At 44.3% G+C, this 1,153,433-nt stretch overlaps 1 protein-coding gene across 2 annotated transcripts; it reads right to left on the reverse strand.

Moving 5' to 3' along the window:
• Window positions 1–172,527: 172,527 nt before the first annotated feature.
• LOC144767607 (putative methyltransferase DDB_G0268948) lies at window positions 172,528–825,121 on the reverse strand. 2 transcript variants are annotated; one of them, XM_078651010.1, is made up of 7 exons: window positions 809,804–809,915; window positions 716,145–716,255; window positions 660,114–660,274; window positions 535,915–536,128; window positions 491,711–491,814; window positions 362,714–362,851; window positions 172,528–172,715 (listed from the first exon to the last, which is right to left on the reverse strand). In XM_078651010.1, the coding sequence occupies exons 2-7, from the start codon at window positions 716,253–716,255 to the stop codon at window positions 172,625–172,627; spliced, it is 819 nt and encodes a 272-aa protein (XP_078507136.1). In that variant the 5' UTR covers window positions 809,804–809,915; the 3' UTR covers window positions 172,528–172,624. The 2 variants fall into 2 exon arrangements, with proteins under 2 accessions (XP_078507136.1, XP_078507134.1); XM_078651008.1 differs by lacking the exons at window positions 172,528–172,715; window positions 362,714–362,851; window positions 809,804–809,915 and adding exons at window positions 465,527–465,843; window positions 475,019–475,206; window positions 824,957–825,121.
• Between the last annotated feature and the right edge of the window lie 328,312 nt (window positions 825,122–1,153,433).

Here is a 1,153,433-nt window from a genome sequence, read left to right on the forward strand (position 1 = left end):
CACGCTTAATCTTAATCTCTGAATATTCCTTTTGATGTGTTTTATCATTGCTATGCACTTTGTCTGACTTTCTTGTCCCCCTTTATGATGCTCCCATTATTAGTTTGCCTCACATCTTTCTCATTCTTAATATTAATCCTTGAATGTTCATTTTGATGTGTTCTATTATTGCTGTTTATTTTATATATGTTTTGATATCCTCTGAGGCGGAAGCCGGAGGACTGTGTCCACAAGTGATTTTAAAATTGTATTTCTTTCGTGTGTTTGTTTTTAAAACTATCACGGAGCTCACCTGCACTGAAACGCTGAGTTACTAGCGCTCTCACAGCCATCCTAGCCCTCCCCTGACACAGCGACCCCAGCACTTTTGCTGGGAAACGCCCACACCGCCAGCGCGGTCAGAACGCAGAAGCCACGCCCACTGCGAGGACACACCCCTATCTCCAACTACAAATGTGCCGGCCATACCAGCGCAGCGGACGAGCGCAGAGGGAGCGCCGTCTGCGCGCCGAAGGCGCGCCTAAGGCAAGCCCGTCTGCGCCCGTCTGCGCACGACCGGGCCTAGGGCCACAATCCCTGGCGGATACAGCTGCCCCTAAGGTAAGCTACTCACGTCGGGAGCTACTAAGCCTCAGACCCCCCACCTCCCCTTGTGAATACATTCATGACCTAAATGGACCTTTCATCCGCTGTTCCCTCTGCAAGCCAGTCCAGCTCAAACTACCTACAAAACCTCACAAGCCCGCTGGCCTGAAACTGGCATCGTTAAACTGCCGATCGCTCCCTAAACACGCGACGCAGATTAACCACCTCATAGAAGACCAGGAGATTGACATCCTCTTCCTCACGGAAACATGGCTCGCCCCACATTCGGAGTCAGACATGGTGCTAGCTACCCCACCGGGCTTCCTCATTCAGTCCCTACCCCGCCCCTTAGGCCGAGGTGGTGGTGTTGCCATCATTCATCGGGACTACCTTCATTGCAAATCCGGCGATGCGCAGATCCCTGACTCTGAAAGCCTGCAATTTGCAATCAAGCTAGACCCGCCCAACTCACTGACAGGAGTCCTTGTTTACCGCCCTCCCGGTCATCCAGGCCCTTTCGCTAGCTCTCTCCTGGACACTGTAGCGACCCAGGCACACTCCTTATCAAATTTCCTGATCGTAGGGGATCTAAACATCCATCTGGATGACCCTACCGACCCGGCAGCAGCTGACCTGATCTCCGATCTGGCAGCACTTGACATCCACCTCCTTAATTCTGGAGCCACTCATACTAAGGGTCACCTGCTGGATCCAGTGTTCACTAACACCCCTGCGATGCAAGTGAAGGAGGCCTCTCCCTTACCCTGGACAGACCATTTCTTAGTCTCCTTCCTACTACCAGGATCTTTCAGGACACCTCAAAAACCGCCTACCTACATCAGAGACAGGACCTGGTCCAGACTTCCCACCGAACAATGGGCCAGGAATCTTAAAAACACCATCCCTGGACACGCAGAAGACCCGGTTGTCGCAGACAGTAATTTCAGAGAGTGGATCACCACCTCCCTGGACTCCGTACTCCCACTAAGAACCAGGGAGGATAAAAACGGTAAACCCGGGTCCGCCCCGTGGTACACTTCGGACCTCCGACTACTCCGCAAAAACTGTAAAAGAGCCGAACGGCTCTGGAGGAAAGACTGGCAGCACACCAACAAGGAAGCATACCATAATACAGTCAGACTCTACAAAGATGCCATTAGGCACGCCAAAGCTTCCCATTATGACACGCGGATAACAGAATCCTCCAATTCGGCCAGGGAATCCTTCCTAATTGTTAAGGAGCTGCTTAAAGTACCTAACTCTCCTTCCTCCAGTTCCCCCCCGGTGGACAGAAGTAATGATCTAGCCACCTATTTCGACGACAAAATCACCCGTATTCTAGCTTCCCTCCCATCTCCTGGTCCCGCCAGCCATTTGGACAATCCTCCACCTCCCAGCCAGACCGAAAATAATCCCCGCCCTCAACTTGCGACATTCAGGCCAGTAACATACGTAGAGGTAGAACGAACCATGACCAAAATGAGAAGCGGATCACCTCTGGATCCGGCTCCCATTAGATTCCTCAAAACCGTGGCCCCTGTCATCGTCCCCACGGTCATGGAGCTTATTAATAGCTCACTTGCCCAGGGATCTGTTCCTGCCAGCTGGAAGAGCGCCGTGGTAAAAGCACTCCTAAAAAAAACCCAGCTCGATCCAGCAGATATGGCAAACTACCGACCAATATCACTCCTTCCGGCAATCAGCAAGGTAGCTGAGAAACTGGTCAACGGACAATTGTCCCAGTTCTTTGAAATAAACAACGTCCTACGGGAATCCCAAACTGGATTTCGCCCGGGTCATGGCACAGATACTGCCCTCCTCGCCGTCATCGAGGAGGCAAGGCGCATACTGGATTCAGGAGGGTCAGTGGCAGTGATCCTCCTGGATCTCAGTGCAGCCTTCGACACAATTAACCATCGTGTCCTTCTCCACCGACTCGCGGCAGCAGGGATCACCGGGACGGCACTCAGCTGGATAGAATCCTTCCTCACCGGACGCACGTTCCAGGTATGGGACGGCAATTACCACTCATCCACCCTCCCCCTCACAAGCGGGGTCCCTCAGGGATCTTCCCTGAGCCCGACGCTTTTTAATGCATATATGGCCCCTCTTGAAGACGTGGTGACACCATTTGACATAAAAATGGTAAGCTACGCTGATGACACTCAACTGGTCGTCTCCCTATCCCAACTAGTCGACCACCCAGAGAACCTGGCCAACTGTCTCACACAAATCCACAGCTGGATGAGTGATTCATCATTAAAATTAAATGGGTCTAAGACGGAAGTGATGCTCCTGGGAAAACAATGGGCGACCATCCCCCCAACAGTCTGGCCTGACGTGTACGGAGAAATCCCTCCTCCGAAGCGTGAAATCAAAACCCTTGGAGTGTGGCTAGAACCTGAGCTCACCATGAAGACGCAAGCGGCCAAAACTGCGGGGACCTGTTTTGGGCTCATGCGTACTACCCGTAAGATTCTCCCCTTATTACCACCTGCTTCCAGGAAACTCCTTATCCAGGGACTAGTATTGTCCCGTCTGGATTATAGCAACATGGTCTACCTCGGAGCCCCAGAAGCCACATTGACGAGACTGCAGCGGACACAGAACGCTGCGGCACGTCTGCTCATGAACCTTCCCTCGAGAGTGTCAGCAAAACCAGCCCTCAAGGCCCTGCACTGGCTCCCTGTGCGCCAAAGGGTGGAATTCAAAGCCATGTGCACGACACACAAACTAATCAACGGATCTGGCCCTGCGATCCTCAGCAGCTTGGTCACCCCCTACAAAGCATCCAGATCCCTCCGTTCGGAGAATGAGCACTTAGCCAACATCCCCAAATCCAAAAGGACACGCACAGGAGGACGACGATTCTCGGTTCAAGCGGCCATGGGATGGAACTCCCTCCCACGCACCCTCAGACTGGAATCCAGTTACCTGGTTTTTCGCAAAAAACTGAAAACGCACCTATTCCCGAAATAAATGTCCCTCCTCCCTTCCCTTCCCTCAATGGATATCAGCCTTTTTACAGCGCGGGGATGCCCTTGGGTCACCAGGCGCTATACAAATCGCTAAATAAATAAATAAATTCATAACCTGTTAAACGTGCAATTGTCAAGTGCTGAGTTTGTGTTCGGTTTAAAAGAACTTCCACAGAGTGTGGAACTTGTACTGTCAGGGAGTGTCCTAAGACTATGGAATCACTTTGTCTGATAGCTAGTGCTGTGGCTGCAACTGACTTGAGGCACGCAGGCAGAGCCTGGGCTACAGGATCTAATGTGCTCGAAAAATAAGCACAAGGCTTGTATTGTCCTGCTTGATCTTGTGTGAGAACAGATAATGCTGTACCTTCGCGTTCAGTGACGAAAAGTGTAAAAGGCTTACTGTAGTTTGGTGTAGCTAGAACTGGAGCTTGGCATAGGGCTTTCTTTAATTCATTAAAACTAAGTGTATGTTCAGATGTCCAAGGGAGAACAGTCGATACGGCTGCCTCCTGTGTCGTTAACTGTATCAGTGGCTTGGCTAGAAATGCATACTGAGGAATCCATTGTCTGCAATAAGAAGTAAGGCCGATAAAAGCACGTACCTCCTTCTGGGTCTTGGGCTGAGGAAGACTCGCTATTAACTGAATACGATCTGGTGTCAACTGCCTACCCCTCTTGGACAGTAAGTGTCCTAAGTAGACCACTTGCTGGACACAGAATTGAAGCTTCGAAGGGGACACCTTGTGCCCCATCTCGGCTAGGAAATACAAGACTGTAAGGGATGCTTGCTCGCAAGCACGTTCAGAACGGGCTGTGATCAGTAGATCGTCGACATACTGGAGCAGGGCAGTGTCAGTTGGCATGTGTATGTTGTCTAGTTGTCTCTTAAGTGCTTGACTGTAAATACTAGGACTTTCTGTGAAACCTTGAGGAGCGCGTGTGAACATATAGCTCCTTCCATTTAAACAAAATCCGAAAAGAAACTGGCTGTCTGGATGAATGGGGACACTAAAAAATGCGTTCTTGAGGTCTATGACCGTAAAAAATGTGGCTTCGGAATCAATGGCTGTCAATAGGGAAGAGATATCTGGGACAACTGGGTACTGGGGAATAATGCATTTATTAAGTTCTCGAAGGTCAATCACTAATCGATATACCGGGGGTGCATTTGGATCAGTACGTTTCATGACTGGAATGATCGGAGAATTACATACATTGGAGTCAGTTTCTACCACTACTCCTTGAGCAATGAGCTCGTCAATAATTTTGGATAAGGCTGCTACAGCCTCAGGTGGCAATCTGTACTGTCTGATTCGTGGCAACACTACACCTGGCTTAAGAGTCACACGATGGGGTGTGATTTGCATATAGCCAACATCAGTTGGACCTCGCGCCCATAGATGCTGCGGAACCATAGACAATCTGGGATCAAAATCTCGTAATACATAGTGACCCTTGAAGTCACGAAGAAACAATCGTATTCCCTCTGGGGAACAGCATATAACTGCACCTAACTCTTTCAGTGTTTTAATGCCTAATAAATTTTCTGGACACGACTTCGTAAGTAACAGATCAGTAGTGCGGGACAGTGGACCTACTTCTAGGGTAACTGGCTTTGATATTTCATTTACAATAGGCTTTCCTGAAAATCCAAGGGAAACATTTCTAGAGCCTGAGAGCGGAGCCCCTGGAACTTCGGCGTGGCTGATGGTGGTCCTACTTGCCCCTGTATCAATCAAAAACTTTCTGTCTTTCCCTAATACTTGACTGTGAACATAGGGACCTTCTTGATCTACAGGTATCTCGATGAGAGGCAAGCCTACCTCCCTCTCTAGGCTGTTTCATGAATATGGCTGATACTCTGGATACTCGGACTGTGCATACTGGTACATCTGCTGTGTAACATGCTTTGTTGCAGCAATGGGCTGCGGTACAGTAACTGTCTGTTGTGCATTCTGTGGCTGAGAAGTCTGTGAAACTTGTTCTTGTCTAGGCGGACGTGGTCTTTCTTTAGTCTTACCGGTAGCTATGTTGTGTTTCAGAACTGCACACTCGTTTATAAAATGACCTGGCTGTTTACAATAATTGCAGTTCCCTTTAACGGGAGCTGCAGGATGACTGGCTTGATTTGGTCCCCTCTTCTGACTGTCTTGAGGAACAGATTGTGCAACTAGTACTTTCATTTTCGTGTCTTTCATACGTTTTCTCTCGTGCTCTTGCTCTTCTCTGATTCTATTCTGGTGATATTGAAGCATCTGTAACATCTGGGACGGGGTATTAGCTTGCCAGGTACTTTCGACTTTCAAAACTCGGTTTTTAACTTGTGGACTTGAATTCTCGACTAGTTTAGTAACAAAAAGATGAGGGTATGACTCGCTACTCGTCTTGAGGCCACTGTTTATAATAAAACATTTTTCAAATCTAGAGTAAAAATCACTAGTGTCTTCGTCTTGTTTCTGTTTACAGGCTGAGATTGCATCCCAGTCTTCCTTTTTAGTTGCTAATAGTCTGGGCAAAACTTGTATTAACAGTTCAGGTAATTCTTTACATTTATCTCCAAGACCGGTACCTGGTACTCGTGCCTTATCTTCAGCTTCTAGAACTGCCCAATCGATCTTTTTCTCTCCCACCTCCCATTCTTTTTCCTTGAGTTTCTCATATACCCCTGCGGGCAACAGGACCTTTAACATTTTAATAATATCTGGATACGTGTATTCTCCCATACGGAGCATGTCTTTCAATTCTCGGTGGAACCCTGCTGGATCTTTATCATGACAGGGAATTAACTTTTTCATCTCTAAGAGTTCCATCTTTGTAATCGGGGTGTAAACAAACACTCGTTCTAGTTCGCCACCCGTTCCTCTAACTGGGTGGACTTCTCGTAACGGATTCTGTCTGTCTATGTAAAAGGGTTTACTTTCTGGGGGTGAGACATGAACAAAATGCGGGTTCAGAAACATACTATATTTGTGGCGCTGTTCTAGAATAACACTAATTAAATCGGTACCTAAACCTTTCCATTTATACTGGAGTAACTCGTTCAGGACATCGTGTAACGGACCTGGATCAGAATGTTGACCCTCATACAAAGTAATGAGGTGTTGAATCATATACATACCCGCCAGTCGTTGCTCGGCTGGGGGCAATTTCAGAAACATTTGTGCCACTATTTCGTCTGGAAAAGTGGTAGAATCAGTAATCCATCGGACTGCTGATCGGACTAGTTCTTGTTCATGCATAGTACTTAACTCGTTATAACCGATTCGTGATTTCAGAATGTGGTCGGTAGCTTGAAATACTTGTTCTAGAGAACCTTGTTCTGGTGTTGGACGATGGAAAGTTGACTTGTGTTCTAGGCGTAAATGTCGGTCTGGAAATCTAGATTTTCCTACATACGCTATTCTGGCGGGATTCTCGTCCTCTACCTCTTCCGCAGAGTCATTTTCTTTCTCGCTTACTTGTGCTGCCTTACGTTGATCATGTAACCTTATTATTTCCTTACGAATTTTCTTGTACATACTCTCTATACTACCGATAGTTCTATGCTTACCGTCGGCTATATTATCACTCCATCTTGTCAGGGTTCTCATTTCGGCTTGATCTTTGGTCGGATAATCTTGTTCTCTTATTAGACAATTAATCAGAAACTTTAATATCATGAGCTGAATTTCAGCTTTCCTTTGAGACATGGCGTCACTAATACTTTCTGGATCATTCCCTGTACGGATGAAACGATATATTCTGTCTAGATCTTCTTTCATATCTGGTAGGGTGTCTAAAAACCCGAGCACCCGTCTTACACGTATGGAATATAAAATCATACTATCATCACCTGTGAGTGGGTCATAGCGACATTCTGTAAGGACTCGTCGGATATCTGCCGCGGACTGATATTTGGGCGTACGCTGTGACGCGCATTCATGTAACTCGGCCAACGTTTTACGTTGGTGCGGTGGCGGGGTACCAGGAGGACCTCCTCCTGCGGCCCCTAAACCGGAATCATCGACTGATGCTCTTCGTACTAGCGCGGCGGGAAATTGAAATGCGGGCTGAACTTGTATGGCGGGCTGAACCTGGGGGACCGTAGCAGGTACTGCAAGGGGTGCCCCGGTGTCTGGAGGAGCAGGAAGTGCCTGATTTACAGGGACTGGCGGAACAGGATTTGCATATTCTGGGACTGTGTCGTCCAAATAGGACGAGATGAAAATATCAGCTGCGGTCGGTTTGTGACGTAGCTTAGTCGGAACTAGTGGTGGCGGAAAATTACTGGATGCCTCCGGGGTCGCTTTTGGCAAGCCCTCGGCAAGAAGAGGATACATACCCTTAATAAGGGCATGCCTCTGTCTGTCTGACTGTTCGGTTTTGACTCGTTCACCAATCTCGATTAGTTCCCTTTCTTGGGCTCGTTCTAAGGATTCTCTACTTAGTTCTGACTTTCTGATTTCTTTTTCGGTTCTTTTATGAGATTCTTTGCGCCATAACTCGATGGCATCTTTCTGTGACTGTCTGGCTTTCTTTTTTCATAATGCTTCTTCTACTCTCATGATGCACTCGGCATCCCATGTACCTGATACGGGCCATCTATACTTTTCCTCTAACTCTTTGGTATACTCTACCCATAAATCTAGATATAATATGGCACTTATGCCATGCTTCTGATACATAAAATGACCTGGACTGTCCCTAGGCGGGACAGGAACTGCTTCTTCTAGCAGACCCTTTCTAGTTTTTAACTGACGTAATCTCGAAAAGAGGGACATTGCAAACTTGAATCTGAACACAATACAATACACGAGGAACAATAACAATTGAGAAAACAATTCAGGCATACCACGACGTTGAAAATACATTGAATAACATTATGAAGCAACAGTTCGGACAGAATACTACCTGGAACACTGAGAACAGAAACACATGAATTTCTCGAGAACGGAACAGACTCGAATTACTGGATGCGCTGCTGAAACAGCACGGAACATACCGGTCCCATAAAGGGACGCATCAAGACCCGTATCCACCTAGGTGAACACTTCGTTTCAGATCTGCGTACCCAGACCCATCGGACCAGAGACAATTTAGATTGACCCTGTCTAGATACTACCCAAGCAACGGTACTCACCGGGCAGCAAGAACGGAAGGCCTCGGACTGGACTGGACTGCTTCGACGCCGGACGGACGAACTTCGGACTTCTGTTACGGGTGGGCCTCTGGATACCTCGGACCTTGGACTCTCGGCTTGGGCTCTGGTCGGGACTCGCCGCGTTCCTCCACCGTCTCGTCTGGATGCTGGACCGCCTCCTCCGTCTCCTCCGTGGGCCTGAGGGATACTTGAAGCAGAAATATCTGCCGGTGCGCAGAAGAGTTCCGTCACGACTGCAGAGGGTCAGGGGGCCGGCGTGGCTTCACCGACGCGTGGGGAAAGGGCAAGTCCCTGTTCGGGCGCCATTATGTGGTATATAAATAAATAATACCGGATCTAGGTTTGACTAGGCATAGTAATAACAGATAGCTCAATAAATAAGAGTCAAGATTCGAGGTAGTAGGAGTTTTGCAGGTTTATTACAGCATAAAGGACAGGAACAGGACAACCTGCATAGGGATAGGATGGCAGGGCCCGGCAGCTGCCGGGGCTGGATCTGGGATGAGCGCGCTAGCATTTAATAACAATACACAAGCATATATAGTAAAACAGTTGCATTACAGTACATATGATAGGCGGAGCGGTGGGTGGAGCAAAGGGTGTGACGCGTAGCAGTCGCGAAAGATAAGGGTGAAAGTAGGTGTAACAGGGCGTATACATAGACATGTGATGCAAACGTAACAGAATATGTCATAAATGGGGCGGAAACATGGAGGGGGCTACCTAAGGAGCCGGGACCTCTAACCTGATGGTGCGCGCAAACTGGCAATGACGTATTACTAGGAGAAGCTGGGGGCTACGAACTCTGTGCTAGGAGCAGAGACTGAAGTCTGGAGAGTCAGGGCGACATGTACCTAAACAGTATCTAGTATCTGATGTTTAGAGAACATGTTGATAGAATCCAAAAGCTATCGGGGTAAAGGCTAACAGACTCTAAGACTGGAGCATGCATTATTCTACATGTAGTGCGTGATGAAGAATATTAAATGACCATTAATACAGTATTTCTCTTACATGGAGACGTAAAGACTAGACAATGACGGAAACTATTGATGCGGTTCAGTAGCTTAGGAATGCAGAGAAGGAGGGCTGGACTGATAACTAGAATCATAACATACTCTTGGCAGACTCAGAGGCAGAGCCAGGCTGAACCGGGCACTGTGAGGCAGGAAGTGAGTGAAGGGTCAGAAATACAGGTGGGGGCTGTATCTCTCCTCAGCGAGGACTCAGAAGACAGGAGCTGAATCTGGTGTCCGGGCCCTTTTGAGGCCTAGAAACGGGGACTTTACAATGGAATAACGTGCACACTGAGAAACGTGGCAACGTAACTTTAAATAGGCCTGATATTCGTAGTATTCACGAGAACTGGAAATAGACATACTAGAGATGGACACAACTGTAATTGCGTCTTTAATCGAACATGGGGAATACATATGCATATTAATCATGCACAGATAACATATGATGGAGGACGCGTAGGGACACAGAACATGGCAAAATTTACTTTTCCACAAGAGCACACCAAGTGGATGAGCTGAACTGTTCAGAGGCCTGGGGTGCATAAAATGTGAACCTATCAAACTCCACATTGACAAGGCTGTCACTCCCACGGCGTTACGCCACCGCCGGATACCATTCCACCTTCGCCTGCTGGTGGAAAAAGAACTTGAGAAACTAGAGGGCCTAGGCGTCATAGAGAAAGTAACGGGACCCACCCTGTGGGTCTCGCCCATGGTCATTGTAGAGAAGCCTAAGCAGCCGGGCGAAATTCGCCTGTGTATCGATATGCGGCTACCAAATATAGCCATCCGGAGGGAGAGACATCTGACCCCCACAATGGACGACATAGTGGCCGATGTGAATGGGTCAAAGTGGTTTTCGAAAATTTACCTCAACGCTGGATACCATCAATTACCACTAGCAGAGGAGAGCCGGTTCATCACCACCTTTAGCACCCATCTTGGCCTCCGGCGCTACAAGCGCCTAAATTTTGGCATCTCTTCAGCGGCGGAGGTGTTCCAGAACACGATCAGAGAACTCCTGTCTGGATTGCCGGGGGTAATAAATGTCAGCGATGACATTTTGATACACTCTGCCACCGCGTCAGAGCACCACAAGCACCTTCGGGATGTCCTGAAGAGACTGAGCACCTATGGAGCGACGCTCCACAGAGACAAATGTCAGTTTTTAGGTCTCGCGACCTATCTATGCGCGCAAGCGCATTGAGCGGAGCGATAATTCATGTCCTCAAAATCCTCGTCAAACCAAGGGCTTCTTGCTGCGGTTTTCTTTAAGTTCACGTGAATCACGTGACCAAACAAGCACGCGCATCAGCCTCCCTCCCTCCTAATTGCATTTTTTTTTAACGGCCGCACAGCACATCAAAGGGCTTCGCCCAGCGTGCGCTCTGCGTCTTCTAGGCTTCTCCTCCCCTAATTATTCATGGCTCAGTTTCCCGGCGCACGCATTTGTTCACTTTTTTTGTTCTTGCCTTTCATTTCCTACCCGTCTTCTCCCATTGTTAACATTTCCGCACCTCCGTCCGTCTGTCTATACGTCTCTGCTTTATCGCAATCTGCCTTTTCCCACAAGCCTTTCTACTCTGTGTTCACACTCTGCCTCCTCAGTTTCCTCCACCTCTGTTTCACTGCCAGTCTTTCTTTTGTGACCTTCTCCCCCCTCTTTCCTTTCAGTCTACCCTAATTTCTCTTTCGTCATGTGCCTATCTTTCCTATTCCTCGGCCTTGACCCTCTCTCCATCCTGTCTCACTTCCTCTGCCTCTTTCTTAGTCACTCTCCGACGTCTCCGTTTCCCCCCTTCGAATCTCCATCCTGTCTCACTTCCTCTGCCTCTTTCTTAGTCACTCTCCGACGTCTCTGTTTCCCCCCTTCGAATTCTGCAGAGATGCCACATAACACATCCAAACCAGACTCTGCATAACAACACACCCACTCCAATGTCACATATCATTTGCCACCCAGACCCCAGATAACACATCGAAGCCAGACTCTGCATAATAACACACCCACTCCAATGCTGCATAACACAACCCACCCAGACTCCAGATAGCAGATCCAAACCGTACACTGCATAATAACACACCCACTTCGATGCCAAATAGTAACACATCCCATCCAAATTACATATCCTGCTCACACTCCCAGTCACCCTCAACCTAATACCACATCTAAACTACACTTCACATATTTGTACAACCCACCCAGAGTCCACATAAGACATCCAAACCAGACTGGATAATAGCACACCTCACTCAGATGCCACATTATTACACGTCCCACCCAGGCTCCATATAGTAATGAATCCCACCTAGACACCAGTTACCACATCCTACACCCACTCCCACCCACACTCAGCCTAATACCATGTTTCACCCCGTTGCACATAAACAGAACATGCAACGCAGACTCCACACGCCCCACCCACTCTCAAAGTAATAACATATCTCACTCAGACCACATGTACTAAGGCTTCCCAAACTCCACATACCATCACGTCCCAATCACACTCCACGTAATGCCACATCCCACCCAGCCTCCACATAACACACCTCGCCCAGACTCGAGGTAGTAACACGTCCCACAGCACTAGCTGTACCCACCCTCGCCCTTCGTACTGGCACTTACAGCCAGATTCACATCAGATGTCCCACGCAGAACACACCCGGATGTCACAATACACCTCCGACCCCCTCTCTGTGTAACATCAGACCTCACTCAGATGCCATGTAATCACGTCTTACTCTGACTCCACGCGCCAAGCCCCATCAAAATCCCAACAGACTCCATATGATAACACAAGCCACCCACACTATATGTAATAACATATCTGACCCCCCTCCTGTGCACTGGTGCTTATCGCACGGACGAGTGCCTCCGAGGCGGCGTGCACTAACATGCCCCAGCCAGGCGCGTGACACTGGGCACTAAAGTGCCCCACGGTGATTCCACGTGCTGGCGTGCCCCACTCGCAGCCTCTGCGCCAGCCCTGCCCGTGAAATATGTTCTTTTACATAAATTTTTCCCTTCTATTTTTTTTAATTCTAATTGTTTTCAACCACGTTTTTAAAGTTACTTTTTATAGCAAGTTGTTTCATCATCTTGTTCAGCTTTAGAATTCACAAAGGTGACAGTTTTGTAATGGGCTGTGGCAATTTCGCTTCCTAAAACTTTCGAGAAACGCACTTTTGTTTTCCAGCTAAATGTATTGTATTTCTAACCAATCTCCATGGGGAGGGGTCTGTATACTCGAGGGGGGAGGGAGTGACGTCAGCCTGCACAATTTGACACAGCGGACGGTGTGGCAGGCCGCAACCTCACTTTAAGAAGGAACAAGCACTGGCGTTGCCAATAGGTCTCGCAGTAGGAAAGTTGGAGCTATTACAATTGCAAATAACAATGCCTTTTATTTTTCTTTTCATTTTAAAAACATAAAGGGCTTTGTCATTTACAAAACCAATAGCTCCAACTTTCCTACTGCGAGACCTATTGGCAACGCCAGTGCTTGTTTCAACCTTCTATTGAGTTCTTTGACTATGTCTTCAACCAGGAGGGAATCCAGATTGACCCGAGGAAGTCCAAATCCATAAAGGACGCCCCAGCGCCAAAGTCCCCGACGGAAGTGAGGAGTTTCCTCGGGATGGCCACTTACTGTGGCCGATTCATACCGGGCCTAGCCACTCGAAGCAAACCCTTACGAGCACTGACCAAAACGGATGCCACGTGGCAGTGGGGTCCGAAAGAAAACAAAGCATTCAGGGAATCAAAGATGCCCTCCTGGAGAAGGCAACACTCTCTTATTTTGACCCTGCGAAACGCACCGAGGTAATCGTCGATGCCAGTCCGGTAGGCCTTGGCGCTGTCCTGACCCAAGAGCATGAACCCGGACAATGGACAGCATTGGCGTTTGCCAGCAAGGCCCTGACCCCAACTGAGACCAGATACGCCCAGATAGAGAGAGAGGCCCTCGCTATCAAGTGGGCCTGTAACCATTTCGACTTATATCTACAAGGTCACTCTTTTGTCATGGTCACGGACCACCAGCCCCTAGTGCCCCTCTTCAAGGGAACTGCCCCACACCCACCACCGCGCTTGTATTACAGTTCTAGAAATCCATTGCAGATTGTCTTTGTTTACATCTATATTCCTCCAGCTACATTAGCTCGGTGTAGACAAAACATTGTACTTACTGCAATACTATTTTTTCTCTCTTTCTCTTCAATAACCCTACCCCTTCCCAATTTTACTCTCAGTCCTAAATTTTTTCACGTCTTTCAAGTAGCTAAAATACATGTGGTGCGCGATAAATTCCTATCTGCTGGAAGAGTTCGCAGAGTTTTTCCCACTCCGCGTTACACTCGTAACACGGAGTACCGGCAAAACTCTGCCAACCATCTCGTAGTGAAATCTTTTCTAGTGTTCGAAACGTCAACAGTAACTGGGCGAGTGCGAGTGAGAATTGGCGTCTCCCAGCATGGTTTTCAGGCACTAGTATGGCACCCGGTGAGATTTTTTCGACGTGTCGGCCAAGGGTGTGCGCAACCTTTCGCAGTGAGAAAGCTGCCACTCAAGTAGAAAATCTGCTTGAGCTGCAGCAAAGAAGCACCTGCATCACATGGTGCAGTTTGGACTGATTTTGCAGCACAGAATAAGCTCCTAGCACTAAAAATCAGCACACCATCCCAATTACCCGCACTTGCAGAACTCCACGGAATTTCGAAGAGTTTTAATGCAACTCCTCGGAATTCCACGGAATGAAACTCAGTGGGTTCCGAACCCTTTTTGAGTTCTAAAACTTTCCGAGCAGGAGATGCATGCTCATTGGCTTTTAACACTTCAAACCAGGAAGTGTTGGCAGCCATCTTGTGCTCAGTAGACCGAGGCACAAGAAAGCAGAAAAACAAACGTGCACAACACAAAAAGGGGGCAGGGTAGAAACACCCTGACCCCCTAGGCCTGCCCAGGTGGTCCCACAAGGACCTCCAAGGCCCAACATTCTTTTTGTTAAAACTCCATTTTTTTATTTTTTCAAATTACCCTTGGGGGGACAAAATCGCGGGGGCATAGTGATAAAGAAGTGTGTGGGGGGCCCCAATCTCCCCCTACACTTCCCCGGGGACCGCCGCGCCCAGGGAAATGGAACGCAGCCCCCTGGTGCATAATGGCGGCTCATGGTGGGCTAATTGGCCCCCAGGGTCCCCAGTATGCAAGGGAACTTAATCCCCCAATTTAGAACACTCTACAGGACGCATTGGCACAGTTTAAGTTGGGGAATTAATTCCTGTGCAATCCAGAGGTCCCCTAGAGGGAACTAGTCCAACAGGTATCTCCAGTAAGCGCCATGGAGCTGCGCTGCACAGTGTTGTAAAAAGGGGGCGTGCCCTCTGAACACCTGCCTGCAAAAATGTAGTAAATCAGTATAAAAAAAAGAACAATTTATACATTTAAAAATTGTCATTTAAAAAACCTTCGAAATTCAATGTAAAAACCAGAGGTTTCAGGCCTGATATAGTTAGGAATTAGCATTTAAAAAAACATTGAAATTCACTGAAAAAACAATAGATTTCAGGCCTTATATAGATAGGAATTAGCATTTAAAAAAACCTTTGAAATTCACTGAAAAAAACATAGGTTTCAGGCCTTATATAGTTAGGCATTAGCATTTAAAAAACCTTGCAAATTCACTGAAAAAAACCATAGGTTTCAGGCCTTGTATAGTTAGGAATTATCATTTAAAAAACCTTTGAAATTCACTGAAAAAAACATAGGTTTCAGGCCTTATATAGTTAGGAATTAGCATTTAAAAAACCTTTAAAAGTCACTCAAAAAACTATAAGTTTTAGGTGTGTTATAGTTAGCTGGACATTTCACTCATACTAAACCATTGAAATTGCTCCTATATAGTTAGTGCTAACTATATTTCGCGCACCCGCACTCCACTGCTGATGATGTCACATATTACATCATTCATGACATGGTCAGTGACATCACTGATGACATTTCAAATGACATCACTGATGACATCACTGATTACATCATCCACGTGACAATCACATACACCTTTTCATACACTAGAAAAATCTTTCATCACTCTTTGTAAAATACAGAGTATCATATTTGAATCCATTGACACAGCAATACAGGTATCTAAAATCCCATTCAGTAATTCCTAGATGTATACACACATCTAATCACTTACTTGTAGATTCACTCATACATGCTGTCAATGAACAATGTATTTATTTATTTGTGTATTTTATAAAGCGCACAGCTGCCACAACGGGGCGTCCCGGCGCTGTTAAATCTGGGAACAGGGAGGGTAGGAAAAGAGGAAAGCATTATATGGAGAAAAGGTGAGTCTTCAGTGACTTTCGGAATGCCGCTTCTGTTTGACAGGCACGTAAGGAAATCGGAAGCTTGTTCCAGCACTGAGTGGCGCAAGCTTCGAATGTTTTCCCTCCAGCACGAGTGCGTTTGAATCTTGAGGTTTCCAGGAGAAGTAGGGAGTTAGAACGTAATGTCCTGGCGTTGACATACGGCCTAAGGGTACTTTTCAGATGGGCCGAGCCATTGCCCTTAGAAGCGCGAAAAGCCAGAGTCATGGCCTTAAATACACATCTCTTGGCAATGGGTAGCCAATGCAGTTTTCGGAGGTGAGGGGAGATGTGATGTCTAACTGGGATTCTCTCCACCAGCCGAGCGGCAGCATTTTGGACAGTCTGTAGTTTATGACATAGGCCTGCTGTGATACCAAGATATAATGCGTTGGCGTAGTCAAGATGAGATGTTATCAATGCTTGTACCACAGTCTTACGGCAGTCTGCTGGCAGATAGTTGATAAGCCAGTTAATCGTCTTGATCTTTGCAAAACAAGATGCTGCTACTGTTTGAACCTGAGCATTAAAACTGAGATGATTGTCCCAACGCACTCCCAAATTTCTCACCGAGTCTTTGGGCGTGGGGGCTTGGCTCAGGTCATCTGGCCACCACAGATTGGAATCCAGAGGGGATGGTAAGTTAAAAAACAGGATCTCCGTCTTTTCTGCATTGAGTCGGAGGGAGTTGGAGTCCATCCAACTGGAGATGTCTCTAAGACAGGACTTCAGCAGATCGAAGGCAGAGGCGGAGGGTGTATCAAAGGTAAAAAGTAACTGAATGTCGTCAGCATAGGAGGTGGATTTAATCCCAGTTTGCGCAATCAGTTTAGCCAGGGGGTGAAATAAACATTGAACAAAAGCGGGCTCAGGGATGAGCCCTGTGGAACTCCCCATTTGAGTGGTCTAGCGGAGGAGGTATAAGGGGGGGTATATACCTGCTGTGTGCGGTCACATAGGTAAGAAGAGAGCCACTTCAGCACAGTTCCGCCTATACCTAGGTCCCCTAGCCTTCTCAGCAGGATCTTATGAGAGACGGTGTCAAATGCCGCTGAAAGATTCAGCAGCACTAATACCGCCCTCGACCCCCGGTCCAGCGTCCATCTCACCGAGTCAGCCATTTCAACAAGGGCTGACTCCGTGCTGTGGCCCGACCGAAAGCCAAGCTGGGAATCATGAAGGAGCCCATTGGCTTCGATGTAATTCGCCAGCTGGGAGTGTGCCAGTTTTTCCAGGATCTTAGCTGGAGTAGGCAGAAGAGAAATGGGCCTGTAATTACTGGGGTTGTCAGGGTCTAAGTTGGGCTTTTTCAAAATGGGGATCAGGGAAGCATGTTTGCATTTGGCGGGAAAACTGCCCATTCTCAGGGATTCATTCCAGATATGGTTCAAGTAGGGATTGAGCAGGGGAGCCAGTGTCTTGTATTGTTTGGCTGGCCAAGGGTCATTGGGAGAGCAAGATTTGCATTTGAGTAATTCTGCCATAGTGTCGGCTTCAGAAATATCTGCAAATTCTATCAGATTGGGGGACTGTAGCATGTAAGTAGTAGTTTCCTCTTTCGGACCTTCTCTGTTGGAGATAGGGAAGAAGGTGTAGATAGTCTCAATCTTTTCCTCAAAGAATTGCGAAAGTTTATCGCACAAAGACTGAGAGGCAGGCTGAATCTGAGTCAGCGCGTTGGGGTCCGTGAAGGATCTAACTATGCTGAAAATCTCCCTAGCGCCGTTATTAGCATGTTTAATTCTAGAGGCCAGAAAGTCCCTTTTGTGCTCATCAATCATTCTACGGTATTCTTTGAGGGCTGTCTTATAGATGGTTTTGCTATCCGGGGAATAGTTCTGCCTCCAGGAGCGTTCTAGAGATTTGCACGAGGCCTTCTTCCGACGAAGCTCGTTGGAGTACCAAGGTGCTGATGGTGTAGCCCTGTAGGTTTTGATAGGTTTAAGAGGGGCCAAAGCCTCTAGGGCTTGACCGATTCAGGCGTCCAGATGGTCAATACCACTATCTGGGTCGGACGAGGGGATGGGTTGGGAGTTTTTTAAGTATTCCTGGAGCGTTTCTGGGGTAATGCGGCTCCAGTTTCTGCCTGATGCTTTAGGAGTGATAGTAGGTCTGATGGAACAAAAAATACCTATCTCAAAAGGCATGAGGAAATGATCCGACCAGATAACCGGGATGGGGGAGGCTGCCAGAATACTTGGTAGGTTGGAACAGATCAAATCTAGTGTATGTCCCGCTTTGTGCGTGGGTAAGGCTATTTTTTTAACTAGATTGCAGGCCGCCAGCGTAGAGATAAAATTTTGGCTGTGCGAACAAGATTCCTCATTTGCGTGGAGATTGAAGTCCCCTAAAGCAGTGAAGTTGGCGTAGCGTGTGCTGAGCTGGATAATATAGTCCGCCAAAGCCGGCAGATGGGAGGTGTTGGCATGGGGGGGCGGTAGATCAGTATTCCCGAGCAGGAGGTAGACGGGGAGATTTGAACACTGAAATGCAAGCCTTCTATACAGTCAAATGGGTCATATAGAGGGAAGGTAGCCGTCCATTTGGATTTATGGATTAAGGCCACACCCCCCCCCCTGTTTACCATTGGGTCTATTGGCACAGACGATACAGTAACCCTCCGGTAGGGCGAGGGTGATGATGGAGTTCGTGGTATCATTCAGCCAAGTTTCTGTTAAGAAAAGCAGATCCCAGTTGTTGTCCCGAAGGTGGTATTGCTGGTGAGTCGGGCAGGGGGACCGGCCACAGCCGCGTCGTGATCGCGGACGAGCGCAGACGAGCTTGCCTTAAGCGCGCCTTCGGCGCGCAATCGTCGCACTCGCTGCGCTCATCCACTGCGCTTCCGGTACAAACACATGTTTATAGGGCAGGGATGGTGGCAGGGAGTGTGGCCTCAAAGGGGGCGTGTCCCTCTGCTCGGCGCGGGGAATGGCGGCCGAAAAGGCTCCAAGGGTTCTCCCTCTCCAGCGCTAACTCCGCTGAGAGGGGGTGCCTGCACGCAGTGGTCGGCGGTCAGAGGGCAGGGTGAGTGAGTCATCTATTCATTTAGATAGTAAGTCATACTTAGTGTATTATAAAATCATTATCACAAGTATACAGTTATCCATACAGTCACTCACACAATCATTGAGTCTTATGTATACTTATTTAAATACAACAATTGACACATAAACTGCCTTTTATTTTTCTAGTTTGTTGGACATGAACCATTGAGAAATATATTTGCTCATCACCACACCCATAAAGATAATCACTCACCCAAACAACTGTTAGAACATGTAGTTTTAACTTCATGTGTCTACTGAATCAACTATTCACACATCTTTGGGCAGTCACACCCCCCCCACCGAACCACACACACATTCACTCTCCCATTCAAATACTCAGTTAACTAATCAATAACTAATATAGACTTTTACATAGCTAGTAACCAACTGGAGAACCAGTTTTGCACAACAACTGACAAAGTGATACAGATATTCACACAGTTTAGTCACTATCCACTATATTTAGTGAGACACTATAAATTGTTAAAGTAAACAGTCAATTACACTGCTACTACATCCTCCATCCAAATATTTATTTGTATATATCCACTCATTCTTCAATGCAAATTGCTATATATATAATGCATATTTAAATAAAGAAGCAAACCACATTCACTGGATGATGTCATCAGTGATGTCATCAATGATGTCATTTGAGATGTCATCAGTGACGTCACTGAACATGTCATGAATGATGTAATATGTGACATCATCAGCAGTGGATTGCGGGTGCGCGAAATATAGTTAGTACAACTAACTATATAGGAGCAATTTTAATGGTTTTGTATGAGTGAAATGTCCAGCTAACTATAACACCCCTAAAACCTATAGTTTTTTGAGTGAATTTCAAAGGTTTTTTAAATGCTAATTCCTAACTATATAAGGCCTGAAACCTATGTTTTTTTCAGTGAATATATATATATGGGACGCTATCGATGCTTTCTCAGAGGCCATTACCATGGAACTGGTTAAGCAGAGAAAGGATACCACTGTAAAATCATATAACATCACAAAGCCACAAGAAAGAGCGCTGAAAGATCTTATGAACAATAAGAAAATCATCATAAAACCCTCAGATAAAGGGGGCAATGTTGTACTGATGACCAGAGATTTTTACCGGGATGAAGCAATGAGACAACTCTCCGATATAAAGTACTACTCCATCACCACCAGGAGTGTATATGAAACAAGCATCAGAGAATATGATGATTTGGTTTTAAAATGGTACAACCTCTCTATGCTGGGTAAGGATGAATACATCTTCCTGCGCAGCAATAATCCCATGATACCAACTTTTTATCACCTGCCCAAGTTACATAAAAACAATATCCTTCCCCCGGGTCGTCCTATCGTAGCTTCCATAGATGGACTAACGGAAAACATATCCAAATTTGTGGACAATTACATCTTTCCACTAGTGTTGGAATTGAAGTCGTACATCAAAGACACCAAAGACTTTTTGAGCAAGGATATGATGAAGTGGGAATCGGACTATCTATTTCTGGTGATGGACATCACCAGCCTTTATACCATCATTGAACATACTCATGGACTGGCCGCTATGGAACACTATCTAGGCAAAAGGCAATTACGCTTTGTACATCACAACATCATGTTAATAGAATTTGCACAATTTTGCCTGACACATAACATTTTTCTGTTTGAGGATAGGTTCTACAGACAGACCTCTGGTACGGCGATGGGCACCTGCTTCGCTCCCAGCTATGCGAATTTATTTGTTGGCTGGTGGGAGGAGCAAGTGCCCAGGAGCTGGACGGACGGCCAGGAGAGCGGCAGAGTGGTACATTGGTACCGCTACATTGATGACTTATTCATTGTGTGGAAGGGTACCAAAGACATGGCAGAGAATTACATCAGATCTCTTAATGATACAATCTACAACATACACCTATCTGGTACAATTAGCGGGGTGGCAGCCAACTGTTTGGATCTACGAGTGTATGTTGAAAATGGCCATGTCCATACCTCCCTGTACCGCAAGGAAACAGCGGGTAACTCTATCCTCTGCGCTAAAAGTGGACATCCACCAAAACTCATCAAGAGTATCCCTTATGGGGAACTCTTGAGGATTAAGAGAAATAGTACCCAGGACCGGGAATTCGAGGCGGCTGCCTCGGACTGCCTGGCTCGTTTCCGTCTAAGGGGATATGATGAGCCACTCCTACTTAACACTCTCAAAAAAGTCAGGAAGATCTCTAGGCACGACTTGCTCAAAGTTAAATCCAAGGAATCGAAAATCTCTAAAAAATAAACTTTTAGAATGATAACACCTTATTCTACGGGTGCTGACAAACTTCGAACAATGATGCAGAAAAATTGGCATATCTTATTAACCGATGAGGTACTGAAGGAAGATCTCCCACTAAACCCATTAGTGACCTTTAGCAAGGCTAGGTCCTTGGGGGACATGTTGGTACATAGCCATTTGGAAATGCCAACTGCTGAAACTAATACTCTGAGGGCAATGAGCGGGTTTTTTCCATGTGGCAAATGTAAAGCTTGCGCCAACAGCCGCAGGGTGCTCTATTATGATATACCTGATGCAGGCAGGACTAATAAAATTCATAAATTTATCACGTGTAGCACTACCTATGCCGTGTACTGCCTAGGCTGCCCTTGTGGCTTACGTTATATCGGGAGCACCATTAACCAACTCAAACTGAGAGTGCTAGAACATCTAAGGGCAATTGACAAGGTAGACCCCTCGTATCCGGTGGCACGACATTTTGCCGAGTGTCACAAGAAGGATAGAACCAAATTGAGATTCTTTGGGATAGACCATGTTCCACACTGCCCACGCGGTGGGGACAGACTTAGAAGGCTGCGACGCCTTGAATCAAGGTACATCATCGATCTGTCCACCAAGCATCCGAAAGGCATGAATAGCGGGGAGGAATTGGCAATACACTTAGATAAATAATGACTAACAGTTATAACATCTCTAAAAATCGAGTGTTTTGTTCTACTCTGCCTATACCCCGGTTAGATTATGTGGGATATGGATATATTACTATTTACAATCTATATCATTGCCCTTAACTGAGATATGACCGTTTTCTTTTCTTTTCTTTTCTTTGCATTTCTACTGTATATACATGTATATATATTTCTTTGCCTTACATATGATCTTCCCATTATTAAGTATCACTACAGTTCACCTGATGATTCGATGTACTATCTGGTATTGATTAAGTACTATCACTATTTCCCCAGCTCTATGATGAAATTTGAACATGAGTACGAAATGTTTCTTCTATTCGTTTATTGTCTTTCAGTTTCGTGTTTCTCCTTTTACGGTGTTAGGAGCATGGTAACCGCCGCTTTATGATGGACATCTCATTATTTGTAGTCATGTATAATTTATCAAATCTGATGAACGATTCTGTACAAATGATATTATGATATGTGCTGAACACCCATATGCAGTTCATAATGCTATATTTACCATTTTTTGTGTTTGCTGGCTGGTGGCCAACTCCTTCATTAGGGACATTAGCCGATCCACGGCTTTATTGTTTCCAGACCCCTCTTTTCTTGTGAATACTCCGATTCACGGAGGTATCTAACACATTCCAAGATGGCGCCTATTATGGTGTCAGTAGGGATAGTCCCTTGTTGGTGTTGTTTACCATCGCTAGCACACTCACATTTAAACCGGAACTGCATGGGACCGGTAAGAAACACCGAGGAAGGCCATTGCCGAAACGTTTGTTTGCTGAAATAAAACACTGTAATCTGCTATCTGCCGGAGTGCTGTCTTCCTTTCCCTAGCGGGTGAGGATTGTGAGCGAGATATATATATATATATATATATATATATATATATATATATATATATATATATATATATATATATATATATATATATATATATATATTACCTACTGGCGGTCGCCAGTAGGTATATATAGTTAGGATTTTTTCACTATGGGATTTTTGAAAATTCTATGTCTAATAACTTTGGCGTTTGTGGACGGAATTGGCTGAAATTTTCAGGAAAATGGCACATTTTGTTTCTGAGCAGCCCTTGAAAATTTGGGGGGGTTCGTCAAGGGGGGGCCGAGAAAAAAGGGGGGTCCCAAAACGTGTTTTTAACATTGAGTTTTCCATAGGGCGGTTGGCCTCACTTTTAGCCCGAACGGCTGAATGGATTTGCACGAAACTTGGCAAAATTGTAGGGACTGGTAGCCTGATGTGCCTTTGCTAGGTCTCAATATATGTGCTTCAGTGGATTTTGAGAAATTAACATTAAAAAAAAGATATATATCTGTAACAGCGGACCGGGCAGCGCTCCGGTTCGCGGACTTTTTGCGGTACGGAGCTTTGTGAAGCGAAGCTGATTGGTTCTCCGGCGTCTGTGAACATTCCAAACAGTCCGTAGCGGCCGCCATCTTGTCTCTCGGTAGGATCGAGAGACAAGAGGAGGCCAAAGCGAAGGGGCAAATGACCATAAGGGGGCATAGTAGATCCTCTCTGACCCCCTAGGTTTGATGTGGAGGTTTTAAAAGGGCCCCGCGGGGCAAAAAAAAAAAATAATAATAATAATCGAACGGCTGAATGGATTTGCACGAAACTTGGTAAAATATTTGGGACTGGTAGCCCGATGTGCCTTTGCTAGGTCTCAATATATGTGCTCCAGTGGATTTTGAGAAATTAACGTTCAAAAAAAGATATATATCTGTAACAGCGCTCCGCTTCGCGTAACGGAGGTTTGCGAAGCTGATTGGTTCTCCGGCGTCTGTAAACATTGCAAACAGTCCGTAGTGGCCGCCATCTTGTCTCTCGGTAGGATCGAGAGACAAGAGGAGGCCAAAGCGAAGGGGCAAATGACCATAAGGGGGCATAGTAGATCCTCCTTGACCTCTTAGGTTTGATGTGGAGGTTTTAAAAGGGCCCCGCGGGGCAAAAAAAATAATAATAATAATAATCGAACAGCTGAATGGATTTGCACGAAACTTGGCAAAATTGTAGGGACTGGTAGCTCGATGTGCCTTTGCTAGGTCTCAATATATGTGCTTCAGTGGATTTTGAGAAATTAACGTTCAAAAACAAGATATATATCTGTAACAGCGCTCCGCTTCGCGGAGATAAAATTATCTCTGTATTACCTAGCTGTTGCTAACACCAGTTAGCGACGGCTAGTAGGAGATAGCGACCATCTTGGGCCTCACTTTGCATGTGAGTGATATTTATCACTAATGACATGCAAAGTGGGTATGCCAAGATGTTAGCGACTGGAAACAGTCGCTAACATCGCTATCTCCTATTACCAACTTTTGGAAATATTCGCGATAAGAGCGAATATCTCCAAAAGCTACCACCTGCCCTGAGCAGTTCTTAGCCATGTTATCCAATGGGAGGTGGATAACATGGCTAAGAGCATTAGCTCGGTAATGCATGAATATCGCTGAGTTTTCAGCGATATTAATGCATTGCGGTCGTTTTTTATCGTATTTGCGATAAACCTTGATAATAGCAAGGTTTATCTGCGATAATTTCTGAAGATGCTTAGCGGTAAAAAATTCGTTGCTAAGCATCGTTAGGGATAAATATCGCTTAACTTTGGTAATATGCCCCAACGTCTGTTAACGTTCGATTCGAAGGAAATCAGGAAGTGTTGAAAAACATTGTCTGCGCCATCTTGCCTTTTTTCAAATGCCACACTTTTGTCGTGCACGGCAGTCATTTTAGATGCCTTGACCAGACCCACTCTCTGCACGCTGTCGATCCTTAGCATGGCTCCCCACCCTCGCAAGCATCTCCCCCAGGCAGTGGTCACCCCCGCTCTCTGTCTTATGCATGGGTAATAAACCACCCCCCATCTGCGCTGCTCTTCCCTGAGAATCACACCCTGTGCCCGCCCGACACCTCCCTTTCGCCCTATTCACTACCGCACCCTCTGACACTCCTTTTCCTCTGTGTCCGATTGTCCAGGCCGGTCCTAGGGTATCAGCTAGCCCTGCAGATGTAGTTTATGGCCCCAGCTGTAAAGAATCACCCCTCTTCAAAGGAGTTATAGTAGATCAAGGCCCACACTCGATGAGATCCGTCACAGCAGACGCGTTCCTATTATCTGAAAACCATCCTGTATTGTGATTGGGGAGGGGACCGAGCCTGAAGCGGAAGATTCCAGGGATGACTCTTTGTACATCAAAGTTTTTACAATTATGTGTCACATTAAAAATATATAGCACTCCAACAAAGTAGTAAGATTATAAAACTTTAATAACTTATAAATATATACAAGAAAACAAAAACAGTAATAACATATAAACATTTTTAGGGAAAAACAACGAAGTAGCGGTCGGCTGTGCGAATAGTCCCAACGCAGCACAACGTCCAGATTTCACTGATTTCGGAATCCGGCGTGGGGCGTCGCGGGGGGTGGGTCATCAGTAGCAAACTGTTGTGCGAATAGTTCCAAGGCAGCAGAACGATGGCACCAAGGTGATGTCCAGTAAGTTGCCGCACTGGTTTTGGTATCCTACAATGCTGCTCCGAATAACGGCGTGGGGCGCCCCGGGGGAGGCGGCGTGAACGGGCCTCTCCAGGTGGAGTCTCGTCTGTTGTAGTGGGGCGCCCCTTTACCGTTTCAGTTGCCATTCCGTCCGCTTTTGGTCCACTGTGTCAAAAGCCGCAATTCATCTGAGTTGCGCCCACTCTTGCGGTGCAGCGATAGGCGGCTGTCACAGGACTCTCAAAATGGCGGCAGGCTGTTTCCTTTTTGGGCCAGGTCCACTGAAATGGCCCTGGGACACCTTGGAAATCGGACGCTTGTCTGCTAGGTCTTGGACCCCATTCTCGAAAGCGTCCCCTCCGCCTTGAGGATTCATCAAAAGTTTTGGGGGCCCAAGATGGTGGTGCTTTCATGGTGACGCCAGCTTCAGTCTGAAACATCCAGAAACAAGGTGGGGCTTTCATCGTTTGGGGAAAAAAAAAAGTTTTCATCCAATGAAAAGTGTTGTTTTTAGGTCATATGATCAAGCCTTCCATCATTAGGAAACCAAAAGTAAAATGAACCAATGAAAAGTTTTATAAACAAGTCACATGACCTGTTATGCGGCATAGGGTATAAAATGCGGAGAAAATACGTTGGCACGTGAGGCGGCGTCAGTAGCGGACCGATGTGCGAATAGGCCGAAGGCAACACAACGCGCCAAGATCCGGATGGCACCGAGGTGGTGTCCAGCAAGTTGCAGCACTGGTGTGGCCATCCTACAATGCTGAAAGTCGGCGTGGGGTGCCCTGTTGGCCTGTGAGTTCGCGTCAGTAGCGGACCGATGTGCGAATAGGCCGAAGGCAGCACAACGCGCCAAGATCCGGATGGCACCGAGGTGGTGTCTAGCAAGTTGTCGCACTGGTGTGGCCATCCTACAATGTTGAAAGTCGGCGTGGGGCGCCCCGTTGGCCTGTGAGATGGCGTCAGTAGCGGACCGATGTGCGAATGGGGCCAAAGGCAGCGCAACAATATTTTCTGAATAGAAGACACCACAAGGCGCTGAGATGCCAAGATCCGGATGGCACCGAGGTGGTGTCTAGCAAGTTGTGGCACTGGTGTGGCCATCCTACAATGGTAAAAGTCGGCGTGGGGCGCCCTGTTGGCCTGTGAGATGGCGTCAGTAGCGGACCGATGTGCGAATGGGGCCAAAGGCAGCGCAACAATATTTTCTGACTAGAAGACACCACAAGGCGCTGAGATGCCAAGATCCGGATGGCACCGAGGTGGTGTCTAGCAAGTTGCCGCACTGGTGTGGCCATCCTACAATGTTGAAAGTCGGCGTGGGGCGCCCCGTTGGCCTGTGAGATGGCGTCAGTAGCGGACCGATGTGCGAATGGGGCCAAAGGCAGCGCAACAATATTTTCTGAATAGAAGACACCACAAGGCGCTGAGATGCCAAGATCCGGATGGCACCGAGGTGGTGTCTAGCAAGTTGTGGCACTGGTGTGGCCATCCTACAATGGTAAAAGTCGGCGTGGGGCGCCCTGTTGGCCTGTGAGATGGTGTCAGTAGCGGACCAATGTGCGAATGGGGCCAAAGGCAGCGCAACAATATTTTCTGTATGGAAGATACCACTAGGCGTTGAGATGCGAAGATCCGGATGGCACCGAGGTGATGTCTAGCAAGTTGCTGTACTGGTGTGGTCATCCTACAATGCTGAAACTCGGCGTGGGGCGCCCCATTAGCCTGTGAGATGGCGTCAGTAGCGGACCGATGTGCGAATGGGGCCAAAGGCAGCGCAACAATATTTTCTGAAGAGAAGACACCAAAAGGCGCTGAGATTCGGTTACCACCGAGGTGATGTCTAGCAAGTTGCCGCACTGGTGTGGCCATCCTACAATACTGCTCCGAATAACGGCGTGGGGTGCCCGAAGGGGGGGGGGGGAGGCGGCGTGAACGGGCCTTCCTAGGTGGAGGCTCGTCTGCTGTAGTGGGGCGCCCCTTTACCGTTTCAGTTGCCATTCAGCTGAGTTTCGGCTGCTCTTGATGCTACAGCGACAGGCGGCTGCAACAGGACTCTCAAAATGGCGGCTTGTTCTTTGGATTTGGGCCTGGTCTACTAAAATGGCCCTGGGACACTTTAGAACTCGGACGCTCGATTATTTTTTTCCTTTCCTGTACATGCAAAAAAAGGTAAATGCCCGGTACGTTACACGCTTCATCTGCCACGATGTACTCTCCAGAGGAACCGAAAAAAAATATAGTTATGGTAACTATACCATGCATCGTCATATGGAGAGGTGGCACCAATTAATTATAGTGCTGCATAAAAGAGAGATTTGGAGGAGAACCCCCGACCTGCCAGTACATTCATCAAAGAAGTGGCACTGACAGCATCAGAGGCAAGGGAAATGGTCCCAAATATTTAGAACTTTGGAAAGATTAAAATGACATGTTTAGATTGTGGCAAATTAATTTCATGTGGACAGATGAGTGTTACTCTAATAAATACAGCATATGAACATCATCATAGTCGATGGTTGGTAGAGACATTTTGACTATATCCTGGACCTGCCCGTCCTCGCCCAAAATGGCGCCGGAATAAATGGGACTCGTAACTCCTTGTTGTGTACTGGTTGCAGAACCTTGAAATCACGAGATACGTATGCAGTTTTGAAGCATATGGCGGGCGGGGACGAGAATTGATTGAATATTTCGACATCCCTATTGATATTAAGTTCTGATGTGTTATTGATTACTGTACTATTGAAAGTTCGAATTAACGTCACCCATGGTACTTGCCCGCAAATGTATATCTAGATAATTTTATTGTAACTGGCCCTGTCGTATTTTAATTATAAAATGTACGTCCACCGATTCCGCAACTGTTAGACACCTTAGTTCTTGCAACCTAATGGCCCGCCCGTTAAGTTCCTCTACAGTGTAAATGTCTACTCATCATATACGATTACAGTTTGCTCCGTGGCCGGCCCACGTGGTTATAGGCTCGTATTTGTATAATGAAATTTTCACAATAAAGGTTTTTAAAAGAAAACATGGTAGTAGTATATACATTGGTAAAGTTTTTAATAATAGTCACTGTTTTAGAATCATTAAAAGGCAAGTGAAATAAAGCAGACCAATTACATGAAGGGTAAAAGGTATAATACGCAGGAACGCAGTAAAGATAAATGGTCAAGGGCTGTTGTGTTTTCTACTCCTGCAACATAAAGTGATCGATAAGAATCTCATATTCAGGCGTATCGGCGACTAAGACAGCAGGTCGACCCTCTTTTGCTCAACGGCTCCGTCATGGGACGAAGAAACGCTCTTTTTCTTGAAAAAAGAATATATTTTACTTGCAGGACAGTTGTAAATTTTCCGGGAAAGTACATTAGCCTGGAACATTATAACATATATTTAAGAAAAAATAATGTTCGGAAGTAATAAAAAGCGTAATTTTTAGGTCATATGACCAAGCCTTTCATCATTAGAATAAGAAAAGTAAAATGAACCAATGAAAAGTTTTATTAACAAGTCACATGACTTGTTATGCTTACGTTACGCGCTGCGCTTCGCGCCCCGGATGACTTCCGGATGCGCTAACGCGGCGCGTCATATGACTCATTACGCGACAACGCAGGTCCAGAATGTAGTCAAAATGTCTCCACCAACCAGCGGTCAGAACACAACCCCTTTCAGCAGGCTAAATAGTTCTGTTAAATGACAACAGAAGGGACAGGCAACAAGAACCATCAGTCAAAGAGGGGAGGGCTAGTTCTTCTCTACCGGGTTACATTGGGGCGCTACCGGAACTGATCGAATTGGTAGTCTACAGTGTTTCTGGATGTTTCAGACTGAAGCTGGGGTTAGCATGAGAGCACCACCATTTCGTAGCTCCGTCGTGGCCATTCCGCAACCAATCATGGCAGCCGCTCTTTATCGTTATTTTGGGCGGGGTGGGTGGCGGAGCCGAGCTGTTTTGCAGCCATCATTGTGTGGAGTTCAGTTCATCTCACTAGTTTTGTATTTGTCATGAGGGGTTGTTCCTAATGTTTCTATTTTAGCGAGGTCAAAAAGAGATCCCATTAGTGGCCTACTGATTTTGCTCGATTCCTTTTCTTTTTTTTACACGATTTTTCGTTATCTGCAAAGACTAAACAGAGTATTGCGACTCTGTGTCTGTTTGTAAATAGAGAATGAACCAAAGAGAACCAATTCTAAAACAGTAAATGCTTGGATAACAATCAATCAAATGGAGAGAGAAGCAGGCACGACGTATTACAACGTGGGCAAAGGCCTGCGTTAACTACCTTTCACTATCTGCAAAGAGAGAGTACTCCTAATAGAAATGAGGGGGGGGGCACCATTCAAAGCAGATCAGTGTGCATAAACACGAAAATGTTTTCACTTACCACGTACTTGACATTCGACAGCTTATGATATTTGCTATTAAAAAACCATTGAAATTCACTGAAAAAACCATAGGTTATAGACCATATATAGTTAGGAATTAGCATTTACAAAACCTTGAAAATTCACTGAAAAAACCATAGGTTATAGACCATATATAGTTAGGAATTAGCATTTAAAAAACCTTATTTTACTCACACAAAACCATTGAAATTCCATATATAGTTAGTTGCACTAACTATATATCGCGCACCCGCAATCCACTGCTGATGATGTCACATATTACATCATTCATGACATGGTCAGTGACATCACTGATGACATCACTGATGACATCTCAAATGACATCACTGATGACATCACTGATGACATCTCATTTGACATCAATGACCACATCACTGATGATATCATTCATGTGACAATACAATGCATCTCCTCACATTTTAATATAACCTCTGTTTCACCCAGTGTTAAATACAGAGTATAATTTTTGAAACCATTGACACACCAATACTAGTTACTACATACGCACTCACTGATTCCTACGTCTACACACACATTCACTCATTCACCCATACAATCATTCATACATACAATCACTCATCTTTACAACACTATCATATGCACTCATACACCTATACAGACACTCACACTCTGCCACTCATCCATGGAGTTACTCACACACCTAGTCAGTCCTGTAAAGAATCAATCACACTTCCATTTTCTTGTCTATACAGTTAAACATAGAGCACCTTACATTTTCAAACATATACTAACACATACTTACTTTCTTATACAATCATTGATACAAGTACACATTGATCTGAAGAGAGTCACACACCTCCCAGCCAGCCACACACACACTCAGTCTCCCATACAAATACTTGGACAATCAATCAATAACCCATATAGTTAATCATATAGCTACTGATCAACACATGCAGCAGTTTACAGAACAACAGACATAATGATGCACAAATTAAGACAGTTTAGTCACTAACCCATGCACTCAGTGAGACACATTTAATCACTCACTCATACATTCAGTCATGCACCTACTAAATCCTTCGTCCAGACACTTATACATCTACTCATTCTTCAATATGTAAAACATATTTAAACTTTACAGAAACACACAGTCACTGGATGATGTCATCAGTGATGTCATCAGTGATGTCATTTGAGATGTCATCAGTGATGTCATCAGTGATGTCACTGACCATGTCATGAATGATGTAATATGTGACATCATCAGCAGTGGATTGCGGGTGCGCGATATATAGTTAGTGCAACTAACTATATATGGAATTTCAATGGTTTTGTGTGAGTAAAATAAGGTTTTTTAAATGCTAATTCCTAACTATATATGGTCTATAACCTATGGTTTTTTCAGTGAATATATATATATATATACTTAAAAGGAGCAGCCTAGTAGCCGTGTTCTGCTGATTCAGAGACAGTTTGCCATGATGAAGGGCGGAAGGCCTGAAACGCCTCGCAAATGAACTGTCGAGTGTTTTTAAGTAACAACTCTCTACTGGCAGCTTATTTCCAGCGAGTGCATCCCAACTTGATGCGAACTCCCTGCCTGGTCGTGGTGAAGCACCACTGCTATATCTACTGCGGGTCTGCTGCTGTTCACTGGGACCACGACAGCGTGAGCAGGAGTAGCGCCTTGTGATGGGGAGCTGTGTGATTTTTAAGCACCTGCATTGGCAATATTTTTTTAATTCTGTTACAGTGGAACACACCCACCTGGGGAGTGAAGATGAACTACCAGTCCCACAAAGCATTGTGACGGTGATGGAAGGTTGCCGGCCCACATGGGCGTGGTTACTTAAAGGGAGCAGCCTGGTAGCCGTGTTCTGCTGTTTCAGAGACAGTTTGCCATGATGAAGGGCGGAAGGCCTGAAACGCGTCGCAAATGAACTGTCGAGTGTTTTTAAGCAACAACTCTCTACTGGCAGCTTATCTCCAGCGAGTGCATCCCAACTTGAGGCAAACTCTTTTTTTCAAATATTTACGGCCTGCCTAGTCGTGGTGAGGCACCACCACTGTATCTACTGCGGGTCCGCTGCTGTTCACTGGGACGGGCGACAGCGTGAGCAGGAGTAGCGCCTTGTGATGGGGAGCTGTGTGATTTTTAAGCACCTGCAATGACAATATTTTTTTAATTCTGTTACAGCCGAACACACCCACCTGGGGAGTGAAGATGAACTACCAGTGCTACAAAGCATTGTGACGGCGAGGGTAGGTTGCCTGGAGCAGCCTGGTAGCCGTGTTCTGCTGTCTCAGAGACAGTTTGCCATGATGAATGGTGGAAGAACTGAAGCGCGTCGCAAATGAACTGTTGAGTGTTTTTAAACAACAACTCTCTACTGGCAGCTTATCTCCAGCGAGTGCATCCCAACTTGAGGCAAACTCTTTTTTTCAAATATAAATATATATTAATTTAGCCCGTTTTCCTTGTGATCAAGACTGGGGCAACCCGGACGAAACGTGTCGTGCAGTGGAGATCCTTTGTACAATGGAGAACTTTTTTCACGGAATAGATGTTAGTGGTTCATACCTGATTTTCCGTCCGGACTGAAAAGGAACTTGGCTCAGGATTCGCAAGCTCATATATTTATATATATATTCACTGAAAAAACCATAGGTTTCAGGCATGATATAGTTAGGAATTAGCATTCAAAAAACCTTAGAAATTCACAGAAAAAACGGTAGATTTTAGGGGTGTTATAGTTAGCTGGACATTTCACTCATACAAAACCATTGAAATTCCTCCGATATAGTTAGTTGTACTAACTATATCTCGCGCGCCTGCAATCCACTGCTAATGATTTCACATATTACATCATTCATGACATAGTCAGTGACATCACTGATGACATCTCAAATGACATCACTGATGACATCATCCAGTGAATGTGGTTTGCTTTGGTATTTAAATATGTATTATATGTAGCAATTTGCATTGAAGAATGAGTGGATATATAAATATAAATATCTGGATGGAGGATTTAGTAGCAGTGTGATTGACTGTTTACTTGACTAATTTAAAGTGTCTCTCTAAATATATTGGATAGTGACTAAACTGTGTGACCATCTGTATCACTTTGTCAGTTGTTGTAAAAACTACTTCTCCAGTTGGTTACTAGCTATTTGAAAGTCTATATTAGTTATTGATTAGTTAACTGAGTATTTGTATGGGAGAGAGAATGTGTGTGTGGTTCGGTGGGAGGTGTGTGACTGCCCAAAGATGTGCGAATAGTTGATTTAGTAGGTATATGACGTTAAGACTACATGTTATAACAGTTGTTTGGGTGAGGGAATATCTTTATGGATGTGGTGATGAGCAAATATCTCGCTTAATGGTACATGTTCAACAAAGTAGAAAAATAAAAGGCAATGTATGTGTCAGTTGTTGTTTATAAATAAGTATACATAAGACTCAGTGATTGTATGCGTGACTGTATAGATAACTGTATACTTGTAATAGTGATTTTATAACACATTAAGTATAATTTACTATCTATATATGAATGTTTGTATAAGTGTATAGCTAAGTAAATGTAAGTATGATCCATTGTTTGCATAAGTGAATAGGATGACTTTATAAGTGAATAGGATGTGTGCTGGTGTGTAATGTCGATATAGGTGTATAAGTATATTTGATAGTGTTCTATTGATCATTGACTGCATGTATGAGTGAATCTGTAGGTAAGTGATTAGATGTGTGTATAGATCTAGGAATCACTGAGTGGACTTTTAGAAACTTGTATCTGTGTGTCAATGGATTTAAATATGGTACTCTTTATTTTACAGTGAGTGACGAAAGGTTATACTAGTGTATGATGAGGTGTATCGTCACGTGGATGATGTCATCCGTGATGTCATTTGAGATGTCATCAGTGATGTCACTGACCATGTCATGAATGATGTAATATGTGACATCATCAGCAGTGGATTGCGGGCGCGCGAGATATAGTTAGTACAACTAACTATATCGGAGGAATTTCAATGGTTTTGTATGAGTGAAATGTACAGCTGACTATAACACCCCTAAAATCTACAGTTTTTACAGTGAATTTCTAAGGTTTTTTAAATGCTAATTCCTAACTATATCAGGCCTGAAACCTATGTTTTTTTCAGTGAATTTGGAAGGTTTTTTAAATGCTAATTCCTAACTATAACGTGGCTAAAACCTATGGTTTTTTCAGTGAATTTCAAAGGTTTTTTAAATGGTAATTCCTAACTATAACGTGGCTGGAACCTATGTTTTTTCAGTGAATTTCAATGGTTTGGTAAATGATAATCTTTAAATGTATTAATTGTTATATTTTTTATACTGATTTACTACATTATTTTAAATTATTTATTTATAGATATTTTATTTTTTAAATTACATTACATTATTTTTTTAATATAAATTGATAAAAAAATGTTTTTACACTGCTCTGCAGCGCAGCCCCCGGCGCATTCACAGAGGAGGACCTAATTCCCCTTGCATACTAGGGGTCCCTGGGGGCCAACTAGCCCACCTGGAACCTCCAGTATGCGCCAGGGGGCTGCATTGCAGAGAGGTGTAATGAGGCTATGCCCCTTTTTACACCTCTCTGCAACGCAGCCCCCTGGCACGTTTGCAGAGGGGGAACTAATTCCCCTTGCATACTGGGGGTCCCTGTGGGCCAACTAGCCCACCTGGAACCTCCAGTATGCGCCAGGGGGGTGCATTGCAGAGAGGTGTAATGAGGCTATGCCCCTTTTTACACCTCACTGCAACGCAGACCCCTGGCGCATTTGCAGAGGGGGAACTAATTCCCCTTGCATACTGGGGGTCCCTGGGGGGAAACTAGCCCACCAGGAGCCTCCAGTATGCACCGTTGCTTTGCCCTGCGGGCGGTGGTCCCTGGGGCAGTGTGGGGGGGGGATTGGGGCCCCCCACACTTCTTTATCACTATGCCCCCGCGATTTGGTCCCCCGGGGGGTAATTTGAAAAGAAACAGACCGGGTTTTAAAAAAAAAAATTGGGGGCTTTGGGGGTCCTTGTGGGACCACCTGGGCAGGCCTAGGGGATCAGGGTGTTTCTACCCTGCCCCCTTTTTGTGTTCTACACGTTTGTTTTTCTGATTTCTTGTGCCTCGGTCTACCGAGCACAAAATGGCTGCCAACACTTCCTGGTTTGAAGGGTTGAAAGCCAATGAGCATGCAGCTCGTGCTCAGAAAGGTTTAGGACACGCACCCCGTGATTTTTGAAAAAAAAAAAATATGGGTTGAACGCAGATGAAGCGCTTAATGTACACCTGTAATCCAGTCTGTACTGTCCCGAACCCAAGTACCATTCCCAGAATCATCTGCAGTTTACCAGCGTAATGAATTCACATCACTTGTACATATGAGCACAACACACTTTTTCGTTTTGCAATCACTATTTTTAGATACAACATGGCTAAGTTGAATAGTTGATATACACACTAACACGAGCACAAACCATTTCCCGGTTGTGGCCTAAGTTAGAACACTGAGTCAGACCACACATAGACGCTTGAGACATGCTGTCACTGAATGGGTACACTAATACACAAACACACACCGTGAGCACAGCGTGTTCTTCCTTGCTCCACTGGGAGACGAGGGTTAATACAACAAAATGAACAAGTAGATACCATTAAATCAAGGGTTACCATTCCTGTAGCATATGGGTAAATAAGTACCGACTGCGCTAATATCACTGACACACAGTGATGGGTAACCTACATAATGGATTAGACTTGCCGGTGTGAGTGTTGTCTTTTCTTTTCATGAGTTAAGTATTGGGGCGACACACCAAAGTCCCTTAGAAACATTTAATCATGAGTGCCTGTATTATCTGTGAAAGGCATGGTTCTGACTTAGCGTTCCATCTCTCCAACAATGTCAATAATTGTACCATTATTATTTTAAAATCCAACACTGCCGGTTTTTTGTGTGTATATATTTTCATTTCACTCCTGTCCTGTGTATATAGTTTGTAAATAGTAGTAACGTGTAAAATTGCAGAGCACTGTAATCGTTATCAGCTAAAGTAAAAAGACTTAGCCATGACTCATGAGTAAAGCATGTCAATAACTCTTCTATGTTTGTTAAGAGTGCCATGACTGCATCACCATGGCAACCAAATCGAGTTGAAACCTGTCAAGATACCAGCTTGTATGTATATATAATGAGCACATAGGTTTGTGCAGATGTAGTGAACAAGGCGGGAGCTTACCGCCGAAACGCGTCTGAGAAAAATAAATCTTCTTTGGATAATAATTCACGGAGTCAGCGCCTTTCTTGATAAAGAGTTTGGATTGGTTTTCAATACGAAGGATTTCTCATCCTGGAAATCCAACGCTGACCCTCCTCGATCTGGATGCGCTGAGTTTAAAGGACACTTGGTGGTTTTCTCTTTTGAAAAAAGACACGCAGCGCCCCCCGGAACCGGCATCCTGGGACCCAAGTAATCTGTCAAACCAACACGAGGCTGACTGACTGAGAATCTGCGATCGCTGGAGGGTAATCGGAGATTGTCAGGTAAGACGGCGAGGGTTGTGTGAGACAGTGAGCGGGCCGCCGAAGTGTTTTATGGGAGAGGGAGTCCCGGTGTGAAAAGTGGAACACACACGGGCAGTGAATTATCCAAGTAACATTGTACTTTCTCAGCATAGCTGCGGAATGGGAAAGGGAACGGGAAGAGGCAGCACTGGACATCTTCACCGACTCCGATACGGGCAAAAGCACTAAAAACAAACCAATAGCCCCAAATCAGGAAGCGGACAAAGACAATACCAAAAAACTACGGGCAGAACTAGCAAAACTGCGGAAAAAAGAGGTGGCTAAGTGGTGGGAAGTAAAATCCCTCAACAGATACCTGGATGTGGGGCTAGTGCCTAGAGGGCTGAGAATCATGACAGCCCCTACATATGAAAATCCTGACCCTGAGATGCTGCAAGACTGAGCCAACAACAGCGCCCAGTCATCACAGAACATGCTAAAAATTTTGATTAAATATGCAGCGAGTGACAGGGAAAAACTGATAATAAGGATAGAAGAAATCCTCAAAGAATTGGATACAAGGGAGAATAAAGAAGAGAATACAAATGGAATTAATGACATAAAAGTGAGACTAACTAAACACGAAGATGAAATCAAAGAGAGAAAGGCGATACAATTCCAAAGGGATAGAAACGATTACATGAACGGTAGAATATATACCTTCACCAGGAAGTTTGATCAAGTAAGACTTCAACCCATTGCAACAACAACAAGTGGCCAAGGCGCAACGGCTGAGCCAAGCGAAAAGGAAGTAAGCTCGGAATAAGACACAGATGCAGAAAGTAACCACAGCGCAGGTCCTATTGGCCCTGTACCTATCCCTGTACAAGAGTTGGCTTTTTTACTGCTACAGCGCCTCACAACCCTGCGGCCACGACTATCGCGGCAGGAGTGGGGGAAAGCCAAACTAAATCAAAATCAAAAACAAAAAGCAGACGGAGAAAAAATAGACGGTGGGGAAAAACAGGTACAAAAACAAACAAAGGGCCAATACAGAAGGAACAAACGCCGATAATGGGAGTAAACAAAACAATGAACATGGACAACACAGTAATCAACCTAACCAATATGGAGCTATCCCCACAAGAACTAGAAATGTTATCCCTTGGTTTGACATATTGTTCGAGTACAAACTTTGACTACGCTCAGACAAGAATTGATTTATTTCAATATGTACGTACACTAAAGCTTCAGAAATATTTCATGAACTCCAGCAGCAGAACCCTTGATAAAACAACGTCACCTGATCAAGGACAAACATTGACCATAACGAACATGGAGACACTACGAGATCTGATTGACTTGGAACAGGAGAATGAAGGAGACCTAATATCACCAAGTGCAGCAGCGGCACTTTCAGACTTGGATATTTATCAAACAGTAAGAACTAATTTCAAACCTAGATCGGTATTTATGCCGGTACTACCGAAAGATGGTCTCGATCTTTTTTTTGATTATGTCATAAAAGACCTGAAAGAACTATCACTTTTGAGCACTAGGGATTTTGTGACACAAGATCGAAACCACAGATTGAAATATAACAACCTCATGGAAAAAATCAAAGCAAGATCTGACGTTGTGGTGAGGTGGTCGGATAAGGTGGGCAACATTGTCCTATGGCCACTAGAAATGTATAATAAAGAGGCACGCTCACAACTCCAAGATCAGGAATGCTACACTAGAATGTAGCATTCCCACATCGTAGCAATACAACAAAAATACCACAACAAACTATACCGATGGAAAGGGTTGGGACTGTTGAACAAGCAAGAATTTGAATTCCGAAAAAATGACTATCCAGTGATTCCACAATTATATTTAATCCCTAAAATTCACAAAAATGACAAAGAACCCCCAGGAAGACCTATTATATCAGCCATATGGAGTTTATTTGAAAATACAAGCATTTTTGTTGATCATTTTTTGCAGCCCTCAGTGAGAGAATTGCCAGCATTCATAAATGACACTGGAGATTTTCTGTGTAAAATATATGATTTACAATGGAAACAAGATTATGTGTTTATGACACTAGATGTACAATCATTGTATACAAGCATACGTCATAAAGATGGACTCAGGGCACTAAAATACTACCTCGGAAAAAGACCAATTCCACTGTACAACCACACATATATGTTGCTAGAAATGATTGAATGGTGCTTAACAAATAACACATTAATATTTGACAGACTCCACTACAAACAAATGCAGGGTTCAGCTATGGGCACTTGTTTCTCCCCCAGCTATGCGAATTTGCATATGGGCTGGTGGGAGGAGCAAGTGTTATGGGTCTCACAATCAGAAGCCATGAACTCAAATGTAATTCTATACAAACTGTTTATAGATGACATCTTTATCCTGTGGCAGGGGTCTGTGGAGAGTGCAGAGAATTTTGCTTCGGAATTAAATGAAAATGCATTGAATCTGAAATTCAAGTATAATACAAGCACAATCACAATACAATTTCTAGATCTAAAACTGTATATTGACAACAACAAAATACAAACACAGACATACCGCAAACCCACCACAGGTAATGCATTGCTGCACACACAGAGTTTTTACCTTAAAACACAGTCGATCCCGTACGCAGAATGCCTAAGAATGACCCGCAACTGCAGTACCAATAAAGGTCTGACAGAAGCAAAGGAGAGTTTATTCTCTAGATTAAAAAAGAGAGGGTACAGCCAAAAAACCTTGAGCACAGCTGAAACTAAGTGTAAAAACAAAACAAGGAAAGATCACCTGTTTCCTCCTAAACCAATCCCTGAGAGCAATGAGGTACGCCAACCACCTAGACTGATCACTGGTTTTAACAGGTATCATTCCAACCTCCGGAAAATCCTAACTAGACATTGGCCGTTGGTACGGAATGATCCAACCATAGGACCAATGTGTGGTAAAACACCCTCGATAACCTTTAGGAAGGCTAAATCCATGCAAAGTCAGCTTGTGTGTAATGCCCCTGTCATTAGAAAACCAACCAACTGCCTACAGACCCAAAAGGGGTTTAAGAAATGTACCAAGCGCAAAGCATGCAAACATGGGACTAACACCAGCACTGTAACAGTACCATTCAGACAAAAACCATTCACAATCTGAAACATGTACTTGTGCAAAACTGAGTGCGCAGTGTATGTGTTGGTATGTAGCTGTGGGAAACGTTACGTGGGAAGTACTATCCACCCAGTACTTTTATTTATTTATTTCGTGTTTTATATAGCGCGAACATGACCCTGTGAGGGGTTTCAGAGCGCTTTACAGAGATGTCTCAATAATAGAACCATTAATAACCATAGATTGCAGAAAACAAACAAACTCTTTACAACAGTACATTTCGGGGAAGCGTATAACAGATAAATCCGAAGCGCATTGAATCACCCCACCATGAGTGTTACAGATGTACCCTCTCACATGAGTGAAGAGAGATGCTGGCGTGTGAATGGAACAAATATGGAGAGATTATATCCAGAGTTACTGCTGTCAGGATTCATTGTAGAAAAGTAGAAAAGTTTCCATATAGAACAATTTCGCTTCCTTTTTGAATGCTGCGGTGGATGGAATTAAATACACGTGAGAATCCTCCAACACCTCCGTGCGGTAGCAAACGATGATCAGGCTTACCCTGTAGCAAGACACATAAACCAGCTACATGCAGGAAACACTCTAGATCTGTCCTACTTCGTGATTGATAATGTGCCCAAGAACATCAGGGGAGGGAACCGTCTATTGGCCTTGCGACGGTTAGAGTCAAGATATATAATTTTACTTGACTCCATGATACCTTACGGGTTGAACGCGGATGAAGAGCTTAATGTACACCTGTAACACAGTCTGTACTGTCCCGAACCCAAGTACCATTCCCAGAATCATCTGCAGGTTACCAGCGTAATGAATTCACATCACTTGTACTTATGAGCACAACACACTTTTTAGTTTTGCAATCACTATTTTTAGATACAACATGGCTAAGTTGAATAGTTGATATACACACATATATAGATATATAGATATATTGAAAAGCCATCACAGACATGGTGGTCAGTGGATGCCAGCAGGCCACTATCCCTGTGATTTTTGTGATTCCCAATCGGTCACAAACTGAAACCTACCCCATTAATATTCATGAGGTAGGTCTATTTGCAACCCACTGGGAATCACAAAATGTGCAGACGCTCTAAAAAGAACTCTTGTTGCTCTTCTTCATCATTCCAGTTAGACTCTAAACTGGATTGCTCTACTACAAGAGTAGGGGTAGGAGATGCAACCAGCTCTGCAGGGGAACTCAAGTTTATAATCAAGCATATCATTAAAACAATAGAAATCACTGAGACTACTATTGCCTTAAGCCAGTTTGATGAGAGAGTCAACATGGTTTCTAGTGAAACAAAGAGACAGAAATTCAATGTTAGATCTGACATCATTGGCGTGAGTTTCCCTTCCATTTTTGACGGATTGCCTCCTCTGTTTTTTTTTTTTTTTGTTTTTTTTATTAGCATCATGAGTGACATCAAATACATATATACACAGTATCAGACAAATCATATAAGATGAGGCGTTCAATCAAAAACAATACTATAAATCAATATTGCTGTATGGTCATTACGACATAATTACTCCCCAGATTTCTTGTACCTTCTGTTTTTGCCTCTGTCCCTTAGTTATCGCTAGAGAGTTTTCCATATTATAAATGTCTTTAACCAAAAGCCACCATTCCATGACCGTGGGGGGATGGCTTTGAATCCAAGCCCTGGCAATAGTTAATCTGGCACATGTAAAAAGTATGTTCATCAAGTCCCGAAGTCTATTATTTACCCCAACAACCCCAATCATAATATCCAGTTGTGTGGGTACAATTGGCCTAGCCATTTTGGCCGAGATAAATAATAATAATAATCCACATTTGTATAGCGCACAATCACCCGTTAGGGTCTCTAGGCGCTGGGGGGCCGTCGGGAAGATTAAGCAAGCTATTGCCCAGAGTCACATGGTGCTGGGCTAACCTGCCGCCGGAGCCGGGGATCGAACCCTGATCCCCAGATTCCAGCGTCAGTCGCCCTGGCCGCGGCGCCACACCTCTCCCACAGATAACACCAGCTACATCCTTCCAGAAAATGGATAGCTCTGGGCATAAAAAAAACATATGAACAATGTTTGCCCCCTTGAGTGCACATTTAGGGCATTTTGTACGATCATTCGATTCAATCGATTCATTATTACAAGCCCATTTTAGAATCCTGTCTGGAGAGTAGTACAGTTGAAACAGAGTTCTAAACAGCTGTAGTTTCAGACTTGATGATTGAACTGCATTGTTTAGGCTGTTTAATGAGGAGGTTATCATATCTGGTGTTACATTCACATCTAGCTTTGTGCTCCACTTTTCTGCCACTTTACTGATATCGTCCTTGTGTAGGATAGAGAAAGTCTTATAACCACAGCTGATCAGTGCCTTGTCAGAATCCCTATACATACAGCTCCAGATTTCGGATTCAGATATACCATCGAGGCCTGTTCTACGGGTAATGTAATCCTTGATCTGATTGTATTTAAACCAAGCCCTTTCTGGTAAATTATACATCATCTTAAGCTTTTCAAAGGTAGAAAATCCAGTATGATCGTATAGGTCTCCCAAATTGTTTATACCATTATCCGAAAACATAATACTAGCTGAGTCGTGAAAAACACCTGGTAACCCTGGATTTTGCCAGATTGGTGTTTTAGCATGAAATAGGGAGATATTATTCCTATTAAGAATAGATCGCCAGATATTTACTGTGTCTCGAATTGTCTTGAACCGTACTTGTTTAAAGTAGTTGGGGTCATTGAGTCTGTACAAGAACATAGTAGCCTCCCCCCCTAGTATCAATTTATGAAAAAAAAGACGTTTGTCAGGGATAAGTAGGCTGCGAAAGCGGGTTAAAAAAGCAGCCCAATAATATAGTTTAAAGTCTGGTAACCCAAGTCCGCCTTGGTCTTAGGGGAGTTTAAGCAAAGATACCGCCCGCCGTGCTTTCTTATACCCCCATATAAAACTGCTGATAATACCCTCCAGTCTGCTAAAATAAGTATTACACACTCTTAAGGGTATAGACCGGAAGAGATATAGAAATCTAGGCAAGATCTTCATTTTAATTAGGTTGATTCGCTCCAAGATCCCCATTGGAAGTTTATGCCATTTCTTAAGAAGAAGAGAAGTTTCTTTTAATAAGGGTTCGTAGTTAAGTGCACGGTTAGAGTCAAGATATATAATTTTACTTGACTCCAAGATACCTTACGGGTTGAACGCGGATGAAGAGCTTAATGTACACCTGTAATCCAGTCTGTACTGTCCCGAACCCAAGTACCATTCCCAGAATCATCTGCAGGTTACCAGCGTAATGAATTCACATCACTTGTACTTATGAGTACAACACACTTTTTAGTTTTGCAATCACTATTTTTAGATACAACATGGCTAAGTTGAATAGTTGATATACACACATATATAGATATATAGATATATTGAAAAGCCATCACAGACATGGTGGTCTGTGGATGCCAGCAGGCCACTATCCCTGTGATTTTTGTGATTCCCAATCGGTCACAAACTGAGACCTACCCCATTAATATTCATGAGGTAGGTCTATTTGCAACCCACTGGGAATCACAAAATGTGCAGACGCTCTAAAAAGAACTCTTGTTGCTCTTCTTCATCATTCCAGTTAGACTCTAAACTGGATTGCTCTACTACAAGAGTAGGGGTAGGAGATGCAACCAGCTCTGCAGGGGAACTCAAGTTTATAATCAAGCATATCATTAAAACAATAGAAATCACTGAGACTACTATTGCCTTAAGCCAGTTTGATGAGAGAGTCAACATGGTTTCTAGTGAAACAAAGAGACAGAAATTCAATGTTAGATCTGACATCATTGGCGTGAGTTTCCCTTCCATTTTTGACGGATTGCCTCCTCTGTTTTTTTTTTTTTTGTTTTTTATATTAGCATCATGAGTGACATCAAATACATATATACACAGTATCAGACAAATCATATAAGATGAGGCGTTCAATCAAAAACAATACTATAAATCAATATTGCTGTATGGTCATTACGACATAATTACTCCCCAGATTTCTTGTACCTTCTGTTTTTGCCTCTGTCCCTTAGTTATCGCTAGAGAGTTTTCCATATTATAAATGTCTTTAACCAAAAGCCACCATTCCATGACCGTGGGGGGATGGCTTTGAATCCAAGCCCTGGCAATAGTTAATCTGGCACATGTAAAAAGTATGTTCATCAAGTCCCGAAGTCTATTATTTACCCCAACAACCCCAATCATAATATCCAGTTGTGTGGGTACAATTGGCCTAGCCATTTTGGCCGAGATAAATAATAATAATAATCCACATTTGTATAGCGCACAATCACCCGTTAGGGTCTCTAGGCGCTGGGGGGCCGTCGGGAAGATTAAGCAAGCTATTGCCCAGAGTCACATGGTGCTGGGCTAACCTGCCGCCGGAGCCGGGGATCGAACCCTGATCCCCAGATTCCAGCGTCAATCGCCCTGGCCGCGGCGCCACACCTCTCCCACAGATAACACCAGCTACATCCTTCCAGAAAATGGATAGCTCTGGGCATAAAAAAAACATATGAACAATGTTTGCCCCCTTGAGTGCACATTTAGGGCATTTTGTACGATCATTCGATTCAATCGATTCATTATTACAAGCCCATTTTAGAATCCTGTCTGGAGAGTAGTACAGTTGAAACAGAGTTCTAAACAGCTGTAGTTTCAGACTTGATGATTGAACTGCATTGTTTAGGCTGTTTAATGAGGAGGTTATCATATCTGGTGTTACATTCACATCTAGCTTTGTGCTCCACTTTTCTGCCACTTTACTGATATCGTCCTTGTGTAGGATAGAGAAAGTCTTATAACCACAGCTGATCAGTGCCTTGTCAGAATCCCTATACATACAGCTCCAGATTTCGGATTCAGATATACCATCGAGGCCTGTTCTACGGGTAATGTAATCCTTGATCTGATTGTATTTAAACCAAGCCCTTTCTGGTAAATTATACATCATCTTAAGCTTTTCAAAGGTAGAAAATCCAGTATGATCGTATAGGTCTCCCAAATTGTTTATACCATTATCCGAAAACATAATACTAGCTGAGTCGTGAAAAACACCTGGTAACCCTGGATTTTGCCAGATTGGTGTTTTAGCATGAAATAGGGAGATATTATTCCTATTAAGAATAGATCGCCAGATATTTACCGTGTCTCGAATTGTCTTGAACCGTACTTGTTTAAAGTAGTTGGGGTCATTGAGTCTGTACAAGAACATAGTAGCCTCCCCCCCTAGTATCAATTTATGAAAAAAAAGACGTTTGTCAGGGATAAGTAGGCTGCGAAAGCGGGTTAAAAAAGCAGCCCAATAATATAGTTTAAAGTCTGGTAACCCAAGTCCGCCTTGGTCATAGGGGAGTTTAAGCAAAGATACTGCCCGCCGTGCTTTCTTATACCCCCATATAAAACTGCTGATAATACCCTCCAGTCTGCTAAAATAAGTATTACACACTCTTAAGGGTATAGACCGGAAGAGATATAGAAATCTAGGCAAGATCTTCATTTTAATTAGGTTGATTCGCCCCAAGATCCCCATTGGAAGTTTATGCCATTTCTTAAGAAGAAGAGAAGTTTCTTTTAATAAGGGTTCGTAGTTAAGTGCACGGTTAGAGTCAAGATATATAATTTTACTTGACTCCAAGATACCTTACGGGTTGAACGCGGATGAAGAGCTTAATGTACACCTGTAATCCAGTCTGTACTGTCCCGAACCCAAGTACCATTCCCAGAATCATCTGCAGGTTACCAGCGTAATGAATTCACATCACTTGTACTTATGAGCACAACACACTTTTTAGTTTTGCAATCACTATTTTTAGATACAACATGGCTAAGTTGAATAGTTTATATACACACATATATAGATATATAGATATATTGCAAAGCCATCACAGACATGGTGGTCTGTGGATGCCAGCAGGCCACTATCCCTGTGATTTTTGTGACGCCCAATCGGTCACAAACTGAGACCTACCCCATTAATATTCATGAGGTAGGTCTATTTGCAACCCACTGGGAATCACAAAATGTGCAGACGCTCTAAAAAGAACTCTTGTTGCTCTTCTTCATCATTCCAGTTAGACTCTAAACTGGATTGCTCTACTACAAGAGTAGGGGTAGGAGATGCAACCAGCTCTGCAGGGGAACTCAAGTTTATAATCAAGCATATCATTAAAACAATAGAAATCACTGAGACTACTATTGCCTTAAGCCAGTTTGATGAGAGAGTCAACATGGTTTCTAGTGAAACAAAGAGACAGAAATTCAATGTTAGATCTGACATCATTGGCGTGAGTTTCCCTTCCATTTTTGACGGATTGCCTCCTCTGTTTTGATATGTTTTTGCTGGATCTACGCTTTGGGCACTGTGCCTCTGCTAATCAGTGCCACAGTGCAAGTGCTCCCTATGTTAAATTAATGTATTGATTGGATTCCATAATTGGGTTATTTGATTTATCTGTCAGCCCCTAGTACAGTGCACCCTTTGTGCCCAGGGCTTGTAAATCAAATGCTGCTGGTGGGCTTGCAACACTGGTTGTGCCACCCACAGAAGCAGCTTGTAAAGTGTGTCTTAGGCCTGCCATTTGCAAGGCCTGTGTACAGTCTAGCACTGCCATGTCGACTTGGCCAAGTGCACTGTTGGACTTGGCCCTTTTTGGCAGGGTCATCCTTGAACTTTTTGACTTCCTCCTATATTTTTTCTGACCTGTTGTTAGCTATTGCATGACTCTGGACACTTTACCACTGCTAATCAGTGCTAAAGTGCATATGCTCTCCCTACTGAAAATTGATGTATTGATTAGTGGTTCCCTGATTGGATGTTTGGTTTACTGACAGACCCTAGTACAATGCACTGAGTGTGCCCAGGGTGTGTAAATCCAAATGCTGCTAGTGGGCTTGCAGCACTGGTTGTGCCACCCACAGAAGCGGCCTTGTAAAATGTGTCTAAGGTCTGCCATTGCAGAGCCTGCGCGCAGTCTGGTACTGTTGTGCTGACTGGGCAAGTGCACCCACTTGCCAGTCCCTAAACCTCCCATTTTCTTCATATTAGTCCCCCCTATGGTAGGCCAACGGGCAGGGTGCATTGTAAGTATAAGGTAGGACATGCCCAGATGTGTGTGGCATGTCCTAATGGTGAATTACAGCCATTTTCGTTTTTCACTATTGCAAAGCTACCTGTTCTCCATAGGCTAGAATGGGCTGATGGATTGTTACATGTTTATAATCCTGGCAGATTTAGAGAACATGGTAGAAATTCGAGTTTAGTATGCCTGGATTCAGAATAATAAAAAACATCTTTTAGTAAAGTTTATTTTAATATTCTGTGTTTGCAAATACCACTTTTAGAAAGTAGGTATTTGCTTGCCTAACCATTTGAGCCTGCCTCTGCTAGGTTGTGTATTCCTTGTCTGGGTTTGTGTGTGAAAGGACTGGGGAATTCCAGGAGACAGGCTGGGGCAGCCCGGTGGTGAATAGGGAGATCTGCAACCAGATGGGAGGGAGTAGTTGCACCTGGGACCTGAATAGGGCTGGGCTTTCCCTCTGCAATGCTGGCTCCACCCCCTGTGGTGTGTCTGATGTCTCTTCCCTGCACACTGAAAGAAGAGAAGGAAGACTGTCAACAAAGTGCTCCTGGACTGTACTTGCCTTCCACAATGCTGGCTCCACCTCCTTTGGGGCGTCTGATGTGCCTGCCCTGTGCTGTGAAAGGGAAGGAGAAGTCTGGTAAACATAGTGCTTCAGAACTGGCTTGAACTGGGCACAGGCCCCTCTCCCCTCAGAGAAAAAAGGATTTTGGCGTATAAGTATTGGGACCCTGATCCCATGAAATTAGATTACTCCTGGAACTGACAAGACGAAACCTCTGCTGAGGAGAAGGAACCTGAAGAAACTGAGTTGAGACTATTCCCAAGCTAAAGTACTGCTTGGGGGATTGGCCTGCAGTGGTTGCCTTGCTGCCAAAGGGAGGAGAAAGACTTTGTGGACTTTTCTTTTCAACTTGTGCAAAGATCTCCAAGGGCTTGGAAGAGAGCTTGCCCCCTGACCGAAGTCCCAGGATCAGTGGACTTCAGCAGCCTTTGTGAATTGCTGCTGGAAACAAGTGGCTACAGAGCCAGGGAGCTATGACCTACTCTCATGACCGGCCCGGTGTCCTGTAGGCCCCACACCAAGCAACGTCTGCCTCGAACAACGCAAACTCTGCGCTCACCGACTCTGTCCTGATGCTGTCAACGAGCCGTAGCCTGCACCGCGACTGGAAGGACACCGCGACATGCAACGTCTCGCTACACCAAATCGAACTGGTCTGACCAACGCGGTCACTGCTGCTGACTTCGAATCCTGTGACCGCACCGGAGTAGGGCACCACCTCGCACGCTTTGCGACGCACCGCCCGACTCGCACCGCTGTCCGGACTGATCGACGCCAGCTCCCAAACTCCGGCTCGTTCGCGGCACCGTAAAGCTGGAAGCATCGCAATGAGCAACGTCCGCCTCGAACAACGCAAGCTCTAAGCTCACCGACTCCGTCAACGAGCTGTAGCCTGCAACGTTTTCTTTTTCTACACTTCGATGAACCCCGGAACCGGCTCGCACATCCGTGCCAGCCGCCTCAAGGAAAAGGTACTGTGACTGAGTCTGTCGACATTTGAGTGAGCCCGGACCGCCGTGGTCCGCTGTGTTTGTGTTCTTTTCAGCAACGATGTAGCCGGACAAGGCTACCGACTCGCACAGAACCTTGAACTAAACTTTTTAAACCAGAACTCTTGAAATTTGATAGTACTGTGGATTCTTTTGTCATTTATTGGTCTTGTGGTAACTCTATATAAATATAACTTATTTTTGAGATAAAACCTGTGTGGCGTCAATTTGTAGTGTTGTCACTGGGTTACTGTATGTGGTCACAACTGCTTAACTTACATGGCCTCTGAAATAAGTCTTGACTGCTCGCGCCACGCCACCTAGAGGGTGAGCAGGGGTTATTTTAAGAGGGTAATTCCCTTGCCCTGACTAGAGGAGAAGGTCCCTGCTTGTCACAAGTGCCTACCAGTGCCAACCAGAGACCCCCAATTCTAACATGGAATGTATGACGTTACAACGCATACATTCACAACGCATACCATTACAACGAAACTTTTACAACGCAGGATCCATTACAATGCATGCCATTACAACGCAGATGCAATTCCAACGCATGCCATTACAACATTGGTATGGGTAAGTATTTTTTAATTTTAATTAATGGGAATGGAAAAGTAGTGTAAATGTTGGATAGTGTAGGGGTTAAAATTACTATTCTAACTCCAGGGGAGTGTAATAGTAGGGTAAGTGTTGGATAGTGTAGGGGTACAAAAATACTATTCTAACTCCAAGGGGTGTAATAGTAGGGTAAGTGTTGGATAGTGTAGGGGTTAAAATTAAATTAAATACTTACCCATACTTACGTTGTAATGGCATGCTTTGTAATAGCATCTGAGTTGTAATGGCATGCGTTGTAATGGCATGCATTGTAATGGATCCTGCATTGTAAAAGTTTTGATGTAATGGTTACCCCCTAGCCCCGGTCCGACGCAGCGGAGTGCCAATTGTTCGGAGGGCTTCCGGGGAGTTCAGCCTCACTTCCTGTTGGGTCGGCGCTCTAGCCTATGGGCACCCTGACCTATTTAATCTTCTGCTCATGTGCATGCGCAGCGGACGCGATCAGTACCCAGTGGCAGAGGGCTGACGCTAGTTGCTCGTGCAGCTGTTCATGTTGTTTTTTTTACCATTTTGCATGTGAGGAATTGATATTTTAAACTCATATCTTTTATCTCTGCTTTACACCCTAGCCCCGGTCCGTCGTGGCTGAGTGCCGATTGTTGGATCACTGACATAATATCGATGTAACAAATATAGAATACAAAAATATCGACCTCCTATCTCCAAACAGGTAAGTGCAAAAATATCGAATCAAAAATATCGATGTGAAAAATATAGATAGTCAAAATATTGAATTTTTTAAATATCTTAAAAGTAAAATATTAAATATAAATAACTTAAACATACTTACGATACTTAAATAAACTTAAAATTAATAAATAAATAATTTAAGTTAAAAATAAATAAACATACAATTTAATTTTTAAATACATACATATATATAAACATAATATCAATAAAAAAATGCATATTATTTTTACAGTAGGTTAGCGAAACAGTAAAATTTACTATTATCGCTGGATAGCGTAGGGGTAACAATTACTATTCCCACTCCAGTGAGTGCAACAGTAGGGAAAGCGTTGGATAGCGTAGGGGTAAAAATTACTATTCCCACTCCAGAGAGTGCAACAGTAGGTTAAGCGTTGGATAGCGTAGGGGTAAACATTTCTATTCCCTCTCCAGAGAGTGCAACAATAGGGAAAGTGTTGGATAGTATAGGGGTAAAAATGACTATTCCCACTTCAGAAAGTGCAACAGTAGGGTAAGCGTTGGATAGCGTAGGGGTACAAATTACTATTCCCACTCCAGTGAGTGCAACAGTAGGGAAAGCGTTGGATAGCGAGAAGTAAAAAATTACTATTCCCACTCCAAAGAGTGCAACAGTAGGGAAAGCGTTGGATAGTGGTAGGGTAAAAATTACTATTCCCACTCCAGTGAGTGCAACAGTAGGGAAAGCGTTGGATAGCGTAGGGGTAAAAATTACTATTCCCACTCCAGAGAGTGCAACAGTAGGGTAAGTGTTGGATAGTGTAGGGGTACAAATTACTATTCCCACTCCAGAGAGTGCAACAGTAGGGAAAGCGCTGGATAGTATAGGGGTAAAAATTACTATTCCCACTCCAGAGAGTGCAACAGTAAGGAAAGCATTGGATAGTATAGGGGTAAAAATTACTATTCCCTCTCCAGAGAGTGCAACAGTAGGGTAAACGTTGGATAGCGTAGGGGTAAAAATTACTATTCCCACTCCAGTGAGTGCAACAGTAGGGTAAGCGTTGGATAGCGGGAAGGTAAAAATTACTATTCCCACTCCAAAGAGTCCAACAGTAGGGAAAGCGTTGGATAGTGGTAGGGTAAAAATTACTATTCCCACTCCAGTGAGTGCAACAGTAGGGAAAGCATTGGATAGCAGGAAGGTGAAAATTACTATTCCCACTCCAAAGAGTGCAACAGTAGAGAAAACGTTGGATAGTGGTAGGGTAAACATTTGTATTCCCACTCCAAAGAGTGCAACAGTAGGGAAAGCGTTGGATAGCGTAGGGGTAAAAATTACTATTCCCACTCCAGTGAGTGCAACAGTAGGGGAAGTGTTGGATAGCGGGAAGGTAAAAATTACTATTCCCACTTCAAAGAGTGCAACAGTAGGGAAAGCGTTGGATAGCGTAGGGGTAAAAAATACTATTCCCACTCCAGTCAATGCAACAGTAGGGAAAGCGTTGGATAGCATAGGGGTAAAAATTACTATTTGCACTCCAGTGAGTGCAACAGTAGGGAAAGCGTTGGATAGTGGTAGGGTAAAACTTACTATTCCCACTCCAGTGAGTGCAACATTAGGGTAAGCGTTGGATAGCGTAGGGGTAAAAATTACTATTCCCACTCCAGTGAGTGCAACAGTAGAGAAAGCGTTGGATAGCGTAGGGGTAAAAATTACTATTCCCACTCCACAGAGGGCAAAAGTAGCGGGAATAGCGGGAGGGTAAAAATGACTATTCCCACTCCAAGTAGAGACACAGTAGGGAAAGTAAATACTTCATATATGATTAAAAATAAATTAAATATTTATACTAATTACACATTAATTAAAATGAATTACCAATTTAATATATTATAATAATTATTCAATTAAAAATAATAAAACAATTAATTACTAAAAATAATTACCTATTAATACAAATTAATTACCAATAACAATTAATTAATTAAAAATTGAAATATAATTAACAATTTATTCTAAATAAATACCAATTTACAAAATAAAACATTTAATTAATTACAATTAAATGACTTCCCACTCAATTCCACCACCCGCTACAGAAAATAAAGAAATAAAATTAACATGAATATCAATAAATCATTTAATAAAAATGAATTACCAATTATATTTTAATTAATTACCAATTAAAAATTAACAAACAATTAATATAAAAACATACCAATAAATAAATTAAAATATGTCATTAATTACAAATAATTTACTTCCCACCCTATTTCCCTATAAACCCACAACCCGCTCCAGAAATTAAATACATACATTTAACCTAATTATCAAATAATAAATTAATAAAAAATAATTAACAATTATATATTAATTAATTACCAATTAAAAGTTAATTGACAATTAATTCTAAATACATACCAATGAATAAATTAAAATATTTAATTAATTATAATTAAATTACTTCTCACTCTATTCCCCTATAAACCCACAACCTGCTCCAAAAAATAAATAAATAACATTAACATAATTATCAATTAATATATTAATAAAAATTAATTACCAAATATATTTAAATTAATTACCAATTAAAAATTAATTAAAAATTAATTTTAAATAAATACCAATAAATTAAAATATTTAATTAATTATAATTAAATTACTTCCCACCCTATTCCCCTATAAACCCTTAACCTGCTCCGGAATTATATTACGCAAAAATTAAATACCATAAAATTAATGAATTAAAATAAAAATACACTTTTAACACATATACTTACATAAAACACTTAGATATTATTAAGACATAAATATTAACTTACTTACCTAAAATTCGATATTTTTGTTGTCTATATTCTGTCCATCGATATTTTTGTTGTCTATATTTTGTCCATTCGATATTCTGTCCATTCTATATTTTTAATTCGATATTATTGCTATTCTATTCGATATTTTTGTAGTCTATATTCTTTCCATTCGATATTCTGTCCATTCTATATTTTTTACTCCATATTCTGTCCATTCTATATTTTTACTCGATATTATGTCTGTATTCCCCGATTGTTCGGAGGGCTTCCGGGGAGTTCAGCCTCACTTCCTGTTGGGTCGGGCGCTCTAGACTATGTGCACCCTGACCTATTTAATTTTCTGCTCATGCGCGCGCTCAGCGGACGCGATCAGTACCCGGTGGCAGAGGGCTGATGCTAGTTGCTCATGCAGCTGTTCATGTTGTTTTTTTACCATTTTGCATGTGAGGAAATGATATTTTAAACTCATATCTTTCATCTGTGCTTACCTGCTTTACCCCCTATCCCCGGTCCGGTTCGGCTGAGGGCCGATTGTTCGGAGGGCTTCCGGGGAGTTCAGCCTCACTTCCTGTTGGGTCGGCACTCTAGCCTATGCGCACCCTGACCTATTTAAATTTCTGCTCATGCACATGCACAGCAGACGCGTGTAGTGGGCACGCCGGCGGCGCGCCGAAGGCAAGCCCGTCTGCGCCCGTCCGTGGCCGGCCGGGGCTAAGGGCCAGGCATTAGGCTCATTTTTTTGTGTATGCTTCCCAAGAACTAGTCGCACTTTGGGGCAACCCAGTTGCCTCAAAGTGCGACTAGTTCTTGGGAAGCATACACAAAAAAATGGCCACATTCTTTTACGCATTAAAGACACTGGTATTCTAAACCCCAGCCCCACTGCATCCCTTCCATTTCACATAGGGCAGTCAGTTCACTCTCCGCCCCATGTAACGGCATCTGTGCCTTCCCAGCCCGCCCCCACGACAGTGTCAGCCTAACTTCTTAATACTCGTTCTGTAGTCAAACATCAGCTTGAACTTTTCACATTTTTGGATACTGTTAAGCTTGATATGCTGTTTCTCACTGAAACATGGCTTTCATCTGATTCCTCCCCAGACATATTAGCGGCAATCCCTGACCCTTACTATATTCTACGCTCAGACCACCCGGATGGGAAAGCCGGAGGTGGTGTTGCAATAATTATTCATTCCAATTTTCAGTTTCTGCCTAGGCCTTTCCCCACTATTGTAGCGGTTGATTTTCTAGTCGTTCGTTCTACCTCCACCACTTCTCCTTTAACTGGCGTTCTTTTTTATCACCCACCGCAGTCCATGCCCCTTGCAGTCGAGGAACTGTTGGCTATGCTGGTTTTAAATAACTCTCGCTTATTGGTGTAGGTCGACTTCAATTTCTGGCCCTCTGACCCTCGGGAGGACCCCCACTCTAAAGAAGTCACTGACCTGCTCTGTAATCTAAATCTTTCCCAGCACTTACACTCCCCGACTCATATTCATGGTAACATCCTGGACCAGGTTTGGTCAATTAACTTGCACATTCCTACTCCTACCATCAGCCCATGTCCTTGGTCTGACCACTCCTTTATTTCATTTTCCTTTGACCTTATGGAGGCTAGTAAACCCCTGCTTCCTTCTAACACCTGGGCTCGAAATTGAGGACGAGTTTACATGCCCCTCCTCTGCTCTTATCTCTCATCCTCACGTCCTAACCTACTTGACCTCTCCCCTCATTCCCAGGCCATCGCAATTAATAACTAGCTTTCTTCAGCCTGCGATCAGTTGGCCCCTCTAAAATGCCTCAGGACTCGCCGCCTTCATGATTCCAATAGATGGTATACCCCCGAGTTAAAATCTAAAAAGTTGGCTCTTAGGCAGGCTGTACGACATTGGAGGCTTAGATACTGCCCTATTTTAAAATCACTGTACCTCACTTTGATACATGACTATAAGAAATCTATTCTTCAGGCCAAATCGGATTATTTCACCTAAAAAATTCTTCTTTCAGCTAATAAGCCTAAAGACATTTTTTCGATTGTCCATGACCTGTCCACTTCTGCAAGAGCCACCCTTAAGCCTTCCCCCTCACAAGCCCTCTCAACGAGTATTTCATTGACAAAATCAGCACAATCAAAGCAAATATCCCTCTTCCCTCACCTAACTTCTCTTGCCCTTATCTTTCTTCTAACCCTTATCGTCTGGAACAGTTCCCCCATATATCTAGGGAATTTTTTTTTCCTTACTCACCAAAGTCAAATCTGGCTCCCCTTCAGACAGTTGGCCTGTTCACCTACTAAAAGAGGTCTTCTCTGTCTGCCTGGATCCCCCTTTATCACTTCTTAACAATTCCCTCTCATTGGGGATGGTCCCTGACCTCTTCAAATCTGCTAAAATTATTCCCATCATGATGAAGGCAGGGGCCGACCCGTCCTCTCCTTGCAATTTTCACCCCATTTCCTTGCTTCCTTTTTTGGGGAAAATCTTGGAGAGTCATGTTACAGCTTGCCTTAGCTCATCATCGAGAATACGCATTTTCTCAACCCCCATCAGGCAGGCTTTCGTCCTGCGCATTCCACAGAGTCTGTCATCCTCTCTGTGTTAGCTGAACTTAGATGCAGAGCCAACGCCAACTCTTCTCAGGCCTTGGTCCTCTTGGACCTGTCAGCCACCTTTGACACGGTCGATCATACCATCCTGATCGATCGTGCCAAAGGCGCTGGTCTTCAGGGATCCTCTCTGGCTTGGATCTCCTCGTTTTTGGAGAATTGCCAACAGGCCGTTCAGCTGGCCGGCCTCTCTGCTACTGCCTGCCATATCACCTGTGGTGTCCCCCAAGGTTCTTCTCTTTCTCCTCTTCTTTTCAATCTGTAGAATCTTCCTCTCATCTCTGCTCTACAAAAATTGGACGTCACGGTGTTTAACTACGCCGATGAACTCCAACTTATTTTTAATATCTCTTCTTCTTCTTCTTCTGTTCTCAACTTTCAATCAGTTATGACTTTCATCAGCGACTGGATGAATTTTATCCACCTTAAGCTCAATCCTGACAAGACCAAGTCAGTGCTTACTGGTGGTGCCTCCAGTCCCTGGTCCTCTTCTTTTTGGCCCTCTTTTCTTGGTCCCCCTCCCTCAGCTTTTGTCAAAAGTCTTGGTATTAGAGTCAGTAGTGATCTTTCTCTCAAATCAGTGCGGTGGTTTCATCTTGCTTTCTCAATTTACGTATCATACGTAAAATCTCTCGTTTCTTTTCTAATGCGGCACTGAAACTAATCTTGCTAGCCATGGTCATATCACGTCTGGATTGCGGAAATGCTCTGTATGTCGGTATTCCGGCATACGAGCTTCACCGTCTCCAACTAATCCAGAACCAGGCTGCCAGGTTAGTCTACAAATTCCCCAAACACTACCATGTTACCCCCCTTTTAAAAGCATTACATTGGTTACCTCTCTCTGAACGCTCTTTTTTCAGACTCGGCTGTTTGATCTTTAAGGCTTTAGCTGGTACAGCGATACACAAAAACAACCTCTTGTCTAACCTATATACTTTGGGTCAGGCAACAGCTCTGCTATTTACTAGATGCACAGAACAGAAGCACATAGGAAGAAAAATACATTAATTTCCATACAAGTTTCCTTTTTATTGGTATGAATTCATTCTCTATCTTTTTTTGAAAAACATTTTTGTTATATATTTCTGTTTTTACAAATATAAAAAGTTATTTTGGTGTCCATGACAAAACAATAAATTATTGTCAACCAAGTAACCATTCTTCATCTATACTACTATTATAAAGAGAGAACACAAACCTTTGAGCCAGGTAAACTCGGGAACCACAGCGCCAATCCACACACCCGATACATCGTTGAAATTGTCAGGGTGTGCAGATGGACATAGGCTATATAAAATAAAAATTAAACGTAAATTTAAAAATGTAACTTAAAAAAAAAGTAGTCCCCTGGTTGTAGCGCCGGCCGCGACGTAGCGCTGGGCGCGACGTGCGTGATGACGAGGAGGAGCGGCGGACATGAGCGCGGGGAGGAGTGGTGGACAGGCGGGGAGGAGCGGTGACTAGCGGCGAGGAGCGGCGGTGAAGACATGAGCGCGGGGAAGAGCGGCGGTTCAGGTAAGGCAAAGGGACATGTAAAATGTCGGGGCGGGAGGGTGCCGGGGCGGGAGGGGGGTGGGAGGTTGGCCCTGAAAAACGGCGGCTTCAAACACAAGTGAATAGGCATGTGGGGCATTAGTACCGGCTAGGGCGGGGGCCGGGGCGGGCGGGGGCCTGTGCGGGCGGTTGGCCCAGAAGCCTCATTGCCCCCGGACAACGTCGGGGCGGGCTGCTAGTAAGACATAAAATAAGAAATGATTAAAGAACCCCACACAAAAAGGACCCCTTACAAAACATAAGTGAAGTCAGAGTAACACTTTCTCACAAACTATCTCACCAAGCATACTATTCAACCATACTGATTAACATACCAAACAACAAAGTTATTACAAAAAAGGGAAAAACATTAGAGAAAAAAAAAAACCACACACATCTGATATTTTCAAAAATTTGTTTGTTTAAGACATAATCATAATAAGGGGCATCAGTCCATCCTTTTATTATCCACAATTGTTTCTTCTTTGAGTAACTTTCCTGATTTTAGGCTTGTCAGATGTGCAAGATGGGCCTACGTACGTTTCGGTGATTGAGAAGGTATAATCACCTTCAGCACATCTGACAGGAAAGTTACTCATAGAAACAATTGTGGATAATAAAAGGATGGACTGATGCCCCTTATTATGATTAATGTCTTAAACAAACTAATTTTTGAAAATATCAGATGTGTTTTTTTTCTTTTTTTCTCTCATGTTTGTCCCTTTTTTGTAATAACTTTGTTGTATGGTATGTTAGTCAGTATGGTTGAATAGTATGCTTGGTGAGATAGTTTCTGTGAAAGTGTTACTCTGACTTCACTTATGTTTTGTAAGGGGTCCTTTTTGTGTGGGGTGCTTTAATCATTTCTTATTTTATGTCTTATGAAGAATGGTTACTTGGTTGACAATAATTGATTGTTTTGTCATGGACACAAAAATAACTTTTTATATTTGTAAAAACAGAAATATGTAACAAAAATGTTTTTTAAAAGATGATAGAGAATGAATTCATACCAAAAATAAAGGAAACTGGGAAATTATGTATTTTTCTTCCTATGTGCTTCTGTTCTGTGCATCTAGTAAATAGCAGAGCTGTTGCCTGACCCAAAGTATATAGGTTAGACAAGAGGTTATTTTTGTGTATCACTTTCACTTCCCCCTCCTCTTGAACCTTGAATATCCAGGGGGTGCCTTAACTTTACAGTATTTCTTGCGGTCTTTACGCTGGCTTTCTTTTCTCAAAACAAGAGTATTTTCCCTGTGCATATTGTGTGACCTTCTTTGTTTTGTTCCTAACTACTGCATTATACTTTTTCACACTTTTGGACCTCATTCTATTCTCTTCTCTTCCCTTTACATCATGGAAGGCCTAAAAACTTTTGTCTTCTCTGATCAAGATTTTGCCACAATGATAGGACAAATAGCAGGGAGTAGTACTACCAACTCGAAACCTATAAACAGTGACAACAGTGAGTGGTTTAAGTTAGTTAATCTCAAGAAAAAGGCCAAACGGATGGAATCGCATGCGTTCAACATGCTAGAATACTTAAAGGTGGGTGTAATACCATCCGGTTTGAGAGTCAGGAACATACCAGCCCTGTTTGTTGAGGTGCGTAAATTTCTGGAGCGCTGGTCACTCATTGCTAACCGGTGCTCCAGAGATTGGATTCTACTCATTGTAGAAACGGTACGCAAAATATTAGTTATTCTTAACCAAGAAATAGAAGAGCTGGAGGACAACCTTAAAACAAGCACCGCCTTAGATGATGCTAAAGCAAAACTAGATAGCAACAATCAGCAAATTCAAGAATTTGATGATTACCTGATAAAGAAAAAGACTGACAAACTCAAAAAAGACGTGAGATGGTTCTCACAAGAAAAAATCTACCCCTACCTTGTGACGAACTTTTACCAAGAGGGACAACTAAATCAAGCCCAATACAATCCAAGGCCTAACCGACAAGGCAAAACTCTTACCTTCTCGGAAACTAACTCATCTGATTCAGATTTTGACGGACCAGTGCTAAGAGATTTCCCCAATTACAACTATCAGGATAGAAACCAGAGAGGTAATTTCTCTGGACAATAGCCAAAGAGGCAAACACACTCCCCTTTTTTATCACAGGGCAGAGGCAGAGCTAAAACGCGGTTTCCGAGAATTGACAGGAACTTTTACCAACCATTAGACCCTCCACATCTGCAACCTTACATGCGGTCAAGAACTCAACAATATTGGAGATCTTGAAAACATCACAAGACTCACAAATTCCCATCTTTAACGTATGCCAGCACCTTCTATCCACTCATGAGATAATTTTACTTAGTGAAGGACTTTCATTTGTCCCTAATACTCTAATTAACAGGTTCAAATTAAACCAAGACTTGTTCTCATTTGTTAGAAAAACCAGATTTAAAAAATACTTTCAGATTGCAGAACACAGAGAAGAGGAACCAAACCTTTCAGCCTGTAAACCTATGTCAACCTTTACACCTACTTTGGACATGTTAGGCCCGGAAGTTTGCATTTTTGAAAAGAATGTTATTAAAGAAATGGATAAGATAATGAAGTTTGTCCCTAAATCTCAATCTAATCTAAGCAATAATGAAAGAGATGCTCTTAAAACTCTGGGAAACAATCCACTCATTACGATCAAACCCTGTGGTAAAGCAGGAGGGATAGTAGTAATGGATACAACATGATAAACAGACAAGGTGAACAACATGCTGCAAATACCAGAACACTACAAAAAGGCGAACATGAGAGCCCTCACCAAACTTAAAACAACAATAGAGACCACAGTACAAAAAGCATTCGTGGATGGCTATGTGTGTCAAAAAGAAATGGACTTCTTGATAAAATCCAATTCAGTAACACCAGTGCTTTATGGTGTTCCCAAAACACACAAAAACGCCTCTGACCCGCCTCTTAGACCAATTGTGTCGTCTATAAATTCCTGCATAGAGCCATTATCGAAATACATCGATACTTTCTTGTGCCCCTTGACTACTTTATATACATCCTACATCAAAGACAGAGGGCACATGATAGCCACCCTAGAGCATGTCCCTTTTGACCAAAAAACACAAATCTTGGTCACTTTGGATATTGAATCATTGTAAACTAATATCCCCCAGGACCTAGCCGTAGAAGTGGTGGCAGCGCTCTTGGCTAGGACACCGGGGGATAGACCAGACACCTTTATTTTAGAGTGCCTGGCCATAGTATTGCAAAACAACTACTTTGAATTCAACCAAGAACTGTACCAGCAAATTAAGGGGACCAGCATGGGGGCTTCCTGTGCCCCCAGCATAGCGAACATCTTCATGGGAGAGTTCGAGCGGAAACACATTTTTAATGAAGTCGCCCCCTTCTTTGAAAATGTAGAGAAATGGCATCGCTTTATAGATGAAGTTTTCTTTATTTGGACGGGCAGACAACTTGACCTCCAGGAATTTGTGACGCTGGAGGAGTTCTACGGTATATTAGAGCGGAAACCTTTAAACAATCTCACCAATGTGGAACAAGGCTACCAACAGTTTTGCCTGTGGGTAACTGACGCCTTGGACTCTCTGATACCTTTACGATGGGCGAAAGGCCGAACAAAAGTACCTAGCCCCTGGTATAACGAGTCTTTGGCAGAATTGAAAAGATCCTGCCGTAAGACAGAGAGGGAATGGAGACGCTCATATGACCCGGCCCAGAAAATCCGGTATTTCACTGAGTTAAAGTTTTATCACAGAGCTATATGCAGAGCTAGAGCTGCATTTTATGCCCAGGAATTTGCCACCAGTACCAACCGCTCAAAACTGATTTTTAAGGTACTGAAGGACCTAATGAAAAATAGATCCTCAGCAGAGGCGATTTGCACAGACTCACACTGTGATAAACTGGCCTCTTTTTTTGTGGAGAAAGTGGAAAAAATATATCACGGGTTCGACACACTCCACCAGGATCGAGAAGCCACTGTCTCTGATACATTGGATCATGAGCCTCTGGCTATCTTACCTGAATTGTCGGTTGAGGCTTTTGACAGACTCAGCCTCAAGGTCAAATCAGGTTCCCCGGCGGACCCGCTGAAGCCTGCCTTCATTAATACACTCTCCCCGCTGTGTCGTAATCCCATACTGGATCTCATTAATATGTCCCTGTCTTCTGGAACTGTACCCGCGGCCTGGAAGCAGGCAGTGGTTACCCCCATATTAAAAAAAGCAAATTCTGACCCCCGACTGCCAGAAAATTACCGACCTATCTCCCTGTTGCCGTGGATTGCCAAGGTAACAGAAGCGCATGTCAACTCGGTTCTGTCCGAGCATCTGGCTTGCAACCAGATCTTGGACCCCAGCCAGAATGGATTTAGGTCAGGACACAGTACCGAGACGGCACTACTTTACATCTTGGAACATCTTCGCCAGGTACTTGACATGGGTCATACCGCAGCGCTTATATTATTAGATTTAAGCGCTGCTTTCGATACTGTGTCCCACCAAATACTTATCCAGCGCTTACAGGAGGCGGGAGTGACGGATGTCGCTCTCCAATGGTTCCGGTCCTTTCTGGCTGATCGTACTTTTAAAGTGGCTATACCACCTGGCCAATCCACTACTTACCCCCTGAAGACGGGGGTTCCTCAGGGATCTTCACTGAGCCCGACTATATTTAATCTCTATGTGAAACCGTTGGCTGGTGTCGTCAAACAGTGGGGCCTTACGATGGCCTCATATGCGGACGACACACAGCTAGCGGTGACACTTAGCGGAGACCCCGAGGTAGCAGCTTCGAGATTCCGTGCGGGTCTCTTGGCAGTAGCAAGCTGGCTTCGCACCAACTGCCTCCAGTTGAATGCCACCAAAACGGAGGTATTGGTTCTTGGGAAGCAAGCTGAGCTATGGGGTAATCAGTGGTGGCCGTCAGAGCTTGGTGTCACACCTATTCCAGTGGCTGGAGTGAGAAATCTAGGAGTCTGGGTAGACTCTGCACTTTCCTTCAAGGACCACACCATGAAGGTGGCTGCCACATGTTATGGAATACTGCGTGGTATTAGGCCAGTCTTGAAGTACTTTGATCCCCCTACCAGACAGCTCGTAGTTCAGGCCTCAATACTATCTAGGCTGGACTACGGTAGCTCACTGTTGTTAGGGGTGAATCAAGCGGAGGCCTCTAGGCTCCAAAGAGTACAAAATGCCGCGGCACGAGCCATTGTGGGCCTTCCCAGACACTGTTCGGTGTCGGGCACCATCATGGCCTTGCATTGGCTCCCGGTCAGACAGCGAATCAAGTTCAAGGCGCTGTGTCTGGCCTTCAAAATTTTGAAAACTTCTTCGCCACCGGCACTTGTTACTCTGCTTACACCCTATGTGCCATCGAGGTCTTTAAGATCGGAGGGTCTCCATTTGGCTGTCTGCCCACGCTTCAGGTTGAGCAGGATGGGTGGCCGTTCTTTTAGGGTTCTAGCGGCTGGCCTATGGAACTCGCTACCAGTCCACATTCGTGCTCTTGAGGATATGTTTGCCTTCAGGCAGGCCATTAAAACTTTCCTCTTTCCAGTTTCTGGCTAATCTTTTTAGTGTGTTATGTTATAGCATCTGTCAAAGCGCCAGGACGCCCCTTTGCTGGGGCAGCTGTGCGCTCTAGAAATTTTAATAACATAACATAACATAACATTCAGCAGACACAAATTTAAAATTCACTTGTAACTTTTCATCTATCCAAGTAGAATTTCTTGATATTTGGATCAAAGGAGTTGACGACCACTTGGAAGTCAGCCTCTTTAGAAAGTCAACTGCTAAAAACATCATTCTGGAACATAACAGCTTTCACCCCACCTGCCAAAAAGATTCTATCCCCTTAGGGGAATTCCTACGAATCCGTAGGAATTGCACCCGCATGAAAGACTTTATGTTCCATGCAGAACAACTACAAAAACGTCTGATCTTGAGAGGCTATACGAAAAGACTCATTAAACGATCCCTCAAAAGGGCGAAATACTACAACAGAGATGCCCTGATCAATAGTGTCCCTAAACATCCAGAGGACAAATTGGTCTGTGTAGTAGATCACTCTAGCATCAATCATAAAATAAGGCAAGTATTGGATAAAAATTGGAAGATCCTCAACACGAATGAGGAAAATGACCCCCTACAGAAACCCTTGGTAGCGTTCAGGAGAAACGCTAACCTCAAAGACAAATTGGTACATAGCAGATCTAAGCCCACTACATCTCTTAGACAAACTACCATAGATGGCCTACCACCACCTAGGGGAAACCACAAATGTGGTAACTGCCATGCTTGCGAATCGGCTATAGTTACACAGACATGGACTTGTGGAGACAAGTCGGGTGATATTAAACATTTGGCCAACTGTAGAAGCTCTAATGTTGTATACCTAATACTCTGCCCATGCGGGTTAGGCTATATTGGGGAAACGGCAAGAGAGTTTCGCATCAGATTGTCAGAACACAAGTCAGCTATAAAAACCTCTAAAGTACAGGCACCCATGATAAGTCACTATCTTCACGAACAACATACTGAAAACGATATGAGACGGGTCATTTTGGAACATGTCACAAACATACATGGTAAAGATCCGACCAAACTCAGGAAACAAAGGGAAACTTATTGGATATACTCCCTTGACACTGTACGCAGAGGGTTGAATGAGGAAATAATATGGATCGTGACCTCCTAATATCCATCATTATCACCCACTATCAGATTAGACATTTACAGCTGGCTGGTATCCCTTGTGTTTAGCTGTGTATCAATTCTGTACCCCTTACAAATAGGTTGTTACCTACTCTCCTGTAAATCCTACATCTAAGCATTTCCCATTATGTTAAGCTCCTTCTAAAAAAGTACCTGTAGACTCCACCTTGCGCTTGCTACTGCTACAGTCAAAACATCACTACTCTGTTGAAACTATTTAACATCAAAATATTTAGAGCAAACACTCCAAGATGGCGCACATTAATCTGTGCACCTTACAATCATGGTACTTTGTATCCATCAGTAAATAAAGCTTTGGTAGCCGATTTATTTACATCACTTTCGGATAATATTTTAATTTCCAAAGATTAAATAAATGCAAGAGGTATTTGGTATCGTGCGATGGGACTATACCAATTGTATAAACTCGTTCTAAGATGGCGCGACTGACACCCTAGTGCTAGTTCTCACAAGACTCTCTGGACTCTCACGAGGGTCGGACACTGATGACTGTGGAAATCTAATGAAAAGACACGCAATGTCCATTAGATCGTTTTACCCCAAGAGAGGAGAGGACGCCAAGTGGGACAGTTTGGAGCCCTATACAGCTAAGCGAGGATACACTCCACCGTATATCCTTTAGTCACGGCAGCCTGCTATGTGTTGGGAACCCTATCATCAGACGGAAACACATTCCGCCATCTGTTGGTACTGCTTGTAGTTATGTAAAGTGGGAACTTGTCACTTTCTAACGGATGGCAATACCATCAAAATGGGCTGTCCCTTGTCGAGTGGGTTGCTAATAATATGGTTGTAATTGTGTTCCCAACTAAAAAAAGAACCCTGGGTATACTCAGATGCATTCCGAGGGCGAGCTGTAGAATAGCGATCCCTGTTAGCCCTCTAATGTGGTTATTTTGAACAGACACTTGTGGAGATTGCCCTTTCTCCCCCGCTTTAAAACGCTTTAAACAGACCATGCAGGTACTTTTGATAAAAAGCAAACAGGGACCTGAAGGCACTTTACTTTATTGTTGCAGATATATGTATAGCATGGGCTAGGACCTCATACAATCAAAAGCGCATCGATGTCCCAAAGCCAAAAAGAACACGCTCATGAGAAAAAGCCTTTCGTTCTCTGTTTCTAGGTAAGAACAAAATGAGAGTGTAATAATGTAAGAGAACTTCTTAACTTTGAATCGTTTTTTAAGCAGTAATTTTCCTTGTAGATACAAACTGGGGACTACCATTTATAATCCCGGTGGGATTAAATAAGTCTAAAGTCTTGCTGCATGTTGGAATTTGCATACAGGATATTCCACCAACTGACCACCGTCAGTCTCATTGAGAAGTAGGTTTCATCCCGGGAACTGTATCTCGTTCTGATGGTCTTTATTAGCCAATGTGGTTAACTGCCATCTTTTATTCTTTAGTTTATAGAAACTCCAACGGCCACCATTTCTTTGGGATCTTAAACCTGTACTCCCCGGATCCTAGAAACACATCCCACCATTCAAAGATGTAGGTTGCTGCAGCTTTCTGTCTCCAGATTCTTCCGACTTGGTGATGGTCTAACTACTTTTGATAGTAAGACATATTATATTCTGCTCTATCACTTGGGAGTGAAACTACCTTCGGGGAGGTCTGGCTCTTTTCTAATGTAATCATTCTGTTAGAGCTATCTAATAATAGACTCTGACTTCTTAATGTTGGAACAACTTTCAGGTCACCTTTCACGTGATTCCATCTTTTAGCACAATAAAAAGCTCTAAAAGTAAAAAAAAAAAATTGTTTGGAAATTTGATGCACAGTGCAGAAATTTTAATAATATATTATGCTATTTCAGATATGTAAACACCCCACTCGCTTATCTGGACTCTGTTGTTCTGTTTTCAGCCCTGATGAAGGTGATTATACCATCTCAATCACCGAAACGTACGTAGGCCAATCATGCACATCTGACAAGCCTAAAATCAGGAAAGTTACTCAAAGAAGAAACAATTGTGGATAATAAAAGGATGGACTGCTGCCCCTTATTATGATTATGTCTTAAACAAACTAATTATTGAAAATATCAGATGTGTGTGTTTTTTTTTTCTCTCATGTTTTTCACTTTTATTGTAATAACTTTGTTGTATGGTATGTAAGTCAGTATGGTTGAATAGTATGCTTGGTGAGATAGTTTGTGTGAAAGTGTTACTCTGACTTCACTTATGTTTTGTAAGGGGTCCTTTTTGTGTGGGGTGCTTTAATCATTTCTTATTTTATGTCTTATGAAGAATGGTTACTTTGTTGACAATAATTGATTGTTTTGTCATGGACACCAAAATAACTTTGTATATTTGTAAAAACAGAAATATATAACAAAGATGTTTTTCAAAAAAAGATAGAGAATGAATTCATACCAATAAAAAGGAAACTTGTATGGAAATTATGTATTTTTCTTCCTATGTGTTTCTGTTCTGTGCATCTAGTAAATAGCAGATCTGTTGCCTGACCCAAAGTATATAGGTTAGACAAGAGGTTGTTTTAGTGTATCACTTTTACTTCCCCCTCCTCTTGAACATTAAATAACCAGAGGGTGCCTTAACTTTACAGTTTATCTGGCGCAGCTCCTGCCTTTACAGCCACCAAACTTAAGGCTTACGTCCCCACCCGTGATCTTCGGTCTTCTTCTAAATATCTTTTGTGCATTCCCCGCTGTAGAAGGAAGAAACATGGCGGTATGAGTTTCTCCTTCTTGGCCCCCTCGTTTTGGAATTCTCTACCCCATTAGCATTAGGATCACTGCTTCTTACATGGACTTTCGCAGGGCTTTGAAGACCTGGCTCTTCTTGCAAGCTTATGCCGAGTAGGCTGCCCCCCTGCTCCCCACGTACTTTCGTCCTCAGCGCCAGGAAACCGTCTGGTCTACGAGCGCTTTATAAATCTTTTAACTTTAACTTTTAACTTTAATGGTAGTGCATTGTGAAAGTTGGTTTGTAATGGCTGTTTCCCCTAACATGCACCCACTTGCCAGTCCCTAAACCTTCCCTTTGCTTCATATTAGACACCCCTATGGTAGGCCCAAGGGCAGGGTGCATTTTAAGTATAAGGTAGGACATGCTCTGATGTTTGCAGCATGTTCTAATAAAGAATTACAGCCCTTTTCGCTATTGAAGGATATCTGTTCTCATAGGCCAGAATGGGCAGTTAGATTATTACATTCTTATAATCATAACTGACTCAGGGAACATGGTGGAAATTCGAATTTAGTATGCCTGAACTCAGAATAATAAAATACATCTTTTAGGAAAGTTTATTTTAATATTCTGTGTTTGCAAATACCCCTTTTAGAAATCAGGTATTTGCTTGCCTAACCATTTGAGCCTGCCTCTGCTGGGTTGTGTATTCCTTGTCTGGGTTTGTGAGTGACAGGGCTGGGGCATTCCAGGAGACAGGCTGGGGCAGCCCAGTGGTGAATCGAGAGATTTGCATCTAGATGGGGGGAGGAGTTGAACCTGGGACCTGAATAGGGCTGGGCCTTCCCTCTACAATGCTGGCTCCACCTCCTGTGGCGTGTCTGATGTCTCTGCCCTGCACTGTGAAAGGAGAGGAGGAACCATGTCAACAGAGTGCTCCAGAGCTGTATCTTCCCTCCCCTGTGCAGGCTCCGCCTTATGTGCGGCGGATGCTGTCTCTGCCCTGCACAGTGAAAGGAAGAAGAGAGTCATGTAAGCAAAGTGCTCAGGAACTGGTTTGGACTAGGCAGAGACCTCTCTGCCTTCAGAGAACAAAGGATTGTGGGGTATAAATATTGGGACCCTGATCCCAAAAAATTAGATCACTTCTGGAACAAGAAACGTTTCTGCCAAGGAGAAGAACCAAGGAAGCTGCAGGAGTTTGGACTGCCCCTCTGCCAGTGTGCTGTTTGCCAGGTTGGCCTGCAGTGGTTGCTTCATTGTCAAGGGAAAGGAGAAGGAACTTTTTAGGGCCTTTCATCTACAGAATATTCTCCAAGGGCGTGAACTGTGCTTGCCTCCTGCTGAAGTCTCAGGGACAAAAGACTTCATCTCCAGCTCCCTCCTGAATTTCCTTGCTGAGAATTCTGACTCCAGGACACTTGCGTGCAGCTGGGAGCTGGAGGCGCGACGCATCAAGAAGAAGCGTGTCATGTATGCTCGGTTGCAGTGACCCACCCACTATAATGTAATTTTTTGCTGATGTTAGTTTTGATACAACGCTACTCCGGAAATGTTTTCTAAAACCATATCACTTTTCCCTGAAGTACCAAATCATACATTACTCATCAGTGGGGCCCATAACACTGTGAGTTACTCACAAAACATTTTCATCCTACTTCATGGATCGGTGTGATTCAAAGGAGAACTGCTGCATCATAGCGGAGTGTCTAAATCAAAACTAAATATTTATATTATACACACCTGCAGTTTAAAGGAAATTTACCATGGTTTTATTAACAAGACATTTTATTCAGACACACCACCATTATGGTAAATTGATCTGCTAGTAAAAATTAGGCTAAGGAAAATACAAGACCAGCTTAATTCTCCATTTATCTAATTTTCATTCACAGCAAAGTTTAGCATGTCTAACAGTTTATTCGCTTTATTTATTTCTTTATTCAAAAATACCTTTAAAGAGTATATTTTTTATCTCAAACTGTTATATTTATTTATTTCAGAGATTCAGAAATAGACATTATTATTTAGATTTCAGGATGCAAGTATTAGAAAAAGACAGATAGTTCCCAAAATTCATCTCTCCTAGCTTCCCTAACTAATAACCTCAACTAAAACTCAGTTCTCATTCAAAGAAAAATAAACATTAATTCAAGAATCTTACATCTCAGGAAAGCAGCATTCCGACAGCATCTCAAGAGGAAATCGAAAGAGTTTTTTTCTTAAGAAATGTGACGTCTTTTTATACCCTATTTCACTAACTTTATCTATCTACAAAAGTAACTATCAGTACAAACTCAAGTACTGATTGGACAATTTGAGGGTGTATGAGCATGAACTCATCATTTAAATATTCAATTTCTGTTGCATCAGCGGAAATTAAAGAGTTATTGTTTGAGAAAGTCTTTAGCCTAGTCACATCCACAACTAGTATCTACAGGTTCCTTTCCAACGATCAGTAACTCAAATGTTCATTCTGTTGGCAGTCATCTGGACTTCCAGGGCAAACCGTCCTTGAACCGCTCTCGCTCAGGCACAAGCAGCTCACATTCAATCTCGGTCTTCGGCTGCTCATGATTAGTTTATCTTCCATTCACAGTTAATAAAGCAGCCATCTTTTTACTAGGCCTCACGGGCCAGAACGGGAACTATCAGAGAAACAAACACAAATAAATGTTAATTATTGAAATATAGCCCTTCAGTTTACCTCCCGACATACTAAGGTTTTCCCTGTAAGTTCTTACCTAGCAAATAAGCAACACATATGCATGATATACTCACCTAACTCCATGTTTTTGCCACAAAATATGTAAACAGAAAGCACATTTATGCCGCTTTTTGATTAATTTAATGCTTTGCATTGATAAACAACATGACGACATTACTAAATTAGTCAGTTATAGTTTTCCATGCAAGCAGATTATTATCCCCACGCGTATTTGTGTGTGCATTCTATACTATGTTGATTAGTTTTTCAAACCACACAATTAATAAAGGTTACAGTTATGAGGAAATGACTACACGAGGGGTATACAAAATGTTGTTTCTCCACCTCGCTCCATCAGTTTCAATAAAAAGAAATATATATAAAAAAAAGAAGAAGCGTGTCGCCACCGCAGCTGAAATCGTCGCAACGCTGGAGAAGAGAGCCTTCGTCGCATCTCCCTGGAAGCGTGTGTTCATCGAAGCTGTCTGCTGTCGCATCACTGGAGAAGCGTGACGCCATCGTGAGAGTCGCCATCGCCGGAGAAGCGTGTCGCAGGGCATCATCACATCATCATCGCATCGCCGCATCGAGGGCGCCATCTTCTCACATCGCAACCGGATCATCGCATCGCATCAAGGCACCATCTTGCGCACCGCAACGGCCCACAGGCCGAGAATCTACGCATCACATTCGCACCGGTAAGGCTCACGACGAGTCTCCTACTGCGAAGAATTGAGGAAGGAAACAACCGTTTCCCCGGGTCATGGAACTGATGCATCTCCCATTTTACGAGCGTTTTGTTCACGTTGCGTTACGCATCCAGGTACTTTGTTGAGAACTTTGTCGTATTTACCAACAACGTGAACTAAGAGACTTTAATCATCTTTTAAGGGGAAACATCCTTTACAACGCAACTTTTACCACGCAGTGCCTTTACGACGCAACTTTTACAACGCAAACCATTACAACGCATTGCGCTGGGGGGCGCTCTAGGATAGGGAATAGGTTTAATTTACTATCCAACATCTTCCCTACTATCCACGGGGACTGGAGTTGGAATAGTAAATTAAACTATTCACTATCCAGCGCCCCAAAGCACTATGCGTTGTAAAGGCATGCGTTGTAAAAACAGCTTTGTGAAGGCATGCGTGGTAAAAGCATGTGTTGTAATGTCATACATCCCTTTTAAGTAACCTTAAGTGTAGTATTGTAGATTTTTGTTGTTTGTGTCTTGTGTTTAAGTCTATATAAAGAATACTTATTTTTATAAAACCTGTGTTGTGTCCATCTGTAGTGTTATCACTGTTTTACTGTGTATATTCACAAATGCTTAACACACTGCCTCGGAGATAAGCCTGTCTGCTCGTGCCAAGCTACCAAGGGGGTGAGCAGGGGTTATTAAGGAGTGTAATCCCCTTATCCTGACTTAGAAGTAAGGGTCCCTATTTGGACAAAGGTGAATACCATTGCCAACTAGAGATCCCCAGATCTAACATGCAAACACAAGAATAACACAATGAAGCAGTATGCAAGAGTCTTCATATTTTGTGTAAAACTCTACAAAACTGTTTACTCATCCACAATGAATATCAAGTTCAGTTGCCTCAAAGCCAGTCCCTAGTCTAATGCCAATCTTCTCCTAAAATTATATCATTACTCTTCTACAGGAACCTTGGCTCTAACGGTCATGTCAAAGTTCAATTCAAACGTTTAGTCATTAAGAAGTGCCAGTTGACTTCAGTTCAAATAAAATGAAAATCGTGTCAATGCCAAAATGTGGCAGCTTTGATCATGTAGTTTTCTCAAAAACAGTCTGAATACAGTCAATCTCATGTATTCTTGAGTCAGCTTCACTCTCAGCAAAGTATGTCCATTTGGGACCTGAGTACTTTCCACTAACACTCATGTTTTCTTTAATCTTTGCACTGTCATTTTGCTAACTCTTCTCTGTCTCCTCATTGATGATGTCTGGAATGTGTTCTTCAGATATAGAAACTCTCTGCCCAGAACTCTCCTCTCTTAGGCCAATTTTCATTTATTGGCCCCATTCAGGTCATGTCGCTTGCACCGTCCCCAAACTCAGAATCTCTTCCTACAGCTTCTTCAGTGTGGGTTACTGTGGCTACTTGCGGCTCATTTACCGCAGGCCCGCACCCATCCACGGCTGACTTTGAGACACTTGAGTGCAGTCTTCGACCTCTCCAAATGAACTTTCAGGTTGCACCGGTTATGGCCTGTGGACATCAGTAGTGGCTGTCACCACTTATTCTGAAGATTGCCTCACTTTCTGAATGTGTACAGCATAAATACAGTTTGGAAGGCCTCCACGTGTAATAGCAGTGTTTGTGACTAGAACCACATGGTAGGGACCATTTCATCTGGGATCCAGGCACGACATTCTCACTTGCTTCTTCTCCAAAACTCAGGTACAGGATTGAGGTCATGGCACTGCTGCTGCCTTGTGAGAGACAGAATGCACCACATCAGCAGGGCATTTTCAGTAGGCAAGAACCTTATCATATGTTATATTTGTTATACACTGCAGTTACAGGCACAGCAAGGATTCTCATGGCTCCACCCATGAGAATCTCATTAGGCGTCAGTAATGTCCCACAGATCTGGAATACTACTCAGACTCATCAACAACAAGGGAAGGGGAGCAGACAACTTCAGAGGGGTGAATGCACACACCTTGGCTAGACTGGCTTTCAATGTCCCATTATTTTGCTCCACAATGCCTGAACCACAATGCCTGAACCTCTGATCAACCTGCAAAACTGCACAGAAAAGTTTCAGCACCTCATTCTTGAAGTTATAGTTACCTTAGGACATGAGTTATAATTACTTTACATTAACATGTTACATTGACATTTAAGTTTTTTTTATCTAGCTATAATGTTACTTTATCCTTTGTTTTTTCAGTGGATTTTTGTTTTTATAATGTAAAGTAATATTTTACTACCACATATAAAGCCAAACCCATTAGCACCACTCCACCTCCCTAACCCACTTTGGCCCCCAGTGACCCCATGCCCATGGGACCATTTTTTATGAGGAGGGGGTTCGCGGACCCCATCCCTCAGTCCTTTTTTTTCTTTATTGAGAGGATGGTGGCATATGCCCCCACTCCTTGAGATAACAGTGGCCAAGGGGACCCCACCTCTGAAGCCAAAACATATTTGTTAAGTGGAGGGGATGCATGGTCCTCATTGACCTCTATTAATGCATATTTGTTTAGGGGATGGGGCATACGGCCCCTATCACAGAGCCGCAAGGGTCTCAGGGACCCCATTGGCCGGGCCCTCACACTGTGTGCATAAGTGTCTGGTCCTCACCCGCACCCACCTAATAGTATGTTGGCGGCCACGGGGAAGCCCCATGGCCCACATGAGTATTCCAGCGCCCTGCATGTACCCATCTTGGGTGCTGTGGAGACAGAATTGCTCTCACCCAGTGGGAGTAGCATCTTTGTTTGCTGCCACCAGGTGGGAGCAATGTGAGTTTCCCGGGAAGAGCACTGGCAGAAAAACAAAAGTTTGCTCCCACCGACAGGAGCATTTTTGAAAGATCCCGCCAAGTGGGAGCAGACATACCTTCCCTGCCCATGTTCATGCAAGTAGGAAAAGCTTGTCTGCTCCCACCAAGTTGGAGCTTTAAAAATGCTCCCACCAGGTGGGAGTAGATATATGTTTCTCTTCCTGCTCAATTTCATATAGGGAAATTACGGTGTCCGGCGTGGGTTCCCTAGGGCACTGTAACTGAGCTGGGCCTGGGGACTGGAATCCCAGGGCTTTTACAAGCTTGGATAGGGGGGCTGTGATTTTATAGTGGCCCCAGGGGATGGGGCCCTATCGATGCTTGGAGAGGGGCTGCTCACTGCCCCTTCCACTTTTTAATCATGACGGCCAAGGGGGAATGTGTCCCAGAGGCTCGTGCAGCATCAGGATGTGGGGTCATGCTCCCCCTCCCCTTTACAATGGGATTCGGCCCTTAGGGATGCGCTCCCTGGGGCTTACTGAGGCTCCTGGAGCACACCCCCTTCCTCTTTGTTTTGATGATGGCCATTGGAGATTCGGTCGCTGGGGCCTCCCAGAGGCACAGGGAGAGGGGCCACGTGCCCCCTTACCAAAATTACATTTTCAGACGCTCCCCACCAGGCACTAGGCCACCCGGGGAGGGGGTTTATTTCAGTAATGGATGAGTTTGCACTTTTAACAAAAACGTTTGCTACAGATTCGTGGATGCCTAACACATTTGTGGAAAAGGTTAAAAAAAAAAGGTTTTTGAGACCCTCCGCATCAGGTCTAAGGAGTCAGTGTATCCCTACTTTGCCCCATCTTGTCTTATTTTTAAACCTTTTTTCAGGACTCAGGACTGAGTTCTAAGTTCTATGATGGCTGCCACCACATATGTGGTGGCAGCCAATCATATCTCAGCTTCAGATCAGTCGGCCCTGCAGATTCTCTGCGGATTGAAATATACAAAGTTATTAAGCCATAAATGCTCAATAAGCACTGAAAGAATGTACACCGAATCACAAAAGCACACTTTCTGGACCACGATCTAGCTTTCTGCCAAGGTTGGTGTAATTCCGAATAGAAGTTTGTGCAGTATCATAATATTCCAAGAATAGTGCCTTCTTAACTGTCCAACAAACAGCATGTTTCTGCTAGGGTCACCCCCCCACTACAAAATAGTTTCCTTACGAAGAAACAAATTGAGGTTTTCTTAAAAAGTATGATATGGTTTGAGGTTTTGTATTTTAATAGTAAAAAAATTCTGAGTATCAATTAAATGCACAAAAGATGGATCTATTGATTTTCAAAGCATTTTAGCAGTAGACGATCATGAATTATGTTGCTGCAATATATTGCGGTAAGATTTAACATTCAGCTACTCAAAAATGTAAGATGTGTGTAGCTATGTCATTTTAAAATATATACTCTTAACATGAATTGTAGATATAATTAATAGAAGCAAGAGCCTTGATTAAAATAGATAGGCGATAGTTGCAAGCCCAGAGCTCCCTACTCTCTGTCCAATATTTGGTCGATTAAAGCCTCAGATACAAGTTTAATTCTTCCTGAGCTCTACGGTGGAGCACAGCAGGTATTGAGCTCTAAACATATTTGCAGAGTGCCTTCTTAACTGTCCAACAAACAGCCTGTTACTGCAAGTGTCACCCCCCCACTGCAACCAGTTTCAAATGGAACCACTCAAAACAGGACTGGCACACAACGATAGCCTTCCGCTGTGAATTTCAAGTGAAACCAGCCTCAGTAGCCATCTCAGTTCAATCTGTGGTCCATCTTTGCAAAGTTGCAGTTCATCCATTGGAGCAAAACTTGATAACTTTTTTTCAAATATTGCATTTTGCTGAGCCCCAGGCACGTGTTTTGGGCTTTAGGAGCAATTCGATAGGGCACAGTAGGTAATGAGTGTGCCTTCTTAACAGTCCAGCAAACAGCATGTAACTGCAAAGGTTATCCATCTCTGGTGCGAGCCATTGGCCTACCAACCATTTTATCCAAAACAGCTACCATGTAGCTGCAATGAAAACAAAACTGCAACTGACCAATAGCCTTCAGCTTTAGATTTCAAGGCCCTTCCAGTGCAGTCCAGTCAATGTGGTCTATGTTTGAAAAGTTGCAGTTCTTCCAATGGAGCAAACAATTATTAACTGTTAATTTCTTTCAATTATTTCAGTTTTTCAAAGACTAGACACGTGTTTCACTCATGAGCTCTTTGGTGAATCAGAGCAGGTATTAAGTGCCAAAACTCTTTGCAGCATAACATTAAAAAAAAACAGCGCTTTCGTAACTGTGCAACAAACTGCATGTTATTGCAAAGGTCTTTCCCCTCTGGTGTGAGCCATTGGCTCAGGGAACCATTTGATGTGACAGCTTCCATGTGACTGCACTCAAAACTGTACTGGTACTCATCAATAGAGTTCAACTGAAGCCAAACTCAGTAGCGATCCCAGTGCCTTCTAGTGAATCTGGTCCATCGTTGCAAAGTATCAGTTCTTCCAAAGGAGCATAGCTTAAAAAATGTTATTTTCGTTTTTCTAAGACCAAGATATGTGTTTTACTCTTCATGAGATCTTCCATGGAGGACAGTATCTATAGAGGACCAAACTTGTTTGCAGCATAACATTGAAAGATCCGTTTCTTCTTAACTGTTCATCATAAACACCATGTTGCTGCATGGGTTTTCCCCCTCAGGTGTGAGTGGTGCAGTACGGCACACCCTGTAGTACCATGATACCTCAACTGCAGTACCCAAAAACATTTTTAAAAAATAGATCAGATTCTACAGTCTTTGCGCTACAGATATCTCCGGTGACGACCGGCAAAGCGAGATCTGCGCTTCGTGTTTCAGCATTGACAGTCTGCTGTGATCACTTGCGAGAAGCTCCAGCAATGACTGTCACCAACAGCAGACCTGCTCTTCATGCAACTGAGAGAGCGCAAACTGACCTAAATGTATGAGTGCATCACACTTACTCGTAGTAAGCACAAATCATGAGGAGAAATGCCATGAGTGCTAGTAGTATCTGCAATTATATTCTGAATGTATAGCTAATGTAGAGATTTAAGTAGAAGTGGAACTAATACAGAAATGTGTGACACTATATGATTTTATTAGATGTGATTATTCCTGAATCCATGTCGTGTAACTGCTAAAATGTAAGATGGCATGTGGTTAAACGCAGAATGTGGTAGGCCTCAGGGCCAGAGCTAGAAGGGAAGGGGAAGGTGTTTCTTTTCACGACATAGATTGAACTAATGTTTTGGTCATTGCATTAATGGGCCATGATTTATAGATGTGTTTACTGAATAATAGAATAAGAGTATTAACATGCTTAATTAATGAAGAAGTTGAATGCTATAATCATTATGAGAAATGCTGTTGGCCTGAAATGTTTTAACGTTGGTTTACACGTACATGTCTGGGCCGAGAAATGTTGCGAACCTTTTGGAAGTCTATGAGAGTTGGGTTCTTGGCTGCAGATGTCTGTCTGCAAGAGAAAGGGAGGATCCGATTATAAATAATATGAATAGAGGTCTGTTCAGTAGACGGCCCAGACATGGAGGAGGGTTCCGGAATGTTTAAGGGGTATCAGCGGGCCGGAGAAGAGTCTGAGAAGCAAGGTCAACTCCAACGTATGAGGCCCAATACAAAGCAGCATGGAAAAAGCCAGAAGCTACACCACGTGAGGGGCGTCTCATGAGGGGCGTCTCAAATGTTGTTGACTGTTTTGTATTAGGGACAGCACCCCTGGGTGGAGTTAGAGCAGATACCTGAGGACCCTTTAGAGAGCGGATGGGTAGGCAGAGAGGGGTCATGACTGGAGAACTATAGGTTTTCACCAAGAGACTTAGAGTGAGTGACTTCCCTTGGGGGTCATTCACTGCTGACACCTTTTGTTAGGTTGAGACTTGGTTAAGTAGGGATACCATCTAGAGCAGGGTAGGGACAGCCTAACCTGTGTGTTTTCCTCCAACTTAAATGAAGGAGAGATATGCGTCAATGCTGATAGCTTTATTATTCTTAGAACTTGTGTTAGTAATTTCCGTTGCTTGTCTGAGGGCTTTCAGAGAGCACATGTATGTAGTTGGACCTGTGTATCTCGTGAATCTCATTCTGAGATGCCTGTATTTGCAGCTTATCCTATCCTTACAATAAACTTTTGAAAGCTAGAAGTTGTTTGTGATCTTTTGGAGCGGGGTCCTTTATTGGGTGAACTAGCTTGGTAACAGAGGCACTTTCTTCCTTCAATGACAGGCAACAAAGGTTCAGTCGACCAGATCGGGGTTTAGATCAATAGTGATAAGGTATCGATCAAAATCTCGCCCTTCCAGTTGGTAGCTATAGAGGATGGTTGCCTTCTTGAGGACGGTGACCTAGGCCAGGTTAGCTTACCCCAAGGCCCCTAGAAATCGATGATCGGAAGAACCGCCCGCTGAAGAAGATCCGGATGACGTGAGACAGAAAAAGCAGCAGTATCGGTCGAGAGTGAGTATAAAGGGTCATGCGTGTTAGATTGCGGTGTTTTTGTATTGTATCTATGTTGTAATGTCTGGCGGAGTTGAATGTCTGTAGAGTGACTGTGGAACAGGTTGTGAGCGCGCGCAACCGGTGGAAATCTTAAGTTCAAGGAGAGCTTAAGTGGTTCGGGTGTATCGGACACCCAGAGTAATTGTCAAATAGTGTGAAGGGGGTCATGAGGTACCATTGATCACCCGAAAGACCGAGATAGGGGGAACGTAAGAGTGAGTGCGTGAGTAACGGACGCTGGTCGGAAGTTACTGTGTGTGTAAGCAACCTATCAGAGAGACGATAGACATTTCGTCAGTTGTGTTGACAATTACATATAGACTGTGGACGTACAGTCGAGGGAAGTGACCGCTTGGTCGGAAGTAGTCATTTTTCGGTGTATGAATGGGACGCATGCATGACCGGGAGACGAGTTGAGAAAGGAGGGGTGCTGCTGCGAAGCGGAGAAAAGTGACGTCAGGAAGTGTCGCGCAGTGATTGGCTGACCGGAGAAAGACCGTGCTGTGATAGGCCAGCTAGCAAAGACGTCAGAAAGTGTCGCTCTGTGATTGGCCGACCGGAGAAAGACCGCGCTGCGATAGGCCAAGTTAGCAAAGCCGCGACAGGATTGGTGGATTGTCATCAGGAAGTAAACAGAGTAGCGAGGCTGGATATTGTGCGCATAATTATGAAGTGTTTTAAATGGCTGAGAGCGGCGTTTAAAAAAGAGAAGCGGGGATCGTATGAGGGGGAAGAAGCCCCGCCGGAGGGTACGCCGGCTCGTTACATGGCAGTGAATGTTGGGCTGCATACGATCCTTTGGATATCAGAGTGGAGTAAGATTACGGAAGGAAATGAGGAACTGACGTTCCCGAAGTACGGGACGTTCAGATTAGAGGTGTTACATCGATTAAAATCAGTCATGACCTCAAAGAGACCCTTGCCTAGACCGACCCAGTTTGAAGCTCTTGATGCATGGATTAGGGCAGCGCATGAAAAGAATATGAACAGACGACAAGAAAGGGTGAAACGATCGGTAAGGGCAGTGCAGGATGCCAGGTGGGATGCGGATGCTAAAAGATGGAGAGTGCATAACATGGAAGTAAATAAACTGTACCCGGTGTTAGAGGTGCCCGGAAATAAAAGCCCCCTAGAAGAAGATGATGAGAGCGAAACAGAGGACAGCCTGATAAACAGATTACTGACAGACAGGCCACCCCCGTATAATAGAGCAGGGGGAGAGGTCGAGCATAGTGAAAGAGAAAAGGGGGGCAATGCAGGAGAGCATGGACCGCTTCCCAGTTCAGAGTGGGATCCTGAGGCAAGGAAAGAGCTGTCCCAGCCTAGTCAGGTGCAACAGGTAGTCGGGAGGTTTGTGGTACAAAGAGCGCCGGAAACGGAGTGCGCCACATCCTACGGATTACCAGCTGCACTACAGGTACCTGTTACCATAGGTCCTATAGTATCGATATATGACCCAGAGAGAGCAAGAGGGGAAGAACGGGTACGGAAGGACAGAGAAAGAGCAGGGACGGCAAGGAGGAACGATACGATTAATTCCCCAAGTCAGATGCCGATACCAAGAGAGTGGAGCACCCCGATGCACACAGCAGGGGATCCAGGAGGGGACCCTGGGGGCCCTAGATGGCCAGTGGATCTGAGGGGATCTGGACGAAAATCCTTTCAAGAGCTAAATGAGTACATGAAGAAGTGGGATGAGGCAGTGGAGGCTCATAAGAGCATCATAGCTGCAGAAGCTGAAAGGGAAAGTCAGGACAGCCGAGCTCGGACTCACTGCGGGGCTGGGGAGAGCAGCCCGGAGTGGGACTGGAGAGAGAGAGATAGTAGGGGAGTCACCCATTGGGCCCGGAGTGGGGATAGAACAGACCTGGAAAACGGGGGCCCCGGGAGTGGAGGGGTGGCGTGCCCAATACTCAGTGAAGGGGAGAGGAGAGCGCAAGAGTACAGAAACAGCTTTAAGTGTCCACACTGTGTGCCCGGCACCAGAGAACAGAATGGGAGTTGTGAGAGGTCGCACCATAGTCCCTGTGATGACGGAAATGAGCGCAGCCCAGGGAATATGGGGAACCAGGAAGGATCGTATCGGATACTGAGCGATACTAGGCAAAGGGAGAGTAGCGACCAGAGGGAAAATAACAGAGAGGAGTATGGTGAAAGGAGAGAAGCAGGAGAGAGTGGGCAGAGCAAGAGTGGGGGTAACAGGCCCGTGTTCCATCACCTTCCAAGATCGGATGGCCGAGCATGGGACCTGGAGAGATGGGAGCAAGGGAGAGCACTCATTAACTCTCCCGAGCCCAAACGTAGAGCTCGGAGTTGGGATGGTAGGGAGACCAGTGAGCCCCCTTCGAAAGACATATTGCGAGCTGAGATAAAAGCTAAGAGACTCGATGTCGCCAGCTTAAGGTCAGACCTGGATGACATGCTAGATGGTACCCTGCCTTTAGAAAGAATAGAAATGTATGAGCAGGATGAAATACTGTATATGGCAAAGGACATCACTCGAAAAGCGAGAGCAATCCATGAGAAGTTAGTCGAACTAGCAGGCAAATATATGGTGGACCTGTCAAGAACCAAAGCATTACAGGGTAACCATAGGCTACATTACACAGATCGAGACCTAGATGAGAGGAGAACGATTGGGCTGAAAACGCACATAAGGGAACTGATCACTGGAATAAGGACATGGAGGGCACTAGATAAGTGGGAAGAGAGGTGGTCCAAGAAAGGGACCGTCAGGAGAAGCACGCTTGGTATGACACCAGGAAGGCTGCAGGGAATAGAAGCATACCCTTTGCGTGAAGTCGCCAATGGGAACTATGTGCATGTCCCTTGGAGTAGGGGAGATTTAGCTGCTTTTACCACCTCCTTCCCCAAATTGCGGGAAAACCCAGTGGAGTGGTACAAGCAAGTCGAGAGATTTGTAAAAATCTCAAAGGTCCTATGGATAGATCTGAACACGCTGTTCGACATTGTAGTACCAGGAGATCTGTGGACAGCATGCAAGGTTAGCGCTGAGTGGCCCACAACGGAGCCGGAGAGAGATGCTAAGACTAATGGGCCGTCCGAGATTGTGATGGCAAAATTCGAGAGAGTGATGACTTGGCTGAAAGAGAAAGTGCCAATGCAAGACATAGATTGGGTCAGAATAGACCGAACCAGACAGGAACCCAAAGAGACCGTCCACGAATATTACGAGAGATTGCTGAAGGCGTTTAAACAGTATAGCGGCCTGGATGTAATGGATCCAAAAGACATAGGGCAATTCGTGTCCAAGTTCGTCCTGGGACTGAGACCGGATATTAGTTTAATGATTCAGCAACACTCGATTTGTTGGCAAAATAAACCCCTAGACGAAATACTGAGGTATGCCAGGTACTGCTGTGATGAGATAGACTCCAAGGCTAAGAAACTAAAAGAAAAGTTGATGGTGGTACAGATGCAGGCAGCAGGAAAGGGGGGACAGCAGCAACAGCAGCAAGGAATAGGTACAGGAGGAAAGAAGCAGTACAGTCAGAACAAGGGCAATGAGGAGAGTTCCACCTTTAGACCCAGATTAGACATAGCTGCCTTGAAGAAAACGACTAGGTGCCACCAGTGTAACGAGGTGGGGCATTGGAAACGCGAGTGTCCCTACAATGTAGAGATAGGAGAACAAGAGATAGAGGAGGAAGAGGTCCAGAGCGCGCCTACAAGAGGGGTGACGCCATACCAGGGAAAGGTGCTCAAAGGGGGGGGGGCTCCTCCCCGAGCCCAGTTCCCGCAACCTCCTCGAGTAGGGACTATGGGTAAGACCTATAGACAGATGCCCCTGTTTGTAGAAGGAGAAGAGTGCTATTATGTGGACCCATTAACCGGACAGAGAGTGGAAAGAGAAGACTGCACCCTCGGGGCAGCCTTGGAGGTGGACCAGAGGGGACCCTATGTCGAAGCAGAAGTAGCAGGGTGCCCCACGACATTTCTGGTGGACACAGGAGCCACTAGGTCCACGATCAGATCAGCTGCAGTTCCAGACCTGCCCATGTCTGGAGAGACCATACAAGTGGTGGGGGTCGCAAACAGGAGAATAACCAGCCAATTGACAGAACCAGTACAGGTGAAAATAGGGAAGTACAGCGATGAGCACCAGTTTGTGGTTTGCGATTCAAGTCCTGTGTGTCTGCTAGGCAGAGACCTGTTGTGTAAATTGAATTGTACAATATACTGTACACCTCAGGGAGTGGAGGTATTGACCAATGATGATGACGCAGACTTCAAAGTTGCAAACTCAAGAATATGCGTGGAGCTGTATCCTACTTTGACAGTAGATGAGCTCCCCTGGGACTTGAGAGAGACAGTGGCACCAGAAGTATGGGATTTCACTGGGGAAGAGATAGGATTGGTCAAAGGGGTGGACCCAGTGAAAATTGTAGTGAAACCGCATGCTGAGTTCCCAAGAACACCCCAATATAAATTGACTCCAGAAACGATTGCAGGCATAAAACCCGTGATCGAGTCCATGATTAAACAGGGAATACTGAAAGAAATCGTGGGTAGTCCATGCAACTCCCCGATTATGGGTCTGCAGAAACCAAATGGGAAATTTCGGATAGTGCAGGACCTTCGAAAGATTAATAACATAGTCGTTTCGTGTTGTCCAGTGGTACCGAATCCATCAGTGATACTGTTTCAGATTCCATTCCAAGCTGAGTGGTTCACTGTGATTGATCTTTGTCAGGCTTTCTTTTCGATCCCTCTGGACGAAGAAAGCCATTTTCTTTTCGCATTTAAGCTGGAAGGTCGCGTTCTAACATGGTGTCGCATTCCTCAGGGGTATACAGAGAGCCCATCGATCTTTAACCAGCTTTTGAAGAAAAATCTTGAAAGTCTAGTGCTGCCCCAGAAGTCAGTTCTGGTCCAGTACATAGACGACCTCCTCGTGGCGTCAGAAACAGAAGAAGCTTGCAGGGAGGACTCCATTGCTTTGTTAAATCACCTAGCTGCCAATGGGCACAAGGTGTCCCCGGGAAAGTTGCAGTACTGCCTGACAGAAGTGCAGTACTTGGGACACAGAATAGAGAAAGGCAAGCGAAAGGTGTCACCAGACAGGATAGAGGCGATCATGAAAATGAATGCGCCTAAGACACAGAGAGAGGTCAGGATGTTCCTAGGGATGGTGGGTTATTGCCGACAGTGGATCGCGAACTTTTCACTGAAAGCAAAGCCCTTGCAAAAACTGACGCACAAGGAGGTGAGCGATCCGGTACCATGGGACAAAGACTGTTTGATGGCATTCCTACAGCTGCGAGAGGACCTGTGTCGTGCTCCGGCATTGGGAATGCCTGATTACAATAAACCATTTTTGCTTTACTGTTGTGAGAGAGAAGGTTGCGCGTTGTCTGTGTTAGTCCAAATCCATGGGAATGCCCGTAGACCAGTTGCTTATTTCTCGGCTACTTTAGACCCAGTAGCCGCAGCGTTGCCCGGATGTCTCAAATCCGTTGCTGCAACGGGTGTCAGCATTGAGAGATGTGAAAATATCGTCATGGGGCACCCGTTAGAGGTGTGCGTGCCCCATTCTGTTGAACTGTTGATGACCAGGACCAAAACACAGCATCTGACCAACAGCAGGCTCACGCGCTATGAGCAAGTTATTCTTGCTGCAGAGAATGTGACCCTCAAGAGATGCTCTGTTTTGAACCCTGCCACCTTGATGCCACTCCCAAATGATATCGAGGATGATGATGAATGTACAGACCATGACTGCCTCGATGTGACTGAACTATGCACCAAACCCAGACCCGACATCGTAGATGAGCCACTGACCGACCCAGACGAAATTTTCTTTGTCGATGGCTCATGTGTAAGAGACGAAGTTGGGCAGTTGAGAGCAGCTTACGCTGTTTGTACAATTACTGGAGTTGTAGAAGCTGGGTGCCTGGAAGGAGTACACTCCGCTCAGGTAGCCGAGATTATTGCCTTGACACGTGCTTGCTTGGCAAGCAATCAAATTCGAGTCACCATATACACCGACAGCCAATATGGTTATGGGGTGGTTCATGATTACGGGCAGTTATGGTCTCAAAGAGGGTTCATGACCTCTTCAGGCTCTCCCATTCGCAATGGAGAGTTTGTGCGCCTGTTGTTAGAGGCGTTGCAATGCCCAGCAGGTATCGCAGTTGTAAAGTGCACCGCACATACCAGAAATGAGGACTTCGTTTCGAAAGGCAATAGATATGCTGATGAAGTTGCGCGGTATTGCGCGGAGCAAGGGTACTCTTTCACAGAGGTGGAAGTGGGTGGAATAAATGTAAGGACTGAATTAGCCATGATATTGGAAACTGTTGATACTTGGGACGAACTGGCAAGCATGCAAGAAAATGCTCCTGATTTTGAAAAAGAAACATGGGAAAAGGCAGGATGTGTAATGGGTGAGTCCCATTTTTGGGTCTCAGCAGATGGCAGAGCAGTGTTGCCCAATGAGATGGTGAGTCCAATGGCCAGACTCATACATGGTCCCGTACACCTAGGGAGAGACGCTATGCTGAGAGTGTTTAGACAGACTTGGTACAATCCTAAGTTTAGAATAGCAGCAGAAGCAGTGTGCCAGCGTTGTGTGACCTGTCAGCAGCTGAACGTAGGGAAAAGAACACCAGTTGCACTGAGTCACATAGGAAGGTCTGGAGGTCCATTCAATCGAATGCAGATAGATTTCATTGAAATGCCGAGGTGCAACCGCCTCCGCTATGTCCTGGTGGTTGTTTGTGTATTCTCCAGATGGGTTGAGGCATACCCTACACGTAGGTGCGACACCCTCACAGTGGCTAAGTTACTGCTTAGGGAACTCATTCCGCGCTTCGGGGTGCCGGCCTCTTTGGAATCAGATAGGGGAACGCATTTCAACAGCGAGCTTGTGAAGATGATTTGTGCGGCTCTGAACATAGATCAGAAATTGCATTGCAGTTACCGACCAGAAGCCTCAGGAATTGTGGAGCAGATCAATGGCACGATCAAAGCCCGAATTGCAAAAGTGTGCTCCTCAACGACCCTGAGTTGGCCTGACGCCCTGCCATTGGTCCTCATGAGCCTTCGTAGTACCCCAGACAGAAGAACGGGGTTGTCACCACATGAGGTGTTAATGGGGAGAGCAATGAGGCTGCCATCTGTCCCAACTACTGCACTGTTAAATATCACAGATGATATGATCCTGGACTATTGTAAGGGGCTGTCTGACGCCATTCGTTCTGTGTCCCTTCAGGTGCAGGCTGCCGAGGTTCCATCGTGCCAGGGCCCGTGCCATGACCTGTATCCTGGGGACTGGGTCCTGGTGAAAAAACATGTGAGAAGAAGCTGCTTGGATGTTCGTTGGCGTGGGCCCTTCCAGATCATCCTGATCGCGAATACGGCTGTGAAGGTGGGAGGCCTGCCCAATTGGATCCACGCGTCACATACGCGAAGGGTTCCAGCACCTCGGGAAGAAACAGCTCCTCTCTCGGATAGACGTCCAGCGGAGGACCGAGAAGCCATAGAGGGGGCTAGCCAAGCTGTAGAGGTGCCAGCGGAAGCAGGGAACGAGTCTGACCAAGCTGAGGACGGTCAGTACAACAGCGAAACAGACGACGCTACAGAAGGAGAAAGTAGCTGGGAGTACGAGTCAGACACTGACAGGTCTGACAGAGAGCGAGAACAGACAAGAAGGAGAAGGAGTAGAAGGGCACGTGGAGAAGCTAATTGGCCGCAAAGAAGGAGCTCTAGCCTGAGGTCAACTCCAGAGATAACCCTCCCTCCGATATCAGAAGACTCAGACCCGGAAGAAGGTGCTCAGGGCGCTGAAGCACCGGACCGAAGAAGGTCAAGAAGAGTGCGTGTGCCTAGCAGAAGATACTCCACCCCTGAGTGGACATATCTGGCGACAAATGTCTGTGAAACAGGAGACAGGGAGGATCCGAGCGGTGGTGGTGTCCAGTTCTGAGCCCATCGTCACCGTGGAAATACGACTGTTGGTACCCGGAGTCGAACAAGAAGGGTCACTAACATTCATGCTCCCCAGACCTCCCCGCCTCAGCAAGTTAAAACATATGTTTCTTTCAGAATTGCAATTCCCCGACTTTGGTACAACGATAACAGCCCATGAAGAGCACAATCTTCGTTTGGAAATACTGAACTTTGCTATCGAAGCTGCAGGCACAAACCTGATAGTAGATGCTTAAAGGACTTTGTAAATAAAGCAAGCAGAAAAAGAAGATTACCTAGCGCCCAGGAAGCAGAGAATATTAGGGAACTTCCCTTGAGTTGATGGAGAAGGGCTAGGGTTGTCTTTATTGAACTGTTAAAGGACTTTTGCGAAGAAGGTTGTCAGCTTCCAGTTGTGTGGATTCTAAAGACAAAAAGGATTAAAAAGAGACTGTAAAGGAACGAGAAGAAAAGAACTTTTTGCTAAGATAAGAGAGAGCCATATTGTCTGACGAAATGGAAGCCGGCACCCAGAACCGCAGAGCTAAATGTATAATAGGTACACTAATAGTAGGAGTAATAATATTGATAGCTTTAGTGGTAACAATTTCTTATGTAAAGGGACATGAGGAAGAGGCGAAGGTAACTGATGTGAAATCTGTAGAAACGCTTACACCCACTGTTGCTGGTGAGAAAAGGGAAAACACTCAAGAGAAGGCGTTATTAGCTGCAGAAGCCCGCAGGTTACACGTAGATGAGTCCCAAGGAGACTTTAGGTCAAATGCTTATGCTAAACTCTTATATGAATACGTGGATGCCATGGAGGTTAAGGACTGTTACGTCTGCATGCAGTTGCCGGCGTCTGTAGATGAAGGCATTAGATATCATCACCTCCCGCTGACATATGGCATTACATGTAGCTTATTGCTTAGTATATTTTATGAGAGAGATAGTTTTGAATACTATTTCTCCAACTATGATTCAGTGTTGCCAGAAGTCCCAAATTATAAGCAGATGAACAAATGGGACTACTGGAAGAGTGAAGACAGGTTGGCCAAGTTCTTCATTCCTTGGATTACCTTAGATACTTCACATGCCCGTAGAAATAACCTGACATGCAAAGTGTCAGAAGTCGAGAAGAAGTTCATAGGGCAGGTGGATGATCGTTACAGGAGACAAAAGATTTTGAAAAAATCAGGACAATGGAAAACAGATTGGACCGAGGAAGAGAAGGCACACAAGAGAAAGGGTAGTAGTGGTCCAATAGCTTTAGATAAGACGCAGAGAGGAAAGCTATGTCTTCACCGAGCCAAAACGTATTATGAAAATGTATACGTGGGAGAAGTCGACTGTGAACATGCTTTCAATATAGAGTACTATACTAAAGATTTCCTGAAGGGAATGCAAGTGATTCCAAATGTGTATTTTGTATGTGGAAGAAATGCCTATGTGAGACTACCTGACAACTGGTATGGATCATGTTACCTAGCAATTGTCTTCCCCAAAATATATCATGCACAAGACTTAGTGATCATCGAGGGCAAGACATCATCGAGGGGAAGGAGAGATATAGGAGATGCAGAAATGGTTGGAGATGTCTTTGGAGCTATGTTCCCTCTTTTGGGACTAATCCTTAATGATGTTAAAATTAGACGACTGGCAACAGTCGTCGACAGGTTGTCTGCCAGCACTGCTCAGTCCTTAATGCTGGTAGAAGGAGAGATGCAATCGATAAGGGCTATGGTTCTTCAGAACCGTCTTGCGTTAGACGTCCTACTAGCAAAAGAGGGCGGAGTCTGTAAGGCTTTGAAGGTCCAGGAATGCTGTACTTACATTCCAGACAATTCGAAGCCCCTTGAGAAAGTTATTAGGAACATAACTGATATTCACAAGGAGATCGAAGACTTGAGTAGAGAAAATGTCTGGGAAAAGGTGGGCCACGGAATGAGTGAAGTTGGAGGGTGGATCTCCACCTTAGGCAAAAGCTTTGTGTGGTATATACTAAAACCTATCATCATAATATTGATCTGTGGGATCATATTGTGGGGATTGGTGAGGGTATTCAAATGGTACAGAGCAAGAAGGTCAGAAAGGGCCCAAAGAGAGCAGCTGCAGAGATTGGCTGCCATACAAGATAATCAGTACAGGAGTCTGAGGGCTCTGGAAGCGCAGAGACAAGTTATGCTAGCAATAACTGCAGTTTAAATGTTAGTGATGACCCCGAGAGGTCATCAAAGGGGGGAACTGAGAGAGCGCAAACTGACCTAAATGTATGAGTGCATCACACTTACTCGTAGTAAGCACAAATCATGAGGAGAAATGCCATGAGTGCTAGTAGTATCTGCAATTATATTCTGAATGTATAGCTAATGTAGAGATTTAAGTAGAAGTGGAACTAATACAGAAATGTGTGACACTATATGATTTTATTAGATGTGATTATTCCTGAATCCATGTCGTGTAACTGCTAAAATGTAAGATGGCATGTGGTTAAACGCAGAATGTGGTAGGCCTCAGGGCCAGAGCTAGAAGGGAAGGGGAAGGTGTTTCTTTTCACGACATAGATTGAACTAATGTTTTGGTCATTGCATTAATGGGCCATGATTTATAGATGTGTTTACTGAATAATAGAATAAGAGTATTAACATGCTTAATTAATGAAGAAGTTGAATGCTATAATCATTATGAGAAATGCTGTAGGCCTGAAATGTTTTAACGTTGGTTTACACGTACATGTCTGGGCCGAGAAATGTTGCGAACCTTTTGGAAGTCTATGAGAGTTGGGTTCTTGGCTGCAGATGTCTGTCTGCAAGAGAAAGGGAGGATCCGATTATAAATAATATGAATAGAGGTCTGTTCAGTAGACGGCCCAGACATGGAGGAGGGTTCCGGAATGTTTAAGGGGTATCAGCGGGCCGGAGAAGAGTCTGAGAAGCAAGGTCAACTCCAACGTATGAGGCCCAATACAAAGCAGCATGGAAAAAGCCAGAAGCTACACCACGTGAGGGGCGTCTCATGAGGGGCGTCTCAAATGTTGTTGACTGTTTTGTATTAGGGACAGCACCCCTGGGTGGAGTTAGAGCAGATACCTGAGGACCCTTTAGAGAGCGGATGGGTAGGCAGAGAGGGGTCATGACTGGAGAACTATAGGTTTTCACCAAGAGACTTAGAGTGAGTGACTTCCCTTGGGGGTCATTCACTGCTGACACCTTTTGTTAGGTTGAGACTTGGTTAAGTAGGGATACCATCTAGAGCAGGGTAGGGACAGCCTAACCTGTGTGTTTTCCTCCAACTTAAATGAAGGAGAGATATGCGTCAATGCTGATAGCTTTATTATTCTTAGAACTTGTGTTAGTAATTTCCGTTGCTCGTCTGAGGGCTTTCAGAGAGCACATGTATGTAGTTGGACCTGTGTATCTCGTGAATCTCATTCTGAGATGCCTGTATTTGCAGCTTATCCTATCCTTACAATAAACTTTTGAAAGCTAAAAGTTGTTTGTGATCTTTTGGAGCGGGGTCCTTTATTGGGTGAACTAGCTTGGTAACAGAGGCACTTTCTTCCTTCAATGACAGGCAACAAAGGTTCAGTCGACCAGATCGGGGTTTAGATCAATAGTGATAAGGTATCGATCAAAATCTCGCCCTTACACTACAACACTGACCATCCGTGATGCTCTCCTTGCTGCTCGTGCCCTCTTCCACTGCAAACTGGACTCTTCACCTTGGACTTTAATAAGGTAACTTCCTCAGAGGGACTGACCTTGTCCCTGTATTAGCTCATGCTCTAGCTCAGTGAATGTGAATTTGAAGGGATTTATAGAGTGCACGGTTACTCAAGAGTGCCCCGGTGCTATACCGTAGTGGAAAGAGACAGACACAGAAGGGGATTACCGAGATAAAAAGCCAGGTCTTACGCTTTTTCTTAAAACCGGCTATAGCCTTTGTTTGACGCAAGTCAAAAGGGAGCTTGTTCCACCATATATAGCAGAGGAAGGAAAAGGAACAACCTTCTACAGTGGACAAATGAAACTAAGGGACCTTGGACAGATGATTACCAGATGAGCGTAAAAATCTTGCCAGGCAATAGAGAGCAATCCTAGCAGAAAGATAGTCAGGCCCAGAATGATGGACAGCTCTATGCCTTAAGAGTTCTACTTTAAAAAGAATCAGTTTTCCAATGGGAAGTCAGTGCAAATTGCGCAAATGATAGGAAATATGTTCCCATCCCGGCAAGCCCAGAACCAATTGTGCTGCTGCATTCTGAACAACCTAGAGTCTACTCAGGCGATATTTTAGTAACCCTGCATATAATGCGTTTGCATAGTCCAATCTGGACATCAACAGGGCGAATACCTCAGTAATTTTCGATGAAAAAGATAATAAATTGCAGAATCGTTTTTGCCATAAACAAGATGCCAAACCAATATTAACCACTGAGATAATTTGATTATGAAATGACATTTTATTGTCAAAATTGATCGACAGATTTTTTACAACAGCAGCTTGGGTGTCTGGTAAAGGTACCCCTGTAAGCCAGTGAACATCAAAGTTTACGACAAAGGTATGTCCAAAACTAAGACCCTCTGTCTTCTCTGTTTTGCATTTAAAATGGTTGCATATCAGCCATTGAAAAACAGCAAAGAGACAGGGCTGAATAAAGAGGGTCTGGGTGTCGTCAGCATAGGAAATGAGTTTAGCCTAAATGATTCCACCAACTTAGCCAAACGGGATTAGAAGTTGTTAAACATAGTGGAACTGAGTGCAGACCACTGAGGGACTCTGACTGACACCTGTTGACTGAGAGAAGAGTAGGGGGGTAGCCACACCTCCTGACTCCTGTCCTCAAGGAAGGACTTAAGCCAGTTCTTTGCAGTTCCAGGCAGTCCAGTCAGCCTGAACTTATGACTTTGCCTCTGTTTAGCACAATTAGATGACTGTGAGTAGTGATTTGAGCTTTTAGGCACTATATTATACTCTCAGAAGAGAATTGCCGTATTTTGGGTAATTTCATTTTCTGACACGTTATTTCCAGGCTACCTAATGAGTAAGCATTGAATGATTTCACTCATCCAGTGTCACTAAAGTTAGGGGGACCAGAGGAACAAATATTTGCTCTCTTTCACCACTAATCTGTTAACGGTTAAGGAAGGTAGAGCATAAGGCTCATCATTGGAGAAATATCATTAAAAATATAGAAAGATCTGACTCTTGGCCAGGTTTTCATTACCAGCAGGTGCCCCAGAGTATGCAGAATCTGACCATATCGGGATATGCTATTACAGTCACACACTCCCGCCTTGATATCATTCGTAGTATGGGTGAGGGAACAATCCCACTCCACTGGCGGACCCCACAGAGCATGGAGTCCTGCAAAACTCTGTGAAGTGACGTGGAGGGGAGTTTTAGCTCTCAAGCAGCTCACCAACGTTATGTTGGTGAGCGCTCACAAGAAAAAATCATGCGCTTGACATCCTGCTAGCGAGATTTCTCAACGTGGGCAGTCAAGGCAGGTCGTGACCTCCTGAGTTTAGTAATCTGACGCTCATTTTGAGGAAGCTGCAGCTCGAGTAGAAAATCTACTTGAGTGGCAGAAAGCAGCAGCACACTCGGGTGCAACGCTTAGGTCCGTTCCTGCTGATTTTACAGCACAGGACAAGCTACCGACGCTAAAAATCAGTGCAAGCAGCGCGACTTAATAAACTGCGCCACTGGCGGAACTCTGCAGAGCGTGGCTGAGTTCCGCGGAGTAAAACTCAGCAAACTCCGCCCAGGCCTACTTCTTAGAAGGCATTCCCATGGTTCTCATATAAACATCTGTGAGGAAAGAACACCAACCAAAATGAATAACCTGCAAAAGCGCATTAAAAACCACTCTTGAGTGCTAGATTTAAGTACACCTGGCACTGGACTGTAAATGCTTCCAAGTGGATTACACCTACACAACTGTAAATCCCATTCACAGAAATCCAAATCAGGGGAGGTGCAATCAGGGACCAAAAAAGTCTGAGGAAAGTGTTGTTAACGCATGGTGTCAGGACAGCTTTTGCTCCCAGTTCCGAGTTTTCCCATTTGTACTGGGGAATAGCGTTTACTACCATTCTCTGTGACTAGTTTGCTGCACATCTTTCCACTTACAGCACTTTTTGGATATTTTTCAGATAATGGGAGGTATTTTCTGGTGAAGTTTTTATATGCAAAACACATGTTTGAGTGCAATTTCTCTTGATTCTTTGATTTCCAATCATAGGCAAAAACATTTTCACCTTTTTCAAACGTACTGCGTCACGCAGACCGAGATAGAACATATTTTTGTAGAGTATATCTGCAATCCTCAACAAAACCATAATAGTTCATGTTGCCTATGGATATATATAATGTAAACATTCATAAAAAACATGTTTTCCACATTATGCGAAATTGCAAAGTTTTACATTCTAGTATGTTGCAAAAAAGCTAAAAACTTTTAACCTAATTTCCCATTGAGCGATGAGTACAAATGGAACACGCATTCCATCCTAGCAAAAAAACTTTTAGAATCCACTCATGATGGATTTGCCATATGTTTGCAGTTTTGTTCCACTGGGCATAAGTCTGTGTTTTTTCTGGTTTCAAATGTTTTTTTGCCTTTCCTCCCCCAAACACAAACCATCACAAAGTGGAGAATCTAGAACAAAAATTCAAATTTTTCACCAAAATAAAAACGAGGTTTACCTTTTTGCATACACACCCCTCCCCACCTTCCAAATAAATAACAAAGGCCCTACCATCAGCATTCAATTTACTAAGTCTATTCATCCTCCTTAAAGATATCATGGACATTACTGACATGACACAACTCTGCCAATCCTCGACTCACTCTAAAGGCGCCACCCTTGATGCCATTATGACAAGCAAGGATCTGGCTTCTCTCTCAACGATTCTTCCAGTCGACTGGTCTGATCATCACCTTATCCTCTTCACTATGTACTGCTCTATTCCTCTCCCCACTCCTACTGACACTTTACCCTTGAAACATACTCGTAATCTTCACCTTATTCCCCCCGGCGAGTTGGAATCCTCTATCAAATCCCGTTTTCTCTTCCCTCCCTCTCACAGCACCAATGACCTAACTGAACATTACAATAATTCTATCCTTCAAGTGCTTGACCAAATTGCCCCAATCAAAATTAAACAACAAAAAAAAATTCCTCCCAAAACCTGGTTTAATTCTGACCTTAATAAAGAAAGACGGGCCCTCAGACAGTCGGAACGCTCTTGGAGGAATCATCCCTCCCCCGATAACCTGACACTCTTTAGGCACGCCAGAGCCAAATACAAGAAGCACATCTTCGCTGAAAAAAGCCTCTTTCTTCCGCACACAACTTGACCAGTCTAAAAACCGTCCCAGAGAACTCTTTAGCATTATTAAAAAACAAACCTCCTTTGGCCCCCCTAAAATAACAGCCACTATCGAAAGATGTGAAGAAATCGCCAGCTTCTTTTCGAACAAAGTCAACTCTATTGAATTATCCTTTTCTTCTCCACCTCTCCCATCCCAATCTACCATCAGCCAACAACACCCCACTAACATTCCTACTTCACCATGCCCATCTGCCCCTCCGTGCCACGACCCCTCTATAACCCCCCCATCTCTACTCCACCCTGACTCTATCTCTAAGGACACCTTTACCAAAAACAATGCCTCCTGGAAGGAATTTCGGCCAGTTTCTGAATCTACTGTACTCAATATCATCTCTAAACTCAAACCATCTACACACACCAACGACCCTCTGCCCGCCCAGTTGGTCCAGGAACTCAAACACATCATTGCCCCCATCTGGACCAATATAATCAATTCCTCCCTTGCCACGGGTTGTGTCCCAGCATCCCTTCAACTTGGTCAAATCTTTCCCATCCTTAAAAACCCCACCGCTGATCCTAATGACCTGAATAATCTACGCCCTATCTCTAATCTTCCCTTCCTCTCCAAAGCCCTTGAAAAATGTGTACTTTCCCAGTTAGACAAACATATCACTTCCTTCAATCTCCTCGACGTTTTCCAATCTGGTTTTAGAAAAGGTTGCAGCACAGAAACTGCCATGCTCAGTATCACTGATGACATTCATCGCTCTCTTGACAAAGGTGAATCCTCCCTCCTTATCCTCCTCGACCTCTCTGCGGCGTTCGACACTGTCCACCATCCCACCCTTCTTAATACTCTTAAAGACCGCTTTGGGTTTGAGGGCATTGTTCACCAATGGTTCTCCTCTAATCTCCAAAACAGATCCCAACAAATCAAACTCAGTCAGTGCCTCTCCAAACTTTAACCTGGCTCACTTGGTGTCCCACAAGGCTCTATCCTTTCTCCTACCCTATTTAATCTATTCATGGAACCACTCACCCTCATCCTAAAACAAGCTAATATTAGTTACCACCTCTATGCGGACGACACACAACTATACTACAAGATCAAAACCCGCCATGACATCCTTCTCCTCAATGAATAAAGTCCAAGCCTGGTTCCATCTGAATCATCTCAAACTAAATCCCCAAAAAACTGAAGTCATTCTTTTCACCACCAAAAACTGCTCTCTGCCTATCCAACTCTGGATCAATGACATCAATGCACTCAACTGCTCCCTCTCCACTTCTAACTCTGTCAAATCCTTGAGCATCAGCATTGATAAGAATCTTACTCTCATCCCTCACATTAAAAATGCTGCGAAAGGTGCTCTCTACTCCCTTCTCCACCTTAAAAAAATAAAACCTTTCATTCCAGCGAACGACTTCAAAATTGTTGTCCAATCTCTTGTACTTTCCAGACTTGATTATGGTAATGCCACCCTTGCTGGCACCCCTAAAGTCCACCTTACCCCGATCAAATCTGTCCTCAACCTGGCTGCTAGACTCATCTCTGATTGTAAACGATTCGATCACATTTCTCCTATCCTCAAAAACCTTAACTGGCTCCCAATTGAAGGTAGATCCACCTTCAAGTTGGCATGTATTACTCACAAAGCCCTTCACCAGAACACCCCCTCCTACCTCTCTGACAAACTACAAAAAGCTGGGTGTTCCAGGTCCTTGAGAAGCACCAACGCCCTTGTCCTCATCCCCCCGAGACTCAACTGTACAAAGACACAATCACGTGCATTCTCTGGTAATGCCCCTACGATTTGGAACTCGCTCCCCAAAGATCTTCGCTGCAACCCCTCCTACCCACTCTTCAAAAAAAGACTCAAGGTGCTTCTTCTAAACAAATATTGGGGCACCTAAAGTCCCTATACTGATTCAGTCCTCATTTCATTCTCCTCAACCCACCCCGTCTCTCTTCTTTTCCTACTGCCTCCCCTCCTTCTCCCTCTACCCTTTTCTCTCCTATCTTTCAATCCATCCTCATCCCCCCTACTTACCCCTAAATTACTCCCTTTCCTCAATCTCCTCCTCTAACTGAAATGCTTTATCCCATGCTAGTTTTTATTCACTATGTAACGGTGTTCTATTTTGTTCTAAATGTTTATTTGTTCTTTTGTTTATTATTTGTTCTAGATATGTACTTTTCTTATCTGTCTGTAAAGCGCTCTGATACTCCGGGGTCCAGTAGCGCTATATAAAACCTTTTAAATAAATAAATAAATAAATAAATACATGTTTTACTGTGCTTCCTTGTGATAGAGCTAGATTTTATCAAGATTAAGCATGTGAAAACACATGGCACATGAAAAATGAAATGAGGCATAGTCAAATGCTTTTTAAAAGTGACCCTTTTGGTGCGTGCAAAGTGAAAGACATGAAATGAGGCCTGGTCAAAATGCTTTCAGTCTGAAATGCTTTCATTTAAAACCATGCTTAATTACTGAATCATGGATGTTTAATGTGTCTACTTTAGATTTAACCTCACTGTAGAACGTATATTTAATTTAGAGAATGTATTTTTGAACTTTTAAAGAAGCACATAATTGTGCTCAGTTAACATGTGTTTTTGCAGTGTGGAAAAACGTGTGATTTGTTTCCTCTTTAGCTTTGAAGATAAAATGGAATGTGTGTTCTCACCTCCCAGCTCCTATTCCTTGTAATCTACAACCCCTGTTCGCATCTCAAGAGACTTTGGCTTTGTTGCATATTCAGACAATACATAGTCAGTTCATAACACATCTTTCTATAATGTCTTAATTAATCAACCATGCACCAACACTACACGTGGGGCAAACACTCTTTGCATGGAAAGCTATCTAAAACAGAGCATGTTGCAATGAGTATGTATTAACTGTTTGCGCTTTTGAAAATTTGCACAGGTGCATGTTTATGTTATATTGTACATTGCACATTTGCATGTTGTGCACAAATAATAGAAAAGCTGCTTTAAACTAATAGCTTTTGCTAGGTAATAACCAATACAGGCTACTAGTATGGGGGAGGTAAACATAATGGGTTTTATTTCATAAATTAATTTTCTTTTGTGTTTGTTTTGTTTTTGGGCCTAAAATAAAATGGATGCCTTAGAATCCAGCATGGCTGAGAATTTTTTTGCAGTGTGCAGAATGAGAGATGCATGCGCTGAAGATTGTGCCAGCTGCATGAACTGCAAAGTGCCTCAAGTGAAGACACATGGGTCAAGGCCACAGTGAACTGTACACTCCTGTCCTCGTGCCAATGTACCAGTGTTTGTGGGAGAGTGTCATCCCTGTGTTCGATATGAAAGCAAGACGGAAATGGACTTATACAATTTTCTGCCTAAATGTTGCAATACTGTATAATTATTGATGGTGATACATATGACTGTATTAGGCCTTTACGCTTTCTTTGTTAAATCTGGTATGAGTTGGATTTGCAATGAGAACAGGATGGTGGGACCCTCATGTCACCTATGCTAACCAATCACAGTGTGAGTTTCTACTGAAACTGCAACATTATTAGTGCAGTCAGTCAAGAATTAGAGTGTAAATAATGAGCCCTTACGGGGCCTGTCGGACTAGAAGGCTCAGAGGAGAGATGAAAAGAGGGAGCAGATCTGACCCGACATCATATGGGTTAGGTACATGAACGTCGCGGGTGCAACCTGGGAGGAGATTACATCCGAGGAGAGACAGAGGGAGGAGGGGCCTTGCTCATAATTTTTTCAGAGAGGAAAAGGCTAGCCTTGCATGTCATATTTTTGGCAAGGCAGATCACATTCTTCTGTGGTCTTGTGAGGGTGGCAGCCTCTCTCTGCTTGAGACACATAGAGAGAGATGAACAGACCAGGGCAGAGAGAGCAGCTGATGGACCAGGTTTAGATATAGCCTATAACTTTTGGGAAACATGGAACGCAGTGTCACTTGTTATGCTCTGCATAAAAGGTTCTTTCCAAGTTCAACAAAGGTTGGAGTGATATTGTTTGTATTTGTAGTGATTCAGCTACGTATATAAAAAAATTGTGTGATGACCTGTCTAAATTGATTCCCGAGCTGAAGTGATTCCCTGTAGGAGATCCTTGCCACTTGTTAGATGGTATGCTGAAAGCATCTTTACAATCTTCAGAGTTAATGAGGGATGCTATTGACTTTTTAGTCCATTCTGGTGCACTGTTTTCTTATGCCCAGGAACTAAAACGTAAATATTTATCATTTCGTGCTTTATGTGGCATCAAAGAAAGAGTCATCCCAACTGTGTCCCTTAGCTGACGGTTCTCAGCCCAAGGGGCTATGAATGCTGAGAGGGCCTTTTCACAGAAGTTTACATGGGAAGGAAAGTGGGAGCGCACATGACCAAAGACTCACTGGAGAAGTATTGTATGGTGTACTACAATAAGATTAATTTGCAAAAATCTCTTTGGACCTTATATACACTATACGTACACTGTCTATATACCATATTCTTTCAGTGTAGAAAGCAAGCAATGATAAAAGAAAAACGTTCCATAAACACCGGAAAAACACTTTTTATGTTGTTTTTAGTGGCGTGAAAATGTGTAACCACTGATAACAACTGTTTTTTAAGATATTGAAAAGACTGAAAAAACCCCACCAGAATTTACCAAAAATAGAAACTGAAAACAAGACAGCCTAGATATAGATGCTAAAACTCTAAGTTTATGCTTTGACTAATTAACTTGTTTTAGAAAGATTTGTCTTATGCATTTAATTCTCTTTTTGGGAGATTTTTGGCAATGACTAATTATTGATTAGCCATGCAAAAACTCACTCTTGATTTATATTTTTCTTGAACTCTTTAAAGAATTTTGACTTACATGTGATGCCTCATTCCCTTCCTTTATGGAATGCTTTGTATTCAGTCTGTAATATGTTCTGTATTAATTCTATTTTTCCTATTTTCAATTCTGTAACCTGATTGATATTTGACTAATGAATAAAGGGTCAGAGTACCTTAACTTTTAACAAGAAAATAAAACCCTTTAAAATACTCACAACTCTCTTGATTGGCTTAAATATTAATTGCATTTTGATATTCCATGTTTATGTAAAGTCTCCTGAAGGTGATACACGGTGGCAAAGGTCCATCACCTTTAAATGGCTAAACTAGAAGTAAATGATGTTTTGCATTGAGAAATTAACATGAAATTAAAGCTGGATCACTTGCTTGTCCAGGAACTATAGCTTTCCATTATTCAGCGGCAAAGCAGAATGTTGTAAGAGTTTAAATAACATTTTTCAACTGTGCTTAATTTGTTTTCGAATCTGTGGGAAAACATTTCACAATCATTTGGTCCAGCTTGCAGGGAAGAGACCACAAAAGGTCATCTTTCTACAGCAAGCAATTACAAAGCTAATTTGGCATAACCAAAAGTGCTGTATAAGACTGCAGTGGAAAATAAAGAGAATTCTGCATTTCATGCCCGACGGTCCCATCTAGTGGACAGTAGAAGTAACTACTATTAGTCGTTTATTGATTGAAGAGGTGGAAGTGCTACACAAGCACAGACACAATTGCAGCAATTATTAGAGGGACATTACATTGTAATACTTAATTCATGAATTTGTGCTGGACTATCCTTGTATCCCGGGAGCTAGTCAAGCCACGGAAACCTCATATTTCTCAATTTGTGTCAGTAAAAAGGAATGAAGGTTTCCCCCCTGCTTTGACGCTCTGGGCTGAAATATACTTCACAGTAATGAGGGAGAGTGGCTGGAAAAAGGAGAATACCTAATAATAGTTGAGGCATTGTGTTTCGCCCCTGATACATAACGATAATACTGGGTACATTATTTATCGGGTGCGGCCTATTTTGAGTACATGGTGATTAACAAGTGGATTTTGGTGTTTAACCCTCAATATCTTCATGACACAGTAAATACTGTATGTATTTCCCTGTTAAATTTTGGCAGGTTCGACCTGCTGAAATTTAAGGAATGGTGGATTATTTCGCTCATCCGATAATTATCGGATATTCGAAATGAAGAGTGGTCTTCCCCCAACTTTTTGACTGACTCCCTCCATTTTCTAACCTCGTTTTTCCTGGCTTTAGAACATTGCTCACTTCACCACTTCTGATCAGTGCTAAAGTGCTTGTGCTCTCTCCCCTAAACATTGGCTTAACCCCAGTTGGCATATTTAATTTTCTTATAAGTCCCTAATAAAATGCACTACATGTGCCCAGGGCTGATAAAATAAATGCTACTAGATGGCCTGCAGTCCTTCTTGTGCCACCCACTTAAATAGCCATCTAACAATGGCTCAGGCCTGCAACTGCAGAGCCTGTATGTGCAGGTTCACACTGCCACTTTGACATGGCAAGATCAACCTCTTGCCCGGCCTAAACCTTCCCTTTTTAGGTCGAAGACCTAAAGGCTGCGCTTGCGCAGTCTGGGGTCGGAGATTTAATGTCTCTTAGTAGCGCTGTAGAACCCGCCTCCCTGCCCTCCTCCATTGGCTGGCTTCCTAAACGGAGGCCAGCCATTGGAGGCAGGGCCGGACTGGCTACCGGGCAGTTGTGTGTGCTGCCGAGCAGGGGGATGCTTTCGTTGGAGGGGACCTGTGTGTGCAAAACGAAATTCGTTTTCCTTTTTTTTTTTCAAAGTGCACGCAGGTCCCCATCAACAAAATACGCCCATACCACGGAGAAATCATCCCCCTGCTCGGCAGCACACACAACTGCCCGGTAGCCAGTCCGGCCCTGATTGGAGGAGAGATGCGTCACTCCGATTTAGCCCCGTCTTTTTCGGATTGGGGGCGTAAGTTTTGCTGTTCTTTAGACAGTGACGTTGTCTGTCACTCAGAACCTCAAAACCACGCCCCCAACTCCAAAAATGGCCGTAGTATTGTAAATGCCATTTTGCGTTGATCGCCTCTGCAAGAAGTCGCTGAATACTTCTTCCGACAATATGTATGCTTGCTTGTATTTTTGTTTTTGTTTCTTTTGATGTAAGCTTTTTTTTGCTAATCTTATGTTTATTCTCTCTTTTCTAGGTCCAACATGGCCCGTGGCGTCTCCCTGCAGCGATGTGCACCGCTGTGCACGGAGTGGTTCCGATATGCGGCTCTTTTGCAGTTTGAGGTAAGCTATCTTTTCGATTTTACTAATCTAATGTTTTTTCTCTCTTTTCTAGGTCCAACATGGCTCGTGGCGTCGCCCTGCAGCCGTGTGCACTACTGTGCATGAAGTTGTTCAGACGGGTATGTATGTTGTTGTTGTTTTCGTTTAGAGGTAAGCCATTTTGTTTTTTTTGCTAATCTTTTGTTTATTCTCTCTTTTCTAGGTCCAACGTGGCCCGTGGCGTCTCCTTGCAGCGATGTGCACCGCTGTGCACAGAGTGGTTCCGATATGCGACTCTTTTGCAGTTTGAGGTAAGCTATCTTTTTGATTTTACTAATCTAATGTTTTTTCTCTCTTTTCTAGGTCCAACATGGCTCGTGGCGTCTCCCTGCAGCTGTGTGCACTACTGTGCACGAAGTTGTTCAGACGGGTATGTATATTGTTGTTGTTTTCGTTTAGAGGTAAGCCATTTTTTTTTTTTTTTGCTAATCTTATGTTTATTCTCTCTTTTCTAGGTCCAACATGGCCCGTGGCGTTTCCCTGCAGCGATGTGCACCGCTGTGCACGGAGTGATTCTGATATGCGTCTCTTTTGCAGTTTGAGGTAAGCTATCTTTTCGATTTTACTAATCTAATATTTTTTCTCTCTTTTCTAGGTCCAACATGGCTCGTGGCGTCTCCCTGCAGCCGTGTGCACTACTGTGCACGAAGTTGTTCAGACGGGTATGTATGTTGTTGTTGTTTTCGTTTAGAGGTAAGCCATTTTGTTTTTTTTTGCTAATCTTATGTTAATTCTCTCTTTTCTAGGTCCAACATGGCCCGTGGCGTCTCCCTGCAGCGATGTGCACCGCTGTGCACAGAGTGGTTCCGATATGCGGCTCTTTTGCAGTTTGAGGTAAGCTATCTTTTCTATTTTACTATTCTAATGTTTTTTCTCTCTTTTCTAGGTCCAATATAGCTCTTTGCGTCTCCCTGCAGCCGTGTGCACTACTGTGCACGAAGTTGTTCAGACGGGTATGTATGTTGTTGTTGTTTTCGTTTAGAGGTAAGCCATTTTGTTTTTTTTTGCTAATCTTATGTTTATTCTCTCTTTTCTAGGTCCAACATGGCCCGTGGCATCTGCCTGCAGCGATGTGCACCGCTGTGCACGGAGTGGTTCCGATATGCGGCTCTTTTGCAGTTTGAGGTAAGCGTTCTTTTCGATTTTACTAATCTAATGTTTTTTCTCTCTTTCTAGGTTCAACATGGCCCGTGGCGTCTCCCTGCAGCCGCGTGCACTACTGTGCACGAAGTTGTTCAGACGGGTATGTATGTTGTTGTTATTTTCGTTTAGAGGTAAGCCATTTTGGTTTTTTTTGCTAATCTTATGTTTATTCTCTCTTTTCTAGTTCCAACATGGCCCGTGGAGTCTCCCTGCAGCGATGTGTACCGCTGTGCACGGAGTCGTTCCGATATGCGGCTCTTTTGCAGGTTGAGGTAAGCTATCTTTTCGATTTTACTAATCTAATGTTTCTTCTCTCTTTTCTAGGTCCAACATGGCTCGTGGCGTCTCCCTGCAGCCATGTGCACTACTGTGCACAAACTTGTTCAGAGGGGTATGTATTGTTGTTGTTTTCGTTTAGAGGTAAGCCATTTTGTTTTTTTTTGCTAATCTTATGTTCATTCCCTCTTTTCTAGGTCCAACGTTGCCCGTGGCATCTCCCTGCAGCGATGTGCACCGCTGTGCACGGAGTGGTTCCGATATGCGGCTCTTTTGCAGTTTGAGGTAAGCTATCTTTTCGATTTTACTAATCTAATGTTTTTTCTCTCTTTTCTAGGTCCAACATGGCTCGTGGTGTCTCCCTGCAGCCGTGTGCACTACTGTGCACGAAGTTATTCAGAGGGTATGTATATTGTTGTTGTTTTCGTTTAGAGGTAAGCCATTTTGTTTTTTTTGTGATAATCTTATGTTTATTCTCTCTTTTCTAGGTCCAACATGGCCCGTGGTGTATCCCTGCAGCGATGTGCACCGCTGTGCACGGAGTGATTCCGATATGCGGCTCTTTTGCAGTTTGAGGTAAGCTATCTTTTCGATTTTACTAATCTAATGTTTTTTCTCTATTTTCTAGGTCCAACATGGCTCGTGGCGTCTCCCTGCCGCGATGTGCACCGCTGTGCATGAAGTGTTTCTGATATGCGGCTCTTTTGCAGTTTGAGGTAAGCTATCTTTTCGATTTTACTAATCTAATGTTTTTTCTCTATTTTCTAGGTCCAACATGGCTCGTGGCGTCTCCCTGCAGCTGTGTGCACTACTGTGCACGAAGTGGTTCCGATATCCGGCTCTTTTGCAGTTTGAGGTAAACTATCTGTTTTATTTTGCACTAATCTTTTTCAAATGTACTAATCTTATATTTTTTTTCTCTTTTCTAGGTCCAACATGGCCCGTGGCGTCTCCCTGCAGCGATGTGCACCGCTGTGCACGAAGTGGTTCCGATATCCGGCTCTTTTGCAGTTTGAGGTAAACTATCTGTTTGATTTTACTAATCTGATGTTTTTCCTGTCTTTTCTAGGTCCAACATGGCCCGTGTCGTCTCCCTGCAGCCGTGTGCACTAATGTGCACGAAATTGTTCAGACAGGTATGTATGTTGCTTTTTGTTTATGTTAGAGGTAAGGCATATTTTTATTTTTGCAAATCTTATGTTTTTTCTCTTTTTTCTAGGTCCAACATGGTCCGTGGTGTCTCCGTGCTCCCTGCAGCGATGTGCTCCGCTGTGCACGAAGTGGTTCCGATATGGCTAAGTGTCTCTATTTAAAAGTAGCTCTGTCTGTGTGTACCTAAGTTTAGGCTGGATATATGTGTGTAACTCTGTGTGTGTGGCGCTCTGTGTGTGTGGCTCTGTATGTGTGTGTGGCTCTGTGTGTGTGTTGCTCAGTATGTGTGGGTCTGTGTATGTCTGTGTGGTTCTATGTGTGTAGCTGTGCGTGTGTGTAGCTCAGTGTATGTGTAGCTCAATAAGTGCATAGTTGCCTCTATGTGTGTGTATAGATGGCTCAGTATCTTTATGTGGCTGGCTCACTATGTGTGTTAGGTGACTCTATGTCTGTGGCTAGCTCTGTATGTGTAAGTCAGTGGCTATGTATGTGGATGTCTGTAGCTCTGTATATTTGTGGCTCTGTATGTATGTCTGTGTGATACACTTTGTATGTGTGTGGCTCTGTGTGGGTGGGTCTGTATGTGTGTGGGGTTTGCTCGCTCTCTCACTACATCACTCTCTCTCTCCCTAACTCTCTCTCTCACTACCTCACTCTCTCTTTCACTAACTCACTATCTCTCTCACTACCTCACTATCTCTCACACTACTACACTATCTCTCACTAACTCACTCTCTCTCTACCTCACTCTCTACCTCACTACTCAACTCTCTCTTTCTCACAGCATCACAATATCACTACCACAGTAAATATCTCTCTCTCTAACACACTACTTCACAACTTCACTCTCTCTCTATCTCACTACCTCACTCTCTCTACATCACTACCTCACTCTATCTATTTCTATCTCCCTATCTCACTCTCACTACCTCACTATATCACGACACACTCTCTCAAAACTTCACTACATCACTCTCTCACTACCTCACAACTTTACTCTCTCTCTCTAACTCACTACTTCACTCTCTCTCTATCTCACTACCTCACACTCTCTCTATGGTGCACAGACATAATATCGACTACAAAATATCGTTTGGACATAATATCGACTCCAAAATATCGTTTGGAGAAAATATCGACAGGACAGAATATCGAGAGCCAAAATATCGTTTTTAAGGTAAGTGAAGTAATATCGTTTTTAAGGTAAGTGAAGTAATATCGTTTTTATTTTTAGGGTTCAGGGTCAGTTTTGGTTTTTGGGTAAAGTGGTATTTTTAGGGTTCAGGGTCAGTTTTGGGTTTTTGGGTCAAGGGGTATTTTTAGGGTTCAGGGTCAGTTTTCAGTTTTTGGGTAAAGGGGTATTTTTAGGATTCAGGGTCAGTTTTCAGTTTTTGGGTAAAGGGGTATTTTTAGGGTTCAGGGTCAGTTTTCAGTTTTTGGGTAAAGGGGTATTTTTAGGGTTCAGGGGCAGTTTTCAGTTTTTGGGTATTATTGTATTATATTTTATTACTATATATATATATGTTTAATAAATATGAAATAAAAAAATATGTATTTAACTTTCATTAATTATTTAATTATTATAAGTTAATTTAAGTAATTTTAAGTATATTTTAGTAATTAATTATTAATATTAATTTAATTTAACACTGTTTTTAGTAAATACGATATTTTTTACAACTATATTTTTGTAAACAATATTTTTAACTCGATATTTTTGTACTTACCTGTTTGTAGATAGAAACTCGATATTTTGACTGTCGATATTTTCTCAACGATATTTTTGATCGTCGATATTCTGTCCGTTGATATTCTTTCAGTGATCCCAGAACGATCTCCCAAGTCCTGTATCCGGCCAAAGTAATGGAAAAAACCATCAACAGTCAACTCACCGACTACAAAGAAGAAAACAACATCCTCAACTCCACCCAATCAGGCTTTAGAAAGAACCACAGCACCAAAACCACCCTTCTTGCAGCCACAGACGACATCCACTCCCTCCTTGACAGAGGAGAGACTGTGGCCCTCATCCTCCTAGACTTCTTTGCGGCATTCAACACTGTCTCTCATCGCATCCTAGCCCGCAGGCTCCACAATGAAGGAATCAGGAACAATCTCCTCAACTGGATCCTCTTGTTCCTCTCTGGTGGAATGCAATGGGTCAGACTCCCTCCTTTCCTCTAAGAACCCACACCGACCACCTGCGGAGCCCATAAGGATCCTCCAATTAGCCGGTCCCTGTTCAACATCCACATGGCCTGTTTGTTTGATCGTCAGATCGCACAGACTCAACATCACATCATACTCAGACGACACCCAACTCATCTTCTCCTTATCCAACATACCCAACATCACCAAACACAACTTTCAAGATGGAATGGAAGCTGTTGCCAGATGGGTGAAGAACAGTTGCCTTCAACTCAACATGGACAAAACTGAGGTGCTCATCATGGGCCACACACCGACACCTGGAATGATACCTAGTAGCCCCCACACTTGGGGACCCCCTCCCCACGGACCATGCACGCAATCTCCGAATCATCCTGTACTCCGAACTCAAAATGGACTGCCAAATACATGTCATCACCTCCTCCTGCTACCACACCCTCTATGTACTCTTAAAGACCTTCAGATCGATCCCCCCGAACACAGAAAAACCATCACACATGCCCTCATTAGTAGCAGACTGGACTACGGCAACGCACTAAATGCTGGGATCAAGAAGAACCTCACCGCAAGCTCCAGAACGTCCAGAACGCTGCCGCTAGACTAGTCCTCAAGCCACCGTGCCACTGCCACATCACCAACACCTACTGACTCTCCAATGGCTCCCAGTCGAGAAGAGAATCACGTTCAAGCTTCTCACCCACACTCACAAGGCCCTTTATAACACCGGACCCACAAACCTGAACCACCGCCTCACTTTCCATGCTCCCCAACGTCCACTCCGCATGACCCAGCTCTCCCTCACGACGATACATAGCATCAGGAAAAACAGAGCAGGAGGACGCTCCTTCTCCCTCCTCGCAGCCAAGACATGGAACTCCCTCTTCACCTCTTACAGACTCCTTCACTCCACAAGTTCCTAAAGGACCTCAAGACCTGGCTCTTCGATGGAACTCAAAGACCATGCCGGGATCTGCACGACGGTCGTCCCCCCACTCTGCCTCCCCTTCCCTCAGCACCTTGAGAGCGCTCTGCAAACACTTGATTGATTGATTGAAAGGATTGCCACTCTGCTGGACTGCTGCCCCACTGGACAACTGCATTGATGGACTGCTGGTTTGATGGATTTCTACCATGTTGCCCTCCTGCATGAGTTAGAGGGATTGAACCTGCACTTGAACCCAGGACTCCCAGAGTGACCCTAAGGGCTAGTCTGCTGGCCTCCTGTTCAGAGCCTCAAGGACATAACAGGATCCCAACCACCTGAACCAGAACTCAGATCCAGCTGGAGCAAGCCCCTGTTTCTCAATGGTGTCCCGCATGTCATAGACCCTGGTGTGGCCTTATTGGAACTGAATTGGAGTTGTTGTGCTCTTCGCAAATGCAAAAAGGGCCATTAGTACAAAAATCCTTGTCACTCATATTGTCTGCCAACACAAAGTTCTGTCAACCAGACTCTGCGCTACAGCATCAACTGCCCGGTGAGGTAAACCACCTTAAAGCTCCGGCCCAACCGTTCACAAAGACAACAAAATCTTCGAGCTACAGTGATGACCATTCACGATGCCAGGTTTGCTCTTCACACTATATTGACAACTGTTCGCTACACTTCCCTGCTGGTTGCGGCAACCTCCACCTCAAACGGGCCTCTTTTTGCAGGACAGAGAAGGTAGCTTTTCAGCTAGTCCAACCTAGTCCCTGTATCCGACCCATTCTCCATTGTGGTTGGCCCGCACTTGTGACTTTCCCTTGATCTCACAAGACCAGAGATCCATAATTGGTGCTTTGGGCTTTTCTGCACTAATTTCACTAAAATCTTTAAATTGCATACTTCAGTACTCCTGATTAGATTTTTGTCATGGTGGTCTTGAATTTATTTTTCCAATTCTATTCTTTTGTTCTAATTTGATGAGGAACCTTTCTTGTGCTGTGCTTTTACTTTAATTGTGTTTGAAGTGCTGCAAAAATACTTTACAGGCCTCTAAAGTAAACCTCACTGCTCTTTGCCAGGCTACTAGAGGGCTGAAAACAGGTTAATTTGAGTTTTGCTTGTGCTTCACCATGACGAGGATTGTGGTTGCTGCTTGATTAAGGGTTTCATCCCCTTGAACCAGTAACCCAATATCTAACACTACTAATGTGACATCTACTTACACACTTCTTCCATTGTAGCACTAGAGTTGTAATACCTACTCCCCAAGTGCTGAATGCACTTTGGGGCCTCAATAACTACTAGTAAAGTGTTACAGAAATGCTATAATAAAATAAAATACATCACAATATGTCTTATATACTATGTGTTAGGTAATAGAATTGCCTCAGTTTAGGCTGTATGTAGAATGTTTACTGGACGTTGAAGAGAATGTATCATCTGGTTAATCTAGGAGGTTGCTACTACATGATGGCCCCTATCCAGTATACGACTTAATAGAAGGGGGCTCCCAGTGGGATTCAAGGATGGGGGGGCAGGCTACAAGGGGTAAAATGGCAGAAAAGAAACAACAACCCTGCCCCAGGGATATATATAGGTCCTAAAGGGGGATCCTACTTTTTCAAAACGACTACCAAGTAGGAATTGGAGCCACACATACACAAAACCTGTATATATTCTCAAAAAATCATTTTATTATATTAAATATTTGGTTACTTTTGTATAGAGCTCTAATCTCATTGGGATAAAACACATTACATATACATGTCAATACAATTAAATAGGTCGCACTAAAAGTCCCGCACACATCATACCTATCCACAATCGAATCCCATTCATAATATGCAACAAACAAACATGCATTCCATTCTGAGGTACATCAATGCCAGATGGTATAACTAGGGTGGATCGAGTTATTGTAACAAAGAAGGGGGGTTGACTGGTGGGGAGCAGAATCAGAAAGATCCAGATATCTCAGTCAGTTGGAAATTCATCCCTCCCTAGAATCACGCCGACGCGCGTTTCGGTGTAAGGCCCACAGGGGCCGCACCTTCGTCAGGGCAGAGAGGTACCAATGTGTGGGGGACACACCGCTGTGAATGCAAAAACAAACATATATATATATTTACATACAAACAATCAAAAATAGCACATGTTGTTACACTACATAAGTTATACGGATCACTGACTAAATATCGAGGGACAAAATATAGACTACCCAAAATATAGATTCCAAAATATCGACAGACAAAATATCGAATTCCTTTCTACAAACAGGTAAGTACCAAAATATCGACCCCAAAATATCGTTTATATATATATACATTATAAAAATATTGATGTTCTTAAAATTAATGTCAAATTAAAAAAATATTAGAAATAAATAGCTAAAATGTACTTAAAAATACTTAAATTACATTAAAATTATTAAATAACTAATTTAACTTTAAAAAAAAATACAATCATATATATATATATTAACATAATATTAATACAAAATACACAATATTATTACCGTAGGATAGCGGAGGTGTAAAAATGACTATTCCTACTCCTGGAAGTGCAACAGTAGGGAAAGCGTTGGATAGCGTAGGAGTAAAAATTACTATTCCCACTCCAGAGAGTGCAACAGTAGGGAAAGCGTTGGATAGCGCAGGGGTAAAAATTACTATTCCCACTCCAGAGAGTGCAACAGTAGGGAAAGCGTTGGATAGCGTAGGGGTAAAAAATACTATTCCCACTCCAAAGAGTGCAACAGTAGGGAAAGCGTTGGATAGCGTAGGGGTAAAAATGACTATTCCCACTCCAGAGAGTGCAACAGTAGGGAAAGCGCTGGATACCGTAGGGGGTAACATTACTATTCCCACTCCAAAGAGTGCAACAGTAGGGAAAGCGTTGGATAGCGTAGGGGTAAAAATTACTATTCCCACTCCAAAGAGTGCAACAGTAGGGAAAGCGTTGGATAGCGCAGGGGTAAAAATTACTATTCCCACTCCAGAAAGTGCAACAGTAGGGAAAGCCTTGGATAGTGTAGGGGTAAAAATTACTATTCCCACTCCAGAGAGTGCAACAGTAAGGAAAGCGTTGGATAGCGCAGGGGTAAAAATTACTATTCCCACTCCAAAGAGTGCAACAGTAGGGAAAGCGTTGGATAGCGTAGGGGTACATTTTACTATTCCCACTCTAGTGAAAATAAATTAATATAATTCACATAATTATCAATTAATCAATTAATAAAAAAGAATTATCAATTAAGAATTAATTAATTACCAATTAAAAATTAATTAACAATTTATTCTAAATAAATACCAATTAATTAATTAACATATTTAATTAATTATAATTAAATTACATCCCACCCTATTCCCCTATAAACCCACAACCCGCTACAGAATTAAATCACACAATAATTAATTAACATAAAATTAATTACTTAAAATAAATTACAAAAATATATACACTTTTCACACATATACTAACATAAAAACACCTAAAAAAAATCGATATTATTAAAAATTCGATATTTTTAACAAACTATATTATGTACTTCGATATTTTGACTGTCTATATTTTTTAAATCGATATTACATTACTTACCTTCAAAACGATATTTTTGATGCCTATTTTCTGTCCATTCAATATTTTGTCCATTCTATATTTTGGACTCGATATTTTGGTTTGTCTATATTTTGGAATCGATATTTTGACCATTTACCATCGTTCTGAAATTCTAGAGGTCGATGGGGTCCGCCAAGGGTTTTTTCGGGAAAGGGTTGATCTAGGCGTGTTTCCAGTCTTCAGGGAAGGAGGCGGTCGCGAAGGAGCGGTTGATGATCCTTTGAAGCTCGGGGGCAATGTTATCTGCACCTCTGAGGTAAATGTGGTGGGGTCAGGGGTTCGTGGGTGCGCCAAAGTGGGTGGTCTTTATCATCCTCAGGGTAGATGCTGAGGGTGGTCCAGCTGTTGGTTGCATGGTGCTGGGAACGATGGGAGGGGGTTCCTCATGGGGGTTGTTGTCGTCAAAGTTGTCATATATGGTCTTGATTTTATGATAGAAGAAAGCGTTGAGTTTGTCGCAGAGGTCCTGGGAGGGTGGGATGTCTGTAGACCCACTGTTGGGTTGGCAGAAATCTTTGATGATGCCGAAGAGTTCCTTCCTGTTGTGTGTGTGGGTTGGGATTCTGTCCAGAAGAGCTTTCTTCCTAGCATGTCTGAAAAGTTTGTGATGAGCAGTGGTGGCTGTTTTGAAGTTGTCGAGGTCTGTTGGGGTTAGGAGTTCCCCAATAGCTTTCTGAGTCGTCTGCAGGTGTGCCGGGAGTCTCGGAGTTCGGTGGAGAACCAGCTTTCTCTGCGTGAGGGTTGGAGGATTTTTTGAGGGGACAATGGTGTTGGCAAAGTCGGTGATCCTGTTGTGTAGAGTGCGGGCAGCTGTGGTGGGTCGTCATCTGTGGTGGTGGTGGTGGCAGAGCTGCTGAGGGGAGCTGGTCGTTAGAGATCTTGTTCCAATTCCTGCGCTGGAGGAGGAGAGTGTGAACGTCTGTGGGAGATGTTGCTTTTGAAGGTGAAGTGGACGCAGCAGTGGTCTGTCCATGGGAGATCGGAGGTGTGGCTGAAGGTGATGGAGTTTCCTGCTGTGAAGATGGGATCAAGTTGTTGTACGATCTCCTTGAGTCCTGTGGTGTGGAGTTTGCCCCGGAGGGAGTTGGGGTCCTGGCAATTGTCGAGGTAAAAGTTTGAAAGCAGCATGAAGCCGGTGGAGGTGATATTGTGCGGCATGATGATGTCGGTGATGGAATCGGAAAAAGGAGCGCAGGGTCTGGGGGGTCTGTAGGTGAGGGTGCCTCAGAGAGTGGTGGACGGATTGGTCTATATCTTGAAATAGAGGTGTTCCATCAGGTCTGTGGGCCTGTCGGTGTAGGTGTTCAGATGAAGGTTGGTCTTGTGGGCGATGGTGAGGCCTCCTCCGGAGCAGTTGGGGCAATCCTTATGGGTAAAATGGGTGAACTTGTAACCTACGGGGGATGGTGATCACGATATCTGGTCCGGAGGAGGCGTTCGTCCAGATTTTGGTGAGGAAGGCGATGTCTGGGGAGATGCTGTCCAGGAAGTCCCAGATTTCTGTTGCGTGCCTGTGGTGGGAGCTGGAATCCTTTCAGCAGCACATCAGTACTTCTTCCTGACAGTTGGTGTCTGAGGTTCAATATTTACATCAGGTGCCTCCTTTGAAGTCGAAGAAGCTTCTAGAGGTTTCCCTTTGGAGTGCACAGGTTTCCTACCTCCTCTGCCCCAGCTACAGACTAACTAAAAGGGATATGCAACCCTTTGTGCGGAGGGAGGACATAGTCTAGTTGAGCGTAAGTATGGCTGTGCCCAGCTCCGTCCTCCCATCCTGCCAGTGATGGCCCATCCAGCCATGTTCAAGCCCTCAATTGTGTGTGGCTGTCTAGGAGGAATACACAAAGACCAACTGACAGTTACACCTAGTCATGTGATCCAGAGACAGGCTGCAGGCAGTAAAAAGCTAAGGCAGAAAAAATGGCAACTTTCTAAAAGTGGCATTTTCAAAATTATATTTTAAAATATGACTTTACCATAAAAGAGGAGTTTTCATTACAATTCCAAAGACACCAAACATGAACATGATTACCTGTACCCATTTGGAAGGTACAGCTTATGAAATCTAATAAGGCAACTCCAACATTATCCTAAGGGAGAGTTAGGCCTTGCAGTAGTGAACAGTGATTTGAGAGTTTTTTATTACCAGGATATGTAAAACATAAAGGTGCATGTCCAACATTTTAAATACACTACACCCTGCCCTCTGGGCTGTCTACGGCCAACCCTAGGGGTCACTCGATATTGCAGATTAAAACAACCAGTGGGTGGCACCATCAGTGCTGCAAGCCCACTACTAGTATTTAATTTACAGGCCCTGTGCACAGGTAGAGCCACTTTACTAAGGTCATCCAAGTAAATTTAATAAGCCAAGTGGGTATGGGCCAATACTACTATGTTTTAAGGAGACAGCAACGGACTTTAGCACTGTTTAGCAGTGGGAAAGTGTGCAGAGTCCTAAAGCAAGAAAGAACGAAGTCAGAAGATCAGGAGGGTTGAAGGCAAAATATTAGGGGGAAATTATACCAAGGATTCCAGGTCTAGCAATTAGTGTTTAGTTTTGGTGTCATATGAGAGATCTAGATAATGCGCTTCAAACTTTTTTAAGGCACGATACATCAAAGAATTCACATCCCCTTTCAAATAAACTAAGTGAGTTGTGGCAGTGTTATCTATTTCCTATCACAGTTGCCATCAGAAATGTTATTCTACTGTACTTTAGTAAGGTTTGTGTTGTGTTGTGCTTTCCCACTTTTAGTCGGACCCTACGTTTATTGCAGAAATCTCTAAGTAGGTACTACAGTTTCTAATGAAGGATAACGGAAGTGTACTTTTGTGAGTACCACAATCCATTCAGCAGTTTTCCATTTGGTTGTTTGTTAGGTGCCCATCAGGGATTGTGACGTCACCTAACCAGATTTCTCTGATGAAAAGCAGATCTGGCTTTAGGTTCAGTCTAGGCAGGGTTTTAAGTGGGTCGGGTCCCCTGCAGTTTTAAAAAGAGGTCCTGCAGTGAGAGCATGCGCATCCTTGTGCACATGCTCATTTTGCTCACTTCTCACAACTGGAGGTTGACATGACGGAAGCATTTCTCCCTCCTCATCCAAAGGAGTTTGCAGAGAGAGGAACTAGCCTGTGTGATCCTGAGCCAGCTCTAACAGTAACAGCAAGTTTAAAGCCTGTTGAACTTGAAATCTACCTACACTTAACAATTTGGATGCCGTGTTTTCTGAAGGTAGGATAATTGGATGGGTGGGGGAAATAATTGGTTTTGTTGTTAAAGCTTACTAACTCCAGGGCAACAGAACAGGCTCCATGGCTGGTTTCCTAGCAAAGCACCAAGCCAGCAGTAGCTTGTTTACCAAAAACTCCTAATCCCATAGAGGGGTGGGGTTGATGTTCTGTGGGTGAGAGGGATTAGTCTTCATATCCCCTCTATGCTTTACAGGTTTGGTGCAGACAGGAACTGTGAAATGTTGCAGCTAGCAACCTTAAGCAATTAAACGTTTATACTCAAAAAATGAGTTTGTTCAAAGTCCACCGGGCCTTCTACTCTTGAACAAAAGTGGGCATTAACGGATGGGCCGGCCAAACCCTTAGTCAGCTATTGTCTTCTATATTTAGGCGGTTGGATGGACCATATGACCATGTGGAAATGTTTCTGTTTTAGCAAACAGGGCAACTTCAGTTCCTTATTTCTTGTCTTTTTTTTAACCCCAATTTTTAGTTCGAGCCTAGAGCCAGCACGCATGCGCTGCTCTGCAAGACTTTTTGTAGAGGTATCGTTAATAGAAGCCCCGCCCACTCTCCGACCTTAATTGTCATTTGCTTGTGTCATTGTTCGTCCTAAATGCTGGCTTCTGATTCGTCAATAGGCTTGTTATTCCCTCCTTAATACCACCTCCTCTTTATTTGTCACCTTCCATGGAGACTGGCCCTTTTACTTTGGTTGTTACACGGTAGGTGTTATTTAGACTGTGAGCAATATTTTCTTTAATGAGGTTCTCCTACTGCAGGCATGACATGCTTTGGTGCCTTTGTTACTCCCCCCTCTTTTTGTCTGTGCCTTCTCCCCCCGCCCACACTCCCATTGTCCGTGCCTTCTCCTCCCCACCCACCTGCCTTCCCATTGTCCATGACGTCCTAACCCCTGCCCGACCTCCGGTTGTCCGTGCCTTCACCCACCGCTCTCTATCCCTCCCGTTGACAATGCCTTTTCCTCCCACTCGCCCTCCCTCCCATTGTCCGCGATGCCTACCATTTGCAATGCAATAGGTCTCCCATAAATGCGAGACCTATTGCATTGCAAATGCTTGTTGTTGGTTGTGATGAATGTCTGAACTAGGGTATTATGCATTAAGCTAAAATGTATTTTACATCTGTGTATGATTTTATTGAGAAATGAATGGTACATGTTTTTATTGGTTCTCCACAAGCAGGGTATGCTGTTTGTTTGGTTTCAAACACCCTTGACTAGCAGTCTGTATTAAGGTCTATGTAATGCAACAACGTTTAGTTTATATGAAAACAGGGCTTGGTGGTGAAGTGCTGTACAGAAAAAACAGTGGAACAGTGTTCTTGTTGAAATGCATTAGGACAAATGTCAAACTCAAACGCTGCTGCCTTAGATAAACAGGCATAAAGATAGCTCAATTCGCAACAGACTTCTTATTCTGCTACTGTTGGCAATGAGTGGCCAATAAAGAGCGTTTAAAGATAACATTTAAATTCCTTCGAACTTTATTCAGGTGCTAGGTTCATCAAAGCACCCCAGACAGTATATAGCACTGCTAATGTACAGTTACCCAGGGTCAGTCCGTGGTACGATGTAAATCGTAAATCGTAAATCATACGTTCTTATATAGCGCCTTTTCACCGTAAGGTCTCAAGGCGCTTGCTTTGGGAACCCATCCTGGCCTTTCCCTGCGAGATTACCCCTACTGGGCATCCCCAAGGTGAAGACCAGGCATCCCATCGCGGTTCAGCCGTAGTGGAGATTAAGCAAGCTATCGCCCAGAGTTGCAGAGTCTGAACCCACGATTCGAGTAGGCACCAAGGCGAGAATTATCGAGTCTGTGGACATTTTGAGCTCAAGACCCCACTCACCTTAAACCGTGACTCCATCAAAGACTTCCTGAGGATCAGCTCCATCCTGCACTGAGGCTCAGCTCTGCCTGACTAGCAATCCTCCAAACTAGGTATAATATAGGAGAAAGCCTCAATCATATTAACTCATAGAGTTATATCGAAATAACCAGCACGTCCTGTAAAAATAATGTGATGCTCTCAGCTTCAAGGGACCTTTGGAGGGAGGCTGGGCAATAGGACTGGAGGGCTAGGACAGTGTGTCTCATTTCAGGTATCTGTTTAAACCCATATGCAAACCAGATTGCAGGTCCCCGCAACATGGGAATATTGACCTACTAAGATGTGTGCAGGCAAAAGTGGTCACAATTAGTAGCAACCCACAGTTTGGGAAACACTTATTTAGAGTGCAGTTATGAAACTAAACATGTCCACGCCTTTTGAGGGCCATTGTGTGATAAGTCTGACTAGATGTACCAGTGCAATCTTAAGGACTCTTGGATCCCCGGGCAAACATATGTTGGGGTCTCCAGATACGGAAAACCTTATAACTCCACTGCACAATGAGAGATCCTATCAGGACCAGCGCACAATAAAGAGGAACATCTGCCTGCAAGATGGCACTTCAACAATGTTTAATTGATCACTGGAGTGAACTATTCAATTTTTAAGGAGATAAGAAGCTACATTTTCTAGTTCTGTGACACAAGGCCTAAGCACCTGGAAACCAAAACCATAAGAGGAAGATTTTCTTTTCTTTTTCAGATATACCAGTCCAGCCATCAAGAAGGAAGTTCTACATTTAACATGGCTACTAGTGGCTAGTCTGCTTCTGCTCTGAAATGCAAGTCTATGCAATCTTCAATGATTGACTTCCTACCATCACTGAAGCACCATTGTATTACAGGGAGTCTTGTCCAGTGCAACCAACTAGTGACCAGGCTAGTAAAACTCTGCAAGAGTCTGCTAAGGACAGTCCACCTTTACAAGTACTTCAACATGTGCCAGAGATAGAAACTGTCAAAATGCTTTATACTTGATGGGTAGCATCCAGTTACAGTCCTGTGAAAGTTGTTTGGAACTGCTTCTGTGCCATGTGCAAACATTTTGAGAATGCTTCTTGTTAGCAATGGGGGCCTCTAGTTGGCATTGGTTTGCACCTTTGTCCAAGTAGGAACCCTTCTTCCTAGTCAGGGAAAGGTAGTTACACTCCTAAAATCACCCCTGCTCACCCCTTTGGGGTGCTTGGCATGAGCAGTCAGGCTTATATCAGAAGCAGTGTGTAACGCATGTGCACATAACCATGTTATACAGCAAAAACACTACAAAAGGACACCATACCAGTGTTCGAAAAATAGCCAATATGTTATCTGAGCAAATAAGACCAAAAATGTTAAAGATCCACCATACAGTTCTCAGAAATCTCAATAATCAAAAAAAGACTTAAAATTCAGTTCCTTGAAGTCAATAGCTCCATCCGAGGCTATCACGGCATCATGAACAAAAGATCCAAACAGTTCTGGCTGACCGCATCGGTCAGTGGCATTGACAAACTCGTAAATAGTACATTTTGCGTTACGGCCGACACATTGGTGCGGGCCGCTCATGGCAACCGTTGCAGTTGTGGTGCATGGCGTAGAGGTGCATTGTGTTGTGCCCTCGAGGTGCAGTGCAGGCAGCAGCTCTGTGACTGTTGTCCAGTGGCATTGGTGAGACCAGGCCTGTGGTGTGGAGTGAAGGCGGTGCTCTAAGTGGTGTTGACAGATCACGGTGCAGGCGACAGAGCCAGTTGTGGGGAGCTGGTGTTGGTCCATCCAGACTATGGTGTGGGACAAGGCGGTGCATCGTTAAACTTACGAGCGATGCCCCAGCCATAATGAGGTCACGTGTGTCAAAGTCAGCAGGCAGCGACGGCGTCGGTGAGACCAGGGTGGAGAAGTGAAGCGAGGTAATGCAGAGTGCGGTCATTGTCATCGGTGAGACCAGGGTTGTGGTGGGAGATGCAGCAATGCCCTCTATGGTGCCTTCAGGACACTAAGCCAGCAACGGAGTCGGCTGCTTTTCCCTTCTCTGTGGCAACTGAAACAACGGTCCAGAAGCGGTACCCAGAGGTTGATGAAGTCTTTGCAGTCATGAGACTTCCGAACCGGAGGCAAGCTCTACTTCAAGCCCTTGGAGATACTCAGCACAAGTAAAGAAAGTTCAGTCCAGTCCTTTCCCTGCCCAAGGCAGAAGCAGCAACCGCAGGCCAACCCAATAAAGCAACATAACAGCAAAGGGGCAGTACTCCTCCTGGCAGCTCTTCCAGCTCTTTTACTTGGCAGGTTCCTTGATTCCAGTGAGTTCTCTGAAGTCTTTTATCTACCTGAGACTTCCAACAGGGGCCAATCTCAACTTCAAGCCCTTGGAGAAAACACTAACATCAGCAGGATGAAAGCACAGTCCAGTCCAAGACAGAAGCGACAAACAGCAGACCAACACAGCAGAGCAAGCAGCACAGTGACACTTCCTCCTAACAGCTTTCCCAGCTCTTCTTCCTGGTAGGTTCCTTAGTTCAGCAGTAATCTAAAGTTCTGGGGTCTTAGCCACAATATTTATATTCAGTTCTCTTTGTTCTTTTGGGCAGAGAGTGTCTGTGCTTAGTCCAACCCAGTTCTGCCATCTCTGATCCAGCTTCCCAGCAGGAGGTGGATACAGCATTGTCCAAGGAAGACATCGCCTATTCAGGTGCAAGACTCTCCCACTACTCTGAATGCAGCCCAGGTCTATTCAGCCCAGCCATGCCTCATTCAGGAAAGGCAGGACACACATCAACCCCCCATCCCCAGTGGCCGCCTGAGAGAATGGACATCCCCTGCACATGTCACTCCAAAGCCAGACAGGGTGAAGTCAGAAAATACCCACTTTCTAAAAGTGGTATTTTCAAACACACAATATAAAAAGCATATTTACTAAAAGATGCATTTTTTGATTCTGAGTTTAGGCATACTAAACTCCAACTTTCTATCTTGTCCCAATGGGAAGTTATATTTATAAAATGTTATAAATAAACTCCCACTTTATCCTATGGGACAGATAGCCTTTCAATAGTGAAAAATGAAATACATTGTATTTCACTATCAGGACATGTCACACACCTCAGTACATGTCCTACCTTTCACATACACTGCACCCTGCCCATAGGGCTTCCTTGGGCCTACCTCAGGGGTGTCTTACATGTAAGAAAAGGAAAGGTTAGGGCCTGGCAAGTGGGTGCATTTGCCAGTTCAACATGGCAGTACCAAACGGCTCACAGACACTGCAGTGGCAGGTCTGAGTTACATTTACACATTGTTCATATGGGTGGCACAATCAGTGCTGCAGGCCCATTAGCAGCATTTGATTTACAGGCCCTGGGCACACACAGTGCACTGTACTAGGGACTTACCGGTAAATCAAATATGGCAATCATGGGATCACCAATTCATAAACACAATTTACAAGGAGAACATATGCACTAGAGCACTAAATAGCAGTGGTAAAATACAGAGAGTCCTAAAACCAACAAAAACAGGGTCAAAAACAGGGGGCCAAAAAGCAAAAAGTCTGGAGGTAAACTAGCTGAAAAAGCCAAGTCTAACACTTCTGAGAACCCATCCATGCATAAGAGAGAGCAGGGCGATGAGGGCAAATTCAAGAATATTCCTCTTTTCCATCGAAGAAGTAACTCTGTGCTCTTAATCAAAATCAGTTTTTACCAAAGTCTGTCTGTAAATATCAATACACGATGTGCCCCGCATACATAGAATTAACTTATAGCCAGCTTCAATGTGCGAGCAACTTGCCTGCTGGTGATGAATGCGTTCTTTATGGTGAAACATATATCCAGAAACTATGTTCAGAGTTTCAGCTATCAGCAAGAGATACTATCAAAGCTTTTAACCTTAAATAGAACTTAATTGCTTTTCCAACAAGGGACTCTCTCCTTGTAGAGACCATTTCTTCATGCTTAGGGGTGAAACTTATTGGTCCTCCATTTGAAACATGTGAGGCAAAGCTGTATGTAAAGAGTTGGTTGGCAAAAGGTAGAAGGTTTGCTGAAGGAAATTGTTGTGAGAAACCCCAGCAAAATAGACACAGTGACTATCTTAAATGGTTTTGGGAAAATCCTGCAATAATATTTCTAAGAATTGTAAATAATTGTTACATGTTTTTAAAGTGTTTGTTATTTTTAGGTTGAGCCTGAGTCAGCGTGCATGCACTGCTCAGCGAGACTGCTGTAGTGAACTATGGAGGAGAAGCCTTGCCCACTCTCCGCCCTTGTTTCTCATTGGCTTGTTTCATTGTCCTTCCTAAATGCTGCCGTCTGATTCGTAAAGAGAATTGATAGTCCCTCCTCACTACCGACTTGTCTTCATCTGTAACCTCCCATGGCGACTTGCCCCTTTCCTTCAGTTCTTACATGGTACGTGTTCTTTAAGTGTGTTAGCACTATTTTCTTTATTGAGTTTCTCCTGCTGCAGGAATGACATGCTTTACTTATGTTCAGCTTGCCATGCCTGCTTTCTCTTTCGAAGCAGCTGGGACAATGGCGGCTACTTCTTTGAAATGCAATAGGTCTCGCATTTAAATGTGAAACCTATTGCATTGCAAATATTTTTCAATAGTTATGGGCATACTTTATCAGCGCAGCACCCGTTTCCCGAGTGCTGCGCTGGTTTTCCTTTCTTTGTGTATTTTGTAATGTTTGTGCGCATACTTTATCAGCGCAGCTCAGGTTCCAAAAATGCTGCTCTGGTTTCACTTTCATTGTTGTCTATTTCTCTCTAAATAGTAAACCATGCAAAGGGACTATTATATTTGTTTTGATCACACCTCGCAAAGAATGGCAACTTTTGTCATTGTTGGTACAGTAGGCGTAATAACCTTCTTGCTTACAGCGTACCACACACCCCCTTCTGTAGTTTAATTATTTTTGACCATTGCTAGCCATCACGAGGGTGACCACATTTTAAAGCTAAAAAACAAACACAGAATAAGGACTACAATTTACCTTGAACTGAGTGCACAGAATGACAGCTCTCATCAGCATACAATTACAGACGAGGCAGTAAAAACATAGATAAAATATTATTTTAAAGGCAGTATCATGCCAGTAAATTGCTTTTTTATTACAGCTCCTAACTATGCCTACTTTGGAAAACCCAAAAGGGCACCTCATACCATTTTTTGTGGACCCTGTCTAAAAACCAGGACATGAGCTAAAGTTCCCGAAATCTGCTGGGCTAGGTGGTGAAAAACCAGGACTGTCCCTGCAAATCTGGGATGCCTGGTCACCCTAGCCATCACCAGCTTGGTTCCCTCACTTCTCTGGTCGTACCCCATTGCCCCGACTAGCTTCCCATAACAACAAACAACACCTGACAGCACCCAACACAACATGACTCTCTCCCAACCCATCACCCCTCTCACTCTTTTCACTCCCGTCACTCCTAGCCCTCACTCTTCCCTCAACTTCTCCCCCCCCACTCTCTGTATTACCACCACTCCTAGCCCTCTCCCCCCCTTCAACATCCCCCCCCACTCTCACTCCCTTCTACCACGCTGTCACCCCCGCAACATCCAGCCTCCAAAGGTCCCGCAATTACCTCACTCCCCCTATCATCGATTCCCTGCCCAATAACACCACCACTAATCCTCTCTCACTCACCCCCTCACCCACCCCCCCCAACATCCTCACCTACCCGATCAGCAACACACTCACTAACACTTCCTACCCCAACTCCATCCACCTCACATGCACCCCCTCCCCCCCTGTCTCCAGTAACACAGACACTAGCTCTCCATCAATCCCCACCCACAACACCTAACTCCACGCTTGACACTATCATGTCCACCCTCCTACAATTGAGAGAAGAACTCCACACCCTCAGAGAGTTTCTCTTCACACGCCCCAGACACCCCCTTCCCATCTCCACTTCTCGACCTAACAACCTAGCTCCCTCACACCGTTCTCGACCTAACAACCTAGCCCCCTCACACCGCTCTTGACCGAACAACCTAGCCCCCTCATACCCTACGCACCCCCCTCAGTGGACCACTATCCCCTCTCGCAACACCTCCAACCGCCCTTGACGCACCGTCAGGTCTCTGTCGGACCTCGACATACTCACCCTACTCCACACAAGTACCTAACTCCACGCTTGACACTATCATGTCCACCCTCCTACAATTGAGAGAAGAACTCCACACCGTCAGAGAGTTTCTCTTCACACGCCCCAGACACCCCCTTCCCATCTCCACTTCTCGACCTAACAACCTAGCTCCCTCACACCGTTCTCGACCTAACAACCTAGCCCCCTCACACCGCTCTCGACCGAACAACCTAGCCCCCTCATACCCTACGCACCCCCCTCAGTGGACCACTATCCCCTCTCGCAACACCTCCAACCGCCCTTGACGCACCGTCAGGTCTCTGTCGGACCTCGACATACTCACCCTACTCCGCACATATGTCTCGGCTCGCCAAAACTCCATGGCCACGACACACCTGTCCATTCCTACGATTCTCTCTAACCCTCGTAGGCACCCCACGCAGAACAACAGAAACTCTGTCCCCAACAACCTCACTAAAGTACCCTTCACTCAAGATCACCCACCCACCCTCTGCACCCCCAAACTCAAATGCACACTTCTCAACTGTAGATCGGCCCAAAGACACTCCTCGGAGGTCGCGGATCTCATCATCTCTCTGAACCTTGACCTAGCCATCCTAACTGAAACATGGTTAACTGAATCCTCTACTCCTTTCATGGATATCCTAGTCCCCCCCAACTATTGCATCATTCGACTTGACAGACCCAGGAAGACAGGCGGTGGAATTGCATGCATCTACAAGAGCAACCTTGCAATTATTAAAGTCTCCGCCCCCTCTCTTACCTCCTGTGAATACTTCTGCCTTGATGTCTTCAGTGAAAACAAACCTGTTTGTTCACTACACATCATCTACCACCCTCCTGGGGACAACCTCACGTTCTCCCAACAACTCATGGACATTATCTCAATCAACTCAGGCCGGCAAAATACACAAATTTACCTTGGAGACTACAATCTTCACTGGAATGATGGTAGCGACGCAGTGGTCAATAGCCTCAAAAACTACCATAGCGCCTCCGACCTCACCCAAATTTGCAACAGCCCGACCCATGACAAAGGATCTATCCTTGACCTCATCATCTCCAAAGAAGGCACTATTCAACTTGATTCAATCCAACCCTGTGACTGGTCAGATCACCATACTGTCACCTTCTACATTAACGAAAAAGTTAAACGGATCCCGGTCCAATCCTCCAAGCCCAAAGTTTGGAAAAGAGACTTGAAGAAACTCAAAGCAAACGCCGTACCCCCTAACAGCAGCAATCTCCTACTTCCCCCGTCTGACGTTACGGACGTTCAGTGCTTAACTGACCAATATCTCAACGCTATGACCTCAATAATCAATGAGGCTGCACCGATGCAACTGAAAAGAGACACCTCCAAGATCTCTAACCCTTGGTACGACGGGAGTCTCAATGAAGACAGACGGGCCATGCGAATGGCACAGCGCACATGGAGATCTGTTCCCTCGGCACAGCACCTAAAAATTCTGAAGAAAAAGAGAAACGCATACTTCAGGAAAATAAAGCGCTCAAAGTCAGACTTCTTCAGACTCCAGCTCGACCAAGCAAAAAACCATCCAAGAAAATTGTTCGAGCTAATTCGATCCCAATACAAGGAACAACCCCAAGCAGTCGACACTATGGGCAATGCACCTCGTTGTGAAGACTTCTCTGCTTTCTTTAAACAAAAAACTGACAACATAAGGAGCGATCTCCTCATTGACGCAAACCTCTACTCCAAACACCACTGCATAACACCCAATGAACCAAAAAACAATGCAACATGGTCATCCTTTGACACGTACTCTGAAGAAGAAATTGGCAATCTACTCAGCACCCTGAAACCATCAAATCACCTCAGTGACCCTCTTCCCGCTAACACTGTAAAAGACTTCACCCAGTTTATCCTTCCACTCTGGACTAAAATTATCAATAGCTCACTTCAGCAAGGAATGATACCTGACTCCCTCAAAGTGGGACAAGTAACACCTTTACTAAAGAAACCAACAGCAGACCCCACTGATCTAAACAACTACCGCCCTATCACCAACATTCCCACTCTTGCCAAACTGTTGGAGAAATGCGTTCAACTACAATTGACAAAGCACATAGAACAGTTTGATCTCCTCAACCCTCATCAATCAGGCTTCCGAGCAGGGCACAGTACCGAAACTGCTATGACTCACATAATTGACGATGCCCTCCAAATCTTAGATCACAATGACTCATGCCTGCTTATCCTTCTTGACCTCTCTTCGGCATTCGACACTGTGAAACATGAGAACTTACTGGAACTTTTAAAGACAAGAATGGGTCTCTCAGGGACTGTTCTTCAGTGGTTCACCTCATTTCTTCACAACAGATCTCAGAAATTCAAGAGCATCAACTTGATGTCCTCCCCAGTACCTGTATCATTAGGTGCACCTCAAGGATCCTGCCTATCCGCTACTTTGTTCAACTTAGTTATGGAACCTCTCACCTCCTTGCTACAAGCTTCCAATGTACACTTCCACATGTACGCCGATGACACTCAATTGTACCTCAAACTACAATCCCCCAAAGACATCATGCGTCTGAACTCAACGATCAGAAGCACCCAAGCATGGCTGGCCGATAACCACTTCAAACTCAATGCTATGAAAACTGAGTTCCTTCTGATCTCACCTCCCGCGAAAATATCAACCACTCAAACTTGGCTTAAACACCTAACTGCACTCAATGTCCAGCCAACCATCGTGGACTCAGCAAAATCTCTAGGCATAACACTTGACGCCAATCTCAACATGCAACAGCATATCAGCAAGGCAACTAAGGGAGCGAACTTCCAAATAAATACCTTGAGGAAACTCAAACCCTTCCTCCCAGCCAAAGACTTCCAAACTGCAGTACAAGCGCTAATCATCCCTCGCATAGACTACGGCAGCCTCGCCCTCTGCGGCCTCCCCCTAACTACAACTGCACCCCTGAGAGCCTCACTAAACGCGGCAGCGAGACTCATCACTGGATCAAAAAAACATTCACATATCACCCCTGACTTCAAGTCCCTGAACTGGCTGCCTTTTGAAGCCAGAATACACCTGAAAATTGCCTGCTTGACACACAAGGCTATACACCGGAACTCACCCAGCTACCTCACTCAGAAGCTGACAATTTCAGGCGGCTCGAGATCCACCAGAAGCGCAAAGAATCTTCTGCTGAAACCTCGAAGATTCCGGAAGGAAAGAACTTACAAACGCTCCTTCTCAGGAATGGCGCCGAGGATCTGGAACTCACTACCTCCTGAAACCAGGCTCATCCCCTCCTCTTTTCTTTTTAAGAAAGAAGTTAAAGCTATCCTCATGGCTAAATACACCTGAATTCCCACCCCCGATCTTTTAAGACTCTGCGTCGATCTGTACTCGTGCTCGATCCATTTGCACAGCTGTTTTGTTTTACCTGTATTACCGACCTTCCCGATTGTTATTACTCCCTCCTATCTGTATTTTATGCTCCCTCATGTACCCACCCTCCCTTGCATATGTAAAGCGCTCTGTTATCTGCAAAGATCTTGTTCGCGCTATATAAAACTTTCAAAATAAAAAATATATAGCCACACCTTCCATGCTTTGTAAGTGCTCCTCATTCACACAGCTTTTATTATGTTGGCCTGCTTTCTAGTGAGAAGTGTTCGTGTTTTGTTTACTCTGCTTCATTTGCCCTGTGCAGACTCTTTCCTCATGGACGCCTTTAGGCAGCCGTCCAGTAACTGTCTCTTCTCTCTCTTAAGCTCCAGATTCTCATCCTTCTTGCACTTTCAGTCTCGCAGAGTGGCTGGAGCTCTCAGCTGATACAGATATTTGTTTTGCATGCACCATGGAAACTGCAAAGTAAGGCCTGTGCTATTATTTTGTATAATCAAATCTAAACTCCCATGTTTTTGGGTTGACAACCTTTTAGTAACCAAGCAATTGCAAATTCGACTTAACAATTTGCTGCCTTTTCTGAGGAGGTTGCTATCTGAGGAGTGGAGTATGCAATGGGCTGAGTAGCTGCACTCTCTTACAGTGCAGCATGTACTAGCTGTAGGTGTGTGTACAGTGTGTGTGTGTGTATAGTGTGATATTTGACCCCCACGCCAGTCATCGGAGTGATGGTTTGTGTGTAGTTCTGGCTAAACTAGTTTGCCTTATCATGCTTAAGTAACTTACTTAAATATTCTCTTGTTTGGCTATGAAGTAGATATTCAGACCTGCCAGTACATGATATGCATTGTTTAGTTCCGCAGATCAAAAAGCATAAGTAAAAAACATTGTCATTTACAATGCCAATAGCTCTAACTTTCAAAAAAGAGACCGATTGTATTGCTTGTTATTGCTTATACTTAATAAATTAACCTTTTTGCTATTTTCTTATCCTTTGCTGAATGCGACTTTATGATTTTCTTAAGCACACAATGCTAGCTCTCATGATTTAGACCACGCCCCTAATTGGATAGGACACACCCCTATAAGAGGTTTGCCAGGCTGTTCTGTCTCAATCTTACTGGATATGGCTAGCAGGCAGGATCAAGGGACATTAAGAATGGCTCATAGGTACTTCTTCTCCTGCCCAGTTCATTAAAGCTGACCAAGGGCCTGTACTCACATCGTGTTGGCTTCAGGCTATTGTGGTCTGGGAAAGGGCTCGGGTGGGGTGTGGATTCCAACACTTCTGAACCAAGAATAAACAAACATTGGCGCACAGAGGCAGTGTGCTTGCAAGGCTGTTCTCTGCAGCTCTAGAGTCAGAGTAAAGGATGCAATATTGGCATATTCATTCACATGACTAGAATCCTTGGGCTGACTGGGTCTTTCATATTGCCATGGTCAGCAACAGTGCAAGCAAGAAGAGCTTCATTATTTAAATTAACTCTAGCCTTAGGGAAAGGAGCTGCACACAGCTTCCCATTAGAAAGCAGAGTCCATACAGGTATGTGCCTATGTTTTTGTCTTTGTTTATTCACTAAGCGTCTACATGTCTCTTTTCGGTTACTTCAGAACAGTTGACAAAGGTGTGGAGGAGTGCATCATTACTGCGTACAGTAAGAGTCCATATTAGAGGTTAGCCTTTAATAACTGAATAAGCTGTAATGAGGCTGCAGCTAATGTGCTCAAACAGTAGCAATAGAGCTGATGCCAACTGCTAATCAGTAAGAACGCATTTAAGGAGTTCAGAATCTAAACTAACAACATTGAAGCATTGGCCTCAGGGCAGTCCCTAGGTAAAGCAAACATAGATTTACTTCCAGAACTCATTTTGTTAGTGGATTTCTGCTGACACCATGCAGGTACAATCTGACTGACACTATACAGGTGCAATCTCCCTGACACCTTGCAGGTACAATTGCCCGGACACCTTGCAAGAACAATCTCCCTGACACAATGCAGGTACAATCTCCCTGACATAATACATGTACCATCTCCCTGACACCATACATGTAGAATCTCCCTGACAACATGTAGGTACCATCTCCCTGACACCATGCAGGTACACTCTCACTGACACCTTGCAGGTACAATCTCCCTGAAACCATGCAGGTACAATCTCCCTGACACCATGCAGGTACACTGTCCATTACAACAGACAGGTACAATCTCTCTGACACCTTGCAGATACAATCTTGACACCACGCAGGTACAATTTCCCTAACATCTTGCAGTTTCTATCTCCCTGAAACCATGCAGGTACAGTCTCCCCAAAACCTACATGTACAATCTCCCTGCCACCACGCAGGCACAATCACCCTGCCACCATGCAGTTACAATCTCCTTGACAAATTGCAGGTACAATCTCCCAGACACCTTGCAGGTACAATCTCAATGACACCTTGTAGATACAATCTCCTTGACACCTTGCAGGTACAATCTACCTGACACCATGCAGGTACAATCTCCCTGACATCATGCAGGTACAATCTCCATTACAACACGCAGGTAAAATCTCCCTGTCACCTTGCAGATACAATCTCCCTGACACCATGCAGTTACAAACTGCCTGACACCTTGCATCTACAATCTCTCTGACTCCTTGCAGGTACAAACTCCCTGAAATCACACAGGTACGATCTCCCTGACACCATGCAAGTGCAATCTTACCCACACCTTACATGTATAATCTCCCTGACACATTGCAGGTACAATCTCCCTGATACCATGCAGGTACAATCTCCATTACCACGTGCAGGTACAATCTCCCTGACACTTTGCAGATACAATCTCCCGGACACCTTGCAGGTACAATCTCCCTGACACATTGCATGTACAATCTCCCAGACACCATCCAAATACAATCTCCCTGACCAATGCAGGTACAATCTCCATGAACACCATGCAGGCACAGTCTCCCAGACACCATGCAAGTACAATCTGCCTGACACCTTGTAGATGCAATCTCTCTAAATCCTTGCAGGTACAATCTCCCCGACTCCATACAGGTACAATCTCGCCGACACCTTGCAGGTACAATCTCCCTGACACCGTGCATGTACAATCTCCCTGACACCATCCAAGTACAATCTCCCTGACACCATGCAGGTACAATCTCCCCAACAGCATGCAGGCACAATCTCCCTGACACCATCCAGGTGCAATCTCACCAACACCATACATGTGCAATCTCCATGACATCATGCAGGTACAATGTCCACAATACCTTGCAGGTACAATCTCCCTGATACCTTGCATGTACAATCCCCCTAAAACCACAAAGGTACAATCTACCTGACACCATGAAGGTACAATCTCTCTGACTACTTGCAGGTACAATCTCCCTGACACCATGCAGGTAAAATCTCCCTGATACCATGCAGGTACAATCTCCCTGATGCCATACATGTGCATTCTCCGTGACACCATGCAGGTACAATCTCCCTGACTATACAGATACAATCTCCCTGACACAATGCAGGGACAATTTCACTGACCCCATGCAGGTATGATCTCCCTGACACCATACATTTACAATCTCCCTAACACCATGCAGGTGCAATCTTCCTGACTCCATACAGTTACAATCTCCCTGAAACCTTGCAGATACAATCTCCCTGACACCATGCAGGTACAATCTCCCTAACACCTTGCAGTTACAATCTCCCTGAAACCATGCAGGTACAGTCTCCCTGACACCTAAATGTACAATCTCCCTGCCACCACGCAGGCACAATCTCCCTGCCACCATGCAGGTACAATCTCCCTGAAAAATTGCAGGTACAATCTCCCAGACACCTTGCAGGTACAATCTCCCTGACACCATGCAGGTACAATCTTCCTGACCCCATACCGTTACAATCTCCTTGAAACCTTGCAAATACAGTCTCCCTGGCACAATGCAGGTAAAATCTCCCTGACACCTTGCAGATACAATCTCTGTGACACCATGCAGGTACAAACTCCCTGACACCACACAGGTACAATCTCCCTGACACCATGCAAGTGCAATCTTCCCCACACCTTACACGTATAATCTCCCTGACACCTTGCAGGTACAATTTCCCTGATACCATGCAGGTATAATCTCCATTACAACATGCAGGTACAATCTCCCTGACACTTTGCAGATACAATCTCCCGGACACCTTGCAGGTACAATCTCTCTGACACCATCCAAGTACAATCTCCCTGACCAATGCAGGTACAATCTCCAGGAACACCATGCAGACACAGTCTCCCAGACACCATGCAAGTACAATCTCCCTGACACCTTGCAGATACAATCTCTCTGACTCCTTGCAGGTACAATCTCCCCGACTCCATACAGGTACAATCTCCCTGACACCTTGCAGGTACAATCTCCCTGACACATTGCATGTACAATCTCCCTGACACCATCCAAGTACAATCTCCCTGACCAATGCAGGTACAATCTCCAGGAACACCATGCAGGCACAGTCTCCCAGACACCATGCAAGTACAATCTCCCTGACACCTTGCAGATGCAATCTCTCTGACTCCTTGCAGGTACAATCTCCCCGACTCCATACAGGTACAATCTCGCCGACACCTTGCAGGTACAATCTCCTATACACAATGCATGTAAAATCTCCCTGACACCATCCAAGTACAATATCCCTGACACCATCCAGGTGCAATCTCACCAACACCATACATGTGCAGTCTCCATGACATCATGCAGGTACAATGTCCACAATACCTTGCTGGTATAATCTCCCTGATACCTTGCATGTACAATCCCCCTAAAACCACAAAGGTGCAATCTACCTGACACCATGCAGGTAAAATCTCTCTGACTACTTGCAGGTACAATCTCCCTGACACCACGCAGGTAAAATCTCCCTGATACCATGCAGGTACAATCTCCCTGATGCCATACATGTATATTCTCTGTGACACCATGCAGGTACAATCTCCCTGACTATACAGGTACAATCTCCCTGACACCATGCAAGTATAATCTTCAAGACACCATATATGTGCAATCTCCCTGACACAATGCAGGGACAATTTCCCTGACCCCATGCAGGTATGAACTCCCATACACCATACATTTACAATCTCCCTGACACCATGCAGGTCCAATCTTCCTGACCCCATACAGTTACAATCTCCCTGACACCATGCAGATACGATCTTCCTGACACCATACAGGTAACATTTCCCTGGCCCCATGCAGGTAGAATCTCCCTGACACCATACATGTATGATCTCCCTAAAACCATGCAGGCACAATCTTCCTGACACCATTCACATACATTCTCCTTGACCCCATGCAGGTACAATCTCCCTGACACTATGCAGGTGCAATCTCCCTGACCCCATGCAGGTACTATCTCCCTGACACCTTGCATGTAACTCTCCCTGACGCCAAGCTGGTAGAAAGTGGAGAGGTGTGGCTCACTGGTTAGAGGCGGCAGACCTGTAAGCAGAGAACGACCCGGGACCAGGGTTCAATTCCTGACGCGGCAGGTTCTTGGACCAGGGTCAACGGACTCGATAATTCTCGCCTCAGTGCCTACTCTAACCAGGGAACACACTCAGTAACTCTGGGCATTAAGCTTGCCTCATCTCTACAACGGCCCCCCACAGACGCTGGGGATGCCTGGTTTCACCCTGGAGATACCCAGAAAGGGACCATCTCACAGGGAAAACCAGGACGGTTCCCCAGCGGTCTACAGCGCCAGGACACTCGGGTAGAGTAACAGTGCGCTTTACAAGTATCCCACATTTACATTTACAACACTATGCAGGTAGAATATCCCCAACACCATGCAGGAACAATCTCCATGACACCTTGCAGGTACAATCTCCGTGACACCACACAGGGACAATCTCCCTGATACCTTGCAGGTACTCCCTGAGACCCACAATATCACAACTAGGTAAATAGTGATATATTCTATAAAGGCAGTCTCAAATGTATAGTATACATAATTAGATCAAACAGTAATAACAATAAATCAAAACAATATGTAATTCTATGGCCATTAATGTTGACCACACATTAACATAGTCCATTCCTCAAATCCTATTGTAGTAAAGTTAGTCCAAAATCATAATAAATTCTTCAGTGTTCAAATGTACTCAAAACGCAGTCAATTCCAAAAAGAAGGGTCTTCTTTATTTTTATTTTCTTGAAAGGAAATTCCAACAATCCAATGCAGCCAACGCAGCCAACACGTGTTTCATCAGGCACCAGTATGTGTCAATGCCTTCCTCAGGGCAGCAACCCAAACATCAAAATTGTATATATCAATAATTTATATACATAAGGACCAATCTAAACAATAAGATCCGAAGAGATACCATTGTAATCAAATAAATATCCAAAGTATTAAGGTGATGTTACATAAAGAACACCTAAAATTATTGTGAGCTACAATAGATCGAAGGAGAAATGGAACAAACACAGTAAAAACGCCACCAAGGTCATGAGGCCACCTTTGTGCACATTCTCCATCACCAAGAAGGTGAGCTCTAAAATAAAAAATATAAAATATATTCACCTATAATTTTTGGTCACAGTCTGTAAGATTCAATAAACCAAAAAACTCGCTTAGTCACTGTCTCTGTGAAAGTAAGAAGACTCAAATTTATACGACAAAGAAACATATCATATATAACTCTAATAACCCCCAAAACGGGTATTTTATATACCGTGAACCATTGTAAGATGGCGCTGATAGTTAGATAGTATTTAAAGGACGGTCAATATGGCGCCCGTGCTGCACCCGAGTTTCTAAATATACGGATGGATTTCTATACCTAGGTGAGTGGGTATTTACAATAGGGGAGTAACTAGACTTAATATTTACTAGTGCATTTATTGACAGCTCTAGGAACCTCATTAATATTCTGGTAGAAAATGCAAAGAGAAAGATTAAGAAATTTCTAATTGAGATTGAGACAGTAGAGGATGAGATTAAATCACTTAATATACCTGAAGCAACAATGAAGAACTATGCATTACTAGATGAGATTTTGATAGCTCTACAAACAGATATTAAAAGAAGGAAAGCTAGGAAATTAAAACGGGCTGAAAATGATTACCTTACAGGGCATGTATTTACATTTGCACGACGTTTTGATTATCTTATGAATAAGAATCAACCGCCTAAGAAAAAGGGAGAAACTTCAAGTGTCAGTGACCCTCACTCCTCATCTAAAAATGTGTCTACCAGCGAAAATGAGGATCTAGTGGATACACAAGGTGCAACAGCTAGTGGGAATAATTTTTTACAGGTAGTACTCAGGATAAGGATTGGGAATCGAGAAGCAGGAGTGAGATTCCGAGATACAGGAAACGTAAGACTAGGAGAGGTACAAGAGGCAAAGGAGGAATTAAAAATAAGACAGGGGAGGAGGACTCGGTCTTGGAAGAATTGAATAATGCTAACAATAATGAGATTGAAATCATTAACCCCTCGACATTAGAACTGACATCAGATATGGTTTCTTTACTTATGAAAGGTTTAAGTTTTTGCCCCACTACCAGAATGGATTGGAACTTGGCTAACATTGATCTGTATAGATTTTTTAGAATGCTAAAAATAAAAAAAACTTTGCAAATCAGCCCAAATTATCCAGACCTATTATTATTAGACCTGAATTGAGTAACCTCTCTATTCAAGAAGTTCAAGAGACCAAATTATTGTTATCTCTAACCGAAAATGAAGAAGACCCTTTAACTATGTCCAAATTACTTTTGGACTTAGAGATTAATCAGACATATTTTGAATCTAGTGGCCTGAGAACTAAGTCACGATGGACCCCACAATTATCCTCGGGTAATGTAATTGATGCCTTCTTTAATGTAAATGTAGTATACTTGTAAAGCACACAGCTGCCCCAGCAACGGGGCGTCCCGGCGCTGTATAACTCTGGGGAACCCGTCCTGGCTTTCCCTGTGAGATGGTCCCTTGCTGGGAGTCCCCAAGGTGGAGCCAGGCATCCCCGGAATTGGTGGGGCCGTTGTGGAGATTAGGCAAGCTAATGCCCAGAGTTGCCGAGTGGAACCCCTGATTAGAGTAAGCACCGAAGCGAGAATTATCGAGTCCGCTGACCAAGGTCCACGACCCTGCCGCGTCGGGAATTGAACCCCGGTCCCGGGCTGACTTCTGCTCTCAGGCCTGCCGCCTCTAACCAGTGAGCCACACTACTCCACGAGTAAGGCAGTCAATTTGGATATTGACAAACTTATTGACAAAGACATAAAAGATCATATCAGATTCCAAATGCGAAACAACCTGAATATAAAAGAATGCAAAGCATTGAGGGATCAAACTAGAAACCCAGATATTGTCATAAAAATCGCAGATAAGGGGGGAAATATAGTAATTTTGAACAAATTGGACTATGATCAGGAGGTCTTTTCTCAATTAAATGATGGCAAATATTATGATAGGGTGGCAGCAAATCCCTTGCAACAGATAATGACTCTGATTAATGATAAACTAAAGAACTGGTATGATCAATCATTATTAGATTATGATGAGAACATGTAGTTGAAAGTGACATCCCCATCTTCTCTGTGTTTATACTGCTTGCCCAAAGTGCACAAAAACAGACGTAAACTACCTGGGAGACCTATTATCTCTGGTATTAATGGACCAACAGAGAAAATGTCTTATTATATTGATTTTTATTTATGGCCCTACGTACAGAATTTGCCTTCTCACATAGAAGACACCAAACATGTTTTGAATTTAATGAATGACCTAGTCTGGGAACCATGCATGATCCTACCTACATTGGATGTCGTTTCCTTATACAGCAATATAGAACATGATTTATAATTATACAGTAATGTTGTTAGAAATGACCAGACTGGAGGAGGAGCTACGCTAGCGAACAAGATGGCCGCTTAGGCTCCCGGCTCCGCCGACCTCCGTCTCCTGCCAGATGATCCTGTCATTCATCCTGTGTTTACGCCCGACCTCCGTGTGAATGAAACGGTGTACAGTCTGATGGTGCAATCCCAATAATTTTACCGGCTTGGTTGACAGAGTTACGTCGTGTTTCAGTTTGCAGCCTAGCCCAGCTTGAGAGCCGGGGCCTCGAGTACTGGCCCAGACGGGTTACAGTTGAACAACATTGGCCGTGAGAATCAGGCAGGGTCCGGTCTATCGCTGTGGAGGTTGTCTTTGCCCGATTTTGATGGCGGTCATTTGGGTTGGTTAACATCGAAGGAGTGATGACGAGGCATGACTGAGGCTGTGGGCGGAGGTCCATGTCCCGGAGACCCGGTTTGCCCCCCGCCGGTGTTCGGTGAGTCGGGGGACTTCGCTTGCGGTAGCGGAGTGCAGATCGCTGCCGCGGTGAATGATAAGTCACCCTCCGCTGCCATTCGTTCCACTCTTGCCTGTTCCCCCAGAGAGCCCGGTCTCTCTGGGGGAACAGGTGAACATGTTCGATACCGAGTGAGGAGAGATGGGTCGGACGGAGTGTGAACTGTCGCTTAGGACTGTACTGGCAGCCATTGGGGCACTTCATTCACATGTGAAAGCCCTTGTCCACAAAATGACTGCGGGGGTACTTGAGACAGGGCGTGTGAGACCGGACTCTGCTCCATTGCAAGATCTACAGCGAGCTAATATTCCCACGATGACCATTCTAACGGCAGATGAGGACCCCGTGCAGCAAGAGGTATCGAAGCCTTTGGTCAGTGTGCTGGTGGATAATCGCGAGCCTGGCGCTTCGAACGAATCGTTAAGCCGAACATCGCTGCTGACTGTGGGAGGACTAATCGGTGCTCCCTTCCCAGAGACTCGTGTTGGTAACTGTTCTCGGATTGAAACAACATCTTTTCCTTCGCTGGCAGTTTCACTACGGTCGTGGAGGAAACAACATTGGGATTTAATGTCAGTGAGGGAGATCTTCTGTGCGGATGGGGTTCTCAAAGACTTAACATTTTTGATTCGCTTCAGACTGAACTTTTTTGAACTCTTTTCACACTTTGATTCTCCTGTGGATGTGGTGGTTCGACCGGGAGGGGTTCGCATGATAGATCGGAAGGGCCAAGGCTGAGACTGATTGACTGGGTTTGATATTGTGGCCTCAATGGATGTGGGATTTGCTACCATTGTGCTCACGGGAGGTTGGGCGGTGTTTACAGCTTCCCCTGTTTTGTTCTGTCTGGGCTTTCTGATAGATTCTTGGTTCTATTGCAGGGGTTGCTTGTTTCTGGCGGGGGGAAGGGGGGACCGGGAGCCCATACGAAGACGCCCTCCTCCATTTTCTACTTTTAGTATTTAGTTAGATGGGGTGACAGGCACACTGCTAGTTGGGGTTAGGCGTAAGCCATATGCAGGGGTGCAGGGTGGGGGGAAGGTTTTTGTTGTTGTTGTATTGTTTATGTTTTCGTTTCAATGTTTGATATCCTATTCGTATCCTGATATTGGGGGCCTTCCTGATGGATAATCCTGTTTGGTGGGTAGACGGGCCCTGGGGGTGGTATTGTTTGCACTGATCTCCACAATGTGTTGCGTTTTTATTGCTGTGTGCTGGTTGCGGTCGTTATTTTGTCCACTGCTCTACTGTGTTACGCTCTCCTGCCACTCGAAATTGCCCTGCTCATGACAATCCTGTTCCTTTGGGTGGTGGGGCTTGTGATCAGTGCTGGTTGAACTGTACTTAATATTTCTTGTATACTACATGGCCGCAAGCCAGCTACAATTCATGGCTCAGCTTTTGCCTTGGGGTTTATCCGTCTATTATGCGCCATATGTTTGTATAATTGTTGTTTGTTCCATGATGTAAGGCACCTGCCGTTGGTTTTTCTTGTTTTCAATTAATAAAAAGATTTTTAAAAAAAAATGACCAGACTGGTATTAGAGAACAACTACTTCCTTTTTAACGTCAAATGGTACAAACAGAAGCTTGGTACGTACAACTATGGGTTCCAGATTCGCTCCGTCCTTTGCAAACCTCTTTATGGGGTGGTTTGAGGCAGAGTGGATCTGGGGCCCGAAGGGCAGTAGATCAATTGACCACCTTTACTATTGGGGACGTTTCATCGACGATTGCCTCCTTATTTGGAGGGGTACTATTGAGCAATTACAGGGATTCTTTGATCACTTAAACACTAATCAGGTCAATATGAGATTTACTACTGAATTCAGCTTGGAACGTCTTGTCTTTCTAGATGTTGAATTATTTATTAGAGAAGACAAGCTCTGAAGTAGAATGTACCGGAAGAAAACTAGCTGTAACTCACTACTGTATGCCAAAAGTTGCCATCCGATGAGCCAAATTAATTCTATACCCTATAGGGAGATGCTAAGAGCCCGTAGAAATTGTTCTGAAGATAAAGACTTTGATGATAATTTGTTAGATATATCAAAGAGATTTCAAGCTCGTGGCTATTCTGAAAAGGTCGTTAATGATGCCAAGATACGGGCTAAGAAATTGCATAGAATTTACACCTTGAAACCAAAACCGAGTTCTTGCCTCAAGGATGAAACCAAAAAGATTGTAAGACTGGTGACTAATTTTGGTGAAGGCAGCCATAGATTGTTTGGAGTACTTAATTGCTCCTATCTTGAATGTGAGACCAAGTATAACGTACAGGAAAGGTATAACACTGTCTAACATGATAAGTCCAAGTTATCCTAAAGGACCTGACAGGACTAACTGGTTGAGTAGACAACCACATGGATTTTTTAGTTGTGGTAACTGCAGCTCTTGTAGATGGGCAGTCAGGAGAATTTGTGAATTTAACTACAATAACATGGGGAAATTTAAGATCAATTTGTTTATCAATTGTGATGCAACCTTTGCTGTTTATGTAATTGTATGTCCTTGTTCTAAAATTTATGTTGGGAGCACCATTAGGAGATTACGAGACAGAATGGCAGAGCACTTTCGGGCCTTAAAAAATGGTGACACCAGATACCCGCTAGCAGCACACCTTATACAAACTCAAGAAGATCCTCAGATACATAAATTTAGATATCATGGCATAGATGTGGTGAAAGCAGATAAGAGGGGTGGTGACAGAACCCTACAACATAGACGTAGGGAATGTATGTGGGTCATGAAATTAAGGGCTGTGGAATTGGGTTTGAATTTGGACTCGGAATTACAATATTTCCTGGGTCACTAATCTATTTGACTATACAAAATCTATGGTTTGAAAACTGTTTATATAACTGTTCATTGTCTTGACCCATGTTTGGAATCATGAGTATAACATCAGCCTTTCGTGCAGTATCTGCAGTAATACTGATTTGAACTCTTAATTAAGAGATCAGAAAGATTGTATCTAGAGTCTCCGGATTATGTACAGTATTAGACATTGCATTTCAGAAAATCAGTGTTATAGCTGACCTTTTTTCTTATCCTCCTTTCTTCACCTCTTCTCCCTTTCTGAATCTTACTAATTAAGATAGACTTCTCTTCCGATTCAGTTTTTATTTAATTTTTCCTTTATTAATACTTATTTGATTTAATACCCACCTTTAGCGTCCCCCTAGGAATATGGCTTAGGTTTCATGACAAATTAGCAACTAGGATTTAGTATTATGGAGCCTCTATTACACTAGATTGGCCATTAGCTCTACGTGTAAGTAGCAGCTCACCTAACACTAGTTTAATAGTTCGAGACCACTGTGGGTCTTAAGTGGAACATGTTCAGCTGTAAATTATTTTTTCGTTATTCACAACACTAATAATAGCGACGACCCGGATTATTACCATTGTGTTTAAATATACTTTTAATTTTAACCTTTTCATCGTCATCAAAGTATTAGGATACTGGCTTGCAACGGTGTACTGGCTTCGCTCACAACTGTGTTCGGATCTTGAGTCACGTGATCGACATAGAAATGGGACAAGATCGTTATAGATCGGCGTCCTGGTATTACCTTAGTATACCTTTGTATTCTTGGGCGTACAACTATTATATTTGATAGTTTGATGTTATTATATATATGGTTATTAGAACCTTGGCTCCTTTTACTTAATACACAGGTATTTTATATACCGTGAACCATTGTAAGATGGCGCTGATAGTTAGATAGTATTTAAAGGACGATCAATATGGCGACCGTGCTGCACGCGAGTTTCTAAATATACGGATGGATTCCTATACCTAGGTGAGTGGGTGTTAGACCTGTCTGCTTCTGAGAGTCCCCTCACACTATGATTTATTTTGTTCCCCCGTGCCTCCTAAAATTTGTCGCTTTTTCTTTGTTTACCAGGACCTTTTTGTGTGTTGTCCCATGGGGCTAGATGCTCTTTGATGCCCAGTTGCTCACCAAGTTCCTGGCACCTATGTACAAGGCGCCCGACGGAACCGGTGGCATAACCAACTGGGGTTGTCAACCCTAAAATGGTGGACACCATTGTCCCCTATGAGAGTGACTCCCATTGGAGCCCCTCTGACCTCTGACCCTTTGAAGGTTTTGGCGCACTTTGTGTAACCTGCAAACCTGACAGGAATCCCCTCAGGAGTTACAAGTACACAAAATGGCTGCCTTAGGAAGCCCAGTACGGTGGCTCCTAATGACCAAAAAGATACCTTGAAAGGGCCATGTCATTGATATAGCCTGGGAAGGTTCTAGAACCTTCTGGCTCGTGCTGGCATCCTAGGGCACGGGCTATAAAAGGCCCAGTCCCTGGCGGCCATTAAAGGAGAATGATCAAAGAACACCAGAAGAAGAGGACTTGACGCCAGATTGACACCTGTCCTGTTAACCCCCTGAGGCAGCTGATAGCGCAGGCAGAAGAGCAGCAGAGGTTGCTGGCGTGGACCCTGACTGGCGTTCCAGTCAGAAGCGTGAGCAGCGACCTCTAGCCTTCAGCGCCTGGTCAGCGAGTGCCCAATTGCCCCTCAGAGACTTTGGCCATAGTTAGAGCCTCCCCGCCCCCCAGTGGTGAGATCACAACTGCAACTCTTAAAAGTGCCACCTTCAACTTAAGTGCCTCCTGGCGGGCGTTCGGATGTCTCCGAACCCACCGCCGTCGACGCGCTGTTTGTGGATAGAAGGTGAGGTGCTGCGCTGGGGCGGGGAAAGGCTGGCCTTCATTTGGGCGAGATTACTGTCTCTGCCCTGCCCGAGTGACTTGGGAGCTGGTGTGTGGGCGGGAACCCCCCCGTGAGTGAGCTCGGAGGGAGGATCGCGGAGCCCCTGGAACCCCCCTTCGCCCTTGGGAGAAGTGCCATACTGACTGGAGCGCTTACCGGCGCCGCCGAAGTGAGGTGGGCCGTCTCTACCCCTGAAGTTGCCGCGTTGTTGTGGAACTGTGATGCGGTCTCATTTTCAACTGTGCGCGCAGGTGTTTTGGCCCCTCCGGCAGCCCGTTCGACGGTCCCAAGACTCGTGAACTGGAGCCGCCTTCGGAAACCCCGCCTGCGCTGACAGAAGCGCACAGACTCCTCCGGCAGCAGTAGCATTGAACCGGCTGGCCGCGGAGTGTAATTGCCGTAGTCATTTTATGCCTTTATCTTCCAGATATACGCGCAATGAGTTGTGAGTGCAACTAAGGGATTATCACGCGTATCTTGTGCCAGAGAGCCCGAACCCGTGAACACTTCAAAAACTGTAAGAGCACGCATTCCGCATTGAATGACAAACGTAATGTGTTTACCCTGAAAGTGATTAATTGGTGGCAGCGATACCAGAATGACCCTGTGATATTTATGTGAAACGATCAGTATCTAACCTGCTAGGAAACTGTCCAGTCATTGCTGATATTTATTCCAGTCATTGCTGATATTTATTCCAGTCATTGCTGATATTTATTCCAGTCATTGCTGATATTTATTCCAGTCATTGCTGATATTTATTCTAATGTATTGAATCCTGATATTTATCCAGTATATTTATTTATTAGAGTCCAACTATTTATTCCTGAGAAACCAGTACACAGCTAATCAAACCCATGTAAGACATGTGAATGTGATTACCTAAGTGAACTTCCTTCAAACCCAGAGAACTTTTACATAAACGAAACTTATTTTTCTATAACAGTGGTGTGGTGTCCTTCTTTTTGTGTGGTGTGCAGGGAGTTATTATTTGGTCATAGCCGGCTTAACACAACAGCCTTCTACCGCCTTGTCACTCAAGCCAAGCTACCCCCCTTTGTGCTGGGCTTGCCTATCGCAGGTCCAACATAAAATTGGTGCTCAGCGGGTAAGATTGCGAGCCGTGCTTGTTTTGAACCACATAATAATTCAGTGTGCACCACAGGTACACACCCGGAGTTTTCTCCTAGCGGCCCTCAAATTCAACGTTTTGCTTTTTCCAAATTCTTTCCTGGAGGTGGGTGGAAGTGACCCTCAAAGTTCTTATCCTGGTCACCTACTTCGGGGTGGTGGTCCACACTTTTCGCTGACAAGATGGAATTCGAAATGTCAGAGCTGGAGACCTATACTGTGGCCCAGCTCAAGGATTTCTGTCAGGAGAGGGGAGTGTTTGTCAGGAAAGGGGCCAAAAGAGAGGAGCTCCGTACTAGTCTGCGAGCATGGGTGGAAGCACACGCGGAGGGAACGGTGGAAGAGGAGGAATCGGACAGAGGTACTGTCATTGATAGGACTGCGGAATGTCCCCCAGGGGTGGGTGAGATGTCAATCAGCCCCAAGGCAACCTCGCGGGAGGGCAGCAGTGTGTCATCGAGAGGGTTGTCAGAAACCGAGTTAGCTGACAGGAGAGAGGAAAGACTGTTAAGGTGGGAAATAGCAAAAATGGAGTTGGAAGAACGGAGGGAGGGGAGGAGGTTGGAACATGAGTCCAAGCTGGAGATGGAAAGGAAAAGGATGGAACACGAGTTCAAGCTATGAGAACTCGAGTTCCAGACCTCTAACATCACTCCGAAGGGTGTCGAGTCAAAGGAATTTGCCAGGGAGCCCAGGCACCATTTACCCAAGGACGTAGTCGCCAGTTATACCGCTGGAAACAACATAGCCAAGTGGCTGGCAGCCTATGAGGTCTCCTTAAGAGCCCATGGGATCCATGAGAAGCATTGGGGTGGTGGATTATACCGGTACATGCCTCCGACAGGTAGGGATGCCCTATTGGCCCTAGACTGGGAGGAACAGGTTAATTACCCCGCCATGAAGGTGGCGCTCATCAGGAAGTTTGGGTTGACCCCCGAGAAATACCGGCAAAGGTTTAGGGGCAGCCACAAGCTGAGCTCACAAAATTGGGTTGACTTCCTGGATTTTGCCAAGAAAGCCCTGGAAGGGTGGGTTCAAGGTAGTGAGGTGGAGGACTATCAAGGGTTGTATGACTTAATCCTCAAGGAGCATCTACTCGAGAAATGTCTTCCCGAGCTGAGGCAACACCTGGTAGACAGCAAACTTACTTGCCCCCGTAAGCTTGCTGAGGAGGCGGACATTTGGGCGAGTACCCGAGTGTCCACGAAGGGGACTGGAGGAGATTCTCAGAAGTCCGGACAGGGCGCTCCCCAGAGGAAAGAGAGGGAGATAATAAGAAAGAGTTCTCCAAAGGTCCCCAAAATAACTTCAAGGGGAAAAACACCTTTTCCAACTCTAAGGCTAACCCGCAGAAGAACCCTAACCCTGGCCAGAGTCAGCAGCCAAGGGTTGTCCATTGCTTTGAGTGCGGTGGTATTGGACATTACAAAGGAGACCCGAAATGCCCAAAGAGATCACCCCCTCCCACTGGAGGAAAGGCCCCGGGAGTCGCTAGTGTAGCGCTCGGGGAGGAGATGTCCTTAAGTAAGGGAAGGGAGTGGGCGGGAGTCACCTTAGTGTCCCTGGGTGATCGGGAGATGGTTCCAAAGATCCAGGTGCCCGCGAATACTACCAAGTATGGGCAGTGGATCACCATCAATGGCCATAAAGGGGAAGCTCTGAGAGATACAGGAGCCAGTATGACTATGGTAAGGAGTCATCTGGTCTCCTCGGAGCAGGTGATGCCAGGCGTACTTCATCCAGCCGCAATGGCTGACTGCAGAATGGGTCACTATCCTGTGGCCGAGGTTCCCTTTGAGCGGGGAGGGGTTGCAGGTCCACTTCGAGTCGCCGTAAGCCTCGCCGTGCCAGTCGATTGTTTGCTGGGCAATGATATGGAGCACAATGCTTGGAAGGAGGTGGAATACCGGACTCATTCTGAGATGCTGGGTACACCTGATTGGGCCTGTGTGAGTACCAGGTCGGCGACTGCTCGAGAGGAGAAGTCGCAGGGGTCGGAGTCTGGAACAATGGCCCGCCCCGTAGCTGCTGATGAGGGAGCATGTCGAGGACAGGAGGAGCCTGCCTCGACGTCCGTGCCCCGTGAGGCGGATAGGCCAACTGCGGAGGTGGACCTGGAGTCCACGGAGGAGGACATGGTTCCGTTGGAGAACTTACCTATCCCCGCTGATTGGCGAGTGGAGGGAGGTCCGTCCAGGGAGGAACTGAGCAAGGGACAAAGGGAATGTCCCTCCCTCGAGGGTATGAGGCAACAGGCTGAAGCCCAAGCAGCGGGTAACAAGTCTGGGAACTATTGTGTTTACTGGGAGGATGGCCTTCTCAACAGTGAACCCAGGGCGCCAGTGCACGGATTGTCACGGGCCCTGGTAGTCCCACAGTGTTACCGAGCCTTCCTGTTAGAGTTGGCTCATGAGATTCCCTTGGCAGGACACTTGGGTCAGGACAAGACCTTTGCCAGGCTTGTCCCCCACTTTTATTGGCCTCGAATGAGGGTGGCGTCCGACGCATACTGTCGGTCGTGTGTGTCATGCCAAGCCAGTGGGAAAACAGGGATGAAGCTGAAAGCTCCCCTGGAACCACTTCCCGTCGTTGGCACCCCCTTTGAAAGGGTGGACATCGACATTGCTGGGCCCCTAGATCCACCGACAACCTCCGGTCACAGGTTTATCCTGGTACTGGTGGATCATGCCACAAGATATCCAGAGGCAATTCCTCTGAGAACCGTCACTGCACCGGTGGTGGCAAAGGCCCTGATGGGGATCTTTACCCGAGTGGGTTTCCCCAAGGAAGTTGTGTCTGATAGGGGGACCAACTTCATGTCAGCATACATGCGGGCAATGTGGAAGGAGTGTGGAGTGACCTACCGGTTCACCACTCCTTATCACCCACAGGCTAATGGCCTTGTGGAAAGATTCAACAAGACGTTGAAGGGTATGATCAGAAGTCTACCCGAAAGCCTGCGGAGGAAATGGGACGTCCTCCTACCCTGCTTACTTTTTTCTTACAGGGAAGTGCCGCAGAAGGGAGTGGGCTTCAGCCCCTTCGAGCTTTTCTACGGGCACCCTGTACGTGGACCTCTCAGCCTGGTGAGGGACTCCTGGGAAAAGTCTCCCCAGAAAGTTCCCCAGGATGTGGTGAGCTACATGCTGGCCTTACGGAGCCAAATGGCTAAGTTGTGGAAGCAAGCTTCTGACAACTTGGAAGCCAGCCAGGCAGTGATGAAAGCGTGGTACGACCACAACGCTCACCCAGTGGAGCTGGAGCCTGGACAGAAGGTGTGGGTGATGGAGCCGGGAGAGCTGAGCGCTCTTCAGGACCGTTGGACAGGCCCCTATGAGGTATTGGAAAAGATGGGCAAGTCTACCTACCTGGTGGACGTCAAGACCCCACGGCATCCCCATAGGGTGCTGCATGCCAATCGCCTCAAGCCCCACTATGAGAGGCCCGAAGTCATGATAATCATGGTGACTGATGGATCGGAGGAAGAGGACACTGAGCCTCTCCCCGACCTGTTTGCGTCTCAAGAGAAGGATGGGTCAGTGGGGGGAGTGAAACTCTCACCATCCCTAACTCTGGAGCAGCAGGAGGAATGTCGCCAGGTCTTGGGGTCATTCTCTCCTCTGTTCTCCCTTGTCCCGGGTAAGACCCATCTGTGTGTTCATGACATGGACACCGGTGACAGCCCACCTGTGAAGTCTAAGTCTTACCGGCTGTCGGACAAGGTGAAGGCCAGCATCCGAAGCGAAGTAGCTAAGATGCTGGAGCTCGGAGTCATTGAACCTTCGAATAGCCCTTGGTCTAGCCTGGTGGTTTTAGTTCCCAAAGCTGCACCACCTGGCACCACGCCAGAATTGCGATTCTGCGTGGACTATCAAGGACTCAATTCGGTCACGAAGACCGATGCTCATCCGATCCCTCGGGCGGATGAACTAATTGACCGGTTGGGAGCTGCCCAATATCTGAGTACCATTGACCTCACAGCAGGGTACTGGCAGATTCCCATGACTGATGGAGCAAAGGAAAGGTCAGCCTTCTCCACACCTGATGGACACTACCAGTTCTGTGTGATGCCCTTTGGGCTCAAGAACGCTCCTGCAACATTCCAGCGACTGGTGAACACGATCCTCACTGGGAAGGAATCCTTCTCTGCTGCTTACCTGGACGACATTGCCGTCTTCAGTAGCAGGTGGGAGGATCACTTGCAGCACCTGCAAGACGTTCTCCAGGCCCTGGAACAAGCTGGTCTGACGATCAAGGCCAGCAAGTGTCAGATTGGGCAGGGGTCGGTGGTGTACTTAGGTCACTTGGTGGGCCGGGGAACGGTGCAACCCCTTCAGGCAAAGATTGGGGCAATCGTGGCCTGGGAACCCCCCAAGACCCAGACTGAGGTCCGAGCCTTCCTGGGCCTCACAGGTTACTACAGACGGTTCGTGAAGGGGTATGGCACTATTGTGGCTCCCCTTACTGAACTCACGGCCAAGAAGCAACCCAGGAGAGTTATCTGGACCGAGGCTTGCCAACGAGCCTTCGACACCCTGAAACAAGCATTGTGCAACGCTCCAATTTTGAAGGCTCCAGATTTCTCAAAGGAATTCATTGTCCAGACAGACGCATCCGACATTGGCATTGGGGCGGTGCTATCGCACCTCAATGAAGAGGGTCTGGATCAACCCGTGGTCTTCCTGTCACGGAGACTACTTCCCCGGGAACAGAGATGGAGTACCATTGAGCGGGAAGCCTTTGCGGTGGTCTGGGCACTGAAGAAGTTGCGACCATACCTGTTTGGTTTGCACTTCCTGGTTCAGACAGACCACCGACCCCTTCGTTGGCTCATGCAGATGAAGGGGGAAAACCCAAAACTGTTGAGGTGGTCTATCTCCCCACAGGGAATGGACTTTCGGGTGGAACATCGGCCCGGAGCTGACCACGCCAATGCAGACGGTCTCTCCAGGTATTTCCGCCTTAGTGTTGAGAACTCCCAAGGGGTTGGGTAGCTCTCCCCACTTTCAGCTGGGGGGGACGCGTGTTAGACCTGTCTGCTTCTGAGAGTCCCCTCACACTATGATTTATTTTGTTACCCCGTGCCTCCTAAAATTTGTCTACCAGGACCTTTTTGTGTGTTGTCCCATGGGGCTAGATGCTCTTTGATGTCCAGTTGCTCACCAAGTTCCTGGCACCTATGTACAAGGCGCCCGACGGAACCGGTGGCATAACCAACTGGGGTTGTCAACCCTAAAATGGTGGACACCATTGTCCCCTATGAGAGTGACTCCCATTGGAGCCCCTCTGACCTCTGACCCTTTGAAGGGTTTGGCGCACTTTGTGTAACCTGCAAACCTGACAGGAATCCCCTCAGGAGTTACAAGTACACAAAATGGCTGCCTTAGGAAGCCCAGTACGGTGGCTCCTAATGACCAAAAAGATACCTTGAAAGGGCCATGTCATTGATATAGCCTGGGAAGGTTCTAGAACCTTCTGGCTCGTGCTGGCATCCTAGGGCACGGGCTATAAAAGGCCCAGTCCCTGGTGGCCATTAAAGGAGAATGATCAAAGAACACCAGAAGAAGAGGACTTGACCCCAGATTGACACCTGCCCTGTTAACCCCCTGAGGCAGCTGATAGCGCAGGCAGAAGAGCAGCAGAGGTTGCTGGCGTGGACCCTGACTGGCGTTCCAGTCAGAAGCATGAGCAGTGATCTCTAGCCTTCAGCGCCTGGTCAGCGAGTGCCCAATTGCCCCTCAGAGACTTTGGCCATAGTTAGAGCCTCCCCGCCCCCCAGTGGTGAGATCGCAACTGCAACTCTTAAAAGTGCCACCTTCAACTTAAGTGCCTCCTGGCGGGCGTTCGGACATCTCCGAACCCCCCGCCGTCGACGCGCTGTTTGTGGATAGAAGGTGAGGTGCTGCGCAGGGGCGGCGGGAAAGGCTGGCCTTCATTTGGGCGAGATTACTGTCTCTGCCCTGCCCGAGTGACTTGGGAGCTGGTGTGTGGGCGGGAACCCCCCCCGTGAGTGAGCTCGGAGGGAGGATCGCGGAGCCCCTGGAACCCCCCTTCGCCCTTGGGAGAAGTGCCATACTGACTGGAGCGCTTACCGGCGCCGCCGAAGTGAGGTGGGCCGTCTCTACCCCTGAAGTTGCCGCGTTGTTGTGGAACTGTGATGCGGTCTCATTTTGAACTGTGCGCGCAGGTGTTTTGGCCCCTCCGGCAGCCCGTTCGACGGTCCCAAGACTCGTGAACTGGAGCCGCCTTCCGAAACCCCGCCTGCGCTGACAGAAGCGCACAGACTCCTCCGGCAGCAGTAGCATTGAACCGGCTGGCCGCGGAGTGTAATTGCCGTAGTCATTTTATGCCTTTATCTTCCAGATATACACGCAATGAGTTGTGAGTGCGACTAAGGGATTATCACGCGTATCTTGTGCCAGAGAGCCCGAACCCGTGAACACTTCAAAAACTGTAAGAGCACGCATTCCGCATTGAATGACAAACGTAATGTGTTTACCCTGAAAGTGATTAATTGGTGGCAGCAATACCAGAATGACCCTGTGATATTTATGTGAAACGATCAGTATCTAACCTGCTAGGAAACTGTCCAGTCATTGCTGATATTTATTCCAGTCATTGCTGATATTTATTCCAGTCATTGCTGATATTTATTCCAGTCATTGCTGATATTTATTCCAGACATTGCTGATATTTATTCCAGTCATTGCTGATATTTATTCTAATGTATTGAATCCTGATATTTATCCAGTATATTTATTTATTAGAGTCCAACTATTTATTCCTGAGAAACCAGTACACAGCTAATCAAACCCATGTAAGAAATGTGAATGTGATTACCTAAGTGAACTTCCTTCAAACCCAGAGAACTTTTACATAAACGAAACGTATTTTTCTATAACAGTGGTGTGGTGTCCTTCTTTTTGTGTGGTGTGCAGGGAGTTCTTATTTGGTCATAGCCGGCTTAACACAACAGCCTTCTACCGCCTTGTCACTCAAGCCAAGCTACCCCCCTTTGTGCTGGGCTTGCCTATCGCATGTCCAACAGTGGGTATTTACAATAGGGGAGTAACTAGACTTAATATTTACTTGTGCATTTATTGACAAAGGCTTCCTTGCCTCCCTCTTCAGAATACGCATACGCAAGTGGAGTCTTTCTATATCTTGGAGGTGAGGCATTTGATGAATGTTTTCGGTTTTCATATGGCCTGAGTGTGATAATGACTCAGGAATGTTAATCTAAGGGGAAATCTTTACTTATTTACAGATATCGGATATTTGAGGATTGAATGTGTTTAGATAAGGAGGTGACGTATGTTTATTTGTACCTATCGTTGTATACATATATTGAGGTTGCTTTTATTCTTTTTAATATTTCAGAGATACGACTATTGACTATATTACATTTTTTATATTAGTAGGAGTGATCTCGAATATTACAGGGACATGTGATTTATATGACGAGGATTGGACATAAGATTTCTTGATAACTTGTTGAACACATAACTAAGGTGAGAAATCACACAAGAGTATCAGGTGTAATTGCTGATACTTTATGCTAAGAATATGACTATAAGTAAATTTTTGTTTTCTAAATATAGAGATAATCAGAGGTTCTTGTTCTCGCGTGCAGACTGAAGAGATCACGCACTTTACTTCAGAAACACTTGTTACACTTTACAAGTAGTGAGTGACAATTAATTATTCGGTACCGTACACTGAAACTTGTGGAGGCTTATATCTATTCCGGATGTCGCATTTATCCATGGGGGTTCTATTATTAATTAATTCTTATAATGGTTATATTAGAGAGATACATCTCTTTGGTTCGTTTTTTGTAATGTAAGCCATATCTAGGTGGTTGATCCTTTTTGAGGGTTATTAGAGGTACATATGATATGTTTCTTTGTCGTATACATTTTAATCTTCTTACTTTCACAGAGACAGTGACTAAGCAAGTTTTTTGGTTTATTGAATCTTATAGACTGTGAACAAAAATTATAGGTGGATATATTTTATATTTTTTATTTTAGAGCTCACCTTCTTGGTGGTATAGAATGTGCACAAAGGTATCTTCATGACCTTGGTGGCGTTTTTACTGTGTTTGTTCCATTTCTCCTTCGATCTATTGTAGCTCACAATAATTTTAGGTGTTCTTTACGTAACATCACCTTAATACTTTGGATATTTATTTGATTACAATGGTATCTCTTCAGATCTTATTGTTTAGATTAGTCCTTATCTATATACATGATTGATATATACAATTTTGATGTTTGGGTTGCAGCCCTGAGGAAGTAATTGGCACATACTGGTGCCTGACGAAACACGTGTTGGCTGCATTGGCTGCATTGGATTGTTGGAATTTCCTTTCAAGAAAATAAAAAAGACCCTTCTTTTTGGAATTGACTGCGTTTTGAGTACATTTGAACACTGAAGAATTTATTATGATTTTGGACTAACTTTACTACTATAAGATTTGAGGAATGGACTATGTTAATGTGTGACCAACATTAATGGCCATAGAAATATATATTTGTTATTACTGTTTGATCTAATTGTATATACTATACATTTAAGGCTGCCTTTATAGAATATATCACAATTTACCTAGTTGTGCTATTGTGGGGCTCAGGGAGGATCCTCTCTTTTTTGCTTGTTTAAAGACCACACCCTGGTGTGGTCTCTGAGGGTTGTCTGGTAACCACCCTTTCCTCCCTTTGCAGCGCCTCCCTAGATTTCTGTTTTCATTATTACTTTTATCCCTTTACAATTGTTGAGCGCCCTTTCTATACCTGGTTACCAGAGTACTGTTTTTATACCTTGCAGGTACAATGTCCCTGACACCACCCAGGTACAATCTGCCTGACACCACACAGATAAAATCTCCCTGACACCATACATGTGCTATCTTTGTAACACCATGCAGGTTTAATCTCCCTGACTATACAGGTAGTATCTCCCTAACACCATGCAAGTATAATCTCCATGACACCATGCAGGTATAATCTCCCTGACAACATGCAGGTACAATCTCCCGACACCATGCAGGTATGGACACCATACAGGTAGATTGCCCCAACACCATGCAGGGACAACCTCCCTGACACCTTGTAGGTACAATCTCCCTGACACCACACAGATACAATGTCCCTGACACAATGCTGATACATTCTCCCCGATACCATGAATCTCTGACAAAATTTCGATTACACTAAAATCGACCTACACAAATATCGTGTCTTAAATATAGATTACAATTACATCGACATCCTATACTTATTTATAAATGTACTAAAACATCGATCACACTATATCGTTATACAAAAATCTCGAGTAAACTAATGTCGATGACACTTATATCGAAATACAAAATATCGACACTCATTAATATACATACCACAATACAAAAACATCGATTACCAAAATATAGACATCAATAATATCGACATTACCTAAATATCGACTTTTCTAAATAATTCTTACACTTTATAGAAACATTATACACATTAAATAAATGAACATTATACTATTAAATAACTATATATCTACAAAAATATATTATTAAATTACTAAATCTATGATAACAATTAAATATTACATTTGTTATATATACACATATTTATTTTATATTATAAATGTTTAAAAGCTATACTATTTAATTATATTATATTTAAAATACTTACTAATACACAAACTCTCTAAACAAACATTTCGATTTGAGCAAATTAAACTATTAAATTAAAAAAAATTCAAACTAACCAATAGGAACTGTTTTCTATGCTTCTAACCAATCACAAACTAACACTAATTAAACATACCCTATAAAAAGAGCTACAATTAAGACTCAAAAACTAGCAGAAATTATTCAGCTTCAAGGAGAAATGCACTTATTTCTACTACTCTAAATATTGTTCTCATACGAATATACTACAAATCAACTAAAAGTAAGTAATATTATGTTTCAGTATAAAAAGTTACATTATTTGCAACCTGCCATTCATTCTGAATATCTAAAACTGCTTTTCTATCTATCTCTACATATATCCTAAACAGATTCAAGGTTGATAAACAGATGAACATTTTCGAGAAAAGTACAACAACTAATTTGAAAAGTAAGTTTATTAAATTACCTTTTTAAACACTAAATAAATGCCAAATCAATAGTAAAAATGTTATAACTAACTCATAAATTCCTACTTAAATGTCTAATTTTTCTTTTTTATGAAACACAGTTTTGAAAGACTTACAATGTGAAATGCTTGTTTAAAAAATTGTTACTTCTATTATAAAAACTAAACTAAAGATTCATCATACCATTACTTTTTTCCACAGATAGCTTTCCTAATTAAAGCTGCAACATAACAACAAACATTCTACCATCAACAACTACAAATTAAAAATAGGTAAGCATCGAAAACATGCCCAAGTACTAATATTTGTATTTTTATCACTCACAATGTTAATATTGAACTGTTTGTATATTTAAAACAGGTTTTTATTTAAATGATATATAGATCCAAATAAATGTTGCAAACGTTTTCATAATAAAACATTGTACCAAATGTGTTCTAAAAATACACATATAAACATTCACTAAAATATGCTTCATTTTCTTTCAACAGACCACTACAATCTATTAAAGCATCAATCAACAAAAAGATCTCACTTGAAAATATACTACTTTGGAATAGGTAATTACCCACAAATGTTCCATACTTATTTTTTTTCTCTTCTAATAAAATGACTATTTCTAATAATATTTAATACACCTTTTCTAGATTTAAGAAACCAACAATGACAGAAGATGCAAGATTTATCTCATCTCAGAAAGGGAAATTTTTGTTATGCTATATGGGGTATACTTATACTCAGGAAAAAACAAAAAGACCTTAAAGTTAACTGGAAATGTACTAAGTATTATTCCAACAAATGCTATGGACGTGCAACAACCAGAGAAACAAGTGTGATTAATACTACTGAACATAACCATCCACCTAACATCTCTGAAATAGAGGCTAGATCTACTCTAGACAATATTAAGGAATTAAGCAAAACCTTTGACTTACCAACTAGTGTAATACTTAAGGAATTAATACCTAGAGTACCTAGAGAGGCAAGAGGTCAGTTACCAACTATAGCTGCTATAAAAAGAACTATTGCTAGAGCCAAAAAATCTAGTAGACCAACAATAGCAACACCTAAAACTTTTGAAGAGGTTATAATTCCACCTGTGCTTACCATAACTCATAATGATGAACCTTTTATCTTCTATGACAACAACAACAAAGATAAAAGGATAATAATGTTTGCAACAAACACCAACCTAAAAAAATTAACCGATAGTCAAACATGGATGATGGATGGCACTTTTAGCATATGCCCTAAACCATTCTATCAATTATATACTATACATGGCCAATTCCACAATACCTGCATACCATTCATCGATTGTTTGTTACCAAACAAACAAACTTCTACATACACAGAAATATTACACAAAATCAAAGAAGAAACAAGAGACTTCTTTCCCCTAAAAATTATAATTGACTTTGAACAATCAATGATAAATTCTATCCTTAAAATATATCCACACACATCCATACAAGGATGTTACTTCCATTTTAACCAATGTATATGGAGAAATTTGCAAAAAAGTACACTTAGGGGCCGATTCCGATCCGGTAAAATGCGCTCCGAATTGTCGTACGGAGAGTTTTTTCCCCATACAAATCGTACCCGTAGACGTCCCGTACGTACGACGAAGTACGATCCGTACCAGGTGCCAAACTCCGTACGACTCCGTACGACTCAATCTCCGTACGAGTCTCACTCGGAACCGGCTGTACGCGACATCACTACGGTTCGCGGCTGGTTTTTACGACCCAGCAAGTACGATTCGTGTCGGGTACGCGCCGTACGACCCTTTTCCTACGGGAGCCGAAAACAGTCGTAAACGCAGAGTTCGCGCCGAAAAAGGTACGGAACGCCCCCCGGGTACGGCACGTACCCCCCATGATCGCAGGGGTACGCGCCGTACCCCTGTGATCATGCGGGGTACGTGCCGTACACCCAGCGTACATGGGGTACGCACCCTACCCCATGTACGGTGGGTGTACGGCACGTACCCCATGTACGCTGGGTGTATGATCATGGGGGGTACGCGCCGTACGGTGTGTAGGTGATCGTGCGCTTTTCCGTACGAATCGACGTGTACCGTACGAATCGCGTCCGGGTCGGCCGATCGGGATCGGAATCGTCCGGTCGTATGGCGTCCGTACGAGGCGTACGGAAACGGCTCCGGATACGATCCTCATTGCCCTAGCATACGTGCCAATAACCGATGTGGCTGAACACTATAATCTTTTAATAGAAAGTCCTTTCTATACCCAAAATGAACAAAAATTGTCTCCACTTTTGGATTATTTTGAGGATACCTGGGTGGGGAGACTACACCGGTCAGGCCACAGACGACAGCCTAAATTCCTAATTCCTTGGTGGAATGTATATCTACCAACCCTAAATCAAGAGGCCAAAACAAACAATGCAGTGGATGGTTGGCATAATGCCTTTCTATCTTCAACTGGGCGAACAACTCCTACACTACACAAGCTACTAACAGCAATACAAAAAGAACAAAGTTTCCAAGAGTTAAGAATGGAGCAATCCGTTCTGCAATTAAAACCCAAACTATCAAGACAAACAGCCCAAATGTACCAATATTTACAACAACAAGTACAACTTTACCCCACAACAAGAGGACTAGAGTACTTAAAAATAATAGCCAAAACACTAATCTGGAAATAATAACTCACAAAAAATCTGAACATTTAAAAATGCCTTAAATGTAACGAAAGCATCTTATTCACAAATTATACGATATTTATTTTTCTAAAAACGATAAATATATAATAATTTTTAGAGAAATAAAATATCTAACTCAACATTATTTTGTTTAAATTGAACATTTCCCAACACACAACATTTAATAACATAAATGAATTTACCTTTTCACAACAACGTAATTAGCAAATCCAATGGTCCATAACAATCCATGCTGTAATAAATCCACAGCATTTAAAAAAAAAGTGGCCCAATACAATGCAAAAATACTACTGTTCGAAATACATCTGAAATCCCAATAATTCGATAACTCTGATTCCCGAAAAAAGCTCTAGAATTTAAGAAACGCTCCAGAAACACAAATAAATGAACGAAGTGTAAAACACATAGCAGTTACAACTACTGAAATGCACTTCTTTTTTAAAAAAAACGTAACAACTCGGAAACGGAAATGGCTGTTTCCAAAAACGTACAAGAGAAAAAAAAGAATACCCACCTACATAAAACTTAAAATAATACATTATAAATAACTAGAACATACATATATGTAACCAAAAAATGATAAAAAGCCACAAACCCAATTACTCCAAGACCGTTACTGAGAATACGCTAAGAAAATTTAAAAACATTCATAACGAACTACATACGAAGTTAACCCTAACATAGTATTCCACAAACAACAAATAACAAAGTACTACCTTCAAAATTCCCTTAAATTAGTTAAAATACAACAAATAGCAATCTTACCTTCTCAGACGTGAAGTAGCTTCCAACCGCTAGCTTGAATCTTCCAAAATGACCCAAAAAGACTAAGAGCGGTTACAAAATAAAACTCCCAAATGATACTATTATCCAAATAACAGTAAAATAAATGTCAACTTAATTTGTTTTAGTAATAGAAATTTGTTAAAACTGTATAAATGTAGTTGCTGTATTTATCCCATGTATTATTAATTTTTCTACAAAAATATTAATTTGATATTATTTTTTATTATAACATTAAATATTAATATATTTTAATTTTTAGTGTTATAATAAAACAAACAATATTCTGTTTAAATTATAGAAAATATAAAGTGTTATTTTTCATTACTTATATACAAATTGTGACTAATATGTTTAATATATTAATATTAATATTATAAAATTAATATTAATAAATTAAAAATATGTAACAGATATTATAATTTAACATGTTTGTAAAATATACATTGTATGATATGAACTATAAATATTATCTAAATTTCTCTTTCTGGGCCCACATGATGGACATGATAGTTTTACCCTCCCTGGACAGTGACCATAACGCACTTTCTCTATCCCTAACACGCTGGTGGCGGGAGAGTCATTTAGTTAGTGGAGATCGTGAAGCACCTGAGCCAATGCCTTTGGGAGGGGTGGTCCCCTCAAACTGTCTAAGACGTCTAAAGTGGGATAAAGTGGCAATCGATGAAGAAAAACTCTCCTGCATTCGTGCTGTTGCCTCTGCGGCCTGTGCAATTTTGGAAAATGAGCCTGTCAGTCCGAATCATATTACAGCAATGTTTAGTGAGGTTTCGACGTCAATTGGGGGCCTATTCAAAGCTAAGATAAAAAGGGGATCTAATAACCCTGATAAGCGGCATGGGAATTTTGGCTGGTACTCAAAAGAGTGTCGTGCCAGAAAGAAAGCACTAATATTGGCTGTAAAAAGTGGAGATGCTACCCTAATAGGCACTGAACGCAAGAGTTACAAAGCAGAGCTAAAGTTGGCAAGGAGAGACTGGGAAGACGCATTTTGGCAGGAACTCCGTGTTGCCAGTGGTGGAAAAAATGCAAGAGGCTTTTGGGATCTAATACGCAAGAAAAACAGACCCCTAGATACTGTCATTACTTGTAACATAACTGAGGATCGATGGTATTTACATTTTTCAAGATTGTATACAGCTCCTGTAGCAGAGGTAATGGACTTCGCTCTACCTCATATCTCTCGAGGTGATGGGAGCTTCGAGGAAAGCCTGTTCACTAGGAAAGAAACAGAAGGTGCCATAAAATCTCTTGTGCCGCGTAAAGCGGCTGGCCCCGATGGTCTTCCTGGTGACCTGCTTCGTATGGACTTGGGCAATTGGAGTATGTTAATTGCATCAGTTTTAAATGCTGCTATGGCGGGTGCACCCCTGCCCGCCTCATGGATGGCTGCGGAGGTGGTCCCTCTGCATAAGAAAGGCTCAAGAGAAGACCCAGCGAACTACAGGCCGATTAGCCTGATCGATTGTTCGCAGAAAGTAGCAGGCAAGGTTCTTTTAGCCAGAGTCCAGCAGTGGGCAGAGGAAAATAAGATTCTTTCAGATTTTCAGGCTGGGTTCCGAGCTGGCACGGGAACAATCGAACAAACATTAAGGCTACTTATGATTTATTGGAAGGTGGTCGTGATTGGGAAGGGTACCTTATATCTGGCCTTCATCGACCTCCGCACAGCCTTCGATTTGGTCCCTAGAAATAACTTATGGAAGGTTTTGTGTGACCTTGGCATGCCATCTTACCTGCTCCACTTGATTATGAGGTTCCATGAAAAAAACTATGCCCAAATTCGCTGGGGGCCGAATGGTGAAAAGACCTCAAGAATAGATGTGAATAGAGGTGTAAGACAGGGGTGCGTACTTGCACCAACACTCTTCTCGCTCTACGTGAACGGGGTGGTGGATTGCTTGACCAGGATACCAGCTGATGCACCCCGTCTGGCAGGTCGTTTAATTCCTACCCTGCTTTTTGCGGACGATACTTTACTTCTGTCAAAATCCCCGATGGGACTACAGCAGCTTCTCTTTGGTTTTGATGCCTTTTGCAAGCAAAGAGGACTCTGTATTAACACAGACAAAACAAAGTATCTTATCCTGAATCCCCCGCAAAAACTTGGCCCCCCACCAACATTGGGGTCTGTTGCATTGGAAAGGACCAAGACGTTTGATTACTTGGGTATCCGACTGGTGGACTCGATGAAATGGGACCATCATTTGACCAAAATGTTGTTAAGTTTGAAAAGAGTAACTGGGGCTCTGTTGAAAGAGCAAAGAGCAGCCTCCACGAAACCTATAGCAGCAGTAATGGATATTTATTCGGCCAGAGGAGTAAGTGCCGCTCTTTATGGGGCGGAACTCTGGGGAACGTCAAACATGAAAGATCTTACTCGTGCTGAGAACACCTTTTTGAGAAGTTTGATGTCCCTCGGTCCCTCTGTCCCTATCCTGCCGTTGCAATTAGACATGGGCTGTCGGGCGATTGAGGACCAAGCTAAGTTACGCCCCTTGCTTCTGTGGACCCGCATCTGGAGAGTCCCTGAGCTGTCAAGTTATGCGGATGGCCTGCGTGAGATCACTAAATCCACTGGCTGGACAAAAATAAAATGGTTAAGGGACATCAAAGCATTACTTGCCAATCTGGGCCTAGAAGAAGCATGGCATCAACAGACGGCTCCGCCCAAACTAATGTTAAAACAACTCTATTGGAAATGGGTGGCAAATAAAAGAAACTCTTCTGTAACGATTTGTAAATCGTCTAGAAATTTTATGGAGTTTAAAGATGCCCCCCTCAGAGAACTGTATTTGGACATCATTTCAGCCCCATGGGAAAGATCCTTGTATTTCAAATTTAGAATAGGTCTCCTTCCCTTAATGGAACTCACAAGTCATTGGAAAATTCCCCACCAGACTGCCCCGTGGTGCCCTTTCTGCCCTCAGCGCTATGAATCTGTCCCTCACTTTTTATTCGAGTGTCCTGTCTATAAAGTTCCACGGTCGAAATGGCTAAAACCCATGTGCCTTACACTGGGAACAAGACATTGTAATATGGCACTAAGGATACTACTTTCAGACACTCGTTCATTTTATGCATGCGCCACCTCGAAGTATCTTGGGTGGGCATGGCGGATTCGGTCAAAAAGACTTAGACAAATAGTTTAATCATGTTTTTATTTGCTGATTTTAATCATGCAAGGAGTCTTTTTATATGTCCTATTCCTATTGTTTAAAATGAATTTTAATTGTATGTATGCTTTTTAAGATATTTTTTATGTCGAAATAAAGCCTTTTTGACTTGACTTGACTTGATAAATATTATCTATGTTGTTAATTTCAAATATATCTACATATATAACATATATTGAAGTTCACATGTATATGTAAAAAATATTACTATATCATTTATTAACAATTGTGATGTATTGTAATTTCTCTTAAAATGTATATACTCTATATAGTATATAGTTCAATGTTTCCTTTTTTAGTATATAATTTACATATACCACAAATGTAATTTACTGCAAAGATATCGAAATTAAAAAGAAATTGGTGCCAAATTAGATTAATTATGTTGTTTAAATTGTATAAAATAATTTTTTATACATGTATTATTTGCTTTAATTACTATATGAACAAATAAATAAAAAATGTGTTTAAAACTGTGTCTTTTTTATCTACTACCCATTAATAAATAATTAATACCAATATATAAATTTTTAAAAATGTTTACAATATATATTTATTTTTATTATTATTATTATTTTACATATATAATAAAGTATTACTATCAATTTACTATTCACACATAAATATACAATTTATTTAATTCGATACTGTACACTTAACATTAAACATTTACTTATCCAAATCCAAATTAAAATATATTTTTATTATGAAGAAACACTTAAACTATTAAATTAACTATTGTAACTCAAATATACATTTAATTAGGGTAGTTGTTGTGCACTGAACCTATTTAATTTACTATTCCAACTCTAATCTACATTTAATTAGGATATATGCTGGACCCTCAACCTATCTCTAAAACCTAAAAATACCCCTGTACCCCAAAACCCAAACCTAGCCCTGAAACCTAACAATACCTCTCTACCCCAAAACCCAAACCTAGCCCTGAAACCTAAAAATACCCCTGTACCCCAAAACTCAAACCTAGCCCTGAAACCTAAAAATACCCCTCTACCCCAAAACACAAACCTAGCCCTGAAACCTAAAAATACCCCTCTACCCCAAAACCCAAACCTAGCCCTGAAACCTAAAAATACCCCTCTACCCCAAAACCCAAACCTAGCCCTGAAACCTAAAAATACCCCTCTACCCCAAAACCCAAACCTAGCCCTGAAACCTAAAGATACCTAAAAATACCTCTCTACTCCAAAACCCAAACCTAGCCCTGAAACCTAAAAATACCCCTGTACCCCCAAACCCAAACCTAGCCCTGAAACCTAAAAATACCCCTCTACCCCAAAACCCAAACCTAGCCCTGAAACCTAAAAATACCCCTCTACCCCAAAACCCAAACCTAGCCCTGAAACCTAAGAATACCCCTCTACCCCAAAACCCAAACCTAGCCCTGAAACCTAAAAATACCTCTCTACCCCAAAACCCACAACTAGCCCTGAAACCTAAAAATACACCTGTACCCCAAAACCCAAACCTAGCCCTGAAACCTAAAAATACCCCTCTACCCCAAAACCCAAACCTAGCCCTGAAACCTAAAAATACCTCTCTACCCAGAAACCCAAACCTAGCCCTGAAACCTAAAAATACCCCTGTACCCCAAAACCCAAACCTAGCCCTGAAACCTAAAGATACCCCTCTACCCCAAAACCCAAACTTAGCTCTGAAACCTAAAAATACCCCTCTACCCCAAAACCCAAACATAGGCCTGAAACCTAAAAATACCCCTCTACCCAAACCTAGCCCTGAAACCTAAAGATATCCCTCTACCCCAAAACCCAAACCTAGCCCTGAAACCTAAAGATACCCCTCTACCCCAAAACCCAAACCTAGCCCGGAAACCTAAAAATACCCCTCTACCCCAAAACCCAAACCTAGCCCTGAAACCTAAAAATACCCCTCTACCCCAAAACCCAAACTTAGCCCTGAAACCTAATGATACCCCTCTACCCCAAAACCCAAACCTAGCCCTGAAACCTAAAGATACCCCTCTACCCCAAAACCCAAACCTAGCCCTGAAACCTAAAAATACCCCTCTACCCCAAAACCCAAACCTAGCCCTGAAACCTAAAAATACCCCTCTACCCCAAAACCCAAACTTAGCCCTGAAACCTAATGATACCCCTCTACCCCAAAACCCAAACCTAGCCCTGAAACCTAAAAATACCCCTGTACGCCAAAACGCAATCTTGCCCTAAAACCTAAATATACCCCTGTACCCCTGTACCCAAACCTAGCCCAGAAACCTAAAGATACCCCTGTACCCCAAAACAAAATTTAAATAAAAGTCTTAAAAATGTTTTCACATTTCTAATTTCAAATTTCATATTTCAAATTTACAATTTCATATTAAAATTTAAAATTTCGAAATCTCTTTTATATATTTTTATTTGCTATAATAAATATTTGTATTTATATTTTTAATACACTCCCCACCCTTATCCCTTATAAACCCAACATCCCGCTGCTCAAATTTTTATAATTTTCCTATTTTCAAATATCATATTTCAAATTTAAAATTTCATATTTCAAATTTAAAATTTCGAAATCTTTTTTATATAAATTTATTTGCTAAAAAAAATATTTTAATTTATATTTTTCATACACTCCCCGCCCTTATCCCCTATAAACCCAACATCCCGCTGCTAAATTTTTTATAATTTTACAAATTTCAACTTTCATATTTCAAATGTAAAATTTCATATTTCAAATTTAAAATTTCATAGTTCAAATTTAAAATTTCGAAATCTATTTTATATAAATGTATTTGCTATAATAAAATTTTTTATTTATATTTTTCATACACTCCCCACCCTTATCCCCTATAAACCCAACATCCCGCTGCTAAAATTTTTATAATTTTACTAATTTCAAATTTCATATTTCAAATTTCAAATTTCATATTTCAAATTTAACATTTCGAAATCTATTTTATAAAAAATTATTTGCTAAAATAAAATATTTTTTTTATATTTTTCATACACTCCCCACCCTTATCCCCTATAAACCCAACATCCCGCAGCTAAACATTTTAGATATTTTCTATTTTCATATTTCTAATTTCTAATATATAATTGCGCATTCTAATTTCTCTAAAATATTTTTTTACATTTATATTTTTAATATTTATATTTTTAATACACTCCCCACCCTTATCCCCTATAAACCCAACATCCCGCTCCTAAAATTTATAATACTTTATATAAAAAAATATATTATAATTAAATATTATAGCTAATTTATATAACATTTTTTATTAATAATATATTAGAAACATATATTTGAAAATGTCGATATTTTGACATTTCGACATTATATATGTCGATATTTCTATCATCGACATTACTTATCTCGATATTATTGAATATACATTCAAATCGATATTTTTGACAACGATATTTTGAACATCGATATTTCTTACCTTCGATTTTTCTGACTCGATATTAGTGCAAATCGATATTGCTGACTCGATATTTTGACTGTGCACCCGATACCATACTGGTAGCATCTCCCCGACACTACGCAGGTACAATCTCCCTGACACCAAACAGGTACAATCTCCCTGACACCACACAGATACAATCCCCCTGACACCATGCAGATAAAATCTCCCTGACACCATACATGGGCAATCTCTGTGCCACTATACAGGTAGAATCTCCCTGACACCATGCAAGTATAATCTCCATGACACAATACAGGTACAATCTTCCTGATACCATGCAGGTACAATCTCCCTGACACCATACAGGTTAAATCTTCCCGACACCATGCAGGTACAACCTCCCTGACACCTTGAAGGTATAATCTCTCTGACACCACGCAGGTACAATCTCCCTGACACCATGCAGGTACAATCTCCCTGACAACATGCAGGTACAATCTTCCTGACACCATACTGGTAGGATCACCCCAACACCACAAAGGTACAATCTCTCTGACAACTAGCATATACAATATGGACTATTCCATGCAGGCACGATCTCCCTGACACCATACAGGTAGAATCTCCCTGGCACCAAGCAGGTACAACCTCCCTGACACCTTGCAAGTACAACCTCCCTGACACCTTGCAAGTACAATCTCCCTGACACCACGCAGGTACAGTCTCCCCAACACCATACTGGAAGGATCTTCCCAACACCACGCAGGTACAACTTCCCTGACACCTTGCAAGTACTATCTCCACTATTCCATGCTGGTACAATTTCCCTGACACCTTGCAGATACAATCTCCATGAGCTTGTTCTGGTAGGAAATATTGTGTATTCATCTCTTAAGGAAACCTAAATACAAGTGAGCTGCGAATCAAGATAAAGTGACAGCTGGGCCGTGTTTTTTTTTTTCTCAGTGGGCAACCATCATCTTCCATATTTCACTTAATATTTCATGATAAAACGATGTTCACTACCATAAAACGATAACCTGAGTGGCAGGAAAACTGAAGAGTCTGTCTTCCATTTAATCTTTATCTTCTCCTATGACGGTGATCGTTCTTGCAAAAACAATGGAGATACTGTTCTAAGCATCCATATCCATTTTAAAAAACAAAAGGGGATTGTTCGGAACTGTCTACTGGACAGAGTTACATGTTCACATGTCACCTCTAGGTGAAACTACTTCATCCTAGAAACAAAAGGGTTCTGGAATCAGGAAGTACCAGGACAAAGGGCCCGGATGGCATCCCCAAAATGTGGGTACGTTCAGATATTTCCTTGATAAGCAAGAGATGTATCGTATGGGGAGTTCCTAGAACTTCAACTGAGTTAAAGAGAGGTAAATGCGAGACAAAATAATAATAATGGGGTAGAGCAGATGCCCTGAGGGTAGATAGAACGATTTAAATCTTACAGATGGACAAGTGTTATACACGTTGCTGTCTTACATTAGCCATGGTTACTTAGGGTAATAATACTCATATTTATACATGAGTATTATTCTGATTTTGTTGGAGAAATCTGGCAGGTAAATCTCTAGGTGCTGAGTGCATTTCAGGCCTTTGCTATGGCAGCCTTAGCCTTTTGCCTTGCATAGGCTATAAAACCTAGATATCGGGCTACTTTTTGGGCTCCTTAAAGTTGGGAAGTTTCCAAGGGTGCTGCAATTGCAGTGCACTGGCCACACTAAAATCAAGATATATTTTATCAAGTTTTGGACTCACTATAAAGATGAGGCAACTCTTCTTTTGCCCCTCTTTACATGTTAACGTGTTGTAGGCTCATCCTGCAGTAGTTATAAAAAGGCACCACAAATAGGAGCATTTCATGATGGTATACAACGGTTAGCACGCATTTTTTACAACGCGGTACTGTTACCACGCTACTTTTACCACGCAAGTCGTTACAACGACTTGCGCTGGGGGGCGCTCCAGGATAGTAAATAGTTCAATTTACTATCCAACTCCTTTCCCTAGAGTCCACGGGGACAGGAGTTGGAATAGTAATTTAAAAAATTTACTATCCAGCGCCCCTCCACGCAAGTCGTTGTAACGACTTGCGTGGTAAAAGTAGCGTTGTAACGGTACGCGTTGTAAAAGTACGCGTGGTACCGTCATACATCCTTTTATGATTGGCAGTAAAACAGACATTTCTTTTCAATGTATAGAAAGTAATGTTTATTAAGGGGGATTATTTATTCTCATAGGAGCGTTTCCAGTGACTTCAGAAAGGATGGTTGCCTTGTCCCTCTGGATATCAGGCTGACTTGCAGGCCAGCACACAGCAATAGTTGTTGCACATCTCCAACTCTGTGTCTGGAGAAGACACCCCCATGATCTTCAGAATCCTGGAAAGAGTAAAGACAAAGTAAATTAATGGTCATCCTAGTTATTACATAGGTCATTGGTTATGGGGAATGTGGGTAGACATTACACATAGGGCATGGAAGATGATATATTCAGGGCAATGATTTAGAACAATCCAAGGCTTACTTAGAGAGCTTGTGCGGGGTAGAAACTCAAAACTTAGTAAAACGTCGGATATCCATAAAAAAATTGGCATCAAGTGAGTGATTTAATTTAAGAAAAGAAAATACTTCTCAATCAGAGTACAATACTATACATCATCAACAGAGAGCTCTTTGTTTCGTACAATGATCAGGGTAACAATCACAGTGGACAGGGAGACAGCTTGGACATGACCAGTAGGACAGGTATTGAATGGTTGTGCAATGTAAGTGAGAGTTTTCTTTACCTGGGGGAGCTGATAGATAATGTTCGTGTTCTGCTCCCTTGGGTCCTGTCGACCCTTTTTAAGTGTTTATGATTATGCTAGTCACATAAGTGACCACGTCCCAAGTGTCTCACGCTTGTACAGTACGCGTCTGTCTTCATTGTTTTGTTGGGCAGTATTTGCCTGCATGTTCTGTTGGATGGCAGGCACAGCCCTACTCCGAGTGGTGTGTCCCCTCACAGCCCTTGTGTGATGTCATGAAGAGGCAGCGCTGGGGCCATGCTGCTTGGAGTGTGGCGCATCTTCACTGGGGAATCTTTTTCAACCACAAACAAGCCCCTCATAAACAAATCAAACAAAGCATAGAGCTCACAGGGGTTGCAGCCACCACTGACTCTGGGGGATGTGCTCTGCTTTTTGCTACATCTCTCCAGATGCTTCAATTCTTCAGGTACGACCACCCAGTTTTCTCATGATTTCTCAATGCCAAGCTCTCTCACAGGTGATATTCAGTGGCGTAGCTGGGGTGGGGGGGCTGTCCGCCAAAGACGGCACCATTTCTGTGGCGGCAGTGAGCGCAAGGTAAGTTTTTTTTTTAATTTTTCACCATCGTCATCCCCCTACTCTTACCTGTACCGGCTGTCACTGGGCAGCAAACTCAGGGACCACCCTGGGTGGCAAATGCTCTAGCTACTTGACTGGCGATATTGAGAACCCTGTATGGTACATTTGCAGTTTCTGTGGGTTATCCCACATTCATGGATGCTTCAGCTTCTGAACACACTACTAGGAAACTCAGGATTTATGGTTTCTCCCAACTGCGAAGCAATGCTGGTTTTTCATAATGGCAAGCTTCCATTCATGTTGCCTCAGGTCCTTGTAATCCCACTCTTCTCGGAATAGTCTTACCCATGGAAAAGCATCTCCCAGTTCTCTCCTATGCAGTCAGTCAACTCCATTCTTTAAGGCAGGCTCAATGCTCCTCCTCCCTCCTGGCAGGTTGTAGATGTTTTCAACTTTCTAGTTCAAACCTTGTGAAGAGGAGTTGTCAGCCATTGCCTCAACCCAGTAAGAACATGTTGTTTCTTGGGTGAACGTCTGTGGGACCCCAGATACTATGTGGTTGGTAGACTGTCTCTCATACTTATACCCAATTTGCAGACTTGGGGGTATGTTTACAAGCCCCTAGAGCCACCTGAGCATCACTTGTTTTGACGCTCCGGTGGCACTCCATGCTGCCCATATTTACAAGACTGTGCTAAGCCACTTTGCATGGCTTAACATAGCCTTGTAACTATGATCATCTGTGTGAGAAGTTAGCCTGGCATATGATGTCCACTATTCTAGTGGGCACCTTGCACCAGTCTAAATGACCCTTGTTGATGGTGGTTGTAAAGTCAACCTTATAGACAAGCTATCCTAGTGGTAGCATGGACCAGCAGTCTTAGGCTAAACTCCAAAATGCATGTGAAGCTATTTGTTTTACCAATTATAATTCCCTTGAATAGCAAATGAAAGGACACCACACAAGGTATATATAAAATATATATGTATTTATTTCTAACACAACCCCTCTGCACTCTATATGAGGTCAGAGATAGAAGTACATCACAAGTTACTCAATTAGCATACTATAAGTTGCACAAATACAGTTAAGCCCTAGGGGCCTCATAAACCATATACTAAGTAAGTGGTATAAGGACCACTTCAGAAATAGTGAATAGGCCTAGGGCCTAGAGAATCGCTGGGGCTACACTAAACGACCAAAGGTTAGGAAGTAGGAGACCCACGGGAGACACGTGCCGTGTCTAAACACAGTCGCGAGTTACCATTGACTTATAATGGAGAACGAAGAAGTTACAAAGTTACTGTTTTAGGGCACTTCCGGATGGACTATGACAAAACCCCTTTAAACTAGGAAACTTGGAGAGTCAATACCCACATGAGCACCGGAGTACTCGAGTTACCTCACCCAGGGAAGCCGGGTGCATAGGTGTCTTTTCGTGTCGGGTGTCGTCGATGCTTTCGATGGAGATCTGAAAAAGAAGTGCTGCAGGCGGCCAAAGGAAGAGTGTCCGGGTGGATCCAAGGGTGGATCGAAGACCTACTGAAGAACCTGAAAGAAGAGGGGACAAAGTCTGGGTCACTAGCCAGTGACCAGGAAGGAACCAGGAAGGAACCAGGCGATGTCGCGATGATCTCAGGTGAAGAGGTGAAGCTTGTCTCTGCAGCCACGAGTACCAGAAGGTGTCGACAATAACCAGGAGCTAGATTCAAGCTGTCCCACAAAGGATCTAGTTGACTGCGGTGTCGGTATCCAGATTGGACCAAACAAGCCTTGGCAAACACAATCCACGCAGGAAGTGAAGATTGGCTTCGAGTCAGACCAGCAAGGTCTGGGGAGCTTCTCCTTTGCAGGGAAGCTGGAGCAATCCTGAAGCAACCAGGCCAGTGGTGTAAATTGAAAAGGAAGTCTTCAGAGGGCTAAATAGCCAGTGGGCTAGCAACTGGGAAGACGCATCGAGCAGAAATGCAGGAGCAGGCCCCACGTGGCACTCGTGGAGTGTGGAGGGCTGAGCTTTGGTGCAAATGGCGCTCTGGTCTGGGGCTTCCCCTACCCCAATGCACACCTGCGAGTTACCTCAGGAGTCGATGCAGTTAGAAAAATTCAGGAAGTCCATGGTGTCCGGTCCCACAAGCTCTCGTGTCCGCCACGGGTCCTAGCTTTGCTCTAGAGGTGGATCGCAGTCAGAGAAGTCTGGAAGTCCAGTTCCTGTGTCGCTGAGTCATCGGGTTCCGACAGGAGCATCGACAAAGCAAACTGGCAAGTTACTGGTGGTGCCAGTTTGCACAGGGTGGTCACTCCTTGACCACAAGGGAGATATCTTCAGTCTTCTAGTCAATATAGAACGTCGAAGGTACAAGAGTTTCGTATCAGAGTTTCGTTCAAGGATAATCTAAAGTCTCTAGACACAGCTCCAAACTTTATACTGATTTTAGGGGCTGGATTACCTGCTAGGTCCCTCCTATGGGTGGACCTGAGAAGGGGGTGTAACACCCCTTTCCCTTTGTCCAGTTTCGCGCCAGAGCGTGGCTGGAGTGCCCAGCAACTGGTTTGAACCGGGCTATGCATGGAGCACCTTGTGTGCCCCAGTGTCTGGGAAAGCATCTTTCCATTCAACCCACCCTGCCCCAATACTCGACAAGAAACCTATTGTCCAGGCCTCCCTTTCTGGAGTTTTGCCCAGTTGCAGGAGGTCAGACTCATGTCTGTGGCAGCAGCATCCATTTTGTGGTGCTGAGGCTCTGTTTAACTTTAACCGGGTAAAGAAGAGTGGCTCACTGGTTAGAGGAGGCAGACCTGTAAGCAGAGGTCAGCCCGGGACCAGGGTTCAATTCCCGGCTCGGCGGGGTCTTGAGTCCTAAAATGTCCATGGACTCGACAATTCTCTCTCCGGTGCCTACTCGATTCACAGGTTCACACTCTGCGACTCTGGGCAATAGCTTGCTTAATCTCCACAACGGCCCCTCGCGGCGGGATGCCTGGCTTTCACCTTGCGGATACCCTGCCGGGGTTATCTCACAGGGGAATACCAGGACGGGTTCCCTAAGCAAGCGCTTAGAAACCGCTCGGTGATTTGCGCTATATAAATTCCTGTACATTTACATTTACATTTACAAAACATTAACATACATGTCTTTTCCCTCTAGAAGGGTGGAATGCTACCCCCGCTGCCAGAATTGGCGGGGAGGGTAGTATTCCAAAGTGTTTGACACCTTACTCGACATGTTTTGATAAAGCCAAACAAAAGTTAGCATTAACCGCGAGGATTATAATGCACTTAAGAGTATATGGTATGGCTATAAGGACATGGTTCCGGAAGCTGTAGAGGGGCTTAGCTCATGCTCTCCCACATAAAACAAAGCACTCTGCCTCCAGGATTGTTAAGGCCTGCAATAGGAGTGACTTATAGGTTACTATGTGTCTATATATAAGGTAGATATAGATATACTATCTAAGTAAGGGGTGATTACACCACCTTACCCAAGCTGAGTGATCAGCCTGTGGTGTCAGTTTAGATGGCCAGCCAGGAATGGCATAATACATGCTGCAGCCCCTGGTAGGCCTTGGATGCACCTATGCCCTGGGTACCTATGGTACCCAGGACCCAATATCCAATCAGGTATGTACCTAAAGTACATGGTATCAATTTAGAGAGAGAACAGCTGGGCTGTGGGTCTGATTAGCAGGCCCACAGCCACACTAAAGTCGAAAAACCAGAGAATCACAGCAAAAAGTGGGGGTGACCATAGGAAGCAGACCCTACTCTCCTACAATCTGCAATGCAATTTTCTGCATTAAGGGCATGCAATAGGTGTTGCTGTGGGCATTCCTAGAAACACCCATGACTTTTTCACACTGCTCCATATTTACATGGACTTGTAAATCCGAGGCAACGCCAAAAACGAACGCGTTTCAAAAGGAGGAGTTAAAGTGGCACTGCGAGAAGTACTTTTATTTCTCCTCTTTTTTGCTCTTTCTATGTATGCTGCATTAATGCCTTTAATGATTGTTTTTGCGCACAAACACAATCATACTTTCAATGCAGCCACCCTTGCACCATGGTGCAAGTGTGCCAGCACTGGCTCTAGGCAGACTAACTTTACTACTATAAGATTTGAGGAATGGACTATGTTAATGTGTGACCAACATTAATGGCCATAGAAATACATATTTGTTATTACTGTTTGATCTAATTGTATATACTATACATTTAAGGCTGCCTTTATAGAATATATCACAATTTACCTAGTTGTGCTATTGTGGGGCTCAGGGAGGATCCTCTCTTTTTTGCTTGTTTAAAGACCACACCCTGGTGTGGTCTCTGAGGGTTGTCTGGTAACCACTGTGCCCTCGGCCTGGTCGCCCCCACACCCCCCGCCTGCTCCTCCTACCTGCTGCCTGTGCCTCGATCTACACGGCGCCCCAGCCGCCACAGGACCGCCGCTGAACCACCCCAGCCGCCACAGGGCCGTCCCAGCGCCGCCCCAGCCACCGCAGGGCCGCCGCCGAGCCCCCAGCTTTCCCGCCGGATCTCGACGAGACCCCGCCCCCCCGCACGCCGATTGGCTACCGCGATCCCCGCCTCCCCGCACACCCTCCCTCCCGGCTCCCCTCTTAAGGGGACCCACAGCGCTGCTCAGGAGCGACCACTGCGCCCTCGGCCTGGTCGCCCCCACACCCCCGCCTGCTCCTCCTACCTGCTGCCTGTGCCTCGATCTACACGGCGCCCAAACCGCCACAGGACCGCCGCTGAACCACCCCAGCCGCCACAGGGCCGTCCCAGCGCCGCCCCAGCCACCGCAGGGCCGCCGCCGAGCCCCCAGCTTTCCCGCCGGATCTCGACGAGACCCCGCCCCCCCGCACGCCGATTGGCTACCGCGATCCCCGCCTCCCCGCACACCCTCCCTCCCGGCTCCCCTCTTAAGGGGACCCACAGCGCTGCTCAGGAGCGACCACTGCGCCCTCGGCCTGGTCGCCCCCACACCCCCCGCCTGCTCCTCCTACCTGCTGCCTGTGCCTCGATCTACACGGCGCCCCAGCCGCCACAGGACCGCCGCTGAACCACCCCAGCCACCACAGGGCCGTCCCAGCGCCGCCCCAGCCACCGCAGGGCCGCCGCCGAGCCCCCAGCTTTCCCGCCGGATCTCGACGAGACCCCGCCCCCCCGCACGCCGATTGGCTACCGCGATCCCCGCCTCCCCGCACACCCTCCCTCCCGGCTCCCCTCTTATGACGCCCCCTGAGCGACCGCGCAGCGGACGCGCGCAGCGGGAGCACCGACTGAGCGCCGAAGGTGCGCCAAAGGTAAGCCCGTCTGCGCCCGTCCGCGCCTGCACCGCGCCCAGTGCCAGGACCCCAGCCCACCCGCCGGACGTACGACGCCGCCGCCCTCAACGCACTCAACGCCGGCCGAACCCCTGGATGCTACCGAGCCACCCCGAGACGCACCCACGGTCCCTTCATCTGCCAGGCCTGCAAGTTCTCCTGCACCCGGACCTGCGCGGCACCAGCACCCACCAAGCCGAACTCCAGCAGCAGCCACCTGAAGTGCATCCTGCTCAACACCCGCTCCGTCCACAGACACGCCGTCGAGCTCTGGAACCTGCTCGACACCACACACCCAGACGTCGCCTTCCTCACGGAAACATGGATGCACGCCTCCTCAGCACCCGACATCGCCATCGCCATCCCGGACGGCTACAAGATCATCCGGAGAGACCGCGTCAACCAGACAGGAGGTGGCATCGCCATCATTCATAGGAACACCATCCGCATCACGACCAACACCGACGACACCATCGCACCCGCCGAACACCTGCACTTCCAGATCCACGTCAACCCGAAGACCACTCTCAGAGGCACCCTCATCTACAGACCCCCGGGACCACGCACACAATTCAGCGAGGACATCGCCGACTTCATCAGCCCGCTCGCCCTCCCCTCAGCCGACTACATCCTCCTCGGGGACCTCAACTTCCACCTGGAGAACAACGACGACCGCAACACGACCACCGTGCTGGAAAACCTCGCAAACCTGGGACTCAAGCAACTGGTGACCACCCCCACCCACCTCGCCGGACACACACTCGACGCCGTCTTCTCATCCAGCAAAGACATCGCCTTCAGCCACGCCACAGGACTCCACTGGACGGACCACAGCTGCGTCCACTTCACCTTCAGAAGAACGACGACCCACCACCACCAGCAACAGGCTGCCCGAAGAAGCTGGAACAAGATCACAGCCGACCAGCTCACCGCCTCCCTGAGTCAGCACCCTCCCGCCAGCTCAGCGAACCCCAGCCAGGCCGCCGACAACCTCACAAAGTGGATCAGCAACTGCGCGGACGAACTCGCCCCTCTGAGGACCCCGCCCAGCAGACCCGGCAGCAAGAAAGCCCCATGGTTCACCGACGAACTCAAGAGCTCCAAGAAGAACTGCCGAGCCCTCGAGAAAGTCTGGAGAAGGGAACCTACCGCGGGCAACATGACCACCCTCAAGCTTGCCACCCGGAAGCACCACCAACTGATCCGCGCCACCAAGAAAACTGCATTCAAGGATCGACTGGACACCAACGCACACAACTGCAAGGAACTCTTCAACATCGTGAAAGAGCTCTCTAACCCCAACGCCGGTAACAACGACATCACCCCATCGCAAGACCTCTGCAACTCCCTCGCCTCCTACTTCCACAACAAGATCGCAGACATACACAACAGCTTCAGTAGTCAACCATCGCACACAAAGACCGCAGCAACGCCACCCACCACCACCCTCCGCGCCTGGACTCCGATCAGCACCAATGACACCGTCCGCATGATGAACTCCATCCACTCCGGATCTCCGACCGACCCGTGCCCTCACCACGTCTTCAACAAGGCCGACGCTGTCATCGCACCCCACCTGCGGGACATCATCAACACCTCCTTCGACACCGCCACCTTCCCGGAGAGCTGGAAGCACGCCGAACTCAGCGCTCTACTTAAGAAACCAACAGCGGACCCCACCGAACTCAAGAACTACCGCCCCATCTCGCTCCTCCCGTTTCCAGCCAAAGTCATCGAGAAGACCGTCAACAAACAGCTGGCCGCCTTCCTCGAGACGAATGGATCCCTCGACCCCTCACAGTCTGGCTTCCGAGCCAACCACAGCACCGAGACCGCTCTGATCGCTGCCACCGATGACATCCGAGCCCTGATGGACAACGGAGAAACAGCGGCCCTCATCCTCCTAGACCTCTCCGCGGCATTCGACACTGTCTGCCACCGCACCCTAGTGCAGCGCCTCAGCAACGTCGGAATTCAGGAAAAGGCACTGGAATGGATCGTCTCCTTCCTCGACGGAAGAACACAGAGAGTCCGCCTACCACCGTACAAGTCAGAGGCCACCGAAGTCATCTGCGGCGTCCCTCAAGGATCCTCGCTGAGCCCCACCCTCTTCAACGTCTACATGAGCCCCCTCGCGCCCATCGCACGCCAACACAACCTGAACATCATCTCCTACGCCGATGACACCCAGCTGATCCTCTCACTGACCAACGACCCCGCCGCTTCCAGAGCCAACCTTCACGAAGGGATGAAAGATGTAGCCGAATGGATGACGACCAGCCGCCTGAAACTGAACTCAGACAAGACGGAAGTCCTCATCCTGGGCTCCTCGCCCTCCGCCTGGGACGACTCCTGGTGGCCCCCCGCCCTGGGCACCGCACCCACACCGACAGACCACGCACGCAACCTGGGCTTCATCCTGGACTCCTCCCTCTCCATGACCAGACAAGTCAACGCCGTCTCCTCGTCATGCTTCAACATCCTGCGCATGCTACGAAAGATCTTCCGGTGGATCCCCACCGAGACCAGGAAGACGGTCACCCAGGCCCTCGTCACCAGCCGACTGGACTACGGCAACGCCCTCTACGCCGGAACCACCGCCAAGCTCCAGAAGAGACTCCAGCGGATCCAGAACGCCTCAGCCAGACTCATCCTCGACATCCCCCGACGCAGCCACATCTCCGGACATCTGAGAGACCTGCACTGGCTCCCCGTCAACAAGAGAATCACCTTCCGTCTCCTCACCCACGCACACAAAGCCCTACACGACCAAGGCCCGAGCTACCTCAACAACCGCATCAACTTCTACGCTCCCAAACGCCACCTCCGATCAGCCAGTCACGCCCTCGCCGCCGTCCCCCGCATCCGAAGATCGACAACAGGAGGAAGGTCCTTCTCCCACCTGGCCGCCAAGACCTGGAACTCCCTCCCGACCGACCTGCGCCTGACCCAAGACCACCTCTCCTTCAGGAAGAAGCTCAAGACCTGGCTGTTCGAGCAGTAGCAGCACCCCCCCCCCCCCAAGCGCCTTGAGACCCTCCGGGTAAGTAGTGCGCTATATAAATGTCCATGATTGATTGATAACCACCCTTTCCTCCCTTTGCAGCGCCTCCCTAGATTTTTGTTTTCATTATTACTTTTATCCCTTTACAATTGTTGAGCGCCCTTTCTATACCTGGTTACCAGAGTACTGTTTTTATACCTTGCAGGTACAATATCCCTGACACCACCCAGGTACAATCTGCCTGACACCACAGAGATAAAATCTCCCTGACACCATACATGTGCTATCTTTGTAACACCATGCAGGTTTAATCTCCCTGACTATACAGGTAGAATCTCCCTAACACCATGCAAGTATAATCTCCATGACACCATGCAGGTATAATCTCCCTGACAACATGCAGGTACAATCTCCCGACACCATGCAGGTACGGACACCATACAGGTAGATTTCCCCAACACCATGCAGGGACAACCTCCCTGACACCTTGCAGGTACAATCTCCCTGACACCACACAGATACAATGTCCCTGACACAATGCTGATACATTCTCCCCGATACCATACTGGTAGCATCTCCCCGACACTACGCAGGTACAATCGCCCTGACACCAAACAGGTACAATCTCCCTGACACCACACAGATACAATCCCCCTGACACCATGCAGATAAAATCTCCCTGACACCATACATGGGCAATCTCTGTGCCACTATACAGGTAGAATCTCCCTGACACCATGCAAGTATAATCTCCATGACACAATATAGGTACAATCTTCCTGATACCATGCAGGTACAATCTCCCTGACACCATACAGGTTAAATCTTCCCGACACCATGCAGGTACAACCTCCCTGACACCTTGAAGGTATAATCTCTCTGACACCACGCAGGTACAATCTCCCTGACACCATGCAGGTACAATCTCCCTGACAACATGCAGGTACAATCTTCCTGACACCATACTGGTAGGATCTCCCCAACACCACAAAGGTACAATCTCTCTGACAACTAGCATATACAATATGGACTATTCCATGCAGGCACGATCTCCCTGACACCATACAGGTAGAATCTCCCTGGCACCAAGCAGGTACAACCTCCCTGACACCTTGCAAGTACAACCTCCCTGACACCTTGCAAGTACAATCTCCCTGACACCACGCAGGTACAGTCTCCCCAACACCATACTGGAAGGATCTTCCCAACACCACGCAGGTACAACTTCCCTGACACCTTGCAAGTACTATCTCCACTATTCCATGCTGGTACAATTTCCCTGACACCTTGCAGATACAGTCTCCATGGGCTTGTTCTCGTAGGAAATATTGTGTATTCATCTCTTAAGGGAACCTAAATACAAGTGAGCTGCGAATCAAGATAAAGTGACAGCTGGGCCGTGTTTTTTTTTCTCAGTGGGCAACCATCATCTTCCATATTTCACTTAATATTTCATGATAGAACGATGTTCACTACCATAAAACGATAACCTGAGTGGCAGGAAAACTGAAGAGTCTGTCTTCCATTTAATCTTTATCTTCTCCTATGACGGTGATCGTTCTTGCAAAAACAATGGCGATACTGTTCTAAGCATCCATATCCATTTTAAAAAACAAAAGGGGATTGTTCGGAACTGTCTACTGGACAGAGTTACATGTTCACATGTCACCTCTAGGTGAAACTACTTCATCCTAGAAACAAAAGGGTTCTGGAATCAGGAAGTACCAGGACAAAGGGCCCGGATGGCATCCCCAAAATGTGGGTACGTTCAGATATTTCCTTGATAAGCAAGAGATGTATCGTATGGGGAGTTCCTAGAACTTCAACTGAGTTAAAGAGAGGTAAATGCAAGACAAAATAATAATAATGGGGTAGAGCAGATGCCCTGAGGGTAGATAGAACGATTTAAATCTTACAGATGGACAAGTGTTATACACGTTGCTGTCTTACATTAGCCATGGTTACTTAGGGTAATAATACTCATATTTATACATGAGTATTATTCTGATTTTGTTGGAGAAATCTGGCAGGTAAATCTCTAGGTGCTGAGTGCATTTCAGGCCTTTGCTATGGCAGCCTTAGCCTTTTGCCTTGCATAGGTTATAAAACCTAGATATCGGGCTACTTTTTGGGCTCCTTAAAGTTGGGAAGTTTCCAAGGGTGCTGCAATTGCAGTGCACTGGCCACACTAAAATCAAGATATATTTTATCAAGTTTTGGACTCACTATAAAGATTAGGCAACTCTTCTTTTGCCCCTCTTTACATGTTAACGTGTTGTAGGCTCATCCTGCAGTAGTTATAAAAGGACACCACAAATAGGAGCATTTCATGATTGGCAGTAAAACAGACATTTCTTTTCAATGTATAGAAAGTAATGTTTATTAAGGGGGATTATTTATTCTCATAGGAGCGTTTCCAGTGACTTCAGAAAGGATGGTTGCCTCGTCCCTCTGGATATCAGGCTGACTTGCAGGCCAGCACACAGCAATAGTTGTTGCACATCTCCAACTCTGTGTCTGGAGAAGACACCCCCATGATCTTCAGAATCCTGGAAAGAGTAAAGACAAAGTAAATTCATGGTCATCCTAGTTATTACATAGGTCATTGGTTATGGGGAATGTGGGTAGACATTACACATGCAAGATGATATGTTCAGGGCAATGATTTAGAACAATCCAAGGCTTACTTAGAGAGGTTGTGCGGGGTAGAAACTCAAAACTTAGTAAAACGTCGCATACCCATAAAAAAATTGGCATCAAGTGAGTGTTTAAGACCTATTCCCGTGGCGCACTGGGAACCGCCTGACCGCACCGATTGCTGCCCATCCACTGCTGTGGACTCCTACAGACTGCTCGCCGCACCCGCTGCGCGGGAGCCGCTTCGCCCGTGGGGGCAACACCAGACACACCAACGTGGGACACTGCCTGCTTGCCTGCCGAGGGAGATTACCACCAGAGGAGGAGGCTACAGGGGTAAGCGCGGCAGGGACTCACTATCCCAGGAGTCCCTGCTTGACCACGAGTCATCGGTCAGCGCCCCCCTGCGTGCCCCGCCCCCGCCGGCAAACCGCTAAGAGTGAAGCGGGAACAAGCACCTGTGAGACCTATTCCCTTGGCGCACTGGGAACCGCCTGACCGCACCGATTGCTGCCCATCCACTGCTGTGGACTCCTACAGACTGCTCGCCGCTCCCGCTGCGCGGGAGCCGCTTCGCCCGTGGGGGCAACACCAGACACACCAACGTGGGACACTGCCTGCTTGCCTGCCGAGGGAGATTACCACCAGAGGAGGAGGCTACAGGGGTAAGCGCGGCAGGGACTCACTATCCCAGGAGTCCCTGCTTGACCACGAGTCATCGGTCAGCGCCCCCCTGCGTGCCCCGCCCCTCGCCGCCACTCTACAAGAACAGAGGAGAGTCCGTCTTGCGGGACGCAAGCGGGACGCCGGGCTAAGCCCGGGCAAAGGGCGGGCCCTCTACGGCCCTCATCGGCCTGAGGAGGCCGGGCTGGGCCAGAGATCCTGGTTCCTGATCCCCGTAAGTTGCGTTCCATTTCTTTATTGTTCCCGTATTGTCATCTAATCTATGATGGCAACTGTTGCTACTAGTCCTGTTTCATCGGGAGCAGATAATAATGTGGCCATGGTAAATCGTACTTTGGATGATTACTTCCTGAAACCTGGTCCTGAGGGTAACAAGGAGCTGCAGTTAGCAGAGAGGAGGGCAGTTCGTCGTCGTTCAATAGAACGCATAAAAAATAGAACTTTTTCGGAGCCCATAATGTCCGTTACTTTGGATGACGACCTGACCATTTGCTCTGCAGATAACTCAACACTAACAGCCGGTGTGCCTTTGCTCCTTCAAGACTGTTTAGCCCCAGCAGTCTCACCAATTTTTAGTCAACAAGACTTATCACCTGGGCTGAACGTTCCCAATAACACTACCAAGAACTTGATCTCACCTACAATCAGACCTGGCAAAGTTGTAAGAGGAAAATGTTTGCGGCCTGTGTCCCTCAAAATAATTGGGCCCCCACCGCCCAAAAGGAGACGGAAAACAACTTTAGTAAACAAGCCCAAACTAAGCCACTCAGAGTTTGGCAATAAAGCGAAGACTGACTCTATAATGCCGCTGGGAGGCCCCGCCACTCAACAAGCAACAGTGGCTGCTTCTTCGCCCCCAATACCTTTAACCCAAGCAATTATAGAACCAGACACTGCCTATACTCAAATGGAAAAAGACTTACAACCAGCCTCCTTTAAGTCTCTTTTGGATAATATCGAGTTGATTGTACGCACTTACACACTTGCATTGGCTGATAGATTCAAAGGGTTGGAGTCAAGGTTGGGTAAAATAGAGGAGGACCTGACCAAGTTAGGGAATTCTGTCCAGCCAGAAGGGCTTACAAAAGCAAAACAACAAAAAGTGGTCTTAACAACGCACCCTCCCAATAAAAATGCTTCCGCTCCTATACCTCCAGTACATCTTAACGTCAACAGCCATGCGGATGTAGTAACCCCAGTTGCCCCTAATAGGCCACATGCGGCCACGATAATACCTGACGGCACCAGCTCAAATAAATCCCTGCCAATAGATTCGCTACTGGCTCAGGGAAGATTGACTGTTGCAGCTACAGATGGTAATGCTGCAACTACAGTTAAAGCCCTGATTAGAGAACCTAGCACCCTTCCGGATAGACAGCCGAGATCCGTTGGAAACGTGATCAACCGGGGGAGAGGAGAACAGACTAGGATACCACCTATGGAGCTTCCACCAGAAGCCCTGCCGTACGTGGTTGTACTTACTGGGGTTCCAGAGTTGATGAAAGGAAAAAGAGAGGGTTTTTTTCAATTAAAAAACAAAATAACACACTGGCTTTCGTTGTACAGACCTAAACCCAACCTGGTAAATGGTGAAATAGTCCATGTCCGGCGCATGTCTTGGCTGGGGGGCAGAGTAAAGGATATAGGGGGTGACATCGTGGTCATAAATTTTAGGGATATAAAAGCAGTTCAACATATACTAAACTGGCCTTTTGCCAATGAGAACAGCTGCATTGTACCACGTCCTCTGACGTACTTTTACCCCAGATCTGCTGTACTTCCCCCACAAAACCCAATTAACAGCACCTATTTTACCCCCCAGTCATTAATCTTGGAGTCTGCTCTGAACCCCGCATATATGCCCTATTTAGTCCCGCCACCTGCAATGCAGGGGTGGAATATGATACCATTAACCCACAAAATAGAGGCAAAGGATAGTATGTCACATTTGATGCCATTTACTCCTCTAGAGCTCTATAACAGATTTGAGGCTTTTAGTGGTCTTGAGGAATGCGACTGATGTTTAAAGTGTGTAGGGGGAGTCCGGGAGGGTGAAACAGTTTCCTGTGTTATAATGTCACAGGAAGAGCAGGGCACCAGTGGCGTTGAAAAAGAAACACATACTGCTGTATTATATGCTGTTGTGAATGGTGGTTCACCTGCTGTTTTATCTACATTGCCTTTTAGGATCAATGCGGTGTCTCCACCATCTTTACCTGCTATTGTGTTTAATAATGGTGCTCTTGTAAGTGATGTTACTAAGGATATATGCACGAAAAATTGCCATGACGATCTTCCTAGCACATCATTTGTATCTTTGGACCCTTCACCCGTAGACACTAACTCCTCCATCTTGCACGAGGATCATGCCCTGTCTCGAGAGCCGTCAGTATCGGCTGCAGCAAGCACTGTGGACACGGGGACCATACACCCCGAAACATCAACCTTAATTCCTGTACCATCTACCAGTGAAAGTATTACATGTCCAGCATTAGCCGACTGCGTGAACTTAATTTCATGGAATATAGCTGGCTTGGCCGACAAGTTATGTGACCTAGCCTGGTTATCATTTATTAAAATTTTTTCCATTATATGCCTTCAAGAGACGTGGTTGGAGGATAGAAACGCCCATATAGAAGGGTACTTAAGTTTCACCATTCCAGCGGTTGCCTCGCTCAGGGGGAGAGCAAAGGGGGGATTGGCCACCTTTATAAACCTGGGACTGCTCTGTAATATCAGCATATATCATACTGATAACTTAAACATTCAGATGCTTGATCTAAAAAACGGTAAGAATGCCATGACACTGGTCAATTTCTACAACGCTAGTGGTCCTGGTGGCTGTGACATTACATCACTCACAGACCTACTGGGAAAAAACACACACACTACATCCCGGAACCTGTTGATAGCAGGTGATTTTAATGTTCACCCCTGTGGTAATCCAGGCTCCACCTCAATGGGCTCTTTGGGATGCAATAGCGTCGAAGGCTTTCACTTTTCTCACACCAGGGGTGGTAAGAGCTTAAATGATCTTGTAAACGGGAACAATCTGACAGTAGCTATGTCTATGGTTCCTGATACTAACATTTTTGATATTCCGACTTTTAAAGGCCACGGTCAGGGATCCTTCATAGACCATATACTTTTATCCTCAGATCTTGCACAACGGGTCCTGCAATTTTCCATTCTCCTCAGTATATACAGTGATCATAACCCCCTATTTATTGGCATGGGTGGGTCTTTGTTCACTAAACGACCGCCTGGTATTGATCGAGGTACGCTGAGTTGTATTAACGGTAGGCGCTGTATCAAATGGACAATGATAAATCAAGATAACCTATATTCTAATATAAATAGTGCATGCGAGGTGGATCTGTCAGCATGCTTATCTCTTGATTCATCCTCTACGAATATTTTGTCCGGGTTTGCGGGTATGGTCTCTAAAATTGGTGAAATGCTGTCAGTGCCAATAAAGGGGCAAAGCAGAAAGCAGGCTAAATGGTTTGACCACAACTGTGCAAAGGCAAGTAGAGATCTAAAGAATGCTTTAAAAACTAAACCTAGACTTCCTGACTTGATAAAAAGTCTGCGTGTGTCTTACAGGAAAGCATTAGCCGTAAGAAAAAAGGAAATTAAGGCTAACACTATAGAATCTCTCCTTGATCCTACAGTGTTGGGGAATAGCAGTAAGTTCTGGCAAATTATCAACAAACCGTTGTTCGATAACCCTAATGACACAGATCTAGGTACATGTATTTCAGAAGGAGAGTGGGTGTCTCACTTCAGTACAATTTTTAAGAGTAATGAGCATAGGGCAGAAAATGCCTTTTTAACATCACATGCTTTTCAGTAAATGAGGTTGCAACGGGGATCCAGGGTCTAACTAGTAATAAGGCCCCGGGACCGGATGGTTTGCCACCGGACCTGTTTAAGTCTAGCACCTCCTTTTGGGCTCCCGTCCTTACGGCAGCAATAAATGCAGCTGTTATAACGGGGTGCCCAAAAACGTGGGGCCTATCGACCATAGTCCCCGTTTTTAAAAAGGGCGATCGCAGCAGTCCATTATGTTACAGACCGATATCTCTAATAAATTCAGTAGTTAAAGTGGTAGGGGGGGTTATACTTAATAGGCTATCCACATGGGCAAAAGACAATAGCATCCTGTCTCCCATACAATATGGGTTCAGACCTGGCCATTCGACCATAACGCAATGTCTGAACCTATATTTGATTTTAAGTAAATATACCCTGGCTAGACAAGGTACTGTCTATATGGCATTTATGGACCTGTCGTCCGCCTTTGATTGTTTGGACAGAAGCTTATTATGGGCCACTTTGCTGAGAATGGGCGTGGAGAGGAATCTTGTCAACTTCCTAGCCGACTTGCACTCGGATACCAAAGCTAACGTCCGTTACACTCAAGACCTTAAAGTAACGGACGAATTTAGAATAAATCGGGGAGTTCGACAGGGCTGTATACTGGCCCCATTTCTTTTTAATATGTACATAAACGAACTGGAGGAATTTCTCTTACATACAGAGGCAGACTACCCCCGTGTTGAACAAAAGGGGGTGCCTGTGCTCCTTTATGCAGACGATGCAGTACTTATATCTAGGACAGCAATCGGTCTCCAAAAATTATTAAATTCCTTCTTTAAGTTTATGGAGTCTCGTGGCCTTAGCATAAATAATTCTAAGTCCTACGTCATGAAAACAGGAAAGGGCACTCGGAAAACCGACTCCTTCAGTATAAACGGGGAGAAAATCCCTTTAACCAACTCTTTTTCATATCTTGGGGTCCTCCTAGATCACAAATTAACGTGGGGCCCCGCAATATCCAAAAAGAAGGGCGAAGTAATAAGGGTAAATGCGGCCATTTTTGGTTTTGGGAGAAAAATTGGCAATTGTCCCACGGCCGCACTACTCAAACTTTATCAGGCAAAAAGTGTAGCTGTCGCCTGTTATGGTAGCAAGCTCTGGGGCTATTGCAGGATAAAAGACCTAGAGGTCGCAGAAAACAACGCCCTGAAAAAGATATTGAGGTTGCCTAGGGGCACCGGGACTTACTCTGTACATGAGGAGTTGGGGGTTCCATATTTAAGCGACAGAATAGCAGTCAACCCGGTTCTGTGTTGGTTGAATTGTTGGCTTAATACCGACATTCCGCTTACACATGCCTTGTTGAAAGATGTCTCTTCCCTAGATGGTAGGCTTAAAATTCCGTGGGTGAAATACATAAGGGACTGTCTGACGACAATAGGCCGCTCTGATTTGTTCTATGCCCCTAACTTAATCACAAAACCCGACGTTGCTTCAGTAAAAAATGCTATACTACTGGCAAGATGTACTGACAGAGAAGCGGTGGAGATTCAGAAGGGTAGTGTCAGGAAACATTTACTACTCAAAACCCGCCCACAAATGGAGCCTTATTTGACATGGCCTATGACCAGTTATGATCGGTTTCTGTTGATAAGGTTCCGTTTTGATTTATATCATCTTCTACTGGCGGTACCAAGGGGGGCACAATGGGGAGAAGTGTTGCCAGCTTGTGGCTGCGACAGTAAGTCTCCTCAAGATCTGGCACACTTCCTCTTTATTTGCCCTTATTACTCTATCCCACGGAATTTATACCTTAAACCATGTCTTAAGAAATTGAATTTTTTACAAATTAAGCCCGCACTTTATTACCTACAACTGCTGAATTGTGACTGTACCTTATTTGTCTGTAACTTTTTAAAAAAAGCTATCTGTTTTAGGAAAAGCATGGACGGTTAATTATGCTGTGAAGATTTTAGGTGTCTTTTAACGAATATAGTAATTTATGTTTTTAACCTCACATTGCTCATGCTCATAGCACCCGCCGTACCTTCTCCTATTTGTACTGTACTCTGTGTCCGTTATTTGCCATATGTAATATATTGTTTGGAATTGTTTTTAAAATGAGTATCTATGAATTGTGCTTTTATGATTGTATGTTCTACAATCGAATAAAGCCTTTTGAATTGAAAATTGAGTGTTTAAATTAGAAAAGAAAATATTTCTCACACAGAGTAAAATACTATACATCATTAACAGAGAGCTCTTCATTTCATACAATTATCAAGGTAACAATCACAGTGGACAGGGAGACAGCCTGGACATGACCAGTAGGACAGGTATTGAATGGTTGTGCAATGTAAGGGAGGGTTTTCTTTACCTGGGGGAGCTGATAGATAATGTTCACGTTCTACTACCTTGGGTCCTATCGACCCTTTTTAAGTGTTTATGAATATGCTAGTCCCATAAGTGACCACGTCCCAGGTGTCTCACCCTTGTACAGTACCCGTCTGTCTTCATTGTTTTGGTGGGCAGTCTTGGCCTGCCTGTTCTGGTGGATGGCAGGCACAGCCCTACTCCGAGTGGTGTGTCCCCTCACAGCCCTTGTGTGATGTCATGAAGAGGGAGTGATGTGGCCATGCTGCTTGGAGTGTGGTTTATCTTCACTGGTGGATCTTTTTCAAATACAAACAAGCCCCTCATAAGCAAATCAAACAAAGCATAGAGCTCACAGGGGTTGCAGCCACCGCTGACTCTGGGGGATGGTCTCTGCTTTTTGCTACATCTCTCCAGATGCTTCAATTCTTCAGGTAAGACCACCCAGTTTTCTCTTGACTGGCGATATTGAAAACCCTGCATGGTGCATTTGCAGTTTCTGTGGGTATCCCGCATTCATGGATGCTTCAGCTTCTGAACACACTACTACGAAACTCAAGATTAATGGTTTCTCCCAACTGCGAAGCAATGCTGGTTTTTCATAATGGCAAGCTTCCATTCATGTTGCCGCAGGTCCTTGTAATCCCCCTCTTCTCGGAATAGTCTTCCCCATGCAAGAGCATCTCCCAGTTCTCTCCTATGCAGTCAGTCAACTCCGTTCTTTAAGGCAGGCTCAATGCTCCTCCTCCCTCATGGCAGGTTGTAGATGTTTTCAACTTTCTAGTTCAAACCTTGTGAAAAGGAGTTGTCAGTCATTGCCTCAACCCAGTAAGAAAATGTTGTTTCTTGGGCGAACGTCTGTGGGACCCCAGATACTAGCTGGTTGGTAGACTGTCTCTCATACTTATACCCAATTTGCAGACATGGGGTATATTTACAAGCCCCTAGAGCCACCTGAGCATCAGCTTGTTTTGATGCTCCAGTGGCACTCTATGCTAGCCCATATTTACAAGACTGTGCTAAGCCACTTTGCATGGCTTAACACAGCCTTGTAACTATGGGCATCTGTGTGAGAAGTTAGCCTGGCATATTATGTCCACTATTGTAGTGGGCACCTTGCACCAGTCTAAACGAGCCTTATTGATGGTGGTTATAAAGTCAACCTTATAGACAAGCTATCCTAGTGGTAGCATGAACCAGCAGTCTTAGGCTAAACTCCAAAGAGAATGTGAAGCTATTTGTTTTACCAATTATAATCCCTTGAATACCAAATGAATAGACACCACACAATGTATATATCAAATATATATGTATTTATTTCTAACACAACCCCTCTGCACTCTTGATGAGGTCAGAGATCGAAGCACATCACAAGTTACTCAATTAGCATACTATAAGTTGCACAAATACAGTTATGCCCTAGGGGCCTCACAAACCATATACTAAGTAAGTGGCATAAGGACCACTTCAGAAATAGTGAATAGGCCTAGGACCTAGAGAATCGCTGGGGCTACACTAGACGACCAAAGGTTAGGAACTAGGAGACCCACGGGAGACGCCTGCAGTGTCTAAACACAGTCGCGAGTTACCATTGACTTATAATAGAGAACGAAGAAGTTACAAAGTTACTGTTTTAGGGCACTTCCGGATGGACTTCGACAAAACCCCTTTAAACTAGGACACTTGGAGAGTCAATACCCACGGGAGCACGGGAGTACTTGAGTTACTTCACCGAGGGAAGCCGGGTGCATAGGTGTATTTTCGTGTCGGGTTTCGTCGATGCTTTCAATGGAGATCTGCAAAATAAGTGCTGCAGGCGGTCAAAGGAAGAGTGTCTGGGTGGATCCAAGGGTGGATCGTAGAACTGAAGAACCTGAAAGCAGAGGGGACAAAGTCTGGGTCACTAGCCAGTGACCAGGAAGGAACCAGGAAGGAACCAGGCGATGTCGCGATGATCTCAGGTGAAGAGGTGAAGCTTGTTTCTGCAGCCACAAGGACCAGAAGGTGTCGACGATAACCAGGAGCTGGATTCGAGCTGTCCCACAAATGATCTAGTTGACTGCGGTATTGTTATCCATATTGGACCCAACAAGCCTTGGCAAACGCAATCCACGCAGGAAACGAAGATTGGCTTTGAGTCAGACGAGCAAGGTCTGGGGAGCTTCTCCTTTGCAGGGACGCTGAAGCAATCCTGGAGCAACCAGGCCAGTGGTATAAATTCAAAAGGAAGTCTTCAGAGGGCTAAATAGCCAGTGGGATAGCAACCGGGAAGACGCATCCAGCTGAAATGCAGGAGCAGGCCCCACACGGCACTCGTGGAGTGTGGAGAGCTGAGCTTTGGTGCAAATGGCGCTAGGGTCTGTGGCTTCTCGTACCCCAATACACAACTGCGAGTTACCTCAGGAGTCGATGCAGTTAGCAAAATGCAGGAAGTCCAGGGTGTCTGGTCCCACGTCTCTCGTGTCCGTCACAGGTCTCAGCTTTTCTGTTGAGGTGGATCAGAGTCAAAGAAGTCTGGAAGTCTAGTTCCTGTGTCGCTGAGTCATCGGGTTCCGGCAGGAGCGTCGACAAAGCAAACTGGCAAGTTACTGGTGGTGTAAGTTTGCACAGGGTGGTCACTCCTTGACCACAAGGGAGATATCTTCAGTCTTCTAGTCGATATAGAACATTGAAGGTCCTAGAGTTTTGTATCAGAGTTTCGTTCCAGGATAATCTAAAGTCTCTAGACAAAGCTCCTATCTTTATACTGATTTTAGGGGCTGGATTACCTGCTAGGTCCCTCCTATGGGTGGACCTGAGAAGGGGGTGGTTACACCCCTTTTGTCTTTGTCCAGTTTCGCGCCAGAGCGGGGCTGGAGTGCCCCAGCAACTGGTTTGAACCGGGCTATGCATGGAGCACCTTGTGTGCCCCAGACAGTGTCTGGAAAAGCATCTTTCCATTCAACCCACCCTGCCCCAATACACTACAGGCTGTCTGGGGGTGTGCTAGCACCTCCCTCGACAGGAAACCTATTGTCCAGGCCTCCCTTGCTGGAGTTTTGCCCAGCTGCAGGAGGTCAGACTCGTGTCTGTGGCAGCAGCATCCATTTTGTGGTGCTGAGGCTCTGTTTAACTTTAACCGGGTGAAGCAGAAACATACATGTCTTTTCCCTCTAGAAGGGTGGAATGCTACCCCCGCTGCCAGAATTGGTGGGGGGGGGGCGTAGTATTCCAAAGTGTTTGACACCTTACACGACATGTTTTGATAAAGCCAAACCAAAGTTAGCATTAACCGCGAGGATTATAATGCACTTAAGAGTATATGGTATGGCTATATCATAGAACAGCTATAAGGACATGGTTCCAGAAGCTGCAGAGGGGCTCAGCTTATGCTAGGGCACCCTCTCACATAAAACCAAGCACTCTGCCTCCAGGATTGTTAAGGCCTGCCATAGGAGTGACTCATAGGTTACTATGTGTCTATATATAAGGTAGATATAGGTATACTATATCTAAGTAAGGGGTGATTACACCACCTTACCCAAGCTGAGTGATCAGCCTGTGGTGTCAGTTTAGATAGCCAGCCAGGGGTGGCACAATACATGCTGCAGCGCCTGGTAGGCCTTGGATGCACCTATGCCCTGGGTACCTTTGGTACACTATACAGGGGCTCACAGAGGGGACCCAATATCCAATCAGGTATGTACCTAAAGTACATGGTATCAATTTAGAGAGAGAACAGCTGGGCTGTGGGTCTGGTTAGCAGGCCCACAGCAACACTAACGTCGAAAAACCAGCGCATCACAGCAAAAAGTGGGGGTGACCATAGGAAGCAGTGTTGAAAGGTAGGGCCGAATTCGACCAAGAACCCTTCAGTATTTGCCCGGCGTTAGCCGCCTCTCATACCATTCGAGATTACCAAACAAAGAGGCAGGCGCTGGAGACAGAAGGCAGGAAACAGGAATTTATTCCGACGGAGCAGAACACGTCAAATCAGACAACAGGGTATCTTCTTGAGGTGCTCTAACCGCATCTCTGAGGCCTGGCCTCTTATACACAAGTTTATGACTTTATTACATTTATGACATCCGTGGTATTGCTTTGAAGTTTAAAAAGGCATCTTTGGAATCCCCGGTTCAGGCCTGTTCGCACACACATCTACAGTAGAGGTCCCCACCCAAATCTCAGCATGATGGCTATCGCGCAGCTGGACATTCCGCTGGGAACAAGAATGTGGGCGATCGGTCGGATCTAAGGGTTCGAAGGCATTGATTAATCCCCGCTCCTTTGATGTGAGGCGAGGTCCTACTGTAGGGGGCAATAAACTGCATCTGTTGGGCTAGGCGATGGCCTGGGATCAGGTCAGACAATCGGGCAGGGAGGAAGAGGTTATCAAAAAGGGCCTGTTCTTTGAATGAGATGAAAGAGCGAGAGGGTTCAGCACGGGATGTGGCTCGGAGACAGAGTCGCGTTAGAGGTGTGTTTATGGCCCAAGCAGGAGAGACCGGGGGCTGTCGGGGCGCGGGGGAATGCTTGCGAGGCCGGGGAGTGAGGGGGAGAGACGCCCAGGCTATTGGCAGTGGGCAGAGAGGCCAAGGCAATCAAAATGGCTGCTGCTTACGCGCACGTATGGATCTGAAAAGGACAAGATGGCGCCGATAATGTTTACGCCACAATCCAGATTTTAACAGTCCTCCCTTTTTAACATATCTAGCCAGCTTGTCAATTTATGTCTATCCCCATTATATTACGTATTTCGATATCATACAAAGCTTTCATACGTTCAGCTTCGAAGTTCGGAGTCTTAGGGCAAATACAGTTAGCAAACAGTGAGCACAGAGGCGGCAAGCATTGAATACCCAGGCAGAGTCCACATATTACGATGATTGGTATCAGTACGATCATGAACAACCTCCATCCCCAGTCTTTTACAGCACTCCAGAACCAACTCCCAAGCGACCATCCGTCTTGTTCCTGATGAACTTCTGAGGAGAGTCTGTGGAGGTGTTCAATGGCTTTGTAGACTGAGGGCGAATTGTCTGGTATGTAGGTACAACAGCTGGACCCGATGATAAGGCATGCTCCTCCACGGTCCGCCAGAACCACATCTAGAACAAGGCGGTTTTGAAGAGCCACCAGACGGACCGCCTGAAGCTCGGCTGTATTGTTTGTGAGGATACCAGCTGTAATGTTCATCGTTGTCTCGACTGCCTGGGATGAATGTCTAATGGCACGACTGTTCGCCATCGGACCCCAAAGTGGAACAAGTCCCTTTATTGCATCCAAGAATTGTGCTCCAGTGGAGTCGGCCTGCTCAATGTCCTTTGCTCGTTTTTGTCGGTGATGGTTTGCCGGAGCCACATAGGTCGGAGGAAGGATGAAGGCTATGTAGCAGGTACCTCCCCAGCCCTTTGGGAGCCAGGTGTAGGCTTTTGTACCACAGACGAAGTACATGTTTGGAGAGGTGACAAAAGAGGGTGGGTCGGTTGAGTACAAAGTTCTGGTGATGCGGCAAGTGCTGTGGCCCACCATTTGTGTCCCATGGCCTGTGATGCATACGAGGCCCGAGACATTGACGACAGATAGGGCCACAGTCAGGGTGGCAGCTGTTCGTTTCCGGAGGTAGGAGAAGGTGGGTCTGGCTGGATTGTTGAATATTTGCATCTCCACCATTTCTTTAGCGGGGATGTCCATGTGAACAGAGGCATTGGAGGATAGAGGGCAAAAAGGAGCAGCAGCTCTCCCGGTTTTGTTCAGCCAGACTCCATGATAAAAGTGTGACATAGTTTCGCTGGAAGTGGCATTGTCTCTGTAGCTCTCTTGCAAGAGGATCAGCCAGGCAAGGCAGGAGCCATGAACAGAGAAAGGTGAAGGGATGAAGGGGATGGAATGTCCGGTGGCATGTGGTATCAACCCACAGATCCAGCAATTCGTGGCATTTGCAGCAAGGTTGTGTTGGTGCAGCAACTGTACGAAGGAGTTGTTCCAGAACTCCTTACGCCTTTCTTGGATTTGAGGTAAAAGAGAGACCAGGTAGTGTTCTTTCATGGTGGTAGGCTGTGCAATCGTTAGAAATGTCTTATGAGCCGGTGCGTTCTCTTCCACGATCCAGAAGGTAGTCATGAGGAGGAGGCAAAAGAGAAGAGTGATAAGAAGAGCAATAGTCTTTGAGCTGTGCAAACTGTCAGTTTTCGAGTTCCTGTAGTGGGTCTTCGGATGTCCGGTTGCTTCCATCATCTTCGTATCGGGCGCTTCCATCATCTTCAAGGTGCTCGGTAGTGGGCAGAACCACAGACTTCGTTTGGTTTCTCTCCTGGCAGCCTTTGTAGTGGTAGGCCGCCGCTCTGAGAATGGTAACTTAGTCAGTGGTCTACTTAGCCGAAGCTCCTTCCTTTCATCGCAGGTTATACCCTTCTCTGGATGGCACAGTGGGATCAGGCAATTTCGCCAATTCGAGTGTCTCTGTTTCAGGGTAGCAGCTCAGGGAAGGTCGGTCTTTGTTCAGGAGCTCTTCTTGGGTGGTCACGTCTTCGGTCGACGTCAGGGTCGGAGAGATTTTCTTGCAATGATGTGCATGCAGCCAATTTCGCTTCCCCTCCACTCGAAAAGCTGTTCGGGTGGTGATCAAGACTTGCCAGGGGCCCGTCCAGCGGGGTTCCAGACTCTTCTCCCGCTGGAAGTTCCGAATCAGGACGAAATCTCCAGGCTGGATGGCATGTCCAGGGCCCCAGGAAGCATCGGGGATGGCCTGCAGCACCTGATGATGAATAACAGACAGTGTTTTAGTTAGGTTATACAGATAGTCAGACATTAGGACGTCCGGGACGTCGTGAATAGATGTCAGTTTGGGTGCGGACCAGATACTCATGGGCCGGTCGAAAACGACCTCGTAAGGGGTCAAGTGGTGTTTGGTGGGGGTGGAACGCATGGACAGCAATGCTAGGGGAAGAGCGTCTGGCCATTTTAGTCCTGTGGTAGCCACTATTTTCGCCAGTTTTAGTTTCAATGTGGCATTGTGCCGCTCGACCAGTCCAGCAGATTGGGGGTGAAAAACTGCGTGGAATTTCTGTCGTACCCCCAGTCCTTTCAGGATGAGCTGGATAACCTCGGCTACAAAATGGGGGCCATTGTCACTCCATAAAATACGGCAAAGGCCGTAGCGAGGGAAGAACTCTTTCAGTAGTACCTTTGCAGTGGCAATGGCAGTGTTGTCATGCGTCGGGTAGGCTTCCACCCATTTGCTAAAAGCGCATACAACAACAAGTACATACTTCAGTCCTTGACATCTCTCTAACTGGATATAGTCCATCTGTAGGACTTCAAATGGATGGTTGGGGACCCCAAACCCTCCCCGGGGTACGACAGTTCCTTTCCCAGGGTTGTGTTGCAGGCAGACTAGACATTGCTGGACTAATCGTTTGGCTGAGTCTGCAATTCTATCGTTATGCCAAACTCGGGAGACAAGTTCGGTCATAGGGGCAGATCCTATGTGTGCAGGGGAATGGGCCATCGTCAGTATGGGGATCAGGTACGAGTTGGGTAGCAACCATTTGTTCATGTCTTTTGTCCGCCAGCAGCCTTCATCGTCCTTTAATCCCACCCGTGCCCATTCAGTCAATTCTTGTGGTGAGCTGGCCATTTGGATGTCCCTAATAGTTTCCCTAGCGTCCGTGCATTTTTCTGCTTGTGACCTAGTCACGTACATGCGAGTCGTCGTCCTGTTCTCAGCTGTGGTTCGGGCAGTGATGTCGGCCAGTGCATTTCCCTGTCCAATGATGTCTGTCACCTTTTTGTGTGCTTGGCATTTGATTATGGCAAGTCGTTTGGGGAGGAGAACCGCTTCAGTCAGAGCGGAGACTAGATCTCCGTGCAGGATGGGTGTGCCATGAGATGTCAGAAATCCCCTCTCCTTCCATAAGAGCCCAAAATGATGAACCACCCCGAAGGCATACTGGCTGTCCGTGTAAATGTTTGCTGTCGTCCACTTTGCTAGGATACAGGCTCGTGTGAGGGCAATCCGTTCTGCCGCCTGGGCGGATCGTTGCGTGATGCGGGCGGTTTCAACTACAGTTCGGGCTGTGGTAACTGCATAGGCAGCTGAGGTGGTGCCGTCGGGGAGTTTAATGCAAGAGCCGTCTACCCATAGCTCTCCGTCAGGGTTTGGCAGTGTCTCGGAGGTCGACTCTACTCCTAGTCTGTTCGTCCGTGAGGGTCACACAGTCATGTATTGGGGGCACATTGGGATCGTTCTCAGGCAGAGGCAGCAAGGTGGCTGGGTTCAGTGTGGTGCATCGTTTCAGCGTGATGTGAGGTGCGAGCAGTGTCAGTTCGTACCCAGTCAGTCGCGCGCTGGTCAGGTGTTGTGTCTTGGTCTGGTTTAGGAGGGTGTCAACAGCATGAGGCACTAGTACCGTGAGGGAATTCGAGAGTACGATTCCCTCACTTTGTCGGATAGAGACAGCAGCAGCAGCTACTGCTCGAAGGCAGGCAGGCAAAGCTCTTGCTACAGGGTCAAGAGTGGCAGAGAAATAGGCACATGGTCGTTGTTTGGGGCCAGTGGTCTGAGTCAGGACAGACAAAGCGCATCCTTCCCTTTCGTGAGTGTAGAGAGAGAAGGGCTTTGTATAGTCAGGGGTTCCTAGGACGGGTGCTGAACAAAGGGCGTCTCGTAGTTCCTTGAAGGAGGATTGACATTCAGGGATCCAAGGGAGCGGGGAGGGGACATCTTTAGCCAATAGGGATAGTAGTGGTTTCACAATGAGGCTGAAATTTGGCAACCATTGTCGACAGAAGGAGGTGAGGCCTACCAAAGAGCGGACTTGCTTTGGGGTTTTAGGGATAGGGGTCTCTAGAATAGCCTGAATTCGATCGGGTGTGAGTTTTCTCCCGTCTTTGGACAAGAGGTGGCCTAGGTAAGGGACTTGAGGTTGACAGAATTGCAACTTCTTCCTGGAGACCTTGTGGCCATTTTCCGCGAGGAAGTACAGGAGTTGGATGGTGGCTGTGACTGCAAGTGGAGTGGTGTCGGCCGCCAAAAGGATATCATCGACGTACTGTATCAACACCACTCCATCCGGCAACTGGACTGCATCCAGCTGTCTCTTGAGGGCCTGGCTGAAGATGCTTGGACTTTCAGTGTAGCCCTGGGGTGCTCTGCAAAATCTATATGAGCGGGATTTTAAAGTGAAGCCGAAAAGGTAGCGGCTGTCTGGGTGAATGGGGATGGAGAAGAATGCGTTCTTGAGATCGATTACCGTGAAGGTGGTGGCAGTGGAAGGAATCAGGGTCAGAATGGTGGTGATGTCTGAGACTACAGGGTACTGGGGTACAACCACTTTGTTGACTACTCGTAGGTCGATGATGAAGCGGTTCGCTTTTTCATCTCCCTTACCCTGCTTCTTCACAATGGGTAGGATAGGGCTGTTGCACACATTGCTAACTACTTCTTCTACCACTCCTGCGTCTACCAGGGACTGGATGATTTCTACCAATGCCTTCTCGCCTTCGGGCGATATCCGATACTGTGGGAGTTTTGGGAGTACTGCGTCCTGTCGAACAGTTATGTGTACAGGGTCTATCATCATGCGTCCTACGTCCGAGTCAGTCTTTGCCCATAGGTACAGAGGTAGGGTGTCGAGCAAGGACAAGTCGGCGTCAGTGATGGGAAACATGTGTTGTGTGCGACAAGATCTGAGCAGTGTTGGGTTGTCGTACAGAATAACTCGAACTCCGTCTTGTGAACACCTAATGGTGGCTCGAAAATGTTTCAATAGGTCAAGTCCCATAATGGCGTCGGGGGTGTTGGAGGAGAGCAAAAACGTTGTGTCAGTGGTGTTATTGTCCAAGTTAAAAGAGATCGGTGTGGACAAGGGATTAGTGGAGGGCGTTCCATCAAAACCTATTGATGTCACATGTGAGCCAGACAAGGGTGCCCTGGGAATCAATTGTTTAGACAACGCACTACGTGTTGCACCAGTATCTACCAGAAATGGAGACTTTGTACCTAGGACCTTAGCGGTGACATAAGGGCCTTGCTGGTCAACATAGAGCTCGACTGGATCCCTTCCTTGCCCTTGGCAGTCCTATGCAAAGTCGTGGGCATTGTCGCAGTCAGATTGTTGGCACTGATTCTGTCGGGGACGATCAAACGTGTTCGGTCTGCCAGGTCTGACATTGCTGGTGTCGTTTGTGTGCCCTCGTCCCTGTCCTCTATTTCTCGGCCCGCCCGCTACGTCTCTCGTGTCTTTATTTCTGAGTGCTTCCTGCAGAACTGGACATTGAGACTTCCAGTGGCCAAATCCTTTGCAGAACGCACACTGGTCCTCATTGAGGTCTGTTCGTGGAGCGCCGGGTGCGGGTGTGCGGTCTCTAGGGGGTGGATTTCTAGAAGCATTCGACTGGTAGTTTCCTCTATACTGTTCCCTTCCTATAGTCACCGCTTGCAACTGAGCAATCATCACCCTCTCTTTCAAGTCCTTTTTCTTTTTCTCAGTTGCTTGATCGTTCTCGTTCTTTTGTCGCTCATAGTATTGGGCCATCTGAAGGATAGCTGCGGGCTTGGAGGCCGCCCAACTACTCTCGCTAGTCTGTAGTTTCTGCGAGACTTCTGGTGTCAGGCCTTTCACATAGTTCTGGACAAACACGTGATGTTCGGTTGCAGTGGTCATGTCCTGGCCGCTATAATCGGAGAACACCGTTTCAAACCGGGAGAAGTATTCTGATACGTCTACCTGGGGTTTCTGGCGACAGGCCGTTACTATTGACCAGTCCACCTTCCTTTCTGGAACTAGGGTTTTTAATTTCTGCACAATCTTATCTGGTAAGTCTAGAATGGCCTTCAAAGGTTTCTGTCCCGGTTCCCGTTGTTTGTCAACATTACCGAGTTGTATCCAGGTATGTCCGAACAGCTCAAGGTGGTCGACTTTCCGGATTTGCTTCCACACATCAGCTGGCAGACATAGCCCGAAAAACAAATCGATATCCGCTAGGGTAATAATCGTTGAACCCAAAACGGTGGCTAATTCTGTATAGAAGGCTGTGGGGTTCTTTCGCAGATCAGGCAAGGACTTTCGGAAAGTCAGGATGTCTTGCCGATCCCATGGTTGGTAAACCCAGTTGTAAACTACCCTCCCTCTCGCATCTTGGTGGTTAATATCGTCGTGTGTTCCCTGTCCTCGTGGGGGAACCCAATAGGGAGCAGCCTCCTTTATGGGCATCATCGTGTCAATTTTTTCTACTCCGGCCTCAGTTACTGCAGGAGTCGTGGTGTTAGTCTCTGGTTTCTGTTCCGTGAGGTGGCGGAAAGCTTCAAGCGTACGCGTGAAGAGGTTCGTCACATCACACTCGTCCCTATCTCCGACATCAACTTTTCTATACAGAGTCGTTAGGTTTTCAGGGCCTTTTCCTTGGTATCGGTCTTCATAGGCATTAAGGGTATGATAACAAAGGCGTACGACAAAGTGTCGTCTGTGGCTATTGGCATATGTATTGTACATATCCGTTATATAATCCTCACTTTCCTTTCGCACCACCAGTGTCTTTACAATCTTATCGATCCCAGCTCGTTCATCCTTACTTAATCTATTCGGTCTAGCAGGGTCTTTCCTCCCAGCTTCGGGATCATCTGAAGTCGCTGCTCGTGCTACGCTGGGCACGAGGGGTTCGGTCGGCGCAGAGGCCATGGGGACCAAGGCTCCGGCACTACTCTCGCCTGTCGGTGGGGGTTGCGGGTGCTGCGCTAAGGGTTGGGAAGGGGCGTATGGAGGGGGCATGTAGATGATCGGGGGACCTAATAGTAAATCATCGTTCGTTCGCTGTTTCGAAGGTAGCTCGGGGTAAAGTGTAGAGGGTGTCCTGACGGGACACTGGCCTGATGATTCGGAATCTTGTTTTAGCTTGGTTTCCTCTCTTTCTTTTATTTCTTCCTTTAATTTGTTAGCGGCCAGGTGAGCTGCCTTGCGTAATTCCTTTTCTAACCTGACCTCATTTCTCTTCTTTCGCTGTTCTGTTTCTTTGCGCCACATGCCGAAGCTATCGAGCATAGTGGGTGTTGTCTTATTGTTATAAAGGGCTGTTTCCAGTGCGTTTATTTTGTCGTTATCAAAGGACCCTATCAGTGGCCACTGACTTTCCCGATCCTTTTTCGTGTATTTATGCCACAGCTTACTATAAGCCACGGCGACTAGTCCATATTTAGTAAACATGTCCTTATTAGGGGTGCCCTCCAGTGGAGCCGGATGGTTCACCTCCAATAAGCGGTCCGGGCTGAACCAACTACCAACAAACGGGGCAAAAATAGGCATGACGGGTTACAAAGGGGACAAAAGTCTGTACTACCTATCCTTCACTATTTACAAGGACTAAACAGAGTATTGCGACTCTGTGCTTATTTGTAAATAGAGAATAACCCAAAGATAACCAATTCCGAACGATCAATGTTCGGACAAACAATCAATCAAATGAGGGATAAAAATAGGCACGACGGATTACAACGGGGGCAAAAGCCTGCATTACCTATCCTTCACTATTTACAAGGACTAAACAGAGTATTGCGACTCTGTGCTTTTTTGTAATTGGAGAATGATCCAAAGAGAACCAATTCCAAAACAGTAAATGCTTGGATAACAATCAATCAAATGGAGAGGGAAGTTGGCACGACGGATTACAACGGGGGCAAAAGCCTGCGTTACCTACCCTTCACTATCTGCAAAGACTAAACAGAGTATTGCGACTCTGTGCTTGTTTGCAAATAGAGAATCTCTCAGAAACAATCAAATGAGTAATACTAGTATTTTCAAACAATCAAACAATCAATTCGCACGCAATTCGTTGTGTTACACGACCTTACCCGGACCGCATGGACAGTTTCTCGTCTTCCACTTCCAGCGCCTGATGGTCCTCTGTTCTCTGTAATTGCTGTGGCACTCCTGATGGTTCCCAGTCAGGACCGTAGATCACTCGAGAGAGGTCTGCTCGGAACCGGTGAAGTTCGGATGATCGGCTGCCAGACGAGGGTCTATCGGGCAGGAGCTCTTCCCGATCGTTGCAGTCGTTCACTCTGTCGTTGGGACCTCTCCCACTGGATCCACGCGTCGCTGATGGGCCCCACGTTTGGGACGCCAATTTTTGAAAGGTAGGGCCGAATTCGACCAAGAACCCTTCAGTATTTGCCCGGCGTTAGCCGCCTCTCATACCATTCGAGATTACCAAACAAAGAGGCAGGCGCTGGAGACAGAAGGCAGGAAACAGGAGTTTATTCCGACGGAGCAGAACACGTCAAATCAGACAACAGGGTATCTTCTCGAGGTGCTCTAACCGCATCTCTGAGGCCTGGCCTCTTATACACAAGTTTATGACTTTATTACATTTATGACATCCGTGGTATTGCTTTGAAGTTTAAAAAGGCATCTTTGGAATCCCCGGTTCAGGCCCGTTCTCACACATATCTACAGTAGAGGTCCCCACCCAAATCTCAGCATGATGGCTATCGCGCAGCTGGACATTCCGCTGGGAAGAAGAATGTGGGCGATCGGTCGGCTCTAGGGGTGTGAAGGCATTGATTAATCCCCGCTCCTTTGATGTGAGGCGAGGTCCTACTGTAGGGGGCAATAAACTGCATCTGTTGGGCTAGGCGATGGCCTGGGATCAGGTCAGACAATCGGGCAGGGAGGAAGAGGTTATCAAAAAGGGCCTGTTCTTTGAATGAGATGAAAGAGCGAGAGGGTTCAGCACGGTATGTGGCTCGGAGACAGAGTCGCGTTAGAGGTGTGTTTATGGCCCAAGCAGGAGAGACCCGGGGCTGTCGGGGCACGGGGGAATGCTTGCGAGGCCGGGGAGTGAGGGGGAGAGACGCGCAGGCTATTGGCAGTGGGCAGAGAGGCCAAGGCAATCAAAATGGCTGCTGCTTACTCGCACGTATGGATCTGAAAAGGACAAGATGGCGCCGATAATGTTTACGCCACAATCCAGATTTTAACAGCAGACCCTACTCTCCTACAATCTGCAATGCAATTTTCTGCATTAAGGGCATGCAATGGGTGTTGCTGAGGGCATTCCTAGCAACACCCATTACTTTTTCACACTGCTCCATATTTACAAGGAGTTGTAAATCCGAGGCAGCGCCAACAATTAACGCGTTTCAAAAGGAGGAGTGAATGTGGCGCTGCGAGAAGTACTTTTATTTCTCCTCTTTTTTGCTCTTTCTATGTATGCTGCATTAATGCCTTTAATGATTGTTTTTGTGCACAAACACAATCATACTTTCAACGCAGCCACCCTTGCACCAATGTGCAAGTGTGCCAGCACTGGCGATAGGCAGTTTTATTAGTGCCAGCGCAGGGGTAAGGACAGGAATACACCATATTCTTGTTAATACAGCACATTTCTATGTTCTGAAAATGCTGCAGCTCGTGCCAGAAAAATGGCTTGCGGCAACACGCTGCAACATTTTTATGTAAATATGCCCAAGAGATTGTGTATTCCACAGTACACCCATTGAACTGGTTTCAGGCAGGTTTTGCCTTTGGCATATTCCTCCCAGACTGATCCAGCTATTGACTTTGTCTTGCATTGTCAGCGGGAAAGTGGCGTGGGAGTGTTCTGTCAGAGGAGTCCCAACACAAAGACACAAAAGAGAAACTAGGTTCCCCACTTCACCAAGTGTAAACCTGATGTGGGTAACATGTCTGGGGAAATAATGACGCAGGATGGGGTCAATGATTTTCTCTACACTGCAAACAGATCCATGGTTTAGTATCCTCCATTCAAGTCTGATTTCAAAGGGCCTCATAAGTACTTTGGAGAAGCCCTGCTACTCATATTGCTAGCTGTGGCCCTCTCCAGCACGCCATCTTAGGTTGTGCCTGTGGGACCTCTTACAAGCAACTCCTGCAATTTACGTAATACTCCTAGACAGCCAGAAGATAGTGTCAGCAGGAATGTGTGGTGTTTATGGATGACTCCTGTTAGAGGAGACACAACATGAAGGTAGAACAACATGGTGAACTTTCCCCACTTAACCACCATTTAATCTGGTGTCTGTAACACGTCTGGGAAAGAATGAAGCCGGAAAAGAATGAAGTAGGAACAAACAGAACAAGGGGTTTTCCTACATTACACTAGAATCCTTTGTCCTCTGTCTTTTACACCTTTAAGTCTGGTTTCAGAGGACAACGGAAGTGCAACAGAATAGAAGTCCTGCAGTTTACATTGCTACCTGGGGCTCTCTCCATCCATCTTAGATTCCAATCTAGTGCAGAAAAACAAAATGGATTCTTGTAGAAAAGTATTTCCGCATGCAGAGATACGTTCAATTTGCAATTACATTTTAATTATGCTAAGCTTAAACGTACACTAGCAATATTTATGCAAGCAAACATATGTTGGAGCTTCATAGGAGTACTTCTGACATCTTTTGTGCCTTGAACTAGCTCACCATTCCCTGCTGCACTGTATGCCTTGTGCACAGTGCTTTCCGTTGTTCAAGCCCTGGACACCTCCAACATACATTTTTACCCTATATCACCTCTTGTCTACTATGGTCATATGTCATTTTCTGCCTTGCTGTTCTTAATAGTCACTGAAACCATTTTCGTGATCCAACCTTCCATTTTGACATGGAATAAACTTCCCCTCAATTTCTATCTGATTGACAATTGCTTGGACGTTATGACATTTTAAAAAGCCATATTTTACATCGGTTTACTAGACTGAGCTCAATCATTTGGTTCTAAAATGTTTTAGTTTTTATTTTAAGTTTTGTATAGTGCTAACATGACCCACGGGGGTATCTGAGCTCTTTACATACGGTTGTGGATGACATAGTAAAATAGCTGAGGGAGAAAAGAAAACAGGTAAGGCAATAAACAACTGGAACAGATCAGGACATTATGGCAGGAAACAATGGGCTGCAACAAATGAGATGTAAGTAAAACATCTAAATAGGAATGAGGCAATAGGAGAAAACTTCTTGTTCAGCGCGGTGGTAATTAGTAGAGCTTTAACTTCCCTTTTGAAAGCAAGTGTTGAGGGAATCAGTCTTGTTTCCATGGGTACGCAGTTCCAGATTCTCAAGGCAATGTCAGAGAATGTACAATTGTAGGTTTTAAGTTTTAAAAATGTATTTGGCTTAAGCAGCAGAGTGCTGGTGCTCCTTGAGGGCCGGGAGCCACCAGTGAGTTCCAGCCTATTTGACAAGTAGAGTGGGGTATTGAAATGTAGTGCTCTATGGGTCATACAAGCAATTTTTAGCTGGGTTCTTGCCTTGAAAGGAAGCCAGTTGAGCGATTTAAGGTCCGGTGAAATGTGGTTGGCCTTCTTGGAGTCAGTGATGAGTCTAGTCGCAGCATTTAGAGATGCTCTGATTGGGGCTAAACTAAGTTTCGGCATTCCACATAGAGTAGCACTTCCGTATTGTAGTCTAGAGATGACTAGTGCTTGAAAAGCAGATTTGGAGTCTTCTTAGGGGAGGTAGGGTTTGAGTTTTCTTAAGATGCTCAGTTGGAAGTTCGCTCCTTTGGTAGATGCTCTGATGTGATCTCGCATGTTTAGGTTCTTATCTAGCACAATTTCCAGTGATTTCGTGGAATTAATGATGTATGGTGTGCAGCTGAGAGCGGTGAGGTTACATAGATATTTCACAACAGTGGGGGATTGCCTAGTGGGTGAGATGAGGAGGAATTCCGGTTTAAGGGCGTTTAGTTTGAGAGGTTGGAGGTTAGCCAGTTTAGGGTTTTGAGCAGGGTTCCGTTAAGTGACTCAGGGGAGAATATTTTAATGTGCAGTTCGGTGCCTTCTGCATACATATGACATTTAATCAATCAACCAATCAATCAGGCATTTGTTAAGCACGACTACTTACCCTCAAGGGTCTCATGGAGCTGGGGGTGAGGGGATGCAGGTTCCAGTCCATCAAGGTGGCGGTCTGTCAAAGAGCCAGGTTTTGAGGTTTCTTGCGAAGATGAGGAGCCATGTTGTCTGTCTGAGATGGAGTGGAAGGGTGGTCCAGGCTCTGGCCGCAAGGAAGGGGAGTGAGCGGCCTCCCAATCTGGTCTTTCTGGTGCGGGGGACCACGGTGTAGGAGAGCTGGGACCATTGGGGTGCGTGGAATTTGAGTCGGCTGTTCAGGTATGCTGGTCCGGTATTGTGAAGGGCTTTTTGTGCTTGTCTGAGAATCTTGAAGGTGACTCTAGCCTCGAAGGGGAGAAAGTGGAGTATGCGCAGGTGCTGGGAGATTTGACAGTGTCTTGGCAGGTTGAGGACCAGTCTTGCGGCGGCGTTCTGGATGTTCTGTAGCTTGCCTTTGTTTATTCCGGCGTAGAGTGCATTGCCGTAGTCGAGTCTGCTGGTGACCAGGGCGTGAGTGACAGTCTTACTGTGTTCGAGGGGTATCCATTAGAAGGTCTTACATAGGAGGTGGAGGGTGTGGAAGCAGGAGGACAAGAAAGAGTTGAACTGGTGTCCATTTTGAGCTTGGAGTCCAGGATGATTCCCAGGTTGCGTGCATGTTCTGTGGAGGTGGGCGGGCCTCCGAGGGCGGGGGGCCACCAGGTGTTGTCCCAGGTGTCTGGGATTAGGCCCATGATGAGTACTTCTGTTTTGTTGGTGTTTAGTTGAAGGCAGCTGTTTTTCATCTATTTGGCAACGGCTTCCATGCCTTCTCAAAAGTTGTGTCTGGCGGTGTTGGGTTTGTTGGATAGGGAGAGAATGAGTTGGGTGTCATCTGCGTATGACACACTGTTGAGTCTGTGGGTTTTGACATGGAGGTCGGTTTCTGTACTGTGTTTTTTTTCTGACACCGGATTCCGAAGTGTCGAGGATGTTTTGCTCTTTGATGAATGTGGCGAGTTAGCTGTTGATGGCTTTCATGATGACTTCCGCTGGGAACAGGAGCAGGGAGATGGGCCAGTAGTTTTTTAGGTCGGCGGTGGGGTCCGCCAAGGGTTTCTTCAGTAGGGGGTTAACCTCGGCGTGTTTCTAGTTGTCGGGTATCGAGGCAGTCGCCAGGGAGCGGTGGATGGTGTGGTGGAGCATGGATGTTTGATGCTTTGGGTAATACAGTCAGTGGTTCAATGAAAAGCTTAAAGAGCATGGGGGAGGGTGAGGACCCTTGGGGGACACCCTGCATGCAGGGACTGGGGTTAGACGGTTAGCATTCTGTTGTTGAGGAAAGAGGTAAACCATTTAAGGACCGTGCCTGAGAGACCCATCCTCCATTCCAAGAGGTTGAGTAGATTATCATATTTGACAGTTTAGAATGCAGATGAGAGATCTAGTAGAATTAATAGGCAAGCTTCAATCTGGTCCTGCAAAGTGAGAGCATTGTCCTCTCTATGAGTGATGGCCGTTTCAGTGCTCTAGCCAGTGCAAAAGCCCGATTGAAAATGGTCGAGAAGTTGGAATTTCTCAATGTGTTTAATTCACTACTGTTACTTACTCCAGCCTCAGGATGCTATAATTTGAATGACAACATGCTCTACAAACTCTTAAAATAACATCTAATGTAGCATTTTAAAATCATTGGAATGTATGCCAAACGTGTAAGGACATTTTGGGGGGTTAATTTTTTATGTTGTGTGAATTGGGTGGATATTTCTTTTACATCTGACTCTTGCCCTCTTTTGCTTTGGATAGTTTGTGCCCATAGCTATAGCCTGTGCAACATACTATGAAATGTTAGTAGATCCTGTTACTCCATATGAAGGTGGGAATTTGAAATTATACATCAGTGTAAGATATTCTTACTTGCCTTCTAGTGCCCAATTCTAATACCAGATTGAATAGTAGTACTTGGAATTTCACCTTGAAATGCCTTTACTCAACTAAAAACGATACTGCCATACATTATTACATGTGCATATTTTATTATGATTTCAACCAAATAATACATATTTTCTCTTCAAGCAACTTTTAAAACAATTGAATTACAATCTCATCATACACACAGCTACTTATGTTTGACTTACAAAACACAAATCTTTCCTTTTGGATTTTAAATGTTGTCAGAGGGTTCTTCTACTGTATTGAATCAATGTTGCATTCAAATGAATTCGATATTGACCCACAATCAAGTCCATTTTGGCATTAAATCATTTAATAGAGCTCATCAGGATGGATGCAAATGGATCTGTAGTTCAAAATGTGTTTATACATTTTCAAACAATCTCTGTTTGTACATGCTTACTTAGCATTTATCAATCTCTTACTACTCATTAAATTGTTATGGACGTCAACCTTTGTGAATATCCCCCCTTTTGGTTTTCTGTATTGTGAATAATAGTCTAGTAATTAATGTGATCTGAATGAACAAACAACAGATATAATTTCTTTATCTTTGAAGAATATATTTAACCTAACCTTTCTAAGGGAAAAATCTCAATCATAGAATTTCCTGGATCTAGTCGGTACAAATAATAATCTTTTGCAATGCTATTTCAGTCAAGCGATATGTAGTGATAACTACAAATACATTATGCTGATGTTATATCTTAGGACAAGAAAGCAAAAGACACACTATTGATGGATGGAATGCAGAACAAATCAAAACATTCACCCCCAGTCAAGAGATCTGGGTTAAATCCATCATTCTTTTGCTCACCTTGCCACTTTAGTTTAGACCTGGCACATGCAAATCAGTCTTGACCCTGTGCCTCATGGGAACAGTCCAGCCCGAACTGCCAAGCCAGGTCCTCCCTGGACTGGAAACAAGCATCAAAGGACTGGTTTCATGGTTTCACCCCTCATCAACCAGGATAGCCTGATTCCAGTGGCACAGTGAGCCCAGGACCCATGACTGGGCATACCTGGTGCACTTAGGGTGAGAAACCAAAAGACACAAATTGATGGATGGAATGCAGAACAAATCAAAACATTCACCACCAGTCAAGAGATCTGGTTTAAATCCATCATTCTTTTGCTCACCATGCCACCCCAGATTAGACCTGGCCATATGCAAATCAGTCTTGACCCTGTGCCTCATGGGAACAGTCCAGCCCGAACTGCCAAGCCAGGTCCTTCCTGGACCAGAAACAAGCATCCTAGAACCAGTTTCGGGGTTTCACCCCTCATCATCCAGGATAGCTTGATTCCAGTGGCACAGTGATCCGAGGACCCACGTCTGGGCATACTTGGCACACTCAGTGCGAGAAACCAAAAGACACAGAATTTATGGATGGAATGCAGAACAAATCATACCATTCACCCCCAATCAAGAGATCTGGGTTAAATCCATCATTCTTTTGCTCACCATGCCACCCCAGTTTAGACCTGCCCATTTGCAAATCAGTCTTGACCCTGTACCTCATAGGAACAGTCGCCCCGGAACTGCCAAGCCAGGTCCTCCCTGGACAGGAAACAAGCATCCAATGACCGGTTTTGTGGTTTCACCCCTCATCAGCCAGGAAAACTTGATTCCAGTGGCACAGTGAGCCCAGGACCCACGTCTGGGCATACCTGGCGCATTCGGGCGAGAAAGCAAAAGATACACATTTGATGGATGGAATGCAGAACAAATCAGGGCGCAGGGTCAAGACTGATTTGCATATGACTGGGTCCAAACTGGAATGGCATGGTGAGCAACGATGGATTTAAGCCCAGATCTCTGTACTGGGTTGAATGTATAACATTGTCTTCATTTTGTCCATGCTCCTTGGAGCCTGTGAAGGGTTGGCAAGGGGGGCTCATGCCCCCTTTATTAAATGTGCCCCATGTATGGGCGCCCCAGAGCTTATAATGACACCCCTCCCCTTATTTGGGAATTGTGGTCCTGGGGGTGGTCTCCCTGGTACCCACAGTGGATCAGGGAAGGGGACCTCACACCCCTCCACTTATTCAATGCAGCCTAAGGGTAGGCTACCCGGGGTCTATAATGGATTGGAGAGGGAGGCTGCATGCCACCCACCCATCAATTAATGAAACAACCGTGGGCCACCATTTATTTTTATTTTGGCCCAAGGGGACCCTTTGGGCTCATCCCGTGGGGCTTAGGGGGGAAGGCTATCCCTACCCTGTCTCCTTATATTATTTAATTTACTCCTTCAGGACCGGGGTCTAAGTCCCCTAGTCCTGTACTGGCTGCCAATAACAATTTTCTGAATTTGCATGCAGCCAGTCAGAGTGCTTGCTCCCAAAGAAGTCTGATTTCCTTGGGAGCGAAGTGGTCCAACAGAAAAAAAGTTCCCTTGACTTATCAGAATCCTCAGTTGTTTTTAATTGATGCTCCCATTAGAGTCTCTCGAGCCTCTCGCAGACCCAACCGCACAGACACAAAAGTATTTCTGACCCTTAATTTCTCAAAAACTACTAAATTGATTTACATCAAATCACAATAAGTGCAATATGCGGACCAAGATTAGTTTTCTGCCGAATTTGGTATAGTTCCGTTCAGCAATTTTTGCTTCAGTCCTTCTTAAAGAAGTCTATAGAAAATGCACAGGGATTTTGCGTTTGGGACTCCCCTTTTTTCTCAGCCCCCACTTGATAGATCACCTCGAAACTTTCCATGCACCAACGAGTCAAAACATAGCACCCTTTTGGAGATTTGTCAAATAGGGGCAAAGTTATTATCAGCAAAAAAACCTTTACCTATGGAACAGTTGACCTAAACTATATTCTCTAAAAAGGATTGTTTTTGTGCTCAAGGGGCTCATTTTTATGTTGGACTATAAAAGCACATTATCACTCACTTTACATTTAGCAACATGAGCTGAGTAATTCTGCAAACATTTACATTACATTACTTACATACTGGAGGAGAATTCTGATGCATTGTGTAGTCATGTAGGACATGAACCCCCGAGGGAGTGGAGAGACTATTGCATTATGGTCTCAGACAACCACTGACATTATTCTGCTTTAACACAGCACATTCAAAAACGTTACAATCATGTACCTGATTTTCGTTTAACCACATGACAAATCTCATTGTTTAAATTGCGTCATCTTGGATTTCAATTTAATATCACACTTGCTTATATAAGCCACAACAACATTTATTGCAGTTTACCCTATCAAAGGAAAGTCTATTTTGAATACACTTTTACATGAAAATACTCAAAATTATTTAAGAAGCATTGAAAATGTAAACATTTGGTTGGATTTTGAACACAAAGAATTACTTAGAAACGTTCGTCAAGCATCTGATATACAATATGGACATTTTCTGAAGGATATCAGAATAAGAATGCTGTCAAAAGAAGAAAAACATTGTTTGCAAACTTGATGTCTAAAGAACTTATTTCCTTCTAAACGTTCTGCAGCAGAGCTAATGTTTGAATTTAATGAACAGCAAAAATCTATTGTCTGTTTAATGCCTACCTCTTTCAATGAGCAATTGCTACAACTAGAGAAAAAAACGAATATTTTATCTTACAGAAATTGACAAAGTAGAACACCAAAGCGTGACAATACTATTGACTAAAAAACTATAATCAAAACGGAATTCTTTGAAAAGTGTGTTTCCAAAACTGCAGGATTAGAAAAGTTTTTAGGTGTTTCTAAGAACTATAGGATAGTTTTGCGGCTCAATTTAAATGTTGTGTATGAATTACTTCATTGAGCCATGGGCAAAATAATTGATTGTATTTTATAACCAAATAGAAATGAGGTTTAATACCTAGCTGTTAAGTTTGATCAACTGAAGATGTAAAGCAGATACCATGGTCTGTTGTACATATTCTACTTGTAAAAGACCTGTATGTTTGCAGAAAACAGTTTTGAGTAACTCTAGCATATGCTGTAACACTGCATATGTCTCAAGGTTTAAGTGTAGCTGCATAATTTATTAACATTGGTAGCACCGTATTCAAGGAAGGTACGTCATATGTAGCATTGTCACAGGTTAGAACTTTGTCTGGTTTGTATCTAATAGAGTTTGATGATAGTAAAGTAAATGCTGATTCAAATTGTGTTGTAGAGTATAACCATTCGAGAAGCCTTAATGCTCCTCATTTAGGACCGTATCCAGTTTATGAAAAGCCTATCCCCAAAACGAAATATTCAGAAGGATGCCAGTGACATTCCTGAGAAGAAGGGTAAAAATGAGAAGAAAGAAGTATTGGATGAAAAAAAGCCAAAATATGGAGGCAAAACTGGAGTTGACTGCTATGCCAATATAGTACTCAATGCACTCTTTTCTTTACCTCCTGTTGTTGACACAATTAAACAGAAAAAAGATAAAAAAATTTGCTCTGTACTCTTTTATTTGTTAGAACACCTCTGTAGTTGTTAGAACACCTCTGTAGTGATAGAACAAAACATATTCTGCACCTTGTATTAGAGATCTTGCAGATCTGTGTACTGGATCTGTACACTTCACAATAAACACTCAAGAAGATGCACAAGAATGCTTTATGGTGCTACTCAGTGTCTTTGAAGAAGAGATGGTACCTTTTTATAAGCTAATTGGACAAAGTTACTTATGGGAGCATTGCTGTTAAATTGTTCTTTTTCTTCAAAAACACCAATAGATTCTGATTGACTTATCTACTTAACTAGACCAGACTGTAAAACTGTTAGTTTTGAAAAATTGTTTAAAAAAGCGTTATCAACTTTGAATATGACTAGAACTGGGAAGTATATCATTCTAATGCTTCAGCAATGCACTGCAGCTGGAACTAAATAAGAAAAAGAAATTACAAGTTTTAAAGCCGCACAAATCTCAGTTTCTGGTGACACATATAGATGTGTAGCCTTTATTTTTCATGAAAGAGTAAATATTACATCTGGGCACTATACCATCCATGTAAAACATAAAACTGGATGGACAGTGTAGTGTTAGCAAGCTTACATTCAAACCGAGAAATAAACTACCAAATTCTTACCTTTTTTTTAACCAAAGTTCTAAGGAGGATTACGTAATTTTACTGTTCTTGAAGTTCTACTACAACAAGTTAAGGTATTATTTGGCCTACATCCATAAACTGTTCAAATGTATACTCTGACCCGTAATTAATTATACTAAAACACATATATAAACTAAGGCATACACTGACACATTCACTGTCTCACTCAGACATACACAAGTGCACATACTCACACATCCAAACATACAGCAATGCAAACACTAATACACCCAGCCACAATTTAATGCATCTAATAGCACACCCGAACATTACACTAACGCATACAATAACACACCCGGTAAGACACTGATGCATACTGATCAACCTAGGCTCACAATAGTTCATATGCAGATACACCGAGCCAAACACTGATGAATATACTGACATGCCTAGGCACACACAGATGCATACGCTAACACACCTATATAGACACTAAAGTATGCGCCATAACACCCACCCACTCACTAATGCTGACAGGCACATACTAATCCATACACCAACACACCCTAGCACAAACTGATGCATTCACTAACACTCCCAAGCAAACACTGATTCATACACTGACACACTCAGACAGACACTGACACATACACTGACATGCCCAAGTACATAGTAATGCATACACTGAAACACTAATGCATACACCAACACACTGAGCCACACAATAATGTGTACACTAACATATCCAGGTACATACTAATTCATCACTGACACACCCGGGTACATGCTAATGAATGCACTGACACACAGGTGGCACATATTGATGCATCCACTGACATACCCAGGCACATACTGACACATACACTAACACACCCAGGCACACTCAGATTCATACACTGACACACCCAGACTCACACTGATGTATACACTGACCCAGCCAGGCACACACTGATGCATACACTGACATACCTGTCCACATAATAAAGCATACATTGTCACACTTGTCTACACGTTGCATAAACTGACACACCCAGATATATATTAATGCATACGCTAAAACACCAAGGCACATACTGATGCATACACTGACACACCCAAGCAGAATATTTTGCAAACACTAATACACCTGGGCACACATTGATTCATATGCTGCCACACCCAGGTATATAGTAAGGCATACACCGAAACACCCAGGCATACACTAATGCATACACTGACACACCCAGCCACACACTAATGCATACACTAACACACTCAGGAACACACTGATTCATACGCTGACATACCCAAGCGCATACTGATGCATACACGAACACACCTAGGCACACACAGATTCATACATTAACACACCGAGACAAACACTGGTGAATAAACTGACACAGCCAGGCACACACTAATGCATACACTGGCATGCTTTTCCACACACAAACGCATATGCTATCACACCCACACACATTAATGCAGACGCTAGCACACCCTAACACATACTGATACATACACTAAGACATCCAGGCACACACTAATTATTATGCTGATACACTCAGACAGACACTAATGCATACACTAACACACCCAGGTACATATTAATGCATACACTGCCACACCCAGAGACATACTGATGCATACACTGAAACACCCCTTCACTACTAATGGATACATTAGCAAATCCAGGTACACACTGATTCATACACTGACACATCCAAGCACAATCTAATAAGTACACTGGCACACCCAAGCACATACATATGCGTAAACTTGCACACCCAGGCACACATTCATGTATAGTAGAAAAAATTAATAAAAACACAGAAACTGAGGGAGGAGCTACGCTCGCAACCAAGATGGCCGCATAAGCTCCCGGCTCCGCTGACCTCCGCCAGCCACTCGTCAATCCTGACAAATATCCTGAATTTGCACCGGGCTCCCACGTGGCTGAAGATTTCCTGAGTCTGGAGATGCAATCCCGAGATTTCTATCTTTTCGGATACAGAAGATATGCCGTGTGTCATTCTCGGCCTAGCCCAGCGATGAAGCCAGGGCCTCAATTTTGAATCCATCCGGGTTGGGAGTGAACAACATCGGCCGCGTGACTTGGGCCGTGTCCGGTCCCCCGAAGGGGAGTATATCCTGCCTGGTTTGAATGGAGATTTGATGGTTGGTTGAATCCGAAGTACAACGGTGTGTTGCACCAGTTGCCGTGGTCGGGGGTCCGCTGCCCGGAGGCTTTGCTGCCCGCCTGGGGCCGACGGGCTCGGGCCCTAGCAGGAGGCGACGGTGTTGATATTGTGACATTGAGAGCGCCCACTGTCTCCATCGGCACCACCTATGCCTGTTACCCCGGAGCAGTCGACCTCCGGGGTTCAAAACCTGTTCGGTTGTTTGCCGGAGGGGATGGAGCGGGTGGAGACTGAGCCGTTGTTGCTGACCGTTATGGCCGCCATTGGGGCGTTCCACTCGAGGGTCACCGCCATCATCCAGAAACTTATTGACAAAGCTGACTCTATCAGTCATAAACCGGACACTGGCCCTTCGATTTGTCTCCAACAAGGTTTGCTACCTGCGGAACACATTATGCCCGTGATTGAGGTCCCCGTGCCGCAGCCAGATCTGGCGTTTTTACCAATGGATAGTGAGCCTGTTACTACCACACGCTCGGTACGATTAATGCCGACACCGCCCGAGATCGACGGAGAAGTTCCTCTACGCTTTGCCAAGTTTATCGGAGACCATGGGAGTGCTTCACCGCCCTTTCCCCCCTTATTGTTGCAACCTCTCTCCTTGGCCCTTTCTCTTGCGGACGATTGCCGTTTGCTTTGTGGTCTTCCAGCACAGATGTCTTGGCTTCTTTCCAGCCGAATTGACTTTGTTAAACATTTCACCCTTACTATTGCTATGGCGGTCCGAGCGGAGTGGGTTCGTACGAAAAATCGACGTGGCCAAGGTTGATTTGATTGACTGGGTGTGATGACAGGGGGACATTGGACACGGGATTTGTAGTTTGTAATACTGTGGGAGTCTGGCGATCCTTTTAAACTCCCTCGCTGTTGCTAACTGTTGCTTACTATTGTCCTGTTCATGATCGGGGGTGGTTTGCTTCTGGCTGGGGGTACGGGAGACCGGGGGCCTGTTTGATTTCTCCTCCTCCACTTTCTTTCTCCCTTCTTTTAGGGCACGTTTCTGGGGCGACAGGCACGCTGCTAGTGGGGTAAGGCTGTAGCCATTGCAGGGGTGCAGGGTGGGGGGTTTGGGGGGGGTTTGTTATTTTGTCTTTGTTTAGTTCTATGGCCTCTTTTTCTTTCTTTTCTCTTTTTGTGGGAGGGGCTGCGAATATCCTGAATCTTGTTCTCTCACTCATCGGGGTGTCTACTCTGGTCATAACTAGCCTGAGTCGTGGGTGGAGGGTTCTGCAGACTGTAATGTACTGAACTGTTTGACCGTACTGACTCTCCTGTGCATACAACACATTCTGTTGGTATATTTTACTTCCATTTACTGGTTTTTCTGCATTTCCTCACACGTCTGCCGAATATTGTAATATAATTGAGTGTGACACCAGACTTGTGTAACGTTTACTCCTGCTTTCTCTAATAAAAATATATATAAAAAAAACCACAGAAACTGCTCTTTATTTGACTGGCTGTTTCTAAAATGACCTTTTTTGGCTGTTTTCTTTAATTAAAAAACTTCCTAACAGTTCTCCAAAACAAAATGCAGGAATCTTGCATTTTGGAAACACAACTGTGTTGAAAATCTGGATTTTTTTAAGGAAAATGAAAACAAAAAAACTAACAATGGTGTTACCTTAACTATATAAAAAAACGGAGCGATATCCTTCATATTGGCTTAAACCAGTTGGTGGCACGTCCCACAGTGTGTGACCATATCCGAAAATGCATCTAATCCAGATGGTATAGTGATTTCAGAAGGGCCAGATGTTCTAGAGACAGCATTTCTCTCCCTCATGATCCCCTGGTATATTTCCTCATCGATAGACGGGAGATGTTTCAACATGGACGAGGTCCTATGACTATACTTATATGGTGTTCCATGGGAAAGCTACTTGTCACATAACTTGCACTTCACAACGTGTATTAAGAATTTTTTCACACCATTAGGTGTGAAAAAATATTGCCATATAGATTCTTTCTTGGAGCTGGATGGTCTTTCTCCCTCCTTTTCTACCTCTCTCATCATCTCTGGTTCTGCAAATGAAGGTGCAGGAGTAATTTCTGCCATCGGTTCAATCAGTTGTGAAGGAACACCCACAAGGAGATGTTACCTCAAAGACAGCTAGAGAAAGAATTACTGTTTTGGGGAAAGGCCCTCATTAAGATAAGGCGTGGCTAACTATCAGCCAATAGAATGCAGAGTTTCCTTTTTTACAATGTGTGGACCGAGGGTCCAGAACAACAGATTTGTGGGTCTACGTGAACAGTAAAAGAGTTTATTTGAATTAAAACCAAATATTCAGCACCTCATTTTGCCTTCCAATTATGTCCACTCTTATTGTGGATTTACAAACAGCGCCCCCTGTAGCCCTTAAAAAAATATTTGAAATAATAATGAATCCACAGAATGGCACCGCAAGGTGATTGAGATCATGTGAACAAAAACTATAGAGTACTGCACGTCTATGTTTGCGGAACTGGGGGTGATCCACGGATTCCAAACCTATATATATATTTTTTTTTTTAAAGCATATTACACCACTTTCATTAACACTAAGACAGTACTGCAGCTGTAAAATAAATATTGACAGTCCCATATTAAAAAACAAATCACATTAGTTGTTACTGTAATACATTTTAATGTGGTGGTCATCAAACACTGTATAAAAATGCATTAATGATGCTTTTTAGCTGCTATACAACCTCTGCACTGTGAGGAAGATACAAGGAGTAACCACGACTGTCGCATCATTAGTTATTGCATAGCAGTGTCTACGTCCTATCTACAGAAAGTACTGCAGCACTCAAAGGGTTTCAGGTTACATTTTGGAAATCATTTTTTTTTTTAACATAGAAATTTACTGAAAAAAACAAAAGTAACAGGGATGTTATAGTTAGGAAAGAGAATAAAAAAAAACCTTTGAAATTCACGGAAAAAAACAAAGGTTAAAGGGAAGTTATATTTAGGCTCAGATTTCACTCATACAAAACTAGAGAAATTCAGCAGTTATAGTTAGACGCGCTAATTATAACTTACCCCCTGCAATGCACTGCTTATGACCTCACATATTACATCACTCATGACATGGTCAGTGACATCACTGATGACACTTGAAATGAGAATCCTGCTGATATCACAGATCCAATCATCAACAGAACCACTCACATACCCACTTACACTCATATAACAACTCTTACACCAATCCACACCCAATCACTAGCATATCCAATAGTAGACCCATGCAAACATTCACACATCTACTCACTGATCCATACAGCCACTCACACACCAACTCACCTATACAGCCACGGAGACAACCATTAACTCACAAATACAGCCACTCATGCACCTACTCATTGACTGATACAGCCAATCACACATCCAGTCATACACGGACACTTACACATACACTCATACACCCATACAGCCATTCACACACTGAATCAATCAATCTATTCAGCTACTCACAATCCTACTCACTCACCCATACAGTCACTCACACACACACTCACTCACCCATACACCCACTACAACACCCACTAAAGCATCCATACAGCCACTCATGTAATCTTTCACTCACTCATACAATCACTTATGAGTCAGCTCAGTCACCCATTCATTCACCCATTCAGTCACTCATGAACCCTCTCATTCTCTATTTATAGCCACTGACAAACCCACACATTCACCCACACAATCACTCATTCACAGTCACATTTTCCATTACAGCCATTTACATACCCATTCACTCACCCATATACATAATCACACATCCACTCACTTACTAATACACCCTCTGAATCCCCCATTCAAATACACATACTTACTCACTCATGTATACAGTTTATCATATACCCACTCCCTCTCCTATACACCACTTACACACCCACTCACTCACCCATACAGACACACACGCATCCACATACCTTACTATATATGTTTAACAGTCAGTAACCTTTAGAGAAAACTCACAATCAATGGATGATGTCATCAGTGATGTCATGTGAGATGTGATCAGTGATTCCATCAGTGATGTCATCATTGTTGTCACTGACCCTGTCAGGAGTGATGTAATATGTGAGGTCATAATCAGTGCATTGCGGGGTCGTGAATTACAGTTAGCGAAGTGAGTTATAGTTAGCTAAGCAAACTATAGCTGCTGAACTCTCTGGTTTTTATACAAGTGAAATCTGTGCCTAACTATAACATCTCTGAAACCTACCTATGGTTTTTTCAGTGAATATATATATATATATATATATATATATATATATATATATATATATATATATATATATATATATATATATATAGATATAGATATAGATATATCTATATCTATATCTATATTACCTACTGGCGGTCGCCAGTAGGTATATATAGTTAGGATTTTTTCTCTATGGGATTTTTGAAAATTCTATGTCTAATAACTTTGGCGTTTGTGGACGGAATTGGCTGAAATTTTCAGGAAAATGGCACATTTTGTTTCTGAGCAGCCCCTAAAAATTTGGGGGGGGGTTCGTCAAGGGGGGGCCGAGAAAAAAGGGGGGTCCCAAAACGCGTTTTTCCCATGTTAATTTCCATAGGGCGGTTGGCCTCACTTTTAGCCCGAACGGCTGAATGGATTTGCACGAAACTTGGCAAAATTGTAGGGACTGGTAGCCCGATGTGCCTTTTGTAGGTCTCAATATATGTGCTCCAGTGGATTTTGAGAAATTAACGTTTAAAAAAAGATATATATCTGTAACAGCGGACCGGGCAGCGCTTCAGGACGCGTACTTTTCGCGCAACGGAGCTTTGTGAAGCGAAGCTGATTGGTTCTCCGGCGTCTGTCAACATTCCAAACAGTCCGTAGCGGCCGCCATCTTGTCTCTCGGTAGGATCGAGAGACAAGAGGAGGCCAAAGCGAAGGGGCAAATGACCATAAGGGGGCATAGTAGATTGTCGCTGACCCCCTAGGTTTGATGTGGAGGTTTTAAAAGGGCCCCGCGGGGCAAAAAAAAATAAAATAATAATAATCGAACGGCTGAATGGATTTGCACGAAACTTGGCAAAATTGTAGGGACTGGTAGCCCGATGTGCCTTTGCTAGGTCTCAATATATGTGCTCCAGTGGATTTTGAGAAATTAACGTTCAAAAAAAGATATATATCTGTAACAGCGCTCCGCTTCGCGTACTTTTCGCGTTACGGAGGTTTGCGAAGCTGATTGGTTTTTCGGCGTCTGTAAACATTCCAAACAGTCCGTAGCGGCCGCCATCTTGTCTCTCGGTAGGATCGAGAGACAAGAGGAGGCCAAAGCGAAGGGGCAAATGACCATAAGGGGGCATAGTAGATCGTCCCTGACCCCCTAGGTTTGATGTGGAGGCTTTGAAAGGGTCTCGCAGGGCAAAAAAAATATATACCGTTTTTTTAGTTTTTTTGCGTGGAGTGCGCCCGGTTCGCGAACCGGGAAGCGTTCTGGGGAGCGTACTTTCTTGAAAATTAGTGAAAAAAGTTAGAGTAAAATAATAATTGTGAGTGATCAGATGTAGGGTAGCTCTGAGAAGAGCTTTTGGGTTTATGGTACATTTAGGTACTTATAAGTAGGTACCAATGCACAGTCTTAAATTCAGAGTGAAAACTCTGTTGCCCTTATCTGAGAAGTGAACTCCATCTCCTCTGTAGATATCTTGCATGTAGTAACGCAAGTTATTGTTGTACAGGGAGCCCATTCCATGGTCTCTCATGTAAGCTGAAACAGATTTGTTTACATGCTTCCTCGATTTCTCAATTTGTGGACAAAATTGGTTCGACCACCTCCATTTCTGTCTTTGGCATATATTTGAATATACCAAGGCAGTCTGAGGAAAAAGTGCCATCAATTGCTCAAAGGTGTCCTTTAAAAGCATTTCCAGACCTACCCCAGTCAAAGTGCCCAAATCATTACCTCCACAGTGCACAATTAACAGGTCAGGTTTTGGCAAATGCATAAAGGTTTTCACCAATGGTATCAATTGGTGACATTTTAATCCTCTGTGGCCAAACCACTTAATTTCCACATCTTGTAAATTGAGGTTAGGTAAATTCCTGTTTACAGCGTACCTTTGAGCCCAATAGATGTAACTATGTCCAACAATCCAGACAGAAAACATGGTGAGAGAAGGTTCTGCTGCAGTCAGATGAAGTGTGGCAATGAAATGGCAGTTGAAAAAATGAGAGTGTAAAATGAAAAAAACTGAGGAGTTTCTGTGTTAATGAAGCAGTAAGAGTGATTGGTGGATTTTGATTGCTGAAAACAGAAAGTTAGTGTGCATGGATGAGTTCGTTGAAAGATGTATTTTGAGTGGCGAAGAAAAAATCATTAAATGAAAGAATGCTCTGGATATGCAGGTGCACTGAGAGTTCAGAGTTCAATTGCAACATTGTTGTGTGAGAGGTCTTGCAAGAGGTGGTTGCTATGCAGAAAAAGCAGAGAGGGGGCAGATGGGGGAAGGGTTTTGCTTTGAAAAAAAGTGAGGGAAGAGTTTTGATTGGGTGACATGAGAGATATGTGTGAGGAATTACAGCATTTCTGTGCTTTTGATAGCTGCAGACTCTGGAGTGCATACCTTTTGCTCTGCTGAGGACAAATTGGTGTGTTTCTGAGACTGTTTTGAAACTCAAAGTATTTGCTAAGGTGAGAAAAGATTTCTTTAATTTAGATAGAAAATAGTGTGCTTTAAGGAGAAAATTATGAAGAAAGTTGTGTTTTTCAAATGTTGCTTTGTCTCAAGTGTTTCACAAATAGATTTTGTTTCTTTGAGAAATTGTAATTGGAGAAAATGTGAAGTATTAGTACTGACAGGGCTTTTATGTGCATAGGAGCTGTGGAGTGTTTTCAAATTATGACTTGTAAATCGTTTTTGAGAAAAAGCAATGGTTTTAATATTGATGAGAAGGACATAATGGTGTCTGCTTCTTTATAAGGTAATTGAGAGTCTCTGATGTTATTTTTCCCATTTCAATGTAAGAAGTTTGTCTGTGGAGCAAATTGCTTGTAAATATGCTCCCACCTGTGCATGGCAAATTTAGATTTTGAATGTTTCCGTTACATAGGCATGTTAAAGGGGACTGAAACATGCTGCAAAGGCAATCAAAAAATGCTTTTATGTGTCTTAAGGACATTTTAAGTCATTTCCCCATGTGCAGTGTTTTCAAATTATGAGTTGAAAATCGTTTTTGAGGTAAAGGAATGTTTTCAAAATTTATGTGCGCCATATGACCCCAAATTTCTTTTTCAGGGGTGCAGCAGGGTGTTCTTGAGACACCCCTGCACCGTCGGAAAAATTCGTAATTTGCGATGAGGTAATTGCTAATCGCAAATTGCACCTTCATTCCTATGGGCCTCCTGCTGCATGGAAATGAATGGGTAATTTGTAATTAGCAAATAGGTCATCGCAAACTAGGAATGGTAAAGAATCGCTATTTATTCCTTAAAGTTCGCTATTTAGGAAATGGAAAAAACTTTGATGATACATATGGCGGTTCATCTCTAACAAGATAAGAAGCATAGGGATAGATTTATGATGACTGGCGCATCACCAGGGATGTGTTAGTCATTCTGTGCCGCTGTTCCGTCACCTATGGTGTGCTGCATTTACAATGCAGCGCATCATGGGGCAAAAACAGCACAGATACGTGACGTATTTGTGCCGTAAAGTTGGCGCATTGCTGGAGTTGTATCGCAAGTGTGATGAAGCTCCAGCAAGGCTGAGGGGTGCCCCTGTCACAGGGTTTCTGTTCTCACACAGAACTGTGGACAGAGGATTGGAACCTCGGCGAATTAGGGTGTCCCAAAACTCACCTTAGTAATCAAAACCCCTTAGCAAGCTAGGTACAGTGTCACATTGGATATAACAAACTCTCAATGTTTAGACAATCCAGAATATGAACTTATAGTACCTCAGGATACGTGGAACTCATGAACAGTCGGTCGTTATATATTTCTTAGAAACCAGAACATGGAGTTAAGAAGAACACATGTGTATTTGAAATGTTTATTTACTAATGCCGTCTTCTCAGGCGTAGTATCTTAGATTATACAAGTACGGATATTATCAGTAGCAAAATTACCAGCATAGTCAGTAGTACATAAAAAGCGAATGGTGACAGTATGTTAACATGCTGTAAATGAATAAGAGTTAGCAACACTTATAAGCAGCCGCGGGCCGTGGAGGGAGTTACGGTGGGGCAGGGAGGCGGGGAGGGGGAGGGGCAGGGTGGAGAGGGCTCCACCCTGCCCCTCCCCCTCCCCGCCTCCCTGCCCCACCGTAACTCCCTCCACGGCCCGCGGCTGCTTATATCTCACCCTCCCTGATACACATAATATATTATTTGCTAAGAAGGTCTCTTTGTGTTGGTTTAGGGCGTGCCGATACTTTAGTGTCTTAGATTTGAAGGAATCACATCAGCATACACCAGCTCTCTCTTCATGTGAACCGCATCAAGTGTTGTGTATGTGTGTTCGGCAAAGCAATATAAAACCCGCCTCATGCCCAGAATTGGGAGAAGCTGCACTTATGTTATGAGTATGAAGTCGTGGAGATCAGACCTCATAACAATTCTGTATCGTGTTGTTCTTGAAACTTCAGCACTCGCTGTACAGATATAGTTTAAGAAGTAAAGCAGATAGTAGAGCAATAACATATTATTCTCATGTAAATCACGATGAACTATTAGGTTGAAAGCTAAAGCAACAACTAAGTGTCGTGTGCAGAAGTTGCAAAAAAGGAAAAAATGGCGTTTAAACCGGTAATGAGTCCATGCTAACTTAACACGGTGTAAAGATATCCAGGACCTAGATGACACCTCCCCATGATCCGGAAACGAACTGAATAAGATAATAGAAGTGCCATCTCATGAGAGCAGATTGCAACTTTATATGTGGACGGTCCGCAAGGTAAAACATTAAAAACTAGGAAAATTTAATGCTAAAGAAAAATAAAACAGCCAAGTACTTTATCGAGTCTTAAGCCAATAGGCAAGCTAAATAATAAAAACTTGACAAATAAGTCAATGAATTGTCAATGAAATGCTAGTACTCAGCATATCAAACATGAAAAAGGTCTATGACATAACTGTGTATGCAAAATAAGCTGCAACAGCCTCCAATAGGAAGTCACCGTCTTCATCCGAAAAGAGTTCAGCCATCCAATTTAAAAGCGGAAAAGAACATAAGTGCTCTCCCAGCACCGGATCCTCTATCAACATCAGAGGACAGCTCGGTGGGTTTTCAAGAAAGCTCTGTTCCAAGAAAGACTGTGTTGCCGCCAGTAAATTCCAGGGACCAATTAGTCCATGCATCAATGCCACAGCCATAATCCTTTCGCCAGGACAAACCAACTTGTGAGTAATGATAGGAGTCATCAGCTGATTAAAGTCGACGTCAGGAGAAACCGGTCCGCAGAGACACAAATCAATGGCCCAATCGAAATCACAGGTCAGGCAGTGAAATACAGGCTGGACACAGGTGAAGTAGGAGAATCGAAAAGATAATCCATATGCCGTGCTTAATATCGCCAACGGCATTGTGCCATAATATTCTAGCATGCGATTGCGGAACAGTGTCAGCAGCTGCAGGGCGGGAGCTTGCACAGGAGGGACATCCATATTTAAAAATGTAAAAAAGCACAAGAGCGTCCGCTGGTAATGCAAGTAAAAATGGGAATCCACGAAGCAGAGTGGAAAAAATAGAATGAAAGAAAGCAGGGATGACTCCAAAGATTTTCTCAAATGAAGTCACGAGACCACTGGTAACAACTTTAAAAAAGTGCGCCAGGCCCTTTGTGGAGGACGCGTTAGAGATAGTCCGAACCATCTTGCTGAAATGGAAAGGCGAATCTGTATTTAAAAGGGTCTGCACCTCTGTACGGGTGTTCGCTATGTGAAGCACGAAAGTTTCACGGGCCGAAGTCAAGGCCACCTCTCTTTGAGACAAAAGAGCTCTTATTCTTGTCATGCCGTTGAAATGTGCTCCCAAGGTTGGTATTTGTGGCCAGATTGAAAACTCCCTATGTTCATGTGTGGGAGGAAATAGAACATTTCTGCAGCAAATACCCGTTCATTTACTGTTACGATAAAATGAATACTTTTAATTAACCCAGAACAATCTTCATTATTGAGCATCAAATAACTACCATTTTCCAAGAACTTGAACGTGGGGATGATAGCAGGAACTGGTGTGCCTTGCAACACGCAAGCCATATTTGGTCGGTGTTTGTTGCATGAACCGTGTAACTGTATGTGCCTACACATTAGTGAATGATCTGGCGTCTCAGTGCATTCCTCTCCATTCAGATAAACTTCTTGATCATCTTTGAAAATCTGTATGTGTATGGAAGCGACCAGACCTCATGAAGAAAACCACTACCTAAAGGTTAATAACGACCTATTGGTATATATTTCATACAATTTGAAAACTTATATAAAGCAAAAGGCAGCGTTATTAAACCGTGGATAAGGCACGTTGCCAAAGCAGTCAACCTTTTGGATTTATACTGGAAATGTTAAAGGAAGAATTACGGAGTAGGGCCTGTAAATCTTTAATGGACAACGAGTAAAATTACTCCAACCATCATATTCCTCTAACTCCGGGATAGTAGGGGTGTTTAATTTTTTAGAAGTAGCCAATCCAAAGCATTTGGTCTGGGAAATTGTTTCATTCACAAACAACATATGATTTGGGATGAGACATGCACGGTGGAAAGCCTCAGTGCCTTGTACCTGCCAGGTTCGTGAACCCCAAACTGATGTAGATCCTGGATATTTTTACTCTGTGTTAAGTTAGCATGGGCTCATTACTGGTTTAAACGCCATTTTTCCTTTTTTGTAACTTCTGCACACGACACTTAGTTGTTGCTTTAGCTTTCAGCCTACCTGCGTCAAGATCTATGCCTGCTTCAAGCAGGCGCAGGGTTTTGATGTAGCTTTGTCCTATCTGATTGTAAATGCGGCACACCGTGGGTGGCAGAGCAGCGGTGCACGTTAACTGGTGCATCCCTGGGGATGTGCTAGTTAATATAAATCTGCCCCTTTACATTTAATTATGTGCAGGGGACACAGAGTAGGTGAGGTTTATCCAAGGTTAAGAAGAGATGAGTCCTGTTCAGTGAAAAATTGGAGATAGGCATCAGTATATTACATACTTAAGTAGTGTGTTAAGTTTTTGATGACTGTTATTAATTTACTGTTGGGTAATAGTGGTTAATAACATTTTTTATTATATTTTACCACAGATTCAACTGCAGATTATTTCAAGATTTTAGGATGCAGAGCAAAGAAAGAGTGAGAAAGGCTGCAAAACGTCAAAGACAGCAGGACCATGGAATAATGCAGCAGTCCTCTAACAAAAAGATTTGTCAAGTCACCAAGAAAGCACCGGGTAAGAGTCCAAAAACAGTCATAAGAAATATGTCTAGTAAAAAAAATATTACTACAGAAAATGTTTCAGTCCAGAAAAGGAGAAACAATTCAAATGGTAAGGAAAGGCCAATGAGAAATGTTACTGCTAGAGTAAGAGATAACTCTATGCATGAAAGTAGAAGGAAACGACAGTTTAGGGACATTCGTAAACGAATGTTCCGCAACAGGATAATTGGGAATTTGTTAAAAAATATTAAGAAAGGTCAACAGAAAGTGGTTTTTTATAAGAGAAAAAAAATAGTTGAGAAAGTTATTGATCAGGCATTTGAAATTAAACGTAAGTTATTTATTTTGACAATCAATAGAATTAGGAAGCTAAACAAGGCAATTTATGATTTCAAAAGAAATAGTAGATGGAAGAGAATAGTTAATCGTAGTAATTTTTGTGAAGTTTTTTCTGGAGAATGGATGCATAGTTCAAGCTCTGAGGCATTTTTTAATGAGGAGAGTTATTTCCAGGATAATGATTTGGTGCATGCAGTTGACACCAGTGGTCGAGCTTATGAAGTGAAAGATGGTTGTCCAGTTGAAAAAGAAAAAGTTGTGAGAACAGAGATAGAAGAGGTGTTAGGTAATGAGGTTTTAGGGAGACGTCCTAAGGGTCCTGTGTACACCTGGAAGTGTAGTAGTATTTGCAGTGTACGACAGGATTCCATCAATTTGCTTTGTGATTTTATACGGTCATTTAATAAGAAAAGTTTGAAGCAGAAAATGAAGTTGTTGCAAGAATTAGATCCTTGCAGAGTGAGAGAAGTGATAGGTTTGCATGGTCATTCACTGGCTTGTCTTTCCAGGAGAGTATGCCAGAGTGTTTTTCATCATTTCAGGATGCTAGCAGTGCATCATAATAAAGTGAGGAAATTAGTTAGAATGTTGTATTATGCTAAGAGTCCAGCAATTATGCTTAAACAATTATGAGCTGCTCTTTTGCATGGTTCTGAAATAGATGTGAAGAATATATGTGGAGAAATTGAGTTTTGTTACTTTGGAAGTAAAGAGGAGAATGTTGAAATTGACCAAGAAGAAGAGAGTAATGTGGAAGATAGTGTACAGGTTTCCAGTACAGATAATTTCCAGAGGGAAATTGCGACGTTTGAGGTGAAATCAAGTGAGAGGCCAAATTTCACTTGTGTGTGTTGTCGACGCACTTATTATAAGAATCAGACTAAGTTAGTGGATTTATATGGAAAAAGTGAAAGGGAAAATAATTGTGAATGGAAGGATTTTCCACATACTTGATGGTAGAAAATTGTTTTGATTTGGGATTGGATCAACGTGTGTGTACTTATTGTTGTAACAAATTAAATCAAAACCAGATGCCTGCTAGAGCAGTTCATAATAATCTGGAATTGGTTGAGATTCCTTCTGAATTGAATGATTTAAATACTTATGAATCTATTTTGATTCAAAGTATCCATCCCTTTCAGGCTATTGTAAGAATGGAGCCAAAGACAGGGAAATTGCCTCCATCAGATTTACAGAGAGGATTAAAGGGAAGAGTTGTTTATTTGCCTCTAGATTTGAAGAAAAACATTAACACAATTGGAGTAGAAAAAGTGGAAGAGGAACCTCTTGTTATCTTAGTTAATGGGGTTCCGACAAAGAATAAGAAAATATGGCAAGATTTAGTAGATGTTAGGAAAGTCAAAAGGGCAACATTGTATTTGAAAAAAATAAATAAATACTATAAAAATGTATATGTTGCAGAAGAGGAAGTAAGTGAGGAAGAGGATAGCGATTTGTGTGCTGGTCAAATTGAGAAAGTAGAACCCTGTACTAGTGAAGAAATATATGAACATTATAGTGTTCATCCTTTGCATTCCAAGGAAGTCATGGGGAATGCTATTGAGTTGTTTCAAATGAAACAAGCGAAAGGGAGTCCCATTAGTGTTTGGGAGGAAAGTTTGGAAGCTCGGTGTTTCCCACAGCTTTTTCCAACAGGTCAGGGAGGAAGATATGATGAGCGACCTCATCAAATTCCTGCTTCTGAATACCGGACTTTGCGATTGTATGCAGGAGATCCTAGGTTTCGACAATGCATTCCTTATTTGTTTCATCTCCTGTTTGAAAGCGATCTGTCTGGACTGTCATATGCAGTGAACCACATCTTGAAAAGTGGTATACACATGCAAAACATCTCGGCAAGTGACTTTATGGATAAAGTCAATGTCCAAGACAGTATTTTGGATTCTCACCTGATTAATCTCATGGCGTGTCAGCGTGGTACTAATGAGTACTGGTACCGTCGTCATGGTGATTTAAAATGTATGCTGAGGAACTTAGGAACTCCCACATGGTTCCTCACTTTGAGCTGTGCTGAGTATGGCTGGGAAGACTTACTTGAATTTCTACGAGAGGCAAATGCTAACGTAGAAAACATCGAATTCAAGACACCCGGAGAACTGTGCTCTTTGGATCCAGTCAATGTATGTAGGTACTTCAATCATAGATTTGAAGGTATGATGTCTTTCATCATGAATAAGAAGAATCCACCTCTTGGAGAGGTGTTGGATTTCTTCTGGAGGAAGGAGTACCAAGCAAGAGGTGCTCCTCATATACATATGTTGCTGTGGATCAAGGATGCACCTAAATTTGGAACGGATGCAGAAGACTCAGTGATGAGTTTCATAGAACAGTATTCTACGTGTGCTGTTCCAAACGCAAAGGAGAAAAAAAGCCTAAGAGAAAAAGTTCTACGTTTCCAAAGCCATCGATGTGGAAAGTACTGTCGTCGTAAATTCCGGAACAAAGACAAGTTCTACACCAAATGTCGTTTCGGCTTTCAACGATCGGTGATTTCTAAAGGAAGAGTGAACAGTTTGATGTCTTCGCTGCGACATAATGTGATGAAGAAATCACCTAAAAACACATACAATTTGAAGAGGAACGAAGAGTCTGAGTACATCAACGACTACAACCCGGTGATTTTGTCCATGTGGAATGCTAACATGGATATACAGTTTGTGGCTGATAACTGTATGGCTGTGGCTCGGAAAGTGACATCTTACATCACCAAAAAAGAGAAGACAGAATTGAAGGATATGTGGGAGGACATTTCCCATGAAAAGAGCCTCAGCAAGAAGTTGTACAGTTTCAGTCTGAAGATGTTGTCGCATCGAGAAATCGGAGCTTACGAATGTTCTGACCGGTTGTCTTCAGCAAGTCTCTATGCCAAGTCCAGGAGTATCGTTTGGGCGAGTGTTGGTCTTGCTGCAACGCGTAATCGAGTTCTGAAACCTGTGCGGGAAATTGAGTATTTGGCGGAAAAGGAGCCAAACAGTACCGACATTTTGAAGAGCAACATGTTGGATACATATTATCCAAATCGAAGCAGTCACCTCGAGAATGTTTGTCTGTATGAGGTTCTGCAAAATTACATATTCAAGAGGAACATCAAAGAAGATACTGAGAAAGGAGTGTATGCTGTAATAGGAAGTGAGGGATGTCTGGTCAAGCAAAGAAAATGCCACTTGATAAACCATCGAAAATTGAGTGGCGAATCTCCTGAAAAAAAGGAGTTTTTCTATTTAGCACTTTTGCAACTTTTTAAGCCTTGGCGTGCAGAAGAGGAACTGCTTGGAGATTTCCTTTGTTACGAAGACTCATTCAATGCTGCCAAGGAGACCATAGAATGTCCTGCTTTTCCCAAATATGTAGAAATGTTGAATGTGGAAATTGAGCAGGAAGCAACGATTGCAGCCGAGATTGCCAGAGACAGTTCTCAGGACAGTCAGAGTTCTGCTTCATTGAGTCAGGATCCACTAGGAGGACCTCTTATCGAAAATGAAGCTGCCACTGCTATGAATGAAGTGGAAAGAGCCATGGCACATGCTCAGGAGGATGCGGTTAACTTAGAAGAGTTGGAAAGACAACTCAACGTTGAGCAGAGGAAAATATATGACGAACTTACCATGCAAATTGATCATGGATTATGTCATGACAAGAAAGAGTGCTCATGTACGTCATTGAAGCCTGTCCGACTGTACGTGAGTGGAGAAGCAGGAACTGGAAAAAGTTTCCTTATTAAAGCAATTTCATGTTATTTGCAGGAAAGGACAGAGTCATCGCTGTCTTGTGTTGTCACCGCTCCAACTGGACTGGCAGCACATAACATTAAAGGGATTACTTTACATCGTTTACTGATGCTGCCAGTGGAGCATGACAACAAATTAGAATATCACAAGCTATCTGGAGATGCTTGTTTTGAAGTTTCAAGAGTCTTGAGGAAAATGAAACTTCTTATCATTGACGAAGTAAGCATGGTTTCCAATGTCATGCTTGCCTTTGTGCATTTGAGAATGCAAGAAGTTCTCAAAACAGAGTATGATGTGTTATTTGGTGGCAAACACATCATTGTTTTCGGAGATCTTCTGCAGCTGACACCAGTGAAAGGGCAACCTGTGTTCAAAATGCTCACGCATGAAGATATCAGGAAGTGCTTAGGGAGCATTGGCAACGTCAATATATGGTTAAACTTCAATTATGCTGAACTGCATGAAAATATGCGTCAGGCAAAGGATGAAGTTTACAAGACTATTCTACAAGATGTTAGAATTGGAAAAGTGACCGAGCATGGGAAAGAAGCTTTACATGCACGATTACTGACAAATTTATATCCAGACGAAGATGTTGTGCCTGAGAATATTTTTCAGAAAGTTACGGAGAAAAAAACTGGAATATGTTTGATGCCAACTCTTGCAGAATGTGCCAAATTCAACAACAAAATGTTGCATTTAGAAAAGCAAGAGATTGTGAAACTGGAAGCTATTGACAGAGTAGAGCATATGGGATCAACAATTATTTTGTCTGAGAATCTGAAAACAAAATTGGATTCATTAGAGAAGAGTATATCTAAAACTGCGGGTTTTGAAAAGACTCTGAATGTGTGCTTGAACTGCCGTATAATTTTAAGAAGGAATTTACATGTTGAAAGAGGTCTGGTAAATGGATCAATGGGTAATGTTGTTGATTTTGTGAAATACAGAAATAGAGATGGAATTGAATTTTTAAAAATTAAATTTGATGGCATTGAGGAAGTACAGCTAATTGCTCGTTGTTCTGCTAGATTTTTGCTTGTTAAAGACTTATATGTTCGTCGTAAGCAGTTTCCTGTTTGCTTGGCATATGCGGTGACAATCCATAAATCGCAAGGTTTAAGTGTAGACTGTGCATTGGTGAATATTGGCAGTTCTGTGTTCAAGGAGGGTATGGCATATGTGGCATTGTCACGAGTTAGGACTTTATCGGGATTGTACTTGATTGAGTGTGATGTCACAAACATTTGTGCGGATCTAGATTGTGTTAAGGAATACAATAGGTTGAGAAGAGAGTATGCGCCACATTTGCCTCAGTATCCTTTGTTTGAGAAACGTGTGGTAGGCCGGAAACGAAGAAATGTGACCAATACTGGGGAGGTTGTAGCAAAAAGACGAAAAGTCGATGAACCTGAAATTATAAGCAGAAACAAAAAGGATTCTGTTGAAGATGTTGTTGGTTTTCAATTTGAAAACAGTTCTGGTGTCAACTGCTATGCTAATGTAGTGGTTAATGTTTTGTTTTCTCTAGAAAATGTAAAAGAAGAGATTGTGGTCAATTCTGATCAAAGATTTTGCAGTTTGTTAAATTCTGTGTTAGAGAAATGTAGCACTGATAGAACAAACATAGAAAGTGTGTCTGAAATTCGAAATCTGTTAGACAGATGTTCAGGCCAAACACAATTCTCTCAAAATAGTCAGCAAGATTGTCAGGAGTTTTTAATGTATATGCTTGATGTATTGCATGATGAAGGTGTAGATGTAGATCACCTGTTTGGGCTTTCTTATCAATGGCAGCATGACTGCGAGAACTGTAGGGTATCAAGTACTACTAGTGTAGACTCAGAAAGATTTATATATTTAACTTTGCCAGACAGTAAATCAGTCTCTTTTAATAAGCTAGTAAAAGCAGCTGATCACAACATGGAGTGTAGCCAATGTAAATCTGAAATGATGTCCACATTATTTATACAAACATATGGCCAGTATGTCATTTTAATGTTCCAACGATGTAGGCCTGATGGAACAAAATTGACAACTTTAATTAAAAATTTTGTGGCTTCACAGTTGTCAATATCAGGAAGGACTTTTGTAACTGTAGCAATTATATATCATGATGGTCCTTCAATAACATCAGGACATTATACAGCTTATTTAAAGTGTAGAAATGGCTGGTCATTCTGCAATGATTCTGTTTTAATTTTCAAAAAAAAATTGCCATATGACCTTAAAAACTCTTACCTGGTGTTTTTAAAACCAAAATTTTAGGGAAAGAATCTCGGGATGTGCTCTGAGGAATTTCAAGAAGTTCTCATGGCTCCTACACTATTTGGCCTTGAGGATAAGTGTAGTACAGAGACATAACTTTTTACCATAACACTGGACGTCATTGAGAAATACGTGCACTTTGAATGAGTTCAGAAAAACTATTTCTTTTTATAAGCTAATTGAAGCAGCCAATCAAAACATGGAGTAGAGGGAATGTAAGTCTGCAATGCTGTCTACTGTTTTACATTGCTTTGTGATTAAAAGTGATGTAGAGAATTAAATAATTGTACTAGTCATAAAGGTAGTGTAAGTCTGCTTCATAGTAAGCAGTATCAGTGTGATAGGAAATGTAGAACATGATTGAGCAAGAAGGGGAAGATATTACTAGTCCAGGATTGTGTAAATGATCTTCAACATTTTAATTCTGAAAGTTGCGGAAATGCGAAAAGACGGGATTGGCTTACAAGAAATCCAAGAGTTATAAATGGGTCTGACAAGATTTGGCCTTGTGGAAACTTGTGGTAGAGAGCAAGAAGTCATTTATTGTATGTAACATGTTTTTGAAAACGATGGAGGTTTTCTTTCAGAAAGTGGCGGGTTGAAAGTAATAACAGCACAACAGAGTGTAAGCTGTTCATAGGACATCCTTGGCCGTCATGGAAAGTAAGTTAACTTTAAGGAGTTCTGAATTCTGATTTGTTATGTTGTATGGGTTTTTTAAACACAATCATTTTGATTGTGTTTTTTTTCCCCGCTGTTATATGATGAATACCTTCAAGTCACTGTTTTTAGTGAAATTTGATACATTCTGAGAACAGCAAAAATAAACCATTTAACATGTATAATTAATTCTGTTCTGTTTGCATTTATGATGTACATGTAGAACTGTGTAGGAGGCATGGAGAAGGGGAGGCTTCTGTAAGTGTCAAAGTTGTTGCATACAGTGAACACATTCACACATCGGTCCACTCTTCCTTGGATGTGGTGGAGGTGGTGGGGAAGCACCAGCTGAAGCTACTAAAGAAGCCATTGCTCACTGGTAACAAAGGGTCTTTCTCTCACAATGATGAAAGTCAGAGTGAGGAAAGAAAGAGGGATTTTCATCATTTGGGAAAAACAATAGTTCTCAACCAATGAAAAGTGTTCATTTTAGATTATATGACCTAGTCTTACATCATTAGGAAACCAAAAGTGAAATGAACCAATGAAAAGTGTTATTACCAAGTCACATGACCTGCTGTGTTTACGTTACACGCTTTGCAGGGCCTTCTGGTTTGCTTCCAGAAACCTGTGCTTTGCGACTCGGTAAGCGTACCAGTTCGCTAACGTAGTACGTCATATGACGTATCACGCGACAACGCGAAACGTCATGCGGACGGGAGGCGTCACGATGTTGTTTTCTAACGCGGCAGTTGCGGTAAAGAAACGTTTACCGGCTCGCGGTCTATTTCGCGGCATCAAGGTCAGCTAACGGGAAGCTTCCCGATTCGCGAAGTGGGAACGAAGAAAAAAAAATTTAAAAAAAAAAAGTTATTAATAAACATATAAAATATATTTTGGGATTTAAAGAAGAATACATTTTACAGCTACAGATATTTGCTATTAAAAAACCATTGAAATTCACTGAAAAAACCATAGGTTATAGATTATATATAGTTAGGAATTAGCATTTACAAAACCTTGAAAATTCACTGAAAAAACCATAGGTTATAGATCATATATAGTTAGGAATTAGCATTTAAAAAACCTTATTTTACTCACACAAAACCATTGAAATTCCATATATAGTTAGTTGCACTAACTATATATCGCGCACCCGCAATCCACTGCTGATGATGTCACATATTACATCATTCATGACATGGTCAGTGACATCACTGATGACATCACTGATGACATCTCAAATGACATCACTGATGACAACATCCAGTGATTATGTGTTTCTGTAAAGTTTAAATATGTTTTACATATTGAAGAATGAGTGGATGTATAAGTGTCTGAATGAAGGTTTTAGTAGGTGCGTGATTGACTGTATGAGTGAGTGATTAAATGCGTCTAAATAAATGCACGGGTTAGTGACTAAACTGTCTGAAAGTGTGCATCAGTATGTCTGTTGTTGTGCAAGCTGCTGCATGTGTTGATCAGTAGCTATATAAGTAGCTATATGGGTTATTGATTGGTTGCACAAGTATTTGTATGGGAGACTGAGTGTGTGTATGGCTGGCTGGGAGGTGTGTGACTCTGTGCAGATCAATGTGTACTTGTATCAGTGATTCTATAAGAGAGTAAGTATGTGTTAGTATATGTTTGAAAATGTAAGGTACTCTATGTTTAACTGTGTAGATTAGAAAATGGAAGTGTGATTGATTCTTTACAGGACTGACTAGGTGTGTGAGTAACTCCATGGATGAGTGGCAGAGTGTGAGTGTCTGTATAGGTGTATGAGTGCATATGATAGTGTTGTAAAGATGAGTGATTGAATGTATGAATGATTGTATGGGTGAATGAGTGAATGTGTGTGTAGACGTAGGAATCAGTGAGTGCGTATGTAGTAACTAGTATTGGTGTGTCAATGGTTTCAAAAATTATACTCTGTATTTAACACTGGGTGTAACAGAGGTTATATTAAAGTGTGAGGAGATGCATTGTATTGTCACATTAATGATATCATCATTGATGTGACCATTGATGTCAAATGAGATATCATCAGTGATGTCATTTGAGATGTCATCAGTGATGTCATCAGTGATGTCACTGACCATGTCATGAATGATGTAATATGTGACATCATCAGCAGTGGATTGCGGGTGCGCGATATATAGTTAGTGCAACTAACTATATATGGAATTTCAATGGTTTTGTGTGAGTAAAATAAGGTTTTTTAAATGCTAATTCCTAACTATATATGGTCTATAACCTATGGTTTTTTCAGTGAATATATATATATATATATATATATAGATATAGATATATCTATATATATATATATATATCCAGAAAAACATCCTCCGTTTTACTGGGGGCCACCGACTCTGCAGGGCGGGCTCACAATGCAGGAACGGAGAATCCTGCGTGAATAAGACTCCAAAGAAACAGAGCCCCACTCCGACTTCCGTGCAAAACAAAAGACTTTATTCGTCTGAGGCAGCATTAAATAACTCGTAGTCCTGACCGGTTTTGGCGTCATCACGCCTTGCTCACAGGTGAGTTACATTTCATCCATGTGGTCACGAGGCCTTGCAACTCAACTACAGGCCCCAGCATGCACCATGGTTGTTTCATTTTCGATGGGCATTGCAGAGTGTTAATTTTTTTTGCCCAAGTGGCGTTTTATCAACAATGTCCCAACAGTCGTAGGGTGCACACCATGACATTTCATCGCAAGTGCACAATTATGCTGCCCCCATCCATGATAAGCGTTTGTACTGCGGAGCTTCCAAGAGGAGAAACGTCTCCTCTATTCCCTTTCTCTTGGTAGCGCTACCAATACCTGCGGCAGTCCTTCGTGTGGTGCGCACCAGAGCGTGTCATGCCCCCTCCATAAGATTCAGAAAAACATCCTCTGTTTTACTGGGGGCCACCGACTCTGCAGGGCGGGCTCACAATGCAGGAACGGAGAATCCTGCGTGAATAAGACTCCAAAGAAACAGAGCCCCACTCCGACTTCCGTGCAAAACAAAAGACTTTATTCGTCTGAGGCAGCATTAAATAACTCGTAGTCCTGACCGGTTTCGGCGTCATCACGCCTTGCTCACAGGTGAGTTACATTTCATCCATGTGGTCACGAGGCCTTGCAACTCAACTACAGGCCCCAGCATGCACCATGGTTGTTTCATTTTCGATGGGCATTGCAGAGTGTTAATTGTTTTGCCCAAGTGGCGTTTTATCAACAATGTCCCAACAGTCGTAGGGTGCACACCATAACATTTCATCGCAAGTGCACAATTATGCTGCCCCCATCCATGATAAGCGTTTGTACTGCGGAGCTTCCAAGAGGAGAAACGTCTCCTCTATTCCCTTTCTCTTGGTAGCGCTACCAATACCTGCGGCAGTCCTTCGTGTGGTGCGCACCAGAGCGTGTCATGCCCCCTCCATAAGATTCAGAAAAACATCCTCCGTTTTACTGGGGGCCACCGACTCTGCAGGGCGGGCTCACAATGCAGGAACGGAGAATACTGCGTGAATAAGACTCCAAAGAAACAGAGCCCCACTCCGACTTCCGTGCAAAACAAAAGACTTTATTCGTCTGAGGCAGCATTAAATAACTCGTAGTCCTGACCGGTTTCGGCGTCATCACGCCTTTCTCACAGGTGAGTTACATTTCATCCATGTGGTCACGAGGCCTTGCAACTCAACTACAGGCCCCAGCATGCACCATGGTTGTTTCATTTTCGATGGGCATTGCAGAGTGTTAATTTTTTTGCTCAAGTGGCGTTTTATCAACAATGTCCCAACAGTCGTAGGGTGCACACCATAACATTTCATCGCAAGTGCACAATTATGCTGCCCCCATCCATGATAAGCGTTTGTACTGCGGAGCTTCCAAGAGGAGAAACGTCTCCTCTATTCCCTTTCTCTTGGTAGCGCTACCAATACCTGCGGCAGTCCTTCGTGTGGTGCGCACCAGAGCGTGTCATGCCCCCTCCATAAGATTCAGAAAAACATCCTCCGTTTTACTGGGGGCCACCGACTCTGCAGGGCGGGCTCACAATGCAGGAACGGAGAATCCTGCGTGAATAAGACTCCAAAGAAACAGAGCCCCACTCCGACTTCCGTGCAAAACAAAATACTTTATTCGTCTGAGGCAGCATTAAATAACTCGTAGTCCTGACCGGTTTCGGCGTCATCACGCCTTGCTCACAGGTGAGTTACATTTCATCCATGTGGTCACGAGGCCTTGCAACTCAACTACAGGCCCCAGCATGCACCATGGTTGTTTCATTTTCGATGGGCATTGCAGAGTGTTAATTTTTTTGCCCAAGTGGCGTTTTATCAACAATGTCCCAACAGTCGTAGGGTGCACACCATAAATTTCATCGCAAGTGCACAATTATGCTGCCCCCATCCATGATAAGCATTTGTACTGCGGAGCTTCCAAGAGGAGAAACGTCTCCTCTATTCCCTTTCTCTTGGTAGCGCTACCAATACCTGCGGCAGTCCTTCGTGTGGTGCGCACCAGAGCGTGTCATGCCCCCTCCATAAGATTCAGAAAAACATCCTCCGTTTTACTGGGGGCCACCGACTCTGCAGGGCGGGCTCACAATGCAGGAACGGAGAATCCTGCGTGAATAAGACTCCAAAGAAACAGAGCCCCACTCCGACTTCCATGCAAAACAAAAGACTTTATTCGTCTGAGGCAGCATTAAATAACTCGTAGTCCTGACCGGTTTCGGCATCATCACGCCTTGCTCACAGGTGAGTTACATTTCATCCATGTGGTCACGAGGCCTTGCAACTCAACTACAGGCCCCAGCATGCGCCATGGTTGTTTCATTTTCGATGGGCATTGCAGAGTGTTAATTTTTTTGCCCAAGTGGCGTTTTATCAACAATGTCCCAACAGTCGTAGGGTGCACACCATAACATTTCATCGCAAGTGCACAATTATGCTGCCCCCATCCATGATAAGCGTTTGTACTGCGGAGCTTCCAAGAGGAGAAACGTCTCCTCTATTCCCTTTCTCTTGGTAGCGCTACCAATACCTGCGGCAGTCCTTCGTGTGGTGCGCACCAGAGCGTGTCATGCCCCCTCCATAAGATTCAGAAAAACATCCTCCGTTTTACTGGGGGCCACCGACTCTGCAGGGCGGGCTCACAATGCAGGAACGGAGAATCTTGCGTGAATAAGACTCCAAAGAAACAGAGCCCCACTCCGACTTCCGTGCAAAACAAAAGACTTTATTCGTCTGAGGCAGCATTAAATAACTCGTAGTCCTGACCGGTTTCGGCGTCATCACGCCTTGCTCACAGGTGAGTTACATTTCATCCATGTGGTCACGAGGCCTTGCAACTCAACTACAGGCCCCAGCATGCACCATGGTTGTTTCATTTTCGATGGGCATTGCAGAGTGTTAATTTTTTTGCCCAAGTGGCGTTTTATCAACAATGTCCCAACAGTCGTAGGGTGCACACCATAACATTTCATCGCAAGTGCACAATTATGCTGCCCCCATCCATGATAAGCGTTTGTACTGCGGAGCTTCCAAGAGGAGAAACGTCTCCTCTATTCCCTTTCTCTTGGTAGCGCTACCAATACCTGCGGCAGTCCTTCGTGTGGTGCGCACCAGAGCGTGTCATGCCCCCTCCATAAGATTCAGAAAAACATCCTCCGTTTTACTGGGGGCCACCGACTCTGCAGGGCGGGCTCACAATGCAGGAACGGAGAATCCTGCGTGAATAAGACTCCAAAGAAACAGAGCCCCACTCCGACTTCCGTGCAAAACAAAAGACTTTATTCGTCTGAGGCAGCATTATAGAACTCGTAGTCCTGACCGGTTTCGGCGTCATCACGCCTTGCTCAGAGGTGAGTTACATTTCATCCATGTGGTCACGAGGCCTTGCAACTCAACTACAGGCCCCAGCATGCACCATGGTTGTTTCATTTTCGATGGGCATTGCAGAGTGTTAATTTTTTTGCCCAAGTGGCGTTTTATCAACAATGTCCCAACAGTCGTAGGGTGCACACCATAAATTTCATCGCAAGTGCACAATTATGCTGCCCCCATCCATGATAAGCATTTGTACTGCGGAGCTTCCAAGAGGAGAAACGTCTCCTCTATTCCCTTTCTCTTGGTAGCGCTACCAATACCTGCGGCAGTCCTTCGTGTGGTGCGCACCAGAGCGTGTCATGCCCCCTCCATAAGATTCAGAAAAACATCCTCCGTTTTACTGGGGGCCACCGACTCTGCAGGGCGGGCTCACAATGCAGGAACGGAGAATCCTGCGTGAATAAGACTCCAAAGAAACAGAGCCCCACTCCGACTTCCGTGCAAAACAAAAGACTTTATTCGTCTGAGGCAGCATTAAATAACTCGTAGTCCTGACCGGTTTCGGCGTCATCACGCCTTGCTCACAGGTGAGTTACATTTCATCCATGTGGTCACGAGGCCTTGCAACTCAACTACAGGCCCCAGCATGCACCATTTTGGGATTTTCTGCAAACATTTTTGCTAGCTTTATTTTGCAAACAAATTTATATAGATCCACTCGGGTTTCTGCTAGGTCAAAACCATTTGTGGGGCAAAAATTGAGGCCCCTTTGTAGAAGTTTTTGTTCTGGTGTCGTCAAGATTTTTTTCGATAGATTGATGACTTGTAATTCGTGTGTCATGTCGTTACTTGATGTCTCTAGTTCGACATCCCTTTGCTCATTCGTTGTTTCTAATTCCATTTCTGCCTCATGCTTCTCGTCATTGTTCCCACACGATTTGAAGTGAATCCTTGGTTTTGCGCCCCGCCTGCCTCTTGTGCACCAGAGGGTAAGAATAGAATGAAACTCCCCATTACAGTTTATTCAAATCTGAATCGGCGCTATACACCCACTGGAGGGTGCGAGTTTGTGCTTATTGGCGGCGAGCCAGTATTGTGACAAATAGAGTGTGAGTGTTATATTACAAAAAGAGGGATAAATATAATGCATCCACAATGAATTATTGGAGAGCGCGATATAACACTGTTATTTTGCATGTCACCGCTGAAACTATAATTAAGCATGAAATGAAAGCATGTTACAAATTGAGGCCAAATGCGTCCCTTTTAGGAATAACTACAAGCACCACAATGCACAGGGAAAATAACAGGATGTGATGTCACAAGTAGTTGCTAATGTTTTTTTAAAAATGTCATGAAAAAATTGTGGTTCCATGTCAGTCTCGTGAGCAAGGTCTTGGTTAAGACTGAAACGCGTAGAGTTGCTGCTGGCTGAGCTGTGATGATTAAACAAACTTAAACCACTGAATTGGGAGTAATCACTGTGTTGAAGAAAAAAACGATTCCGGAGTGCAAGAGCAAACTTCTCTACGGAGAAAAACAGGAATGTATTTTGACGGCGGGGCCCTGCCGTGGCTCGATTGCACCGTCGAAGAGCGCCTAACATAACCTGAACCCGGGCTAAAGGAGAAAAAGATATATATATATATATATATATATATATATATATATATATATTACCTACTGGCGGTCGCCAGTAGGTATATATAGTTAGGATTTTTTCCCTATGGGATTTTTGAAAATTCTATGTCTAATAACTTTGGCGTTTGTGGACGGAATTGGCTGAAATTTTCAGGAAAATGGAACATTTTGTTTCTGAGCAGTCCCTGGAAATTTGGGGGGGGTTCGTCAAGGGGTGGCCGAGAAAAAAGGGGGGTCCCAAAACGTGTTTTTCCCATGTTAATTTCCATAGGGCGGTTGGCCTCACTTTTAGGCCGAACGGCTGAATGGATTTGCACGAAACTTGGCAAAATTGTAGGGACTGTTAGCCCGATGTGCCTTTGCTAGGTCTCAATATATGTGCTCCAGTGGATTTTGAGAAATTAACGTTCAAAAAAAGATATATATCTGTAAGCGCGCTCCAGGCAGCGCTCCGGTTCACGTACCTGACGCGTAACGGAACTTCGCGTAGCGAAGCTGATTGGCCCTCCGGTGTCTGTCAACATTCTAAACAGTCCGGAGCGGCCGCCATCTTGTCTCTCGGTAGGATCGAGAGACAAGAGGAGGCCAAAACAAAGGGGGAAATGACCATAAGGGGGCATAGTAGATCCTCCCTGACCCCCTAGGTTTGATGTGGAGGCTTTAAAAGGGCCCCGCAGTGCAAAAAAAAAAATTTTTTTTTTTTGTTTCTTTGCATGGGGAGCGCCCGGTCCGCGAACCGGGAAGCGTTCTGGGGAGCGTACTATAAGGAAAAAAGAATGATAGACTTTTCAAATACTGTATGTTAATTGATTGTTGGTTTTGTTGATTATTTTTTAATTTCTTTATGTTTTTAAGCAATTATTTATTATTGTGATTGTGTTTCAAAATTTTATAACATTTCTAACATTTCACTGTCTGAAATGTCGTCATTTTCATTGAACATAGCTTGTAATCTCTGAGTGTGTAAAATGTCCTCATTTTGAAGGAGGTCATCTACTGCTTGCACACATTGCAGTAGTTCTTGGTCCCAAGTTTCATCCATAAATTCTATATAATTTGGATCAATTAATTCTTGGCTGCTCTCTTGCAGGACAATTTGAAATGAAACTTTCTGTTCGCCTTCCATGTTGCCTGAAATTTGGATAAAAAAAATATATATTAGTAGAGATAGGGCACTGTTGGGATTAATTTTAGATAGGCAGTTTTTATCAGTGAATTTATCTTTGGGCAGTGTATAGTATCAGAGTGGAAGTAGGAATATAAAAAAGTGTATGTGATTTAACGTAAGTAAATTCATAATTATACAAGAGAAACCTAACTCCATCCATAACTATAACAGAGAAGTCTATCTAAATCTATAACTACTACAGAGGGATAGTATATAACTATCAGAAAACGTTTACTATATTAACTGATAGTGCACAATATACTTCAGTTTTTAAAATAACAACTTACCTTTACAAAGAAGTTGAAGTGATTAGTGAAAATCCAATTGAAATGTACACCAGGAAGTAGTAGTCAAAATGGCTGCGTTTCCTTCTCTTTCTTTTATATATATTCAGGTATATAACCAATCAAATGTCAGGTAAAAAAAGCAGAAAATGAAAGTAACATTTTCATTGGTTGTCAATTCCAACACTTCAGATGTGTTTTGTGAAGTAATTTACCTCACGGTATTTAGAAAGGTCTACAGGCTAAATGGCTAAATGGAATTTCAATCAAATTTGTGAAAATGATAGGGATTGGTATGTAGTATGAGCTAATCTATATTTGGTGAAAGTGTCTCCAGTTGTTTTTCTGTAAATTACTTTCCCACCTTTTTTGATGGAGCGCTTCCCGGGGAGCGCCCCGGTACGCGAACTGGCGAGCGTCCCGGTACGCGAACCTGAAGCGTTACGGGAGTCCACCATTTTGTGTTTCGGTCGAATTAAGATACAAGATGGAGGGCAACTAATGTTCAGAATGGGTAGAAGGGGGCACGGTAGACTTATCTTGACCCCCTAGGTTTTCTGAGGGTGGCTGAGGAGGCCCATATGTGCGAAAAAAAAACATTTTTTTAAAAAATTTCGCGAGGTTAACTTCCAGTTCGTGTACCGGGTAACTCCCCGGGTAGCGTATTTTGTTGAAAATTAGTGAAAAAAGTTAGAGTAAAATAATAATTATGAGTGATCAGATGTAGGGTAGCTCTGAGAAGAGCTTTTGGGTTTATGGTACATTTAGGTACTTATAAGTAGGTACCAATGCACAGTCTTAAATTCAGAATGAAAATTCTGTTGCCCTCATCTGAGAAGTGAACTCCATCTCCTCTGTAGATATCTTGCATGTAGTAACGCAAGTTATTGTTGTACACGGAGCCCATTCCATGGTCTCTCATGTAAGCTGAAACAGATTTGTTTACATGCTTCCTCGACTTCTCAATTTGTGGACAAAATTGGTTCGACCACCTCCATTTCTGTCTTTGGCATATATTTGAATATACTAAGGCAGTCTGAGGAAAAAGTGCCATTAATTGCTCAAAGGTGTCCTTTAAAAGCATTTCCAGACCTACCCCAGTCAAAGTGCCCAAGTCATTACCTCCACAGTGCACAATTAACAGGTCAGGTTTTGGCAAATGCATAAAGGTTTTCACCAATGGTATCAATTGGTGACATTTTTATCCTCTGTGGCCAAACCACTTAATTTCCACATCTTGTAAATTGAGGTTAGGTAAATTTCTGTTATCAGCATACCTCTGAGCCCAGTAGATGTAACTATGTCCAACAATCCAGACAGAAAACATGGTGAGAGAAGGTTCTGCTGCAGTCAGATGAAGTGTGGCAATGAAATGGCAGTTGAAAAAATAAGAGTTTAAAATGAAAAAAACTGTGGAGTTTCTGTGTTAATGAAGCAGTAACAGTGATTGGTGGATTTTGATTGCTGAAAACAGAAAGTTAGGGTGCATGGATGAGTTCTTTGAAAGATGTATTTTGAATGGTCAAAAAAAAATCATTAAATGAAAGATTGCACTGGATACGCAGGTGCACTGAGAGTTCAGAGTTCAATTGAAACATTGTTGTGTAAACTTGCAAACACCAGAGGTCTTCCAAGAGGTGGTTGCTATGCAAAAAAGGCAGAGAGGGCAGAGGGGGGAAGGGTTTTGATTTGAAAAAAGTGAGGGAAGAGTTTTGATTGGGTGACATGAGAGATATGTGTGAAAAATTACAGCATTTCTGTGCTTTTGATAGCTGCAGACTCTGGAGTGCATACCTTTTGCTCTGCTAAAGACAAAGTGGTGTGTTTCTGAGACTGTTTTGAAACTCATAAAGTATTTGCTAAGGTGAGAAAAGATGTATTTAATTTAGATAGAGAATAGTGTGCTTTAAGGAGAAAATTATGAAGAAAGTTGTGTTTTTAAAATGTTGCTTTGCCTCAAGTGTTTTACAAATAGATTTTGTTTCTTTGAGAAATTGTAATTGGAGAAAATGTGAAGTATTAGTACTGACAGGGTGTTTTTGTGCATAGGAGCTGTGCAGTGTTTTCAAATTATGACTTGAAAATCGTTTTTGAGGAAAAGGAATGCTTTTAACATTTATGACAAGGACATAATGGTGTCTGCTTCTTTATAAGGCATTTGAGTGTCTCTGATGTTATTTTTCCCATTTTAATGTAAGACCTTTCCCCGTGGTGCAAATTCCTTGTAAATATGCTCCCACCTGTGCTTGGCAAATTTAGATTTTGAATGTTTGAGTTACATAGCCATGTTAAAAGTGACCCTAAAATGCTGCAAAGGCAATCAAAAAACGCTTCCATGTGTCTTAAGGACATTTTAAGTCATTTCCCCATGTGCAGTGTTTTCAAATTATGACTTGAAAATCGTTTTTGAGGTAAAGGAATGCTTTTAACATTTATGACAAGGACATAATGGTGTCTGCTTCTTTATAAGGCATTTGAGTGTCTCTGATGTTATTTTTCCCATTTTAATGTAAGACCTTTCCCCGTGGTGCAAATTCCTTGTAAATATGCTCCCACCTGTGCTTGGCAAATTTAGATTTTGATTGTTTAAGTTACATAGCCATGTTAAAAGTGACCCAAAAATGCTGCAAAGGCTTTAAAAAAACGCTTTGATGTGTCTTAAGGACATTTTAATTCATTTCCCCATGAATGTAGGTAGGCCTCACCTTAAACAAACCTCTGGATAGGCCACACCTTATCGTCATCCTGAATTAATCATTTAAAATGCTAGGGACAGATTTATGATAGGTGTATGCCTCTTTTGCGCCACTGTGCGTCACTTTTGTGACGCAGTGGCGGTGCAAAAGATTTGCTATGTGGCGACAAAATTACAAATTGATGCATCTAGGCAGATGTGTCATGCTGTAAAAAAAACGTGCCACATGAAACCGATGCAGCAGTGATGCAAAAGAGGCACCATGTTGCAAGACAGGCCTCACTTCATCTCCAACAAGATAAGAAGCTTAGGGATAGATTTATGATGACTGGTGCATCCCCAGGGATGTGCCAGTCATCCTGCGCCGCTGTTCCGCCACCCATGGTGCGCTGCATTTACAATGCGGCGCACCATGGGGCAAAAACAGCACAGATGCGTGACGCATCTGTGCCGTAAAGGTGGCGCATTGCTGGAGCTGCATCGCAAGTGCCATGCAGCTCCAGCAAGGCTCAGGGGTGCCCCATCTCCATTTAATCTGCAACCCGGAGTAGGCCTCACCTTAAACAAACCTCTGGATAGGCCACACCTTATCGTCATCCTGAATCAATCATTTAACATGTTAGGGACAGATTTATGATAGCCGTGTGCCTCTTTTGTGCCGCTGTGCGTCACTTTTGTGACGCAGCGGCGGTGCAAAAGATTTGCTATGTGGCGACATATTTAAAAATTGATGCATCTAGGCAGATGTGTCATGCTGTAAAGTCCTGTGCCACATGAAACCTGCGTCAGTTTTCATATAGGTGTTTTGTTGCAAGGTATGCATTAATTTGCAAGAAAGCCCTGTAAAACTAACACAGTGAAATTTAGAAGATTTCACTGACTCAGCTTTATAGCATTGCTGAATCAAATCATTACGCCTGTTTGAAACAGGCATAAGGAGTGATGCACCATGCAATGTGTGGCTTGCTCCTGTGCATTGCAGTAGACATGTTGCGCTTACGACGTGATTCCTGCAATGTTTTCACTCAATGGTGCTCCACATTGTAAATGCGGCACACCATGGGTGGCAGAGCAGCGGTGCACATTAACTGGTGCATCCCTGGGAATGCGTCAGTTCACATAAATCTGCCACTTTACATTTAAGTATGAGCAGGGGACACAGAGTTGGTGAGGCTTATCCAAGGTTAAGAAGAGATGAGTCCTGTTCACTGAAAACTTAGACATAGGCCTTACCTCCTCAGCATCGCTGGTCATGGCTAAATAATAGCTGCAAAATGTTACTCTTGTTAAACAATTTTACTATTATAGTCTCTGAGATTTGTGCCTTACTCTGCAACATCTCATTGTTGTTCTCTTTCTTTAAAGATAACGACAACAGCAACATGAGCGACTATCAGCAATCAGTTGATCTCGACCTCATAATTGAACTTGTAATTGAAACATCAGTGGAAGTAGATCCCTTGGATGATTTAAATCCTGAGGATGAAGAAGAACATGATGAGGATGCAGATTTGTCAGAATTGTATGACATAGGGTGGGAAGCTGACGTGCTTGAGCCTATGGAACTCTAAACATTTATTTTTTAAAATTTATAATAAATGAAAAGTAAAAATGTAAACCGTTTCATTTAAAAATAAAGACACCTTCAAGAACAGGTTATGTGTAGTGTCTTCAATAAAATATTAAAATATGCTCATAAAATTAGATCAGATTCACATATAAAACAGCACAGGTAAAATGAATATGAATTCCATTTCTTTTCTGCTATTTCTGTATTCTAAATTTGCCAAGCACTAAAAATGTCAAGTAGTGTGTTAAGTTTTTGATGACTGTTATTGATTTACTGTTTGGTAATAGTGGTTAATAACATTTTTTATTATATTTTACCACAGATTCAACTGCAGATCATTTCAAGATTTCAGCATGCCAACTAAAGAAAGACTTAGAAAGGCTGCAAAACGTCAAAGACAGCAGGTACATGATATAATGCAGCAGTCCTCTAACAAAAAAACTTGCCAAGTCACCAAGAAAGCACCGGGTAAGAGCACAAAAACATTTATAAGAAATATTTGTAGTAAAAAAAATATTACTACAGAAAATGTTTCAGTCCAGAAAAAGAGAAGCATTTTAAACGGAAAGGAAAGGCCAATCAAAAATGTTACTGCTAGAGCAAGAGATAACTCTGCATGATAGTAGAAGGAAACAACAGTTTAGGGAGATTCGTAAACGAATGTTCCGCAACAGGATAATTGGCAATTTGTTAAAAAATATTAAGAAAGGTCAACAGAAAGTGGTTTTTTATAAGAGAAAAAAAAAAGTTGAGGAAGTTATGGATCAGGCATTTGAAATTAAACGTAAGTTATTTATTTTGATAATCAATAGAATTAGGAAGCTAAACAAGGCAATTTATGATTTCAAAAGAAATAGTAGATGGAAGAGAATAGTTAATCGTAGTAATTTCTGTGAAGTTTTTTCCGGAGAATGGATGCATAGTTCAAGTTGTGAGGCATTTTTTAATGAGGAGAGTTATTTCCAGGATAATGATTTGGTGCATGCAGTTGACACCAGTGGTCGAGCTTATGAAGTGAAAGATGGTTGTCCAGTTGAAAAAGAAAAACTTGTGACAACAGAGACAGAAGAGGTGTTAGGTAATGAGGTTTTAGGAAGACGTCCTAAGGGTCCTGTGTACACCTGGAAGTGTAGTAGTATTTGCAGTGTGCGACAGGATTCCATCAATTTGCTTTGTGATTTTGTACGGACATTTAATAAGAAAAGTTTGAAGCAGAAAATGAAGTTGTTGCAAGAATTAGATCCTTGCAGAGTGAGAGAAGTGACAGGTTTGCATGGTCATTCACTGGCTTGTCTTTCCAGGAGAGTATGCCAGAGTGTTTTTCATCATTTCAGGATGCTAGCAGTGCATCATAATAAAGTGAGGAAATTAGTTAGAATGTTGTATTATGCTAAGAGTCCAGCAATTATGCTTAAACAATTATGCGCTGCTCTTTTGCATGGTTCTGAAATAGATGTGAAGAATATTTGTGCAGAAATTGAGTTTTGTTACTTTGGAAGTAAAGAGGAGAATGTTGAAATTGACCAAGAAGAAGAGGGTAATGTGGAAGATAGTGTACAGGTTTCCAGTACAGATAATTTTCAGAGGGAAATTGCGACGTTTCAGGTGAAATCAAGTGAGAGGCCTAATTTCACTTGTGTGTGTTGTCGACGCACTTATTATAAGAATCAGACTAAGTTAGTGGATTTATATGCAAAAAGTGAAAGGGAAAATAATAGTGAATGGAAGGATTTCACAACATATTTGATGGTAGAAAATTGTTTTGATTTGGGATCCGATCAACGTGTGTGTACTTATTGTTGTAGCAAATTAAATCAAAACCAGATGCCTGCTAGAGCAGTTCATAATAATCTGGAATTGGTTGAGATTCCTTCTGAATTGAAGGATTTAAATACTTATGAATCTATTTTGATTCAAAGTATCCATCCCTTTCAGGCTATTGTAAGAATGGAGCCAAAGACAGGGAAATTGCCTCCATCAGATTTACAGAGAGGATTAAAGGGAAGAGTTGTTTATTTGCCTCTAGATTTGAAGAAAAACATTAACACAATTGGAGTAGAAAAAGTGGAAGAGGACCCTCTGGTTATCTTAGTTAATGGGGTTCCGACAAAGAATAAGAAAATATGGCAAGATTTAGTGAATGTTAGAAAAGTCAAAAAGGCAACATTGTACTTGAAAAAAAATAATAAGTACTATAAGAATATATATGTTGCAGAAGAGGAAGTAAGTGAGGAAGAGGATAGCGATTTGTGTGCTGGTCAAATTGAGAAAGTAGAACCCTCTACTAGTGAAGAAATATATGAACATTATAGTGTTCATCCTTTGCATTCCAAGGAAGTCATGGGGAATGCTATTGAGTTGTTTCAAATGAAACAAGCCAAAGGGAGTCCCATTAGTGTTTGGGAGGAAAGTTTGGAAGCTCGGTGTTTCCCACAGCTTTTTCCAACAGGTCAGGGAGGAAGATATGATGAGCGACCTCATCAAATTCCTGCTTCTGAATACCGGACTTTGCGATTGTATGCAGGAGATGCTAGGTTTCGACAATGTATTCCCTATTTGTTTCATCTCCTGTTTGAAAGCGATCTGTCTGGACTGTCATATGCAGTGAACCACATCTTGAAAAGTGGTATACACATGCAAAACATCTCGGCAAGTGACTTTATGGATAAAGTCAATGTCCAAGACAGTATTTTGGATTCTCACCTGATTAATCTCATGGCGTGTCAGTGTGGTACTAATGAGTACTGGTACCGTCGTCATGGTGATTTAAAATGTATGCTGAGGAACTTAGGAACTCCCACATGGTTCCTCACTCTGAGCTGTGCCGAGTATGGCTGGGAAGACTTACTTGAATTTCTACGAGAGGCAAATGGAAACATCGAAAACATCGAATTCAAGACACCCGGAGAACTGTGCTCTTTGGATCCAGTCAATGTATGCCGGTACTTCAATCATAGATTTGAAGCTATGATGTCTTTCATCATGAATAAGAAGAATCCACCTCTTGGAGAGGTGTTGGATTTCTTCTGGAGAAAGGAGTACCAAGCAAGAGGTGCTCCTCACATACATATGCTGTTGTGGATCAAGGATGCACCTAAATTTGGAACAGATCCAGAAGACTCAGTGATGAGTTTCATACAACAGTATTCTACGTGTGCTGTTCCAAACGCAAAGGAGAAGAAAAGCCTAAGAGAAACAGTTCTACGTTTCCAAAGCCATCGTTGTGGAAAGTACTGTCGTCGTAAATTCCGAAACAAGGACAAGTTCTACACCAAATGTCGTTTCGGCTTTCCACGACCGGTGATTTCTAAAGGAAGAGTAAACAGTTTGATGTCTTCGCTGCGACATAATGTGATGAAGAAATCACCTAAAAACACATACAATTTGAAGAGGAACGAAGAGTCCAAGTACATCAACGACTACAACCCGGTGATTTTGTCCATGTGGAATGCTAACATGGATATACAGTTTGTGGCTGATAACTGTATGGCTGTGGCTCGGTATGTGACATCTTACATCACCAAAAAAGAGAAGACAGAATTGAAGGATATGTGGGAGGACATTTCCCATGAAAAGAGCCTCAGTAAGAAGTTGTACAGTTTCAGTCTGAAGATGTTGTCGCATCGAGAAATCGGAGCTTACGAATGTTCTGACCGGTTGTCTTCAGCAAGTCTCTATGCCAAATCTAGGAGTATCGTTTGGGCGAGTCTTGGTCTTGCTGCAACGCGTAATCGAGTTCTGAAACCTGTGCGGGAAATTGAGTATTTGGCGGAAAAGGAGCCAAACAGTACCGACATTTTGAAGAGCAACATGTTGGATACATATTATCCAAATCGAAGCAGTCACCTCGGGAATGTTTGTCTGTATGAGGTTCTTCAAAATTACATATTCAAGAGGAACATCAAAGAAGATACTGAGAAAGGAGTGTATGCTGTAATTGGAAGTGAGGGATGTCTAGTCAAGCAAAGAAAATGCCACTTGGTAAACCATTGAAAATTGAGTGGCGAATCTCCTGAAAAAAAGGAGTTTTTCTATTTAGCACTTTTGCAACTTTTCAAGCCTTGGCGTGCAGAAGAGGAACTGCTTGGAGATTTCCTCTGTTACGAAGACTCTTTCACTGCCGCCAAGGAGACCATAGAATGTCCTGCTTTTCCCAAATATGTAGAAATGTTGAATGTGGAAATCGAGCAGGAAGCAACGATTGCAGCCGAGATTGCCAGAGACAGTTCTCAGGACAGTCAGAGTTCTGCTTCATTGAGTCAGGATCCACTAGGAGGACCTGTTATCGAAAATGAAGCTGCCACTGCTATGAATGAAGTGGAAAGAGCCATGGCACATGCTCAGGAGGATGCGGTTAACTTAGAAGAGTTGGAAAGACAACTCAACATTGAGCAGAGGAAAATATATGACGAAGTTACCATGCAAATTGATCATGGATTAAGTCATGAGAAGAAAGAGTGCTCATGTACGTCGTTGAAGCCTGTCCGACTCTACGTGAGTGGAGAAGCGGGAACTGGAAAAAGTTTCCTTATTAAAGCAATTTCATGTTATTTGCAGGAAAGGACTGAGTCATCGCTGTCTTGTGTTGTCACCGCTCCAACTGGACTGGCAGCACATAACATTAAAGGGATTACTTTACATCGTTTACTGATGCTGCCAGTGGAGCATGACAACAAATTACAATATCACAAGCTATCTGGAGATGCTTGTTGTGAAGTTTCAAGAATCTTGAGGAAAATGAAACTTCTTATCATTGACGAAGTAAGCATGGTTTCCAATGTCATGCTTGCCTTTGTGCATTTGAGAATGCAAGAAGTTCTCAAAACAGAGTATGATGTGTTATTTGGTGGCAAACACATCACTGTTTTCGGAGATCTTCTGCAGCTGACACCAGTGAAAGGGCAACCTGTGTTCAAAATGCTCACGCATGAAGATACCAGGAAGTGCCTAGGGAGCATTGGCAACGTCAATATATGGTTAAACTTCAATTATGCTGAACTGCATGAAAATATGCGTCAGGCGAAGGATGAAGTTTACAAGAATATTCTACAAGATGTTAGAATAGGAAAAGTGACCGAGCATGGGAAAGAAGCTTTACATGCACGATTACTGTCAAATTTATATCCAGAACAAGATGTTGTGCCTGAGAATATTTTTCAGAAAATTACTGAGAAGAAATCTGGAATATGTTTGATGCCAACTCTTGCAGAATGTACCATCTTCAACAACAAAATGTTGAATTTAGAAAAGCAAGAGATTGTGAAACTGGAAGCTATTGACAGAGTAGAGCATATGGGATCAACAATTATTTTGTCTGAGAATCTGAAAACAAAATTGAATTCATTAGAGAAGACTATATCTAAAACTGCAGGTTTTGAAAAGAGTCTGAATGTGTGCTTGAACTGCCGTATAATTTTAAGAAGGAATTTACATGTTGAAAGAGGTCTGGTAAATGGATCAATGGGTAATGTTGTTGATTTTGTGAAATACAGAAATAGAGATGGAATTGAATTTTTAAAAATTAAATTTGATGGCATTGAGGAAGTACAGCTAATTGGTCGTTGTTCTGCTAGATTTTTGCTTGTAAAAGACTTATATGTTCGCCGTAAGCAGTTTCCTGTTTGCTTGGCATATACGGTGACAATCCATAAATCGCAAGGTTTAAGTGTAGACAGTGCATTGGTGAATATTGGCAGTTCTGTGTTCAAGGAGGGTATGGCATATGTGGCATTGTCAAGAGTTAGAACTTTATCGGGATTGTACTTGATTGAGTGTGATGTCACAAACATTTGTGCGGATCTAGATTGTGTTAAGGAATACAATAGGTTGAGAAGAGAGTATGCGCCACATTTGCCTCAATATCCTTTGTTTGAGAAACGTGTGGTAGGCCGGAAACGAAGAAATGTGACCAATACTGGGGAGGTTGTAGCAAAAAGACGAAAAGTCGATGAACCTGAAATTATAAGCAGAAACAAAAAGGATTCTGTTGAAGATGTTGTTGGTTTTCAATTTGAAAACACTTCTGGTGTCAACTGCTATGCTAATGTAGTGGTTAATGTTTTGTTTTCTCTAGAAAATGTAAAAGAAGAGATTGTGGTCAATTCTGATCAAAGATTATGCAGTTTGTTAAATTCTGTGTTAGAGAAATGTAGCACTGATAGAACAAAAATAGAAAGTGTGTCTGAAATTCGAAATCTGTTAGACAGATGTTCAGGCCAAACACAATTCTCTCAAAATATTCAGCAAGATTGTCAGGAGTTTTTAATGTATATGCTTGATGTATTGCATGCTGAAGGTGTAGATGTAGATCACCTGTTTGGGCTTTCTTATCAATGGCAGCATGACTGCGAGAACTGTAGGGTATCAAGTACTACTAGTGTAGACTCAGAAAGATTTATATATTTAACTTTGCCAGACAGTAAATCAGTCTCCTTTAATAAGCTAGTAAAAGCAGCTGATCACAACATGGAATGTAGCCAATGTAAATCTGAAATGATGTCAACATTATTTATACGAACATATGGCCAGCATGTCATTTTAATGTTCCAACGATGTAGGCCTGATGGAACAAAATTGAAACTTTAATTAAAAATTTTGTGGCTTCACAGTTGTCAATATCAGGAAGGACTTTTGTAACTGTAGCAATTATATATCATGACGGTCCTTCAATAACATCAGGACATTACACAGCTTATTTAAAGTCTAGAAATGGCTGGTCATTCTGCAACGATTCTGTTTTAATTTTCAAAAAAAAATTGCCGTATGACCTTAAAAATTCTTACCTGGTGTTTTTAAAACCAAAATTTTAGGGAAAGAATCTCGGGATGTGCTCTGAGGAATTTCAAGAAGTTCTAAGGGCTCCTACACGATTTGGCCTTAAGGATAAGTGTAGTACAGAGACATAACTTCTTACCATAACACTGGACATCATGGAAAAATAACTGCACTTTGAATGAGTTCAGAAAAACTATTTCTTTTTATAAGCTAATTCAAGCAGTCAATCAAAACATGGAGTAGAGGGCATGTAAGTCTGCAATGCTGTCTACTGTTTTATATTGCTTTGTGATTAAAAGTGATGTAGAGAATTAAATAATTGTAGTAGTCATAGAGGTAGTGTAAGTCTGCTTCATAGTAAGCAGTATCAGTGTCATAGGAAATGTAGAACATGAGTGAGCAACATTTTAATTCTGAAAGTTGCGGAAATACAACATGACGGGATTGGCTTACAAGAATTCCAAGAGTTATAAATGGCTCTGACATGATTTGGCCTTGTGGAAAGGTGTGGTAGAGAGCGAGAAGTCATTTATTGTATGTAACATATTTTTCAAAACGATGGAGGTTTTCTTTCAGAAAGTGGCGGGCTGAAGGTAATAACAGCACAACAGAGTGTAAGCTGTTCATAGGACATCCTTCGACGTCATGGAAAGTAAGTTAACTTTAAGGAGTTCTGAATTCTGATTTGTTATGTTGTATGGGTTTTTTAAACACAATCATTTTGATTGTGATTTTTTTTCCCCGCTGTTATATGATGATTACCTTCAAGTCACTGTTTTTAGTGAAATTTGATACATTCTGAGAACAGCAAAAATAAACCATTTAACATGTATAATTAATTCTGTACTGTTTGCATTTATGATGTACATGTAGAACTGTGTAGGAGGCATGGAGAAGGTGAGGCTTCTGTAAGTGTCAAAGTTGTTGCATACAGTGCTCATATTCTACGTAGTCTTTCATATGATAGACTACATTTCCACAATGAGATACCTAAGCAAAGGAAACACAGGTGATATGATTGTGGAATGAGCAAAAAAAATTGCAAGTTTTTCAATTATATTACCTGTGTTTCCTAACATTACACATCACATTGTGTAGATGAGGTTTAGGCCTGTTCCTGGAGACAGAGGAGGTCTGACATTTGTTCAAGAGTGCAGTGGACATGACTCACTTCGTTGGTAGGCCTGCACATGTATTATCTCCTCTGTATTCTTCAACAAACCTAAGTTTCATCTGCAACTCTGAGTAGGACTTACCTGAAACAAATCTGTGGATAGGTTACACCTTATCGGCATCTTGAAACAATCATTTAAAATGTTAGGGTCAGATTTATGATGGCCGTGCGCCTCTTTTGCTCCGCTGTGGGTCACTTTTGTGTAAAAGATGCACCATGTTGCTAGATAGGTTTCAGTTCATCTCCAGCAAGATACCATCAGTTTAAAATGTATATAATTAGCACTGTGTAGGGGGCATGCAGAAGCTGAAGCTTTTGTAAGTGTCAAAGTTGTTGCATGCAGTGCTGCACTTCTGGGTACTGTTTCATATGCTGGACTACATCTGCACTATGAGATACCTAAGCAAAGGCAACACAGGTGATGTGATTGTGAAATGAGGAAAAGAAACTCCACATTTTTCAATTACATCACCTGTGTTTCCTAAGTTTACGAATGACATTGTGCAGATGAAGTTTAGGTCTGTCCACGGACACAGAAGAGGTCTGGCCTTTGTTCAAGAGTGAAGTGGACATGATTTACTTCATTGGTAGGCCTTCACATGTATTATCTCCTCTGTATTCTTCAACAAGCATAAATTTGATATGCAATCCTGAGTAGGCCTCACCTTAAACAAACCTCTGGAGAGGCCACACCTTATCGTCATCCTGAATCAATCATTTCAAATGTTAGGGACAGATTTATGATAGGTGTATGCCTCTTTCGCGCCACTGTGCGTCACTTTTGTGATGCAGCGGCGGTGCAAAAGATTTGCTATGAGGCGACAAAATTACAAATTGATGCATCTAGGCAGATGTGTCATGCTGTAAAAACCCGTGCCACATGAAACCGATGCAGCAGTGATGCAAAAGATGCACCATGTTGCAAGACAGGCCTGACTTCATCTCCAACAAGATAAGAAGCTAAGTCTTCTGTAAATGTCAAAATTGTTGTATATACTGCTCAACTTCTATGTACTCTTTGATATGCTAGACTCCATCTGCACTATGAGATACCTAACCAAAGGCAACACAGGTGATGTGATTGTGAAATGAGGAAAAGAAACTCCACATTTTTCAATTACATCACCAGTGTTTCCTAAGTTTACGAATGACATTGTGCAGATGAACTTTAGGTCTGTCCACGGACACAGAAGAGGTCTGGCCTTTGTTCAAGAGTGAAGTGGACATGACTTACTTCATTGGTAGGCCTTCACATGTATTATGTCCTCTGTTCTCTTCAACAACTCGAAATTTCATTTGGAACCCTGAGTAGGCCTCACCTCAAACAAACCTCTGGATAGGACACATCTTATTGGCATCCTGAAACAATCATTTAAAATGTTAGTGTCTTGCGACACTTTTGTGAGACAACAGCAGTGCAAAAGATGCACCATGTTTTAAGATAGGCCTCACTTCATCTGCATCAAGATACTGTTAGTTTAAAATGTATATCTTTAGGACTGTGTAGGGGGCCTGGAGAAGCAGAAGCTTCTGTAAGTGTCAAAGTTGTTGAAAAACTGTTTGTCCTTCAATCTTTTCCCTTGTCTTTTCTAATTTTTAAATACATGTTTTAATATTTTTCAAATGTTTGTTCTCTCTTTCACAGATTGAAAGTATAAAAATAAAAAGTGAGTAAGTTAACGACAATTATAAGGTAAATGTTTTGTACTCTTTTCGTTACATTTCTATCACATTCACCTACTATTAGTTCCACAGCTTCATTTCTTTAACCCTCAGTTTCCTGCCTTTGCTACTTTCCTCATTCCTTTCTCTATTACCTACTTACTCAACTCCTTCCACTCTTTTTCTCAGTCCCTCTCTTCTCATAGTTCCTCACTCTTGTTCACTCACTCCGTCTCTATTACTCTTAGTGTCTTTGACTGATCACTCTTTCACTACTTGTTCATAAAGCTTTCTCTGTGTAGTTGAAGCACACTAAGGGGCATATTATGAACACAGCCAATAAAATTATTGCTGTTTTTATTGGCAGAAAACTGCTGCAAAAGTGGTTTTAGCGGCAGTTTTCTGCCGCAAAAGCGGCTTTAGCGACACATTTCTGCCGATAAAAGCTGCACAACTTTTATTGGCTATGTTGATGATATGGCTCTATGTTATTTACATTTCTTTGCTGTTTCAATTAATCTTTTTCTGTTATTTTTTCTTTTCTGTTTTCTGTTTTTTCTCTCTGTTATTCCACATGTTTTAATCTTATTTTGAACATTCACTCACATTCTCCAAGAAACTCTTCTTTGTTATTGTTCTACTCTCTTTTTTTTCTTTCACTTCCTTTTTTATTTAGTTTTTCACAATTATACCCTCTTCCATCTTTTCTTCGGTAAATAGATCTATTAAACAGTATCTCTGGTTTACTCCCTATAGCTGTCTTTCTTTTAACATTACTCTCTGTTTACTTCCCTTATACTAACTCTTCTTTTTTTTGGTTCGGTCCCGGTTTGCGAACCGGGAAGCGAACGGGGAAGCGAACCAAAAGAAATAGAGCTTGCCAGAGTGCTAAACATTTTAGCAATTTTTTTGGAAAGGGGAGGTAGTTCTGAAAAGAACTTTTTTTAAATGTTTTTGTTGTTTTATATATATATTTTTTTTTTTCTGAACATTTTTTGTTTTTTTTGTATTTTTTGAACAGTTTTATGTTTTTTTGGGTTTTTGATGGAGGGGAAACAACAAAAAACAGGCATTGGAAAGGGCTCAACAGGAGCAAAAAAAAAATTACTGTCTGGGGCGTTTAGGGCAATTGTGATTTTCATAAGCTCGGTTGATTAAGGTAATACTCATATTGCCACAAGACAGTAATGCACCACAATACAAGCAGGTAAACTTCATATGGACAAAGTTGTCCTGAATGTTTGGCACGGTTTCCCGTGCCTCTGCTGCTGTCAAAGATATCTGTGATGATGACCTGGCCACAGGAGTTGTTGGGTTGTCCTGCTGGTCACGCATCTCTGCCCGGCTGTAGTTTAATGGATGCCACCTGCTCATGTGACGATGCATGGTGTAGTTACCGAAGCTATACTTTTTTAAGGTGCCTCTAGATAACTTCTCCTTACATATGAGGCAGGTGACATATCTGGCATTTACTTTCTTCTGCCCTTCAGGTATCGAAAAAAACTGCCAAATAAAACTGGTTTTCCGATGAGAAACCCGGGGCTGCTCTTGTAAAAATTGTGGTCCTTCTGTCTCCTCTTCCTCTTGCTCATCCTCTTCCTCCTCTGTGTTGCTGATGAACTGGGGAGGTGGTCCTCTCTTCCCATGAGGAGGTGGTGGTGGTGGTGGGGGTCCACCAGCTGAAGCTACCAATGAAGCCATTGCTGAAATATCACAAAAGGTCTTCCTCTCACAAAGATGAAAGTCAGAGTGAGGAAAGAAGGAGGGGTTTTCATCATTTGGGAAAAACAATAGTTCTAAACCAATGAAAAGTGTTATTTTTAAGGTCACCTGACCTAGCCTTACATCATTATGAAACCAAAAGTGAAATGAACCAATGAAAAGTTTTATTAACAAGTCACATGACCTGTTACGCTTATGTTACGCGCTGCGGAACGCGCCCCGGATCGCTTCCGGGTCGCTGCGCTTCGCGCCTCGGTTCGCACTCCGGAGCACTTCCGGGTGCGCTAACGCGGCGCGTCATAAGACGCATTACGCGGCAACGCGATACGTCGCGCTTTCGCGACGTGCCCCTGATCGCTTCCGGGGAGCTGCGCTTCGCGTCTCAGTTCGCGTACCAGAGCACTTCCGGGTGCGCTAACGCGGCGCGTCATAAGACGCATTACGCGACAACGTGATACGTCGCGCTTCCGCGACGCGTCACGATGTTGATTTCTAACGCGGTAGTTGCGCAAACAGAACGTTTACCGGTTCGCGGACCGGGTCGCGGCATCAAATTGAGCTACCGGAAGCTTCCCGGTTCGCGAACCGGGAGCGAACAAAAAAAAATAATAATAAAAAAAATTATTAATAAACATATAAAATATATTTTTTGATTTAAAGAAGAATACATTTTACAGCTATAGATATTAGCTTTTAAAAAACCAATGAAATTCACTGAAAAAACCATAGGTTATAGACCATATATAGTTAGGAATTAGCATTTACAAAACCTTAAAAATTCACTGAAAAAACCATAGGTTATAGACCATATATAGTTAGGAATTAGCATTTAAAAAACCTTATTTTACTCACACAAAACCATTGAAATTCCATATATAGTTAGTTGTACTAACTATATATCGCGCACCCGCAATCCACTGCTGATCATGTCACATATTACATCATTCATGACATGGTCAGTGACATCACTGGTGACATCACTGATGACATCTCAAATGACATCACTGATGACATCACTGATGACATCTCAAATGACATCACTGATGACATTTCATTTGACATCAATGGTCACATCACTGATGATATCATTCATGTGACAATACAATGCATCTCCTCACACTTTAATATAACCTCTGTTACACCCATCAGTGATGTCATTTGAGATGTCATCAGTGATGTCATCAGTGATGTCATTTGAGATGTCATCAGTGATGTCATCAGTGATGTCACTGACCATGTCATGAATGATGTAATATGTGACATGATCAGCAGTGGATTGCGGGTGCGCGATATATAGTTAGTACAACTAACTATATATGGAATTTCAATGGTTTTGTGTGAGTAAAATAAGGTTTTTTAAATGCTAATTCCTAACTATATATGGTCTATAACCTATGGTTTTTTCAGTGAATATATATATAGATATATAGATATATATATATATATTACCTACTGGCGGTCGCCAGTAGGTAGTTATAGTTAGGACCTAGCTACCATAGGAAATCCGCAACATTCTATTGAGAATAACTCTGGCGCCGGTTGAGGAATTTGCGTGTAATTTTCCATAATTTTGGCCAGCTCCGCTCCGCTCCTTCCCTGTAAGTTTCGGGGGGGTTCATGAAGTGGGGGCTGAGAAAAAAGGGGGTCCCAAAACGTGTTTTCCCCATGTTAATTTCCATAGGACGTTCTGACAAGTCTACAGCCCAAACCGCTGAACGGAATTACACCAAACTTGGCAAATTTGTAGGGACTGGTACGCAGATGTGCCTTTGCTATAGTTGGTGAAAATTGCTCCAGTGGTTTTTAAGAAAATTAACTTCAAAAACACATATATATCTATAGGTGCGCTACGATCGCTCACCGGTGCGCCTACCAGGGGCGCACCCGGCGCGCTACGGGAGTGCACGAGCGGAAAGCTGATTGGCTCACGGGTGTCTGTCAACATTCTAAACAGTCCGGAGAGTCCGCCATCTTGTGTCTCTGTAGAATCGAGACACAAGAGGTAAAAATAAAAAGGGAGGAATGATTAAAAGGGGGCAGGGTAGACACCCCCTGACCCCCTAGGTTTTCTGAGGGGGCCCTAGAAGGACCCTGAAGGGCCAAAAACTATTTATGTATTTTTTAATTTTCGCGGGGTAAGCGCTGGGTGCGTTCTCATGTGCGCTCTCCGGTACGCGCACCCTGAGCGCACCACGGGGAAAAACAGTGTAAAAAAAATTGTAAAAAAATAATTTAGAGTGCTTAGAGGTAGGGTAGCTCTGAAAAGAGCTGTTGTGTTATATGGGTGTTTTTTGTACCTACAAGTAGGTACCAATGCAGAGTCTCAAATTCAAGAGGAAGACTCTATTCCCCTCATCTGTAAAATGTACACCATCTCTCCTATAGATGCCTTGCATGTTGTAACGCAAGTTGTTGTGGTAAATGGAACCCATACCATAGTCTCTGAGGAAAGCAGAAACAGATTTATTTACATGTTTCCTTGCTTTCTCAATCTGTGGACACAATTGATTGGACCACTTCCATTTTTGCCTTTGGCATATATTAGAAAATACCAAGGCAGTTTTTGGAAAAAGTGACATCAATTGCCCAAAGATGTCCTTTAAAAGTATTTCCAGACCTACCCCAGTCAAAGTGCCCAGGCCATTGCCACCACAGTGCACAAATATAAGGTCAGGCTGTGGTAGATGCATAAAGGATTTTATCAATGGTATAAATTGGTGACTTTTCAATCCTCTCTGTCCAATCCACACAATATCCACATTTGGTAAATCAAGGTTGTAAATACCTCTGTTACTTGCAAATTTTTCACTCCAGTAGACAAAGCTATGACCCACAAACCAGACTTTTGGCATCTTGAAGGTAGATGTGCTTGTGTTCAGATGAGTTGTGGAAATGAAATGGCAGTTTGAAAGTAGGAGTTATGAAAAAAAGTGGTTGAGATTCAGTGCACTTGAAATACAAGAAATGATTGGTGCTTTCTTAAGATTCTCCACTGAAAATTAGGGTGCATGCTTTTGCTTTTTGAAAGAAGTCATTTTAAAGGTGGAGAAAAAGTCATTGAAAGAATCATTGCACATGATTAGCTAGTACATTGTGAGGTCAAACACCCTTGCTGGATTCTTTTGCAACATAGTATCATGAACTTTTCACCTGTGTGCTCAGTTAGGTGGGGGTTACCATGGTAATGAGCACTGGGGGGATGGGTGAATATTATGTGAGTTTCAAAGTGTTGAAATGCACAACGAATTAAAATGTGCAGTTTGGTTTTGAATTAAGAAAAAAACATAGGTTTCAGGGGAGTTATAGTTAGCTGGACATTTCTCACTCCCTATAACTCAGCCATACTCCCACACTCACCTTCTTTCTGACCTTCTCCTTTACTTTCCTTCCTGTCTCTTCCCTTCTTTCGCTCCTTCACTCTTTTCCCTTCCCTTTCTCTCCTTACTCCACATCACTAACTCCTTCTCTTACTCCCTCTGTCCTCTTACTTTTACACTCCCCTTCCCTCATTCTCTCTCTGTTAGCCTCATTCTCTCCATCCCCTTAGTCTCTCACTCCTCTTCTGTCACGCTCCCTCCCTATAACTCAGCCATACTCCCACACTCACCTTCTTTCAGACCTTCTCCTTTACTTTTCTTCCTCTCTCTTCCCTTCCTTCATTCCTTCACTCTTTTCCCTTCCCTTACTCTCCTTACTCCACTTCACTAACTCCTTCTCTTTCTCCCTCTGTCCTCTTACTTCTACACTCCCCTTCCCTCATTCTCTCTCTGTTAGCCTCATTCTCACCATCCCCTTAGTCTTTCACTCCTCTTCTGTCACACTCACACTGTATAACTCAGCCATACTCCCACACTCACCTTCTTTCAGACCTTATCCTTTACTTTCCTTCCTCTCTCTTCCCTTCCTTCGCTCCTTCACTCTTTTTCCTTCCCTTACTCTCCTTCCTCCACTTTACTAACTCCTTCTCTTACTCCCTCTGTCCTCTTAGTTCTACACTCCCCTTCCCTCATTCTCTCTCTGTTAGCCTCATTCTCTCCGTCCCCTTATTCTCTCACTCCTCTTCTGTCATGCTCAATCCCTATAACTCAGCCATACTCCCACACTCACCTTCTTTCCGATGTTCTCCTTTACTTTCCTTCCTCTCTCTTCCCTTCCTTCGCTCCTTTACTCTTTTCCCTTCCCTTACTCTCCTTACTCCACTTCACTAACTCCTTCTCTTACTCCCTTTGTCATCTTACTTCTACACTCCCCTTCCCTCATTCTCTCTCTGTTAGCCTTATTCTCTCCGTCCCCTTAGTCTCTCACTCCTCTTCTGTCAGACTCACACCCTATAACTCAGCCATACTCCCACACTCATCTTCTTTCAGTCCTTCTCCTTTATTTTCCTCCCTCTCTCTTCCCATCCTTCGCTCCTTCACTCTTTTCCCTTCCCTTACTCTCCTTACTCCACTTCACTAACTCTTTCTCTCAATCCCTCTGTCCTCTAACTTACTCACTCCCCTTCCCTCACTCTCTCTCTGTTACCTCTATTCTCTCCGTCCTCTTAGTCTCTCACTCCTCTTCTGTTAAGCTTACTCCCTATAACTCAGCCACACTCCCTCACTTATCTTTCTTTCCTCCCTCACTCAATCCTCTACTCCCACTTTTTCCTTCACTTCCTCTGTCTCCTCACTCCCTTACTCCCCTTGTCTCACGCTCACTTGCCTTTATCCACTCTCTATCACCACTCTTTCCTCAACATCACTGCTCTTCTCTTACCCTTCCACACCCCCGTATCCTCATTCCCCTTGTTCACTCCCCTTCTCCTCACTCACCTCCCACACTCACCTTCTTTCAGTCCCCCTAGTTCACTTCCCTTCCCCTCTCGTCCCTTTCTTTGCTCCCTCACTCATTTTCCTTTGCTCTCTGACTGCACTCCACTTCACTCACTACTTTTGAATTTGTAAAGAATACAAACGCGCCACAAGGGCTGTGTTGTAGAGAGGTGTAGTGTGGTCACGCCCCTTCTTAAGCCTCTCTGCAAAGCAGCCCCCTAGTGTATACTGGAGGTTCCTTGTGGGCTAGTTGGCCCACAGGGTCCCCCAGTATGCAAGGGGAATTAGTTCCCCCTCTGCAAACGTGCCAGGGGGCTGCGTTGCGGAGAGGTGTAAAAAGGAGCAAGGCCTCAGAACACCTCTCTGCAACGCAGCCCCCTGGCGCATACTGGAGGATCCTGGTGGGCTAGTTGGCCCCAAGACCCCCAGTATGCAAGGGGAATTAGTTGCCCCAAAGCAAACGCACCAGGGGCGCATTTGCAGAGTGGTGCAATCTGTCATCTCAAGCCCCAACCCCTCCCTGCACCACTCTGCAAATACGCCCCAGGGCGTGTTTGCAGAGGGGGGAAGTAATTCCCCTTGAATACTGGGGTTCCCTGGGGGCCAACTAGCCCACCAAGTTCCTCCAGTAAGCACAACTGAGCTGCGTTGCAGAGTAAAAACGGGTGTTGCCTCATTACACCTCTCTGCAACGCAACCCCCGGCGCATAGTGGAGGTCCTGGTGGGCTAGTTTGTCCCCAGGGAACCCAGTATGCAAGGGGAGTTAGTTCCCCCTCTGCAAACGCGGCAGGGGGCTGCGTTGCAGAGAGGTGTAAAAAGGGGCGTGGCCTCAGAACATCTCTCTGCAATGCAGCCCCCTGGCGCATACTGGAGCATCCTGGTGGGCTAGTTGGCCCCAAGACCCCCAGTATGCAAGGGGAATTAGTTGTCCCTCTGCAAATGCACCAGGGGGCGCATTTGCAGTGTTGTGCAATCCGTCACCTCAAGCCCTGCCCCCTCCCTGCACCACTCTGCAAACGCACCCCCAGGTGCATTTGCAGAGGGGGAAGTAAATCCCCTTGAATACTGGTAGTCCCTGGTAGTCCCTGGGGGCCAACTATCCCACCAGTTATAGTTGGCCCCAAGACCCCCAGTATGCAATGGGATTTAGTTGCCCCTCTGCAAACGCACCAGGGGGCGCATTTGCAGAGTGGTGCAATCCATCACCTCAAGCCCCGCCCCCTCCCTGCACCACTCTGCAAACGCCCCTCCAGGTGCGTTTGCAGAGGGGGAAGTAATTCCCCTTGAATACTGGGGGTCCCTGAGGGCCAACTAGCCCACCCGGTTCCTCCAGTAAGCGCCACGGAGCTGCGTTGCAGAGTAAAAAGGGTCTTTGCCTCATTACACCTCTCTGCAACGCAGGCCCATGGCGCATACTGGAGGTTCCTGGTGGGCTAGTTGGCCCCCAGGGACCCCCAGTATGCAAGGTGAATTAGTTCCCCCTCTGCAAACGTGCCAGGGGGCTGCATTGCAGAGAGGTGTAAAAAGGGGCATGGCCTCAGAACACCTCTCTGCAACGCAGCCCCCGGCGCATACTGGAGGTTCCTGGTGGGCTAGTTGGCCCCCAGGGACCCCGAGTATGCAAGGGGGATTAGTTTCCCCTGTTTGCGCACATGTCACCTCACACCCCGCCCCCTTCCTTCACTATTGAGCACAATATTTCTCTAAAATCAGCTGAACTACAAATTTCGATTTACTCACCTGTTATCATGAGAGACGTCAGTGCTGCATCTTTGAGCCAGGTACGGACCCTGAAAAGTAAATCTAAGCATACTTACCAGTAACTTGCATTTCCTTCCATAGGAATCTATTGTGTGGTTTTCACCAGAAAAGTTTCTCAGTGTCTATTTTTGAAACGTACAATATTCCTCTAAAATCAGCCGAACTACGAATTCCGATTTACTCACCTGTTATCAGGAGAGACCTTAGTGCTGCATCTTTCAGCCCACTACTGATCCTGAAAAGTAATTCTAACCATACTTACAGTAAATTGAATTTCCTTCCGTAGGCTAACATTGACTGGTTTCACTTGGAAATTCTTCTAATTGTGGAGTTTTGGAACCTTAAACAATTCCTCTAAAATCATCTGAACTACGAATTCTGATTTACTCACCTGTTATCAGGAGAGACCTCAGTGCTGCATCTTTCAGCTCACTACTGATCCTGAAAAGTAATTTTAACCGTACTTACCAGTGACTTGAATTTCCTTCAATAGGATATCATTGCCTCCTATATAAAATATATATACATTAAAAAAATATAAAATACAAAAATTAAAATTACAATTTCAATATTTAAAAAAAAATGTTTTTCATTTTATATAAAAAATATGTAATGCAATTTAAAAAATAAAACATCTAAAATTAAATACTTTAAAACAATGTAGTTAATCAGTATAAAAATATATAACAATTAATACATTTAAAAATTATCATTTACAAAACCTTTGAAATTCACTGAAAAAACATAGTTTTCAGTCACGTTATAGTTAGGAATTAGCATTTAAAAACCTTAGAACTTCACTGAAAAAGCCATAGGTTACAGCCACGTTATAGTTAGGAATTAGCATTTAAAAAGCCTTAGAAATTCACTGAAAAAAACATGGGGTTCACACATGTTATAGTTAGCTAGACATTTCAGTCATACAAAAACATTGAAATTCCCCCGTTATAGTTCGTTCAGCTAACTATAACTCGCGCACCCGCAATGCACTGATGATGACATCACATATTACATCAATCATGACATAGTCAGTGGCATCACTCATGACATCACTGATAACATCTCAAATGACATCACTGATGACATCACTGATGACATCAACCTTGTGAAAGAGTGGCAGACCTCCTCTCAGCGTAATATAACCTTTGATACACACATTCATAAATAGAAACTAAAATGTTCAAACAGTGGAGAACCAATGCCAGTTACAACAACCTATTCAGTAATTCCACCATTTACATACACATCCCCTCATTCACAAATAGTTCTATATAGTCACTCATACATGTACTCACTCATCATATGTACTCATACACTTATACATCCTGTTACACACCGACATTCATCCATAGAGTTACTCACACACATACTCACACATGCAAATAAACTATCAAACATCCATTTTTTATTTGCATATACAGCTATACACACACCACTACACTTACTTTATACAAAAACGTACACATACTTACTCTCTTAAACAATCACTTATAGAAACACATACTTATTTCTACAGGAACTCTTCCGATCTCTCACTCTCACATATAATAACTTATGTACATCAATACTCACATATACTAGATTAAAACATATGTAGTTACTCATAAAGATACTATTGAGACAGTCATTCCCTCACTAACACACCCATACACACATTCATCCACCCATACAGTCCTGCACACATGCTGTCTTCAAAACACATACAAACAGTGAGTCACTCATTCATGCATCTATGCGCTAAGTAATACCCCCACCAAACCATACATACACTCATACTGATACTCAAAAAACCAACTAATAACCCATATACCAGCGCCAGGAAGCTTCGGCGTCAGCGCGCTTTATAAATGGCACCTAAGATAAGATAAGATAAGATAAGACATATACACACTCATGTAGCTACTCACCAACCCATGCAGCCACTTATACACAAAGTGAGACACTAATACAGATATTTACATATTTAAACACTACTCGCTAATACATGTATTCACTAAGATACACTTAATAAGTCAGTTATACAATCAATTTTACAAAAAAACATCAATTTAGACAGCTATTTACATATTTATTCTTCCATCAACCTTTAGATATACATTTAAAAAAATATTTATTTTTCAGAAAGACACACATTCACTGGATAACGTCATCAGTGATGTCATCAGTGATGTCACTGACCATGTCATGAGTGATGTAATATGTGACGTCATCAGCAGTGCATTGCGGGCGTGCCAGTTATAGTTAGCTGAACTAACTATAACGGGGTAATTTCAATGGTTTTGTATGAGTGAAATATCCAGTTATAACATGTGTGAAACCTATGTTTTTTCCGTGAAAAAATAAATAAAAATAAATATATATATGAGGTATGCTATTTTGCCATTCAACGTGCAGCGTTGGAAGGGATTTAATGTGGGCTAAACCCTGCATTATTCGCTCTGAGGACTCGAGCTTTGGACAGGGCGTCAACAGAAATGAGCATGATGCCTGTATTGTGAACTCCGTGACAAAGAACATTCCAGTTTGACTGTTGAGTAATGCACCGGCTTCTTGCAAGTGAGCGCAACATGTTCTGTGCCCAGAAAACAAGAATTATTCTGTGTAAATCAAGTATTCAAGTATAAGCTCCGGGTGCATTATGGGACTTGTATTCCGAGATATGTCACGTGATGTCAAGACTTATTTAAAGGCGTGCACCAATGCACTTTGTGGTTATCTTCCTGTCCGTGAGCAAGGCTAATCGCCGAAACATGTAGGTGAATGGAAGCTTACCTGTGCCGCTTTCCCTGAATAAAGCTGTTTTCCTCGGAGAAGGGCCTCTGTAATTTGGTTCATTTGCGAGATGGTGAGACGGGCTTCTCCGAGCCCGCCTGTCAGAGGCCGCCCTGAAGGGTTGGAGGCTCCTTAATCGGAGGTGCTTTGTGGAACTTAATTAAAGGAGCATGACCCACTCGCTGCACTGCGGACCCACTGAGGTATGCTATTTTGCCATTCAACGTGCAGCGTTGGAAGGGATTTAATGTGGGCTAAACCCTGCATTAATCGCTCTGAGGACTCGAGCTTTGGACAGGGCGTCAACAGAAATGAGCATGATGCCTGTATTGTGAACTACGTGACAAAGAACATTCCAGTTTGACTGTTGAGTAATGCACCGGCTTCTTGCAAGTGAGCGCAACATGCACTGTGCCCAGAAAACAAGAATTATTCTGTGTAAATCAAGTATTCAAGTATAAGCTCCGGGTGCATTATGGGACTTGTATTCCGAGATATGTCACGTGATGTCAAGACTTATTTAAAGGCGTGCACCAATGCACTTTGTGGTTATCTTCCTGTCCGTGAGCAAGGCTAATCGCCGAAACATGTAGGTGAATGGAAGCTTACCTGTGCCGCTTTCCCTGAATAAAGCTGTTTTCCTCGGTGAAGGGCCTCTGTAATTTGGTTCATTTGCGAGATGGTGAGACGGGCTTCTCCGAGCCCGCCTGTCAGAGGCCGCCCTGAAGGGTTGGAGCCTCCTTAATCGGAGGTGCTTTGTGGAACTTAATTAAAGGAGCATGACCCACTCGCTGCACTGCGGACCCACTGAGGTATGCTATTTTGCCATTCAACGTGCAGCGTTGGAAGGGATTTAATGTGGGCTAAACCCTGCATTAATCGCTCTGAGGACTCGAGCTTTGGACAGGGCGTCAACAGAAATGAGCATGATGCCTGTATTGTGAACTCCGTGACAAAGAACATTCCAGTTTGACTGTTGAGTAATGCACCGGCTTCTTGCAAGTGAGCGCAACATGTACTGTGCCCAGAAAACAAGAATTATTCTGTGTAAATCAAGTATTCAAGTATAAGCTCCGGGTGCATTATGGGACTTGTATTCCGAGATATGTCACGTGATGTCAAGACTTATTTAAAGGCGTGCACCAATGCACTTTGTGGTTATCTTCCTGTCCGTGAGCAAGGCTAATCGCCGAAACATGTAGGTGAATGGAAGCTTACCTGTGCCGCTTTCCCTGAATAAAGCTGTTTTCCTCGGAGAAGGGCCTCTGTAATTTGGTTCATTTGCGAGATGGTGAGACGGGCTTCTCCGAGCCCGCCTGTCAGAGGCCGCCCTGAAGGGTTGGAGGCTCCTTAATCGGAGGTGCTTTGTGGAACTTAATTAAAGGAGCATGACCCACTCGCTGCACTGCGGACCCACTGAGGTATGCTATTTTGCCATTCAACGTGCAACGTTGGAAGGGATTTAATGTGGGCTAAACCCTGCATTAATCGCTCTGAGGACTCGAGCTTTGGACAGGGCGTCAACAGAAATGAGCATGATGCCTGTATTGTGAACTCCGTGACAAAGAACATTCCAGTTTGACTGTTGAGTAATGCACCGGCTTCTTGCAAGTGAGCGCAACATGTACTGTGCCCAGAAAACAAGAATTATTCTGTGTAAATCAAGTATTCAAGTATAAGCTCCGGGTGCATTATGGGACTTGTATTCCGAGATATGTCACGTGATGTCAAGACTTATTTAAAGGCGTGCACCAATGCACTTTGTGGTTATCTTCCTGTCCGTGAGCAAGGCTAATCGCCGAAACATGTAGGTGAATGGAAGCTTACCTGTGCCGCTTTCCCTGAATAAAGCTGTTTTCCTCGGAGAAGGAAATCCGCTCCGATCGCGGATTTTGCGGATTTTCGGTAAATCCGCGATCCGCGAACTCTCGCGAATTTACCGAGAATCCGCGATCGGAGCGGATTTTGCGGTCAAAAGTTCAAGCCTAATGCATAATTTACGATGGCGCCGGCAAGCTGCCAGCGCCATCCTCAAATGGTTACTTAATTAGCTTCGACAGGAAGCTCTAACAGATAAGATAAAGCAGGGGCTCGAGCGCCTGCTTTATTTTATCAGTTGGAGCTTCCTGTTGAAGCTAATTAAGTAACCATTTGAGGATGGCGCTGGCAGCTTGCCGGCGCCATCGTAAATTATTTACATGGTGTCTTCTTGAATAAATATGAAGGGCAGGGTTCATTCTGGCACGACGGTCCTGGCACAAAAAATAAACCTCAACAGGAAACACTTGCAGATATCAATAACGCATGTGCCCTAGTTGAAGCTTAAATTCAGTGACTCATTCATCAGCCCAAAAATAATCGTGAGCGTTGTGGAGGCTGGGCAGGTGTGCCTTGTTCCCAAATATACCATCGAAAATCCGCTGTGATGCTGGTCTCTGACCTTTTATACACACAAGAGGCATGTGCGCTCGCATGGAAGCCCCGTCCGTTTGGCCCCGCCCACACACTCGAGGTGTGCACCGTCTTCCCGCCATTTACCCACTATGATGGACATTTCACTCAAGGGACCCCTGCGCACTTGGGCGCGATTGCATAGTAACACACACTTGGTCGCTGGAACTAGTTGAAGCGCAAATGCAGTGACTCATTCATCAGCCCAAAAAAAATCGTGAGCGTTGGGAGGCTGGGCAGATGTGCCTTCTTCCCAAATATACCATCGAAAATCCGCTGTGATGCTGGCCAGAGGCATTTGCATCTTTGACTTTCACGAGCGCAATCCCCGTGCTGTTCCTGTGACCAGGGGCTTCTGTCTCTTAATCTGCTGCTCTGATCGGTCTCTGACCTTTTATACACACAAGAGGCATGTGCGCTCGCATGGAAGCCCCGTCCGTTTGGCCCCGCCCACACACTCGAGGAAGCCCCACCCCCAAATCCGCCGATCCGCTAAATCCGCGGATTTTGCGGATCCACGATCCGTGAATTCGCAAATTCGTGAATCGTGGATCCGCAAAATCCGCCCATGCTTACTCTGTAATTTGGTTCATTTGCGAGATGGTGAGACGGGCTTCTCCGAGCCCGCCTGTCAGAGGCCGCCCTGAAGGGTTGGAGGCTCCTTAATCGGAGGTGCTTTGTGGAATATATATATATATATATACATATATATATATATATTCACTGAAAAAACCAACCATAGGTTATAGACCATATATAGTTAGGAATTAGCATTTAAAAAACCTTATTTTACTCACACAAAACCATTGAAATTCCATATATAGTTAGTTGCACTAACTATATATCGCGCACCCGCAATCCACTGCTGATGATGTCACATATTACATCATTCATGACATGGTCAGTGACATCACTGATGACATCACTGATGACATCTCAAATGACATCACTGATGACATCACTGATGACATCTCAAATGACATCACTGATGACATCACTGATGACATCATCCAGTGACTGTGTGTTTCTGTAAAGTTTAAATATGTTTGATATATTGAAGAATGAGTGGATGTATAAGTGTCTGGATGAAGGATTTAGTAAGTGCGTGACTGACTGTATGAGTGAGTGAATAAATGTGTCGTACTAAATGCATGGGTTAGTGACTAAACTGTCTGAATGTGTGCATCAGTATGTCTGTTGTGATGTAAACTGCTGCATGTGTTGATCATTAGCTATACGAGAGGCTATATGTGTTATTGATTGGTTGCCCAAGTATTTGTATGGGAGATTGAGTTTGTGTGGGGGTGGCTGGGAGGTGTGTGACTCTGTGCATAGAAGTGTGAGCAGTTGATTCACTAGGTGTATGAGTTCAAGAGTGCATGTGGAAAAAGCTACATGGGCGGTTGACTGTGTGCATGAGTGTATTGATGAGTGAATGGAGATCTCAATGCTACATGTCATAGTAAGTACATATGTAAAACACAGTACATGTGAGAGTTGGCATATATAAATAACTGTGCATGAGAGCCACTGAATGTGTGAGTGGCTGTATGGATCATTGTGAACTTGTATCAGGGATTGTATAAGAGAGTAAATATGCGTTAGTATATGTTTGAATAAGTAAGGTGTGTATAACTGTATAGTTGAGGAAATGGAGGTGAGATTGTTTCTTTGCATGACTGACTAGGTGTGTGAGTAACTCCATGGATGAGTGACAGTGTGTGAGTGTCTGTATACACTGAGTTTATCTAAGGTTATATTAGAGTCTGAAGAGGTTTATCGTATTAGCACAAGAATGATGTCAAATGAGATGTCATCAGTGATGTCATCAGTGATGTCATTTGAGATGTCATCAGTGATGTCATCAGTGATGTCACTGACCATGTCATGAATGATGTAATATGTGACATCATCAGCAGTGGATTGCGGGTGCGCGATATATAGTTAGTGCAACTAACTATATATGGAATTTCAATGGTTTTGTGTGAGTAAAATAAGGTTTTTTAAATGCTAATTCCTAACTATATATGGTCTATAACCTATGGTTTTTTCAGTGAATTTTCAAGGTTTTTTAAATGCTAATTCCTAACTATATATGGTCTCTAACCTATGGTTTTTTCAGTGAATTTCAATGGTTTTTTAATAGCAAATATCATAAGCTGTCGAATGTCAAGTACGTGGTAAGTAAAAACATTTTCGTGTTTATGCACACTGATCTGCTTTGAATGCTGCCCCCCCACCTCATTTCTATTACGAGTACTCTCTCTTTGCAGATAGTGAAGGGTAGTTAACGCAGGCCTTTGCCCCCGTTGTAATCCGTCGTGCCTGCTTCTCTCTCCATTTGATTCATTGTTATCCAAGCATTTACTGTTTTAGAATTGGTTCGCTTTGGTTCATTCTCTATTTACAAACAAGCACAGATTCGCAATACTCTGTTTAGTCTTTGCAGATAGTGAAAAATCGTGTAAAAAAACAAAAGGAATCGAGCAAAATCAGTAGGCCACTAATGGGATCTCTTTTTGACCTCGCTAAAATAGAAACATTAGGAACAACCCCTCATGAGAAATACGAAACTAGTGAGATGAACTGAGCTCCACGCCATGATGGCTGCAAGACAGCTCGGCTCCGCCACCCATCCCGCCCAAAATAACGATAAACTCTATGCAAATATTACAAATATATACAACACACCAGCAAAGTAACAGGGTAAAACGTTTTATTAAATAACTATTTACATAACTATTTTATACTTTTTGTTGCCCGATCCGGCTAGCTCAATCGATCAAGCATGAAACTCATGCACTCTGATAGTTCAAAGTTTTGAGGAGTGCTTGTTACACTGTCTGAAGGTTATTTGCACCTGCTACAGCTTCACTATTCTCAATGTAAGTGAGGGCTGTTTGAGGACGTGACTGCATTTGAAAACAATGTGATGCGGTGCCTCCCTGAACCGCTTGACGGAGGCCCCCGAGAGACGGTGTGATGGCGCGGACTGGGAGGGGGCGCTTGGCTCCTGCCCCCTCCCCAAGTCTTGTTGCCCTGGGGTGGCCTGAGATCGCCCCCAACATAGGCGGCCGGCTCCCGGGGTCAAGCGGAACTTTTTGCCTTTTGGTGACTCTTCCATTCTTGACCTTGTCCCACAATCCGTTTGACCTGAAGACACGCTGTAGTGGGGCGCCCCTTTACCGTTTCAGTTGCCATTCCGCCCGCTTTTGCTACACTGTGCCTCTTCCGCTATTCAGCAGTTTACCGCCCGCTCTTGCGACTACAGCGTTTCGCTCACCATGTAGTTGAGTTGCTCCCGCTCTTGCGGTGCAGCGATAGGCGGCTGCCACAGGACTCTCAAAATGGCGGCCGGCTCTTCAGATTTGGGCGTTGTCCACTAAAATGGCCCTGCGACACCTTGGAACTCGGACGCTTGTCTGCTAGGGCTTGGGCTCCATTCTCGAAAGCGTCCCCTCAGCCTTGAAGATTCTACAAAAGTCTTGGGGGCCCCCGACTCCCGCAGGCTTCTGGTGGGGAGCGGCTGCCATGATTGCTCGTGGAATGGCCACGACGGAGCTACGAGATGATGGTGCTCTCATGCTGACGCCAGCTTCAGTCTGAAACATCCAGAAACACTGTAGACTACCAATTCGATCAGTTCCGGTAGCGCCCCAACGTGACCGGGTGCCCTCCCCTCTTTGACTGATGGTTCTTGTTGCCTGTCCCTTCTGTTGTCATTTAACAGAACTATTTAGCCTGCTGAAAGGGGTTGTGTTCCGACCGCTGGTTGGTGGAGACATTTTGACTATATTCTGGACCTGCGTTGTCGCGTAATGCGTCATATGACGCACCGCGTTAGCGCATCCGGAAGCAATCCGGGGCGCGGCGCGCAGTGCGTAACGTAAGCATAACAGGTCATGTGACTTGTTAATAAAACTTTTCATTGGTTTTCATTTTACTTTTCTTATTCTAATGATGAAAGGCTTGGTCATATGACCTAAAAATTACGCTTTTTATTGCTTTCGAACATTATTTTTTCTTAAACATATATGTTATAATGTTCCAGGCTAACGTACTTTCCCGGAAAATTTACAACTGTCCTGCAAGTAAAATATATTCCTTTTTCGAGAAAAAGGGCGTTTCTTCGTCCCATGACGGAGCCGTTGAGCAAAAGAGGCTCCGCCTGCTGTCTTAGTCGCCGATACGCCTGAATATCAGATTCTTATCAATCACTTTATGTTGCAGAAGTAGAAAACACAACAGCCCTTGACCATTTATCTTTACTGCGTTCCTGCGTATTATACCTTTTACCCTTCATGTATTTGGACTGCTTTATTTCACTTGCCTTTTACTGATTCGAAAACAGTGACTATTATTAAAAACTTTACCAATGTAAATACTACTACCATGTTTTCTTTTAAAAACCTTTATTGTGAAAATGTCAGTATACAAATACGGGCCTATAACCACTTGGGCCGGCCACGGAGCAAACTGTAATCGTATATGATGAGGAGACATTTACACTGTAGAGGAACGTAACGGGCGGGCCATTAGGTTGCAAGAACTAAGGTGTCTAACAGTTGCGGAATCGGTGGACGTACATTGTATAATTAAAATACGACAGGGCCAGTTACAATAAAATTATCTAGATATACATTTGCGGGCAAGTACCATGGGTGACGTTAAATCGAACTTTCAATAGTACAGTAATCAATAACACATCAGAACTTAATATCAATAGGGATGTCGAAATATTCAATCAATTCTCATCCCCGCCCGCCATGTGCTTCAAAACTGCATACGTATCTCGTGATATCAAGGTTGTGCAACCAGTACACAACAAGGAGTTACGAGTCCCATTTATTCCGGCGCCATTTTGGGCGAGGACGGGCAGGTCCAGGATATAGTCAAAATGTCTCCACCAACCATCGACTATGATGATGTTCATATGCTGTATTTATTAGAGTAACACTCATCTGTCCACATGAAATTATTTTGCCACAATCTAAACATGTCATTTTAATCTTTCCAAAGTTCTTCTGAATATTTGGGACCGTTTCCCTTGCCTCTGATGCTGTCAGTGCCACTTCTTTGGTGAATGTACTGGCAGGTCGGGGGTTGTCCTCCAAATCTCTCTTTTGTGCACCACTATAATTAATCGGTGCCACCTCTCCATATGACGATGCATGGTATAATTACCATAACTATATATTTTTTCGGTTCCTCTGGAGAGTACATCGTGGCAGATGAGGCAGGTAACGTACCGGGCATTTACCTTTTTTGCATGTAGAGGAAAGGAAAAAAAATTCGAGCGTCCGAGTTCTAAGGTGTCCCAGGGCCATTTTAGTGGACCAGGCCCAAATCCAAAGAACAGGCCGCCATTTTGAGAGTCCTGTTGCAGCCGCCTGTCACTGTAGCAGCAAGAGCGGGCGAAACTCAGCTAGACGGCGCTCCACTGCAGATGAAGTGCCTCAACCTGGAGAGGCGGGAGAGGCTTGTTTGCGCCGCCTCCCCCCCCCCTTCGGGCACCCCACGCCGCCTTTCGGCGCAGCATTGTAGGATGGCCACACCAGTGCGGCAACTTGCTAGACACCACCTCGGTGCCATCCGGATCTCGGCGCCCCACTGCAGATGAAGTGCCTCCACATGGAGGGAGAGACTCATTTGCGCCGCCTCCCCCCCCACTTCTCAGAACTCTCAACTATGACACCATGTTGTGTAGATAAATCACACATCAATTAAGTTCGAAGTAGGTTTAATACAGGAATGTCCTGTAGCAGGTACACAGCCAGACAGGTTAGCAGTCAGCAGTAACTGAATACATTGGAATACAATATGTAGGAACACTCGGAATAGAATGTAGAATGAACACAGTTAAAGCGATACTCATGAATTACACAACATAACACACCACCTCGGTGCCATCCGGATCTTGGCGCCTTGTGCTGGTTCCGGCCTATTCACACATCGGTCCGCTACTGACGCCACCTCACAGGCCAACGGGGCGCCCCACGCCGACTTTCGGCGCAGCATTGTAGGATGGCCACACCAGTGCGGCAACTTGCTGGACACCACCTCGGTGCCATCCGGATCTTGGTGCGTTGCGCTGCCTTTGGCCCTATTTGCACATCGGTCCGCTACTGACGCCACCTCACAGGCCAACGGGGCACCCCACGCCGACTTTTGGCGCAGCATTGTAGGATGGCCACACCAGTGCGGCAACTTGCTGGACACCACCTCGGTGCCATCCGGATCTTGGCGCGTTGCGCTGCCTTTGGCCCTATTCGCACATCGGTCCGCTACTGACGCCACCTCACAGGCCAACGGGGCGCCCCACGCCGACTTTCGGCGCAGCATTGTAGGATGGCCACACCAGTGCGGCAACTTGCTGGACACCACCTCGGTGCCATCCGGATCTTGGCGCGTTGTGCTGCCTTCGGCCTATTCGCACATCGGCCCGCTACTGACGCCACCTCAGAGGCCAACGTGGTACCCCACGCCGACTTTCGGCGCAGCATTGTAGGATGGCCACACCAGTGCGGCAACTTGCTGGACACCACCTCGGTGCCATCCGGATCTTGGCGCGTTGTGCTGGCCTATTCGCACATCGGTCCGCCACTGACGCCGCCTCACGTGCCAACGGATTTTCTACGCTTTTTATAACCCTATACCGCATAACAGGTCATGTGACTTGTTATGTAACATCACCTGGGTGCCGTCCAGAACTCAGCACGTTGTGCTGCCTTGGGACTATTCGCACAAAACACAGCTACTGACCATTGTTGCTTCTTTTTTCCATAAAATGTTTAAATGTATTTACTGTTTTTGTTGCGTTGTATATATTTATAAGTTATTAAAGTTTTATAATCCTACTACTTTGTTGGAGTGCTATATATTTTTAATGTGACACATAATTGTAAAAACTTTGATGTACAAAGAGGCATCCCTGGAATCTTCCGCTTCAGGCTGGGTCCCCTCCCCAATCACAATACAGGATGGTTTTCAGATAGTAGGAACGCGTGTGGTGTGACGGATCTCATCGGGTGGGGGCCTTGATCTACTGTAACTCCTTTGAAGAGGGGTGATTCTTTACAGCTGGAGCCATAAACTACATCTGCAGGGCTAGGTGATAGCCTGGGACCGGCCTGGACAATCGGACACATAGGAAGAGGAGTGTCAGAGGGTGCGGTAGTGAATAGGGCGAAAGGGAGATGTCGAGCGGGCACAGGGTGTGATTCTCAGGGAAGAACAGCGCAGATGGGGGGAGGTTTATTGCCCATGCATAAGACAGAGAGCGGGGGTGACCAGTGCCTGGGGGAGATGCTTGCGAGGGTGGGGAGCCATGCTAAGGATCGACAGCGTGCAGAGAGTGGGTCTGGTCAACGCATCTAAAATGGCTGCCGTGCACGACAAAAGTGTGGCATTTGAAAAAAGGCAAGATGGCGCAGACAATGTTTATCAACACTTCCTGATTTCCTTTGAATCGAACATTAACAGACGTTATCTCTCCCACACTACCGGTCCCCCTGGGCTTAAACGCCGAGATGGTAGGGACTGCATCCCGTGAGATAGGCCGAGACGTCACTCGGCAGGAAAAAAAATAAAAATCAAAAAAAGTCTATAAACATACAATAAGTTAAAAGTCAATCATTCTTGTTTCCTTGTAGTACGCTGCCCAGACCGCTTCCCGGTTCGCGAACCGGGCGCACCCCGCGAAAAAAACCGATATATTTATTTATTTTTTTGCCCCGCGGGGCCCTTTTAAAGCCTCCACATCAAACCTAGGGGGTCAGGGAGGATCTACTATGCCCCCTTATGGTCATTTGCCCCTTCGCTTTGGCCTCCTCTTGTCTCTCGATCCTACCGAGAGACAAGGTGGCGGCCGCTACGGACTGTTTGGAATGTTTACAGACGCCGGAGAACCAATCAGCTTCGCAAAGCTCCGTTACGCGAAAAGTACGCGAAGCGGAGCGCTGTTACAGATATATATCTTTTTTTGAACGTTAATTTCTTAAAATCCACTGGAGCACATATATTGAGACCTAGCAAAGGCACATCGGGCTACCAGTCCCTACAATTTTGCCAAGTTTCGTGCAAATCCATTCAGCCGTTCGATTATTATTATTATTTTTTTTTTGCAAACTGTTGTGCGAATAGTTCCAAGGCAGCAGAACGATGGCACCAAGGTGATGTCCAGTAAGTTGCCGCACTGGTTTTGGTATCCTACAATGCTGCTCCGAATAACGGCGTGGGGCGCCCCGGGGGGGGGTAGGCGGCGTGAACGGGCCTCTCCAGGTGGAGTCTCGTCTGTTGTAGTGGGGCGCCCCTTTACCGTTTCAGTTGCCATTCCGTCCGCTTTTGGTCCACTGTGTCAAAAGCCGCAATTCAGCTGAGTTGCGCCCACTCTTGCGGTGCAGCGATAGGCGGATGCCACAGGACTCTCAAAATGGCGGCAGGCTCTTTTCTTTTTGGGCCTGGTCCACTGAAATGGCCCTGGGACACCTTGGAAATCGGACGACTGTCTGCTAGGTCTTGGACCCCATTCTCGAAAGCGTCCCCTCCGCCTTGAGGATTCAACAAAAGTTTTGGGGGCCCCCGACTCCTGCAGGCTTCTGGTGGGGAGCGGCTGCCATGATTGCTCGCGGAATGACCACGACGGAGCCACGAGATGGTGGTGCTTTCATGCTGACGCCAGCTTCAGTCTGAAACATCCAGAAACAAGGTGGGGCTTTCATCGTTTGGGAAAAAAAAAAGTTTTCATCCAATGAAAAGTGTTATTTTTAGGTCATATGATCAAGCCTTCCATCATTAGGAAACCAAAAGTAAAATGAACCAATGAAAAGTTTTATAAACAAGTCACATGACCTGTTATGCGGCATAGGGTATAAAATGCGGAGAAAATACGTTGGCACGTGAGGCGGCGTCAGTAGCGGACCGATGTGCGAATAGGCCGAAGGCAACACAACGCGCCAAGATCCGGATGGCACCGAGGTGGTGTCCAGCAAGTTGCAGCACTGGTGTGGCCATCCTACAATGCTGAAAGTCGGCGTGGGGCGCCCCGTTGGCCTGTGAGTTCGCGTCAGTAGCGGACCGATGTGCGAATAGGCCGAAGGCAGCACAACGCGCCAAGATCCGATGGCACCGAGGTGGTGTCTAGTAAATTACCGCACTGGTGTGGCCATCCTACAATGTTGAAAGTCGGCGTGGGGCGCCCCGTTGGCCTGTGAGATGGCGTCAGTAGCGGACCGATGTGCGAATGGGGCCAAAGGCAGCGCAACAATATTTTCGGAATAGAAGACACCACAAGGCGCTGAAATGCCAACATCCGGATGGCACCGAGGTGGTGTCTAGCAAGTTGTGGCACTGGTGTGGCCATCCTACAATGGTAAAAGTCGGCGTGGGGCGCCCTGTTGGCCTGTGAGATGGTGTCAGTAGCGGACCGATGTGCGAATGGGGCCAAAGGCAGCGCAACAATATTTTCTGACTAGAAGACACCACAAGGCGCTGAGATGCCAAGATCCGGATGGCACCGAGGTGATGTCTAGCAAGTTGCTGTACTGGTGTGGCCATCCTACAATGCTGAAACTCGGCGTGGGGTGCCCCATTAGCCTGTGAGATGGCGTCAGTAGCGGACCGATGTGCGAATGGGGCCAAAGGCAGCGCAACAATATTTTCTGAATAGAAGACACCACAAGGCGCTGAGATGCCAAGATCCGGATGGCACCGAGGTGGTGTCTAGTAAGGTGCACTGGTGTGGCCATCCTACAATGCTGAAAGTCGGCGTGGGGCGCCCCGTTGGCCTGTGAGATGGCGGCAGTAGCGGACCGATGTGCGAATGGGGCCAAAGGCAGCGCAACAATATTTTTGGAATAGAAGACACCACAAGGCGCTGAGATTCGGTTAGCACCGAGGTGGTGTCTAGCAAGCTATGCAGCTGAGTTGCGTGCGCACTTGCGGCGAATAGGTCGAAGGCAGCACAACAATGTTTTCTGAATAGAAGACACCACAAGGCGCTGAGATTCGGTTACCACCGAGGTGGTGTCTAGCAAGTTGCTGCACTGGTGTGGCCATCCTACAATACTGCTCCGAATAACGGCGTGGGGTGCCCGAAGGGGGGGGGGGAGGCGGCGTGAACGGGCCTTCCTAGGTGGAGGCTCGTCTGCTGTAGTGAGGCGCCCCTTTACCGTTTCAGTTGCCATTCAGCTGAGTTTTGGCCGCTCTTGATGCTACAGCGACAGGCGGCTGCAACAGGACTCTCAAAATGGCGGCCTGTTCTTTGGATTTGGGCCTGGTCCACTAAAATGGCCCTGGGACACCTTAGAACTCGGATGCTCGATTTTTTTTTTCCTTTCCTCTACATGCAAAAAAAGGTAAATGCCCGGTACGTTATACGCTTCATCTGCCACGATGTACTCTCCAGAGGAACCGAAAAAAAATATAGTTATGGTAACTATACCATGCATCGTCATATGGAGAGGTGGCACCAATTAATTATAGTGCTGCATAAAAGAGAGATTTGGAGGAGAACCCCCGACCTGCCAGTACATTCATCAAAGAAGTGGCACTGACAGCATCAGAGGCAAGGGAAATGGTCCTAAATATTTAGAAGAACTTTGGAAAGATTAAAATGACATGTTTAGATTGTGGCAAATTAATTTAATGTGGACAGATGAGTGTTACTCTATAAATACAGCATATGAACATCATCATAGTCGATGGTTGGTAGAGACATTTTGACTATATCCTGGACCTGCCCGTCCTCGCCCAAAATGGCGCCGGAATAAATGGGACTCGTAACTCCTTGTTGTGTACTGGTTGCAGAACCTTGAAATCACGAGATACGTATGCAGTTTTGAAGCACATGGCGGGCGGGGACGAGAATTGATTGAGTATTTTGACATCCCTATTGATATTAAGTTCTGATGTGTTATTGATTACTGTACTATTGAAAGTTCGAATTAACGTCACGCATGGTACTTGCCCGCAAATGTATATCTAGATAATTTTATTGTAAATGGCCCTGTCGTATTTTAATTATAAAATGTACGTCCACCGATTCCGCAACTGTTAGACACCTTAGTTCTTGCAACCTAATGGCCCGCCCGTTACGTTCCTCTACAGTGTAAATGTCTACTCATCATATACGATTACAGTTTGCTCCGTGGCCGGCCCACGTGGTTATAGGCTCGTATTTGTATAATGAAATTTTCACAATAAAGGTTTTTAAAAGAAAACATGGTAGTAGTATATACATTGGTAAAGTTTTTAATAATAGTCACTGTTTTAGAATCATTAAAAGGCAAGTGAAATAAAGCAGACCAATTACATGAAGGGTAAAAGGTATAATACGCAGGAACGCAGTAAAGATAAATGGTCAAGGGCTGTTGTGTTTTCTACTCCGGCAACATAAAGTGATCGATAAGAATCTCATATTCAGGCGTATTGGCGACTAAGACAGCAGGTCGACCCTCTTTTGCTCAACGGCTCCGTCATGGGACGAAGAAACGCCCTTTTTCTTGAAAAAAGAATATATTTTACTTGCAGGACAGTTGTAAATTTTCCGGGAAAGTACATTAGCCTGGAACATTATAACATATATTTAAGAAAAAATAATGTTCGGAAGTAATAAAAAGCGTAATTTTTAGGTCATATGACCAAGCCTTTCATCATTAGAATAAGAAAAGTAAAATGAACCAATGAAAAGTTTTATTAACAAGTCACATGACCTGTTATGCTTACGTTACGCGCTGCGCATCGCGCCCCGGATGACTTCCGGATGCGCTAACGCGGCGCGTCATATGACGCATTACGCGACAACGCAGGTCCAGAATATAGTCAAAATGTCTCCACCAACCAGCGGTCGGAACACAACCCCTTTCAGCAGGCTAAATAGTTCTGTTAAATGACAACAGAAGGGACAGGCAACAAGAACCATCAGTCAAAGAGGGGAGGGCTAGTTCTTCTCTACCGGGTTACATTGGGGCGCTACCGGAACTGATCGAATTGGTAGTCTACAGTGTTTCTGGATGTTTCAGACTGAAGCTGGCGTTAGCATGAGAGCACCACCATTTCGTAGCTCCGTCGTGGCCATTCCGCGAGCAATCATGGCAGCCGCTCTTTATCGTTATTTTGGGCGGGGAGGGTGGCGGAGCCGAGCTGTATTGCAGCCATCATGGTGTGGAGTTCAGTTCATCTCACTAGTTTCGTATTTGTCATGAGGGGTTGTTCTTAATGTTTCTATTTTAGCGAGGTCAAAAAGAGATCCCATTAGTGGCCTACTGATTTTGCTCGATTCCTTTTGTTTTTTTACACGATTTTTCGTTATCTGCAAAGACTAAACAGAGTATTGCGACTCTGTGTTTGTTTGTAAATAGAGAATGAACCAAAGAGAACCAATTCTAAAACAGTAAATGCTTGGATAACAATCAATCAAATGGAGAGAGAAGCAGGCACGATGTATTACAACGGGGGCAAAGGCCTGCGTTAACTACCTTTCACTATCTGCAAAGAGAGAGTACTCCTAATAGAAATGAGGGGGGGGGCAGCATTCAAAGCAGATCAGTGTGCATAAACACGAAAATGTTTTTACTTACCACGTACTTGACATTCGACAGCTTATGATATTTGCTATTAAAAAACCATTGAAATTCACTGAAAAAACCATAGGTTATAGACCATATATAGTTAGGAATTAGCATTTACAAAACCTTGAAAATTCACTGAAAAAACCATAGGTTATAGATCATATATAGTTAGGAATTAGCATTTACAAAACCTTGAAAATTCACTGAAAAAACCATAGGTTATAGACCATATATCGTTAGGAATTAGCATTTAAAAAACCTTATTTTACCCACACAAAACCATTGAAATTCCATATATAGTTAGTTGCACTAACTATATATCGCGCACCCGCAATCCACTGCTGATGATGTCACATATTACATCATTCATGACATGGTCAGTGACATCACTGATGACTTCACTGATGACATCTCAAATGACATCACTGATGACATCACTGATGACATCTCATTTGACATCAATGACCACATCACTGATGATATCATTCATGTGACAATACAATGCATCTCCTCACATTTTAATATAACCTCTGTTTCACCCAGTGTTAAATACAGAGTATAATTTTTGAAACCATTGACACACCAATACTAGTTACTACATAAGCACTCACTGATTCCTACGTCTACACACACCTTCACTCATTCACCCATACAATCATTCATACATACAATCACTGGGGAGACTTTACTGGCTAGCGCACGCTGGGACGCGCTCACCTGTGGCTGAACACTGCAAGGAGGACTTTGAACCTCGCAGCACCCGCTCCGCGGGTGCCGCTTCGCTGTCAGGAAGGAGGAGGAGGCGCTTTCTACCACCGGAGGGCTGCAGGGCTGCGAGCGTTTCAGGGACTCCAAATCCCAGGAGTCCCTGAGTGACCGTTGACCACTTCCGGTCCGCTCTCCCTGCCGGCCCGCCTACCGCCCACCTGAGGGCTTGTTAAAGCCCCCTTACCTGATCTGCAAATTGGGAGACTTTACTGGCTAGCGCACGCTGGGACGCGCTCACCTGTGGCTGAACACTGCAAGGAGGACTTTGAACCTACACCTCGCAGCACCCGCTCCGCGGGTGCCGCTTCGCTGTCAGGAAGGAGGAGGAGGCGCTTTCTACCACCGGAGGGCTGCAGGGCTGCGAGCGTTTCAGGGACTCCAAATCCCAGGAGTCCCTGAGTGACCGTTGACCACTTCCGGTCCGCTCTCCCTGCCGGCCCGCCTACCGCCCACCTGAGGGCTTGTTAAAGCCCCCTTACCTGATCTGCAAATTGGGAGACTTTACTGGCTAGCGCACGCTGGGACGCGCTCACCTGTGGCTGAACACTGCAAGGAGGACTTTGAACCTACACCTCGCAGCACCCGCTCCGCGGGTGCCGCTTCGCTGTCAGGAAGGAGGAGGAGGCGCTTTCTACCACCGGAGGGCTGCAGGGCTGCGAGCGTTTCAGGGACTCCAAATCCCAGGAGTCCCTGAGTGACCGTTGACCACTTCCGGTCCGCTCTCCCTGCCGGCCCGCCTACCGCCCACCTGAGGGCTTGTTAAAGCCCCCTTACCTGATCTGCAAATTGGGAGACTTTACTGGCTAGCGCACGCTGGGACGCGCTCACCTGTGGCTGAACACTGCAAGGAGGACTTTGAACCTACACCTCGCAGCACCCGCTCCGCGGGTGCCGCTTCGCTGTCAGGAAGGAGGAGGAGGCGCTTTCTACCACCGGAGGGCTGCAGGGCTGCGAGCGTTTCAGGGACTCCAAATCCCAGGAGTCCCTGAGTGACCGTTGACCACTTCCGGTCCGCTCTCCCTGCCGGCCCGCCTACCGCCCACCTGAGGGCTTGTTAAAGCCCCCTTACCTGATCTGCAAATTGGGAGACTTTACTGGCTAGCGCACGCTGGGACGCGCTCACCTGTGGCTGAACACTGCAAGGAGGACTTTGAACCTACACCTCGCAGCACCCGCTCCGCGGGTGCCGCTTCGCTGTCAGGAAGGAGGAGGAGGCGCTTTCTACCACCGGAGGGCTGCAGGGCTGCGAGCGTTTCAGGGACTCCAAATCCCAGGAGTCCCTGAGTGACCGTTGACCACTTCCGGTCCGCTCTCCCTGCCGGCCCGCCTACCGCCCACCTGAGGGCTTGTTAAAGCCCCCTTACCTGATCTGCAAATTGGGAGACTTTACTGGCTAGCGCACGCTGGGACGCGCTCACCTGTGGCTGAACACTGCAAGGAGGACTTTGAACCTACACCTCGCAGCACCCGCTCCGCGGGTGCCGCTTCGCTGTCAGGAAGGAGGAGGAGGCGCTTTCTACCACCGGAGGGCTGCAGGGCTGCGAGCGTTTCAGGGACTCCAAATCCCAGGAGTCCCTGAGTGACCGTTGACCACTTCCGGTCCGCTCTCCCTGCCGGCCCGCCTACCGCCCACCTGAGGGCTTGTTAAAGCCCCCTTACCTGATCTGCAAATTGGGAGACTTTACTGGCTAGCGCACGCTGGGACGCGCTCACCTGTGGCTGAACACTGCAAGGAGGACTTTGAACCTACACCTCGCAGCACCCGCTCCGCGGGTGCCGCTTCGCTGTCAGGAAGGAGGAGGAGGCGCTTTCTACCACCGGAGGGCTGCAGGGCTGCGAGCGTTTCAGGGACTCCAAATCCCAGGAGTCCCTGAGTGACCGTTGACCACTTCCGGTCCGCTCTCCCTGCCGGCCCGCCTACTGCCCTCAGGCTCCGCTATATCTGGGACCACTCCTCCCGCAGCGCAGGACGCAGCTCGGGGCGAAGACCGGGCTAAGAGCGGGCCGTTTGAGGCCGTTCGAGGACGGCAGAGGACGGTCCCGGGCCACTCCCCTTGCTACCGTAACCCTCCCTGGTCGATCATCTATTAGGGTAAATTAGGCTACCAAAATCGAGGCAACTAATCTAGTAGTGAGTGTGAGGGCCACCATCATAATAATACTAAAGTACGCAGTATGAGTACCAGGATGACACGCAGTACGGCCGCCAAGGGTGGTTCACAAGTTAGTGGTCCTATGGATGACTTCATCACTCGCACCAATATAGCTATTGATGAAGAAATATCCAAACTTCAAACAAGAGTATCCCTTGAATTGGCAGCCGCACGCAGGCTGTCTGAGGTAATGGCCCACTCAAAAAAATCTTCCCTAGGCCACATAGCCTCTGCTGTCACTCCTGTTCGCCCTGCCTGCCCAGTTAGTATCATCACCCAGGCCGACCTTCACCATCCCCCGACCACTCCTTCTCTTACTTCCCCTTTAGAACAAATACGTATTGTAGAAGAGTTAAGCTCCCCTGCACCGCCTCATACTCAGTCCTCCACCCCTAAACCTCCTGCCCAAGTAATTCCAACTATTTTCAGTGCTACTAGAGCGCATCCCAAAAGGAAACGACATTCACGATCAGCCTACTCCCGCAAAAAGGCTAAAGTGGCAGGTTCCCAACATCTCACATTGGCGAATACCCAGGCATGTATTGCCTTTCCCAAGGGTTCACCAGTACTAACATCAAAGCCAGTATGCCATAGAACGGGAGACGACCTAGTCGCCACCACTTTAGAGGGCGAGGGGTTGCAGGCGCAGGACCAGGGACAATGTGATAACGAATTTATAGGCCAAGTCTGGGAATCACTAAAAAAACTTCTCTCACCACTCGACGTAAGATTAGCTAGGATTGAAAACAACCTACTCGAGATGGAAAAGAGCTTTATTGCTCTGGCCACTCTTGGCCTGAGAAGCCTTGAAAATCAGGGCGTGTTTTTACCTGATTCTCAACCGCTAGCTCCTGCCGCACAAATTGAGCCGCGCCCTTCTTTAGTACCTACTGTTGTAAGGCCAGTCCCCAAGCCAAGGACGGTGGCTACGGTCCAAATCCCCACATCCACTAAACCCCATGCTCCACAGCCGCAGGCTCCTGTACGGAATCCTAAGCCGCAAAATATAACCCCTAACCTACCATCTACTAAACCTCATCTTCCGGAAACCCGGGGCCCCCGTCCAAAAGAAAATTTTAGAGGAGGCTACATAGATCTCCCTCCAGAGGCCAACGAGTATGTAGCTGTGTTGACAGGTGTCCCTTCCCTTGGCATTGACCAATACGAAAACCATTGGTCCTTGCAAAACAAAACAATGTACTGGCTCAATGTCAATAGACCAGCTTCCAATGGGAGGAGAAGTCGGGTAATGATGGTCCGCAGAATACCTTGGGTGGGCCCAACCAAGAAATCCAAGCAAGGGGACTGTGTAGTCGTTACTTTTGATGATCCACACACCGCCCGCTACATTTGCTCCTGGCCAATCAGTGAAGACTCCCTTGTTATCCCGAGGCCGCTATCTTACTTCTACCCTCCACGGCAAGCACACACCCAAGCTGCAAACTGGTCTTTGGCGCAGCACCCTCCAGGGATTACCCATCTTACGAGGCCAACGGATACCCTCCTACATTGGAATGGCCTCTCAACTTATAACAGATTTGGAGGTCTGGAGGAGGTCGATTGACTTTTTGCGCCACCTACCTCTCCACTAGTTGTAAAAGCTCAGTCTCCCCTGGTCTTAGAACCACCTGGAAATCAATCCAACAGTCCTCAAAATAATGATGGTGCATCCCTGACTTACTTGCCACGTATTTTGGAAATATACAATACGGCCACTCTAGACTGTACAGGGATGGAACAATGGTCAGACATTCACAGTCTAAGCCCACCTCCTCTTGCCCAACTTAATCCGATGGAGATCAAACAGCCAGGCAGTATTGCCCTCATTGAATTTAATCAGCCCAAGATCCCCCCAATACCAACTGTTCCGGATGAAGGGAATTCGTGCCTCCCTTCTCATGTTACTAAAATCCTTTCATCTGGTGATGATTCACTGAAGATTTTAAACTGGAATGTGGCTGGCCTGGAACGTAACCTGGATAACCCAGAATGGAACACTTTCCTGGCACCTTACGACATCTGTTTGCTTCAGGAAACATGGTGCCAGGAACCCAGACATAGAGTGGGATTTTCGACCTTTTACGTTCCGGCTGTTCACCAACAAGGTTCCAAAGGACGCCCGTCAGGCGGTCTCCTAATCTGGATTAACATAGCTTTAGATCTCAGCGTTGTTCAAAGAGTCACTGAATCTCCTGACCTCCAATGGCTAACAGTCCAACATAAAGGGGGAAGGAAATTAGAACTGTTTAATATCTATTTAAGGGACAACAGGAACGGTGGATCTTCTACTTTAATATGCCTAAACAACAATCTGACCGCCTGTAACACCGACTCTCTAGTTCTGCTGGCAGGTGATTTTAACTGCTGTTTTGAGCCCCTAGCCATGGAAGATATCCTGGATACCAACGATGAGGATAACAGGAGGGGAATCCCGATCCTGAATCTCGACCCGATTCCGAAATGGTCACAACGGGCGATTGATATAAATGCCCTCTGTATGGAGTACAACTTGAGAGCAACGAATGGGCGCTCTAGGTCAGATCCCATGGGTGCTCACACATACAACAGGACGGGCCACACCTCCAGAATTGACTTTGTTATGTTCAATTACAACCTCTGGTCACATCACCAGGACATGGAGGTAATAGCAAATTGTGATAGTGACCACAACCCTCTTGCTGTAACCATTTCTGACCCCTGGCACATGGGCTCCAAGGACATGTCGAATCAGTTATGGAAATCATCACGTGAGATTATTCCCTCAAATTGTGGGAGACGTCTCAAATGGGCTAGAATCGCAGCAGATGAGGTACGGATGACGCAAGCCAAAAATATTCTATTACAGGCTGAATCCAAGTTTGGCCCCATAAAGGGTGAAAGCAAGAAGTATTTAACTCTATTTTTAGAGACAATATCAGCACTAAGTGGGCTATTTACTATTCTTAAACCCAAAACTAGAAGTTCAGATAAAGGCGCCTCGAGATTAAATAGAAAGTGGTTCACAGCGACTTGCCGGAATGCAAAGAGTGAACTCGTGGCTGCTGTAAAAGGGAGAGACCAAGCCGCTATCAGGTCTGCAAGGAAACTATACAGGAAATCTGTGTCTGAGGCCAAGCGGTCACATGATTTTAATTTCTGGTGCGATCTAACGGAGGCGAGCACAAAGAAAGATGCAAAGGGGTTTTGGGACTTGCTAAGGTCAAGAGAGAAGCCCGTAGATCATCAACTGACCTGTAATATCCCGGGCACTGTCTGGTTTACCCATTTTTCGAACTTGTACTCAGTACAAACAGGGACCATTCAACCAGACCCCCTATTACGGTCCAGCTCCATTTCTCTCCCACCAAATGAAGATGCATTTTCCTGTGCAGAAGTGGAGAAGGCAATTAGTTGTATTGTTCCAAACAAAGCGGCAGGCCCGGATGGGATTCCGGGCGACTTGATAAAACACAATCCTCCATTTTGGAGCAGACTAATTGCAGAATTACTCAATGAGGCTACATTGGGGGGACCCCTACCCGATTCCTGGAGGGGCGCTGAAGTCGTCCCTGTCTTCAAGAAAGGTAGTAGAGAGGACCCAGCAAATTACCGTCCCATCAGTTTGTTAGATACAACACAAAAGGTGGCGGGGAAAGTAGTACTGGGTAGGATTCTGGAGTGGGTGGACGATAATCAGATTTTATCCGATCTTCAAGCGGGGTTCAGAACAGGGACAGGTACCGTAGAGCAGACCTTCCGCCTTTTAATGCTCTACTGGAAGGTAGTGGTGCTAGGAGGAGGCAGTTTATATCTAGTCTTTATAGACTTGAAAACTGCATTCGACCTGGTTCCTCGAGCACTATTATGGGAAGTCCTTGACGGTCTAGGCCTACCCCCCTACCTCCTGGCCTTACTGATAAAATTCCATGCTAACAACTTTGCCCAAATCAGATGGGGTGTTCAGGGAGAAAAAACACCGTGTATCCCAGTCGACAGGGGTGTGCGCCAGGGGTGTGTGCTTGCCCCCACTCTGTTTTCGTTGTACGTGAACGGAGTGGTGGAGCATCTTCTACAACATCCTGCAGACGCACCATCCCTGGCTGGAAGGAAAATCCCGACACTCCTGTTTGCTGATGACACCCTCCTGATTTCGAAGACACCTGTAGGCATACAAGCGCTACTCACCAGCTTTAAAGTCTTCTGCGATTCTAAGGGCTTAGCAATAAATATCGGTAAGACCAAATTCCTTGTTCTGAACCCCCCGAAGAAAGCTGCAAAACCCCCCACCCTAGACTCCGTCCCATTAGAGCGGGTCCAAGAATTTGACTACCTAGGGATACGCCTTTGCGACAGTATGAACTGGAAGGCCCACCACCAGAAAGTGTTCCTATCCCACAAAAGGGTTGTTGGCGCTCTCCTTAAAGAACAACGTGCCTCCACTACAAAACCGATTGGGGCACTGCTTGACATCTATAGGGCTAGGGTGGTTAGTGCAGCGTTGTACGGTGCAGAACTTTGGGGAACCCAGAGAGTGGACACTCTGGCCCACCTAGAAAATAAATTCCTTAAAGATCTGATGAGGTTACCCCAAAGTACTCCCACCATTCCAATCTTGTTAGACACCGGTATTCGCCCTATCTGTGACCAAGCTAAACTACGCCCTTTGCTACTGTGGTCCAGAATTTGGAATGTCCCTGAACTCCGAAGCTATGCGGATGCCCTAAAGGATGTATTGTCCCTCCCTGGCTGGTATAAGATCCCCTGGCTTAGAGAGGTCAAGAAGGCACTTACCTTGCTGGGTTTAGGATGCAATTGGGAAAATCAAACTGCACTTCCCAAACAAGAATTAAAGAAGGTATATTGGGCCTGGGTCGATAGCGAGAGGATGGGTAAACCAAACCACCCAAAAACTGTTGCCAACTTCCTGACGGTTAAATGTAACCCCTCCAGAGAAGCCTATCTGGACCTGATACATAACTCTTATGATAGGGCTTTATATTTTAGATTCAGGGTTGGGGTCCTACCGTTGTGCCAGTTCACCTCTACTTGGAAACCACCATTGCAAACTGTTTCCGACTGCCCTTTTTGTGAGCTAAAAACAGAATCCGTGGCCCACTTCTTATTTGAGTGTCGAGCCTATCTAGCTCCCAGACGGAGATGGTTGAAGCCCCTGTTCAGGAGCCTAGGTACCCGCTCACATCTTGAAGCTTTGCGAATATTGCTTTCAGATACAAGACCTTTTTATTCAATCTGTATGGCAAAGTTCTTGGGATGGGCCTGGCGCACAAGAACCTCAAAAAAACTGATGATTCAATGAGGTCTCCCCTGCTTTTAATATGTTGTTATCCCAATGGACAGCTTCCTTTTATTGTATAAATGTATTGTAAGTTGTTTTATTGTTTATTGTTAAACTGTGATGTGCTACTTTTATGATATGTTTTTATATATCGAAATAAAGCTTACTACTACATACAATCACTCATCTTTACAACACTATCATATGCACTCATACACCTATACAGACACTCACAGTCTGCCACTCATCCATGGAGTTACTCACACACCTAGTCAGTCCTGTAAAGAATCAATGACACTCTCATTTTCTTGTCTATACAGTTAAACATAGAGCACCTTACATTTTCAAACATATACTAACACATACTTACCTTCTTATACAATCATTGATACAAGTACACATTGATCTGCACAGAGTCATACACCTCCCAGCCAGCCACACACACACTCATTCTCTCATACAAATACTTGGCCAATCAATCAATAACCCATATAGTTACTCATATAGCTACTGATCAACACATGCAGCAGTTTATAGAACAACAGACATTATGATGCACAAATTAAGACAGTTTAGTCACTAACCCATGCACTCAGTAAGACACATTTAATCACTCAGTCATACAGTCAGTCATGCACCTACTAAATCCTTCGTCCAGACACTTACACATCCACTCATTCTTCAATATGTAAGACATATTTAAACTTTACAGAAACAAAAAATCACTGGATGTTGTTATCAGTTATGTCATCAGTGATGTCATTTGAGATGTCATCAGTGATGTCATCAGTGATGTCACTGACCATGTCATGAATGATGTAATATGTGAAATCATCAGCAGTGGATTGCGGGTGCGCGATATATAGTTAGTGCAACTAACTATATATGGAATTTCAATGGTTTTGTGTCGGTAAAATAAGGTTGTTTAAATGCTAATTCCTAACGATATATGGTCTATAACCTATAGTTTTTTCAGTGAATTTTCAAGGTTTTGTAAATGCTAATTCCTAACTATATATGGTCTATAACCTATGGTTTTTTCAGTGAATATATATTATAGTTAGGACCTAGTTTCAATAGGAAATCCGCAACATTCTATTGGGAATAACTTTGGCGCCGTTGGACGAATTTTCGCGAATTTCTCAAATTAGGTGGCCAGCTCTGCTCCGCTCCTTCCCTAAAAATGTGGGGGGGATTCGTTAAGCGGGGGCCGAGATAAAAGGGGGGTCCCAAAACATGTTTTCCCAATGTTAATTTCCATAGGGCGGTTGGACTCACTTTTAGCCCGAACGGCGGAATGGATTCCCACGAAACCTGGCAAAATTGTAGGGACTGGTAGCCCGATGTGCCTTTGCTATGTCTCAAGATATGTGCTCCAGAGGATTTTGAGTAATTTAGGTTGAAAAATATATATATATCTATAAGCGGGCCCCGGTACGCGCACCGGGGAGCGCACCCGGCGCGTAACGCGAGTTCGCGCGTGGAAAGCTGATTGGCTCTCGGGTGTCTGTCAACATTCCAAACAGTCCGGAGCGGCCGCCATCTTGTGTCTCGGTAGGATCGAGACACAAGAGGTGGCAAAAACAAAGGGGGAAATGATTATGAGGGGCATGGGTAGACCCCCCCTGACCCCCTAGGTTTGATGTGGGGGCCCGATTTTCGCGGGGGGAGCGCCCGGTACGCGCACCGGGGAGCGTACCAGGGAGTGTACCAAGGGGAAAACCCAGTGAAACAGTAAAATAATAATTTAAAGTGCTTAGAGGTAGGGTAGCTTTGCATAGAGTTGTTGTGTTGTGTGGGTGATTCAAGTACCAGCATGTAGGTACCAATACAGAGTCTTAAATTCAATGTACACCGTCTCCTCTGTAGATAATTTGCATGTTGTTACAGAAGTTATTGTGGTATATGGAATCCATACCATAGTCTGTCAGGAAAGCAGAAACAACATGGAGGCAGGAGATGAAAAAGAGATGTCAAATACACATTGGAGATAATATAGTGGGAGAAAGGAAGTAACTATGAGCAAAATTACTATGTAACACAAAAAACTTGCACAGTATACTACAAGTCTCACTTTATATTATATTCATTTTGATACTATTTCATGAATTACATATAAAAAAGAATAATGTCTCTTACAATTTTTAATTATTAAATAAAAATGTATTGCTGTGATTTTTCAAAATTTAAAAGAACTTCCAACATTATATCGTCAGGAATGTCCTCATTTTGAGTCCATGATTCAATTTCTTCAACACAATTAACTAACTCTTCGTCCAGAGACTGATCCATAAAGTCAAAGTCTTCCTCAGGATTGTTCTCCAGAACAATTTCGAAAGAAATATTAATTTTGTTTGGTTCTCCTTCCATTTTCTTGCTGTAAATTGCATTAAAAATAAATATATCAGTAGAGTTAGGGCAGTGTTGGGTTTAAGTTTAGACAGGTACTTCTGAGTTTTTAACAGTGAAGTTATCTTTGGGCAGTGTATGGTATCAGGCAGGAAGTAGAAATATCAAAAACGTGTATGTGAAGAAGCCTAAGTAATTTCATAATTATACCAGAGAAGCCTAACTCAATCTATAACTATAACAGAGAAGCCTATCTCAATCTATAAATATAACAGAGGGACGGTAAATAACTATCATAAAAAGTTTTTACAAATTAACTTAAAGTGCCCCTTACAAATGAACAACTTACCTTATTAAAAGGTGATGAAGATAAATGGAGAAAATTCTTTAAAGATGTACCTCAGGTAGTTGTAGTCAAAATGGCCGTGTTTCCCTCTCATTTTTCATTTATAATCATGTACATAACCAATCAAATGTCAGGGGAAAAAATGTAGATAATGAAGGTAACATTTTAATTGGTTGTAAATTCTAACACTTCATATGTGTTTTTGTCATGTAATTTACCTCAGGATATTTAGACAGTGCTACAGCTCAAATGGCTCAATGGAATTCCAACAAATTTGGGAAAATGGTAGGGACTGGTATGTAGTAGGGACTATTCTATATTTGGTGAAAGTGTCTCCAGTGATTTTTATGTAAATTAACTTTTAAAAAATTTTGGGAGCGCTTACCGGTGCGCGCCCCGGTACGCGTCCCGGCAGCGCAACGGGAGTCCTCCATCTTGTGTTTCAGTAGATTTGAGACACAAGATGGAGGACAAAAAACGTTGGGAATGGGTAAAAGGGGGCACGGTAGACACCCCCTGACCCCCTAGGTTTTCTGAGGGGGGCTAAGGAGGCCCATATAGGCAAAAAATATATATTTTTTTTTTCGCGGGGGGAGCGCCCGGTACGCGTACCGGGGAGCGTTCTTTGGTGAAAAACAGTGAAAAAAGTTAGAGTAAAATAATCATTTGGAGTGATCAGAGGTAGGGTAGCCCTGAAAAGAGCTTTTGGGTTTTGTGGCATATTTAGGTACCTACAAGTAGGTTCCAATGCACAGTCTTAAATTCAGGAGGAATATTCTATTCCCCTCATCTGAGAAGTGCACACCATCTCCTCTGTAGATATCTTGCATGTTGTAACGCAAGTTATTGTTGTATATTGAACCCATTCCATAGTCTCTCATGTAAGCAGAAACAGATTTATTCACATGTTTCCGTGCTTTCTCAAATTGTGGACAAAATTGATTGGACCACTTCCATTTCTGTCTTTGGCATATATTGGAAAATACCAAGGCAGTTTGAGGAAAAAGTGCCATCAATTGCTCAACGGTGTCCTCTAAAAGCATTTCCAGACCTACCCCAGTCAAAGTGCCTAAGTCATTTCCACCACAGTGCAGAATTATGAGGTGAGGGTGTGGCAGATGCAAAAAGGTTTTCACCAATGGTATCAATTGATGACATCTCAATCCTCTCTGGCCAATCCACTTGATGTCCACATTTGGTAAATCAAGGTTGTGAAAATTTCTGGTAGTGCATACCTTTGAGCCCAGTGGATGTAGCTATGTCCAATAATCCAGACAGAATACATGGTAAGAGGAGGTTCTGGTGCAGTCAGATGAAGTGTGGGAATGAAATGGCAGTTGGAACAGTAGGAGTTTGCAAAAAAAAACTGTGGAGTTTCAGTGTTCTTGAATCAGAAGCAATGATTGGTGGATTCAGACAGTTGAAAACTGAAAGTTAGGGTGCATGGTTCTGTTTTGTGAAAGAAATAATTTGAATGGTTAAGAAAAAGTCATTTAAAGAAACATTGCACCGGATAAGCTGGTGTATTGAGAGGTCAAACATCCTTGCTAAGTTCATTTGCAACATTGTAGAATAAACTTTTAAACCTGAGAGCTCAGTGAGGAGGGAGTTGCTATGGTAACAGGTAGAAAGGGCTGAGGGGGGGGGAGGGTGTTGGTTTGAAAATAGAGAGGGAAGAGTTTTGATTGGTTACCATGAGGAATATGTGTGTAGAATTAGAGGTTTTCTGAGCCATTCATTGTTGCAGTGCCTGGAGTACATACCTTTTTCTCTGCTAAAGAAATATTGGTGTGTGTGTCTGACACTGTTATCAATTTCCCAAAGCATTTGTAAAGGTGAGTAATGATTCATTTAATATAGGAATAAATAGTGTCTGCATGATTAAATAAATATATTGAACCTTTCACAATGATGTCACCTGTGTTACCTCAGATTAGGAAGCACATTGAGCTTCTTTGCTGTTGGTTTGTGTCATGTTTTTTGATAATGCTTGGTATCAACATTTGCAAGATAGAGGATTTGTATTTTGTGAAATAGTGAGGTTTCAGTAGTAAAATTGAATGCTAGTACATAGGACCTGCGCTCTGTTTCTAAAATGTTATTTAAAAAACGATTTTGGGGCAAATCAATGGCTTTTAGATTTTTGAGAAGGAATAAATAGTGTCTGCATGATTAAATAAATATATTTGAACCTTTCACAATGATGTCACCTGTGTTTCCTCAGATTAGGAAGCACATTGAGCTTCTTTGCTGTTGGTTTGTGTCATGTTTTTTGATAATGCTTGGTATCAACATTTGCAAGATAGAGGATTTGTATTTTGTGAAATAGTGAGGTTTCAGTAGTGAAATTGAATGCTTGTACATAGGACCTGTGCTGTGTTTCTTAAATGTGATGTGAAAAATGATTTTGGGGAAAATGAATGGCTTTTACATTTTTGAGAAGGAATAAATAGTGTCTGCATGATTAAAGAAATAAATTTGAACCTTTCACAATGATGTTACCTGTGTTACCTCATACAAGGAAGCACATTGAGCTTCTTTGCTATTGGTTTGTGTCATGTTTTTTGATAATGCTTGGTAATACATTTGCAAGATAGAGGATTTGTATTTTGTGAAATAGTGAGGTTTCAGTAGTGAAATTGAATGCTTGAACATAGGACCTGCGCTCTGTTTCTAAAATGTTATTTGAAAAACGATTTTGGGGCAAATCAATGGCTTTTAGATTTTTGAGAAGGAATAAATAGTGTCTGCATGATTAAATAAATATATTTGAACCTTTCACAATGATGTCACCTGTGTTACCTCAGATTAGGAAGTAGATTGTGCAGATGAGGTGAGGCATGTCCAGAGGTACAGAGGAGGTGAGGCCTGTGTTCAAGACTGTAGTGGGAGAGAGGCCTTCCCTGGGGAACATAGGTGGTGAGGCCTGTGTCTAAGAGTGCAGTGGACTAGACTTCATGAAGCCTATCCCCCACTGCACTCTTAGACACAGGCCTCACCTCCTTTGTACCCCTGGACAGACCTCTCTTCCACTACACTCTTCAACACAGACCTCACCTCCTCAGCACCCCTGGACAATCCTCACCTCATCTGCAACCCTGAATAGACCTCAACTCATCTGCATCCATAGACAGGCCTCAGCTTATCTACACCCCTAGACACGCGTCACCTCATCTGCACCCAGTTACCATCAATTATACCCAATACATTGAGGCCTGTCCAGAGGACACAGATGAGGTAAGGCTTGACCAAGGGTCAGAGGAGGTCAGTCCTCTCCACTGCACTCATGGACACTGAATGCTTGTACATAGGACCTGCGCTCTGTGTCTAAAATGTTATTTAAAAAACGATTTTGGGGCAAATCAATGACTTTTACATTTTTGAGAAGGAATAAATAGTGTCTGCATGATTAAATAAATATATTTGAACCTTTCACAATGATGTCACCTGTGTTACGTCAGATTAGGAAGTAGATTGTGCAGATGAGGTGAGGCATGTCCAGGGGTACAGAGGAGGTGAGGCCTGTGTTCAAGACTGTAGTGGGAGAGAGGCCTTTCCTGGGGAGCATAGGTGGTGAGGCCTGTGTCTAAGAGTGCAGTGGACTAGACTTCATGAAGCCTATCCCCCACTGCACTCTTAGACACAGGCCTCACCTCCTTTGTACCCCTGGACAGACCTCTCTTCCACTACACTCTTCAACACAGAACTCACCTCCTCTGCACCCCTGGACAATCCTCACCTCATCTGCAACCCTGAATAGACCTCAACTCATCTGCATCCTTAGACAGGCCTCAGCTTATCTACACCCCTGGACATGCCTCACCTCATCTGCACCCAGTTACCATCAATTATACCCAATACATTGAGGCCTGTCCAGAGGACACAGATGAGGTAAGGCTTGTCCAAGGGTCAAAGGAGGTCAGTCCTCTCCGCTGCACTCATGGACACAGGCCTCACCTCCTTTGCACCCCTGGACAGGCCTCACCTCATCTGCACAATCTGCTTACTAATCTGAGGAAACACAGGTGAGGTAACATGATTGTGAAATGTGCTAATATATTTTTTTAATCATGCAGATACTATCTAATCCTTGTCAATAATGTAAAACCAATTCATGTGCCTGAAATCATTTTTTAAATAACATTTACAAAATAGAGCATAGGTCATATGTATAAGCATTTGATTACACTACTGAAACCTCACTCATTTAGAAAATACAATTCCTTTATGCACTAACATTTCTTTACCAAGGATTATTAACAATGTATTAGTCTCTATTATATTCTCTTCCTGACTTACTCTATTTTTCCACCTGTCCCCTTCTAACACCCTCTCTCTGAATTATTCCTTTTTACATCCTGACTCTGTTTTACACTCTGTTACACTCTTTCTTTGACTTACATTCTCTTACACCCTGTCTCTAATTTATTCCCTCTCTCTCTTTTTTACAGCAATTTGTAAGTCATTTTTTTCTTTACCACAGATTGAAATCAAGATTTCAATAGTAAGGAAATATGCCCTCAAGGCAGAGGAGAAGAAAAGATGCCAAGCGGAAAAAATCAAAAACAGCAACGGAATTACAGTACTCCTCTACAACAAATACTTCAAAAAACAGGAAAAAAGATCCTGGTAAGACAACTAGATCTTTCTTACGGAACATATGCAGATCCCAAAAAAATGTTGGTCAGAATGTGGATAAAGAGAAGGAGAGAGCAAATTTGAAAAGGAAGGAGAGGCGCCCCAAAAATGTTACTACTGGAGCAAGAGAGAATAATATGTATAGGAATAGAAGGCAGAATCAATTTAGGGACATTCGTAAACGAATGTTTCGCAATAGGGTGGTTTTAAATTTGTTAAAAAATATTAGGAAAGGTAAACAGAGCGCTGCTTTTTATAAGAAAAAGAAAAGTGTAGGGAAGATTGTTGATCAGGCTTTTGAAGTTAAGAAAAAAATATTTATTTTAATAATCAATAGAATTAGGACACTTAACAAGACAATTGATGTTTTCAAATCAAACAGTAGATGCAAAAGAGTAATTAATCAGACTAATTTTTGTAAAGTTTTTTTCTGGAGAATGGATGCATAGTTCAAGTTGTGAGCCATTTTCTAATGAGGAGAGTTACTTCCAGGAGAATGATTTAGTGCATGCAGTTGACACCAGTGGTCGAGCATATGAGGTGAAAGACGGTTGTCCGATTGAAAAAGAGAAACTTGTGCTTAGAGAAGCAGAAGAGGTGTTAACTGATGAAGTTTTAGGGAGACGTACTAAGGGTCCAGTGTACACTTGGAAGTGTAGTAGTATTTGTAGTGTGCTACAGGATTCAATCGATTTGTTTCGTAATTTCTTACGTACATATAGTAAGAAAAGTCTAAAACAGAAAATGAAGATGTTGCAAGACTTAGATCCTTGCAGAGTGAGAGAAAACACAGGTTTGCAAGGGCATTCACTGGCTTGTCTTCCTAGAAAAGTCTGTCAGAGTGTGTTTCATCATTTTAGGATGTTAGCGGTGCATCATAACAAAATGAGTAAATTAGTGAGAAGGTTGTATTATGCAAAAAGTCCATCACTTAAGCTTAAACAATTAAACAGTGCTCTTTTGCATTGAACTGAATTAGATGTGAAGCAGATTTGTGAAGAAATTGAGATTTGTTATTTTGGTGAAAAAGAGGATAGTGTAGAAATTGACACAGAAATTCAAGGTAATGTGGAAGACAATGTACAGATTTCAAGTACAGAAAAGTTTGACCAGGAAATTACCAGGTTTGAGGTTAAATCAAGTGAAAGGCCTAATTTTACTTGTGTGTGTTGTCGACGAACTCATTATGAGGATCAAACTAGATTAGTTGATTTATATGTAAAAAGTGAAAAGATAAATAATTATGAGTGGAAGGATTTTTCAACTTGTTTGTGGGTGGAGAATACTTTTGATTTGAGTTCTGATCAGCGTATTTGTAAATATTGTTATAATAAATTAAATCAAAACAGAATGCCTGCTAGAGCTGTTCATAATAATCTTGAGTTGGTAGACATTCCTCCTGAATTGATGGATTTAAATACATATGAGTCTATTTTGATTCAATGTGTCCATCCTTTTCAGGTAATTGTTCGCATGGAGCCTAAGATAGGGAAATTGCCTCCTTCAGATTTACAGAGAGGATTAAAGGGAAGAGTTGTTTATTTGCCTCTAGATTTCAAGAAAAATATTGATACAATTGGTGTAGAGAAAGTGGAAGAGGAACCTCTGGTTATTCTAGTTAATGGGGTTCCGACAAAGAGTAAGAAAATCTGGCAAGATTTAGTGGATGTTAGGAAAGTCAAAAAGGCAACGTTGTATTTGGTCAAAAACAATGAGTACTACAAACATGTATGTGTTGGAGCAGAGGAAACAGCTGCAGATGGAGACAGTGATTGTTCAGCTGGTCAAATTGAAAAAGTTGATGTGTCTAGAAGTGAAGAAATATATGGACATTATACTGTTCATCCTTTGCATTCCAAAGAAGTAATGGGGAATGCAATTGACTTGTTTCAAATGAAAGCAGCAAAAGGAAGTCCCATTAGTGTATGGGAAGAAAGTTTGGAAGCTCGTTGCTTTCCACATTTATTTCCAACAGGTCGAGGTGGACGATATGACGATCGACCACTTCAAATTCCTGCATCTGAATATCGAACTTTAAGATTATATGCTGAAGATCCAAGGTTTCGTCAATGCATTCCATATTTGTTTCATCTACTGTATGAAAGTGACTTGTCTGGGCTTTCTTATGCAGTAAACCATATACTGAAAAGTGGAGCACATCTGCAAAATGTTTAGGCGAGGGACTTTATGGAGAAAGTCAATCTGCAAGATAATATTTTGGAATCTCATCTAATCAATCTCATGGCATGTCAGCGTGGTACAAACGAGTATTGGTACCGTCGTCATGGGGAATTGAAATGTATGCTAAGAAACTTAGGAACTCCTACATGGTTCCTCACTCTTAGCTGTGCTGAGTATGCATGGGACGACTTTCTTCAATTTCTACGAGAGGCAAATGCAAATATACAAAATATAGAATTCAAAACTCCTGGAGAACTGTGTTCTTTGGATCCAGTGAATGTATGCAGATATTTCAATCATAGATTTGAAGCTATGATGTCTTTTATTACCAACAAAAAAAATCCTCCCCTTGGAGAGGTTTTGGATTTCTTTTGGAGAAAGGAGTATCAAGCGAGAGGTGCTCCTCACATACATATGTTGTTGTGGATTAAAGATGCACCCAAATTTGGAACAGATTCGGATGAGACAGTGATGAGCTTCATTGAAGAGTATTCAACATGTGCTGTTCCGAAAACTACCGAAGAAAACAGTTTAAGGCAACAAGTTTTACGCTTTCAATACCATCGTTGTGGAAAGTACTGTCGTCGAAAATTCAGAAACAAGGACAAGTTCTACACAAAATGTCGTTTCGGGTTTCCACGACCAGTGATTTCTAAAGGAAGAGTAAATAATTTAATGTCTTCTCTGCGACATACTGTGACGAGGAAATCTCCAAAAAATACATACAATTTAAAAAGAAACGAAGAGTCCAAGTACATCAACGACTACAACCCAGTGATTTTGTCCATGTGGAATTCTAACATGGATATTCAGTTTGTTGCTGACAACTCTATTGCTGTGGCTCGATATGTGACGTCTTACATCACAAAAAAAGAAAAGACAGAACTGAAGGAAATGTGGGAGGACATTTCACATGAAAAGAGTATAAGTAAAAAATTATACAGTTTCAGTCTGAAGATGTTGTCGCATCGAGAAATTGGAGCATATGAATGTTCTGATCGGTTATCATCAGCAAGAATCTACGCCAAGTCTAGAACAATTATTTGGGCAAGTCTAGGTCTTGCTACAACACAAAACCGAGTTTTGAAATCTGTACAAGAAATTGAGTATTTGGCGGACAAAGAACCAAACAGTACAGATATTTTGAAGACAAACATGTTGGATACATACTAGCCAAATAGAAGTAGTCATCTTGAGAACAGTTGTTTGTATGAAGTTCTTCAAAACTATATTTATAAGAGGAACATCAGAGAAGATATCAATAATGGAATATATGCTCTCATTGGGTGTGAAGGATGTCTAGTGAAGCAGAGAAAAGGCCATTTGATTAATCATCGAAAATTGAGTTGCGAAAATCCGGAGAAAAGGGAATTTTACTATTTAGCTCTTTTGCAACTCCTTAAGCCATGGCGTACAGAAGAGGAACTACTTGGAGATTTTCTCTGTTACGAAGATTCTTTTAATGCAACCAAGGATACCATAGAATGTCCTGTTTTTCCAAATTATCTGCAAATGTTGAACGAAGAAATAGAGCAAGAAGCCACAATTGCTGTAGAGATTGCTAGAGACAGTTCTCAAGACAGTCAGAGTTCTACTTCATTGAGTCAGGATCCACTTGGAGGACCAATTATCCAAAATGAAGCTGCCACTGCCATGGATGAGGTGGAAAGAGCTATGGAACAAGCTCAAGATGATGTAGTTAACTTAGAAGATTTTGTGAAACAACTAAACCTTGAGCAGAAACAGATATATGATGAAGTCACAGAACAGATAGAACATGGATTCAGTCATGAGAAAAAAGAGTGCTCATGTACATCATTTAAGCCTGTCCGACTGTACGTGAGTGGAGAAGCGGGAACTGGAAAAAGTTTTTTGATTAAAGCAATTGCAACTTATCTGCAGAAAAGGACTGAATTACCACTGTCTTGTGCTGTTACCACTCCAACTGGGCTGGCAGCTCATAACATTAAAGGGATTACTTTACATCGTTTACTGATGCTACCAGTCGAGCATGATAACAAATTGCAATACCACAAGCTATCTGGAGATGCGTGTTCCGAAGTTTCCAGAGTCCTGAAGAAAATGAAACTTCTTATCATTGATGAAGTAAGCATGGTCTCAAATCTAATGCTTGCTTTTGTGCATTTGAGAATGCAAGAAATTCTTAGAACAGAGTATGATGTGTTATTTGGAGGGAAACACATTATTGTTTTGGAGATCTACTGCAGTTGACTCCAGTGAAAGGACAACCAGTGTTTAAAATGGTCACACATGAAGATACCAGGAAGTGCCTAGGAAGCATTGGAAACGTTAATATATGGTTAAATTTCAAATATGCAGAACTACTTCAAAATATGCGACAGGCAAAGGATGAAGATTATAAAAATATTCTACAAGATGAAAGAATCGGAAAAGTAAGTGATCATGGGAAAGAAGCTTTACATGCACGAATAATTTCAAATTTGTATCCAAATGAAAACATTCTTCCAGAGAATATTTTTAAGAAAATTAACGAGAACAAATCTGGGATATGTTTGATGCCAACTCTGAAAGAATGTTCCATCTTCAACAACAAAATGTTAAAGTTAGAAAATTAAGAGATAGTGAAACTGGAAGCTATAGATAAAATAGAGCATATGGGAGCAACCATTATTTAGTCTGAAAATTTGAAATCAAAATTGGATTCATTAGAGAAGACTATATCTAAAACTGCTGCTTTTGAAAAAACTCTGAATGTGTGTTTAAATTGTCGTATCATTTTGAGAAGGAATTTAAATGTTGAAAGAGGTCTGGTAAATGGAGCAATGGGTCATGTTGTTGATTTTGTGAATTACAAAAATAGAGATGGAATTGAAATTTTAAAAATTAAATTTGATGGCATTGACGAAATAGAACAAATTTGTCATTGTTCAGCTAGATTTTTGCTGGTGAAAGACTTATATGTTCGCCGAAAACAGTTTCCTGTTTGTTTGGCATATGCAGTGACAATTCATAAATCTCAAGGTTTAAGTGTAGATAGTGCTTTGGTGAATATTGGAAATTCTGTGTTTAAAGAGGGTATGGCATATATGGCATTATCCAGAGTCAGAACTTTATCAGGATTATACTTGATTGAGTGTGATGAAACAAAGATTTGTGCAGATCTAGATTGTGTTAAAGAATACAATAGGTTAAGAAGAGAGTATGCTTCACATTTGCCTCAATATCCTCTGTTTGAAAAACGTGTGGTAGGCCGAAAAAGAAGAAATGAGAATAATTGCAGTGAGGTAGTAGCAAAAAGACAAAAAGTAGATGAAACTGTAATTGTAAGCAGAAAGAAAAAGGATTCTGTTGAAGATGTTGTTGGATTTCAGTTTGAAAACAGTTCTGGTGTCAACTGCTATGCTAATGTAGTGGTTAATGTTGTTTTTTTTCTTCAAACGTTACAAGAACAGATTGTTGAAAATCGGGATCAAAGATTCTGTTGTCTATTGAATTCTGTGTTTGAGAAATGTAGCAGTGATAGAGCAAAAATAGAAAGTGTTTCAGAAATTCGAAATCTTTTAGACATATGTTCTGGTCAAAAACAATTTTCACAGAATATTCAGCGAGATTGTCAGGAATTTTAATGTATATGTTTCATGTATTGGAAGATGAAGGTGTAGATATAAAAAATCTTTTTAGCCTTTCTTATCAATGGCAGCATGACTGCGACAACTGTCAAGTTGTATCAAGTAGTACTACAATAGACACCAAAAGATTTATATATTTGACTTTACCAGACTGCAAATCAGTGCCTTTTAATAATCTAGTTAAAGCAGCTGATCACAATATGGTATGTACCCAATGTAAGTCTGCAATGCTGTCCACATTATTATACAAAATTATGGTCAGTATGTCATTTTAATGTTCCAACGATGTAGACCTGATGGAAGTAAATTGACAACTTATATTAAAAATTTCATGGCTTCTCAGTTATCAATTTCAGGAAGAACTTTTGCAACTGTAGCTATTATTTATCATGACGGTCCTTCAACAACATCAGGGCATTATACAATTTATTTAAAATGTCAAAGAGGTTGGACTAACTGCAATGATACTCATTTGACTTTCAAACAACGTTTGCCTTTTGACTTAAAAAATTCATACCTAGTGTTTTTACAACCAAAATTTAAGTAAAGGTAATTGGCCTATGAAGACAGGAGCAGTTAATAAAAGTTAGTCTGCTGTTTAAAATTATATTGTGAGTAAAAGTGTTCAAGATAATATAAAAATTGTAGTTGTCATATAGGTACTGAAAATGGATCTCATAGTAAGTGATATCAGTATTATAGGAAATGTTGAATATCAGTGAGGCAGAGATGGAAATATGAATTTTTAAATATAGTGAAAATGTTGTAGGAGCTTTTCTTTCAGAACGTTGGGAAAACGGTAATTTCAGAGTTTATTTTCATTAATTTAAAACATACTAATACATCTGACACTATTTGGCCTTATGGAAAAGTGAAGGAATAAGGAAAGAGTCATGACTGAACACAAGAAGGAAATGAAAACATTGAGAAATATTTCACATGTTCTTGGAGCTTTTCTTATAGAAAGTCGATGAAATGGAAGTTTTACAGAACAGCAGAGTATTTTCCAAAGAAAATGACCTTCATGATGTACTATTTGGCTTAAAAGAAAAGTAAGTGAATCAAAGATTAGTGTACATATGTGATTTGTAAGTTTATATGGGTTTTTTCAAACACGTTTTTTTTTCCCGCTGTCATATGATGAGTAGTTTGAACTCACTATTTTTAGTGAAATTCAATATATTCTGACAACAGCAAAAATAAACTATGTAACATGTTTTACAAGTTATTCTATAGTTTTTATTGTGTAATTTAAATTGTATTTCCATTGTCTCACACTCACTTTCTTTTTTCCACCCTCTTTCAGCTCTCTTTACTCACTCACACTGTCTTTCTCTCACTCTGTTTCACCCCCGTTCCTTTACTCCACTTCTTTCACAACTCCTCATTCCCATTTCAACTGTCTGCATCCCCTCTCTCCCTTGCACCATTTTTCAGCTTTCAGTCTCTCTGCTTTACTTCCCTTTTCCGTCTTTTCCTCTTTTGCTCTTTTAGTAATTCCTCTTTACTCACTCACCTCTTTTGTCGCAGTCTGTAACTATTTCTCGCCCATTCTCCCTGACTTATCTTTCTTTGCTCCTTTCATTTGTCCTCTTCTCTCTGTTTTTCGTTCACTACCTCTATGTCCTCAGTCCCTAACTCTCCTTGTGTTATGCTCATTTGTGTTTATCTACCTTCTATCATTTATCTTACAACAACTTCACTGCTCCTCTCTCATCGTTCTTCATCCCCTTTTCTTTTACTCCGGTTCCATTACTACCTCTCTCTTAAGTTTCATCACCGAATCACATTCTCTCTGTTCCACTGCTTTAGTCCTCTTCCCCTCTCTTTCCTTCTTTTGCTCCCTTAGTCATTCTCCTTTCCTCACTCATTGTATTCCAATTCACTCAGTCCTTCCCTTAGTTCCTCTGTCTACTAACTTCCTCACTCCTTTTCCCTCAATCCTTCTATATTATCCTCTCTTCCTTCATCCCTTCACTCTGTGACTCCCCTTCACTCATTCTCAGTCATCTTCCATTCCTCATTCTTGTAAATGTATCCTCAATCAGACTCCTTTCCCTCTCAGTCATTCCCTTTTTACTTACTCCTGTTTCCTGATTTAGTTTTGCTAACTCACATTCTTTTAGTATGTTTCTTACCTTCAGTTCATTTCTCTCTTCTTCTCTTCCTCTCTGTCACTGAATGTATCTGCCTTACTCTTAGTAATTTGCTCTCCTTCTATTTCTTTTTCCCTCTTTTTGTCCTTCTACATTACTTTATTTCCCTTTCTGTGTCCTTCACTCTTACTTTATTTCTTAGTACACTTTTATAATTTTTAACCTGTTGACTTGTCTCTTCTTTTTTTTAAAATTATATATTTGACTAATTATCACTTATTTTTTTTCTCTCATTCACAGATACAAAGTGTAGTAAAAACATGTAATTAAATTTAGATTAATTATATGGTAAGTGTGACTAAAAAAATGTAGTTTGTCATCACCCTTTGCTTTAACCTCACTACTATTCTCTCACCCTATCTCACTCCTGTTTCCTTACTCTGCTTCCCTCACTTATTCTTATCCTCCATGTTTACTCCCCTTTCCCTTACTCCCCTACCGCATTCAACTTCTTTCAGTCCCCCTGCTTTACTTTCCTTACCCTCTGTTCCCTTCCTTTGCTCCCTCACTCATTCCCTTTCCCTTAATCATTTACTTCACTCCTGTCACTCCTTCTCTCAGTCCGTCTGTCCTCACAGTTCCTCACTTCCGTTCCCTCACTCTGTCTCTCTTACCGTCACTGTGTCTGTCCCCTTAGTCTGTCACTACTCTTTTGTCATGCTCACTCCCTACAACTCACCCACACTCACTTACTTACCTTTCTTTGCTGCTTCACTCAGACCCTTTCAGTTACTCCTTCCTTTACTCTCTCTGTCCTTTCTCTCTGTCACTCCCCATGTCTTACCCTTATTCACTTTTATCCACCCTCTTTCACCCCTCTTTACTTACACTCACTGCTCTTTTCTCACCCTCCCTCACCGTTGTTCATTTACTCCGGTTCCATCACAACCCCTCATTTCCCATCCTTTAATGTCCTTCCTTTTACTTTCAACACCCACTCACATTCTCCCAGTTCCTCTGTTTTAGTCTTCTTCCTCTCTCTTCCCTTCTTTCGCTCCCTTATTCATTTTCCTTTTCTCACTTACACCCTATTACACCTTCTCTCTGTCTTACTATCTAATACACAGTCCCTCTGTGTTGCTCCCTCTAACTCTCTTTCTCTTAACATCACTCTCTCTGTGTCTTTCCCTCATGCTCACTCCTTTATTTTTTTTTTGGGTGCAACAGAGTTTCCAAAAAATGTAGCATTTTTTTATAAATTAGAGGTAGTTCTAAAAAGAACTGTTTTTTTATTCTTTTTGTTGTTTTATATTTTTTTGAATTTTTTTTACTTTTTTTGGCTTTTCTGAACAGTTTTATATTTATTTTTTTATTTTTTTATGTGGAGAAACAAAAAACAGGGAATTGTAAATGGCTCAACTGGAGCAAAAAAAAAAACAGAAAAAATAATGTTTCTTCGGGCACTTGTGGTGATCCCAAGCACGGGTGATAAGTGTAATGCTTTGCTCACCATAGCATATTGTCCCTCCACAAAATAGGCAAACGATTTTAAAATTGGAAAACTTGGTTTGAATAGTTGGGCTCATCTCCCTCGCTTCTGGACCTGATGGGGTGGGTTGATTACTTTGGGAGGTGCTGGCAGAAGATTGGGCAGGGTTTCTGGCAAGTTCCCTGACCTCTGCCCTAGCATAGTTATTAGGGTGCCGGCGTTGCATGTGCCGAATCATGGTGTTGTTGCCAAAAGAGTATTTTTTGTTAAGATTCCTCCTTAAAAGTTGAAAACCACCGATTAAACAAGTCGCCTTTGGCGCATTAACTTTCTTCTTGTCCTTTGGGATGGAAAAAAACTGCCAGATAAAGTGCTCCTTTGGCTTATATGGGGTAGTATCTTCTGGTAGGAACCCCCCCTCCTCTTCCTCCTCCTTCTCCTCCTCTTCTTGGTCTCCACCACTGTGGTGTTGTGGTGGTCCTTGTGGTGGTGGTGGTGGTGGATGCTCCTGCAGCTGCTGCTACTGTAGCCATTTTTCAGACAAATAGGTACAGAGAGGTCTTTTAACAGGTCTTCCTCACTCAAAGTACAAAGTGAGAATGAGGAAAATAGGTAGGGGCTTTCATCATTTGGAAAACAAAACTGTCCTGAACCAATGAAAAGTGTTACTTTCAGGTCACATGACTCGGGCCTTCATCATTTGGAAACCAAAACTGATCTCAACCAATGTTAAGTGTTATTTTCAGGTCACATGACCCGACGCGCTTACGCTACGCGCCCCGGGGCGCGCCCGGGGGCGCGTAGCGTAAGCGCGTCAGGACGTTGCGCGATCTTATACGTCCGGGCGCTTCCGGGTGCGTTTACGCCATGCGTCATAAGACGCATCACGCGGCTACGCGAAACGTCACGATGTTGTTTTCGTTCGCGGCAATAGCGCTAACGGGACGCTCACCGGTATGTGCCCCGGGGCGCGCCGTAACACTGCGCTCACCGGTAAACGCATCAGTACGCGCCCCGGGAGCGCTCCGGGGCAAAAAAAAAAATTAAAAAAATTAAATAGAAAAAAAATAGTATTACATAATTATACAATATAAAATTCATTATAAAAAATATTACATTTCATGCCTATAGAGATTTTCTATTAAAAAACCTTTGAAATTCACTGAAAAAACCATAGGTTCCACACCAGTTATAGTTAGGAATTAGCATTTAAAAAACCTATTAAATTCACTGAAAAAACCATAGGTTTCACACCAGTTATAGTCTCCTGGAAATTTTACTCGCATAAAACCATTGAAATTCCCACGTTATAGTTAGTTGGACTCACTATAACTTGCGCGTGCAATGCACTGCTGATGACGTCACATATTACATCACTCATGACATTGTGGTATATAAATAAATATTACCGGATCTAAGTTTGACTGGACATAGCAATAACAGATAGCTCAATAAATAAGAGTCAAGATTCGAGGTAGTAGGAGTTTGCAGGTTTAATACAGCATAAAGGACAGGAACAGGACAACCTGCACGGGAACAGGATGGCAGGGTCCTGCAGGGGGGACAGGGAATGAGCGCGCTAACTTTAATAACAATGTACAAGCATATATACTAAAACAGTTGCATTACAATACATATGATAGGCGGAGCAGTGGGTGTGGTCAATAGCAGTCGCAAAAGATAAGGGTGAAAGTGGGTGTAACAGGAGGCGTATACATGGACATGTGATGTAAACGTAACAGAATATGTCATAAATGGGGCGGAAACATGGAGGGGGCTACCTAAGGAGCCGGGACCTCTAACCTAGTGGTGCGCGCAAACTGACAATGACGTGTTACTAGGAGAAGCTGGGGGCTATGAACTCTGCGCTAGGAGTAGAGACTGAAGTCTGGAGGGTCAGGGCGACATGTACCTAAACCCTATCTAGTATCTAATGTTTAGAGGACATGTTGATATAAACTAAGAGTCAGGAGGGGAGAGGCTAACAGACTCTAAGACTGGAGCATGCATTATTCTACATGTAGTGCGTGATGAAGAATATTAAATGACCATTAATACAGTATTTCTCTTACATGGAGACGTAAAGGCTAGACGATGACTGAAACTATTGATGCGATTCAGTAGCTTAGGAATGCAGAGAAGGAGGGCTGGACTGATAACTAGAATCATAACATACTCTTGACAGACTCGTAGGCAGAGCCAGGCCGAGCCGGGCACTGTGAGGCAGGAAGTAAGTGAAGGGTCGAGGATACAGGTGGGGGCTGTATCGCTCCTCAGCGAGGGTTCAGGAGACAGGAGCTGAATCTGGTGTCCGGGCCCTTTTGAGGCCTAGAAACGGGGACTTTTCAATGAAATAACGTGCACACTGAGAAACGTGGCAACGTAACTTTACATAGGCCTGATATTCGTAGCTTTCACGAGAACTGGAAACTGGCATACTAGAGATGGACACAACTGTAATTGCGTCTTTAATCAAACATGGGGAATACATATGCATATTAATCATGCAAACATAACATAAGATGGGGGACACGTAGGGACACAGAACATGGCAAAATTTACTTTTCCACATTCCCTCCTTGTCACTACGTTTCCATCAGGAAACATCAATATTCATGATACCATCTATCATTTCATACAGTATCATTTGTTCGTCTCGAATTGTCTTGGAACTGGATTTAGAACGGGACTTGGGACTAGGAATACAAGAGGTAGCACAAATGCCGCAAATTGCAGGGCCACATTGTAAACAGAGGCAGCAACTGAATATGATCGCTACTGCAATACCCAGAAATGACAATACTTTCCATCCCCAGGCTGAAATTATATTCCAGAACCAACCGGACCATGTCCAGGTGCCTGGATCTTGGTGTAACATATGGGCAATATTATGAAGTCTGGTTATAGCTGAATAAACAGACGGTGCGTTATTAGGAATGAAAATGCAGCAACTAGATACGATGACTCTACATGCCCCGCCCCTATCGGCCAGTATGACGTCAAGGACGAGACGATTCTGGAGCACGACAATTCTCATAAAGGATTGCTCTTCAGTTAAGTTACCTAGAGCAGAAGTAGTCTCAATCACTACTGCTTCAAGGGTTCTCGTTAATCTACGTATCAGTTTACTATTCACGACAGTACCTAAATAGGGGAAGACACCTTTATTGATATCTATGTATTGTTCTAGAGCAGTTTCAGTATAATCGACAATCGGGAGGTCTCTCTTGTGTCTAGTATGTACTAGGTGGGAATTCCTATGATAGTCAGGTGGGGCTAGAAAAACTGGTGGCAGTAGGAAGGCAATGTAACAGGTTCCCTCCCAATTGAGGGGCAGACGAACATATGCGGTCTGACCACAAACAAAATAAGAATGACGTGAAGCTTTGAAAATAGATTTCCTACTGTCACTATACTTGACAATAGTAGTACAATCACTATGGCCTACATGTACGGAACCATTATTTCGGACACATAATTCACCTTTGACTGGTAATACTGACATAGCAGGTAAGTCTGGAGTAGTATCAGACTGAACATTCAGGACCATGAAATTCGAAGAATAATTACCCAAATTATAAACTTCATTTTCTAGATCTAACCCTGTTCTGTGGGGAAGACCTTGCTTGCCTGGGAAACATGTACTGTTAAGAAAAGACATATCTGTTGAGGATGACGTTAACGTGGACCATGCTCCACATGAACCGTTATGTGAAAATGGATAAGGAAAGAGTGGCAGAACTCCCTTCGGTGTCTGGAAAGGGGGGAGTCGACCACACACCCAACAATTAGTGGCATTGCTGGTCTGGTGTGAATAATGTAACATGCGGATAAAGGAATTATTACGCATAGCAAGACGATAAGATAGTTCATGAGGAGGTAGATCACTAAACGTGTGCTCTACTGTAGCATTAGCAGACTTATTTACATGAGAAACTGGAAAACACAAATAAAATGCATAACATGTGCAGGTAATCATAAGGCTGAAATATAGCAGAAAACATAAAATAATAGTGCAACTTTTAGAGTTCTCACTAACTCTCTCTCTCTGTGGGGGTCTATTATATACATGTCAGAAACCGGTCTAACCGTTTCACCTAGGGGAGGACTTAGACAATCAAACTGGCTGACTTATTTTACTAGACCTTAATTTTAGCTTATACTCCTGCTGCGGAGTTTTCTCTAACAGGGAGGAATCTGTATCATTGTCTTTTGCGGGACAGTCCTTAAGAATAGTACTTTGGCAATCCTTAAAATCCTCGGAAATGTTCTTTGAAACAGTCTTTAGTCCGTAAAATCTTTTCACATGAGACAGGTGGACCCAGCCCTTCCTGCCTTCCAGCTTGACGGCAGTACGGGTGGCCAGGAGGACCTGTTTTGGTTCCTTCCAGCGAGGCTCCAGCGGACTTGAACGATCAAAATTCCGGACAAGAACCATGCATCCGGGAACGATTTCATGCGGTGCCACCTCGGTATTGTCTGGAAATGCGGCGGCAACCTGTGAACGACAAGAGTGTAGGGCAGACATCAAGGAAGCTAGGTAATCTGTCAGCATATTACTTGAAACATCGGTAATACTTCGAGGTCTAGGTGTACCCCACATGTTAGGGGGGCGGCCGAATACGACCTCGTACGGGGACAGACCTGATCTGGAATGTGCGACCATACGCATATAAAACAAAGCGACTGGCAGAGCTACTAGCCAGTCCACACCTTTCTCTTTACATATTTTGGCGATGCGGATTTTCAGGGTCTGATTATGTCTCTCTACGAGACCGGCTGCTTCAGGATGGCGTACACAATGGAACTTCCACTGGTACCCTAACAAAAGGGAAACATGTTTCATGAGCTCAGATGAGAATGGCTGGCCGTTATCAGAATATACGACCCTTGGGAGTCCATAACGGGGGAAGAATTCACGAACCAACTGCTTGGCAGTGGTCGTGGCTGTGTAATCTGGGACTGGATATGCTTCTGTCCACCTGGACAAAGCGCATACAACTACAAGGACATACTTGAAACCTCGACATCGCTCCATCTGAATATAATCCATCTGGAGGACTTCAAAAGGGTGGTCAGGGGGCTGGAATCCACCTTGTTCCACCGGGACACTTTTACCTGGATTAAACTGGCAACATATCATACAGGTACGGACTTTCTGCTTGGCTGCAGCTCGTAAATGCTTGTTGAACCAAATGTTCTGGATACTCTCTAACATAGCTTTTTCTCCTAAATGTGCTGGACTATGTGCGGTATTGATAATGACTTGAACCATAGAGTCGGGGAGAAAGCATGTGGCTCTACCCTTCGTTACCCATCCCTGATCTGTCTGGACCCCTCCTTGTTCGGACCATTTCTTGATTTCATCGGGAGTAGCGTGTAACTGGATATCTATGACATCTTGAGTGGGGTCCTTAACTGTCATACAGGCAGTCGGATCTGGAGTATGTGTCTGTGTCGGATTAACTGGAATGTCTGGAGTCTGTGCTGTAAGCTTGGCTGTGCGATCTGCTAGATCATTACCTTGAGAAATAGTGTCAGTAACTTTCGTATGTGCTTTGCATTTCATGATAGCAATAGATGTCGGTAAATGTATGGCATCTAACAGAGCTTGAATAAGGAGACCATGCTGAATCTTGGTTCCATGAGAAGTCATGAAACCTCTCTCCTGCCAGAGCACTCCAAAGTTGTGGACGACTCCGAATGCGTAGCGTGAATCTGTGTAAACATTAATTTTCAGGTTCTTGGCGTGTATGCAGGCTTGTGTCAGAGCGACTAGCTCTGCTGCTTGAGCGGACAGAGTGTCAATACGATGTGTTTCTATAACTTCAGTGTCTGTAGTCACTGCATACGCGGCTACTAGTTCTCCTGTACTTGTTCTCATACATGAACCATCCACATAAAGTGTCAGGTCGGGATCTGGTAATGGAATATCTGTCAGATCTTGTCTTGGCTTAGTCATAATGTTAACTACTTCCACACAGTCGTGTGTGGCAGGATTCGAATTAACTAACGGTAACAGAGTAGCAGGATTTAGAACGTTGCAGCGTCTGATTTCTATGTGTGGCTGGAACAGTGTCAGTTCATAACCTGTTAAACGTGCAATTGTCAAGTGCTGAGTCTGTGTTCGGTTTAAAAGAACTTCCACAGAGTGTGGAACTTGTACTGTCAAGGAATGTCCTAATACTATGGAATCACTTTGTCTGATAGCTAGTGCTGTGGCTGCAACTGACTTGAGGCACGCAGGCAGAGCCTGGGCTACAGGATCTAATGTGCTCGAAAAATAAGCACAGGGCTTGTATTGTCCTGCTTGATCTTGTGTGAGAACAGATAATGCTGTACCTTCCCGTTCAGTGACGAAAAGTGTAAAAGGCTTACTGTAGTTCGGTGTAGCTAGAACAGGAGCTTGGCATAAAGCTTTCTTTAACTCATTGAAACTAAGTGTATGTTCAGATGTCCAAGGGAGGACAGTCGATAGGGCTGCCTCCTGTGTCGTTAACTGTATCAGTGGCTTGGCTAGGAATGCATACTGAGGAATCCATTGTCTGCAGTAAGAAGTAAGGCCGATAAAAGCACGTACCTCCTTCTGGGTCTTGGGCTGAGGAAGACTCGCTATTAACTGGATACGGTCAGGTGTCAACTGCCTACCCCTCTTGGACAGTAAGTGGCCTAAATAGATCACTTGCTGGACACAGAATTGAAGCTTTGAAGGGGACACCTTGTGCCCCATCTCGGCAAGGAAATACAAGACTGTAAGGGATGCTTGCTTGCAAGCACGTTCAGAACGGGCTGTGATCAGTAGATCATCGACATACTGGAGCAGGGCAGTGTCAGTTGGCATGTGAATATTGTCTAGTTGTCTCTTAAGTGCTTGACTGTAAATACTAGGACTTTCTGTGAAACCTTGAGGAGCTCGTGTGAACATATAGCTCCTTCCATTTAAACAAAATCCGAAAAGAAACTGGCTGTCTGGATGAATGGGGACACTGAAAAACGCGTTCTTGAGGTCTATGACTGTAAAAAATGAGGCTTCGGAATCAATGGCTGTCAATAGGGAAGAGATATCTGGGACAACTGGGTACTGGGGAATAATACATTTATTAAGTTCTCGAAGGTCAATCACTAATCGATATACTGGGGGTGCATTTGGATCAGTACGTTTCATGACTGGAATGATCGGAGAATTACATACATTGGAGTCAGTTTCTACAACTACTCCTTGAGCGATGAGCTCGTCAATAATTTTGGATAAGGCTGTTACAGCCTCAGGTGGCAATCTGTACTGTCTGATTCGTGGTAAGACTACACCTGGTTTGAGAGTCACACGATGGGGTGTGATTTGCATATAACCTACATCAGTTGGACCTTGCGCCCATAGATGCTGCGGAACATTAGACAATCTCGGATCAAAATCTCGTAATACATAGTGACCCTTGAAGTCACGTAAAAACAAGCGTATTCCCTCTGGGGAACAGCAAATAACTGCACCTAATTCTTTCAGTGTTTTAATGCCTAACAAATTTTCTGGACATGACTTCGTAAGTAACAGATCAGTAGTGCGGGACAATGGACCTACTTCTAGAGTGACTGGCTTAGATATCTCGTTTACAATAGGCTTTCCTGAAAATCCAAGGGAAACATTTCTAGAGCCTGAGAGCGGAGCCCCTGGAACTTCGGCGTGACTAATGGTGGTCCTACTTGCCCCTGTATCAATCAGAAACTTTCTGTCTTTCCCTAATACTTGACTATGAACATAGGGACCCTCTTGATCTACAGGAATCTCGATGAGAGGCAAGCCTACCTCCCTCTCTAGGCTGTTTCATGAATATGGCTGATACTCTGGATACTCGGACTGTGCATACTGGTACATCTGCTGTGTAACATGCTGTGTTGCAGCTATAGGCTGCGGTGCTGAAACTGTCTGTTGTGCATTCTGTGGCTGAGAAGTCTGTGAAACTTGTTCTTGTCTAGGCGGACGTGGTCTTTCTTTAGTCTTACCAGTAGCTATATTGTGTTTCAGAACTGCACACTCGTTTATGAAATGACCTGGCTGTTTACAATAATTGCAGGTCCCTTTAACGGGAACTGCAGGATGACTGGCTTGATTCGGACCCCTCTTCTGACTGTCTTGAGGAAAAGATTGTGCAACTAGTACTTTCATTTTCGTGTCTTTCATACGTTTTCTTTCATGATCTTGCTCTTCTCTGATTCTATTCTGGTGATACTGAAGCATCTGTAACATTTGGGACGGGGTATTAGCTTGCCAGGTACTTTCGACTTTCAAAACTCGATTCTTAACTTGTGGACTTGAATTCTCGACTAGTTTAGTAACAAAAAGATGAGGGTATGACTCGCTACTCGTCTTCAAGCCACTGTTTATAATAAAGCATTTCTCAAATCTAGAATAAAAATCACTAGTGTCTTCGTCTTGTTTCTGTTTACAGGCTGAGATTGCATCCCAGTCTTCCTTTTTAGTGGCTAATAATCTAGGCAAAACTTGTATTAACAGTTCTGGTAATTCTTTACATTTCTCTCCAAGACCGGTACCTGGTACTCGTATCTTATCTTCAGCTTCTAGAACTGCCCAATCGATCTTTTTCTCTCCCACCTCCCATTCTTTTTCCTTAAGTTTTTCATATATGCCCGCAGGCAACAGGACTTTTAACATTTTAATAATATCTGGATACGTGTATTCTCCCATACGGAGCATGTCTTTTAATTCTCGGTGGAACCCTGCTGGATCTTTGTCATGACAGGGAATTAATTTCTTCATCTCTAAGTGTTCCATCTTTGTAATCGGGGTGTAAACAAACACTCTTTGCATTTCACCATCTGCTGTCCTAACTGGGTGTACCTCTCGTAACGGATTCTGTCTATCTATATAAAAGGGTTTACTTTCTGAAGGTGAGACATGAACAAAATGCGGGTTCAGGAACGTTCTATATTTGTGGCGCTGTTCTAGAATAACACTAATTAAATCGGTACCTAGACCTTTCCATCTATACTGGAGTAACTCGTTCAGGACATCATGTAACGGACCTGGATCAGAGTGTTGACCCTCATACAGAGTAATGAGGTGCTGGATCATATACATACCCACCAGTCGTTGCTCGGCTGGGGGCAGTTTCAGAAACATTTGTGCCACTATTTCGTCTGGAAAAGTGGTAGAATCAGTAGTCCATCGGACTGCTGATCGGGCTAGTTCTTGTTCATGCATAGTACTTAATTCACTGTAACCGATTCGTGATTTCAGAATGTGATCGGTAGCTTGAAATACTTGTTCTAGAGAACCTTGTTCTGGTGCTGGATGAGGGACAGTTTTCTTGTGTTCTAGACGTGAATGTCGGTCGGAAAGTCTAGTTCTACCTACGTACGCTATTCTAGTGGGATTCTCGTCCTCTACCTCTTCTGTAGAAGAGTCATTCTCTTTCTCGCTTACTTGTGCTGCTTTACGTTGTTCGTGTAACTTTATTATTTCTTTACGAATTTTCTTGCACATACTCTCTATACCGCTGATGGTTCTGTGCTTACCCTCGGCTATATTATCACTCCACCTTGTCAGGATTCTCATTTCGGCCGGATCTTTAGTCGGAGAATCTTGTTCTCTTATTAAACAATTAATCAGAAACTTTAATAACATGAGCTGGATCTCAGCTTTCCTTTGAGACATGGCTTCGCCAATACTTTCTGGATCATCCCCTGTACGGATGAAACGATAAATTCTGTCTAGATCTTCTTTCATATTCGGTAGGGTGTCCAAATACCCGGTCACCCGTCTTACACGGATGGAATATATAACTGTACTATCATCACCTGCGACTGGATCATAGCGGCATTCAGTGAGAGCTCGTCGGATATCTGCAACGGACTTGTATTTGGGCGTACGCTGTAACGCACATTCATGTAACTCGACCAACGTTACTCGTTGGTGTGGTGGCGGGGTACCAGGAGGACCTCCTCCTGCGGCCCCTATACTGGAATCGTCGACTGATACTCTTCGTGCTGGCGCGGTGGGAAATTGAAATGTGGGCTGGACCGGGGGTACCGTAACAGGTACTCCGGTGACTGGAGGAGCAGGATTTACATTATTTACAGGAGCTGGCGGAACAGGATTTGCATATTCTGGGACTGTGTCGTCCAAATAGGACGAGAGAAAAATATCAGCTGCGGTCGGTTTGTGACGTAGCTTGGTCGGAACTAAGGGTGGCGGAAAATTACTGGATGCCTCCGGGGTCGCTTTTGGCAAGCCCTCGGCAAGAAGAGGATACATACCCTTAATGAGGGCATGCCTCTGTCTGTCTGACTGTTCGGTTTTGACTCGTTCACCTATCTCGATTAGTTCCCTTTCTTGGGCTCGTTCTAAGGATTCTCTACTTAGTTCTGACTTTCTGATTTCTTTTTCGGTTCTTTTATGAGATTCTTTGCGCCATAACTCGATGGCATCTTTCTGTGACTGTCTGGCTTTCTTTTTCCATAATGCTTCTTCTACTCGCATGATGCACTCGGCATCCCACGTACCTGATACGGGCCATCTATACTTTTCTTCTAACTGTTTGGTATACTCTACCCATAAATCTAGATATAATATGGCACTTATGCCATGCTTCTGATACATAAAATGACCTGGACTGTCCCTAGGCGGGACAGGAACTGCTGCTTCTAACAGACCTTTTCTAGTTTTCAACTGACGTAATTTAGAAAATAAGGGCATGACTGAACTGTAATCTAGACACAATACAATACACAATGAACACGATAATTACACCACTTTCGTACCACAACATTAAAATACATGAATGACATTTAAAATAACAGTTTGAACAGAATACTACCTGGAATACTGAAAACAGAATACATGAATTTTCTCGAGAACAGAACTGACTGGAACAGAAACTAGATGCACTGCTAAAACAGTACGAAACTTACCGGTCTCATAAAGAGACACGTCAGGACCCGCATCCACCGAAGTGGACACTTCGTTTTGGGTCTGTGTACCACCAAAACCCACGGACCAGAGTCAATTAGATTGACCCTGTCTAGATACTACCCCAGCAACGGTACTCACCGGGCAGCAAGAACGGAAGGCCTCGGACTGGACTGGACTGCTTCGACGCCGGACGGACGAACTTCGGACTTCAGTTACGGGTGGGCCTCCGGATATCTCGGACCTTGGACTCTCGGCTTGGGCTCTGGTCGGGACTCGCCGCGTTCCTCCACCGCCTCGTCTGGATGCTGGACCGCCACCTCCGTCTCCTCCGTGGGCCTGAGGGATACTTGAAGCAGAAATATCTGCACGTGCACGGTATGGTTCCGTCACGGCTGCAGAGGGTCAGGGGGCCGGCGTGGCTTCACCGGCGCGTGGGGAAAGGGCAAGTCCCTGTTCGGGCGCCATTATGTGGTATATAAATAAATAATACCGGATCTAGGTTTGACTGGACATAGCAATAACAGATAGCTCAATAAATAAGAGTCAAGATTCGAGGTAGTAGGAGTTTGCAGGTTTAATACAGCATAAAGGACAGGAACAGGACAACCTGCACGGGAACAGGATGGCAGGGCCCTGCAGGGGGGACAGGGAATGAGCGCGCTAACTTTAATAACAATGTACAAGCATATATACTAAAACAGTTGCATTACAATACATATGATAGGCGGAGCAGTGGGTGTGGTCAATAGCAGTCGCAAAAGATAAGGGTGAAAGTGGGTGTAACAGGAGGCGTATACATGGACATGTGATGTAAACGTAACAGAATATGTCATAAATGGGGCGGAAACATGGAGGGGGCTACCTAAGGAGCCGGGACCTCTAACCTAGTGGTGCGCGCAAACTGACAATGACGTGTTACTAGGAGAAGCTGGGGGCTATGAACTCTGCGCTAGGAGTAGAGACTGAAGTCTGGAGGGTCAGGGCGACATGTACCTAAACCCTATCTAGTATCTAATGTTTAGAGGACATGTTGATATAAACTAAGAGTCAGGAGGGGAGAGGCTAACAGACTCTAAGACTGGAGCATGCATTATTCTACATGTAGTGCGTGATGAAGAATATTAAATGACCATTAATACAGTATTTCTCTTACATGGAGACGTAAAGGCTAGACGATGACTGAAACTATTGATGCGATTCAGTAGCTTAGGAATGCAGAGAAGGAGGGCTGGACTGATAACTAGAATCATAACATACTCTTGGCAGATTCGTAGGCAGAGCCAGGCCGAGCCGGGCCCTGTGAGGCAGGAAGTAAGTGAAGGGTCGAGGATACAGGTGGGGGCTGTATCGCTCCTCAGCGAGGGTTCAGGAGACAGGAGCTGAATCTGGTGTCCGGGCCCTTTTGAGGCCTAGAAACGGGGACTTTTCAATGAAATAACGTGCACACTGAGAAACGTGGCAACGTAACTTTACATAGGCCTGATATTCGTAGCTTTCACGAGAACTGGAAACTGGCATACTAGAGATGGACACAACTGTAATTGCGTCTTTAATCAAACATGGGGAATACATATGCATATTAATCATGCACACATAACATAAGATGGGGGACACGTAGGGATACAGAACATGGCAAAATTTACTTTTCCACATTAGGGACTTGCCCTTTCCCCACGCGCCGGTGAAGCCACGCCGGCCCCCTGACCCTCTGCAGCCGTGACGGAACCATACCGTGCACGTGCAGATATTTCTGCTTCAAGTATCCCTCAGGCCCACGGAGGAGACGGAGGTGGCGGTCCAGCATCCAGACGAGGCGGTGGAGGAACGCGGCGAGTCCCGACCAGAGCCCAAGCCGAGAGTCCAAGGTCCGAGGTATCCGGAGGCCCACCCGTAACTGAAGTCCGAAGTTCGTCCGTCCGGCGTCGAAGCAGTCCAGTCCAGTCCGAGGCCTTCCGTTCTTGCTGCCCGGTGAGTACCGTTGCTGGGGTAGTATCTAGACAGGGTCAATCTAATTGACTCTGGTCCGTGGGTTTTGGTGGTACACAGACCCAAAACGAAGTGTCCACTTCGGTGGATGCGGGTCCTGACGTGTCTCTTTATGAGACCGGTAAGTTTCGTACTGTTTTAGCAGTGCATCTAGTTTCTGTTCCAGTCAGTTCTGTTCTCGAGAAAATTCATGTATTCTGTTTTCAGTATTCCAGGTAGTATTCTGTTCGAACTGTTATTTTAAATGTCATTCATGTATTTTAATGTCGTGGTACGAAAGTGGTGTAATTATCGTGTTCATTGTGTATTGTATTGTGTCTAGATTACAGTTCAGTCATGCCCTTATTTTCTAAATTACGTCAGTTGAAAACTAGAAAAGGTCTGTTAGAAGCAGCAGTTCCTGTCCCGCCTAGGGACAGTCCAGGTCATTTTATGTATCAGAAGCATGGCATAAGTGCCATATTATATCTAGATTTATGGGTAGAGTATACCAAACAGTTAGAAGAAAAGTATAGATGGCCCGTATCAGGTACGTGGGATGCCGAGTGCATCATGCGAGTAGAAGAAGCATTATGGAAAAAGAAAGCCAGACAGTCACAGAAAGATGCCATCGAGTTATGGCGCAAAGAATCTCATAAAAGAACCGAAAAAGAAATCAGAAAGTCAGAACTAAGTAGAGAATCCTTAGAACGAGCCCAAGAAAGGGAACTAATCGAGATAGGTGAACGAGTCAAAACCGAACAGTCAGACAGACAGAGGCATGCCCTCATTAAGGGTATGTATCCTCTTCTTGCCGAGGGCTTGCCAAAAGCGACCCCGGAGGCATCCAGTAATTTTCCGCCACCCTTAGTTCCGACCAAGCTACGTCACAAACCGACCGCAGCTGATATTTTTCTCTCGTCCTATTTGGACGACACAGTCCCAGAATATGCAAATCCTTTTCCGCCAGCTCCTGTAAATAATGTAAATCCTGCTCCTCCAGTCACCGGAGTACCTGTTACGGTACCCCCGGTCCAGCCCACATTTCAATTTCCCACCGCGCCAGCACGAAGAGTATCAGTCGACGATTCCAGTATAGGGGCCGCAGGAGGAGGTCCTCCTGGTACCCCGCCACCACACCAACGAGTAACGTTGGTCGAGTTACATGAATGTGCGTTACAGCGTACGCCCAAATACAAGTCCGTTGCAGATATCCGACGAGCTCTCACTGAATGCCGCTATGATCCAGTCGCAGGTGATGATAGTACAGTTATATATTCCATCCGTGTAAGACGGGTGACCGGGTATTTGGACACCCTACCGAATATGAAAGAAGATCTAGACAGAATTTATCGTTTCATCCGTACAGGGGATGATCCAGAAAGTATTGGCGAAGCCATGTCTCAAAGGAAAGCATGTACTGCATATGAGTGTGAAGTTTATGACCCGACGCGCTTACGCTACGCGCCCCGGGGCGCGCCCGGGGGCGCGTAGCGTAAGCGCGTCAGGACGTTGCGCGATCTTATACGTCCGGGCGCTTCCATGTCATGAGTGATGTAATATGTGACGTCATCAGCAGTGCATTGCACGCGCAAGTTATAGCGAGTCCAACTAACAATAACGTGGGAATTTCAATGGTTTTATGCGAGTAAAATTTTCAGCTAACTATAACTGGTGTGAAACCTATGGTTTTTTCAGTGAATATATATATATATATATATAGATCATCTTTCATAGAATACATATATATTCTTGAAAAACTGTACTTTTTGTTACACATGTTATGAAACATGATATATTCGATGCCTAACATATATGCACACATCAATACCTACTTAAATTTAAATTTGTGAATATATTTCAGAAATGTTAATTATTTATCTATATGTGCATATATATTATGCATACAATAGCCATGTATGTTAAATTTTTTGTATTCATGCAACATACATAGCAATATCATACAAAAACACAATTACTTATCCCGACATTCAACCATATATATATATAGTATATTTTAAATAACATTTTAATTTCTAATTATGAGAATAACATGCACATTCATTATTTAAAAATATATTTCTAAAGAATAAAATCAACACACACATAAAATTACCTGTGATGTAATGCTACCTGAAAATGTATATTATCTAGCCACTCCACATTAAATCCTATCTGCACCAACAGGTTCTGTTTCCAGGCAATAATATTGGCCTAGTGTTGCCTCACTTGCTGCTGAGTGCAGGAGACTCTGGTATGGTGGTGCATGCAGTGCCACACTCTCTCCACCTCACCCTTTGTTCCGCTAGGCCAAAGCCCTGGCTGAGCCTGACGGCTTCTGTCAGCATGAAGGGGAGGTGGGGCTGCCTATAAAAAAACTAGCACTGCTACCTCTGTCTCACTAGAAATGTGTTGAGGCTTCACTCTCATGGGCCGCTGTCAGCCACAGGGGGTGAATGACTCGCTGGTACTGCCTACCTCTGCCATTGCTATTGCAGTGTTTGGTGGGCTGGGTGCTAAATACAGAAAAACACTAACCAGAGACAAACATTTTAAAACAAACATACAGTGGTAGAAACTAATAAAATTGGTGACGGGTGGAGCAGAATGGGTTAGATTAAATAGATGAGGCCTAGAGAGCAGGAAACACTAGGAGCAAGCCAAAAAATAAAAAATGGCCACACACCATGCTATTCACGCTGTTCTTAGCACAAATGGCACCACCTGTTATTTTTCTTCCACAACATGGGTTATTCCTTCTCATTACGCTATGCAGGGTTCTATGATTTACGAACAAGCCTACTATTAATGAGGCGTCCATCTTTTCAACCTGCTCTGCTTGTGTTGCTGCTCAATCTGTAAAGTTAAGTCAATCAACTTGTTGATAAAGGTAGATTAAATAGCTACCAAGGAGAAAGTACAAATTAGTTTTACCGTAAGTCTATTGCAAAAGACGACATTCTGCACTTTCATCCACTCAAACCATCTCATCTTTATTTGGATAAGCTTTCTGACATATGTTACAATACGACAGTACCTTGGCATAATGTTAGTAAGTCATTACAGGTAGACTGTGCTGTCTGTCTTCTTCCAAACAGAACCTTGAAATCAAGAGTATATCATATTGCAACCAACCATTTTTCTTTAGGAAGTGTCTGTTTAGTATTTTCCGACTTCTTTTAAGGAGTAGTTAGATTATTTTTAATAAAAACCTTTTCAGGATTTTCAGTTTTTGTTTTTTTTTACAGAGTTTTATATAGCGCGAACTAGAGCCGAACCGAATCAGGTATCAGAGCGCTTTACATAGCACCAGTTACGTTACATGAGGACACGCATTCATTTTAGGCACGGGGAGATTAAGTGAATTGCCCAGAATCACAGGAGGTTTTTGGCGTCGTTACCGAGACTCGAACCCAGATCCCCAGGTCCGAGGTCGAGCGCCCTAGCCGTTAGGCCAGCTCCTCTCCCCAGCTCCTCTCCCCAGTTAGTTGGGGTTTTATGTAAGCATGGGCGTAAAATCCGTTCCGCTCGCGGAATTTGCGGATTTTCGGCAAATTCGCAATCCGCGAATTCTCGTGAATTTGCCGAAAATTCGCAAATTCGCAAGCAGCGGATTTTTTTGCTTGGTCGCACTTGACAAATACAATACTGCAGCGCGCGGCGTTCACTTACCGTCATTCAGCATTTGAAGAATTATTTTTCTCCATGTGTGCGTGTGCTGCGCCATTTTGGATCTTGCTGCGTGATCCCGCGGGAGTTTGTCGACCGCAATTACGTCATCGCGGCCCGCCACCTTGCACAGCAGTTTGTCAATGCGAGTACGTCATACAGGCCCTTGATCACGCATCGCGGGAGTAAACAATTGCGAACAAGTAGATGCAGCGGGCAGCAACAATATCGCGCTCGCGAAATTGCAAAATTTGCAATTCTGCACAAGAAATCCACCAGCAGCCAGCATAAACCTTCTGAAAATGATGATTTTTATCAGAATAACTCCTCAGGTTGACATTTGCCTGCACTTTTTTTTGCAAGGAGTCCATTTTGGGGGGGCGGGAGGAAGGAAGTGCCCCACAGTCTCCAACTTCCTGTTCCTGTCCAGCAGGCTCCTCCCAGTGCTTTGTTCGTGTCCTGGTCACTTTGATTTGGATCTTGACCTGGAAGGATTACTTTTTGTGGATGCTGCTGGATATTTGGATTTGAGGCCTTTTTGACTTTCTTTGGATCACTTTTGGATTAGAAATTTCACAAGTAAGTTTGTTTGGGGCATTACAGTTGCTGCAACTACAATTTTCGAACTTTTTCAGAACATTAAATAAAATATATTGTGGGTAGCCACAGTATCCAGTAGGACCAGGGTTAGTTATGGGTGCATGATACAGCTGTTTTGTTGAATTTCAACATCATTTAGGGCATGGATGGCATTGGATTGTGGTGATTTTTGTGTGTTTTTCGATTTTTTGGCTGTTGTTGGGGCCTTTTGCCCAGGGGTACTCAGTGGTGCATGGACTGAGTCTTTCTGTGGGGTCTCTTTGATGTAAACATCATTGAGGGCATGGATGGCATTAGATTGCGGTGATTTTTGTGTGTTTTTCGATTTTTTGGGGTGTTGATGGGGCATGGCCATGTGGGTGGGGGCCATTTTGAGGACTGGTACAGGCAGGGCCTGCGCTATGTGGTGGGGGTTAAGGGGCCATTTTGAAGTCAGGCAGTGTGCTTTGTGCCATAGGCCTGCATCCAATGTGCCTTTCTTTTCATCCATTATGCCCAGGGTTACTCAGTGGTGCATGGGCCTAGTCTTTCTGTGGGGTGTCTTGAATGTAAACATCATTGAGGGCATGGATGGCATTGGATTGTGGTGATTTATGTGTGTTTTTCGATTTTTTGGCTGTTGTTGGGGCCTTTTGCCCAGGGATACTCAGTGGTGCATGGACTGAGTCTTTCTGTGGGGTCTCTCTAATGTAAACATCATGGAGGGCATGGATGGCAATGGATTGTGGTGATTTTTGTGTGTTTTTCGATTTTTTGGCTGTTGTTGGGTCCTTTTGCCCAGGGGTACTCAGTGGTGCATGGACTGAGTCTTTCTGTGGGGTGTCTTGAATGTAAACATCATTTAGGGCATGGATGGCATTGGATTGTGGTGATTTATGTGTGTTTTTCGATTTTATGGGGTGTTGATGGGGCATGGCAATGTGGGTGGGGGCCATTTTGAGGACTGGTACAGGCAGGGCCTGACCATGTGGTGGGGGTTAAGGGGCCATTTTGAAGCCAGGCAGTGTGCTTTGTTGTGCCATAGGCCTACACCCAGTCTGCCATGCTTTCATCCATTATGCCCAGGGGTACTCTGTCAGTGGTGTATTTTATTGGTCTTTCCATTTTGGGGGGTGGGTATAATAAAAATGCTTACTTGCAAACTATTATTTGAAGCGCTACACATTTATTTAACTGATGTTCCTCTGGCTTCGTTTGCTTTTAGGTGCAGAAAGACGAATCATCAGCCTCATCGTTCCTCATCAGTGCCAGGAAGAAGTCCTGTTGCGGTGTGCGCAGCACAACGTCATGTGTGGCCACAGACAACTCTGCAACTTGTGCAACTGTGGCCTGCTGTTCTGACATCTGAAGAAGATGGCCCCAAAAAAAGTTGTCCGTAGCTCCTCTAGCAAGAAAGTTGCCAGTAAGGAGCAGAAGAAGCAAGTGGCGCCACTTAACAAGGAGACTGGTGTGCCGACAGCCACATTTTTTGGGAAACAAAAGTATGCCTGCAGCAGCAGCGGGGTCTGCTGGGGACCAAGCTGGGAGCAGCACCTCCGCTCCATTGGGCTCAGTGCCGCCACCACCACGCCAACTTAGGTCCAAGTCCTTGAGTGCTGCAGAGGCAGCCAGTATAGTTGTTCTATCACCATCGACCAGTGATGTTGGCTCATCGCAAGAAAGTAGCAGCATCCCTCAATCAACACAGGTTGTTGTAACTCATCTGACGAGTGTTCAACAACCACAGCCGCAACAACAACCACATGTGCAAGTACAAGCCCAAGTACATGTGGAAGGAGAGGCGGTGCAAGGAGAGGCACAAGCAGAGATACATGGAGCAGCACAAGTGCCCACAATAGTTGTTCCTCCCGAAGTAGGGGCACATCAGGAAATTGACGTTCAAGCCGAGGTATCATCTGAGGAAGCCACTCCTCCTGATGATTCATTGTCTTCCAGATCCCCAGTAAGGAAAAGATCAAGGACATCTTCTTCAAGCCCCCTTCCTTCTGATGATATGGATGAAAATTGGGAACCACCAGTGCTGTCTGAAAGTGAGGCACACCATGATCTGACAAAGGTAGCTAAGCGTAAAAGGAAGGTCCCTGAAATTAGCATTCCCAGTATCGCCTCCTCCGCCCCCCACTGACATTTGAAGTCCGCAGTTTGGGAATTCTTTAGTGTTAGCCCAACAAGGGAAAACATAGCCATTTGTACCATTTGTAAGGTTCGAGTTAGTCGCGGTAAGCTTGGTACCAACTATGGTACCGGAGGCCAGAGAGGTCATCTTGAAAGACAGCACACTGTCAAATGGCATGCGCACCTAAGGGAGATCAAGGCAGGCCGAATTGCAAGTCAACAAATTGCATCCGTTGATGTTTCATCTAATGATGACAAGCAGGAAGAAGCGTCAAACATTTCTTCAGTTACACCCAGTACCCCTGTCAGCAGCACACCCCCTGCAAGATATAGGAGCCACACTAAGAGTGTGGGAGAGAGTGAGACACCAATGCGAAAAAGTTCACCATCATCACTGAGCGTGACTGGGTCGAAGAAGTCATCATCATCCCGTAAAATGGTCCAGCCCACCATTAGAAGCATGTTGTTTTCAGATGCGCCATTTGAACGCAACCACCCAACGGCACGTCTGTATAACACTAAGCTGGCTAAAATGCTAGCGCTGGACCTTCTCCCTTTTTCTTTTGTGGAAGTGGTGGGTTTTCTTGAAATGGTGGCAACGCACTGCCCTAAATGGAAAGTTCCTATCCGGTTCTATTTTGCCAGAGTTGCGGTTCCAGCACTACATGAAGATGTGCTGGAGGCGATTGGGGCAGCTTTGCAGAAGAGTGCTGTTCACACTATACATCTGACAACAGACATGTGGACCAGTTGCCAAGCCACTGATTACATGTGCATCACTGCACACTGGGTCTCTTTTTCAGGGGTTAAAGCAAAGCTAAACGCAGGTGTTGACACGGACAAAGTTTATAAAGCTGCTTGAAAACACGCAACAGTAGCCATGTTTGCCATGGAGAAAACTCATACAGGAGAAAACATTTTGCATGAGTTTAACACAAAGGTCTTTCCGGTGTCAGTGCGCTTTATAAATGCAGCCTAACATTAACATTAACATTAACATTAACATTAACAATGGCTGTCCCCAAGAAAACGCATGATTGGTTATGTTTCCACGGATAATGGCGCCAATGTAGTTAAGGCCATGGATACAGGTAACTATTTCAGAGTGCCTGGTTGTTAAAAAAATCTTGCTTGAAGAAATTCCAGTGTACGAGTTACTGACCACCTGCCGAAGAATGTGCACATATTTCAACCATTCTTTTAAGGCCCGGAAGCAGCTGAGCTGCCTGCAACATGAACGTAAAGTGCCAGTGAAAGCACTCATCCAGGAGGTGGTAACACGTTGGACCTCAACCTTCTACATGCTTGAGCGTCTGTAAGAGCAGTATGCGGTAGTCGATCAGTTTTTCTTTAAACTGTGTACACCTATGATAGACCTGAGGATACAGGTGGAGCAATGGGAGCTAGTTAAAAGCCTGACAGACATGCTTCGTCCTTTTGAGGTCTTCACACGTGCAGTCAGCAGGGAGGACTGTAATTTGGGAAAAACTATCCCATTGTTGCACATGCTAGAGCACCAACTGAAGGCGGTGTCTTCTACGTTTCAAAAAGATGGAAAGCAAGAAGCATTTGAGTTGGCGGAGAAGTTATTACAGCGCCTACTTCGCGATGAACGTCTTGAAAAGATCCACACAGAACAGCATTACATTTCTGCTACTATTCTAGGTCCACGGTACAAAAAGGCAGTGGCAAGCAGAGTATTCTTTCCTTTTGATGACGCCGATGTTACAAAGTACAAACATTGGCTATCTGTGTCAGCCACTCGGTTTGAAAGAGAATGGCAGGAAATTGAAGGAAAAGGCAGTACATCAGCATCAGCAGGCCATCCGGAGTCAAAAAAATCCACTTCTGCATCTGTGGCAGAAGTGAGTGATTTTCCCTCTCAGCCGTTAACGACACCAGCAACCGTATCATCTGCACCAGACACAACAGTAACAGTGTGTGAAGAAGAGGATTGGCTAACTCAGCTTGGGTTTGCTTCTCAAAAGGTCCCAGAACAAAGTAAGCAAAGTGGAGGAACCCTGGAGAACCTTGAGTCAATGGTGAAGGCCCATCTGAATGACTCAACAGAGGTCTATGTTCATCATGACCCATTGGCGTATTGGCATGGGAAAAGAGATGTGTGGCCAGAGATCACCAACCTGGCTATAAACTACTTGTCTTGACCACTCGCAAGCGTGTCTTCTGAACGTGTTTTCAGTGCTGCTGGTGGCATTGTAACTTCCAAAAGGACCCGCCCAAAAATGCGCAGAGGTTAACAATGATCAAGATGAATCAGCACTTCATACCACCAGATTACAAAAGACGAGAATGCACGCAGGAAGAAGACGAAGAGGACACCAACTTAGATGAGGGAAGTTCTTCTCTGTTAACTGACCTACTCCCGTGTGAATTCGCAGAGTTTGTGGACGAGCTCTTCTTCCCTGACACCGAGCCCTGAAAATGAGTCAATGAATCACTAGCTTTCTTTTTCGTCCTTATTCACTTTTATTCCTGTGTGTCTGTCTTTCTTTGTTTTGCAAAATCTATATAAAAAAACTTTAATCACCTAATCACAAAAACAAGCCCATCATCAGAACTGTCTTCACTTATTTGCTTATTGATTTGAAGGTGCCGCAGTCTGCATTCCTAAGGGTTCACAAGTTCACAAGAACATGCTCCTCTATCCTCCTCCTCCAGACTCCTATTTCCCTCAAAGCAGATGGCTGGATTACGCCCAATGAAGAAAGACTCTACACTTGTGGGGGTGTTCTACTTCTTTGCGGGTGAGTTGACGGGTCTGGGGCATTGCTGTGAAGGTCTAATACCGGATAAAAGTGGTTTGGAGAAAATCTGAGGTGAAATAGTGTATTGCGTTTTTGCTCACTTGCCTGTCTTTGGGCTGCTGTTTGGGGGGCTTCCGGGTTTTTGGGGGTGCGTTTTGGGGTCTGGGAGCACTGCTGCCACAGTCTAATGTTGATTGCATTTGTTTTTCAGAAAATTCGTGGTGGAAAAGGGGAGTTAGGGCCTAGCTGCAGAGCTCATTTGGACTGCATTCCAGGTAGGCCCAAAGTTTCCTAAGTGTGGCTTTTCCTGGTTTTGCTTTTCGGCTTTTTGGGGGGGTGAAACTTGTTTTTGCCCGGGTTCATGGGTCTGGGGGCCTTGCTTGGAAGGTGTAATACTGGCTAAAAGTGGTTTGGAGAAAATCGGAGCAGAAAAAGTTTTTGCGTTTTTGATCACTTGCCTGTCTTTTGGGTGCTGTTTGGGGGACTTTTAGGTTGTTGGGGTGGGTTTTGGTGTCTGTGAGCACTGCTGGCACATTCTAATGTTGATTACATTTGTTTTACAGGAAATTCATGGTGGAAATGGGGAGTTGGGGCCTAGCTGCAGAGCGCATTTGGACTGAATTCCAGGTAGGCCCAAAGTTTTCTAAGTGTGGCTTTTCCCGTGTTTTGCCTTTTGGCTTGTTGGGGGTGTTAAACTTGTTTTCGCCCGGGTTGACAGTTCTTGGGCCATTGCTGGGAAGGTCTAATACCCGAAAGAAAGTGTTTTGGAGACAATCCCTGGGAAAAAAGTTTTTGCATTTTCTGAGATTTCGCTCACTCTACCGTTTTCAGGGGGCTGTTTGTGGGGGTTCCTGGTGGTTGTGGGGGGGGTTTGCGAGTCTTGGAGCAATGCTGGGTATGGATACTTTTGCTTGCTTGCAAGTGGTTTGAATACAATCCATGGTGGGTAAGGGGGGATGTGGGCCTACTTTACTTTCGAAGTACGTTTTGTCACCATTTTCCACTAGGCCTCTGACAGGTAGCAGTATTGCATGTTTTTTTAGATCTGATTGGGGGTCTTCTACATTTTTGCGACTGGGTTTACTAAGGGTCTGGGAGCACTGCTGGGTAGGCCTAATTTTGTTCAAAAACACAGTTTACAGGACACCTAGGTTGAGGGGAAAAATCCGCTAAATTAATTCGCCCATACTTATTTATCCTTCAAAAGGAGACTCAGACAGAGTACGCACTTTCAAAAATATTGTGCTGTCTATTAGGAAACTCAAAGTGTGACTTTTTGCACTACACAGCGTACATACCTTATATTTATTTGTCAGTGGTGTTCTAATATCACTTCCTGTTTTTCCATCAATAATTACAGGCCGTGTTTCAACCTGTGCAATGGGAAAAAAAGGATGAAGTCAGGCTTCATATTAGCGAGCCGCAATTCAGCATCCGCAGGCAGGCAGTGGACAGGGTGTCTTCTGGTCACCAACATTGATGGACGGAGCGTCAGATGGAATGAAGGAGTCCCGCTAATAAGAGGAATGGTTGGATGCATTCAACTTCCCAAATTCAACAGGACAACTACAACAACATACAGATACAGTATCCGTTCTTTTCTAATTATCTTTTAAGTAATGTTATTGCTGTGAACTTCTATGAGTGTGACTCTGCATTTCTTTGATCTCTGCTTCTAAATTCATCCCTACTGCCATTGTATAGGTTTTACTTATGCTATTTTTGAAACCTAATTTAATGTACGAAGTGTTTCTCTGAGTGCAGAGATAGGCAAGTGAAAACGCATAATTACTGCAGCCCTGTACTGTCGCATTCTTTCATTCACGGTTGTCAAAAGTACTACTTACTTTTCAGTAACCATGCATGCAGTACTACTTACTTTTCAGTAACCATGCATGCAGTACTGCATGCATGGTTACTGAAAAGTAAGTAGTACTTTTGACAACCGTGAATGAAAGAATGCGACAGTACAGGGCTGCAGTAATTATGCGTTTTCACTTGCCTATCTCTGCACTCAGAGAAACACTTCGTACATTAAATTAGGTTTCAAAAATAGCATAAGTAAAACCTATACAATGGCAGTAGGGATGAATTTAGAAGCAGAGATCAAAGAAATGCAGAGTCACTTAAAAGATTTATGGATAGCTTTGTACCCAAAGATTTGTTTATCTTCAATTATTGTTTGTCCATGCTGTGCTTTTTTTTTCTTCTCTCAACAAAACTTTCCCAAAAACCCCCATTCCCATCCATTTTCCAAACCCTAACCCTCTTCCCCCGGGCTGTGTGGTTTTGATTGATGTGTGACTAAATGACAGCAATAATTCCACACACTTGCTGGGGAGGATAAGGTCATAGCAACACGCTGGTGACGGAATCCGAGGATATATTCTTACTCAGCTTGACACAGACCCATGACTATTGGCAAATGAAAGCAGATTTTCACGTGCGCCATCAACTTGATTGATCATCAAGAACATCCTCCTCCTAGATGTGGCAAATGATTACGCTGCTGTGTCCTTCACCTTCAGTACTATTTCTTGTAGTAGTAGCCAATGTCAAAGAAATTCAATGCAAGTAGTAGTTATACTTTCAATACTTTACCATTTGTTAGGCTACATTGTGGCACTGTTCTAGTGTACTGTCACCTGCTATATTCTCTATCGTACCGTTCTAATGCTACGGTAAGGACAAACAAGGTTTCATTTTCTTTTTTTTCATATGCTGCAACTGCCACTGTGTAACACCACTAGTACCACCGCAATGATGACATTTCATCCGCCCAGGCTTGCCAACCTTAATCGCCATTTCCCGTGCAGCCAGCCATGTGCCTAGTCCTATTTCCAAACACAAATTACAGGTAAGATAAGCGTTTGGGGGGAGGTAGTGTAATGGAGTATTAGGAGAGACGAGAGACTGACGGTAGTACTAGTAAAGTCCTAGGACTATTGAATTCACTTACTCTGTGAGAGGCACTTAGTTTTGAAAACATTTGGGCAATTACTTACACAACTTGAATCAAGATGCCACTTCAGTTTCAGGAAAACAAACTTACTGTTAAACCCCCACCCACCAGCCTCAAAAGCAGTAAAAAACACGTATGCTAAGATAAAGTTTAAAGTATACTTATATCCCTAACATAAAAAATCTCCCGCAAGACCCAACCCACCCCCCCTCCCAAACCCCAACGAATGTCCATGAAAAGTCCAAAAAACCCAACTCCCAATTCCCACCCCCCAGAAGTCTTTAAAAAAGGGGCAAGGGACAGTCTCCTCCTACTGCTGGCTGCTGTTCACTTTTCGGGCCAGGTCGGCATGCTCCTTGCGGAGGGTCTCGAGCAGGGTTTTGGTGTTCAACAGCTCCTGCTCGAGGTAGGACACCCTGGGTGAAAGGCGGTGCAACCTTTTTTTGGTACTGCTGTGGGGGGCAGCTGATTTTTTTGCTGCTCGGCGGTGGCGGGTGGCTGCGGTACTCCGGCTCCGTACCGCTGGAGACCTGCTGTGCTGACTGGCTGACCCAGGGAGCGCGGAGGAGGATGCAGCTGTCCCGGTCGATGTTGTGGTCGACTGCGTGTCCCCTCCTCCTGGGCCACCAGCCGCCGATAGTCGGCGACAGTCGCCTCCAGCCTCCGTTGCCGGGCCCTTTTAGCCAGCTCCTTCCGTGTTGGTTTGGAAGGAGCATCTATATGAAGAAAGAAAGACATAGTCAGTAACCAATGCTCTTTAAGATTAACACAAAATGATTCAGAAGAAAGTTGTGTCACAGTAGAACTAGCAACTTGCAAGCGCAGTACATAACTATTGTGGCCAGTATCCATCTAACCTCCCACTTCTTCATCCTTGCTCTAACATTAGCGGGAGTTTAAGGAATCAATTCTACGACCACTATGGACTCACTCCATTAGAGTCGACTATGACAGTACACCAGTCTTATTCTTCTTCTTCTCTCTTGATTAGCAAAATTGGTAGTTAACTTCTGCAAGCCGGCATAATGCCAGCGCAGTCAACTTGCACCCGAGAAAAACAGACGTCCGCCATGATGAGTGAGACAGACTTGCGTTACTGTACCGGTCCAGTACATGCAGGTGGTGATGCTCTTACTTTTCTATTATGGGTGGCACTGAGAATACTCTGTTACAAGGGCTACTGCTTAATTAATTTAACTTTCACCCTACAGTGCCAATGAATATTAGAAAAGGAAAATGAAGAAGATAAATAATCTGATTATCTATCACTGCACATGGTAGGTATTTGCTTATATATGGGATGACTTTAGGTGCTTTGCTTTTTATTTAGTGAACAGTGATTCATCCACACATGAATGACCGAGTTCTACTAAACTTATTAACAGAGGTAGTGAGTGGCCATCGCAATAGCCGGATAAATGCTGTGCTTGCAATACAAACTACTGCTTCTATTCATGGTAGTATTCTGACAAAATTAAAACTTCTTTTCCTTGCCTTTCCTACACTGGAACGGACGTGCGGGTGCGGTGTTACATGCTCTTCAAAGTAACACTTAGTTCATCCAGTGACCGTCTACTCTCTCCAGATACACATATACTATCTAAGAGTCAGATAGTACCATGATCCAGGCATCCATCCATTCAAACTATATGTCAATCATTCTTCTTCATGTCTCTCATCGGGACAAACCTTAAGTTTTCTCACGGGAAAACAAGCTTTTCATTTTATTTGGGAAACCGCAAGCCATACATCCGTGCTTGACTTGCATTTGAATTCCAACCAAAGGATATATTGCGCTCAAATACAGTTTCTGTTTCACCCACCCAGGCTGTTCTCCTTCCACCCATCCTTGCTTCATCCTTCACCCAGCCATGCATCATATTCCTTCCCAGCCACCTCGGGCACCAATCAAACACGTATCATTCTTCTTTGTCAGTCATCATTACTTTTAACTTGCTCGTCCTTCCACACTTATTTACACCCTTCTTTCGCTTTTCGTTCATCCTATCTATCAAGTTCATCTCAGATCTGATTTGGATTCTTGAAAAAAAATTCACCGCTGAGTTGAAGTAAATTTAGAGGAGGCTACTACCTGGTTGATAAAAACTTTGTTCTAAATTTGAAAGTCTTCTTAACAGTATAGTAACTTAACTGTACAACATATATACTACACCTGTGCAGAGAGCACACTCTGCAGTCTGCAATCTCAATAAGTAAGGAATATAAGAGCTTACCACTGCCCGCCACTACCGTGGCAACCCTCACAGCAGTTTCCTCCGGCACTTGCACCGCCTCCTCCCCAGAAGTGTCCTCCTCCACCTCCGCGCTGGCCCCGGCACCAGATGTTCCACCTACAAAGTACATTTAAGAATGTTAGATGTCATAGACATACACCACTCACTAGTCTAGGAATGAAGAAATGTGACTCCCTGACTCTTCATGTTGACCCCCCGCTAATCCTCGAAGGGGGCGAAGCGATGAATTTCTCAGTGGCTCTTTCCCCTCACTTCACTCTAGGGGGCACCCTAATATATAGGCCTCCGGGATCGGCTGGGTCGTTCCTCACGGCGCTGAGTGATCTGATTGCCCCCCGTGTCCGCAGATTTCCCAGCTTTCTACTTCTGGGTGACTTCAACATTCACACTGAGGAAGTGCATCTTCCAGAGAGTAAAGGTTTGATGGATTTTCTGGACATGGTGCACTTGTCTCAGTGGGTCTCCCTGCCCACGCACTCGGGTGGGCACAGCCTGGATGTGATTTGTTCCAATTTTTCGCTCCAGGTCAATGCCCCGGAACCTCTGTCGTGGTCTGACCACCAGCTAATCAGATTTGCTTGGTCAACTTTGGGTACCCCCAGTGCAAGGGCCAAAACGCTGTATGCCAATAAAATTAACAATGAGACTCTGGCGGCCTCCCTGACGGAGAGCCGGCCCGCGTTGGGTAGCGATCTTACCATAGCGGTGTCGTCTTTCAATGATTGGATGGCGGCGGGGGTTGCGGTTTCTTCTAAAGGGAGGGTTGGCAGACTGCGTGCCACTCCCTCTAAACCTTGGTTTTCCCCGGAGCTGCGTGCCCATAAACAGTCCTGCAAAAAACTAGAGCGGGATTGGCGCCAATTGTACTGCCCTTTGGCCAAGGAAACACTACGTAAGGAACAGAGAAACTATTATGCTAGTATCAAAACAGCCAAGGGTATCTACTACGCCAATCGAATTGCTAAAGCCAATAATAGCAGCCGAGAGATTTTTTCGATTGTGAATAGCTTTCTTGCCCCCCACGCGGAGCAGCGAATAGTCCCAGCTTCTAAAGACTGGTGTGAGAGTCTGTCCGGGTTCTTTGAGGACAAGATAGCTGTTATTCAGTCAAAATTTGCTGCCATTAGTCTTCCAACAGCCTCGCTTGACCTTCTTCTCCCTCTGAGGGCGCCTTCGGCCAGGTTGATGGAGTTTGCCCCGCCTTCAACTACGGACACTCTTGCTGTGATTAAATCTTTAAAATCTGGGTCACCATCTGACCCTTGTCCAGCTAGAGTGTTGGCTGCTGTTGCCGATGTGGTTGTTCATGAGGTGACACACTTAGGGGCTCATTAGGATGGCGGACGGAAGAGCCACCGCGGCCCTGGAGTAGGCGGAAAAAGCCTTTTCCGTGTCCGCCTGCCGCGGATACTCCGTCCGCCATATCAGGATAGGAAAACGTGTCAAATTCCCGTCCGCGACGGAAAAGCACGCTCCGCCGCCGAACTACACACGAGAGCGTGGCGGACGGAACACATCCGGAGGCCACGCCGTACGGACTGACGTCGAAGACCGTCCTCCAAATCAAGATGGCGGAAAATACACATAAAACCGCAGCGGAAAAAGAACCTGTCTGAACACGGCGGAATCCCCACTGCGAAGACAGGTGACATAGCAGAGATACCCACCGCAAGCTGACCAACACCATGGACCCAGCGCTACACGCTTTCCCGATGCTCTTCGCGATCCACCACGTCCTAGTCATGGCCCACCACGGACGACGACGCAGGTAAGGCACAAACCATTGGCTGTCTGCAGGGGAATACCAGTAAGGGACGTGACGTAGGGAGGGGGAGTGTCATGTTACCGAAACCACTGATGAGAAGCAAATACAAATACACATTAGTAGTACGCAAGCAGGAATGACAACGACAGACCACGAGACCTGATAGACTACCTTTATTGTACAAAATAGGGGTTAAATCACAGTGTATGCGTGAGCATGGGCAAAGTGGGCACCACAGCAGCTACATCATTGGCAGTCAACGAGAGGGCAGAATGCAGTATCAGAGCATCAACAGGGCATTGTGCAGTACAGAGCAGGTACATCAGAGGCAGTAAACGAGAGGGCAGAATGCAGTATCAGAGCATCAACAGGGCATTGTGCAGTACAGAGCAGGTACATCAGAGGCAGTAAACGAGAGGGCAGAATGCAGTATCAGAGCATCAACAGGGCATTGTGCAGTACAGAGCAGGTACATCAGAGACAGTAAACGAGAGGGCAGAATGCAGTATCAGAGCATCAACAGGGCATTGTGCAGTACAGAGCAGGTACATCAGAGGCAGTAAACGAGAGGGCAGAATGCACTAACAGAGCATCAACAGGGCATTGTGCAGTACAGAGCAGGTACATCAGAGGCAGTAAACGAGAGGGCAGAATGCAGTATCAGAGCATCAACAGGGCATTGTGCAGTACAGAGCAGGTCCATCAGAGGCAGCACGTGAGAGGGGCTAAGTGCATCAACAGTCCATTGCACAGAACAGGTCCATCACAGGCAGCACGTGAGAGGGGCTAAGTGCATCAACAGTCCATTGCACAGAACACGTCCATCAGAGGCAGCACGTGAGAGGGGCTAAGTGCATCAACAGTCCATTGCACAGAACAGGTCCATCAGAGGCAGCACGTGAGAGGGGCTAAGTGCATCAACAGTCCATTGCACAGAACAGGTCCATCACAGGCAGCACATGAGAGGGGCTAAGTGCATCAACAGTCCATTGCACAGAACAGGTCCATCACAGGCAGCACGTGAGAGGGGCTAAGTGCATCAACAGTCCATTGCACAGAACACGTCCATCAGAGGCAGCACGTGAGAGGGGCTAAGTGCATCAACAGTCCATTGCACAGAACAGGTCCATCAGAGGCAGCACGTGAGAGGGGCTAAGTGCATCAACAGTCCATTGCACAGAACAGGTCCATCACAGGCAGCACGTGAGAGGGGCTAAGTGCATCAACAGTCCATTGCACAGAACAGGTCCATCAGAGGCAGCACGTGAGAGGGGCTAAGTGCATCAACAGTCCATTGCACAGAACAGGTGCATCACAGGCAGCACGTGAGAGGGGCTAAGTGCATCAACAGTCCATTGCACAGAACAGGTACATCATTGGCAGCACATGAGAGGGGCTGAGTGCAGTATCAGAGCATCAACAGGGCATTGTGCAGTACAGAACAGGTACATCATAGGCAGTAAACGAGAGGGCAGAATGCAGTATCAGAGCATCAACAGGGCATTGTGCAGTACAGAGCAGGTACATCATAGGCAGTAAACGAGAGGGCAGAATGCAGTATCAGAGCATCAACAGGGCATTGTGCAGTACAGAGCAGGTACATCAGAGGCAGTAAACGAGAGGGCAGAATGCAGTATCAGAGCATCAACAGGGCATTGTGCAGTACAGAACAGGTACATCAGAGGCAGCACAACTACGTGTCCCTACCAAACCGTCACAGGGACCACAAGAGTGCCACGCAGTTCTCAATGGACACACCATGTGAACTAACATTTGAGTGAAGTGTACAGCACCTCACATCACAGAATCAGGGGGACTGCGTGAACTACCTGCCTCGGACACACTGGCAGCACCAGCAACAGGAGTGTGAGACACAGCCACAGCCCGAGTGACACACACATGGGCCACGGACCCAGACACACTGGCAGCACCAGCAACAGGAGTGTGAGACACAGCCACAGCCCGAGTGACACACACATGGGCCACGGACCCAGACACACTGGCAGCACCAGCAACAGGAGTGTGAGACACAGCCACAGATGTAGTCACTGACACGTGAGCCACTGACCCAGACAGACTGCCAGCACCAGAAACAGGAGTGTGCAACACAGCCACAGATCTCCTAACTGACACGTGAGCCATAGACCCACATACCCTGCCAGGATCTGCAACAGGAGAGGGCACAACTGACACTGTGCCACCATCTGATACATGAGAGTCAACTGCACCAGCGCCACTGGGACAACTGAAATGATGAGCCACAGGGCTGTATGGGCCAGGAGGCAGGGTGGGCCTGGGAGCTGGGGATAGCTCACCTAGAGCCAAATCGGGGTTGGCAGGTGTCAATGGTGTGTGTCTGCGTTTCTTAGGGTGGTGTGAGTGCACCCTGGACAGGACAGGACTGCCAAGTGGTGGGGACTCCAAAGAATCACCACCCAGCATAGGTGGAGCAACTGCAGCCGGGGATCTGGTTTCGGGGGACGTGCTGGAGCCTGCTTGTCGTTTGCTCTGTGCCTGCCGCCTGGACTCGGAATGATGTGTAATGGGGGATGCAACAACAGGGGACACCCTCCTCTGCTTCTGACTGGCCTGGATGGGAGTGGAGGTATGGGGGGACTCCGCCGCGGAGACATCAGTGTTGCGTTTAGTAGAAAACATCAGCCTCAGTGCAGCCAGGGGTGAAGTATGCCTGTCCTTGATAGCGCCATTGTCCATGCCAGATGCCTTGTCCGTAGGATGTGCCTTATCCTTAGGTGGAGTGTTGTCTCTGGATGTAGCCTGTGCCCTGCTCGCCGCCCTGTTCCTGCCAGCAGACTTGTCGTCTGTGGTGCACCTGTCTCCAGCAGACACCTGCTCTCTGTGTGTGTCCCTGTCCTTGGGAGAGTCCCTTACCTCTGCTGTGGGCCTGCTCTTGGGAGTCTCCCTGCTCTTAGTAGGTGCCTTAGTCTTCTCACTGTCCTTGGGAGTCTCCCTTACCTCTGCTGTGGGCCTGCTCTTGGGAGTCTCCCTGCTCTTAGTAGGTGCCTTAGTCTTCTCACTGTCCTTGGGAGTCTCCCTTACCTCTGCTGTGGGCCTGCTCTTGGGAGTCTCCCTGCTCTTAGTAGGTGCCTTAGTCTTCACACTGTCCTTGGGAGTCTCCCTTACCTCTGCTGTGGGCCTGCTCTTGGGAGTCTCCCTGCTCTTAGTAGGTGCCTTAGTCTTCTCACTGTCCTTGGGAGTCTCCCTTACCTCTGCTGTGGGCCTGCTCTTGGGAGTCTCCCTGCTCTTAGTAGGTGCCTTAGTCTTCTCACTGTCCTTGGGAGTCTCCCTTACCTCTGCTGTGGGCCTGCTCTTGGGAGTCTCCCTGCTCTTAGTAGGTGCCTTTGTCTTCTGACTGGCCTTGTCCAAGGAACAGTCCATGGACATGTGAGTATCCCTTGCCTTGGGAGTACCTTTCGTGTTGAATGCCTGTGTAGCTCCGGAAGGCATGTCCCCCAACAACACTTGTGGATCCTGTGTGTGTACTCCAGTGCATCTGACGTCGTCTACGTGAACAGATTTAGCTGATCTAGGGGATGGGGTCTGTGCCCTGCGTGCCCTGACGTGCTGTCTGACGCTGCTTCTAGTGCAATAAGCTGTATTTGAGTCCTGCTCAGAATATTCACTACCCCCTGAGACATCCAGCGGTGTAGATGGTGAAACAGAAGTAGCACCCTGTTCGTTCGACTGTACTATTGCAGACGACACACTGCTTGCCAATGACTGCACTGTCCTGTGTAGACCTGCAAGATCGCCATGCATCCCTTCCATGAATGCCACCACCTGCCCCAACTTCCTATCATGGTCCTGGAAAGCATTTGTCATATTGGTCTGCCCCACACACAGCTGTCGCAGCAGATCAACGGCCTCAGCACACAGTGCATTTTGGCTCACCGTGGCAGGGGCAGCGGTGCCTGCACCGAACGCCACTCTGCTCCCCCTACTCCTCCGGCCACGAACAGTACATGGTGCAGTTGGCGGAAGTGTGGGCCCTGTGTGCTGTCTTCCGACAGAAGGTGATGAGTGCCCACTCCCAGTCTGTGACAACAGTGCAGGCTCACCCAGAGTGTCCGACGAGGAGGACGATGGTGTCTCCACATGCGAGTCCTCAGGGACGGTCCTGTCCCCCTCTCCGGCGCTGGCCTCCTCCGTGTCAGTCTGCGTGTGTGCGAAGTCTGAGCCGGACTCATTTCCTCGGCTACTCTCCACCGTCTGTGGCTGAGTGTCCTCTGTCAAAGCTGAAATGCACAGAAAAGATGTGTGAGTCATGGGCACACTCACGTACAGAAGGAACAGGATAGCCAAATCACATAGCAGACAAAGGTTTAGGAGCCCTCATCCTGCACATGGCCCACCCCTACCAGTCATCCTCACATTTTCTGCCATGGGGCCATGGACCACTAGGGGATGTGCTTTTACACTCAACTACTAAGCAAGTGGCGTGTCAACATGGCGGACCTGGATGTCAAATGAGTACCACCCAATGGGACCAAAAAGGCATCACAGGCATACATACGCAACACGGAACTCAATAGTGTGTCTGTGCACCAATACATGCATAGCACTCACAAGTTTCCTACACAGACAGTATGCTCACCGCTAGTTTGCTGTCGATCGGCACTCAGACGTTCGGCCAGTTCAGGATGCGTCACTGCAATGATACGGTGCATGAGAGGGGTCATGGAGCGTCGGGCCAGACGGGGCGTCCTTGGAATCAGGCCCAGTGTTACTTCCGCTACATTCTTGCTCAGCCTGGAAATGTCGTCCCAGCGTTTGTGGCAGTGTGTATGTCGTCTGTTGCACACCCCCAATGCCCGTACTTCACGTGCTATGCTCCTCCACAGGTCCTTGCGAAGGTGCAGCTTGACCTACCATGATGGGAGACAAAAGGGTGTAAGTCAGTGGACAGGTGGCCTGTCACACACATAGGGGCAAGACGTTACTGTCAGCAGCCATGCACAATCAGGAACATATGTCTAGCCCACACTACACAGCTAAGATAGAAATAGGCCTGATCATTTGGCCCCCTCATGCACACCAACATGTCCCACACTGCACTTACCACCCGTCCCGGTGCGCCGTAGAGGCGTCCATAGTTGCGGAGTACACCGTCCACGAGGACATCAAGCTCCGCGGCGGTGAAGGGTCGAGACCGGATCTCTTTGCCTGACGACATGGCAAGATCACGGAGTATGGCACTAGAGCAGCAGTCGGTGGTCAGCTCAGCAGCAGCAGCAGGTCGAGGTGATGGTCACAGGCAGCAGTCGGTGGTCAGCTCAGCAGCAGCAGCAGGTCGAGGTGATGGTCACAGGCAGCAGTCGGTGGTCAGCTCAGCAGCAGCAGCAGGTCGAGGTGATGGTCACAGGCAGCAGTCGGTGGTCAGCTCAGCAGCAGCAGCAGGTCGAGGTGATGGTCACAGGCAGCAGTCGGTGGTCAGCTCAGCAGCAGCAGCAGGTCGAGGTGATGGTCACAGGCAGCAGTCGGTGGTCAGCTCAGCAGCAGGTCGAGGTGATGGTCACAGGCAGCAGTCGGTGGTCAGCTCAGCAGCAGCAGCAGGTCGAGGTGATGGTCACAGGCAGCAGTCGGTGGTCAGCTCAGCAGCAGCAGCAGGTCGAGGTGATGGTCACAGGCAGCAGTCGGTGGTCAGCTCAGCAGCAGCAGCAGGTCGAGGTGATGGTCACAGGCAGCAATGGTCCCCAGGGTAGGAAGTTTCATTTTGGCCAACACACATATATAGGGCCCTCAGCACGTGTCAGTGGCATACGTCGCCAGCAATTGGTCAGCCCTGGAAGCGTGATCGTGAAATGGGCCAATGACTGGCCCTGTTGTTGCGGTGCACAGCTTCCGCTACTTGCGATTGGCCGTATGCGGCCAGCGTCCCTCTTCCCATTGGCTGCATGTGCAGGGACCGTCACGGGCACACATCGGCAACCGCACGTGCAAGCCTCAGGCACGGATGCTTCAGTTGCAACAATGTACTATCACTGGCGCCTCCATGGCGGTGCACGTACACAGCGGGGGAGGTGCAGGCCTATACACCCTGTAGATGTACTCAATGGACATGCCAGTTCATGACCCCCCTTACAGTCACCTTGCATCATCCACCGTACACCGGCCGGAGCGGCCGGCCCATGAACAACCGCCGTGCCAGGCCCTGCCTAGGACCGCCGTGCCGGCCATGGCAACAACCGCCATTGCACGGCCCTTCCACTACCGCCGTGCCAGGCCCTGCCCAGGACCGCCGTGCCGGCCATGGCAACAACCGCCATTGCACGGCCCTTCCACTACCGGCGTTCCCTGGCGGTCCCTGCAATGGCGGTTGTTGCCATGGCCGGCACGGCGGTCCTGGGCAGGGCCTGGCACGGCGGTAGTGGAAGGGCCGTGCAATGGCGGTTGTTGCCATGGCTGGCACAGCGGTCCTGGGCAGGGCCTGGCACGGCGGTAGTGGAAGGGCCGTGCAATGGCGGTTGTTGCCATGGCCGGCACGGCGGTCCTGGGCAGGGCCTGGCACGGCGGTTGTTCATGGGCCGGCCGCTCCGGCCGGTGTACGGTGGATGATGCAAGGTGACTGTAAGGGGGGTCATGAACTGGCATGTCCATTGAGTACATCTACAGGGTGTATAGGCCTGCACCTCCCCCGCTGTGTACGTGCACCGCCATGGAGGCGCCAGTGATACAACATTGTTGCAAATCGACCATCCGTCCCGGAACCTTACACATGCACTTGCCGGTGTGTGGGCGTGACGGTCTGTGCACGTGCAGACAGTGTGAATGTCGAAGGCGGCCCGCGTATGCCCAGACGTAAACAGCGGATGCAGTGCACCGCCATGGCGTGATCAATGTTTGCATCTTAGCCGATGATGCACCTTGTACCATTGTCTGCAGCTGCCTGCTCACGGTTGTGTGCGTGATTGCGTGGCTACACATGTCATGCTCCATCCCATGTGTGTCCATACCATGGCCATCGGTGAGCCACAAGTGTCCATCACGTGTGCATGTCCACATCGGGTAGTACCCTACACAATTTTGTCGTACCTCACATGTACACAGTAGATCCCGTATGTATGGGCACCTGTGAATCAGTTGTCAGTGAGTGGTATGTGTCAGATGATGACTATGGTGGGGGTTCTGTTGTGTACTGTACATGTGTGTTGCCTATTGTGTCCCCATGCATGTGATGTCCGTATGCCCACCATTCCTGGTGTTGCCATTGGTGCATCATGATATGGGGGGGTGGGGGGGTGTTTAATTTTGTATGTGTGCATGTACTTGCATGTGTGCATGTGATGTTGGGCCTACACATGTGGGTCATGTCACATGTCTGGTTGGCAGTGATGTTGAGGTGAGACACTGTGCATTGCACATGTTGCTAAACATCATGTTGCTAGTGGATGCACATTGTAGCTACGTCGGTCCATGTTGTCCTGACAATCAGAGGAGTCACACATATGACAAGCATACACTGGATACTACATGTTGGTAGAGGGCGTTGACATGTGATTGAGGTGCACACACGTGCGTTGTATGTTAATTGACTTCCATTCCATCTACTCCCACACAGGAGGGCTCCAAATGTCCTTCGCCCATACACTGTGCTGGAGGATATGGTGGACGAGGAGGTGATCCGGAAATTCAGGCTGGATCGCCGTCGATTGTTGGAACTTGTGACCCTATTGTCTCCTCACCTGCAGCCGCGAAGAACCTATCCAGGTTCCATGACACCCACGCAAAAGGTGATGGCGGCACTCCATTTCTTCGCAACAGGCACATTCCAGTACACAGTTGGAGATGCCGGGGGAATGTCACAGGCCATGTTCAGCACGGTACTCCGGGATGTACTGACAGCCATGATGCTGTACAAGCATGACTATATACATTTCCCTCAGGCGGCGGACTTGCCAGCTGTCAAAGCTGGCTTCTATGCCCTGGGTCGTATACCACACGTTGTGGGTTCCATTGATGGCACGCATATCGCGATCATTGCACCACGGGCACGTGAGCAGGTGTATAGGAATCGGAAACACTTCCATTCCCTGAACGTGCAGGTGGTGTGCCAGGCCGACAACATCATCTCACATGTGTGTGCAAGATTCCCTGGCTCTGCACATGACGCCCACATCATGCGGAGCAGCATGGTCCCCCAACTGATGGCTAATCTTCGTCCAGCACAAGCGTGGCTTGTTGGTGAGTATGCTGTGGTGACAGGAGTGATATCTGTGTGGCATGGTGTGCCCCACAATGCAGGTTGTGATGTTTCTCTCTCTCTCTCTCTCTTCCACCAACACAGGCGACTCGGCTTACCCAAACAGGCCTTGGCTGCTCAGTCCCTTACGCAATCCCACTACACCAGGAGAAATGAGATACAATGATGCCCATGGTAGGACACGTCGAGTGGTAGAACGGACATTTGGCCTGCTCAAGTCAAGGTTTCGGTGCCTGGATAAGACTGGAGGGGCCCTGCCTTACTCACCAGGCAAAGTATGCAAGATCGTGATAGCGTGCTGCATGCTTCACAACCTGGCTGTGCGCTATAACATTGAACTGCTCTTGGACCCTGATGAACTGCAAGTTCCTCGCCCTCCCGACCCAGCCATGTCAACTGATGAGGATAGTGGTGAGGAGGAAGGTGTGGACCAGAGGCGCCAGATCATTGATCGCTACTTCCCTTGATTGTGAGTGTGCTCCTCTTGTGCTGCTTGGGTATGCCCTGTGAATGTGTGCTGGTGTTGTGGCATAGTGGTGTGCTTCATCTCTGTGTTCTGCTATGTGATGCATGCATGTGTGTGTGTGTGCTAAATTGTGGCCAATGCACGTCTCCATGATATGTGTCGTCTCATCCATTACTGTTGTGATGCGTGTGGGTTGTTAAATGTTGCACTGCAGTGTGTTCTGATGAGTGTGATCTTGTTTCCTGACGTGTCTTTGCGGTTTCTATTTTCCCTAGGTCACTCCCGCAGCGCCATGATTCTGTACCAGTTGGATACCTGTACCTAGTAACATCTGTTTCTGATGCATTCATGTGAATAAACATGGAGACAACACATGATTGAGTGAGTAAGTGGCTTTTATTTACAAAATGTGCATGGGTGTAGGTGCATATTTACAAATGAGTGAAGGGGTGGGGGAGTGAGAGTAGAAGGTTATGGCAGATGAAATGTCCGTGCGGACACCACATAGGGTGGTGTCTGCCTAGTACAGCAGGCCTGTGGCAGGTGGGACCGGATAGTTGGCAGGGTGAATGGCATGCGCAGGTACTGGTACAGTCATTTTCTGTTCCTCTTGGAGCGTGTGGCAGCTGCTTCCACACTGCTGTCGCCCACTTCCAGCCTCGGTCGGCCCCTCCGTCTTAGTGCCGGTACGGTGTCAGCTGGTTGCGCTGGGGCATCGGGTACCACATCCGCCGCAGGTGGCGGTGGCGGTGGCGGTGGCGTTGTTTGTGGCCTGATTGTCCTGGTGAAGATGTCCACTAGTTGGCCAAGCCGCCTCTCAATGGCCCCCAACATTGCAGTGTTATCTACAAAGTCCTGGTGGGCCCGGTCTGCCTGTGCCTGACCACGTTGGTAGCTCACCTCCACCCTGCCCAGTGCCTCCAATGACTGTTGCACTGGATTGGGTGTGTTGGTATCCTCCCGTGTTCTTTGGCGTATGCTCCTGCCTGCCGGATCTGGCCTTGCATCTCTGCCTTGCCTCACACTCTCCCTGCGTGGCTGGGATGGCGCTGGCACGGCATTGGCCGTTGGGTTGGGCAGGGTGGCAGGGGCAGGAGTGGTGGTAGTAGTGGTGGTGGTGGTGGAGGTGGTGCTGGTGGTGGCTGTGCAGGTCACAGTGGCCGGTGTTGTCACAATGGCAGAGGCCGTAGTTGTTGGTGCAGGGGTGACCTGGGAGCCAGATGGCCCTGGCTGGCTGCTTGTGCCGGGATCATCCTCTGCCCCGGAGGTGGCTGGCCAATCGTCCCCTGAGACGTCTGTGATTGGCGAGTCTGGAGGGCGGGTGTTGCTTCCAGCTGTCAGATGAGGATGACCTGCAAAACCAAAATGTGAGGATGAGTAATGTGGACTTGACAGGTTGTTTTCACTTTTTTGGCCGATTCTGTCTGCACTGGTACTCACCCCACCCACCACCACCACCACCGCCATCCCTATGGACATGGGGGCCTGTTGGGAGTTGTGGTTCCATCCCCTCACACCCACCACCACCACCGCCATCCCTATGGACATGGGGGCCTGTTGGGAGTTGTAGTTCCATCCCCTCACACCCACCACCACCCACCACCACCGCCACCGCCATCCCTATGGACATGGGGGCCTGTTGGGAGTTGTGGTTCCATCCCCTCACACCCACCACCACCACCGCCATCCCTATGGACATGGGGGCCTGTTGGGAGTTGTGGTTCCATCCCCTCACACCCACCACCGCCACCGCCATCCCTATGGACATGGGGGCCTGTTGGGAGTTGTGGTTCCATCCCCTCACACCCACCACCACCCACCACCACCACCACCGCCATCCCTATGGACATGGGGGCCTGTTGGGAGTTGTGGTTCCATCCCCTCACACCCACCACCACCACCGCCATCCCTATGGACATGGGGGCCTGTTGGGAGTTGTGGTTCCATCCCCTCACACCCACCACCACCTACCACCACCACCACCGCCATCCCTATGGACATGGGGGCCTGTTGGGAGTTGTGGTTCCATCCCCTCACACCCACCACCACCACCGCCATCCCTATGGACATGGGGGCCTGTTGGGAGTTGTAGTTCCATCCCCTCACACCCACCACCACCCACCACCACCGCCACCGCCATCCCTATGGACATGGGGGCCTGTTGGGAGTTGTGGTTCCATCCCCTCACACCCACCACCACCACCGCCATCCCTATGGACATGGGGGCCTGTTGGGAGTTGTGGTTCCATCCCCTCACACCCAACACCACCACCGCCATCCCTATGGACATGGGGGCCTGTTGGGAGTTGTAGTTCCATCCCCTCACACCCACCACCGCCACCGCCATCCCTATGGACATGGGGGCCTGTTGGGAGTTGTAGTTCCATCCCCTCACACCCACCACCACCACCGCCATCCCTATGGACATGGGGGCCTGTTGGAGTGATTTCGACGTTGGTGAGTATGTGGACTGCATGCATGGGTTGGGGTCTGGGAGATGTGTCTTCACAGTTGTGTGAGGCACACCATGTAGTAGTGCTCGTGGTGCTTGGTTTGTACTTACCAGCCTCTTCTCCCTCAGGAAGTCCATCAAGGCTCTCAGGGTGGATGATGGTCATCACCTTGTCCTCCCACTCGGTGTAGGGTAAGGGCTCCGGAGGGGTTCCACCGCCTGTATGATTAGCCCGGAGATAGTTCTTGGCTCGTATGGCTTTGACTCGGGTCTTTAGATCGTGCCACCGCCTCTGGATGTCCTGCTTCGTCCTCGGGACGCTCCCGGAGGCATTCACCCTGGTGACTATCCGGTCCCACATGCTGTTTCTCCTGGCTATGCTGGTCTGCTGCACTAGGGCCCCGAATAAGTGGGGTTCCACACGGATGATCTCATCGACCATAACCTTCAACTCGGTGTCAGTGAATTTTGGGTTTTTTTTTGGTGCCATGGTGTGTGGTGCTCGGGGTGTGGGTTTGCGTGGATGGGGTGGTGCAGGTGTGTGGTGTGTAAGAATGGTGTGGTGGGTGTTTGTGTGGTGGGTGTGTTTGGGTGTGGGTTTGTGGAAAAGTAAATTTTGCCATGTTCTGTGTCCCTACGCCTCATCCATCATATGTTATGTGTGCATGACCAATATGCATATGTTATTCCCCATGTCCGATTAATGACGCAATTATAGTTGTGTCCACCTCTGGTATGCCAGTTTCCAGGCCTCGTGAATACTACGAATATCAGGCCTATGTAAAGCTACGTTGCCACGTTCCCCAGTGTGCACGTTATTCCATTATAAAGTCCCCGTTTCCAGGCCTCAACAGGGCCCGGACACTAGATTCAGCTCCTGTCTCCTGAAGTCCTCGCTGAGGAGCGATACAGCCCCCACCTGTATCCTCGACCCTTCGCTTACTTCCTGCCTCGCAGTGCCCGGTGCAGCTTGGCTCTGCCTCTGAGTCTGCCAAGAGTATGTTATGATTCCAGCTATCAGTTTAGTCCTCCTTCTCTGCATTCCTAAGCTACTGAACTGCATCAATAGTTTCCGTCATTGTCTAGCCTATGCGTCTCCACGTTAGAGAAATACTGCATTTAACGGTCATTTAATATTCTTCATCACGCACTACATGTAGAATAATGCATGGTCCAGTCTTAGAGTCAAGTTAGCTTTTCCCCTCATGACTTCTAGTTTATATCAACATGTTCTCTAAACATCAGATACTAGATAGAGTTTAGGTACATGTCGCTCCGACCCTCCAGACTTTAGTCTCTGCTCCTAGCACAGAGTTCATAGCCCCCAGCTTCTCCTAGTAATACGTCATTGCCAGTTTGCGCGCACCACCAGGTTAGAGGTCCCGGCTCCTTAGGTAGCCCCCTCCTATGTTTCCGCCCCATTCATGACATATTCTGTTACGTCTGCACCACATGTCTATGTATACGCCCAGTTACACCTACTTTTACTGTTATCTTTCGCGACTGCTACGCGTCACGCCTTCTGCTCCACCCACTGTTACGCCTACTGCAATGTAATGCTATGTGTTTGCGTTATGTATATATGCTCTTGTATTGTTATTAAAAGTTAGCGCGCTCATCCCAGACCCAGCCCCGGCAGCTGCCGGGCCACTCTAGCCCTACCATTCTGTTCCTATGCAGGTTGTCCTGATCCTGTCCTTATGCTGTAATAAACCTGCAGAAACTCCTACTACCTCGAATCTTGACTCTTATTTATTGAGCTATCTGTTATGATATATGCCTAGTCAAAAATAGGGTATTATTTATTTATTTACCACATAATGGCGCCCGAACAGGGACTTGCCCTTTCCCCACGCGTCGGTGAAGCCACGCCGACCCCCTGACCCTCTGCAGTCGTGACGGAACCATACTGGCCAAGTGCAGATATTTCTGCTCCAAGTATCCCTCAGGCCCACGGAGGAGACGGAGGAGGCGGTCCAGCATCCAAACGAGACGGTGGAGGAACGCGGCGAGTCCCGACCAGAGCCCAAGCCGAGAGTCCAAGGTCCGAGGTATCCGGAGGCCCACCCGTAACTGAAGCCCGAAGTCCGTCCGTCGTCGTAGCAGTCCAGTCCGATCCGAGGCCTTCCGTTCCGTGCTGCCCGGTGAGTACCATTGCTGGGGTAGTATCTAGACAGGACCAATGTAAATTGACTCCTGGTCCGTGGGTTGGTGGTACCCAGACTCACAAACGAAGTGTTCACCTAGGTGGATACGGGTCTTGATGCGTCCCTTTATGGGACCGGTATGTTCCGTACTGTTACAGCAGTGCATCCAGTAACTCTAGTCTGTTCCGTTCTCGAGAAAATTCTTGTATTTCTGCTTTCAGTATTCCAGGTAATATTCTGTTCGAACTGTTATTTATAATGTTCTTCATGTATTTTAATGTTGTGGTATGAGTGCGACGTGATTTCGTGTTTTCATTGTGTATTGTATTGTGCCTAGATTACAGTTCAGTCATGCCCATATTTTCCAAGTTACGTCGGTTAAAAACTAGAAAGGGTCTGCTGGAAGCAGCAGTTCCTGTTCCGCCTAGGGACAGTCCAGGTCATTTTATGTATCAGAAACATGGCATAAGCGCCATATTGTATCTAGATTTATGGGTAGATTATACCAAACAGTTAGAAGAAAAGTATAGATGGCCCGTATCGGGTACATGGGATGCCGAATGTATCATGCGAGTAGAAGAAGCATTATGGAAAAAGAAAGCCAGACAGTCACAGAAAGATGCCATCGAGTTATGGCGTAAAGAAGCGCATAGAAGAACCGAAAAGGAAGTCAGAAAGTCAGAGTTAAGTAGAGAATCCCAAGAACGAGCCCAAGAAAGAGAATTAATCGAGATAGGTGAACAAGTCAAAGCCGAACAGTTAGACAGACAGAGGCATGCCCTCATTAAGGGTATGTATCCTCTTCTTGCTGAGGGCTTGCCGAAAGCGACCCCGGAGGCATCCAGTAATTTCCCGCCACCATTAGTTCCGACCAAGCTACGTCACAAACAGACCGCAGCTGATATTTTTATTTCGTCCTATTTGGACGACACAGTCCCAGAATATGCAAATCCTGTTCGCGCTCCGCCAGTCCCTGTAAATCAGGCACTTCCCGCTCTTCCAGACACCGGAGTACCTGCTACGGTACCCCCGGTCCAGCCAGCATTTCAACTTCCCGTTCCGCCACGAAGAATGTCCGTCGATGATTCTAGTTTAGGGGCCGCAGGAGGAGGTCCTCCTCAAACCCCGCCGCCACACAAGCGTTTAACGTTAGCCGAATTACATGCACAAGCATCACAGCGTACGCCTAGACATCAGACTGTAGCAGAAATAAGAAAATCCCTTGCCGAATGTGTCTATGATCCAGTCCCAGGCGAGGATAATATGGTTTTATATTCGTTCCGCGTAAGAAAGGTGGCCGAGTATCTAGTCACCTTACCAAATATGAAAGAAGATCTAGACAGAATATATCGTTTCATCAGTACAGGGGATGATCCAGAAAGTATTAGCGAGACTATGTCTCAAAGGAAGGCCGAGATCCAGCTCATGATATTAAAGTTCCTGATCAATTGTCTAATAAGAGAACAAGATTACCCGTCTAAAGATTCCGCCGAAATGAGAATCCTGACAAGGTGGAGTGATAATATAGCCGAGGGTAAGCACAAGACCGTCGGTGCCATGGAAAGTATGTACAAGAAAATCCGTAAAGAAATAATAAAGATACACGAACAGCGTAAAGCAGCACAAGTAAGCGAGAAAGAAAGTATCTCTGATCCCGAAGAGGAAGACGACGAGAATACTGCCAGAATAGCGTATGTAGGAAAATCTAGATTTCCAGATCGCCATTTACGTCTAGAACCCAAGTCTATTTCCCATCATTCAGTACCAGAACAAGGTTCTCTAGAACAAGTGTTCCAAGCTACCGATCACATTCTGAAATCGCGAATCGGTTACAGTGAATTAAGTACCATGCATGAACAGGAACTAGCCCGATCAGCAGTCCGATGGATTACTGATTCTACCACTTTTCCAGACGAAATAGTGGCACAAATGTTTCTGAAAATGCCCCCAGCCGAGCAGCGACTGGTGGGTATGTATATGATTCAGTACCTCATTACTCTGTATGAGGGTCAGCACTCTGATCCAGGTCCGTTACATGATATCCTGAACGAGTTACTCCAGTACAGATGGAGAGGTCTAGGTACCGATTTAATTAGTGTCATTCTAGAACAACGTCACAAATATAGAACATTCTTGAACCCGCATTTTGTTCATGTCTCCCTCCCAGAAAGTAAATCATTCTACATAGACAGACAGAATCCGTTACGAGAAGTCCACCCAGTTAAAGGAACGGGTGGCGAAATGCAACGAGTGTTTGTATACACTCCGATTACAAAGATGGAACTTCTCGAGATGAAGAAATTAATTCCTTGTCATGACAAAGATCCAGCAGGGTTCCATAGAGAATTAAAAGACATGCTCCGTATGGGAGAATACACTTACCCAGATATCATTAAAATGTTAAAGGTTCTGCTACCCGCAGGGGTGTATGAAAAGCTAAAGGAAAAAGAATGGGAGGTGGGAGAGAAAAAGATCGATTGGACAGCTCTAGAAGCTGAAGACAAGGCACGAGTACCAGGTACCGGTCTTGGAGATAAATGTAAAGAGTTACCAGAATTATTAATACAAGTTTTACCCAGATTATTGACAACGAGAAAAGAAGACTGGGATGCAATCTCAGCCTGTAAACAGAAACAAGATGAAGATATTAGTGATTTTTATTCTAGATTTGAAAAATGTTTCAGTATCAACAGTGGTCTCAAGACAAGTAGTGAGTCATACCCTCACCTTTTCGTTACTAAATTAGTCGAGAATTCAAGTCCACAAATTAAAAATCGAGTTTTGAAAGTCGAAAGCACCTGGCAAGCAAATACTCCGTCCCAGATGCTCCAGATGCTCCAGTACCACCAGAATAGAATCAGAGAAGAGCAAGAACACGAGAGAAAACGTATGAAAGACACGAAAATGAAAGTGCTAGTTGCACAATCTGTTCCTCAAGACAGTCAGAAGAGGGGTCCGAATCAAGCCAGTCATCCTGCAGCTCCCGTTAAAGGAAATTGCAATTATTGTAAACAGCCAGGTCATTTTATAAATGAGTGTGCAGTTCTGAAACACAACATAGCTACTGGTAAGACTAAAGAAAGACCACGTCCGCCTAGACAAGAACAAGTTTCACAGATTCCTCAGCCACAGAATGCACAACAGACAGTTACAGCACCGCAGCCTATTGCTGCAACACAGCATATCACATCACAGATGTACCAGTATGCACAGTCTGAGTATCCAGAGTACCAGCCATATTCATGAAACAGCCTAGAGAGGGAGGTAGGCTTGCCTCTCATCGAGATACCTGTAGATCAAGAAGGTCCCTATGTTCACAGTCAAGTATTAGGGAAAGACAGAAAGTTTTTGGATTGATACAGGGGCAAGTAGGACCACAATTAGTCACGCCGAAGTTCCAGGGGCTCCGCTCTCAGGCTCAAGAAATGTTTCCCTTGGATTTTCAGGAAAGCCTATCGTTAACGAGATATCAAAGCCAGTTACTCTAGAAGTAGGTCCATTGTCCCGTACTACTGATCTGTTACTTACTAAGTCATGTCCAGAAAACCTATTAGGCATTAAGACACTGAAAGAATTAGGTGCAGTCATTTGCTGTTCCCCAGAGGGAATACGTCTGTTTCTACGTGACTTTAAGGGTCACTATGTATTACGAGATTTTGATTCTAGACTGTCTAAGGTTCCGCAGCATTTATGGGCGCAAGGTCCAACTGATGTAGGTTATATGCAAATCACACCCCATCGTGTGACTCTCAAACCAGGTGTAGTGTTACCACGAATCAGACAGTACAGATTGCCACCCGAGGCTGTAGCAGCCTTATCCAAAATTATAGACGAGCTCATGGCACAAGGAGTAGTTGTAGAAACTGACTCCAATGTATGTAATTCTCCGATCATTCCAGTCATGAAACGTACTGATCCAAATGCACCCCCAGTATATCGATTAGTGATTGATTTACGAGAACTTAACAAATGTATTATTCCTCAGTACCCAGTTGTCCCAGATATTTCCTCCCTGTTAACTGCTATTGATTCCGAAGCTACGTTCTTCACTGTCATCGACCTCAAGAACGCATTTTTTAGTGTTCCAATTCATCCAGACAGCCAGTTTCTTTTTGGATTCTGTTTAAATGAAAGGAGCTATATGTTTACACGCGCTCCTCAAGGTTTCACAGAAAGCCCTAGTATTTACAGTCAAGCACTCAAGAGACAACTAGACAATATTCACATGCCAACTGACACTGCCCTGCTCCAGTATGTCGATGATCTACTGATCACAGCCCATTCTGAACGTGACTGCGAGCGTGCATCACTGACAGTTCTGTATTTCCTAGCCGAGATGGGGCACAAGGTGTCCCCTTCGAAGCTTCAATTCTGTGTCCAGCAAGTGGTATACTTAGGACACTTGCTGTCCAAGAGGGGTAGGCAGTTGACACCAGACCGTATCCAGTTAATAGCGAGTCTTCCCCAGCCCAGAACCCAGAAGGAGGTACGTGCCTTTATTGGCCTTACTTCTTATTGCAGACAATGGATTCCCCAGTATGCATTTCTAGCCAAGCCACTGATACAGTTAACGACACAGGAGGCAGCCGTATCGACTGTCCTCCCTTGGACATCTGAACATACACTTAGTTTCAACGAGTTAAAGAAAGCTTTATGCCAAGCTCCAGTTCTAGCTACACCGAACTACAGTAAGCCTTTTACACTTTTTGTCACAGAACGTGAAGGTACAGCATTATCTGTTCTCACACAAGATCAAGCAGGACAATACAAGCCCTGTGCTTATTTTTCGAGCACATTAGATCCAGTCGCCCAGGCATTGCCTGCGTGCCTCAAGTCAGTTGCAGCCACAGCACTAGCTATCAGACAAAGTGATTCCATAGTTCTAGGACACTCCCTGACAGTACACGTTCCACACTCCGTGGAAGTTCTTTTAAACCGAACACAAACTCAGCACTTGACAATTGCACGTTTAACAGGTTATGAATTGACATTGTTCCAGCCACACATAGAAATTAGACGCTGCAACGTCCTGAATCCTGCTACACTGTTACCATCAGTTAGTTCAAATCCTGACCCACATGACTGTGTGGAAGTAGTCAACATTACGACAAAGCCAAGACAAGACCTGACAGATATTCCGTTACCAGATCCTGACCTGACACTTTATGTGGATGGTTCATGTATGAGAACTAGTACAGGAGATTTAGTTGCCGCGTATGCAGTGACTACTGACACCGAAGTTATTGAAACACACCGTATTGATACCCTGTCCGCTCAAGCAGCAGAGCTAGTTGCTCTGACACAAGCCTGTATACACGCCAAGAACCTGAAAGTCAATGTTTACACAGATTCACGTTACGCATTTGGAGTTGTACACGACTTCGGAGTGCTCTGGCAGGAGAGAGGTTTCATGACTTCTCATGGAACCAAGATTCAGCATGGTCTCCTTATTCAAGCTCTGTTAGATGCAATACATTTACCGACATCTATCGCTATTATGAAGTGCAAAGCACATACGAAAGTCACTGACATTATTTCCCAAGGTAATGATCTAGCAGATCGCACAGCCAAGCTTACAGCTCAGACTCCAGACATTCAAGCTAATCCGACACAGACACATACTCCAGATCCGACTACATGTATGACAGTTAAGGACCCTACACAAGATGTCATAGATATCCAGTTACATGCTACTCCCGATGAAATCAAGAAATGGTCCGAACAAGGAGGGGTCCAGACAGATCAAGGATGGTTAACAAAGGGTAGAGCCACATGGTTTCTCCCCGACTCTATGGTTCAAGTCATCATTAATACCGCACATAGTCCAGCACATTTAGGAGAAAAAGCTATGTTAGACAGTATCCAGAACATTTGGTTCAACAAGCATTTACGAGCTGCAGCCAAGCAGAAAGTCCGTACCTGTATGATATGTTGTCAGTTTAATCCAGGTAAAAGTGTCCCGGTGGAGCAAGGTGGTTTCCAGCCTCCTGACCACCCTTTTGAAGTCCTCCAGATGGATTATATTCAGATGGAGCGATGTCGAGGTTTCAAGTATGTCCTTGTAGTTGTATGCGCTTTGTCCAGATGGACAGAAGCATATCCAGTCCCAGATTACACAGCCGCGACCACTGCCAAGCAGTTGGTTCGTGAATTCTTCCCTCGATACGGACTCCCTAGAGTCGTATATTCTGATAACGGTCAGCCATTCTCATCTGAACTCATGAAGCACGTTTCCCTGTTATTAGGGTACCAGTGGAAGTTTCATTGTGTACGCCATCCTGAAGCAGCCGGTCTAGTCGAGAGACATAAGCAGACTCTGAAAATTCGAATTGCCAAGATATGCAAAGATAAGGGTGTGGACTGGCTAGTAGCTCTGCCAGTCGCTTTATTTTATATGCGCATGGTCGCACATTCCAGATCAGGTCTGTCCCCGTATGAGGTCGTATTCGGCCGTCCCCCTAACATGTGGGGTACTCCTAGACCCCGAAGTATTACCGATGTTTCATGTAATATGCTGACAGATTACCTAGCTTCCTTGATGTCTGCCCTCAACTCATGTCGTTCACAGGTTGCCGCCGCATTTCCAGACAATACCGAGGTGGCACCGCATGAAATCGTTCCAGGTTCGCTGGTGATGATCCGAAACTTTGACAGATCAAGTCCGCTGGAACCTCGTTGGAAGGAGCCACGTCAGGTCCTCTTGACCACCCGTACTGCCGTCAAGCTAGAAGGCAGGAAGGGGTGGGTCCACCTTTCTCATGTAAAACTTTTCAATGGATTAAAACCCGTTTCTAAAAACATTTCCAAGGATTCCCAGGATTTTAAAGACTGCCAAACTATTGCTCTTAAGGACTGTCCCGCAAAAGACATTGTTACAACCCCTTCCCTGTTAGAGAAAACTCCGCAGCAGGAGTATAAGTTAAAGCTCCGGTCTAGTAAAATAAGTCAGTCAGTTTGATTGTATAAGTCCTCCCCTAGGTGAAACGGTTAGACTGTTTCTGACATGGATAAAATAGACCCCCATAGTGAGAGAGTTAGTAAAAACTCAATCAGATGTATCGTTTTTCTAAGTTTCATATTATTCATCAGCATAATGATTTCCTGCACCAGCTATGCCTTTTTCCTGTATTTTCCAGTTCCTCATGAAAATAAGTCTGCTAATGCTAAAGCAGAGCACACGTTCAGTGATCTGCCTCCTCACGAATATTCATACCGCCTCGCTATGCGTAACAATTCATTTATCCGTATGTTACATTACTCACACCAGACCAGCAATGCCACTAATTGTTGGGTGTGTGGTCGACTCCCCCCTTTCCAGATGCCGAAGGGAGTTCTGCCACTCTTTCCTTATCCTTTTTCACATAATGGTTCGTGTGGAGCATGGTCCACGTTAACGTCATCCTCAACAGATATGTCTTTTCTTAACAATACATGTTTCCCAGACAAGCAAGGTCTTCCCCACAGAACAGGTTTAGATCTAGAAAATGAAGTGTATAATTTAGGTAATTATTCGTCGAATTTTATGGTCCTGAATGTTCAGTCTGATACTACTCCAGACTCACCTGCTATTTCAGTACTACCAGTCAAAGGCGAATTATGTGTCCGAAATAAGGGTTCCGTACATATAGGACATAGTGAATGTACTACTGTTGTCAAGTATAGTGACAGTGGGAAATCTATTTTCAAAGCTTCACGTCATTCTTATTTTGTTTGTGGTCAAACCGCATATGTTCGTCTGCCCCTCGATTGGGAGGGAACCTGTTACATTGCCTTCCTACTGCCACCTGTTTTTCTAGCCCCACCTGATTACCATAGGAATTCCTTCCTAGTACACACTAGACACAAGAGATATCTCCCGATTGTCGATTATACTGAAACTGCCGCAGAGCATTTCATTGATATAGATAAAGGTGTGTTCCCTTATTTAGGTACAGTTGTAAACAGTAAGCTAATCCGTAGGTTAACAAGAACCCTTGAAGCAGTAGTAGATGAGACTGCCTCCGCTCTAGGTAACTTAACCGAAGAGCAATCCTTTATGAGAATTGTTGTGCTCCAGAATCGTCTCGTCCTTGACGTCATACTGGCCGATAGGGGCGGGGCCTGTAGAGTTCTCGGATCTAGTTGCTGCATTTTCATTCCTAATAACGCGCCGTCTGTTTATTCAGCTATAACCAGACTCCATAAAATTGCCCATCTGTTACACCAGAATCCAGGCACCTGGACATGGTCCGGTTGGTTCTGGAATATAATTTCCGCATGGGGATGGAAAGTCCTGTCCTTTCTAGGTATTGCAGTAGCGATCATATTAAGCTGCTGTCTCTGTATACAATGTGGCCCTGCGATTTGCGGCATTTGTGCTACCTCTTGTATTCCTAGTCCCAAGCCCCGTTCTAAAACCCGTTCCAGGATAATTCGAGACGAGCAAATGATACTATATGAAATGATAGATGGTATCATGAATATTGATGTTTCCTGATGGAAACGTAGTGACAAGGAGGGAATGTGGAAAAGTAAATTTTGCCATGTTCTGTGTCCCTACGCCTCATCCATCATATGTTATGTGTGCATGACCAATATGCATATGTTATTCCCCATGTCCGATTAATGACGCAATTATAGTTGTGTCCACCTCTGGTATGCCAGTTTCCAGGCCTCGTGAATACTACGAATATCAGGCCTATGTAAAGCTACGTTGCCACGTTCCCCAGTGTGCACGTTATTCCATTATAAAGTCCCCGTTTCCAGGCCTCAACAGGGCCCGGACACTAGATTCAGCTCCTGTCTCCTGAAGTCCTCGCTGAGGAGCGATACAGCCCCCACCTGTATCCTCGACCCTTCGCTTACTTCCTGCCTCGCAGTGCCCGGTGCAGCTTCGCTCTGCCTCTGAGTCTGCCAAGAGTATGTTATGATTCCAGCTATCAGTTTAGTCCTCCTTCTCTGCATTCCTAAGCTACTGAACTGCATCAATAGTTTCCGTCATTGTCTAGCCTATGCGTCTCCACGTTAGAGAAATACTGCATTTAACGGTCATTTATTATTCTTCATCACGCACTACATGTAGAATAATGCATGGTCCAGTCTTAGAGTCAAGTTAGCTTTTCCCCTCATGACTTCTAGTTTATATCAACATGTTCTCTAAACATCAGATACTAGATAGAGTTTAGGTACATGTCGCTCCGACCCTCCAGACTTTAGTCTCTGCTCCTAGCACAGAGTTCATAGCCCCCAGCTTCTCCTAGTAATACGTCATTGCCAGTTTGCGCGCACCACCAGGTTAGAGGTCCCGGCTCCTTAGGTAGCCCCCTCCTATGTTTCCGCCCCATTCATGACATATTCTGTTACGTCTGCACCACATGTCTATGTATACGCCCAGTTACACCTACTTTTACTGTTATCTTTCGCGACTGCTACGCGTCACGCCTTCTGCTCCACCCACTGTTACGCCTACTGCAATGTAATGCTATGTGTTTGCGTTATGTATATATGCTCTTGTATTGTTATTAAAAGTTAGCGCGCTCATCCCAGACCCAGCCCCGGCAGCTGCCGGGCCACTCTAGCCCTACCATTCTGTTCCTATGCAGGTTGTCCTGATCCTGTCCTTATGCTGTAATAAACCTGCAGAAACTCCTACTACCTCGAATCTTGACTCTTATTTATTGAGCTATCTGTTATGATATATGCCTAGTCAAAAATAGGGTATTATTTATTTATTTACCACAGGTTGTGTGAATGCTATTTCTCTTTGGGCTCAGTTCAGTGGTGTGTCCTGCTAGCAGCTATGCTGTGATGCAGAGGAGTTGTGGAGTGGGTGGGAGTTCTTTTATGGTGTGTGTCTAGACCGTGTCTGAATGGTTATTGGCAGTCAGGTGCTAGGTGGGAGTGTTGGCAGGTGTGGATTGTGTGGTGCTTGGCGGTGGATCATTGTGTGTTGTGATTGGTTTGGATGTTTTCGGTGGGTGGGCGTTTTTTTTCGTGTGTTTGGTGATAAACTTCCGTGCCAATGTATGGCATTGGTTTGACAGTAGGGATGTTGTTTGTGTTGTCGTTCCGCTGTGGTGCACGGATTCTCGGTGCATTGGTACCGCTGCGGACGTGGATGGCGGTGACTACCGGGGTACTTGCGGAGTTATCCTAATTGCGGACACGGACATTGCGCAGGTATAGCGGGGGTGGTGGATGTATTCGCGGTCATGTGCGTACGCGGCGGTCGGTGTTTTTACTGTTCCGTCCGCCTGCCGCGGACTCAGGTGTACTCCGACCGCCGCGGACGGGGATTGGAGTGCTCCGTACGCCGCGGTCGGCGTTTTTTGCATGTTTTATCCTAATTGCTGTTGCGGATTTTCCGCGGACAGGTCCGGAGTATCTTGCCACCTTCCGCGGCGGACGGTACACGTTTCCGTCCGCCATCCTAATCGACCCCTTAGTCGGCCTGTCCTTTAAATCTGCCAGTTTGCCCTCAGAGTGGAAACAAGCTAAACTTTTGCCTTTGCTTAAAAAGGCCGGTGCTGACCCTAAGGTACTGACCAACTACCGGCCTATATCACTGCTTCCTGCTCTGGCAAAAATTGGTGAGAAATTGGCTTTCCAGCAGCTCAATGAGTTTGTGGAAAGATCTGGAGCTCTCCACGAGGCACAATCTGGGTTCCGTGCTGCTCACAGCACGGAGTCGGCCCTGGTGGAAATTTCAGAGGCAGTTAGGGAGTGTCTGGATGGAGGCGGCAGAGCGGCTCTAATTTTATTGGACCTCTCTGCCGCGTTCGACACGGTACCCCATCAACACCTCCTGGCCAGGCTCGTCGACATCGGCGTCAGCGATCTTGCATTAGATTGGCTGAGCTCATTTCTGACGGCAAGATCCCAACAGGTATGGCTCCCTCCCCATTCATCATCGGCTAGACCTCTCTTGACAGGGGTCCCTCAGGGCTCGACTTTGAGCCCTCTGCTCTTTAATATATATCTGACCCCCTTGATTGAATTAGCCGAACATCTGGGTGCCAAAATTATAGCTTACGCTGATGACACACAGCTGCTGTTTACCTGGCCGGGAGAGGCCCTGGAAACAGAGCAGATCCAGAACTGTCTGTCCTCAGTTTTCAACTGGTTAGCGTCATCTCAGTTGAAGTGCAATGAGGACAAGACCGAAATCCTGCTCTATGGCCAGTTCCCTCCTGATTTTAGGATCCTGCTGTGGCCGGATGGCTTCCCCATTCCAAGTGCTTCAAATTCCTTGGCTAAGAACCTTGGGGTCTGGCTCGGGGAAGACCTCCGATTTGAGGGGCATATCAAGAGGCTTACTGGAGGCTGCTTTGGGACCTTGAAGTTTTTTCCGTATTTGCCTGCCCCTGCTCGCGATTCAGTCGCGAGAGCTCTGATTCTCTCGCGACTAGACTATGCCAACGCTCTGTTTAGTGGCTCTCCGGCCTACTTGATAGGGCGGCTCCAGATTATTCAGAACGCTACCGCCAGATTACTGGGGAATATCTCCAGGCGGATTAGCGTTAGGAGTTATCTGAAGAGTCTGCATTGGCTTCCGGTGCCGCACAGGATCACTTTCAAAATTTTGACTCTGGCCCATAAAGCCATCAACGGGCGGGGTCCTGTTTACCTGATGAAACGATTCTTTCGGTACTCCCCCAACCGTGACTTGCGTTCAGCAGCTCAACATCTGCTGCTTGTTCCACGCTTTCGGCGGGTCAGGTTGGGTGGACACTCTGTGGCAGTGAAAGCCGCGCGTGCTTGGAATGCGCTCCCGGCTCCTCTGCGCAGTATTGCTGACTTCATGGCTTTTAAGAAAGCGCTAAAAACTCATTTATTTAGACTGGCTGTCTAGTCTGTGGGTAGGGTCTGAACTTTTGCTGATACAGTTCCTCTCTTTTCTTCCCTTTCGCGCCAGGATACTCCGGCAGTAATCGAGCGCGCTATAAAACGGCTTAATGTAATGTAATGTAATGTAATACACGAACGAATCTAATAATTTGTGACTGTCTACTCTAAAGTAAAAATGTCCCTTTTTCCAGGGAACGGTGTTGTCTTGCTGCACTTTTTGGCACAACTGATGAATGCTTGCTTTTTAACACGCACCATTTTTCTCATAACAGACAGAAGCTTCACTTCTAAGAACAAGAGCAAGATCAGATCATCATCACTAGGACGGAGTGACCAACGATTCAGCACCAAAAAGAAAAATTAAGGTTCAAACCAGGTGAGGGCTCGGCTCGCCCACAATAAATGTGTGAAATACATCACTAAGCACTTTTCCATTTTTAATCAACTGTTTATGTTTTATGACAAACTTGATTTTAATAAATGTTTTTACTTTTAATGAAGCTTTAAAACTTAAATAGACTCTGTGGTTTTTGGTCAAGAGTGACTGAGCAAAAGCAAGAGTCCGTGCCTCTGACACTTCTGGACTCTGACTTCGTACTCTTGCCCTGCGTTGGATAATCATCATTGGGGATCAATCATCGATGAATTTGGGAGCTAAATGACTCTGCCACACTATCTAGTCAGTAAGGAGATTGGGGGTTCTTCAAAGTCTGTTATCACTGAGGTATGTGGAAAGTCTACCTGCGCCTATTACAATTGATAAACAATGCACTATTTAGTGTCCATAGTTCTGTTTGTGCAGATTTGTCCCTGCAACAGTAGTAGTATGGATTGTCCTCCTATCCAAACCAAAAGTAAAGTAGTATCTTATTCTTTCTTGGTGGTCATTCACATTTTATTGTTGGGAATTGTCAAAGCATAAACATTTAGAAGACTTGAAAAGACATTATGGACAATCCCAGAGGACTGCACTCAGTGCATAGAGGTATTGCTGACTAGAATGGGAGTGTCGTTTAACACCTTTTGCCAACTGTGCAATCTAAGTTAGCTACACAGACAGACTAATAAGATTAATCTAGTAATACCACAGGGAGTCATAGTAGAGGCAGGATAAGAATTTAGATACAGTCTACAAGAAGATCAAAGACGATTTAGAAAAAATCGAATGAGGAACGCTAGGAAAAAATAGGTACTCTATATTAAAATTAAAACTTACCGGGGCCAGCAAAGGAGCCCTCGCCTGACCGATCCTGGCCTTCTACAGCAGCAGCAGCCAATACCACCTCCTCCTCTGTCCTCTTGCCCCTGGGGGGGAGCTGATGTACAACATGAAAGAAAGAAAGACCCGAAAACATGGATGATTGTTCTCAACCAAATCAAACATTTCAAAAGAACAATAACAAAATATTTTGGCGAAATAGCAAATAGACAACTATTCCACGGGATATATTGACCTATCTCATGTGGTCTACTACGATATTAGTATTGCTTGATTTGCGGACCGTTGACTTGGAAAGTTATGTAACTCACTAAACAAACTACTGAAAAGGTTCGCCTAGGACTGGCAGGCAGCAGTCCGCAGCACGCGAAGTGACACACAAACTCCATCGTGATTGCAGATCAGTGACAACACTAAAAAGTTTCCTACTACATTAACCAGTCATTAAAATACTCAAACTATCAATCCACCACCACTATTTCTTCTTATTGCCAGGTGTACAAAGGAAGGACTGGACTTGAGTCTGTAGGGGCAGATTTACAAGCCCCTTGCGGCTCTTTTGCTCCGTTGTTGCGTGACTTTTGTGACGCAGCGGCAGAACAAAAGAGGCGCCATGGTGCGGCGTACATTAACAACGTGACGCATATGGGAAATGCATCACCTTGTAAAGCCCTGCGCCATCAGGGGGCGTTCCGGCACAAGGGAGGGCGTTCCTGCGCAGGAACGCATCCTAAAAGTGGCTGAGGGAAATCTACAAGATTTCAATCCATCACTTTTAAGACAATGATGCGTCACTCAAACCCTGCGCCTGCTTGAAGCAGACGTACGGGTTGACACAGCATTGGGGAGATAGGGCACCCCAGAGCATTGCTGGAGCTGCGCCATCATTGTGATGCGACTCCAGCAATGCGCCGCCTTTACGGCAAAGATGCGTAACGCTTCGGTGACGTTTTGGGCCCATGGTGCGCCGCATTGTAAATACGGCACACCATGGGTGGTGGTGGCGTGGCGCACAATTACTGGCGCATCCCTGCTACTTTGCAGGGATGCGACTGTAATTGCAAATCTGCCACCTAGTGTCTAGCATTACGCAGTTTTGTAAACTACACTCATACATAATTTCTCAGGCCATTGAAATGAACACAAAATCGAAAACAAATAAGCATAGTAGCAACACTACTGAGAAGGAGAGCAGTGCACCTGAAATGCACAGAAGATTTTGAAGTATAATTTACCTACAATGTAATCGGCAGCATTATTGCTCTTGGTAAAAAACAAAAATTTGCAATATAATAACACACAGAGCAGGAGAAAACAGAGTAGTGATGAAATAGCTACTACTACTCACTAAGACCGGGGATCTTGACGCCGAGCAGGTCGAGCAGGTCGCGTTCCCGGTCCAGGAGATCCGTCCAACGGTGGGTGGCCTGGTTGTAGGTGCGCCGGACCCGAGAATGTTCATACATGGCCCGGCACACCTTCTCCCACCGCTTCCGGCGCTCCCGGAGCGCGTAGCCGCTTGCGATCCTGCCGCCTGCCGCGATGGTCCTGGGGAGGCGGCGCTGTACATAGTACACTAGTGCGGCCACCTCCTCCGCGCTAAAGATCTCCCGTGGCATCACTAGCTCCCCCCTCAAACGCCCGCACGGGAGCCGGGCACGGGGTGCGGGACCCTTCCCCTTCTCGGGCTGCTTCCCGGCTCCCTTTACCATGTTCTGGGCAGAAAGGAAGGTAAATAATAAATAATAAATAGAATAGGGAAGAAGAAAAGAAAAGAGTTTAAAAAAGTAGTTTAAAATTAACCAAAAGTAGCAGAAAACACAAAAATATAGAGCTGGAAAAATAGAGGGATAGATAATAAGTAAAATAGATTAAAAAAAACTTCAAACAAGCAAGGGATGGCAGAGATTGAGAGAGGATACAGAAAGGATGCCCAGAACCATAGCAATGAATGAAAAACAAGATGGCCTCGCCCGTTCACGACCGCGTGGGTAAGTTCGCGTGAGATTTCACCCGCGATCACACGCAAATTTGTACTAGCCAGCCGCACACTTTGCGAGATTACACATAGCGCCCGGAAACGGAAATACGTCACGCAAACAAGATGGCCACGCCCATGTACGACCGCTAGGGTAACTTTGCGTCGTTGCGCTACAAGCGGCTCGCAAAAACGCAAAAAAACACGGGAACTAGCACGCCACAAAAAACAAATCGCATATTCGCACAAATTCACGCCTTCCGAATTCGATCTCGCGCAAATTCGCGCCCCGCGAATCGCGCGATATTGCAGAAAAATGATTTTTGCAAAACTGAAAGCACTCAGCAGGTGCAAAAGTTCAAGCTCATCATTAGTAACCATTCCCTGTAGTGCTTCCTGTGGGGCCCCTCTTGAGTTCAGTTGCCTACTTGCAACTATTCTATGACCCTGCTCTGACCCTCTCAGCAGGCTCAGAGAATAGCTACAAGTATGCCACAAAGGTCCTGTTAAAAAAAATTACAATGCAACAGAAAGCAATTACAGATAAGGAAGCAGGTGCCAGACTGGAAGTTTAAATTCAGTGACACATTAATCAGCCCCTAATTCATTCATGTCAGTTGAGGCAGGGCAGGTGTGCTAACGAATTTTGCAAAACTGAAAGCACTTAGCAGGTGCAAAAGTTCAAGCTCATCATTAATCAGGAAGCACTTACAGCTAAGGAAGCAGGTGCCAGCTCAAATTCAGTGACACATTAATCAGCCCAAAATTAATTCATGTCAGTTGAGGCAGGGCAGGTGTGCTTTTCCCCCCATAATCTACAGTGATGAACCAAAGGGTGGCAGTGATGAACCAGAGGGTGGCATGGGTGAACCAGAGGGTGGCAGTGGTGAAACAGAGGGTGCTGTGATTAACCAGATGTAGAAACAACATGGTCGCGACCGTTGCGACCCGACAAGTAAGTTTGCGTTTGCGAACTTGTAAAAAACCGTTGCGAACTGGCAGAAACCCTTGCGAACACAAAAAAATCCACAAATTCGCGAAAGTTCGCGAATTTTGCGGGTTGCGAATATGTAAATACGCAAATTCGCGAATTGCGAATTCACAAAATTCGCCCATACTTAGTTTTATGGTTTACCACCCAAACTATCTCTACCTAGTTCTTCATATGATTTTTCAATAATTCTAGCAAGCTCAAAAGATTGGTCTGTTATATCTGTTTCTTTTAGCTTTTGGCGGATCGCCACTGATGCTGCTTCACCTTCAATGTTGGCTAATAGTATGGCCGAGACCTGTTTGAAATCTTTTAGTAATTTCATACCAAGATTTAAGGCAGGTTCTGGTCTGTATTCATTTTGAATCTGTCTCAGAACGTTTGGTATTACCGCCATGGACGGAACACCATGTGTTTTTGTGTAGATTGAAGCAAAGACTGTACCCCAAGTGTCACAGTCCTCCACATGTGGTGCTATCCCTATTTGTAAACAGATTCTCAGAATGCTGTGTTTCTCATGAGGTGTACTATCAGGAAATACTGCCTCTATCTGAGTAATTTTTTGTGCTAACCAAAACGGAATTTGTTCCCTTTTGGCAGGCAATTTACCAATGACTGATTCTATAGTCTGTGGTGTGATTTTGTTTGTGTTCCCCTGGTGAGTGGTATGCTGTGGAATCCTTACAGTAGGTTGGACTGTTAAGGTCTGCATGACATATTGAACCAATTGTCTATGTATTTTAATTAACTGTTTCAGCTGAGCTAACAGTTCTTGACCTGTCATATTTTCCATGTCAGGATGTGGTGTATAGCTGGCTAGTACCGGCCATGTTGCTCCTGGTCTACCTAGTGGACCGAGCCTGGTAATGTGATTTTGATGTTGTAGGGCGCCTTTAAACCAGAGCTGATGTTCTTGGTAAGTTAATTGAATTTCAATGTCCTAGTAAGGAACGTATTCCTCTGGAAGTTCCTCTACTTTGTAGCAGTGGAACTCGTGTTTCCCTCCATCTGCTGTAGGAAAGTGAATACATGAATAGAACACTTCTGTCTGCCGATATTCATGTGCCTCTATAACAAATATTAATTTACCACCTCTCGATAATACTCCATTATTTATGAGTTTGTAAGTTATAGTTTTTCTTACATTTACCGGGATGATTATAACATCCGGGTCCTTCTGTAGGAGATTTCTGTCATCTAAAATTGCTTGAGCTGCAGCTGCAGCTATTTCTTCATCACTAATCATTATTTTACTGACTGAAGAGTTTTGCAGAACAAGTTTCAAGGAAACAAAAATTAGGTGCACAATATTTTGGAACACTGTATCCTGCAACGTTGAACAAATCAAAAACTAATACATAGGATTTTTGTCCTACTCAGTTTTGGCAGATATTATCCTTTCACACACTCCAGATGTCTTTTGGAGTTTTTACGGGAAAAAAGGGTCTGTGTGAAAAGCACAACTGAGTGACTCTAGTATCTAGCGTGAAATTATCGCCTTACCAAACATTGGGATCCATGTAGTGTAGTTCCTATATTCCCAATAGGCTCTGAGTAATGGAATAACATATGCTATAGTTTAGACGTATGACTGAGGTCGACTAGGTCTCTATCATATATATTAGACTTAATTGCGAGTGCCAGCTAGCTCAGAGGTCCCTAGAAACTTTCTCGAATTCACAAGAAGGGATTCGTTTCTGACATCCGCATAAGCATGACAACTTTGTTTCCCAAGAATAAGAAATCAATCTCTAGAGTCGCGGAAACAATAGATGGCTATTTTACTCAGTCAATCGTGCATGCTTCATTTCACCCGAGGTGCTGAGAAAATAGAGAGACAGGCGTTTTCAATAAAAAGTATTTATTGAAAAGACTTCTTTCTCAAGCAAAAGAAATGTACTGCTACAATCGTGATACTGGTTATAAAGTACAAAGCATATAATATACGTACAGTGATAAAATAATGACTAAAAATACTCAACTGGTGCTTCTAAAATACGCCTACCCAGGTGTACCTAACCTAAGTCTAGTACAAGGGAAGAAGTAAGTGAGGAGTAGCTTAGGTTTAGTATTTCTCTGCCAAGAATCTATCCAAGAATTCTCTAAGGGTCTAATCAGCTCCGTACCTTGGTTTAGAATGAAGGAGGTCTTGTATCTCTCTCTCAGGACTCGATTTCCCAGTAACCCGCAAGGGTAGCCAGGATACACTTGAGCTGGATTTCTTGGCAGGAGAAAAGAGAGCGTCTCTCAGTGCGTCAGCTGGAGGGTCGGCTTCCTTCGGCACTTGCTGCTGCAGGGCGTCAGGCAAGTAGTTAGTCGATCTGCTCCAAACCACTGTGTGTTTGTCTGGGCAAATGTAGGCATATTTATACCTTGAAGGTGCCGAGTTTGACGTATGATTGGACATAATAACGTTACTCAAAGACTCAGTTCTTTGAAAACTCCATGATGTCCTAGATAAATTAGTATTCAGGTGAGGGGAAGTCCCTAGCTGCTCAAGGCGGGTTTTTCTAAGAAATCGTTGTTGATTCTCAGAACTTAGTGGAAGTAGCCATGCCGTATTTGGACTGCATAGGCTTAGTCCAAATATGGTAACAATTTCTATGCCTATATAAGGATCGGGTAATTTATACCTATATATGGGCATGAATCGGGAAAATTACACTAGGTCCTAGATTCCTATACAACAATATAGTCTTTAAAAAATGGAATTGTTCTAAAAAAAAAATGGAAATTACCCCAAAAAATAGGTGGCCTAAACCTTACAGACTTCCTCAGATACCAAACAGCATTTCTTGCAAAACAAGATAATCAATGGCATCTGGGATCATTACCACATCCCTCAATGTTTTTAAACATAGAACACAAATTAACTCATCCTTTCACCTTAAATTCTCTTATTACAAAGAAATCAATGTAAAAAGTTTCAGCACAGAACACTGAATATCAATCCTCACAGTGATTCTACAAGCTATCCGTTATGTTGACAACAAACTGGTAAATAAGATGAAGTATTCTGTACTAGCCTCATTATGGCATAGCCAAAACAGTAAAGCAGAGGACAAAGCGATGAAGCAGAGGACAAAGCAATCAGACAGATAAAAGAATTTACCAAGTAAATCATTTCGGGCTCCATTAGGATGGCGGGTGGACTTCGGTCCGCCCGCCACTCTAGCGTTGTATGGACCCGCCGCCAGCGCTGCGGAGGTCCCGCACAACCAATTAGGATGCGACTGCCACCCTGGCAGTCACATCCCGTATTGTCAACATTGCGGCGGGTGCAGCTGCGAGCAACACCTGCCGCAATGTCAGAAATACAGGTTGTGCATTGTAATGCACAACATAGCAGGCACCACACGGTGCCTGCCACGTTGTGCATGACAATGAGAAGGGGTACCATAGGTACCCCCCAAGTGCAGTCACCCACCCACCCGTGTGTCCGAAAGGGGCCTCCAAAGCAATTGCTGCATGCCTTTTCCTGGCAGCATCTCCGCCATGGAAAGGCCTTCAACGCCAGGCATCTGAACATGGATGGCGGTGTCTTCCAGATACCGCCACCGTGTAATGCCTAAGTTCCATCCAGCCGGCAATCGTGACGATTACCGACTGGCGGAAATGTGGCAGACGCACTGTCCATCTGCCGCAGTACCCCCCCGCCATGGTAATATTGCGGGGGTAAATGGCGGTCGGGCGGGAAGTTATGGTGGGTGGATCGCCATCATAATGAGCCCCAAAGTCTCTAAAACATATCCAATCTCTTACTCAAGTTTTAAGCACTTATTCGATCTTAAAGTCCAAGATGTTTATGAATTCCTAAAAATCAAAAGTGCCCTTCCAAACATCAAACCTCCTTATTATCCTTATATATAAAGAAAAACATATGAAGGTGGTCACTGTCCTTCAAAAATCTATGTGTGACTATCCCCAACTCATTGAAATGAAATGATGCATTTATAGAGTGCTACATATACTTGGAGGTGTTAAGGCCCTATAAGTGTCATTCTAGACACAAATAAAGACGCCAAACCAAATGGGACTTTTATTCAATGATACTGATATGAGTGAACTTGGATGAATCAGGTCAAGAGTAACGCAATTTAAAATCTCTATTCTAAGGTAGATACAGGATGGCCACAAGGCCCATTTGACTGTCCTCCCCTCTGATTCTAAAACTTGGGTTGCTCAACTCAAGTCGATGGTGGGGATGAAAAGAAAATCAAGGCAGCCTTAAGCACATGCTTCGAGATTGCCACATAATCAAAGGCTTCTGGAACAACATTAGCACCTTGACCTTTCAAATACATAACATAATGTGGACTCCTGACCTAGCATTGATTACAATAGGGCTCATACCACTACAGATTATCTAGACTATTGGAAAAAAGATATATACCTTCTGTAGAGGGCATAAGGAAGGGCAACCTAGGTCCTGAACAGATATTCCAGGTACACCTACAATAATACTATGCACGTATGCACGTATACTGAGTTCCTAATGTGCTCTGACCTCGAGCGGGGTGAGCAGCTTTATTTAATCCCTCTGACCACACCAGACCTCTGGATGCATGTTTATAAAATTATCGGGTAGCGGCCAGGTGGTTCACTACACCTTCTAGACTTCTTACGTCTTACAGTTTACAGATGTCCAATATTGAAACTGTTAGCTGAGGATTACGCCTTTAAAAGAAACCATCCGCTTTATGATTCATATGAAGATGTGTCCACAGCATTTGACACTAATGGTTGATTTTGGTAATGCGCTCAGCTCCCTGTCCTCTGATAAGGCTAGGCGGTTTGTACAATCCAAATCGCATTCAAGTAACAGATTTATCCCCTCTCCTTTGGAACTGAATAGTATTCTATTGTAGCTACTCACACGCCGTATTTCCAAAGAGCGGGTAATCCACATTTTAAATCCAGTAAAGCAAACCTAATAATCCAATACAGATTTATTTTTAAATATATTTTTATTGTTTCAGTTAGATAATAAGCATTATTATTACATAACAATAACACCAGGTTTCACTTAGACCAGGCCAGTTGATCAAATGTATCATCTCCGGTGGACATCCATAGTCTTGTTACATGGAGAGCACATGACTTCATCCGTAACCCTTTTGTATGATAGGATTGTACTGGTTGCCCTTCCTGCCAATTCCCCAAGTATCCTGAGTTCATCTAGCTTCTTTTAGTCCTGAGTCCCTGTCACGGTTGTTTGGGTGTCCTTGTTACTTTAAGTTAAACCATAGTATGCCATCCAGCTACCCTAGATTTTAGTGAATTTCTTGGGGCACTCTTTACTTGTGATCGTCACCCTCTCCACTTCCATGTATAGATTCATACCACATTTCCATTTGTGTAGTGTTGGAGTTTTCTGCTTTCCCCAATATTGTACTATATCCCACTTCATTACTACCAAGCCCAGTGAGCTGAAAAGTAGTTTGGGTCTAGGATCATCGACGTCACATGGGATTCCCAGAAGGATACATTTTGGGTCCACTGGGAGGTAGATTCCCAGGATTGCATTCAGTTCTTTAATTATCTCACCCCAGTAGACCCCTATAATGGGCAAGCCCATATCGTATGCGGGAAGTTACCGACAACACAAGCACTGAGAAGAGTCTGCCCTTCCCATTTCATGTAGTTTCTATCGTAATAGCCCGGTGAAGGATTTTGAACTGGATGAGACGGAGTCTGACTTTTATTGCGACCTCTCTGGGGTGCATCAGGACCGCTTCCCAATCTATCCCAATCCAAACCAGATTTAAGCGCAAAATGCACGGAGTAGCATGACATGTGGCCTGGGTGTGAAACGCTGGATCTCTTTGTGCCCACATCTTCAAACTCTCCCAAATCCTGTAGTTTCAGAAAAAAATCCAAGACGGGTGACTTCACCAAGACTTTCATATCCAGTCATGAAACACACCAGCCCCCCTAAGCGCATCACGGAATGCACTGAGGCAGAAAATTGAACTAGCCCAGTGGTCCTGCCTAATAGCTCCTGTGACTACAAAGTTCCGTTCCTGGGAATTCTGGGGCATATTATCAAGGGGGTTTATCTCCACTTTTTTGGCTTTAAAAGCCAAGAAAGCAGAGATAACATTATCTCCCTATTACCTAGCTGTCGCTAACACCAGTTAGCGACAGCTAGTAGGAGATAGCGACCATCTTGGCCCCCGCTTTGCATGTCAGTGAAATTTATCACTAATGGCATGCAAAGTGGGCGTGCCAAGATGTTAGCGACTGGAAACAGTCGATAAAAATCTTGCTATTATAGCAAGGTTCCTAAGCGATAAAAATCGCCAAATCTCGGCGATAAAAATATTGCCGCTAAGCCAACATAGCGATAATTATCGATAGTATTTGGTAATATGCCCCTCTGTTCCTTCGCATGAAATAACCAAACTTAGTTAATTCGTCGACCTTGGTATTAAGCAACTCGGTGTCTGGCAGCTCGAGGCAGGCGCATAAGAATATCTTTGGGAACCTGTACATATTTGATTTACAATATAATCACCGCATTGATTCAATGCGGCACTTCTGTCTTAATGCAGTGCCAGAATTGCTTACCGATTCAAGAGATTTATTTACCTTTCTTGCACTTCTTGTAGGAGTTTCTTTGCAGCTTCTGGATCTTTCAGGACAAAATTTTGAAACATGAAAGTTGACTCTAAGAATCCCATCACTGCAGTAACAGATATTGAGCGTTGCAACAAAATATTAGTAACTCTGTAATAAAGGAGAGATTTCAAGCTTCAGAATAATGTTTTATTATGAGATTTTGCTCAGATCGACAACTCCATTTAATTTCAAGCCCAGTGGCTAACATTATTGTAGCATCAAAGGCTATGTCTCCCTGTCTGCTGAATCTTCCTAGGGCACATGTAGATCTTCTTAATCATCTGAGTATGAGGGAGCGTAAGTGACAAATACACACTTTGACATGGTATGTGGCTTCCTTAGCTTCTGCACGCTTAATAGCCTCTGTACCTTTAAAAAAATGCATATCGTCCTAATAAACAGAATTAGTTCGTTTAAACCAGACGGAAGTTAGAAAAGCACACCAAACATAAAAAGTTTAAACATTTTGAAAGCTACAAGTTAACTAGTAGAAGGAAAGCACAATTAGTCCATTGCAAATGGTTTACACTGTGAAATAAAACCAGTTCTAATCAAAGGTCATAGATCAAGAAGGATTATTGATGTAATTGAGGGCTGGAGCAACTCATCAAAGTTATGTATAAGAAGTGCTTTCAGTGTTATTTATACTAGATGTTACACACAAATGAGGCCGCTCCCGATTGTATGACCTAAAAGGTGCTCAGGGTTGTTTTGTGTATGTGAGTGTAGACATCTCACAAAAAGTTTAGGACTGGCCTCACACACCACCTGGTGTCATGCTTCATCATTGGCCGTCTTCGCCCTCTAAAAACTTAGTTTGATAGAGGGAGGGCATTCACCTGACGACAGGGATGCACTTCTAAACTAAGTAGGGGCCCAAAGTGAGTGAGTGAGATTTAAAAACCATTACAGTTGCATCACTACATTTTAACTGAATTGGTAGCTGTATGGTGTTAAAAACAAGTGAATGGTGATATGGGAAAAGTTATTAACCCCTCGCCCTATAGAATTGGGTCGAAATGTTTCTGCCTAGTGTCATACAGTGGTACATATTTACAACAAGGGGTGGTGAGGGACAGAGTCTCTGAATTAAGCAGAATACTCTCACCCAGTCAAAAGATCAGGGCTAGATCCAACACCGTTTTTTAGCTCATTGCACCATCCCAGTTTCAGAACCCGGCTGTATGCAAATTAGTCTGTTCCTGTCCCAGTGCATGATGGGAACAGGGCAAACCAAACTACAAAAGCCAATTCTTACACTGGGAAGGAAACAAGCTTCCGGGGACCGGTTTCTGGCATTACAGCCGTCTTCTGCCCGGCTTGCTTGAATCCTGATGGTGCAATGAGCAAGGGACTCATGTCTGAGTATACCCTTCCACGCTTAGGGTGGACAAAAATATTTACAACAAGGGGTGGTGAGGGACAGAGTCTCTGAATTAAGCAGAATACTCTCACCCAGTCAAGAGATCAGGGCTAGATCCAATACCGTTTTTTAGCTCATTGCACCATCCCAGTTTCAGAACCCGGCTGTATGCAAATTAGTCTGTTCCTGTCCCAGTGCATGATGGGAACAGGGCAAACCAAACTACAAAAGCCAATTCTTACACTGGGAAGGAAACAAGCTTCCGGGGACCGGTTTCTGGCATTACAGCCGTCTTCGGCCCGGCTTGCTTGAATCCTGATGGTGCAATGAGCAAGGGACTCATGTCTGAGTATACCCTTCCACGCTTAGGGTGGACAAAAATATTTACAACAAGGGGTGGTGAGGGACAGAGTCTCTGAATTAAGCAGAATACTCTCACCCAGTCAAAAGATCAGGGCTAGATCCAACACCGTTTTTTAGCTCATTGCACCATCCCAGTTTCAGAACCCGGCTGTATGCAAATTAGTCTGTTCCTGTCCCAGTGCATGATGGGAACAGGGCAAACCAAACTACAAAAGCCAATTCTTACACTGGGAAGGAAACAAGCTTCCGGGGACCGGTTACCGGCATTACAGCCGTCTTCGGCCCGGCTTGCTTGAATCCTGATGGTGCAATGAGCAAGGGACTCATGTCTGAGTATACCCTTCCACGCTTAGGGTGGACAAAAATATTTACAACAAGGGGTGGTGAGGGACAGAGTCTCTGAATTAAGCAGAATACTCTCACCCAGTCAAAAGATCAGGGCTAGATCCAACACCGTTTTTTAGCTCATTGCACCATCCCAGTTTCAGAACCCGGCTGTATGCAAATTAGTCTGTTCCTGTCCCAGTGCATGATGGGAACAGGGCAAACCAAACTACAAAAGCCAATTCTTACACTGGGAAGGAAACAAGCTTCCGGGGACCGGTTTCTGGCATTACAGCCGTCTTCGGCCCGGCTTACTTGAATCCTGATGGTGCAATGAGCAAGGGACTCATGTCTGAGTATACCCTTCCACGCTTAGGGTGGACAAAAATATTTACAACAAGGGGTGGTGAGGGACAGAGTCTCTGAATTAAGCAGAATACTCTCACCCAGTCAAAAGATCAGGGCTAGATCCAACACCGTTTTTTAGCTCATTGCACCATCCCAGTTTCAGAACCCGGCTGTATGCAAATTAGTCTGTTCCTGTCCCAGTCCCATGGCATTCATCAGGACCTATTTTTATCAAGGGATCCACTCTTACCAACTCTGTGGTGAGACAACCACTACGTGGGGTGACCTGTGTCACTCTCCACTTCCTGGGGGTCCTTAGTAACTCTGTAAAGGAAAAAAAAGAAGAAAAACCGTGCAAAACACCCATCAGAATACTTTAGGGCATTCAAGCGAGTGTAAGAACCACACCACACAATTTAGCATGCATGGTTAAGTGTGTAACACGTGTCTATCATATGTGAACACATATGAAACTAAAAAGCAGGAGAGTTACCTTCCACTTCTTACTCATAGACTTTACCCTGCGTACTTCATGGGGGGGGTTGATGTGTTTCCTGCCTTTCCTGAATCAGTCAGGGATTGGTGGAATAGACCTGGGCTGCATTTAGAGTGGTGGGAGGAAATTTCCCATGCACCTGAATAGGCCCTGTCTGCCTTGGACAATGCTGTGTCCACCTCCTGCCAGGAAGCTGCACCAGAGCGGACAGAACTGGTTTTGGCTGGGTACAGACACTCTCTGACTTCAGAGGACAAAGGATTTGGTGGTACAAATATTGGGGCCCAAACCCCTATACTTTAGAACTCTATTGGACCAAGAAGAAGAGCTGGAGAAGCTGTGAGGAGTAACTACCTTTTGCTGAGTGCTTTGCTCTGTTGGCCTGCAGTGGATGCTTCTGTCTTGGGCAGCTGCTCGAACCGTGACCTGTGGGCACCGCACTCCTTATCACTTCGCTTCACGACTACGCCTTTGTACCCCGATGACGCAGCTCCATGCCGAAATTGACGCCGCTGCTTGCACCTTGGTTCGAGGGCACCGCATGTAAAGCTACACAATGCACCACCCTCATCCCGCACTACAGCCTTGGCCTGCCGATGCCAGGGCCTTCGACTCCAGTTTGTCAGCCAGCAACAGCGATACAGCAAGGATGATGCTTCTGCCTGCACCGTGACCTGCCAGCAACGCGACGAGAACCACATCACTTCGCAACGTGATCTCACAGATGATGTCATCTGACGCCGGTAGAGAGACAAAATATCGAAATTAAAATATCGATATACAATAATATCGATGTTTTAATTTCGATGGTATAGAATATCGATGTGCAAAATATCGATAGACAGAATATCGTTTTTAAGGTATGTATGTTATTAATATTGAAATTTTGTTTAGTGTTATGTATTTTATTATGTTGTTTATATGTTTGTTAAATATGTTTTTTAATATATGTTTGGAAATTAGTAATTTTGTTTACATTTTGCGTTTTAGTATCAGAGCGGGTTGTGGGTTTATAGGGAATAGGGTGGGAAGTAATTTATTAATAATTAATTAATTATTTTTTTTTTTAAATATATTTTTAATTAATAATTAATTGGTAATTAATTATTATTAATTATTTAATTGAATTCATTAGAGTTAATGTAGTAGTTTTTACTATTTTTTGTTATTGTTAATTAATAATTAATTGGTAATTAATTATTATTAATTAGTTAATTACATTAATTAGAGTTAATGTGCTAATATATTTATTTTTTGTTATTGTTAATTAATAATTATTTGGTGATTAAGTATTATTAATTAGCTAATTAAATTAATTAGAGTTAATGTGCTAATATATTTAATTTTTTGTTATTGTTAATTAATAATTAATTGGGAATTAATTATTATTAAGTGATTAAATGATGTGATTTATTTATGTGTAGTGGGTTGTGTGTTTATAGGGGAATAGGGTGTGACAGTATTAAATTTAATTAATTAAAGAGATTGGGCCCGATTCACAGAACTAACCTAAGACAAAATCCTAAACTTACTACTTTTGGTATTCACAGAAGTTAGGATTTTGTCTTAAAACAGACTTAAGACAGACCTAAGTTAGGATTCTGTCTTAAGTTTGTCTTAAGTCTGTCTTAAGACAAAATCCTAACTTGTGTGAATACCAAAAGTAGTAAGTTTAGGAATTTGTCTTAAGTTAGTTCTGTGAATCGGGCCCCCAGTATTTATTTATTGGTATTTATTGTTAATTAATTGGTAATTAATATGTGTTAATTAGTTCATTTATAATTACATCAATTTAATGATATTGATTGCTATTAATTGATTAATTGATATTTATATTAATTGTGTTTTTTTGTATGTGTAGTGTGTTGTGTGTTAAAGGGGGAGTAGTGTGGGAAGTAATTTTTACCCCTATGCTATCCAACGCTTTCCCTACTGTTGCACCCTCTGGAGTGGGAATAGTAATTTTTACCCCTACGCTATCCAACACTTTCCCTACTGTTGCACCCTCTGGAGTGGGAATAGTCATTTTTACCCCTATGCTATCCAACGCTGTCCCTACTGTTGCACTCTCTGGAGTGGGAATAGTAATTTTTACCCCTACCCTATCCAACGCTTTCCCTACTGTTGCACCCTCTGGAGTGGGAATAGTAATGTTTACCCCTACACTATCCAACGCTTTCCCTACTGTTGCACCCTCTGGAGTGGGAATAGTAATTTTTACCCCTACGCTATCCAACGCTTTCCCTATTGTTGCACCCTCTGGAGTGGGAACAGTAATGTTTACCCCTACGCTATCCAACGCTTTCCCTACTGTTGCACCCTCTGGAGTGGGAATAGTAATTTTTACCCCTACGCTATCCAACGCTTTCCCTACTGTTGCACTCTCTGGAGTGGGAATAGTAATTTTTACCCCTACGCTATCCAACGCTTTCCCTACTGTTGCACCCTCTGGAGTGGGAATAGTAATGTTTACCCCTACGCTATCCAACGCTTTCCCTACTGTTGCACCCTCTGGAGTGGGAATAGTAATTTTTACCCCCACGCTATCCAATGCTTTCCCTACTGTTGCAATATGTGGAGTAAGTATATATATTAATTTATATGTAGATTTTTTAATTTATTTTAAATCTATATGTATTAGTTATAATTTTTTAATATGTTTTAATGTTTTTATTTAATATTTGTAAAAATTATATGTATTTTTAAATTAATTTTACATTATTATTAATACATTTAAAAAAACAATATATTTAAATTCTATATTTTTGTACTACTTACCTTTATGAAGATATAACTCTGATATTTTTGATGTCGATATTTTTGTGTAGATAATTTTGTATGTAGATATTTTGTCTGTCGATATTATGTCATAGATTCCTGACGCCGCCACAGATCCGCTGCTCTCACTGCGACCTGAGGGCATCACATGCCACACTGCTGCACTTCGCACAGTAGCACCCGATGCCTGTCAGTGCCAGTGCTCCTGACATCAACCGCAAGGAGTTCGATCTGCAATGATCATGCTTTCAAGGGCCCGACAACTCCTGCACCGACCTCCGGAATCGACGTCTGTTGACACCATGCTTTCAGAAGCTCAACGAGAGGTCACGGACGCAATGTATTTCTAAAAGGTACTGTTTTCCGGGTCTTCCTGACACCGTAGCTGTCCTGCGACGCCGTGGTCAGACAGAACTGTTTGGATTTGTTTGTTCATGATGCTGTGATAGCCCCGGATGGAGCTATCGACTTCAAGGAACTGTAGTTCAAGGTTAATTGATGACTGAAGATTTTGTGGATTTTTATCGTTTTTTGTCTTGTCTTGAGTATATCAAAATAGTGAATATTTTTCTAAACTGGTATGGTGTCCTTTTTGTAGTGCTTACACTGTATTAATGTTAGTTATGTGCAAATGCTTTACACGCCCCCTCTAGAATTAGCCTGACTGCCAAGCTACCAAGGGGGTGAGCAGGGAATTTTAGGAGTGTAACTCCCTAATCCTGAGTAGGAAGAAGGGTCCTTATTTGGACCAAGGTACTTACCTCTTCCAACTAGAGACCCCCATTTCTAACAATATTTAAAAGACAAAGTGACTTAAAAAAGTCTTATAAAAAAAGTAATGACATTTACCTCTGACAAAGTCCAATTGACAACTTAGTTGACTAATACCAAAGGCACATCTGCCACGCTTTGTAGATCCCTCAACTTGGAAGCCAAATATTAATACTAATAGTTGCAAAAACAATGACAGTCTCAAAAAAGTATTTACAGCCAACCCAACCTATGTAGGCAATGTAAATAAAGAGATTGTATCACATTTAAGAATCATGCAGTCTGCTATTGTTAATCATGTGAACCCAATACGCCAAGCCTGACATTTATCAGGCCCCCTGTGTTAAACCATATCCACAAGTGTGAGTCAAAACAGTGAAGACCACACTTATTTAAACCTTTCCACATAGTTCCATGACCAGAAACTGACAATATGTATAGTTCAATTACATTTGAATCATACACACAAACAAGCCCCCTTTCTCTGTGAAAACAGGTGTGAGGACAGGCTTGCCAAACTGCTAACAATCGACATTGGCTTACTGTACCTGATCATGCTAAATTGGAACAAAGGTAATGTCTACGGCTGACCAAAATAGAATGTAGATCAGATATGAGGACTTGGCAGGTCCTGGTCAAAGAGTTACTTTCTGACATTGAAAACTTCAGGAGAAAAGGTGCTCATTGGCAAATTGGCGGGACAAGCTGCAGGCTGGATCCAATGCAGATTTCAGCAATGGTGGGTTGCTGAAAAGAGGGGGGTACTGGTATGGTCATTGACAAAGGTGAGAAATCTCCAACTAGGTAATATCTGGTATCCATGCCTAGGAAGGTATGAATGCCGGTCTGATTTGTTCTTGGTGAAGCACCCTATATTGATACTTAGAAAAGTTTCTGGAAGTCAGATCACCTTCAGCAGGACAGACCAGCGGCTAAGTAGGGATTCCTGAATGTCAAACAGCGGGTATAATCAAACAAAACCCACCACCGGTCATATAGACCATTTTTCATCGGAAAGGAGAGAGCAATGATGTACATTCATTTCCATAAACAGTGAAGATCAACGGGGTTCCACAGGAAATGACAAATATAATTTAGTGACTTTAAAAGGCATTTAGTAACAAATTAGTTTAATCTATTTCATTGGTTCATTAAGTATTCACATTTCAGTCATCATTATTGCCGACCTACATGGTATTGAAGTCGATACTTCAAAAAAAGGTTAAATAGAACAGAACATTAACAAGAATTACAAATAAAATACAGAATATTCAACAAATGTGTTCCATTAATGTAATTCCTAATATAAATTAGGAAGGTTAAGTCAAGAAAGGGCATTTGGTTATGGGAGTAAAGTAAGGTGTCAGCTTCAGAAAATAAAAAAAAAGTCTCTGATGAGAGAAATATGAAAATTTAGTCATAAAGTCATTCCACTCAGGAAGGGGCGATCAGAAGAGATGAGATGGGGTTGTCTCAGTATGAAGTCAGAAAGCATGTCTCTAGCACACAAGAGTGCGAATTTGAAAGTAAGGAAGACACTTTAGTCTAAGGAACATGCACTATATTTCAACAACATCGCTAATTGCAGCATTGCAGCTCATTCCCACTCTCAGGAGCCAATTAGTCTTCTGTAAACATTGGGAACAGGTGAACTCCCTTTCTTCCTAAGGATAAACAATAGTAAAATCATGGCTACATCCTTGAGTTGTTACACTGACCAGACTGCTTGCTACAGTCAACTCTTCCCACAAGTCGCTCTCCAATCCTCCCATCCTCCTTCCAGTGAGACCCTTACTATCAGTTCTTTAATACATAACAAATGCCCTTAAAATGCATTAGTATCATTATTTAAGTTGGCATTAAAAGTAGGCAAAAATAAGTTATGCAAACATGTTCTTTCTGGTGCTACTTATGATGCCTAAATGTGGTCACCTACTACAAATTATTTAATTAATATTTAAAAAATATTTATAATTATAATATTCATAATATATTTATTTAAAACATATTTATCACTGTAAATCACACTATGTTAATGAATGCATTTAATCATTCAAATGACAAAATGATGGCCTCCCAGTCTCACCCCTCTGATGGTTAGAATAGCCATCACAGAAATACAAATGAATTCAAGGAATATCCTTATTTCCCTGCTGTCTCTCCCATCTTGCTCTTTGATTATCGCAACTCCTTTATTTCATTGCAAGCCTTACTCTTTGTCTCTTCTATTTCTCTTTTTCCCTTCTTGGTTACAAACATCTAACTCCATTTTATAAAGCATATAAGCCAATTAAACAAATGTCAATATTCAACATAGGTCTTAGTAGATCTTGAAAAACTCCATGATCAATACTTCTAAGCCATCTATCTATAGCAGACTCTCCTTTCCCTAATGATTCCTAAACCTTGACTTGCTTCTAAATTTTATATTTAAGGCTTTAAGTAAGGCATGTTCTTTACAAATTCTTCTATCTGTTTAATATTGTTAGGTATGTATGCACAATGTTGCACTTACATCATCTAACACACTCCGCCTTTCTCAGCTAACAATATATCTAAAGCTAATTGAGCATTTAAGACCATAGACTAAAGAGCTAATAATTCTATGTTTACTGCTGGCAAAGTACCAGATGTATACGTTGCTAACTTATCCACTATTTTAGATAGCTTTCTAATTTTACCATCATTTAGGATTACTCTTACTGAAGAAATAGTGGCAGTAAAATATTTTCCACTAAATGTGAATCGTCATCAGTACTACATCTAGATTTATGTAGTGAGTTCTTCTCAAAAGCCTCAAACAATTCACATGATATATCTTTGGGAATACTAAAGCTAGGTAACAAGTACATTCTTAATCAGTGGTCATACAAAGTACACTCCATGGATTACAGGATTTTCTCCAGTAAGAATCTAAACAGGTCCTACAAGAACTTCAAATGTGTGTTCACATCCACTTTATCGCATGTGGTGAGGTCTAGTTTAGGTCCTATTTTTATAAATGCATAGCTTTTCCTTCTATCTATTTTCTAATTTCAATCTAGGATACAGCCTTTTCGCATGATGCCCTTCTTTTTCTTCCACACATACTTTAAACCAACTTCATTTGCTCTCCTTTCCTCCAAAGCTTGTATGAATTTTTTTTCTAAAGGGTTTCATGGAATATGTCAAATAGAGTTCATGGGGCACATGCATCAACCTATTTAGGAAGTGCAAACGGTGCGAATCGGTAAATTCGGCCGTTTGCGCTTCCTAAATAAGTTTTTGGGATGCATGAAACAATTTTTCAAAATTCGCTTTTTTTTGCATTTCCTAAAAATGCGAATGCATTTAAGGAATCGCATTTTTGCGATTCCTTAAATGCAATGCATCAATTTTTAAAAAAATGCGAATTTTGAAATAGGAAGTGCAAATTAACACGAGGTTGACCCTCGTGTTAATTTGCGAAATTCTTTAAAAAAGCACAAAAATGCATTTTGGAAAGTGTCCTTAGGACATGTGTGTGTGAAACATGCACTTTAAAATACATTTCAGGGGTGCAAGGGGGGGGTCCTTTGGACCCCCCTCTGCACCCTTGCAATGCATCAACAAATTGCGAATTCCAAAAAAAAGAAATGCAAAACGGCATTGATTCCTATGGGCCTCTAGGCCCATAGGAATCAATGTAATGCCATTCTTTAATTGCGATTCACAATTAAGGAATCGCAAATCGAAAATTAAGAAATCCTAAAAACTTTTAGGATTTTTTGATGCATAGGATTTTGCACTTCCTAAATTGCGATTCCTTAATTTTCGCAATTTAGGAAGTGCAAAATCCTACAATGATGCATGTGCCCCCATAGGCTTTAACATTATCTATTCTAGTTTGGGACCTGAAGTATTACCAAGCAGTTTCCATCTGCTTAGCCTGTGAATGAGAATTCATTATCATGTGCAGGGGGACTTTTAAAAGAATACAATCATTTTTGAAAAAAGAATATTCTAAATGATTCTGGTTATAAAATAAACTAAGCAATATACTACAGGTGACTGCATATGAAAGTGGAATGTGATGAAAAGTTATGACCTCAACAGGTGAAGTAGTGTGTGCAAACCTAACAATCCTTAGCATATAGGACATGTGTATATTTATGTGCTAATGTAGAAAAAAATTGGCGTAAAATCTCCCTGTGAAAAATCTATAAATGAAGCCATAAGTTGTACCTGATCTATTGAATGTGCTGCAGATGTACATGTTGTTGGCCTAAGGGTAACTTTCTGAGGAGTAATACTCATCCCAACCAAAGCGTTATTAAAACTAACAAAAAAACTGTTAATGTCAGAGCAATAACAATCCTACACTTAGTCTTGGTAAGGAAACACATGTTTACTATAGTCAGACCGTAAGAAGAATATAGCAGCAAGCAGATTTGTATTATTCTGCAATTGGTTCTTGTTGTGTAAAATGAGCAAAACGCATAGTTGTGGCAAACTCCCTTTTCAGTGGCTTAGAGAAATTGCATTAGAGTGACCTCTGTAATTACGTGCTGTTTAAACTGGAGTCCAATGCGAGATTGAAGTCACCCATGAGGAAGATCTCCCCCTCAGCAAATATCCCCAACAACGACAGAGTAGAGCTCAGAAATGCAGCTTGGTTAGAGTTAGGTGCCTAATTAGAAGAAAAGGTACTTAAGCAGCCATATGTCCTCCCCTTGACCATAACTACCCTTCCCTATTTGTCTGCTTTGCTGCTCTCTAGCTGAAATCTCAGGGAGTTGTGGAAGAAGATAGCAACCCCATTATGTTTAGTTGGGGTTGAGGATCTATATACAATGGGTTAAGCCCTGTGTCGCAGCCAATGTTCCTCTGACCTTTTCATGTTGGTCTTGTGTAGAACCACCTTGTCATGCCTTTGATCTAATAGGTTTTGTCATAGTTTCTGAAGTTTGGTGGGTGAGTTAAACCCCTTGGTGTTCCATGTGAGTACGGTGATGACCATAACTACCTAAGATGTGGTGATGTACGCCATTGTGCCAGAGGAACGCCACTCCAATGTCTAACCTCCACCTCCCTCCCCCTCACCCAGTCGTCTTTCCATGTGGTCTCTTCTCCCCTGTCTGTGTATACTCTATATGGAAACATTGTTGCCCTGTACCTAAAACCAAAATAACAAAGAACATCAGAATTTGAACACTTAGGGTTAACGTACCCCAATAAATGTTTCTCACATTATGAAAACACATTATTATAGATGTAGTGGTTAAAACACGCATGTGGTGAGCCAGAAAAAATCTAAATGAGTCACTGTCGAACACCCTATATCAGAGATCATTAAAGGGCAACCCACCACCCGCTCTGCCACAGTTCACTTGGATTACGGGAGAATGAAAGAGTCACATTCTGTCCGCAGATCAACTTAGTATCTTCATACTTGACCTTCCAGTCTCCCACCCACAGCTGTCAGAGGGTGGCTGCCAGGGGCATCTATTTGAACCATAGTTAACTGTCCTCTTGGCTGATCAGGCAACACAAGACCTCTCTGTACCCCAACTTATTTCTTCTTTTGCTGCCTTTGTCGGTTCTGTGTCCACCACCGCTCCCCTCAGCCGCCATCCGCTGCCTTCTCTCCCGAATTATTTGGGGCCATCTCAGTGGGCGAGTCTTCAGGGGGGTGGCAGGCCCAACACACCCACCATTTCCACATAGGTGATGACATGGTGCTTTTTATTCTGGAAGGTAAAGGTGACACCAAAAGTGTAGATCCAGAGGTATTTTATATTGTCCTGCCTCAACTTCTCCATAATTGTCTGGAACTGTTGTCTGCAAGCCAGCATTGCAGGGGGTCCACATCCTGGAACATAGATTACACAAACCCCTGAAAGGAGACTTCCTTTCTTTTGCTTGCCACTTGAAGAAGCGCCTCCCTCACCTTGAAGGAAATGAAGCTTGGTCAGAACATCTCTTGTCGCCTCCCCCAGGGGATGGTAGTCCCACCCGGAGGACCCTGTCTATTTTTATCTTCATTCCCCTCGGGCCAAGTACATCTGCAAGTAGGCCAATGACACTTCAGATCCGGGACCTGGGCTCCTTCCTCCTGGTTGTGCAATCTAATGTTATCGCTCCGGGACTCGAGGTCTTTGCATTTCGGGAAGACAGTCTGAAGTTGCTCGTGGTACACTTTTGCCAATCCTACCTGGACTGTTCTACAATACAGCTCCTTCACCTTAGATTCAATGTTCAGTGTGCACATGCCCACTGAGTCGACATTCTGTTGCATTGATGTTAGCTTGCCCTGAATTCCAGAGTTGAGAGCTTCCAGGGAACCCTCCAGATCTGCTTTAAGCTCTTCCCTCAACTCACTTTAAAAATCCCTCAGGGAGGAGAGGAGGTCATCTTTAGTGAGCGCCATCCCTACCCCTGGGCTTCCCCCTGGGACAGCCCCCTTGTCTCTGTAGGAGAAAAGTAATAGGAAAGTCTATTAGTCTGGGCCTTTTTGGGTGGCAAAAAGTTAATGATGTTAGTGGGTGCGGCCCCCTGGTATCTAGTTGAGGTGGTGATATGTAAAGGTGTAAACGTATGGCAACTCAAGGTGGAAGACCAAACCTCCTGTCTTGTGAATCTGTGAGACTCACGGGGGCACTTCCAATATTACTGAGGGCCTTCAATTCATTGCAGCATGGTGCCATCTACCCTCATTAAAAGATATTGATGTACACTATTTTGCGCAGCGTTCCCTACTGCCATAAAATTGTATATAACATCTACCCTCATTGGTCCACTCCTCTAATTTAAGTCCCCCTATGTGCCTCTGGATGTTGTCACCCTGGGGTGGTCAGGTTCCCTCCAATGTTCTCCAATGGAGAAGAGCAGCACTGGGCCATCTGACTCACCTCCAGGTTCAGCTCTATATATGAAGAAGGTCCAGTGCACCCCATGGCACCCTTTCTCACCTCTCTCCATGGGCTCAGTATTGGGTGGTGTGTTTCACCTATTCCACAGCATAGACTTTGTCAGGAACCGGCATGTTAAGTGGAAGGGAATAGCGTAGGTATGACAAGCACTAACCTGGCCTCTGATTGACTTGGTCCGGGTCTGTCGCTCTTTTGCGAACTCCGCTCCCTACAAGCTGCAAAAGGGTGCTCCAGGTTCTCCCAGCTTGTCAAACAATAAGGCAGGCTATGTGGTGGCTGGAAGCCATGTTGGGGTCAGGCAAGGCAGAAGCAGGTCCCGCCACCTACTTGACCGCTGACATCAGGTGTCACTCACCGCCCATCAGTGCCCGTCCCGTCCTGGTGTTGCGTTGTCTTATGAGGTCACCATTATTAAGTCGGTTTTCTGCCGCTAAAATGGCGATAATTTTAATGCCCAGCTTGATAATATGCCCCTGAGTTCCTTGATCCTCGGCTGTATGTGAAACAAGTGAGCATTCACAGTGACACAACAATGTCATGCAATAGTGTTTTGCACACGTTGAGTGCCCATCCCCAATGGACCATCAATGCCATCCCATTTGGTGAGATGGTAAGTGCACAAAGAAACTGTAGTGAAGATGAGCACTTCATTTGTAATTTGAATGACATCAAAAGTGACTTTAAAGAACGCGGATATAACAGCGAGTGCCTTGAAAAAGCTGAGACAAGGGCGAAGAGACTGGATAGAAATCTGACACTTATTGGCAACCAAGGACAATCTAATAAAAAGGAATGGTAAGATCAAAACCAACGAAGATGTATCATTCAATACCCAATACAACTTGTATAGAAGTCATACTTTTAACATACTACAAAAAAATTGGCACATCTTGAGTTCAGATACCATGTCATAAAAAATAATCCTTAAGAAACCAAAGGTCATATACCGTAGGGGTAATACTATTAAACAGAAATTATGCCAAAGTTATGAATAAAAAGTGGACACCAAGTAGCAACATGCCTACCGACTAAACCTAATAGTTTTTACACTTGAGCAAATTGCTCCATCTGCCATTTTGGCAGAAATAAAGTTACTAAGTTTAAGTACAATACAGACAAAACTTACCACATTATGGGGCCGATTAGGAGAGCGGACGGGTGCTGGACCGCTGGGCTGGAGGTGGCGGAAAATGCACCTCATCGTCCACCAGAAGCGGGCCTTCCGTCCACCATATTAGGAAGGAAAACTGGGCGCATTTACCATCCACCGCGTAAAAATGTGAACCGCCCCGGGAACACACCAGACACCACGGTGGATGGAGCCAATTCAGGCTCACCGCCGTGCGGAATGATGTCCCGACCGTCCGCAATATTATGATGTCCCAAACAAACCAAAACACCGCAGCGGAAACACCTTCATCTCATAGACGGTGAAAGCACCACAACGGAGAGGGAAAGCATTGCCACGAGACCCACTGCTCGGACCCGAACGCCGTGGACCCAGCCCTACACGCCTTCCCACAGGTACGCAAGCATGCAATACACACATACCACGCCACAGCATGCATGAACACTGGTACCTGTCCACACCAGACACCATGGTGGGGACAGGAACACACAAAAGTGCACCCACACCAGTCCCACCTCAGCACAATCACCCCCGCATCAGGCACACGCCACCCACGCAGCACCACAGCCAGCCTACGGACATCGCACTGTAGCGGCGCACACGCCAGAACCCAAGTGTCCAAGATACCAGCCAGGCAGACAGGTAGGCATGGCCCGTCCACTCAGCCCACAGGGCCTCCGCCCCACCACACACACAGAAGGCACACCACACACACAAGGAGACATGCAGGAGCATCAACAAGTCCCCCAGCCCCCTCCCAGGCAGCTGCACATAGGCCATCCCCCCAACCAGCTGGACATGCACAGAATGTTGGGGTGAACATGAACACAAGACACCCAACCACAGGGCAATGGCAACACAATCACCAAAAGGCACCCCACATCTATGCCAAGTACACTCTGTACAATCATAAATACAACACACACACCACACATGAACATCAACCACCACAAACACACCACCAGACTATACACAAGCCACCAATGCCCACAGCCAGACACACATATCAGAAGCCAGCTGCAATGGAGAGCATGCACACAGATACTAAAATGCTAAGGGGACACTCAAGAAAAGGCATAGGGCTAACACAAAGCATGTCTACAGCACATACAAGAGAAGCAACACAGCACAACACCCCAGTCTATGAAACAACACCTGAAGGGCACAGTCAAGCAATGCAAACCACAGTGAGCTGTGTGCAACAACAACTCTGGGTGACAAGAAGGCAAGCCTTGCAGAGGCACACGAAGCATAGGAAGTGCACAAAGTCAAATGCAGAATATCAGAAGGATGCACATTAGGCCAATTCAAGGCAAAATACACTCACAGTACTGCATACATGACAAGTAGTGGGAGAAAATAAACAGATGCACAACCACACATCACAGGGACACAAAAAGTACCTCCACAACACTAAGCAGCACACAGCAATATCACATCCTGGAAGGGTAGTAGTGCCACTGTAGACACGCAGACCACCAGCAATACACTTACACAACCAAAACTCAGGAACACACAGGTGCCAACAATATCAACAGAGCCCAGTGCAGCAACAACAGTTGGACTGCATACAACCTACAAGCATTGCAAACCAGGACAAGAACCTGACATAAGAGCAAAGGGACAAAGGACCCACTGGCACATTGGTCCTGTGCACAGTCCTGCTGCTTAGCCACATGTGACCCTGGAAATGGTGGTTGCTCCGTTTGTGGGTGCTCGTGGTGGATGCATTTTAGCCCTGGCATTCACACATTTGGATGACTGTGTGCTCCACATGCATGGTGTGGGGCCTAGGTGGAGTATCTTAGCAGTTGTGCAAGGCAGTACTTGGCATTGTGATTGTGGTCATTAGATTGTACTTACCAGCCTCCAATCCCTCAGCTATTCCTTCCAGGCTCTCTGGGTGCAGTATCACAAGCACCTTCACCTCCCATTCACTGTAGGGTATTGGCTGAATGGGAGTGCCGGCGCCAGTACGCTCGGCCCGCTCGCAGTTCTTAGCTCTGATTGACTTCATCTTTGCCTTGAGGTCATGCCACCGCCTCTGGATGTCTCTTTTGGTGCGTGGCGCGGTCCCTGATGCGTTCACTCTGGTGAATATCCTTTCCCACATTCTGGTTTTGTTGGCCAGTGTGGTCTGTTGTACAAGGGTTCCAAACAGGTTGGGTTCTACACGTATATTCTCATCCACCATGACTTTCAGCTCACTCTCTGTGAATTTAGGCTGCTTCTTGTGGGCCATGTTGTGTGCTGTGCAGGTTGTGTGTGTGGTTTGTTGGGATGGTGTTGTGGTGGATGGTGAGGTATGTGTGTTGATATGCAGGTTGTTGTGTGGCTATTGGTATATGTGGTGCTGTGCTCTACTGTGGGCCTCTTCCTCTCAGTTCTGCTGTGATGCAAAGGATTGTTGGGATGGGAGGGGCTCCTTTTATTTTCTTCTTTGTGGCTGTGTCTCAATGGTATCTTGCAGTCAGGTATGTTGTGGGTGTGGACCCTTGCCTGTCAGGTTTTCAACCATGGGGGTGTGTTTTTGATGTGGGTTATTGTGGTAGGGGTGTGTTCATGGTATGTTTGGGTCCTGATTTGCTGGATTGCATGGTACCTTGCTGCCGCCATTTGTTTTGCGGTCTGACCGCCGCGGTGGATTAGCTTTTGCCCTTCCGCTGATACTTACATTTGTCGATGTTATTTTCCGCTACGGTCGTGGAGGGTGATTCTTTACGTTGCCCTGGCAGTGTTATCCTATTCGTGCAGCCGGTCATGTCAGCACCCTTTTGTGCCAAGCTGATTTGTGTATCAGTAAGGTTAAAGATACTGAATAATGACGTTGTGATGATTAAACGCCAAGGCACGTAGCCTGAACGCAGATTTTGTAACGTCCAGCCAAGCTGTACAATAGAACGTAATTGGGACTGACCGTGTTGCAACATCAGTAAGTCTTGCTCTATTATATCGATTGCAGATGATACAATACTGTCCAGTGAATATATTCTGGAAGACAGAGTCATTAACCCATTGTCTACAACAGAAAGTGATTTTTCCAAATTAACACGGTCAATTTCCCGTATTCTCTCTGCTGTCTCAATTTGAGTTTCTTTCCAAGCTTCGTTGTAAGCTGCATATATAGAGGCCGCTATGAAACGTTTTTGACGCTGTTTGCGTGGTCCCATAATGAAATCACGCAAGTCAGCACCTTCTTTAAGTAAAGTCAAGTGTTGCTTAATTTCAACCAGTGTGGATGTATGTAGCCATTTGAGGCAGAGTTTCCCTACACTGTAAGTAGTTACAATCCCTGGATGTTGTCTCTGGGAGTATCTAGGGTCTGGCCTGGTCAATGTGAACCCCTGTATTTTGTTCAGGAATCTATCTTGACAGTTATTTGTGTCTGTGGGCCAGATCAACCATTTTTTCCAATCAGGATTCGTTCTGTTTTGGTTTAAAATATGGGATACGTCTATCTCAACATATGTAGTGCTATTACTGTCAGGTGTTGGTTTTGGAATAGATGGTTTGTTTAAGTCTTTAATTTTGGCTAGGCCAAGACAAGTTGTCTGTTGAATTGTATAATTCAAGAATATAATGAATAAGGTATTTATTGAGCGCACGGTGGCCAAGCGGCTTCCTGGCGCTGAGAGCTCTACTGATCAGAACAGAACAGGGCCGAGGAGGTTAGCCGGAGTATGCCTGGGCAAACAAGAAAGTCTTGAGCGCTTTACGGAAGTGTGAAAAAATGGGAATTGAGCGCAGAGATAGAGGGAGGGAGTTCCAGAACCGGGGGGCAAGAACAGAGAATCTGGTACCACCAGTGCGGGATTTGCGGAAGCGGGGAACAGTGAGGAGGGCAGAACTAGAGGAACGGAGGGTACGGGCAGGGGTGTGAGTGGAGATCAGGGTGTTGATGAACACCGGAGCAGAGCGATCAACAGCCCAGGAGACTAGGCACCCTAGTTTAAATAGGGATCTCTGCAAAACAGGTAGCCAGTGAAGTGATTTAAGGACAGGGGTAATGTGGTGAGTTTTGGGAAAATGAAAAATAAGACGAGCAGCCTGATTTTGAATTGCTTGGAGACGGCGAGTTTCGTAGGCAGGGATGCCCACGAACAAGCTGTTTCCATAATCAAGGCGGGAAATAATAAGGGCCGAAATGATAATTTTAAGGGAATCCAGGGGGAAAAAACGAGAAATTTTTCGGATCAAACGAAGGGAAAGAAAGCAAGAAGACACAACAGAGCTGACCTGGCCGTGCATAGACAGGTCCTGACTGACCTTAATGCCCAGCGTTTTAACAGAGGAAACCGGGGTAGGGAGGGACAAAAGATGGGGGGCCAGAAGGCAGAGGACAAAGGACTGGATGAGCCACCAGTCAAGACAAGCTCGGTCTTGTCTGGGTTGAGCTTGAGATGATTGGCGCTCATCCATCCGGAAATGAAAACCAGGGTGGAGCGAAAAAATGATAAAGAGTGAGAAGAAGAGGAAAGATCAAAGACGAGCTGGAGGTCATCTGCATAATTATACACAGAGACCCCCAGATCAAGAAGAGAAGCAATGAGGGGGCGAATATAAAGATTAAAAAGAAGAGGAGAGAAGGAGGAACCTTGGGGAACCCCACAAGACACGGGAGGGGAGAAGCGGATAATTTGTTCTTGGAACATGCAGGCTCTAAATAATGATTCTATACCTTGCACTTGCCAATCTTTTGTACCCCAGATTGTTTTTGTTTCAATATTATTGTTCCAGAAATCAAAACCGAATGTTTTCATTTTTTCAAAAAATTTCTCTGAATAGATTAATTTTGTGTTTGTAAGCATGGTTTTCATTCCTGTCTTATTTAACATTCTAAAATAAAATGTTTCTGCATTACTTGTGTTAAACCCTGAGAAGTATGAAAATGTTTCATAAAATGTTTTTGAACTGCCTTTTGGTGGAGTTGCACAATGTTCCCATTGGTTATAATTAAAAACATTTCTAGGTTGAGCAGATTTATGCAGATAATCGTGACCATAGTGGTTGTAACAATACATCTGGTCATACTTAGATGAACCTTGCAAATAATCATGTTCTGTAAATTTAGCTGACATCACTAGATCTGACATCATATCATTAATACTTTCAAAGTCCCAATCATCAGCGAATGCGCTTGGTTTTACAAAGTCACTCAATGAAATCTTGAATTGATGATGATACTTCAGGAGCTCGACCGGACCATAGATTTCGTAATCAGTTTTGTCCCATGCTACCCCACCGGGTATAGGATTGGCTGTGAAGTTTACTGAAGAAAGTTCTCTTTTCTCGATGTGTGAAGACTTGTGTGGTTTTAGGACCAAGTTGATTTTCTGACTTGCTGTGTCCATTGTAACATATTTTCCCTCAATAAAATGTCCCAAGCATAGTACCATGATGAGCCAAAGCATGAGGACGAATACACCGAGTGCCACCCAAATTTCAATCCATGGAGATATCAGATAGGTTTCTTTTAGTTGATGAAAAAGTTCCTTTGCTTTGTCTTTAAAAGTTTTTGTTGTTGGCTGTTCCCCAGGTTCACTTGGATCCTCAGAAAAATCATCGAAGTTGATGAAGTAGCCTGATGCTGTTCTTTCAATTGTTTCAATTGATTCTGGATTCATTTTTGCTTTTTTAATGTGCTTTGTTTCATTAGCATAGTCAGTGGTTACATCATTGTAGATTGGTGTTTCCTGATGTAAGAACTTGATTTGGGTTTCAAGAGGTTTTAGTTCCATGGCTTTGTTGCATAGTCCTTGTTGATTCACTGTAGGTTTATCAAAGGTGATTAGTCTCTCAGTTTGAACCTCTGTATTTGTAGCAAACTTTGGTGTTCTGCTACTTCTTTGGAGTCCACTTGGCCTACTACTTGTTATCGGCCACATGATTGTGGTTTAACCAGGTCGATGGATACAACTCGGTTCTCCTTTTTACCAGCAAGGGGCGGTAATACTACTGATCTTGTCCCGTTGACAGACAAGACAGGTACTGCTTTTCTGTAAGAAGGCCCAAATTCCTTCTTTACCGCGATCTTCTCTCTGACCAGATCCCCGATTTTTGGAATCCAGACAGGCCTTGCTGGGACAGGTGGTTTCTCTTCAGTGGTTGTTGGCTGTTGTTTCAATTTTATGTTGCTCAGGTCTTTTCTTTTTTCATTTAAGTCCTGTAAAATAGCCAAACGATCTTTGATATCAAAGCATTTTTCTTTCACCACTGAAGTTTGACTATCGAGGTCCTGGATTAACATTCTAGTCCCAAACAATAATTCGTACGGACTGAGACCTCTCAGAGAATTTCTTGGCAGATTATTAAGACTACGTTGGACACTTATTAAATGTTTGACCCACCCAGCTCCCGAACCTAATACCTTTGCCGTTATAGATTGCTTTATGTCACGGTTTTTTCTTTCCACAATTCCGTTTCCCTCAGGATGAAAGGGACAAGAGTACCGCAATGCAATGCCCATGCTGGTCATGGCCTCCCTATAAGCTCGAGAGCTAAAAGCAGGACCCTGGTCAGAATGTAGCATGCCAATTGCGTATGTGCCGATAAAGACTCGCAAATCTTTTATAACAGTTCTGGCGTCAGCCGAGCGCTGGGGCCTACATTATAAGTGAAAAATAGTCTCTATATGTTAATATGACGCATTACTCAAAATCAATACCCACCAAAGGGTGTGAGGCGCACTCAATTTAAACACTATTAAACACTATAAATTGACTTGAACTATCTTAAACACAAGGGTGCTACACTATAATTATGTGTTGGCTCCACATGAAAGTAATATTCAAACTGGGACATGTTGAGTAACGTGAATATTTTTATTTGCAGAACATTGCCCCTGAGGAAGGAACTTACGTTCCGAAATGCATTGGGCCAGAGACTAAATATGGCTCAGCAGTAATCATGGATTTAATGTATAAAAGTGATGAAGTAGAAAAGTGGCAACGTTTATGTACAGAATTATAGATAGCAGTTGTATAAACATTAGACAATGATTATATGTGATGAAACAACATATATATGATTTATGAATTTGTAAATGATTAAGAAATGGATTTGTGAAATGATGAAACAAGTAAATATGATGCAACACATCAGTTGATTTGGATTATGATTGTGGCTGAAAATAATGAACATTGTTAAAATTGGTGAACTGGTTGTTCTATAGGTACAGTGCACACTAGAGCAGGTTATCCCTGTTCACGGTTTGAATATGACGCATTATTCATAATGGGTTTTATTGTTTAATCCAATCTGGAGCGAAACGCCATGGTAAAATACCGTCTCGGTCGCCACTGCGATCTCTGTTGCAGTCTGGACAGTTTTTTTACAAATATGTGATGTTCCAGGCTCATTCCTGGCCACCAGTATATTGATTGTAATTCTTCCAGAGAATCCTTAAGCTTAAGGTGTCTAAGACCCTCACCCATATGTGCGTCTGCTATTAACAAGACTCTCCTGTTCGTGTTTGGAATTACCCTATACCCCACTCCAGGGATTTGAGCAAAAGGAACGGAGTTTGTATCGATTATGTATGTATAATTGAGTGGATAGTCGATGGGTAGCGCTGAGCAGTCGCCTTTTGATGACGTTTTCACCGCCAGCATTGTTTCCCCGTCAATGTATTTTCCTGAACGCTTTTTTGTAGCTACGGAAGCCGATTTAGTTGCTTCCGTTGTGGCTGTCTCAGCCAATGAATTCCCTGCAGCGCGAACGCCATCACGCTGATGACTCAGTGAGTGTATCACGTGAGTCTTTGGTAGTTCTTTCTGTAAAAAAACTACTTGTTCCCAAAGCGATTTTTGCTTTATTGTGGCACCTGTGTCATCTTTGTAACCGTTTTGAACCCATTTCTGTAAATCGGTATTGTATGATTTGACGCAGTAATACGAATTGCACACTATTAGTGTCGGGAATTCGCGATCTAGCGCCAGTTTTAACGCTATTATTTCAGTTTGTTGTTCTGAATTATTTTCTACCGAGTGTGTTTTCGTAAACAGAGGTCTCAATTTACCTCCCCGCCACACGTCTTTCACAATCTCGCATGTGGCGTTATATGCTTGCTCTCCCCACATTGAGGGTTGAGCATGTCCGTCTGTATATATTACACAGGCGTATTGTCGTATGGGCAAAATGTCGATTGGCAGAGGGTATTCTCTTTGGTATTCTAGATTTTTTAATTTTTTCATTTCCGGATCAAAATAGTATTTTACTTTGTCTGTAGCAATAGAATGTTCCCATTGTATCCATTTTGGATTTAGTGCCACAGTAGGTAAATTACATGGGCTTGTTAATGCCTCAAAAGCTGATTCTGCTGTTCTGACTATAATCCGTCTCCCGTCAGCTTGGTATCTTTCTCTTGCTACAGCTGTCTGAACCGCATGAACAATGTTTTCCTTAATGCTGAACGTTTTCTCAGCTTCTGTGTACAAATGAGATTTGTATGCTATTGGTACCGTTTCTCCCTCATTAGAGGTCAGGTATGTGAATCCGCATCTTCCTGGGATGACCCGGATTACAAGGTTGCGTGTGTTATCGCGTGTTTGTAGTTTTGTTTTAACTAACATGTCTGTTTGTAAAGATCTCAAAATTTCTGTGTGTTTTTGAGTCAAATTGATTCTTTTAAAATCTGGTTTTATTAGGTCATAGAGAGGTTTAACCCTCTCTGCGTAATTTATAATGTAAGTTCTTCCGAAATTCAGGAAACCTAGAATTGATTGTAAGTTTTTCAGCGTTCTTGGTGCTTGGATTACAGCACATTTCTCTAAGAAATTGTCAGCCAGGCTTTTGCCTTCACTTGATAATTCTTATCCTAAAAACAGGACAGTTAGATGGGCAATTCTTGACTTCTTGAAGTTGAATTTGTAACCCTCTGTATTATGGTGTTCACTCTTTTCAAGTGAGTATCCAAGTCATCATCTGTTAGATAGATGTCATCGAAATAAGATAATGCCTCATCATCATATATTTGTAGTAACTCTGTTACTCTCGCTGAGAATAATCCTGGGCTGTTCTTGAACCCCTGTGGCAAACGACAGAAATTTTCTGCGAGCCGTTTATTGAGAACGCGGTCAAATATCTGCTTTCTGGTGCTATATTTTGACAAAAGAATCCATTAGAGATGTCTAATGTTGTTTTGTAGTTTTTGCGCACTATGCTAATCATTAGTGCTGCACTGTGTGAGTTTTGTACTGCAAAGGTCTTGCAACATGAGTTTAGGTGTCTGTAGTCCAAAACTAGACGATATGAATCATCTGGTTTGGAGACAGGAAACAAAGGATTGTTCATTTGTGAGGTGCAAGTTTCAATCACCCCTTGGTATTCAAGTTGATCTAAGATCTCCCTGACCTGTTTTTAGCTTCTTGCTTAATTGGGTACTGCCTCTGTTCGGTTGGTTGAGATTTTAACTGGATTTTGTGAGGAGGAGAGTCCTCATCCCATCCCACATGAATTTTATATAGTGCAGGAGCCTGGGCTACTGCCCACTTTCTTGCAAGTGTATATTTTTTATGAATTGGAAAATGATTTGAGAAGGCAGGCATAATCATTTCTTCGCCATGAGGGCACTCCCTGACAAACTCTGGTGGCCAGTCTTTTTCAGCTAGAAGGATGTCATAACCTTTGGAGAGATTATCCCAAAATAGACCCCTTATTTTCCTAGTCTTATCTCCCTCTATACTTAATGTTATTTCATATATTTTATGAGGTTTGCTAACTCTGGTATCTGCAGTTTCCACTTGAATGTATTCATTCGTGTCCACTGTCTCCAGATGATTCATCAGGATCTTGCGAGCTATGCTCACTTCTGCTGCGCTGTCTAGCATTGTCTGAGCCCACTCTCCGTTTTTCAGTTGTGTCCTCAGTATCCTCGGCATGTTTGATTATTTTAATACTGGCTACCTTCTTCTTTGGAAATTGTAACTTTTTACTTTGATGAGCAGGTTCTTTGTCTTTGGACTTGACGTGCTCTTCCCTGTGTTCTGACCGTCCTCTTCTTTCCGATTTCTGCGAGGAAGTCTGAAAAGATCGAGAGGGACGTGTATCAATATCTTTATACCTATCAGGTTTCTTCAAATTATCCCTATTTCTAAGGTTGTATTTTTTCTCCGAGGGCTCCCTCTGGGGAGACTTGTGTCCTTGGTTCCGAGATCTTTCTCTCCGCCGAGGAGACCTTCCTCTGGACTGGAATCTTTTTTCTTTGGGAGTGGATTGTTTATTTCCATCCCAGCTCTTTTTTGGAGTGTTTAGATTATTTTTAATAAATACCTTTTCAGGATTTTCAGTTAGTTGGGGTTTCACTGGTTTCCCACCCAAACTATCTCTTCCTAGTTCTTCATAGGATTTTTCTATGATTCTGGCAAGTTCAAATGGTTGGTGTGCTATATCTGTTTCTTTCAACCTTTGGCGGATCGCCACAGTTGCTGCTTCCCCCTTTATGTTGGCTAGTAATATTGCCGAGACCTGCTTGAAGTCTTTCAGTAATTTCATACCCAGAGTCAAAGCAGGTTCTGGACCGTATTCACTTTGAATCTGTTTTAGCACCTCTGGTATTACCGCTATGGACGGAACACCATGTGTTTTTGTATAAATGGAAGCAAAAACTGTGCCCCAAGTGTCACAGTCTTCCACATGTGGTGCGATCCCCATTGGAAGACAGATAGTCAGAATTCTGTGTTTCTCAACAGGGGTGGTATCCGGAAATACCGCCTCTATTTGAGTGATTTTTTGTGCTAACCAGAATGGAATGTGTTCCCTTTTAATGGGTACTTTACCTAGACAGGACTGTATGTTCTGTGGTGTGATTTTATTTGTGTTCCCCTGATGAGGGGTCAGCTGTGGAATTTTAATAGCTGTTTGGACTGTTGAAGTCCGCATTGCATATTGGACTAATTGTCTGTGTATTTTAATCAGTTGTTTTAGAAGTGCTAAAAGTTCTGGTATTGACATTTTTTCAATGTCTGGATGTGGTGTGTATCCGGCTAGAACCGGCCACGTTGCTCCTGGTCTCCCTAGTGGACCGAGCCTGGTGATGTGATCATTATGTTTTAGGGCGCCATTAAACCAGAGCAGGTGCTCTTGGTATTTTAGTGGTATTTCCACCTCCTCGAAAGGGGTGTACTCATCCGGTGGTTCCTCTATTTTGTAATAGTGGAACTCCTTTGTTACAGCGTTTGCTGCTGGAAAGTTTATCCATGAATAGAATACCTCTGTCTGCCAATATTCATGTGCCTCAATTACGAATATGACTGTACCACCTCTCGATGTCAGTCCGTTTTCTATAAGTTTTAAGGTTATAGTTTTTCTTATGTTGACCGGGATGATGATTGCGTCCGGGTCTTGCTGTTGGAGACTTGTGTCATCCTTAAGGAGTTGAGCTGCTATTCTAGCCGCCTCCATTTCTCCTTCGCTGTCTGACATTTTACTGACAGGAAGGTTTTTTTGTTTTTGTTGCAGATCAGGTTTTCAAGGAAACAAAGATTAGGTGCACAATATTTTGGAACACTGTATCCTTCAACGTTGAATAAACCAAAAACTATACATAGAAGTCTCCTCCTACTAAGTTTGGCGGATCTAACCTTTGACCCACTCCAGACGTCTTTGGAGTATTTATGGGAGAAAGGGTCTGTGTGAAAAAGCACGACTGAGTTACTCTAATGCCTTGCGTTAGATTTATCGCGATACCAAACGTTGGGCGCCATGTAGTGTAGTTTCTATTATCCCAATAGGCTCTGCGCATTGGAATATTATCTTCAATAGTATAGACGTAGGACAGAGGTTAACTAGGTCTTCTACTGACGATATTAGACTTAAAGTTTTGTGTGCCAGCTAGCTCAGAGTTCACTAGAAACTTTCTCGAATAGGCAAGGAGGAGTTTAACCTCCCTGGATAGACAAGAAGGGATTTAGTTTCTGACAATCATAGAACATGACAGCTTTGCTCTCCCTAATCAAGAGTATATCTCTAGAGTCGTGTGAAAACAAAAGACAATTATTTTACTCAGTCAGTACGTGCATACTCAGTTTCACCAGATTGTAGAGAAAAGGAAGAGACGGGCGTGTTCAATAAAAAGGTGTTATTTATTGATCAGTCTCTTTTCTCATACAAGAGAAATGAATCACTATGATTGCAATACTTATAGTTAAGTAAAGTGCATACAGTAAAAGCAGGATTATAAAATAATACTGTAAAAGCATTGATATGGTTTCTTAGCCATATGATACTTTAAAATGGATAAAAGATATACATACATATATACATTGACTAATCGTACTCAACTGGTGCTTCTAACTACGCCTACCCCGGTGTACCTGACCTAAGCCTAATACGTGGGAGGGAGTAAATAAGTAGCAGTTTAAGTTAAGTTTGCTTTGCCAAGAGTCTGACTCAATAATTCTCTGTAAGGGGTTAGTCAGTTCAGTACCTGGGATTTAGAAGGCAGGAGGGCTGGTATCTCTCTCTCAGGACTTGGTATCCCAGTTACCCGCGAGGGCAAGCCGGAAACGCCGGAGGCTGGATTTCTCGGCAGGAGAAAAGACAGCGTCTCTCTCAGCGCGTCAAAAGGGAGGGGCAGCATCCGTGGGCTTCCTGCATCAGCTGGGCTCTCCGGCAAGTAGCGCTGCTCCAAGCTCATCACCACCGTGTCTTTGCTTAGGGCAGCGTCGGTATATTTATACCTGAAAGGTGCCGAGTTTGATGTAAGGATGGACATAAAATGTCAGTAAGGATGTCATAAGAACTGGTCATTCTTACATTCTTTACAGGAGTTCTCGAACGAAATCAAAACAATAGCTGCGGGGGATTTCCCAGGTCTGCTGGTGGTTTGGTTTGTTTTGAGAACTCGGTGTGCTTTCTAGGAGGCTGGAGGAATAGTGCTTGCTTAATGTGATAGCATGCACTATGACTTAATCTGAAAGCGGGTTTCTGTGCCTTTGTATGGACATTAGTGATTTATTAACCGGACAAGGGTCAGAAATAGGAGTATCGATATAGGTCCCTATATAAACACACTACAGTCACTCCGCTGCACTGTCGGCGGTTGGGCCTGTTACCGTGGTCACTCCGTCCGCGGCGGTCGGTTTTTCCATGGTTCCGTCCGTGGTTGGCAGTCTTTGGAGACATCCATCCGCCACGGTCGGGTTTTCTATGGTTCCATCCGCGGTCGGCGGTCTTTGGAGACATCCGTCCGCCGTGGTCGGGTTTTGCTGGAGGGAATCCTAATTGTTGTTATTATTATTGTTAACTACAGCTGATATAGCGCCAAATCACCATCAGGTCTCTAGGCGCTTTTGACAGAGGAAAGCTATACTAGCGGAATAAAAAGATACGTGAGGCCGAGGCACTAAGCGGTGCTTAAGGCTTCCCTAAACAGGAGTGTTTTAGAGACTTCCTAAAATGTAACAAATTTGATTCCTTACAAAGAGACTCAGGAAGTTTATTCCGGAACTGTGGAACCACCACTGAGAAAGATCTGCCACCCTTCATTGCTAATTTATAGCGGGGACAAGACAGCAGTTGTGATCGTGTGGGTTTGTAAATTCCAAGGCGTTCTTTATTGTAAGCAGGTGCTTGGCCATAGATTGCCTTGTGGGCGATGCATAAACTTTTGAACTCCACCCGTTGTTTCATGGAGAGCCAATGTAGCTTACACAACAGTGGAGATGCATGAGTACGTCTAGGTAGCCTAAAGATCAGCCTAGCTGCGTAGTTCCGGACTACTTGCAGCCTATTTGTCACTGTTTTGGGCAGACCCAAATACAGGGCGTTCCCATAATCTAATCTTGAAATTATTGTGGCGGAGACAATTGTACGAAGCGTGGAAGCGGAGAGGAGAGGGACTAGCTTACGTAACTGTCTGATTAAATTTGTACAGGTCCCAACAACGGAGGAAATCTGGCTGGCCATTGACAGCTCATGATCGATCTTTATGCCTAGACTTTTTACATTAGAACAAGGTTTAGGGGTGGGGCCAAGGTCTTGAGGCCAAAACAAATCACCCCAAGGAGACGCTTCATTTGAAACCACCAAAACCTCAGTTTTATCTGGGTTGATCTTCAACGAGTTCGCTGTCATCCAGCTCATCGTATGACTAAGAATTTTTTGGGCATGGGTCTGTGCAGATACCGTGTTATCAATACTAAGTAACAACTGAGTATCGTTGGCATAATTGAAGGTTTTGCAACCCATGCTTACCAGGGAGTCGATTAAGGGCTGCAGGTAAAGGTTGAAAAGGAGTGGGGACAAAGCAGATCCCTGAGGGACTCCACACTTCAGAATACCCAAGTCTGATATACAGTCCTCCAATTGAATCCTTTGAGTTCTTCCAGAGAGAAAGGATTTGAGCCATTCATAGGCTATATCTTGTATCCCGACAGCGGCCAGTCTGTCCAGGAGCAGGGTGTGGCTGACAGTATCGAATGCCGCTGACAGGTCTAATAATATCAGGGCACTCGGTTTCTTACTGTCAGCCATACCTCTGAGCTCATCCAGCACCGAAAGCATCACCAATTCAGTGCTGTGATGCGCCCGAAACCCTGCTTGACGCTCCTGGAATAGATGGTGTGTCTCCAGGAGCACTGCCGGTTTCCCCACGGTGCGGTCGGACGGTCATTTCCCGCGAGGCTGGCGGTCCGGACGCTTTCCCTCCGCCATCCTAATCAACCCTTTACTTGTTTATTAACTGCAATACAATGCATACTATATATGTGGTTGGCTGTGCATGCAATACAGTATGTGTAGGTAGCAGCATACGCTGCCTGAAAACAAGAATACAAGCAGTGGCGGCTACTCTAATGGGGCGTTTGGGCGACACCCACCTGCTTTTTCGCCGTGCGAGAAGGCAGAAACAAATGGTAGTTATTACCATAATAACAACCATTTGTTTCTGCCTTCTCGCATGGCGAGAAAGCAGAAGTTCCTGGATGAGAGTGGGCGGTGTTACTCGAGGGCAGGGGGGAGTGGCTTGCCCACTGTTGTTCATACTGTCTGTTTGGGCAGCCTGAGGCTGCCCAAACAGACAGTATGAACAACAGTGGGCAAGCCACTCCCCCCTGCCCTCGAGTAACACCATCCACTCTCCCTGTTCTCTCTGTATGCTGCAGCATACAGAGAGAAAATGACCTGGGTGGGGCAGCAGCCTCACCAATCACAGCGCTGCAGTGGAGGGGAGGGAGGCTGCCTGAAGCCTTCCTGATGACGTGCACTGCAGGAATACAAAACCAGGACGGCGGGAGTCGGGAGTCTCCGGGATGGTAAGTTTACTTTATTTTATATATTTATTCCCTTAAAAACTCATCCCCTCTGGGCGGGACAACCCCATTTCCACCCGCCCCCCACCCGCCCGTAATGCTTAATAACTAAATTTTCTGTATAGGTGCTTTGCTAGTACGTCTTGTTTAATAAGCCCAAGCACCTGACATTTTGCTCCTCTTTTCCTGCACAGATAAAAAGAAACCTCAGCGTCTCATTGTCAACAACTTATTTAATATGTGACAAAAAGATTTCTGTTCTGATCATTCCTCTAACCACTTATGTTCAGATCACTGGCCTTTTGGTTTCCGTTTGCTTTTAACCCATTATGGGTGTTCTCGTTCAGCTCTCTGCTGTTCGAGTTTCAGAGAGCAAAAACACACTGCAGTGCTTCAAGTAAAATTGAGTCAATGTCTTCGTCAGTTAATTAGTTGGTAGGTTGTGGTTAAAAAAACATAGCTGAAAATTAAATCTGAATTGGTAGCGAAAGGTTACGCAAACACATCTTTCTGGTGAGATTCTGCCTCGGCCTTTGTCCTTTTTTTCTACATGTTTTTGTGACTTGTTACTATGATAATTTTGCTCATGTTACAGGTTTCAATAATTGTGATTGATGTTGAATCAGTCGTTTTATTGAACCTCATTATGGGCTGCAAACCTCTGTACCAACCTCCAGTAATTAGAGCCCAGATTGCCATTCCATCTGTTCCACAGACACTGTTTAATTAATGAACTTTTTGTTTAGCGTGCCTTCTCTGTCTTGTAAAAAGCTTTTAGTATTCTCAAGTTGTTGTATAAAGCTTTGAAGGCCGTTCTTGCCTATTGATTAAAAGAGCGCTGTACTGCCGATAATTACCGTCTCCCAAAATTCACACTTAAAGGGCCAGATGCATCAAGCTCAAATCCGCTCGCAAAGGGCCAGATTCTGAGAATCTGGCCCTTTGCGAGTGGTATTTTTGCATTTGGGATGCATCATCCCAAATGCAAAAATCGCAAATAGAGAATTCGCTAAATTGCGATTGTTTGCATTTAAGGAATCTCAAATTGAGATTCCTTAAAAGCAATGCATGAAAGTTTCAAAAATAGCGAATTCGCTAATAGGGCACGTAAATTACCACGAAGTACAACTTCATGATAATTTGCAAAAACTTTGAAAAATGCACTTTTGTGCATATTTCAAAGTTTCATGTTGCGCACACACATGCCGTAAGGGCAACATATGTGCAACATATGTGCACAGATCAATTTCAGGGGTGCAACAGGGTGTCCTTTTGACACCCTGGCACCCTTGAAATTGCATTCTCAATTTGCGATTCTCTAATTGAGAAACGCAAATTGAGAATGACTTTCCATTCATTCCTATGGGCCTCTGGGGAGGTATTCATTAATTGTGACTCGCAATTTGCGAGTCGCAATTAAGGAATTCTAAGGAATCGCTATTTGTGTAGTGATTGCTTGATGCATTCCATTTTGCTATTTCTTATTAGCGATTCCTTATTTTTCGCTAATAAGGAATTGCAAAATGGATGCTTGATGCATCTGGCCCAAAGTGTCATACTTGAAGCAAGTTGAAAGGGATTAGGCTCTCCTCATGCTAATGTAGGATCATGGGTTATTTTAACTCGTACATAGCTAGACATACCATGATGAAAATGATATTCCATCTCCTAGGCTAGGAGGCCCATAGGAATTAATTGGAAGACATTCTTAATTTGCGATTCGCAATTAGAGAATCGCAAATTGAGAATGCAATTTCAAGGGTGCCAGGGTGTCAACAGGATACCCTGTTGCACCCCTGAAATATGTATGTGTACACATGTGGTGCACATACATGCCCTATGGACATGTATGTGCGCCACATGGCACTTTGAAAAATGCAAAAAAGTGCACAAAGAAAAAACTTGAAGTTGTTAGTAATTTGCGATTTCTTAAGGCCAAATCACACTTTTTCTGTTCTTCATACATTGCATTTAAGGAATCGCAATTTGCGATTCCTTAAATGCAATCTCAAAATAGAGAATGGCAAATTTTGCGATTCTCTAATTTTCAATGCCCTTTTGGGATGATACATCCCAAAAGACCTTTTCCTGGAAAAGGGGTTGATACATATGCCCCTAAAATAGGTACTTGGAACTGTATTATATACATTCGAGTAGAAAATGATATACTGGACACTAATTAAGAGTATTACTGAAGGATGCCTGATATATTTACAAAAGGAAAACAAAACTTTGTTCCTTCTACTAATTCATTTGTTGAAGTTTCCTCACTTTATGTCACTTCAGAGTATATCATGAAAATACTAGGGACAATACACTCTTTTCAATACAATTTAAGTATAAAGAGAGGTTCTACCCTCAGAGAGAGTGTATTTTCCTAACCACTAATCAATATAAAAAAAGTAATAGAATAATGAAATATTAAAGGCATTAAGAAGCAGGTCTAGAGTGGAGTGGGCCCTATTTCTGAATTGTGTGTATCCACTTGAGCAATCCACCACATTTTACAGCAGTATTGGTGTTCAGGATTACCTGGTAGGGCTAAGGTCATGGCATTGATCTAGATTTGGAATTGCAGTTCAGGCAGTCCCTTGTAGTAGCTGAGAATCATCTCATCTGTGTTATTTACAAGTGTATTTGCAGACAAAGCAGGCAGTCTGGTGGCACACCCTATGAGTATTTCATGTGGTGACAATCGTGTTCTTCTCTAAAGGAGTCCCTCGGAGAGTCATTAACACCAAAGGCAGAGGATTTGGCCATCACACACTTTGGCTAAACAAGACTTCAGAGTGCCATTGTTCTGTCCTAAAATACCCAATCTTCTGGTCTGTAGCTGCAATGTAATCATTGATCCACTGATAGCGCCACACACAGCATTCTAAGGATCTCAATATTAAAATGTTTCCCTCAGTATCTTTGTACATAAGCCTCAGTAAGGACTTTGTCATTGGGAAAGTTGAGTTCCCATTGTCTACAGTAGCCCAGCATTCCCAGAAACATTCTGTCTTCTCTCTGTGTTTTAGATGGATTCATTTTCAAGATGTCAATAATTCTCTGGTTAAATATTCCTTGCTCCCTCTTCAATGTGAGGTCCTTGGTGCAGGACCTGTTTTTGACAATACTGCAACCTGCTCACGGACTAAATGATTTAGCAGAGAAATTGTATCCTGTTTACAGGCTTCTTGTGTTCTTGATGCCACTAGCAGGAATGTCTCACTGTATACCCTTGTCAAACTTGCCACCATGCCAAACTTTATACTAGATTCTATATGAACATAAGAATTGACTTTCCTCATGCAAGTGGATTGAGAAAAAGGCTGGACACAGATTGACCACTGTGAACCACTTGGCATCAGAGGGTACCTAAAATAGTATTATAGCTGGATTCGGTACCACAGGACAACATGGAACACCAATTTTGGTAATCTTTGTAAGATCTTGAACTATTGGATACTTGCCCCTTGGCTTCTGCAAGGCCATAATTGATGAGTTCCTACTATCTCCTCCAAAATCCCTTGTATCATGGATTCAATTGCTGGAATACATCCAGTCACTGTCTCAGGTGTGAGATTATATGGTGGTATTCCCAGAAACTCAGCATTGGATTTAATCATTATCCAAACAGCTTTGATAAGTCGGATGTCTTTCCCTGAAATATCCCACACCTTGGGTTTCACAGTATCTCTTGGATTGGGAGGTAAGTACTCTAACTCTCTCACAGGGAACAACCCAACCACTGTGTCTTGGCATGCCATTTTGAATTCAACATTCCTATCATGCTTTTAAGACTCAACACCATCTGGTGTGCAGTAAATCATGCAACTTAATTTGCACAACAGATTTCTTAATAACAGGTTTACTGTACTCGAATAACATATAACATATTGGGGTTCCTTTTGAAATGAGCTAATTTTGACGGGCAATTTCTTTCACACAGGGATAGTTATCCGTGTATTCATAACAGCTACAACTTGCATCTTTTTCCCAAGAGGGGTAGGTTAGGAACTTCCCCTGTTCTAACAGTAGAACGTATAGCACCAATGTTGATCAAAAATGACCCTTGGTGGACATTCACCTCACCTTCTATGAATGGACCACTTTGGTCTACCTCCAAGACTGCACCAAGCAAACAATCTTTCTCCGCCTTCGGGTACCACCATTCTGTCAGAGTCAAAATCATGGGCTCTGATTTTGGAGAGGATTCAGGTTAACTCTTCGGGCTTCATTCACATTGAACCTGGGGTTTACCCATGTTCTGCAGCAGCAAAAGAGCTTGTGGGACAGCCATTGTGAAGTGTCGGAGTCAAGTCTCTCATTCTCAAACATAGGGTGCTGTTGAAATGGGTTCTGATTTTGGACAGAATTCTGGTTTGCTCTTGGGGCTTGATTCAAATTGAATCTAGGGGTTATCCATGTTCTGTAGCAACAACTGAGATTTTTGAGAAGTCACATCATAGGAGCTTATGACTGATTTGGGTTTTGCATTCTCTGTGCTGGGACATTCGGCATTTGAGTCAGATTAACATTTTGCATTTGTCCATCATCGATTGCTCCATTTGGGTTCTGAAGGCACACCCTCTTTCAATGTCAAAGCTTGTTGCAATAATGACAGAGTCGATCTTTTCAATGTCAAGATATCTACACCAGAATTAAAATCAACAGTAACAACTGGACCTCTGCCCTGTGGAACACCACTTCAACCTAACATCATCTGACCTCCACTCTGATAAACAACAGCTTGCATTCCTGCAACATTTCCCACAAGTGAGAAAGTAGTCCTTTTTTGTCCTGATTACCCCCATTTCTAACTAATACTGGTGGTAACTGACTTTGACTCAGGCCTGGGCTCTGCTTCCCAGACCCAGGGCCAGTACTCTGATTATAAGGTGGTAAATGGTAATTAGGTTTCAAAACAATTGGTACTTGCAGTCTAGCTGTAATCCCTAGTATATAATAGGGCATGTAGGTTTAGAGGCCCAATAGACCTAATGCACTTAAGTGTACACTACAGTGTTGCCTGCTGATATTTTATGTTATGCCATGTTATTTTATGTGAAAACAACGTATAAAGCGCACAAATACCCATAGTTGTCTCTGCACTAAGTGCTCAAGAAGACAGGGCCATGGTCAAGATGAAAAATGGCCTACTAATTGAAGAACCATGTTTTTAATTGTTTCCTAAATGACAATCCAGTAGGACCAGCTCTGATCTGAGAGGGAAGTGAATTCCACAGCTTAGCAGTGAATTACAAAGCTTCTGCTGCCCCAATTAGTTCTATAGGTTCCTGAGACGACAAGAAGGTTAGCACCTAATGAACGCTGGGAGTGTATATCTGCAGTACATTCTTCCAAGATTCCGACCCTATATAGTGAATTGCCTTATAGGCAATACACAGTGCTTTGAATTTTGTTCTGCTTCTGATCGGCAACCAATGAAGTTGACTAATCACCTTGGAGACCGATTTAAATTTAGTAATGCCCGAAAGCATCCTGGCGGCTGCGTTCTGCACCAGATGTAGCTTACTAAGAGCCATTTCCTGTGCATTAATGTGCATTAATCAATAAAGTGTTTCTTTCTTAGAACATAGAAGCATCAAAGACAGTTTGTGGTCTAGGATGAAACCCAAGTACTAAGCTTTAGTAACCGGGATTGGGGGCGATCCCAATTCATCTGGCCATCAACCAGGAGACCAGACAGGGAATACATTTCCAAAGACCATAACTTCTGTCTTAGACAACTTTAATTTGAGGCAGTGTCTTGACATTCAAGCACTGACATGCTGTCATGGAAATTAACTGAAACAGTGTCCCCGTTCTTGTGAACGGAATGCACTAATTGGGTGTCATCTGCATATGACGTGAGCGCTAAACCAAAAGATTTGATCACCCGTGCTAAGTCCATAATGTAAATGTTAAACAACGTAGGGCTTATGGAAGACCCCTGTGGAACCCCACACGGAAGTGAAAAAACTGGAGAGTCAAAATAGCCCATGCTGACTAATTGAGTATGTTTCTACAGGAAAGAAGTCAACAGGGATTTGGCAATATTCCCAATGCCTAGCGCAGAGACAAGGTTAATCAAAAGCCCATGATCAACCATGTCAAATGCCGCTGATAAATCCAGTAGTACATGGACAGCTTCTCCTACTCTGTCTAGAACAAACCTCATCTGATCAGTAGCTTTGATAAGTGTGGTCTCCGTATTATGGCCTTTTCTAAAACCGAATTGTGTTTCATCCATCAGTTTCATTTTCACAGATGTATTGGACCAATTGTTCATTCATAATTTACTCAGCAAGTTTAGCAGGTAACAGAGATGCGCAATTGGTCGGTAATTATTGGTGTCCTCTGGGTCCAAGTTAGTTTTTTTTAGCAGTGGGAAAATAGAGGCCTTTTTAAATGTATCCCTGCTTTTCAGGCAGCCTTTACGTTACAATTAGATGCAAATTCGACTTTGGAATCATAGGTACTTCTAAAGTGTCAAACTACCTTATCTTTATATACAAGTCACCCCAAAGGTCTCTCCTACGGGCCCAAGGAGTAGGGTGCCTTGTAACCATAAGCAGGGGCATTATACAATATGCTTTATATGTCCTGGTGAGGAAATAACAGCCAATTTATTTTTTCTGAATTGTAGCCCAATGGCTCTTTGAGCTAACATGAGAATACTTTATTAAAGTGCAACTATTGAAAGAAAGGATCACAAATACACTTCAAAGTATCAAAATGATAGTTAGAATAACTCGAACAACTTGCCACTGTTAGATTAATTATAACTATCACAGAAAAGCAGAAGTTATAGAACTTTTTTATGTAAGACAAAATCCAGCATTCCTGAAGCCCTCCTCTGATTGGCCATCCTCTGCCAGGCTGAGCCAAGCTGTCCTAATGAGGTGTGAAGTGGCCTGAATAGAGACAAAGGATTTCCTGTGGGAGGAGAACTGCAATCTGCAGAGCAAAAGGGAGGATGGGGTGGAGTAGCTAAACTGGTCTTCAAAGAGGAAGTGACAGTTATGGGCAGCACAGGCTCACCCTCTCATCCTGCACCCTCAGCTAGACAGGAGTCTCACTGTTTAAATTAGTGAAGTGGCTGGTAGGGGACTGTTAGGAAAACTTAGCCACTCTGGTGGGTAAGCTTTTCCAGATGCAACCCTCCAAGAGAGAGTTTCTCCATTTTCAGTTTTGAAAGAATAGTGCTTTCGGTTTCAAGAACATGCCTTGCTATGTAGGAAGTGGTCATAATTGAGGGTGGCACTCAGCAGCCCATTGGTCAGGTGTGCCCCCTGCTTGTCACCCAGGAACTGCAAAGAAATTTGGGAGAGTTGCCAAGGAACTCATATCCCTGCCTGAAACAACAAGAAAAAGATGGCCTACTCTGATGGAACCCCGATTTACACCCACAGGATTGCACTCTGAAGGATTGCACCTGCTTCACAATCTGGAACTACAGCCTTAAGGTTTTGCCTTTCTTCACAAGGATTAAGGAGTCGAATCCCTGAAACCAACAGGTTAACAGAGCCACACCTGTACCATCAGCACTAAGAGGGACCCAAGTGGAGTGCGCCCAGCTGATTTTTAAGGAGTTGGCTAGGTGTATTCTGGGAAACATAGTTCCTACATCCAAAGGACCATCTCAGAGTTGTTAGACCCTTGATTGTTTCTTGTGGACACTTTGGAATTCCAAAAGGACCTTCAGGAAGGAAATGCCGAAGGTTGGAGAGTTTTTAGTCAAAAAGCTCCAAAAGCCCTAGACACCGAAGCGCGACTCAGCCTGGGTTTCAGGTACATCTCACTGAAAGCTCCAAAGCTCAAGACTTCCAGGATTTCACAGAGGCCTCGCGCTAAACCAAGCTGCCATCGTCAATGCAATACCAAGCCTGACCAGAAGCCTCGATCGACGTTCAGAGAAAAAGCTCCAGAAAAAATGACTAAGTGTGAAGGTAACATTTTGACCCAGGTATCCTGCTTAGTGTATCCAACCAAGGCGCCATCGCGGTCAGCCTCAAACTTTGACTTTGTCCTCGTCAAGCGTTACCATATATCCCAAAGTGGAGTGTTTGTGCTTTTTAAGCACTAGAAATTCATATCTCTGGTTCCCTGTATTGAAATTTTTCATTTTGGTTTATATGTTCATAAAAATGTAACATATTTGCATAAATTGCTGTTGGATTTTTATTGTGCATAATGTTTCGCTTATTTAATGTATTGCTGTTTTTACATGCTCTGAGCCTCCCGGCTTGTTGCCAGCTGCCAAATATTGAGCAAAGGAATAATTTACTGAGACCTTGAATGGATCTTTTATCGTGTTTGTAGCCTTTTTACAAGTGCTATTCCCTACTTATCACTATTAATAAACCACTTTCCAACACCACATGCCACGGCTTTTGAAAGCTTTTTGGCACCAGCTTTGTCTGGGCTAGTATAAACATATCCTTCATTCTTTTATATTTCATCTCTTGCTTGTCACTGCAGTACTTAGCTCATCTCAACATCTCATCCAACAGCTTAGTTTGCCAACAAATCACATTCTGCTGCATACGCATGCTAATCTCCAGATGCAACACAAGAACAAACTGTGACACAATACTCCACATATCCTCCCTTTCACGGTTCTCTTGACCAAGTTTTGCTTAAATACTTGCAACAACCGTTCATAATAAGCATGCACTGATTCTTTAGCTTCCTAGTTTGTTCTGTTATTCTTAAATCAATTGATATCCCTTGCCGAGATCTTTCCCTTCAAAAATGTTATCATCTCATAGTAGTTTGTCATCACTGTAGGAGATGGTGCATAAGTCTATGGATTCCTTGGGGGTTCTGTATGAGGCCACAGTATATCTATGTTACAGTCAGGGTCTGATACACAAAGCTAGTTATGTGTAGTGAAGTTACGAGTGCAGAATACCCATACTCAGGGTGGAATCTAAACACTGTGCCCTGCATAAAAACTACACTTAAGTAGCTTTGTGAATCAGGCTCTCAGTCCATAAATCATTTGGTAACACAATGTTGAAAAATGAATTCAAATCTGTCCACATTTAGTTTGATATCTTGCACAATATGCCAATTTGAGTGTACCATTTGGCAGGATTCTTTAAGTTTGGGGAAATTGTTTGTCAATGTCGCAAGAGCACCTATACTCCATGGCACATGAACATACCCTGCACTCGTTATCTCCATCATAGGGAAATCGGAGTTTTGTTTTTATTTGGAGGTGCTTGAGGTGGCTTCCTAGTCACCCCACTCTGTCTGATTGCTCTTTTTTTGTTCCCTGGTTCTTCACCCACTTGCTCTCTAATCTGTCAAATTCACTCCATTTCCAATGGCATTTAACCAATTCAGCTATGAGTAACTTCATCCCTAAAGATTGCATCAATATAATCACATCATCATCTCGTTGTGCCGTCACAATGTTTGCAAGGGAAGACTTCTGTATAGATCTACTTCATATTTTCCTACCAATTCTTATAGTTTCTCATTTGTCATAGCTGCACACTTTGTAATCATTTTACTCAAACTTTCAGTTCATGTTCCTGGTATGGATTCAAAGGTGAACAGTCTAAGCATTCCTGAATAACTTCGCCCAATGATTCCTTCCACTTCGGTATGTTAAGGGTATAAATTTCCGTGACTCGGTATCTTCTGTCCCTCTACTCTCAAGATACTCCCCAAACCAGGGGGCAAAATTCTGTTATCAAAAGTTCTTAACCCACCTAAAAAAATTGGAGTTGTGAAAACAAGTCTCCTTTATTCTCACAGAGATGTTGCATTCTGTGGTGTGTTCCAAGCAACAATCTGTGAATTCTGCGATGTCAAGATAAGACCAGTCATGGCTATTCCACCTACAACTCCTGGGACAGCAGGAATCGAGTAAATGGTTACTGGTGTAGATAGAAAACGAATAATTCAAGTCTGAGCTGATATGACTTGTGACATTGGTGAAGGAACATACACAAATGAGGCAGAAACAACCGTCTCACCGACAGTATTAGCTGTCTCATTAGACATATCAGCAACTGAAAGAAAAGGAGATAGTCCCCCAATCTATAGCATCGACTGGATCTGGAGACGGGGCAATATAAGGTGGTGGATGTGAAGATAGCAAACCATCTAAGAGATCCTCCTTAAAGTCACTATTAGTGCTATCCATTTATGTGGCATCGGAATCTTCCTTTCCCTCCTTTTGTTTTTTTATACTTCTCTGTCGTCAATGCAGGGTACATTTTAACTCCTTCAACTGTGCATTTCCTCCACCTAAGCTGTTCTTTGTCCCATTTTGCATAAGCATAATTAGGCACCACTTTCGTAGCTGTAATATAGTATTTCCCTCTCTCTGTTACATTTAAAACTTCATACTGTGCTGGCCTAGGAGGTGGTTTCATGTCATACAGTACTCCCCTCAAATTCGTAATGACCCTCAAGTTAAATGTACCATGTTCTGGAAATCTTAAGTATCTCTCTTTCTCAGTGATCTTATGCCATTGTCAAAGTCACAGACATGTATTAATTCCTACATTTGTCCTCATATAATGAACTGGCATAACTTCTGCTGGAGCTTCCTTATCCTCATGTACAAGAGATCCTATATCTCCCCTCATCAAATCTCTAAGGAATCTAAATCATTTCATGGCTACAATGGTTTAGCAAAGGAAATGAATGAATTTCAAATGAGATATACTGTATTTTAATATGAATCACAATTCAATGTAGATTGACACTTGTGTCCAATCCCAACACAGTCCTTACTCAATGGACCGATCACACAGAGAACTTGAAGATGAAACAGCCAATACGAGTTCAAAACTCTACACCATGGGTACTCACTAACTTTCTCTCGGGGGCTAAGTTTACATTGTAGTTTGTGGTCGAGGGCCGCAACGGTGGGGGCGGGGTCAGGGGCGGGGCTAGAGCAAAAAAAACCTGGGACTATGAGGTTGAACACAGGCCCCTGCAGCGGATGCATTCATACACTGAGCCACCAGACCCGGCACACATACATCTCTCTTTATCCCTCTCTCTCTCTCCCTCTCTCTTCATCTGTCTCCCTCCCTCTGTCCCCCTCCCTCTCTCTGTCTGTCTCCCTCTCTCTCTCTCCCTCTGCCTCCCTCTCCCTCCCTCTGTCGCCCTCCCTCTTTCCCTCCCTCTCTCTCCATACCTGTCTGTCTCCCTCCTCCCTCTGTCTGTTTCCCTCTGTCTGTCTCCCACCTCCCTCTGTCTCCCACCTCCCTCTGTCTCCCTGTGTCCGTCTCCCTCAGTCTCCCTGTGTCTTTCTCCCTCTGTCTCCCTCTGTCTGTCCCCTTCTCCCTCTCTCTCTCTCCCTCCCTCTCTCTCTCCCTCTGTCTGTCTCCCTCTGTCTGTCTCCCTCCTCCCTCTGCCTGTCTCCCTCCTCCTTTTGTCTCCCTGTGTCCGTGTCCCTCTGTCTTCCTGCGTCCGTCTCCATCTGTCTCCCAGCGTCCGTCTCCCTCCTCCCTCCCTCTGTCTCCTCCAGTTGTCTCCATTCTCCCTCTGTCTCCCTCCTCCCTCTGTCTTTCTCCCTCTGTCTGTCTCCCTCCCTCCCCGTCTCTATCCGTCTCCGTCTGTCTCTGACTGTCTCTATCTCTATCTCTGTCTGTCTCTGCCTCTATATGTCTCTGCCTCTATCTGTCTCTGCCTCTATCTGTCCCTGCCTCTATCTCTGTCTGTCTCAGTCTGTCTCTGCCTCTATCTGCCTCTGTCTCTACCTCTATCTCTCTTTCTCTGTCCCTGTGTCTCTCTGTCCCCGTCTATCTGTCTCTATCTCTGTCTTTATCTGTCTCTGGCTGCCTCGGCCTCTATCTGTCTCTGCCTCTATCTGTCCCTGCCTCTATCTCTGTCTCTATCTCTGTCTGCCTCAGTCTGTCTCTGCCTCTATCTGCCTCTGCCACTGCTTCTATCTGTCTCTCAGTCCCTGTCTCTGTCAGTCCCTGTCTATCTGTCTCTGCCTCTGTCTGTCTCTGCCTCTGTCTGTCTTTATCAGTCTCTGTCTGTCTCTGCCTCTTCCAATCTCTGCCTCTATCGATCTGTCTGTCTGCCTCTACCTGTCTCTGCCTCTACCTGTCTCTGCCTCTATCTGTCTCTCTCTCTATCTGTCTCTGCCTCTGTCTGTCTCTATCTCTATCTGTCTCTATCTCTGTCTCTGTCTGGCTCTGCTTCTATCTGTCTGTCCCTGCCTCTATCTGTCCCTGCCTCTATCTGTTCCTGCCTCTATCTGTCCCTGCCTCTATCTGTCCCTGCCTCTATCTGTCTCTGCCTCGATCTGTCTCTGCCTCTATCTGTCTCTGTCTCTATGTCTGTCACTGTCTCTATCTGTCTCTGCCTCTATATGTCCCTGCCTCTATCTGTCCCTGCCTCTGTCACTGTCTCTATCTCTGTCTGTCCCAGTATGTCTCGGCCTCTATCTGCTTCTGTCACTGACTCTATTTGTCTCATGTCCCTGTCTATCTGTCTCTACCTCTGTCTCTGCCTCTGTCTGTCTCTGTCTCTTTCTGTTTCTATCTGTCTCTGCCTCTACTGATCTCTGCCTCTATCGATCTCTGTCCGTCTCTGAATCTACCTGTCTCTGCCTCTACCTGTCTCTGCCTCTATCTGTCTCTCTCTATCTATCTGTCTTTACCTCTATCTGTCTCTGTCTGTCTCTATGTGTTTCTGCCTCTATCTATCTCTGCTTCTATCTGTCTGTCCCTGCTTCTATCTGTCCCTGCCTCTATTTGTCTCTGCCTCTATCTGTCCCTGTCTCTATGTGTTTCTGCCTCTATCTATCACTGCTTCTATCTGTCTGTCCCTGCTTCTATCTGTCCCTGCCTCTATTTGTCTCTGCCTCTATCTGTCCCTGCCTCTACCTGTCTCTGCCTGTCTCTATCTGTCTCCGCCTCTACCTGTCTCTCCCTGTCTCTGCCTGACTCTCCCTGTTTCTCCCTGCCTCTATCTGTCTCTCCCTGTCTCTTTCTGTCTCTGTCTCTATCTCTGTCTCTATCGGCCTCTGCCTCTATCTGTCACTCTATATCTCTGCCCCAATCTGTTTCTGCCTGTTCCTGTCTCTATCTGTCTCGCTATCTAGCTGTCCCAGTCTCAGTCTGCCCCTGTCTCTGTCTGTCCCTGTCTCTGTCTATTGCTGTCTCTATCTGGCTCTTTCTCTAGCTGTCCCTGTCTGTCCCTGTCTCTATCTCTGTCTGTCACAGTCTCTATCTCTGTCTGTTTATGTCTCTATCTATCTCTATCTGGCTCTGTCACTAGCTGTACCTGTCTCTATCTGTCCCTGTCTGTCCCTGTCTCTGTCTGTCCCTGTCTCAATATATGTCTATTTCTGTCTCTATCTGTTTCTGTGTCTCTTTCTGTCTCTCTGACTGTATCTGTCTCTTTGTCTCTATCTGTCGCTGTGTCTCTATCTGTCTCTCTGCCTCTATCTGCCTCGTCGCCTTGATCTGTCTCGTCACCTCTATCTGTCTCATCGCCTCTATCTGTCTCTGTCCGAACAGGAAGTTTTCCAAAAGGCCCTTTTAAAAGTCAGCTGTGAAAGTGCTTACAGCTGACTTTGAAAGGGCCTTTTGGGAAGCTTTCCAACGGTGGTGTGTGTGAAGTCACAGAGGCTGGCAGTAAACACAGAAGATGACCGCAGGTGCATACCTTGTGAATACCAATTTATTAGGTATTCCCTACGTATGCTCCTGCGGCCATCTTCTGTGTTTACTACCGGCCGTTGAAACTACAAGGCAAGGTCCGCAGGCCCCCAGTGAAGGCATGTCAGGCCGCTGGCGGCCCGCAGGCCGTACTATGAGTACTAGTGCTCAACACCAACTGAGCCATTCCTGCACAGTACTTCTCTGACCACGCCTCACAGTGGTCCATCCTCCTTTACAATGTTCTCTTGTACGTCAATTTTTGCAAGCACACTTAATAAATAACCTGTCTGGCCTGCAAAAGAATTCAAAGTAATTCAATCACTCACACAAGAAATAGCAAGTAATAACACCTTCCAACGTCTGCATACACACAGATGAAATCTCAACCAGCAGGAAATCACCCTTACTAGTAATAACAATAATAAGCCACATTTGTAAAGCGCACAATCACCCGTAGGGTCTCTAGGCGATGGGGGCCATCGGGAAGATTAAGCAAGCTATTGCCCAGAGTCACATGGTGCTGGGCTAATCAGCCGCCGGAGCCGGGGATCGAAACGTGATCTCCAGATTCCGGAGTCAGTCACCCTAGCCACGGCGCCACACCTCTTCCGCCACTAGTGCAGCTACCCACGTGTGCAGAAGGGCCTACTAGTATCAATCACTATTAGTACACTCACAGCAATCAGGTATAAGTCCCTATCTCAATTGTGTGGTCTATAGTAGCACAAACTGACACCACAGAAACTATCAGACGAGTTAAACCACAATATACTCCGATTTATCATAGCAGCTTGGACTGTGACATGCACTGTAACAGCTGCAACTACTCCCCATCAAGCACATATTCACATTTACACAACTAAAGCATAGGCATCACCATAACGCAAAACACACACATTTGATACAACAGCGTAGGCTTAACATAAACAATTGCAATGCACAACTCTATTAATACTCATTCAATCACTGTGAAAGCCTTCAGCATTCCCATTATCTCCCCTCCCATGGCCTCGTATGTATCCATTGTGGCTCCTACTTCTTAGTGACTCATCCCCACTACTGCTCCCAGTATCTGAGTTTGTGGATGTCTCAATTGATGTGTCTGAGCTGTATCTGTCTTGGGAGTTACTTCCGGTAACGGTATAATCTTGCCTAGTGTAAACCTGTTCAATTGAGAAATGTTGTAAATACTTATTTTTTTAAACTTTCAATTGTTTTAAGTTGGCCTCAAGTTTAGCCATTGTCTTTATTAATTTTATCCAACCTCTTCTTGATGTTTGCTAGGGGATGGCTACAATTGAGTTTTACTTCAATAGTTTGTGCTTCAATAGCTCATCCACCAGATGACTCACTGTCTTAAGGATTAAATCAGCCAATCGCTAATACAGTGCCATGAAATCAGGGACCAGTCCTTCTTAAATGTGCTGGAGAATACATGGTTAATTTCTCACTATCAACCATTGAAGGGTTGCATTCTCTCTCAAATAGCCTGTCATTACGGTACCATAGAGGAAAGTTTTAATCTGAGTTTTCAGCAGCTCACTTAGTCTCCCAGCTTGGTATTTGATGTTGGTTCTGAACTGATGATATTATCAAGAGGGGGTGCAGACACAAAGATTCTTTCCACGCCCTCTACCATGAATGTGAGATGGAAATTTCAGCCATATTGGTAATTCTGAGAAATTGACCCTAGCACTTGTCACTGCTTATTTTGTAGATCAGATGAGTTATTCTCAATCCACTGCAATGCGTTTCTATATACTTGAGGGTAAATCCCTCATGTACTTTCCACACAAGGCAGAAGACTCCCACAGCTGTGCGCTGTCAAGTATCGATAAACAAATTAATGGAAGTGAAGAGGTGCTGTAGAGCATATGCCTACCCTCCTCTGTCAGATATTACATAAACTATAGAACCAAACTTGATTGGATCAATAAAAGAACTCCATTATCTGTGTTTTTTATTGTGATCTTACTATCCGCATATAGTTCCATTATGGCTTTGGTCTCTTCTTTAGCGACATTAAGAAAGGTTTTGAGGAATTTGGGTTCAATGTTCCCCACCTCTTTCATGACTACCTGTTAGAAGGCTAATACCTCCACTGGCACTGTCGTGGTGGGAGGAGTGAAGGTAGACTTCAATTTCAGGCCAATGTCATCTTGCTCATCATCTCCTCAACATTTTTCATCAAAGAATGCCATGAGTTTAATCTTCCACATGAACATCATTTTCTCACAGTGAAGTTAGCATTTTTCAGGAGTTGGTGTGGGAACTAACCCAGATGCTTTCTCCAAAACACTCACTTAGTGAGCTGTGAGAACTGTCTCAGGTAGGTTCATAATCAGGTGGTGTTGGTGCTCACGGCTGGGTCCCTGGTCAAGCTCCTGTTGACTGCCCTCTGTTGGTCTGGTAGTTTCTCCAACTGTACCTGACTCTGTTTCTCCACCTGCTTTTCTGACATGATTGGCATGCCCCTAAAAAAGTACATTATTGATTGCACTGTGGTTGTGTTAAATGGCTATGTTGGAGGTCCCAGGTATCAAATTAGACAAGGTACATGTATGGTGGAGAGTGAAGGTAAGGATATGATGGGAAGTGCTTTCCTCTCATTTTCGGTTCACAATCCAGTGTGTTACAACAGGCATGCCTCTGCTCAATATACCAGTTGAGCACTATTAAGTTCCCTAATATATATATACCCACACCATGAGTGTGGTGTCCCAAGTGTATGATACTTGCTTTCATCCTGTATGAGTCCTTCATGTTCCCATGTTTGCATTTGTTTATTCAGACATGGTTTTAGATGAGAAACATAATGATATGGCTACATGATACTGCCAGAGGCATGAACAACAAGTTGAGAGCACAGTCTTTCAACATATGTGCATAATCCTTATGCTGTTTGTTCCCTCTCTTTTCAGATATCAATTCATGGACACAAATAGGTGATTTAAGTGTGCTTGACATATGTATGGTGAATTCACCAGTTACCTCACTATTATGGAATAGGTGTGGATTATGGTACTCAAATCAGTCCTGAGAAAATCCACAAGCATTTGGAAACATAAGTGGCAGAAACATGTTAACCCTAAGAGGAATTAGTAGTAACTGGAGCCACAGGACTTTCTAACTTTTGCCTTTTTAATCAATCTGGCTGGTGTCCAGATTAAAATGTTAGGCTACCAAGCAGCTATTTTTAAAGAGTAACCCTCCGATCACTCACTACCCTATTCCTTTTCCAACAAAGTGCTGCTGTGGATCTCCTAGGTTGTAGCTCACCCCATTCCGCAACAGAATGGGAAGGAATTCTATGATTGAGCATGCCAGCAATGGGTGCCCCTGATAGTTTACGGTTCTTTAAAGCAGGTTGATGAGAGGGTCGCTATATTGATCCAGACGAGTTGGGCGCTTTAGTTTCTGTACAGTATAGCCAATTCCAACATGATTTAGCAGTCAGAGAACATGCACTAGTACCTGTTAGCAGAGTACCAGTGCACAGAGTCAAAACATTAGCAGGCCAACAAATAAATATGACATATCATGTAAAAAGAGGCATTGTAAGAAATTGGGTTGTAAGTTGACTGGGTTAAAAGCCCTGGTCAAGCAGCAATAATAATCCTTGTCAGGATAAGACACAAGCACACCCCAAATTAACCCGTGCTCACCCGATTGCCTGCTTGACACAGAGCAGATAGGCTTAACTTAGAGGCACTATGTAAAATATTTGTGCAATACTTCAAACAGTAAAACAGTGAAAACACGCAACAAAAGTAGCCAACACAGATTTAGAAAATAGAGTACATTTTAATGAATAAAATAAAACCAAAATAAGAAAAATACAATTAGTAAAATCAGAGATATTGAGTTTTCAAGTTTGTAGTGAAAATAGTTCCAAAAAGCTGGTCACAAGTTCAGGCAGTCCATGGTGGAGAGAAGACTTAGTTACAAGGACCCAGTTAGGCCAATTAAACAAAGTACCTTAAATACTGGTTGCAGAGCGTTACATGGATCGAGGTCGAAGAAGTGCTGCACATCTGAAGCGATGCATCAGTTCTGAGATGTGGCGAGGCTGCGGTGTGAGGTCCTGTTGCATCGACATCAATGATTGTGGTAAATGGAGGATCCTTGGAGCCAGGTATATAAAACAGGTTGGATTTATTAAAGCTTAGTTAAAAGGTAAACTCATTAGAAGACGATAGGTAGATGGAAATCTAACCCCACCAGGAGCAGCTTCCCTGCCACTCAGCCTGCATCTATCAACTGCCACTCCACACACAAGCCAGGCACTCAAGCATTCCATGAGGTCATCAAACATTCTAACAGTCATACTAGGTGAGCATCAAGGAAGACACATCTAGAGAAATGTAAGACACAAGTCAATTATAACAATGATCCCAACAACGGGGCTTGCGATGTGAAGTGCTGGAGTCAGGGCTTCTGTGCACAGCTGACGATGTTTCGGTTCAGAGGAGCTCCAAGTCTGCGATGCGTAGTCTGGCGTCATTGAGGCTGCTGTCAACAAGAGTTGCAAGGACCTGGGAGTGAGATGTGCCGTCAATGATGCATCGGTTACAAGCAAGGCAAAGGCAAGGCAGGTCTTTTTCAACAGGTTCAATTCATGCAACAGCGGAAATATTTCGGTCAAGTATGTGGATGGGCCGCTCAGCTGAGAAGATGCATTGGTTCTGCTTCGGGATGCATCGCTGAACAGAGAAGATGCATCAGTTCCGCTGGCAAACTCCTTAGCCCCAATTCTAGGTGTCTAGGACTGGGGCCACACCACTTAACAGGGTCCATGTGAAAAGGCAAGGTTGTAGGAATCCACTTGTTCCTGAGGCTTCAGATCAGAAGGTCAGCCAACTAGCCCTTGGAGTCACTCAGCAGGGTTTTGGATTAAAGAGTTGCAAGTCCAGTCCTTCTGATCCAGGCATGAGGGCAGCAGGTCAGCACAGCATGGCAGGAATCCAGCAGAGTGGTAGTCCTTCAGAAGCACAGTAGTCCTTCTTCCTGGCAGAGTATCCAGAGGGTCAGAAGTGTATTGCATCAGTGGTGTCTGTGGTCCTTGTTTCATACACAATTGTGCTTTTGAAGTAGGCAGAAGAATCTAGAGGAAGGCATTTGAAGTGCACAGATGATCAGCCCATACCAACCTGGCTACAGACTAACTACAGGGGGGTATTCAGCCCTTTGTGTGGGTACAGGATACAGCCTATACAGTAAGTGAGGCTGGTCCTAGCTACACCCTCCCTGCTTGCCAGTGATACCCCACTCTTTCACACAAGCTCCCATTGTGTGTGGTTGTCTAGGAGGTATACACATAGGTCAACATAGCTGCACCCAGTTAAGTGATGAGAGATAGGCAGAAGGCACCAAATGGCTAAGGCAAGAAAATGCTAACTTTGGAATGTCATAATATAATAGCTACAGAGGTTCAGGGAAAAAAGTAAGTAGAAAAAGTTGGGTTTTAACCACAAAACGTGTACAGAAATATACATGAAATATAAATAAAGGGTACCCACAGACAAAGACTGTTCTTGAAAATTACTTTGTGTTATTGAAATAACATAATATAAAACATGAAAAATATATAAAAAAATATAAAATATAACATGGTGCTCACGAAGTTACACATAATAAACATACAAGAAACACAAATTACAGAGTATACAATCAAATACAAAGGCTGAGGAATAATATACAAATTTGTCTGATATTTCACAAGATCAACTACAATGACTGTGTAGTCTTTAGTTGCCAAAGGGAACGTTGACTGTGTTTCGACCTAGTTACTTAGAAGGTCATCATCAGGACACAACATAAGTGTTTTGAAAGCAACCATCAAAGCAGAATCAATGGCTAATGAATTCATCTGCATGAGGTATCAAACATTCAATCGAAGAAAGAGCCTTGCCAAAATTACAAAGCTCAAAAGGTTCCATGAATTAAGTCAGGAATTAAGTCTCTGGTATAATCTGATAATTTTATGAGACTGCATCCAAAAGAACACATTCTAAATGAGCGCAGTGATTCACAATCAAAATTTACTGAAATTAGAGCAAGTTTCCATAACAGATCGCAGCACTGTAAATGTGGCATTTTCAGAATTGTAATTTAAAGTCTGACCATAAGAATCTGCCCCTTTGCGACCAGTATTTTTGCATTTGGGATACATCAACCCAAATGCAAATTCGCAATTCAAGCAATCACAAAATGTGCTATTACTTAAATTGCAAATGCATTTAGGGTATCGCAAATTGTGATTCCCTATTTGCAATGCATGATGCATTTCCAAATTGCAAATTTGCAATTAGGGATTGCAAATTACCATCAATTTGAACTTGATGGTAATTTGCTAAATTTGTACTAAAGTGCATTTTTCAAAGTTTCATGTTACACACACTCATGCCCTTGGGGGATGTATGGGTGCAACATGTGTTAACATCTCAATTTCAGGGGTGCAACAGGGTGTCTTTTTGGCACCCTTGAAATTGAATGCACAATTTGCCAGTACCTATTCGGCCCATAGGAATGAATCAGAAGCAATTCCTAAATGCGGAATTTGTAGGAGGCGCAAATTTTCCTACATGCATAGGGATTTGCGAATCCTAGTTAGCGATTTCTTAAAATTCGATATTTAGGATTCACAAATCCTAATTTTTATGCATGTTCCCCCAAACCAATAGCCTCATACACATAAGAGATCTCCGCCAGAAGCCTCTTTGCTAAAGAATAGATCATTGTATGCTCTTTTAAAAATACTGGTTTAAAAAGCCTTATAACACAATAAAAAATAGTCTAACAATATATGATAAACAGTGCATCAACACTTGCCATCATTTTTTCTTGTTTTGTTGCCAGGCTTGAGTACATAAAAATGAGGTTAAGTTCGCAAAGTATTGGAAGTGTATTACCACACAATAATTTTAATTAGGTGTGAGAGGTTCCTACCCCACTAGTACTGTGTAACTTGTAATCAGGGCATGAGAATCTGTGAAGGAATGAGAGCAATTACAATATTATCATGGTTTCAGCAGTCAGTTGGATTCACATGCACCCTGCAAATGAAGACATTGTATACACAGTCCCCAATACGAAGGTGTCCACCTTCCAGGTTCAGGCAGTTAAACCCTACCCAAAGGATATGTGCAAAGGTTGAGACTAGACTAAGAATAACATGTGTATTACAGGTGCCATCATAAAAGATCAGGCTGGACAGTTTTTTTACATACCAAATACAGGTTTAATATCATATATTCACTGAAAAAACCATAGGTTATAGACCATATATAGTTAGGAATTAGCATTTAAAAAACCTTATTTTACTCACACAAAACCATTGAAATTCCATATATAGTTAGTTGCACTAACTATATATCGCGCACCCGCAATCCACTGCTGATCATGTCACATATTACATCATTCATGACATGGTCAGTGACATCACTGATGACATCACTGATGACATCTCAAATGACATCACTGATGACATCACTGATGACAACATCCAGTGACTGTATGTTTCTGTAAAGTTAAAATATGTCTTACATATTGAAGAATGAGTGGATGTATAAGTGTCTGGATGAAGGATTTAGTAGGTGCGTGACTGACTGTATGAGTGAGTGATTAAATATGTCTCACTGAATGCATGGGTTAGTGACTAAACTGTCTTAATTTGTGCATCATTATGTCTGTTGTGATGTAAACTGCTGCATGTGTTGATCATTAGCTATACGAGAGGCTATATGTGTTATTAATTGGTTGCCCAAGTATTTCTATGGGAGATTGAGTTTGTGTGGGGGTGGCTGTAAGGTGTGTGACTCTGTGCATAGATGTGTGAGCAGTTTATTCACTAGGTGTATGAGTTCAAGAGTGCATGTGGAAACAGCTACATGGGCAGTTGACTGTGTGCATGAGTGTATTGATGAGTGAATGGATATCTCAATGCTACATGTCATACTAAATACATATGTAAAACACAGTACATGTGAGAGTTGGCATATATAAATAACTGTGCATGAGAGCCACTGAATGAGTGAGTGGTTGTATCGATCATTGTGAACTTGTATCAGGGATTGTATAAGAGAGTAAATATGTGTTAGTATATGTTTCAATAAGTAAGGTGTGTTTAACTGTATAGTTGAAGAAATGGAGGTGAGATTGTTTCTTTGCATGACTGACTGGGTGTGTGAGTAACTCCATGGATGAGTGGCAGTGTGTGAGTGTCTGTATACACTGAGTGTATCTAAGGTTATATTAGAGTCTGAAGAGGTTTATCGTATTAGCACAAGAATGATGTCAAATGAGATGTCATCAGTGATGTCATCAGTGATGTCATTTGAGATGTCATCAGTGATGTCATCAGTGATGTCACTGACCATGTCATGAATGATGTAATATGTGACATGATCAGCAGTGGATTGCGGGTGCGCGATATATAGTTAGTGCAACTAACTATATATGGAATTTCAATGGTTTTGTGTGAGTAAAATAAGGTTTTTTAAATGCTAATTCCTAACTATATATGGTCTATAACCTATGGTATTTTCAGTGAATTTCAATGGTTTTTTAATAGCAAATATCATAAGCTGTCGAATGTCAAGTACGTGGTAAGTAAAAACATTTTCGTGTTTATGCACACTGATCTGCTTTGAATGCTGCCCCCCACCCCTCATTTCTATTAGGAGTACTCTCTCTTTGCAGATAGTGAAGGGTAGTTAACGCAGGCCTTTGCCCCCGTTGTAATCCGTCGTGCCTGCTTCTCTTTCCATTTGATTGATTGTTCTCTTTGGTTCATTCTCTATTTACAAACAAGCACAGAGTCGCAATACTCTGTTTAGTCTTTGCAGATAGCGAAAAATCGTGTAAAAAAAGAAAAGGAATCGAGCAAAATCAGTAGGCCACTAATGGGATCTCTTTTTGACCTCCCTAAAATAGAAACATTAGGAACAACCTGTTGATAATACCAATGTGTATGTACATAAGCGGCGTTCATTTGTGTTCACAGTACCCCTTCTTGATTGTTTGAATCGAGCATTGAATTGTTCGAAGTTGGTTCTCTTAAGAATCTTCTCTGCCTGCAAACGAGGAAGAATAGGAATATTCTCTCTCCCTTTGCAGATAGTGAAGGGTAGGTAACGCAAACCTTTAACACGTCGTGCCTATTTCGTTCCTCATTGATTGATTGTTTCCCCAAACATTGACTGTTTGGGAATTGGTTCTTTTTGGAGGTATTCCCTGTTTGCAAATATACGTAGGAAAATCTTTGCAAATAGTGAAAGGGTACGTAATGCGGACCTTTCTCCCCCGTTGTAATCTGTCATGCCTATCTACTCCCCACTGATTGATGCACCTGTTTCACCCGGACCATTTACTAGAGATACGTCATCTGGCCCAACCAGAGAGCACCCCTAGTGAAAAGGACATATGCAATAATAACGAAGTGATCACTGTATCCTGTTAACAGAAACTTTAGCATGAAACAACCTGGAAAGAAAAGAATAGAAAAACGAAAATCAGTAGGCCACTGATGAACATGAACTTTTATTAAACAACGAACAAAGAAACGATAACATAACGTAATGATAAAACCTATTAATGTCCTAGAAACAAGAAAACTTTAGAAATATGCCAGTGGTGAGAGACCAGAAAAACAGTAAGAGAAACCAAATCACCCTTCGCTGTCCCACCGCCTGCCACGCCAAAAAAATCGATAGACTAGGGAAAATGCAAGTCAGTAGAACATCCGCCCCCACTCTGGAAACTTCCAAGGTGGGGCAGGGTTGCGGCTACGCCCAGCCGGGAGCAGCCCATATAAGGCGGATCCTGCTGCCACGCCTCGGCCAGGAGATCCTAACGTAGGGTGTAGCCGGAGGAGAGGCCGAGGCCAGCGGGACCCGGCCAGAGGATTGCCTTTACAACGCTGAAGAGTTTCAGGGGGGGGGAATGTCTCCTCGACCCTCCCCTCTCTCTCCCAGTCCGGCCGCGGTGGCCCTTGAGAGTTGCAGGTAGTCCCGCCACATGCTCTTCCGGTCCGGCCACCAACGGTCGGGGGGCCGAGGCCGACGGGATCCGGCTGCAGCCGATAAACCAAGAAACCCGTTCATGGGGCCAGAGCCAGGGGCGTCCGGCCGACATCCACCGGAAGCCCGGCCCGAAGACGGACGGGACACTTCTTCTCTCTTGAATAATGGCTGCGACAACACTGGGGGGGGATGTCTTGCACATGCCTCCGACCCCCCCCCCCTCGTCCTCATCGCCTGGTCCGGCCATAACAAATCTCAAGCGAGACGCCGTGGGGTGCACTGGGAGGGAGAGACGATGCGAACAGGCCTCTCCCGCCTCCCCAGTGGAGGCTTCCCACCTGCACCCTCAGCGCTCCAAGCGCCCGGAAAAGGGTTCTTCCACTGTGGCGATGCTGCAACGTCTCGCCCGGCAGGGTGGATCCCGTCCGCTCATTTGACCCCCCGATCGCCAGTAGCTACCGAACTCTCAAAATGGCGGTCGACCTGGCAAGAGCGGGCCCAGCATAAAGAAATGGCCCGGTCACTGGTTGACTCCACCACCGTAGTCCTCCACGACTTTGAAGATTCTACAGGAGCCGCGGGAGTCTCCGACCCCCGCAGACACCCCCGATGGGGAATGACTGCCATGATCGCCCGTGGAGTGACGAAACTGTATCCGCGGGACGTCGGCGCTCCCATGCTGGCGCCAGCCTCACTTTGAATTACTAGAATCCTGCAGACCTCAGTTCCGGTGAAAGCACAGTGTGACCCGGTAGGAAAAATTGTTGCACCCCCTCCCCTTTTTGACTGATAGTTCAAACCACCGATCCTTTCCTTTGCCCTTTTAACGGAACTTTGGACTGCCTCCCCCTCTTTTACATTTTCTAGAGAAAACAAAACATTAACCACTACATTAGCATAGCAATTGACACCAGAACTGTTTTCAAATTGAAAACCAACAACATCTTCAACAGAATCCTTTTTGTTTCTGCTGTGACCCTGCTATAGCACAGGCATTGTCCCCAGCAGTAATTCTGCAATGCCGGTAAGAATAGCTGTGGTGCCTACTGGACTCACTCACCCCCGCGGCGCCCCACGCCGTTATTTGCTGGGCGGCAACTTACTAGACATCACCTTCGTGACATCCAGATTTCAGCGCTTTCTGCTGCCTTGGAACTATTTGCACAACAGACCGCTACAGACAATCCACCCCCCGCGGCGCCCCACGCCGTTATTTGCTGGGCGGCAACTTACTAGACATCACTTTCGTGCCATCTAGATTTCAGCGCGTTCTGCTGCCTTGGAACTATTCGCACAACAGACTGCTACTGACGACCCACCCCCAGGCAACATCTTCTGAATTTTCATAATTTGAAAGAACTAGTAACATGTCCTCATCAGGAATTCAAAAGAAATTGCCACGGTCTCTTCGTTGTTTAAATGTTTTTACTGTTTTTGTTTTGTTGTATATATTTATATGTTATTAAAGTTTTATATTCCTACTACTTTGTTGGAGTGCTATATATTTTTAATGTGACACATAATTGTAAAAACTTTGATGTACAAAGAGTCATTCCTGGAATCTTCCGCTTCAGGCTCGGTCCCCTCCCCAATAACAATACAGGATGGTTTTCAGATAGTAGGAACACGTGTGGTGTGACGGATCTCATCGGGTGTGGGCCTAGATCTACTATAACTCCTTTGAAGAGGGGTGATTCTTTACAGCTGGAGCCATAAACTACATCTGCAGGGCTAGCTGATAGCCTGGACAATCGGACACAGAGGAAGAGGAGTGTCAGAGGGTGCGGTAGTGAATAGGGCGAAAGGGAGATGTCGGGCGGGCACAGAGTGTGATTCTCAGGGAAGAGCAGCGCAGATGGGGGGAGGTTTATTGCCCATGCATAAGACAGAGAGCGGGGGTGACCAGTGCCTGGGGAAGATGCTTGCGAGGGTGGGGAGCCATGCTACGAATCGACAGCGTGCAGAGAGTGGGTCTGGTCAAGGCATCTAAAATGGCTGCCGTGCACGACAAAAGTGTGGCATTTCAAAAAAGGCAAGATGGCGCAAACAATGTTTTTCAACACTTCCTCATTTCCTTCGAATCGAACGTTAACAGACGTTGGTGCATATTACCAAAGTTAAGCGATATTTATCGCTAACGATGCTTACCAACGAATTTTTTACCGCTAAGCATCGTCAGAAATTATCGAAGATAAACCTTGCTATTATCAAGGTTTATCGCAAATGCGATAAAAAACGGCCGCAATGCATGAATATCGCTAAAAAGTCAGCGATATTCATGCATTACCGAGCTAATGCTCTTAGCCATGTTATCCACCTCCCATTGGATAACATGGCTAAGAACTGCTCAGGGCAGGTATAACTTTTTGGAGATGTTCGCGCTTAGCGCGAATATCTCCAAAAGTTGGTAATAGGAGATAGATATCTTGCATGTTGTAATGCAAATTATTGTGGTATATGGAACTCATACCATAATCTCTCAGGAAAGCAGAAACTGATCCTTTTGGGACCGCCTGAAAAGGCCTAGGGGGTGAGGGGTACTCTACTTTGCCCCCTTTTCACGTTCCAAACTATTTTATTTTACTCTCTTCTGTAATTACACAAAATAGCAGCGATAGGATGCATCGGAGACACACAGTGAGAGAAAGGAGGCCGGAGATGAAGAAGCGATGTCAAATACACATTGGAGATAATATAGTGGCAGAAGGGAAGTAAATATGAGTAAACTTACCATGTAACATAAAAATGTTGCACTCTATACTATAAGTCTCATTTTATACTACAATCACTTCGCTACAACCTCATGAATTAAAAATAAAAATGAATAATGTCTCAAACAATTTTTGATTTCTAAATATAAATTTATTCTTCAGAATTTTCTAAATTTGAAAGAACTAGTAACATGTCCTCATCAGCAATTTCCTCATGAAAAGTCTGCAATGATGATTCTTGTAACTCTATGGTCTCCAAACATTCGATAAATTCGCCATCAACAGATTGATCAAAAAAATCATTCAAGTCATCTCCTCCTTGTGACAATATTTCATTATTGGTGCTGTCAATTTCAATCAATGTAGTGGAATCATTCAAGTCATCTCCTCCTTGTGACAATATTTCATTATTGGTGCTGTCAATTTCAATCAATGTAGTGGAATCATTCAAGTCATCTCCTCGTGACAATATTTCATTATTGGTGCTCTCAATTTCAATCAATGTAGTGGAATCATTCAAGTCATCTCCTCCTTGTGACAATATTTCATTATTGGTGCTGTCCATTTCAATCAATCTAATGGAATCATACAAGTCATCTCCTCCATGTGACAATATTTCATTATTGGTGCTCTCATTTTCAATCAATGTAGTGGACAATTCAAAAGAAATTGCCACGGTCTCTTCATTGTGAGCCATTTTATTTTGAAATTGCTTGCTGTAAATTGCAGAAAAAAATAATCACTTTCATTTATCGTTTTTAGTAATACATTATATAAAACTAACTTTATCAAGTATTTAGTATAACAGAAGGACTGCAAATAAATAACAGAAAACATTTTTCAAATTATCTTCAAGTGTACAACATAGTTCCCCTTACAAATTAACAACTCACCTTTTTAAAAGTAGGAGAAGTGTTAGTACTGTGTAAATCAAACACCAGAAATTCACCACCAAAAATTCCTCACAAATGTACCTCAGACAGTAGTATCACAAAATGGCTGTCGTTTCCTCTCATTTGACATATATACATAACCAATTAACTTTCATCACACACAAATACAAAACCAAAGTAACATTTTAATTGGTTCTAAATTTCAACACTTTCAAATGTGTTTTCCCCATGCAATTTTCCATAGGACATTTACATACGTCTACAGCCTGAATGGCTGAACGGAATTACACCAAACTTGGCAAAATGGTACATCAAACCTAAGAGGTCAGGAAGGATCTACTATGCCCCCTTATGGTCATTTGCCCCTTCGCTTTGGCCTCCTCTTGTCTCTCGATCCTACCGAGAGACAAGATGGCGGCCGCTACGGACTGTTTGGAATGTTGACAGACGCCGGAGAACCAATCAGCTTCGCAAAGCTCCGTAACGCGAAAAGTACGCGAAGCGGAGCGCTGTTACAGATATATATCTTTTTTTGAACGTTAATTTCTCAAAATCCACTGGAGCACATATATTGAGACCTAGCAAAGGCACATCGGGCTACCAGTCCCTAATATTTTGCCAAGTTTCGTGCAAATCCATTCAGCCGTTCGATTATTGACATTTAGATACGTCTACAGCCTGAATGGCTGAACGGAATTACACCAAACTTGGCAAAATGGTACATCAAACCTAAGAGGTCAGGGAGGATCTACTATGCCCCCTTATCGTCATTTGCCCCTTCCCTTTCGCCTCCTCTTGTCTCTCGATCCTACCGAGAGACAAGATGGCGGCCGCTACGGACTGTTTGGAATGTTGACAGACGCCGGAGAACCAATCAGCTTCGCTTCACAAAGCTCCGTTGCGCGAAAAGTACGCGAACTGGAGCGCTGCCCGGTCCGCTGTTACAGATATATATCTTTTTTTAAACGTTAATTTCTCAAAATCCACTGGAGCACATATATTGATACCTACAAAAGGCACATCGGGCTACCAGTCCCTACAATTTTGCCAAGTTTCGTGCAAATCCATTCAGCCGTTCGGGCTAAAAGTGAGGCCAACCGTCCTATGGAAAACTCAATGTTAAAAACACGTTTTGGGACCCCCCTTTTTTCTCGACCCCCCCTGGACGAACCCCCCCCCCAATTTTCAGGGGCTGCTCAGAAACAAAATGTGCCATTTTCCTGAAAATTTCAGCCAATTCCGTCCACAAACGCCAAAGTTATTAGACATAGAATTTTCAAAAAACCCATAGAGAAAAAATCCTAACTATATATACCTACTGGCGACCGCCAGTAGGTAATATATATAACTATACACACATATATATATATATATATATATATATATATATATATATACATATATATATATATATATATATATATATTCACTGAAAAAACCATAGGTTATAGACCATATATGGTTAGGAATTAGCATTTACAAAACCTTGAAAATTCACTGAAAAAACCATAGGTTATAGACCATATATAGTTAGGAATTAGCATTTAAAAAACCTTATTTTACTCACACAAAACCATTGAAATTCCATATAAAGTTAGTTGCACTAACTATATATCGCGCACCCGCAATCCACTGCTGATGATGTCACATATTACATCATTCATGACATGGTCAGTGACATCACTGATGACATCACTGATGACATCTCAAATGACATCACTGATGACATCACTGATGACAACATCCAGTGACTGTATGTTTCTGTAAAGTTAAAATGTGTCTTACATATTGAAGAATGAGTGGAAGTATAAGTGTCTGGACAAAGGATTTAGTACATGCATGACTGAATGTATGAGTGAGTGATTAAATGTGTCTCACTGAGTGCATGGGTTAGTGACTAAAGTGTCTTAATTTGTGCATCATTATGTCTGTTGTTCTGTAAACTGCTGCATGTGTTGATCAGTAGCTATATGATTAACTATATGGGTTACTGATTGATTGTCCAAGTATTTGTATGGGAGACTGAGTGTGTGTGTGGCTGGCTGGGAGGTGTGTGACTCTGTGCAGATCAATGTGTACTTATATCAATGATTGTATAACAAGGTAAGTATGTGTTAGTATATGTTTGAAAATGTAAGGTGCTCTATGTTTAACTGTATAGACAAGAAAATGGAAGTGTGATTGATTCTTTACAGGACTGACTAGGTGTGTGAGTAACTCCATGGATGAGTGGCAGAGTGTGAGTGTCTGTATAGGTGTATGAGTGCATATGATAGTGTTGTAAAGATGAGTGATTGTATGTATGAATGATTGTATGGGTGAATGAGTGAATGTGTGTGTAGACGTAGGAATCAGTGAGTACATATGTAGTAACTAGTATTGGTGTGTCAATGGTTTCAAAAATTATACTCTGTATTTAACACTGGGTGAAACAGAGGTTATATTAAAATGTGAGGAGATGCATTGTATTGTCACATGAATGATATCATCAGTGATGTGGTCATTGATGTCAAATGAGATGTCATCAGTGATGTCATCAGTGATGTCATTTGAGATGTCATCAGTGATGTCATCAGTGATGTCACTGACCATGTCATGAATGATGTAATATGTGACATCATCAGCAGTGTATTGCGGGTGCGCGATATATAGTTAGTGCAACTAACTATATATGGAATTTCAATGGTTTTGTGTGAGTAAAATAAGGTTTTTTAAATGCTAATTCCTAACTATATATGGTCTATAACCTATGGTTTTTTCAGTGAATTTTCAAGGTTTTGTAAATGCTAATTCCTAACTATATATGGTCTATAACCTATGGTTTTTTCAGTGAATTTCAATGGTTTTTTAATAGCAAATATCATAAGCTGTCGAATGTCAAGTACGTGGTAAGTGAAAACATTTTCGTGTTTATGCACACTGATCTGCTTTGAATGGTGCCCCCCCCCTCATTTCTATTAGGAATACTCTCTCTTTGCACATAGTGAAGGGTAGTTAACGCAGGCCTTTGCCCCCGTTGTAATACGTCGTGCCTGCTTCTCTCTCCATTTGATTGATTGTTATCCAAGTATTTACTGTTTTAGAATTGGTTCTCTTTGGTTCATTCTCTATTTACAAACAAACACAGAGTCGCAATACTCTGTTTAGTCTTTGCAGATAACGAAAAATCGTGTAAAAAAAAAAGAAAAGGAATCGAGCTAAATCAGTAGGCCACTAATGGGATCTCTTTTTGCCCTCGCTAAAATAGAAACATTAGGAACAACCCCTCATGACAAATACAAAACTAGTGAAATGAACTGAACTCCACACAATGATGGCTGCAAAACAGCTCGGCTCCGCCACCCACCCCGCCCAAAATAACGATAAAGAGCGGCTGCCATGATTGGTTGCGGAATGGCCACGACGGAGCTACGAAATGGTGCTGCTCTCATGCTAACCCCAGCTTCAGTCTGAAACATCCAGAAACACTGTAGACTACCAATTCGATCAGTTCCGGTAGCGCCCCAATGTAACCCGGTAGAGAAGAACTAGCCCTCCCCTCTTTGACTAATGGTTCTTGTTGCCTGTCCCTTCTGTTGTCATTTAACAGAACTATTTAGCCTGCTGAAAGGGGTTGTGTTCCGACCGCTGGTTGGTGGAGACATTTTGACTATATTCTGGACCTGCGTTGTCGCGTAATGCGTTATATGACGCGCCGCGTTAGCGCATCCGGAAGTCATCCGGGGCGCGCAGCGCGTAACGTAAGCATAACAAGTCATGTGACTTGTTAATAAAACTTTTCATTGGTTCATTTTACTTTTCTTATTCTAATGATGAAAGGCTTGGTCATATGACCTAAAAATTACGCTTTTTATTACTTCCGAACATTATTTTTTCTTAAATATATGTTATAATGTTCCAGGCTAATGTACTTTCCCGGAAAATTTACAACTGTCCTGCAAGTAAAATATATTCTTTTTTCGAGAAAAAGAGCGTTTCTTCGTCCCATGACGGAGCCGTTGAGCAAAAGAGGGTCGACCTGCTGTCTTAGTCGCCGATACGCCTGAATATGAGATTCTTATCGATCACTTTATGTTGCAGGAATAGAAAACACAACAGCCCTTGACCATTTATCTTTACTGCGTTCCTTCGTATTATACCTTTTACCCTTCATGTAATTGGTCTGCTTTATTTCACTTGCCTTTTAATGATTCTAAAACAGTGACTATTATTAAAAACTTTACCAATGTATATACTACTACCATGTTTTCTTTTAAAAACCTTTATTGTGAAAATTTCATTATACAAATACGAGCCTATAACCACGTGGGCCGGCCACGGAGCAAACTTTAATCGTATATGATGAGTAGACATTTACACTGTAGAGGAACGTAACGGGCGGGCCATTAGGTTGCAAGAACTAAGGTGTCTAACAGTTACGGAATCGGTGGACGTACATTTTATAATTAAAATACGACAGGGCCAGTTACAATAAAATTATCTAGATATACATTTGCGGGCAAGTACCATGGGTGACGTTAATTCGAACTTTCAATAGTACAGTAATCAATAACACATCAGAACTTAATATCAATAGGGATGTCGAAATATTCAATCAATTCTCGTCCCCGCCCGCCATGTGCTTCAAAACTGCATACGTATCTCGTGATTTCAAGGTTCTGCAACCAGTACACAACAAGGAGTTACGAGTCCCATTTATTCCGGCGCCATTTTGGGCGAGGACGGGCAGGTCCAGGATATAGTCAAAATGTCTCTACCAACCATCGACTATGATGATGTTCATATGCTGTATTTATTAGAGTAACACTCATCTGTCCACATGAAATTAATTTGCCACAATCTAAACATGTCATTTTAATCTTTCCAAAGTTCTTCTAAATATTTGGGACCGTTTCCCTTGCCTCTGATGCTGTCAGTGCCACTTCTTTGATGAATGTACTAGCAGGTCAGGGGTTCTCCTCCAAATCTCTCTTTTATGCAGCACTATAATTAATTGGTGCCACCTCTCCATATCACGATGCATGGTATAGTTACCATAACTATATTTTTTTTCGGTTCCTCTGGAGAGTTCATCGTGGCAGATGAAGCGTGTAACGTACCGGGCATTTACCTTTTTTTGCATGTACAGGAAAGGAAAAAAAAATCGAGCGTCCGAGTTCTAAGGTGTCCCAGGGCCATTTTAGTGGACCAGGCCCAAATCCAAAGAACAGGCCGCCATTTTGAGAGTCCTGTTGCAGCCGCCTGTCGCTGTAGCATCAAGAGCAGCCGAAACTCAGCTGAATGGCAACTGAAATGGTAAAGGGGCGCCCCACTACAGCAGACGAGCCTCCACCTAGGAAGGCCCATTCACGCCGCCTCCCCCCCCCCTTCGGGCACCCCACGCCGTTATTCGGAGCAGTATTGTAGGATGGCCACACCAGTGCGGCAACTTGCTAGACATCACCTCGGTGGTAACCGAATCTCAACGCCTTGTGGTGTCTTCTATTCAGAAAACATTGTTATGCTGCCTTCGACCTATTCGCCGCAAGTGCGCACGCAACTCAGCTGCATAGCTTGCTAGACACCACCTCGGTGCTAACCGAATCTCAGCGCCTTGTGGTCTCTTCTATTCCAAAAAAATTGTTGCGCTGCCTTTGGCCCCATTCGCACATCGGTCCGCTACTGACGCCATCTCACAGGCTAATGGGGCGCCCCACGCCGAGTTTCAGCATTGTAGGATGACCACACCAGTACAGCAACTTGCTAGACATCACCTCGGTGCCATCCGGATCTCGGCGCCCCACTGCAGATGAAGTGCCTCTCAACTATGAAACCACCACGGTGACATCCGGATCTTGGCGCGTTGTGCTGCCTTCGGCCTATTCGCACATCGGTCCGCTACTGACGCCATCTCACAGACTAATGGGGCGCCCCACGCCGAGTTTCAGCATTGTAGGATGACCACACCAGTACAGCAACTTGCTAGACATCACCTCGGTGCCATCCGGATCTCGGCGCCCCACTGCAGATGAAGTGCCTCTCAACTATGAAACCACCACGGTGACATCCGGATCTTGGCGCCTTGTGCTGGTTCCGGCCTATTCACACATCGGTCCGCTACTGACGCCATCTCACATGCTAATGGGGCGCCCCACGCCGAGTTTCAGCATTGTAGGATGACCACACCAGTACAGCAACTTGCTAGACATCACCTCGGTGCCATCCGGATCTTGGCATCTCAACGCCTAGTGGTATCTTCCATACAGAAAATATTGTTGCGCTGCCTTTGGCCCCATTTGCACATCGGTCCGCAACTGACACCATCTCACAGGCCAACAGGGCGCCCCACGCCGACTTTTACCATTGTAGGATGGCCACACCAGTACAGCAACTTCCTAGACATCACCTCGGTGCCATCCGGATCTTGGCATCTCAGCGCCTTGTGGTGTCAGTCAGAAAATATTGTTGCGCTGCCTTTGGCCCCATTCGCACATCAGTCCGCTACTGACACCATCTCACAGGCCAACAGGGCGCCCCACGCCGACTTTTACCATTGTAGGATGGCCACACCAGTGCCACAACTTGCTAGACACCACCTCGGTGCCATCCGGATCTTGGCATCTCAGCGCCTTGTGGTGTCTTCTATTCCGAAAATATTGTTGCGCTGCCTTTGGCCCCATTCGCACATCGGTCCGCTACTGATGCCATCTCACAGGCCAACGGGGCGCCCCACGCCGACTTTCAACATTGTAGGAGGGCCACACCAGTGCGGCAACTTACTAGACACCACCTCGGTGCCATCCGCATCTTGGCGCGTTGTGCTGCCTTCGGCCTATTCGCACATCGGTCCGCTACTGACGCAAACTCACAGGCCAACGGGGCGCCCCACGCCGACTTTCAGCATTGTAGGATGGCCACACCAGTGCTGCAACTTGCTGGACACCACCTCGGTGCCATCCGGATCTTGGCGCGTTGTGTTGCCTTCGGCCTATTCGCACATCGGTCCGCTACTGACGCCGCCTCACGTGCCAACGTATTTTCTCCGCATTTTATACCCTATGCCGCATAACAGGTCATGTGACTTGTTTATAAAACTTTTCATTGGTTCATTTTACTTTTGGTTTCCTAATGATGGAAGGCTTGATCATATGACCTAAAAACAACACTTTTCATTGGATGAAAACTTTTTTTTTTCCCCAAACGATGAAAGCCCCACCTTGTTTCTGGATGTTTCAGACTGAAGCTGGCGTCAGCATGAGAGCACCACCATCTCATAGCTCCGTCGTGGTCATTCCGCGAGCAATCATGGCAGCCGCTCCCCACCAGAAGCCTACAGGAGTCGGGGGCCCCCAAAACTTTTGATGAATCCTCAAGGCGGAGGGGACGCTTTCGAGAATGGGGTCCAAGACCTAGCAGACAAGCGTCCGATTTCCAAGGTGTCCCAGGGCCATTTCAGTGGACCAGGCCTAAAAAGGAAACAGCCTGCCGCCATTTTGAGAGTCCTGTGACAGCCGCCTATCGCTGCACCACAAGAGTGGGCGCAACTCAGCTGAATTGCGGCTTTTGACACAGTGGACCAAAAACGGACGGAATGGCAACTGAAACGGTAAAGGGGTGCCCCACTACAACAGATGAGACTCCACCTGGAGAGGCCCGTTCACGCCGCCTTCCCCGGGGCGCCCCACGCCGTAATTCGGAGCAGCATTGTAGGATACCAAAACCAGTGCGGCAACTTACTGGACATCACCTGGGTGCCATCCACATCTCAGCGCGTTCTGCTGCCTTGGGACTATTCGCACAACAGTTTGCTACTGATGACCCACCCCCTGCGACGCCCCACGCCAGAAATCTGGACGTTGTGCTGCGTTGGGACTATTCGCACAGCCGACCGCTACTTCGTTGTTTTTCCCTAAAAATTTTTATATGTTATTACTGTTTTTGTTTTCTTGTATATATTTATAAGTTATTAAAGTTTTATAATCTTACTACTTTGTCGGAGTGCTATATATTTTTAATGTGACACATAATTGTAAAAACTTTGATGTACAAAGAGTCATCCCTGGAATCTTCCACTTCAGGCTCGGTCCCCTCCCCAATCACAATACAGGATGGTTTTCAGATAATAGGAACGCGTCTGCTGTGACGGATCTCATCGAGTGTGGGCCTTGATCTACTATAACTCCTTTGAAGAGGGGTGATTCTTTACAGCTGGGGCCATAAACTACATCTGCAGGGCTAGCTGATACCCTAGGACCGGCCTGGACAATCGGACACAGAGGAAAAGGAGTGTCAGAGGGTGCGGTAGTGAATAGGGCGAAAGGGAGGTGTCGGGCGGGCACAGGGTGTGATTCTCAGGGAAGAGCAGCGCAGATGGGGGGAGGTTTATTACCCATGCATAAGACAGAGAGCGGGGGTGACCACTGCCTGGGGGAGATGCTTGCGAGGGTGGGGAGCCATGCTAAGGATCGACAGCGTGCACAGAGTGGGTCTGGTCAAGGCATCTAAAATGACTGCCGTGCACGACAAAAGTGTGGCATTTGAAAAAAGACAAGATGGCGCAGACAATGTTTTTCAACACTTCCTGATTTCCTTCGAATCGAACGTTAACAGACGTTGGGGCATATTACCAAAGTTAAGCGATATTTATCCCTAACGATGCTTAGCAACGATTTTTTTACCGCTAAGCATCGTCAGAAATTATCGCAGATAAACCTTGCTATTATCAAGGTTTATCGCAAATACGATAAAAAACGACCGCAATGCATTAATATCGCTGAAAACTCAGCGATATTCATGCATTACCGAGCTAATGCTCTTAGCCATGTTATCCACCTCCCATTGGATAACATGGCTAAGAACTGCTCAGGGCAGGTGCTAGCTTTTGGAGATATTCGCGCTTATCACAAATATTTCCAAAAGTTGATAATAGGAGATAGCGATGTTAGCGACTGTTTCCAGTCGCTAACATCTTGGCATGCCCACTTTGCATGTCATTAGTGATAAATATCACTCACATGCAAAGTGGGGCCCAAGATGGTCGCTATCTCCTACTAGCCGTCGCTAACTGGTGTTAGCAACAGCTAGGTAATACAGATATAATTTTATCTCCGCGAAGCGGAGCGCTGTTACAGATATATATCTTGTTTTTGAACGTTAATTTCTCAAAATCCACTGAAGCACATATATTGAGACCTAGCAAAGGCACATCGTGCTACCAGTCCCTACAATTTTGCCAAGTTTCGTGCAAATCCATTCAGCCGTTGGATTATTATTATTATTTTTTTTTTTGCCCCGCGGGGCCCTTTTAAAACCTCCACATCAAACCTAAGAGGTCAAGGAGGATCTACTATGCCCCCTTATGGTCATTTGCCCCTTCGCTTTGGCCTCCTCTTGTCTCTCGATCATACCGAGAGACAAGATGGCGGCCGCTACGGACTGTTTGCAATGTTTACAGACGCCGGAGAACCAATCAGCTTCACAAACCTCCGTTACGCGAAGCGGAGCGCTGTTACAGATATATATCTTTTTTTGAACGTTAATTTCTCAAAATCCACTGGAGCACATATATTGAGACCTAGCAAAGGCACATCGGGCTACCAGTCCCTAATATTTTACCAAGTTTCGTGCAAATCCATTCAGCCGTTCGATTATTATTATTATTATTTTTTTTTGCTCCGCGGGACCCTTTTAAAACCTCCACATCAAACCTAGGGGGTCAGCGAGGATCTACTATGCCCCCTTATGGTCATTTGCCCCTTCGCTTTGGCCTCCTCTTGTCTCTCGATCCTACCGGCAAAATTGTAGGGACTGGTAGCCCGATGTGCCTTTTGTAGGTCTCAATATATGTGCTCCAGTGGATTTTGAGAAATTAACGTTCAAAAAAAGATATATATCTGTAACAGCGGACCGGGCAGCGCTCCGGTTCGCGGACTTTTCGCGCAACGGAGCTTTGTGAAGCGAAGCTGATTGGTTCTCCGGCGTCTGTAAACATTCCAAACAGTCTGTAGCGGCCGCCATCTTGTCTCTCGGTAGGATCGAGAGACAAGAGGAGGCCAAAGCGAAGGGGCAAATGATCATAAGGGGGCATAGTAGATTGTCGCTGACCCCCTAGGTTTGATGTGGAGGTTTTAAAAGGGCCCCGCGGGGCAAAAAAAAAAAATAATAATAATAATCGAACGGCTGAATGGATTTGCACGAAACTTGGTAAAATATTAGGGACTGGTAGCCCGATGTGCCTTTGCTAGGTCTCAATGAATGTGCTCCAGTGGATTTTGAGAAATTAACGTTCAAAAAAAGATATATATCTGTAACAGCGCTCCGCTTCGTGTACTTTTCGCGTTACGGAGGTTTGCGAAGCTGATTGGTTCTTCGGCGTCTGTAAACATTCCAAACAGTCCGTAGCGGCCGCCATCTTGTCTCTCGGTAGGATCGAGAGACAAGAGGAGGCCAAAGCGAAGGGGCAAATGACCATAAGGGGGCATAGTAGATCGTCCCTGACCCCCTAGGTTTGATGTGGAGGCTTTGAAAGGGTCTCGCAGGGCAAAAAAAAAATATACCGTTTTTTTAGTTTTTTTGCGTGGAGTGCGCCCGGTTCGCGAACCGGGAAGCGTTCTGGGGAGCGTACTTTCTTGAAAATTAGTGAAAAAAGTTAGAGTAAAATAATAATTGTGAGTGATCAGATGTAGGGTAGCTCTGAGAAGAGCTTTTGGGTTTATGGTACATTTAGGTACTTATAAGTAGGTACCAATGCACAGTCTTAAATTCAAAATGAAAACTCTGTTGCCCTCATCTGAGAAGTGAACTCCATCTCCTCTGTAGATATCTTGCATGTAGTAACGCAAGTTATTGTTGTACAGGGAGCCCATTCCATGGTCTCTCATGTAAGCTGAAACAGGTTTGTTTACATGCTTCCTCGATTTCTCAATTTGTGGACAAAATTGGTTCGACCACCTCCATTTCTGTCTTTGGCATATATTTGAATATACCAAGGCAGTCTGAGGAAAAAGTGCCATCAATTGCTCAAAGGTGTCCTTTAAAAGCATTTCCAGACCTACCCCAGTCAAAGTGCCCAAATCATTACCTCCACAGTGCACAATTAACAGGTCAGGTTTTGGCAAATGCATAAAGGTTTTCACCAATGGTATCAATTGGTGACATTTTAATCCTCTGTGGCCAAACCACTTAATTTCCACATCTTGTAAATTGAGGTTAGGTAAATTCCTGTTTTCAGCGTACCTTTGAGCCCAATAGATATAACTATGTCCAACAATCCAGACAGAAAACATGGCGAGAGAAGGTTCTCCTGCAGTCAGATGAAGTGTGGCAATGAAATGGCAGTTGAAAAAATGAGAGTGTAAAATGAAAAAAACTGAGGAGTTTCTGTGTTAATGAAGCAGTAAGAGTGATTGGTGGATTTTGATTGCTGAAAACAGAAAGTTAGTGTGCATGGATGAGTTCGTTGAAAGATGTATTTTGAGTGGCGAAGAAAAAATCATTAAATGAAAGAATGCTCTGGATATGCAGGTGCACTGAGAGTTCAGAGTTCAATTGCAACATTGTTGTGTGAACTTGCAAACACCAGAGGTCTTGCAAGAGGTGGTTGCTATGCAGAAAAGGCATGAAATGGCAGAGGGGGGAAGGGTTTTCATTTGAAAAAAAGTGAGGGAAGAGTTTTGATTGGGTGACATGAGAGATATGTGTGAGGAACTACAGCATTTCTGTGCTTTTGATAGCTGCAGACTCTGGAGTGCATACCTTTTGCTCTGCTGAAGACAAATTGGTGTGTTTCTGAGACTGTTTTGAAACTCAAAGTATTTGCTAAGGTGAGAAAAGATTTCTTTAATTTAGATAGAAAATAGTGTGCTTTAAGGAGAAAATTATGAAGAAAGTTGTGTTTTTCAAATGTTGCTTTGTCTCAAGTGTTTTACAAATAGATTTTGTTTCTTTGAGAAATTGTAATTGGAGAAAATGTGAAGTATTAGTACTGACAGGGCTTTTATGTGCATAGGAGCTGTGGAGTGTTTTCAAATTATGACTTGTAAATCGTTTTTGAGAAAAAGCAATGGTTTTAATATTGATGAGAAGGACATAATGGTGTCTGCTTCTTTATAAGGTAATTGAGAGTCTCTGATGTTATTTTTCCCATTTCAATGTAAGAAGTTTGTCTGTGGAGCAAATTGCTTGTAAATATGCTCCCACCTGTGCATGGCAAATTTACATTTTGAATGTTTGCGTTACATAGGCATGTTAAAGGTGACTGAAACATGCTGCAAAGGCAATCAAAAAACGCTTTTATGTGTCTTAAGGACATTTTAAGTCATTTCCCCATGTGCAGTGTTTTCAAATTATGAGTTGAAAATCGTTTTTGAGGTAAAGGAATGTTTTCAAAATTTATGTGCGCCATATGCCCCCAAATTTCTTTTTCAGGGGTGCAGCAGGGTGTTCTTGAGACACCCCTGCACCCTCGGAAAAATTTGTAATTTGCGATGAGGTAATTGCTAATCGCAAATTGCACCTTCATTCCTATGGGCCTCCTGCTGCATGGAAATGAATGGGTCATTTGTAATTAGCAAATAGGTCATCGCAAACTAGGAATGGTAAAGAATCGCTATTTATTCCTTAAAGTTCGCTATTTAGGAAATGCAAAAAACTTTGATGATACATATGGCGGTTCATTTCTAACAAGATAAGAAGCATAGGGATAGATTTATGATGACTGGCGCATCACCAGGGATGTGTTAGTCATTCTGTGACGCTGTTCCGTCACCTATGGTGTGCTGCATTTACAATGCGGCGCATCATGGGGCAAAAACAGCACAGATGCGTGACGTATCTGTGCCGTAAAGGTGGCGCATTGCTGGAGTTGTATCGCAAGTGTGATGAAGCTCCAGCAAGGCTCAGGGGTGTCCCTGTCGCAGGGTTTCTGTTCTCAGACAGAACTGTGGACAGAGGATTGGAACCTCGGCGAATTAGGGTGTCCCAAAACTCACCTTAGTAATCAAAACCCCTTAGCAAGCTAGGTACAGTGTCACATTGGATATAACAAACTCTCAATGTTTAGACAATCCAGAATATGAACTTATAGTACCTCAGGATACGTGGAACTCATGAACAGTCGGTCGTTATATATTTCTTAGAAACCAGAACATGGAGTTAAGAAGAACACATGTGTATTTGAAATGTTTATTTACTAATGCCGTCTTCTCAGGCGTAGTATCTTAGATTATACAAGTACACATATTATCAGTAGCAAAATTAGCAGCATAGTTAGTAGTACATAAAAAGCGAATGGTGACAGTATGTTAACATGCTGTAAATGAATAAGAGTTAGCAACACTTATAAGCAGCCGCGGGCCGTGGAGGGAGTTACGGTGGGGCAGGGAGGCGGGGAGGGGGAGGGGCAGGGTGGAGAGGGCTCCACCCTGCCCCTCCCCCTCCCCGCCTCCCTGCCCCACCGTAACTCCCTCCACGGCCCGCGGCTGCTTATATCTCACCCTCCCTAATACACATAATATATTATTTGCTAAGAAGGTCTCTTTGTGTTGGTTTAGGGCGTGCCGATACTTTAGTGTCTTAGATTTGAAGGAATCACATCAGCATACACCAGCTCTCTCTTCATGTGAACCGCATCAAGTGTTGTGTATGTGTGTTCGGCAAAGCAATATAAAACCCGCCTCATGCCCAGAATTGGCAGAAGCTGCACTTATGTTATGAGTATGAAGTCGTGGAGATCAGACCTCATAACAATTCTGTATCGTGTTGTTCTTGAAACTTCAGCACTCGCTGTACAGATATAGTTTAACAAGTAAAGCAGATAGTAGAGCAATAACATATTATTGTCATGTAAATCACGATGAACTATTAGGTTGAAAGCTAAAGCAACAACTAAGTGTCGTGTGCAGAAGTTGCAAAAAAGGAAAAAATGGCGTTTAAACCGGTAATGAGTCCATGCTAACTTAACACGGTGTAAAGATATCCAGGACCTAGATGACACCTCCCCATGATCCAGAAACGAACTGAATAAGATAATAGAAGTGCCATCTCATGAGAGCAGATTGCAAGTTTATATGTGGACGGTCCGCAAGGTAAAACATTAAAAACTAGGAAAATTTAATGCTATAGAAAAATAAAACAGCCAAGTACTTTATCGAGTCTTAAGCCAATAGGCAAGCTAAATAATAAAAACTTGACAAATAAGTGAATGAATTGTCAATGAAATGCTAGTACTCAGCATATCAAACATGAAAAAGGTCTATGACATAACTGTGTATGCAAAATAAGCTGCAACAGCCTCCAATAGGAAGTCACCGTCTTCATCCGAAAAGAGTTCAGCCATCCAATTAAAAAGCGGAAAAGAACATACGTGCTCTCCCAGCACCGGATCCTCTATCAACATCAGAGGACAGCTCGGTGGGTTTTCAAGAAAGCTCTATTCCAAGAAAGACTGTGTTGCCGCCAGTAAATTCCAGGGACCAATTAGTCCATGCATCAATGCCACAGCCATAATCCTTTCGCCAGGACAAACCAACTCGTGAGTAATGATAGGAGTCATCAGCTGATTAAAGTCGACGTCAGGAGAAACCGGTCCGCAGAGACACAAATCAATGGCCCAATGGAAATCACAGGTCAGGCAGTGAAATACAGGCTGGACACAGGTGAAGTAGGAGAATCGAAAAGATAATCCATATGCCGTGCTTAATATCGCCAACGGCATTGTGCCATAATATTCTAGCATGCGATTGCGGAACAGTGTCAGCAGCTGCAGGGCGGGAGCTTGCACAGGAGGGACATCCATATTTAAAATGTAAAAAAGCACAAGAGCGTCCGCTGGTAATGCAAGTAAAAATGGGAATCCACGAAGCAGAGTGGAAAAAATAGAATGAAAGAAAGTAGGGATGACTCCAAAGATTTTCTCAAATGAAGTCACGAGACCACTGGTAACAACTTTAAAAAAGTGCGCCAGGCCCTTTGTGGAGGACGCGTTAGAGATAGTCCGAACCATCTTGCTGAAATGGAAAGGCGAATCTGTATTTAAAAGGGTCTGCAACTCTGTACGGGTGTTCGCTATGTGAAGCACGAAAGTTTCACGGGCCGAAGTCAAGGCCACCTCTCTCTGAGACAAAAGAGCTCTTATTCTTGTCATGCCGTTGAAATGTGCTCCCAAGGTTGGTATTTGTGGCCAGATTGAAAACTCCGTATGTTCATGTGTGGGAGGAAATAGAACATTTCTGCAGCAAATAACCCGTTCATTTACTGTTACGATAAAATGAATACTTTTAATTAACCCAGAACAATCTTCATTATTGAGCATCAAATAACTACCATTTTCCAAGAACTTGAACGTAGGGATGATAGCAGGAACTGGTGTGCCTTGCAACACGCAAGCCATATTTGGTCGGTGTTTGTTGCATGAACCGTGTAACTGTATGTGCCTACACATTAGTGAATGATCTGGCGTCTCAGTGCATTCCTCTCCATTCAGATAAACTTCTTGATCATCTTTGAAAATCTGTATGTGTATGGAAGCGACCAGACCTCATGAAGAAAACCACTACCTAAAGGTTAATAACGACCTATTGGTATATATTTCATACAATTTGAAAACTTATATAAAGCAAAAGGCAGCGTTATTAAACCGTGGATAAGGCACGTTGCCAAAGCAGTCAACCTTTTGGATTTATACTGGAAATGTTAAAGGAAGAATTACGGAGTAGGGCCTGTAAATCTTTAATGGACAACGAGTAAAATTACTCCAACTATCATATTCCTCTAACTCCGGGATAGTAGGGGTGTTTAATTTTTTAGAAGTAGCCAATCCAAAGCATTTGGTCTGGGAAATTGTTTCATTCACAAACAACATATGATTTGGGATGAGACATGCACGGTGGAAAGCCTTAGTGCCTTGTACCTGCCAGGTTCGTGAACCCCAAACTGATGTAGATCCTGGATATTTTTACTCTGTGTTAAGTTAGCATGGGCTCATTACTGGTTTAAACGCCATTTTTCCTTTTTTGTAACTTCTGCACACGACACTTAGTTGTTGCTTTAGCTTTCAGCCTACCTGCGTCAAGATCTATGCCTGCTTCAAGCAGGCGCAGGGTTTTGATGTAGCTTTGTCCTATCTGATTGTAAATGCGGCACACCGTGGGTGGCAGAGCAGCGGTGCACGTTAACTGGTGCATCCCTGGGGATGTGCTAGTTAATATAAATCTGCCCCTTTACATTTAATTATGTGCAGGGGACACAGAGTAGGTGAGGTTTATCCAAGGTTAAGAAGAGATGAGTCCTGTTCAGTGAAAAATTGGAGATAGGCTTCAGTATATTATATACTTAAGTAGTGTGTTAAGTTTTTGATGACTGTTATTAATTTACTGTTGGGTAATAGTGGTTAATAACATTTTTTATTATATTTTACCACAGATTCAACTGCATATTATTTCAAGATTTTAGGATGCCAAGCAAAGAAAGAGTGAGAAAGGCTGCAAAACGTCAAAGACAGCAGGACCATGGAATAATGCAGCAGTCCTCTAACAAAAAGATTTGTCAAGTCACCAAGAAAGCACCGGGTAAGAGTCCAAAAACAGTCATAAGAAATATGTCTAGTAAAAAAAATATTACTACAGAAAATGTTTCAGTCCAGAAAAGGAGAAACAATTCAAATGGTAAGGAAAGGCCAATGAGAAATGTTACTGCTACAGTAAGAGATAACTCTATGCATGAAAGTAGAAGGAAACAACAGTTTAGGGACATTCGTAAACGAATGTTCCGCAACAGGATAATTGGGAATTTGTTAAAAAATATTAAGAAAGGTCAACAGAAAGTGGTTTTTTATAAGAGAAAAAAAATAGTTGAGAAAGTTATTGATCAGGCATTTGAAATTAAACGTAAGTTATTTATTTTGACAATCAATAGAATTAGGAAGCTAAACAAGGCAATTTATGATTTCAAAAGAAATAGTAGATGGAAGAGAATAGTTAATCGTAGTAATTTTTGTGAAGTTTTTTCTGGAGAATGGATGCATAGTTCAAGCTCTGAGGCATTTTTTAATGAGGAGAGTTATTTCCAGGATAATGATTTGGTGCATGCAGTTGACACCAGTGGTCGAGCTTATGAAGTGAAAGATGGTTGTCCAGTTGAAAAAGAAAAACTTGTGAGAACAGAGATAGAAGAGGTGTTAGGTAAGGAGGTTTTAGGGAGACGTCCTAAGGGTCCTGTGTACACCTGGAAGTGTAGTAGTATTTGCAGTGTACGACAGGATTCCATCAATTTGCTTTGTGATTTTATACGGTCATTTAATAAGAAAAGTTTGAAGCAGAAAATGAAGTTGTTGCAAGAATTAGATCCTTGCAGAGTGAGAGAAGTGATAGGTTTGCATGGTCATTCACTGGCTTGTCTTTCCAGGAGAGTATGCCAGAGTGTTTTTCATCATTTCAGGATGCTAGCAGTGCATCATAATAAAGTGAGGAAATTAGTTAGAATGTTGTATTATGCTAAGAGTCCAGCAATTATGCTTAAACAATTATGCGCTGCTCTTTTGCATGGTTCTGAAATAGATGTGCAGAATATATGTGAAGAAATTGAGTTTTGTTACTTTGGAAGTAAAGAGGAGAATGTTGAAATTGACCAAGAAGAAGAGAGTAATGTGGAAGATAGTGTACAGGTTTCCAGTACAGATAATTTTCATAGGGAAATTGCGACGTTTGAGGTGAAATCAAGTGAGAGGCCAAATTTCACTTGTGTGTGTTGTAGACGCACTTATTATAAGAATCAGACTAAGTTAGTGGATTTATATGGAAAAAGTGAAAGGGAAAATAATAGTGAATGGAAGGATTTTACAACATACTTGATGGTAGAAAATTGTTTTGATTTGGGATTGGATCAACGTGTGTGTACTTATTGTTGTAACAAATTAAATCAAAACCAGATGCCTGCTAGAGCAGTTCATAATAATCTGGAATTGGTTGAGATTCCTTCTGAATTGAAGGATTTAAATACTTATGAATCTATTTTGATTCAAAGTATCCATCCCTTTCAGGCTATTGTAAGAATGGAGCCAAAGACAGGGAAATTGCCTCCATCAGATTTACAGAGAGGATTAAAGGGAAGAGTTGTTTATTTGCCTCTAGATTTGAAGTAAAACATTAACACAATTGGAGTAGAAAAAGTGGAAGAGGAACCTCTTGTTATCTTAGTTAATGGGGTTCCGACAAAGAATAAGAAAATATGGCAAGATTTAGTAGATGTTAGGAAAGTCAAAAGGGCAACATTGTATTTGAAAAAAAATAATAAATACTATAAAAATGTATATGTTGCAGAAGAGGAAGTAAGTGAGGAAGAGGATAGCGATTTGTGTGCTGGTCAAATTGAGAAAGTAGAACCCTGTACTAGTGAAGAAATATATGAACATTATAGTGTTCATCCTTTGCATTCCAAGGAAGTCATGGGGAATGCTATTGAGTTGTTTCAAATGAAACAAGCGAAAGGGAGTCCCATTAGTGTTTGGGAGGAAAGTTTGGAAGCTCGGTGTTTCCCACAGCTTTTTCCAACAGGTCAGGGAGGAAGATATGATGAGCGACCTCATCAAATTCCTGCTTCTGAATACCGGACTTTGCGATTGTATGCAGGAGATCCTAGGTTTCGACAATGCATTCCTTATTTGTTTCATCTCCTGTTTGAAAGCGATCTGTCTGGACTGTCATATGCAGTGAACCACATCTTGAAAAGTGGTATACACATGCAAAACATCTCGGCAAGTGACTTTATGGATAAAGTCAATGTCCAAGACAGTATTTTGGATTCTCACCTGATTACTCTCATGGCCTGTCAGCGTGGTACTAATGAGTACTGGTACCGTCGTCATGGTGATTTAAAATGTATGCTGAGGAACTTAGGAACTCCCACATGGTTCCTCACTTTGAGCTGTGCTGAGTATGGCTGGGAAGACTTACTTGAATTTCTACGAGAGGCAAATGCTAACGTAGAAAACATCGAATTCAAGACACCCGGAGAACGGTGCTCTTTGGATCCAGTCAATGTATGTAGGTACTTCAATCATAGATTTGAAGGTATGATGTCTTTCATCATGAATAAGAAGAATCCACCTCTTGGAGAGGTGTTGGATTTCTTCTGGAGGAAGGAGTACCAAGCAAGAGGTGCTCCTCATATACATATGTTGCTGTGGATCAAGGATGCACCTAAATTTGGAACGGATGCAGAAGACTCAGTGATGAGTTTCATAGAACAGTATTCTACGTGTGCTGTTCCAAACGCAAAGGAGAAAAAAAGCCTAAGAGAAAAAGTTCTACGTTTCCAAAGCCATCGATGTGGAAAGTACTGTCGTCGTAAATTCCGGAACAAAGACAAGTTCTACACCAAATGTCGTTTCGGCTTTCCACGATCGGTGATTTCTAAAGGAAGAGTGAACAGTTTGATGTCTTCGCTGCGACATAATGTGATGAAGAAATCACCTAAAAACACATACAATTTGAAGAGGAACGAAGAGTCTAAGTACATCAACGACTACAACCCGGTGATTTTGTCCATGTGGAATGCTAACATGGATATACAGTTTGTGGCTGATAACTGTATGGCTGTGGCTCGGTATGTGACATCTTACATCACCAAAAAAGAGAAGACAGAATTGAAGGATATGTGGGAGGACATTTCCCATGAAAAGAGCCTCAGCAAGAAGTTGTACAGTTTCAGTCTGAAGATGTTGTCGCATCGAGAAATCGGAGCTTACGAATGTTCTGACCGGTTGTCTTCAGCAAGTCTCTATGCCAAGTCCAGGAGTATCGTTTGGGCGAGTGTTGGTCTTGCTGCAACGCGTAATCGAGTTCTGAAACCTGTGCGGGAAATTGAGTATTTGGCGGAAAAGGAGCCAAACAGTACCGACATTTTGAAGAGCAACATGTTGGATACATATTATCCAAATCGAAGCAGTCACCTCGAGAATGTTTGTCTGTATGAGGTTCTGCAAAATTACATATTCAAGAGGAACATCAAAGAAGATACTGAGAAAGGAGTGTATGCTGTAATAGGAAGTGAGGGATGTCTGGTCAAGCAAAGAAAATGCCACTTGATAAACCATCGAAAATTGAGTGGCGAATCTCCTGAAAAAAAGGAGTTTTTCTATTTAGCACTTTTGCAACTTTTTAAGCCTTGGCGTGCAGAAGAGGAACTGCTTGGAGATTTCCTTTGTTACGAAGACTCATTCAATGCTGCCAAGGAGACCATAGAATGTCCTGCTTTTCCCAAATATGTAGAAATGTTGAATGTGGAAATTGAGCAGGAAGCAACGATTGCAGCCACGATTGCCAGAGACAGTTCTCAGGACAGTCAGAGTTCTGCTTCATTGAGTCAGGATCCACTAGGAGGACCTCTTATCGAAAATGAAGCTGCCACTGCTATGAATGAAGTGGAAAGAGCCATGGCACATGCTCAGGAGGATGCGGTTAACTTAGAAGAGTTGGAAAGACAACTCAACGTTGAGCAGAGGAAAATATATGACAAACTTACCATGCAAATTGATCATGGATTAAGTCATGACAAGAAAGAGTGCTCATGTACGTCGTTGAAGCCTGTCCGACTGTACGTGAGTGGAGAAGCGGGAACTGGAAAAAGTTTCCTTATTAAAGCAATTTCATGTTATTTGCAGGAAAGGACAGAGTCATCGCTGTCTTGTGTTGTCACCGCTCCAACTGGACTGGCAGCACATAACATTAAAGGGATTACTTTACATCGTTTACTGATGCTGCCAGTGGAGCATGACAACAAATTAGAATATCACAAACTATCTGGAGATGCTTGTTTTGAAGTTTCAAGAGTCTTGAGGAAAATGAAACTTCTTATCATTGACGAAGTAAGCATGGTTTCCAATATCATGCTTGCCTTTGTGCATTTGAGAATGCAAGAAGTTCTCAAAACAGAGTATGATGTGTTATTTGGTGGCAAACACATCATTGTTTTCGGAGATCTTCTGCAGCTGACACCAGTGAAAGGGCAACCTGTGTTCAAAATGCTCACGCATGAATATACCAGGAAGTGCTTAGGGAGCATTGGCAACGTCAATATATGGTTAAACTTCAATTATGCTGAACTGCATGAAAATATGCGTCAGGCAAAGGATGAAGTTTACAAGACTATTCTACAAGATGTTAGAATTGGAAAAGTGACCGAGCATGGGAAAGAAGCTTTACATGCACGATTACTGACAAATTTATATCCAGACGAAGATGTTGTGCCTGAGAATATTTTTCAGAAAGTTACTGAGAAAAAATCTGGAATATGTTTGATGCCAACTCTTGCAGAATGTGCCAAATTCAACAACAAAATGTTGCATTTAGAAAAGCAAGAGATTGTGAAACTGGAAGCTATTGACAGAGTAGAGCATATGGGATCAACAATTATTTTGTCTGAGAATCTGAAAACAAAATTGGATTCATTAGAGAAGAGTATATCTAAAACTGCGGGTTTTGAAAAGACTCTGAATGTGTGCTTGAACTGCCGTATAATTTTAAGAAGGAATTTACATGTTGAAAGAGGTCTGGTAAATGGATCAATGGGTAATGTTGTTGATTTTGTGAAATACAGAAATAGAGATGGAATTGAATTTTTAAAAATTAAATTTGATGGCATTGAGGAAGTACAGCTAATTGCTCGTTGTTCTGCTAGATTTTTGCTTGTAAAAGACTTATATGTTCGTCGTAAGCAGTTTCCTGTTTGCTTGGCATATGCAGTGACAATCCATAAATCGCAAGGTTTAAGTGTAGACTGTGCATTGGTGAATATTGGCAGTTCTGTGTTCAAGGAGGGTATGGCATATGTGGCATTGTCACGAGTTAGGACTTTATCGGGATTGTACTTGATTGAGTGTGATGTCACAAACATTTGTGCGGATCTAGATTGTGTTAAGGAATACAATAGGTTGAGAAGAGAGTATGCGCCACATTTGCCTCAGTATCCTTTGTTTGAGAAACGTGTGGTAGGCCGGAAACGAAGAAATGTGACCAATACTGGGGAGGTTGTAGCAAAAAGACGAAAAGTCGATGAACCTGAAATTATAAGCAGAAACAAAAAGGATTCTGTTGAAGATGTTGTTGGTTTTCAATTTGAAAACAGTTCTGGTGTCAACTGCTATGCTAATGTAGTGGTTAATGTTTTGTTTTCTCTAGAAAATGTAAAAGAAGAGATTGTGGTCAATTCTGATCAAAGATTTTGCAGTTTGTTAAATTCTGTGTTAGAGAAATGTAGCACTGATAGAACAAACATAGAAAGTGTGTCTGAAATTCGAAATCTGTTAGACAGATGTTCAGGCCAAACACAATTCTCTCAAAATAGTCAGCAAGATTGTCAGGAGTTTTTAATGTATATGCTTGATGTATTGCATGATGAAGGTGTAGATGTAGATCACCTGTTTGGGCTTTCTTATCAATGGCAGCATGACTGCGAGAACTGTAGGGTATCAAGTACTACGAGTGTAGACTCAGAAAGATTTATATATTTAACTTTGCCAGACAGTAAATCAGTCTCTTTTAATAAGCTAGTAAAAGCAGCTGATCACAACATGGAGTGTAGCCAATGTAAATCTGAAATGATGTCCACATTATTTATACGAACATATGGCCAGTATGTCATTTTAATGTTCCAACGATGTAGGCCTGATGGAACAAAATTGACAACTTTAATTAAACATTTTGTGGCTTCACAGTTGTCAATATCAGGAAGGACTTTTGTAACTGTAGCAATTATATATCATGATGGTCCTTCAATAACATCAGGACATTATACAGCTTATTTAAAGTGTAGAAATGGCTGGTCATTCTGCAATGATTCTGTTTTAATTTTCAAAAAAAAATTGCCATATGACCTTAAAAACTCTTACCTGGTGTTTTTAAAACCAACATTTTAGGGAAAGAATCTCGGGATGTGCTCTGAGGAATTTCAAGAAGTTCTCATGGCTCCTACACTATTTGGCCTTGAGGATAAGTGTAGTACAGAGACATAACTTTTTACCATAACACTGGACGTCATTGAGAAATACGTGCACTTTGAATGAGTTCAGAAAAACTATTTCTTTTTATAAGCTAATTGAAGCAGCCAATCAAAACATGGAGTAGAGGGAATGTAAGTCTGCAATGCTGTCTACTGTTTTACATTGCTTTGTGATTAAAAGTGATGTAGAGAATTAAATAATTGTACTAGTCATAAAGGTAGTGTAAGTCTGCTTCATAGTAAGCAGTATCAGTGTGATAGGAAATGTAGAACATGATTGAGCAAGAAGGGGAAGATATTACTAGTCCAGGATTGTGTAAATGATCTTCAACATTTTAATTCTGAAATTTGCGGAAATGCGAAAAGACGGGATTGGCTTACAAGAAATCCAAGAGTTATAAATGGGTCTGACAAGATTTGGCCTTGTGGAAACTTGTGGTAGAGAGCAAGAAGTCATTTATTGTATGTAACATGTTTTTGAAAACGATGGAGGTTTTCTTTCAGAAAGTGGCGGGTTGAAAGTAATAACAGCACAACAGAGTGTAAGCTGTTCATAGGACATCCTTGGCCGTCATGGAAAGTAAGTTAACTTTAAGGAGTTCTGAATTCTGATTTGTTATGTTGTATGGGTTTTTTAAACACAATCATTTTGATTGTGTTTTTTTTTCCCCGCTGTTATATGATGAATACCTTCAAGTCACTGTTTTTAGTGAAATTTGATACATTCTGAGAACAGCAAAAATAAACCATTTAACATGTATAATTAATTCTGTTCTGTTTGCATTTATGATGTACATGTAGAACTGTGTAGGAGGCATGGAGAAGGTGAGGCTTCTGTAAGTGTCAAAGTTGTTGCATACAGTAAACACATTCACACATCGGTCCACTCTTCCTTGGATGTGGTGGAGGTGGTGGGGAAGCACCAGCTGAAGCTACTAAATAAGCCATTGCTCACTGGTAACAAAGGGTCTTTCTCTCACAATGATGAAAGTCAGAGTGAGGAAAGAAAGAGGGATTTTCATCATTTGGGAAAAACAATAGTTCTCAACCAATGAAAAGTGTTCATTTTAGATTATATGACCTAGTCTTACATCATTAGGAAACCAAAAGTGAAATGAACCAATGAAAAGTGTTATTACCAAGTCACATGACCTGCTGTGTTTACGTTACACGCTTTGCAGGGCCTTCCGGTTTGCTTCCAGAAACCTGTGCTTTGCGACTCGGTAAGCGTACCAGTTCGCTAACGTAGTACGTCATATGACGTATCACGCGACAACGCGAAACGTCATGCGGACGGGAGGCGTCACGATGTTGTTTTCTAACGCGGCAGTTGCGGTAAAGAAACGTTTACCGGCTCGCGGTCTATTTCGCGGCATCAAGGTCAGCTAACGGGAAGCTTCCCGATTCGCGAAGTGGGAACGAAGAAAAAAAAATTTAAAAAAAAAAAGTTATTAATAAACATATAAAATATATTTTGGGATTTAAAGAAGAATACATTTTACAGCTACAGATATTTGCTATTAAAAAACCATTGAAATTCACTGAAAAAACCATAGGTTATAGATTATATATAGTTAGGAATTAGCATTTACAAAACCTTGAAAATTCACTGAAAAAACCATAGGTTATAGACCATATATAGTTAGGAATTAGCATTTAAAAAACCTTATTTTACTCACACAAAACCATTGAAATTCCATATATAGTTAGTTGCACTAACTATATATCGCGCACCCGCAATCCACTGCTGATGATGTCACATATTACATCATTCATGACATGGTCAGTGACATCACTGATGACATCACTGATGACATCTCAAATGACATCACTGATGACAACATCCAGTGATTATGTGTTTCTGTAAAGTTTAAATATGTTTTACATATTGAAGAATGAGTGGATGTATAAGTGTCGGAATGAAGGTTTTAGTAGGTGCGTGATTGACTGTATGAGTGAGTGATTAAATGCGTCTTACTAAATGCACAGGTTAGTGACTAAACTGTCTGAAAGTGTGCATCAGTATGTCTGTTGTTGTGCAAGCTGCTGCATGTGTTGATCAGTAGCTATATAAGTAGCTATATGGGTTATTGATTGGTTGCACAAGTATTTGTATGGGAGACTGAGTGTGTGTATGGCTGGCTGGGAGGTGTGTGACTCTGTGCAGATCAATGTGTACTTGTATCAGTGATTCTATAAGAGAGTAAGTATGTGTTAGTATATGTTTGAAAATGTAAGGTACTCTATGTTTAACTGTGTAGATTAGAAAATGGAAGTGTGATTGATTCTTTACAGGACTGACTAGGTGTGTGAGTAACTCCATGGATGAGTGGCAGAGTGTGAGTGTCTGTATAGGTGTATGAGTGCATATGATAGTGTTGTAAAGATGAGTGATTGTATGTATGAATGATTGTATGGGTGAATGAGTGAATGTGTGTGTAGACGTAGGAATCAGTGAGTGCGTATGTAGTAACTAGTATTGGTGTGTCAATGGTTTCAAAAATTATACTCTGTATTTAACACTGGGTGTAACAGAGGTTATATTAAAGTGTGAGGAGATGCATTGTATTGTCACATTAATGATATCATCATTGATGTGACCATTGATGTCAAATGAGATATCATCAGTGATGTCATTTGAGATGTCATCAGTGATGTCATCAGTTATGTCACTGACCATGTCATGAATGATGTAATATGTGACATCATCAGCAGTGGATTGCGGGTGCGCGATATATAGTTAGTGCAACTAACTATATATGGAATTTCAATGGTTTTGTGTGAGTAAAATAAGGTTTTTTAAATGCTAATTCCTAACTATATATGGTCTATAACCTATGGTTTTTTCAGTGAATTTTCAAGGTTTTGTAAATGCTAATTCCTAACTATATATAATCTATAACCTATGGTTTTTTAAGTGAATATATATATATATATATATATATATATATATATAGCGATACTTAGCAGGCAAATGGAAGTTTGCTAAAAATGTAAGAGGCACACGCGGAGTCTGGTTTTCAAAGCAAGGATGCTTTATTCGGTGCTCAAGTGTCCTCTCCCCTCCAGTTCGACAGACGCGTTTCGCCTTCGCGGCTTTTTCAATGTCGATTAACCCACAGTGTGTCAATGGTTATAAGCCCACCCTTCAATTTCATGGTCATGGAAACAAATGACGTACATATATTCAACCTACTTTACATCTGCAAAGCGGTGGCCATGTTACAGTGGGTGAAAGAATACTGTTGTTTTGTGATAAGTTAACACAAATAATGTAAAAGTGCAAGTGCATAAACAACAATGATATAATATCAAGTTAAAAAGGAGTCAAAATCCACTCCTACCATTAATTCATAATGAACAGGTCTATTAATGAAAATTATACAATTTATGTATTTCACTTAATTAAATGACCTGTGTTCTTTACGAGATCTTAGTAGATACCATAACTGTGAGAAAGGGGGAAAAAAGTTCAAAAATTCATGGGAACATAAATGACCCTCACACAATCACGTGACCAAGCCGTAATGGCGAAATGCGTTGTGGAGATTTGTTCATCTGCCAAATAAATCCTCGAACTGAAGCTCTGGGTGTCTTGTTTTCTTCGTAATTTGGAAGATTTGTGGAGCGAATAAGGTAGCCTGCTTGTGGCTATAACGAGACCGCCCGTGACAGCGTGACTCTTCAACCAGCATTATCAAGTCGATAAAGGCAAACGCCGAAACGCTTCGTCCTTGTTCCATAAGTGCACAATAAAAGGATTTGTGCTGGACTTTCCTGGTGTGCCGTTTTTCTGTGTCCTACTACTGGAAGGGGATGAGAAGCAGGTCATATATATATATATATATATATATATATATATATATATATATATATATATATATATATATAGATCAGGCAAGTGGCCACTGTCAGGAACAGCCCGTGACTTCACGAGGGCAACAGGATCACGGCATCCGAGTTGCATGGCTCGGTCGGACTTTGGAAATGGGGCTTGAACGTTGGGGACCCAAGGAAACGCTTAGACTTTCACATACGGAGGCTCTCCCTGTTCAATAACACTCGCACTGCTTGCTAGGATTTACAGCGCACTTTGGCTCCACACCGGTACTTACCAGGTTGCTGCATGATGGGAACTGCAGTCCAACAACTTTGGACTGCAGCTGAAACTCTTCAGCGGGTGGAGTCAGCTGACCTCCGCTAATTGGGAGGACCTGAGCATATCATGGGTGCAAGGAGGAGTGTTCCCGGGCTAAGCTTACGGCATCCGAAGAAGGCAACACGCCGAAATGCATCATGCCACAACTAAGCTGTCATTAAAGTGTTCCCGAAAGCTCCCCTGGTGTCCTTTTGGCTTTCTTCACGAAGGGGTCGGATTTTTCATATATATATATATAAATATATACAAATATATAAATATAAATTTATATATATATATTTATTTTTTTACAGTAAAATTGGAAACCAAGTATAATAAATCACTCAAATTAACAAATCAAAAAAATACCATCAAATTAATTCAATTCCATAACTGTGCACCTATATCACCCACAATATATACTGCATCTAATTCTTGTGTGAAGACAAAGGATCATGATTCTTCCACCATAAAGCACTCCCTAAAATGTTTTTTGGAGACACAGGCTGATCTCCATCAACAGAACATTTCATAAAGTAGCTAATATGAAGTATGCAACTTGCAGTGAAGGAAAACAAGATTTCAGCACAATAAATATGAGCGTCCCAGTGTTTAAAGTAAGGAGTTATGGAACAGAAAACATTATTTTGTCTGCTGGGTTAGGTTTAGCTTTTGTTGCTGTATTGTAACATGGATAAGTGCTACTGTTAGATCTGGGATCTCTAGTTGGCCGGGGTAGGTACCTATGTCCAAATAGGGACCCTTGCTGCTTGTCAGCGTAAGGAGGATACACTCTTTAGATAACCCCTGCTCACCCCCTTGGTAGCTTTGCACGAGTAGTCAGACTTATCAAAGGCAATGTATAAAGTAGTTACACAACAAGGCTTGCGGACGACGTAGGGTATAGTAGGGTGCACTGTTAGGGATGGTTCTCTAATAGTAGTATTAATTTACACTCCACCAGCTACTGGGGCATCGTCCCAATATTACTTCCTATTCGAGGATGAATGGTTCCACCAGATTAGGGGCACGGCGATGGGATCCAGGTTTGCTCCCTCTTATGCCAATCTATTTATGGGTTGGTATGAGAGGGAGCATGCCTGGAGCCGTAGAGCAGGGGAATGGATGGATCTGGTGGTATTTTGGGCCAGATTCATCGATGACATTCTCATAATATGGAGAGGCACCTCAGATGATTTAAAAAATTATCTGCACTACTTGAACAATAATGATTTTAATGTCAGACTTACGATGAACCAAAGTTCGTCAAGCATTGAATATTTAGATGTGACGCTGTTGGTGGATGGAGACAAAATTAACAGCAAACTGTTTAGAAAAGAAACCGCCACCAACTCTATCTTGAGGGCAGATAGTTTTCACCCAGGATCTGTTATTGGAGGGATACCATACGGAGAAATGGTTAGAACCAGAAGAAATTGTAGTCGGGATGAAGACTATTCCCAAGAATTAAACCAATTAAAACAAAGACTGAGTAAGAGAGGTTATGCCAAGAAAGATCTAGCAAGGGCTAGTGAGAAAGCATCAAAAATTGACAGGGTAACAACTCTGCTTCCTAAAAAGAAAGAATCTGTTAGACATAAACCTTCCTTTGTTACAACATTTTGCATACAAAAAGACAAAATCAGGCAAGCCCTGAGTAGGAATTGGACTTTATTAAAAGGTGTCCCTGGCTTGTCAACTATACTTGATGACAAGCCTATAATAACGTTCAAGAAATGTCCAACGATCAGGGACAAGGTCTCAACGAATTATATCCGTCCTATACCAACACATACTAAGGACTGGCTTCCCACACAACCTAAAGGCTTTTATGTCTGTGGGACGTGCATAATATGTCCTCATGGCATGAACAAAACTAAAATCTTCAAATTTAATGGCACTAGACAATTCCGTATTAATGAATTTATCAATTGTAACAGTGTTGGAATCGTCTATGCCATTATTTGCAGTTGTAACAAAGTCTATATAGGGAGTACCAAAAGACCCCTTAAAACAAGGATGCAAGAGCATAGGCGAGCGATTATAAACCGAGACACAAAATCCCCACTTTATGCACATATGGAGAAGGAACATGGTTCCAATATAGACTTTAAATTTCATGGAATAGAGAAAGTGTCCCAACATGTGAGGGGTGGGGATTGGGAACTTCGAATCCGCCAAACTGAAGCATGTTGGATAATTAAATGCCGTACGATGAAATATGGTTTGAACATCGATTCAGAATTACATCATTTTTTGGCATAATCACAAGTAAATTGTGGACTTAATTTATGTATACGACTAGCACCAGTTAATGCGAAAATAAATGCTTTTATTTGTCATTTCTATTGTTTATTGTACACATTCTGGGATAACCAGTACAGGCAAACTGTGGTTTTATTAATCACACATATATTCTTTTGACACAAGCATCTTTTCTTGCCCACATCTGGGCACGATAGTTATGAGATATGTGACTGAGTATCTGAGTTTTTAAATGTTCTCGTGTCTTATCTTTCGAAATATATTCAAGAGATTATAATCATAGATTTATTCTCTAGTATGAATGATCTTAATCTAGTACAGCTTAGGATCGTTTAAAATTAAAATATTAACACGTAGGTAAGGGCATTACCAATTGCAAAAAATAACTCTGGGTATGGATGCGCAGTAATATCAAGGCAGCGGGAGAACGGAACAGACTGGGAACTATCTAGACTAAGATCGGGGCAGCTATGCACGTAAGGAAGTCGGGTTAAGTCAGTCCCGGTGGAGTCTAAATTTGATTTTTTTTTAATGTAATCGCTTTGTCTTACTGTGACTTGAAAACCCACCGGATGTAACAGTAACAGCAGATCGGGTTGGCATCCGATTCTGTTTTGATAGCATTAATACTTAGTAACGCGTCGGAATTTTTTATGGTACCGTCAATACCAGTCTGCGCATGATCAGAAACATACAATATATATAGTGGACCTGAATGGAAACTCGTTCACAAAGACGAACCCTTAGCCGCGCATGACCGGAAACAATTGTAGAAATACCCGGAAACAACACGGATAGTGGATTAGCCTGTAAACTCGTACAATATGCTAAAAAGAAGCTGCCCATGAGCGGAAATGTAAAGTAGCCGGAAACAATACTGATAGCGGACCTCACTGGAAACTTACACTGTTTCACAGATGGGTTGAATTATGCCGCGCGCGAAATATAGCGTGCTGTGATTGGTTACTGGGCTCTTTTTAAGCACAGGGAGTCCACGGCACTTTACCTTCGGGATTTATCGTACCCCGATTGGTGTGGAGATGAACGTGAGGCTACGTTACTAAGGGTAAGCAGAGAGGACTAGGCAGAACTTTGGTTAATGAATAACTCCGAGGGATGGAATTAATAGAGCTACATAATTTGTCCATTTCCCGTTTTTTCAGAATTGATCTAATTGGAAGGAAATGATAGGATCACTGCTCAATAGATGTCAATTATTCTTGTTGCAGCATTATACTGATTTGGGGTGAGTGAACAGGAAGGTCTGAGTTATTTTACTTACATGATTGACTATTGAATAACTCAATACATGAAGGTTTATTAATTTTTCCAGGTATGATATTTCATTGGCAGAGCAGTTTTTAAAGGACTCTCGATTTAGGAAATAAGAGATAAATCGATTGGAGAGTGGCATTGATTTAGTGCTTTACAAGGTAGGAACTCTTATAGTTGCAATATGTAATTGCCAGAGACTGGGTTACTTAAAAGTATTAAAAGACTCGAATAGTGAAGGTGAAACTGTTTAGATACAGAGTTCATTTTGGTAATTGCGGTTTTCCTCTTTTCTGCCGTACCTCAGTTTATTACTAATACCGGTACACTGGTGAAGAATCGGGCCTCATGTAGCAAATTGCCTTGATAAAAGGCTCAGAATTCAAAGGCAAAGACAGAGGAGACTTATTAGTATTGTACGAGGTGAGCTGTTCATTTATGATATTTTCACAATACTCACGCTACAGTTGGCCAGCTTTTTATCCCAGGGTGTAGGTGTAATTTGCATGTAAAGAAGAATGAGCTACTGATATCATTTTCGTGGGAATTGTATGCGAATATTTCCCGCAAATTTCTAGTAGTGTAACAATTGTATGTTCTATTCTCTGTTATTACCACTTGGCACAATGAGCTGTTTTGTTTCTAACAGTCAAATAACAATTTGATTTTGTTTTTAGGATATCATTGATTAAGATTGTACATATGTACTGATGTTATTGTATTGTATGTTTGCACTTGCAGCCCTGATGACGTCCTGCCTCTAGGACGAAACGCGTCGGCTGTTGAACATCACGAAAGACAAGAATTCCATTGTTTGTTCCATTGTTTGTGTGATTGTAATTTGTATATCAATATACATTACTCGATTGATGATTTATCTGTGTATTTCTTGATGATTAAATACTTGATTGTTTTTGAGATAAGTAAGCACTCCCAGCTCTTTTTTTGTATATTTGCAATGTATAAAGTATTTGTACCAACACACAGTAACACAGTGAAAACACCACAAATGGACTCCACAACAGTTTAGAAAAATAGAAGTATTTAATCTAAACTAAACAAGACCAAAACAACAAAAATCCAACATACACATTTCAAGAATATGGTTTCAAAAGAGTTCTTAAGGTTGCGTTAAAATAATCCACTGTTGCGTCACGTTTTAGCCAACAAGACCTTTAGATGCGACAAAAGTTCCAAGTGAAATCTGCAGAGTTGAAAAACAAGCAATGCGTCACTCCTGAGACCCTGGGGAGGCGATACGACAACCCCGCTGGATGCAGCGGGCGTGTTGCGATGACTCCGGTCTGTATGGGGAGGGATGCGATTCCTTGTGTGGATTACGGTGCGCAGGTTTCGGAGGAAGCGTCCCGCAAAGGTACGATGCGACAATCTTCGGGCCGGCGATAATCTCAGGTGCGGCGACGATGCGCTGCACAGCGCAGTGGCGATCTTCTCCTCTCGCAGCCCCTCGATGCGATGGCTCTGCGACAACTCTCCCAGCGACGTGATGCGGTCCGCAAGCAAGCGGTGTGACGACTCACCCAGTGACGACAGGCTCTGCGATGATAGTACTGTTCCCGCACCGGAGCGATGCGTTCCACAAGCGAAGGATGCGTCGGTTTTTGCAGTGGCAACAGGCGCTGCGACGATCTCATTCTTCGCGGTGGCGGGAGTTTCCTCGCACTGACAGGGATGCACTCTGCAAGCGAATGATGCATGAAACTTTGCAGAAAGTCTTTAGTATCTTCTTATCCAGCTTCCCAAACACAGGTACAACTTCCAGAGGCACCGCAACTTGTTGTATTTCTATCTAGGACCCTAATTCGATATTCCCAATTTATGCCCTTGTATGGCTATAATAAATAATATCCCTCTAAAGGCATAAGAATCATATCCATATTTAGTCGTAGCCCATGCAGTCCAAATTAAGCAAGGCTTCTTCCCCAGACTCCTAGAGAGTACAACGCGTTCTTTAAACAAACCAAACCTCCAGCAACCTGGGAATTCCCCATGCTTCTGTTTTGATTTGTCCTAGCACTCCTGCGAGCACTGAAAGAACGGCCAGTTCTTAGTGACATCTTTATTGACGTCTTATGTCCAACCTTACGTCAAACCCGGCACCTTTCAGGTATAAATATACCAAGGTTGCCTTAAGCAAACACACGGTGGTTTGGAGCAGAGCGGCTATCTACTTGCCGGAGAGCCCAGCTGATGCGAGAGCCCACGGACGCCGCCCCTCCCTTTTGACGCACTGAGAAAGATGCTGTCTTTTTCTCCAGCCGAGAAAATCCAGCTCCGGTGTTTCCAGGCGCCCTTGTGGGTTGCTGGGATATCGAGTCCTGAGAAAGAGATACCAGACCTCCTGCTTTCCATTACCCAGGTACGGAGCTGACTAAACCCTTAAGAGAATTCTTGGCAAAACCCAACTTAACTTAAACTGCTACTTACTTACTCCTTCCCACGTATTAGGCTTAGGTCAGGTACACCGGGGTAGGCGTAGATTAGAAGCACCAGTTGAGTACGTTAGTCAATGTTTTTATGTATGTATATATTTTATCCATTTTAAAGTATCATATGGCTAAGAAACCATATCAATGCTTTTACAGTATTATTTCATAATACTACATTTACTGTACGCACTTTACTTCATGTTAAGTATTGCTATTGTGGCAATTCATTTCTCTTGCATGAGAAAGAAGACTGCTCAATAAATAACACCTTTTATTGAAAACGCCCGTCTCTCTATTTCTCTGCACTCTGGTGAAACTAAGTATGCACAATTGACTGAGTGAAATAGCTGTCTATTGTTTTCACACGACTCTAGAGATACACTCTTATTCTGAGGGAGCAAAGTTGTCATGTTTTATGGTTGTCAGAAGCTAATCCCTTCTTGTCTATCCAGGGAAGTTAAACTCCTCCTTGTTTATTCGAGAACGTTTCTAGTGACCTCTGAGCTAGCTGGCAAAACTAATTAAGTCTTATATAGTCAGTAGAGACCTAGACGGCCTCAGTCCTACGTCTACACTGCTGTTTATATTATTCCAATGCGCCGAGCCTATTGGGAATATAGGAACTACACTACAAACTGGCCCAAGTACTCTAGGAAGGACAGAACTCTCTCTGTAGTGTTGACGGAAGCTGGGGGTGAAGTACTTTTGTTCCTGGGACTTCTAAACAAGGAGCCAGCTCAACTCAGGCCCTTGGAGATCTCTTCAAGCACGGGAACACAGAACAAAGGAAAGTCCTTCCCCTCTCCTTGGCAGCAAAGCAACTGCAGGGCGGCCCCCAAACACACAGCAGTACAGTCCTTCCTCTTCAGTCTTCCAGCTTTCTCCTTGGCAGAGGTTCCTTCTTGATTCCAGGATGATCTAATTGTCTGTAGTTTGGGGTCCTATACTTATACACCTAAAAGTCTTTGTTCCCTTTGTACAGGAGGGCTCTGAGCCCAGTCTGAACCAGTTCTGGGTGTTACTTGCGCACTTAGTTTTCCTGGCCTCTCTTTTCCTTTCAGAGAGAGGGGCAGAGTCGGCAGCCGCCCAGCAGGAGGTGTAGCCAGCATTGTGGTAGGCAGGCACAGCCCTATTCAGGCCCAGGTGCTACCCCCTCCCACTACTCTAGATGCAGATGAAGATATTCAGCTCAGGGATGGCCCACTCAGCCTCTGGGGGCCCCCCAGCCCCTGCCACTCACAAACCAGACAGTCAATTCAAAAACAGGCCAAGGCACACAGAAAGGTTAGACAAGAGAACAGCAACTTTCTATAAGTGTTGTTCTCAAACACAGGATTTAAAGACCACCATTCCTTAAAGATGTGTTATTAAATTTTGATTTCAGGGACACCAGACTTTTATGTCCTATCTTGCTCCTATGGGAAGATATGCAGGTAACCAATGTACACAGCATTCCCCATGATAGCCTATGGGCAAGATAGCCGTACAATAGTGAAAAACGAAAATGGCTGTAATTCACTAACAGAGCATGTCACATGCACTAGTACATGCTCTACCTTTCACATACACTGCACCCTGCCCAAGGGGGTACCTTGTGCCTTCCATAGGGGTGACCGATGTGTACAGAAAGGGAAGAGTTAGGCCTAGTCAGTGGGAATACTGGCTAGGTTGACATGGCAGTTCACAGACTGCCCACAGGCACTGCGGTGGCAGGCCTGAGACACCATTTTAGCGCTACTCATGTGGGTGGCACAATCAGTACTACAGGCCCACTAGTAGCATTTGTATCACCAGCCTTGGCACACTCAGTGCACTTTACTAGGGACTTCTTGGCGATACAAATATGCCAATAATGGATAACCAATTAAAATAACAGTTTACTCAGGGAGCACTTGCACTTTGACACTGATCAGAAGTGGCAAAGGTCCCAAAGCATCTAAACCAGCAAAAACAAAATCCAGCACAGCTTCAAAAATACAGAAGGTTGAGGCAAAAAGACAGGGGAAACCACGCAAAAGATGCCAGTTCTAACACATGTCCCCTCCAGCTGAAAGTGGGGAGAACTGCCCCTGCTCTTAGGAGTTCTCTTCACTAAGGCGGAAGATTCTGGACAAACCATCAGCGTTAGTGTGTTCTGGACCAGGGCGGTGTTCCACCACAAAGTCCATTCCCTGTAGGGAGATGGACCACCTCAACAGTTTTGGGTTCTCACCCCTCATCTGCATTAACTATCTGATGGGCCTGTGGTCTGTCTGAACCCGGAAATGAGTACCTAACAAGTAGAGCCTCAGCTTCAGCAGTGCCCAGACCACAGCAAAAGCTTCCCTTCCATTTAAACTCCACCTCTGTTCCCTGGGTAGTAGCCTTCTACTAATGAAAGCTACAGGTTGGTCCAGGCCCTCGTCGTTGATCTGTGAGAGTACTGCTCACACACCACGCTCTGAAGCATTTGTGTGCACTACAAACTCACTGGAGAAATCAGGTGCCGTGAGCACCGGTGCTGTACACATGGCAGTTTTCAGGGCATCAAGAGCAGTTTGACAGGCATCGGTCCAATTCACTCTGCTGGGCTGCTTCCTTGAAGTCAGCTCTGTCAAGGGGGCAACGATGGTGCCATATCCATTGACAAACCGTCGGTAATACCCAGTGAGACCGAAGAAGGCTCTCACCTCTGTCTGGGTCTTGGGGGGCTCCCAAGCCAGAATGTTATCAATTTTCGCCTTTAGGGGCGCCAACTGACTGCTCCCCACCTGGTGTCCCAAATACACCACAGATCCCTGCCCTATCTGGCACTTACTGTCCTTGATAGTGAGGCCTGCCCTTTGCAGAGCCTTCAAAACTTCACAGAGGTGTTACAAGTGCTCTGCCCACGTGGAGCTGAACACAGCAATGTCATCCAGGTATGCGCGCTGATTTCCTCCAGCCCGGTCAGTACCTGGCTGACCAGTCTCTGGAATGTGGCAGGGGCGTTCTTCAACCCAAAGGGCATGACTCAGAACTGGAAGTGCCCCTCTGGCGTTGAGAACGCAGACCTCTCTTTGGCCCTCTCAGTTAAGGCAATCTGCCAGTACCCAGAAGTTAAATCAAACGTACTGAGGTACTGGGCAGCTCCCAACTGATCCACGAGCTCATCAGCTCTGGGGATGGGGTGTGCGGAAGTCTTGGTGACCGCACTGGGCCCCCGGTAGTCCACACAAAACCAGAGTTCTGGAGTGGCACCGGGCGCAGCAGCTTTTGGCACTAAGGCCACTGGGCTAGCCCAGGGCTGCTGGAGGGCTCAATTACCCCTAGTGCCAACATCTTGGAAACCTCATCCTTGATGCTGGCCCTGACCTTGTCAGCTACCCTGTAAAATTTTGGTTTCACAGGTAAACTATCTCCAGTGTCCATATCATGGATGCACCAATTGATGACATCTGGGGTCAGGGAGAACAGGGAGGCAAACTGACCCAATACTTGACGACAGTCCACTGCTGCTCTGGGGTCAGGGTGGATGAGAGGACCACACCATCCACTGACCCGTCTTGCTCCTTGGCTGCCAGGAGGTCAGGAAGAGGGTCACTTTCCTCTTCCATTCCAGCATCTGTAGCCAGGAGCATTGTCACTTCAGACCTCTCAAAGTGGGGTTTGAGGCGGTTCCCCTGCAAGACCCTCAGGGGCTACCTGGGAGTCTTCAAGTTATCCAGGTAGGTTCCTTCGATCTTGCGCTCCACCACCTCATATGGCCCAGTGCACTTGTCTTGGAGCGCACAAGGCTCCACTGGTGCCATCACCCACACTTTATGCCCAGGTTGAAATTCGACCAGAGTGGTATTCTCGTCGTACCATCTTTTAATTTCTTCCTGTCTAGCTTCTAGGTTCTCCTGAGCGAGTTTACTGAAGCGTTGTGTCTGGTTGCGGAAGGCCAGCACATAGCTTAACATATCCTGGGGGGTTTCCCCGTGGGATTTCTCCCACTCCTCCTTCCCCAGTGTGAGAGGACCTCTAACAGGGTGGCCATACAGAAGTTCACAGGGACTGAACCCTAAGGACTTCTGAGGCACCTCCCTGTAGGCAAACAACAGGCATGGTAGAAAGACGTCCTACTTCCGTCTCATGGGCTCTGTTAGGCCCATAATCATACCTTTCAGGGTGCTGTTGAACCTTTCAACCAACCCATTTCCTTGAGGGTGGTAAGGAGTGGTGAACTTATAAGTTACCTCACACTCCTCCCACAGAGACTTCATGTAACTAGAGATGAAATAATAATAATAATAATATAGCCATTTCTAGAGCGCCTGGTTACACTAACACAGTGTGTCCCCGCGCTATAAATTGCTGTAAGACCCTAGAAGGCAGAAGACCGGAGCAAGGGGGAAAATTAAGCTAGAAACACTCATTGTAATTGGCAGGGAAAAGATGGGTTTTAAGTTTTGAACGGAATCTTGTTTCTGAGGGCTGAAGTTGGTATCCCGGTTGTAGACCACCTCCCTGGGGAACCCCACACGGAAAAAGATCCCCATCAATGCACGGCCCACCACAGGGGCTGTGATTGTCCTGAGGGGGACAGCTTTTGGGTACCGGGTGGCATGGTCCACCAAGACCAAGATGAACCTGTTTCCTAAGGCTGTCTTGGGGTCCAGTGGCCCCACAATGTCGATGCCCACCCGCTCGAAAGGGCTGCTCATCACAGGAAAGGGTTGGAGGGGTGCCTTGCACTTCCTTCCACTCTTGCCACTCGCCTGACATGTCTGGCAAGACCTACAGAATGTCCCGACCTGCTTCTTCATCTGGGGCCAGAAGAAGTGGGTGACAATCCTTTGGAAGGTCTTGTCTTGCTCCAGATGTTCTGCGAGAGGCACGTCATGAGCCAGACCCATTAGGAAGTTCCTGAATCGCTCGGGTACCACCAGCACATGGGCTGCACTGGGCTCAGCGAACTTAGGCTCACTATATAGCAACTCATCCTCCCAGTAAATGAGATGCTCCTTGGACTCTCCACCTGCTGCCTGGTCTGCAGCCTGCTGCCACACAACAATGAGGGAAAGGCACTCCTTCTGCGCCTTGCAGAATTCCTCCCTGGAGGGGCCACCTTCTTGCTGCCAATGGGTCAGCTCAGGTAGGTCCCCCAGTTCGGCCACCTGTTCCCCGGTAGCCTCCAGGGCATCTCCCTCAGGTTCTGCTCCTTCCTGGGCCGTGGGAACAGTTGGGGTGGGTTTCCCGTGCCCCCTGCCTCTTCCTCTCCTGGCAGGTTCCTGGGCCACTGTTTCAGGCTCCAGTTCTGCTGAATCACCTCTACTGGCTGCCATAGCCTGCGTGGTCACACAGATCCACGCAGGCAAACCCAACATCTCCAGATGAGCCTGGTGTTCCATCTCCTTCCATGGAGAACGCTCCAGATCATTACCTAGCAGACAGTCTACAGGCAGGGCTTGACTGACAACAACCTGCAAGGGACCTGAGACCCCCTCCACCCAAAGGTAACCCGCGCCACTTTGCAGAGGCGCACTGAGCTGTCAGCTGCAAATACTGGGCGGAGTACATTGGGAATCACCTGCTCTTCAGACACCCACTGACACCTTACGGATGTCACGCTGGCTCCTGTGTCTCTCAGAGCCTCTAGCTCCCTGCCATTGATGGTCACCTTCTTTCTGTATTTCTTAGTGTTAGGGGGCAGGTAGGTATCCTGGACCATCTCTTGGTCTCCTAGAGAGACAAGGTCATGACTGCTAGTCCCTCCTCCCCACTGGAAATTAACTCCCCTCCCAAAGCTACACTTGCTAACCCTTAGGCGGGAGCACCAGTGGGTGCTGGCTGTTTCCTAGGGCACCTATTGATAACATGTCCCACCTCATTGCAGTGATAGCAGGTAGGGGGACCTCTGTTATCCCTTCAGCCCCTAGGGGGCCATGGTTGCTTGGGTTTGGGGGGTTGGGACTCCTTTCCCTGGGAACTGTTTTGGGGCCCTTGAGAGAACTCCTTTTGGTTACCCTTGTCCCCCCCCCACTTTTCTGCTGGGGACCCTGCCCATGTTTGGCTGTGGTACCCACAATTCCTCTGTGGACCATGGTACTGGTCCAGCGGTCCGCCTCCTTAGCAAGCTCAATGGGTTCTGTCAGCTTGCTGTCTAAAAGATGCTGGCACAGCTCTGGAACACAAAGACTACTTAAGTGCTCCCAACTAATTAAATGCAACATCCCCTTATAATCAGTTAATTTGCTGCCCTTCATCCAACCTTCCAGTGCACGCGAGTACAAGTTCACACACTCCATGCAAGTCTCAGACTCTTTCTACTTGGAGTTCCTAAACTGCAGTCTGTACTGCTCTGGAATAAGTCCATAACTAAGACATAAGGCCACCTTCATATTGGGGTAGGTCATGATACCTGCTAACTCTAAGGGCTCCAGAGCACTCCTCCCAGAAGCCTCAAAATGTTTCCACATGCCCGCCCCCCATGCTGTTCAGGCACACTATTCATTCTCAATGCAATTTCATCAGAAGTAAACCAGGCATAGATATCCTCCCTCCTATTATAATTCTGTACTAAATCCTTGGGAATATATACTTTACCCCCTGGCACTGGCTGTGAGCTGCCACCATTTGAACTAGAATCCACCTGCTTGGCCTTGATATCCAGTTCCCTCATGCTCAACTCATAAGCCAAAAGCAATCTCTTCTCTTCCAGGGCATGGGCATTCTTGCTCTCCTCTGCCTCTTTCTATACTTCCCATTGCTTCATTTTCACTTTCATAAGCTCCAACTCATGATTTCTCACTCTTTGGTTCTCCTCTAACTCTTCTGGGGTCAGACTCTGGCTGGAGTGGATGCTGCCAGCCCCTGAGCCTGGATTGCCCACTGGAAATTCCTGGGGTTGAAACCCCTCCCTTCCACTTGCATCATTTCCCTCTTGGGCCTCTCACCAGCCCTTCAAGATTCTCTGCAGCTCATCCTTTCTAGAGTTGCTTTTCAGAGGGCAACTGCGGTCCTTGCAGAATTGTTTAGCCTGCTCCACTTTGTAGGAATACAAATCCTCAATGCAAAACTCCAATTCTGCCTTCACACTTGCTACCTTTCCATTCTGAGACATGATGCTTTGAAGAGTTACTCAAAAATAGAACCAACAATAACTGAACCGTAGAATGCGGTGGCCTAGTGGTCCGCACTCATTAGTGATGTAAACCAATCACTGTGGGTTAAGTCCAAATACAAGTTCAAAATCCCACCGCTGACCAACAATGTTAGATCTGGGGTCTAACAGCTACCAACCTTTTGTTGCCATTGATACAGATCTAAGTGGACAGACCTTTCCAGTAAAAGGAGAGACATTGGTTAAGATCTCTCTTTTTTAGCTCAAACTTCATCCTCCCCAAGGGCTTTATTTTCTCAAAATGAACATACTATGTATTCTTAGAAGGCTTTACGGACTGTGCCATAATATAATCACTCAGCACAATCCTGTAAAGAAAACACACTGGTGGTGGGCACATGAAATAAAGCATTGTAATTCTGTTTTTTACATGTATTTATATTTTTAACAAACAAATATTTGGGGAAAAATAACGGGTGAAATTTACTAAATTTACTAAAACTTTGTGATGGGTTTGCAGCACAGAGGTTACAGAAACCCAGAGCAAAGTGTTGAACTGGAATTTACTTTCCATCTCAAATCATGATTTCCATTGGAATTTTGCCTAAATTAATGCAAAGTAGCGCTATGCACCTCTAAGCGCTGCTTGCTCAAGGGGGTATTTCCAAGGATGGTACATGGACATTCCAATGAAACTATCGATAAGTTCTGATGTCAATTAGTATCTGTTAACATTTGTCGTACAAAAGGGGGTGGTAATGGACGGAGCATCTGAATCAATCAAACACTCACACCCAGTCAAAAGATCTGGGTTTAATCCATCACCGTTCTTTAGCCCACTCTGCCACCCCATTTCAGACATGGCTATATGCAAATCAGTCTGACCCTGTGCCTCATGGGAACAGTCCAGCCCGAACTGCCAAGCCATGCCTTCCTGGACCGGAAACAAGCTTCCGAGGACCGGTTTCTGGCATTACAGCCGTCTTCAGCCCGGCTTGCTTGAATCCAGTGGCAAAGTGAGCAAGGGACTCACGTCTGAGCATACCCTGCCACACTTATGGTGGCCAAAAGTGGTACAAAAGGGGGTGGTAATGGACGGAGCATCTGAATCAATCAAACACTCACACCCAGTCAAAAGATCTGGGTTTAATCCATCACCGTTCTTTAGCCCACTATGCCACCCCAGTTCAGACATGGCTATATGCAAATCAGTCTGACCCTGTGCCTCATGGGAACAGTCCAGCCCGAACTGCCAAGCCATGCCTTCCCTGGACTGAAAACAAGCTTCCGAGGACCGGTTTCTGGCATTACAGCCGTCTTCAGCCCGGCTTGCTTGAATCCAGTGGCAAAGTGAGCAAGGGACTCACGTCTGAGCATACCCTGCTACACTTATGGTGGCCAAAAGTGGTACAAAAGGGGGTGGTAATGGACGGATTATCAGAATCAATCAAACACTCACACCCAGTCAAAAGATCTGGGTTTAATCCATCACCGTTCTTTAGCCCAATCTGCCACCCCAGTTCAGACATGGCTATATGCAAATCAGTCTGACCCTGTGCCTCATGGGAACAGTCCAGCCCGAACTGCCAAGCCATGCCTTCCCTGGACCGGAAACAAGCTTCCGAGGACCGGTTTTTGGCATTACAGCCGTCTTCAGCCCGGCTTGCTTGAATCCAGTGGCAAAGTGAGCAAGGGACTCACGTCTGAGCATACCCTGCCGCACTTATGGTGGCCAAAAGTGGTACAAAAGGGGGTGGTAATGGACGGAGCATCTGAATCAATCAAACACTCACACCCAGTCAAAAGATCTGGGTTTAATCCATCACTGTTCTTTAGCCCACTCTGCCACCCCAGTTCAGACATGGCTATATGCAAATCAGTCTGACCCTGTGCCTCATGGGAACAGTCCAGCCGAACTGCCAAGCCATGCCTTCCCTGGACCGGAAACGAGCTTCCGAGGACCGGTTTCTGGCATTCCAGCCGTCTTCAGCCCGGCTTGCTTGAATCCAGTGGCAAAGTGAGCAAAAGACTCACGTCTGAGCATACCCTGCCACACACGATGGATTTAGGCCCAGATCCTTGTACTGGGGTGAATGTATGACATTGTTCTACATTCTGTCCATCAACTGTATTTTTTGCAATTTCACCCCGAGTGGACTGGGGATGCTCAGACGTGAGTCCCAGGCTCTCCACACCACTGTATGTCAAGCTATCCAGGCTGATGAAGGCTGATAGCCAGAAACTGGTCCTTGGATGCTTGATTCCGGTCTGGGAAAGACATGGCTTGGTAGTTTGGACTGGACTGTTCCCATGAGGCACAGGGTCAGAGCTGATTTGCATATAGCCAGTGTCTAACCCAGGGTGGTGTGGAGTGCAAAAAAACGATGGATTTAGGCCCAGATCCTTGTACTGGGGTGAATGTATGACATGGTTCTACATTCTGTCCATCAACTGTGTTTTTTGCAATTTCACCCCGAGTGGGCTGGGGATGCTCAGACGTGAGTCCCAGGCTCTCCACACCACTGGAGTCAAGCTATCCAGGCTGATGAAGGCTGATAGCCAGAAACCGGTCCTTGGATGCTTGATTCCGGTCTGGGAAAGACATGGCTTGGTAGTTCGGACTGGACTGTTCCCATGAGGCACAGGGTCAGAGCTGATTTGCATATAGCCAGTGTCTAACCCAGGGTGGTGTGGAGTGCAAAAAAACGATGGATTTAGGCCCAGATCCTTGTACTGGGTGAATGTATGACATTGTTCTACATTCTGTCCATCAACTGTGTTTTTTGTTAACATTTGTCAGCAGGGATTTGTGTCCTCAAGAAAGTAGCATGATGGTAGAGAAAGTTTAAATAGTCTTCACATTTTTCAGCTTTGCATGTGTGCTGCACTATATAGCACATATGCAAAGTGTGAAAAGTATTAAAGTATTGGTTTTGTACTGGAATGGGATCCTTTCTGCATGCTTGAATGAACATACTTACTTACCCTTGTACTATGGGACAAGGGTGTGCTCATACGTGCACGGCTGCCTAAAGTGCACCAGTGCTAGGGGATAGAAAAACAGAGCCATTTGTCTCAAGATATGCTGCTGTTTTTCTCTCTCGCAATATTGAAATGTAGCACAAAAACTTTGGTTACTGCACTGCCTTAGAACAGCAGTTAGGAATTCACCCCTCCCCCCTGTTGCAGACAATGTCCTAATTTGGAATAAATACTTGAAGAGCGCACTGACAAATGTTGGTGCGTCCCTGTGGGCACACCAGGGATGCACTAACATTCGTCATTGCGCTCTCCAAGTATTCATTCACTCAGCGTAGTAGGTCGGCTACGCCACTTGTGGAGCACCCTAACCTCAACTATCTCTAAACTTTTTGCAAAAAACTAGCTTTAACCCACAGCAGTGCACCTAGCCAATTCTTTTTTGGACTAATTTGGAATAAAACACACCATATTTTTTATACAATTACTGTCCAGTGATTAATTAATCATCTCCTAAAATACATTCCAATTTATGAAACACAGTTTTGTCTTTTTTTTGTTGAAAATTTTATGCAAGGAAATACAGCAATGGACAATCACATATTCAGAAAAAAGAAAAGAGCATATCACTGCTAACATAGACAGCATCTAACAATGTCTAAATCCAGTCAGTTATAAACGCCCACATTTTTGCACCGAGAGCTCTTCTTTTAACCCCCTTAAGTCTATACATAGCAGATTCAATATTATACATACATAAATAATAGTCTTTTCCTCCAACCAAAAAAAAGAAGGGGGTTTCCGTATTGATCCATTCCCTGGTAATACATGCTCGAGCTACCGCCATACAAATGAAAAGAAAACCGGTTAAAGGTTTAGATCTTGAAATACCAGAATCTAAGCCAATTAATACCATCTCTGTCGTTACTTTAATATTAGACTTTACAACGGCAGACAAAAAATACTCAATTTGTTTGAAGAACTCTCCAAGCTTTGGACAACCAAAAAACATATGTACAGCATCGGCTGCATACAAGCCGCAGCGATTTCCTTTTTGCCCCTGTTGTAGTACTCCATTTAACAACTTTGCTAGGAGTATAATAGAGATCATGTAAACACATGAAATATTGAGATTTCATCATCCCAGTTATTAAACATTCGGAGGCAAGTTTAACTGACTCAAAAACATTAATATCGGATATCCCCAGTTTGCTGACCCACCTCCCCTGACATTCAGCTAAGTCATCCCCGAATTCCTGTATCAAACATAAAGAGTACCTATTGGCGTTTTGTTTTGCAAATGATCCAAAAGGGGGATTTTGTTCATGCTAGTAACTGAGACAAGTGATGAATTTTGAAAAAAACTACGGATCTGAAGAAACTAAAAAAAGTCGTTCTTACTTAAAAAGTATTTGCTCTGTAACTCCTGAAAAGAGGCCAACTGGCCTCCGCAAAACAAATCACCCAAGTAACAAACGCCTTTTGAGTTCCACCTAATCGCCGATAGATCACAAAAAATTGCAGAAGGTAATAAGCCAGATACTTCAAAAGGTGTATATGCATTCAGTTTTGTTAATCTCAGGTGTTTCCGGATTTTTTGCCACACTGCAAATGCTGCTTTCAGCGTCTTAAATTTCGTCTTTTTATAGTAACTGGGTTCTGTCATCTTAAGAAAATGGGATTTAGCTCTGTCTCCTAAAATCAACTCATAAATAGAGGGAGAGCTACAGGCAGGTACTTGAGCCTGTTCCCCAATTATTAGCGGGCTAATGAATTGCAAAGTTGCCGCAAAGTAATAGAACAGAAAATACAGGACATTCCATCCTCCACACTCATTGCTAAGAATCATTTTTTTAAGAGCTTTCCGATGTTGTTTATAACCCCATAAGAATCTGGATGTTGCCCTTTCTAAGTTTCTAATGCACGTAGGGGAAAATTCCAAGGGTATTGAACGATAAAGGTATAAAACCTTAGGTAGAATTAATATTTTTAAAACATTGACCCTACCATGCAGAGATAAGTGTAGATGATTTAACCGTTCCAGTGTGGAATTAATCTTGATTAGCACTGGATTCATATTTAGATCCGGGATACCTGATAAGGGGAGCGAGATTTTAATCCCAAGGTACGTGACCTCAGAAACAGTCGGGAAATTAATCGTAAAAGTAATCAAGCCTAAAATGTTTCTGATGTGGAGCAGAAAAAAATGTACACCCAGGTGACCCCCCAGCTTTGACATATCCCATATCAGCCACCCCAAATTCCCGAACCAAGCCTTTGACAGCTCTAGATACATTTTTCTTCCTGCCGGCGTAAGGATTACCACTGAGTAAATCAAAAGTCTCGTCTAAATGTAAATTAAAATCCCCACACATAATTAATAAAGGCGGCCATAAGGCTAATTCAATGCTTAATTGATGTAAGACAGAGGGGTCGTCAGCATTAGATCCATAAAGGGGGGAGGCAAGATGGCGGCCGCTGCAGCGGCCGAGTGAGCTGGTGTACAGAGCTCCTACCTGTTGCTGACCTGCCTGGCATCTTGTACCGGCTCCCAGCGTTTTCTTCCTGTATTGAGGCAGTCTTTGTGCTGTATTATTTCATCTCGTGCCTCTCTCTGCAACCCGCTAATCCTGACGGAGAGGCGAATCGGCGTTTGGCGTTTGGCGGCATTTTGTCGGATCTGGACCGGGCTCAGGCTCCGACGATCACCTGCGCCTCAGCGGTCTGAGGGAGGAGCAAGGGCACGCCACAGTGCGCGGCCACAGTGCGGCCAGTGTCTTGGAGCCTTGGAGCCTTAGCGCTATCGGCGTTCTGGGGAAAGAAGGAAGGGACCGTTGGAGTGTCTGTGGAGAATGGGAGCCTTCCGGTGCTGGATTGCGGACCAGTGCCTCCTGATGTTGAGAGGATAAGCCGCGGGAGTGCAGTAACAACGAGGCGAAGCTGAGGCAGGAGCAGGCTTGTGTCTCTGGGCTTGCTTGGAGGAGGACTGTAGAGGAAAACATACGAGGATTGTGAGGGTTTTTTTCCGGTAAGACTTACAGACTTACAGTCCTTTACAGTTTGTACAGTTCTTATAGCTTGCTCCGGATTGCAGGGGGCACTTCAGGATTTTCAGATTTTTGGGACTTTATTTGACTCGGCATCAACGGTCTGTTGGGAGGATAAATAGTTATGGCGCCAAAGGGCAGGGGAGCTAGGGGGAAAGGCACAACCCAACCCATACTAAGGCTGTTGTTCCTTCTGCACATAATGAGGATGTCGCGCCCAATACAACTACCACTCCTGTGAATAGCTTAAATGCTCGACTGCGCAATGAGAATTCAAAAGAGCGGACTGTTCCTGATTTATTTAGAAAGAAAAAAACTACTACTACATCAAATGTGGTTAATAGTCCTGTGCAAATATCTCCTACAACCAAGTCAGGTAATGGACATGGTAATGGACATGGTGTTGCTGATCCCTCTGGTGCAGTCTCTAAACAGGGGAATATACTGAACCCTTTACCTTCATCTGGATTGTCCTTAGCGGGAGTCTCTCAAGAGCAAGAGCAAGAGCAAGATCTGGAAGGGGATTTGGCGACTCTAAATCAGGCAGACGGTGAAGGTGGAGTCTTACCCCAGGCTAACAACACCTCCCGCCCTGGTAAACCGCAGGATACCGATAACAACAATGGCAATCCTACTATGAATAATGCGGGCACAGAAAAGGACAACCAGCTCTCTGCCATAAATGACGGGGAATCTGTAGGCTCAGGGGGCCAGTTCTATTCCATGTCGGATGTCTCTGTAGTGTCAGAGGGAGAGGGAGAGGACGGGGATGGAAAGGACAATGAGCATTTCTCTTTCTCTGGCGATTGGGGAGACGATGTCAATGTAAGCTTAGAAGAAGATGTTTTATCATTAGATTTCCCGATCACTACAGTTAGGAAGATTTTGGAAACACAGAATCCCCCCCTCACCAGTAGCTCTAATCCGATGGACCAGCCACAATGGCAGGGGCTCCCGGAAACTGACGAAAATCAGGGAGAGGCGCATGATTTTGGAGGCGAAGGAGAAGGAGAGATCACGCTGAAATCAATTTATAATTTGCAAACATCCATGTACAAATTTATTTTGGCTCATAGAGAGGAGACCAAAGCGGAGGGGCTCCGGACACAGGGAGCTGTCCGCAAATTGCAGAATGTGGTTCGCCGATTAGCAAAATCCTGCAATGAAACTACCACGAGAGTTCAGGAAGTGGAAACCCGTGTTTCGACCATTGAGGATGAGCTTTCCAGCCAGAAGACTTCAATTAATCAGATACAAAAAATTATCAAGATATAGACTGGAAGCTCACTGACTTGGAAAACCGGGCGCGTCGGAATAATTTGCGCATACTGGGGATTACGGAACAGTCTGAGGGAAAAGATGTGCGTCGATTTGTTGTTGATCTCTTCATTGCAGCTTTTACGGACCTTAAAGACTGGGACTGGGATAAAGAGATCAAATGGGTCTACCGTTTTCCCTTTATTCAAAGACGTGGTGCAGGGGGAGAAGTAGCTCAACCCAGGGCAATTCGTATCTGTTTGCATAATTATCTCCTCCAAGAGATTCTGTATGACTTAGCTAGACCTGCACAAACTAGGAAGGGATTGGGGCACGAATTCTTTGTTCGACCTGATTTCTGTCAGGTAACTGTACAGCAACGCTGGAGGCTTAGGCAGTTAATGTCACCCATTCAAGCGAAGGGGGGCCAGGTGTTCTTATTAAACCCTGCAAAATTAAAAAGGGGAAAACAACCTTTTTTGTATCTGAGATCAAAGATCAGCAATGTGTGGATACAATGTAAGTTTATTTAGGGAAAGATTTATTTCCTCTTCGTGTTTTCTATTTTTTTTCGAAATGGGTATCTTTATTTAGGGTGTTAACTAGGCACGGCCAGGTACGGTCAGGGAGATTTCTTTGCACCACCCACCATCAATGAGGACTCCAGTCCTTACGCCTCTGTTGGATGGGTTCTTTGAGGGTGGGGGGGCATGGGGGGTTGCATGGAAGGGGAGGGTGGGGATGGGAAGGGGGTTCTGGGGGCAAGGAAAAACAGTAAATGGCCAATCATTGGTAGACAAAACTCAAACTGGACTCGTTTTTGTGCTTTCTCATCTTAATACATTTGATGTTCTATACAATATGCTCAAGGTCTGTGATAAGTTTTTAAATAGACAGGATAATGGGTAAGATATCAATTTGCTCATGGAATGTGTGTGGGCTAAATGATAGAAAAAAAGGGGTGTAATAGGACAGATGCTGAAAACTATGGGTGTTGACATACTATGTATTCAAGAAAGTCATTTACCGTGGAAAAATAGAGGGTGGCTCAATGATCTTGGGTTGGAAATTGTTAGTTGCTCGCGACAGACTTCTACTGTAAGAGGAGTTGCTATATTGAAAAGATTTGGGCTGGGACAGATTAAAAAAATCAAAGAGGATCTATTGGGTCGCTGGGCAATCGCTGCATTGAAATTTGGGGATATAACTTTGACAGTTTTGTCTTTTTGTGGGCATAGTTTATGCGAATTACTTTTTATCTTGATTAGCACTAACCAGTTTCTTTTTAATTTGCTTGCACCTAACTTTGGATTAGGATCTAAAAAAGGGCTACAACCAAATCAGAGACCATGTATAATCAATTGAGGGGATTATAAACTTCCATTTCATTTTCTTCAGTGAACAGTATCTAGGATAATTGACCTATGGTTCTAAAATGTGGGGGTTGGAATACAGTGTAATGTCAGTTGGAGGTTGTACTTGTGGCATTAGGATGTCACATGCCTGTTCCCCATTAAACCACTACTTACTGTCATCAGTGCCTTGTTGTTACTACAATTTGGTGAAGATCGTGGGATGAGCCTTCCTTGTTGTCCCACAGTGGCTCCAGAGTGCAAAATATTTGGGAGAACAGGTAAAGAAGTGCAGATATTTTTTGGGTGGAGCTGACCACGAATCCTGAGAACCACTTAGCCTGAGGTTATAGGAAGTTGTAAATGCTTTGGGAAGCCATTAGTGCCGCAGAAGCTTGAGCCCAATCTTGCAAGCTGACACAATAGAGCAGATCATGCGCGCATTGTGGGGGGAGAGCTAGTGACATGGGCAACTGGATGGCACAGGCAAGCTAGACCTGTGCATGCGGGAGGTGAGGCACTACGACGCCAACGTGATAAAAGCATGGCACCAGTGTACTACCATCTTAGTTAAGTGTGAATTCTGGTCTCACGTGATACCTGCAATAATTTTAAAAGAAAGTGATATCCTCCATTAAAATAGATTTGACGTTGCAGTCGTAAACAACAAAGAAAATCAAATGCAGGAAATACCCAAGGAAAATAACAAAATGAAAATCCATCACTTTGATCGAACATCTAGCGGCATCAATAATCCTGTCAGCATTCCCAACGAAAATATAATCAACTCGATTAAGAATGGAGAGTGAAAGATCTGGAATAAAAACGTAGTTAAAAAGCAGATTACACCAAAAGAAAATCACTGGTCCTGGATCTCGGAGAATTTAAGTACCCACAAACAGGGAAGGGTAAACAAACTCCCTTTTTAATAGAAGCTTGAGTATCGGGTCCTGGGATATAGCAAGGAAAAATCAGGACAAACTTGCACTAATTTTGGAAGACACTCTGGCGATAGTGGCTTTCCAAGAAACCTGGACAACCAAAACATTTGACCAAAACAATTACTTTGTATTCGACATCCCGGCCGAATCTGTTAGCTAAAGGTGGACTTGCAAACCTTTTACACAAAGATTACGTTTGGGACCAGGAAGTCATTCCTATGCATTTAACGTATATACTATGTATTAAGGTCAAGCACTGGTACGAGCATATGGATATGTCATATGATCTAGTCATTTTTAACATCTACATCCCTCCAGCCTCCAAAAAGAATGTTCTTATGATCGAAATATTTGAGGAAATAGAAAAGGCGATGGAAGGAAAAGGATTCCCCTCAGTTTTTCTAACAGGAGACTTTAACAGGAACATTTCTTACGTTCTCTTAGAAAAATCGGAACATGGTGAACCAGAGGAAGCTCTGTCAATCCCAACACCACTATTTCCCCCAGGGATAAAAGCAGATAATCGTGGGAAAATATTACTCTCCTCTCTATCCAGTACTAAATGGAGTTATTCTAAATGGATGTAAAGAAGGAGACATTCCAGCAGCCTGCACAAGAAAATGTAATTTCAGCTCATCGATTTTTGATTACATGATTTGCAGCCAAGATCTATTTGGGAGAATATTAAAATTGAGCACCAAATTCACACAGGGAAGCGATCATGCAATATTATATGTCCTAACAGGAATATTATTGCAACCTATCTCTTCAAGGTCTATCATGCATTTGCATAGTACTGTAGTCGTGAACCAGGTTCAAGGGTGGCCCTCATGAAACTCTACAACAATCAACAATTTGAATTCAGAAATCATTACCACACAAGAATTACAGACCGTCTTTTCTTCAGAACCAACACGAAATTTTGAATTAGTCCTTAATAAAATAGTGCTATCCCTGCAGGATATCTTAAAACATCGGGATTCCCCAGTGGGAAATCGTGAAAGAAACAACCCAGATAAAAGAGCAATTGCACTAAATAAACTAATTAGCTTCCATTTTCAACATTTCACAGAGATTAGACACCAAGAAATACAAATCTTAAAGAATCGCCCCAGAGGGAAAAAGAAAAACATCGTAAAACTCAACAGGATCAAAACTGGGTTGCTATTCAGATTGCAGCCAAACAAAAAATAATCAAGTATACTGGAGCTTAATTGCCAAAGAAACAGGTATAAAGAAATCCCTGCAAGCCTCACCAGTTCCCCCAACTGAATGGGAAACATATCTACCCGACTTATGCAAATTAAATTCGAGGCAAGAAAGCTCGGAGCAAGCAAGAAGCAAATTAGAGGAAAATATTCAAGATAACCTTGCTCTAGTAGCTTGGCAAATAGAATATAATATAAAGAATGCTAGATCTTCTGCTGCAATGGGTCGGGACCCGATTACGATAAAAGTACTTCAAAGCAACCCAGAAGAATGAAGTAACTTTCTAGCCCCCCTCTATTCTCACTGCTATGCCACCGGTGAAATCCCCAAATCATGGCTGGGTAGCATCATGATCCCCATCTATAAGAAGGGTTCTCGGTTGCTTCTGTGCAATTATCGACAGATTGCCTTTTTAGACACTACAGGGAAGATCTTTGCGGCAAGCGTCCGGGAATATCTGAAGGACTGGGCTCTCTCAAGTGGAGTGATCCCTATAAATCAAGCTGTATTCCGACAAAAACACTCCATAACTGACAAAATTGCGGTGTTACAAACAGTAATAGATAAATATGTTGTGTCGCAATCTCAGGTCGTCTACGCTGTCTTTGTAGATTTTACGACAGCATTTGACAGAGTAGACAGATCTATATTCTGGAATATACTTAGAAAATTGGGAATTCCGAATAATCTTCTTCATATAATTACATCATTATATTCAGAAACATGGTGCCAAGTACAAATGGGGAGAGAGAAGGGACTCATTCGACCAATAGCCACACTGAACGGTCTTAGGCAAGGTTGCCTTTTAGCCCCTCTCCTTTTCTCTCTATACTTAAGTGATCTCCTGCATTGTTTTACACAGATCATTAACTTCCCCCAAATAATATAATTGTGTAGAATACATATTATTATGTATGCCGATTATGTGTTTTTTTAGACCTTACCCCATTCGGCATACAAAGGAATTTACAAGTACCAACCAGATATACAGCAAAAAAAAAATTAGTTTCAAATATAACTAAAATGAAAATAGTTCCGTTCAGAGGAAGAAAACAATATATAAAATTCAATTGGACTTTAGGGTGAAAACCGCTGGATGTGGTTAAAGAATGTTCTTATTTAGGGTGAACATTTACACAAACATTACGAAATTCCCCTCATATGCAGCATTTGGGCCGTAAAGCAGACTTACATGTCGGGCCTCTCCAACGTTTATATTCCTTGTCTGGGTACAGTCACTTTTACCCTCTTTTACAGGTTTTTAGTTCCTAAATTCCACCCATTTTATCGTACGCTTTGGAATACATTCCAATAAAACAGTGGCAACAAATACAAACTAATTTAGGGAAAATATTTCATAAAATGATTAAAGTCCACCAAGCAGTTCCTGCACAAGCTCTGCGCCTTGACCTTTCTTTAGTTAGTTCATATGCCAGAGCTATCACTAACATCATAAGATGGGCTTATAATCTTATAAATGCAGAAGAAGATACCTTAAGATTTTTATTTTATTAAAAACTGAGACTTTTGAGATCAAATCATCGAAGTATACTTTTAGTCAAAATTTAATTATAGCTTTTAAATTATCGAACTAAACGACTGCACTATTGAAATCTTGGACTCTTGTGCACTTGAGGCTCTTTTTAACCGCATGGGTGCGGGCGGAATTCCGCTCGTACGCAGAGATTTTTAAAAGCGCATGTTACGTGACGAGCTGGGCTCGTCATCAGCATAGCAGGAGGCTACCTCATGACGGGCCCAGCTCGTCATCAGCGTGGAAGGGGTTAAAACATTTACAGCTTTTAAATTATCGAACTATACAACTTCACTATTGAAATCTTGGACTCTTGTGCACTTGAGGCTCTTTTTAAAACATTTAACACAGAGAATGAGTTACGATCTCAACATTAAACATTGTTCCAAATTACATCATTATGAACTTTATGCAGAGTCAATAGAATACAAACATTTGCAACAGCACATTAGTTTTACCTTAAGGCATGGAGTTTGGTGATGCATTATTTTATTACGGCTCGGGATGCTCCTCTTAAAATCATTTACTTTTAAGTGGAACCACAACGAAAATGCCACCTGTTGAAGACCTGACTGTTTCAGCAAGAACAGTTGATAGGGCTTTTCCGTAACATGGTTGTTTAATTCTTTTTTCTCTGATTTATGGTCCTTAACGCCCGGACACTCTGTGGAGTAGCCGTGCGCTTCACAAGTACCCTTTTACATTACATTATATTACACTAGTATTTGTAATCTCTGTAATGGAGGAATGCAGCATGTACTGTTTGAATGCCCTAATTCAACCTTAGTTGAGGCCAAAAATCGGTATTTAAAATTAATCCAAACTAGATGCAATAGTACTTCAATACAAGGTTTGATTTTGCTTCTTAAATCACTCCCTGACGAATTTGTATGTTATAATTTGTTTACATTTTTTAAAACTTTTTTAAAATGGTATTGAAATGATTATCATATTAATATTTAATAACAAATGCATTTTTTAAATGTGTTGTTCTCAGCAGAGAACTAAACCAAATAAATGAATTTGACTTTGACTTAAGTGCAGCTAGCATTGCTGGTAATTGCTGGCAATTGGTGCATGTCAGTGATACGCACAACAGCAAATTTAGCAAGTGACACTTACAAATAAATAAAATGGAAACAGAGTAATAGGTAGTGGTCAATGTTCCCTCTAATTTCTTTATGTACCACAATAAACGTGCTTCGTGCACTACAGGCAAGGCTGCGTGCACTGAAAACACGCAACAACTTAATATGTAAGTATGTGCCGCACGAGAGCTACCAAAATCAGCAGATTAGCAAGGGTACCATTGCCCCTAATCTAAGCCAGAGAAAAACGCCCCTCATCTTTGGGTTGTTATTAAAAGACACCCATTACAGGGGTGCAGTGGGCTCCTTGCACCAACGAACTCTAGTGACAAGGAATCGTATTCCCTAATCATTCTATGTATCATTCCTCTCTCTTTGCTATCATAATGAGTCTCTTTTCTCCTCTTCACACCTTTTCTTATCCCTATCCACTTCCACTCTATCTCTCTTACTTGTCTTTATCTTGTTCTTCCCTTTTTTAAAGTTTTTGTCTTGTCTCCTTGCACCTCTTTATCTTCCCCACTTTCCTTTCTCTGTTTCCGCTCTCTTCTACTGCTCCCTCATCCTGCCAGAAGCAGAGATGCTTCCCACTGGACCACCAGGAATCGTGGCCTCCAACATAGGACCTAGAAGGGTCAGGGGGCAACAGCTACCAGGTGGAGCTGTGCAGCGAGGAAAGCAATCCTCTGACAAGGTCAATAGGTTCAGAGGCACACAGCACAAACAGATCTTGGAGCTGTGATTTTCCAGCCCTAGCTGCGGCTGCCGCCAGAAGTGCAAGGCCTGGCCTGGATCAACACCAAGTACAGCGAAAATTGTGCATTAATATGAAAACAGTTTTTTATTTTAAATAAAAACAATTATATTTTGTTTAAAAAATCATACATACAAAGAATTTCAATATCAATCAAGTGGACACTTTGCAAAGTGTTTAAGTACAGTTTGTTAAATAAAAAAATAAAAACACCAACTGGCTTATTAATGAGAATGAGACAAGTAGAAATCTATAAAAAGCAGCAGTATCAAACAGTGAGTTTGTGGTATATATGGTATATCTCCACGACGAGCAACACACTGCTCCCTAAGTGCCTGTAGTGGCGCACATGCAACAATCTTTTTTAGGGGCCCACTAATGAACTCCTTCTCCATGGATTTCCTCACTACCACCCTCCAAAAGTATATCTCATCTTTCAAATACCCACCTCTCACACACCATACATTTGTTGTACAATACAACTCATACCAGTGTAGGGTGTTAGAGCACTTTACATCACACACATACATTATACAGAGAAAATTAATCAGATGTATGTAAATCAGTCTATAGAAAATGTTACAAAAGACAATGAGGATTAAAGGATATAGGAATCACATGTCATCGATACTAGTAGGCAGCATATTTGAGTGTTTGGTCTGTAGAAGCAAAAACTCAGGATTTAAAACTTACCTCAGTGGTGGGTTGACCCCAGTTGTTTGGGTTAGCACTACTAATAAGACTATGTGGGACATATTCACTTTTGACGTGGTAATAGGGGCTTCACCTTATTTTAAAGGTAGTGTTAAGCCACTTCAGGAGGCTTAAGGGAAAGCTATGAAAAAGCGCTCACTGAATACAAGGCTGCCATAGTGGAGGCAAAAAAGGCCTTCTATTCTCCTTGGGTGCTCAGCTCTAGTAACAAATCTAGAGATATTTTTAAAATTGTTAGAGAGCTTTCTAGTCCTGACCGAATTACCTTGGGCATCACTCCCTCTCAGGCCTTGTGTGCCGAGTTGAACACCTTCTTTGTTGAAAAAATCAAGGCCATCCAGAACTCCATTTCCACCAGTCACTTGGAATGGAAACCTTAACGAGGACAGACGTGCCCTCAGAACTGCCGAACGCAACTGGAGATCAGTACCAGCCGCCAAGTACCTCCTGACTCTAAAAAGAAAGAGAAATGCTTATTTTCATAAGGTCAAACGCACCAAAGCAGACTTCTTTACCCAACAACTTGACCAGGCAAGAAATCGTCCCCAAAAACTTTTTGAATTAATCAAATCGCAATCGAAGGATCAACCTCAACGACCTCTTGATCTAACTCTCCCACAACCATCTTGTGATGACTTTTCTAGCCACTTTAACCTCAAGACGGAGAACATCAAGAAAGATCTCCTCAAGGACCTAATCTCTCATTCTTACCCCATCACCAACACCCCCATCTACCCCCTAACGCTTCTCTACAAATCCTATCCAAGTTTAGAGTGAAAAATGATGCAACATGGTCACATTTTCACTCCTATTCTGAAGAATCTATAGGCAAATTTCTCAGTATCTTGAAACCATCTAATCACCACACTGACCCTCTCCCCGCTAAGGCGGTTAAAGATCTGACACCGATGTTACTACCTTTGTGGACCAAGATCATCAACAGCTCTCTTCAACAAGGCAGCATCCCTGATGCACTAAAGATTGGACAAGTGTCTCCCATCCTTAAGAAAGCCACAGCTGACCCCATGGACCTCAACAACTACCGCCCTATCTCCAATATTCCCACCCTGGCCAAACTTCTGGAAAAATACGTCCACCACCAACTTACAAAACATATCGACCATTTTAACCTCCTAAACAAACACCAATCCGGCTTCCGCGCAAATCACAGCACTGAAACAGCTATGATACACATCATTGATGATGCACTTCAACTCCTTGATCGCAATGAAGCATGTCTCCTCATTCTATTAGACCTCTCCTCAGCGTTCTATACGGTCACACATGAACACTTAATTGATCTGTTGAAACACAGAATGGGTCTTTCAGGTCCAGTGCTCGATTGGTTCTCCGCCTTCTTACAAAACCGGACTCAAAAATTCAAGATCAACAACACACTGTCCAAATCGGTTCCGGTCACACTAGGAGTCCCACAAGGCTCCTCATCATCCCCTACACTCGTCAACCTATTCATGGAACCTCTTACCGATCTGCTACAAACCTCCAATGTGCAAATCTACATGTATGCAGACGATACCCAACTCTACCTCAAGATCAATACCTTGGACAACATTACTTTGCTCAACAATACTCTTAAGATCACCCAATCCTGGCTGGCTGTGAATTCACCTCAAATTGAATGCCTCAAAAACTGAATTCCTCCTCATTGCTCCCCCCGCCAAAGTCCCCACTATGCACAATCTTATACAACACCTCACAGCACTAGATGCTCAACCAACCATTGTTGACTCGGCAAAATCACTAGGTATAACCCTGGATTGCAACCTCAATATGCAGAAGCATATTTGTAATGCAACGAAAGGAGCAAACTTTCAGTTCAACACACTAAGGAAGGTTAAGCCCTTCTTACCCCCAACTGACTTCAAGTTAGCAGTGCAGGCCTTAGTTCTACCGAGGCTGGACTATGGCAGTGTCTTGTTATGCGGACTTCCCAAAACCTCCACAGCTCCTCTTAGAGCCTCCACCAACGCAGCAGCGGGACTCATCACTGGCTCAAAAAAAAAGGGCCCACATCTCCCCGGATCTGAAATCCTTAAACTGGCTGCCACTTGAAGCCAGAATTCACCTGAAAGTAGCTTGCTTGACGCACAAGGCCCTACATCATAGTGCCCCAAGCTATCTCACACAAAAACTCATAATTTCTGGAGGATCAAGATCAACAAGAAGTGCGGAAAACTTCCTTCTGAAACCACAAAAATTCATGAAGAAAAAAACGTATAATCGTTCCTTCTCTGGAATGGCACCAAGGATATGGAATGCCCTGCCACCAGAAATTAGATGAAACCCATCCATCCGTTCCTTCAAACTGAAAGTAAAAGGCTTTTTTATGGCAAAAGTTACATAAACATTACTTAAATGGTCAGGGGATAACCCTTATTCCATTATCTTATCTACCAATCGAATGCTTAACTATTATATGGACAGCTTTATTCTACTCATTGTGACTTTTAATCATCAATGTGCTACCCAGAACCTTCATATTTGTATGGTTTGGTCTTGCACACTATCTGACCTGCCCCTTTATCTATGTTTGTCATTGTAGCCAGTCATTTTTATCTTGCTTTAGCCATAATATCCACAATGTCTGATCTGTCCTATGTTCATGTATTCAGCATCTTGACTCTACTCTTACGGTCCTAATTATTTCTTTTGTTTTTGTTATGCCTATACACTTTTGTTGTAATTCGCTCTACTCTACTCATAATGTTCGACCTGTGCTTTGTATCTTATCGTTTTGCTTATTCTTTTTTTTTTTGATTTGTTATACCTATACACTTTTATTGTAAAGCGCTCTGATACCCGTAAGGGTCTTGTTTGCGCTATATATAACTTTCAAATAAATAAATAAATAAATAAATACGAAAATCCAACAGCGATATCGCATTTCCAAAAGATCACCCCAGTGCGACTGTAAGAACTTAGAAATAAGGTTCAGTCTGGCTCCCCCAATGACCACTGTCCTGCTAGTATACAAAAAGAACTGCTCTCTCATTTCCTGGCTACTTTTCTCTCTCTTCTAAATACCTCTCTGGAGCAAGGGGTAGTCCCTCTTGCCTTCAAAGAGGCAGTGTTAGTGCAATTACAAAAAATAGCAGGAGTAGACCCTAACAACCTGAGCAACTATAGGCCTATCTCGCTCCTTCCGTACCTGGCCAAATTGCTGGAGGCACATGTGGCTAAACTCCTATGTGCCTTCATCGAAGAATCTTACTTCCTGAATTCCCATCAGGCAGGTTTTCGACTATCTTACTCTACAGAATCATTCATTTTAAGTGTTATGTATGACCTGAAGGAGGGAGAAGACAGGGAGTGTACACAGGCCTTGGTACTTTTAGACCTGTCTGCTGCCTTTGATACCATGGATCTTTCAATCTTAGTGGATAGGATGGCAGCAGCAGGTCTGAGTGGCACTGCTCTGGATTGGATGCTTTTTTTCTTAAGGGAGCGCTCCCAGTCCGTTAGACTGGCACCCTTTAATTCCTCTAGCGTTAACACTACATGTGGGGTACCTCAGGGGTCCTCTCTTTCACCCCATCTGTTTAATATAAATATCTGACCTCTGATTCATGCTCTCCAAGAAAAAGGAGTGAAGGTATATAATTATGCAGACGACATGCAGTTGATATTCCCGCTTGATGATGCAAATGATTCCAAGGGCTTATTTCAACATACTATGCTTTTCATCAAGGAGTGGATGACTCATAATGATCTCAAATTAAACTCTGATAAAACAGAGATAATTATCTCTAATAACAGAATAGAACAGTGGATATCAGCACACTGCTAGCGGGGCACCCTTCTAATATCCAACAATTCAGTTAAAAGTATGGGAATCAAGATAAACGCTAATCTCTCTATTCAGGAACAGATTAGCCTGGTTTAATCCACATGCATGTATCAATTGAGGACCTTCAAGAAAATCAGGATTTTTTTCCAGGCAGGCTACCATAGCTATTTTGCTTGCCCTAATAATGTCCCGGTTGGACTATGTCAAGTCCATTCACCTAGGACTTCCTGCTAACCAAACTCATAGGCTACAGCTTATCTAAAATCAAGCGGCCAGGCTGGTGTTTTAACAACCAAGACACTGCCACACTAAACCACTGATGAAGCAGCTTCATTGACTTCCTGTGATACAGCGATCCATGTTCAAGACCAGTTGCATGGTCTTTAACGCACTACGTGATACAGGACCCAAGTTCATATCCACTAAGATGTCAAGATACTTGCCTAAACGGAATCTTAGATTGACCATATGGTCTTGTTGACGACTCCTAGATTTGAAAGAAAGAGAACGGGTGGCTCGCGCTTTTTGTTACTAGGTCCTACACTCTGGAATTCCCTACCAATCGAAATCAGACTAATCTCAGAATATACCAGTTTTAGCAAAAAACTAAAAACATGGTTATTCACCCAAGCATATTGTTAGAGTCCTGAGGGACAGCTCTCCTCTCCTCATAGTGCCATGAGACTGTTGGTATACGTACGCTCTATAAATTCCATAAACATAAACATAAACATTAACGCTAGCTTGTAAATAAGGCTCCCTTTCATGCTATGCTTAGAGTGAAAGGGACGGGCAATGGCTCTTGTGGTGGGCATTGTGCCGCAACATTGATTGGTTTTGAAGTTAGGACCCGGGAAAACCTAGCCTTAACATGGCGAAATGAGGAGGAATGCTTTATTTCTCCTAATTTTTGCTGTTTCTATGTGTGCCCAATTCTGTAGCACACATAGAAACTGTTAAAACGCCTTGAATTAATGTTTATGTGCAGGAAGGTGTCCCTTTCTGCATATAAACAATCATTTAAAAAAATTATGATTTGCAACTTCTATGTGTGCTGCACAATGCAGCACACATAGAAGTTACACATTGCCATTTGTGATTGTTTATGTGCACAAAGGGACACCTTGCTGCACATAGACAATCATTCTCTCAACGCGGGCACCCTTGCAGTATGGTGCAAGGTAGCCTACGTTGGCACTAGGCAGCTTACTTTAGCATCAGCTCTAGTGAAAACATAGGGTTCCACTGTATCTTTGTAAATACAGTGCATCCTGGATTTTTGGAATGGCGAAGGGTGGTGTTAGCATTTTGTGCTTAATGCCACGCTTCGCTATTGCCATGTAAATATACCCCAATTTCTACCCAAACAAACTATTTTTTAGCAACATTAGGATAATGGAAGCTCTTGAAAAAAGCATAAAGTTCTAACCTATGCTCTGCAGTTTGCAAGCAGCTCTTCAATAACAATGTGTAGGTCACTGTGCTTTATTAGGATTGTAACTAATGAACTGCAAGTAAGAAAAGGATCTCTGTGACAAAAGCAGTAACCACTTGAGTTATCCACATAAATACAGTTATGAAATTTGCATGGTATATGTTCTTTGCAGCAGTAATATTAACCCTCTACACTACTTTATGATAAGTCAAAATTGCCACAAGACAAAGACTCATCTTTCTCCAGCAGGAACATTAATCATGAGATATCTTGACATTTTATTGTTGCCTGAAAACTGATGAACGCACAGCACAACCCGAGCTCTCCTATACGATAATGAACGAAAAAGAGGCTCAGTAAAAAAGTATAAGCCAACCTTTTAAACAAAATAATCCGGAGTAAAGCGTTTATTTCACAGTGCCTCCTCAAATGCTCCATTAGAGAGATGTCACACCTAGCTAAAGAAACAATAAAAGGACATTTCCTCCACGCCATGAAGCCGGTGTGAAAACACTTTCCAGTTGGCGATCGCAAAATGTCCTTTTATTGTCCCTTTTGCTCCTGGAAGCTGCCTGGGTGCTCTCAGAGACAATCCGAGTGCAAGAGGAGGCAAGGGTGTGCGCGCGCGCACGCTCAGCTAAAGGGAACATAGGTAGTGATGTGTGTTGGTGATAAGCACACAAGCATAATTAGCTGTGGTGCCTGTCGGTGATGCGCACATCAATATATGTGAAAGAGTTCACTTATCATATCTGCAAGTTGCCATCTTAGGTACGTACTGTTAGCATTGCTGGTAATTGGTGCGGGTGTGCACACCAACATAATTGGCAGAGGTGTGTGCTATGCAACAAAGGTGAAGCGCACACCAACTTAATTTAATTGGCAGAGGTGCGTGTCGGTAATGTGCACAACTACTTAATTGGCAGTGATGCGTAAGAACAGCATAGTACTAGCGCGACCCAAAGAACTGTTTGAGCAATAACTCACTGTCCACAACTTCTTGGGTAGCAAGAAATGCCACTTTATTAAGACAGGTGCAAAAATTAACTAATCAAAAACATCTTATTTATTTATTTGCGGGTTTGTGTCGCGCTGGCTTGTAATTGTAATTGTAATTGTAAAAATATTTATTGAGCGCGGTTGCTGCCCGCAGGCGTCCAAGCGCTGGGTTGAAGGGAAAGTGGCTGAAAGGAGCTAAGGTACATAGGATTGAGCAAATAGCAGTGTCTTTAGATTTTTCCGGAATGCAAGTAGGTCTGGGTTGGAGCGGAGTGAGATGGGAAGAGCATTCCAGAGCCTGGCGGTGTTCAAGGAGAACAGCCTACCTCCAGACCTGGCTCGCTTCACTCTGGGAACAACAGCGAGGAACGCCTCCGTCGACCGAAGGTTCCTCTTAGAGTGGTAGGGGGTGACCAGGCCAATGTTTATGGCAGGGCCTGTTTTCCAAAAAGCGCGGTGCGCCAAGCATAGTGCCTTAAAGGCCACTCTCTGCCTCACTGGCAGCCAGTGGAGACTTTTCAGAGCAGGTCTGGCCGACTGGATGCGCGGAATTTTCAGCAGGGTGCGTGCTGCGCAATTTTGAACAATTTGCAATTTCCTGAGGGTCATCTCCGGGGCCCCTAGGTATAGAGCATTGTTTGAGTCCAGGCGGGATTGGATCAGACCTTGTACTGCCACCTTTTTGGCCTCTAGGGGAAGTAGCGGGAGCACTTTCCTCAGAACTCTAAGTAGGCCAAAACAGGTGGCGGACAGTTTTTTGGCCTGGGTGGAAAAGGAAAGTTTGTTGTCTAGCCATACTCCCAGGCTTTTAACACTTTCCTTGGTAGTGGGGGGGGAACCCAGAGCACTGGGCCACAAGGAGGTGAAAGACGCAGGGGAGGTTGGGCCTAGGAGCATGAGCTCCGTCTTATCTCCGTTTAGTTTAAGGTAGGAGTTGGTCATCCATCCCTTAACGTCCTCTAGGCAATTTAGCAGGTCTGCTGGGGAGTGAGTGTTGTTCTCCGTGGCCAGCGAGACCACAAGCTGGGTGTCGTCAGCATATGACACGATTTTAATGCCATATGGTTCGACAACACCCGCCAGCGGCCTCATGTACACGTTGAACAGTACAGGGCTCAGAGAGGAGCCCTGTGGCACTCCGCAGCTCAAGGGTTTCCTGGAGGACACTGTCTTTCCGTCGAAGATCTGAAACGACCTCCCAGACAGAAAGGAGTCAAACCACCTTAAAGCGTCACCTGAAACTCCGATGTTATAGAGACGGTCTAGCAAGGTGGTATAGCTGACCGTATCGAAGGCGGCACTTAGGTCAAGGAGGATCACTGCCACTGATCCTCCCTGGTCCAGTATCCTTCTAGTTTCTTTGGTGACTGCTAGTAAGGCGGTTTCCGTGCCGTGCTTCGGTCTGAAGCCAGTCTGGGATGTATGTAGTAGAGAGTGGTCCTCCAGGAACTGGACCAGCTGCGCATTTATGTGCTTCTCTAACACCTTGCTCGCCCAGGGGAGAAGTGAGATGGGGCGATAGCTGGAATAGTCGTCTGGGTCTAGGCTGGGTTTCTTTAATAGTGCCCGTACCATGGCCTGTTTCCAAGCCATGGGAACTGAGCAAGCGGATATGGATGTGTTGAGGAGATCCAGGATTGTAGGCAGGGTGATTTTGCTAGCCTGCATCAGGATCTCTGGAGGGGCAGGATCACAGGGGAGCTCGACTTGACTTGTCGTGCCACCTTGCTTAAGGTGTCAAGGTCCAGAGGGTGGAAGTGCTCGAGGGAGGGCTGGTCTGGGTGGGGAGGTGGCCTCGGGGGGAGTGAGTTACTCGAGTCCAGGGATGTGGCTGCAATTGGGAATGTGGAGTAAATATTTTGAACTTTGTCGTGAAAGAAATCCGCGAGCTCGTTGCATTGGTCCTGGGTTTTGTTGGGTGGGGGGACCGTATTGACATTGGAGCATTGTTTTATAATTTGGAAGATTGGCTTCACTCCCAAAGGAGTATCTCCGCGCTTTTGGCTTCTACAGAGAGTTAAGAGGAAGGGATGCTAAAAGCTACTGTGATCTACTGTTTAAACAAGAAAGTTTTTTGCATTTTTCTAAAAGGAAGATGATCTACACACAGCCTGAGGGATATTGGGAGACTATTCCAGAGGCGTGGCATTAAGCACAAAATCTTGCAATTCATTATTTAATAAACCAAAATTCCCCAACTTATCTTAGCAATCCTCATGAAAGATGAACCCCCACCAAATTAACCCAAACAAACCCAGAAGAACTGACTCTTGTTGATACACCCCTACTTTCCTTTTACTGCCCTTTGAGGATGGACCAACCCGCTCCAGGCAGACCACCCCCAGAAAAACGCCTACTGACTAAAAATAGGAGCATGAACCTGTCTTAGCGTAGCAACCCGGAGAGACAGCTTTGGCAGTACCCAAAGCATAGCGAAAACAACTACCATACAGGGTCTGAAAAAAGGAAAAAGGAAAAAAAAGAGGGAAGGGTGGGTGGGACAAAAAACAACCTACGCCACCCACCTCCCGCCAGCACAGTACCTTTCCCGCCCTTACCACTCCGATTTATGCCTTTCTCCCTCACGCTCAATTAGCTAAACCCCCCCGCACCTGTAGCCACTGTCCTCGCGCGAACAAACCCAGGGGAGAGACCGGCTCGCGCTCGGCTCCCCCTGGGTCCCTCCTTGCGCAATAACTCACTGTCCACAACTTCTTGGGTAGCAAGAAAGACCACTTTATTAAGACAGGTGCAAAAATTAACAAATCAAAAACATCTTGCAATTCATTATTTAATAAACCAAAATTCCCCAACTTATCTTAGCAATCCTTATGAAAGATGAACCCCCACCAAGTTAACCCAAACAAACCCATAAGAACTGATTCTTGTTGATACCCCCTCCTTTCCTTTTACTGCCCTTTGAGGATGGACCAACCCGCTCCAGGCTGCCCACCCCCCAGAAAAACCGCCAACCAGGAAAACCGAATTGAGTTTTCCTGCCCCACCAATTGGAAGTCTCAAACCCATCTTGTAGAGCACCACAGATGCTCGTCTAATAGCTGAGCAATCAAATCCCTCAATTCCAATAAATAGAATGCCTGCCCCATCTGAGACAAGTGGACCCCATCCTCTTGAAAAAGATGCCCTTCAGTAAGCTGTATATGAGTGTGAGATTAAACGTGAACTCACACGCACTGACAAAATATTTGCATAGCTCTATTAAGTTTTCTCCGTGCTCTTTCAATAGCTGCTTGATTTCTTGCTCCTCTCTAGTGCAGCCGCAGTACAAATTCCGTCCAAATCACCATGGTGCTCACCCAGGTGTCTTTGATGACAGACAGCTCCAATTTCATTAGTTTTATCAAAGTCAGGCCAGAGAGGTCCACAAGATCGTTCTCGCTGAGGTGAATAACCAGCAAATCCGGAGGCCCCCCCCACGCAGAGAGCTGACAACAAGGGAAACAAACCCCCCAACGCATTCCCCTTTACCATTCCATAGCACCTCATGGCTCAAACTGCTGAGTCCAAGTGATCTCCCACAAAGCTGTTGCTCAGCATAAACCGCATCCCATTTAACGAAGGAGTGTCCCACAATCCAAGTTGTCTGTTTACCTTTGACAATCCTTTGCAAGGAACCTAGGCAGATAAACAAGTATTAACAAGAAAAGAATACAACTGAAAACTACTTCCTAACATACTTTTCGCAGCATTTGGACCTCCATCTCCCAATTCTGTGTATTTGTGGCCAGTACCATCCCAATCTGGCAGCCTCAGTATCTGCCCCAATACGGAACAAGTGCGTACCAAAAAACAGAGGATTCTCCCCCAACTGCAGTACCACCTTCCTCAAAACCGCCAACAACTGAGCAGTAGAAATTGGACTCCCATCAGTATGACAAAATATCACACCAGGCCTGAAAAAAGAAGAGACCCTAAAAACCTCCCATTCCCGAACCAGGCAACAAAAATCCAAACCACTCCTGCCCAAGAAAACCCATTTACTCCTACCCAACTGATCAGTCTTGGAAGCCCTCAGCCAAAGCCGCAATCTGTTGCCCTCCACCATGACCTCATCACTATGCATGCCAGCCCTGGTCCGTAAACCCAGTAACTCCGAAGCCCTGAATGCCCAAAAAATAACCATAAAAAACATAACCAAAACTTCCCACACTCAAAATCATTGTAGCAGCAAGAAGACAACTGGGACAACGTCCTCTGAAGCAAATCAAAAGTCACTGGCTGCCGCAACCGCTTAGAACCAGCCTGTTGCCTACCCAAACCTTTCAGGACCTTTTTACCAAAAGCCCCCCCACAGGATCCCTCCCCCACTGCAGCTGCCCATAAAATGAAATGTCAGCCAATTTGCCAGAAATAGTGGTATGAGAAAGACCCTTATCAATCAGGTGCAAGACAAAATGTAATAAGCACTTTTCCTCTGACATCCCCCCATGATTAGGAAACCTGTTACCATAGCTCAATAATTCGTTCCATGCCTGTAGGTATCTTTGTCTTGTAGAAACAGCCACTGAATTCTCAACCAACTGAACAATCCTCAATCCCCCCATGCCCAGACGTACTGCGGGATCTGAGTTTTGATGCGCTCTGCCCCAGCAGCCAGCCGGCAGAATTCCTCCTACTGAAAACGAGACAAAGCGTCTGCTATACAATTATTAACTCCTGGAATGTGTCTCGCTTTGAAAATAATATTCAGCTCCAAACACCTGGGCATGAATGCACGCAGCAACCTCAACACATGCAGGTCCTTTGCCCTTTGTCTGTTAATCAAATTGACCACAGCCAAGTTATCCACATGTAATAAAACAGTCCTGGTCGTAAATTCCTCACCCCAGATGTACAGCGCAACCAGCAGTGGAAACAACTCCAAAAAAGCAATACTGTGGCCCTGACGTTGCCAGTGCAAAGGCCAACTTTCGGCGCACCACCGCCCCTCCCAGAAAATGCCAAAGCCTTTAGCACCAGAAGCATCCGTATAGACCTGTACTTGCCAAATCATATCTTCGTCCGCAAAAAACAAAGATACTCCATTGAAATCCTGAAGAAAGGTTAGCCAGATGTACAAATCCGCCCGAACCGCAGCAGAAATGCGCACTCTATGATGTGGGAGAGAGGCTCCAGACAAAGACATACCGAGACATCTGAGCTCCTGTTTCTGCTCTTCCACCACTGATAACAAAAATGCTGAAATGTCCTGTACCTTGTCTGCTGGCAGTCTTGCCACCATGGCCAGAGTGTCAATTTCTATCCCCAAAAAGGTCAAGGTTGTACTGGGCCCTTCTGTCTTGTCATGAGCCAAAGGCACACCGAGTTCCTGAGTCATAGCTTGAAAAGTTTGCAAAGCCGACTGCCCTGTATTCTAAACACCAATGAACAAAAAATCGTCCAGATAATGGCAAACTAGCTCATGGCCACTGATGTAAGTAAAGTGCCACTGTAAACACCCCATGGGCAACACTTTATCCACATAGAACTCCCCTTGAAAATGCATCTCCAGCAGACCAAAATCAGTCAGGTGAATGGGTAAAAGACGGAATGCCGACTAGAGGTCACTTTTAGCCAATTGTGCCGCCCGCCCCGCCAATCTCACCAACCTCAAAGCATTATCAACTGATGCGTAAGACACACTAGATTTCTCAGGTGCGATAAAATCATTGACAGAGGAGCCTTCGGGCCAAGACAAATGATGTATCAGGCGGAACTCCCCAGCTTTCTTCTTGTGCACCACCCCCAGAGGACACACAATCAAATCGGGCATTGGACAATGTACAAAAGGACCAGCAACCCTCCCTGCCTCCACTTCAGCCCTCATCTTTTCATGCACGACTCGGGGGAATTCCTTAGCAGACTTCAAGTTGTCCGACCACCTGCTCTGGCGTGGACCAAGATAACCAATCCTAAAACCCACATTGAAGCCCCAAAACAATCTATTTGCTGCATCAGTGTCCGGTTAGTCTGCCAACCATCTCTCCAAAAACTCCACCCTAATAGGTGTTGGAGCCCTTTGGGACAAACTGAAAAGACTGGCCTCTACCCCGCTGTCCCCGCCCCTGATCGCCAAATCGCTGTCCTGGAAAACATTGAGTGATAGGGTGCCTGCCCCCACGTTGGGAGCACTCATGTTTATATCGACAGAACTGCTGACTGCAAAATCCTTTGTTATAATTCCAACATGCCCCAAAAACTGCTGTCTGCCCCCTGCCAATGACCCCCGCCCCAGATTGGGCGGGACGAAATTGAAAGGGCCGATATGTAACAGGTAACCCACTAGCAGTATGTGTAGTAGCAGGCGGCTGGGAAGACGCCATCCATTGCAATAGTGCTATTATTATTAACGCCATTTGGCATTACTTTTGAAAGCACTATTAAGAATTAAATATGTTGGATTTATAATATTCTGATACTATGGCCTATTGAATGTCCAACATATCATCCCATGACGTTACACCCCTATATCCTATTGAGGAACTTACATAGGTTTGGCAAAGTAATGTGATCATTGTAGCCACACATCCATCCATAATACATTGCACTCATAATTCCCAATAAATGATAAAGATATAACTGTTTCAAATTTCTGCATAGTCACCCCAGATTTTTTGCCATTTTATGGACACTATTTTTGCTGGGATTAGAATGTTGTGCAGTTGTATCCCTGCTAAACAGGAGTAAGACGCCTGTTCTCCCCTTTAAACATGGTTAAAGTGGCTTATTCCTGATTGGCATATTTCCCTAAATCCATATTTTTTTCTCGACATGCTATTCCAGTTAGGACCAAGCCATATGCAAATATGTATTGACCCCGCTCCTCATTTGAACAGTCTAGCCGGAACTGAAAGGCAAGGTTCTCCCTGGACTGGAAATAAGAAACCCTTGACCATTTGTTTTTGCTATAGTCACCCTAAGTGGAAAGGGTATGCCCAGATGTAGGTACCATGCTTGTTATGCTACTGGAATCAAGCTAGCCTGGTTGATGAGGGGTGATGCCCTGAAACCGGTCCAAGGACGCTTATTTTCTGGTCCAGTGAGGACCTGGCGTAGCAAATTGGGCTGGACTGTTCCCATAGGGAGCAGGATCAAGACAGATTTGCATACTGCTGGGTCTAAACTGGGGCAGCATGGTGAACAAAAATACAATTGATTTAACCCAGAGGTGTGACTGGGGTAAATATTTGAAAATGTTCAGTATTCCGTTAATCATCTTATAGTGATGCTATGTTTATCTTCCCTACAAGCACTAGTGTATGGTACCTGTGGACTGCAGCACCTTATTTTGCCATCCACAGAGAGGACCTGTAAACATGACTTCAGATCTACTACATGATGTCTAACTGCAGCAGCTTAAAGTCCTGCGGTCAAAACTTTCTCCTAAAATGCTAAGTACCTTTCTTGGCTATTTGGGGTAGTTCATGTTTAGGCCTCCATAACCTTTTTCCAGATAAGGTATTCACGCCAATATGCAACCTTTTTTCAAATTTCCTGAGATTCTAAGGGAATGCAGGGTTTGTTGATTCTCCCAGAGGTGACAAAGGAAATAGCCAAACTGTAGCTAAATTATGTTTGGTTTCGGAGAACAGGAAAATAGTGCTCTGCAAAAAAGTGCCTTTTTTTCTTGAAAAACTGGATCAATGAAAGGTTTGCTGTGCTAAAGTCACCATCCATATTCTCAGCTTTCAGAAACATGCAGAGCTGAATTACATGCACAGCGTTCATCATGCTTTCTTACCCAGAAGCTCTTGCAAACTTCAAGCTTGGAACAAAAAGCAATTTCCCTCACATTTCTGTGATGCAAAGTCCAGGAATCTGTGCCAAACCATATATTTCCTGCCACTTAGCATTTTCGAAAATCTCCCCCAAAAAATGGTACCTCACTTTTGTGGGTAGGTCTAGTGCCTGCGGCAGAAAGGGGCCCAAAATGCAACATGGACACATCACAGTTTTCCAGTGAAAACAGACCCTTTTTTTGCAGACACAGACAGCAAAAAGATTGTAGCTTTATTTATTGGTTCGGGGGTTTGGCCCCATGCCTTGGTGGCTCAAACCACCACCCCTTTCTGCAATAAAAAAGAATAGTCTCCAGTGTCTAGTGGCGTTTCTGCCTCCCGGGTGGCAGACTGGAGGTAATGGCCTCCCATCTGACTCCCATGGAGGAAGAAATACTTTTATGGTGTGGGGTAGTTGGAAGCACTAACCCATTTGCAAAGGGGCATCCTCCCCTCAACAAAAGGACTCCCTGATTTCCCTGATTTCTACTGGGTCGACCTACGCTTGGCCCTCATCCTTCTGTTATACTTTCCAAGCAGGAACACCCTAGGGAGGGATACTCCTTTGCCACGGTACCTCTCCCATTGAAATTAGTCATCAGAGGTCTGAGATATGCCTCAAGCATCAATGCAGTAAAAGTCAAATGAGCCTATTGGCTCAATACACCTTCAATGTAATGATATCGCAAAGTGTGCAATTATCATTTCAAACAAAAAAAGGCACTGGGATGTTGGGAACGCTCTTCCCCAACAACCCAACCTCAAAACTGAAAAAGGAATACCCACTGATGTTAGCACTAAGGGGATTACCTGCTCCTAATACTAGGCTGTGCTGGAACCACTGTGGTGGATGTGTCCAGTATGCCCTCAGCATGCAAGGGGGTTAAAAGTGGCACATTTGAAAAACTATGTTGGCTTTTTCGTCCAGGAACTAGCCCCCAAAAGCTATTTTCACTAGAAGGACTATAGCTAAAACCTACACATTGTCAAAGAACAGATTATAAAATTTAATCTATCAATGTTGACAGGAAACAGCTGCAAAAGTCTATATTGTGAATCCAATGCAATAAGGAAAAGCAACTTTTATAAAGCTACCTTTTACATATCTGAGCCTCTAGTAGGCTAAATATCTGTAGCCTACTGATAGCTGGTCTGCCTGTGATTCGCATTAATGAGGTGTGAAAACTGCTCCCAGAGCTATGAAATAGCCTGGGTTTTGGGAGGTATTCTCTACCCCTTTGAAAGAGACCAGTTAGGATGGGCCCAGAAACCTAATTAGCAAGTAAATCTAAAAAGTAATTTGCACTGTGGGACTGTTTGTAGTAAGTCATACATGAACGGTTGAAATTGTGGGTATGGTAACCCCTGGAAACATTCATCCCATTACTAGAGAGGAGCCGGGAGGCACCCTCACCCAGAGACTAGTGTTATCCATACATGTGACATCTATAGGAACCCTCATCAGAACACTTACAGGAGATCAGAAGAGGACTAGACTCTGACTGTTATAACCCGAAGGACTGGATCACCTCCTTATTGTGCTTTGGGCCAAGAAGGGGACTCCAAGGGCCAATGGGTTTACCTCCTGTATAGCTACAGGGTTGCAAGCAGAAAAAAACACTGGACTTGCACTGGATCTTGCTCAAGGTCTTTGCTGGATCAAGGCCCATAGTCCTAAAGTCTATGTCTGGGAGCCTTATCACTGCAAACATTCCCGACTTAAAAATATTCTGACGTCCATTTTGTAAACTAAGTGCAAAGGTATAAATCCTTTAGCAGGTCATGGCGCTTGGTCTATCCGGCCTCAGGATCCATTATGGTTTGCCTCCCAGATCACGTGGATCCTGGTCTACTGTGGCTATAGCCTATCATTCACTCTATTTGGCACTATTTCCACCTAGTTCATTAAAAATTCATATATCCAGTTCCCCTTATTGGATGTTTGTCATTTTGTTATCAGTTTGTTTATTAACAATTGTTTTTGTTTGTTTGGTGTTTTGAATTTATTACTGCATGAATACTTTACACATTGCCCTAAGTTAAGCCTCTCTCCTCTGTGCCAGTGCTACCTGGGGGTAGAGTGCCGTTTAGATTTGTGGTTTCCCAGGGCCATAGTTCTTTGAGGTGGGAAACCATCCACCCCAATATTAATCTGCTTTCTTACCATAAATACTTGTTTTCTTTTGTGATTCACAACCTTGCACAGCTGAAGGATCTGTAAATATTCCAGATGTTAGATATACTCTGAGGATCCACATCAGTGACATCAATGACAACACAGGCCCATTCCATCAGACCAAAGGTCGCTTCAGCTGTGATCAGAAAGAATATATTTGTTGTTGACAACAATGTGACCAGCTCCACGTATGTTCTGGTAGCACTAGTCTCAAAATGTTTCCTTGTGTGCTCTATGCTGTAATAATCTCTCTCCATTATCTACTTCTGCTTCAGACTAGATCTGAATCCTCTGTTTCTAAATAATGGTATATGCTTCTGCTTGTGACTAGCTCCATTTTGTTCATGTATGGAGTAAGGCATTTATGGAACCATAGAAAAAGATCTTGCATGGTCAAAGGGTATATGTGGTTGGGGCGTTCTGCGTGCCCCCTTGAACCAGTCTTCATTTAAACTACTGTTTACAAGGTAAATAAAGCACAAAGTCAATAGGTTCAAATTAGAGCCAGCAGACACTCCTGAATGATTAGCACCTTGCTTTCCAAAATTGTTGCCAAGTTATGGACCTATTGGAGTTTGGCAGGCAAGACAGTATGTCACACACATGGCAGATATCCTGAGGGAGATATTATTAGTGTATTATAGCCTACAGCATTTATAATAGAACATACAGCTACCCACCATGTTTCGATGGAGCATCTCATTCACCACACTCTAAATAAGGCCCTTAGTATTCGGGCATGGCTTGCGATGTAGTCTTACCTTGATTTATCTGCAAAAGGTACATCAGTAAATAACTCTTGGTATTCTGATTTCATTAGAGCAATTTTTTCACTTCCATGGTCAGATATGAGAAATTCAATAGCCTGCAAAGATAAATACAGTATAGTGACACAATTGGCCTGGCAAATTTTAACTCCATAACTCAGTGGCTGACTCAGCAGGTCAGCTAAAAATAACAGTAGATTAAACCCACTACACCACCTTGATAACATCTATATCTGTACTTTCTCTTCAGCCTTCTTTAGGAAGTCTTGGTAATGAATATTTGTTTGAACATTCACTTATACACTGCACCGATATTGCAGTGATACAAACAAACCTTGCCTTCACTACTCATGTGTAAAGATTCAACATGGGCAAATACTGCTTTTCCCACTCGTTACCAGTTTCTCCAAAAATTCAAGGGTAGCAGTTGCTCATCACCCCCCAGCACCCTCCAAAGACTTGAATAAGGCAGTGAAATAGCTGATGTGTAATAATGAAGGAGTATGGACAGCAAAGGTAGTGAGGGGTGAGGAGGGGGTGTGTACAGAACATCAGATGTATATTTTATTATTTGAGCAGGCCAGTACAGTAGAGGAGAAAGATACTGCCTGGGCAGCAACACATCAAATATGTTTTTCCAATATTTAGGAAGAGGGAAGTGCAACCCAGCAGAGAGGATGGGGAGTGTGGAAGGAAAATATGTATATAATATGGATGTAAAAAGTACACAAAATTTAGCACACTCATGGCAACATTACCATCTCAAGAGGGAATGTGATTACGAAACGTTAAGGGGATAGGTAAAAAGGATACATTTCCCATTATAGTTACTCTCTGCTACAGCGAAAACACACAAAAAGATATTTAGGGCAGTTCAATGTTTGCCAATATCAGCCCTATTATTTATAGACTGATACTACTGTTTTTTTACTTTGGTCCCGGGACACTGATAAACAGGTCCCAGTATATGTGCCCTGCCCTATATATTGTGACAGAATTGGCTAACTCCTAATTCAAAACTTTGACTTTTCTATAAAGGTACAACATATGGTGTGATATAACACCCATGGGATGAAAATCAAATTTTCTCCTGTGGACTGCAGCACTCATTGTGCCATCCTCCCAGTGTAATAAAAGACTAAATGACTTCCAACTTTCCATTGTAGCCTGACTGCTGAAGTATAAAGGATTCAGTGAGACCAGTAAAATAACCATTTTTGGCAGGCAAAATGATAGTAAGTGTAAGAAACTGGGTAGATGGGGTGGAAGCCGCACAAATAAAGCAGGCCCAATCCTTGTCAGGTTAAACCACGAAAGTCAGTAAATTAACTTGTGCTTAACCCTCTGGTAGCTTGGCACAAAGCAGTCAGGCTTTACTTAGAGGCCATTTTACCGCTCCTGCTGTTTTCCTGCTCCTTGCCTTCCCAACTCCCTGCCAGCCCCTCCCACCTCCCAGGACTACTTATAGATTGCTGCGCGATGCCAGTGTATAGCCCTTGAACTCCTGCCTAAATCCACTAGACTGCGCCGTCCTCCCTGCCCGCGAGTCCGCCTGTTCGGTCCCACCGTCAGCTGACCGCTGCGTGGCTAGGTAACTGAATTCAAGTAGTAGTAATTTTAATTTTAATCTGTGTTTGTCTTTTTAGCATGTTTTTACTCATTTGGGTTTGCTTATAGTGTCTATTTATTTAGTTTGGTTAAATTGTTGGTTGGTTTCACTGCCCCATCCCCCACCCAGTCGCAGTTTTTTCCTTTGGAGTGGAGGAGTGTCACCCCACTTAATCGCCCTCGAGCACCAGAGGAAAAATAAAACTGTAGTTCATCATTACAATTTTATTTTCCATCCTGACACCCTTCTCTCCTGAATGACCTTTAGGACGGGGGGGAGAAGCTGCTTATTGAAAGCAGCAGGGACTGGGAGGAGGGTGGGTTACTTTAGCACTTTTCAAAGTGCTCATCTCCTTTTGGCCAGCCGTCTAGCAGAGGCCAGCCAGACATGCACACTCAGAAACATGTAACCCAACTGTCTTAATACAGCTGGGTCATAGTAAGTGCAGGGCTCCTGTGCCCTCGAGAGCGGTGAGAGATGCAGCTACCACCAATAGGGTGCTGCTCTCATGCGGGTGAGAGCAGAACTCTGATTAGTCAAGGGAGTTTTCTGGTGACCGGGCTGCAGCGTGACAAGGTCCGGAGCAGGAGTTGCTGTTTTTAGGTAATTTTTTTATATATAATATATTTTATTTCATATTTGCGTGCGCCCCGTTATTTAGAATTTTTTACATTTTGTTTGAGCATTCCCCTGCCCCCTTCCCCTTCATGCCAGCCCCCACTGTCTGCAGTTTTACCACTCCTGTTGTTTTCCCACTCGCTGCCCTCCTGCCTCCCTGGCAGGCCCTCCCACCTCCCAGGACTACTTATGGAGATCACCTTGCTGCTGTCCCTAAGGCAAGCCCATCTGCCCCTGGACGGTGCCCGGCACCAGGAACCCTGACTCTCCCACCACACAGAGGTACACCACCTCTGACCTCTGAGCTCTGGATCCCAGACGCACCAACAATAATTGCTGTTGCACGTCCCAACTGACCACCACTGGACAGGTCTCCTGATGACATTGCTTCCTCACCTTCAGCACAAAGTAACCAATGATAGCAGCGACACAGCAAATGTGGTTGTGTCCCCTACATTGACCCAGACCAACAAAACTAAACACCAGTGCATCCTAATCAACACATATTCAATTGATAAACACATAACAGAGATCTGCTACACATTCTCGACCCTCACCACTGACATCATCTTCCTCACAGATAAATGGCTTCACCGTGCCCCTGCACCAGACATCACCACTCTCATCCCTGTAGATTACAAGATAACACACTGTGACCAAACTAACAGAGGTGGAATCACCATAAACTACACAACATCCCCAATGACCCAACACCGGTAATTGAATACTTCAACTTCCAACTCCACACAGACAAGCAAAGCACCAGAGGTACCCTTGCCAACAGGCCACGAGGACATTCACAATGCTTCAGCAACGCCATCCTGTAACTCACCCCCCACTTGCTATCCACTCTGAGCACTACATCTTACCAGGGGGCCTCAACTTCCTCCTCAATGACTCCATTGATGCCAACTCAACCCGACCTGTAAAGCATGAGCAACATCGGACTTAAGCAGCTCATCACTGACACTACCGACATTGCAGGACTCCTGTTCGTTCCCATCCTCACCTATAGCAACAGAGTCAGATATATCCACACCACTCACCTGGTCCGACCACCACAGCATACACTTCACCATCTCAGGACCCACCTAAACCCTCACCAAACCCCTCAGATCCATGCGTTGGGACTAGAAGAAGGTATCAAAAGAGCAGTGGAAGGATACTCTCTCTGCTCCCAACTCCCTGACTCTACTCATGTCCCTGAACAAGCAGCAAAGAGCTTCTTCCTGTGGATCATAAAATACACCAATGCCATTGCCCGTGCCATGACAGCCAACATCAAAGAAAAAAGCAAACGAGCAAGCTGGTTCACCAAATGCAACTGTCGACTACTTGAAAGGAAGTGACACAACAGCAAAAAGCAGATGACCGCAACACCTACAGGACCACTCTCAACGAGTGCCACTGTCTCCTGAAAGAAACCAAGAACCAAGAACGCCCTAGCAAACTGCGTCGCAGCAAGCACAAAACACAGCAAAGAACACCAAGAACTACATAACTCCCTCCCATGAACTGTCTGACAACCAAGCAGACTTCTTCCACAACAAGATCTCAGCCATCTGCAAAAATGTGAATGCCAATCTTCTGCTGTAAACAACGTGCGAGGTCAAGTGCACTCCTATTTGCTTTTTAACTCTTTATCGATTTAGTCCATGTTTACAGTGTTTGGCGTGCGCTCGATAGCGGTCTGTCCTGGAACCTGGTGAATAGATGCAAGTGAAATTGAAGCGGGTAACTTCAAGTTCGAGCGCGCCGCATTTGCCGGAACGGCGTATATCAAAAGTTCATCAATCATTTCACATTTTAATTCTTTTATTTTGTATTCAAATTGTATCCTCAGTTGTGCTTGTTACAGGGTAGACCGTAGAAAGTGACACTGCTTCTACACGGCAGCTGTGTTAAAAACTTCTTGCTGTCGCATGCTTGTACTTTCAAACAAATCTTTAGTGATTCTGCTGGTTCCCAATGTATTTCGGGCTTATAATGTAGCCCTTCTTCAGGGGGATCACTACAAATTTAAACAAACATCACTGTTACGTATGAACATGTCCCAACTGTGTTGTACACATAGCCTTATTACCCATAGCGATAAACATTTTCCAATAGACATTTTTCCTCTATGCGCTTAAAAAAGCGCAAAAACCTTAAACCAAAATCACATAGATGTTATCCTGTTATGATAATACTGCAAGTGTGGGAAATTCAGTTATTTCATACCTTCAAACGAGGTCCGAGCAGCCTTTAGTTTCTAAAAATGAGTTCTTACGCTACTTTCTAACATGCTCATCGTTTGAAGGTATGAAATAACTGAATTTCCCACACTTGCAGTATTATCATAACAGGATAACATCTATGTGATTTTGGTTTAAGGTTTTTGCGCTTTTTTAAGCGCATAGAGGGAAAATGTCTATTGGAAAATGTTTATCGCTATGGGTAATAAGGCTATGTGTACAACACAGTTGGGACATGTTCATACGTAACAGTGATGTTTGTTTAAATTTGTAGTGATCCCCCTGAAGAAGGGCTACATTATAAGCCCGAAATGCATTGGGAACCAGCAGAATCACTAAAGATTTGTTTGAAAGTACAAGCATGCGACAGCAAGAAGTTTTTAACACAGCTGCCGTGTAGAAGCAGTGTCACTTTCTACGGTCTACCCTGTAACAAGCACAACTGAGGATACAATTTGAATACAAAATAAAAGAATTAAAATGTGAAATGATTGATGAACTTTTGATATACGCCGTTCCGGAAAATGCGGCGCGCTCGAACTTGAAGTTACCCGCTTCAATTTCACTTGCAATCTTCTGCTGTAGACAGCATCAACCAGCTCACACCCTTAAAAACAAACCCCAAAACACCTTCTCACCCACTGGAAACTCCTCACAACACAAGACAATCTCCATCATGAGCTCTGTGCACTGTAGCTCAGACAGGAGGTCAGCCAACTGACCCTCGGAGTTAGTCAGGTTAGTCTGGGATGAAGGGAGCAGTTTCAGTCTCCCTTTGCATAGGCTAGGGCACTCTTCAAGCAGCAAGGAATTCCTATAGTAGTAGCAGGACAGTCCTCTTTGAAAGGGGTCCTTTGTGTGTGCTGGAGCCAAGCACTTTAAAGTGTTTGTTGGGACAGACAACACCTTTGCACCCAGCCTCCTGGCACGACAGCCCATCCTGGCCAAAACCAGTTCCCTTTGTCTCACTGTCTGGTAGAAATACACAAAGCCCAACAGCAAAGCCCTTCACATTCATGTGACACAGGATACTTGCAGAAAGAACACATGGTTAGGACAAGTAAATGCCAACTTTCTAAGACAGGTATTTTGAGAATTGTGACTTAAAATCTGACTTTATCATTAAAGAGGATTATAAATTACAATTCATTTGAGTCTACACATCATATTCCAATCTTCTCCCAATCCAAAGTTATCAGTTATTAAATAAAAAAAATCACCCAGTGTTAGTCAATGGGAGAGATAGGCCTTGCAGATGTGAAAAATATCTGTAGGAGTTTTTCACTACCAGGACAAGTAAAGCGTAAACCCACAAGTCCTATGTTTTAAACACATGCACCGTGCCATGGGTGCTTCTAGGGCATACCTTAGGAGTGTTATATAAGTATTACAAAAGATGGTTTAGGACTGGTAAAGGTTTACTTTTCCAGGTTGAAATGTCATTTTAAAACAGCACTACAGGCTGCAGACATGTTTTAAAGGGCTACTTTAGAGGGGGGCTCAATGAGTGTAGCAGGCCTACTAGTAGCATTTCATTTACCGGCCTTGACTATAAGCAGCACCATTTTACTCAGGACTAATAAGTACATTAAATGTGCCAATTGGGCGTGGTCCAATTTTACCATGTTATAGGGATACCACACTAGCATTTTAGCACTTGTTAGCAGTAGTAAACTTCAAAGAGCCCTAAAGCAAACAAAAATACATTCAAGAAACAGGAGGAGTGGAGGAAAGATTTTAGAAGAATACTACACCAAGGATGTCAGGTATACCAGTAAGTCACCCATAGGTAGCCCTTATAGCCCACAAGGTAGGGGGATTGGTATTTAAAAGGGGACATATAGAAAATTATTGTTACCATGTCCCTACAGTGATACAGACCTAAATGTTATTTCCTTTGTGGCAGGCCTTGTTGTTCTATGTAGAATACAGTTGAAATACTAATATTGTTTCCTGGGAATTTGACCACCTAGACAACTAACCACTATTATTCATATTTCTTAAAAATCTACTTCTATAATATGCTTGAACTTTTAGACGGGTAATTGGGAGTAGCCTATGGCACCTCTCAGACTGACATTAGCGCTGAATGAGGTGTGAAATTCCTCCCAAGGGCTACACAAAAGGTTGACCTCAATGAGCAAGGGTGGCTCCTCTGAACTCCTCTGAGCTCAGCAGAATATGCAGGGTCAGAGCTGTTGGCATCTTGTTGACAGCACAGTGTCAGATGCTGCCGGAGAGGCCTGTTTGAGACACATGTGACACTTTGGCACACTTCAAAGGTAGAGAAAAATTGTTCTGTATCACCCGTCTAGGTACTTTAGGACCTTTATTGTGCCCTACCTCCTAGTTTGCTGTGGTTACAGGTCCTGCCTCAACTTGAATTGTGGTGTTAGATGTGACAGAACACTAATGAGTACCATGGTGCACTCCCTTACAAACCCACAACCATAATAGCACAAGTTTAGCATGGCCAAAGGCTTTTGCCATCCAGTAAATGCCCTGGTACATAGCATTTTGGCCCTTTTTCTGTAATGCAAACAGGAACTACCCATAAAAGTGGGCAAAGTTGCCCCAGGGATCTTTTACCCCATTGGCAAGGAAGTGCCTATGGGTCATCCGCACCCACCAGCTAGTGCCAAACATAAATGTGGCACCCCAAGGTACCCTATCAGAACACTTTCTTGGTCTGCAGAATAACAGAAGAGGACTGGATCTGCTGTTTTTGACCCGAGAGCTATGAAGAACTAGACCTGCTCTCCATTGCACCCATGATAAGGAGGTACACTCCAAGTTTCAGGTGGCTGACCTTCTGTGTGTACTAAAGAAATAGACATTTCAGGAAGTCTTTTTCATACATTTCACAGATGACCATTGGCAACAGGATTTGGATTGGACTTTGTTATTTGCTTCTGCTTGTAATGTAATTTGCAGTTTATATAGCGCATAAATCACCCGAAGGTCTCAGAGCGCTAGCAGGTCCACTGACAGAGGCAATGGGCAGAGGTTAGTAAAGCCATGTTTTTAGTTTTTTACGGAATCTCATGTGATTGAGTTCAGTCCTAAGACAAAGAGGAAGGGCATTCCAGGCCTCTGGGGCAGTTTTACTAAACGCCCTGTCACCATTTCTGATGGTTCGGACTTTAGGAACCGTAAGAAGTTGTTGGTTGGATGATCTGAGTGTTCGGGCCCTGTTGTAGAATTTGAGTTTGTTACCCAAATAAGATTGTCCTTGTCCATTGACATTTTTATGAACCAGACAACATAGTTTGAATTTTATGCGTTTTTTGACGGGAAGCCAGTGCAACGTTTTAAGACAAGGCAGAGAAGGTGAACGGGAAGGAAGGTCAAGCACCAGTCTTGCCGCTGGATTCTGCACTGCCTGAGGTTTTTCCAGAAGATTTTCATTGATGGAGGCTACCAGGGCATTCCCGTAGTCGATCCGACTACCCATGAGGCCTTGAACTAGAGGCATGCAGGACGATGGGGGGATCCATTTAAAGATTTTCTTTAGGCTGCGCATTATTCCAAAGCAGGTGCCAGTTACTCTGTTGACATGTTCAGCCATGGACAACCTATTGTCCACAATAACCCCTAAGTTCCTGACTGATGTCTTAGGAGCGGGACACGTACCCAAAGTGATTGGCCACTATTCTTCTGACCAGATCCTATCGGCCTTTCCAAAGAGTACAATCTCGGTTTTACTAGCATTTAACATCAGAAAATTGCTGGACATCCAGTTGTGTATTGCAATCATGCATTTTTGAAATCTTATTTTGGTCTCATTAGGATCTGGACCGATGGTAACCAAAAGCTGGATACAGTTCCAAAACCGAAGGCTTGGATCACTTTGGCCAGAGGGGACACATATAGGTTAAAAAGCGCAGGGCTCAATATTGATCCTTGGGGTACACCTTTATCATTTCCTTGATAGTCCGAGAAATGCCCTAAACACCAATCTCTGTCAAACGTTCGATCAAGATGTGATGCGAGATGGTGTCGATGGCCGCCGACAAATCAAGCAGGACCAGTATGGCGGACTGCCCGATGTCCAAAGTCATCCTGGCTTTGTCCACTATTTCGAGCAAGGCAGTCTCAGTGCTGTGAAATGCCCTAAAGCCAGACTGAGTAGGATCCTGAAGCTTGTTTGTCTCCAAGTCGGAGCCTAATTGCTTGTTTACCAAGGATTCTATTATTTTACCAAATAGTGGCAGAAGAGAAATGGGGCGGTAGTTTGAAAGTCGTTTTGCATCGGCTGAGAGCTTTTTCTGGATTGGCCTGATTATCGCCTCCCTCCAGTGCAGAGGAACCGAGGCGTGGAACAGGGAAAGATTCAGAATTTTTGTTAACACAGGGGTGAGAGCAGGAGCAATGTTTTGAAGGATCTGGGAGGATTGGGGATCACTTGGGGAACCAGACTTTATCTTGTGTAGGGCTATGTCTACTTCAGTTTCTGAGAAGGGTTGGAATTCTCTAAGACCCGTATCTGGGAGATCAGTTTCCATGTAAATTTCAGCTGATGGGAATATTGTCTGGGCGGGAAGAACTGATTGAGGAGAGGATTTATGAATATCCTCAATTTTATCATGAAAATAGGAGGATACAGAATTAACCCACTCCTGTGAGGCCATTGAGGAGGGCTGACAGGCAGGAGGATTAGTGAAATCTTTTATTATTTTAAACAATTCTTTCTGAGAGTTTGCTGCCTGATGAATCCTATGCCCCCAGTAATTCCTTTTCGCTTTGGCTATTTCTATCATGTAAAGTCTATGTAAGTCTTTGTATTGTTGTTTATCAGAATGAGCTTTAGTTTTTTGCCATTTCCTTTCTGCTGACCTTACAAAAAGTTTTGTACCCTGATACCCGAAGAGTCTCTTAGTGCCCTCCCTTGAGGTTCTGGGGGGCTTAGAAATGTGCTGTTGTGGTGGCTTGGACACAAAGAAAAGGTTTAGAAACACTTGCAAACTGAGCCGGAGCTTCCGAGCCAACATGAAATACTGTAAAAACATATCCAACCTGCAGTTCTACGTGATTTATTTACTTTTCAATTTTTCTCCCTGAAAGGCTATAGCACCTTAGAAAAAATAACAAAGTCCTTTTCTGTTTTGAGACTTAGAACCTTTTTCAAACTGAAATCTCAACACCTCCAGACAGTAAGTGGGACCAAGCTTTTTTGAGTATCCAACCTTTAGGATCATGGAGTCTGACTTTTTCTGGGAATGAAATGACAAAGTCTCTTTTTGATTGGGACTCGGAAACATTTAAAAAAGAAAATATGACTTCTAGATCTAGACTTTCACTGTCATCAATCTATGTGGTGTATCGGAACAAGGCTCCATCACGGTCAGACAAAAATCACGCGTAGGTACCGGTCTACTGCAACCATTGACTACTATTTGCACTTTGGGATTTATGGTGCTGTATTCTCATAACTCCTTACAAAATCACATCTCTGGGTACCTTGATTAGATTTTTGTGTTGTTTTGTTGATTAAATGCTATTCTATTTTTATAAATTAGAGTGGGATTTTACGGTAAAATGTTTTTGACTGTTTACTGTTATGATATTTCTAAATGTTTTATAAATGTTCTTATATTAAGCCGGTCTGCTCTGTGTCATAGCTACCATGGTATGAGGTCAGGATTAAATTATTGAAACCTTTGACTGAACCTAACTGGATAGTGACACAAATTAATAAACCATTTTCTCCCAGGATTTAACTCCAATTTGGCGTGAAAGCATGTACTTCACCTCACCAAATGCCAAGCTTAGCGGAAGAGATCTCACACAGCCTAATTCATACTGAGCGAATATTTAATAGTACCTATGTTATTTACTTCAATTTTTCACTATTGGTCACTATTGGTAATACAATTTGATTTGTGATTAGTTGCAAGATACTATTTTTGTTCAATGGCTGATCAGAATGTTTTATTCAAATACATATTTTTTATGTATACTAAATAATTAAACAAGACAAGAACTTTAAAAAAACCTCTTTGTTTAATTATTTTTTATTTGATAAGAAGAGTGCTCATTGTACTGCTGGGTTTTTTACTTCAAAAAATGTAAAGAGTAATGCCCAGGCCCATGTAGAAACTGCATAAAGTAGCCAGGGCTCATCAAGGAACTCTTTACAGTCTGTTCTTACAACGACAGCTGGTAATCATTGAAAGTGGCGAGACATAATATTTGCCCTTCATTTTAGCCTGTGAGCAAATCGATTGAGCCTGACCTCTTCTAGTGAGAGTTCGGCGGGTTCTTTGCCCAAGAACATTTTGAAAAATGGGGTAAAATAGTACATTTTAAAGTACATATGTTTTGAAAGGGCAAATATTCAAGCCTTTCATTAATGCCATTGAAATATGACTCTCCCAGAAGTTCATGTTATTTATTCAATTGTACAATGGGTTACGTCACAAGTCAAAAATTACTTCAATTATGCTATGGCCAGTATTTGGTCATGGGTGCCAGCACATATGCTATGGGCTCCCACTTAGGTTAAATACTATATGTAATATGTCAGTGTCAGAAATTTGGCATTAGTGATATTCATATACAATGGGTTACCCTTATGTCAAAAACTACCCCGAATGTCACGGTCACCATTTTGCTATGTTTTTCACCCTTTTATAAGCCAAAGGTGGTCTACCTTATGCCAAGAGTTACCTCCAGTGTGTGAACACCAGCAGTATGTCTCAGGTGATTCCTGTGGTAAGAACTTCCTCTAGTTTGCCAGTGCCAACATTGTTCATGGGTGCTCCAGGCAAAGAATTACCTTCCAGTATCCAAACACCACTGATGCACCACATGCCAAGTATTACCTCTAGTATGTAAGTGACAGTATTTTCCCATAGAAGCATATCAGTGGTTTATTAGTTGGTGCAGGTAGGTACCTACAGCTAGTAATGACAAAATGATCACACATAAGGTCCAGTCAAATCTCGATAAATTATTCCTTGCTCAACCCTTAGTAGCTTGGATCACAAGCAGTCAGGCTTAACTTACGGGACAGGTGTGTAAATCATTTAATATCACAATAAAAGTAAATAAGTAAGACACAGCACACAATACCACAATTTATAAAAATAGGAAACATTTTGATCTTCAAAATGACACCAAATGACAGAAATCCAATGTAGGAAACCAGAGCAAATAGTGCTCGACAGGGTACAAAAAAGGTCACACTGGACTGGGACAAAGTCAAGCGTTCAGGCATCCTGCGATGTAACACTTTTACACTTGATTTGACTTGATTTGGGTATTTCTAGTGTGAGAATTCCTGAAGGCATATTGGCGCTAGAAAATCCACCCAGCTAGGCCTCATTTATACCAGAAATGCCTCAGAGGTATATAGAAAAAATGAAAACAACCAGGTTTTAGTTGTCTGCGAAAGCACAGAAAATTTGACTGGTTTTAGAGATACATGGACATTTTGTTGCAAAATTGACTGCTATTGTAGACAAAGTGTGACTGCCCCATGATGCTTTCTTGATTCCAGGGACGATCACTGTTCATAACATTGCAGATTGTAAAAGTCTTTTCGGAGAGTACCAATCAAATGTTTGTTAGGTGTTCAGGAGGGTTTCTATGCAGTGCTTTATGTGCAAAACACAGAGCTTTGAAATTGATCCTCTTTCTCACAGGAAGCCAATGGAAGCCGTTTTGAAGTATCTGGAGCGTGCTTGTCGGTCTCTGTTTAATGCTCATATAGAGGGAATTAAATTAATCAATCCTGGAGATAGAATTAGTTCATCAATGATTTCCGTATATAGCTCTACTGAAAAGCCATCTGGCCCAGCTGCTTTCCCAATGGTCATTTTCCTACATTGTGCCCTGATTTCTTCCTCCTTCATCTCTGTCTCTAAGACCCGCTTCTGCTCATTCATTAATTGCAGGAGTTCTGGCCTCCTTAGTCAGGCCCCTATACAATCTTTTCTTGGTTGTATTTCCTCTTGATTTAAACTGCACATATATCTCCAAGGTTCCCCTCAAATGAATGCATTGGTATTTAAAGGTACTCCAGTCTCTGGGTTCGTCAGATTTGAAATTGAGTTCCTAGCTCTATCTGACTAAGCCTTCCATGCCAGTAATGAACTACACTTTTCCTCATACGAGAAGTGCTGGAGTTTACTGACCTTCCATCTCTCCTGTATTCTTCTTTCTAACTGAGCTTCATATTCCTCCTGCAAATCTTCCAATTCCCTTTGGAGTGCTAATGCCCTAGTATTTCCATGCAGTGAGGCATTCTGAAGTTCGTACTCTTTGATCTTGATTTCTGTGATTGCTTCTTCATCCTTCTGCCGATGGGCACGTCTCTTCCGTGCCATGATGGAACAGATTTCCGCCTGTATATATGCCTTAAATGCATCCAGTAGGGCAGTAGGAGCCGGCTCGCATTCGTGTGAAGTTGTGCAAACTTAGGATCTCTCCTTACAAAGTAAAGTGTCGTAGAGAGGAAGAGTCTGGACAGGATTTTAAGGCAGGATGACCCGACTGCCGTCTGCATTATGGTGCGCACATTGAATAGCTGTATTTCTTCGGATGTTATTAATGCGCTTCGAGAACAAGAGCTTGGGAACTGTTGAAAGGGTACCATATTGCAAGGGGGCCCACACACAAAATTTAAGAGAATTAGCTACGGAGTAATGTTCATTGACTGCCACGTACACAATAGTTCTCCATGATGGAATAAGAGCTTTTTCTAGAGAGTTCTTTTTAGAAGACACATACATTATTGAAGGCAAAAGACAACGACGGAATATCTCATTAGCCCGAGTCCTGATGAGGCCCATACTGTGAGGGCTGAAACGCCTCGACATTTTGTTCCAAGAAGACTCCAGCCAAAGTATTCTAAGTTGTGAAGAAAATATATTTTTTGACAAGGAGTAAAGGACTTAAGATAGGTCTAATAAAAGATATAGACTTATTATACTCCTTGTTTGTAGGTCTGGGTGATCTTACTTGAGAAGAAATGCTGAGTCTTTACATGTAGCAAGCATCCTGTTGAAAGAAATTGGGCTACAACATTTGAAAATGAAATGCCAATGGATCAATGTATGTATATTTGTCTGTATTTATTTATGTAAAAAGTGATGTGTGTATATATATATATATGTGTTTGTTTGTTTACACGTACGAAATGGGCTTTAAAAAAATTACGTTAGACTAAATCTAATTCTTTTTCAATTAAATTGTAAAATAAATAAGAAAAAGAGTATATTGTGTGCTCTGTGTGGAGGTGGGAAGCCTTATAAAAACGAATACAAGAAGTTATTTTGTTTAAGATAATATATTTGTCATAAGATGGGATAATTTAGCTATCTCACCTAGTACTAAAAGTGCGTAATTGGTGTCCTAGGCATCATTTGTTCTTTATATACGACTTAAATGCATCCCAGGCAATTTGTAAACTGGTAGGATCGCTATTAAAATAGGAGAAGACCGCTGTTCGATATGCCAAATCTGATACAGCCCTCTGCTCTAACAAAATGGTCCTATCTAGGGTCCACCTTCTTTACGCCATCGATTCTCAATTAATTTAGGGATAGGACCACTGGCGAGTGATCTGAGAGGACTGCAGGGGCATGCATTACAGCCTCCACCTCACTATAAACCTCTTGGTCCACCAAGAAATAATCAATACAAGAATGATGGCCTTATATATTGCTGGAAAGCTAAAACCCCTACCTATCGTGGCCCTCCTACGCCAGACATCTACCAAATTAAATTCCGTCATTATATTTTTAGGCAGGAAAATATTTTGGGGGGAGCTAACATATTTTGCTTTAGATGTTCTATCCAGCTCCTTACTCAGGACTATATTAAAGTCGTCACCAAGTATGATTGGCGCCGTGGTTTCCAACAAAAACGCTTCCATTTTTATTAGTGTATCTGGGAGCCGCAATTTGGACTATAATATGTAGCACATGCTGGTGGCTTTCCTTGTATCCCTATGCTACCCACCAACCATCTACCAAAAGTGTCAGATTCATACTTTAGTAGCCTTATCTCAGAGTTATTCCTGATAACTAGGGCCACCCCAGTAGTGGATCCTCTCTGATCAGAGCACACTACTTCCTGAATCCAGCGTAATTTACCAAAAGAGGCCTCAAACTCCTTATGTTCCAAAGGAGTTTCCTGAAGCATTATAATGTGTGCCCCACTATTCTTTTTTTTTTTTTTTTTTTTTTAAAACCTTTATTGAGAAACAGGTATAAGTACAAGCGCAGGCCCACAACCACAAGGGCCGGCCGCAAAATCAGGAGAGTCAAAAGAGAACAACATCAATGTGTACGGTAGGATGAATACAGGATAGACGAGTAATGAAATCGTTACACAGTAAGCGCCAGGATAAGAAAGGTTTCATTTTATGATGTATAGAGGAGGCAGAAGCCATATCTACCCATGTGTCATGCAACATACTCAGAAAAAGAGGGGGGGACGAGAGGGATGCAGCCCCCTACGCAATCAAATAACCACAGTAGAGCAAAGCCCAGATACATCCAATGCCCATCAAAGGTTCAAAAATAAAGGACAAATCGTAGCAAACAAGTAAATGGGTCACCGCATAGACCGCCCTCCCGCCCCGAAAAAGGAGAAAGTGCAGACACTTACGAAACGAAGGAGAAAGAACAAAGGGACATAGCCCACCCCCTAGAAAGAAAGCAAAAAAGGGACCATAGAAGAAAACAAACTAAAATAACAAACAACCCCCCCACCCTACATCACTGTAATGGCTATGGCCTATCCCACTAAACAGCGTGCCTGTCGCCCAGAGTCACCCGAAATATAGAAGAGAGAGAAAGGGAATAATAACGAAGGGAAAAAGGAGAAAGGGATAAAAGGAGAGGAAAAAGAGGGAAGAGAAGGAGAAGAGAGAAGAGAGGAGGGGAGCCAGCGATCGAAATACAGAACACCACCCCACCCGCAATAACGGATCACTAGTCGAGGTCAAAAAAGGATACTGAGAAAAGCCTACATAAAGGATGAAGACAGGAACTGTCCAAATGATGAGGCACGGAGATGCCAATTAACAAAACAAAAGTCCCGCAGGCACCCAGGCACGATCACCCCTGTCCACTTCTATGAAAAGCAGAGCTGCCAGACCCCGCCACGGCCAGGAAACAGCATGATACAGTGGGTCCATACCAGTCAAGGAAAGCAAGTGGGATCTTCACGGAACACCGTCTCGGCGAACAAAAAGCAGCCAGGAAAACTCGGCAGCAGTCAGAATGCAGAAGTAACCCAAAGATCCACGTGGCCAAGCACAAAGTCCGGGCTGTCTAGCACAAAGCAAAGAAATCAGGATGTAGGAAATACTGCTTCATCGGCACCGGGTCCACTTGATCCCATGGAATCGAACACCCAGCCGGATATCCCAGCACAGCAGCTGGAGAAGTCTCAACAATACCAACTCGGGGAGACGACACCGCGTCACAAAATGGCTGAACAACCATGGCGGCGATCCGCAACTCCAAGTCCCGGCAGTGCAAGGACAGGTCGATCCGCAGAGCACCCAGGGCGAACAAGACAGTACTCCGTGTAGGGGCCGCCCGAATCAAACGAGGTCTGGGGAGAGCAAATGCAGCAACGTCCCTGTCTCCAGGAGGAAGACACTCCGAGGGGCCATCCGCCATCTTGTGCATATCGCCCGCCGCCATTGTCGCATCCGCCGCCAAGCCCACCAGGAGTGCCGGAGGCCCCAGGACACACAGCCGATCCGTGGCGGATGGCGCTCGGCGGAGAAAGGAGAGTCACCAGAAGAACGGGCGTGCTCCCCACAACACTCGGGGGAGCCCTGCACCGGATCCCAGGCGGGACAATCAACAGGAGTGGGCTTCTCACCCGAGGGGTGCCGGACAACGCGGCTTCTCTTCTTCGGGCCGGCAGGCAATCAGGCATGCGGGGTGGCCCACCATCGGGGGTGGGTCCGCTCCGGCGCTTCCGGCTCGCGGCTCTCAGGCTCCCACCATCGGGTCTCTTCAGCGGTTCCGGGCCGCCGGCACTCCGAACACCTCCGGGCAGACACAGCACTCGAGGCCCCGGCGTCAGGGCCGGGAAGGCCAGCAAGGTTACAAGGGCAGAACGCAGAAACCACTGCACGCCAGAGCCCCGGAAAAAGACGGTAAGTGAAGGCTCTTCCCAGGTAACCAAATTCGGAACACCCCGATCAGGATTAAAGACAGGATAGGCGGCGGGGAGGAAGGGATCTCGGAGCGAGGCGTTTATGCGACTGTTCCGATCGCCATCTTGGCTCCTCCCCGCCCCACTATTCTTAAGATATTCTGCTACCATTGCTAATTTCCTCCCAGACCAATGGAAATCCGAAAACTCCCCTCTCGCTGTTGTTACGTTTAAGAGTCTTACTGATATTGCTTTGTGAAGCCTGGAGTTTGGAGAAGGTTTGGGCACCGTATGCAGCTTGGAGACAACAGCTAAGGGGGTCCAATGTTAATGTTAATGTTAATGTTAATGTTAATGTTAATGTTAAGCTAAACTTATAAAGCGCACTGACACCATAAGTTTCCAATGATTAAGCTTATATGTTGGCGGTCCCGGCTCCCCTCTGTTTCTTTCTCGATACGGGAGGGAGATGAATGTGGAAACAGCAGCATTCTTTGCAGGAACTTGCTTATAAGCCCTCTCCGAGGGGTAGGAGCTGTACCAGCAAGAACGCTGGTGGAATGAGGACACACAAAGAAAAGATCTATTTTTTTTTTAGTAATCAATCCTGGATATTAATAGGCAAATGATAACAGTGTTTTCGAGAGTTACATGAATAGGAGTTAACACCTTCCTAAGCAGTTTTATTCTGAAACAACTTGAAGTTTGTTGATTTGCTTCAGGAAGGACTCTCAGTGTGAAAGATGAGCCCTAGGTACAGGAATGGGACCAAAAGACTAAGGCCGCAAGGATTGAATCCAAAATGTGTTACATTTACAAAATAAGAAAACATCAGTTTTTGGGTAATGAATTTTTAAGCAATTCCTGCTTGTCCAGATAACAATAGCTTTCATACAGGTGTTAAAATGGTCTGCAATCTCATCAGCGTTGTCATGTGTGTCATCAGCATACGCTATTATGGCACAGCCAAAGAATGAATAAGTTTAGCTAATTGGGCCACCCATACATTAAATAGCATCAGACTAAGAGAGGATCCCTGGGGTAGCCCACATGTCAAGGTAAAGGGTTAATGTATGACGCTGGCTCTCTATATAGTGTACTAAAATGTAGTACACTGTGCAGAGAGTGCGTGAGAGCCAAATCAGAACACAGAAACAAAAGTAGAAAATACCAATGCTCTATTTGTGATAGTGTGTGTGAGCACTTAGGCTTATCAGAGGGTAATAATAAGCATGTGTTATACTCACAGAAGCAATAAATGAAACACACATTCAAGAATTAAGACCAATTTGCAAAAATAACATCCATTTTAATGTATTTTCTGAGACCAAAAACTTAATTCTACAGTAAGTATTTTTAAAGTTAGGAGTTTTTGGAGTTCGCAAAAGAAATCATTTTTGGGCACAATTACGCACCTTCGAATTTAATGGAGAAAATACAAAAATGCATTTAAAATTGTACCGTTGAATTTCAAGTTTTACCTCTTGGATTTCAGAAGTTAGCATGGCGAGGTCCAATGTTCCACCAGCGGATACCCGAAAGCATCCCAGATTAGGCCAGGAGCAGGGTGCTGAGGTCATTGATATTTGGTGCGCTACGAAGAAGGGGGCCACTTGAAGACACACTGCACAAAGCAAATTAAAGGTAAGTCCGAGGTAGTCCCAATCAAGGAAAGAAGTTGTAACGGCCTTAGGACCACTGAAGCCCAGCTGGATCATCGTTACCGGTGCCGGTCGGGCCGGGTGCAGAACAGATAGGTCAGCCGGGTAGCGTGACTCAAGATGTCCTCTGGGTCAGGAGCAGACAGCTTGGATAGGCGATTTCAGGACAGCTGGGGCACTCACAAAGTGGGTCTCAGGCGTCTCGATGTCCCTCAATGGGTGTTTGCTTCCTGGGCAGTTGGAGTCCCGTTTGGAATCTTTGTCTCAGAGATTGCTGATGGGGGACCGGTACCCGGGATACTGTTGCATCTCAGCTCCGATAGATCCTCTGTCTCCAAACTTGGAAATGGTGTGCCACTTTGGTTTGGATGCTGCTTTGGAGTTGACGGGGAGCAGCAAGTTGACAAACCAACCTTATTAGATTTGGTGCCTGTGGTCTGCAGGGGAATGATATATTCAATTCAAATGAGGTTTGTGGGCAATATGCCGAAGACTGGAGGTGATCTGGGGTTCTTGGAGTCCTTGCAGTGGCTAGGCAAGGTGGCATACCACGATTATTGAGTCCTTAAGGCAGCAGGCAGGGTTTTACACCAATTTCTCTGCAGCAGGGCTTCTTGGTCTGTTTCTTCTTTGCGTCCATTAAATCTGTAGTTCAGGGTCCAGGGATGCCACCTCAATACTGAAATTAGGGATTTTAAAGGGGGAGAAGGGTGGTAGTCAATGAGTTACATACTTTTAGGGTGTCTATACCCTCTAAGTGACCACTTCCTATGGAAAGAGACACTATCCAAGCCCTGATAGGTTTTTTTTCCACCATGCCACGATGATGAATTTTCAGAAGTAGTGTCTACATTGCCTGCCACACCCGAGGGGCAGTGCTGGCTGAATGTGTACACTCCATCTCATCTAACTAATGTTTCTGGCTGCCCTCCTGCCAAATTTGGAGTAAGACAGAGGTGCTGGCATCCCCCACTATATGTGGAAGCCTGGGTTGCACGTCAAAGGGGGCACCGCCTTTGGAGTTTCCATTCTGGAAGACCATTCCACCCTGGAGGAGGTGTGAAGCCCCTCCACCCAGAGCAGGCTTTGTTTCTGGTCTCTGAGAGTATGGGATCTCACCTCATGAGGTCGGAAAAATATCTGGTGGTGGCAAGCGAGCTATGACTAGTCAGAGACCACACCAGTGATTGGTAGGTTTTCTGTGGACCCTCTAAGGGGTCCCCTATGTTCATTTAATAATTGATCCAACACTGGCATCAATGAGGATTTATTAAGACAAGATGTTTGGTACCAAACATCTTAGCGGTATATTCACCAGAACGCGTGATAACTACAGCAAGAATAGCGTAATGCAAATTTCAACATCGCAGCCTATCGCGGGAAAACAACCCAGTGACAACGTGGAATTCACAACATGGCAGTAGCATGCGATAGTTTGCCATAATCGCGGCCAAGGGCCGCGATACAACCACCTCGACAGAGATAAAAACACAAACCCCAACACGAAAAAACCTGCGATGGGCTAAAGCGCAATCAGAAAACAGTGACAACCAGCGCGAGGGCAGCAATACTCATGCGCAATGCGGGAAACAGCACAAGAACAGCATACGTAAAATGCCACAGAACAAAATACATCAACAGGGGAGTAACACGGATGCACCCTGGCCAGCTGTTGAGGACAACATGTACACCACAACATCCAAGCACCGTGGAAGAACAGAACCGACGGGCACACTGATTGAAAGAGACCAGTGGCAGATAAATCAGAGCCGCAGGAGCGACACACCCACCGTGCAGCATATGCACATAAGCAGAAGTGCACCTCGACATTGACAACATCCCGATACAAACAGCAACCCCTCCACAATTGAACACAGGACACAACTGGTTCCACAAATGTGCACAACCTGGCAAATCACATCTGAAACCGCAGGGAAAGTACAACCGGTAGCCTGCAAATATGTTTTACTCAACATGTAGTGCAGTTGGACATCTTCTACTGTCGCATGATTGCCATGGACTGTCATAATGTGACTTAAGTGTCAATGATGGTATTCCTATGGGCCATTCCTGCCGCAGCTTCAGTGGGAAGTGGGCCACTTGCCCCATCACCACCATCATTGGCTGGTACCTCTTGAACTGGGATCCGTGGGGCCCTGGTGCGAACACATATGTTGTGCAACACACAATATGCAATGATCATCTTCACACGATGTCCGGGCTATACAGGACTTTCCCACCTGTGCCGTCCAGGCACCTGACACGTGACTTCAACATGCCAAATGTACGTTCAATGATGCCCCTGGTGTGAATGTGGGCCGCATTGTACTGCCTCTGGGCGGATGTGGCCAGGTCTCGGAGGGGTGCCATCATCCAAGTGCAGAGTGCATATTATTGATCACCTGTGACAGTGCAGAGAGAAAATAGTCTATACTTGGTTCGGCATGATGTGATGGCAGGTCCACCAATCCAGTGACGCCTGTGCTGGGTGTATGTGGGATGAGTGTAAGCCAGCCCTCAGTGAGAAGCTGGTGCTGGCAACTCTCCAACAGTCATAAGGTACTCAGAAATGCAATGTCAGAACTACAAGGTGGGATGACTCAAGTCGCACAGGGCTAGTGGGCCTGGATGCACAGCGGCCAACACGGGTACACCGCCACCGGACGCTGACCTGTGGGAGACTGGGGTATGGTCATGTGGGCAGAGAAGTGCCTCAAATGTGTTATGGCTGCATTCCGCATCTCGCGTAGAAGCCTTGCTTTGTCTCCAGCTATTCCTGCACAGTTTTGGGGAAGTGAAGGTACTGTGGTATGAAGCTGAGGATGGCATCCAGGACAGGTGTGATGAACTTTGATAGGGCTGGCTGTGAGACTCCTTCGACTCTTGCGGTTGTTGGTTAGAAGGTACCAGAGGCCAACAGGTGCAGCACAGCCAGCAGCTTGTCTGCGGAGGGATGATGGTTCTCCACTGTGTTGGGACCGTCAACCTGTGGGCGATGTGGGTCATGATGCAGATGATGTTTGTCCTTTTGAGCCTGTAGTGGGCAATGACTTCCTTAGGCGTTAGGTCTGTGAGAGTGGTGTATTTTCGGTAGGTCCGCCATCTTACTCTGCAGTGCCTCTGTGGTGGTCCGGGGGGGGGTGTGGGTCCAGGTCCTGGGGATGTTGGTGGTGGGTGTTGTGGCCCTGTTGGGGCTCCAAGCTGCATGATGAGTAGCTCCATGGTGTCATTTGTTCTTCGGGTATCGCTGTGTGTGTGGCTCCCTTGCCTACTGCAGGTAATCGTCCATGCTTACACCTGCGTGAGGCATGTGTTAAATACCTGCGGCTACCGTTGCTTATCGCCTGTTTTTGGTTCGCTTCGTGGATTCGTCAGTTTGTTGTTAACGTGGTGTTGTTTTTTCGTCTGTTTTTGCACGGGAACGCCTACTCTGCATCTCATTATGGTTTGTTGGTGGTGTTGTTAGTTTTTGGGGCAGTTATCGCGGGAATACTGACGATGTCTGCTGTTTGCACCAGCTTGTGAATGAGGTGTTAGTTCTATCTCCACTTTTGATGCGTTAAGGTGGAGATAAATCGGAGGTAAGTCCTTGTGAATTTGCCCCCAAGTGTACAATGAAACTATCATCAAGTATCCAACCCATGATCCAAGTAAAATCCAGGAGAAGCTAGTCAGCTAGAGTTGTCCTTGCTGATGATGTTGCAGGTAGTCCTTCCAGTACTTTTCTACCTGTTTCTGATCAAGGACTTCACTCCTTATCCTGTAAGACAGGCAAGGTGATTTTACTTTGAAGCCTAGTAAGTGAATGATGGAGTCCTTATGAGTGCAGTCATCTCTTCTGCAGACCAAGGGTCCAGCAGGCAGTCCTTCTTCTCCGGATGTTTATTTTGGGTCTTTGATGGTCCACAACACCAGCCAAAGATCCGGAAGCTCTGATGTGCCTTTTGGATACTTGGGACTACAATTTCCTCAATGCAACTGGTCACACATTTTAAAGTCCAGGTGAAGCTGGTCAGCCAAGCTTGTTTTGATGGAGTTGATGCAGGTGACTTCTTGTAGCTCTTTTGTACCAGTTGCTTTCAGGGAGTCGACTCCTTAATCCTCTTGAAGCCAGGCAAAGTCCTCTTTTGTGAAGTCTAATGTGTGCAGCAAGGCATTCCTTCTTCTCTTGATATGTCCAGGCAGGGATCTGAGTTGCTGTGCAGCTACCATATTGATACATTTTTTCTGGGCTGGCAAGAAGAGGGAGGTACCCCGACCAATGGGTTGCAAGGTGCCACCCTCTGTGATGACAACTTCCTTAGAAGTGTGGCATATTATTGTACCAGAAAGCACTGTACCAGAAAAATCATGAATGGAGAAAATCTCCCCTGGAGGTGCAGGTCTGGGTTACCCAACACATGGGTGAGGCTAACTTTTCCCTATACTCCCCTCCAGTACCTCTTCTAATTCAATTACAAGGGGGTCCCATCTTGCTGAGGGTGGAGGAAGCGGGGGTGGGCAAGTTTCCTGTTCTCACTGTCTTTTTCCCTTTGAAGATCAGTTTGGCTACCCAACCCCCTTCCGGTCTTGCTATCTGCTGCAGCAGATCTCCTCACACCAGATGACTCCTTTGTCTCAGCCGATGCACAGACAGAATATCAAGTTATTAATATCGATATACAAAAATATCAAGTTGCAAATATTGTGATAAAGGAATATTGACAGCAAGAAGATTGTGGTCCAGAATATTGATTCTAGGATAAGAAATATCATTTTTTTAAATATCAAAGTCAGTAATATCGTTTGCAAAAATGTAATTGTTTAAAATATCGATTTTATATTAGTGTTATGTATTTTAGTAGGTATTTTAAATGTATGTGATCTAATTTTTTTAATTAAGTATTTCCTTTGTTTTAAATATATGTGTTACATTTTTAGTAGTGATTAATTTTATGTTAATTACATTTTGCGTATTTTAGTTCTGGAGTGGGATGTGGGTTTATAGGGTAGGAATTAGCATATTGTATTAAATTAATTAATATTTTTCATGTATTTAATTTAGATTTTATAGGGTTATTATTACTTGGTTGTTAATTTTTATTAATTAATTAATTGATAATTATAATAATTGTGTTTATTTTTTTAGGAGAGGGTTGTGGGTTTATAGGGGAATGGGGTGGGAAGTAATTTACTTATAATACATTAATTAATATTTTTTATGTATTAGTATTCATCTAATTTAGATGTGATAGTGTTAATTGTGATAATACATTTTTTTAAATTAATTAATAATTAGTTGTTAATTTGTAATAATTAATTCATTGATAATTATGTCAATTGTGTTCATTTTTTAGGAGCAGGTTGTGGGTTTATAGGAGAATAGTGTGGGAAGTAATTTAATTATAATACAGTAATTAATATTTTGTATGTATTAGTATTCATCTACTTTAGATGTTATAGTGTTAATTGTGAGAAATACATTTTTTTAAATTAATTAATAATTGGTTGTTAATTTGTAATAATTAATTAATTAATACTTTTCATTTATTAGTATTTATTTAATTTAGATTTTAAATGTGGGAATACATTTATTATTAATTAATTATTTATTGGCTGATAATTATTATGAATGAATTGGTAATTATGTTAATTGTGTCAATTTTGTAGGAGCCGGTAGTCGGTTTATAGGGGAATAGAGTGTGAAGAAATTTATTTAAAAAGTATTAATAATTCATTGTTAAATATTGGTAAAAAAATTATAAAAAATTACTAACGGAAAGTCTGTAATTAATTTGAGATGTGAGTTGGGGGGTTTATATTGGTTAATGGTGGGATGTAAATTATTTTCAATTAATTAATAAGTTGTTGTTAATTGATAATAATTTACTAATGTAAAATTAGGTATGGAAATTGTGTAATTATTTTTATGCGTGTGTTGTGGTGTTTGTTGGGGTAGAGGGTGGAAAGTATTTTAAGTTTTATTAGTTATTAATTATTTGCTCATTATTATTAATTTATTAATTGATATATTTTTATGGTAATTGTTTAACTTTATTTTGTGTGTGAATTTTGGTTTTATAGGGGTAATGATTGGTGAGTACATTATTTTTCACATGTTTTAATTTGATTTTTAATTAATAATATTTGTTTTTTTGATAATTAATTATATTAATTATGGAGATACAGTTTTTTAGAAATTTAGATGTGTGTTGTGAAATGTGTGGTGTTATAGGGTAGGACATAAAAAATATTGATTTTGTGTAATAATTAATGTTTTTGACTATAATTAATTATAAATATAGTTATTTGTTTGTAAATTGTTTTTTAACATTTTTGGAAAAAAAGTTTGTAGGTAATATTGTGATTTTCTTTACATTATAATATGTTTCTGTCTTTTGTAATTTTTTTCTATTTTTATGACTTTTATTTTTGTGTTATTAACACTTTTTGTATTGTAGTTGATATTTTGTTTCTTTTTTATTTTATATTGACTTTGTTGGGAATATTAATTTTAACCCTCTGCTATCCACCACTTTCCCTACTGTTTCACTCAATGGAGTGGGAATCGAAATTTGTACCCCTCTGCTATCTACAACTTTCCCTACTTTTGCACTCACTGGAGTGGGAATAGTAATTTGTACCTCTCCGCTATCCAACACTTTCCCTACTGTTGTACTCACTGGAGTGGGAATAGTAATTTTTACCCCTCAGATATGCAACACTTTCCCTACTGTTGCACTCACTAGAGTGGGAATAGTAATTTGTACCCCTCCGCTATCGATCAATTTCCCTACTGTTGCACTAACTGGAGGGGGACTAATAATTTGTACCGCTCTGCTATCCAAAACGTTCCCTACTGTTGCACTCAGTGGAGTGGGAATAGTAATTTTTCCCCTCAGCTATCCAACACTTTCCATACTGTTGCACTCACTAGAGTGGGAATAGTATTTTATACCCCTCCTCTCCCCTATCCAACATTTACCATACTGTTTCTCTCCTTGGAGTGAGAATAGTAATTTGAACCACTCCGCTATCCAACACTTCCCCTACTGTTGCAATAGTTGGAGTGGGAATAGTAATTTTTAGCTCTCCGCTATCCAGCACGTTCTCTACTGTTGCACTGACTGGAGTGGAAATAGTAATTTTTTCCCCTCTGCTATCCAACGCTTTTCCTACTGTTGCTCTCCATGAAGTACAAATGTAAGTTTAAAATGATTAAATAATTGAATTTATAATATAATGATTTTTTATTTGATTTTATGTCATAGGTGTAAAAAACATATATATTTTTTCCACAGGCTCAGCAATTTCAGCAGCGTAAATAAGAGAGCACTCGCAGATCCTTATCAGAAGTTATGTATTGGTGCACAGACCCCCCACACTGTCAGACGTATTTTTTAACATTTTTAGAAAACAATGTTTGTAGGTAATTTTTTGTTTTTTTTACATTATAATATGTTTCTAACTTTTGTAATTTTATTCTATTTTTATATGACTTTTATTTTTGTGTTATTAACACTTTTTGTATTGTAGTTGATATTTTGTTTCTTTTTTATTTTGAATTGACTTTGTTGGGAATATTAATTTTAACCCTCTGCTATCCAACACTTTCCCTACTGTTGCACTCACTGGAGTGGGAATAGTAATTTGTACCTCTCAGCCGTACCCCCATTGTACGATCGGTGTACGAGCTGTACCCCCATCGTACAATGGGGGTACGGCTCGTACATCCATCGTACAATGGGGGTACGGCTCATACACCGATCGTACAATGGGGGCACGGCTCGTACACCGATCGTACAATGGGGGTATGGCTCGTACACCGATCGTACAATGGGGGTAAGGCTCGTACACCGATCGTACAATAGGGGTATGGCTCGTACACCAATCGTACAATGGGGGTATGGCTCGTACACCGATCGTACAATGGGGGTACGGCTCATACACCCCATGATCGCAGGGGTACGGTGCGTACCCCTGCGATCATGGGGGGTACGGACCGTACGGTGTGTATGTGTTTGTGTGTTTTTCCGTACGACTCGCCCTTACCTGACGTGGACCGTACGAATCGTGTCCTCATACCCCGGTCCGGATCGTACTCGTCGGGTCGTACAGCATGTGTACGAGTCGTACGGTATGTGTACGAGTCGTACGGTTCACGGTTTCAGCCTTGCAATACGTACGGATCGTGATGATTCAGACAGATTCACGTAATACGGATCGTACTTCGCGACTCGGACGGACGGGTACGATTCGTACGGAGAGGGCTCCGGATACAAATCGTAAGGACGTTTTTTTTCCCGAATCGGAATCGACCCATTGGTATAAGAAGTTGGCCATCCATCTCTTCAATTTAGCAACTTTTAATTGATGTGTTCAAGGAGTGTTCTCCTGCGTCAAAGATGCCTTTTGTTCAGTTTCAGGAGTCTGTGATAGGCAGCCTTGTTGTAGTGGAACAGGCAAGTGTTCATAGAGTTGGAGTGGTGGAGGATGTGGCTAGATTGAAAGATCCATCTGTCGTAGGGGGTAGGACGCACACCACATATTTTATACTTGTCAAATGTGTCCAATGAATGCGTGCAGACTGGGTAAGTGCCATGCCCAAATGGCACCGGAGTGATAAACAACATTAATGATGGGGCGTCATCTCGCCCCATCTAGTCGCACAGCTAAGTTGCGCCGCCTTGTTATTGTTATTGTTATTTTAATTTTATACCGCGCCTAATCACCTGCAGGTCTCTAAGCGCCAGGAAAAGATGGTACAAGACAATAACACAGCGGAATAGAAGCAGAGAGCAGCACTCAGTTATACCATGCTCAGGCTTCTCCTGAACAATAGCGTTTTTAGGCTCTTTCTAAATCTTAGGAGGTTTCCTTCCTCACGCAGCCCTCCGGGCAGGCTGTTCCACAGCTGGGGAACCAGCACTGAAAAGGCTCTCCCACCCTTCGTCGCTAGCCTATAGCGCGGGCAGGTCAACAACTGCGAGTCCGAAGACCGAAGTGTTCTCACCGGACAGTACAGCTGCAGGCGATCTTTAATGTAGGCTGGAGCCATACCATAAATTGCTTTATGAGCTGTACACAAACTCTTAAATTCCACTCTTTCTTTAATTGTAAGCCAATGTAGGCTTTGTAGTAAAGGAGTGGCTTTAGACCTCCTCGGGAGTCTAAAGATCAATCGGGCAGCGTCATTCATTAAGACCTGAAGCCTGTTGGTAAGAGTTTTAGGTAGGCCAAGATAGAGAGCATTCCCATAATCGATTCTGGAGATGATAGTGGCAGCCACTATTGATCGCATCATGGGCTGTGAGAGGATAGGGGATAGCTTCCGCAGTTGCCGGATGATATTTGTACAACTGCCCACAACCGACGAGATCTGAGGAGCCATCGACAGGTCGCCATCCAACCTAATCCCCAAGCTTTTTACAGCCAGGCTCGGTTTTGGGACAGGGCCCAACTCCGTAGGCCAATAGAGATCACTCCAAGGTGAAGAAGTGGATGGGATAACTAAGATCTCAGTTTTGTCAGGGTTGACTTTTAACAGGTTATCCGTCATCCATTGCACCGTGAACCTCAAGATGTTCTGGGATTGGAGATGCGCAGCCGTGGTGTTATTTAAGCTTAACAGCAACTGCGTATCATCCGCGTAGTTAAAGACTTTACAGTCCATCGCAGCCAGCGAAGCAATCAGTGGTTGCAGGTACAGATTAAATAGAAGCGGGGACAGGGCGGACCCCTGCGGTACCCCACACTCTAAAGTCCCCGTCTCAGATGTTTCATCCCCCAGTTGTATCTTTTGGGTCCTTCCTGTAAGGAAGGATTTCAGCCATTGGAGGGCCAAGCCCTTAATCCCAAAGTTCCTTAATCTATCTAAGAGTAGAGTGTGGCTGACAGTATCGAACGCCGCTGATAGATCTAACAAAATCAGGGCGCTCGCTTTCTTACAGTCAGCCCTGCCTCTTAGTTCATCCAGCACCGAGAGCATCACCAACTCGGTGCTGTGATGGGCTCGAAACCCTGCCTGTCGATCATGGAGTAGGTGGTAGGATTCCAGATAACACGACAGGGACTGCAGAACATGCTGCTCAAGGATTTTTGAGAGAAAGGGCAACTGGGAGATGGGTCTGTAATTCTTTAACACCGCTGGATCCGACCCCGGTTTTTTCAGTAGGGGTCTTACCCGTGCCTCCTTAAGTTCAACCGGCAGATAACCCGTGTCTAGCGATCTATTGAGGAGGGAGATAATACCATCCTCTAATAGGGGGGCGCGCGACGCGAAAGATCTCAGGTGGACAAGGGTCAGCTGGGGAGCCAGATTTAATTTTACCCATCAGCTGTTCCAAGATTAGTGCATCCATCTCTGGGAACACTTCCAGAGAGCAATCGCTCACGCTTATAGGTGTTAGGGCGGTAGAAGCCTTGGTGATAATGCAATCATGCTTTATAATCCAAATGTTCCTTATTTACCAACATTTTTTTCACTTTTCTTCAACTGTTTATCTGAATCCACACGCGGAGTGTCAATGCAATTTTCCAAACTTCTAATATTCCAACTGTGTCCATCAGGACCTCTTGGAAGAATACGAATGAAGCAATATTCATAAAAGACAGCGTTTATTCAAATGAAATACCCAATGCATTTCTGGAAAAAAACGCCCTTCTTCGGGGGTCACTGTAAAGAACCATATAAAACACATAATCAGCAATTTTTGTATGACATTTACCATCCCTCATTACTTTATGCATTACATTAGAACTGCAAAACTGTATTGTATTCCATTCCAACCCAATTTACATTATAACCACTCTTATTTACAAGCCAAATCTGTCCCCCGGGTGCGCATAGTATACCATTGTCTCAAATACGAACTCTATTCTGATTGTTTCCCCAATCAATTTAGTCCTCATGTAGTCTTAAACCTTACCTACTTTCTATCTTTGTGAACCGTATGTGTTTCCTCGTTAGGTCCCTTCATACCCTCTTTTTTCCTCCCTCTCTCTCTCTCCTCAAGTAACGATCTGTGCACGTTTATCTACTAACATTTAGCCCTATTTAGAGGATGCATATTGCTTTTCACCCCTTAAAAACACTCGACCTTGGTTATTACTTTCCTTGCTTTTATTCCGTTCTGTTTGTCTGCTAGCACTTAGCCCTATTTAAATGGTGCATTTCGCTTTTCAACCTTCCAAAACACTAGACCTTAATTTTTACTTTCCTTGTTTATATTCCGTTCTGATTTAGTTCTTAACACACCATAGGCCACCACATAAACATGCATCTAGTCCCCATATTTATAAGGTAACTAACTCAATTGTACACTACTTTTCTCCCCCTCTAAACAAAACCACTAGCTAACGAATCTACACGTACCTGCCATGCTACGTTAAAAAAGAATCCATCTCCACTGCGCCTTCTGTCACAATGTAAGGTTCCTCATTCTCCTTTTCATTTTATCCATCCCTATGAACCACCCAATTGGCTCACTGAATTCAAATTTCCCGCCTTCTCAACGCTGATGTTGTTTACGTCAAATTCTTATGCATGAAAAAAATCCATTCCCCATAATTCAGTTTGTTGAAGCTTGAAATACAAACACATTGTTTTTACTCAATACTAAAACACGCTATCCAAACATGTTCTTTTATCAGTGTTTTAAAGTTCAAGTTCAATTCATTACCACATTGCTTCCACGCTTTCTTGAATGAATCACGATGTTACCCGACCGTGTGGACTCGTTTGCATCTGCTTCTTGTTCCATTTACGACTAGGCGGGTGCTATCCTTTCTTTTGGGCGATTATAATGATTCATCTGTCTTAGAGGGTAGGACGCACACCTCATATTTTATACTTGTCAAATGTGTCCAATGAATGCGTGCAGACTGGGTATCGACTGAGATCGACCTTAGAGGAATAACCATAGGCAACAACCGCGCATATAAGAAACGTGCGTGGTTGTCTTACAAACAGCAGTACATTTTGACAGTTACTGCTGTTCTAACAACGCGATCGTCTGCAACTTCTTATCTGCCTTTTATTACTAGGATAATAGATCGTTTTTTTGTACGGCCCTAACAAAATTGAACCCTTTCCCTCCCTATATATTTTTCATGACTTCTAATAGATAAAAAAAATATAATATTATAAATAAAGGGGACTATTACAGATAAGGACATTTATACCTAAATCATGTCTTCCAACCCTGATGCCTCACTAGAGGGAAAGTTAGAACTGCTGGTTTCAAAAGCCATGGATAAAGCCATGAGCTCTTTTAATGAAACCATCAATAAAAATGTTGAAATGTTTACGAAGGCATGGCCTTCTACTAGTAGTGCTCACACCTCAGGCACTAAGGAAGGGGCAGTTGAGGCCCCCAAGAAAAGAGCAGCAGGGGAACAACCTATTTTATCTTCCAAAAAACACAAGGTGTCATCAAAATCGGCTCAATCTCGCCATCAGGGCGGAGACCAGAACGGTGCCTCGGGCATCACAGAGAGACAAGAGATAGGTCCATAATCACCTATACGTATTGATAGTGACAAACAAAACGATGCGGAGATAGACCTCTCCTGCTCGTCACCTTTTGATTCAGATATTGAGATACGAGAAGACAACTCGATGGAGGACTCCGAGGAGGCAAGCAAAGCATCGGGATCCAAAATGGGTATCACTGACCCTTTTGGAGACAATATGTTCGATCCCTTATTAATCAAACATCCCCTTTCTCCCGAATGGCTACCATCCCAACACGTCGCAGAATACATTAGCTTTTGGCTAAGAAGGGAGATCCCCAAAGAAGTGAGATCCAGATTGAGATCAGAATGCCCTCGCCCATCCCTTCCAGACAAAATTGCTTTCACCCCCGGGCTCGACCCTAAGGTTGTCGCATTTATAGCTAAGGGTTCAAAAGACCCAAGGGAGGGCATAGACAAGGGACTCAGGTCATGTCAGGACCATCTACTTGATATAATTGGTCCCCTAACCAAAATCTTTTATATGACCGAAAATGCCTATGTCGGTGGCATCCCTATTGATCCCAAAGAGCTACGTGAATGGGTTCAAAGATCTATCTGCCTTCTCGGCAATGCAAACACTGCCATATCTAATGAACGTAGAAAAGGGATACTACTTCAAATAGACCCTAAGCGTTGGCAAATAAAGAGGCAGGACCGAACTCGCAAGGACTTGGAGAAGACTTCATCCGTGATATGGCGAAATACGTTGGGGCGTTCAGCTCGATGCAAAAGCCCCAACGCAAAATTAAGAAGGTGTTCCAGGACAGCATTTTTGGACGGGCCGGGAGAATGCGGGATCGATTCCCCGGCCGTGGACAATCCACCTCAAGGCCCTTTTTTTGGACGAGGATCCAGGTATCAACAATTGTCATTCTACGGGAACCAAACCTTCTACCCCCAGAGCGAACGCAACAGGGCAAGATTTGTTCGTGGCGAACGGAGGAACAAGAGTTTCTCAACAGGTAGGTGCATTGAGAGACCGTTCAGATACCCCTATAAAGGTGGGTGGGAGACTAGCCCTTTTCTCTGGCAAATGGACCTTGATAACTCAAGATCCCTGGGTCTTAAAAACCGTCAAAGGTTACAAAATAGACTTTATAGATGTTCCCTTTCAATTAAAAACACCCCACGAGATAATATTCTCCCAAGATCAAAAGAAACGTGTATCTCAAGAAGTCAAAGGGGCTATAAGAGAGGGCTCTCAAACAGGTTTCATCAGCAATATTTTCTTGGTGGAAAAGAAAGACAAGACACAGAGACCTGTCATAAACGTAAAAAGTCTAAACGGGTGGGAGTCTTACCACCATTTCAAAATGGGGGAATAAACCTCCTCAGAGATGTACTGAGGAAAGGCGATTGGTTAACACGCCTGGATTTAAAGGACGCTTATTTGACTATTTATATTTGGCCCCCTCACAGGAAGTTCCTACAGTTCACTTGGGAGGGAAAACTCTGGGAATTTTGCAGCCTTCCATTCGGTCTATCCTCAGCCCCATGGTGCTTCACCAAGGTGCTTCGCCCAGTAGTGGCATGGCTAAGGGAATGGGGTGTGAGACTGATAATCTACCTGGACGACATCCTTATCATGGCTCAATCCAAGTCGACAATTTCTCGACACACAGATATTACCATCCGCCTCATAGAATACCTGGGCTTTGTCATAAATACAAAAATGTTTTGCATTGTCCCTTCACAAGAGACCCAATTCCTGGGATTCATGGTAAACACATTATCAGGAGAGTTAAAGTTACCAAAGGAAAAGATAAAGAAATTCAGGAAGGAGGTAAAAAAGATACTCTCTCTATAAACATTCCCCTTGAGACTTCTAGCGAGAATCCTGGGTCTCCTCTCCTCAACCATTCAGGCGATCTTCCCGGGCCCTCTTCACTACAGGGCCTTCAGAGACTCAAAGTGAAGGCTCTGAAAGCAACTCAGTCCTATACGCAGATGACCACCTTGGACATAGATTCGAGAGAAGAACGTTCTTGATGGCTGAAAAATGCAGAAGCTTGGAACGGAAAGGCCATTTTCGGGAAAACTCCAGACTTGATAATAGAGTCGGATTCGAGTCTTGAGGGTTGGGGCGCAACTTGCACCAACCTTTCTACAGAGGGGCGGTGGACACGCGAGGAGAAGAAACTACACATCAATTGCCTGGAACTTTTAGCTGGTTCCTTTGCAATTCGAAGCTTTACCCAGAAAACTATGAAATGTTCTCTAATGCTACGCATGGACAATGTCTCTGTGGTAAAATACGTCAACAAATTGGGAGGACCGCCTTCTTAAGGTCTGACCGAAATAGCGAACTTTTTCTGGGACTATTGCTTGAACAAGGGACTGTCAGTCACGGCGGAACACATACCGGGTTTGAACAACGGTGTAGCAGACTGTCTTTCCAGAAATTTCAGGGACTCCAGCAATTGGAAGTTGAACAGGGAGATATTCTTGAGCATTCAACAGCAGTGGGGCCCCTTCGGGACGGACCTCTTTGCAGACAGATTAAACACTCAGTTGGCGAAATATTTCAGTTGGAGACCGGACCCTCAGGCATCAGGAGTGGATGCCTTCCTCCAGAATTGGCAAAACTTAAAACCATATGCCATCCCGCTGTTTGTAATGCTCCCACGCCTCCTCTTACACACTTCAGAGTATGGTAGTGATAACCCCCCTCTGGAGGTCTCAAGCATGGTTCCCGGTAATCTTGGAGATGACCATGGATTTCCTGATCCTGATCCCATCTTTCAGTCGTCTTCTCCTGGGCCCTCAGGGCGAATCTCACCCCCTCCTAGACCAAGGCATCTTAGTCTTGACGACCTGGAAGATTTCAGGCGACAATGGCAAATCCCTGGCCTTTCGCACAATTCTTTCCAACTCATATCTGAATACTGGGCTTCTGGAACAAGGAAGGCATATCGATTGCCCTGGAACAAATGAGTTCGCTGATGTCTTCAAACAACATTATGATCCCGTTTCAACTGATTTAGTTCATGTAGTTAATTTCCTTTCAGAGCTTTTCGCTTCTGGCCTCAGTTACAGAACTATGTCTATAGGTCAGCAATAGCTGCAGGATACTCCTTAGTCCATGGTGTATCTGTTGGTCAAAGCCTCTTGACAAAAAAGATTATGAGAAGCATGCGTTTTTTCAATCCTCCAACCCCTAAATATTCAGCCTTGTGGGACGTGAGAAACATATTGCACCTTATCTCTTCATGGGGAGAGAATGATGTCCTCTCTCTCAAACGTATTTCTTATAAACTTACCGTCTTACTTTGTTTGGTCTCCTTTAGGCGAACTTCAGATGTTACGGGTTTGGATGTCACTAGCAGGGCCTTTCAGCCTGAGGGAGTTTGTTTTTAAAAAAAGGACCAAGACTATGTCTTCTTCTATCCTTTCTTTCCTGAGAATGAAAGTTTGTGTGTTGTCAAATGTCTTAAAGAATATGAAAACAGAACTGTTAACTTGAGAGGTACTGAAAAGCAACTCCTGATCTCCCATAGATCTCCTCATAAACCAGTTTCTTCTCGCACTCTCGCAAGAAGGGTGAAAAAAGTGATGAGTGAATGTGGTGTCGACATTTCTATTTTTGGTGCACACTCTCTTAGGGGTGCATCAGCTTCTAAAGATTTTATGTTTGGCGGTGAAAGTTGGAAATGGGATCCCTGGCTGGCCAGGGCTTTCGCCAAAGTCAGTCAGAGACCACCACTCCCAAGTCAGGGCAAGGGAGTTACACGCCAAGATAACCCCTGCTCACCCTCTAGGTAACGTGGCGCGAGCAGCAAGGCTAAACTTGGAGGCGATGTAAGTTAAGTATTTGCGCACGCACCCCAGCAACAACACCCAGGACCCACCACAAAGGAAACTCCACACAAGGTTATATAAAAATAGCCTTTGTATTACACCAAAACACATTAGATAAAACACACACTTTACAATGTGCCAGGGGCACGGGCAGGATTTACAGGGGATATGTACAAGACAGGGCCACCTGGACCACTGTCAGGAATCAGCACTTTTAGAAGTAACACTTAGTAAAAATAGCACTTAAAATGTAAAATTACTTTAGCACAAAATATAAAAATAGAGCACACAACCAGTAACTACTGGTAACCAGGACCTCACTAGCACCACCTGCACTAGGAGAAAAACAACCACGTAAGTATTACAGTACCTGTAGGGGTGTAAGAACATAACACATGATGCAATGCATAACATTCATGCAGAGGTGTAAGGAAGGAAAACACATGATGCATTATCAACACATTCAGAGGTACAGCGCAGCAGAACACAGGGTGCGTAAAACATACTACACATTGTACATTTCCTAACACCCAAAAGCAATAGGACATAGATCATAACAGCATCTAAACCTCAGTTAGCGCATAAATCACCTTTAGCGCAGAACTCACAAAGTCCAGGTTGCGCCACTTGCGCCAAGACCTAAACGTGGCAGCTGCCCACTACTTGCTGGGCAGCTGAGGGACAGAACAGGGGGCCTAAACGCTGCAGCTGGCACTAAGTGCTGCACAGCTGGGAAAAAGTTCAGGGGTGAACCTGCCAAATGGGCCAAGTCCAACACAACCCCCTTCCAGCCAAAACGCAGGGTAGGCAAATCACCACTGTGATGGACTTCCCTGCTTGGGGCAATAGAACACGAACGTGGGCCCGCACTGCAGGGACACCCTCCGGTTCTACGCCACGTTGATCCATAAGCCAAGCACATCCTAAAAAAAAAAACAGGGCCAACTAGGCTACCCCACTGGCACTCCTTAGTTGTCCACGGCTAGGACCAGGCCCTAGGCCACCCAGATACCACTGGTCCCTGCCAATCCACAGAGTGGGGGGTTGTAACTCCTGGCCTACACTAGCCAATCTCCACTCCCTTTCTCAGTGTAGTTCCAAACTACCACTGATCCTTCAACCTAGGGTCCGCACCCTCAGGCTGACCAGAGGTCACAGGCAAGAATGCCCAACCCTACATCTACTTCTGAAGCACCCTCCAGAACACAACTCTCCCACCAGTTTAGGACCTGACTTCCTCAGCAGCAGTGACCACGGTCAGACCACCACAAGAACGGTGTAGCGAGGCGTTGCACGTTGCGGTGCCCTCCAGTTGCGGTGCAGCCTATGGCTCGTTGACGGCGTCGAGACGACGTCGGTGAGCGCAGAGGCGGCGTTGCTCGAGGGGGACGTTGCTCAGTGCGGTGCCTACAGGACACCAGGGTGGTCATGACGGAGTCACAGCTCCCTTAACTGGTTTACCACCTGGGATTCAAATTCACCGGATGCACCGGGGTCAGACTCCCTCTGACCTCCTTCCAGAGTTCTGCACCCTCCCACTGTAGAACAGGGTCCCTCCACTTAAGGTAGGCCCCACCTGCTCTCAGGGTAGTACCACAACACTCAGCCAAGAACCCTAAAGATCCCTGCTAGGCCTGTACCACCCCTTCTGGGAAACACAGGGTCTCTTCACTTAAGATGAGCCCCACCTGTGTTCACAGGGGTACCCCTAGAAGACAAACCGGCCAGGACACTGGCTACAGTCGCCCTGCCGTCCAGGACAGGCAACACCTGACCCTGGCTCCCCAACCTAGGGACGCTCCCCATTGGTTAGATGCCTGGCGCACCAGGACTTCTACAAGTTGAAAACAAAAATCTAAGACTTTCTCTCCTCCTTCAGCAGCAAGGCAACCACTGCAGGTCAATACCCCATACAGCTTACCCGGTTCCTTCTCTTCAGGCAGGAGTCCCTTCTTGTAACTTCAGGACACTACGTACAGATGCCCTTACGTCCAGATCCGGAAACATTGGCTACTTGCTCCCCAACTGAGGGGCGTACCCCTTTGGTCAGATGCCTGGCGCACCAGGACTTCCTTGAGGGTGACACAACTAATGTGTCGTGTACAAGTCTGCCTGACACTCAGGACAGAAGTGGCATCACCATGGTCACTCCCTGGCGACACAACCCTTCTGGCTGGCCCCTGACCCACTGGCTCTTCCACTGGGGAACCTATCCCCCTCGCACCCCTCCATCTGGACTTCTGCACCCTCCCAACTGGAGCGGTACTGCCAGACACCAGAATTACTGGAACCCTGGTTACAGAGGTTCCACGTTCTCCAGACACTCTGGAAGATCCTCCTCAAATGACCTATTGGTACAGCCTAGGCCCCCGACCTGACGTTCCCTTCAGAAACATTCCAGGCCCTGACACTGGGTTTCGGGCACCTGGAGACATGCAGTCCCACCCACTCCTTCTCCTCTTGAGACAGGACGTGAGCCCCTACACCGAGACCTAGCTGGGCTACACTGAACCTCTTCCACCACGCTGGGCTGGAAGACACCTCAGACACTCCTTTTGGAATCACTCCATCCCCTATGCCTCTCTCCTCCCAGAACATTACCAACTCCAAAATTCTGTCTCTAAACAGACCACAGAAATCAAAAGCAGGCTCCATTGTCTGCAGACATTCTTGGGAAAAGTTTAACACACGGAACTTAGGTATCTGAACAAAACAAGAGTACACAAGCATTCAGCAAGCTCCCCATCCAGAGAACTCACAACACGTCCAGTGCCACACACCATTCATCCACACACACCCCTCCCCAGACTGGTAAGGCAGTTTCTACCACCCCTGACTTCTCAACCTGACCACACTTGACACAGGTACCATTACTCCAGGACAGGGACGGGGGACACATGCACTGGACACACTTATGCTGCCACCACTGGATCCCACCCTTCTGGTGAATCCAGAAAACACACTGCACTTAGGGGGATGATCTACCCTACTGAGCGAGGGACACCTAACTCAAAGTGCACAAGAAACACATTTCCACAGAAATGACATTTTCAGCAACCTTAACAAAATAATCCCCACAATATGATTTATCTAAAATGCAGAGCTTTCTAGTGCGGCCAGTTGCCACTTTGGTACAACGCGAACACAAATCCTTATCCTCACCGCTGCGTCCAATGTTGGAAATGGGATCCCTGGCTGGCCAGGGCTTTCGCCAAAGTCAGTCAGAGAGCACCACTCCCAAGTCAGGGCAAGGGAGTTACACGCCAAGATAACCCCTGCTCACCCTCTAGGTAACATGGCGCGAGCAGCAAGGCTAAACTTGGAGGCGATGTAAGTTAAGTATTTGCGCACGCACCCCAGCAACAACACCCAGGACCCACCACAAAGGAAACTCCACACAAGGTTATATAAAAATAGCCTTTGTATTACACCAAAACACATTAGATAAAACACACACTTTACAATGTGCCAGGGGCACGGGCAGAATTTACAGGGGATATGTACAAGACAGGGCCACCTGGACCACTGTCAGGAATCAGCACTTTTAGAAGTAACACTTAGTAAAAATAGCACTTAGAATGTAAAATTACTTTAGCACAAAATATAAAAATAGAGCACACAACCAGTAACTACTGGTAACCAGGACCTCACTAGCACCACCTGCACTAGGAGAAAAACAACCACCTAAGTATTACAGTACCTGTAGGGGTGTAAGAACATAACACATGATGCAATGCATAACATTCATTCAGAGGTGTAAGGAAGGAAAACACATGATGCATTATCAACACATTCAGAGGAGCAGCGCAGCAGAACACAGGGTGCGCAAAACATACTACACATTGTACATTTCCTAACACCCAAAAGCAATAGGACATAGATCATAACAGCATCTAAACCTCAGTTAGCGCATAAATCATCTTTACCGCAGAACTCACAAAGTCCAGGTTGCGCCACTTGCTCCAAGACCTAAATGTGGCAGCTGCCCACTACTTGCTGGGCAGCTGAGGGACAGAACAGGGGGCCTAAACGCTGCAGCTGGCACTAAGTGCTGCACAGCTGGGAAAAGGCCAGGGATGAAGGAGTGCGCCTCACTCCTAAAGTCCAGAGTACATGTCCCTAAAAACAAAATACCTAAATGGTGCTGCCCACTAATTGCTGGGCAGCTGGGGAACAACTCTCGCCTGGGGCTCTCACTAGCCCCTCAGGAACACTGTGCCCCATTGAGCCATCTGGCTCTCGAAATAACTGGCACTTGAGCCTCTCTGGGCTCGTAAAACAAGAATTCCCCCTGAGCCTCTCGGGCTCTCAAAGAACGTTGGAGCCTCTCAGGGCTCGTGAATAGGGTGGGGGCCTTCGCTGGAGTCCCCCCTCTGGGGACTCGATATGGCCAAACTAATCAACGAGCCTCTCGGGGCTCGTGGGCAAAAATGGGCGGAGTTCCTCTCGGGGGACTCAAAGGAAATTATGGCCCAAGAGCCTCTCGGGCTCGGAACACTGGCGGAGTCCCTCTCGGGGGACCCGAAATCACTTGAGGCCTCACGGGCCTCTTAACACAACCGGGCTCGCTCTGGAGGGGTGGGGCGGTCTTCTTCCGGTGCCCCTCCTCTCTCGCACTCACCGGGCTGGCTGCTGGGGCTCGGGCTCCTGTCTGCAGGCGGCAGTCTTCTTCCGGGGCTCCCTCCTGATCCTGGGAGCCCCGCAACCTTTCGGGCGGCTGTCTGCTGGTCCACCGGTGCTCCCAACAGCTCACGGGAGCCCGGGCAGCAGGCGGCCATCCTTCTCTGCCGGCGGAGCGGGCAGCCAATCACAGTGCAGCGGCGGGCGGGACTTCCCCGCAAAACCGGAAGTCCCGCCCCGAGTCAGGCACCGTAGTGCCTGGCTTCCTGTTTTGCGGCGCTCGGGCCGCGGCGGTGAATCTCGGGGGCATTGAAGAGGGGTGGCCTCCCTCGAGAGATTAAATAATAAGCAATCAAGCCAGGTAGGCACTCGCTGGGGCCCAGGGGCCCTTCTCAGAACGGGGAAAATGCCGGGTGGGCACCGGCTCGAATAAACAGCGCTCCCAAGCGCTGTGGGCAGAAATACAGCGCTTCCAGCGCTATATGCAGGATAAAGCGCTCCCAAGCGCTAGGACGGAAAATACAGCGCTCCCAGGCGCTAGGAAGGCACAGACAGCAACAAAGTCCTTTGGCAATCCAGCATCTCAGCAGTCCAGGGGCTGGGCAGGGCTGAGGGAGGCCAGGCTTTCCCCGAGCCCAAGCAGCAGCACGCCCCTGGCAAGATTCAAGTTGGGAACAAGAACATTTGACAAGAGGTCACAGCCTCCTTTTATACAGAGCAATCCTTTGTCCAAAGGTGCAGGGTGGGGGAAGAACCAGTTGCAGCTGGTCTGGGAGTACTGTTGATGGGCTCAACCACCCTCTCTATTCACTGGCAGGGCTTGGGTCATTAGACGAACCACAGGGGGGCGGAGCCAGTATTGTCAGGGGAAAACCCAGCCTCATTCAGGACACAGGTACACTCCTCCCCAGCCATCAGCATGCTAATCTCACACTCACCACCGGGCAGACCCATCCAGACTTCCTGGAGCCTGGCATGCCAGCCAGCTCCAGCCAATCACGCTCCAGCACCCTCACTGCATACACACATCAAGGTCCAGAAGTAGCACTTCCCCACTAGATACATACATGCCGCATACACCATCTCGCAGCATTCACTCTCACGAGTTCACACATACCAAACTCGAGCCTGCACTCCCCACACATCAGGAACTACCAGGGACACACACATTCCCCATGCATTTCTATGGGAGGGCAGGCCTATCTCACTCCACGCACTCAGAGTGCGCACGCACTTTCCACTGGGACACAGTGAAAGTGCGCAGAAACCAAGACATCACTATTAATTATTTAATAACACCAGGCAAAAAGTTCAGGGGTGAACCTGCCAAACGGGCCAAGTCCAACAGTGAGCTACAAGGTATATTAAGAGACGCTGACTGGTCTAATGAAAGTATGTTTAAAAAGTGTTATTTTAGACCAATTAATAATGTGATTGACAATGTTCTCAATTCACTTTGAACTTGCATAATGTTGGCCTCCGTGTCATGCCATAAAATGTAGATTTTTCACAGCCTGCTGGGCAGAAAATCTGGATTTTATTAAAGACACGGAGGCTAATATTATCCCTCCACTAACTGACCCTCCCTAAGGGTTATATCTTTTAACCTTTTATGTCTCCTTCTTTTCAGAATAAGGCGATGGCTCGTTGGACGTCTTACTTCAAGTTTGAATTTTATTAACGTTATTCTATTGGTTCGCAGCATTGGACAAAGAAGGATGATGGCTGTGTGTTCATGAGCTATATACATCATCTAGAATGTTCACAAGTTCTATGTTCTCTTCATTGTTACTGCTGAGCTGTGGCAATAAAGGAGATTTTGCATAATATTAGCCTCCGTGTCTTTAATAAAATCCAGATTTTCTGCCCAGAAGGCTGTGAAAAATCTAAATTTTCTTGAGATCATGTCCATTGTACTGTTTATATCCGATTTGGCTTTGTTCGGAGGGTCCGAAATCGTTCGTTCGGCTTTTAACTATTTGAATTGAGCTCTGGTTTCTTTGTCTGTTATCTTGCTCCGATGCCAGGGACTTATGGCAGTGATAAATGAAAGTTGACTCTCACAGTGTGCTGGTGAATATTATCAATTCAAAATGAGAAAACCTCTCTTAACACCTGTACTCAGAGGGGTTGGGTAGGACCCTATGTAGAGGTCTGCGCAAAATTCGTACCATAGAGATTGATGAGCTCACTCTTAGATTCCTCCCCCCATTAGGTGCGTTGCTAAGTAACCTTAATGTGTTGGACTAAGCACACTTTGCAGTGGTATTATTGACTTATTTAGTACTTTTCCCCAGGGGTGGTAAGTGCAAGTCTGTCACTGTATGAAGTTAGAGGCTGTGTGGACAGCAATGATATAGTCAAAAAAGAATAGTGAAGAACTTGCAAAATTTAAGTGAGTTTGCTTAGCAGCGGAGACAATACAGGCATATATGTAGCTGGCTCAGGAGAAGTCAAGTCATAGAACACAGCACAAGTTTGGTACAAAACCAGCAAGCCAGTTGTTTCAGTTTGTCCTACAGCTAGTTAATAGTACAAACATAAAGACACAAGTACCACCGGTGCACAACTAATTGCAGAACTTTGTTTCCTCTAGCGTATCAACTTGTGTCTACACTGAAGACATGGCACACAATAGACTGAAGGCAGGTAAACACGCGCATATGTCCAGGCGCACTCCCTCTCTCCTGATTACAGTGGATGCACCACCATTTTGGTAGCGATTTTCTTTCTACTCGGTGCGTGCAAATTATTCCTGGCAGATTGTACTGGCGGAGGTGTGGGTAGAGGTGTGGGAAACAGCATATGCAGCATATGTATAGAAGGGCTAGCGCTGCCTTATTGTGGGACGGCTTTATGTTGTGGCGATGAGTGATAGCGAATACCGTGTCGGCAGACCAGGTCACATGGGCGCAATTGCAGGGTCAGGCAAGACATAGTTGGTCGTGCAATCTCTATGCTCTGTATTAATGTATTGTCTGTAGAGGATTGTGGGTTTATAGGGGAATAGGGTGGGAAATAATTTAACTGTAATTAATTACATATTAAAATACTTTTTGTCTATAGATAATTAATTTACTGTTAATTAATTATTAATTGGTCATAATTCTTATTAATAATTCGATTTTGTTATTGAAAATGTATTCGTTGTTAATGAATTATGAATATGGAATTAATTTTTAATAGCTAATATTTATTTGTATGTCTAATTAATTAATGATTACATAATATTACATTGGTAATTCATTTTAATTAATGTTTTATTTGTATTGATATTTAATTTATTTTTATTAATATATTTAATCATTACTTTCCCTACTGTTAAACTCACGGCAGTGGGAATGGTAATTTGTACCCCTACTCTATCCAACGCTTTCCCTACTGTCGCACTCTCTGGAGAGGGAATAGTAATTTTTACCCTTACGCTATCCAACGCTTTCCCTACTTTTGCACTCTCTGGAGTGGGAATAGTCATTTTTACCCTCCCGCTATCCAACGCTTTCCCTACTGTTGCACTCACTGGAGTGGGAATAGTAATTTTACCCCTACGCTATCCAACGTTTTCCCTACTGCTGCACTCTCTGGAGTGGGAATAGTAAGTTTTACCCTCACGCTATTCAACGCTTTCCCTACTGTTGCAATCTCTGGAGTGGGAATAGTAATTTTAACCCCTACACTATCCAACGCTTTCCCTAATTTTGCACTCTCTGGAGTGGGATTAGTAATTTTTACTCTCCCGCTATCCGATGCTTTCCCTACTGTTGCACTCGAAGGAGTGGGAATGGTAATTTGTACTCCTACGCTATCCAACGCTTTCCCTACTGTTTCTTTTAACTTAAAATAATTATTTACAATTTTTAAGGTTATTTAAGTATTTTTAAGGATGTTTTAGGTAATTATATTTATTATTTCATTAGTTTTAAATAAGTTTTAAGACATTTAAAAAAATTCGATATTTTGACTAATTATATTTTTATTAACTATATTTTTGATTCAATATTTTTGTACTTACCTGTTTGTTGATAGGACTTCGATATTTTTGCATTCTATATTTTGTCATCGATATTTTGGTAATTCTATATGTTTGTATTCAATATTATGTCAGTGATCCGAAAATGGGCTGAAAACAAGGGGGGGGAGGGTTGTGAAGCCCAAACTCCTCTAAGGGTGAAGAGTTCATGTTTTCTGGGACTGATTTTGCCACATCTGAGTTGTGGGTCACAGAGTGAGTGCCAGTGGTTCACAAGGCAAGATAGGTGTCACAGATGCAACCCCTTGTGACCCCTTAATGATGTCCATGCATAAAAGTAAAAAGCCTCAAAAGTGTTCTCTTATGAAATTAGAATTGGAATAATGTGTCAGACGGGCATCAAAGAGCTGCAGTTTTGAGATGTTTTGCTATTAAATATGCACAAATTCAGTCGATCTCATTTCAATTTGTCAAATAATGTGATGCCCAAAGAACTTCCTTAATAATTGGTTCTTCTATCTTGAAATTTGCTAATTCACCAACACTTACAAGATTTACACCAGAAAAAAAAAAAATTTGGAAGGAAAGGAATTGTGACCAATTATAGTGCACATGGAAGGCAAGACAACTACAGAGAAGGCCAGGAAATTGCTCAAAAACTGAACAATATATGTGGAAGATTCAAAACTTGCAAACTCTCAAAAAATTAAGACGCACGCCTGTCATTGTGTATTTGTAAAGGAGAACTATGTCCCAAACTCATGAGCTTCAGTAAAATGTAAATTTCATAAAAAGGATAATAATCTGAAATAAAAATAGGGCAATATCGTAGGCAAAATTAAAGGACAGTTAATGAGGGAGGATGAAGAATGCCAATTGTTTTAATGCAAAAAAAGCATAGAGCACATGCTTGAAATTAAATAAACAGTTAGAAGCTTGAAATCAACAGTTTCAAGAATTTTTCAAACTCAAAATGATAGGCCTAACAATGTGAACATCTAAACGGACATAGCACTATTTGAAATGCCTTCTGCGACCAATAAAATGACAATACTATGTGCTCTCACCTCCATAAACACATCAGTCAGAAAATTAGAACAATCCTTGTAGTAAAGATCATAGTGTGGATTGAGGCAGTACATTGCTAAGCAACCATTGGGCTTAAGGACGCGATCTGCTTCTCTAAAGAATTCCTCAGAGTTGAACCAATGGGCAGCAACTGATGCAGTGATCAGGTCCACACTGCTATCTTCAAATGGGAGGTGCTCTGCTGCGGCAACCCTAAAATATAAGATAAGAAGTCAGATTTACCTAGAAAATGCATGTAATTCTTGGTCTTTGAGAGAAATGTCAATGTAATATCAGACAACCTGCCTTTACTTCAGCTAACAGCATTAAGACTTGCATCATCATCCAAAACCATGAGAAAGCAATTCTCCCTTGCATCAAATATCTAAGGAAAGCATATGTCTAAAATAAAAATGCATCTTAGATACAAAGTCTAGAAATTATTGGTGACATTATTGATGAAAATGATTTTTTTAAGGAATCTGTTTAATGAGCATGTTCTATAGTTAGTATATCAATATGAAAGTGGTGAACAATGTTGATGAACATAGTTGAATGTCACTCATGCCTAATTATAATTCTATCTGAAATGTCCTCTCAGAGAACTAGGGGCCAGATGTACGACCTACCAATTTGGGAGCCGCAAATTGAGTCGCATTTGCGACTCGCAAATTGGGTTGCACAATCTGAGTCTGAGACACTGTTTGTGATTCCCAATGGGGTCGCAAATTGCATGCTTCATGCATATTAATGAGGCTGTCACAATTTGCGACCCCATTAAGAAAGGCTGGCACTCCCAGGGATGGTGGCCTTCTGGGCTCAGCAGACCACCATGGCTGGGACTGCTATTAAATAAAGCAGTTAAAAAAAATGCAGCCTGTTTTCTTTAAAGGAAAATGGGGTGCATTTAAAAAGTAAAAAGAAACCTTTCCACTTTAATTATTTAAGCGCATTCAGTGGTCTGTGGGACCACTGCCTGTCCTTAAAAAATACTGCCATTCACAAAGGGGAAGGGGTCCCTTAGCGAGTGGTGTACCACGCTTCTGTGATGAGTGGCAAACTGCAACTGTTTTGCGACCTCAACTGCAGTCGCAAAACGGTCATACATAGCTTCAGGAGTCACGTCTGTTGGATGACACGTATTATAACTGTGAGACGATGGAATCTTTTCCTGCTATTGATGGTGACACCCTTTCTAAACTGTTTGTTCGGGTCAAATCGGGTTCACCAGACGATATCTGTCCCCCGCACATCCTGAGAGAGGTCGGCACTGCCATTCCTGAAGGTATACTACCTCTGTTAAATAGTTCTCTCTTACAGGGTAAAGTCCCTGATAATCTTAAAAAGGCTTTACTTATTCCCCTTATTAAGAAAGTAGGAGCTGACTCCCTTGACCCGTTAAATTACAGGCCCATTTCATTGCTGCCGTACTGTTCGAAACTATTGGAGGCACATGTTTGTGCTAACATGTCCAAATTTATTGAGGAAATAGATTATCTTGAATTTAATCAGGCTGGCTTCCGTTCTTGCCATTCGACCGAAGCAGTCATCCTGGCGGTACAAAATACCCTGAGGCGGAATGCGGATAACGGGACTCATCAGGCCCTGGTCTTACTGGACCTTTCGGCAGCGTTCGACACGGTTGACTATACCATCTTGGTCAACCGTGTCGAACAGGCTGGCCTTAGGGGACCTGCATTGAGCTGGATCCGCTCATTCATCACGGGCCGCACCCAATCCGTAAGGCTGGGCCCTTTTACTGCTCCCACTACTCCCACCACTTGTGGAGTACCTCAGGGCTCATCTTTGTCACCTCTACTTTTTAATTTGTATCTCCGCCCGCTATTGTACTCCCTAAGAAAGGCGAAAGTTACCATCTTTAACTACACGGATGACCTACAACTCATCTTTCCTTTGAACACTAGGGACTCGGTGGAGGAATTCCAAAACACCATGGCACACATTCAGGTTTGGATGAGTTGTAACCATCTGAAACTTAATCCAGGCAAGACCGAACTGGTCTTGCCTGGACAGAGTGTGTTAAGTTGGAGCCCATGCTTTTGGCCATCTAGCATGGGGGCCCCACCGGTTAGATCGTCCTCAGTTAAAAGTTTGGGTGTACTAATTAGCGAAGATCTTTCTTTGAAAAGACAAGTAGGCGCGGTGGTGTCTTCTAGTTTTTTTCAGTTAAAAAAGATAAGAAAAATTGCCTGCTTTCTCTCACAGGCTGCCCTTATTCAAGTCATAATTGCTTTGGTCCTGTCCCGGTTGCATTTCTCCAATAGTCTCTATTTGGGGCTTCAAATTGGAGAGTTAAAACGTCTTCAGAGGGTCCAGAATCAAGCTGCTAGACTGATTCTGGGACTCTCAAACAGACACTCCATTAGACCTGGGTTGCAGCACTTACACTGGCTTCCTGTTGCGCAGCGTGTGGCATTTAAAACAGGTTGCATCCTTTTTAAATCCCTACAAGACGCTGGCCCTAAATTTATAAAAGATCTGTTTTTCAGATATGCTCCCTCCCGCAACCTACGTTCCGCTCAAAAATCTCTACTGACTGTTCCCTCCTATAAAAGGAAGCGCTTAGGTGGTTGCTGTTTTGACCATCTGGCGGCCACCTTCTGGAACTCTCTTCCCTTGCAGTTGAAATTGAGCGACAACCTTCTTAATTTTAGACACTCCCTTAAAACTTGGTTATTTTCGCAGGCCTATTGCTGAGACCATTACTGCTCTCATTTTTAACTGTTGTGTTGTGTTCCCTTCTATAGCGCCATGAAGCCCCTGGGCGTACGAGCGCTTAATAAATATATATTAACATAACATAACATAACATAACTATTAGGAAGGAACGCCCTTGGAACGCCCCTTCCTAATAGCGAGTCGTTAATCCTATTTTGCTAGTAACAAATTGATTTGCGACTCGCAAAATAGGATTAGTAGGATTAGTACATGGGCCCCACATTTTTTGCGGTCTCAAACGGGTCTAAAACCCAATTGCGCCAGCAAAAAACACTAGTACATCTGGCCCTAGGTTGTCACCAGGGAATTGTCATCTGTGTCTGCTGTGACCTTGGGTCTAGGCCATTCTCTGCTTCCAGTGCTTTTGTCCTCAGTGAATGCTGTCTAAAACTCTTCGAACAGACCAAAACTATGACCATGTGTATCCTGTCTGATATGATTGGCCCACCTACATATGTGGGAGTGTATTTTTGATGGCAGAATTTAATCCAATGCAAATGTCTGGAAGCATTGTTTAAAGGCATCCCATAGTCCTGAATGACATTATTACTGAAATATTCTTAAATTTATGTGTGGAATTCACCTTTCAGGACAGGATCCCGTAGTTTGGACGAGAACAATATCCACTCATTCATGTTTCGGAGCCTGCTTTGCCAAATGATTTCACTCACCACAGAAACAAGGGGGTTCATTAGTATTGCGGGCGGACTTTGTCTGCCCGCCATACCCCCGGGAAAAGGGACCGCCCGGTATGGGTGGGGCGGTCCCACACATCCCATTAGGATGCGCCTGCCACACTGGTGGGCGCATCCCACATTTCTGACATTGCAGCGGGCGGTGCTGAAAGCCGCAATGCCAGAAATGCAAGTTGTGCATTTGACTGTACAACGTGACAGGCGCCACAGGATGCACCCCCACCCCCCAGAATCCCTGGGATTCTGCTAAGGGCCCCCAATGCTGAGAACTGCATGCCTTTCCGTGGCGACGTTGCCGCTACGGAAAGGCATGTCCCCGCATGTATGCTAATATGGATGGCGGTGTCTACCAGAGACCGCCACCCTATTAACAGCTTTTCTGCCCGGTCGACTCTTTGACCGGGCGGATAACCTGTGAATGGTCTTTCCGTCCGCCGGAGTCCCCCCACCATAATGTGGTGGGGAAAATTTACATGCGGGTGGGGGAACATGTCGGGCAGATCGCCACCGCCATGCGGGTGGTGGCAATCCGCCCAACATACTAATGGGGTCCTAGGTCTTATGTGAGCACTGGACTAATCTTTGACTGCATGCTTATTGCAATGAAAGCACTACCTATCCATATTTAATTGATTCTCCAGTATATTCTATTAACGTTCAAGAAGCACATGTAGTCTAAATTGATTCTTATTCTGCTAACGTCAGGCATCATGTAGGCCCATTTCACATATTATATGTTTTTGGAGAAGACTCATGAGTTTTGCATCCCCATGCTTGTTCTACATTTTTTAGGGTCCTGTACTGCATTAAGATGTCCAAAAAGGATAATATCTCATTTAGCAAATTCAGTTATAGAACCATGAAAAGGCATAGAAAATGATCCTGGCCAACATGAAGTGTTTAGACTTTTCCTATTTGTTAATTTATTCACCGCTAGTTGGCCTTTCACCATTATTATCTTGTCCCTTCTAATGTCACTCAAGACAAAAACAGAGATCTGCTTATGAGCCAGGCAATATTATGTCTGTTTTGCAGAGTAATAAGCTATTGGTTTTTGATTGTGCTGAAATTGTGCCTCTTCTGCTTTTAGGTGAGTTTCTTTGATAGATATATTTAATAGATGTATTTAATAAAGGAACTAACTCCATACTTCTGCTCTTTTGTTAGTGGATTTTAATTCCTTAACAATCAATGAAATCACTTTAAGCATTTCCAATCTTTTCTGAACGGGTCATTATATACAGGTCTCCCGAATAGTGACAGATTTCTTTTGTCTAATGCTGTCCACAATTCTGTCTCTTTACCCTGGTGTGTGAGGTGAGAGTGTGTGTTGTTGTAGTGTAGGTCAGTAATCCTTTTAACGATTCCCCAACATTTAAAAACAAAATAACACTTGTAAATATGTAAACAATGCAGTTGGCAAGTATTTTCAACATTAATGTGCTGTTTCCACTAGGTGGCTTTCCCTTTCAAGGACCTGAGCTTCTTGAACTCATTGTTGCTCTATTGAATGAACTCTGTCCAGATATATTTGTATTCAATCATTGTGTAGAAGATTAGCCATGAAAATGATAATAATCTGAGTTTTTCACTGGCCGTTGATTCTAATGCAGTTAGCTGTTCTGCTACCTTATTTTTCTTCTAATTGTTGATATTTAGCTTCTGTTTCAATGACTACTTCACTCTGTTTCTAAATTATATCTAATTTGGCAATCAGTTTGCATAGATCTGTATGCAGATCACTCGGTTCCTTTGCCCAGTCTAATTTGATGTACTATCTTAGTAAAGTATTAAATGTTTGTAACTTTCTATCGTGTGAATTTGTAAGAGTTGTGTTTTCTGCTGGGTTTATGACTGTTTCGTGAGTCAATTGATCTGTTAGGACAGGTATCTCATCTGGTTGTCCAAAAATCTCAAATAAAGTCAACACTTTCTTATGTGTATGTTTACCTGATGGCATCAGCTAACTCTCACTTCAGGAATTATCTAGTTAACCCCACTTCTCTTCATGCCTGATGTTAAACTACTACAGAAAAACAGAGCCACTGAAAAAGGAGAAGGAGCACTAATCTATTCAACAGAAATTACCTGCTGAGCAATACCTAACAAAACGTATACATCATTTGAGTACATTGGTGCAGAGTGCCTGATTAATCTGAACAACTATTTCAACAAACTTATGCCCACTCATGAGCCAATCATCTTGGAAGAAATCCTTGACAAAGATTTACATCTGCAATTCAAAGTTCAATCTACTAACCTGACTTCAAACTAGCTTTGTGAAGCATAGAAAATGTAAGCGTTCTTGGTTTCTGCCAAATTGCCTCTTGAACAACATAGTCTGGAAGCCATATCCTGGACTTGATGCTAACATTCAATATCAAATCCACAAGCTCTGGGGTATAAACACCATATACATATAAATATTCACTGAGAAAACCACAGGTTTCAGTGACTTTATTGTTAATTGGACATTTCACTCTTAGTTAGTTGAGCTAACTATAACTCGTGCCCGGCAATGCACTGTGGATGACGTCACATATTACATCATTCATGACATGGTCAGTGACATCACTAATGACATCTCAAATGACATCACTGAAGACATCATCCTTTGACAGTGTATTTCTATAAATTGTAAATGTTAAAAAAAAATATATATATATATATATATATATTCACTGAAAAAACCATAGGTTATAGACCATATATAGTTAGGAATTAGCATTTAAAAAACCTTATTTTACTCACACAAAACCATTGAAATTCCATATATAGTTAGTTGCACTAACTATATATTGCGCACCCGCAATCCACTGCTGATGATGTCACATATTACATCATTCATGACATGGTCAGTGACATCACTGATGACAACATCCAGTGACTATGTTTCTGTAAAGTTAAAATATGTCTTACATATTGAAGAATGAGTGGATGTATAAGTGTCTGGACGAAGGATTTAGTAGGTGCATGACTGAATGTATGAGTGAGTGATTAAATGTGTCTCACTGAGTGCATGGGTTAGTGACTAAACTGTCTTAATTTGTGCATCATTATGTCTGTTGTTCTGTAAACTGCTGCATGTGTTGATCAGTAGCTATATGAGTAACTATATGGGTTATTGATTGATTGCCCAAGTATTTGCATGGGAGACTGAGTGTGTGTGTGGCTGGATGGGAGGTGTGTGACTCTGTACAGATCAATGTGTACTTGTATCAATGATTGTATAAGAGAGTAAGTATGTGTTAGTATATGGTTGAAAACGTAAGGTGCTCTATGTTTAACTGTATAGAGTAGAAAATGGAAGTGTGATTGATTCTTTACAGGACTGACTAGGTGTGTGAGTAACTCCATGGATGAGTGGCAGAGTGTGAGTGTCTGTATAGGTGTATGAGTGCATATGATTGTGTTGTAAACATGAGTGATTGTATGTATGAATGATTGTATGGGTGAATGAGTGAATGTGTGTGTAGACGTAGGAATCAGTGAGTACGTATGTAGTAACTAGTATTGGTGTGTCAATGGTTTCAAAAATTATACTCTGTTTTTAACACTGGGTGAAACAGAGGTTATATTAAAATGTGAGGAGATGCATTGTATTGTCACATGAATGATATCATCAGTGATGTGGTCATTGATGTCAAATGAGATGTCATCAGTGATGTCATTTGAGATGTCATCAGTGATGTCATCAGTGATGTCACTGACCATGTCATGAATGATGTAATATGTGACATCATCAGCAGTGGATTGCGGGTGCGCAATATATAGTTAGTGCAACTAACTATATATGGAATTTCAATGGTTTTGTGTGAGTAAAATAAGGTTTTTTAAATGCTAATTCCTAACTATATATGGTCTATAACCTATGGTTTTTTCAGTGAATTTTCAAGGTTTTGTAAATGCTAATTCCTAACTATATATGGTCTATAACCTATGGTTTTTTCAGTGAATTTCAATGGTTTTTTAATAGCAAATATCATAAGCTGTCGAATGTCAAGTACGTGGTAAGAATTTTTTTTTTCGTGTTTATGCACACTGATCTGCTTTGATTGCTGCCCCCCACCCCTCATTTCTATTAGGAGTACTCTCTCTTTGCAGATAGTGAAGGGTAGTTAACGCAGCCCTTTCCCCCTTTGTAATCCGTCGTGCCTGCTTCTCTCTCCATTTGATTGATTGTTCTCTTTGGTTCATTCTCTATTTACAAACAAGCACAGAGTCGCAATACTCTGTTTAGTCTTTGCAGATAGCGAAAAATCGTGTAAAAAAACAAAAGGAATCGAGCAAAATCAGTAGGCCACTAATGGGATCTCTTTTTGACCTCGCTAAAATAGAAACATTAGGAACAACCTGTTGAAAATAGCAATGCGTATGTACATAAGCGGCGTTCATTTGTGTTCACAGTACCCCTTGTTGATTGTTTCAATCGAGCATTGAATTGTTCGATGTTAATTCTCTTAAGGATCTTCTCTACCTGCAAACGAGGAAGAATAGGAATATTCTCTCTCCCTTTGCAGATAGTGAAGGGTAGGTAACGCAAGCCTTTAACACGTCGTACCTATTTCATTCCTCATTGATTGATTGATTGTCCGAACATTGACTGTTTGGGAATTAGTTCTTTTTGGAGGTATTCCCTGTTTGCAAATAAACGTAGGAAAATCTTTGCAAGTAGTGAAAGGGTACGTAATGCGGACCTTTCTCCCCCGTTGTAATCTATCATGCCTATCCCCACTGATTGATGCACCTGTTTCACCCGGACCATTTACTAGACATACGTCATCTGGCCCGACCAGAGAGCACCCCTAGTGAAAAGGACATATGCAATAATAACGAAGTGATCACTGTATCCTGTTAACAGAAACTTTAGCATGAAACAACCTGGAAAGAAAAGAATAGGAAAACGAAAATCAGTAGGCCACTGATGAACATGAACTTTTATTAAACAACGAACAAAGAAACGATAACATAACGTAATGATAAAACCTATTAATGTCCTAGAAACAAGAAAACGTTAAAATATGCCAGTGGTGAGAGACCAGAAAAACAGTAAGAGAAACCAAATCACCCCTCGCTGTCCCACCGCCTGCCACGCCAAAAAAATCGATAGACTAGGGAAAATGCAAGTCAGTAGAACATCCGCCCCCACTCTGGAAACTTCCAAGGTGGGGCAGGGTTCCGGCTACGCCCAGCCGGGAGCAGCCCATATAAGGCAGGTCCTGCTGCCACGCCTCGGCCAGGAGATCCTAACGTAGGGTGTAGCCGGAGGAGAGGCCGAGACCAACGGGACCCGGCCAGGGGATTGCCTTTACAACGCTGAACAGTTGCAGGGGGGGGGGAATGTCTCCTCGACCCTCCCCTCTCTCTCCCAGTCCGGCCGCGGTGGCCCTTGAGAGTTGCAGGTAGTCCCGCCACATGCTCTTCCGGTCCGGCCACCAACGGTCGGGGGGCCGAGGCCGACGGAATCCGGCTGCAGCCGATAAACCAAGAAACCCGTTCATGGGGCCAGAGCCAGGGGCGTCCGGCCGACATCCACCGGAAGCCCGGCCCGAAGACGGACGGGACACTTCTTTCTTTTATAATGGCTGCGACAACACTGGGGGGGGATGTCTTGCACATGCCTCCGACCCCCCCCTCGTCCTCATCGCCTGGTCCGGCCATAACAAATCTCAAGCGAGACGCCGTGGGGTGCACTGGGAGGGAGAGACGGTGCGAACAGGCCTCTCCCGCCTCCCCAGTGTAGGCTTCCCAGCTGCACCCTCAGCCGTCCAGGCGCCCGGAAAAGAGTTCTTCCACTGTGGCCATGCTGCAACGTCTCGCCCGGCAGGGTGGAGCCCGTCCGTTCATTTGACCCCGCGATCGCCAGTAGCTACCGAACTCTCAAAATGGCGGTCGACCTGGCAAGAGCGGGCCCAGCATAAAGAAATGGCCCGGTCACTGGTTGACTCCACCACCGTAGTCCTCCACGACCTTGAAGATTCTAGAGGAGCCGCGGGAGTCTCCCACGCCCGATGGGGAATGACTGCCATGATCACCCGTGGAGTGACGAAACTGTATCCGCGGGACGTCGGCGCCAGCCTCACTTTGAATTACTAGAATCCTGCAGACCTCACTTCCGGTGAAAGCACAGTGTGACCCGGTAGGAAAAATTGTTGCACCCCCTCCCCTTTTTGACTGATAGTTCAAACCACCGATCCTTTCCTTTGCCCTTTTAACGGAACTTTGGACTGCCTCCCCCTCTTTTACATTTTCTAGAGAAAACAAAACATTAACCACTACATTAGCATAGCAGTTGACACCAGAACTGTTTTCAAATTGAAAACCAACAACATCTTCAACAGAATCCTTTTTGTTTCTGCTGTGACCCTGCTCCAGCACAGGCATTGTCCCCAGCAGTAATTCTGCAATGCCGGTAAGAATAGCTGTGGTGCCTACTGGACTCACTCACCCCCGCGGCGCCCCACGCCGTTATTTGCTGGGCGGCAACTTGCTAGACATCACCTTCGTGACATCCAGATTTCAGCGCGTTCTGCTGCCTTGGAACTATTCGCACAACAGACCGCTACTGACAAGAATATTTCATTATTGGTGCTGTCAATTTCAATAAATCTATTACTGTTTTTGTTTTGTTGTATATATTTATATGTTATTAAAGTTTTATATTCCTACTACTTTGTTGGAGTGCTATATATTTTTTATGTGACACATAATTGTAAAAACTTTGATGTACAAAGAGTCATTCCTGGAATCTTCCGCTTCAGGCTCGGTCCCCTCCCCAATCACAATACAGGATAGTTTTCAGATAGTAGGAACACGTGTGGTGTGACGGATCTCATCGGGTGTGGGCCTTGATCTACTATAACTCCTTTGAAGAGGGGTGATTCTTTACAGCTGGGGCCATAAACTACATCTGCAGGGCTAGCTGATAGCCTGGACAATCGGACACAGAGGAAGAGGAGTGTCACAGGGTGCGGTAGTGAATAGGGCGAAAGGGAGGTGTCGGGCGGGCACAGTGTGATTCTCAGGGAAGAGCAGCGCAGATGGGGGGAGGTTTATTGCCCATGCATAAGACAGAGAGCGGGGGTGACCAGTGCCTGGGGAAGATGCTTGCGAGGGTGAGGAGCCATGCTACGAATCGACAGCGTGCAGAGAGTGGGTCTGGTCAAGACATCTAAAATGGCTGCCGTGCACGACAAAAGTGTGGCATTTCAAAAAAGGCAAGATGGCGCAGACAATGTTTTTCAACACTTCCTCATTTCCTTCGAATCGAACGTTAACAGACGTTGGGGCATATTACCAAAGTTAAGCGATATTTATCGCTAACGATGCTTACCAACCAATTTTTTACCACTAAGCATCGTCAGAAATTATCGAAGATAAACCTTACTATTATCAAGGTTTATCGCAAATGCGATAATAAACGGCCGCAATGCATGAATATCGCTAAAAACTCAGCGATATTCATGCATTACCGAGCTAATACTCTTAGCCATGTTATCCACCTCCCATTGGATAACATGGCTAAGAACTGCTCAGGGCAGGTGTTACTTTTTGGAGATATTCGCGCTTAGCGCGAATATCTCCAAAAGTTGGTAATAGGAGATAGATATCTTGCATGTTGTAATGCAAGTTATTGTGGTATATGGAACTCATACCATAATCTCTCAGGAAAGCAGAAACTGATCCTTTTGGGACCGCCTAAAAAGGCCTAGGGGGTGAGGAGTACTCTACTTTGCCCCCTTTTCACGTTCCGAACTATTTTATTTTACTCTCTTCTGTAATTACACAAAATACCAGCGATAAGATGCATCGGAGACACACAGTGAGAGAAAGGAGGCCGGAGATGAAGAAGACATGTCAAATACACATTGGAGATAATATAGTGGCAGAAGGGAAGTAAATATGAGTAAACTTACCATGTAACATAAAAATGTTGCACTCTATACTATAAGTCTCATTTTATACTACAATCACTTCGCTACAACCTCATAAATTAAAAATAAAAATAAATAATGTCTCAAACAATTTTTGATTTCTAAATATAAATTTATTCTTCAAAATTTTCTAAATTTGAAACAACTAGTAACATGTCCTCATCAGTAATTTCCTCTTCAATCATCTCATCTGGAATCTCCTCATTAAAAGTCTGCAATGATGATTCTTGTAACTCTATGGTCTCCAAACACTCGATAAATTCGCCATCAAGAGATTGATCAAAAAAATCATTCAAGTCATCTCCTCCTTCTGACAATATTTCATTATTGGTGCTGTCCATTTCAATCAATGTAGTGGAATCATTCAAGTCATCTCCTCGTGACAATATTTCATTATTGGTGCTCTCAATTTCAATCAATGTAGTGGAATCATTCAAGTCATCTCCTCCTTGTGACAATATTTCATTATTGGTCCTGTCCATTTCAATCAATCTAATGGAATCATACAAGCCATCTCCTCCTTGTGACAATATTTCATTATTGGTGCTCTCAATTTCAATCAATGTAGTGGAATCATTCAAGTCATCTCCTTGTGACAATATTTCATTCTTGGTGCTGTCCATTTCAATCAATCTAATGGAATCATACAAGTCATGTCCTCCTTGTGACAATATTTCATTATTGGTGCTCTCAATTTCAATCAATGTAGTGGACAATTCAAAAGAAATTGCCACGGTCTCTTCATTGTGAGCCATTTTATTTTGAAATTGCTTGCTGTAAATTGCAGAAAAAAATAATCACTTTCATTTATCGTTTTTAGTAATACATAATATAAAACTAACTTCATCAACTATTTAGTATAACAGAAGGACTGCAAATAAATAACAGAAAACATTTTTCAAATTATCTTCAAGTGTACAACATAGTTCCCCTTACAAATTAACAACTCACCTTTTTAAAAGTAGCAGAAGTGTTAGTACTGTGTAAATCAAACACCAGAAATTCACCACCAAAAATTCCTCACAAATGTACCTCAGACAGTAGTATCACAAAATGGCTGTGGTTTCCTCTCATTTGACATATATACATAACCAATTAACTTTCATCACACACAAATACAAAACCAAAGTAACATTTTAATTGGTTCTAAATTTCAACACTTTCAAATGTGTTTTCCCCATGCAATTTTCCATAGGACATTTACATACGTCTACAGCCTGAATGGCTGAACGGAATTACACCAAACTTGGCAAAATGGTACATCAAACCTAAGAGGTCAGGAAGGATCTACTATGACCCCTTATGGTCATTTCCCCCTTCGCTTTGGCCTCCTCTTGTCTCTCAATCCTACCGAGAGACAAGATGGCGGCCGCTACGGACTGTTTGGAATGTTGACAGACGCCGGAGAACCAATCAGCTTCGCAAAGCTCCGTAACGCGAAAAGTACGCGAAGCGGAGCGCTGTTACAGATATATATCTTTTTTTGAACGTTAATTTCTCAAAATCCACTGGAGCACATATATTGAGACCTAGCAAAGGCACATCGGGCTACCAGTCCCTAATATTTTGCCAAGTTTCGTGCAAATCCATTCAGGTGTTCGATTATTATTATTATTATTTTTTTTTGCCCCGCGGGGCCCTTTTAAAACCTCCACATCAAACCTAGGGGGTCAGCGAGGATCTACTATTCCCCCTTATGGTCATTTGCCCCTTCGCTTTGGCCTCCTCTTGTCTCTCGATCCTACCGAGAGACAAGATGGCGGCCGCTACGGACTGTTTGGAATGTTGACAGACGCCGGAGAACCAATCAGCTTCGCTTCACAAAGCTCCGTTGCGCGAAAAGTACGCGTCCTAGGACGCTGCCCGGTCCGCTGTTACAGATATATATCTTTTTTTAAACGTTAATTTCTCAAAATCCACTGGAGCACATATATTGAGACCTACAAAAGGCACATCGGGCTACCAGTCCCTACAATTTTGCCAAGTTTCGTGCAAATCCATTCAGCCGTTCGGGCTAAAAGTGAGGCCAACCGCCCTATGGAAAACTCAATGTTAAAAACACGTTTTGGGACCCCCCTTTTTTCTCGGCCCCCCCTTGACGAACCCCCCCCAAATTTTCAAGGGCTGCTCAGAAACAAAATGTGCCATTTTCCTGAAAATTTCAGCCAATTCCGTCCACAAACGCCAAAGTTATTAGACATAGAATTTTCAAAAAACCCATAGAGAAAAAATCCTAACTATATATACCTACTGGCGACCGCCAGTAGGTAATATATATATATATATATATATATATATATATTACCTACTGGCGGTCGCCAGTAGGTAGTTATAGTTAGGATTGTTTTCCATAGGAAATCCGCAACATTCTATTGGGAATAACTCTGGCGCCGATTGAGGGATCTGCCTGTATATTTCCTTAAAATGGTCTCGCTGCGCTCCGCTCCTTCCCTGAAAGTTTCGGGGGGATTAGTGAAGTGGGGGCTGAGAAAAAAGAGGGGTCCCAAAACGTGTTTTCCCCATGTTAATTTCCATAGGACGGTCTGACAAGTCTACAGCTGTGTCTCAATTGTTTCTGGAATGGTAGTCTGTATTTAACACTGTGTGTATCAAAGGTTAGATTAGAGTGTGAGGAGGTGCATCGTATTATCACATCAATGATGTCATCAGTGATGTCATCAGTGATGTCATTTGAGATGTCATCAGTGATGTCATTTGAGATGTCATCAGTGATGTCATCAGTGATGTCACTGACCATGTCATGAATGATGTAATATGTGACATCAGCAGTTGATTGCGGGCGCGCGAGTTATAGTGAGTCCAACTAACTATAACATGGGAATTTCAATGGTTTTGTATGAGTAAAATGTTCAGCTAACTATAACTGGTGTGAAACCTATGTTTTTTTCAGTGAATTTCAAAGGTTTTTTAAATGCTAATTCCTAACTATAACGAGTGTCTAACCTATGGTTTTTTCAGTGAATATATATATATATATACATATATATATATGTGGTGGTCAGCAGTGGCTATCTGTACAGAATAAATCTTTGAAATCATATATCCTGTCGGAGTGCAGTGTTTTCCTTGTTCGAGGAACCTTGGTGAAAAATATTAAGAGGAGTAGCGCGTCCTCCGCACCCGGCACCCGCTGTGGAAAGAGCGCTCTCCTTTGGGTTGTTTGTTGTTCGGATATATATATATATATATATATACATATACGCCAAGGTGTATTGAAGAATGAGTGGGTGTATAAGTGTCTGAATGGATGATTTAGTAGGTGCATGACTGACTGTACTGACTGTATAAGTGAGTGATTAAACATGCCTTACTGAATGCATGGGTTAGTGACTAAAATGTGAATGTCTGCATCAATATGTCAGTTGGTGTGTAAGTGGCTGCATGGGTTGGTGAGTAGCCACATGAGTGTCTATATGGGTTATTGATTGGTTGTCTGAGTATCTGTATGGGTGCCGGAGTGTCTGTGTGGGTGGGTGGGTAGGTGTGTGTGACATATATTTGTGAGTGGGTGATTCACTGGGTGTATGAGTTCAAGAGTGCATCTGTGAAGGGATGTATGGGTGGGTGGGTGAGTGTGTGTATTTGTGTGTTGGTGAGTGAATGGATGTCTCAGTGGTACATGTGTGATTATCTACATATGTGAAAGGAAGTATAAGTGAGTGTTGGAATATATACATGACTATATGTAAGAGTGAGTGATCGTGAGAGTGGCTGTATGGATATGTGTGTGCTTGTATCAGTGATTGTATAAGAGAGTAGGTATGTGTTAGTATCTTTATGAATAAGTAAGGTGGTGTGTGTATAACTGTATTGTTGAGTAAATGGGAGTATGATTAATTGTTTGCATGACTGACTAGGTGTGTGAATAACTCTATTCATGAGTGGCAGTGTGTGAGTGTCTGTATGAGTATATGAGTGTATTTGATAGTGCTGTATTGATGATTGACTGCATGTATGAGTGACTGTATGCGTGAATGAGTGGATTCAGGTATAGAACTAGGAATCAGTGAGTGGGTTTGTAGTAAATGGGATTGGTGTGTCTATGGTTTCGAAAATGGTAATCTGTATTTTAGAGTAGGTGTATCAAAGGTTATATTAAGGTGTCAGGAGGTGCATCAGATTAACACATGGATGATGTCATCAGTGATGTCATCAGTGATGTCACTGACCATGTCATGAATGATGTAATATGTGACGTCATCAGCAGTGCATTACGGGGGCAGGAGTTATAGCTAGCTCACTGACTAAAATGGCCACATTTCTCTGCTTTTGTACAAGTGAAATGTCCAACTAACTATAACATCACTGAAACCTGTGTTTTTTTCAGTGAATTTCTAAGGTTCTTTAAAAGCTAATATCTAACTATAATGTCTCTGAAACCTATGTTTTTTTCAGTGAATTTCAAAGGTTTTTTAAATGCTAATTTCTAACTATAACTTCCCTTAACTCTATTGCTTTTTCAGTGAATTTCTAAGGTTTTTAAACTGTTAATTTCTAACTATGACTACAGAGGTAGGACATGTGCAGAAAAAGGAAGAAAGGCACATAAAGAAGAAAGAGAAATGCAGAAAGAGTTAACTGAAGTCCAGAAAGAGGAAGAAAGGTGCAGAAAGAAGCAAGAGATATGCAGAAAGAGCCAACAGAGGTACAGAAAGAGGCCTTATTGCAAACTAATCTTGGGTACCTGTCAACTTTCTGTTGACTGGTACTGGTGGTGACTGACCCTGGGCTCTGCCTAATCAGGCCTAAACACCTACATACACTAGGGTACATTATCGGTTGTGGTACCCCTTTGATTGGCATCACCTCCCCTGTAAGGCCCTAGTACATAATAGGGTAGGGGGGTTAAAACCACCTCCACTTCCCTAGCATATAATGGGGCATGGCAATTAAGAGGCCAGCAGCCCTTTTCTGTACCTGCATGTGTGCACTGCTGAGCCTGAGGTCAGTTTAAAAGTAGCCCTGTGTGTGCTGAAAGAGGCAAGAGAGGTGCAGAAAGAGGCAATGAAGTACAGAAAGAGGGAAGAAGAGTATAGAAAGTGGCCAGAGAGGTGCAGAAAGAAGCAAGAGAGGTGCAGAAAGAGGGAAGAGGGGTGCAGAAAGAAGCAAGAGAAGTTCGGAATAAAGCAACAGTGTTGCAGAAACAGGCAGAAGAGGTGCAGAAAATAGGGAACACGGCTACAGAAAACCAGAAAAGGGGTACAGAAAGAGGCAAGAGGGGTGCAGAAATGTGCATGTGGGGTGCAGAAAGAAGCAAGAGTAGTGCAGTAAGAACCCACAGAGGTGCAGAAGGAGGCAACAGGGGTACGGAAAGAGTCAAAGAAAGAGCAGAAACAAGCAAAAGAGATGCAGAAAGAGGCTAGAGTGGTGCAGAAAGAGGTAATAGAGGTAAGGAAAGAAGCAGGAGAAGTGCAGAAAGATTCAACAATAGTGCATAAAGAAGCAAAAGGGGTATAGAAAGAGACACAAGAAGAGCAGAAAGAACCAAGAGACCTGCAGGAAAAGGGGAAAAGGGTGCAGAAAGAAGCAAGAGAAGTATAGAAAGAAGCAGAATAAGTGCAGAAAGAAACAACAGAGGTACAGAAAGAAGCAAGAGCAGTGCAGAAAGATCCAAACAGAGGTGCAGAAAGAGGCAACAGGGGTGCAGAAAGAGGCAAGAGAGTTGCAGAAACAGGCAAAAGAGATAAACAATAAGGGACCAGGGGTCCAGAAAGAGATAAGAGGGGTGCTGAAAGAAGCAAGAGAAGTGCAGAAATAAGGAACAGAGGTGCAGAAAGAGGCAAGAGGGGTACAGACAGAAGCAAGAGAGGTATAGAAAGAGGCAAGAGGGGTACAGAATTTTGCAAGACAGGTTCAGAAAGAAACAAGAGCAGTACAGAAACAACAAAGAGAGGTGGGGAAAGAGGCAAGAGGGGTGAAGAAAGAGGCAAGAGAAGTACAGAAAGCAGCAACAGAGGTGCTGAAAGAGGCATGAGGGGAGCAGAAAGAGGAAGATAAATGCAAAAAAGAAACAACAGAGGTGCTGAAGGAGGCACTAGATGTGCAGAATGGGGCAAGAGAGTTGCAGAAAGAGGCAAAAGAGGTGCAGAAAGGTACAAGAACAGTGCAGAAAGAACCAACAGAGGTGCAGAAGGAGGCAAGAGGGGTACAGAAATTTGCAAGAGAGCAACAGAAAGAAGCAAGAGCAGTGCAGTAAGAAACAACAGAAGTAAAGAAGGAGGCAAGAGAAGTAAAGAAAGAGGCAAGAGAGTTACAGGAACAGACAATAGAGGGGCAGAAAAAAAGCAAGAGCAAAGCAGAAAGAACCAACAGAGGTGCAGAAGGAGGCAAGATGTGTGCAGAAAGAGGCAAGAGGGATGTAGAAATTTGCAAGAGAGAGTGCAGAAAGAAGCAAAAGCAGTGCAGTAAGACACAACAGAGGTACAGAAGGCGGCAAGAGATGTGCAGAATTAGGCAAGTGTAGTGCAGAAAGAACCAAGAAATGTGCAGGAACAGGGAAGAAGGTTACAGAAAGAGGTACGATGGGTGCAGAAAGTAGGAGGAGAAGTGCCGAAAGAAGCAACAGAGGTGCTACATGAGGCACGAAGGGTGCAGAAAGAGGCAAGACAAGTGAAGAAAGAAGCAACAGAGGTACAGAAAGAGGCATGAGTGGTGCAGAAAGAAGGAAGAGAGGTATAGAAAGAGGCACGAGAGATGCACAAAGAGTGAAGAGGGGTACAGAAAAAGGCATGAGTGGCGCAGAAAGAAAGAACAGGGGTACAGACAGAGGCAAGAGAGGTTCAGAAACAGGTAAGAGGGGTAAAGATAGAGTCAAGAGGAGTCTAGAAATGTGCAAGAGAGGTTCAGAAAGAACAGTGCAAAAGAGTCAACAGAGGTGCCAAAAGAGGCAAGTGAGGTGCAGAAGGAGGCAAGAGAACTGCAGAAATAGCCACGAGAGTTGCACAAACGGGCAAAAGGGGTGCAGAAAGAGGAAACAGGTGGGCAGACTGAGACAAGAGAGGTGCAGAAAGACGGAAGAGGGGTGCAGGAAAACCCAAGTGGGATGCAGAAATTTGGAACAGAGGTGCAGTAAGAAGAAGCAAAAGGGGTACAGAAAGAGGCACGAGAAAAGCAGAAAGAACCAAGAGACCTATAGGAAAAGGGAAAAAGGGTGCAGAAAGAGGCACAAGGGGTGCAGAAAGTAGCAAGAGAGGTATAGAAAGAAGCAGGAGAAGTGCAGAAAGAAACAACAGAGGTACAGAAGGAGCAAGAGCAGTGCAGAAAGATTCAACAGAGGTGCAGAAGAGGCAACAGGGGTGCGGAAAGAGGCAAGAGCAGTACAGAAGGAAGCAACAGAGGTGCAGGTAGAGACAATAAAAGAGCAGAAAGAGGCAATAGAGTTGTAGAAACAGGTAAAGGAGGTACACTAAGAGGGAACAGGGGTTCAGAAAGAGAGAAGAGGGGTGCTAAAAGAGGCAAGAGAGGTGCAGAAAGAAGCAAGAGAAGTGCAGAAATAAGGAACAGAGGTGCAGAAAGAGGCAAGAGGGGTGCAGACCGAAGCAAGAGAGGTATAGAAAGAAGGAAGATGGGTGCAGAAAGAGGCAATTGGGGTGCAGAAATTTGCAAGACAGGTGCAGAAAGAAACAAGAGCAGTGCAGAAATACCCAAGAGAGGTGCAGAAAGAGGCAAGAGAAGTACAGCAAGAAGAAACAGAGGTGTTGAAAGAGACAAAAGAACCGTAGAAAGAGGCAAGACAGTTGCAGAAACAAGCAAGAGATGAGCAGTAAGAGGGAACAGGGGTACAGAAAGAGGCTAGAGAGGTGTAGGAAGAGGGAAGAGAGGTATATCAAGTGGGAAGAAGGGTGCAGAAAGAAGCAACAGAGGTGCTGAAAGAGGCAAGAGGGGTGCAGAAAGTGGAAGAGAAATGCAAAAAAGAAGCAACAGAGGTGCAGAAGGAGGCACGAGAAGTGCAGATTGAGGCAAGAAAGTTGCAGAAAGAGCCAAAAGAGGTACAGAAAGGTGCTAGAGCAGTGCAGAAAGAACCAACAGAGGTACAGAAGGAAGCAAGAGGGGTGCAGAAATTTACAAGAGAGGTACAGAAAGAAGCAAGAGCAGTGCAGTAAGAAACAAGAGAGATAAAGAAGGAGGCAAGATAAGTACAGAAAGAGAGTTACAAGAACAGACAATAGAGGTGCAGAAAGAAGCAAGAGCAAAGCAGAAAGAACCAACAAAGGTGCAGAAGGAGGTAAGAGGTGTGCAGAAAGAGGCAAGAGGCATGTAGACATTTGTAAGAGAGAGTGCAGAAAGAAGCAAAATCAGTGCAGTAAGAAACAACAGAGGTACAGAAGGAGGCAAGAGATGTGCAGAAAGAGGCAAGAGTAGTGCAGAAAGAACCAAGAAATGGGCAGGAAAAGGGATGAAGGTTACAGTAAGAGGTACGATGGGTGCAGAAAGTAGGAGGAGAAGTGCAGAAAGAAGCAACAGAGATACTGAAAGAGGTAAGAGTGGTGCACAAAGATGGAAGAAGGGTACAGAAAAAGGCAAGAGGGGTGCAGAAAGAAGGAACAGGGGTGCAGACAGAGGCAAGAGAGGTACAGAAACAGGTAAGAGGAGTGCAGAAAGAGGCAAGATGAGTGCAGAAATGTGCAAGAGAGGTGCAGAAAGAAGCAAGACAGGTGCATAAAGAAACCAAAGAAGTGCAGAAAGAAGGAACAGAGGTACGGGAAAAGGCAACAGGGCTACAAAAAGGGGCAACAGGGGTGCAGAAAGAAGGAAGAGGGGTGGTGAAAGAGGCAAGGGGGTGTAGAAAGAAGCAAAAGGCCTGTAGAAAGAAATACAAGATGTGCAGAAAGAAGGAACAGAGGTGCAGAGAGAGCCAAGAAAGATGCAGAAAGAGGGAAAAGGGGTGCAGAAAGAGGCAAGAGGGCTGCAGAAAGAGGGATGGGGCACAGATAAAAGTGTGCAGAAAGAATCAAGAGAGGTGTAGAACGAAGCAAGAAGAGTGCAGAAAGAAGCAACAGAGGTGTAGAATGAGGCAAGAGGGGTACAAAAAGATGTAAGTGGGGTGCAGAAAGAGCCACGAGGGGTGCAGAAAGAAGCCAGAAAGAAACAAAAGAAGTACAGAAAGAAGGGACAGAGGTGCAGAAAGGAGCAACAGGAGTGCAGAAAGTTGGAAGCGGGGTGGAGAAAGAGGCAAAGGGGTGCAGAAAGAAGCATGAGACCTGCAGAAAGAAACAAAACAAGTGCAGAAAGAAGGAACAGAGTTGCAGAAAGAGTCAAGAGGGATGCACAAAGAGGCAAAAGGGGTGCATAAAGAAACAAATAAAATGCAGAAAGAATAGAGATGCAGAAAGAAGTAAGATGGGTACACAAAGAGGGAAGAGGGCTGTGAAAAAGGCACAAGGAGTGCGGAATGAAGCAAAAGGAGTGCAGAAAGAAGCAAGAAGAGTGTATAAAGAGGCAAAAGGGGTACAAAAAGACAGAAGAGGGGTACAAAAAGATGGAAGAGGAGTACAGAAAGAAGCATGTGGGGTGCAGAAAGAAGCAAGAGATGTGCTAAAAGAAAGAAAAGAAATGCAGAAAGAAAGAACAGAGGTGCAGAAATAGGCAACAGGGATACAAAAAGAGGGTAGATGGGTGGGAAAAGAGGCAAGGGGTGCAGAAAGAAGCAGGGGAGCTGCAGAAAGAAATCGAAGATTTGCAAAAAGAAGGTACATAGATGCAGAATGAGGCAAAAGGGCTGCAGAAAGAAGTGAGAGGTGCTAAAAGAATCAAAAGAAATGCAGAAAGAAGGAACAGAGATGCAGAAGAGGAAAGGAGTGTGGGAAGAGGGATTCTAAAGAGGTACGAGGGGTGCCCTTGTGGGACACCCCCGCGCCGCACGGCCACCAGCTGCTGCGTGTGTTTCCCTCTGCCTGCCTTCTGCCTCGCCGCCGGCCTCGCTGACGCCGTGGTCGCTCCCCCCTGGTTTTCCAGTTGTTTTGCCCATAATTTGTGCTTGTTTGTTTCTGCCGTCTGTTCGTGTATTTAGCTGTTTTTCCTTGTTTTGCCCGTAATTTGTGCTTGTTTGTTTCTGCCGTCTGTTCGTGTATTTAGCTGTTTTTCCTTGTTTTGCCCGTAATTTGTGCTTGTTTGTTTTTGCCGTCTGTTCGTGTATTTAGCTGTTTTTCTTTGTTTTGCCCGTAATTTGTGCCTGTTTATCTCATTGTAGCCTCTGTGCCGTGCCCAGTCTCCTTCCTGATTGATCGCCGCCCTCCGCTCCCGCTTCCCGCCACCACCTTTGGCCCCGCCCCTTTTCTCTTCTGTTCCCTCCCCTCTCCCGCCTCCCAGCTGCTCCGCCCACCCGCGCACTTGGCCTTAAATGGCGACCGTGCGACGCAGGTGAGTGTGACCCACTTGTGGGACTCCCCCGCGCCGCACGGCCACCAGCTGCTGCGTGTGTTTCCCTCTGCCTGCCTTCTGCCTCGCCGCCGGCCTCGCTGACGCCGTGGTCGCTCCCCCCTGGTTTTCCAGTTGTTTTGCCCATAATTTGTGCTTGTTTGTTTCTGCCGTCTGTTCGTGTATTTAGCTGTTTTTCCTTGTTTTGCCCGTAATTTGTGCTTGTTTGTTTCTGCCGTCTGTTCGTGTATTTAGCTGTTTTTCCTTGTTTTGCCCGTAATTTGTGCTTGTTTGTTTTTGCCGTCTGTTCGTGTATTTAGCTGTTTTTCTTTGTTTTGCCCGTAATTTGTGCCTGTTTATCTCATTGTAGCCTCTGTGCCGTGCCCAGTCTCCTTCCTGATTGATCGCCGCCCTCCGCTCCCGCTTCCCGCCACCGCCTTTGGCCCCGCCCCTTTTCTCTTCTGTTCCCTCCCCGCTCCCGCCTCCCAGCTGCTCCGCCCACCCGCGCACTTGGCCTTAAATGGCGACCGTGCGAACGCGCAGCGGTCACGCGCAGCGGGCGCGCCGATTGTGCGCCGAAGGCACGCCAAAGGTAAGCCCGTCTGCGCCCGTCCAAGACCGGATCGCGACCAGCGCCAGGACCCCTGGCCGCCGAAGACCCCGGCCGACCCGCTTGACGTACTCCGCCGCCACCCTCATCGCACTCAACACCGGCCGACTCCCAGAATGCCATCAAGCCACCCCACGGCGCACCCACGGACCCTTCAGCTGCCACGCCTGCAAGTTCACCTGCATCCGGACCTGCCTAGCACCAGCACCCACCAAGTCGAACGCCAGCAGCACCCACCTCAAGTGCATCCTGCTCAACACCCGCTCCGTCCACAGACACGCCATCGAACTCTGGAACCTCCTAGACGCCACAGCCCCTGACGTCGCCTTCCTCACGGAGACCTGGATGAACGCCTCTTCAGCCCCCGACATCGCCATCGCTATCCCAGAGGGCTACAAGATCGTCCGGAGGGACCGCAACGCCAACCAGATGGGAGGAGGCATCGCCATCATCCACAGGAACACCATCCGTCTCAAGACCAGCACCGACAACACCCTGACCACCGCCGAACACCTGCATTTCCAGATCCACACCAGCCCGAACACCACCCTCAGAGGCACCCTGATCTACCGACCCCCGGGACCACGCACACAATTCAGCGAGGACATCGCCGACTTCGTCAGCCCGCATGCCCTCCCCTCCGCTGACTACATCCTCCTAGGCGACCTCAACTTCCATCTGGAGAACAACAACGACCGCAACACCAGCACTCTGCTCGACAACCTCGCCAATCTTGGACTCAAGCAACTGGTGTCCACCCCCACCCACCTCGCCGGACACACACTGGACGCAGTCTTCTCCTCCAGCCCAGACATCGACTTCAGCCACGCCACAGAGCTTCAATGGACGGACCACAGCTGCGTCCACTTCACCTTCACGAGAACGACGACCCACCGCCACCAGCAACAGGCCGCCCGCAGAAGCTGGAACAAGATCACAGCAGACCAGCTCGCCACCTCCCTGAGCCAGCACCCTCCTGCCAGCTCAGCGAACCCCAGCCAGGCTGCCGACAACCTCACGAAGTGGATCAGCAACTGCGCGGACGAGCTCGCCCCGCTGAGGACCCCGCCCAGCAGACCCGGCAGCAAGAAAGCCCCGTGGTTCACCGACGAACTCAAGAGCTCCAAGAAGAACTGCCGAGCCCTCGAGAAAGTCTGGAGAAGGGAACCTACACCGGACAACAGGACCTCCCTCAAGCTTGCCACCCGGAAGCACCACCAGCTGATCCGCGCCGCCAAGAAAACAGCATTCAAGGACCGGTTGGACAACAACGCACACAACTGCAAGGAGCTCTTCAACATCGTGAAAGAGCTCTCCAACCCCAGCGCAGGAAACAACGACATCACCCCATCGCAAGACCTCTGCAACTCCCTCGCTTCATACTTCCACAACAAGATCTCGGACATACACAACAGCTTCAACAACCAACCAACGCACACCATGACCGAACAACCACCCCCCACCACCACCCTCCACGCCTGGACCCCGATCAGCACCGAAGACACCATACGCACAATGAACTCCATCCACCCCGGATCACCGACCGACCCCTGCCCTCACCACGTCTTCAACAAGGCCGACGCTGTCATCGCACCCCACCTGCGGGACATCATCAACACCTCCTTCGACACCGCCACCTTCCCTGAGAGCTGGAAACACGCCGAACTCAGCGCTCTCCTCAAGAAACCAACAGCGGACCCCACTGAACTCAAGAACTACCGCCCCATCTCGCTCCTCCCGTTTCCAGCCAAAGTCATCGAGAAGACCGTCAACAAGCAGATGGCCGCCTTCCTCGAGACGAACGGATCCCTCGACCCCTCACAGTCAGGCTTCCGAGCCAATCACAGCACCGAGACCGCCCTCATCGCCGCCACCGATGACATCCGAGACCTGATGGACAATGGAGAAACAGCGGCCCTCATCCTCCTAGACCTCTCCGCGGCATTCGACACTGTCTGCCACCGCACCCTAGTACAGCGCCTCAGCAACGTCGGAATCCAGGACAAGGCGCTGGAATGGATCATCTCCTTCCTCGACGGAAGAACACAGAGAGTCCGCCTACCACCGTACAAGTCAGAAGCCTCCGAAGTCATCTGCGGCGTCCCCCAAGGGTCATCTCTGAGCCCCACCCTCTTCAACGTCTACATGAGCCCCCTCGCAGCCATCGTACGCAAACACAACCTCAGCATAATCTCCTACGCCGACGACACCCAGCTGATCCTCTCCCTGACCAACGACCCCGCCTCCGCCAGAGCCAACCTGCACGAAGGGATGAAAGAGGTAGCCGAGTGGATGACGACCAGCCGCCTGAAACTGAACTCTGACAAGACGGAGGTCCTCATCCTGGGCGCTTCACCCTCCGCCTGGGACGACTCCTGGTGGCCTCCCGCCCTGGGCACCGCACCCAAACCGACAGACCACGCACGCAACCTGGGCTTCATCCTGGACTCCTCCCTCTCCATGACCAGACAAGTCAACGCCGTCTCCTCGTCGTGCTTCAACATCCTACGCATGCTACGGAAGATCTTCTGGTGGATCCCCACCGAGACCAGGAAGACCGTCACCCAGGCCCTCGTCACCAGCCGACTGGACTACAGCAACGCCCTCTACGCCGGGACCACCGCCAAGCTCCAGAAGAGACTCCAGCGGATCCAGAACGCCTCAGCCAGACTCATCCTCGACATCCCACGAACAAGCCACATCACCGGACATCTGAGAGACCTCCACTGGCTCCCCGTCAACAAAAGAATCACCTTCCGCCTCCTCACCCACGCACACAAAGCCCTACACGACCAGGGTCCGAGCTACCTCAACAGCCGAATCAACTTCTACGCGCCCAACCGCCACCTCCGATCAGCCAACCACGCCCTCGCCGCCGTCCCCCGCATCCGAAGAGCGACTACGGGAGGAAGGTCCTTCTCCTACCTGGCCGCCAAGACCTGGAACTCCCTCCCGACCGACCTGCGCCTGACCCAAGACCACCTCGCCTTCAGGAAGAAGCTGAAGACCTGGCTGTTCGAGCAGTAGCGGCACCCCCCCCCCCCCAGCGCCTTGAGACCCTACGGGTAGGTAGCGCGCTATATAAGTGTCACTGATTGATTGATTGATTGCCAAAAGAAGCTACAGAGGTGCAGAAAGAGGGAAGAGGGGTGGCGATAGAGACAAGAGAAGTGCAGAAAGAAGCAACAGAGATGCAGAAAGGGGGGTAGATGGTTGGAGAAAGAGGCAAGAGAGATGCAGAAAGAGGGAAGAGGGGTGCAGAAAGAAACAAAAGAAGTGCAGAAACAAGGAACAGAGGTGCATAAAGAGGCAGGAGGGGTCCAGAAAGAGGGAAGAGGGGTGCAGGAAGAGGAAAATGATGTGCAGAAAGAGGCAACAGGGGTACAAAAAAAAGCAAGTGAGGTACAGAAAGAGGCAGAAGCAGTTCAAAAAGTAGAAGAGAATTGCAGAAAGAGGCAAAAGAATTACAGAGAAAGAAAGGTGCAGAAAGAAGCAACAGAAATGCAGAAAGAAGCAAGGGAGGAGCAGAAAGAAGCAAGAGTGGCTTACACACCATTAGAACCAATTTAACACCCACATTTAGCAATAAGTAGCAGGTGACCATTCTAGGTTTGCAAAGGACTTCCATCACATTGTAACACTTGTTGCTGCATTTTTGGTAATGTTTGAGCTAGAAACAAGTCTTTTTTTCTGCAGATTAAGCAGCAGATGATGTGGCTAATGCAGAAAAGGTATAATTGTGCAAAAGTCAGTGCAGCCAAACACTCACATAATTCCAGTGGCCCGCTCATACCGCTGACTAGGTCCAGAAGTGCTCCACAGTGGTCCCTTCTTTTTTTTGTCTCATTGAGTTCATAGTTTAGCTTGTATGGAAACGAGTAAGACTAAACCTGAGATTACCACTCTACAACACACACTACCATACTACCTAATTACTTTCCATAACACATAATCCCACTTTACATTACTCCTGTACACTAAATACATGTAAATGCAGTAGCGCGCCCTGAATAGGGTGAGTCCCCTTAGCGACAATCTGAACTCTATGGAGGGTATTTCACCTTAAATGCTTCATAAAAGAAAAATCATCCAAAGTTTGTGGTTGGAAATGTAATGTCATTTTCCAAAATCAAATGCACCTGAAATTCAATTCATAGCAATCAGTGCTGACAGAAAGTTATCAGTTGTAATTGCCCTCATTATACTTCATGCATTTCGGGTGCCTATCCCTTCTTCAGGGGACAATTCTGTGACATAAAGAAAATTACGGGTGATGAGGAAACCATCCTATGTTTAGAGATCTATGATAACAACATATCACAATGTGATGATATTCAAGTGGTGCCAGTTAGTCACATACATCTGTGAAACAAGGCTGTCAATATGTTCCATGCAAAATCAAAGGAGCCAGAACCATGCCTGGATAGATATCATGTATGATAAATTAAACGAATTGCAAATCAATTCCGAAATGTGCTGAAGAACAAAACAAAACCATAACCCTGGGTTCTATGATTCTGGCCATGCACATGTTCACAACCTTGTAAATTCCAAAATTGTATGAACAATACAAGTCTTGAAAATATGCTAAGTGCTGAGTTGCAAAACATGCCAGTGCTGTCTATCAGCATGCAGTGGATAAATCATGAATCAAATTGGACACGTGTTAAGTGCCCAAAACTCGAGAATCAAAGATGCTCCTAAAAATTCTTTGGCATGCCTCAATTGTTTTAGTACTCACTCATGCGTCGTGCGTTAGTTTTCTGCTTCTTCAACTTCTATAACCAATAATTTCAATTGGCTGACATTGTGATTTTGTTTAATGAGATGACAGGTTACAACAGATTTCATGTTCCTCATTCTGATATTACTATTGTGTTTGTTAATCCTGATTTTGACTTTTCTCTCGGTCTTACCGACATATACTTTGCCACAAGGGCACTTCAATAAGTAAATCTCGGTCATGGTATCGCAAGAGGCTAAAACTTTCAAAACGATCTTAGTGCCCTTTCTGGGATGTGTTATGGTAGAACCTTGGATGTCAGTTGTTGCATTTATGACTTTTCGGTTTGGGATAATGGTTGTTCTCTTTTTGGGCTGTCAAAAATCTCTTCTAAATTCTTCCCCCTCTGGTAAGCGAAAATTGGATTTTCTGCAAACACTAGTTTGAAATCGGGCTCCAATGTCAGGATAAGCCAATGTTGTTTTATTATTTTCTTGAAAGGACCACTCATGGTGGCAAATTTACATATAATTACCATGCAGTCTTCGGTGGATTTAATATTGTTGGAGAGTAATTCCTTGCGACTTTATTTCCCAACCCACAGCGTGCCCGGAGGAGAATTGTGCAGGGTGGGGGTGGGGCCTCTGACGAGTTGCCGGTTTCAATTAAAAAAAAATATATATATATATGGGAGGGGACTTGGGCATTCCCCTTTTTTTTAAAGGGTGGGGGGCCGCGCTAAATGTGAAACATATAATTTCTACTGCAGGATATTACCTTCCAGTTACTGTTGTTTTTACTTCTGTGAATCACTTATAATACTAAACTAAGTTCCAACCATCTACAATTGCATCAAATATTGATAAAATCGGAATTAACCAAAAAAGCTCAATAATTTCATATTCATGAATTTCAATTATTTTCTTACAATGGTATAATTTCTGTTATATGTACCCATTTTATAACAAACATTTTTTGAAACCCACTCCTCTCGTACACTATTTGAACTCAGAGATGGATTTGCCTGTTCCATACATTTTGTGTGAAGATATAGGTTATGTTAGGATGGTCCTCAAGTTTTGGTATAACTGCCATGTGTCATAAAAAAAACATCTTATTATTGATTAGCTGCTGATTACTGATTGTTATGTTATGTATATTCATAAAGGACACTAACACCGGTGAGCGAATACTGGCACTGATGTATATACATACAGAGTTGCATGTTCATTATAATTTCTCTGCTATTCTCTGCTTCTATTTTTTGTCTGTTTTCACAATCTACTAATTAAGGTTGGAATTACATTGTCATTGCTGCTGGTGTTGTGCATTTTGCCTGACATTTTGATAATCGGTAACAGTTGTCCTTGATCTACTTTTCTAACTTACACAATTTATTTTTGTTATTGGGACATGATCTCCTTTGAAAAAGGAGTTTTCTAGCATAGAATAATCTATTCACATGCTGTTTTATGTTAACTTTGTAATATTTTTGTTTGATAGCTATTTCATAAAACCTTGTCTGAATATTTATGTTTGTTCTTTGTGACTTATCTCCATAACTTGAAAAAAGTTTCTTTAGTTATGGAATACAGTTACCTGTGTTTGTCATACAGCTGATAGTTTCTTATTTATATTGTATAATGTGATAATTCTTTCATAGCTACTGATGAACATTTGTGTATATATGAACTTGTGTGTAACTTAATATTTTAAATCTGTTAAATATATCCACAATTTTATTTGCCCGTGTACTACACAGAGGGGTAACTGGTGATTGATTTTCTGATAGTACCAGGCACAGGCTATTAATTTCCTCCAATAATATTAAATAATTTATGTACAGATTCTCAGATCCTCAGTACAGCAACTCAGCATTTCTAAGTGGCTCCCAACAGTGTTTAGGGTAGCTCTCAATGTAGTGCAGTCCTCCCATCTTTCCCCTTACCTTGCTTTTCCTGGCAACACCTGAATCAACATGCCTCAGCAAGGAGAAGAAGGTGAGATGCATCAAACTGCACATCTGACTTTTTCATGCAATCACTTTTTTTATGTGGTTGCTGTCAAGCTCAGTGGGGTGTCACGGGAAACAGCCATTATATCACATGCATTACAATGCATGCAATTACAATGCAGTGGTTACAACAACCACGTTGTTACATCTCAGTACATTACAACACAAGTCATTACATCGACATTCTGTACGGGTGCACTAACCTAAGGAATAGTATAACTTACTATTCCAACACCTTCCCTACTGTTGCGCAGACTGGAGTTGGAATAGTAATTATACTATTCCCTAGTGTAGTGCGCCCCCTGCAGCAAGTTGATGTATGTTATGTTATGTTATGTTATAAAGAGCGTGTATCACACACTAATACTCTAGAGTGTCCTGGCGCGGGAGTGAGCTGGGATGGAACAAGCACCAGCCATTTAGATGAGCTGGCTAAACAGATGCATCTTTAAGCGTTTGTTAAAAAGTTGGAAGTCCTGAATGTGCTGTAGATCCGTGAGGAGAACATTCCAGGCAGCTGCTGTTTTTACAGAAAGAGACTGGCCCCCAAACGTGATCTACGAAACCACGGAATAGTTATCCGACGTAGAGATGCAGACCGCAGGGATCGATTGGGCACATAAAAAGCAAAGCGCCTCCTTAGATACCCGGGACCCATACCATGCAGGGCCCTGTGAGATAGGGTAAGAGCTTTGAATTGCACCCGCTGGACCACAGGCAGCCAGTGCAGATCCCGCAAATGCTGCAGAACACTAGATCTCCCAGAGATGTTGAACAAGAGTCTGGCTACGGCATTCCTTATAATTTGCAGTTTTTTCAACAAATACCCAGGAATGCCAATGAACAGTGCATTGGCATAGTTGAGGCGGGAGAGGATAAGGACACAGGCTACCGTCTCTTTGGCCTCTCTTGGGAGCAAGGGAAAAAACCTTCTTAAGGCCTTAAGGGTGCCAAAGCAGACTTGTAATGACGTGCATTGTGATGTATTGCGATGTAACAGCGCAGTTGTTGTAATGACCGCGTTGCAAGTTGCTATATTTGGGTGTCACTCACCTGATGGTGTTTTAAATGATCTTCCCATTTGGCCCGATATTTTTGTATGCAGCTTGGGATTCCTCAATATAATACTAGGATTAATAATGCATTGACAGTGTTAATAAAGGTTTAACTCAGTGACACCAACTCTGCCTTAAGGATTTTACAATATGAACATAAAATACCAGAGTAGAGCTTGTGATTCTCACAATCCTGCATACAAACTGGACGTATTAGTTGGGCCCCCCTGTCTAATTGCCAGTAATATAGTTTTTAAATTTGAAATTTAATTTGCAAACTGTTGGTGATCCAAATAGTTAGAAAGATCAACTGCTACAATCGAGTGCAAAATCCTTTCAATTATCTCATTGCCTATTTAAGAACAGGCTAATGACTTTTCTCATTCATTAGCGGGAGACCACCTGATTGCAACCTCTTTGTAGGCATCTCACAGATCTTCTTCTTGAATATTTCATTCTCAGACTTTTGAAAAGGAACCGTTTGACAAATAACAAACATCATTATGAGTTTACTTCTAAAACAGTTGTTTCTGTGCATATAAAATAAATTATGTATTGCCTTTTGTGTGCAACACATAGTTGCAAAAAAAAGTTTTTAACAAATATCACTATTCTTCAGATGGGAAACAATTTAATACATATCCACAATTCTTGGAAATGTCACCAAGGAAAGAAGTAAAAGTGTTAGAATTAAATTCGTAAGAAAATATTTTTTTGTCCTCAGTGAGTATTATTTCACCTTGTGTACTTTTTTGCCACTTGTGACTGGCTGTAGGTTTTCAGCACTCCAAACATTTCAAATAAATTCTTGTAATTGCTGAACAAAGTGGAGAAAAATCCATAGCATTAAAAAATGCAATAGTTATACGTATTAGTATGTCATCTGTAATGAGCACGATTTCGAGCTCACTATGATGTCCAGGTTGATATTTTCAATACAGCTGTATTCAATTTCTACTTTGATGAAGGACAATAGATCCAAAAGATGTGTAGATACTGCTCTACAGTAGGACTAATAATTGATCATTTATGTAGCACTACTTGAAAAAAGGAGTTTGCAAGCCTTACTGGCTGTCACCCTTTTTTGAGCCAAATTACAGCATATATTCAGTAGATGAAGAAATGTTATGTTTCTGAAACTGCCTCTAGGACACAAGGGGCATATTATCAAGAAACCGCGGTAAAATTATCGCCGCTTTAGCGGCAGAAAACTGCTGCTAAAGTAGCGATAATGGGCTTGATAATACGCCCTTGTGAATTCCCATAGAAGCCCATGTTCACACCAGAACATGGGCTTCTATGGGAATTCTCAAGGGCATATTATCAAGCCCCTTATCGCCACTTTAGCGGCAGTTTTCTGCCTCTAAAGCGGCGATAATGTTACCGCGGTTTCTTGATAATATGCCCCAATGTTCTATATTTTCTAGAACTTTCATTCCAGGAACAGATATGAACTTTTTAAGTATCCTCGCAATCTTTGCAATATTGTACAAACTTCCTAATATGTTTTACTCTGGAAATTAGATGTCTACATTGACACGCTATTTGAAAGATTCTGATGGGGCATACAGCAATGGGGGAACTTCTGCTTCACCATCGCCGTGAGGGCAATGGCCACCACAGCAGACACCCTCACTCACCTGCCATGAGGGTAACAGCTTCCTCGGATCCTCTGGACCGGGACTTCTTTCCCCAGAGTCCTTTGCTTCGTCACCTGCCCTGACACAGTGGCGCAATTTAAACAGCGCCAGCCCCCTGCAGCGTGGGATAAGCTATTTGAAAGATTCTGACGGGGCATACAGCACTGGGGGTACTTCTGCTTCACCATCGCTGTGAGGGCAATGGCCATCATAGCAGATGCCCCCACTCACCTGTTGGGAGGGGAACGGCTTCCTTGGCTCCTCTGGACCGGGATTTCATTCCCCAGAGTCCTGTCGATGTAACCTTATGGTATTTGACTCACAAAGTGCTGTTTTAAGTATTTCTTCAAAGACTTTTCTTTGAAATTTTAACATATGTTTGTATGAAGAGGAGTCTTCACGTTTTAGAACATAAATAAAAGATTGTGAACGTTCACTTTTAGTGTGGAAATCCAATTTTACGTATATGGTTTATTTACCTTGTTCTTGAGTGGTGTAGACGAATAATGTGCATGATTGAATAGAATCTAATTGAACAAGGCAATTCACATTTGTCACAACACATACCCAGGGATTTTCCTTTGACTAACAAATCGTGAACAACCCATTACACTCTAAACCTGTCTTTGTAAGTTATACTGGACCAAAGACTCCGTCCTAAGTGCCTGGATTTTGCACTGCACTTTGCACTTTAGCGCCATTTTATTGATTAACCGTTTTTACTGATGCTGCTAACTAGTACATAAGCACTTAGCACCTTTTGAGAATTATAATTAAGGCTCTGAGGAGCTTTGTTTTTTGCCATTTTAGCAATTTGTGCTCTAGCTTTGAACTGTATTTTGCACATTGTATTATTTTTCACATTGTATTTTGCACATTGCATTAAGTAATCAGCCAATATTATCAGACTTGCATTTTATTAGGGTCTGGTGTATTTTTTACAGTGTGTCCATAGGCTGGTAATAATGAGTAAGCGCAAAATAAACACGGGGAAAAGTGTGGTCGGTATGCTAGATGCCTTTATTTTGAGGGATGAATCCGCCCTCATTCATGAAATACAATTGACAGAACAAAGGTTATTTCTTGATCCACACTCCCCGCTAGGTAGACTTTCCCTAACCCCTGCACTCCCCTACTTCTGTCCGTCACTACACCAGGATGCCTCCACAGCCAGGCTGAGCCCACCTCCATCTGCACCCTCATTTATAATGATAAACTCTGGTTCTTGCTCTTCTAAGGAGCATGAACCTACTCCTGTTAAAACTAAGGTGACTACCAGAGGGCAGAAAGCCAAGCTTAATTTAGACTGTAATAATGAATCCTTCTTTGCAAAAAGAAAGGGTCGAGGGTGTACAAAATCAAAAACACTCCATACAAGGAACCCCTGGAGGCATAGTATTATCTGTCCCCCCCCCCACAAGTGTTGATAACGAGGGTGATCCCACCTCCATGAATCAGACTATGTCAGGGCAACTAATCAATAGCACCGAGGAGGGGAATTTTTGGAGAAGGCTAGAAACTATGTTGTCCACCTCATTAGACCCTATGTTTAAAAAAATAAGTATGATAGAAGCTAGAGTGGCTAAACTAGAGGGTACAATAGCTGTAATCCTCCAGCTATGCCGACAGTTAGCCCACTCACAAACATAGACGACACAGCCATGAGGGGCAAAAGAGCTGTGTGGGAAGGAGTAGGGGGTGGGCCTAATGTTAGAATTGTAGCAAATGGTGAGGGAAAATAGTCATAATAGCACCAGGTCAAGATACCCAGGCTACTACATGCCCGCCCCCTAGTAGAGCAGGATCTTCCGTGTCCCATAGGGAAAGAGGGCCAGAGGGTAGGGACCACCAGTCATTGAGTCTTCTGATTATAGACCTTCCACCTGAATCTACCCCATATGTAGTGGTACTGGGCAATGTACTTCCTCTTCCCAATGGGGTAAAGTAAGGTTATGCGCAACTGAGAAATACATTAAATCACTGGTTCACACACAATACCACCTTGGGCCATCGTGTATCCAAAAACATTGTTATGGCACGCAGGGTTAGTTGGATAGGGAGCTCATGTAAATTGGACATTGGAGATTGCGTTATCGTAAACTTTGACAATCCCTTTACTGCGGGCGTATCTCATCCAGGGACATCAGTCTCACTCCGTTAACCAGATCTGTTATCAAAGCTTTACCCCTGGGTTATTTCTATAAGCCAGCCCCCCACAGGTAAATGCAGAAAACAGTCAATGGGTAGGCCAACAAGGAGGTTGGTTAAATATACCAGCTCCCAGGCAATAGCCTTCCGCCCTAGCCCACTTAGCTCCCGATTCAGATGGGCAGTTCTGTAGCACCCATACACTGGCTTTAGATAACAGATTTGCAGTTTTATTGAGATTGGAGAATTGCGATTGACTGAGTGCCTACTGGACCACAATCAGCTACACTTCCTCAGACCCCAGGGGTGGTAGCTGTGAGGCCTAACAATTTTATATCTTGGAGCATTGCACGGTTGGCTTACAAACTCCAAAATCCACGGTGGGTATGTTATGTGAAGCAATACACTGTAATCATTCTCCAAGAAACGTGTTTGGTGGATTGCAATCTTTTCTTAGAAGGCTACAAGGCATTCTTTGTCCTGGCCACTCCATCGGCGGCGGAAGACCAAGGGGTCATCTAGTTACTTACATCTCTGTGGCCCTTGATTGCAAGTTGCAGGTGATCCCAACTATATACCCAGAAATTCTGGCACTGTCAGCAATTAGGGGGGATACTAGATGGGGAAGCTTACATTTCTATAACTCGGCGGCTTGTCCGCATGAGGCGTATAATATTACCAACGTGGGAGCAATCATAAAACTATTCATGGGCCCTGGATTTGATAACCTTTTGGTCTCTGGTGATTTTAATATACACCCTTGCGGTAACCCTTCAACATCTTGCATCTCGGAGCTGGGCTAACCCTGCATGAGGGGCTTTCATTTTGAACACCATCCTCAAGGGGAACTGTTGAACAATATGTTAAATTAACTAGATCTGGTGGTCATGATGTCCTTAACTGACCCTTACACCAAGTTCCCTGTACCAACGTTTAAAGGAAATGGAAGAGGATCATTTATTGATTTTATTTAATTTGTTCGTCGCTGCAATCCATTTTTAATGGTTTTAACATTGCAGAAAGTGAATTTAGTGACCATAACCCTTTAACAGTCTATATGTCAAGCCCATTTTCAACAAAAATTGGGGAGGACTCGAATAGGGGTACTCTGAAACCGACGGATGGAGAGCATAGATTAAAACCGTCCCATGTTTCTCCCGACAGTTTTTATAAAAAGGTGAAAACATCTTGTGCCCATGAACTGACACTATGCACATCTGAGAGGTCCACTCCCAATGAGATCCTTGGTGCCTACGAGGCAATAGCACAAACAGGGGGTGAACTGTTTAGAGCTCGGCCAGAGGCACCATTTCACATGGCCCCAGATGGTTTGACTTCCATTGCCCCAATCAGCTAGGCGGCTGAGGGAAACTCTAGCAGCCAAACCAAGAGGTCTGTGCATGTTGTAGGGAGTACAAGTTAGCCATGGCCAAACATAAGGGAGCAGTGAAGTAAGATGCCTGGAAGGAGCTGATTGACTCTAAGACTCTGAGGAACAGCTCGAGGTTTTGGAGTGTTGTGAATGGGCCCCTGTTTGACAAGGAAGGGAGGCGGGCCTTGTGGCTCACATTACAGAGGAGGAGTGGGTAGTCCATTTTAAAATCATGTTTGATTGCCCGGTTGAGCCTATCTGCAGAGAACCCCAGAATAGGAAGGATGTTGTGATACGTTTTGATATGAGTGAGATCATGGAAGAGATTCTAGGGCTAACTATCAATAAAGTCCCAGCCCCGGATGGGATCCCCCCGGATTTATTTAAGTTAGACCCCTTGTTATAGGCTCCGATTCTAGAGTCCCTATTTAATGTTGCGGCAAAAAATGGTGTGCTCAGGCTTGGGCTTCTTCAACGATAGTACCAGTTTTTAAAAAGGGCAATGGAGATAGTACTCACTGTTATAGACCAATCTCACTAATTGATTCAGTTGGCAAAGTGGTGGGTCTTGTCCTTTTACAGATATTAACAACCTGGGCAGATGAGAACAGGATCATGTTGGACGTCCAGTATGGCTTCCTGCCGGGGCGCTCCACTGTTGCTCAGTGCCTCAATTTATTTATGATACTGAACAAATACACTGTTGCGCATCTCGGACCCATCCACCTTGCTTTCATGGATTTGTCATCTGCTTTCGACTGTGTAAATAGGGCTAAGCTATGGCAGTCCATGAGGGCAATGGGGGTGGAAAATAGCATTGTTAACTTTCCTGAGGACCTGCATTCATCAACTGAAGCCAATGTCAGGTTCTGACAAGATCTGCAGGTAACAAGGGACTTTGAGATTAAGACAGGAGTCCGGCAAGGCTGCATTCTGGCGCCTTTATTATTTAATTTTTATATTAATGAATTAAAAAGTGACCTGAGGGCAGCAGGGCATTCCCGTCCTGCTTAACGCGGATGACTCCGTCCTAATATCCAGAACTGAACTTGGCTTACAAACCCTTTTAACTGCGTTTTCAGGATTTATAACAGAACGGGACTTGGCCATTAATAACTCAAAGTCCTATGTCATGCAAGGGGGGAAACATATGAAAAAGAGCTTTCAGTTCAGAACCGGCATTGATAAGATTCCCCGTATGAATGTTTTCTCTTATTTAGGGGTCTTATTCGATGATCAACTTTAATGGGACCCCTTAATTCAGAGAAAAAAAGGGAATCTGGTTCGGGTCAATGCAGCAATTTTTAAGTTTTCCTCTAAAGTGGGGAAGAAATTGACAGGAGCTATGCTACAAGTATATCAAGCAAAAAGCGTAGCCATAGCAACTTATGGTATTGAGATCTGGGGATACACGGTAACAGAACCCCTCCAAGTTGTGGAAAATGGGTTCCTAAAAAGACTATTATGTGTCCCGCGAGGAACCTCGGACATGGCGGTACATGAGGAACTGGGGGTTTCCTACCTAAGTGGTACTTTTGCTCTGCGTCCCCTGATTTTCTGGTTAAAGTGTTGGTTAAATGAAGCTCTAATCCTCACTCATTTGATCTTAAGAGAATGCCTGTCCTTAGATAATGTGGCTCGTATCCCCTGGCTTAATTATATTAGAAGAGGGTTTGAATGGATTGGGCGGGGCGTTTTATTCTTTAAGCCAGATGTTATTGTAAGAAAGGATGTGGAACTAACCAGAACAGCCTTTCTGAGCCGAAGGCAAGCAGATCGGGATGCAGAAGAGGCATGGAAACTGAGTGTCTGGGCATATCTATTGCTTAAATCGACGCCTATGTCAGAACCATTCCTTATGGGGTCCTTGACAACACATGAAAAATTTCTTTTAACTAAGTTTCCGGATGAATCGCTTCTATCTCCTGCTAGCAAGACCCAAGGGGGCTTCTAGAGGCCAAGTGCTAGCTTCCTGTGGGTGCGTTGGAAGGTCTCCTTGTTGCTGCACTTTATGTTTTTTTGTAAATTGTATGAAGTCTCCAGGAGGCATTTTTAAGTTCCTATTTTAAAGAAATTGAATTTTAATAAAGTCAGACCAGCACTTGTGTATCTTCAATTGTTGTAGGATGATTGTATCATTTTTATATTAGGGTTTTTAAAAGCATCCATGAAATCTTGGCACTTTATGGACATGTAGAGTCTACTCATTCAGAAAGGTTTTTAGATGATCTACTGTGTGGTAACGGAGTTTGTTTTTTAAATGATGTCAATAGTTTACTGTTTTTAATGTATTGTATTAGTGTAACTTGTATGGTTTTGTAAACAAAAACCGAATAAAGTGTATTGACTGTCTTATCAAATTCAAGAAGGAACAGTCCAGAAAGTGACATAACATATAATAGTGCAACATAAGGCATCCCTGCCTTAAATAATGTTTGCTCCATATTTACCATTGCTGCATCCAAAAATTGTTCTCCAAGCATATGCAGCTTGCAGGAAGTGACTATCTTTGTTGTGTGTTTGCCCAAAGTTCTCCTATCTGTTTTGCTGTGCTAAACAAGAATATAATGCCTGTGCTCCCCCTGTATACATTGTTAAATTGGCTTATTGACATGTTGAACTTGCCTACATGTTTCTGGTATATGATGTAGAAAATGCAGCTAAGGCCTGGAAGCTAAATGCTACCTGTAGACCGTAAAACCTACTGTTCCATACACATAGTTGGCCTGTAAAACAAAGCTTCAGGCCTACCATGTGAAGCCTGAAAGCAGCAGCCTAAAAAACTGCTGTCAACACTATCAAAATAACCCTTTTTGACAGATGGGACACCCTAAATTTAAACATCAAGTCACCTCTAGCTACACCATGTTACCCACAGGAAAGGGCGCATGATGTTACAATGGGGAACTTGTGCAAATTATGTTTAATATGTTCCTAAAATGACGAGTCTCCAAAAGCTATTTTCACTGTAGCTGAATGCTATAAATGTCAATGTACAGGTTGTAAAGTGTAATTTGTAACATGTGCCGGGCAACAGCTAATATAGTCATTTAAGATCAATTTTTCATATTTGATAAAAATACAATTCTTTGGTGAACTCATATTTTTATTAAACATTTTTAGATTTTTGGGGGGAAAGATATAATTTTCCTGTCTGAGCCCCAGTTAGGTTTCTTAGTATGAGCCTGAGACAGCAGAGCGGTCAGTGCCCCCCTGCCAAAAATGTGAGAAAATTGCCTAGGTGTAGGGTGATGTTTTTCTTCCTCCCGCAGGAAGGGCAGTTAGGATTTGTCTAGGAACCTCATTAATTTGAAAGGGACCTGGGTAAGCCCTGAACTTTCACAATCAGATGTAAATTGAGACCTAGAGAAAGGCAAGTTATTGTTCCTCAGGTAAACACTAGCCTGGCTGACTCCAAGACTAGTGGGATAGAGGGTACCCCAAAATTAGTTTAGAGTGGACATAAGGGAGGGGATTCCTCATTTCTCTGACCTCCTCTCTGGGTGGCCACGAAGGCTTTGAATAAGGGAGGAAGGTTCCCCCATCTTGGATTTTAGAAATAAGGTGTACAGATGGATTTTTTGTGGTAGGTCGAACAGGAACTGCTGAAAAAGTAGGTAGGGTTTATTTCTGGGAACTTTTACCCCATTGGATAGGTAGTCAACGTGAATCATCCCCACCCCTAGCTAATGCACGCCATAAAGGAACACTCCTAAATACTTTCTGGACCTGTGGAAGCAGAGAACTGAACTGCTTGCTATAACATAGAAGGAGACCTGAAGGACTGGTTTGGCTCTCTCTTGTAACCAGAACGAAGACGTAGATTCCAAGGGTCAGTGGGCTTACCTCCTGGTCGCCTACTGGGACACAAACAGCTGAGAAAATTATTCCTAGATTCTCTGTTTACCGGTCATAACTGGATCTGCACTGGACCCTGATCAAGGCCTTTGCTGCATCAAGCCATAAAGGGAGCCATAGATTAAAAGCTGAGAAAAAAGAAACTAACCCCTGCAGAGTTGTGGGTCTTAAAAAAATTCTGACACCCAGATAACAAAAGACCTGTGTAAACCAGTAGATATGGCAAGGCATAACTTTGCTAGGCTTTAGAACTAGGTTAGTCCACTTGGATATTCTCCGAGCAGCAAATCATTTTAAGCCTGAGCTCAGTGAGAATGCTTCTGCCTGTTGTTCACTAGAAGAAAAGGACTTCCATTCAGAGAGTCCCAATAAAAAAATCATGGCTATTCAAAGGCGTGAAAAGAGTACTTTTTATGTAAGTATGCATTTATTGTTTTCACCAAAAGTAACCAACTTTCTTTCATAGGTAGTTCACTGATATGAATCAAGCACAGGATCTATTTGTTTAGGTTCCTCTATGTGGTCAACCCATGACCAAAACAGATTTAAAGTCATTCTGTTGGTATAAGTGACAAAGTTTACCCATTTCTTATTGCTTCATTTACCACACCCTAATTTACACTCAAATGATGATGTACAACTATTCTGAAATTTTTAGAGAAACTAAGAGGTTTTTCTAATTCAACTTGTGGATTGAAGCAGTCAAGCTTGAACAAAATAAAAGACCAAGTATAAAACATTTTTGGCTGCACCAAAACAATTCCACAAGAAATCACTGTGACGCTAAAGAAAAATCCAACACCAATTAAAAAATATAGGATGTATTTTTATAAATGTATAGACACCAAAACCAAAAAGATCTACAGGAGGGTTCTGGTGATATAAATACTTAAAGACATAGTAAATTACAGCCATTTACTCAACTGCAAACGAGCACTGGTAAATTAAAAAATCTGACACTTACAAACTTTCTCAATAAATCTTGCATCTAAGTTGAATGAGGTCACAAGGTGATCAACCCCAGCAGGGAGTAGATCAGGGAAACCAACTAGGTCCAATAGGACAGTTACATTGAAAGAAGAGCAGTCTTCAGCCCAGTTCCAAAATCAATGACAAGTTGCCATGAGATCCAGTGGAGTGCTTCTAATGCAAGATATTCAGCAGAATAAAGATACTGAAGTAGATCCTCCCGTTGATTGAAGTCTGTGTGGGGCCAACCCTTGGTCCACGAACATGGTGGGTCGAGTTTGGCCACAGAAGCTGACATCCCTCAGAGTCCAGAGGAAGAACAGCAGTGAACTGGTTGCCACTGGGCTATCACAGTTCCAGCAATTCCCTTTCTTTGATCACAGCTTGCCATCTGGGAAATCAAGATGTACTCTAATTACTCTCCCAAGTCCAGCAGGTTGGGTGCAACTTTTGAGTATCAGGACTCGGTCTTCCAGGCTTCACTGCGGTGAGGAGTTACAATCCTGTAATCTGGCCTACCAACTCACCCAGACAGATGTCCTAAAAGTTTGTGCCCCCGCGCTGTAAACATGAAGTCATCCAATTGACTCTTGGAGTTCAACTCTTCTGGCTGGGAGAAGACTTTTCCTCGAGTCAAGCAACACAGGCACAGTCGTCTTTTCGCTAACCTAAAGAGCAGCAGGTGCAGTCCAATCTTTGGGGCATCCTACTTTGCCAGATCCAAGGTTCCACAGGGCAGTCATCTCCCCAGTCCCAATGTGATCAGTATCAGGCACTCAAAAAACTATCCTATGACTATACCCTCACTGTGAAACCAAGGGGGGCGGAATCGCGGTCCTCGACACCTTGACCTATAAAGAACAGATCTTGCCCATGCTTAACCGCCCAGAACACTACCGCAAGGTTACATCCTATCCCTCGAGGAGAATCATGTCGGAAATTTTTGAGGTGACTAATGGTGCCCGACTCCGGGGTTCCATAGGTGACCAAGAATTTGATTTCTTTAACAAAACCTACTTTAAAATACCGGTTTTGTACGGATTACCGAAATTACATAAGAGCCTTTCGGCCCCTCCATACAGACCTATTGTGTCGACTATTGGGTCACTTACGGAACCACTATCCAAATTTGCGGATGCCTGTATCACACCCATCATCTGCCGCCTTCCTGCCTATGTCCGTGACACGGGACATTTGATCACCAAGATTGAAGGCTTGGAGTTTAATTCCTATACTGATGTACTTGTCTCCATGGACATCGAGGCATTGTACACTAATATTCCTCAGGAGGGCACTTCTGAGGCAGTCAAAAAGATGCTTGATGGCTCAGATTGTCCCTCAGAAAAACTTTTCATCTTGGAATGTCTAGCGATCGTGCTCAAGGAAAACTTTTTTGAGTTCGATAAGGTCATCTACCAGCAAGTCCAGGGCATCAGTATGGGTGCGGCCTGTGCCCCTAATGTAGCTAACGCTTACATGGGCGCCTTCGAAGAAAGGTATGTTTACAACGAGGTTGCACCGTTTTTTGAAAATGTTACCAACTATAATCGTTATATCGACAATATTTTCTTTATTTGGCGAGGCCCGCAAGAACAATTGGATGAGTTTATCCTATGGATAAATCTTTGTGATCCACATTTTAAATTCAGTGCTAATATGAGTACATCGAAAATTGAATTCCTGGATGTGTGGATCGAAGCGAACAATGGCCTCATTGAGGTGTCCCTTTACACTAAACCCTCAGCCCGGAATACGTTGCTTCTTTATGACAGCTATCACCCGCGCAGCCAGAGGAACAGCATACCTTTTAGCCAATTCCTCAGGCTCTGCCGGAACTGTACGGACATGTGTAACTTTGAGTTCCATGCTGGGCATATGAAAACGAAGTTCCTGGACAGGGGTTACCCTAAGAGACTTATCAGGGACTCCTATAAAAGAGCCAAATATTTTGATAGCGAAATTCTTCTGAAACCAAGGATAAGAACATTGATCCTAAACTTGTCATGGTGACTACACACTCCAACTTTAATGAGAAATTGAGATACATAATTCATTCTCAATGGTATCTCCTTAATATGGACAAGACTGTGGACAAACGGGCCAAACCCATTTTCGCGTTCCGACGTAATAAGAACTTGCGAAATATGTTAGTCAGAGCTTCCCTGGCTGACCCACCAGCCCCGAACCAAAGTTATTACTGGTACTAATCCTATCACTGGTAGCCACAGATGTGGCGGATGCCATGCCTGTGACCAAGTCATTACCACTCCGGAACTGAAATGGGGCAAGAGGAAATTCCAGTTAAAAGAAATGATCAACTGCAGGACGAGCAATGTTGTGTATATCCTGGTATGCCCCTGCTCCAAAGGCTATGTGGGGGAAATTGGAAGGGAATTCAGAACACGTTTTTCTGAACATCAATCGTGTATCAGGAACTCGCGCATGGGTGCACCATTGGTCGCACACTGGAAAGCCTTGAGACACTCTGTTGAGGATTTCAAATGGCTTATTCTTGAACGCATCCACAATCCTAAGGACGGGAACACCGATGCCCTTCGAGGCAAAAGAGAAGTCTTTTGGATTTTCACCCTGGAGACAGCTGTCACGGGGTTGAATGAGCAGATTCCGTGGGTAAATGCCATTCTTTGATCATGCCTCCTTGTACCCTGTTTTATTTATTGACCTGTTTCTGTTATATTCTTCCCTTTTGTATTTTCATTATTCTAGCACTGTATTTTCGGTTGCGATGTTTTCTTTATAGTTTGTGGTATTGTTCCACTGGATGCATCTAGCAGGTTTTCTATCGCCCTGCCAGTCTTTTTTCTATTTTTTATATTTTCTCTAATCGTGTCGATGTTTTTTATGTTTTTAATTTAGCCACTGGCCTTCTTTTGTTATTTCCTTGGACATCTCGACCCTTCGTGAGATTTATTAGCCTTGTGTGTCACTCCTGGCCAGGTTCCCCGGGTGTGGTTCGGACGTTTCTCCGCGTCCGGAGCCCCTCCGTTTTTGCAACATGGCCGCCAATTTTCTACCCTGTTGTGCGATCTGGGTTAGCGGTCTAGTGTTCCTGCTCTAACATCAGGCACCGACCCGGGACACCCCACACAGGTGTGCCGTGTTGTTATGTCGTGCCGAGAGTATTTAAAATTGCCGATCTGCCTATGTGATCATCATTGCTTGTACCCGGCGGGCTGGGCGTCAGACTCTAGCGTTATCCATAGGAGGATTGCTGACTACTTAGCTAGGTAAGTGGGCACGGCTCCTTTCTATTCTGGCTTCTACCATTTTGCCTGCTCTTAACGAGACTTCTGAGCCGATATCTTTTTCTCTTTCTTTCAGTATTCTCTCGGAATTAATTACTGCTCACCTTTCATTCCTTGGCTCGATTGACGATTCATGAATAGGTATGCATACTGTGTTTTATTCTGTCTGCGTTACCTAGTCAGCCGCTTACCGCGGACTTTTGAGGAGCCCCATACTGCGAATAGCTCTGGTCCTCGGATGGGTGTTGGTACTTATAGTTTCATACATGTGCAGGCTCTGTGCTACTGTTTCGAGGTAGACCCCCTCTCTTTCTTTATACGGCCTTACGCCTGTTTTTTGTCCGAATTTTAGGAGAAAATGTTTTAGCCATGATGCCTTTGTTTTCTACCTCGCGTCCTTTTACTCTTTGGACGAGGTTCACCTAGAAGCCTGACCGACCCAGACCCGCCCTGATCCAGCCTGTAATTTTCTCAGGTGAGCGTCACCTTGCTTTTGTTTACTCTTGGCAGTGTACAGGGTGCGCACCCCCCCGGCGGCCCGCTTGGGCCATCGATATGTAAGCAATCCATGTATGTGCCCTGCCCCCTTTTATACTGATATCCATTTTTGGTATTTTTTTCGATTTTTCACTCCCCTTAGATTTACTCTACGGTGCAGCTATCATATTACCTGCCCTGCCGCTCTGCTCTGGATACCGGTGGTATCCCGGCCCTTATATCGCTCACTAGTTGATACCCGGTTGTGAGTAGCCTACTCCTAAAACATAGGGTATGTTTGGTGTAGGTGTTTTTTTCCTCTCGAGATGAGATCTACATATTTTCACAGACCCTCAGGTGCTATCAATTTCATCCTTAACACTAGGATTTTCGTTTCACTTAGTGGTGTGGGTCTTGTGCCCCTGGTTCTTAAGACTGTTTTTTAATTTCCACCTTACTGTCTTCCAGACAATCTATTTGGATGTATGGCACGATTGTGCATGTATGAACCTTGTCTTGCTCCTTTTTGTGACCATTTCTTGGCACTGTTTTGTATGTACTAAATGCCCTTATTGAACTGTCCTTTTCGCCTACAGATATGCTTCTCCTGCCCTTATACGCTATTGGGACTTGCTCTACATCTTGCCGTCATAGGATCTCTATTGAGACCTTAACAACCTGTGTTTTCTGATGATATGCGCCCTGATGAAGGAATTTCCCATATTGGCACTGTTCCGAAATGCGAGTCGGCGCTTTCTGTGTTTGTCTGATTACATGTGGTAGCTGATTGAGTTGGGTATGACTGTTTACGGTTTGGGAATGATTCAGTGTTTGATAGAATGAGTGAGTGATTTGTGTGCCAGTTTTTATTGTTCTTTGTGTCCCTAAACTGATGTTGTACCATTCTTTGATTCTTATTTATGAAATAATGTATGTCTTACTGTGCTATTTAAAATGTGTTATATTTTTCTATGAAAATAAATAAGTGAATAAATAACTTGAGAATCTCTAGCTGTTCTGTGGGTGCTCCCTACTTGCTGCTGGAACCTTTTTGGGTCCTTTTAAAGATTGGGAACTCCCCTTTTCATGTTGTTCTTGATATATTTTGCCCTGGTGGGTTGTTCCCCCTCCCTTTATCCTGTTTAGGCTTCAGGGTCCCTCTTTTGTTCTTACATCTAAAGTCTGGAGGCCAGGGGCGCCACTCCCAAACCCACAAAGTGCCCTCAGGTGATGAAGCAGTCACTAGTCAATGGGTAACTTGGATCCCTACCACCTGGTAACAACTTCATGGGAAGTGTAGAATCTACCTTCCCCAGAATGACATGGTCTACACACTCTCAAATTGGCAGGTCCCTCTCTCTGTCTCAAGAGCCCAGTAACCGAGGAAAGGAGAGGAGATGAAACTGGTCCCAGGATGCTTGTGTCCAGTCTGGGGAAGACCTGGCTTGGAAGTTTGGACTGGACTGTTCCCATGAGGCCCAGGGTCAAGACTGATTTGCATATAGCTGGTCCAGAACTGGGATGGCTAAATGAGCTAAATAATGATGATGGATTCAACCCAGATCTGTCACTGGGGGGAGTGCCTGAAAAGTTTCAGCGCTCCATCCATCATCTCCTTGTGTTTACTTTGTTTGCTCCCTAAGTTGGCAGGGTATGCATAGACGTGGGTTCCTTGCTCACTTTGGCACTGGATTCTAGCTAGCCTGGCTGATGAGGGGTGTTACCCCAAAACCGGTCGCAGGATCACTGTTTCCGGTCCAAGGATGAGCTAGCTAGGCAGTTCGGGCTGGACTGTTTCCATGAGGCACCGGGTCAAGACTGTTTTGCATATAGTTGGGTCTGAACTGGGATGGCGAAGTAAGCCATAAAGCGATGATGGATTTAATTCTGATCTGTGACTGAGGGTGGGTGTCTGAAAAGTTTTAGCGCTCCCTCCATCATTTCCTTTTGTCTGCTTTGTTCGCCGTAAGTTGGCAGGGTATGCCTAGACATGGGTCCCTTGCTCACTTTGCCACTGGATTAAAGCTAGCCTGGCTGATGAGGGGTGTTACCCCAAAACCGGTCCCAGTTTCCTTGTTTCTGGTCCAGGGAAGAGCTAGCTAGGCAGTTCGGGCTGGACTGTTTCCATGAGGCACCGGGTCAACACTGATTTGCATATAGCTGGGTCTGAACTGGGGTGGCGAAGTAAGCCATAAAGCGATGATGGATTTAACCCTGATCTGTGACTGAGGGCGGGTGTCTAGAAAGTTTTAGCGCTCCCTCCATCATTTCCTTTTGTTTGCTTTGTTTGGTGTAAGTTGGCAGGGTATGCCCAGACATGGGTCCCTTGCTCACTTTGCCACTGGATTCAAGCTAGCCTGGCTGATGAGTAGTATTACCCCAAATCTAGTCACAGGATGGTTGTTTCCGGTCCAGGGAAGACCTGGCTTCGCAGATTGGGCTGGACTGTTCCTATGAAGCACAGGGTCAAAGATTGATTTGCATATGGCTGGCTTTGAACTGCTGTAGTGAAGTGAGCTAAAGAATGGTGATGGATTTAACCCAGATCTGAGTCTGAAACATGTCAGTGCTCCGTCCATCATCTCCTTGTGTTTGCTTTGTTCACCCTAAGTTAGCAGGGTATGCCCAGACATGTGTCCTGTGCTTACTTTGCCACTGGATTTATGCGCAGCTTGGCTAATGAGGGGTGTTAGTCTGAAACCGGTCCCAGGATGCTTGTTTCTGGTCCAGGGAAGACCTGAATTGGCAGTTCAGCCGGACTGTTCTCATAAGGCACAGGTTCAAGGCTATTTGCATATAGCTGGGTCTGAACTGGGGTGGCGAAGTGAGTTAAAGAACGATGATGGATTCAACCCAGATGTGACTAGGGGCAAACGACTGAAAGTGTCATTGCTCCGTCCATCACCTCCTTGTGTTTGCTTTGTTATACAGACAGGCAGTCATTGTTTAATATACAAACCACAGCTATGGTACAAGACACTGTCATACATAAAATACATAAATATGTGCGGTGCAGTTTTGAATAATACAAGGCACACTACAAACATACATTTAATTTTATAATTTAGTTTATAATAAAACAATATTTATTATCTCTTATCAGCATACATGCAATCTTCCCTATTATTTTAGGTTTTCTCACAGGTAATGGAAGCTGTAGGTCGAAATAAGGTTAATAAAGTGATATATATCACAGCAAAACACATTGTAGTACTAAGTGGCAAGTGGACACTGAATGGATTCCATGTCAGACGTACACATGCGCACACACATGCATGCAGGACTTGAGCAGGACTGCTGCACTGCAAACCACAGGCTGTGGGATCCGTAATGTTTTTGATCAATGGGGGTGCCGACGAAGGGCGCTGCGCCCGCCAGCTCCTTTGCTGGAAGAGCAACGCAGAGCTATATGCCCCTACACGAACTATACACTCCACACCACTGCTATCAGCAGGAACTAGCAAGATTGGTCAATTGGTGTCAGTGCGTTGGTGCTGATCATGACTCACCTAGCCCAGAACCAAGATCAGAGCTGGGGACGACACACGAGGAGGTAAGGCTGTAAATGGGGGAGGGAAGACGAGCCAACGCTTAACTGGAAGCAGGACCAATAGAGCATCCTCCCCGTTGATTATGGCTGCTTGCTTCTTCATCTGCCTAACTAGGCTATAAGTAGGCAACAAGGCTACATAATTAACCATTACCACCCCTGGGGGCACCCAGGAACCATGAGGCATGCTGCAGGACCCAAACTGCTGGGCACATTATTGTTTTGTGGACTGACAGGGAAGTGAGCTCAAGGGCTGTATTCAGTACCAGTAAATGTGAGGTTGAAGGCCAACATAAGCAGCCCATCTGGGTCTGGGTGCAGCTTGGGGGTGTCTCACTGAGCTCTCGCTCACCTCCTTCATCTGGACTCAAACAAACCTCAAATAATGAGTGGAAGGCTAGTGACATAAACTGACCACCAGGCTATAGGTCCAAGTAGCTTGGTGTATCACTGAGCACCCACCCAGGGCACAGCATATCATACATCCCACCATATATTTTGAAGTAATAAGCTCAGAACAGAGACCTATAGATCACATCAATGGTACTGGGAACATCAGTAGTGAGCCCAATGTAGCGGGCGGCAACATCAATGGTAACAGCAAAGATTAATCTCCAAAAGACTAAATACATGGTAATTAATGGAGGTAAAAGCTCACGTCAAAACCCTATTCTGAGGGGCGAACCATTGGAAAGAGTTGTTGTTTTCGATTATCTTGGTATTACCTTGACTGTGAAAATGGACTGGGGAGCCCAGACCAGTAAGGCTAACTTGAAACTAACCCAGATCTCGGGAGGCATACAACATTTTTTTAGTAATGCTTCACGAAAACAGGCTCTACCGCCCATGGAAGTATACAGGGCACAGGCAAGAAGTGCTGCACTTTACGGTACTGAAATTTGGGGCCATTACGCACCATTAACACTGGAACCCACAGAGAATAAGTTTATTAGACAGCTCTTTAGCCTCCCAATAAGCACACCTCTAATCCCATTGAGATTGGACTTGGGTGTCAGGTCTATCTGTGAGGAAGCAGCATTAAGACACCTAACTTTCTGGCGACGCCTATGGAGTACCCCCGAGGTAGCCCCGTATAGCGAGGAACTCATTGAGATACTGGGGCTGAAAGGGGTGGGTAAGATACCTTGGCTGAGACATCTGAAGAACTTATGTGTGGAGTTGGGACGGGAGAACCTCTGGAGGGAACCCTTAATTGCATCTCAATGTATTTCTAGGAAAGTCTTGGTTTACAGGGAATATAGGCTGTCCACTTTATTGAGTAATGGCTCATCGGGACGTTTGACTAGTGACTTTTTAACATTTAAAAGTTTTTATCAGACCGAGACTATTCTGGATAGTATCCAACCAGTGTTAGCCAAAAAATTGTTTTTACAATTTAGAAATGGGGTTCTTCCCTTGCGCTCCTTTGTTAAAAAATGGGGGGCTGTGACATGATAGAATGTCCCGCCTGCGGTGAAGTGGAAGAAACTGAGGTGCACGTTCTTTTCCATTGCCACTCCTATAGGACACCCAGGCGACGCTGGTTAGTCCAAGTATGTAAGAATATGGGCACTAGACATTTTAGTGAGGCGTTTAGGATACTCAAAACGGAGTTGCATCTCCCAATTGTTTATTCAATGTCATGTTTTTTATTTTCTATGTGGTGTATACGTAGGAAGTTCTTAGAGCCTGATCCTCCTTAGATTGGACCTAGTAATATCCCATTTGTCTATCTTTAGAAACAAAAGGAGTTTCCCTTATAATTAAATGGTTCATGACTGTACACACACAATTGTAGGGCCAGCAAAAATTGCAGCTTTTTAGCCGTATTTTAACAATTTGTTTTAATTATATGTGCCTTGGGTTTTTGTTATGGTCGTCAAACCTATATAAACTTATTTGCATTTTGCACTCTATGATCGTTGTTTATGCGGTAGGGCGATCTAATGTCTAAAACTTGTATCAATGTTTTTATCTAATTTTTAATGAGGGTTTTAAAGTATTGTAATTTATTTGTGCTTTTATTGTCGATGTACCGAAATAAAGCTTTTGATTGGGTATGATAACAGCAAAGAGAGTAACTGCGGCAAAGCAAACATCACAGCACTGGGAGCAGCGTCAATAATGACACCTCAAACTGGAAATTCTCCCGTAACATCCTTGAGACACCCACATCCAATGTTAAGGCTAGAAGACAGCTAGGAAAGTGGAGATTGGAGCCTTGAGGAAGAGAATTAATGAACTTGGGTCAGTCCCATTTGGGTTCCGGCTAAAACGTTCCACCCAAAGGAAGCATTTCTAAAGTAGCTGCCCCAGATATAAGAGGTAAAAAAGACAGGCTAGGCGGTGAGGATGAGCTCAGCAAATGGAAAGGAAGGCCATACAGTCATCACTCCAAGGTAAATAAATACTATACACAAATGCTTCCCAAGGGATAGGGAGGCCCTTCAAAATTGGTTAGCAAGCAATATACGGCAAGACCTACAGACGTCTCTAAGGCTGCACTCTCCAGAGTCCTGCTTCTGAGGAAAACACACAATGGAGAAGCTGGACAATCTATCTGACTTAAACAACCAAATGTGTACACAATCTTGCACAAAACTAGTTCCAGAACAAGAGGCCATCAAGATTATAGAAATGGTCTCAACAATCATGGGGTATATCGAACCAAAGGCATCTATACATGACCCCGTCGATCTCGATGAACTTGATGACTCAAGTAAGAGAGGGGAGGGCTTGATGGGATCACAAAGACGGGGTCCAAATTCACCAACCTATTTATCATCTATCTGACCAGAAGAAATCATGGCCCATAAATACACTGGAAAGCTCATCTCCCATGGACACCCACATGAAGAGGAGGTAGGCATTGCTCAAATTCTCTGACCAGACTCTTAAGGCGGCCTCCCAGGCTTTAAGCCCTGGAATATTTGAAAGCTTTATACATGAACCAGCCAGGGCTGGTAACATCACACGGGGAGTTGTGTGCCACACCAATAGGAGCTAGCCACATACTAACTAATGAATATACACAGAAGGAAAAATCAAGTGCACCCAATATGATCCTGAACACCAGCAGCTCCTCAAAACTATCTACTGTTTAAGCCTTAACATGGCAGTCACACAAACTAGAGGCCCAGGTGGATCTCATACAAATGCTTGGCCAAAATATGCAAATGCTTGACAAGAAGATGAACATGCTTTCCCAGAATATGCATGTGCAGCCATAAGCCCTTTGGTAAGGCAGAATATACCACAAGCCGTGATGCCATAACAGATACATTTTCTACCTTACCCTAATTGTTATCATCTACAAACCACTGCTTCTATGCCAGGACTGGATAACATCCCTTGTATTAATCTAACAAAAGAGCTGGTCCTCGAACGGGTACACAATGACACTACTGCAGGCCCCACAAGGTGTCAGCTGCACACACTCATAGGGAAGGCTGGACGGAAGAAAATATTCCTCCCAAAGGCCAAGCAGGAACAACCGAGTTAAGATCATAACAAACCAAAAAAGGACACCTGTGAGGCCAAGCAGAATGATGCCTCTCTTCTCTTTGGCCAATCAGATACATTAAGAGAAAATGTCAAAGTGACTGAGAATCCACCAGAAACACAGAACATGGAGCCCACGCCATATTGCAAAGATCCCTATCCTGCAAGAAAAAGAAAAAGCTGCTGAAATCAATGAAAAGACATTAAAAAATTAAAATCATACATACAGCACTGGAAACAAAGGACTCTGCACAGCCCAGAAAGACCAAGCGAAAACAAATGCTGAGGAGCAGGGACAAAATAGAAACCAGGGGAAAAACTAAATGCATCACATTTTCCACCCGTAGGCATTAGCAAAGGACAGCAGCAAAGAAAAAATCCTGGTGAATCCACCGTTGCTCCATTTAAGTTCAAAAGATGCCACTGCCCACACCGTAGGTGGCAAGCACGTACAAGGGGACACCTGCAGCCGAGATGAAAATATGATCCACCAGGCTGAGAGCAAGGGTGAAGAGCTTCCCATATTGGTAGTCGAATTTGAAAGAGAGCACCGTTAAGTCACCAAACAATACAAGACTTATAAAAAAAGGAGGGTGGTAAGCCAATTAGGCTCAAATAGCGTCAGCTATGCTGCGCCCAAAGAGGAAGCAGGCATTTGGGTTATTGATTCCCATGGTGCCGATGAAGCCAGATAGATCTCAACTACCACTAATATTAGGAACATTGATAGGATTTTTCATGCCACAATTCATTACGAGAGGGGCATGCGACAAGTTAAGCAGATCAAACATCTTACACCTTTTAATAATCATACCACATTAGCACACATTACATTCAATCATCTAAAAACAATACAATTTAAAACCCTTACTTGGATTAACCACAAGGAATCAGTAATACCTGAGTGGAAGGGACATTGGCAATGTAGAAAATATCCTAATGGAAATTAAGTACTTTAAGGCTTGGGACATTGTCATCAGAGAACCTATGTTGGAAAAGTATCCTCATGTGTTAACACCAAAAAGAAATGTCAATCTTGAGCCCAGCAGAGCAAGAAGTATATCGAGAAGCACAAAGTACTGGCCTAACCTTGGGAGGGAAAAACAACTGAGCAACTGACATACAAACAAGGCCATATAACACAAGGCACCTGTGCAAACGGTAACTCCTCATCTGATGAGCATTTAAATTGGGGATGGCTAACGGCTACTCTAACAGCTAAAGACCAACAGTGCTCCTAGTATAATGGAAGCAAATATAAAAATGGCTAGACATAGCATAAGCACGATAAACTGGAATATCACAAGATTGGCCACTCTTGTAGAAAAAAAGGATGCCCTTGTATATTTGATCACTGGAGATGTTTCGTGTGTACAGTAAATGTAGGCCGTTGCTGCCACTACAACTCCAGGCTATCATGTAATCCACAACACCACGCTGAAGAAGATTATCTTTAGAACACTTGCCTGTGGATTATCCACCTTTGTAAAGCTTGACCTTCAGCTAAGAGTAAAGGAGATAAAAAGAGTGAATTATGACTTGAAGTCACTTGAACTTGTTGGGCTAGAAATCGGTGGCCAAATAACTTGTATTAGGCTAATAATTGTGTACATCAACCCAAGAAAAAAAGAAGAAAAAAGTTACCTTTATCATTTGTGGGCTATCCTATGTCAACACCCAGCCTACAAGGTCTTCCTGGAAGGTGACTTTAATAAACACGACCTAGGTCAAATAGTGGGGATAAAAAGGATGCAATCAAAATCTCCTAGAAGCTTGCATAAAGTTTGATCTGCACACATGTGATCAGAAACGCTGTGTGTTGGACTTTGTTTTGCTGATCTTGATGCTTTGGGCACTTTGCCACTGCTGTTGAGTGCCAAATTGCAAGTGCTCCCTTTGTCAATTGTTGTTATGGATTGGTGTTTCCCTGATTGGTCTATTTGGTTTACTGTTAAGTCCTTAGTACAGTGCACTGTGTGTGCCCAGGGCCTGTAAACCAAATGCTGCTAGAAGGCTTGGAGCACTGATTGTGCCACCGACACAAACAGACTTGCAACAAGGTCTCAGGCTTGCCATTGCTGTGCCTGTGTGCAGTCTAGCACAGCCATGTCAAGCTGGCAAGTGCACCCACTTGCAATGCCCTAACCTTCCCTTTTCATACATGTGAGCCACCCCTAAGGTAGGCTCAAGGTAGCCCTGTGGGCAGGGTGCAGTGTATGTGAAAGGTAGGACATGCCCTGATGTGTGGGGCATGTCCTGATAGTGAAATACTAAAGACACACAATTGATGGACAGAATACACAACAAATCAAAGTATTCACCCCCAGTCAAGAGATCTGGGTTAAATCCATCATTGTTTTGCTCACCATGCCATCCCAGTTTAGAACTGGCCATATGCATTTAGACTCTCAATTTGGGTCAGCTCGAGAATTTTTTTCTATTTTTTCAGTTTTATTATTTGCTCTCAGACTCAATTGTCAACTTCTACTTGTACCTGCTTAAACCATGTGAATAAAAACCCACTCTCATCCTGATTTATGGATAATTGCACTTTCTCGTACTCACTTCCGGGTTACCTTTGACCCATGAACATGTTTGAACCTTCTCGGTCTAGTGTTCTTAGACTTCAGCTCCATATAGACTTCCGGTTGTCTGTTGGTCCGCAGTCGGATACAACAGAACAAGCCACGAGACGTGCTGCAACCAGCACAGGTATGCCTCGCCATAAACTTTTCAGTTTTGGTGCCGCGAGCTGAGGATATAAATGTAATGTTCCTAAAACCCGCCCCCCCCCTTTTTCTTCCAGCTCCTGCACCATAAGGGACAGACCTGTCCTTGATTTTCTTTTTACCCAGTGTAAAGATGCAACAGTCTAGTCCAAACGATAATACATTTATTGGTATAAGATATCTAGAGATACAGGCGAGAGACAGGTGAGACGCTTTCAAGGCAAGTGCTCCAATTCAACTGACTCCCCATACAACACTACATCATCATGCATGCATGTACATTCTAACCATGTCCCAGCACGAGCATTAAAGAAACATCATACAATAATGATAACAATACAACACATCCCCCCCTTATAACAAAAGAAAAGAATAACAGTAGAGAAAAGGCTGAAGAAAGAAAACAAGTTAAAATAAAATAAAAGAACAAAAACAAAAGAAAAAAAACATATCAAATTACATAACATATCCTTTTAGCCAAGCAGTTAAAACTCTAGTTCTTTTCCCATGAGCAGCATCAACAACATCAGAGTTGTAACTTTCCCCATGAGAAGCTTCAACAGTATCAGAATAACAATCTCCCATCCTTCCCCCCCTCACAGGAAGAAGAAGAAGAAACACCCTCCACAAAGGTATCTCCCACATTTACTTCATTGCTAGCAAGTTGAGATTGCAAACTGCTATTTTCAAAATGATCCTCAACCCAGTCAAAATTATTCTGATTGTCAACTTCTTGTGAATTACTAATACTGTTATGTTCAGGATTAATGGCAATACTCTTAAGATTCCATACTCTTCCATCGCTCAGCCTCACCGAATTCCTCAAAACTTCTACCACTTGTTGAGGCAGATCAAAACGACTTTCACCTTTAGGTACTTTAAAAGGCTTTTTGATGCGTACCCAATCACCTACATTAATTTCAACATCCTTGGTGCCATGATGTTTGTCATAAAACTCTTTGTTTTTAGCATGAACCAAATCTAAATCCCTTTTAACCTCCACCGCAGACGACTGTGTAACCTTTCCATCCAAAAGCCATCCAGGATTGACCTTACACCTGGGCAATCTGCCCCTTATCATTAAAAAAGGAGATAATCCTGTACTGTTTTGCGACGTTATTCTGTAAAACCACACAGCTTTTTGCACCTGAATCTTCCATTCCAAATTCTTGTTAACAGCCGCCTGGATAATTCCCTTAATTACCCTATTAAATCTCTCCACTGTGCCATTTCCATTTCCTATGTCTGACGCCACACTTCTCAAAGTAACTTTTCGCTAAGTTTGACATGAATTGTACCCCATTGTCTGTCAAGATACAGACTGGTAAACCTTCCTTAATAAAGATGTCATCTAAAGCTTGAGCACTGTATGTGTGTAAATTCTATCCACAAATTTCACAATGGGCCATTTATTGAATAAATCTATAGCCACCAAACCAAATTTCTTCAAATCTCCAATGGGTCCAAAAATATCCACCGCTACAGTATCCCAAGGAAGATCAGGAACTAACCCTTCACTCATGCTTGGTTTCAAAGTTTTGAGAGTTTTGTCCTTAGAATTACAAACATTACAACTCCTCACAAAATTCTCTGTGTCCCTATCAATTCCTGGCCACCAAAACATATTTTTCACCATTAATTTACTTCTTACAATGCCAAAATGCCCCTCATGACACAGTTCTAAAACCTTCTTTCTCAGAGAAACAGGAGGAAGTACCTATCACCCCTAAAGAGTATATCATTCTCAAGGGATAATTCCAACCTGACCTCACAAAAAGCACACAAATCACCCTTCACAAAATTCGAATTAGGCCAACCTTTGCAAATGTAAGACATAACTTCTTTCAAAATCTGATCTTTGTCTTGTTCCTCCAACCATTGCTGATTACTGATAGCAGATGCACCAGAATCATGCACCAGAGCTACACTAAAATTACCCCAAGGGTCATCAACACATTCTTCAAGCGGAGATGGTAACCTAGATAAACAGTCCGCAATGATATTTTCTCTCCCAGGTAAATAAACCATCTTATAAATGTACTCTTTCATACGCATTGACAGTCTGGCAAGTCTTGCCAAGGCCCCTGAAATACCTTCACATGACAAGATTTTAATCAATGGCCGATGATCAGTTCGAATGACAACAGGTTTCCCCCATACAAAAGCTCTAAAATGTTCTAAGGCCCATGCGCAAGCCAATGGTTCTCTCTCAATAATGGGATACCTGCCTTCAGCAGGAGACAATGCCCTAGATGCAAACCAAATTATACGTTCCTTTCCATCCAACTCCTTCTGTGATAACACCGCACCCAAACCCTTATCACTGGCATCAGTGGTCAACAAACAATCCATATTGGGATCAAAACTCCCCAACGCATTCACATTCTGCAACTCCCTCTTAATCTGTGCAAATTCATCCTCACAATTCCTAGTCCATTCAAACTTCGCATTTTTCTTTAACAGATTGCGAATATTAAAAACCTTAGAAGTAAAATTATTTATAAACTTTGCACAATATTCAGCCATACCAAGGAACGCTCTTACTTCCTCTTTAGTGCTGGGTGCAGTGGAATTTACAATACTTTCTATCAATGCAGGCTTTGGTCTAACACCCTCCTCACTGATAATGTGGCCCAAATAAGACACACTTCTTTGACAAAATTTGCATTTAGACAATTCAACCATCAATCCTGCCACTTGTAATGTGCCAAGAACTTTTTTTAGTCTAGAGTAATGTTCCATCTTGTTTGCTGCTGCCACCAAAATATCGTCCTAAAATAAAGAAACCATATCCATTGCCCCAAATAATCTGTGCATCAAACGTTGGAATACAGCTGCAGCTGACGCCAACCCGAACGGCATTCGTCTAAATTGGTAGCAACCAAATGGTGTGATAAATGCCGTGAGTCTCCTAGATTCGGGCTCCAACTCTACCTGGTGGTAAGCAGCAAGAGATCGATTGTTGAGAACCATGTGGCACCCCTTAATAAAGACACCATTTCATTAATCTTAGGCAACGGAAACCTTTCAATTATGATATTATTGTTCAAATGGCGAAGATCAATGCAGAGCCGAATCTTGCCATTGGGTTTCCGCGCGACTACAATCGGAGAAATCCACTCCGATGTTTCCACTTCCTCAATTATTCCTTTGGTCAGTAATCCTTGCAATTCCTTCTTAACTTCATCTCTAATTAACATGGGGACAGGCCTTACTTTATGTACCTTAGGTTCCGCATTAGCCTTCAAGACAATCCTGTGTTCGAACCCCTTTAACATTTCCAATTCTTTTCCAAAAACTTCTGGAAAATTTTTACACATTTCATCACCCAACTTGCTGCATTCGTCCAAAATCAAAACTTTTTCCACACTATTTGGGTCCAATATTATATTCAAATTCTTTTGATCAAACCACCCCAGCACTGATGGTCCCAATTTTGCCACATATAACTTCCCTCTAGTGGTCCTCCCTTTAAATATAAAGACAAGCCATCTGAAACCCAGCATTTCAATTCTTTGACCAGTGTAACTCACAGGGCAAACATCAGATACATTCAAATGGACTCCAATTTTTTCCATGAATTTCTTTTTCCAAACCTCCTCATTAACAATGGTGTATGGAGAGCCCGAATCAGCGTAGAGTTCCACGACGACTCCACCTAAGGATATTTCACAAATCGGTTTGCCTTGCAAAGAACTTTCAGTGATATTAATAACATAGTTCCCCCTTACATTTTTAATACACTCATCCTCTACCATGTCCTCATCCATCATACAACCATCCTCATCCCAAATGTACTTTACATTACTGCGCCTGCGGCACATTTTACTGAAATGGCCTATAAGCCCACAAATTCCACACTTCTTCTTTAACGCTGGGCAATTCCTACTAAAAGCCAAATGTTCCTTGCTGTCGCATCGATAACATCTTCTCTCCTCCATTTTCCTATCTTTAGATTGATATTTTGTGGGTTGGGTTGACCACTTCCCTTGCTGCCGATACTTGACTTGCACACAGCCCCCGATGTTTTAACTGGATCCACCTCCTTAATAATAGTAGCACATCTGCCTGACATTTCCGACTTCCTCATAATTGCCATTACGTCATCTAAAGGTGCATCACCATTCACCCACAATCGATCCTGTAATGACGAATTATTGTTATGCATAACCAACTGGTCACGTATCAAGTCATCGTGTAGGCCTCCAAATTTGCAGTCAATAGCTAGCTTCTTTAAGTCATCAACCCAATCATCAACTGTCTCCTCTTTTGTCTGTTTCCTTTGGAAAAACTTATGTCTAATGACTCCAATACAGTCCTTTGGAGCAAAATATTTATCCATGTGCTTAAGCGTATTCTCAAACACATCCAAATCTGGATTCACTTCTTTACTCATACGTGAATGTGTTTTTAATCCAATAGGCCCCAAAGAATGTAATAGAATTCTCTTCTTTTGCTCCGCTTTCATCTTTTTAGCTTCGTCAATAGCTTAAATATAATTAGTGAAATACTCTTTCCACTCAATCCATTTAATGGCAGGTTGTAAGCGTGTAGCCCAAAATGGCTCTGGAGCGCTAATAGATAAATTTTGTTGAGCCATGTATTTCACCTTGTTTATACTGCAATCACCTTCTTCCATATACAATATAAATATAGATATGAAAAATAGTCTTCTTCCTCCTTTTTTTTTATATACTTAAACAACCAAAATAGCTCTCCCGACCACCTCACCTGTATCCTGTATGAATGTAAGAAGTTGCTTTATTCCTTTCCACTCGGTGTATAATTATGCACACATATATACTTTCCTTCGGTAACAATTCACTATGTACCGGTAACTCTGCTCGTAAAGCTCCTTAGATGCCCCCAAAATGGCCGCCACGCAAAGGTCACGCTGCGTGACCCCGCATCTTGACGCTCTGACAGAGATCGAACGCTGAACTTCAGATGGACGTCACAGGCAGGCAGCACGCTTCTGGTGTTGAGGGAGGAATCCACACCTCACAGGCAGCACGCACGGAATGCCGCTGCTGCTCAAAAAATGCAGCTGAATGCGGAGATCCCCAACAGTCACTTCTTCGTGCCACAACACAGGTAATCTTACCCGAGTGGATAATTGTTAGTCTTCCTTCTCCGACGACTCCCTCTAAGAGCATTACACCCAGGGACTGTGCATTTCCTTTGTGTTCTTTTCTTTCTTTTTTTTAAAAAGAATTTTACACCTAGTGGTGAAACGAACTTCCAAACACGAAGAGAAAAAAAAAATATATAGTCACCAATTTGAAAATGTCCGAGCCGGTCCAATCTCTTCCGTCACCAATTGTAAAGATGCAACAGTCTAGTCCAAAAGATAATAGCTTTATTGGTATAAGATATCTAGAGATACAGGTGAGAGCCAGGTGAGACGCTTTCAAGGCAAGTGCTCCAATTCAACTGACTCCCCATAGAACACTACATCATCATGCATGCATGTAAATTCTAACTATGTCCCAGCACGAGCATTAAAGAAACATCATACAATAATGATAACAATACAACACCCAGAAACATTATGTGATGTTTAGTTGTACATCACCCGATATATACTAGGATCGCCATTAATTTTGCGTTTGATTACATTTCACCGTACGTGGGCATGCTTACATAGCATATTCATTATCGTTCTTCTTGATATTTCAACCATAGTGCCCTTTGTGTTATGATTTTTTCTTCCTACAGAAACCCTTTGCCCTATTACATTACATACAGGTAAATTCTTGCACCTGCATGTTTGTTATCACCATGGTAGATCTCTGATGTGAGGCATACTTAGCTGAACCGTGCGCCCTTTTTCTTAATTTTCCCGCCACAGCAATCAGATCACCGACTATTGCACTCTTATCAAACTTTTATAAACACGCACCTAAGTCCAACAAGGGGTCTCTACAAATCTCACGGCAGTCATTTTCTTTTACCTTCACCCATTGTTACGCCCACTACACACGGCACGCTCGCTAACTTTACCAGTATGATTTCTCACTCATTGTAGGAATGTACATGATTGATTTCATTAGCTAGCAACGTGCCATCAACAACGGTATTTTTTACCTAAATGTTCAGTTCAGCCATAACATCTTATTTCTCGCACCTTTTTTTCGTGTATTCAGGACATCTCGTCTTGGAGTAGGCAATACGTTATTACGAACAGTTTTGTTTAGTAAGTCCCTTGTATGTTTCATATTGTAACTGCTAAACTATGGTCACTTCAGTATACGTGGTGTTTTGTGAATAACATACAAGTAGTCTGGACTACATGGATTCAGTATTTTTTCGGTACTTTTAACTTGTAGATATCGACAAACGATTGGATAATTTATTTTACTTGGTCTTCTCTTAGACGCTGATAATATACGTCTTTACTAAGAATGCAACCGACCGATCGCAATATGTTAGTATGCCTATATGAAAAACATTTTTCTTCTCTTAGATGGTCACTCCTATTGCGCTTCCAAAGGAGTTTTATTTCATCAATATGAATCACTTGATCTACACATATTTGGTTCTCTATGTATTAGACAGTCACCATTACTATGCTTTTTGCACTATAGGGTTTCCACTGTCAACAGGATGTTTCCATACAATCACTCTTGTTGCGCCATTTCTCCCTTTCTAATTTTGTTTTATTTTAGTTCTATTAATTTGATGTTTTCACACAAACAAGTCCGAAATCTTGTTTTACTTCTTTTATTGATTTTGTTTATTTTGTGTCCTTCCCAGGCCTGAAGAGTCACAATTGTATCACGGTGTGACGTAACACGTGTCAGCTGGTAGAATGTACTCTGTACTGATCTGGATTGACTTATAAATCCATTTGCTGAAACTTTCCAAGGTCTCAACCTTCATTATTTGCACAAGTTCATGTGTTGAAAAGCGGGTTTGACACCAAAACCCATTACATACAGACGTGTGCACAGGACTTTTGTTCATCCATATGCAAATCAGTCTTGACCCTGTGCCTCGTGGGAACAGTCCAGTTCGAACTGCCAAGCCGGGTCCTCCCTGAACCGGAAACAAGCATCCTAGGACCGGTTTCGAGATTTCACCCCTCATCAGCCTAGGCAAAGCTGCCGCTGGGTGAGCTAGAGGCTTGGGTAATGACCAACAACTTTATTTCATACTGTAAAACCAGCTTCCATCCAAGGGCCTCTATAACAGATAATGCAATTGCCCTGTCAGTCAGTCAAAACACTTTATTATGTCAATAGTGAGCATAAAAACACATAATATCATTAACATACAGATATATTTAAAAATATCTACATAATACACAGATAAAAACAAAGTTACATCACATATATACAATCATATCATAATAGATAGTATTGCAAAGTTACAGAATCAAAACACAGCGACACGAGCAGGGCCTGGGTGACTCCATTAACATTGCCCCGTTATTCCTGGTGAACAAGGCAGTAAAAAAATCGCCGAGCATGTTATATGCTTGTTCAAAAGAATACAGTGCGCCATTCAACGGAATTGATTGAAGAAAATTATGGGCCAAACTCATCACATGGGGGATTCCAAAACAACTACTGGGGGCGATAATAGCTCTTTATACAGACACTGGGGTACAAATCAAGCGAACCCAAATTCATGCCACCACAAATAAACACACAAATAAGGGAAAGAAGCAGGGATGTGTCATTGAACCTATACTGTTTAATTTGTATTCGGAAGACCTAGACTTGGTGTTATCGACGGGGAATCTGTTTTCTCTAAAGCTTGGGTCCCTTAAGCTACCAATTATTCAGTACGCAAATAGTAATACTAGATCACACCACACACACGTTGGAATGAAGAGGGCACTGGAAATCCTACACAACTATAACATCATAAGATCATTGAAAGCATATTCTGCAAAAACCAAAGTCCTAATCTTCGGACAGCGAGCCAAAAAACACCAGCTGACATAGACATTGGGCCCTTAAGGATCACAACATTTGCAAATACAAATACCTTGGAGTCTGGCTGTCAGGTGCAGGCAACACCTTTCTACAAGCAAGGTCAACAGAGGAGAAAGTGGCCAAAAAGTAATTCCCCTTAACAAAACGTCATCACAAACTACAGTGCCCAACAGCAGCAGGGATGCACACAGTAATCTGTGCCAATCTCTTCCCCACCACAAGCTATGGACACCTTGCCCAACCAGGAATGCTCACAAACACACTATAACGTTGTCATACTGTTGCCTACAGGAACATCTTTGAGCTTCCCTTTTTACGGTTTGAGATTGGGCAAGTGAACTTGGATTTGAATGTACAAAGGACATAGTAAAGTATTACCATCAAGTAATTAGGGTTAAAGATGGCTCAACGAAATGTGCTCTGCAAACAATTTTTAATGCTGCAGGAAGTGCTTGGTCAAGTAGTTTCAAAGCGCCATTACAGCGGTAAATCTTGTCATGACATTGAGGCAGTGCAGACTGTGCACCCATGTCTTGGACTCATAGATACATTTATTATGTTGCTGCACAGCATTGTTGCCCTTAAGAGACTCTTCTTAATGCCAATATTCCTGGTGCCTGGAATTGAAACCTGTAAGGAGGCAGCGTATTATTATGTTTACATGTGTTTGATCCCTATGGAGTTAGCAAGGATCTCCAAGTTCTATCCAATAAGACAGTTACTGAGGGACGAAAGAGTGTAATTGCTTAACATAGGAAGGCTAACATCTACATGTTTTGTCAGATAGAAGTCTGCATGGACGCTTTGACCTGCTCTTTCTCTTGTCTACTGTAGTAAAAGGTGGACAAAGTCTAATGGTTTTCAGAAAGCTTCGATTTTAGAGAACTGTCTCCATCAATGATTTATTAATGCATGTACACACTTGGCAGCTGCACTTTAGAGAACTGATGGACACATATGACACTCTTAAGGTATGGAAAGCCCTGGCAGGTGTCACCATGGACATAAAGATTGCTTCAAAATGCTTTGGGGCTATTGCCTTGTACATTGTACATTGCACTTTTCACAATGCTCAATTGCATTCTTAGTAAAATTGCTTGTCATCATGATTGGCTAATTTCATATCTGCCTGACTTTAAAGCAACAATTGCCACATGGCACTTTTAATCTATGTAAAGAGCTTGGAGGTGCTACTTCTGGGCTTTACCATAATGACTGCAAAATATTCTCCCAGGGTTTTGGAACTGCAAATTGGTCTTTTATTCTACATGAAATGGTATTGCTCCCTCAGTGTAATTGCACTTGAATCCTTTGTCATCATGGTTGGCTCTCCGAAATTTGTTTTAATGAAATGTATTACGGTTGGCTCTCTTTAATTGTTTTAATGAAATGTACTGGAAATACTTTGAAAGCATTATATTTGTTTAAGTATTGTAACGATATTGTGAAGATTTTAATTAATCATACAATAAACGTCATTTACTCACGTATAACACAGCAAAATGTGATTTGTTCTACGAGGAGCAGAGTCACCAGAAAAAGTGAAACACTTCTGCCTCCACTCCTGTAAGAATCTAACTCAGCTTGTAATGGTTACTAAGGCTGTTATCAGTCTTCAGGCTGTGAACTCAATACTCAATTACAAAGCTTTTAAAAAAAACATGTTCCTGTAATGATAACCCTTGAATCTACGATAATCCTTGTTCAGAGTTCCAGAAATACCTAAGCCTTGTCTACAGTACCATTGTTGCAATAGATACCATAGCAAAAACTACTCCCTGCATGCTGTAACTACAATGCATACCATTTTTAAATTATATATAAATAACTCTCATTAACTCCAGTAATAACAGCAAACTAAACCTTTTTGTCTTTGTATTAAATAGGCAACTTTAATACGATGACCCTGCATTTTGGTGTCTTTGCATGCAAGAGTTTTATATTTTTTGTTTGCTGTTGCATGGTTTTGGAAAAGAAAACATATCAAATTCTTTATTTCCCTTCAAAACCATTTCATGTTTAATTGAAGTTTAATGGTAACATGGTACTCCTTTAGTACCAACGCAAAACCTCATCTTGCCACACAAGTTTCTTGGGTAGCTTCTTTTTTGGATCTTTGGTAGCACAACCAAAATCTGAAACTTAAAATAAAAAATAAATATTATAGTAATAGCTCATTTGGACGTATTACTAATTAAAACTCACTTTCTTCATTTTGTCTTTCATTTTATTTACTGACCCAAGATACTAACCATACATACTTAAACAAATTAGTACGCTTGACCTGTTTACAAATTAACACTTAAAACTTTACACTTTAACACTTAACTCAGATTAACACAGATTCTTTTTTGGGGAATCATGACAATGTGTAGAAACATTCTTGCTCGAACTTCTCTTTTTATATATCCTTGCTTAAACTTCCTTTTTTAGAACGACATTTATCCCTACCATCCTATAACTTTAAACATGCTGTCCCTACTGTGGCATTAAATGCACTTTTTTTTCCAGTGCTTTTGTTATTTATTGACAATAGGGCTTAGTAAATCTTCTGCATTAACTCCTGTCCTACAAATCACAGGCTAGGTTTTCATTTATTGGTATGCGAGTGGGTGAGTCATTGGATATATTTGTTATCAATTTTTATGATATTTGCTTTGATAATTTGAGATCCAAAGTAGTGATGAATTTGGAGTTAGCCATCCAGTTAGCTATGTCCCTGCATTATAGGCCAATGAGAATTTCGTAGTTAGGAGATTTTACTGCTCATTCTTAGATACATCAATTTATGGAATTGTAGACGTGCAAGGGGAGGCCTTCGTTCATTTTAAACATTACACATATGGAATATCTTTAAATGACTTAATGGTGAACCTAAGTCTTAGGTTGTATAATATAAATCTGAATAAGAGCGAAGGCTTAGCATGCACATTTGTTAGACATACCTATGTCTACTATTGTTTATATCATGGCGTCTGAAGCCTTAGACACAGTTATAAAAGGCTTTGAGACTAGCCTCACCAGGTATAGTGACCATGCAATGCTAGAAATTATGGAGATTTTACCCAAGAAAAGCAACATTCCTCAAAAGCTGGGATTTGTGCCAATCTTGGCTACAAAAAATGGTTATACAATCAAATGAGAGAAAGTAGATAATTTACTTTTTTTATACCACTCATTTTGCAGCATTCTATGACTGAGGTAAGGTACGTTTAGATACTGAGGCTGCTCCATTACAGATAATCTCTGCTTTTTCAGCCATTACCTCATGTGTAAAACATGTATTGACCTGTAGGTCACAAGCGTCGCACGTCCAAGAGAGGGGTTGGTTTGTCTCCAATTGTACGCTAGCTAGGAATCCGCTGCATAAAGCTCTTCAGCAGCAACCAAGGGACCTGGCATCACTTGCACACTTTAAACAGACCATTGACCATAGAATGGAATGGATAAAGGGTGCAGCAAGGGAAGCCTTTGTACAGGCCAGTGCCCTCAAGGTCAGTAGATCTTTCTGGAAGTTTATTAATAATAATTATTTTAGGGAGCCTCATGAACCCTCAATAGAGGTACATATTGCAGAGGAGGCATGGATTGAGCATTTTACCGCTATGTATGAAATCATCCAACTAGGAGTACCGAACAAGATGCACAAAATAGTCCAGAAACACACGGGCCTAAAGGTTAAATAACACAGAGCATATTTTACAGCCTGTTAGCCTGTCTGAGGGAAAATGGCCTTGGATGAAAGTAGTAAAGTGAAGGCCCCAGACCCATATGGGACTCCTTTGGATATGTTTCATGAGTAGCAAGACCTAGGGACCCGCTGGTTGTGAATGTTTATAATGCAATCGCAGAGACAGGACCTCCCATCTCATGGAACTCTTCCACTATAATTCCAATTTATAAAAAAGGTGACATCTCTGACACAAAATTATCAGCCCATATCACTGTTGGATGCTGCTACAAAGGTTATGCGGCGGATATTACTCAATAGACTGGAGGAGTCGGAAACCACTAATAATATATTAGCTGATTCACAATATGGGTTCAAAAAGGATTAAGCACAGTCCATCAATGTATACTTCTGAGTATCATTATAGGGAAATATACAGTGGCAACAAAGGGTAAGCTATAACTGTCTTTCATGGATTTGTCAGCAACCTTTGGCTGCGTTTCACTTTCAAAAGTGTGGAAAATCATGGATGATTTAGGGATTGAGGCAGGACTCATCACCTTTATTAGGTAGCTGTACCTCAATGCCAATGCCCGAGTGTGTTTTGGTAGGGACAGTAAATGCTTGGGCAGTAATAATGTCAGAAGAGGATTAGGCAGGGATGCATTCTGGCCCCCTTCCTGTTTTCCCTGTATATGTACTGGGTAGAATCAGCTTTAAGCACATGTGTGAGGGACACAGCGAAGATCGGCTTGCGCCCCCCCATCTATTTTACTCTATGCAGATGATGCTGTAATGATTTCTAGATCAGGGAGGGGGTTGCAAAACCTAATCGATGATCGCATTACTTTTATGTCTGTTTTGGATTTGAGAGGAAATGGCATCAAGACTTATATTATGAGTTATGGGGTCAAACTCAGGAAAAAAACCTGCCTTTTAAGTGGAAGGGCATAAACTGAGTGAAACCTGTAACTTTTCCCACCTGGGGATTCTTTTTGTTAGTAATAAATCCTGGATCTACATTATAGCAAATAGTTGTGTGCTAATGGAGAAATCCTGAAACAGGATGTTTTCCTAAAAATAAAAAAAGCTTTTAAGGCAATTAGAGAACTCCTCCTCATATACAAGACGAAAGTGTGGTGGTGGCCTCATATGGTTTTGGGGTTTGGGGAATGGCCAATATACAGAGTAGCCAAAGGATGGAAAATTCATTTTAAACATATTTTAGCTCTTGCCCCAAGTTGCTTGAATTTTATATCTCCTTCTGAAATGGCAGCACCATATATAACAAATAGGATTAAGATAGCTCCCAGTTTGCTGTGGCATTCCATATGGTTGCATGAGGAAATGGGTTTGAATAAATGAATCCTCATGGATAATTAGAACTTTGACCGGGTATTGGAGATCCTGTGACTGAGTTATGAAAAGTCCTGCTCTGAGGAGATTTGCTTAGATGATCTCTTTAATAAACCAGATTAATGTAGAATGCTAGCCAAGGGCAAGTTGAAACAGTGTGTGCAGAATAAGTCCGTCAGAAAAAGATGGGAAGTGGAAAAAGTAAAGTCATCTGTTCTCGTCTTTAGTATGATGTCCCCTCAGGAGGGCCTACAAACGTATCTGACCCAAGCACAAAATCTGCAGCACAGGTTTATTCTGACTCATTTTAGGGCTAAAATATTACCACTGACGGTGGGGTTTTCTGCCAATCGATATTCCCTAGTAATTAATCAGCAGGTAGGGATGAGGAATAAATGCGTCCGTTTATTTCCCCATGGTGAGTATGAAATTAATCAAAAACAGAAACAGGACACTTGTAACAATTCTAAACCATTGGTTAGTAGAATAGATGAAACACCCTCAAAAACTCAATGTTTGGAAAAGCGGTATATATGTTTCATCCGCCCCACATTGACGTTGTGGCAGTTATCATTGGATGTTCCAATATGTGCTAAGTGCCAGCCTCATCCAGAGGCACCTCTGGTATAGAATGCAGTGTCCAGAGATTGAGGGTTACCCCCCACAAAAAGGTGTAAAACCAGAATTCTTGAAAAAAAGGGAAAAATGTTAAAAAGAGAAAGTCACCCTAATGCTTTAATGTGAGGTGAGATTCTGCTGTCATAAAATATACTGATACTTCAAAAAGATCGAGTCACTGGATCTGTGAGTATTATAATAGGCTTGTCGACATGTTTCAGCTCCCTTTGGCCCTACGGGTCTGTGGAGCTTTCGTCAGGACTAACATGCATTGTCCGGGGGCAGAGTCAGCACAAGCCACAGAACCGTACACCACGCGGCTCTGCGCTTAAAGAAGCGGCATCCCCCTGATGGAGAATCTGGCTTTCCACAGACAGATGATGGAGAGCAGGTTTTCATAACCAAGTGTCAAAAAGCGAACACTTCAACATACTACACAAGTCGTGTGAGTAGAAATTTTCATGTATGTTAGTCCTGACGAAAGCTCCACAGACCCGTAGGGCCAAAGGGAGCTGAAACATGTCGACAAGCCTATTATAATACTCACAGATCCAGTAACTCGATCTTTTTGAAGTATCAGTATATTTTATGACAGCAGAATCTCACCTCACATTAAAGCATTAGGGTGACTTTCTCTTTTTAACATTTTTCCCTTTTTTTCAAGAATTCTGGTTTTACACCTTTTTGTGGGGGGTAACCCTCAATCTCTGGACACTGCATTCTATACCAGAAGTGCCTCTGGATGAGGCTGGCACTTAGCACATATTGGAACATCCAATGATAACTGCCACAACGTCAATGTGGGGCGGATGAAACATATATACCGCTTTTCCAAACAACATTGAGTTTTTGAGGGTGATTCATCTATTCTACTAACCAATGGTTTAGAATTGTTACAAGTGTCCTGTTTCTGTTTTTGATCAATCGATATTCCCTGGCAGATTTTCCCGTGTCCCTGTGATGGGGGGTCCCTCTAGCGAACTTACATATTGTATTCTTCTGTCAGTACTCTGAACTCCCCAGGAAAAGATTTGTATTACCCCTCTTTAAAATACATATTATTGGAAAGTGCAGTCCAGCCCTCCTTATCCTGCAACAAATAAATAATCCATTTGTTTGTTGTGCAATGAGCTCACATCTATGGCAGGTACTAAAAATAAGGCAAAATCTGCGGTTTGATCTTCTTTAATCAAATAGTATGTCTGTGTGACTGTGAGTTTTATCATTTATAAACATCACTAGGAATTTTATAATGAGCAATTTTAGATACTTCTACTACCACAGAAATATTTAAAAAGCCTATTGGTCTGATGAGCGTTGAGCTCTTATTCACAGTAGAATTTATAAATAACAAAAACTTGTGGGCAGACTCTTCTTATTTGAAATGAACATTTGCACAACTATAGGCGTTTTCCGATTATGAAACTTAATACCAAAAAGGGAACTTGTATTGCCTATTTGCTCATTTTGAATTTTTATGCAATAGTCTTATGGTGCTCATATCTTTTGATGTACTTTTATGTTCTGAAGAGTAACAAATAAAGTTATTGATTGACTGAGATACTTTGAATGAAATTGCTAGCTAGCTCCCAAGCAAACATAGACTTTATTAAGTTTAATAAAGCCTTCCCATGTTAGCCTATACAGGTTAGCAGGACTACAATAGTAAAACATCCGACCAAGGAATACAAAACATGTTTTATATTGTCCTTACTTTCTAAAACAGTGCACCCTACCCTTGGGGCACCTATGGTATGCTGTAGAAATGACATCCAAGGTATAAAAATGTAGTTTTGGACTTTGGATGTACTTTTAAACCCAAAGTCAAATTTGGAGATATTTTTATTTTAAAACCAGCCTGTAAGGCAGTCCTGGCTGTAAAATGACACCAGACACCAGACACCAGACACCACAGCAGTCCACACTTAAGTGCATTAAGACCACTGGATGTCTCTAAAGCTACATACCCTACCATATGATAAGGGCTTAGAGGTAGCTTGACTTTGCCAATTAGAATGTTAGCAATTACCATATACCTTTAGAGGACAGAGCTCTAGCCATGGGCCTGGATAGCAATGCCCAGGGAACTTTCAGAGTCAGTAATTCAAAAGCATCAGTCAAAAAATTAAGGTGGGGTTCAGGGCAAAAAGGATGACTTTCTTAAAGAGTCAAAGTGTAAAGGGAAGAGTCTTTCCATTAGTTGCTTGACCAAAATAAAAAAAAACAGGAAAGACAATTCTCTTGAAATCAGATCCTGCAAATTCATTTGAACTATTTTAACCACATCTAAAAGGGATTCAGAATCGGAGGGAGGGGGAATAACAGGTAGAATAATATTCTTGTTTTAAATATTTTCATTTGGAGATATTTCATCAATACTTAATAAAATAATGTTGTAAAGTTAAAATACATGAATACCACTTCCTACTTATCCACATGATTCAAACAATTATCAAAACCATATACAGTAAAAACAATGATATTTATAAAGTGCAATATTACAAAGCAGCAATCAAACAGTCTGATTTATAATCATTAATAATATATAAATAAATATATCCAATCCAGCAGCATGATGACCACTCACTACGTTCTAACTCGAATTCTCCCATAAAGTCTTACATTTCCTGTAGGAGCTTGATCTAAGTGCCTATTTTTTTCACACTCCTCAATCCTGTCTAGTTTACTGAGTAGCTGTGAAAAAGTTGAAATATCCTCTGACCTCCACCTTTGAAGGATCAGTGACAGCGCAGTCAAGACCAATATATTTATCGTTTTTTTGTGGGGCAGTTGCTGTTAATTCAGGAGAGTAGCCTAAAACAATTGTCTGGGTATCCATCGTCTTTGTGACTTTCAGTGTATTGTGGCAGTATTTATTGATCATATCCCCAAATCAATTTGGCTACAAACACCAGCAGATGATATGGGTCTAGTTCCCCCTCCTCCCGACCATATTGCAGCGAAAGCAATTTGACAAAATGGGAGGGTTTATTTTATGCCGAATCAGCAGCCATTTAGAATAATATTGCATTTGTTTAAAGTCGGCTGCTGTCAGCAAGGAGCTATTGAACTTATTTATCTGGATTCAAGGTGAAGCCCTTCCTGATTCTCCCATTTTCTCTGTGCTTTCTGTTATAATTTGCCAGCCCTCAAGCTCAGAAAAGGGCGGCCCAGCCACTTATCAAAATATGATTTATAGGATCTAATAGATCTGCTGCCAGGTCCCTGCCAGGTCCCTTGCGTCTGTGTAGGTTTGAGTTCCAACAGAAGGCCTCTAACCCTAGCAACAGTGGAGTAACACAGGCCCCCGAACCCCTTAAGTGGGGAGGGCCCTCAAGCTGTAAGGCCCCCCCTCAGCACAGTACTCTCACCCGAGAGCTCCTGATAAAATCTACAGTGGACCACTCGCTGCAGCTTGCAGGGGGGGGCATCTTAAAATTATGTTATGCCACTGCCTGGCGAAAGACCATTGTAAAATTATTTTGCTATGTTTAACCAATGGTTTTATTTTGGACAAGGTTTTCCAGTCCCCCAATAAAAAATCTCTTATTTTACGGAAGCCCTGACTTCTCCAGTTAGCTATAATCACTGGATCTTGTAATGGGTCTTGACCTATCTATATGTCAGAGAGGAAAATGTCTCCATTTATATTGGTGATCATATGTTGCCCAAAAAGCTGTTTGTTTTGCTTGATGCTCCATTGTATGATTTTGTATCTAACCTTTTTAGGTGTTTTTATTAAACGCATAACATCTTGTAGTAGATATTCTTTATAAATTAGAACACATTTTTTTTATCATATCTGTTAATATTTAAAACCTTCATTGTTCTGTATATGGCATGTGCAAAATTAGCTTAATAGTACTCCTTAAGGTTGGGGAGAGCTAGTCATTTTTCTGTAACTGGTCTAACCAGTGCGTCTATTGAAAGCCTAAACACCTTATTTGCCCAAATAAATGAAGAAAACAGACCTTGAAGTTCCTTAAAAAAGGTAATTTGGACCACATTTGGAATGGTTAAGAAAAGAAAGTTTCTTAGAGGTAAAATCATCATGCGAAATTATGGCTACTTGACCTGTTATTGATATTGGGAGCTCTTTACATTTTGTTAATTTATCTTTTATTTTATTGAAAAGAGGGATATAATTTAAGGCATAAAGATCATTAACATTTTCCGTAACATACACACCTGAGTATCTCGTAGGCATGGTATTAACCAGTGTAATTAGCTCTGCCAATAGTGAATAAGAAGTGCAATTACAAAGCAGGATCTCAGTCTTAGATCTATTAATTGTATAATCCCTAATAGATTGAAATTCCTCAATATTGGGTTTTAAGAAAAGAGCAATATCATCGGTGTAAAGTTTGATGTTAGTCATGTTGGGCATTGGAGATGTTAAACTGCTAATGGAGTGAATAGCTATGGCAAGGGGCTCTATAAAACGTGCAAAAAGCAGAGGAGGAAGGGGGCAACCCTGTCTTGTCCCCTTGACTACTCTGCCAATACCCACCTTATTAGCATTTACAATTATTTGGGCCATAGCTTCCTCATGAAATTTAGAAATTATTTTTAATCAGCCGAGGGGGAAAACCGAATTTAGCAAGTGAACAATACAGATTCCCAACACACAAGGTCAAAAGCCTTTTCGGCATCCAAAAGCATAATTCGAGTTGGGATTTTATTTTGAGTAAAAAAACCCAGGGCTTCAATTAAAAAGTAGTATTCAAAGATAATTGTCATCCTGCAACAAATCTGCATTGATCTTTATTGAATATTGTGCCTGTGCAGTTGCTAATTCTATTTCCTAGTGATTTAGCAATGATTTTATAGCCTGTATTCAATATGCTAATGGGTCTATAAGAATTTATTTCCTCCTTGTCTTTATTTTATTTTTTTTAAACTGACCACCACAGCTGTTTAAAATGAGGAAGGTATTCCCCCAACCTGAAGAATATGATTAGCAAGCAAAACAAGTTACTTTTTCAGGCTTACACTAAATTTAAAAAGAAATTCTGTAGGTATGCCATTTACCCCGCATGCTTTACTGTTAGCCATGGACTGAACCACCCTTTAAATTTCTTGAATTGAAACATTAGCTGTTAATTTTAAACATTGACTTCAGTTTTATTTTAGAATTGGCAATCTGTTAAAAAAGGAATCTAGTTTCCGACTATCCACCTCTTGCCTAACAGAATAGATGAATTCATATTGTTTTACAAATTCTCTTTGTATTGGCTTTTGGTCTGTAATGCGAATTTTGGTAGAATTATTAGTCAGCGCATGCACTCTATTCTGGGCCGGTTTGTTTTTTATTTGACAGACAAAATATCTACCAGTAAACTCACTCTCTTCATACACTCTCTGATGATAAGCGGAGTTAGCTGTGTACACTTTGTGTAATAGTAATCTTACATCTCCTCACGAGAAGACTCTAAAGCCAATTTATTCTTACTATTTTTGTCCCTTAAATATTGTTCATTCGTATGTTTAACTTTAAATTCAGGATAGTTCCTCTCTAAGGTTTGTGCACGTCTAGTTGCAATCTCCTAAGATGATATGACTCCGCATATTGTGACTTTAAATACCTCCCATACATTCTCTACTGAGGCTGTATCCCGATTTCTCTGAAATCAGCCTTTGCATGTTCACGCACCAGTCTTCACCTTCCAGCAGAATTCTATTAAATATCCATTTTGGGGTATTTTTATCCCTGCCGATTTCAGATAGTTCAAGTGTTATTAATGCATGGTTTAAGAAGCTATTTTTTGTAAAAGTGCGATAAAAAATTAGTCAAGCCTGGTGGGAGAGTTGTATTTTGCTGTATAGCACAATTGCTCTTTTTTTATTTGAGTATCTAGTTAGACAGCTTTTTATTAAGTTTAGATTTTTCATACATTCATTTAATACCGCACCTACCCTTGGTTTTTTGTTTTCTGACACCTGAAGATGAGTCTAAAACCAGATTCTGTATATAGGTAAAGTCCCCACCTAGAATGATCAAACCGGGAAGTAACAGCAATGCATACTACAAATCCAACTGGGGTGCAGGATTATCCTCTATTGGGACACATATTGTAGCTATAGTCAGTCTGGTGTTATTAATTAAACCATTCACTAATCCCCATCTGCCCTCTTTGTCTATCTGGGAATAGATAGCTGGAAAGGAAAAAAAATTGCTAAGAAAGATTGCTACCCCTTTTTGAGCCATACTTGCTGATGAAAGATGGCTACTACCTGCTGGAACATATTGAATGGGCGTTTCCTCTTGGTGACATAATGTGTTTCCTGTATCAAAATGATATCTGGGGCGATACCTTTCAACCATTCTTCCACAGCCCGTGCGTTAATTTTATTGTTCAGATAATTAGCATTAAAAGCGAGAATTATAAAAGATTCTTTAGCTGCCTGTTGATTCGACGTCATTAATAATAAGCAGCCTATCTTTTATCTGCATGCTCTTAACTCTTTAGGCGATTTACACGTACTAATACAAAACTGGACTAAAAAGTCTGTGAACAGTAGAGATATAAAGTGACAGTGCGAATAAAATGCATAGGTAAATTGAACAGTATTATAATTTCCTGACAAGACTGGGATAAAAACATATTATGTACACAGTAAATATACAAAGTAACAGTGTGAATAAAGTGCATAGCTAAATTGAACCACATTATAGTTTCCTAAAGAAATGCAAACCATTTGTCCTGAAAAAACTTTTCAGGAACCTAAGGTCCCTTGCAAAAGTGTCTTTACATTTACAGTCAGCTAACAGATGGCTAAGATGCATTGTGGAACCAGGAGATTTAGCTAGCTTATCTAGATTAAAGTGTCTGTGCCAATAGTCCAAGTAAAGTGGCTGTGCGGTGCAAATAGCTTCTAAAATGCATAACGAATTTACAGTGTTACCTTAGAATAATGTTCTACGACTTATTTAAGTTAGAATTTACCTTAAGGACCAAATCTTATTACAACATAATCCTCAAATAACCTAAGGTAAGGAGGATTACAATTCAAAGCGGAAAGCTCACCTATTCTTCTAGCTGTGAAAATGGCCACCAAAAAAACTACCTTCAAAGACTGAAACTTGAGAAAAACCTGGCAAAAGGTTCAAAAGGAGTACATTGTAATGTCTCCATAACCAAAAGAAGGTCCCAGGCTGGGAATGTATTTATTACTTGGGTTTCAGTAAGTAAAAACCCCTAATCAGCCTAGAAATCCAACCTACGACTTTTGAAAATATAAAGGACCTTAATCACTGCCAACTGGATTCTTAGAGTAATTGATGATCAGCTTTTGTTGAACTTTACCTGTGTTTAAACATGTGACAGCTTGTTACAAAGTGGTCATGCTCCACTTAGAGACAATGCATTCAGTATTTATGCAACACACAAATAGTAATAAAGTGAAAACACCACATAAGAAAAAACCCACACAAATTTTGAGAAGAGTAAAATGTGATAATTAATATCCCATATAGTCTTTGCGGTTTCACTCTTCCTAAACTCCATGTGGTGCGTTAGGAGAAATTTCCTTGATTTGTAAAATCAAGGACCTGATTGTGGCTGACTTCTTTTGTATCACCTTTTTAACCTAAAATGTATTATTTCAGATGAATTGTTTTATTCCTTTTAAACGTTTTAACTACTTTTAACTTGTTTGTACATACTTGTGCTTGTTCTTTTATGGTGAATAACTGAAATAAAGAAATATTGGAATTAGATAATTAATATGGGAAAAAATCCAAACAGTAGAATCAGATATATGCAATTAGATAGATTTAGGTAAGTATATCACCACCTTCGATGATATGATCATTCTAGAAAAAATTACCTTTTCAAGTCTTGCACGAAGAAGCCAGTTCACGGTGGATGAGGCTGTGAGGAGCACGCAGGCCATTGTGGATGGCTATCGCTGTAGCATGAAGAGCAAGCATGATGTCACAGATGGTCATTGTTTGAGCTTCATGATGGCAGTTGTTAGACCTGGCATCTCTTGGCGTTTTTCCCAGTCGTTTTGCTTTCTCACCTCATAGTTTTGACTCTGTTTTTGATGGTTTAGTGTCTCTGCGCACGTTTTCACTGCTGTTCAGTGTTAGTGCAAGTGCTCCTATTGTAAATTGGATTATGGATTGGTGTTTCCATGATTGGCATATTTGATTTACTGGTAGGTCCCCCTAGGGAAGTGCACTGAGAGTGCCAGGGCCTGTAAATCAAACGCTGCTAGTGGGCCTGTAGCGTGGATTGTGCCGCCCACACGAGCAGCCCTTCATAGGGTTCACAGACCTGCCCCTGCAATGTCTGAATGCAGTTTTTACTGCCATGTCAACTTGCCAAGTGCACCCACTTGCCAAACCCTAGCCTTCCCTTTTATTACATGTGAGTCACCCCAAGGTGGTCCCACGGTACCACTATGCGCAGGGTGTGGTGTATTTGAAAAGTTGGACATATACTGGTGTGTGTGACATGTCCTGATAGTGAAATACAGTATATTTCATTTTTCACTATTGAAAGACTAGCTGTCCCATAGGATAGATTGGGGAATGCTTTGTAAAGGTTTTATGAGTATATCTTCCCGATGGAACAAGGTAGAAAAATGGAGTTTAGTATGCCTGAACTCAAAATGTAGAAATGCATCTTTTAGTAAAAATTATTTTTATGTTCTGTGTTTGAAAATACCACTTTTAGAAAGTAGGTATTTTCTTGCTTATCCATCCTGTGTGCCGCTGCTGGGTTGTAGATTGACTGTCTGTCTTTGGATTGACAAGGGCTGGGGATGTGCATTCTCTTCCGGCAGCCACTGGTGGGTGTTTATGTGTGTCCTGCCTTTCCTTAAGGAGTCAGGGCAGGGCTGAATAGACCTGGGCTGCATTTAGAGTAGTGGGAGGAGATTTCATTGCATCTGAATGGACCTGGTCTGCCTTCTGCAATGCTTTTTCCACTTCCTGACAGGAAGCTGGACCAGAGAGGACCAACATGGTTTGGACTGAGCACAGACACTCTCTGCCAAGAGAACAAATAGAAACTGAGAACAAATATTGGGGCCCAGACCTCAGATATTTAGAATGTGCTTGGATCCAGAAACCTGCCAAGGAGGAGAGCCTGAAGAACTGCTAGGAGTAGTCCTGCCCCTTTACTGTGTTGTTGCTGCTTGGCTGCATTGGCCTGCAGTTGCTGCTTTTGTCTTAAGATTTGAAAGGACTGGACAGAACTTTCTTCACTTGTCGCTGAGTATCTCCAAGGGCTTGATATAGAGCTTTATTCCTGTTCGCGAAGTCTCAGGGACAACAAAGACTTCACTTCCCTCTGGGTACCATGGGTTTCAGTTGCCACAGAGAAGGAAAGCAACCGACAACATTACCAACACTACTGGTGGCTCTGTGTCCTGAAGGCACTGCAGAAGATACCACCGCACCGCAAATCTGGTCTCACGGACGACGATTGCTGCCACTGCTTGCACCGTGACCTGTGGGCATCGCACTCCATACCATCTTGCTTCACTCCACTGCCCTGGTCTCACTGTCTATGTCGCTGCATACTGACCTTGACACCTGTGAGTGCACTGTGGTTTGGGGACACCGCTCGTAAGTCACAAGACACACCTTCCCATCCCACACTGTCTGGGCTGATCTAAGCCAGCTCCCATCAGCCGGCACTGCTGCTTGCACTGTGACCAGTCAGCACTGCACAGAACACCTCCACACTCCGCACCACAGCCCTGGTCTCACTGACATTGCAGGATGGCCGTCACTGGGCCACTGCCTGCACCACAACTTGAGGGCACGCACACCGCAATGCTATGCTTCACATCGCATCTGCAATGGTTGCGACGACAGGCCTGCTTCAAAGCGGTCGCCAGAACTGTTGGATTCTGTTGTCAGCACCGCTGTAGCCCCGGATGTAGCTACCGGCTTTAAGGGACTGCATTTTAAAGTCATTCTTGCATAGTGCATATTTATGATTACTGTATAGTGGTCTTTTTATCGTTTGGACTTTTTTTGCACAGATAAATACTGGTTATTTTTCTAAAACTGGTGTGGTGTTCTTTTGTAGTATTTTCACTGTATTACTGTATGTTATATGCAACTGATTCACACCTTGGCTCTGAGATAAGCCTACCTGCTGGTGCCAAGCTACCAAGGGTGTGAGCAAGGGTTATTTTAGTGGTGTATTCCCTTTTCCTGACTAGAAGGGAGGGTCCCTATTTGGTCAAAGGTGCAAACCAATGCCAACTATAGAACCCCATTTCTAACACCTGTCACTACAGGCTGCTAATGCTGAGGCACAGTCCAGATCTCATTTTGCCAGTCATCACTGATGGTCAGTGTAGTGCAATGCGTTGGGTCTACCAGAGCTTTCCATTGTCAGATGTCGCATGTGTCAAGATCTCATTGCGAACTGGCCTGTTTGTGGTTGCAAAGAGGGCAAAACTTCAAGGTTTTCTCATTTCATGAAAGGAAGAGCTCACCTGATGCCAGCCAAGGGTCCAGTACCTGGAGAGGCACTTCTTGAGGATCAGGAATAGGGTGGGTGATAAATTCTGCTGCGCCGGCGGATTTCACACCTTTTTTGCCAAAATGTTGCCAACCCCTGTGTGGTAGAGATTTTTCTCACATGCGGCTTGCCAACGTTAAGTTGGCGAGTGCGAGCAAGAAGTGGCATCCCTTAGCACGATTTGTGACCACTAGGACATCGCAGGTAGTCATGACAGTTCACGGTGAGAAAGCAACTGCTCCAGTAAAAAATCTACTTGAGCAACCACAAAGAAGAGCGCCCTGTGGCGCACCACGAGGTGCTGTTCTGCTGATTTTGCAGCATGGAACAAGCTGTCTGGTGCTAAAACTCAGCGTGAGCAGTGTCCACTTACCCCATATCAGGTACTCAATCAAGCAGAGGCCAGCAGTGTTCAGGCAGATCTAGTTGCAGGTCCAGTGCAGCAGAAGAAGGGAGGGCTCTGGAGCTTGTTGTCCTCCTGTAACTCAGACATGAGTCAACCAAGTGTCTCTTAGACTCACTCAGGTTATCCTGGACTCACTCAGGTTAATTCAGGATGAAGAGAGTTGGTCTAGTCTTCCTAATCAGAGAACAAGGAAGTGCTCAAGCAGTAGGGCATTCTTCTGGTAGCAGCTGAGCAGTCCTCTAGTAGCAAGGAAGGCCGCCTTCTGTAATGACCACAGGTCCAGGAGTGCACCTAAATAGTGGCTCAGGTGATCCAATTTTTATACCTGGTGGCAGCCCTTGTGTGTGGGTAACACCCTGCCTTAGTCCCACATCTGGTTCTGGAAAGTTCTTCCCTTCCCCTTTCAAGGCTCAAAGATGACAAATGGCTGGTGTCAGGGTTCTTTGTGTGTGCTGAAGGCAATACCTTTGAAGAATAAGTGGGTACAACCCTGCTGCCAACCATCCTGGCAGGATGGCCCATTCTGTCCACACCCAAGCCCCTTTTGTCTCTCTGACAGGAATACAAAACCCCAACAACAGAGCCCTTCACAGTCATGTTACCGGTGATACTGGCAAACGGCACACATGGTAAGGACAGGAAAATAGCTACTTCAACTCTGACTTTACTATTATAAATGTTTTTAAAGTTATATTATTCTGAGACTAAACAGCATAATTCTATCTGCTCCTATCCCAAAGTTATCACATATTACATGTAATAAGGTAACCCAGCATTAGTCAGTGGTAGAGATAGGTCCTACAACAGTGTAAAAATGACTATTGGAGTATAAAAGCTAAGAACAGATGTCCTATTTTTAAATACAATACATCTTGCCCTTTAAGCCTTTAAGGCCTACTCTTAGGGACTAGGGATTTACAGATAAATAAAATATGGCAATCAAGTGTAGGCCAATGTTGCCATGCTTTAGGGAAAGAGCACTTTAGCTCTGGTTAGCACTGGTAAAGTGCACAGTGACCTAAAAGACAACAAAAAGAGGTTCAGCAAAGGGAAGAAGGGTAGGCAAAAGGGTTGGGGCAGCCCTGCAGAGAAGGCTAGGTCCAACAGTGTTCAATGCTCATGCTTAAGTATAAACAAGAAACATATTGAAGTTAATTATGCATTATGGAAAGTTACAAAATGATCCAATCATGATAAACCAGAACCAGCACCAATTTCAGCATTCATCCTCCTCTCACATGGAGGGAGAGATGAATGTGATTGACCTTCCCTGACAATTGGAGCATGAGCACACATTTGAATTAGCCCCTGATTAATCGTTAAGTGGTAATGTCATTACCATGTAGTTCAGTAACCAGTGCACACCTGGGGTACTCCTCTTCATTATGAGGTGAATACTTCATGCAATATTTACTGCATGTAAGAAATTGGGTTATTGGTTGAGGGGGCTGGAACTGGAAGGCCCACTCAGGCAACAAACACTATCCTTGTCAAGGGAAACCAGAAAATCACTAAATGAACCTGTGCTTAAACCTCTTGTAGTTCAACATAAAAAAAAACTGTCTGGTTTATTTAGAGGTAATGTGAAAAGTATCTAGACCAAAAAAATCCAAAACTAATTTAAAGCAGATAGTGAATTTTAATAAATAAAATGACACTAGAACAACAAACATACAATCAGTAGAACCAGAGAGATTTAAGTTTGTAGTTTTAAGTGAAATTAGCACCTAAACTCTGCCATGGCTGGTCCGAAGCCCAGCTGTGATAGAAAGATGGTTATATGTAAATAAATCCTAGTTTCAGAAATATCTGCCAAGAGACATCTCAGCCTGGGGGTTAGAGGTATCTCCTTTACAGAGACACATGATACACAGTGGAGAAAGCCAGAGATCCCAGATTGCCACAAAGCCAATCCACCTGCTTTTGACCAAGCTCATCACCACTGGAACATGAAAAGTCAGGACTAAGAACAAGACAGGCAAGAGAGCCCAAGTGGTAGTTGAGATGAAAAACTACAACCATGACCTTTTCGGAATCAGCAAGACCAGTTGTACACAGTCCATACAGAAAAGCCTGGCTCCAGAAGGAATACTGATATATTCTGGATATGAAGAAGAGAATACCCACACACTCAGGGAGCAGCAGTAATGCAATCACCAGCAGCCAACAGAACGTTTATTGGATGGGAAGCCAACAGTTCCAGAATTATCACAGCAACCTTCTACTCAAGGAAAAAGACGAATGTTATCCAGTGATATGCACCTACAAATGACAGTAAAGTAGAGGTAAAAAGAACAGTTTTACAACAAACTCCAGAGCATCCTGGAGAAATGCCTTGAGAGAGACATCAACATAGTACCAACAGGGGGACCTCAATGCCAAAATTGGAGACAAAACACTAGGTACGAAGAATGCATGGGCAACCATAACTTTGGTGACGTGACCGGGAATGGTGAAAGGCTTGCAGATCTCTGCACCTGTATTCTAGATACGCAGAACACACGGATGGTTTCAGACCACTTACCAGAGAATCAGATTTAACCATACCCGCATTGCGAAGATGTTACAGAGGTCCCTGCAAGATGTGAACATGATGGGAGGTGTGGACGTGACATCAGACCATCACCTTGTCATCACAAATCTGAAGCTAAAGCTGAAGAAAGCATGGATGTAACTGACAAACTGAAGCCAATTGTATAACACCAGCCTTCTCAAAGATACAAAGAAACAGAGTGAATACTCGGTCACCCTGAACAACAAGCTTCAAGTCCTGCAAGAACTAGAGAATGACAGAGACTCTGTAGAAAGTCAGTGGAACATGATCAAAGAAACAGGGAAATCAACCTGCCAGGATATACTGGGTCCCTAAGAGTCCATACAGAATGGATCTCCACTGAGACTTTCCACAAAATCCAATAAAAAAAGGAAAATAATGCAGGCAACACCAGTCGAACTAGAGCAGAAAAAGTGAAAGCTCAGGGCAAGAAGTCCAAAACCAAGAAGGACGGTAAAAGAAGCTTAAGAATATACCAGCGAAGGTTCATCATTGGTCTTGCCAGAGAAGCCTAGGAATCAGCAAGCCATGGAAACTTGAAAGAACTGTAAAACATAACAAGGAAACTCTCCAGCAGACCAGATAGCCAGAAAGACCTGACAAAGACAACACTGGGAAGATAATCATGGGTAACAAAGGGCTACAGGGAATATGGGCGAACAATTTTGATGAGCTGCTGGACCAGCCTGTGCTGCAGTCTCCACAAAATATACAGTTAGCTGACACGGACTTGCCAATCAACTGTAGCGGATAATTAATATTCAAAGTGAGGGGTAAAGGGTCCGAGGTCTCAGCGAACCTATGGTAATAGAGCTGATCTGGTGAGGTTTATTCATTCTTGACAATAGGAAACCCCTCCCCCATTACTGTTAAAGTACTTGTGGATGTATCAGAACGAGTAAACAAGTAAAAGAAAACAATTATTCCCTGGAGTTAATTCCAATTTATTTTGTTGTGTTTTGTAGCAAAGTGTGAACATTTTATAGCCAACACGTGTTTCGCCCTTCAGCATCGGTGAATTAATGTAGGAAATACTGCAAGACATCCAACATCTGAGAAATGGGAAGGCAGATGCCTTCACACCAGGACAACTAAAACATAAGTACATATGTACTACTTTTTATACACCATGCACTCTGCCCTCTGGTTAGGTAGGGCCTTACTTAGAGGTGACTTTTAAGTATTAAAAAGAGTGGATCAGGCCTGGCAAAATGCACTGAACTACAGGTCACAGTGGCAGGCCTGACGCACATTTTAAAAGTCTACTTTAGTGGGTGGCACAATGAGTGCTGTAGGCCCACAAGTAGTATTTAATTTACAGGCCCTGGGTACATGTAGTGCAATTACTCCGGACATACAAGTACATTGCATGTGCCAATTAGGTCTAGGTAAATGTTACCATGATCGAAGAAAAGAGTACAAGTACTTTAGCACTGGTTAGCAGTGGTAATTTCACAGAGTCCTAAAGCAAACAAAAACAAAATCAGCAAAACAGGAGGAGTGATGACAAACAGTTTAGGGGACTACCAAGCCAAGGATTTCAGGTCTAACAGTGTGAATAATAAATATTGCATATGGTCAATATTCACTGCATTTGGTGAATACCTTTGCAATTACAAGTCATGGGTTTATCTGGAAAGCAATGGAATTCATCTCTGAAAACCTGCTCAACCCAAAACAGGTAATACAACAACCCTAACTGTACCACAACACCAACACTAGCTCAATCAAGTCAGAAACAAGTCAAGTCTGAAACTGCCAAAGTGGATAGAAACAGCAGTATTCTATGACATGTCCCTCTTCCGTTTCACAATGAAACAGTGAGACCATTAGGCACATCAGCTGCACAGTGCTAAACAGACCCAAATGCGACACCTGACCACAAGCATCACTCACATGATTTTAAGCTCACATCTCTGTTATCATATATCAATTACACATTCGTAGTGATGGCATTCTGCTTTGCTAGATCTGTGTGCTTACCCTCATGCCAGGTACCCCTGTGACAGTTCTCCTGTCCAGCTTGCTCACAGTTCACTATACTCTGCCGCTTGTCTACCTCCTACTCTCAGTTTGAGCCTCCTCTGCTCATTTCTTGCTCATATTTACCCCTTTTGCCCTGTGGTTTGCCCTCTACTGCTCCTTTTAGTTTTTCTGCTCATTTCTCTGCCATCTGATTTGCCTTTTCTGATAGTTTTTTGGTGCTGTTTTGCCATTGTCTGTTTGTCTCTTCCCTCCTCTTAAACTCATCCTGCCATTTCCCTCCTCCCACCGTTTCTCTACTCCCTCCCTCCCTCCACCACACAGTGCCTGGCCCTTCCCCAGGACCTACTTAATAGAGGAAGGCAGCATGACTCCATTGAGCAGGTCCTTGTGCCAGCTCCCCCTGCAACAATTCTCCTGCCTAGCCTGCTCACAGTCTGCTACCCTCTTTGCCTCCTGTCTACCTGCTGCCCTCTGTTTGTTCCTCCTCTGATCGTTTCTTGCTTTATTTGGCCTTTTCTGCTTGTTTTTCTCCTCTCTACTTTGCCTTTTTCTGCTTGGTTTCTGCCCTCTCTTTTGATTTTTCTGCTTGTTTTTATACCCACTTCTGTGCCCTCTTATACTCTGTTTTTCCTTTTTCTGCTTGTTTTTCTGTCCCTTGTTTACTTTTTCTGCTCTTTCCCTGCCCTCGTTTTGCCTTTTCTGCTTGTTTCTTCCTGCCATTTCCTCAAGACCCGGCTTTTCAAAAGAAACTGTGCACCGCCAGGGGTGACAGTGCTGCACTATACAAATGCTGATTGATTGGCCCAGCATGCAATAGAGCAAGAGGAAGAAATCCAAGCTGCCCACCACTGAACACATATGAGAAAGTAGTGAAACAGGAGTAAGACTTTAGCCCTCGTGAGTAGGCAGTACACCCTGACCATTTACTGCAGTCACAGTTTCCCTGGTTCCACACACAGCTCCATGATTCTAATGGGGAGCTGCATTTCACATGTGATGGAGACACTTCACTCAAAAGAGGACTCACAGAAGTTAAGATTTCTTGGTAAGTGCATGGCTTCCCCTTTTAATTCTATTAAGAAACTACATACATCATGAAATCATGTGCACAAAAGAGAATATCTAGAATAGCAGAAATAAACTGGCCACCAGACCAGTCAAAAAATGGTATGTTCCAAAACAAGTCCTTTAGAGCTTGTAGTCATGGCTTAATTCATGACTTTATTCAATAAATCAATAGGACCAAACCTATAAAAGAATGCAGGGATCACAGGTAGAAAAAACAAACGATGTGCATGAGATTATATAGTACTTTGTCAATGTTCAAAATGTAACACCTTTTGATGGCTGTATATAGACATGTGGGGTCATATTACAATAAGGGCCCCGGGGGCGCAATGGGTGTTTCCACCTGCTTTGAGACCCCGGGGAATTTTGGTATTATAGAAGGGGCGCAGACACTTGTGCATCTCCTTCAGTAATATCGATAGCGCTGGTATACTTAAAGAGTCTGTGCTACCTTCAGGGGGTGTTCCCTCGTTTGCATATGGGCATGCCCTATGGAAAGGAGGGAATTCCTTTGCCTCTGCACCCGCACCCTATTACATATGATGGCGCAGAGGATAAGAAGCTCTCTGAGAGCAGCCCTCTAGAGTGATGAAAGGAGGTCCTATGGACCTCCCTGGCATCCCCTTGCAAGGGGATGAGGACTGACTGCACCCACCTGCAAAGGGATCTCTACTCCTCTTTAAAAGTTCAGGCAGGTTGCCGCCTGCACTATGAAAACACAGAGTGGCTGACGCTCTGTGTTTTTACATGAATGCTTTGCCCTGGGGGCAGCACAAGTTTGCAGCTGCGCTGAGGGCAGTGCATACATCATAATAGGGTGCCTTGTTATTGTTTGCAACCAGCGCACCTTTTAAAAGGTGCACCCGGCATAGACAATGACAATGCGTATGGCCTGTGGATTCTTACTAACACCATCTCACATTAGAGTTCTAAATTGTAACATATTGTAACAGCTATGGATGGACACATGGATACCTATCAACACCCTCCCACCTCACAACCCCTCCGAAAGAACTAGAGACTTGCAGTAGCAGTATTACAATGGGCATGTATCTGTAAAAAACCTTATGCATGTGTCTGAACAGTTAAAACTTATAGCCATGATTTAGCGCCACAAGAGTGGCGCCTTAGTACAAGTCAGATAAGACTTGTCTCACTGACCAACTGTGAGGCAAAGTGGACTTTTGGCTGAGAAGGTGTAAAATGGTGGGGAAAAGCAGAGAGGTTCTAGTGTCCTTTTCGAACAACAGAATTTCAATGCTGATACCATTATGTACAGCATCATGATTAATTCCTTTAATAACTCACACACATGTATGCCAAAGAACACCATATTACTTAGTAATAACTAAACCCAGCATCCATGTGACCAAAAGTTATATCTGTATTATATGCACCAAAATATATTTGGGGGTAAGAGGGATCTCTATCTGAGCACCATGCATGTGTGTAGCCCTTGCTGGTTAATGGTGGAGGGAGAGGCATCTTACTGGAAGCAATGTTGGCTTCTTTGAATAAGATTCCTCTCCTGACAGTCCAGGCCTTTCACCATTTGGTAGCTAATAAATTGTAGACACAGTGAGGTGGTTGACAGTTCAGATAGGGGATTTTGACTGACACTTATGTTCCTCCCATCAGTAGTGTGACTATGCATGGGCAGAGAGGGTTCTGCCCTGGCTTCATGGCACTAATTATGTACCGTGGAACCTCTGAGCCATGCACAGGCGCCTGCATTGTCTTCTGTGATGTCTTCTGTGATGGGCCAGTCGTCTTCTCCTTATAATATGGGTTATTTGGACTCATTTGTGATGGACAGACAGTAGGCACTAACATGACACCTCCATGCCTTCCATCGCTATGGTGTTGATGACATTCGGTGAAAAACTCTGTTCACTGACTCCATCACTACCACGGGAGTGGGCACAGGGGGTCAAGTTGGTGTTGATGCTGTGCCAGGTGTTGCAGCTGTAGGCGTCATTAAAGTGTTATTTCTGGATGTAAGATAAGTGTTTGCTGCAAGTGAGGCTGCAATAGCAGCTACAGGTGTGGCTGGAGTGGCCATTGAAGGTGCAATAGGAATGACAGCTGCAGGTGTAGTGGGCATACACAACAATTGTCTATAATTACAATCACAAGATATTTATGCATGGTTATCCACAAAAAGTGACTAAATTAGCCTGTGCTTAACCCCGGGTAGCGTAGCACAAAAAACACAGTCAGGATTAACTTAGAGGCAATGTGTAAAGTATTTATGAAGCACACAAACAGTAATATTGTGCAAACCCAGCACAAGAATAATACCAAACCAATTTAGAAAAGTAGAGTACATTTTAATAAATTATTTTAATTCAAAACAACATAGATCCAAGCTTTAGAACTGGAGTTATGAATTGTGTATGTTTTTGGTGAAATTAAGCGCCTAAAAGATGAAAGTGCCAACCGGGCACATCTAGTCGCACAAGACTGGGTCCAAGTGGAAAGTTAAGACTGACTGCGATAGAGCGAGTTTGGGATGAATAAAAGTGGAGTAGGCCCAGTCACTGTCACTACTTACTTTCGGGACTGTCACAGAAGAAGTTGAGTGTGGCAAGGCTGTTGTAGTGTCCAAGGAGGGAGTGTCATCATCGGATGGCCGTGGAATGGAGTCACGGTGAAAAATGTTACCTTCCTGACTTAGTTGAATAAATGGAAGTTGAAAATCTCCAGCGAGCAAGACAGAGGGCTGTAGCAGAAGACTGTTCCACAAGGACGGATAACCTTTGTCAAAGGACTGCTGAAATGGATTTGCTGCTACACAGAACATAGCAGTAGAAGCTGCAAAGTCAATCCTACCGGTGATGGACCTTGGGCAGACAGGTGAGCAGGTTGGTCCCGGTCCCTTCCTTATTCTAAGAGAACATTTTGGCCACATTTTGTCTAATTTTTCAGTTTTCAAAAATGCCAATCTGTGCATCTTTAGAGTAAAAACCATGGGCCCAGGACTGGTAGGACATCTCTTGAGGGCTCAAGACTCCCTCAGGCTAGGTCCAGATTTGGACTCAAGATGGTGGCAGCCTAGTGTGCCCCTGTGGTTTTCAATAAGAGGCCAGCAAACTAACCCTTGACGTCACTTCTGGTAGTCCTGGGTAAAGGTGTAGATGCAGGGTTGAGAAGAAGAGCTGGCCTTTGAGGGTTCAAGTCAGGCAGAAAGGCAGTCCTTCCAGGTGCAGCATGAGTCTGTCGGAATACTCAGCAGTTCACAGCAGACATCAGTCTTCTGAGAGTCCTTCCAAAGGTTCAGTGGAGAACTGAAGAGAGTGACTGAAGGTCCTATTTTAGCATTTAAGAAACGTTTCTTTTCAACATAGGGTGAGGAATATTTTGAAACACCAGAGGATCGTTACGGAAGACGAACTCGTACACAATCACGTACACGCACACGAGTGTGTGTGACAGAGTGTCTAGAGTCAAAGTAAGCCTTTCTCTTAGCAAATATTTTTTTGGACTAGCTTGCCAAGAAGCTGACCCAACAGTGTCACCCACATTTAGTGAACTCATGTTATTGCTCCTCATCCATGATTGAAACATACGGGTATTAGGTTTTCTACCTCGACAAAGTTCAAAAGGAACCAAAGATGTAGTGGAATGGGGAGTAAGTCTTTATATCATGACTCTTTCTTGAATTTCAGCTTTCCAGTCCTTGTTTAAAGACTTGGCAAGCTGAATGGACTCTTTCAACATATGATTGAACCTCTCCACCGTACCGTTGGTTTCGGGATGGTAAAGGGCACTACGCTTGTGTCTAATCCCTTTCTCAGCAAGATACATCTCCATCTCTTTGGAAATCAATTGAACACCATTGTCTGTAAGGAAACAATCTGGAAGACCCTCACAAGAAAAGACCTCATCAAGAAACTTGATGATGACTTTAGACTCAATGCTATAGCAAATTTTATTTCTGGACACCTCGAAAATAAATCAATTAGAACTAAAACAAGAGACTGACCAGAGTTACAATGAACAGGTCCTAAAATTTCAAGAGCAAGCTCTTGCTAGCAACTAGAAGGAGCTTCATAGATAACCATCGGTTGAACTCTGGTTGTAAGGATTTTGTCAGAGGTGTTACATTCTTGGCAATCACGAACCATACGTGCCACCATCAGATCTATTCCTGGCCACCAGAAATGCAGACGGATTCTTTCTTTTGTTTTTGAAATACCCTGGTGACCTTGGTGTGCCTGTTTAGTAATAGTATCTCTGAGAGATGTGGTGGTATCAATCTAGTGCCCTTAGGATGTAACCCAGAGGAAACAGACAATTCATGCCGTACACTCCAGAATTTCTTGGTTTCCTCGTCAAGACTCCTAATTCCTTTCCAACTCTCATTTACTAATTTACAGGCTTTGATTATAGTTGAATCTTTTTCCATAGAGGATTTCCATTCATCTACACTCAAAACACCACACGTGACTTCACAAACTCTATAATCATCCTAATCACAATGAAGATTTGCTGACTCATTATTCCATTCACTAGGATTGTTTGTAACAAGGCGAGACAGACAATCTGATACTTTGTTTTGTGTGCCAGGTATGTGTTGAACCACAAAGTCAAAGTCCTGTAAGGCAACAATCCAATTAGTTATTCTGGAGGAGACTGCGTCCAAACTCTTCTTGGTGAACAGATCTCTTCAGGGTTTATGGTCGAACTGTACAGTGAAAGAGCTTCCCCATAGGATTTTATTTTAGTTTTTTAATTGCCCAGAAAATGCATAGAGTTTTTTTTTCTATTACTGAGTACTGCAACTCAGCACCTATAAGTGCTCTTGACAAGAACATTATAGTCATTTCATGTCCATCTTTAATTTGTTTAAGTACCGCACCAAGCCCTTTTGAGCTGGTGTCAGTGACTAGAACAGAAGGCACGGAGGCATCAAAACTATTTAATGCAGGAGCCTCTCTCAATGCCTTTTCAATGTCATCAAATTCCTCTTGGCATCCTTGCGACCAAGTAAACCTCACACCCTTTTTGAGAAGAGATCTGAGAGAGTGAGTGTGGGAGGCAAACTGAGTAACACATTTATTATAATATTCTGCCATTCCCAGGAAAATGATCAATTCATCTCTGGATTCAGGTACAGGAAGATGATTAATTGTGTTTATCAACTTCTATTTAGGCATGACACCTTCCTTAGACAGTTTGTGACCCAGGTACTCAATTTCATGAAGAGGGAATTTGCCTTTATTCTCACGTGAGGTCAAACCACGTGACTTAAAACGATCTAAAACAGCTCTAAGTCTCTCATCATGAGTAGCTTGAGATGGGCCATGAACAAGAACATCATCTTGATAAATCGTTATGCCAGCTAGACCCTGTAAAACGTCTTCCATGGCTCTTTGGAAAACTGAAGCAGTCGAGTTTAGACCAAATGGAAGTCTGGTGAATTTAAAGGTGCCGAAGGGCGTTATAAAGTCTGTGAGATTTTGTGACTCAGGGTCAATTTTATTTTGGTGATATGTGGCCCTCAGATCAAGAGTAGAAAAAACTTCAGCACCGGCCAATTGCGTTAGCATCTCGGCAATATTAGGAAGAGGATATTTGTCAGCTATGACTGCACGATTGAGAGAGTCCAAGTCAACGCAAAGCCTGACCTTGCCAGTGGCTTTATGAGCAAGAACCACAGGGGCTAGCCAATCACTTGCCTCAGTTTTATTTATTTATTTATCTATTTTGAAGTTTTATATAGTGAATAAAGACCCGGGGGTATCAGAGCGCTTTACAGCATAACATGACAAGGAAACAAAGGCAATATAGTACAGTGGGTATCATCAAGGATATTGGGGACCAAGAAGAGCAAGGTCATTGGCCAGATGTCTAGAGATGGCTGTTGAGGAGAAGTTCTTTGAGTTGTCTCTTGAAGATCATGAAGGAGGGATTAGTCCTGATGTGGATAGGGAGAGAGTTCCAGATTTTTGGGTCATTCCCAGAGAAAGAGCAGGAGAGGGCTTTTTGTTTGTCTTTTTGGGGGAATTAAGAGGAGAGAGTTGGAGCTTGTTAGGTTTCTTGATTATCCGGCTTTTGTGAGTTTGGCAGTGAGGTATTCCGGTTTGCCTGTGTGCAAGGCTTTATGTGTGAGGCAGGCCGTTTTGAAGGCGCAGTGTGCTTCGATGGGTAGCCATTTTAGGGCCTGTAATGTTGGGGTGATGTGGTCATATTTCCTGGTACCCGAGACCATTCTTGCAGCTGCGTTTAGGGTGGCTCTCATGGGGGCTGTGTGTGTGTTCTTGCTGTCCCGGTTAGAGTGGCATTACCATAGTCAAGTCTGGACAGAACTAGAGATTGGGTAGCAGTTTTTAGGTCATTGGGGGTTATGAAAGGTTTGATTTTGTTAAGGAGTTTTAGGTTGTAGAGGGCGCCTTTTGTTGTGGATTTGATGTGGGAACTAATGTTGAGGCTTGGGTCTAGAGAGATCCCTAGTCACTTGACTGAGTTTGCTGGAGTAAGTTGCAGTTTAGGGAGTCAAGGTTGTTTATCCATTCTTGGATCTGAGGGGGATGCTCGTTGGAGAAGACAAGGTTTTTGTTTTTTTCTTGGTTGAGTTTGAGGAGGTTGAGGGTTAGCCAATTTTCCACTTTTGAAAGAGTGGAGTTGAGGTGGAGGATGTCATTGAGGGAGGAGATCTCGAGGTACAGCTAGGTATCGTCAGCATAGAGGTGGGAGGCGATATTTGCTTGTTTTAGAATGGCGGTGAGTGGTTCCATGTAAATGTTGAAGAGTGTGGGGGAGATGACTGAGCCTTGGGGGACACCTTGAGTTGAGGGGGAGGTGTCGGACATTGAGTTTTTGATTTTTATGAGTTGGGAGCGGTTATGAAGAAATTAGGAGAACCATTTTAGGACATTGCCATCAGCTCCGACACGTTTTTGTAGGGCGTCTAAGAGTAGGTTGTGATCGACCGTGTCAAAAGCAGCTGGTAGGTCGAGGAGGACGAGTAGGCAGCATCTGTTGGAGTCGAGGGAGTTGTGAATGTCATCTGTAATGCTCAGTATAGTGGTTTCTGTGCTGCATCCCTTTCTGAATCCGAATTGGTGAGAGTCGAGTAGGTTATTGGATTCCAGGTGTTAGTTCAGTTGGGAGAGAACACATTTCTCCAGGATTTTGGCTAGGAAAGGGAGGTTGATGGTGGGCCTAACATTTTTTAGGTCATTTGGGTCAGCATCAGGTTTTTTTAGAAGGGGGGTGACTTGGCTTAGTCTGAGGCAGTCGGGCATCAGGCCGTTGATTAGAGAGCTGTTGATAATCTTGGTCCACAGTGGTGTTAGGGTAAGGTTAAGGTTCTTAGCTAAGGAGGTGGGTAGAGGGTCTGCGTAATGGTTGGAGAGTTTGGAGTTAGCAATCACATTAGAAATGTCCTCTTCGGAGAGAGGGCTGAAGTCTTTCGACTGCTTGGGAGGGGATGGGGGACTAGGGTGTGGGGTGACTTTAGGGGTCGATAGAGGAGATGTCTCGGCTTCCGTGAGCATGCTGTGAGCTGGGGATGGGAGAGGTTTCAATAGACGTGGGGATCTACCGTGTTGGGATTGAGAGTGGTGGTCTAGGGAGAGCTCAATATTGGAGATTATGTCATCGAAGAAGTTAGCTAGGTTATTACCCTGAAGTTTGGAGGTAGGGGTGGTAGCTTTGGTGGGTTTGGAGGTCTGTCTCTGGATGGTGTTGAAAAGTTCTTTGGGGCGGTTTTTGGCTTTGTCAATGCGTTCCGGAAAAAGGAGGCTTTCTCCTTGATTATGTGTTTTTTGTAGTTACTGAGTTCTTTCTAAGTATGGGCGAATTTTGCAAATTCGCGGTACACAAATTCGCGCGAAAGCGTACGTGCAGTCCTCAAAATACGCGAACTTTCGTGAGATTGCGGATTTTTTTATTTTTGCGAGTTCCCAGGATTTTTTTTCACAGCGGCTACCGCGAAGTTACCTATGCGGTCGTATATGGGCGCGGCCATCTTATTTTCACTGTTGCGTATTTCCATTTCCAGGCGCTAGTTGAATTCTCGCGTTGTGCATTTCCTGTTCCCGGGGCGCAATTGTGTGTTCGCGTCCGTTTTTGCGTGCTCGCGGGGAAAATATCGCGCAAACTTTGTGTAGTATTCTGGACAACACAGGTACGATGAAGTCAACGTAGGTTTATTGAAGAGTAGATAAAGCAGGTAAGAAAGTCTCTCCAAAGTCCCACCAGGAGCAGCATGCGAGCTGCTCAGTCCCATCCAGCCAACTGTCATTCTACTCCAGTCATCCAAGCATTCCACACTCATCCCTCACACCAACATTCCACACAGAACATTCACACAGGCTGAGCAGCTAGGAGCAAGTTAACATTAAAGATAAATAGAAATAGGAGAATACTACATATCTCTTTCCTTATAAATGAAAGACGAAACTAAACATCTGAAAACTAAAGACCTAAAAATACAAGATAAGATAAATAATTAAAATGTCTAAAACTACAAGCATAAAGGTACAAGCTAAATACATACACCGAACATCTTAAAACTATAAACATACCAGCATAAGATAAGTTGATATACATGTACCAAACATCTTAAAACTGTAAACGCAACAGCAAAAGATAAGTAACATAGTAAGTAATCCAGGGATCACATAAATAACATCACAAGAAGAATAGCGACTACGCAATATAAAAATAGAAGGGAAAAAGGTAAATAAAAATACGAAATACCCATCTCCCCCTCTTAATAAAGGTAATAAATAGATGACAAAAATGTATATAATCCCATGTAGGGTAGACTCCATGTAAAAGTGTGGAAAGAGGGACTGGAACCCAAATTCCTGCCCCCAGGGCACAACGTATGAAAAATGTGGACAAGAGGGACACATACCCAATGTCCTGCCCCCACCCTAAACAGGGACAACGTATATGTACATGTGGACAAGAGGGACTTATACCCAATGTCCTGCCCCCACCCTAAACAGGGGACAATGTATATGTAGATGCGGACAAGAGGGACTTGTACCCAATGTCCTGCCCCATAAGAAAATAATGGACAACCTGTAAAATGAAATGTGAGCGCTGTCCATTAGGAGGAGGCCAGCAATGTGTAGAACCAACTAGAAAAATTGTGCAGCGCAATGCGTCTTATGCACGCAGGGACCCACCCCTGCAACCAGTCACAACACCACTCTCGCGTAAGGGTACAAATGTAAAAAAGTGTAAAATTGAACCCAAATATCCCGAAACTTACCCCAAAGTAGGGCCAACCCTCTTGTAAGGGAACAATCACCCCGTGTAAGGGTTCACCCCTGCGTAGGAGCCATGTGAAGTGTAGCAAAATCCTGGAAAGAAAACTACATGTCCCTAATGTAAGGGAAAACTTAAAATGTAAAACTACAATACTGTAAACCTGTACTAGAAAAAAGACTAAAGATTGCTACATATATAGTGAAAAGTTAAATTTTGACTTAAACGCTGAAAACTGATCTGTTATTAAGACATCATAAGCAAATGTGAATAATAGTCACTAGATGGCAGTATAACTCAAGGCAATGAAAACCTCTCAATAGTACTTGTGTACTGTTTATAGAGCTACGGTCCGACCTGTGCAGTTCTACTATATTAATACGACAGGTTCAAAACTTCACAGGAGATCATCTGCGCCTTTATAATAAATGTGTGCACACTTAGTTTCAGGAACGAGTGACTGTCCATGTTATGAGCTGATTAAATGCTGCAGAGCGTTTAATTGGAAAGGAAAGAATTCAAAGTACCTTGAACCAGAGTTCATACACTACTGAAAAAAAAGGATCTCCTCAAAATCTTCAGATCTTGACACAATGTCCATTAGATCTCTTTGCTTCTCTTTTTACGCCGCGCACTCACAATAAGCGTGGTTGGCAAACCTTGCGGGGTTGGCAAATGACTTTGTGAAGAAAGGCAAGGACAATAATGTTTACAGCAAAATGGCGGCGCGTATTTTTAAACCGCATAGGATGGCTCCCTGCACGCCTTGTGCAGCAAAACGACCATCAGCAGCACCAGGGAATCGATCTTCAAAGAACGTCATGAAGAGTTCCACAGCCTCTCTTCACCACAGCACAAGCCAGGTAAGGTGCGCGAGCTAAGTTTGAAATTTGTATCTCAGAACAACAGTTGTTAATAGCTGCCGCAAAAGTAATGAAAATGACAGGTCCAAGAAATGTAAAATGTGCACTCTAATGGCATCTGTTGATTTGTGTGCCACTCAAAACAGACTGTTGCGAAAACGGCAACACAACTGCGCTGGGCCAGAAGCAATAATGTCAAAACATATACCTCATGTGAAAATGACAAATTGAATTAACGTTCATGCCCCCCATGTCTTTACTCGTAAGGCTTGGCATCTCCTTACATATTGTTAGCAGTGAAAACACACTTAGCATGCAATAAAACTCCCACTTTCCTCCAATTCAGACAACTTTCAAATACAGTTCATGTTACAGAGGACCCAGAGTGGCCATGAAGTAACACACTCCACTTTAAATAAAGGTCTCCTCACACAGAAAACTTTTTTTTAAGTAAAAACGTTCATGGTGGCCACATCTGACAAACCAGTCAAGTGGACATCCAAGAATTAAAAAAAACACTGTGCACATGTAACTTTCAATGTGCACAATCTCTTTTGTCCCAAGGCTGTAGTAATCAGGGACGCCCTCTGGACACCAACATCGTGGTGATGGACATTTCCAATGTAGGCAGTACATAGGCACTCACTCTGTGGAGCGTTAAGTTCAAGAAAAGGCTTACTGTACTGGAAGGTTGATTGTCCGCAGAATCCTTGAAGAAGGTTGTAGAAGTAACCTCTTGAGATGATGTACAGCACGCTTGTTTGGGGGCTGTCCGGTGTGATGGGCACTGGTGGGACTGCTCAGCCCGCTGTATTTGTACTTGTTTCCTTAGGTGGATTTGAACCTGAATGTCTTTAGAGAGAGATACCTGTGGGGCCTCTTGTGACTCTTTTCTGTAGCATCTTGTTCCTGTTGCGTTGACCAGTTGTCCGTTAGTTGTGGTATCTATTCTCCAGCATATTGTAGAAGGTATGATGAGGTTTCTCAGGCCACTTGTACCCACTGTTGTGCGTGAGAACATCTCCAATTCATCGCCAAAAATATGTGTAGTATTCGGGACAACACGGGTACGATGAAGTCAACGTAGGTTTATTGAAGAGTAGATAAAGCAGGTAAGAAGGTCTCTCCACAGTCCCACCGGGAGCAGCCTGCTAGCTGCTCAGTCTCATCCATCCAACTGTCATTCGACTCCAGTCATCCAAGCATTCCACACTCAGCCCACACACCAACATTCCACACAGAACATTCACACAGGCTGAGCAGCTAGGAGCAAGGTAACATAAAAGATAAATAGAAATAGGAGAATACTACATATACCCACGTGGTTGCAATGGGCGTGGCCATCTTGTTTTTCATTCATTGCTATGGTTCTGGGCATGCCTTTTCTATCCTGCTTCAATCTTTGTAATCCTTTGTTTGTTTGAACTTTTTTTAAAATCTTTTTTACTCATTATCTATCTCTCTATTTTTGTACATCTATATTTTGTGTTTTTTTCTACTTTTTGTTACTTTAATAACTACTTTTTTTTTAGCTCTCTATTGTCTTTTATTTACTTTTTTCCCTATTCTTTCCTATTTTTCCTTTCTTTAACCCAGGACCATGGCAAAGGGAGCCGGCAAGTCCAAGGGGAAGAGTCCCACACCCCGGAGCCGGCTCCCTTGCGGGCGTTTAAGGGGGGAGTCTGTGTGTCCCAGGGAGATCTTCAGCGCGGTGGAGGTGGCCGCACTGGTCTTCTTTGTGCACCGCCACCTCCCCAAGACCCTCGCATCAGGCGGCATGCCCGGTACCGGGTACGGCTTCCAGGAGCATCGCCAGCTATGGGGTAAGGTGTGCCGGGCCATGTATCGGGAATCAGGGGTCCGGCACACCTACAACCAGGTGATGCACCGGTGGTCCGACATACTGAACCGGGAACAAGACCTGCTCGTCCTGCTTGGCGTCGAGATCCCTGGGCTTGGTGAGTACTAGTAGCTATTTAATAACGACTTTGTTTTCTTCTGCTCTGTGTTATATTGCAAATATATGTTTTTTCCGAAGAGCAAGAATGCTGCTGATTACATTGCAGGTAAATTATGTTTCAAAAGCTTCTGTGATTGCAGGTGCTCACCTGCTCAGTCAGTGGCGGTGCTACTATGCTTACTTAATTTGAATTTTTGCTCAATTGGCCTGAGTGATTATGTATGAGTGTACTTTACAGAACTGCGTAATACTAGAGAGACTAGAGACTCAAATCCAATCCTTCCTTTGTAATCCTGCCAGTAAGAAGAGATAGTGGTGGTGGATTGATAGGTTGAGTATATTATGACTTGTTATTTAGTAGGACATTTTTAGTGGTCTGCAATCAGGACGGACTGTGTCTGTCACTTCGCGTGCTGCTGAGTGCTGCCAGTCCTAGTAGAACCTTTTTGTAGTTGGTTTAGTGAGTAACATAACTTTCCAAGTAGACGGTCCGCGAAGCCAGCAATACTAATATCCTATTAGACCACATCAGATAGGTCAATAAATTTAGTGCAATTGTTGTTTATTTCTCCGAAATAATTTGTTATGGTTTTTTTGAAATGTTTGATTTCGTGGACAACAATCATCCATGTTTGTGTCTTTCTTTTATGTACATCATCTTCTCCCAGGGGCAAGAGGACAGAGGTGGCGGTGGCGGTGCCGGCGGAGCAGGAAGGCCAGGATTGGTCTGCCAAGGGCTCTTCTGCTGGCCCCAGTAAGTTTTCCTGTTAACATTAATAATTATACTTCCCTAACTTTTACAGCACCTATTTATTCCAAACGTTCATCACAATTCTATTTTTTCCTAAATCGTCTTTGGTCTTCATGTAGACTGTTTCTAAATTCTTATCCTGCCTCTACTACGACTCTCTGTGCTACTACTATTTATTATTATTAGTCTGTCTGTGTAGCTAGCTAAGCTTGCACAGTTGGCAAAAGGTGTTAAACAAAACTCCTATTCAGCAATAGCTCTAGGCACTGAGAGCAGTCCTCTGGGTTGTCCATAATGTCTATTGAAGTCTTCTTAATGTTTATGCTTTGACAATTCCCAACAATAAAATGTCAATGGCCACCAAGAATAAGATACTAGTTTACTTTTCGATTGGATAGGAGGACATACTACTACTGTTGCAGGGACTATTCTGCACATACAGAACTATGGACAAGAAATAGGGCATTGATGATAATAGGTGCAGTTAGACTTTCCACATACCTCAGTCATAACAGAAGTTGAACCCCCAATCTGCTTACTGACTAGCTAGTGTGTCAGAGTCATTATTTAGCTCCCGAATGCAGCGATGATCCCCAATGATTATACAACCCAGAACATAAGACTACGGAGTCAGTGTCCCGACCTCTCAGAGTCACGGAATCATGCTTGCAAATTGCAAACCCTTTCGCTCACTCACTAATGACCAAAAAACCACATAGCCTATGTAAGTTTTGAAGCTTTATTAAAAGTAAAACAACTAGCTCTGTGTGTACTCTGTATATAAATGTTCAATTGTGCATTATATAAAAACATTTATTAAAATCAACTTCATAGAGAAACGTGAACTCATGAAAACTGAACAGTGACTGATTTACACATTAATTGTGTGAGACCCCTCACCTGGTTGGAACTTAAAGTACTGGTGGTGATGATGATGAGTAATATATTGCTCTAGTTGTTAGAAGGGAATCTTCTGTCTGTTATGAGAAAAACAGTGCGCGCTAAAAAGCAAGCATTCATCAGTTTTGCCAAAAAGTGTAGCATGTTATGGCTAAGCATAAATAAAAACACCCTCCCCTTCCGAAAGGGGAATTTTTAGTTTAGACTAGAGAGTCACAAATAATTACATTTCTTTATGTAGTAACATTTTTTTTCATTCCTAGACAAAATAGGGGATGGTGTATAAGGCATCTAAAAATATGAAATGTTTTTTCTAGGCGGAACACCATCGGCACAGACAAACACCAGTGCCGGGGCCAGCGCAGAGGTGGTCACTCCAGGGGCTGATGCGGTGCCACCAGTGGCGGCAGGAACTGCTGTGGGGGATGCCTCGGTAGTGGCGGGCAGTGGTAAGCTATTATATTCCTTACTTATTGAGATTGCAGAGTAGGCTCGCTGCAGGGGTGTATGTTGTACAGTACAAGTACACTTTACTGTTAAGAAGACTTGCAAATTTAGAACTAAGTTTTTGTCAACCAGGTAGAAGACAGTCACCCTAGACTTCGCATTAGCAATAGCGGCGGGAGTTGACGAGTAACCAATGGTCTCCTCTAAATTTGACTTCAACTCAGCTGTGAAAGTTTTATCGAGAAGCCAAGTCAGATCAGAGATGAACTTGATGGATGGAATGAACGAAAAGGGAAAGAAGGGTGTAAGGAAGGAGGAAGGACGAGCGAGTTAAATTAATGACTGGCAAAGAATGATACGTGTTTTTGAATGCAGGCAGAGGTGGCTGGTAGGAATCTGATGCGTGGCCGGTTGAAGCAAGGATGGGTGAAAGGAGAAAGAAAAGAGGACAGCCTGGGTGGGTGAAACAGAAACTGTATGTGTGCGCAATATATCCTTTGGGTCAAATTCAAATGCAAGTCAAGCACGGATGCATGGGTGGCGATTTACAAAATAAATTAAAAAGGGTGTTTTTCGGTGAGAAAAAGTAAGGTTTGTTCAGTTGAGACATTAAGAAGAATGATTGACATTTACTTTGAATGGATGTATGCCTGGATGGTATCTTCCACATAGATAGCATAGGTGTATGTAGAGTAGACAGAGTAGACGGTCACAGGATGAAGAGTGTTAGTTTGAGGAGCATGTACACCGCACGTCCATGCCAGAGTAGCAAAGCCGAGGAAAGGAGAAGTTGTAATTTTTCTGAATACTCCCTTGACTAACAGTAGTTTGCAAAAACAGGATATATTGTATAGTTCACCTAATCAAGTCAAGTCACTAGTGCCTTCCTCCAGCGATTACGGGGACCACTCACTACCTCTGTTAATAATTTGTTTTCAACTCTGTCATTCAAGTGCGGCCTATCGGTGTTCATTCAATCAATAAGAACAAAGCACCTAAAGTCATCCCTTATATAAGCAAATGTCATGTGATGGGAAAGGTGATCATATTATCTTCTTCATTTTTCCTTTTGTAGTAGTCAGGGGCAGGGCAGGGTGAAAGTTAAATTAATTGAGCAGTAGCCCTTGTAACAGAGTATGGCCAGTGCCACCCATAATAGAAAAGTAAGAGCTTCCCCACCTGCATGTACTGGTAACAGTAATGCGAGTCTGCGTCATCATGGCTTGCATCTTTTTTTCTTGGGTGCAAGCTGACTGCGCTGGCATTATGCTGGCTTTCACAAGTTTACATACTAAGTAATTTCGCTAAACAAGAGAGAATTAGAAGACTGGTGTACTGTCTGAGTCTAATGTAGTGAGTCCATAGTGATAGTAGCATTCCTGAAACTCCCACTAACGTGAGGCCGACAAAGTGGGAGGTTAGATAGATACATGCCACAAATGTTGTGTACTGTGCTTGCAAGTTGATAGTGCTACAGTGACACAACTTTCTGTTGAATTATGTTGTGTTGATCTTAAAGAGTATTGGTTACAGTATTTCTTCTTTCTTCATATAGATGCTCCTTCTAAACTATCAAGGAAGGAGTTGGCTATCAGGACCAGGCGTCGGAAGCTGGAGGAAATTGTCGCTGAGTATCGGCGGCTGGTGGCTCAAGAGGAGGAGGATGACTCTCAGTCAACAACAACAGCTGCATCCTCCTCCACTGCCCCTGGGTCATACAGCCAGTGCAATCCTCCAGCGGTACGGCACCGTGGTCTGGCAGTCACCCGCCGCCGCCGAGCAGCGAAACCAACAGCTGCCCCCCCACAGTACCTGGAAGGCGTGTGTGCACCGCCTTACCCTGCAAGTGGCCTACAATGAGCAGGAGGTGGAGAGGCAGAAAATCCTGCTCAAGGCCCTCCGGAAAGAGCTGCGTGACCACATGGCCACAGGACACCACCGGCCAAAGTAGAGACTGTCCCTTGCCCCTTTTTTAAAGACTTTTTTTGGGGGGGGGGAATTGGGCATTGGGGTTTTGGACCTTTTCGGGACATTTCATGGACATTGGTTGGGGTTAGGGAGGGGGGTGGGTCGGGTCTTGTGGGATAGTTTATTTTTGTTAGGGTCGAAATAATTATTTATTTTCCACTTAAACATAGCATACGCGCTTTTACTGTTTTTTGGGGAGGCGGGGGGGGGGTAACTGTACATTTGTTTTCCTGAAATTTAACTGGCTGGTTGATTCAAATTGTCTAAGTAATTGCCCAAATTTGTACAAAATTGCAACTGACAGAGTTAGTGAATTCAATTGTCCTACTACTTTACTAGTACTACCGTCAGTCTCTCCTCTCCTCCTACTCCATTATTCTTCCTTCCCCAAAATGCTTATCTTACCTGTGATTCATGTTTGAGAATAGGGCTAGGCACAGGGCAGGCTGCATGGCAAATGGTGATTAAGGTTGGCTATGGAATCCTGGACGGATGAAATGGCAGTAGCAGCATATGAAAAAAAAAGGAAATTAGACACAGAGTGGCCTAAGAGGAGCATTAGAACAGTACGATAGTACAGTACACAAGGACGGTGCCATCATTTGTAGCCTAAGCAATGCTAAAGTATTCAATCAAAAGTTAACTACTAGTTGCGTGGATTATGGCTACTACAAGAACTAGTACTGAAGGACACAGCAGCGTTAGCTTTCATCAAGTGTAGGAGGATGTTGTTGATGATGAATACACTCGATGGCGGACAAGTAATTCTGAATTGATTTGCAAATACTCAAGCGTGTGTGTCAAGCAGAATAAGAGTATATCCTCGGATTCCTTGACCTGCCTTGAAATTGATTTTCTGTTGCTTTTGACCTTATCCTCTCCAGCAAGCGTGTGGAATTATTGGAGTCATTTAGTCACACCTTAATGAAAACCACACAGCCCGGGGGAAGAGGGCTAGGGTTTGAAAAATGGATGGGAATGGGGTTTTTTGGAGAAGTTTTTTGGAGAAAGAAAAATAAAACACAGCATGGACAAACAACAAATGAAGAAAAACAAATCTTTGGATACGAAGATATCCATAAATCTTTTAAGGGGCATAAAGGAAGTGCATGCATGAAGTTGTTTGCTAAATGGATGGTTAGGTTATTGAAAGGTAATACTTACTACAACTTACTAACTAGTACTAAACAATTAGACAGTACAGGGCTGCAGTAATTATGCAATTTCATTTGCCTATCTGCCCTCAGAGAGAATAAACACTTAGTAGTACATTACATTAGTTTTAAAAATAGCAAAGAAACTTTCAAATAGCTGTAGGGATGAATTTGAAGCAGAGAGCAAACGCACAGAGCCGCACTCATAGAAGTTCACAACAATAACATTATTTAAAAGATAGGGACAAGTGAAGCGAATACTGTAACTGTATGTTGTAGTTGTCCTGGTCAAATTAGGAAGTTGCATGCATCCAGCCATTCCTCTTATTCGCGGTACTCCTCCATTCCATCGGGCGCTCCGTCGATCAATCTTGATGACCACACTGTCCACTGCCTGCCTGGCGGATGCGGAATTGGGGATTGCTATGGTAAGCCTGAGTTAATGTTTTTCCCATCGGAAAGGGTAAGTGCCGGCCTGTAATTGTCGATGGAAAAACAGAAAGGGATATTAAAACACCCCAAAGGAAAAATATAAGGTATGCTGTGTAGTGCAGACATAACACTTTCACTTTCAGAGGAGACAGTATTACATACATGCATTATTTCTAAAGTGCCTACTCTGAGTCTCTGTTTCCAGGATAATAATTAGCACACAGCAGGCCAGGGCCATGCAGACGGTCAAGGCAGGCCCCACTGAGTGAACCAACTTCCATGTAGCATACCTCATTGACACAGACAGACAAAGCAGATCTAATTTTATACAGGCATGGATTGGTCTTGAGTGCCAAAAGCACTAACTAATACCCGTACCTAATGAGCAATTAAACTCGCTCACGACCAACAAAAGATGGGGGCAGGTTGCCCATACTAGGGAGCAGGTTTGTAAGTTGAAGGATGAGGGTCAGAACACGTTAAAGATCTGTTCCTGGAGCATCCACGGATTTAAAAACATGGGCCATGACCACGACACCCTGTCCTTCCTCGAACAACAAGATATAATACTCCTCCAAGAAACATGGTTGCTGAACCCAATAGCTATATCTGGTTACATCGAACATCACACCCTAGCAGTAAAATTTGCAAGGTTTGGTCACCCGAGGGGGGGCTTATCAACATATATTTCACAAAAACATATTTGGCAAACAGAAGAGCTAGACGTTGGAACAAACTGGCTCCAAGTTACAAAAGTTACAGGAAAGCGAATCCCAAATAGAAGAGACTGCCAACTAATTTTGGTCAACGTATACGTTCCCCCCGAAAAACAAAACCAGAAGGAAAAATTTGCAACATTAACAAATTTGATTAAAACATTGCAAAAGACGCACAAATTCTGCACTTTGATCATTTCAGGAGATTTCAATAGTAACCTGCTAAAACAAAATAAAATAAAGAGGCAAGTGAACTGGGGAAATAAAATCATTACGCAAGGGTTAGAAAGAAACGGACTAGCAATCCTGAATCGCAATACTGCAAGGAATAGACCAGCAGCCATAACGTACTCGAATGGAAAAAGATGATCGACAATTGATTTCACCATCACCAGCTCTAATTTAGTCCCAAGAATAGAATCATTCCAAATTCTAACGCGCATAGAAAGTGACCATCACCCGCAAATTACAAAGCTAAAGATAAAGCTAGCCAAGGAAGAAAAAATAATCACGCTAGGACAACACCCAGAAAAGTTTAACTTGAGGAAACTAAAATGGTAAGGAAACAACCTAGTAATGGATTCACTTAAAGAACACTTGACCCAAACAGGGTTGCAGACAGAAGAAAACCGCAAAACAACCTGGGAAGATCTATGTCTCTTCCTTTCCCGAAGTTTTCCGGCCACTAATAGTAACATAAAAAGAACAGACAGTAGAAAGAATCCATGGTTTAACATCGCTTTAAGAGACGAAAAGAGAAAGATGGCAAAAGAGGCTCGAATCCAAACCATGGCGGTTAAAACAGGCAAGAACAAAGACCAGAATAAATTGAAGGAGCTACAGAAGAATTACAAGAAAATGTTGAAGGAAGCTAAATATGAATACAAAGAAAAAATGTGGGTACAGCTACTATGGGCAAGCACCTTGCCAAACAGCAGAGAATTCTGGGGAATCATAAAAAAAATGACAAGAGGTACCAAATTACAAAAAGAAGTGGGGATTGATAAAAACCTGGATGGAGCATGTGCACAATAAGTACGCATTGTCAAAACCCATAAAGGACCGAAAACCGGAAGTAGAAGATCACACTGGTCCAGCAGAAAATAACTATGACCAGCACTTCCTGATCGATAAAAACAAATTGAAAGGAATAATAAAAAGGTTGAAAACAGAGGGGCAGCAGGTCCCAACGGACTGCCCAACGCACTATTCAAACACGGGCCAGACTTTTGGGCCGACTATCTTGCGCCAATATTCAACCTGATTTTCACAGAGAACAACGTCCCCAAATCCTGGAAAGGGAATATCATCCACCCTATGTTCAAACAAGGAGAGCATAATAAGTCAGATAACTACAGACTCATATCACTGATAGATGTCGAGGCTAAATTATACGCTTCATGCCGAATATTCCACCTTCAGGACTGGATGGATGAAACAAACATGATCCCAAAGTTTCAAACTGGCTTTTGACAGGGGATGGGCACTTTGACGAACTTGGCCACACTGTCAGTCCTACATGAAAAGGCAAGAAAAACGAAAACGCGGTTATTTGCATGCTTTGTCGATTTGAAAGCCGGATTCGACAAAGTAAACAGAAGGCGCCTCTGGGAAAAACTAAGGGCATGGGGGCTGCCGAGCAAATCACTGGAAGCAATAATATCCTTGCACAGCGGAACATGGGCCAGAGTAAATTAGGCAATGGACTTAACATCACCAGCAGCATCTGCACAGAGCAAGGGCTAAAACAATGCTGTGTCCTCGCCCCTACCCTATTCAATTTATTTATGGCAGACATCAGCAACCAAATGCAATCATCCAACTGCCACCCACCTAATCTAGCCAATACCCTTCCTACAGTACGCTGATGAAAATGTGGTACTGAGCCAAAGCCCCATTGGGCTACAAAGAGCAATCAACAACCTGGTCACCGATTCTGATCAAGACAGTTTGGAAATAAACAAAGATAAAACCAAGGTCATACGTCTTACTGACTCAAAAAAACCCAGGTTTAAATGGTACATAAAAGGGACCCAAATTGAAGAACAAGTGGCCTATAAATATCTTGGCCTAAAAATAGGACGGGCCCAACATACAATGAACACAAAAATGACTTAAAGGCAAAAGCACAATCACTAATATTTGCATATAGACTCCTGAACAACAAAATGGGATGCCCGAGTTATTACCCTTTTGACGACCCAATGACTATGCCATGACGCGAGATGAGGGGCGGAGAAACAAATACACTGCATCGTTACAATCTTGAGCGTCTATGAGGGTTGTCAAAGATAACCAATGGTTATTGTAGATACCAGTGTCCTTTACTTATTGATTACCATAAAAATGCCCAAGTTACGCACATCTTTTAAAAGTGATGGCATCTCAAATTATACCTACATTGTCATACGCCCTAGCAGTATGGTGCGGCAAAGAGGCGGAGCTCCTAAACGACCTACAGACAAAGGTCTATAAAGTGGTCTTCAAATTACAAAAGTCCGCTGCTCCAGCTCAGGTCCGGTTGGAGTTTGGCTTGCAGAAACCGAAATTCCGGAGCATGAGCGGCTTCGTGAAACTATGTCACAAATTCCGCGCATCTGACCCAGGATCATTAAACAACATTTGCTGGAAAGAAATCAAAATCCAGATGGACCAAGACGCGCCGAACTCATGGGGAGCCTATCTGCGGAAATCCATATCAGAACTTGATATACAAACAATATGGGACAGCCAGTGGGACAAGGTGGCTTTTGGTAGACTGGTAAACAAAATATCAAAGAAGAAGTCTTTTTTTAGAAGACAAAATCACAACCTCAAAACGCAGACATGGGTGGACCGTGAATAACTCGTACACATCATTAAAGCCCCAAGCATATTTATTAACACACTTCAGCAGCGAGCTAAAAAAGCGCTTTACAAAATACCGCTTGGGCATGCATGATTCGAAAGACCTGCAACCGTCATGGCAAAGTAATCATGAAGATACATATTGTCGACTATGTGGTTTCCGCAACGAAACATTAACATACCTGCTGTGAGCTTGCCAAGCAGTTAAAGATATAAGGAGGGGCCTTTTAAAACCAATTTTTAATGAATTGAATATACGCAGCCGGCAGGCAAGCGGTAATACGCTGGCTGGAAGGATACTCAATTATTTTGGCCTGCCGGGGGTGTCAAATTCCTAGTAAATGTAAATAAACTTTTAAGGCAAGCCGACCTACAGGCCACAAAAATAGCATAAGCCGTTACGGCAGGCGCACAGTATATCTGACAAAGATATATTCAACGGCATCATGGGAATACACAGAAAAATGGCCCAGTTGGGAATTTAAAATGGACATCTTTTTCACAAACAGGATTGAGATGAAAGTTGGCTTTTTTATATCACATTTCATGTGTATTATAATGTTATGCAGATTTTTCAATTTTGGTAAACACGGAATTGAGTATTTAATGGAACTTTGAGTATAACACTTTTCTTTTATCAAAAACATGTATATTGTAGCGATTTTAAGAAATCATATACAATAAAAATCTTGACTTGACTTGACTAATTTTATACAGCAACCACATAGCCGCAATTTTACATGAACCGCTGTCCGGACTCTGGCATAACACTACACTGGCTCGACCACTCCATACCACGACCACGACTAGGAGTTTGGGGTGGGCATTGTCAGCTATGCTGACGACACCCAGTTGGTGTTCAAGCTAACCCCTGACCGAAGAGAATATGCCACCAATTTCTCAGACTGTATGTCGGCGGTAGCGGCTTGGATGAACAGCAACTGTCTCCGTCTGAATGGAGATAAGACAGAAGTACTGGTAGTAGGGAGAGACGTCTCTGCGTGGTCTCATGCATGGTGGCCTAGTGAATTGGGCAATCTGCCTACTCCCGCAGAGATGGTTAGAAATTTAGGCGTTATGCTGGACTCCGACCTCTCCGGTAAGACCCAAGTCAACAAGATAACGGGAAAATGCTTTGGCATACTAAAAATTCTGCGTAAGGTGTCGGATCTTCTTCCCACCGAAGCCAGGAAAACCATAGTCCATGCTCTGATAACACCCCATTTGGACTATGGGAATGCCCTCCTGATTGGACTCAGCCAGAAGGGCCTTCATCAATTACAATGTGTGCAGAACACAGCTGCCCGACTGGTGCTCGGTCTCCCAAGAAGAACATCTGCTAGAGCTGCCTTATCCAAACTCCACTGGCTCCCTGTCAAGGAGAGGATTAAGTTTAAGACCCTTTGCTATGCCCACCGCATCGCTCAGGACAAAGGCCCTGAATACTTAAAAAATCTCCTTACCATACATCGCCCGACCAGGAACCTAAGATCATCGGGCATGATGTTATTTAAACTTCCCCGAATCACAAGAGCTAAAATGGGAGGAAAATCCTTTCGATACTTAGCCTCCAAATATTGGAACTCACTCCCGCTCTACCTGCGGATGGAGCCATCCGAAATGAGATTTAGGACAAAACTAAAAACTTATCTGTTCCCTAGCAAGTAATCCCTCTCTGAGCTCCATTGTCACTACTCCTTTGGTTCTGTATTGTATTAGCAGTTAGCGCGGGGACACACAGTTTTGTGCAGCCAGGCGCTTTATAAATGTGTTGTTGTTGTTGTTGTAGACAGACATGTAGTTCTGCTATGGTTGTCTTGACTTGTTTAACTGTTTGCCACTCATGAAATGGCCATAGTTCTTCCATAAATCAACAATGATAATCCATCCATCCCAGTGAGTGACTGTAAAGATATTATATAACTTTGGTTATCATGACTCATCATCAATCATCATGATGTTGGCAAACTCAATGTTGTTCATGCAGTCACAGTCTACACACAGTGAGTCCAAGAACATTTTCCATATTAAAAAATCATGCAACATAGTGACACCTGCAGTAGAAGTACAATTTGCATTAAACAAGGTAAACAGAGTAGACTTGAGTTACATTTAATGTTTAAAAGATTAAATAATACCAGAACACATAGGATTCATTCATGCACAACAAACAAACAGCAATTGCTTTCATCAGAGCCAGACAGCCAGTGGTGTCCACTGCATGCCATCTCATCATTCATTACCTGTTCCACTTTTTGTCAGCATGTTATTCTTAAGTGAAGGGCCACAGGGCAGCCTCTCATGTCAATTTCAGAAGTAACAGTCAGCATAGTCAGTCATTCCAGTCCCACTTCTTTTGAGGGGACTCGTCTACGAAGCAACAATTTCTTGATACAGCATAATCCGGCCATCTGCCTTGAGGGAAATGGATAGGGGGAGTCTGGAGGAGGAGGATAGAGGAGCATGACTGAGTTGTGAACTTGTGAACTTCAGGAATGCAGACAGCGGCACCTTCAATATGGAAATAAGACGAAGACAGTTCTGCTGATGGATTTGTTGTGATTAGAGTTTTGTTGTGCTAAAAGTTGCAAAACAAAGAAAGAACCACAGAAATAAAAGTGAATAAGGACAAAAAAATAAAAAAGTAAGTCTTTAAAGCCTATGTGTCAGGGAAGTAGAGCTCATCCTCAAACTCTGTGAATTGAAACGGGAGTAGGTCAGGTAACAGTGAAGAACTTCCATCACCGAAGTCGGTGTCCCCTTCTTCCAGCATTGATTCACGTATTTTGTTATCTGGTGGAATGAAGTTCTGATTCATCTTGATCATTGTTAACCTCTCCACATTTTTGGGCGAGAGGCGGGTCCTTTTTGAAGTTACAATGGCACCAGCAGCACTGAAAACACGTTCAGAAGACACACTTGCGAGTGGGCAAGCCAAATAATTTATAGCCAGCTTGGTGATCAGTGGCCATTGAGGCCTTTTCCCATACGAATACAACAATGGGTTCTGATCAAAGAAGACGTCTATTGGGTCATCCCGATAGGCCTGCACCATCCACTCAAGGTCCTCCAGGGGTGCACCACTTTGCGTACCATCTGTTGCCTTTGCATCAACACTGGAACGAGCAAACCCTTGATGAGTTATCCAATCCTCTTCCAACAATATTATGGCTGGGTCTGGTGCAGGTGATGATGATACTGTTGCTGGTGTCGGTAACGGCTCTGAGGGAAAGAGACTGCCTTTGGCCACAGAAGTGGACCTTTATGCCGGATGGCCTGCTGCTTCAGTAGTACTTGTGGTGGTTCCTTCAATTTCCTGCCGTTCTCTTTCGAACCGAGTGGCTGATAGAGCTAGCCAATGTTTGTACTTGGAAACATCTGCTTCATAAAAAGGAATGAATGTATTGCTGGCCAGTGCCTTCATGTACCTTGGATCCAGAATAGTGGCACAAATGTAATGTTGTTCTGAATGTATTGCTTTAAGCCTTGAATTGTCAACTAGGCGGCTTAATAAGCTCTCCGCCAACCGATATGCTTCTTGTTTTTCAGCATCAACTCGGAACGTTAAAGACACCGCCTTCAGTTGGTGCTCTAGCATGCGCAACAATGGGATAGCTTTGCCCTAAGTACAGTCCTCCCTGCTGACTTCACGCGTGAAGACTTCAAAAGGACGAAGCATGTCTGTCAGGCTTTTAACTAGGTCCCATTCCTCCACCTCTAGCCTCATGTCTTTCATAGAAGCACCCTGTGCGTGAAAGACATACTCATTGATTACCAAGTACTGCTGAAACAGAGGCTCAAGCATCTAGAAGGTTGAGTTCCAACGTGTTGCCACCTCCTGGATGAGTCCTCTGACTGGCACTCTACGGTCACTTTGAATGATCCTCAGCTGCTTCCGAGCTTTAAAAGAATGGCTGAAATGTGTGCAGATTCTTCGGCAGGTGGTCAGTAACTTGCTGACTGTGTTTTCTATTTTCAAGAAATCTTGAACAATAATGTTAACGCTGTGCGGCAAACAAGGCACTCTGAAATAGCCACCATCCGCCATGGACTTAACTATATTACTGCCATTATCAATGGAAACATAACCAATCATGTGCCTTCTTGGTTGCAGCCATTTAAAGGCCTTACTTTTAAACTCCTCCAAAATGTTTACTGCAGTATGAGATTTCTCCATGGCAAACATGGCTACTGTCGCATGTTTCCGAGTAGCTTGAAAAATTGTGACACTATCAACACCTGCAGCTATCTTCTCTCTAACCCCCGCAAAAGAGACCCAGTGTGCAGTGATGCACATGTAATCAACGGCTTGGCAACTGGTCCACATGTCTGTTGTCAGGTGGATAGTGTGAACAGCACTCTTCTGCAAAGCTGCCCCAATCACGTTCAGCAAATCTTGAGGTAGTGCTGGAACCGCAACTCTGGCAGAATAGGACCGGCTAGGAACCTTCCATTTAGGGCAGACCGTTGCCACAAATTCTAGAAAACTTACCACTTCCACGAAAGAAAAAGGAAGAAGGTCCAGCGCTAACATTTTAGCCAGCAATGCATTATAGAGACGTGCCATTGGGTGGTTGCGTTTAAATGGCGCCTCTGACCAAAACATGCTTTTAATGGTGATCTGGACCGTTTTCATATGTGATGATGATCCAGACTTCTTCAACCCAGTTAGGCTCATTGATGTACTTTTTCGCATTGGTGTCTCCACCAGACTTTTACTGTGCCTCGTAGAAGTTGCTGGGGTAGAGGGTGTGGGCGCTACCACTGCAGTGCTGGTGCCAGGGGTACTGTGTGTACCAGAAAAAATGTCTCTCGCTTCTTCACCCCCCCCTGCACGATCAACTCCTCGTCATCAGATGCAATATCAATGGCTACATTTGGACTTGTACTTTTGGCCCACCGGATGTTACTTAGGTTGCCTCCCACTGGATGCTGTGGTGTTTTTGGAGATGACCTCTCTGGCTTCCGGTACCATAGTTGATACCAAGCTTACCCCGACTAACTACTTGTTTACAAATCGAACAAATAACTTGGTTTTCTGCCTTTTTGCTAATACTACAGAAGTCCCAAACTGGGGAGTTGAGATTTCTGGTGGTGGTGGAGGTGCCACTTTCAAAGCCAGATGAAGTGGAGGATGGGCGTGGCGGAATTTGACTCTGTTGTGCACTTACAGCACCACAACTTGAGGTAATGGAGGTCGAGCTGGATGGAGGTCCCTGCCCGCCCTTCTGAAGAGAAAATATGGAAGCTGTAGGTCATGTTGGTGTAGTAGATACCTGTGTTGGTGGTGGTACCAGTGCTACGCTGCCCACTTCCCGCGCAGCATTTCGGGATAGTGTAAAAATGTCTGTTTGCTGCATACCCGCTGGGGTTGGAGTGACGACTGTGATGACTGGGTCGTCATCGTCAGACTCTTCATCAGCAGCAGAATACACCACTTCTACTTCTTCTTCGTCATCACCCATAATTGAAAGCCTTGCGGGAACCTTCCTTTTACCTAACTTTGTCGGCTCATGGCGTGCCTCCCTCTCAGACTGAATTGGTGGGTGCCAATCAAGATCTAGATCATCAGAAGGAAGGGGGCTTGAAGAAGAAGTTGTACTAGCCCTCCTTTTCCTTGCTGGGGATCTGGAAAACAATGGATCATCAGGAGTGGCTTTCTCGGCTTTTACCTCTGCATAAATCTCAATTTACTGATGTGTCGCTACTTCTGGAGGAACAAGTATAGTGGGCAGTTGTGCCTCTCCTTGCACCTCTCCTTGCGCCTATCCTTGCGCCTCTCCTTGTTGCACCTGTGGTTGTCGTTGCGGCTGTGGTTGAACACTCGTCAGATGAGTTACACCCTGCGTTGATTGGATGCTACTTTGCGATGAGTCAACGCCAAGATCACTGGTCGATGGTGAGAGAGCAATTAAATTGGATGCCTCTGTGGCACTCATGGGCTTGGGCCTAACTTGGCGTGGTGGTACTGAGACCAATGAAGCGGAGGTGCTGCTCTCAGCTTGGTCCCCCGCGGACACCGCTGCTGCAGGCGTTGTTTTTTTTCTCCCCAAAAAAGTGTTGGTCGGCACACCAGTCTCATTGGTAAGTGGCCCACTTGCTTCTTCTGCTCCTTCTTACTGGCAGTGGCACTGGCAACTTTCTTGGTAGAGGAGCTACGGCCACCTTTCTTTGGGCCCATCTTCTTCAGATGTCAGAACAGCAGGACGCAGTTGCACGAGTTGCAGAGTTGTCTGTGGCCACAGTTGACGTCAGGTGATGTTGTGCACACACTGCAGCAGGACTTCTTCCTGGCAATACAACAAGTGATGTGGATGAGGATGATTCCTGGTTCTCAGTCTTTGTGCACCTAAAAGCAAAGAAGCCAGAGGAACATCAGTTAAATAAATGTTGCATATGTCGTGCTTCAATTAATGCTGTTGCAACTAGGTATTTATTATTATTAATCCAACACACCCAAAAACGGAAAGACCCAAAATAAAAATTGCAATACTAATCAAAAATGGATGTTTAAATTAATAGAAGAGAGACCACACAGAGAGAGTTGTTTCATGCACCCATTCATAACCCTAGGCCTACTGGCCCGCAAGCTTGCCGGCCTAAGGCAAAAACTGCATGGCCTCAATATGCCCCCCCCCATCCACATGACCCAAAAAATCAAAATAGACACAAAAATCACCCCAATCCAATGCCATACATGCCCTAAATGATGTTTAAATTCAGGGGCAGAGCCAGCACTAGACGCGGAGACTCCTCCTCGTGCGGCTCAGGACCAGGGAGTCCTAATGCACTCTGTTGAAGCGCGAGGTTTCCAGAATCAAGGAAACTGAAGCAAGCCAAAATAGAGTGTTTAAATTAACACTACTGAGTACTTCACAAGTTGTGTAAGTAATTGACCTGTTGTTTGGTTTTTTGTTTGTCCTGACGAATGCTCCGTAGACCTGGCTGGGCAGAATGAAGCAGAAACATGTCGACTGTCAACTAAGTGTTATAAAGAGATCTAGGAACACGATCTCCAGTTATACCCACCTTTTTTAATAACAAAACCTCACCTTTTTTAGTAAAGTTTACCTGTGGTGAAGTCTTGCTTTTAAGTCACGATTTTCTAACTCACTTTCACCTTCTCTCATGGGGGTGCCTTTTTATCTCTGGACACTACTACCTAGACCACAGGTTGCCTCTGGTTGAGGCAGGCATACAGCACCTATTTGGCCCCCAATGATAATGCCGTAACGCATATGTGGGGCGGAAAAACGATATACACCGCACAATTTACATAGCGTTTATGAGGGTGATTCAATTCAACCTACGGTCGCGTAGTTACAAGTGTCCATTCTCTCACTTGATTACTTAATAAATTCAATAGACCCCACAGAAAGACTTGGCCCATGCACCACTGAGTCCCCCTGGGCATAATGGATGAAAGCAAGGCAGACTGGGTGCAGGCCTTTTGCACAAAGCACATTGCCTGGCTTCAAAATGGCCTCTAGACCCCCATCCACATGGCCAGGCCTTGGACCAGGCATCAAAATGGCCCCCACCCACATGGCCAGGCCCTGGACCAGGCCCCACCAAACCCAAAAAATGTAAATACACACAAAAATCACCACAATCCAATGGCATTGATGCCCTAAATGATGTTTAAATTCAAGAGACCCCACAGAAAGACTTGGTCCATGCACCACTGAGTACCCCTGGGCATAATGGATGAAAGCAAGGCAGACTGGGTGCAGGCCTATGGCACAAAGCACACTGCCTGGCTTCAAAATGGCCCCTAGACCCCCACCCACATGGCCAGGCCCTGGACCAGGCCTCAAAATGGCCCCCACCCACATGGTCAGGCCCCAACAACACCCACAAAATCGAAATACACACACAAATCACTCCAATCCAATGCCAACCTTGCCCTAAATTATGTTTAAATTCAAGAGACCCGACAGAAAGACTTGGTCCATGCACCACTGAGTACCCCTGGGCATAATGAATGAAAGCAAGGCAGACTGGGTGCAGGCCTATGGCACAAAGCACACTGCCTGGCTTCAAACTGGCCCCTAGACCCCCACTCACATGGCCAGGCCCTGTACCAGGCATCAAAATGCCCCCCACCCACATGGCCAGGACCTGAACCAGGCCCCGACAACACCCACAAAAATCGAAATACACACAAAAATCACCCCAATCCAATGCCATCCATGCCCTAAATGATGTTTAAATTCAAAGGACCCCACAGAAAGACTTGGTCCATGCACCACTGAGTACCCCTGGGCATAATGGATGAAAGCAAGGCAGACTGGGTGCAGGCCTATGGCACAAAGCACACTGCCTTGCATCAAAAATGGCCCTTAGACCCCCACCCACATGGCCAGGCCCTGGACCAGGCATTAAAATGTCCCCCCTCCACATAGCCAGGCTGTGGACCAGGCCCCAACAACACCCAAAAATCGAAATACACAATAAAATCACCCCAATTCAATGCCATCTATGCCCTAAATGATGTTTAAATTAAACAAAACTCACAGAAACAGTTGTATCATGCACCCATGACTAACCCTGGGCCTACTGGATACTGTGGCTACCCACAATATATTTTTTTAAAGTTGTGAAAAAGTTTATAAATTGTAGTTGCAGCAACTGCAATGCCCCAAACAAACAACACCAACTTACTTGTAAAATCTCAAATCCAAAAGTGATCCAAACAAAAAGTCCTCAAATACAAATATCCAGCAGCAGCCACAAAGAGTAATCCTTCCAGCTCCAAATCCAAAGGAAAAGTGATCAGGACATGGACAAAGCACTGGGAGGAGCCTGCTGGACAGGAACAGGAAGTTGGAGACTCTGGGGCACTTCCTTCCTCCCACCCCCCCCAAAAATGGACTCCTTGCACAAAAAAGTTCAGCCAAATGTCAATCTGAGGAGTTATTCTGATCCAAATCATCATTTTCAGAAGGTTTATGCTGCCGGCGATAGATTTCTTGTGCAGAATTGCAATTTTTGCGAATCTCCCGCCGGATGTCAGCTGCGCATCGCATCTATGTATTCGCTATTGTTTACTCTCGCGATGCGTGATCGCGGCCCTTATGACGTATTCGCATTCTCAAAGTCTCTCAGTGCAAGATGACTCAATGACGTACTCGCGGTCGAAAAGTCTCGCGCGATCACGCAGCAAGATCAAAAATGGCGCAGCGCACGCAAACCTGGAGGAAAACAACTCGGCGAACTCAGAATCACGGTAAGTCAACGCCGTGTGCGCCAGAACGTATTTTTGAAGCGCGACCAAGCACAGTTGCCAAAAATTTGCAAATTCCACGAGCGGAACGAATTTTCAGCTCATGCTTGGTTCTTTCCTGATTTGGGAGAGGTTGATTGTGGAAGTGTTCCCTCTCCAGAGTCTCTCAGTGGCTCTTACTTTTGTTCGTTCTGAGTTGAGGTCATTATTGAACTAAGCTCGGGAGGGGATGTCTCTGACTCTTAAGTTTTAGGGGGGCTAGTTGGTCAAGGGCAGTTGTCATTGTTCTGTTGTACAGAGTGGTGAGCTCAGCCGTGTTTGGGTTGTCCGAACAGGTTGGGAGCAGTGATGTTATGGTTTCTTGAAGGGCAGGGAGGGGGATGTCTGAAATTTCTGGACCATTGGTGTGTGATTTGAGTTTTGCTTGGTGGAGCTACTGTTTGGTTGATGCTGAATAGGATGATGTGGTGGTCTGACTAGTCAACTGGGATAATGTTATTTATGGTTATGGTTTCGCTTTTGGCTATGATAGCATCTAAGGTGGAGCCCTTATTGTGGGTTTGACCCTTGCAGTGTTGGGTGAGCTCGTTTGTGAGAAGGAGATCATTTAGGGACTGTATAACAGTGTCATTTTCATTGTTCCAAGGTAGGTTGAAGTCACCCAGGATGATGTTGTCGGAGTTTGCTAGGGAGCACTGAGTTAGAAGGTCCGAGATTTGATCATTGAAAGCTGGAGAATTTCCTGAGGGGTGGTAGATGAGATGGCATTTTGTTACTTTGTTGTTTAGGCATGTTATGATGGTGTTAAGATATTTGAAGGTTGATAAGGAGTGTGTATTGAGTTCAACTATGTTGATGTTGTTCTTGTGGATGAGGGCAAAGGCTCCACCGCATTGGCCAATTCTGTCTTTTTTAATGATGGAGAAGCCAGGGGGGGCTAGGAGTCAAGGAGCGGGTAGAATGTTTCATTCAGCCAGGTTTCGGTGAGGAATGCAATGTCAGTGTTGTTGCTCAGTATGGCATCAGCCAGCTCTATAGCATGCTTGGCTGCGGATCTGCAGTTTATAAGCATGCAGTTTACCATGTCCCTGTTGGAATGGGATTGGGAAGAGGGGGGAACTTGGGGGATAGTAGTGCGTTGGGGGGGATGCTTAGTGGGCCTAGGTTGGTTGTTGTCTCTACCTATACCAGTGATTGCTTGGATGTTGGAAGGTGGGGATTGGGTGTCTCTGGGGTCATACGTTTTGGCGAGTGTCAATGCCTCTCTTGGAGACATATCCTGGGTTGTTCTTTTTGGTCTGAGGGACTGGGAGTTGCGAGCGGAGGTGCGCCAGGTGGACATCTGGAGATTCGGCTGTTGAGGTGGGTTAGGTTGAGGGTGTAGGTTGGGGCAGGGGGATCTGGGGTTAGGGGGGTTAGGTGGAGTGGAGAGGCGTGCGTCTTCCGATAGGTGGTGGTGGGGGGGATGGAGTGGGATATTTCTCGTGGGAGCCGGTGTAGTTTTGCCCGAGGAACGGGTGTAGGTTAGGCTGGTGAGGCTGGTGCTCGAGTTAGTGTGAGCAGGGGGATTGGGATGGGTGTTGTGAGAGAGCTGAGGGGGTGGGGCAGGGGGCTGGTTCTTGGGGTGGGAGGTGTGGTTGGTGGAATGGGAGAGGGGTCTAGAGGGCAAACTGGCCTGGGGGGGTGAGTCAACGGAGTTGGGTAGTTGGGGTCTAGGGGTAGGGTTGGAATCTGGTCTTTCAGAGGTCAGGATGGGGTTTGGCAGCTTGGGGAAGGAGAGTTCAAATTGGTGTAGGTTGAAGTCGTTGCTTGGATCATGACTTTGCTATTTCTGTATAGCGTTATGGTGGCGTTAATTGGGGATGGGGGAGAGTTGGAGATATTTAGTCTTTGGCCGTGGGGGATATTGGTGGTTTTGGTAACTATCAAGTGTTGGGCTAGGTTATTTTTCTACTTGGCTTGGTGGGTGGTGTAGAAAATAAGGTCAGTTTTAGTCTTGCCTTTGGAGGGGTCGTGGTAGAGGTTGGCTATGAGTGTTTCAGGGTTTCGCTTGAGTAGATTGTGTTTGAAGATTTTGGTGGCGTTGGGTGTGAGGTTGGTGGGTAGAGGATGGTGAAGGAGTGGGGGCCGTGGGGTTTCAGGTTGGATGGCAGTCAGAGAGTGGGGGTTGATGGGGTGGTCTGGTAGGGATTCCCGTTGGTTGCCATCTTTCATTACTGGGGGGGTAGCCTGTGCCTTGTTGCGCACTGCATTGTCCGGAGAGGTAAGTGTCGGGGTGGGGGTGGAGCCATGTGGAGATCGGTTAGGGAGGGAGTAGGCTCGGCGATTCCTACAAGATTTAATGGGGAGAAGTGCCAGATGACTGGGGACAAGGAGGGGAGCACTCGGAAAGTAGCCTGCAGTGACTTTAGATGAGGATGAGGTTAGAGGTTAAATCGCAGGGTGGCCTAACTTACTGCTGGTGTGGGCAGAGTGAGGGGGCACTTTCTGGCACCATGGCGCCGTTGTCGTTGGACCTGCGGGTGTGGAAGAGTTGATTGGCATTCTTGGAATAGATGATTCCTTGCTTCTTAGAATTGCTCTGCGGTAGGACAGTTGATGCCTTGTCTCTCTTCAGAGTTGCTCAACAGTATGGCCATAGAGAATTTGTAAAACATTTTCAGTAGGGATTGGGAGAGAATTTGGTTAAATGCCCATGCCAAGATGGCCGCTGCTGGGGTGCAATTAGTCCTTTTTTAATTAATATTATGAGGCTCTTCGGAGATGTAGGCACAGCTCCCTTGGTATCAATCCTACTCAAGAAGGCATTTCAAGACTCACCCAATTGTTGCGGGGGCGGGGCACTCAGGATGCGACTCAGACCCTTTTTTTTAATTTTAATTTTTTATTTTCTTTTTCTGTGTCATTTGGAGTCCGGGGTGCATTGGGAAGTTTCCTGGTTCAAAACATTTTAACCCCTTTGACGCTCATGACAAGATCAGCTCGTCATGGAGTTTCCATTGACTTCAATGGAAATTACATGGAAGAACATCAGGGAGCTTAGCATCCAAGTGGTTAAAGACAGGCGCCCAATTTCAGGGGCTCCCGCCTCGCCTGGTGACTTGATCTCATTGTGTCTCCTCCAATCTTCTCGAGGTCGGGCTTCTGGGGTATGCAGGCAGTGGGCGCAATCCGCTTTGGATTGTTTCAGATTCTCGCTGGAATTTGCTGCATTGGGGAGCTTCCTGGTTCAGGCAGTTTGTCATCGCCGGGCGCCATTTTAAAGTCAGGCGCCCGGTTTCAGGAGCTTCCGCCTCACCTGGTGAGTGTTCTCGTCGTAGCTCTTCAAATTAGGTCAGACGGGCAGTATGCGCGCTCCGCCTCGGATTATTATAGACTCCCGCTGTAATTAGCTGCACATGCGGGGAGATGCTCATCGGACCTCTCTGTCTAGCCTGCTATGTTCAGGAGCCGCCCTCAAGCACCCTGGATGAAATTCGGGGATGGTCGGCTTGAGGACCGAGGGGAGTGCAAGGGTTGACTAACCGGGTCCGCCAGATAGCCCTGCTCGGGGCTAGAGGCAATCACATCGCGTGGTGTCCGCCATTTCCTTTGCTGTCCGGGGCTGCTGGCTCATTATCGGAAGCTGTGTACCTTGTTCGTCGTGGTGAACAGCTTATCAGGTGAGGAGAGGTTCCAATAAGTCCTTCAAAGTTGTGTCGTAGTAGCCTTGTGTTGTGGAATCCCGGTGGTGCGCCGCTGGGGCAGTTTAAGCAGGGATGTCTACCAAAAGGTAATCCCTAAACTAGGAGATCCTGTTCGGAGGCTCCTACTCGGCGGCCATGCCAATAATTCCTTCTTCAAGCCATTTCTTTAGTTCCTCTTCCATTGAATCTCTCAAAGCTAAAGGAACATTGCGTACTTTGCAAGTTACGGGAGTGGAGCCAGGCCTCAAGATAATCTTGTGAGTGTAATCAGAGAGGCAGCCTAAGCGTTCACTAAAGACATCCTTAAATTCGGAATGTAAATTGTCTACTTGGACAATTTTGGTAGATTCGTGGTTATGAACAGAAGCGTGTGATAATGTAGGAACTTCTTTTGAAGAGTTAAAGTGATCTTCTCTTAACACAATGCAAGGATTACAACCAGGGACCAACATAACACCAAGGTCAGCTTGGTGAATCCAAGTAACTATACTATCGCCCTTGGAAGATATATATATCTTCCCAGCTGTAAATCTTTTTTTGATTTCAATATCACCTCTGAAGTAACCAAACAACGTAATAGGCTGTCCACCGTAAGCAAGTGGCCTAATGTCTGGTTTGAAGACTTTTACTTTCCCCAAAAGAAAGGTATCTGTAACAAAGTGACACTGCCTGTACAGGACATTGTTTCCCCTTCAACTCCCCTCTTCTACCCTTCACAGAATCGCGAAGTCACAGACAGCGCACCAGAGACCGAAGAGAGACACTGGCCCTTTAACGAAGAGGAGTGGGCGGCGTCGTACGCCGACGCCGAGACGTCTTATACGGAGGAACGCCAACACCAGGTGTGCTTGTTCACCCGGAGAGGAGAAGACGTGTCGAGCGAAACCGGAGAAGAGCGGAGGACTGCGAAGCGGGATCCAGAGACAGACTCCGAGCCTGAGGAGTCTAGAAGCAAGAGACCAGACGAGAAGCCAGGAGGCCAACGGTCCCACGATTTGCCCTGCCACACACCCAGGGGAGGTGTGTGGCTATCCCAGGTACGCAATACTATCCTGAACTGGGTGGGACGTAAGAACGAGTCGAGTAGTTCACCGTGACCCGGGACTTTGATATGGTGTACCTTTTCCCCTGAGCACTTCCTTGCACCGCTTGTAGTACGCTGTTGAGAAGATTACACTGGTTAATGTGTCTTCACTCCCTTTCCCCTACACTTGTATATATGTAAAGCACCCCACTGACGGAAGTCTGTTTCTGTCTCTTTAAATCGAGAGCCAAGACGGATCCCGACGTTAAAACCCGGAGAAGCCCGGAGGCGTTTCGTCGACTGGACCCGTCCGAAAGACATCACAGGAGACCCAGTAGAAGCAGGTCGCCACGACGAAATACACCCTCAAGAAAGAAGTGTACTGACCATTTGCTCAAGTTAATAAAACCCGTTAAAACTAAGACCCGCCTTTTGCCAATTCATCTTGACACCGTCACAGTATCATTTAAAGATTTAGGGATTAAGGTGATTTTTGCTCCAGAGTCGAATAGCATATCAACTGGTCTACCATTTATCAAGACACAATTGACTGGACTCAAAGACTTGACTTGAGAAGATTTGACTTGAGAAAATTCTGTCTGAATTTGTCCGCAATGTAGATCATCAGAACTGGAATCAGAATCGTTCTGTATCCATACTTCCTTAACACGTGGGAGGGAGGTCCAGTCTTCAAGGCGGTTGAGGCCTTTAAGACTGGAAGACTGGACCTCCATATTGTAATCTCTGTTATATGTCATTATGTTAATGAAAACCGTTTTTAGAAAGTCAGCTGCTGCCCTTAGTGCATGCTGCACTATTAGCCTCACACAATCACAATGATCTTTTCACCACTCCAAAATGGCAGCCTCACTGCTGCACATTCTCCACCAGATACCAAGTCACAGTAAGTCCCTCGTCGGTTTCCACAGACCATGAGGCTTGAATAACCTGTTCTTCTGGCTGACCGGAAGATCAATCCCATCGGACTGCCGCATTCGCCATAGCGCTCCGGCCACCACAAGTAAGTGACTCTCGCCCTTCGGTAATTAAGCAAGGAGCAATCTGATACACTGCATCGCAGGTATCTAACTCTCCTACCCCGCTCCGTTTTTTAGATTGAGCCATCACGCTCCGTTCCTGGCAACTCCACACAATCCTGATGGAAGCCCTGGACTTGATGTGAAAGGTAAATATGCCCCACCCCCTCACTCCGGCACTCCGCCTAAGACAGACGACCGGAATCACTAACCCCACGGCTTTTTCTTTCCTCAGAAAGCACATCTATCCGTGTTTACTCATCAGTATTCCTGAACCTACGAGGAAACCAACAGGTAGGTTACTCGGTTCTTTCTCCTGCCACCGCCCGCGATTGTTGTCACATCCAGAGACCTAGTCACATTATTTCTTCACGTCATTCACGACCCAGCCATGCAATCGCCTTAGATACTCGGCTAGACTTATTTCCTTTCGATCACAAAAACGACCGCTTAGCCAGAAAGCGATCAAATTATTTCTACCTCACATCCCATTGATCTCAATAGAGACCTTGAACCCATGTTTTTATCACTATCCCCTTCACCCGCTCCGTCCAACCAACCGCATGCCTGAACACCTCCTAGGTCACCTCTTCACTCGCCGCAATTCTCAAGTCACTCGTTCTTTAAAAACTGTCTCCAACATGCCTAAACTTATACATATTTCCTGTTTTTCCTTCCCCCTTGCCTCCCATTTCCTTTATGTAAAGTAATGCGATAATAGGCATTGTGTTAATAACTGTTGTACAAAACAATAATGTTGATAATTCTAGTCCTGATGATGATGTCACAAATGTAAAAAGGAATCGAAACGTCGTCGACTAAAAAACCCCATATGCAATATGATAATGCTACATTATTTGATGCAATGGTATGGTTATGTTTAAGAGACTGAGTCTGTAGCCCTGACCACAAGTATACAGACAGACTTTCGCTTTGCCGTTTTGGCCATTTCTTTGTTGTTTTGTCTTGAATGTTGTGGGTCACGGCTGTGCCCACTTGTTATCTTTTTTGGTTCTTAAAAATTCACTTTGTCAACCAGAACATTTAAAATAAATTTCTTGTCCGGCTGGACAAAAGACATACTACTTATCAGGTGTATGATTATTGTTTTTTGTATATTATCTTGTCTACATGTAGGGACCACTGTTTTTTGTAAATTGATACTGCCCAAGGTCCCTATGGCATACCTTTCGGGTTCCCTTGTCTTTGTGAAAACAGTGTTTTAGACTGTAAGCGCAATGTGATTCACTCGTTTAATTTGCTTGCTTTGTTTGCCTTGGACAGTCCAGCGTAAACAGAAGAGTCACTGGGTTACCAGGCAACAGGCTGTAAAGTAGCGAGCGGCAACACGGAAGAGATTACTAGGAGTCAGCATAGTCAAAGTAATGCTTCCGCATAAGGAGATTGCTAAGCAGCGATGAAGAAAAAGTCACTCCTACGTAGTCCTGCCACTCGCAGAAATCTTCGGTGCAGTGTCTCGCACCGAATCCTTTGTTTAGGCTCACGCTAAATCTTTGCCACACAGCCTTGCGTTGAATGCTTCGTCGCTCTGTCTCGCGCCCTAGCTCACACTCAGACTAACGCTCAGGCTCAAGCAAGTGAGACAAATTTATAGAAAATGTTTGACTGAGCACAGGGCAATCCTGAATAGAGCGTAGCGCTGTACAGTACCTTAGTCGTGACAGATGAAGTTTCATGCCTGAGATTTTGAAATCCTCACGAAACTGCTTCTGAGCTGCTCAAGTGTTAGGACAACATCACCTGGGTAGAAAGTCCGTTCCAAGATCTTTGCCAGTAAAATTAAGTACTGGTTCACATAATATGGCCAAATTAAGTTTATTTAATAAATTAATAAGACAGGTAAAAGATAACGTCCTACCCACTACGAGCAGGTAACAGCAACTGACTCATTCAAGAATTCAGAACCTTCAGAGCTGAATGACACGTAGGTCATTCTGACATACTCTGAAGATTCTCATAAGATCATTACACTGCCCCCACACAAAACCAGAGGAAACACTTAGAGGACGGGTTAATGGACACATGGAGGTAGCCATTGAAAAGATCTAAGGAAGCCACTATGCCCCTCTGAACCAGTAAAGTAAGAATCTCCTGCAAAGAGAGTATCTTAAATTTAACATGAAGGATAAATGAATTCACCCTCTTTAAATCCACCATTGGACGGAAGTCCCTAGAAACCTTCCTCACCAGAAAAAGGATGGATTAGACCCCAAGATCCATTTGACAGGCCAGAACATGATGAATAACCCCTTTCCTGAGAAGATCCAGAATGCCTGCTAAATGTGCCTCCCTCCTTGGTGGTGCTGAAACTAAGGGAATAAGAACGAAAGAGGCTGGAGGAGGGGAGTCGAAGACAATCCAGTAACCCTGTTGGAGAATTCGCAGAGTCCACTGGTCCGATACCGATTCCTCCCAAGTCTTTACGAAAATCAACAATTGACGCCCCGGAGGAGCTTTAACCGCAGGATCCCAGGGATAGTCAGGACTTGGATGAAGGAGTGACACCACCATCAGACTGTTGAGACCGGGATGTGTGGGAGAACGGTGTGCCCCAGCTGTAACCCCACCCTCAAAAGGACAAGCCCCCCCCCCCAGGAGAAGCAGATGGACCAAATGCCCCGCTAGAAAGACAGACGGGCACCCTCAACCTTAGCACTGGTGAAAGGCTCCATGCGCTGTGTTTTAGGGAAGAAAGGCCATCACACTCCTTAAAAGCAGGTGCCACAGCAGCCTGATTTGTGGGTTGAATGGCCTGGAGTGAAGGGATTTCAGCAGGGTCCTGAGAGCTGGGTCAAGCCTCCACTGGGGGAACCTCACCATGATCCATTGTAGATCTCTCTGATAGCACCCAGGATAGACCCAGTGACCTTGGATCTTCAGCCTGATGCATTCCCAATTGTGCGAGAGAAAAGAACCACAAAGAAAGACAGCCTTTAAGTAGGAGACAACACAAAAAAAACTGTTGTGAAACAAACACGACCGAACGAAGCAGCCAAGCAACCCTATCCCAACTCAGGAAGTTGGATGTGTAAAGCACTGCCCTCAGGAAGGCAGGACAGGCAGGAAGAAGGAGGTTGTAAAAAACCTCAGATCGCCCGACCGCAGCGCTTGCTCAAAGAGATGCTCGGGAGAGCACATCATGATTAGAGAGGCAGAGGGGAAATGAAAATGTAAGCACCGGGCTGTAAGCCACAATGGTGCACCATATGGCCCCAGGAGCAACCCCACAACCTCTAAGAGCTCCGGGACACTGTAAGAGGACGGGCAGAGCCGATCCTGGCAAATGCCAGCCTGCTGTGCAGGGCCACCAAATTTGAGTGATCCTGCTGATTGGAGGCCTCAAAGAGAGAATGAGAAGGGGGGCAAATACAGTGAGCCTGCTACAGCAGGGCCTCCTCCCTGGGCATACAGACCTGCTACTTCATGACCTCCCTCCCACTCACCCGAAAACGTGCTCTGGAGAGTCTTCAGCACTGACAAAAAAAAAAGAACGTGAGGTTTGCTGTCTCTCCCATTGTGCTATGTCAGGAGTGAGGATGGTCGGCCATGTTGTGAAGCAATGGGAGGTATACAATGTAAATTGCTTTGGAGGGTTCTGGTGCGGAGCTGAAGCTCACTTCGTAACTCTAGTAGTGAGTAAAACTTACGAGGAGGTAATATTGTTCACCATGTGATGTCCTCACAGAAAACAGCTGACAAGTCGTCTTACTGTTCCTGAAACCGCTGGCTTTACGGCATAAATAATATGGAATTCCAGCAGGCCAGACCAGAGATCATCAGAGGATAGCCTGAGGAATTAGGACACTTTACAGTGGTGCTCCTAGTTCAGTAGCCTCAAAATTAACCCTTATGTTTCCGTACAGCATGTGTTTTTTTACATCTGAAGGAACCGTCTTAACTTCTGTTAAAAAATGAAGCACAAAAGTTATGAAATGTGATTGACATGCTTTACTCATTTCTGCAAAAAATATTTCATGCAAAATCCAAAATCTGTAAATATTACTTTACTTCAAACAATAAAATGATTTATTTTCAGGCTTTATGCCTTGTGGTTCTTCTTTATAACTGCTTAAAATTATTAGAGCAGGTTTTGCCCCACCGTCAGTTGACAGTGGCTTCATGATTCCTTTTTATGTATCTGTTTCAAGTGTATTGCGATAATGTTTGTTTAACATCTTATCATAATTTACCTGTAGGACACATTGGGGATGCAGGGACAATTTTCTGCTTCTTGGATCTGAGCCTCACTGATGTCAATCCCAACCACCTTCTGGAAATAAGAGGCCAAGACACGAGTGCTCTGTCCAGTTCCGCAGCCAACATCCACTGCCAGCTCATATGGTCTACCCTTCTGAGGAAATAGGGAAAAATGAACTTCATTTTCATAGACAGGTTCTTTCTATTAGAAAATATGCATACTGCAATGTTACTTCATCAAATTTGTTAAAGGGGAACAACACTGCCCCCTGTTTGCATAATCTTTTGAAGCAATATTTTAATGATTTTTACATCCTCGCCCAAAAGAATTGTTCCAAAGTTGATGGTATGACACTGATACTCAGTGCCAACTTGTCTCTCAACATGACATATTAGCATACCACAGACACCTCCGTAATCATATCATTGGCTTTGCAGCCCACCCTGCTGGTAGTCATCTTGTCCAGAGACTCCTCTTGGGGTAGTCAGAGGATCATACTGTTGGCACTGGAAACGATTCATGGAAATGAGGGTGGTGGGAGGGGGAGATGAAGAGGCTTGCCATCATATTTGCTGCTATGTTTATTCTTTAGTGGCTGAACAAAAACAAGCATTGGCAAAGCCAATAGGTCTTGGCAATGCCTCAGCTATTAATTGACCTTCTCAATGTGAATGTCTTTTAGCCATGTTGTCTGGCAGCAGATCTGCTGTTCAGCAAAGCTGAAAGTTACAGAAAGTCCAGAATCACAGGATGTTGACCTGACGCCAAGTCTCTTCACCCCATGGTAAGTTTATTATCCTACCCCTCCTAACACAAAAGAGCACTATGGCCTCGACTGAGCTGGCAGTGTAATAGCACTTCTTGCAGTGACTTTCAGCCATGCTGAGCAGCAGATGTGCTGCTAGACAACATGGTTAAAAGATGTTCCATTGGCAAGACCAATAGCTCGGGCATTGCCGAGATCTATCGGCCTTCCCTATGCTGGTTCTATGATGACGGGGTCCTGCTGAACAAATGTGGAAGTGATAGTGAGTAACAGTTGCGGAGCTTTGAAGTTAAGTGAGGATAAGGAATAATGGCTAGAGCTGCCGATAGGGGAACTGGGAAGTAGGTTCGAATCTTGGTGTCGGCGGAACAATTTGTGATTCTGGGCAAATCACTTACGCTTCCCTTTGCCTACCACACTGTTTGTGTCATTTGGCAATGTAACTGTTAAGAATTGAAAGTGCTCCAATACCATCAGCTGGTGTTAGTATTATGACAAGATGAAGGATGGAACAATCTCTGCAATACCATCCATTTGTGGAAAAAAAGAGAAAAAGCAAGGATGAGGGCAGTAGTGGGGGGACAGGTCAAGTAGGGAATTAGGAGGGGATGAGGAGAAGGGCAAGCAACGATGGAAAAAACTTAATTGAAGCTGGATCAGCAACAAAATGTATATGTCATGGTGTAATGTAACTGGTGATTACATAAATGTATCTAATACCATTGACTTGTTTTGGGCTATGACAAGATAGATGACAGAGCTCGATTCCTATACCATCGTATGATGCAAAAAATTTAATAAAGTATTGTTCATGTTTTAACAATTTTTTTAGGTATTCATGTGTTTATTTGTAGGGCGTGCATTTTAGTGGTACGTGTATATGTGAACAAAAAAGACTTGTTCCCTGCAATAAGGGAGGGTGAAACACAAGAAGAGTGCATGACACCCACATGCCATGACAAATGGCATTAAGGAAAATGAGAGCAATGCTGCATTTTAGCAATGGTAGGAAATGGGAGGTCTGTAAATCCACAGATAGAACACAATACGTCTCTTTGAGGCAGTGCATGCGATGTCCAACCGAGCACTTAAAAGTAACATTTAAAAAATCTAATTACATTGAAGCTCACCAGCAACTGACCTACGAATAACTTGCACTGAAATGATGCACTGCTTATTACCTCACATATTACATTAGTGATGACATCTGGAATCTATGGTGGTGCAAGTTATACTTAGATCAGTTACATACAAACTGGTGAATGGGGGTATTTTTTCCATTTTCCAGGACTGAAAGACCCCTTATAGGCAATTACAACTGCAAAAGTGACCATGTTGTATAACTGTTGACATGTCCTTATCAAAAGAAGTACATAGAAAACACCAGACTGGCAGTACATAAACGTTTTCTCAAGGTTTGAGGGCCAAAGACCTCAGAGACAACACAGACCCTGTCACAAGACACTTTTGAGAGTATCATGAAGGCGATAGCAAATGATTGAACTATAGTGCTATGGATGCTATGTGGGAACATTCAGAGGAGGTACTCATGAAAGAGCCATGACGCGACTAGAAACGTAACATATTCTGGAACAGGATACCAAGGAATACAATCTGTTTTGATAAGGAACTGTACTTACATCTGTGATGAAATCTTAGTGTGATTTATGTTTACACCTCTGCAATGGTTGGGACAAGGTACCATCTGTAAATCCGAGCATTTTTTAAAATGTTTCTTTTTTTCAGATGTTTGACAAAGGAATAAAGGATGAACGGATATACATTTCCATTGTGTTTGGATGATTCAATGAAGATTAACTGAGGAAACATGATTGAAGTTGTATATTATTTGTCCACTGAGGCACTAGTTAGACTGTTTGTCTGTAGAGCAGCCCCTTTAAGCTGTCCGTGAGACCTAAGTAGACACTGCTCTTCAGCGCAGGACTATTAAGTGAGGGTAGCCCCCTTTAAGCTGGCCGTGATGGCCTAAGAAGACACTGCTTTTCAGGGCAGGACTATTAACTGAGGGAATCCCACTTTAAGCTGGCCATGAAGCCCTGGGTAGACCCGGCTCTCCAGGGCAGGACTATTAACTGAGGGCAGCCCCCTATAAGCTCTCTGTGTATGCCCTAAGTAGACACTGCTCTCCAGGGCAGGACTTTTAACTGAGGGCATCCCCCTTTGACCTGGCAGTGAGGCCCCATGAAGACACAGCTCATCAGTGCAGGACTATTAACTGAGGGCAGTCCCCTTTAAGCTGGCAGTGATGCCTTGAGTAGATACTGCTCTTCAGCGCAGGACAATTCACTGAGGCATCCCCCTTTAAGCTGTCCATGATGCCCTAAGCATTAGGGATGGACTACTTGCATTTTGGGTAGGAGTTGAGCAAACAAAATGTTAACAGCACCAGGAACAAAATGGTAGATGATGCTGGCATAACCGTGTAGGACACCTTGTAGACCAATAAGCATATATAAATAAGCATTCTTCTTGCATATTGTTCAATGTTGCAATGTAGTTATCAATAGATATAGACTGGCCTATGGTAGTTCTGAGATATTTTTCAATTTCTTCCCATAAATTCAAAATTTTTAGTTTTTAGACAGTAGCAAACAATATGAGAACGAGTACCTCCTCCTTCCTTAACACAGCAAATACACCTATCGTCAATCTTGGGATATATATTATGCAGAAATGATGGAATCCTATAAATTAACCATTTTGTATAAAATTGCATTCATTTAAAAACAGCACCTCTGATTACTGTAATATTAGGTTTTTTAATTCTGCTCCACATTGCTCTTGGAATCTGTAAACCTTTTTTCCACCATTTATCTCGCATTTTGTCGTAAGTAGCAGCAGATTTATTTTCATTTAAGATTTTCACCCAAGCCCCGACCGACCGCTTATCAGGGGCATATGGAGCTTCGCTTATACCTGAACTTGCTGTTAAAGGTCCAGCATCAATATTTTCCAAAAAGTGTTTTAATTTAATAAATTACCATTTAAGCACGTCCTTTGAGTGGAGAAGCCCTATTTCTATCTGAGGCCACTTTTTCCAGGAATCTGAATTAAGAAAGTCTATCACTTGCTTATACCCATTCTCCTCCCACTTTCTCAATATACCAGTTTGCAACAATTTAACCTCCCCAGTGTAGAGATAAGAGAGACTCATTGAACCATTTCTCCTGGGGATGCAATAAAGTACTAGCAATTGGGATTTTTGTTTGAGAATCCATTGAAGTACTTTGTACCACACTTTCTTAGGGTTCTTAATTATTCTTGTTGGGTCTGTAATTTTATACTCCATTCAAATTTTGTTCATAAAAAAATTCTCCATCTCCGAAGAATCAGACTGGGTATAAAAGCTATGATTGTTGTGTGCAAAGTTTGCATGGTATTATTCTCTTATGTTTGGGAAGGAAAATCCTCCCTTCTCAGTTGTGTAATTTAAAGTGCCTCTTGCTAGTCTTGGAGCCTTATTAGCCCATAGAAAGGATGAAAACAGAACATCTATCTCCTTAAAAAAGACGTTTGTAATGTGTATTGACCTGCTGCAAATAAGAAGTTAAATAGTGATAAGATTGACAATCGTATAAGTGCCACCCAACCTAAAATTGATAATGGGAGTTGATTCCATCATGCTAAAAGTCACTTAACTTTTTGTATCAAGAGAATATAATTCAAATGGAATAGCTCCTCTACTCTTTCCGTCACATATATCCCTAAATATCTCTTCGGGTGGGAATTGTATACTAGCCTGAGGTTTGACAATAGCGTATTGGCGGAGCAATTCTATAACAGAATTTCTGTCTTCCCCTTATTTATTTTATAGCCACCTATTGCCTGGATTTCTGAAAAGATCCCTAGAATCTCCTCCTGAGTATGTTTCATGGAGTTTAAAAAAAGGACGATGTCATCGGCATAGAATTTTATATTAGTCATGTCTTGTAGGGGGAAGGTTTGGCATTTTTTGTCTGATAGATATTGCAAGTGTTCTATGAAAAGGGCCAATAAAATAGGGGATAGGGACAACCTTGCCTGGTACCTCTATTTATTCGGCAGGTGCTCACATTTATTGAGTTGATTAGCTTTCGCGCCTGTGAGCCCCTATATAGACTTTTTAATAATTGTATAAACCCTTCTGGGAAGCCAAACCTTTCAAGGATTAAAAAAAACAGCCCCATGATACCAGATCAAAAGCTTTCTCAGCATCTAAACACCACATCTGAGCATCTCTACTATTCTTATTAAAATAATCCAATGCTTCTATTAAGAATTTCGTGTTGGTAGAAAGCTGTCTCCTAGCCACAAACTATGATCTGCGTTTATACTTGAGCGAGGAAAAAGTCCCCTGGGTGCACTCAAAAATCATTTCAATGATTTTTCCAACAGCTGGTGTTTATAATTTCATTAGTAGGTTTATTTGCATGTTTTCAATTCCCTTTTTCATAACACATACTTATATTCTTCAATTCTCTCAATCATCTGCCCAATGCATTTCGGGCAGCGCCCTTCATCAGGGGGTTATTTCTGTAATGGCTAAACACACAGCATTTAAAAGGTTTCTGTTTTCTTTACAACATTCATAGAATCATGATTCTTAGATACACAGGTACCTTATATCCCCATAATTAAAAAGTGTATTAGGTGCACAAAATTGTGGTTCAATAAAGTTTTATCAAAATAAGATCGAGATTGTGAAGGTGCTGCCATTACACGAGTTTGGAAAACGTGAATAACTGGTATTAATCAAACGCCTGTGGTCTGAAAACCAGTGAAATCTGAAAATACGCGCTGATAACGGAAAAGTGCCTGTTCTCATGTTTCAAAACTAATGGAAACCCGTAGCATGTAGTAAGTGAGAAAGTAAAACACCCGGTTATCAAAAACATAATTACCGAATTTATAGCTTGAGTCAAATACCACCGTTATATACCGTACATGAGATACAAAACAATGGTATAAATAAACCATGGATTTAAATGGTTAAGCCAACTCATGTATTTGTTGATACATGGCCCGTAGAGTCTCATTTAAAAAACGAGCGTGGAGTGAACTGTCAATAAAAAAAGAATGTAAATGCCCGTTCTGGTGACTAGCACAGTGTAAGTTTTCCGAAGCTTCTAATATTACTTGAGCGCTTACCCTGTTGTTCCCGCGCTAAAACCTCTCAGTGCTTTTATTACAATGTTCATTATATCGGAACCCAACGCCACCTTCTACTTCCGCGTTTCCGCAAGTTTATCTCACGTGATCAAACAGACATAGACGATAGACTATGGACTTTGACGTGATTACAGTTCGGAAAACAGATTCCCGATCTAAAATGCCCAAAATGGGCGGTGGAGATTGACAAAGTAATGTGATATTATGCAAATTAAAATCAAACGTATAACAGTAAAAAACGGAAATGAAAGGTAAAGAAAATATGAATATAATGAGGTGAAGAAATGAAAGAGAATAGTATCATGATTCTCTTTCGACACGATTTATCATGCGAGGTATGCCAACAGCATTATACATGAAGGAAAAATGCATATATACATTTATAGGTATTCATGAACAAAAAGATAAACATCATGCTTATACAATAAGCTAGACTGGTTATTATCAGTTTCATGAAAAGCTCAAAAATTGAGATATATAAATCCTATATCCTAAAGGAAACAGTTCAAATCAAAACGTTAATTGAGTAGTCTTCGATAAACCGTGTTTAGAAAAGGAATCCAATGTACCTCTCTTCATAGGAGATATTGCGTGTTATCCCTTCCGGGAAGGACTTTAGTTTGTTCCAGAACTAAAAAACGTAATTGACTTGGATTATGATTATGTGAGTTAAAATGTACAGCTAAAGGTGATTTCGAATTCTTAGTGTGGATGTTGCTTTTCTGTTTTGTTAGACGTGTCTTTATCTTTCATTCCATTTTTCCCACATAAGCACAGGCACTTTTTCATATAAATAAGATTGTTACTGTCACAGGTAGCTGTGACCCTCAACTTTATAGGAGTTCCTTTATGAGGGTGTGGAAATTGATTTCCCTTGATTATAGCGGTACAGTTGCCACAAACCCAAATTGATTTACATGGATAAGTGGACCCAGAATTCTATTGAACCTGTTTGTAAGAAGCTTTGTGAAGATCTTGTAGTCAACATTAAGAACACTTATAGGTCTGTAGGAGTTAAGATTTTCCCTGTTTTTATCTTTCTTCAGAACGTGGACTACCACTGCTGTATGAAAAGAGACGGGGGTTCCCCTCCTTTAAGTAGGTGGCTAGACAATTTTAAGATTGGTATGTTAAGGATTGGGGGGAACATTTTATATAATTCTGCTGGTAATCCGTCCTCTCCGGTCGCTTTACAATTTGTCATTGAACCAATCACTAATTCAAGTTCTTCAGTGCTGAGTTCATCAAGTATTGTTTCTCTAATCTCATTATTTAGAGACGGGATTGGTAGACTGTGAAGAAAGCCTACAATGTAGTCCGGAGGCATTTGTAGGTCTGTCTGATAAATTTCCCTATAGTGCCTCAAAAAAAGCATCTCTGATATCCTCAGGCCTAATTAGTTGTCTTTTAGATTCCTCATCCCGAATGCTTTGAATTCTGTTTTGGACCTGCTTCTCTTTTCCCTGCCATGCCAGTAGTTTCCCTGTGTATTTTCTCTCTTCGTGCGTCTTTTGGAGATAGGTCATATTTACTGCATCCCCTAATTGATAGTAATTCTCCTGCATTTGCAATTTCACTTGTAGCTACTCTTGTTTTGTCTTAATGTGCTCTATCTTTGCCTCCGGTAACCTTGCGTCAATCTTTGGGGCCCGATGTAGGTAAAATAGATTTACCGATTTTTAATTACCGAATCATACGATTCGGTAATTAAAAATCGGTAAATCTAAGGGGTTGAGATGTAGGAACATCCAGATGTTCCTGCTACCGAATCGGTAAAAATCTGTATTTACCGATTCGGTAAATACCGACCGGTAATGGCCCATTCATTCCTATGGGCTTTGAAGCACCCCCAAAAAAGATTCGGGGGCCATGTGGCAGGCATACCTGCCCTAAGGCCAGGTCTGCCTGTCATATGGCACAGGTGTGCATGCACACATGTGCATGCACACCTGAATCGGTATTTTACCATCAAATATATTTGATGATAAAATACAGAATCGGTAAGGGTTGTGGGACTCAGAAGAGTCCCACCTACTTATCAAAAATACCGAATAGGTATAAATACCGATTCGGTATTTTACAGATTCGGTAAATTTACCGATCGGTAAATTTACCGAATCTGTAAAATTCTGGGCCCTACATACCAAATCTGATTTTCCGGTCGGTAACGGCCGAAAATACCGATTTTCGGCCGTTACCGACCGACCTACATCTGGCCCTTAGTCTTTTTTCATTTTTAGCCCTTTGTTGTGGGATTTCTTTTGACGTAATTATCCCTTGTAGTGTAGCCATAAATGCAGCCCCCATACTATATTTATTGGAGCAGAGTCTGTGCTGTTGAATAATAAAGCACTAAACTCATTGGCTATATCTGTGCACCAGCTTTTAGTTTCCAGATTACATTTATTAATACCACCTCTTGGGTGTTTTTTCCCTCGGTCCTGCTCCAGCTATTTCCATTTTAATTAATGCATGGTCTGAGAAAGCGTTCGGTATGTGATCGTACATATTAATGATGAGGCCATGCAGGGGCAGGAAAAAGTCTATCCTGGAAGCTGTATCATACTTTGCCAAGAAGCATGTGATGTCCTGTTTTCCTGGGTTTTGAAGGTGCCATGTTTAAGTACTTTTTACAGTTAGCCAGGGAAAAAAGCCAACTGGCGCTTGTTTTGTCTTTGAGTCTTCTTAGTAGAGTAAACTGAGGGATCCTGGAGAAAATTAAATTCACCCCTCCAATATAATAGGGACAGGAATAAAGGATAGAGCCTGTTTGAGCTGAAGCAGGGGTAGAGGGTTATCAAGAACTGGTGTGTAGATTGTAGCCAAAGTGAGATTTGACTGATTTAGTTTTCTATGTATGAGAGGCCATCTGACCCTGGGTCCGCCTGCGCATTTTTTACTTGGAATTGTACGTGTTTACCTACATATATTTCCACCCCTCTTCTGTGCGCACCCTGTGCTGGCTGAACAATGAAAGCCACCCCATTTCTGGAAAATGTTGCTCGTATCAGAGGTGCTCCGGAAATGGGTTTCCGCTCCTCCCACCTCAATTTTCTTACGTTACCCACCTTCAAACGCAAAATACATGGTGGTCTCAGATTTTCCTTCCTAGCCCCCCGTTTTTGGAACTCCCTCCTGACTGAACTGAGATCTGTAACCTGTTACACCCAATTCAGAACACTTCTCAAAACCCTTCTGTTCTCACAAGCTCACAAATAAACCTCCTGCTATCCTTCTGCTGCCGTCCTCCCGCTCTTAGCACCATGAAACCGCTTGGTGTAAGCGCACTATACAAATATTTTAACATAACATAATATTGTAGCAGAATAGCAACAGCAACAGGATTATGACTTCTGAGCCAGCTTTCAAATGCCTTGGCTTTGCGCTTGTTGTTCAGGCCATTAACATTAAAAAAAGAACCATGAAGTATTTCTTACTTAATATTGAACTTTCAAAGGTGACTGGTGGCATTGTAAACCGATTCTGTAGATGCAACCCACAATCCTGCGCCTCTCATGATCCTATTGCTCACATTGTGAGTGGCCACAGTATTCTAAGGTGTGTATATTACGTCTGCAGAAAACAGAAGTCTAAAGTGCAAAAATAGCATATGGATAACATTTACAGTACCTAAAATATATAAAGAGACTAGTGTTAGCGTAATATATAGCTAACGAACAAATCTCTGTAAAATACAATGAAAGCATAGCTTAGCTTGTGAAGTACAAAAAGCATAGGATTGAATTTCATAGCAGCAAGGGAACAAAAGTGCTTACAAGATATATACAGTACTTATGATATCTAAAGTGGCTAGTGCTAACATGTCAAACCTGCATCAAGACTATATAAAGTGCCCTGTCCTGTATCAAAAAACATCAAATTTGGATCCATAAAGAACAAAAACCTTATGTGTGTATATAGTGTACAAATTGCATAAACAGTACACAGAATTTGTAAAATATATAAATATATAAAGTGACTGTAGCTAGCGTAGATCGAGGCCGCAGGCATAGGCCATAAATACATTATACCAACTCTTTTAAGGCAACTAATATTCAGGTCTCCGTAAGGTGTGCTACGTACATAGACTGACTTACACTGCAAGGGAAGGATCTGATTAAACTTCATAGCAGCTGGAAACTAAAGTGCATACAACTTTTTTTACAGTACCTGTGATATCTAAAGTGGCTGATACTATCATGGGACAAGACTATAAACACAGACCAAAAACATATTACCCCCCTAGTACGTTTAGCAGATTCAGTGTTCAGATATAGTTTTCTAAAGTGCAGTCAAATTTTCAAAAAGTGACATAAGTAACATAGGTCTCCTTATTAGCTTAGTCATTATTAAAATTATCGTTTTTAAAATTGCGCCTATGCTCCCTGTAGTATTTCAACTCATCAACAAGTTTTTTTCATCACTCATGGAAGAACTCTCTTTTTTGTAATTGCTTCTTGCCTTCCACCTCCTTCCCAACCCCCCCCACTCGAAGGACGGAATTACCCACTATTCTCTCCTTCCACCCCTCTTTGTTGGATGCCATTTTGTTGCATCCCTGTGCACCCTTTGAATCACCCCCGTCCACCCTTAAACAAACAGAATGCTGAGCTAATGAGCTGCTTGCCTGCCACCTTCCCAACCATCTATATGGCCTGAAACAGTCCTTACTCCTGGTCAGCTGACAGCTCTGCAAGGAGTAATTGAGCATTGTGGGTATCTGAAAATATATACAATTTCCCTTTAGCCAGTACTTTAAGCTTCAATTACTGGAAATTTGCCGCTTGGGCTCCCCTCCCTTTGAATGTGTCAATCATCTTGACGAAGTCTTTACGTCTGCGTGCTGAAGCCTCGGACATGTCTAAGACAATTCTGAACTGCTGAATCTCTGTGCTTTAGAAAGATCGTTTTGCTATAGCGATGCTTAATATTTTTTTCCTTCATTTCTGCAGTTCAAAAAGTTGAATAGTATTGTACGCGGAAATCAGGCATTAAGTTGCTTTTGTTCTGGGATCCTATTGTCCCTAATTATGTAAGGTCTGCTTGTAGATCTGGCATTACTTTACTTAGTAGTGACCTGGCCCACTCAACCACTTCCGTACTTTTAGAGCCTTCCAGGATTCTGACTAGGCGGAGGTTTGAACATCTGTTGTATTTTTCTAAGTCCTGGAGTTTTTGCTCCATCTGCTTTTTACTTCTACTCAGAGCTTGCATGTCTTGGTGCATTGCCGAGAGTTTGTCCTCTAGATCTGAGATGCAGGTTTCAGCCTATTCTAGTCTCTTGGGCGATTGGACATGTTCTCTTCCGGTTTAGCCAGTCTTTCATGGACCTGAGCAATCTCCAATGCCTGAGATACTTTGAAATCCCTAATCTCGATAAGTATAGTGAATAGCATTTTTTGAATTGATGCTTCTTCACTCATTCCACTTCCTGAGGTCTCTGGCTCTGAGTCTACCGGGCTTTCAGTGTTTACTTGACTTCCGCTCACTGTGACCTGTGAGAGATTCTCTACTCCCTGAGCGCTTTGGGGTGAGGAGCAGCTATGTAAACATTTTTCAAGGGATTTATCACATCTTGTATTTGTAATTGTACCAATCCAGTTTCATCCTCAGTTGGCTTGTACAAGATCTTTAGTTTTGATTGCAATCTGGTGTTTTAGGAGCTTATGAAAGAGATATTGCCTGGGGCTAAGCAAAACTTCATAATTTGTGCTCTGTCTCTCCCCATCTGTGTTTTGGTCTATGCCGCTTTGCATCACCTGTAGCAGGGATTCTGCTCCTACACAGAACTATGCATAGAGACTTAGAACCTCAGTGAATTAGGGTGTGCCAAAACTCACCTTAGTATCCAAAATCCCCTACCAGACTAGCAGTGTCTCATTGGTTCTTACAGACCCCCAATGTTCAGACAACCCAGAACATGGACTTAGAACACCTCAGGTAATGTGGAACACATGAACACTCTTTCGTTATACTAACATATCAGTCCAGAACTAGGAGTAAATGATGACATGTGCAAGTTTGAAATATTTATTTCTAATGCAGTGTTCTCAAGCGCAGTATCTTAGCTAATACAAGCAAACATATTATAAGGAACAAGGTTAGCAGCATAGTTACTATTTCATAAAATACAAAGGGAGAAAGCATGTTAAAATAGTAAAGGAAAAAGGTCTAAATAGAACATCAGTTTACCCTCCCTTGCTACTATATTATATTATATCTACAAAAGATCTCTTTGGGTTTAGAAGAGCGGGCCCATACCTTTGGTTTCAGCAGAAATGGATCAAATCATCTCCTGCACCAACTCTCTGCATGCGAATATTCATCAAGTGTGTTATTCATGCTCTGTGCAGTGCATTATTAATCGCGCCTAAAACCCAAAGTTGGCCGCAGCTGTATATGTATTATGTCTAGACTGTGCGCTGATCAAACCGAACAACAAGCACTGTGTTGAAATAACCTTGAAGGCCTCAGCACTCACTGTACAGACATAGCTTACCAAGCAAGGCTGATATTATAAGCAAATATCCTTGTGTGAAGCAAAATATTCTACTAGGCGAAAAGCTTTAATAACAAAATGTGCCGTGTGCGGAGGCTGCAGAAAAGGAAAATGGCGTTTAAACTTCTAATAAGCTCATGCTAACATAACACAGTGCAAAGGCAAAACCAAACCACATGACACACCATTCGTACATCTGGTGGATGACTATATGCACCCGTCTCCATTTCCAGATCCGATGAATACTCATCCTCATGTGTTGGGTCAATGAGTTCCTTCTGCTCAGATTGTTTTTCCTTCTAGGCCAGTGCCTTAGCCTTCAGCTCCATTCTCTGTTGCACATTTCTGTCCTCTTCGTACCCCTCTTGGAGCTGGAGAGGATGTAGTTGACTAGCCTGATATTTCTGTTTTTTTTTACCTGCTTTGGATTGTTTTGTGGGCTTTTTCTGATTCTTATAAGAGGGGAAGAACATGATGCAACAGCAGGCCATTAGCCAAATGTGATGGATCTGTGGGCGTGCACCAGTACAAACGAGTTATAAAAGACCAGGCAGATATGCAGGGCTTAAGAGCCACCTCAAGAATAGTTCCGCTCTCACATCCAATTGCTGCTTTCTCCAGCTTATATTATACTTATGTTTTGCTGTGGGCCGATAGAAGAAGGAGAAGGAGTAGTAAGGAATACTGAGAAGTAGTGCAGTAATACCTGGAGTGTAGTCTACTGGCTTTTGCCTAGAAAATGCACCAGTAGTTACTCTTTTTCTTTTTTTTGTAAAGAGGCTGGCGGTTTAAGGTGTCGTATGACTAACTTCTAGTCTGATCCCAACACTTGTAGCACTTAATGCAAATTACTCACATGTATCTCAGTTTTTGCAAATTTAAATCTATCAAAGCATCTCTTGGCTTACTTGTACCAGGTCTTCTGCCCTCAGAACATCTCGCCTGCAGCTTTCTGGCGCGTAGCTTCTTATGGAGAGAGACAGGGCCAAAAAGCCCACTCACATAGACGTAGGAGTAAGCATAAAGCAGTCTTAGAAGGGCCACTGCCTTGCTGCTATCTCCGATATCGCCCTTGTCCTTGCCTTGTTCTGGATCTGGAGCCATCAGCTGCCCTCATTTAGTGGTGTTAACAAAACTTTTTCAGCTGACTCATTGCGCTCATGCAGGGAAGGAGTTGTGCAATGCGCTTTCAGTCAGGAGGAATCGGTGGGAGCCGTAGCCATCAGCCATCCTTATTATTGGCATACAGCAATACTTCAGGAGCTTTCAGAAGCCTTTTCTCCAGCCGGCGCGATGTGGGGGCAGGAGCCGTCAGTCATCCGCTTTCGGAGCTCAATGTTAGGGAAGCCGGAAATGTGAAGTGGGTGGAACATAGGGGGAGCCTACGGACACTAGAGGCTACGTGTGTGGGCCATGCCTGCCATCATCTCAGCCCATCCTGGAAGGAGTCTGCCAATCTAGCTATTGATGAGGATTTAGCTATAGGAACTGTGTATGTGGTGAAGGATGGTGCACATTTGTTGGTCTGGAATGAGCAAGGTGAGCTTGGTATCATCTTGGATCCTAACAATCCTGACATGGTTGTTTCCAGATGGGCAGTAGATCAATTGTATTGCATATCTTCACCTACTTCACACAGTGATAGTGTATTTGCCCATGTAACAAGTAATGAATGGATCCAGAGCTATTCTGAACTGTTCAATGGAGATCTTGGCAAATTAAATGGATTTCAACATCGCATTGTGCTCGAAGATGGAGCTAAAGCTGTGGCATACAGGGTGTGTGAGGTACCTTTAGGTCTGCGAAAAGAACTTAAGTAAAAGTTGGAATGAATGTGTGCCATGGGTGTGATTGAACCCATTGTGGGTTCTGAATGGTTGGCCCCATTGTTTTGGCACCCAAGGCCTACAAGTCTCTGAGGATGTGTGTAGACTTGAGGGATCTCAGCTCCAACATCTGGGTTGACCAACTCTTACCGAACATCAATGAGATGTTGGCGACTTTAGAAGGTAGCAAGTTTTTCACTTCCCTGGACATTTCCTCTGCCTACCATCAGATCGAATTTAGTAAAGATTCAAGGCACCTCAAGTCATTTATTACACCTGAGTGGACCTAGCGCTACAAACAAATGCCATTTGGTCTGGCATCAGCTTCAGCAGTATTCCAGTGACTAATGAGCAATTTAGTCAAGGACACTGTGGGGGTCCAAGATGACATTCTGGTTTGCGGAAAGACGAATTTGGAATATGACGACAGGGTCAAGCAGGTGTTAAATAATATCATAAAGACTAGTGGTTTGACTTTGAGATGGGGTAAATACAGGTTTCTTCAGGAGGGCATGGATTACCTTGGTCACCATATCTTGGACAAGGGGTTTGCATCCATATTGAAAAGTTTAGAGGGTATCCAAAACGCACCCACACCTGTGAACAAAGACCAGCTCAGCTCTTTTCTGGGGTTAGTAGAATACCACACCAAGTTTGTGAGCAATTTTCAAGCAAAACGTTGTGTATGCAAAATCTTTTGAAAAAGAATGTCAAGTATGGGTGGGATGATGATTGTAGCAACAATTTTGAATTGCTAAAACAATACATTGTTAAAGCTTGCCCCCTCAACCTATTTAACATCAATGTCTGGTGCATGATATCCCCGGATGCAAGCAATGTAGTTTACGGTGCTGTTCTTATGCAGAAAAGAGGTAACGTCATGAGGAAACTATTGATTTTGCTTCTAGAACATTAAAGGGGGCAGCAAGCACTTATTACACTATCGAGAAGGAGGCTCTAGAGTTGTGGTAGCGTGTCCAGTATTTCAAGAATTTCTTGTGGGGGAATGAATCCATTCTGAGAACTGCTTATAAACCCTTAATTGATCTTTTCACTACAGGAGGTGGTGAAAAGGCTACTCCACAAATTGCAAAATGGTAGTACAGACTGCAAGAATTCCATTATCGCCTAGAATATGTGGGTGGCATGTTTGAAAAATCATTTAGCGAACTGTTTGTCCAGGTTACCCCTAACAGGAAGTGAGTGTATGGGGGTGTCTGATGATCTAGAAATGTTTTGTGCAGTGAGTTCTGTGGGGGATACCGTGAAAGGTGCACTTTCAGAGCAAAAATGGTTGCAATCTATGTCGAATGATAATGAGCTCAAAACGGTAGCTGATTTTTTTAACTGGAGGGTGGCCAAACATAAAGAACTTATCTTCTGAGTTGATTCCATACAAGAGAGTCGGGGGAGCTGTCTATGGTTGGTGAAGTTCTAACGAGAGGTGGGTTGTTAATGGTTCCAGTGAGCATGCAGAAAAAGATCTTGGATTTATCTCATGAGGATCTCCTGGAAATCCAAGCCATGAAACGCAGGGTCAGGGTGAATTTTCTATGGCTGGGGTTGGATATGGCTGTTGAACACAATGCTTTGGACGGCTGCATTTGCGTTTTGAGTGGTGAGTCGCAAGTAACATATCCCTCCCCTGTTGATCCCATTGTAGTGAAAAACTCACCATGGTGCAAGCTGGCTTTTGATGTAACCTGTCCGGTTGGTGATGTTGGGCGCTCACCTAAGTATTCGTTGGTTCTTGTTGACTACATGTCATAAGGACCGGAGGTCAGGTTTGTGAATAGTGTTAACTCCTAGTCTACCATTAAGTTTTTTCAAGACTTGTTTCTTAGAGAGGGGTTTCCTGAGGAACTGGTGTCCTCAAGGAAATAGGGGTCAAACAAGTTCTCACTAGGGGATGTATGACGGTACGACGCGTACCGTCACAACGCGTTCCTTTACTACGCGTCCCTTACAACGCAAGTCGTTACCACAACTTGCGTTGGGGGCACGGATTTAGAATAGTATAATTTACTATTCTAACACCAGTCCCCGTGGACACTAGGGAAGTTGTTGGAATAGTAAATATACTATTTTTAATCCTGTAGCGCCCTCCAGCGCAAGTCGTGGTTACGACTTGCGTTGTAAAGGACGCGTTCTAAAAGCCACGCGGAGTAAAATCCGCGTGGTAAACGATGTTCCCCTCACTAGGCTTAGGCAGTGAACTTTGCTCCATTCACGACGGAGTTTGCAGAGTTTTCTGCACTCTGAACTCCACGGAGCTCGCAGAGTGCAGAAAACTCTGCTTCGATATGTGCAGTGGGGTTAGTTTGCGATCGCGAATGGTAAGTTTGCCAGCGCGAGCTTCCCCTCGGGTGGAATTTCTACCCGAACTTCAGGAATACCAGCACAGACTGCAGTTCGCACTGCACTCCGCCACTCGCGGAACTTCGCGAGGTTTTTCTGTAACTTCACAGAGTTCCGCATAGCAAAACTCTGCAAACTACGTCCAGGCCTAGTTCTCACCTCCCTTTATCATCCTTGCAGTAGTGGCCTGGTGTAGTGCTTTAACCGGGTAAATATGGAACACTTGTAGCTGGCTTTAGTCAATGGTTTACAGTGGAGTGAGGCCATAACCAACATGTTGTGGGCTGTGTACACTACCCTGTTTATTAGCACTGGCATGGCCCCATTTACTCTGCTCAGGGGTAGAGTTGCAGGCTCCAAGTTGAATAAGGATTGGCTGTCTAGAAAATGTGTTGATCATGAGAAATTAATGAACATGGTGGATGTGAGACAGTAAAGTACAGTACTAAGAGAGACAATGCTAGAACTCTTCCTGTTGGAGTGGGCGATTGGGGAAGGGTCAAGAGACCCGGTTTTGTCCACAAAGGGGTTTCACATTTTTTGGCACCAATGAAAGTGGGAGAGGCGAAGGATTATGTAGTGGTGTTGGAGAGTGGCAAAACGCGAAGTGTGCTGTTTCTGTGGTGCTTGAATCCAATTCTGCTTACGTGAATTAAAAAATAGGTGTTCACCTGAATTGTGTGCCTGGAAGGAGGGTTTCTGCCAGGGTGAGGATTGATCCTTCAAGTTTCTTGATTACATCATACAGTACACCCTATGCCATTTTCTTCCTCCTGGGGTTTCCATTGTTTTAATTTTCTGTGCTTTTTTCTCCATTGTTCGGGTCCTACGGCGTAGCATGGTTCTTGTGTATTATCCTCATATGATGTGCTAACGTTATTTGCTATTTCTGTTTATATATTGTTCTCATTCTCTGTGTTATCTTCTCTATTTTTGAGGTATCGCAGGGTAGTATGCTTTCTGTGTATTAACCTCATTAGATGGTTCAATGTTATTTGCTATTTCTGTTGTATAGTGTTTTTACGGTTTTCATTCTCTTTCTCATTTTACTGTATGAGAGCGACCTTTGACTCTTTCCTCAGGTAGGTCACCCCCCCCAGCCGCCACACGGCCTTCCTGTGACGCTGCCCCCCCTGATTTCTGTCGCCTCGCTCCTGCCGCTGCCTGTGACTGTTGTTGCGTAAGTCTTTTGCCTCCCGTTTTGCATTCTGTGTCCCTGTTTTGCATTCTGTGTCCCTGTTTTGCATTCTGTGTCCCTGCTGCACTTGTTTTGTACTGTTTTTCCACCACTGTTGTGCCCTTTGTACCCTTTGTGCCCCCTTTGGCATTCTGTGTCCCTTTTCCCCCGTTCTGCCTTCTGTACCACTTCAGACTTTCCTGCCGCTGTGTCCTTGCGGCCCAGCCCCCCGCTGTCCCATTCGCCGCCCGCACCCGCCTCCCAGCTGCTCCTCTCTCCCATAGCCCCTCATATGGAGGCCGCGCAGCGGCTGCACAGCGGCAGCGTGCAGCAGGCGCGCCAAAGGCAAGCCCGTCTGCACCCGTCCACGCCTGGACCGCGCCCAGCGCCAGAACCCCTGGCCCACGTCGGAGCCAGGGCACCCGACTGAGATACGACACCACCACCCTCAACGCACTCAACACCGGACGTCCACCTGCCTGCTACTGAGCCACCCCAAAGCGAACCCACGGACCCTTCTGCCAAGCATGCAAATTCCACTGCCTCCCAACCTGCACCCCACCCGTCGAACTCAACAACAACAACAACAACCTCAAGTGCATCCTTCTCAACACACGCTCCGTCCACAAGCACGCTATAGAACTCTGGGACCTCCTCGATACTACAGCACCAGACGTCGCCTTCCTCACGGAAACCTGGATGAACGCCTCCTCGGCCCCCGACATTGCCACAGCCATCGCGGACGGCCACAAAATCACCCGGAAGGACCGCATCAACCCAAACTGGAGGGGGAATCGCCATCATCTACAGGCACACCATCAGCGTCACAACTAACGCCGAAGACACAATCTCAGCCGCCGAACACCTACACTTCCAGATCCACACCAACCCCAAGACCACACTCAGAGGAACCCTCATCCACAGACCCCCAGGCCCTCGCAAACAATTCAGCGAAACAATTGCCGACTTCATCAGCCTGCACGCCCTAGCCTCACCCGAATACATCCTCCTAGGGGATCTGAACTTCCACCTGGAGAACGACAACGACAGCAACACCACCACCCTGCTCGACAACCTCGCCAACCTCGGACTCAAGCAACTGGTGAACACCCCCACCCACTACGCCGGCCACGCGCTCGACCCTATTTTCTCCGCTAGCAACCACGTCTCCTTCAGCCACTCCACAGGACTACACTGGACAGACACAGCTGCATCCATTTCACCTTCAAGAAGGCAACATCCCACCACCACAGGCAACAGATCCCCCACAGATGCTGGAGCAAAGTCACCACAGACCAGCTAACCACATCGCTGAGCCGGAACCCACCAGTCGACACCCCTGACACCAACAACGCAGCCCAGAATCTCGCGCAGCGGATCACCAACTGCGCCGACGACCTCACTCCTTTAAAGAATCCCCAGGCAAGACCAGCAACAGGAAAACCACATTGTTCACAGACGCCCTCAATGACTCAAAGAAATCCTGCCGAACCTTCGAAACGAGCCACGAGCGGACACCAGAAAACATGACAGCCCTCAAGAATGCCACTCGTGAACACCACCAGCTGATCCGCACCACCAAAAGTAAATCGTTCAGAGAGCGGCTGGACAACAACACCCACAGCAGCAAGGAACTCTTCAACTGCCCACCTGAGAAACCTGCACTGGCTCCCCATCAGCAAGAGGATCACATTCAGGCTCCTCACCCACGCACACAAAACTCTACACGACATGGGCCCCGCATACCTCAACAACCGCCTTTTGTTCTACACTCCCACCCACCAGTTTCGCTCCACCAGCCTCGCCCTCGCCATCGTCCCACCGGTCCGCAGAACCACAACAGGAGGAAGATCATTCTCCTACCTGGCTGCCAAGACATGGAACTCCCTCCCTGCACACCTACGACTGACCCAGGACCATCTCACCTTCAGGAAGCACCTCAAGACCTGGCTATTCGAGCAGTAACAGCACCCCCCACCCTTCAGCACCTTGAGACCCTCACGGGTGAGTAGCGTGCTCTACAAATGTACTGATTGATTGTATTGTGAGGGAAGGGGGTTGTGTTGGAATCTGGAAAATTGGTGTTGTGGGTGTTCCTGACGGAATGTGGAATTACGGGGAACGAGCAGTTGCTGCCAGGAGTTGGAAGGCATCGGATGGAATAATGTTATTAGCAAACTACCTAAGCCCTACTTCTTTTCACAGAGCAGTATAAATAATCATTTTTCAAAAACATGGTAATGATTGCACATTTACAAATGCAAAGGTTTCCATCATGCCAGTTTTTTTCATTAGTTCTTCCAAATAAATTGCTGGATGGTTGGTGGACAATTAAATATCATCACAAGCTGAAGGGTAGTTCTTGGCTGTGCGCATTATGTGTTTCAAGACAATCGCATATATTATATTTACTTGCCACCAGAATAGACTGACCCATGTAATTGTGCATTATGTTTGTAAATCAGCCATCAGGATAAGTTACAGATAAAAGCTGTGAAACCTATTTCTTTTTTTTACTGTTTCTTTTTTAAATATTACTTAATTCAATTATTAGTTTATTTGGGAAACCATGAGGGATCTCCACAAAGGACTGCTTCGTAAATTTGCAAGTTTGCCTAATGTTCACAAATGTATAACTGTCTGAGCATACCCATCACAAACTGCAAATAGCTAGAAATGACAAAAAAAGGAAAACCACAAACGGCTTTAAAACATGCTCAAACTGATGTTTTTTACAACTCTGGTTGTTTCTGAAAGCTAGCAAGATTCTGATCTAAGCACAGCAACCGTTTTGTTGATGCAACCATGAGGAAAACACCCAGCGTTCCAAAAACAAAATCCGCTAACCCTCAGTACCCTTAGAATCTCCAACATGTGGAAAATAAAAAGGACACAAGTTTGGCTTGCATACCTCTTGTGAAAAACAACAAAAAAATTTATGACGGCTTGTGCTTGAAGTGCCCCAAGTATAAAAAGTCCCAATTCAGGGGGCAGGATGTACCAAATAGGTTAAAACCTTTAATAGCAAGGTGGTTAAGTTTAGCTGATTTTTGTGTGTTTACACACATATCGAATTGTTATTACTCACATGGATTTTTAATAAAGGAAACCTGTTTAGTAGTTTAATTCTAGCCAATTTGTAAATGATCTTCAAATTGAAAGTGAGAGAAATTGGGTTACTGGCTGACGGGGCAAAACCCTACTAAAACAGCAACCACCATTATTTTCAGATTGAAACACAAGCAAACCTCAAATTAACTTTTGCTTAACCCTCAGGTAGCTTGGCACAAAAGGAGTGAACCGTAACTTAGAGGCAATGTGTAAAGTATTTATGCAGCACTTCAGACAGTAATAAAGTAATAAAATACAGTGCAAGAAATATCCCCACCAATTAAAAAAAAATAGAGCACAATGTTATAAATAATTGGACACCAAAAGCACAAAGTGGCAACTGTAGTTATTCAGCCGCGCCAGACTTAGCCAAAGTCACTAGTTCATTATGGCATGGTCCGGATAGAGGGAGCAAGTTACTCCACCTGAGAACTGTAACTTAAATCCTAGTTGTGTAGCATTCTTTCCCACAGCACTGGTTCCGAGAAATGATGCGAGGTCCACGCTGAATATGCGTTGTGCTGCTGCAGTTCCAATGAGCTGCAAGCGCTGCAATGTGGGCTTGCATCGAGCCTGCGTCATGCTGCATTGGTTCCAATGAGAGGTTGCCAGATCTGTATTGCGAATGCATCGCTCCAAGGCGGTTCGAAGGAGCTGTGCAGGATACAATGCATGCTTGCCTCTAAGCTGCTTTGCACTGCATCGGTTCCAGTGAGATGCTGTGATGAGCTGCGTCAGGCTTGTGCAGCACTGTATTGGTTCTGATGATACAACTGCTGGACTGGCAGAGCACCATTGTCTACATCCAATGGCCCAAGACTGAAGGAGCACCACTTGGTGAAGGGTTCGAGATGAATGAATGAATGGTTGAAGGCTTTTCTGCCCCTGAGGTTCTGATCAGGAGCCCAACCAACTAGCCCTTGGAGACCCTTTTATTGTCCTGGTTTCAAGTTGAAGGTCGAGTCCTTCTCACTAAGCCTGCAGGACAGCCGGTTAGCGGAGAAGCACAGCATTTCTAATTGCAATGTGAAGCACAGCAATCCTCTACTGAGTTTTCCACAGATCCAGAAGTGTATTGTAGTGTTGGGTCTGGGTATCCAATATTTATATCCGGTGCCCACATTGAAGCAGTAGATGCTTCTAGGGTCCTCCCCCTAGAGAGGTTTATGGAATTTTCTGACCTGGCTCCAGCTTGCCTGAGGGAATAATAGGCTAGTTAGTGTAAAACCCATTTAGGTATTGTGTGGCAGAGTCTTTGTGATGTGCACAAGTGGTAGATGACGGCTCCTAGCCCTCATCCTGACAGAGATGCCACAACCTGCTGATTCTTAGTCCTGCAGTAGATGACTCAATTGTGCCGGAAAAGCCAAGTTTGCAGGAGTTTCCGAAAACATTTGGGGTTGCCCTGAGGGACACCTTCATCAATGCTCTGTTTTTTGGACACGAAAGGGCCAATTTGGACTTTGGTGGACCTATCAGACAGGTAGCTCCGGATCCATCATAAAGCCGGGCCTCCGACACCAATCTCCGACAGGCGGATGTTAGAAATGGGGATTTCTGGTTGGCTAAGGCTTGCGCCCAAGCCAGGCAGAAACCACCACTCTAGTCAGGGCAAGGGAGTCACAATCCAAAGATAACCGCTGCTCACCCCCTTGGTAGCTTGGGACGAGCAGCCAGGCTTATCCCGGAGGCAATGTGTGAAGAGTTGGCGCGCGCACCCAGCAACAACACCCAAAAGTGAAGGAAGAACACCTTACTTCTACACGCTCCTATAAATGCACAAAAACAAACTACCCCCACCTGGGAGACCAATAGTATCTGGCCTGGGTTCACTTCTGGAACCATTATCTCGTTTTTGTGATGTCTTCTTCAAGAAACTGGTACAAAAAACGAGTACATACCTGCAAGACACCAAGAGCCTGTTACAACTACTCAACGATCTCACCGTGGACGACAACACCATCCTGGTGAGCTTTGACATTGAGAGTTTGTATACAAGCATTCCCCAGGACGCAACACTGAAGGTCCTGGAAAAAGCTCTAGAAGAGGAAGAATGGACTTCAAGAACCCCGAGAAATGTCATCTTAGAATGTGCAAGACTTGCATTAAAAAGAAATTATTTTGAATTTGAGGGAACACTATACCTCCAGACGGGCGGAACTTCGATGGGGAGCACATTTGCCCCCAGTGTGGCAGGACTATATGTCCATGACTTTGAGAAAAAACATATACTCAGTGAAAAAAAAACCTACAGATCGAATGTCCTGCTATGGCGACGGTACATTGATGATGTGCTTGCAATTTGGAATGGGACAGAAGACTCTCTGGCCTCTTTTTTCGACTGGATGAATACCTGCAACGACAATTTAAAATTCACCTATGTCAAGGACCATAACACACCTTGACCTGGTCATAAACAAAGTGAATGGGAATTTTGAAACTGTAACACACTACAAACCAACGGCAAGAAACAATCTTCTAAGGTTTGAAAGTTTTCATCCCAGGCCATTACGGGAGAATCTTCCGTACGGGCAATATTTACGAATCCGTCGCAATTGTAGTCAACTCAAGGACTATAAAGAGCAAGCAAGCGACCTCACCAAAAAACTGAAGGACAGAGGATATCCGGGCAAAATCTTGCAAAAAAGTCAAAACTGTGCTCGCAATCAACCCCGGGAAGTACTTTTGGAAAACACGGTGAGACCAACTGAGGAAATTCCCCTCACATGTGTTACCACGTATAACAAGATTTCCAACGATGTAACCAGGGTGATAAATAAACATTGGTCGATTTTGAATTCTGGCAAGAGGCAATGGGAAAAACCACTCTTTTCTTTCAAAAAAGCGAGAAGCATAAAAGATGCAGTGGTAAATACCAGACCAATAATAAAGGCAGTACAAAATGAGACAGTGCTAAACGCTTGTGGACTACCAAAGGTAACAGGCCATTATAAGTGTGGCAATTGTAGTGTGTGTCCCTTCACGACAAACACAAAGACCCTGAACCTAGAACCAGGTAAGATCTGGACAATCCGAGGTCATACAAATTGTAACAGTGAAAATGTAGTGTACAGAATTACGTGCCCATGTAACCTGCACTACATTGGTATGACCAACAGAAAAGTCAAGTTGCGTATAGGTGAACACAGGAGCACCATCAGGTGTAAGAAGTCCATGACTAGATTGACAGAACACTATCTAACTGCAGGACATACGCCTGACGACCTACAATGGACTATCATTGAACAGATAAGCCCTGGGAACAACCTGACTCAACGCCTCTTTGAAAAAGAACAGAGATGGGTCTATGGGCTGTCAACACATAGGAATGGTCTAAACGACAATATTCCCTGGAATTCAGTCATGGGGTAAAGTGCATACTAACAATAAGATAAGATACCCCAGACTTGTAATTTGCACCTTCAGGAGGTATCCCTGCCCATTTGGTAATATAGAAATTTTTCTGACTACACTCCGTGATATTCTTTGATGTGGTCCCTGTACGTATCCTAATGCCAATAGTAACTGGTAGAAACCTTTTGAGACACGATGTGGATCTGCACCTTTGAATTCATAATTCTAATCGATTAAAAACATCATCGATAGATCCTGCTCTCTTGTTTCTGATGCTCTGTCTTAACCTTGTTTCAAACATGCCCATCGGGACAATAATGTGAGCAAAATCCGCTTCGTTATCCTGACTTTACAAGGGCGCCTCCGAGCCTTCCTCGAAGCGCCCATGGTTACCATAGAAACTGAGTTCCAAGCCTCAGTCTGACACATCAGCCCGCCGATTGGCTGAGCGACCCACGTGAGCTGCCTGACCACGCCCTTTCCAGGAAGCGGAGCACCAAACTATTTTAACGCTCCCGCACTGAGGGTGAGGGATTACCACGGGGCGTATAGTCTATGGAACCAAGTAGGTTACCAGTCCGAGGAACAGAAGCCGCAAGTAAGTCAGGCCTCACACGATCTCCCCGGATTTTGTTTTCACGCACAAGATGACGTCCTGTCACTCATCGCGTTTTTCGCTCGTTTTTTCGTTACTCCTTAGATTACGTGAGCATCGCCTTTGGACCACGAACGCCCATGAGGCGGATTCTTACCGCTTTATGAGTAAGCTGAATGTTTTACAAATATCCGTGTGTCATCTTGCTACATCTCAAAAAACTTACTATCAGATCCTATAACTGGGATAAATGAATGTGGTGTGCATGGGTATATTGTGAGACATTACCACCTCCCTTAAAAGCCGTTTGTTCACCACGATATGCTTAAGTTGCACAATGTTTACCGCAAACAAACTTTACTAATCAAAAGGCCTATATAGTCATAAAACTTCTCTCTATCAAGAGGCTTATATAGCCATACAGCCTTTTGAGAGCAGTATCAGTATCTGAGCCACACACTGATGATTCCAATGGCTGGATACTCCTTGAATGGAGTAGATACAGACATGGTTAATCAACTATCTCTATCTACTGACCGCGAGGAGAAAATATTTTTTCTTCCACTCCAACTTCTATATGTTATATGTACAAGCAGTGTTTGTTTTGTAACGTGTGTTTCCAACCACCCTTTCCTGATATTTTTCTTCACAGGTTTTTCTTCCAGAGTGGGGAGAAGACTACATTTTATATAGGGACACAATTTTGTGTTCCCATTCACCACGGATCGAGGGCAGGGCGCTCCTTAGCGTGTGCGTACCACCCAGGTCCTTCTCTCTTTTTCCTTTTGGTCCTGACGAAAACCCACAATCATAAGAGGTTGAAACATGTAGACCTAAGACCTATATTTTATTCACATAGCACCCATCGCTATTTTTATCAACACAACACGTCTTGAACACCGAAGTCTACTTTATTAGACAAAGGTGTTACAGTTCTTTTACCAAGGTGTCCAGTCACTCAGGAATAAAGTCTTGAAGTGAGTAGATCTGGCCCCTTTTAAATCACTTACCCCTCTTTTATCACTGCACATATAAAAAGAGAAAATACCCGCTCCACTGTAATCAGGTGTCGTAGCACACCCTGTTGGCACTCGGCCTTCGGGGTGGGACCCCGATGATGAAGCATGTCACCAACTAGGTTGGTGAGTGAGGTGTCTTTTAAAAGGACATGCTATGTCCTATGTTAAGGTTGGGCACAAGTGCTTGATTAAGCCTTAAGCTTCAGGCCCAGAGACTTTCTCTGTCTCGCCTTCAGGGGGCACTCCTCCATTTGTTTTGTTTATATATAAAAATAGCCTTTGTATTATACCAAACACATTAGATAATAAACACACAATTTACACTGTGCCAACTGGCACGGGCAGAATTTACAGGGGATTATATACACGGGACAGGGCCACATGGACCACTGTCAGAAATAAGTACTTGGTAGAACTAGCACTTTGTAGAAATAGCACTTTGTGGAAATAGCACTTTGTAGGAATAGCACTTAGAACATAGAATAATTGTAGCACCAAATAGCAAATGTAGAACACAACCAGTAACAACTGGTAAAAGCTAAGTACACACCATGCAATATTAAAAACCACCATAGCCATATATCACACAGGGAACCATGAACTTACTAGCATAACTATACTATGTAAAACAACCTGCTAAGCATAAACACATTTAGAGGTATAGGCAAAAAGCATTGCATATTATGCATAAATCACATTAGGCAAGTAATTACATTTGCGCCTAAGAACACATAACTGACCCCAGGCCAACTTGGCCTCTCAGGGGTTCACAGGCCCAATATCCAGAATGTCTGGGCTGGCTGCACAGGCAGCCAAAGAAGAATGCGCAACAGGCCTAAACGATGCAGCTGCCCACTAAGTGCTGGGCAGCTGGGGAACTGAGCCTGGCACCAGCGTGTCTCCTGGCTCTCCTCTGGGGCTCTAAATAACCTAACAGTGCCCAAAAACAACGTGGGAGCCTCGTGGGCTCTGAAACAACTGTGCCCTGAGATCAACGTGGGAGCCCTACAGGCTCAAGATACAAAATGCCCCCAATTCACGTTGGAGCCTCGTGGGCTTGAAACACGAAATGCCCCCACACATTGGAGCAACGTGGGCTCTGGACTATTCAGCAAGAATGGTGCCACACTGGGGGAGCGGCCCGCTGCCAACCGGGGCCGCTCTACCCTCTGAAATGCCCCCAAAACAAAGTTAGCACAACTGGGGGGGGCGGGCTCCAGCACTGTGCCCCGACGCCCCCTCTAGCCTCAATGCACCTGGGAGCCTCTTGGGGTCTAAAACAATTATGCCCCCGCAATCGGTGGAGCCTCGTGGGCTCTGGAGTGATAGGAAGTGCCCCCAATGCGCGTGGAGCCTCGTGGGATCTAAAACAGATAAAATGCGGCACTTAGCAGAGGAGCGACCCTCTGCCATCAGGGCCGCTCCTCACTGACTTGGGACCCACCGAGATGCCCGCACTCACCGGCTACTGGGAGGCGGCGTCTCCTCTCTGTGGAGTCTCCTCTCTGCGGACGCGGGGCTCAGGTAGGCAGTCCGGGGCTCTCCCTCGCACTTGGGGGCCCCGGTCAGGACGCAGCAGGCTGCTTCCAGGCACAGGATCGCGGGGTGGGCTCCCGTTCGCTTCCGGGTCGCGGCTGCGGCGCTCTGTCTTCCCGGTCTGTAGCGGTGAATTTCTTGGCTCAATACGGGGTGGGCCCCGGTAAAATAAATAATAAAACGGGGTGGGCTCCCGCTAAAATGCACGAGTCCCTGGCGGGGTGGGCACCCGTCAGGGGTCAAAATAAAGTACGAATGCGCGGGGTAGGCACCCGCCAAAGCTCCAAGCAGTACGGCAACTGAGCCGGGTGGCACCCACGCCAAAAATGAAGACAAGGGGGATCCCTCTCTCTCCCCCAGCAGCACGACGCTCCAGAGAGCCTCCTAGAGCAAATCAAGCGCTCTCAGGCACTGCAAGGAAAAGTAAAGTGCTCCCAGGCGCTACAGGGCAAAGTTCAGAACCAAGTCCTTAGGGAGGCAGGGGGGGCAAAGGCTGGGCCCAGGGGCCAGCTCACAGGGCCCTCCAGGCAGGGAGGCAGTCGCCAGTGGCGGTCCTCCTGGTGCCCAGCAGCAGCCGAAGGCCCCCCTCTAGTTAGGATCAGACAGAGAACAACTTTCATGGGGTCACAGCCCCTTCTTATACACCAAATCCCTTTGTCTCTAGGGTGCAGGGTGGGGGAGAACCAGTCGCAGCTGGTTCTGGAGCACTCTGTTGGGCTCAGCCCCTCTCCCTATTCACAAGACAGGCTAGGGAAAGCAGTTGCAACACAGGGGGCGGAGCCAGCATTGTGGAGGGAAAGCCTAACCCTATTCAGGTCCCAGGAGCACTCCTCCCTTCCATCAACATGCAGATCTCTCCATTCACCACCGGGGCAGACCCATCCTGACTCATGGAGCCAGGCACACCAGCCAGCTCCAGCCAATCACAAGCCAGACAGTCACTTCACATTTATTACACAGACATGCCACCTTCTAGAAGTGGCACTTCCACACAAGACACATTCAATCTGCACATCATCGCGCAGCATTTAATCACACGAGTCCGCACATACCAAACTCGCCCCTGCACTCCCCACACATCAGGAACTATCACAGACACACATATCCCCCATGCATTCCTATGGGAGGGATGGCCAATCTCACCACATGCACTCAGAGTGTGCACGCACTTTACACTAGGACACAGTGTAAAAGTGCTCAGAAGCCAAAAACAAGCAACACCAAGTCACATATCAAAGCAAACAATTTAGGGGTGAACCTGCCAAAAGGGCCAAGTCCAACACAACCCCCTTCCAGCCAAAACGCAGGGTAGACCAATCACCACCGTGATGGGCTTCCCTTCTTGGTGCGATAGAGCATGGACGCGGGCCCGCAACTGCAGGGACACCCTCCGGTTCTACGCCACGGTGAATCCATGTGGTTCCTTCTAGAAAAACTGTCCGGAACAACTGGGCTGCCCCACTGGTACTCCTCAGCTGTCCGCGGCCAGGACCAGGCCCTAGGCCACCCAGATGCCACTGGTCCTTGCCTATTCGCAGAGCGGGGGGTAGTAACCCCTGGTACATAGTAGCCATTCTCCACTCTTCCTCTCCTCAGGGCAGATCTAGACGGCAACTGATCCTCCAGCCTAGGGTCTACACCCTCAGGTGGACCAGAAGTCACGGGTGAGGCGCTCCTACCCCTACCTCTCCTTCTAGGGTTCCGCCCTCTCCTCCTTTGAGGGGTACCCATAGAACACCACACTCCCGACCTAGGGTTTAACCCCTCAGGTTGTACCGGGGTCAGAGGCGGGGACTCCCGCCCTCTGCACTCCCTTCCAGAGTTCTGCACCCTCCCAACTGGAGTGGTACCCCTGGAAGATGAACCGGTCAGGACGCTTGTTACAGATGTCCTTCCTTCCAGGTCAGGCGGATCCTGAACCTGGCCTCCCAACCTTGGGTCTAAAACCTTTGATGGAATACTTGCCTGGCTCTTCAGGACTTCTGGGGACTTACACACCATCCCCCTGAGGGTAACATATGACTCATATGTTGCGTGACATTCTGCCTGGCGCAGATCTCCCGTCCCCTGCCCACCGGACAGTGCGCGAAGATCCCCAGGACAGACGTGTGGTCACCATGGTCACCTCTAGGAGACTCAGCCCTCCTGGCTGGTCCCTGACCCACTGGCTCCTCCACTGGCGAACACAGCCCCATGCCACCCCTCTCGCTGGACTTCTATACCCTCCATACTGGAGCGGCACTGCCAGACACCAGAACCACTTGCGCTCTATTTACAGATGCTCGAGGTTCTCCATACACTAGGTGATCCTCCTCAAATGGACTAACAGGATAGCCTAGGTCCCCAACCTGGTGTTCCCTAAATAAACCATCCAGGCTCTGAGACAGGATTTCGGGCATCTGGGGACTCTCGGTCACCCACTCACTCCTACTCCACTGAGACAAGTCGTGAGCCCCTACACCCCTCTCGCTACACTGGGACCAAGCTGGGCTACTCTGAACCTCTTTCACCACGCTGGGCTGGAAGATACTTGAACCACTACTTTTGGGATCACTCACCAATGCCTCTTCAGAACCACAGATCTTTTCCCAGCGCTCTGCTTCTTCTGCAAGCTCCCAGAGACAAAAGGAGTCACACCTCAACAGGTGCTGGTGCAACCCTGGACAACACATACTGAGCATTTGCTCTTTAATAACCAGATCAAAGAGTTTTGTCAAAATCAGATTCCGTGTGAACCTTTACCCAATCAAACAGTGCCTCATTACATTCACCCACAAAATCCTCCTAAGACTGGTGAGACAGTTTCTTATGAAATGAAATGAAATGAAAGGAATCTTGTAATGCGTGACTAAGCCAGAAGGCATCAAGGCTCCTAACAACAAAACCATAAGAGCAAATAAACAGTAACTACGGGTACGCCCTAGCAAACAGCCAAGTTTTCAAGGCTTTTCGAAAAAGCAGAGCGGAGGGCTGAGATTTAATTTCGCAAGGAAGAGTATTCCATAGCTTAGGGGCGATTGAAGAAAAAGCCCTGCCACCCTACTTATTCCTGCTGTCCCTGAATTTCAACCTATACTCCTCTTCTTAGGAAACAGGTACCATACTCTGGGAACGGGGAATGGGACTTCCTGCACTGAAGTCTATATCGCTGCCACCACTGGACTCAACCCTCCCTGGGGAATCAAGAAAACTATAACTGCGCTCAGGGGATAATCTACCCTCCAGAGCTAATTTCTCTCTGGTGAAGGCCCTCTCAGCCTCCTCCATCCTCTCCTGCGCTAAGACCCTCTAAGTCTCCAGCTTTTGTTGTTCAAAGCCCAACGCCTTAAGACTCAATTCTTGAGCCCATAATGCCTTTTTCTCCTCTAAGGCTAACTTCCTATTCTCCATATGCTCATAGCTCTCTTTCTGGAGTTTCTCTAAAGCCAGCTGATGCTCCCTTTCTTCCCTCCTATCTACCCACTCCTCTGGGGACAGGGAAAGGGATGAGGCACTACCTCCGACACTGGACCCATCAAGGGACTCCCTATCTATGGGGTCTTCACTATCTACTGGCGTCCATGCAGTGTGATCTTCTTCCTCCTCTTCAGATTCATCAGGGCTCCCCTCAGACCCACCACCCTCATGGAGTGTGGCCCGGGCCCTTTCCTCCTCACTGCATTCAAGATCCCATTGATCATTTTGCCATTGGATTAGGTTGTCCCTAAGTTTCGACTGGGTGTCTGACTCATCCACCTCTATGTCTCTCTCTTCACTGAACCGTACCAACTGCAACATAAAGTATTCAAACAGACCACAGATATTAGAATCAGGCTCCATTTTGGCGGATGTTCTCGAGAAAAGTTCAACACAAGGAACCTAGGTGTCTGAGCTGAAACAGGAGTACACAATTCACAAAGGACACCTTTTAGGAGAAGTATTAACCCCTTCCATGCTGGTGACGAACCCCAGCCGTCACGCTCCATGGTGCTCGTGTGCGGATGACGGCTGGGGTTCGTCACGGCCCCGCCCTGTTTGTTCCGCGGCCGCACACGGGGGGAATCGCGGCCGCACGGAAGGGGTTAATGGAACTACAAAAAACAATAGTCCCCAAAATGTGATTATCTAAAATGCAGAGTTTTGTGGTGCAGCCAGTTGCCGCTGTGATACAGCGCAAACGCAAGTCCTTTCCCACCGCTGATCACCAATGTTAGAAATGGGGATTTCTGGTTGGCTAAGGCTTGCGCCCAAGCCAGGCAGAAACCACCACTCTAGTCAGGGCAAGGGAGTCACAAGCCAAAGATAACCCCTGCTCACCCCTTTGGCAGCTTGGCACGAGCAGTCAGGCTTATCCCGGAGGCAATGTGTGAAGCGTTTGCGCGCGCACCCAGCATCAACACCCAAGGCCCACCACAAAGGAAACTCCACACAAGGTTATATAAAAATAGCCTTTGTATTATACCAAACACATTAGATAATAAACACACAATTTACACTGTGCCAACTGGCACAGGCAGAATTTACAGGGGATTATATACACAGGACAGGGCCACATGGACCACTGTCAGAAATAAGCACTTGGTAGAACTAGCACTTTGTAGAAGTAGCACTTTGTAGTAATAGCACTTTGTAGGAATAGCACTTAGAACATAGAATAATTGTAGTACCAAATAGCAAATGTAGAACACAACCAGTAACCACTGGTAAAAGGTAAGTACACACACAATCCTAACCACCTTAGCCATATATCCCATAGGGAACCATGAACTCACTAGCATAACTTTACTAGGTAAAACAACCTCCTAAGCATAAACACATTTAGAGGTATAGGCAAAAAGCATTGCATATTATGCATAAATCACATTAGGCAAGTCATAACATTTGCGCTAAAAATCACATAACTGACCACAGGCCAACTTGGCCTCTCAGGGGTTCACAGGCCCAATGTCCAGAATATCGGCTCTGGCTGCGCAGGCAGCCAAAGAAGAATGTTCAACAGGCCTAAACGATGCAGCTGCCCACTAAGTGCTGGGCAGCTGGGGAACTGAGCCTGGCACCAGCGTGCCTCCTGGTTCTCCTCTGGGGCTCTAAATAACCTAACAGTGCCCAAAAACAACGTTGGAGCCTCCTGGGTAAGCATGGGCGGATTTTGCGGATTGGCAATCCGCGAACTTGCGTATTTACGGATTCGCAATCCGCGAAGATCCGCGAACTCTAGCGGATTTGCGGATTTTTCCGTTTTTTGTGTTGGCGCGTGTTCGCGCCGATTTTGGGACAAGTTCGCAATTGCGAACTTACTTTTCGGCTTGCAACGGCCGCGACTATGTTGTTTCTACGTCTGGTTTATCATCACAGGTTCACAGCACCCTCTGTTTCACCACTGCCACCCTCTGGGACACCCATGCCACCCTCTAGTACATCCTCACTGGCACCTATTAGGTTTATTTATCACTGTAGATTATGGTGGTTGAAAAAAGCAAGCACACCTGCCCTTCTTCAACTGCCATCAATTAATTTGTGTTTCATTAATGTGTCAGTAATTTTGAAAGTTCCAGTCTGGCTGGCACCTGCTTCCTTCCTTATCTGTAATTTGCTTTTTGTTGCAGTGAAATTTTTTTTTCACAGGCCCTTTATGGTGCTATTCTATGAGCCTGCTGTTTGGGTCATAGCAGGGTCATAGAATAGTTGCAAACTCTGGAGGGGCCCATCAGGAAGCACTACCTTGAATGTTACTAATGTTAAGTTTGAACTTTTGCACCTGCTCATTGCTTTCAGTTTAGCTAAAATCGTTTTTTTCTGCAATTTCGCGCGTTTTTTGGGGCGCGAATCCGTGCGAGATCGATTTCGGAAGCCGCGAATACGTGCGAATACAAAATTGTTTTTGTTGCGACGTGTATGTTCGCGTGATCTTGCGCGTGTTCTCGAGGCGCTTCTAGCTATACGTTTGCCAAGTTACCCTATCGGTCGTACACGGGCGCGGCCATCTTGTTGGCGTGACGTAATTCCGTTTCCGCCCGCTATGTGTAATCTCGCAAAGTGTGCTGCTCGCTAGTACAATTTCGCGCGTACTCGCAAGGAAAATCTCGCGCGAACTTACCCACGCGGTCGTGAACGGGCGCGGCCATCTTGTTTCTCATTCATTGCTATGGTTCTGGGCATGCTTTCTCTATCCTCTCTCAATCTCTGCCATCCTTTGCTTGTTTGAAGTTTTTTTGATCTAATTTTACTTATTATCTAACCCTCTATTTTTCTAGCTCTATATTTTTGTGTTTTCTGCAGCTTTTAGTTACTTTTAAACTACTTTTTTAAACTCTTTTCTTTTCTTCTTCACTATTCTATTTCTTCTTTATCATTTAAGTTTATTTCTGCCCAGACCATGGTAAAGGGAGCCGGGAAGCACCCTGAGAAGGGGAAGGGTCCCGCACCCCGTGCCCGGCTCCCGTGCGGGCGTTTAAGGGGGGAGCAAGTGGTCCCGAGGGAGATCTTCAGCGCGGAGGAAGTAGCGGCACTGATCTTCCACGTCCAGCGCCGCCTCCCCAAGACGATCCTGGGAGGCGGCAAGATCGCGACCGGCTATGGCATCCGGGAGCGTCGCAAGCGGTGGGAGAAGGTGTGCCGGGCCATGTACAAGATCTCTGGGGTCCGGCGCACATATAACCAGGCCACCCACCGCTGGACCGATGTCATGGACCGGGAGCGGGACTTGCTGGACGCGCTCGGCGTAGAGGTCCCCGGGCTTGGTGAGTAGTAGTAGTAGTACATTTACTACTCTGTTTTATCCTGCTCTGTTATTTGCAAATCTTTGTTCTTTACCAAGAGCAATAATGCTGCCGATTACATTGAGGTAAATTATATTTCAAAATCTTCTATGCATTTCAGGTGCACTGCTCTCCTTCTCAGTAGCCTTGCTTGCTACTATGCTTCTTTGTTTTGTATGTTGTGTTCAGAAGCATTTCATTGGCCTGAGAAATTATGTATGAGTGTACTGTAAAGAAAAGAACTGCGTAATGCTAGACAGTAAGGGTCATATTTTCAATTACCGGCGCATCCCTGCAAAGTAGCAGGGATGCGGCAGTAATTGTGTGCCATGCCACCACCACCCATTGGCCCAAAACGTCACAGAAGCCTTACGCATCTGTGCCGTAAAGGCAGCGCATTGCTGGAGTTGCGTGCCAACGATGGCGCAGCTCCAGCAATGCTCTGGGGTACCCTATCTCCCCAATGCTGCATCAAGCCGTACGTCGGCTTCAAGCGCGCAGGGTTTGAGTCATGCATCATTGTCCTAAAAGTGACTGATTGACATCTTGTAGATTTCCCTCAGCCACTTTTAGGATTCGTTCCTGCGCAGGTACGCCCTCCCATGCGCCGGAACGCCCCCTGATGGCGCAGGGCTTTACAACGTGATGCATCGCCCATATGCCCATATGTGGTTTTTTTTTTTATATATACGCCGCACCAACACCATGGCGAGTCTTTTGTTCTGCCGCTGCGTCAGAAAAGGCACGCAACAATGGAGGAAAATCAGCCGCAACTTCCGCAAGGGACTTATAAATCAGCCCCAACAGACTGAAGTCCAGTCCTTCCTTTAGACAGTCACATGGCTATCAGAAGAAATAGTGGCGGTGGTGGCGGGTGGATTGATAGTTTGAGTATTCACTGATCTGCAAGCAGGATGGACTTTGTCTGTCACGTGTTGCGCACTGCTGCCTGCAGTGCCAGGCCTAGGCAAACCTCTTTAGTAGTCTGTTTATTGAGTTACATAGGAACTTTCTAAGTCAACGTTCCGCAAATCAGGCAATACGAATAACGTAGTATACCACATGAGATAGATCCCGTGGAATAGTTGTCTATCTATTTGCTATTTTTCCAAAATATGTTGTTATTGTTCTTTTGAAATGTTTGATTTGGTTGAAAAATCTCATCCATGTTTTCTGGTTTTTCTTTCTTTCATGTTGTACATCAGCTCCCCCCAAGGGCAAGAGGACACAGGAGTAGGGTGCTGAGGATGCAGGCCAGGATCGGGCAGGCGAGGGCTCCTTTGCTGGCCCCAGTAAGTTTACATTTTAATAAACAGTACCTATTTTTTCCTAGCGTTCCTCATTCGATTTTTTCTAAATCGTCTTTGATCTTCTTGTAGACTGGATATAAATTCGTATCCTGCCTCGAATATGACTCCCTGTGGTATTACTAGACTATTCTTATTAGTCTGTCTGTGTAGCTAACTAAGATTGGACATTTGGCAATTCCATTGGACTCCCATTATATTCAGCAATACCTCTATGCACTGTCTCCTTACTGACTAGATAGTGTGGCAGAGTCATTCAGCTCCCGAAGTCACCGATTATAGATCCCCAATGATCTCTAGATTATCGTACGCAGGACAAGAGAGTAGTACGGAGTCACAGCACAGTCAAGAAGTGTCAGAGGCACTCATGCTTGCAAAAATTCCAAAACCTTTAGCTCATCCACTCTAGTCTAGAGGAACAAAAACCACAGAGTCTATTTAAGTGTAAAAGCTTTATTAAAAGTAAACACATTTATTAAAATCTACTTTGTCATAAAACTATTTAACTGTAAACGGAAAAGTGGTTAGTGCTGACGATTAATTGGACACATTTCTTGTGGTCGAGCCGAACTCTCACCTAGTTTGAACTTGATCCTGGTCGTGTTCTTAGGACTCAGGAGTCAAGCTTCTGTCTGTTAGGAGAAAAAGTGGTGCGTGTTAAAAATCAAAAGCAAGCATTCATCAGTTGTGCATAAAAGTGCAGCAAGACAACAGCCTTCCCTGGAAAATGGGACATTTTTACTATGGAGTAGACAGTCACAAATTATTACATTGTATTCTGTTTTTTTAACATTTCTCCTAGACCAAATATTATATAGTAGTGAGTGGTGTATTAACATTCTTAAATGTACTTTGTAGGTGTAACATCTGGTGACGGGGCCAGCGCGGAGGTGGCTGTGTTGGACTTGGACTCGGAGGCCTCTGGGGAGGAGGCGGCGGTAGAAGAGCTGGTGGCCGTTCCTGTGGGGGATCAAACGGTGGTGGCGGAAACAGGTAAGCTATATATTCCTTACTTATTGAGATTGAAGACTGCATAGTGTGCTTTCTGCACGGGTGTATTACAATTACAAATCAACCAGGTAGTAGCCTCCTCGAAATGTACTTCGACTTAGCTGTGAAGTTTTTGGTGAGAAGAATCCCAATAAGTTCTTAGACGAACGTGATGGATGGGATGAACGAAAAGCGAAAGAAGGGTGTAAGTAAGTGGGACGCGAACTTGTATGATGGCTGGCAAAGAAGAACGATATGTGTTTGCTTGGCCCCCGAGGTGGCTGGGAAGGAAAGAATATGGTATGGTGCATGGCTGGGTCAATGATGAAGCAAGGATGGGTGGAAGGACAGCAGCCTGGGTGGGTGAAACAGAAACTGTATGTGTGCGTATACTTTGACTGAATGGATGCCTGGAGCATGGTATTCTCTGACTCTTACATAGCACATGTGTATCTAGAGAGAGTAGATGGTCGCCAGGTGAAGTAAGTGTTACCTTGAAGAGCATGTACCACCGCACCCGCACGTCCGTCCCAGTGCAGGGAAGGCAAGGAAAAGAAATTGTAAATGTGTCCAATACTACCATGAATAGTAGCAGTACTTTGTATTGCGTTTGCATTCACAGCATATATCTGGTTATTACGGTGGACACTCCGTACCTCTCTTAATAACTTTAGTTTACTTGTAGTACGTCATTCATGTGTGGGTGTATCACTGTTCACTCAATATTAAGCAAAGCACCTAAAGTCATCTCATCTGTCATTAAATACGTCCCATGTGAAGTGATAGATAATCAAATTAGTTAGCTTCTTCAGTTTCCTTTTCTAGTACTCATTTGCACTGTAGGGTGAAAGGTAAATTAATTAAGCAGTAGCCCTTGTAACAGAGTATTCTCAGTGCCACCCGTAATAGAAAAGTAATAGCTTCACCACCTGCATGTACTGGACCGGTACAGTAACGCAAGTCTGTCTCAATCATCATGGTGTGCAACTTTTTTTCTCGGGTGCAACTTCACTGTGCTGTGTCCATGTCATTCTGCCGGCTTGCATAAGATAACGTACCCATTTCCCTAAACAAGAGAGAAGAAGAAGAATAAGACTGGTGTACTGTCATAGTCGACTGTAATGGAAGTCCATAGTGGTCGTAGAATTAGTTCATTAAACTACCACTACTGTTAGAGCAAGGATGCAGAAGTGGGAGGTTACATAGATACTGTCCTCAATAGTTATGTACTGTGCTTTCAATTTGCTACTTGTACTCTGTGACCCAACTTTCGGCTCAATCACTTTGTGTTATTAATAAGGAGCATTGGTTACAGACTATGTCTTTCTTTCTTCATATAGTTGCTCCTTCCAAATCAACAACAAGGAGGGAGCAGGCTAGATTGGCCCGGCAACGGAGGCTGGAGGCCACAGTCGCCGAGTATCGGCGGCTGGTGGCCCTGGAGGAGGAGGAGGACACGCAGTCGAGCGGGGCAACATCCTCGACTGTGACCACTGCATCCTCCTCCGTGACAGACCAGCGGGACCGAGCCGGGCTAAGAAAGCCGACCGCCACCGCCAAGCAACCGAAATACCAGCTGCCCCCCACAGGAGCTGCAAGGAACGCCAACGCCGCCTACGAGTCCGCATGTCCAACCTGGAGCAGGAGGTCCTGAGGTATAAGAACTTGGTTAAGGGCCTCCGCTCCGAGCTTGCCACCCTCCGCAAGGAGTATGATGCCCATGCCGCATCATGCACCAGCACCAGCACCCTCCAGTAGTGGAGTGTCCCTTGCCCTTTTTTTATAGACTTTTGGGGGGTGGGATTTGGGAGTTGGGATCGTTTTGGGACGTTTCAGAGACAATCGTTGGGGTTAGGGTGGGTGAGGGAGATTATTTTGTTAGGGCTAAATAAATATATTTTTCAACTTTATCTGACCATACCTGTTTTTTACTGCTTTTCAGTCTGGTGGGTGGGGGGCGGGGGTGTAACAGTAACTTTGTTTTCCTGAACAGTCGTAGGACTTTAGTAGTACAACCGTCAATCTCTTGTCTACTCCGAAATAATACTCCATTATACTACCTCCCACCAAACGCTTATCTTACCTGTAATTTGTGTTAGAAATTAGGGCTAGGCCCAGGGCTGGCTCCAGGTGAAATGGGGATTAACGTTGTCAATCCTGGGCGGGTGACATTTCCTCATTGCGGTGGTACTAGTGGTGTGACACAGTGGCAGTTGCATGCCTATGGAAAAAAAGAAAACGAAACCTTGTTTGTCCTCCTTACTGTAGCATTACAACGGTTACGGTACGATCGAGAAAATAGCAGGTGACAGTACACTAGAACAGTGCCATAATGTAGCCTAACAAATGGTAAAGTATTTGCTTGCAAGTATAACTAGTACTTGCGTTGAATTTATTTGACATTGGCTACTACTACTAGAAGATATAGTACTGAAGCTGAGTAAGTCTAGAAGATATCCTCGTATTCCTTCACCAGCCTGTTGCTGCTATCACCTTATCCTCCCCAGCAAGTGTGTGGAATTATTGATGTCATTTTAGTCAGACATCAAGCAAAACAACACAGCCCGGGGGAAGAGGGTTAGGGTTTGTAAAATGGATGGGAATGGGGGTTTCTTTTTGGGTAGGTTTTGTTGAGAGAAGAAAAAAAAAGCAGAGCATGGACAAACAATAATTGAAGATACAGAGTTTACAGACAATCTTTGGTTACAAACTAAAGGTAAGCACATGCAGTCACACTCATAGAATAAAAGACAACAATGGATACTGTATCTGTATTGCGTATGTTGTTGGAGTTGTCCTGTTGAAATTGGTAAGTAAGTTGCATGCAGCAAACAATTCCTCTTATTGGCGGCACTCCTCCATTCCAGCTGACGCTTCGTCCATCAATGTGGTGGTGACCACTGACAGAAGAGACACCCTGTCCACTGCCTGCCTGGCGGATGTTGACTGAAACCCGGCCTGTAATTATTGAACGGAAAACAGGAAGTGCTATTACAATACCACTGATAAATAAATAAAAGGTATGTACGCTGTGTGGTTCAAAAAGTGACACTTTGATTTCCCTAATAGACAGTACAATATTTTTGAAATTGCGTGCTCTGTCTGAGTCACCTTTTTAAGGATCAATAAGTATGGCCATAATATTATAGCGGATCTTTCCCCTCAAGGTGGGTGTACTACTGTGTTTTAGAACAAAATTTGACCTTCCCAGCAATGCTCCCACCAAGACCCTTACTAAAGCCAGTCGCAAAAATGTAGAAGAACCCAATCATATCTCCAAAAACGATGCCTAGCAGAAAAATGGTTACAAAACGTACTTTGAAAGTAACAGTAGGCCCAAATACAGACCGTGGATTGTATTCAAACCACTTGCCTGCAAGCAAAAGTATCCATAGCCAGCATCGCTCCAACAGTGCTCTACAACAACAGAACCGCGTTGCAATAGAACCCCCCTAAACACATGCAATCCTGCTGCTAGGGCTAACCCTAACGAACCCTAACTTACAAAAAGTGCCAAAACTGGTGTTTCCTTATGGATTTTGTCCAACAAACTTCTAGCCGGTATTAGACCTTCCCAGGAATGCCCCAGGCAAGACCCGCCAACCCACCCGCAAAAAAACACCCGACACAACACCACCAAACAGCGAAAAAGCTAAATCTCATACTTACAATGTCTCTCGGCCTTCGGTCCAAACGCGGCGCTGTGCAGCTAGGTCGTCATCATCATCAATCATCATAACTCTTGTTTTCCACCACGGATTTCCTGAAAAGCAAATGCAATCAAGATTAGACTGTCGCAGCAGTGCTTCGACAGAGACCCCGGCCGCAACCCACCCACGAACAGCAGGAAGCCCCCCAAAACGCTACATTGAGCAAGATGTCTGAAGAAATGGCAAAAAAAAGGCTGTTCCTTATGGATTTTATCCAAAACACTTGTATCCGGTATTAGACCTTCCCAGGAATGCCCCAGGCAAGACTCGCCAACCCACCCGCAAAAAAACACCCGACACAACACCCCCAAACAGCGAAAAAGCTAAATCTCATACTTACAATGTCTCTCGGCCTTCGGTCCAAACGCGGCGCTGTGCAGCTAGGTCGTCATCATCATCAATCATCATAACTCCTGTTTTCCACCACGGATTTCCTGAAAAGCAAATGCAATCAAGATTAGACTGTCGCAGCAGTGCTTCGACAGAGACCCCGGCCGCAACCCACCCACGAACAGCAGGAAGCCCCCCAAAACGCTACATTGAGCAAGATGTCTGAAGAAATGGCAAAAAAAAGGCTGTTCCTTATGGATTTTGTCCAAAACACTTGTATCCGGTATTAGACCTTCCCAGGAATGCCCCAGGCAAGACCCGCCAACCCACCCGCAAAAAAACACCCGACACAACACCCCCAAACAGCGAAAAAGCTAAATCTCATACTTACAATGTCTCTCGGCCTTCGGTCCAAACGCGGCGCTGTGCAGCTAGGTCGTCATCATCATCAATCATCATAACTCCTGTTTTCCACCACGGATTTCCTGAAAAGCAAATGCAATCAAGATTAGACTGTCGCAGCAGTGCTTCGACAGAGACCCCGGCCGCAACCCACCCACGAACAGCAGGAAGCCCCCCAAAACGCTACATTGAGCAAGATGTCTGAAGAAATGGCAAAAAAAAGGCTGTTCCTTATGGATTTTGTCCAAAACACTTGTATCCGGTATTAGACCTTCCCAGGAATGCCCCAGGCAAGACCCGCCGGCGCCAACCCACCCGCAAAAAAACACCCGACAACACCCCCAAACAGCGAAAAAGCTAAATCTCATACTTACAATATCTCTCGGCCTTCGTTCCAAATGCGGCGCTGTTCAGCTAGGTCATCATCATCAATCATCATAACTCCTGTTTTCCACCACGGATTTCCTGAAAAGCAAATGCAATCAAGATTAGACTGTCGCAGCAGTGCTTCGACAGAGACCCCGGCCGCAACCCACCCACGAACAGCAGGAAGCCCCCCAAAACGCTACATTGAGCAAGATGTCTGAAGAAATGGCAAAAAAAAGGCTGTTCCTTATGGATTTTGTCCAAAACACTTGTATCCGGTATTAGACCTTCCCAGGAATGCCCCAGGCAAGACCCGCCAACCCACCCGCAAAAAAACACCCGACACAACACCCCCAAACAGCGAAAAAGCTAAATCTCATACTTACAATGTCTCTCGGCCTTCGGTCCAAACGCGGCGCTGTGCAGCTAGGTCGTCATCATCAATCATCATAACTCCTGTTTTCCACCACGGATTTCCTGAAAAGCAAATGCAATCAAGATTAGACTGTCGCAGCAGTGCTTCGACAGACACCAAAAATTACACACAAACCCCCGGAACCCCGCCAAAGAGCACCTCAAAGGCAAGCAAGTCAGCAAAAACGGCAAGAAATTTCCACCTCATATTTGGTCCAAAACACTTTTGTCCATTATTAGAGCTTCACAGCAATGGGCCCAAAACCGTCAACTCACCCGCAAAGAAGTACAACACCCCCACAAGTGCTGAGTCTTTCTTCATTGTGCGTAATCCAGCACTCTGCTTGGAGGGAAATCGCAGTCTGGAGGAGGAGGATAGAGGAGCATGTTCTTCAGAACTTGTGAACCTGAGGAATGTAGACTGCGGCACCTTCAAATCAATAAGCAAACAAGTGAAGACAGTTCTGATGATGGTCTTGTTTTTGGGATTAGGTGATTAAAGTTTGAATTAAATTAACTGTGCAAAACAAAGAAAGAGAGACACAAAGCACACAGGAATAAAAGTGAATAAGGACGAAAAAGAAAGTTCTTGATTGATTGTCTCATTTTCAGGGCTCGGTGTCAGGGAATAAGAACAAGATTTCGTCATCATACTCTGCGAATTCAGGCTGGATGAGGTCAGTGGCACCGAACAGAGAAAAAATCCCCTCATCTACGTTGCTGTCCTCCTCGTCTTCATGCGGCGTGCTTTCTCGTACTTTGTAATCTGGTGGTATGAGGTGCTGATTCATCTTGATCATTGTCAGCCGCTCCACATTTTTGGGCGAGAGGCGGCTCCGTTTGGGAGTTACAATGCCACCAGCAGCACTGAAAACACGTTCAGAAGACACACTTGCGAGTGGGCAAGACAAATAGTTTATAGCCAGGTTGAAGAGCTGTGGCCACAATTGTTTTTTGCCATGCCAATACTGCAATGGCTCATCATTAAGGAAGACCTCTGTTGAGTCATTCAGATAGTCCTGCACCATCGACTCAAGGTCATCAACTGTTCCTCCACTTTGCTTACTTTTTGCTGTGCCTGTGACATTTTTTCGAGAACCATACCCCATCAAACTTAGCCAATCCTCCTCCCCAGCCACTGTTAGTGTTGTCATTGTGTGTGGTGCAGATGATCCAGTTGCCGGTGTCTTTAACGGCTGAGAGGTCACTTGTGCCCCAGCCACAGGTGCAGAAGTGGATTCTTGTGACTGCGGATGGCCTGCTGATGCTGATGCTGATGTACTGGCTTCTCCTTCAATAACCTGCCGTTCTTTTTCAAACCTCTTGGCTGACCAGGCTAACCAATGTTTGTACTTTTGAACATCTGCATCAGCGAAAGGAAAGAATGCGTTGTCTGCCAGCGCCTTTTTGTAGCGTGGATCCAGAATAGTAGCACAAATGTAATGCTGATCTGAGTTGATGTTTTGAAGACGTTCATCACCACGTAGGCGATGTAATAATTTCTCAGACAAAATGAAATGTTGTTTTTTTTTTCATCTTTTTCAAACTCAGAAGAAACCGCCATCAGTTGGTGCTCCAGTATGCACAACAATGGGATAGCTTTTCCCAAATTACAGTCCTCCTGGCTGACTGCACGCGTGAAGAACTCAAAAGGACGAAGCATGTCTGTCAGGCTTTTAACTATGTCCCATTGCGCCTTACTCATCCGCAGGTCCTCCTTCTGAGATGTAGCCTCTGTCAAGAAATAGTGATCGAGTACCGTATACTGCTCATGCAGACGCTCAAGCATGTAGAAGGTTGAGTTCCAACGTGTTGCCACCTCCTGGATGAGTGCTTTCACTGGCATTCCACGTTGAAGTAGCAGTCTCCGCAGATGCTTCCGGGCCTTAAAAGAATGGCTGAAATGGTTGCACATTTTGCGGCAGGTGGCCATTACCTCGAACGCTGGACTCTCTTTATCACTCAAGAATTTTTGAACTACCAGGTTGATACAGTGCGCCAAACACGGCACTCTAACATGGTCACCAAGGAACATGGCCTTAACTACATTGGCGCCATTATCCGTGGAAACATAACCAATCTTGCGTTTTAGGGGGGATAGCATTGTCAAGACCTTTTTGTCAAACTCTTCCAAAAGGTTTTCTGCTGTGTGACTTTTCTCCAAGCCAAACATGGCTAGTGTTGCATGTTTCCGAGCAGCTTTGAAAACTTGGTCCGGGTCAACACCTGCGTTTAGCTTTGCTTTAACACCTGAAAAAGAGACCCAGTGTGCAGTGATGCACATGTAATCATCGCCTGGGCCACTGGTCCACATGTCTGTTGTCAGATGTATTGTGTGAACAGCACTCTTCTGCAAAGCTGCCCCAATCGCCTGCAGCACATCTTCATGTAGTGCTGGAACCGCAACTCTGGCAAAATAGAACCGGCTCGGAACCTTCCATTTAGGGCAGAGCGTTGCAACTAATTCAAGAAAACCTACCGCTTCTACAAAAGAAAAAGGTAGAAGGTCCACAGCTAGCATTTTAGCCAGCTTAGTGTTATACAGACGCGTCAGTGGGTGGTTGCGTTCATATGGCACGTCTGAAGTAAGCATTGTTCTAATGTTGGCCTGGACCAAGCATTTACGGGCTGATAATGACTTCGTTGACCCAATTTTGCTCGCTGGTGAACTTTTGTGCGTTGGTGTCTCACTCGCTCCAACACTCTTAGTGTGCCTCACATTGGGTGTGCTGCTGACAGGGGTACTGGGTGTAAGGGAAGTGTTTGACACGTCTTCTTCCTGCTCGTCAACATCAGATGAAACATCAACGTTTCCTTGATTTTGGCCTTTCTTGATCGCAGCTAGGTGCGCAAACCATTTGACAGCGTGCTTTCTCTCAAGATGACCACTCTGGCCGCCGGTACCATAGTTGGTACCTGACTTACCACGACTAACTGCAAGCTTACAAAGGGTACAAATGGCAAACTTTGGATTTTTGGGACAAACAGTAAAGAAGTCCCAAACTGGGGACTTGAAGTGTCTGTGGGACCTGGAGGAGGCGGCGATACTGGTGGTGGTGGTCATGAAGCTAATGCCAGATGAAGTGGAGGATCTGGATTGCCCAACTTTTGTACGTTTTCCACTTTCACCGCCACTAATTAAGGTCGAGGTTGACGAAGGTCTCTTCTTGCCAGAAAGAAATATGGAAGCGGGACGAGTTGGTGTACTACTTAACTCCAATGATTGTGGTGTTTCCACTGCCTCCTCATCGACAACATCATCATCATCATCATCACGCGCAGCAGCTCTTCGGGCTAGGGTCAAAATGTCTGTTTGCTGCATGCCCGCTGGGGCTGCAGTGACCTTTATGATGACTGGGTCGTCGTTGGCAGAGTCTTCATCAGCAGCAGTATCCGCCACTTCTTGTTGAGCCTCATCACACTCCATAAGTCTGAGACTTTGGACGAGCTTCCTTTTACGCTTAAGTACCTTTGTTGGATCATGGTGTGCCTCACTCTCAGACGGCTGTGGTGCTGGTTCCCAAGTTTGATCCGTATCATCAGAAGGAGGTGTGCTTGAAGAGGATGTAGACACCACCCTTGATCTCTTCCTTGCTAGGGTTGTGGAAGACAATGAAGGATCAGCAGGAGGAGTGGCTTCCTCAAATGATACCTCGCCTTGATTGTCGATTTCCTGATGTGCCCCTACTTCGGGAGGAACAACTATTGTGGGCACTTGTGACCCTCCATGCACCTCTGCTTGCGCATCTCCTTGCGCTGCCTCTCCTTCCACATGTACTTGGGCTTGTACTTGCACATGTGATTGTTGTTGCGGCTGTGGTTGTTCAACACTCGTCAGATGAGCTACAATAACCTGTGTTGATTGAGGGACATTGCTGCTGCTTTCTTGCGATGAGCCAACATCACTGGTCGATGGTGATTGAAGAACTATACTGGCTGCCTCTGCAGCACTCAAGGGCTTGGACTTAAGTTGGCGTGGTGGTGGTGGTGGCACTGAGCCCAATGGAGCGGGGGGGGGTGCTGCCAGCTTGGTCCCCAGCAGATCCCGCTGCTGCTGCTGCAGGCATACTTTTTTTTTTACTCCCAAAAAAAGGGGCGGGCGGCACACCAGTCTCCTTGGTAACTTGCTTCTTCTGCTCCTTACTGGCACCTTTCTTGCTAGAGGAGCTACGGGTTACTTTTTTTGGGGCCATCCTCTTCAGAGCAGGTCAGCAGGCAGCAGTTGCACGAGTTGCAGAGGGTTCTGTGTCCAGACATGACGTCGCGTGACGTTATGCTGCACACACCGCTGCAGGACTTCTTCCTGGCACTGGTGGTTCTCTTGAGTCTTCTTGTGCACCTAAAAGCAATGGAAGACAGAGGAACATCAGTTCAGTTATACACCCCAAAAATTCGACAAAACACAGAAAAATGAGCACAATCCCATGCCATCCTTGATGTTTACATTGAAGACACCCCACAGAAAGACTACGGACATGCAAGTATGCAACACTCACTACCCCTGGGCATAATGGATGAAAAGTAGGCAAAATAAGTGCAGGCCTCAGACACTGCCTCTCCTCAAAATGGCCCCTTACACCCCAGGCACATGTTGCCTGTACCAGCCAGCACTCAAGATGGCCACCACCACCACCCACATGGCCAGTCCACATCAACAGTACACCCCCAAAAAACAGAAAAACAGCCAGAAATCACCACAATCCAACGCCATCCATGATGTTTACATTAAAGAGAGTGAGACCACACCACAGGCACACTCAGTCCACGCACCACCCACCACCCCTGGGCAAAAGGCCACACCAGCAGCCCCCCAAAAACGACAAAAAACAATAAAATAAGCCCATTCCCAGCCCATCCATGGCCTCAATTATGTTTAAATTCAAGAAGACACCCCACAGAAAGACTAGGCCCATGCAACACTCACCACCCCTGGGCAAAGGGCCCCACCAGCAGGCCCAAAAAAACGACAAAAAACAATAAAATCAGCACAATCCCAGCCCATCCATGGCCTCAATGGTGTTTAAATTCAAGAAGACACCCCTCAGAAACACTAGGCCCATGCAACACTCACTACCCCTGGGCATAATGGATGAAAAGTAGGCAAAATAAGTGCAGGCCTCAGACACTGCCTCTCCTCAAAATGGCCCCTTACACCCCAGGCACATGTTGCCTGTACCAGCCAGCACTCAAGATGGCCACCACCACCACCCACATGGCCAGTCCACATCAACAGTACACCCCCAAAAAACAGAAAAACAGCCAGAAATCACCACAATCCAACGCCATCCATGATGTTTACATTAAAGAGAGTGAGACCACACCACAGGCACACTCAGTCCATGCACCACCCACCACCCCTGGGCAAAAGGCCACACCAGCAGCCCCCCAAAAACGACAAAAAACAATAAAATAAGCCCAATCCCAGCCCATCCATGGCCTCAATTATGTTTAAATTCAAGAAGACACCCCACAGAAAGACTAGGCCCATGCAACACTCACCACCCCTGGGCAAAGGGCCCCACCAGCAGGCCCAAAAAAACGACAAAAAACAATAAAATCAGCACAATCCCAGCCCATCCATGGCCTCAATGGTGTTTAAATTCAAGAAGACACCCCTCAGAAACACTAGGCCCATGCAACACTCACTACCCCTGGGCATAATGGATGAAAAGTAGGCAAAATAAGTGCAGGCCTCAGACACTGCCTCTCCTCAAAATGGCCCCTTACACCCCAGGCACATGTTGCCTGTACCAGCCAGCACTCAAGATGGCCACCACCACCACCCACATGGCCAGTCCACATCAACAGTACACCCCCAAAAAACAGAAAAACAGCCAGAAATCACCACAATCCAACGCCATCCATGATGTTTACATTAAAGAGAGTGAGACCACACCACAGGCACACTCAGTCCATGCACCACCCACCACCCCTGGGCAAAAGGCCACACCAGCAGCCCCCCAAAAACGACAAGAAACAATAAAATAAGCCCAATCCCAGCCCATCCATGGCCTCAATTATGTTTAAATTCAAGAAGACACCCCACAGAAAGACTAGGCCCATGCAACACTCACCACCCCTGGGCAAAGGGCCCCACCAGCAGGCCCAAAAAAACGACAAAAAACAATAAAATCAGCACAATCCCAGCCCATCCATGGCCTCAATGGTGTTTAAATTCAAGAAGACACCCCTCAGAAACACTAGGCCCATGCAACACTCACTACCCCTGGGCATAATGGATGAAAAGTAGGCAAAATAAGTGCAGGCCTCAGACACTGCCTCTCCTCAAAATGGCCCCTTCTTACACCCCAAGCACATGTTGCCTGTAGCAGCCAGCACTCAAGATGGCCACCACCACCACCCACATGACCAGTCCACATCAACAGTACACCCCCAAAAAACAGAAAAACAGCCAGAAATCACCACAATCCAATGCCATCCATGATGTTTACATTAAAGAGAGTGAGACCACACCACAGGCACACTCAGTCCATGCACCACCACCCCTGGGCAAAAGGCCACACCAGCAGCCCCCCAAAAACGACAAAAAACAATAAAATAAGCACAATCCCAGCCCATCCATGGCCTCTATTATGTTTAAATTCAAGAAGACACCCCACAGAAAGACTAGGCCCATGCAACACTCACCACCCCTGGGCAAAGGGCCCCACCAGCAGGCCCAAAAAAACGACAAAAAACAATAAAATCAGCACAATCCCAGCCCATCCATGGCCTCAATGGTGTTTAAATTCAAGAAGACACCCCTCAGAAACACTAGGCCCATGCAACACTCACTACCCCTGGGCATAATGGATGAAAAGTAGGCAAAATAAGTGCAGGCCTCAGACACTGCCTCTCCTCAAAATGGCCCCTTCTTATACCCCAAGCACATGTTGCCTGTAGCAGCCAGCACTCAAGATGGCCACCACCACCACCCACATGACCAGTCCACATCAACAGTACACCCCCAAAAAACAGAAAAACAGCCAGAAATCACCACAATCCAATGCCATCCATGATGTTTACATTAAAGAGAGTGAGACCACACCACAGGCACACTCAGTCCATGCACCACCCACCACCCCTGGGCAAAAGGCCACACCAGCAGCCCCCCAAAAACGACAAAAAACAATAAAATAAGCACAATCCCAGCCAATCCATGACATGAATTATGTTTAAATTCAAGAAGACACCCCACAGAAAGACTAGGCCCATGCAACACTCACCACACCTGGGCAAAGGGCCCCACCAGCAGTCCCAAAAAAAGGACAAAAATCAGCACAATCCCAGCCCATCCATGGCCTAAATGGTGTTTAAATTCAACAAAACAGTTGTATCATGCACCCCTAACCAACCCTGGTTCTACTGGATACTGTGGCTACCCACAATATAATTTATTTAATGTTCTGAAAAAGTTCCAAAATTTTACTTGCAGCAACTGTAATGCCCCAAACAAACTTACTTGTGAAAGTTGATTTCTAATCCAAAAGTGATCCAAAGACAGTCAAAAAGGCCTCAAATCCAAATATCCAGCAGCACCCACAAAAAGTAATCCTTCCAGCTCCAGATCCAAATGAAAGTGACCAGGAGATGGACAAAGCACTGGGAGGAGCCTGCTGGACAGGAACAGGAAGTTGGAGACTGTGGGGCACTTCCTTCCTCCCCCCCCCCAAAATGGACTCCTTGCAAAAAAAAAAGGCCATGCAAATGTCAACCTGAGGAGTGATTCTGATAAAAATCATAATTTTCTGAAGGTTTATCCTGTTTGCTGGTGATTTTCTTGTGCGAAATTGCAAAATCTCTATTTCGCAAGTGCGAGATTGTTCCTTTCCGCCGCAACTACGTGTTCGCAATTGCGAACTCTCGCGAGGTGTGCTGTGCAAGGTGGCAAGCCGCGAGTACGTATTCGCGGGCGACAAACTCCCGCGGGAACACGCAGCAAGATCTAAAATGGCGCGTCACTCGCAAAGAAAAACAACTCGGCAAACGCTAAAATGACGGAAAGTGAACGCCGTGCACCACGCCGCGCGCCGCAACCAAGCAAAAAATCCGCCGCGAGCGGATTCACGGATTTTCGACAAATTCGCGAGCGTTCGCGGATTGCGGATTTGCCGAAAATCCGAAAAATCCGCGAGCGGAGCGGATTTTACGCCCATGCTTACTCCTGGGCTCTGAAAGAACTGTGCCCTCAGATCAACGTGGGAGCCCTGCAGGCTCGAGACCCAAAATGCCCCCAATTCACGTTGGAGTCTCGTGGGCTTGAAAGACAAAATGCCGCTACACGTTGGAGCCTCGTGGGCTCTGGACTATTGGGCAAGATTGCTACCACACTGGGGGAGTGGCCCGCTGCCAACCGGGGCTGCTCTACCTTCTGAAAGGCCCCCAAAACAAAGTTATTATTTAATAAACAAAGGTCCTAAGGGTAGTTCAGCAATATACGTAATATAATCATAGACAGAAATCAGTGCTATAATCAATTTTCTTCACCCAGCTGGGTGAAGAAGTTTTAATAATCAATGAGATATCAATTGACCTAGGAGAGGTTACAAATACACATTTGAATAGGGCACAATCCTGTACCTAACCCAAAATGAAAAAGCCAACAGTAAGAAAGATAGAAAAATGAAGAGAAAGTTTTAACAGGCAAAGAACGTTGGAGCCAATTGTCGCTTGTACATTATTACATAATTTCGACAAGTTTCAACACACAGTATCTACAGAGCAATATATAAATAAGTTAGCTGTAGAACTGTAAAATCATTGACGTTTCGATCCCCTGGCTCCTAATAGCACGGGATCATCATCAGGACTGTAATAATTAATGCCTGTTTGTATTGCAGACGCCTATCGTATCCTTTGGAATTAATTCAGGCGTTGTTAGGGGATTGAATTTACCCTCGTATTTCTAGTGCCTCAATTAAAGGGCTTGTCTGCTTCAATCGGGGCCCACAACGGAGTCCTCCTCACTGGCAGAAGTCAGGTACAATGACTCAATGGTCTCCCCCACGTCCCTGGCTTCGTAGATTCCTACGAAAGCAACTACACTGCCGTAATCACGCGGCTTGAGTGACCAAGGACTATACTCTGGTCATTGTACCTGACTTCTGCCAGTGAGGAGGACTCCGTTGAGGGCCCCGATTGAAGCAGACAAGCCCTTTAATTAAGGCACTAGAAATACGAGGGTAAATTCAATCTCCTAACAACGCCTGAATTAATTCCAAAGGATACGATAGGCGTCTGCAATACAAACAGGCATTAATTATTACAGTCCTGATGATGATCCCGTGCTATTAGGAGCCAGGGGATCGAAACATCGATGATTTTACAGTTCTACAGCTAACCTATTTATATATTGCTCTGTAGATACTGTGTGTTGAAACTTGTCGAAATTATGTAATAATGTACAAGCGACAATTGCCTCCAACGTTCTTTGCCTGTTAAAACTTTCTCTTCATTTTTCTATCTTTCTTACTGTTGGCTTTTTCATTTTGGGTTAGGTACAGGATTGTGCCCTATTCAAATGTGTATTTGTGACCTCTCCTAGGTCAATTGATATCTCATTGATTATTAAAACTTCTTCTTCACCCGGCTGGGTGAAGAAAATTGATTATAGCACTGATTTTGGTCTATAATTATATTACGTATATTGCTGAACTACCCTTAGGATCTTTGTTTATTAAATAATTGATTGCCCATGGTCCAATGGTATCCATTGGGTTCCCTTGTTTTACCTAAAAAAAAAAAAAACAAAGTTAGCACAACTGGGGGGGCGGGCTCCGTCAATGTGCCCCGACGCCCCCTCTAGCCTCAATGCATCTGGGTGCCTCTTGGGCTCTAAAACAATTATGCGCCCGCAATCGGTGGAGCCTTGTGGGCTCTGGAGTGATAGGAAATGCCCCCAATGCGCGTGAAGCCTCGTGGGCTCTAAAACAGAGAAAATGCGGCACTTAGCAGAGGAGCGACCCGCTGCCATCCGGGGCCGCTCCTCACTGACTTGGGACCCACCGAGACCCCCGCACTCACCGGCTGCTGGGAGGCGGCGTCTCCTCTCTGCGGCGTCCCCCCTCTGCGGACGCGGGGCTCAGGTAGGCAGTCCGGGGCTCTCCCTCGCATTCGGGGGCCCCGGTCAGGACGCTGCAGGCTGCTTCCAGGCACAGGAGAGCGGGGTGGGCTCCCGTCCGCTTCCGGGTCGCGGCTGCGGCGCTCTGTCTCCCCGGGCTGCAGCGGTGAATTTCTTGGCCCAATACGGGGTGGGCTCCCATAAAATAAATAATAAAACAGGGTGGGCTCCCGTTAAAATGCACGAGTCCCTGGCGGGGTGGGCCCCCGTCAGGGGTCAAAATAAAGTATGAATGCGCGGGGTAGGCACCCGCGAAAGCTCCAAGAAGTACGGCAACTGAGCGGGGTGGCACCTGCGCCGAAAATGAAGACAGAGGTGTGGAATCAGGACCAGAGAGATTTTAGAGATAATCCGGGCCGATGCCGGATCATCAGGGTATCCTGATTTTACCTTATTAACCTCATCACTGCTGCTGACGGCCATCGGCCGTCGCATGCACTACCTTTGGAGTACTGCGCACGTCCGTTGGCCATCGTGGCCCCACCCGCGCCATAGAACGTTCCGCACTAGCGCAGAACGTTCGGCACAGTTAAGAAGTTAAGGGCTAGGCCCACCTCTTCCTCAGTTATTGTGCGAAATTGCATAAGAGAGGGGGTGGACGAAGTGTGGGATGTGTTGTTTTCTGTTGGGGGACTGGTGGTGAGTGGGAATTTACTGTAAATATTGTCTATTTTCCCTTTGAAATAGGATGAAAGATAGTCAACCCGATCTTGGGATGCTTTGAGGGGAGTTTGGCATGCAGAGGGAGTGGTAAATTCTTTGAATATTTTATAGAGTTCCGTGTGTGAATTGGAAGCTTGATCTATTCTGCTAACAGGTTATGTTTTTTGGCTAAGGCAATGTGGCCCATATACATTTGGTGCAGTTTTTTGTATTGTTCTTTATCTTGTTCATTTTGCGACTGACACCATTTGCTTTCTGCCTTCCGAGCAGTAAGTTTGTCGATTTTAAATTTGGGGATGAACCAAGGCGAGAGTTTAGCCGGACATTTGGTGGTCTTAATGGGGGTGATAATGTCGAGAGTGTTGCTGATTGCGGTTTCCAAGTCTTAAGTGGTTTTGTCAATAAGAGTGATTTCCGTCGTTGAGGGGATGGAAAAGAGGGTTGTTAAGGACTCTATTTGAATATTTCTCCACGGTCGACAGAGTTTAAGTTCACGTAATGGGCAGAATGTCTCTGCGTCCCTTGATCTGAATTTTTATTACATGGTGATCTGACAATAGGACTTGGAATTGCTGGACAAATAGGATATGAGATGAATTTGAAAATAGTAGATCGAGGGAGTGACCTGTAGAGTGTGTAGGGTCAGTGACCAGTTGATTCAGCCCAAGCGAGCTTAGGCTGGTGATAAGATCTTTGGTATGTGGGTCTGACGCAAGCTCTGAGTGGTAGTTGAAATCTCCTAGTAAAAAAAAGTTATTGGAGGCTAGAATGTGAGGAGCGATTATTTCGGACAATTTGTTGATGAAGTGAGTTTTTGTGCCAGGAGGGCTCCTTTCTGTGATTCTTTGTCGAAAAGCTCAGTAGTGAAGACACAGAGTTCGCCCCAATCTGACTAGTGGGATTCCACAAAATGAGTTTTTTATTTTGCTGTTGAAGGCAATTGCTAGTCCTCCACCTCTTCTATCCTTCCTGTGCTGTTTGATTAAACGATAGTCGGGTGGAAGGGCTGTTGCTATGTCGGGTTGAGAGGAATCTTGCAACCAGGTCTCGGTAATGTAGAAGAGATCATGTTTTTAGTAAGGCCCAGATGTCCAGTGCATGCTTAGGTATAGAGCGTGCATTGCAATACAGACAGGTCAGGTTGTGTGGCCTTGGTGCGTGGCTAGTGTTTAGGATAGTTTTGTTTTTATTGAGATTTTTTGTGGTGTTGGGGTGTCTGTTGGGTTGGTGGGATTCAGGTTTGATGTTTTTGAGGCAGTGTCGTTTGACAGCCCTTCTGGGCACCCAGAGATGCTTTGTTCAGAAGGTGTAGTTCTCGGCTCGTATATTTTATGATTGACATGCTAGGAGCAGGGAGTACAAAGAAGAGGGGGAGATGAAGGGTAAAAAGGACAGGGTGTCTGGCATCTTGCGTCGGTCTGGCGCGGACAGGTGCAGACGGGCATGCCTTTGGCGCACCCGCTCGGCGCACCTCCTTTTGACTGGGAGGTAGGCGGGACCGTTATGGCGAAGCGTGGAATGCTGACTTGTCTTTGTCAGCTGTGGTGGGAAGGCAGCACCACAAAGCGTGCAAGATGGTGCTTACCCCTCCGCACAAACGGCACAAGCCGCGGCGGACCGGGGTGGGGCACAGAGGAATGGATCAGAGCTCAAATGACTTATGAGTTTACTAGGGACTCATACGTAAAGTAAATGTGCAAATTGGTTGTAAGCCAATTTCACCATGTTAAAGGAGTGTTTGGAGCCCTAAGGCCAACAGAATTAAATTCAGCAAAAACAGGAGTAAGGCAAAAGGTTTTGGGAAAAATCATCCTAAGGCAGGCAGGTCTAACAGAAAGATAAAAACAAATTATTCTGACGATTCTATCTAACAAAACCTGAACTAAAGAAATGTCCCTCTGTGTACTTATTTAGGAATAATCATAAATCATTTCATTGCTATAGGGTAGTAGTTCATTAGAACTTAACAATCAGCAGTGGAATCTTTTAATAGAGGTAAAGTGGCCACAAACATAAAATGAGTAGGGTGTAATACTGGCTAAAGTTCTTAGAACTTTAATTAACATACACATGTTTTGTAAGACACTTGGGGCCAGATGTAGGAAGGCAAATACCGGTCGGTAACGACCGGTATTTGGAGTTTGGGATGTAGGGGCATGTTAAAATACAGATTCGGTAATTTTACCGAATCGGTAAAATTACTGAATATGTATTTTGACATGTAGATAGCACTGTAATCAGTGCTACAGGGGTTTAAGAATTCATAATTTACCACCAACTAGAAGTTGGTGGTAAATAATGAAAACCCTTTAAAAAGCATTTCTTTTGCTTTTTAAACAGTGCCATTTTGCAGACATACATGCCCTAAGGGCATGTATGTCTGCAACATGTGCACCCATGCACAATTGAGGGGTGCAACAGGGTGTCAAAGTGACACCCTGCCACCCTTCAATGTTTCCCCCAATTACCGAATCCGTATTTACCGATTCGGTAATTGACATTCATTCCTATGGGCCTCCAGGCCCATAGGAATGAATGGCCGAATCATACCGATTCGGTAATTAAATCGGTAAAATTACCTACATCCCGATTGCCAGTTCTTAAATACCGAATCAGTATGATTAGGTATTTAAGAATCGGTAATCTGGGATTACATACATCTGGCCCTAAGGGCCTCAATTATGAAAAGTGACGCATCACTGCGTGAAAACACTGATGTGTTTCATTGCACCCTCCTTGCGGCATGTTGGATGCTTCATATTTACAGTATGACGCATCAAGTCGCAAGGAGTTACAGATACGTCAGTATTTCTGACGTATCTGTAGGGGCAAAAATGACGCATTGCTGGAGTGTGTCACAAAAGTGTCGCAACTCCAGCAATGGGTCATTTCAGATGGGCAAGTCAGTCTTACGCCTGCTGTGAGGCAGGCGTAAGATAAGGACGCATTTGCATCCTAGAAGTGGCGCAGTGAAATCTCATAGATTTCAATGCGGCTTACTTGCGGTGGAATCCCCACCCTGCATACAATATACCTGGCGCAGGTATAATGTGGTGCAGGGGTTTACAAAGTGACGCATCTACCTAGATGCGTCGCTTTGTAAATATGATGCAAACTGCAAATTTTTTACGCCGCTTGTGCGTCACAAAAATTGACGCACCGGCAGCGCAAAAGCGACGCAAGGACTCATAAATAAGCCCGTAAATATCTTAACAAAAACAAAATGTTCCTGTTTTTAACGATGTAATGAGCCATTCATATTTCTTTTATACTCTCCAACCCATTTTTAACGTTTGTCTAACCTGTCGCACATTTGCAAACTCCTAAATACCTTTATACCTTTTGAACTAACAATTCGTTTTTATTTTAATCGAAATCATTCAAAGGCATGCATGGCACAAACAATAGTAGTTGAAAATGTAACTTCATTTCCCTTTTACCTCATTTTTAGGCAGCAAATTCCAACTAAAACAAAAACTTTTCGCACTGAAGATTCCTCATGCACAAAGTGCTAATTTCTAAACCATCTAAAAATCACCAAAAAGTTTGCTTCTCCGTTTACTATCCTTCTTACCTTCTCTTTGAGGTAAGAAAGGATCAGCTTTTGCAGCTCACCAGGTTCCCGGATCATGTGTTTCTGGTAGAGCCTTGAATGTGCCTTCCTTTCAAAGTATCGTAAACTCATCTGGAATGGCAAACATTAAAAAGAGAAATAAAACAACGAACCTCAAGACCTGAAGTTAAATAAGTCAATAAATATACATCAAAAGGGTTGCAAGCTTTTTGATAAAAAAACACCCTTGGTCAGAATAACCTATCTACTTACCAATCATACATTTTTAAGCATCTGGGCCAAGATTTATCAAAGGATTGCATTGCTCTTACGTCAACCAAGCTGATGCAAGTGCAATGCAATCCTTAAGTCAGATTTGCTAAGCCACAATGTGGGGCCCAGCTTTTCTTGGTAAATCTGTAATAATGCAAAGTAGCTCAAGTCACTACTTTACGTTACTCTGCGGCAGGCATGAGTTACATGGGTTTATGGTGGGTATTCCCATGCATCCACCCATGTATTTGCCACATTACCATATTTGCAAGTATACTTGTGAATGTATCAAACTTGTACATCTTTCCAATAGAGGCTTAACAATAAGAAATATCTTTATTTTTCCTTTTCTTTCTAAGTGTGCGGCATTCTTAGAAAGAGTAAACCCCTTATTTGGATGTTTTTTGTACAGGAAGGTGTTGCCTCCTGCACAAAAACAATCCTGCCTACATCGCAGGCACCCTTGCCACATAATGCAAGGGTGCCTGCAATGGGGCTGGCCAGCACCTAGTGCGCTGGATCTGAAAGAGAGCAGGTATGCGGCATAGGTTGGTAAATGGCTCTCTCCATTTGGCAAGCGCAGCAAGTTGTCCAGCTGTATTGAGCAACATCAAAATATGAGGAATCTGGTCCCTGATCTTTCTCTTTGTTTTCACCCGCAAACCCGGAGAATTCTCTTCAGTGCTTCACATTCCGGTCTTTTCTCGTCCTATGCTGACTACAGTGAACTAGAACACCGGGATATAGCCACCATTTAAAGTGAGTTGCAATGGCAGTTACACAAAATGGCCTGGTGCCGTTGAATGAATCGAGTGGAATTGGTGCTAATTTAGTGACAAATAGCATATGTGTAAGCATTAATCATTAGTCAAAACATTTTAGAATAAAATGGGCAATTTATACCAGCTAGTTATTATTTTTTTTTTAATTAGTCAGCTGGGAAAAAAATCATAATGGGGCTTGAGTGCTCCTAAAGAATTGTGTTAGATCTCCTCCTCTCTGCTGGGTTAATATTAATGGTCCTATTTGGAATCTTTCTGATAATAATTAGTTTGATGTAAAATTAAACAGAAGGATTCTATAGTTTAGTTCCAACTTTAGCAATATGTGGTGATTTTATTACTTAGGGCCTGATTTAGAGTTTGGTGGCGAGGATACTAGGGGACCTATTACGAAGCTGGTTAGACAAGCGTCCGACTGGCATGGCTGTCTTAAAGGGACCTGCCGATAGGTAGTCGGCGGTCCCGACAGACAAATTAGGATCCAACCTCCCTAGCGGCGATCGGAAACATGCCTCTTTGCATTGAAGCTTGTGCTGCGGGCCAGAATAGGGCCTCAGTTCAAGCCCCAATGCCAAAAGGCATGTTTTTGAACATCCCCACACCCTGTGGTAGGCACCGTGCGGTGCCTGCCACATGATTCAGAGATGTTTAGGAGGCACCTGGGTCCCAAAACAAAAAGAGGCAGCATAGAGGTACTGATAGAATCACCCTCCTAGCCGTATCATATAAACAATGAGATTCTATCAATGTGAAGAGGTGTACAATTTTTTTTTATTTTTAAAGTGTTTTAATAGTGATCCAGTGAAATACTGGGCTCTCTCTTAGATCTGGAAAGACAAGAGCACAATGTGCTTGTTAAAATACCCCTCACACACTAAAAAAATCCTTTAGTGTCATGCTTCATCATAGGGGTCTTCCCGTCCCTATAACGGGGCGGGGCGTGCTACGACCAGACGAACTACGCGGGAGCACTTGAATGTGACAGGGCTATGTGTGGTGTAGGGGTGTCAGTGAAGTGTAGGGACCTAACTAGTGAGTGCAAAAAAATACAAAAAATTAAAAATTCCCTGGCTTAGTAGAAAAATATATTTTATTTGCTTCTCTAGCTGGGAACGTTAAGAAGGGGAAAGTGAGGTAGAGCAATAGCTTGCTACCTAGTCGACATGTTTCGTAAGCAGTCCCCTACTGCTTACTCATCAGGACCATATCGTGGTCCCTACTACTGATAGCTCAGTTCTACAGTAATAAGCCTACTGTCCTACAAATAATACAGCAAAAATAAGCTGAATATTTGAGCTTCAGGGCATGAGCTGGCCCTAGTGAAGCGTGGTACTTTGCAATGAATACCAAAAAGGAGTAATAAAATAATGACCTATTGTGGTCTGTGTAAATAAAAAGGAGAAAAAGAGAGAGGGAGAAAATAACACAAAATCATGTTTTTCTTAGATCAAAAAACTGCTGCAAATGATCTTTTTTTCTTGTATTACATTGTGGTAGGAGCGAATCGCTTTTGGCTCCTAAAAGCGTTTGTTGAGCTTTATTTAGTAAAAAGCATTCATTATACACCTCTCATGACCGGTTGATTATACCAGATGTATTTTACAGAACCCTCCAACTGAAGCGGTTCGCATTTGTGTCATCACCCATACAATTGTGACTCAACACACTCACACAACCAACCTAACAGGTAAGAGAAATGAGACCCTTGTTTTTCGTTTTTTTAAAAATGGCAATGTCTACTGAGGCCATCATGATAGCGTTATACATACTCTCTTTGTCAATGCTCAGTGCCCCATGAGCTTGCAGGCGAAGGGTGTTCAGCGCGGTCGACTGAAAAATAAAGCCGCACCCATTTGTTATAAACAGCTCGTGTCTACGTTTCTAAATGCCCCTGTGACCAATTTATTTAAGACTCGAGGTCTGAGTCTATTACTTACATCACCGGCGTGAGAGTTTGCCTCTGTTCCTACCTCCGTGCTGCTCCGAGGACTGTCGGTCTCTCGCTTGCCGCATAGTTATAAGAAACCATTCACTTCCGCGTTTGTCTGCTGCATCAGGTTGACGCCCACGGAGTAAACTGGTGCGCTGACCTAAGATGGCCGCCGCTATTTGGCACAAAGTAGTGTAAAAACGGAAGTCTTTCTACGATTTCCACTACTCGTTCTGGCGAGATTACTGGTGTATACAAAGTTTTCTACATTTAATCTTATGTTCCCAACTCATTAGTTTGCCATGTATTATCCATATATCCAACTCAGGTGATCTCAATTAATTTCAGTATTCACCAGACATTATTTGAGTACCGAAATTGTTCGGGAGCTGTGTGATCTCATTTGGCAGTGTATCGAGAGCATTATTATGATCAGAAGGTTCAAGCTATGTAGGATTAAAGTTGTCCCCACGGTATATCATCGTTGAAACCTATTTTATGGGATTGGATGCGAAACACCCACCTCTGTTCTTTTTCCAGAAGGAACTTTTCGTTGCCCACCTGTTCTATCACAGTCCAAGATATTTCTTCAGGTCTGTGATTCTTTTCCAAAAAGTGGTTGGTGAGTTTTGTACTTGATTTTTTGCATTTTATAGTGCTCTTGTGTTCACCTATCCTGATTTTTACGGCCCTGCTCGTCATTCCTACATATTCAAGTTTGCAGGGACAGGTGATTAGGTACACGACATTTGCACTATTGCAATTGCTGAAGTTCCTTTGTTCCCAAACAGTCCCATTGTTAAAGGTCAGGTTGTTGCTTTTACCAGTTAGGCAACAGACTTTGCAACCTCCACATGGGTAGTGGCCATGCACAAAGTTCGGATTCTTTTGCCCATTGTTGTTATTAGATTTTGGTCTTGTGTGGACCAAAACATCCCTTATGCTTTGTGCTTTTTTGTGTGAGAAGATTGATTTTGGTATTTGCCGACCACCGCTGTTCAAAATCTTCAAATTTTTGTTGATAATCTTTGTCATTTGGTTTGAACTCGTATTATACGTGGTCACGCAAATAGGTCTTTTCTCCTCCTCTTTTGGTACTTTGTCTTCCAACAGGCTCTCTCGGCAGTTGTTTCTGGCTCGTTTGTATGCCTGATCGATAATTTTGTTTGGGTACATTCTAGCTTCAAATTTCTTTTTTAGATCCTTAGACTGGAGTTTGAAATTTCCGTTCTCTGTGCAGTTCCAGCGGAGGCGCAAAAACTGGCCATAAGGGAGATTATCCCGTAGGTGTTTAGGGTGGAAACTGTTATACATCAATAAACAGTTTTTTGAGGTGTTTTTAAAATGGGTGGTAGTCATTAGTCTTCCATTCTTGGGAAATATGTTCAAATCTAGGAAGACCAGATTTCTGTTAGAGGTGGTACTTGTGAATTTCAAGTAATCATCTTGTAAATTCAACCAACTCAAGAATTGTTCAGAAGCCCTTACATCTCCATTCCAGATGATAAGGATATCATCAATGTATCGTTTCCACATTTTGATGTTATTTCTGAAGGGGTTGTTGGAATTCAGTATTTTGGTCACCTCTAGATGGTGCACGTAGAGTCCAGCTATGCTAGGGGCAAATGTGCTTCCCATGCTGCAGCCATGTTTTTGTAAGTATAAGACGCCTTTGTATTCGAAGAAATTTTCTTTCAGTGCTAGGGAACAGCATTCCATCACCACATTGCGCGGTGTCTGATATTCCCAAAAGCAGCATTCGATGATAAAACACCAAAGCTCTGCTGACAAAAATACTTTTTTGGTGCAAATGCTTATCTAATAACATTAGCAAAGTTGCATTTGTGCTACAAATTTGTTGGTCTTCAAGGTGTACATAACAGTGAAGCAACTTTTAAAAGTGCACACATTTTTTTTCAACTTTCCATGTGACCTACTCTGTTCAGTACACATACTCAGTGTGAAAAGTATGAAACATACATTATATAGTGGAAGGGTCTCTTCCTGTCCAAAAACCTATGCTTGACAGACTGCGCACTTCCTTGCACACAAGTGTAAGGATTTGTGTGTCGGCACATGGCAGCCTGCAGTGTCCAATTACTGGGAGCGAGAAAAAAAGCTCCATATCTTAGTAGCTCTGGACTAGTTTTTTCTTACCTTTAAAACAATGTGACACACAACTTTGGTTGCCGCAATTTACCTAAAAACGTACCCCATTTTGTGTAAATGACTGAGTTTTGCTGTACTTACTTGTGTTCCAGCTCTCATCTCTGACTTTGACTCTTTGCCTTTGCCTTAAAGGATTAAGAATTCTAAGTTGATCCCAGTGGATCTCTGAGTGTTTCTCTGAGAGAGTGGTAGTCCACCAACAGTGCAATATACTGAGTATGATGTATAATTTAGAAACTATTACTGTGGTGATATCCCTCAAAATACTCTAGAATTGTATTTGTGCAATACACTGAGTATGATAGTGTACTTTAAGTATCATTATGGTGTTGACAACACCCAGAATGTGTGTCTGTGAAATTGAAGGTGTCCAAAAAGGTAAACCTGCTTCTGATGCTACCAGTTACTGCCCCTTTGGCTCCACTGGGAGTATAGATGTTGATGTGTAGCTGTCCTTGTGCTTGAGAGCAAGTGGCTTATATGCAATATTTCATTTACGTTGGATGCTGGCTGCATCACTGTAGTATATTTTAAATCAACAAGGGACCCCAATTTAGTCAACACAGGACCTCAGGGAGCAATTATTATAAAAACAACAGTGGTCCCATGCAACATAGGATAAAGCATACAGATGAATACAGACACAGTGGATTCTGTATTAAAGTGACTTGTCCAGCCGGTCAGTGGTCAAGATGTATTTAATTGTATCAACAAAATAAAGGGAGAATATCCTTCGACAGTCTCACGTCGTGGGGCATTGTACCATGTACCATGTAAGAAACTATATGTATGCTTTTCTCGTTACGATGTTCCTATATAAATCCTATATAACCTTTATTCACTTTAATTATCACGTCACGGGCACCATTGTCACCCTTCTAAATCACTTTTACCTGAAACTCTTTGGCATCTTCCCATTTCCAATATGGCCGCTATACCCAACCCTTCCACTCGGTCCCAGAGCCTTCTTCACTTTTCACTGTGTCCCCTTGGACCAATAAGAGTGCGCTTTGCTAAGGCCCCAGCACCAGCAAACTGCAGATCGCATTGCCGAGCGGGACGTGATACCGACTTACCCGGTAAGCCCCTTCCCAGCAACCGGACCTCCATTATCGTTTAAAACCCCCGTGTTCATAACCCAGGAACATCCCCATAACCTCCAACATCCTCTCCCTATCCCCTCCTAGGTACCCCCAGCAACTTGCAAGCGATCGGAACTCCTGACTCTGCCTGGCCGGTCCTGATTCCGGTAAGATCCTTCCCAACCCATTCATTTGGCGGTACCATCATCCTCCTCCGCCCAATCCTTAGTGTTTTTCAACCGTTATTGTTTTTAGGTGACCGCATCCCCTATGTACCCTTAGCCCTGGAATTTACATGGTGAGCCTTTTTACCCCACTTCGCCGTTTCTGTTTCACTGCGCCGCAACTTAATACGTCACACACTCGTTGCTCGGCACTGGTTGAAGTTGACTATTAGCTCGCCGAATTCTCCCGGCATGATCACCATGGAATTAGCCGTCGCGGCTGCCGCAACCTACAATACCATAAAGGGTGGTCTCTCGAACCTGCTAAGGCTACATTCACGGAAGTTCCTCGCTCACGTGGAACTGACATTTCTATGCCACTCAACCGCAATCACAACAGTAGACTCCCACCCATGGGAACCACCAATAGTCACTGTAGTCAAATGTCGATCATCTCATTGCCTTACTCCAGTCTCTCGCCACTCGTGTACAACGAGTATATCACTACAACCAGTGTGTCGAACCATTTTTAACTGACACTTTCCAGCACTTATCATCACGTTGTAATTTCGAAATTCAACCCACAGTTACCTAGTTTATAATGTCTTGAAATTCTCCTTTCCCAATTTCCTTTTTAGGTTTTAGAGGCTTGCAACTATTAGGCACTTATCAAATGTCCTGATGATGATCCCTTTAAATTAAAAAGTGGGATCGAAACGCCGTCGACCAATTTATGTGCCCTATACAGTGTGTATATTGTGTACTATGTTGATGTAATGGCGCATTTAAAAATATTTGTTCATATTATGATTTAAAGAACAACCTAAGCTTTTTGCCTAAAAGCCCTTCTTTGTTCACTTTGAATGTACTAAAGTGTCTGTATTTAAATGAGGTACAGGCTTGTGCCCCACGACGTGAGACTGTCGAAGGATATTCTCCCTTTATTTTGTTGATACAATTAAATACATCTTGACCACTGTCCGGCTGGACAAGTCACTTTAATACAGAATCCACTGTGTCTGTATTGATCTGTATGCTTTATCCTATGTTGCATCACTGTAGTATGGCGTGCCTTGGAGTGCTTACTTTTCTAAGGGTAACTAGAGAGCATATGTGACTGAGAAGCATGTAAGAAAATGTGTGCCTGTGTTCGACCAGAGCATATTACTCCACTTTTATTACTGATGGGCTTTGATTTACCTATATCATCCACTGAATCACACACTCTCTAAGCAAGTCAGGATTCAATGAACTTGACCAGGAGCTCAACTTCCACTATCTCGCTGAAACTTTAAAATAATTTTCCTATTCTAGTGTGCACTTCTAAGTTAGTGGTGCTTTATTCAAACATCTACCTGCATCAAATGAGGACTTTGTTATTGTACTTTTGACTACTTTCAAGGATTCACTTTTGTAAGTCCCTCCTAGAGTGCATATCTGAGTCACTGGCTAAATACTGTACCAGAGATGTCAACTCACTCCATCTTGTTATCTTTCAATCTGCTGGAGTGTTGTCATCCCTCTATCTACTAGAGAGACTCTATCTGAGTAAGTAGTGCCTCTTAAATGTTATACTTACATTGGATGTTGAGTATAGCACTTTACTTTAATAATCCTGGTTCTGGTTTGTTTCATGATAGCAACCAGTGTGAATATTTCTGCAAGATGTCCACACTATGTTGATCATTGACTAGTTTACAATAGTTTTGTCTTTAACTGAATGTTGACCTACCTATCTACATATTTGTGCTTCAGTGAGTAGCTTTCTAGAGTTGGAGACACTGACCCTGATTTACCAAACTGTTACACAATGTAGCACAGAAACCCACGTTGCTGCACTCCTTTGTGTTACATTGAAAGAGCAGGAAAGCACCATATCTATAGAAATATGACACTATCCTGCCCTCTCAGACCTAGTGCACAGTCAGGCTGCTGAGTGCCATGCATACACCTTTACACACTATTGCAAAGGTGGTTGTGTGATTCTAATATAGGTTTTGAACTGGAACAAATGCTTTCGGTTCAAAATACAATTCTTAGACTAACTTTAAAACTGTTCCTCCTTTGGATGTATGCTTTACAGTACAGCACATACGCAACATGGAGAAAGTTAGGAGAGATACAAAAATGCTTCTTTTTAATGCCTGCTACATCTGGGCATTGGGTTTTGGTGCAAAACCTTGTGTACACTTAGCAGTGATGCAGAGTAACACAAACCCTTTGCAGTGCTATGCATTATTTTTAGGAAACTTAACTTGTGCCCTAAAGTAACTAAACCATGCACCCTCGCCATGCACATGGTTGTCATGAATGCTGTCATTTCAGATGTTGTAGTGATGTTATCAATAATGTCATAAAACATGTCCTGACTGATATACCATGTGAGGAAATTAACAGTGCTTGGTGCGGTTGTGAGCTATAGTTTCTTTATGGCATGATGTATAGCTACTTGAAACACCTATTGTTGGTGAGTTTTTTTTTTTTAAACTTTTTATTGAATTCAAATAACAAGAAACATAGAAATAAAACAAAAGCAAGGCAGTACAATACAAATGTGTCACTTCGTTGCCGGGGGGGGGGTACGTATGCAAATCAAAGGACAGAAGTAGATGACGAGATTGGTGGGGGGGAGGAGATCAGAAGCAAACAAGAGATCTAAACTCCTGCGGAGGAAACATCAGGTTGGGAGGATGACAGGTCAGTATTCAGTTCCGGATGGGGGGGAGTACAGATATCACCACGGTATGTGTTCCATTGAGTCCAAATTTTCCCCCATTTGCGGGGCGTGCCCCGGGAAACATAAACAGTCTTTTCTCTGAACATGCACCAGTCCATATTTTGTTGCCACACCAGCATTGTCGGTGGCCTCTGGGCGCCCCATAACTGAGCAATGTCTCTCTTGGCGATCATATTACCCAAGGTCACCCAACGAAGCTGCGCCTGGTCATAATCATTCGGCTCCCAGACATTCAACAGACATCTCCGCGCCTCCGGCATTGAGTGCACACCCGTGACCTCACTCATAACTTCATGCACGCGAGTCCAATAGCGTAGCACAGCAGGACAGTCCCAAATAATATGGAGAAACGTATCCACCATACCACAGCCACGCCTGCACAATCCATCCGCCGAGAATCCCATGCGCACCAGACGAGGACCAGTCACGTATACCCTATGGAGAATTTTGAGCTGGACAAACCGGAGGCGTGCCGGGATAGCCACCTCCTTCGGGGAAGAGATCGCAGCCTGCCAGTCTTCGTCATCGAGTTCCAGACCGTGATTAGTCCATAACTCTCGAAGATTATCCAGTAGGCCGATTCTGGTATTAATTAACTTTTTATAGATGAGCGAGATCGTGCTATCAGGGACGTGCCCATCCAGTATCCGATCTTCAAGCGGGGACGCCTCCGGAACATCCGAGCCCAGGGGAAAAACGGACAGGACCGCGTGTCGGATTTGCGCATATCGGAAGGATTCTCTATCATTCAAATCGTACTCAACTTTCAGCTCCTCAAACGTCTTGACTCTACCCTTGGTCCACACATCATTAACCCTTCTGATACCGATCACGTCCCACCTATAAAAACCCTTAGACTTCCAGAGGGAGCCAAGTTTTTCGGACGCATAAAGCGGAGTTGCACGGGTCAGCTTGTCAGCCCATCCCATAGCCACTGTAGCACGATACCACACCTGCACAGCCGTCTTACTGGGGCCCGTGAGAGACCTGCCAGCAGATTTCGCGTATAGAGCCCTGTTGTAATCTCCACCGGGCAGTAGCCATTTATCCATCTCAAATGCCGGGTTCGGCAAAGGAGCGTAAGTGCCGTGGTTAATGGCCCCCAGTTGAGAGGCCCAATAATAGCGATGAATGTCCGGGAGCGCGATGCCCCCATCGTACCAAGGGAGCGTCAGCTTCGAAAGGGCAATACGAGAGCGGCCCCCCCATATCAACTGTCTCTGTAGACTTTCAATCTCCCGAAAGTAACTGGCCGGTACAATGTCAAGTGTGTTTTGGAGCGCATAAAGAAATCGTGGGAGCGACATCATCTTAAATAGCGCCGCTCGTCCCAGAGGAGAGAGAGGGAGCCTACCCCACGCAGTCACATCAGCACGAAGGCGCTGAAGAGGGGGCAGCAGATTGCGTTCATAACGGAGCACAGGGTCCAAGGTGATAAAGATTCCCATGTACTTGAATCCCTCCAGCTCCACCGAGATAGGACAGCCACGAGGTAGGAGAGGAGCCTCACCGGAAAGGACATAGATGCAAGACTTCGACCAGTTGATGACAAGACCGGAGTTTTTACGGAAAGAAGTCAACACGTCGAAAAGGACGATCAACGACTTTCAAGGCGACGTAAGGTACAAAAGTATGTCGTCTGCGTATAGGGAGATGCGATCTTCAAATTCTGAAGTCCATCTAATACCCTTCAGAGATGGCTCCCATCTCAGCCAGGCCGTCAGCGGCTCCAAAGCAAGGGCAAACAAGAGAGGGGACAAAGGACAGCCCTGCCGCGTCCCCCTACCGAGAGCAAAGCAGGACGAGACACGCCCGTTCACCACCACTTGGGCTAAGGGGTCAGTATAAAGCAATTTCACCCAGCTGATAAAAGTGGGGCCGAAACCGAATTTAGAGAGAACCGCCCAAAGATATGGCCACTCCAGCGTATCAAACGCCATGGTGGCGTCCAAAGACGTCAAGATGGCCGGTTCACGCAGAGTCTCCGCCCGCGCAAGGACTCCATGCAGGCGCCGAAGGTTTAGTGCCGTGTTGCGGTGTGGTATAAATCCGGATTGGTCCGGGTGAACCAGATCGCCTATAACAGAAACCAAACGATTGGCAAGTACCTTAGCCAGGATCTTCGGTTCGGCATTAATCAGGGTTATGGGCCTGAAGGAGTCGCAGCGGTCACGTGGCTTACCCTCCTTATGAATAACCACTACGGAAGCCAATCTTTGGTCAGGCGGAAGAGAGCCCGTCTCCAGTGATTCTAAAAACATCGACCTTAGATACGGTGCTATCACATCCGGACGGAGCTTGTAAAGCTCAATGGGGAGCCCATTAGGGCCCGAGCCCTTCCCCCGAGCGAACCGAGCGGATGCCAGTCGCGATCTCCTCAACCGTAGGCGGAGCCTCCAGGAGATCCTTTTCAGGGTTGGACAAACATGGCAGCGAAATATCGCGCAGAAGCAAGTGGGAGTCATATTCAAGTCTATTGGACACAGGGGAGTACACTTCCCGAAAATAATCAGCGAAACGTTCAACAATATCAGCAGGCTCAGTGATACTCACGTCATTCAAATCAACAATCACAGGGACAACACGACTCGCACATTCCCTCTTATCCAGCCAAGCAAGCAATTTCCCTGCCTTATCTCCCACATCATACAAACGTCCCTGCTGTTCCCTGCTCATCTCTCTCGCCGCGTCAGTCACCAACGCTCTATATTCAAGTTGTTTCAGACCCAAAAGGTGCAGCCTCTCCGGGGTGACCTCAGACTCCAACTCCCCCTCAAGAACAGTGATTTCATTTTCAAGACGGACAACCTCCTCCCGCCTACATCTCTTAACATTGCCAATCAAAGAGAGGGCCTGGCCCCGAATAACAGTTTTGTATGCTTCCCACAACGAGACAGAGGAGGACACAGAACCCACATTTTCGGCAAAGTATTGGTCAATCGTTTTAATTAGTTCCGTCCTGACCTTGGGATCACGGAGATACCATGGGTTTATCGGGGCCACTCTACCTTCCGACCCCCCATGCGCGTCCACAACCAACCATAGTGGGGAATGATCCGAGATACCCCTAGCAAGATGCCTCACCTCCCTTACTGAGGAGGCCTGGGAGGAGGGCATCAACACATAATCCAGTCTTGAAAGACTGCCGTGGGCCCCAGAGTGAAAGGTATATTGCAATTGCCCAGGGTGAAGCAAGCGCCAGCAGTCGGTAAGCCCCAGAGCCTCCAGGAAGTCCCCCAACCAGGAATGAGACTTTTGCGATTTCACGGGGAGGGTAACGATCACACATCCCAGACAAGACAGAGTTGAAGTCCCCACCCACTACAAGCAAACCCTCGGGGATTCCCAAGATCACTCTTCCCAGGTCGGCATAGGTAGTAGTCTGAAAACCCGGCGTTACGTAAACGGAGAGCAGGGTAATAACCCTCCCCTCCCAGCGCCCCACAATGGCGGCGTACCGTCCCCTATCATCCAGGATGATATCGTCAACAGCAAGAGGGAGGGAGTTTCGAACCAGAATGCCAACCCCCCTGGAGCCAGAAGTGAAACCTGAGTGCGCAATGAGACGATAGCCACGCCTATTCATTGCATGGCACGTATTGCCAAGCAAGTGCATCTCCTGAAGCAAAACCACATCAGGGGACAAACGTCGCAGCAATTGCAAAACTACACCCCGCTTGATCCTATCTCCCAACCCATTGACGTTCCAACACAGCAACCTCAGTCCTCTACCCCCCATCTCAAAGATCACCCCCATCCCCCCCACACCAGACGTGACACTGTAAAACAGAAGATCATCGATATTATGCCTTGAGAAAAACAAAGAAACGTGAACCGCCACCCCCATCCCCCCAAGAAACCTCATACAACACACCCCCCGCCCGCACCCCTGCGTAAGACTCAAAAGCCACCCCAACTTGCAGTGTGCCTGTCGCCCTAACATACAACTATTCTACGAAAAGAACCCCAGAGGAGGAAGACTCACCCAACCCCCACCCACACCACAATCAGACAACATGTTAGCGAACAATAGCGGCATAGCCTCAAACCACCGCCGAAAGTCAATACGTTGGTCCGGGAGCCGATTTCGCTCCCTATTCCTGCTCCACCAGGCCGCCCTCTGCCCCACCGGAGTGTCCAAAATGATCAGATTGATCTCGTCCCGGGGCAGCGTGTCCAGCCAGTCACTCGCCGCTCCAGGATGGTCAAAGAAGAATGTTCGGTCATTGTAAACCACACGTAGTCGGGCCGGGAAAAGCATAGCATATTTCATATCTCTGTTCCTCAGTCTCTTTCTCACCCCCTGGAATCCAAGTCTCTGTTTCTGAACCTGTTGGGTGAAGTCCGGATAAAAACTGACTGCGGTGTTTTCATAAGCCGTAGGACCAGATAGGCGTGATGCTTGCAGGATCGCATCCCTATCCCGAAAGTTAAAGATCCGAGCAATGATGGGACGCGGAGTGGCACCCAGCTTAGGCGGGCCACCCGGGATCCTGTGTGCACGTTCTATTGCAAAAAACTTGCTGAGGCCCTTGGGCGCCAAATGATTCAAAACTAAGTCCTCCACCAGCAGGTCCACCCATGTTGCTTCCAACGTCTCCGGGACACCAACCAGACGGACGTTGTTCCGTCGTGCACGGCACTCAAAATCGTCCAGGCGTCGAGAGAGGTAGTCACGGGCGGATCGAAGGTGACTGACCTCTGCCTGTAAATCGGAGACGTCAGTAACAAGACTAGATGTTTTTAGATCGAGGGATTTGACCTTCTCATTAGTCTTCGCAAGATCAGCCCTGATCAGGGTAACATCTATTGCGACCGTATCCAACTTGTGGGTCAGGGCTTCATACTGTTGACCCAATGTGGCCTTCATCCCAGCAATGGCGCCCATGACGTCCCTCAATGATAGATCCTCACCCATCGGGGATTCTTCACCAACATTGGCCGGGGGTTTAGTCGATCCGCCCGGAGAGCCCTTAGCGAGGGTATATCGGTCCATAACGTTAGACTGCACGGGCCCCCTCGTAACGCCGGTTTGGTCTTGCGCTTTTCTCCCTCCGGCTTGGTGGCCATTTTAGGTCGCGCGCCCCGGAGGGTATTCTGAGACCTAGTGTAAATGGCTACACTCGATGCGCCCGGCAAGTTTGAGAATAAGATGAGGAGCTTCCACCAGGCAATGAGCAGTGAAAGGCCGGCCAGTTGGTGATTCTTGGTTAGGTGGAGAGCAATAAACCAGGGCGATCGAGGCAAAGTCAAAGAGGTCCAAGCACGAGAAACGAAACTGAAAGTAGAAGGCCGGGCAAGGGGGATTAGCAAGATCCGTTGTTGTTCAATTACTGTCCGGCTGGCAGAGAAACCAAGCCCGGGGCAGTACCATGGAGCAGGCCAGAAATGTTCAAAAGTCCATATCTTCGGCTCCCGGGGTCCAAATCGAAGTCTGAAAATGGATAAACGGTCAGCAAGGCCGCGCCAGGAAGAACCCGTCCTTTAAGTCAGGATAGGGTACAGGATAATCAGTGGAGGTGGCGAAGGTCCGGGAGCTCTAAGCTCACGCGACCATCTTGGGTGCGCGCTAAGCTCCTCCTCCTGTTGGTGAGTTTTAATGTTTTTTTTTAAACTATATTTTAACTGACATTTTGGCCTAAATCTAATGTCCCTTTAAGCTTTTGGTATTTTTTAAATACCTCACTATAACTGTCACTTCAATGGGTTTTCTTTCAGTAAATTTCAATGTTTTATAAAATCTAAAGTATAATGTCGATCACCATGCATGGTGCGAGGCTTGGCAAAGGGCCCGACCTGATGCCAGACCCTGTGACCAACCGTAGGTGGGTGCCGAAATCCATGCAATGCATGACATTTTACCCAACCTACCCCACTCACGGGTGACTAGGTCAAATAACAATATAAAAGGTGTCATTTTAAGTAACGTTACTGGCTATGTCAAAGCCTCAAGAAAACAAAATTGATGTTGACAGGGCTAATTACCTTTACTAAGGGGCCAGCACATTATAGCATGTAAAGAAGCCTTAATGGCTTTGTAAAAAAGTAACTAATAAATAAAATCAAATGTACATTTAATTATTTCACAATTGTGATGTTCAATATTAGTGATTATCACAAAATGTTTTCGTTACTTTTTTAATTTGCGGTGGGTTCCCTGGTGTTCACTTGGTGCACCCACAGGCCTATTTTGGTAATCTTGACTAAACGTTCCAAAACAAACGTTCATCCACCTCAGCTTCTTCCTGAAAAGCTTTGGGGTGATCTGTAAATTGGAGGTCTAATAGTGGGTCCCAAAACATTATTTTTGGGGATCTGTAGGTATTTTGGGCTATAGGTATAATACAGGGATGATTCCATAATCATTTTGAAAAAATAAAAATTCTTCTTGTGCCAGAATACCCCGTTGTAACCACTTAAAAATTCTATGATATAATATGTCTTCTATGTTGTAAACCGTTCTCTGCTAATGAATTCATAACATGCATTATCTGGTAATTGACACTGTGACTCATGTGTAGCTTCCACCTTTAGCTGAGGGTTTCAATGTAATGTCAAAGAGATTTTTCCCAGGTATGTTACTGTTTAAATAAAATTTAAGTATATGTCATTTTTTCTAGATTTTATAACTTACTTCTTTGAAGATGTATTTATTTTTTCAAATCTATTACAAGGTTATGATCTATATCTGTAGCATCTGTGAGCAACTTTGGAATACATTTTGCCCTTGGTCTATAGTAAGTTTTGGCACACTTATCAACACTTCTTTTTATGGATGTAATGCCTAAGGATTCAAAAACTATCCCACCAGAAGCACCTCTTTCAAGTCCTAATTTATGTAAATTAGGCATGATCCCAAAATCAGATATTTTAAGAATGTAACAAGCATCATGAATCAGCATAGAATGATCAAGCTTCCCAACAATTTTTGTTAGCAATACATTTTATAAGATTTTTAGTATACATTTATATACGTTAATGCATGTTTGGTAAGAATTAAAGCTCATTTCAGGGCAAAAAATATAGAACAAGAGATACAATTTGTTTTTAGCTTCTGTTTACTTTTTTTTCTTCTATTTCATTTGAGTCACCCAAATGGAAATCTATATTAGTACTCAGTGGATTTTGTTTTCTCCTTTTCTTTTGCGTCAGGTATTTTCTTCCTTTTATTTTATTTATTTATTTACTTATTTTAAAGGTTTTATATAGCGCTGGCTAGACCCGGAGGTATCAGAGCGCTTTACATGACCATCAGATCATAGTTACAGGTTACATCGTTACAAAGGTTACACAGTTATTAGAGCTTGGCAACATAATTACTTGTAAGGTCAGGATAAAGAATAAGCACAAATACGTCAGGGGAAGAGCAGGCAAGGGGAAAGATTCAGGAAGGGGGGAAGGAGCTGGGGAAGTGGACAGGTAATGAAGGCGGGAAAGAGGAGGGGAGGTTGAGGGACACTGTAAGGAAAGAGGGGGGAAGGATGACAGGGACACAAACCGGTAGATGAGTCAAAGCAATGTCCAAAGTCCAGTAAGCTGTGATCCCAGGGGAAGTGGTATCACTTCCCTATCTCTATTGCAGGAGGCTCCCTTTACACAGTGGACTCTCTCAGAGGGGTCTCTGAGACTCCAAGGCCTACATACTGGATCCTTCCCCAAAAAGGGGAGAGGGAGTGCTTTGGCAAGGGGTGCCATACCATAGCTCAGCTGTGAGTGGCTCCCTTGGTGCAGTGGACTCTCTCCGAGGGCACGCTGAGACTCCAGGCTATAAATATTGGATCTTTCTCCAACAAGGGGAGAAGGAGTGCCTAGTCAAAGGGCACAAAGGACAGGGGGTAGGCAGGTGAGAGAGTCAGGGGAGAGTGGACAGGAGATAGGGAGAACGACAAAGAGAGAAAGAGTACTAAATGGGAACAAAATTAATTAAAGAATTATTATATAGCACTGACTAGACCAGATGGAATCACAGCGCTTTACATGAGGGACAATAGTGTTGCAATTTACATCAGATAAAAGTTACATATGTATCAAGAAAAGCATTTAAAGAACAAAGGGGACAAGGTGAATGGAGCAAGGAAGGTAAGGGGATAGGGTAAAGGGGCAGGAGGAAGATAGGACTTTGAGATGAGGGGAACATTTGCCCAAGGTCCGGCTGGGTAGGTGACGGCAGGGAGGGGGAGTCCACAACCCATCTCCTCTTTCCATGTCCAATTGTTGTCCCAGGGAAGTAAAACAACATGTAGGGGTCCACTATGGAAGCTATCTTGGGGTCAGGCAGGGGACTGTACGGTATACTGGTGGACATCCTAAGGTCAGGCATCTAAAGTCAATATCCAGGTCAGCGGCTGCCAGAAAATAACAAATTCAGCGTGCACACACCATAACACGCACAGACATGCACAAGCACACACCAGTGTGAGCACACACTCTCATATGCACACTGATGCACACAGACACGCACATAGCCAGAAACATCCAAGAAAAAAGCACACATAAAATCCCAAGCACTAATACAAAAACACCCAAATACCTGCACACGCAAACACCAATCACATGTACAGAAATGCAAAAGCACACACAAATGCGCTCACTCTCATACATGCAAACATGCACAAACACACAATACAGAGACTGTCAAAAACACAAGCAAACATAAAATCACATGCTCCAGTACAAAAATACCCAAGGACGTACACACAAATACATGCACACACACACACACACACACCATCACATGCACAGATAGGCACAAGCACACAACAAATGTGCGTTCATACTCAGAAACAGCCACACGCACACATACAATCCCACTCAAATACATGCACACACCATCAGACGCACAAACATAAGCACACATGCAGAAACATCTGCGCGCACAAACACAAGCACACATAGAATCATATGCTCTAATACAAAGACACCCAAAGACATGTCCACACCCTCACACGCACAGACATGCACAAGCACCCACAAATGCGAACATAGTCTTCCATACACACACAGGCGCACTCGCACATACTTGCGTCCACACTAGCCTCCTCATACACGCACAGATGCACACACAAAAGCACTCCAATGTCACATTTCTCCAGGACTGCCGCAGCATTGATGGCACACAAAGGCAGAGCCAGCGTTGCCATTGTCTTTAGGGCGCCACCATCTTAGGACCAAGCAGTCGGCCCACATTTTAGCGTTTTAGCTCGTCCGGAAGCGCCTTAGAACTGGTCCTTGTGGGCACTTTACAAACATCAAAAGCACAAATCCTTATGGCTGAAGCAAGCCGCTTTCTTTGTGAAAACAACACTCTGGGCGCTGAATGGAGAGTGCGAGGAAAGTTTCTCACAGTCAATGCAGAAAGTGGCAAAACTTGGAACGAATTGTCCAGTTTAGGAGGCCCGGGAAACTCAATTCAATGACAGCTGGTTTAATCCGGTCCCACCGGGACGTGCAGGGTTTATTCAGAAGGTTCACGGCCGTGCCCAGCCGGCCCTTGCCCCGGTGACCCAGGGTAATTCTCCCCCTGTCACAAGAACTCAAAATGTAATTTCAGTGTCAGCGTGGGGCGCTTTCAGCGACCGCCGGCTACGGAAGTACAGCAGAGAAGGTCCACCACCCCTTTGGCGAGGATAATGTATCTTCTACGACGTGACCAGGCGAGGAAACAATGCAATAGCTCGGTGGGTTACTGCGCCTGCTGCGGAGGTGCTGATGCAACCGCAGATTTGAATCCGGCCCAACTATTCGTTCTGTGGCGGCCCATAAAGCGCCAAAGTGCCTTTCAGCACCTTGAGATACCGTCCTGTTGGCGCTATATAAATTGTCCCATCCTGCCCAGCCAGTCGCAGCACAGGTCTTTTCTCCGCACGGCAGCCACTCCGGAACTCTGGGCCGCAGCTGAAGGCAGGTCGGGCCCCAGCAGCAGGGGTGTCAATCTCCGTCGCAGCTGGCTGTTCAAATCGATGTTGCAGACAGGCGATGTGGTGCGGGCGTGGCGCGCCCCCCTTACCGGATCCTCGGTTGCAAGAGCCGGGGGAGGGCACCCCACGCAGCCCGTCAGTGTCAAGCGTCTGCAATCGTCTCGGCCACCATCTTGTTCCAGTGCGGCAGGTTTGGGAGCCGCTCCGCTCCCGAGGCTTCCAGGCGATCACTCTCCTTCTTTCGTGTTTGCCTTGTGGTTGCATGTTCAGGTAAATCATTATTGGCCTCATTTAAGAGGCCCCTTGCGCCATCTGAACTTCACTTTTTGTGAATTTCTGTGGCGCAGAAGCATGATATTTATCAGGCAGCACTAAGCTACTTTTTTGGCGTACTGCTGCCTGATAAATATCAGTCCCTTTAACGCAGTGTTCTGTGTTAAAGGGGCATGCAATGGGTGTTGCTGGGGGTGTTCTCAGCAACATCCATGGCCTTTTGACACTGTCCCAGATTTACGAGAAATCGTACATCTAAGGCAGTGCCAAAAGCTTACGCAATGGGGAGAGAAATATCTTTATTTCTCCTCGTGTTTCCTTTTTCTATGTCTGCTGCATTCTGCAGCAGACATCGAAAGAGGAAAAGCCTCTTGTTAATATTTTTGTACTTTCACCATTATGCAAAGGTGCCTGCGCTGGGCAGGCTGCCCATTGTGCGCCGGTGTGCTGCGCTTCCCTGCGGCAAAACCTCATAAATGAGGCCCTATGTATTCATCTCTTGTGTGTCCTGTACATTTGCATATCTTTGGATCTTTTTCCATTTTTGAACTGGAATCAAAGCTACAGTTATTTGTCATAATTGGTTCTTATATTGTCTATTTTTTTCTACAATTTAATCCATCTGAAGTACATCAAAATTACATGAAAAGGTGTAATCAATTTTGTTTCTTAAACGTTTAGTGCCTTTTTCATCTTAAAATCATCTTTATGTTTAGACACTCCTGTTCTCCATGTTTTAAATACATTTACTGACATGTTCTTGATTATTTTTCTAATTTCTTTAAGAAATGTTTAAACATTGCTTAGTACATATTTTATTACAATTTTTAACTTATTCACAAATTTTATTTTTTATTTTCAATCACCTTATCTGGCTCTGGGTTCTCATAAACTATGGCAAAATAATCTGTTTTCCGTCTGTTTTACTAAAACATCTGCACTACAGTATGCTTTATCTACCCACCATCGAGCAGATGGTGTGACCCAAACCTGTCCCACAACAAAGAAAGTGTCCACTCTCATCGTCCTCTCTCTAGTGTGCTCTTCAGTCTTTACTTGATTTATGCTCACTTACCTCTAGCCTAGCTCCAGTCCATGCCTCCAGTCCACACTCCTGCAATCAGTGCTGGAAAACTGATGAAGTAATTACCTTTTCCTCTCTCATTCATGACTTGATGTCACATGAGAGTGCCCACTGTCTCATTAGTAATTAACAGTAATATCTGTGTGCTGCCTTACCTTTCAAACCTAGTAACCATCAAGGAGGACTTCTACAACAATTAATTAAATACCGGAGACACTTTTATTGATATCAAGCATACCATGAAGGCAGAAACAAATTTCCAGCCAACTCCTTCAAAATTCACTGTTGACACAGTTTTTTTCTCCCAACATTACTAATTGCTGGTGGCCCTAACAGGTCTAAACAGGGAAGACGTCACAGGCAAAACAATGTTCTTCTTATTCAGTATGGAGCAGGTGAACCAGCAAAGAAGGATCCTCATTCCCCATCATAAAACAAAAAGGGAGACCAGAATGTTGGAAAATATAAGACAAAAAACAGCATGAATCAACACAATGTAAAGAGGGAGTACTTTACTAAAGAAGATAAACTTTAGTAGAATCATCAGGTAGGGTGATTCTGAGTAGTATGTAGAGTGGGGGCAAAACACTGCACACTGCTTATCCCTGGTTATTTGACAGCCTTAGGATGGCCTTTCCCCACATTCTTGCCTGCCTCCCTCTATTTTATGACTTTGTTTGTGCGGGTTTTAGGACTCTGCACACCTTACCACTGCTGACCAGTTCTAAAGTGCTTGTACTCTCTCCCCTAAAATGGTAACATTGGCTAAACGCCATTTGCCATATTTAATTTACTTGTAAGTCCCTAGTGAAGTGCACTACAAGTGCTAGAGCCAGTAACCCTCTAACCATGGCTCAGGCAAGCCATTGCTGGGCTTTTAAGTGCAGTTTTATACTGCCACTTTTACCTGGCAAGGTAACTCTCTTGCCATCCTAAGCCTTCACTTTTGATGCATATAAGTTGCCCCCCTAAGGAGGCCCTGTCACACGGAAGGGTGCAATGAATTAAAAAGGCAGGACATGTACTTTTAAGTTTTACTTATACTAATGACACGATGAAGGGAAGACTCTTGCGCACAGTGAGATATTTCAATGATTATCAAAGTATTAACACCCTCAAAGTTCCTGCCACTCAACTTCTTGCAGCCCACCGTCAAAGCCACTAAGACAACAATAAAACCACAAGAATAGAAGGAGCGTAAAAGTAACAGTAATATTATCATTTAAATAATGTAGTACATGAAAATCAAAATTCCATGCAAGCTTTCTTGTCAATTGTCTTCCGTTGTTTTATTATAGTATGATGATTTTAACTTTGTTCATCTTCATATCAATCAACATGAAAATTCTTGACGAAAATATTCACACAAATGCACAAATGATTGATTGATTGATTGAATAGGGATTTATAATGCGCAACTTTGCCCGGAGGCATCAAGGCGCAATTGATGGTAAATAGCCAGGTACATGTAAAGAGATATAAGATATAGAGGCCTAGGAGTAGGCTTCAGTAAAAAGCAGAGTTTTAAGGCCTTTCGGAAGAGGAGAAGAGATTCTTGGACCCTGAGTTCCAAGGGGAGCTCATTCCAGAGTCTGGGAGCGAAAGCCTTGCCTCCCCATCTCGCCTTGGCGACTCGGGGGACGGTCAGCAAACTCTGACTGGCAGAGCGCAAGGCCCTACCAGGGACATAGGTTGACACTAGGGACCTGATGCCCTCAGCACCAGCACCATGGAGAGCCAGGTGAGTAATGGTCAGGATTTTAAATGTTATCCTAGCATATACAGGGAGCCAGTGAAGATTCTTCCTGATCAAGGTACCTGAAGAGCGTCTGGGGGCATTAACGGCAAACCTCGCTACAGCGTTCTGGACGACTTGCAAGCGATGGAGTAATTTATTGCTCATGCCAAGATATAAGGCATTGCAGAAGTCCAGTCGCGAGGATGGGAGGACAACCGCAACCAGTTTCTTGGCGTCAGGAGAGAGGTAATGGGTAAGTTTTCTTAACACCCTTAGAACCCCGCAGCAGGTTGAGACCGTTCTATTTACTTGCTTATCGAAAGCAAGTGAGGTGTCAAATATGACTCCCAGGTTACGGGCGACGGAAGAAGGCTGGGGACAAGTTCCCAGTGTCTGTGGCCACCAGTCGGCTGACCAAACCTCCTTATTTCCACCAAAAACCAGAATCTCCGTCTTTTCCCCATTTAATTTGAGGAAGTTCGAGGCCATCCAACCTGCCACTGCTTCCATACAATTTCTAAAATTTAGGGCCGTGATCTCAATAGATTGCGACAGAGAGACCATGATCTGGGTGTCATCGGCGTACGAGAGCACTTCCAATCCAAAAGTTCTAACGAGCCTAGCAAGTGGGGCCACATAAACGTTGAAGAGCGTAGGACTCAAAGATGAGCCCTGCGGGACCCCACACTGCACAGGCCTGGCGTTGGAAAGGAAGTCACCCAATTTGACCCTTTGCTCCCGATGGTTAAGGAAGGAGGTGAGGAGGCTCAGAGCCAGACCCTGCACTCCCGTCTCCCTGAGACGGGAGGCCAAGATGGTAGGGGACAGGGTGTCAAATGCGGCTGTAAGGTCGAGCAGGATCAGAAGAGTAGTCTGACCACTGTCAACCTTAGCGCGGATGTTATTGACCACCACTGTGAGGGGTGACTCAGTACTATGCGCCTTTCGGAAGCCATGCTGAGAGGGGTCAAGCAGGCAGGTCTTATCAAGGAAGGCGCTAAGATGGAAATTCAAATGAGCCTCCAGCATCTTGGCTGGAGCAGGAAGGAGGGAAATGGGACCAAAGTTCTTCAAAGTCCCAGGATCCAAGAGGGCCTTTTTCAAGAGGGGATTAACGATGGCAGTCTTCCAGGATGCTGGAAATAATCCACTGGAGATGGCCCTATTCATAACTTCCGACAAGGGAGGGAGTAAGGTGTCCCTGCAATTTTTTTGGATTTTGAGAGGACAGGGGTCAAGGGGGGAATCCTGATTTGATCGAGTCCAGAAGTTTGCCGAGGGACTCAGTCGTCAGAAGGGGGAAACTGGAGTAGGTATCATTGGAGACTAAGGTATACTCTAGGCTGGGAGGAGGAACATGAGCGAGATTGTGAGTCTGGAGTGCTGTTTAAATATCCAGAATTTTAGTGTGAAAGAAGGTGGAGATCTGATCACAGAGTTCTTGCGAGGGAACTATGGGATCAGGATGTTGGACAAGAGATAAGGTATCTACCACCTTGAAAAGATCTCCCGGGGAAGTGAAGGATAAGGTTAGATTGGAAAAATAGGTTTGCTTTTCGGCTAACACCGCCGCTTTGTAGCTCTTGAGGAGATTTTTATGCTTGGTCCGTTGGTCGGCATCTGGCTGAGGTCTCCAGAGCCTTTCTTGCCTCCTACACTCCTGTCTCTGCAATCTAAGAGATTCTGAGTACCAGGGCGCTGACGGGCGTTTCCTGGCACAATAATGGGATTTGAGCGGGGCGAGAGTGTCTACAGCCCTGGAGATGGTACTAGCAAACTCACGGGCAGTGGTATCAATGTCCTGAGAAGGGGGAGGCTTAAAGTTGGCAATAAGAGGGCCAAGGGATTCATTGGACAGTCCCCTGTAGTTCCTCTTCAGGACCCAGCAGTTCATGTCCGTGGGAGGGGCAGGAAGAAAGCCTGACGCGAATTTCAGGGGGGCTGCTTTATGATCCGACCAGGAGAGGGGCAAAGGGGAGCCAATCTCTAACCTGGGGTCGTTCGTAAACACCCCATCTAGGATGTGGCCAGCAGAATGGGTGGGAAGTAGCACTTTTTGAGAAAAGCTAAGAGAAGACAGTAAGTCCACAAGGGACGTTGTATCGGCCGAGTTAAGATTTTCTAAATGAAAATTAAAATCTCCAAGAATAGTCAAGGAGGGCCTAATAATGAATGGTTCGATTACTTCAAGTAAATCGGCGGCGAACAAAGACCTAGAGCCCGGAGGTCTGTAGATAAGGATACCTGCAAAGTTTTCCTTGGGGGAGGTACTAAGGGATTAAGAAAAGAGCCTGAAAAGAATTCTGGGGAGAAGGAAGGGACATACACAATGCCTATTCCACCCCCTCTACGCCCCTCTCTGTCCTGTCTCACCATGGCATAACCATTGGGGAGGGGGTTGATCAGGTCAGGGCCAGCTGAGTCCGAGCCCCACGTTTCGGTGGGTTTTCTTTCCGAAACAAAATCTCGAAAAGCAAAGTTATTTCTAACCAGGGAATGAGCATTAATAAGGAAGCCTACTTCTTTCGGGGAAGGGGGGGTCCTGTGTCCCCGGGATCCTAGAGGGATTTGCGGCATAAGCAAGATTTAACGGACTAGGTTCGCTCGTACAGCTGCAAATAAAACCATGGCGTTGTTGCTCGGGGATTAGTTTGTGATGGCACACTTGCCGGGAGGGTCTAAGTGATATGAGAGAGCCAAACAAATCCTCAAGGTCATCTAGGGGAGTGATAAGAGGCTGAGCAGCGCGCCTGACCCCTGACGCCTCATTGGCGCGGACGGGCGCAGACGGGCAGGACTCTGGCATGACTCCGGCTGGAGTCCGGCCCGTCCGCGATGCGCGTCCGCTTCACGGAGAAGACGAGCGTCCACTTTTATGGCCGACTAGAGCGCGTCCGAGCGCTGGAATACCCCCAATATGGCCGCCAAAACCAACTTCGCCTCCCCGGGGCCGTGCTCTCAGCGTCAATGCTCGGCTGAGAACGGCCCGGGCAGCGACTGGTAGGGGGAGGTCCTTGGACAGGTAATAAGAGTGGTGTCGATCTATAACAGATATTCCGCACCCAATGCACTTAATTAAAAGGCTTTTCAAATCTAGCCAAAGTTAGCTTTTTAAATCAAGCAAGACACAAAATAAAAACTGTATTAAAATAACAGGCAAGAGTGCGTGGAGAGCCTCCCGGCTTGTCGCCTCAGGAGGGGGAAGGTACAACAGGCTAACACTCTACAGCCTACGCGTTTCGTTCCTCATGGGACATCATCAGGGCTGTAAAGAAAGAGAATATAACAATAAAAAATCGAAATTTCTAATTACAAAATATCAGTTTACAAAATACACTATATAAACTTCCCAAAACCTATACACCATAATTTATCCTACTGCGGAAGCCTGCCTACATACCATACTAAACAGTAGCATTTCCATTTACAAACCTGCCTATTAACAGTCTTATTATCCTGTTATTAAATCAATACATTGAACAATTGGTGGGCAAGGACTAATTGACATCGTGATTCCTCTAGCATCCACCAAAAACATTTGTTCTACAAATTCCACAAGGCCTTATAATTTCTCGGGACCCTTGCAATCACTAGGGTACTAATCCTCCTAAATAAACCTATAATAGTGCGCTTTTATTTGACAGGGTAAACTCTTTTGTAACCCCTATAATTTATACTTCTAATTTAAGGTTGCATATCTCACCTCTATCCTTGTATGGATAGTAATCTTTTTTGCGGTGTCACTTCTTTCTTCCTGATTATAACTCTATTCGTACGATTATCGTAGATGCCTATTATATGTGAAAAAGCCAAATTAAAAATAGCACTCCTCTTTCAAGCCTGGAAATTATATTGCTCATTAATAATAACTGAAGTTCACTCACCTACTAATTGGCTACAAATAATATGCCATCATGCGTAGTTCTTAGAACTTCTATTGTGCAAGATTCCAATAAGTTAAAAGTATCCACCTATGAACAAAGAGGAACCCACTGTCAGCAAAATATTATTCTTATGTCTGACTTGGGTCCATTTTCCTTAGAGAACACCTCTCTTAATATTATCATCTCACCTCCTATTAATCCAAAAAAAGAGGACCCGTCATCAAGTATAACCAATCCAGTCTTCTTTCATCTTGTTTTCACTTCGGAATTGCCTGTAATGTGTAAAGAGACATCTATTGAGGTCTCAGACTTAATCACTCTTGGTTCCTACTTCCCCAGTAAAGTATTCCACTATGCTGCTTGAATCCTACACTCTACATATCCAAAACTTCTCAACTTCTCACCTTATTACACCATAACCAAGTCCGTACTTTCTTCTTCCACGACAGCTAAGGCCCAATAAATCCCGCTGTACACGATCGTCGGAAACAGTGCCATTTGAAGCGACTCTCCTACAATCAAAAACATCAAAAAGGAAGTCCTTATTTCCGCACAATGCTCCACCCCTGCTCCCGTTTTGGTCCGCACCTTGTATTTCCAGTTTGTGACGTATCTAACTGGAAATGAAAGTTTCTAATATCAGGTCTATGCGTTCAGCCGATCCCTTTTGTTCAGGCTTAACTTATTGACAGTTCCCTCTCTGGTCCGCTACAGCACCAGGACCAATAGCGTTCCAGGCATCCTCCTCGAACCTGTAACATCACCGGCTGACTTGTCAACCACCCATAGCTTGTTGCCCTGTGTTATCCAAACTTCGCTATAGTAATGTTAATCCAAACGGTGTAGATCAACCATCATAACGCTCCAAAAAATCAGTTCAAAATAATGTTAATACCTACCCATAGACAAAAAGTAGTTCGATGAGCTACTTCAGCTCTGGATGTGAAAAACATCCCTGTCCACTCGAGCCAAACCACCGGGTTTGATTATCCCTTATGGATTGAACCACCTTTCATCCCAACAGTAAATAACTCAACCATGCCGTTCCTAAATGTACAGGTCTTGTTTCCCCTGCTAAGTGTCCTTAGCCTGTACACCTTTAGAAGCCGATCCAGCCAAATTCATCAACATCCTTCTATATTATACTAATATAGGCGCCTAAGGCGCCTAAGGCAAGCCCGTCTGGGCCCGTCCGGGCCCAGGCGGCCTTAGGCCGAGACACTATGCCCGACTCCCAAAGGCGCATTACTTACACCCAAGAGACGCTTCGAGCCTGGAACACGAACAAACATCCCAAGTGTAAATTTATTCTCAAAGAAGACACTACCTACACGGGCTGCACCATCTGCAGACCGACAGAGGAAACGGAGCGCGGCCAAGCACTTCGATTCGGTCTTCTGAATTGCAGGTCTCTTGTAAAACACGCACATGAGATAAACATTCTTGTCCAGAACTCTATGCTGGACATACTGTTCCTCACAGAGACATGGATGACATCAAACAGTGACTTCGATATGGTCAATGCAGTCCCCCCAGGTTATCAAATCCGCTCTTTGAATAGACCGGTCGGTAGAGGCGGCGGCCTAGCCATACTATACAAAGATTATATCACCTGCAGGACCGACAATGGAATGGTTAAAGACTGTGAAAATTGTAACTTCTTTTTCCAGATTTCGCCCACAACCTCACTGTCGGGATTACTAGTGTACCGACCGCCAGGCCCACTAGGGGAATTCCCCAGCACCCTGATGGATCACATCACACTAAAAACAATCACCGCCTCCAACTTTCTCCTCCTCGGGGATCTCAACCTGCACTTCCTCGATCCTGCGGATAAGCCCGCAGCCAACCTCTTAGCAGAGCTCACGTCAGCTGACCTACCCCTGCTGAACTCAAAAGCCACCCATGAGAAAGGCCAGTTGTTAGACCCGATCTTTACGAACATTAGGAACCTTGAAACCCAGGATCCCATTCCTCTTCCATGGACAGACCACCTATTGGTCCCCATGTACTGGTATCTCCAAACTATCCCGGCTTATTTACAGAAAATCAGGACACTCGGGAGACGTTGGCACAAGCTGATACCAGAGGAATGGGAAACTAAGCTAAGAGAATCCATGGTACCTCTCTCCTCGGACCCCAACACGGCAGACAGAGAATTTAATGGCTGGCTTACTCACTCTCTAGATAGCCTAATTCCTCTAACGAGCACCCTTAAACATACCAAAAGGATCAACCCTGCCCCTTGGTACACACCGGCACTGAATTCGCTAAGGAAAGTCTGCAAGAGGACAGAACGGATTTGGAGGAAAGATAAGTCGGCGGAGAATAAAGACATCTTTCAGTCATCTATGAAAGCGTATAAACTAGCTCTTCGTAACGCAAAAAGTATCTTTTATGAGGAAAAAATAAAGATTTCATCCTGCTCAGCTAAGGAGACCTTCCGTATCCTCAAAGAGCTTCTTTATGTCCCCGACCCCCCACAAAAACCGATGGACCTCAAAGCAGTAACAGGAAAATGTGTCAATCTAGCCACCTTTTTTGATGAAAAAATTAAAAAGATCCTTGCCTCCCTCCCAGCTGCCAAAATAGACACCCCTGGAAAAACTAAGGACGCACCTCCCATACAAAGGAACTCCCTAGTGGAACCTGACACACTTCATCTGGCGTCATTCGGCCCGGTCACCCTGGAGGAGGTTGTGGCAACATTTGCTTCAATCAAAAGTGGCGCCCCCAGTGACCCAGTACCTTTGAGAATCCTCAAAGACATTACCCATATCATAGCGCCCCCGCTAACCGCCCTAATCAACACCTCCCTAGCACAAGGTGAAGTTCCCTTGTACTGGAAGGAAGCGATCGTGAAAGGACTCCTCAAGAAACCATCACTAGACCCCGAGGATTTCTCAAACTACAGACCGATCTCTCTCCTCCCTTGGATTGGGAAGGTCGCGGAGAAACTTGTTAATAGGAAACTGTCTCACTTTCTGGAAACTAACCATCGCCTAAAAAAGTCCCAGACAGGCTTCCGACCAGGGCAGGGCACGGACACCGCTATCCTTGCCGCAGTGGAGAAGACCAGAGAAATTCTAGATTCAGGAGGATCAGTGGCAGTGGTCCTCCTGGATCTGAGTGCGGCCTTCGATACTGTCAGCCATCAGGTCCTTATCCAACGCCTAGAAAACATCGGAGTGAAAGAGACGGCGCTGAAATGGCTTTCGTCCTTTCTTTGCCAACGCTCCTTCCAAGTCTGGGAAGGTGAAGGCCGCTCCCCCTCCATCCCCCTCCGGTGTGGTGTGCCACAGGGCTCATCACTGAGCCCTACGTTATTTAACGTGTACATGGCCCCACTGGAGGGGCTGGTCTCGCCATTTGAAGTCACCATCGTCAGCTATGCTGACGACACACAGCTGGTGGTGACCCTCTCTCACCCCAAAAAAGAACCCTCCAATCTCCATGACTGTCTCTCCAATATACATCAATGGATGAGTGACTCATCCTTGAAATTAAATGGGTCTAAAACAGAGATTCTTCTCCTAGTTCAAAAAACACTGAATCTACCCCCTAACATCTGGCCCGCCTGTCTGGGTGAACCCCCCACCCCGAAAACAGAGGTCAAGAGTCTGGGAGTATGGCTAGAGAAAGATCTCACCTTCGGCACGCAGGCAAGGAAAACGGCCGGCATCTGTTACGGCCTACTTAGATCTTGTAGGAAGGTGCTCTCCCTACTCCCGCTAAAGTCCCGACTACTGCTGATCCAAGGCCTAATTGTGTCCAGGCTGGATTATTGCAATGCCATTTACTTGGGAGCCCCGGAAACCACTCTTCAGATACTACAGAAAACCCAGAATGCTGCGGCCAGGCTACTTACGAATACCCCAGCCAGAACATCAGCCAGGCCCGCACTGAATGAACTACATTGGCTTTCGATCAGGGAAAGAGTGACATTCAAGGCACTATGCCTGGCTCATAAAGCACTTCACAATGCAGGTCCACCAATCCTTAACAATTGTATCGTACCCTACAGGCCTACCAGAGCGCTACGATCAGACCATGGAAACCTTATCGTGGTTCCCAGGGTGAAAAGGTCCCGCACAGGAGGCCGCCGCTTCTCGGTCCACGCAGCGAAACAATGGAACGCGCTCCCACTGAAACTTAGATCAGAACCCAACCTCCTGCGTTTCAGGAAATCTCTTAAAACTCTGCTCTTCCCTTTAATCACTTCATCCCCGGAACTTTTTGTCCATCAAGACTACGAGGTTAGCGCTGGGATACTCTTGGGTGACTACGCGCTGTACAAAAACCTAAAATAAATAAATAAATAAATACTCAAATTGACTAATTAAAACACTCCCTTATACAAATTATCTACTGCTATATATAGTGAATAGCTCCTGATCCACTAGCATTCCAAGCATCTGTTTCACTACCAATGACATGTTAGGATATTTCATCAATCACCCATCGTAAGTACCCCATCAATTAACCTTCCCTACGTCCATTCAAAAAATAATATTACCTTCACATAATCACATAAAAAATAATCAGAAGAGCTACTTCAGCCAAGTACGGCAAGAGCCTCCCTGTACGTGCTAATCCAACAACAGAGTTTTGTTATCTCTATGGATTAAACCACCTTTATAGCCTTGATAAATGCACCTCAAGCCTGGGGCTCCCACGTATAGAAAGTTTTGTTTCCCCTATTACGTGTCAACTAAAAGGTTAAGATATTCCCATATTTACCTACCATCGATGCTCACGCTCCTTCTCCCCAATATCAATTATTACACAACACTCTGCCTCCAACCTTCACCACTTAGTATATTGTATCACCAGTATAGTCCCCCTACTAAATGACTCTGACTTTCCGTCCTTCCTCTAATCTTGATAACTAGACAAAGGTCAACACAAAACACAACCTCCAAGTATCTGATTACTCATTACTCCTTTCCTGTCTGTTTTGACCCTCTCAACCCCCACATGTCTCATTATTCATGACACTTTTCTGGTCTGTTTTGACCCCCTCACCCAGATCACGACCCTTTAACAATTATTTTTGTGCCAACCCTTTCATTATACATTCTTCACCAACCCATCTCATTCTAAGAAATATTGTAATTCTGAATCACTGTTCAAACCCAACTTGACCGCTCTGCACCGGCTAATCCACCGTGCTTCCTGCTTTCTGATCATCAGCTCCCAGTCCCCACCTCTGGTTCTAGGTGCTATTTTCTGTATTCCACGAAAACGAAATTATTTTAGTGTGCTATGGTATTCTTTTATATGCTGATAAATAGGTGATTTGGGATCCTGATTTATTATTGCCCGTTTATGTTCCTGTATCCTGATCTTTAAATTTCTCTTGGTGCTCCCAATGTAAACTTTGCTACAAGCACATTTAATTACATTAATAACACTTGTGCTATTGCAGTTAATACATTCTTTAATCTGATAGCACCTGTCCGTGTTATAACAAAACTCCTTGATCCGATTGATGCCCACGTTGCAAATACTGCATGACCCACAAATATAAAAGCACCTCGGTGGCAATGGTATTCAACTAGTATTAGTTGCTCTTGTTGGCGCAATGTAATTCTTCATTATTAGATTTCCTATCGTGGGCTCCTTCTATAAACCACTCCTGGTTTGTCCCCCATTGTGTTCAGTAGACCAGGAACACCTTTCAGTAACTGCCAGTTTTTAGTCAGGCTTTTGTAGATTCTGTCCCTTTGAGTACTGTATGTTGTCAAAAAAGCTATTCGTTGCCTGGACTCGGATCGGTCCTTCTGTACCAACGTGGTCTCCCTCTGGATTGAGCTAACTCTATTTATAGCTCTATCCAAATTTCTTTTCTTTTAGCCTCTATTTAACAATCGGACTTTTAATTTGCCTAGTTCTTCTCCGAAGCCGCGCTGCGTGCTGCAGTTTCTGCGAATCCTTATCATTTCACCAAATGTTATACCATTGATTACTGATACCGGATGGGCGCTATCAGCTCTTAATATAGAGTTGGTAGCCGTACTTTTTCTGTATAGCTTACTCTTAATCAAGTTGCCTTCCACGAATAATTCTACATCTAAATGCTTTATTCTTTCATACTGATGATTGATTCATTGTGAAAGTCACATTGAAATCATTCTGATTTAGATACTCAAAGTATTGATTTAGATCATTCTTAGTCCCTCTCCATAATAGTAAAATGTCGTCTATAAAACAACCCCAAAAAAAGATGAAATATGTCCATTTCCCAGCTTCCCTGCTCCAGGCATGCTCCTACTCAAACCAGCCCATGAACAAATTGGCATAAGAAGGAGCAAATGGTGTGAGGGTAATCCCTACAGTGGTGGGGAGCACACAGTGTTTTTTAAATACCCCTCACACACCAAAAGGACCCTTAGTGTCATGCTTTATCATCGGGTGAATACTCAAGGTATTTTGTATATTATGGTACGTTACCGCTTGTGTGTGTCAACATGTTTCGGAGCGTAGCTCCTTCTTCAGGACAGGGGACACAAATCCCCACCTTACTCACGTATCATTGAAAAAAAGATCTGATATTTACAGAAAAGTGACACGAAATAATAAAGGCTAAAATGTGCCTAAATTCCTTTGTTGAGGCTTCTGCATTTGAGAACTTGCTGCCAAAGTTTGGTTAGCATCATGAGCCTCTAAATGTTGGGGTTCTGTCGTGCTGAGTGGGCACCGGATACCAGGGATTTCCTGCTTCCTACCTCTCCCACAACGCGGCTCAGATGGAAGCCGCTCCGAAACATGTTGACACGCACAAGAGGTAACATACCATAGTATACAAATTACCTCGAGTATTCACCCCTTTTAATAGTACCAGCACGGGGGCACATTAAAGTTTTTGGGAACTAAAACACGTGCAAGGTCCTTTTTAAATTCACTTTATTCGCCTAAAATCCCACTAATCACTTACACTTAAATCAACCCCAAAACACCACACATAGCCAAAAAAGTGCTCCTGCCTAGTCGTAGTGTAGCAGCATGCCAGACCCCGTAGAGGGGTGCGAATACCTCGATGATGAAGCATGACACCAAGGGTCCTTTTGGTATGTGAATGGTATTTAAAAAACACTGTGTGCTCCCCACCACTGTAGGGATCACCCTCACACCATTTGTGGATTCTATCTGTTTCATAAACCTTTGTCGGGAGAACACATCCACTAGTACTCTCTCTCTATCCCCCTTTCTGTTATTGTTGATAAGAAGGAGCAAACCTGGAGTCCATCGCTGTCCCCCTTATCTGATGGAACCCCTCATCTTGGAACAGAAAGAAATTATTTTTCAGAATGATGGAGCTCATCTCCACAATCATTTTAGAGTGGTCATTTAAACTGGCACCATGACTGCCTAAAAAATGATTCAATGCTTGCTCCCCATTGTAATTGTGTATACAAGTATATAATCTGACGACATCTAATGTGACCAAACTCATCTCTGATTCCCACTTCACATCCTGCAACTTATTTAAGATATCCATTGTATCTCTTATATAGGATGGCAAATTTGCCACTAAAGGTTTGAGAAACAAATCCACATACTCTGATAAGTGCTCTGTCATGCTGCCAATGCTTGACACAATAGGTTAACCCGGGAACTTAACTTGGATTTATACACTTTCGGTAAAGTGTAAATGAATGGGTATGAGGGGTTCGTTAGCCTCAAATATTTAAACTCCGCCTCATCCAACAACCCAGCTTCTTTCTAAGAAAACAATCGTTCTGAGATTATTCTGAGGGCTTCCCCTGTGGGGTTTGTGGATACTTTTAACTTATTAGAATTTTGAACAATAGAAGTTGTAAGAACTACGCATGATGGCATATTATTTGTAGCCAATTAGTAGGTGAGTGAATTTAAATTATTATTAATGAGCTATATATTTTCCAGGCTTGAATGAGGAGTGCTATTTTTATTTCGGCTTTTTCACATATAATAGGCATCTACGATAATCGTACGAATAGAGAAATAATCAGGAAGAAAGAAGTGACACCGCAAAATAGATTATTATCCAGACAAGGATAGAGGTGAGATATGCAACCTTAAATTAGAAGTATAAATTATAGGGGTTACAAGAGAGTTTTCCCTGTCAAATAAAAGTACACTATTATAGGTTTATTTAGGAGGATTAGTACCCTAGTGATTGCAAGGGTCCCAAGAAAGTATAAGGCCTTGTGGAATTTTTAGAACAAATGTTTTTGGTGGATGCCTAAATATATCTGAAGACTAGAGGAATCATGATGTCAATTAGTCCTTGCCCACCAATTGTTGAATGTTTTGATTTAATAACAGGATAATAAGATTGTTATAGGCAGGTTTGTAAATGGAAATGCTAATGTTTAGTATGGTATGTGGGCAGGCTTCCGCAATAGGATAAATGATGGTGTATAGGTTTTGGGAAGTTTGTATAGTGTATTTTGTAAACTGATATTTTGTAATTAGAAATTAAGATTTTTTATTATGTTCTCCCTCTTTACAGACCTGATGATGTCCCATGAGGGACAAAACGCGCAGGCTGGGGAGTGTTGCATTTGTGCATTTGTGTAAATATCTTCGTCAAGAATTTTGATGTTGATTGATACGAAGATGAAAAAAGTTAATATCTTCATACTACAATAAAACAACGGAATACAATTTACAAGGAAGCATGTGTGGAATTTTGATTTTTCATGGACTACATTATTTAAATGTTAATATTACTGTCACTTTGACGCTCTTTCTATTCTTGTGGTTTATACTTTTAAGTTTTGCCCGTCTTTATATTAAAAAAAAACCTATTTTGTTTTTCACTACTGCAGGGCATATCTCTCCCTCATGATAACATTGGGATTACACCTTTTAAGTGTAATTCCCAATCGTGAAGGGATAGACTTTTCAAGTTTGATGTCAGTGGACGCACACTTTAAAATCACAACTTATGGTTAAGTTGGATTTTAAGTTATAGTTTAGCTACTATCACTTTTAGCAAGTTGGCATTTACTTGCTTTTGCTGTTTGTTGCATACTGCGTGTCTCTGTTCCATCTGGGCGAGTGATAGATGGGCTTTGTGTATTCCCTTTAGACAGTCACACATGGAGAAAGCTTAGGTGTGTCTTGATGGACCATCCTGGGAGATGGGAGGGAGGAGCTGGGCACAACATCACACATCTAAATAGGCTGTGTTCTATCCACACACAAAGGGTTACATACCCCCCCTGGAGTGAGTCTTGAGCAAGGGCAGGAAGAGAGGATCTCTATGCAGTTCTAAGCTTTCTTTGAAATCTCTCCCATGTCAAAGGTACAACAGGGCATAAGCAAGTACTTGACCCATGACACCATTACTTCAGCATACGTCTGAACCTGTGAAGACTCTGCCAGAAAGAACTGCTGTGCTGATGAAAGGGCTGCCACTCTGCTGGACTTGCCTTGCTGAACTGCCTTGCTGCCTGCTGTGCTCCTCTCCTGGTGAGAAGGACTTGACCTGCATCTCTTGAACCCAGAGTGACTCCAAGGGTTTGCTGGCTTCCTCCTGTTCTAAGTCTCAGAGACATCAAAGACATCAACTCAGCCTGCTACTGTACCTGGACTTTGCTTGCTACAAGTCTTGCCCTGCCAAGGGGTGCTAACCCAGTCCAGGGCTCTTGGGTGTGGATACAAAGTGCTGCTATAGAGAGATCCAATGCATCCTCATTGCAACATGTGCATGTTCATGTGTGTGTGAGTTGAAGCCAGCGCATTCTAGTTGTTACGTGATGTGGACCTAGTGCATTGCCCTTGAAACCAGTTCATTGACTTCGGTATCGGCGCACTGCCTACTGTGGAAGCAGCAGCCACGTGTTGCATATGGAACCAGTGCCTTCCACTCAGAACTGATGCATCATCGCAGTTGCATGGTATAAAATCAATGCATCTCATCCACTGCCTGGCTTAACACCGGCTGACCTCGCATCTTCATCAAAGACGATGAATCCTGGATCAAGGTACTTTGGTTCAGTGGGCCCAAGTGGTTCCTTGTATCCGACCCGCTCTCCATCGCGGCCAGCCTGAACTTTTCACTTTGCCACGGTCTAGCGCAACCGAATATCCCATTTAAGCACTTTCTGCTTCTAAGCTCTATTTTACATTTATTCTTTGAAAATTCACATCTCGATCTCTTTGTCATTTTGGTCTTGTTTAATTTATTAAATTACTCCCTATTTATCTAAGTTTGTGTGGAGTCGTTTTGTGGTCTTTTCACTGTGTTATAATTTGAAGTGTTGCACAAATACTTTACAAATTGCCTCTTACGTTAAGCCTTACTGATCTGTACCGGAGACTGACCACAGGATAATTTAGGGTGTGTTATCACTTACCCTTACAAGGACTGTTCTTCCTGTTTTTACTGGGTGCATATGTCTGCCTACTAGAAACCCAATTTCTAACACGTGGCCTACCATGTTTTATAATTTTGTCTCTACATTATGGTGATCATTTCTAAATAAGAAGGATGGTGAGTGCAAATTAACAATGTTTGTAATCTCCCCTATTACAGGTTAAAATGCATGCACCACATTCGTCATGCCAAGTATGACATCAATTGATGGTGGAAATAGATAACAGCACAACAGATCTCGCAACTTTGGGGACGAAGGTAAGAAAAAGGAGGACTAAAATTAGGTAAAACATTAGAAAGTCAAACACAGCTTTCAGTAGGGCCAGTACATTTATGAGCACTGCATATCTGTCATGAAATGAGTGTGACATTTAGCTGACCTATTTAGGGTTTAACAGTACACAACCTCCCCAAATTAGTTATATTTATTTTTGGATGAAGTCCAATAGGCACCCTTACACACAGTTTAAGAATGTATATATATATATATATATATATATATATATATATATATCGTTTCACGTTTTGGTCCAAAAGCAGGGTTTCCGGGTGCTCTTAGGCGGTGCACACCAAGCGCGGTAGGACCCAGCCGCGTATTCACATAAGTCCGTTTTTCCCAAGGGAAGTTTGTTTCTCAGAACACTCTCGGGTATTTTTGAATTACGATCCACAACAAAGATTTGCAAAATTACCCGGTTTATTCCAGATTGTTGACAGCCAGCCAGCAACACCTTACGCGTTTCGGTCTCTACGGAGACCTTGCTCACAGTATATATATTGAAAGCTAAGAAAAATGGTACTCTATATAAATGGTGCAACTGAACACACACTGGCTACAGGGTATGCCAGATAATATAATGCCAGCCTGCTGAGTTCTGGCCAATGTTCCATCCTCTCATGTCACAAGGTCAATGAGTCTTGATTCTGGAAGACACATATGGGCCAATTAAAAAGCTCTGTATAATGTTTATAAAGTGTCATTGTTTTTGCTTGTTGTTTCTGCATTGCCTGCACCTAAGCACTTGATTTAGGTCCTGCTATATCCACAGACTAACCGTTTGCAGATTTTGGTTTAGTAGCAGGCGATGGTGTAGCCACTGGAGAGTGCTGGTGCAGCAGTTATGACATGCTTCTCGATTCTGGGCCATCACTATGCTCTCTGGAGTTTGAAGGCAGTACTTCAGTTCTGCTTTGGCCTCGATTTTGCAATAATTCATCTTCTCGATCATCTGATCTAATTCTTGTAAATTGAGACATTCATTGTTGAAAAAGCCATGAAAGTGGCTAGCGCTTTTTTGTACATTGAATTCAATATCGTGGCACAAATGTACTCCTTGGAGGACAAAATCTCTTTTAGCAACCCTTGGTTTGTGTTCAGATAAAGGATTAGGCTGGTGACCAAAGCAGCGACTGGGGGAAAATGTTTGGTCCACGTTTTGCAATTGTTAATGCAACATATGCTATAAGAGGATCACTTAGCTCATGGTACTGTCCTGTTTGCTGACTTCCATTGTCAAAATCTCAAAAGGCATTAGCTGTTAGAAAAAGCACTCTCAATCATCACAGCTTTGGCACTGGCATCCATTTTCATTTATAGTACATAGACTATAGTGCATAGACTTGTACTGCGTAAAAAGGCATTGCAGAATAAAGAAGTTGGAGTTCACGTCATGTATGAAGGCTTTTACAAGGACTTTATTGGCACATTGAATGATCCTCAACTGCTTCCAGGCTTTAAAAAAATACTGAAATGTTGGCAAATACACCTGTATGTTGTTGACTGCTGCTTATGTTTTGAGGAGGGCTGCACAATTAGGTTGAAACAATTGGCTAAACATAGGACCCTGAAGTACTCTCTTTCAGCAATGATTGAATGAATGGTGCTGCCATTGTCAGTGCCAACAAATACAGTCCTGACAGCTCGAGGTTGAAACTGTTCATAAACTTTAGTATCACATGTTCCTTGATGTTGTCTGCTGTATATGATTTCGCCATAGAGAACATTGCAGCTGTTACATGCTGTTGAATGTCTCTATAGGCATCCTCCACTGTGAGACAAGAGGCTAGCCTTTGATTAACTCCAGTGAAGGAGAACCAATATGCATTGATGCATATGTTGTCTGTTACTTGACAGCTGGTCTAAATGTCTGACACGAGGTGAATGGATGGACCATACTTCCCCTTGATTGCTTTGCCAACCAATTGCAGCAATTCATGGTGCAGCATTGGCACAGTTAAATGTCCGGCATGGAAAGTTTTATTTTGGAAAGCGGTTCGTCATCAATTCCACAAATAGCTCTCCTTCTAATAAAGAAAAGGGCAGGATTTGAAAGGATAACAATTTGGCAAACTTCGCATTGTATAAATAGACATTTTCATGGGTTAGTTAATTGGGCTACTCTGTGCCGAACAAAAACCTGATAGTGGGTTCTTGTGACTGTTTTCTTTGTGAGGATAGTTCCACAAGTGACTGAAGGGGAGCAGGTAAGCTGATTGGATGCTTGGGTTGACTGGACCCCTCTTTTTTGGTTATGCCTGACGGTGGTGCTGCGGGTAATGACTGCACACTATGATAGTCAGTCACAGGGGTGCTTCACAGGATAGCTATCCCTCACCATCACCTTCTTTTGGCTGCTGGGACAATTATATTTTTGATTTAGTGCTCTAATTCATGACTGCAGTGACTGCGGTGCTGAGACACACCTGCTTTGGTTTTGGTGATGGTGCTCTAGTTGACCCAGGAGTGATCCTCTTTCCAACGTCTTCCTGCCTGGTGGAGGGTGCAGAAGGTATTGCACATTGCAAGAAAATGATAAGGACTTGATGCTAGTAGTGGCACTGGCAACATTCTTCTTTTTCACCTCAATGGCCACTTTCTTGGCAGTAACCATTTCCATTTGGGCTATCGTCTTCACTTATTGTATGGGTCAGCAACAAGAGCAAAAACACTTAACAGAGAGATCTCTGGACTAAAGTGTCAGCTGATTCTTGCCAAAGAGATTATGTAATTATCATCATCATGACAAAATTATAATAATTGATTAAGTTATTATGGGAGTTAGAGAGGTGCAGGAAAAAAAATGGGAGGCATGCAAAAATCCAATTTATTCGTTCAAAACAGAAACTGTGTACTACAGTTTAATATAATCAGTCACAAGCTCAAATAAAAATATATGGGGAAAATATATCTGGAACAAAACAATGAAACAAACAAAATTGACACAGAGTTCTTCTAATACCAATGCTCATAGAAAATTGCTTTTAATAGCAGTATACAATGATTAAGGTTCAGAAATACTCACTGTCTCCACTACATAGTCGTCACTCACCACATGGCATTGGCCAGCAAGGTAGGATGCATTGAGAACAGAGATGAAGTGGCTGACTTACACAAACACACACACACACGTACACACACGCACACACCCGCACACACTCACACACACAAACAAAATAAAGATGGATTTTGACCTCATAATTTACCCGAATGGCCCTCTTGGGTAAAAAGTTTTTTTTTAGACCTTTATTAGCAATCTTAACAAGAACACAGCCGATGGCCTACAACCCAAACCGGGCCAGCCGCTAATCGTTTCATACATATATCTCAGATGCATGAGGTTATACATGACAGTAGCAAGGTACAATGCAATACTGAGTCTTGCGCCAATGTCCATACACAGTGTAAGCAGTCTCATTTCAAAAACAAAATACATCAAACATCTCCCCCCCACCCAACTTCCCAGGGTTAGATCTAGGCTTCAAAGAACTACAAGAATGCACAGGAGTAGAAAGAGTCATGGCTTGAACAGCTTACCGCCTCCCTGACCAGCATGCAAGCCAGATATACTCGGCCAACTTAATTAGGCACCTGGAGGAATCAACAATAGGGCACAACTTGCGTAAATGGATAAGTAAGGTAGTGGGCCCATTTACGTCGCCTTAGGTAGGCACCTAGGTAGGATGTCCCCCCCTCCTCACACATATAGCTCAGGCTATGTAACCGGCAGAGGAGAGCTGTTTAAGGACCCTCCTCATCCGTTGACTTCGACAGCATATAGGCAGTATAGGGACCCCATATATCACGTGGCCTGGAGGCTTCCGGTATTTCTTCATAATAACAGAGCAATTGATCCCTACAATACGCCAGATCGTTGAACTATAGTTTAACAGCCGGCGCCCGCTTCCCTCCCCATGACATAGCAACTCTTCTCTTGGCAATTTGCAAGGCAATCACCACCAGGCGCCTCACCCCAGCTGGCACTCCAGAAGCAATCCCTAATAGGCAAAGTCGCGGGTCATCATGAATTTCAATCGATGTCATTGCAGAAAGCGCCGCAGTCACATCCACCCAAAAATCACGTACTCTAGCACAGCCCCATGCTAAATGAAGAAAGTCAGCCCCCTCCATTCCGCATCGCACACAACAGGACTGGTCCCGCAAGCCGTATCTCGCCAACTGGACAGGCGTATAGTACCATTGTTGTACAAATTTATAGTGGATGAGGCAAAAATTGCCATTAGCTGCTAATCCTCCAGTCATGGAGCAACATTCAGCCCAATCATCCTCAGTCTGCGGAGTTTGCAAGCATGCATCCCATCTAGCTTTGGCAGACACAGCTCCCCCTCCCTCATCTTCCTGCGAGGCCTTGTATAACCGCGAAATCAATTTAATTCTACTAGTCGATGCATACAAGAGCTGCAAGGCGCCCAAGACCGGTGGTTCGTTCGGGTATGAGGGATATAAGGCCCGTATCGCAGCCCGAATTCGGACATATAAGAATGTAGCCATAGTGCAGTTATTAGTTTGTTCCAGCAGGGTCTGCAGGGAAAGAAAAGAAGCAGAGGGGAATATGTCACCCATAGTCACCACACCGGCATCTTGGAATAACTGCAAAGCTCCCAGTTCCCCTGAGACAGATATCTCAGCATGATGCAACAACGGCATATTTGGGGCATACAGCGGCAGTCTATGTGATCTACGTCCCAGTTCCTGCCAAGCACTATATGTACTGCGTACCGTGTCCACCTCCCCTTTGTCAAAAATGGTGTGAGAATTCACTATCATCGCCTTGAGGGGCAACGGAAGTACCGCACTGGCCTCCAGTGCCACATGGGGCGTATATGGTGGAGCAGACAACCAGTAAGTGGCAAAGTGTGCTCGCGCGCAAAGATAATATAGCTTCATATCCGGTACAGCAAATCCTCCCATCTCGTATGGTTTCGTTAAGACATCACACCTCACTCTTGGCTTCTTACCAGCCCAGGCCAGTGTGATTAATAAGGATTGCAACTGCGCGAAAAAATGGGACGTTAGGGTGATCGGCATATTAACAAAATAATACAGAAATTTGGGCAGGACCACCATCTTAATGAGGGAAACCCTGTCAGCAAAAGATAATGGTAGTCTGACCCAGCGGGCAACCTGGTCTTCCAATTTTGAAATAGCCACCCCGTAATTGGCTCGAATCGTTTCTTCACTGTCCCTGTGGACCTATATTCCCAAATATCGCACCGGTGCCAGTGCCCACTCCAATGGAAATTCAGATGGGAAAGGTAGGGTAGCATCAGTCAGGGGCAACAATATGGACTTATCCCAATTGATGGACAGTCCAGAAAATCGCTCAAACCTGATGAACTCCCGAAGCACATTGTCTAAATTCTGTACTGGGTCTCTTATATACAGGACCATGTCATCGGCATACATGGACACCGCCAAGGACCTGAGAGGGAATCGTAGCGCCGTTTCCGCGTATCTCTGCCGCATGATACAGGCTAAGGGTTCTAATACTATGGCAAAAAGTAAGGGCGATAGGGGACATCCCTGTCTCGTCCCCCTCTGTATAGGGAACGGCGCCGACACATGTCCATTCACCCTCACTCGTGCCACCGGGTTGGCATATAGTAGCGTAATCAAGGAGGTGAAAAAAAACGGCACCCCCATGCGATGCAGTACCGCTATCATGTAGCGCCATGCAACGGAATCAAAGGCCTTCGCGGCGTCGAGCAAAACCACCACTGCTGCCAAGTCAGGTTTAAGGAGATGGAGAACCGCAAACAAAGCTCTCAGATTATGAGTGGTAGAGCGGAGGGGTAAAAATCCAGACAGGTCTGGTAACACCATAGTCGGTAATATCAAGCGTAATCTCGTGGACAGCACTTTAGCAATTATCTTTACATCAGTGTTCATTAGAGACAGAGGGCGGTACGACTCGCAGCTATGTAGTGGCTTGCCCGGCTTTGGCAGTGCAACCAACAATGCCTCCCTCATTGTCGCCGGTAGTTGCCCCTGTTCTAACGCCTCCTCCAGTACCATCGCCAAGCGGGACACCAAGTGATCTATATATTCTTTGTAAAATTCGGATCGCAAACCATCAGTACCAGCCGCCTTGCCATTGGGAAGGGACGCTATCGCATCACGAATCTCTCCTTCAGTAATATGGTGCATCAATAAATCTTGCTGTCCCTTGGATAGCCAGACCAATGCTATATCATCTAAATATCGCGCTAGTTCGTCCTCCTCCGCCGTCTCCCTGTACCCATACATCTTCCCATAATATTGTACAAAGCAATCCAGAATGTCAGTAGCATTCGTAACAGTGGTGTCCTCAGTAACTATTTCCTGTACACTGCAATGCCTGGCCCAGGGTTCTCTAATTCTATCCGCCAGCCCTCGTCCTGCTCTTCCCCCTCACTATAATACCGCACCCTAGCTCGTTTGGATAAGAATTTAACCTCCTGGTCGGCCAGCTCGTTATACTCAGTAACTTTCGTCCGGATCTCCGCTAATCTAGTCGCTTCCGGTTGCGTCTCCTGTATGCGTTCTAGTGTCAGCAGCTCTCCTTCTAGTTTGGACATAGAGTTCCGCAGCGACTTTAGCACACCCGAATGTAGACCCATATATTCTCCCCGCACAGTCACCTTAAATGCCTCCCAGACTGTGCACATACTCTCAACAGACCCTACATTCACGTCAAAAAATTCCTCAACACTCTTTCTCAGACTCTCGCGCATCACTAGATCCGTCAGTATTCCAGGGGATAAACGCCACGAAAAGGGGGCTGGAAAGTGTCGGCAACCCCATTTCCAGCAGCACAGGAGCATGATCAGACAGAGTCCTGGGTAAGCGTCTCACCCCTTTAACCCATCCACTGACATCCCTCGTCACCAGCTAGTAGTCGAGTCTCGACCACGTATCATGCGCAGATGTATAGCAAGTTCCCTCACGTGTATCTGGGTTCCCTAACCTCCAAACATCCACCAGGCCAAGTCCAGTCATACCATCTCGTACAGCATCAGTTGCCTTTCCGTGCACATACGGCCTCGCATCCTTCCTGTCTAATACACCGTCTAAAGTCACATTCCAGTCTCCTCCACACACAATCGCGGAAGGTGGTAGGGCGTATACCTTATTCCAAAGCGTTATATAGAACTCCGGGTCATCAATATTTGGACCATACACATTGACCATTGTCACAAGTGTGCCACTCAGCTTCCCATGCAGTATAATGAATCTGCCTCCTTTGTCAATTTCTTCATGTATAGTGACAAATTGTACATTTCTTTTAATCAAAATCATGACTCCCCGGGCATATGAAGAGTATGTAGACGCAACTTTAGTGCCTGCCCATTGCTTAGCCACGACATCCACCTCCCTACCCTGAAGATGTGTCTCCTGCAGAAAGACCACCTGTGCACTATGTTTGTTAAGGAAGGCCAACATTTGTCTAGTTTTCTGGGGACGGTTCAATCCCCGCACATTCCAAGTAATCCAGGTAACATTCCCACCCTCAGGCATCATGACCGCCCACCCAGCATCCTGTCTCATCTAAGCAGGGTGTGTCCCCCCAGGACCGATCACTCAAGCTTGTGTTAAGAACCATATTACAAACCATAGCAAGCATCCAACACCAGGTCAGAAATAACATCCAGGTGATCCAACTCCCCACGCCCACGTCCTCCACCCTCCCATTCATGTTAGAAAAAGCTGAGCCAGATCTAAAGCCCTCAACAGCACCCATCCCCCCCACCCACTTCAGCTCCCCCAACCTGCCAAAGCCTTCCCCATCCCCCCCACCCCCTAACTATGAACAGTGCATCAAACATTTTTTGGGGAATTCCCATACGCGGGGGCGTAGAGGTGCCCAACTCCCACTAGTGAGTTTAGCAGGAGAGGATCGGGATAGCAGTCATAACATCCGACCCTGCCGACCCATTGCCACGGCATATCTCAGAGCATACCATCTATGCACAACCAACAAGGCAATACAGTAACCTTCCCCCTGTCCCTCAATATACTACGTCCTGATGGCATGTATCCTTAAGTCCGTGAAAAGCACTCACTGCCATTATCAAGGCCTCAGTTGTCACCATCAGGTCAGTGCCATCACAATACAGAGTATTCAAAGGATCCATACGCCATTCTCAGCCATTACACCGCAAGGTCACCAGAAAAGAGAAGGGAACAGAAACAAATTAGAAGGCACTACGATAAGTCTTACACATCGCTGGGAATAGCTCGACGTTCATAATATTCAAGGCACCAAAAAGCTATAGCATCTCCGTGTAGGCTGTGGCCAAAAATGAGTTTGAATGAGGACTAGCACTACAGCAGAGGCAGTGAGAAGCAATGTCAGTGTTATCAAGTTCCCGTTCTCATGCAACGTCTTCCTGCAATTCGTCTTCTCTATCTTGTGCCGCATTTGCGTCACGTTTTCTTTTCTTCTGCTTCTTGGCATAATCCATAGCTGCCTTAGGAGAGGTGAATATTTTATTCTCCGATTGTGCTCCAATGCGGAGGCGCACCGGGTAAAACATCACATATGGAATTTCCTCGGCCCTGAGAAGTTGTTTTACCGCATTGAACTCCTTCCTCGCCGTTTGCACCGCCACCGTAAAGTCAGGATAAAACTGAAGCTTGTTGCCCTGGTACTCTACCACTCCCTTCTCCCGTGCGAGGCGCAGGATTACGTCCCTGTCTTTGTAATTGAGTATGCGGGCAATAACGGGGCGTGGAGGCACTCCAGTCGCTGGCCGTTGGGCTAAGGAGCGATGTGCACGTTCCACAATAAACACCCTGGACAATTGTTCTGCCCCGAAGATATCTATGATCATACGTTCCATGAAGTCCTCCATACGGCCGACATTGGTAGTCTCGGGCAGCCCCGTGACGCGGATGTTGTTGCGTCTCGACCTCCGTTCCAACTCCTCGTTCTACGCCTGGATAACCGCCAAGACCCTTCCATGTTGAAGACTTTCGTAGCCACGGTGGACAGGCCGTCTTCAGTTGCAGACACCCGTTGTTCCATCTCACCCATTCTTTCATTCAGCCTGTCGAACTGCGTCGCCATATGATCAAGTCTGTGATTGACTGCCTCCATGGTGCCCTCTATAGATTGCAAAGTTTTTTGCATAGCCACGAGCACCACCTCTAAATTCGGCGCCCCTCCGGATGCTCCAGCAGTCTCCGATTCCGGTGGCGGCTGTGAGGCCGACATGGTGGATTTTTTTGCGTCACATGTCAATTTGGGTTGGTTACGTTCAGGCCTGCCCATTGTAACAGAACCTCAGAGCACCTTTCTCCTATGGCGGTGCCCTGATGTCCCAGAGTAAACAATGTTAATAGTATGAGCAGGGTCTCAGCTCCAGCCCCCAGAGTACACTTAGGCCTCACCGCCGGCTTAGGTCACAAACAGGAGATATCCGGTATTAAGTCAAGGTGACACTGTCCTCCCAGCAAATTATAGGCTCGTGCAGTTTCAGGTCACATTGAGCCTCAGATTGTCATTACAAAGAGGGTCTGTGCCATGCAGGACGTGCAGCCGCACTCGCCCGCCACTCCCAGACAGTCGCAGGCGGGAAGCTCCAGGCGTCTCGGTCCCCCCGCGTAGGATTAAGCAGGCGACTGGAAGGCCTCAACAAGAGTAGACCGTGAGTTGGTACCCAAATGACAGGCAACAGTCAGGTTCCAGCAGTGTTCAGTCACCTTACTTCAGCCACCTCTTAGCTCTCTCCCCGCTATCTCTCCCGAGCGTTCCCCGCCCCCGCCCGCCGCAGCTCGCATGGATCGGCCCAGTACGGCCCAGCACCACCTCCGCAGCCCCGGGCTTTCCTGCGCCGCAACCCCACTCACCGCCGCCGGCAGAGACCGGCGTAGCTCACTGTCTTGCACGTGGCTCCCAGAGCCCGTCGCGGGTTCCGCAGGTGTTCCTCGCCACTTTAGCCGTCCACGGCAGCCGCTCCGCAGCTCCCCTGTCAGGCCTCGGGCTCAGCAGCTCCTCCCAGGCTCCGCGCTGTCAGAGAGCGGCAAGCAGGCCCCAGCGCCGGTCACGTCGTCGGACACGATGGAAACAGCCAGAAAACGGCGTCAGGTCGTGCACCTCGGTCCGCACACACAAGCCCGCAGCTCCGGGTCAGCAATCACGGCAGGATGAACAGGATATTAGAAGGATTTGTTCCCGATCTGGCGGAGCCTCACATGCGCGCGGCCATCTTGCCCGGCGCCCTCTAGCGCCCCCCCCCCCCTCTTAGGTAAAAAGTTAATGTAGAATTACTTCTCATGGTATTTAATTGTGCATGTGTAAAAGGTTCATCGTTGTTGTCCATGCATCAATTGCATTGTTCAGTACTCCTGTGATAGTTTCTCACTCAAACATATATCTTGTTTACAGAAGGCAGTATTATGGTATACTCTCAGGCATTACATGTGATTTTAACAACACAACATTCCAGAAAAAGCCAAAAGCTGGTCAGCATAAAGCAGCTGAATAAAACCTAAACACAGGCCGAGTTGAACATTGATCATGTGATTTAATGGTGCAGAATGCAAATGCCTGCTTAAAAGGCTGACCTGCTTCAACAAAGTGCAAGAGTGTGGAATGCATTCTGTCTCTCTAGGAGAAGACAGATTTCCAACAGGAGAGAATTTAGTGACATACTGAAAGGACAGAGTGGTTCAGATCAGGATTTATAATACGTTTAGGTTTTTTGCTTCCATGAGAACAATTGCTTTCTCTCGAATGTTCCAGTGGGAAGGAATGAGAGGCATGAGCGGGCACACTCAATTTTCTCACTTTCTTTAGAGTTATCTGTTGTTGTTCCCTCTGTAGGAAAGTTCCCCTTTTGTATAGACACCACCCCCACTTTGTGCCCTAGTGCTGATGGTGATGTTTACAACTCTGAGAGTGCACTGGAGCCTGCTGCCTGAGCCCCAGCGCTGGTGCTCTCTCCCTAAAACTGATATGTGTGAATTGCTAACCCCAAATGGGAAAGGATTTTATCTCCCTTATATGTATACGGTACCAGTGGTACTGTTGTAAATAGCTTTATTATGCTCAGTCTGTTTTCTCTGCTTATTACTTGGAATTCCTTGTGTGTTCCTTTGTTATGATTCTAGTTAAGAATCATAGGCGAGTCAGTTGTTCCTGGGCCAGATGGTGTAAAGCTGTTTATCCTGTGCTGCGAATAAACCTTCTACTTACAAGCTTCAAACTGCATCTGTCATCTTTACAACAGGTACCCAGTGAATGGGTGTTAAAGGGGTCACCAGGGCATGAAGCACTATTTGTGAGAGACCCAAGTAAACTACTGACAGCAGGTGTGCCATTGCAGACTGCAGAAGCAGTAAACTGCTCAAATTCAACTTTGCCCTCACCATGTGTGGCAAAGTCAATGCACTATTTTTCATACAAGCCAGCCACCCTCAACTAAGGCCTCCAAAAAACCAGGAGGCAGGGTGAATTATATTAAAGGTGTGGACATGTAAGTGAAACCGTATATATCTGTACAGTAGCCTTTACCATTAAAGGACACTGTAAGTGATAGACAGTCCATAGGATAGCATGGACTGGCACCCAGGCAATCCCTATTATGGTACCACCTAAATATGTTCTGTTTACATCAAACAATGTGCCCCTTCACTAAGCCTGGGCAGAGTTTGTTGAGTTCTGCTACGCGGAACTCTGCGAAGTGACAAAAAACCTCTGCCGCGCCACATGGAGTTGTGCAAGCGGCGGAGTGCATTAGGGTCATGGCGTTTGTGGTGATTTTCAACGCCGTGTGTTTGTCCCTGTGCGAAAATCATCGTCAACGGCACTATGTGCAACGCAAGAAGCCGCTGCTATCTTTCTGCTTGCTGCTCGGGTAAATTTTCGAACCGAGAGGCAGCTTTCTCAATGCAAACAGAAGTTTTCTAAATGCGAAAGGTCACAACCATATGCGACCAATCGCATTGAGCAATCCGACCACCTGCATTGGAGGTTGATTTTCCTCACTCGGGATCGCCAACTAGACATTGGTGAGTGAGAAAAAATCTCGCTGAGAGGTGTATTTTCCTCGCTTGAGCTCGCCAACTTAATGTTGATGAGCACGAGCAAGGAAAAATACTCCACTCCGCTTTGTGGAGTGAAGTTTTTCGGAACTCCGCGAGCTCCGTGGAACATGGAGTGCAGAAAACTCCACAAACTGTTCCCTCTAGGGTGCGCGCGCGCACCGCTCCTGATCTCAGCGTGCACCACCACGCGTGGAGCCCGCACACGGTCAGGACGTCGTGCCGCCGGCCGCTTTGAAAGAAGCGAGCGGCGCGAATGAACGGGAGCGGTCGTGAGGCATGCAGGTAAAGAGGCGGGGGGAGGGCTTGTGTCGCTTGCGGCTATGAGGGAGTGCGGGGTAGACTCTGGCCTTTTGTTTAAGTATTGATGTTAATCAGAGCCCCTTCACGGGCTCCAATTAACAGCAATACTTAAACAAAAGGCCAAAGTCTTCCCCGCGCTCCCTCATAGCCGCAAGCGACACAAGCCTAAGGCTAAGTCAAGGCAAGCCCTCACGATCGGAGTTCGCTTGCAGCTCTCCCAACCCCGGGGCGGCCGGTATGATCAACTTGGTCGGCTCTGGTTAACACAGAACAAGTGTCCATAAGTGGAGTGGCAGCATAGAGTGCAGCCCTGATGAAACTGCCTACAGACTTGTGGCAGTGAAACATGTCGGCACTGGCATTAGGTCAAGGTATGCATGAATAGCTACCTGCCTTTTTATTGGTACAGCATACATACATTTCCCTAAAAATAAAGTTGGGTAAGGGGATTGGATGCTGTGTTTTATGCACTTATTTATGTTGTGTTGTGTTTGTCACTAGCAGATGTTCTCTGCTTTCCACTGTACGCTACACTTTTTTGTTTGTTTTGGACACTGTCTTTTCTCTTTTCTTTGAGAACCAAGTGACTACCGATGATGAGACAGGGGCTTGTCTGGAAATTTCATACCAGTTACCCCGTTGGTGGTGTTTCCGTGAAGGGTCACTTGTGTCTCGCACATTTTTTCCTAAGTAGGACTTGGTCCAACACTGTGGATGTGGATTCCTGTCTTTGACCTAGATGGTTTAGACTTTTCTTTGTTTTTTGTTGCTGTCAAGGAATAAGGGTTTTCCCTTCTTTTAAAACGTTAATCAGGGCGCAGTGCAGTGAATGGTCCTTACATAACTGTAGGGATTGGGAGTAGTTAGCAGTACATACAGACTGTTCTATCTCCGTAGTTGCTGACACCAGTCGACACCCACTGGACAGGGCCTTTTTTTGTTGTTCTAGGTTTGAGTGGAGGGCGACCCTGCCCTATCTGCCCTATCTTCCCTCTGAGCTCCTATTGTGTTTTTGGCTCTGTCAGTGAAGCCAACACTTCTACCCTGCTGTGGGTCACAATTCTGAGCAGTGCAGGCCCTCTCACCCTTCGTTGATGGCAGCCTCAATTATGACACTGGACTCCGCATTGCAGGCTTGTAGCTCCTTGAAACCAACGCATTGAGCCAACTGTGTGGTACATGCTTGACTCCAGACTTCACATCACAAGCCCTAATCAATGGAATCCTTGCTAACGATGGACAACCTTGCACTGCACTACTTTCGCTGTGTGACGCATCTCCGAAAAGTTTCCTCGCAATACTAAGTCTGCCAGGATTTAAGGTTCTTTGTTCATGGGGACTAACTGGGTCCCTGTAGCCAGACCATGATTCAATGTGATCGGCCTGAACTTGTGACTTTGTCTTGGTCCGGCACTACCAGATATCCACAGTTAGCGCTTTATGCCTTTTGCCACTCTTTTTACTTTTTACTAGAATCATTAAGACTGCACTTCTCTTGTTTCACAAATTGGTTTATTGTTATTATATGTTTTAAAACATATTCTGGTGTGGGACCCTTTTGCGGTGTGTTTTCACTGTGTTACTGTTGGAAGTGTTGCACAAATACATTACACATTGCCTCGGAGTTACTGATCAGTCAATAACCCAGTTTCTAACAACATGCATTACTAAAAAATAGGTAATACCTGGCTTTCCAAACTATTTCATGGTGGTGTATCTATGGGCCTTTTCACTTTTGTAAAGTTTTGGGTGAATTGAGAATGTTTGAAAAAATATGTTAGCCCCTCTATACTTTTAGGCCTCATGTTAATTAGAAGCTGACATCAATAAGGAGAAGCATGGGGCGCAGTAGACCTTGCATCTGGGTTCTCCTCATACAGCTCCCATGAGCTGTGTCCTTCAAACATGGTCACTCATTACTCCCATGATGTTATCAGGCTTTCTTTAAACTTAGGCTGCAGTTCTCAGGATCTAGCTTTTTTTTGTAGATCCTCTTCAGGAGGAAGTGTATTCCCTTCCATGGGATTACAAGTTAAATGTGCACAGCATTTTCCAGATTGAATTCTTAATGTATTTGAAACAGTAATCATCCCTCTTGACTCATGATTTCTGATAGCAATCTCGCAATATAGCCAGGGCCTGCCTTAGCACTAGTGGCACCCAGTGCAACAATCATTTTGCACTACCCACCACCTCCTTTTTCCCAGACTCCCTCAAGACCACCCTCCATCAGTATCCCTCATCTCTCCATTGCCCCTCTCTCACATGAAGGTAATTTGTTTAATAGAGGTACTCATGCCAGTGCAGGGTGCCAGAGCACCTTACAGTACACACACATTATACAGAAATAAAGAATCACACATGTATAAATCAGTCTAGGAAATGTTACGTAGGACAATGAGGATTACACGGTGTAGGAATCACATGTCATCCCTAATAGTATGCAGTGTATTTTAAGAGTGCTCTGGAGGAGAAAAAACTTACCATAATGGTTGGAGTAGGCTTTACTAGTAAGAATGAATTTCTAACCAAACAAACTTTTAGCAACATTAGAAGTCTGGGGAAAAACTTAACGTTGTAACATATAGCAAGCAGTTTGCATACTGTTCTTTGATGACAGTTCCCTTCAGTTAAAAATGAGGTCTCTAGTTCACAGAAGTATGCACCCCATCAGAGTAGGGACTACCACTCTCGTCAGGATAAGTCAGATACACACCCTAAAATAACCTGTGGTCACCCTCTGTTGGCTGTCAGGCGTAACTTAAAAGGCATTGGGTAAAGTATTTGTGCAAAACGTAGAGTACAGCAACACTGTAAAAATACCACAATGAGACTCCAAAACAGTTTAGAAAATATAGAATATTTATCTGAGTAAAACTAGACTAAAACGACAAAAGTCAAATCAGTAGAAGCCGAGACATGAATTTTTAAAGATTAAAAGTGAAAGCAGTGCATATAATTCAATAGCGCTAAAAGGTTACTTGATATCATTCTAGACCAGGCCAAAACTTAAATATCAAGCTGACCACGATGGAGGGTGGGTCAGACACAATTCTAAACAGGTCCCGCAGAAGCTTTACCTTCTCAAGTTGAACCTAGAGTTCCATTCACAGGTAAAGAGTTTACTGGGAGAACAGTGAGCATCACTGGCAGTGTTCTGCAGGGCATGAAGAACTGCTGAGTGACATAGACAGATGTGCGGAGGCCTTGTGGTCAAGAGCTGTGATGCTGCTGTGTGAAGAGATGAGCTTCCCCCGCATGCGTTGATCCTTCGGTGACCAACCCAGTTCCTGATCGAATGGGACTGTTGGCCGGCCGTAAAGAGCCCACAAGATTGATTTAAAGGGGCTATAATGAAGAAAACCCACTTCTAAGGTCACATGAATGGAGGGGGCACCGTAGGCAAGGGCAGGAATCACAGATGGCAGAGTCCAACAGCACTAGCAGAGTTGCAAGAAGTCTTTTGTGTCCCTGAGACTCCAGAAAACAGGAGGCTAGACAGGAAGCTCTTGGAGAATCTCGGGTTCAGGAATGTAGAGAGCAGGTCCAGTCCCTCTCACTCCCAGGCACGAAGCAGCACGCAGCAGGCCAACACCGTAGTGCAACTTACAAAGTGGCAGTCCCTCCCATAGCACAGCAATAAGGAGGCAGCAAGCCAAACCAGCAGAGCAAATAGCAAAGGTGCAGTCCCTCCTGCAACACAGCAGCTCTCCTTCCATATAGAATGGTCTTGGTTCCAGTAGAGTTCTGATCTGGTGGCATCAGGGTTGCAGTACTTATACTCAAATGTGCCTTGGAAGTGGGGAAGACATTACGGGAGCCTTTGAAGATCACAAGTCCCTTCTTTTCCTGCCCTTGCTCCAGACTCACTAGAGAGTGATATGCAGCACTTTTTGTGGGGACAGGCACATCCCTAGTGAGGTGCAGGTGTCAGCTCCTACCCCCAATTTACCTCAAGAAGGCCCATCAGCCTGGCGATGGGCCATTAGGATGCAAATGTCACACCCCAGCTCCATTTGTATGACTGTCTAGAGGTAATGCACAAAACCCACCTGTCACCCTGACCCAGACATATATTCGGAAACAGGCAAAGGCAAAGCAGTTAATGCAAGAAACTGCCAACTTTCCAAAAGTGGTATTTTCCGACCTGAAATTTAAAAACCAACTTTAAAAGATGTGTTTTTAAATTGTGAGTTCAGAGACACCAAACTGCAATTCTCTATCTGCTCCCAATGGCACATTACACTTAAGAGATGTTTTAAGGCACTCCCCATATTAACCTATAGAGAGATAGGCCTTGCATTAGTGAAAAACGAGTTTAGCAGTTTTTCACTACCAGAAGATGTAAAACTCATGAATAAATGTCCTACCTTTTAAATACACTGCACACTGTCCATAGGGCAGCCTATGGCCTACCTTAAGGGTGACTTATATGTAACACAAGGGAAGGTTTGGGTCTGGCAAGTAGTTTCATTTGCCAGGATGAAATGGCGGTTTACAACTTCACACACAGGCATTGCAATGGCAGGATTGAGCCAGGGCTAAAAGGGCTGCTGAGTGGGTGGTACATCAGTGCTGCAGGCTCACTAGTATCATTTAAGGTACAGGCCCTGGGCACATATAGAGAACTTTACTTGGGACTTATAAGTAAATTAAATAAACAATTGTGGATAAGCCTATGTTGCCATGTTTAGAGTACAAGCATATGCACTTTAGCACAGGTTAGCAGAGGTAAAATGCCCAGAATCCTAAATACAGAAGAAATTAAGTCAGCAAATCAGGAGCTCAGTAGGCAAAAATTCAGGTGAAGCCACCCCAAAGATGCCAGGTCAAACATCTGCTTACTGTGCTATGTTAGAATTATAACCTATTTATTGCAAGTAACAAAGGGATCTATGTGGCAAAAGCAGTAACCCACAGAACTATCCACCTACCACAGAGTTCTCTGAACTGTATGGTAGACATTCATTGCAGCAGTCATATTAACCTTCTGTGCTACTTTATCAAGAGTCAAAACTGCCACTATACAAAACTCAACCTCTATCCAGCAGGGACATTAGCCAAACTGCTGGACACACAAGGAACTGTGTAGCTGGTTCTTTTATTCTCATATTTTATCGCTAAACTCAGTGCCCCCCGTTGAGGTCAATGCCAGGTGCATCTGCACCAGTCGCACCACCCTAAATCAGGCCGTAGATATAGCAATCAGCTTTCAAAGGTTCACAGTTGCTCTGGCTACCTTGGAGATGACAGGCATCGCACATTTGGTTTTTAATGTGGAACTAGACAACCCTACTTCAAATCAAAAATTGTTGTCCGGCTCTCAGGATGTGGGGGATGGGTAACAACTTTGTCTAGGTGTAAGCAGTGGCCACAGTCATTTGTTCATGTGCTTCATCTCTCAGGTGAACCATGTTTATTTAATTTAGCAGCACTCAATCAATCAATCAAACATTTGTAGAGTGGGGCAAATCACTCGTGAGGGTCTCAAGGTGCTTGTAGCTGCTGCATGTTGGGTTCTCTTTCAAACAACCAGGTCTTAAGTTCTCTCCTGAATTGCTGGAGAGACGGGGAAGTCCTTGGGTAAAGATGGAGGGAGCTCCATGTCTTAGCTGCCAAGTGTGAGAAGGAGCATCCTCTGCCATTGATTTGGCAGATCTGATGGGTGTATGCGAGAAAGTGGTAGGCAGAATGGAGGTGTCTGATTGGTTGGTGGAAGGTCAGGCATTTGTTGAGGTATGCTCATCCTTCATTGTAGTGCTTTGTAGGTGTGGGTCAGTATCTTAAATTGGCATCTCTTCTGTGACAGTAGTCGAGTAGTTACCTGAGTTGGGGTGTGAGGGGGGTCCTTCTGGGGAGGTCAAAGATGGGTCTTGTTGCTGTGTTCTGTATTATCTGAAGTCTTTTCCATGATTCCTACATAAAGAGTGTTTCCATCGTCCGACCCGCTGGTGACAAGGGACTATGTGATGATCCTTCTGGTGTTGACTGGGAGCCCCGTGAAGACCTTGTAGAGCATGTGGAGGGCGTGAAAACAGGTGGATGAGATTCCATTGTTCTGTTTTTCCATCAAGAGTGCCAGGGGAGTCATGCATGTGTTGAAGAGGGTGACAAACCTTGGGAGACTCCACAGATGATCTTCTTGGGCTCTGGTATGAATGATGGGAAACAGATCCTGTGGGATCTTTGGTAATGGGAATGATGCAATTCATTTGAGGTTGTGTCCCTGGGTACCAATGTGATGGAGTCTGTTGATCAATTTGTGTTGGAATGCGGTGTCAAAAGCGGCTGATAGGTCCAGAAGGAAAAGGGCTGAGATTTTGCTGCAGTACAAGAGGGCCCTGATGCCATTAGTGGCTGCTATCAGGGCGATCTAGGTGCTATGTTGCACTATACGGATTGGAAAGTGTCACAAGGAGGTTGAGGTGCTCCAGGAAGTGGATGGATTTATTGCTTTCTGAAGGATCTTGGCTGGAAATAGGAGCAGAGAAATGGGCTGGTAGTTCTTAGGCTCGGTTGGATCGACAGAGGATTTTTTCATTAGTGGTTTCCCTTTGGTGTGTTTCTAGGCTTCAGGGAAGGAGGCAGATGTGAGTCGGGTGTTCAGGACCTTTCTGAGTTTATTGTCGATTGTTTTTCAAGGTTGAAGACATGTTGGGGGCAGGGGTCAGTGGGTGCTCCCAAGTGCATGGAATTCATCATGGACATGGTGTCTTGCCTGGCGAGGAGGTCCCATTGGGTGCAGAGGGGTTCTGGGTTTATGTTCATGGGTGTGGGCTTGTTTATAATGCAGGCGACGGAGCGTTCAGAGTTTTCATAGATGGCCGAGAACATGTCATGAGAGAAATCCACCAGAGTGATGCACAGTTCTTGGGAAGGTGTGATATAATTCTCGGCTGTGATAGGATTGGAGACTTTCTTCACAATGGTGAAGAGTTCCTTGCTGCGGGTAAAGCTGGCCTCATGCACTATACTAGGGCATTATTTTTGTTTGATTCAGGAGACAGTGGTACTGTTTGAGGGCTGGTTTGGAGGCAGCACCGTCTTCTATGTTCCTGCTGATGCCCCACTTCCTTTCTAGTTGTCAGCTGATGTACTTGGTGGATATCAGTTCCTCGGTGAACCATCTGACTCTTTTGGCCAGTCCTTTGATGTTGTCTGTCTTAGTGATCCATCTGGAGAAGTTTTTTGCTGCTTGATCTGGGTCGGCTGTTGGGTTTGGGAGGTGGGCGCCAACAGAACTGCCGTTCAGAAGTGGATGAGCACAAACGGGCTTAGGTTTGATGTGCACCAGCAGCACAGCCATTCAGCGGCCTCCATAATGGGTCTAGCCAGAAGGTGGGAGGGCAGGAGCTGAGAAACGGCATGAGTACAATAGCAAGAAAAAGTAGAAACACTACAGAAATTATAAGTGGGGCCGAATACAGAGTAAGAACACTTGAGACAATGCTTACAAATGCGGGCACAGTAATGGCAAACCACAATTACAGGGGAGACCCAGGACCAAAAAAATGTGGTAAAACAGGGAAAAAATTACAAATGTGGATGCAGCAATGGCAGACAACAATTACAGGGAAGACTCGGGACTGAACAGCAGTTTGAGGCTAGCTTGAAGTTGAGGCGATGCGTCTGCATTATGAGGAGCAGCAGCGGGGGGGAGCGGTGTGTTAGACCCTGCAAAAGGAGGGGGTTTACTCACTGGAGCCACGCAGCAGCCAACATAAGTAGTCCTGGGAGATGAAGGGGCTGGCTGGAAGGCAGAAGGGCAGGGTGTGGAAGCAGTGCGGGAAAACAGAGAGAAACCAAAGAAGAAACACAACAGAAATGCAGAGTGTGCCCGAATATAGTGATAAAAACTTGAGAAAACAATGCTTACAGATGCAGGCGCAGTAATGGCAGGGAACAATTACAAGGGAGACCTGGGTCCAAACAGCGGTTTGAGGTGAGTGTAAAGCTATGGAGTTGCCTTTGTGCTATAAAGAGCAGCTGTGGGGAAACAGAATGCTAGACCCTCGAATAGGTGAATATTTAACAATATAAATGATGAAGGCACAAATAAAAGTCTTGGTGCTGTGGTGAGCAGCAGAATTATAAATTACAATAATTTATCGATGAATCGTACCTCACACGTTGTTCATACTTCTACTATATTTGCCATTTTAATGTATTCAAGCATCCAGGCATATGGGTGCATGTTAAGGTCAGTGTGATGAGAGGGCTGCAATCATTCTCTATCTTTTAACTTGCAGGAGATGACTTTTCTATATCGTTGTAAACTCCAGGAGACAGATGGTTGTAGAATGACTGGTGGTCGGGAGTGCCTGAGAGGTCCAGTGGGAAGGAGATAGGAGGCAGATTGGTTGAGTCAAGAAGAGATAGCGAGATAGGATGCCAGAGAAGTAGTTAGGGGCCATGGCATTTGCTACCTCGATTACATTGTCTGTAGTCTGTGTTTTAACAAATACCAGCTGGGTCAAAGTACGGAAAGGTGGGCAATTGCCTGTTTAGGCTGGGCAACGCTCTAATGGCAGCGTTTAGGACAGTGGTTCAACAAAGTAATGGGAGAGACATGTTAGCAAACTATTGAAGCAATCTGGAGCACCGACTACTAGTGATTTAATGAGTGCTAATGCAGTGCTGCAAATCTTTTATATGAGCAACAACTGATATCAGGCTTTGGTTGATGATTCCATTTTAATCGATGAGTTGAACAGAGCACCAAGATTTCAGATGCCAGAGGTTCAGGGGAAAGTAGCCTTTGTCAATTACAAACATGGCTGCTAATATGACAAGAAATACAATACTTCAATTTTGAAGGCATTGCACACGAGTGACTTTAGAGTCATCCAGTCTTGATTTGAAGCAGGACAATCTGATATGCATGGCTGAATGTGCTGTGTAAATGTGCGAAAAGAGAATATGGTTTGAATATCATTGACATACAAGTGACACAACAGGCAAAGGGTCAGATAATATGCCTGAAAGAGGTGTCTCGCCCACTGGAAGTGGAATGGGTTTTGTTGTCTTGGATCCAAAGGGAATTGTATTGTATTGTATTGTATGGCCTACTTATATAGCGCAAAACTGTCGCCCACAGGGTATCCTGGCGCTTGACTTGAACAGCCCTACACAGCTTTATGCTACTATAAAAACTTTACAGCGACCTGGGAAAAAGATATGTTTTTAATCCTTTTTTAAAGGAGGAAAGGTCCTCCTTACTTCTCAGCGACAAAGGTACAGCATTCCACAACTTAGCTGCGGTAAACCTGAAGGAGCGTCCACCCATCCGCTTCCTCATGATTTTAGGAATAACCACCAAACAGGCGGAATAGGAGTGAAGGGATCTGGCAGGAATGTTGTTATATCCTTTGCTTTAACATTCTTTAGTTTATTTACATTATTGTTTGTATTAATTTATGTATAGTGTTTTCCTTTAAGAAGTATTATTTTAGTCTGTTCATATCTATGTCATAGTTGCTTAGCAATATTAGAATGTTGGGGCTCTTGCTGCTCAATTGAGACTGGAGCTTGACAGAGAGACACTCTGGCAGTTTGAGAGCTGTACTTGTTCTTATGAATAAATCTTCATTAACCTACAAAGCTGATCCTGTCTTCCTTGGATGCAGCATAAATCTGGTGACGAGGTGGTCAAGTCAGCCCTCTTTGGACCCACATCCAATTAAAGACTTTCAACTTTTTCAAGATTTATCTACAACTGCCAGACTACAGTGTCCTCTCTTCATCTACAACTACTACTACTACTCTTCAAAATTCCTTCATCTTATATAAACTGAGGACTGAGAACTGAGGACTCATTCAACATAAATGAAACCCAAGAATTTAATGAAAGTTCAAGACTCAACCAAGATAAGTCATTAAGATAAGTTATTTTTACTTTCTATTGGGAGCCTCTCTGCATTCATCTGTTTTCTTCAACTCATAACTCTTTTGATTATAATGCAGGCTCATAGATTTACTTATCTTTGAATGTCTATTCAAATCATTGACTTATCCATCGTTTTATTTTTCTCCTTCTATCCTATTTCGTGCTCTCAAAACTTTTTATTTTTACTGTATATCCTCCGTACCACTACTCTCGAATTTACTTGATTTTATTCAACCTCTGTGCTAATTTGACTTTCGTTGCTTGCACGTTTCCTCGGACTTCAAAGCGACATTTAAAACTCATCCCCAACGCCTACCGGTCCATTTCAGAACTCCCTGACGTCCTCTCTCACCAGCGCTGTAAGAATCTTCTCAGCGAAGCCATTCTTTCCGCAGCCTTCCTTTGTCCTCGACGTCATCACGCCTCTACGTTCTTCACGCTACTATGTTACGTGAATGTAACGTCACTGCCATGTTACCTGCAGCCTAGCAACCGCTTTCAACTTTACATCGCGTAACTTTATCAACGCGTAACTTGGTTTTCTTCACAATTACAGCCTTGCTACCGCTGACTAATTTAATTCGTAGATCTCCTTTAACGCACATCTTGTTCTTCACAGTACTTTCGCTGATGTACACAGCTACGATTTTTCAACTTTATTCACAATTACCCTGCCTTCACGCTGAAAGGCACAGCAACTCCATTGTACATTCGCTGATGTGCACAGCTATTACTTCGATCATTTCCTCGTTTTCTTCACACTGACAACTACAGCAACTCCTTTGTGCATTTGCTGATGTGCACAGCTGCAACTTCATTGAACTTTTCTTCATTGCCTTCACAATGACAGGCACAGCTAAGTTAAATTTCACTTTACAATTTATCTTTGTTGTTCTTTGATTTGTTTCTTATTTACATCTTTATATATTTACTTTCAACTCTTGTTTTATTTTTATTATGGCAATGCAAACTGCTATTCTTCCTGCTCCTTTCCTTCCAGAACCAGGTTGTCCTAAAATAAAATGGACTCAATGGTATAAGTCTTTCAACAGCTATATTATAGCTATTGATGGCATCAAGTTTCCGCCAGTGAGGAAAAATGCTATGTTATATAATGCTTTAGGTGCAGAGGGTCAGAGAATTTTTGACCATCAACCCAAAATTATTCGCCCACCCTCTGATGATTGGAATGAATACACAGAAGCAGTCCTTAGGTTAGAAAAACATTTTATTGATGAACCAAGCATTATTGTTGAAAGACACACATTTTATACTCGGAAACAAAGGGAACATGAGAGTATTGATACCTTCTTGGCAGAATTAAGAATCTTAGCTGCTTCTTGTGAATTGGAAGGTCCTATTGATCAATACCTGAGAGATCAACTAGTTGTTAATTGCCACCCTAATGAAGTTCAAAAGAGAATCCTCTGTTGTAGAAATCCTTTGCTTACTGATGTGAGAAGTTGGCCTGGTATATGATGCTCACTAGTTCTAGTGATCACCTTGTACCATGCCAGGCAACCCTTATGGTGCAGGTTGTAAAGTCAACCTTATAGACAAGCTATCCTAGGGGTAGCATGGACTAAGCAGTCTTAGGCTAAACTCTGTAAAGGCATGTGAAGCAAGCTGTTTTACCATACACAATCCCCTTGAATACCAAATGAAAGGACACCACACAGATATATATTGAAAATATATATAGATTTATTAACTACAAAGATACCCTATACTCTTTATGAGCACAGAAGCACAAGCGTTAAAACAAAACACAGTTTAAATACACAAAAGTTGCACGAATATGGATGAGCCCTAGGGGCCACCTAAACCATATACTAAAATAGTGGTATAAGAACCACTATGAGGAAAGTGAAGAGGCCTAGGGCCTGGGGAATCGCTGGAGCTGTTCAGGACTAACAGTGATGAAGTCGGGAAAGGCCCGCAGGACTCGGGTGCAGTGCGGAAAGTGCACGCAATACCAATGCAGTGTCAATGGTGCGTAAAAAGTACAAAGTTAGTTAAAAAGGAACCTTCCGAGTGACCTAGAAGGATGAAACTTAAGACACAGGCCCTAGAGGTGTGTACCAGTGTGGCAACACCGGCGGAGCTGAGTTACCTCACCCACAGGAAGCGGGTGCACAGGGTCGAAGTAGTGTCGGGTTTCGTCACGCTGGTCGATGGTGCTTGGAGCTGAAGATGCTGCAGGCGACTCGAGGTGAAGAGTTCCGGTGGATCCAAGGGTGGATCTGAAGTCGTGAAGACCTGAAAGCAGAGGGGACAATGTTCGAAGTCACTAGCCAGTGACTACCGTGGAACCAGAGTGGAACCAGGCGATGTCGGGTGCAAACAGGCGTCGAGGTGTAGCTTCTCTCTGCAGCCACGTGGACACAAGGGGTCGAAGACGTCCAGGAGTCGGTCACGAGCTGTCCCACGCAGGCTTCTCGCTGTTGGCGGTGTCGGCAACCGGATGGAAGCAAACAGGCCTTGGCTAATGCAAGCCACACAGGAATCAAGAAAGGCTTGTCACTCAGACCAGCAAGGTCAGAGCGAGTGCTCCTTTTCACAGGAGCAAGGGCAAGTCTGGAGCAACCAGACCTGCAGTAAAAGTTGTAGATTTCGTCGCCAAGATGGCCACTAGCCGCGTGGCAAGTGGACGGGATGGCGCATCGAGTGGCACAGTGCAAAAGGGCCCCACGCAGATCGTGGAGATGCTGGGGGGCTGATCTTCGGTGCAAGGTCTGCTCGAGGTTGGGGCTTCCCAAACCCCAAAGCACAGCATCGAGGGTGCCTCTGATGCTGCGCAGTCAGATTTTTGGGGGTCTTCCAAGATGTCCGGTCCCACGTCTCTCGGTGCCTCCACGGGTCCCTTCTTTGCAGGGACTGTGGATCGGGCGGTGAGAAGTCTGGGAGTCTGGGTCTTGTCAGGCTCTGGGCTCGGGCTCCGGCGGGAGGCGGCGGCAAAGCAGACGTCGAGTTGCTGGTTGGTGCCTGTGTTCACAGGGTGGTCACTCCTTGGCCACAAGGGAGATTCTCTTCCATCTTCTGAGCAGCAGAATGTCGAAGTCCAGTCTTCTTCTTTATTTCAAGTTGATTCAGGATGATCTGAAGTCTCGGGACACAGCTCCCACTCTTATTCGAATCTGGGGGGCCGGATCACCTACTAGGTCCCTCCTGTGGGTGGAACCAGGAAGGGGGGTGGTTACACCCCCTTTCCTTTGTCCAGTTTCGCGCCAGGACTGGGGCAGGAAAGCCCCAGCACTGGTTTGAACTGGCCTATGCACAGGGACACCTTGTGTGCCCCAGGCATGTCTGATTCTATTCAGCCCTGTCCTACCCAATACACAAAATCCTGTCTGGGGTGGTGCTAGCACCTCCCAAGGCAGGAAACCCTTTGTCCAAGCTGCCCTCGCTGGAAGGACTCCCAGCAGCATGAGGTCAGACTTGTGTCTGTGGTGGCAGCATCCATTTTGTGATGCTAACGCTCTGTTTAACTTTAACCGGGGTTCAGGTTAGGTACATGTTGTGCCCCTCTAGAAGGGTGGAATGCTACCCCCATCGCCAGAACTGGCGAGGGGGTAGTATTCCAATTCGTATGACACCTTACTCGACATGTTTTGATAAAGCCAAACCTAAGATAGCATTTAACCGCGAGGATTATAATGCACTTAAGAGTATATGGTATGGCAGTATCATGAAACAGCTAAAGGACATGGTTCCGAAAGCTGCAGACGGGCTCAGCTCATGCCAGAGCACCATCTCACATATTTCCAAGCACTCTGCCTCCAGGATTGATGAGGCCTTCCATAGGAGTGGCTGATAGGAACATATGTGTCCATTTTAGGTTAGGTATAGGCATACTACACCTAAGTAAGGGGTGGTTACACCGACTTACCCCAGCTGAGTGATCAGCCAGTTGTGTCAAATATGGAGGCCAGGCCAGGGGTGGCACAATACATGCTGCAGCCCCTGGTAGGCCTTGGAAGCACCTATGCCCTGGGTACCTGGGTACACTGTTACAGGGGCCAATAAGGTGAACCAGTTCCAATTGTGTATGTACCTAAGGTACATGGAGTCCATTTTAAGGAGAGAGCAATTAGCCTGGGGCCCTGAATATCAGGATCCCAGGCCAACTATGTCAAAAACCAGCTAAACACCAGGCAAAAAGTTTGGGGGTAACCATAGTCAGATATCCACCTTCCTACAACTGAACCTTTAGAAATTGCAAGAGGTATTGAAAGATCAATTTCAGCTTCTAAAGAACTTGGCAATAACAAACCTTCTATTTCAGAAACAGTCAATAAAGTTTCACAACAACAACCTTTACAACCTACCTTACAACGAGAAAAAGAAAAATCAAATAACATAGGTGAATGGAAAAAGTCGACAAGCCTCTTCAATGTTTTAGATGTGGTTCGAAATCTCATCTTGCTAACTCCCCAACTTGTCCAGCTTTAAAGAAACAATGCACCAATTGCAAGAAAATTGGACATTTTACTTCAGTTTGCAAATTTAAATATAAAACAATGTACGTTGCAACTGAGAATCCCTCTGAAGTGAATTTAATAACAAAGGAGAACTCTGTAAACAAAATTTTACTATCTGTGGACATGATTAGTTCACAAAATGATTCAGATAGTGGTGATCCAGTATGTGATGTTAAAATAGGTAGAATTCTTGTCACAGTTACGTTTGATTCTGGATCTCCAGTTACCCTAATTCCAGATGTTTTCTTTTTTAAAGAATGGCCTGGAATTGATTTATTACCTCCTGACATACATACAGTAGCTTTTAATGGTCTTGAAATTGAAATGATGGGATTTTTTAATGATAATATAACTTTTGAAGAGAGAACTATTGATGCTAAGATTTATGTTTCTAAAAAAAGGTTATAAAATCTTAGGTTGGAAAGATCAAGGAAAATTCAAAATTATATTAAGACCAGGTACTGATAATCCAATTTCTTTAGATCGTTCTGAAAATGTTAATTCAGTTACCATTGACCCCTCTTCCTTAGATACCATTATTAATAAATATCAGGATGTCTTTTCTGATAAATTGGGTTCAGTCAAAGGTTAGGAACATAAAATAATACTAAAACCGGATGCCATTCCTGTAGTCCACAAGGTCAGACATGTTCCTCTAAGTATTAGAGATAGACTTAGAGCACATCTTGATCAATTATGCAGTGAAGGTGTAATTGAACAAATCAATTCATCCTTATGGATTTCTCCAATTGTCGTCGCTCTTAAAAAGAATTGTGACGAAATTAGGCTCTGCATAGATCTCAGGTCTTTAAATAAGAGTATTCAAATTGAATGTTTTCCTTTGCCCCGAATTCAAGATATGCTTGCTCAGCTTAAGGGTACAAAAGTTTTCTCTACGATAGATCTAAGGGCCGCTTACCATCAAATTGAGCTGAATAAGGAGTCTAGGAATCTCACCGCTTTTAATACTCCATTTGGTCCTTTTAGATTCTTAAGATTACCCTTTGGCCTGGCCTCAGCGGCTTCAGTTTTTCAAAAATTAATGTCTCAACTTTTTGGCAATGTTAAGGATGTGTTGGCATACCAAGACGACATATTAATTTCAACTAATACTGTTCAAGAGCATCTTGCCAAGTTGGATCAAGTATTAGGTATTTTGAACAAACATGGTATGACTGTAAAAAAACAAAAGTGCTAATTTCTTCTTGATAAGGTGGAATATTTAGGTCGTGTCATTTCACAAGAAGGCATCAGTCCTAAACAAGACTTGCTTAAAGCTATTCGAGAGTGTGCTCAACCATCTAATAAGGATCAATTGAGGTCAATTTTGGGGTTGAGTGAATTTTATTCAAGGTTTGTACAAAACTTTGCCCTTGTCAGTGAACCTTTAAGGCTTTTAACGAGGAACAAAATCAAATTTGTGTGGGGTAATGATCAAAATTCAGCTTTTGAAAAACTAAAAGATTTGATTATTTCTGCTCCTGCACTAAAACCTTTTAATGAAGCTCTCACTTCTTACATTACTGTTGATGCCAGTAACACTGGTCTAGGTGCCATAATTAGTCAGTTGGATAATGGGGATGAAAATATTATTGCTTTTGCGTCTAGAAAACTTTCTTCTTCAGAAAAAAACTACAGTACTATAGAAAAGGAAGCCTTAGCATGTGTATGGGGTGTGAAACACTTTTCTACTTATGTATGGGGCAGAGAGTTTGTACTTATTTCTGATCACAAACCTCTCATCTTCATTTGGAATGACAAGGGTTTAAGAAATGCCAGCCCTAGGTTGGTTCGCCTATTTTCTAAATGATATGACTTCAATTTTGTAATGAGACACATTCCTGGAGGAAAAAAACTTTAAAGCTGATTTTTTATCAAGATGTCCTATAAACACTTCAGAAGGTGACTCTATTCTTGATGATAAGGAAGTTGTAGTAAGTTTGGTTGATAGTCTAAAGTTGACTGAAGCGGTCATCTCTAAATCTGACTGGTTACGTGCTTCAGAAAAAGATAATTCTCAAATTCTTTTGAAGAAGTTGATATCTGATGGTTGGCCAAGAGAGAATCAAATTGACAAAGAAATGATTCCTTTTTCTAAAATTAAGGATGAATTGAGTCTTGAAGAAAATCTTGTCATGAGAGGATCTTTACTTATTCCCCCAATGTCTATCAGAGATAAAGTGATTACTTTGGCTCACAAGGGGCATGGAGGAATTACTAGTACGAAGAAAAGACTAAGGCTGCATTACTGGTGGGCGGGAATGGATGTCTCTGTAGAAACATTGTTGAGCAATTGTGTTGAGTGCTCACATGCTGAAAAATCTTTACGCACGGTCAATTCTCCTTTGTCTCCAGTTAAATTTCCTGAAACTCCCTGGGTGAAACTTGGTATAGATTTTTTAGGACCAATTGGAGGTCTTAATCAAGGTTTTAGGTTTATCTTAACTGTTGTGGATTATCACTCTAAATGGGTGTCTTTCAAATTTATGAAGGATCCCAATACTGAAAATGTTATCAGTTTTTTGACCAAATTATTTAGGTCAGAAGGAATCCCTAGTTTTCTTATTTCAGACAATGGGGTACAATTTATCTCACACAACATGAGAGATTTTTTAAACAATCTTGGAATCAAACATCTAACTACTGCTCTATACAGTCCACAAGGTAATGGTTTAGTGGGGAGGGTGAACCGCATTTTAAAAGATTCTGTCCAACTTGCCATTTCCTCTGGTCAAGCTGTACAAGATGTTGTGAGTGATAGAGTGTGGTCATATAATAATACTCCTCACTCCACTACAGGTGTCACTCCGTTTGCCATGTTGCGTGGGAGAGAGTCTTTTAATGAATTATCTCCTGAATGGGTGGTCAGTAAAACCAGGTGTGAAGGGAGTTCTCTCAATTTGGATTTAGTCAGAGACATGGTGGAAAGTTCTCAAATTCAGTCTAAAATCAGATATGATGACAGTGAACATGTAAAGGAAGAATGTTTTTCTATCGGAGATAAAGTTAGAATAAGGAGACCATGTAAAGCAAAAGGCTCAACATGTTATCCTGAGACTACCATTGTTAAAGTTGGTAAACATTCTGTTATGGTTTCAGGTGGGAAATGGTGGAGCAACAGACGTGTTGCTAGAGTTGTGTGTGGTAAGTCAGGTTCTTCTTTTGATTCTGAACGGTTGTTCCACTCTGATGAGAGTTTTTACAATACAAGTTCAAATGTTCCTTGCTGTTCTTCGAGCACTGCATTTTCTATAAGTAATGACTTAACAGTTGACAATAATATTTTGGATGATCCTCAACATGTCTCAAATGACTCTTCTATTAGAGTCAGTTCCAGGTTGAGAGCTACTCAAAAATATCTTGATGACTATGTGACTTAATGTTTTTGCTTTCACAGGAGAGGAGGTGTGTTATATCCTTTGCTTTAGCATTCTTTAGTTTATTTACATTATTGTTTGTATTACTTTATGTACAGTGTTTTCCTTTAAGAAGTATTCCTTTAGTCTGTTCATATCTATGTCATAGTTGCTTAGCAATATTAGAATGTTGGGGCTCTTGCTGCTCAATTGAGACTGGAGCTTGACAGAGAGACACTCTGGCAGTTTGAGAGCTGTACTTGTTCTTATGAATAAATCTTCTTTAACCTACAAAGCTGATCCTGTCTTCACTGGATGCAGCAAATGTACCAAGAGAACATCGTCTGCAGCGAAGAAGGCCCCTGGCCATGAAGAGCCCTAAAAACAAGGCAAAGTGCCTTCAAGTCAATACGCCGGCCGATTGGCAGCCAGTGGAGATCCATGAGCGCCGAGGAAGATGAATCAAGGCGCCGTCTGCAAAGGGCCAGCTTAGCAGCCATATTCTGCATTCTGCAGGGGGAATGTACAGCCAGAAAAATATCAGCCACTTGTGATCCAAGCATGTGGTCCCTTGTAAGTTCAGAGGGAGTAGTAGAGTGCTGTATCATGGCCAAAAGAGTCTTAGGTACTAAATAGGTCTTGGTGGTTGAGGCTACAAAAGAGGCAGTTGTGATGGACATAGATGATAAAGGTGCATATGCAAAAAAATGTTCTAGGTGAAGTGGACGCAAAAAACTCCTGGTACTCCAACTAGAGTTACACGAATACAAACCAGACACATACATTTTGGTTTACAATGGCCGAAGAATGGGTAATGGAAGGATAGCAGTTCAGGGGCGTATGCAGGCATACAGAGAGGATACATACAGAGGGAGAGGATGTAGCTTAACGGCTAGAGCAGAGGTTCGGCTCTCAGCAAAAGATGCTCAACTGGGCAAATCACTTAATCTCCCCGTGCCGAACAAAATGAATGTGTCCTTCTGTAATGTAACTGGTGCTCATGTAAAGCATTCTGATACCTTCGGGTCAAGTTAGCGCTATATAAAACTCAGAAAAAAAATACATACAGAGAGCCTCAATTTGGGAAAACACACCCGTTGTGTATGCAGGAACTGCTTCACACACACTTCTTACACTCAGCTGAAATTAGGGGGTTCATTTATAACAGACAGAAAAACATTATGGATATTTGTGAACTTTGGGATAAAATCCAGTACAGATTTTCTCTTTTTTATAAGGTGCCTGTCTTCAGTGGTGGGTTACATGTCACATGATATTCACCATGACAAGGATGAGTACCAGCTAGTGCAATGACAAGGACTGGTAAGTAACTTATTTATTACATCATACACACAAATCAATATTGTCCTGGGGATAAAGTGATTTATATTTTTTAAACATTAACTCACACTAAGGGGATTGCTTATTAGTAACAATAGCATTGCAAAATCTATGAAAAGTAATGTTGCAGCATAGCAGCTGCAGAAGGTTGTGGAGTGCTCACCTTTTAGTTGAAATTCTTGTAAGTGCCAAGTTAGCAGGATGGCTTCAATTGTAAAAAAAACTAAGCGACAGGGCCCTTGTCAGGAGGTTACTGCAGAATACACCACCTATTTCCCCTGCCAGCGCTGCCAATGAAAACCACTTACTATGACATTCTAGGGCCAAAGAATAGTTTGGGTGGCAGCTATAAGGCAATTTAAAGTATTTAGGATTAATAAACAACTGCTGACATTTATTTATTTTATGTATTTATTGTATTTATTTGAATGGTTTTATATAGCGCTGGCTAGACCCGGAGGTATCAGAACGCTTTACATGAGCATCAGATCGTAGTTACAGGTTACATCGTTACAAAGGTTACACAGTTATTAGAGCATGGCAACATAGTTACTTGTAAGGTCAAGATAAACAATAAGCCCAAATACAAAAGGGGAAAAGCAAGCAAGGGGTAATATTCAGGGGAGGGGGAAGGAGCTGGGGAAGTAGATAGGTAATGAAGGCGGGAAAGAGGAGGGGCGGGTGAAGGACAATGCAAGGGAAGAGGAGGGGAAGGGCGACGGGGACGCAAACCGGTAGACGAGTCAAAGCAACGTCCAAAGTCTAGTAAGCTGTGATCCCAGGGGAAGTGGTATCACTACCTATCTCTGTTGCGGGAGGCTCCCTTTACGCAGTGGACTCTCTCAGAGGGGTCTCTGAGACTCCAAGGCCTACATACTGGATCCTTTCCCAAAAAGGGAAGAAGGAGTGCTTTGGCAAGGGGTGCCATACCATACCTCAGCTGTGAGTGGCTCCCTTGGCGCAGTGGACTCTCTCAGCGGGTATGCTGAGACTCCAGAGTATAAATATTGGATCTTTCCCCAACAAGGGGAGAAGGAGTGTGTTGTAATGTGCTATTTACTAATGCAGTCTCCCCACTGTAGTTCTCTGCCTGTCTGCTCAGCCTGTGGTGAGGTCACTTGGAATGTTGGGGTTGGTTTGTATGTAGCTGAGATTCAGTTGGTTTGATGGGCTGAGCAGAGAGGACCTTGCTCCTGGTGGGGCATCTACAGGCTTTACCAAGGATCTTATTGTCATCTTGTTACTGTGAGCCTGAAGGATTACTACCTGAATAAATCTACTTGACTTATCATCTACAAGTGTCTCTGCACTTCTATACTTGGTTTTAACACTGGCGACGATTTAAAAAGAACCCATGAAGCTACCTTGTTTGGATTTGACTTTTGAAACAGAAGTAAAAGAAGCTGATTAAGAAGAAGAAGAAGTGCTTTTAAAAAGAATTTAATGATTTGAGACTTAAAGACTTAAAGATTTCAAGTAAGTGGAATGGATGAAACTAGGCACCCCATATGCCCCACCAGTGACCCTGTCAACGGTCGCCTTTGACTAGATTGTGCCAGTTTCTGTTTGCCTGCTTGCTATCTTTGAAATATCACTGACTGTCTCTGCTACATTATCCCTGCATTGACTCTGACTTTGATGCATTAGCAGCTGTGATATGTGATATACACTTCAACCAAGTTTTTTTTTTCTCTTCAATTTAATGCCTCATCATTCCAGTGGAGGACCGATGTGTGCTGGGCATTAACATCAGTATAGATAGCAGCGATGCCGTTGCCTTTATTCAACATTGGATGCAGTGATATGTGCACAGAAAACTTACTTCCCCCTAAGGATTTGACTGTATTGTTGGATATATAGTCTGCGCTACGAGTTTGGGGACTGGATTGTTTGTGCTAACTAGTAGGCATCTCACCGGTCACAATGATTTTCTGAACACATCTGCCTGGGTTGTTAGTGATCGCATCGTTGTGGCAGCTTAATGTGTCAAGCATCTATTTGCAGTTCGGGAGTGAATGGAAGAGTATTACTGAAGATTGTTGCTGCCATCTACTGGATTTAAAAAAAACCATTGTATTTACTGGAAATGAATCCTGTCTACGTCTGTGTTTAATACACTCGAGGAGGAAACTTACATCAATGTTTGCTGTGTTGTTTTGTTACTGTACTGTCCGCCGATAAAAACGGAAGGAAAGTCAGCATTTTACCATTTTTAGGTTTTCGAATCGTAACGGTTAGACCGTTACCAAGTGCGTTTTGCTGCTCGCGCTGTCTTCTCTCGCGCCCACAATCGTCACGAGTGGCAGCTCTCCAGCCATTCTAACGTGATTCTATTCACACAGTTGTGCCTGCTTGAGGACGCTTTCCTGCCTTGACGTGCTGTGATCCACCCGGGACAGCGTAAATAAAGTGCTGCCATGTTGTCCTTCTTAGGAGTGTTCCGGCACCTCAGAAGTGTTGGAATCTTGCCCAGCCTTGAGAACTACTCTGTTTTCGTTCTTCTTACATGGCCATTCTTGGTGAACAATGGTTTGAGTTAAGCGGAGTGCTTAGAGAATGAAAACGTTCATTGAGGTACTGTTGAGTGATTTATTACCCTCCGGTTCCTGTTGCAGTTTTCCAAAGATGCATTTCTTTGCAACACAGTTGTTGGTCAAACAGAGCGTGTCATCTTTTCTGCTTATCTACGGTGACACGCACACCTAGAGTAATTTTTAACTAGTTTACTCAGCATGTTATCATTATACTCTTTTATCTCTAAAGTGAAAAGTTGCATAATGTTTTTTTTCTTTTAATGCAAAATATGCTTTTGTGTTATCTTCTGGGCATCTTACAGTGTTTCTTTAATTATAGTTCTGATATTAAGGTGGTCTTCTGTCTGTTCCACTTTTGGGCTTTGCATGTCTGTTTTTTCTGGTTTTCAGAATTAGTTGTTTTGGGTTTACACATACCCATAGAGTACTTGCGAGTGTTGAGTGTTGGGTTGGGGTTTACTTATTGTTTTTTTTAGACTGTCTTGGGTTGAAGGTTACTCTGGATTGGTTTTGGGTTAAGGGAGACCCTAAATTTACTTAGGTTTGGCTTGTACTGTTTTTAACAGATTACATGGACTGTGTGTGACGGGTACACACTTCTCTTATCTGTTTAGATTTACCCTTAGTTTTTGGGATTTCTGAGTTTATTGGTACTCATTGTATGATTCATGAGTGTTTTGGGTTAAAGGTTACCCTAGTTTGTTTTGGGTTTAAAAGATACCCTAGTTTTGGTTAGGGTTAAGGGATACCCTACATTTTAAAGTTTTGTCTTGTGTTTTATACACATTACTTAGACTGTGTGTGACGGGCACACACGTTGGGGGTTACTTCTGGTGTGTGTAACTTCTCCTATTTGTTTTGCCATTGTATTTTACCCTTGGTTTTTGAGATTTGTGCAGCGGTTTTGGTTTCTTGCTATTTTTGATTTTGATCATTTTTTAGGAGAAGGATGTAAGGATGTATTACATTGTTTTTGTGGTGCGTCCTCTTCTTCTCTCTGTCAAAAGTGTGTTTACCATCTTGATACATTTTTGTGTTTATGATCATTATCAAGGGGGAAGGATGTATTATATTGTTTTTATGCATTCTTCTTTTCTTGACTTGTGTGGGGGAAGGATGTATTATATATTGTTTTAACGCTTTCTTCTTTTCCTGACTTCTGTATTTTCTGTGTTTTATCTGCTTCTATTCCAGACTCGTGTATTTTATCTTCTTCTATTTCGTGATTTTATCTTCTTCTGTTTCTTTTGAATGTTTCGATTATTAAAAGGGGAGATGTGTTGTATTGTGCTATTTACTAATGCAGTCTCCCCACTGTAGTTCTCTGCCTGTCTGCTCAGCCTGTGGTGAGGTCACTTGGAATGTTGGGGTTGGTTTGTATGTAGCTGAGATTCAGTTGGTGTGATGGGCTGAGCAGAGAGGACCTTGCTCCTGGTGGGGCATCTACAGGCTTTACCAAGGATCTTATTATCATCTTGTTACTGTGAGCCTGAAGGATTACTACCTGAATAAATCTACTTGACTTATCATCTACAAGTGTCTCTGCGCTTCTATACTTCGTTTTAACAGAGTGCTTAGTCAAAGGGCACAAAGGACAGGGGGCTAGGCAGACTAGCAGGCAAGGTGGGAGATTCAGGGGAGAGAGGATAGGAGCTAGGAGCTAGGGAGGTAGACAAAGGGAGAAAGAGTACTAAATGGGAACAAATGTAATTAATGAGTTATTATATAACGCTGGCTAGACCCGATGGAATCAGAGCGCTTTACATGAGGGACAATAATGTTGCAAATTACATCCGTTAAAAGTTACATAAGTATCAACAAAAGCATTTGAAGAACACAGGGGAACAAGGTGAATGGAGCAGGAAGGGTAAGGGGATAGGGGATAGGGGTAGGAGGAAGACAGGACGTAGAGACGAGGGGAAAATAGTTAGAAAAGATACCAGAAAAAACTTTTTAGGAGCATAGAAGAAAAGGAAAATGGGTTGAGGAATGGAGAGGGGGTGAGGGCAAAAGGGGTAGTGTATAGATACAGCGGAGAGACGAAGGGAAAGTTTGTCCAAGGTCCGGCTGGGTAGGTGGCGGCCTAGAGGGAATCCTCGGTCCATCTCCTCTTCAGCTATCAGGTAGGTCCACCGGGCATCGGTAAACTGGCTAGGTCTCAACAGAAAAACAATTAAAGGGGAAGAGGACAAGAAGAAGGGAGCATAGAGGGGAAGGGGGTGGGGTGAAAGGGTAGGAGGGGGAAACGACAGAGAGACGAAGGAAAATCTGCTCAAAATCCGGCTGGGTAGGTGATGGCCGAGGGGGAATCCACAACTAATCTCCTCTTCAGCTAACAAGTAGCTCTACCGTACATCGAACAAATAGCACGGTCCCTACGGTCGAGGGAATGTTCAGAGTACATGTCCAGGAGGGAGAGCAGGATCAAGGTCAGGTGAGGGATGTTGTTAAGCTCACCAGTTCAATTGTCCGGGAGTGTTAGAGCATCGTGGAGAGACCGACTGAGGCTGCCAACTTGAGGTCAGGCAGGGGGGTTGAGACCCTGGTGTTAATTTCAGGCGGTCCCTACAATTCCCAAAGCATAGGGGGTGTAATCTATCCCGTGAAGCTGCAGGAGGACAGGGCCAGTGTCCGCATGTCTTCAGAGGGGGTGAGTGGCAGGTCTGGCGTGGAGTTTCCAGAGTCATTCTGCAATAATCAGGGAGCCCTCCCGTTCTGCAGCCTCATCGAGCATACAAGCTCCTCGCGTACATAATTACATCAAAGAACAGGCACAGTAGCACATAAGGTGAGAACTCTATTCTGCACCAACCTCATAAGCCTAAACATTACTTGCATTAGGAAATAAACTTAAACGTAGTAACATAACCTGCAGTAGGGAATAAATCAAACCTAGATCACAGTAGAAAACATAAGACAGTAGGTAAAACCTAGTAAGCATAAAAGCACATCTATTAGCATAAATCAAGGTGCATAAATCACACTACAAACATTACATTTACTAGCGCCTATAACAAGTACACTAGGGTCTTGTGCCCTACAAACCTAATAGTCCCCTGGGCCAACTGGCCATCTATAACGGGCTCAAATGCCCTCTGTCCAAAAAGTCAGGGCGCGCTGCCAAATTAGATAGACAGTGCTACCTTATGTCAGACTGTCATCAGGGGTGGCTCCTCCACTAGGGCAGAGGAGTGTCACCCCACAGCTTTCTCACAGTGCGAGAAATTCAAAACACACATTGGGGGCAGGCATGTGGGCGGGGCTGCTCTGCTCTCCGAGTAGGGGAGGAGTGGTTTGCCCACTCCTGAGTGCCCATAGACCGTTTGATAGGGCCGCCAAAACAAACCATACGCATTCTGCTCTCCCTACTAGCCCCTGGCTGGGCACCGTCCAGACTTATATGTTTTGTCTGCTGCACCTAGCTTGTTTTTTTAGGGATTATTAATTGAAACATCTTTGAAGGAAGTAATCAGAAGACAATTTCATACCTTTCTATGCAATTTAGGAAGACACTAGCACAACAAGTAAATTGCAGGATCAGAATTCCACTTTGCACTCTAGTTAGAAATGGCAACTGTAATAAATAACTCTACACTGTACCAAATACAGTGACTCAAATTTTTGAAACTATTGGGAAAAAAACATGTATGTTTAGAACATAAGAATTTTATTTGCATCAATACGAGGAGAAATAATGTCAATACTGTACTTTATAACCTTCTTCCAGGATACAAAATAGATTAAAACATCAAGCAAAGCATTGAAGTGCATGCCCTCACTATGAAGTCCTCTGTAATTCTTATTTGGCTTTTATTGAATTGTAATTACATATTGTGATGGAACCATGCACTTTTGAGTTCCCTTGTTCCCATCCACACTTCAACTGGTGCAATGTCGAAAGGGAAAAACCATACCAAAATGTGCATGACACCAACATGGAGTCTCAGCATTACTCACCATCTTATCCATTCATTAAGAAAATGTTTATTGACATCAGTGATCCAGTGGGAAGACTCATCAAAATTTTAACTAATCACTTTTATTTGATCAATTTCACTAGGCCCATTACATAACCTACTTCCATCACTGGTTCTCCAATGGATCTTTTATGTGAGCTAATAGGGACTTGGATATTCAGAGAACATGAGGCAATTCCTTATGAGGACCTGGAATAGGAAATGCCTAAAACCAACTCACATTTGTCATCACAAACTATAAATCATAAATTAATGGATTCACTCCAAGAATGACCAAAAATACGATATAATTTGGTTTTGTAAATCGTTTCTCTAAAGCCTCAATTTGAACGGTCAGGAAACATAAAAATTGCATTTTGCAATTAGATATAATACAGTTAATTAGAAATGTAGCCACACAATGTCATACAGATTCAAATAAGGAAAACATTTGCTGATTGCGTCACAACTTCACGTCCTGGCAATGGCATCATTGAATTCAAACTCCTGCATCTTGTTACTGTCATATTCTCTGCACCCAAAATCACCTGCTCATATTTTGTGAACCAACTACTCGTGAGATGCTGTGTTTGAGTTCATGGTATCAAAATATCAACTGACACTTTCAACGATTTTCACATTGTTCCAAACACACACAGTGCAGCAATGGCTTTTAAAATCCAGGCAAAGCAGCAGCTACAGGATTCAGTGTAGCAGAAAAGTAGGCAACAGGTCTACCTGCAGTTTGCATTATGTAAAATCAATCTAAATATAAATTAAAAAAAAAGAACTGATAGTGCACAACCTTCGCGCTCACTGCAAAACAGAGTGAAACTCTTGTTAAAGTTGAGCATTCCCAATGCTGGATCTCGGCACAAACTGTCTCGCAGTTCAAGGAAAGAGCGCATGCATTCTTCGTCCCCTGGAAGATCCTACACATCTTTGTGTGACAGTCTCTGAAGTGGCTTGGCTATCAGAGAAAACATTGGTATCCACTGCCTGCAAAAGACACCCATTCCCAAAAACATACAAACTTCCTTTTGTGTGCTTGGTGGATTCATCTGCAATATATTAAATAAAGGTCTATAGCTAGTTAAGTCAAACTTGACAGAAACAGTTCTAGGTCCCTCTGTAAAAAGCAACCACTAATCAAATCATCAAAATATATACACTGATATGTTTTGAAAAATATATTCCATTTTATTGTTCAATCTAATTTGTTATTATTTTAAATTCTCATTTTTTTCCTTTTTTTATATATATAAAAGAGTTTGTTCATCTCACAGGATACATGGATGAATACATACATATAGCAAAATTCACATAAATTGATTCATATCCTTTATCCTTTTCTGGGAATCCCATTTTGCTTCTGCATATTGATTCAGTGTATTTCTATATCTATCCTGACATTTCTCTTTCTTTCAGCAGTGCACTTCATATTCCCACTCCTCAATGGCTTCATCTTGTAGGTCTAGGGCTAGGTTTCAAATCATTCATTTGTCTTCTCAAATTTCCTAAAATCCTTACATGAACTGTTCCATATTGTGGAAACGCTAAGGGACCATCTTTCTCTGCATATTGTACCCAATTTTCTAGCTAAGTACAAGTGTGATATCCTCTCTCTAATGTCATCTGTAAAGCAGATAACAATAAAAAAATCATACTTTCTTTTTCCCCAACTCAATCTGTTTTAAACCTTTTAAAGTTTCTTTCGTATTATTGTTTCTACCTCCAATCACTGTCCGTCGATGTTCACTAATGCCAGCGCAGCTTCTCACCAACCTTCAATGCCAGTGCAGCACTTTATGATGTCAATCTAACTCCTCACAGCAACTGACACTTCCTTCACAATCTTTTCATTGCCTTTTCTCTCTCATCCTTTTAAGAAGAACTGCTCACAAAACACAAAAAGAACAAAAAACAACTTTTTCTGCTTCACTAAAAGAAGAATTAATTAGCTTCCAGTGAAGGCATCAACCAGCACTTTTTTTACACTCTTTCAGTAAAAAATACTTAAAATCTCTCCTGGTGTGCTTCCTGGAGAAATGTCAACAATTCCAACTTGTCACACTTCAAGTTCCTTTTCTCAGTACCCACAACGAAGCCTCATGCACAGTACTCACAAAATAGCAGACAAATACACTGAGTGTATGCCACACTAAGACTGCCCGTAGGCTTATCCTAGTCTTAGGCCTCGAAGGACCTGTACTCACTAAGGCCTGGACGAGCCTAATTCAATACAACGTAAACATACGATTTTCACAATACGACAATATTTCTCTGATCACAAGTCCATTTAAATTTTTCATCAATGTCAAAATTTCACGATCAGTCAGAACCACACTATTCTTTTCTAACTAAAACAACACCCTTTAATCACGTCTCCTCATCTCGTAGTATAATTAGCCAAACTAACCATCTGACAAGCTACAAAAAAACGGATCCAGCTGAAAGTCTCATCAAAATGTTAACTCATCATAATTACTTTAATTTGATTACTTTCACTAGGCCCATTACATAACCTGCTTCAATCACTGGTCCTCCAACGGATCTTTTACGTGAGCTAACAGAGACTTGGATATTTAGAGCTTGTGAGACAATTCCTTATATGGACCTGGAATAGGAAATTCCTAAAATCAATTTACATTATGTGGTATTTCCACCCTGTGCATCCACCACCCTCCTTCCTCATAGCACGCCGTGGAACGCTCCGTGGTGACATCACTTAGAATGTCACCACTGCGAGAGTTCCAAGGCGTGCGCCGGGACTGACTTCTGACCGGTGGTGTTGGGTGTGACTCCAGCTGTGGCTGAGGTCGTTTGTTCGACTTTTCTATGGACATCTGTTACTTAAATAAATACTTCTAGAAACTTGTTACCGCCTCCCTCGCCTCCTTGGGTACTTACTACACATTGTCATCACAAACTATAGATCATAGATTATTGAATTCACTCCAGAATGACCGAAGTACTATAAAATTTGCTCATGTGAATCATTTATCTAAAGCCTTAATCTGAATGGTCACAACACATGAAAATTCCATTTCTTAATTTGATTTAATGCAGTCAAATAGAAATTTAGCCACACAATGTCATACAGATTTAAATAAGGAAAACATTTGCTGATTGCCTAGGAAAATATAAAGGAAGAAACATGTAAACAATTGAGATTCAGAGTTTTAAATCATACAAACCAAATAATGGGGAGTCATAATTCAACATTTCACAAGAATGTGTCAGAAAACCTTTCAGCTGAAAGGTTATCACCGGCATACTTTACTAGCTGGTAAGTGCAGGTTTGAGTCAGTTCAGGAAAGTTCCGCTCTAATTGGTTTGGCATTAAGGAGAAATCAAAGTTCAGTCTGACAGCATGCCAGGCAGAAAAATAGATAATGACATCCATCCCCGAGTAAACCTCCAAGAGGCAGTTATACTTAAAAAAGTTTTAGTTTACGCCCCCAAGTATCGGTACTTGTCATACCATATGGTTTCCATTGGTCATCCACAGTGGGCTGTTGATGGTGTGATCAATACCTCACTACAAAATTCAGAAGCTTTAAATAATCCTTTTGTAAAATCATCAAATTCAATTATTTTATATTTCCATCCTTACCACAGAAGTAAGAAGATTCACTTGTTAACTGTCCGTCTGTTCCCAGATGCTCCCTCTGGGTTTGCATTGCCTACAGTAGCAAACAAGCATCCACAGGAAAAGAGATCACTTAAAAAAAGGGAGGCTCTCAACCATTTCCTAAACTGGCAATAGTTTGTGCAGATATGAATATGAACAGGAAGTCTGTTCCAATAGAAAGGGGCCAGATAGGATAAGGCTCTCCCACCACCTCTAACCAAGCGAAAACGGGGTACGCTCAACAGAGTATTGTCCTTAGATCTTAAACCTCTGGCGGGTATATACCTAGACATGCCACTCTTAAATTAGAGGTACATCTTCACCTTAAAACCTATATACAGGCACACTTCTGCAACCAAATTGACTTATAGATAGAACTTTATGACTCATATCCCATAAAGGGCCTTATGTATCATACTCAGCCACTGGGCGTTGTTGCTCCAGGGCCCCCCCAGCTCCGATATACATCATGTGAGCTACGTCTACTACGCCCTTTCCAACCTCCTTCGGGTGAGTGTTGTACTGTTTTCCCCGGTCGATACAGGGGTAAGTGCTGTTGCCCTGGGTGCGGATGGCGCCCTAGTTGTGCCGTGTTTCTGCCCCCCATCAAAAAGATCGACCATTCTGGGCACCTCTGCATGCTGCTCAACACTAGATCTGTGGCTAGACATGCGCAGGATATTTATGATCTCCTAGACACGGAAAAGCCTCTTTGCCTCATGTTAACTGAGACATGGCTGGGGGAATTCTCTAACCCTGATGTGGCTGCCGCCTTTCCTTCTGACTATAATGTCTTTAGGCAGGACAGACTTAAGGGTAGGGGTGGGGGAGTGGCTCTGGTGGTGAAGGAAAGTGTGGCCTGTACCATTCTGCCGGTAGATGACATCCGCGGCTCTGAGTCCCTTGCTTTCTCCATCACCTTGGCACCCCACCAATCCTTCAAAGGTCTATTGGTCTACAGACCACCCGGCCCATCTGGTACCTTCTTTGAAGAGTTCGAGTCTGTTCTATCAGGGCTGGCTCTGAAAACGGAACAGTGTATTGTCGCTGGAGATTTCAACTTCCGCATGGATGACCTATTAGACCCGGACACCACCAAATTTTTGGAGGCCACTGCCCCCTTGGGTTTGATCCCGTATCTTTTGGGACCCACCCATGACAAGGGACACACCCTGGACCAGGTCTTTTCGACATCCCCTTTGGAGGTTAAGGAGATTATTCCGGTGCTCTGGTCAGACCACAGGCTAGTTACATTTTTGGTCAAAGGCACAATGAGACCTGCCAACTCCGTATCTCAGCAACAGTGTCGCGCCCTCCGGGCTTATCATTCTGTGACCCCGGCGATGCTTGCTCAGGCTGCGCTGGATCATCCGTGCCCCTTCTCAGGAGATCTGGAGAAGGACCTGGAAGCTCTGCAGGTTTGGCTGTTGGACAGGCTAAATGACCTTGCCCCAGTGATGGCCCCCCGCTCTACACCGAAACGGGTTTCGGCCCCTTGGTTCACTGCGGCATTGTCGACCGCCCGACAGTCCTGTAAGGTGGCGGAAAGAGCTTGGCGCTCTCAATATGATCCGAAGGCGAAACTGCTCTACAAGACAGAGGTTAAGGCATATCAGCGGGACATTCGCTTTGGAAAAAGGGTTTATCTTGCTGGGAGAATAGAGGCTGCCTCTAACTCCTGTAAGGAAATCTTTTCCATAGTGAGAGAATTTACAGCTCCCCGCTCCAATGTTTCCCGAGACATGCCCCCTAAGTCCTGGGCGGCGGATCTTGCAAACTTTTTCACCAGCAAGATAAAGCTCATCCAGGACTCTTTCCATCTGGTGGCGCCTGTGGGGTCAATTTGCACGGAGGACGGCTCGCGTCTGGCGGTTTCATCAGGCCCGATGCTGGCAATCTTCCCCCCCATTTCAGCCTCTGCTTCCTTAGGGCTTATGGGCACGCTTAAAACTGGATCGCCCTTGGACCCCTGCCCGGCTAAGTTTCTATCAAAAATGGCGGAAGCTTTAAATCCACTGGTCAATCCACTTTTGAACCTCTCGTTGAGCCAGGGTCTGGTTCCGCAAGCATGGAAGCAGGCAATGGTCATCCCCCTGCTGAAGAAGCCTGGTCTCGACCCTGCGGCATTGGTCAATTATAGACCGATCTCTCTCTTGCCAGCCCTTATGAAAAGCCTGGAGAAGCACATACAAACGGTGCTCTCCAATTTTATGGAATCGCACGAGATTCTGCATGCCACTCAATCGGGCTTTCGTCCAAACCTCACCACAGAGACAGCGCTCCTGGAGGTGTCTGAAGACATTAAAGGGGTACTGGACTCTGGGGGCAAGGCCATGCTGGTCATGTTGGACTTGTCGGCGGCCTTTGACACCGTTCCCCATGAGGGCCTCCTCTCTAGACTCTATGAGATTGGCCTAAGGGGGACGGTGCTCAGCTGGTTTTCATCATTTCTAGCTGACCGCCGACAAACGGTCTGGGCCTCCCCGGACTCGGCTGTGATGCCGCCATTGGGTGTCGGGGTCCCGCAGGGCTCTATTTTGAGCCCGACCCTCTTTAACATCTTTATGACCCCTCTGGCGGCATTGGCGGAGTCTTTCGGGGCCCGGATCGTGTCCTATGCTGACGACACTCAGCTCCTCTTCTCTTGTAAGAGTGGAGGAGATTTTAATGGAGAGAGCATCCGGGATTGCCTTGAGGCTGTCTTTAGATGGTTTCATCTGAGTGGCCTCAAATGCAATTCTGAGAAGTCTGAAGTTCTCTTCTTCGGGTGTGCGTCGGATCCTGACTGGCAAACTTGGTGGCCTACCAACATGTTTCCACCATCCCGTCCATCTTTAGTTGTTAAGAACTTGGGGGTCAAGATGGACAAGGGCCTGACGATGAGAGCCCAGATCTTGGGGGTGACGGGTACCTGCTTTGGCCTCCTCAAGGTGCTGAGGAAGTTTCTACCCCTTTTATCGGAAGAACATCGGAAACTGACCGCGCAGGCTTTGATCGGGTCCAGGCTGGATTATGCTAACGTCCTGTACCTGGGCCTGCCAGAGTATTTGCTGCAGCGGCTCCAGGTCGCGCAGAACGCTGCGGCTAGAGCCATCTATGGCTTAAATAGGCGAGCCAGTGTTGCGGGTCTCTTGCAGGCCTTACATTGGCTGCCTATCCGCAAGCGGATCATCTTTAAAGCGCTGACTCTGGCTTATAAAGCCCTCCATGCCGGGGGCGCGAAGTACCTCCAAAGGAGACTGGCCTTTTATCATCCTGCCCGCGCTCTCAGATCGGAGTCACAGTTCTTGGCGGTGGTGCCACGTGTGAAAAGAGCTCGCATTGGAGGTCGCTCCTTTGGACTGCTGGCACCACAGCTGTGGAACTCTTTGCCGCTGACACTTCGGGGCGCCACCAGTCTACTTGCTTTTAGGAAGGGTCTAAAGACCTGGTTGTTTACTTTATAGGCTCTGTTCCCTTTTTTTTCTGAGCTCCCCTTCTTTGTTTTACTGCTGTGTTATGTTATCTCGTCTTAGGTCTCGCTGCTAAAGCGCCGGGATACTCTTTTTGAGTCGACGCGCGCTATATAAAAATAAATATAACATAACATAACATAACATAACTTCCGTTTTGCAAATTCCAAATAGCGAATTTTAAGGAATCGCTATTTGGAATTCGCAAAACGGTATGTATGTACAAAATCGCTTTTTAATAGCGATTCCTTACCATCCTAATTTGCGATTAGCAAATTGCTAATCGCAAATTACCTATTCATTTCTATGAGCCAGGAGGCCAATAGGAATGAAGGGGCAATTTGCGATTAGCAATTTGCTAATCGCAAATTAGGAATTTTTTCAAGGGTGCAGGGGTGTCTCAAGAACACCCTGCTACACCCCTGAAAAAGACATTTGGGGGTATATGGCGCACATACATGCCCTAAGGGCATGTATGGGCGTCATATGGCACCTTTTGTTTTTTGGAAAAAAGCTTTTTGAAAAGAATTCGCAAATTACCACCAACTAGAAGTTGGTGGTAATTTGCGAATCCTCAATGGCATTTTTTGAATATTTTTTGTTTGATACATTGCATTTAAGGAATCGCAAAATTTGCGATTCCTTAAGTGCAATCGCAAAATAAGGAATAGCAAATTTTGCTATTCCTTATTTTGCATCAAACATGTTTGATACATACCATTTGTCAAATTAGCATTCGCAAAGGCCGAAATTCGCAGAATTTCGGCCTTTGCGAATGCTAATTAGCTTGATACATATGGCCCTTAGTGAGCACAGAAAATGCTAATTTAGGAGATGAATCTGAATCCGAATCACATAGCCTTTTTGGCTGAGGCTGTTTTAGGACCTTGGTGGTAAGTTAATATGTGCTTGTCCAAACTCCCTTTACCACAGTATTGTGAAAACAAGAATATGATGTAATGTTTGAATACATTTGATTTATAGTATTTTATTGTGGTGGTGATATGGATCACCACTATTTTATTACTGTAGACAATGGTTATTTGTTGGGTTTCATGGGAACTTTAAAAGCATTTATTGGTTTTTTTCTGGAAATGTGGTGGTAATTGTTGGCATATTTAAGGTAAAGAACAGTGCAACACACAATAACAGACACAAAACAACATAAAAACAAAATTAAAACATAACTGGATGCAAAAGAACAATGCAGTCAAATGGAAACAAACAGTTCAACAAAACATCCCATTGCATTAATGCAACAGAAAGAGACAGCAACATGAACAACAACAGAGCAAATCACCACCAGAACAGAACAGAAACTGAACAAATATGTATACACAAATTGCCACCCCTGAAACCTGCTTTTATAATACATCAGTAATGGGTGTTTGTACCAAGTATGTCACTTACCACCAAGTACATGAAAACATGGTTTGTGATTAAGTCCCATATGTCTTATTATGGCTCTCATTCATACTGTCTGCAAACATTTTGTATCTTTACAGAGGGCTAGATAATTAAGGTAGCCCTATTTGCATTAATTACTTTAAAATATTTTAATATGATTTTCAGCAACATTTTTGTTAGACATACTAGGATGCATTCCCTTCTTAAGAACAGTCTCTATACCATCCATTCCATACATTGCATCTTGTAAAATTGCAGTAATACTTCACCCCAAAATTACCCTACCCTGAGGTACCTGTAGCTCTGGGTACACTACAGACTCCATTTACCGTCATTTGCTGTAATGAATCTAAATAGAGCTCATTAAGACTACGGGGACAAGAAGTGCCCACGCACACTGTTAGAAATGGGGGTCTCTAGTTGGCAATGGTTTGCACCTTTGTCCAAATAGGGACCCTTCCTTGTAGTTAGGATATGGGGGATACGATTCTAAAATAATCCCTGCTCACCCCCTTGGCAGCTTGGTACAAACAGTGGCTTATCTCCGAGGCAGTGTGTAAAGCAATTGCACATAAAGAACAGTAATACAGTGAAAGCACTACAAACGGACAGCACACCAGTTTTGGTAAAATAACCAATATTTACCTGTACAAACAAGACCAAAGATTATGAAAGACCAACATACAGAAATCAAAATTATACACTTTGTGAGGATGACACAAAAATGAATTTCCTTGAAGCTGGTAGCTCCGTACTGGGCTACTCCTGTGCTGAAAACAACAGAATCCAATAGTACTGGTGACCGCATCGATGTGGGCTGGCGTTAGTGTCAGCAGACTCTTAAACTTTACCTTAGGTTGTGACCAATCAAGTTTGGTGCGGGCCAATTGTGGTAACCATTGCGGTTGTGGGGTGAAACATAGTGGTGCGGTGTGCAGTGCTCGCAGGTCGCAGTACAGGCAACGGCTTGTTGATGGTCATCCCACAGAATAGTGTGAGACCAGGGCTGCAGTGCAAAGTGAGGTGGTGCTCATTGCAGAGCTGACAGGTCAAGGTGCAAGCAGCAGTGCTGGTTAATGGGAGCTAACATTGGTCAGCCTCGACTGCAGTGTGGGACGGGGCGGTGCGTCATGTGACTTAAGAGTGGTGCCCCCCAAATCTCAGTGCTGCCACAGGTGTCTAGGTCAGTGTGCAGCAATGTCACTGGTGAGACCAGGACGGCAGAGTGGAGTGAGACAGTGCAGTGTGCGGTGCCCACAGGTCGAAATGCAAGAAGTGGCTCAGTGACGGCGGTGGTGGTTGTTGTCAGTGAGACCAGGGTTGGGGTGAAAAGTGCAGTAGTGCCTTCTGCGGTGCCTTCAGGACACCGAGCCGCCAGCGGTGATGGTGGTGGTGTTGTCTGCTTTCCCTATGTGTGGTAACTGAAACCAACAGTTCCAGAGGTGATACCCAGAGGTATGTGAAGTCTTTGCTATCCCTAAGACTATGTGAGCAGGAGGCAAGCTCTATTTCAAGCCCTTGGAGATACTCAGCGACAATTGAAGAAAGTTCTGTCCAGTTGTTTCACTGCCCAAGGCAGAATCAGTAACTGCAGACCAACCCAGCAAAGCAACAACACAGAAATACAGTACTCCTCCTGGCAGTTCTTCCAGCTCTTCTTCTTGGCAGGTTCCTTGATCCAAGCGAGTTCTAAGGTTCTGGGGTCAGGCCCCCAATATTTATACACATTTTCTCTTTGTTCTCTTGGGCAGAGAGTGTCTGTGCTCAGTTTGAACAAGTTTGGTCCTCTCTGGCCCAGCTTCCTCTCAGGAAGTGTCCAAGGCAAACCAGACCCATTCAGGTGCAAGGAAATCTCCTCCCACTATTCTAAATGCAGTCCAGGTCTATTCAGCCCAGCCCTGACTCATCCAGGAAAAATAGGACACACATCGACCCCCAAGTGGCTGTCTGAAGATAATGCACATCCCCAGCCCCTGTCACTCTAGAGCCAGGCTGTCCATCCTGAAACCAGCAGAGGCACATAGGATGGCTAAGCAAGAAAATACACACTTTCTAAAAGTGGTATTTTCAAACACACAATAGAAACATTGTCTTTACTAAAAATTGTAAGATGAATACAAAGTATTTCTCATTCGCCCCTATGGGACAGATAGCATTTCAGTAGTGAAAAAGGAATTACACTGTATTTCACTATCAGGACATGTAACACATACCAGTACATGTCCTGCCTTTCACATAAACTACACCCTGCCCAAAAGGGTACCTTGGGCCTACCTTAGGTGTGACTTACATGTACTGAAAGGGAATGGTAGGGCTTGGCAAGTGGGTGCACTTGCCAAGTTGACATGGCAGAGAAAACTGCACGCAGACACTGCAGTGGCAGGTCTGAGAACCCTTTGAAGTGGCATCTCGTGTGGGTGAAACATCAGTGCTGCAAGCCCACTAGCAGCATTTGATTTACAGGCCCTGGCACGCTCACTGCACTTTACTAGGAACTTACCAGTAAATCAAATATGCCAATCATGGAAATACCAATCCATAATACAATTTACAATAGGAGCACTTACACATTAACACTGGACAGCAGTGAGAAAGTGTGCTGAGTCACTAAACCAGCAAAATAGTCAAACCCAGGTGGTCAGAAAGCAAACAGATAGGGGAAACACGGCTAAAGTAGCCAGGTCTAACACACACACTTCTTTCATATAACAAGCCCTTCATGTGGCTCTCTCTTGTTCCCACTAAGGTAATCCAACAAAATTGAAAACAAGGAAGACATGTAAAATAGCTTCGTTTTGAGTCTATTCCAGTATGGACTTAATAAGTAGTGCTATGTATAGAAGTACAAAATGCTTCAGGAAACACATACTCCGTGCCCTAAAGCTTTTCGTTCGTGCATACTCTGTAACTGTAAGGAAGGCAAGTTTGGGAAAGTACAGCTTACTGTTGTAATGAGTTTGTCTTGTTTGACCGGAGCTACTCGGTGGGTAGAAGGTGGTGGGTCATAAGGCTGCCCAGAAAGATTTCCTCTTGAGTACCTCTGTTAAGAGGCAGTGAGTTAGGAGAAGTGTTCCAGCCTCTTCTTTCTGAATGTATCACTGGTTTGACAGAACATGCCAATCTTAACATGGAAAAACTAATTAATAATGTTGCACACATTTATGACTTTTATAGTGGACTAGGACATTAAGGTAGCCCTGTTGGCATTCATTACTTTAAAATATGTTACCATAAATTTCAGCACAATTTATGTTAGACATACTAGAATGCATTCCTTTCTTAAGAACAGATTGTCTCTGTACCATCCATTTCATACATTACACCTTGCACAATTGCAGTAACACTTCACCCCAAAATTGCTGTATGCATGGTATCTGTAACTCTGGGTACACTACAGATTCACTGTACCCTGTAACCCCGCCCCTTTTTCTTCTGTACCCTCCCCGCTCCCGCCTCCCAGCTGCTCCGCCCCCCGCGCACTTCGCCATATATGGCGACCGTGCGAACGCGCAGCGTTGACGCGCAGCGGGTGCGCCGATTGTGCGCCGAAGGCGCGCCAAAGGTAAGCCCGTCTGCGCCCGTCCGCGCCTGGACCGCGCCCAGTGCCAGGACCCCTGGCCCTCGAGGACCCCGGCCGACCCGCCTGACGTACACCGCCGCCAACCTCAGCGCACTCGACGCCGGTCGACCCCCAGGATGCTACCAAGCCACACCACGACGCACCCACGGACCCTTCAGCTGCCGCGCCTGCAAGTTCACCTGCATCCGGACCTGCGTCGCGCCAGCACCCGCCAAGTCGAACACCAGCAGCACCCACCTCAAGTGCATCCTGCTCAACACCCGCTCCGTCCACAGACACGCCATCGAACTCTGGAACCTCCTCGACACCACAGCCCCTGACGTTGCCTTCCTCACGGAGACCTGGATGAACGCCTCTTCAGCACCCGACATCGCCATCGCCATCCCAGAGGGCTACAAGATCATCCGGAGGGACCGCACCACCAACCAGAGGGGAGGAGGCATCGCCATCATCCACAGGAACACCATCCGTATCACGACCAGCACCGACAACACCCTCACCACCGCCGAACACCTGCACTTCCAGATCCACACCAACCCGAAGACCACCCTCAGAGGCACCCTGATCTACCGGCCTCCGGGACCACGCACCCAATTCAGCGAGGACATCGCCGACTTCGTCAGCCCGCATGCCCTCCCCTCCGCTGACTACATCCTCCTGGGGGACCTCAACTTCCACCTGGAGAACAACAACGACCGCAACACCAGCACCCTGCTCGACAACCTCGCCAATCTTGGACTCAAGCAACTGGTGTCCACCCCCACCCACCTCGCCGGACACACACTCGACGCAGTCTTCTCATCCAGCACAGACATCGCCTTCAGCCACGCCACAGAGCTTCAATGGACGGACCACAGCTGTGTCCACTTCACCTTCAAAAGAACGACGACCCACCACCACCAGCAACAGGTTGTCCGCAGAAGCTGGAACAAGATCACAGCCGACCAGCTCGCCACCTCCTTGAGCCAGCACCCTCCTGCCAGCTCAGCGAACCCCAGCCAGGCCGCAGACAACCTCACGAAGTGGATCAGCAACTGCGCGGACGAGCTCGCCCCACTGAGGACCCCGCCCAGCAGACCCGGCAGCAAGAAAGCCCCATGGTTCACCAACGAACTCAAGAGCTCCAAGAAGAACTGCCGAGCCCTCGAGAAAGTCTGGAGAAGGGAACCAACACCGGACAACAGGACCACCCTCAAGCTTGCCACCCGGAAGCACCACCAGCTGATCCGCGCCGCCAAGAAAACTGCATTCAAGGACCGGCTGGACAACAACGCACACAACTGCAAGGAACTCTTCAACATCGTGAAAGAGCTTTCCAACCCCAGCGCAGGAAACAACGACATCACCCCGTCGCAAGACCTCTGCAACTCCCTCGCCTCATACTTCCACAACAAGATCGCGGACATACACAACAGCTTCAACAACCAACCAACGCACACCACGACCGCAGCAACGCCGCCCACCACCACCCTCCGCGCCTGGACTCCGATCAGCACCGAAGACACCGTCCGCACGATGAACTCCATCCACTCAGGATCTCCAACCGACCCCTGCCCCCACCACGTCTTCAACAAGGCCAACGCTGTCATCGCACCCCACCTGCGAGACATCATCAACACATCCTTCGACACCGCCACCTTCCCTGAGAGCTGGAAGCACGCCGAACTCAGCGCTCTACTCAAGAAACCCACAGCGGACCCCACCGAACTCAAGAATTACCGCCCCATCTTGCTCCTCCCGTTTCCAGCCAAAGTCATTGAGAAGACCGTCAACAAGCAGCTGGCCGCCTTCCTTGAGACGAATGGATCCCTCGACCCCTCACAGTCGGGCTTCCGAGCCAACCACAGCACCGAGACCGCCCTCATCGCCGCCACCGATGACATCCGAGCCCTGATGGACAACGGAGAAACAGCGGCCCTCATCCTCCTAGACCTCTCCGCGGCATTCAACACTGTCTGCCACCGCACCCTAGCACAGCGCCTCAGAAACGTCGGAATCCAGGAGAAGGCTCTGGAATGGATCATCTCCTTCCTCGACGGAAGAACACAGAGGGTCCGCCTACCACCGTACAAGTCAGAGGCCACCGAAGTCATCTGCGGCGTCCCTCAAGGATCCTCGCTGAGCCCCACCCTCTTCAACATCTACATGAGCCCCCTCGCGGCCATCGCACGCCAACACAATCTCAACATAATCTCCTACGCCGACGACACCCAGCTGATCCTCTCCCTGACCAACGACCCCGCCGCCGCCAGAGCCAATCTGCACGAAGGGATGAAAGAGGTAGCCGAGTGGATGACGACCAGCCGCCTGAAACTGAACTCAGACAAGACGGAGGTCCTCATCCTAGGCTCCTCGCCCTCCGCATGGGACGACTCCTGGTGGCCTCCCGCCCTGGGCACCGCACCCAAACCGACAGACCACGCACGCAACCTGGGCTTCATCCTGGACTCCTCCCTCTCCATGACCAGACAAGTCAACGCCGTCTCCTCGTCGTGCTTCAACATCCTGCGCATGCTACGTAAGATCTTCTGGTGGATCCCCACCGAGACCAGGAAGACCGTCACCCAGGCCCTCGTCACCAGTCGACTGGACTACGGCAACGCCCTCTACGCCAGTACCATCGCCAAGCTCCAGAAGAGACTCCAGCGGATCCAGAACGCCTCAGCCAGACTCATCCTCGACATCCCACGAACCAGCCACATCTCCGGACATCTCAGAGACCTGCATTGGCTCCCCGTCAACAAAAGAATCACCTTCCGCCTCCTCACCCACGCACACAAAGCCCTACACGACCAAGGCCCGAGCTACCTCAACAACCGAATCAACTTCTACGCTCCCAAACGCCACCTCCGTTCAGCCAACCACGCCCTCGCCGCCGTCCCCCACATCCGAAGAGCGACAACAGGAGGAAGGTCCTTCTCCTACCTGGCCGCCAAGACCTGGAACTCCCTCCCGACCGACCTGCGCCTGATCCAAGACCATCTCTTCTTCAGGAAGAAGCTGAAGACCTGGCTGTTCGAGCAGTAACGGCACCCCCCTCCCCCCCAGCGCCTTGAGACCCTACGGGTAGGTAGTGCGCTCTATAAATGTCTTTGATTGATTGATTGATTTGCACTAATGCAGCTCCATAGAGCTCATAGAGACTACTGGGACAAGGAGTGCCCAGGCACACACTCTTTTCATATTTCCTTTTTCACTATTCCTGAATGGATTTACTCAATGGTGTTATGTACAGAAGTAATAAATGCTTCAAGAAACACATACACCTTGCCCTAAAGCTTTTCATCAAAAATGTGCACTCTGTAAATGTAAGGAAGACAAGTTTGGGAAAAGTACAGATACTGAATTTTTCCTGTTTGCCTGGCAGCCTCTCAGTCGTTAGAAGGTGCGTAGATTTAAGGCAGCTCACAAAATGCCATCTTGAGTACCACTTTTAGAAGTCAGTGAGTTGGGAGGAGTTGCAAATAAAGGTGCTGTTCGCATTGCAGCCTCTTCTTTCTGAATCTGGTACACATCTGGCAGAAAAATACCAAGCTTAACTTGGCAAAACTAATTAATTTTGTTTAGCATATTTACGACGTCATCTCTCAGCACTATAAAATGTCTAGCAGTACGTTTTAACTTGCATAGTCAATCGGCTTGGTTTTTTAAATATTCATTATATTACTCAAGCTTCAGTAAGACTCAAGAGAACGAATATCACATGGAGATCAGAGGTGCAAAGGTAGGCTCAGTAAATAGTGATTGGCTCTCTGTGGGTGCTCCTGGTTGAGCTTTCAATGTGAAAACTATGTGGCATATTTACAAGACCCTATTGCCTTCACAACGTCATTTTTTCCTAAGTTTCTGGGAAGATCGGGGGTTTGCCTTATTTACAAGGCAGCTTTAAGCCACTTAACATGGCTTAACGCTGCCTTGTAAATAAGGCCCTCTTTGCCTGAAAGGGGAGTGCAATGGGTGTTGCTGTGGGGGTTCCAGTGCAACACCCATTGATTCTGGTGCTGCCTCCTATTTACAAGGGAGGTGTAAATAGGAAGGAGTGCCAGAATTAAGACCAAGCTAAACCTGGTCTTACTCTGGCGCACCGAGGAGAAATACTGAATTTCTCCTCATTTTTGCTGTTTTCATATGTGCTGCATAGTGCACAACACATGGAAACAGCAAAAGGCCAATGAATGTTTCTGTACAGGAATGTCCCCCTACATGCACATAATAAATATTTTTTTTAAATGCTGTTTTGCAACTTCTATGTGTGCTACATTAAGCAGCACTTATAGAAGTTACAAAATGGCATTTAAAAAAAAAGATGTGTGCAGGTAGGGGGACATTCCTGTAAATAAACAATCATTGGCCTTTTGCTGTTTCCATGCTTCCTGCACATAAACATTCTTCCCCTGAACGCAGACACACTTGCACTATGGTGCAAGGGTGCCTGCATTGGCGCTAGCCTGCTAAGTGTAGCACCAGCACAGGGGGAAAAGCAGGGCTGCAGCATATTCTTGTAAATATAGTGCAGGCCTGCATTTCTGAGGTGGCGGAGTGAGGCGTTAAGCTAGGCAGGCTAACGCCTCACTCCGCCACTCCCCTTGTAAATATGCCCCGATATTTTATTGGTTTCCATACCAAGTTCATTCGATATAGGTCTTCAACTTAAAACTCATATAGAAGCACACGTGGAAACAAATTGACTATTAGATAGAACTTAATTGGGCATATTTACAAACCAATATCACCACAGGAACATCACTTTTAGTGACTTTCCTGTGGCGATTTGTGCTTCACCTTATTTACAAGGCAGCCTTAGTTCATTTAATGTTGCTTAATACTGCCTTGCAAATCAGGCACCTTTTACGCTATACTTAGTGCGAAAGGGGAGGGCGATGGGTGTTGCAGTGGGAGTTCCACCACAACACCAATTGATTTTGACGATGCCCCCTATTTCTAAGAGCAGCGTAAATGGGAGGTAGCGGCAGAATTAAGACCAAGGAAAACTTGGTCTTAAACCAGGGAAACGAAGAGGAATGCTTTATTTTGGAAAAATGCCTTATTTCTCCTCGTTTTTGCTGTTTTCATGTCTGTTGCATTGTGCAGCACACATAGAAACGGCAAAACACCAATGATTGTTAATATGCAGGAATGTGTCCCTTCCTGCACATAATTTTTACAAAAATAAGACATTTTGTAACACATAGAAGTCACAAAGCACCATTTAATGATTGTTTATGTGCAGGAAAGGACACCACTATTTTACCACCGTAGACAATGTTAATTGGTTGGATTTGACAGGAACTTTAACAGCATTTATTGTTTTTTCAATAAATTGTAATTGTTGACATATCTAAGGTAAAGAACAGAGCAAAAGACAATAACATACACAAGACAACATAACAACAAAATTAAAACATAACTGGATGCAAAAGAACAAAACATCCCATTGCAATAATGCAACACAAAGAGACAGCAACATGGAGAATATCAGAGCAAGTCACCACCAGAACAAAATACCACACAACAAATATGCATGCACACATTATCACCCCGTGAAATCTGCTTTCATAATACGATGGTAATAGATTTTTGCACAAACCACTGCTTTAACTTACCACTAAGTACATGAAATAGAGCTGTCAAACAAGGTTTGTGATTATGCCCCACATGCCTTATTTTAGCTCTCTTCCATATGGCTGCAAACATTTTGTATTTTTATAGTGAACTAGGTCATTGAGGTAGCCCTGTTGGCATTCATTACTTTAAAATATATTATGATTTTAAGTAACATTTTCGTTAGATGTACTAGGATGTGTACCTTTCTTAAGAACAGATTGGGGCATCTTTACAAGCCCCTATCGCCACCACATCATCAATTTTAGTGACGTTGTGCTGGCGATAGGGCCTTCACCTTATTTACAAGGCAGCGTTAATTCACTTGACGTGGCTTAACAATGCCTTCTAAATAATGCACCTTTCAAGCTGTACTTAGCATGAAAGAGGAGGGCAATGGGTGTTGCGGTGGGTGTTCCACCACAACACCCATTGATTTTGACGCTGCCTCCCATTTTCAAGGGTTGTGTAAATAAGAGGCAGCGCCAAAATTAAGACAGGGAAAACCTGATCTTAAACAGGCGAAACGAGGAGAAATGCTTTGTTTCTCAACGTTTTTGCTGTTTCCATGTGTCCTGCCTTCTGAAGCTCACATAGAAACAGTAAATTGCCTATGATTGTTTATGTGCAGGAAGGTGATCCTTCCTGCACATAAACAATCCCAAAGAAATTAAGTTTTGCAATTCTATGTGTGCTGCAGCACACAAATGCCATGAATGATTGTCTATGTGCAGGAACAGAGACCTTCCTGCACATAAACTATCATTTCCACCAACGCAGACACCCTTACACCATAGGTGTCTGCATTGATGCTAGGGAGCTGAACTCAGCACCAGCGCTAGGGGAAACGCAGGGGTGCACTGCATTCTTGTGAAGAGAGCACATCTCTTCATTTTGAGAATGTAGAAGAATGGTGTTAACAATGTTTGCTTGATGCCACGATTCTCCATGCTGTTGTAATTATGCCACTCAGTCCCTGTAAAATCCATTTATTACATTACACCTTGCACAATTACAGTAATAGGACACCCCAACATGTTTATACCCATGCTATCTGTAACTCTGGGTACACTACAGATTCACTGTACCCTCATTTGCAATAATAATGCTCCATAGAGCTCATTGAGACTACTGGGACAAGAAGTGCCCAGGCACACACTCCTTTCATGTTCAGAAGCCCGTCGATTGGCTCTTTCTTGCTTGTACTAAGTTGACCTTGTCATGCATTATACTACAAAAATTGTAAGAAAGGCGTGTAAAATAGTTTGATTTTGCACTTTTCCTGTATGGATTTACTCAATAGTGTTATGCACAGAAGTAATAAATGCTTCAAGAAACACAAACACCTTGCCCTAAAGCTATTCATCAAAAATGCACACTCTGTAAATGTAAGGAAGACAACCTTGGGAGAAGGACACTTACTGCTGAACGGAATTTGTCCTGTTTGCCTGGCAGCCACTCAGTGCGTAGAAGCTGCGTAGATGTAAAGCTGTGAAGAAAGATGCCCTCTTGAGTTCCTCGGGTAGAAGTCAGTGTGTTAGGAGAAGTTGCAGATAAAGGTGCTGTTCGCATTGCAGCTTCTTCTTTCTGAATCTTGTACTTGTTTGGCAGAAAATACCAAGCTTAACATGGCATAAATAATTCATTATGTTGAGCATATTTATAATGTCATCGCACAGCACTATGTCTAGCGGTACGTTTTTACTTGCATTGCCAATTGACTTGGCTTTTTTAATATTCATAATATTACTCACGCTTCAGTATGACTCAGAGAACAAATATCACATGGAGATCAGAAGTGTAAAGGTAGGCTTGGTAAATAGTGATTGGCGCTCTGTCGGTGCTCCTGGTAAAGCTTTCCATGTGAGGACTATATATCTTTGCATTGGCTTCCATACCTAGTAATGCCCCTTAAGATCATTAGAGGTAGATCTTCAACAAAAACTCATATAGAGGCACACGTGCAACCAAATTGACTTATAGATAGAACTTTATGAGTCATATCACATAAAGTGAGTGCAGAATGTGCTAATTTAAAAGGTGATTCTGGTTCCCAAATCATTTTTGACTGGCGCTATTTTATGTCCTTGGTGGTAAGTTAAGATGGCCCTTCTCCGAACATCCTTCACTACAGTATTATGAAAAAAGTCATTTGGCTGCATTAATGTGTAAATGTTGTATACATTTGATTTGTGGCATTCTATTGTGTTGGTGATGTGTTCTGCCTTTTTTGTGCTGTTCTGTTTTGTACTGCGTTATTGTAATGTAATTTTGCTGTGGCTTACTGTGGCTGGATCACCACCATTTTGTCACCGTAGACAATGGTAATTGATTGGGTTTCATAGGAACTTTAAAAGCATTTTTTTTCTGGAAATGTAGTGGCAGTTGTTGGCATATTTAAGGTAAAGAATAGTGCAAAACACAATAACATAGACAAAACAACATAAAAACTAAATGAAAACATAACTGGATGCAAAAGAACAAAGTTGTCAAATGGAAACAAACAGTTCAACAAAAAATCCAATTGCAATAATACAACACAAAGAGACAGCTACATGAACAACAACAGAGCAAATCACCACCAGAATAAAAAACAAAAAAACACTCAACAAATATGTATACACACTTACCACCCCTGAAACCTGCTTTCATAATACAACAGTAATGGTTGTCTGCACCAAGTACGTCACTTACCACCAAGTACATGAAAACCATTTTGTGATTAAGTCCCAAATGTCTTATTTTAGCTCCCATCCATACTGTCTGCAAACATTTTGTACCTTTACATTGGGATAGATCATAAAGGTAGCCCATGGCGCATGACCTTCTTCGGTTACCAAACTAACAGCAAATAATCAAATTCCAAGGAGGAACCGACAATTCTGTATATATTGTTTTCATTTTTGTTTTTTCGCGCCTATCGCTGTTACTTCACCCATATATATTTCACTCGCGCCATCACCGTTTGTCTCACTATCACGTAGTACACGAAGCCCCCTTGGGTTGCCATTGCATTATATGCCTCAAAGTGCTGTTCTTCGAAATGTTTGTTTTTACTGATTTTGTAAAAATTGCCCTTTAATATATGATGCTCAATGCACTTTCAAAAAACTAAAACCCTGAGTCTCTCTTCGTTAATGTCCAGATCCTTTGTAATATCTTGTACATGCAAATACATCTGTTGCTCAAGTGAATCCAATTGAGATATTGTTGCTTTATACATCTTCACTTACCACTAAGTACATGAAAAAGAGCTGTCAAACATTGTTGGTGATAATGCCCTGCATGCCTTATTTTAGCTCTCTTCTATACTGGCTGCAAACATTTTGCATTTTTATAGTGGTCTAGATCATTAAGGAAGCCCTGTTGGCATTCATTACTTTAAAATATGTTAACATGATTTTCAGCAACATTTTTGTTAGACATACTAGGATGTGTTCCATGCATAAACCTTGCACAATTGCTGTAATAATTCACTCCAAAATTGCCGTACCTGTGGCATCTGTAACTCTGGGTACACTACTGATTCCATTAACCCTCATTTGCAGTAATGCAGTTCCATACAGCTCATTAAGACTACTGGCACAAGAAGTGCCCAAGCACCCACTTCTTTGATATGCAGAAGCACATCATTTGGCTTTCTCTTGTTCCCACTTTGGTGACCCTGACATGCATATTCCAACAAAATTGTAAACAAGAAAGACGTGTAAAATAGTTTTGTTTTGTGGATATTCCAGTATGGAATTAGTAAGTAGTGCTATGTATAGAAGTAATAAATGCTTCAAGAAACACATACACCTTGCCCTAAAGCTTTTCAGCAGAAATGCACACTCTGTAACTGTAAGGAAGGTAAGTTTTAGGAAATTACAGCTTAATGTTGCAATAAGTTATCTTGCCTCCTTCTGCACCTCTGTTGCTTCTTTCTGCACTTCTATTGCCTCTTCCTGTACCCTCTTCCCTTTTTCTACACCTCTCTTGCCTCTTTCTGCACCTCTCTTGCCTCTTTCTGCACTTCTCTCACCTCTTTCTGTACCTCTGTTGCTTCTTTCTGCATTTATCTTGCTTCTTTCTGTACCTCTCTTGCTTCTTTCTGCATCCCTCTTGCCAGTTTCTGCACCCCTCTTCCCTCTCTGTGCATCTCTCCTGCCTCGTTCTACACTCCTCTCACCTCTTTCTGCACCGCTATTGCTTCTTTCCATGCATCTCTGCTTCTTTCTGCACCTCTGTTGCTTCTTTGTTCACTTCTATTGCCTCTTTCTGTACCCTCTTCCCTCTTTCTGTACCTCTTTTGCCTCTTTCTGCACCCCCTTGCCTCTTTCTGTACCCCACTTCCCTTTTTCTGTACCTCTCTTGTCTCATTCTCCACCTCTCTTGCCTCTTTCTGCACTTCTCTTGCTTCTTTCAGCACCTATGTTGATTTCTTCTGTACTGTATCAACAAACAATAACTGTGGGTCTACGTGAAACTAAGGTCTCTGTGTAAAAACATGTGTCAACCATATTATTAAAGTACAAGAAGGGACTGATCACATTGTGATATATGTACCCATCAGTTACACACTCTGAACCGCCCAGTTGTCATCATTTGGGCGATTTCACAAAGTGGTATGTCCACACTGTACATACCACTAGTCAACACACAGTGGTAACCGGAAGCAGTGCTCAAAACAATATGTGTGAGTGAAAGTGTAAAGATAAAAATGGATAGTGGAACCACAAGTAATTTTAATGAAAGGCAACCACTTCCAAGATTAAAAACCAAAAAGGTGCAAAGTAACAGTAGTTTGTAACAAATATCTACTGCATGTTATTGAAGGTCGACATGTTTCTGCAGTGAATTGACCCAACCGGGGTCTCCTGCTTCCTCAGGACCAGAAATCTACTTTGCGACTGCTTCTAAAGTGAGTGAGTGCAACTAAAGAAAATAAATAAATTGGATATCACCTGAATAAGTCCTCTCTCTGTTCTGGTAGAGTGATGCACAGGTGTTGAAGACACATATAGAGAGAAACAGAGATAATAGGATAACATATTATTAATAAAGTTATCTCTCCTTAGTTTCAAATAAAGTCTAATAACTTATAAGTTTGTACTGTATACAAAACATATTACCCAACCATTTGTTAATTGGATACTCCTCTCACTCACCTGGAGAATGAGGGACCAGCGCCACTCCTCACCTGGCTACAGCTCAGGAATTGGGGACACCGCTCTAATTGAAATCATAAAAACGAAAATGAGAAAACCCCACTCATCAGCTGCTGTTCCAAGTCTGATCAGAATCATCACTGAGTTTGCTAAGTTATGATGATATCAATGTCTGGTCAAAGCCCTATGTTGTTCATGCTAAATCACATCCCACTCGGCATTCTTACGTGGCTTCTTAGTGAGATTATACAGTTGTGAGCCCGTGAACCCCTATAAATGGTAAAGGGGGTTGTGTATTCTGTCCGTCTCGGTTTTTTAACGGGCACATGGGTAGGAAGGCTATTACCATAAGGCTATTGAATTATAAGCCCTCGATCCCCTAAGGTTGGTCAGAGGGGATTAGTATTCTGTCTAACCCGTTGAGGTCAACAGCACATATAGCTACCACTTCCCCCTAAAAGCAATGTTGTTTCTTTGCCCTTCCACGACAACGTTGCTTTTAGGGGGAAGTGGTAGCTATACGTGCTGTTGACGTCAACGGGTTAGACAGAATACTAATCCCCTCTGACCAACCTTAGGGGATCGAGGGCTTATAATTCAATAGCCTTATGGTTATAGCCTTCCTACCCATGTGCCCGTTAAAAAACTGAGGCGGACAGAATACACAACCCCCTTTACCATTTATAGAGTTTCACAACTGTATAATCTCACTAAGAAGCCACGTGAGAATGCCGAGTGGGATGTGATTTAGCATGAACAACATAGGGCTTTGACCAGACATTGATATCATCATAATTTAGCAAACTCAGTGATGATTCTGATCAGACTTGGAACAGCAGCTGACGAGTGGGGTTTTCTCATTTTCGTTTTTATGATTTCAATTAGAGCGGTGTCCCCAATTCCTGAGCTGTAGCCAGGTGAGGAGTGGCGCTGGTCCCTCATTCTCCAGGTGAGTGAGAGGAGTATCCAATTAACAAATGGTTGGGTAATATGTTTTGTATACAGTACAAACTTATAAGTTATTAGACTTTATTTGAAACTAAGGAGAGATAACTTTATTAATAATATGTTATCCTATTATCTCTGTTTCTCTCTATATGTGTCTTCAACACCTGTGCATCACTCTACCAGAACAGAGAGAGGACTTATTCAGGTGATATCCAATTTATTTATTTTCTTTAGTTGCACTCACTCACTTTAGAAGCAGTCGCAAAGTAGATTTCTGGTCCTGAGGAAGCAGGAGACCCCGGTTGGGTCAATTCACTGCAGAAACATGTCGACCTTCAATAACATGCAGTAGATATTTGTTACAAACTACTGTTACTTTGCACTTTTTTGGTTTTTAATCTTGGAAGTTGTTGCCTTTCATTAAAATTACTTGTGGTTCCACTATCCATTTTTATCTTTACACTTTCACTCACACATATTGTTTTGAGCACTGCTTCCGGTTACCACTGTGTGTTGACTAGTGGTATGTACAGTGTGGACATACCACTTTGTGAAATCACCCAAATGATGACAACTGGGCGGTTCAGAGTGTGTAACTGATGGGTACATATATCACAATGTGATTAGTCCCTTCTTGTACTTTAATAATATGGTTGACACATGTTTTTACACAGAGACCTTAGTTTCACGTAGACCCACAGTTATTGTTTGTTGATACAGTAGGCTATAAGGGGTTATAACTGTGCATTTGGTCTTTAAATATTCCCTCGGTCCCTACTCCCTCCGTGTTTGTTATTGATTTCTTCTGTACACCTGTTGCTTCTTACTGCACTTCTCTTGAATCGTTCTGCACCTCTCTTACTTATTTTTATGCCCCTCTTCCTGCTTTCTGCACCTCTGTTGCCTGTTTCTGTACATCTCTTGCCTCTTTATGCACTGTTCTTGCCTCTTTCTGCACTTCTCTCGCCTCTTTCTGTATTTCTGTTGCTTCTTTCAGTAACCCTCTTGCTTGTTTCTGCACCTCATTTGCCTCTTTCTGCACCTCACATGCCTCCTTTTGCACCTCTTTTGCTTTTTTCTGCACCTCTCTTGTTTCTTTCTGCAACTCTCTTGTTTTTCATCACTTCTCTTTCTTTTTTCTGCACCTCACCTGCTTCTTTCTGTACCCTCTTGCCTCTTTCTGCACCCCTGTTCACTCTTTCTGTACCTCTCCTGCCTGGTTCTGCACCTCTCTTGCCTCTTTCTTCACCCCCATTTGCCTCTTTCTGCACCCCTCTTCTCTCTTTCTGCTCCTCTCTTGCCTCTTTCTGCACCTCTGGTGCTTCTTTCTGAACTTCTTTTGCTTCTTTCCGCACCTCTCCTGCTTCCTTCTGTACCCTTCTCGCCTCTTTCTGTATCCTTCTTCCCTTTTCCTACACTCTCTTGCCTCTTTCTGCACCTCTCTTGCATCTTTCTGCACCCCTCTTGCCTCTTTCTGCATCCCTCTTCCCCCATTCTGTACCTCTCTTGCCTCTGTTATCACCCCTCTTGCTGCATTCTGTACCTCTTTTGCTTTTTTCTGTACTCCTCTTGCCTCTTTCTGTACCCCTAGTCCCTCTTTCTTAATACCTCTTGCCTCTGTCTGCACACCTGTTCCCTCTGTCTGCACCTCCTTTGCCTGTTTCTGCAATTCTCTTGCCACTTTCTGCAGTTCTCTTGTGTCTTTCTGCACTTCTCTTGCCTTTTCTGCACATTTCCTACTCTTTTTGCACCTCTCCAGTTTTTTTTCTGCAATTCTCTTGCTTTTTTCTGTCCTACCCTTGCCTCTTTCTATATTCAAATGGGAAGTGCAAGCTGTCAAGTTTAATTGTATGCCTGCTCTTGTAACTGAGGTATATGTATACTTGTACATGATTTCTCATATGTGCTATGCATCTGAGGATGGTCGCTTAAAAAGTGGTTAGCTTCTCCTATAGGTGGTCAAATCTTCTCTGTCATTCAGATGTACAGGCATACGTGTTATGTTATGTTATGTTATGTTACTTTATTTCTTTTATAGCGCACAGCGACTCCAGAGGAGCATCCCGGCGCTTTGGCAAAGAAAAACAGCATAGAAAGCAACCACACAACAGAAAAGAGCAGAAATAAAAAGACTATTTCCCAAAAAGCCATGTCTTCAAATCATTTCTGAAAGTAAGAAGACAGGGGGCCGATCTCAGGGACAATGGCAATTCGTTCCATGCCTTGGGTGTCAGGTAGCGAAAAGATCGACCTCCCAATCGTGCACGGCGAATTGCAGGAACAGTAAGCAAAGACAGACCAGATGATCTGAGAGTCCTGCTTGGCACATACCAGGAAAGACGTTTCCCAATATATTTGGGGCCAATACCATGTAAGGCCTTAAAGGCCACAGTCAGGCATTTAAAAAGGATTCGCTTGGAGATAGGTAGCCAATGAAGGGTGTTCAATAAGGCAGTGGCACCAGCTCTCCTCGGGAGTCCAAAGATGGAACGGGCTGCCGAATTCTGGACAACTTGCAAACGGGTCATAAGATATTTCGGTAGACCCAAGAAAAGAGCGTTTGCGTAATCCAGTCGCGACCCGATTAGTGCCTGAACGACTGTTTTCCTGTGGTTGAGTGATAGTAGAGGAAGAAATTTCCTCAACATCCGTAAGATGCCGAAGCATTTCCCAACAATGGACAGGATGTGAGGTCCAAAAGATAAATCACAATCTACTATCACTCCCAAATTCTTGGCCTTAACAGCGACCTTGTCAGGGGGAAACATATCCTGCGGCCACCAAGATTTCCAGTCATGTTCCGGTGCGCAACCGAAAAAGAGCAACTCTGACTTATCAGAGTTGCATTTTAAGCCATGACCTCTGAACCACTCAAACACCGCACCAAGGCAATCCCTGATCTTTGTGCCATCAAATGACCCACCCCTGTCACATGTGAACAGGAGTTGGGTGTCATCGGCATAAGACACGATCTGGGCGCCGAAAGATTCCGCGACTTCCCCCAGAGGGGCCATAAAGATGTTAAACAGCATAGGGCTAAGAATGGAGCCCTGCGGGACTCCCACCTCTAGCGGAGCCATATCAGCGGAAAAAGGAGGCGCCCAGATCGTTTGTCGGCGGTCGGCCAGAAATGATTTTAGCCAGTTCCACACCGTTCCTCGAAGGCCACACTCCCAGAGTCTTACAAGGAGGACATCATGAGGAACGGTGTCGAAAGCCGCCGACAAGTCAAGCATGACTAACACGGCCTTTCCCCCCAAATCGAGTACTTCCCTGATGGCATCAGTGACCTCCAGCAGAGCCGACTCCGTGCTAAAATTAGCACGGAAGCCGGACTGCGAGGTGTGCAACAGGTCGTTTCCTTCGATGAAACTGGAAATTGTCCTGTGCACATAACGCTCGGCCACTTTTGCCAGAGCAGGGAGAAGGGAGATTGGCCTGTAGTTGGCATGTATGAGGGGGTCCAAGGTGGGTTTTTTGAGCAGTGGTAGAATCATGGCCCGCTTCCAGGCCTGAGGCACCTCCCCTGTCGACAAAGATGTGTTCAGCAGGGGGTTCACCAAGATGTTAATGGCGGATGCCACTTTCCCCAAACATTTAGCCGGACATGGATCTAGAGGAGAGCCGGATTTCAAGCCGGACAAGAGCTCCAAAGATGTTCTAAGATCCATGGGCGGGAATACAGAGAGGAAAGGGCCGTGGTCTTCCACAGCACATGGTAGCGTTAGATGGCTCACATCCGATTGCGCACTAGAGAGAGAGGCCTGGATGGCTGTGATCTTACTGACAAAGAAGGTGGCAAGTTGTTGTATCCACGCGTCCGTATGAGTGTGGTTAGGGGTGCAGACAGCAGGAGAGATAAAATCCTGGACCACTTTGAAAATTTCTTTGCAGACATTATCAGCCTCATCAATGCGATGCTCAAAATAGGCCTTTTTTTCGTCCCAAATAGAATGATGATAGGCTTTAATTGCTGCCCGAAATTTCAATTTCTCAATTGGGTCGTAAGCCCGCCTCCAGGCCCTCTCAGCCCTTTTACACTCCTGACGTTGTATCCTCAACTGAGGGGAGAACCATGGGGCTGACGCCCTGCGCTCTCCTAATTTAGATCTTTTTTGGGGGATTAAAGTCTCAAATCTTGCTAAAAGCCATTTATGTAGGAGAGCAAGATTCTCCTCCAGACTTCCCAAAAGGGGGCAAGGAAAGGAGATGAGAGCCTCAGACAGCATGTCCCCAGAGAGCAGATGGAACGGGCGTGAAGTCCGCATGGCCGCAATTTCTCTCTCCCGAACAAGGGCAGAGACAGGCAAAGAAAAGGAGATTAAAAAATGATCCGACCAGAGTACTGGCTGTATAGCACAGACAGAAATGGGTCTCGTTGAAAATACCTGGTCTAAGGTATGACCTTTATTGTGTGTAGGGCCTTTCACAAAGGGAGATAACCCTAACGGAGCCGTGATATCGATAAGCTTTGTAGCGTCGGGGTCACAGCTGTTGTCCATATGGACATTAAGATCTCCAAGAAGAATGCAGTGATCAGACCTAAGACAAGGGACTGCAAGTGCTTCTTGCAGTTCGTCAAAGAAAGGTCCTGTTGATCCAGGGGTTCTATATACAAGTATCCCAGTACAGGCCTGGAGAGGGGAGAGGTGTAAGGTGAAACCAAGGGCTTCACATCCCTGCATATTCTCCACCGGAAAGGTAGAGCAGGGGATACTCTTTTCCACAATAAGAGCGACTCCACCACCTCTGCTCGATGTTCTATCCTTCCTAAAGATGATATAATTCGGGGGGATGGCATTTGCCAGGTCTGGTGCGGAGAAATCGCCCAACCAGGTCTCGGTCAAAAACAAACACGTGATATTGGAATTATACAGCAAATTCCAAATATTAATGGAGTGACGATTTACGGACCTGGTATTGAGGAGGAGACATTGAAAAGGGACAGGTGTATTGTCATGCCCGGTTTCAACTACGGCCGGGAAGCGCCACGCACAAGAAGGACAGCCTTTCCTTAATTTCCTACCACCAGGGAAAATATGAGAGCATTTTCCTCGAGGGAGACGTAGAGCGAAAAGCTCAGCTGAAGAATAGGTCAGCATATTTAAAAAGTTAAAAACAACAATGGCCGTAATAATACAAGCCACGAGACCGGCCCCAAGAAGCCGTCCAGCCCCGTCCGCCTCCGGGACGCTGACGGGCGCAGACGGGCTGGACTCTGGCGTGACTCCGGCACTGTGGAGGCGCCACCGCTGCGCGATCCCGCTGCGCTCACAAGGGAGCTTTATGTAGGCTAACATCCGCTACCCACAGAGCGCTAGTCCGCTCGTAATCCCCGCCCCTCTGATGGCTAAACACCACTCAAAGATGGCGGCCGATGATTTTACCACCCCGGGACCCGGACCCGCTACAGCAGCGGTGGTCTCACAATTACAATGCAGGTAAGAGGGAGAGATAACCCCAGCTTAAAAACAGGGGACAAAAAAGCAATAAGCAAACAAAATAGTAAAACAGGTCAGTTTAAAATACAGCGCGATGAAAAGCGCGAAGTGCGAAGCGCTATGCAGGGAAATCCTTTACCTTGGCGAGGGAGAGCCTAGGACCGGTCGCCTTATGTAGGCTAACATCCGCTACCCACAGAGCGCTAGTCCGCTCGTAATCCCCGCCCCTCTGATGGCCAAACACCACTCAAAGATGGCGGCCGATGATTTTACCACCCCGGGACCCGGACCCGCTACAGCAGCGGTGGTCTCACAATTACAATGCAGGTAAGAGGGAGAGATAACCCCAGCTTAAAAACAGGGGACAAAAAAGCAATAAGCAAACAAAATAGTAAAACAGGTCAGTTTAAAATACAGCGCGATGAAAAGCGCGAAGTGCGAAGCGCTATGCAGGGAAATCCTTTACCTTGGCGAGGGAGAGCCTAGGACCGGTCGCCTTATGTAGGCTAACATCCGCTACCCACAGAGCGCTAGTCCGCTCGTAATCCCCGCCCCTCTGATGGCCAAACACCACTCAAAGATGGCGGCCGATGATTTTACCACCACGGGACCCGGACCCGCTACAGCAGCGGTGGTCTCACAATTACAATGCAGGTAAGAGGGAGAGATAACCCCAGCTTAAAAACAGGGGACAAAAAAGCAATAAGCAAACAAAATAGTAAAACAGGTCAGTTTAAAATACAGCGCGATGAAAAGCGCGAAGTGCGAAGCGCTATGCAGGGAAATCCTTTACCTTGGCGAGTGTACATAGGTGTTATAGAGCCCCCAAATATACTATTGAATACCCATGTGCCCTTTATTATGAGCAGAAATAAATACATACACCTTTTATATCCAAATTTACAGAGTATGCTGTTTGAAACACAGATATTCAAGTAGTTGTATGTTTATTTGTATGTAACATGTAACTAGGTAAAAGCAGAGACATAAGCAGAGACACATTTGGTAGGCCTAACATTCTGAGCAGTCGATGAATAGTGAACCTTCAAGAGAAAAATGAGGTTTAAGACATCTTAGGAGGAGGATTAGTGATTAGGCTACTTTGTATGAGTCTGTGGAAAGGTGCAGTCGAAGTAGGTCTCTTTCTGTACCTCTGTTGCTTCTTTCTGTACTCCTCTTGCTTCTTTCTGCACCTGTCTTCCTCTTTATTTACTTCTGTTTCCTCTTTCTGCATTTCTCTTGCTTCTTTCTGCACCTTTCTTCTTCTTTCTGCACTTCTGCATCTTTCTGTACTTCTCTTGCTCCTTTATGCACCTTTCTTCTACGTTCTGTACATGTCCTACCTATGTAGGTATAGTTAGAAATTAGCATTTAAAAAACCTTAGCAATTCTCTGAAAAATCACAGGTTTCGGGGACGTTATAGTTAGTATTAGCCTTTTAAAAACCTTTGAAAGTCACTGAAAAAAACACAGGTTTCAGGGATGTTAGAGTTAGGAGTTAGCATTTAAAAAGCCTTTGATATTCACACAAAAACACATTTCAGGACTGTTGTAGTTAGGCTGACATTTCACTTGTACAAAACTAGAGCTGAGCTAACTATGACTCGTCCCCCCGCAATTTACTGCTGATGATGTCACGCCCCTTTTTACACCACTCTGCAAACGTGGCTGTTGGTGGCTGTTGGTGCACTGCTGGTGGGGCGATGAGGTCCTATTGTGTCCTGAGGACTTAAGGACACAAGTGGACTTCATCCTCTACCTCACTTAAACAGTCAGTGATGCACCTAGTAAATCCTCCATTCAGACATTTATACATTCACTCATTCTTCAATACACCTCGGCATATATATAATACATATTTAAACTTTATAGAAACACACATTCACTGGATGATGTCATCAGGGATGTCATCAGGGATGTCATCAGTGATGTCACTGACCATGTCATGAATGATGTAATATGTGATGTCATTAGCCGTGCATTGTGGGGGCGCGAGTTATAGTTAGCTGAACTATTTATAACAGCGGAATTTCCATGGTTTTGTACGAGTGAAATATCCAACTAACTATAACGTCAATGAAAACAATGTTTTTTTCAGAAAATTTCTGAGGTTTTTTAAATGCTAATTTCTAACTATAATGTGCCTAAAACCTATGGTTTTTTCAGTGAATTTCTTTGGGTTTTTAAAGGCTAATTCCTAACTATAACATCCCTGAAACCTATGGTTTTTTCAGAGAATATATATATATGAATGATGCATGGCTGTTATTATATATCTGCTCGTGTGGTGAGAACCATGACATCATTTCCAGCTGGACTGATTTTGAGCACATTTCATTAGGCGATTGTCCAAATGTTGTCTAATTACATGGGATCTGATCCTTGCGATGCCTAGAGGGTAGAAAGCCATCCCAGAAAATTGTGACCAATTAGGGCCTTTGACCTATGAACTTGGATCAGTTCATTATCCCAAAGCCATATTTTCTCATATGTTTATTCCACCAGCGTTGTTTCTTTTCTGTTTTAGCACTTTTGAGTACTGAGGTGTGTTTGTGGACGTTCCACAAGTTGCAAGTTTTCAGGGAGTGACCCTGAGCCCCAGCTGCAAGAGTAAATCAATTTTTTGGGTGGGAATATCTCCAAAATGATGCAGGGTAGCAGAAGGGGTTTCCACCTTGTGTTCCCATGGAAAAATAAAAATAAAGAAGCTTTGAAAGTGCTAATACATTTTAGTATTTCTTTTCCACGTGCAGAAATATACACCCACATATTGACGTGTGGGCAGTGGATACAAGTAAAGTTCCCTTAAGCATCTTTGACAGTTGTAGATTCCCATTTTCTGCTGCTTTGCTTTACTTATTATTTAGCCATGCAGGGAGGCTTTGTGTGGCTTCATAAATCTTTAATTTTAATAGAGCCCTGCATCATGCATGCAGCAGGCTACCTGGTGCAAAATTGAGACAGAGCTCTCATAAATAGGCACTGTCCAGTTGCCCCTTTGTGTCTGATCTAGAGTTATTGGGTCCCTAATCCCAGACCTGATAAATTCCAGGCCCAGAGTCCCAGCAAAAACTTACTAGCAGAGGTGCTCGGGATGCTATCTGCTTTGGTGTCCAGCCCCCCCGCCCCCATTATTGCAGAATCAGAAGAGTGGAGAAGGCTTGCCCCAGAATGGCTAGTCCTGCCTTGTCCTTAAGATCCAGTGTCTGAAGTGGTCACTGAGAGTAGTGGTAGAACACTGAGGGCCTGATGTAGAGAGAGGTCTATGCTAATGTGTGCCCTCAGTGTGTTTTGTGATTTGGTCAGTGAGCCAAGTGAGTGAACACTACAACCTGGAATGCCCGGTCTCTCCACCTAAGGCTTCCACTGTCGCTAAGCCAGTTCAGCAAGCATCTCAAGACCTGGCTCTTTGACTGAACCTCCGCAAACAGTAGGACATGCACCCCCACCCCCTCAACAGTGCCTTAAGACCCTAGCGGGTGAGTAGTCATGCTTCAGAAATGCTGATTGAACATTGAATGGGTTTGGTGAGTGTCAAATTTAGGGAGGCAATCATTGACCCCAGTGACAGAAAACGGAGCAGGTTTGATAAGTGCCAATGATTTTATCGTATGCATAAAGTGATGTGGTCCCTTGGTACAGTGAGGTCCATTGGAATTTTGTTTGTTTGTGCTGGGGTCAGGCATGTACTGTGATGTGGTCACTGAACCTATCCGCAGGCTGTTGATTGTGTTTGAAGAGCGCTTGCTTATGTTTCAGGTGCATTATGAACTGTGTTTGTCAAACCTAGTATCAGGATATGTCACACTTTCGGTGTGCCACTGTGTGACTCCCTCTGATGTGGAAAGTGCCGCAGGATAAGCCAAGGATGGGTTTGTGGTCTTCCAGAAAGCTACTCCCCCCACGCTGTGGTTGCTTTGGACAGTGTTTACTTAGGACAGGCTCGTGGTCTGTCAGTGTGTGTGACTCTCATTATGAACTGTGGACACCGTGGACACTAGATCTGATTTGACGTGGTTCTCGTGACTGTGTGCGTGAGGTCCTTATAACACAGCACTGTGCGACTGCAGTTTTGTGACAAGGTGGCGGTGACCAGTAACACCTAGGAATTCTGAATGTATGTTTTAGTGTTTGACTATCAATGTTACCATGTGCAAGAGTTTGCATAAAGTTGAAGTATGTCACCATGCGACTCACCAGTTGTTGCGGTGTCTGTAAACTGTGAAGTGATTTATAGTGTGGCAGAGTGACCCCTGTGGTACACTGTTAACTGTTGTACATTTGTACTTCCTTCATTATGGCTACTTGGTGTCAGTAGTCCTTTCTCTGTGTTCCTATCTTCCCAATATCCCATAGTACCTAAGAGTGTTCTATCTGTTATGTGAAGGTTCCACTCTTGGCAGTTGATGGTCTGGTCAGCAGTGAGGTTTACCGCTATGCTCTGTTATCTTAATAAACCTATCTTAATAACCTGAAGACATGTCCTGCTACCTACCTTATCTACTTACAACATTTTGGTGACATTCTGCACTGACCAGACCAGAGGAGCAGACCATAGGCCAGATCAGGAAGAACAGCGCAGCATGAGCAAGACCTCACAACCAGGAACCCACCTAACTGCGGCCAGAAACAACAGGAAAAGCAACTAAAAAACTTCGTAACGCAAGAAAGCCTGAAGAAAATGGCCGCAAGTAAAAAAAAAAGAAGATAGAAATTCAATACTAAGAAGATAAACGAGAAGAAACCAGCTGTGCTGAAATCTAAACTTAAAAAATAAAATTGAATCATCTGCAGGTGTCACTCATCTGCCACTAGTAATCTACAGAAAGCAATTTTAAGATGAGCCACCACGTGAAGATGATAAGTAACAATCTGTCACACGTGTCACCTGAGTAATTCCAGAAGACTTAAACAAAACTAAAGTCACTCGCCTCAGTTTCAAGGAAAAAGGGAGAAAGAAAATAAGGACAAATCGGCCGCAGCAGCAACAAAACCCAAAGCATGAGGAACAACTTAATTATTCAGGTGAGAAATCCTACCCGCTTGCCTGCCTTGTGCGTGAGAATTCACTAGGGTCTGCCTTGCCGTTGTTGGGCAGAGTAATTCTTCCTCTGCGCTGTCGTCCTTCTTAATGATGATGTCGTGGAATCTTCTGGTGTTCTAGTGAAGAACCAGTGCGTGTACAGTACTTCGCCATCAGCATTAGTTTTCGACCTCTGAGCAGTGATGGAATTTTAATGCGTCATTGCGCAATGTCACGCAACGGAACATCGAGCATCCATTTTGCAAGTTGTTCCCAAGGTCACTGGAACATAACGGCACAGAGTGAAGATAATCTCAGCTGTTATCATAAACTGTGTTATTTTAGAAACGCAACACGAGTAGTTACTGGGTGACTGTCGTGTTTTTCAATGCTGTGTTCCAAAGAAATTCCTTGTGTTTGTGTCCTACGATAAGAGAGTGAGACTAGCGGATCGGAACATATTTAACTTAATGTCAAAACCGAACAGCATATTCCTTTTGTAAATGAGTTTATATACCGTTACAGCGCCAATTCTTTCACAACACCGCCACCTTGTGGAACTTTAAATTATCTCATCTAAATAGCCAAATAAAAAACGTGTCTAGGAGCTCTTTGAAAATATGAAGCACCAAACTGACTACATCATTATTTATCAATAGAAAACTCCCAGGGACTGTGTTTTAGAACAATAAGTGAAATGCGTTTTTTTTGTTTTTTTGTTTTTTTTAATCTCTGCACTACTAGAGTACAATACGGTGGAAATGAACACAGAACAAGGACAGAGTGTTCATATATAAGAAAACCTTTCAGAACCAAGACAGCTGGGCGAGAGTGTAAAGATAAAGCTGAGAGTTTAAAACCGCGACTTCAAGCCAGTAGCAGGTTGTTCAATTAGTTGACAGCTGGCCCAAAAGCAGACCATTGGAATTAAATTACGAAAATAATGTCCTAAATAGTAGGTAGTCAACATGTCATACAACCAGGACTGGGAGTAGACTAGGGTGTTTAACCCAGATGTAGTTCCAGGACCTGCAGAACCAAGACACAGGAGAGGACAAAAGATGTCTCAGGACTGGTAGGGGAGAAAGGCCCCCAGAATTACGACCAGGGGGCAGATTTATGAAGGCCTTGCGCCGCCGGTGCGTCATTTTTAACATGGGAAAAAGTGACGCACCGGCGGCGCAAGGCCTTCATAAATCTGCCCCCAGGAGAGGACAAAACTAGTCCCAGGACCGGCAGAACCGGGAACCGCGAGAGGACAATGGATGTCCCACGACCGGCAAAACTAGAAGGGGACAACGGATGTACCAGAATCAGTACCGGGAGTCGACAAAGGGTGTCCCAGGACCGGGAGCATTCACGACCGAGATTCGTGACGGACAAGAGTTCTAGTACCACGAAAAGAGAGCTCACAAAAGGGACAAAGGTCCAACGGAAAAAAAGTGAACAAAGGTTCCAACCTATCCAGAAAGGGACAATGGATGTCCCAGAATCAGTACAGAGAGTGGACAAAGGGTGTCCCAGGACCGAGAGTGTTCACGACAGAGATTCGTGACGGACAAGAGCCACGACAGAAAATCGTGACAAGGTGGTTTACTGAACAGGGATAAATGTTCCGCGACTTGAACCGGGTTTTCACAGCCCACAGTACTGAGACAGTTTGTTCAATAAAGACATAACATTTAAAGGTAACTTAGAGGCCCAAACCACAAGCTAGACACCTGGTCCAGAATTTTATCTTGGACTGTAAGAGAACAGGCTCCAAATTTTTTTCTACTATAACATCCTTCCAGAACTTGTTGAGCCTTAGAGGCACTTGTTGAACTGTTCTATCTTCAACAATGAGCGGGAAGCTGCGACGGACAAATACTGATTGGAGAAAGTAAACTGTCTATTCTCGTTTTTGCTGGCCACAATGACGGTTTGTAGAGAGTAGACTCGCGCTTCAGAGTTTGCCTAAATGTGGGTTGAAGTATGTCACCACGTGACTCACCAGTTGTTGCGGTGTCTGTAAACTGTGAAGTGATTTATAGTGTGGCAGAGTGACCCTGTGGTACACTGTTAACCTTGACCACTGTTAGCATATTTGTGATTTGCAGTGTAGCAGTGAGCGTCATGTTTATTTTATAATGTGCCCAATGAGGGAAAGTCTAACAGTAGTCTTGAAGTGCCAGCGTGTGTCTCAATCTTTCCATGTTGTGAGAGAGTGAACATCTAGCTAAATTTGTAGCTTGTCGGTGTGCATATGTGAGTGACTGATACTTATGCAGTGTCCTGTGTAAGTCTTCTGGTGGCTTGTGGTGTGCCAGTTGGTGGCTGCCATGTATTCACGACAGGAAGTGGCATATAGTGGGGCTGAATGCATGTGAGAGGGGCGGCTGCCAGTGTCAGCTTGGAAGTGCTTAAAATGTGCCAGAGTGAATGTGCAAGGGCCTCTTACCCACTTCTGTGGTCACCGATGCAAGCATAAGGTTGTGAATGACACCATGTTAGTGCGACTGACTTTTAGCCAGTGCTGTGGTCACCGAGACCAGTGTGAGCTCGAGAGGGGTTCAGTGTGCCGTGGTAAAAGTGTGTGAAGCTTCTGGAGGCCAATGTAGGTCTTAGAAAGGTGTGCAGTGTGTCAGTGCGTGTGCGAATGGCTCTAAGCCAGTGCTGCACCAATAAGCCTGTACAGTCCTGGGTGTTTTTTTGTGTGTCCGTGTGTGTGTTCTATTACAACCATGGGTAGCGTTTTACAGGGTTCTACGTCCTCGGTTGCCCAGGATGAACCTCAAAACACACAATTTAAGAAAACAGACCTTTCTCCAAGTACAAACGCGTGTGCTCATGGCTTACATCGCGTATGGTGTGTGCAGTGCCCATTGTAGCTAAACTTTGAAGAACGTTCTCTTTGCCGCTGCTTTCAGACTAATACTACGTTATCTTTGAGATAACTTAAAACAATTAACTACAAACGCGTATGTTTGTTTCTTTTGAAGCATTTACATCAAGTGGTGATTTTTTGATAGCGCTATTGGTAAATGGTTTATTTTGCTTCCTTTTAATAAACACATTTGAGTGGCTTTGGGCTGGTTCTGAGGTCATTCTTGTGTTTCTCACGCACTAAAGGTCTGCAGCGGTCACTTAAACATGCAATTGCCAATCCAACGCAAGACGCATCACCAGTCCCGAGAAGGGTTTACGACACACCAGCGTTATTGGCAAGTTAACACCAACAAGAGCATATACTTCTCACCTTGACAGGCTCCTTCCTTCTACTCAAGTCATTTACAAAACAAATTAGGCTGTGTTTGCTGTGGTTTAAAGTAAATAAACGCTGCGTAGGGACAGCTGTGTGTTCAAATGCAATGACACGGAGGTACACAGGGCTTTAAGTGGGCCGGGTCTCAAGGGGTCTGAGCACCGGCAGTTTTTTTAAGGGGGGCTCGAAACGGGTCTCTATCGGGCTCTGTTTTGAGCCCTGGCACAGGTGATCTGTTTTTTTCCGGACTGCAGTGACAGCAGTTTGCTGTCACTGCTGTCCGGAAAAAAGTTTCAGGACGCAAAACAGCCCGAGCGACCCGTTTCGAGGCAGCAGGCACCTCCATGTGCGCTGCCCTCACTGCTCACTTCTCACTAGTGGAGAAGTTACGGCATGACGTAATGCCAGGTGAGCGGTAATGCCAGGCGAGCGGTAATGCCAGGTGAGCGTTGTGGGGGGAGGGAAATCCTTTAAATGATTTCCCTTCTCTTTCTAAAACAGAAGAGCAGCAACATTGTGGTAGGGTCAAAAGGGCTTTAATTGGAAGCTTCTTCAATATTATATGTAACAAGCCATAGTTGCGCTTATTTATCTTATGCAACTAATAACCATTGACAAAGCCAATAGTCCTTACTTGTTGTAGGTATGATGTTACTTGTTGTATCACATATCTGGATGCAATGACAGAAATAGCAAAATACAAGTCCGGCGGCACACTATGCTAAGCGCAGATTTTTAGCGTAAGTGTTTTAAAGCCACGCCCCTAATTACACTGACCACGCCCCTTTGAGAGACCCCCCAGTTTTTTCATCCCACTTAAAGCCCTGGAGGTACACATGTGCTTCCCTTGACACATCGCGCTTTCAGCAACACCCAAGAGCAGCAGGGCGCAGACCAGAGGCCTGCGCCCTGCTGCTCCAAAATCTCCCCTTTGAAAGCCCCTTCGGGGGTAAGCCCTCCTGTGATTCGTCTGAGAGGGGCGAGGGGCACTTACTGCACGGGCAGCCATACTTGGTGGTCCCTCTGACCTTGCCGTCCACGTCGATCTTCAGGAAGTAGTTGGTGACATCAGCCTCCTCAGGCGCACATCTCCCTCGAGGTGTGGGTAGCTCCTGGCGTGTTTGCCCGCCACGGGCACCGAGGTGTTGGCGACCCCCGGCGGCAGCAAGCCCCTGCCCGGGTCATGGTAGGTGACCGACAGGCACGACACCCAGAGCAGCAGCGCCAGGCATCGCAGTTGGGACAAGGCATCACCCAGTACCCATCCCCACATCGTTGTGGAGCTCTTGGCAGCAGGGAATGCCTCACAAGAAGAAACATACTGGAAGGATGCGCACTGGCAGAGGGTACGCGGGGGGCCGCCGGACATCTATCTCCCGCGGGGCTCGGACCTCGGCTGAAGTGAGTGCGCCACCCTCCATAACTCAGGGGACGAATCGCTTCCAAGGAGCGCCTCTCACTTCGGTCCAGCTAAGTGGCTCTTTTTCTGTAATCCAAAAAATAAAATCCTGTTCACCGAATCGTCACCGTATTTTTTCTTACTATTCCTAATGCCATGTTTTAAAGTAGTGGCTCCGCTTCCCTCCAGACGAGCTCCCTTCCATGTCAGATGTCAGAGTGTCCGCTCGGCAGAGGCTGAGAGGGATACATGTTCATTGAGTAGCTTCCACCCCCTTGGCTTTACAGAGCCCAGGCCAGCTGTAAACTCTTCATCTAATTGTCATCCTTGGGAAGGCAGGCTCGCTTTCAAGACCCCAAAGTTCGTTTTTTTCAGCCTGCATGTAAACAGGTTGGGAGCCTTGGCTTGTAATTCTCTGTGATTAGGAGCCAGAGGTGGGGTGTGCCTCTGGTGGTCAGTGGGGTCAAGCAGCGGTGGACATCTGAAATCCTGTCATGAGAGAAGAATTCCTTCTGGACGGCACACAGGAACTGAGAGAAGCTGATGGCAGATCAGGAGCACCAATGGGAGGGGCGAGAGATCTCTAACCCACACACTAACGGTCCCCGACTCAGGGAGCAAGAGATCTCTTTCCCAAATACCAACAGCCCCACTCGTGCAGGGCAAGAGATCTATATCCCAAGCACAAACAGTCCTAGAAAAATCTCTGACCCACACACCAACAGTGCCAACAGTGCCAGTCTCGGGGAGGGAGGAGGGGGAGAAGAAATCTCTGTCCCAAACATGAACAGACCCAGTCTCAGGGAAAGAGAGATCTCTGTTGTAGTAGATGCCTTATATTGTCATTGACCGCTTACTGTTGGGCATTGTTATAGTGTGTTTCCTATTTCCTTTAGTTTACGTCACTGCTTTCCTTTCCGAATGTTTGGAAGCCTTTTATGTGACGCCACCCCCTTTGCCCGGCATTCACCCTCTGCTCCCTGACCTGACCTGACCTGCCCTGCCTCCTTTCCCTGTGAGCCTTTCCCTTCCCTTTTTCATATTAAATTTCCCTTTCCTTTCACACATCATCCATGATTGCCTCTTCTTTCTCCCACAACATCTGTCCCAAACACGAACAGACCCAGTCTCAGCGGAAGAGAGATCTCGGGGACCCCCTAGCCTTGCTGAGAATTTGACCTGGAAAAAGGACTTATTCCACCTCATCAAAAATAGGCAGCCATCTTTGAACTATGCCCTAGTTACAATTTACATCTGTAGCCCCAGACTACTGTCTTTGCACTTTAAACTTCTTTCTTCTCTCTCTACTAGCCTTCCCTATCTCTGTTCATATCTTTTTCATCCTTGCCCTTCACACTTATCCTGTCCTTGCCTTCTGCCTTAACATACCACTCATCAATCTAATGCTCTATTCTATGCTACCTTTCAACTCTACCCTCTTCTTTACTGACCATTGATCTACACTCTATGCTACCTTTTAACTCTACCCCCATCCGGGCCGATCTTCAACCTATACATACACTGTATAACGCAATCCTGTGCACTTTATTAATTTCCATTTTGTTGTGTTATTTTATTGTTGTACTTACTGTCTGACCATATTCATTTTTGTTATATTATCTCTCTCTGTGGCCTATATTACATGCTCCCCACTTTCTCATCTCACGCTATTTACTTTTATGTATATCTATTACAGGTCACCATCCCTGCAGCTTATACCTTATTGCGACGGCGTTTACTCTTTTTACTTTGACTCACACATTTCTCTTTATTAATCTGTTCTACTCGGATCTGAACGGGGGGAGGCGGACTCTCTGGGTACTTCTGGCGAGGAACGAGATGATCCACTCCAGTGCCTTCTCTTGGATTCCGATGTTGCTGAGGCGTTGTACTAGGGTGCGGTGGCAGACAGTATCGAACTCTGCGGAGAGGTCCATGAGGATGAGGGCCACTGTTTCCCCATTGTCGAGCAGGGTTCGGATGTCGTCAGTGGCTGCGATGAGGGCGGTCTCGGTGCTGTGGTTGGCTCGGAAGCCGGACTGTGAGTGGTCGAGGGATCCGTTCGTCTCGAGGAAGGCGGCAAGCTGTTTGTTGACGGTCTTCTCGATGAATTTGGCAGGAAACGGGAGGAGCGAAATGGGGCGGTAGTTCTTGAGGTCGGTGGGGTCTGCTGATGGTTTTTTCAGGAGGGCACTGAGTTCGGCATGCTTGCAGCTCTCCGGGAAGATGGCGGTGTTGAAGGAGCAGTTGATGATGTCCCGGAGTTGGGGTGCGATGACGGAGTCGGCCTTGTTGAAGACGTGGTGGGGGCATGGGTCGGTTGGTGATCCGGAGTGAATGGTGTTCATCGTGCGGATGGTGTCTTTGGTGCTGACCGGGGTCCAGGTGCTGAGGGTGGTGGTGGGGGGCATTGGTTCCGTGGTTGGGTGCGTGGTCTGTTCGCCGAAGCTGTTGTGTATGTCTGCGATCTTGCTGTGGAAGAACGAGGCGAGTGAGTCGCAGAGGTTTTGTGAGGGAGTGATGTCGTTGTTTCCGGCGCTGGGGTTGGAGAGCTCTTTGACGATGTTGAAGAGTTCCTTGCTGTTGTGTACGTTGTTGTCTAGTCGATCCTTGAATGCTGACTTCTTGGTGGTGTGGATCAGCTGGTGGTGTTTGCGGGTGGCATGCTTGAGGGCGGTCATGTTGTCTGTAGTCGGGTTTTTTCGCCAGGCTTTCTCGAGGGTGCGGCAGTTCTTCTTAGAGTTCTTGAGGTCGTCGTTGAACCAGGGGGCTATCTTGCTTCTGGGCCTGCTGGGATGGTTTTTCAGGGGTGCGAGGTCGTCAGCGCAGTTGGTGATCCAATATGTGAGGTTGTTGGCTGCTTGGTTGGGGTCCGTTGATCTGGCAGGAGGGTTCTGGCTCAGTGATGTGATGAGCTGGTCGGTGGTGATCTTGCTCCAGCTCCTGCGGGTGGCCTGTTGCGGGTGGTGGTGAGTCGTGGTCCTTCTGAAGCTGAAGTTGCTTGAGTCCGAGGTTGGCGAGATTGTCCAGCAGGGTGGTGGTGTTGTTGTCGTTGTTGTTCTCCAGGTGGAAGTTGAGGTCCCCTAGGAGGATGTAGTCGGAGGAGGCGAGGGCGTGCGGGCTGATGAAGTCTGCGATGTCTTCGCTGAATTGTGTGCGAAGTCCTGGGGGTCTGTAGATTAGGGTGCCTCTGAGTGTGGTCTTGGGGTCGGTGTGTATCTGGAAGTGAAGATGTTCGGCGGCTGCGAGGGTGTCGTCGGCGTTGGTCGTGATGCGGATGGTGTTCTTGTGGACGATGGCGATGCCTCCTCCTGTCTGGTTGATGCGGTCCCTCCGGGTGATCTTGTATCCGTCCGGGATGGCGATGGCGATGTCGGGCGCTGAGGAGGCGTTCATCCAGGTTTCCGTGAGCAAGGCGATGTCTGGAGATGAGGTGTCGAGCAGGTTCCATAGCTCCACGGCGTGTCTGTGGACGGAGCGGGTGTTGAGCAGGATGCACTTCAGGTGGTTGCTTTTGGTGCTCGGCTTGGCGGGTGCAGGTGTGGTGCAGGTCCGGATGCAGGAGAACTTGCAGGATTGGCAGGTGAAGGGTCCGTGGGTACGTCCTGGGGTGGCTCGGTGGCAGCCGGGGATCCGGCCGGTGTTGAGTGCGTTGAGGGTGGCGGCGTCGTACGTCCGGCGGGAGGGATGGCATCTGCGGGGGCCAGGGGGTCTGGTGCTGGCACGGGCCAGGTGCGGACGGGTGCTGACGGGCTTGCCTTTGGCGCGCCTTCGGCGCACCATTGGCGCATCCGCTGCGCGTACGCGCGGACTCTGCCATAAATGGAGAGTGGGGGGGCGGAGCGAGGGAGGAGCAGCTGGGAGGCGGGAGCGGGGTGGCGAGTGGGGAGGGGAGCAGAGCGGAGATGCAGGAGGGAACGGGGGTGGGGCCGCGGGGGAGCAGCGTCAGGGAGCGGGGTGGAGGGTCCAACCGTGGGTAGAGAACACAACCAAATACAATGGCACAACAGGGGCAGATACAAATACGGTCAGAAATACAAAATTACAAAATTATAGGCACAACATGCCAAACGGGCAAAACCAGATACAATACGGTCAGGCGAGATCACAGGGGTCAGGGGCACAACAGAGGCACAACGGGCAGCGGCGGCGGCAGCAAGCGGAGACCGGGCACACCAAGGATGGGCCACGCGGCAGGTGGAGCGACCGGCTCTGACCAGGTCAGGTCAGGTCACCTTATTTGCTGATCACCATAATAGTCTTAACTTCTCCATCATCACCAACTACATCTTCTTCACCAAACGCCCATCTAAATGGAAAAGCCTATTTCTCCGAGACCTCCCTATCACCAATTCCCGCAATATCCCATATGGTCTGAAACTCTCCACCACTCCCTCTCCCTCCTTTCATGGTGAAATAGATATCTCCATCTTCAAATCTGGAAACATTCTCATCCAAGCGTCTGAAAACCACCTCCACATCTTTGAACACCACTTTAGCGCTCTATCCCAATCCCTCACATAGTCCTTAAACCCCTCCCTCTCACCCCCTCCACCCCTAGACCCATCCCCTCCCATCTCGGGCCCGGCCCCCCTGTCACTTCTCTCTGATTCACCCCAACTCCTAATTCCGTCATCACCCTTCGTTTCTCCTACCCCCATATCTCTTCTCCCTGTTTTACCTTCCTCCTCTCATACCCCAATCCCTGTTACCCTTTCCCAACTGCATTCTACCCCCACCTCTATCACTATTACAAACACTGACTCCCCTCACCCCCTCCCCCTAATTCTCCTCACACTATTTCCCCCGCCTCTTCCCTCAACCACGATTATATATCCCAATCCATCACACAGTCCTCTAACGCTTCCCTCTCTCCCCCTCTACCCCGATGCCCATCTCCTCCCATCCCATCCTCAGCCCCCCGGTCACTTCTTTCTGATTCACCCCAACTCCTAGTCCCTTCATCACCCTTCATTTCTCCTATCCCCCTATATCTTCTCCCTGATTTACCTTCCTCCTCTCTCACCCCCAACACTGTTACCCTTTCCCTACCGCATTCTACCCCCCTGCCTCCATCACTATTACAAACACCGACTCCCCTCACCCCCCTCCCCCTACTTCTCCTCACACTATTTCCCCCACCTCTTTGCCCACTCATGATTATTCTCAATCACTAATTACCACCCTCGCTCTCAACATTATAACCTGCCACGACACCCTTGTCTCCCAGTCTCCTAGTATACACGTCTCCCTCCCTTCCTCCTCATCTATGAATCTCCTCCCCCCTGCGACTACTCTAAACTATCCAATTCCCCTCTCACCTGCACCCCTACCCATGCTTCCTCTTTAACCCCGACTTCCTAATGCTCTGCTGCACGCACCTCGCCCTTATGACCACCACTTGAACAATCCCCCATCCTCCACCTTATACAACTCCTCATCGACGCCTCCAGCCTCCACCATTTACCCCCTTTTATCCCCCATTCCAATAATGCTCTTCCTTCCATTCACCTCTCTCCCTCTAACGCCCACATCACTTCTCCCTCTGATTCACGCTATTTTCTCCCCCTTGCCTAAATGCCCCCCACACCCCTTCAACAGCTCCCACGTCTCCTCCTCCGATGCCCCCTTCTCACACGCCCTTGTTCTCTCTTACAACTTACAATACACCAGATACACCAACCCTCACTGTCCCTCCACCCCATTCACCTATTGGTCTGCCGAATAAGAATTCCTTCCCTATGTCTACCTCCTGTATACCCCTTCTCGCCAAAAATGTTCCTCCCCCACCTTTTAATTCCGCCCTCCTATCCCCTCCAGGTTTCCCCCCCTTCCTCACCACATTATCCCCCCAGATTACTCTTACTCTACCAACTTCCAAAAAACAAAAACGATCCACTTCACGCCTCACCTCTTATACAATCTCTCCTATAATAATAATAATAATAAAACATTTATAAAGCGCCTGGCTGCACAAACAGTGTATCCCCGCGCTGACTGCAGACTCAACTAACAGAGGGAAAAGGACGGAAGAGGGGTAGGGCAATATTATTGGGGGAAGAGATGAGTTTTTAGTCTGGCTCTAAAAAGGGTTTCTGAGGGTTCCATACGCAGATGGACGGGGAGGGTATTCCAGTATTTTACTCCAAGGTATCGGAAGGAGCGACCCCCCATTTTGGCTCTGTGAATACGAGGGAGTTTGAATTGTGTCATTCCTGAGGATCTCAGATCTCTGATCGGACAATGGATGGTGAGAAGGTTTCTTAGATAGATGGGTCCCTTGTTATGGGCAATCTTATGGGCATAGCAAAGGCTTTTAAATCTAATTCTTTCCCTAACAGGGAGCCAGTGAAGTTTGGCCAGCACCGCTTTGGAAGATGTTCTTTTAGGAAGACCCAGTATCATGCGGGCTGCAGCATTTTGAATGCATTGTAGCTGGTGTAACTGCTTTTGGTTCACGCCTAATAGGAGGACGTTTCCGTAGTCCAAATGAGGCGTTATGAGAGCATGTACAATCGTTTTTCTGGCTTCCGTCGGGATGAGATCTATGATTTTTCTCAGGATTTTTAACGTGCCCATGCACTTGCCTATAGTTTTGTTAACTTGAGATTTTCCTGAAAGATCGGAGTCAATCATAATCCCTCAAGGTTGAACTTCTCTTTCGTCCCTCGTCTTAGAACTCTCCTCTCTCAGAACTGATATCTCTCTCCTTGCTAAAGCCCACTCTTCAGATCATCAAAAAACAAAAATAGAATGCCAGTGCTGATATTGATAAATTAAACAAACAATGTACTAACCAAAACCTGAAAAACAGATTCAAGGCCGGGAATTGCTATTTAATAGCTTTTTATTTCAATGTTTTAGAAAAGTAGATTTCTTTTTTTTTCAAACGATCAAAAAAAGCCTATTCACAAGGGAAGGACAAGTGCAATTAGAAGAACTAAATATGTATCTTCAAACATTCGCTATTACACCCATATCACAGGCATTCGACAAACTTTCACACCATGCAAGAAAAGAACTTTAGAAACATACATTATAATCATAAAAATTGTATATACATTTGCAATTTCTACTTTACAAAAGAACATGAAGCCACATACTGCGAACACTGTGTTACAATAGTAAACAAAACAAATTTTTTACATGTACATTCGTCTCTAATGATTTTTTATATTTTCATAAGATTCTTCGTAATGTACAGACGGAATGGAAACATTAATTGGATGACCAAGCCGTTTTCGCAGTTATGTTGTGGCCAAAGGAGCCTACGCGTTTCGAATCCCAATTGCTTTCTTAGGATTCTCTTCAGGGCCTCGAGTAATACCTACACAGGGCACAACCGAGAATTAGAACACACACAAAAAATTCAATAACTCAAACATACTAAGTGACAACAAAAAACGGCAAGAAAAGCAGATCAGGGTTTGCCTTTTACTCATATATTGTATTTTGACCAACTATCAGGAAACCTGACTCGGCTGCCCAACCCACACTCTCAGTAGCTTACCAATAGGTGAAATACGGTAGGGTGGTAGAGGGGGATCGTGAATAGTACGCAGGGACGCCGTATCTACAAGGAAGAATAAACATGTCTCAATTTGATGTATTTAGAGGAGCCAGTGTAGACCAGGCGACCCCATTGTGTTGGTGATACTTGCCTTGATTGGCTGTTGTTTTATTTGCAATAATCAGGTTCAGGACCAAAACGGCGTGGAGGACGCGGTCACGGTGCAGCTATCTGTTAATTTCAAAGGGTGAAAGTGTAAGCATGCCTTTGTTGGAATTAGAAAGGGGTTGCTGGACACGAAAGTTACAGTTTAGAAGGCACGCTAACTAGTGTTGAATGCCGAACTTTTCACTGCCGGTTTTCCATTCAAACTATTAAAGTGGCCCTCTAGCTTGGACTAGGCTGCAGACATTTCCTTACCTAAAGTCAGATTGAAACCGCTGCTTGCAGTGTAGCGGAAACGCGCCCGCCGGCGTTTTCGTTCCGTTTGTATCACGGCGGGTTGAATTGTATTTACGCCATTTCTTTGAAAACCTGCAACGGGATACAGGGGTGTTTAAAAGAGAATATGGAGGGCTACAAGGTGGAAGCCGTGGCCATATTCTACATTTTAAATAGAGTGCTCACCATAATATAAATGGAGATTTCCGGCTTACTGGCTCAATTTAGACTGTTAGCGGCTCTGTGACGACCACTAGAGACAATTACAAAAAAAGAAGAACGAGACACTTTTTAGCGTGTACACTATTATTAAAGTGTCAACATAAATTTTGTTCAGCTTTCTCGCAGTACTTACTTTAGTATCAAGTGAGAAGCCGTGAATCCGCTCGCGTTTCTTTCAGCACTACCTCCGGGCACATGCGCATAGCATTCAGAAGCGAGATGCTGTCAGGTTTTTAAAGGGACATGAAGGAGAACATACCGCCTACTCCTTAAAGGAATACCACACTTTAGTTAATAGTGCCGTTTCTAGATAGAATACAGCAGTCACCGGGGCTGCAGTTTCGTACTCATTTGTTAAAAGGTCGACCTCCGTGGGCTGAACCACCAGATTTCAAAGGTCAAAGCTAATGTTAAACACAGTTCTGGCGTAATGTGAAAGCCCTTTCGAAGTCGATTCACAGCTCTGAGTGTGATATACACACGTGGTATTTACAATTTGAAAATTTCACTCAATTCGTTGAGGCCTGAGATTGCCGTATCAAATTTTACAATTAAAAGGGCTTCACGTTTCGAAAGTTGTAAATTCAGATCGCCTCCACGGGGGTTCTTCTCTATTCTTGAAATCACAGTCCATTTGAGATTTGCATGTTGCATTTCTGTCCAATGTAGGACCAAAGGAGCGTTCTCTACTTTGTTCTTAAGTCTTGATTTGTGCTGGGAAATGCGTTGACGCACCTCCTGACTGGTTTTACCTATGTACAATTGTTGGCAAGGACATAAAATGCCATACACCACACACTTAGACTTACAATTACTGAAAGTGTTGTGTTTCCAGTAAATCCCATTATGCTGGAATAAGGGACCTTCGACTGTGGATTCGCAGCAAAGGCAGGTTCCACATTTGTGATGACCAGTTATGGGCGGCAATCGCATCATTTGACGCAATGTGGGCGGCATCGGAGCAGGCATCGCTGCTCGGACAATGTGATTAGCAATGTTGTTTTCCTTTTTAAAGGCAAACAGAGGTAGGTCTTTAAGACTCTCATCAAGGTTCTCGACTAGGTGCCAATTTTGTCCGATAATTCGTTTCAGTTGGTTAGCATTAGGACAAAAGGTAGTGACACATACTTGTCGCTTCACATTAGTTTTTTCTTTGCGTTCTAATAATACTTCCCGTGGTGTCCACCGGGCTCTCTTCATGCAGTTTTTAACTAGCTTTTTGGGGTAACCCCTATCGCAGAGCTTCGATATTAGATTATCAGCATGATGGTTGAAATCTTCCTTAAACGTGCAGTTCCGGCGGACCCGCAGGAACTGCCCGTAAGGGAGATTTTCTTTGAGGCTTCTGGGGTGGTTGCTGTCAAATAATAGAGATTTATTGCGGTCAGTTGATTATACAAATAATGTGGTAGCCAACTTAGCATCTTTTGGAAAGACCTCAACATCCAAGAATGAAATTCTACTGGTGGACTGGGTTAAGCTGAACTTTATATCAGCAGTCCTAGAATTTAACCATTGATGGAAGGATGTTAAAGTGTCATCATCTCCGGTCCAAATCATGAACACATCATCAATAAATCGGAGCCAAGCTCCGATATATTGATGGAATGGATTGTTTGAATGTATGTAAGCTTCTTCATACATAGACATGAAGAGCACTGCTAGCTCCGGTGCAAAGGGGCAGCCCATCGCCACCCCTTTGGTTTGATAGTAAAATTCTCCATTGAAACAAAAGTAGTTCCTCTTAAGGGCAAATGATGCAAGTTTTACCAAGAATTCAGTTGGTACTTGTACTGGACGAGGTCTTTGGTCTAAGAAGTGTGACAGGACCGCTACTGCTTCGTCCTGAGGGATCTGTGTATACAGTGATGTCACGTCCAAGGTGACTAAAATATCACTGTATTCACGGTAGTTGATGTTAGCCAATTTATTTATGAAGTCCGTGGTATCTTGTAGGTAGGATTTCACCTGACCCATAAATTCTTTTAAGAAACAGTCCACGTATTTAGCAATCGGCTCAAGCAGAGAGCCGCATCCTGCCACGATGGGCCTGCCTGGCGGGTGGTTCTGCTCTTTATGAATTTTAGGCAATACGTAGAACATCGGGGTTTTGGGATACTTGATCTTTAAATATTCTTGTTCTTTGGGACCAACAAATCCTTGGTCAAATCCTTCCTGTATTATGTTAAATAGTTCATTTTGAAGGTCTGTAGTGGGATCTTTACGTATCTTGCGGTAGCAGGTAACATCATCTAACTGCCTCATTACTTCGGTGGTATAATTGTCGGTGTCCCATATTACTATGGCACCGCCTTTATCGGCCTGTTTAACTATTACCGAGGTGTCATTCTTTAGGTTGTTTAGTGCAATCATCTGCTGTTTGGTGGTATTGAATTTCACAAACTTTCTTTGTTTTTCCATGGCTGAAATAGCCGAAAGGACACTTCTTTCGAAAGTCACAAGTTCTTTCGGAATTTTATTTGCAGGGGGGCAGAACGTGGATCTATTTCTCAAGCCAGTTACTTCCACCGGTCTTTGTATGGAACTATCACTAAAGAATAGTGTGAGCCGTAATTTTCTGCAAAATTCAATGAACTCAGACTTCATTTTCACGAAGTCGGTTCTTTTTGAAGGTACAAAGGATAGACCTTTTGCCAAAATTTCCTCTTCTTCTCGTGTAAGTACCTTATTTGACAGATTGAAGATGGGCGACGCTTTTAGTTTTTGTAATGCTGGCGCCGTGTTTTCATTTCCCATGGAATTGTATATCTCGCCCTGCCTCTCGGGCGCGTCTGGCCTCTCCCTAAAAAATGAGGGTTAGAGGATTGGCCCTGTGGTTGCTGGTTGGCGTTCCAATTTTTATTCCGGTTAGGGCGGTTGCAATTGCCACTAGTATCACTATCTGTCCCTGACGACGATGTATCTGAGAAAGAAATAAACTGTTTTCTGGACCTCCCTTGGTTATCGGGGAGAAAGCGTCGTGACTCTGCTTTCGAATAAAAGTCCACTTGGAGATACGGATATATATTCTCTATTGAAAAGTTTTTTTTATCTTTCTCAAATTGATTACTTTTCTGTGTTATAGTGTAATCTTTAAATTCTTGTATCTCTTTCGCTACCTTCTCTAGCAATGTTTTAGCATCAGCTATGGTAGGGTTAGTATTGATCTCAGCTTCTAGTTTTGCAATCTTTGCAAGTTCTTCTTTTGAAATTCTAACAGCAGTCTCAACCGTTAGGACCATAAGGTCTCTGCTGCATTTAGTTTCTATGAATGAGAAACCTTTTTTAAAGATAGGGTCCTCTGTAAAGATGACTGGTATGTTTTTTATCTGTAACCCACCTGGAATCGTACCTTCCTTAAGATGTTGTAGCAGGAAATGTCCGTGGAGGTCTGTCCTAATCTGTTTCTTTTTTAAGCGGAGAAACTTTTCAGCCTCATTAGATGTTGTCGCAGTCTCACTTAAGGTAACCGACGCGAATATGGGAGGGTCACTGAGGAGGTTCCTGATGTGGTCTTCTGAATATGCAAAGGCGTCCTTCTCTGCCATTTACTCAAAATACAAGAAAGAAAAACGAATTAAGACACTAAACCACAAATGCTAATAAAAACTATCAAAGTGCTAATGAAAAGATTGTGCTAATAAAAAATAATAATAAATAATAATAATAATCATAATCACACATGTACAAACAATGAAACAAGTGGATACTAAATTTCAGGCGAGTAATCTTCAGCCTTCACTTCAAGGTAAATGAAGCTCACAAAATACCTCGCAGGCCTACGCCTGCTATAATAACTAGAAAACAACTACGGGTGGGCCCTAATCTGCAAGGCTGAGCCAGATTATCAAAAAACAAAAATAGAATGCCAGTGCTGATATGGATAATTTAAACAAACAATGTACTAACCAAAACCTGAAAAACAGATTCAAGGCCGGGAATTGCTATTTAATAGCTTTTTATTTCAATGTTTTAGAAAAGTAGATTTCTATTTTTTCAAACGATCAAAAAAAGCCTATTCACAAGGGAAGGACAAGTGCAATTAGAAGAACTAAATATGTATCTTCAAACATTCGCTATTACACCCATATCACAGGCATTCGACAAACTTTCACACCATGCAAGAAAAGAACTTTAGAAACATACATTATAATCATAAAAATTGTATATACATTTGCAATTTCTACTTTACAAAAGAACATGAAGCCACATACTGCGAACACTGTGTTACAATAGTAAACAAAACAATTTTTTTACATGTACATTCGTCTCTAATGATTTTTTATATTTTCAAAAGATTCTTCGTAATGTACAGACGGAATGGAAACATTAATTGGATGACCAAGCCGTTTTCGCAGTTATGTTGTGGCCAAAGGAGCCTACGCGTTTCGAATCCCAATTGCTTTCTTAGGATTCTCTTCAGGGCCTCGAGTAATACCTACACAGGGCACATCCGAGAATTAGAACACACACAAAAAATTCAATAACTCAAACATACTAAGTGACAACAAAAAACGGCAAGAAAAGCAGATCAGCGTTTGCCTTTTACTCATATATTGTATTTCGACCAACTATCAGGAAACCTGACTCGGCTGCCCAACCCACACTCTCAGTAGCTTACCATTAGGTGAAATATGGTAGGGTGGTAGAGGGGGATCGTGAATAGTACGCAGGGACGCCGTATCTACAAGGAAGAATAAACATGTCTCAATTTGATGTATTTAGAGGAGCCAGTGTAGACTAGGCGACCCCATTGTGTTGGTGATACTTGCCTTGATTGGCTGTTGTTTTATTTGCAATAATCAGGTTCAGGACCAAAACGGCGTGGAGGACGCGGTCACGGTGCAGCTATCTGTTAATTTCAAAGGGTGAAAGTATAAGGATGCCTTTGTTGGAATTAGAAAGGGGTTGCTGGACACGAAAGTTACAGTTTAGAAGGCACGCTAACTAGTGTTGAATGCCGAACTTTTCACTGCCGGTTTTACATTCAAACTATTAAAGTGGCCCTCTAGCTTGGACTAGGCTGCAGACATTTCCTTACCTAAAGTCAGATTGAAACCGCTGCTTGCAGTGTAGCGGAAACGCGCCCGCCGGCGTTTTCGTTCCGTTTGTATCACGGCGGGTTGAATTGTATTTACGCCATTTCTTTGAAAACCTGCAACGGGATACAGGGGTGTTTAAAAGAGAATATGGAGGGCTACAAGGTGGAAGCCGTGGCCATATTCTACATTTTAAATAGAGTGCTCACCATAATATAAATGAAGATTTCCGGCTTACTGGCTCAATTTAGACTGTTAGCGGCTCTGTGACGACCACTAGAGACAATTACAAAAAAAGAAGAACGAGACACTTTTTAGCGTGTACACTATTATTAAAGTGTCAACATAAATTTTGTTCAGCTTTCTCGCAGTACTTACTTTAGTATCAAGTGAGAAGCCGTGAATCCGCTCGCGTTTCTTTCAGCACTACCTCCGGGCACATGCGCATAGCATTCAGAAGCAAGATGCTGTCAGGTTTTTAAAGGGACATGAAGGAGAACATACCGCCTACTCCTTAAAGGAATACCACACTTTAGTTAATAGTGCAGTTTCTAGATAGAATACAGCAGTCACCGGGGCTGCAGTTTCGTACTCATTTGTTAAAAGGTCGACCTCCGTGGGCTGTACCACCAGATTTCAAAGGTCAAAGCTAATGTTAAACACAGTTCTGGCGTAATGTGAAAGCCCTTTCGAAGTCGATTCACAGCTCTGAGTGTGATATACACACGTGGTATTTACAATTTGAAAATTTCACTCAATTCGTTGAGGCCTGAGATTGCCGTATCAAATTTTACAATTAAAAGGGCTTCACGTTTCGAAAGTTGTAAATTCAGATCGCCTCCACGGGGGTTCTTCTCTATTCTTGAAATCACAGTCCATTTGAGATTTGCATGTTGCATTTTTGTCCAATGTAGGACCAAAGGAGCGTTCTCTACTTTGTTCTTAAGTCTTGATTTGTGCTGGGAAATGCGTTGACGCACCTCCTGACTGGTTTTACCTATGTACAATTGTTGGCAAGGACATAAAATGCCATACACCACACACTTAGACTTACAATTACTGAAAGTGTTGTGTTTCCAGTAAATCCCATTATGCTGGAATAAGGGACCTTCGACTGTGGATTCGCAGCAAAGGCAGGTTCCACATTTGTGATGACCAGTTATGGGCGGCAATCGCATCATTTGACGCAATGTGGGCGGCATCGGAGCAGGCATCGCTGCTCGGACAATGTGATTAGCAATGTTGTTTTCCTTTTTAAAGGCAAACAGAGGTAGGTCTTTAAGACTCTCATCAAGGTTCTCGACTAGGTGCCAATTTTGTCCGATAATTCGTTTCAGTTGGTTAGCATTAGGACAAAAGGTAGTGACACATACTTGTCGCTTCACATTAGTTTTTTCTTTGCGTTCTAATAATACTTCCCGTGGTGTCCACCGGGCTCTCTTCATGCAGTTTTTAACTAGCTTTTTGGGGTAACCCCTATCGCAGAGCTTCGATATTAGATTATCAGCATTATGGTTGAAATCTTCCTTAAACGTGCAGTTCCGGCGGACCCGCAGGAACTGCCCGTAAGGGAGATTTTCTTTGAGGCTTCTGGGGTGGTTGCTGTCAAATAATAGAGATTTATTGCGGTCAGTTGATTTTACAAATAATGTGGTAGCCAACTTACCATCTTTTGGAAAGACCTCAACATCCAAGAATGAAATTCTACTGGTGGACTGGGTTAAGCTGAACTTTATATCAGCAGTCCTAGAATTTAACCATTGATGGAAGGATGTTAAAGTGTCATCATCTCCGGTCCAAATCATGAACACATCATCAATAAATCGGAGCCAAGCTCCGATATATTGATGGAATGGATTGTTTTAATGTATGGAAGCTTCTTCATACATAGACATGAAGAGCACTGCTAGCTCCGGTGCAAAGGGGCAGCCCATCGCCACCCCTTTGGTTTGATAGTAAAATTCTCCATTGAAACAAAAGTAGTTCCTCTTAAGGGCAAATGATGCAAGTTTTACCAAGAATTCAGTTGGTACTTGTACTGGACGAGGTCTTTGGTCTAAGAAGTGTGACAGGACCGCTACCGCTTCGTCCTGAGGGATCTGTGTATACAGTGATGTCACGTCCAAGGTGACTAAAATATCACTGTATTCACGGTAGTTGATGTTAGCCAATTTATTTATGAAGTCCGTGGTATCTTGTAGGTAGGATTTCACCTGACCCATAAATTCTTTTAAGAAACAGTCCACGTATTTAGCAATCGGCTCAAGCAGAGAGCCGCATCCTGCCACGATGGGCCTGCCTGGCGGGTGGTTCTTATCTTTATGAATTTTAGGCAATACGTAGAACATCGAGGTTTTGGGATACTTGATCTTTAAATATTCTTGTTCTTTGGGACCAACAAATCCTTGGTCAAATCCTTCCTGTATTATGTTAAATAGTTCATTTTGAAGGTCTGTAGTGGGATCTTTACCTATCTTGCGGTAGCAGTTAACATCATCTAACTGCCTCATTACTTCGGTGGTATAATTGTCGGTGTCCCATATTACTATGGCACCGCCTTTATCGGCCTGTTTAACTATTACCGAGGTGTCATTCTTTAGGTTGTTTAGTGCAATCATCTGCTGTTTGGTGGTATTGAATTTCACAAACTTTCTTTGTTTTTCCATGGCTGAAATAGCCGAAAGGACACTTCTTTCGAAAGTCACAAGTTCTTTCGGAATTTTATTTGCAGGGGGGCAGAACGTGGATCTATTTCTCAAGCCAGTTACTTCCACCGGTCTTTGTATGGAACTATCACTAAAGAATAGGGTGAGCCGTAATTTTCTGCAAAATTCAATGAACTCAGACTTCATTTTCACGAAGTCGGTTCTTTTTGAAGGTACAAAGGATAGACCTTTTGCCAAAATTTCCTCTTCTTCTCGTGTAAGTACCTTATTTGACAGATTGAAGATGGGCGACGCTTTTAGTTTTTGTAATGCTGGCGCCGTGTTTTCATTTCCCATGGAATTGTATATCTCGCCCTGCCTCTCGGGCGCGTCTGGCCTCTCCCTAAAAAATGAGGGTTAGAGGATTGGCCCTGTGGTTGCTGGTTGGCGTTCCAATTTTTATTCCGGTTAGGGCGGTTGTAATTGCCACTAGTATCACTATCTGTCCCTGACGACGATGTATCTGAGAAAGAAATAAACTGTTTTCTGGACCTCCCTTGGTTATCGGGGAGAAAGCGTCGTGACTCTGCTTTCGAATAAAAGTCCACTTGGAGATACGGATATATATTCTCTATTGAAAAGTTTTTTTTATCTTTCTCAAATTGATTACTTTTCTGTGTTATAGTGTAATCTTTAAATTCTTGTATCTCTTTCGCTACCTTCTCTAGCAATGTTTTAGCATCAGCTATGGTAGGGTTAGTATTGATCTCAGCTTCTTGTTTTGCAATCTCTGCAAGTTCTTCTTTTGAAATTCTAACAGCAGTCTCAACCGTTAGGACCATAAGGTCTCTGCTGCATTTAGTTTCTATGAATGAGAAACCTTTTTTAAAGATAGGGTCCTCTGTAAAGATGACTGGTATGTTTTTTATCTGTAACCCACCTGGAATCGTACCTTCCTTAAGATGTTGTAGCAGGAAATGTCCGTGGAGGTCTGTCCTAATCTGTTTCTTTTTTAAGCGGAGCAACTTTTCAGCCTCATTAGATGTTGTCGCAGTCTCACTTAAGGTAACCGACGCGAATATGGGAGGGTCACTGAGGAGGTTCCTGATGTGGTCTTCTGAATATGCAAAGGCGTCCTTCTCTGCCATTTACTCAAAATACAAGAAAGAAAAACGAATAAAGACACTAAACCACAAATGCTAATAAAAACTAACAAAGTGCTAATGAAAAGATTGTGCTAATAAAAAATAATAATAAATAATAATAATAATCATAATCACACATGTACAAACAATGAAACAAGTGGATACTAAATTTCAGGCGAGTAATCTTCAGCCTTCACTTCAAGGTAAATGAAGCTCACAAAATACCTCGCAGGCCTACGCCTGCTATAATAACTAGAAAACAACTACGGGTGGGCCCTAATCAGCAAGGCTGAGCCAGATTATCAAAAAACAAAAATAGAATGCCAGTGCTGATATGGATAATTTAAACAAACAATGTACTAACCAAAACCTGAAAAACAGATTCAAGGCCGGGAATTGCTATTTAATAGCTTTTTATTTCAATGTTTTAGAAAAGTAGATTTCTATTTTTTCAAACGATCAAAAAAAGCCTATTCACAAGGGAAGGACAAGTGCAATTAGAAGAACTAAATATGTATCTTCAAACATTCGCTATTACACCCATATCACAGGCATTCGACAAACTTTCACACCATGCAAGAAAAGAACTTTAGAAACATACATTATAATCATAAAAATTGTATATACATTTGCAATTTCTACTTTACAAAAGAACATGAAGCCACATACTGCGAACACTGTGTTACAATAGTAAACAAAACAATTTTTACATGTACATTCGTCTCTAATGATTTTTTATATTTTCAAAAGATTCTTCGTAATGTACAGACGGAATGGAAACATTAATTGGATGACCAAGCCGTTTTCGCAGTTATGTTGTGGCCAAAGGAGCCTACGCGTTTCGAATCCCAATTGCTTTCTTAGGATTCTCTTCAGGGCCTCGAGTAATACCTACACAGGGCACAACCGAGAATTAGAACACACACAAAAAATTCAATAACTCAAACATACTAAGTGACAACAAAAAACGGCAAGAAAAGCAGATCAGGGTTTGCCTTTTACTCATATATTGTATTTCGACCAACTATCAGGAAACCTGACTCGGCTGCCCAACCCACACTCTCAGTAGCTTACCATTAGGTGAAATACGGTAGGGTGGTAGAGGGGGATCGTGAATAGTACGCAGGGACGCCGTATCTACAAGGAAGAATAAGCATGTCTCAATTTGATGTATTTAGAGGAGCCAGTGTAGACTAGGCGACCCCATTGTGTTGGTGATACTTGCCTTGATTGGCTGTTGTTTTATTTGCAATAATCAGGTTCAGGACCAAAACGGCGTGGAGGACGCGGTCACGGTGCAGCTATCTGTTAATTTCAAAGGGTGAAAGTATAAGGATGCCTTTGTTGGAATTAGAAAGGGGTTGCTGGACACGAAAGTTACAGTTTAGAAGGCACGCTAACTAGTGTTGAATGCCGAACTTTTCACTGCCGGTTTTACATTCAAACTATTAAAGTGGCCCTCTAGCTTGGACTAGGCTGCAGACATTTCCTTACCTAAAGTCAGATTGAAACCGCTGCTTGCAGTGTAGCGGAAACGCGCCCGCCGGCGTTTTCGTTCCGTTTGTATCACGGCGGGTTGAATTGTATTTACGCCATTTCTTTGAAAACCTGCAACGGGATACAGGGGTGTTTAAAAGAGAATATGGAGGGCTACAAGGTGGAAGCCGTGGCCATATTCTACATTTTAAATAGAGTGCTCACCATAATATAAATGAAGATTTCCGGCTTACTGGCTCAATTTAGACTGTTAGCGGCTCTGTGACGACCACTAGAGACAATTACAAAAAAAGAAGAACGAGACACTTTTTAGCGTGTACACTATTATTAAAGTGTCAACATAAATTTTGTTCAGCTTTCTCGCAGTACTTACTTTAGTATCAAGTGAGAAGCCGTGAATCCGCTCGCGTTTCTTTCAGCACTACCTCCGGGCACATGCGCATAGCATTCAGAAGCAAGATGCTGTCAGGTTTTTAAAGGGACATGAAGGAGAACATACCGCCTACTCCTTAAAGGAATACCACACTTTAGTTAATAGTGCAGTTTCTAGATAGAATACAGCAGTCACCGGGGCTGCAGTTTCGTACTCATTTGTTAAAAGGTCGACCTCCGTGGGCTGTACCACCAGATTTCAAAGGTCAAAGCTAATGTTAAACACAGTTCTGGCGTAATGTGAAAGCCCTTTCGAAGTCGATTCACAGCTCTGAGTGTGATATACACACGTGGTATTTACAATTTGAAAATTTCACTCAATTCGTTGAGGCCTGAGATTGCCGTATCAAATTTTACAATTAAAAGGGCTTCACGTTTCGAAAGTTGTAAATTCAGATCGCCTCCACGGGGGTTCTTCTCTATTCTTGAAATCACAGTCCATTTGAGATCACTAATTGCATGTTGCATTTTTGTCCAATGTAGGACCAAAGGAGCGTTCTCTACTTTGTTCTTAAGTCTTGATTTGTGCTGGGAAATGCGTTGACGCACCTCCTGACTGGTTTTACCTATGTACAATTGTTGGCAAGGACATAAAATGCCATACACCACACACTTGGACTTACAATTACTGAAAGTGTTGTGTTTCCAGTAAATCCCATTATGCTGGAATAAGGGACCTTCGACTGTGGATTCGCAGCAAAGGCAGGTTCCACATTTGTGATGACCAGTTATGGGCGGCAATCGCATCATTTGACGCAATGTGGGCGGCATCGGAGCAGGCATCGCTGCTCGGACAATGTGATTAGCAATGTTGTTTTCCTTTTTAAAGGCAAACAGAGGTAGGTCTTTAAGACTCTCATCAAGGTTCTCGACTAGGTGCCAATTTTGTCCGATAATTCGTTTCAGTTGGTTAGCAGCCAGAACTGTGTTTAACATTAGCTTTGACCTTTGAAATCTGGTGGTTCAGCCCACGGAGGTCGACCTTTTAACAAATGAGTACGAAACTGCAGCCCCGGTGACTGCTGTATTCTATCTAGAAACGGCACTATTAACTAAAGTGTGGTATTCCTTTAAGGAGTAGGCGGTATGTTCTCCTTCATGTCCCTTTAAAAACCTGACAGCATCTCGCTTCTGAATGCTATGCGCATGTGCCCGGAGGTAGTGCTGAAAGAAACGCGAGCGGATTCACGGCTTCTCACTTGATACTAAAGTAAGTACTGCGAGAAAGCTGAACAAAATTTATGTTGACACTTTAATAATAGTGTACACGCTAAAAAGTGTCTCGTTCTTCTTTTTTTGTAATTGTCTCTAGTGGTCGTCACAGAGCCGCTAACAGTCTAAATTGAGCCAGTAAGCCGGAAATCTCCATTTATATTATGGTGAGCACTCTATTTAAAATGTAGAATATGGCCACGGCTTCCACCTTGTAGCCCTCCATATTCTCTTTTAAACACCCCTGTATCCCGTTGCAGGTTTTCAAAGAAATGGCGTAAATACAATTCAACCCGCCGTGATACAAACGGAACGAAAACGCCGGCGGGCGCGTTTCCGCTACACTGCAAGCAGCGGTTTCAATCTGACTTTAGGTAAGGAAATGTCTGCAGCCTAGTCCAAGCTAGAGGGCCACTTTAATAGTTTGAATGTAAAACCGGCAGTGAAAAGTTCGGCATTCAACACTAGTTAGCGTGCCTTCTAAACTGTAACTTTCGTGTCCAGCAACCCCTTTCTAATTCCAACAAAGGCATGCTTACACTTTCACCCTTTGAAATTAACAGATAGCTGCACCGTGACCGCGTCCTCCACGCCGTTTTGGTCCTGAACCTGATTATTGCAAATAAAACAACAGCTAATCAAGGCAAGTATCACCAACACAATGGGGTCGCCTAGTCTACACCCACTCCTCTAAATACATCAAATTGAGACATGTTTATTCTTCCTTGTAGATACAGCGTCCCTGCGTACTATTCACGATCCCCCTCTACCACCCTACCGTATTTCACCTATTGGTAAGCTACTGAGAGTGTGGGTTGGGCAGCCGAGTCAGGTTTCCTGATAGTTGGTCGAAATACAATATATGAGTAAAAGGCAAACCCTGATCTGCTTTTCTTGCCGTTTTTTGTTGTCACTTAGTATGTTTGAGTTATTGAATTTTTTGTGTGTGTTCTAATTCTCGGTTGTGCCCTGTGTAGGTATTACTCGAGGCCCTGAAGAGAATCCTAAGAAAGCAATTGGGATTCGAAACGCGTAGGCTCCTTTGGCCACAACATAACTGCGAAAACGGCTTGGTCATCCAATTAATGTTTCCATTCCGTCTGTACATTACGAAGAATCTTTTGAAAATATAAAAAATCATTAGAGACGAATGTACATGTAAAAAAATTGTTTTGTTTGCTATTGTAACACAGTGTTCGCAGTATGTGGCTTCATGTTCTTTTGTAAAGTAGAAATTGCAAATGTATATACAATTTTTATGATTATAATGTATGTTTCTAAAGTTCTTTTCTTGCATGGTGTGAAAGTTTGTCGAATGCCTGTGATATGGGTGTAATAGCGAATGTTTGAAGATACATATTTAGTTCTTCTAATTGCACTTGTCCTTCCCTTGTGAATAGGCTTTTTTTGATCGTTTGAAAAAATAGAAATCTACTTTTCTAAAACATTGAAATAAAAAGCTATTAAATAGCAATTCCCGGCCTTGAATCTGTTTTTCAGGTTTTGGTTAGTACATTGTTTGTTTAAATTATCCATATCAGCACTGGCATTCTATTTTTGTTTTTTGATAATCTGGCTCAGCCTTGCTGATTAGGGCCCACCCGTAGTTGTTTTCTAGTTATTATAGCAGGCGTAGGCCTGCGAGGTATTTTGTGAGCTTCATTCACCTTGAAGTGAAGGCTGAAGATTACTCGCCTGAAATTTAGTATCCACTTGTTTCATTGTTTGTACATGTGTGATTATGATTATTATTATTATTTATTATTATTTTTTATTAGCACAATCTTTTCATTAGCACTTTGTTAGTTTTTATTAGCATTTGTGGTTTAGTGTCTTAATTCGTTTTTCTTTCTTGTATTTTGAGTAAATGGCAGAGAAGGACGCCTTTGCATATTCAGAAGACCACATCAGGAACCTCCTCAGTGACCCTCCCATATTCGCGTCGGTTACCTTAAGTGAGACTGCGACAACATCTAATGAGGCTGAAAAGTTGCTCCGCTTAAAAAAGAAACAGATTAGGACAGACCTCCACGGACATTTCCTGCTAACACATCTTAAGGAAGGTACGATTCCAGGTGGGTTACAGATAAAAAACATACCAGTCATCTTTACAGAGGACCCTATCTTTAAAAAAGGTTTCTCATTCATAGAAACTAAATGCAGCAGAGACCTTATGGTCCTAACGGTTGAGACTGCTGTTAGAATTTCAAAAGAAGAACTTGCAGAGATTGCAAAACTAGAAGCTGAGATCAATACTAACCCTACCATAGCTGATGCTAAAACATTGCTAGAGAAGGTAGCGAAAGAGATACAAGAATTTAAAGATTACACTATGACACAGAAAAGTAATCAATTTGAGAAAGATAAAAAAAACTTTTCAATAGAGAATATATATCCGTATCTCCAAGTGGACTTTTATTCGAAAGCAGAGTCACGACGCTTTCTCCCCGATAACCAAGGGAGGTCCAGAAAACAGTTTCTTTCTTTCTCAGATACATCGTCGTCAGGGACAGATAGTGATACTAGTGGCAATTACAACCGCCCTAACCGGAATAAAAATTGGAACGCCAACCAGCAACCACAGGGCCAATCCTCTAACCCTCATTTTTTAGGGAGAGGCCAGACGGGCCCGAGAGGCAGGGCGAGATATACAATTCCATGGGAAATGAAAACACGGCGCCAGCATTACAAAAACTAAAAGTGTCGCCCATCTTCAATCTGTCAAATAAGGTACTTACACGAGACGAAGAGGAAATTTTGGCAAAAGGTCTATCCTTTGTACCTTCAAAAAGAACCGACTTCGTGAAAATGAAGTCTGAGTTCATTGAATTTTGCAGAAAATTACGGCTCACCCTATTCTTTAGTGATAGTTCCATACAAAGACCGGTGGAAGTAACTGGCTTGAGAAATAGATCCACGTTCTGCCCCCCTGCAAATAAAATTCCGAAAGAACTTGTGACTTTCGAAAGAAGTGTCCTTTCGGCTATTTCAGCCATGGAAAAACAAAGAAAGTTTGTGAAATTCAATACCACCAAACAGCAGATGATTGCACTAAACAACCTAAAGAATGACACCTCGGTAATAGTTAAACAGGCCGATAAAGGCGGTGCCATAGTAATATGGGACACCGACAATTATACCACCGAAGTAATGAGGCAGTTAGATGATGTTAACTGCTACCGCAAGATAGGTACAGATCCCACTACAGACCTTCAAAATCAACTATTTAACATAATACAGGAAGGATTTGACCAAGGATTTGTTGGTCCCAAAGAACAAGAATACTTAAAGATCAAGTATCCCAAAACCCCGATGTTCTACGTATTGCCTAAAATTCATAAAGATCAGAACCACCCGCCAGGCAGGCCCATCGTGGCAGGATGCGGCTCTCTGCTTGAGCTGATTGCTAAATACGTGGACTGTTTCTTAAAAGAATTTATGGGTCAGGTGAAATCCTACCTACAAGATACCACGGACTTCATAAATAAATTGGCTAACATCAACTACCGTGAATACAGTGATATTTTAGTCACCTTGGACGTGACATCACTGTATACACAGATCCCTCAGGACAAAGCGGTAGCGGTCCTGTCACACTTCTTAGACCAAAGACCTCGTCCAGTACAAGTACCAACTGAATTCTTGGTAAAACTTGCATCATTTGCCCTTAAGAGGAACTACTTTTGTTTCAATGGAGAATTTTACTATCAAACCAAAGGGGTGGCGATGGGCTGCCCCTTTGCACCGAAGCTAGCAGTGCTCTTCATGTCTATGTATGAAGAAGCTTACATACATTCAAACAATCCATTCCATCAATATATCGGAGCTTGGCTCCGATTTATTGATGATGTGTTCATGATTTGGACCGGAGATGATGACACTTTAACATCCTTCCATCAATGGTTAAATTCTAGGACTGCTGATATAAAGTTCAGCTTAACCCAGTCCACCAGTAGAATTTCATTCTTGGATGTTGAGGTCTTTCCAAAAGATGGTAAGTTGGCTACCACATTATTTGTAAAATCAACTGACCGCAATAAATCTCTATTATTTGACAGCAACCACCCCAGAAGCCTCAAAGAAAATCTCCCTTACGCGCAGTTCCTGCGGGTCTGCCGGAACTGCACGTTTAAGGAAGATTTCAACCATCATGCTGACAATCTAATATCGAAGCTATGCGATAGGGGTTACCCCAAAAAGCTAGTTAAAAACTGCATGAAGAGAGCCCGGTGGACACCACGGGAAGTATTATTAGAACGCAAAGAAAAAACTAATGTGAAGCGACAAGTATGTGTCACTACCTTTTGTCCTAATGCTAACCAACTGAAACGAATTATCGGACAAAATTGGCACCTAGTCGAGAACCTTGATGAGAGTCTTAAAGACCTACCTCTGTTTGCCTTTAAAAAGGAAAACAACATTGCTAATCACATTGTCCGAGCAGCGATGCCTGCTCCGATGCCGCCCACATTGCGTCAAATGATGCGATTGCCGCCCATAACTGGTCATCACAAATGTGGAACCTGCCTTTGCTGCGAATCCACAGTCGAAGGTCCCTTATTCCAGCATAATGGGATTTACTGGAAACACAACACTTTCAGTAATTGTAAGTCTAAGTGTGTGGTGTATGGCATTTTATGTCCTTGCCAACAATTGTACATAGGTAAAACCAGTCAGGAGGTGCGTCAACGCATTTCCCAGCACAAATCAAGACTTAAGAACAAAGTAGAGAACGCTCCTTTGGTCCTACATTGGACAAAAATGCAACATGCAATTAGTGATCTCAAATGGACTGTGATTTCAAGAATAGAGAAGAACCCCCGTGGAGGCGATCTGAATTTACAACTTTCGAAACGTGAAGCCCTTTTAATTGTAAAATTTGATACGGCAATCTCAGGCCTCAACGAATTGAGTGAAATTTTCAAATTGTAAATACCACGTGTGTATATCACACTCAGAGCTGTGAATCGACTTCGAAAGGGCTTTCACATTACGCCAGAACTGTGTTTAACATTAGCTTTGACCTTTGAAATCTGGTGGTTCAGCCCACGGAGGTCGACCTTTTAACAAATGAGTACGAAACTGCAGCCCCGGTGACTGCTGTATTCTATCTAGAAACGGCACTATTAACTAAAGTGTGGTATTCCTTTAAGGAGTAGGCGGTATGTTCTCCTTCATGTCCCTTTAAAAACCTGACAGCATCTTGCTTCTGAATGCTATGCGCATGTGCCCGGAGGTAGTGCTGAAAGAAACGCGAGCGGATTCACGGCTTCTCACTTGATACTAAAGTAAGTACTGCGAGAAAGCTGAACAAAATTTATGTTGACACTTTAATAATAGTGTACACGCTAAAAAGTGTCTCGTTCTTCTTTTTTTGTAATTGTCTCTAGTGGTCGTCACAGAGCCGCTAACAGTCTAAATTGAGCCAGTAAGCCGGAAATCTCCATTTATATTATGGTGAGCACTCTATTTAAAATGTAGAATATGGCCACGGCTTCCACCTTGTAGCCCTCCATATTCTCTTTTAAACACCCCTGTATCCCGTTGCAGGTTTTCAAAGAAATGGCGTAAATACAATTCAACCCGCCGTGATACAAACGGAACGAAAACGCCGGCGGGCGCGTTTCCGCTACACTGCAAGCAGCGGTTTCAATCTGACTTTAGGTAAGGAAATGTCTGCAGCCTAGTCCAAGCTAGAGGGCCACTTTAATAGTTTGAATGTAAAACCGGCAGTGAAAAGTTCGGCATTCAACACTAGTTAGCGTGCCTTCTAAACTGTAACTTTCGTGTCCAGCAACCCCTTTCTAATTCCAACAAAGGCATGCTTACACTTTCTCCCTTTGAAATTAACAGATAGCTGCACCGTGACCGCGTCCTCCACGCCGTTTTGGTCCTGAACCTGATTATTGCAAATAAAACAACAGCTAATCAAGGCAAGTATCACCAACACAATGGGGTCCCCTAGTCTACACCCACTCCTCTAAATACATCAAATTGAGACATGTTTATTCTTCCTTGTAGATACGGCGTCCCTGCGTACTATTCACGATCCCCCTCTACCACCCTACCGTATTTCACCTATTGGTAAGCTACTGAGAGTGTGGGTTGGGCAGCCGAGTCAGGTTTCCTGATAGTTGGTCGAAATACAATATATGAGTAAAAGGCAAACCCTGATCTGCTTTTCTTGCCGTTTTTTGTTGTCACTTAGTATGTTTGAGTTATTGAATTTTTTGTGTGTGTTCTAATTCTCGGTTGTGCCCTGTGTAGGTATTACTCGAGGCCCTGAAGAGAATCCTAAGAAAGCAATTGGGATTCGAAACGCGTAGGCTCCTTTGGCCACAACATAACTGCGAAAACGGCTTGGTCATCCAATTAATGTTTCCATTCCGTCTGTACATTACGAAGAATCTTTTGAAAATATAAAAAATCATTAGAGACGAATGTACATGTAAAAAATTTGTTTTGTTTACTATTGTAACACAGTGTTCGCAGTATGTGGCTTCATGTTCTTTTGTAAAGTAGAAATTGCAAATGTATATACAATTTTTATGATTATAATGTATGTTTCTAAAGTTCTTTTCTTGCATGGTGTGAAAGTTTGTCGAATGCCTGTGATATGGGTGTAATAGCGAATGTTTGAAGATACATATTTAGTTCTTCTAATTGCACTTGTCCTTCCCTTGTGAATAGGCTTTTTTTGATCGTTTGAAAAAATAGAAATCTACTTTTCTAAAACATTGAAATAAAAAGCTATTAAATAGCAATTCCCGGCCTTGAATCTGTTTTTCAGGTTTTGGTTAGTACATTGTTTGTTTAAATTATCCATATCAGCACTGGCATTCTATTTTTGTTTTTTGATAATCTGGCTCAACCTTGCTGATTAGGGCCCACCCGTAGTTGTTTTCTAGTTATTATAGCAGGCGTAGGCCTGCGAGGTATTTTGTGAGCTTCATTTACCTTGAAGTGAAGGCTGAAGATTACTCGCCTGAAATTTAGTATCCACTTGTTTCATTGTTTGTACATGTGTGATTATGATTATTATTATTATTTATTATTATTTTTTATTAGCACAATCTTTTCATTAGCACTTTGTTAGTTTTTATTAGCATTTGTGGTTTAGTGTCTTAATTCGTTTTTCTTTCTTGTATTTTGAGTAAATGGCAGAGAAGGACGCCTTTGCATATTCAGAAGACCACATCAGGAACCTCCTCAGTGACCCTCCCATATTCGCGTCGGTTACCTTAAGTGAGACTGCGACAACATCTAATGAGGCTGAAAAGTTGCTCCGCTTAAAAAAGAAACAGATTAGGACAGACCTCCACGGACATTTCCTGCTACAACATCTTAAGGAAGGTACGATTCCAGGTGGGTTACAGATAAAAAACATACCAGTCATCCTTACAGAGGACCCTATCTTTAAAAAAGGTTTCTCATTCATAGAAACTAAATGCAGCAGAGACCTTATGGTCCTAACGGTTGAGACTGCTGTTAGAATTTCAAAAGAAGAACTTGCAGAGATTGCAAAACTAGAAGCTGAGATCAATACTAACCCTACCATAGCTGATGCTAAAACATTGCTAGAGAAGGTAGCGAAAGAGATACAAGAATTTAAAGATTACACTATGACACAGAAAAGTAATCAATTTGAGAAAGATAAAAAAAACTTTTCAATAGAGAATATATATCCGTATCTCCAAGTGGACTTTTATTCGAAAGCAGAGTCACGACGCTTTCTCCCCGATAACCAAGGGAGGTCCAGAAAACAGTTTATTTCTTTCTCAGATACATCGTCGTCAGGGACAGATAGTGATACTAGTGGCAATTACAACCGCCCTAACCGGAATAAAAATTGGAACGCCAACCAGCAACCACAGGGCCAATCCTCTAACCCTCATTTTTTAGGGAGAGGCCAGACGGGCCCGAGAGGCAGGGCGAGATATACAATTCCATGGGAAATGAAAACACGGCGCCAGCATTACAAAAACTAAAAGTGTCGCCCATCTTCAATCTGTCAAATAAGGTACTTACACGAGACGAAGAGGAAATTTTGGCAAAAGGTCTATCCTTTGTACCTTCAAAAAGAACCGACTTCGTGAAAATGAAGTCTGAGTTCATTGAATTTTGCAGAAAATTACGGCTCACCCTATTCTTTAGTGATAGTTCCATACAAAGACCGGTGGAAGTAACTGGCTTGAGAAATAGATCCACGTTCTGCCCCCCTGCAAATAAAATTCCGAAAGAACTTGTGACTTTCGAAAGAAGTGTCCTTTCGGCTATTTCAGCCATGGAAAAACAAAGAAAGTTTGTGAAATTCAATACCACCAAACAGCAGATGATTGCACTAAACAACCTAAAGAATGACACCTCGGTAATAGTTAAACAGGCCGATAAAGGCGGTGCCATAGTAATATGGGACACCGACAATTATACCACCGAAGTAATGAGGCAGTTAGATGATGTTAACTGCTACCGCAAGATAGGTACAGATCCCACTACAGACCTTCAAAATGAACTATTTAACATAATACAGGAAGGATTTGACCAAGGATTTGTTGGTCCCAAAGAACAAGAATACTTAAAGATCAAGTATCCCAAAACCCCGATGTTCTACGTATTGCCTAAAATTCATAAAGATCAGAACCACCCGCCAGGCAGGCCCATCGTGGCAGGATGCGGCTCTCTGCTTGAGCCGATTGCTAAATACGTGGACTGTTTCTTAAAAGAATTTATGGGTCAGGTGAAATCCTACCTACAAGATACCACGGACTTCATAAATAAATTGGCTAACATCAACTACCGTGAATACAGTGATATTTTAGTCACCTTGGACGTGACATCACTGTATACACAGATCCCTCAGGACGAAGCGGTAGCGGTCCTGTCACACTTCTTAGACTAAAGACCTCGTCCAGTACAAGTACCAACTGAATTCTTGGTAAAACTTGCATCATTTGCCCTTAAGAGGAACTACTTTTGTTTCAATGGAGAATTTTACTATCAAACCAAAGGGGTGGCGATGGGCTGCCCCTTTGCACCGGAGCTAGCAGTGCTCTTCATGTCTATGTATGAAGAAGCTTACATACATTCAAACAATCCATTCCATTAATATATCGGAGCTTGGCTCCGATTTATTGATGATGTGTTCATGATTTGGACCGGAGATGATGACACTTTAACATCCTTCCATCAATGGTTAAATTCTAGGACTGCTGATATAAAGTTCAGCTTAACCCAGTCCACCAGTAGAATTTCATTCTTGGATGTTGAGGTCTTTCCAAAAGATGGTAAGTTGGCTTACACATTATTTGTAAAATCAACTGACCGCAATAAATCTCTATTATTTGACAGCAACCACCCCAGAAGCCTCAAAGAAAATCTCCCTTACGGGCAGTTCCTGCGGGTCTGCCGGAACTGCACGTTTAAGGAAGATTTCAACCATCATGCTGACAATCTAATATCGAAGCTATGCGATAGGGGTTACCCCAAAAAGCTAGTTAAAAACTGCATGAAGAGAGCCCGGTGGACACCACGGGAAGTATTATTAGAACGCAAAGAAAAAACTAATGTGAAGCGACAAGTATGTGTCACTACCTTTTGTCCTAATGCTAACCAACTGAAACGAATTATCGGACAAAATTGGCACCCAGTCGAGAACCTTGATGAGAGTCTTAAAGACCTACCTCTGTTTGCCTTTAAAAAGGAAAACAACATTGCTAATCACATTGTCCGAGCAGCGATGCCTGCTCCGATGCCGCCCACATTGCGTCAAATGATGCGATTGCCGCCCATAACTGGTCATCACAAATGTGGAACCTGCCTTTGCTGCGAATCCACAGTCGAAGGTCCCTTATTCCAGCATAATGGGATTTCCTGGAAACACAACACTTTCAGTAATTGTAAGTCTAAGTGTGTGGTGTATGGCATTTTATGTCCTTGCCAACAATTGTACATAGGTAAAACCAGTCAGGAGGTGCGTCAACGCATTTCCCAGCACAAATCAAGACTTAAGAACAAAGTAGAGAACGCTCCTTTGGTCCTACATTAAACAAAAATGCAACATGCAATTAGTGATCTCAAATGGACTGTGATTTCAAGAATAGAGAAGAACCCCCGTGGAGGCGATCTGAATTTACAACTTTCGAAACGTGAAGCCCTTTTAATTGTAAATTTTGATATGGCAATCTCAGGCCTCAACGAATTGAGTGAAATTTTCAAATTGTAAATACCACGTGTGTATATCACACTCAGAGCTGTGAATCGACTTCGAAAGGGCTTTCACATTACGCCAGAACTGTGTTTAACATTAGCTTTGACCTTTGAAATCTGGTGGTTCAGCCCACGGAGGTCGACCTTTTAACAAATGAGTACGAAACTGCAGCCCCGGTGACTGCTGTATTCTATCTAGAAACGGCACTATTAACTAAAGTGTGGTATTCCTTTAAGGAGTAGGCGGTATGTTCTCCTTCATGTCCCTTTAAAAACCTGACAGCATCTTGCTTCTGAATGCTATGCGCATGTGCCCGGAGGTAGTGCTGAAAGAAACGCGCGCGGATTCACGGCTTCTCACTTGATACTAAAGTAAGTACTGCGAGAAAGCTGAACAAAATTTATGTTGACACTTTAATAATAGTGTACACGCTAAAAAGTGTCTCGTTCTTTTTTTTTTGTAATTGTCTCTAGTGGTCGTCACAGAGCCGCTAACAGTCTAAATTGAGCCAGTAAGCCGGAAATCTCCATTTATATTATGGTGAGCACTCTATTTAAAATGTAGAATATGGCCACGGCTTCCACCTTGTAGCCCTCCATATTCTCTTTTAAACACCCCTGTATCCCGTTGCAGGTTTTCAAAGAAATGGCGTAAATACAATTCAACCCGCCGTGATACAAACAGAACGAAAACGCCGGCGGGCTCGTTTCCGCTACACTGCAAACAGCGGTTTCAATCTGACTTTAGGTAAGGAAATGTCTGCAGCCTAGTCCAAGCTAGAGGGCCACTTTAATAGTTTGAATGTAAAACCGGCAGTGAAAAGTTCGGCATTCAACACTAGTTAGCGTGCCTTCTAAACTGTAACTTTCGTGTCCAGCAACCCCTTTCTAATTCCAACAAAGGCATGCTTACACTTTCACCCTTTGAAATTAACAGATAGCTGCACCGTGACCGCGTCCTCCACGCCGTTTTGGTCCTGAACCTGATTATTGCAAATAAAACAACAGCCAATCAAGGCAAGTATCACCAACACAATGGGGTCGCCTAGTCTACACTGGCTCCTCTAAATACATCAAATTGAGACATGTTTATTCTTCCTTGTAGATATGGCGTCCCTGCGTACTATTCACGATCCCCCTCTACCACCCTACCGTATTTCACCTATTGGTAAGCTACTGAGAGTGTGGGTTGGGAAGCCGAGTCAGGTTTCCTGATAGTTGGTCGAAATACAATATATGAGTAAAAGGCAAACCCTGATCTGCTTTTCTTGCCGTTTTTTGTTGTCACTTAGTATGTTTGAGTTATTGAATTTTTTGTGTGTGTTGTAATTCTCGGTTGTGCCCTGTGTAGGTATTACTCGAGGCCCTGAAGAGAATCCTAAGAAAGCAATTGGGATTTGAAACGCGTAGGCTCCTTTGGCCACAACATAACTGCGAAAACGGCTTGGTCATCCAATTAATGTTTCCATTCCGTCTGTACATTACGAAGAATCTTTTGAAAATATAAAAAATCATTAGAGACGAATGTACATGTAAAAAATTTGTTTTGTTTACTATTGTAACACAGTGTTCGCAGTATGTGGCTTCATGTTCTTTTGTAAAGTAGAAATTGCAAATGTATATACAATTTTTATGATTATAATGTATGTTTCTAAAGTTCTTTTCTTGCATGGTGTGAAAGTTTGTCGAATGCCTGTGATATGGGTGTAATAGCGAATGTTTGAAGATACATATTTAGTTCTTCTAACTGCACTTGTCCTTCCCTTGTGAATAGGCTTTTTTTGATCGTTTGAAAAAATAGAAATCTACTTTTCTAAAACATTGAAATAAAAAGCTATTAAATAGCAATTCCCGGCCTTGAATCTGTTTTTCAGGTTTTGGTTAGTACATTGTTTGTTTAAATTATCCATATCAGCACTGGCATTCTATTTTTGTTTTTTGATAATCTGGCTCAGCCTTGCTGATTAGGGCCCACCCGTAGTTGTTTTCTAGACACTCTTCAGATCAGGCACACTCATCGATCCCCTCACAATACACCTTATCGTCGCACATCAACTCCCCTTTTATTTCTCCCACAAACTGCCCGTCGACCGCCATTACCAACACCAACACTCAACCCCTCCCTTGTATCTACACAACCCAATCCATACCTGCTGAAGCTACCTCAATCGTTCCTCCTTGTAATGATAACACGACTCCCCCGCCTCAGCTTGATACCTGCCCAATGACCTTTGGAGCTAACATTCCAATGAACCCCCCTGTCTCTCCCACTCCATCCTCACCCAATATCCCCCCATCCGTCAGTCTACTATCCCAGTTCTCTTAGGACCGAGCAGACGCCCCCTTCTTCTGGCATCACCCAGACCCCCCCAACTTCTTAGACCTATCCTCCCCTGTCCCCCCACCCAATTACCTGACCCCACTCCCGTCTGTTGCATGTTGATTAACTGCCGATCCGCCTTTTGCAATGCTACTGAGATTGCGGAGACCATTCTCAGTGAAAACATAGACATTGCTTTCCTAACTGAAACTTAGCTCAACACCAACTCCACTCCTATCCTCGACTTACTCATTCCCCCAGGCTATTCCATCATGAAGAAAGACAGGATAGATCAAATAGGATGAGGCTGGCCCTAATCTTTAAAGATGAACTTAACATCTCGCTAGTCCACCTACAAGACCCTTACACCTTCGAATACCTTTGCGCCGATCTCACTATTCTTGGCTCACCCAGCATTCGGTTGCACACTCTTTACCACCCCCCTGAAAACTGTATCCCCTTTACTGAAGAGATGTCTGATCTTATTATTCAAGCTTTGCTCTCCCATTCCAAGAATCTCTTCCTAGGGGATTACAACATCCACTGGAATAAAAATGATGACCCTGCTGTCATCCTATTTAAAGTCGCCATGAACATCACTGACCTTACCCAACTCCGCCATTCCCCAACACATATCAAAGGTGCCACCCTCAATGCCATTTTGTCTAGCAAAGATCTGGCCTCTCTCTCTAATATCCTCCCCGTTGACTGGTCTGATCACCACCTCTGGCCCTCCTAAAATATTGGCCTCTGTTGATAGATGCGAAGAAATTGCCAGCTTCTTTACGAATAAAGTTAACAAGATCGAACTATCCTTCTCTTCCCCCCCTCCCTCACTCCAACTTTCCCTTAACCAACACACCCTCCCTAACATGCCTAATACATCTCTGTCCTCTTCTCCCCCTCATTACAAACCCTCTCAATGCCTCCCTACTCCCCCCCAACTTGACTCCACTCTTATGGATCACCCTACGAAAAATAATGCTTCATGGAGTGCCAGAAAACACTATCATCAACATAATTTCTAAACTCAAACCATCCTCTCATTCCAAAGATGCGCTTCCCGCCCACTTGGTTCAAGAGCTCAAATTCATCATTGCCCCAATATGGACTAACATCATCAACTCCTCCCTTTCCACTGGCTGTGTCCCCGCCTCCCTTCAGCTTGGTCAAATCTCCCCATTCTTAAAAATACCTCTGAAGACCGTAATGAGCTTAACAATTTACGCGTTATCTCTAACCCTTATCTCTTCCCTTCCTCTCCAAAGCCCTTGAAAAATGTGTCCTGTCACAATTAGATAACCACATCATCTCCTTCAATCTCCTCAACGCCTTCCAATCCGTTTTTCGAAAGGGATGCAGTACCGAAACTGCTATGCTCAATATTACAGATGACATTCCTCGCTCTCTAGACAAAGGTGAATCCTCAATACTAATCCTCCTTGACCTCTCGGCTGCATTTGACACTGTACACCATCCCACCCTTCCTAAAACTCTCAATGATCACTTTGGTTTTGAAGGCACTGTATTAAAGTGGTTCTCCTCGTTCCTTCAAAATAGATCTCAACAAATTAAGCTCAGTCACTGCCTCTCTAAACCCCAACCTGTCTCACTTGGTATCCCACAAGGTTCTATCCTCTCCCCCACCCTATTCAATCTTTTCATGGAACAACTCACCCTCATTCTCAAATAAGCTAACATCTCCACCGATGATACCCAACTATATTACAAGATCAAATCCCACAATGACATCCTTCACCTCAACGATACCCTGAATAGAGTCCAATCCTGGTTCCATTTTAATCATCTCAAACTAAATTCCCTTCCCATTCAACTCTGGATCAATGACATCAAAGTTCTTAACTGCTCCCTCTCCACATCTAATTCTGTCAAATCCCTAGGCATCAGCATTACCCTACAGCACCTAAAAAAAATTAAACCTTTTATTCCAGCTGATGACTTCAAAATCATTGTCCAATCACTTGTCCTCTCCAGGATTGACTATGGTAATGCCACACTTGCTGGCACTCCTAAAATCCATCTGTCTCCGATTAAATCTGTTCTCAACCTTGCTGCTAGACTTATCTCTGACTTTAAAAGATTTGATCACATCTCCCCAGTCCTTAAAAATCTCAACTGGCTCCCAAGAGAAGGTCGATGCACCTACAAGATTGCATGCATTACCCACAAAGCTCTTCACCAAAACACTCCCTCCTACCTTTCAACCAAATTACAAAAAGCTGGGTGCTCCAGATCCCTGAGAAGCACTAACTCACTTGTCCTGATCCCTCCAAGACTCAAATGTAAAAAGACCCAATCCCGTGCATTCTCGGGCAATGCTCCTTCGATTTGGAACTCTCTCCCCAAAGATCTTCGCGGCAACCCCTCTTACCCTCTCTTCAAAAAAAGACTCAAAATACTTCTTCTCAACAAATATTGGGGTACCTAATGTTACTGATTCCGACCCTTCTCACTCTTTTTTCCCTTTCTTGCCTCACTCCTATACCCACCCTCTCCCTCTTCTCTTATTCTCCCTCCCTCTCTCTACACGCCCTTCTCTCTTTTAAATTCCAACATTCATCGTTCCCTTAGTGATCTCTTGGTCTCTTTCTCCTCATCGCTCCTTTGAATGCTATGTTTTATCCCATGTGAGCATTCTGCACATTGTTATACTTATACTGATATTTTGACCTTCTTTGTAAAGCGCTCTGATACTCTTGGGTCCAGCAGCGCTATATAAAACCCTTTAAATACATAAATTAAATAAATAAAGAGAGATCTCTGTCCCAAACACGAATGGACCCAGTCTCAGTGGAAGAGAGATCTCTGTCCCAAACATGAACAGACCCAGTCTCAGGGGAAGAGAGATCTGTGTCCCAAACACGAATGGACCCAGTCCCAGCGGAAGAGAGATCTCTGTCCCAAACATGAACAGACCCAGTCTGAGGGGAAGAGAGATCTCTGTCCCAAACACGAACAGACCCAGTCTCAGTGGAAGAGAGATCTCTGTCCCAAACACGAACAGACCCAGCCTGAGGGGAAGAGAGATCTCTGTCCCAAACATGAACATACCCAGTCTCAGGGGAAGAGAGATCTCTGTCCCAAACACGAACAGACCCAGTCTCAGGGGAAGAGAGATCTCTGTCCCAAACACGAACAGACCCATTCTCAGCGGAAGAGAGATCTCTGTCGCAAAAAACAACATACCCAGTCTCAGGGGAAGAGAGATCTCAGTCCCAAACACGAACAGACCCAGTCTCAGGGGAAGAGAGATATCTGTCCCAAACACGAACAGACCTAGTCTGAGGGGAAGAAAGATCTCTGTCCCAAACACAAACAGACCCAGTCTGAGGGGAAGAGAGATCTCTGTCCCAAACACGAACAGACCCAGTCTGAGGGGAAGAGAGATCTCTGTCCCAAACACGAACATACCCAGTATCAGGGGAAGAGAGATATCTGTCCCAAACATGAACAGACCCAGTCTGAGAGAAAGAGATATCTCTGTCCCAAACACAAACAGACCGAGTCTGAGGGTAAGAGAGATCTCTGTCCCAAACACGAACAGTCCCAGTCTGAGGGGAAGAAAGATCTCTGTCCCAAACACGAACAGACCCAGTCTCAGGGGAAGAGAGATCTCTGTCCCAAACACAAACAGACCCATTCTCAGCGGAAGAGAGATCTCTGTCGCAAAAAACAACATACCCAGTCTCAGGGGAAGAGAGATCTCAGTCCCAAACACGAACAGACCCAGTCTCAGGGGAAGAGAGATATCTGTCCCAAACACGAACAGACCTAGTCTGAGGGGAAGAAAGATCTCTGTCCCAAACACAAACAGACCCAGTCTGAGGGGAAGAGAGATCTCTGTCCCAAACACGAACAGACCCAGTCTGAGGGGAAGAGAGATCTCTGTCCCAAACACGAACATACCCAGTGTCAGGGGAAGAGAGATATCTGTCCCAAACATGAACAGACCCAGTCTGAGGGAAAGAGATATCTCTGTCCCAAACACAAACAGACCGAGTCTGAGGGTAAGAGAGATCTCTGTCCCAAACACGAACAGACCCAGTCTGAGGGGAAGAAAGATCTCTGTCCCAAACACGAACAGACCCAGTCTCAGCGGAAGAGAGATCTCTGTCCCAAACACGAACAGACCCTGCTAGAGGGGAAGAGAGATCTCTGTCTCAAACACGAACAGACCCAGTCTGAGGGGAAGAGAGATCTCTGTCCCAAACACGTACAGACCCAGTGTCAGGGGAAGAGAGATCTCTGTCCCAAACACGAACAGACCCAGTCTGAGGGGAAGAGAGATCTCTGTCCCAAACACGAACAGACCCAGTCTGAGGGCAAGAGAGATCTCTCTCCCAAACACGAACAGACCCAGTGTCAGTGGAAGAGAGATCTCTGTCCCAATCACGAACAGACCCAGTCCGAGGGGAAGAGAGATCTCTGTCCCAAACACGAACAGACCCAGTCTGAGGGGAAGAGAGATCTCTGTCCCAAACATGAGGAGTCCCGGTCCCAAGGTCTGAGAGATCTCTATACAGTAAACACCCAGACCCCATCTCAGGGAACCTCATAGATCTCTGATCCACACACCGATAGTCCAGCCTCACAGGGCTGAGATATCTCTATCTGCTCTGCAGACCAGAGCCCCAGTCTCAGGCAGCAAAGAGGTCTCTTTCCTTCAGACTTACAGTCCACAAACCCAGAGATCTGTCGGGAGATCAGCAGCCTTCAGTCTCACAAGGCTGAGCAGGTATTTGGCAGCAACCCAGGGTCTCAGGGGGGTGAAAGGTCTCTTCCCTGCAGACAACTCACAACCTCATAGGGGTGAAAGATCTTTCTCGCAGCCCATCCTCCTGTCTGAAAAGAATGACAGAGCTTTTTCCTGCAGTCTGGCAGCTCCCAATCTTTGAAGGCTGAGAGAGCTCTATTCTGAAGTGAAACAGCCCTGTCTCAGAGACAGAGTAGTCTCTCCTCTGCAGTGTAGCAGCCCCTAGTCTCAAAGGACTGCTGAGATCTCTGTCATGCAGATCAACAGACGGACCCCAGTCTCACAGGACTCAGAAATCTCTACTTTGCAGATCAACAGTATCCAGTTTCAGAGGTGCGGATAGGTCTCTCCTTTCCAGACTAACAGAAGAGGGTGAGGATGTGCTGGGCAGAGCAAGAAAGTCCAGCCTCATCAGGTGGAGGTCTCTCTTCTAGAGCCAGGCAGCCTAACATACTACAGTCTCAGAGGGCTGAGCTGTTTTTCCCATGCAGACTAGCAAACCCCATGTTTAGGCCGGAGAGTCTCTGCTGTGAAGACCAGGAGGAACATTGTGAGAGTGAGAGCTGGCCTACAGCTCCCTAGCTCATAGAGCTGAACACCCTAGCCTCTCTGTGATATTTGCTTCTAGACGCTCGCTTCTCCCTGTCCTTACCCCTACCCACCCACACGGACAGCCACCTCATTACTGCCCAAAATCTCGAACCCCTACCACATAGGGTGCCCTGTTATTTTTCCCCAAAATAATGTTTTCTAGTTCGGTCTCTTTTTTGGCAGTACAGCACAGGGGAGCCACCTGGAGCTTGTTGCTCTCTGACTAATTTGTTGTGCTTCTGCTGGGGGAGGATGTCAACTGAGTTCAGTAGAGGGGACAGGCCGATCAGACGGAGCTGGGGTGAAGTGCGAGGCAGACATCATTAACATCCTGTTTGTCATCTCTGCTACTGTGCTGTTGGCAGCTTGCATGGAGGTTCCCATCCCCTTAATGAACCTCTTGCTTCGCGCTTCCGCCAGGGGAAGCAAAACTTCACACTTTACTTCTCGCACTTCCCCCTTTGCTAACATAGACCCGCATTTGAAGAGAGGTACTCCCTTATGCAAGAGACTTGGATTTAATGTAGACATGTCTACCTCCCTAGGCAGGCCCTGGTTGAGGAGGCATTATAATTAATCCCTTCTCCCCGCAGGACATACTGAGGTTTTCTGCTGACATGTCCCGTCTGAAGTGCATGATCAGGTCCCACCTCCATGCAGTATTCCTTAGGGTTCTGGTCTGCTTTTAAGGAAGAGAATTAAAGTCATGTGATGTGTCAGTATTGTCCCCCCTTCGTTTGTGAATCACAAGGCACAGCCAGCCCGCAAGAGGCTGCTGAGGGCCTACCCCTCCACACACACCACCCAGGCACAACCCCACACCAACCCAGGGCAACCCCATTTCTGTTCACAGGACAAAGCTCACATCCGGCCATGAGGATGTGTCCCTCTGGGGCTGACGCTGCAGGGAAAGGCAGGAGTGAGGAGGAACCATGAAGCCACTAACGAAGGACAGACAGAGCATTCTGGAGCTCAAGGGAGGGGGGATGGCAGGGGCAGCTGCAGTTGGCAGTGCACGGGAGGTGGTGTGCTGGCCAGGCTGCTCTTCGCACAGGACTGGATCTGCAAGCTATGGGGCGTAGGTCTGTGTGTCTGTTGTACAGAGGTGGCACTGCAGGGAAGGGTGCTGCCACTGAGCAGGAGAACCTTCTGGAGTGAGCAACACAAGAAAGGAAGGCCCCTGTCAGCACAGCTCCTCACGGACCGGTACTAACTGGAGGCAGTAGGCTGCTTGGGCACAGAACCTCCTGTGGCTGGTGAAATATGGAAGGGGAGGCGCTTTAAGCACAGCATATCCTGTGGCATGTTTATTAGGGAAGGACGGGCTTCGTGAGGCAGAGCAGTCCTTTAGTCAGTTATCAAGGGGGTGTAAGCGCTTTCGGTACAGCACTTTGCTGACAGATAAATAAGGGAGTTATGCGCCTCCTGGGGCCAGTTCTAGAGGAGAGGGCGCTTTCAGCACAGCGCCTCCTAGGGCCATACAACAGGGAGGGGGTAGGCTGAATGAGTACAGCACCTTCTGTGGTCGGTACAACAAGGAGGGCATAGACTGCGAGTACAACACCCCATGCAGCCGACATTACATGGAGGTGGCTGGATGTTCTCAAAACAGCACCTCACTGTGGGAAGTTGCACTGTAAAGAGGGCTATGTAGCTGTGAGCACACCACCGCCAGTGGCTGCAAAAAGGGAAGGGACAGCTCTTTCAGCACAGAGCCTCCAGGGACCTTACAACATGAAGGGGGTTCGCTTCCCGGGAACTGTGCTACAGGGTATGTTTGGGGGCCCCAGCTGCTAGCCTCAGTAGAACCAAGGCACAAGAAAAGAGAAAAAACAAATTCAAAAAACAAGAAAAGGGGCAGGGTAGAAACACCCTGACCCCCTAGGCCTGCTGAGGGGTCCCACAAGGACCCCCAGGGCCCCAAAAATATTTTTGTTTTTAAAAAACGTGGCAAAATCGTGCAGGGTGCGAGGATCCAGCTGCAAAAAAAAAACGAACAGCGGGCTCCCGTGCTTTGTTATTAATCAGCCCCCGGGTGGGCCAAATCCCGGGGGCAATGTTTTTAATGTAATGCGGGGTCCAGAGGGGCCCCCCAGGCCCGGGGACCGCCACCCCCAGAGCTTTTCAACAATGTGTGCGGGAGGCTCACAGCCTCCCCAAACCCGGGGACCGCCACTCCCCGGGGCATTAAACATAAATGGGTGGGGGGGCTCAAAAGCCCCCCAAGCCCCAGGACCACCACCCAGGGTCTTTATGGGAATATTGGCGTGGGCTCTCAGCCCCCCCAGCCCGGGGACCACCACCCCCGGGGCTTAGAAAAAGCATGGGTGGGGGCTCCAAGGTGCCCCCAAACCCTGGGGACTACCACACCCCTGGGCTTTAAGATAATATTTGCGGGGGCTCCCAGCCCCCCTGCAGCCCCGGGGACCACCACCTTCCCGGGGCTCTAAATAATAAAATTGGGGGGTCCGTGATGGACCCCCCAGCCCCGGGGACCACCACCTCCCCGGGGCTTTGGTAATCTGGGGAGGGGGGCCGCGCGTCCCCCCTCCTGGAGCCAATGATGGCCCTGTGGACCACCACCCCCAAGGGCCGGCTCCTGCAGTGTTCTGGGATGCCTACCCCCGAAACTCTGCAGTTTGCTACCGCAGGGCAGGAGCCTTGTGGCTCCCGCCCTGCCATAGCAAACTTGGTTTGGATTTTGAAAGAGAGAGCAGGAAACCTGCTATCTCTTTCAAAATGCAAACCAGATTGCTTTTCCACACGGGGAGCTGCATGTTAGCAGCTCCCCATGTTGAAAACCAATACCGGCTCCCGAAGGAGGCGGGGAGCCGGCAGGATCGTGGGGGCATTGGGGCTCGCCCCATGACCCCACCATTGTATATAGGCCCCGGGGGATGGGGTGCCCGGGAAGAATAGAAATCAGTGGTAGGAGCGAAAAAAACATGTACTGAAAAATTTGGAGTTGCGACTCTAGCGCAGCACTCAGCGCGGCCCCCTGGTGTGAAGGCGTTGGGTGCGCAACCGCCAGTGCTGCCCCCTGGTATGAACGCGTTTGGTGCGTGACTCCCAGCGCAGCTCCCTGGTGTGAACGCGTTGTGACGCGACTCCCAGCGCGGCCCCCTGCTGTGAACGCGCTGGGTAAGCGACTCCAAACAAAAAAAAATTATATTTTTTAAATATACATCAAGCTGATGTGTTTATATCTTGGGTGGCTCTAAAAAGAGCCCTTGTGTTTATTGGGAGATGTTGGTACCTACAACTAACTACCTATGCAGAGTCTAAAGTTGTTGAGGAAGACTCTGTTACCCTCATCTGTAAATTGTACACCATCTCTCCTATAGATGCCATCCATATTAAAACGCAGATTGTTGCTGTAATCTCTGAGATAAGCAAAAACAGCTTTATTGACATGTTTCCTAGCTTTCTCAATCTGTGGAAAAAATGGAGTGGACCAGTTCCATTTCTGTCTTTGGCATATGTTAGAATAGACAAAGGCAGTTTAGGGGAAAGTAACATCAATTCTCCAAAGGTGTCCTTCATAAGCATTTCCAGACCTACCCCAGTCCAAGTCCCTAGGTCATTGCCACCACAGTGCACAATTATGAGGTCAGGGTGTTGGAGATGCAAAAAGGATTTAACCAATGGCATCAATTGGTGCAACTTTAATCCTCTCTGTCCAATCCATGTAATGTCTACATTTGGCAAAGCTAAATCTTTGTCAATATCTCTGTTTTCAGCACACCTTTTGCTCCAGAAAATATAGCTGTGTCCCACAATCCACACTCTAAGTATCTTGAAGGGCGGTCTGGATGCACTCAGAACATGTCTTTATGTGAAATGGGCAGTTTGAAAACTAAGATTTTTCTATAATGGTGGATAAGATGCAGTTTAAAAAAAAGAAGAGAAATGATTGGCTGTTTGAGAACATTATAGACTGAAAAATAGGGTCCATGTTTCTATGTTTTAAAAGCATGTTTCTTATTGGTTCATTAAAACTGTTTGAAAGGAACATTACTTAGGATAAGCTGTTATTTTGAAAAGTCAAGCACACTTGCTGTTTGGATTTGCAACATTGTGTGCTGAACTTGTGACATGTGTGTTCAGTTGAGTGTTCCATGAACCGTTACTATGGTAACAGGCAATAAGCAGAATGGGGTTAGGGTTCAAAGTTATGTCAATTGGAAAGGGATGAAATGTGTAACCAATAGAAATGTGTGTTAGCTTTTGAATTAATGTGGGAAGCAATGTGATTTGATATTTACATGTATATGTGTGCAGAATGAGAGGGAAAGTTTGCCATTTGTTGGTTGTGTTAAGAGCAGTGCACTACAGACATTCTGTATAAGAAAAGCTGATGTGTGATTCGGATACTTCTTAGTCTACAAATCAATGTGAAAGGTAAGTTATTAATTTGTGAGGTGTTGAATGTGGTGCCTTTATAATTAGACTACAGTGGTTCTCCTGCTAATGTCATGGGAATAGTCTTACTTGTCTAGAATCACATTATGAGTCTGTGTGCACTTGTGCAAACATTGTGTCAGAAGCATGTGGTTACTTCATGTCTTTGCTGACACATAACTGCTTAAAAACCTTTCCTGTTGTCAAGTTTCAGCAGTATTAGAACCCAGTCCTTGCTTATGCATTCGCAGAATGAGTCATGTATTCACACTAGAGTGCAGTACTGAAATGTGTAGAATGTATGCAGTCACCTTACCCCTTTCAGAGAAGTAAGTTTCTCCTACTAAAGTCCAGGGAATAGTCTTGCTTTTCTAGAATCACACTGTGAGTCTGTGTGCACTTGTGCAACCATTGTGGCAGAAGCATGTGGTTACTTCATGTCTTTGCTGACATTTAACTGCTTAAAAACCTATCTTGTTGTCAGTTTTCAGTAGTATAAGAACCCAGTCATTGCTTATGCATTCGCAGAATGAGTCAGGCATTCACACTAGAGTGCAGTAGTGAAATGTGTAGAATGTATGCAGGCACCTTACCTCTTCCAGACTAGTGAGAAACTCCTGCTAAAGTCAAGGGAATAGTGTTGCTTGTCTAGAATCACACTGTGAGTCTGTGTGCACTTCTGCAACCATTGTGACAGAAGTATGTGGTTACTTTCTGTCTTTGCTGATACATAACTGCTTAAAAACCTTTCCTGTTGTCAAGTTTCAGTAGTATTAGAACCAAGTGATTGCTTATGCATTAGCAGAATGAGTCAGGCATTCACACTAGAGTGCAGTAGTGAAATGTGTGGAAAGTATGCAGTCACCTTATCCCTTCCAGACTAGTGAATTTCTCCTGCTAAAGTCCAGGGAATAGTCTTGCTTGTCTAGAATCAGACTGTGAGTCTGTGTGTACTTCTGCAACCATTGTGACAGAAGCATGTGGTTACATCATGTCTTTGCTAACAAATAACTACTTAAAAAACGTTCCTGTTGTCAAGTTCAGTAGTATTAGAACCCAGTCATTCCTTATGCATTCGCAGAATGAGTCAGGCATTTACACTAGAGTGCAGTAGTGAAATGTGTAGAATATATAGAGTCACCTTACCCCTTCCAGAGTAGTAAGTTTTTCCTGCTAAAGTCCAGGGAATAGTCTTGCTTATCTGGAATCACACTGTGAGTGTGTGTGCACTTCTGCAACCATTGTGACAGAAGTATGTGGTTACTTTCTGTCTTTGCTGACACATAACTGCTGAAAAACCTTTCCTGTTGTCAAGTTTCAGTAGTATTAGAACCCAGTCATTGCTAATGTATTCGCAGAATGAGCCAGGCATTCACACTAGGGTGCAGTAGTGAAATGTGTATAATGTATGACGTCACCTTAACCCTTCCAGACTAGTGAGATTCTACTGCTAAAGTCCAGGGAATAGTCTTGGTTTTCTAGAATCACACTGTGAGTATGTGTGCACTTGTAAAACAATTGTGGCAGAATCATGTGGTTACTTCATGTCTTTGCTGACACATAACTGCTTAAAAACCTTTCCTGTTGTCCAGTTTCAGTAGTATTAGAACCCAGTCATTGCTTATGCATTCGCAGAATAAGTCAGGCAATCACACTAGAGTGCAGTGATGAAATGTGTAGAATATATGCAGTAACCTTACCCCTTCCAGACTAGTGAGTTTAGTCTGCTAAATTCCAGGGAATAGTCATGCTTTTCTAGAATCACACTGTGAGTCTGTGTGCACGTCTGCAACCATTGTGACAGAAGCATGTGGTTACATCTTGTCTTTACTGACACATAAATGCTTAAAAACCATTCCTGTTGTCAAGTTTCAGTTGCAGACTAGTGGGTTTCTCATGCTGAAGTCCAGGGAATATTCTTGCTTGTCTAGAATCGCACTGTGAGTCTGTGTGCACATGTAAAACCATTGTGGCAGAAGCATGTGATTACTTCATGTCTTTGCTGACACATAACTACATAAAAACCTATCCTGTTGTCAAGTTTCAGTACTATTAGTATCCAGTTATTGCTTATGCATTCCCAGAATGAGTCAGGCATTAACACTAGAGTGCCGTATTGAAATGTGTATAAAGTATGCAGTCTCCTTACACCTTCCAGACTAGTAAATTCCTCCTGCTAAAGGCCAGGGAATAGTATTGCTTGTCTAGAATCACACTGTGAGTCTGTGTGCACTTCTGCAAGTGTAGAATGTATACAGTCACCTTACCCTTCCAGAGGAGTGTGTGTCTCCTGCTAAATTCCAGTGAATATTCTTGCTTGTCTAGAATCACACTGTGAGCCTGGTGCTATTGTGCAACCATTGTGGCAGAAGCATGTGGTTATTTCATGTCTTTGCTGACATATGTCTGCATAAAAACCTATGCTGTTGTCAAGTTTCAGGAGTATCAGAACCCAGTCATTGCTTATGTATTCGCAGAATGAGTCAGGCATTAACACTAGAGTGCCGTATTGAAATGTGTAGAAAGAATGCAATCGTCTTACACCTTGCAGACTAGTGAGTTTCTCATGCTGAAGTCCAGGGAACAGTATTGCTTGTTTAGAATGACACTGTGAGTCTGTGTAAACTTCTACAACCATTGTGACTGAAGCATGTGGTCACTTCCTTTCTTTGCTGACACATAGCCGCTTAAAAACCTTTCCTGAGTTTCAGTAGTATTAGAACCCAGTCATTGCTTATGCATTTGCAGAATAAGTCAGGCATTCACACTGGAGTGCAGTAGTGAAATGTGTAGAATGTATACAGCCACCATACCCCTTCCAGAGTAGTGAGTTTCTCCTGCTAAAGTCCAGGGAATATTCTTGCTTGTCTAGAATCACACTGTGAGTCTGTGTGCACTTATAAAACCATTGTGGCAGAAGCATGTGGTTACTTTATGTCTATGCTGACACATGACTGCATAAAAACCTATCCTGTTGTCAAGTTTCAGTAGTATTAGAACCCAGTCATTGCTTATGTATTCGCAGAATGAGTCAGGCATTAACACTAGAGTGCAGTAGTGAAATGTGTAGAATGTATGCAGTCACCTTACCACTTCCAGAGTAGTGAGTTTCTCCTTCTAAAGTCCAGGGAATATTCTTGCTTGTCTAGAATCACACTGTGAGTCTGTGTGCACTTGTAAAACCATTGTGGCAGAAGCATGTGATTACTTCATGTCTTTGCTGACACATTACTGCATAAAAACCTATCCTGTTGTCAACTTTCAGTACTATTAAAACCTAGTTATTGCTTATGCATTCGCAGATGAGTCAGGCATTAACACTAGAGTGCCGTATTGAAATGTGTAGAAAGTATGCAGTCTCCTTACACCTTCCAGGCTAGTGAGTTCCTCCTGCTAAATGCCAGGGAATAGTATTGCATGTCTAGAATCACACTGTGAGTCTGTGTGCACTTCTGCAACCATTGTGACAGAATCATGTGGTTACTTTACTTCATGACTTTGCTGACACATAACTGCATAAAAAACAATAAGGTTGTCCAACAAGGCAATATTAGTACATTTATATTTACGATTTAGCAGCTAAAAATATCATAATCTGATTCAAATTGATACTATTGTTATGGATTCTTGATTTTGCAGTTTATAAAGCAAGTTGAAGTTTCATTTGATTATAAGTTCTATTTGTAAGCATGGACTTATTGGACTATTTGTAAACATGGACTTATTAGAAAATACTAACAAATAATTCATTAACATGACCCTCATGTATTAGGGCTCCATCAAAAAAAACGTAAACAGTGACTATATAAAAAAAAAGAAAAAAAGAAGAATAAAAGAAAAGAATTGAGAATAGAAAAGGAACAAAAGTGATCGTAGAATCGTCCCTTAAAAAAGTTTCTATAGGTTCTTACTATATGGCCGAATCATCATTATCATTAGGGCATATTTTTACCAATTTGTGGATTTTTGTTTAGTTATATATGCCTCAAAAAGAAGGGAATGTACGGTGGTATAGAATTAATATATACCTGCATATATCCCCATAACAGTTTTGATTAGTTTATACAAACTAATGTATAATAGATGATCATTCTTAATTACCCACTATACATTATCTGTACAACGACAGACAAAAAGTGATAGCATCACATTATAGCATTTTAGGTCTCAAAAAGGTCAAGACAAGAGTATCTGATAAATGACTTACTCTGAAATTGCCCCAGTTGTATATGGGCTTTCAATGATCAAAGGTTTGGACTTCTTCTTTTAGTTTACTGGACTAGTTCTGATAGGTGTCTGTGAGTAAAATAGGACCTTGATTACCACCTAATTTGTTAGCTAAGTATTGATGTCTCAAAAAATTACACTGTAGGTTGGTAAAAAAGAGGTTATTGTAATTTACCAGTATATTATGTTACGGCATAATGGATTGTTGTTGATACACCAGAAGTAAAGAAGCACGGCGTCTGAGCTGTTAGGTCATCCGCCAACTTCTAAATTACTTTAATTGTTTTCCTATACATAAAGAAATTTGGCATAAACAAACATGTCTAGCTGTATGATAGTATTAAGATAAAGACCAGCACAAATACGTAATGTTACATGGATGAAATATGTACCTGTAATAAGTCTATAAATCGTCCAGCATTGTATCATTTCAATAATTCTGATGTTTTCAGAACGCGGCATGATTACAGCTACCACGTCAGTCGATTTTAGATTAATGGGTAGAAATGCCTTTATAGAGGACAAAAATAGGAATACCAGAATTAGTGATAAATTGCAATTCAGTGTGTGGTATAACCACTGCGTGTCATGAGTGGCCAGATGCCCAAAGTCGTATACCTTGATTAAGATGGTGGCTGAATTTATGAAGGATGTCTTTTAAAGGTTATGTAGCGACCGCCGTCATTTGTGAAGTCAAGGATGATATCGCGGTGTTCCCGACAACTAGTATACAACAGAGAAGTATATTAAAAGTAGAAGATTTCTAAGGTGATGCTTGTCAGGGAGCTGATGTTGTTGATCTTACCTTATAGTTCTACGGGTATTTCTATATAGCTGGGGTTCTGAGATACAGGCGCCGCCATCCGCGGTCGAAAGAAATGTGACGAGCGGGGCCAACTACCCGGTCTATTTAAATGCTAAACTTGGTTTCTAATTGAAACCCGGTGTGGAAAGAACTCCGGCTAGATGCAGTCGCTTTGGTTATGACGCAACCAAAGTGGTTCAAAGTACACGATAGATACCGACATAAAAATAGGACTGAACTATAGATCTGCGATGGTGCGTTCATGCAGAATTTCGAACCACCTAATATTACTGTCCTAAATTATATCAAGTTTGTAGATGTTAAATGGAAAAAATATCGGAAGTAATTTAATGAAATGCTCATAAAACAGTTAAAGGACGAGCCTGTAATGTGTCCTAGATATAAAAAAAGGACTCAAAATAGCTGCCATATTGGGTGTGAAAGAGCCGAAAATACAACTGAACGGAATACTGTTTTTCTGGTTTGATGGACGAAAACTTTGATAGTGAAGTAGAGTGTTGCGGACAGTTGGTTTGATGTATAGATCTGTAAAAAGGTGGCCTTGCTCATGCTTGATTTTAATATCAAGGAATTCCATTTCTTTATTACTCACATGGGACGTAAATCGTAGAATGTTATGACATGCGTTCAGCCACAATATGAACTCGTTGAGCATGTCTTCGTTATCGTCCCATATGAATATAACGTTGTCGATGTAACGTGACCAGTAAAAAATAGATTAAAAAAAAGGGGCTATCTCATTGAAGATATGACTATGTTCAAAATGTGCAACATAAATATTAGCAATGGTAGGTGCGCAAGAAGCGCCCATGCTAACGCCTTTTGTTTGTCTGTAAAGGGTCCTTCGGAATTCAAAAATGTTATCTTCTAGAACTATCCTCAGACAGTCTAGAATAAAATTGGCATTACAATCAATTTCATAGGTGTCTATAAACCATTGAGTTGCAATGATGGCACCATCATATGGAATATTACTATATATGCTTTCGACGACTAGCGTCACAAGCCATTGTCTATTTTCCTGGAATGGTGTACCTTCAAGTTGATTAATGATGTGGCCTGTATCTTTTACATATCCTGGTATGGCTGATATGTATGGTCGAAGAATTGCATCTAAATACTTTGACACAGGTTCGGTTATACTGCCTATGGTAGTCAAAATGGGGCGGAAAGGAGGATGCACCTCATTCTTGTGTACTTTGGGTATACCGTATAGGCTTGCCATTCTTGGTTTCTCGATGTTCATGTATTCAAATTCTTTGTTACAATTATCTCTATTGCTTAGTGCCTTAGATGTTAGTTTTGTTATTTTCTGCTTGATTCTAGCAGTTGGATCTTTTGTGATCTTGGTATAAAAGGTTGTGTCATTTAACATCTCCTCTATCTTTTCTAAATATATAGAGGTGTCTAGGATGGCAATTCCTCCTCCTTTATCACATCCTTTGATAGTGGTTACTGTGGACTCTTTTAGTTCTTTTAGGGCTCCATATTCTTGTTTAGCAATATTAAATGGGGTATTAGGTATATATTTGGTGGCCAACTTCAGTTTATTGGTGACCACTTGCTCAAAGATACGGATTTCCGGTGTTACTTGGTCTAAGGAACGGGTAAAGACTGATTTTGGTGCAAGACCCGATTTGTTTATTTCTTACATGTTGCTTTCAGTGTTAGAAAATTCATTTTTTAGACGTATTTTTCTGAAAAACATCATCAAGTCATTGAAGAGTTCAAATTTATTGAGTCCAGAATGTGGTACATAAGTTAAACCTTTTGATAACACTGAATATATAGCATTATTGGACACTTTTTTTGCTAAGATTAAATATTGGTATGGTTTTCATTCTCTCCAGTAACGGGCATTCCGTTTTTCCAGATATCTGTTCGAGTTGGATGGTTGATGTTCCTGGAATTGGGTTTGATACAGTGGTTGATACTGTGGTTGATATTGTCCCCGTGGTTGATATGATTGACGGGGTTGATATTGGGACTGATATTGAGGTCTGTATTGTGGCCGATATTGTGGCCGCCGATTTCCACGGCTCTGAGGACGTCTCCCTAAAAAAGATCTAGATCTTTGATTAAATCTATTGCCTTGATTTTGATATGGCGATGAGCTGCCATTACTGTCTGAATCAGACGTATTGGAGAAAATGGTTATTTTCTTTGGTCTATTATCTGTCTGTGGTATAAAGGGGTGTTGTGGGTTGCTATCTGATTGAGAATAGAAACCTTCAGCTAGGTACGGATAAACATTTTCTTTGCTATAGTACCGTAAATCTTTTTGGAATTTATCCAATTTACGTTTTAGAAGATAATCTGTATAGGAATTGAGTTCTGTTTCTAATTCTTCTAGTTTCTTTTTGACATCAGGTATAACATCTGATGATTTTATTTTATTTTCTAAGTCAAGTATTTCTTGTAACAGATCTAGTAATACAGTTTTGGCCGTTTCTACGATCAACATCATCATGTCTCTTGAACATCGATTTGCGATGAGAGACCATTTTTCCAAAAATTGTTTAATATGTATGAACAGACCCGGGACATTTTTTATTTATAGCCCTTGGGGAATCACCCCTGCTTTAAGGTAATCAAGGATGTATTTCCCATGTAATTCTATTCTTCTTGACTTCTTCTTGAGATCTAAAAGTTTTCTGAGATCTTCATTTTGGTCAAGATTGGTTGTATTTACATTGTCAAAATTGATGGCCGATCCTACCATAGATTCGAAATCCTCGTCTGTAAAACCAAAGGATTTCAGAGTCGACATGCTGACTATGTAAATGTAATTTTTATTTTTCAAATTCTAGGCTAGATAGATAGGTATTTATAATCTAATGTCTGATTCCCTACACTGGAATTGTGTTCTATTTATAGAGACTTTTTAGAACCCAAAGAGATGGAGAATAAGAACAAGACAGAAAAAGGAAAAGAAGGAATACATACACTATACAAATACGTCAATGTCCATGAAAAAACATCCATTACATATTAGCTGCATACATTTCCTATTGTGGATTATTCAATTATCACTCCCCTTATGATCAGGCCATGAGTAACAATATTTGGAAAAACAGGGGACCCCTACTAATAATGTGTTTGCTACATGTAGGGAAACAGTCATTTGAAAAAAGGAGAACTGAAGCAAACAGATTACATCTTATATGCCATGTCCTGTAAGGTGGACTTCTGTATCAATACAGTACACCTGACAGCACAGAAAAACCAACAATCACTAACAATTTTATTTTATTTTTTAATAAAAATATATTATGTTTATTTATATTTTTTTATTTGTCTTCATTCAATTATACTTAATTTCAAAATTTCATATTATATCAAGCAAATCTGATCAATAATAAACATACAAAAGGAAACATAAATCAACACCAAATAACTAGTAGATTTAAGGGACTATAGAGGATGGCAATGCGGTGGGTTGGAACACTACCCGCGTTTCAGCCACTGCCTTCATCAGGAGACCGTCATTTGCAACAAAACAAAAAAGACAACACTGCAAAAAGTAAAAATACTTATTCAGAAATTCAGTGGTGTACGTTCTTGTTACACAGTGTTAATATGTACATTTGTATTCCACCTCTAGGCATGGTCATTTTTTAAAAATAATATACATTATATACAAATAGCCAACAAGGCAATATTTGTACATTTATATTTACAATTTAGCAGCTAAAAATATCATAATCTGATTCAAATTGATTCTATTGTTATGGATTCTTGATTTTGCAGCTTATAAAGCAAATTGAAGTTTCATTGATTATCATTGTTTATTTCATATTTGCGTAAAATAAGTTCTATTTGTAAGCATGGACTTATTGGACTCTCATGTATTAGGGCTCAATCAAAAAAACGTAAACAGTGACTATGTAAAAAAAAAAAAGAAGAATAAAAGAAAAGAATTGAGAATAGAAAAGGAACAAAAGTGATTATAGAATCGTCCTTTAAAACATTTCTATAGGTTCTTACTATATGGCCAAATCATCATTATCATTAGGCCATATTTTGACCAATTTCCGGATTTTTGTTTAGTTATATATGTCTCAAAAGACGGGAATGTACGGTGGTACAGGGTGGCTTTACTCATGCCAAGTATAGAATTAATATATACCTGCATATATCCCCATAACAGTTTTGATTAGTTTATACAAACTAATGTATAATAGATGATCATTCTTGATTACCAACTATACATTATCTGTACAACGACAGACAAAAAGTGACAGCATCACATTATAGCATTTTAGGTCTCAAAAAGGTCAAGACAAGACTATCTGATAAATGACTTACTCTGAAATTGCCCCAGTTGTATATGGGCTTTCAATGATCAAAGGTTCGGACTTCTTCTTTTAGTTTACTGGACTAGTTCTGATAGGTGTCTGTGAGTAAAATAGGACCTTGATTACCACCTAATTTGTTAGCTAAGCATTGATGTCTCAAAAAGTTACACTGTAGGTTGGTAAAAAAGAGGTTATTGTAATTTACCAGTATATTATGGTACGGCATAACGGATTTTTGTTGATACACCAGAAGTAAAAAAGCACGGCGTCTGAGCTGTTAGGTCATCCGTCAACTTCTAAATCACTTTAATTGTTTTCCTACACAGAAAGAAATTTGGCATAAACGAACATGTCTAGCTGTATAATAGTATTAAGTTAAATACCAGCACAAATACATAATGTTACATGGATGAAATATGTACCTGTAATAAGTCTATAAATCGTCCAGCATTGTATCATTTCAACAATTCTAATGTTTTCAGAACGCGGCGTGATTACAGCTACCACGTCAGTCGATTTTAGATTAATGGGTAGAAATGCCTATATAGACGACAAAAATAGGAATACCAGAATTAGTGATAAATTGCAATTCAGTGTGTGGTATAACCACTGCGTGTCATGAGTGGCCAGATGCCCAAAGTCGTATACCTTGATTAAGATGGTGGCTGAATTTATGAAGGATGTCTTCTAAAGGTTATTTAGCGACCGCCGTCATTTGTGAAGTCATTGATGAATATCGCGGCGTTCCCGACAACTAGTATACAACAGAGAAGTATATTAAAAGTTGAAGATTTCTAAGGTGATGTATGTCAGGGAGCTGATGTCGTTGATCTTACCTTATAGTTCTACGGGTATTTCTATATAGCTCGGGTTCTGAGATACAGGCGCAGCCATCCACGTTCGAAAGAAATATAACGAGCAGGGGCCAACTACCCGGTCTATTTAAATGCTAATCTTAGAATCTAATTGAAACCCGGTGTGGAAAGAACTGCGGCTAGATGCAGTCGCTTTGGTTATGATGTAACCAAAGTGGTTCAAAGTACACGATAGATACCGACTGTTGGACCTGCGATGGGCAAGCCCAGCACAAAGGGGTAGCTTGGCACAAGTGACAAGGCGAGTGAAGGCTGTAGTGTTAAGCCGGCTTTGACCCAATAATAACCCCCTGTGTAGCCACACCAAAAAGAAGGACACCACACCACTGCTGTAGAAAAATACGATTCCTTTATATAAAAATTTGTGAGGGAAAGTTCGATTTTAAAAGCACAAATACATTTCCTTCAGTATCAATTTCGGGGACTCCGTTCAAGAATAAATATCATAAATAATGTCACAAATAAGTAGCATTAATAAATAGGATAGATTTCACAAATAAACATTGGTCAATAAATAGTGTCAATAAATAGTATAAATATCACGAATAAATATTGTTCAATATATTGAATAAATAGGATAACTATTACATTTGCACACAGAATCAATACTGGTTCGTTTTGGCTTATCAAACACTTGTATGTTCTGGTATCGCTGCCACCAATTAATTACTTCAAAGACATTGCATTTGCCAAATGTTTCAATAAGGAAAGATTACTCTTACAGTTTGTGCTGATTAGGGCATACAGATTTTCCTCTGAGTACTGAATTACTTTTGGGACTCTTTTGGGACCAACCAGGGTGTATGCGCATGAATCTAAAAGGCAAGGAAACACAGTGAACACTTCATTTCGCTTTTGGCTGCCACCGGGGGAAGACCTCTGTTGCCGGTGGAGTCAATTTTTGCACTTAGGGGCTTCCAGACACTGTTAGTACTCGGGCCGCACCAGTTCAAAGTCTGTAGACTGACGAACGGGCTGCCGGCAGAGTCGCACAACCTTCGCGCTGTTCTAAGCAATGCCGGTTCACAGTTCTTTCCCAACGCTGCACCCCACCTCACAACGGCTGCAATCGGGGAACGATGTAGTCGGGCACAGTTCTCCTCTTGTCAGCGATGGGGTTCCCAGGGGCTCCGTGGACCTCCCTCCGACTTCCTTCTTCGGGGTGGTTCCCGCCCACAGCTACAACTCCCAGGTCACAGAGGAGGGGCAGAGACGCTAGTCCCGCCCAAGGAAGGCCGGCCTTTCCCCGCCCCGGCGTACCACCTCACCTTCAATATGTGCAGGAAGCGCTCTACGCTGTTGGGGCTCGGAGACGTCCGAGCTCCTCACCGGAGGCGCCTGTCACGAAGGGGGGCACTTCAGGGATCGCGGTCGCGGCGAACTTGCTCTCGCCTCGCGACTCGTGAAATCAGTCACGATTCACCACCGGGGGGGTGGCGGGGAGGCACACGACTCGGCCAAAGTCTTTGGGGCAATTGAGGCACTCGCTGGGCAGGCGCTGTAGGCGCTAGGTCGTTACACACGCAGCTGACTGGAACGCCAGTCAGGGTCAACGCTAGGAGCCTTAGCCACTCTACTGCCTGCGCTACCAGCCACCTCAGGGGTCAACAGGGCAGGTGTCAATCTGGTGTCAAGTCAGGAATCTAATCTAATCTGCATCTTCTATCTTAATCTAAAATGGCCGCCAGGGACTGGGCCTTATATAGCCAGTGCCCTGGGGTACTGGCATGAGCCAGAAGGTTCTAGAACCTTCTCTGTCTGTGACAATGACATGGCACTCTTGAGGGGTATTTTGGACACTTAGAGCCACCGTACTGTGGTTCTAGAGCAGCCATTTTGTGTACCTAAGGAAAATAAAGAAATTCCTGTCAGAAATGCGCGCCAAACAAAGGGCGCCAAAACCTCAAAAGGCCAGGGTTCATGAAGGCTCCAATGGGAGTCACTTCACATAAGGAAAAAGGGTGTCCACCATTTTAGGTCCATTTATACAGGTTGACAACCCCAGTTTGTAATGCCACAGGTTTGGGCCAGGCGCCTTGTAAATAGGTGCCACAAACCTTGTGAGCAACTGGGCGTCAAGGAACATCTAACCCCATGAAACAACACATAAAAAGTCCTGGTAGACAAAGAAAAGCGACAAATTTTGGGAGGTACAGGGGAACCAAAGAAATCATAGTGGTGAGGGGACTCTCAGAAGCAGACGGGTCTAACACACGTCCCCCCCAGCTGAAAGTGGGGAGAGCTACCCAACCCCTTGGGAGTTCTCAACACTAAGGCGGAAATACCTGGAGAGACCGTGTGCATTGGCGTGGTCAACTCCGGGTCGGTGTTCCACCCGAAAGTCCATTCCCTGTAGGGAGATAGACCACCTCAACAGTTTGGGGTTTTCCCCCTTCATCTGCGTAAGCCAGCGAAGCGGTCGGTCATCTGTCTGAACAAGGAAGTGCGAACCAAATAAATATGGTCGCAGCTTCTTCAGCGCCCAAACCACCGCAAAGGCTTCCCGCTCAATGGTACTCCATCTCTGTTCCCGGGGAAGCAGTCTCCGTGACAGGAAAACCACGGGTTGATCCAGACCCTCTTCATTGAGTTGCGATAACACCGCCCCAATGCCAATGTCGGATGCATCTGTCTGGACAATGAATTCCTTCGTGAAATCTGGAGCCTTCAGGACTGGAGCGTTACACAATGCTTGTTTCAGAGTGTCGAAGGCTCGCTGACAAGCCTCCGTCCAGATGACTCTCCTGGGTTGCTACTTGGCCGTGAGTTCTGTAAGGGGTGCCACGATAGTGCCATACCCCTTCACGAACCGTCTGTAGTAACCTGTGAGGCCCAGGAAGGCTCGGACCTCAGTCTGGGTCTTGGGGGGTTTCCAGGCCATGATTGCCTCAATCTTCGCCTGAAGGGGCTGCACCGTTCCCCGGCCCACCAAGTGACCTAAGTACACCACCGACCCCTGCCCAATCTGACATTTGCTGGCCTTGATCGTCAAACCAGCCCGTTCCAGGGCCTGGAGAACGGTTTGCAAGTGCTGCAAGTGATCCTCCCAACTGCTACTGAAGACAGCTATGTCATCCAAGTAAGCAGCAGAGAATGACTCCATCCCGGTGAGGATCGTGTTCACCAGCCGCTGAAAAGTGGCAGGAGCGTTCTTGAGCCCGAAGGGCATAACACAGAACTGGTAGTGTCCTTCAGGTGTGGAGAAGGCTGACCTTTCCTTAGCTCCATCAGTCATGGGAATCTGCCAGTACCCTGCAGTGAGGTCAATGGTACTGAGATATTGGGCAGCTCCCAACCGGTCAATCATTTCATCCGCCCGAGGGATCGGATGAGCATCGGTCGTGGTTACCGAATTTAGTCCTCGGTAGTCCACACAGAATCGTAATTCTGGCGTGGCGCCGGGTAGGGCAGCTTTGGGAACCAAAACCACCGGGCTAGACCAAGGGCTACTTGAAGGTTCGATGACTCCTAGCTCCAGCATCTTAGCTACTTCGCTTCGGATGCTGGCCTTCACCTTGTCAGACAGCCGGTAAGACTTTAACTTCACAGGTGGGCTGTCCCCTGTGTCCACGTCATGGGTACACAGGTGGGTCCTACCCGGAACAAGGAAGAACAGAGGAGCGAATGACCCCAAGACCTGGCGACATTCCTCCTGCTGCTCAGGAGTCAGGGTTGGCGAGAGTTTCACTCCCTCCACTGACCAATCCTTTTCTTGAGACGCTAAAAGGTCGGGGAGAGGCTCAGTGTCCTCTTCCTCTGATCCATCAGTCACCATAATCAACATGACTTTGGGCCTCTCGTAGTGGGGCTTGAGGCGATTGGCATGTAACACCCGATGCGGGTGCTGAGGGGTCTTTACGTCCACCAGATAGGTAGCCTTGCCCATCTTCTCCAACACCTCATAGGGGCCTGTCCAACGGTCCTGGAGGGCCCTCAGCTCTCCAGGCTCCATCACCCACACCTTCTGGCCAGGCTCCAACTCCACTGGGTGAGCATTGTGGTCATACCATGCTTTCATGACTGCCTGACTGGCTCCCAAGTTATCAGAAGCTTGCTTCCACAACTTAGCCATTTGGCTCCGGAAGGCCAGCATGTAGCTCACCACATCCTGGGGAACTTTCCGGGGAGACTTTTCCCAGGAGTCCCTCACCAGGCTGAGAGGTCCACGTACAGGGTGCCCGTACAAAAGCTCGAAGGGGCTGAAGCCCACTCCCTTCTGTGGCACTTCCCTGAAGGAAAAGAGCAAACAGGGTAGGAGGACGTCCCATTTCCTCCGCAGGCTTTCGGGTAGAGTTCTGATCATACCCTTCAAGGTTTGGTTGAACCTTTCTACCAGGCCATTGGCCTGTGGGTGATAAGGAGTGGTGAACCGGTAGGTCACTCCACACTCCTTCCACATTGCCCGCATATAAGCTGACATGAAGTTTGTCCCCCTGTCAGACACAACTTCTTTGGGGAATCCCACTCGGGTAAAGATCCCCATCAGGGCCTTCGCCACTACCGGTGCAGTAATGGTTCTCAGAGGAATTGCCTCTGGATACCTTGTGGCGTGATCCACCAGTACCAGGATAAACCTGTGACCGGATGATGTTGGTGGATCTAGGGGCCCAGCAATGTCGATGCCCACCCTTTCAAAGGGGGTGCCAACGATGGGAAGTGGTTCCAGGGGAGCCTTCAGCTTCGTCCCTGTTTTCCCACTGGCTTGGCATGACACGCACGACCGACAGTATGTGTCGGACGCCACTCTCATTCGAGGCCAATAAAAGTGGGGGACAAGCCGGGCAAAGGTTTTGTCCTGACCCAAGTGTCCTGCCAAGGGAATCTCATGAGCCAACTCTAACAGGAAGGCTCGGTAACACTGTGGGACTACCAGGGCCCGTGAGAATCCGTGCACTGGCGCCCTGGGCTCACTGTAGAGGAGACCATCCTCCCAGTAAACATGATAGTTCCCAGACTCGTTACCTGCTGCCTGGGCTTCAGCCTGTCGCCTCAGACCCTCGAGGGTGGGACATTCCCTCTGTCCCTTGCTCAGTTCCTCCCTGGATGGACCTCCCTCCACTCGCCACTCCGCGGGGATAGGCAGATCCTCCAACAGAACCATGTCCTCCTCCGCGGACTCCGGGTCCACCTCCGCAGGTGGCCTATCTGTCCCACGGGGCACGGACATCGAGGCAGGCTCCTCCTGTCCTCGAGATGCTCCCTCATCAGCAGCTGGGTGGGCCATTATTCCAGGCTCCAACCCACGTGACTTCTCCTCTTGAGCAGCCGCAGACCTGGTACTCACACAGGCCCAATCAGGTGTACCCAGCATCTCAGAATGAGTCCGGTATTCCACCTCCTTCCAAGCATTGTGCTCCATATCATTACCCAGCAGACAATCGACTGGCACGGCGGGGCTTACGCCAACTCGAAGTGAACCTGCAACCCCTCCCCACTCAAAGGGAACCTCGGCCACAGGATAGTGGCCCGTTCTGCCATCAGCCATCGCGGCTGGATGAAGTACTTCTGGAATCACCTGCTCTGAGGACACCAGATGACTCCTTACCATAGTCATACTGGCTCCTGTATCTCTCAGAGCTTCCCCTCTATGGCCATTGATTGTGACCCATTGCCCATACTTGGTAGTATTTGAGGGCACCTGGATCTTTGGAACCATCTCCCGATCACCCAGGGACACTAAGGTGACACCCGCCCACTCCCTCCCCTTAACTAAGGGCATCTCCTCCCCGAGCGCTACACTAGCGACTCCCGGGGCCTTTCCTCCAGTGGGAGGGGGTGGTCTCTTTGGGCATTTCACGTCTCCCTTATAATGTCCAATACCACCGCACTCAAAGCAATGGATAACCCTTGGCTGCTGACTCTGGCCAGGATTAGGGTTCTTCTGCGGGTTAGCCTTAGAAGTGGAGAAGAAACTTTTCCCCTTAAAGGTATTTTGGGGGCCTTTGGAGAACTCCTGCTTCTTGTTATCTCCCCCCTCTTTCTTCTGGGAAGCGCCCTGTCCGGACTTCTGAGAATCTCCTCCCGTCCCCTTCGTGGACACTCGGGTACTTGCCCAAATGTCCGCCTCCTCAGCAAGCTTACGGGGGCAAGTAAGTTTGCTGTCTACCAGGTGTTGCCTCAGCTCGGGAAGACATTTCTCGAGTAGATGTTCCTTGAGTATTAGGTCGTACAACCCTCGAAAGTCCTCCACCTCATTACCTTGGACCCACCCATCCAGGGCTTTCTTGGCAAAATCCAGGAAGTCAACCCAATTCTGTGAGCTCAGTTTGTGGCTGCCCCTAAACCTTTGCCGGTATTTCTCGGGGGTCAACCCAAACTTTCTGATGAGCGCCACCTTCATGGCGGGGTAATTTACCTGTTCCTCCCGGTCTAGGGCCAATAGGGCATCCCTACCTGTCGGAGGCATGTACCGGTATAATCCACCACCCCAATGCTTCTCATGGATCCCATGGGCTCTTAAGGAGACCTCATAGGCTGCCAGCCACTTGGCTATGTTGTCTCCAGCGGTATAACTGGCGACTACATCCTTGGGTAAATGGGGCCTGGACTCCCTGGCAAATTCCTTTGACTCGACACCCTTCGGAGTGATGTTAGGGGCCTGGAATTCGAGTTCTCGTAGCTTGAACTTGTGTTACATCCTTTTCCCTTCCATCTGCAGCTTGGACTCATGTTCCAACCTCCTCCCCTCCCTCCTTTCTTCCAACTCCATTTTTGCTATTTCCCACCTTAACAGTCTTTCCTCTCTCCTGTCAGCTAACTCGGTTTCTGACAACCCTCTCGATGACACACTGCTGCCCTGCCGTGAGGTTGCCTTGGGGCTGATTGACATCTCACCCACCCCCGGGGGACATTCCGCAGTCCTATCAATGACAGTACCTCTGTCCGATTCCTCCTCCTCCACCGTTCCCTCCGTGTGTGCTTCCACCCATGCTCGCAGACTAGTACGGAGCTCCTCTCTTTTGGCCCCTCGCCTGACAAACACTCCCCTCTCCTGACAGAAATCCTTGAGCTGTGCCACTGTATAGGTCTCCAGCTCTGACATTTCGAATTTCATCTTGTCAGTGAAAAGTGTGGACAACCACCCCGAAGTAGGTGACTAGGATAAGAATTTTGAGGGTCACTTCCACTCACCTCCAGGAAAGAATTTGGAAAAAGCAAAACGTTGAATTTGAGGGCCGCTAGGAGAAAACTCCGGGTGTGTACCTGTGGTGCACACTGAATTATTATGGGGTACAAAACAAGCACAGCTCGAAATCCCACCCGCTGCGCACCAATTTTATGTTGGACCTGCGATGGGCAAGCCCAGCACAAAGGGGGTAACTTGGCACAAGTGACAAGGCGAGTGAAGGCTGTAGTGTTAAGCCGGCTTTGACACAATAATAAGCCCCTGTGCAGCCACACCAAAAAGAAGGACACCACACCACTGCTGTAGAAAAATACGATTCCTTTATATAAAAATTTGTGAGGGAAAGTTCGATTTTAAAAGCACAAATACATTTCCTTCAGTATCAATTTCGGGGACTCAGTTCAAGAATAAATATCATAAATAATGTCACAAATAAGTAGCATTAATAAATAGGATAGATTTCACAAATAAACATTGGTCAATAAATAGCGTCAATAAATAGTATAAATATCACGAATAAATATTGTTCAATATATAGAATAAATAGGATAACTATTACATTTGCACACAGAATCAATACTGGTTCGTTTTGGCTTATCAAACACTTGTATGTTCTGGTATCGCTGCCACCAATTAATTACTTCAAAGACATTGCATTTGCCAAATGTTTCAATAAGGAAAGATTACTCTTACAGTTTGTGCTGATTAGGGCATGCAGATTTTCCTCTGAGTACTGAATTACTTTTGGGACTCTTTTGGGACTAACCAGGGTGTATGCGCGTGAATCTAAAAGGCAAGGAAACACAGTGAACACTTCATTTCGCTTTCGGCTGCCACCGGGGGAAGACCTCTGTTGCCGGTGGAGTCAATGTGCGCTTAGGGCTTCCAGACACTGTTAGTACTCGGGCCGCACCAGTTCAAAGTCTGTAGACTGACGAACGGGCTGCCGGCAGAGTCGCACAACCTTCGCGCTGTTCTAAGCAATGCCGGTTCACAGTTCTTTCCCAACGCTGCACCCCACCTCACAACGGCTGCAATCGGGGAACGATGTAGTCGGGCACAGTTCTCCTCTCATCAGCGACGGGGTTCCCAGGGGCTCCGTGGACCTCCCTCCGACTTTCTTCTTCGGGGTGGTTCCCCCCCACAGCTACAACTCCCAGGTCACAGAGGAGGGGCAGAGACGCTAGTCCCGCCCAAGGAAGGCCGGCCTTTCCCCGCCCCGGCGCACCACCTAACCTTCAATATGCGCAGGAAGCGCTCTACGCTGATGGGGCTCGGAGACGTCTGAGCTCCTCACTGGAGGCGCCTGTCACGAAGGGGGGCACTTCAGGGATCGCGGTCGCGGCGAACTTGCTCTCGCCTCGCGACTCGTGAAATCAGTCACGATTCACCACAGGGGGGGGCGGGGAGGCACACGACTTGGCCAAAGTCTTTGGGGCAATTGAGGCACTTGCTGGGCAGGCGCTGTAGGCGCTAGGTCGTTACACACGCAGCTGACTGGAACGTCAGTCAGGGTCAACTCTAGGAGCCTTAGCCACTCTACTGCCTGCGCTACCAGCCGCCTCAGGGGTCAACAGGGCAGGTGTCAATCTGGTGTCAAGTCAGGAATCTAATCTAATCTGCATCTTCTATCTTAATCTAAAATGGCTGCAAGGGACTGGGCCTTATATAGCCAGTGCCCTGGGGTACTGGCACGAGCCAGAAGGTTCTAGAACCTTCTCTGGCTGTGACAATGACATGGTACTCTTGAGGGGTATTTTGGACACTTAGAGCCAACGTACTGTGGTTCTAGAGCAGCCATTTTGTGTACCTAAGAAAAATAAAGGAATTCCTGTCAGAAATGCGCGCCAAACAAAAACCTCAAAAGGCCAGGGTTCATGAAGGCTCCAATGGGAGTCACTTCACATAAGGTAAAAGGGTGTCCACCATTTTAGGTCCATTTATACAGGTTGACAACCCCAGTTTGTAATGCCACAGGTTTGGGCCAGGCGCCGTGTAAATAGGTGCCACAAACCTTGTGAGCAACTGGGCGTCAAGGAACATCTAACCCCATGAAACAACACATAAAAAGTCCTGGTAGACAAAGAAAAGCGACAAATTTTGGGAGGTACAGGGGAACAAAAGAAATCATAGTGGTGAGGGGACTCTCAGAAGCAGACGGGTCTAACACCGACATAAAAATAGGACTGAACTATAGATCTGCGATGGTTCGTTCATGCAGAATTTCGAACCACCTAATATTACTGTCCTAAATTATATCAACTTTGTAGATGTTAAATGGAAAAAATATCGGTTGTAATTTAATGAAATGCTCATAAAACAGTTAAAGGACGAGCCTGTAATGTGTCCTAGATATAAAAAAAGGACTCAAAATAGCTGCCATATTGAATGTAAAAGAGCCGAAAATACAACTCAGATGTTTGTATATTGGAACATGAGCAACCATGAGGCAATTGAAGCATTTGTGGTTATATACAAGTCAGTCATGAAGGGCAAATACACAGTCAATGGATTTACACTGTAAACGAGAAAGGCAAATATTGTTGGTGAAATCATAACATATGTGGTTCATATGATTGCCTGCTCCCATGGAATATCTGAATTCAGCCCATTTGCCACTGTATCCAAAACAAAAATCCAAAATAACTTCTCGTTTTATTTCTAATTTTATCTGGGCAGAGTCCTTCTCTTGTTTGTATATTTTCCAAAATAAACCATTGTAGGTCTTCTGGTGAGTGCTCATTTTCTACATAATGAGACACTATAGGTGCACTCATCTTTGTTCAGTAATGCTTTTTCCTATGACCCGTGATGTTTCGCCCACATATCCTTTGTTACAAGGGCAAATTGGAAGATAAACTACGTTTTGGGTCTTACAGTTGGTCATGGTTTTAGATGTAATTTTCACATTGTTGAATGTCAATTCACTGCCTTCTCTTACTTGTGGGCATGTTTTACAATTACCACATTTGTAATTGCCAATTATAGGATTGTCACCTATGATACTTCTCTGTACAAATTTTTTGGGGCCTGGCATTCTAGATCTTACTACCAAGTCCTTTATATTTTTGTTTCTTTTATAGGCAAAAAGAGGTCTAGGAATCATTTCATGTTCAGATTTATTAACATTAAGTAAGTGCCAATTTGAATATATAATTTGGCCTACCTTGTCATTTAAAAGTGAATGTCTGGTTACAAACACTAGATGATGGTATACAACCTTTACCACGCAACTTTTACCACGACCTACCTTTACCAAGCAATTTTTACAACGCAGGATCCATTACAACGAAGTACCATTACAACGCATGTATTTACAACGCAGTACCTTTACCACGCATACCATTACAACGTAAGTATTGGTAAGTATATAATTTTATCAAAAATATTATAAGTTTGGATTTTTGGGTAAAGGGGTATTTTTAGGGTTTAGGGTCAGTTTTGTGTTTTTGGGTAAAGGGGTATTTTTAGGGTTCAGGGTCAGTTTTGGGTTTTTGGGTAAAGGGGTATTTTTAGGGTTCAGGGTCAGTTTTCAGTTTTTGGGTAAAGGGGTATTTTTAGGGTTCAGGGTCAGTTTTGGGTTTTTGGGTAAAGGGGTATTTTTAGGGTTCAGGGTCAGTTTTCAGTTTTTGGGTAAAGGGGTATTTTTAGGGTTCAGGGTCAGTTTTGGGTTTTTGGGTAAAGGGGTATTTTTAGGGTTCAGGGTCAGTTTTCAGTTTTTGGGTAAAGGGGTATTTTTAGGGTTCAGGGTTAGTTTTGGGTTTTTGGGTAAAGGGGTATTTTTAGGGTTAAGGGTCAGTTTTCAGTTTTTGGGTAAAGGGGTATTTTTAGGGTTCAGGGTCAGTTTTTGGTTTTTGGGATAAAGGGGTACAGGATAAATTAAATTAAATAATTAAATTAAATAAAAATAAATTAATTAAATTAATTAAATTAAATAATTAAATAAAATTAAATTAAAATAAATTAAATTACATTAATTAAATTAAAATAAATTAAATTACATTAATTAAATTAAATTACAATAAATTAAATTAATTAAATTAAATTACATTAAATTAAATTAATTACATTAAATTAAATTAAATTAATTTAATTAAATTACATAAAATTATAATAAAATAATTAAATTCAATTAAAATAAATTGATTATATTAAATTACATTAAATTAAATTAAATTAGATTAATTAAATTAAATTAAATTAAATTAATTAAATTAAAATAAATTAAATTACATTAATTAAATTAAATAACAATAAATTAAATTAATTAAATTAAATTACATTAAATTAAATTACTTAAATTAAATTAAATTAAATTAATTTAATTAAATTACATTAAATTACATTAAACATATTAAATTAAATTAAATTAAATTAATTAAAATAAATTAAATTAAATTAATTAAATTAATTAAATTAAATTAAATTAATTTTAATTAATTTACATTTCAAAAAATATTATATACTTACTAATACTTACGTTGTAATGGTATGCGTGGTAAAGGTACTGCGTTGTAAATACATGCGTTGTAATGGTACTTCGTTGTAATGGATCCTGCGTTGTAAAAATTGCGTGGTAAAGGTAGTCGTGGTAAAAGTATGCGTTGTAACGTCATACATCCCTAGATGATCATCTTTTTTCATTTTGTTGCTTTGTAAAAGATGTTGACGATCAAAAAATCTGGCCCATTTGAATGATTCGCGAACAAGTTTATGAGGACATCCCCGTTCCTCAAATTTTTCTTTCATAAGTATTGCTTGCTCGTCGTAGTCTTTTAACTTAGTGCAATTAAGTCGCAGTCTGAGGAATTGACTGAATGGAATACTGTTTTTCTGGTTTGATGGATCAAAACTTTGATAGTGAAGTAGAGTTGGTTTGACGTATAGATCTGTAAAAAGGTTGCCTTGCTCATGCTTGATTTTAATATCAAGGAATTCCATTTCTTTATTACTCACATGGGACGTAAATCGTAGATTGTTATCACATGCATTGAGCCACAATATGAACTCGTTGAGCATGTCTTGAAATGAAATTGGTCAAAATATGCCCTAATGATAATGATGATTCGGCCATATAGTAAGAACCAATAGAAATTTTTTAAGGGACGATTCTACGATCACTTTTGTTCCTTTTCTATTCTCAATTCTTTTCTTTTATTCTTCTTTTTTTTTATATAGTCACTGTTTACGTTTTTTTGATGGAGCCCTAATACATGAGGGTCATGTTAATGAATTATTTGTTAGTATTTTCTAATAAGTCCATGTTTACAAATAGTCCAATAAGTCCATGCTTACAAATAGAACTTATTCTAAGCAAATATGAAATAAACAATGATAATCAAATGAAACTTCAACTTGCTTTATAAACTGCAAAATCAAGAATCCATAACAATAGTATCAATTTGAATCAGATTATGATATTTTTAGCTGCTAAATTATAAATATAAATGTACAAATATTGCCTTGTTGGCTATATGTATATAATGTATATTATTTTTAAAAAATGACCATGCCTAGAGGTGGAATACAAATGTACATATTAGCACTGTGTGACAAGATTGTACACCACTGAATTTCTGATATAATCTTTTTACTTTTTACAGTGTTGTCTTTTTTGTTTTGTTGCAAATGACGGTCTCCTGATGAAGGCAGTGGCCGAAACGCGCGTAGTGTTCCAACCCAGCGCATTGCCAACCTCTATAGTCCCTTAAATCTACTAGTCATTTGGTGTTGATTTATGTTTCCTTTTGTATGTTTATTATTGATCATATTTGCTTTATATAATATGAATTTTTGAAATTAAGTATAATTGAATGAAGACAAATAAGAAAATATGAATAAAAATAATATATTTTTATTAAAAAAAAAATTGTTTGTGATTGTTGTTTTTTCTGTGTTGTCATGTGTACTGTAAGGATACAGAAGTCCACCTTATAGGATATGGCATATAAGATGTAATCTGTTTGCTACAGTTCTCCTTTTTTCAAGAGACGGTTCTCAAGACAGTCAAAGTTCTGCTGCACTGAGTCAAGATCCACTAGGACAACCAATTCTTGAAAATGAAGCTGCAATTGCAATGAATGAAGTGGAAACAGCAATGCATCAAGCTCAAGAAGATATTATGGACTTCGGAAACCTGAATCAACAACTAAATGATGAACAGAAAGAAATATATCACCAAGTGAGACAACAGATTGATCATGGTTTTCTTCATGAAAAGAAAGAATGTACCTGCACATAATTTCAACCTATCCAAATGTATGTCAGTGGTCAAGCTGGAACAGCAAAAAGTTTTTTAATGAAAGTATTGATCGGTTATCTACAGCAAACAACTGACTGACATTTGTCTTTTGTTGTAACTGCTCCAACTGGTTTGGCAGCACACAACATTAAAACATTACATCGCTTACTTATGCTGCCTGTAGAGCATGAAAATAAATTGGAATATAATAAACTATCTGGAGAAGCTTGCAATGAAGTTAGAAGAGTGCTTCTGATTATTGATGAGGTAAGCATGGTCTCAAACTTAATGCTTGCCTATGTGCATTTAAGAATGCAGAAGATTCTTAAAACAGAGTACGATGTCTTATTTGGAGGAAAACATGTGGTAGTTTTTGGAGATCTACTGCAAATTACTCCCGTAAAAGGACAAACAGTATTTAAAACACTTGTACATAAAGGCACCAGAAAGTCTTTGGGAAGTTTTGGAAACGTTAACATTTGGTCATATTTTGAAAACAAAGAACTCATTAAAAATATGAGACAGGCAAAGGATGCTGATTATGGAAGCATTCTTCAAGATATAGGAATTGGAGTACTGACAAAACATGGCAATCAAGCTTTGCAAAGTCGACTAATTACAAACTTGTTTCCAAATGAAAATATAGTTCCTGAAAAAATATATATGAAAACTACAGAAAAGAATTCAATAATCTGCATAATGCCAACACCGCGCGAGTGTTCTATATTCAATGAACAACTTTTGAAGCTAGAAAATGAACAAATAATAAAATTGGAGGCTATTGATAAAATAGAGCATGAAGGAATTACTATCATTTTGATGGAAAAATAGAAAACAAAATTGGATTCTTTAGAAAAATCGATATCCAAAACTGCTGGTTTGGAAAAGAATATATATGTATCTGTAAACTGTCGAGTAATTTTAAGGTGTAATTTGGATGTATAAAAAGGTTTAGTAAATGGAGCAATGGGTAAAGTTGTTGATTTTGGTAATTATCAAAATAGAGATGGAATTGAATTTTTAAAAATCAAATTTGATCAAATTGATCAAGTAAAACAAATGTTCAGTTATCTTTTTGCTTGTTAAAGATTTATATGTCCGTAGAAAACAGTTTCCACTTTCTCTGGCATATGCAGTGCCTATTCATAAATCTAAAGGATTAAGTGTAGACAGTGATTTGGTTAACATTGGAAGTACCGTGTTTAAAGAGGGTATGGCATATGTTGCTTTGTGCCGTGTCAGAACTTTACCTGGATTTTTATTTTTTATTTTGATGAGAGAAATATTAGTGCAGATGCAAACTGTGTAAAAGAGTACAATTGGTTAAGAAGAGCATATTCTCCCAATTTAGGTCAATATCCTTATTTGAAAAGCGTGTAGTGGGTCGAAAAAGAAGATATGAGAATATCTGTAGTGAAGTTACAGAGAAGGCAAAAATTAAGATAATGTTCAGATTGCAAGCAAAAAGAAAATGGACACTATTGAAGAGATTGTTGGGTATCAGTTTGAAAATAGTTCAGGTATCAACTGCTATACTAATGTAGTGGTGAATGTTGTTTTTTTTCTTGAAAGTTTGCAACAGCAAATTATGGAGAATCGTGAAAAAAGATTGTGTTCCTTGTTGCATTGTATTATTGAGAAATTGAGTACTGATAAAAGTAAAATCCAAAGAGTTTCTGATATTTGTAATCTTTTCGATATGTGTTCTGGTTCTACACAATTTACGCAGAATGTCCAACAAGATGCTCAGGAATTTCTAATGTATATGCTTGCAGTATTGGAAAATGAAGGAATAGAAATTGAAAATCTTTTTGGCCTTTGCTATAAATGGGAACATCAATGTGAAAATTGTATGTTTACATGTAGCACTGACATAGATACTGAAAGATTTATATATTTGACATTACCAGACTGTAAAACAGTGTCTTTCAACAAACTAGTTAAATCAGCAAATCAAAACATGGAGTGTAGCCAATGCAAATCAGAAATGTTACCAACACTATTTATACGAAGATATGGACAATATATAATTGTAATGATACAACAGATACTGCAGATAGTCATGAACGACGCCGCCAGACTGATCTTCAACAAACCTAGAAGGACTCAGGCTACTCCCCTCCTCCATAAACTCCATTGGCTGCCGGTGAAACAACGGGCCAAATTCAAGGGCCTATGCATAACGCATAAAGCACTGTACGGACAAGCCCCAAAATATATCAAGAAACGTTTAGTTCCATACGCCCCAAGCAGGAATTTACGATCAGCAGACGCTGCTCTACTGATTTGTCCGTGTTTTAAGCTATCCTCCTTTGGAGGGTGCACGTTCTCCCATACAATTCCCAGTGCATGGAACAAACTGCCAGAGAGCCTGCGCAAAGAAACAAACCTCTTATCTTTCAGAAAAAAGCTAAAAACGGTGCTGTTTCAGGAGGCCTGGGGTAATGCCTAACTCTCTCCCCTCTAGTATGGTGCTCACTCTCTGCAAAGCGCTTAGAGACCCCTGGGTGATAAGGCGCTATAGAAATCTAACATACAATACAATACAATACAATACAACAGTGTACAGCTGATGGAAGAAAACTGAAAACTTTAATTAAACATTTTGTAGCAAGTCAAGTATCAATATCAGGAAGAACTTTTGTAGCAGTAGCAATTATTTTCCATGATGTCCTTCCACAACATCTGGACATTACACTGTTTATTTAAAATGCAATAAAGGATGGACATATTGTAATGATGCACATTTGCTTTTTAAATATCCTTTGTGTCATGAATTACCAAATTTCTACCTAATATTTTTAAAACCAAAGTTTCAAGAACATAATTCGGCCTATGAGGAATTTAGTAAAATGTATGAATACAATTACTATTGGACAATTTCAGTATAAAGGATTTCAGGAATACCATTTGGCCTAGAGGAAAGGTATACATTTGAACTATGGACTTTTTCTTGCACATTCTCACAGCATATATTGTTAAAGAACATTATTTACAGTGTATGAACATTAAAAATTATTGTTCATTGAATTATTATTTGAGCTCTTTCATATTCAAGTAAGAAAATTCTCTTAGAAGGAAGCATTTTATATATGTGTGATTTGTATTATATGGTATGTTATTGAGGATGTAGTTTTTATTAAGCATGGGCGGAAAATTAGTTCTGCTCGCGGAATTTGCGGATTTTTGGCAATTTCGCAGTCCGCGAATCGCGCAAATTTGCCCAAAAATCCTCAATTTGGTAGTTGGTCAATTTTTTTTGCTTGGTCGCGCTTCAAAAATATAATCTTGCACGCGCGGTGTTGATTTACCATGATTCTGAGTTTGCCGAGTTGTTTTCCTCCCGATTTGCATGCGCTGTGCCATTTTGGATCTGGCTGCGTGATCGCGCAAGACTTTTCGACCGCGAGTACGTCATAGAGTGCCGCCGTTTTGCACTGCGAGACTTTGAGAATGCGAATACGTCATAAGGGCCCGCTATCACGCATCGCAAGAGTAAACATTTGCGATTATGTAGATGCGACGCGCAGCTGACATCCGGTGATAGATTTAAAAAGCTCGCTTTCCCGAAGTCGCAAAAATTGCAATACTGCACAAGAAATCTATCAATGGCAGCATAAACCTTCTGAAAATGATGATTTGGATCAGAATACCTCCTCAGATTGACAGTTGGCTGCACTTTTTTGTGCAAGGAGTCCATTTTTGGGGGTGGGGTGGGAGAAAGGAAGTGCCCCAGAGTCTCCAACTTCCTCTTCCTGTCCAGCAGGCTCCTCCCAGTGCTTTGTCCCTGTCCTGGTCACTTTTCATTTGGATCTGGAGCCCCAGAGTCTCCAACTTCCGGTTCCTGCCCAGCAGGCTCCTCCCAGTGCTTTGTCCATGTCCTGGTCACTTTTAATTTGGATCTGGAGCTGGAAGGAATACTCTTTGTGGCTTCTGCTGGATATTTGTATTTGAGGACTATTTGTTTGGATCACTTTTGGATTTGAGACTTTACAAGTAAGTTGGTGTTGTTTGTTTGGGGCATTGCAGTTGCTGCAACTACAATTTATAAACTTTTTCACAACTTTAAAAAAAACAGATTGTGTGTAGCCACAGTATCCAGTAGGCCCAGGGTTAGTCATGGGTGAATGATACAACTGTTTCAGTGAGTTTTGTTGAACCTAAATATCATTAACGACATAGATGGCATGGAATTGAATAGCTCACTGTTATATGTGGAAGTTTTTTTAAATTTTGGGGTGCATGTTAAAGCCACACTAGCCAGTAGGCCCAGGGGTCAGTGGTGCATGGACCAAGTCTTTCCGTGGGGTCTCTTGAATTTTAACATCATTTACGGCATGGATGGCATTGGATTGGGGTGATTTTTTTGGTGTATTTCGATTTTTTGGGTGTTGTTGGGCCCTGGTCCAGGGCCTGGCCATGTGGGTGGGGGCCATTTTGAGGCCTGGTCCAGGGCCTGGCCATGTGGGTGGGGTATAGGGATCATTGAAGCCAGGCAGTGTGCTTTGTGCAATAGGCCTGCACCAAGTCTGCCTTGCTTTCATCCATTATGCCCAGGGGTACTCAGTGGTGCACGGACAAAGTCTTTCTGTGGGGTCTCTTGAATTTAAACATCATTTAGGTCATGGATGGCATTGGATTGGGGTGATTTTTGTGTGTATTTCGATTTTTTGGGTGTTGTTGGGGCCTGGCCAGGGCCTAGCCATGTGGGTGGGGGGGGCATATTGAGACCAGGCAGTTTTTGCCAAAGGCCGGCAAGCTTGCAGTTGCAGGTCAGTAGGCCTAGGGTTATATGATGAATGAGTGCATGAAACAACTCTCTGTGTGGTCTCTCTTCTATTAATTTAAACATCCATTTTTGATTAGAATTGCAATTTTTATTTTGGGTCTTTCCATTTTTGGGTGTGTTGTGTTAATAATAAAAAATGCCTAGTTGCAATAGTATTAATTGAAGCACGACATATGCAACATTTAATTAACTGATGTTCCTCTAGCTTCTTTGCTTTTAGGTGCACAAAGACTGAGAACCAGGAATCATCCTCATCATCATCACTTGTTGTAGTGCCAGGAAGAAGTCCTGCTGTGGTGTGTGCACAACGTCACGTGACGTCACGTGTGGCCACAGACAACTCTGCAACTCGTGCAACTGCGTCCTGCTGTTCTGACATCTGAAGAAAATGGGCCCAAAGAAAGGTGGCCGTAGCTCCTCTACCAAGAAAGTTGCCACTGCCACTGCCAGTAAGAAGGAGCAGAAGAAGCAAGTGGTGCCACTTACCAAGGAGACTGGTGTGCCGACCAACACTTTTTTTGGGGGAAAAAAACCGACGCCTGATGCAACGGTGTCCGCCGGGGACCAAACTGGGAGCAGCACCTCTGCTTCATTCGTCTCAGTGCCACCACGCCAAGTTAGGCCCAAGCCCATGAGTGCCGCAGAGGCAGCCGCGTTAATTGCTCTTTCACCATCGACCAGTGTTGGCGTTGACTCATCGCAAAGTAGCATCCAATCAAAGCAGGGTATAACTCATCTGATGAGTTTTCAGCCACAGTCGCAACGACAGCCGCAACAACAACCGCAGGTGGTGCAAGGAGAGGCGCAAGGAGAGGCACAAGGAGAGGCGCAAGGAGAGGCGCAAGGAGAGGCACAAGGAGAGGCACAAGGAGAGGCACAAAGAGAGGCACAACTGCCCACAATGCTTGTTCCTCCAGAAGTAGCGGCACTTGAGGAAATCAAGATTCATGCGGAGGTATCAGCTGAGCAAGCAACTCCTGATGATCCATTGTCTTCCAGATTTCCAGCAAGGAAAAAGAGGGCTACTAGTACAACTTCTTCTTCAAGCCCCCTTCCTCCTGATGGTCTAGATCTTGATTGGCACCCACCAATTCAGTCTGAGAGGGAGGCACGCCTTGTGCCGACAAAGCTAGGTAAAAGGAAGGTACCTGCAAGGCTTTCAGTTATGGGTGATAATGAAGAAGAAGTAGAAGTGGTGTATTCTGCTGCTGATAAAGAGTCTGACGATGATGACCCAGTCATCACAGTCGTCACTCCAGCCCCAGCGGGCATGCAGCAGACAGACATTTTTACCCTATCCCGAAATGCTGCGCTGGATGTGGGTGGCATGGCACTGGTACCACCACCAACACAGGTAACTACTACAACAACATGACCTACGCTTCCATATTTTCTCTTCCAAATGGCCGGCAGGGACCTCCATCCATCTCGACCTCCATTACCTCAAGTAGTGGTGCAGTAAGTGCACAACAGAGACAAATTCCACCACGCCCATCCTCCACTTCATCTGGCATTGAAAGTGGCACTCCACCACCAACACCAGAAATCTCAACTCCCCAGTTTGGGACTTCTTTATGTTTTAGCAAAAAGGCAGAAAACCACATTATTTGTTCGATTTGTAAACAAGTAGTTAGTCGGGGTAAGCTTGGTACCAACTATGGTACCGGAGGCCTGAGCGGTCATCTCCAAAAACACCACAGCATACAGTGGGAGACGCACCTAAGTAACATCCGGAAAGCCAAAAGTACAAATCCAAATGTAGCCATTGATATTGCATCTGGTGATGACGAGGATCTGATCGTGCAGGGGGGAGGTGAAGAAGCGAGAGACATTTTTTTTGGTACACACAGTACCCCTGGCAGCAGCACTGCAGTGGTAGCGCCCACACCCTCTACCCCAGCAACATCTAGGAGGCACAGTAAGAGTCTGGTAGAGACACCAATGCGAAAAAGTACATCAATGAGCCTAACTGGGTTGAAGAAGTCTGGATCATCATCACATATGAAAACAGTCCAGACCACCATTAAAAGCATGTTTTGGTCAGAGGTGTCATTTGCACGCAAGACGCAACCACCCAACAGCACGTCTGTATAATGCAATGCTGGCTAAAATGCTAGCGCTGGACCTTCTCCCTTTTTCTTTCGTGGAAGGGGTGGTTTTTCTAGAATTTGTGGCAACAGTCTGCCCTAAATGGAAGGTTCCTAGCTGGTCCTATTTTGCCAGAGTTGCCGTTCCAGCACTACATCAAGATGTGTGGACTTGATTGGGGCAGCTTTGCAGAAGAGTACAGTTCACACTATCCACCTGACAACAGACATGTGGAACAGTTGCCAAGCCGTTGATTACATGTGCATCACTGCACACTGGGTCTCTTTTGCGGGGGTTAGAGAGAAGATAGCTACAGGTGTTGACAGTGTCACAATTTTTTAAGCTACTCGGAAACATGCAACAGTAGCCATGTTTGCTATGGAGAAATCTCATACTGCAGTAAACATTTTGGAGGAGTTTAACAGTAAGGTCTTTGAATGGCTACATCCAAGAAAGAGCATGATTGGTTATGTTTCCACGGATAATGGCAGTAATATAGTTAAGGCCATGGATGATGGTGGCTATTTCAGCGTGCCGTGTTTGGCGCACAGCATTAACATTATTGTTCAAGATTTCTTGAAAAAAGAAAACACAGTCAGCAAGTTACTGACCACCTGCCGTAGAATCTGGACACATTTCAGCCATTCTTTTAAGGCCCGGAAGCAGCTGAGGATCATTCAACGTGACCGTAGAGTGCCAGTCAGAGGACTCATCCAGGAGGTGGCAACACGTTGGAACTCAACCTTCTCCATGCTTGAGCGTCTGTTTGAGCAGTACTTGGTAATCAATGAGTATTTATTTCACGCACGGGCTGCTTCTATGAAAGACATGAGGCTAGAGGTGGAGGAATGGGACCTAGTTAAAAGCCTGACAGACATGCTTCGTCCTTTTGAGGTCTTCACCCGTGAAGTCAGCAGGCAGGACTGTACTTTGGGCAAAGCTATCCCGTTGTTGCGCATGCTAGAGCACCAACTGAAGGCGGTGTCTTCAACATTCCGAGTTGATGCTAAAAAACAAGACGCATATCGGTTGGTGGAGAGCTTATTAGGCCGCCTAGTTGACAATGCAAGGCTTAAAGCAATACATTCAGAACAACATTACATTTGTGCCACTATTCCGGATCCACGGTATAAAAAGGCACTGGCCAGCAGTACATTAATTCCTTTTTCTGAAGCAGATGTTTCCAAGTACAAACATTGTCTAGCTCTGGCAGCCACTAGGTTTGAAAAAGAGCGGCAGGAAATTGAAGGAACCAGCACAAGTACTACTGAAGCAGCAGGCCATCCGGCATCAAGGTCCACTTCTGTTGCCGAAGGCAGTCACTTTCCCTCAGAGCTGTTACCGACACCAGCAACCGTATCATCATCACCTGCACCAGGCCCAGCCATAATATTGCCGAAAGCGGATTGGATAACTAATCAAAGGTTTGCTCATTCCAGTGTTGATGCAAAGGCAACATATGGTACGCAAAGTGAAGCACCCCTGGAGGACCTTGAGTGGATGGTGGAGAAGTGTGGCTCACTGGTTAGAGCAGGCAGAGTGGAGAAGTGTGGCTCACTGGTTAGAGCAGGCAGACCCTGGAGCAGTGGTCAGACCCGTGACCAGGGTTGAATTCCTGACGCGGCAGGGTCTTGAGCTCAAATGTCCACGGACTCGATAATTCTCGCTCCGGTGCCTGCCCTAATCATGGGTTATCACTCTGCAACTCTGGGCATTAAGCTTGCTTAATCTCCACAACGGCCCCCCCGCGGCGGGATGCCTGGCTTTCACCTTGGGGATGCCCTGTAGGGGTTATCTCACAGGGAAAAGCCAGGACGGGTTCCCAAGGCAAGCGCCGAGATGCCTCCCTGGTGATTCAAACGCTATATAAGAACATACAAAAAAAAAAAAAAAAAATGGTGCAGGCCTATCTGGATGACCCAAAATAGGTCTTCTTTGATCAGAACCCATTGGTGTATTGGTATGGGAAAAGGCCTCAATGGTCACTGATCACCAAGCTGTCTATAAATTATTTGTCTTGCCCACTCGCAAGTGTGTCTTCTGAATGTGTTTTCAGTGCTGCTGGTGCCTTTGTAACTTCAAAAAGGACCTGCCTCTCGTCCAAAAATGTGGAGAGGTTAACAATGATCAAGATGAATCAGCACTTCATACCACCAGATTACAAAATACGTAAATCCACGCAGGAAGAAGAGGACACCGACTTAGGTGACGGAAGTTATTCTCTGTTAGCTGACCTACTCCTGTTTCAATTCACAGAGTTTGAGGACGAGCTCTACTTTCCTGACACCTAGGCTTGAAATACTTCCTTTTTTTTCCCGTCCTTATTCACTTTTATTTCTGTGTGTCTTTCTTTGTTTTGCAACTTTTAGCACAACAAAACTCTAATCACAACAAATCCATCAGCAGCACTGTCTTTGTCGTATTTCCATTTTGAAGCAAGGTGCCGCTGTCTGCATTCCTGAAAATCACAAGTTCACAACTCAGTCATGCTCCTCGGTCCTCCTCCTCCAGACTCCCCCTATCCATTTCCTTCACGGCAGATGGCCGGATTACGCAGAATCAAGAAGCTGTCACTTCATAGACGAGTCCCCTCAAAAGAAGTGGGACTGGAATGACTGACTATGCTGACTGTTACTTCTAAAATTGACACGAGAGGCTGCCCTTTGGCCCTTTACTTAAGAATAAGATGCTGACAAAAAGTGAAAGAGGTAATGAATGATGAGATGGCATGCAGTGGACAACACTGGCTGTCTGGCTCTGATAAAAGCAATTGCTGTTTGTTTGTTGTGCATGAAATTAATCCTGTGTGTTCTGTTATTATTTAATCTTTTACACACTAAATGTAACTCAAGTCTACTCTATTTACCTTGTTTAATGCAAATTGTACTTCTACTGCAGGGGCCACTATGTTGCATTTTTTAATATGGAAAATATCTTTGGACTCACTGTGTGTAGAGTAGACTGTGACTGCATTAACAACATTGAGTTTGCCAACACCATGATAATGATGAGTCATGATGACCAAAGTTACATAATATCTTCACAGTCACTAACTGGGATGGATGGATCATCATCGTCGATTTACGGAAGAACTATGGCCCTTTCGTGAGTGGCAAACAAGAAAACAAGTCAACAACGACCACAGAAGAACTACATGTCTGTCTAGTCATGGTATGGAGTGGTCGGTCCAGTGTAGTGGTATGCCAGAGTCCAGACAGCGGTTCATGTAAAATTGCGGCTATGTGGCTTGCTGTATAAAATTAGATCTGCTTTGTCTGTCTGTGTCAAAGAGGTATGCTACATGGAGCTTGTTTCACTCCGTGGTGTCTGCCTTGACTGTCTGCATGGCCCTGGCCTGCTGTGTGCTAATTATTATCCTGGAAACAGAGACTCAGAGTAGGCACTTTATGAATGATGCATGTATGTAATACTGTCGCCTCTGTAAGTGAAAGTGTTATTTTTGCACTACACAACTACCTTATATTTTCCTCCAGGGTGTTTTAATATCCCTTTCTGTTTTTCCATCAACAATTACAGGCCGTCACTTACCCTGTGCGATGGGAAAAACATTAACTTAGTTTTACCATAGCAATCCGCAATTCTGCATCCGCCAGGCAGGCAGTGGACAGTGTGGTCACCAAGATTGATCGAAGGAGCGCCCGATGGAATGGAGGAGTACCGCGAATAAGAGGAATGGCTGGATGCATGCAACTTCCCAATTTGACCAGGACAACTACAACATACAATTACAGTATCCACTTCACTTGTCCTTATCTTTTAAATAATGTTATTGTTGTGAACTTCTATGAGTGCGACTCTGTGTGTTTGCCCTCTGCTTCAAATTCCTCCCTACAGCTATTTGATAAGTTTCTTTGCTATTTTTAAAACTAATGTAATTTACTACTAAGTGTTTCTTCTCTCTGAGGTCAGATAGGCAAATTGCATAATTACTGCAGCCCTGTACTGTCTAATTGTTTAGTACTAGTCAGTAAGTTGTAGTATAAGTACTACTTTTCAGTAACCTAACCTTCCATTTAGCAAACAACTGCATGCATGCACTTACTTTATGTCCCTTAAAAGATTTATGGATATGTTCATATCCAAAGATTTGTTTTTCTTCATTTGTTGTTTGTCCATGCTGTGTTTTTTTTCTCTCTCCAAAAAACTTTCCCAAAAACCCTCATTCCCATCCATTTTTCAAACCCTAACCCCCTTCCCCCGGGATGTGTGGTTTTCATTGAGGTATGACTAAATTACATCAATAATACCACACGCTTGCTGGGGAGGATAAGGTCAAAAGCAAAAGAAAATCAATTTCAAGGCGGGTCAAGGAATCTGAGGATATATTCTTATTCTGCTTGACACACACCCATGAGTATTTGCAAATCAATTCAGAATTTCATGTCCGCCATTGAGTGGATTCATCAACAACAACATCCTCCTTCAAGTGACAAAAGCTTCCGCTGCTGCGTCCTTCAGTACTAGTTCTTGTAGTAGCCATAATCCATGCAACTAGTAGTTAACTTTTGATTGAATACTTTAGCATTGCTTAGGCTACAATCAATTTATGGCACTGTTCTTGTGAACTGTACTATGTACTATCGTTCTGTTCTAATGCTCTTCAGGCCACTCAATGGCTCATTTTCTTTTTTTTCATATGCTGCTATTGCCAGTGTGTACCACTACTACTACCGCCACAACAATGCCCTTTCATCCATACCGGATTCCATAGCCAACCTTAATCGCCATTTGCCATGCAGCCAGCCCTGTGCCTAGCCCTATTCTCAAACACGAATCACAGGCAAGACAAGTATTTTGGGGGAGGAAGAATAATGGAGTAGGAGGAGAGGAAAGGAGAGACTGACGGTAGTACTAGTAAAGTAGTAGGACAATTGAATTTGCTAACTCTGTCAGTGGCACTTTTATACAAATTTGGGTTATTACTTAGACAATTTGAATCAACTAGCCAGTTAAGTTTCAGGAAAACAAAGGTACAGTTAACCCCCATTCCTCCCCCACAAAACAGTAAAAATGCGTATGCTATGTTTAAGTGGAACATAAATAATTATTTCGACCCTAACAAAAATAAACTATCCCACAAGACCCGACTCACCCACCTCCCTAAACCCAACCAATGTCCATGAAAAGTCCCGAAGAAAAGTTCCAAAAACCCAACGCCCAATTGCCACCCCCCCAAAAGTCTTTAAAAAAGGGGCAAGGGACAGTCTCTCTCTACTTTAGCCGGTGGTGTCCTGTGACCAGGTGGTCACGCAGCTCTCTCTGGAGGGCCTTGAGCAGGGCTTTCTGCCTCTCCACCTCCTCCTAAAGGTAGGCAACTCGCAGGGTTAGTCGGGGCACACGAGCCTTGCCTGTACTGTGGGGGGCAGCTGTTGGTTTTGCTGTTCGGCGGCGGCAGGTTGCTGCCGGACCACGGTGCCAAACTGCTGGAGGATTGCGCTGGCTGTATGACCCAGGGTCAGCTGAGGAGGATGCAGCTATTGTTGTCGATGTTGACTGAGAGTCATCCTCTGCCTCCTGAGCCTCCAGCCGCCGATATTCGGCGACAATTGCCTTCAGCTTCTGTTGCCTGGCCCGGATAGCCAACTCCTTCCTTGATAGTTTAGAAGGAATTCTATATGAAGAAAGAAAAAAAGCTAGTAACCAACACGATTTAAGATTAACACAAAAGTAATTAAACATAAAGTTGTGTCACAGTAGCACTAGCAACTTGCAAGCACAGTACATAACATTTGTGGCATGTATCTATCTAACCTCCCACTTCGTCGGCCTCTGCTCTAACATTAGAGGGAGTTTCAGGAATTCTACTAGCACTATATGGACTCACTACATTAGACTCTGACAGTGCACCAGTCTTCTTCTTCTCTCTTGTTTAGCGAAATCAGTACGTAAACTTGTGGAAGCCGGCGTAATGCCAGGGCAGTCAGCTTGCACCCAAGAAAAACAGACCTTAGCCATGACGACGCAGACACGTGTTACTGTTACCAGTCCAGTACATGCAGGTGGGGAAGCTCTTACATTTCTATTACGGGTGGCACTGGCCATACTCTGGCCATACTCTGTTACAAGGTCACCGATAGGCCACACATGAATGACACAGGTGAAAATGTTTTTTTAATATAGGTAGTGAGCGGTCCCCGTAATCGCCGGAGGAAGGCACTTGTGACTTGACTTGATAATTTGAACTATACAAAATAGATACACAATATATGCTGTGCTTGCAAACTACTGTTAGTCAAGGGAGTATTCTGGAAAATTACAATTACAACTTCTACTTTCCTCAGCTTTGCTGTTCTGGCACGGACGTGTGGTGTTACATGCTCTTCAAAGTAGCACTCTTCATCCAGTGACCGTCTACTCTGTCTACTCTACATACACCTGGGCTATCTATGAGGAAGATACCATCCAGACATCCATCCATTCAAAGCAAATGTCAATCATTCTTCTTAATGTCTCAACTGGACAACCCTTACTTTTTCTCACCAAAAAACACCCTCTTTATTTTATTTTGTAAACCGCAACCAATGCATACGTGCTTGACTTGCATTTGAATTTGACCCAAAGGATGTATTGCGCACACATACAGTTTCTGTTTCACCCACCCAGGCAGTCCTCTTTTCTTTCTTCTTTCACCCATCCTTGCTTAAGCCTTCAACCTTCCATGCATCAGATTCCCAGCCACCTGTGCCTGCATTCAAAAACACATATCATTCTTTGCCAGTCATTAATTTAACTCGCTCGTCCTTCACAGCTAAGTTGAAGTCAAATTTAGAGGAGGCCATTGGTTACTCGTCAACTCCCGCCGCTAATGCTATTGCGAAGTCATGGGTGACTGTCTTCTACCTGGTTGACAAAAACTTAGTTCTAAATTTGTAAGTCTTCTTAACAGTAAAGTGTACTTGTACTGTACAGCATATACACCCCTGCAGCGAGCCTACTCTGCAGTCTCAATAAGTAAGGAATATAGGGCCATATGAATCAAGCAATTTCGCATTCGCAAAGGCCACAATTTGCAGAATCTCGGCCTTTGCGAATGCGAATCTGCTAAATGGTATGTATGAAGAAAAATATGGTGCAAAACAAGGAATCGCAAAATTTGCGAGCCCTTATTTTGCAATTGCATTTAAGGAACCGCAAATTTTGCGATGCCATAAATGCAATGTATAAAGCAAAAAAAAAATGCAAATTGTCCTTAAGGAATCGTGGTCTAAGTTGCGAATTCCTTGAAAAATGCACATTTTTGCATTTTTCAAAGTGCCATGTGACGCACATACATACATGTGTGCCACATGTGCACCCATGCTTATTTCAGGGATGCAACAGGGTGTCCTTTGGACACCCCTGCACCCTTGAAATTATTCTCAATTTGCGATTCTCAAATTGCGAATCGCAAATTGAGAATAACTTCCCATTCATTCCTATAGGCCTCCTGGCCCATAGAAATGAATGGGAAAGTGTTCCTTAATTGCGATTCGCAATTTGCGAATCGCAATTAAGGAATACTAAGAATTCGCCAAAAAAATGCGAATTTGTACATACATACCAATTTGCGATTCTGAAATAGCGATTTCTAAAAAATCTCTATTTCAGAATCACAAATCAGCTTGATGATACATATGGCCCCTTATAGCTTACCACTGCCCGCCACTTTCGAGGCATCCCCCACAGCAGTTCCTGCTGGCACCGCATCCGCCCCTGGAGTGACCACCTCTGCGCTTGCCACTGGTGGTGGGCTGTGCCGATAGTGTTCCGTCTAGAAAATACATTTCATATTTTTAGATGCAATATACACCACTCCCTATTTTGTCTAGGAATTTAAAAAAATGTGACTACATAAACAAATTTAATTATTTGTGACTCTCTAGTCTAAACTAAAAAGTCCCCTTTCTGAAGGGGAGGGTGTTTTTATTTATGCTTAGCCATAACATGCTACACTTTTTGGCACAACTGATGAATGCTCGCTTTTTAACGTGCACCTTTTTTCTCATAACCGACAGAAGATTCCCTTCTACAAACAAGAGCAATATGTTACTCGTCATCATCACCACACGTACTTTAAGTTCCAACTAGGTGAGGGGTCTCCCACAATTAATGTGTAAATCAGCCACTGTTCAATTTTCATGAGTTCACCGTTTCTCTTCTAGTATGAAGTTGATTTTAATAAATGTTGTTATACAATGCACAATTGAAAATTAATATACAGAATACACACAGAGCTAGTTGTTTTACTTTTAATAAAGATTTAAAACTTACATAGACTCTGTGGTTTTTTGGTCATGAATGAGTGAGCGAAAGGGTTTGCAATTTGCAAGCATGATTCCGTGACTCTGAGAGGTCGGGACTCTGACTCCGTAGTCTTATGTTCTGGGTTGTATAATCATTGGGGATCATCGCTGCATTCAGGAGCTAAATAATGACTCTGACACACTAGCTAGTCAGTAAGGAGATTAGGGGTTCAACTTCTGTTATGACTGAGGTATGTGGAAAGTCTAACTGCGACTATTATCACCAATGCCCTATTTCTTGTCCATAGTTCTGTATGTGCAGAATAGTCCCTGCAACAGTAGTAGTATGTCCTCCTATCCAATCAAAAAGTAAACTAGTATCTTATTCTTGGTGGCCATTGACATTTTATTGTTGGGAATTGTCAAAGCATAAACATTAAGAAGACTTCAATAGACATTATGGACAACCCAGAGGACTGCACTCAGTGCCTAGAGCTATTGCTGAATAGGAGTTTTGTTTAACACCTTTTGCCAACTGTGCAAGCTTAGCTAGCTACACAGACAGACTAATAATAATAAATAGTAGTAGCACAGAGAGTCATAGTAGAGTCAGGATAAGAATTTAGAAACAATCTACAAGAAGATCGGAGACGATTTAGGAAAAAATAGAATTATGATGAACGTTTGGAATAAATAGGTGCAGTAAAAGTTAGGGAAGTATAAGTATTGATATTAACAGGAAAACCTACTGGGGCCAGCAGAAGAGGCCTCGGCAGACCAATCCTGGCCTTCCTGCTCTGCCACCGCCACCTCTGTCCTCTTGCCCCTGGGAGGAGCTGATCTACATGAAAGAAAGACACAGACTTGGATGATTGTTGTCAACGAAATCAAACATTTAAAAAAAACAATAACAAATTATTTCGGGTAATAAACAACAATTGCACTAAATGTACTGACCTATCTGATGTGGTGTACTAGGATATTAGTATTGCCGTATTCACGGACCGTCTTCTTGGAAAGGTATGTAACTCACTAAACCAATTACAAAAAGTTTCTATTAGGACTGGCAGCACTCAGCAGCACGCGAAGTGACAGACACAGTCCGTCATGATTGCAGACCACTAAAAAATGTCCTACTACATAACAATTCATAATATACTCAACCTATCAATCCACCACCACTATCTCTTCTTAATGGCAGGAGTACAAAGGAAGGACTGGACTTGAGTCTCTAGTCTCTCTAGCATTACACAGTTATGTAAAGTACACTCACACATAATCACTCAGGCCAAATGAGCACAAAATTGAAAGCAAGTAAACATAGTAGCACAGCCACTGACTGAGCAGGCGAACACCTGCAATCACCGAAGCTTTTGAAACATAATTTACCTGCAATGTAATCGGCAGCATTCTTGCTCTTCGGAAAAAACATATATTTGCAATATAACACAGAGCAGAAGAAAACAAAGTAGTTATTAAATAGCTACTAGTACTCAACAAGTCCAGGGATCTCGACACCAAGCAGGTCGAGCAGGTCTTGTTCCCGGTCCAGGATGTCGGACCACCGGTGCGTCACCTGGTTGTAGGTGCGCTGGACACCAGACTCCCCGCACACCTTACCCCATAGCTGGCGATGCTCCCGGAGGCCAGACCTGGTACAGGGCCTGCCGCCTGCAGCTAAGGTCTTGGGGAGATGGTGCTGCACAAAGAAGACCAGTGCGGCCACCTCTACCGCGCTGAAGATCTCCCTGGGACTTACTGACTCCCCCATTAATCGCCCGCAAGGGAGCCGGCTACGGGGTTTGGGACTCTCCCCTTCGACTTGCCGGCTCCCTTTGCCATGGTCCTGGGTCAAAGAAGAAAGGATAAATAGGAAAGAATAGGGAAAAAAGTAAATAAAAGAAAAGAGAGAGCTAAAAAAATAAGTAGTTATTAAAGTAACAAAAAGTTGAAAAAACCACAAAATATAGATGTACAAAAATAGAAAGATAGATAATGAGTAAAAAAAATCAAAAAAAGTTCAAACAAACAAAGGATTACAAATATTGAAACAGGATAGAAAAGGTATGCCCAGAACCATAGCAAGGAATGAAAAACAAGATGGCTGCCAAAAAATATTCTCAGGTCCAGTACCGCTCGTGGCACGCAGGTGCGTAACTGGGGCTTGTGAGCCCCACAGCTCAAGAGAGCTTGAATATAAAAGAAAGTCCAATTAGTCGCACACTGATTGTCCTACCAACGTGTTGCCCCAAAGCATTGTGGTCCATGAAGTAAGCATCAGCGGGTGCGCCTCTGCCAGAGTCTTGAGCAAAAATCACTGTCACGTTGGCCATCCCTGGACACGTGTTTCGAGGTTGTTACCTCTCATCAGCAGGGAATATGCATATATGTAGGGGTGCTGCGTAGGCTGCCCAAAAATATTCTCAGGTCCGGTACCGCTCGTGGCACGCAGGTGCGTAACCCAGGCTCGTCAGCCCCACCAGCTCAAGAGAGCTTGAATATAAAAGAAAGTCCAATTGGTCGCACACTGCTTGTCCTACCAGCGTGTTGCCCCAAATCATTGTGTTCCATGAAGTAAGCATCAGCGGGTGCGCCTCTGCCAGAGTCTTGAGCAAAAATCACTGTCGCGTTGGCCATCCCTGGACACGTGTTTCGAGGTTGTTACCTCTCGTCATCCTAGAGCAGTATATAATAACTTAGAATTAGTAGCTATTCTGGAGGAACTGGCAACATTAAATGCATATGAGTCTGTTCTAATTCAATCTGTTCATTCTTTTCAAACTATAATTCGGATGGAGCCTAAAATCGGAAACTGCCACCAACAGACTTGCAAAGAGGTCTGAAAGGAAGAGTGGTGTACTTACCTTTGGATTTAAAGAAAAATATTCAAACTATTGCTGGAGAGAAAGAGGAAAATGAGGTAGTAGTCATTCTAGCAAATGGTGTAGTAACAAAAAGTCGGAAAATATGGCAAGAATTCGTGGATGTTAATAAAGTTGAAAAGGCTACCTTATATCGTATAGAGAACAACATTTATTACAAAACTGTAAATGTGGATGAACAGGTAATAAGTTTAGAAGATGAATCTTGTTGACCGATATTCTGAAGCTGCAATCCGTACAGATCGATCATCATACTGTCCACCTTCTCCTGTAGGAAACAGCTGTGGAAAATAATGACATTCAAAGCTTTTCTCCTATACACTCATTGGAGTTCCCTGTGCTTTTTTAATTTCAAATAACTCAATGCTGCTTCCTATTACTTCTTTTGAAAGCAAAGGACATATTGTGTAATGTTCATAAATATCTTCAGTCCTTAACTTGTTCACTTTCTCTATTTGACCACTTGATATTTAAGATTATATTCATAAGATCCTAGATTACGACAGTGCATTTCATACATATTTCACCTTTGGTTTGAAAGTGATCTCTCTTCTCGGTCGTATGCAGTGAACCACATACTAAAAACTAAAGTTCATCAATAAGTTCTTTCTGCGAAAGAATTTGTGGAGAAAGTTCAAGAAACAAATGAAAATTTAGAAGGGCACTTAATCAATTTGATGGCATGTCAACGTGGCACAAATGAGTATTGGTCTTGTCGTTATGAAGAACTCAAGTGTATATTACGGAACTTATGTACACAAACATGTTTTATCACACTCAGCTGTGCAGAGAATGCGTGGGAAGATTTGCTTGATTTTCTAAGAGAAGCAAATTCCAATAATAAAAATAATGAAGAAAAGGCGAGTGGTGAACTGTGTTCATTGGATCCTGTAAATGTGTGCAGATATTTTATTCATAGGTTTCAAGCCATGATGTCTTTTATCTGCAATAACAAGAATTCACCTCTTGGAGAGGTTACCGATTTCTTTTGGAGAATGGTGTATCAAGCAAGAGGTGCACCTCATATACATATGCTACTATGGATCAAGGATGAACCTAAATTTGGAAATAATTCTGATGAAACAGTATCGTCTTTCATCGAATAGTATGTGACATGTGAGATACCAAGAGAAGAAGGAGATAGAAGCTTGAGATAGCAAGTTTTACGTTTCCAAAGTCACAGGAAAATTTTACACCAGATGTCAGTTTGTTTTTTCTTGTCCAGTCATTTGTAGAAGGAGAGTACATTCTTTTTTTTCTTTTGTAAGGCACACAATAACTCAAAAATTTCCAAAGCATACCTACAACTTAAAAAGAACAGAAGTGTCAAAGTATATCAATGATTGCAATCCAGTCATTTTAAAAATGTGGAATGCGAACACTGATATTCAATATGTTGCAGATAACTCAATTGCTGTTGCATGTTATGTTACATCGTACTTAACAAAATCAGAAAAAATAGAGATGAAAGAAAGGTGGGAAGAAATTGCACAAGAGAATAGCCTTAGTAAAGAATTGTACAGCTTTACTTTGAAAATGCTTTCCCACTGAGAAATTGGATTGTATGAATGTTCAGACCGCTTGTGCTCTTCAAGTTTAAATTCAAAGTCATGAGGAATCATTTGGGTAAGTTTAGGTCTTGCCTTCAAACGAAATAGAGTGTTGAAATCATTTGAAGAAATTGAAGAATTAGCAGTAAATGAACCAGACAGGACAGAAAATCTTAAAACTAATATGTTGGACACAAACTAACCGAAAAGGAACAGCTATGTCTGTATGGAGTACTTCAACATTACAGCTTGAAAATAAATTTTAAACAGAGTGTAAAAGAAGGAAAATATGCAGTAGTTGGATGTCATGGTTGTTTAGTAAAACATGCAAAGAGTAATCTCATAAACCACAAGAAAGTTAGTTGTGAAACTTCAAATAAGCGCAAATTTTACTATTTAGCACTTCTGCAACTGTTTAAGCCATGGTGTAGTGAAAGTGAATTACTTGGAGACTTTTACTGCTATGAAGATTCTTGTAATGCATATAAAGGTAGCGTTGCATGTACAGTTTTTGTTATATATTTGAAAATTTTGAATGATGAACTTGAACAGGAAAAGACTATTATAGCTGAAATTAGTAATGAAAGTTCTCAAGATAGTCAAACTAGTGGCCCATGTAGTCACGATCTTCTTGGACGACCAATACTGGAAAATGAAGCAGCCATTGCTAAGCATGAAGTTGAAATTGCAATGCAGTACAGCAGGTCCGAACAGTGAAATGGAGTTTTGATTCTATGATTGAGGATGTCAGAAGTTAAAGTCTGTGATGATTTCTGTATACCCCCTCCGATCAGGTGCAACCAACTCTATGTCCCAACAGTGGAACGGTGTTTTGATCCCACAATGGACAATGTTAGAACTGCATCTGAGAGTGGAGATTAATGTACTCCCTTCGACCAGGTGCAACCAACTCTAGGTCCCAACCTTGGGACGGTGTCTTGATCCCACAATGGACAATGTCCGATATTACCTGCAGGTTGATATTCACAGAGGTCATTCTGTTGGGGTGCATCAGACTTCGTGCTTCTCTAGTTAACTGCTGCACATGATTAATGGGCTTGGTTGACTGCAGTTGGTGGACTACACCACAGTACAGCAGGTCTGAATAGTGAAAGGAGGTGTTTATTCTGTGATTAAGGATGTCAGAAGTTAAAGTGTGTGATGATTTTTGTGTACCCCCTCTGATCAGGCGCAACGAACTGTAGGTCCCAACAGTGGAATGGTGTCTTGATCCCACAATGGAGGATGTTAGAACTGCATCTGAGAGTGTAGATGAAGGTACTCCCTTCGACCAGGTGCAAGCAACTCTAGGTCTCAACAGTGGAGCAGCGTCTTGATTCCACAATGGAAGATGTCTGATATTACTTGCTGCTTGGTTTTGATAGAACTCCCTCCGTTGAGGAGCAACGGGCTCTGTGCTGGCACTGCACATTACTATTGTGCTTGGTTGACACTAGTCGGTGCAGTACACCATGGTACAGCAGGTCCGACCAGTGAAACGGGGTTTTTATTCTATGATTAAGGATGTCAGTAGTTCAAGTTTGTTAATATTTCTGTGTACCCCCTCTGATCTGCTGCAACCAACTCCATGCTTTCAAATTCAACGGTACGTGGCTGTCATGCGTTAAAGAATAGCGCCTCTGGCCTACACTCCAGACAGAAGTGTTCACAATTCAGATCGAGTGCTGATTGTTTAATTATAGAATCCAATAGGCATGTAACTACAACGTCAATTGGAAAATACATATTATCCTTTTAGTTTACTTGCTTGAAGACATTTTTTGAAATGACATATAGGTTTACTACAATGACCACATTTAATTTGCTAGTGCAAAGGAACACCAAATAGTCTACACTGTGGACAGCAGAAATCAGAAATTGAATTGTTTTCTTTTATTTATTGCAGATTTTTCTTCAATTCATGTTGTTGTGTTTTGTGAATAGGAAGTGAGAGAAAGTATTCATGAATGTCCATGTGAGTACTGTCTTCAATTGACACTGCAGACAGCAGTGTTCACAATTCAGATCGAGTTGGTATTGTAGATGAGGTAGTCCTGTAGGAAAAGACATTGCTGCTGTGCGCTCTGTCCGCACCACGCATGCGTTTCATCGTAGGCTCCGTACACGCTTTTTCTTGCTTCGTGTGTGACAAACTGTATACCTCCATTCCACCTTATGTAGCGGTGGGTTCTTGGTGACCGCTGTCTCTGGCCTACACTGCAGACAGCAGTGTTCAGAATTCAGATTGAGTTGCTATTGTAGAGGGTGCTGTGTTGATGGCAACAGATATTACTCCTAGTATGGTCAGCACGCATCATCGCTGGCTGTGAACATGCTGAATGCTTTTGATGTGGCTATCTGAGTGCACTAGAACTGATGAACCCTTTATGAAACAATCTCTGTGGGTATTATTTGAGATCTATTGTTTGTGTCTCAGTATACCACAAATTGTTGTTCTTTTACGATAGAATATTTTTCTGTATTATTTCACATCCACTGTGCCTACTTTACTGCAGCACAAACTATTGATTCTTTTATTATTGAATGTGTTTATGTGATACAATAATTATTGTTGTAGTTGATGGTAGCAGCAACTATTCCATGAGGGCTGGTTTACACTCACTCCACATGCATCTACCACAGACATCACTGGATATGTGACCCTGGTAATAAAAATGTGTTGAGCGCACGTGCCCGTACCCACTTCCACTATCTATCTGTGTGCATCAGTTCATCATTATCTATGCATGATACTGCCCCTGGGCCGTACTACATTACATTGTGCTGTTGACAGCATATTGAATCATGTTACCTCTGGTAATGGGGAAAACTTTGGTTATGTAACTTTTAGGTGTATGGCTATCACAGGTGGAAGGCTACTGTACAGACGATGAATATTGATGAAGATGGTGGTTGCATGTTGTGTGTAGTGTACGATATGTGTACATAGGAAAAAGTTTCAAAAGAGCTCTCTAAGCAGAAGAGGTGTGTCTCATCAAATGCTGTAGAGAGAATGACTAAAATGCGTGGCTTTTTGCAACTGCTACATTGGAAAATGTCATGAACTAATGAAATGGTTTTTTTAAGGTCAGATGGCAATCGCACACTCAGGGCGCAAGGAGACTCCACCTGACGCGATTTTGAGACAATACATTTACTATAATATATGTTTATTACAGTTATAAATATATACATGTTTACAATATTTTAAATTATCGCTTCTTCTCATATAAACTTTAAAGTTATTTACATACACTTTTGAGAGGGAATGGCGTACCGGGCATGACACCATACATCTATGATGTAAGACAAGGCCTGGCAGCGAACACTCATCGCATATGCAACGTGCAGTGGGTCCGACCCCATATGTACATGACGTAATGCGCTGCTTAGTACTGTGTACCCGTCACATACCAAACTAGCAGCTGGCGCAACCTCATATGTATATGTTGTTATGTGGGACGCGGTAAACTACAGAGAAATACCTCTAACCTGACCTGTTTATTTTCCAAAAAAATGAATAAATCTATTTAGATTTATTCATTTTTTTGGAAAATAAACAGGTCAGGTTAGAGGTATTTCTCTGTAGTTTTTTGCTTTTTCTCCCTCCTCTAGACCTAAAATAAAATTCGGGAGTACCCTTGTTACACTTACTTATATGTGGGACGCGGTGCCACGAACCCGTCGGATACAAAATGCGCATCATTTCAATATTGTGGATAGAATTTGCGTGCTGATGGAGCTTGGTAGACTACCGGTACAGGACATTAGTTTTCTGAAAAAAAAAGAAAAAATTATATACATATTTTTTGGGGAAGATATAAAATATCACATCATTTTAAAAGTTAAAAAAGGATAATAGAGTTGCAAAATATTGTAAAACTTTTTAGACAAAATATAGGTTTTATAAATATTAAAATATGAAATTAGCATTTAAAAAACCTTTGAAATTCTCAGAAAAAAACATAGGAACATAGGTTTTACAGATGTTATAGGTAGGAATTAGCATTTAAAAAACCATGTCAAGAATGATGTAATATGTGACCTCATCAGCAGTGCATTGCGGGGGCACGAGTTATAGTTAGTTGAACTAACTATAACCGGGGAATTTCTATCGTTTTGTATGAGTGAAATGTCCAACTAACTACAACGTCCCTGAAACCTATGTTTTGTTCAGTGAATTTCTAAGGTTTTTTAAATGCTAATTCCTAACTATAACGTCTATCATACCTATGGTTTTTTTCAGTGAATATATATACATTTATTAGTTCTGCAGTTCTGCTAAAAGCTGTCACTCTCAGCGTAGTGGGTGCCTCGACCGGCGAAGATGGACTTAGGTAGACATTCGATCACCTCCAAACGAAAAGTTGCGCCCTCCCAAGCTAATTATAATTATTCATTACTTGCTTGCAACAAACCAACATTCGCATTGCAACTGTTTGCCCTTTCTTGATGTCAGTTTCAATCTCTTCCGTTTCACTTTAGATTACACGAAAATCTCATTGGGCAGCTAGATTGATATAAACATAATTAAAGGACTGCAACTTCAGTTACTTAGCTATCTTAGCTTAGCTTATCTTAGCTTACTTAGCTATCATCCATAAAGACAACATGGCCATCACGGAAATAAACTCATTCGACTACAACTCATTCGAATGCCTCTCAACCAACATCAAGACCAATGACAATGGCTCCTTACTGTGTCACCTTCTCTATCATCCTCCTGGTAAAAACTCAGAATTTGGAGAACAATTAGCCGACCTGATAGTTCAAGGTGCACTTGGCGATACCAACAATATAATTCTTGGTGACCTGAACCTACGGTGGAACGAGACCAACAACCCGTTAATCCAATCGCTAACCACTCTCCTCTGTGACAACAATCTAACCCAGTACTGCACAGAAGAGACACACTACAAAGGAGCCACCCTCGATGCCATCATCGCGCAAAGAAACAAAATCACTATCAATCACATACTTCCCGTTGACTGGTCAGACCACCACATGATCCTATTCCACATAAACCAACTTACTCTCTCTCAACCGGAACTACGAGACCCCCCCAAATGGCTGCGAAACCTCTCCGATGTTCCATTGGGAGTCCTCGAAGAAGAGATAAGCTCACTTCTCCCAGACAACACTAAAGACCTCTCTACTAATGACCTCACTGATTGTTACAATGCCAAGCTAATTTCTATCCTCGACAAAGTAGCGCCCCTAAAACTCAAAAAAAGTAGAGCCATCCCATCCAGATCATGGTTCAACTCCGAACTCAACTCCGAAAGAAGATTTCTAAGAGCCAAAGAAAGAAAGTGGAGAAATAACCCTTCCTCTATTCTTCGTGACCAACTCAAATCAGCGCGCAGGAAGTACAACAATCACATCAAAAAAAAATCCAGCTTTTTCCGCTCAGCACTGGACAGTGCCAAAAACAGACCCAAGGAGTTATATAGCATCATCAGACAACAAACCTCCAAGCCCATACCCTCCTCGGTGCAGGCGTCCAAAGAACTATGCAACAAGTTCGCCAAATTTTTCAAGGACAAGATTACAAAAATCGAACTCTCACTGGCCGATTTCAACACGCAGCACGCAAAGAGCAATGCGGTTGGGTCACCAGACCTTTCACCTGTTCTCTCTCCTGGTCCCTCCTCCAATTCCTGGCTCAGTTTCCATCCTATCCAAGAAACTGAGATAATCACGCTGATATCCACCTCCAAACCCTCAGCCCATGTCCTTGATCCCATTCCTCTCCTACTGACCAAAAAAATGAAGCACGCTCTAGCCCCGCTCTGGAGCACAATCATAAATAGCTCCCTGAAATGCGGAGTGGTTCCTGACTGCCTCAAAATGGGCCAAGTCACACCCCTGCTGAAAAAACCCGGACTAGATGTGACAGATCTAAACAACTATAGACCTGTGTCGAACCTCCCCCTTCTCTCAAAAACACTTGAAAGATGCGTCCTACATCAACTGACCCAGCACCTGGACAACATCAGCCTCCTGGACCCCCACCAGTCTGGCTTCAGAAAAGGCTGCAGCACAGAAACCGCGATCCTCAATATCATCGACGATATACATGGATCTTTAGACTCTGACCAATGCTGCCTCCTCATTCTCCTTGACCTCTCGGCAGCATTTGATACTGTTGATCACAAACTCCTCTTAAGGACTCTCCAAGAAAGAGCCGGCCTTGGCGAGGTTGTCCTCAAATGGTTCTCCTCCTTCCTCCACAACCGCACACAAAAAATAAAAATAAAAAACTTTACCTCCGACCTCCAGCAAGTCAACAGGGGAGTCCCTCAAGGCTCGGTGCTTTCACCGCAACTCTTTAATATCTACATGGAACCTCTCTCCAAACTACTCAGAAAAGCCAACATTCACTTCCATCTCTATGCAGATGATACCCAGATCTATCTGGAAACAACCTCTCTCAAAGACATACAAAGACTCAATGATGTCTTGAAAGATGTCCAACGTTGGCTCACAAGCAATCACTTAGGGCCAGATGTAGGTAAATTTTATTTTACCACCTCTTAAATACCGCATCATACCGACTCGGTATTTAAGAAGTGGTAAAATAAAAGTACAGAGATGTAGGTAAATACAGATGTGCATTTACCGAATCGGAAACATTCGGTATTTACCGATGCGGTAAATACCGACCGGTAAATGCCCATTCATTCCTATGGGCTTTGAAGCCCATAGGAATGATTGGGTATTTACCGGTCGGTATTTACCGCATCGGTAAATACCGATTGTCACAAGGGTGCAGGGGGTGTCACTTTGACACCCTCTGGCACCCCCAAAAGAGGCTCGGGTGCCATGTGGCAGGCATACCTGCCCTAAGGGCAGGTCTGCCTGTCATATGGCATAGGTGTGCATGCACACATGTGCAAGCACACCAGAATCGGTATTTTACCATCAAATAGTATTTGATGTCAAAATACCGATTTTTTAATGCTTGTGGGACTCAGAAGAGTCCCACCTACATATCAATTTTCCCGATTCCGTAAAAATACCGACTCGGTATTTTACATAATCGGTAAATTTACCTATCGGTAAATTTTCCGAGTCTGTAAAATACAGGGCCCTACATCTCAAATTGCATTTACCGGTCGGTAACGGCCGAATTCGGCCGTTACCGACCGGTAAATGCCTACCTACATCTGGCCCTTAAAACTTAACCCTGACAAGACAGAGACACTCCTCATCTCAAATGAGGAAGACAACCCACAAATTGCCGAGTGGTTAAAAGCCATTGATGCACTTAATGGAAATCTGATTCTAGCAGACTCTGCCAAATCCCTAGGCATTACTCTCGATCCAAAACTGAATATGACGAGGCACATCAAGAATTCGGCCAAAAACGCGTTCCTTAGCCTAAGACTACTGAACAAATTAAAACCCTACATTCTGCCCAATGACCTCAAACAGGCCACCCAATCTCTGGTTCTGTCAAGACTGGACTATGGGAACGCAGTCCTCTCAGGAATTCCAAAATCACACTTGGCTCCCATCAAAACAACGCTACATGCGGCGGCTAGAATGATCACCAGTATCAAGAAATATGATCATATCTCCCCCGCACTCAAGGAACTGAAATGGCTCCCAGCAGAAATGCGGATTAGCTTCAGAACAGCTTGCCTCACCCATAAAGCCCTTCACACCGGCAAACCAGATTACCTGGCAAAAAAACTCATAAAAGCAGGTCAGTCCAGGAACCTAAGAAGCTCAAACTCCCTTCTACTCATCCCAGCTAAGACCAGAAAGAAAAAAACTGCTGACCACTCTTTCACTGGAAGCGCTCCCAGAATCTGGAATGCCATCCCCCCGCATATCAGAATCATTCCCTCTTATGTAGAATTCAAACGCCAACTCAAAGACCTGTTCCTCAACCGCTCCTTTGGAAATGGATAGTGGGGAGCAATTAACAATGATCGAGCTCAGCTCCAGCTCTAAGACTCTGAAGTTCCCTGAAAATGTCATTTACTTCAATGTGTTGCTCTTTCACTACTTTTTTCGCTCCTCTGTGGATATGTCTCCCCTCTATTCTTTATCTGTTGATAATCTGTGCTGTACCGACTGTAAAGCGCTCTGATACCCTGGGGTCTGGCTAGCGCTATAGAAAACTTCTTAAATAAATAAAAAAAAAATACTTACAAATTCATGATTGCCATGGCGGACATTTTTGTAATGTCTCTAGATATAGTTTTATGATGCCCTTCTCGTTCCAATGGACTATGATTTTCCAACGCAACATGGATCAGTTATGATAAACTCATTCATTATAAGGCATATATGATTACGCTAAAAGGCCTACATGTGTATTGCATCCATTAATCTTTATCTTAATTTGTTTGCAATCAAGCCCTGAATGGGATTACATTGGCTGAAACAAAGTGGATGATAAACAAAAAAATAGATATTTTAACCTTAATATCAACAGAAAATTTGAAAAATTCATTCAATTTATTAGGTTCCAAAGAATTGTAATATTCTTTGTATCTCTCTTTAGATTAATTCTTTTGTTATCTAAGTGGGCTGAATGTTTTATTTAATATGGACTCCAAAAAGGGGGGGAGGGTGTCACAGAGCACACCACCAGACTATGCCCCACACTGCAGCAACGAGGATTCCCCCTATCCTCTGCCAGCACCCCCGTAACGTCCACTGAAACACATAAACAGCAAACCTTTCACTGGGGTACCGGGAGAGGGTGGGAAAAGACAAGACACATAAATCGAGTGGAAACACCGCTGCTGGCCTCCTCCTGCTCCTATTCTATACAACATAGGGCACGGACAGCACATGCATTAAAGAGACGAGACAACAACCTTAATATATGCAGCTGTATGTCTCAATGAACATGCACACACAGGCCCAACCCTCTATATAAAAGAAAGAAGAATCCCTTACCAGTCCAAGCGAATAATAGTTCCACAAAAAAAGGGGTTCAGGGTTTCTTCAAGGACTCAAGGTCCCAGGATACCACTCCTCTCTTGACTTGAATTGAAGGCAACTCCAGGGGAAAAAACTCCTTATGCAGAGAAAAACTCCTATGCTCCATAAAGGATAGGAAAAACAAGAAGGCAACCCGAAAAACGTAACATACTAGTGGCCACTACCAGAGATACAAAAATATAAAGGAAAAACGCGATAAAAACGAAAGCCCAAACTCCACACAATGACGTGGAGTGGTAACATAAGTTCAGGAAGAGTGAGAAACACGATTCACCAACCAGGTAATATCGAGTTTTTCGGTGTCCAAATGTAAGCGATCCCACAAGATGCAGGTCGTATTGTTCCACCATAAGGCTCCTCAAACAGCACAGATGCTCCCGAAAACGGCCAGGAAAAACGGCAAATGACTCTGCTTTTTGCCGCTAAAGATCCGAGAATGCAGCCTGACCCCAAACAGCAGCCGGCAGGAAAAAGACTGGGTCCCAACAAATCAATGATCCAAACGAACACAAAGAGGCTCCAGAAACTCCAAGACGACGATCCTTCAGGTGGGCTGTAACAAAATAGATAACAAGCACCGGGATGTGCCCAGATCCCTCTTTGTAGGAGGTTACCCGGACATGTGACCTAATGTGCATGAACATAAAGACAAGACTAAGGGGGAACAAGGCTAGTTCCTAACAGTACCCCCCCCCAAAGGTATCCCTACAGAGCGAGGCTTAGAGGGGTGACAAAGATGGAAACTACGTACTAAACGGGGAGCATGGACCCCACCCGCAGGCTCCGAAGTACGATTCTCAGAGGGATAGCCCTTCCAATCCACTAGATAATAAAGCATTCCCCACCTTCTCCTAGAATCCAGGATAGCATTCACCTCAAACTCCTCTTGCCCATCTACCACTAAAGGAGGAGGTGGTGGCAATCTCAATGAGGTTTGAACATATGGCTTCAAGAGGGAGGTATGAAAAACAGGATGCACGCGGTACTCATCAGGCAACTCAAGTTTCTTTGCCACAGGATTCACCACCTTCGCAATCGAAAAGGGACCTACTTAACGAGACTGCAGTTTTCTAGGCCCACTTAAATGCAGGTTCCTTGATGCCTGATCGCCTACTACATAAGAAGGAGCGGGAACCCTATGCTGATCTGCATGTTTCTTCATTGCTTCCTTAGCTGCCTGTAAATGTGCCCTTGCCATTTCCCAAATGTGAGTCAAAGACTTGCTAAGTGTGTCTATAGCTGACACCTGGCCCGAAGGTTGAATAGGTATAGCCTTAGGATGATATCCCATTGAGCAAAAGAAAGGGGTCATCCCTAAAGCTGAATGCATGCTGTTGTTGTACGCAAATCAATCAATCAATCAATCAGATATTCAGCTAATGGGAGAGCCTCTACCCAGCTACATGTCAAAGAGGTTAACAGACACCGTAGGTACTGCTCCATGGTCTGATTGGTGCGTTAAGTCTGACCATCCGTCTGCGGATGGTATGCAGATGACAGACGGACACTAATTTGTAAGGAAGCACACAAATGGGACACAAACTGTGCCCCCCTATCCAAAACTATTGCTGCTGGCAAACCATGCAACCATACCACCGGATTCACAAACACTGAAGCCAACTCCCTTGCCATGGTAACTTCGGTAGCGGAACAAAGTGTGCCATTTTAGTGAATAAATCACTACAACTAATATGGCAGTAAACCTTAAGGGGAAGATCTGTTACAAAATTCATGCTTATCGTATGCCAAGGGGCTGGAGGAACTGGCAATGGGTGTAAAAGACCAGAGGGACTAGTATGTGAGGGTTTATTTATAGCACACACAGGACAGGATGCCACAAAGACCTGGACATCATGAGCCAACGTATCCCACCAAAACCATCGTGAACAAAACTCCTTAGTTTTTGCTATCTTAGGATGTGCTACCAGGGACGATGAACGACACCATTGGAGAACATCGTCTCTTAATTCGGGAGGTATAAATAACCAATCTTCCCGATACAACAACCCATCCTGTACCACAAACTGAGGGGTCGAAAACCAAGGGGTCAGATCTGTCCCCTTCAATCTCCCCCTACCCGATGACAGGAAATCTTCTGCAGAAACACTCCCCACTATCCTTTCGTTCGCTATCATTGGCGTCATCTCTTTTCCTATCCCTGATTCTGCTTGGTCCACATGTATACGTGACAAGGCATCAGATTTCACTTGTTGAGCTGCAGGTCTGTATGTAATAACGAAATCATATTAATTAAAAAACAATACCCAACGCATCTCACTCGGGGTTAGAGCTCTAGTAGTGGTCAGTGTAAATGAGTGAGTGGATGAAGCTACTCTGTGTGTTATATTGTTTTGTAAGGAGTATAGTCAGCTTTTGAATTGGATGAAGTTTCCCTCTCCCTTTATTGACCTGTGTGGGTCGATAGTTCCTCTTCACTGTTGAGGCCCCACGGTGTGCGTGTTCTTAACGTGACCATATATCGGGATTCCAATAGTCTGAGGGATTTGATCCTGTTACCTCTATCTTTTTGAGGCATTTGCTCAATGCAGAAGAAATGTAATGGTCCACTTCTGCTTTGATGTGATTCAACAAAATGCTGTGACACCTGATATGTATAATTTTTATTTGATATTGCCCGGGCATGCTCCACTACCTGCTTCTTAGCTGGGTGAATCAAACTTCCAATGTATTTGACACACTGAACTACCAGGCAATAGATAGCAAAGTTTGAATTGCAATAGATATATATACACGTCATGTGATCAAGCTCCTTCGTGGAGTGAGACGCGTCATGGACGACAACTGTCTTAAAATGCCGGATTAAAACTTTGCACTGCTTGCACTTTGATATCTTGTGTTGGTCTGTGATTTTCGAAGGGAATCCGAAAGAGGTCTACACCTGAAAGTTTTCCGTCAAGTACTAGGCGGTCAGGAAGTTTTCGTATATATATATATTTATTTATTTTCACTGAAAAAACAAAAGGTTACAGGTATGTTATAGTTAGGAAATAGACATGAAAACCTCAGAGAAATTCACTGAAAAAAACAAAGGTCACAGGGACTTAATAGTTAGGCTGACATTTCACAAATACAAAACCATAGAAACTCAGCAGTTATAGTTAGCTGAGCTAGCTGTAACTTGCGCCTCTGCAATGCACTTCTTATGACATCACACACTACATCACTAATGAAATGATCAGTGACATTGACCCCTTTCCCCATCCCTGAAGCCAGGCCTCTAGGCTATGTACCCTAGCCCCAACCCAAGGCACTCACTGCCAATGTTGGGAACCATTGGGAGCCTGAAAGCCCCTTGGACCCTGCTAGCTCCCTGCCTTCTGCAGAACATTACATTGCTTTGGGATCCAGGGAGCTGCTCCCTGGGTCACAAAGCTATGTCTGTTTCCCAAACATACTCAGTTCTGCTTTCAGCAAGCGAGAGCATTTTAACACTCATTTGCTGAAATCAGAGCAGTTGTTTGCCATGGCTTGGTGGGAACACTGCTCCTGCCAAGCCATAGCAAACTGAAATGTCTTGGGGATAGACACCCTGGGACATTGTCGGAGCTGGCACTTGTGGATGATGCTCGCCAGGGACATGTAGGGCTACAGGAGGGGAGCTGAGCAGCACCCTTCCTTTGCTTGGTAAGGCCATGGGAGGTGGTGGTCCCTGGGGCCAATGGTCCAAAACAGACCCCCTTTATTAGTATATCTGTGCCCCGGGGCTGTATGGGGGCCAGAACTCACCACACATTACTATATATTTGAGCCCTGGGAAGGTGGCGGTCCCTGGGATTGGGGGAGGGAGGCTGTAGGGCCTCCCCTACATTGATTTTAAAAAAAATATTTACTAGAAGTGCCTCTGGGAAGTTGTGGTTCCAACAGGCTTCCCCACATGTAAATACATTACTGTCTCAGGGAGGTTGTGGTCCCTGGGGCTGGGGGGAGGCCATAGGCCCTCCCCCACATTATCTTATATTACATTTTTGGCCCTTGGAGGGGGCTTTCCACGGGGCAGCGGCCAAGCCACTATGTTCCCAGCATATATTAATTTTACTGCTCTGGAAAAGTGGTGACCACAGAGCTTTGATATGCCCTATGAGGGAGGCTCCTATATTTATAATAAGCCCCTGTCACCTGGCCCACCCAGGGGTTATTTAAAAGCAGGAGAGGGAGCCATCACTTCCTTTAAAAAAAATAACTGATGCAAATTCACGAATATCACGATTTTGCAGCAATTGTGTTTTTTACTTTTATGACATGGTGGGGAGCCCAATACCATCGCTTGGGGGTCAGGATATTACTACCCTGTCCCATTTTCTTAATTTTGCTTTTTTCTGGGACTTGCCAAGTCCCAAGATGGCTGTTAACAGTTCCTGAATAAAGTGTTGGCAGACAAGCAGAGCAGTGCATTTCCATGCACGTGCTCATCTTTTTCAAGAAGGCTTTGCGACCAGAGATATCACTATCATTTTCAGATGAAATTTCTGAAAAACTGCTGAATGGACTTACATCAAATAACAAAATGCACAATCTGTGTAACAACATCTACCTTTCTGCAAAATTTGGTGTAATTCCGTCCATAGGTTTGGGTTGTAGGTTCAACAACACGTTCCTATAGCAATTAACATTACAAATGCACCCTTATTTTCCAACCCTATTTCTGAGACCTCGCTGCGCGGATCACCCACAAACTTTCCATGACATTCATAAAGATTAGTCAAACAATGCCAAAGTTATAGGCAAGTCAAAAAATGCTTTTCCTATTGAGACATGGTCCTATTGAAAATTACCTACTGCATATGCATGCATATTTAAATACATATATATATATATATATATTACCTACTGGTGGTCGCCAGTAGGTAATTATAGTTAGGATCTAGTTTCCATAGTAAAAACATTTTTTGACTTGCCTATAACTTTGGTGTTGTTTGACCAATCTGCATGATCTTTTGCCAAAAAAGTGTCACAGTGGGGACTACTGCATAGGAAAAGTTACGGGAGATCCATGCAGTAAAATAAGGTTGAGTTTGTAATGTTAATTCCCATAGGAACCTTTAGCCACCTCTATAGCCCGAACTGCAGAACGCACTTACACCAAATTTGGCAGGGAGGAAGATGTCGGTTTAAGAAAGCGCCTATTGCTTATTTGGTGTAAGTCAGTTAAGTAGTTTTTGAAAAATGTAAGTTTAAATATATAGTGATATCTCCGACCGTGGATATTTTGCAACAGTTTTGTGATGAATCGCGAATGCACGCGCCAACCGGAATGCCACAAATAGGTTGGTTCCAACCTGAATAGAAAGTTGTGGCTTCCACTTTATCTATTGGAAATGGTTCCTGGGGCTGTAAATGTGTGTGGAAGCCCATATTAGGGGTCAGGGTAGAGGTACTCTGACCCCATGGTTGAGAAATGGAGGTGTTAGTTAGCCAAGTTATGTGTCCGAAATTGATTTTATTAATCATGCGCAATATTCGTGACAATGTTGCGACTGCTAGCATGACCACCCCAGTGTACCATCGCAGGGATGTTGTGACTACCAACGTCATCCCTAATATTGGTTAATCATTAATGCGCATTCTTATAGAGATATTGAGATTCTAATAAAAAATTTTATAGAGTTATTTATACAGTGAATTAGCTAATGTGATGGTCAGAATTGATAATTTGGGTATAATTTTTTAATGTGGTGGTGGCCATTGAACCGCAGAATTTGCAACGTCATCTAATCTGAGGCGTCAGCGAAAATGGAAAATAGGTTTTAGAGATGGTTGTACTAGAAATACACTCGAAAAATATGAGTTTGAAGTGTACAGTAATAAACCCCTAATGTGTAAAATACTGTAATTGGTGTGCATATATGTGTTTTCACTTTAGGGGAAAGGAGTGATTGTTGCAACATCCGGAATAATCGCAAAAATGGAAAATCGGTCTGAAAGATGGATTTTAAAGAAACTTAGCACCAAAACATGAGTTTAAACATGCATTGAAAGAAGTATGAATATAGTAATGTGTGTTTTGCAATGTTTAGAATGGATTTTCTTTACATAATATTTTTGTATGTATTGGTGGTCATTGAAATCCTGATTTCTGCTTTCACGACGTAACTAGGGGTACTGCCATGAGCGACATCATCGCGATCTCCGAAGTCTCTGCGAAAACAAAAAATAGGGTTTAGAGATGGTTGTTCTAGAAGTACACTAGAAAAATATGAGTTTGAAATGTACAGTAATAAACCTCTAGTGTGTAGAATACTGTAATGTGCGTGCATGTATGTGTTTTCAGTTAATGGTAGAGGTGCGATTGTCGCGATTAACAATGTCACCGCGACGTCCTGAATAACCGTGAAAATGGAAAATAGGTCTGAGAGATAGTTTTTAAAGAAACTTAGTTCAAAAATATGAGTTTAAACATGCTTTGAAAGAATATAGTAATATGCGTAGGGCAATGTTCAGAATAGATTTTTTTGCATATTATTTTTGGATGTGTTGATTGTCAAAAAAAAAACCTTTACAAAAAGTTTTCCAACATTTTGAGTACTAGGGTTGCTCTGGCAAGAGCCGTTGTGTTGGTTGTGTGTATGTGGCTGGTACACATAAGAGTGGATGCAGGGTTTCAGGTTAGTTAGAAACACCCTGTTGCCTTCATCTGTAAAGCACACTCCATCATTTCAATAAATGCCATGCATGTCAAAACATAGATTGTTGTTATAGATACAGCCCATGTGATGATCTCTGAGGAATGCTGAAACAGTTTTAGTAACATGTTCCCTGGCTTTGTCAATCTGTGGACAGAATTTACTTGACCACATCCATTTCTGTCTGTGGCATATATTAGAGTACACCAAGACAGTGTGAGGGAAAAGTGACATCAGTTCTGCAAAGGTTTCTTTCATTAGGATTTCCAGCACTACCCCAGTCAATATGCCTAGGTCATTGTCACCACAGTGCACAATCATGAGGGTAGGAGCTTGGTAATCCAGAATGAATTTAAACAAAGGCAACAACTAATGAAACTTTATCCCTCTCTAGCTAAACCAATCTGCGTAAATGGCACACACAAGTCTTTGTCATTACCTCTCTTTTTTACAGCCTCTTTAGCCCAATAGATATAGCGGTGGCCCATAATCCACACTCTAAGTATTTTGAAGTGAAGGAGCATTAGCTAGAGCTGAATAAGGTTGTTTTCCAAATAGAAAGTGTTAGACCTGGCCTCTTTGGCGTGGTTTCTCCTAACTTATTTGTTTTACTAGTAGGTCCTTAGGAAAGTGCACTGAGTGCGCCAGGGCTGGTGATTTAGATGCTACTAGTGGGCCTGCAGCACTGATTGTGCCACCCACAATCATTGTTAGCCCTAAAATAGTGTCTCGGACTGCCACCGCAGTGCCTGTGGGTAGTTGCTAACTGCCATGTTGACCTGACCAGTGTCCACACTGGCCAGGCCTAACCCTTCCCTTTCTGTACACATTGGACACCCCTATGGAAGGCCCTAGGTACCCCCCTGGGCAGGATGCAGTGTGTATGAAAGGTAGAGCATGTACTAGTGTAGATAACATGAAATGGTACTGGATTACAGCCATTTTCGTTTTTCACTATTGTAAGGCTACCTTGCCCTTAGGCTATAATGGGGAATGCTGTGTATAATGTTTACCTGCATATCTTCCCATAGGAGCAAGATAGAAAATAAAAGTGTGGTATCCCTAAACTCAGAATGTAATAACACATCTTTTAGGAAGGATGTTTTTTAAATCCTGTGTTTGAAAACAGCACTTTTAGAAAGTGGCTGTTTTCTTTTGTCTGACCTCTCTGTGTGCCTTGGCCTGTTTATGAATTGACTGGTTTGTGAGTGACAGGGGATGGGGTGGCTCCCAGAGGCTGATTGGTTCATCTCTGGGTTGAATAGCTCCATCTGCATCTTGAGTGGTGGGAGCGGATAGCACCTGGGCCTGAATAGGGCTGTGCCTGCCTTCCACAATGCTGGCTCTACCTCCTGCTGGGCGGCTGACGACCCTGCCCCTTTCTCTCAAAGGAAAGAAGAAGTCAAGTAAACAAAGTGCTCCAGGACCGGCAGAACTGGTTCTGACTAAGCCAAGACCTCTCTGCCCTCAGAGAACAAAGAGAATATTGGCATAAAAAGGGCTACCCAGACTACAGGAGATTAGATCATCCTGGAATAAAGAAGGAACCTCTGCCAAGGAGAAAGCTGGAAGACTGAAGAGGAAGGACTGTCCTGCTGTGTCTTTGTGGGCTGACCTGGAGTTGCTTTGCTGCCAAGGAGAGGGGAAGGACTTTACTGTTGCTGTGTCCCCTTGATTGAAGAGATCTCCAAGGGTCTGAGGAGAGCTGGCCTCCTGTTAAGAAGTCCCAGGAACAAAAGGACTTCACCCCCAGCTCCCCCCCTGAACTCTGCTGTATGAGTTCTGCCCTTCCTAGAGTGCTTGATCCAACTGTGGGGACTCTGAAAGTTGTGCCTCCTGTTTGGGGTGCTGGACTAGAAGAAAAGAAGAAGATCTGCAATTTTCACACATCGCTCGCTTGCGGAGCGCATGATCAACAATGCGAGAAAATTCCTGTTGCAGCGCCTGTTGACGCAAGAACCAACGCATCATTTACTTGCGGAGCACATCGGTCCGGTGCGGGAAGATTCCTGTTGCTGCAAGTATCGTCGCAGGGCCTGTCATCGCTGGGTAAGATCGTCACACCACTTGCTTGCGGACTGCATCACGTTGCTGCGAACATCATCGCAGAGCCATCCCATTGAGGGGCCGCGAGAGGGGAAGATCGTCACCGTCCCGAAGATCGGCGCATTGTGCCTGTGCGAGACGCTTCCTACCGAACCTGTGCACTGGAATCCATACAAGGTATCACATCCCTCCCCATACAGACAAGATTCGTCGCAACATACCCGCTGCGTGCAGCAGGGTTGTCGCATCGCCTCCCCAGGGTCTCAGGAGTGACGCATCGCTTGTTTTTCAACTATGCAGCTTCCATTTGGAACTTTTGTTGCATCTACAGGTACATTGGGCTAAACGTGGCACAACTGTGGATTATTTTGACGCAAACCCTTGAACTTTTTTTAAAGACTTAGGGGCATATGTATGAAATTATGTTTTATTTGCAAACGCTGCGATTCACAAATAAACAGCGTTTGCGAGTAAAAAATCACAAAACGCGATGTATGAGACACTTTCGCATCGCATAATTAAGGAATCACTAATTTAGCGATTCTCAATTTTGCGTAAGCATTTAAGGAATTTCTAAATTGTGATTCCTTAAATGCTATGTAACAAGCACCCTAGTTGTGCGACTTCTCCTTAAGAAATCGCAAATTACCACCAACTTCAAGTTGGTGGTAATTTGCAATTTCTTTAAAAAAAATGCACTTTTTGGCATTTTTAAAAGTGCCATATGCGCACACATGCTCATTTCAGGGGTGCATCAGGGTGTCCTTATGACACTCTTGCACCCTTGAAATCATTCTCAATTTGCGATTCTCAAATTGCGAATCGCAAATTGAGAATGACTTCCCATTCATTCCATTGGGCCTCCTGGCCCGTAGGAATGAATGGGAAGGTATTTCTTAATTGCGATTTTGCAATTTGCTAATCGCAATTAAGGAATACCAAGAAACCGCAAAATATTTGTGAATTTTTAAATACATCCCATTTTGCGATTCTCAAATAGCAATTCTCAAAAAAATCGCTATTTGAGAATTGCAATAACGGATTTTGATACATATGCCCCTTATTCTTAAGCTATGTATGTTGGATTTTTTTCGTTTTGGTCATGTGTAGTTTAGATAAAGATACTTTATTTTTCTAAACTGGTGTGGAGTCCATTTGTGGTGTTTTCACTGTGTTACTTTTAGTGTTGGTACAAATACTTTACACATTGCCTTTGATAAGCCGGTCTGCTCGTGCCAAAGCTACCAAGGGGGTGAGCAGGGGTTATCTAAAGAGGGTATCCCCCTTACCCTGACTAGAAGCAAGGGTCCCCGTGTGGACATTGGTACCTACATCTGCCGACTAGAGACTCCAAGATCTAACATTGGTGGTCAGCAGTGAAGATTTGAACTTGTGTTTGTACTTGACCCACAGTAATTGGTATACATCACTAGTTTAGTGAAGACAACTATGCAACCATATACCGTGTTTTGATTTTTTATTCTATTTTTTAATAACTCTTCAAAGCCTCATGTCTCAGCATGGGAAGGCAACAAGTGAGCCAGCAGAATTGGAGTTTTACATTGAGGATCTGTATTTATACTAAGTTAACAGCTCAAACAATTCTACAAGGATCGTGCTTGCCCTGTGAAAAGCAGCTCTAGGAAGGATGAGCTGCAGAGAGCCTTTGAAGGACTGGTGGGAGGCCCAAGATGGAAATGATGCAAGTGGAAGGGATAGTTTTCAACCCCAAGATCTGCCTGTGAGCAACCCAGGCTCAAGGTCTAGCAGCAACCATTCCAGTTGAGGTTTCACTCCAGAAGAGTTGGAGGAAAATCAAAGAGTGAGAAACCATGAATGGGAAGTCATGAGGATAAAGATGAAGCAATTGACAGAAGAGAAAGACAGAGAAAGGGCGGCAGAGGAGATCAAAAATGCTCGTGCCCTGGAAGAAAAGAAATTGCTTTTGGCTCATGAGTTGAGTATGAGAGAACTGGATATCAAGGCCAAGCAGGCGAAGTCTGGTTCAAATGGTGGCAGCGCACAGCCAGTGCAGGGAGGCAAAGTATATATCCCCAATGATTTGGTACAGAATTATAACAGGAGTGAGGATATCTATGCATGGTTTACCTCATATGCGATTGCTTTGAGGATGAATGGTGTACCTAAACAGCATTGTGGGGCGGGCCTGTGGAAACATTTTGAGGCTTCTGGGAGGAGTGCTCTAGAGCCCTTAGAATTAGCAGGTACCATGACCTATCCCAATATGAAGTAGGCCCTATGTCTCAGGTATGGACTTATTCCAGAACAGTATAGATTACAGTTTAGTAACTCCAAGAAGAAAGAGTCTGAGACTTGAATGGAGGGTGTGAATCTGTACTCGCGTGCACTGAAAGGTTGGATGAAGGGCAGTAAAGTAATTGATTATAAGGGGTTGTTGCATTTAATTAGTTCGGAGCACTTGAGTACTCTTTGTTTTGCAGAGCTGCACCAGCATCTTTTAGACAGCAAGCTGACGGACCCCATTGAGCTTGCTAAGGAGGCAGACCGCTGGACCAGTACAAGGGTCCACAGAGGAATTGTGGGTACCACAGCCAAAGGTGGGCAGGGTCCTCAGCAGAAGAGTGGGGGGCAAGAGTAACCAAAAGGAGTTCTCTCAAGGGCCCTAAAACAGTACTCAGGGAAAGGAGTCCCAACCCCCCAAACCTAGACCAACCTGGCCCCCTGGGAGCAGGCGGGACAACCGGGGTCCCCCTACCTGCTATCACTGCAATGAGGTGGGACACATTACCCCTAGTTGCCCCAAGAAACCTCCAGCACCAACTGGTGCTCCAAAGCCAGGTTTAGTGAGTGTAGCTTTGGGAGAGGATTAAATTTCTAGTGAAGGCGAGGGACCAGCAGTTATGACCCTTGTCTCTTTAGGAGACCGAGACATGGTCCAGGAGACCTACCTGCCCGAGAACACTAAGAAATATGGGCAGTGGGTGACCATCAATGAGAGGAAGATAGAGGCTCAGAGAGACACAGGAGCCAGTGTAACATCTGTAAGGTGTCAGTGGGTGTCTGAAGAGCAGGTCATTCCCAATGTACTTTGCCCAGTAGTTGCAGCTGACAACTCGGTGCGCCTCTACAAGGTGGCACAGCTTACCTTTGAGTGGAAGGGGGTCTCAGGTCTCTTGAAGGTTGCTGTGTGTCCATCCATGCCTGTAAACTGTCAGCTAGGAAATGACCTGGAGAGTTCCCCATGGAAGGAGGTGGAAAACCAGGCTCATAAGGAGATGTTGGGTCTGCCTGAGTGGATCTGTGTGACCACTTGGTCTATGGCAGCCAGTAGGGTTGATTCAGCAGACCTGGAGCCTGAAACAGTGGCCCAGGGGCCTGCCAGGAAGAGAGAGGGCAGAGGACACAGCACACAGCAAAGTCCCTTCAGCCTCTCCTTGGTTAAAACAGCAAACTGCTGGCCAGCCCCGGAACACACAGCAAGGGTCAGTCCTTTCCTTCAGTATATTCAGTTGTTTCTTCCTTGGCAAAGGTTCCTCTTGACCACGAAGTAGCTCTAGTCTTGTTCAATCTTGATCAAGCCATTCTCCAAAGTTCAGCGACTTCAGCTCTCATAGTTATACCCTCAATGGCTTTGAAGTATTTGTGTTCAGGGGGCATTGACCCCTGTTCAAACCAGTTCTGGGTGCCTCCCTGCCAGTGATACCTTCTTCCTTTGATTAGTGGGGGTCTGGATTCTCAGTCACTCAGCAGGAGATGGGACAATTGTTTTATAGCAGCAACACAGGCCTCTTCACCTCTCGGGACTACTCCTCCCCCTACACTCCAGATGCAGGACAGCCTGTTGCTGTCTCACCTCCTCAACTGGGCCAAGACATTCCCCTGATCCTATCGCTTTCAAATCGAGACAGTCAATCCACAACCAGGCAGAGACACACAGAAATGTTAGACCTCAAAAACTCAGCCACTTCTAAATGAGCTTAAAAACAGACAATGCAAAAACCACCTTCATAGAAAGATGTGTTATTACATTGTGACTTCAGGCATACTAAACTTTACCTTTCCATCTTAAGCCTTTAGGAGGATAGGCTGGAAAATATATTACACAGCCTTCCAGCTCTATCCTATGGGCAAGATGGCCTTTCCACTGTGAAAAATGAAATGGTGATTATTTCACTGTCAGGACATGGCACACACCTTAGTACATATCCTTCCTTTCACATGCACTGCACCCTTCCCAGGGGGTACACTAGACCTACCACAGGGGTGTCTGATGTGCATAGAAATGAAGGGTAAGGTCTGGTAAGTAAGTGCACTTTTCAGAACAACATGGCAGTTTAACAAACTGCACGCAGGCACTCTAATGGCAGGCCTGCGTTCCCTTGTTAAGGCTATTTGTGTGGGTGACACAATGAGTGCTGCAGACCCACTAGTAGCATTTGCATTACCAGCACTGACATGCACAGTGCACTTTACTAAGGACTTTACTACCAAGGCAAACTTGCCAATTATGGACAACCAATTACAATTACACTTTATATAGGGACGCTTGCACTTTGACACTGTTTAGCAATGCTAAAGTGCCCAAAGCAGCTAAGTTGGCAAAACAAAATCTAGCACCAGAAGTAGAGGAGGTAGGGGCAAAATGTCTGGGGTAATCACACCAAGAAATACCAGGTCTAACAGCGTATACATATTTAACACTCAAAAACTTTTTAGAAACCCTTACAGTCGCTGGATAATGTGATCAGTGATGGCATTAGTGATGACACTGACCATGTCATGAGTCATGTAATATGTGAAATCATAAGCAGTGCATTGCAGGGTAGTGAGTTATACTTAGTTCAGATAACTCTAACAGCTGAATTTCCTTGGTTTTGTAAGAGTGAAATGTTAGCCTAACTATAACATTCCTATAACCATTTGGATTTTTAAGGTTTTTAAAATGCTAATTCCTAACTACAACGTTGCTGAAACCTTTGGTTTCTTCAGCAAATTTCTAAGCTTTTTTAAATGCTAAGTCCAACTATAACGTCCTTATAACCTTTGTTTTTTTCAGTGAATTTATAAGGGTTTTCATATATCTATATCTATGTCTATATCTATCTATCTATCTATCTATCTATCTATCTATCTATCTATCTATCTATCTATCTATCTATCTATCTATCTATCTATCTATCTACCAACAATCAGAGACCAACTCCATCTTCCATTTAAGCTGATCTTTTTTTGTCAAGCTCAGCAGCAGCCAAACACTCATTTGTCCTTACATGTGACAGCTAGTTGCCTTGTTCACAGGTGTGTGCGATTTATATCCCAGTGGTCACATGGTCTGTCACAAAGTCCTACAGGCCCCAGGATGCACCATTGGTGTTTTAAAATTGACAGGATTCTCCACAAATCCCATCATGATGATGAAGAGGACAACCTGCACATCTGTTCAGACATCCTCCAACGGGTAATGGACAGCCTCCAGCTGCTTTGAGGTGACCCCACCACCTGCACAGACCTCACAGCAGGAAACACACACCACCATGGCTGTCTCCCAGGAAACCTACAAACAACACATGGAATTTTAACGCTGTATGTTGGGCTGCCAGGTGGAGTTGGCTGATGGGTTTCGAGCTCGTGGCAGTCAAACTCGATGCCATTTGAGGATACCTGAGTCCCATCAGGGACCACTTATAGTCCCTAACGGACACACACCCTCCGCACCATGCTCCTTGGATGACATCGCTCGGGCCATCTCTCAGATACAAGAACTGCCTATTCAGACAGACACCAGCGATGACAGTACAGAGTTGGCACAGATGAGCAGGACAATGGAGACCATAGAGCATATGCAGACTGGAAGTATGGCTGCCACGGCTGAACACCAGCGAGATGTAGTTGGGATCTTCCATGCCTTGCAGTTCATCATCCTACCATTGCTGCCACTGAGCAGGTCCCAGATGACTGCAGCGGGAACTGCGATACACACCTCTCCGACCCCTGAAGCAGCCCTATTACCATCGCACCCTGATGTGTCAGTGGCACACAGTGATGCAGCCATTACCCCGCCAAACACACCAGACCCACCGGACACTGAGGAAGTATCAGAGGACTAAGATGTGGATGGTAATTACTATGTGAGGAAGAAGGTAGTAGCATCCATCACCGCCATATGACCTGCCCCTATGCATCATGCACTGGGACAACACCTTCCACTGACCCCCAGAACGCTCTGCGACATAAACCTGGACCCCGACATGGACTGGCATATCTTCACAGGTTGACAATAACACAGCAATCCCGCTGCGGACTGCACTCTCCCAAATAACTTTCCAATCCCCAGAGGACTCTGGTTGGCCCACCGTGTAATGTGGGCTTGGCATGGCCATGTGCAGCTCCAGCTCCGGAATTCACCAGAATGTGAATAAAACATTCACAATCACACAGATGTGTCATGACTATGTTCACTCAAGTGTAAAAGTATGGATGTATGTATGGACAATGATTGCACGAGAAAGTACCCCCTTGTAAATGACAATAATGCGCATGTTGAACCCTGAGTCACAAGGCCAGTTGGATGTCTGTGAAGGTGAGTACTAGCTGTGGTCTCAATGCACTTTAATGACAACCTAACAACCCCCAACAAAGGCACACGACCATGTATTGAATAGGGCTGTGTGTAGGAATGACCAAATCGGTAGCAGGCCAGAAGTGGTGTCCTACATCACATGGGACAACAGAACTTTATTTCGCATACCTACTCACAAACATCTGTGTGGACACATTCTGTTTTGATTCATAGCATTGGTCAGAGGTTGGACACCATACTCACATTGCTGGAGACATGTAAGTGCACAGGCCTGACAGCAACTATACCAAATACAGTGTTTGGCTCACAGAGATGGAGCAGTCAAAAGGGACCCACCCCCATTGTACATGCGTCACTCAGTCCCTCCCTGTGTAGGGACGATGCTCACTCAGTCCCTCCCTGTGTAGGGACGATGCTCATTGTGGCACATGATTCATACATCTAATCAACACTCATCGCAGTTGGACTGTAGTGAAGTTGCAGAGACTTTATTGGCATGTGCATGTCAACAGGGACATGGCAAGGGCCACAACATGCAGGGAAATGCTTGAGACACTTACACGCAGCATGGGAACATGTCGAGGTGCAAGACATGGTGGTGCAAAAATGTACACAAATCATTAAGGATGGCAACTGTCTCAGCCCACCTTGCCCTGCTGGACGAGTCATGTGATGTTTGGCATCTGCCTATTGCCCGGTGTGAGGGGACATGACTCACAGGCCATGGGGTCTGCATAGTGCTGTGCCACCGCACTTCGCCGACTGTCTGCTCTGCTGACAGTGATCAGGTTCAAGGGCTCGACAAGGTCACCTGTTGTGCTGCATTGCCATGTGTGTACTCCCCCCAGCAGTATGTCTGATTTGGGAACTCTGCCAAACGACTCTGTGCTGCTCTGACCATGAAAGTGCCTCACCTTGCACAGGTGTGCACACACGTAGTTCCATGCACATGCATTCAGATTCCAGATGAAGGCAGACACGTCAACTGTTGTGGTGGGATATTTGTGCATTCCCCACAATGTAACAAGGTGTTGGGACCTGTGCTGTGAGTAACAATCTGATGTGGCTGCAGGAACGTAGCTACTCGTCCATTACTGCCAGTGCAGCTTCATGGGCAATGTGTTCCAATAGTACGTCATTGTCAGGTTCAAGGAACACCAAGGTGACCCAATCCATTAAATGGTCCAGGCAGATGTGCTCAGTCCACGCCGTTTTCCCAATCTGAAAAACAGCCCAATAGTCTAGCGCCTCGATGGGGTCACTGCACACAAGGAGTTGTACAGTCTCCCATGCACAACTGCCAGCACATATGCCAAAGATCAAGGCATCCCATGCACGGGTATCCCAGTGACACTCCTGTTCGTGGGTCAACAGGGGGCACACTGTCAGGTCATAATCCAATTAGGCTACTGTTGCGTTGGATAGGCAGACCTCCATGGGGCACTCGAATGTGCATGATCGACAGTGGAACCAGGGCTGGATGCAGGTGCCATAGGCAAGACGGAAACTCAGACGGTAACTGATTCGCAACACTGCCATTGGTACAGATCCCAACAAATGCAGCATTAGTGCACAGTACAGTTCCATGTAACAGGGGTTGTGCATGTGTCTGGGAATGCCTGCCATTGCGTTTGTTGGTCTCGTAGCACTGGCACTTCTCAGACTGGCGGCAGTCCGGTGGACGATATGCCGCAGCTCAGGGCAATGAGTAGTATGTGTGTGCAACATTTGGACTTATGGGTATTTTTTGACCAATGTGTCAAGGGCATCCCTTGCAAGTGTAGGTCATGCAGGGACTAGTGTGTGTGGGGTGTGGGCACGTTGTTTTTTAATTAGCACTGTTCGTGGCATTGGAGTCATCAGAGGCTGGTTTGGTATCTCACGCAGGGTGTGCCAGCCACATTGAGGACCAAGGTCGGAGGGTCGCTTGCCTTCCGCTTTGTGTGAAGAGACAAATGAGCTGTCATTCCTAATTTTATTCTGACTACTGCTTGCATTTCTGAGATGTGATGTGGCCTTCGCGCTGTCTTTGATGCCAGGCCTGTGATTTGGGGTGCACACATTTCTAAACACACGCAGCTGTTGGCATGTTTGCATGAGCCAAGGGAATGATTGGCATTGTGCACCTTGTTCAGTCTCTTTCTTTCTCTCTCTTTCATTCTCTCTCTTTCTCTCTCTTCCTGACCTTTGATGAGTGCCTGACACACCTTCTTATCTTGGATATTGTCTTGCAGGCTGTAACTCAAGGATTGTCCAGGGATGCCCTCCATGACTCTTCACAATAGTTGCAGAGTGGTGTTGTCACGGCTTTGGACACGGGAACGCCTACTCTGCATCTCTTTAGCGATAGTTGCCGGGGTCATCTGTGGCGATGCTTTTTGCTGCGGCTATGGCGGGTAAACTGGTGATGTCGGCTGGTAGCGTCTGCTTGTGAATGGGGTGATGATTTTATCACGAATTTGGGTGCGATAAAGTGCCGTTAAGTCAACGATAGCTCCTTCTATTGCTCTATGGCCCATAGGAATGAATGGGAATTGCATGCGCAAATTCAAGGGTGCAAGGGTGCCAAAAGGACACCCTGTTGCACCCCTGAAATTTAAATTTTACCACATGTTGCGCACACACATGCCCCAAAGGGCTACATTTTTCGAAGTTCTCACAAATTAGCATCAACTTTGAGTTGATGGTAATTTGCATTTCTTAATTGCGAAATCATATTTTTGTTGTTGTTGCATTGCATTAAGGGAATCGTAATTTGCAATTTCCTAAATGCAATCACGATTTAAGTAATCATAAATTTTGCGATCACTTAAATAGCAATTTTTACATTTGGGAGGATGCATCCCAAATGCAAAAATAGCGGTCGCAAAGGGGCAGATTTGCAGATGATGCATTTGGCCCTATTTGTCTGGAAGGGTGATAAACTTGTGTCATCACTTGCCTTCATATCTGAGTGTGTATAGGACTACGCATGTAGCACTTCCGTGAGTTGTTGATGTAAATGTGCTGATATTTGCCTGTCTGTTTTAGTTACTCTATGGTTCTCTAAAATTGTACATAAGTGGCCTGACGAATACCTCAAGAATAGAGGGGTATGTAGGTGCGTCTGCACCTGCCTTTGACAGTATTACATAGATAAGCAGTTACTGAGAATGAAAGTGAATGTATAAGTCTCTCTATCATGCTGTGACTGAATGAGAGAGAAGCTCTATGATTTTGAAAAGTTTGTGAGTTGTATTATGACTGGTATAGTCTATGTTGTGCTTGGCATAGAAGTCTGCAAGTTTATCAGTAACTTACTAAAACCCCAAAAGACATCTCTGAATATTTGAAGCACATTGCACTGTACTTTATAGCATACCAGCAGTGTATCAAACCAACAAAGGACACTGTTCCTCAGACGCCGGGTGCAAATAGTCACCCCGAGCGTCAGGGTGCAAAAAGTCACCCATATATCAAAAAAGAAAAGGGAAAAGAAGAACAAAGGATAACCTAGGTGCAAAGGACCCACCCAAAAACAAAAAGGTGAAAGAACATATTTTGTCCTCTGTTGCCCTCACACACCCCTGGGGGTGTCATGCTTCATCATCGGGCGTTTGCTCCTCGTAGGGCCGGCGCTGCAATTCCCTACGGGTCCCCCGAAGGGTCTCTTTATCGGAGATCTTTTTAGGACAGCCGGATGGTGCATGCGGGTGTGCGGGGTAGGTGCGGGGGTCCAAAGAGGGTAAAAGAAGTGCGTGCAAGTGAAAATTGAGTTAAAGAAGGGGGTAAAAATGCAGCGAATGTTTAATTTATATCTCCTCGGCAGACTTAACTGCTATATAAAATCTTGTTCCTGTAGGCACACTGACCACAGGTGTCAAGAAAATCATGGGTCAACATGTTTCGCGCCCACTTTGCCATAAGGGTCATTGGTGCTTCGTCAGGACCAATACTATAAATTTAAAGTGCACGTGAGATCAAATGAAATACCCTCTAAATTTATCAGGGCGGACAGTGAGTTTGTATACCTATAATCTAGCTACTGCTTCATTGTGTATACCGCTCCTGTTCAATACCTAGGAAACAAGAACTCTCTTCCTGACCTTTGATGAGTGCATGACACACCTTCTTATCTTGGATATTGTCTTGCAGGCTGTAACTCAAGGATTGTCCAGGGATGCCCTCCATGACTCTTCACAATAGTTGCAGAGTGGTGTTGTCACGGCTTTGGACACGGGAACGCCTACTCTGCATCTCTTTAGCGATAGTTGCCGGGGTCATCTGTGGCGATGCTTTTTGCTGCGGCTATGGCGGATAAACTGGTGATGTCGGCTGGTAGTGTCTGCTTGTGAATGGGGTGATGAATGAGAGAGAAGCTCTATGCTTTTGAAAAGTTTGTGAGTTGTATTATGACTGGTATAGTCTATGTTGTGCTTGGCATAGAAGTCTTCAAGTTTATCAGTAACTTACTAAAACCCCAAAAGACATCTCTGAATATTTGAAGCACATTGCACTGTACTTTATAGCATACCAGCAGTGTATCTCAGAGGTGAATCATGTGTACTCAAACGTGGGTTTTACACTTGACAAACAGATTGTACGTGCCAAGTAAAGCTATACGTGAGACTGCAGACAGAGAGTCTGCACAAGTAGACTTGATTCACGTTTAAATTAATATTTCTCTTGACGGCTGACACACTTGTGTCAATATTTAGCTGCATTTCTGAGTGAGTGTAGGAGTTCAGCTATAGCAGTGCCATGAATTGGTTAAGTAAGTGTGCTGTCACATGACTATTTGTTTAAGTACCTCAATGGCTTACGAAATATGCATATAAGTGGCCTAAAAAATACCACAGGGCCTGTGCTAGGGAATACAGGGTTATGGAGGTGTCTGTGCAACTGCCTTTCATACTGCTGCATACATAAGCATTTCTTCTGTGTGTAAATGAATGTTAGTTCCCTCTGTCACTCTGTGACTGGGTGAGAGAGAGGCTCTATGCCTTGGAAACATGAATGTCAGTTGTATTATGGATGGTATACTGTAAGTAGTGCTTGGCATAGAGGTCTGCAAGTGCATCAGTAACTTACTAAAACTCAGAAGAACATCTCTCAATCCTCTGAGCACAAATCATTCTTTTCCTAAAGCACCCTTACAGCATATCTCAGTGGTACGTTATGTGTTTTTAAACATACATTTAAGAAAGATACATTTTACTTAGCGCTGTGATGTTTCCGGGCAGCCATGCACTCTAAAAATGTCTTTCTATTCTTTTTAATCTACTTGCCATGTAAAGCTGGCAGTGACAGTACATAGTCAGGGTCTTCAATACTATACCTGATCCATGTTTATAGGATCATTTGTCTGGATGGATGGCAAGGTTGTGTCACTACTTGCCCACTTCCCTCAGTGAATATAGGAGTCTACCCACAGCAGTATCAGCTGATGTTTAACACTATCAATGCTACAGCAATTCAGCCTCTATGCTGACCATTTTTAAATCCCATTGTTCATGACGAGCTGAGCTCGTCATGAGCACATAAACAGTGTACTGCATGACGAGCTGAGCTCGTCATGAGCATGGAAGGGGTAAAGTGAATGTGGTGGTATATGACTCTCTGTTTTAGTACCTCAATTGCTCTCTAAATGTGTTATGTGAATTTAGGTGATCTACAAATACTCAGAGAATAGAGAGTATGTAGTTGTCTGTGCAACTGCCTTCAAAACTGGTGCATACATAAGTAGCTTCTTAATATGTAGGTGGATATAGAAGTACCTCTGTTGCTCTGTGACAAGGTGAAAACGAGGACCTATGCTTTGAAAACATATTTGTCAGTTGCATTATGAGAAGTATACTCTTTGTAGTGCTTAGCATAGTGGTCTGCAAGGTCATGAGTAATTTTCTGAAATTCAGAAGGACATCTCTCAATATTTTAAGCACAATACACATGCTTCATGGCATACCTTCAATGTATCTGACAGGTGAATTATGTGTACTTAAACATAGATTAAACACTTGACAAACAGCTTTTACAAGGCAAATAAACCAGGCAGTGAGAGTACACAGATCCAGTCACCACTACATTTTTTAAGAATGCCATCACTCTCATACTATGCATGCAACTCAGTATTAGTATAAAGGGCATGGGTTACTACCATAGAACATGCAAACATATTCTATGATTTTCCAATACCTACCCTAAAGGCTATCTAATACAGAGCAGTCAGGTTACACAGATTCATGTGTTATGCACAACTATAATATGTTTTTAATTCCAATTCTGAGTCTTGTAATCCTCTTTTAAAATGGAATGAATAGGACTGCAAGTTCCAGAATTTAAAGAGAAATATTCTTTGTGAGCAACACATCAAGTATTAATATGAAAAACATTGCACATCTTCTAATGCATTGGTAAGTATTAGTTTAATTTTTACCTAGCAGTTTTGTTTGTACAACTACAGCATACAGTAGAACAGCACATGTGCAAAATTCAGTTCTATGACAACACATTCTGAACTAACTTCTCACTCAGCTGCTCTGCACCTCAGACAAACTGCTACATATTCACATTCTTATAAAGGGTCTTACTCACCTACTAAAAAATACATAAAAACACACAATCTGTCGGCGGCCTTCGACACCGTCCCCCATGAGGGCTTGCTCACCAGACTTTATGAGATCGGTCTGAGAGGGACGGTGTTCAGCTGGTTTACATCTTTCTTAGCTGGTCGCCGTCAGACGGTCTGGGCCTCCTCGGCCTCTGCTGAGATGCCGCCATTGGGAGTCGGAGTCCCGCAGGGCTCTGTGTTGAGCCCGACTCTTTTTAACATCTTTATGACCCCTCTGGCGGCTCTGGCTGAGTCTTTCGGGGCCCAGATCGTATCCTATGCGGATGACACCCAGTTGCTCTTCACCTGCCGGAAAGGAGAGGATTTTGACGGAGAGAGTATACGCCAGTGCCTTGGGGCTGTTTTTAAATGGCTCCAACTGAACAGCCTCAAGTGCAACCCAGATAAATCGGAGGTACTCTTCTTCGGTTGTCAATCCGATCCGGACTGGCAGGTGTGGTGGCCAGGGGATATGTCCCCTCCGAGGCAGTCGTCTCAGTCAGCTAAGAATTTGGGGGTGAAAATTGACAATGGTCTGACTTTAAGATCTCAGATCCTTGCCCTCACTGGCACCTGCTTTGGTGTTCTCCGTATGCTTCGGAAGTTTTTTCCTTTGCTCTCCGAGGATCATAGGAGGATTACGGTGCAGGCCTTGATCGGTTCAAGATTGGACTACTCTAACATCTTATATCTTGGCCTGCCCGAATATCTCCTGCAACGGATGCAGGTGGTCCAGAATGCGGCGGCACGCGCCATTTATGGTCTGCACAGGCGAGCCAATGTTTCCGGCCTGTTGCAGTCGCTTCATTGGCTGCCTATCCGACAGCGGATAGCTTTCAAAGCTCTGACCCTTGCGCATAAGGCCTTCTATTCCACAGGGGCCAAATACCTGCAGAAGAGGCTTATGCCATACCGTCCTTCTCGATCTCTGAGATCAGAGGCGAAGTTTCTTGCTATTGTCCCTCGTGTGAGGAGGGCCCGCATGGGAGGTCGCTCTTTTATGCTCCGGGCCCCTCAGCTTTGGAATTCTTTGCCCCTCACGTTACGTAGCAACTCAAACCTGCTGTCTTTTAGGAAGGGCCTGAAAACTTGGCTCTTTGCCTCTTAGATTTTATGTTCCCCGTACCCTGCTTCTTTTTACTGTGTTGTGTTTGTTCTTTAGGATGTCAATAAAGCGCCGGGACACTCTTTTGAGTAGCCGCGCGCTATAAAAGTCACATAATAACATAACATAACATAACATAACAATACCACTCTTAGATCATCTCATTTTGTTTAAAACCTTTTCTATGTATTACGTACTCACTTTTTTCAACCTCGTATATACATGACCCTTTTGAAACAATTCTTTCTCTAAATATAATGTAATTTACATACCTGAAAATGTAGTTTGTCGGTGAATCAGTTTTTTTGCTGTCATTATATAGATTCACTACTCTCAGGATATGAAAAAACTCGGCATATGAATGTCATACCACTCTCATACGAAGCACCCAGTAATGGCAAACTGTTCAACATTATACTCTCTAGCTTAGAAGGCAGCAAATAAAACCCTTTAATTTTTTAGTATTGTAACCATACTTCTGAATGCTTAGTATGTGTTAACCCTTTCATACACTTTTATAAAGAAGCCCAATATGCTAGGGTATTTGTGCATAATCAATTATTCTTCACGATCGTTGTGATGAATTCTTGAAAAAAAACGAGAGTAGAAAACTTTTTTTAGCTTGCCACATTTATGACTTTCAGAGTACATAACACTTTATTACTAACTATCTCTTTACCACCCTTTCCCCAATACACTCTTAGCCCACTCTCAAGAGTAGCTCACTAGAACCAGTAGGTCACAGGTTCACAGCAGATTTTAGAAGGGTCATACTAGTTACAAAATGAGCTGCAGAAAGCATGGTGTAAAGTATGGAATTAAAAACATATCCAAGTCTGTATTACACTTTTTTATTTTTCCTGCAGCCAATCACATATATATTTACTTAAGTTTCAATACACTACCTAATTTTATTCACCTCCATATTAACAGTATCCTATCAAGTATGTTTTTTTAACCAGGATCACACCATCATTTTAACTGCCATCAATTTTGAAAACTGTCTCATTCAGCTCCAGCATTTCTCTGCCTCCTACTGCTGCTTCACTTCAAAATGGTTAGAATGTGGATAGTGAGTCACAGCTATACCTTTTGAACCAGTGAATTTGCTAAAAAGAATGGTATTGACAGGGAAATGGGCTTGCCTAATGTGGGCATTTGTTGGGTTGGCCAGAGAGGGTAGAAGTGGCATCAATTGCTGCCTTTGATTAGAAGCATTCCCAACCCTCTGACCACATGATTGTGCACTCTGATGGCAATGACCTAGGTACACTGACTGGGTAGGACAAAAAATCCTAACGAAGGATATCTTTGCACAATTAATGACACTTTTCCTTCACACCGTCTTGGTGCACTCCAGCTTGTGGTAACTGGTATGCATGTTTAGCAGCCAACCTTGCTTTTTAAACTGGTAGGTGGCCCGAAGTTAAAGAATAAAGAATTAGTAATTGTGCACACCTATGCATTTTAATTACACATTTTGATTATTTTTCACTTGTTTTTCACTGCACTCACATTTTGTTTTTGAACACATTTACTTTTGGCTTGATGACCGCCGATGATGAGAACAGGGCTTATCGGGTGAGTACCTATCAGGTATCCCGACGGTGGTTCGCCCGTGAGGGGTCATCTTGCCTTTGCACATTTTTTTCACAGTAGTACACACTATTGTTTGGTGCTCTCATAAAGACTGTCGCAATTGGGATGGAGGCTTTTTAATTGCCAATAAACGTTGTACTCTCTACCCCTAGTGCAATTAAGGGAAAGGAGAGACAATTGTAGAATTATAATATGAGTTCACGTTTGAATCTGTATATAATTGCCTATGAGGACCCGGTCATTGTTGATTGGATGGCAATCCAACATATGCCAAAGACAAAAACAGAATTTAGGAGAAAATGACGTTTGGTTCCAGTACCCGCCCCACACTTCTTGCCTGGCTTTTGATGCAACTTTGACCATGAAGTAGTGTGTCCATGCTGTTTAGGTTCCCAGTACAATTGTTCTTTACCTAAAACTGAACCACAATTGGCTTTTTAGCCTCCCTGTAAGTCCCTGATCAGCGGTACATGGGTACATAGGGCACTGGAACTGAATAGGGTCCCCTAGGGACCTCTCACCTAGGCCATGCAAATTGTCACTGCATGCCCAGGTGCAGATAAATCAACAAAGTCAACATTGCATCCTGCCCGTATGCCATGCCAACAAGCACTGCTCAGGGGACACTGCTCAAGATATACGTAGGTCACCCCAATAGCAGGCCTTATCAGCTCTTATGCAGGGTGCACTACATCACATGTGTGTGTATATCTACATGAGCAGATATGCCCCTACAGCGGTTGTTCCCAAACTGTGCGCGGGGCTCCCTGGCGTGCCGTTAGGAGTAGCAAGGGGCGCTACGCATGATATGGGAAAGAGCTTGTTCCGAGGAAGCTGGTAATCATGTTGGGAGAATCTGAGCAATTAAAAAACGATGAGTCTTTTGATGCCATACCCTACCATCAGCCTGAAGGCAGCAAGCAACGCTTATTTAAATTACACACAGGGGTGTTACAAATGCCACCTGTATGATCATGAATCAGTGCTTAATTTGTAAAAAATGAAGTGCAGGTGCTCAAATGTTTGCCAGAGGCCACACCTACTTTTCTCTGGCTCCGCCCACTTCATCCACTGGCTCCACCCACTTACTATATTGCTCCACCCACATTTTCACTGGTCTGGCCACCACCAGTAAATTAATGATAATTAAAAAAAACACGTAATCCTGCGCCTGCGGCCCCCGCCGCCCCCAGGCCCTGCCAGCCCTGCCTCGCCTCGCCTCACCTCACTCACCTGCCGCCTCAGCTGCCTGCCTTATTTCAAATTCGGCCGGCGCCGGCCTACCCCCAGGGCCAGGCCCCACCGCCCCAGGCCATCTTGTCCCTGCCTCCAGGGCAGCGCCAGCGCTGCTGTAGCAGTGGTAGGTAGAGTCGGTCGGTCGGGTCGACCAATCACAGTGTTAAAAAACCCGACTCACTGGTCTGGCCACCACCAGTAAATTAATCACGCTCACTTCACGCCACGGACCACGGTTCAATAGGCTGGAGCATGTGATTTTTAACAATCGAGAACAACACTCCTCACAAAGTGTACAACATCACACCTGAATAAAGCTGTTTGTGGCTGCATCCCAAAGCATGTTTGATGAGAGACTGAAAATTGGAGCATCCATGGGCTTTCTACCAGCTGTTGTCTGACAATTCCAATTCCTGACAGGTAGCAAGCTGTGCCGTTGGATGAAGGGAATCTTAAACAGTTCAGATGTGCTCTCGGGAGGCCGCCTGCTTACCCTAATCACTTTGAAGAATCAACGGTATGCCTTGCAAGATACATAAACTCACCACACGTCTCGCTATTTGTTTATGGACTTTAAGAATGCTGGTCTATAAAGACAAACGGATCGAAATATCAATGCGGGTATAATGTATAATTTTGCATATAAGCGTTGAGACTAACAATATACACCAATGAAAATATGCATAATTATTTGTACTTTGTGTTACTCAAGAGTATTCAAATCTGCATTTACTCACGAAACAATTAAAGTATATTTATTTCTAGCTTACAAAAGAGCATAACGAGGAAGGAAAACTAAAATCTAATTTACATTAGCGATAAGTTTTGAAGCTGGCAGTGTTAATCATAAACATTCCATATTTTTCATCGACCAAATTTCAGCATGTGGGAAAAATAATCCTGTATTTTGGCTCCATAAGAATCAGTGTTGGCAAGATTCAGTACGTAATTTCCTAGCTGGTGTCTTCTTTCAGTCAGCATGAATGTAGCTTCTCTAGTGCCATTTTTTAAATTCGAGCCATTAGTATAATCTATAATAAGGGCGTCAGAGCACGAGTGCCTCCGCTCTCATGTTATCCCTCGTTTATGCTCTACCTGCATTATTTTTGTCTTATTTAATTTTGTTAAAAGACACATTAAGTTTATGAAACTCTCCAACAGTGAAATGCTGCGTTCCTCTGGGCTAGCTCTGAGATTTCTAGAGACATACACATTTTCGCAAAGATATGAGGATTTAAATAAGCAATCTCACCCCACTGCCAGGCCTCTGGCCCTGCCCTGCCTCGCTCGCCTCGCACCCAGGTCGCCCTCACCTGCTGAGCAGTGACTGTGAGCACTCACAGGGGTTATATCCAGGCTGTTTGTGTTGGCAGTGGCAGGGGTTTCTACAGGGGGCAGGGGTTACATCCATGCAGTTTGTGCAGACAGTAGCATTAGGGTCAATGGGGAGTGGGGATTACATCCATGCCGTTTGTGTTGGTAGGAGCAGGGATTTCTAGAGGGGGTTACATCCAAGCAGTTTGTTTTGGTAGCGACAGGGGTTCCTACGGGGGAGAGGGGGAAAGGAGTTACATCCATGCAGTTTGTGCAGGCAGTAGCATGAGTTTAAATAGGGGAATGGGGATTGCATCCATGCAGTTTGTGTTGGTAGTAGCAGGGGTTTCTAGGGGGGTGTTGGCTGTGGGATGCCGCCGCTGGTCGACTCACGGCTCCTACGAGGGGGGGGTGGGGGCATCAGTGGCTTATCTGAGGCAGCAGGTCTCAGCGCTCCTAATTACATTGCCTTTTTAATCAATGCCCGAAGCGGTTCCAGACACTAGGTCATAGCAAGGGGGTGGGGGAGGAGTGGGGGTGGAGGAGCAGGTGGGGGTGGGGGGGGAGGCCAGGGGTGCCTTCTATGCCAGTCTGTACCGGGTGTCATGCACCACGAGGGCTACCTGTGCTGCCACAGAGATATACCCGTCACGCACACCCCTGCAGTGTTTTTCTTGTTAATATCGCACTAGCAGCTTATTTATTGAAGGCATTGCAGCATTTGTATGGCGCTTTCTTACCACTAAAGAGGCTCCGCAGTCGCCGGCCGCTCCCAACTCCGAGTCGAGTCTCAGTCCCCGACTCCCCCACCAGCAACTTTGGAGTTTGGGCGGGCGAGGGAAGAGGTGCGGAGTGCGGACGTGCGGTTATGCAGGGGCGGGCAGCAGAGAAAATGCGCGTGCAATGCATTTGCATGCAATCTGCGCACGCGTCACTTCCTCTGGCGCGCACAGCCCCAACCCCCGCAGCAAAGCCCTGCCCAGTGCCTGCCCCTGGCCCCTGCAAGGCTGTAACAAAAGTTACAATTTACAACGGCAAGTCCCGGACTCTCCCGCCCAGGCGGCGCCCACTGGGGCCCTGATCCGCGCCGCGCCTGGGGAAGTGGAATTAATTTGTTCTTCTGAATCTTACTTCTTTTCTTTAAGTAACTCAGTGCCACTGCCTGACAGTAATACACAGCAGCGCCACACTCTGTGCCTGCCAGAGAGTCATCACCACGCACCAGTCAGTGCGCACGCAGACAGAGACAGCCACGAGTCTAAAAAATGAAAATGAGGCAGAGAACAGGTGCACTTTAATGCCGAGTGATAGACCCGGCCCCCATAATTAAGTGCCGGTGCTGAGCACCGGCAAGCTCCGGCTCAAATTAAGCCCTGTCATGAATCATAGTTTGGGCCAAGAGTGCAAGGCCGCCATACACGCAGCTACGTGCTTTCACGTAGCCTCTGCCTATATACGCAGTAATGACGATTGAGCGTTATTGCTGTCCATGTTCTGTCGCGCCTCTTTCACAAGAGACAAGTAGGTTGGTTTCACACTAATACTCCCTGTTTTAAGTTACTTGTTACATTACTGTAAAGAAGGGGAACATATCAAACTTGTGACCCCCCAATCGGCCTGTGTATTTATATGCTGGCTGCTGTTCCTGCACTTTGTTCGTGTGAGGAAACACTGTGCCGGATTTTACACGTCAGAAATTTCAGTGGGCAAACTCGCTGTGGAAATAGGCCGCATTGCAGACAGGATTAGTTTCCAGGCCCCAGTCTGACCCTCAGCCAAGGCCCGGCAGGAAGCATGTAATAACCACGTCTCAGTAATAACCTGTTTCCTTATCCGCCTCCATGAAAGGTCCTCACTCTTCCCTCTGTATGTTTCTCCATGTTAGTGACAAGAAGAGAAAGGCCTCTCAAATTAAATGAATACGTGTTATAAAACCTTTAATAAGGTCTCTAGAATTGCATTGTAATTGCATGGACAAAGAGCTTACTACCTCGGAGGAAACATCGCGGCTCAGATTGCAGCAACCTGGGCATCAGAGAGGCTGTTAAATCACCCAGACTGGGCCGGCCACATGTGTTTTATTTCTGGGATGAGAGAAATACAGGAAACTAAAAGTGACACCAAGACTTTCAGTCTGAGAAAATAAGGGCAAGCAACAGGTGGAGGAAGGCATTCACAGGGGTAGAACAAATTGTGAAAGAATCAAAGGGGAAAAGAAAGAAAGCAGAACATAAAGGCAGAGAAAGGGGAGAAAAAAATGTCTGAAGAGTAAAGGCAGCAACAAGAGGTGGAGAAACGAAAAGGATGAGAGAATGGAAGACTCTTTAGCTTTTTCATAAGTGAAAGTTTCTCAAAGCGTCATTGACTGACATAAACAGAAACAGCAGGGGTTGCAACAATGAAAGCTTCATTTAATGCACAGAACAGGCACGCCTATGGCTGCTCTTTGGCTATTTTTAGCATTTAAGACAGTGCATTCTGGGGCTTGTTGTTTGTCTTTTTTACATTAGGATGAGTATTATCTCACAACTCATAGAAAGCGAGAGCTTTGTATCATTTCTCACTTAACCAATTACATTTTTTATTAAACAACTGTTATATTTAATTTTTTTTTACAGATATGATTCATTGGCTTCATCCCAATTCATTTCAGGGAGAAAACTGGAAGTACTCCCAAAGTTGGACTTACATCCACCCACCGGTAAATAAAAGTGACATGATGGGGAGCCACGGCCAACTGCGAATTAGGTCAAGGGAGCCACACGTCGAAAAAGTTTGGCAACCACTGCCCTACAGTATTACGGTCTATTTATTAATATTGTAAGTGCCAGGGTAGCCATAGAGAGTACATGGGCTGGGAACTTGACAACTTGAGTTCCACAGCACCATGATGGCTTCACTGAAATCAGGAAGTGTTTGGTACCAAACAACTTCTTGTCATAAATCTACTCTGATGCCAGTGTGAGATTTATTACACCATGTACTCATAGCACAATTCGGAGGTGCCCCTGGAAAATCTACCGACCCTGGTGTGGGCACTGACTGGCTTTAGGCAGTCTGCCACACACAGACATGTTTTTGTATCCCTGGGTGGAGAGCCTCTTCTCTCTGTGACCAGAAACAATGCGCATCCTGGGCAGAGATGTCACACCTCCTCTCCCAGGATAGGCCCATTGCCTCAAGAAGAAGCTTCAAAAGGCCTGCCCACTTTGTAATGCAACCCCCAGGCTCTGCTGCTACCAGCAGATGGCAGCCCCTAATTCACTCTCCGACTTTGGGTGGGGAAACCAGCAGGAAAGCTAACGACTAGGAGGTGTGCCCATCTTTGACAACTCCACACCTCAAATGGAGGAGGCAAAGGTAAGCACACTTTTCAGTCCCCTCCAAGTGGAAGATGAGGGAATTAACCCTGGGCGTAGTACTACGCTACGCTTGCGGAGCGTGCATAGTTTGCGCTACTAATCACTACGCAAATTGCACATAGCACAGTGCAAAAACGCGTAGAGTAGTAGGTATTTTTTGCTTGCTCGCAGTCCTTAACGTCAAGTTGGCGATCGCGAGTGAGCAAAATCAACATCCCTGCAAAACTATTTCCTCATTCGTGATCAGCGACATCAAGTTGCCAATCGCGAGCATGGAAAATAAACCTCCCGGCGAGATTCTCAACTCGGGGAGGTCAGGTTTCTTATGGCGAGGGGTCGCATATGTTTGCGATGATAAACTACCAGTCCACGTTGAGGAAGCTGCTGCGCAAGTTCAAATCTACTCGAGCGGCAGAAAACGACCGCTTGCACTGTGCAAGATGCCTTTTGCAATGATTGCATAGTGCAGACAAGCATCCGGCACTGTGCGATCAGTGCGCACAGCATTTTTCCTACCGCACTACGCAGTTCGCGTAGCTACGCATAGCGTGCGTAGTGCAAAGTGCACTTCATGTAGCTATGTGTAGCGCTACTACGCAAACTACGCCCAGGGTAAGAGAGAACTCTTCCAATCAAGGCTAAGATTATGCCCCCTTCCACAAGAGGGTGGCATAACAGAGTATAATAACCCCAGCTGAGGTACCCATTGGCCCTACCTGCTACTCCCCTAAAATGCACCATAATCTAGTTTATAAGTGGCTCTCTCAGACCTTGAAACTAAATCTGTGATGACCTAAGAAGAAAGAAGACATCCCTTTAGAGAAGACTGAAGATGATGACTGCCTTGGCCTCAGGCCTTCTGGCTTGTCTCCAGCTTTGAAGAACCTGTGACCTATCTTGCAGCCAGGGACCCCTGAAAACCCTGGGAGGGCAGCTGCCTTCGAAAAAGGCTCCAATCTCCCAAGGACAGTGCCTCTATCCAGAAGAAACCAACCACAAGTACTCTGGATCCAGGTGGATCGACGTCTCCTGCCCAGTCTGCCCCTGGCGCCCAAAGCATGAGCCTAAGCGGCTCACTTGTCAGGCAGAAGTCCCCCTAGCAATCCTGACCTCAAATTCAATGTTTGCTGACCTCCTGTCCTCCGTGACGGCACCTGAAGTATGATACCCTGACCGCGAAGCCTCTGACATTGAAAGGCACCCCTTCAACTGAAGCCCTTGGGCCTTGGTGAGCTGAACTGATGGTACCCCTATGACCCCCCTGATCTCTACTTACGTCTGCTGTTGTTGGTCTCCCTCCTGCAACCTCCGGTGTGACGCCTGCAGCCTGTTTGTCAAAAGAAGCATCCTCATTAAATGTACTCTGAAATTGCACCCTACACCTGGCTGCCCCTGTGCTGTTTGTGGTGCTTTATAGTACCCCCTGTTCGGGTCATAACCACCAAACCTTGGCCCCTGCAACCAATCTACTTACCTGCAAACAGTGTGGCTCCAAGCACCCTCAATCTCCATTGAAGTGCATTGGTGCCAAACTCCAATTTTAACCTGTGCACCCGGCTTACCCTGTGCCACTCGTGGTGCAGTTTTGGTACTCACCTAATCCTGGCTCCTTGCTGACCTTTGGTCCTGAAGACTGAAATTGTAAGTGTTTTACTTACCTCCTAAACCACATTATTGCTTTCCTCAATAAGATAACATTGAACTATTAAGAAATTGTGTTGACTTTTTAAAGTGAAAAGCATTTTTGGTTAAAAACATACTTCGCTGACTGCAAAGATCTTGGTCTTTTAATATAGTCAAACAAAGCTTATTTTAATGAAATTGGTGTGGATTCCCTTTTTGAGTGATGTGTCAGTTATTGGTCAAGTGTGTGCTATAAATGTCATACTCCTCTCTGTTGAGCCTAAGGCTGCTCATCCACACTATCACTAGTAGAGCAATTTGGGTTTTACATTGAGCCCTGTGCCCTGTTGGGGAACCCCTGGACTGTGTGTATGGTATAACCACCTAGTGGCATATCATATACAGGTTTCGTGCTTGCGGACTGCAGGGGAGTATTTCTTCTACTCCAAGGAGGTTCTCTGATAATTGTCAAAGGGCTGGAGGTGCTCCGGGTTTTTAGAGGCTTCACAGCAGCAGACCATAATGGTTTGAGTCTTTGAGGCATCAGGCAGGGGTTCCTGCTAAAATTCCACAGCAGGAACTCTGTCCTAAGGTCAGCAGCTCTTTTTTGTCCATTTCTTCTTAGGTACATTGAATCTGAAGTTCAAGGTTGAGGGATGCCACAGGAAGTGACAGGTAGTAGCCAAATGGCTACCTATCTTTAGGGTGTTTACAACCTCTATGTGACCATTTCTTTTCGGAATGAGCAAAACCCTGATCCTAAATGGCTAATTCCCACCAACACACAATGGAGAAATAGGAAAAGTGGGGTCCACATCGCCTGTCCCATCCTAGGGGGGGTGCTGGCTGAATGGGGGCCCACCTCCCAATCTAACTAATTTTCCCAACTGTCCTCCCTCAAAAAGTGGGGTCTGAACAGGGGGTTGGCATCCTTCCCTAGCTGGAGGAGCCTGAGTTGCATTTTAAAGGTGGCAATGCATTTGTAACTTATTGCCCTGGAATTTAATTGCTGCTAGGTGGAGGTGTAAAGTACCTTCACGAAGAGCAGGCATTGTTCTTGGCCTCTGAGAGCAAAATGTTTCCCCCATAAGGTCATAGGAATGTCTAGTTGTGGCTGGCTGGCGGAGAATAGTCAGAATCCACACTAGTATATGGTACATTTTCAGGGGACCCTCTAAGGTGTCACCTGTGTGCATCTATTAATAAATTCAACATTGTCAACAGTGAGAATTTATCAAGATGAAATGTTTGGTACCAAACATCTTTGTGTACAGTGAAGCCATCATGGAGCTGGGGACCGCAGAATTAGCAAATGTAATCTTTATGGCTTCCCTGCATACTTTCAATCTCCAAGAATGGACTCTGGGCTTGTAGGGTTATATCTGCTCATGCAGATATGTCCAAACATGGGATATAGTGTACCCTACTTTAGGGCTGTAAGGCCAGCAGTAGGGGTGACATACCTATATCTAATGCAGGTTCTGTGTGCATGGCACACAGGAATTGACAAAACATTCTGTTTTAACCATGGCACACAACCTGCAATGGCAGTTTGCTTGATCTTGGTGAGGGGTCCCTAGGGTGACACAATTTGTGCTGCAGCCCTAGAGGACCCTCTTCAGTACCTATGCCCTAGGTACCAGAGGTACCATTTACTAGGTACTCATATGTTGGCTGAAGATATGCCAATTGTGGTGCAGTTTTGGAAAAGAGCTCTGGTACTGGGAACCTGGTTAGTAGGGACACAGTGTAATTTCGGTCAAACACATATCATATCGTGTTCTAAGAAAAATGTAGGGGTTAAACATATCAAAAGAGGTACTTTCTAACAGTACATCAGTGAGTGGGTGCATGAGTATCTCAGTGGATCTCTGAGTGCATCCATGAGTCTTTCTGTGGGTCTCTGAGTGGATGCATAAGTCTCTGAGTGGGTCTGAGATTGACTAAATGAGTGTCTGAGTGGGTCTATGAGTAAGTAAAATAGTCTCTGAGTATATCTGTGAGTGGGTGCATGAGTCTGTGAGTGGGTCTGTCAGTGGGTGAATGAGTCTCTGAGTAGGTCTATTACCAGTCGCATAAGTGTCTGAATGAGTCTGTGACGGGGTCTGCATTAGTGTTTGAGTGGGTCTGTGAGTGGGTATGTGAGTCTCTCAGTGAGTAAAAGAGTGACTGCATAAGTGTCTGAGTGGGTCTGTGAATGGGTGCATGAGTATCTGAGTAAGTATCCCAGTAGGTACCCGAGTCTCTGAGTGCGTCTAAGTGGCTACCTGACTGTATGACTGGGTATGTGAGTGGGTGTGTGAGTCTCTCAGTAGGTAAGACAGTAGCTCCATGAGTGTCTGAGTGGGTCTATAAATAAGTGCATGGGTGTCTGAGTGAGTCTTTCAGTGAGTACATGATTCTCTGAGTGCATCTCCAAGTGGGTGCATGAGTAACTCAGTGGATATTTGAGTGATTTCATGAGTCTTTGTTGGTGGGTGTGTGAATGTCTGAATGGGTCTGTGAGTGGGTGTGTGAGTGTCAGAGTGTGTCTCTAAGTGGGTGTGTGGGTCTATGAGTGGGTGTGTGAGTGGGTGCATGAGTCATGACTGGGTATGGAAGTGGGTACAGGAGACTCTTTGTGTATCTGTGAGTAGGTGCATGAGTCTCTGGGTATAACTGTGAGTAGATGCATCAGTCACTGAGTGCATCTGCAAGTGATGCATGACTATCTCAGTGATCTCTGAGTCAGTTTGTGAGTCTCTCTGTGGGTCTGTGAGTGAGTCCATAGGTATCTGAGTGGGTCTGTGAGTAGGTCTGTGTGTCAGTGCATGCGTGTCTTAGTAGATCTGTTAGTATCAGTGTCCGTGTGGGTCTGTGAGTGAGCGCGTGGATCTGCAAGTGAATGCATAGGTCGCCATGTGGGACTGTCAGTGGGTGCTTGAGTGCATCTCTAAGTGAACGTGTGAGTCTCTAAGTGCATATGTGAATGGGTGTATGAGTCTCTGAATTTGTCTGTCAGTGGGTGCATGAGTCTCTAAATGCATCTGTAAGTGGGTGCATGCGTATCTGAGTGGATCTCTTAGTAGGTGCATGAAACTGGAGCTTCTTTACAGACCCCCCCCCCCAATTTTTTACACTCCTGGATACTGGTTTTTGACTCTGATAGTGCACCGGGACCTATTAACAAGGCCCCAGTGATCATGCTCTTTCCCTTGAAAGTGATGATAAATTGGTACACCGAATAGGCACAGCACTTTCCCCCCTTATAATTGCCTATTATATGGTACCACTGGTACAAAAGGTAAGGGTTGTGAAGAGGTCCACAGGGCTGCAGCATTGTTAGTGCCACCCAAGTAAAATTGCATCTTCTTGTCTGCTATTGCAGACCTGCATAAACAGCCTGTCTGCTTGAGAGTGACTCTGCACACACCAAGCTGCAGAGCCACACCACTGCCTTAATAAAAATAAGTCACTCTTAAAATTGTCCTCCTAAGTTCAGGAGGTAGAGTGCATTAATTTAAAGGTGTGGATATATAGGTTTATATATATATAAACCTGAGGAAACCCTGTAAAGCAAGGTTTTACTGTAAGTGACCGGTGGTCCATGGAGTACCATGGGATGGCTATAGAGAAAACTCGAGATAGTCAGCTCCACTATGAAAATACCGAATTGCATTGTGTTTGGTGTCAAACGCCATGCTTTTAAATACCAACATAATCCTTGTTTCAAAGATGAGCTGGCATGCATGTAGGTACTTCCCTGAGTGGATGCCCACTTAAGATTTAGTACTCCAGTACCTTGGTGTGCTCCCCCGAGCCATTTGCCACCAAGAAAAAAGTCTGCCTTCCTGCTGGTGGTACTATCTCACCCAAATGATGGGAGTCAAAGGACCTGGGCAAGAAAAAGAACAGACCTCCTTTCACCCAGGACGGATAGTGTTTACAGTCATCAAGGCACTGAACCCCAAAGGATTCACCATTGTTGATGTATAATTTCTTGTTCCCCACTCGAGGACAAAGCCCTTCCCACCCTGTCTTTGGAAATAGGCAGCAAAATGTGTTATTTGGGAGGCATACACCTCATAAAGGCTAGCCACACCTTTACGGTAGGCTAAGAGGTCTGTACAGCAAAGGAAGGGTTCTTCCATGTTGGAAGGCCCTGAAAGAGATGACTCTGGGAAGGAAAGTGACATACACCCACAAGACACTGCCACCAAAGACAAGACTTTTGGATTCTGCTGCAGCGTAAAGAGAGAACATTTAAGTGCCCTAAAGAGTTCATATACTGAACCCGAGAGTCAACTTGGACTCCTAGTGAGAACTTAAATCTACGATGGATCTCTAGACCCGGGGCATGGCCCGGGTTTCGGCATAGTTTCCCTTATCAGTAGAGACAGGATTTGGGGTGGATGAGAAGGCTGCCAAGTAACCGTCACAGGCCTCGATGCCTCTCCGGCGCGCAGGTACGTCTCCAAAAGCTCGTCAGCTTATGGGCTCATGGGAGCCCTTTAACAGAAATCTACGATGGATCGCACACCACTAGCCTCTCCTCCGGATTGCCCCTGAGCACTCTGGTATATGAAGTGCATGTAGTTTGAAGAGTTGAAACAAAAGTTCATGAGTGGTTCACCAAAGTTGGTGCAAGTAAGTACTTGTGGTTCCCAGGATCTCTAGACCCGGGGCATGGCCCGGGTTTCGGGATAGTTTCCCTCATCAGTAGAGACAGGATTTGGGGTGGATGAGAAGGCCGCCAAGTAACGGCTACAGGCCTCGATGCCTCTCCGGCGCGCAGGTGCGTCTCCAAAAGCTCGTCAGCTTATGGGCTCATGGGAGCTCTTTAACAGAAATCTACGATGGATCGCACACCGCTAGCCTCTCCTCCGGAGCGCCCCTGAGCACTCTGGTTTATGTAGTGCATGTAGTTTGAAGAGTTGAAACAAAAGTTCATGAGTGGTTCACCAAAGTTGGTGCAAGTAAGTACTTGTGGTTCCCAGGATCTCTAGACCTGGGGCATGGCCCGGGTTTCGAGATAGTTTCCCTCATCAGTAGAGACAGGATTTGGGGTGGATGAGAAGGCCGCCAAGTAACCGTCACAGGCCTCGATGCCTCTCCGGCACGCAGGTGCGTCTCCAAAAGCTCGTCAGGTTATGGGCTCATGGGAGCCCTTTAACAGAAATCTACGATGGATCGCACACCGCTAGCCTCTCCTCCGGATCGCCCCTGATGACTCTGGTATATGAAGTGCATGTAGTTTGAAGAGTTGAAACAAAAGTTCATGAGTGGTTCACCAAAGTTGGTGCTAGTAAGTACTTGTGGTTCCCAGGATCTCTAGACCCGGGGCATGGCCCCGGTTTCGGCATAGTTTCCCTCATCAGTAGAGACAGGATTTGGGGTGGATGAGAAGGCCGCCAAGTAACCGTCACAGGACTCGATGCCTCTCCGGCGCGCAGGTGCGTCTCCAAAAGCTCATCAGCTTATGGGCTCATGGGAGCCCTTTAACAGAAATCTACGATGGATCGCACACCGCTAGCCTCTCCTCCGGATCGCCCCTGAGCACTCTGGTATATGTAGTGCATGTAGTTTGAAGAGTTGAAACAACAAGTATCTACTTGTACCTATGTAGGTGAACCACTTACGAACTTTCAGTAATTCTTCGAACTTCAGGCACTGCACATACCAGAGTGCTTAGGGGCGACCCGGAGGAGGGGCTAGCGGTGTGCGGTCCATTGCTGTTTTTTCTACATAAGGGCTCCCTTGAGCCTCCCAAGCTGATGAGATTCCGGACGACGCACCTGCGTGCTGGGCAACGAGGCCCGTGACGGTTACGAGGCGGCCTTCTCTTCCACCCCTATTGACTTTCTCTACTGATGAGGGAAGATATCCTAAAACCCGGGCCATGTCTTGGGTCTAGAGATCGGGGGAACAACAAGTATCTACTTGCACCTACATAGGTGAACCACTTACGAACTTTCAGTAATTCTTCGAACTTCAGGCACTGCACATACCAGAGTGCTTAGGGGGCGACCCAGAGGAGGGGCTAGCGGTGTGCGGTCCATTGCTGTTTTTTCTACATAAGGGCTCCCTTGAGCCTCCCAAGCTGACGAACTTCTGGACGACGCACCTGCGTGCTGGGCAACGAGGCCCGTGACGGTTACGAGGCGGCCTTCTCTTCCACCCCTATTGACTTTCTCTACTGATGAGGGAAGATATCCCGAACCCCGGGCCATGTCCCGGGTCTAGAGATCGGGGGAACAACAAGTATCTACTTGCACCTACATAGGTGAACCACTTACGAACTTTCAGTAATTCTTCGAACTTCAGGCACTGCACATACCAGAGTGCTTAGGGGGCGACCCAGAGGAGGGGCTAGCGGTGTGCGGTCCATTGCTGTTTTTTCTACATAAGGGCTCCCTTGAGCCTCCCAAGCTGACGAACTTCTGGACGACGCACCTGCGTGCTGGGCAACGAGGCCCGTGATGGTTACGAGGAGGCCTTCTCTTCCACCCCTATTGACTTTCTCTACTGATGAGGGAAGATATCCCGAAACCCTGGCCATGTCCCGGGTCTAGAGATCGTGGGAACAAGTATCTACTTGCACCTACATAGGTGAACCACTTACGAACTTTCAGTAATTCTTCGAACTTCAGGCACTGCACATACCAGAGTGCTTAGGGGCGATCCGGAGGAGGGGCTAGCGGTGTGCGGTCCATTGCTGTTTTTTCTACATAAGTACTCCCTTGAGCCTCCCAAGCTGACGAGCTTCTGGACGACGCACCTGCGTGCTGGGCAACGAGACTCGTGACGGTTACGAGGCGGCCTTCTCTTCCACCCCTATTGACTTTCTCTACTGATGAGGGAAGATATCCCGAAACCCGGGCCATGTCCAGGGTCTAGAGATCGGGGGAACAACAAGTATCTACTTGCACATACATAGGTGAACCACTTACGAACTTTCAGTAATTCTTCGAACTTCAGGCACTGCACATACCAGAGTGCTTAGGGGCGACCCGGAGGAGGGGCCAGCGGTGTGTGGTCTATTGCTGTTTTTTCTACATAAGGACTCCCTTGAGCCTCCCAAGCTGACGAGCTTCTGGACGACGCACCTGCGTGCTGGGCAACGAGGCCCGTGACGGTTACGAGGCGGCCTTCTCTTCCACCCCTATTGTCTTTCTCTACTGATGAGGAAAGATATCCCGAAACCCGGGCCATGTCCCGGGTCTAGAGATCGGGGGAAAAACAAGTATCTACTTGCACCTACATAGGTGAACCACTTACGAACTTTCAGTAATTCTTCAAACTTCAGGCACTGCACATACCAGAGTGCTTAGGGGCGACCCGGAGGAGGGGCTAGCGGTGTGCGGTCCATTGTTGTTTTTTCTTCATAGTGAGAACTTGTTGCTCCAAGCAAGAGGGACCCCCAATCCAAGCTCGAAACTGAAGCCGACTCCCAAGGGTCAGTAGGTCCAGTCCCCTGGAACCTACAGGAAAAACGATATGCTGTGTGACAAGCGTTAAAACCAGCCAGGTCTCTCAATGGTGAGCCCAAAGAAAAAGTGGTGTCCTGCAAGTCTGGAGTGGAAGTCATGCTTTCACCACGTTTCAACCCTCTACTACAGTCCTGTGGCCCTCCAGCCGCTGAAGTAACAGTGAATTACATTTTTAGCAGCCAAGGCTTGGTGATTGCCATTTGGGTGATCAACCCCTTGAATGACATCTCCATCTTGAGAGCATTTTCCATCAACCAACGTCATCAATGACTTCGCTGCAGTGTTCCTCCAACCTGAAGTTGGAGCCGTCAAGTGTGCTGCAAAGCAACATTGGCGGGACCTGCTCCAATAATTGATAGATGCCAGCTACCTCTGCACCCGGAGCTGCCAGGCAAAGTAAAAGAAATCCAGCTGTTAAACCCAGGTCCTAGAACTTCACAGGACTCTACTCTGCGTGGGTTTAGTGGAACTCGATCTGCAAATGTGCGTTTCTCAAGTGCTGCATTTTTTTCAGCTTTTGTGACTCCCGTTAAAAGTGATTGACAGCTCACAGCTAAATTTGCGGCCAGACTCACCTAGCAAGGTACAAGTGAATTGGATGTGGAACCCTGGTTTTAGCACCCCAAACACCTCTACCCTGCGATAGTTAGAAGTAATAAAACCGAGAAGTGACCGTTTGTCACAAGAGTGCTTTTTGCCATTGATCACAATGCCCTGATTTACAGCCCACTTACTATATAATGCTTTAAAAATCTATAACTCCTGTTATTTGTAAGATTAAAAAGTTAATTCATAAAAATATGCTCTATTTTCTTAAATTGGTGTCAGATGTATTTTGAATCATCTAAATTACTTATGGACCATAATGGTACTGTAAAATGCTTTACATCTTTTCCACAGTAATGCCTGACTGTTCTTGACACACTACCAGGATTACTCTTGTTGAATCCAAGGATCATCTCTGTATTGTGAGAATATCCCAGCCATACCACATAATATTCCATCTTGCAACAGTACACAAGTCTTTCTGTGGATCAGTAAATAGGTGCATGAGTGTTTGAGTGGATCTATGAGTGGGTACATGAGTGTCTGAAGGAGTCCTTGAGTCTCTAAATGGGTCTCTGAACCCACAGTAGATTGACTCGCTCGTGAACTCTGATCCTTATTGCGCTCAAGATGCTCTTTTACAGACTCTATTTCCTATCTGCTGTTCCTGATTCCTGTTTCTCTATGTTTATTTTCCTTGCTACCGATCTCTATTTGCTGTGAAGCGCTCTGATACCCTCGGGTCCAGCCAGCGCTATACAAAACTTCAATAAAAAAAATAAAAAAATGTGTGAATGTCTGAGTGGATCTGTGAGTGGTAACACAAGAAGGGTACAAAGTTCCCTGGGAAGAGTGGAAGAGGGCAGAGTGCGTGTACTAGAAAGACAGAAAGGGGGAATCCCCTTGTTGGAACTAAAACCCTCACACACCCAGTAAACTAGGTGTCATGCTTCATCATATGGGTTCTGCTCCTCGTCAGACTGGAGCTGCAATGTCTGACGGGCTCCCGAAACCGGGGCTCTTTATCGGAGATCTTTTGTTCCGGCCATATGGTGCATGCGTGTGGGGGCTGGGGAAGTGTAGTCGTGGCGTGAAAGGTGAATTAAAAAAGGTGAGTCTGTCCACAATGTAATTTATTCGCGTGGTTGCCTCCCTTGATTAAAAGTGTGGGAGAGGAGATATATGCCCTGAAACTATCAAATACAAAGAAAGTAGTACTGATCACTAAGGTCCTGAGGAATTGCCATCATGGCAAGAAACATGTCGACCTGACCAGAGGGTTGTAGATATTCTGCTTTGATAGCCAGTCTGTCTTCCCCCGCCCTGTACACTGTTTGTAGGAAAATAAATGTAAAATACTACAAAAAATATATTTTATATTTCAATCCAAATCCATCCATGAACTAAATGATGTATCAAATTCACAGACACTACAGAAACAGTTGTTTCATGCACCCATGACTAGCACTGAACCTACTGGCTGAAAGGCCCAATGGCAGCCTAGACCACATAGTGAATTTAATCAATTTCGCAAATGTATTGAAAAAATGGAGTGAACTGTGCATCATATTTTCTTTATAAAGGAAGAAACATTGATTACAACAAAATAACTAGGTTCCTAGTGTAACAACAGGTCACCCACCACAATTAATTCTAAAAATAGATTGAAATTATACATAAATCCAGGTGCACGGCCTCAATCAAACAACGAACACCACTTTTTCAACGTACTTGTGATATCTCAAATACAAAGTCCTTACATTCAAAGGGATTAACAGCAGAGATAAAGAGTGATCCTTCCAGCTCAAAATCCAAATGTAAATTGACCAAGAGATGGACAAAGGACTGGGAGGAGCCTGCTGGACAGGACGAGGAGGTTGGAAACTCTTGGGCACTTCCTCCCAGTTAGAAAAAAAAGACTCCTAGCACAAAAAACAACACCAAATGTCTATTCGAGGAGGTATTTAACTCCAAATTTGATGCTTCTTGAGGAGATTGCAGCTGTGGTAGAGCCTGCACATTTGGGATAGCGTACTGCAGAAAACATCCGCTGGAAGTTGCTTGCACACCCAAATTACGTGTTAACAACCGCAAAATCTTGCCAGAGTATGCAGCCCGCTAGCAAATTTCATGGTGCCTGCAAAAGGCTCGTAAAATCTTGTGGATGATCCAAGGCACCCAGGGAGTCACTCTCGTGGATGCACATGTTGAGCAGGCAAAGAAAAGAAATTCTGCTCTATTGGGGAGTGCAGAGTTTATTAATATCTCTGTGTTCTCTGCGGAGAGGAAAGTTGCTAAATTCTGCAGCGATTTATGCCCGGGCTTAATACTGAGGGCATCTGGTGACTTAGTCCCTACATTCTGATGGTCGATGCTCCTGAAGCATAGTTCTGTTCCTGAGCAGAATCCCTGCAACACAAGAGAACACACTGTAGTGAAGGCAAGGCCCTGCTTGCACTCATTACTATGTTAGAATAGGCTTATTAGAAGTTTAAATGCCATTTTCCCTTGTTGCTGCTTTTGCACACAACACTATATGTAACTGTTGTCGTAAGTTAGGCTGCGTGAAACTCTTCACATGAGAATGGCTTGTTTTTAATATCCCTAGACTTACATATCGACCTTAGTCTGCACAGTGAGTGCTGAAGCCTCCAAGGTTATTATAACATTGTTAGGTGTTGTTCAGGCTGATCGGCTGTCAGGGCTAGCAAGACATATAGAGGTCGGAAGTACCGAATCAATGCCATAAATTACAAAGGAACAAGGCAAGAAGGGAAGATACAAGGCAGACAGAAAGCAAAGCAGAATTCCAAGATGCCCGCCGAGTGTGCCAAGAAAAGACAGCAAAAGGACGCGCTAGTGTTTAGAGGCAATCAGGAAGAACCTGGTGTTGAGTGTGAGCTGCTGCGCACTTCACCTGGGTTTGGAGGAGAAACGGCTGTAACAGAATTTTGTTGCGAAGATAGTTAGGGAAGAGCGTTGCGTTATCAACTGAATTCGAATTTCATGGGCAGCAGAGTGCACAAGAAGCGCTGTCCACCAAGTAAGAACTTTCCAATTTGTTTATTTCCTGAATTAAGTCTCGGAGCATGCACAACACTCAAACCTGAGCAGCGTCTACAAATAGGCATGCGCAAGGATTAGTGTTCAAGTGCTAAGGCATTCTCATAGCGGTCTCGAGTTCAGAGCCAAGGAGAAATTTAGAGTCAGAACAAGTCAAGAATTAAATAGCGAGTAGAGACATAAAAGATTATATCTTACCAGAGCTGGTTGAGAGGAAGTCAACAATAGTATTCCACAAAATAAATAACGACAAGCATATTAGCTGATTTTAGCAACACTAGAGAATAAGAGTAAACAAGAGAAGTAAATGAGTAAACAGGTTTTCAGATGAAACGAGAAGGAGTGTGAAACTGTAAATAGTTACTTACCATTCAGAACCCAGTTAAGGCAGCAACAGTGCAGATAACAGATGAGAAGGGAACCTGCAAGGCAAGAAAAAAGTAATTAGGGGTTGAAAGGTGTATTAGAGACTAATAAATCATATCTTTAGTTTTCAGCACTAAAGGCAATATAAACAATAGAAGAGGAGCACAGGTCACAACTGCATTGGGTTGGTGAACATTAAGAGAACAGGCTATAGTGAAAGATGGTAGTGAGATATAAGCTAATGGTGAATTCTCTTACAGCTGATTACAAGCCAAGATATTAAGAAGATAGAAAAGCAGACGACGAATGAAGCAGAAGAAAGAGTCAGACGAAGGGTGACGCAGAGTAGCAGTCTCTTCTCTGTCCCATCCCCTTTCCCCCCTCAGGTCTTGTTGGTATTCAGGCAATTAAAGTTTGTTGCTGGAAGGCTTGGAAAGGGCATTGGGAATTTGTGGCATTCTGCTTCTGTGCGTTTGGAAGAAGAGCTTCAACTCTGACTTAGCCTTGACAGAGTGAAGTGCCCACGTGTAGATTAGCACCCGAGCAGAATGGCAGAAGGATTGGATTTAACGAAGTTAGGGGAGATATTAGAGGGAATCCAAAGAAAGTTAATGTCGGTTAGAGAAGAGAAAAGAGAATTAAGAAAGGCGACCACAGAATTGACCCAAAAGATAAGTAATATGGCTTCTAGCTCTAGTTAGAAGTATTCAGTTTTTCCAGAAGGAAACACTAGCGAGGCTACAGCTTCTCAACCCAAGATCACCACCCAAGTTATCCATTCCTTGTCACCAGTAATTCCTTTGGCACCACCAGATCGATTTATTGGGGATCCACAGAAGGCACAAGTATTTTTGACCCAGTGCACATTACATTTCATGTGTCGCCCAGCAGTTTTCCCTGATGCGCACTCTCGAGTGGCGTTTATCTTATCATACTTAAGCAGTAACGCTGCATCTTGGTTCATGCCTTGGTGACCAGAAACGATCCAATTCTATATGATTTAGATGTATTTAAGAAAGAGTTTCTTAGGATATTTGAGCGACGGGGAGTTTCTCAAGCAACAGACAACGAATTATTGGAGATCAAACAAGGCAGTAGGGATCTGATTGCCTACTTCGCTCAGTTTAATAAGTTGGTAGTGGAAACTGAATGGCCAGAGAACAAACGAGCTTCTGTGTTTTATCGAGGATTGAAGGATGAATTGAAGGATGCCTTGGCGCAAGTGCCAAATCGACCTACCAACATTTCAAGCTTAATAGATTTGGTTTTCGAAATAGACACTCGACAGAGTGAAAGAAGAGGAGAAAGAAAGAGAAATTTTCGTCCCAGTGTGGCCAGGTTTGATCGGGTGAGGACAGAAGGCAACAAGGAAAGTGATTCGAATCATGGGTCAGAACCCATGCAAATTGGAACCATCCGAGGACCTCTCACTAAGGAAGAGAAGGAAAAACGGAGAGCCAACAAACTATGTCTTTATTGTGGTGGAAGTGGACATTTCGTTCGAAAGTGCCTTAAGAAACCAAAACAAACACCAGCGGAAAACGCTATGCGCCACCAGTAAGAGGAGTTGGACTGGTGGATGCGAAATCTGAAACAACTCCAGATGTCCATATTTTGGCACCCTGCAGTCGGCAGCTCCCCATATGGTTATGATGATGACCCTACGTTTCCGTATGAAAACCTTGAAACAGATAACCGTCATGGTGGACTCAGGTGCCACAGGAAATTTTTGCGATCTACAGTTCACGAATAAGATTGGACTATGGGCTATTAGGAAAGAAAAAAGTGAAGCGGTTCGAGCAGTAGATTGGACTAATCTCTCATCGGGACCCATAGTGAGCCATACGGAACCATAGGAGTTAGAGTCTGAAGACGGACATGTGGAAATGCTGCAATTTAATCTCATTGATGCTCCGCAGTTTCAATTAATTTTGGGATTACCATGGTTAACAGAGCATAACCCAACCATCGATTGGGAAGCTCCTATAAAAACTATGAATTCGAAGTATTGCAAAGAAAATTGCCATGAAAAACATAAAGAGATTCTGAGAAAACCTCTGCATTTTACTTAAGCGAGGGAGGAGCTACAATTTGTGTGATTGATACCACCAATTTACCCGAATTGTACGCTGAGTATCAAGGTGTCTTTAGTGGGACAGATGCAGAGAAATTCCTCCACATCAGGAGTTTGATTGTAAGATAGACCGGGAACCTGGAGCGAATCTTCCATGTAGCCGAATTTACACCTTGACAGAACGAGAAGATGAACACTTGAAGAAATACCTGCAAAAATACTTAGACAACGGATTCATAAGACCATCCCAGTCTCCTGTGTCTTCTCCACTTTTTTTTATTCCAAAAAAGAATGGAGAATTAAGATCTTATATAGACTATTGAGCAATCAATCGGATTATGATAAAGAATCGACATCCCTTGCCCTTGATATCTGTATTATTGGATCAGGTTAAGAATGCGAAGGTCTATACTAAGTTGGATTTGAGAGGGGCATACCATCTGGTTAGAATACGAGAAGGAAATGAATGGAAGACAGCCTTCCGAACCAAGCATGGGCTCTTTGAATACCAAGTTATGCCCTATGGATTGTGCAATGCACCAGCAGCATTTCAGCATTTTATTAATTACGTATTGAAGGAGTTTATTGATCAAAATGCAATAGTATATATCGATGACATCCTGATTTACTCAGACACAGAGGAAGAACATGAGGAACATGTGAAGCAGGTGCTGCAAAGGCTACGAGAACATAGCCTGTATGTTAAATTAGAGAAATGTGCATTTAACGTTTCATCAGTGGAGTTTCTGCGATTTAACAATGGTTGAGAACAAGATAAGTTAAACAACAAAATGGGGTACACCCAGTAAACCTATGAACCTGGGCAATTAATCTGTATTCAACAACAATTGGTTCATTGGGAAAATTATTATTTCTTCTACCGTCTCATAGAATATGTAGACACATGGTTACACAGAAACACAAGAACAAAAGCAGAATCCAAACGCTAACTCAGTATTTATATACTTTTTTTATAAATTTTAGTCATTCATAAATACTGGTTTCATGAGTAGATCACAATCAAGGCTGTACAGAATAGTGCCAAAAGGTGCAAGGAGTGACTAAAAGTGCTCAGTGCTTACGGCGCAAAAGAGGTGAAAATTGAAAGGAGAATGTACAATTATATACAATAGGAAACAACCTGTGGTTTTTTGTGTTATACAGTTATCAAAATGTACACAGTATTAATCAAAATTTGGTACATGATATCTATACACATAATCCACTTATTCGTCGACGTTTCGACCCTTAATTAGCAATTTATGAAGAGTCAACAACGGGTCTTCATCAGGACTGGGGGGGACAGCAAACAGCCTAGGGAATTTAAAAAAGACGGATCGTTTGAGAATGGATTCTGCAAGGGACATTTTCAGGGTACCTTATTTCATGTCCGAGTAACCACTCACCTTCATAAAACCCAAAAGGGCTGAGGTGCATAGGGAGCTGTGTTAATGAGCTCTGTCGGCGTGGCATCAAGTTCCGCCCGACACCAATTTTATTTGATGTTCAATACAATTAGATTGAACAATCTGTAAGAGAAGGGGCAGCTAATTTATAATTTGTCCACCACGTTTCATTCATTCAGTGCTGCCAATGACAGTAAATGGAGGCTCACCTGGGGGTAGATGTAGTTATTCTACCCAGTGGGGTTCAACTTCAAAATTCGTATTAGGGTCGGGCTCAGTTGGTCCGTTCTAAAAATTAATTAACAAGCCTTCATTCAGTGAAGCTTCACTTAGCTGACAAATTATCCTACATGGCAAGGCATGTATACTTATATTCATACCTGTTAGTGTAATTGGAAATGAATAGCCCGACTGATGTGGATATTCTCAACCAAAATTGGACCCCCAGCTGAAACGACATGGGCATTCATTTAATTCCATGTGTGGCCCAACATACATGCATCAAAGATGGATGTTAACAAAATCTCTGCTCACCTGGGTGAGAAAGAATATTCCTCCCAGTGGGGTGTCAAAATACAATTTGTCAACTCTGACGAAATGATCAGTAGTGCGGTGGCTAACTCCTCACTGAAAAAAATAAATAAATAAATAATTCCGTTATATAACGGAATGGCCGATACCCTATTTCACGCTGTCTCAATTGGCAACCAGGTGAGGGGATCTTCGCTTACCCGCCATGTCGTTCTAGCAAGTTGGATGCTTAGCGCCGGGGAGAAACTTCTTCCTGGTAAACGCTGCTCCAAACAATTGGTAGTTACACGACTTTGGCTCCGGGCTCAGTTAAAATACGTCATTACAGTATTGGCTAATGCGCATGCGCTAGACAGCCGTCAGACGTGCGTAGTGACGTCCTCACGCTCGTTGTCATGGAAAAGGGGAAACGCTGTTTATGAGCAGTAGATATGCTACCGCTATATGTGTATTAATCCTCAACTAGAGATATACGAGAGAAAGTTTTAAAGATGGAATTCCAACTGACCATTATGGTTCGTCTTCAATATTTTGGCAGCTATCACTATAGTTTCCAGTACTCCCTCCGTAAACAATATTTACAACGGCCACAAATGGACATATTATATCATGTAGTTGACAGAACTTTCTAGAATTATAAATGATTATGCAAACATATTTAGGCGCATTATGGATAAAGTGGTATTCAGAACTCTCAGTCTGCAACATGTTACTTGATATAACATTTTACCTGAAAAAATTTTTACTTATCAAAACTTTCAGTGTGCAACATGACATAGTAGCTGACAAGGGATTAGGTGGCATATCATTTTACATGGAATATCACTTATATATCACAGTATATCAAGTAGTGTTATAATGTCCCACATATCAATGACAGGGTAACCTTATCACAAACTATAGTTGACCCATTTGTCTGTTAGTTTCCTCAATTTCGTTCAGACCGTTTCTCACAGAATCCAGCATATGTATCCAATGGCATTCCTTGTACTTTAGAGAATGTGTGATGGACCCACCCCTTGGATTACTATGCACTTTTTCTAATACCCACCATTTAATCTCCTGTGGTGTATGATTGTGGTGGTTAAAGTGTTCGACAAGAGGTGCCCCTTGTGTCTTACACTTTACTCTGCTCTTATGTTGAAGTATCCGGGTCTTTATTTTCTGTGTGGTCTGACCTACATATATCTTTGCACATGGGCACATTATTGCATAAATAAGGTTTATGCTATTACAATTACTGAAGTCCTTTAACCTGTATGTTTTGTTCAAGTGTGTAAAGGTATCACCTTCTCTGCATTGATCACAGGCCTTACATGCGGGGCATTTATAATGCCCAACGATTGGTGGCAGATTCAGCATGGTTCGAAGATCTGGTTGTTTCTCTGGTTCCAGATAAGCTTGTACTACTTCATCCCTCACATTCCTTCCTCTCTTGAATGCAAAAGTTGGCTTTTCTGTAGTCTTCAATTCCCCTGCTACCAAATTCCAATACTTGGATATAATCTTCTTCACCTCATTGCTTTTGATGTTGTATGTGGTAACACACACGATATTGTTGGAATTGTCTTTCTTCTCTTTCACTTCTAATAAGTTAGACCTATGACTGTACCATGCCCTTTTCTTTGCACGCTTCAGTAGGTTAACTGGATATCCTCTTTCCTTCAAGCGTGTTGTTAGTTCGTCTGACTCCCGGAAAAAATCCTTTCTCTGGCTACAATTCCTCCGTATCCGGAGGTATTGTCCCAAGGGAAGGTTATCCCTTAGATTCCGTGGATGGTGGGATTTGTACATCAACAAGGTGTTCCGTTCCGTTGGCTTGCGATATAAGTCACAGTACAGCTTCCCCTCCTGTACTTTGAAGGTTATATCCAGGAAATTTAGTGAGACAGAACTGCTTGAGATTGTAAACTGTATATCCTCACTTCTATGATTTAGCCATGTGAAGAAGTTAGCTAGTGATTCTTGGTCCCCATTCCAGATCATTATGACATCATCAATATATCTTTTCCATATCTCAATGTTATTTAGATATGGATTCGACTCCGAGTACAGATGTTCCTCCTCGTAATGGTCCATAAAGATGTTTGCCAGACTAGGAGCATAGGTGGCCCCCATCGCCACTCCCTTGCATTGAAAATAGAAATGATTATCAAAGATGAAAAAATTCTTTTTCATCGCTATTTCCAGTAATTCAACTAGAAAGGATGTGGGTATCCAATGTGGTCTTATTCTGCGGTCCAGGGCGTCCCTTGTTATCTGGATTGCTCTGTCTTGGGGGATCGAGGTGTACAGCGAGGATACATCCAAGGTTACCAGTATATTCCTCTCCTGATCAAATGGAAATTCTTCAAGCAATTCAATAATATGCATACTGTCCCGTACATATGATTTGGTTAGTATGACAAAAGGTTGTAAAAAATAATCAATAAACTGGTTGAGAGGTTCCAATATTGAACCACATCCAGAGACGATCGGTCGTCCTGGTGGGTTCTCCAACCGTTTATGAACTTTTGGCAAAGTGTAAATTGTTGGTATTCTGGGTTCTTTTTGGTGTAGAAAATCAGATTCTTTTTTACTTAAAAAACCTTCATTTATGGCATGTTCTGTGACCATTTTTATTTGGATTCTTATCTCCTTGGTTGGATCGTTGGGGATACGCCTATAGCTTGCTGTTACTCCTAATTGCCGTTTGATTTCATTGGCATAGTCTTCCCTATTCTGCACAACTAGGGCTCCGCCCTTGTCGGCTGCTTTTATCACAATAGATTTATTGTCTTTCAGATCTCTCAGAGCAACACGTTCGTCTTTGCTGATGTTATAGGGAATGTATTTCTTCTCTTTCAACAACTGTGACACTTCCTCCATTACAACTTTTTCAAAAGCGAGAATTCTCTCACTCATCATAAAGGTAGCAGGTGTAAATTCAGACGGTGGCTTAAAAGGTGTAGCCACACTACTTGGAGTATAAATGTTTTTGGAGAAAAAGTACTTTAACCTAATTTTTCGAAAGAACCTTTGCAGCTCCAGTTGCAGCTTGAAAGGGTCAGGTATCATTGTTGGTACAAACGTGAGTCCTTTCGCCAAAATGCTCCGCTCTGAACTGGACATCGTATAATTGGAGACATTTATGATCGAGTCTAGAGTTGCCATATCCTCGGTGTTAATTTGTTCCATCTGTTCTGGTGTGGGATGATTATCACTCGTAGCAGCACATACATTCATCAAAATCTGTGTCATTTCCATTGTTTTGTGTTTGCTCCTCAGTACTGTTCAAGGTCTGATTTCCATGTTCTACCATCTGTACGTCTGTCTTCTTGTGGATATCTCCCCATGTGTTTCTGGTTGATAAAATCTCACACGGGACATACCCTGATTCCGACCGCGGCCCCATCTCCTGGGTCTTCCCCAATTCTGTCGGCCTCCTCCTCTGTTGCCTCGTGGGTAACCGTCCCCTAAAAAAGGACCCTGGTTCAACTGGTTACTGGTGGATGGTCTCTCCGCTTCCGAGTCTGAGTTACTGCTTACAGAAGAGTTAGAGAAGGTTTGGAATCTTCTAGGTCCTTGCCTTCCTGTGTTCGAAAAAGTACCTTGGCTATCCTGTTGGTAATAGTTGTCACTTAGGTAGGGGTAGGTGACTTTTTTGTCGTAATTCCGTATATCTTTTCCAAGTTTGTCCAACTTTCTATTACGTGTGATGGTATTAAATTCTGCCAATACTTTTTCGGCGCGCTCCAGCGCCTCCTTTGCATTGGTTAGGGCAGAGTCACCTAATATCTCTTTTTTCAAATCTTCAATTTCTTGTATTAGTTTTTTTACGTAGTCTATTGCGGTCTCAACTCCAAGCACCATCCAGTGCCTGGAGCAATTATTTGCTACGTAGCTAAATCCTTCTCTAAATTTAGGCACGTCTATAAATATAGCCGGTTCGTTGCGCACCTGTAGACCTTTGGGAATGATATTAGATTCTAAGTATTTAGCCAAAACATGTCCATGTAATCTCGATCTTATTAACTTTTTTTCTAATCTTTCTAGTTTTGCCAATTTTTCACTCAACGCCGTGTCTGCGGGTGGCCTGTCTGTCCCTAGAAGGAGACTAGATGACCCGTGTTCTTCAATTAGTTTGGCTATGTAGTCTTCGCTATAGGCCAACGTTTCTTTATCTGACATCATCAAATGGAAAAATAAATATAATCTGACCAACTTAACAAACACTATGTATGAAATACACAGACACAAAAACACTTAATGAGAGTAAACCCTCGCGGGTATTCACCCGCTCTCAGATTCGTTAAACAACAAAATGGGGTACACCCAATAAACCTATGAACCTGGGCAATTAATCTGTATTCAACAACAATTGGTTCATTGGGAAAATTATTATTTCTTCTACCGTCTCATAGAATATGTAGACACATGGTTACACAGAAACACAAGAACAAAAGCAGAATCCAAACGCTAACTCAGTATTTATATACTTTTTTTATAAATTTTAGTCATTCATAAATACTGGTTTCATGAGTAGATCACAATCAAGGCTGTACAGAATAGTGCCAAAAGGTGCAAGGAGTGACTAAAAGTGCTCAGTGCTTACGGCGCAAAAGAGGTGAAAATTGAAAGGAGAATGTACAATTATATACAATAGGAAACAACCTGTGGTTTTTTGTGTTATACAGTTATCAAAATGTACACAGTATTAATCAAAATTTGGTACATGATATCTATACACATAATCCACTTATTCGTCGACGTTTCGACCCTTAATTAGCAATTTATGAAGAGTCAACAACGGGTCTTCATCAGGACTGGGGGGGACAGCAAACAGCCTAGGGAATTTAAAAAAGACGGATCGTTTGAGAATGGATTCTGCAAGGGACATTTTCAGGGTACCTTATTTCATGTCCGAGTAACCACTCACCTTCATAAAACCCAAAAGGGCTGAGGTGCATAGGGAGCTGTGTTAATGAGCTCTGTCGGCGTGGCATCAAGTTCCGCCCGACACCAATTTTATTTGATGTTCAATACAATTAGATTGAACAATCTGTAAGAGAAGGGGCAGCTAATTTATAATTTGTCCACCACGTTTCATTCATTCAGTGCTGCCAATGACAGTAAATGGAGGCTACAGGAGGTACAGGAGGGGAAGCTGTACTGTGACTTATATCGCAAGCCAACGGAACGGAACACCTTGTTGATGTACAAATCCCACCATCCAAATCCCACCATCCACGGAATCTAACAGGTATGAATATAAGTATACATGCCTTGCCATGTAGGATAATTTGTCAGCTAAGTGAAGCTTCACTGAATGAAGGCTTGTTAATTAATTTTTAGAACGGACCAACTGAGCCCGACCCTAATACGAATTTTGAAGTTGAACCCCACTGGGTAGAATAACTACATCTACCCCCAGGTGAGCCTCCATTTACTGTCATTGGCAGCACTGAATGAATGAAACGTGGTGGACAAATTATAAATTAGCTGCCCCTTCTCTTACAGATTGTTCAATCTAATTGTATTGAACATCAAATAAAATTGGTGTCGGGCGGAACTTGATGCCACGCCGACAGAGCTCATTAACACAGCTCCCTATGCACCTCAGCCCTTTTGGGTTTTATGAAGGTGAGTGGTTACTCGGACATGAAATAAGGTACCCTGAAAATGTCCCTTGCAGAATCCATTCTCAAACGATCCGTCTTTTTTAAATTCCCTAGGCTGTTTGCTGTCCCCCCCAGTCCTGATGAAGACCCGTTGTTGACTCTTCATAAATTGCTAATTAAGGGTCGAAATGTCGACGAATAAGTGGATTATGTGTATAGATATCATGTACCAAATTTTGATTAATACTGTGTACATTTTGATAACTGTATAACACAAAAAACCACAGGTTGTTTCCTATTGTATATAATTGTACATTCTCCTTTCAATTTTCACCTCTTTTGCGCCGTAAGCACTGAGCAATTTTAGTCACTCCTTGCACCTTTTGGCACTATTCTGTACAGCCTTGATTGTGATCTACTCATGAAACCAGTATTTATGAATGACTAAAATTTATAAAAAAAGTATATAAATACTGAGTTAGCGTTTGGATTCTGCTTTTGTTCTTGTGTTTCTGTGTAACCATGTGTCTACATATTCTATGAGACGGTAGAAGAAATAATAATTTTCCCAATGAACCAATTGTTGTTGAATACAGATTAATTGCCCAGGTTCATAGGTTTACTGGGTGTACCCCATTTTGTTGTTTAACGAATCTGAGAGCGGGTGAATACCCGCGAGGGTTTACTCTCATTAAGTGTTTTTGTGTCTGTGTATTTCATACATAGTGTTTGTTAAGTTGGTCAGATTATATTTATTTTTCCATTTGATGATGTCAGATAAAGAAACGTTGGCCTATAGCGAAGACTACATAGCCAAACTAATTGAAGAACACGGGTCATCTAGTCTCCTTCTAGGGACAGACAGGCCACCCGCAGACACGGCGTTGAGTGAAAAATTGGCAAAACTAGAAAGATTAGAAAAAAAGTTAATAAGATCGAGATTACATGGACATGTTTTGGCTAAATACTTAGAATCTAATATCATTCCCAAAGGTCTACAGGTGCGCAACGAACCGGCTATATTTATAGACGTGCCTAAATTTAGAGAAGGATTTAGCTACGTAGCAAATAATTGCTCCAGGCACTGGATGGTGCTTGGAGTTGAGACCGCAATAGACTACGTAAAAAAACTAATACAAGAAATTGAAGATTTGAAAAAAGAGATATTAGGTGACTCTGCCCTAACCAATGCAAAGGAGGCGCTGGAGCGCGCCGAAAAAGTATTGGCAGAATTTAATACCATCACACTTAATAGAAAGTTGGACAAACTTGGAAAAGATATACGGAATTACGACAAAAAAGTCACCTACCCCTACCTAAGTGACAACTATTACCAACAGGATAGCCAAGGTACTTTTTCGAACACAGGAAGGCAAGGACCTAGAAGATTCCAAACCTTCTCTAACTCTTCTGTAAGCAGTAACTCAGACTCGGAAGCGGAGAGACCATCCACCAGTAACCAGTTGAACCAGGGTCCTTTTTTAGGGGACGGTTACCCACGAGGCAACAGAGGAGGAGGCCGACAGAATTGGGGAAGACCCAGGAGATGGGGCCGCGGTCGGAATCAGGGTATGTCCCGTGTGAGATTTTATCAACCAGAAACACATGGGGAGATATCCACAAGAAGACAGACGTACAGATGGTAGAACATGGAAATCAGACCTTGAACAGTACTGAGGAGCAAAACAAAACAATGGAAATGACACAGATTTTGATGAATGTATGTGCTGCTACGAGTGATAATCATCCCACACCAGAACAGATGGAACAAATTAACACCGAGGATATGGTACCTCTAGACTCGATCATAAATTTATCCAATTATACGATGTCCAGTTCAGAGCGGAGCATTTTGGCGAAAGGACTCACGTTTGTACCAACAATGATACCTGACCCTTTCAAGCTGCAACTGGAGCTGCAAAGGTTCTTTCGAAAAATTAGGTTAAAGTACTTTTTCTCCAAAAACATTTATACTCCAAGTAGTGTGGCTACACCTTTTAAGCCACCGTCTGAATTTACACCTGCTACCTTTATGATGAGTGAGAGAATTCTCGCTTTTGAAAAAGTTGTAATGGAGGAAGTGTCACAGTTGTTGAAAGAGAAGAAATACATTCCCTATAACATCAGCAAAGACGAACGTGTTGCTCTGAGAGATCTGAAAGACAATAAATCTATTGTGATAAAAGCAGCCGACAAGGGCGGAGCCCTAGTTGTACAGAATAGGGAAGACTATGCCAATGAAATCAAACGGCAATTAGGAGAAACAGCAAGCTATAGGCGTATCCCCAACGATCCAACCAAGGAGATAAGAATCCAAATAAAAATGGTCACAGAACATGCCATAAATGAAGGTTTTTTAAGTAAAAAAGAATCTGATTTTCTACACCAAAAAGAACCCAGAATACCAACAATTTACACTTTGCCAAAAGTTCATAAACGGTTGGAGAACCCACCAGGACGACCGATCGTCTCTGGATGTGGTTCAATATTGGAACCTCTCAACCAGTTTATTGATTATTTTTTACAACCTTTTGTCATACTAACCAAATCATATGTACGGGACAGTATGCATATTATTGAATTGCTTGAAGAATTTCCATTTGATCAGGAGAGGAATATACTGGTAACCTTGGATGTATCCTCGCTGTACACCTCGATCCCCCAAGACAGAGCAATCCAGATAACAAGGGACGCCTTGGACCGCAGAATAAGACCACATTGGATACCCACATCCTTTCTAGTTGAATTACTGGAAATAGCGATGAAAAATAATTTTTTCATCTTTGATAATCATTTCTATTTTCAATGCAAGGGAGTGGCGATGGGGGCCACCTATGCTCCTAGTCTGGCAAACATCTTTATGGACCATTACGAGGAGGAACATCTGTACTCGGAGTCGAATCCATATCTAAATAACATTGAGATATGGAAAAGATATATTGATGATGTCATAATGATCTGGAATGGGGACCAAGAATCACTAGCTAACTTCTTCACATGGCTAAATCATAGAAGTGAGGATATACAGTTTACAATCTCAAGCAGTTCTGTCTCACTAAATTTCCTGGATATAACCTTCAAAGTACAGGAGGGGAAGCTGTACTGTGACTTATATCGCAAGCCAACGGAACGGAACACCTTGTTGATGTACAAATCCCACCATCCACGGAATCTAAGGGATAACCTTCCCTTGGGACAATACCTCCGGATACGGAGGAATTGTAGCCAGAGAAAGGATTTTTTCCGGGAGTCAGACGAACTAACAACACGCTTGAAGGAAAGAGGATATCCAGTTAACCTACTGAAGCGTGCAAAGAAAAGGGTATGGTACAGTCATAGGTCTAACTTATTAGAAGTGAAAGAGAAGAAAGACAATTCCAACAATATCGTGTGTGTTACCACATACAACATCAAAAGCAATGAGGTGAAGAAGATTATATCCAAGTATTGGAATTTGGTAGCAGGGGAATTGAAGACTACAGAAAAGCCAACTTTTGCATTCAAGAGAGGAAGGAATGTGAGGGATGAAGTAGTACAAGCTTATCTGGAACCAGAGAAACAACCAGATCTTCGAACCATGCTGAATCTGCCACCAATCGTTGGGCATTATAAATGCCACGCATGTAAGGCCTGTGATCAATGCAGAGAAGGTGATACCTTTACACACTTGAACAAAACATACAGGTTAAAGGACTTCAGTAATTGTAATAGCATAAACCTTATTTATGCAATAATGTGCCCATGTGCAAAGATATATGTAGGTCAGACCACACAGAAAATAAAGACCCGGATACTTCAACATAAGAGCAGAGTAAAGTGTAAGACACAAGGGGCACCTCTTGTCGAACACTTTAACCACCACAATCATACACCACAGGAGATTAAATGGTGGGTATTAGAAAAAGTGCATAGTAATCCAAGGGGTGGGTCCATCACACATTCTCTAAAGTACAAGGAATGCCATTGGATACATATGCTGGATTCTGTGAGAAACGGTCTGAACGAAATTGAGGAAACTAACAGACAAATGGGTCAACTATAGTTTGTGATAAGGTTACCCTGTCATTGATATGTGGGACATTATAACACTACTTGATATACTGTGATATATAAGTGATATTCCATGTAAAATGATATGCCACCTAATCCCTTGTCAGCTACTATGTCATGTTGCACACTGAAAGTTTTGATAAGTAAAAAAATTTTTTCAGGTAAAATGTTATATCAAGTAACATGTTGCAGACTGAGAGTTCTGAATACCACTTTATCCATAATGCGCCTAAATATGTTTGCATAATCATTTATAATTCTAGAAAGTTCTGTCAACTACATGATATAATATGTCCATTTGTGGCCGTTGTAAATATTGTTTACGGAGGGAGTACTGGAAACTATAGTGATAGCTGCCAAAATATTGAAGACGAACCATAATGGTCAGTTGGAATTCCATCTTTAAAACTTTCTCTCGTATATCTCTAGTTGAGGATTAATACACATATAGCGGTAGCATATCTACTGCTCATAAACAGCGTTTCCCCTTTTCCATGACAACGAGCGTGAGGACGTCACTACGCACGTCTGACGGCTGTCTAGCGCATGCGCATTAGCCAATACTGTAATGACGTATTTTAACTGAGCCCGGAGCCAAAGTCGTGTAACTACCAATTGTTTGGAGCAGCGTTTACCAGGAAGAAGTTTCTCCCTGGCGCTAAGCATCCAACTTGCTAGAACGACATGGCGGGTAAGCGAAGATCCCCTCACCTGGTTGCCAATTGAGACAGCGTGAAATAGGGTATCGGCCATTCCGTTATATAACGGAATTATTTATTTATTTATTTTTTTCAGTGAGGAGTTAGCCACCGCACTACTGATCATTTCGTCAGAGTTGACAAATTGTATTTTGACACCCCACTGGGAGGAATATTCTTTCTCACCCAGGTGAGCAGAGATTTTGTTAACATCCATCTTTGATGCATGTATGTTGGGCCACACATGGAATTAAATGAATGCCCATGGTGTTTCAGCTGGGGGTCCAATTTCGGTTGAGAATATCCACATCAGTCGGGCTATTCATTTCCAATTACACTAACAGGTATGAATATAAGTATACATGCCTTGCCATGTAGGATAATTTGTCAGCTAAGTGAAGCTTCACTGAATGAAGGCTTGTTAATTAATTTTTAGAACGGACCAACTGAGCCCGACCCTAATACGAATTTTTGAAGTTGAACCCCACTGGGTAGAATAACTACATCTACCCCCAGGTGAGCCTCCATTTACTGTCATTGGCAGCACTGAATGAATGAAACGTGGTGGACAAATTATAAATTAGCTGCCCCTTCTCTTACAGATTGTTCAATCTAATTGTATTGAACATCAAATAAAATTGGTGTCGGGCGGAACTTGATGCCACGCCGACAGAGCTCATTAACACAGCTCCCTATGCACCTCAGCCCTTTTGGGTTTTATGAAGGTGAGTGGTTACTCGGACATGAAATAAGGTACCCTGAAAATGTCCCTTGCAGAATCCATTCTCAAACGATCCGTCTTTTTTAAATTCCCTAGGCTGTTTGCTGTCCCCCCCAGTCCTGATGAAGACCCGTTGTTGACTCTTCATAAATTGCTAATTAAGGGTCGAAACGTCGACGAATAAGTGGATTATGTGTATAGATATCATGTACCAAATTTTGATTAATACTGTGTACATTTTGATAACTGTATAACACAAAAAACCACAGGTTGTTTCCTATTGTATATAATTGTACATTCTCCTTTCAATTTTCACCTCTTTTGCGCCGTAAGCACTGAGCACTTTTAGTCACTCCTTGCACCTTTTGGCACTATTCTGTACAGCCTTGATTGTGATCTACTCATGAAACCAGTATTTATGAATGACTAAAATTTATTAAAAAAGTATATAAATACTGAGTTAGCGTTTGGATTCTGCTTTTGTTCTTGTGTTTCTGTGTAACCATGTGTCTACATATTCTATGAGACGGTAGAAGAAATAATAATTTTCCCAATGAACCAATTGTTGTTGAATACAGAGAACAAGATAAGAGCAGTGATTGAGTGGGAGTCTTCCAAGTCTGTAAAGGAAATCCAAAGTTTCATTGGGTTTGCTAACTTTTATTGGCGATTTATACAGAACTTCTCTCAAAAGTTAATCCCATTGACTAGACCGCTTAAAAAAGGAGTGAAGTTTGAATGGACTCAGGAGGTGGAGCAGGTGTTTAACCAATTGAAGAGAGACTTTACTTCTGCACCAATATTATTACACCCAGATCCATCCGAACCCTTCTATGTGGAGACTGATGCTTCAAATTTGGCCTTGGGAGGGGTGCTATCTCAAAGACATAAAGTTACGGGACAGCTCCATCCACTGGCTTTTCATTCAAGAAAATTAACTACCACAGAAGTTAATTATACGATAACTGAAAAAGAGCTGTTAGCCATTAAGGATGCCTTCAAGGAGTGGAGACACTATTTGATGGGAGCAACACATGTGGTCACAGTTTATACCGATCATCGAAATCTGAAATTTCTGAAGTCAGCCCGAACCTTGACTTCCAGACAATTACGTTGGTCTCTGTATTTCGCAGATTATTTCTCAGATTATGATTTTGTTATAACTTACCGACAAGGATCTCAGAATGGTAAGGCTGATGGTCTGTCCAGAATGGGAACTGAGGGAGTTCAGGAAGAGATTGATAATCAGGCAATCATACCAACAGAAAAGGTGATTGGAGCAGTGTTGCAAGAAGCTCAAGAGCAGAAGGATACAAAATTGTTAACCGAAGAAGAAGTAGCAGAATGGTTGAAAGAAGATACTAGAAGAGAGGTTCGAGAAGGATTAATGTATCATGATGGAGCACTGTACCTGCCCAAATTAGAAATGCAAAAAAAGGCTTTAATGGAAAGTCATGTCCACATCATGGTGGGACATAAAGGAATTTCTAAGACCGAAGAATTAGTGAGAAGGTGATTCTGGTGGCCAGACATGATCAAAGATATACGCAAATATGTAACTACATGTGAGATCTGCGCACGGGGAAAATCTGAGAGACGGGCTCCCAAAGGGTTATTGCAAACTTTGCCAAATCACCCTTATCCATGGCATACTGTAACCTTAGATCTGATAGTGGATTTCCCATCAAGTAAAAGATTTGATACGATACTGGTTTGTGTGGAAGCCTTCACTAAAATGGCCAATTTTATACCCTTAAGGGCGTGCCCTCCGCTAGAACTTTGGCTTGCACCTTTAGCCAGGTTGTAGTTCGTGCTCATGGTATCCCCAAAGTTTTAATTTCAGACAGGGGTTCTCAATTTTTGTCTCATTTCTGGAAGGCATTTACTAAGAAACTGAACATAGACAATAGGTACACCACTAGCTTTAACCCAGAGTCAGATGGTCAAACTGAAAGGACAAACCAGGAACTACAGTAATATCTACGACCATGTTTGTTAGATCATGAAGGAGAGTGGCCAGATTATTTATGGGCTGCGGAGTTCGCGCATAACAATGCGAAAAATGTATCAACTGGTTACACCCCTTTTTTCCTAAACACAGGGAGACACCCGCACCAATCATTAAACTTTCAAGAGGTACATGTTCCAGCAGTTACTGATTTGGTAGAACATATGGCACTGGTGCATAAGGTAGCGGCAGAGAATTTGACTAAGGCCAAAGAAAGTTATAAATTCTATGCTGACAAAAAGATAAGAAAAAAAACAGAGTTTCTAGAAGGAGATAAGGTCTGGTTGAACACCAAAAATCTTAGACTCAAGGGAGTTAGGAAACTTCAGCCTAGGTTTGTAGGGCCTTATTTAATAGAGTAAAAAATTAAGTGCATTGAACTATAAGCTAATCAATCAATCAATCAATCAGGTCATTTGTAGAGCGCACTACTCACCCGTAGGGTCTCAAGGCGCTGGGGTGGGGGGGGGTGCCGTTACTGCTCGAACAGCCAGGTCTTGAGCTTCTTCCTGAAGGAGAGGTGGTCCTGGGTCAGGCGCAGGTCGGTCGGGAGTGAGTTCCAGGTCTTGGCGGCCAGGTAGGAGAAGGACCTTCCTCCTGTTGTCGCTCTTCGGATGCGGGGGACGGCGGCGAGGGCGTGGCTGGTTGATCTGAGGAGGCGCTTGGGGGTGTAGAAGTTGATCCGGTTGTTGAGGTAGCTCGGGCCTTGGTCGTGTAGGGCTTTGTGCGCGTGGGTGAGGAGACGGAAGGTGATTCTCTTGTTGACCGGGAGCCAATGCAGATCTCTCAGGTGTCCGGAGATGTGGCTGCGTCGGGGGATGTCGAGGATGAGTCTGGCCGAGGCGTTCTGGATCCGCTGGAGTCTCTTCTGGAGCTTGGCGGTGGTTCCGGCGTAGAGGGCGTTGCCGTAGTCCAGTCGGCTGGTGACGAGGGCCTGGGTGACCGTCTTCCTCGTCTCGGTGGGGATCCACCGGAAGATCTTACGTAGCATGCGCAGGATGCCTGCATGCGCTAAGATTGCCAAAAGGATTACAAGTTCATCCGGTATTTCCTGTTTCCTTACTAAAGAGAGTGACTGATGATTTACGGATGAACAAACCCCTAATGCCCATTCAAACTGAAGAGGGAGAAGAGTTTGAAGTTCAACAGGTGATGGACTCTAGAGTGCGGAATGGGAAACGGTACTACCTGTTAGATTGGAAGGGCTATGGACCAGAGGAAAGGTCTTGGGAGTTATGTACTGAAGTTAACGCCCCAAGGTTGATTCTAGAGTTCCATAGAAAATTTCCACATAAGCACCAGCTGAGAGAAGGCACTTAGAGGGAGGGTACTGTCAGGGCTAGCAAGACATATAGAGGTTGGAAGTACCGAATCAATGCTATAAATTACAAAGGAACAAGTCAAGAAGGGAAGATACAAGGCAGACGGAAAGCAAAGCAGAAATCCAAGATGGCCGTTGAGTGCCCAAGAAAAGACAACAAAAGGACGCGCTAGTGTTTGGAGGCAATCAGGAAGAACCCGGTGTCGAGTGTGCATTGCGAAGATAGTTAGGGAAGAGCATCGCGTTATCAACTGAATTCGAATTTCACGGGCAGCGGAGTGCACAAGAAGCGCTGTCCACCAAGTAAGAACTTTCCAATTTGTTTATTTCCTGAATTCAGTCTCGGAGCATCCGCAACACTGAGCAATGACTACAAAAAGTCATGCGCAAGGATTAGTGTTCAAGTGTTGAGGCATTCTAATATCGGTCTCGAGTTCAGAGCCAAGGAGAAATTTAGAGTCAGAACAAGTCAAGAATTAAATAGCGAGTAGAGACATAAAAGATTAGATCTTACCAGAGCCGGTTGAGAGGAAGTCAATGATAGTATTCCACAATATAAATAACGACAAGCATATTAGCAGAGTTAATCAACACTAGAGAATAAGAGTAAACAAGAGAAGGAAATGAGTAAACAGGTTTTCAGATGAAACAAGAAGGAGTGTAAAACTGTAAATAGTAACTTACCATTCAGAACCCAGTTAAGGCAGCAACAGTGCAGATAACAGGTGAGAAGGGAACCTGCAAGACAAGAAAAAAGTAATTAGGGGTTGAAAGGTGTATTAGAGACTAAGAAATCATATATTTCATTTTCAGCACTGAAGGCAACATAAACAATAGAAGAGGAGCACAGGTCACAACTGCATTGGGTAGGTGAACATTGAGAGAACAAGCTATAGTGAAAGAGAGTAGTGAGATATAAGCTAATGGTAAATTCTCTTACAGCTGATTACAAGCCAAGATATTAAGAAGATAGAAAAGAAGACAACGTCTGAAGCAGAAGAAAGAGTCAGACGAAGTGTGATGCAGTGTGGCAGTCTCTTCTCTGTCCCATCCCCTTTCCCCCCTCAGGTCTTGTTGGCATTCAGGCAATTAAAGTTTGTTGCTCGAAGACTTGGGAAGGGTATTGAGAATGTGTGGCATTCTGCTCCTGTGAGTTTGGAAGAAGAGCTTCAACTCTGACTCAGCCTTGACATCGGCTCATGCTCTAGGCATAACATGCAAGTAGCTGCCGCTAGCTGACATTCTAGCACCTTTATTATTATACTGCATGCATGATTTGAACACTTGGAGAAAAATCTGTTTCCAGAGAGAGAGAGCTTTTGCAGATCTTGAAGTGATTCATCTCTACTGATCTTGGAGGCATGGGGTTCCCCATTCAAGCCCATGAGACCTTCAAATATGATATAAAACATAGCTGCTAGCTAGGGAGGGTGGCATACAAATTACTATAGGACCTGTTTCCACTATCATTATAATATCATTTCTCCCTCTGTGTTTTATGGAACTGTAACAATGCTGATTGTATTATTTGTAATCAAATGCCTGCTTATGTTAACAAAAATACTGCATCTTAGAGCACGTCATTAAAATAAACATTTTAAACTTTATTGTGTCTCTTATTTCCCATGTTGTGGACTGGTATGAGAATAAAACGAAAGAGTGTTCTTGATTCCCACTATTTCTGAGTGTATCCTAAGTCGCATGTTCTGGGTTGATACCTTTCCTATAGGACGGAGAGCTAATGAGACACTGATGCTAGTTGGTTAGGAGTTCTAGGTACTGAGGTGAGTTTTTTGGTTCATCACAATTCACTGAGGTCCTGGGTCTCTGTGCACAGTTCTGTGTATGAGCAGAATCCCTGCAACAACACTAGTGCATGCTGTTGTTTTAAGTTATCATTATTATGAGCTAAAATATGATACTCCTTTTGCAAAAGAGGAGATGTTCCTATGAATGTAGAAGAAGTGATGGCTGAAGGTGTGCAAAGAAGGTGTAGACAGGTCCCAATATACAAATGGTATTGTAGTGACATGAGCCACCCCAAAAGATGATAGTGAAAGGGGCTTGAGACAACAAGTGCTACACGGTCAAACTCATAGATGTGGGAAGTACTATTAAAGAAAATAAAGATGCAAATTATTTTTTTATAAAACACATACGTTGACACTGAAATCACCCAAAAACATGTGCAACCTTGAAGAACAGAGGCCTCCAAGTATATTAATGACTACAACCCTGTGATTCCGAATATGTGGTATGCAAATATAGATATATTGTTGTAGATAACTCCATCACTGTTGCTCCGTACATCACTTCATACATTGCAGAATCAGAGAAGACATAGATGAAGGTGATGTGCGAGGAGATTTCTCAGAAAGGACTCTGGGTCAGATGTACGACCCGCCAATTAGTGAGGCGTAAATTGCAGTGCAGTTGCGCCTCGCAATTTGCAACTCACTAATTGGAATGCACAGCAGTGTCTCATACACTGTTTGCGATTCTTAATGGGGTCGCAAATTGCATGCCTTATTAATATTAATGAGGCAGGCGCAATTGGCGACCCCTTTAGGATTTGTTAGCATTCACAGGCCTGCTGGGGAAAGCAGACCACCATGTCTGTGACTGCTTTTTTAATAATTAATCCGAAAAATGGTTCAAAGTGTTTGAGAAGTTTCAATTACACAAGCAAATAGTAACAGTGAACAATTAATTAAGATACAAAACACATCAGTGCACACATAAACAAGTGAAAATAGAAAAGCAGCCCATAACGGAAAAATCTGGAAAAACATACAAAATGTATTCAATAACAGGTTATATCATAGAGCTCAATGCTTACTTAACTTACTTATAGAGTTTTAAGTTAATACTCAATCCTTCGAATCCTTAACACGCTTTATTTTTTAAAAGGAGAAATTGTCCGTTTACCTGTCTTGTTGATATTTGCAGACAGGCTAATGCCAAGGGTACGTTTGTTTTTAGCCGAACCTGTGTTTCCGTTGCGGCGATCGAGGCGAAGGCTAGTCTCAGGGGGCGTGATGCAGGCGGCGTGTGATGTTGTCAGGGTGCGTTGAACGCTATTCTCAGGGTGCGTGATGCAGGCGGCGTGTGACATTGTCAGGGTGCGGTGAACACTATTCTCAAGGGGCGTGATGCAGGTGGCTAACGCTATTGTCATGGGGCATATTGTTGTTAATACGCGTTATGTTTTATTTACAGGTCGATATGTGGAAAGTTGCGCATAAAGCGGCGGCGCTTCATTTGTAGTTTGCGGCCATTTAGATGGCTATATGATTGACACCCACATTGATTGATTGAATCCCGCGACAATGGTCCACCATAGCGCCCGGATGCCCACGACACGCCCACTGTAGTGAAGGTTGAGCTCGATGAGACGGCACACGCCACGCCCCCCAAGGACGTCTACGACACGCCCACTGTAGTTTCCAACATAACGCCACGACGCCCACGACACGCCCACTGTAGTGAAGGTGGCGAACTTTAAGCTCGATGAGAGGGCACACGCCACGCCCCCCAATGATGCCCACGACACGCCCACTGTAGTTTACAACGCACAGAAGGGACTACTTTCGGGGACTACTTTACCCCCTATGTTATTTTACCTTTCTAATGTATATGGTGCCCAGATGTATAGCCTATGTCCATCTGCTTTCACTCCCCTTTACAATGGTGTATTGGGTGTTATGATTGGCGCTGTACTTCTGGAGTTTACCCGCCTCAAAGGTTCCCAGTTCTCTCTTTATAATAGTAGTATAGATTTAATTCTTAAATTCCATGTTCCTAAAAATGGGCCAAATAGTGAAAAAGGTAGAAAGACAACATCACACATCCCAAGAAGATTGTGCTATCTTAAAAAAAGAAAAAAAGGGGAAAAAAGGGAGAGAAAACCACATCACCACACCTATTTGTGAAATCTGAAGTTATTTCATATTTAAATGATGAGTAGACAATAACGAGTGAATGTGAAGCAAAAGCAAGAAAAAATAAGAAAATTAGCCATTTCTTTATTAAGATCAACATATATACATACACGGGAATTTGGTAAGAACTACACTTACTTCCAATCACATGAAAGAGCGAGCATAGCAATTGTCAATGCATAAGGGAAGCTAAACAATGGAACAAAAAATCAATAAGTCTACCGCTCGATAGTAATTATTTGTCAAAAAAAGGGAGAATCACAATCAAGGGCAAGAATACTTACATACTTTTTAAAATGATGGATAGTTGAAGGCAATTTTATTCGACTCCAGTCATTCAGTAACCTCCGTGACTGTAACAAAATAAATCAAAAACTAATATCCAGACTGCTAGCCAAAATACCATCTCATAGTTAAGCCATTTAAGAATCAAGACCTAATAGATATTTATTAATGCAACACGCATCTTAGAAAAAGATCATAATCGGTCTATTAGGGGCAAAAAGAGTAATGAATAAAGCGTATTATACCTGCTTTGAATCAATAAGGCAAAGTTAGCCACGGGATAGGAGAACACTTCTCCTATATGCTTCCTTTAAGCGTGCGGGCTAGAGAGGGCAAAAAGAAAACAGTCCCTTAACATACCAACTCCCTACTTTATAGTAGAAGAAAAAAAATATATTACCTACTGGCGGTCGCCAGTAGGTATATATAGTTAGGATTTTTTCTCTATGGGATTTTTGAAAATTCTATGTCTAATAACTTTGGCGTTTGTGGACGGAATTGGCTGAAATTTTCTGGAAAATGGAACATTTTGTTTCTGAGCAGCCCCTGGAAATTTGAGGGGGGTTCGTCAAGGGGGGGCCGAGAAAAAAGGGGGGTCCCAAAACATGTTTTTAACATTGAGTTTTCCCTAGGGCGGTTGGCCTCACTTTTAGCCCGAACGGCTGAATGGATTTGCATGAAACTTGGCAAAATTGTAGGGACTGGTAGCCCGATGTGCCTTTTCTAGGTCTCAATATATGTGCTACAGTGGATTTTGAGAAATTAACGTTTAAAAAAAGATATATATCTGTAACAGCGGACCGGGCAGCGCTCCGGTTCGCGGACTTTACGCGTAACGGAACTTCGCGTAGCGAAGCTGATTGGCTCTCCGGTGTCTGTCAACATTCTAAACAGTCCGGAGCGGCCGCCATCTTGTCTCTCGGTAGGATTGAGAGACAAGAGGAGGCCAAAACAAAGGGGGAAATGACCATAAGGGGGCATAGTAGATCCTCCCTGACCCCCTAGGTTTAATGTGGAGGCTTTAAAAGGGCCCCGCGGGGCAAAAAAAAAAAAAATTTTTTTTTGTTTTTTTTTGCGTGGGTAGCGCCCGGTACGCGAACCGGGAAGCGTTCTGGGCAGCGTACTACAATGAAAAAAGAATGAGAGACTTTTCAAATGCAGTATGTTAATTGATTGTTGGTTTTGTTGATTATTTTTTATTTTCTTTATTTTTTAAGCATTTTTTTTTATTGTGATTGTGTTTCATAATTTATTAAACTTTCTAACATTTCATTGTCAGAAATTTCATAATTATCATGGAATATACATTGTAGTCTCTGAGGGTGTAAAATGTCCTCATTTGCAAGGAGGTTATCTACTGCTTGTACACATTGCAGTAGTTCATTGTCCCAAGTTTCATCGAAAAATTCAATGTCAATTTGATCAATTGTATCAATCAATTCTTGGCTGCTCTCTTGCAGGTCCATTTCAAAAGAAACTTGGTTTTCGCCTTCCATTTTGCCTGAAATTTGGATTAAAAAAATATATATTAGTAGAGATAGGGCAATGTTGGGAATAATTTTAGATAGGCATTTTTTATCAGTGAATTTATCTTTGGGCAGTGTATAGTATCAGAGTGGAAGTAGGAATTTAAAAAAGTGTATGTGATTTAACGTAAGTAAATTCATAATTATACAAGAGAAGCCTAACTCCATCCATAACTATAACAGAGAAGTCTCTCTAAATCTATAACTACTACAGAGGGATAGTATATATCTATCAGAAAAAGTTTACCATATTAACTTATAGTGCACAATATACTTCAGTTTTAAAAATAAAAACTTACCTTTAGAAAGAAGTTGAAGGAATTAGTGAAAATACTATTGAAATGTACAGCAAGAAGTAGTAGTCAAAATGGCTGTGTTTTCTTCTCTTCCTTTATATATATTCAGGTATATAACCAATGAAATGTCAGGTAAAAAAAGTAGAAAATGAAAGTAACATTTTCATTGGTTGTCAATTCCAACACTTCAGATGTGTTTTGTGAAGTAATTTACCTCAGGGTATTTAGAGAGGTCTACAGGCTAAATGACTAAATGGAATTCCAATCAAATTTGTGAAAATGGTAGGGATTGGTATGTAGTATGAGCTAATCTATATTTGGTGAAATTGTCTCCAGTGGCTTTTCTGTGAACTACTTTCCCACCTTTTTCGATGGTGCGCTTCCCAGGGAGCGACCCGGTACGCGAACCGGTGAGCGCCCCGGTACGCGAACCTTAAGCGTTACGGGAGTCCACCATTTTGTGTTTCGGTCGAATTAAGATACAAAATGGAGGGCAAATAATGTTCAGAATGGGTAGAAGGGGGCACGTTAGACTTATCTTGACACCCTAGGTTTTGTGAGGGTGGCTGAGGAGGCTTATATGTGCGGAAAAAAACCCATTTTTTTTTTAAATTTCGCGAGGTTAGCTCCCGGTTCGCGTACCGGGTAGCGCCCCGGGGAGCGTACTTTGTTGAAAATTAGTGAAAAATGTTAGAGTAAAATAATAATTGTGAGTGATTAGATGTAGGGTAGCTCTGAGAAGAGCTTTTGGGTTTATGGTACATTTAGGTACTTATAAGTAGGTACCAATGCACATTCTTAAATTCAGAGTGAAAACTCTGTTGCCCTCATCTGAGAAGTGAACTCCATCTCCTCTGTAGATATCTTGCATGTAGTAACGCAAGTTATTGTTGTACAGGGAGCCCATTCCATGGTCTCTCATGTAAGCTGAAACAGATTTGTTTGCATGCTTCCTCGACTTCTCAATTTGTGGACAAAATTGGTTTGACCACCTCCATTTCTGTCTTTGGCATATATTTGAATATACCAAGGCAGTCTGAGGAAAAAGTGCCATCAATTGCTCAAAGGTGTCCTTTAAAAGCATTTCCAGACCTACCCCAGTCAAAGTGCCCAAGTCATTACCTCCACAGTGCACAATTAACAGGTCAGGTTTGGGCAAATGCATAAAGGTTTTCACCAATGGTATCAATTGGTGACATTTTAATCCTCTGTGGCCAAACCACTTAATTTCCACATCTTGTAAATTGAGGTTAGGTAAATTCCTGTTTTCAACGTACCTTTGAGCCCAGTGAATATAACTATGTCCAACAATCCAGACAGAAAACATGGTGAGAGAAGGTTCTCCTGCAGTCAGATGAAGTGTGGCAATGAAATGGCAGTTGAGAAAATGAGAGTTTAAAATGAAAAAAACTGTGGAGTTTCTGTGTTCATGAAGCAGTAATAGTGATTGGTGGATTTTGATTGCTGAAAACAGAAAGTTAGGGTGCACGGATGTGTTCTTTGAAAGATGTATTTTGAATGGTCAATAAAAAATCATTAAATGAAAGAATGCACTGGATATGCAGGTGCACTGAGAGTTCAGAGTTCAATTGCAACAAAGTTGTGTGAACTTGCAAACACCAGAAGTCTTCCAATGAGGTGGTTGCCATGCAGAAAAGGCATGAAATGGCAGAGGGGGGAAGGGTTTTCATTTGAAAAAAAGTGAGGGAAGAGTTTTGATTGGGTGACATGAGAGATATGTGTGAAGATTTACAGCATTTCTGTGCTTTTGATAGCTGCAGACTCTGGAGTGCATACCTTTTGCTCTGCTGAAGACAAATTGGTGTGTTTCTGAGACTGTTTTCAAACTCAAAGTATTTGCTAAGGTGAGAAAATATTTCTTTAATTTAGATAGAGAATAGTGTGCTTTAAGGAGAAAATTATGAATTATGTGGCGCAAATTGCTTGTAAATATGATCCCACATGTGCATGGAAAATTTAGATTTTGAATGTTTGTGTTACATAGCCATGTTAAAAGTGATACAAACATGCTGCAAAGGCAATCAAAAAACGCTTTTATGTGTCTTAAGGACATTTTAAGTAATTTTCCCATGTGCAGTGTTTTGAAATTATGATTTGAAAATCGTTTTTGGGGAAAAGGAATTGTTTTTAAATTTATGACAAGGACATAATGGTGTATGCTTCTTTATACGGCAATTGACTGTCCCTGATGTTATTTTTCCCATTTTAATGTAAGACCTTTCTCTGTGGTGCAAGTTGCTTGTAAATATGCTCCGACCTGTGCATGGGAAATTTAGATTTTAAATGTTTGTGTTACATAGCCATGTTAAAAGTGACCCAACCATGCTGGAAAGGCAATAAAAAAACACTTTCATGTGTCTTAAGGACATTTTAAGTAATTTCCCTGTGGGCAGTGTTTTCAAATTATGAATTGAAAATCGTTTTTGAGGTAAAGGAATGTTGTTAAAATTTATGTGCGCCATATGCCCACAAATTTCGTTTTCAGGGGTGCAGCAGGGTGTTCTTGAGACACCCCTGCACCTTTGGAAAAATTCCTAATTTGCGATGAGCTAATTGCTAATCGCAAATTGCACCTTCATTCCTATGGGCCTCCTGCTCCATGGAAATGAATGGGTAATTTGCAATTAGCAATTTGCTCACCGCAAATTAGGAATGGTAAAGAATCGCTATTTATTCCTTAAAATTAGCTATTTTGGAAATGCAAAATAGTTATATGATACATATGGCGGTTGATGTCTAACAAGATAAGAAGCTTAGGGATACATTTATGATGACTGGCGCAATGAAGTGGACATCACTTACTTCATTGGTAGAGCTTTACATGTATTATGTCCTCTGTATTCTTCATCAAGCGTAACTTTAATCTGCAATCCTGAGTAGGCCTCACCTTAAACAAACCTCTGGATAGGCCACACCTTATCGTCATCCTGAATTAATCATTTAAAATGCTAGGGACAGATTTATGATAGGTGTATGCCTCTTTTGCGCCACTTACAAAACACTGTCCACGGGGAAATGACTTAAAATGTCCTTAAGACACATGAATGTGTTTTTTTAAAGCGTTTGCAATTTTTTGGGGTGACTTTTAACATGGCTATGTGACTCAAACAGTCAAAATCTAAATTCACCATGCACAGGTGGGAGCATATTTACAAGGAATGTGCTCTATGGGGAAAGGTCTTATAATGTAATATGGGAAAAATGACATCAGAGACACTGAAATGCCTTACAGAGAAGCATACACCATTATGTCCTTGTCATAAATTTGCAAACCATTACTTTTCCCCAAAAACGATTTTCAAATCATAATTTGAAAACACTGCACATGTGGAAATTACTTAAAATGTCCTTAATTCTTAAATTTGCTATTCCTTATTTTGCGATTGCACTGAAGGATTTGCAAATTTTGCGATTCCTTAAATGCAATGTATCCAACAAAAAATATGTAAAAAATGATATTAAGGATTTGGAAACTACCACCAACTTCTAGTTTGTGGTAATTTGCGAATTCTTTTCAAAAAGCATTTTTTTTCCAAAAAACAAAAGGTGCCATATGACGCCTATACATGTCCTTAAGGCATGTATGTGTGCCATATGCCCCCAAATTTCTTTTTCAGGGGTGTAGCAGGGTGTTCTTGAGATACCCCTGCACGCTTGAAAAAATTCCTATTTTGTGATGAGCTAATTGCTAATCGCAAATTGCAACCTTCATTCCTATGAGCCTCCTAGCCCATGGAAGTGAATGGGTAACTTGCAATTAGCAATTTGCTCATTGCAAATTAGGAATGGTAAAGAATTGCTATTTATTCCTTAAAATTCGCTATTTAGGAAATGCAAAATAGTTTGATGGTACATATGGTGGTTCATCTGTAACAAGATAAGAAGCTTAGGGATACATTTATGATGACTGGCGCAATAAAGTGGACATTACTTACTTCATTGGTAGGCCTTTACATGTATTATCTCCTCTGTATTCTTCATCAAGCGTAACTTTAATCTGCAATCCTGAGTAGGCCTCACCTTAAACAAACCTTTGGATAGGCCACACCTTATTGTCAACCTGGATTAATCATTTAAAATGCTAGGGACAGATTTATGATAGGTGTATGCCTCTTTTGTGCCACTGTGCGTCACTTTTATGATGCAGCGGCGGTGCTAATTTGCAATTAGCAATTTGCTCATTGCAAATTAGAAATGGTAAAGAATTGCTATTTATTCCTTAAAATTTGCTATTTAGGAAATGCAAAATAGTTTGATGGTACATATGGTGGTTCATCTGTAACAAGATAAGAAGCTTAGGGATACATTTATGATGACTGGCGCAATAAAGTGCACATTACTTACTTCATTGGTAGGCCTTTACATGTATTATCTCTTCTGTATTCTTCATCAAGCGTAACTTTAATCTGCAATCCTGAGTAGGCCTCACCTTAAACAAACCTTTGGATAGGCCACACCTTATTGTCATCCTGGATTAATCATTTAAAATGCTAGGGACAGATTTATGATAGGTGTATGCCTCTTTTGTGCCACTGTGCGTCACTTTTATGATGCAGCGGCGGTGCTAATTTGCAATTAGCAATTTGCTCATTGCAAATTAGGAATGGTAAAGAATTGCTATTTATTCCTTAAAATTCGCTATTTAGGAAATGCAAAATAGTTTCATGCTACATATGGCGGTTCATCTGTAACAAGATAAGAAGCTTAGGGATAGATTTATGATGACTGGTGCATCACCAGGGATGTGTCAGTCATCCTGTGCCGCTGTTCCGCCACCCATGGTGTGCTGCATTTAGAATGCGGGGCATCATGGGGCAAAAATGGCACAGATGCGTGACGTATCTGTGCTGTAAAGGTAGTGATTGCTGGAGTTGTATCGCAAGTGCGATGCAGCTCAAGCAAGGCTCAGGGGTGCCCCATCTCCACAATGTTGCGTCAAGACCTATGCCTGCTTAAAGCAGGCGAAGGGTTTTGACGAAGCTTTCTCCTATCTGATTGTAAATACGGCACACCATGGGTGGCAGAGTAGTGGTGCACGTTAACTGGTGCATGCCTGGGGATGTGCCATTTAACATAAATCTGCCCCTTTACATTTAAGTATGTGCAGGACACACAGAGTCGGTGAGGCTTATCCAAGGTTAAGAAGAGATGAGTCCTGTTCACTGAAAATTTAGACATAGTCTTCACCTGCTCAGCATTGCTGGACATGGCTAAATAATAGCTGCAAAATATTACTCTTGTTAAACAATTTTACTATTATAATCTCTGAGATTTGTCTCTTACTCTGCAACATCTCATTGTTGTTATCTTTCTTTAAAGATAAAGACAACCTCAACATGAGCGACAATCTGCAATCAGTTGATTTTGACCTCATCATTGAACTTGTAATTGAAACATCAGTGGATGTTGATCCCTTGGATGATTTAAATCCTGAGGATGAAGAAGAGCGTGATGAGGATGCAGATTTGTCCGAATTATATGACATAGGATGGGAAGCTGACCTGCTTGAGCCTATGGAAATATAAACATTTATTTTTAAAATTTATAATTAATAAAAAGTAAAAAGGTAAACCGTTTAATTTAAAAATAAAGACACCTTCAAAAGCAGGTTATGTGTAGTGTCTTCAATAAAATATTAAAATATGCTCATAAAATTAGATCAGATTCACATATAAAATAGCACAGGTAACATAAATATAAATGTCATTTCTTTTCTGCTATTTCTGTATTGTAAATTTGCAAGGACTAAAAAATCTTCTATTTAAAATGTCAAGTAGTGTGTTAAGTTTTTGATCACTGTTATTGTTTTACTGTTTGGTAATAATGGTTAATAACATTTTTTATTATATTTTACCACAGATTCAACTGCAGATCATTTCAAGATTTCACCATGCCAACAATAGAAAGACAGAGAAAGGCTGCAAAACGTCAAAGACAGCAGGTGAAACAAAATAAGCAGCAGTCCTCTAACAAAAAGATTTGTCAAGTCACGAAGAATGCACCGGGTAAGAGCACAAAATATTTCATAAGAAATATGCGTAGTAAAAAAAATATTACTACAGAAAATGTTTCAGTCCATAAAACGAGAAGGAATTCAAATGGAAAGGAAAGGCCAATGAAAAATGTTACTGCTAGAGCAAGAGATAACTCTGTGCATGATAGTAGAAGGAAACAACAGTTTAGGGAGATTCGTAAACGAATGTTCCGCAACAGGATAATTGGCAATTTGTTAAAAAATATTAAGAAAGGTCAACAGAAACTGGTTTTTTATAAGAGAAAAAAAAAGTTGAGAAAGTTATTGATCAGGCATTTGAAATTAAACGTAAGTTATTTATTTTGATAATCAATAGAATTAGGAAGCTAAACAAGGCAATTTATGATTTCAAAAGAAATAGTAGATGGAAGAGAATAGTTAATCGTAGTAATTTTTGTGAAGTTTTTTCTGGAGAATGGATGCATAGTTCAAGCTGTGAGGCATTTTTTAATGAGGAGAGTTATTTCCAGGATAATGATTTGGTGCATGCAGTTGACACCAGTGGTCGTGCTTATGAAGTGAAAGATGGTTGTCCAGTTGAAAAAGAAAAACTTGTGACAACAGAGGCAGAAGAGGTGTTAGGTAATGAGGTTTTAGGAAGACGTGCTAAGGGTCCTGTGTACACCTGGAAGTGTAGTAGTATTTGCAGTGTGCGACAGGATTCCATCAATTTGCTTTGTGATTTTGTACGGTCATTTAATAAGAAAAGTTTGAAGCAGAAAATGATGTTGTTGCAAGAATTAGATCCTTGCAGAGTGAGAGAAGTGACAGGTTTGCATGGTCATTCACTGGCTTGTCTTTCCAGGAGAGTATGCCAGAGTGTTTTTCATCATTTCAGGATGCTAGCAGTGCATCATAATAAAGTGAGGAAATTAGTTAGAATGTTGTATTATGCTAAGAGTCCAGCAATTATGCTTAAACAATTATGCGCTGCTCTTTTGCATGGTTCTGAAATAGATGTGAAGAATATATGTGAAGAAATTGAGTTTTGTTACTTTGGAAGTAAAGAGGAGAATGTTGAAATTGACCAAGAAGAAGCGGGTAATGTGGAAGATAGTGTACAGGTTTCCAGTACAGATAATTTCCAGAGGGAAATTGCGACGTTTCAGGTCAAATCAAGTGAGAGGCCAAATTTCACTTGTGTGTGTTGTCGACGCACTTATTATAAGAATCAGACTAAGTTAGTGGATTTATATGCAAAAAGTGAAAGGGAAAATAATAGTGAATGGAAGGATTTCGCAACATACTTGATGGTAGAAAATTGTTTTGATTTGGGATTGGATCAACGTGTGTGTACTTATTGTTGTAACAAATTAAATCAAAACCAGATGCCTGCTAGAGCAGTTCATAATAATCTGGAATTGATTGAGATTCCTTCTGAATTGAAGGATTTAAATACTTATGAATCTATTTTGATTCAAAGTATCCATCCCTTTCAGGCTATTGTAAGAATGGAGCCAAAGACAGGGAAATTGCCTCCATCAGATTTACAGAGAGGATTAAAGGGAAGAGTTGTTTATTCGCCTCTAGATTTGAAGAAAAACATTAACACAATTGGAGTAGAAAAAGTGGAAGAGGAACCTCTGGTTATCTTAGTTAATGGGGTTCCGACAAAGAATAAGAAAATATGGCAAGATTTAGTAGATGTTAGGAAAGTTAAAAAGGCAACATTGTATTTGAAAAAAAATAATAAATACTATAAGAATGTATATGTTGCAGAAGAGGAAGTAAGTGAGGAAGAGGATAGCGATTTGTGTGCTGGTCAAATTGAGAAAGTAGAACCCTCTACTAGTGAAGAAATATATGAACATTATAGTGTTCATCCTTTGCATTCCAAGGAAGTCATGGGGAATGCTATTGAGTTGTTTCAAATGAAACAAGCCAAAGGGAGTCCCATTAGTGTTTGGGAGGAAAGTTTGGAAGCTCGGTGTTTCCCACAGCTTTTTCCAACAGGTCAGGGAGGAAGATATGATGAGCGACCTCATCAAATTCCTGCTTCTGAATACCGGACTTTGCGATTGTATGCAGGAGATGCTAGGTTTCGACAATGCATTCCCTATTTGTTTCATCTCCTGTTTGAAAGCGATCTGTCTGGACTGTCATATGCAGTGAACCACATCTTGAAAAGTGGTATACACATGCAAAACATCTCGGCAAGTGACTTTATGGATAAAGTCAATGTCCAAGACAGTATTTTGGATTCTCACCTGATTAATCTCATGGCGTGTCAGCGTGGTACTAATGAGTACTGGTACCGTCGTCATGGTGATTTAAAATGTATGTTGAGGAACTTAGGTACTCCCACATGGTTCCTCACTCTGAGCTGTGCCGAGTATGGCTGGGAAGACTTACTTGAATTTCTACAAGAGGCAAATGCTAACGTAGATAACATCGAATTCAAGACACCCGGAGAACTGTGCTCTTTGGATCCAGTCAATGTATGTAGGTACTTCAATCATAGATTTGAAGCTATGATGTCTTTCATCATGAATAAGAAGAATCCACCTCTTGGAGAGGTGTTGGATTTCTTCTGGAGAAAGGAGTACCAAGCAAAAGGTGCTCCTCATATACATATGTTGCTGTGGATCAAGGATGCACCTAAATTTGGAACGGATCCAGAAGACTCAGTGATGAGTTTCATCCAACAGTATTCTACGTGTGCTGTTCCAAACGCAAAGGAGAAGAAAAGCCTAAGAGAAAAAGTTCTGCGTTTCCAAAGCCATCGATGTGGAAAGTACTGCCGTCGTAAATTCCGAAACAAGGACAAGTTCTACACTAAATGTCGTTTCGGCTTTCCACGACCGGTGATTTCTAAAGGAAGAGTAAACAGTTTGATGTCTTCGCTGCGACACAATGTCATGAAGAAATCACCTAAAAACACTTACAATTTGAAGAGGAACGAAGAGTCCAAGTACATCAACGACTACAACCCGGTGATTTTGTCCATGTGGAATGCTAACATGGATATACAGTTTGTGGCTGATAACTGTATGGCTGTGGCTCGGTATGTGACGTCTTACATCACCAAAAAAGAGAAGACAGAATTGAAGGATATGTGGGAGGACATTTCCCATGAAAAGAGCCTCAGCAAGAAGTTGTACAGTTTCAGTCTGAAGATGTTGTCGCATCGAGAAATCGGAGCGTACGAATGTTCTGACCGGTTGTCTTCAGCAAGTCTCTATGCCAAGTCCAGGAGTATCGTTTGGGCGAGTCTTGGTCTTGCAGCAACGCGTAATCGAGTTCTCAAACCTGTGCGGGAAATTGAGTATTTGGCGGAAAAGGAGCCAAACAGTACCGACATTTTGAAGACAAACATGTTGGATACATATTATCCAAATCGAAGCAGTCACCTCGAGAATGTTTGTATGTATGAGGTTCTGCAAAATTACATATTCAAGAGGAACATCAAAGAAGATACTGAGAAAAGAGTGTATGCTGTAATAGGAAGTGAGGGATGTCTGGTCAAGCAAAGAAAATGCCACTTGGTAAACCATCGAAAATTGAGTGGCGAATCTCCTGAAAAAAAGGAGTTTTTCTATTTAGCACTTTTGCAACTTTTCAAGCCTTGGCGTGCAGAAGAGGAACTGCTTGGAGATTTCCTCTGTTACGAAGACTCTTTCAATGCCGCCAAGGAGACCATAGAATGTCCTGCTTTTCCCAAATATGTAGAAATGTTGAATGCGGAAATTGAGCAGGAAGCAACGATTGCAGCCGAGATTGCCAGAGACAGTTCTCAGGACAGTCAGAGTTCTGCTTCATTGAGTCAGGATCCACTAGGAGGACCTGTTATTGCAAATGAAGCTGCCACTGCTATGAATGAAGTGGAAAGAGCCATGGCACATGCTCAAGAGGATGCGGTTAACTTAGAAGAGTTGGAAAGACAACTCAACGTTGAGCAGAGGAAAATATATGACGAAGTTACCATGCAAATTGATCATGGATTAAGTCATGATAAGAAAGAGTGCTCATGTACGTCGTTGAAGCCTGTCCGACTGTACGTGAGTGGAGAAGCGGGAACTGGAAAAAGTTTCCTCATTAAAGCAATTTCATGCTATTTGCAGGAAAGGACAGAGTCATCGTTGTCTTGTGTTGTCACTGCTCCAACTGGACTGGCAGCACATAATATTAAAGGGATTACTTTACATCGTTTACTGATGCTGCCAGTGGAGCATGACAACAAATTACAATATCACAAGCTATCTGGAGATGCTTGTTTTGAAGTTTCAAGAATCTTGAGGAAAATGAAACTTCTTATCATTGACGAAGTAAGCATGGTTTCCAATGTCATGCTTGCCTTTGTGCATTTGAGGATGCAAGAAGTTCTCAAAACAGAGTATGATGTGTTATTTGGTGGCAAACACATCATTGTTTTCGGAGATCTTCTGCAGCTGACACCAGTGAAAGGGCAACCTGTGTTCAAAATGCTCACGCATGAAGATACCAGGAAGTGCCTAGGCAGCATTGGCAACGTCAATATATGGTTAAACTTCAATTATGCTGAACTGCATGAAAATATGCGTCAGGCGAAGGATGAAGTTTACAAGACTATTCTACAAGATGTTAGAATTGGAAAAGTGACCGAGCATGGGAAAGAAGCTTTACATGCACGATTACTGTCAAATTTATATCCAGAACAAGATGTTGTGCCTGAGAATATTTTTGAGAAAATTACTGAGAAGAAATCTGGAATATGTTTGATGCCAACTCTTGCAGAATGTGCCAAATTTAACAACAAAATGTTGCATTTAGAAAAGCAAGAGATTGTGAAACTGGAAGCTATTGATAGAGTAGAGCATATGGGATCAACAATTATTTTGTCTGAGAATCTGAAAACAAAATTGGATTCATTAGAGAAGAGTATATCTAAAACTGCAGGTTTTGAAAAGACTCTGAATGTGTGCTTGAACTGCCGTATAATTTTAAGAAGGAATTTACATGTTGAAAGAGGTCTGGTAAATGGATCAATGGGTAATGTTGTTGATTTTGTGAAATACAGAAATAGAGATGGAATTGAATTTTTAAAAATTAAATTTGATGGCATTGAGGAAGTACAGCTAATTGCTCGTTGTTCTGCTAGATTTTTGCTTGTAAAAGACTTATATGTTCGCCGTAAGCAGTTTCCTGTTTGCTTGGCATATGCGGTGACAATTCATAAATCGCAAGGTTTAAGTGTAGACAGTGCATTGGTGAATATTGGCAGTTCTGTGTTCAAGGAGGGTATGGCATATGTGGCATTGTCACGAGTTAGAACTTTATCGGGATTGTACTTGATTGAGTGTGATGTCACAAACATTTGTGCGGATCTAGATTGTGTTAAGGAATACAATAGGTTAAGAAGAGAGTATGCGCCACATTTGCCTCAGTATCCTTTGTTTGAGAAACGTGTGGTAGGCCGGAAACGAAGAAATGAGAACAATACTGGGGAGGTTGTAGCAAAAAGACAAAAAGTCAATGAACCTAAAATTACAAGCAGAAACAAAAAGGATTCTGTTGAAGATGTTGTTGGTTTTCAGTTTGAAAACAGTTCTGGTGTCAACTGCTATGCTAATGTAGTGGTTAATGTTTTGTTTTCTCTAAAAAATGTAAAAGAAGAGATTGTGGTCAATTCTGATCAAAGATTTTGCAGTTTTTTAAATTCTGTGTTAGAGAAATGTACCACTGATAGAAGAAACATAGAAAGTGTGTCTGAAATTCGAAATCTGTTAGACAGATGTTCAGGCCAAACACAATTCTCTCAAAATATTCAGCAAGATTGTCAGGAGTTTTTAATGTATATGCTTGATGTATTACATGCTGAAGGTGTAGATGTAGATCAGCTGTTTGGGCTTTCTTATCAATGGCAGCATGACTGCGAGAACTGTATGGTATCAAGTACTACTAGTGTAGACTCAGAAAGATTTATATATTTAACTTTGCCAGACAGTAAATCAGTTTCCTTTAATAAGCTAGTAAAAGCAGCTGATCACAACATGGAGTGTAGCCAATGTAAATCTGAAATGATGTCCACATTATTTATACGAACATATGGCCAGTATGTCATTTTAATGTTCCAACAATGTAGGCCTGATGGAACAAAATTGACAACTTTAATTAAAAATTTTGTAGCTTCGCAGTTGTCAATATCAGGAAGGACTTTTGTAACTGCAGCAATTATATATCATGATGGCCCTTCAATAACATCAGGACATTACACAGCTTATTTAAAGTCTAGAAATGGCTGGTCATTCTGCAATGATTCTGTTTTAATTTTCAAAAAAAAATTGCCGTATGACCTTAAAAACTCTTACCTGGTGTTTTTAAAACCAAAATTTTAGGGAAATAATCTCGGGATGTGCTCTGTGGAATTTCAAGAAGTTCTAATGGCTCCTACACAATTTGGCCTTGAGGATAAGTGTATTTCAGAGACATAACTTCTAACCATAGGACTGGACATCATGGAGAAATATGTGCACTTTGAATGAGTTCAGAAAAACTGTTTCTTTTTATAAGCTAATTGAAGCAGCCAATCAAAACATGGAGTAGAGGGAATGTAAGTCTGCAATGCTGTCTACTGTTTTACATTGCTTTGTGATTAAAAGTGATGTAGAGAATTAAATAATTGTAGTAGTCATAGAGGTAGTGTAAGTCTGCTTCATAGTAAGCAGTATCAGTGTCATAGGAAATGTAGAACATGACTGAGCAAGAAGGGGAAGATATTACTATTCCAGGATTGTGAAAATGATCTTCAACATTTTAATTCTGAAAGTTGCGGAAATGCCAAATGACGGGATTGGCTTACAAGAAATCCAAGAGTTATAAATGGCTCTGACCAGATTTGGCCTTGTGGAAACTTGTGGTAGAGAGCAAGAAGTCATTTATTGCATGTAACGTGTTTTTAAAAACGATGGAGATTTTCTTTCAGAAAGTGGCGGGCTGAAAGTAATAACAGCACAAAAGAGTGTAAGCTGTTCATAGGACATCCTTGGACGTCATGGAAAGTACGTTAACTTTAAGGAGTTCTGAATTTTCATTTCTGATGTTGTATGGGTTTTTTAAACACAATCATTTTGATTGTGTTTTTTTTCCCCGCTGTTACATGATGAATACCTTCAAGTCACTGTTTTTAGTGAATTTTGATACATTCTGAGAACAGCAAAAATAAACCATTTAACATGTATAATTAATTCTGTACTGTTTGCATTTATGATGTATATGTAGAACTGTGTAGGAGGCATGGAGAAGGTGAGACTTCTGTAAGTGTCAAAGGTGTTGCATACAGTGCTGCACTTCTGCGTATTCTTTCATATGCTAGACTACATCTGCACAATGAGATACCTAAGCAAAGGAAACACAAGTGATGTGATTGTGAAATGAGCAAAAGAAATTGCACGTATTTCAATTACATCACCTGTGTTTCCTATCATTACGAATCACATTGTGCAGATCAAGTTTAGGTCTGTCCAGGGAAACATAGGAGGTTTGTACTTTGTTGAAGAGTGCAGTGGACATGACTCACTTCATTGGTAGACTTTCACAGATATTATCTCCTCTGTACACTTCAACAAGTGTAAATCTCATCTTGAACTCTGAGTAGGCCTCACCTCAAACAAACCTCTGGATAGGAGACATGTTATTGGCATCCTGAAGCGACACTTTTCTGAAACAAGAGCAATGCAAAAGATGCACCATGTTTTAAGATAGGCCTCACTTCATCTGCATCAAGATACTGTTAGTTTAAAATGTATATCTTTAGGACTGTGTAGGGGGCCTGGAGAAGCAGAAGCTTCTGTCAGTGTCAAAGTTGTTGAAAAACTATTTGTCCTTCAATCTTTTCCCTTGTCTTTTGTAATTTTTAAATACATGTTTTAATATTTTTCAAATGTTGGTTCTCTCTTTCACAGATTGAAAGTATAAAAACAAAAAGTGAGTAATTTAACGGCAATTATAAGGTAAATATTTTGTACTCTTTTCGTTACATTTCTATCACATTCACCTACTATTAGTTCCACTGCTTCATTTCTTTAACCCTCAGTTTCCTGCCTTTGCTACTTTCCTCATTCCTTTCTCTATTACCTACTTACTCAACTCCTTCCACTCTTTTTCTCAGTCCCTCTCTTCTCATAGTTCCTCAGTCTTGTTCACTCACTCCGTCTCTATTACTCTTAGTGTCTGTGAATTACTTTCCCACCTTTTTTTTTGGACCGCTTCCCGGGAAGCGGCCCGGTTCGCAAACCAGCAGCGTTACGGGAGTCCACCATTTTGTGTTTCGGTCGAATCAAGATACAAGATGGAGGGCAAATAATGTTCAGAATGGGTAGAAGGGGGCACAGTAGATGTATCTTGACCCCCTTGGTTTTCTGAGGGTGGCTGAGGAGGACCATAGTTCTTCACTCTTGTTCACTCTCTCTGTTTCTATTAATGTCACTGTTTCTGACTGATCAAAAATTTTTTTTTTTAAAAAGAACAGTAACTATAAGGGAAGGAAACAGACAGTTATGTTAAAAGAAAGACAGCTATAGGGAGTAAACTAAGGATACTGTTACCCGCAATCCACTGCTGATGATGTTGCTGACCATGTCATGAATGATGTAATATGTGACATCATCAGCAGTGGATTGTGGGTAACAGTATCTCTTGTTTACTCCCTAGAGCTGTCTTTCTTTTCACATAACTGTCTGTTTCCTTCCCTTATACTTACTGTTCTTTTTTTAAAAAATAATTTTTTGGGTTAGCTTCCGGTTCGCGTACCGGGTAGCGCTCCGGGGAGCGAACTAAAAGAAATAGAGGTTGCCAGAGTTCCAAATATTCTACCAATTATTTTATAACGGGGAGGTAGTTCTGAAAAGAACTTTTTTTAAATTTTTTTGTTGTTTTATATTTTTTTTAGTATTTTTTGAACATGTTTTTTACTTTTTTTGTATTTTCTGAACGTTTTTATATTTTTTGGGGGGTTTTTTGGGGGGGGGGAAACGAAAACGATCCATTGTAAAGGGCTCAACAGGAGCAACAAAAAAAAAAGAATTTATTTTTTGGGGCGTTTCGGGCAAACATGATTTTCAATAGCTCTCATAATCAAAATGATGCTACGTTCCCTGTAGCAAATGAATTGGTTGCAGTGCACGCACACTTGCTTCACTTCCCCAAACAACATTTGAATGTTTGGGATCATCTCCCTCGCCTCTGGTCCCGACACTTCTGGAACAACCGATCTTCTTGCCATCGCAGGGGGATTTTGTTGCTCATCACGTAGCTGGGCAGCACTATAATTATTAGGATGCCACCTACTCATATGCCGATGCATAGTGTAATTGCCGTAACTGTACTTTTTTTCAGTCCCCCTTGACAGTCTATCACCGCATATACGGCAAAACACGTAGCGTGCATTTACTTTTTTTTGCCCCTCAGGAAATTTAAAGAATTGCCAAATGTAGTTCTCTTTTCGATTAAACCTCCTGGGCTCCTCTGGCAAAAACCTTGGCTCTTCCTCCTCTTCCTCCTCTTCCTGTTCTTCCTCTTCTTGTTGTAAAATTACTTCAGCAGGTGGTCCTCTCTTCTTTGGATTTGGTGGAGGTGGTGGGTTAGAACCAGCTGAAGCTACTAATGAAGCCATGTCACAATGTAAATAAAGGGTCTTTCTCTCACCAAGATGAAAGTCAGAGTGAGGAAAGAAGGAGGGGTTTTCATCATTTGGGAGAAGCAAAAGTTCTAAACCAATGAAAAGTGTTAATTTTAGATCACATGACCTAGTATTACATCATTAGGAAACCAAAAGTGAAATGAACCAATGAAAAGTGTTATTACCGAGTCACATGACCTGCTGTGTTTACGTTACGCGGTCCCCGCCGCGCCGCGGATCGCTTCCGGTTCGCGTACCGCTGCGCTTCCGGGTACGCTAACGTAGCACGTCATATGACGTATCACGCGAAAACGCGAAACGTCATGCTGACGCGACGCGTCACGATGTTGTTTTCTAACGCGACAGTTGCGCAAACGGAACGTTTACCGGTTCGCGGACCGGGTCGTGGCTCCGAATTGAGCTAACGGGAAGCTAACCGGTTCGCGTACCGGGAGCGAAACAATAAAAATAATTTAAAAAAAATTGTATTAAAAACATGTAAAAAATATTTTTCGATTTAAAGAAGAATACATTGTAAAGGATTTGATATTTGCTATTAAAAAACCATTGAAATTCACTGAAAAAACCATAGGTTATAGACCATATATAGTTAGGAATTAGCATTTACAAAACCTTGAAAATTCACTGAAAAAACCATAGGTTATAGACCATATATAGTTAGGGATTAGCATTTACAAAACCTTATTTTACTCACACAAAACCATTGAAATTCCATATATAGTTAGTTGTACTAACTATATATCGCGCACCCGCAATCCACTGCTGATCATGTCACATATTACATCATTCATGACATGGTCAGTGACATCACTGATGACATCACTGATGACATCTCAAATGACATCACTGATGACATCACTGATGACATCTCAATGACATGACTGATGACATCACTGATGACATCTCAAATGACATCACTGATGACATCTCAAATGTCTTACATATTGAAGAATGAGTGGATGTATAAGTGTCTGGATGAAGGATTTAGTAGGTGCGTGACTGACTGTATGAGTGAGTGATTAAATGTGTGTCACTGAGTGCATGGGTTAGTGAGTAAACTGTCTTAATTTGTGCATCATTATGTCTGTTGTTCTGTAAACTGCTGCATGTGTTGATCAGTAGCAATATGAGTAAGTATATGGGTTATTGATTGGTTGCCCAAGTATTTGTATGGGAGACTGAGTGTGTGTGTGGGTGGCTGGGAGGTGTATGACTCTGTGCATAGATGTGTAAGCAGTTGATTCACTAGATATATGGATTCAAAAGTGCATGTGGAAACAGGTGTATGGGCGGTTGACTGAGTGCATTGGTGAGTGAATGGATATCTGAGTGCTACATGTCAAAGTAAGAACATATGTAAAACACAGTACATGTGAGAGTTGACATATATAAATAACTGTGCATAAGAGCCAGTGAATGTGTGAGTGGCTGTATTGATCATTGTGAACTTGTATCAGGGATTGTAAAAGAGAGTAAATATGTGTTAGTATATGTTTGAATAAGTAAGGTATGTATAACTGTATAGTTGAGGAAATGGAGGTGTAATTGATTCTTTGCATGACTGAGTAGGTGTGTGAGTAACTCCATGGATGAGTGACAGTCTGTGAGTGTCTGTTTACACTGAGTGTATCTAAGGTTATTTTAGAGTCTGAAGAAGTTCATCGTATTATCACATGAATGATGTCATCAGTGATGTCATCAGTAATGTCAAATGAGATGTCATCAGTGATGTCATCAGTCATGTCATTGAGATGTCATCAGTGATGTCATCAGTGATGTCATTTGAGATGTCATCAGTGATGTCATCAGTGATGTCACTGACCATGTCATGAATGATGTAATATGTGACATGATCAGCAGTGGATTGCGGGTGCGCGATATATAGTTAGTACAACTAACTATATATGGAATTTCAATGGTTTTGTGTGAGTAAAATAAGGTTTTGTAAATGCTAATCCCTAACTATATATGGTCTATAACCTATGGTTTTTTCAGTGAATATATATATATATACACTCTCTACTCCAAAATTAACTTGAAAAGGGCCCGGGTTTACAGAACATCCAGTTTACACAGCCGCTTGAATCACCCAAAATCCGTTCCGTCACGCGACCGATAAATTCAGAAGCAGTGATACCCTCCGCGCGGCGTCCACAAATGCTCCAGTATCCTGGAAACGCCGACGGGTGGCTTAGAAAGCGAGAAAGGATTCACTCGCACCACACGCAACTCCACTGGGTAGCTTAGAAAGTGAGAAAGGACTTGCTCGCACCGACCTCCCAAAGCCGCGCCATCTTTAAATGGATTTTAATGACTGTCACTCGGGTATTTACAAGGCACGTGAACTATTTATCAATGGGGGGAAAAACTAAAAGAAACCTATTGTTTATATTTCCAGCAGGTTGTTGAAAACAACAATGACTAAGAACCATCAAAGTCAATAAAAATTAAATAAATAAAAAATAGAAAGCCAGCGTGTGTCACCCAAATTAAAAGTGTGAACTTCTAAACACATAGTCATAATAAACAGACAATTTGTTATTATTTACACATATTCTCACATTTACCGAATAGTGACAGAGCTATATTGATTTGGAATTGATTTCACCAAACCTTTGAACAACTTAATTGCTGACACATAATTGAACATGTGGACACAATACAAAATTACATCGGATAAAAATATTACAGATCTAGCAGCAATAAATGACTACTCAATGCACAAGGTCATAAACGTTTGTCACCTAATTTTGTCCTATCTCCATATACTACCATGGATGATTCATTTAGTAGCTAGATAGGACTATCCCCCCACAGTTGGGTTTATTTATTTTGTAGATCAACTTCCATAGTCAAAATGTTTAAATGACAGGAATTAACAATGCCCAGTGTCACATCCTTATGAGCATCAACATATATATACGTAATTGCAAACATTGTTTCCAAGTTTTTCTTGTTATAACATTTCATAGTACAAGAAAAATGAATTTTCATATCTACACTAGCACGCAGTAGATATAACATTTCAAGATACAAAAAAGGGGATAACAAATGTTCTTGTGTATGACTGATGTATAGTTGAAATTTCCTCATCAGAATACTGTGCATGATATCAAATGGTGAATCTAACCAATGTAAATGATGTAGCCTAAGTGAGTGACTGAATTTTTATCCAAAAGTTAAGGAATGGCATTCTTTCATTGTGTTCAGACCTTTGTTTATACTTTGTTTATACTGTTTATACTGTCACAACAGAGGATACGAGGGCATTCACATTTATTTAAAATGTTGGCGATATTCCCACCTCGCTGGGGAGTCCATATAACCTCAATGACTTGCCACTGCATGTCAGAGGGGGCATGATTCAGTTCCAAAAAGTGAGCTACTAAAGGCGCATTCTCTGTTTTACATCGTATGCGACTCTTATGTTGGCCCAGACATATTTACATTTTCTGTGTCGTCGGCCCAACATAAATCAGGTCGCAAAGGCACCAAATTTCATATACACCATTTTGTTTAGTTTAGTTGTTAATCCCCCTACATAGGGAAAAATAGTGAAATAAAAAAAAAATCTATTTGAGTCTTACTGAAGTGGGAAGTAAACTTCAAGTCAGATGAACAAGGGTTTAACCAATTTAAAAATTCCAGTAGTTCAAAACAAATCCCAGTCCAAATGATTTTTTTTTGTCAATATAGCGTCGCCAATGTCGCACGGTAGAAAAATAAGGGTTTTTTCTACAATCATAAATAAAATTCTGCTCAAAATTGTCCACAAACAAAATAGCAAAATTGGGGACATAAGAAGCCCCCATAGATGTACCTTTAATATGTAAATAAAACTGACCATCAAATTCCAAATAATTGCGTGTTAATGAAATTGTCAGTAAATCAACAATAAAGTCAGTAGGTACCAACACATTGGCTGGACGTGTATCCAGAACTTCTTTAATCACTTCAATTCCTTCCATTTGAGGAATGGTGGTGTATAAGGACTCCAAGTCCAAACACACCAACAATTCAGAGTCAGGACAAAATGTCATTGTTTCTAGTTGTACAATAATATCACCACTATCTCGTACATAGCTACGAGTGGTTGTTGCAAAGTCCTTAATAAAAATGTCAATATATTTACAAAGGGGTTCCAGGACCGGCCCACAGCAAGAGATTATGGGCCGGCCTGGAGAATTTTCTGCATCCTTATGCAAATTTGGAAGTGTGTACAGCAACAGGGTCCTTGGAGTTTTTGAGTTAAGAAAAGCAAATTCTTTATCACTTAGGAACCCGGCCGATTTAGCGTCAGTTGTCACATTTACTATACATTTTTGAATTTCAACAAGAGGATTAGTTCTTAGAATCTGATAGTGCTCAAGGTTGTTAAGTTGACGTTTAATCTCCAATATGTATTTATCAATAAATTATACAACAATCCACCTGCCCTTATCAGCACATTTTATAATCACTTCCTGATTTTGTTTTAGAGTTTTTAGGGCTTGACGTTCAGTAAGGGAGATGTTCTAAGGTATATATTCAAAATCATTATTCAAGCCTGAAACTTCTTTGAAAACCATGAATTCAAAATCCAATAACTCAACTGCCATTTTATTAGTTGGGGATTAATCCAGATGGATTGAAACAGTCATTACTCATATGTTCCAAAAAGAACGCCTTCAAACGTAATTTTTGAAAAAATTGCATAAGTTCCAATTGAATTTCAAATGGGAAGACTTCTCAGTAGGGACCAAGCTCAACTCCTTACTCATAAGGGAGATCTCAGCCATAGAAAGAGAATAATTTGATAAATTAAAAATGGGAATAGTTTCTGTATTTGCAATAGAAATATCCAAAATTATTGACGGGGCTGCAATACTGGCAACTGAAGTTTCCAAGTTTGCTACTGGGGTAACCCAAATGGTGTTCTAAAAAAGAAGGATTGTAGCCTGATGTTGATGGACCAAGTCTAGAATTTGTACTTAATTCAGATTCATCTCCTGAACTTGCTGAAGATTCAGAAAAAGTAATAGCATTATTATTTCTAAATCAACCCCATGTAGGAAAATTCTCGGTGTATTGTGGCTTTGGTTGAGAATAAAATTCATCTTGTACATACGGATGAGTCTTTACTTGATTAAAGTTTGCTATATCTTTTTGTATTTTATTAGTTTTTTTTATTCCGTTCACATTTTTTGAACTCAGCAATGATTAACCACATCACCTTCACTCAACCGTCTCTCTAAGTCAGCAATTATTTCAAGTTCTTTTTTGCTATGTTCCAGAGCAGTGTCAATGCCATGGACAAGCCAATGGCGGGAACATGTTACTCCTATATGGCTAAAGCCTTTTCTGAACTTAGGATCATTAATAAAAATCACCGGGACATTACGTACTTGCAGACCCACCGGTATTACATCTTTTTTCAAATACTCAGTCATCATTAGTGCATTTAGTGCATGCAAGGTTGTTAGCACAAGCTTTTTTCTGCACTGCTCTAGTTTATCAAGCAATGCCTGCGATTCACTGACAACTGACTGCACCACTGTAGATCCTAACAGCGATGGGCCGTTCTTAATCCTAGAAATATACTCCTCAGAATATGTAGGTGCATCGGCATTAGCCATAATCAATTTAGGCCAATTGTCAAAGCAAAAACAAGGAGCCCTCCCAGTTAAGCAACTGTACTTAAATCATTAACCACCACAGGGGCAGCCCTATCCACCTGAACCAGGGGCAATCAATATTTAATATGAACAATGGTTCAAAGTGTTTGAGAAGTTTCAGTTACACAAACAAATACTAAAAGTGAACAGTTACTTAAGACAAAAAACATATCAGTGCACAACTGTGAGGGCTCCTTGTATTTACTTTGACAATTGGCTTAAATTGATTGTTTACATTGTATAAGTATAAAAGCTGACAGCAAAAAAGCAAAAATTAGATGTTTAAATTAAATGCATAATTGCATTACAATATTGTACCTTGGCGATGTTTCATTATCAACGAACAAAACACACAAGATGATGGACGGAATGTTGCACAATGGCAAAACATTCACCCCCAGTCACAGATCTGGGTTTAATCCATCGTTATTTTGCTCTCCAAGCCACCTCAGTTCAGACATGGCCATATGCAAATCAGTCTTGACCCTGTGCCTCATGGGAACAGTCCAGACCGAACTGCCAAGCCATGTCTTTCCTGGACCGGAATCAAGCATCCTAGGACCGGTTTCTGGCTATCAGCCGTCTTAAGCCAGGATAGCTTGACTCCAGTGGCTTAGTTAGCAACGGACCCACGTCTGGGCATACCCTTCCCACATAGGGTGAACAGCAAAACACACAAGATGATGGACGGAATGTTGCACAATGGCAAAACATTCACCCCCAGTAACAGATCTGGGTTTAATCCATCGGTATTTTGCTCACCAAGCCACCCCAGTTCAGACATGGCCATATGCAAATCAGTCTTGACCCTGTGCCTCATGGGAACAGTCCAGACCAAACTGCCAAGCCATTTATTTATTAATAATATTTATAAAGCGCGAACAATGGCCCTAGGGCGTCTCGGCACTGAATTATCTGCAGGTATTTACTCCAAGGAGGAGAGGATCTGAATTTACTGATTAAACAGCCAAGTTTTTAGTTGTTTGCGAAATGACCAGAGTGAAGGGCTTATTTTTATCGAATGAGGCAAAGTGTTACAAAGTTTTGGGGCTGATACCAGGAACCTTCGATCCACCCAAGAAACCGATTTGGTACGGGGAACCATTAGGGCATTTAAAGTGGACGAGCGTAACAATCTGGGAGGACAGTAAGGAGTCAGATTTTGTGTGAGGAAAGCAGGTCCTTGGTTGTGCAGAGCCTTGTACACAATACAGAGGGTTTTGAACTTAATCCTATTTCTAATTGGTAACCAATGAAGATGTCTAATGGTTTCTGTAGCGGATTGATATTTAGGAATTCTACCCAGAATCCTGGCTGCTGAATTCTGGATAACTTGCGTTTTGTTTATAACCCTTACTTGTGCATTTATGAACAAAGCATTGCAATAGTCCAAAGTGGACAATACCAGCGAAGTTACCAAGATTTTACCAGCCGTTTCGGGGAGGAAGGGAAGGATTTTCTTTATAAGTCTTAGTTTGTGAAAGGCGGAGGAAGCAATTTGATTAGCATGTGGGAGAAAGTTGAGGCGGTCGTCAAAGATCACTCCCAAGTTCCTCACTTTACTGACAGGTTTAGGGGGGGTCCAAGGGACATCGGCCACCAAACAGAGGACCAATCTGGGGTCAGTTGTCCAAAAATGACCACTTCCGTCTTGTCGGAATTAAGTTTTAGGCAATTGGAGGCCATCCAGTCCCCAATTGCCAACATGCCCTCTTTGAAATCTTCGGCTATTTTGTGGCCGTTGTTTTTAATGGCGAGGACCAACTGCGTGTCGTCTGCGTAGGAGGTAAGGCTCATCCCGTATGCTCGAATGATATTGGCTAGGTCCGACACATAGATGTTAAAAAGTGTCGGACTTAGGAATGAGCCTTGAGGTACCCCACATGGCAGCGACAGATTGGTTGATTGAAAGGAACTCAGTGTGACAGCCTGAGTCCTGTCAGACAAAAAAGATGCCAGCAGTTGCTTGGCTGTGTGTTGGAAACCCATGTTTTCGACACGATCGATCAGAGTAGAATGATCGACCGTGTCGAAAGCAGCCGACAGATCTAGCAGTATTAATACTACTGTTCCACCATCGTCTCAGATGGATCTGATGTCATCCACGTCTTTAATTAGAGCCGTCTCCGTACCATGAAATCGACGGAAGCCAAATTGGGTCTCATCGAGTAGATGGTGTTCCTCTATAAAAGCAGACAGTTGTTGGTTCATTGCTTTTTCGGCGCTTTTTTTGCCAGGAATGGAAGGCTGGCAATTGGGCGATAGTTTTTCAGTTCGTCCATGTCAAGGTGTGGCTTCTTTAGTAACGGTTTGAGGAGAGTTTTTTTTAGGGCGGCTGGATAAATACCTGTTCTAAACATGGAGTTACATATTGAGGTGATAGCAGGAATGAGAACATCAATGATAGGTGGAAGTATTTCAAAAGGACAAGGGTCGAGTGCAGAACCTGATTTGATCGTGGGGATGATATCCGCCGTCTGGGTATTAGAGATGTCTGTAAACTGGGTGAATATAGGACCAGTGCGGTTTGGAGTGGTGATTATGGGGAGGGAGTTGGTGTTATTTGAGAAAGCCAAAAACATGTCATTAACCTTACTGAAGAAGAAGTTGGCCAAAGCGTCACACATGGATTGGGAGGGGGTGGGGACAAGTTAAAAGAGTGGCCGGCTAGCTGCTTGGTAGTATCGTAAAGTTCCTTAGTAGAATTTTTGGCTGATTCAATCCTTTCGCTAAAAAACTTTTTCTTGGCATCAATAATCATGGTTTTATATAAAGCCAACGTTTCCTTGTAGCAACTTTTGGCATCTTCAGTATATTCCTTCCGCCAGTGCCTCTCCTTATTCCTGCAGAGTTGTTTCTGGGTTCTTAACTCCTCAGAAAACCAGGGAGCCGAAGGGGCAAGTCTATTACGGGTCATCTGTTTGACAGGGGCCAGCCTTTTCTGAACTTAGGATCATTAATAAAAATCACCGGGACATTACGTACTTGCAGACCCACCGGTATTACATCTTTTTTCAAATACTCAGTCATCATTAGTGCATTTAGTGCATGCAAGGTTGTTAGCACAAGCTTTTTTCTGCACTGCTCTAGTTTATCAAGCAATGCCTGCGATTCACTGACAACTGACTGAACCACTGTAGATCCTAACAGCAATGGGTCGTTTTTAATCCTAGAAATATACTCCTCAGAATATGTAGGTGCATCGGCATTAGCCATAATCAATTTAGGCCAATTGTCAAAGCAAAAACAAGGAGCCCTCACAGTTAAGCAACTGTACTTAAATGATTAACCACCACGGGGGCAGCCCTATCTACCTGAACCAGGGGCAATCAATATTTAATATGAACAATGGTTTAAAGTGTTTAAGAAGTTTCAGTTACACAAACAAATACTAAAAGTGAACAGTTACTTAAGACAAAAAACATATCAGTGCACAACTGTGAGGGCTCCTTGTTTTTACTTTGACAATTGGCTTAAATTGATTGTTTACATTGTATAAGTATGAAAGCTGACAGCAAAAAAGCAAAAATTAGATGTTTAAATTAAATGCATAATTGCATTACAATATTGTACCTTGGCGATGTTTCATTATCAACGAACAAAACACACAAGATGATGGACGGAATGTTGCACAATGGCAAAACATTCACCCCCAGTCACAGATCTGGGTTTAATCCATCGTTATTTTGCTCTCCAAGCCACCCCAGTTCAGACATGGCCATATGCAAATCAGTCTTGACCCTGTGCCTCATGGGAACAGTCCAGACCGAACTGCCAAGCCATTTATTTATTTATTTATTAATAATATTTATAAAGCGCGAACAATGGCCCTAGGGCGTCTCGGCGCTGAATTATCTGCAGGTATTTACTCCGAGGAGAGGATCTGAATTTACTGATTAAACAGCCAAGTTTTTAGTTGTTTGCGAAATGACCAGAGTGAAGGGCTTAATTTTATCGAATGAGGCAAAGTGTTCCAAAGTTTTGGGGCTGATACCAGGAACCTTCGATCCCCCCAAGAAACCGATTTGGTACGGGGAACCATTAGGGCATTTAAAGTGGAGGAGCGTAACAATCTGGGAGGACAGTAAGGAGTCAGATTTTTGTGTGAGGAAAGCAGGTCCTTGGTTGTGCAGAGCCTTGTACAAAATACAGAGGGTTTTGAACTTAATCCTATTTCTAATTGGTAACCAATGAAGATGTCTAATGGTTTCTGTAGCGGATTGATATTTAGGAATTCTACCCAGAAGCCTGGCTGCTGAATTCTGGATAACTTGCATTTTGTTTGTAACTCTTACTTGTGCATTTATGAACAAAGCATTGCAATAGTCCAAAGTGGACAATACCAGCGAAGTTACCAAGATTTTACCGGCCGTTTCGGGGAGGAAGGGAAGGATTTTCTTTATAAGTCTTAGTTTGTGAAAGGCGGAGGAAGCAATTTGATTAGCATGTGGGAGAAAGTTGAGGCGGTCATCAAAGATCACTCCCAAGTTCCTCACTTTACTGACAGGTTTAGGGGGGGTCCAAGGGACATCAGCCACCAAACAGAGGACCAATCTGGGGTCAGTTGTCCAAAGATGACCACTTCCGTCTTGTCGGAATTAAGTTTTAGGCAATTGGAGGCCATCCAGTCCCCAATTGCCAACATGCCCTCTTTGAAATCTTCGGCTATTTTGTGGCCGTTGTTTTTAATGGCGAGGACCAACTGCGTGTCGTCTGCGTAGGAGGTAAGGCTCATCCCGTATGCTCGAATGATATTGGCTAGGTCCGACACATAGATGTTAAAAAGTGTCGGACTTAGGGATGAGCCCTGAGGTACCCCACATGGCAGCGACAGATTGGTTGATTGAAAGGAACCCAGTGTGACAGCCTGAGTCCTGTCAGCCAAAAAAGATGCCAGCAGTTGCTTGGCTGTGTGTTGGAAACCCATGTTTTCGACACGATCGATCAGAGTAGAATGATCGACCGTGTCGAAAGCAGCCGACAGATCTAGCAGTATTAATTCTGCTGTTCCACCATCGTCTCGGATGGATCTGATGTCATCCGCGGCTTTAATTAGAGCCGTCTCCGTACCGTGAAATCGACGGAAGCCAAATTGGGTCTCATCGAGTAGATGGTGTTCCTCTATTAAAGCAGACCGTTGTTGGTTCATTGCTTTTTTGACGTTTTTTGCCAGGAATGGAAGGCTGGCAATTGGGCGATAGTTTTTCAGTTCGTCCATGTCAAGATGTGGCTTCTTTAGTAACGGTTTGAGGATGGACGGAATGTTGCACAATGGCAAAACATTCACTCCCAGTCACAGATATGGGTTTAATCCATCGTTATTTTGCTCACCAAGCCACCCCATTTCAGACATGGCCATATGCAAATCAGTCTTGACCCTGTGCCTCATGGGAACAGTCCAGACCGAACTGCCAAGCCGTGTCTTTCCTGAACGGGAATCAAGCATCCTAGGACCGGTTTCTGGCTATCAGCCATCTTCAGCCAGGATAGCTTGACTCCAGTGGCTTAGTGAGCAAGGGACCCACATCTGGGCATACCTTTCCCATATAGAGTGAACAGCAAAACACGCAAGATGATGGACGGAATGTTGCACAATGGCAAAACGTTCACCCCCAGTCACAGATCTGGGTTTAATCCATCGTTATTTTGCTCACCAAGCCACCCCAGTTCAGACATGGCCATATGCAAATCAGTCTTGATCCTGTGTCTCATGGGAACAGTCTAGACCGAACTGCCAAGCCATGTCTTTCCTGGACCGGAATCAAGCATCCTAGGACCAGTATATGTGAGGGAAATAACAGACTCCTGGATGATTAGTAGCCCAATTAGAGGTGTACACACCTGAAATAGTGGATAGACGTCTGAGCCATTAATTACCCTGGGTTCAAAATCTGTTGGCAAGTTACCTGGCTCCTCTCTTAATCAAATGTGGCAACCAACTTATTCAGATGTGCCCTGTATTACTAAGGTAAAGCCCATGCTTAATAAAGTTACCCGCTTTTGTTAGGTGATACTACATGCAAACATGACCACGAGACAGGTATAAGCCCTTTAGTGCCTCCGAAGAATATATTATTAAGGTCAATGTGGCAGAGCCTCAAAAAATAATAGCGAAGCTGAATGAAGCCACTATGCGGCAGAACAAGAGGGACCTAAGTTGGAGCCATTGATTACACTAGGTTAGAACGATGTAACCACAACCTCGGTAAAGGAAAAAAAAACTAAAAATACACACTGCCAAGCTCCATTTAGCCACTCACCTCTCCGTTGGTACCCCGATCAGTACGAGAGCTGGAACTGGAGGTGCTGAGCAGCCGCTAATTGGCATTTTAAATTATGACCTGTCCGTAATGTGAGAACGTCATCATGCAACAGGCGAGCATGCCGGAAATTGGAGTCCTGATCTACACTCCATGTACCAAAATACTTTGTATAAAGTTAAGGTGCAATGAGGTAACAAATCATATGCTGTATTACAATACCTAAATAAATATGCTGTACATTCTCTTTCCTTCATGAAATTATGAGTTAGGGAGGGATTGAATCATATTCTAGGTTACATGCCAGAGATGGTGGGCAGCGTGTTTACTGTCTAGTGTGCTGGATATTCCTATTCCCTAGGCTACCCCATGCATTAATAAAGGTGATGATGCAATGTGTACTATCAGTTGCGTAATAGCTGGAACTCAGACTGGACCCACTGAGTCTAGAAGGTACTGCACGCTATCTCATCAGGAGTTGTACTGGTACTGCAATGATTACAATGAAGTCCAAGGAATGTCGTCATTCAACCCCCCACTGTCACTATGTAACTTGTGGACCCATCTTTGTTCTCTAACAAATAGGTATTTGGTTATGTCAGATATGTGGGAGGGGATATATAGTTGTTCCAACACCGTCCAACTCAACACTTCTGCTGAGTGATTTATTCCAAGAAAATGATTCATAATTTTAGGTGACTGTTTTCTGCATCAGTGTTCCATTATCCTCATCTTGATCATCTGGGTGATCATGGCCACCTACCAAAGTCCACAGGGACAAGTCACCAGATAGATACGCCTTTCGCTGTTGCAGTTGGTGTGGGGAACTAGCATCCAGGGTCTGTCTGTTCCAATGTCGATCGAGACAGTATGTTTAGTCTGTGGGCACACAGCATAGGCACCAAATAGAAATGGCCCTTGATCTCTGGCAGACCCCAAAGTGTGTCTTAATTTAAGGGTCTCTTGTTCTTAGATCTCGTCTGGACTAGCTGATCCCTTAGGTTGATACTCCTTTTACAGGCAAACAGGGGTTCAGAGTTTGGGGTATTTCCTATGTTCAGAATCTTCCAGTTCTTACGGATACTCTTCTGTATTTGGTTGGAGAATGTACAAAACGTGTTGACACATGTAACACTGTCCAACTCAACACTTCTGCTGAGTGATTTATTCCAAGAAAATGATTCATAATTTTAGATGAATGTTTTCTGCATCAGTGTTCCATTATCCTCATCTTGATCATCTGGGTGGTCATGGCCACCTACCAAAGTCCACAGGGGCAAGTCACCAGATAGATACGCCTTTCGCTGTTGCAGTTGGTGTGGGGAACTAGCATCAATCAATCAATCAATCAGAGCATTTGTATAGCGCACTACTCACCCGGAGGGTCTCAAGGCGCTGGGGGGGGGTCCGCTACTGCTCGAACAGCCAGGTCTTGAGCTGCTTCCTGAAGGCGAGGTGGTCCTGGGTCAGGCGGAGGTGGGTCGGAAGGGAGTTCCAAGTCTTGGCAGCCAGGTAGGAGAAGGACCTTCCTCCTGTGGTGGCTCTTCGGATGCGGGGGACGGCGGCGAGGGCGTGGCTGGTCGATCGAAGCTGGCGCGTGGGAGCGTAGAAGTTGAGGCGGCTGTTGAGGTATCCTGGTCCTTGGTTGTGTAGGGCTTTGTGTGCGTGGGTGAGGAGCCGGAAGGTGATTCTCTTGTTGACCGGGAGCCAGTGCAGGTCTCTCAGGTGTCCGGAGATGTGGCTGCGGCGGGGGATGTCCAGGATGAGTCGTGCTGAGGTGTTCTGGATCCGCTGGAGTCTCTTCTGGAGTTTGGCGGTGGTTCCGGCGTAGAGGGAGGGTCTGTCTGTACCAATGTCGATCGAGACAGTATGTTTAGTCTGTGGGCACACAGCATAGGCACCACATAGAAATGGCCTTTGATCTCTGGCAGACCCCAAAGTGTGTCTTAATTTAAGGGTCTCTTGTTCTTAGATCTCGTCTGGACTAGCTGATCCCTTAGGTTGATACTCCTTTTACAGGCAAACAGGGGTTCAGAGTTTGGGGTATTTCCTATTTTCAGAATCTTCCAGTTCTTACGGATACTCTTCTGTATTTGGTTGGAGAATGTACAAAACGTGTTGACACATGTAATCATGGAGGGCTCATCTTTGGGTGTAGCCAAGCAACTTGCCTACAGCTTTTGAACCCAGGGTAATTAATGGCTCAGACGTCTGTCCATTTCAGGTGTGTACACCTTTCATTGGGATACTCATCATCCAGGAGTCTGTTATTTGCCTCACATATACATTAAACCGGCTTTGTCAATATGACCTAGGGCTTTCTTTTTTTTTTTTTCAGTCTATTTCCCTGGAGGCACTTGCTAAGACCTCAAAGGTTACTTAAGATCAAACCTTGGTTACACAGGATTATCAAAACCATTTTTTGGGGTGATTGTACTGGTATGTGGTCTGTGCCTCATGCAAAGAAACAGACCTATCCAATATCGCAAGATAAGCCCCCTCATGTTTGCTTAACCCTTTTGTATGGTGCAACACGTCCTCGCATCACTCACCAGATTGAGTTTTTGACATCATTGCATAACTAACTCACTGGCACTCTTGTGCACTTGGCCTATATGTGATCAGTTTACTCTATAATACATCTTAAATAAGGAGATGTGTCAGAATAATTTTTACAATATCTGACACATTTTGCATCCTTTCTTTCAGAGCGGTGCCCCTTCCCTGAGCTGTTGCCAGGTTGAGATGAGGATCCTTATCCGTGCAATATCTTTAATTCTAATCACTGTGCCACGCCAAGATAACCCACTGCCAGTGTATCCCACACAGTCTTTCACATGTTCTTATTAACTTGTTTAGAGCCACATGCATTTTGATTTCTTTTGAGGCTTGTGTTTTTTCTACAGGTACGACCAGTAAATCAGCTACACAATCAGTGGTATTACTGGTGGTGTATTTCGCTTTTATTATTAATCACTTATCACTTGCCTTTCTGCAGTAGCACATATTGAGGTCCTGACGAAAGCTGTGACACCGTCTGGGTCTTTGCGGCTAAAACATGTAGACCTGTTTTTGTCTGTCACATGCAGTTATAGATTCATACTGCAGATGTCCTGTTTTTTAATACTGGCGCCAGAAACAAGTTAATAAAGTGATCGCTTTCGCTCTTGGTTGCTACTTTTAACATCACTATCCCATTATTTTATATTTTTGTTGCACTGCGCCTTTGACCCAACCAGTTCCTGTGCTCTCATCTGTAGGATTTGGTATATCCTAACAGAGTAGGAATGAAACATGCCTAAACTCCTCACTCTTAGTGAGGAGTTGTAGCTCTTGTTGGGGCTAGGTCTTCCCACCAAGAGGAGAATACCAGATGATGATCCACCTTTGATGGGTGGTGGGATTTTGTCCTAACAAAGGGATTCCTCAACAAGCACCTTGAGACAATCTTCAGTGTCTCTTTCATGTTCTGCTTGGCACTCTAGACCCGAGGAGTTATTTCTCTTTGTTATTAACTATTTGAGGATGTAATCCTTGCTGGTCTTTAAAATTCCCCTGGAACCCCGATCTCTTCTGTGTTTCTCGATTTTTCATTAATAACATGAACATTTCTATTTGCAGAAACCTGAACTTTGCGATCCAAAGAAATGACATGTAGCAATATTTATGTTTTCTCTCTTTTACCACTGATCGGTGAAGGGATTTATTGCAGTAATGTAGGTGATTAATTACATCTTTACCCTTTATAAAACATCCCAAGAGATAGGAAGGGAGACGTTTCTCCATACAGTGACAAACTTAAGCAAACATAGATACACATACCCCACACATCCATGCACACACTGGTAGTATGCATTGGTATACCCAAACTCACACTTATGTATACACACACACACCCACACAAAGTAAAACACAGACTTGCACACCCACTAACACCCTCATGCATACGCTCACACACCCAGGTACAACGTAAATCATACACTAAGATACCCAGGCACACATTGATGCATAGAGTAACACATACAGGCACACACTAATTTATACAGTTATACATCCAGCTAGACACTTTTGTATACACTGAAATAGGCAGGCATACACTTATCCACCCTGCCACACCTACCCACACACTCATACAGTTACTCAGTCACTTTCACACTAACTGATACATTCACAAAGACCACACTCCTACATATAGTAATACAGTCAAGCAATTACACCAATACAATCACTACCTCACTCAGACGCTCACTGATACATACACTGAAGCATCCTGGGACAGAATCATGCATATACAGACTTAACCAGAGACACACTAAAACATTAATTGACATACTCAGATGCTCACTGTTACACTCACTCTCCCGAGGTTATAATCATAAATATACCGACACACCCATGTGCACACTGATGCATGCACTGACATGCTCAAAAACTCGCTGATACATACACTCAAACATATATTGACACTGTCAAGCAATTACACTTAAACATTCACTGAATCACTCAGATACTCAGTCATACCTACACTCAAACATCCCAGGACACACTCATACATATAATGACACAGTCAAGGAAATACACTAATACATTCACTGAATCACTCAAACACTCATTCATACATACACTTAGATGGCCAGGGGGTTACTCATATATATACGGAGACACCCAAGCACACAGTGATGCAATCAATGACTCACTCAGACACTCACTCATATATACACTCAAACACTCCATGGCACACTCATACATATACTGGGACAGCCAAGCACACACTGATGCATTTACTGAGTCATCCATACACTCATCATACATACACTCAGACACCCCAGGGCGCGCTCATATATATACTGACACAGCCAAGGAAATGAACTGATGGATTTACTGAATCACTCTCCAACTCACTCGTGCATACACTCATACCAAAAGACACACTCATAGATATAATGATACAGCCAAATACACACTCATACATTCATTCCTTGACATTCTTAGACACTCAGTGAGACAAACAATGAAACACCCCTAGACATACTCGTACATATACTGACACAACCAAGTAAATCCACTGTTGGAAATGGGATCCCTGGATGGCCAGGGCTTTCGCCAAAGTCAGTCAGAGACCACCACTCCCAAGTCAGGGCAAGGGAGTTACACGCCAAGATAACCCCTGCTCACCCTCTAGGTAACGTGGCGCGAGCAGCAAGGCTAAACTTGGAGGCGATGTAAGTTAAATGTTTGTGCGCGCACCCAGCAACAACACCCAAGGCCCACCACAAAAGAAACTCCACACAAGGTTATGTAAAAATAGCCTTTGTATTATATTAAAAACACAGTAGATAAAACACACACTTTTAGAACATAGAATTAAAACTGTAGCACAAAAATAACATATAGCACACAACCAGTCACTACTGGTACCAGGTGAGCACCACCTATGCAACCCTCACTATCTTAGGAGATCACACAAGGAACCTGGGCCTCGCTAGTACTACCTGTACTAGCAAGAAGGAAACCACCTAAGTATCGCTATACCTGTAGGGGTCTAAGGAAGGAAACACATGATGCATCACAATACATTCAGAGGTGTAAAAGCAACCACACACATGATGAATAAACTACCCATTCAGAGGTGTAAAGGTAAAGCAGACATGATGCAGAACCTACATTTAGAGGTGTAAAAGCAAAGCAACTACGCAACACAGTCACGTAAGCCACAACCTGTGGCAGTCCCAATGTCAGGGGCCTAAACGGAGCAACTGCCCACAAAGTGCTGGGCAGCTGGAAACACTGTTGGGCCACCGCTGGAGCCTCGCAGGCTCTGGCCAGAACAATGTGGTGCAAAGAGTGAGCCTCTCAGGCTTCTGTAGAAATAAAATGTGCCCCTGAGCCTCTCTGGGCTCTCAACAAAAAGATGTAGCCTCACTGGGCGGTGGGGTCCCCCACGGGGGACCCGGGAACACGGGGGGGGTGCCCTGAGCCTCTCTGGGCTGTAGGCACAATTGCGGGCATCGTTGGAGTCCCCCTCCTGGGGACTCGAGAACACAGGAATGCCCCCTTGAGCCTCGTGGGCTCTTAAACAGATGGGGCGCTTCGAGCCTCTCCGGGCTCGGAGGGTAATTGGCGCCGTGAGCCACTCGTGGCTCTCTGAATTTAAAAATGTCCCCCGGAGCCTCGGGGCTCCAACATTAGCTAGGTGGAGCCTCTCTGGGCTCACTAGCAAGGTGGGGGACTTGGCATCGCTGGAGGCCTCACGGGCCTCGGGACACACAGGGTCTCGCTATGGAGGGGAGGGGCGGGCACCGGCAATGTGCCCCGACGCCCCTCCTCTCCCTTTAGCACGCACTCACCGGGTCTCTGGTGCTCGGCGGCGCTCTGCTTCCTCGCTCCATCTCCTTCGGGGCGGGCGGGGATCTCTCTCTGCCGGACTTCCCTCTACTGCAGGGGCACCCCGCAATACAGGGGCTACAATTTGCTGGCTGCCCCGGGGCTCTCTCCTCCTCATGGGGGCCCCGGGCGGCCATCACTCGGCTTCTCTCCCCTGAGGTCGGCAGCGGCGGGCGGGACTTCCGGCCGGCCGCGCTGCCATTGGCCGGCTGGCCAAAGCCCTTCCGGGTCGCCGCGGGCAGCGCGGCGGCCCGTTTCAGGCAGGCAGGCGGGGACTCAATATCCGAGGAGTGGGCTCCCTCGTGATAATTACAAATATCGCGGCAAGGTCCCTGGCAGGGTAGGCACCTGCCAGAGGGCAAATTAATCAAAACTAAGCGAGGTGGGCACTCGCTCGGGGCGGACAATGCCGGGTGGGCACCGGCTGCGGACATAAAGCGCTCCTCGGCGCTAGGGGAAAACAAAGCGCTCCAAAGTGCTAGAGGGGCAATAATCCAGCGCTCCCAGCGCTCTCTGAGAGAAGGAAGCACTTCCAGGCGCTAGGCAAAAAAAACGCTCCTTGCGCTAGCAGAATATCCATAAAGCACTTCCAGGTGCTAGGGCAACAGCCGACAATCGGGTCCTGGTAGAGTCCAGGACAGCAGAAGTCCAGGGGCTGGGCAGGGCTCAGGGAGGCAAGCCATCCCTGAGCCCAAGCAGCAGCACACCCCTGGCAGATTCAAGCAGCAAACAAGAACATTTTTCAAGAGGTCACAGCCTCTTTTTATACAGACAAATCCTTTGTCTTTGGGCAGAGTGGGGGCAGAACCAGTCGCAGCTGGTCTGTGAGCACTGCTGATGGGCTCAACCACCCTCTCTATTCACTGGCAGGGCTTGGGTCATTAGAGGCACCACAGGGGGGCGGAGCCAGCATTGTGTGGGGAAAACCCAGCCCATCCAGGACACAGGTACACTCCTCCCACACATCACTCATGCTAATCTCACACTCACCACCGGGCAGACCCATCCAGACTTCCTGGAGCCTGTCATGCCAGCCAGCTCCAGCCAATCACGCTCCAGCACCCTCTCTGCACACACACATCAATGTCCAGAAGTGGTACTTCCCTACTAGACACATACAAGCCGCATACACCATCTCGCAGCATTCACTCTCACGAGTTCACACATACCAAACTCGGGCCTGCACTCCCCACACATCAGGAACTACCAGGGACACACACATTCCCCATGCATTCCTATGGGAGGGCAGGCCTATCTCACTCCACGCACTCAGAGTGCGCACGCACTTTCCACTGGGACACAGTGAAAGTGCGCAGAAACCAAGACATCACTATTACTTATTTAATAACACCAGGCAAAAAGTTCAGGGGTGAACCTGCCAAACGGGCCAAGTCCAACACAACCCCCTTCCAGCCAAAACGCAGGGTAGGCAAATCACCACTGTGATGGACTTCCCTGCTTGGGGTGATAGAACACGGACGCGGGCCCGCACTGCAGGGACACCCTCCGGTTCTACGCCACGTTAATCCATAAGACAAGCACATCTTTAAAAAAAAAAAGGCCCAACTAGGCTACCCCACTGGTACTCCTTAGTTATCCACGGCTAGGACCAGGCCCTAGGCCACCTAGATACCACTGGTCCTTGCCAATCCACAGAGTGGGGGGTAGTAACCCCTGGCCTGCACTAGCCATTCTCCACTCCCTCTCAGTGTAGTTCTAAACTACCACTGATCCTTCAACCTAGGGTCCGCACCTCAGGCTGACCAGAGGTCACGGGCAAGATTGCCCCACCCTACTATTACTTCTGAAGCACCCTCCACAACACAACTCTCCCACCAGTTTAGGACCTTACTTCCTCAGCAGCAGTGACCACGGTCAGACCACCACCAGAACGGTGTAGCGAGGCGTTGCACGTTGCGGTGCCCCCCAGTTGCGGTGCAGCCTATGGCTCGTTGACGGCGTCGAGACGACGTCGGTGAGCGCAGAGGCGGCATTGCTCGAGGGGGACGTTGCTCAGTGCGGTGCCTACAGGACACCAGGGTGGTCATGACTGAGTCACAGCTCCCTTAACTGGTTTACCACCTGGGATTCAAATTCACCGGATGCACAGGGGTCAGACTCCTTCTGACCCCCTTCCAGAGTTCTGCACCCTCCCACTGTAGAACAGGGTCCCTCCACTTAAGGTAGGCCCCACCTGCTCTCAGGGTAGTACCACAACACTCAGCCAAGAACCCTAAAGATCCCTGCTAGGCCTGTACCACCCCTTCTGGGAAACACAGGGTCTCTTCACTTAAGATGAGCCCCACCTGTGTTCACAGGGGTACCCCTAGAAGACAAACCGGCCAGGACACTGGCTACAGTCGCCCTGCCGTCCAGGACAGGCAACACCTGAACCTGGCTCCCTAACCTAGGGACGCTACCCTTTGGTTAGATGCCTGGTGCACCAGGACTTCTACAAGTTGAAAATAAAAATCTAAGACTTTCTCTCCTCCTTCAGCAGCAAGGCAACCACTGCAGGTCAATACCCCATACAGCTTACGCGGTTCCTTCTCTTCAGGCAGGAGTTCCCTCTTGTAACTTCAGGACACTACATACAGTTGCCCTTACGTCCAGATCCAGAAACACCGGCTACTGGCTCCCCAACCGAGGGACGTACCCCTTTGGTCAGATGCCTGGCACACCAGGACTTCCTTGAGGGTGACACATAACTAATGTGTCGTGTACAAGTCTGCCTGACACTCAGGACAGAAGTGGCATCACCATGGTCACTCCCTGGCGACACAACCCTTCTGGCTGGCCCCTGACCCACTGGCTCTTCCACTGGGGAACCTATCCCCCTCGCACCCCTCCATCTGGACTTCTGCACCCTCCCAACTGGAGCGGTACTGCCAGACACCAGAACTACTGGAACCCTGGTTACAGAGGTTCCACGTTCTCCAGACACTCTGAAAGATCCTCCTCAAATGACCTATTGGTACAGCCTAGGTCCCCGACCTGACGTTCCCTTCAGAAACATTCCAGGCCCTGACACTGGGTTTCGGGCACCTGGAGACATGCAGTCCCACCCACTCCTTCTCCTCTTGAGACAGGACGTGAGCCCCTACACCGAGACCTAGCTGGGCTACACTGAACCTCTTCCACCACGCTGGGCTGGAAGACACCTCAGACACTCCTTTTGGAATCACTCCATCCCCTATGCCTCTCTCCTCCCAGAACATTACCAACTCCAAAATTCTGTCTCTCAACAGACCACAGAAATCAAAAAGCAGGCTCCACTGTCTGCAGACGTTCTTGGGAAAAGTTCAACACACAGGACTTAGGTATCTGAGCAAAACAAGAGTACACAAGCATTCATCAAGCTCCCCATCCAGAGAACTCACAAACACGTTCAGTGACACACACCATTCATCCACACACACCCCTCCCCAGACTGGTAAGGCAGTTTCTACCACCCCTGACTTCTCAACCTGACCACACTTGACACAGGTACCATTACTCCAGGGCAGGGACGGGGGACACATGCACTGGACACACTTATGCTGCCACCACTGGATCCCACCCTTCTGGTGAATCCAGAAAACACACTGCACTTAGGGGGATGATCTACCCTCCCGAGCTAGGGACACCTAACTCAAAGTGCACAAGAAACACATTTCCACAGAAATGACATTTTCAGCAAACTTAAAACAATAATCCCCAAAATGTGGTTATCTAAAATGCAGAGTTTTGTGGTGCAGCCAGCTGCCACTGTGGTACAACGCAAACACAAATCCTTATCCTCACCGCTTGCCGCCAATATTGGAAATGGGATCCCTGGCTGGCCAGGGCTTTCGCCAAAGTCAGTCAGAGACCACCACTCCCAAGTCAGGGCAAGGGAGTTACACGCCAAGATAACCCCTGCTCACCCTCTAGGTAACGTGGCGCGGGCAGCAAGGCTAAACTTGGAGGCGATGTAAGTTAAGTGTTTGCGCGCGCACCCAGCAACAACACCCAAGGCCCACCACAAAAGAAACTCCACACAAGGTTATGTAAAAATAGCCTTTGTATTATAGTAAAAACACAGTAGATAAAACACACACGTTTAGAACATAGAATTAAAACTGTAGCACAAAAATAACATATAGCACACAACCAGTCACTACTGGTACCAGGTGAGCACCACCTATGCAACCCTCACTATCTTAGGAGATCACACAAGGAACCTGGGCCTCGCTAGTACTACCTGTACTAGCAAGAAGGAAACCACCTAAGTATCGCTATACCTGTAGGGGTCTAAGGAAGGAAACACATGATGCATCACAATACATTCAGAGGTGTAAAAGCAACCACACACATGATGAATAAACTACCCATTCAGAGGTGTAAAGGTAAAGCAGACATGATGCAGAACCTACATTTAGAGGTGTAAAAGCAAAGCAACTACGCAACACAGTCACGTAAGCCACAACCTGTGGCAGTCCCAATGTCAGGGGCCTAAACGGAGCAACTGCCCACAAAGTGCTGGGCAGCTGGAAACACTGTTGGGCCACCGCTGGAGCCTCGCAGGCTCTGGCCAGAACAATGTGGTGCAAAGAGTGAGCCTCTCAGGCTTCTGTAGAAATAAAATGTCCCCCTGAGCCTCTCTGGGCTCTCAACAAAAAGATGTAGCCTCACTGGGCGGTGGGGTCCCCCACGGGGGACCCGGGAACACGGGGGGGTGCCCTGAGCCTCTCTAGGCTGTAGGCACAATTGCGGGCATCGTTGGAGTCCCCCTCCTGGGGACTCGAGAACACAGGAATGCCCCCTTGAGCCTCGTGGGCTCTTAAACAGATGGGGCACTTCGAGCCTCTCGGGGCTCGGAGGGTAATTGGCGCCGTGAGCCACTCGTGGCTCTCTGAATTTAAAAATGTCCCCCGAAGCCTCGGGGCTCCAACATTAGCCAGGTGGAGCCTCTCGGGGCTCACTAGCAAGGTGGGGGACTTGGCATCGCTGGAGGCCTCACGGGCCTCGGGACACACAGGGTCTCGCTATGGAGGGGAGGGGCGGGCACCGGCAATGTGCCCCGACGCCCCTCCTCTCCCTTTAGCACGCACTCACCGGGTCTCTGGTGCTCGGCGGCGCTCTGCTTCCTCGCTCCGTCTCCTTCGGGGCGGGCGGGGATCTCTCTCTGCCGGACTTCCCTCCACTGCAGGGGCACCCCGCAACACAGGGGCTACAATTTGCTGGCTGCCCCGGGGCTCTCTCCTCCTCATGGGGGCCCCGGGCGGCCATCACTCGGCTTCTCTCCCCTGAGGTCGGCAGCGGCGGGCGGGACTTCCGGCCGGCCGCGCTGCCATTGGCCGGCCGGCCAAAGCCCTTCCGGGTCGCCGCGGGCAGCGCGGCGGCCCGTTTCAGGCAGGCAGGCGGGGACTCAATATCCGAGGAGTGGGCTCCCTCGTGATAATTACAAATATCGCGGCAAGGTCCCTGGCAGGGTAGGCACCTGCCAGAGGGCAAATTAATCAAAACTAAGCGAGGTGGGCACTCGCTCGGGGCGGACAATGCCGGGTGGGCACCGGCTGCGGACATAAAGCGCTCCTCGGTGCTAGGGGAAAACAAAGCGCTCCAAAGCGCTAGAGGGGCAATAATCCAGTGCTCCCAGCGCTCTCTGAGAGAAGGAAGCGCTTCCAGGCGCTAGGCAAAAAAAAGCTCCTTGCGCTAGCAGAATATCCATAAAGCACTTCCAGGTGCTAGGGCAACAGCCGACAATCGGGTCCTGGTAGAGTCCAGGACAGCAGAAGTCCAGGGGCTGGGCAGGGCTCAGGGAGGCAAGCCATCCCTGAGCCCAAGCAGCAGCACGCCCCTGGCAGATTCAAGCAGCAAACAAGAACATTTTTCAAGAGGTCACAGCCTCTTTTTATACAGACAAATCCTTTGTCTTTGTGCAGGGTGGGGGCAGAACCAGTCGCAGCTGGTCTGTGAGCACTGCTGATGGGCTCAACCACCCTCTCTATTCACTGGCAGGGCTTGGGTCATTAGAGGCACCACAGGGGGGCGGAGCCAGCATTGTGTGGGGAAAACCCAGCCCATCCAGGACACAGGTACACTCCTCCCACACATCACTCATGCTAATCTCACACTCACCACCGGGCAGACCCATCCAGACTTCCTGGAGCCTGTCATGCCAGCCAGCTCCAGCCAATCACGCTCCAGCACCCTCTCTGCACACACACATCAATGTCCAGAAGTGGTACTTCCCTACTAGACACATACAAGCCGCATACACCATCTCGCAGCATTCACTCTCACGAGTTCACACATACCAAACTCGGGCCTGCACTCCCCACACATCAGGAACTACCAGGGACACACACATTCCCCATGCATTCCTATGGGAGGGCAGGCCTATCTCACTCCACGCACTCAGAGTTCGCACGCACTTTCCACTGGGACACAGTGAAAGTGCGCAGAAACCAAGACATCACTATTACTTATTTAATAACACCAGGCAAAAAATTCAGGGGTGAACCTGCCAAACGGGCCAAGTCCAACATCCACTAATTGATTCACTGAATCACTCAGACACTCACACTCAGACAACCTGGGACATACACATACATATACTGGGACAGCCAAGCACACATTGATGCATTCTCTGAGTCACTCATAGACGCACTCAAACACACATTCAGACACCCTGGAACACACTAATACATACTCCGGCACAAATATGCCCACACCAATCCATTCTCTAACACAATTACTCATACATACACTGAGACACTCTGGGATTCACTGACACACCCATGGAAACACTAATGTATTCACTGACACACATACTCACTCATATACACACTAACACACCCTGGTGCTCACTGATCCATACACTTACACACCCATGCACATACTGAAGTATTCTCTAACACACTCACACACTTACTCATATGCACCCTGACACACCCTCTGACTCATTGCCACACACACTGACACACCTATTGACTCAATGATACATTCACTCACACACTTACTCATGTACAGACTGAGGCACCCTGGGACTCACTGATATATACACAAACACCCCCATAGTCACAGTTATTCATACACAATATAGACTAAATTCTATTACAATTTAGACTAAAATACAGAGAAATAATAAAGAGTCTGACACAGCCCTATGTTTGATTCAATGGTGGTTCTAAAAAGAACCATTTTTAGGGGGTATAGGCACTCAATGACCATCCAGCTGCAGCATTTGAGCTTCTTCTTTCCCTCCCCCTGATCATCTGCACATATTTCTACCCACTCATGGATTGACCAGATATGTTTCCATATGTTTGATGTTCCATGGGCAATTGCTTTCTGCAGGGGGTACATACTACAAATGTTGCAGAGTCTTTCTTTTCACCACTGGGAATGTGAAAAACTGCCAGACCTCACTTTCCTTTTGCGATGTTGAAGGCAGTTCTTCATCTATTTCTTAGTGTGGAATTAACACAGGTTTTGCAAGTGAAGGTGCAGCACTCCCTTCAGCCATTGTCAAAACCACTGTTTCTGAAAGATATCTAAAGAGAAGTTTCTCCCAGAACAGTTAGAAGAAGAATAACAGTTTTAGGGAGTGGCCCTACTCAAAATTAGGTGTTGTACAATTTTAACCAATTAAATGGCAGAATCTTCTTTTCGCATTGAGCAGAACTGTGGGTCAGAAGCCGCAGATGTGTGAGTCTATGTAAACCGTAAACACACTTAATATTTAAAAACTAAATATACATGAGGTATTTGCAGCTTCCAAATATGCCCAGCCTTAAGCTACATTTACAAACAGTGACTCCCATATATTTAAATAGATTTCAAACATTTGATGAAACCACAATCAGAACTGCAGGCTAGTTCGAAGCACATGATCACTAAAAATACATAGAGCTTCTCCTTCAATGTTTGCAATGCCTCAGAGGAACCGTGGAACTCAAATTTTAAAAAACAATATTATTATTACTCACCTCTCATTACAACTTGTACAGTACTGCAGACATGAAGGTGCATAAGCACATCTCCTATCTTCATCAGCAAATGACCTGAGCACCTTTACCCATGTACACAGATTGCTGCAGCAACACCATTAGCTTGAGGCAATCCTTAATATTTTTCCAAGCAATGCACCTGACTAAGTGAGTAGGTAAGTGGAATAAAAGTACTATTATTAATGTTTCTACTTTAGTCTAGTGACAGTCACAAAAATGTAGCTCAAAGGCTCAATGCACCTTTGCACAGAACATGTACCTTCCATATTATGTGTATAGCTCACTAGCTTACTGCTATTAAGAGGTCAGAGTTTTGAGCACTGATAGTTTTGACTCCCCATAAATTAACACTGTAACCTTAGTATTGCTGCAAGAAAGAGAATGTACCTGCATACTATAGAAGTGTATTTAATGTAGATAAGTCAGGAGGTTACTGCTTTTATCACAGGACAGTAGTTTAGTGCCCTTGCACTTCAGCGGCTTTAAAATTTCAAAGGATTTGTATGAGTGAAACGTGAGCCTAACTATAACATCCCTGTAACCTGAAGAGCATTTTTTCTTTGCCAATTACACCGTTTGAAGAATCCTCACAAAATTTTCAAATTTTGTTTGACACTCACTTCAGCTGTTGTCTTGAAAGTTCTGGGGTATTCCGTCAAGTGGGGGCAAGGAAAAGTGAGGGTCCCAAAACCCATTTTGGCCATGTTAATTCCCATAGGAACTGTAGACATAGCTATAGCTTGAACTGTTGAATGGAATTATATCACATTTGGCAAAAAGGTAGATGCCAGAGATGTGTTTTTTCTAATTTGGTGTAAATCTGTTTAGTAGTTACAGAGTTATTAAAATAAATTAAAATTGGTTAGGGACTCAAATGCTCCCTGACATCTCCTGATCTCATGCTGCAATCTGATTGGCTGCAAAAACTTCAAACCAGAAACTGTTTGCAACCTTATTAAAACAACTTAAAACAAGGAGAAGCTGGCATGGTAGGATTACCCTGAACCCCTAGGGACCCAGCCAGGGCAATTTATTTTTTAAATGTCGGCAGTAGCCATGCTAGAGCCACAGATCCAACTGAAAAAGGCTTTAGTGAAATTGAAAGGGGGTACACAGGCTCCCCTCCTTGTACCCTGGGGACCACCACCTCCCTGGGGCGTATAGTATGTTACACAGGTTGCGCAGACCTCCCAGGACCTCAGGGACAAGTACCTCCTTAGGGTTAATTCAAATGAAATGGGAGGTCTTGAGGACCCCGTTGCCTGTAGACCTCCATCTCCCGGGAGCTAAGTCAAAAGAAAAGGGGATTCTTGCAGACCTCCCATGCCTCGAGGACCACTTCCTCCTGAGAACTACATAGTTTGCAATTGAGGGGCCTCACAGCCCTCTCAGGCCCCAGGGATCACCACCTCCCTGGGGGGTCATCTTCCTGTGGGGTATCGCCTTCTTCTCCAAGTATTCCTGGAACTCCCGGCCCTGGAACGAAGGTCCATTGTCTGAATGCATTTCACCGGGTAACCCCATGAGTGCGAAGATATTCTCAAGGACTCTTCGTACATGTACAAACACTCTCGAAGTCACCACCTCCACGATCAGGAATTTTGAGAAGGAGTCAACCAGCACTAGCATGGTGCGACCATCCGGAAAGCTTCCAAAGTTGATGCTGACCTTGGCCCATGGAAGTTCGCTTGGTTCTTCCGTGATCACCGGCACCGTCGCCGGGTCCCCCCCAGTGATGGTGCAAGCGTGACATTGTCTCACCATGTCCTCCACCATGGCATCCATGGCTGGGGACCACACCTTGTTCTACAGTCTGGCCTTTGTCTACGCCATTCCTTGGTGGCCGACGTGTGCTATCTGGAGGATCCGGTGTTGCAGGCTCTTCGGGATTATGATGACGTGTCCCCTCAGAACAACACCCGGTTACCCCACACTGAGTAAGTGGCGAATTTGCCAGATCTGTTGCAGATGACTGTCTTCGGCTCGGAGGACCTGAGCCACGTCTAGGAAGTGTGCCCATCTGTTGCTCAACAGGGTGGATTTCATTCTGATCAGTGTATCGTCTTCCTCCGTCTCTTGGCCGATCTCCGCTAGCGTCATGGCGGTTGGGCATGCCTCCTGAGAGATCATTTTCACAGACACTTCAGAGTACGCTATATCCACCGGTGGACTTCGAGGGACCAGGGACTCAGGGTGTATTGAGAGGTAGTCCACCAGATTGTGTGCACCAGGATGGAAGACAACTTTGAAATTGTATGCCTGTAGCTGCACGGCCCATCTCTCTGTTCTTGGAGGGGCAAGTCTTGATGACCCAGCAAATAGAGGGAGCAGTGGCTTGTGGTCGGGTATTACTTATAAATCTTGTCCGTACATGTACAGGTGAAAATGCTGGCATGCCCATTTTATTGTCAGCGCTTCTCTTTCGATTTGGGCGTACCTTGTCTCAGTGTCTGATAGTGCCCTGCTTGCGTTCACCACTGGCCTCCAGGTTTCTTGACTATGGTCCTGAAGGAGGACTGCTCCAAGGCCTACTGGGCTGGCATTGATGACCTGCTCGGTGTGTCACCCGGGAGGAAGTAGGCCATCACCGTCCTATCCATGAGCGCGGCCTTGATATTGTTGAACGCAGTGTTAGCATCTATGGTCCATTCCTACTTGTGGTCACTGCGGGTGAGGGTGCAAAGTGGTTTGACAGTGAGGCCCAATTCGGGATGAATCTGCCACAGTATGTGGCCATGCTGAGGAAACTGCAAACCTCCATTGGGGTCTTCGGGGTGCTAGCTGCTTGTATGGCCACGGCCTTCTTGGGGTCTACTTGCAGTCCCTCCCTGATGAAGATGTACCCGAAGAAGTCAACTGACTCCTGGTAGAATTAACACTTTGCTTTGTGAAGAGTCAGACCATAATCTTTGATCCATTGAAGGGTGGCCCGGAGGTGAGTGTGGTGTTCTTCCAAGGTTTTTGAGAACACAAGGATATCATCACTCAGGTTGATGACACCCTGCAAGCTTCCCTGATGGCATTCTGGAATACCTCTGCTGCCGAGGACACCCCAAAAATCAGTCTCTTGAGCTCCAACTGGTGGTACCCCGCGTTTACGGCCAGTTTTGAAGACCATTTGGCTCCGTTCAGATGCGTCACGATGTCTTTCATGGTGGGCGTAAGGTGGCATTCCCTCTTGACCACCAGGTTCGGGAGCCTCATGTCCATGCAGAGCCAGATGGCTCTGGGCTGCTTTGGCTTGGGAGCCACGACCAGCAGAAACACCCAGGGGGTTGGGACGGACACCTTCTCAATGACATTGAGTTCTTCCAGCTTCTTCAGCTCTTCTTCCACTTGCGGGTGGGGAATTGATTGACACTGTCCTGTGCCTCAGGGCGGTAGGCCTCACCGTGGTGTCTATGTGGAGCTTGAACCGTTTCCCTTTTAGCTTGCTGAGTCCAGTGAATAGCGCTGGGAACTCCCTCAGGATGGATTTGGTGGGGATTGTGGACCTGGTTTGCAACGAAGACCAGGCCTAGATCTTCGGTCGTGTGGCAGCTGAGCAGCATGCCTTTTCTGCCTTCCGTGATGTGGAATCGAGCCACTGTGACATGCTTTCCGCTGGCGATCTTGGCTTGGATGACTCCTCGAAGGTGTACATCCCAGTCTTGGTGGTTGCGAGCATGAGCCGTGGTGTCAGACGGTCATACTGCTCTGAATACATAACGTTGACAGATGCGCCCATGTCGATGAGCGCCGGACAGGAGACCCTTCAACTAGGACAGAGCACATCGGCTGCAGCCTCCGGTGATTGTCAGACCTGCTGTCAAAAGACACGATGAACACTTCATCTTCATCGTCTTCTAGAGCGAGGCAGCCTCTCACACTCACACTTGCGGGTCTATGAGTGAGACTTGGTGCAGGCGTTGTGACATACCTTGTGATCTTTGACACACTAATAGATATTGCCAACCCATTCGTTAACAGCATCATAAACTCCTCACTTAACCGAGGTCTGGTCCCTGAAGAATGGAAACTCGCAGCAGTAAAACCCTTGCAAAAAAAATCACTACCGGACCCTACTACTCTCACAAATCTTCGTCCCATTTCCCTACTCCCGGCTTTCTGCAAACTTACGGAAAAGGCAGTCAATAAACAACTTGCCGCTTTTTTGGAAGCCAACAATATCTGGCCACCCAACCAACAAGGTTTCAGATCCCAACATTCAACCGAATCAGCCCTAATCTTCACCTCTGAAACCCTCCGCGCAGCACTAGACCAGGGAAAGAAAGCAGTCCTGGTTCTGTTAGACCTGTCCGCGGCGTTTGACACGGTGTCCCATACCATTCTGTTAGACCGTCTAGCCGCGGCAGGAATTGCCGGAACTGTACTGAGCTGGATAAAAAGCTTTCTAGCGAATAGGAGACAAGTGGTGGTCTTAGGATAGTACAGGTCCAAAGAAAAGTTAGTAGGCTCTGGAGTTCCCCAGGGCTCATGTCTGAGCCCTACGCTCTTCAATATATATATGGCCCCACTGATCACCCTCATCTCATCCTTTGGGATAGATACCATCGCATACGCAGACGATACACAGCTCATTCTGTTTATGGAAGATGACACCTGTGAAGCCGAAACAAAGCTCCAAAACTGCCTTACTGCCACGTTCAAATGGATGAACCTAAACAATCTCAAGTGCAATACTGGGAAAACTGAGATCCTACCCTTCGGTAAAGGAAACACCTTCAACCCCACATCTTGGTGGCCAAAGGACGCTAGTGCCCCCCAAGTACTGCCTCCTCAGTCCGCAACCTAGGGATCAAATTCAACCCCTCCCTGAGCTTCAAACAGCAGGCTACGGCCATAGTAGGGACCTGCTTTGGAATTATAAAAGGGCTCAGGAAATTTTTCGACCTGATCCCCATCTCCGCAAGGAAAACGGTCGCAGTAACCCTCATAACCTACCGCATCGACTACCTTAACAGTCTATATGCAGGGACCAATAGAGAAGTCTGCCACAAACTACAGATGGTGCAACATGCTGCAGCCAGATTAGTGTTAGGATGGAAAAAGAGAACCTCGGCCACAGTAGCAATGAACATCCTACATTGGCTGCCCATCTACAAAAGGGTGCTCTTTAAAATCCTACTGATCACTTTCAGGGCCTTCAACAGAAACGGACCCAACTACATACTAAGAATGTTCAAACATTACTCCCCCACACAATGTCTCAGATCTCAAGGGGCCAATCTTCTCACCATCCCCAATTTCAGACTCAAGACTAAAGGAGGAAAATCCCTGGCGGTACTAGGCTCCAAAGCCTGGAACACTCTCCCCCATCATCTCCGTCAAATCCCCACAGAATCAATCTTCAGAAAACCCCTCAAAACTTGGATCTTTACCCTTTCCGAAGAACAATGTAAAAACCTTGTCTAGAACTTCCCCCCTTCCCCACCACATTTACCAGACGTCTGATTTTCTGACTTCTTTCTATAGCGCAAAGATGCTCCCTGGAGTGCAGCCTGCGCTTCACAAAAACCCCTTTACATTACATTACTAAACGGTGGCAGTGGGGAGATGACCGTGTGGCTTTGTCCTGGAGGTGGAGCGTTGGCAACCCTGGGTGGATTGTCCTCATCAGTGTGGTGGCCCGCCGTGCCTGGTAGGGCTGGGTGCTCATGGTGGGGGCGCGCTTGGGTGCTGTCGCAGTGTTGGTGGGAGGGGTCCTGGATGCACGGTCTGTGCCAGTGTGTAGCCACGTGTGGGATGGGCCTGGTGATGCATGAATTGCTGGGCCTTCTCCTCAGGTTGCCATGGAAAGGCCACCCTGTGGACTATAGGGCTGACTGAAACTGCCCTGTCTGTCACTTTGGCTAGTGCTGGGGTCTTGGTGGCTCTCTCCCTTTTGTGGGCTGCACAAAGTCCCTTGGGTCTACCTCTGAAGTAGTTCTGGCAGTGGGACAGGGTTCCCAAGCCACCCCTGGATGTTTGCTGGGAGGTGCTGCTTCCCCTGCAGCAGATGGGGAGACACGGGCCACGTGGAAGGCATCTCTCGCTGCATTATCCACTTCAGGCCTGCAATTCCACTGTGTGGCACCGGGGGGTCTCTCTACAGGGCCGGCAGACTCATTGCATGCAGGCTTGCAGCGATCCTCCTCATGCATGCACTGCCGGACCGAGCACGCTCCCGACAGTACAGGGAAGCACCGGCGGGTGCAGGACGTTCCAGCAGCCTTATGCCAGGCAGGGGATGATGCTGGCCAGAGTCACGGTGCCGGAGGCAGGGCAGGAGACACCGCAGCAGCAGCAGGGCAGGGAACAGGAGACACAGCCCAGGCCGCGGACGGCTCCACACGGTAAGAGGCGGCAGGAAACAGGTCCTCCAGATAGCTGAGCGTCACGGGAGGGCTCTGGCGCTCCTCGCCTAACAGGGATGGTGCACTGGGGTTTGACCGGCCTCGTTGCCAATGTAGCGCAGCGGGCCTGGGGATGACAGAGGCCTACGCGGCGTGCTAATAACGGTACACGCACCCACTTGTTAGTGGTATTCTGGCAGGAAGACCCCGAGCGGTCTTACGCCGTTTATTTATCCCCTCGGGCCGGCTTGACCCAAGGGGATAAATAAACGGCGTAAGACCGCTCGGGGTCTTCCTGCCAGAATACCACTAACAAGTGAGTGTGTGTGCGTGCACAGCAACAAACTGCAACAAAGTAGTGGGAAGCCCAGATGGCTCTCTACACAGACGACATCTGTCATCAATCAATCAATCAATCACAGCATTTATAAAGCGCACTACTCACCCGGTGGGTCTCAAGGCGCTAGGGGAGGGGAGGTCCGCTACTGCTCGAACAGCCAGGTCTTGAGCTGTTTCTTGAAGGCTAGGTGGTCCTGGGTCAGGCGGAGGTGGTTCGGGAGGGAGTTCCAGGTCTTGGCGGCCAGGTAGGAGAAGGACCTTCCTCCTGTGGTGGCTCTTCGGATGCGGGGGACGGCGGCGAGGGCGTGGCCGGTCGATCGAAGTTGGCGTGTAGGAGCGTAGAAGTTGAGGCGGCTGTTGAGGTATCCTGGGCCTTGGTTGTGTAGGGCCTTGTGTGCGTGGGTGAGGAGACGGAAGGTGATTCTCTTGTTGACTGGTAGCCAGTGCAGATCTTTGAAGTGTCCGGAGATGTGGCTATGACGGGGGATGTCCAGGATGAGTCGTGCTGAGGCGTTCTGGATCCGCTGGAGTCTCTTCTGGAGTTTGGCGGTGGTTCCGGCGTAGAGGGAGTTGCCGTAGTCCAGGCGGCTGGTGACGAGGGCCTGGGTGACCGTCTTCCTGGTCTCGGTGGGGATCCACCGGAAGATCTTACGTAGCATGCGCAGGATGTTGAAGCATGACGAGGAGACGGCGTTGACTTGTCTGGTCATGGAGAGGGAGGACTCCAGGATGAAGCCCAGGTTGCGTGCGTGGTCTGTTGGTTTGGGTGCGCTGCCTAGGGCGGGGGGCCACCAGGAGTCGTCCCAGGCGGAGGGTGAGGATCCCAGGATGAGAACTTCCGTCTTGTCTGAGTTCAGTTTCAGGCGGCTGGTCATCATCCACTCGGCTACGTCTTTCATCCCTTCGTGTAGGTTGGCTCTGGCGGTGGCGGGGTCGTTGGTGAGGGAGAGGATCTGCTGGGTGTCGTCGGCGTGGGAGATGATGTTGAGGTTGTGTTGGCGTGGGATGGCTGCGAGGGGGCTCATGTAGACATTGAAGAGGGTTGGGCTGAGCGAGGAGCCTTGAGGAACGCCGCAGATGACTTCGGTGGCTTCTGATGTGAACGGGGGGAGGCGGACTCTCTGTGTCCTTCCGGCGAGGAACGAGGTGATCCATTCCAGTGCCTTCTCCTGGATTCCGACGTTGCTGAGGCGCTGCACTAGGGTACGGTGGCAGACAGTGTCGAAGGCCGCGGAGAGGTCTAGGAAGATGAGGGCCGCTGTTTCTCCGTTGTCGAGCATTGCTCGGATGTCGTCGGTAGCTGCGATCAGGGCGGTCTCGGTGCTGTGGTTGGCCCGGAAGCCAGACTGCGAGAGGTCGAGGGATCCGTTCGTCTCGAGGAAGGCGGCCAGCTGCTTGTTGACGGTCTTCTCCATGACTTTTGCAGGAAACGGGAGCAGCAAAATGGGGCGGTAGTTCTTGAGGTCGGAGGGGTCGGCTGATGGCTTCTTGAGTAGAGCGCTGAGTTCGGCGTGCTTCCAGCTCTCCGGGAAGGTAGCGGTGTCGAAGGAGGTGTTGATGATGTCCTGCAGGTGGGGTGCGATGACGGCGTCGGCCTTGTTGAAGACGTGGTGAGGGCAGGGGTCGGTCGGAGATCCGGAGTGGATGGAGTTCATCGTGCGGATGGTGTCTTCGGTGCTGATCGGGGTCCAGGCGCGGAGGGTGGTGGTGGGGGGCAGCGGTTTGGTCGTGGCGTGCGTTGGTTGGGCGCTGAAGCTGTTGTGTATGTCCGTGATCTTGTTGTGGAAGTAGGAGGCGAGGGAGTTGCAGAGGTCTTGCGAAGGGGTGATGTCGTTGTTTCCGGCGTTGGGGTTGGAGAGCTCTTTGACGATGTTGAAGAGTTCCTTGCTGTTGTGGGCGTTGTTGTCCAGTCGTTCCTTGAATGCAGTTTTCTTGGTGGCGTGGATCAGTTGGTGGTGTTTTCGGGTGGCGAGCTTGAGGGCAGTCATGTTGTTTGGTGTTGGGTATCTGCGCCAGGCTTTCTCGAGGGCACGGCAGTTCTTCTTGGAGCTCTTGAGTTCGTCGGTGAACCATGGGGCTTTCTTGCTACCGGGTCTGCTAGGCGGGGTCTTCAGAGGGGCGAGGTCGTCTGCGCAGTTGCTGATCCACTTCGCGAGGGTTGTGGCCGCCTGGCTTGGGTTCGTTGCGCTGGTGGGAGGGTGCCTGCTCAGGGAAGTCGCAAGCTGGTCGGCTGTGATCTTGTTCCAGCTTCTGCGTGCAACCTGTAGCTGGTGGTGGTGGATCATGGTCCTCCTGAAGCTGATGGAGACGCAGCTGTGGTCCGTCCAGTGGAGTCCGGTGGCGTGGCAGAAGTCGATGTCCTTGCTGGACGAGAAGACGGGGTTGAGTGTGTGTCCGGCGTAGTGGGTGGGGGTGGTTACCAGTTGCTTGAGACCGAGGTTGGCGAGGTTGTCCAGCAGGGTGGTGGTGTTGCGGTCACTGTTGTTCTCCAGGTGGAAGTTGAGGTCCCCGAGGAGGATGTAGTCAGCGGAGGCGAGGGCATGTGGGCTGATGAAGTCGGCGATGTCTTCGCTGAATTGTGTGCGTGGTCCCGGGGGTCTGTAGATGAGGGTGCCTCTGAGGGTGGTCTTGGGGTCGATGTGGATCTGGAAGTGCAGGTGTTCGGCGGGTGCGAGGGTGTCGTCGGTGTTGGTCGTGATGCGGATGGAGTTCCTGTGGATGATGGCGATGCCTCCTCCTGTCTGGTTGACGCGGTCCCTCCGGATGATCTTGTAGCCGTCCGGGATGGCGATGGCGATGTCGGGCGCTGAGGAGGCGTTCATCCAGGTTTCCGTGAGGAAGGCGACGTCTGGGGCTGTGGTGTCGAGCAGGTTCTAGAGCTCGACGGCGTGTCTATGGACGGAGCGGGTCTTGAGCAGGATGCACTTGAGGTGGTTGCTGCTGGAGTTCGGCTTGGTCGGTGCTGGTGTGGTGCAGGTCCGAGTGCAGGTGAACTTGCAGGAGTGGCAGCAGAAGGGTCCGTGGGTGCGTCTCGGGGCGGCTCGATAGCAGCCCGGGAATCTGCCGGCGTTGAGTGCAGTGAGTTCGGTGGCGTCGTAGGTCCGTCGGGTCGGCTTCCGTCGGTGGAGGCCAGGGGTCCTGGCGCTGGGCGCGGTCCAGGCGCGGACGGGCGCAGACGGGCTTACCTTTGGCGCACCTTAGGCGCTCATTCGGTGCTACCGCTGCGCGCGTCCGCTGCACGGTCGCTCTGGGGGCGTCATAAGAAGGGAGCCGGGAGGGAGGGTCTGCGGGGAGGCGGGAGCGAGTTAGCCTATCGGCTGGCGGGGGGGCGGGGCCGCGGGCAGGCAGCGGCGGGAAAAGCGAGTGCGGGCTTGGCGGGCGGCCCTGCGGCGGCTGGGGTGCTGGAGGAGGGAGCAGGCGGCGTCGGCGGCGGCAGGCACAGGCAGCAGGTGAGGCACAGGAGCGGGAGACAGCAGGAGCGTGGGGGCGACCAGGCCGGTAGAGGCGCAGTGGTCGCTCCCGAGAAGGAGTCTGGGTCCCCTTAAGAAGGGAGCCGGGAGGGAGGGTCTGCGGGGAGGCGGGAGCGAGTTAGCCTATCGGCTGGCGGGGGGGCGGGGCCGCGGGCAGGCAGTGGCGGGAAAAGCGAGTGCGGACTTGGTGGGCGGCCCTGCGGTGGCTGGGGCGCTGGAGGAGGGAGCAGGCGGCGGCGGCGGCAGGCACAGGCAGCAGGTGAGGCACAGGAGCGGGAGACAGGAGGAGCGTGGGGGCGACGAGGCCGGTAGAGCCGCAGTAGTCGCTCCCGAGAAGGAGTCTGGGTCCCCTTAAAAAGGGAGCCGGGAGGGAGGGTCTGCGGGGAGGCAGGAGCGAGTTAGCCTATCGGCTGGCGGGGGGGGCGGGGCCGCGGGCAGGCAGCGGCGGGAAAAGCGAGTGCGGGCTTGGCGGGCGGCCCTGCGGCGGCTGGGGCGCTGGAGGAGGGAGCAGGCGGCGTCGGCGGTGGCAGGCACAGGCAGCAGGTGAGGCACAGGAGCGGGAGACAGGAGGAGCGTGGGGGCGACCAGGCCGGTAGAGGCGCAGTGGTCGCTCCCGAGAAGGAGTCTGGGTCCCCTTAAGAAGGGCAGCAGGTGAGGCACAGGAGCGGGAGACAGGAGGAGCGTGGGGGCGACCAGGCCGGTAGAGGCGCAGTGGTCATAACATCAACAAGGGCCTGTTTTAGAGCGTGGGTGTGCATAGCTCAATGAATTGTCAATTATTTGTGGAAGACAAGATACGGCAACCTTCAGGTCGGCTGCTCCCTACATAAACCCACACACTGGCAGTGTACTGACACACGTGGGGAAATGCACAAAACCGGGAATCTGAAAAGTCAGACGATAAGTACAAGCGCTATGGAAGCTCGTCTCCTCTGGCTTTCCAGGCCCCCTCACTTCCATCAGCTACACACTGCGCTCTGCAAACTATGGCATGTATTAATTCATTCATACATTCAAACTCCTGATTGCCATATATACCATAGATACGCATATGGAGTCCTGCACCAATGCCATAACCATGTCTAAAAGATACACGATAATAAATGTAATTTATTGTACAACGCATTGTGCAGCTTGGGCTACTGAACGACTTAGTAAACGAATTTAAAGAATTAATGACATTTCTTAAATAACACAATTATGTATATAATTTTAGGCATTACAACTTATTGTGATATATTAGAACCAATGAAAAGGGAGAACATGAGATGTGCCTGGAGTCACACAATGTGGAAAAGTCCAGTGTTTGGTATTCAAATATCGGACCTGTTTGTATCCGAGCCTGCAATTCGGCTACTAAACAAAGCACCTGCCTTTATACTTTTATTTAAAGCCCAGCGCAGGGAACGAACGATGGGTCCTCCCATGAATAGTTCAAGTTCAAGTTAAGGCATTTATAAAGCGCACTACTCACCCAGAGGGTCTCAAGGCGCTAGAGGGAGGGGTTCATTGTTTATCGAATAGCCAAGTTTTCAATTCTTTTCTGAAGGAGATGTGATTCTGAGTAAGGCGGAGGTGGGTGGGGAGTGAGTTCCAGGTCTTGGCAGCCAGGAAGGAGAAGGATCTGCCGCCCATGGTGGTTTTTCGGATGCGCGGGACTGCGGCGAGGGCTTGAATGGATGATCTTAGTTGGCGGGTGGGATAGTAGAAGGACAGTCGGGAGTTGAGGCATTCTGGTCCTAGATTATAAAGGGCCTTGTGTGCGTGGGTAAGAAGGCGGAAAGTAATTCTTTTGTTGACGGGAAGCCAGTGGAGGTTTTTTAAGTGACCGGTGATGTGCTCTTGGCGCGGGATGTCTAATATGAGTCTCGCTGATGCGTTTTGGATGCGCTGGAGCTTTTTCTGCAATTTTGTTGTAATTCGGGCGTAGAGAGTGTTCCCATAGTCCAGTCGACTCGTGACCAGTGCATGGGTGACAGTCTTTCTTGTTTCGAGGGGGATCCAGCGGAAGATCTTTTTGAGAATGCGAAGGACGTTGAAGCAGGAGGACGATACGGCGTTGACTTGTCTGGACATTGAGAGAGAGGAGTCTAGAATGAAGCCAAGGTTACGTGCATGGTCAGTGGGTGTGGGCGCTGATCCCAAAGCGGAAGGCCACCAAGAGTCGTCCCACGTTGAGGGGGAGGATCCAAGGATGAGCACCTCAGTTTTGTCTGAGTTGAGTTTTAGGCGGCTCTGTTTCATCCATTCGGCTACTTCTTTCATACCTTCGTGAAGGTTGTCCTTGGCGGTGTTGGGGTCTTTGGTGAGGGAGAGTATCAGCTGGGTGTCGTCGGCGTAGGAGATGATGCTGAGGTTGTGTCGACGTGCGATGGGGGCGAGGGGACTCATGTAGACGTTGAAGAGGGTGGGGCTGAGTGAGGAGCCTTGAGGTACGCCACAGATGACTTCGGTGGGCTCTGAGTAGAAAGGGGGAAGTCGGACTCTCTGTGTTCTCCCGGCTAGGAACGAGATGATCCAGTCCAAGGCTTTTCCTTGTATGCCGATGTTGTTGAGGTGTTGTATGAGGGTGCTGTGACAGACAGTGTCGAAGGCGGCGGAGAGGTCGAGAAGAATGAGGGCCACTGTTTCACCGTTGTCCAGGAGTGCTCGGATGTCGTCGGTCGCCGCAATGAGGGCGGTCTCGGTGCTGTGTTTGGCTCGAAAGCCGTTCTGTGAGGGATCCAGGGAGTTGTTGGATTCAAGGAAGGCTGCGAGTTGGCTGTTGACGGCTTTCTCGATGACTTTGGCCGGGAAAGGGAGGAGGGAGATGGGTCGGTAGTTTTTCAGTTCTGAGGGGTCTGCTGTTGGTTTTTTCAGAAGGGCGCTGAGTTCAGCGTGTTTCCATATTTCTGGAAAGGTGGCTGAGTTGAAGGAGCAGTTGATGACATCGCGGAGTTGGGGAGCGATGATGGAGTCAGCTTTGTTGAAGATGTAGTGGGGGCAGGGGTCAGAAGGTGAGCCAGAGTGGATTGAGTTCATGAGGCGAATGGTATCATCAATGGTGATTGGGTTCCAGGAATTGAGGTAGTTAGTTGGAGGGGTGGGATCAGAAGGGGGTGGGGTGAGTTGGTCATTGGGAGTGTTCTTGAAGCTGTTGTGGATGTCGGCAATTTTGTTGTAGAAGAAGGAGGATAGCGCATTGCAGAGGTCTTGGGAGTTAGTGATGTCGTTGGATGCTGCGGGAGGGTTGGTGAATTCTTTGACGATATTGAAGAGTTCCTTGCTGTTATGAGAGTTGTTGTCGAGACGGTCCTTAAATGCTGATTTCTTGGCGGAACGAATCAGTTGGTGGTGTTTGCGGGTGGCTGTCTTGAGGGAGGTCATGTTGTCTGAGGTTGGTTCTTTTCTCCAATTCTTCTCCAGGGTGCGGCAAGTCTTCTTGGATTTTTTAAGGTCATCATTGAACCAGGGAGCCTTTTTGCTGAATGATTTCAACTGGTGTTTTTTCAGGGGTGCTAGTTCGTCCGCACTGTGTGTAATCCATTGCCTGAGGTTTGTGGCTGCTTGGTCTGGGTCCGTTGTTAGGGTGGGAGTGTTTTGGCTGAGGGATGCGAGGAGTTGGTCGGTGGTGATTTTGTTCCAATTTCTTCGGGGAATGGGTTGTGGACAATTGTGGCTCAGGGTTGTTTTGTAGCTGAAGTGAACACAGCTGTGATCCGTCCAGTGGAGAGCTGTAGTGTGATCGAAGGAGATGTGCTTGCTGGAGGTGAAGATAGGGTCGAGCGTGTGTCCGGCTGTGTGAGTGGGGGTGTCGACAAGTTGTTTGAGTCCGAGATTGGACAGGTTGTCCAGGAGGGTGGTGGTGTTGTTGTCGAGAATGTTGTCAAGGTGGTAGTTGATGTCACCTAGAAGAATGTAGTTCTCGGAGGCGAGAGCGTGCGGGCTGACGAAGTCTGTGATGTCGTCACTGAATTGAGATCGGGTGCCTGGGGGCCTGTAGATGAGGGTTCCTCTGAGGGTGGTCCTGGGGTCGGTGTGGATCTGAAAGTGGAGGTGTTCGGCGGTTGCAAGATTGTCGTCAGAGCTGGTAGTAATTTTGATGGTGTTTCTATGGACGATGGCGATGCCTCCTCCAGTTTTTTTTAATGGTGCGGTCTTTTCGAATGATCTTGTAAGTGTCCGGTATGGCTATGGCGATGTCGGGGGCAGAAGATGCGTTCATCCAAGTTTCAGTGAGGAAGGCGATGTCAGGTGACACGGTGTCGATTAGGTCCCATAATTCGGTTGCGTGTCTGTGGACCGAGCGGGTGTTCAGTAGGATGCATTTCAAGTCGTTGGGTTCGGAGCTGAGTGTGGAGGAAGTGTGTTTGGTGAGGGTCCTGAAGCAGTTGAACTTACAGGAGAGGCAGGAGAATGGGCCGTGGGTACGTCCTGGGGTAGCTACGCAGCATAGTGGGGTGCGTCCTGCGTTGAGGGCGAGGAGAGTAGCGGCATCATAAGTTACTCTGGGGGGTTGGGAGCGGCATAGGGCAGGGGGACGGGCGCTGGGTGCGGTCCAGGCGCGGACGGGCGTAGACGGGCTTACCTTTGGCGCACCTTCGGCGCGCATGGGGCGCGACGCTGCGCGTGGACGCTGCACGCTGAGGAGTTTGACAAATATGGATAGTGGAGGGGGAGGGGCGAGGGGGGGTCAGCTGGGAGGCGGGAGCGTGGTGGGGGGACGGGCTGGGATACACAACAACAAAATGGCCGTGGGCCAAAAGGTAAACAGGACGCCCTGATTGACTAGCCACAAAGCGCTGTGTCAAACAATGCTGGCAGCAGAGCGCTGGAACAAGTACTGCAGTTCAGAGTCAGCAAATTACTTCAGGCACCAAAGCGCTGCTTCTCATTAAAAAGCGCTAAGTTACAAATACAGTTCAAATTACTTCAGGCACCAAAGCGCTGCTTCTCATTAAAAGCGCTAAGTTACAAATACAGTTCAAATTCCTTCAGGCACCAGAAAACGCTGCTAGGATACAAAGCGCTATATCAAATATCTGCAAGGCACGCTCAGCCGGTTGCTACGATACCAGATGTGAGGGCGGAAGGGGAGCGACCGTCTCCGACGAAGTCAGGGATGGTCACAGCGTAGGGGCGGTCGGGTCAGCTCCTATCATCCAGTGGGAGGGGGGGTCAGCTGGGAGGCGGGAGCGTGGTGGGGGGACGGGCTGGGATACACAACAACAAAAATGGCCGTGGGCCAAAAGGTAAACAGGACGCCCTGATTGACTAGCCACAAAGCGCTGTGTCAAACAATGCTGGCAGCAGAGCGCTGGAACAAGTACTGCAGTTCAGAGTCAGCAAATTACTTCAGGCACCAAAGCGCTGCTTCTCATTAAAAAGCGCTAAGTTACAAATACAGTTCAAATTACTTCAGGCACCAAAGCGCTGCTTCTCATTAAAAGCGCTAAGTTACAAATACAGTTCAAATTCCTTCAGGCACCAGAAAACGCTGCTAGGATACAAAGCGCTATATCAAATATCTGCAAGGCACGCTCAGCCGGTTGCTACGATACCAGATGTGAGGGCGGAAGGGGAGCGACCGTCTCCGACGAAGTCAGGGATGGTCATGAATCCATGCAACCTGGGTACCCTGATTCTTCCTCGGTGTTTTTTCTTTTACAAATAGATACATTTGTGTGATCCTCATCTTCCTCGCCATGGTCCCTTTTTAGGTCTCGCTGGCGTTGCAGGGCGAAGCCCTGCCGCCAACGAGACTTATAGCCGCCTTGAGACCTAACAAGGGAGTCACAGCTGTGAACGAGCCCGATACAGACCTGGGTACGAGCCGACCCAGGTCTGTGAACGCTCTTCAAGGTTGAGCAGCTTGTGCACGTTTGTTGGACGTCAGGCGCCGCAAGCCTGCCAGACCAATTATCCCAGCATGAAACTCTACTTCCTCAGGCCCGCAAGACCAATTATCCCAGCAGGAGTCTCCACCTCCGCCCGCAAGACCAATTATCCCAGCAGGAGTCTCCATCTCAGCCAGCAAGACCAATTATCCCAGCAGGAGTCTTCACTTCCTCAGGCGCTGCAACAATTATCACAGCATGAGACCCACTTATCACAGCATGTCAACAGGCGCCTCAGGCTGCTGGAGCACTCAACTATAATTAATGCACAGTTGAGTGCTCCAGCAGCGTGGGGCGCCTCTCGGCATGCTGTGATAATAGAGCAGGCATATTACTGGGCCACCACCACCCTTAATTAGTCATAAAGGCTGCATAATTAGGGCGGCATGCTCTATTTAAACGTGCAGCACTGAACATTTTAGAAGGCGAATCAGCTACATTCATTGGAGGCACGACCTATTTGAAGACGCTTGTTTTACTGGGGTAAGTTCTGTGAACTGTTTACTTTGTTTTTCTTTATTATAGTCTAAGTGGCAGGGTTGGCTAAATTATGCAAGAATTGGAGGCACGACCTATTTGAAGACGCTTGTTTTACTGGGGTGAGTTCTGTGAACTGTTTAGTTTGTTTACTTTATTATAGTCTAAGTGGCAGGGTTGGCTAAATTTTGCGAGAAAAGGAAAAATATTCAGGAGATGATGGTATGGGGCAAATGTGGCAAATGTATAATTATGCATACACCATAGAAAAGCAAGTTGCAAAATGTCCGGTGTTGGGCGGATGGGTTCATGTGCTGTTGCGAACAACATTCGTTGGCCTGATGTTCTCTTAAAGGTTTTGGGCGTTATTATGCAAGTATATAAATCAATGTGCAGGATGCTAGTAGATGCTACCTGTCTCTGCCAGGTGCTAGCTGTCTCTGCGCCTGTCAGGTGCTAGCTGTCTCTGCACTTTGAGATGCTCTCTGCTTCTGCATTTGTGAAGGTTTGCTGGAAATTGAGATGTTGCCTGTGCCTACAGTTGTGAGATCTAGGCTTTGCAGCACTTGTGAGGCGCTCTCTAGGTCTGCACCTGCGAGATGCTGGTTGTCCTTGCACCCCTGAATCTCGGCTTTCAATTGACTTGTGAGAAGAGGGCTGTGTCTGCACCCGTGACATGCTGTGTCTACACCTGTGACTTGCTTTCTCTGCACCCGTAACATGCTAGCTGTGTGTGTGACATGTTGACTGTCCTTGTGAGAAGCTGGCAGCTGTGCTGGTGGTATGCTGGTTGTGCATGTGACATGTTGACTGGTTGCCCTTGCACGGTTGATGTAGTGCTGATATTAAGACTACACCTGCAGTCCTGGCCTGGATGAGGATTTCTGGGGTGCAGGAGTGGAGTGCGCTGTATGTGTGGTTGGGATACGGTACCGGGCAGGAGTGTGCATGGACTGGTGTGATGTTAGTAGCCTATTAAAAAAAATAAGGAGCAATGACTACGTAAGAAATGCCCAGTTTGAAACACATTTTCAGTGCTTAATTTGTGCCGGTGCTGGCAGTTAATTCAGAGGGCCGGGAGTATAAATTCCTTCTTTTGCGGTCAAAAGTTCGGATAAGTGTTTAAAATAAAATAAACATACCTGCGAATATAACTGCCTGAGGGAATTCCTAATATGTCTCCACAGACTGGCTCACCGCTTTCACTGACTGGCCCACCACCGCGTTACTGTTCCGGCATTATGAGTGTGTATTTGTATTCTGTGATTGTCTCGGCCCTCGTCAATTAGTGAATAAACAGAGCAGGGTTTGGGCATCCAATCATCCATGCCCTTACTTGATGCAGCCTGTCTTTGCCCTCCTATTGGATGATTTCAGATGAGGGCTGGATCATTGCTAAACGTAGGCAAGGTAGGCTGTGAGACCACAGGCAAATGTAACGTAAAGGCATGTGAGGAAAAAGTAAAAACGCAAACTTTTCTTTCGTTTTGCTGCCTACAACTGCCAGACATGTGGTGTTCATGGTTCACAGCACCCCAACTCCTCCTATTAGCATTCTGCTTAGGGCTGTGCCTGCTGGCCTCACACCTTGTATGGCGTCCCATTTATCTAGGCCTAAACAATCTGTAACATATGGAAGAACTGGTGAGTCTCTTCGCATATTCTGCAGTCGGGCACCATCAATTTAGCGTTAAGCCGCTGCCGCACACTTCAATTGCTGAGCTGGGCAAGGGGAACGAACATTGGGCATCAGGATACCAGGCCTGGACTGATTAATGACTTTACCAGTGCCTGGATGACCTGCTGTGACCCGCCATCCTCGAGGTTTGCATGGAGTGGGAGCAGAGGAGACCATGGTTGGCAATACGTTTCCAGTGTGCCTCACAAATCTGAATATCCCACAGTCCAGAGATTCCAGCACTGTTTGAGCAGCAGCAAAGTGTGTGAAAACAGGGCCTGATTGACATACAGACATTACAAGCCATGCAGAGAGCCAATGCCAGGAGGTTAGTAGATTATTTTACATTGGTAATCTAACAGCTCAGGGTAGCTCACATCGCCATATGGCTTAGGGGTTGGTCACTTGGTTGCCAGTAATATAGAGCTCTTAAGAGTCCCATATTCATGTGTGCGTGACGCATTTAGTTCAGAATGTACATGTGCATTCTGGTATTTGTAAGCCAGTTGATTTCTATCAAGAAAACAAGATTACAAGTTTGTGAATGTGGCACAGTGTAACACACACTCTAAGAGGCTGCTGTTTGCTGTACATGTTGGCATTTGTACTGGGTATGGGTATGTGTAGATATACCAGGATGAGCTCTGCGGAAGTGCCGTAAAGAGTGCCAGTGTATATTCACATAACTAATAGGGACATTTAAATTCTACAGTGAAGTGACAGATTAGGGTATGGGTTAGTACAACCCCAATTGACAAATGTAGTTCCCCTATATATATGTGTCCTGTGCTCGTGTAGTCCTACTAACGTTCTGCATGTATGCACCACAGAAACAGGTGTCTTATCTCCTCCTCACCAGTCAAAGATGTGTCAATCACAAGTAACACTGAAGTCAGAACCAGGTAAATCACTCTGTTACGTTGATTACTGTTAAGTTTCCGGTACAGTTTAAGTTTTGTGAAACGAAGGTGCAGGGTTTCAAGGTCTTAGTGTACAATGTTTACTCTCCGTGTGATTTCACATGCTCTGCTGATGGAGCCTTTCAGATTGTGTAAACAGCTTTGCCAGTTTTGTCTGTGTTCGTTTTAAAGACCTTCATTAGTTTTGATGTTCATGGCTTTTTACTTCTGTAGTTACACCTTCTGTGTTATTTAGTCTGCAAGCACTATTTCTTTAGTGAGTTTTGTCTTACTGGAGACACAATGCGCTTTGCAGCAACACTCAGCGCGCCAAGTGCACTTTCGCTTTCCAAGCATCCGGGACAATGGCGGCCGCTTCTTTGGAATGCCATAGGTCTCTCATTTAGGGGAGTTTGAGCTATTGGCATTGTAAATGACAATAGCTTAAACTCTCGCAAATATGACACCTGCTGCTTTACAAATATTTTTTTGTGGGTTGTTTCGACGCACCTCATGCCTCACTTGCACTTAATAGAGGCCACGCACCTTTCTTTAGCTCTGTCTTGTCTAAACAAGGGGCGTGACCTCTTACGTGCAAGTGCGGCATGTAGCGCTTGTAAACAAACAATATTTGCAATTCAAAATGGCTTGCATTCGCGAGAATTTATGCTATTAGCATTTACAGTGCTAATAGTTCAAAGTCTCGTAAATGCGAGACCTGTTGCATTGCAAATGCTTGTTACTTTGAGGTGTGGTATTCCTCTGAGGAGTAAAACATGCCTGTGCCGTGTAAAATCGGCGAAGGAGGATACCGAAGCCCAACCTGCTTCTGAAAGTTCCTATCTTGGGCAAATGATGGAAGAAAGGCAGAGCGAAGCAAAGTTATTTGTCCAAGATCACATACTCTAGGCAGTGTATAGATGCCGGCTGGATTAGAAACCACATTTTATCACCACTCCAGAACGGAATCTACATCCAGTAGAGTCCATTCCCCACATCCCGGGGGCCTGAATGGAATATATTTCTGCCCATGATTGGAGGGGCTGGCTGAACGGCTACTGTTACTGGGATATTTAATCAGTGCCTGTCTACGCCTATAGTCATTCAATGAAAAGGCGGTTTGCACCAGTAACACCCAGGTTTGAGCTGCGCTCCTTGTATTGATTCAGCCTTGCTTATTTTAGTATAACTCTGCCTAGGAAGCGCGCTCGCACAAGAGGTCACTGTAATGTTCTCAGTACGGGGTGACGGTCTAGTTCACCTCAGCAGTGAGCTCTAGCATACGCGCTGGCGCATGATGCAATGTGCGCATATAAAATAAAGAGGCAGGCCCGGCGGCGGTATTCGGGACCGCGTTACAAACCGAACCACTTGTGTCCTGCATAATATTAATATTCACCATGCGCATATGGCACTCAGCAGGCGAGAATTCTACACTGGTGACGAGGCGGTAACGTTCACACACTATCCCACTGGGTATGGTGTGGCTGCAAGGCCTCCCACAGAGGTACTGCTGTTTCTGCCATCAGCAAGGGTTCTGCTACCCTGTCTCCACTCCCTTCCGGGAGCCGGCCCTGGGGTTCTGCCACCCCTATTTCACTCAACCAGTGCCTGCCCAGCCCAGAGTGTCCCCCTGCCCAGTGGCTGCTCAGCCCCCCAGCTGACCCCTGCAGGACCTCTCCGGCCTGCGCCAAAAGGGAGCACCAGGTAGGACAGGCATTCGTGCTGCCTAGCCCCATCTGCTCTCGGTCAGGCGGCTGCCATTTCTGCTGTGGTGAGGCAGTGCTCGTGCCGCAAGATGAACCCCCAATGACATCCTGATGGAGGCGATCCCGGTGATTGAGCCATTTGTAGTGGATGCTGCTCCCTCTCACTCGCCTGAAGTGGAAGGACTTGACTGAACGCCTTTAGTTCTATTTTGAGGGAGCAGGCATTGCCCGCGTACGGTGCAGAGCACTACTCCTATACCTAGGAGGTAAAGACATTCATCACATCTATAAGACTCCAGGGGAGGCCACACCCAAGACATATGTGACATTGCTGAATGCCCTAAACGCGCACTTCGAGCTCATGGCGAACAGGGATTACGAGCAATTCATTTTCTGCCAAGCTAAACCAGAAGAAATGGAGGAAGCATTAGACAAATTCCACGGTCGCATGAAGGAACTGGCCAGTACATGCGGATTCCAAGAGGAACAAGAAGAAATTAGGGCCCAAATCATACAGGGCTGCTATTCCTCTAAGCTAAGAGAAATCATCCTCCTGGAGTCTGGCAAATCGTTGGCTGTCATGCTCACACTAGGAAGGTTGAACGAGTTGTCGAAGGCCAGGGCATCGCACATGGAGGTTGCGCTCCACCGTCCCATAAAGGTCGAGCAAGCAAACGTCGTGAAGGCCAAACCAAGTCGCTCAGCCGGCAAGCGTACACAGGGCAAACATGAAGAATGCGGGTACTGCGGAGGCATGCGCCACCCATGCAAGACTGCTCAGCAAAAGGAAAAAGGTGTGCAGCCTGCGGCAGAATAAACCACTTTGCGGTCATGTACAGGTCATCGAAGCCACTGAACGAAACGGCCCAAGCAGTAGGCAAATCGCCTGACAGTGAAGATATGGATGACAACACAGGAGACTACCCAGTCTACCATGTGATAGCAGTGGATCACTTGCTGAGGAAAAGGCGCAAACTTCCAAAATGCCGTGTAAGTATTCACGGCCAGGAAGTGTGAGCCACCATAGACACCTGTGTTTCAATAGAGATGATGGCCGCTAACTTGTACAGACGCCTCAGTCCAAGCCCAGAGCTACGAGAGGCCAAAATCTGCGTGTTTGCGTTTGGGCAGAAGACGCCAATCCTGCTGTTGGAGTGTTTCAAAACAAAACTTCGACATCAAGGCTTAAGCATCCCCACCACAGTGTCTGTGGCGGAAGAATGGAGTGGCATCCTGGTCAGTGGCTACGCAGCAAAATAACTGTGACTAATTTCCTTCACCATCGCCGTCCAGGAACAAGAATTGGCAGCCATCATGGAAAAATTTGATGATGTCTTCCAAAGAATAGGGTGCCTAAAAGGAAAAACAATCTCTCTCCACATCGACCAATCAGACCAACCAGTGGGGCTGGGACATCGACGCATAGCTTTCCACCTAAGGCAAAAAGTCGAAGAGGAGCTGGAGGCGCTTGAACGGCAAGGAATTATAGGGAAGGTCAGTGGGCCCACTCCCTGGGTGACACCAATCGTAGTGGCGGGAAAGCTGAGGCAGCCAGGCCAAGTGCGCATCCGCGTAGACATGCGCCTTCCAAACACGACCATAAAGAGGGAACATCGCATAACCCCCACCACAGATGACATCATCAGTGAGTTAAATGGTGCTGTCTGGACTTACGCTCAGGTTACCATCAACTGCTACGACATCCCGAATCCAGATACATCATCACCTTCTCTACCCACGTCGGCCAGAGGAGATACAAGAGGCTGAACTTTGGGCTTTCGAGTACCGCAAAGGTGTTTCAGAACACCATTAGAGAAGTCCTGAGTGGGCTCCCAGGAGTCCTAAACGTCAGCGATGACCTGCTGGTCTATGCTACGTCCCTGGAAGATCACCATGAAAGGCTCTGCAATGTGTTTTAAAGGATCTGAGAGGCCGGCCTCACATTGCACAGAGAGAAGTACCAATTCCTGCAAAAGAAAATCAATTTCTTTGGGTACATATTCCCAGATAATGGAGTAGCCCCCAACCCGGACGACGTCCGTGACATTCAAGATGCCCCGGCTCCGACCAACATATCTGAGATGCAGAGTTTCCTGGGAATGGTTAACTTCTGTGGCTGCTTCATCTCTGATTTTACCAATGTCACGAAGCCTCTCCGAGAACTGACGAAAATTGCCACTTCCTGGAAGTGGCTACCTGACCAAGAAGAAGCCTTCAGGGGCACCAAAGCAGCCCTCTCAGCAGACACCACGCTGTCATATTTCAACCCAGCATGGCCCACCAACATCGCTGTGGATGCCAGCGCCTACGGCCTAGGTGCTGTGCTCACTCAACAGCAACGCAATGAAGAATGGGTTCTGGTAGTCTATGCAAGCCGGTCCCTGACCGAAACCAAGCAGCGCTATTGGCAGATTGAAAGGGAGGCGATTGCCATCCATTGGGCTTGTCGGCACTTTCACATCTATTTATATGGCCATCTGTTCACAGTTTCCAGAGACCACAAGCCTCTGATCCCCCTTTTCCAAGGGTCTACCTCAAAACCCCCGCCCCCCCCCCCCGAGATAGAAAAATGGGTACTCCAACTGCAATGTTATGATTACCGTCTATACTAGAAACCTGGTTGGTCCAACCCAGCACATTATCTCTCGAGACAACCAAGGCCAGCGACCAAAGCCGAGGAGGACGAAGCTGAAGAAACCGAAGAATATGTCCATTTCATGGCTGATTGGTCCTGGTCAATGCCAATGACAATCAAAATGCTGGTTGAAGCCACAAAGAATGATGAGTGTCTGCAGTTAGCCTTAAGGGCAATTCAAGCATATGACTGGTGACCCATCCAGACCAGTATGGCCAGACGGACAATCCCAGCAAAAGACACGTTAGAGTCGCTGATGAGAGTCAAAGAAGAGCTGTCCACTGACAGCAGCAGATGTCTCCTGAGGGGTCCAAGACTAGTCCTTCCATCAAGCCTAACACAGCAAGCAGTGGATCTCGCACACCGAGGGCACCACGGCGTGGTAAAAACAAAGAGTAAGCTGAGGGCAAAGGTGTGGTTCACAGGAATGGACGTGATGGTAGAACAGGCTGTCAGTACTTGCCAATGGTGATAAGTCTCAGGTCAGCCGGAGCGCCCCGCACCTGTCATCACAGAAGCCAATCTAAAAAGAGCTTGGGAGTGTGTCAGCATGGACTTTGTACACTTGCCAGATGGACGCTACGCCCTAGTAGTGCTAGACGACTACACCAAATATCCGGAGATGGAAATTGCTGGAAGCCAAACCGCAGGGGAAGTTATCACCAAAAAGGAAACAATCATCACCACACACGGGATTTCTGAAGTGGTAAAGACTGACAAAGGCTTACCTTTTCAAGGACAGGAATTTGCTGAATATCTTGCATCCTGGGGCATCCGCCATCAGAAAGTAACACCGCGCTGGCCTCATGCGAACCCTCAACAAAGTCATCCGCATTGCTCATGCAGAGGAAGAGCCCCGGGAACGAGCCAAATACAGTTTCCTGAGGGAATATCGTCTAACACCCCATCTCACAACAGAGAGAGCACCGGGGCCTGCAAGCATGGTCCGGGTAGTCAGAGACACTATTCCCCATGACCCGACATGGGTCCCTTCCCCCATTGACAGGGCTCAAGTCCTAGCGAAAAGAACCAACACCAATGTCTGGTCCAGCATCAACAGAAAAGCAAAGGCTTTAAGCATCCGTGCAGGAGACAAAGTGTATGTCAAGGACAGACATCCAGGGAGTAAATTCCACCTCCCGTTCAGTGATCTCCATGGACAGTAACTCGCCGAAGGGGCACAATGGTCACTGCCCGGAAAGGCATGGAAGAGCTTACATGAAATGTGTCCTTTTTCAAGAAAGTACAAGTGGGGACACCCAATCTCCCAGTCCGAGAAAATGAAGAAAAAAGTCCAAGCCTGAGAACGAGAACATCAGAGGGAGATGACATCAGTGCGAGGATGTTCCCGGATGCCGTCCTGAGCGTGCCAAGTCAAGAGTCCCCTTCTTTACAAAGAGATCCGGAGGGAAAGCCAGCCTGCTCCCCACCGGCATCTCAGGGTTGCTGCACTGAGAGAGAAGGGATTCCGTCTCCAGTCCCATCCAGAGAAGAGCATTCCCATTATCACCTGCGGAGCAATCCTGCCCTTCCTCCCGTCTGGCAGGATTCTGTGTGTGAGGGCCCACAGCCATGTGTATGACTGCGACGGTGATCGGTCTCAGGTAGCTGAGTGGTACTTCTCCAGAACTGGTAACAGAGTGTTTAATTTTTGGTGTTGTGTTTAATTAAGGTGAAGAGGAATGTAATGTTCTCAGTGCTGGGTACTGTCTAGTTCACCTCCGCACTGAGCTCTAGCATACGCGCTGGCGCATGACGCAATGTGCGCATATAAAATAAAGAGGCGGGCCCGGCAGCGGTAGTCAGGACTGCTTTACAAACTGAACCACTTGTTTCCCGCATATTATTAATGCTCGCCGCGTGCACGTGGCGCTCAGCAGGAGAGCATTCTACAGTCACAAGCAGTCCGAATCATAATCGCAGAGATCGTCTCGTAACTGGTTTATTGCCTCCTAATGCTGCCATCTGCTGGCATGCAGCCATGGGTATATGAGCACGCACCCCCTCCGCACCCTGGCAGGGTGGGCTTCCATAGGATCTGAACTGCCCACCATGTGCTATGTAGAGGGTGTGATTCTGATACATTGTCAGCTGTGAGTGTTCATTCCTTTGGAGCTCTGAGTCCAGCTCATCGCGGGACTGCGCAGAGTGATCCTGTGCAAGTCTCTGATTACATGGTCTTTTGCTGTAGTGTATTGTAGCATTTCTATAGCACTTCGGATCCCAATATATGGGAGAGGATGTGGTCCAGACGGCTAGATTGCCCACTTTGGAGCTGGGAAACCAAGGTTCGAGCCTCGGTGTCGCGTCCACATCCTCTGATCCTGGGCAAATCCCTTAATCTCTCTGTGCCTACTAAAAAAAATTAATGTGTCCTTGTGTAACATAACCGGTGCTCATGTAAAGCGCCCCAATACCTTCGGTCGAGTTCCCACTATATAAATCTGCAAAAAAAAAAATGGCGTGTTGAAGAGCGTTTTCGAAAAGGGCACATGCTAGCTATATCGTGGGTGAATCACTGTTGGCAGAGTGTGTTTTTGTTGTAATCCTGTGTGGAAGCATTTTGATGTCGCGTGTGAGTGACCAGAGAGGTGCTCCTAGCGTGTCTTGGGGCACAGCGCCTAGTGATGTGATGTGGTGGTGCATGATAGGTGAGAGATAGGTACGCAGAGGGAGGAAGTTGGGGTGGGGAGAGAGAAAGGTAGCAGATAGGTGGTTCTACCTACATAGTCTTTGTTACAGATACTTCAGTTGGTGGACATGGAGACTTAAACATACAGGCAGCTCTATAACCAGCCTAAGCAGACAGGGTGAGGGATCTACTTTATCGCCCTAATTTGGGGGAGCCTATTTTTAGGTCGAGCCCTCAGCCAGCGCTGCTCTGGGGGTGATCTGGGGGAGTAGAGTACGATGTAGCTAATCCTGTCTTAGGGGCTACCAGTTGAACAGTGGCGGCATGTACTTAGGGGCGTAGGGGGCATTGCCCTAACTACCAGCATCAGGGAAAACTAAAGGGGGGGGGAATGAACACCATGTGGCACTGGAGCAGTTTTAAAAGAAGTGCTCACTTGGTGCTACTCCTTGAACTGAAACAAATGAAATCTTTTTTTGTGCTCGTCTGGAACAGTCTTCCTGGCCCTGCGCACATGCAAAGCTGGGCGAGGATTATTCCTGCCCTTGAGGCACAGGCGAGGAGGCGGGTGACATCCTTGTGGAAGTGGCTGCATAAAGTGGCAGATCATGGTTTTAAAATGGGGCGCTAAGGAATGGGCCCAGGGTGCGGACAGTGTAGCGCCACTCAGGAGAATGGCAAGGGGCAGGGCTGTGCACAGCACAGGCGACCTTGGGGGAGTGGCTATAGAGGGCCCCAAGGGAAGCGAAGACGCAGTGCAGTCTTCCCCCTGGGGTCTTTCGCGCGGAGAAGAGCCAGGCTGGGCGAAGGGGTGTGGTTTGGGGGGTGGGTATAAAGGCTACAGGGGAGGAAGGTGACTTCCTCTTCCTGTAGTCTGGCATTGCTGGGTGGGAATAGTTTTGAAGGAGAATAGTTTGTAGGGAATTGCTGGGCAAGATTCAGCGGTGACTGGCAGTTGGTCGGCAGTTCCTGGAAGTAATTACTGGAGGCGAAGCTGTGGGCTCGACGAGTGCCACTGGTCAGTGGTTCTGGGCTCGTGTCGGCGGCGGTGGCTATTGGTGGCGGTATGTCCGGGGTGTCGGCCGAAGCGGTATGGGAGGCGCTGCGGGTGCTGTGGAGGGTGGGGCAAGAAGACCTGTTGCGACCGGGGGTTCTGGAGCAAGCTTGGGTAGGCCTGGAGAGGGCCCCGTGGGCGGCCTTGGCGGGGGTGTCGGCGGCCGTGCTTGCCTGTATGGAGGAGCCGGCGCTGGTAGGATGCCTGTATGGAGGAGGGGCGCCGTGGGCAAAGGAGCCTGCCTCCGTGGCTGGAGATGGCGGTGGCAGGACAGTGCGAGGCGGCTGCTCCGGGGAGGTGCAAACCGCCACTCCCTCGAGCGGAAACAAGAGGAGAGTCGCAGTTGTGCAGGTGGGTCAGGGCAGCAGGCCTAGGGGGGTAGGAGGGCCGGGGGATATGGTGTCTGGGGGAGGGTGGGGACCCGGGGGGCCGTCCTGGGGGAGCTGAGGTTGAGGTGGGCAGTGAGGGAGAGGAGGCAGCATTTGTGGAAGGTGGAGTCGGGGGGAGGGGGCGTGCCCCCTGGACCTATCAATGGGCCCCGGTCCAGCACCCCAGACAGCCTAGGGGCAGGGGAGAGGCAATTACTGAACAGATGGGAGGCCATGGACTTAGAGTCCAAGATCAGCACCTACCTCAGAGGAGGAGCTTTGGGCTGAGCAGGTGGAAAAGGAGAGAGCAGGTAGCGCATGAGGTGCGGCTGTTTAGGGCAGAGGTACTGGGTCTGGGCAGACAGGGACGGCAGGGCGGCGGCGAGGCAGCGAGGCGGCGAGGCGGCGAGGCCCGGCAATGCCAGAGCCCGCCCAGGTTGGAGCGACCTGGGGGGCCAGGGGGGGTTCCCAGCTGACGGCCTCAAGACGCCGCCTTGAAGCAGTAGGGGAGTCTGTGGTGGCTCTCCCTCCATCGCGGGATCGGGCAACGGCGGTGGGTGTGGAGAGTGGTTTTGGATGTGGCCTGCAGATGCAGAAGGGTGTGACAAGAGCGGTCCGAGAGGTGGTGTGGCAGCCGGTGGATGATGAGTTGGAGTTGTATTATGGTTCAGAGAGTGAAGAGTTGGAAGAAGGGGAGGTGAGGGATGACGTGGACAGGACGGGGGAGAGGGGACAAGGCAACAGTGGACTTGGTGTCTTGCAGGCTACTCGGAAGAAGACGGGCAAAGTGACAAGGGCAACATCCAAAGCCAGCAGCTCAGAAGGACGGCCGGGAGTGGCACAGACGACCTTGACAGGTGAAGGTGAATGGTGGGCTGCTTGGGAGGAGGGCCCGAAGTTGGGTAGGAAGAAGGCGTTGGGGAGGGGTCTGTCAGGGAGCCAGGGGGGGCAGGGGCTGGTGTTGCAAGTATTGGGGCACAGAGCGCGGCGTCAGGTAAGAAGGTGGTCACGGGGGAGGTGACAAATTGGAGGGGGCGGAGGACAAGCAGGAGGGGAAGGACGACAAAACAGAAGAAGTTACCCTATATGGGTTTGGCAGTGCCCCTAGGGTCACACTTATCCGAGAAGATAAAAGGAAAAATTTGAAAACATGAGTATGTAGATGTATTTAAGTTGCTGCACAGAGAAGTACAGGCGAAGGAGGGCTCTAAGGAAGAGGAATGGGTATCGACTAGGCGACCCATTGTACCGGTGAATATGGAAAACTGACGTCTGCTTTCCTTATATATGCAAGTATATATTGTGAGAAGCATTTGGATAGGGCCATCTCACTGTTGAAGTACATGGACATTATTAGGAAGTTTGTGGGTTTCGCGTGGCTGAGTTATGATGAGGAGTTTAGGGCCCGAGTCAGTGTTAACCCCGAAAAACCTTGGGGTGAAATCAATCAGGAACTGTGGATGCAGTGGATGGCATCGACGCACCCGTCGGCTTCCGCTCACACGGCGAGTGGTTTACCAGTACCCTATCGGTTCTTTCCATTGCGGCCGGCCCAGTCTGGGGCGGGAGGAGTGGTTACACCCGCAGGTCACACAGCCCCACAGCCTAAAACAGGGACCAGCTCGACTGGTGCTTGTTGGAGCTACAACAAGGGATATTTCTCGCGATACCCCTGTAAGTTTAAGTGTAAGTTTAAGCATGAATGTTCTAAATGCGGGGGGAGACATGCGGTCACCCAGTGTTTCCCTTTGGCCACACCCTCGGAGCAGTGGCGAACCACAAATACGAAGGGTAGGGGACAGCCTGCTCAGAAGGGCCCCAACACTGGTTAAGGTGGAGGCGATGGCCCCGTGGCTCGCTTGTTACACAGACAGGGAGGCGGCATTGAAATTGCAGTGGGGTTTCACAGAGGGCTTTAGAGTAGGCTACCAGGGGCCAAGGGTGCGGTGATGGGCGGACAACCTTAAATTAGCGAAAGAATTGCCTGGGGTGGCGGCAGCAAAATTGCAGAAGGTAGTGTTGGAAGGTAGGGTGACGGGGCGGTTCACTGAGTGGCCCCTCGAACAATTGATCATTTCACCGCTAGGAGTAGTGCCGAAGAAGGAAGAGGGTGAGTTTCGAATGATACATCACCTATTTTGGCCAGAAGGCCAGTCCGTTAATGATTTCATTGCTGAGGTAGACTCCTGGGTGCTCTAAGCGTCGGTGGATGACGCCATTCGCTTAGTGCGGATGAGCGGGCGGGGGGCGGAAACGGCCAAGTGCGATATCAAATCAGCCTTTCGCCTTTTGCCAATTCATCCGGTGGATTTTGATCTGTTAGGCATGCAGTTTGCAGGGGCCATCTATGTGGACAAGGTCTTGCCCATGGGGTGATGGATTAAACCCAGATCTGTTGACTGGGTGTGAGTGTTTGATTGGTTCAGATGCTCCGTCCATCACCACCGCCTTTTGTACCGCTTTGTTCGCCATAAGTTGGCAGGGAATGCTCAGACGTGGAAAACATCCTTTATGACGCAACTTTTACCACGCAGTGCCTTTACAACGCAGGTTTTTCAACGCAAGTCATTACAACGAATTGCACTGGGGGGCTCTCTAGGATAGGTAATAGTTTAATTTACTATCCAACACCTTCCCTACTACCCACAGGGACTGGAGTTGGAATAGTAAATTAAACTATTCACTATCCAGCACCCCCCAACGCAAGTCGTTGTAACGACTTGCATTGAAAAACCTGCATTGTAAAGGCATGCGTAGTAAAAGCATGCGTTGTAACAACGTACATCCCTCAGACGTGAGTCCCTTGCTCACTTTGCCACTTGATTCAAGCAAGCCTGGCTGAAGATGGCTGTAATGCCAGAAACCGGTCCTAGGAAGCTTGAATCCGGTCAAGGGACTGTTCCCATGAGGCACAGGGTCAGACTGATTTGCATATGGCCATGTCTGAACTGGGGTGGCAGAGTGGGCTAAAGAACGGTGATGGATTAAACCCAGATCTGTTGATTGGGTGTGAGTGTTTGATTGGTTCAGATGCTCCGTCCATCACCACCCCCTTTTGTACCGCTTAGTTCGCCATAAGTTGGCAGGGTATGCTCAGACGTGAGTCCCTTGCTCACTTTGCCACTGGATTCAAGCAAGCCTGGCTGAAGACGGCTCAATCAGGGACTCGTGGCAGGGCCCTGACACGGTTCCAGGAGATGGCATTGATTTTGGTGTGCCTTTGGCACCGGAAAAGACAGCTGGGTCTAGCTCTTGTTTGACCTATCTAGGGATTGAGCTGGATTCTGTTCAATGGATGGCGAGCCTCCCGCAGGCGAAGGTGGAGGAAATCTGGGCATGCCTCTTGTGGGCAGTCGGAGAAAAGAGGATTGCGTTGCGCGCGGTGCAGCAACTGCTGAGCTTCCTGAACTTTGCATGCAGGGTGGTTAGGGCGGGATGGACGTTCTGCAGGTGGCTCGGCATGGCCATGTCGGGGGCAATCCTAACACATCACAGGGTCCGGATCTCCATGGGGGTGCGGGCTGACCTAAGGGCATGGCTGACTTTCAACGGGGTGTCCCTAGACTTTGTGGAGGAGCGGATGATTTGGCAAATTCAGATCTATTAGGATGCAGCGGGGGCAGCGGGCTTTGGCATCTTCTGGGACGGCAGGTGGTGTGCAGAGGAGTGGCCAGAACAGTGGATGAAGCAAAGGAGGAGCATTGCGTTTCTGGCATTTTTTCCACTGTTGGTGTCGTTGGAGGTGTGGGCGGTAGAGTTCCAGAGCAGATCAGTGTTGTTTCATGTAGACAATGTGACGGTGGTTGAGTTGGTCAACAGACGGAGGGCGAGAGACCTGAGAGTGCTGCGTTTGTTGAGGAATTTCATGTTGAGATGTTTGAGGTTGAATGTGATTTTTCGAACCAAGCATGTCCCCGGGGCGAATAATGACATTGCGGATGCTTTTTCTTGTTTGCAGTGGCAGCGGTTCCGGAGGTTGGCGCCTGGAGCGGTTCAGTGCAAGACCAGACTGCCGGCGGCGTCTGGGCCTTGGGGGAGTGAGGGTGTTAGGACTGTTAGAGAATTCTGTGGCTGAATCAACGAGGAGAACATACAGACTGGCGTGGGAGGAGTTTGACGCATTCATGGGATGGCAGCAGCATGCGGCATGCGGAGTTCGTTCAGTGATTGAGCAAGGGGTGTTGCAGTTTGTTTTACACTGTATTGGAAAAAGGTTGTCGGCGGCAACTATTGCAGGAAAATTGGCAGGGCTGTCTTTTTATAGTGGTTTGTTTTTTGATTCCGACCCCACGAAAGATGTGATCATAGGGAGGATGCTTAGGGGATGGGGTAGGGAATGCAAAACAGGGGGAGTTTTGAGGGAAGCAGTCACCTTTGAGTTGTTGGTTTGTTTGGTGGAAGTGTTGCCTTTGTGTTGCTATGACAGTTTTGAGGTTCATTTGTTCAGGCTGTGTATGGTGTGGATGTTTTTTGGGGCCTTTAGGGTCTTGGAGTTGTTGGGGACAAGAGTTAGGAGTGGTAGGAGTTTTGAAGAAGTCCGACTGGAAAAGGGACTTCTGGGGATTTGGTTGGGCCAGTCAAAAACGGATCAGTTGGGGAGGGGCAGATGGGTTTGGTTATGCGAAAGTGGGTGGGCGGGGGTGTGCCCGGTGGCTGAATGGAGGGTGTTTGTGCAGCGTGTGGGGGTTGCAGAAGGGGAGATTTTCTGTCATGCCTCTGGAGCGAGGGTTACGGCGACTCAGTTGTTGGCAGTGTAGCGTATGGCAGTGGGCAGGTTGGGTCTGAATCCAGCAGGTTTTGGGACGCACTCTTTTCGAATGGGGGCAGCGACAGCAGCGTCAACATTGGGGTGGTTGTGGGGTAGGATCTGGCGGATTGGCAGGTGGAGGTCAAGGTGTTGTGAACGTTACGTTCGGAAATAGGGTCTTAAGGTTTCGGAGGCAGGGGGTTTGAGGTTGTTGTTCATGGAGGGCTAGGGTGTGTATTAATCTATTTTTCTTTCGCAGGTTGCGTGGGCGGACCAGGGGCCAAGACAGTGACCTGGATTGTGGGGCACTCCTTTGTGCGCTGGGCCTCAAAATATGTGGAGCAGCAGGTATACGGCCGTAACCTGGGACTCAGAGGACAACAACACAAGGTGCATTGGTGGGGAAAAGGGGGGATGCTCGCGAAGATGGTGCCTCAAAAAGGATGCCCGGATCTGTTGATCATTCATTTGGGGGAAAATGACTTGGAGCAGCTGTCGGGTTTGGCGCTCTTGCAGCTGATGCAGAGGGATCTGGAAGTGATGAAACAGAAATTATCTGGGGCCTGCATTGCATGGACTGAATTTGTTCCAAGGAGAAATTGGAAAGGGGCAAACAAGCATGGGGCAGTTGAAAAGGCACAAAGGAAATTGAACAGGGCAATGAGGGTTTTTTGTGACAAAAGAGACATTAAGGTGATAGCACACCCTGGGATTCGACTTGAGGAAGGACTGCTTTTCAGGGATGACAGAGTGCATCTTTCGACACTTGTGGTGAGCAAGTTGTGGAACGAGGCAATATGGTGTCACAGGAATGCTTGAGGGTCTGAGACGAAAGATGCACAGTTGAGCCCTGGGGGGGGGGGTAAGGTAACCGCCCTAAAGGGGGCTCCGTGGTTGGCGGTAGTTGGGAGGGGTGGGGGAGTCACTAGCGGGCGCACCCACTTCCGCGTGGGGGGAGGAGTGAATGATGGGGGGGCGACTGGGGGCATGAGAGTAGTGCCAGGATGCGAAGAGAGATTGGGGAAAGGGATGAAGAATGGAATGTGGAGTGGAATGGAAGGAGAGTCTGGACTGTATGAAGCTGGAGTTGTTGGGGGGGAGATTTGTTGTTGTTGACGGTTGTAATTTTGTGTTATGTTGGTGCAGCCTGGTCCTAATAAAATGGCCTTTTACGCTTAACAACAGTGTGGCCTGATTATGCCGCGATGCATTAGTTTGGCTGTTTGCCGGCTCCTCCTATTTCCAGGACACAGTCAGTTGCTGGAAAAAGAAAGGCGTCTGCACTGCAGCCGTGGTTTCAAACGAGCGCGCAGCAGCAGGTTGGTTTACTTTTACATATATAGTTAAGTTGCCGAGAGCTGAATTGGGGCTTGGGGGGCTGCCATTCATTTTATAACCAATCAATGTAGTACGAGTCTTCCTGCTTCTTGTGATGCTCTTCTTTAGCACAGCCGATATGTATCACAAGTCGGAGCTTGTTTGAAAGGTACAAGAAGCTGAAGGTTTAAAAAAAAAGGTTGTTTGTTACGCGTGTCACTCTGGGTGCCGGTGGCAGAGGGTGGGCCTGCTCTCTGCCAGGTGGACAGTCCTGGGACAAAAGGCGCGATGTTGTAGCATCAACAGGGGGCCGGCAAACGCCCTGCAGGGGAGGAAGTGTGTGTCTACGTAACAGAGTTCATTAAGGCATCACTCACGCAGACCGAATGTGAGCGAAAGTTTAAATCCTCCCTCCCGGACTATTGACACCTTTCCTCAATACCCACGTGCCCAATGCCAACGCAGAAGCAAAGACCAGTTATATATTTTTTGGAATTGCATCAGGGCCCATCAGGGAGAATAATTATCATATGCAATTCACAAATAATGACGCCACAAGCAGTGATGTGATACCATGCCCTTATAATAATCTGTACTTAAAAGGAATGGGGCCTATTTTACAGAAACAACAATATAACATAATCACAAAGAAATATGAAAACACATATTTGGTTTTACTTCAACGATCAGAACAATACTTGAGTCGCTAATGTGATCGAGAACCAGGGGGCAGTGCAGTGCCCCAACGTCACTCATCCAGAGAGATCATAAGGTCATCCCAGCCTCTGTGACACAGACAAACCATCGGGCATCTTTTCTGGGCTGGTCTGCGAGGGCACGGGTCACACCTCGTCTTCAGGATATCCACGGAGGGTACATGATATAGAATTCATCTATAGATGGTTGATTGTTTTGAACAGACTGTGGTTATCATCAAAAACTGTCATTGTTGAAGTCCCCAAAGGACAGCGCAGAACAGCCATGACTCTGAGAGCAGGGCTTCCCCTTCCCATTCCTTTACATTTTTTTTTTTTTTTTTTTTTTTTTTTGAGATTTGTAAAGCGCCTGGTGACCCGAAGGCATCCCCGCGCTATAATACTGTAAAATCCGGGACGGGCGAGAGCCAGGAACTATTTAGGGAAGAGGAGGGTTTTGAGTCTTTTGCGGAACAGCGTGTGACTGGGTTCCACACGCAACAGACAAGGGAGAGCGTTCCATGTGGAGGAGGCCTTGACCGAGAAGCGTCGTCCACCTGTGCGCGCCTTCTTGAATCTTGGGACTGTGGCCAGGTGTTCGTTGTTCGAGCGGAGGTTTCTGTGGGCTTTGTAAGGTGTAATCATATCTTTGAGGGTGGCAGGTCCACCCCCATTAATGAGTTTGTGCGTGATGCACAAGGCCTTAAACTCCACTCGCTGGCGGACCGGTAGCCAGTGCAGCGATTTGAGGGCCGGTGTGGTATGGGCTCTGGGGGGAAGTTTAAGAATGAGTCTCGCCGCGGCATTTTGTACGCGCTGAAGTTTGGTCAGGGTGGTTTCAGGAGCACCGAGATATGCGGCGTTGCCGTAGTCCAGGCGAGATAGTATGAGCCCTTGCACCAGAAGTTTCCTGGACAGGGGGGGCAAGAGGGGGAGGATCTTCCGAATAGAGCGAAGAAGCCCAAAGCATGTGCCCGCGGTCTTAACTGCCTGGGTCTTCAAGGAAAGGTCCTGCTCCAGCCAGAAACCCAGTGTTTTAATTTCAGTCTTGGGCGTGGGGATGTCACCGAAGGAGTCTGGCCAGGCTGAGGGAGGGACAGCAGACCATTTGTTGCCTAGCAGCATGATTTCTGTTTTTGTCCCGTTCAGTTTCAACGCGGATTCGCACATCCAGGTATGTATGTCTTGCAGACAGTTGAGTAGGATTTCAGGGTTCTTGTCCAACTGGGAGAGGGAGACGACGAGTTGCGTGTCGTCGGCATAATTAACTATTTTTATCCCATAGCGGGTAACCACGTCCTCCAGCGGGGCCATGTATACATTAAACAGGGTGGGACTGAGCGAGGACCCCTGGGGCACACCACGCGTGAGCGGGAGGGGGTCTGATCGGGAGTTACCGTCCCACACCTGAAATGAGCGTCCCGTGAGGAAGGATTTGATCCAAGCATGTGCGGTGTCCACAACTCCTGCCTTAGCCAGTCGGTGGAGCAGTACACGGTGGTCCACAGTGTCGAATGCGGCACTGAGGTCCAGGAGGATCACTGCCACTGATCCTCCTGAGTCCAGGATACACCTAGCCTCCTCGATGACGGAGAGGAGAGCGGTGTCTGTGCCATGGCCTGGCCGGAATCCGGTTTGTGACTGCCGTAGTATTTTATTCGACTCGAGGAATTGGGAGAGTCGCACATTGACCAGTTTCTCCGCCAGTTTGCTGAGACAGGGGAGAAGCGAAATGGGTCTGTAATTGGCCAAGTCGTCCGGGTTGAGGTTGGATTTTTTCAGCAGGGCCTTGACGACTGCGCCCTTCCAGGAGGAAGGCACTATGCCTTGGGCCAGAGAGGTGTTTATGAGATCCCTAATGGTAGGTGAGGTGCTGCGAGACACCGTTTTTAAGAATCTGACGGGTGCTGGGTCCAGGGGGGATCCACTTCTCATTCTGGCCAGCGTGTTAGTAACCTCATCGAGGGAGACTTCTCTAAAGGAGGACAGCCGCGGGCTGGTAGAGTGGGCGTCTAACTCCACCGGGATGGGGGGGCTGATAGGGGGGAGGGATTCCAAGATCCGCGTGATTTTGGAGTCAAAGAATGAGGCTAAGTCCTTACATCTGTCCGGTGGGGGGGGAGAGGCTGCGGGAGCAGAGGGGATGTTAAGTAGTTCCTTAACTATCAGAAAGGATTCCTTAGTAGAGTTGGACGCGTTTTTAATTCTATTATCATAAAAGGAGGACTTGGCTAGTTTGATGGCCGATTTATAGCGTCTGACTGCTGTGTTGTAAGTGTCTTTTTTACTATGCAGCCAGTCTTTCCTCCACGATCTTTCCGCTTTTTTACATTCCTTGCGGAGGTCACGGAGTTCCGGGGTGTACCAAGGGGCATGGCCTATTGGCCTGTCTTTGATCTCCCGGTTTTTTAGGGGAATGAGGCTATCAAGGGAGGCGTGGAGCCAGCCTCTTACTTGGGTGTCGGCCTCGGACGGGTCAGTCGAAAGGCTCGGGGTAGAAGATTCCAGCGCTGTAGCCCAGTCCCCAGTTGAGAGTTTGGCCCACGATCTGTTCATGGAGAAGGTGGGGGCTTTATGGGGTTTCCTGATAGCACCAGGAATGTTGAAAGTGACAACAAAGTGGTCCGTCCATGGGAGAGGTTGGGAGTTGGTGAATTGGAGGGAAGGGATGTTTGAGAACACCGGGTCGAGAAGATGTCCTTTGACATGTGTAGGACCTGCGTTGGCCAGAAGAATGTCGTGGGACGCTAGGTCGTTGATGAGGTCGACAGCGCCTGTGTCCAATGGGTCATCAAAGTGAATGTTGAGGTCCCCAGTTAGGATAAAGTTTGATGAGAGGTGGGCTGAGGAGGACACAATTTCTAGAAGGGAGGCTGCGAAGGGGGCGGAGTGGCCCGGAGGCCGGTAAACCAGAAGGCCTGAGATGGAGCTGGTTGGAGTAAGCTGAAAGGTGAAGAGACAGCTCTCTGCGTCCGGGGTTGTTGTTGTGTTAATACGTCCGGATAGGTGTTCCCTGAAAATGATGGCGATTCCACCTCCTCTACCTAAAGGGCGAGGTTGGGACAGGATGATAAAGCCGGGGGGGAGAGCCGCTACCATGTCTGCATTGGAATGGCCCGTAATCCAGGTTTCTGTCAGGAAGAGTATGTCCAGGTTTAGGTCTTCAATCAGGTGATTAATCTGCAGGGCATGCTTCGGGAGCGATCTGCAATTGATTGTCGCCATTTTGATGACCGGCGATGGGATCGGGGATTTGGGGAGATGAAGCTTCATCGGTTTGCAGATGGTGCAGCTGACGTAGGGGGTGTTAGGGTCATGCTGGCCGTGGCATGCGCTGGTTTTCTTGGGTCTGAGGCTGAGTAGCTCCTTGCGGGAGTAGCTCAATTTTGTGGATGACGAACCTGGCATAGAGTCTGGCCCTAGGCCCGGTCGTGCGCGGACGGGCGCAGACGGGCTTGCCTTAGGCGCGCCTTCGGCGCGCAGACGGCGCTCCCGCTGCGCTCGTCCGCTGCGCGTCCTATGGTTGCACATTTTATGGGTGGGGAAAGGGGCGTGGCCTCACTTCCTCGCCGGGAATGTCGGTGCAATGCCGATTTTTCGATCGTTTGGGTCGGTGCAGCGAAGGAGTCGCTGTTCAGGGGCGTCTCTACCCGCTGGAGGAGCTATCAGCTGGGTGAGTGCAGAGTTAAAATCACAACAGGATTATGGGTGACACACAAGTGAAAAGTACAATTTTTAAAAATGGGCGTCTCCCGGCTTCCGCCTCAGGAGATTAGCAGTTCCTGGCTTGTTGTCGCTGATAGCAGCGCTTAAATAGTGTGGCGGGTGGGCGTGGCCTCAATGTGGGCGTGGCCTCACTTCCTCGCCGGGAATGGCGGAGCAATGCCGATTTTTCGATCGTTTGGGTCGGTGCAGCGAAGGAGTCGCTGTTCAGGGACGTCTCTACCCGCTGGAGGAGCTATCAGCTGGGTGAGTGCAGAGTTAAAATCACAACAGGATTATGGGTGACACACAAGTGAAAAGTACAATTTTTTAAAATGGGCGTCTCCCGCCTCAGGAGATTAGCAGTTTCTGGCTTGTTGTCGCTGATAGCAGCGCTTAAATAGTGTGGCGGGTGGGCGTGGCCTCAATGTGGGCATGGCCTCACTTCCTCGCCGGGAATGGCGGTGCAATGCCGATTTTTCGATCGTTTGGGTCGGTGCAGCGAAGGAGTCGCTGTTCAGGGGCGTCTCTACCCGCTGGAGGAGCTATCAGCTGGGTGAGTGCAGAGTTAAAATCACAACAGGATTATGGGTGACACACAAGTGAAAAGTACAATTTTTAAAAATGGGCGTCTCCCGGCTTCCGCCTCAGGAGATTAGCAGTTCCTGGCTTGTTGTCGCTGATAGCAGCGCTTAAATAGTGTGGCGGGTGGGCGTGGCCTCAATGTGGGCGTGGCCTCACTTCCTCGCCGGGAATGTCGGTGCAATGCCGATTTTTCGATCGTTTGGGTCGGTGCAGCGAAGGAGTCGCTGTTCAGGGGCGTCTCTACCCGCTGGAGGAGCTATCAGCTGGGTGAGTGCAGAGTTAAAATCACAACAGGATTATGGGTGAGCATAAGCATGACTCGGCCATCGAGGCATCCGCTCTAACCAGGCCAGGTGCACTTTCTGTCTGGGAGGGACATTGTGTGAGGGAAGTAGTGTGATTTCCAAATAATTGTTACTTCATTAATTGAAAGTAAGCCAGACTGCCACGTAGAATGTTATTGCTTTAAAAGTACAGTTTCATAGGCGAGAGTGATCAGGTCAGCTTTAAGTGAAGTGTCCTGCAATACAGACAGTCTGAGCTCAGAGGGCACTCAGAGCAGTATTGGGCACAGGGCAGAGGCCCCATTCACCCTAACTTCTTGTGATCTTACTTCTTAATTACATATTTTTGTATGTGTCATGCTTTATTACAAACTGCACATGGAAATGGAAGGGACCTTTATAAAGCCTAAAGTGATTTGTTTCCTGTTGGTTTATGTGACGAATCGCAGTTTACATGTGCCTTTTTTTCAATCCATAAATACGAACAGATTAGAGAAATAACCCTCAGATGTTTGCTGTGCTTTTGCAACTGATAACGGCGTTTGGGGGCACAAAAGCTGAACATCAAAGCCAAAATACAGCCAAGTGAATAAACAAACACTTAACATACCCGGTTCCTAAATTTCTGCTTTGCTTTCTTTTTACGCCGTAAATTTTGACCGGGATTATTAATTACCATTGGGTCACCTGTATCGTTACAAATTAAGCAACTCTTGGCTCAATTGAAGCAAAAATCACAAATGGCCCCTGGGCGCACACACAGGCCAGAGCCACAGACCTCCCCAGCTTGCCAAACGGCCCCTAACAAGCCAACCTCTGTTAATCATTGACCCTGTGGGAGGCTGGGCCAAAGGGGCTAGTTTACTGCTCACCGTGGTAGTGGTGGAGTCTGGAAAAGTATCAGCCAAGCGATTCACAGAGACTGGTGAAGTATGTATGATAGAACTAGATAAAAAAAGTCTAAAAACGAACTGGCTAATTGTGTGTTACATATTTGATTAATAGGACCTCTTGACCCGGGTTAATAGTGTCTCAGGGAAATGGTTAATAGAAACGGCTGCTTAGTGATTCTGAAGGAACTGTTTAATAGTGTGCTAGGGAACTATCTAATAGCGCTCCATGTAGTTGGTAAATAGTGCCTCAAGAAATAGGTTTATAGGGCCTCAAGAAGTTGGTTAATAGACACTAATCGATCCGGTGGTTAAAAGTATCTCAAGAAACTGGGTGATAGTGTCTGAGAAAACTTGCTAACAGTGGGAATAGTTTACGCCTCACTACTTTCAAATGTCACCAGCCGCCCCTACAGTTGAAACTCAGACTAACACATGTACTGTATATGCGCATGCGTTGGGTGCTATGGCCTGTAGGTTTAACATCGGGCCTTTGTGAAACAAGGGTTCCTTTGATGACCAAAGCGATGCGACGTGCTCCAAACTGTCACACATTTTTCGCTGGCCTTAAGTAGGCAGGTCCAGATGGCTTTGCACCGGACAGCAGTGTTTCTTGCCACAAATAATGTTTTTTTTTTCCCGTTCAGTGGCAATGCTTTTCACACACCATCTGCTGGAGAGCCTTCTTCCCTTTGCACAGGAACAAAACACTGATGCAACAACATGGCCGGGCAGAAACATGTTATGTGAAAGGTAACAGTGCCTACTACAGGAACACCTCACTGTTCACAACCTGTGGAGACCCTCGCTGTGTATGTAGAGTGGGCCAATGTATGCTTTCGTGGCTTTTGATGACCTGCAAATGCACTTGCCTCTAGCTTATTTTCATGTTAAGCAATGAAGCACAAGCCCTGTGTTGCTGGTTTGCATCAGGGGCGGCCTTAGGCATGTGCAAGCTGTGCACCTGCACAGGGCCACCAAACCCCAGGGGCCACCAAGCCAATATATATCCTTAATATAATAATCCTCTGAGGATGGATACATAATTGCGTGGCGGCCCCTGGCCGGGATTTGGCGGCCTACTGGTCTGTTCCACTTCCAAACACCCTGACCCCCCCTCTTCACTGGCCTCCGCGCTCCGCCCCGCCCGGACCCCCTCTTCCGGGGCCCCCTACCTACGTTACCTGCCCAGGGCCACCATGAGCCTAGAGCCGCCCTGTTTGCATGAATGAACGTCACAACAGTGAACGTCATTCAGTGGCGACGTGGCCAAAGAATACGCCTTATTTAGAAACGTGTGTGGGAAAAGTGCAGTATTGTATACACGGCCTAACACAAAAGTGATGACACACTTAACGCCGGTTAAAAATTTCCAGTGGTAAAACGTAGGTTGCTTTGCAACTTGTTCACTGCGCCACTGAATGTGCTGTTGTTTTGACTTTTACAACAAATAACACACTTCCCAACAACAGCCAGTGTGTCAGCAATGAGCTGGCAGCCATAAGGCCGATGGTGTTGTCTGTATTAGATGCTTAGGCGGCCGCAGATTCTCAGTGAACACGGCCAGAAAATGGAACGCTCTACCCTCAAACATCAGAGCCGAACCAAACCTCCTTCGATTTAGAAAGTCCCTCAAAACCCTCCTTTTCCCCTGATCCTTCTTCCATCTTCCCCTGCCCCCCCGTTAGGAGTTCGAGGTCCAGCGCTGGGATACTCACGGGTGACTACGCGCTCTACAAAAACCAAAAATAAAATAAATGATCCCTGATCACTGGCCATATAGTAACAGGGAAGGCCGGTGCCTTGTTGTTAAAATCACAACATATTGAACTGGTAAGCGCCCTGGGCAGAAACTATGCTGGATTGATGGCAAATTCTAACAAAATCACCAGAGGACATCGCTATTTCTGTACATGCGAATGTAACAAGGTTACGTTTTTGATCTGAAAATCGACCACTAAAGTGCATTTTCAACTGAAATTTCTTTTAACATCAAAGGAAAAATATTTTCTCCTTGAAAATCCCCTTGCCTTAAACCACTACCCTTCTCCATGCTCACACTGAAAATAATTTACTGCCATCCTTTCTAGCAGCAGATTCATGAGCATGCAAAGGAAACTATCTGCCATTTACATTTTGAATCCTATGTGGATCCCACAAAATCAGATATTCTGAACTAATTGATGGAGTGTATTTTTTTAATATGTGTCAGAATAAGCGGCTAATTCTATGGTTTTCTAGAAATGATAACCTTTTCTTACTTTGCTCTGGTTGCTCTCAATTTTGAAAGCCTCAGACCAGTTGGGGAAGGAAAGCTAGGATCAGCAGGTGTGGTTTTAACTCGCAACAAACCTAATGACTTATGTCCATGCATGATGCTGCCAAATGCCACATTTCTTAATTTGAAGGACGTTCATACTTGTCACACCGATTCTGTCCGGTAACCTCAAATTCTGCTGAGAAGCCATGCAACTACATGGCTGCAGCACTGTTTATATTTTTTAGGTCAAGCCTGTGTAGCACATGCGCTGCTCTGCGTGGTATGCTGTATTTGAGTATGGTCTTGTAGCTCTGCCTACTCTCTGCCCACATTTTTTATTGCCTTGTGGCATTGTCCTTTGTAAATGCTGACTACGGATTAGTTAATGGGCTTGTTAGTTTCTCCTTAGTACCGCCTTGTCTTCATTTGTAGCCTCCCATGAGGACTGGCCCTTTTACTTTGGTTTTTACACGGTACGTAAGCTTGTAAGCCTGTAAGCTCTATTTTCTTTAATGAGTTTCTCCTACTGCAGGCACAACATGCTTGTCTGCAGCATTCAGTATGCCATGCCGACTTGCACTTTCCGAACAGCCAGGGACAATTGTGGACACTTCTTTGTCTGGCATTTACAAAAGTTTGAGCTATTGGCATTGTAATTGACAATGCCTTTAATGTATGTCTAAATTATCAAAACGAATAAATAAAAGGCATTGTCAATTACAATGCCAATAGCTTTAACTCTCGTATATGCGAGACCTATTGCATTACAAATTCTTGTTATGGTATCCGACCTCTTTAATGCGGCATAGTACACAGCGTCTATTTGACCTCCCACCTTGTTTACGCAACGTAACTAACATTGGCGGCGCAGTAGTGCGATCGACGGCAGCGCACTGATAAGCAACTTTAGGCTCTAGTAGCCACAGTTTCTCACGGTGTATTGAATTTTTAACGTTAAGCGCCACTATTGGATACCTCGTACATGATTTTGACCGTATTTTTGGGACGTGGAGATTCACTCTTTCACATGGACAAGTTCAGGCAGTTCCCCAACCGCATAATGGCACGAGTATACACAACAGCATTTTAATACATTCACGTTCTTTTTACACGTTCTATCCGCACTGTGAATTCACATTGTTTCAAGTTGATTCAGCGTCATTGCCACATAAGCCTTTTTGTTCACTGCTGTAGTCAGCACGACTGGTATTCACTGAGCATGTTTTTGGTTATGATGTGTATTCTGAGTTCAGCACCAGCTTTATCTTTAAACGTCTAGCTTTATTAGTTCATGCATCAGTAGCTTGGCTGCTTTTTGAAACGCCTCCTGCTTCATTTCTTTTAGATTTGTTATGAAGTGACCCTTGGCGAAGAGTACTTTTTTGACCCGAAATGCACTGGGACATGAAAAATTGTCAACTGCCTATAATTTGAAACACAAAACGATGTAAAATTCGCATGTTTTCAAAGATGAAAATTGATTATCAAAATAAAATAATCGTCAAGATTACATTAAAGCTTTATGAACTCATTGTTTATACTGCTCAATCAGCACATAAACTATTTATTATCGCAAACTGCTCCTTCCTGCAGGAAGGTCTCACCTCCCAGTATTCTAGATTGGTTGTATCGACAGCACCCGTGGACACGACGCATAGGCAAGGACGCACACAGAAGAACTTGCCATTTGTTTATAGTTAAGGTGTTCTACATGAATGTATACTGGCTACATTGCTATAATTGAACATTTCTAAATAAGCCAGGAAAACCAAGTATGGAATAGAATATTGATTGAGGTCATTTGGAAATTATTTAGTGGCTATTGATGGGGAAGGATATGAGCCAGAACGTAAGAAAGCTATTATGTTTGGGCTATAAGGAGCTGCAGGTCAAGAGATTTTTGACAGTTTACCTGAGTGTGAAAGTCCACCAGGGCAATTGGTTCCTTTAAATGTATAAAAATTGCAAAAAACACAGTTGATGGACAGAATGTAGAACAATGTCATACATTCACCCCAGTACAAGGATCTGGGCCTAAATCCATCGTTTTTTTGCACTCCACACCACCCTGGGTTAGACACTTAAATGTATACCAGGAAGCTATAAAATGGATGGAGAAATAGTTTGGTGAAGAACCAAACATAATGATTGGAAGACATAGATTCATCTTGAGGAAGCAACAAGAGAACAAGACTATAGAGGAATACATGGCTAGTTTGAAAGTTTTGGCAACTAACTGTGAGTAAGAGACATGGTTGATACATATACAAGGGACCAATTTGTCTTCCACTGTTTTTCTAAAAAAGTTCAAGAGAGGTTATTGGCCTGCAGGAATCCTACTTTACAGGAGGTTATAGACATTGGAAAAGGAATTGAACGTTCACTTATATCTTCTAAAGATCTTTCTACAGAAACTGTCCATTCTGCAAGTGTTCTTGCATTACAGGATAGAAAGAAAAAGGGAAATGTAAATGATAATAAATGTATTGTTTGTTACAGGTGTGGTTCTAAGAGTCACAAAGCAGATTAAGTAGCATGACCAGCTAGAGGTAAGAAATGTGCCAAGTGTTTTAAAATTGGTCACTTTGCATCGGTTTGTAAAACATTAAAAGCAAATCTTTACAAAAGGTTAAAGTTAGCAATGTTGAAGAGTTTGATGAAGAAATGTGTAATAACAATTGTTTTAATCCAAAGGCAAAAAAATTCTCTCTAGGAGGACATGCTCCTTTAAGCCCAGCATTAAGAGAGATCCCAAAAAGAACTGTCTCTACCCAGAAAAAGCATTCACAAGCAGAGATAATTAGGCCTAAATTTCTGGAAATTACAGAATTATTTCCGGTAGACGAAGCCCCACTCAATTGTGGTCGAATTATGAGTCTGCTTCAAAAGATCCAACCGTTACAATCGCTAGCGCGAAACAAAATAAAATTAGTTACGATCCCGGAAAAATCAAAAACAACGACAGTAATTGTAGAATTTTGGTCTCCAGTAATTCCAGGAATTATATTGAAGGAGAGCGAGACCCTTCATAAATATGGTTACAATCTGACCCCAGTATTACAGCACGAAGTTCACAAAAAACCCACAACAGAAGAATCTCTTAAAGCGCAGTGATTGAAGCAAATTTCTAACACAATGACCAAGCCCCCAGACCATACTGCAGAAAATGTATATGTCTTCATAAAGAATGGTAAAAGAGAAGTCTGGAGTGAAGACACCCCCAGCGAGGAAACAATAAAGGGGGAATATTCATGGACCTGGATCTCGGAGACCCTGAACTCTAATAAACAAACCAAGGTCAATAAACTTCCCGTTTAACACAGGCTTGATGATCACCTCTTGGAATATAGCGGGAAAAACTAAAGAAAAAGTGACTGAAATAACAAAAAACTGCCCAGCTATAGTGGCCCTCCAAGGAACGTGGTCCACACAAAACTTCAACCAAGATAAATATTTTGTATACGATACCATTGCAGAGCAGGTTGAACGGGGACATGCGAAAGGAGGGATAGCGATCTTATTAAATGAAGACTACAAATGGGCCCAAGAAATAATACCAACTAATTCAAATAACCACCAATGTATTAAGATCAAGTACGGGACAAATCCTTTAGAGACTTTAAAAGATCTACTAATCTATAACATCTATATCCCCCCGGAGCAAAAATGGACACACTTGCTTTAGAAATCTTAAAAGACATTGAACAAACATTAGAGAACCAAGGCTATCCAGCGTTCTTTATCATGGGGGTCTTAAATGGGAAAATATCTAACGAGTCATTACAAAAATGGGCAGATTGGCACAAAGAAGAGGCCTTGGGTATCTCCACTCCACTACTGCCTAAAGAAAACAAGGCGAATAAAAGAGGAAAAATCCTAATAACATCACTCCCTTTGTTAAATGGAGTAATACTGAATGGCAACGTAGAAGGCGACATTCCCGCCTCAAATACAAGACAGGGTAATAGTAGTCCCTCACTTTTGGACTATGTGATCTGTAGCTATGACCTATATGGATCAGTTGTACAACTCAAAATTAACTTCGTCCATGGTAGCGATCATGTACCCCTCTACAAGCAAAAACAGAGTGGAGAATACAATCTTCCTTGACAAATCAAATTATGTACAACCATAGCACAGTTCTGGCAAACCCAAGCCAAAGACGTATTCATTGGAATCCGGCTACATTCAATAAGATAAACAACATAATTGATTCAACGCAACTTTTGCAAGTAACCTTTTCTGCAAATCCGATAACAAATTTTGAAATGGTCATCAAAAAGCTAACACAAAAATTGCAGGAAAAATCGATGCAATTAATAACAACAAAGAATCAAAACAAAAGGCCAAAGTTAGCGACCAATACAAAACTTCTGAATAAACTGATAAGAGAACAGTTCTTAGAATATTCTCCATCTAAACAGCTAGAAATTAACAAAATAAAAAATCAACGCAGGCGAGAAAAGGAAAAAAACAAGAGAAAAACACAAGACCAAAATTGGGTAGACCTGCAGATAGCAGCGAAGCAAAATAACCAACGAGCCTATTAGAACATCATCGCCAAAGAAACGGGTACGAAAAAAGCACTACAAGCTATCCCGGTCCCCCCAAAGGAATGGGATCTTTACCTTGCCAACTTATACAAACTAAATACCAACTCAGAAACGATCCATAATCTCACTATGAATGCCGAAATAAAACTTCTAAATAGTGGAGTATCTAGCCCTTTCTCAAATGAGTTACACATAAGAAAGGCGAAAACAACTGGAGCCTCAGGACCAGATCAAATACCGATCAAGGTCCTCCAGTGCAACTCCAAAGAATGGAGCAAGATGTTATCTCCCCTTTTTAACTATATCTTCACTACTGGAGAAATCCCCAAATCATGGAAGGGGAGTATAGTAATACCCATACATAAAAAGGGTACAAAGTTACACCCTGGTAACTATAAGCAAATAGCCCTCTTGAATGCAACAGGAAAAATCTTTACTGCAACAGTTTTAGATCACCTTAAAGACTGGGCCTTTTCATCTGGACAAATTCCACTATATCAGGCTGGATTTAGACCAAAGCATTCGGTCACGGATAAAATTGCGGTGTTACAAACCATCCTAGATAAATACGTGACAGCTAAATCTCAGGTCGTATATGCTGCTTTAATTGACTTTTCCACCGCATTTGATAGAGTGGATAGAGGAACACTCTGGAGAAAACTTGGCAAAATGGGCATCCGGACAAACTACTACACATACTCATATCATTGCATCAAAAACCTGGTGCCGGGTTCAAATGGGAAGGGAAAAGGGTCTCACTAGTTCTATCCCGACTCCAAATGGCCTAAGGCAAGGATGCCTTCTTGCTCCTCTACTGTTTTCCCTGTATCTTAGTGATTTGCCTCAACGTTTTCCACAGATATGTAACTTTCCACCAAAAATTGCCTTCCACAAAATACATACGATGTTATATGCAGACGATATAATTTTACTAGATCTAACCCCATTTGGACTGCAAAGGAGCCTCCAGGCACTTCACAAATACTCGGAGGAAAATGATCTAATCCCAAACATCGCGAAAACAAAAATAGTCTAGTTCTCAGGAAGAAAAAAGAGAATATCAAATTCCATTGGTCCCTAGGGGAAAAAAGGGTGGAAGCCGTAAATGAATACACTTATCTAGGTTGAATCTTTACTAAGACTTTACAGAATAGGCCCCACACTCTGAATTTGACCCGGAAATCGGATATGCATGTGGGAGCACTTTTAAGACTGTACGCCGCTTCTGGACAAAGACACTTCTTCTCCATGCTTAAGGTATATAGCGTAAAGATTCCACCAGTACTATCATACGCTCTGGAATATATACCAATAAGCCAATGGAGCTTTTTAGATCTAAAAGAAGGTGAGATCCTACGGAAACTTACGAAGCTGTCCCAGGCGGTACCAGTACAAGCCCTCCGCCTAGAGTATTCATTAACTAGTGCCTATGCCAGGGGAATTACTAATATCATCAGGTGGGCATAAAACCTCCTACATGCAGATGAAGGAACGCTCCGATCCTTGCTTAAAATAGAAACATTTGAACGCAAATCATCGAAGCATGTATTTACAAGAAATGTCTTACCTGCTTTCAAACTTTCAGAGACTAATACTAATTCGCTACTATCCTGGACACCTGCCCACCTGAAACTCTTCTTAAAACATTTTACCCCAAGACTCAGCTTTGACCTTGACGTTCAGCATTGTTTTAAATTGCCTCTTTATAAAAATGTCGCTGAATCTACTGTTTTCAAGGGTACACAAAATAAATTATTATAAATCAGTTTTTCATATGTATATGTATTTTTATCAAACAAATATTTGGGTAAAAATAACTTGGGTGAAATTTACTAACTCTTTGTGATGGATTTGCATCAAAAAAAGGTTACGGAAACCCAGGACAAAATGTTGAATTTGGATTTAGTTTCCAATGCAAATTATGATTTCTGTTGGAAATTTGCCTAATCTAATGCAAAGTAGCACTCTGCTTGCTCAAGGGGCATTTCTATGTGTGGTACATAGGCATTCCAATGAAACTACCCACGCGTTTTGACATGAAATATAACTCCATTTAGAGGGGGACATACGAAGACCAATTAACATTCTCTTTGGGAGAACTTGTCACAAGGATATGGCATTCTCTTGGCTGGAAAAGACTGGCCTCTTGAGTTTGTAATGGATTGTCTACAGGGGGGGTGGTAATTTTACCTGATTTTGTCCAACCTTATTCCAGATTCAGTAAAACAATAATATGCCAAGGAGTGGGCAGCAGCATCAGCTTCTGATGTATATTACAATCATGTGGGGTGGGATAATTATTCCCCATACAATGAAATACCTTTAAGGTCAATTCCACAACCTCAAAGATAATGCCCCATTAAACATGAGGCTAAAAAGCAAGTTAGGTAAATTCTCAACAACTTGAAGACTAGGGTGTAATAGAAAGGTGCACTCCCTCAATGCACAATCCTATGTTTCCTCTGATGAAACCAGATAATTCATATCACTTAATGTTAGATTACAGACATGCACAGCATGCCACTGATGATCACATTGTGCACAAAAATTACAAAAGAATACTAGACATCTCAAATGGATTTTTCTGTCAAAATCTGGCCCCTAAACACTATTTTTACTTCCTTCAAAGCATTTGGTTCTCAGAAAAGGTTCTGTCAATAGCCCCAGGGGTGTAGGAACAGTATGGGGCATTTCTTTGCTTGAGTGACTGAACTACTACAAACTTTGATGGCCAGGCATTGTCCTATGTCGATGACATCTACTAAATGGATGATGATCTGTCAGCACACTTGGCAAGAGTAGATCACAAAGTATTGGGATTTGCTAACAAGAGCTATAAACTCAAGTTTTAAAAAAAATCTAAAATTACCTACCTCAATGTCCAGTTTGTGGTATATGAGTTGTCAAGACAAGTTCAGAGCCTTGCATTGCATTTCTTGGATAAATGTGTGCTTCTGCAACCTGCAAAAATGTAGAAACAGTAGCAGCCCATCCTGTGATTCCTACAATTTAGCCGAACCTACATTCCAGATTACGCAGAATGGGTTAAACCATTCTACGACTTAATCCATTCTGATTTCTCAAACATATTCTGGACAAATGAACACACATGGATCTAACGCTCAGTCCAAGCTGACATGCTAGCTTCAAAACACTTTTATTAGCATTAGCTGAAAGCCATTTTTGTACTTGGCAGCCATTTTAGATAGCCATGTGCTCGCCATGTGCTGTTTCCCTCTTCAGAGCCGTGCACATGCTCAGAGAGGCCTAGCTAGTAGAATGTAGCTGCTCCTCTTATAGAACTGTCAGGCTATTCTTGCTGATGTATGGAGAAGTAACTCTCCTCCCACTTTGTTAAGCAAGCATATCTTGTATACCCATATTAGTCATTTTGCATGCTTACATGTGCCAGGAACTCCCCTTGGTTTTGTGCTGACTATGTAACCCTGAGCATATATAGGGCCCCTGTTTTCTGTACTCCTTAGACTGCCTCATACAGTTTCTAAGGGTACTGTGTGACGTAGTCTCCTTCATCTGAGGTTAATAAATTAATTATTTGTATATATCAGCTTCTGTGCCAATCTCTTCTTTGTTGGTCAGTGAGACCCCTGAGAAGGATCCTATTTTGTACAAATGGTGCTCCAATGTGGACCTCATCAGAGAAGTGGCTATCCAAGTGAGTGATCTTGACAGGAGACAGGAATCTACTGAGGAGGACAGGACAGGATTCTACTAAGAAGGTACTCTGTGCACGGAGAATCTGGGGATTCTCTGTCTCTGCAGCCCAGTATATTTCTGGTCTACCTGATTTGGCCCTCCACATGTTTACCACTCCTGACTGAGAACCTTTTTGGCATGATTATTCTAAAAACGACCGTTAGGTCATTCAGAACTTGGCAGTTAGAATCTGGACACCAGGGATTGGTAAGGGTTGTTTTGATGCGACACTTGCTGTTGGTTTTATACCAGGGATTGGTAAGATCGTTTGATGCGGCTTACTGTTGGTTTGGAATTTGCATTGGCCAATTTTGGAATCTGTGATTGAGAATATATAAATTGCAATTTGTGTAGGCAGGTAATGAGGAGACTTTTCTCTACTTTGTATAAAATTTGAACGGCACAAAGTACAAGGGTATTTTAAGTGCTACTTTGCGTATAATATTTGCATATGTTGCAATATTTTTGGCATGCCTGGTTCAAGCACACATCAAAGAATGTGTTGGTTTTTGGAGGTACCATAGTGAGATGAGATGTAAATTAGCCGGCTCCCATAGAGGGAATACCTAAATAGGTTTAGGTATAAAAACATATTTCTTCCTTGGTGATTCTGTAGGCTATGGAATTAAAATATGAACATAAAATAACAAGGATCCTATCCTGCGCACTTTTATAAATGGAGATATGCAGAGCGATTTTTTGGTGTTCTGCCAGCCAAAGCTAGTGAATTGAGTGTATTTTGGCTTCTTGAAAATAAAACAGTCTGTCGGGCTGTTTTGTGCAGTCTTTTGGAATACTATTGAGAAGCTCTTCTTGTAAATATGACTTACAACTAGTATTTACAAATGGTTTGGTTTAAGTATAGTCTGTGGGCTGTCCTTTGTTTCTGTCCTACGTGTTGATCTGTGGGTTAATCGTTCTTTTAAATGTCTATGTGGTTTGTGGTTTCACATTAGTGGTACTTCTGTGAGTAAATAGCTATTGCTCTCTTTGTGAAAGAATGGCTAGCCTTAAGCATGCTGTATTGTGTGTTCTGAATGTATGACCCCCTTTTGTAATGTCTGGAATGAGCTCAATGTGCTTGTTTGTGTTTTCTTGCTGTCATCAGTCTGTTATGCAAAATTTCATTTAATTAATACATATATTTTTTTTGTCCTCATTCACCGTGGAAGGTTTCTATGTCCAATTTTGTCAGCCCTTTAGCTGAGAAGATACTGACCACTGTTGGGCTTACTACAATGGGCATATTCCTTAGAGCGGCTATATCTCTCACTAGGCGTAAGGGCATACACCGGCGCTGCTTTAGAGTTCGAGATGTTGAGGTATAGAAAACAACTCTTTAACAGACCAGAGTTGAATTGCCGGTGTAATCATTGGACTTAACTATGTTCTTGATCCACCATACCCTTCAAAGTCTACACCGTCCTATCTGGGGGCTCCATCCATGCCAACAACAATTTCCAGAAATCTTTCTTTTTCGTTTTTTCCCCTGATAAATCCATCCTGGACATATACACAAGGGATTCCAACCATTCAGAGCGCTTAGGGGATATGTTGCTCACGCATTTATGACAGATCTCTCTTCTTGCAAGTAGCATGGCATAAAACAGCAGGTTTCTTGCGTGACCCGTAAAAACATCTCCCACTCCAAATATGACCAAAGACAAGCTTACCTTTATTTGCTGGTTCAAAATACCTGACAATGATGACTCCACTTTGTCCCAAAAGCCTCTGATCTCAGGACACTGATAGAACATGTGCACGTCCGACGCTTTTTCCAAGCCACATTTGCCACAACTTGTTCGACTCCCATTGCCCATCTTTGATAGCTTTTCAGGTGATATATAGGCCTTGTGGAGCGAAAAAAGTTGGTTCCTTCTTAAAAAAGCAGGTTTGACAGTGAGGTAAAGTGTGCACATAGATACTTGCCAAATATTCTGCAGTTGCTCCCTCGGCAAGTATGTTCCCCACAATTCCTCAGCCAGCGTAAACTCTCCGTCGATGGTCTCCATAAGATGCCAATACCAGAATGCTAATTCCTTAGTTCCAATGGGTTTTGTTACCAGTCGCTCCTCTAATATGTTGCCGTCGCCAAGTGGCTGTTTTATACTTTGTTGCCAGCTTCCTACTTGGATATATTTAAACTTTTATAGTGTATGTTTTGTCAACCCATTAAGATCGTGCCAGGGTAGCAAGTCCCCTTCCCTGGTCAGGTCCCCCCAAACATTAAGGTTGGCCTTTTTGATGGGGGCTGCCAGTATATCATCTAAGCACTCCGGAGTTCCTGGTGATTCCCAAACTGGCATAAAGTAAGAGTAGTAGTTTAGTTTTGATAGGCGTCTAATGTGATGCCACATTTTCGCAATCAATTGAAGCACTTTTAGTTTGTATTTTTTAAAGAATTTGGGGTCACCAAATTTAAAAAGGAATCCTACTGTATTTACTCTGGATAGTTGCAGCATTGCTAAAAACATTGAACCAATTGTACAGTCATCTGGTGTCTTTGCTAGCATTCTAGAGTTTTTTAACTGGAAGGCCCATGCGTAGTATTGTATGTCAGGTAATGTTAAGCCTCCCTTCTCCCTCCTCCTTCACACCTTTTCCAGGAAATTCTTATACCTTTATTAGCCCAGATAAATGAATTTATCTCCTGCTGAATTTTATGTATAGTAGTTTTGTTGAAGTGTAATGGTATGGAATTAAACAAAAAAGTTATCTTTGGCAATATGGTAATTTTCACCAGACCGACTCGTCCTAAGATCGTTAACGGAAGGTGCACCCAGCTCTTCATTAGTTGAATGATCTCTTTAAAGACCCTCCGCAAATTAGTTTCTGCAATTTCATTAATATCCTGAACTATCCTTAGCCCAAGATATCTCATTTCCCTTTTAACCTGGGGGTTGGTGCTTACTTGATTCCATACCGTGATTTCTGTTTTATGCTCATTAACTGAGTACCCCAAGACTTCTCCAAATGCTATCGCTATTCTTAGAATGGTGGGTAAGGCAGTGCACAGATCGATGAGTACACAATTAAATCGCCGGCGTAAAGCACAACCTTTCTAACCCAATCTCCCTGTTGAAATGGAGGGATATCAGGTGCACTTTTCAGTCTGGATGCAAAAGGCTCCATATAGTAGTTAAAAAGTAGCGGGGAAAGGGGGCAGTCCTGTCTTGTGCCCCTAAGTATCTTAAAAGGTGAGGATAGCTTCCCATTTACTAGAACCCTTGCTACAGGCTCCTGATATATTAACTGTGTATCCCTGCAGAATTTATCGCCAAGGTTATATCTTTTTAATACGGCTAATAGGTAAGATATCTCACCTTGTCAAAAGCTTTTGAGGCATCCAATGTTGTTATTGCTAAGGGAGTATTGAAAGATGTTGCTATATCAATAGATCCGATTAAATCATAAGTGAGTACGTGCAAATACCTCCCCTTCACATACCCTCTCTGATCTTCATGCATTGCGCAACCTGACACTTTAGCTAGTCTAATAGCTAATATTTTTGAGAAGATTTTATAGTCTGCATTTATCAGTGATATCGGTCTGTAGGACTCACAAACAGTCGGATCTTTATCTGGTTTCAGGATCAGAATAATTGTAGCCTCATTCCAAGATTTCGGTAACTGCATACCTTGTTCTAGCACTTCACCCATAACTATTGTCAGTATTGGCGATAGTTCTTCTCCTAGCGCTTTATAGAGTTCCATGGGGATACCATCGGGGCCGGCAGCTTTACCCCCCTTACTTGATTGAATAGCCCTGATTACTACCTCTTGAGTAATCACTTTATTTAAGAGATCCTGTTGGTTAAGATCTATTGGTTGGATTGAATCCGCTAGCCAGCTCTCTATCTTGGCACCCAATGTTCCGTCTTTATCTTCTGTGTATAGGGTATGATTCAACTTTTTGAAAGCTTCCCTAATGTCCATGTCTCTGTTTAGTACATATTAGAGTGGTCTTCTTTGATCTGCCCAATCCTGTTCTTATTCAAATCTGTCTTGACCTTCCAAGCTAGAAGTTTACTTGCTCCCTATCCATATTCAAAGTGGGCTAATTTACTAACTTCCCACCTATTTTTAACCCTTATTTGGAGGATCTCTGATAGTTGGATTGTTAGTGCTAGCTGTTTCTTCTCTAGGTCTGCCTTTTGCTCTTCTGAGACTATGCCTTTCAACTCTATATTTAATTGTTCCATTTCTCCTCTAACCCTGTGATTTCCCTTTTGTACTGTTTGTTTCTATAGCAGGTTGCACTGGTAATCTTTCCTCTAATGAATGCTTTTAAGGTGTCCCAAACTATAGCATTTGCAGCTGAACCACTATTAATTGCGATAAACTCCCGAACCTCCTCTTTCAATTTACTCATTATCTCGCTATCGGTCAGTATTGTGCGATCAAGGGTCCACCTCTTTTCCTGACAGCTGATATTGTTTTTTAAAGTTAGTAAAACTGCTGAGTGATCTGAAAAGTGTACTGGCTTATACTCGATACGTGGAATATCTTCCCTTAGGCTCCAGTCTACTAAAAAGTAGTCCATTCTGGACATACTTTGATATTTTTTATTATAGAAAGATACACCCTGTTGATTGCCTACCCTTTCTCTCCAAAGATCACAGAGGGTGTATTGTGCCATCATGGTTTTTAAGAATGCACCCGAGTTAGGTGTCGGTGTTGGTGTTGTCCTTGTCCTGCTTGACTTATCTAATTTTAAGTCTAAAACCATATAAAATCTCCTCCCAGTATAATTGGGGCGGTGAAATCTAGCAAATTAGTAAAGAGATTTTTTAAAGGTTCACAGACGTCCTGGTTTGGACCATAGTAGCCTACTAGCGTTAATGGGTTATCCTCAAATTTTACTTCTGCTATGACCCACCTCCCTGCTTTATCCACCCTTGATTTAGTCACGCATACTTTTGCTTGTTTTTCACAACTATGGCAACTCCTCTAACATTCCCACTGTGCTCTGTGCAAATCACCTCCTGCTCCCATCTTTGTTTTTTAAAAAGATCGACACATTCCTTCCTTATTAATTGCGTCTCCTGTAGGATGAGGATTTGAGCAGAAGAGTCTCTGAGATATTGTAGTATCCTATCCCTACAACCCTAAACGCGCAGCCGATTAACATTCCAGGTCAAAATTTGAATGGACCAATATTGATACATTTTTCTTTTTCTTTTTCTGTTTTTAAAAAAAAGCAGTTCCATCATATTTGACTTATTTGAACTGTTTATTTATGTATATGCTTGTATGTACTCAACTTTTATGATTCTAATAAAAAAATAAAAAAATGTAATCAAATAAAGTATCATCAACCACAAATGGACATGGCTTTACTATATTGTACCTTTTTATCTATCCATGGTGTTTGAGGTTTTTTTTTCTTTCCCTTATGCTCCCCACCCTGTGCTGACCTACTTTCCAACCTACTTCCCAACCCTCCCGCCCTGTGCCCTGGAGAACCCACCCCTGCTTCCTCTTCTTGGACCTGATCTTTGTCCAAATTGTTTTCTTTGCTCTGTTGTTCCCAATGCACTAAAAGAAAACAAAACATATTGTGTGGCTACCCTTAGATGTAAACCAATGTGTTTCTAACAGTAACATCCTCCTCAACCGCTCCCACTCCCACTGGCATCCTTAATGTTTTCTAACTGCTCATCTGCCTCCCTTATACTCCTTTAATTAATATTAAATAAAAATCCAGAAATTAACAATATGATATGATAAATAACTACATGTTACTATTAAATTGATAGAGTAAGCAACTATGCACATGTACAAATGCCCACAATGCTAATAAAGATGAAATTCGAATTCATATTGAATAGGAGTAAAATAGGCCGAAAAAATGAAATTGTGTGTTTTGCAATAAATAAACTGAACTATAACAGCATTTTCCTTAGATACATTGTATTAGATATTAACAGGCAAACACATCATCTGAGTAAATTGGATGTTGCTGAACTAAACACACATTATAGAACAATACATTGAAAATGCCTCAGTTTTAAATAAACTGTCACTGTGCTTACATTTCAACACTAAAAAAGAAGCTTCCCAACAGCTATGTCAACTGTCACTAAGCAGCAGCTGTCTTTTTGACTGTAGGCCACAGAGAGAAAGGGATGCTGACTCAACTAAATCTTAAGTCAGTGCAAACATGGTGTAAAATCCTGCATTTTAAGTATGGGAGAATTTTGCGAATTGGCAATCCGCGAAATTGCGTATTTACGGATTCGCAATCCGCAAAATTCGTGAACTCTTGTGAATTTTGCGGATTTTTTTTGTGTTCGCAAGTGTTTCTTCCATTTTGCGAGGGTTTTTTACCAGTTCGCAAACGCGAACTTACTTGTCGGGTAGCAACGGTCGCGACCATGTTGTTTCTACGTCTGGTTCATCACAGCACCCTCTTTTTCACCACTGCCACCCTCTGTTTCACCACTGCCACCCTCTGGCTCACCCATGCTACCCTCTGGTTCATCACTGTAAATTATGGGGGGAAAGCACACCTGCCCTTCCTCAACTGACATGAATGAATTAGGGGCTGATTAATGTGTCACTGAATTTGAACCAGTCTGGCACCTGTTTCCTTATCTGTAATTGCTTTCTGTTGCAGTGTAATTTTTTTTAACAGGACCTTTGTAGCATACTTGTAGCTATTCTCTGAGCCTGCTGTGAGGGTCAGAGCAGGGTCATAGAATAGTTGCAAGTAGGCAACTGAAACTCTGGAGGGGCCCCTCAGGAAGCTCTACAGGGAATGGTTACTAATGATAAGATTGAACATTTGCACCTGCTGAGTGCTTCCAGTTTTGCAAAAATTGTTTTTCTGCAATTTCGCGCGATTCGCGGGGCGCAAATTCGCACGAGATTGAATTCGGAACCCGCGAATTCGTGCAAATATACGATTTGTTTTTTTTTGCGGCGTGTTAGTTCGCGTGATTTTTTGCGTTTTCGCAAGCTGCTTGTAGCGCAACGTTGCGAAGTTACCCTAGCGGTCATACATGGGCGCGGCCATCTTGTTTGCGTGACGTATTTCCGTTTCCGGGCGCTATGTGTAATCTCGCAAAGTGTGAGGCTCGCTAGTACAAGTTCGCGAGTGATCGCGTGGGAAATCTCGCGCGAACTTACCCACGCGGTCGTGAACAGGCGCGGCCATCTTGTTTTTCATTCATTGCTATGGTTCTGGGCATGCTTTCTGTATCCTCTGTCAATCTCTGCCATCCTTTGCTTGTTTGAAGTTTTTTTTAATCTATTTTACTTATTATCTATCCCTCTATTTTTCTAGCTCCATATTTTTGTCTTTTCTTCTACTTTTGGTTAATTTTTCACTACTTTTTTAAACTCTTTTCTTTTCTTCTTCCCTATTCTATTTCTTATTTCTTATTTACCTTCCTTTCTGCCCAGACCATGGTAAAGGGAGCCGGGAAGCAGCCTGAGAAGGGGAAGGGTCCCGCACCCCATGCCCGGCTCCCGTGCGGGCGTTTGAAGGGGGAGCAAGTCATACCGCCTCCCCAGGACCATCATGGCAGGCGGCAAGATCTCTGGCGGCTACGGGCTCCGGGAGCGGCGGAAGCGGTGGGAGAAGGTGTGCCGGGCCATGTTTCAACACTCTCGGGTCTGGCGCACCTACAACCAGGCCACCCACCATTGGACGGATCTCCTGGACCAGGAACGCGACTTGCTCGACCTGCTCGGCATCGAGATCCCCGGGCTTGGTGAGTAGTAGTAGCTATTTCTAGCTATTTCATCACTACTCTGTTTTCTCCTGCTCTGTGTGTTATTATATTGCAAATTTTTGTTTTTTTACCAAGAGCAATAATGCTGCCGATTACATTGTAGGTAAATTATATTTAAAAATCTTCTGTGCATTTCAGGTGCACTGCTCTCCTTCTCAGTAGCGTTGCTACTATGCTTATTTGTTTTCGATTTTGTGTTCATTTCATTGGCCTGAGAAATTATGTATGAGTGTAGTTTAAAGAACTGCGTAATGCTAGACACTAAGGGTCAGATTTTCAATTACCGGCGCATCCCTGCAAAGTAGCAGGGATGCGCCAGTAATTGTGCGCCACACCACCACCACCCATTGTGCGCCGGATTTACAATGCGGCGCACCATGGGCCCAAAACGTCACCGAAGCGTTACGCATCTGTGCCGTAAAGGCGGCGCATTGCTGGAGTTGCGTCGCAACGATGGCGCAGCTCCAGCAATGCTCTGGGGTGCCCTATCTCCCCAATGCTACGTCAAGCCGTACGTCTGCTTCAAGCAGGCGCAGGGTTTGAGTCACGCATCATTGTCCTAAAAGTGACTGATTGAAATCTTGTAGATTTCCCTCAGCCACTTTTAGGATGCGTTCCTGCGCAGGAACACCCTCCCTTGCACCGGAACGCCCCCTGATGGCGCAGGGCTTTACAACGTGATGCATCTCCCATATGCCTCACGTTGTTAATATACGCCGCACCATGGCGCCTCTTTTGTTCTGCCGCTGCGTCACAAAAGTCATGCAACAATGGAGCAAAAGAGCCGCAACGGGCTTGTAAATCTGCCCCTACAGACTCAAGTCCAGTCCTTCCTTTGTACACCTGGCAATAAGAAGAAATAGTGGTGGTGGATTGAGAGTTTGAGTATTTTAATGACTGGTTAATGGAGTAGGAAACTTTTTAGTGTTGTTGCTGATTTGCAATCACGATGGAGTTTGTCTGTCACTTCGCGTGCTGCAGACTGCTGCCTGCCAGTCCTAGGCAAACCTTTTTAGTAGTTTGTTTAGTGAGTTACATAACTTTCCAAGTCGACGGTCCGCAAATCAAGCAATACTAATATCGTAGTAGACCACATGAGATAGGTCAATATATCCCGTGGAATAGTTGTCTATTTGCTATTTCACCAAAATATTTTGTTATTGTTCTTTTGAAATGTTGGATTTGGTTGACAACAATCATCCATGTTTTTGGGTCTTACTTTCTTTCATGTTGTACATCAGCTCCCCCCAGGGGCAAGAGGACAGAGGAGGAGGGGTTATCGGCTGCTGCTGCTGTTCAAGGCCAGGATCGGTCAGGCGAGGGCTCCTTTGCTGGCCACGGTAAGTTTTAATTTTAATATAGAATACCTATTTTTACCTAGCGTTCCTCATTCGATTTTTTCTAAATCGTCTTTGATCTTCTTGTAGAATATCTAAATTCTTATCCTGCCTCTACTATGACTCCCTGTGGTATTACTAGAATATTCTTATTAGTCTGTCTGTGTAGCTAACTAAGATTGCACATTTGGCAAAAGGTGTTAAACGAAACTCCCATTCTAGTCAGCAATAGCTCTATGCACTGAGTGCAGTCCTCTGGGATTGTCCATAATGTCTTTTCAAGTCTTCTAAATGTTTATGCTTTGACAATTACGAACAATAAAAAGGTGAATGACCACCAAGAAAGAATAAGATACTACTTTACTTTTTGTTTGGATAGGAGGACAATCCATACTACTACTGTTGCATGGACAAATCTGCACAAACAGAACTATGGACACTAAATAGTGCATTGTTTATCAAATATAATAGGCGCAGGTAGACTTTCCACATACCTCAGGGATATCAGACTTTGAAGAACCCCCAATCTCCTTACTGACTAGATAGTCTGGCAGAGTCATTTAGCTCCCGAATTCATCGATGATTGATCCCCAATGATGATTATCCAACGCAGGACAAGAGTACGGAGTCAAAGTCCAGAAGTGTCAGAGGCACGGACTCATGCTTGGAAATTGCAAAACCTTTTGCTCATTCACTCTTGACCAAAAACCACAGAGTCTATTTAAGTTTTAAAGCTTTATTATAAGTAAAAATATTTATTAAAATCAAGCTTGTCATAAAACATAAAAAGTTGATTAAAAATGGAAAAGTGCTTAGTGATTTATTTAACACATTTATTGTGGGCGAGCCGAGCCCTCACCTGGTTTGAACTTTAATTTTTCTTTTTGGTGCTGAATTGTTGGTCACTCCGTCCTAGTGATGATGATTTGTTCTTAGAAGTGAAGCTTCTGTCTGTTATGAGAAAAATGGTGCGTGTTAAAAAGCAAGCATTCATCAGTTGTGCCAAAAAGTGCAGCAAGACAACACCCTTCCCTGGAAAAAGGGACATTTTTACTTTAGAGTAGACAGTCACAAATTATTAGTTTGGTCTCTGTATTCACATTTCTTCATTCCTAGACAAAATACTAGTGAGTGGTGTATGTCTATGACATCTAACATTCTTAAATGTACTTTGTAGGTGGAACATCTGGTGCTGGGCCCAGCACGGAGGTGGACACTTCTGGGGAGGAGGCGGTGCAAGTGCCGGACGAAACTGCTCTGCGGGTTGCCACGGTAGTGGCGGGCAGTGGTAAGCTCTTATATTCCTTACTTATTGAGATTGCAGACTGCATAGTGTGCTCTCTGCACGGGTGTAGTATATATGTTCTACAGTTAAGTTACTATACTGTTAAGCAGACTTTCAAATGTAGAACAAAGTTTTTATCAACCAGATAGTAGCCTCCTCTAAATTTACTTCAACTCAGCGGCGATTTTTTTTTCGAGAATCCAAATCAGATCTGAGATGAACTTGATGGATGGGATGAACGAAAAGCGAAAGAAGGGTGTAAGTAAGTGTGGAAGGACGAGCAAGTTAAAAGTAATGATGACTGACAAAGAAGAATGATTCGTGTTTGATTGGTGCCCGAGGTGGCTGGGAAGGAATATGATGCATGGCTGGGTGAAGGATGAAGCAAGGATGGGTGGAAGGAGAACAGCCTGGGTGGGTGAAACAGAAACTGTATGTGTGCGCAATATATGCTTTGGTTGAATTTCTAATGCAAGTCAAGCACGGATGTATGGCTTGCGGTTTCCCAAATAAAATGAAAAGTTTGTCTTCCCGTGAGAAAACGTAAGGTTTGTCCAGATGAGAGACATGAAGAAGAATGATTGACATATAGTTTGAATGGATGGATGCCTGGATCATGGTACTATCTGACTCTTAGATAGCATATGTGTATCTAGAGAGAGTAGACGGTCACTGGATGAACTAAGTGTTAATTTGAAGAGCATGTAACACCGCACCCGCATGTCCATCCCAGTGTAGGAAAGGCAAGGAAAAGAAGTTGTAATTTCGTCCGAATACTACCATGAATAGTAGCAGTAGTTTGTATTGCAAGCACAGCATATATCCGGCTATTAAGATGGCCACTCACTACCTCTGTTAATAAGTTTAGTAGAACTCGGTCATTCATATGTGGATGTATCACTGTTCACTCAATAAAAAGCAAAGCATCTAAAGTCATCCCATATGTAAGCAAATACATACCATGTGCAGTGATAGATAATCAGAATATTTATCTTCTTCATTTTCCTTTTCTAGTATTCATTGGCACTGTCGGATGAAAGTTAAATTAATTAAGCAGTAGCCCTTGTAACAGAGTATTCTCAGTGCCACCCGTAATAGAAAAGTAAGAGCATCACCACCTGCATGTACTGGACTGGTACAGTAATGCAAGTCTGTCTCACTCATCATGGGTGCAAGTTAACTGCGCTGGCATTATGCCACCTTGCAGAAGGTAATGTACCAATTTTGCTAAACAAGAGAGAAGAAGAAGAATAAGACTGGTGTACTGTCATAGTCGACTCTAATGGAGTGAATCCATAGTGATCGTAGAATTGATTCCTTAAACTCCCACTAATGTTAGAGCAAGGATGAAGAAGTGGGAGGTTAGATAGATACTGGCCACAATAGTTATGTACTGCGCTTGCAAGTTGCTAGTTCTACTGTGACACAACTTTCTGCTGAATCATTTTGTGTTAATCTTAAAGAGCATTGGTTACAGACTATGTCTTTCTTTCTTCATATAGATGCTCCTTCCAAACCAACACGGAAGGAGCTGGCTAAAAGGGCCCGGCAATGGAGGCTGGAGGCCACTGTTGCCGAATATCGGCGGCTGGTGGCCCAGGAGGGGGAGGACATGCAGAGTACGTCGACAACATCCACGGCGACACATGCATCCTCCTCCGTGCTCCCTGGGTCAGCCAGTCAGCGCAGCAGGTCTCCAGCGGTACGGAGCCGGGGTACCGCAGCCACCCGCCACCGCCGAGCAGCAAAGAAATCAGCTGCCCCCCACAGCAGGCGCAAGGCACGCGTGCACCGCCTTTCACTTAGGGTGTCCTACCTCGAGCAGGAGCTCCTTAACACCAAAACCCTGCTCGAGACCCTCCGCAAGGAGCATGCCGACCTGGCCCGAAAAGTCAACAGCAGCCAGCAGTAGGAGGACTGTCCCTTGCCCCTTTTTTAAAGACTTCTGGGGGGATGGGAATTGGGAGTTGGGTTTTCTACTTTTTTGGACTTAGTTTTCACGGACATTCGTTGGGGTTTGGGAGGGGGGTGAGTTGGGTCTTGCGGGAGATTATTTATGTTAGGGATATATAAATATACTTTAAACTTTATCTTGCCATACGTGTTTTTTACTGCTTTTGAGGCTGGTGGTAGGGGGTTTAACAGTAAGTTTATTTTCCTGAAACTTAAGTGGCATCTTGATTCAAGTTGTGTAAGTACTAGTAATTGCCCAAATGTTTTCAAAACTAAGTGCCTGTCACAGAGTAAGTGAATTCAATAGTCCTAGGACCGTCAGTCTCTCGTCTCTCCTAATACTCCATTATACTACCTCCCCCCAAACGCTTATCTTACCTGTAATTTGTGTTTGGAAATAGGGCTAGGCACAGGGCTGGCTGCACGGGAAATGGCGATTAAGGTTGGCAATCCTGGGCGGATGAAATGTCATCATTGCGGTGGTACTTGTGGCGTTACACAGTGGCAGTTGCAGCATCTGAAAAAAAAGAAAATGAAACCTTGTTTGTCCTTACCGTAACATTAGCGGTACGATAAAGAATATAGCAGGTGACAGTACACTAAGAACAGTGCCACAATGTAGCCTAACAAATGGTAAGGTATTGAAAGTATAACTAGTACTTGCGTTGAATTTCTTTGACATTGGCTAGTACTACAACAAATAGTACTGAAGGTGAAGGACACAGCAGCGTAATAATTTGCCACGTCTAGGAGGAGGATGTTCTTGATGACCAATCAAGTTGATGGCGCACATGAAAATGTGCTTTCATTTGCCAATAGTGACTCAGTGTCAAGCTGAGCAAGAATATATCCTCGGATTCCTTCACCTGCCTGTTGCTATGACCTTATCCTCCCCAGCAAGTGTGTGGAATTATTGCTGTCATTTAGTCACACATCAATCAAAACCACACAGCCCGGGGGAAGAGGGTTAGGGTTTGGAAAATGGATGGGAATGGGGATTTTTGGGAAAGTTTTGTTGAGAGAAGAAAAAAAAAGCACAGCATGGACAAACAATAATTGAAGATAAACGAATCTTTGGGTACAAAGCTATCCATGAATCTTGTAAGTGACATAAAGGAAGTGCATGCACTACTGCATGCATGGTTACTGAAAAGTAAGTAGTACTTTCGACAACCGTGAATGAAAGAATGCGACATTACAGGGCTGCAGTAATAATTATGCGTTTTCACTTGCCTATCTCTGCACTCAGAGAAACACTTCTAACATTAAATTAGGTTTAAAAAATAGCAGAAGTAAAACCTATAGAATGGCTGTAGGGATGAATTTAGAAGCAGAGATCAAAGAAATGCAGAGTCACACTCATAGAAGTTCACAGCAAACATTACTTAACCACATGGATGCTGCAAATATTTCTCTGCTGTGCTGCAGATCCATTATTTCCATTGTTCATGACGAGCTCAGCTCGTCATGAGCACACAAGCAGTGTACTGCATGACGAGCTGAGCTCGTCATGAGCATGGAAGGGGTTAAAAGATAATTAGAAAAGAACGGATACTGTATCTGTATGTTTTTGTAGTTGTCCTGTTGAATTTGGTAAGTTGCATGCATCCAACCATTCCTCTTATTAGCGGGACTCCTCCATTCCATCTGACGCTCCGTCCATCAATGTTGGTGACCAGAAGACACCCTGTCCACTGCCTGCCTGGCGGATGCTGAATTGCGGCTCGCTAATGTGAAGCCTGACTTCATCCTTTTTTTCCCATTGCACAGGCTGAAACCCAGCCTGTAATTATTGATGGAAAAACAGGAAGTGATATTAGAACACCACTGACAAATAAATATAAGGTATGTACGCTGTGCAGTGCAAAAAGTCACACTTTGAGTTTCCTAATAGACAGTACAATATTTTTGAAAGTGCCTACTCTGTCTGAGTCTCCTTTTGAAGGATAAATAAGTATGGGCGAATTAATTTAGCCGATCTTTCCCCTCAAGCTAGATGTACTGTAAACTGTGTTTTAGAACAAAATTAGACCTTCCCAGCAGTGCTCCCAGACCCTTACTAAACCCAGTCGCAAAAATGTAGAAGACCCCCAATCAGATCTCCAAAAACGAGGCCTAGTAGAAAATGGTGACAAAATGTACTTTGAAAGTAAAGTAGGCCCAAATCCCCCCTTACCCACCATGGATTGTATTCAAATCACTTTCAAGCAAGCAAAAGTATCCATACCCAGCATTGCTCCAAGACTCGCAAACCCCCCCACAAACACCAGGAACCCCCACAAACAGCCCCCCCCGAAAACAGTAGAGTGAGCGAAATCTCAGAAAATGCAAAAACTTTTTCCCCAGGGATTGTCTCCAAAACACTTTCTTTCGGGTATTAGACCTTTCCAGCAATGGCCCCAGAACTGTCAACCTGGGCGAAAACAAGTTTAACCCCCCCAACAAGCCAAAAGGAAAAACCCGGGAAAAGCCACACTTAAAAAACTTTGGGCCTACCTGGAATTCAGTCCAAATGCGCTCTGCAGCTAGGCCCTAACTCCCCTTTTCCACCATGGATTTTTTGAAAAACAAATGCAATCAACATTAGACTGTGCCAGCAGTGCTCCCAGACCCCAAAACCCACCCACAACAACCTAAAAGCCCGCCAAACAGCACGCTAAAGACAGGCAAGTGATCAAAAGCGCAAAATCTTTTTCTGCTCCGATTTTCACCAAACCACTTTTATCTGGTATTAGACCTTCCCAGTAATGGCCCCAGACCCGTCAACCCAGGCGGAAAGAAGTAGAAGACCCCCAACAGCCAAAAAGCAAAACTACAAAAATGGGGACAGACATTTTCAGGCAAATTTCCAAAATCACTCCACGCGCGCTCTGCAGCTAGGCCCTAACTCCCCTTTGCCATCATGGATTTGCTTCAAACCTCTTGCAATCAAATCTATCCATACCCAGCAGTGCTCCTAGACCCCAAAACCCACCCACAAACACCCGGAAACCCCACAAACAGCACCCCAAAGACAGGCAAGTGATCAAAAGCACAAAATCTTTTTCTGCTCCGATTTTGTCCAAACCACTTTTGTCCGGTATTAGACATTACCAGCAATGGCCCCAGACCCCTGCAGCCACCCGCAAAAAAGCAGAACACCCCCAAACAGGCAAAAAGCAAAAATGGGCCTACTACCTTCAATTCTGTCCAAATACGCTGTGCAGCTAGGCCCTAACTCCCCTTTTCCACCATGGATTTACTGAAAAACAAATGCAATCAAAATTAGACTGTGCCAGCAGTGCTCCCAGACCCCAAAACCCACCCACACCAACGTAAAAGCCCGCCAAACAGCACCCCAAAGACAGGCAAGTGATCAAAAGCGCAAAATCTTTTTCTGCTCCGATTTTCTCCAAACCTCTTTTATCCGGTATTAGACCTTCCCAGCAATGGCCCCAGACCCGTCAACCCAGGCGGAAAGAAGTAGAAGACCCCCAAACAGCCAAAAAGCAAAACTACAAAAATGGGGACAGAAATTTTCAGGCAAATTTCCAAAATCACTCCACGCGCGCTCTGCAGCTAGGCCCTAACTCCCCTTTGCCACCATGGATTTGCTTCAAACCTCTTGCAATCAAAACTATCCATACCCAGCAGTACTCCCAGACCCCAAAACCCACCCACAAACACCCGGAACCCCCCCCAAACAGCACCCCAAAGACAGGCAAGTGATCAAAAGCGCAAAATCTTTTTTTGCTCCGATTTTGTCCAAACCACTTTTATCCGGTATTAGACATTCCCAGCAATGGCCCCAGACCCCTGCAGCCACCCGCATAAAAGCAGAACACCCCCAAACAGGCAAAAAGAAAAATGGGCCTACTACCTTCAATTCTGTCCAAATACGCTGTGCAGCTAGGCCCTAACTCCCCTTTTCCACCATGGATTTCCTGAAAAACAAATGCAATCAACATTAGACTGTGCCAGCAGTGCTCCCAGACCCCAAAACCCACCCACAACAACCTAAAAGCCCGCCAAACAGCACCCCAAAGACAGGCAAATGATCAAAAGCGCAAAATCTTTTTCTGCTCCGATTTTCTCCAAACCACTTTTATCCGGTATTAGACCTTCACAGCAATGCCCCAGACCCGTCAACTCACCCGCAAAGAAGTAGAACACCCCCACAAGTGCAGAGTCTTTCTTCATTGGCCGTAATCCAGCCATCTGCTTTGAGGGAAATAGGAGTCTGGAGGAGGAGGAGGATAGAGGAGCATGTTCTTGTGAACTGGTGAACATGAGGAATGCAGACTGCGGCACCTTCAAATCAATAAGCAAATAAGTGAAGACAGTTCTGCTGATGGGCTTGTTTTTGTGATTAGGTGATTAAAGTTTTTTTTATATAGATTTTGCAAAACAAAGAAAGACAGACACACAGGAATAAAAGTGAATAAGGACGAAAAAAGAAAGTTAGTGATTCATTGACTCATTTTCAGGGCTCGGTGTCAGGGAAGAAGAGCTCATCCTCAAACTCTGCGAATTCAGACGGGAGTAGGTCACTTAACAGAGAAGAACTTCCCTCATCTAAATTGGTGTCCTCCTCGTCGTATGAGGTGCTGATTCATCTTGATCATTGTTAACCTCTCCACATTTTTGGGCGAGAGGCGGGTCCTTTTGGAAGTTATAATGCCACCAGCAGCACTGAAAACACGTTCAGAAGACACGCTTGCAAGTCGGCAAGACAAGTAATTTATAGCCAGGTTGGTGATCTCTGGCCACACAACTGTTTTCCCATGCCAATACGCCGATGGGTCATGAGAAAGATGGACCTCTGTTGAGTCATTCAGATAGGCCTGCACCATCGACTCAAGGTTCTCCAGGGTTCCCCCACTTTGCTTACTTTTTTCTGGGACCATTTCAGAAGCAAACCCAAGCTGAGTTAGGCAATCCTCTTCTTCACACAATATGACTGTTGTGTCTGGTGCAGATGATACGGTTGCTGGTGTCGTTAACGGCTGAGAGGGAAAATCACTCACTTCTGCCACAGCCACAAATGCAGAAGTGGATTTTTTTGACTGCGGACAGCCTGCTGATGCTGATGTACTGCCTTTTCCTTCAATTTCCTGCCGTTCTCTTTCAAACCGAGTGGCTGACACAGCTAGCCAATGTTAGTACTTTGTAATATCTGCGTCATCAAAAGGAAAGAATATTCTGCCTGCCACTGCCTTTTTGTACCATGGATCCAGAATAGTAGCACAAATGTAATGCTGTTCTGTGTTGATCATTTCAAGACGATCAACGCCAAGTAGGCGGTGTAATAACTTCTCCGCCAACTCAAATGCTTCTTCCCTTCCATCTTTTTCAAACTTAGAACACACCGCCTTCAGTCGGTGCTCTAGCATGCTCAACAATGGGATAGCTTTTCCCAAATTACAGTCCTCCCTGCTGACTGCAGGCGTGAAGACCTCAAAAGGACGAAGCATGTCTGTCAGGCTTTTAACTAGGTGCCATTGCTCCACCTGTATCCTCATGTCGATCATAGGTGTACCCAGTTTAAAGAAATACTGATCGACTACCGCATACTGCTCATACAGACGCTCAAGCATGTAGAAGGTTGAGTTCCAACGTGTTGCCACCTCCTGGATGAGTGCATTCACTGGCAATTTACGTTCATGTTGCAGGCACCTCAGCTGCTTCCGGGCATTAAAAGAATGGTTGAAATGTGTGCACATTTTTCGGCAGGTGGTCAGTAACTCGGAGACTGGACTTTCTTCACTCAGGAATTTTTTAACAACCAGGTTTATACAGTGCGCCAGACACGGCACTCTGAAATAGTTACCCATATCCATGGCCTTAACTACATTGGCGCCATTATCCATGGAAACATAACCAATCATGCGTTTTCTTGGGGACAGCCATTCAAAGACCTTTGTGTTAAACTCATGCAAAATGTTTTCTCCTGTATGACTTTTCTCCATGGCAAACATGGCTATTGTTGCATGTTTCCGAGCAGCTTTATAAACGTTGTCCTCATCAAAACCTGCGTTTACCTTTGCTTTAACCCCTGAAAAAGAGACCCAGTGTGCAGTGATGCACATGTAATCAGTGGCTGCGCAACTGGTCCACATGTCTGTTGTCAGATGTATAGTGTGAACAGCACTCTTCTGCAAAGCTGCCCCAATAACCTCCAGCACATCTTCATGTAGTGCTGGAACCGCAACAATGGCAAAATAGAACCGGCTAGGAACCTTCTATTTAGGGCAGTGCGTTGCCACCATTTCAAGAAAACCCACCCCTTCCACAAAAGAAAAAGGGAGAAGGTCCAGCGCTAGCATTTTAGCCAGCTCAGTGTTATACAGACGCGCCATTGGGTGGTTGCGTTCATATGACGCTTCTGAAAACAACATGCTTCTAATGGTGGGCTGGGCCATTTTACGGGATGATGATGACTTCTGCGACCCAGTTACGCTCCGTGATGATGAACTTTTTCGCATTGGTGTCTCACTCTCTCCCACACTCTTAGTGTGGCTCATATATCTTGCAGGGGGTGTGCTGCTGACAGGGGTACTGGGTGTAACTGAAGAAATGTTTGACGCTTCTTCTTCCTCCTCGTCATCAGCAGATGAAACATCAACAGATAAAATTTGTTGACTTGCAATTCGGGCATCCTTGATCTCCCTTAGGTGCGCATGCCATTTGACAGTGTGCTTTCTCTCAAGATGACCTCTCTGGCCTCCAGTACCATAGTTGGTACCAAGCTTACCACGACTAACTCGAACCTTACAAATGGTACAGAAGGCTATGTTTTCCCTTGTTGGGCTAACACTAAAGAAGTCCCAAACTGCAGACTTCAAATGTCTGTGGGGGGCAGAGGAGGCGATACTGGGAATGCTGCTAATGCCAGATGAACTGGAGGATGTGTGTTGCTGAAATTTAGTACGTTGTGCACTTACAGCACCACTAATTGAGGAAATGGAGGTCGAGGTAGATGGAGGTCCCTTCTGGCGAGAAAATATGGAAGCTGTTGGTGGTGGTGTTGGTGTACTAGTTAACTGCATTCGTGGTGGTCCCATTCCCACGCCGCCATCATCATCATCACGCTCAGCAGCATTTCGGGCTAGGGTTAAAATGTCTGTGTGCTGCATGCCCGCTGAGGCTGGAGTGACGCCTATGATGACTGCGTTGTCGTCGTGAGAGTCTTCATCAGCAGGAGTATACGCCCCTTCTTGTTCAGCGTCATCAACACACTCCATAACTCTGAGACTTTCGGGGACCTTCCTTTTACGCTTAGCTACCTTTGTCAGATCATGGTGTGCCTCACTCTCAGACGGCCGTGGTGGTTCCCAAGTTTCATCCCTATCATCAGAAGGAAGGGGGCTTGAAGAAGAAGTAGACACCATCCTTGATCTTTTCCTTGCTGGGGATCTGGAAGACAATGAATCATCAGGAAGAGTGGCTTCCTCATGTGATACCTCGGCTTGAATGTCCATTTCCTGATGTGCCCCTACTTCGGAAGGAACAACTATTGTGGGCACTTGTGCCGCTCCATGCACCTCTGCTTGCTCCTCTCCTTGCGCCGCCTCTCCTACCACATGTACTTAGGCTTGTACTTGCACATGTGGTTGTTGTTGCGGCTGTGGTTTTTGAACACTTGTCAGATGAGTTACAACAACCTGTTTGATTGAGGGATGCTGCTACTTTCTTGCGATGAGCCAACATCACTGGTCGATGGTGATTGAACAACTATACTGGCTGCCTCTGCAGCACTCAAGGGCTTGGACCTAAGTTGGAGTGGTGGTGGTGGCACTGAGCCCAATGGAGAGGAGGTGCTGCTCCCAGCTTGGTCCCCAGTAGACCCCGCTGCTGCTGCAGGCGTACTTTTTGTTTCCCCAAAAAATGTGGCGGTCGTCACACCAGTCTCCTTGGTAAGTGGCGCCAGTTGCTTCTTCTGCTCTTACTGGCAACTTTCTTGCTAGAGGAGCTACGGGCAACTTTTTTTGGGGCCATCTTCTTCAGATGTCAGAACAGCAGGCCGCAGTTGCACAAGTTGCAGAGTTGTCTGTGGCCACACATGATGTTGTGCTGCACACACCGCAGCAGGACTTCTTCCTGGCACTGATGAGGAATGATGAGGCTGATGATTCGTCTTTCTGCACCTAAAAGCAAACAAAGCCAGAGGAACATCAGTTAAATAAATGTTGCATATGTAGCGCTTCAATTAATAGTTTGCAAATAAGCATTTTTATTATTCCCACCCCCCAAAATGGAAAGACCAATTAAATGCACCACTGACAGAGTACCCCTGGGCATAATGGATGAAAGCATGGCAGACTGGGTGCAGGCCTATGACACAACAAAGCACACTGCCTGGCTTCAAAATTGCCCCTAGACCCCCACCCACATGGCCAAGCCCTGCCTGGACCAGGCCTCAAAATGGCCCCCACCCACATGGCCATGCCCCATCAACACCCCTAAAAACTTGAAAAACACACAAAAATCACAACAATCCAATGCCATCCATGCCCTCCATGATGTTTACATTAAAGAGACCACACAGAAAGACTAGGCCCATGCACCACTGAGTGAGTACCCCTGGGCATAATGGATGAAAGCAAGGTACATTGGATGCAGGCCTATGGCAAAAAGCACACTGCCTGGATTCAAAATGGCCCCTTCACCCCCACCACATGGCCCTGGACCAGGCCTCAAAATAGCCCCCACCCACATGGCCATGCCCCATCAACACCCCCAAAAATCGAAAAACACACAAAAATCACCACAATCCAATGCCATCCATGCCCTTCATGATGTTTACATTCAAGACACCCCACAGAAAGACTAGGCCCATGCACCACTGAGTGAGTACCCCTGGGCAAAAGGCCCCAACAGCCAAAAAAATCGAAAAACACACAAAAAACACCACAATCCAATGCCATCCGTGCCCTCCATGATGTTTACATTAAAGAGACCACACAGAAAGACTAGGCCCATGCACCTCTGAGTGAGTACCCCTGGGCATAATGGATGAAAGCAAGGCACATTGGATGCAGGCCTATGGCACAAAGCACACTGCCTGGATTCAAAATGGCCCCTTCACCCCACCACATGGCCCTGGACCAGGCCTCAAAATGTGCCCCACCCACATGGCCATGCCCCATCAACACCCCCAAAAATCGAAAAACACACAAAAATCACCAAAATCCAATGCCATCCATGCCCTTCATGATGTTTACATTCAAGACACCCCACAGAAAGACTAGGCCCATGCACCACTGAGTGAGTACCCCTGGGCAAAAGGCCCCAACAACACCCCCAAAAATCGAAAAAACACACAAAAATCACCACAATCCAATGCCATCCATGCCCTCCATGATGTTTACATTAAAGAGACCACACAGAAAGACTAGGCCCATGCACCACTGAGTGAGTACCCCTGGGCATAATGGATTAAAGCAAGGCACATTGGATGCAGGCGTATGGCACAAAGCACACTGCCTGGATTCAAAATGGCCCCTTCACCCCCACCACAAGGCTCTGGACCAGGCCTCAAAATGGCCCCCACCCACATGGCCATGCCTCATCAACACCCCCAAAAATCGAAAAACACACAAAAATCACCACAATCCAATGCCATCCATGCCCTCCATGATGTTTACATTCAAGACACCCCACAGAAAGACTAGGCCCATGCACCACTGAGTGAGTACCCCTGGGCAAAAGGCCCCAACAGCCTAAAAAATCGAAAAACACACAAAAATCACCACAATCCAATGCCATACATGCCCTCCATGATGTTTACAATAAAGAGACCACACCACAGAAAGACTAGGCCCATGCACCACTGAGTGAGTACCCCTGGGTATAATGGATGAAAGCAAGGAACATTGGATGCAGGCCTATGGCACAAAGCACAGTGCCTGGATTCAAAATTGCCCCTTCACCCCCACCACATGGCCCTGGACCAGGCCTCAAAATGGCCCCCACCCACATGGCCATGCCCCATCAACACCCCCAAATATCGAAAAACACACAAAAATCATCACAATCCAATGCCATCCATGCCCTCCATGATGTTTACATTCAAGACACCCCACAGAAAGTCTAGGCCCATGCACCACTGAGTGAGTACCCCTGGGCAAAAGGCCCCAACAGCCTAAAAAATCGAAAAACACACAAAAATCACCACAATCCAATGCCATCCATGCCCTCCATGATGTTTACATTAAAGAGACCACACAGAAAGACTAGGCCCATGCACCACTGAGTGAGTACCCCTGGGCATAATGGATGAAAGCAAGGCACATTGGATGCAGGCCTATGGCACAAAGCACACTGCCTGGATTCAAAATGGCCCCTTCACCTCCACCACATGGCCCTGGACCAGGCCTCAAAATGGCCCCCACCCACATGGCCATGCCCCATCAACACCCCCAAAAATCGAAAAACACACACAAATCACCACAATCCAATGCCACCTATGCCCTCCATGATGTTTACATTCGAGACACCCCACAGAAAGGCTAGGCCCATGCACCACTGAGTGAGTACCCCTGGGCAAAAGGCCCCAACAGCCAAAAAAAATCGAAAAACACACGAAAATCACCACAATCCAATGCCATCCATGCCATCCATGATGTTTACATTAAAGAGACCACACAGAAAGACTAGGCCCATGCACCACTGAGTGAGTACCCCTGGGCATAATGGATGAAAGCAAGGCACATTGGATGCAGGCCTATGACACAAAGCACACTGCCTGGAATCAAAATGGCCCCTTTACCCCCACCACATGGCCCTGGACCAGGCCTCAAAAGGCTCCCCACCCACATGGCCATGCCCTATCAACACCCCCAAAAATCAAAAAACACACAACAATCACCACAATCCAATGCCATCCATGCTCTCCATGATGTTTACATTCAAGACACCCCACAGAAAGTCTAGGCCCATGCACCACTGAGTGCGTAACTGGGCAAAAGGCCCCAACAGCCTAAAAAATTGAAAAACACACAAAAATCACCACAATCCAATGCCATCCATGCCCTCCATGATGTTTACATTAAAGAGACCACACAGAAAGACTAGGCCCATGCACCACTGAGTGAGTACCCCTGGGCATAATGGATGAAAGCAAGGCACATTGGATGCAGGCCTATGGCACAAAGCACACTGCCTGGATTCAAAATGGCCCCTTCACCCCCACCACATGGCCCTGGACCAGGCCTCAAAATAGCCCCCACCCACATGGCCATGCCCCATCAACACCCCCAAAAATCGAAAAACACACAAAAATCACCACAATCCAATGCCATCCATGCCCTCCATGATGTTTACATTCAAGACACCCCACAGAAAGACTAGGCCCATGCACCACTGAGTGAGTACCCCTGGGCAAAAGGCCCCAACAGCCAAAAAAAATCGAAAAACACACACAAATCACCACAATCCAATGCCATCCGTGCCCTCCATGATGTTTACATTAAAGAGACCACACAGAAAGACTAGGCCCATGCACCTCTGAGTGAGTACCCCTGGGCATAATGTATGAAAGCAAGGCACATTGGATGCAGGCCTATGGCACAAAGCACACTGCCTGGATTCAAAATGGCCCCTTCACCCCCACCACATGGCCCTGGACCAGGCCTCAAAATGGGCCCCACCCACATGGCCATGCCCCATCAACACCCCCATAAATCGAAAAACACACAAAAATCACCACAATCCAATGCCATCCATGCCCTTCATGATGTTTACATTCAAGACACCCCACAGAAAGTCTAGGCCCATGCACCACTGAGTGAGTACCCCTGGGCAACAGGCCCCAACAACACCCCCAAAAATCGAAAAACACACAAAAATCACCACAATCCAATGCCATCCATGCCCTCCATGATGTTTACATTAAAGAGACCACACAGAAAGACTAGGCCCATGCACCACTGAGTGAGTACCCCTGGGCATAATGGATTAAAGCAAGGCACATTGGATGCAGGCGTATGGCACAAAGCACACTGCCTGGATTCAAAATGGCCCCTTCACCCCCACCACATGGCTCTGGACCAGGCCTCAAAATGGCCCCCACCCACATGGCCATGCCTCATCAACACCCCCAAAAATCGAAAAACACACAAAAATCACCACAATCCAATGCCATCCATGCCCTCCATGATGTTACCATTCAAGACACCCCACAGAAAGACTAGGCCCATGCACCACTGTGTGAGTACCCCTGGGCAAAAGGCCCAAACAGCCTAAAAAATCGAAAAACACACACAAATCACCACAATCCAATGCCATCCATGCCCTCCATGATGTTTACATTAAAGAGACCACACAGAAAGACTAGGCCCATGCACCACTGAGTGAGTACCCCTGGGCATAATGGATGAAAGCAAGGAACATTGGATGCAGGCCTATGACACAAAGCACACTGCCTGGAATCAAAATGGCCCCTTCACCCCCACCACATGGCCCTGGACCAGGCCTCAAAATGACCCCCACCCACATGGCCATGCCCCATCAACACCCCCAAAAATCGAAAAACACACAAAAATCACCACAATCCAATGCCATCCATGCCCTCCATGATGTTTACATTCAAGACACCCCCCAGAAAGTCTAGGCCAATGCACCACTGAGTGAGTACCCCTGGGCAAAAGGCCCCAACAGCCTAAAAATTGAAAAACACACAAAAATCACCACAATCCAATGCCATCCATGCCCTCCATGATGTTTACATTAAAGAGACCACACAGAAAGACTAGGCCCATGCACCACTGAGTGAGTACCCCTGGGCATAATGGATGAAAACAAGGAACATTGGATGCAGGCCTTTGGCACAAAGCACAGTGCCTGGATTCAAAATTGCCCCTTCACCCCACCACATGGCCCTGGACCAGGCCTCAAAATGGCCCCCACCCACATGGCCATGCCCCATCAACACCCTCAAAAATCGAAAAACACACAAAAATCACCACAATCCAATGCCATCCATGCCCTTCATGATGTTTACATTCAAGACACCCCACAGAAAGACTAGGCCCATGCACCACTGAGTGAGTACCCCTGGGCAACAGGCCCCAACAACACCCCCAAAAATCGAAAAACACACAAAAATCACCACAATCCAATGCCATCCATGCCCTCCATGATGTTTACATTAAAGAGACCACACAGAAAGACTAGGCCCATGCACCACTGAGTGAGTACCCCTGGGCATAATGGATTAAAGCAAGGCACATTGGATGCAGGCGTATGGCACAAAGCACACTGCCTGGATTCAAAATGGCCCCTTCACCCCCACCACATGGCTCTGGACCAGGCCTCAAAATGGCCCCCACCCACATGGCCATGCCTCATCAACACCCCCAAAAATCGAAAAACACACAAAAATCACCACAATCCAATGCCATCCATGCCCTCCATGATGTTACCATTCAAGACACCCCACAGAAAGACTAGGCCCATGCACCACTGTGTGAGTACCCCTGGGCAAAAGGCCCCAACAGCCTAAAAAATCGAAAAACACACAAAAATCACCACAATCCAATGCCATCCATGGCCTCCATGATGTTTACATTAAAGAGACCACACAGAAAGACTAGGCCCATGCACCACTGAGTGAGTACCCCTGGGCATAATGGATGAAAGCAAGGAACATTGGATGCAGGCCTATGACACAAAGCAAACTGCCTGGAATCAAAATGGCCCCTTCACCCCCACCACATGGCCCTGGACCAGGCCTCAAAATGACCCCCACCCACATGGCCATGCCCCATCAACACCCCCAAAAATCGAAAAACACACAAAAATCACCACAATCCAATGCCATCCATGCCCTCCATGATGTTTACATTCAAGACACCCCCCAGAAAGTCTAGGCCAATGCACCACTGAGTGAGTACCCCTGGGCAAAAGGCCCCAACAGCCTAAAAATTGAAAAACACACAAAAATCACCACAATCCAATGCCATCCATGCCCTCCATGATGTTTACATTAAAGAGACCACACAGAAAGACTAGGCCCATGCACCACTGAGTGAGTACCCCTGGGCATAATGGATGAAAACAAGGAACATTGGATGCAGGCCTTTGGCACAAAGCACAGTGCCTGGATTCAAAATTGCCCCTTCACCCCACCACATGGCCCTGGACCAGGCCTCAAAATGGCCCCCACCCACATGGCCATGCCCCATCAACACCCCCAAAAATAAAAAAAACACAAAAATCACCACAATCCAATGCCATCCATGCCCTCCATGATGTTTACATTAAAGAGACCACACAGAAAGACTAGGCCCATGCACCACTGAGTGAGTACCCCTGGGCATAATGGATGAAAGCAAGGCACATTGGATGCAGGCCTATGGCACAAAGCACACTGCCTGGATTCAAAATGGCCCCTTCACCCCCACCACATGACCCTGGACCAGGCCTCAAAATAGCCCCCACCCACATGGCCATGCCCCATCAACACCCCCAAAAATCGAAAAACACACAAAAATCACCACAATCCAATGCCATCCATGCCCTCCATGATGTTTACATTCAAGACACCCCACAGAAAGACTAGGCCCATGCACCACTGAGTGAGTACCCCTGGGCAAAAGGCCCCAACAGCCAAAAAAAATCGAAAAACACACACAAATCACCACAATCCAATGCCATCCGTGCCCTCCATGATGTTTACATTAAAGAGACCACACAGAAAGACTAGGCCCATGCACCTCTGAGTGAGTACCCCTGGGCATAATGGATGAAAGCAAGGCACATTGGATGCAGGCCTATGGCACAAAGCACACTGCCTGGATTCAAAATGGCCCCTTCACCCCCACCACATGGCCGTGGACCAGGCCTCAAAATGGGCCCCACCCACATGGCCATGCCCCATCAACACCCCCATAAATCGAAAAACACACAAAAATCACCACAATCCAATGCCATCCATGCCCTTCATGATGTTTACATTCAAGACACCCCACAGAAAGACTAGGCCCATGCACCACTGAGTGAGTACCCCTGGGCAACAGGCCCCAACAACACCCCCAAAAATCGAAAAACACACAAAAATCACCACAATCCAATGCCATCCATGCCCTCCATGATGTTTACATTAAAGAGACCACACAGAAAGACTAGGCCCATGCACCACTGAGTGAGTACCCCTGGGCATAATGGATTAAAGCAAGGCACATTGGATGCAGGCGTATGGCACAAAGCACACTGCCTGGATTCAAAATGGCCCCTTCACCCCCACCACATGGCTCTGGACCAGGCCTCAAAATGGCCCCCACCCACATGGCCATGCCTCATCAACACCCCCAAAAATCGAAAAACACACAAAAATCACCACAATCCAATGCCATCCATGCCCTCCATGATGTTACCATTCAAGACACCCCACAGAAAGACTAGGCCCATGCACCACTGTGTGAGTACCCCTGGGCAAAAGGCCCCAACAGCCTAAAAAATCGAAAAACACACAAAAATCACCACAATCCAATGCCATCCATGCCCTCCATGATGTTTACATTAAAGAGACCACACAGAAAGACTAGGCCCATGCACCACTGAGTGAGTACCCCTGGGCATAATGGATGAAAGCAAGGAACATTGGATGCAGGCCTATGACACAAAGCACACTGCCTGGAATCAAAATGGCCCCTTCACCCCCACCACATGGCCCTGGACCAGGCCTCAAAATGACCCCCACCCACATGGCCATGCCCCATCAACACCCCCAAAAATCGAAAAACACACAAAAATCACCACAATCCAATGCCATCCATGCCCTCCATGATGTTTACATTCAAGACACCCCCCAGAAAGTCTAGGCCAATGCACCACTGAGTGAGTACCCCTGGGCAAAAGGCCCCAACATCCTAAAAATTGAAAAACACACAAAAATCACCACAATCCAATGCCATCCATGCCCTCCATGATGTTTACATTAAAGAGACCACGCAGAAAGACTAGGCCCATGCACCACTGAGTGAGTACCCCTGGGCATAATGGATGAAAACAAGGAACATTGGATGCAGGCCTTTGGCACAAAGCACAGTGCCTGGATTCAAAATTGCCCCTTCACCCCACCACATGGCCCTGGACCAGGCCTCAAAATGGCCCCCACCCACATGGCCATGCCCCATCAACACCCTCAAAAATCGAAAAACACACAAAAATCACCACAATCCAATGCCATCCATGCCCTTCATGATGTTTACATTCAAGACACCCCACAGAAAGACTAGGCCCATGCACCACTGAGTGAGTACCCCTGGGCAACAGGCCCCAACAACACCCCCAAAAATCGAAAAACACACAAAAATCACCACAATCCAATGCCATCCATGCCCTCCATGATGTTTACATTAAAGAGACCACACAGAAAGACTAGGCCCATGCACCACTGAGTGAGTACCCCTGGGCATAATGGATTAAAGCAAGGCACATTGGATGCAGGCGTATGGCACAAAGCACACTGCCTGGATTCAAAATGGCCCCTTCACCCCCACCACATGGCTCTGGACCAGGCCTCAAAATGGCCCCCACCCACATGGCCATGCCTCATCAACACCCCCAAAAATCGAAAAACACACAAAAATCACCACAATCCAATGCCATCCATGCCCTCCATGATGTTACCATTCAAGACACCCCACAGAAAGACTAGGCCCATGCACCACTGTGTGAGTACCCCTGGGCAAAAGGCCCCAACAGCCTAAAAAATCGAAAAACACACAAAAATCACCACAATCCAATGCCATCCATGGCCTCCATGATGTTTACATTAAAGAGACCACACAGAAAGACTAGGCCCATGCACCACTGAGTGAGTACCCCTGGGCATAATGGATGAAAGCAAGGAACATTGGATGCAGGCCTATGACACAAAGCAAACTGCCTGGAATCAAAATGGCCCCTTCACCCCCACCACATGGCCCTGGACCAGGCCTCAAAATGACCCCCACCCACATGGCCATGCCCCATCAACACCCCCAAAAATCGAAAAACACACAAAAATCACCACAATCCAATGCCATCCATGCCCTCCATGATGTTTACATTCAAGACACCCCCCAGAAAGTCTAGGCCAATGCACCACTGAGTGAGTACCCCTGGGCAAAAGGCCCCAACAGCCTAAAAATTGAAAAACACACAAAAATCACCACAATCCAATGCCATCCATGCCCTCCATGATGTTTACATTAAAGAGACCACACAGAAAGACTAGGCCCATGCACCACTGAGTGAGTACCCCTGGGCATAATGGATGAAAACAAGGAACATTGGATGCAGGCCTTTGGCACAAAGCACAGTGCCTGGATTCAAAATTGCCCCTTCACCCCACCACATGGCCCTGGACCAGGCCTCAAAATGGCCCCCACCCACATGGCCATGCCCCATCAACACCCCCAAAAATAAAAAAAAACACAAAAATCACCACAATCCAATGCCATCCATGCCCTCCATGATGTTTATATTCAAGACACCCCACAGAAAGTCTAGGCCTATGCACCACTGAGTGAGTACCCCTGGGCAAAAGGCCCCAACAGCCCAAAAAATAAAAAAACACACAAAAATCACCACAATCCAATGCCATCCATGCCCTCCATGATTTTTACATTAAAGAGACCACACAGAAAGACTAGGCCCATGCACCACTGAGTGAGTACCCCTGGGCAAAATGCCCCAACAACACCCCCAAAAATTGAAAAACACACAAAAATCACCACAATCCAATGCCATCCATGCCCTAAATGATGTTGACATACAACAAAACAGTTGCATCATGCACCCATAACTAACCCTGGTCCTACTGGATACTGTGGCTACCCACAATATATTTTATTTAATGTTCTGAAAAAGTTTCAAAATTGTAGTTGCAGCAACTGTAATGCCTCAAACAAACTTACTTGTGAAATTTCTAATCCAAAAGTGATCCAAAGAAAGTCAAAAAGGCCTCAAATCCAAATATCCAGCAGCATCCACAAAAAGTAATCCTTCCAGGTCAAGATCCAAATCAAAATAACCAGCACATGAAGAAAGCACTGGGAGGAGCCTGCTGGACAGGAACAGGAAGTTGGAGACTGTGGGGCACTTCCTTCCGACCACCCCCCCCCCCCAAAATGGACTACTTGCAAAAAAAGTGCAGGCAAATGTCAACCTGAGGAGGTATTCTGATAAAAATCATAATTTTCAAGGTTTATGCTGCCTGCTGGTGGATTCTTGTGCGAAATTGCAAATTTTGCAATCTCGCAATTGCGAGATTGTCGCTGCCCGCCGCATCTACGTGTTCGCAAGTGTTTACTCCCGCAGTGCGTGATCACGGGCCTTTATGACGTACTCGCGGTGCCAAACTCTTGCTCTGCAAGGTGGCAAGCCGTGATGACGTAATCGCGGTCGACAAACTCCCGCGGGATCACGCAGCAAGATCCAAAATGGCGCAGCACACGCAAACATGGAGAAAAACAACTCTTCAAACGCTGAATGATGGTAAGTGAACGCTGCGCGCCGCAAAATTGTATAGTATTCTATTTGGCAAGAAAAAAAATCCGCTTCTGGCGAATTTGCCGAAAATCCGCAAAATCCGCGAGCGGAACGGATTTTACGCCCACGCTTACTGCATTTAAGACTGCTGTTTTAAAAGTTAGAAATACAGTTTCATTATTTTTGATAACAGGGAAAAATGAACGGTAGGGATTTCTTTTTTTAATGCCTTTTTACATAAGCACATTCGTGGTTCTGATGTTAAATAATGACTGTCCTTTAAAAAGTGGCGCAACATTTTTCATGTTTCAAGTTAGGCTTTCGTGCTTAGACTTATGAATGAATGCGTCTAAAATATGATAGGCAAGGAATGAAGCTTGCTTTTCATATGTGGAAATTATCAAAATGTTTGGTTTTATTAAAAAAAAATAATAACAATTTATATGGGGAAAAAATTATTTAAAAAATTTCGTTTTTTAATCTTTATAAAGCTTAATAATCATACTGTGACCTCCTAGCATTAAAATTAAATTTATTAGTGTTGTACCGCATAATGAGGAAACTTGCATATGAAATGTCACTCTGCGCAGGCGTAAAAAACTAATTTTTATAAGGGTATACATGATATATTTCTGATGCTCCATCTCTGGAATGTGTAGAGAAAATTCTGAGGATGACTATTATGCAAAAACATTATAGGATATTCATTTTGAGGTGCCCCAAATATCAAAGTCAAAATTGGGAAACATTCACTATTTGAATGCAGTTCTGCCATTCAGAGCAGCTTTTAAACTGCCTTAGGCTTCAGTAAATGCATACATTTATGTATAACACAAATAGCTGACTTCTATATTGTTAGAAAAGTATACTGCACACTGTTTACAATTGAAAATGAATATCAAAAACCAGCAGAAGTTATTCTTTTACCTCTAAACTGGCAAACAGGGGAATGGGTCTGCTTTCAAGCTCTGTCTTTAGGGTGACTTTGAATTAGGGAAAGCCTCATGGAAACCCTTGCACACAGAATAGGACAGCTGGGAAGCGTTAAAAGTCAGTTCTATATTTAGAAGCCTAGCAGGGCTCGCAGAGCAAGGTTTACTTTGACATTTTGACCTCTGAAACTTTTTGAAAGACAACAGGGATGCACTCATATGAATAAAACGGCAATATAATGGTATATGTGCACTTTGATGAACAGATAGATTTGAATGTGTTATATACCTCCTATAACTTTGCTTATGCCCAGTTGCTACAAATAGGGGTTGATAGTGTTGACAGAAGTGAAACCTGTTTCAGGTTTCTTACTGTCAAAATGGGGGAAGGAGTCTGGCTCCTCTACAAATTAAGGGTAGACAAAATGTATGCTTCTCTCTCTTTTTCTCAATTTTTTTTAGCCTGTCTAAGCTGTCTGTGAAATAGCAATGATACATTTAATTGGCTATTCAGTAATACTGTTTTAAACATTGTTAGCATTAATAAAATGAATAAATATATATGTTATGTTACTGCCCATCCTGTTTGATGAAATTACGACAGGATGAGTAGTCTAGATTGCTGTTCCCTTATTTTGATCTTTTAAGGGGGACTAGATGTGGGTAGTTTTTGTTCAACAAGTCTTTCGTGATAACTCCATTATTGTATGTTATTCTCATGCTACATAGTTTTGCAAGGGCATTGCTAGATTTTATAAGCTAGCCTGTGCAAATAAACTGTCAGTCCTTATTAGAGCTGATGTTGCATAGTGTGGATCATGAAAAGTAGAACGCAGGGAAGATTTCCCATGTGATCCTTAGCAGACATTTTTGAAGAAAATATTGTTTTATAGGAGTTTGTTTGTCATAACTTGTTCTGCTGGAGAAAATGTAATCCTTGTTAAATTAGCAGTTTTGGATTTTCCTGCTGCTCCTATAACATGAAAGCATGGTCCTAAGCGTACAATGTAGGTGCTTTTATTAAGAAGAATCATTTTAGAAGTGTCTGCAGTCCTGTACCAGTAATGTAAAATCTATGAGTAAAAGTATAGAACATTTCCTTTTTTTCTTGAGGGTTTTCAGATTAGTACACAGGAATACACCTATGTAAGGATTTATGGTATGTCTGTGTTATTTTTCTCTTTTACTACGTATTTAGTAAATGAACACAGACTTCCTTGGCTGCTTGGGATTGGGTGATGTTTTACTCTTGTCAGTTCACCAAATAGTTCCTTTTATACTTGCCAATAGGTCCAGGCTGTTGTGTTTTTTACTCTCACATAGATAGATGGAAGTTGTTCTTGGGTGCCTTGCTAATATATGAGGCGTCCCAAGACTAGGAAGTATTCTGAGACTATCCTCTCTGTTGAGAGACCGTTTCTGTGCCTAGTCTAAAGACCTTTTGTTCTGTCCACCAATAGATATTTGCTGCCTTACAACCATTGTTAGAGGGGCCCAGACATCAGATTCAGCTTGGGGAATCAGCACCGGTCCAGCTTGAAGCCAAAGTGAAGATAACCAGCACAGGCATTGCTGGCAACTAGGACCTCAGTGAAGGCGGTAGCCCTGGGATGTTAATTGTGTACCCCTGCCACTGTCTAGGGCGAAAGACGGGGTCACAAACCAGAAAGGAGAGATCGTGGATCAAGTTTTTGATGCCCATCTGGGAGTCACAGACCGACCAGAATGGAGAGGAGGCTTTGCTTGAGGTGACCCCTTTTGAAAAAAGGGTTGCTTCAGAGATCCTAGCATCAGTCCTCTTAATCCTGGTCCCAAAGTGAATGCAAGTTTGCTCCTTTGTTTGTTGGTCAAGAGATACCTGGGCACACTGGATGCAATGTGTGGCCCCAATGAATAAGCAGTGCGCCAACGCGGAACAGTACAGGAGTTAGGGAAGGACTTGAGTTTAGGGTACAGGTGCTGTGTCTCTGATGCCTGTTAGATTGAAGTGAAGAAAACTGGTGCACTGCCTGAGACCCCGGACAGGATTGCTGAGAGCATGTGCCCTGGTGGGTGACTGCCCTATCCTGAAAGAAGAAACTTTTTCCTTGAAACTGGGCTGTGATTCTTGAGTTTGAGTTGTGCAGCTCTACCGTGGAAACAACAAGAGCCTACCTGTGAGGCTCAAACAGACACAGGGAGAAGACTCCCCTCTGGCATGGTTGTAAAGCGGCTTCAATTTCCCCAAGGACTTCTTCTTTTTCTTGTTAATAATGTACCCCTTTAGTTGTCCCGTTTTTAAGGAGGAGCAGCCCTTTGCAGCTCTTCTTCCTAATTTCTATGGCCCTGTGTGGTCCTACTGGTCCCAAATATAATTGATGTTCTAGCCCTCATAAAGAAAACACTAGAAAAGTCTAGTGAAAATGTTTTTATTAAATATGTCCTGTTGGCTATTCTGAAATTGAAATGGATGGTCACTGAAATGTATAGGAGCCCTGAAAATGTTTTTACTAGATGGTTCTAGGATTTGCTTATGACTAAAAAAAAATGATAATTCTGTTTGTGATAATAGTCATTACTCTCTCCTGCTATCTATATGTTAATTATGACCCGATGATCTCTTCCCTTTGTATTCCTGCCTATACCTCATATATACCCACTTAATGAAATGTTTATAATGGAAAATGCCCACCTAGCAATGAATTAAGATATTGATACATTTATGAAAATTAATGTGCAAATATTTTCTGTGTTCCTACTGGATCATAGGAATGTTTTTAGCTCATGCTAAAAGGACTATCTGTTAAAGATTGCAGGGATTTATTAGCATGAGCTGAACGCCATTTTTGTACTTGGCAGCCATTTTAGGTAGCCATATGCTCGCCATGTGCTGTCTCCCTCTTCAGAGCCTTGCACATGCTCAGAGAGGCCTAGCTAGTAGAATGCATCTGCTCATCTTATAGAACTGTCAACATGAATTACAACATGGGCAATCACAGCTCAGATCTATCATGCTGCTTAGTTGTACACTGCAGATTCTTCATTCTTGTTGTGTACTATGTTGTTACATCAAGAAAACTGACTTGTTTACATCATACATTTTGAAAAATCAACATATGCTCATGGTATGAAAAGATGCAACATACACTATGTTACAGATAGAAAAGTTAGAGCAGTGCCTTTCATTCTTGCTGATGTATGGAGAAGTAACTCCCCTCCCACTTTGTTGAGCAAGCAGATCTTGTATACCCATATTAGTAATTTTGCATGCTTACATGTGCCAGGACCTCCCCTTGGTTTTATGCTGACTATGTAACCCTAAGCATATATAGGGCCCCCGTTTTCTGTACTCCTTAGACTGCCTCATACAGTTTCCGAGGGTACTGTGTGAGGTAGTCTCCCTCATTTGAGGTTAATAAATGAATTCTTTTTATATTTCAGCTTCTGTGCCAATCTCCTCTTAGTTGGTTTAAAAGGACCAGGTGTATCAGTGAGACCCCTGAGAAGGTTTCTATTTTCTACACTTACACACGTGTGAACAATACACACCTGGTGATCTGATTAATTGCTGGAGCACCAGCATATACCTGTTTGACTTTCAGTAAAGATGAAACTGTACCGATTGCGTATAAATCACATTGATACACAAGCACAGAAATGTGTTTTGCACCTACTGAAAAAATACTGATGTGTACAGACTGCTGTGGTGGAGAGAGAGCATTAACCCAGGGGGAGCAATTCATTGTCGTGACACCAGTGCCAACCTTAGAGGCAGTCACAAAAGTCAGAGTTCCAAATGTGAAAGCACTACATCCCTGATGGACATAATGGGCTAACTCCCTAACCACAACAGATGTAGATTACAAATGTGACTCTACATTACAAACACAAGCTTTCCTGCAATATGAGAATGAATATCCTCTACCTGAAGAAGTAATGCCCGTGATCAATATGATTACATCATTTACACTGATGGTTCTGCACAGCCTGCTGTAGGATGAAACAATGTTATGTAGCCATGTGTGCAGCCATTAAAGGTTGCATGGATGATGGAGAATCCCTTTCTGAAAAAACCTAACTTAGGTGTTTGCACAGCGCAGCTAGCAGAGCTTAGGGATCTACTATTGGCACTGGAAAATTTCAAATCCTTCTGCACACTGATAGTGTGCTATTCGTATTACTCTGTCTAGTCTCACAATAAGTACTTACATTACCGGAGCCAAAATGGATTCAGAGATTCAAAGAGAGGCAGAACAAAACGCAATACACTCTGGAAGCTAGTTGCCAAGTTGAAAGAATGCTGCGCCATGTACTCATGTAATACACACTTTGATTCACCAACTTGCTGGCATCCACATTGCAGGGAATTCATTGGCTGATGAAGCCACAAAGGTGACAGAGGAAATTGCTGCTATAGCTGCAATATCTTGTTCAAGAACGAGGATAGGCAAAGACATTATGACCGCTGTCAATTCTGCACATGATGGAACCCACTTGCAAAAGGGTTTTCCACTGAAGTACTCCTACAAGTTAAATGGAGAATACATTCCAATTACTAATATTCCTGGAGTGGGGAATAGGGTAATTATACAAACTTAGGGGGCGATTAGGATGGCGGTGAATCCGCATCCTCCGGGCCGGCGGAAGCCACCGCCGGCCTGGAGGATGCGGATTCGCCGCCGCGGCCACAGGAAAACACCCACCGCCAGATTAGGATGGCGGTGGGATTGCGGTGGGACCAGTGGCGGACAGCAGCTCTGTCTGCCGCTGATCCACGGGGTGTGGAGGGCTATTTGGCGGCGGTGTCTGCAAGACACCGTCAGCCAAATTACGATGTGCATTGAAAAATGCTTTTCCACGGCGAAAAGCATGTGGTCATTGGTGTTTGTGGGGCCCGTTGCAGGCCCCCAGGGTGTCGGGGGGGTGGGGGTGCACATTGGTGGTACCTATGGTACCCCCCAGCATTTACATGCACAAAGCGGCAGGCACCGCGCGGTGCCTGCCGCTTTGTGCATGTAAATGTAAAACATGCATTTTTAAGATTGCGGCGGGTGCTGCTTCAAGCAGCACCCGCCGCAAAGTTAAAGATACGGGATGGGACCGCCAGGGTGGCGGTCACATCCTAATTGCACTGGAGGGACCGCCGCTGCCCCTGCGGACGGTCCCTCCACCTCGGGGGTGGCGGACGGACGCAGGTCCGTCCGCCATCCTAATAGGCCCCTAAGATTGCAGGTTAGAACTGATTCTAGCTGCTCATGAGGGTCAAGCACCTTCACATGCAGTGGTAACAGCTACAATTTCACTATTGCAGCAAGGCTATTTGTGTCCAGGTCTTTACAAACAGACTAAGCATGTTGTCCATAAATGTGACTTCTGCCAGCAGATGAAGGGATCCACCATAGCAATTCCACCACAGACTCCTCTTTTGATTTAAAACAAGCCTCTTGCTTGTATTTGTTTGGATCACTGCGGGCCACTAATATCTGATGATGCCTCAAAGTACATCTTGGTGGCAGTGGATTCTTGCTCTTGATTCCTGTGGCTATGGCCATGGCAGTCAGTTGATGTCCGAACTGTTTTAAAGGCCTTGTAAGACTTTATCAGGACATACAGAGTTGGCATTGTTCACTCTCGCCCTGGCCCGGCGTTTTCCTACAGTGCTTACAAAGAGGCCATGAAAGGTTTGAGGGTGACCCTACCTTTCTCATCTTCATACCATCCTGAGGGAAATTCAGTTGTGGAGAGGAAAAAGTGAAACTTAAAGCAGTCTTTAGCAGCTAGGGTATTAGCCTCAGTTCACAGTTGGGTCCATAACCTATAAGGGGTGCTCAACAATGTACCTAGAACATTCCTGGGTGGTCTGACTCCCTGTGAAATACTCTTTGGGGTTAGGATGTGCATACCAGACCCCGACAATCCCCCCATGGTGGTGGCTGAAGCACCATTTCACATAAACAAACTTTTGGCTGTTTTACAGGAACTGAACAGTATCCGTAATGAAAAAAACAATGTCCAGGTTAAAGGCACCACTACCTGAGGGAAGGAGGATGTGCCAGCAGCTTCTGGCTGTATCCCAAAGATTGCGGATCTGGTCCAGGAGAAAATTGTGCACAAGAAGGAGTTCGGGCCATCCTGTGCCTCTCCTGGCTGTTGAAGATACAAGAACTATACTTTTTCCGTCCCTTGCTGACTCAAGAAACAAGAGATCTGTCTCCATTGATTTAATGAAACCACAATATGTGGCTGATTCAAAACAGTAGGCCATGTGGAGTCCTGGGTAGTCCCCTGCTACCTGTCACTACCCTACAGGAATTTCCTATTGAAGTTTTAATTATAATTTAAGCATCCTCTCCTCAATTTGAGAATTCAGTAATAGACATTAAAGTTGCCCTTCTACCAGATGTTCCTCTGGAAGCTTTAATTATAAATGGAGTGTCCTCTCCTCAATTGGAGAATTCAGTAATAGGTAATGAAATAGCCCACCCACACAGCACCCCAACTGCTACAATGCAATCAGCATGTACTGAGACACAGATTTCAATTTAGAATCCTGACACAAATACTGTTTGCTTCAACGTACCACAGATCAAGCCACCTCCCAGTTCTACATAACCTACGGGGCTGTCAGATATAGAACGAACTGCATATGGTTTCTTCATCAACTTTGATGACTTTTCTTCAGATGCATCTGAAACTTCAACTCCATCTTTAAGGATGTGACTATATGCTTTCTATCTCTGGTTGACAAGGGCATACTTTGTTGCGTCATGATTTTACCTTTGGATTAAAAATGTTGGTACCTTTCCTGGTCCCTCCTGAACACTCTGCAGTACAACTAGTAAACATGGTTTTAGCACCACATTCTTCACCATGTTCTTCATTACACAACGTGCGAAGAGGCCCTTGCCTGTTGAACATTTCAGCATCTCCGGTTCCTGAGGGATTGTTTGGGAACATTACCCCACATCCCCATGGGATAGCTCAAATATATTTGTACAAACGTTTGCATATTTCTCTGGTTATGATATGTCTGACCAGCAAATTATTATCTTAGCTTGCACCATCACCTACAAATAAACTATGCTGAAAAACACCAACACCATATATTCATAATCCTTTCTTTATCACTTGTACACACAAGGATTTCAATTTTGGAGGGATACGGAAGATACAAAATCAATTTGGGGCACTAAGGGACTGGCAAGTTCAGGGACATGAGGCTCTGTTTTGTGCACTGCAAATAACATATCAACTTATAGTGTTGGGAAGTTGTGCCTCGAATGGCTGAAAAACTCAACATTTTCACAGATGAAAGAACACTTGTCCTTTTTCAATGATGACGTGTCTACAGGACTTTTTACTGGGTCCTCGTAGACCACATCAAAAGTCCGTCTTGTATGCAATATACAATGAGATACGGAAAGTTTCTCAGCAGGAGGCTGATGAAACACTGCACAAAATTGAAAGTGCAAATTTAGAAAGTGCTCTGGCAGTGGTCGATTATGGTATGAATAACTTGTCTTTCAGAATGTACTCCTTGAATAATGTAGTGTCATCGGCAATAGACATCATACAACATAATATTACGGAATTACAACATGGGCAATCGCAGCTCAGAGCTATCATGCTGCTTAGTTGTACACTGCAGATTCTTCATTCTTGTTGTATACCATGTTGTTACATCAAGATAACTGACTTGTTTACATCATACATTTTGAATAATCAATAGATGCTCGTGGTATGAAAAGATGCAACATACACTATGTTACTGATAGAAAAGTTAGAGCAGTTGCCTTTTATTGTGTCCTAGACACTATCCACAGATTGGATAATTCACAGGTTTATCACCTTGTCAATTTTGACCTTCCATTTCTAATACTGCTTGCAGCACCATAAGGTAGGCAGATAGAAGCACTAAGAGAGGGGTATGTACACAAGGCATGGATGTTTACTTTTCGGTATCGTTGTGGAATCTGAGGTTTTTCATAGCGGGTCAGATTGTGAGAATTCTTTAAGTCCCTCCTTGGTCTACAAGGAAGTATTGCTTCATGACACCTGTACTGCATAGGTTGCGATTCTTTTGGACTACCTGAACTACTGTGACTGCAATCTGTACAGCTTTCAAGTTGTTCTCCATTGGAAGTTATCTGATGTTGAACAATCAAGGTTGGTGTCATGAAACCCGGAGTTGCCCAAGTGGTCACGGTTTCTGACATTGTGACTTGTTGTACAAAAGTACTGTTTCGACCTGCCCGTACAGTTAGGGAGTCAACACTTTGGCCTTCGATAATACTTTTAAATGTGCAGTTTGAGCAAACTGAAAGCTATTTTCTTCCAAAAGGGAGTGGTTTTACCATCTGCTAAGGAGTTGTTTGATAGCCAAGTGTCAATGGCTTACTCAGTATTGGATTTCCTTCACATTTTGTGCAACGCATATTTAATGTATCAAATACCTAGGGAATAGTGCATTTTTATAAAAACATAGGCTCTGGTTTGCTAGTACCGAGTCATTCGATCTTTAAATTACTCCATGCTTGGAAGTGCATTCAGAGTTTTTCAGTGGGTCCTGCTCCTGATTTCCAGGTCTGTGATGTCAATGTTTCAGCTCTGCAATCAATGTCCCATTTCTAGGTCAACTGCAAGGGCCACTACCACATGTGCTCCTGTGCTGTGTACCGTGCTTTGGTGCACGCTTGCTCCATTGATTCTTGTCCTTCCGGCCTGTCTGGCTTCCCTGCATGCAACTGGTGTTCTGCTGTCTGCTGTGCAAGTTCGAGTGTTCCCTGGATGTGTGCTTGAGTTTTCAGCGTCTTCAGACGCTGGACATAGATGTCCTGGAGGACTCCTTAAAGGCACTATGGTATTGTTGTCCTCTGTATTTGCCACTGCTCCTGAATGCATTTTACGAGCCATCTTAGGATACTTCAGCTCCTAGTCTATTGGATCTTGGCTCTGGCACTGTAGATTTCATCCAGAATGTAGTTCCTCCCTCAGTGGCTGCTGTGGGGGATGGATGGGAACATATTTGCTCCGCAGACCTGCTCCAAGGTGCACCTCTTGGGACGTCATCTATGGTAGCTCAGTACAGTAATGTTTCATCTCTCACTCTGAACACATAAACATTTCTGCCAGTTTTGAGTGGTGGGAACTTCTCAATTCTGCCTTTTTTTTAACATTCAAATTTGTTTTTAAATTGTCTTATTTTTACTGATTTTAACACCAAGGGCCAGATATAGGTAGGCAAATACCGGTCGGTAACGGCCGAAATTCGGTAATTTCGGCCGTTACGGACTGGTATTTGGAAAATGAGATGTAGGGCCACCTAAAATACAGATTCGGTAATTTTACAGATTCGGTAATTTTACAGATTCAGTAAAATGACCGATTCTGTAAAATTACCGAATCTGTATCATGAGATGAAGGTAGCACTGTAATCAGTGCTACAGGGCTTTAAGAATTCGTTATTTACCACCAACTAGAAGTTGGTGTTAAATAACGAAAAGCCTTGAAAAAGCATTTTTTTTGCTTTTCAAACGCTGCCATGTTGCAGACATACATGCCCTTAGGTGTATGGGTGCACATGTTGCAGACATACATGCCCTTAGGGCATGTATGTCTGCAACATGTGCACCCATACACGATTTAGGGTTGCAACAGGGTGTCAAAGTGACACCCTGACACCCTTCAATGTTTCCCCCAATTACCGAATCAGTATTTACTGATTTGGTATTTGACATTCATTCCTATGGGCCTCCAGGCCTATAGGAATGAATGGCAATTACCGAATCGGTAAATACCGATTCGGTAATTACCGAATCTTACCGATTCGGTAATTTAAAAAGAGAAATTACCTACATCCATTTAAGAGTAGGTAAATCAAGATTACCTATATCTGGCCCTAAGACTTTTGGATTGCTCCTTGCTTCAATTAGCATGATTGCATTTTTCAGCTTTTAGTATTATTTATGTATCAAACACATCACTGACTTAGTGTAGATGTCTTTTTTTGCAATTACATAGCTTGAGATATCCTATGGTTTACTTTTGTACAAGGAATCTGTGACATGTGGCCGGGTTAGGCCAGGCAGAAGCGTTGCCATTTTCATGTGCACATCGCATAAGTTGCCTTCTTTGTGACAAGATGACTTTTAACAGGAAATAGTTGGAACACCGAGGTCTTAATCACGAATGCCAAAAGTGCAACCACGCTTGGCTTAACCACGCATATTCTTTAACCAGGCATATGCGTGGTTAAGGCAATATGCGGTTTAGATGCTGGCTGCTGAAGATGGAAGCAAGAATACCTTGCAGGAAGAGATCCGAGGTAAGTGGAGCTGGGCTGAAGTTTTCTGGGCTGTGGGTAGTTTTCTGGGCTAAGGAGGTTGGGAGTAGCTTTCTGGGCTGGGGTATTGGGGGGTAATTTGTGGGCTGCAGGGCGTTGGGATAGTTTTGAGGGCTGGGGGTTGGGGATAGTTTTCTGGGCTGGGTTGGCTCTAGGGTAGTTTAGTGAGCTGGGGGTGTATCGGGATAGTTTTCTGGGCTGGAGGTGGGTCGGGGTAGTTTTCTAGGCTGGGTAGGGGTAGCTTTTTGGGCTGTGAGTGGGTCGGGGTAGTTTTCTAGACTGGTGTGGGTCAGGGTACTTTTCTGGGATGGGTTGGGAGGTCGTTTTGTGGGTTGGGGATGGGTCTGGGATAGTTTTGTGGGCTGAAGTGGGTTGGGGGTAGTTTTCCGGGCTGAGGGGTCAGGGGTAGTGATCTGGGTTGGGAGGTTTGGAGCTACTTTTTAGGGCTTTTGGGTGGAGGTAGTTTTCAGAGCTGGATGTTTGGGTCTAGTTTTCAGGGCCAGGGGATCGGGCTGGTTTTCAGGGCTGGGGGTTAAGGGGTATGTTTCAGGGCTGGCTGGTCGGAGTAGTCTTGAGGGCTGGGGAAGGGTCAGTAGCTTTTTCAATTAGGGGTTAGACACGTGTTTTAGGCCTCGGGGAAGGGGAGGGGAATGGATGTTCAGGGTAGTTTTTAGGGGAGAGCGGGGTAGTGTTTAGCGCTGGGTCAGGGACAGGGTTAAGGAACAGGGTTTTAGGCCTCAGGGCAGGGGTAGAGGAATGGGTAGTTATGGTCATTTATAGGGCTTAAGGGAGGGCGGGGTCGTTTTTCGGGCTGGGAAACTTGGGGTGGTTTTTTTAAAGTAGGGGTTTGCCTACGGGCATTGGAAGGGGTTGGGTGGTTGAGGTAATATTTAAGGGTTAGGGACAGCAGGGGGGTTTAAAGGGGGCAGGGGTATTTGAACATCAGGGTGGAGAAGGGGCAGGTGGGAGTTTGTAGCTTAGGGTAGGGGCAGGTGGTCTCCGCCTTAGCCACGCATACCCCTTTACCATTCCTGCCTTTACTATGGAATTACATGGTAAAGGCATGCATGGTAAAGGAAGCGTGGTTAAGACACATTCAATGGTTTACTTTTAATCAAGATAGGGAGGAGGAATCGGTGTCCAGTCAGTTCCCCAGGTTAGATACATATATCAAAAATAGACTCGGACACTTGTAACTACGTTACAATAGGTTCTCTAGATAACCCTCATAAACGCTATGTCAGTTTTTGTGTGGTTTATATCGATTTTCCGCCCCACATAGACGTTGTGGCATTTTATCATTGGGTGATCTAGTGTGCTACATGCCAGCCTCAAGCCTGAGGCAACCTCTGGAGTAGCGTAGAAGTGTCCAGAGATGTGTATAGGTACCACCACAAAAGAAGGTTATTCTTAAAAAACAAACCTACATCCAGGCAACTACTTTAATTATAATAGGATGTAATCTGTTGTTAAAAAGAACAAATGGGTATACTTTTGGATCAAGTGACTGGATCCTCGCATATCACTTGCAACATAAAGTCAACATGTTTCTGCTCCCTATGGCCCAGCCGGGTCTATGGAGCATTCGTCAGGACAAACACATTAAAATTGTACTCACACCATTTGTGTAGTATTCAGGGGTCTTGATTTAACCCACCGTAGTTTTTTTAAAAGGCTCAATTTTACCTGAAATGAAAATTAAAATATGAAACAGTTTCTCAAACATTAAGGGTATACCTCTGCATGTATTGATTTTCTTATTTTAGCACCAATTTGTGCTCATTATTCACAAATATTGTTTATTCGTGATGCTTATTATTCACAATTGTAGCACACAACAAATACGTAAAACAGTCTGCTCTTTAAAACTACCTTCATTCATGTCCCTGCACTTAAGGCCCTACCTGTTATTGCTGGCTGTAGAAATCTGTGCACTTTACTCCTACTAACCAGGGGTAAAGTGCATGTGCTCCCACTTTCAAGATGTATAGATTGGCATATTTGTGATTGGCATATTTAACTTACCTCTATGGCCCTACTATACTAGAAAGTGTACCATTGAAGGAAAGGGCCTTTTTTAGACATGGTTAGCCAACACTTTTTGCCTCATATTGATGTATTTTCGAATGAAAGTGCATGGGGTCTCTGCCATTCAAGTCCTAAGTACTGGACCTCTTTCCCAAAACTCTGTCATGATTGGCAAAACTTCAGCAACCCCTATAAGTCCCTAGTAAATGGTACACCTGGTACATAGAGCATTGGGCATAAAGAGGGACGACTAGGGCAGCAGCACAAATTGTACCACCCTAGGGACACATTACCAGGACAATGCAAACTGCAATTGCAGGCTGCGGGCTTCAGTGCAGAGAGAGAAAACTAAAGAGTCAACATGGCACACAGCTCTGTGTGCCATGCAACACAGCACAGAAGGAGATATAGGTAAGTCACCCTTATAGCTTGTCTTACAAGCCCTCAGGCAGGGTGCACTATATCTCTGGTGTGGACATATCTCCCTAAGCAGATATGACCCTACAATGCTTAAGATATGCTTGGATATTGTGAGTGAACAGGCAAGCTATACCAATTACATGAGCTGGACATTCATCAATATGAGTTCTCCAGAACAATGATGGCTTCACTGAAACCAATTATGTTTGGTACCAAACATCCTGTCTTAATAAATCCACCCCGATGGCAACAGTGGGTTTATTAATAAATGTACTGAGAGAGAACCTTAGAGAGGACCCCTGAAACCCTACCAGCACTGTTGTGGTCTCTGACTAGCCTTAGCCAGCTTGTCTTCACCAGACACTTATCAGGCCCCATGAGGGTGAAAGCCTCCGCTCTCAGAGGCCAGAAACATAGCCCCAGGAAGGAAGTATACTCCAGAGCGGGAAGTTACAAAGGATACACTCCCTTAGAAGTGCTAACCTGGCCAATTTGCTACTAGCATCATATAGGAGTGGTTTTATGATACCCCCCAATCATTTGTGCTACAGTGTATAGAGTTGGCATTGACGTGTAGTTATTTCACCTACAAGAACCAGCTGTTTTTACAAGTATGAGGACCATCTATGTGTGCAACCTTTGCGCCCAGTCTGGCCTGAATTTATGTGGGTCAGTTTGAAGAGAACTATATTCCCCATACATCAAACCCCTTCTAGAGGAATATATGCCTCTGGAAGAGGTATATAGACGATGTGCTGTACATTTGGACTGGATCGGAATTTCTGAACTGGCTTAATGGATTGGATACATGCCTTAAGTTCACTTGTACTATGAGTAATCAAAAGGCAGCATACCTGGACTTGGACATCTTGGTGGTTGCCAATAAACTTTGCATCACTGTGCATCAGAAAACCACAGATAGAAATTCATTTCTCCATTACCAGTCGAGGGCCTAACGTGATAATTCGCCCGCGGGCCAGTTCCTGCGGTACTGCAGGAACTGTTCTTCGACAAGTGCCCATATGCAGGAGTCTGAGAGTCTGACAGACAAATTGGTACAGCTGGCCTATCCTAGTTAGGCATGGGTGGTGAACTTCGCTCAGTTCGCGGAGTTTTGTGCACTCCGCTTCGTGATGCGCAGCAGAGTTTTTTGTCCGCTCGAGATCGCGAACGGTAAGTGAGCAGGTGCGAGCTGTCGCTCAGGTAAAATTTCTACCCGAGCTGCAGAAATACCAGCACAAACTGCAGTTTGCACTGGACTCTGCCACTCACAGAACTTCACAGATTATTTTTGTAACTCCGTGGTGTTTCGTGTAGCAATACTCAGAGAACTGCGCCCAGGCCTAATCATAGTAGGGTAGTAAACAAAGCCAGAAAAAGAGCTCTTAATACATATCACAGTGCTTTACTCGAGAGAAATGTGAGACAGAGTAGCGATTGTCTGCCTGTTGTCATGACTTTTGACCCGTTGTCGATCAAAATCTGTCAAGCCATTAGGAAACACTGGTCAGAAGTTAAGATGCCACAGCCCAGGTTTGCCTTTAGAACAGCATTTAATTTAAAGGATAAACTGGTGCATACACGACCAGTGCAGTGTACTAAAAATTTACCAATTCCACCTGGACACTACTCTTGTGGGAGTTGTTCAGTATTTGATTTGACGGAGAAAACCAACAGTGTGCAATTGATGAACGGTAGGACGTGATATTTGATCAAACTCAGCAATTGTCATACTGTAAATGTAATTTAACGACTTACCTGCAAGTGTGGGCCTTGCGGCTCTTATGGCCTTTTCCTATTTGGGTTAGTATAGAATGAAATCTGAATTTGCATAAGTATTTGCTAATGTAATTTTATCTTTTGAAACTTTTGTATCTTCGCCTATCCACTCCTTTATGCATTGTCATTGATATGAATTTGTAATTTTCTCTCCTAATGTTTTTTGCCTTGTGACGATCTATTATTGTACTGTATGTTGGTACTGATGAGCCTTATTTCACATTATTTGAATTAACATTTATAAATATATAAATGAGTACATCATTTATTAAAGGTATATATCAGTTTATAGGTATTTTAAGTTCTAAGTATTAGTTTGCCAAACCCTGTCAACTATGAAAAGATTGCATCGCCATAATTTGGTAATCAAATATGAAAATACAAATAGGCTATTGGTAAGATTGGTATATTTTGGAATTACACTATCCCAGCATGAAGGGACTTGGTGGGTAATGAAATTGGGCCTTGTCTGCAGAAATGTATTAGTCCCTGATCGCCGGATTAGCGATGATGCATGACCTCACATTGTAGCCTGGTCGCACCTCAAAACCGATGCATCGCTTTGGCTGCGTGACGCAACTGCGGGGTGGACCATCACAATGCTCCGCAAATCAGGATTAATGGTACTAACTGGATCTCTGTAGATGGCCTGTGCTGGCCCGGTCGGCCGGAACTTGTGACTTTGTCCTGGTCTGGTGTGCCCAGATATTCCCAGTTGGCTTTTTGGCACTATTTCTTACAGAAATCTTTAAATCTACTGATTGGATTTTTTTCATTTTGGTCATACTTTATTGAACATAACTCTATTAATCTACCCTGGTGTGGGGTTCTTTTGTGGAGTGTTTCCACTGTTTTACTGTTTGAAGTGTTTATCAAATACTTTAATATTTGTCTCTGAGTTAAGCCTGATTGCACTGTGCCAGGGTTGAGCACAGGTTAATTTAGGGTGATATGTTACTTCATCGTTCGAAGACTTGTTGATGCTTCATGAGAAGGGTTTCATCCCCTCAACCAGTACCCATTTTACTTACAGACCGAATTTAAACTTCAAGGAGGGTCTATTCAATGTGATATGGGAAATGCAGTAGAGTGTATCACACCTCCCAAAAGAAGTGACTGTGAGTATGTTGTTATTATATTTGATCACATATAAGAGCTGTAGCGGGAATTCCATTCTCCTACAGAATTGTGCATAGAGATTGGGAACCTCAGTGAATTATGGTGGCCCAAAACTCACCTTAGTACCCAAAATCCCCTTACCGAGCTAGTTACAGTGTCTCATTTGTCATAACCAACTCCCAATGTTTAGACAGACCAGAACATGAACTTAGAATACCTCAGGTATCGTGGAACACATGAACACTCTTTTGTTATACAATCATTTCAAACCAGAACATGGAGTAAAAGAGGACACGTGCACATTTCAAATATTTATTTACTAATGCAGGGTTCTCAAACGCAGTATCTTAGATAACACAAGCAAACATATTATGAGAAGCAAAGTTATCAGCATAGTTACTAGTCCATAAAATGCGAATGGTGACAGCATGCTAAAATGCTGAAATGAATGGGAGTTAACAACACCTAATTCTCACCCTCCCTATCTAGTATATATTATATCTAAGAAGGTCTCTTTGGGTTTTAGCAGGGCGGGCCCATACCTCAAAATCTCAGTGGCAGAGGATCACATCATCTTCCACCAGCTCTCTGCATGCGAAGCACCATCAAGTGTGTAACGTGTGCTCTTTGCTAAGCAATATAAAACGCGCGTAAAGCCAGATTTTGGCAGCAGCTGCATTCATGTTATGTCTAGGAAGGTGCGAAGATCAGACCTCACAACAACACTGTGTCGAGTTATCCTTGGAGGCTTCAGCACTCACTGTGCAGACAGTTTACAAAGCAAAGATGATATCAGAGCAATAACATATTATTCTCATGTAAATCTCAACGCTCTTCTAGGTTGAAAGCTAAAATAGCAATTATGTGTCGTATTTAAACATTTAATAAGCTCATGCTAACTTAACACGGTATATAGGTAAGCAGTAACTATATGACACCCCCCCAATGATCCGAGCACGGACAAAATAAGGTAAGGTAAGACCAGAATAGGGGCATATCATGAAAGCAGAGTTCAATAATAATTAGCTAAAATCTGGTGAAATGGCCTTATAGTGGTCAATATAGAGGCCTCACTCTCACTCAAGTCAATAGGTCTGGGTTTGTAGAAAAAATTGTACGGAAAAGGTCCAAAAAATTCGTAATCAATAACTGGCTAGTAGCAAAAAGTCTCGAAGGCTTCTAGGACAGGACTGAATATGCAAAATATGCAGCAACAGCCTCCAGCATGAAATCACTGTCATCATCCGGAAACAGTTCATCCATCCAATTCATTAGTGGGAAAGAACATACGTGCTCCTCCAGCACCGGAGCCTCTAGCATCATCAGAGGACAACTCGGCGGGTTCTCAATATAGCTCTGTGCCAAGAAATCTTGCGCTGCTGCGAGTATGTTCCATGACCCATTAGTCCATGCATCGCTGCCAAGGCAATAATCCTTTTGCCAGAACAAACCAACTCGTGAGTAACTACGGGACTCATCAGGTGATTAAAATCGACGTCAGGAGACACCGTCTTGCAGAGACACAAATCAAGGGCCCAGTCGAAATCGCAGCTCAGGCAATGAAACACAGGCTGGACACATGTGAAATAGGAAAATCGAAATGATAATCCATATGCCGTGCTTAAGGTCGCAAGCGGCAGTGCGCCATAATATTAAAGCATCCGGTTGCGAAACAGAGCAAGGGGGGGCTGTGCGGCTTCTAACACAGGACGGGCATCCATTTTTAATAAAATAAAATATCACCAGAACGGCTGCAGCCAGCGCCAGCAAAACCGGAAAGCCACCAAACAGGCTTGAAAATATAGAATGAAAGAAAGCAGGGATGACTCCAAATATTTTCTCGAAGGAAGTCACGAGACCACCGCTAACTATTTTAAAAAAGTGTGCGAGGCCAGAAGTGGAGGAGGCATTAAAGATTTGATGAACCAGCTCGCTGAAATGCAACGGCAAGTCAGTATTCAATAGCGCCTGCACCTCTGTGCTCGTGTTAGCTATGTGAAGGACAAATGTTTCACGAGCCGAACTCAGGGCCACCTCTTTTTGAGACAAAAGGGCTCTTATTCTACTCATACCATTGAACTCTGCCATCAAGGTTGGGATTCGCGGCCAGATGGAAACATCTGAATTCCCATGTGTAGGAGGATACAGAACGTTTTAGCAACACACCACATGTTCTGATACTGTTACCACATAAGCGATACCTCTAATTAACCCACAACAGTCCTCGTTATTCAAAAGTAAATAACTGCCGTTTGCCAGTAATGTGAAAGTAGGAACGATTGCGGGAACTGGAGTACCTTTCAAAACACAGGCTAAATTTGGTCGGTCCTGGTTACAAGAACCATGCAATTGGATGTGTCTGCATATTAATGAATGATCAGGTGTCTCTGTGCACTCCTCCCCCTTAAGATAAACTTCCTTCTCGTCTTTCAGGCATCGATAAGTGAATTGAAGCGACCATGCCTCATGGAGAAATGAACTACCTAGTGGTTCATATCTGCCTATCGCGATATATCGCATAAAATTTGTACATTTGTACAAAGTAAATGGTAATGTAATCAACCCGTGGATAAGCCACGTTGCAGCAGTGGCTTCTGCCACAGAGAACGGTAAAGACTCCAACTTTTCAATGTGTAGCATGGAAAAAGAAGCATCTCACATTGACAGCATGCGCTGCTTTTTTGTCAAATTAAATGGGGAAAAGAGGGAGGACACGTTCATGTAAGTCCAAGGCACCTTACCAGACTTAAGCGTCTGCAGGGTCCACGCAAATTGCATAATGTATCACAATTGATTTTGACCATGGTATAACACAGAAACTTCATCATGTACAATATCAACAACAGAAGACACAATATTATTTAACGTGTAAATGCGTGACGAAAGCATGTTAATACTGTTATCCACAACTGCAAGCACTTTTTCTAATTTAGCTTGATCAATAGCTCTAAGGCGTGTAGCAGCCTCAATTTGTGAAGTTTTCCAGATTTCATTTTAAATCGCATAAATCCATCTTTTAGATCTACCACTAACCGGGCCTTTAATGAAATCATTCAAATCCACATACACAGTCAGCTTGGATAGATGTAGTTTAACTGCAGCCAACGTAGAATATTTTAGCCAATTCTGACATAATTTGCCTACCGAGTAAGTGGTGACAGAATGGTCAGTATCAAAACGGGGATCAGGCCTGACTTGTGTAAATCCATCAGCTGAACCCAGAAAATGACTTTGGCACGAATCAGAGCTTCTGTGCCACATCACCCAACATTTTGGATCCAAACTGGTCATATTAAAGGATGAATTCTGCAATAGAGCTTGCAACTCTCAAATGGAAAACTGTGTAACATTACTCCAACCAGAATATTCATCTAAATCAGGGACGGTAGGTGTATTTAATTTTTTAGAAGTAGCCAATCAAAAGCAAGTAGTTTGTGAAATGCTAGAATTCAAAAACAACATATGATTTGGGATGAGACATGCTCGGTGCAAAGCCTCAGTGCCTTGTACCTGCCAACTTTTTGAACCCCAAACCGATTTAAGGTCAATGGTTTCCTTCCATAGCTCGTAGCCTTCTACAGCCAATTTGTCTAGAAAGGACTTCGAACACAACAATTTAGTATCGGTAAGTCTAACCTTGGACATGAACTTCTGTGTCATTTTAAAATAAAAAGACTCGGGATTGGACTGATTAAAGTCGGTAAAATAAGTGTACTTTTTAAAAAAAGTGCTCGAACTGCCTTGTAAAGGGGCTGGGCAATGTTCCCACTGTGTGTAATTTATAGTATCCTGTCTGGAACTTGTTTTATGCAGATAATGGTTGCCAAAATGTTGAAAGCAAAATAATTCACCATCATTAGCAGAATCTAAGTATAAGTCTTCAGCATCAAAGACAGCATAATATTTTAACTCAGAAAACAACGCTTCTACGGCCTGAATATCCCAATCATCAGAACGTATGTTTTGTTTCATCACATCCCCCATGTTTAACCAGAGCACATTAGGGACATTAACAACTTCAGTAGGGCCATGAATTTGAAATTTAACCACATCCCACACAATCCCATCAAGAACAGGCCAAGCAGTGATGTTAACAAAATTCAAGTCTCTCTTCAGTCTGTGTGCTGAATGTGATGAGGAAAGAGGGGACAAAGTTCCATTAAGATGCCGGATGCATGTTCTCTCCTCGACATAGTGTCCATCGACAAGACGGAAAAAATAAAACACAAAACCAATTGACATTAAAAGGTAAATTGAAAAAAGAACCTGCCAAATATATGTCCAAGGGGGGATCAAAAAATGTTTTTTAAATAATGTGGCATAAATTGCAAAACGTGAGGGTTTTTTCGAATTTTGTGAAACAGTGTCAAAAGAGAACCTGGATTCTGTGGCCAAACGTGTTTGCAAATCAGGCATCGATAAGTCAGTTGGGTAAGTGTAATCAAGTTCATCGACGTTATCAACAGGTAAAGTACTTAATAAAGGACTGGAAACAGCAGGCATCTCGAGGGCCACCCCAGGCATTGGATTAGAAGCAGTGGCTACAACAGAATTTCTCACAATCGAAGGACAAGAGACCGCCGGAGTCATATTAAGAAGAATCGGCCACTCTGTGTATCTTGACATTGTCAATAGAGATAAACCTGTTTTCCTTACGACCTGGAAGTAGAGGTAAAATGACTGTTCTTGTGCCCTTCACTCCAAGCACAGGAACCGGAGCTCGATACGAAGGACCAAATTCTTTCTTGTTATCGATCTTCTCTCGAACCCGTTCTCCAACTTGGGGTAGCCAGCCAACTACCGGGATCTGCCACGCATCATCCGATGTGGAGGGCAAATGTTCCTTTGCAAGACTGTCTCTGGTCTTTTGTAGATCCTGTAAAACATTGAAATGTTCATCTACGTCAAAGGTTGTGGCTCAGGTCACGCCGTCTAGACCATCAAGATCCGGGACAAACATCTTGATACCAAAGAGCATTTCGTATGGGGTCCGCCCACCCAGAGACCTTCTAGGGAGATTATTAGGAGCACGCTGCACGCCATTGAGATGGGCCAACCAGTTTCTGCCAGTGCCTATAACTCGTGCTGTCAAAGATTGCTTTAAGTCACGGTTCATTCATTCCATTATACTGTTACCCTCAGGTCTGTAGGGAGACGAAAGCTTGACTTGGACCCCCATCGAAATCATGGCATCCATATACGCCTTAGAGGCAAAAGTCGGACCCTGATCCGAATGGAAGTGCCACAGGCAAAAATCCCTACAAAGACACGCAAATCCCTTATGACAGTCCGTGAATCAGCGCTGCGATGGGGCAATACCCACACAAAGCGTGTGCATGAATCAACTGCTACTAAGATGTACTTATACGCAGTATCAGAAGAAAAAGGTCCGCAGTGATCTAAATAAACACAGCCTAGCGGTTTATTAGATAAGTACAACTGTGTCTGTGGCGGACGCGCAGCAGTTGAAGGTTTAATCTGCTGGCAAATGTCACATTGAAGGACATAGTCACGCGTCTGTTTGTACAGTCCCCGCCACCAGAAACGTTGTTGTAAATGAGCTACAGTGGCAGAGACGCCCGCATGCGCAGATGCCACACCTTCATGCGCCGCTGTAATCAAACTAGCCCTGCAATCCGAGTTGGGAATCAAACGTTCTCCAACTTCAGGAATTTTCACAAAAGGAACCTTATCGGGACTTAAGTGGTATGTGTACTTCGAAGGGAACCCCGTAGGATGTTTACTTCCCTTCTCAGTGGCAGCTACTGCCGCCAAGATGTCATTATCAATCTTACTTTTGGACTGTGTAACTGCTGCAACTAAATATGTAGATACCACTGATTTCGCTGCTTCATCAGCAAGCGAGTTACCTACAGCGTGAACTCCTACACGCTGATGGCCGAGAGTATGAATCACAAACACGAGTGGCAACTGCTCTTTGAGCTCAGCCACTCGAACCCAGATCATTTTATGTTTTATTGTGCTACCTTTGGAATCACGAAAGTCATTTTGAATCCAAAAGAACAAGTTTTCATTGTAAGACTGTACACAATAATAGGAATCACTCACAATAAGAGTCGTCACACTAGCATCTGCGTACTCTAACGCGAGTAAGAGAGCACGAAGCTCCGCCAATTGTGCGGTGCAGTCCCCTAGAGTCTGCATGAGCACAACCCTGGACTTGAACTCATCGTTCACCATGGCACCGACCACAATGGTGCATGCGGAAACGTAGGCGTGTTTAGAGCCATGCGCAACCTGCGCCGAACCATCAGTGTAAATGATGCAATGGAAATCCTCCAAAGGTCGCATTGCTAAAGGAGCCGGATGAACGAATTCATACTGTAAATACTCCTGCGACCATAACGTGGGGTCAAAAATAAACATGACATCCTGAGATGTCAAGGATGCAGCCCATTTAATCCACCGAGGGTGCAAAGCTTTAGAGTTTGGTACACTGGCTTTCGTAACTGCCTCCAAGGCAGGACACAGGGTAACAACCAACATGCGTTTTCCCTGTGACAGGGCACGTTCTTTAAGAATTTCCATCTGCACAGCCGTTAAAACTTTCTCCACAGTGGAAAATCGCATTTCAGCCGAAGTGTACAAGTGTGACTTGTAAGCAATAGGTACTCTGTCTCCTTCATTAAAAGTAAAGTACGTGAAACCCACCGTCCCAGGGATGATTCTTATCCACAGGTTGGTGTGGTTATCATGAGTCAGTAAGAATTTAGAAGCGAGCAGATCAGCCTGCAAGGATTGCAAAATGGCCGAGTGCTCAGGCAGCCAGCATGATTTGGAAAAAGTTGTTTGTATCAAAGCATACAAAGGCTTGATACGCTGGGCATATTCCGGAATGTATGTCCTCCCGAAATTCAAGAAACCCAGTAAAGACTGTAATTTTTTCAGCGTTGTCGGAGCGCACAGTTGTGCGCATTTCTCCAGGAAGTGAGGAGCCAATCCTCTACCTTCATTGTTGAGCTCATAGCCCAAGAACAACACTGTGTACTCTGCAATGTGCGATTTCGCAAAGTTAAACTTGTAACCCATGTCTGCAAAGTTACAAATTATGCTGTTTACTCGACACAGAAGCTCCCAAAGTTCGTCGTCTGTGACATATATGTCATCCACATACGAGCATGCATCCGGGTTGATTCTCTCCAAAAGAGAGACTATGCGGGCAGTAAAAATCCATGGACTATTCTTATAGCCCATAGGCAAACGCCGAAATTGTTTATGGACACCGCCGCAAGTAAAGGAGGTCCATTGGGAACTTAGACCATCCAATCGATGGGCATAAAAACAGTTGGAAATGTCAAGCGTGGTCTTAAAACGCTTACGAACAAGACTGTTCATTAGGGCAGAGCCGTGAGTATTCTGTACTGCACAGTTACGGCAATGCGAGTTTAAATACCGTTAATCCAATACCAAACGATATGAACCGTCTGGCTTGGTCACAGTAAAAAGAGGGTTATTCATTGGTGACACTCATGTTTCAATTACACCCTGATATTCCAATTGTTCAAGGATTGCCGCGACGGAAGCCTTCGCTTCATGCAGTATGGGATATTGTGGTTGAGGCTGCGGCTGAGACCGTAAAGGAATTTCGTGGTTTGGGGACAATTTATCCCAACCACATTGGTTGCGGTACAGAGCCGGCGCTAGAGCCTTAGCCCACTCTTCTGCAAAATGCAGCGCATGCTCTTTTGAGACAGCGCTCGCGAAACTGGGGAGGATTACCTCCTCCCCTCGCGGTGCTGCGAGAACAAAAGGTGGGGGCCAGTCAGCATCCAAAAGCAAAATGTCATACGTAGAAGAAAGATTTTCCCAAAATACCCCTTTAATGGTACGTTGTATGTCACCTTTGATTAACAGGACGATTTCATAAAGTCTATCAGGGGGTAGCAACTCTTGTATCTGCTGTTTCTATCACAACATAAATATCAGTCGCTGTCACCTTCAGTAGCGGTCGCAGGGCCTCTCTCACAATGGTAATCTCTTCCGCGCTGTCCAGCAAGGTCAGAGCCCATGTCAGATTCCGAAGCCGCGTTCTCACTGTCTGTGGCATATCTGTGCGCTGTTAAGGCGGCGACTTTCTTCTTGGCAAACTGCAGTCTCTTCGGTGTCGAGCCGTCCTGCTTTCCTGCACCGTCTTTCGGGCGGGGCTGGTCACGTCCTTGTTGACCACCCCGACCCCTTCCGCCTCCTCCACCACCGGTCGCCGAGGCCGATGAGTCCTGAAAGGAACGAGGAGAACGTTGATCAGAAACCTGAAATCGATCAGGTGATTTAATCTTCGCGCGATCGCGCAAGTCATAAATACGTTCTGTTTGCGCAGGTAACGGAGACGCAGGACGAGATACCTGTGTCTGCTGTTGTTGCTGTTGCTTACCCTGTTTTTGTTTTTTAGGCCAATTTTGTTTCTTGGACTTGGGCTGAACTTCTGTTTCCGAATTCTGCCCTTGGGGTTGCTTTTTCTCTTTGACAGAAAAAGGTTTTAGACCCTTGCTATTGCGACCCACGGTTTTATAAGCCGCCACAATAATCCTCGCCAACTGTCGGGGTTTCTCGGCATCGGGAATCGTCGCCAAAGCATTAGCTACCTGAAAGTTCACTGCATCCCCCTTGACATTAGCAAGTATGAGATCGCAAACTATATCAAAGGTGCCACACAGGCGCATACCCAATTCAACCGCAGCCTCCGGTCCGTGATCATCTTGAACACGTTTAAGGATCGTAGGCAGGACAGCCATAGACTGAGTGCCATAACACCTCGCATAGACCGCCGCAAATGTTTTACCCCAGGTCTCACAGTCACCGAGTTCAGGGGCCAAATCCTTTGGCAAACTAAGTGTTAAAATCCTGTGTTTGTCACCAGGAGTGTTATTAGGAAATACTGCTTCCAGCTGGTCAAATTTCTCAGCAAGCCAGAAAGGAAAATCATCCTTCTCCTGGGGACGCTTGCCCATTACAGCATTGACCATCACAGGACTGAGCTTCAATCCGCCCTGTCCGGCCGGAAGCGCCGCACCACCCAGGGGCCCACCCGGAAGATTGCGGGCTATGTATTGTACTAAAGCTCGAATCATGGCAATCGAGACTACATATAGTCTACGAACTTCCCGAAGGGTACAATTGCCGTGTAGAGGATGAGGAGTAAATCCAGCCAAAACAGGCCAATTTGCGCCTGGAATGGACAAAGGACCTAACCTCGGAGCGGTTAAAGAATGGGGTAGGGCGCCACCAAACCAAACACGATGCTGCCAAGTATCAATAGGAACTTCCTGTGCCCTGTACGGAGTATATTCATTCGGCACAGGAGAGGGAGTGTAATTGTGGAACGCACCAGAATTAGCGTCCACAGCCGGAAACGTTACCCACAAATAAAACAGTTTGTATGGGTAAGCTGCATCAGCACTCACCACCAATATCACAGCCAAGCCTTCCAAGGGAACTTGGTAAGTCTGAAAATGATTGCGCACCGCAATGCGACTATGTTGCGGAATGTCCACAGCATTGGCCATGACTGCACAGAAAGTTAGAAAAACAAAGTAATCTTTGTAGCACAACTGGGTAGTAATTCAAGGAAACCGTTTTAGAAAGATTCAAGCTTGAAAAGACCTATTTCAAAAAAAGGTAGGTTTCTGACACCGCCATTTTTCGGAAACGACAGTGAAGGGGTTAAGGGTTGAATGATATACTACTAGAGTGTCATGATATAAGACCACCAACGTTGGGTGCCATGTAGCGGGAATTCCGTTCTCCTACAGAACTGTGCATAGAGATTCGGAACCTCAGTGAATTAGGGTGGCCCAAAACTCACCTTAGTACCCAAAATCCCCTTGCCAAGCTAGCTACAGTGTCTCATTGGTCATAACCAACTCCCAATGTTTAGACAGACCAGAACATGAACTTAGAATACCTCAGGTATCGTGGAACACATGAACACTCTTTCGTTATACAATCATTTCAAACCAGAACATGGAGTAAAAGAGGACACGTGCACCTTTGAAATATTTTTTTACTAATGCAGGGTTCTCAAACGCAGTATCTTAGATAATACAAGCAAACATATTATGAGAAGCAAAGTTATCAGCATAGTTACTAGTCCATAAAATGCGAATGGTGACAGCATGCTAAAATGCTGAAATGAATAGGAGTTAACAACACCTAATTCTCACCCTCCCTATCTAGCATATATTATATCTAAGAAGGTCTCTTTGGGTTTTAGCAGGGCGGGCCCATACCTCAAAATCTCAGTGGCATAGGATCACATCATCTTCCACCAGCTCTCTGCATGCGAAGCACCATCAAGTGTGTAACGTGTGCTCTTTGCAAAGCAATATAAAACGTGCGTAAAGCCAGATTTTGGCAGCAGCTGCAATCATGTTATGTCTAGGAAGGTGCGTGGCGCAAAAGCAATGCAACCCTTTGATGAATCTGGCCCCTATTGTTTTGACATAAACACAGATTTACACATTGAAAATCAAGCTCTGGTCATTTATGTGTATAAATTGTAGCAAAAAGTATCATTAATTTAATTTCAACTCTTTTAAAGGGGCCTGAAAAGGTAACAGAACCCAGAATATACTGCAAACCTCAAGTGGGTTTTTCATCATGCCCCATTGTGTGGCCATATCAGTCTTCCCTTATCCTCTCATTATTGAACACAGCCTACTTCCAAGTTCTCAGCTAGTTTCTCATCTGTACAAATCCTACAAATGCGGACTTTCTCAGCAGCTGCCCATACTCATAAATGTGCACCCATGCTTCAAGTATTGGCCCAGTGTCTTGCAACCAGTCCTTCACATGTGCAATAAGCCAGAGTCATCCAAATTACAGGACAGACACAGCCAGAATGTGCCAGATACATCCCACACATTACTTTGCTGATGGTATAAACTATGTGGATACATTTATACTATAAGACGAAAGCGGGCATTGGTAAATGCTTTCTTTTCATAGCCACTCTGCTCTCATAGCCATTTAACTGGTTGTCACAACCCTGTACACATCGTAGTCTAATTCACAATTTTGCAATGGTGCACTCATTGCAGACATAAAGGAAAGACAGTGGCCAACTATCCTCCATCTTTAAGACATTCTCAGAAAAAAATGCCAACCTCCAGTAGATTGATAGGGATTCTGCTACTCCCCAAATATTTACTACTGGCCCCAGTCATTTTACCATACAAATAAACTATCAGAGCTGCTTGTGCAATTGTACCTTTCCATCCTCAAGTAAACTGCCTAGCATAGCCTAGCACCTTCATACCATTTTGAGATTCTGAGGGTCCCCCCTGACTCTAGTTGTGAACATTCCATGAGATGGGCAGTTGTCCACCCCAAATACTAATCTAATTTCTTACAATCATTGACATTTTTAAAGGATTTCTTTACGTGTTTTGTGTGTTAGGTGTACATGTCAAAAGGAAAAAATACATATTTGTATTGCTTTTTATGTCAAGTATTCAAGACCTCTTGTATATACTTTAGTATACACTTATATATATATTTATATATATACTTCTTTGTGGGTTTACAGCCTGCCCACTGCTTTCATTTGTCTATTTCAGTGATCTTTAAGAATCCTTGCTTGCTATTGGTCAATCCTTCTTCTCTCTCCTTTTTGTCTTTCGTTTCCTCCCACTTGGAGCATTCACCAAGTACGGTATCCTTACACATTTTGGGGACTATTTATTTTAAGTTGCACTGTTTGCCTGTGTTTAGCTTCAGCTCCCATAGCTGCTTGTTGTAATTTTGGATGTCGACTCATCAGTTGGACTTCTTTTGGTAAGAAATCAGATTGTTTTGGTGCTTTCTTTTACTTTGGATTGGGCTCGTTTTTTATTTGCTATTTAGTGCTACTCTGGCTATTAGAAGTGGTGTGGCTAAAATCTTTTTTCTTTCACTCACTGCATTGAGGTCTACAGCCACACAGGGCTCTGGTTACTGGCATGCCAGCCACTTTAGGTTGTGGGCGCTTTTCTTTTAAAAACAAAGTGCCCGCTTTCCTATATGTGTGCTTTAGACTCTAGTGACATTATCCAGTATGGAAATCAACTTGCACATTAATTTCCACTTTTTACCTCTACACTTGCTCTGTGCAGAGTGCCCTTGATAAGGAATCAGCCCATCCAATCTGAAATGTGGCCTCAATCCCTGTGGCCCTGCTCTGTCACGTGATCAGGTACAGTTCAGAGCGCATAGAGAAAGATGTAAACTCCCTACATACTCCCTACATACGTAACGCTACATGACCAGCTGCTTGTTAACTTGTCTTAGAATAAAATTTCAAACAGTATTCAGATGAACATGCATTCAGGAAGACTCTTATGTCAGTTTTTCATCTTTCTTCTCGAGTGCTCATGACCAGTGGTACTGTAAGACTCAGAGAACCCATTGGTCCTTACTACTACTAGTACTAGTACTACTACTCTGCTGTGGAGGTATTCTACTCATGAATGTTGAGTTGAGAAGCCTTTCTTTTACTTTCGCATGCTCAATCAGTAAAACGAGAGTTAAGTTATGTCTTCTTCTCATAATGGCCCAGTACAGTGGCGTAGCTAGAGAGCTATACCTCAGATTGCCACCCATGGCCGGGGGGCTGGAGAAAAAGGACGGGGGTGGATTGGCAGGTTTTAAGTTACAACGCCACTCCACTACAGGTGAAAGCAAAGGTCGGAGCAGAGTTGCTGCGTGGGTCCACCCACTATTTTCACGTGGTGAACGCCGTCCACCCTACCAAGAACTTGGGCCACATAGAAATATGCTGATCTTGTCCCAGTGTCATTTTCAGACTACCGGACACTTTCAGCAGCACCTGCACATTGTCTGTTTTTCATTCCCATCAGCAAACGTGCTGGCAGCGAGGGGGCTGTTTTTTACTTTACCTCCAGCTGGGCCACAAATAAAAGCTAAGTTAAGGGGACATTGGGCCTCCTTTTCATGGAGTGGCCTGGAACCTCATACTCAAATGTAAATGCAACGGAGGGAAACAAAAGCACACAGCTTGTTATCTCGTCACAGGTACTTTAGAGATGCATGCTTTTGATTTTGTTCAAACGCTTCGCCCATCATCCCCTTTTGTATCGCTTTGATCGCCCTAAGTGTGGCGGGGTATGCTCAGACGCGAGTCCCTTGTTCACTTGGCCACTGGATTCAAGATAGCCTGGCTGATGAGGATTATGAATCCGAAACCGGTCCCAGGATGCTTGTTTCCGGTCCAGGGAAGACATGGCTTGGCAGTTCGGGCTGCACTGTTCCCTTGAGGCACAGGGTCAGACTGATTTGCATATAGCCATGTCTGAACTGGGGTGGCTGAATGAACTAAAGAATGGTGATGGATTAAACCCAGATCAGTTGACTGGGGGTGAGTGTTTGATTTGTTCAAACGCTTCGTCCATCATCCCCTTTTGTATCGCTTTGATTTTGTTAGGTCCCTTTATGTAAGTGCATGAATTGTAAGAATGGCATACGTGTTGGTCTGTCCCAGTATTTACACACAATTTAAATAACCCTATTTTCATGCAGGTGTGTAAATCAGTGTACAAGATGTGTTGCATGAGTCAGTGAGGGTTAAAAGGTGTAGCAGTCACATATCTTCATACCTCACTGTGCTATATTGAAAGGTTTACTATTTATAAACTGCAAGTAACGAAAGGATCTGTGTTCAAAGCAATAACCCACTTACCTAGCTACATTTAAAAAAAACATTCTGTCATCTGCATATTACATGATGTGCTTTGCAAGCATGTTAACCTTCTATACTACTTTGAGTCAGTTCTGGGACTACAGAAAACATAAATCTCTCCAAGAAATACTTTAACCACCCGGGTTATCTCACCAATTATTATTCCATGGTGTATACTGTCGGCCTGTACCAAATAACTCATGCACTGGGCCTAAAAACAAATGTAATGGCCAACTGGCTCTTGTATGGGACAATCCTTACCCATTAATACAGCAAATACCATCCGATTCCAAATCCTGTACACTCTCAAATGTTTATGAGCCGAAGACCCTCTGTGTTCTCTTAGAAATGTATCTCCAGAGTTTCCAGCGTGTGCTTGAAAGCAGTGCTTAATTTGAGCAGGGAGTTTCCGGTGCTGGGCACCGCCGCTTATCTGTCAACTCCGGTGCTTGTGACAGCCTGCCACAAGTTGGCGCTGTCTGGCTAATTTAGAGATGACCATAACAACAGTTAATTATTAAATCAATATACATTAAAATGACTTTTACCTGCTGTGCACGCCATTTTTTTGGCTTTGGGGCCTGAATTAGTCCGAATCGTCACACTTGTAGGAGTGTGATGGCCACTATCATTGACAGCACTATCATTGGCAGCACAGGAGGGGCAATGTGTGGTGCAAGCTGTAGTGGCCTCCTGATGAGAACCCTGCCACTTATTTTGCTTACAAATTAAGCACTGCTTGAAAGCAAACATCATGCTGGCGATAGCTCACCATTTGCCATCACTTTGGTGAAAAAAGCCTAGTTTTAGTCTTCGTCTGTTACAAACCCCAAACATGGCACACAGGGGCAAGAGTACAATGTGCAATACGATCACAAACGTCTGCCCTCCATCATGTCTTCTCTGATGCCAGCCCACGCTGTGAGGATAAAGAACCTTCTGCAAGAGGATATACGTTTTGTCAAATTCATTGAATCCTGCCTAAATATTTGCAGTTCGCAGACTAAGTCAGATGTTATCTCATAGTCTGAGACCGCATTGTTTCCCACTGTGCCTCCACTAGGTTCTAAAATTAAAAGTTTAGTAATTAGACCGCCGCTGCAGCGATTGTCAAGGCACTCAAAGGCATGCTACGACCGCATCAGAAGGGGACAGAGTGTTGGATCATGGTCTGTTAAAATAAAAAGATTTATTCGGAAGGATAGGCTCGTTCTGAATGTTCGTGCTGGTGTGTTGTTACAGTCACCCAATGTGTTGCGCCATCGCTGATACATTGCATTAAATATCCCCTTGCACATTTCACATAATCCTGCTCATAGAAAATGTCTAAAATGGCCTGGAGTCTGTGCGTGCTTTTAAATAAACAGCGTCCTGCCTTCGCAAAAACAAGTCTGAGGTGTCCTAATGAAAAAATATATTGCATGCTCAACACGGTATGAAAATTATGACACGGTAAAGGCCTTTTCTGGTTTCAGTTCACACATGTGCCTGCCGCCCCAATATTAGTGCCGCCTGTTGCGGACCGCCCCACCGCCCCCCCCCCCCCCCAGCTACGCTAGTGGCCTAGTATAAAATATATATTAGCAGCAGTTGATGGTGAATGGACTACTGTACACCAAGGCTGGAAGAAAGTATGAGGAGGAAGAGGAGGGCAGCACCATTACATTTTCTAACCCAGAATACTTATGTCTGATTGTCCGCCCAGTTGGTCACTCTTATTTCTTTTAAAAAACTCAGATTCATCTATAGCTCTAGCCACTCAGTACAGTCCTTTACAGGTTGTCTTCTTGAGAAGCATTTAAAAAATTGCTACCATCAAAATGCCCAACTGGATAGTTTATTACCCAAATTGTAGTGATGTGTATGGTGTATGTATTTTCAATTTTGCTACAGAAAAAGATAAATAGGGGAGGCGCATATGTCATCTAAAAATGTGTAATGTTTTTATCTAGGTTTACCGACCACCAGTGCTGGGACCAGTAGGTTCAGACGATGCCAGCCAGCAGGGAGCAGATGTGGCAAATTCAGGGGGTGACCCAGCAGCCTTGGCGGGTGGTTATAAGTCATATTGCTTGCTTGTTGACAATGTATACACTCGCTGCAATAGTGTACACTGTACACTGTACTTTTGAGACTAAGGGGCTGCTTAAGATGTCAGTTGGAAAGGCTCTGAATGGCATTAGGTTCATCTGAATCCAATTCGAAATTCGTTTCTCCAAAGAATTCGGAAAACCCTCAGAGCAACCGATGACGATAGTCGGAAACCATTCAGTCTTTCTGACTCGGTTCGTATTCTGTTCCGAGCGGCAATCGGAGGAAGCGAGCCATTTGGAGCCGACTCACACAGGTCTACGGATTGCGTTTCCGACCGATGTATTACAATGTCGGATTCAGATAGCTTTTCCGAATCGGTCATTCTAACACGGATCGGCTGTCGGAATCCAACTTTGGAGGCCCGTAGCAGGCCCCATTCACCCAGAGCCTCTTCAATGGGGCCTGTGTGGGTTATCCATGGCACCCCTCTTCAATACCATCCACATTGTGGCAGGCACCATTGGGTGGACACCTCAGGGTGCACAATTTTCCCCACACACCTCATTCTTCAATGGGAGCCTGTGTAGTCGGTTGGAACACAGGCTCCCATGGAAGTCAATAGGAGTCTGAACGAACAGTGTTCGGAAACATCATAATCAGTCGGTTGGGCATCTCGAATCCAATTTGTTCGGAAACTGCCTGGGTGTGTGAAAGTTTATGGGTGAAATGAATCCTAATGAGGGTTAGAGGGGTCAACTCAAAGCAAGGAGGCATGGATGGTTAAATGACAAATGTATATTGGTGAATGGTTTGTTGAGAATGATAGCCATGTTTGGATGGATGGATGGTATTCAAGCATAGGAGAAGACTGGATGTAGAGACTGTAAAACTTAAACCGTGTCTGAGTAGCAAAGCCAAGGGTGATAAAGTAATGCTTGAAGAACAATGCAATGATAAATTGTAAAATCCCTGGGAAGAAAAATAAACAAGGAATTTTTTTTAGTATCAAGGTTTTTGATTCAAAGGTTTGAGGTTGTATTTCTGACTACTCCTTTGACTCAAAGTAGTTTTCAATCACACCATATATATTATGTACCCAGCCATCAGAAATCGCCTCCCTCCGAGAACCACTCCCTACCCATGGCATTTTGACAGTGTCCACCATGGGTGGCCTATCGGCTCCATGATTAAAATTACAATAGTAGAACCTCATGTGACGTCCTGACATATATCATCATTTATATTAGTAACTACTCATCTGCCTTGTTGTAGTCAGGGTGAAAGTGAAATTGTGCAATTTGCATTTTACAGATCACAGCCATAATGGAAAAGGAGATAATTGTGCAGTACAGCTGCTTCACCTGCGAACAGTAGTAAAGTACCACAAGTCTGCGACACAAGTATGTCTGTCTAGGGCGCAAGCTGAGCAGGCATGTTCACAAGATTAAGGTAAAAAAGAGAGAGAAGAATACTTTTCTACTCCATAGTGTCTAATGCCTGAAACTCTAGTCACAACAAATCATAGGGGCAGAGACATTGAGGATACCACAAATGTTATATACTGCTAGTGCCATTGTGTCACTATATAATTGTATGTGTTACTGTTTTGCTAGAGTATTGGTTAGAATTTGTATTTTGTTCTTTCTTGATATAACTACTCCTGCCAAACCACCAACAAACAGGCAGGGGGGAGCAGCCAGGACCCAGCAAAGATAGCTGGAGGCCATCAGGGCCGAATCTCAGTGGATGATTGTCCAGGAGGATGAAGAGGCAGCAGCAGCTGCATCCTCCAATGCACTGGACCCTGCCAGGCCCTAGTGCCTCCTGTGGTACAGCACTGTGGTCCGGCAGTGCCCCGCCACCAATCTTCAACTACTGCTGCTCCCCTTGTACACTTAGAGCCTTTCAGCGCTGCATGCTCCTGAGGATGGCCACCTGGAACCCAGGATAGAGGAGCATTTTGACCAGCTAGAGAGGAAGATCCACCTCCTAGCCTGCAGTTAGGCCTTTCTTGCCCCTTTTTTAAACTTTTGTTTGGTGGGTGAGATCTGTTGGGGAGAGAATGGGAATGTCAGATTCTTGGGGTTTTTGGAAGTTTTTTTCACAGACATTTGTTGGGACAATTTGAACTTTTGTTTGACATTGGTTGGGGTTAGGAAGGGGGTGGTTCAGGTGTTGTGAGCTTTTGTTCTAGTTTATATTTGCTAGGGGAATACATTCTTATTTTTATGATGTAAATATTTTTTGGGGGTTACCCTTTTACTTTGCACTGTTTGCTTTGCAGTAGGGCCGCAGCCTGTTTTTGAAATTTACAGATAGTGAAACACACCAATAGATAGATGTGGTACCCTCACTTGTCCTGCTACTCTCTCCTAGTCTATGCTGCCTGCAACTATATTAACCCCTAAGGATTTCGAAGGGGTGTGGGTGTCTGAATTAATTTCCATAGCATATAGATTATTGCACCTTGAATGAATCTCCCATAGTTCTTCTCTTACCTGTGATTAGGCAAAGCAATGGCTGCATGGTGATTGTTTCCCAAGGAGCCATGGTGGTGGTAGTAGTAGACGACAGTAGAAGCATGTTAGCGGACTAGTCGAATACTCGTGAAAGCACAAGATTCTATAGCGAGATTCCACTCCCGCCTAGCTGAACTCAAACTGTGGGATGAGGAATGAATAATCATTGCAGGGAACAAATTAAATTGACATATTTAAAACTGAGTTAATGCTAATAGTTAATATATACAAGCTTTGCAAACAAATGAGGCAGTCACCTGAGGGAGAGTAGAGTATGATTAGTAGTACACAAGAAAACTAAGAAAACTGCCAAACAAGAAACCGTGATCAGCAATGCTCAAGTAAAATAAATCAGAATGGTGGACTAATGCAAGTTACAAACTGAAGTCGACTCGAGCTATGAAGTGGACAAGGGTAACTTTCAGTTCTGGAAGGATGATGGTGACAATTATGAAGGATTATTTTCCTGTGGAAAAAAATATAATGAATACTGTGCAAGATTGGGCAATCTGATATATATAATATTGCCAGTGTGAGCTATACTTTGAGCAGAAGAAGATCCTTGCCCTACCTTGAGTTGGTGTTATTTTCACCACATCTGACCCAGCAAGTCTGTGTCAATTAATGGTGTCAATTTAATTTAGTCACACCTCAATAAATCACACAGCCCGGGTAGGGGACGGTTAGGGGTTCAATGAATGGATGGGAATGGGGATTTAAGGGAAAGGTTTAACAAAGATTAAACACTCCACAAGGACAACACATTGATCTTGGGAGCTGACCATCATTAACCTGTTCTAGGTGGAACAGGAAATACATGCATGATGATGAGTACTAGACTAATACAAGTAAATCAAGTGGTATGTCTTCCACCAGAGAGATCCAAGTTACATTAGGGGAATAACGCTAACAACACGGGCATCATATCTCAATGCCATTACAATGCGTTGTTACAGCGACCGCGTTGTAACCACGCAATGCCATTACTACTCAAGTCGCTACATCGACTTGCAGTAGATGGCATGCTAACATTAGAAATAGTATAGTTTACTATTACAACACCTTCCCTACTGTTACGTAGGCTGGAGTTGGAATAGTAAATTATACATTCCACTGTTAGTCGATGTAACAACTTGCGTAGTAATGGCTTTGGGTGGTAACAACCCAATCATTGTAACAAATGTGTTGTAATGGCACGTGGAGTAATGGTTCGCTATGTAATGAGTCATATTCGTTACATTATGTTCTGTTGTACCGGGCTTTCAAAGATAGCAAAGAAAATAAAATATCAGTAGGAGTCAAATAAACAAACATAAACAACAAACACAGTTGTGTTGATTGAAGAGAAAAATATTATACTGTATTGCCAATTGGGAGTTTCATCTCTGCATTCCTCTTGGACTGTCCATCAATCTTGAGTACCTGGCGGATGCGGTTCGCTAAGGTAAGTGTGAGTTGCTTTTCCAGTACGGTGCAGGGTAAAGGGCCCGTAGGTGGAAAAACTAAAATGATATTGAAATATCAAGGTGAAAATATAAACTGCATAAGGAGTGCAACAAGAAAACTTTCAGATGCATCATGGCTAAATCATGTCGGTTTCTGATAGTTACCTCCAACAACAGGCCCCTAGTTAGTTTTGACTTTGAGCCAGACCGCATTGAGCACACACACACACACACACACACACACACACACACACACACACACACACACACACAGCCACGTAGCATTTTTCAAATGAAGTAAAAAATCAATGCACCACTGCCAGTCACACTACACAGAGATGTTGGTTTGGTGTTGTTGTTTACCTTTAGGCTACTTCAAAGTCATCATCATCCAAAGCGGTTGGTTTGCCCTCTTGAGAGTGTTCTCAAGAGTGGGTTTCCTTAAGGAGGTAGTGGCTGATAGAGGTGTAAACTTTATGTCCAGCTACTTGACTGCACTGTGGAAGGAGTGTGGAGTGAATTACAAATTCCCCACACCCTATCACCCACAGTGCAATGGTTTAGTTGAAAGATTCAACAAAACCTTGAAGGGTATGATTAAGGGTCTCCCAGAAAAGCTCAGGCGGAGATGGGACATCCTGCTACCCTGCCTTTTGTTTGCCTACAGGGAGGTTCCTCAGAAGGGGGTTGGCTACATCCCATTTGAACATCTATTTGGACTTCCTGTAAGAGGACCATTATGTCTGGTGAAGAAGGGATGAGAGTTACCTCTCAAACCCCCTAAATAAGATATTGTGGACTATGTACTTGGTCTCCGCTTCAGGATGGCTGAGTACATGAAAAAGGCAACTAAAAGCCTTGAGGCTAGCCAGGAATTACAGAAAGCCTGGCATGACCAAAAGGCTGTACTGACTGTTTACCAGCCAGGGCAGAAAGTGTGGGTATTGGAGCATGTGGCCCCAGCAGCTCTCCAAGACAAGTGGAGTGGACCCCACACTATTGTTGAACAGAAGGTCACCTACTTGGTAGATCTTGGAACTCCCAGGAGCCCCAATAGGGGGCTTCATGTCAACAGAATGAAACCATATGTTGACAGGGCAGAATGGGCTTGCTCATGGCTACTGATGAACGACCAGAGGAAGAGAGTGACCCTCTCCCACACCTGCTCTCTAAGAACCCTGATGATGGATCAGTTGATTGAGTAGCCTTGGCAGGCAGCCTCACTGATCAGCAGCAAACTGATTGTAGACAAATTCTCCAACAGTTCAGACATATGTTTTCTCTGACTCCAAGTCAGACCATCTGGTGCACTCATGAAAGGGGACACTGGGGACAGTCTGCCTGTTAAAAATAAGATTTACAGGAATTAACCTGATCATGTCAGGGACTGTATCAGGACTGAAGTCCTGAAAATGTTGGATTTGGGAGTGATAGAACCCTCAGATAGCCCTTGGGCTAGTCCAATAGTCTTGGTACCCAAACCTCACACCCAGGGTGGTAAGAGAGAGATGAGGTTTTGTGTAGACTACAGGAGTCTCAATGCAGTCACTAGGACTGATGCCCATCCAATTCCAAGAGCGGATGAGCTCATAGATATGTTGGCCTTAGCCAAATTTCTGAGCGCATTTGATCTTACAGCTGGCTACTGGCAGATCAGATTAGCTGATGATGCAAAGCCAAAGACAGCATTCTCAACCCCTAGTGGACAATATCAATTTGTCGTAATGCCCTTTGGTCTGAATAATGCACCTGCCACTTTTCAAATGTTGGTGAATAAAGTAATAACAGGCCTGGAAGACAATAGTGCAGCATATCTAGATGATATTGTTGTCTTTAGCTCCACCTGAGAGGATCACCTGGTCTACCTGAAAAATGTTTTGGAGGCCCTGCAGAAAGCAGGCCTAACTATCAAGGCTATGGAGTGCCAGATAAGGCAGAGTCAGGTTGTGTACTTGAGCCACCTTGTAGTTGGAGGTAAGGCTCAACGATTGCAGAGCAACATCCAAATCATCATGGAATGTGTTGCTCCAACTACCCAGACTCAGGTCAGAGCTTTCTTGGGCCTGACTAGGTACTACAGAAGATTTGTCAAAGGGTAT

This window comes from Lissotriton helveticus, chromosome 7 (assembly GCF_964261635.1).
Source record: "Lissotriton helveticus chromosome 7, aLisHel1.1, whole genome shotgun sequence".
NCBI classification, from domain to species: Eukaryota; Metazoa; Chordata; class Amphibia; order Caudata; family Salamandridae; genus Lissotriton; species Lissotriton helveticus.

Bases quoted from the DNA above. Each gene is read 5' to 3' on its own strand.
- LOC144767607 (XM_078651008.1), bottom strand. From the start codon at position 716,255: ATGAGTTTACGATACTTTGAAAGGAAGGCACATTCAAGGCTCTACCAG. The intron at 491,815-535,914 runs GTGAGAGCACAT...TTATCTTTGCAG, and splicing joins TGACTGATGTGTTTATGGAG to GCTATTGAATTTCTCATATC. The intron at 465,844-475,018 runs GTAATTCGGTCA...TTTCCTCTACAG, and splicing joins GAGAGGGAGTGATGCCCAAG to TCCTCCTCCAAGCAAGCCCA.